The 1153433-nt window shown below is 32.7% G+C and overlaps 24 protein-coding genes and 3 long non-coding RNA genes across 48 annotated transcripts; 13 read left to right on the plus strand and 14 right to left on the minus strand.

The window, feature by feature from the left end:
• Window positions 1-3691: 3691 nt before the first annotated feature.
• On the minus strand, window positions 3692-30475 carry LOC127735935 (protein DPCD-like). Of its 2 annotated transcripts, none has more exons than XM_052246381.1 (6): window positions 30384-30475; window positions 24590-24670; window positions 22524-22654; window positions 21347-21480; window positions 20273-20375; window positions 3692-4735 (listed from the first exon to the last, which is right to left on the minus strand). In XM_052246381.1, exons 2-6 carry the CDS (start codon window positions 24627-24629, stop codon window positions 4631-4633), a joined length of 513 nt encoding a protein of 170 aa, XP_052102341.1. In that variant the 5' UTR covers window positions 24630-24670; window positions 30384-30475; the 3' UTR covers window positions 3692-4630. The 2 variants fall into 2 exon arrangements, with proteins under 2 accessions (XP_052102341.1, XP_052102340.1); XM_052246380.1 differs by lacking the exon at window positions 30384-30475 and adding an exon at window positions 30171-30375.
• Window positions 23606-124088, minus strand: LOC127735919 (uncharacterized). 2 transcript variants are annotated; one of them, XR_007998656.1, is made up of 8 exons: window positions 123991-124088; window positions 119604-119795; window positions 117668-117741; window positions 115812-117249; window positions 112521-113479; window positions 111515-111732; window positions 106404-109499; window positions 23606-23748 (listed from the first exon to the last, which is right to left on the minus strand). XR_007998656.1 is itself a non-coding variant. In XM_052246359.1 (7 exons), exons 2-7 carry the CDS (start codon window positions 119758-119760, stop codon window positions 109430-109432), a joined length of 2916 nt encoding a protein of 971 aa, XP_052102319.1. In that variant the 5' UTR covers window positions 119761-119795; window positions 123991-124088; the 3' UTR covers window positions 105163-109429. The 2 variants fall into 2 exon arrangements, 1 of the variants encoding a protein (XP_052102319.1); XM_052246359.1 differs by lacking the exon at window positions 23606-23748 and having other exon boundaries at window positions 105163-109499.
• On the plus strand, window positions 36407-85281 carry LOC127735927 (uncharacterized). Of its 2 annotated transcripts, none has more exons than XM_052246372.1 (15): window positions 36407-36478; window positions 53601-53713; window positions 53988-54074; window positions 55021-55123; window positions 58179-58299; window positions 62063-62151; window positions 62937-63127; window positions 72688-72828; window positions 73625-73689; window positions 74467-74495; window positions 76171-76261; window positions 79417-79493; window positions 80137-80200; window positions 81235-81288; window positions 81832-85281. In XM_052246372.1, the coding sequence occupies exons 2-15, from the start codon at window positions 53668-53670 to the stop codon at window positions 81970-81972; spliced, it is 1299 nt and encodes a 432-aa protein (XP_052102332.1). In that variant the 5' UTR covers window positions 36407-36478; window positions 53601-53667; the 3' UTR covers window positions 81973-85281. The 2 variants fall into 2 exon arrangements, with proteins under 2 accessions (XP_052102332.1, XP_052102331.1); XM_052246371.1 differs by lacking the exon at window positions 36407-36478 and adding an exon at window positions 36485-36593.
• Window positions 105163-607864, minus strand: LOC127735930 (uncharacterized). 6 transcript variants are annotated; one of them, XR_007998658.1, is made up of 8 exons: window positions 607691-607864; window positions 600533-600768; window positions 599306-599509; window positions 598408-598541; window positions 596188-596342; window positions 595185-595302; window positions 591443-592546; window positions 105163-106374 (listed from the first exon to the last, which is right to left on the minus strand). XR_007998658.1 is itself a non-coding variant. In XM_052246375.1 (7 exons), the coding sequence occupies exons 2-7, from the start codon at window positions 600726-600728 to the stop codon at window positions 592298-592300; spliced, it is 1056 nt and encodes a 351-aa protein (XP_052102335.1). In that variant the 5' UTR covers window positions 600729-600768; window positions 607578-607864; the 3' UTR covers window positions 589707-592297. The 6 variants fall into 6 exon arrangements, 1 of the variants encoding a protein (XP_052102335.1); XR_007998661.1 differs by having other exon boundaries at window positions 105163-106236; window positions 591472-592546; window positions 607578-607864; XR_007998657.1 differs by having other exon boundaries at window positions 607578-607864.
• On the plus strand, window positions 124299-167397 carry LOC127735929 (LIM domain-binding protein 2-like). The gene is made up of 10 exons (XM_052246374.1): window positions 124299-124403; window positions 132834-132940; window positions 145817-145892; window positions 153103-153205; window positions 156870-157042; window positions 158981-159103; window positions 160346-160423; window positions 162373-162511; window positions 163128-163264; window positions 165021-167397. The coding sequence occupies exons 2-10, from the start codon at window positions 132885-132887 to the stop codon at window positions 165276-165278; spliced, it is 1143 nt and encodes a 380-aa protein (XP_052102334.1). The 5' UTR covers window positions 124299-124403; window positions 132834-132884; the 3' UTR covers window positions 165279-167397.
• Window positions 187858-296042, plus strand: LOC127735918 (uncharacterized). 2 transcript variants are annotated; one of them, XM_052246358.1, is made up of 100 exons: window positions 187858-188070; window positions 193807-193909; window positions 195733-195869; window positions 206908-207022; window positions 208341-208568; window positions 210624-210848; window positions 211661-211924; window positions 212145-212393; window positions 213283-213659; window positions 214328-214468; window positions 214780-214818; window positions 216516-216624; window positions 217140-217397; window positions 217968-218252; window positions 218800-219084; window positions 219331-219530; window positions 222957-223142; window positions 223973-224005; window positions 224920-225034; window positions 226026-226262; window positions 226418-226578; window positions 226997-227096; window positions 227344-227468; window positions 228200-228220; window positions 228503-228587; window positions 228896-229120; window positions 229395-229628; window positions 230222-230476; window positions 230736-230984; window positions 232013-232374; window positions 232902-233037; window positions 234873-235124; window positions 235516-235788; window positions 236471-236698; window positions 237020-237396; window positions 237521-237643; window positions 238040-238148; window positions 238596-238880; window positions 239352-239615; window positions 240135-240332; window positions 241027-241241; window positions 241928-242233; window positions 242676-242767; window positions 243385-243541; window positions 244057-244144; window positions 244688-244906; window positions 245335-245598; window positions 245762-245973; window positions 246514-246670; window positions 248937-249334; window positions 249729-249936; window positions 250324-250554; window positions 251305-251571; window positions 252525-252791; window positions 253724-254127; window positions 254582-254620; window positions 255446-255551; window positions 256266-256477; window positions 256706-257027; window positions 259587-260126; window positions 260586-260840; window positions 261164-262269; window positions 263062-263144; window positions 263657-263792; window positions 264172-264262; window positions 264649-264867; window positions 265470-265748; window positions 266090-266326; window positions 267097-267498; window positions 268048-268409; window positions 268644-268752; window positions 269260-269496; window positions 269811-270035; window positions 270570-270803; window positions 271936-272351; window positions 272693-272801; window positions 273074-273343; window positions 274114-274506; window positions 274861-275112; window positions 275814-276439; window positions 276809-276905; window positions 277999-278196; window positions 278569-278701; window positions 279452-279597; window positions 279935-280157; window positions 280555-280631; window positions 281495-281558; window positions 282213-282425; window positions 282680-282773; window positions 283138-283249; window positions 283609-283751; window positions 284234-284361; window positions 284630-284776; window positions 285503-285677; window positions 286221-286396; window positions 287078-287290; window positions 288328-288442; window positions 289268-289487; window positions 293352-293553; window positions 294604-294726. In XM_052246358.1, exons 1-99 carry the CDS (start codon window positions 187908-187910, stop codon window positions 293548-293550), a joined length of 21429 nt encoding a protein of 7142 aa, XP_052102318.1. In that variant the 5' UTR covers window positions 187858-187907; the 3' UTR covers window positions 293551-293553; window positions 294604-294726. The 2 variants fall into 2 exon arrangements, with proteins under 2 accessions (XP_052102318.1, XP_052102317.1); XM_052246357.1 differs by lacking the exon at window positions 293352-293553 and having other exon boundaries at window positions 294604-296042.
• Window positions 349818-354562, plus strand: LOC127735936 (uncharacterized). Its single transcript, XR_007998663.1, has 5 exons — window positions 349818-349888; window positions 350376-350438; window positions 350631-352032; window positions 352646-352709; window positions 353778-354562. It is a non-coding gene; the product is annotated as an uncharacterized LOC127735936 (long non-coding RNA).
• Window positions 378937-386548, minus strand: LOC127735934 (probable 28S ribosomal protein S26, mitochondrial). The gene is made up of 4 exons (XM_052246379.1): window positions 386257-386548; window positions 381998-382126; window positions 381377-381500; window positions 378937-379132 (listed from the first exon to the last, which is right to left on the minus strand). Exons 1-4 carry the CDS (start codon window positions 386484-386486, stop codon window positions 378980-378982), a joined length of 636 nt encoding a protein of 211 aa, XP_052102339.1. The 5' UTR covers window positions 386487-386548; the 3' UTR covers window positions 378937-378979.
• LOC127735924 (uncharacterized) lies at window positions 394881-401956 on the minus strand. Its single transcript, XM_052246367.1, has 2 exons — window positions 401613-401956; window positions 394881-396294 (listed from the first exon to the last, which is right to left on the minus strand). The coding sequence occupies exons 1-2, from the start codon at window positions 401897-401899 to the stop codon at window positions 394995-394997; spliced, it is 1587 nt and encodes a 528-aa protein (XP_052102327.1). The 5' UTR covers window positions 401900-401956; the 3' UTR covers window positions 394881-394994.
• On the plus strand, window positions 402120-422515 carry LOC127735925 (m7GpppN-mRNA hydrolase-like). Its single transcript, XM_052246369.1, has 9 exons — window positions 402120-402244; window positions 410551-410702; window positions 412367-412494; window positions 413129-413227; window positions 413959-414111; window positions 415121-415230; window positions 415875-416160; window positions 417828-417900; window positions 418762-422515. Exons 1-9 carry the CDS (start codon window positions 402162-402164, stop codon window positions 419181-419183), a joined length of 1506 nt encoding a protein of 501 aa, XP_052102329.1. The 5' UTR covers window positions 402120-402161; the 3' UTR covers window positions 419184-422515.
• Window positions 424030-443667, minus strand: LOC127735932 (uncharacterized). Its single transcript, XM_052246376.1, has 2 exons — window positions 443597-443667; window positions 424030-427860 (listed from the first exon to the last, which is right to left on the minus strand). The coding sequence occupies exon 2, from the start codon at window positions 427162-427164 to the stop codon at window positions 426172-426174; it is 993 nt and encodes a 330-aa protein (XP_052102336.1). The 5' UTR covers window positions 427165-427860; window positions 443597-443667; the 3' UTR covers window positions 424030-426171.
• On the minus strand, window positions 448701-461060 carry LOC127735922 (uncharacterized). The gene is made up of 9 exons (XM_052246365.1): window positions 459757-461060; window positions 458881-459012; window positions 458312-458398; window positions 454358-454489; window positions 453571-453709; window positions 452880-452992; window positions 452044-452167; window positions 451124-451211; window positions 448701-448866 (listed from the first exon to the last, which is right to left on the minus strand). The coding sequence occupies exons 1-9, from the start codon at window positions 460993-460995 to the stop codon at window positions 448740-448742; spliced, it is 2181 nt and encodes a 726-aa protein (XP_052102325.1). The 5' UTR covers window positions 460996-461060; the 3' UTR covers window positions 448701-448739.
• On the plus strand, window positions 461245-475386 carry LOC127735928 (protein prenyltransferase alpha subunit repeat-containing protein 1-like). The gene is made up of 7 exons (XM_052246373.1): window positions 461245-461315; window positions 463420-463589; window positions 464582-464657; window positions 466658-466762; window positions 468299-468602; window positions 471544-471770; window positions 472605-475386. Exons 1-7 carry the CDS (start codon window positions 461245-461247, stop codon window positions 472870-472872), a joined length of 1221 nt encoding a protein of 406 aa, XP_052102333.1. The 3' UTR covers window positions 472873-475386.
• On the plus strand, window positions 489639-502211 carry LOC127735926 (crystal protein-like). Its single transcript, XM_052246370.1, has 4 exons — window positions 489639-489753; window positions 489982-490171; window positions 500368-500486; window positions 501159-502211. The coding sequence occupies exons 1-4, from the start codon at window positions 489697-489699 to the stop codon at window positions 502146-502148; spliced, it is 1356 nt and encodes a 451-aa protein (XP_052102330.1). The 5' UTR covers window positions 489639-489696; the 3' UTR covers window positions 502149-502211.
• Window positions 517800-566620, plus strand: LOC127735920 (hemicentin-1-like). Of its 2 annotated transcripts, XM_052246361.1 has the most exons (13): window positions 517800-518126; window positions 542878-542975; window positions 543393-543594; window positions 544103-544261; window positions 547595-547723; window positions 548579-548878; window positions 551291-551584; window positions 553518-553808; window positions 556324-556488; window positions 558333-558458; window positions 558903-559190; window positions 559914-560141; window positions 564572-566620. In XM_052246361.1, the coding sequence occupies exons 1-13, from the start codon at window positions 518075-518077 to the stop codon at window positions 564679-564681; spliced, it is 2442 nt and encodes an 813-aa protein (XP_052102321.1). In that variant the 5' UTR covers window positions 517800-518074; the 3' UTR covers window positions 564682-566620. The 2 variants fall into 2 exon arrangements, with proteins under 2 accessions (XP_052102321.1, XP_052102322.1); XM_052246362.1 differs by lacking the exon at window positions 558903-559190.
• On the plus strand, window positions 569636-586576 carry LOC127735921 (lim and transglutaminase domain protein ltd-1-like). 2 transcript variants are annotated; one of them, XM_052246363.1, is made up of 9 exons: window positions 569636-569887; window positions 572402-572521; window positions 574031-574254; window positions 575258-575460; window positions 576177-577087; window positions 578266-578434; window positions 580042-580316; window positions 580713-580898; window positions 586224-586576. In XM_052246363.1, the coding sequence occupies exons 1-9, from the start codon at window positions 569804-569806 to the stop codon at window positions 586344-586346; spliced, it is 2295 nt and encodes a 764-aa protein (XP_052102323.1). In that variant the 5' UTR covers window positions 569636-569803; the 3' UTR covers window positions 586347-586576. The 2 variants fall into 2 exon arrangements, with proteins under 2 accessions (XP_052102323.1, XP_052102324.1); XM_052246364.1 differs by having other exon boundaries at window positions 575258-575427.
• An 11460-nt stretch (window positions 607865-619324) lies between the features above and the next one.
• LOC127735938 (inactive polypeptide N-acetylgalactosaminyltransferase-like protein 5) lies at window positions 619325-674774 on the plus strand. 7 transcript variants are annotated; one of them, XM_052246383.1, is made up of 11 exons: window positions 619325-619344; window positions 639497-640112; window positions 641166-641332; window positions 650027-650204; window positions 652767-652967; window positions 653350-653467; window positions 654706-654894; window positions 661126-661260; window positions 666569-666673; window positions 671786-671920; window positions 674512-674774. In XM_052246383.1, exons 2-11 carry the CDS (start codon window positions 639688-639690, stop codon window positions 674635-674637), a joined length of 1779 nt encoding a protein of 592 aa, XP_052102343.1. In that variant the 5' UTR covers window positions 619325-619344; window positions 639497-639687; the 3' UTR covers window positions 674638-674774. The 7 variants fall into 7 exon arrangements, with proteins under 7 accessions (XP_052102343.1, XP_052102342.1, XP_052102347.1 ...); XM_052246382.1 differs by lacking the exon at window positions 619325-619344 and adding an exon at window positions 621322-621489; XM_052246387.1 differs by lacking the exons at window positions 619325-619344; window positions 674512-674774 and adding exons at window positions 621323-621489; window positions 674374-674439.
• A 10067-nt stretch (window positions 674775-684841) lies between these two features.
• On the plus strand, window positions 684842-765943 carry LOC127735940 (polypeptide N-acetylgalactosaminyltransferase 1-like). Of its 2 annotated transcripts, none has more exons than XM_052246389.1 (10): window positions 684842-685742; window positions 749415-749581; window positions 752724-752901; window positions 754344-754544; window positions 756012-756129; window positions 756605-756793; window positions 757098-757232; window positions 759512-759616; window positions 760593-760727; window positions 763786-765943. In XM_052246389.1, the coding sequence occupies exons 1-10, from the start codon at window positions 685273-685275 to the stop codon at window positions 763909-763911; spliced, it is 1824 nt and encodes a 607-aa protein (XP_052102349.1). In that variant the 5' UTR covers window positions 684842-685272; the 3' UTR covers window positions 763912-765943. The 2 variants fall into 2 exon arrangements, with proteins under 2 accessions (XP_052102349.1, XP_052102351.1); XM_052246391.1 differs by lacking the exon at window positions 684842-685742 and adding an exon at window positions 723803-724251.
• Window positions 706417-709716, minus strand: LOC127735941 (uncharacterized). The gene is made up of 2 exons (XM_052246392.1): window positions 708071-709716; window positions 706417-706583 (listed from the first exon to the last, which is right to left on the minus strand). The coding sequence occupies exon 1, from the start codon at window positions 709540-709542 to the stop codon at window positions 708316-708318; it is 1227 nt and encodes a 408-aa protein (XP_052102352.1). The 5' UTR covers window positions 709543-709716; the 3' UTR covers window positions 706417-706583; window positions 708071-708315.
• A 2783-nt stretch (window positions 765944-768726) lies between the features above and the next one.
• On the minus strand, window positions 768727-834485 carry LOC127735943 (uncharacterized). Its single transcript, XM_052246395.1, has 6 exons — window positions 834397-834485; window positions 778077-778118; window positions 776715-777017; window positions 775735-775827; window positions 774342-774372; window positions 768727-772538 (listed from the first exon to the last, which is right to left on the minus strand). Exons 3-6 carry the CDS (start codon window positions 776959-776961, stop codon window positions 771605-771607), a joined length of 1305 nt encoding a protein of 434 aa, XP_052102355.1. The 5' UTR covers window positions 776962-777017; window positions 778077-778118; window positions 834397-834485; the 3' UTR covers window positions 768727-771604.
• LOC127735942 (long-chain fatty acid transport protein 2-like) lies at window positions 799736-889062 on the minus strand. Of its 3 annotated transcripts, XR_007998665.1 has the most exons (12): window positions 888596-889062; window positions 884809-885230; window positions 883318-883428; window positions 880891-881103; window positions 874384-874539; window positions 872009-872133; window positions 869069-869260; window positions 861373-861472; window positions 859884-860082; window positions 858175-858272; window positions 857372-857797; window positions 799736-800877 (listed from the first exon to the last, which is right to left on the minus strand). XR_007998665.1 is itself a non-coding variant. In XM_052246393.1 (11 exons), the coding sequence occupies exons 2-11, from the start codon at window positions 885179-885181 to the stop codon at window positions 857487-857489; spliced, it is 1878 nt and encodes a 625-aa protein (XP_052102353.1). In that variant the 5' UTR covers window positions 885182-885230; window positions 888596-889062; the 3' UTR covers window positions 856208-857486. The 3 variants fall into 3 exon arrangements, 2 of the variants coding, with proteins under 2 accessions (XP_052102353.1, XP_052102354.1); XM_052246393.1 differs by lacking the exon at window positions 799736-800877 and having other exon boundaries at window positions 856208-857797; XM_052246394.1 differs by lacking the exons at window positions 799736-800877; window positions 857372-857797; window positions 858175-858272 and adding an exon at window positions 858284-858355.
• On the minus strand, window positions 800877-828354 carry LOC127735944 (long-chain fatty acid transport protein 2-like). The gene is made up of 10 exons (XM_052246396.1): window positions 827946-828354; window positions 826457-826567; window positions 824031-824243; window positions 817436-817591; window positions 815936-816060; window positions 812530-812721; window positions 804930-805029; window positions 803391-803589; window positions 801683-801780; window positions 800877-801303 (listed from the first exon to the last, which is right to left on the minus strand). The coding sequence occupies exons 1-10, from the start codon at window positions 828316-828318 to the stop codon at window positions 800993-800995; spliced, it is 1878 nt and encodes a 625-aa protein (XP_052102356.1). The 5' UTR covers window positions 828319-828354; the 3' UTR covers window positions 800877-800992.
• Window positions 889063-892457: 3395 nt separating the features above from the next.
• Window positions 892458-899711, plus strand: LOC127733609 (uncharacterized). The gene is made up of 3 exons (XR_007997142.1): window positions 892458-892817; window positions 896661-896833; window positions 899464-899711. It is a non-coding gene; the product is annotated as an uncharacterized LOC127733609 (long non-coding RNA).
• Window positions 899712-901414: 1703 nt separating this feature from the next.
• On the minus strand, window positions 901415-932438 carry LOC127735945 (sorting nexin-2-like). Of its 2 annotated transcripts, XM_052246397.1 has the most exons (13): window positions 932346-932435; window positions 930634-930663; window positions 929317-929401; window positions 928057-928280; window positions 926664-926765; window positions 922279-922420; window positions 919379-919457; window positions 917717-917909; window positions 913714-913807; window positions 909628-909833; window positions 908825-908968; window positions 906519-906671; window positions 901415-905856 (listed from the first exon to the last, which is right to left on the minus strand). In XM_052246397.1, exons 1-13 carry the CDS (start codon window positions 932424-932426, stop codon window positions 905806-905808), a joined length of 1584 nt encoding a protein of 527 aa, XP_052102357.1. In that variant the 5' UTR covers window positions 932427-932435; the 3' UTR covers window positions 901415-905805. The 2 variants fall into 2 exon arrangements, with proteins under 2 accessions (XP_052102357.1, XP_052102359.1); XM_052246399.1 differs by lacking the exon at window positions 930634-930663 and having other exon boundaries at window positions 932346-932438.
• Window positions 932439-937592: 5154 nt separating this feature from the next.
• On the minus strand, window positions 937593-943126 carry LOC127735946 (cAMP-regulated phosphoprotein 19-like). Its single transcript, XM_052246400.1, has 3 exons — window positions 942980-943126; window positions 941283-941381; window positions 937593-940556 (listed from the first exon to the last, which is right to left on the minus strand). The coding sequence occupies exons 1-3, from the start codon at window positions 943052-943054 to the stop codon at window positions 940365-940367; spliced, it is 366 nt and encodes a 121-aa protein (XP_052102360.1). The 5' UTR covers window positions 943055-943126; the 3' UTR covers window positions 937593-940364.
• Window positions 943127-985005: 41879 nt separating this feature from the next.
• LOC127735947 (zwei Ig domain protein zig-8-like) lies at window positions 985006-1049128 on the minus strand. The gene is made up of 7 exons (XM_052246401.1): window positions 1048747-1049128; window positions 1000352-1000485; window positions 995495-995708; window positions 991213-991248; window positions 989760-990047; window positions 988927-988950; window positions 985006-988264 (listed from the first exon to the last, which is right to left on the minus strand). The coding sequence occupies exons 1-7, from the start codon at window positions 1048835-1048837 to the stop codon at window positions 988125-988127; spliced, it is 927 nt and encodes a 308-aa protein (XP_052102361.1). The 5' UTR covers window positions 1048838-1049128; the 3' UTR covers window positions 985006-988124.
• Window positions 1049129-1144267: 95139 nt separating this feature from the next.
• On the plus strand, window positions 1144268-1144777 carry LOC127733610 (uncharacterized). The gene is made up of 2 exons (XR_007997143.1): window positions 1144268-1144306; window positions 1144496-1144777. It is a non-coding gene; the product is annotated as an uncharacterized LOC127733610 (long non-coding RNA).
• The last annotated feature ends 8656 nt before the right edge of the window (window positions 1144778-1153433 follow it).

Genomic DNA, 1153433 nt, shown 5'->3' on the forward strand with positions numbered 1-1153433 from the left:
ACAAATTAACAATGACCTACCACTAGCAATTTTCCTTAAACTGACTTAATCACAAGTAAAGCATTGTAGACGACGCCACAACAATTTAAAGATTGGCATCTCGACACCCAATAAAAAAGTGAGCTCAGGTTCTCCCTAAAGGTCAACAATTTTTTCTCAACTAGTTGGTTCTGTCTTTTAGCGATAGGCATCATTTAGATCATTCAGGTGTACTAATTGACATCTCGACACCCAATAAAAAAGTGAACTCATGTTGATTTCTCTCACCCTGCTTGGAGCTTATCCAAAAACAATTAATACTGTTGTTCTATTAAATTTGCCCAACTCACTCTGTTTGGAGCTCATGATTTCTACTGTTTGACCAAACTGGTTTTATTAACACAAAGTATGGAGCTCATGTAAAATCCATCAATTGTGTTGTGATTGAGAAAACTGATCTGACTGAATATGTTTGTAGTTAATGCAATGTCCATAAATTCTATTCCTATAATTGATCTCAATCACTATGATTGGAGGTATTGCAAAGTGTCCAAGGTACTCCTATGTATAAATGTCTGTACTTGAACCAATTCCTATCAGTTTCCTAGGAATATTAGTTTACCACCTTCAAATTTACAATTCCTAAATATCCCACTTATAAAACAATCATTTAAAATGAGGTTTTTATGAATACATTTATGATACGCTATCTATATGAAAATTTGCAACAATATGTTAAATAATAAAATGGCATTGTTTATTGCTAATATCGTACATAAAGCCTACTGCAACCAAGAGAATTTTTTAGGTGCAGGTTATTTACATTTATTTGTTGTTCGAATTAAGTGCTTGCACTTAACTATTCCAAAAACTGTTATGCATTAAAACTACAAATTAGCCATGTTTACAAGATTCCTCCTTACATGATAAATATTATACCATTCCACACTGCTGAACATTTACTCTACACAGTAAAAATATTATTTTCTATATCTTAAACACGCAGAAATATCTCCCCTGTTATTCTCATGATTGAATTCATATTGAAAGTCTGTAATATGAAGGTTTTACTACAGGTACCACACTATCAATGATCCCTGAAAATGAGTTCATGAACCATGCCAGACAGACATGTACACCTAACAATCATTCCATACACCAAATATAGTGGTCCTTTCGCTTATAGTGTCTGCTAAAAAATAAACAGATCAAAGCACAAAATCTATCATTGACCAATGAACCATGAAATGAGGTCAAGGTAATATGAAACCAGCCAGACAGACATGTACAAATTACAATTATTCTTAATACTAATATATTTGACCTATTGCTTATAGTATCTGAGAAATAGACCAAACCACAAAAACTAAACATTGTCCAATGATCCATGAAAATTAGGTCAAGGTCAGATGAACCCTGTCAGACAGATGTGTACATCTTATAATCATTCCATGCATCAAATATAGTTGACCTTTTGATTATAGTAACTGATCAAATGATATAACCACAAAAATATATCATTAACCAATGAACCATGAAATGAGGTCAAGGTCATATGAAACCTGCCAGACAGACATGTACAACTTATAATCATTCTTTATACCAACTATACTTAAACGATTGCTGATAGTATCTGAGAATTAGACCAAACCACAAAAATTAAACATTGTCCAATGATCCCTGAAAATGAGGTCAAGGTAGGATGAAAACTGCCAGTCAATCATGTACACCTTACAATCAGATCCATACACCAAATATAGTGGCCCTATTGCTTATAGAATCTGAGAAATAGACCAAACCACAAAAACTAAACATTGTCCAATGAACATGAAATTAAGGTCAAGGTCAGATGAAACCTGCAAGTCGGACATGTACACCATACAATCATTCCATTCACCAAATATAGTTGACCTACTACTTATAGTCTCTGAGATATGGACTTGACCACGTAACTTAAACCTTGATCACTGATCCATGATATTAAGTCGAGGTCAGGTGAACCCTACCTGATGGACATGTAATAATAATAATAATAATAATAATCTTTATTTCAAGAGGGTATGCTCAATTAGTACAAACACTATTCTCACTTGAGGCCTTCACACTCCACTCACAATGCATCACACAATTTCTTCATAATAAAGATAAACATAAGAAAACATAATCAAAATTGATACATAATCATTTAAATAATTCCTGGATTTTCAAGTAAAAACTTAAAGCAGTTTGTTTTAAAAGTATTTAAGTTTGACATGTGTCTTAGTGCTTCTGGTAGTTTATAAAGTTGGGCCAGAATATGAAAAAGATCTTCTAAATGTGTTTGTTCTTGCCTTTGGTATATTAAGTAATTGGGAAGTATTTGATCTAAGTTGCATTCCATTTTTATTTGTAACATAGGAGATTTTGTTAGACAAATATTCTGGGACAGATCCATATAAACATTTATGAACATATAAGGCCTTGTGGTAAATTACACGATCAGTAAATCGAAGCCATGATAACTTTTTAAACATTGTATTAGATGGGGTATCATAAGGAAGTTCAAGAATAATTCTAGCTGCTCGTTTTTGAAGTTTATCTAACCTATTTGTATTTTGGTTACTGGTGTTTCCCCAAATTGTACAACAGTAATCCAAAATAGGGAGAATATAACCATTAAAGTATAACTTTCGTGTTTCCAGGGGGAGGGATTTCTTTATCCTAGACAAAAGATTTAGCCTGGTACTGATTTTTGTGCACAAAGTGTCAATTTGGGCTGTCCACTCAAGACCTTGGCAAGGAACACATGTACCAAATATAGTTATCCTATGACTCATAACAAGAGAGTATTTAATTAAAAAAAAAAGTAATTTTTTTTCAAGCAATCACTGAACCATTAACATGAGGTCAAGGACAATGGATGTATGACAGACAGAAACTTCATAACATAAATATGTGCATAAAGGTATGAAGCAGTCAGGTTTTCTAGCTTCTGAAATATAAAGCTTTATTACAAATAGGTTACGCCACTAGATTATAATACCTATCTCAGACGAGAGACAAAAACTATCTATGACTGATCAATGTTAGCAGAAACCACTTTCAAACATGTGATAAAAACTTTGGAAATATTCCCTATAATATAGCTTTAAATTGAACTTCCACAAATACATCACTGTCTAAGGTTAAAGGGTAGGATTGAATGCTCACAAAACTGCCAAATTTGGATCAGGATCTGCTTACCATGGCAGAACACTTGTTTTTGATAGAGTTTGTATTGCTCAGCCCTCGTTTGCTGTGTAGTGATTTGTAGATTGTTATTTGACATTTTGTAGATTTTCGTTTGTTGGCATTGTCAGTTCCTCCTTATGAGTTTTGAAATGTCCCTTTGGTATCTTCGTTTTAAATTTTATGAATGTCAAGGCAACATTTTTTTTAAATTACCATGATCACCTTTTCCTGGCATTTAGATTGCATTTTTAATCTCTTTTTCTTGATGTTTATGTTTTTAAAGAAATTGACTTCGATGGCAGAATTTGGTAGTCACTCCTAAAATTATTTACTTTTGGTCAATACTTAGGCTTCAAAGTTCAAAATTTCTTTTAGTGCTGGTCTTTTTCTAAAGACTATATGATGCTCTTTATATATGTATATTGGAAAAGATTGATATGGTGAAATAACTCACTGTCTCAGGATACAAAATCACTGCATGCACAAGAAAAAAAGAAACAGCAAAGGAATGATACTTTTATTTCAAAATCACAGTGCAGCTCTTTTTTTTATTCTGATTTTATTTTATTTCAGGTTGATCTATAGTTGACATTTATTCTACATCTCTTTTTTATTTATATATAATTTATTCACATTCAGGTTTTCTTAACCATTTTAACCTTCAAAGTTGTATATTATGAGAGTAAAACTATAATCACTTTCACCATATACAGGACAATAGCTAACCATGATCCTTTTTCACACATTGGAATTCGCTATGGATTCAAAACATGTCGACAATACAGCTTTTGCAAGACGAAATTTTAAAATAAACAATCTAAGAAAATCAATAGCTTTTTGTGGTCTTAGTGGTCTTTGAAAAAGCATAAAATGTTGAGTTTTTAATAAAAAATAGTTCTCTTTACATTAAACCTTGCATATGAATATAAAAAGGAGATTTTCTAAAGGATTAAATGCAAATAGTTTTGTCATCCAGTAAGCCTCAAACAGAACCTTTTACTTGAGAGTCTCTATTAACAATTATTGTAAAGCTTGAATGTATTTAGCTTGTAGTTACTGAAGAAAAGACTATTTGATGACAAACCAATCAGTCAAGATATTTTCCTCTTAACCATGGCGTGACATATATCATAACAAAATCAGTACCGGTATTTGTTTTAAAATAATTCATTCCTGTTGAGATCAAGATCAAAATCAATAATTCGTTATTGGATCAACAAATGCTTTGCAAAATAAATTGAGAATCAAACAAGACAGATTTGATTATACTTTGAAACAGTCAATGTAAATAAAAACAACAAAGGTTTTTTATATCATCTTGTCCTGTTATAACTGATCTTCTTGATTCTGATCTTAGTAACATAGTTGTTCCACCATATTTCTCAGTAATCCTGAATATTACCAATTGTTTTTTATCAAACATCATAATTACTTCTGACTATCAGCTTGGTGTACAATCAACATCTCCATCTTTTGCAGCTTTCATTTTCTTAATTTCTGTCTGAATTTGTTTCTCCATATCAATTATGGCTTTAGGTTTCTTGTACTGTGAAGCAGTAAAAAGTGAAGTTAGATTGTTGAAAATTATATAATAAGACATGAAAGAACAGTTTGTTTGGTGACAAGACTTGTCGCATTAAATTGGCAAAAAAAAACATATGGTAGGTAAATTTAGATTTGAACATATTAAACCATCAACTATTATCTGATTAAGTTGGAAACCAAACAATATATAAATTTTAAAATGGATAAATATCTTAAACCAGCCAAATTCATTGTGTGTCTATCACAAGCAAGGAACCTTTTATCAAGGAGTTGTCATTGCTTGCTGTCTGCTTTGGGTTTTTTTGGTTCACTGTTGTAGTTATATAAATCAGGCAATTGGGTTTTCTCTTTTGAATTGTTGCTCACAGTACATTTCATAGCTTACTATACTGTAAGGGTTTTGCACACAGTGTTTTGTTACTGTTCACATCTGTGTCCTCTGTCCTATGGATAGTTGTCTCTCTGGCAATCACACAACATTTTGTATATTTTCATAATAACAATTAAAGACCCTGTAGTGAGGACTAACCAAATACTACCATCCCCCACCACCTGCATTTAAAGTGGGGAGAGCTTAAAATACCTGATGGCATAGTTTTACTTGCGTCCTGAAACAATTTCTGCACAACTTTTTTTCTATATTTAGTGATTTTGACCTTGCCTTTTAAACATATTGACTTCAAAATGGAAAGGAATCTTTCTCTCAAAAGTAGGTTGCAATCCTATTTGATGAAGCATGTGGAAACAAGATTTTGGCACATATTGCAATGTATTTTTAGAACTATGATATTGACTTTGACCTTAGTGACCTGGAAGAACTATGGATAGTTTTATCATAATATGTGACCACATATCCGAGTAAGTTTACACTTCCACATGTATTATTTGGAATAGCATCCAGAAACCACTTTTTAACACAAACTGCAGCATATCTTTTTATAAATATGACCTTGAACATAGTGACAAGAAAATTAATAGGGAAAGTCTGCTCGTTATATGTGACCATATATTCAAGTAAGGTTGCAATCCCCTATGTAGTATTTGATTTCACATATGGAAACCACTTTTCTGACCAATTTCAGTCCATTTTTTGTGACTTTGACCTTGTCCTTAGACAAAAGTCATCTAAAATGGAAAAGGAACTTCCTGTTATTATTAATGACCATATCTCCAAATTAGGTTGCAATCACTTTTCAAGCATTTGATATAGCATCTGGAAGCAATGTTTCTGCATAAATTCAATTAATTAGGTCTTTCCACTTTTCTGTGGAAAGACCTATTGATTTTGTTCTGATTATCATTTTTTTCTTCTTCCGCCACATTTTTGTCTTGCGGTGTATAGTGGTTTCGCAAGATGTCGCTTAGTCTTTTTGCATATGATATCGAACAGTTATTGCACTTTTGAAACTGACCCTGTTTAACTGAACACTTTTTATTATAAGTGTTATCTCCTTCACAACCATAAAAGATAAGGACAAAATTATTTCACCAATTTGCTAGTTATATCCTCAGGATCTTTAGAATAATTTTGATTAAAGCGGTCCGGAGACTCCATATGAGAGTTATTTCCCTTTCTGTATTTAAAATAAGTGAAATGTAATTGTAACTGGTAAACCATAGGTGATAGAGACCTAGGATCTTTTGAATTGAGGTCCTTGGTCCGCCAAAAAGAAAATTGGGTCAAGGTCAAAGGTCAAGGTCAGATTCTTAATTTTGATTTTGGCTTAATATTGCTTCTTTTCAGAAACCGTGTAAATAGTTATCAAAGGTACCAGGATTATAATTTAATACGCCAGACGCGTGTTTCGTCTACATATAACTCATCAGTGACACTCAGGTCAAAATAGTTATTAAGCCAAACAAGTACAAAGTTGAAGAGCATTGAGGACCCAAAATTTCAAAAAGTTGTGCCAAATACGGCTAAGGTAATCTATGCCTGGGATAAGAAAATCCTTAGTATTTCGAAAAATTCATACTTTTGTAAACAGGAAATTTATAAAATGACCACAAAATTGATATTCATGTCAACACCAAAGTGCTGACTACTGGGCTGGTGATACCCTCGGGGACGAAACGTCCACCAGCAGTGGCATCGACCCAGTGGTGTAAATAGTTATCAAAGGTACCAGGATTATAATTTAATATGCCAGACGCGCGTTTCGTCTACATAAGACTCATCAGTGACGCTCAGGTCAAAATAGTTATTAAGCCAATCAAGTACAAAGTTGAAGAGCATTGAGGACCCAAAATTTCAAAAAGTTGTGCCAAATACGGCTAAGGTAATATATGCCTGGGATAAGAAAATCCTTAGTATTTTGAAAAATTCATACTTTTTTAAACAGGAAATTTATAAGATATCGACAAAATATTTTAATTAAACTGATATTTTCGACATGTCGTAACATACATATTTTGGTTAAAACGGTGTGTTGACATTTGATGGGAGTTTCCTCCCCTCTAATACTCAAAATAAGCTGTATTGGGATAGAACTCATTTCCCTTACATAGTGGAGACTAAGGGTAATTTGATTTGAGGTCCTTGCTTTATGACCTTGAAATTTATTTCAAGGTCAAAGGTAAAATTGACATTCTAGATTTTGACCTTTGCTGTAGATTCATATTTATTCATGATAAAGCCTTGGGATCATTTGCATTAGGTTAGTAGACATATGACCTTGAAAATGTCATCCAGAAGTGACCTTTATTAAACTGAAAGTAGCAATTAATCTCCCTTATTTAAAGTAAAACTATAAAGAAACTATATATTTTTTGAATCAGAGTAAAGTATGCTATTATTTGACACCGAAAGTGGCTTACTATCTCCCTTAATTGATGACAATAGTGCCTCAAACATTGTATTAACAAAAACAGTGTGTGAAAAGCTATCATTTAAGCCCAGACATACTGTTTTTTATCAAAATTTTCTCATCTTAAGTGAATTTGAGTGGAAAGACCTTCAATTGTTCTCTGAACAATTGGTTTTTAATATTATTATTTTTTTCTTCTTCCTCCACATTTTTTTCTTACAGTGTATAGTGGTTTCTCAAGATGTCGTTTAGATTTTTTGCATATAATATCGAACAGTTATTGCGCTTTTGAAACTGACCCTGTTTAACCCTTTCGCCGATGAGTCCCAGTTTACCGGGATTCACGCTTCAGACAGCTGACGATGAGTCCCGTTTTACCGGGATCGGAATACCTCTTTTATATTTCCCGCTCAAAACAGTGCAAACACGAGTTATCTTTCTTTGTTGATACCCGGATGAAAGTGTAAACATGGCGCTTCCGTTTGTTGAAAACCGTGTCAAAAACAGAGGAAATTTACGGAATTTACGAGAATTTGAAATGAGGGAACATTTTTTTTGAAAGAATATGGAAGAATTGAAGCCAAACTAGTATACTTTTTTTACATAAAATGTCGTTTTATGTACAAAACACTTGGAATGGACATCGTTCAGTGTAAGGAATTTGTACAGCCTCATTAAATTTTTCAAAATTTTGCCATTTTGGGTTAAAAAATTATGATTTTGGGTCAAAGAGCAGAATTTTGAGAATTTCACCTAGATAATGCCGAAAATTTGAAAATTTGAATATTTTATGAAGAAAAAATTATCAAAACATGAACAAAACTGTGAACATGGTGTTAGTGAATGAAATAAAGACACAAATAACTACAGACAAATTTTTATTGACATTTATTATGAAGATCTCCCACTTGAGTAATAGTAGCCAAGGAAGCCATCGTCTCAGAGTAGCTTCTGTCTGGGCAGCTATTGGTGAAAGGGTTAACCGAACACTTTTTATTGTTACAGTATCTCCCCAAAAACCTTCGCAACCTTTAAAGATAACCACAAAATTATTTCACCAATTTGCTAGTTATATTCTCACGATCTAAAGAATAATTTTGACCAAAGCAGTCCGGAGACTCCATATGAGAGTTATTTCCCCTTCTGTATTTAAAATAAGTGAATTGTAATTGTAACTGATAAACCATAAGTGATAGAGACCTAGGATCTTTTGAATTGAGGTCCTTGGTCCACCAAAAAGAAAATGGGGTCAAGGTCAAAGATCAAGGTCAGATTCTAAATTTTGATTTTGGCTTAATATTGCTTCTTTTCAGAAACCGTATAGGATATCAACAAAATATTTTTACTAAACTGATATTTGCAACATACATATTTGGTTAAAAGGGTGTGTTGACATTTGATGGGAGTTTCCTCCCCTCTAATACTCAAAATAAGCTGTATTGGGATAGAACTCATTTCCCTTACATAGTGGAGACTTAGGGTCATTTGATTTGAGGTCCTTGCTTTATGACCTTGAAATTTAGTTCAAGGTCAAAGGTAAAATTGATGTTCTAGATTTTGACCTCTGCTGTAGATTCATATTTATTCATGATATAGCCTTGGGATCTTTTGCATTAGGTTAGTAGACATATGACCTTGAAAATGTCAACCAGAAGTGACCTTTTTTAAAACCGGAAGAAGCAATTTATCTCCCTTATTTAAAGAAAAAGTATATAGAAACTATATATTTTAAGAATCAGAGTAATGTAAGCTACTATTTGACACCAGAAGTGACTTTGATTTAACCGGAAGTGGCTTATTATCTCCCTTAAATGATGAAAAATGTGCCTCAAACATTGTATTTTCAAAATCAGTGAGTGATAAGCTATCATTTAAGCCCAGACATTCTGTTTTTTTATCAAAATTTTCTAATCTTAAGTGAATTTGAGTGGAAAGACCTTCAATTGTTCAATTGGTTTTTAATTGTTTGATTATTATTTTTTTTTCTTCTTCCGCCAAACCATTTTCTTGCAGTATAAAGTTGTTTTGCAAGATGTCGCTTAGATATTTTGCATATAATATCGAACAGTTATTGCGCTTTTAAAACTCATTTTTGTAAGCCGAAGACTTTTTTATTGTAAGAGTTATCTTCCCAAATACTATTTTTCTTGTTAGTGTATCTCCTCCGTAACCAAAAAACATAACAACAAAATTGTTTTTCTGATTTGTTCGTTACATCCTCAGAAATTTTTTGGCTGATTTGGATCGATGCGATCCCGTGAAATCTTATAGGAGTTATCTATCTTTACCAAATGAATTTGTCGATATATTTTTTTTACTCATAAACCGTAAGCCGAATAAACCTAGTCTTTTTATTTGAGGTCCTTGGGTCCAAACTTAGAAAATTAGGTCAAGGTTAAAGGTCAAGGTCATGTTCTCAATTTTGACTTTTGCTTGTTTTTGCATTTTCTCTGACACTTTTAAAGTTATATTTAAAAGAACTAGTGCAAAATGTTTGCTTTATTGTGATGAAGATATGATGCATTTGGTCTGTAACAATCCAATGACATCTTATAGGAGTTATTGCCCCTGAAATGTTTTATTTTAAGGTAAATCGATTATTACTTCAGATTGGTACATGATAAAACCATAAGGTCTTAAAAGCCATAATGTTGCGTGACATATGACCTTGAAAAATGTCGACCTGAAGTAACCTTGAGTTAACCGGAAGTAGTCATTTTTGCACTTATTTCATGGAAAAGTACCTAGAAACCATATATTTTTTAAATGCGCATACATAAACCTATCATTTGAGACCGGAAGTGACATTCTATAACCGGAAGTAGCAAATTGTCTCCCTTATAACAGGTAAAAGATAAGACAAACTATATATTTTTGGAATCAGTGTGAAAAATGCAATCATATGAGACAGGAAGTGACATTCTTTAAACCAGAAGTAGCTAATTTTCTCCCTTTTTACAGGCAAAAGTATACATAAACCATATATTTTTGGAATCAGTGTAAATACAGCTATCATATGAGATCTGAAGTGACATTTTCTAAACCAGAAATTTGCAATTATCTCCCTTATTTCAGTCAAAAGTATATAGAAACCATATTTTTATTGAATCAGTATGACGAAACCTATGATTGGATGCCAAAAGTAACTTTGAGTAACTGGAGGTAGCTTCTTATCAATTATTTAGAAAATTGATGTGGAAAGAATTTCAATTGTGCTCTGAACAATTGGTTTTTAATTGCAATCTATTTTTATAATTATGACCTTGACCTTATTCTGAGTGACCTGACAATCAATAGGGATTGTCCTCTCCTCATATTAGACCACATATCCAAGTAAGGTTGCACTCCCATAAGCATCCAGAAACAGCTTTTAAGCACAAGTTTCAATATATTTTTATTAAATTGGACCTTGAACATAATTACCTGAAAATTAACAGGGATCACATGTCTAAGTAATATTGCAATCAAGAAACTATTTTTCTGCGAAATCAGTCTATCTATAGTAACTTACTATGACCTTGATCATTGACCTTGTGACCTCAAATTCTATAAGGATATTCTTCACATTATATGTGACCATATATCCAAGTATGGTTGCAATCTGATATAAAGCATTAAAGTTACACATAGCATCCAGAAAAGAAAATTACTGACTGATGAAAACTATATACCACCTCTTCTTCATAGTGTGGAGTATAATAAAAATTACATGTGTGGAAGCTGAAACAATTTTAGTCTTATTAAGGGGGCTCGCGGGTTCAAATTTTCGCGCCAACTGCGCAGGAAGTTGCGCATCGATATCGCAAGTCATCCTATTGTCGTAATTGTTCATAATAATTAATTTTGATTATTATAAATAATCTATTTGATTTAAATATATAACAAAAGAATGTTGTTATCGAAAACTGTAATTCTAGAATTTTACAAACACATTTATTGCTATTTTCATTGTTGCAAATGCACTTCCGTTTTGTGGTAATGGCATGTTCTTGCCGGCGTGAGAAGATAAACACAAGATAAATCACAATAATCGAACACGTGGGCTGCTTTTCATGAATACTGAAACAAAGATCGAAAATATTAGAACACGATCTTCATTTTAGTAGCTTATGAAGCAGTTTCACACTTGTTTTACACTAGAAAAGGACCCGGAAATATGCGTAAAATGTATGTAATATTTTGTAAACAAACAAGGAATATAAATGTAAGGGGACGACCATTTGATATTCTGGGGGGGGCCAGGAGGATTTGTTTTGGATCGGTTATTTATTTTTGTAAACTAAGAGGACAGATTATCTATTTTCTGCACTATTGAATCAAGATTTTTCATTTTCATTAAAGCAAGGGACTGATTATTTATTTTCACAACTATATTTATAATATTCGAAAACATACAATTTTTAAATTATTTGTTTATTATAAATAATTCATGTATAGTCAAGTCATTATGTACCATTTAATCAGAATTAATTATCATCCTCTGCAGAAATGAATCTTCTATATTCCCCAATGCATATACATGTATTGCATACATACACAGTATTAAAGTTAGGTTGTAACTAAGGCTCTTTTAAAAGTATTGGCAAACATGTTTCGCCGAGCAGAGCGAGGCAAAATTTTTTTTGAAGGGTTTTTGATCCGCTGAAGGCCCAAGAAGCTATAGAACAAATGATGCAAAATCATGCCTTCTGGGTGTTCCCCAGACCCTTTCTTAAACTGAAAATGCAAGTTCTGTTTTAATAATTTTATGACAATATTTTGGTCTCAAAGCAAAATCACGTTATAGATTCAGTGTAAGACTTAAGTTTCTAGGGACAACATCAAAAGACAAATATGCATGATAAAGCAAAAATGTAATTCACATAGTTAAGTCTGTGGCTGCTGTGTTTTTTTAAACTCATGATCAAGTTAATAATAAAATTACTAAATTACAAAATGAATGCAACACTAACAGAAAACAGAAGGGCAATCAATGAACAAAAGACAAATAAATAAGAAACATTGATCCCAAAAAATCAGGGGCTACGTCTGAGGGAGAACAGAACTTGCTTCTTGCAAACACTCACGGTGAACACAATTTGATATGGAGACAAGCGTTTGGTTTTGAAATTTCCTACATGAGGCATTTGTCTCAATGTAGTTACGGCCCTGATTTAATAAAAGTGAGGTAAGTGTTCCTGAGACAATTAACCTCAAGTTAAATGAAACCAATTTTCTGACATTTCAAGTATATTTAAATAATATTTATACTTTAATAATTAAAAGATATGGGAAGTGTTTCCCGATTTTTTTTTGGAAAAAAGATGAATTTATGAAGAATCTGGTGCCATCTCATACTTTCGATTAGACCTGCTGAGTTATTTATTTTCAATACATTGCAAGTCAGGTAATTTATTTTCAAACTACCACAGAACAAACCATTTATTTTTGTGATTATCAAGGCTGAGTTATTTATTTTCAAAATCCTCCTGGCCCCCCCCAGAATATCAAATGGTCGTCCCCTAAGTAATTCTTCTTTAAGTTTCTACCGATGCGATCCTTCGTTTATTGAAGATAAATTTTACATCGTGTTCGAATGATCCCAGCACAAGAATGATTCACGACCGTAAAATCATTTGAAAGTTATTTTTTAACGGAAATGGGGAAAAAAAGCAAAAAACAGGGACAAACATTAATGTGTATTATAAATTATATAAAATTATGAATGGAAACGGGGAAAATTACATGTCAGGACAACAATCCGACCAAATAGCAGAAGATGACCTGTGGCCACAATGGGTATAATGGGTCTTCAACACAGAGAGAAAATCCAGCCCCTGGAGGCTGGGTCCAGCTAGTCCCTAAACAATAATGTATTGTCCAGGGAAAATGGACGTCACACTTAATGCCAAAACATATAAATGAACCAAAAATTAAAATACATACAAGACTAAAAAAGACTAGAATTTCACGACTTGGGACATGGTGAGACGCAAACAATATTTCAGCGAGGTTAAACATGTTTTGTCAGATGTTAACCCTCCACTGTCTGTAACCAATGTGGAATAAGCAAAAACACAGCAATACCCACACTAAAATGAGTGATGCTCATTTTACAATGTACTTGTGGTAAATGTTATGACACTTTTTTTACAGACCACTTAGGGTCCAGGAGTCGTTTTCACATTAACATGGTTAATCTTACAACTAAGATTGATAGTACAATGTAATTCATGGTGTGTTGACTAAATCACCATTTATTTGCAACTTGGCAGTTGTGTTATATATAAAAAAGAAGATGTGGTATGATTGCCAATGAGACAACTCTCCACAAGACCAAATGACACAGAAATAAACAACTATAGGTCACCGTACGACCTTCGACAATGAGCAAAGCCCATACCGCATATATAAAGTCAGCTATAATAGGCCCCGGAATGACAAATGTAAAACAATTCAAACGAAAAAACTAACGGCCTAATTATGTACAAAATTGTGACACATCAACAAACGACAACCACTGAATTACAGGCTCCTGACTTGGGACAGGCACATACATACAGAATGTTGTCTACATCAGACACCATAAGTAAATTAATACTAATGACTATTTGACTTTTCGGGGAAAAAGGCAGGAGTTTCTTTTGCAAACAGAATTTTCATTTACTCTGTTGTTAGTTTAGATTATTAGTCCCCTACCGACGAAGTCGAATGGGACTTTTGGTTTGCACTCTGTCAGTCTGTCTGTCTGTCCATCCATCAGTAACCCCACCACCCTCTTTTTCTAAAATTCTGGGTCCCTCTTGTAGATTATTCATGTAAAACTTGGCACATATCATACTGTGTTAATTATTTAATGATAACATGGATAAGGTGAGGTGCATATTGAACTATATATTTCAAACAATTTACTGTTGTATTAAAATTTTGTTCTCTTTGTTAAATTTTATGTCAAATGTCTTAATTAATAAAGTTATATCAGTATGTGTTTTGCTAGAACAGTACACTTTTCATGGACAGAATTGAAAAATTAGATTAATTCAAATCGGGCTATGCTTATAAATTAGTTGGAATTGAAAAAGGGGGGTACATGTAATAGTTCTTATAATTATTTTCAAAGTGGCAAAATGTAAAAGGTTATTCAGGTTATTTCATTGATTCGTTACTTTTATAATTTCTTTATTACATACAAATGAATGTACATTTTTTGTATTTTTTAACATATGGGAAGTGAACGGCCATACTTTGAGTTAGAGCTGGTAGATATTCTATGATTCTAATATATATTTTTGCCTAAAAGTAGAACATTATATAAAAAAAAAGATGTGGTATGATATCCAATAAAACAAAAGAACAAATGACACAGAAATTAACAACAATAGGTCACTGTACCGCATTCGACAATGAGCAAAGCCCATACCACATAGTCAGCTTTAAAAGGCCTGTGAAAATTTAATTGAGAAGGTGCAAGTCTAGTGTGTTTTTTTATATTTTCATTTACCAGGTATTGTCTGAAAGAAATGCAGGTAACAAAATGTTACAAATATGTTTCTAGGATTTCGAAAAAGGGGCAAAAGGCTTCCCAAACTAGGCAACGGTTGAAGTGGGACATGTAAAAAGGCTATGAATTAACCATATATGTTTAGTTTATAACGATTTTATTTGCTCATAGATACAAAAAGGATCGGACACAAGTTTAACCAACTTATGAAGTCTACTCCTTTACATAATATTACAATAACAATTATACAGAGCATGCACAGTTCAGTATATATATATTAAAGGTAATAGTAAAATGAGGCATTTGGACAGTCAGAGAAGAAAAAGAAAGGAAGAAAAAATAAAAGCCTAACGCAATTAACAAGGAAAAGGATAGAGAATTGAGAAAAAGAAATGAAAAGAAAAAATATAAATAAAAAAAAAAAAAGAAAAAATAGGAAATAATACAAATATAAAGAAAAAAAATAAATGAAATTCTGTGGACACGATGTTTTTTGTTCAGTCATATCTTATTTGATTATACTACAAGGAATCTTTTTGATTTTTTTATATATCTAAAGACTTCTTTAAAGATTTCACAGTTTTCCTCGTATGTTAAAGTTTGGCTACCCTCAGTGAGCAACTGTAGATTTATTGTCACTTGTAGACGATGAATGTTGGTTAATAGATCGTTCCTTATATCGGCGTATTTATTGCAATTAAAGAAGAAATGAAATGAATCCTCACGCGGAGCGCCACAAGCACAATATGGACTTTGTATTATATTTGATTCAAATAGGTCGTTATTTAGAAATGAGGCTGAACATCGCAGCTGTGTTAAAATTACACTCAATTTCCGCGGACCATACATAAAATGCTTAGGTACAGTCTTTGCTTCGTATGTATTATTCAACAAATAGCGTTTGAACTTAGATAGGGTATCAAGTAAACGGATAGAATTATCAAGTTTGTTCCATTCTCTGATGGACGAGGGAATAAATGCAGAATTTGTTAAGGAGAGTCGACAAAAGGGGACTATATAGTCATTGCCATTACGCAGTGGATAAACAGTTGTACTTTGTATAGTTGGGGGAATTAAATCACATAAATATTGTGGAGCGAGACCATCGTACATATTATAAAATAATTGGAGTTTTCTTCTGTGCCTCCTACTGTGAAGGGGTTCCCAGCCAGTCTCTAAATATAAATATTCGGTTTTAGTAAATATTGGCAGTCCTGTTACAATCCTCGCAGCTTGCAGTTGAAGTTTTTCTAATTTGTTTGAATAGCAAATACCACAATTGTCCCACACCTTGCAAGCATACTCAAATATAGGACGAATATATACCAGATACATTTTTTCTAAGTTCTGTCTTTTCATCTTAAATTTTAATTTTCTTAAGACTCCCAAATGCTTTGTAATATTTTTGGAAATATTTTCTACGTGCTCATTCCACTTTGCGTCCTGGGAGAGAGTTACACCTAAGTGTTTATGACTTGATGTGTTAGATATTGATCTTTCATTGAAAGAAAAACTTAAAACTTAAAAAAACCATATATGTACCTCCCCTAAATCCACCTCTTTAAAATAATGAAATAATTTTATTTTCAAACTGAATAGACTTTTTTTTATAGACTTTGCATGACCTTAGACATGTTAGAGTAGGGAATTATAAAAGAGTTGACGAAGTAAATATACAATCTTTATTAAAGACAATACTGATATATCCATTTTAATCATGTAGCTTAGGTAGTTTATGTTTTACATTAATTTATTTAACAATGTTAAATGCCCTAATATATTATGTAGCATGTATGTAAAGCAATTGAAGAATCATTCAGTGTATCAAGGATTCAAGATTTATTACAATTATTTAAAATTTAAATTAATGTGTGTCTGAATAATAAAAAATTATCCAAAGAAGGTGGCTTTACATGCATGATGCATGACATAAAAATGTTTTTTTTTCTACCAATTTAAAATTTTTAAGATTTTTTAATTCTTCCACATGAGTATAAAACGTGCTTGGTCATGTATAATTGAATAGAAAAAAAACGACAGTGCAAGGGCTGTATAGCCAGTCAAGGTCGTTAAAACTCCCATCATCATCATGATTGAAAAAAGTTATTTGGTCAATTTAGGCAGCATGTTTACACATAAAAATTAATACAGAAGCTATAGGAAATAGATTGTTTTTGCATAAGTTAAGAAGTACAATGTACGCTAATGCAATATATTTTTTAATTTTTAGTGGAAAACTTGCATGTAATTTTAGTCCCAATTGTTATACACATCATTTTACAGGAAACGCCGGTAGGCATGAAATTTGGAAATTTTATTTTTTTGAAAAGGCAGAGGGGTGCATTCTTTTACTTTGGAGGGCTGAAGGGCGGGGGTAAGGGCACCAAGGGCAGCCGCCCTTCTATTTAGGGCAGGCGGGAACACTGTCATGTTCATGGTATTTGGTAAACTTACAATCCTACCAAAGAAAATAAAGGTAGTATATGAAATGAAACAGGTACACTTATCAAAATAATTTACTGTTGAGAACTTTATAAATCTCAAAAACACTGTTTTAGCATAAAAAAACATTTAAATTAATTGTAAAAGGGAGGAAAGGGGGGGAGGGGTGACAGGTATTTGCATAACTGATTATACAGAACAGGATTTTTAAAAATTGGCACACTTTGAAAAGAAAATCATAAGGTTATATGAATAGAATAAACCTGTGAAGTTGGCCTGCTACTAATCAAACCATGCAATTCAACACTTTTAAATTAGTTATTTTTTTGGGGGGAATTTATTAAATCTAAATAAGTAATTTATGGGAACTGAAATTTGATCATAAATGAGTACTTTGGTCACAATACTGCATGTTGTTATTTATATTTATTTGAAAAATTTACCAAGATTGGATTTTATTATGCCCTGCCACAAATGTGGATGGATTATATAGATTGATACTAGTATACCTTTGTCAGTTCATATGTATGTACATCCCTTTCCAGTAAAGTTTTGCATTTATCTCTATTTCTCAGAAACTAATGGTAATATATCAGTGATATTTTTTCTCCACAGACATCTTGTATACTAGTAATGCTATACATTACTTGAGTCACTTTGACCTACATTTATTGCTTTTGTGTCTTTGGTTAACTTAAAGTCTTGTGTTTAGGATCATTTCACAGAAACCTATTGTGATATATCATCACTACAGTATTCTTTAATGATACCACACAGGTCATCAACAATTTGATTACTTTGACCTACATTTAATGGCAGGACATCCTGTGTCTTATAGACACATTTTCTATTTAATACAAATCTAATAACACACTATTTAGCCTGAAATTTTTTATGTATGTAATTTCAAAAGCATAAAACGGATAAATTGACAGATATAAAAAAAGGATTATATGGCGGGTGTATCAGGTTCAACTATCTCATGTGATAATTTTTATACATAAACAAGTACTAGGAAATAAAAGAAGAATTTGTCTATGTCAAACTTAGATATGCTCCTGTAATAATTCCATTATACAACAAACATAGAAGCTGTCCTGTGTGCTATATTTGTCAGCATTGTGTTTAAAGTTTCAAATATATATAAAAAGGTGGGATATACGGGGCATGATTGCCACTGAGAAAACTTGCCACCAGAGACCAAAAGAGATAGAAGTTAAGAGATATATGGCCTTCAACAATGAGCCAACTCCATACCGTTTGGCAAGCTATAAAACCAAATGACAAATGTAAGGCAATTCAAACATGTCAAAACAGCCTGATTTATGTACAAAACACCAATAAAATAAAAATACCTTGCAAAGTTTCATCAAAATTGGAATACTAATCTTAGAGGTCCCTGAGGTGGGATATTTATTGCAGATGAGGGATTGTCTTGTAAACTGAAAAATCAGTTTAAGTCAGGTGTCTGAGTGAGTCTCTAGGTTTCATAAAAAAGGCAAGTTTTATTACAATCAAGCAAGAGATACCAAAAAATTATCAACTGAAATCAGTGGTATTAAACAAGTGAACGAGCAGACAAAGTAAGAACTATTTGCCTCAGGGATTCCACAGTCCATATAAATATGCAGGTTCTAAAAACAAACACACTCCTATTGTAATAGATACTGCCTGATCATTTTTCAAATAGTTTGCTATTGAATTTGAACTGAAAATTTTTTTAAAATCCCAAAAATTCGTGATTTTCCATTTTGACTGCTGGTTGCCATGGCAACCAATATGCAAATGAACTGTTTGGAAATGTTATATATATTATATATGGTCTTACATGTATAGAGGGTATAACAAGTTTTTATAACCAGGTCTCTCTATATCTGGTCTCAAAATTAGAAAAATGTGTAAAAGACAGAGTTATCTCCCTTTTTGAAAAAATGCTCATTATTTTTAATGATGTACATTTTTTGTCTTAACTAGACGGTGACTTGTTGATTTTATTTTTTATTATTTAAAAAGACTATTTCAGCAACAGAAAAAACACAAACATTAAAAAATCCTATATTAGGTTTCATGAGAAATTCTTCAAAAAAGATGGCTATGCATTCATTTCCCTATCATTTCTATAGTAATCTTGAATGAAAACCAATAAACTTGAACCCTTCAAAAAAATTTAACTAGATGGTGAACCCATTTTTTTATTTTTATTTTCCACTTAATATATGATAAAGTTCATTTATAAAAAGTATTAGCCAAATCCTATATTAGATATTTATACCACCCAGCCACCTTAAGCTTCAAAACTCTCATGTTGTTAGGGATAACTGATCAGTACTGATATAAAAATGTGTCATTAGACGCAGGAAAGTTGCACATGTCATGATTTAAAGTATCCAAAAACAGTTATTAGATGTTTGACAGACCTGAAAAGTGTTTACTTATTATAAGTCAGCACTGACAAGCATCAGACCAGATATGAAATCTTTTTGTTTAATAATTCTGGAGAAATCTCTGAATAAAATACTAAGATCATTCAACATATTGAACAAATCAATGTATCAGCAAACAGAAAGTAGGTGTCTGACAGGTAACAAATGGGTTCATGAGACAGTCAGGCTACTGACTAAATATGAAGTTATTGTTAAGTTGTACCTTAGAAAACTGTGATGAATACATTTGTTGGACCTTTGACAGATGATTGAACAATGCACACACTTCTAAATGGCCAATCAAGATGATAGCAATATAGCCTTTACTCCTAAAGTACAAGATGTGTGTTTAATTAATGAACACAATAAAACAATGTGGTACTTACTGACACAATCAATGTATTGTTTGCATGAGCTACTGATATACTGTCTTGGTTCAAAGGTATCTGGGCCCTCAGCATATCAGGAATGTCAAACTTTTTGTAATACCTACAAATAAAATCAGCACATGCAAATTAATTAGGGATCAGATTTTTGGAATCATTAAATGTGTAATAAATGTTTTTATTACAGTTTTGTGTCAAATTGTCTTCAAAAAAAAATAATCAACTGCTATATTTTAACTAAAATTCCCATTTTACACATAGTCTGAGGACAAATTAATTATAAATAATTAACTCATATCAACATGATCAACATGCTTTAAGTTTTTGCTCTTTTTAACTTATGACAAGATCTAACTAGAAGCTCCTAGGAGCCTATATTGCTCGCCTGCCATTTTTGTATAATTAATATTGGTAGAATGCATTCAGAATATTTCTGATAGTTTCTGGCAAAAAAGCAAAAAATGGGGAAAAATTTCATACAAGGACAGTAACTCCTATAAAGATATCAGCCATATTGTCATGTTAGGAGATCTTTGATAAAGTTTCTTGACTGGAGTAGCAGGGCCTGTACATAATTATCAGATATTTATATATATGGTGTTTGGACCTGAAGATATTGGAAAATATCTGGACTATTAATACATGGACAGTAATATACATCTGGACTATAGATACTTTGGCATTGAAAAGGTTTCTGACTGATCCTATTAGTCGGTATGCAAATCTGGACTATGGAAACTACGGCAGTGATAAAGTTTTACACTGGACCCATAGGTAGGATAACACATTTGGACTATGGGTACTTGACAGTGATAAAGCTTCACACAGGACCTTAAAGTATGGATACGAATTTAGACTATAAATACTTGAACAGTGATAAGGTTTCACCCTTAATCTATAGAAATAGGTACAAATTTAGACTATAAATACTTGAACAGTGATAAGTTTCTATGATTGGAACAAAATATAGGGGTACACATCTGGACTAAATACTTAGACAGTAATGTGGTTTTTATGATTTGTCCTGCAGGTCAAGGCAGCCATTACAAATGCATTAAGACTGTACAAACTTACTTTTTATTAGTTGTTCTAATGACAATATTTTTCTTATCTTCATCAACAGTTACATTGTAGGTTTCAATAGGAAAGGGAAGATTTCTCACTCTGCCTATAAATGCTGTATTACTATCTTTTCTCACAAATATTGGCTGCAAAAAACAAAATATGTTCAAAAGAAAAACTTTATGTAAATGTACCGTTAACCATGTATACAATCAGATTATTTTATCATTGAGAATTAAAAAATAACATTAATTATATTCTATGAAAATATGATGATGTGGTATGATTGTCAAAGAGAAACCTATTTAACTAAAGACTAAATGAGTAGATGTAAGCAACTATAGGTCACTGTACAGCTTTCAACAATGAGCAAAACCCATACTGTGTAAGCAAGCTATACAAGACCTGAACAAGACTATATGTTAATAATTTCAAACAAGAAAACCAAAGGCCAGATTTATGTACAAAGCAATAAACAAAAATAAAATGTGACAGATAACCAAAGACAACCACTGAATAACAATAAAAAAAATCATTGATCTATCACAAGTAGTTCCTATCAAACTAACTTAAGCAGAAAAACTTAACATTCAAAATTGCTAATTAATTCAAAGTCACTGGCCCATGTCCTAGGGGGCAGGGCCTGGAAATAGTCGTCAAACTGATATGTACTGATAGTAATTGCAACTTTATCGAAAATATTATTGATCTATCAAAAGTAGATCCTATCAAGCTTATTTAAGCAGAAAACTTAACGCCATCCCCAAGGCCAAAAAAGCAGTGTTTACTTATGTTGAAAAAGTCTAGTGTGTGTGTTTGATTTATGTTACTCAGTGCAATACATGTGCAATTAATACAAATAGACAGAGAAAGTATTGGTGAAAAGTAAAATAGCAAAAATACCGAACTCCAAGGAAAATTCAGAACAGAAAGCCCTTATCACTTTCTGTGAGACCAGCAGATTATAGATTTTTGAGATCATCTTAGCCTACTTACATTAGACAAGACTTTCCATGAGGCTAGCAGATTCTAGATTTTTGAGATCATCTCAGCCTACTTACATTAGAAAGACTTTCCATGAGACCAGCAGATTCTAGATTTTTGAGATCATCTCAGCCTACTTACATTAGAAAGACTTTCCATGAGACCAGCAGATTCTAGATTTTTGAGATCATCTCAGTCCACTTACATTAGAAAGACTTTCCATGAGGCCAGCAGTTTCCAGATTCCTGGGAGCTAACTGTTCACCAATTTCATACTCCCATTGCTCAGAGCTTTGTTTTGTTGCAAAACTGTTCAGTTTCTTTCTCCATTTTCTAACTGTTATTGAAAGAAAAGTTTCATTCTGTTTTTCTTGTAAGAATTTTTAAACATTTCATAGTATTATACACAAAAAAGATAACAAGATCATATGTTTTTTTGAATAAATCTGCAGAAACAATAAAAATATGAAAAACTCTTAAAAAAAAATTGCAACAGTAATGTGTGATTCCACTTAAACTGGCATAAGGCCATGGTTTTTTAAATTGTTAGTTTACTGATTTTTAAGGTGAAAGATTCTGGTTGGTCAATGGATATATCAATCTGAATGGACGAAAAAAATTCTTACAACCTATGAAACAAGAAAATTCTGTTACTTTTACTTAATAACTTACCTTTTAGACTAATCCATTTAATATAAACTGTTAAAACAGAGATATGTCTCGCCTATTTGTTATTTTGATAATGCAAATGTTGAAATTAAAATAGCAATACTTTAACATGTAAGTTATGCAAATATTCAAAGTCAATGAACCATGACTGAAGGTACAGGGCTAAACAATCTCCATGGAAATGAGATGTGCCAATGTTAATAAAACTGTAAACCAAATACCATGGTCTTTTCGTAAGTCGTTCCCTTTAAACAAACCTAAACACAAACATTAATTTGTAAACTATGTAAAAGTTTCAAAGTCAATGAACCGTAATTAGGGGGTGGGGTTATATAATCTCCATGGAAATGAAACTTGCCAATGCCAATACATTTGCATACCAAATATCATTGACTTTACATTAGTGGTTCATCTTAAACTGACCTAATATAATCACAAACTAATACATGAAAACTAAGCAAAAGTTTCAAAGTCAATAGACCATGAATGAGGGGGCGGGGCCAAATAATCTCCATGGAAATGCAATATGCCAATGCTTATACAACTGCATACCAAATATCATTGACCTATCACTAGTGGTTCCCCATAAACTGACCTAATCACAAACTTAATACATGTAAACTAAGCAAAGTTTCAAAGTCAATAGACCTTGACTGAGGGGGCGGGGCCAAATAATCTCCATGGTAATGAGATGTACCAATGCTTATACAACTGCATACCAAATATCACTGACCTACCACTAGTGGTTCCCCATAAACTGACCTAATCACAAACTAATACATGTAAACTAAGCAAAGTTTCAAAGTCAATAGACCTTGACTGAGGGGGCGGGGCCAAATAATCTCCATGGAAATGAAATATGCCAATGCTTATACAACTGCATACCAAATATCATTGACCTATCACTAGTGGTTCCCCATAAACTGACCTAATCACAAACTTAATACATGTAAACTAAGCAAAGTTTCAAAGTCAATAGACCTTGACTGAGGGGGAGGGCCAAATAATCTCCATGGAAATGAAATATGCCAATGCTTATACAACTGCATACCAAATATCATTGACCTATCACTAGTGGTTCCCCATAAACTGACCTAATCACAAACTTAATACATGTAAACTAAGCAAAGTTTCAAAGTCAATAGACCTTGACTGAGGGGGAGGGCCAAATAATCTCCACGGCAATGAGATGTGCCAATGCTAATACAACTGCATACCAAATATCATTGACCTACCACTAGTGGTTCACCATGAACTAGACCTTATCACAAACTAACACATTGTTGACACCGCCGCCACCACTGACGCCGGAAACAGCATACCTATGTCTCGCTTTTTGACTCCGTCAAGGCGAGACAATAAGGATGAAACAGCTTATCCCAAAATGATTCAATATAAAATCTTGTGGAACTACAACTAAAAAAGAAAACAAACTTTTTGTAAAGGGCTATTAACATGTAGGCCCTTGGGAACAGGATTTGGATAATTTTTTTCATTATTTGCAATAAATTTTCAACACAGGGGTAAAATAGTATACCCCTCCTTCAGAGCAGGATTGTAAAAATAGGAAATAAGTTTTATGTGCCATGCTATACATATGTACCTAATAATTCATCTGTTCTGACATCATATTCCTCAGCCATCTCATTACCATCAGGAAATGTAAAATGCACCTTTTTTCTTCCTGGAATAGTTATAAAAGTATATGCTGAAATTACGTTACGTTATAAATGGTCATCCAATATTCTTTGTAGTAAAATTGGAAAATATTACTAGATATAACTTGCTACAGATGAACATCTTATACCATGTATACAATGTTGTAGAAATAAAATGGAAAGGGCTCTATTACTTGGATAAAATCAAGTCACAGTGAAATAAAACAGCCAAATAAAAAAAAATCCCCTTTTGAGGCTAATAAAATAAACCTATTGGTTCCTATTTCAATCTAAAGGTACTAACTGTCGAAAATCATGGCAGCCTTTTCAGATATCATATGATTTTCAACATGTTCAATAGAAACAAACTATTCTTTTCACTTTCCTTCTGAATGGTTTTTTCTCAGCTATGAAGCTTACAATCAACAATTTTTAAAACCCAAGAACCCCACCCCAAACATGAATTTATAACATAAATATAAGACTATATATAATTATATTTTGTTTTATTCCATTTTATTGTGTATATCTTAGTAATATATAGCAACCAATGAAAAGTTAAAATAAATGACTATTACAAATGTACATTACAAGCATTTTCATTTACAATATTATTCCCTTAATGAAGAATTCAACTAAAAATAGTTTATTAATTAAAAATATTTCAGTGGTATAAAGAAAAGTTTAAAAACATACTCAAATCAGAAAAATATTTAAGTTGCAAATGATAGGATAATGTTAACAAAAATTTAGAGTAAGTTTAGTGCTCATATCCTCAAAGTAAGAGATTGTAAGTTACATGTATATAGTGATGATCATGAAAGAATAAGTACTTAGGCATTTTAGGAGCTGTCTCCTTTATAAATGAATTTGTGTGTTCCAAGTATAATTTACATTGCTGTTCATTACCAATATTTCATAGGCATGTGTTAAGTATGGACTGTAAAAAAAAAGAAAGATAACTCTAATTTTCTTGATTTGTGTTCAAAATTATAAGGGGAAAATCTTTTTTGAGCAATCTCTGAGTAACATCAAGTCATAAAGAATGATTATTCATTAATATGCTCTTAAAGGGAGCATTAATCGTATATTATAGGAGGGCTAATTTGGGGTCTATATACTATGGCCCTGAAATAGCATGCTGGCATGACGGTTGATTTTAAATTTCAGAAAGTATAAAAAAAGATATGGTATGATCGCCAATGAGACAACTCTCCACAAGAGACCACATGACACAGAAATTTACATGACACATAAGGCTTGTTTTGGATGTTCCTCAGAAAATGCTACATACATTTCATGTATGGCGATTATGTGTAAGAATAAGTTTTTGGTAAACAGGAAGACGAGGAGAAGGAATCTGAAAATAAATCCCACAGTATTACAGCTTCGGTCGACTCTTTTACACCCTAATAAAATTATATAACGTAGCATTCAAATTCTTAAATAACTCTTAAAAACAAAATTAATGAAAAATGAACATTAGAGTTGTCTTTTTGACATTGTTTTACATCTTGTTTATTAATATTGTATTTATATTGTCTCATAGATCAAATTTATTCATTCGGTGTATGTTTACTTGTTTTTGTTTATATGTCTTTTTGATCGAGTTAAACCATTTCAACTGATATTTTATAGTTTGTCTTTTTATGTTGTAATGTTACACTACTGTTTCATGTTAAGGTGAAGGTTGGCGCCTGTTAAAACATTTAAACCCGACCGCTGCATTTGTATGCACCTGTCCTAAGTCAGGAGCCTGTTGTTCAGTGGTTGTCGTTTATTGATGTGGTTCATAAGTGTTTCTCGTTTTTTATATATAGATTAGACCGTTGGTTTTCCTGTTTAAATCGTTTTACACATCATTTTGGGGCCCTTTATAGCTTGCTGTTCAGTGTGAGCCAAGGCTCTGTGTTGAAGGCTGTACTTTAACCTATAATTGTTTACTTTTTACATATTGTGACTTGGATGGAGAGTTGTCTCATTGGCACTCATACCACATCTTCTTATTTATATTAAGATCCTACTGCTTAAATACAAAACAATCAATAAAGGTTACAAATGAATAATAAAAATGTATATATATCAATGATTCATTGGTGTCAGTTAGTTTTGTCTGTAACCTCCCAGCTCTCTGGGGTGCTCTGATTAACAGAGGATTCAACGTACATTCAAATATAAAAGAAAAGATACTATTGTAGTCTTTTAACCCTTTGGCCGTGCTAGGGACATAAATGTTCCTTTTCAGAAAACAGGGCTAGCGACATGTCCCTGGTTAGAATATGACATCTAAAAATTTCCAAACAACCTAAACATGCTAAAGGTTATTTACAAACTTTTGCTACTTGAATAATATATATTCAAGGATCCTTTAATTCAAACCAATAACTATATAACACCATAATGAAAATTACATGTACATGTATGACGTCAGAAAATGTAGTATGAATAGATTTTCTGAAATTCTTTGCGCAACATAAATGTCAGATTAATTCATTGAAGGAAACAACGGGTGCATGACAAAATGGACAACTCGGACCATCAACAAAAACAAAATCTCAGAACGTCGATGAAAACAACTCTGAACGTCAATAAGTCAACTTAGACAAAGTTTTAAAGAAAAGTTTTAACAATATAAATGATTGAATGAGAGTCTACAAAAAAGACAACTCAGACAGTCTATGGAGACAATTGGGTCGATACAGACCAATCAAGATCACAACTTTTTTTGTGTCGACATGCATAGATCGGTAGAAATTTGGATTCACATTAAACAAATTATTTCAAAATCAAGGGCAGATTATAATATTGAATTTGATAGGACAATTTGTGTTTTAGGGATTTTTCAAGAAAATCAATTTATTATAAGGCCCTATTTTTATTTCACATTTCGGAAGTATTTATGAAAAGCAATTCTCTCATTGAATTTTAACAAATTCTATCGTAAAATGTTTCCTCAAAAACGAAAAATTATGTTTCCCCTATATAACGTTTAACCCATATCATTAAATAACTGTGATTGCGTTAATTTCAATGTATTTTAACGGAAACCCTAGCCTAGGTCTGTGACCCCCAATTTTTATATTGAAATTTTGAAGTACATTGATCTAGAAGTCTTTTACAGAGGTTTAAGAAAAATCTATTGTCGAACATTAAGACACCCCAGCTACCTTAATACTTTGTCTGGGATGACATTATAGACGGTCAAAGTTGACTTTATAGATTGTCTGAGTTTACTTCATATATAGTCTGAGTTGTCTTATTTGTTGGTCCAAGTTGTCTCCCGGCCAAGTTGTCCCATATTTAACATAACATCATTCTAAACAGTGACATGAATCTTTTTTATAGAAAATCTCTGATTTAGAAAGGAGTACCACTAGTACTAGAACAAGTAAGCCATAACATTATTTTTTTGACCAATTAAATTTTTCAGTCAGACATACATGTAATTCGCCATTACAGAATCTAAAGGACTATGCATGGGTTTCCTACCCAAAATGAAAACACTGTAACATCATTGGATGTCACTTGAAGGGATTTTAACCAATCACAACTTTTTGGTGTATGCTTTTGAAAATATTACCCAAAATTCATTAAATTCTGCAGAGGAAATATCAGACAGAAACTTCAGACAGTTTGGCATAGGCTGCATGGTGTTTGTGTATATTTTTTTTTAAATCTCAGCTCGCACATGTGTTAGTGCAAATAATCATAGACTCTTGAAAGGCTATTTTAATTATTGATCTTCCAATTGGTGCTTTTTCCTGGAAAAAATTTTAGGTCACAAAGGCAAATATCTTTTAAGTCGCAATGTACTACAACATATTTTCCCCCAAATTACTACAGGTCAGCCAGGTCATTTCATCCATACAATCGAAATTGGAATCTTGTGTATTGTTTGCTTTGACACCTAGGAAGGCTTCACATGTACAGCAAACAATTAAAATAGCCTTTCAAGACGTCATAATTATTTGGAATAGCACATGTACATGTACATAACTGCAGATTAAGGTTCATCATAACCTTTTGGCTAATATGGCTGTATTTAGACCACAAATTTTACTCTGAGAACAGACAAACCTGTGTGCCTGGAAAAGTTTTAAGGCATGGTAGGAACTGGATGATTAAAATAGGAAATGCATTTTATGTCTCAGAAAATTATAAACTTTTCTGGATTTTGAGATTCCTTTTGTTTTCGTTCCCACAGAAGGTGTCAATATAAACTTAAGTTTGGAAAAATGTTTTGAGATGTTCCCCTATGTAAATAATTGAAGTGAATTGTATTGTTAACTGGACAATAGATGGAAAATAGATATCTACACAACAATAGGTGATTTAAACTGTAAATTAGTGGACCATATCAAATGAAACTCAGGCATTTGTTTATTCTATATCACCTTCTGCAGGCTGAAAAGAAGAAGAAATCTCCAATTCCAGGTGTTTAATTTTCTGAAACATAAAATGCATTCCAATTTTACTTACGATGCAGTTCGCTAAATCTGCCCACTTAAGGCTTTGATCGTATGTATTTCTGCTTAATTATATACAAATTTAATATAAATCGATTCACTGACATATCAATTGTGAGTAGTATATCTCATTTCCCAAAAAATATCTGAAATACATTTTTAAATCAACAAAACAAGTGGGTCATCTGTGTTTTAATCTGAAATGTGTTTGTCTGGAAAATCCGCCCATGCACAGTAAATATGTAAGGAGGGCCAGTTGATCACACATTTATGAAAGGAAAAGGTGATCTATTAATAGACCACTTATAAATGGATTCCAGATAATCCCAAAAAGAAAAAATTTCAAGTCAGAAATGTGTTTTGTAAGCAATAATATTATTATCATTAGCTTTAGGAACTGTATCATATACATCACTAGATATTTTCGTAATAAAGATTTTTCTTTAAAATTTGACATGCAGCAATGATAAGTACAGTTCCTATGAATAAAATAGCAGACGAAATATTCTTGGAAGAGACAAATACGGAAGTAAATGGGAGTGGGCCGGTTTACCTGACAGGCGGAATAACCGGACACTACTGTACATGTACCTAGTTCCTGCCATGCCTTAAAACTTTTCCAAGTGCACAGGTTTACCTGTACTCAGAGTAAAATTTGTGGTGTAAACACGACCATATTTTTCTGATTGATTGATTGGTGTTTAATGCCACTTTAAACACTATTGTGCTATTTCATGGCGGTCAGTTTTTATTGGTTGAGGAAGCCAGATTGCCCGGAGAGAAACACCGACCTTGATTAGGAAAACTGCCAATCCTAATTAAGATTGGAGTCGAGTGCACCTGCCCAGTGCGGGATTCGAACTCACAACCTTAGTGTTGACTGGCTAGTGATACAGTAGTTGGACTACTTAGCCACCGAGGTCCGAGGCCCCCTATACTTTTCTGAAGAACCTTAACAAACCTTATTAAGTTGAACATTTCCTTAATTGGAATAAGTCATAAGATAAAATAACTAATGTTCTAATGATATTCTTCTATGTTGCAAGCTTTTATGGCTTACCATCCTGTAGGAGACAAGTTTTTTGTGCACTTCGAAGTTTCTCGATCCATGTGGTCGCCATGTTGTTTATAGTAACACGAAAGACTTACAAAAAATGGAAATAACCTACAATTATAAAATAAAAAAAAAACTTATTTATTTGCCAAAGTAGACGACTATCAAATTCGAGCATTTCAATGTCCCTCCTGGTGCTTTATATCTTGATCTACTTACATTATTACGTCACATGTACCAGCTGGTTTTGGATACATGTCAACTCGTATCTTCGGCAACTCGTACTCAACCAACTCGTACCCGGGCTCGTACCCTATTTTTACCAACTCGTACTTCTACCAACTCGTACCTAATATTTTTTAGCATAATACTTCTCTATGTTTATTTCTTATCTAAACAAACCCGTTCTAATTTTATCCACTAATGATCAATAATGATTAGTATATTGTATGATCATAATTATTTAATATGCCAACTGAGGATTTGTATAGTATACAAATCTTTGATACTAGTATAGACTGTCCCTGTTTTAAACATTCATTGTAATCATTGTATATAAATTTAATGTAAACATTCAGCTCAGCTTTGGGCGCTGTGATTATCAATAAAACATTATTCTTTTCTATTCATTAAGAACCGATTCTTCGTCATTCACGTTAACTCGCAGGCACTTGCCTCTGAACAATAATTTATGACACTGAGCTATTGACGACTTTCGAATTCGTGCTCTTTCCTGTACATATCCAACGTAACAATGCTTTTGTCACAATAAGAACCGATGAAGTCATTTCGGTGTAACTCATTTATAAAAAATGGTGTACACGACACAGGCACGTATTGCCTCTGATAGAAAATCTGGAGCGTAGCTAGGTATCCAATAAACTGTAGGCACAAATTGCGGCAGGGGGTCTGTTGGCTGCTCAAGGCCCCCATCAGGTCCAGGGTAGAGCCCTGGTAGGGGGTTCAGGGTTCGCTCCCCGGATGGAAAACGGTTTTCAGAATTTTTGTTGCAAGTTTTGTGTAATTTTATCATAATATACATGAAGAAAAGTTCAAAGAATTATAAATAATTCGACAATAACATCTGACTGATGAATTTACGCAGTACAATCGGAAATCTAAATAAAAATTTACAATATACATTGCCAAGCGTAGCCCTTTAATTAAGCAATACATCCTGTTTAGTATTTTCATGTCTATTCCTTTCTGATTGAGGATAATTGATATATGTACGTCAATTGATAGTACATTTTGACAATCCTTCACTAAATAGGCACGTAAACACTGAGACTCCTATATAATAATACTATCCTTTGAGCTAGGCATCGACCATTCATCTTTTGATTCTTAAACCTTCACTCTCCCCGGCCACACAAACACATACACACACACAGTCGATGCCTAATGAAGCCAGAAGTTCGGTTCTGTTCATACTATCTAACAAAATTAAAGAAATTCATATTTTCTGATATCCTGTACTGTAAAATTCCGACCTAAGGAACTTGAATGACTATGGTCATTACACGTTGATCTGAGAGTACTCGACGTTACTGAAAGCTAGCCGATTAATTGATTGCTAAACGTCCAGTGGCAAATAGTTCATGCATGTTCAGGACAAAAACACATTTACAATTAATACAACAGGTAGGTCCTGTAATAGGGGTAGTCCAGGATGAAGGTCTGGAAATCTGGAAATGCTAATGGAAAATGAGGGTTTATTGGATAGGGACAGAACTTTTGCCTTTCAGCAGACCACCTACGGACCCCTCAATGAGTTGCTGCAAGTGTTCTTAACGTGCAGAGAGCGTGACATTCTCTCTACACAAGGCATCGGATTTAACGTCCCCATTCTGTCCAGACGTGACCAGTGGCGGATCCAGAAATTTTCATAAGAGGGGGCCCACTGACTGCCTAAGAGGGGACCCGCTCCAGTCATGCTTCAGTGATTCCCTATATAATCAACCAAATTTTTCCCACAAAAGGGGGGGCCCAGGCCCCCTGGAAAACCCTCTAAATCCGCCCCTGAGTGACTGCGTATTTATACATCCCGCACAGTCAAACGGACGCCCCACTTGGCAAGCGTTTTATTGTAGGTCGGATGAAGACCAAGTGGAAAGCTAGTTGAAAGCCAACAACAACTAACAAAAAAATCATGCATCTAAGAATAAAATGTCAGGGTTTTGAGCATGTTGAGGTTCATTCATGTATTTGTTGATAGAAGTGAAATGATCTGAACCAAAGTTCTAATATTATGTACATACAATTCTATCCAATACTCCGATCACTAGGGATGATAGACTAGTGTACAAATGACATTTGATAATTAAAGAGTTTTGACGACTTCACGTGCATCTACAGATAACGTTGTCATTATCTTTTTTATTTGATAAAAAAAATATTTGTGAAAAAATTATGTGTAGGCACGTGCCTAAAGTGCTTAACGGCAGCTACGCCTCTGAAAATGTAGACAAATTTCAGGAAAATTTCAAGTTTTGGCAATTGGCAAAATAAAAATGGACTAAAATATTAATTTGACATGGCAGATAACAAAAATAAATGTGAAAAGAGGTCAAATAAGTGAAATTACCCCCTGTGGACTATTTTTGTGATCTAGTACGTAAAATTCAGTCGTACCAAACAGCTGTTTGTTCTCTGATATCACTGCTGGTGGACGTGCGTCCCCGAGCATATTACTTTCCCAGTAGCCAGCACTTTGTATTGATTGACATGAAATAACTTTGATAATGGAATTTTCTGAAAATTTTCTGTTTTAAATTTTTGATTTATTGAAACACTAAGGATGTTTTACCTCAGGCTCAGATGGCCAGGTATCGGGTCCGTTCGCCCTGATTACATGTTCGCCCATAGAGTCCGTTCGACCTGGGTTCGTTCTCCCTACTATTATTAAAAATATTAATATTAAGGGTATTAAAGTTGAATAAACTTATCAAGTTCAGATATCTATATGGTATAAATTCCTGAAATTCATGAAAACACATGGAAATATTTAAAACTGATGATGGCGCGTTCAAAGTTGGAGCATCAATCATTGTTCATAATAATAATTCTCACTGATTGTTGTAATAATTGTCTTTGATGATTAATTATCAAAACAACCATTTGTTTTAAAAAACTAGTCAGCTTGGAATGAGTAAATTCAATGATGTACGAATTGTAAAACACGAAAAGGATTTATAAATTCATTTATTATCATACTGCATAAATTGACTGACTAGAATGATTTTAAAAAATCGTTAACAAATATCAATAAAGATAAATACATCGTATTCCAGTATTCTACTATGCAAATCAATAATTATTTGGTTGCAGCAATACAAATATTCGGCGAATTTTTCAACAAACTTTAACGTACTCTGTTCAAATAATAAACATTATGCAACTAGACAACAATAAAATAAAATAAAAATCAGGGCGAATGGACTCTGGGCGAACAGGTACTAGGGCAAAACGTGAATCAGGGCGAACGGACCCGGATTCGGATGGCCTTAGCCGTATTTTGACACATTTTGTTCTGGAAGTTTTGGCTAAATTGCCATGCTCTTCAACTTCGTGTTTATTTGGCCTTTCAGATATTTCTATTCGAACGCCTCTTTCGGTGTCTTATGTAGACAAAACGATCGTCTAGCGTAAGAAATTATAAGCCTGGTATCTTTGACGATATTTTTCAACCACTGGGTCGATGCAACTATAGATTTGTGTCCGTTTCATCCCCATCAGTAGTCAGTACTTGGTGTTGTCAAGACATATCATAGATGTGGTCATTTTTTTTTTGTAAATTTTCAGTCTATAAAATATTGAAATATTGCTTACACGAAAGTTTTCTACTCAAGGCATAGATGGTCTGAGTCGTATTTGGCACCGTTCAGTTTTCTGAATTGTTTGGCTTGCAATATTTTCAACTTTGTTTGGATCGGCCTTCCATATTTTTCTATTTGAGTGCCACTGGTGAGTCTTATGTAGAACTTGAGAAACGTACGTCTAGCATAACAAATTGTAAGTCTAGTATTTCATTGGGTGCATTTGAATTGTTGTCTCAATTGACGGATACCCTCATCTCTTTTATTTATGAATGATATATATGTAGGACTCAAAACTTTGGTGGGTTCCAGATCTATAGCAAATATGACGTCACAAACACCATACAAATCATAAATCTATGGCAGTTTTATGTTTTCTCCAAATCTATGGCAGATTTTGAAATTGCGTAATTGTCCATGGAAGAGAAAACTATAGCGTCACAATTTAAATAACGTCATATTACCCGGGACTCACAGAATTTTACAAACAAATACACAGCTAGGGAAACACTTTCCGTTTCCCCTCTTGATGGTTTACAGGAAGATATGGCATTTCAACCAGAGGAGAGACATTATATGCTGTGCCGTCCTAATCCCGCGATGAATAAAGGCAACACTATTTAGCGAATATTTCAGGAAAGAAATTATATAGTTAATAGTTTAGCATCTACGACTTGCAAAGTACATAAAGTGAGGGATGAAATTACAGGATACCACTCTGACTTAAATTGTTTTCAGTTAAAAAAGATTTATTAAAACCAAAATAGATATTATATAAAAAGGCAAATTGTTTAATTCTTTTTATTCAAAATGCATTTTGGTTTGTTAATGGACTTCATTTTGACTAGTTGGTTAAATGACTGGGTAAAACAATTACCGTGTATAGAGTAGGGAATGCTTATCCTCCCGGGGCACATCATTTCACTTCTAAAGTTTGTTTCAGTGTATATCACTTCCTCACTTAGGAAATATTATGGTCGCCATCACAATTTGGTTGACCATTATGGAAGGTCCAATTCACAGACGGTTATGAATATGCTCCCGTTGTCGTACTCCTTATCCGTTTTTCTAATACTGACTAATGATTACTAAAGGCTTTTTCGTTACCTTTGGACATTGCTAGGGGTGCCGCATTTATATCATGCCATAGATTTGGAAACTAGAAAATCCGCCATAGCTTAGGTCACTACAAAATTTCCAATAGATTTGCATTTAAAAAATCTGCCATAGATTTGGAATGGCATGACGTCACATTTACCATAAATTGGGAATCTGCTATAGATCTGCGACTCTTTTCACAAAAAATCTTAAGAGTAAAAATACTCGTAAGTCATACACATCATAAGATTTTTTGTGAAAAGAGTCGCTGGAACCTGCCATGGATGTGAGTCCTACATATATTCTGTGGAAAATCGTATAAAAAATCTTAAAGCATGTTTTTGAGGTGCGTCGAGGGATATTTTCATGCGAGTAAATAATATTTATCTCGAGGACAAAGCAAGACGTTTCCTCATATAAAAAGAACAAAAACTTTTGATTAATCTACAAGCTTATGAGAATGCGATAGAGTTATAAAAAAACAAGATTTAAGTTTTGAATATTCCTTCGGTTGATTATTTTGAGAGTGCATTTTTTGTCCTTTAAACTACTGTAATAGAAATTGACATTCTATCATATTATCATTAGATACTCCAAAGTTATATACGCAATCAAACGAATATAATTCAATGACATTTTCTTTTACCTAATATACGTTCCATTGACGAGGGTCCGGATGGGGTTTACAGAATAGAGAATAATGGACAAAAATGCAGAATAAAGGGTAAAACAGATAAGAATAGAGAAACATAGGCAAAAATAATAATGAATATAGAATAATTGGGTGTAAAAATATTTATGGAATAGAGAATAATGGGCAAAATAAATAAAGGAATAGAGAAATAAAGGACCCACCATCCAGACCCTAATAGACTAACGAAAAGCACAATATGGAATTAATAAACTCATCATATACACCAGACTTAAAATTTTGTACGTCAGACGTGTGTTTCGTCAACAAAAGATACATTAGTGATAGTGACACCAGAATAAGAAAAGTTAAAAAGGCCGAAAAAAATACGAATTTGAAGGGCATTGAGGACCCAAGATTCCGAAAATTTTTGCCAAAAACAGCTTAGGTAATCTATTTCTGGGGTAGAAAATTCTAAGTATTTTTAAGTATAAGTTTTTTATTTATTTCATTCTGCGTAGAAAAGAATTGACAATGTAAACGTTTCATGATCGTTGACTACATTTAATTTTTGTTCACTGCATCCATATTTTCACTAAAAACAAAACATCTACTTCATGTAAATTTTCATGACAAGGAAGTTAACATTTTGGATTTGATTGGATATTAAATAGTATCACATGCAAGTTATTGATATACCAACATTTAAGTTTTTGTCAAAAGTGTAGGTTTGACCTGCCACAACTTTACCTGTAATGCGATAACAGGTAACAACATTTGTACTTAGATTTAAATTAAACATAACAGTCCAAGGTATACCGAAATACTGGGATTTATACTTCCTTATATGAAAAGAATGTGGTTTTTACCCTTTAGTCAATGGTAAGAAATTTATCAATTATTTCGAAGATTTTGAGAAGATTTATTGAAAAGAAACAACTTTTCCCATTTCCTTGTTGAACGTAGGTCACATATTTTCAGTCATGTCTAGTTTCTACAGTACCAAAACAAAAACTATACCATATGATGTAGTATTGACTATAGGGACTTTAACAAAACAACTGTAATATCACAATGATCATACACTATAAATAGATTATAATTTTCATTTTCAATGATTAGCAAATAATTTATAAATCTATGTTTGAAATTGTAGTTATTGTTTATTTACAATATTTATGCTGGTTATTTCAACAAACAACTTCCTTATCAAGAATAAACTTTTATTTGTTCAACATACATGTTGGGTTCAGCCTCTCAAGTACTATTAAGATAGTCATTAAGTATTGAAATACTTAAATGAAATTAGTCATGTAGTTATATTTTTAGAACGGTAAAATTTGATGATGTACCAAATGTAGGAGGGCTTTACAGGTACAGATTAAACAGAAAATGATTTGACAGAACAAAAACATTTGTGTTTACATGTATATGTATTGGTTGTGTGTACATACATATTTTGTAATTATAATGTTCAGATTTGGCAACATTTTAAAAATTGTATCGACATGATATGAAAGAAGGAAGGATTACGACAACTGATCATTCGTCGTTTTCACGTTCGGGTTTTTATACACGAGGTTGTGGACGGGGGGTCCTTCATTTCTGTATTCTCTAATTTTTTAGGCCATTTTTCTCAATTCTTTATAAATTTTGCCTGTGATTCTCTATTCTTTATATTTTAGCAACCCTTGTTTCTGTATTCTTTATTTTTTTAGCCCTTTATTCTTTACATTTTGCCCATTATTCTCTAATCTGTATACCCCATCCAGATCCTCACACATGTACAAGTTACATTCAACAGTATCATTCGGTCATTTACATGATCTGCTTACCCTTCTGATTGTCCTAGTATGATGATCCCCAGATTTTGGTTTGATTCGTGTTGCCCAGTCTTAAGTTATCTAGGTAGTGTCCTAGCCTGAGATGACCCCAAGATTTCGGTTTGATTCGTGTTGCCCAGTCTTAAGTTTTCTAGGTAGTGTCCTGAGATGACCCCCAGATTTTGGTTTGATTCGTGTTGCACAGTCTTAGTTTTCTAGGTAGTATTTTGTTGACTTATTTGTTTTTTCGTCGTCTGTCGTTTGTTGCCATGGCGTTGTCAGTTTGTCTTCAACTGGTGAGTTTTAATATTTCTCTGGTATAGTTCCTGTTTCTTTTTTAAATTTTAAATAGCTATATATTTTTCAGTCTCTGGTGGTTAGACAAACTAATTTTCAAATGGTGATGCTGATGGGAAGTACGATGTTGGTGATAGGTGAAGTCTGTTGTACTGTCTCATATTTTCCTGTTATTCTTTTCGTGTATTATATAAAATCGTTTCGGACTTTTGAACAGATTTTGATAGAATTAACACGATTGTTGTCACTTGTGTATCAGGACCTGCTGAGCTTTGCGGAATACATCAGTTAAAACTGCGATTTTTCATAGGGTTCGCGTCGCTCTTTCTTCAGCTATCTGCATGTGTAGTTTTTGTGAACTGTTTTTCTTTTCTCTTGGTCTTTTTTTTATTCCCATAGTGTTTCTGTTTTTCTAGTTGTAGTTTTCGATAACCCTTGTTAATTTCAGTCTATAATACATGTGTGCTTTTGAGATAAAACTAAGTTTCACTTGGCGTGTACAGTAAAATTGGTACCGTTAGTGTTATTATAAGATACATTCATTTAAAACCTTTGTTGTTTTAAAATTTATGTCATTTATCTGAGACATAACAATAACGGGACCAATTTTACTGCACTAGATGATAGGCGTTGTCTGTTGTACTTTAATGCTACTGCAATAGACAAAAGAGGAAGTATGGTTAGAGCCATTATTAGGTCCCTAGTATTGCAAAATTGTAAAATTCTTCCATATCTAAATATAACCCTAATTTTATTCATTTATGAATAAGATAACATTGTCTTGGCATTCCGTTTCAGAAAAGTCTTATATGATTTTTGGAGTATTTGGTTTTAAATGACCCTTTTACACGATATTTGACAACTTTGATAATTAGCAACAGCCTTACTCAAAAAGATATTTTTTCTCACACCAATAACATCTTTAAAAAAAACATCTGGTAGCAAAATATTTGTTTACTTAAAAAATGGAGAAGTCACCAATGGGGCAATCAAAAACAAAAAGTCGAACAAAATCAGAACTGGTGGAAGCTAATTATTTAAAAATAATAATAAAAAGTTCACAAAAAGATTATTCTTTTTACTTTTATAAACATTTTTAATCAAACTTCTTCTAAATGCATGATATTTGCTTTCTTAAAAACAAAAACGTTAAACAAACTTCAGACATAAAAACTTATATCTAAAAAAAGTCTTAGAACATTTCAAGTAAGTACGACCAACCAGTTATATACCGATGTTCAAAACTTGTAATTCAGTTTCAATATGCGCATTAAGATAAAAAAAAAAAAAAACTAAGTGGAAAAGAGTTAGGCCAAGAAGGCCTAAGTTTTGCCCTTGAATTGGACTATGTTTTGTCATTTCTTCAAACCAATATTCGATCTAGAATTATGCAAGTATATATATAAACAAGGTATTTTTCTGTAAACGTTTTGTGGTAAACAATGCTGATAGTTCAAAAGTATGATATTTCTTGATTATATATGCACTTTAAATCTCTATAGTCTTCTGAAAAATGTTGGTAGCACCCATCAACCAAGATAAATTTATTGTAAAAGATGTATAATGGCGCAAAATACGTCCTTAAGAAACATATTTAGAAAATGTCATTTGAAGAAATATTATGAAAATATTTTAGAGAAGAACTATTTAAAATACCAGTATAAAACAGACAAATATTGGATGAAAAACAAACGGATAAATTTATAAAGCATATTCATCAATAGTCTAATGAGAAATGGTTGATCCCTATTGCATGCAATTACATTCACAATTAAGGGATCAATTGTCTCCCAATTTGCACTTTGTAATGAGCGCTTGAACTGAATGTATAAAGAATAATGATCCTAAAATTTGAGATAAGAGTGTAAAATTTATAACAAACATTTTAATCTAAAAATAAATGATAAATTGAATAAAAAGCTTATCTACATATAAAACTTAAGGGAAAATAAGTCAATACAACATCTATATAATTTTCAATTATAACTAGTATTACAAAACTGAGGCACAACTTTTTTTATATTCACCAAAACCCATTTCTTGACTTCAAAGGGTTTCACTGTTCCATTACGTTAAAACATCAATTCTAGTAGTAGTTTCATCAGCTCTCCTCTAGAGAGAAAGTATAATTTTATTATTCATTTTCCGTAGTCTATATATATACAGTTCAAATCGAACAGTGCTGTTCATTTGGGATGTATAAATACGCAGCCTCTGTTGAAATTACGCAACTTTCGTCAAATTTGAAATTTTAGTATTTCTACGCAGTCTCTCTTGTAATAACTTAACTTTCGTCACCTGTGAAATTTTAGAATTATACCAGTTCATATCGCACATTACTATTCTGTTTAGAAGCATATCTATGCAGTCTCTTTTTAAATTTAGGTAAATACTTAACCTACATCATTTTTTGAAAATTAAGAATTATACAAGCGTTGTTCGGTTTTAATTGTATAACTGTAAATATTGTTTCAGTTAAATCAGAAGAGATTGATATGATTCATTTTACATCATTATAATCATACTGATGAAGGATATCTGTTATCCGAAATATTTACATTTATTGTTTCATTTTTTTAATATTGGTGTTGTATTGTACACTTTTACAGGCATATATATATAAATATGGGAAGCTTTACAGTGTGTACTTTTCTAACTTGAATGGCTATTGGTACTAGCACTGAATCGATATCTCTGTCGTTACTCTCACTTGGTAAACACCAGTTTTATCACTCTCGTTTGGTATATTCTATTATTTGTACTCTCACTTGCTATAAAACACGATTGGTATTCTCATCAGAAAAGTACCACTATTGGTACAGATACTGTTAACATACCTGTCAACATACCACTATTGGTACAGATACTGTTAACATACCTGTCAACATACCACTATTGGTACAGATACTGTTAACATACCTGTCAACATACCACTATTGGTACTGATACTGTTAACATACCTGTCAACATACCACTATTGGTACAGATACTGTTAACATACCTGTCAACATACCACTATTGGTACTGATACTGTTAACATACCTGTCAACATACCACTATTGGTACAGATACTGGTAACATACCTGTCAACATACCACTATTGGTACTGATACTGTTAACATACCTGTCAACATACCACTATTGGTACTGATACTGTTAACATACCTGTCAACATACCACTATTGGTACAGATACTGGTAACATACCTGTCAACATACCACTATTGGTACAGATACTGGTAACATACCTGTCAACATACCACTATTGGTACAGATACTGGTAACATACCTGTCAACATACCACTATTGGTACTGATACTGTTAACATACCACTATTGGTACTGATACTGTTAACATACCACTATTGGTACAGATACTGTTAACATACCTGTCAACATACCACTATTGGTACAGATACTGTTAACATACCTGTCAACATACCACTATTGGTACTGATACTGTTAACATACCTGTCAACATACCACTATTGGTACTGATACTGGTAACATACCTGTCAACATACCACTATTGGTACAGATACTGTTAACATACCTGTCAACATACCACTATTGGTACTGATACTGGTAACATACCTGTCAACATACCACTATTGGTACTGATACTGTTAACATACCTGTCAACATACCACTATTGGTACTGATACTGTTAACATACCTGTCAACATACCACTATTGGTACTGATACTGGTAACATACCTGTCAACATACCACTATTGGTACTGATACTGTTAACATACCTGTCAACATACCACTATTGGTACTGATACTGTTAACATACCTGTCAACATACCACTATTGGTACTGATACTGTTAACATACCACTATTGGTACTGATACTGTTAACATACCTGTCAACATATCACTATTGGTACTGATGCTGTTAACATACCACTATTGGTACTGATGCTGTTAACATACCACTATTGGTACTGATGCTGTCAACATACCTGTCAACATACCACTATTGGTACTGATACTGTTAACATACCTGTCAACATACCACTATTGGTACTGATACTGTTAACATACCTGTCAACATACCACTATTGGTACTGATACTGGTAACATACCTGTCAACATACCACTATTGGTACAGATACTGTTAACATACCTGTCAACATACCACTATTGGTACTGATACTGGTAACATACCTGTCAACATACCACTATTGGTACTGATACTGTTAACATACCTGTCAACATACCACTATTGGTACTGATACTGGTAACATACCTGTCAACATACCACTATTGGTACTGATACTGGTAACATACCTGTCAACATACCACTATTGGTACTGATACTGTTAACATACCTGTCAACATACCACTATTGGTACTGATACTGTTAACATACCTGTCAACATACCACTATTGGTACTGATACTGTTAACATACCACTATTGGTACTGATACTGTTAACATACCTGTCAACATATCACTATTGGTACTGATGCTGTTAACATACCACTATTGGTACTGATGCTGTTAACATACCACTATTGGTACTGATGCTGTCAACATATCACTATTGGTACTGATAATGTTAACATACCACTATTGGTACTGATAGTGTCAACATACCACTATTGGTACTGATACTGTTAACATACCACTATTGGTACTGATACTGGTAACATACCACTATTGGTACTGATACTGTTAACATACCTGTCAACATACCACTATTGGTACTGATACTGTTAACATACCTGTCAACATACCACTATTGGTACTGATACTGTTAACATACCACTATTGGTACTGATACTGTTAACATACCACTATTGGTACAGATACTACCATCAAACCACTATTTGTACTGATACTGTAAATATATCACTTATGGTACTGATACTGTTAACATATCACTATTGAGACTGATAATGTTAACATAGCACTATTGGTGCTGATACTGTTAGCATACCACTATTTGTACTGATACTGTAAATATATCACTATTGGTACTGATACTGTTAACATATCACTATTGGTACTGCTACTGTTAGCATATCACTATTGATACTGATACTGTTAACATATCACTATTGGTACTGATACTGTTAACATATCACTATTGGTACTGATACTGTTAACATATCACTATTGGTGCTGATATTGTTAATATATCACTATTGGTACTGATACTGTTAACATATCACTATTGGTATTGATACTGTAAACATATCACTTTTGGTACTGATACTGTTAACATATCACTATTGGTACTGATACTGTTAACATACCACTATTGGTACTGATACTGTAAACATATCACTAAATGAACATGACATATGGTATACAATACAAGACGTGTCTATTCCAATAAATTCTACTTCGACTTCTACCGCTGAGTGACCACCGTCATCAGGTTGACTATTCTGTCACTTTTGGTTGGGCGCATGGATAATTTAAAAAAAAACAATTAATGTCCGTCAGAAGGAATGACATGGTCAGTTATGTTAACATATGCAATCTGGCAAATTTAGGGACACAGTAGTTTACCAATGTTCAAATCTCATAAATCTCACAAACGATATAGTACAAGAATACAAATATAATAACGATGTAGTAATAACAATAATAATATAAGATGATTTTTAATGTACAGTTCTCTGCAATAGGGATGTGTGCGGCAGTGCGACCTAAGGGAAGACAACATATTGGTTTGATTTATTGGTTATCAGGAGGAGACACGAGGGGACAATGCTTAAGATTCGTACAAATATCCCCGTGTCGAAAATAGCAAAATAAGCATTCAAGAAATATGTAGTAAAGATAGGCCATTTAGTTGATTGCTTAGATGGAGGAGACACCAGAAGGTGGTGCTTAAGAATCATGTGAATATTATTCTCCTGTTGTTTTTACCAGCCGAGCAAGCAGTTGTGAAAAATGGGAATTTAACAAAGTTTAAGCAATTAAGACAAAAGCTTGTGATTCAGTAATTAAAATATCTACATTGTTCATAAACAAATAAAGGCAACAGTAGTATACCGCTGTTCGAAACTCATAAATCGATAGAGATAAAAACAAATCCGGGTTACAAACTAAAACTGAGGGAAACGCATCAAATATAAGAGGAGAACAACGACACAACAAAAACACAACATTAAAATGTAACACACACAGAAACGAACTATAATATAACAATGGCCATTTTCCTGACTTGGTACAGGACATTTTAAAAAAAAAAATGGTGGGTTGAACCTGGTTTTGTGGCATGCCAAACCTCCTGCTTTTATGGCAACGTCAAACACAACACCAAAAAGACAACATCACATGACAGGACGACAATACAAATAAATGGGAGAACATATAGGACAAAGAAACACACGAATAATAGCTAACAAAAGGTACTAGGCTTAAAATTCAATACGCCAGACGTGCGTCTCGTCCACACAAGACCAACTAGTGACGCTCAGATGAAAAAAGTTTGAAAGCCAAAACAAGTACAAAGCTGAAGAGCAACGAGGACCAAAACTTCCAAAAAGCATATTTTAACAAAACGCATTTGACTAACAGGTCGAACAACAAATGTTCTTAAACACTGCTGACTGCCATTGGCGATTGCCAAATTAACGGATTACAAGATGTAATAAAATGGATCGTATTATTACTTTATTACCAAACAAACCAAACTACTCAATTTTTACTTCTGATATGTGTTCGCTCGCAGGTCATTAACAATAAAACTTTTCATGAAGACTTATGTTAGCAAAGTTGCATGAGTATGCCTAAGATAAAGATTTTAAAGAATGTCGTTTCTTGTTGAATTCGGTGTAGTAAGGAAAAAGTACATATCATCCTGTACCTCATTACCAACAAAATCTATGGTCTTGTGGGTATTCAGTTTCTATTTGCAAACAATGTGCTGAAATTCTTAGTTTCCAGACTCCTCCTATGATCAAAATTTTTCACAAGAGATAAATAATGTTCCAAATCCATCATTTAGGTTGTGTGTGTACGAAGTTTCACATCTGAATGTTTTTGATTTAATTTCCCCGTAGTTTAAAAAAACTCTTTTTTTACGTGGCTTATAATTTTGCGTTTTGACATTTTCTCACCCCTATTTCAACTTTTGCTGTAAACATACCACTTATGGTATTCTCACAAAAAATTACCACTTTTAGTACTAAAACTGGATAAATACTGTCGCTGTGTCTATACAACTATTGGGTCTGTCACCAGAAAATTTGTATACCTGTTATTTGTACATTATTTGGGTGATTGCAAGATAAATGCAACTATTTGTGCTGTCACTTTGAGATACAACTATTGGTTCTATAACTGAGAAAATTTCACTATTGGTACTGTTACAGGGTAGATATCATTAATGTTACTATCACTGGTTTTATACCTCTATTGGTACTGTCACTTGGCATATACCCCTATTGGTACTGTCACAGGTTAGATATCATTATTGGTGCTGTCTCTGGGTAGATGTCACTATTGGTACTGTCATTGGTAGATACCTCTATTAGCCTCTCACTTGGTAGATACCTCTATTGATACTATCACTTGGTAGATATCACTATCGGTGCTTTCACTGGGTAGATACCCTTGTAAGTGCTGTCACTGGGTAGAAAACCCTATAAGTACTGTCAATGGGTAGATAACCCTATATTTCTGTCACTGGGTAGATAATCCTATAAGTAATGTCACTGGGTAGATTACCCCTTTAAGTACTGTCACTGGGTAGAAACAACAATTGATACTATTCTTTGTGAGAAACCTCTATTGGTTCTGTCACAGGGTAGCTACTTCTATTGGTTCTATCACAGGGTAAATACCATCATTGGTACTGTCTCTTGATAGAAATCTCTTCTAAGATATCTCTAATCGTTCTGTCACAGGGTAGATACCATTATTGGTACTGTCTCTTGATAGATATCTCTATTGGTTCTGTCACTGAGTATATACCACTATTGGTACTGTCTCTTGTTAGATATCTCTATTGGTTCTGTCACAGGTTAGATACCACTATTGGTTCTGTCAAAAGTTAGATACCACTATTGGTTCTGTCACAAGTTAGATACCACTATTGGTTCTGTCACAGGTGAGATACCACTATTGTTTCTGTCACAAGTTAGATACCACTATTGGTTCTGTCACTGGGTAAATACCACTATTGGTACTGTCCCTTGTTAAATATCTCTATTGGTTCTGTCACTGAGTATATACTTCTACTCATACTGTCTCTTGTTAGATATCTCTATTGGTACTGTCACAGGGAAGATACTATAATGGCACTGGCACAGGGTACATACTACAAATCGGTAATGTTTCTTGCTAGATATCTCTCTTGGTTCTGTCACTGAGTAGATATCACTATTGGTACTGTCTCTTGTTAGATATCTCTATTGGTTCTGTCACTTGGTAGATACAACTATTGGTACTGTCAAAAGTTAGATACCACTATTGGTTCTGTCCAAAGTTAGATATCACTATTGGTTCTGTCACAAGTTATATATCTCTATTGGTTCTGTCACAAGGTAGATATCACTATTGGTTCTGTCACAGGTTAGACACCACTATTGGTTCTGTAACAAGGTAGATACCACTATTGGTTCTGTCACAGGTTAGATACCACTATTGGTTCTGTCACAGGTTAGATACCATTATTGGTTTTGTCATAAGTTAGATACCACTATTTGTTCTGTCACAGGTTAGATACCACTATTGGTTCTGTCACAAGGTAGATACCACTATTGGTTCTGTCACAAGTTAGATACCACTATTGGTTCTGTCAAAAGTAAGATACCACTATTGGTTCTGTCACAAGGTAGATACCACTTTTGGTTCTATCACAGGTTAGATTCCACTATTGGTTCTGTCCAAAGTTAGATATCACTATTGGTTCTGTCACAAGTTAGATATCTCTATTGGTTCTGTTACAAGGTAGATATCACTATTGGTTCTGTCACAGGTTAGATACCACTATTGGTTCTGTAACAAGGTAGATACCACTATTGGTTCTGTCACAGGTTAGATACCACTATTGGTTCTGTCACAGGTAAGATTCCACTATTGGTTTTGTCATAAGTTAGATACCACTATTTGTTCTGTCACAGGTTAGATACCACCATTGGTTCTGTCACAAGGTAGATACCACTATTGGTTCTGTCACAGGTTAGATTCCACTATTGGTTCTGTCACAAGTTAGATACAACTATTGGTTCTGTCACAAGGTAGATACCACTATTGGTTCTGTCACAGGTTAGATTCCACTATTGGTTCTGTCACAAGTTAGATACAACTATTGGTTCTGTCACAAGGTAGATACCACTATTGGTTCTGTCACAGGTTAGATACCACTATTTGTTCTGTCACAGGTTAGATACCACTATTGGTTCTGTCACAAGTTAGATACCACTATTGGTTCTGTTAAAAGTAAGATACAACTATTGGTTCTGTCACAAGTAAGATACCACTATTGGTTCTGTCAAAAGTAAGATACAACTATTGGTTCTGTCACAAGGTAGATACCACTATTGGTTCTGTCACAGGTTAGATACCACTATTGGTTCTGTCACAAGTTAGATACCACTATTGGTTCTGTCAAAAGTAAGATACAACTATTGGTTCTGTCACAAGGTAGATACCACTATTGGTTCTGTCACAGGTGAGATACCACTATTGTTTCTGTCACAAGTTAGATACCACTATTGGTTCTGTCACAAGTAAGATACAACTATTGGTTCTATCACAAGGTAGACACCACTATTGGGTCTGTCACAAGGTAGACACCACTATTGGGTCTGTCACAGGTTAGATACCACTATTGGTTCTGTCACAAGTTAGATACCACTATTGGTTCTGTCACAAGTAAGATACAACTATTGGTTCTATCACAAGGTAGACACCACTATTGGTTCTATCACAAGGTAGACACCACTATTGGTTCTATCACAAGGTAGACACCACTATTGGTTCTGTCACAGGTTAGATACCACTATTGGTACTATCACTGGGTAGATACCACTATTGGTACTGTCTCTTGTTATATACCTCGATTGATACTGTCACTGGTTAGATACCTCTATTGGTACTGTCACAGGGTTATACCACTATTGTTTCTGCCATTCGGTAGATACCTCTATTGGTAATGTCATTGGATAGATACCTATATTGATGTTTTGTTTTATTTCTCTCTATTATCAGAATAATTTGACAATTGTCTCTGCTTGATATGCATTTTGTAAGAAATGAATGCCTATAACATAATTTTAAATTGCTCAATGACATTTTTGATTTTACTTTTTCACTGAATACATCATCTGTTGATATATAATGAGAAATTTTTGTGTATATTAAGCTATGTTGAAAGACGTGCATAATGACAAATTATAAAAATAGACGTTGTTTAGTTTTTATCAAAATCAGATTTATACTGCTTTTTTTGTGCAAAATATGTACAAATTGGGTACTCGGTGCAATGTGGGTACTGTGACATTACCGTTATTGGTACTGTTGTAGGATAGAAATATTGTAGTTATTTTCTATTATCTAATGACTCCTCTTTTGATGTTCATTCAATATGTTTGTTCGCAATAATCATTAGATATGCTTCAGTGTTATTAAGGAAAAGAGAATGCATTTAGGTCACAATTCATTAAAAGAAATAAACAATAAAAGCTGTCTGTTTTCGGTTACATAATAATAAAAGAAAATTAACATCAACTACTAAGTAAGTTCAAGGAATCTTTTCAATCTTAAATGAATAAAAATAAATGTCATAAACAAGTCAGTGACGGCACAAAATTGCACAGATAAATTGCAGAAATGATAAAAAGATCAGTATCATATGCATAGAAATAAAAGCAGAGATTTAATTTGCACTTTATACGATGAAAATGTTAAAAAATGATACTAAGTAATTTTATGTTTTTCTTAGAGTCGTCTCGACAGATTTTTGTAGGTCATATTGCAAATTAAAAAATATAAACAATTTATAATCTGCATCAAAAGAAATAACATGATGAAAAGATCAATATTACAACCAAGATTTAATGTGATACATGATTTTTATACCTAATATATTGTTCCGCTTAATTAAAAAAAAAATAATACAGGTCATTAATTCATGGAAAAAGTTTAACTAAACTCATTCGGTGATAATTCTCATCCAGTATTTTTTTATACACCACCTTGTTATAAATGATATATATATACTAATTCTGGTTATGTAGGTAAGCTTAACGGTAAAGTGACACTAAAAGCACAACACCTGTCTATGTTTTTGCTGTTACTAAACAAACGTCTCACTGTTGAATTTTACAAAAACTACTTCACGCAGCTTCTTGGTTCATCTGGTGCAGAAACATTGGTAATGTTAATTTTATTATAGAAAACAACAAATATGAAAAAAATTGTACATCATCGACCCTCACTTTTATGGATACAAGTCTAGCATATTTTACTATTTCTACATTGAAGTCTTATTACGAATTCGTCTTCATGTAGATTTGTAAATTTATTATTGGATATATAGTTGCAATGGCTTACAACTGCTCGGAATGTTGGGTCCGAAATGCTCTTCAACTACGTACTTTATTTGGCCTTTTTAACTTTATTGTTTTTCGGCGTCACTGATGAGTCTTTTGTAGACGAAAAGCTCGTCTGGCGTACACAATTTGTATCCTGGTATCTATGATGAGTTTACCTATAACAGCCGTGAAGTCTTTTTTCTATAGTTTTATATTCATGTTTCTTAATTTATACATACTTAAGAGTTAAGATTAGTTAAGCATAGTAACGTCTTCTAAAGTTTTCTTGTCATTTGTAGACTACCTTTACTGTTTAGTCCATTTTTTATTATATACTTATGACGCGGCTCGGTACTTATACATCCCGCCATTGTGATATTGTGTTATGGTCAATTTTGAATTCTTGTCTTTCATTTTTGCTCATGTACTTTTTCTATATGCCATTTTGTGTTTCTTTGTTGAAACAGTTATTTGTTTTTATAGTGATTAAGATTATATTACAATGTTGACTGCTGTACCTCAATTTTTGACGTTTTTACTTATCAAGTCTATTTATTTTGCTCACACATTGTTGTCAATATAATGGAATTCAACGCGACTGTCATACAAGTGAGAGGTTTAGCTAGCTATAAAACCAGGTTTAATCCACCATTTTCTACATAAGGAATGCCTGTACTAAGTCAGGAATATAACAGTTGTTTTCCATTCGTTAGATGTGTTTGAGCTTTTGATTTTGCCATGTTATAAAGGACTTTCCGTTTTGAATTTCTCTTGGAGTTCGGTATTTTTGTTATTTTACTTTTTTGAATAAAAAATGTTCATGTTGGATCCAGGGGATGGAGTCGAACATACGTTACATTAAACTGTAGTCGGCAAATAATGTTACAACCGCTTTTTACAGATTTAATTCTGTAGAACCTTCTCTTTTTTCAATTTAGTGGATTCATTAAGGCCTTAGCGTAACTCATTGTTAGAATTTGTACTACCATGAGCAATACTACTGGTGCCACAGGTGGAACAGAATCAGCATATCGTTTCAGAGCACATGCGATCACCCCAGTTCTAGTTGGAGATCGTGTTGCTCAGTTTGTCTGGGTTATTTTTTCGTTTTTATTTTTTTTTTGTCATGGCGTAGTCAGCTTGTCTTCGACTCGTGAGTTTGAATACCCCTTTTGTATCTTTCGTCCTCCTAAGCTAATACTGAAGTAGTCCTCAGATTGTCAACGAAATGGGTTTTGTTTGATTTGTGTTAACCAAATATCTGTTGCTACTGTCTACATATCTCATTTAATATTGATTTAATTTTAAAGCATTATTGACCATTTGCATGTATTTTTGTTAAAATTTAAAAAAAAAAATTATTTACTGCATATTTTCAATGTATACATTTGTTTTTGAATAATAAATTTTGAACTTTGAATGTTAAAACCGGAATGATCATTCCGGTTTTTAAGCGATTCAATGTTTAAATTAGGTTGTAAACTTTCCAAAAACAATAGCATCAGGTCAGAATCATTGATAACAACTCTGGGAATTCACTTTCAAAAGAGAGTAGCTGATTAAGTCAAAGAAAATTTAAATACTCAGTTAACGATCCCTTGGATTTGAAGGAAGATGTGTATATAATTTGAGCTTAAATGTTTAAAAATAGATGCATGTCATTTTGGTATCCCAAAAATATAAATAAGAAATAATTCATAGGGGGATTAAATTCATCGTGATTTTACCTCGGGTTGGCCCTTTATGCTAAGTATTTTACCACGAGCGAGAGAGAGGGGTAAAATATTAGCATAAAGAGCCAACCCGTAGTAAAATTAATATAAATTCAAGCCCCATGAATTATTTCTATTCTAATAGGACAAAGTCAGTAATTATTTTGGATCGAAGCGCTCAATGTGAAGGGAAATGTTTGCTGTTCCCGTAATAGAACACACTATTAATACTGACGTAAACGACGAAGAAAATTGAATAAGTGACATTCTTAAACGATATACAATAACATACTAAGACAGATTTGGATGAATTTAAGGTAGATAGGGTGTCTTCCTCCATCTTGGATATTGTAATACCTGAAAACAATCGGTCTAGATCTTTAATAGAATGTGCAAATTTTTAGAGTAGTAGGTAATTCATGTGTAAGAATTTTCATTTCAATATAGAAAATGACATGTTTTATCATATTTATGGTTGTATTTTACAAAAAACAGAAAACTTTTGTCTGATTCAATTTTTTCCAACTTTGCCACATAAGGGGAGGCAACTCAAATGTAAGGGCAGATAATTCAGATAAAGGTACTTTTACAATAGAATGTGTTAGGAATTTACCTATTTTATTATGTAGCAAGAAAACGGGTCCGGTGACCCCATTTTTTCTTTTTCTTATCTGAAAGCATACTATTAAAGCTATCTTCTCATATTTTATCTCAAAATTCTATGGTGTAGTTTTCGTTTTATGGCAGAAAATTGGGTTTTCCATGCATAATCTATACAAAATCTGTTAATTTTGAACAACCTGTAGCGTGAAAATAAGCCCCGTGACCCATTCTTTTTATCATTTTTTTTTAAAAAGCTTGATATAAACTACATTTTGGCAAATTATTAAAAAATTCTATGGATTATAATTTAGACACCCCATCTACCTTAATTGACTATTTTACTTTCATTTAAGAAGATATGGACATTATACAAATTCTTATCACTATCGTTTGTTTATGTTTTCATGGTTTGACGACTTTCAGTTTCCCATTTGTGCATTTTCCCGTAAAATCCTTACATTCTTATGTCAATGTTCAATGACGTCATTTACACCATCTGACGTGAGGTAAATCATTCATAAAAAGCATACGACGTGTGAGTAGGATTGGAACAGCCCAAACAAATCATGACGTTGCCTATCAGCTGACATATGAATATACTCGAATTTTATTACGGGTGTGTACTCAAAGCGTTTGAAGAACGTCATATGAGAATGAGTTTTAAAGTTATGAGTAAATGTGTACTGCTATATAGATTGCAAGCAAATATCGATGACAAAGGAAATAGTTTCTAGTTTATATTTGATATAACCATATTTTTTTTGGAAAACCTTTCATTATACTATTTATAAAAAAAAATTAAAAAAAAAAATCAAATCACGTGAAAGAAAGGCGAAAGATACCAAAGGGATATTCAAACTTATAAGTCGAAAACAAACCGACAATGACATGGCAAAGAAAACAAAAAACGACCAAAATACAACCAACAGTACACAAAACACAACATGGAAAACTAAAGACTGAACAAAACGACCCCCCACCAAAACCAGGGATGATCTTAGCAGTTCTGGAAGGGTAAGAAGATCTTGCTGCACATGTGACACCCGTCGTGTTACTCATATAAAATATGTTGATACGTTATATCAAATGATAGGGCATCACACAATAGTGGTTTGATAATCGACTCATCAAGGATTCCAGAATTATAATTTCAGGGTAATAAAAACTAAACTGTTTGAAACTTTGAGAATAAGAAATTTAAAAAAAAAAATATGAGTTAAACGTCAAGGAGGCAGCAACCTTAAAACACAAATAGCCAAGAGTATGCTTGATGATTCCAAATGCAAATAAGCATGACTGCTACTGTTAATTAATTATATAATTTTTTGGAGCAGTTAATGAAGAATAATGAAATAGCATAAGACGAATGCTACACTGAGGGAAGATAAATTCCTTACCCGATTTGGAATCATGGTTTACCTTGTCACCATCAACTGTCAATAATTTAAAAAAAAAAAAAGAAAAAACAATCATAGTCTTTGAGTTTCAATACTGCTGGACATGTTACTGAAACGGTTTATTTATGGGGAAATTATTCATAACAATGTCAAGATTCCTAAGATTATTGCTGTATATTTACAGAGCAATGTATAGAATCCAGATTAGCAATATAGGTTCCCTGAAGCCTCTAGATATCATCCCATTCAATAAATTTAATGTCAATAAACTCATCGTAAATACCAGGATTATAATATTGTACACCGGACGCCAGTTTCGTCCACATAATTTATGATGTAATTTGTATTCATTTATTTTTTTTATTTGTGTTTTGGCTTTTTATTTCGTTCCATTTCTAGGTCAGACGCATATTTTCTTCGCACATCACCATCTGAAAAGGTTATTGTATGTTTTTTACATATTGGTTCTATTAAGATACAAGATAATAGAACTGTTATATATATTTAGAACATCTTTTATCTAAAGACATTTTGTTTCTTTTTCTTTTTCAGATAAAGTAGTTATACGCAACTACATTATGTAAATTAAGGCGACAGTAGTTACTTAATTGATCTGAGAATGAGTGATACTTACTCTAAAATCCCACAGCCATTTCAAAATATAGGTAATAACATTTTATATGTATTTGAAAGTATTGGTAGTGGTAATAAAATCCAAATTTTCTTCCTAAAATGGCAACAGATAATATAGCGAAAACAAATCTTTCAAATCAAGCTTGTAACATTACAGTTTTTATATTTATATCGTATATGAATGAAAGGGGTACTAGTCAATTAGACAGCACTGTGTTTTAGAAAAAAAACACTTTCACGACAATTTCACCTTTTTTTGTTGAATTAAATAAGAACATTTTCTGTATTTTTTTTCTTGTATTATAGGTTGTCAAGACTTGTTGAAGGAAGCCATTTTAAATTGTGGTTGGGTACGAAAACAACATTTTGCCAGTAAACTTAAATTATTCAGATGTAAGTCTACATATCAGTTGAACATATTGGTAATAAGTTCTTTGGTATAAGAATGAAAACACGATTTATGCGTTTTCATTTGCAAATTGAGGAATCAAATTCATTATGGACAGTTAGTATAAAATAAGGACATGTGGTATGAATGCCAATGAGACAACTATTCGATAGAGTCCAAATGATGTAAGATTGTTTGGCATACAAGTGAAAGGTTTAGCTAGCTATAAAACCAGGTTTAATCAACAATTTCTACATTAGGAAATGCCTGTACTAAGTAAGGAATATGACAGATGTTTTTCCATTCGTTTGATGTGTTTGAGCTTTTGATTTTTTCCATTTGATAAGGGACTTTCCGTTTTGAATTTTCTTTGGAGTTCGGTATTTTTGTTATTTTACTTGGGCCTTAGTCGAAAGAACATTTCAAATTGATAAAGAGATATTTTCGTTTTAAACAGTATCTTTTATAAGACATTAAAGGATACAAGGTATTACCAAACATATTGAAAAATACAACAGATCACGCTAATCGTCTTAAGACGCATTGCATGGCATTTCTTTTGGGTTCATCACGTTCCCATATGTGTTCATCCACAAAATGTAGTTCCTTTATGATTTCTTCATTCAGTTCCCTTGAATATTCATCTAGTTTCTATGTGGTTTTCAACATCTGGTTCCTATACGATTTCATTTAGCTTTGATATGTTTTCAGGTAGTTCTCATCTGGTTTCAGTTAGCTTAAATATGTTTTCACGCAGTTCCTTTCTGGATTAATTTATTTTTAATATGTTTTCATGCAGTTCCTTTCTGGTTTCGTCTAGTTTCTATACGATTAATTCTACGTTCGTTATAAATATGTTTTTATAGTTATACTGCTAGACTTATTTTTGCAAGTATTATTCAGTGCATATTGTATCCACTGTAATATTCTGTTCTGTTCTGTTCATTCCAGGGCCTAAAGTATACATGATCCTTAGCAGAGGGTGTATATATTACTTTCGAAATGAATACTGTAAAACTGCTTCAGGAAAATTTTCCTTATTTGGATTCAATACGTAAGTACTGAGATACTTCTTGAATGATTTGCAATGAAGCATGTTAAATTGATAGTCCGCATATGTCACCAATATCGACATACGATTGATGATGTAACTTGTATAAATTTTATTATTATTAAATGGCATTCGCACAAAATAACGTAAATATTATGGTTATATATATTTTAAGAAATTATCAATTTATGTTAATATTGTCTATACGCCCCTGGCTAGCGACTGTAGGAGGCTAATTTTTCTTTAATAATGTGAACGTAACTAAAATTGAATTCTCGTGGTAGCTCAGATTAAGTTTTAAAATTACAGTTCTGTACATATCCTTCTTAATAAAAATTTCAAACCAGTGCCTGGTATTGCATAATTACACGAGATTGTTTCTCTGTCATCACATCTATTCTCAGTCCGTTTAGATACTGTTAGAGATCCTATAATTTGGACCACTGCTGTGACATCTTAGTAAAAGATGCTATGAAAAAAGGCGGAAGATACCAAGGGTACATTCAGAACTCATAAGTCGATGCAAAACGGACAACGCCATAGCAAAAAAAGAAAGAAAAACGACGAAAAGACTAACAAATCCACAAAACACTTCATAGAAAACTATATATTGAAGAAAAAAATGTATGAGATACATCAAAGAGACAGCGACCAAAAAGCACAAAACAAAAAACGACATCCATATTTGACACGTGAAAATATTCTATGCCAAGATATAGATAGATCACTGACAATGCAAGCTTAGAATAGCCACATGCGGCGTTTACCTGTATAACCCTCTTTTTCCATTTTAATGAGTTGGTAAACCAAAGATAAAAAAATATGTACAATCGAAATCATTCAGAAAAACTTATGCATTCAATTATACATGTATCGGTTTATTAACAAATTATACTTTTAAGCCAAATGAATAAAATCTGTGTTTAAGGTTTCTTCTTTTAGAAAGGTATGGTAGATAGGTTGGAATGTTTTGTTCATTCCATTTACCTTTTTACCTAGAGAGTATTAACACCATCTTCAATTTTATCAGAACACATGCATTTTTTTTTTATCTTACTTATCAACATTTGTACAGTATATGCAAATTTCATGACAATTCTTGTATGTTCATATATGTGTTTAAAGTGTCTGATTTAGAAAACATTGGCTTTATACCTTGACTAAAATCCTTTTTGTCGAGGATATGTATCTAATTTTGTATATTTTAATCACATTTTGTAAGTTAGAACATTTTATTAATGTTTTTGCTTCCCAACCAGGCCCTGCAAATGCGTCAAACATGAAGTTTTTTCAAAACAATTATAAATATGATTCAAATCAAATCAAATCAATTCAGTGATACCAAATGGCATTTACAAAGGACATTATAAAAAAAGAATACATAGACACTGAGACAACCATACACTGTGTTATAGAAGTCTCAGATAGACACATCTTTTCAATGAAAAGAGGTAAATATCTTAAGAGGGTGGTAAAGGGTTATTTTCGTGCAACGTGTTTTGCCATTTTTATTTCACGTGCTGCCTTGAAAAAGGTTCGTTATTCAACGTGTTTCGTGAAATCGGTAAAAAGATCAACATGCAAGAAATTTTTAATTGTTCGTTCGTCGTGAAATGGCAATTTTATTTCGTGTCCTTCCGTGCAGATAACCCCCCCCCCCCCCCCCCCCACTTTTACGTCCCTCTCTTAATTCCATATTGCTGGAAGTTGTTAGTTATGTTCTTTAAACAAGATAATACAATTAGATTTACCAGTACCACATTTCTTAACGACATACTATTTTCTTTAAATCAATGTTTGTCCTCTCAATTTCTTTCAATGGCAAACCGCAATTTTGTTTTGACATGATATTTAGATTTTTCTCAACTATGCTGATTATCGAGTTTACTGAAAAAAAAATATAATGCTGTAATGAAACGTAATTTAAGCGGTAATTTTCTGTAAATTTACTGTTTTGAAATGTTCAACTAGTTCAAAACACTTATTTTGTCTTTTACTCTGGGCAAAGACGGTTACCATGACTTTTGGTTTTCAATGCTCTTCAACTTCGTGAGTGATCGTTTTTCCAACTGTTTTGATTCGAGTGTAACTAATGTGTCTTATGTAAATGAATATGCGCGACTTGCGTACTGAATTATAGGCCTTGTGTCTTTGTTGAGATTTTTTTTAAAACAAATTAGTATATTATATGTATTTCAAAGCTGACAATCAAAGTCTGAATGCTCTGTATTTAAAACCGTTCCTTATCAATATCCAGTTAAAATATTGCATATTTGATTTGAACTTTTTAGGAACAAAATGTGCATAATTCAACTCAGGTTATGTATTTTCTTTCACCTAAATGATAAACTGCACACCCATATAGTTATAAAGGTTAATTCTTATAACTGGCAGCATACTTGTTGCGTTTGGATGTTCAACAAACAATCGTCATTCACTTGGGAACAAATCGTGCTTCTCGTCTGCAAGACGTATTATAAGACGTATTTCATAGTATTAAGTCTATCTTAATCTATAAGGTAGACTTAATACTATGAAAATAATGAGATGTGATATGATTGTCAATGAGGCATCTATTCCACAAAAGAAAAAAGTCGATGATGTCAACAATTATTAGAAACTGTACGGCCTTCAACAACTAACAAAACTGATACTGCATCATACATCCTCGTTTTTTTTCCAAGTTGTACTTAATTTAGCTGAGAATTAGTGATACTTACTCTAAAATCCCACAAGCCATTTTAAAACATATGTTATACAATTTTATATATATGAAAGTATTGGTAGTAGTAATAAAAGTTGGTGTAGTTACGGGGAGAGTTGGACGCTCACACACATGTTTAACACCGCCAGATTATTAATGGGCATGTTCTAAGTCATGAGCCTGTAGTTAACGGTTATCGTTGGTTGCTGTTAGTATTTTTTACTTTTAGAAAGTCGTTTAAGCATATATCAGGCCGTTGGTTTCTCTTTTGAATTAATTCACATTTGCTCTTTAAAACTTCTTTTCTTTAAATTAACAGAATTTGCATATTTAATGATATGTTGATGATTTCAGGGTTGCTAGAGCTACAGAAATTAAAGACGGTGAGGCACTTTATGCCTTCAAAATAAACCACACTCACCCTGAAGAGTTTAAATCTTACTTATTTGCCTGCTCCTCGGAAAAAGAAATGAAGGTAATTATCTATTGACAGGTTACTATCATCATGTTCAGGAAGGCACAAAACATAACACTCTGGTTTTCTAAAAAAACTTTTTAACCCGTATACATTATAGCACAGCTTCCTGAAATTGTAATGCAAAATCGTTGAAAAATCCATTCAATTTGAAAATATTTCAAATCTATCTAACTGTCAGCAAAACTTTTATCTTTGCTAATTTATTTGTAAGTTAAAGTAAACAAATGCTGTTCAGTGTAAGCCAAGGCTCCGTGTTGGAAGCCGTACTTTGACTTATAATTGTTAACTGTTTATACATTGTGACTTGGATGGAGAGTTGTCTCATTCGCACTCATACCACATCTCATTGGCACTTATACCACATCTTCTTATTTATATATATTATATAAACAACACCAAAAGCACTATGGGTTGTCACACTAGGCCTATATTTACATATGTTCTCGATGATTATTGGTTGACTTAATGGTTTTTAAACCTTTAAACATTTTCAAAACTTACAAATATTACAGAAAGGACTCTATTCAATATATATTCATTTTCATCAACCAGTGCTGTCAAAAAAGAGGTGGAAGATACAACATGGACAATAAAAACTCATAAGTCGGAATGATAACCGACAAGACCATAGTAGAAAAAGAAAAAGACAATGAAAAATAAAATCACAAAAACACTGAACTCCGAGGAAAATTCAAAAAGGAAAGTCCCTAATCAAATGGCAAAATCAAAAGCTCAAACACACTAAAAGAATGGATAACAACTGTCATATTCCTGGCTTGGTACAGGCATTTTCTTATGTAGAAAATGGTGGATAGAAATGGTGAAGAGACAATACAAAAGTATACAAAAAACTACATAGAAAACTTTAGACTGAGAAAAATGAAACCCAAAAAAATCCAGGAAAAATCTCAGGATGCTACTCGTATGGCACCCGTCGTGTTAGTCATGAACAAATAAAATTTAATAGCTTGTAATTTTGAGTTGCTGTTTCAATGATTTGAAAACTATTTACTTTTTCTCTTCGTTGAATATTTCAAAAGATATATTAGATCAATGAGTAAACTGTTATTTACGTGAAATCGTATAAAAAGAGCGATTGTTCTCTATCGCTGAAATTGCTACCTTCATGAATAGCATGTTTAAAGTTTACCTTTTTTAACCGGATTTTCGACAAAAAAATCGGTTATTGATTCGGGAATGTACGGCGGGGCGGCTGCCAAACAGTGTCTGTTCATTTACATGAAAACGCTTTGATGAATTTTGATATGTTGTTTCCTGTGGCTAAAAGAAGGTTAAGTTCAATTTTCACGACTTTAGCTTTTCTCGTTCTTGAATTTTGGACCCTTTTAGAAATCAGAAATTTACTTATTATGTGATTGAGTTATTTCCATTTGAACAGAAATTAATAAGTTTATGTATAGCTGAGATGATCAATGATTGTATCTGTTCAATTGATTAGTCAGAAGTTGTCAAAAATTTATAACTATTTTTTTTTAAGTCGTGTGTGTTTTGAAGGTAGATGTCACAGTTGTTATGTGGTATTTTATTTTTGTTGTGTGTGTTAATGTTAAATTTTTACTTGATCCTGTTTGGGTGTCCAGATTTGCAAATATCATTTTTATTAGATAACAATCTATTTTTATCAAAGGATATATTTCATTACATTACATTGTGTAGATAAACTTGTTGACATTGATAGTTAAGTTGCAGATAAGATATTAGTTTGTGACAAATGAAAGAAAAAATATTGGGAACTATTAATTATATTTGATTATAATTTGAAAACATCATATCAAATTTTAGAGAACAATTTTTTAGTGGTGAAATCATATCTAATTTTAGATTGCATTACTGGTTCATGAACACAAGTTTGAGTTATTTCCTTTTGAACAGAAATTATTCTGTATTTCATGAAAAATAGAATTTTTGGGGTTCTTTGATAAGCTGATTCTAACAATGTACTTAGATTTTGTATATTGGACCATAATAGGTAAATGTCCAATTTCAAATTTTTCAGTTCTTTGACCACATTTATTTTGTGTCACAAACCTATGCTGTATCAAATATTCAATCACAATCCAAATTCAGAGCTGTTCGACCTCTGCAGGAAAATCCAGTTTGCTGTCACTCTTACAGCCTCTTGTTGTATATTTCCGTTGATAAATTTAGAAATTCTTAACCTTTGTTCAAACTTCCTCCGGGATGATTGATTTTAGATGGATATGGATATTCTTCTTGTGTCTCATTTTGTAAAGTAGCTCTTCACATTTTCAAGTTCTTATACATCCTTTGCTTTTGAATATTTTGGTTAAAAAAAAATGAAAATAACATTTTATATTATATTTTTGTTTTCGAAGCGCTTTTCGGAACCCACCTTCATCAGAAACACTCAAAACCAAACATTTGAAAGCCAATGATAAATCAGTGCCGAAACACGTAAAGAGCTATATGACAAAAAGGGCATACATATGATAGCCAAAATCATTATAGGTCAACTTTGCCTGTGAAAGTTTGAACCTTAGTTTAAATGAATTATTAATTTATAAACGGACAATTTAGAAAAGGTATGTAATAAAACATGTCAGTACCGAATCGCTGACTACTAGGCTGATGATACTTTCAGGACGTATAGACCACTAGCAGCCGCATATATCCTGCTATAAGCGTTAAGCGTTTCTGACAAGTCCAGACAAGTGCTTCGGACGCACAGAATTTATAAAGTAGTTTTTCCATTAGCCTTAAAAGATATCGGTAAGAATGAGCAATGTTCATGATTCAAGCTTACTTGCTTCTGTTTTTGAGATTAAGTTCGCTCGAGACTTCACTTTTTGAGACAAAAAATTTAGTGGGGCTCATTCCACATTTTGGTATGTAGTGTTGTGAAGACTGTTTGTTTTTGTTTTTTTTTTTTTTTTTGTCTTTTCGCTGTTTTTTCATGTGTGCCATAGTTTTGTAGGTTTCTCTACGATTATTGAATTTTAATTTCCCTTTGTTATCTTCGCCCCTTTTTAAGTGAGATGACAATATACATAGCGGAACTTGAAATTATAGCATAATTATTTCCAGTCTTCATAAGCAGCTCCAATATGAAGTCTGCCTCAAATGAATAATAGAAAAAATCGGAACAAGTACAGTATCACACTTGATTTCCATATATAGGTATGCTGATGGACTGTTGAAAAAACATATCCTCCAAATGTTACAAATATGTTTGTCGATATAAAAATCAAGATTCTTATTGATATCATTTTCAGAGGAAAACTTCTTGTTTGACTCAGAATGGTGTTTTTTTTAAGTATGCATTATTATTTCGTATCAAATATCAAAGATACAAGGTTTTTAATTTTGGTACGTTAAAGCAAGATATTTGTTTATAAGTTGGCTATTCATTTTTATGAAAGAAGGTTAGACCAATTCGTACAATCTTCTTCCAAGTCTAGAATAAGGAAAACTAGTGTTAAAAGTAGAGAGGTCGAGTGCTTCTTTTGATATTTTAACTAAATTATGCCAGAAATAATGCACTGTCTTCTTGGTGCAGGTGGAGGCTTATACCCTAACAAAATCATACAGACCAAATGGTGCCAGGAATAAAGCACTAGATAGTTGGAAAAATGTTCCATCGGAGAATTATAGCCAACAATAGCGGTTTAACCCAGTGTTGGCAGCCACAAAGTACTAGTCGGAAAACTTGGGAATTGAACCTTAAGTGTCTTATAGCCAAAGAACAGCTATATATCTTTTTTTATTATTTATTCTTCAGGAATGGATGAAGTGTATAAAAGAAGAATTGAAAATTGCCAACGATTCAGGCAAAAGAGATGGAGATTATTATTATACAGATGGTTTTATGTAAGATTTATTTTTGTTTACACCATGATGCCACCAATGGTGTTGGATATCCTGCATTTATCATTCATGACCTTTAAATGACGTCAATATGCTGAAAGACCCTACTACTAAATTATTGAATTTTATCGTATTGCATTTAATAAAATATCATGGTGAAATTAGTAATGTTTCTAATACTTGCTCTCTGTTGTCTCAGTTTATATGATAGTCTGTATCTTTATTTTCATATCATGATTTCCTTGATAGCGAATTACTACTTACACGGAAGAATCATACGGACGCATTCATGATTTTATTTAGTGTCGCAGTGGACCACAGATAAAGTACACTTGTCGTAACCACTATTCCGTCCACTTCTTCACTATTGTGACAATACCGAATGCAACTTGTCACGTGATTTTACTGCATTCGCAACACGATGGGTGTCATCTGTGGAACAGGAACTGCCAAACCTTCCGGATCACCTGTTTTTTGGGGGGTTCCTGCTGCTGAGACTTCGGTTTTGCGTGTTATTTTTTGTTATCGTTTTTGTCTTTCCGTCATTTTCATTTTTGATCATGGTGTTGTCTGTCTTTATTTACCGCTTGGTATCTTTTCGCTTTTTTTATATTGTTATCAACAGTTTAGAAGCAAACAAAACTTAACCATTAGTATTAAATCACTGATTAAGTATAACAGGGGACTCTTGCCCTGGCGACCCACCTAGTCTCGGTCGGAATTGCAACAATTACATATCAGCTACACATTCCTATTTACCTTGCGCTTTCATAGTATTTATATTGTAGGCATAAAACAGAACAAACTCCGGAAGCTCAAGGATCGTCTGCCGATAGTGGATTTGGTCCATCTGCTGATGGTGATACAACCAGTATTTCGTCGTACAATTACAAAGATATAGAAGAAAGTATATACGATGATCCAACTGCTTTTCAACCGCCGTCAGACTATGGCCTATATGCTAAAAAGGCAGATGAAGGTAATCCTCATTCAGACTAGATTTGGTAACAAGACCCAGATTTTACATATTTGATTGATGATTTATAATGCAGAGTGTCCCAAAGTTTGACGTTATTAATCAAACATCAATAATATATTTTCGGTAGAAGTTGGAAGAAATTTGGTAAAAAGTAAAATCACAAAAATACTGAACTCCGAGGAAAATTCAAAAAGGAGAGTCCCTAATCAAATGGCAAAATCAAAAACTCAAATACATCAAACGAATGGATAACAACTGTCGATGTCCTGACTTGGTATAGGTATTTTTTTAAAGTTCCGTACTGACATGATTTAAAACATACTTTTTTTAACTTGTCGGTTTATAAATTAATAAGTTATTAAGAAACTAAGGTATCAACTGCCTCAGGCAAAGTTGATTTTAAAAATTCAGCGTTCTGAATGAAGGTAAATCAAGAAAAGCGATCCAGACGCACGAAGTTTATTAAATGTTGTTGTCCTTAATTTATTAGTTTACAAGCAGTTATAGTTTCATATTATTCTTCCATAATAGTTAATGTACTGGTTTTACAATCTTTACGTAACCTGAAGACGCTAGATGGGAAAATTCATATCTTTGGTCATACTTGAAAAGTTGTATTCAAACAATTGCGTCTTCCGCAATAAAATAATATTTTTTTAATAAATAAACAAGTGTGGACACAGATCAGTGTGGACAGTATGATTGGATGTTTGACAGTGTTTTATATGACAAAAGGAGTTCTATGTTTTATGTTTTCTATGTATTAACTGTGTTGCCCAATGACAACCAACATGAGCATTAGGTGTGTTGTTTATGTAATATTTAGTTTTTTATGTTCAACAGATACTAATTGCATTAATTACCAAATGATTATGATAGAATATATATGTTCCACATCTTTGATTTTGGATACATTTTGTAGCTAGGAGAGGAACACATAATAGGTTCATTTTTTTCTTAATGTGATTTTTTTTTATATGGGAGATGGTATCTGAGAACATGTATTTGCTTATTATTTGTATGGTTCTATTTATATTACTTTGTGGGGGATTGTCTGTATCATAAGTAAAAGATTTCGGTTAAATGTGGAAATTGTTTCTCAGTTTAGAAGACATTTAATGTTTTTTAGTAATGACAATGCCTGACATGATGATTGGGGCTAGATGAGCTAGAAAGTGAATTTCTGTGTTATTTTTTATTAATTCTTTGAAAATATCTCCTCCAAAGCTGGTCAAAGCAAAAAAAAAGTTTTGACCAGTATGAAAATGATATCAACAAAAGAACCTTTGTGAGCATGCTTCAAAGACTCATAACTAACTACAGAAGTCATATGATAAAATGTCAAGTGGATATTATGAACATCTACTTAATATGTCTAAATATCTAAGAAGTTTTAGTATTCAATATGAAAAAGCTATTGCAAAAGTATTCTCTTTTCAGTTTTTTTTGTTATATGGATACAAATATAAGTGATACCAATACAGTAAGGCAGTTTTGTTATGGTATGAAAGTGTAGTAACTAACATTTACTGTTAATTCACACAAATTAAGAAATAAACAAATGAATGATAAATGTTGAACATGTACAATGAAATATATTTTAGAAATCAATTAGGCCAGATAGGCCTTATAAATTCTGATCTTTTTCTTAATATACTGAATGACCATTTACACTCAGAACTGAGTCACCAGTAGGCAGTACAGATGTAAAAAAAAAAATGTGGATGGTGTCCAAATGTGGACACAGATGATGCCCCCACTTGCATATCACAAGTTATAAAGGGACATAACTGAAGTGGTAAAATTGACGCTACCCAAATTTGAACTTGATCCTAGTTTTGTGGTAATAAGCATTGTGTGCAAGTCTCATAACATTTGGTTGAGGCTAACTTAAGTAGAGAACAGAAACTAAAAATTCAGCAATTTCTATTTGTAAACATGCAATGAATAATTATAACTCTAGAACGGTTGTGTATAAGTTTTATAACATTTGGAAGTTAGAGAACAAAAACGAAAAATTCAGCAATTTTTATGTTTATAAAGGGACATAACTCAAGAATGGTAAAAGTGTTGCCACCAAATTTCGTACTTAATCTGTATTATGTAGTAATAAGCATATTGTATAAGTTTTATAACATTTGGTTGAGGCAAACTAAAGTTAGAAAACGGAAACAAAAAAATTTGTACTTGATCTTAGTTTTGTGGTAATGAATATTGTGTATAGGTTTCATAATGTTTGGTTGGGGCAAACTTAAGTTACAGAATGGAAACTAAAAATTTTGCAATCTTTCAATTTATAAAGGGGCATAACTCAATAATGATTAAAGTGACACTACCCAAATTCAACTTGATTTGTGTTTTATCAGTGGAAGTCAAAATTAAACATTGCATTGTATAAAGCATTGATTGTAGCTGATTCAACTATAATCATGGACAAAGGAAGATAACTCCAATAAAAAAATTACTTGATATTTAGAAGAAAATAAAAATTTTGAAATTTTTCCATTTCTTTAGGGGCATTACTCTAGAATGGTTAAAGTGACGCCACCAAAATTCAAACTTGATCTGTGTTTTGTGGTAATAAGCATTGTGTATAAGTTTCATAACATTTGGTTGAGGCAAACTAAAATTAGAGAACGGAAATGAAAAATTCAGCAATTTTTCCATTTGTAAAGGGGCATAACTCTAGACCGGTAAAAGTGACGCCACCAAAATTCAAACTTGATCTGTGTTTTGTGGTAATAAGCATTGTGCATAAGTTTCATAACATTTGGTTGAGGCAAACTAAAGTTAGAGAACGGAAACCAATTTTGGGACATACGTAGGTACAGACGGACAAGGGTAAAACTTAATGCCCCCTCTGATACGGCTGGGGCATAATAAAGTGTAACAAAAGAACCTAGCATCATATTGCTAGTAGCGCCAGTAGCATTGTTTGGTGAATTTGTGCTTCTTTTTTTTAGTTTGGCTAATGGACAAAAAATGTTTGGTTCAAATCTTAATAAAATGCTTTTATCTCCCTATTACTTACATTGTTCGTAGAATGGATACTACTTTGACAATTCCTTGTACATGAGAGTTGTCTGTCAAATCTTTATTTCACAAAGAATGAATTGCATAACAATGAACTGAGCTCAAAGCAAAGCACTTTAATAATACACTTAGACAATGAGCTCAATCCAGTGATATACTTTGTACTACAGGTCCTTCATGAACATCCTACTGGCCAAAACCATATCTCACAAACATGCCATACTACATGGTTGGATCAGAAGTCCTGAAAAAGACATGAACTTTATTAACATATTTTAAGTATATACACCGGTTAAAACTTTCACAAATTTGTGGTAAAATTATTCAGTATCTAGCAACTATCAATCGCTTCATGCACAAATTGATATAGGTTGAGTACCCCTCTGTCAGAAATAAGAACATACCTCCACCTAATTTTAGTTAACTGATGAAGAAACATTCAAAACTATAAAATGTTATCTAATAGACTAGCTGCAATGAAATCCCAGTTTTCTAAAATGGTAGGTGGAACCTAAAACTCAAAAGATTTTAAACTATGCATTTTAAATATTGCAAATATACATGCAATAATAATTCTCAAAAATTCGCTATAATTTTCCTCATTTTGTCTTTTGTTCGAGACTGTATATTGACCTCTAGATGTCTTTCAATTACATCCAGTTTGGCGTGGGTTGATGTTTGATTGTTGTACATGTTATATATAGACGTGGGATTTGTTTATATAAATTAGGCGTGAAATAATTTTGGTTAACTGAAATCCTTTAACTTACTTCCAAATTATTTGGTTAACTGAAATCCTTTAACTTACTTCCAAATTAATGTTAATACTGAGGGAAAAAATTACATTGCTAAATAACCACTTTAAAACACATGCAAACTTTTGGAGAGGAAGGCATAATGCATGTAACATCTATTAGATCTTTTTTAAACCATTCTAAACTACTGATAAGTGATAAAGTTTGTTAACTGTTACTTACCTTCAAAAAGGGGGTTGCATTCACTTTACTACATATACATATAAATATAATCAACAATACTGAGTGCAACACCTATGATAAATAGAGGATTGTTTTGTAAGAATAGTTGCTGAAATAAGCAGGCAATATTCAAAGTAGAATAAAAAATATTACAGGACTGTGTTTTAAAGTAATATGCATTGTGCAGGGCTCACGTTACCATGCTACTGGGGCGACAAAGTCGCTTTCCCGGTCGCCACTTCGTTTTGACCGACCTTCAAAAGTGAAATCTAGTCGCCCTGTTGTTTACGATACTCGCTTTCAGTTGCTTTCGTCATCGGCAATATTCAACATTTACCAAGTCGATAAAACAGCAATTTTTCATTTGAAAGTAAAGAAATTCAAAGACGTAAACAATTTATTTTCTTGAGGTTAAAGCATTGATTTTAAAGTTGGTTGCATGTTATTTTCATAAAGACAATTTTTTTATCACTTCTGGTACTTGTTACTCAATTGTAGATCAAATCATTCTAACTTTCGGCAAAATAAGCTTGTTACTTCATTAGAACGTGATGAAATTAAAGATTTCTTGCTGTTGTGCAATACTTAGTAAATCTATCGTCAGACTATAAACAAATAAAGTTCAATTAATTCCCAGTCATATTAGAAATTTATGAAACTGTAAAGGGAGCTTGCATCAATAGATATAAACAATTCACTTAAGTTTCATGAGAATTGCTGACAGCATTTTTGAGCTATTGTCCGAAAACTGGAAAATCACCCCTTTTTTAATGAATAAAACCCCACAACTCAGAAATGTTAAATGTAAAATTTATAAAATTTTAAACGGAGTTTACATCAATATAGATATAAACAATTCACCAAAGTTTCATACGAACTGCTGAAAGCATTTTTGATTTTTGTCCGAAACTGGAAAATCCCCCCTTTTTTCATGAATAAAACCCTGCAACTCAGAAATGTAAAATCTAAAATATATAAAAATCGAAAGGGAACTCATGTCAATAGATATAAGCAATTCACCACAATTTCTTGCAAGTTGGTGAAAGCTTTTATTGTCTGAAAACTGGAAAACCCCCCTTTTTTTAATGAATAAAACCCCACAACTCAGAAACGTAAAATCTAAAATTTATAAAAAAAGAAAGGGAGCTCATGTCAATAGATATAAACAATTCACCAAAGTTTTCTGCAAATTGGTTAAAGCTGTTTTGAGTTAATGTCCTACATGTTGACGACGGACAACGGTATACCATAGTACGTCCCATAAACGGGCGTATAAAAATGACAGGGTGTCATACCACACCAAAACCTTCTGAAAGAAACACTAAAGTTGGCAAACAATTTTTTTTTTTTTTTCATTGACAACCCTGTATAACCTTGCAGCAGTATCGAGTCTACATGCATTACCTTGTATATTTCATGTACATTGAACTTAAAAATATGTGGTCATTGTCAAAGTTAGTTATGTCAGTTATAATTTACACATTTACTGAAACATGCCAGAGAAGTGCATGTACAAACTTTTGAATTTAATCTGCAAACTGGGAAAGCCATCCTTTTTTACGAATAAAATCCCTAAATTTATTAAATTGAAAGGGAGCTTGCATCAATAGATATATATAAACAATTAACCAAAGTTTCATGACAAATAACAACTGCTTAAAACATTTTCGAGTTAATGTCCGAAAACATGGAAATCCCCCTTTTTGAATGAATAAAACCCCTTACATTGTAACTGAATAATGTAAATTCTAAAATTCCAAAACAATCTAAAGGGAGCTCACATCAATACATGAATACAATCCCATATAACTCTGAAACGGGAAACCTAAAATTTATAAAATATCAATTCACAACAGTTTCATGCAAATTGGTGAAAGCGTGGTAGAGTTGGTGAACAAAGCATTTTTAGAGTTAATGGGCGTTAACATGAAAATCCCCCTTTTTTAATGAATAAAACCTCACATTTTGAAAATGTATATTATAAAATTCCTAAAAATCTAAAAGGGAGCTCACGTCAGTAGATATAATCAATTCACCAGAGTTTCATGCAAATTGGTGAAAATATTACTAACTCAGTAATATTTTCACCAATTTGCATGAAACTCAGTGAACAACATGCTAGAAACAGACAGATCAGGGCAGACAGACAGACAAAGGCATACCATAATATTTCTCATGAACAGGCGTATGAAAACTGTAGGGTACCATTCCAGGCCAACACCCTCTGAAGGAAACACTATAAGGGAGCTTCCTTTCCATTTTTATGGAGGAAAAAGGGGGGGGGGGGCTAGGATGAAAATTTTTTGTCCTGCCTTTTTTTTTAGTTCGTGATGTAATCTGTCCTGCCTTTTTATTTTTCACTCTTTTTTGTCCTGCCTTTTTTTCTATTAGTTTATCCCGACTTGTTTACATAAATTGTCATCCTGCCTTTTTTTCATATTTCATCCTAGACCCCCCCTAAAAATCAAATGGTAGCTCCCTAAGTTAGCAAACAAATTATTTTATTTTTACATTGACAAACCTGTTTAACCTTGAAGCAGTATTAAGTTCATGTATTATCCTGCATATTATTACATGTACATTGAACTAAAACAAATTGTGGTCATTGTCAAAATTATAGTTTACAGTTTACTTTTCCAATGCTTTCAATTTAAGATTAGGGCATTTTTGTCATTGGAATTGAGTTTTGTAGTCGGAGATTACTCTAACCTCCAACAACTGTTAAGCAACACCAGCTACATGTAGGGCAGTGGGACTTCAGCTGGTCCCATATCATGATATTTGCCTGTCCGAAGCGGAGGCGACTGGATTCATATAAATCAAGCCTCAATTTATTTATTTTTCTCATCATCTAAGTAAGTTTGATCAACCTGCCACCCGTTATCTTCTCATATTTGAACAGTTTTCACATTGACCCATCAATACTGGCAGTTTAGAGGGTATGAATGCCCTTTGCCGTCAGGCGTCAAACAGTCATTTTCGGTTACCGTTAGCATCAAATTGGTCAACATTTTACCATGATTCGTCAACATATCCTTATTGTGATTTGTCAGAGGTCTCAAATAATTATCGTTACCGTCTATTTTTTTATCGTCTTGAAGAAAGTATTTTATCGTCATGCACAAAAAATTACCGTTAACGTCATTTGGCAGGATTTTTTACCATTATTCGTCATGAAGGTACCCCCATTACCACCCTCATTTTAACTTTCACTTTATAAGAATGTCACATGACCAACATTATGGGAACTGATTTATGCAAATGACCCATATTCCATAGGAAAACATAATCTATATAAATCAAGCCTCAATTAGTTCATTTTTCTCTTCATTAAAGTAAGTTTAATCGACCTGCCACCCGCTATTTTCTCATATTTGGACAGTTTTCACATCGACACATCAATACTGTCATTTTTACTTTAACTTTAAAAGATTGTGACATGACCAACAGAAAAAGTAATTTACAATGCATTTCATGTATGAGAGCTGATTTAAGAAAATGACCCTTATTCAATAGGAAAACATAATCTAACACCTCGTTCATTTATGAGGCAAATAAGCTGAATGGCCGAGTGTGTTCAATTTGAAAATAAAAGAGTTAAAATGCCGGAATCGCAAAAACAGATGTTGGACACCAGAGTAATCTCGGACTATGAGTATGAGTTTTGGGCAATTTGTAAGGGAGGGAGGGTTCAAGGGAAGCAAATGCTCTTTAAATTATGCATGTTTCAAAAATTGGGGAAAAATTACAGAGAGTTGAGTCATTTTTTTTCAGACTTAATTCAAATAATGACTAATGTAGAATTACCTTCTAATTCTATAAAAAAAATTCACAACTACTGAACAGGAACAATCATGGTACTTTTTTACCTATGAAACTACACTATGACATCTGTCGATGATCTGATCTGGAAAACCTACAAACAGACACAGAAATATCATCAAATAGTGAAATAAAAGATTGATTGCACCTTGTATGGATAGTTCCGACACGTGTTACATGGGGAGCCCGTTTGTTTACAAATAATAATGTCACGTGATCACGCACTGACCGTCACAAATTTTTATCACACAATATTACTGTACTTGCACAATTCACAAATGCATAACCCATTTATCTTGCGGACATGCAATGGGAATGTGCACGGTTATCAAAAACTACAAAAATATTGCATGTACAGTTAATGAAGAAGTTATTTCATCAAATAGATAAGATTTTCACTCATGACACAAATCGACTGGGTGTCATCGCCATCGGGGATAATTGATAAATGGGATTAAATTGACCGCCAAGAAGGTGTAGAGAACCACCTCTGGAGAACCTTAACATTAATAAGTAATACTCACCAACATTTCTCTTTAATTTACGCTATTTGCTGTTGGAAAATTTCAGAAAGATGCCGATAAACTTATTCATGATTTGGTGACACAGATTATTTTCTTGTTTCGGCGCGAAATATATTCTTACTCTTAATGCTTGACGTAACAAAATTTGTATAGAATTATATTTAACTAAAGCTCAGTGTAAATATGCAGAAGCATGACAATACATTATTAATAAAATGTGTAAATATTTCTGTAAAAGAACATAATTTTACTTTACCAGTATACTTCACTTAGAATTACATTTGAGCGCAAGAAAATCTCTATGTGAATCGGCTCGGGGTCGAAGTTCAACATTTCAACGGAAATTTTTGCGTGTGCTTGCGTTGCTTTAGATCGATGCCACAGCTTTTCAACCAATCGGGGAATGTTTACTTGGGGCATACATCTATTTTTACTGCAGGTTTCGAATGTTTAAATCGGAATTATAGAAAAATGGAATGTTGTTTGTAGATACAGAACAGACAATGATGAACAATTTTAGCAAAAGATAAATTGGATAGGGGGTCTGTGAATTCACATTATTTGTACAACTCTCCTTACTCTTGGGAAGCGTGTGCTTTACATCGAGGCTTGCGTTGCTTTACATCGAGGCTTTCGTTGCTTTACATCGACGCCATAGTAGTTCAACCAATCGGGGAATGTTTATTTGGGGCATACATCTATTTTTACTGCAGGTTTTGGCATATTTTAATCGAAATTTGAGAAAAATGGAATGATGTTAGGAGATATAAAACAGAAAATGATAAATATTTTTAGCAAAAGATGAATTGGATCGGGGTTCTGTGTATTCACATTATTTGTACAACTCTCCTTACTGATGGCAAAAAATGGAATTTCCGTGACCTAAATGGTTCGCGAAAATTAATATTTTTATATATATATAGTAAAAATCGAACACCCACGTTTTCTATACATCTGGTTATAATACATAAGATTTGAATGAGTTTGACACATTAATGATATTGACGCTTATTGCATAAATAAACAAACTGTAAAACGACAGACACACCTTCGTCAAAATTCCTGACATAGGACAGGGACATAGATAAGTGATAGGAATAAATTACTTTGTGCCGGTCACTTGACCTGTGAATGAAACTGAAATGCTGAAGTTAAAATACACAATAAGTAAATAAAATGAAATGAATTATTATGTCTATAACAGCATCCGATGATGAAGATATACCTGACGAACCACCGCCTGTACCCCCACGATTAGCGAATTCGGATCCAAGAACAAAGACTAAGAAAAAGAAGAAGAGAAAGAAAAATAAGAACAAAATGGACGAACTAGACCAATTGCCAGGTAAAGTAGTTTTTAACCTAAAAACAAGGTTTAAGATAACTAAAAAATATAATATCGCGCAATCAGAATCTGTAAATTTAAAAACTACGACAGGAAGATGGGTAAAACCTGAAAAGAGGAAATATTTGGGATTAACAATCAGCTGCTTAACATATGACTTAAACATTAGGAAATACTATACAAAGCCCGCTTATTGTCTAACTTCCAGTGGTATGCGAATTCATTGCTTTTTCTTTAGATTAACACTTTGATAAACAAAGTTCTGCATTATTATTATTTCATTCTAATTGATACTTCATTAAGATGTAGGGTGCCACATGCATGTGGAACACCTGATATATCCCTCGGTTATCATGGGGATCATGTGGAGCACCTGATATATCCCACGGTTATCATGGGGCTCATGTGGAGCACCTGATATATCCCACGGTTATCATGGGGCTCTTGTCGTCAATCTTAGTTTTTTGTAGTGTGATGTAGACTTGTGTTTGTGTTTTCGTCGTCTATCATGGTTTTGTCGGTTTTTCTTCAACATATGAATTTTAATCGTTCTTTTAGTTTCCTTTTGGTTTAAATTTTATTCACCGAAACTGAGCTGAATAGTATTCGATGTAGTTTAAACTTATCTCTTTAAATATGTATCAGCGAATGACATAACATAAAGGAAAGATGTAAAACAGGTTAACTCATTTGGGTGAAAGAAACTGTTTTATTGCATTATGTTTCACTGTAAATAATAGCCAACACTTCCAAAACTGAGCACTGTCAGATTTACATTTTTTTTGATAACTTGCAGATATATCAAAAGTTACTGTTTCTCGGACTGAGAGTGCAGCAAAACAGCAGGCAGATGCCATATCTGTGAGTATAATCAATGTGTACGACACGCGTTGACTGTCATCAGGTATTCTCGATATACAAACTCGGGTAAACAGATACCTAAATTTTGAATTCATCATTATGAAGAAAAACCTTAACAAGACATCTATAAAGAAAAAAGATTCAAAAGATACCAAGGGTATAAAAAAAGTAGAAGAAAAACAGACGATATAAAGGCTAAAAAGAAAAACGATGTAGAGACAATAAACGGTTTAAACAACACTACATAGACAACTGAGCAAACCTAACCCCACCCGACAAAACGATAGATGCTTAGGATGGAACGTAGATCCTACTCCAACTTGCCTGAAGTAATACAACCTTAGGACCTTAGCAGTACAATTGCATAGTTCATTAACCGGAACTCGACAATGAAAGTGTATCAAATATATATATAAAAGAGACAACTGCTATTTGTGTAAAACATAACAGCTTTTAGGTATTCTTTGGGTATTCTACTGACATCTAACCACACAATGTATCCTTAATAGTAATAGCTTAATGAGAATACAAATTATATTTGACACTTCAAATGAAACATTACATTGTATACCGATCGAAGCTCTACAAAACTTTGAAGGGACATAAAAATAAAGATGCAATTCCTAAAATCATTCATGCATGAACATCTTTAAGTGTACTCAAGTCTGGATCCAACTGTAATCCATTTGGTTTACTGAACCTGTCATTTAATATAAATTGTTATAATGTTATTGATTTTACTAGTATTTGATTACGTATATTTGTTTTTGATTGCAGGCAGAAATGAAGAATATGTTCGGAAAGGAGTAAGTCATTATTGTACCTAATCAACCAATCTCCTTTATCATAATTTCATTTGAAAAAAAACTTCTTAGTTTAAACATAAACTTTAGTCTGGATATTCATGATAAAGTTATTAAAATCATATAGACAATTCATTTAAAGTGTGATGATAAAATCTGCAATATAAGGTATGGTTTTTGTATATTTATTGTGTTTTTTATTTGAGTTGTAACTCAGTTTAAGGGAAATTGTTAAAATTGTCCAATACTGAATAACATCAGCACTAACTTTCGGATAAAAAGAATCTAGAAGACAAAAAGTATAACAAAAATAGCGAACTCAAAGATAAATTCAAAAGGGGGAAGTGCATAAAATCTGAATTGATACTAAAAGAGAGGCCAACTATACCAAAGGGACATTCAAACTCATAAGTCGAAAATAAACTAACAACGTCATGGTTAAAAAGAAAAAGAACAACAGACAAACAATAGTACACAAAACACAACAAAGAAAACTAAAGACTGAGCAACACGAACCCCACCAAAAACTTGGGGTGATTTCAGGTGCTCCGGAAGGGTAATCACATCCTGCTCCACATGTGACACCCGTCGTGTTGCTCATGTTACTACATACCCAGTAATAAGTCAAATTCAATTCTGTAGGTCACATTCGGGGAAAAGGGGACGGGATTGTAGTAACGACATTTGGAACATATCCGCTATCATCTGTGAAACGGATAGTTCATAACGGTCAACCAACTCGTGATGGCGTCCGTAAAATTTACGAAGGGATGATTTCAACTTCTCCACTTGGAACTCTTTGTTTAATAGCTTCCTTGTGAGCAGTTACTAACAAACATACTATCTATAGTTGCCTAAATCTCCTTCATTTGTATTTTCTGTTGTAAAGTTATTTAATAATCATACCACTTCTCATGTTGTTGATACTAAATATGAATTATAAAAATTACATAAATTATAATTCATATTGAGTATCAACACGACTCATCGGTAAGTTTTGGCAATTGAGCATGATCTACTTACCATTCTGGGACACCTGAAAGCATTCCCTGATTTTGATGAGCTTCGTGTTGCTCAGTCTTAAATTTTCTAGGTAGTGTTTTGTGAACTTTTGTTTGTCTTTTCTTCGTAGTTCTGGTTTTTTTTTTGTCATGACGTTTCTCTTTTTTTGAATTAGGAGTTTGAGATGTACCTTGGTATCTTTTGCCTTCTTTTAAAAGAAAATGTAGATTGTATAAATGGTCAAATACCACAATTAATGATCCTTATTTTCGTTGTGGACGAATATAAGTTATAGTGTATTTTTTCCTAATTTTTTTCTTTCCCTTCATCATTAATTTCTCAATTTTAGTATGATTGAAATGGAAGAAGAGATTTTAGATAAATTTATGGATGTTTCATTTTAACTGTTTAATTACTTGAAGGAGCGGTCAGGTAAGGTGCAAAAAGGTAGCATCCCTTGACTTGTCCATACGGTATGGAGTTGTACAGGCTGGCTAAATTTATGAACTGTATAGCATATTATGTATTTTTTTTAAATGTTGAATTTATTTTGGGACTTGTACATTACACATACAAAATATTTCGCAAAACAAAAACAGGTCCGAAGAACTAATAGGGAAATGAATTATGGTCTATGAACAAGCATCTTTAAACAAGACAAATTGTATTTAAACAGAAAACAAAAAAGCACAGAAGAACCATCCTCGACGAGTCGACAGAAGAAACAATCGAGTGTAGAACAACCCGAAGTTGATGATGTTGATGAGGTAACATAATTTTGTTTATTAACGTGATCTACCTTTGGCCACATGAGCTACTTTTGCGATTAAACATTTTGACTTAGTCAGTTCATGAAAATTAGGGGTGTCTGCTTCGTTTGTAGCACTGGTAGGAGATATATAGCAGATTTGCGATTCATGTTTTAGTTATTGTGTATTTAATAGTGTAATTTCCTATGTGAGTTCCTATATGACATTCTTCAATAATTCTGACCTAATCCTATGGCGGTAGACACTGTACAATTTTAGTTGTTTCTAACTGGAGTTGTCTATATTTGTAGGGCTCAGATAGGTTGATTTCTAGTAGTATCATATGGACAATATCTGTTGGAACTCCTGAAAATGTCATCAAATTAAATTCTGCATCTTTTAATTTTGTTATTATTTCATATTTAAAGACCAGCTGATAGCAAATGACACACAATTGTCTTTTATTATGCAGTTTTATTGGGTGAATATATTTAATGCAGCCGGTGTCGGCTTGGTATTGTTTAACCTACTAAGTATTTCAAAAGTTGTTTTCCTGCATATAATATACTCTTTCAAAACATATTCTTGTTTGGAATCTTTAAGAAAATCGTTAGTTAATATCCAACGCAGATGAAAGAAGTGAGCAATAAGAGATCGATAGTTTTAAAGAGACAGAGACTAAATATGCAAAAAAAATTAAAGTGAAATAAGGGATACCCCTTAATAAGGTCTGCTTCATAGCTTGGTCTTTTCCTTGATATTTACACAGATGGACGCCTTCAAACTAGAGACTATGACAACGTGGTGATTTCAGCTTTCCTTATTGTCCACATCTAATTTCTCTGCAGTAACATACCATTTATCCCATCGTTGGCCGTTAGCATATCTCAGTTTGAACATAATGTTGGTGCAAGTTCAGTTTATATGAACTTTATTTACAAGAGGTTGTCCCTGACATATAAAGTGCTCCGACTGGATTATAAGGAAGAACGACTGAAATCGACAATAAATAATTTTACGATCACCATCAAGACCAATACGATGTGTCTGTGTCTCAACTCACTAGCAACATGTTTAAGCTGTACTAGATTCATAGATGCCAGAATATTCGTCTGATCTGTTAATTTATCGACTGCCTGTATGAAATGTGACGCCTGGAAATCACACGGAAACCAGGCGTAAACTTCATATCTAAACCTGGCGTCATTGCAATATGAAGAGAATGCACTGTCCATGGAAGCGTCAACCAGGCGGAAACCAGGCGGAAACCAAGCGTAAATGAGGCGGAATCCAGGCGTTAAATTAGGCGTAATATTTAAATGAGTACGCCTAGTCAACAGAAAAACCAGGCGTAATATGCAAATGAGTACGTCTGGTCAAAAGAAATTTGGGCGTAATATTCTTACATAGTACTACACCTAATTGTAAAACCCGTACGAAGTTTTGGGGAGTATTACGCCTGGAAATCTGGCGTAAACCAGGCGTAAGTTGTAGTTACGTGTCTAGATCCAGGCGTACAAGTGCAGGAAACGTAAATTCATTCGTAGATAACAGTGTTCAACTTGGCGTAAATTAAAATAAACCAGGCGTAAAGTGTTGAAGGCGTAAATATTGACTCCCAGAATGCTTTATTTCAAAGGATCATGGGATTTTTTTTTTAATTTGGCTCTCTGGTATTATCTTGTAAGAGTTGGACTTATGGCAGCTTAATATATTCATGTGCTGTTTATCTTTTGTGTTTAAAAGAACAATTTGAAATTGAACTAACACAATTATAATATTGATGGTCAATTAATTTAAACATTGGAATGAATGAAATAATAACATGGAAATACTTTTGTATAAGTAATAACTTAGATATTCTGTACTTAGTATTGTTTTTAGCAGTTTAATTCTAGAAATCCTCAGCATGTTCACTTACAGTCACTATATAATTAAGTTATCTTGTTTATAAGTTTACGAATGTTGCTTACAATTTCTTATTTACATAAAACTTGAAATATAAACCATTGAAAAAACTACAAGAAAAACATTTGAGCCAGACACAGCTTTAGTGGCTTAAATGATTTTAAATTTTAAATGAGAATTAAAATAAATAATTTGAATCAATTCATTCATTGTCATGTGTCATTAATTGTAATTTGAACTAAAACATAACTAGTGGATTGCATACTCTAATTTCACTTATTTCGCCTCAAAACTTCGTACGGATGTGTCCATTTCCTTATTGTTACTTTTTTACGAAGTGTGCATTCTAATTGTGGATCATGCATGCATAACAAAAGACGCTTATCCTGTCAATGCACCACTTGTAGATCTTTTTGGAGTTCATGCTATTCATTGGTGGCCTTCGGTTGTTTTTCCGCTCTTTGGTCGGGTTGTTATCTCTCTGACACATTCCCCATTTCCATTCTCAATTTTATTCCCTCGGGTGTTGTTATATTACCTGGATGTTTATGTTTTGAATAGATTTATGAGATTTGAACATTAATCGGTGGAAAACTGATACCTCGTATCTAAAAGGGTGCTAAATGCGCATTCGTGATAACCGAGTAGCTGTTTAACTCATATAGAGCAGATTCTTTACCAAAAGTTATATATATATTATTAAGAAATAATTCATGGCAGCCGTAGATGTCTTTTCATTTAACCATGGGTTTGGCATTTATATTCGATTATTTTATCCGGGGCGATTTTGTTTTTATCTAATTTTATTGCATTCTGATGGGTACAAGAAGGCTGAAAACGCCCGGTATTTACATTTGACGTCGGAAGCAAGCATATGACGTCACCTTGTTAAGTTGCCAAAGACGATCACATCATTTCGCGGAATTTTGGTTGTATGAAATTTTACATTGAAAATAATAACTAAAAGTGATTGATTTGTTTATTTTGCATTAGAATAGAGATAACCGTATTGTATTTGAAGCTTGGCCTGCGTAAAACATGGCAAATTTCTGTTGAGTTTACCTGGTCGTATAAATAAGGGGGCGTAGCGCGTAACAGCCAATTTTGTGTACTAATGCGTCTGCGCTAAAAGTAAATATACTGTGATTATACTGGTTGACGATATATAGGTGGTCATATTAGAATATAATCTTTGATGGTATTGATAAAGAATATACTAGTAGCACAATTCCTTTCAAAATATCATATTTTTTTTTTCCAAAAAGGAGGAAGAGGATGAAGATGATGGAGATAAGTATTGGCAATCAATTCATTTTGAAGGAGAAAAGGAGAAGGCTAGCGAGTAAGTGTTACAACCCTTTGAAAACTATTGTCACTAGAATGAATATATTAAGGCAAATACATTCAGTCTGTCTCTTTTTTTACAGAAACAGCGTAGGTTGTTATTATGTATGAACAAAAGAGATAACAACTGTTTTATTGTTGGAATCTATTAGAGGTGGTATCCAAACAGAATCATTTATAGTATCTACAAATAATATTCTCCGATGCTTTCATTTCTATTTTGATTTAAACATATGACGCTTATTTCAGTATACCAAATAAGTATCTTGAACAGATTTTTACCAAGTAGGTTAGAGACAAAATGTTCAGGAAACCAAACAATCTGTGGTTCATTTCATACGTTTTCTGTATAAATATACGGCTAGATAATAAACTATTCTCCAAACGTTTTAATTTTCAGTTCTTCTATAGATAAAGCAACCAATGATTTAATTTTAAGAAATGGGAGTACCGATTTAGTGTTGACGAGAATACATATGATTCTGATTTTCGTGCGAAAGTGTAAGAATTATGGTTAGAGTGTTTTCATTCAGTTACCTACTTTATACATCGCTTGAAGAATTCATACTATCGATGAAAAATTATGTTTCAGTCTACCACGTAAACATACGCACATGTAGTCTTGTATTGTCTATTTTTAGAATTATTCGAGATATTGGCGAAAATGGTGTTTTCTTAGTACGAAAAGGAGATGACGGCGGAAAGGTATTTTATCAACATTATTTGATCTGCTTTTTCTTTTTTTTATAGGGGGGTCAAGCCATCTTCACGATTAAAATGAAAAAGAAGGAAAATTACAAAACCTTTTTTAAACCTTTTTAAGGATAAATAAGCTGGTACTACAAAAATAATAATACCTAAGTTGACAATTATTTGTAATGAAGCGTTTGTCCCATTTTAAAATAAATAGGTTTCGTCCATCTTGAGTTGGCTTTAATAACATTAACGGTGCCAATTTTAACAACACCAGATGTGCATTTCGACAATTAATGTCTCCAGTGATGCTCGATGCCTAAATATTTGAAAATCAAAATCACAATAACAAACGTTAAAGAGATTATAAATTCAAGAAGGACCAAAAGAATAGCCAAATCCAGACAAGGAATAAGAGCTTTAAGATATGAAATGGTACATTGGCAGGTTTAAGATTATTGCAATCTTCGAATAACAAATATAAAAAAGCGAAAATTATAAAAATGGCGGACTTTTTTTTATCGACTGCATATTTATTATTGGGATTTGTAAATTGATATTTTCTTAGACATTCCGTATTCCGTTTGATGGAAAATATGCACCTCTGCTAGCCGACATATTCCTATAAATGTATTCATTTGTAGCATAATATTTAAGAAGAAAAACAAATATCCAAAACAAACATTATCTGACAAAATCCATTACTTTCCCTATCAGAGTTATCAATGATATTTCTCTCAATAATGTTATATATATGTATCCTTAGGATGATAAAATTATGGATACTTTAAAGTCGATTATGACCTGTTTATTAATATATTTTTCTAAGAATTGATGCTAAATTGCAACTAAAAACTATGTTCCATGTTATGTAGATTTCTACAGTGCAATACACTACAACTTAATGATATCTTTACAAATATTGTTGACTCTACTACTATATATCAGACAACACAAAAATTGAATCATAACATTATCTGTTACTTTGTGGAAGCTCCCCACCTACTCACATTTTTTGTTTCATTTTTGCACTTTAACACTTTCAGGTATTAGTAGTTTTTGCAGACAACATGCCAAAAAAATATAAAGTTAATTGTAAGGTAAGTACTTAAACATTGATCATTGATAATGTTTTTGTTATTTGGAGAGAAGTTGGTGCTAATTGGAGATTCTGCACAATTTGTTCACAACTTTTACGATTTTTTAACCTACATATTCTTGTTATAAAATTTGATCTAGCAATATGAATCGCCACATTTTTTTTGAAAAGGGAAATCCATTGGTAAATCATTCATTTAAACATAAATTTGTCCTAAATCATTCATGTAACTATAATTTTGTGGTAAATCATTCATGTTACCATAGATTTGTCAAAGGACATACGGTGACATATAATTGCTTTCATTCGAACCATTTTACTCTTGTGGAAAGTTGTGTCATTGGCATTCATACCACATCTCCTTATTTTCATGGTGTCCCAAACTTCTGAAAAATGCTTTAACACTTTATATCAAAATGATTATATATTACGTACAAAATATATGCTTACTTCACAAAATAAATGGCTTATGGAACGGTTACAATACAAAATTTAAGAAAAGTGTTTAGTAACCATAATAAAAATCATGTATTTCCTTTTGAAGAATGACGAGTACTTTATTGCAACGGCAGGACCACATGCAGAAACGTTGGAAGAACTATTATTTGAATATTTCACAACAGACTTACCTAACACAACAGTGAAATTAACAACGCCATTTCAACAACATCCGAGCTTCCAATGAGACAATTCAATTTGTATGAGAAAAGATACGTAAACAATGTGTTGTATGCAGCAAAAAGTATATAACAAACAGTATTATGGGTGGATTGATAAATTGTGATTTGCTTTAATTTAGGTCTGAAAACATTTATTCAGAAAAATTTAATATTCATTTAATAGTCATTTCTCGAGCTTTTTAAAAATTTCATCACAATCCCTTAGATACACGTATAAGTTGAAACAAATTTGATAGAATTGTTCACTTGTTGAGGAATTGTTAACATTTATTAGCACCGTTATTATTTTATCTGTGAATCACATCCAAAACACGCCATGATTTTTTTTTGTGCTGTAGTGTATTCGATTTCAAATATGTTAAGTATGTTAATCCACCTTAAAGAGAATCTAGAATACTGGACTGAGAAAATATCTTTAATATTTTGATGAAATATGTGAAATATGTAAATGAAATAATCCTTTCATTTCAAATTGCATTTCATATCTGAAGGAAAGAATTTGTGGTTTTCAAAGATGTCAAGAACAATATTTTGTAATATTTACTCACCTAAGAAAATAAACATTCAGATAACGGTCATCATAGCCTTTGAGTCCTATCTATTTTTCAAATTATGGCACCCTCAACGGAGTTGGGGTGACATATTGTTATTGTACGTTTTTTTTTTTCTTATTTTTTTTCTTCCACTTTTTTTGTCCAGCTTATATCTTGGAATTGGATGAACCAATTGTAATGGAACTACACACAATGTTAACCAGCAAGTGCAGATTTGCAATCGGGGTATGGCATTTTCAAGATGGCTACCGTTGCCATGGAAACTGCTAAAATGCGAAAAAAATTCAAAATTCTAAATCTTTTATTATAAGACCCAACTGGATGAAACTTAATAGAAATGTTACTTGGTATGCCTAGATGTGCAGACAATATTTAGAAGTTTCAAAATGGCCGCCATTGTCATGGAAACGGGGCGAAAGTTTAACATTAACCTAATGGGAAAATACATTAAAGCTGCATTTCCTTAAAAAATATTGAATCAAACCCAATAAAACTGTATGGATATGTAGCATGGCATGTCCCAAAGTGGCACCTGTCTTTTGAATTTTCAAAATGGCCGCCGTTACCATGGAAACAGCCAAAATGTCAAACATTTCAAAATGTGCCAAACTTTCTCAAACTTTACAAAATTCTAATGGCCATGTGTAGATGCACTGTTCGACTTTAGAATTTTCAAATGACTGCCGTTACCCTGGCAATGGGGGGGGGACGAGGGTGCCATCCGTTATTGCTCGCAATTACAAATCTAGTTAATCAATAGTATTGCTTCATCTAATTATTGCTTCCTTGTGTATAAAATTCTCAACATATAACTAAGTTTGTCATTTTGCAAATATCTGTGATCATCCTTTCCATATTTTATTGATATTTGTACAAGCCAGTACATGGATGGATAAGGCATATATAAAACCCTAATCCATCATTAAAATTGCACGTTTTTACTTATTATGTCACAAATTGTAGTGTGTAATACATATATGTCTTTGTTTATCATGCTGCTATGTATTTTGTATTCCAAGGTTATACATGTTTGATTATTATTGCATTGTATATTTCATCTATGTCATATTGTTTTTGTCTTATTTATTTCATATTTAAATGTATTGTTGACATTAATAATTTACGTGTAGTCAGCACTAGGTACGTGTTTTGTATTACAACATCCAGATTCCGATTGAGGGAAAACAAACTGTATTTTTCTATAGTTGTTCTTCACTAATTTATTTCTGTTTCATTTATAACTTCTGCTGAATAGAAACATCTATCTTAATGTAAAAACAATTAGAAATCTCCTTGGTACCTCTAACCAGGAACGCGGAAGAATGTCAGGAGTGCTAGAAATGAGGCAACCTGGTGAAAACAGCGAAAAGTGACTTCAAGCTAATGTCTCATAACTCTGTAAACTTCATTTCCTGTAAAACTTTGTGTGACATCATTGTATTGATTACTATATGTATTTTATATACATGAACATTTTTTTTTGCAACATTTTTTTTATTCTTTTAATTAAATATCCACTGTGATATAATCTTAGGGAGCTTAAATCACTGCGCAAGCTGTTACAAAATATTTTATGCTGCATTTCAGAACAGATAGTATCTTAGTTGCAAATATAAGCGTACTTTCATACCGGTGATGAGAATGTCCGTTAAGTATTCATAAGTTACTCTAGTGTATCAGGAACTGCTTACCCTTTGGTAGTACCTGAATTTAACTTGGTTTTTGATAGGGGTCGTGTTTGTCAATTTTTGGTTTTCTGTGTAATGTTTTGCTATGTTTTTTTGTCTTTCTTGGTTTTTTAGTCTTTTTGAACATTGTGTTGTCTGTTTTATTGGACTTTTGATGTATCCTTTTTTCCTTCTCATTAGCGTTGTAAAATTCATCAAATACGAAGCTCTAGGAGAAATCGGGTTTTATTTTTATTTCAAATGACTGTGGAGCTATGATTAGAAGATGTATCCACTGTATTATTTGGGTGAACTATAAATTAAAAATTTCAGATTTATAACTGATTAATCTGTGTTTGACAAAATCCACATTGGATGAAAGCAACGCCCTATCTGGCCACTAATTGGTTGTATATTGATACCATTTTACAAAACTATCATAAGTCTGAATCTGCTTACTGGAAAAGTCAAGTTTTGTTTTTGTCCTACATGGAAAATGGCATATTAAAAAGAGAACAGCCCCTAAATGATCATGTGTATTCTTATGAATTTCTTTGAGATCTAAGAAAAAGTAAAATATCAGTCTTATAAAACTTCAGCCGTTTTAATTTCGTTAATATTAACATGATAATGTCTGTCATTACCAGTAGGGTCCTTGTCATCAAAATTTTAACAAACATATTAAATATCTTTCAATAAAGTACCGCAATATTAAATCATTAGAATAATCAAAATAACTATAGGAATTATTAATCACACTACTTGAAACAATACTGGACATTCATTGGTGAAACATTTAGGGGTTTTTTGGTCCACTAATTCTGAAGATTAAAACTCATTCTATAATTAATCAAGATGTGACCAAAAAATCTTTATTTTTTGCTCACTTCTTTTTTATGCTACCAGTGAGGACTTTATACCTTTATGTTTATACAATGTATTGATTGTGATGCAAATTAACCCGTACAATAACATTTGGTGAATATATATATTGGTAATCTATATCTTCATAGTGAGACTATTTCATATAAATAAATATATACTTTGTACATAAATATTATGGTTTTTTTTAATAAACATGTCAATAAAGTCATTAGGTGTGTCATTATGTCAAAAGGATATGTGTGTGTTGACTCTTGATATAATAGTTCTATTCGTAAATTATTGGTCATGTTAAAGTTTGTAATTTAAAAATAGAAAAATTTTAAGAAATAGAGAATACCAAATCGACACACTCTACACACTTCCAAGGTAATTTCAAAATTGATTTTAATTTCACTAACAAATTAAATATGAAATACTTTGAATATCACCTGAAGACTTATGAATATTATTACCATTATCTAATGCAAGAATTTTCATGGAGATTTATTTCCTTGCTCTCAAATGTTTTATTTTTTCGGCGTTAAACTACTTGTCGTTTTGATGCTTACGAGATGAAAATACTTTCAAAAATAAACTCGATCTTTTACCTTGTATCTTAGATGAGTTTTTACAATCACTGTTGAATGCCATTTCTTGTCGACGTTTCGTCCCCATCGTAGGGCGTTTTCCTATTTAAGTTAAAAGCTTACGCTCGTGCATGATCACAATATTCAGACTACTCGGTGTGCTCCGTACATAAAAACTGCTTCAACAGAGATATGACGAAAACAACTGAAATCGACAGATCACAAATTGGTTGACTGGCAATTTCGGTGTCTCAACTCACTAGCAACATGTTTCCGCAGTCTTTAGATCTTTAGATACCAGTAAAGTTGTCTGATCTGTAACTTTACCGATTGTGTCCTATTCCAGAATGTGACATTTTGACTGAATATGAATTCGCATGGCGGGTGATGCATAGCAGTAGATGCGTACACCGTCAATGCACCCGGTCTTTCCACTTTTTGGAATTCATGTGATTCCCTCAGTTATCTTGATTTGTCTCTTCCTGATCGATTTGCGAGATTTGAACATCGGTTTATTACTGTCGCCTTAATATATCACCAGCTCATTATTCATCACTCATATGCCGCCATGAAGTATCGTTTGATAAGGCAATTTTCGGATCATTCACCTAATGTCATAAAATGTAACTTGATATCATTCAAACACGGGTTACACTAATGTCCTGACAATGTCCTGACCGATATGAAAATGCTAAATACTTTTTTTTTATTGAAAGGCTTGACTTTAAATTTGGAACCAAGCAAGATGACACATTCCTGAAATAAATACAAGAAAACAAAATTAAAAAAAATATTTTTATGAGTTAGAAAACTTGACCTGACCAATTTTGACTTTTACTGACTAATGTCCTGACCGATATGAAACTGCTAAATACTTTTTTATTTAGAAAAGGATTGACTTCAAATTTGATATCAAGCAAGTTAAACATTTATTTAATTATTATTTGAAAAAAATGGCAAAAAAAATATTTTAAAGTTAAAAAAATTGACCTGACTAACATCGACTTTGCCCTAACTAATGTCCTGACCAATATAAATATGCTAAATACATTTTTATTATGGGCATGATTGACTTCTTATTTTAAACCAAGTCAAATTCTCAAGTTTTTTTTTACTTTAATATCATAAACAAATTGAAAAACAATATCTCAGAGGTAATAACAACTTGATCTGACCACTTTCAGCTTTATTAAACTTAATACACAAACATTAACGTTAAACGGTCTTACCGTATATTATCATTTATCCTATCCATAAAACACAACATCCAAGGCAAATACATATTTTTAAATGAAAAGATAGGGGAAATATGAGTACAAGTTGCTGACTGTGAGTATTGTTCACCCATCCTCACATAACCCTATTTTTTAATTTGATTAAAGTAATTACTGAATTATTAAACCAAGGATTTGTATAGTAACTATACAAATTATTGATTAAACAAAATTAAATATTTATGAAAAGTTCCTATAATAACGATGTTAATTATTTTTAATAACCAAGTAAATGCAAAGTATTTTTCCCTAGATGCAAGAATTGACATTTTTAACGTTCAACATTAAAATTGTGTATACTTTGTTTCATTTCTTTTTGATTCTAACTTAATTTTAATTTGTATGCTTGTATATGCACATCGTTTTCAAACAAAACGAAGCACATGTCCTGCCTTTATGTGACATTTATAATCACACAATAACTAAATTTACAAAAAAGAATAAGTATAGATAGGTAAGTAAACATTCCAATTTGTGATTACAGTAATTTATATATAGGTCTGATCAGGGATTTGTATCACAATCCTTGGTTTGATTTAATTTTATTTGTTAATGTTACCTTCTTTGTTTTAATTCTTGCATCTAGGAAAAAAACTTTGCATTTACTTAGTTATTAAAATCATTATCATATGTAGCTTTTATAATTATTAATTGGGTTTAATAATGCAGTAATTAGTTTCATTACTTGCACTAAGGATTGCATAATATACAAATAAATCCTTGCTTGCACTTAAGCAAATTAACAAATAGGGTAATTATGAAAGGAGGGGTAAACAATACTCAGAGTCAGCAACCTGTACTCATATTTCCCCTATCTTTTCATTTTACAATATTTATTTGCTTTGGATGTTGTGTTTAATGGATGGGAAAAATATAAGTTCAATGATAATATACGGTAAGACCTTATAAAGTTTATGTTTGTGTATTAAGGATGTATTCTTCTGACGTTTCAGTCTCGTTGAAATCTCGTTCTGGAATTATTTACAAAACATGTGATACAAGTGGAAAATATCAATGAATTTTAAAAATGTTATAATTAAACTTAACTCTGTGAAAAAATTGTGTATTTACAATGAGTGGTTTTTGAGTAATCAATTTTTCAAATTTTACGACCAATCAAGTCAGACTTTTTAGCCAAAATTTTGAGAAAAACGGTGAGGGGTACAAAAAATGATTTTACCAGGATCATGTACATCCTATGTCATATTTTTCTTTTCAAATTTCTCAGATAAGTATTTTTTTCAATCATTTATAATAAAAAAGTTGAAATAATATGCATTTTGTTCTTAAAACTGAGAAAAATCACAAATTTACAAAATTGACAGCATGGTAAATTTGACACAAAAAAGCATCAAAATATAATAAACTTTCTTATATTAACACCTACCTATAGTTTTTTAGTTAAATTTATTGAAATTGGTCCACTTCATCTTTATTGAAAGTATGAAATAAAAGTTTCATTGTGGAACTGTGATTTTTTTTCCAGAAAACAGCCCAAAAACAGGTAAAAATTTATGAAAAACGGGAAAATCAACAAAAAATAAACCCAAAATCATGTTAAGAAAAAAAGTTTAATTCTAGAAATTTTTGGCTCCAAAGAGGTGTACATCCTTAAGTTTAATAAAGTTGAAGCTGGTCAGGTCCAATTGTTATTACCTTTGAAATATTGTTTTCCAATTTGTTAATGATAAAAATAAAAAAAAACTTTGAATTGGTTTCAAATAAAAATACAATCATATCCGTAATAAAAAAGTATTTAGCATTTTCATATCGGTCAGGACATTCGTCAGGACATTGTCAGGACATTAGTGTAACCCTTCAAACACCTAGGTTTTTACACCTCAAACTTTTTAAATTTTTATTTCAACAATTGTGTTCCTTCTGTTACCTTATTGTGTAAGAATAATTGTATAAAGTCACCATCAATGTACCAGGCTCATAACTTTGTTCGCCAGACGCACGTCTCGTCCTATTAAGACTCGTCATAATTATAAAGTTGAAAAGCATTAAAAATATACACATTTGCGTTCTAACCCCGACCTTTATTAAGCCTGATGGTGAAAAACATATAAAACGCCTTTCGTGACATATGGTCATGGTGCAGATATTCTACAAAAATGTGAGAAAGATATTTAAATATATATAAACGATTTGGTTTTCTTGATTTGATCCAAAACTTAACATTTCAATTATCCAATTCTGACATTTCAGTTCATCATAATTTGCTTGAAAGCTGAATGATACTGTCTTATGCCACAACACATCTAAGAGCATTTTTTTTTTTTTTTTGGCATATTTTTTTCAAAATAAAAACTCATTCAAAGATACCAGGTTTCTAATTTGTTACGCTAGACACATTTGTTCTACCTAAGACTGTTCAGAAGTTCACGAATAAAAAACGTTGAAAGGCCAAAATCGAGCACTAAGTTGAAGAGCATTGCAAACCAAACATTTTGAAAAGTTGTGCCAAATACCGCTTAGTCTATCTGGGCCTGATCAAAAACCCTTAGTGTTTCGAGTGATTCCAATTTTATGAACAGAAAATTTACAGAAATATGAAAATCTCAATAATATTTCATGCCAACACAAAGTACTGACTACTAGGCTGGTGATACTCATAGGGACGAAACGTAAACCAGCAGTTGCATCGCCCCAATGGTTATAGTACTCGTCAAAGATACTAGGCTTATAATTTGTTAGGCCAGAAGCGCGTTTTGTCTACATAAGAGTCATCAGTGTCACTCGAATAAAAATGTTAGAAGACCAAACTAAACACGAAGCTACAGAGTATTTCCGAAAAGTTGTACCAGCTCACGCTAAAAGGCTGATATACAGTTGAAACTAAACAAAAGAAATGAAATTCTTTATGAGAGAAGGTAAAAAAGGCCAAGTTGGTACATTTGAATTGTTTATATCTGTTTCTATGGGCTTTAAAAGTTTAATGCAAGTGCATAATTTAGTATTTTATGCATATTATATACGTGTTTTTATTTAAATTATAGTATGGAGCTTTGAGATATTTGTTAAATTAAAGACAAATTTCCACAAAACAGTCGATTGTGGTAGGTGTAAATACATGTGGATCTTTTTTGTGCATACCCATAAATTCCGCCAATAAATATTTCACAGAAAGATAAAAGATTGATCTTTTCAAAGCATTAATTTGAATCTCTGCCACCGGCGACTGTTTTTTGCAAAAAAAAATAAAAATGGGCGATAATGTCATGGAAAAGGGAAAGTAGAGAACATCTTTATATGTTCACGCGTGTTTGAGTTGACTTTTTTGTCTTGAAAGCGTATAAAGCAAAAATATTTGATGCACCATCTCGCTTCATATTATATTATTTTTATACATTTTGGCTAGAGGTTGATATAAAAACATTAAAAACTCGCATTACTAAAAAATGAAATATATGGGTCAAGCGAAATACCTTTCTAATGAATCATAACAGATTTGGTGTGTTTGAATAACAAATATTTACTGAAAAACCTTGATGACAGACTTTACAAGTGGATTTGAAAATGCATAACTTCAAAAAAGTTCCATTTTGTGTGTGTATTATCTATGGTAATTTGTCTTCAACCTTCCACGAAATATTTAATTAAAATTGTTTTTTGTGTATTTGAACTTTGAAAATTCCCCCTGACAACCGAGGATTTTGAAAATAAATAACTCAGCCTTGATAATAACAAAAATGAATGGTTTGTTCTGTGGTAGTTTGAAAATAAATAACCTGACTTAGAATGTGTTGAAAATAACTTGGCAGGTCTTTTAAGCCATTTTATAAATGCTATGCCGAAGTATGAGATGGCACCAGATTCTTCCAAAATTTGTCTTTTTTCATATTTTTTTTTTCGGGAAAAACTTCCCAAATCTTTTAATAATATAAATATTAATGTATTTGAAATGTTTGAAAATGGGTTTCATTTCACTTGAGGTATAGTGTCTCGTAAACATTTACCTCACTTTTATTACAGGGCCGTAACTACTTTGAGGCAAAAATGCCTCATGTTGGAAATTTCAAAACAAAAGCTTGTCTTCATATCAAATTGTTTTCACGGCAAGTGTCTTGCAAGAAGCAAGTTCTGTTAATTCAACCTCTGACGTAGCCCCTGTTTTTTGAGATCCATGTTTCTCATTTATTTTTATTTTTCAGTGTTGATTATCTATAATGTTTGTCGTTTTGTGTTTTATCTGTTCCCGGGTTTGTCTTTTGTTCATTGATTGCCCTTCTTTATGACTATTCTCTTAGTGTTGCATTCTATTTGTAATTTAGTAATTATATTTTAAACTTGAGTTTTATTATATTTAAGGATCTTTTGTCTATTACAAACTACTTTAAATTGTATCCCAGTTAGGAACTACATCAAGTTGTAATTGAAATGTGTTATAAAAACTGACTTGACATAGTTATATCAATGATAATCAGCCCCCTCTTAACTTAATTTGAAAAAAAACATAATTGACAGGTATAAAAGGTTTTTCTGCAAACTGAAACTATTTTGCTTTGTCCTACATATTGTTCTTTTGATGTTGTCCCTAAAAACTAAAAGTCTTGCACTGAATCTATATGTTTTGCTTTGAGACCAGAATATTGTCAAAAATTTAAACAGAACTTGCGTTTCAGATTTAGAAAGGGTCTGGGAAACACGCATAATGCATGATTTTGCGCCATTTTTTCTATAGCTTCTTGGGGCCTTCAGCGAACCCCAGACTCTTCGCTGATTTTTGACAACTTTTAAAAGAGACTAGTTACAGCCCAGCTTTAATACCTTGTACGTATGCAATATATGCAGTTTGCAATTCAGAAGATTAACTTCCAGAGGATGATGATTAATTCTGATTGACTTAATTGACTGTGTTATTTATTTATGAATTTAAAAATTGTATGTTTTCAAATATTATAAATATAATTGTGAAAATAGATAATCAGTCCCTTGTTTTAATGAAAATGAAAAATCATGCTTCAACAGTGCAGAAAATAAATAATCTGTCCTTTTGGTCCACAAAAATAAATAACCCATCCAAAACAAATCCTCCTGCCACCCCCCTCCCCCAGAATATCAAATGATCGTCCCCTTACTTTTGATTAGTTCTCTACTTAACTATAATAATTGACTCCGCTCAAAGGAAGGAAGTACCTTGGCGATTTCATGGTTCAGCTAGCAAGTAAGCTTACCAAAGTTATTACCTTTACCTGGGAACAGTATGTCAATATATATGTTCCTGCCTTTACCTACACACTCAAGTCATTGTGCTGTACATTAAACGATGCTTAATAGTTATGAGATACATTTGTCTTTTAAAATACAACTGGCGTATAAGGATCGTAATGATGCTATGTGGATAAATTTATCGGTTTTCAAGAGCTATTATAAAATTGACAGCGCGTCATCCCTACAATGGCTTCCATTTTTACGATTGAAAAAATTTGGTGGCGTAATGGAGAGATAATTTTGACGAAGTAGAATCCTGATTACTAAGGTCATCCATGTCTGAGTGTAGAAAAACCTTAGTGTTTGGAGTAATGAAATATTTCATAAACAAAACATTTACAGACAATGGTCGTATCAATGATATTTCATATCAACACGAAGTGATGTCTACTCGGATGGTGATTCCCTTTGATACGAAACGTCCACCAGCAGTGGCATTGAACCAATGTGTTATAAAAATAAAAAGATGTGGTATATTGCCAATAAGACAACTCTCCACCAGAGACCAAATGACAGATGTTAACTACTATAGGTCACCGTATGGCCTTCAAAAGTGATCAAAATCAATACCGCATAGTCACCTATAAAAGGCCACGATATGACAAATTTAAAAAAAATTCAAACAAGAAACAAATGGCCTGATTTATGTACAAACCAATGAACGAAAAACAAATATAACATACAGCAACAAACGACAACCACTGAATTACAGGCTCCTGTCTTGGAGAAGTCGCCTACAGAATGTTGCAGGATTAAACATGTTTGAAGGCGCTAACCCTCCCCATAAGCTGGGGCAATGGTGCAACCGCACAACACAAGAATAATCTATACAAAATAATAAACAAAAAACAAATATGAGAAACAGCAATAAACGACAACCACTCAATAACAGGCACCTGACATGGGACAGGCACTTATAGAATGTGGCGGGGTTAAACATGTTTCTTGGCGCCAACTAGGGTCAAGACTTAAATTTAGTTACAGCAGAGTCACGTTGTGTCTACATATAAAGACTCATTAGTGGCACTCCAATCAAACAGTGGAAAGGCCAAATAAAACACGAACTGGAAAGGAAAAGATATTCAAAATATACACATATGAATGTCAGAAAACGTAATACAAGGCACACTTGAGAAAAAAATTCGCCATTTTGCTTACTAGGACTTTTATATGCACACAATATAGTAACTCTTTGTGTTGCTTATCATATTGCAACTTACTTCCTATTTCATTTGGTATTTTTAACTTTTTTGATTCGAGCGTCACTGATGAGTCTTTTGTAGACAAAATGCGCGTCTGGCGTACCCAATGTTAATCCTGGTATCTATGACGAATTTATCTAGCTCTTAAAGGTTTTTATTTAACAGACAAACCAGGAAAAAACAGTAAAAATCATAATTTCAGGAACAATAACTCCAAAACAGATTGTCAAAAATAGAGAAGTTAGATCATGCAATGCTGGTCATTCAAAGTTTGCAATTTATACTTTTAACTTAGCTCCTATCACTAAAAAAATGTGAAAGATTGGGAAAAAATGTATACTTCATAGACAATAACTCCATAACAGGTTAACATATATTTTTTACAATGTTTTATGTATTATATATACATCTTATTATACCAAACCTTTTGTGAATTACACTTAAACCTAGCTACTATATTTTTCACATTGACAGCAAAAATTGGCAAACAAATATTATTTCAGGGGCAATAACTCCAAAACAGTATGACAGCATTTTTCCAATTTCAGGGTAGATACATCTTGTCGTGCTGAACTTTTTTGCAATTTGCAATTTACACTTTTAACCAAGCTCCTTTATTCTTCACAATAACAGCCAACAGCCTACCACCTAGATGCTCTAAGTAGCCTTTGTTGCTTACCTAGGTATATGTGCATCTTCAGCAATGGACACTCTCCGACATTGTAGATTAGAATAAAATTCATGGATAAAATTTCTACAGTGTCTCTCTATCTTCTTTAGATTTTGCCCAATAACACAAAAAAGGGTAAACAAATGGTCATTTAAGGGCAATTACTCCTATGTAGAGTCTACTAACGATTTGTAGAGCTTGTCTTGCTAAAAAATAAAAATCAAAGCGCAAAAGCGCTGTAAAGGCAGTTAATTACAGGTTGTGTGTATTTTTAGTCCTGTTATATCAATATCTTGCATTGTACAGTGTACTTATCAGAGGTGGCTTTCAGAATTTAAGATTTAGAGTTCTCTAATGATATTGAACAAGTTTTATGAATGTCATATTCTGAGCACTATAAGAAGGCAATTGTTCTCACTTGTTTATGAACTAGTGCAGTATGTCCAGTTTGTACATTGTTTATCTATGTTTATAGTCAAATACTGTTCAATATAGTTGGGCATTTTCTTTTTAGTAATAAATAAATGTTATCAACTGTATTTTATTCAACTTTGCAAATGTCGTTTGTTACTAGTAAGTATGGATGATAGTTGTTTCATTGGCAATCATACCACATCTCCTTATTTATATAATGATCTATATTCAACGACCTCAGGTACAAAAAAATGTATGGAACTAAACTATGATGGGAAACCTTTGACTTCGTTCTTTTATATAAACTTTTGATTTGGTACCATAGAACTATGTAGAATAATCCTGTTGAGCTTTAATATCGTGCACAGATGACTTTGTCTATCTATCATTTTATATATGTATGATGGTATTTACCTGCTATCCTTGGATTCCACAGCTTTAAAAATAAGGTGAACACATGTTTATATGCCATGTATATGCAACACAGCTCATGGTAAAGTGTGCCAACAAGAATGTTGGTATTAAATCTCGGTGCACTTTGATGTTTATGAGCAATTTGTATGACTGTTTGATATAATTAACTCGCACATAGTATATGTGTGTATCTGTGGAGTTAAATATTGGATATACCAAGCATATATTTTGGCATGGATGATAATATTAGATATTGTGGCATTATTATAAAATACACTTTATATGGATATGTTATATTAATTTTATTTGTAAACTATGGTAACATACAGTCAATCTCAAGATATCTATTTTAATCTTAAAAGCAATGTAAATTTAACAATGGGGTACACATTGTCTTCCTATACTTCAGAAAATTAATTTGAACCTTGGTGATAATCACTGTATACATGTATATATGATTTTCTGTACCTCACCATGGTACGCACTTTTGAGACATAAAAGAACTTTTACTTATTAATATAAATGGACCATTCTTTATCATTGTTTATATTAGCATATTTAATGACTTCCATCCTATGAAAAGTAGTTCATAATGATTGCTTAGTCACTGTATTGTGTGTATTGCAAGAACATCAAGTAACATAATGTTAAATGTACCAGGGTTTTCACTAAGGCGAGTCCATGAGTACTGGACTCATCAAAATCTGTCTGGACTCACCAATTTCAAAACTGATGAGTCCAAAGATATATCAAAATTGAAATATTTTGTATAAACTGAACACACATATCATCATTTTATAGCAAAAGTTTAAAAGTAATCTGAATTCAATGTCATTTCATTGCTCTATTAGGTCATGGAGGCTAAAATGATGAATATATTGAAATTAATTATCTTCTTCTTACTGTTGGATTCACCATGGCCAAAAATAACGAGTCCCAGTACTCGCCTTCAAAAATCCTTAGTGAGAACCTTGTGTACATTGCAACATGTCAACTCTTTCGATGACAATACTTTTTCTAGAAACTATAACTCCAAGCAAAATTATTTCCAAGTATAAAGTAATTTATGAATGAAAAAAGGAGTTCTTAATTAAGAAAATATGACATCTCGAAGACTCGTTGTTTGGTAACTGTCATAATAGTTGTCTCATTAGCATTTTAACCACCTCTCCATATTTGTAAGACAATAGAAGAAAATGATTCAACCCAAAAATAAAACTTAGTTGTAAGATCTCTGAAATTTTCTACACGGTACGAGTTTTTCTCATTGTTGGAGATTGTACGGTGACAGTAACACCTGTAACTGCTTAAACCCATTTCTTATGCTCTTTGGTTCGATAAACTCACCAAATATCATACCACATCTCCTTATTTTTATATGCATTACAATTTACATGTACATGTAATTGTAAATAATAGAATATATACATGTATATCAGAACAAAATTCATTGCGTCACTTTCATTTATGCATCCTTTGGCACAATACAAGTTCTAAAATTACACAACATAAAACAGCTAAATGTTATTTCAGATGAAAGTTTTGTTTCAGTTCCACTCATAGGATTTGTTAGAATTTTTCATGTTTTGCTAAGTCCAATAATTCGCTCTATGTGCACGTGTTAATTGGAGACTTTTCTATCCCGTATAAGAGTTTTCGAACTAATTATTCTGTTTCTTTTTTTTTTTTAAAGTTAGCAAACAAATCTTGAACATTAAAACCTTTGTCTGCCATCACACCGTCACCTGGATCACATAATTGAACTATTCTACATCTTTCAACTATTTGACGGTCACTGGTACAACCAACATATGCATTAGAGACATAGTTGACTAAACCACCAGGTGTCAAACATACAAGTATTTTCAGTGTTTCTGTTTTTATATGATGAAAAGGTTGCCTGTTGAGCCCTAGGAGCTTTAGGTTTTGTCACAGGATATATATTCTGTGCTGTCAATAATTATCCAAGTTGTAGGAAACTTTAATTTGAAGTCGGTTGCGAAAAATACCTGACTAAACCACTAGATGGCCAAGTGTTAGCCTCTCGCCACTGTTTAGACATGAAAACAATCCATGTGTAATGGCTCAATTTCATCAGAGTCATAAAATAAACTGTTATCACAGAGATATGTCTCGCCTTTTTGTAATTTTGATAATGCAAATGTTGAAATTAAAATAGAAATACTTTAACATGTAAGTTATGCAAATATTCAAAGTCGATGAACCATGACTGAAGGTACATGGCTAAACAATCTCCATGGAATGAGATGTGCCAATGCTAATACAACTGCATACCAAAGACCATTGACTTATTATAAGTCGTTCCCTTTAAACAAACCTAAACACAAACATTAACTTGTAAACTATGTAAAAGTTTAAAAGTCAATGAACCATGATCAGGGGTGGGGCTATATAATCTCCATGGAAAAGATACTTGCAAATGCCAATAAATTTGCATACCAAATATCATTGACTTAACATTAGCAGTTCATCTTAAACTGATCTAATCACAAACTAATACATGTAAACTAAGCAAAATTTTCAAAGTAAATAGACGGGGCCAAATACTCTCCATGGAAATGAGATGTGCTAATGCTTATACAACTGAACACCAATTAACATTGGCCTACCACTAATGGTTCCCCTTGAACTGACCTAATCACAAACTAATACATGTTAACTTAGCAAAATTTAAAAGTCTAAAGACCATGACTAAGGGGGCGGAGCCAAATAATCTCCATGGAAATGAGATATGCCAATGCTTATACAACTGCATACTAAATATTATTGACCTACCACTTGTGGTTCCCCATAAATTGACCTGATCACAAACTAATACATGTAAACTATGAAAAGTTTCAAAGTCAATAGACCTTGACTGAGGGGGCGGGGCCAAATAATCTCCATGGTAATGAGATGTGCCTATGCTTATACAACTGCATACCAATTATCATTGACCTACCACTAGTGGTTCCCAATAAATTGACCTAATCACAAACTAATACATGTAAACTATGAAAAGTTTCAAAGTCAATAGACCTTGACTGAGGGGGCGGGGCCAAATAATCTCCAAGGTAATGAGATGTGCCAATGCTAATACAACTGCATACCAAATATCATTGATCTACCACTAGTGGTTCACCATGAACTAGACCTAATCACAAACTAATACATTGTTGATGCCGTCGCCGACGCCGGAAACAGCATACCTATGTCTCGCTTTTTGACTCCGTCAAGGCGAGACAAAAACCGATTTTCAACTGACACCCTATCAATTTGAAAATATATGTATCTCAAACAATGTGCTGCTGGACCAAGTGTGGTCAAAACAAATAAAAATTTAGTATACGACTCTAAACCGGTATAAAAATGCATGGCTCTGTCATGTGTCATCATTTGCGAAATTCTCTGCTGAAAACATAGACATTGATGGTGTTTGCGTATTCCATCTGTGAAGCTCAGCATTAGCTCGGCAGTTGGTGGTGGACAGTCATATATCCTTTCTGCAGTATGAATGACTTGTTCAGGAAAACCAACTTCACAATCAAAACTTTCCTCTAGATTTCTCCTACAATATTCATCCAGTTTAGTTCTATTGTTTTCATGGCAAACTGCCCTGATTTTTCTTTTTACTGACAATTCAGTCTCTTGCTTGCTCCAGGAAAATAGGCTGGGAATGGCAGTAGACTTAAGTCTCTTTATGGTGGGTTTGCGCCCTGAAAAAGGTTATAAAACATTAGTTTTTTGAAAATCAAATGAACTTCCTTTAGCAATGTATACTTTGTACTACCTGGCAAAATATTAACTAGATTTATTCATTACAAACTGGATAAAACTATTTTTGCCTGGTTCAATGTATGATATGTAAATCCAAAGGACAAACAATGAGAGAATTATGCAACAAACGTACACTGTCTGTACCTAAATAACTATAATATAGATGAGAGCATGTCATTGATATTTTTCAAGACAGTCTATGAGGCATAGCTTATGCATTCCTTTCATTACAACATTAGCATAATTACCGCTAAAATAATTCTCAGAATGATATACCTCTTGTAAATGAATTGCTTCGCTGAGCGCAGCTGGATACGACCGCAGATGTCCAACCCTGAAAAGTTGGGCCAAAATGGACACAATATTCACGTTTGATACAGGTCTGAATTTGGATTGTAACTAAATTTTTGACACATAATAGGTTTCAGACACAATAACTGTAGTCAAAGAACTTCAAATTGGTTATATGATTTGAATTTATATTCAATTTATTGCTTTTGTGCAATACACTATGCTGTTGCGAATTGACCCCCCCCCCCCCACCCTTACCAAAAAATGTATTTTACCCCGGTTTTTTGCTTTTGTGCAATACACTATGCTGTTGAATATTAACCCCCCAAAAAAAATATTTGAAGAAATTTTCTTTTTATTTCTGAAATCTGAAATGAGAAAAATTGTCCCCCCTTCCAATTCTTTTCACCTCCCCCCTTTCCCTTATTCCCCAAAAAAAATCCTGCCCTCAAGATATGGTCAGTATCTCAATTCAAATTTCTAATGCAGTTTGCAACCAAAATTACCCATTTAAATACATCATAAAAGTTTTAAAATATAAAATGACATACATACTCATGGCTAAAATTAATATTAATTAATAGTAACTGCTAAAAATATATTGACAGCTAATCACCTCAAGACAATCATCATTTCTTAATACAAATGTACATAATTTACAAGCAGTGTAAGGGAGGTATTCAAACAGTGTTCTTTAATTTGAATTGGATTACCTCCCTTACACTGCTTTTAAATTGTCCCAATTGTCCTTTAAGCAGAAAAACCCTTGTTTTTCCCCTTTTTTTGCCCCTAATTACTAAATGGTTTGAGCCATAACCCCCCAAAGTCAATCCTAACCATCCCTTTGTTGTATGGAAGTTTGTGGTATAATTTCAGAGATATTCATTCACTTTAACACAAGTTATTGTCTGGAAACTACAAAAATGCTTATTTGGGCCCCTTTTTCGGCCTCTAATTCCTAAACAGTTAGGACCATAACCCCCAAAATCAATCCCAACCTTCCTTTAGTGGTTATAAACCTTGTGTTAAAATTTTATTGGTTTCTATTTACTTATACTAAAGTTATCATCCGGAAACCATCTGTCTTCGGACGACGCTGACGACGACGACGCCGGACGACGACGACGCCGGACGACGACGACGAAGACGACAACGTGATACCAATATATGACCAAAAAAATTTTAATTTTTGCGGTCGTATAAAAATCATTATAATTGTAGCATTAACCAAAAAATCTCAAACAGATCCCATTGAATCGTAATCCAAAAAATTATGACGTCTTGAATTAACCACCCCTTTTTATTCTAAACGATAATTGTGGTTGTAAACAGACTTTGGTTTATTCGCATGGCGATTATATATATAACTATATATTTCAAAAAGAAAATAGAGTTTTACCATGAATAGTTTCCTGCACGTAGTCTTTTTCAGTAAAATGTGCCTCGCAAACAACAGCTGATTGAGATGGACTCCACGATAACATCGTGTTCTCCTCCAATCTGCGTATGGGCCATGGCGTTGATCCAACTTTTCCTTCTTTTTAAGTCATTTGGAAATGCATGTCCTCCTCTTAAATGACATCCAGGTACACAACAACAAGTACATGGCATCGTTAATTAAAAATGTGACTGTAATCAGGTTGCACAGTGCAGAAACCGGAAGTTGACGAACAGGAAGGGCTACCACGGCGCCACCTAATCAGGAACGATAATTTGGTACTTTTTATAACTGATACCGAAATAACAATAGCGTCATACGGCTTCACGTGCATAAACAGAAATGCGCTTTAAATTGTAAAATATAATTCATGTCCAGTCGACCTTTAATTATGATATCAACGACTGAAATGATTTAAAAACATCTAGATTGCAGATAACACTCGAAATTAACCCGACCTCTTTCCACACGGAATTCAAATAATGTCTAGTTTGTCAATCGGTTGACTGCTTATAATGCAAAATACAAATATATCAAAAGTTTTTAAAACTAACAAAACACAATGATCGTTTCTTTATTTCCCAATGTAAATGAAATGAAACAAAAAACATTTTATATCACAAAAAGAAGAGGAGAGAATTCAACATTTCCGGATCTACTTGTAGCCTAATGACCCCCCAATAAGTTGGATATCGCGGAAGGAAAGATTAACCCGGCAACCAGAAAGGCATTAAAGCACTGCCTATAAAAATGGTAAAATTTGTCATGAAAGAGCAAGAACTCCAATAATCAATTGATTGACAATTTCAGCCATTGTGAGTTATTTGAAGATCTTGTCTTGCTGATCATTTTTGCTTTTTAAAGTGTCTATCAATTTACTAGTTTTCCAGATAATAGACAAAAACGATAAAAATTGGTAAAATAGTCATTGAAGAGCAATAACTCTCGTTAAACTGGCAATTTTGTCCATTGTCTTTTCTGTAGAAATAGTCTTGCTGATCATTGTGGCTTTTTTTAAATTTCTATCTATCTTTTATAATTTTAAGATATTAGACAAGAACACCCTGTGAGCAAGGTGAGCTAAAAATTGGAAAAAAAATAGATATTTCAGGGTCAATAACTCCAATGCAAGTGGTTTAGATTACATCTTGTCCTGCTGATCATTTTTGCATTTTACATCTAGCACCTATAGTTTTTAAAACAATGGTAAGGAAATGCAAACTAGAGGCTCGCTCACCTTGGTCTATGTGCATATTAAACAAAGGACACAGATGGATTCATGACAAAATTGTGTTTTGGTGATGGTGATGTGTTTGTAGATCTTACTTTACTGAACATTCTTGATGCTTACAATTATCTCTATCTATAATGAACTTGGCCCAATAGTTTCAGTGGAAATTATTTTGTAAAAATTTACAAAATTTATGAAAATTGTTAAAAATTGATTATAAAGGGCAATAACTCCTTAAGGCATCAATTGACCATTTTGGTCATTTTGACTTATTTGTAGGTCTTACTTTGCTGTACATTATTGCTGTTTACAGTTTATCTCTATCTATAATAATATTCAAGATAATAACCAAAAGCTGAAAAAATGTCTAAAAATTACCAATTCAGGGGCAGCAACCCAACAACGGGTTGCCTGAATGGTCTGAAAACTTAAGGGCAGATAGATCTTGACCTAATGAACAATTTTGTTTTGAAAGATTTGCTTTAAATGCTTTGGGTTTAGCTATATGAGCCAAAAACTGCATTTAACCCTATGTACTATTATTAGCCATGTCGGCCATCTTGGTTCGCGGGCGGGGTCATCAGACACAATTTTTAAACTACATACCCTAATGATGATTGTTTACAAATTTGGTTAAATTCATCTTAGTGATTTCAGAGAAGATTTTTGTAAAAGATAACAAAAATCATGAAAAATTGTTAAAAATTTACTATAAAAGGGCAATAACTCCTTAAGGGGTCAACTGACCATTTTGGTCATGTTGACTTATTTGTAGAACTTACTTTGCTGAACATTATTGCTGTTTATCTCTATCTATAATAATATTCAAGATAATAACCAAATACGACAAAATTTCCTTAAAATTATTACTTCAGGGGCAGCAACCTAACAACGGGTTGTCCGATTCATCTGAAAATTTCAGGGCAGATAGATCTTGACCTGATAAACATTTTACCCCATGTCAGATTTGCTCTTAATGCTTTGGTTTCAGAGATATAAGCCAAAATCTACATTTTATCCCTATGTTCTATTTTTAGCCATGGTGGCCATCTTGGTTTGTTGGCCGGGTCACCGGACACATTTTTTAAACTAGATACCCTAATAATGATTGTGGCCAAGTTTGGTTAAATTTGGCCCAGTAGTTTCAGGGGAGAAGATTTTTGTAAAAGTTTACGGACGATGGACGACGGATGCCAAGTGATGAGAAAAGCTCACTTGGCACTTTGGGCCAGGTGAGCTAAAAACAATTAAGTTATAAATCAATATTTCAGGGCCAATAACTTTGAGGACAAAATTTTTTAAATTTTCAGGATAGATATTACTTCTTGTGCAGACCTTTTTTACTGTTGTCAGTTTTTCTCTAATCGCTAGTTTTGAAGATATTAGCAAAAAATGTAGTTTGACCCTTATATTCATTTTTTTAGACATGGTGGCCATTTTTGTTGATCAAGCTGGACAAAAATCAAAGACTTCATAGGTGACATATAGTAAATGATGAAGACAAAATTTGGTTTCAATCTATTGAGCAGTTTCAGAGAGTATAAAAGATTACGGACAGGTGACGACTGCAAAGTGAGGGCGAAAGCTCACATGGCTCTTTGGGTCAGGTGAGCTAAAAACTTGCCCAATATGAAAATAAAACAAAAAAGTCATTGAAGTATAAAACTATGTCTAAGTCAAGAAAAGCTCTTATTATACCTGAAACTGAAACTTCAAATGATAGAGAGTCTAATAAAACAAGGTACAAAATATCAAAGATTTAATGAAATAATTCCACAGCAAAATTGACACCAACTAAAAAGTAAAATAAATTGCTTCGCCGAGCGCAGCTGTATACAACCACAGAGGTCCAACCCTGAACAGTTGGGGCAAAAATGGACACAATATTCGCGCTTGATACAGGTCTGAATTTGGATTGTAATTAAATATTTGACACATAATAGGCTTCTGACACAGTATAACTGAAGTTAAAGAACATATAATTGGTTATATGATTTGAATTTATATTCAATTTTTTGCTTTTGTGCAATACACTATGCTGTTTCGAAACGACCCCACCCAATTCAATTCAAATTTCCCCCCAAGGGTGACTAAGGAATAGAAGTATGGTCACCATTGGTCTTCCTTCGACCGGCAGTAAAACCCTTGCTAAAGTGGGGCGTCCGTTTGGCTGTGAGGGATGTACAAATTTGCAGCCACGTCCGGTCAGAATGGGGACGTTAAATCCGATGCCTCGTGTAAAGAGAATGCCGCGCTCTTTGCACGTTAAGAACCCTTGCAACAACCCTTTGAGGGGTCCGTAAGTGACCTGTTGCAAGGCTAAATTTCTGTTCCTATCCAATATACCCTCATTTCCCGTGGCAGTCTAAATTTCTCCGACCTTAATCCGGGACGCCCCTTTTACAGAACCTACCTATTGTATTTATTGTTAATTTGTACTCGTCCTGAATATGCATGAAATATTTGCCACTGGACGTTAAGCAACCAACAATCAATCAATCAATCAATCAATTCAAATTTCCAATGGAGTTTGCAACCATAATTACCCATTTAAATACATCATCAAAGTCTTAAAATAGAAAATGACATACCCGGTACATAATCATGGCTAAAATCAATATTCCTTAATCAGCATTTTTAAATAGTAACTTCTAAAAATAAATGGACAGCTAATCACCTCAAGACAATACAACATTTCTTTATACATAATGTTAAAGCAGTGTAAGGGAGGTAATCCAAACATAACATTGTACTTTTTTTTAATTGTCCATTAACGAGGAAACCCTTGTTTTTCCCCCTTTTTTGCCCCTAATTCCTAAACTGTTTGAGCCATAACCCCCCAAAGCCAATCCTAAATCATCCCTTTGTGGTATGGAAATTTGTGGTATAATTTCAGAGAGATCCATACACCGTTCCAAAAGTTATTGTCTGGAAACTAGAAAATGCTTATTTGGGCCCCTTTTTGGCCCCTAATTCCTAAACTGTTAGGACTATAACACCCAAAATCAATCCCAACCTTCCTTTTGAGGTTATAAACCTTGTGTTTAAATTTCATAGATTTCTATTAACATTTACTAAAATTATTGTCCGGAATATTGCTGGATGATGCTGACAACGACAACGTGATACCAATACACGACTGCATTTTGCGGTCGTATAAAAATTAAACAATGTAAAATAAAATGTTCACTGAATCATGCCTTTTTTGTGGATGACAAATGTAAAACATTAATAGTACTAGGCTTACACTTGGAGAATTAAGCCAGAAGTACCCAGTGGGTCCAGAGCATCGCCCTGTTAAGGACACGGTAGGAGTTTTATCTCAGATGGTTAGTCTCTACCTGATGCGTTTTACCCAACATTTTTACCCTACCCACTTTCCTTTAATTTCTCAATATCATATTTATAATAATGAGGCCTTGTATGTTGATTAGTTAGTGACATCATTGGCTTTTAAAATTTTCTTACTGTCAATTTGACCAAAGACTTTTAAAGAAAATTTGTGTACATGTTAACAAACAATGACAAACATCAAGCGACAGCTCATAGTAACTCTTAAGACCAATGGAGCTATGATGATAAAAGACTACAAAACTTTTGCTTTATCATATAACAATCTTTATTAATATCAACAACTGGATGGCTATACATCATCTATATCATTCTAAAAGATGTAAATAGATCATTATATACATACACAATAACAACTTTTTTTAATCAAGCTAGGTAATCATTCTCATATAAGAAATTGAAATTTAAAAACAAAACTTTTTAGGATTTTAAATATGTAGTTTTCTGAGGGAAAAGACTGTGTTAAATACAAGAGTGACAGAGGGAGCAAGGTATGTAGTATCCTTATTTTAAGTTCAATCAGCAAGATGAGATGCACATAGTTCCCAATCTAATCATTTCAGATGTAACCTATGAAAAATAAGCCATTATTATGAATGAGTTAAAGATAAGTCAATAAATAAACATACCTGAAAACCATTAATAAATAAAACCAACTTAAAAACTATTAAAACTTTAAAATATAAAAGAAATGTGCATGAAAAATCTGAAAATAATTAAAAATAAAATTATTATTCCACAAATAGAGGTACAATGTATATGTATCTGTTCTAAAAATGTTATGCCAAATTCACACAGAAAAGCAACTAAAAAATCCTTGAAGTTTGTAATAGATAAAAAAAAATATATAATTTGCAGCTCTTCAAAGTAGCATTAAGTTTAAGTACATTCAGAACAAATATCTCAATTTAGGAATGTTCCTTTGATGTTAATACTTTTTTCTTTAGATTTCTATAAATTTTATATAAATTGTTAACACAGAGGTATGTCTGCGTTTTTGTAATTTTGATAATGGAAATGTTGAAATTAAAATAGCAATACTTTGACATGTAAGTTATGCAAATATTCAAAGTCAATGAACCATGACTGAAGGTACATGGCTAAACAATCTCCATGGAAATGAGATGTACCAATGCTAATACAACTGCATACCAAATTCCATTAACTTATTATAAGTCGTTGCTTTAAACAAACCAAAATACAAACATGATGAGGGGGTGGGGCTATATAATCTCCATGGAAAAGAGACTTTCAAATGCCAATAAATTTGCATACCAAATATCATTGACTTAACATTAGCGGTTCATCTTAAACTAATCTAATCACAAACTAATACATGTAAACTAAGCAAAAGTTTTGAAGTCAATAGACCATGACTGAGGGGGCAGGGCCAAATATTCTCCATGGAAATGATATGTGCCAATGCTTATACAACTGCATACCAAATGTCATTGACCTACCACTAGTGGTTCGCCATAAACTGACCTAATCACAAACAAATACATGTTAACTTAGCAAAAATTTCAAAGTCAATAGACCATGACAGAGAGGGCAGGGCCAAATAATCTCCATGGAAATGAGATGTGCCAATGTTAATACAACTGCATACCAAATATCATTGACCTACCATTAGTGGTTCACCATAAACTAGACCTAATCACAAACTAATACAGTGTTGATGCCGCTGCCGCCGCTGCCAGAAACAGCATACCTATGTCTCGCTTTTTGACTCTGTCAAAGCGAGACAAAATATTATTTGTGATTTAGACAATCTAACCTTCATGGATTTAGACCTCAAGTTATAATTATAAGGCAATCAATCTATGGTAACTTACAGAAAATAGTGTTATAAATAGCATTCTTAAGAGAAATATGAGGCCAAAACAGAAGTTTGATCTTCTCTGCAATAAACACTAACACTGTCAACAGAAACTTCTTATTTTTTCTAATTTTTTTTCAGCTGACAAACTGTCTACCTTCAGATTGGAGAGAAGAATATGAAACAAATAAATGAAAAAATAGGTGAGAGGGATAAGGGCCATATTAGGCATAAAAATCAAAGTATGACAAAATCAGATGATTTTTGCACAATTCATAATTGATATGTTTGTACAAAATTTAAACCATAAGGAATTTCAAATATCATGAATATTCATCAAAATTGGGTTTCAAAAGATAGCATAAATTGAATTTTTCACAAAAACACAAAGAAGGGCTTTTGCCATGATGTCACAAGAACATTTATTATAACAAAATGATTCATAAACTACCTGTTTTTGCTTTTGGCTTTGCAATACCTTATCTTTAAAACTGACATAAATGGAAATCTTGAATCAAAAGTGGATATTTCAGTTAAAAATAAGGCAGATTTAACCCTTATCACCTCTTGTCCTTTTTAAGCTTTTATAAGAAATGCAAATTATATGTTTTTTTATTTGAAATCATAAAAGATTTTATAGCACTAAAGAATACATGGATAAGACTGAGTTAAAGTCTAGACAAAGATTGTGTCTGGTCCAAATACCAAATTTGAATACAATTATATACATCAATGAATCTTACAACTTAAATAAATGTTTTTTACATGCTGCCTTTACAAGTTACCATAACAATATACATATCATAAGAAATACATGTACACTATACATAACAATATATGCACAAAAAACATCTTTGTAAACTACACATAACAAAATACATAGCATAAGAAATATCTCTACACATAACAATATACATGAAAAATTCCTCAAATTATTTATTCAGATCTTTTATTAGAAATACAATCTCACAGGACGGACCATTTTTAGCACTTAATATCAGACAGTTATAATGAGATGTCAGAATTTAAACCAAACTGTGACATGTCATATTCTTATGATAATGGTAATATATTTTTGTCTCAATAATTTTCAGATAGCAAATAACTCTATGACTATTGTTTTGATTTTTATCAGATCAAAGTTTCTTCACTAGGAAACACATAAAAAAAAGACTAAAATATTTTATGCTACTCCTGTTATAAATAATACTTAACATATTGGTTTTATAACTTTTAAACTAAATTAAAGCAAAAATATTAACTATAACATTTTCATGCTCAATGAACTACCTGTCAACTGACTGGGATCCTGCGGGTGTGACCCGAGATTTTTACAATTCTGAGGGGTCACCCGGAACACCTGCCGGATGACCAAATAACCCGGGAATTCGAAAAATAACCCGTTTCCACCCGGATTCCTTAGCCTTCAGACTGATTAGATATAAAGTGATTTCAATGAAATACCGGCAAATTCGTAATTCTTCCTGGACAAGAAGTTCAACTAGCTATGTAAACTCAGCTCAATTGACCCATTTCAGTGCATGGCTTCACTTGACAGCTTTGGTGTCAAACACACTGTTAATTAACACCAATTACCTTAGCTTTAGGTCGTAAATAATTTGTGTATTTCAAAGTTGTTTTAAAGTTTCAAAGTTACTTCCCCTTTTTTGTCAATATACAATATACTCCTTAAACTTATGGTTTTTTATTGTAAAAAGATTAAATCTAAAATGAATTGAATGCACAAACATATCAGAATAATACTTTTACTTATTGTTCTACCTTAGAAGAATTAAAAAATAAAAATTTTGAAAATTACTTTTTTCATCTATACCTCCTTTAATTGTTTAACTTTATTTTATTATACTCTAATATCAACCAATGCTATGATTTACTGTTCAAAAGCTGCACAAACGTATGTAAAGAAAACTAAAGATAAAAAAAAAAATGTATGTAAAGAAAACACAAAGTGGCACATTTATGTCATGGAATGAATATGAACAGGAACACAAATCTATCAATGGACTCTAGGTGCAATGAAATAATAATATGTACAGTTTTAAATTACTTAACCATGTGGACATGTTTTGGACACTTTGATATAAATTATAAGAAAAATGTCCCCTAAATACTGAAATTCAGCTCGAAAAAGTTCGTACGCGTTATGACCTGAGATTTCATTCTTCTTTGCAGGTCATCACCTGCAATTTCATTGTTATAGGTTGACAGGTATGGTAATATGACAGTTGTTTTCCATTCGTTTGATGTGTTTGAGCTTTTGATTTTGCCATTTGTTAAGGGACTTTCCGCATTGAATTTTCCTTGGAGTTTGGTATTTTTGTTATTTTACTTTTTTCCTATATATATTAATTGGTTCACTTTATAATGAACATGTGTACTAAATTTAAATTTGATGTGACCACAAACTACCCTTTATCAAAACTTAAACCTGATACAGAACTTGAAGACAAATGGATTAATTAACAGACATACTAATGGACGGATGGACACACAGACTGGAAAACACAATTCCCTCTATTACTATTGTAGACAGGGCATAAAAATGCTATCCACAATACAGATGATTAATAATACATATCAATTCAAATCTAAAGAAGTTGCCATAACCAAATGAGTTCAGGAATCAAAATAACATTATATATAACAAAATCTGTCAATCAGAAAAATATAATTATACAATGCCTTTAGCTGCAAGTTCTTCTCTAACTCTGTTCATATAAGTAGAATCTGGATAGCCAAATCTGGAAAAAACAGAAATAACAAGATGTCACATGGTAAAGTTTGGTGCCATATATTGATGTGATGTGATTGATTTATTGTTACTTGTCAAATGTAACACTGTGACAATGTTAGCAATATTTATAATGTTTAACTTTAGTATACTGTTTTGCTGTTCTGCTTTATTGTATTTGTAATTGTAACTTTATATTGTCATATATGTATATGCACTTTGCCCCTTGAGGGTACCTCTTATGGAAATAAAAGATATTCTATTCTATTCAATTCATGCACAGTAAATCAAGATTGGTTGACTAACTGTTACTTGTTTAATGTCCAGTGGCACTATACATTTGTACATCAAGAAGCCTTGACTTGTATTTCTATTTGTTTAATGTCCAGTGGCACTATACATTTGTACATCAAGAAGCCTTGACTTGTATTTCTAATTGTTTAATGTTCAGTGGCACTTTACATTTGTACATCAAGAAGCCTTGACTTGTATTTCTATTTGTTTAATGTCCAGTGGCACTATACATTTGTACATCAAGAAGCCTTGACTTGTACTTCTAATTGTTTAATGTCCAGTGACACTATACATTTGTACATCAAGAAGCCTTGACTTGTATTTCTACTTGTTTAATGTCCAGTGGCACTATACATTTGTACATCAAGAAGCCTTGACTTGCATTTCTACTTGTTTAATGTCCAGTGGCACTATACATTTGTACATCAAGAAGCCTTGACTTGCATTTCTACTTGTTTAATGTCCAGTGGCACTATACATTTGTACATCAAGAAGCCTTGACTTGTATTTCTACTTGTTTAATGTCCAGTGGCACTATACATTTGTACATCAAGAGGACTAGCCTTGACTTGTATTTCTACTTGTTTAATGTCCAGTGTCACTATACATTTGTACATCAAGAAGCCTTGACTTAAAGTTGCTTTGAAAAATACTACATCAATGTGTTAGGGAGAGACAGATAGAAGGACAGAAAGAGGTAAAACAGTACATCCTCTCCTTTGTAGCAGATAAACAATGACACTGTGTAAATACTTAGGATGGCAGTTTTTTTTTGTGGAATTGAGTACTCTGTTCCAATAATAGTGAGCACTTGAATACTCAGATAATATGTGTTTTTTTTTTCTTTCTTTAGTTGCCTTTACATCAATTCAGTAATAAATCATGAGCAATACAAATAATAATCAAAATAAATAATCAGTTAAATAAACAATCAAGGTATTTACACAAGAAAGACGGTGAAATTTCAATCACTTCATACAATTCATCAGAGTCCTATAAAGTGTCTAGTGATCAGTTGTGTGAGCTCATCAGAGGGGGTTTATTTTTGTACTCTTGGAAGGAACAGATTTATCTGGTACTGCCAATTATCAGACATTATGCAATATGTGATCGTTTTGGACACACAGGGTATATTTAAAGGTTTTTTTTATTTAACAATAATTGAAATAGATCCAGACAGCCAAGTTTGGTGGGAGCATTTTTTACTTAAGTTTTATTATACTGATTTTCTTGCTGCTAACTTTAACAGTGGACCATTTTCATCTTACAATAAAAGGGAAAGTTCAAATGATAAAAACTCAGAAAATCAGGTACTTGATCTTCCTAGCGAGTACTCAAGTGCTTGATTACTCGTTGCCATCCCTAGTAAATACAGTTAAAAATTCTTTTTCATTAGTAAACAGTCCATTTCAATGAAAGTGCTTCTGAAGTATCTTGTGAGATGAATCGAGATAAGAGTTTTGCTTAAATTTAGTAAATTTTGTAATAATTGTGTTTTACAAGTTCATTGCCAACTTGATCCCAATGGGTACCCAACCTCATACTGTCTTTAATGACATAATAAATAGTCCTTTCATATTTGATTACTTTTACCTATTTTGTCCCAAATGTTATGAATGCTATCCCTTACTGTGTTAGTCCCTAATCTACAAACAACACTAGTTTGATGGTGGATATAACTTACTTGGTTGGTCCCCCATCCACATTGGTTGTATGGTGGATATAACTTACTTGGTTGGTCCTCCATCCACATTGGTTTTGTGGTGGATATCATTCCAGGTTAAAACATCTTCCTTCCCTGTTGTCCGTGATGCTCCAATGGTAAAGATCAATTTGTTATCAAATGCTCTCTTTAGAAGTTTGTAGACCTGCTTTCCCTCACTGTTATTTGGTAAATAAGCCGTCCTCTTTAAGGCTTTGTATCTTTTTCCTGGAGTTGGATGATTTCTCTAGAAAATTAAGAAGAAATTTTGATGTGTGAAGAAGTGTTGTCCATTAAAAAGTTGAATTTATGACAATGAATGAGGCATTCATACACATTGACAATTGAAAATGTAAAACAAATGTTGATGTGAGAAGAAGTGTTGCTCATTAAAAAGTTGAATTTATGGCAATGTATGAGGCATTCATTTACATTGAAAAAATGATATATACATCTATTTCCCTTGCAGTAGGGATATATGAGGATCATTCACTGTTGGAGAGTTTATTAGGGGTTCATAGTTCATTCATATTTCATCTTGATTTCATAATTACATTTTTATAAATAGCATAATTTTTTAAAGTATGATTTAATGTCCTAGTATGTTATTTAGGAGATATCTGTGAAGTGCTTTCATGTTTTGCAGGCTTTAAACAAAAAACTGTTGATGGCAATGTCATACAATGTATAAACATCTAGGAGAAACCAATACCTCACCAACTTACAGTGATTTTCTAAGGCAGCTTTATAGATAGATTGGAATGATATAAGTGTTACCAACTCTATTCAATTTCATAGTTTTAAACAAATGATGAAAATTTATTTTTTATATTGAGAAAACATCTGATGTCACCTTTTTACTGTCACTCATAAAATTCAACTCAGACTAATTTTAACATAAATTTTGTATATAGAGTGCTTGAGTGTTATTTAGAACCAGTTTCACTCAATCACCCTAATTTCCTTCACCATTTGACTTGTGTCTTGAAATAACTGTTTAAAAAGTGACAAATGTGATTCAAATATAAACCTTACCATTTGGACCCCTGCTGGAACATCATACTGAATAACAATGGCTCCATCACTATCCTCATAACCTGGTATCTTCAACAATCTGTCTATCTTATATGTCATTGACGCTAATGGCTGATCTCCCTTGACAATGCCATACAGAGTACCACAGGTTGGACAAACAGGTTTCCCATTGGCAAAATGTCTGTCAACACACTTCTGACAGAATGAATGTCCACATTTGTCCAGAGTTTTGGGATTTTTCATTCTCTCGTAACAGATAGGGCATTCTTCAATATGATTTTGATAAACTAGATGTGCTGGGAGACTAGCTGTTCCATCAAAATCTCCATTCATTCTTAAATCACTTGTTAACTTGTAATCACTGTTCTGTCCACTCTCATCGGTCCTTAACCTTGAGTCTTTGATTTTACTTGGTGCTGTCTTTGGTCTCAGTGAGGAGGGGTTTGTCAGAGTTTGTTTTAGAAGTGGAGACTTCCCAGACGATTTAGTACCAATACCAGATGTCTTACTATTGGTCGTTCTTGGGGAAGAAAACTTTGGCACAGCAGAAGAATTAACATTACTTGGATTATAACCTGATGTTTTGAATTCATGTCTGTCTGATTTAGATCTTGCAGAGTTCCGGTCCATTGATGAAGTTCGTCGTAAACTATTACCCTGGACAGGTAGGGTCTGAGGACCCCAATCGTCTGTATGAGAATAGTACCTTGGATTACTTATATCCACCTTCTTCTTCAGTTCTAAAAACTTGACCTTTGCTGTCTGTACGGCTATTGGTACTCCTCCTTCCAGAAGAGAATGTATAATAACAATTGTTGTAACCACAGCATCCTCATCATTGTTTACCATGTGAATTTCTCTCAAGTTTTGCCTCACATTGGACTTGTTCTTGTCATAATATAACAAAACTGCATCTAAAAAGCACTGAACTGAGGTATCCAAAGGGGCACCAAATATACCTGAAAATATACCAAAATGCATGTATTTAGTATGTAAAAAGGTACAAAATATACCTTAAGATACAATATTAAAATATACATCATGCAATAAAGTACCAGGAAAATTTTATATACACAGTATCCCTTTCTTTTGAATATTCTTGTTGTTGGGTTGCTGTTTCATTGACAAAAACCTGAAAATATACTAAAATGCATGTATTTAGCATACCTGCCAACTTTTCAAAATCGCCATGGGGGATTTAAAGTGCAAGAGGAACTAATGCTCCTCTTATATTGTCATAAGTGTTCTTAATCTACTACTATATTGTTTGAATGAGTATATATGTAGGACTCTAAAGTGCGATGGTACTCTAAAGTGCGATGGTCACGCTAAAGTGCGATGATCTACGCTAAAGTACGATGGTGAATCACGCTAAAGTGCGATGGTTGTTTGTTTGCTAAAGTACGGTGGTATATCAAGATAAAGTGCGATGGACCAATAGGGTAACGTTCGAGGGCTTAAAACGGTAAAGTACATGGATGTTAAAAAATAGTCTTTTTTCAAAAGCTAGTATGCTCAGGTATAACGTATGTGACAGGCTTTAATTTATAATTTACCGGTAGGCTTAAGTGATTGTTTCTAAATTTAGAAGACGGACCACGTAATAATTGCTAAAAAGGCAATTTAGATGTCACAAAATACTATATTTCCTGTAAATGATCTTTTAATAATTCGGGCGTATTAAACATGTTAAATTCTTGGATAATTGGTGTAGCTTGCCGTTCACACAGTCTATCAATAACCTGAACACCTCCCCTTACAGTCGTCTTTGTAAATTACAAATACAAAATTCGATCATTGTCGGAATATCAGTAACATTTATTTGTACAAGCTTTAATCTAAATGCGAGCGAAAGGCGAAATTCGCCGAGCTAGCTTTCTCCTTTTTCGTAGCGAGTACACATACATGTTTCATTTTCCTACAATGTACAAACTATGTTTTAGCCGACAGTTTATAATTTACGCTTGAAAACATGTACCTTTATTTTACCGATGTTACTTTTCAATAAAATCGACAATATCTTAACGGGGATCGCAAAGTAAACAGCAACGTATAAAACAAATCAAATGTATCCGTTCGCTTCCAATAGAAGCAGGATACAGGATACCTAAGCGTATACTATTTTGTATCTATATAGTAAAATGGTCAACTGCAGGACACAAGTCATTCTTCCAGCACTCGTAAAAAACAACACACATTTGCTTCAGCCGACAAAGCACAGTTAGGTTTAAATTAATTATTAATAAGTCATTGATATTTGGTTTAACTTAATTTATCTTCCGCCGTGTTCATTTTTAGTTTGTTTAAACGACTGTTAACGTCATAATCAAACTACGTTTCTTACGACTATACTTTCGCGGACCATCGGACTTTAGCGTATGGAGGCATCGCACTTTAGCGTATACCATCGCACTTTAGCGTGACCATCGCACTTTAGCGTCCCCATCGCACTTTAGAGTCCTACATATATATGCTTAAATACCCCTTAAACTCATTTGAATGCCTGTTTTGAGGTGTTAAGTTTATTAAATAAAGAATTTCAAAATTCAGGTCAACATCTCTAACACAGGCACTTGTCTCAGAAAAAAAGTTCCTATATACCTTAATATAACACAAGGTACTTAACTCCCATTTTTGAAAAATGTCACCCGGTCTCGAAATTCAGTTATATTTCGATTTCTCGGTTGTCAGTCCCATATAAACTTGTTATGTTGTAAATTTAAATTGATAACGGAATTTTGTGACCGTGTGATATTTTTCAAAAATGCGAGTTAAGTACCTTGTGTTATATTAAGGTATAATGGTTTATAGGATTTTTTATTCAGAGACAAGTGCCTGTGACCTCTCATGGGGTTATCCTCCATAAATCGGGATAGTTGGCAGGTCTGATTTAATATCAAAAAGGTACAAAATATACATTAAGATATAAAATTATACAGCATGCAATAAAGTAACAGGAAAATTTTATAAACACTGTATCCCTTTTTTTGGTTTATTTTTGTTGTTGGATTGCTGTTTCATTTAAATAAACCATGTATCTCCTTTTATTCATACTGAAAACATAATATATAAAAAATTACATGTTTAGGAACTACCAGAAATTATATTGGACAGATCTAGAACAACAGGTCACCTCTCTTATATATATATGGGAAGTTTTTATCTGGTCCCTATATATGGTGACCTTTCTATACATGTTTAGATGCTTTATGTATTATGCCCTTTTTTTATTGCACACTTTTACAGCAGCTTACAATACAATTGACATTTTTCTTTGTGTTCCATACTTACCTGAGCTTATACAAGGAACGCTGACAGATGATATCTTTAGTTTAGAATCAGCATACTCAAAACAATTCATGTAAGTCTGTATCAATTCATAAGTACATCTCTCTTGTCTTTGTTCCAACCAGATTGGGCCAACAGCATGTAGAATATGGCGGACCTTCAATCGACCTCCAGCACTTGTATGCATCACCTGTGATGTACCCATATTCCCATGATTTTTGATGAAGTCTTCACACTCTGTTTCTAGACGATAACCAGCAGCTTTAGAGATGGCGCCTGCAACCCCAGCACCATTATATAAACTCCCATTTGCTGCATTCACTAATCCATCTGTTTCAACTGCAGTTATGTTTTGGAGCGTCACAACAACTTTAAGATTTCCTACAGTAAATTCTTGGTAAGAGGATAGAGAAAAATCAGTAGAAAACAGAGACTGGTTCCCTGTTGGTTTCTCCTCAGGAAAACTTCTCTGTGGACTGGTAGTGGAGAATTCTCTGAATGTGTCATTGGCCTGTCGAGACCTTTCACTATCAGATGACCCTTTAGAACTTTTGAAAATCTTCTGAACTTCATCTTCATCTGTGTCATCAGATATGTCACCGATGTTGGTTATATGAATTTTTGGCTCAGTAACTTGATATGTCTCACTACCAAGTACAGTTATTGAATCTGAGGGATGTACATTTATGTAGTCAGGATTTGAACTCAATGACTTCAGGTGATGTGACTGTGTTCTATCACTCCTTTTCAATGTACCAGATAAATCAGGTTCTAACTGGTCAAAACAGGATAATTTTGGAATTGTACTATCATTATCTGTTTGGTTTGGCTGAGTAATGGTGCCAGTCTTTGGTCTTACCTCAGGATCTGTATGATTGGAGTCATAATGTGACGATGAATAACTTGGCACATTGTCAACTTCCTTTAACACTGATCCCTTCTTGTGGGATGAAATTGGTCTCCTATTTGCAGATTCCTCTACAAATCTAGCTGTAGACCGTTTCTGATAACCATGTGATGTATAAGGGTCAGAATCAAGGTTACTAAAAGGAATTTCTTGGGACACATTTCTTGCTGTTTTCCCAGGTGTCCTTTCTCTAAACTTGTGTGACAGAGAATCATGACTTACTGTAAAACTAGACTCTCTAGCATCATTATCTTCATCTGTCCTTGATTTTGACCTTTCTCTGTCTCCATCCTTAGATTCTTGCCTTTGGTAAATTTTTGAATGGATTTTACGTTGTGTTTTGAGAGAATGGTTAATAGCATTCCATGCCAGTTCAATCTGAAAAATGTTTCCAATCAACTCTATACAGTGATCTTCTGGGTTTTCTTCCAATTGTACCTCAATGACATATTCTAAACGATCTTTGATTCTATTGGATACTGCTACTAAAGATGATATTTCTGGATTGAGTTTGGCTGATATTTCTGAGAATATCTGTAAAATTATATCAAATGTCTTAATTCTACCTTGCTATTCCATAACATAATTTTGGTTAGGTGGGAGGTTAAGAACTGACAATGAGAATCACTTATATCATTTACCCATGTCCTATGTTGAAAACTTGTCTGAAAATGTGTTGATATTTTGTCCTGTAGTGGATTATTAGAAAATTAAGAATCATACTACAGCCACTTATTTTAATACCAAACAAATTTAAATTCTTTATGTTATTCACACTTGATTTGAGATTTTAGCATTTGATCCATGTATGAAACAATGTGACTTTTAAATGCAGAACAGCAATCAAAGTGATGTTCCTTAGCTTTGGGTTTTGTCAACTGCTTTAAAGGGATTTTGTGTCATAAATAAATACATTTTATCCATTCCTTTCAGCTACATATAAAATATTTACCATTGGATCTGTTCTGACAACATGTACATCATGCCCATCAATGTTGTGATCTCTGGATAGAAGTAAGTCAACAACTGAAATGTGTTAAAATATGTCATTTACATGTAGACTGACAAAGACAAATAAAATGGCATTACATACATGTATTTTTCTTAACTGGCTTTACATTCATGTAGTTTTCTAAACTAGCATTACATACATGTATTTTTCTGAACTGGCATTACATACATGTATTTTTCTTAACTGGCATTACAAATATGTATTTTTCTGAACTGGCATTACATACATGTATTTTTCTTAACTGGCATTACATACATGTACATGTATTTCCCTTAACTGGCATTACATACATGTATTTTTTTTTAACTGCTGGTATTACATCATTGTACATACATGTAATTTTCTTAACTAGCATTACATACATGTACAATGTAATTTTCTAAACTGGCATTACATACATATAGTTTTCTTAAGGATGTACTTAGGTGAATCTAGAATTTAAAATTGATATAATAAATCAGACAGGTTATGGAGATCCTTTTCGAGATATCTAATTTTAAAAAAATGGGGGGAAAAGGCTAACTCAGACTTTTACCTTATATTTGCATTGGTATTATTTGGGTCTCAAATCGAAAGAAAAGAAATCTAGGATCTGCTTAAAATTTGGTAAATAACCTTTTATGAGCTATTGAAGTCTTATATGAAAAGAAAAATGGGTGTTATGGGGCAAAATATTTTACCCTGTATCGTAGGCAAAAAAACCAAGGAGTCCAAACATTTAACAAACATTCCTAAACCTGACCTAAGTACATCCTTAACTGGCATTACATAAATGCATTTTTCTTAACTGACATACATGTATCATACATGTACTTTTCTTAACTGGCATAACATACAAGTACTTTTCTTAACTGGCATACCATACATGTACTTTTCTTAACTGACATAACATAAATGTAGTTTTCTTAAATGACATAACATATATGTAGTTTTCTTAACTGGCATCACATACATGTAGTTTTCTTAACTGGCATACCATACATGTAGTTTTCTTAACTGACATAACATACATGTAGTATTCTAAACTGACATCACATACATGTAGTTTTCTTAACTGGCATACCATACATGTAGTTTTCTTAACTGACATAACATACATGTAGTATTCTAAACTGACATCACATACATGTAATTTTAAAACACAGTGAGGAAATAATAGAACATAAATGCAACAACAAAATCTTTAATTTGCAAGAAAAGAGTAATTTTGACATCAATTAATTAGTGCAAGGGCCTTTGGTCCTAAAATGCAATTACAAACAAAATATATATTCAGTGAAATATATCAACTGTACAAACAGAAAAATTATTGATTTACATGCAGGTTCACAAAATCATTCCACTTTTACTTTTCAAAAGACCAGTTGAAAATATTTGTTATTCAAAATAATTCCAAAGTTTTGTTAAATTGTTGAGCCTCATCAATGTCATATATGATCATGTCAACTAAAAGGTTTACATATATATGTATAATCCCATTTCATTGTTTTCACCAGTAAGATTATCCTACAGAAGCAAAATATATCTGTATTGTTTAGTACATATTATTGAAATTATAAGTGATAAAGGTTTTATTTTTAGGTGTAAACTGAGTCAACCCAATCACAATCTGAATAAAGACCTTTACTATTGTGTAAAATTGGCCTTCACCACAACCTTGAGGAGTGTATTCAATTATGAGTGAGTATGCCAAGTTTACACATTAATAAAGTTCTTCAATATAACCTTTTATTACATGTATAAACCTTTTAATTTGGGTATATTACTCATTTGCTTATAATTTTCAAAAAATTGTATATGAATTTCCTCCTTCTAAAGATATGTAGTAACAGAAGGTAATCATGGTCATAGATCAAATCAGTTTAAAACAAAGTACCTTCTTGATCTCGGAAAAATATGACTGCATCATTGTTGAGTAAAGGGAAGTAAATCTTGTCTATTTTTCCACCAGCATGTTTTGTGTTGCTAAAGTATATCTTCAGATCTTCGCCATCCAGGTCACGAGAAATCTGTGAAACTCTTACTCCTGCCATGGCACATTATTCATCTATATCATAGCATGTCAAAGCTGAAAAAAAAAGTATGTATAGTATCATACAAGACTGTTTTTTTTCTCATTTTTAAGGCAAAACAGTTGATTTAATGAGATTTTTTTCAGTTTTGAGATGGGTATGTGCAGTTCAGTTTAGTCAAATGATAATTATTTTTGGTCAGTTTTGAGGTAGGAAAGTTCAGTTTAAGTTATATATAATTAGAATGAGACTTTTCTGTGTTGTATTTAGTCGAAATAAAAAAATAATGCAAGTTTTCTTGTCTATCTAATACATAACTGTCTTTTGATGGTTATACAACCATTAACACCTTCATTTTTTTTATATAAAGACATCAACTCTGCCTAACCAAATAATTTGAGATTAATATTAAGGAAAAATAAATTGCTTCGCCAAGTGCAGCTGAATACGACCGCAGAGGTCCAACCCTGAACAGTTGGGGCAAAAATGGACACAATATTCGCGCTTGATACAGGTCTGAATTTGGATTGTAATTAAATATTTGACACATGATAGGTTTCTGACACAGAATAACTGTAGTCAAAGAACTTAGAATTGGTTATATGATTTGAATTTATATTCCATACACCGTTCCACAAGTTATTGTCTGGAAACTAGAAAAATGTCTAAGTAATAATGCTGAGCTATTGTTAACCAATAGAGATATTTTTTCATCAGTGGTAATGTTATGCTGTATTTTAAATATAACATTTATTTTATTTTCTAATATTTCTGGTTTTGAGGTAAATCTATTACATTGTAATAAGAAATGTTGTTCATCTTCAATTTCCCCATTTTTACAGACAGAACAGTATCTTTCCTCTCTAAGAATGTTAAGATGTCTTCCCCTTTCAATCATTAAAGAATGTGCACTTATGCGTATTTTGCATATTGCTGCTCTATCATTCAAATTGTTTAGTGAATCAACATATGATGGTCTTTGACCCATTTTGTAGACTTGACGAAAGAAACTGAGTTTAGAAGATTCCTGTATGTTTGTATTTTTATTTTGCAAGCACTGATCATAAATTCTTTGTTTTACTTGTCCCAAGTGCTGCTTTGTTAAACAACTTTTTTCTACAAGATATGAATATCCTAATTTTTGTAAACTGCATTTGGTTTTTTTTATCCAGGGGTTTGAAAACCTTGTTGCACAGAAAATTTGATTTACAAGTGTATTTTCTGATGAAAGTATATGCTCTGAAAAATTTATGCTTGAAAATACAATTTTACTTTTGAGTGGAATTCAACCAAGCTCAGCACGACAAGCATCATTTGAAGCCTTGCAATGAACACCAAGTGCTTCTTTGATAAATTTAATGTGTAGTTTTTCAAAGGGTTCAGAGTCCCTTAAGGATGAGTCAACGCCCCAAATTTCACAACAGTACATAAGTATAGGTGATATTAATGTATCAAACAATTTTTCAAGTAGTCTACATGGATTATTCAGACCAACAGTTTTCTTTATTTTGAAATAGGCTTTAATTTTCTTGCCTTTTCCATAAGAGTATTAATGGCTAAATTGAAATTACCATTACATTTTATTACAATACCTAAATAAGAATAATGACTCACAGTTTCAATTCAAGAATCATTATAAGTAAATTCGTCCAAAAAAGTTTTACCATTTGAATTAAATACAATAACTTTGGACTTATCTGTGTTAACTTGTAGTTCAACAGTCACAATAATCATATAAAGCATTAAGACTGGTTTGTAGTCCTTTTTTACTTTGAGACAATAAAACAATATCATCTGCATATAGAAGAATATTTAAAGAAAAGTCCCCAATTCATACATGTGATGGACTGTGAAACTCAGATCAGGAGATTGGGATATTTTGGTCAGGAGATTAGGACTCAGATCAGGTTTTTAATCGACATAAATTTTGTCGAAAATGTAACTGTGTGCTGTAGAAATCGTCTTTTAAAGTGTTTTTTCTTCAACTTTCCATCCGAATGTATTATGTTTATAGTACCCTTGTACTTATAAATTTTCTCTATCTTTATTCAACAAGTTCAATCTAACATTCTTTTTTTTGTAGAATGTTCTTTAAATTCTTAATTTTATATCTTTTTTATCATTATTCTTTGGAACAATCACTGCGTTCAGAACATTTGTTTATCTGTAAATAGATCTTTTTTGCATGTTAAGAAACACATTCAAACCTCAAAAGGTCATAGTTATTATATAAATTTCAATTTAAGCCTTAAAAGGAAGTATAGAACCCTCAAATAATTGTCAAATTATTATTTTTCTATTTGTCCTAAGACATTTTAAATCATTTAATTACCATCCTTTTATGATTATTTGTTCAATTTATATTTTATTTATATTTTTTTTTAAATTTACATAATTTAAAGGAAAATAACTTAAAACAGGATAAATCAAGGGAAGTAACCCAAAATTCATTTCAATTATTTTTAAATACACAAAGTTTTTATTACACAACGGCAGTTAGCCTGAGGTAAAAATCGTTGATGACCAGTATGTTTGACACCCAAGCTGACAAGTGAAGCCATATAATTATGCATGTTAATTGATTTACAGGTAAAATATAACTTCAGGTAATGTCAGTTACACCAGATATGTTGGGCTGGAATTTTTCATTCATGAAATATTTCATACACGGGATTTTTCTCTCTTCAATGGGAGATCGGGAGGAGACCCCTGAAAACGGGATTATTGTACTCCTGTCGGGAGGTTCACATGTATGCTAATTACAACTGGATCAGAATTACAATTGATTAAAGCATTAGTGAGGTCATAATATATTAATTAAGAAGTACAGGGCTCAGTACATCTCCTTGTTTTACTCCTCGCTCAGATAAAAATGCTGAACTAAGTCCATTTGAGAACTTGATTCTACATACTGAGTCAGTATACATTGAATAAACAATTCTAAAAATTCTATTTGGAATATCATGTATCAAAAGTTTATAAAACAATCACAATGAAAATTACAAACATCACATAGAAGATATTCAACATTTGTTAGGGGTCTTTATTAAAGATACTGGAAGGTTCACAAAATAGACAGTTAAGGTTTTATAAGGGTTAATTATTTATTCACTTTTTTTTTTTTTTTTTTTTTTTTAATTATTTATTTATTTATTTTTCTCTGCAGTGCCACATCATAAATACAAATGTACTAATGAGTTTTATACAATAGTGACATAAAATTACCAGAGTGATTGAAAATACAGAGAGATTATAGTGTCAAGTTGACACTTCTAAAGACTAAAGACTCCTACATGTATTCGCCAAACTATATCAAAGGCTTTTTAAAGATCGATGAAAGCTGCAAATACCTTTTTATTTTGTTGTTTATAATGATCAATTACTGATATATAGTGCAACTATTTTCTTTAAAACCAATCTGATTTTTGTTAAGTTTTTACTATACACCTTATCGCTATTTAGTCCAATCCGGAAAAAACAGTCATTTAGACAACTTCCTGTTTGGGTCAACAGGCCGCAAACAAAGGTCATTAGTAACGAGCTGAGGGAGGGAAAAATTTAGAAAGCGATCAATAGGAAACTTTGATAGATTATGATCCACTTTTTCCAAACTCAAATTATAGTCAAAAAAATATTGTGTTTGAAGTATTTACGATGTTTTAAACAGGTCTCATTAAAAAGTATCATGCATGGTGCATTGTTTAAACAGGGTCCCAGATAGCTTCAACTGGATGAAAAAGTTGTGTAATTTTAGAACTTATCCGGAATGGAATAAATAGCGATTAGGTGTATTTATACAGTCATATACATGTACATGTATATAATCTCTGTTTGGTTACACTCAGGTGTAAACAATCACATGATATACATGTTTCTTTTATTTGACCTTTAAAAATCACTCTATTGTATTATTTAAGAGTCTTTCTAGGCAGAGATCTTGAAAAAAAAAATTTCCTGGTCGTCCTAGAAAAAAAAAATCTGCTGATCCTCACTATTATTTCTATTGCAAAATACCAAAATTGTGACAGTCCTTCAAAAATTTTGATGGTCAAAACCTTCGGACCACCACTTTTCAAGAACTCTGTCTAGGAACAAATCTTAAGGGGCTTTATCTTCATGTTGCAGGAAATTTTTTTTATAAAGAGGGAATAAATATCATGTAACTTTAGTTCTCAGGAACTTTTGTAATATACTAATTTATTCCATGTGGAACATGTATTATGCGGAACAAATATACAGTCATAGCTTTACCATTTCAATTTGCATTGAAGATATTAACTTGTTTTCACATTGTGATTAATTTTGTAGAACTTTCTGTGGTTTGCATAGTTTCAGTTTCTATACTAAAGTGATACTTTAAATTCTCTCAAAACATTGAAGGTTATTTTTTAATTTTAACTTCAATTTATATGTCTAATTATTTGAAATGACTATATTTAAATCTTTTATCTTATGGATTTTCTTGTCAACAATGGGTAATATACTTAATCGTCCTCTGCATTACAATTTTGTAAATGAACACTTTACTGCAATTAAGAATACTACTCCCATCATGCACCATTAAAAATGTCAACATAAAGAAGTTTCATTTGCATTGTCTTTAAAAATCAATGATATTAATTAACTTCATTCACGTAAATTAGTACAGATATTTTGCATAGCAGGTAAAAGATCCACTTCTTTATGTTTTTGACAATCGTTAATAATTTGAAAGTCCATATAACGCAAAAAATGTGCAATACTGAAGAGCACCTGGCAGCGACATGGTTATGAGATTAGGGAATGGTCATTATTTATCAGCTGAGGGGGTCGGTTCAAATTTTTCACATTAAAAGGTTTTGTTGGCAACCCCCCCATGATTCTTATGAACCACATAATGACCCCCCCCCCCTGAGAACATAGTTTCAAAAGTTTGACCCCCTCCCCCCTACCAAACAAAAATCTCTATCGATTAACAGTTGGGAGAAGATGATGACTGCAAGCTACAATTTAAAAAGTTGCAGGAATTGACTTGAAAAATAGCTATGAGAAGTATGTGGACATTGACACTATCCGTAACAGAATACGACATAAAGGGGTTTTCCTTGATTGCAGTACTCATTTTCTTTGATTTTGAACTGATATTTCATAATACATTCTACACTATAATTCTACACTATAATTCTGTTATTTTATATAACATGTATAAGTAGCTTGAACTAATTAATTTGATAAAGATAATTTACTTTGTCTGGTTAGCAGTCATTAGTAAGTGATATTCTGTAAATATTATAATGCCTTGATGTTTCATCATGACCTTCCATATTCTTTATTTTGAAGCTGATGCAACTGATTTTAGAAAACATTTTTCAGTTGTATTCTTCTTTGAGAAAACCCTGAGTATACTATAGAGTTTTTCTTCTTTTGTTTTTTTCTTTCTTTCGAATATGAATAGCTGACACATGCAAGAAGAAAAATTGACAAAATAAGCATTTAAATGAAAACAAATATATATTGCTTTTTGACTTGAACCTTTATGAACAGAATGAAGTCATACCTTAATACAGATTGTCCCTGATTTTGAAACTGCTAATTCTTAAAACGTTAAGCTTTTAAAGGCACAATTAGCCAAATTTGTTTATATACATGAGCATGTGCTATTATAAATGAATGGAATGACGTAAAAAGAAAAAAAAACAGAAAATTCTTTGTTCCAATTTATTTGAATGCAACCTATAATTCTACAATATTATATATAACCTTTCAATAATGAATTTCCCTCTGTTATGAATTCGAATAAATTTAAATTTACTGTCTGACACAGAATTATTTGTGAATGAAAAAACATTAAAAAAAAAAAAGAGAAAACATGGCTAAATTCTTTTAATGTCTTTATTAAAATTTTGAAGTTTTGTAAATGTTTTTTGGATTTTAATTTTCTCATCATATAGTTATTTTTTTATTTCAATCCCACATTTGGAAGTGCAACTGAAAATAACACATTACAAATATTACTATAATTGTATGGTTCTAGTCCTTCCTGGATCAAATATGTACATGATTTATTTGCGATAAAGAAATATATATATGTAGGTTAATAACTATATGAACATTCAATATTTTATTTCAATGTGAAAATGTTTTACGAAATCCGATGTGTATTGTTTTGTGTGTGTGAATGCCATGCTGCCCAACAAGGTCCCTCGATTTGAACATTAAAAATTCTTTTTATTATTCGATATCTTTGAAATAATTTCATAAAATAATTACACATATTTACAAATGATTTTAGAACGTACACACCTTTTACAGTCCTATATCTATCCTAAGAAATCGCATCAAAATGATTTGAACACTTCAGAAAGTTGTAATACACATGTTCAGAAACTTTTAAAACTCATTGTTTCCTGTGGTCAAAACTAGAGACAAATGTTTTATACAGTTGTTAATCTTGAGATAAGTCGGATTGTAAACTTTCACATCCTTCTTGTCCTATGGATAATCATGGAACTATTATATTGAATATAATAGTTCCATGGGACAATGAACCATAACAGATGACTGTGATAAGGAGTCACCAGATTCACTACCCTTGAGAAATTAGGCAGCCTTCTATTACTCACTGTACATGACCAAAGATTTAATAATGACAGAAATTATTTAAAAGATTGCACACTCACTTCAATATTGTCAACAATTTATATGCTTATCAGACATAAAAACTTTCATTGTGTGACCCCCCCCAGTCAAATAAAATTTTTGATGGCAACCCCCCCAGCTGTATGATATTTTTGGTAGTGACCCCCCCTAAAATGAACCAACCCCCTCAGCTGATAAATAATGACTTTTCCCTTATCTCTAAATAAATATTCCATATATATCTAAATGTAGTTTCAGGAAAGTAAGGGATGCAATCACAGAGAATCAGTAACAAACACACATTAACATTTGTCATGGGCTTTGTAACATCTCCTCATTAGCTCAGCTGGATTCTAGAATTTTGTTTGTTTGTGTTTTTCTTTTTTACCTACAAATTACAATACACCTTATCGCTTATAACATGTTGTTATTAATGTTATGCTCTTAATGGGCCCTTTAGTTTGGAAAAATAAAAATATTGTATTGTATTGTATTCCCGGCTGACCCGCGAATCTGTCCCGCTTGAACTATTGACGTTATACAACAATAACTTTTCCATTGTGGCATCAGATATTTTGTATTATGGCGTCAAAATTTTATGGGAACCTGTGTGATGTCCAGTAATCAATGGTAATGGCGGACAAAAAGTGATAAGGTGTATGTAGGCTAGGTATATATACATTTTTGTAAACTGGTGCACATTTTATATGTGCTATAATAGATCATAATACACCCGTCACCCTCTTTCATATTTTAATGTACAAGTTCTTGATTTATTACCATCATAACGGTTAACCCAGAACATGCAGGAGAATTCAGATGAATATCTGTTTATAAAAGTAATATGAACAGTCAGGGGAATTACTGAATTACTGAAACAAGTGATTTATTAATCACTCATTTAAGTAGCAAACTAGAAATTCTGTGATTTTGTAGTTTTACCAAAATTTTTAACATACAGTTTTAGATTATATCTAATTATTAATAAAATTGAAAAAAATTATTCTTTTGCGTCTTTCAAGTAGCAAGGTTTTTGCTTTTGATGCAATCGTTCATCTGAAAATTCCATATTTGTGGAAAAAAATGCTATAATGAAGCTTTACATAATGATTTTATACATTCAAAAGATTTTTCCCAGCAGTGGGAGTATTTTTCCTGTAAAATTCAAGGTTTCATTTTACAGATTATGTAATAAAAATTTACTGTTCGCGACCAAAATTTCTCTGTTCAGGGTGTTGTAATTAGTGGGAGTAATTAAAATAATAACACATAAAGAAGTGATTTTTTTTTTAAGAAATTAGAGTATGATACTCAAACAAGTGATTTTCAAGTAATCCCAGATTCAGTACAAGGTCATCACCTGACATGACCGGTCATCTTTTAAACACAGATGTTCAGAGTTGGTTCTGATAATTTAGCAACATAATTAGTCCCTGGATCATTAGTATTGTATATTTAAAGCTACAATAAAATTAAATCACTTAGTATACATGGTATAGTGATTTATTTGTACTACTTAAATAGGTGATTATTAAAGAAAGACAACTCTTACTTCCAACATTTCTGGGAAAATGTTACTTGAATCAGTGATTTCTTCATCACTCATTTAAGTAATTCCCCTGACTGATGAAGCTACATATTTATTACCTGAAAGAGGACGCAGTGTGCATTTTTTTCATGAAACTATTTGGTAATCAGATAAATACAAATTTGCATGAAATAGTATGGTGTTACATAATATTATGGTGTATACATGCAGCCTTCATGATTAAGTTTTGAGTCCACAAGCCTGAAGCTCAATTTTTGGAAAATTTCAGTTGGATTCTGTTGGCTTGTAAGGAAGAATTTTACAAGTCTGAAAGCAATTTTGCAAGCAAATGCTGTAGGACTTGTGGTTAAGCTTGAAGAGTGTACATGTACATCTGTACATGACATTGAACGTAGTCTCAAGTCTTAATAACACCTTTTTCACAGTCATGTCAAATCGGACAGTGGCCCAAACTTTTCTGAATGTCAAAAATATCTTAATAATTATGATTATACATGAACTTTTAAAAATACAACAGAACCATCTTTTTGTTTATTTGATATCCTTGCTTGAATTTATCAACTTTTCCTAATCATCATTAGTGGGTGTTGTAATTGTATTCATAATTTCATATCCTCCCATCTTTTTTCAAAATATATATTTTTCAAGTCTTTTTAGCAGTGTTCAGTTCAGTTTTTTTCAATTCATGTTCTGGTCCAAGTTTTGCCACCTAAAGAAAATATTTTTCTATTTGCTATTTTGCCATTTGTCTTTTTTGTCACTTATTTCATTATATTTTTCCTGCCACTTTATTCATTTTAAAAAACTTTGAAAATGTCAGGATACATTTTAAAGTTTTTACTAAGAGTGCAAGCTGAGCACAACAGGCAACACCTTTAGAGTTAGGAAAGCACTATTTCTATTATGGATATAACACAAAATACTTAGTGATTTCTTTTTATATGTTTAAATTAATGTTAAAAAAATTTTAAATATACATTTGTCAATGCAATTGCATGTTGAAATTTAAAATAGATTTGTTATTGACACATCATCACAAGTAACCGTTTGTGCTGGAATAAATGTGACTTTCATTCTTGTCCTGTAAGGTTCTTAAAATATGAAAATAATCAACAACTTAAATGTTTCTTTGGAATTGAAAGTCTTCCATTTTCACATTGATTTTCTTTCATTGTTTTCAATAACTGAAAAGTTGAATTTAAGCACAATATTAATTTTCATATTCTTCATTGATCAGTAATTGATCTGCTTTCATTGTTCATGTATAATGGATATTGCTTCATACATGTACATCTTAGATTCATTAAGTAACTTTTCAAAATTACATGTGTATTTTTTGCAGATCATTGAAAAAAAAAAGAAAAAGTGTCACTAAAAATCATAAGAGAAAGGTTAACAGATTCCACAACCAAATCTTGTGCAATGCAAAATTTCTCCACTCTTTCATTATTACACTCAATGTAGTGGTAGGGGCCTCGGTGACTGAGTGGTCTTAGTAGTTCATCTACTGTATCACTAGCCTGTCAACACTGAGGTTGTGAGTTTGAAACTGGCAAGTGACAGGTGTGTTTGACTCCCATCTTTATTGTCTAGATTGTCAGTTTTCCAGCTGATGGTGGATGGTTCTCTCAGGACACTCCACCTTCCTCAACATAAAAAAAAAAATGACGGCTTCGATATACATGTACATGCGTAACGTAGCCAAAAGTGCTGAAAGTGGTGTTTATCAACATCAATCAATGAAATGGTAGAATCTAGAAATATATACATGTTAATTCCATATTGATAGAACTTTACTGTAGTAGGTTTTCCTATATGAATTGGATTTTGAATAAAACAGCATATTCACCTGCAGAAAAAGTATATTCACCATGTAAAACGTCGCATGCTTTTTGTCTCGCCTTGATGGAGTCAAAATGTGAGACATAGGTATGCTGTTTCCGGCGGCGGCAGCGGCGTCAACAATGTATTAGTTTGTGATTAGGTCTAGTTCATGGTGAACCACTAGTGGTAGGTCAATGATATTTGGTATGCAGTTGTATTAGCATTGGCACATCTCATTACCATGGAGATTATTTGGCCCCACCCCCTAAGTCAAGGTCTATTGACTTTGAAACTTTGCTTAGTTTACATGTATTAGTTTGTGATCAGGTCAGTTTATGGGGAACCACTAGTAGTAGGTCAATGATATTTGGTATGCAGTTGTATAAGCATTGGCATATCTCATTTCCATGGAGATTATTTTTCCTCGCCCCCTCAGTCATGGTCTATTGACTTTAAAACTTTTGCTTAGTTTACATGTATTAGTTTGTGATTAGGTCAGTTTAAGGGGAACCGTTGGTGGTAGGTCAATGATAATTGGTATGCAGTTGAAGAAGCATTAGCACATCTTATTTCCATGGAGAATATTTGGTACTTACTTCTTAGTCATGGTCTATTGACTGAAACTTTTACTTAGTTTACATGTATTAGTTTGTGATTAGGTCAGTTTAAGGGGAACCGTTGGTGGTAGGTCAATGATAATTGGTATGCAGTTGAAGAAGCATTAGCACATCTTATTTCCATGGAGAATATTTGGTACTTACTTCTTAGTCATGGTCTATTGACTGAAACTTTTACTTAGTTTACATGTATTAGTTTGTGATTAGGTCAGTTTAAGATGAACCACTAATGTTAAGTCAATGATATTCGGTATGCAAATGTATTGGCATTTGCACGTTTCATTTCCATGGAGATTATATAACCCCACCCTCTAATTATGGTTCATTGACTTTGAAACTTTTACATAGTTTACAAGTTAATGTTTGTGTTTAGGTTTGTTTAAAGGGAACGACTTATGAAAAGTCAATGGTATTTGGTTTGCAGTTGTACATGTATTAGCATTGGCACATCTCATTTCCATGGAGACTGTTTAGCCCTGTACATTCAGTCATGGTTCATTGACTTTGAATATTTGCATAACTTACATGTTAAAGTATTGTAATTTTAATTTCAACATTTGCATTATCAAAATAACAAATAGGCTAGACATATCTCTGTGTTAACAGTTTATTCTTGTATAATTATCAAGATTCAAGATAAAATTGATTGATGTACAATTGGTTTTGGTAAATAATTGTCATTACATACATTTTCTCTCTCGAAAGACAATAAAAGGATTATTGTCTTTTGATTCGGTAAATATGTGGTTTAATTTTACTTTTGAAAAACTGATATTCGAAAGTCATATATATACCACACATTTACCTTATCAAAATACAGTAATTGTATAATATTTAGTTATTTTAAATATTTCTGATATAAGCTACTTTTATACAAATGTAAGTAGTCAGTAACTCATAATAAGAAAATTGAACTTATTTATTATTATATAACCCAAAGCAGATTACATACATGTATGCCTGAGGCTGTCATATACATGTAAATTATAATTATGAATGATTTTACAGATTTATAAAATAACTTATAGAAGAAACATTTCTATGATTATTTTTTAGGTTACCTCTCATCTGTATACGCCATTCAATTTTAATTAATTCTTAATCATATACATGATATATGTCAATTGTCATTAAATGATATAAAAATTTGCAAAATCTTGCATGTAATCCATGCTTCTTTTCTGATTCAAAATAATTGTAAGTAATCTCTCTCATAAAATTACCTATATAGATATGTGTCATTTAACATAACTATATAATTATTTGTTGAAGGAATGCCCTTGCTTTAGGCCACACAGACCACTAGGCCAGTTACTTAAACTATCCCTTTACCAAACTTTAACTGTAAACCATTCTTAACTTAATACCAAACTAACCCCTAAACAAGAGTGTCAGCTGGCTGACTTAACTTATTACCAAACTAACCCCTAAACAAGAGTATCAGGTGGCTGACACTGATCAATAGCTTATCCAAGAAAATTATTTCAACATTTAAGAAAACAGTCAAGTCTCTAGCATACCCATGTCAATTTCTTTTTTTTTTATTTTCCTCCTCACCTTTTCACTTTATAGGCTGTGCTATCTAGTCTATAAGGCGTAATTCTGCCATTGTTTTTTCCCATATTAGTCTGTTAAGTTGGCATCTTTCAAAAAATTGTACAGAATTCATCTTTGGCTCAAATAAATAAATACTTGGCATGTACAAAGTTCAATCCTGTCTGGTACTACAGCGAAAATTTTACATAACATTTCATTGCATATACAGTTTAGATAATAACCATCAACAGAAGTAGACCAACAAATTTTCACCCCTTTTTTTCCTGTTTACTACATGTAGCTTAAGTAACCATGTCACAAAAATAAAAATTTATAGAAACACCAAATAAAAAAAGAATGGTGCTTTAAAACATCCAAGATATATGTTTATGACTCAGATTTTTTTTTCTGCAATGAAATTCAGGGTTAATTTCCTACGGCTGTCAAATTCAAGGGAATATTTATTTTTACGCTTTTTCGTATGAAACCCAATGTGATGTACCATGTTTTAGGGGTATTACACCATAACATTTGGATAATGGAAAATCCATTAAAACATTTGTTTATATCAAAAGGGACATAATTCCAACAGTCTTGTCTGAAGATAAAGCATTGTACTGGTTATAAAAAGGGGGCAGGGTGCTATAAAATACATGTACATGTAAAAGGGCATGGCTACTTAAATATCTACAAAATATGGCAATGCATCTAGAAAATGCCAAATCTTCCTCATGGAAATTTTCCATGTGTCTGAGAAGTAATTAATTTTCAGGGGAGCTTTGCATGAAAACTGACTGATTAAAAGAAAATGAATGAACATCTTCAGCAAGAACAAGGTACATGTATCTAAGTACACCTGATTTTAAACCAATTGTGTATGAACAATATATGTTGAAATTATTTCTAAAAGAGATGAAATAAACTTAATGCAAGTTTGTATTTTCTTTCAGGACATCTGCAATTTAGCCATACTGGACAGAGGTCAATTTATCAATCCCAGGATGCCTTCAGGGCAGCCTATGCAGCACCCTATGGACCGTCCAGATCATGGAATGGCGTAAGTTGATATTTGAAACTTCTATTCATAATTGGTAGTTCTTTTTTTCATGGCAGTTGTTAAGTATTTGTATTTTATAATAATGTAATAGTTAAAATTGACATAACGATAATCAGATAAATATATAGTTATACAAAAATGTGTGGTCCTGATGCATTGGGCCTTATTCTAGTAAAGGCAATAGTAAATCTTTAAGAATGGGGACCTAAATACATGAAATAAATGCATGGTGGTACATTTTTTGTACCAATATATATGCATAATATTCTTTCTGAGAAGTTTGTTGCCTTTGGACATAGAAATTGCTTTAAATGATATCGAATCGATTGATTCAGGCATTATTTAAAAGTGATCATTCCTCACTTTTAAATAATGCCTGAATCAATGGATTAGATATTTGATATACATTTATAGTCATATCAAAAGAAGTTATAGTTTGAGTTTGAGAATCCTTCAATTCCTTTTAAGTGATTCCTGCAGAAGTTCTTTTGACCATTGGACACAGAAAATTGAAAAAAAAAACAGTTACCCACACTTATTATTTTATGCCTGAGTATATATATATACATGTATATACCTTCCAAATACCATTTCGATTCCTAACATCACTGAAGAGACATTTATTGTCGAAATCCGGATATGATGTACAAATTTTTGCACCTTTGGTTTGCGGTATACCATCTTTTCCGCAAGTTTATTGTTTTCTGTTTGATATTAAATTAATATTTAAGATCCATTTTGTTACATCTGGTGATAATTTTATTTGGCGAATCGCCAATGGCAGTCAGCAGGGTTTAAGAACATCCGTTGTTCGACCTGCTAGTCAAATGGGTTTTGTTAAAATATACTTTGTCACTTTTTTGGTCTTTTGGAAAATGTTGTTAGTGCTGTATTTAGACCCCTTTACCAAGAAATTTGTTTTGCATGCACATGTATGAAAATTGCAGGTTTGAACGTTGTTTTCAATTAAGACTTGTTTATATATATATATATGTATACATATTGAAAATTCAAATGAACAATCCCCAATAAAATTAACTTGTTAGGGGACGATCATTTGATTTTCTAGGGAGCCAGGAGGATTTTGAAAATAAATATCCTGGTCTGGTAAGGGCTGAAAATAAATAACCTTGCATAACACAGGATGAAAATACTTATTCTGCAACACAAAATGCAGGAAACAATTGTGTACATAAAGTAAAAATAGATTTTCTTCAGGCAACGCCGCAGGAAAAGAAAACAAGCATTGCAAAGACGAAAATGAATATGTAAACAATAGAAATATAAAATGTATCTTTCAGCAATGTTCTTTATGAGCTGCTTCAAGCTGAGTATTGTCATTTTTATGCCCCCTCCGTAGCGGTGGAGGCATTAAGTTTTACCTTGTCCGTCTGTACGTACATACGTTCGTCCGTCCGTACGTCCCATAATTGGTTTCTGTTCTCTTACTTGAGTTTGCCTCATCCAAATGTTATGAAACTTATACACAATGCTTATTACCACAAAACACAAACCAAGTGTGAATTTTGGTGGCGTCACTTTAACCGTTCCAGAGTTATGCCCCTTAATAAATGGAAAAATTGCAAAATTTTTAGTTTCCGTTCTCTAACTTAAGTTTGCCTCAATCAAATGTTATGAAACTTATACACAATGTTTATTACCACAAAACACAGATCAAGTTTGAATTTTGGTGGCGTCACTCTAACCTTTCTAGAGTTATACCCCTTAATAAATGGAAAAATTGCAAAATTTTTAGTTTCCGTTCATTAACTTAAGTTTTTCTCATCAAAATGTTATGAAACTTATACACAATGTTTATTACCACAAAACACAGATCAAGTTTGAATTTTGGTGGCGTCTCTCTAACCGTTCTAGAGTTATGCCCCTTTATAAATGGAAAAATTGCAAAATTTTTATTTCATTCTTTTGGGGTCGTATATTGGTATGACGTTGGCGTCGTCGTCGTCCAAAGACACATTGGTTTTCGCACTCTAACTTTAGTTTAAGTGAATGGAACTTTATGAAATTTTACCATAAGGTTCAATACCACAAAAGGAAGGTGGGGATTGTTTTTGGGGTTATGGTACCAACTGTTAAGGAATTAGGGGCCAAAAATAAGCATTTTTATACGACCGCAAAAAAATTTTGAGGTCGTATATTGGTATGACGTTGGCGTCGTCGTCGTCTGGCGTCGTCGTCTGAATACACAATGGTTTTCGCACTCTAACTTTAGTTTAAGTGAATGGATCTCTATGAAATTTTACCATAAGGTTCAATACCACAATAGGAAGGTGGGGATTGATTTTGGGGGTTATGGTACCAACAGTTAAGGAATTAGGGGCCAAAAAGGGGCCGAAAATAAGAATTTTTGTAACTTCCAGACATAACTTGTGTGTTAGCATATGGATCTCTTTGACATTGTACCACAAGATTCCATATCACAAAGGGTCAATGCTGGGATTGGTTTTGGGGTTAATTGCCTCAAAATTTTAGGAATAAGGGGCCAAAAGGGGGCAAAAAACAAGCATTTTTCTAGTTTCATGACAATAACTTGTGTGTAAGTGTATGGATCTTTCTGAAATTTTACTACAAGGTTCCATTTCACAAAGGGAAAGCTGGAATTGAGTGTTGTGGTAATTGCCCAAAACGTTTAGTAATAAGGGGCCTAAAAAGGGGTTTAAAATAAGCATTTTTTAGTTTCTAGACAATAACTTGTGTTCAAGTGTATGGATCTCTCTAAAATTGTATTACAAGGTACCATACCACAAAGGCAAGGCTGTTATTGAGCTTGGTTTGGGGGGAAAGGGGGGTGGGGGTGATGAATCATAAGGGGGGCGGGGGTAAAAAAAGGGGTAATTTTTTTTTTTTCCTTTTATTTTTGTTTAAAATTTACATTTTAAGTTAGTAATTTTTTATCACGAAGAGAAAGTAGGAATTGAGTTTTGGGGTTAATTGCTCAAACATTTATGAATAAGGGGCCAAATATTGGTCAAAAATAAGGATTTTTTTAGTTTGCAACAAAAACTTGTGTTCAAGTGTATGGATCTCTGTGAAATTGTATTGCAATGTACCATACCACAAATTGAAGGTTGTGATTGAGGTGGGGGATGATGAATCAAAAGGGGGTTGAAAAAATGTGTGGGAGGTAGGATTTTTTTTTTCCTTTTTTTTTCTTTAAAATTTTCCATTTAAAGATGGTTGTTTCAGATTTATATATGAAAGAAAATAATAATGATACCGTTATATATCATGAGGAATTGAAATTTAAAATTATGTATATTGGAAATTTAGGTTACATTGGAAAGTAATAATTGGCTTTGGGGGGGGGGGGGGGGGGGGGGGGGGGGGGGGGGGGGGGGGGGGGGGGGGGTGGTGGTGGTTATGGCTCTAATGTTTAAGGAATAAGGGGGAAAAAGGTTAAAAAACAAGGGTTTCCATTTTAATAGACAAATAATTGAGTAAAGAACATTATTTAAAAGCAGTGTAAGGTTGGTAATTCAAACTCATTTAAATATCTCATCTACACTGCTTTTAAATTATGTAAATTGGAAATTTGCCAATAACTTTATTGTTAATAAATGCATTGGAAATTTGCCAACAATTTTAGTGTAATAAACTTCATTGGAAATTTGCCAATATAAAATTTTGCTGATGAAGGTTTTTTGTTTACCTTTAGCCTTGACTATGAAGTCATTTTCTATTTTTATAGCCTTATGATGTAGTTGAATTATTTAATACTTTTATGATGTGTTTAAATGGGGTTTTATCATGTTTATGGTTGCAAATTTATTGTTTTAGTATAATAAACTCCATTTAAAATTTGCCAATAAAAAAAATTTTGTTTATTTTTAGCTATGATTATGATGTCATTTTCTATTTTACTTTTATGGTTGCAAAGAAATTTTTATTTTTAGATATTACTGTTAAATGATGCTGATTAAGGTTTTTGCTATGTTTAGCCATGACTATGATGTCATTTTCTATTTTAATATCTGTTATGATGTATTTAAATGGGCTTTTATGGTTACAAAGGAATTTTATTTTTAGATATTACTATAAAATGTTGCTGATGCTGATTAAGGATTTTGTTTATTTTTAGCCATGACTATGATGTCATTTTCTATTTTAATACCTTTATGATGTAATTTCCATTTTTAGATATTACTGTTAAATGATGCTGATTAAGGGTTTTTTGCTATGTTTAGCCATGACTATGATGTCATTTTCTATTTTAATATCTTTATGATGTATTTAAATGGGCTTTTATGGTAACAAAGGAATTTTATTTTTAGATATTACTTTGAATGTTGCTGATTAAGGATTTTTGTTTATTTTTAGCCATGACTATGATGTCACTTTCTATTTTAATACCTTTATGATGTATTTAAATGGGCTCCCATGTATTTAGATTTTTGATTATTTATACATGTTACCAAATTGGTCCACATTGAACAAAAACAGTCCAAATTTCAACTTTATTACATTAAATCAAACATTGAATTCTACATATTCTTTGATATATTGAAATTAACAAACAATTTAGTTTATGGATATTCCACCATAATAGGTAAATTAAATTTTTTCCAGTTCTTACACCACATTCATCCTGTGTCAGAAACCTATGCTGTGTCAAATATTTAATGACAATCCAAAGTCATAGCTGTATCAAGCTTGAATTTTGTGTCCATACTTGCCCCAACTGTTCAGGGTTCGACCTCTGCGGTCGTATCAAGCTGCGCCCCAGCGAAGCATTTTATTGTAACTTCCAGACATAACTTTTGTGTTAGTGTATGGATCTCTCTGACATTGTACCACAAGGTTCCATATCACAAAAGGAATGCTGGGATTGATTTTGGGGGTAATTGCCTCCAAATTTTAGGAATTAGGGGCCAAAAAGGGGCAAAAAAAACAAGCATTTTTCTAGTTTCATGACAATAACTTGTGTGTAAGTGTATGGATCTCTCTGACATTGTACCACAAGGTTCCATATCACAAAGGGAATGCTGGGATTGATTTTGGGGGTAATTGCCTCCAAATTTTAGGAATTAGGGGCCACAAAGGGGCAAAAAACAAGCAGTTTTCTAGTTTCATGACAATAACTTGTGTGTAAGTGTATGGATCTTTTTGAAATTGTACTACAAGGTTCCATATCACAAAGGGAAAGCTGGAATTGAGTTTGGGGGTAACTGCCCAAAACGTTTAGGAATAAGGGGTCAAAAATAAGCATTTTTCTAGTTTCCAGACAATAACTTGTGTTCAAGTGAATAGATCTCTCTGAAATTGTACTGCAAGGTACCATACCACAAAGGGAAGGCTGGGATTGATTTTAGGGGTAATTGCCCAAAATGTTTAGGAATTAGGGGCCATAAAGGGGTAAAAAAACAAGCATTTTTCAGTTTCAGGACAATAACTTGTCAATGTGTGTAAGTGTATGGATCTTTATGAAATTGTACTACAAGGTTTCATATCACAAAGGGAAAGCTGGGTTTGAGTTTGGGGGTAATTGCCCTAAACGTTTAGGAATTTGGGGCCAAAAAGGGGCCAAAAAACAAGCATTTTTCTAGTTTCCAGACAATAACTTGTGGTCAAGTGTATGGATCTCTCTGAAATTGTACTGTAAGGTACCATACCACAAAGGGAAGGCTGGGATTGAGTTTGGGGGTGATGAATCATAAGGGGGTTCAAAAAATTTGGGGGGGGGATTTTTTTTTCCTTTTTTCTTTAAAATTTTCCATTTAAAATTGGTTATTTCTGATTTATATATAAAAGCAAATAATAATGATATGGTTTGAATAGGTAAATTAAAAAATTTTAAGTTCTTAGACCACATTCCTTCTGTGTCAGAAACTTATGCTGTGTCAAATATTTAATTACAATCCAAATTCAGTACTGTATCAAGCTTGAATGTTGTGTCCATACTTGCCCCAACTGTTCAGGGTTCGACCTCTGCGGTCGTATCAAGCTGCACCACAGCGGAGCATTTTATTAAAATTGGAGTTATCTTCCTTTGTCCATGATTATAGTTGAATCAACTACAATCAATGCTTTATACAATGCAATGTTTAATTTTGACTTCCACTGATAAAACACAGATCCAAGTTGAATTTGGGTAGTGTCACTTTAACCATTATTGAGTTATGCCCCTTTATAATTCGAAAGGTTGCAAAATTTTTAGTTTCCATTCTGTAACTTAAGTTTGCCCCAACCAAATGTTATGAAACTTATACACAATGCTTATTACTACATAATACAGATTAAGTACAAAATTTGGTGACGACACTTTTACCATTCTTGAGTTATGTCCATTTATAAACATAAAAATTGCTGAATTTTTCGTTTCCGTTCTCTAACTTTAGTTTGTCTCAATCAAATGTTATAAAACTTATACGCAACCGTTCTAGAGTTATGCGTGTTTACAAATAGAAAAATTGTTGAATTTTTAGTTTCTGTTCTCTACTTAAGTTAGCCTCAACCAAATGTTATGAGACTTACACACAATGCTTATTACCACAAAATTTTTGGGTAGTGTCACTTTTACCGTTCTTCAGTTATGTCCCTTTATAACTATATGATATGCAAGAGGGGGCATCATCTGTGTCCACATGTGGACACTATCCACATTTATTTATTTATACCTTTTTTTCCTTTGAGTAATTAAAATTTTAATGTCACTGTTAGAACCTAATCATGTTTGCTAATTGGTGTGTAAACAAATTGCCACAGTGTTTTAAAGTTTCAGTATTTTGACCATGAGCATCAATGAAGGGGACATGTTTTTGTCCTCAATGTAAATGCACACCTGATGCAGTGGAATTAGTTCAGTTAATGTCAATGCAGAGATCTGTATATTGTGCAAAATTTAGTTGACTGAATGAATTTGCCAAGTTTTCAAATTTTATAAGTACACATTGAAAAATAAACAAAACCAGAGGATCTTGAAAGGTATCAAAACAGAAAGAAGAACAGATCACTTTCAGATCCTTATAAACTGAGCGTAAATTTCAATTAGATTGACATACATTTGTACATGTAAGTTTAAACGTATTCGAATGACTGAACGACTACATGTATGCATAGCAACTTTTGAAATTTCTTTTTCCCTTTCCCCCATATAACTTTTTAAATGAACTTGTTATTTCTTTGAACTTAACATTGAGATACAGTCTAAGATTAAAACTTTTAGACAGAAGTGTCTTCCTGTTTAAGAGATGACATCTGTAGCAAAATTGTAATTTTTTTTTCATTTTGTCCGTATTTTACTGATATTAAAATGTACTTTTTGACAGTTACATGTAACATTTAGATATAGTCTTGGGGTAAAGTATTTTAGATTACATTATCAAACCTGAGCAGAAGCTTGGACAGAAGCTTACAATGTATGAAAAATCAGGAATAAGAAATACTACCTTCAGTGAGCAATACCACATACAGTAATCTATAGTTGTCTATATCCTGGTCCATTGGTCCCTGGTATGGAGTTGTTATTACGTGCATCTAGCACAAATACAAAATTTCATTCCTAGTATTTATGATGAGTTTTTTTTTTGCAATCATGCCATATCTTATTTTTAAAAATTTTTTTTTATTTGCCTTATATTATGGCTAATAATCATTTTACTGATGTTATAAGTATGTTATTTCATGACGTGATTAAGGATTTAATTTTGTACTTGTTCAAACAGGGACAGATGCTAGCACCCATTCATATTGCATAGTAAATAAATAAATACAAACATTTGACTTGTTAAAAAAGTGGGGGTATACTGTTTTACCTCTGTCTGTCCGTCAGTCCGTCCATCCGTCCCATGAATATTTTTCGTCCCATCTTTCTCAGGAACTACATTACAAGGATTTCTGAAATTTAGTTTCAGGGTTTATATGAGTCAGCTATACTGTGTGATGTGTTTTCAGATTCATCCTCGCATCTTTCTCAGGAACTACATTACAAGAATTTCTGAAATTTGGTTTCAGGGTTTATATGAGTCAGCTATACCTTGTGATGCGTTTTCAGATTCATCACTCAACAACTTTCTGTTTACTGAACACTTACATATTTTTACACTATTAAAATTATCCATATTTATGCGGGGATATCATTAGTGAGCAGTTGCTCGCAGTTTCACACATTTTTTGTTGAGCCTGCGACTTTTGTCGCAAAAGCAAGACATAGCGATCCTACATTTGGTCATCTTCGTAGTCAGCGGCGGCGTCCACAAATATTCACTCTGTGGTTAAAGTTTTTGAAATTTTAACAACTTTCTTAAACTATCCAGGATTTCTACCACACTTGGACAGAAGCCTGTTTATGATCATAAGATAGTATCCAGAAGTAAATTTAAAAAAAAAAAATCCTATTTATCTCTATTTTACTTATAAATGGACTTAGTTTTCCTGCCAGTTAACATTACATTCACTCTGTGTTAAAGTTTTAAAAATTTTGATAACTTTCTTAACTATCCTGGATTTGAACCTAACTTGGACAGAAGCTTGTTTATGATCAAAAGCTAGTAACTAGAAGGAAATTTTGTAAAAATATATTTTCTGTTTTTCCGTATATTACTTATAAATGGACTTAGTTTTTCTTCCAGTTAACATTACATTCACTCTGTGGTTAAAGTTTTAAAAGTTTTAATAACTTTCTTAAACTATCCTGGATTTGTACCAAACTTGGACATAAGCTTGTTTATGATCAAAAGCTAGTATCTTGGAGGAAATTTTATAAACATTTATTTCCTGTTTTTCAGTATATAACTTATAAATGGACTTAACATTACATACAGTCTGTAGTTAAAGTTTTTTAAACATTTATTAGATTCATAACCATTCTGGATTTTTACCAAACTTGGACAGAAGCTTCTTACAATCAAAAGATAGTATCTATAGGAAAATTTTTAATAATTTTTTCTCCGTTTTTGTTGAGCCTGTGACTAGCAGCAAAAGTAGGTGAGACACTGGGTTCCACGGAACCCTTACGAATTTTTATTCTTTGAATGTTAAGTTTACATTTTCAAAATCAATTGTCAATAGCCTTTTTCTGAATTTGATCAATATAGTCTCCTGTCCAATGTTATTCTTATACAATAAGATGAAAACTAGAAGTCACAGAAACATTGACTTGCTGGCAACTGTTTTTACAGCACTCTTGAGCTTTGATTATTTATATCTAATTCTAGCCTATTTTGTCAGCTTTTTATTAGATGATCACATTCGAATTGTACATCAGAACTCAGATTCTTCACCAAGACAGTCTCATGACTCACTATAATCTTTGCAATTTTCAACCTACTGATAAGAAAATTGTCTGATTTTGTTAAAATGTTTGTTGTTTAAATGGATGACGACTTAGAGTTATCTCCCATTGTACAGTTTTTCCAACATTAGAAAATAATAGTACAATTCAGAAATTAATGCAATGTTTTCACTTATGTATATATAAAAATAAGAAGATGTGGTATGATTGCCAATGAGACAACTCTCTACAAGAGACCAAATGACATAGAAATTAACAACTATAGATCACTGTACGGCCTTCAACAATGAGCAAAACCCATACCACATAGTCAGCTATAAAAGGCCCAGAAATGACAAATGTAAAACAATTCAAATGAGAAAACTAATGGCCTGATTTATGAATAGAACAACGAACGAAAAACAAATATGATATACAGCAACAAAAGACAACGACTGAATAAAAGGACCCTGACTTGGGACAGACACAATCCTGCACATATAGAATGTGGCGGGGTTAAACATTGTGGGCGCCCAAACCTCACTTAACCTGGGACAGTTGTGTAACAGCATAACATATGAACAAACTATAAAAATCAGCTTAAAAGAGCTTAACTTATCAAATCGATAAATAGCAGAACACATGTATGCATATAAAGAGGTTCAGTATTCAGATAAGTATTATTACTGAGACTGCTAGTGGAATCTATTGACGTGAGCTCCCTTTCGTTTTTTATAAATTTTAGATTTAAAGTTTCTAAGTTATGGGGTTTTATTTATGAAAAAAGGGGGGATTTTCCAGTTTTCAGACAATAACTCTAAGATTCTTTCAGCAGTTTTTATGAAACTTTGGTGAATTGTTTATATCTATTGACGTAAGCTCCCTTTTGATTTTTATAAATTTAAGATTTTAAATTTCGGATTTTATTCATAAAAAAGGGGGGATTTTCCAGTTTCAGACAATGCTTTGAGCAGTTATCATAAAACTTTGGTGACTGGTTTATAACTATTAGGATAACCTCCCTTTAGTTTTTCATGATTTTCTGATATGACATTGAGAAGTTATTGAACTTTATTCTTTGAAAAAGTGAAGGGCGTATCATGCGCTCATGGCGCAGCTGTTTATTTCCAATTTAAGGTAGTAACACCAAGGGCAAAATCCATTTTTCAAATTTAAGGCGAGGCATGATGGATACAGCCTCTATGCCCATACTAAACACATTGACATATTCACAAAATATTTGAATGGCAAATATGCAAATATGTACAAATGTAATTATAGTAATAAGTTGTTGTCCTATATTTGAACATGGTCAAGAATAAAAGGAATGTATTAACTATTATTGTGATCCTATAACCTTTTAATAATTTCTTTTTAAGCCTTACAATTGCTATTTCCTTAACAGACATCTTCCTTGTTTTATAAAGTTCCCTTTTATTTTAGTTTGAAATTTAACATTCAGAGTTTCCAATATAGCATTTAGGTGTAGGACTAATAAAAAAAGATTCAAAAGTGACTGCTGGACTATTTAAATCATGTTGCATCAAGTGCAAGTTTCCTATCATAGTTCCCATTGTACATTTTTATACGCTCGTTTACGGGACGTATTATGGTATACCGTTGTCCGTCCGTCGTCAACATGTCGGACATTAACTCAAAAACGCTTTAACCAATTTGCATAAAACTTTGGCGAATTATTTATATCTACTGACGTGAGCTCATTTTCGTTTGTTATAAATTTTAGATTTTACGTGTCCGAGTTATGGGGTTTTATTCATTAAAGAAAGGGGGATTTTCCAGCTTTCGGACAATTACTCAAGAATGCTTTCACCAACTTGCAAGAAATTGTGGTGAATTGTTTATATCTATTGACATGAGCTCCCTTTTGATTTTTATTTATTTTAGATTTTACGTTTCCGAGTTACAGGGTTTTATTTATAAAAAAAAGGAGGATTTTCCAGTTTTCGGACAATAACTCAAAAATGCTGTCAGCAGTTCTCATGAAACTTTGGTGAATTGTTTATACTCCTTTTACATTTTCATAAATTTCTAATATGACATTGAGAATTAATTGAACTTTAATTGTTTATAGTCTGACAACAGATTTACTAAGTATTGCGCAACAGCACAGTGTATTGCACAACAGCAAGACGTCTTTAATTGAATATAAATTCAATTCATATAACCAATTTCAAGTTCTTTGACTACATTTATTCAGATACCTATAATATGCCAAATATTTAATACAATCCAAATTCAGACCTATGTCAAGCTTGAATATTGTGTCCATTTTTGCCCCAACTGTTCAGGGTTGGACCTCTGCGGGCGTATCCAGCTGCGCTCAGCGAAGCAGTTTATTCACTTATTTTATGGTTTTCCAGATTATGGTCACAGTGGTTTATTTTAATTCCTGTTGAATTTCTACCTTTAGGAAATAAATTTTTGCCAGGTCATAACATTTCTTGTTATTTAAAAGATTTTATTCACACACTGAAAGTATTCATTTGAATGACCATGTCACAGTATGTGTCCTGAATAGAAGAACCTCCTTGGAAGTTTCTTTGAATACTGATTTAAACAACTGATAAGAGTACTTTTTTTTAACTTAGAAAACTGTCTGTAAATGAACCATGCCTTACATCAAAGGGAGTATATGATGGAATACAGTTCTTAAGAGAACAATATACCTGTGGCCTTGTGTAATAAATAGCTGAAGAACATACAAGCTGAAAATAAAATTTTATAAACTATTCCTTTATACTTGTCAGGATATATATATATATATACATAGAATTGAAGGACAAGGTTTATTCAGGGCCATTACACAGATAAAGACCAAATGTTTTCAGATTTCAATTCATAATCCAAGGCCACTTCCACTGAAAGTTAGCCAGAACTTGTAAAACCGGAAATATTTCAATCAAATTGTACACAAGTGTCATTAATTACTTTAAATTATCATGACTTTATTCCCCCTTTTTGTACCTAAAACTCGGGACCCCTTCTGGTCCCTATTTTAGTCTAGAAATCCCAGGAATCCCTTTTCATACAAAAACAGGAAGTTTTTATGGTCTTGATCTCTGTACAGGAATTTCCAATTTTGGTTTTGAATAAAATCATGTTCTTGTGTATTGTATTATTATAATGTCATAATTACCTTATGTTTTTACCATAAAATCTTAATTTATTTCCAATAGAAGGATCTTCCAAAAATTCCTGAATTATGAACACACAAGAAGTGTTAATTTGTAGTATTATTTAATGATCATTTAACATTATAAATGAAGTACATTGTCTACCTGATAAAAACAGGGAAATCATCCTAAAATATTCCCATGTTAAAATTATTCATCAAATGATAACAAACTATAATATTGTCCCCATCATGTGCCTCTAAGGAAATGTAAGATGATTTAGGTCCTGAGCTAGATAAAGTAGGACAATTTCCTATGGACACCCCCTAACAACACTTATTGTTTTATAGTGGGGCACCTGGTGTCCTGATTAAATTATACTACACATGTGAGAGGAAGATACTACAGATAATTGATATTTACGTGGGAAAGTGGTTTTTTTGACGATGTACATACAATGAATTGTTTAAACTATGATCCTTTTTATTTGTCACCATTTTCTATGTTATATAGGAGACATACTCCATACATGGGACAGCCAGACTATAGGATTCATGAGCTGAATAAAAGACTACAACAACGAAGTGAGGTAAGCTGTATTTATTTCTAGTATCATGATCAGTAACTTTAAGGGAAAGGGCCCATTCAGTAGCAGAGTAAAATGAACTGGGTTTCCCATGGTAGAGAAAGTGATCCTTTGTTTTAATTGCATGCAAGTGATAAGTATTTGGAAATTTAAACCAAATTTTGGCACCCTGTCTTTTTTTTAAACATTGGTCTGCCACTCTTCCCATGCATTCTATGAAGATATGATTTAAGTGTTACGTGTTAATGTAAAGAAGCCTATTTTATGTTTGTTAAACCATGAAAAAATTCATTCGAAGGAAAAGTCTTATTGATAAAAATACATACCCAGCAAAGTATGCCTGTAATGTTATTTACTGAGAACTTTCAGTTACAAAATGTTAATATTGATAATAATTATCTTATTTGAATTTAGAATTTAAGCCAAGAAAAAGTATACACCAAGGATGGTGGTCTACAACTGTAATATATATTGAGCATTGTAATTGTAATTTTATAATGGACCATTAATTTACTACCAGGTAAAAGAATTGTACTTTGTTTTAATCTTTAATGGACTATTTACTGCCAGAAAAGGTCCTGTTTGTTATAATTGACTATTTACCTCAAAATAAGATCTGTTGGTTATACTGGACTTTTACTGGTATAATTTGAGTTACTGTCAGTTATGATAGACTATTTACTGCTATAGAAGGTCCTATCAAATATAATAGATGTTTTACTGTAAAATAACTTCCTGTCAGCTGCTGTAGTGGACTATTTATAGGTAAACAAGGTCCTGTCAGTTATAATGGACTATTTACTTGTGAATGAGGTCCTGTCAGTTATAAAGGACTATTTACTTGTTATAGAGGTCCTGTCAGTTATAATGGACTATTTACTTGTTAATGAGGTCCTGTCAGTTATAATGGACTATTTACTTGTTAATGAGGTCTGGTTAGTTATGGTGGTCTTTTAACCACAAAATGATATCCTGTTAATTATACTGTGCACTATATTTCATGTTAGTTAATATAATGGATTTTTTGCTGAGAGATAAGGTCCTGTTAATTACAACATGTATAGTGGATAATATTTCATGTTAGTTAAAATGGATATTTTTTTGCTGCAAGATAAGGTCCTGTTAGTTATTTTGGACTATATTTCATATAGTTATAATGGATTGTTTACTCCAAGATAATTATAAGGTCTTGTTATTGTGGATTATTTACTGGTAGATATGATTCCGTGAGTTAGAATGGACTATCACTGCCAAATTAGGTCATGTCAGTCATTATGGACTCTTAAATAGCTTTGTAGTGACTATTTATTTTGCTTTCTGTATTTTTGACTAAATGTAGTTATAGGAGTTTGATTTTATATGATAAATGATTATGATATTTCATTTGTTTTTAAGCCCTTTTTTCAAAATTTTGAATATATTGTACATGTATTTACATTTAATGTTCAACAAGTCATACATAAGTGTACTGTATACCTTTGAGTTCAGTGAATGAACTTAACATATTTTTAAATAAAATAAAGTTATGTGAAGTATGATGAAAGGTTACCAGATAACAACAGGAAACCAGGCCATGTTTCCTGTTATGTTACATTATAATTATTACCTTCTCTGCTTGTTTCAGCACATTTTATGATTTATTATGACAAGCAACAAAAATTTGTCATCAGTTTTAATTGGCTTTTAAATTTATCTGCTTAAATGCTTTTAAACTATTTCCTTTTTTTAAAGGTAAATTGGTTACTCCTTTTGTGATAATAATGGGTGCCATTACTGGAACTGTTTGACAATGTTTACATGGCATTTTTCATAGCAATTACAACCAGATTTGGCTAATAAAGTTTTTTGTTCTTCAGAAAGCTATTTTTGACCGCTGTAGTTATTTCTATGAATGAAATAGTTTCAGAAAATCAACAACATTTGTGTTACCTTGCCCTACATTTCATGCTTAATTAAGTGACTTTGAGAATTTTTTGTATTTTCATTTCTTACAAAAGGATGATACATTGTATTGTAACCCATGTTGGTGTGAGTCAGTAATATTTTACTTTTAATTACAAACTTATCTCACCTTGCCCAAATAACTGCATAATTCAAATTAAACCAGACTGGATATGAAAATGTAATTAAGAAGGAATCTTTTTGGGATTTCCTTTTGTTCTGTTTGAAAGAAAAACATAATTCAGGCTTTATGCAATTGATTTCTGATTTGATGATCAGATTCCTATAAATTAAAGGAATTGTATGTTGTGTATACTATAATGAGATGCATCAAAACGAAATAATTAATAAAAAACATCAAGTGGTCTGCATATCGTCTTTAACAAGTGTCCATACCAAATGCCAAGATCTAAATCGACTCAAAACACAGCCACAAGATAACAATCTTGCTTAAAAAGAGGAACGGACACCTAAATAATTTGATTACTCATTATAGAATGTCTTTGCCAAAGAAAATAAAGGTCAGCCAAATCTACCTATGGCCAGATTGCCTGAGGGAGTTGCATATTTCATGAAATGGGAATTTAGACTGAAATGTATCATTTAAATCATTCCAGTACATGTACAGATACTAGATGTACTGACTACTTGGTGAATAGTACTCTTGAAAAATCCAACATTAAGGGTACTGATGCAATTGTTATAAGGATGATTCAGGTTTTCTTTATACATGCATGATTATCCTAACTTAAATGAAATAGATAATCCCTGTTTTTGAAATTGAAATTTAATCTATTTTATAATGACATTTGTTGGGGGTGAGGTTATGGGGGGAGGGAGTTGATGGTAGAACAAGTTAAAGATGACTTTGTAGTATTAAGTTTCTGTCTCATTGACTTGGGGGGGGGGGGGGGGGGGGGGGTAATGGGGGGAGGGAGTTGATGGTAGACCAAATTAAAGATGACTTTGTAGTATTAAGTTTCTGTCTCATTCACTTATTCCCAACATCTCATTTTATTCATAAAATATTTGTTCAAGATCATTACATTATTGAGTGTAGACTCAAAGTTAAAATGATGTGTTGTTTGGTAGCTGTCTCATTGACATACACACTTTTTTTTCATATCTGAGATTATTTACATGTAACAAATCATAATCTCTGGCTACTTTGAAGCCTAGGAATACATTATTATGTAACACACTTGAGTATCTACAATTGTACTTTTTACCATAGGGATATTATATACATATATATTCATTATCTATATAACAACAAACAAGTTGTTTTGTTTTAAGGTGTTGTGTACAATTAATTATATAAGACAAGATGCTGAAGGAAATACATTAAATTTGATCAAGGTAACTTGATACCATATACAGTGTATTATTTACTGAGGCTCTATAGGGGTACTGTACACACTGAGACCACAATTTACACTCTTCACTCACAGATATTATAAAAAGTGATAACAAAGGGAATCATAAGATTTCGTCAATTTATTAAAATGTCCTACATTAGAAAAATCCATAATCTGCAGGATGGTAGATTTTACTCGACATTCTCTATTTATTGACATGTGCATGTCTACCAATTATTATCCTGTAACTTCAAATTCTCATAATCATAAATCTGAATTGTGCAGCATACCAAATTTCACCCCCTTCATTTTATTTTTGTCTCGCCTTGACGGAGTCAAAAAACGAGACATAGGTATGCTGTTTCCAGCGGCGTCAACAATGTATTAGTTTGTGATTAGGTCTAGTTTATGGTGAATGACAAGTGATAGGTCAATGATATTTGGTATGCGGTTGTATTAGCATTGGCACATCTCATTTCCATGGAGATTATTTGGCCCTATCTGCTCAGTGATGGTCTATTGACTTTGAAACTTTTGCTTAGTTTACATGTATTAGTTTGTGATTAGGTCAGTTCAAGAGGAACCATTAGTGGAAGGCTAATGTTAATTGGTGTTCAGTTGTATAAGCATTAGCACATCTCATTTCCATGGAAAATATTTTGCCCCGCCCCATCAGGCATGATTGACTTGGAAACTTTTACATAGTTTACAAGATAATGTTTGTGTTTAGGTTTGTTTAAAGGGAACGACTTATAATAAGTCAATTGTATTTGGTATGCAGTTGTATAAGCATTGGCACATCTCATTTCCATGGAGGTTGTTTAGCCATGTACCTTCAGTCATGGTTCATTGACTTCGAAAATTTGCATAACTTACATGTTAAAGTATTGCTATAACAGTTTATTTACCATTGTTATGATTATGAGCTTTTGTAATATAATTGTCTCTATATAATCATCATTCATGGTTTAATTCTGCACTATGACTGTGTATAGGTACTTCAGAATGGAGAGAATCTTCACACACACATGTAATTATAACCCCAGCTCCAAAGGACAGTCAGGGGTACTACTTGTACAAGTAATTTTTATTTACTTGAAGAAGTAAATATTAATATACTTATATAAGTAAATTTTTAGGATACTTATACAAGTGTATTTTATTTACTTGTATAGGTAAAAAAAATTGGGCTTAGTTATGTCCCATAGACATTCAGATTTTTTTACTTATACAAGTAAAAAAGTCATCCTATCTTCTTTTCTTGAATTCTTAGGACTTCTTTGCTCTAATAGAATTTTTGATTGTCTGTCCTTTGCAGATATCTTAACTAATCATTTAAGTGTAATTTCATGGACAATGAAAATCTCGTTTGTCTGTTATCTTCAGAACACTGCTCATTTACAAGCCCCCAAGGGGCAATTTTTGAAGGCCTTGCACAAATCTTTGCTGCAATCAGTTTCTTTGTTGAATTAATGAGATGAAACATTGAACTCTAATCAAAAATTATGAGCTTACCTGAGAAAAATTGTTAAAGGCATGTTTTTACATCTCAAAACTTGAGAATTTTTGTGGGATTGTAAAAAAAATTTACTTATACAAGTAAATTTTTGAGAAAATTAAGGGGAGATTATTCAAACATTATAATTAACTTATATAAGTTTATTTTATTTACTTCTTCAAGTAAATAAAGATTACTTGTACAAGTAGTACCCCTGACTGAAGGAAGGAATATACTGTTTTACCCCTGTTCGTATGTTTTTAGAGGGCGTAGGGCAAACAAGTGAGCTGTCAGCTCAAATTCAAACTTATTGTGTGCCACCATACTACTTTGTTGTTAATATGAAATCTTCAGAGCAGTTTGTAAAATTGATTTCATTTATGTCATTTTGATTGATTAACTTTTGCTGCCTTTATAAGAAACATTAAGTAACAAAGATAAATTTGACTGTTCAAAACAGTGGGAACTACTTTATGCAAATTGAGGAAGATATGCAATTTATTACTAGTTATTTCCTGTTACCTAATATATTTCCGACACATCAGATTTAAACAAAACTTGACACAATTGTTTGACATTAAGCTTACTTTATATGTGTGTATCCTATTGTTATGCAGAGCATATCATCTTTACAACACTATTTGATTTCCTACTCATATATCAAGTAATATGAACAGATATAAATAATTACAACCTTATAGTGTACTGAGATTCCTCATTTGTTTGTTTTATAAAATAATTTAGGTTCAGTTTATTCAAAGACTGTGATTCTGCTATTGTACTGGGAGAATGTCACACATTTTCCTGTAAAATTACGATGTTATTTTATAGCTTAAAGGAATTTTGTTATGTTGTAAGGGTCTGTTGTATTAATGCTTTTCAATGCTGAATTAAAGCAAGGCACTGTGTTCTTCCCTTTTCATATGGATTTTTATTTTAATTGTGTTGCAGCTGTTAACTTATTATTTGCATAAAAACATGTACATGTTTAAACAAACAGGAAAAGGCCAATTAAACTTGAGTATTTTAATTCATTGTATTTGTGATAACAAAACTATATATTCCTGTACATATGTAGGTAGAAAATGTTCCTTAGACTTGAAAGACACATTTTTATTCTGTTCAGTTTGTACTACTAAATTGCACTTATTTAAGTGGTAAAGTACTGGTTTGTCTTCATGTCAGTGTTTACAGACAATAATGCAAGAATACATGTAAAAAAAATGTTCCCCTTAAAGGCAAAGTTTTATTTTTCTTTGTTATTATAAGACCGCAAAAAATTTTTTTGGGTTCGTATAATGCTATGATTTTGTCGTCGTCCGAAGACACATTTGGTTTCCAGACAATAACTTTAGTTTAAGTGAATGGATCTCTATGAAATTTTACAAGAAGGTTCAATACCACAAAAGGAAGGTTGGGATTAATTTTGGGGTTATGGTACCAACAGTTTAGGAATTAGGGGCCAAAAACATGTCTGTACTTTCCAGACAATAACTTGTGTGTAAGTGTATGGATCTCACTGAAATTGTACCACAAAGGGAAGGCTGGGATTGAGTTTGGGGTAATTGCCCCAAAACATAAAGGAATTAGGGGAAAAAAAGGGTCCAAAAACAAGCATTTTTCTAGTTTCCAGACAATAACTTGTGTTTAAGTGTATAAATCTCTCTTAAATTGTACTACAAGGTTCCATACCTCAAAGGAAAGGCGGGAAAGGCTGGGATTGAGTTTGGGGGTAATTACTCCAAGGGGGGGGGTCAAAAAGATTGTGGGGGGGATTTTTTCTCAATATTTTTTCTTCAAATTTTTTGAAATTTCAAATTTTTTGAAAAGTTTCAAGAAGAAATCTTCAATTGAAAGTATTGCGCAATAGATTTTTAAGATCTTTGAACACATTTATTTTGTGTCAGAAACCTGTGTTATGTCAAAAATTTTATCACAATCCAAATTCAGACAGTATCAAGCTTGAATATTGTGTCCAAACTCGCCCCAACTGTTCAGGGATCGACCTCTGCGGTCAAATCAGGCTGCGCTCAGAGAAGTTTTTATTTAACAGCATGCTGGTATGTTTTTGAAGGTGAGGTAAAAATAACCACATAATAACATTGTAGAAAATATTTTAAATTTTCATTTATTTCTAATACAGTCACATTTCTAAAAAAAAAAGAAAGAAAAAGAAAATCAATGACAATATCATAAGATCTTGGTTTTAGATCTAGTACTCTACAGTGAGGGACAATCTAGTACAGAAAGAATACAGGTACAGAGGATTTGTCTAAATATATATGGTGATAAACTTAATTATGTAATGGGTGATGGGATTGTCATGATGGCATCTAGTGAATGTGTGGTTGGCAACTATATTTAATGGCATGCCATTGGTTTAATAAGTTCTGACTATTTTTTTACTATCTTTCAGGAGAGTGATATCTTATGGTGGGAATCCTTTGCTACAGAATTCTTTGAAGATGATGCCAGCATGACTCTGTCATTTTATTTAGAAGACGGACCCAAACGTTACAGTTAGTATTATCTTTCTATGTGTTGTATTTGTATGCCTGGGCATGCATACATGTCTCTGGTTAAAGTTTAGGTTTAGGGGTTTTTTGAGGTCACATCAACATGAAACTTTGTACACATGTTCAGTATGAAGTGTACTGTTTAATATACATGTATATGCCAAGTTATGGTTTTGTTCAAGAATTAGACAGTTCGCTAAATATTGAAATAAGATAGTGCGAGCAGGGCATGGTGTCCTATGTACAAGTATTCTTGTTCCAAGATAGTGATACTTTTGTGATGTGATTTGTATACAGCAGAATTAGTTTATAACGACACCAGTTTGACATTGTCATTTAATTAAGAAGATAGGTCTAAGGTTAGTTTCAGCTGTACTCACTGAATCTTCTGAACTGCATACAGACTTTAGTCTTTGGTTTATATATCATCTTTTATACTCAACTATATAAATGGAATTCTGATGTACGTCATACCTTGTCAGCTTCAGTTTTTGTCTCGCCTGCGAAGAAAGTTGCAGAAGGTAGAACATAGGTGTTGCTTTTCTGGCGGGGCGGTGTCAATAATTGTTAAGTTTTCTGCTTAAGTCAGTTTGATAGGAACTACTTGTGAAAGATCAATGACATTTTCTATAAAGTTGTATTACTATCAGTTTGATGACTATTTCAAGGCTCTGCCCCCTAGGTTATGATCCAGTGACTTTGAAATAATTAGCAATTTTTAATGGAAATTTTTCTGCTTAAGTCAGTTTGATAGGAAACTAATGATAGACAATGATATTTCTATAAAGTTGCATTACTATCAGCACATCTCAGTTTGAGGATCATTTTGAAGTGCTGCCCTCTATGTCATGGTCCAGGAACTTAATTAGAATTGTTGCTGTCCATCAGATTATCTTTTTTTATTTGTCTGCAGACAAGCAAGATATATCTCTGTGTCAGCAGTTTATTTAGTTGTTTCATGTTCAAATCTTCAATTGTTTTGAAATGGAACTTTTTAGTCTTCTCATACTATGTTAGATTTTTTTTTTTTTTAGTTTTTATACGACCGCAAAAAAATTTTTGTGGTCGTATATTGGTATGACGTTGGCGTCGTCGTCGTCGTCCGAATACACATTAGTTTTCGCACTCTAACTTTAGTTTAAGTGAATGAATCTCAATGAAATTTTACCATAAGGTTCAATACCACAAAAGGAAGGTGGGGATTGATTTTGGGGGTTATGGTACCCACAGTTAAGGAATTAGGGGCCAAAAAGGGGCCAAAAATAAGCATTTTTGTAACTTCCAGACATAACTTGTGTGTAAGTGTATGGATCTCTCTGACATTGTACCACAAGGTTCCATATTACAAAGGGAATGCTGGGATTGATTTTGGGGGTAATTGCCTCCAAATTTTAGGAATAAGGGGCCAAAAAGGGGCAAAAAACAAGCATTTTTCTAGTTTCATGACAATAACTTGTGTGTAAGTGTATGGATCTCTCTGACATTGTATCACAAGGTTCCATATCACAAAGGGAATGCTGAGATTGATTTTGGGGGTAATTGCCTCCATATTTTAGGAATTAGGGGCCAAAAAGGGGCGAAAAACAAGCATTTTTCTAGTTTCATGACAATAACTTGTGTGTAAGTGTATGGATCTTTATGAAATTGTACTGCAAGGTTCCATATCACAAAGGGAAAGCTGGAATTGAGTTTGGGGGTAATTGCCCAAAAAGTTTAGGAATAAGGGGCCAAAAAGGGGCCAAAAATAAGCATTTTTCTAGTTTCCAGACAATAACTTGTGTTCAAATGTATGGATCTCTCTGAAATTGTACTGCAAGGTACCATACCTCAAAGGGAAGGCTGGGATTGATTTTGGGGGTAATTGCCTCAAAATTTTAGTAATTAGGGGCCATAAAAGGGCAAAAAACAAGCATTTTTCTAGTTTCAGGACAATTACTTGTGTGTAAGTGTATGGATCTTTATGAAATTGTACTGCAAGGTTCCATATCACAAAGGGAAAGCTGGGTTTGAGTTTGGGGGTAATTGCCCTAAACGTTTAGGAATTTGGGGCCAAAAAACAAGCATTTTTCTAGTTTCAAGACAATAACTTGTGTTCAAGTGTATGGATCTCTCTGAAATTGTACTGCAAGGTACCATACCACAAAGGGAAAGCTGGGATTGAGTTTGGGCCAATGGGGTGATGAATCATAAGGGGGTTCAAAAAAATTTGGGGGATTTTTTTTTCTTTTTTTCATACATGTAAACCTCCCGACGGGAGAACAATAATCCCGTTTTCAGGGGTCTCCTCCCGACCTCGCGTTGAAGAGAAAAAAATCCTATGTATGAAATCTGCCCAACATATCATCTCAGACATCTGGTGTAACTGACATCACCTGAAGTTGTATTTTACCTGTAAATCAATTAACATGCATAATTATATGGCTTCACTTGTCAGCTTGGATGTCAAACATACTGGTAATCAACGATTTTTACCTCAGGCTAACTGCCGTTGTGTAATAAAAACTTTGTGTATTTATTGGGTTACTTCCCCTGATTTTTCCTGTTTTAAGTTACTTTCCTTTAAATAATGTAAATTTTTAAAAGAATATAAATAAAATATAAATTGAACAAATAATCATAAAAGGATGGTAATTAAATGATTTTAAATGTCTTAGGACAAATCAAAAAATAATAATTTGAAAATTATTTGAGGGTTCTATACTTTCTTTCAAGGCTTAAATTGAATTCATATAATAACTATGACCCATGTTCAAAATTTAAATGAGTTTCTGAATATTCAAATAAAATCTAACTGCAAAAGCAGATAGGTAAACAAATGATCTGATTGCAATGTTTGTCCTATAGAATAATGATATAAAAGATATGAATTGAATAATTTAAAGAACATACTAAAAAAAAAGAATCTTAGATTGAACATGTAGAATATTAAGATAAAGAAACTTTATAAGTACAAGGGTACTATAAACATAATACATAATACATTTCGGATTGAAAGTTGAAGAAAACACACTTTAAAAGACAATTTTTACAGCACACGGTTACATTTACGACAAACTTTATGTCGATTAAAAACCTCCTGATCTGAGTCCTAATCTCCTGACCAAAATTTTCCAATCTCCTGATCTGAGTTTCACAGTCCATCACATGTATGTTTTTTTCTTTAAAATTTTCCATTTTAAATTGGTTATTTCTGATGTATATATAAAAGCAAATAATAACGATATGGTTTGAATAGGTAAATTAAAAAATTTTAAGTTCTTAGACCACTTTCATTCTGTGTGAGAAACCTATGCTGTGTCAAATATTTAATTACAATCCAAATTCAGTGCTGTATCAAGCTTGAATGTTGTGTCCATACTTGCCCCAACTGTTCAGGGTTCGACCTCTGCGGTCGTATCAAGCTGCGCCCCAGCGGAGCATTTTATTTTTTTATGTATTACTTTTTCATGATGGTTAAATTTATAACTCCAGGATACTATAATGACAATAGTAAGTCACTGACTGATAAGTAAATGAAAAATGCTGTCTCTAAATTGTACTGCAAATGTACTCTACCTTTTGTATAAATAACTTGAGCATGACTCATGGAAAGACTTTATTATCTCGGTATATCTAGACTTATATTTGATCGAGGCTATGTTTCAGAATTGAGATATTTCTATTGCAGCTATTGGAAGAACGTTAATACCTCGGTATTTCAGAAGTATATTTGAGGGAGGAGTTACAGATCTCTACTACATATTGAAGCATACTAAAGAATCATTTCATAATACATCAATTACCCTCGACTGTGACCATGCTACCATGGTAACACATCATGGCAAACCTATGTTTACTAAGGTAAGTGACCTTCACAGGTGAAGGCTATTATCACCCATAACACATTAATCACCCTTGACTGAGACCATGCTATCATGGTAAACCAGTAAGTGACCTTCACAGATCAAGGTCATTGTTATATATAATGCATTAATCACCCATGACTGTGACCATGCTTCCATGGTAACACATCATGGCAAACATATGCTTACGAAGGTAAGTGACCTTCACAGTTCAAGGCCATTATCAATCACCCTTGACTGAGACCATGCTATCATGGTAAACCAGCAAGTGACCTTCACACGTCCAGGACACAATATCACATAAATAAATTTAAACACTCCTGATGCAATGAATATCCACCAAAATAAATTATTAAACATAATAAGTCATTTGTGAAATTTAAAAGTAAAAAAGACACAAAATTGTTTGCTTAAAAGCAAGTAAAGCAGAATAACTAAGATTCAAAAGAATTTAGAACTTGTACAATATATCCATACACAACATTAAGAAATATTTTTGCTATTGGATCTAGCAAGTCACCGGAAACTAATTATTTAGCATGACTTGGGTTCCGTTGTTGCCATCCCTTACTTTATATAATTTTCTCCTTTGAATCTACTGGGCTTAATATTACCAAACTTTACCTGAATGTTCCTTAGGGAATTTAGTTTAAATTTTTATCACAGGGTTTGAACAATGAACAAACAAGGCTGCTGTTGCTAAGAATAGAACAAAGGCAGGTTTTGGCTTATATCTGAAAAAAGAAATAAAGCAATTAGAGAAAACATTAAGAGTAAATATTATCAGCAGGTCAAGATATCATGATTTTTTTTTTTTTAAATAGGACAATCTATTATTGCCTCTGAAATGTCAATTTTTAGCAAATTTCACAGCTTTTGTTTATTATCTTGCCAACTATTATTTATAGAAAGAGAGACTTTATATAGTTAAAATGATCAACAAAATAAGATTTACAAAGAGGGCAATTTTGTTGAAATCGTCAGTTGGCTCCTTATAAGAGTTATTACAATTTTTTGACTACTTTTACCATTTTTTTTAGGAACTTTTAATTTAGTAGATATAGAGAAACTGTGATTAGCAAAAATGATCAATAAAAAAGGAAAGCCAAATGAGTATAAATTAACTAAATTGTCTGTCAACTCATTATAGGAGTTATTGCCAATTTCATTTTTAACCGGATTTTCAAAGGAAATATCGGTTATTAAATTGGGGATGTACGGCGGACGGGCGGCTGCCAAACAGTGTCTCCACAATAACATGAAAACGCTTTAACAAATTTTTTATGCCCCCGCCGTGGAGGAGGGGGCATTAAGTTTTACCCTTGTCCGTCCGTCCATATGTCCCAAAGTTTGTTTCTGTTCTCTAACTTTAGTTTGCCTCAACCAAATGTTATGAAACTTATATACAATGCTTATTACCACAAAACACAGATCATGTTCGAAATTGGGTGGCATCACTTTTACGGTTCTTGAGTTATGCCCCTTTATAAACATAAAAATTGCTGAATTTTTCGTTTCTGTTCTCTAACGTAAGTTAGCCTCAACCAAATATATAATCATCCTGAAAACTGTACTAGATAGCTGAGACTTTGAATAGAGAAACTGATCAGCAACATATGATCTACAAATAAATTTATATGAATGATATTGTCTAAATAGACACTTTACATGAGTTGTAAACCTTAAGTCTCAATTTTAACACGTTTTTTTCAGTTTTGCTTTAATATCTTTCAAACTATATTAGTCTTACAGACACTTAAAATAGCAAAAATGATCAGCAAAGCAAGATTTTTACCCACACAGTTTCCATTCAGCACTAATGTTTTTGTTGGGTTGTATCAATTTTACGCAAAAATACAGGCTCCTTTGAGTCTTTAGTTACTGATGTTTAAATTTATAATACATGTATTAAGATGTCGATGAATATATTTTTTAGGTTGTTACAGAAGGCAGATTGATATTAGAATTTACGTTTGACGATTTGATGAGAATTAGATCATGGCATTTTCAAGTTCGCCAACACAGAGAGCTCATCCCACGTAGTGTCATAGCAATGCAGGTAATTAAATCTTATTCCATCTTGTGTCATAGTAATGTAGGTAATCAGAATTAAATACAGAGAGCTAATCCCACCCAGTTTCACAATAATACTGATGATTGAAGCTCTTCTTATGTAATACTATAGTAGAAAAGGTAAATAAAGCTAAAATCTCAATTTGGAATGTGTGATATCAGGATATTTATAAAAAATTAACAGTTTGATAAAACAAAAATAAATTTGCAAGAGAAAATAAATTGTACTTGCCCTGTCAAGGCACCAATCAAATTGCAGGATTAACTGGGATATTTCACTAAAGTATAATTTTCTCGGATACTCAAGTTACAAAATGATGTTTATGTGTATAACCATACTCGTCAAGAAAATTACATAAATTGTGCATGGTGCATGAATCTAGTATCTGTTCTAGAAATATCAATGATGTCATTGTTACATTAATATTTAAAATTAAGAGTTACCTTCCTTTATACATAATATCTCCAATTCATAGAAATGCCTTCCTATGCTTAATACATTGCCATGTTTAATTTTTATTTTCCACTGCAAAATGAATGCAATCTTTATCCTTCATTGCTCACAAGCGCATTGATTAGTTTTCACAGTCGTCTAATTAACAGAAGATGAACATTTATGAACCATTTACATATATGTATAAATTTTTAACCCAGTTATAGTACCTCCATGAAATGGCACCCCAAATGTGACCCCATTGATATATTTGACATTCCGTAAAAAAATTACCCATACCAGCGGCTTTTCTGTGTAAACTTTTATATAGGAAGAGACACCCCTCCCCATATATTTTTAATCAGTGCTAGGAATGTCACCAAAAACATAAAAATCTGTTGCAAGAGAACATAAAAATTCACAATTGGCAACATTTTCGTGACACCTGTTTGAAGAAGTTGTAATTTTACTAGTTTAAGTGTCCACAAAAAATATCATTTGTATCATGGTAATACCAAAGCATTAGCTACTGAGCAGATGGTACACTCAGAGATACATGGTTCACTACCATTGTTACTGACTCGAAGTAAAAAGAAAATGTTTGAAATTGATATCCTGGGGGTGAAATCTATTCTTCATATAACCCCGATATATTTATGGTCTTGTGAGACTCAAATATAACATGATACCAAGGAATAACAGGAATAAACAAAAATATATGGTAAGAAAGGAAAAGGTCACACAATAAAGATATGGTACCATAAATTTGTTTTATGTGATTTATTTTCTTTCCAGGATCCTTCAATGGTTGAACAGTTATCCAAAAATATAACACGACAGGGACTAACTAACTATACGCTCAACTTCTTACGGGTAAGTTATATTATAGGTACAGTTTTAGATGTCTTTATAGTGACATTGTTTCTGATATGAAGCAGACGAATTTGTCTGAATCAGATTATTGACTAACATCTATCATGTAAAATCTTGACATCACAGGAGAAAATATATGACGCCACAAAGCATTAGTGATTGTTGTATGACATGAAATGGACAAGTGTCACAGAATCCAAACTTGTGAAAGGTCTATTGTCAACTGGATAATCACACTACAACTTATATAAGTGATGATTGTATTCTGCTTGTGTCGGTTTATTGTCAAGCCTGCGACTTTTGTCGCAGAAAGCTCAACATAGGGATAGTGATCCGGCGGCGGCATTAGCTAACTTCTTAAAAGCTTTATATTTTAGAAGGTGGAAGATCTGGATGCTTCATACTTTGTATATGGATGCCTCATGTTACAAAGTTTCTGTCAGTCACATGTCCAATGTCCTTGACCTCATTTTCATGGTTCAGTGACTACTTGAAAAAAAAGTTAAAATTTTTTGTAATTTTAAATTCTCTCTTATTATAAGTAATAGGATAACTATATTTGGTATGTGCGTACCTTGCAAGGTCCTCATGCCCGTCAGACAGTTTTCACTTGACCTCGACCTCATTTCATGGATCAGTGAACAAGGTTAAGTTTTGGTGTTCAAGTCCATATCTCAGATACTATAAGCAATAGGTCAAGTATATTCGGTGTATGGAAGGACTGTAAGGTGTACATGTCCAACTGGCAGGTGTCATCTGACCTTGACCTCATTTTCATGGTTCAGTGGTTATAGTTAAGTTTTTGTGTTTTGGTCTGTTTTTCTTATACTGTATGCAATAGGTCTACTTTATTTGGTGTATGGAATGATTGTAAGATGTACATTTCTAGCTGGCAGGTGTCATCTGACCTTGACCTCATTTTCATGGTTCAGTGGTCAAAGTTAAGTTTTTGAGTTTTGGTCTTTTTTTCTAATACTATATGCAATAGTTCAACTATATTTGGTGTATGGAAATATTTTATGATCTATATGTCAGTCACGCAGGTTTTATTTGACCTTGACCTCATTTTCAAGGTTCATTGCTCAGTGTTAAGTTTTTGTGTTTTGGTCTGTTTTTCTTAAACTATAAGCAATAGGTCAACTATATTTGTTGTATGGAAGAATTGTTAGCTGTTCATGCCTGCCTAGCATGGTTCATCTGACCTTGACCTCATTTTCATGGTTCATTGGTCAATGTTTAGTTTACTTGGTTAATGTTAAGTTTATGTGACAGTTGTAATAAAGCTTTATATTTAGGACTATCAACATAATATCAATGATTAGTAAAGAAGGCGAGACATTTCAGCATGTGCACTCTTGTCTATATAAGTTTTATTATACATACTGAATATTTTCCTGTACAGCTATTTCTCATTTGTAATTCCATGAGCAAAATCATCCATGTTATTTATTTTGATGAATGTAATCAGGGCACCAAAATGGGTTAGGAATGGGAGATATCTGATTATGTAATGGTAACAGAATATTTGTCATAAAGGTTACAAATGACTTGTGTATTCAAAATTAATGTTGAAGGAGAATTATAGATATTTTTACTAGCTGATACATGTACATTTGTTCTGACACATTTTATTTTTTAATTTTCAGTGCTAATTGGTATTCATTATTTTGAGTTTCTTGGGCTTTTTCAATTAAATAGCATTCGAAAAATATGCCCAGTACCTCATCCCCAGTTTTCTTTTCATAATTTCATTGAATTTATCTTAAACTACATACCTGAAAAATCTGATTGAATCCTTATTAAATCTTATATTTTGACAATAAAAATATGATTAAACACAACGGCAAATATTTTTTTCTGACTTAATATTAGTGAAGGTATTTCAAAATATAACAACAATTGTGGAACTTTTGTTATTTTGAAACTCACCAGCAAACTTCCTATTTCAGCTTTGTGTAATCTTGGAACCAATGCAGGAGTTAATGTCTAGACATAAAGCATACGGGTTAAATCCAAGGGATTGTCTCAAAACAACTTTGTTCCAAAAATGGCAGAGAATGGTAGCTCCTCCAGGCAAAGGCAAGCAAGGTGAGTATTTGATAGACTAATATGTCTATTGATAGAATAATGTATTTTATTAATTAATAATGATACAATCATATATTCTTATGATTCATATTAGCTTAAGTGGTGTTTAAATGATACTGTTATTGTTGGTAGGCAAACAAAATTTTTTCAAGATTATTAAGATTTCATAGGTGTTTACAGTAAAATCTGTATTTAATGGTCACCATTGGGACCAGAAAAAACTTACCTTATAGAAGATGTGACCTTTTATTAAATTGAGGTTTAAAATGATATTACTCCACCTTGACAATGAGAGGGTGACTTGCAAATAGAGGTTTTTCATTTTAAATAGTGGTGACCTTTATAGAAGGTATGACTATGCATACTATAGTTTCAACAATTCTTTCTACACATTCACAATAAGGACTGTAACATTAAGTCTCTACATGGGAGTTCTGAAAAGAGGTATAGAGCTTTCTCATTGCAAATATTCTACATATATACATGTATAATGTATGTGTGCTTTGCTGTGTTGCACAGTCTGTTGGCGTCTTGCAAGATTTTTTTAAAGATCCAGAAAAATAAAACATAGCTTATTGTTCTGTTGTTAAAGATGGATTGTTTGCTGATTTTGCAGAACCAACAAGACAGCCAGGTAAAAGGAGGAAACGGAAATCTTCAACAGGAAATGCTGCTGGAAATCTGAATAGTGGTGGAGGTCCAACAAAGAAACGATCTCCTGGACCTCAAGGCATTGGCAGTTCTGTTCCAGGGGTAAGTTTAATAAGTAGATTTAGAGGTCCAACAAAGAAACGATCTCCTGGACCTCAAGGCATTGGCAGTTCTGTTCCAGGGGTAAGTTTAATAAGTAGATTTAGAGGTCCAACAAAGAAACGATCTCCTGGACCTCAAGGCATTGGCAGTTCTGTTCCAGGGGTAAGTTTAATAAGTAGATTTAGAGGTCCAACAAAGAAACGATCTCCTGGACCTCAAGGCATTGGCAGTTCTGTTCCAGGGGTAAGTTTAATAAGTAAACTTAGAGGTCCAACAAAGAAACAATCAAATCTCCTGGACTTTGACCCATTAGTTCTGTTCTTGGGAAAATTTCAATAAGCTGTGGTGGAGATACAACAAAGGAAAACTCCTTGATTGATTGGTGTTTAACCCCACTTTCAACATTATTGTGCTATTTTGTGGCGGTCAGTTTTTATTGGTGGAGGAAGCCGGAGTTCCCGGAGACAACCATCGACCTTCGGTAGGAAAACTAACAATCCTAGTCAATTAAGATTGGAATTGAGTGCACCTGCCCCGTGCGGAATATGAACTCACAACCTCAGTGGTGACTGGCTAGTGATACGGTAGTTGGACTACTCGGACCACTGGGCCACCGAGGCCCCTTTGGAAAACTCCTTGACCTCATGGCACAAGGACCCCTTTGGGTTAGTTCAATAAACAGTGATGGATCTCCTGATCCAATCATTAGGTTACGTAATTTAAAATCTAAGAAATGATTTAATCTTAAGGGCTTAGTTTAAGAAAATATGAAGAAAGTATTTCCCTGATCTTAATTGTTTTTTGTCTAAACAGAATTTTCAGTCCTGTAGGGATCTGGTTTTAATAATTTTATTATACCTAAAAAAAATCCAAGGAATGACAGACAATTGTCTCTGTTTTCTAGTGTCCAATTAAAGTAAAATTTTATTAAAAGATTTAAATGAACAAAAGTGTAACATAAACATGAACTTTTTGTGACACTATTTACTGACTTTTGAAAAATAAAAGATACTAAAGCTTCTCCATCAGTATCAGAAGACATTATACATAAAATTTGATATATTGTTGTGTTAGGGAGGCCTTTAGAAAATAAAGAAAAAATTCAAATATAGATATTGTTATTCACCAATCAGGGGCCTACAAGGGGCATATCTACATTTATACAGTTATAATTTCTAAAACAAATCAAGAGACATGTCACGAGAACAATACATTGACATAAGATATGATAACTAAAATACATATAATAAAGAGGTATTGTAAGTCTTTATGACAAGATGTTTACACCAATGACAACATACTGAATTATTACATATCATTCTGTAATGTTTTAACATGATCTGACTAAGACACGCAAAAATATGAAATCTTCAAAGCATTAGCCAGATTATTTTGTCACTATCACTATCACACAATTACAAAATGTGTACATTCATCTCAGATCAAATTAAATACATGTACTGTAGATTCAGAAATGTGTGCATGCATTTGTTATTGAGATTGTTCACAGATAGACAAAAATATGAGATTATTTTATTGTGATATAATGTATCAAAATTAAAAATGTTAGTTTTTATTTAGGGAAAATCTTTCCCTTTGCATGAATAAAAACATTGCAAAAAATTCTGAATTTACTACATAAGGATAAAAAATAATCTCTTCCTCACTTTATTTCATTAGTGAACATTTAATACATATTAGAATTCCACTTCCAACAGCAGATTTTTACACTTTTATATTATCTTTTGATTAACAGGATGTAATGGTTGTCGGAGAACCTACTTTGATGGGAGGGGAGTTCGGTGACGAAGATGAAAGGTTGATAACACGATTGGAAAATTCACAATTTGAAACCAACAATCCTGAGGAAGATAGCAAAGACTTTCAAAATTCACCATCTGTAGCTCATAGTCCCTGGGGTCAGGACAAGAAAACCCCCACAGGCAGCAGCACCCCAGGGGCTAGTATACCTCCCCCAGCTACAAGTCAGCCAGAAGAAGGAAAAATAGAGTAAAATAAATTATGAAGAAGAAGGATCATATTCAGATTTAATTACTATATTTTTAAAGATGGCTTTTTATAGACAAAAATTTGCAGGATCAAATATAAATCACTTTTATTATAATAATGTTTACAAAAAATAAGTTCATCAGATAAAATTTGCAGGATCAAATATAAATTGGAGTTTTTATTTGAAAACAGAAAATTTGGATTCTTTTAACATTTAAAACTAACCAACAGGGTATTTTGTAGTTTTGAATCAATTTATATCATTTGTGAAATAATCAGTTGTATGGAAGAAAGAAAGATTTGACTTTCAAGACAGTAGGCTTTAGGCTATACTTATCAAGAAGTTATTATTTAAAAAGTCATAAATGATCATTCTTTCATGATAGTACATTGACATTTCAATGTATCATGGTTGTATATAAATAACTTTTTGTGTCAACACAGTAGTGAAATGTACAGGTTGATCTTTTTAAATGAACATAGGCAAAAAAGTTCAAATTAACGACAAATTTTTCATTTATTTTTAGATATCATAGATCACAGTGTAAGATTGAAAAAGAGTTTGTAATCTCCTTGTAACTACATATATTATGCTATTGTTCTCCAACTTTTTTGCTCAACAGTTAATCTTTGACAAGTATACATTTCAGATATGTTGAAATATTACAAACATCAATTCACCAATTTGTTAAAATTGAGAAATCAGGTTAATCATGTGGATTGAAATAGAATTTCCGACTTAAATCAATATATTTTGAATACTGCATCTGTCCTGTTTTTTTCCTCAGGCTAGTTTTTTTTCTAGAGAAATTATTATTACTGAAACCTTGTAAATCATGTTTGATTTTGTAAAATGGTTGTTGAAATGGAGAGTTAAAATGTTTGTTATCTGATATATACATCTACTTACCCGTAAACCTAATCAGAAATAATGTTTGGAATTGTCCTGTGAACAAGTTTTTTAAGTGGATTTTATTGATCATGAAAAGGAGGTTGTGCAATGGGAGATAACTCTTAGTATTTTGATTAAGCAAAGTCTCATCATAACAGACAGGTGATCACCACCTAATTTGACATTAAGCCTATAAAACACCTGAGTTATCATACATTTGTCATTACTAAAATGGGACATATTAAACTTTGTCATACTAAGTTCTCATACTATATGAAGATAGAAAAACAAAAATTGGCATTATGAATAGGTGTTTTCTTTTCTTCTGCAATATATTTTATTGACTGTGTAGAATTTTTTTTTCTAGATAGAATATGAAATTTAACATTCATTGAGTGCTGAAATGTTGTACAAAACTATCATTACTGTGCTGCCCTTTGAACAAATATTACAAAATATTTATATTTTGTAGATTATTAAATGATTTATGTTTTACAATGACTTTCAATTCAGTTTGTAAAAAAGAGGTTCTAGGTGTTGTACCTGGAAAAATGGAGTAGACTTTTTCCCCCTTTTTATTTGTAATTAAAAATTAAGATAAATCCAAAGAGGACTTAACACTACTATATCCACCTTGATATCCCACTGATTTGAATGTATATTTTCAGTTATAGATTTGTCTATATTAGACATAATGGTGAATAAAGAGTTGTTTATCTATTCATGTCCAGCAATATTGTATATTGAAATGCTTTACCATATTAAATTTTGTTGGGAATTCTTTTTACTAATAGCTTACTTATAATTTTCTCTTGGCAGACTCTGTACCCCAGATATTGCTGGAAGTTATGTTGACTATTTTCTTACTGTACACCAGATATTGATGATTATCATCTTACCACATATGTACATCAGATATTGTTGGAAATTGCTTTGACTAATTTCTTATGCTGTACACCAAATAGTGATGACTTGCATCTTACCACATACATTTCATCAAGTACACCAGAAATTTTTGGAAATTCTGTTGGGTACTATCATACCACAAACACTGCCTTTATATTGGTCATACTTCCACCTTTACTATGAGTTTTTATACGACCGCAAAAAATTTTGGCGGTCGTATGATGTTGACGTCCTCGTCCTCGTCTGAAGACACATTGGTTTTCGCACTCTAACTTTAGTCAAAGTGAATGGATCTCAAAAGGGGGGCAGGGGGTGAAAAAAAAATTTAGGAGGGGGGGTAAAAAAGAAATTGTGGGGGCAATTTTTTTTTTCATTTCAGATTACAGAAATTAAAAAAGAAAATTTTTTCAATATTATTTCTTTTTGCAAAAAAAAGGGGGGGGGGATGTCAATACGCAACAGCATAGTGTATTTCACAAAAGCAAAAAAAAAGGGGGGGTAAATTTTTTTTGGGGGGGTTCAATTTCACAACAGCATAGTGTATTGCACAAAAGCTAAAAATTGAATATAAATTCAAATTATATAACCAATTCTAAGTTCTTTGACTACAGTTATTCGGTGTCAGAAACCTATTATGTGTCAAATATTTATTTTCAATCCAAATTCAGACCTGTATCAAGCGCGAATATTGTGTCCATTTTTGCCCGAACTGTTCAGGGTTGGACCTCTGCGGAGCGAAGCATTTTATTTGTTTTTTGTAAGCACTTTTAGGTTTTTACCAGTAATAAGTATTTGCATACAACAAACTGGATCCAACATGCTATTTTTTTAGTTGCATTGAAAAATATTAGTTTGTAACTTTGTTAACATCAAAATATTGGTATGCAATGTTATGTAACAATTTATAACAACAAAACTTAGTATTGTGAAACAAGAGTTAAGAACGGTAACTCACTATTAATGTTACAAATGCATTGAAGGAAAAGAACTCTCTTGGAAAATAGTGGCTTTCTTCTTGTATTTTTGGGGTAAAGATTGCATTCATGCAATCAAAGCACTTATGTGGCTGGCTTGATATCTGTCTCTACCTAGGTTTATCACTACCTTTGTGACAACATAGTAAGTTGAACATTCTTTAGATCATATATAGCTAATATCATGCTATTTGTTATTTATATGTTATACTCAGATATTCGAGTTACAAAATTAAGTGTATTTGTATAACCTTACTTGTCAAGAAAACAATTTTATTAAAAATTGCATAAGTTGTATATTATGTTTGAATCTGTTATAAAAATAGGTTCAACAATTATAAACAAAGGAAGATAACTCTAATTTAAAATATATCGTATGGCTATATTGAATTTGAAGTTCATATCAATGCAAAATGAAAGCAATCTTTACCCTTCAGTGCTCAGATGCACTTTGATTGTATATGATGTCATTTAAATTTCAAGAAAATGCTACAAAGAATATTAAATCTTTGATAAAAATGTTCTTTAATAACAGATTTCTCCTTTGACAATTCTTATTTGTAAACAATCATTTTCCCCAGATCTGATCTATGTATAAATTTGTAGTAACATTCTATATAAAGATCTGACTCAATCATTTATTTAATGTGTATTTTATATTGTAATCATAATTGTGTAGAGGTAGTCGGTCATATTCTGTTTTGTAATCATAAAAGTTTAGTATTGTCAACAAAATTTGAAATGTCATCTTTTGAAGAAAATAAATGTCATTTTTATGAACAAAACAATCTGTGTCTTTATGCTATTCTATTCTCTCTGCCAATTCTTCTTAATTCGTTTATATACATTGTCTAGCATTATTAAAAGTCAAAGAAACATGATTTTGGGAGTGTAGATTGCTCAATGTTGAATTGTATCCCATAGTCACCGACTGGTTCGTTGTATTTAACCATCTTTTCTACATGTGTTTGTTAGCTCTAGGAATGGCTCATAAAACACTGATCCAGAGAATTACTTATAAAAATTCAGTTAAATCTTACATCTAGAGGATTACATCCAAATGTTCAAACAATTCTGATTTAGGTCATTTCCTACATCACTGAACCGAACGTTTACATCCGAATGTTCAAATAATTCTCAGTCTGGTTAATTCCTACATTACTGAACCAGAGGATAACTTCCCAAGGTTTATGTATATAAGGTTAGTTGCTTATTCCCATGAATTGATCCCTGCTTTAGAGGATAACTTCTCTATAGACAATTCTAAGTTTAAGTTATCTGAGGTTAAAAAACAATAGAGTATTACTTCTGAAGGTTCAATTAGTAGCTAGTTAGATTAGTAGCTATCTATAAGAGATAACAGATAATAAAACAATTTACATGGGGCACAACCAATAATCAGTAAGCCTATGATGGACTGAAACTGGTCAGACAATTATTCATTTGAATGCTTTTTTTCCCTTAGAGTTGGTGTATCTCCTTTTTAGCTCACCTGGCCTAAAAGGCCAAGTGAGCTTTTCTCATCACTTGGCATCTGTCGTCGTTAACTTTTACAAAAATCTTCTCCTCTGAAACTACTGGACCAAATTTAACCAAACTTGGCCACAATCATCATTGGTGTATTTAGTTTTGAAAATGTGTCCGATGACCCGGCCCGCCTACCAAGATTGCCGCCATGGCTAAAAATAGAACATAGGGGTAAAATGTAGATTTTGGCTTATATCTCTGAAACCAAAGCATTTAGAGCAAATCTGAAAATTATTCATCAGGTCAAGATCTATCTGCCCTGAAATTTTCAGACAAATCAGACAACCCATTGTTGGGTTGCTGCCCATGAATTGGTAAGTTTCAGAAAATTTTGCAGGTTTTGGTTATTATCTTCAATATTATTAAAGATAGAGATAAACTGTAAACAGCAATAATGTACAGCAAAGTAAGATCTACAAATAAGTCAATATGACCAAAATGGTCAATTGACCCCTTCAGGTGTTATTACCCTTTAAAGTCATTTTTTAACAATTTTTTGTAAATTTTTGTTATCTTTTACAAAAATCTTCTCCTCTGAAACTACTGAGACAAATTTAACCAAACTTGGCCACAATCATCATTAGGGTATCTAGTTTAAAAAATGTGTCCAATGATCCCGCCTACCAACCAACATGGCCAACATGGATAAAAATAGAACATAGGAGTAGAATGCAGATTTTGTCTATTATTTTTTTAACTGTTATAAATAGAGAAAATCTGAAATGAGCAAAAATGTTTAGAATAATGAGCTCTACCAATTGTCCATATACATCAAAACTGTTAGACAAATTCTTATAGGAGTTATTGCCCATAAATGACAAATTTTACCATTTTTTTCATTTTTGCCCTTTTACCATGAAAACTATGATATTTAGAGAGAAACATTTTTTTTCCGTTATGCCCTATATGATTTAAATTATAATAGATCAATAAACACTTTAAATCACAAAAATGATCAGCAAGGCAAGATCTACAAAAAATGTATTAAAAAGTGAATTTTTGACGATATAATAGTAGACTGCCACTCTTCATAGGAGTGATTGCCCTTAAATGAGGATTTTTTTTACCCTCTTTTGTGTTTTGAGCAAAAACTAAAGAAGATAGAGAGAAACTAAACAGACAAAAACAGTTATACAAGATCAACAAAATAGAGATTTTTGTCATGAAGTCTATTCTTGTCTACAATGTTGGAGAATGTCCTTTGTTTGATGTGCACATAGACCAAGGTGAGTGACACAAGCTCTTTAGGGCCTCTAGTTTTATCCATCACACTTTCTTTTTAACTTCATTGGTTAAAGGGAATTCATCAAATGCAAGTTAGATTTCTTATGGTTCAGACTGTACTAGCCAAAAAACACTATTATCAACCCATTGGCCTGTGGTAATATTTATAACTGAAAACCAAAAGATTTCAGTTTGATTAGAAGAGAGAACTAGTCAGAGGGACAAAGTGTCCCTATAAATGTAGGCTCCAGCTAAGAGCTGCAACTTTATCTCTCTAAACTAGTGGTAAAACTGTCCCCACACTGGCTAATAAAAGGGGCAATCAGGGTCTTACAAAAAGTTCTTATGGTTTGGACTATTATCAGTCACAAAACCACTATTAAAAACTAAAGGGACTATAACTGATACTCAAGAGATCACAGCTTATTAGAAGAGAGAACACAGTCAGGGGAACAAACTGTCCCCATAAATATAGGCTACAAATCGAGGGATCAATGTGATCCATCTAAACTTGTAGTTAACCTAACTCCACACTGTTTTACAAAAGGCCAGTCAAGGCCTTACAAAAAGTTGTTATGGTTCTGTTTTGTCTCGAAACAACAATCAACAAACAATGTGCATGTGGTAATATATATAATTGAAATCCAAGAGATAGCAGTTTCATTATAAGCAAGAACTAGGTTAGAGGCACCAGAGACATATAATACAAGAGATTCGCAACTCTAGTAGAGTCTATATAACAGCCAATGAAATGACGTGGCCACCGGAAAGCCGATTAATCCGATGGATTTATGGGTAATAACCCGTATTGTTGTGTAAAAGGTTCTACGCCTCACGATTTTTCTAATGGATAATGCCGATACCTTTCACAGCTAAAGCATGCAAGTATATTTAAAAGTTACAAAAAACTAATTCTAATAATTTGTTATTGATAAAATGTGTTCTAATGATGAGATTAATCAAATACAAACAACGTTAAAACTCGGCCCATTTTACTTCACCTATTGCCGTAGAAACCATTTGATCTCCCAATTTTTTTTCTTAAAACTTGAAAATATGCTAATAAATATATAATTTTATGGGCCAATAGTACTCCCAAATGTTGTTTCGTGAAAATAAGACTATTTTCGTAAAATTTGATCCAACAATGTGGCGATTTTTTCTGATTGATACCCGAAATTTTTTATTAAACTGGCTAAATATTGAAATTGTTCATGGACAAATTTCCTTAAATCAGTCCTTCTTTTTTGTGCACTATGAAATTTATAGCCTGCATTTTGTTAGACATTTTATTCATTTTTCATTCTGTTTATAGCAAAGTTGTTTATTTTCTCCTATTCTAAAGTCATTGTTTTTTTCTTCTTTTTAGGGTGCCAAAGATGAACAAATGCAGTAAATTTACAAAAGGAGTAAAATTTTCCTAGTAAAGGAAACCTTCTGCTGGTTGCAATATTACGAATGAGCTTCATATGCATCTGTTGTCGTTTCAGACTACGCTTCTCGTTCAAAACATAAACCTAATTCATTTTTAAATTAAAATCGTATTGAGGACATTTCAGTGGTGACTGCAAAAGATATATATATATATTTGATAATAAAAGATTTTATTTACACCAAGGATTTGTATATGTATACACATATGTATAAACAATCTTACTTTTAAATTGCCATCTCTTTACCCCAGAATAAAAAGACAAAAACCGCTACAAATGATTAAAAGACAAAAACCACTACAAATGATTGTCTCGTGTAAACAAGGTTATAAAATACTTTTTAAATAGCCTCCGGGTTGCTTTGATGTATGACCTGTGTTTTTTTATAGATTTTTTGTTGCTTCGAGGACACACATATCCATCTATGTATGCAGTATTGTCAATTGTTTTTGTTGGTGGGTCTCTCGCTTATGTTTTCGCCCTTTTCACTATCAACAAAGAGTTCGTTATCAGTTTATTCAACTAGGAGTATATCTAAGTCGTAACTATTAAGATTGTCATCCCACGAAATTAAGATTGTCATCCCACGAAATAAAATCGGAATTTTCCATATTGCGTGCACATGAATGAAGCTTTATTCAAATGAGAAATTAATTGTAATTTTCTTAAATATTAATTCTCAATACACACTTCGAACATGAAGAAACCATAAATTTACCGACAATCATTTAAAAAAAAAAACTCAATGCAAGCCTATATGATAAAACTGTCGTAAACACTTAGAAATCAAACATTTACCGACAATCCTACAGAAAAAAACTCAATGAAAGCCCAATAAATGAGGAATATAAAAATAAATAAAATTTTAATAATTTATAAATATCAAGAATAAAAAACAAAGCCTATCATGATTAACAATTAATTAACAAATAAATTAAGTTTTTTTCCATATTAATTAATTATACATTTTGTGACTTGTATTTTTGGAAAGAGTGTGGACACCTGTGGTGTGACAAATTCTTGTTTACAAGGTGTCCATTAAAACTCATTATTTATAACATGTTCGTGATTTACCTGGTCATCGAATAATTCAAACCTAATATACATGTCACACTGTGAAATTATGTCTCCGAGACAGGTGTATATTCAATAGAAACCCATTATGTAACTATCAAATAAAATGAACTCTGACACAATTTATCAAGTGTTAATTATTTAATATCAGTTTTTTTTTTATACAATATCAAATTATGTCTCTTTTTCAATAATACAAATCTAAAATCAAAATTACATTAAAATAAATAATTATATATGTACTCAAATTATATTTAATTAATTATGATAAATTTAACACTGAAACAGTTTATGTTATGCTTAAACAATCGTCCTTACTTCGAGTACTTTTAATACTTTTATTAATGACTTTATTACCTAAGGAGATCTCGCGAGGTTTAACTAGTGGCCGCGTGTTATTACGGGATTTCGCCGAGTTGCGAATCTCTTGTATTATATGTCTCTGGAGGCACAAACTGTCCCCATAAATGTAAGCTCTAACTCAGAGCTTAAACTTTATCTCTTTAAAACTATTAGTAGGCTAACAGAAGACTCAATAGGTGTCTTGCACAAAGCCAAACACAATCAAAAGTTTAGAGAATTAAATAAATGGGGAATGTGTCAATGGGACACAGATGATGCCACCGCTTGCATATAACGTTATAAAGGGACATAACTCAAGAACGGTAAAAGTGACGCTACCCGATTCGTACTTGATCTGAGTTTTGTGGTAATAAGCATTGTGTATTAGTTTCATAACATTTGGTTGAGGCAAACTTAAGTTAGAGAACGGAAACGAAAAATTCAGCATTTTTCCATTTGTAAAGGGCCATAACTCTAGAACAGTAAAAGTGACGCCATCAAAATTCAAACTTGATCTGTGTTTTGTGGTAATAATCATTGTGTATAAGTTTCATAACATTTGGTTGAGGGAAACTAAAGTTAGAGAACGGAAACCAATTTTGGGACGGACGCACGCACGCACAGACGGACAAGGGTAAAAATTAATACCCCCTCCGCTATGGTGGGGGCATAAAACAAGTGCACTGCTTCTTCTATATTCTATGCTTTTCAAATTGGAGTTTCGACTCTAAAGGAAAGCCCTAGCCACAACCTTAGTAGTCAATCATGACTAAAAGACAGAGTTATCTACCATGTTACCTAAATGTTACCATGCATACAAATCACAACATGCCCATTAAAGCCTAAAAGGCTTATTATTGAGTCAACTGGCTCAAAGGACCATGTTAGCTATTACCATCACTTGGCGTCCGTCATGTTAAAAATAATTTTAAGCCTGAATCTCTGAAACTACTGGGTCAAATGTAACCTTTTTCCTGAATGTTCCTCAGGGAATCTAGTTTAAAATTTGTATCCAGTAATTTGATTCATCAATAAAATGGTTGATGTTGCTTAAAAAAGAACATAGGAGTAAACTGCAAAAAACTATGATATATAGAGAGAAACTGTCAACAGCAAAAATGTGCAGAACAAGAAGACCTACAAATAAGTCAACATGGCATAAATCGTTAATCAAACTGCATGAAGTTGTCATGCTTACTATAAGTTTATTTCGCAGTGATTAAAAATGGTATGATACTCTATTATGAATGCAGAAAGGTACTGCAAACAGTTTGAAAGAGATCGTCAATCTTTATATTATCTTCACTTTCATCGATCAACCTTCAGTTTTAATTTCATCATCACTTTAGTTTTCAAGTTACTAAAGTAATATGGTCTGTGCGACGCTTGTCAACATATATGTATATTTGTTCCTCCTAAAAGAAGTTCCTGTGGAAACTTTGTTATAAACAATGCTATACAATGCTATAGTATATATTCCTGTTAGAACATATATTCTACATCCTCTATTCCGTAAGGAATAGATGCTGTAATATTTCTTCTGGTGGAAATAATATTCGAGAATAATTTTAACATTTGGAATTAATATTATAAAGAAACTTATATTCCATGACAGACACAATCATTGTAGATGTATATTCCTGTCTTACAGAGGTCACAACCCTGACATCATTTTCACGAACCACTTATAATGTTCATCATAAATATAAAAATAAGGAGATGTGGTACGATTGTCAGTGAGACAACTTTCCATCAGAGACCAACGGTCGAGGTTGCAAACGACAAAAGGACACTGCACTGCCTTCAACAACCCATACTGTATAATGAGCTACAAGAGGCCTCAGCATGCCATACTGTAAAACAGTACAAAAAATGTAATAATACGGTCTCATCTATATTAAAAACAACAAACAAACAAAAAATAAGACTGAGTTACAGGCTCCTTACCTGGGAAAGACACAACAATGAATGTGGTGAGGTAAAACGTGTGTGAACACTCAACTTTCCCCTAACCTAGGACAGTGTTGTAATACCACAACCTAAGAACAAACTATTAAAATTATATTGAATATTTTAAGGAGGAAACTAACCTAGAGTAAAGCATGACCTTGTGCAATGCCAAAATATTAGTATTGACATGATGTAGAACCATAATTGTTCATCACTGTGTAGCAATACATGTTAAGTTATGTTTTATTTCTTTTTTTAAACAAAATCAATGTAAGCACCAATAAAGGCAATATTAAAAGATCTTACTACAGTGTTAAAGTTATAACCTTTCAGGACAACTTTATTGAAAGGGCCAATAAGTTTATATGGATCATATGGAAGTTTGCGGGCTCTATAAACGACATTACTTTAAAAATCCCATTTTTAAAAAGATTTATACAGGTACAACCAAACTTCCAAACAATATCTTTGTATCGATGAAAGAATTTGGTAAAGGTTTAAAGTAATTTGTGGTAACAAAATCCCTGCATTAAATTTATCAGTTACATAAAGATCACGTTCATTGAAATCTTAAATGTCTCTTCATACACTGTCATAACGAACGAGTTGGGGAAATATATATACACACCGAATGAAGGGGTCACTGAAACATATCCGTCCTGAAAAAAAACACACAAAGAGGAAAATCGTGTCATTTGTGATAATTTTGTGTATAGAGTTTTCTGTGTGAAACACAAATATCCAGAATATCTAAAAAAAAAAAGGGGGGGCAAAAATTGGTGGTGGTCTCCGTCCGTCCATCGAAAACACATCTATACTCAGAGATCGTTTGTTATAACGCTCTCATAATTGGTAGGATTGATCGTCTTCATATTCTCTCGACCGTGCTGTACTGTCAGTTTGATTTGACGATAGTTTTATGGTAGTAATGGGACTTTGACCATCTTTTTAGCATTGTAACATGACACTATGGGAACGCAACTTCTCTGAGTCCGTTCTATAGAAAGTTCTCATACTTGGTAGGATTATCTATCATCATGTGCAGTTGAACATATTGTACCACCATTTTTATTTGACTATTTTGACAGGAGTTATAGGACTTTCACAATATATTTAGTATTGTGACAATAACACCCTGTGAACCCAACTCATATCTACGCAACTCAGAAAGCTTCCATGCTTGGAGAAATGTTTGTCATCACGTGTATTGATTATATTATACCGTCATTTTGATCCGACCGTTTTTGCTTGAGTCATGGGACCGTGACTCTGACTTTTGATTTGAGTTTTGTGGCAATAACACCATGCGAACGCAACTCCTATATGTTAGTTTTACAGTTTTTCAGAAATCTCTCATACTTGTTAGTATTGTTCCATTATGTGTAGTTGACCATATTATACCGACCATTTTTACAGGAGTATTGGGACGTTTTTTAAGTTTTGTAATTGTGTCACCTTGTGAACCCAATTCCTCTGTGACGGTTTTACAGAAACCTATCGTATTGGTAGGATCGGTTGTCATCATGTGTATTTGGTCATATGATTAAACTGTCATTTTGATCCAACCGTTTTAAGGGAGTAGTAGGACTTTGACAATTTGTTGGAATATAGTGACAATAACGCCTTATGAACGCAACTTCTCTGAGAACGTTTTACAGAAACTCTCATACTTAGTATTATTGTTTGCCATCATGTGTGGTTGACCATATTATACCGTCATTTTCATCCGACCATTTTTACGGGAGTTATGGGACTTTGACTTTTTTGGGGAATGGTAATAGTGTCACCTTGTGAAAACAAATCCTCTTAGAACATTTGACAGAAAGAACTCATACTTGGTAGGAGTGTTTGCCATCATATTGTACCGTCATTTTGATTTGACCATCTTTATAGGAGTTATAAGATTTTTACCATATTTTGACTATCGTACCACAATGCCACATTGTGACTCACAATTAAATTCCTCCTCATTTATACAGCGCGCGAGGGACATTTCTCTACGGCGAGCAATCTTGCTGTTGTTAAAATATTAGTTCCCTTGGGTAAATTTCCGCAGTTTAATTAGAGACTTCTTGATTGCTTAAAGGAACAATGTCATCATGGTAACGATAAATGTTTATAAATTTATCCATTAAATGAAATTTAGACGGATCTTTAGTGAGTTTAACCATAAACTGTGATAAATATTACACGATCTGCTGTTAAAGGGGCACAATTGGTGCCCATAGGAATATCTACAACATGTCGATAAACTTTGTTGCCGAAACGTACATTGATGTTGTCCTGTAAGTATATCCAAAGTGTTTGCCTTTTCATTACATAAGAAGGCTTACTATGAGTTCCGGCAAATAAATCTGCGATACCATTTCTCAATCGACCTCTTATTAAACTATTAAACAAAACAAAACTCCGTCTGTTAAGATTATGTGGATGTGGGGCGTAGAGAGTCGACAGTCTCAACAGTCAACTGAATAGAAAGGACTATAAAAAAACATGCAATTTATCTTAAACATCCAAATAGCTCTTTACACTAAAAAATAAATAATTCTATTATTTCCATATACTTCATTACAATAAGCTAGTAATTCTTTTTTCTTTAACTGCAGTCAGAGAAAGTTAAAAGTAATGAAAGATTAGTTGTAGAACGCTTACTAAAATCCCAGATGTAACCACATTTTGGGTTTTTATGTATTTTAGGTTGCCAATGCATGATAGAGACTTTCAATTGTTCTGATGAGGCCTTTAGCTGGATATGATTGTCTACTATTTGAATCTCATTTGAGCTCACGGCTTTGACAGTAGAAAATGTATAAAACTTCCTCCGTGTATCCATACCACCACCACCACATTATTGGATGCTTTGTCTGCAGGTGCGAACACAAACGCTTTGCGAGAACTAGCATGCTATTTTTTATTCTATAAATTCCTGTATTCGTAATCCTTTTATTAATATCTAAATTATTATCGAAACGTGATATTCGAATATTCATGATGTTCATACATTTAACTGTATAAGAATCAAGTGATTTCTTATTAGTTTCTCCCGTTTACAACCATTTTTACAGTTAAAACTAAAGAGCATCTTTAATGAACTGGCGAAAATCGTTCTAATTTATATTTGATATATAGAGGACAGTATTTGGTCTTGAACGATGTTGAGGTCCGTATGATTACATAGTCACAGGGATCATATCTATACTTCGATATTTCACAGTCTCATGTTCAATGATAATTTTCTATATTGACGTCTAATGTATTTGACCAGTTATTGAAAATTAAACTTCTTCTGTGAATTTTTTTTTATATGCATACGAAATAATGGGTGGCTCTATGTTATCAAAATAGGGAGATATAAGATTTTAAAAGGTAGGGTCATTAGATACACTAGCAGATAAGTTAATAAGATCAATACCTCTTTTAATATATTTTGTTTTAAGAAAAGGTGTTATGGTCGACTAGAGGGGAATAGCCTGTGGTGACAAATAGCTGTAATGATACACGTTCACCTATAGAGTGGACATCAAACGAGTTTGCGTCACAATACTTGACTGAAATATACAAATGAGTATTTCACCCAGTTTGCATATTGATTGATGTCTATCATTGTTCTTAGATATGGATAAGAAATCATCAAGTGTAAATTTAGTTCGATGTTGAATTCGTTTTTTGCGAATGATTTGAACTATGACGACGTTGTCTTTTATCAACAATATTCAATCATAATGTCAAAAGAGGGATTTTAGATATGTTACCCTGTCCCATGATATTGTCATGGTTTATTCGGTGTCTTCCCGATTGTTCCACTTTTTAAAATTACAGGTAAAAAAGTAATGAAATTTTGTGGGACAATCGGGAATATGTTTGTGGGACAATTGGGAAGCTTAAATGTGGGACAATCGGGAATTGTTTTGATAGTGATTAATTTGTTTGTATAGGGTGTAGAAGGAATAGTTACAGGTAAACAATCAGTGTACAATTGAAGTATCATCAATCAAAGAATATAATATTAAGTAAAAAAACATCACATATCAATTTTTCATCCTGTCTTGTGCAAAGTCATTTATTTTCAGTTAATACCAGGCCAAGTTATTCATTTTCAAAATCCTCCTCCCCTCCCCCTTTCGAAATCAAATGGTCGTCCCCTTATTGAAAGCTAATGTAAGGACGTCATCAATAGTCTTAGAAAAGTATGATCATAAACATCGTTACCGTAAAAACTAGGATTCTACTATTACAGCATGTTTTACTAACTTACTGTATTTTGTAGAAAGTCTTTGAAAAAAGGATTATACATTCTGTATATGCCTGTCCCAAGTCAGTATCGTGCCGGTATTTGAGTGGTTGTCGTTGGTTCATGTTTGTCATAATTTTTTTGGTAAATTGTTTAGTTATTTTGGCTGTTAGTTTTCTCAAATGAATTATATAAAATTTTCCATATCGGGGCATTTTATAGCCGACCATACTGTATGGGCTTTCTCATTGTTGAAGGCCATACGGTTGCCTATAAATGCTTACTTCCACATCTCCTTATTTTTATATTAGACAACTAGTACTACATAAAATTAACATTATCAATGTTCCATGTAAATGAGGAAAGGTCAGATTAACTCTGTCACAAAGACATGTACACCCTGCTACCATTCCATACACCAAAAGTATTTGACCCACTATTTATAGCATCTGAGATATGGCCTTGGCCATTGAAACTTAACCTTGTTCATAGATCCATATAATAAGGTCGAGGTCATGTGAACGATGATGTCTGACGGACATGTAGGCATTGCAAGGATACCATATATTAGACTAGTAGCCAAGTATAGTTATCCTAGAACTTATGATAAATGAGACATTCACATGACGAAAACAAGCTATACAGTTTTTAGCAGTCACCAAACCATGAACATGAAGTCAAGGACAATGATTATATGACAGACGGGAACTTCGTAACACAATGGATCTATATACAAAATATGAGCCATCCGATTCCTCTACCCCCTGAAATATAAAGCTTTTCAAATAGTTAACGGTGTTGCCGTCACCACCATCAGATTGTATTCTGTATGATAAAGAATCTTGTGTAAATGGCATCTGACTTCACTGGTAAAAGTGCAAAGACTAGTGGAAACATCTCTCCATCAACTAGTGCGTGTATAGTGTACAGCGTAATTAAGTTTTAAGTTACACTTTTCTTTAAATTGCATGGATTATATCTTAATTCATTTTAAAAACTTTCGAAAAAAAATTTAAATTAAAATCACAGTATTGATATTTGTTTTATATAAATAAACGTAAGCTTATAAATATAACTCATAAATGTTATATTATTTACTCAAAAGTGCATTAATCTGATGATATACCAAAAAAATCATATCTTATGCTTTTATAAAATTTATATTAAATAAAAGTTTGAACATGCAATAATTAATTCTTGTTTTTCTAGCAAAACAAACAATATATACCTTGTTTATTTAAGAACATTTTACTTCATAAAATAATGTGGGACAATCAGAACTTTTCATGTGGGACAATCAGAACTCTAAAATTTTAAAAAGTGGGACAATCGGGAATAAACCGTTTATTCCCGATTGTCCCACTTTAAATTTCAGAGTTCTAATTGTCCCACATCAAAAGGTCTGGTTGTCCCACATTATTTTATCATGTTAAATGTTCTTAAATAAACAATGTAATTGTTGTTTGTTTTGCATTTATCAAATTAAAATTAATTATTGCAAGAGCATACTAGTAGATGATATCAATTTTATTAATATAATATAACATTATTGACATTTTACTATGGTTCACGATTTGTATTTTAGTTTGTTTTAAATACTTAGTTTATATATTTGTATATATAGTGTCTCATAAGCCTATTTAGGCTGGGCATTTGTCTTATTTTATTACTGTACAATGTATATCATATAAATAATCTGTATATAACTTTGTAGACAAATATGTGACACTTTAATAAAATAAATTATTATTATTTATGAATTGTTGGGTAAATCATCAGTTAAAATGCACTTTTGACTAAATAATATAAGTTATAAAAGATTTCTATAATGCAAAGTTTAGTTGTTAAACAAATATGAAGATGAGAGGAGACAACCAATATCTAGAGATTTTTATTTTAAAAGTTTTTATTCAAATATGCAATTTTCCCCCTCTTTTTGACGTATCAAGTAATGAGCATTCAGACTAGAGAGTTGGGAGACTGATTTAAAATGGAGAAAATATACAATCACAATGTAACATAAGCAAAACCTATTAAGTAACTTATAATTAGAATTTAGATAATTCAAACAGTTAGAGGGCAAGGCCTTAATCTACTTTCTCACTTAGGGAGAAGAGGTATATGGGGCGTAGTAATGTCACCAGTGTGCTCTGAACAAATAGAATTTCATTGAAAAGAATGAACGGATAGCTGTTAAATGTCCAGTGGCAAGTTAAATGCATATTCAAGACATATTGATAATAGATGAATATAAAATCTAATTTGAACTATACCTACACACTGAGCCAGAACTGTAACGTGTTTGTTCACAAGATAACAGTCCACATGGAAGTCATGTCACCCTAAACAGACACATTGTTCTAACTCTTGGCTGACCAGTCTTTGCTCTAAACTCTAAATGCTGCCTGCTTAGCAGATATGCAGCAAATATCAACTTCCAAGTCTTTGGTCTGACACGGCTGGGGGATAATTGTTTTTTTTTTATATTGTTAATGTTAGACCAGATATCTATAGAGTTGATGTAGCTGCACATCATTTCGATTTTATGATTACGATTTTTTTATTTCAAGGATTTTATTATGAACAATTTTTCCTGAAAACCTTTTCCAATTTTTGTCATGAACTGAAAGTTTACTTGGACAATTCTGTGACCAGACTTTGTATATGGAATATGTTTCACTTCTCTGCTTCGTTAGTATACATTTACATCACACCTGCCAATTTAAGAACAAGTCTCATCTTTTATTCTAATTTTATCCCTGATACTTCTAAATGTTTCCTTTACATATGTGTATCTTATTGTTCTCTGACTTATTGTTCTCTGGCTTATTGTTCTCTGGCTTATTGTTCTCTGGCTCATTGTTCTCTGACTTATTGTTCTTTGGCTTATTGTTCTCTGGCTTATTGTTCTCTGGCTTATTGTTCTCTGACTTATTGTTCTCTGGTTTATTGTTCTCTGGCTTATTGTTCTCTGGCTTATTGTTCTCTGACTTATTGTTCTCTGACTTATTGTTCTCTGACTTATTGTTCGCTCGCTATTTGTTCAGTTTACAATTTATGTTATTGGAGTCTATTGTATCTTCTATGAAGTTAAAATATATTTAGTTTTTGTATTATATTGTTTTTTATTTATTGTTCGATCTTTAAATAGTAGTTTAACAAAATATCACAATACAAAATAAAGTAGTAACAAAATATCACAATACAAAATAAAGTAGTAACAAAATATCACAATACAAAATAAAGTATGTAAATACCAACTTTTTCCATGTTTATTAAACATTTTATAAGTTACATTGATTAATTATACCTATATTTTTTTGATACACGAATAAATTACTATCATAACAATTCCCGATTGTCCCGCATAATTTCATTCCCTTTTTACCTGTAATTTCAAAAAGTGGGACAATCGGGGAGACACCATTGTCATTTAGACCGAGAGAATATGCTGTATCCAAGAAGGCTCGCAAAATTTTACCAAAACTTTCAAATAGTTTGAGATTGTCCTTGATATTTCTGGACGGTTTCGAGTAATTGGAATTTTATGAATGTTGTGTTTATGTTTTTCTGAATACTATTAGATCAAACTTTTGAAATGTTTTAGGTCTGTGGAATGGTTTAGATGTGCTTGTATTCGTTTCAAAAAATCATTTACTATAAGTACTAGGTCAACTTTACAATTTTGTGTATATCGACTTAGTGTAAATTGTACATGACTGCCTAGACGAAAGGGAATCTCATTTATGAGCTAGTTATCATATACGGCCGTAAAGGCATTTACGAAAAAATTATCACATGACCTTGGTCCTATTTTTCCAGTTCGTAGACCAACGTTCAATTTCCTAATGTGGTCAACAACCTTTGGGCTTCAGAGTTATTGTAAGGTTCACATGACTCTCTGACAAAGGTTATGTAAGTTTATCAATGGCGCCTAAGATCTGAAAAGAATTACTTCACAAGGCTGACAGTAACCTCATTTTAAGGGTTAATACAATTTCAAGATTAAGTTAATTTCTATTATAATTTGTCAGCTTTTACTATAACCATACAATTCTTTTTCAAACACATAGGAGTATGTCCTACCAAATCAACTTTGTATACAAAGCGAACTATGAACGTTTTTTAAATAGTTTCTTATATATTCATTGACTCATTTTGTAGTCTTACAAATTCAAAGTTCTATATTTTGTCCTCATAAGTACTCTTTATACTGAAACTTTATAGTGCTGCAACCTTTTAAACACAGTTCTATACTAGTATGTTTTATTTAAACAGAATATCTTTTTGTCTTTGATGTCAGTATAATCGTGACTTGTTTTATATTTATAATTGTAAATCCTGTATTGGATCATCAGAAGTAACATTTACAGTGGGTTTTAAAAGTATTACAAATTTTATAAATTTCATTTTCACATTTTTGATGCGTTTAAATCCTCTCAGTATAATACTTGACATGAAACAGTCATGTGAGTTAAATTCTAAAAGATTTAATACATAAATAGTATCGGCATATTTATGCATTGTATTTTGTCACGACTTTTGAAATGTATTCATTCTCTGTTTTCTTTTAAATTTCCAACGTAAGATCAGACAAAAATGTGACTTGATGTTCCTAATTAAATACAAAAATAGGGCGGTTGGAAATTTTCCAAGAGAGAAAAAAGTAGAAAGTTTATGTTTTGTTTTAGATTTTTAGATGTCTATGTTCAATTTATTTACAGCTTAACGGAGCTCCTTGCAACTTTCGGGTTGTCACATAGTTGGGCGTTTGTTCATCAAACTTTCGGTTGACATATAGGTTGGGCTTTTGTCCATCATGGCAGGTTGTATTATGACTAAAAGTATATTTTATGAATTCTGTTATATTAGCTGATTTATGAAAGAAATTTGTCACATTTCTTTTTATTCGTATTCAAACAAAAAAGATGCAAAATATACTGTGACTGATTCTTTCTGGAACTGAAGGAATTCTTAATTTTATTTAATTGTCGCTTGTAAATGACATTTTTCACTAGAAACGCGAAATTTAGTTGGTTAAAAATGCATAACCTGTTAGGAAATATATATAAATACGATGGATACCCATATATCCTTTGTTTTTCTATTATATTAACGGAGTTTGTCGCTCTTGCTGTGTGGAGGACTTAGAAAGTGTCCCCGTGCTTGGGGTGTATGCTCTTCTGTATTTTTAAAGTTATGGTGTACTAATTCTTAAGATGACTTCTCTTATGTGTACCACATCATTCTCTCAATTTTGGGCCAGTTTGTTTGCGGTGCATGTACTGATTTTGAGTCATGGATGGATGCCCCATATCTTTTGTTTTTCTATTACAAAGCGCTAACAATCGAATACTTATCATAGCCTTTGTTGGCCTTGAATCATACGACAGACGTGTAATGAAACCAAGACAAAGGAATGTAACATCTTAAAAGATGACGGATATAAATGTCTGATTTGTTAAATGCCTAAAGATACGTATCGGTTTCACTGGAGGGTAATAACTAGAAGTATGTAACATTTGTACATATCGCAAAGTCATGTGGGACTAGTCTTACTTATTTATTTATTTATTTTTTATTTTTTGTTTGTATTTTTTTTTCTTTTTTCGCCGTCGATAATGAGTATACAGAATTATAAGATATGGCAAAACAAAAACACTTGCCATATATTCATCTTTGGTTTTCAAGGGCGTCATTTGACCATCTGTTTAATATTTGATTTAATACCGGTTTCCTAGCATACAAAACGTGTTTCAGAAATAACAGTTAATATCAGGTGTGCTCGAGACAAAAGTTTGCATAAAAACCAAAGGGTCATAAGCAGAATAGCAAAACCCATAGCAGAATAGCAAAACCAGTCGGAGATCAATCTTCCCTAGTGTGGTTGCAGCCCTGCTTAACCATGGATTTAATTTATAGCTAAAACCCTCATTTGATCATCTATTTAATTTATAGCTAAAGCCCTCATTTGACCATCTATTTAATTTATAGCTAAATCCCTTTCTGCATTGTATTGCTAATAATGGTATATCAAATATAAGTCGGTGAAAATAATCTATATGATATCGATTTCCTAAAGCGTGTTTCAGAAATAACCATTTATATCAGGTGCGCTCGAGACAAAAGTTTGCATAAAAGCATAAGGGTCCTAAGCAGAACAGTAAAACTTTTCTAGATCGACTTTTCCTGGTGTGGTTGCAGCCCTAATTAACTGGGAAAATTCACAGAATAAATATATCATTTAAATCATGCCAGTAACGAATTAAACGACTACTGGGTAGATTATGATAGCAAACCAAGTGGTGCTGGCTCATTAAAGAACGTCTGGCCCTATTTTCAGCTACTGAAATGATATAAATGAGGGTCTGGATTCGTCGTCCTTAATTTCTGTATTCTATAATTTTTGGAGACATTTTTCTTTATTTTTAAAAACAACGCATTATTCTGTAAAATTCTCATGAAAATGATTTTACTATTAACATTTTCTGTAATTAGATGATTTCTTTATTCTCTACATCGTTTATTTCTGTAATCAGTATTACCTAATTCTTTAATTTTCCACAGTTTTCTGTATTCTTTTGCATCCTATTATTCTCTATTCTTTAAGGGGCTTCTACCAATACGCTTTATCCAGCATATATTGCTGGGGTATGTTACAAACACAAAAACAAAAACATGCCAAAAGTTAGAAAAAATGAAATACCGATACACCATAATAGACAGCTACACCGGTCAGGGCTGTAAATTAGGACTTATCTTAATAAGAGGCATTCAAATAAGCGAGGGTCTCGGGGACAGGCCACAAGAAGCTGAACAGATTGTTATGATTTATCCTGCTTTTTGCTTTTTGCTTTTTGCTTTTTGCTGATATACTTGGACTTGGTTTTAGAGAAACATTTTCGAACCTCAAAATTGGAAATGCATTCTACATAACTGATTATTTTGAGTATTCATATTAAATTCACATTTTGAAGAGTAAGCAGATCCTGCTCCACATGTGGCACGACATGTAGCACCCATCGTGTTGTTCGTGTAAGTACAAACCCGGTGATAAGTCTTATTCGGTAGGTCACATTCGGGGGAAAGGGGACGGGATTATAGTTTTGAACATATCCGTCGTCCGTTTGATGTGGTATGATTTCTAATGAAACAACTTCACACCAGAGATCAAATGGCGTAGAAGTAAGCAACTATAGGTCACCGTACTGCCTTCAACAATGAACAAAACTCATACCACATAGCGAGTTATAAAAGGCCCCGACATGACACATTTTATGTAAAACATATAAATGAAAATTAAATACGATATACAGCAACGGCAACTATATTGAATTACAGGCTCCTGGCTTGGGACAGGCTCATACAGAATGCGGCGCGATTAAACATGTTTGCTATTCACTTTCACGGTGCACTGTACGTATCATCAGAATATTGTTTTTATTTAAATTGAACAGTGTCATTTCAAATCTCAATCATTACAATCATATCACACTAATGTCGTTCTAGCTGCTTAATGACCTCGATCCGCCTAGTTCGCATACTCCTTTAAAATGTTGTAACACTAATGTCGTTCTAGCTGCTTTATCACCTCTATCCGCCAAGTTCGCCGCCTCCAATTTATGCAATATCAGTAGTTTTATCGAAGGATACAAACGTATTTTTATTCTTACTTGAAACATTTCGTTCTAGATGTTTGTGAACCGTAACTATCATTTGTTCCTTTTTTTCTATTATATACGCCCCCTTTCCTGCATTCCAAATATGCATAAATAATAAATACCAAAAGAAAAAAAAAATTTGACCCAAATAGGTAGAACAACTCCCATGATTTCACTAAATAAAAGGTCAATGAGAAACTATTTCACAGCTAAATTAACACCTTTCGTTCTAGCTATGCCATGATCCGTAACCAGTGGCTGAAAAGACAAACTATATTGATTGAAAATCATGAATCAGGGTAAATATAGAAAATTTAAACTCCCGTGTAAATATATCTTATGACTATATAACGGGTTTGTTCGGCTATTTAAAACCCAGTGCCGTTGATTTCAACAAGACAGACAGGCACGCTTCTATCATGGGGACACATCAACCCCAACTTCATACTCTTTGGACTTTTATACTATTGTGCTGTTTTACTGTTCCTGCTCGGACTGATGCACATGGGAGCGAAGTGTCTGAAATTAAGGAACAATTTACGAACAAGCTTAATGAGCTTATATACAACGCCAACAAAAGTTGTAAGTATAGATTATTTAGTAATTAGCGAGATAAAATGGAATTTGTTTCCTCCAAAACATGAAAATTGAAACTATCATTTTTAACAGTGACCAATGCGTCAAAAATTAAATCAAATTTTTTTGACTTTGTTTAACATACAAATGTAATTCAACTAATCCGTTTAAAAGTTCAGATTAAGTTACTTTATTACACTATGTCCACGTCTTATGACACGTGAGTGCATGTGTGTGTGTGTGTCTGTTTGTGTGGATATGCCACTCTCTTCTCTTGTCTAATCTATGGGGTGTTAGTCCCACGACAGTCAAGACTATTGAGAAAAAATTGGACGATTTCCAATTATATAGAAAAAAGGCAATAAAAAATATGCCAACTTTGCCGATTTGGCTTTATTGTATTTAGTAGCGTTTGAGGTTCCTGTTTGGTTACTAATCCAGCAGGATACCTACACCTCTCCTCGGTTTTTTTATTCGAGTGGTGGCATAACTTAATTTTTAGAGTCGGGTACATATTTTATTGCTTAAAGTGACCACTCCATTAAAGTTAAAAAGTAACTCCTTATTTTTATTATAGCGATTAACGGCTCCATATCAAGACATAGCCCTATATCATACATTCCGCAACTTCTCACTCTAAAGCAATAAACGTCTCCATGACAAGACATAGCCCTATATCTAACATTCCGTAACTTCTCACTCTAAAGCGATAAACGGCTCTATGACAAGGCATAGCGCTATATCTTACATTCCGGTTACTTTTCACTTTTTAGCGACAAACGGCTCCATAACAAGACATAGCCCTATATTTTACATTCCGTAACTTCTCACTCTATAGCGATAAACGGCTCTATGACAAGACATAGTACTGTATCTTACATTCCGTAACTTCTCACTCTATAGTAATAAACGGCTGCATAACAAGACATAGCCCTATATCTTACATTCCGTAACTTCTCACTCTATAGCGACAAACGGCTCTATGACAAGACATAGTACTGTATCTTACATTCCGTAACTTCTCACTCTATAGAAATAAACGGCTGCATAACAAGACACAGCCCTATATCTTACTTTCCGTAACTTCTCACTTTATAGCGATAAACGGCTCTATGACAAGGCATAGTACTGTATCTTACATTCCGTAACTTCTCACTCTATAGTAATAAACGGCTACATGACAAGACATATCCCTATATCTTACATTCCGTAACTTATCACTTTTAGCGACAAACAGCTCCATAACAAGACATAGCCCTATATATAACATTCCGTAACTTCTAACTCTGTAGAAATAAACGGCTACATGACAAGACATATATATATAGTACTAGTATATCTTGCATTCCGTAACTTATCACTCTGTAGTGACAAACGGTTCTATGACAAGACATGTCCCTATATCTATACTTACATTCCGTAACTTATCACTCTGCAGCGACAAACGGTTCTATGACAAGACATGTCCTATGTCTATACTAACATTCCGTAACTTATCACTCTGTAGCGACAAACGGTTCTATGACAAGACATGTCCTATGTCTATACTAACATTCCGTAACTTATCACTCTGCAGCGACAAACGGTTCTATGACAAGACATGTCCCTATGTCTATACTTACATTCCGTAACTTATCACTCTGTAGCGACAAACCGTGTTCTATGACAAGACATGTCCCTATGTCTATACTTACATTCCGTAACTTATCACTCTGTAGCGACAAACGGTTCTATGACAAGACATGTCCCTATGCCTATACTAACATTCCGTTACTTCTCACTATATAGCGATATACGGTTTATACCCTATATCTCACATTACGCTTACTCAACTATATATACAATTACCTTCCATTAAACACTTAAAATGATACTTACTATACACGAAGTATCGCTATCAAAATCTAACCCGGCGGATGCCCATTAAAACTTTTATTTCAATAAGTCATATAAGACTGAAGAATGTTTATAGAATAGAAGAGAAAGTCGAAAAATACTGTTACGCCTCTGTAAGTCTACACTTGAGAAATTGTAAAATGTAAGAAGCCTGAAATATATTTTTTTGTGTCGTTTGGTTGATGTCTTATTGCCTGGAACATATACTCCACATTTTCCATTTATATTTTTAATAAACACATTGTATTTTGATCAGTTCATATAAATTCGAGTTGTTTGTAGACGAGTTTTATGAACTCATTAAAATCTTCAAGGGGTTATGACATTTATAATGAGTAGATGCATCCCTTGGGTTCTGTGAAAAGAGAGGAGTTAAGTAGCTATGGATTTTAACGGAGTTCAAGGCTAATGTGAACCATCAACTTACATTAGATGTCCAAATCCAATGAATGTTCGTAAATAATTTATGTCAATTGCGCATAATACCTGGGACTATTATACTTAATAATCCCAGATAATACGCTAAAAAACAGATGATATGGGATATACGTCAATGAGACAGCAACTCAACAACACAGAGAAACCAAAAAATATCTTAAAGTCAACATTTTGTCGTTAACAATAGACATGTGCCTATACAGTAATCTCTAAATCGCTCCGTGTCTAAACAGATATGAATACATTTAACAGATACTCAAAAATATGTCATCCCCAAAAGACAAAAAAATATATAAGCTATCCTCGAATGTGACCTAGCGAATTAGACTTATCACCGGGTGTGTGCTTATATGAGCAACGCGACGGGTGCCATACGTGGAGCATGATCTACTTACCCATCTGGACCACCTGAGAACATCCCCGGTTTTTGGTGGGGGTCTTGTTGCTCAGTCTTTAGTTTTCTATGGTGTGTTTTGTTATGTTTTTTTGGGGTGTTTTTTTCCTTCGTTTTTCGTTTTCTGTCATGGCATTGTCAGCTTGTTTTCGACTTATGAGTTTGAATATCCATTTGGTATCTTTCGCCTCTCTTCTATAACAACCGATAACCGTACGTCAATGAGACAGCAACTCAACGACACAGAGGAACCAAAAGATATATTAACAGGCGCATGAACATGAGGTCTGGTTAAACCGGTTTCTCGAAATCTTAAACCTCCCCTTTTAATCTCAGTCCATGAATTGGGAAAATATAAAAGTGTAAAGTCAATTGTAATAACCCCATTAACAAGTACTTATTAACTTATACCGGTCTTAGCGTTGTATTGAAGAAACCCCCCTCCCCCAGCTTTATCAAATATTATACTAGTATTCTTACTAAGGTTTATACATCAAAACACTTTTGCAATGAAAGTAAATAAATGTCTTCAGAAATAAAACTTTGGTGTGACACAACTGGAATTAAGTTCTTATAATGATAATATTCTTGTGATATATCTTATCTCTATATTTTTTATAGAATTAGGTGAGTGGCTTGACTATAATGTCCGTGTCTTTCATAATGAATGTAGTGTCCTGACCATTGTCCATGTCTTTCATAATCAAAACTATATATAATAGTGGATTGATGGCTGTTCTTGGCTTTCATAATCAAAGTTATATGTAGTGGCTTGACCAGTGCCCTTTTCTTTCATAATGTATATCAGAATCAACATTGAAGTCCTTCAAACAAATTATCTTTAAATATGCCAGTTTTATTAATTCCCATGGTAAATATATAAGGTTTATACAGTCAAATTGTTTTGAACGATCAATTAAATCTGAGCACAATTTCTAAAGACTTTTTTCACACAAAGTAGACGTTCACTAATTTACATTAAAAGTGTTATTTTGAGAAAAAGTTGTTTAATTATGTACACAATTCAGTTAAATGGACATAACAAGGCCAGAAGGTTTTCATTGAACGTTAAGCAATACCTCAGAATCCTGAGAACGTCAAAATGTGGGACGTGATTACACAATGTAATAACTACTTTTCATTGACACTTATTCTTTTAATAGGTGTAGTTCATCTATAACCCGTTAACTTTGATGGATAGTGTTAAAGATTACTGACCTTAAGTGGCTTACCACTTTGCTTATTTTTTTCACGTTCTATTATATATATGTATGTATTGTATTCTGCTTTCTTAATTCGCAACACCTTGTGTCTGGGTACTTATTTTTAGTTTTATTGATATACTCGGGATATATGAGATTATAATTTTAATATGATATTCAACACTATAAAGATAAGAAGATTTAGTAATGAGACAAAGTTCTATCAACCAAAAAGATTTAAGCACATATATAGGTCACTAAACCGCCTTTAACAATTAGCAAAACCCATATATATATATATATATATATATATATATATATATATATATATAAGTCTAAAAATTTGCACAACGATACTAATATAAGATGGTATTATACGATTTTTAGACTTATATAATTTTTTCCTTATCTGCACAGTATCGTCTATTCTAGACGATCCGGTACATAGTAAATTTGCTGGTTGGTCCTTTTTATAGACTTCTATATATATATATATATATTTCTCGAATTCTTCGTCAATTTATCCCTTTCTGCACCCATTGTATATAAAAAAATTTAATCAACGTGTGGTTCGTTTGATCGCAGTTCTTCATTGGTTAAAATCCGATTATGACGTAGAATTTTCTTGCTTTCCTCACGAATTTCCTATTGTGACGGCATGAAAAAAGGCGACCATGCCTAATGACGTCACATAGAAAGAACACATCTTTTTGCAGATCATTCAAAAAGAAGGAAGAAGTTTGCCTGCATATTGTTTGAAAATCATTAGAGAAACAGATTCCACCACCAAATCTCGTGTAATACGATATTTATCCACTCTCGACAGTTAAATTTTAAATATTTAAAACGCTCGGCGAGCCTCGCGTTTTAAATTTGAAAATTTAACTGTCTCGAGTGGATAAATATCGTATCACACTCGATGCAGTGGTAGAATCTATATATATATAGTAAGCTTTGAAGTACTTGTACTTTTGGCTTTGTTTTTACCCCCTCCCCCCAAAAAAAATAATTAAAAAAAAACACACAAAAATAAAAGATAAATAAATAAAAACAACTTGAAGAACATTAATAAAAGATTATCTATTTAGATTATTACACATGAATAAAAGGATATGTGGATATACGTCAATGAAATGCACAGTAGCTACCCAAATGACAAACATTTTTCTCGTGTACATTATTTCGTAGTTTTAATTAGCCATGAAATCACAAAAATTGATACACTACGAATAAAAACACTTCAACAATATTTTGAATGCCCAACAACAACAATCAATGCACTGGTCCTCTGTTGTGTGTTTGTACGATCGACCCTACTATTTTATTCATTTTCTTTGTTTGATACTATTTTTACAACTCTTTCCTCTTGGTCACCGCTTTTTCTACAAACTCCTTTCTTTGAAGAAATACCATCATTGTTCAATAAAACGCGGAATTCATTTGTGTCACCGAACACTTAAAGAAATTGATCATAAGTTTTAATGACCTCTATGTCAAATTGTGTTTTTATTTTTCCATGTCACATACAATATATTTACAGTACATCATATCCGTATCAATCATATAAAGTTCTTATAATCCCTTAGTATCACAGTTCGATATTTACAACACTATATAATAAGATTTCAGCCACCCCAGTCTGTCAGTGACACAAATGTATCCCAAATAAGTCATTGTCGTCGTCAAATATTTATAATTACAAATGTATTTCTCAGCATCACGGTGCCAGTTAATATTTTCAAAGTAAGAGTGTTTTACAACCATTTTTTACTACCACATTAAATTTTTTAATGTTATATTGTTTTCTTTAAGCGCCACAATGCAATTTTTATATTGCCAAAATGTGTTTCATGAAGATGGCAAATGTCACAATGGAAGCCGTCATAAAAGAAGATGGAAAGGACGACTATTGTCGGTAAGTTTTTTTTTTTTCGATTTGACAATTAAATTATAATACAATAAAGTTGAATATTTTGATTTTTATTACATACGTTATTTTTAAAACTAAATTGTAACAAAATCGTTTTGAACTATCTAGATAAGTATGTATGGAGCAAAGTGTTATAGATTGCAAACAACACTTGATAAATTTCATTCGCCCGAATCGCCTTTCTGGATTTACTTTCATCAGGAACGCGCAAAGCCGCACATTTGAAAGAACCGAAACAGTAGAAGTTCTATATGACCAAAAAGAACCTAGAATTAAGAGGGGACGTTGACATGACAAAGAGTGATTTAAATCGGACTTGGACATGAAAAGGACAAGCAGGGGCGGATTCAGCGGGGCCGTGACGGGCGTGCGCCCCCCCCCCCCCCCCCCCCTAAAATTTGCAAAGCATGGGTTGTCCTCAGCTTAATAAAGAATATTTCGATAATTTTGCGCCCCCTAACCTAAAATCCTGGATCCGCCCATGACAAGTTAGGAAAGGAATTGGACATGAAAAGGACATGCAGGTTTAAATAGGACATGGACATGACATGACAGGATTTAGATAGTACGGGACATGTTTAGAGAGGAATTGGACATGACATGGACATTTTTACGGAGGACATGACATAGGATTGATATGGAACGTGGACATGCAATGACAGATTTAGTGAGAACGTGTGGTGTATGGACATGTCATGGACATGTTTAGAGAGGTTGTGGACATGACATGGACATTTTTAGAGAGGATGTGGACAGTACATGGACATGTTTAGAGAGGATGTAGACATTACATGGACATGTTCAGAGAGGATGTAGACATTACATGGACATGTTTAGAGAGGATGTATACATTACATTGACATGTTTAGAATGTAGACATTACATGGACATGTTTAGAGAGGATGTAGACATTACATTGACATGTTTAGAGAGGATGTAGACATGACATGGACATGTTTAGAGAGGATGTACACATTACATTGACATGTTTAGAGAGGATGTGGACATGACATGTTCATTTTACGGAGGACATGACATAGGATTGAAATGGAACGTGGACATGCAATGACAGATTTAGTGAGGACGTGTTGTGTATGGACATGTCATGGACATGTTTAGAGAGGATGTGGACATGACACGGACATGTTTAGAGAGGATGTAAACATTACATGGACATGTTTAGAGAGGATGTGGACATGTCATGGACTTTTTTATGGAGGACATGACATAGGATTGAAATGGAGCGTGGACATGCAATGACAGATTTATTGAGGACGTGTGGTGTATGGACATGTCATGGGAGGATACAGAAAGGGTGCGGACGTGATAAGAACAGGTTAAGAGAGGACGTTGACATGATAAAGACAGGTTTAGCAAGCATATGAACATGCTAAAGACAGGTATAACGAGGACGGGTTCAGAGTGGAAACGTACGAGATAACGGCATGTTGAAAATGATATACGTCTAGAGATTGCATTCGTATTAACATAACAAAATTTGTATCACAATTTGTGGAAAAAAGGTATATTCAAACACAGTGACAATACGTCTACCAATATATGTGAGTGATGCCAGGAAAGTATTTTTACGTGGTAATGTAAACCAGTCCAGATTGTTCCTTACAGCCATGGTTGGGTACCCAAAATTACATAGGGAAGAGCTATTCCTTTATTATTCTTTCAATAAAAGGGGGTGCATAATAATAATATTTAATATATTAAAAATCATAATAATATGAGGAAATGACAAGAAAAAGACCAAACAAAAAGGCCAATATAACTAACATTTGATTTTTAATATTTTTCAGAGAAGCTGATAGAATGTCGTCCTGTGTAGAATGGAGTATGTCCGGCTGTCCATCAGAATATTCATGGCCAGGTCTACAAGTAATCCATCCATTTGTCAGTTTATTAAAGGCAATAAAATCGACCGTATGTTCACCGGGTATGTACGGTAAACTCAGTCTGCAGTTTTTGTGACACGTTATCATTTATTATATACGCAATGTAATTATTTGGATTTTTGTACAAAATTTGAATAAAAGTAAACGATACTGGCAATGGAGAATGATATGGGTACCAATCACTTTTTTTGGAGGGAGTGATTAAGCTAATTCGTTAAACTATTAATTGGATGGTATATAACGTGAATTTTGTATGGCATATATATATATATATATATAGAGAGAGAGAGAGAGAGAGAGAGAGAGAGAGAGAGAGAGAGAGAGAGAGAGAGAGAGAGAGAGAGAGAGAGAGAGAGAGAGAGAGAGAGAGAGAGAGAGAGAGATAGAGAGAGATAGAGAAAAAATAGCAATGGTCACACAGTTGTAATTGATGACAATATATAATTTACTTGATACATGATCATGGTAAAGATTAAAAGGTATAAACCTCGATCTGTATGAATGTAGTGAGACATCATCATGGTAAAGATTAAAAGGTTTAAACCTCGATCTTTATGAATGTAGTGAGACATGATCATGGTAAACTAAAGATTAAAAGGTGTAAACCTCGATCTGCATGAATGTGTCAATTTTTTGGTGCAATTATACTCTACGACCTTTTTTATCCGCCCCGTTGGTCATTAGTCACATGACATTGTGAAAAGCTGTGTTTCATAAACGTCGTCGGCATTTTTTTATATAACTTTGTCATATGCGTATACACCACTCAGGTTTGGTCATGTTAATCCAATATTGACAGATTATTTTTCTATTTAAATCTGAGTGTTTACATTTTTTATTGTAAATAAAAGCCATGTGCAAACACCATCTATTCATTGAATAGAAATATGTTAAAACATTTGACCTGTCAAAGTCTGTACTTTGTTCTGCTGTTCCTTCTTACGAGATGGGATTGAATTGCTATGAGTTTCTCGACCCGATACGACGATTACGACTTAAAAGTGGTGCTGTTAGGAAAAATCTACCATAAATTAATCAGTTATTTTCTAACTTTCTACTTAGCGAACAAGTTACTTCTCTGTTTTTATATCATAAAGTGGCCTTCAGTATTGTGACCTCTAATCGGCCAAATGTATTGTTTGGTTGATGTCTTACCGGCGGCGTTTTACCTCTCGTCTCCTTTTATCTTCACGACGTATTATTTTTCAACAAATTAAAAGCTATACTTATTGACCATATTGACCTCCTCGTTTGTCCATCACTTTTGATACATATTCTACATATAACTAAAAATATTTGAATTACCTGAGGTTGATATGTCTCGTCTGAGTTGTTGTTTTTTGTTCAATAATTGTATTCTTATATGCAATACATTTATATTTATATATTAAATTCTAAATGGAACTCATATTTTAAACCCTACTAAAAATAAAATTTTACCTAAAGTTGAAAAGAACTCCATTTAAAGTATATTATTGAAATCATGTATACAAGTTTTCTTTTAGTACTGCACAAGCTTATGTTTTCCTACAAGACTCATGACGTAGCTGTATGAAATAGATTTTTAAGTACAGTCGCCTAAATTAGATTGTATGCAAGGCGGTATGATTTCTAAATTAACAGGTTTACTACTGTAAATAAACGATGTTGGATAAGTCAGAAGTAGCCAAATCGACATATAGATGGCAATAAACGCTCAGTCTTCAGCAATAGACAGGTGTCTATACAGCAAGTCAAGCCCAACAGAATCTACTAAAAAGCTTCACTTTCAGTAACTCTTCCCTACGGCGTTATTTTGTATCCTAGGTATCTTCTACCTCTGTATACATTACTCGTATCAGTGTCTTTTGCTGTTTTCTATGCAGGTATATGATGTTAGTTACATTTTAACCAGATTTTACGATATACGTTCTTTTATGCATCTTATTCCATTGATAAAAATTAAAAGGGGGAGGGTTTAGGGCTTAAAACTAATTTTATCCCGGCTTATGTTCATATGACTGTTTAGTTTAAGAACCCTGTACTTAGAGCTTGGCATATTGCTTAGCCACCATATAAGTTTTGGCTATTGTTGAAGACTTTATGTACATCTTTAGATGTCTTTTTTTGTGTCGTTACTGTCTCATTGAAGCATTCCTCACATACTCAAATTATTCATGTCGACTAATCTAAAATTTCTATAAATTGATTAGGTACTTATAATTTACTGTAAGTTATATTTACAACTGCAATTCTACAAAAAGGAGGGAAAATAATAAATTAGTATATATGAAATAAATACTGATAAATAAATAAAAATTAGGATAAAAACGTTTTAAAAGTTAATAATCTATAAGAAGATAAGAAATAGCGCAAGAAACTCGTCTGGTGGGAAATCCATTTCTGACAAAAAGAGATCTTACGAAACATATTAATCACGCTATTTAGACAGTTATTAGCAAAAAAGTATAATTTTATATTATCACGAGATATGTAATGACAACAGGTATTCTGCAATTTTCAAAGTAACTGTGAAACTATTGTGAATATAATTACACTTTATTGAATATAGAGTTTGGAAATACTCTTCCGATGAGAAGTACGATTTGTGTCAAACATTTAAAGTACGGTATCGGGTTGTATAATCAAGTTGAAATAGTAGACCGTGAAAATTTAAGAAGGCCAGTGCATATGGCAAAATCAAAGGTACTTTATTTAAATCATTTGCACCACATGACTTTGTCCCTTTTGATCAAATTACTTCCCTTAGCTTAAGATTGAAAATATAATTTATTATAGATTTGCGGATAATCCAGTCCTTTTCCGTCATGTATCTAAAACTAATGTATCTTTAAAAACTTCCTTTGGCGGATATTTACAAAAATGCTGTGTAATTCTAAGGGAAAATGCTTAAAATTTGACTTTTTACGAAATGGGGTTTAAATCATCATGTTTTTAAAAGAATTTAGCCGAAAACTTAAGAAAGCAGGTAAGTTAAAAGTTATTTGACTTTAAAATTCAACCTACAAGGTGTTTCCCTATATGCGAACAAATCATGAACAATATCTTCTTGCATGTGTATTTCTGTTTTGAATCTTGCTATTTTACGATTTTACGTCATTTTATTTGATCTTATATAGCAATTACACAATGGTTACGCTTCCGATTTTTAAACTAAAAAGGCCGAAAGATTTCAGAGTAGACAATGTCCATTTGTATACGGACAGAAGCCTAAAAACATGTACAATTCACCTTTATGCGAACAAATTGTTCATTCGACATAGGTATTTGCATATTGGCATTTTTATTAAAAGGGCTTATATAATCCTATTGTAGTGGCTGCCGTCATGATAAGGCAAAATGGCCGCTATGCAAATTAGCAAATTACCCCAAATTTTGCCATATGGCGAATTTGAGTGCAGTTTATCAAGTTAGATTTAAATTTATTTAGATTTAAATTTTGTAGATGTCAAATCTAGTCACTGATCCATATTCATTAAATCGCATGTAAAGAAAGGGTATATATGATAGTTTCGAAAGTTTGTTGCTCCTTTTACCCACAATTACTACAATTATTCTTGTCTCAAATTGATCAAAAGGAGCCGAAAAGATTTTTTTTTTAGTTTTATAAGCAGTAAGATTTTCAAAGTGAAAGCATCTTTGTGAAACCCAGGAGTATATAGATGTGGGTATCCGTCAATGAGACAGAAACCCAAGACACAGAAAAGATAAAGATGGATCGGATACAAATAATGATACAAATCTTGAGTTTATTGGCATCTTGGCATCATAAAATCTTTATATTATGTCCCAGTTTGAGTACACTTTATGTAACCCGACACTTTGACGTTGCTACTGGGTCTTGGCATATGTTGAATTGGCAAGAATTGTGCCTGTTGGCCCGGAGAGGACAACATGAGAGGCAGATATAGGGGTGCCCGGTGTGCCCGGTCCTCCTTTTGACGCTACACTTATTGTTAATCCAGATTTTTTACCTAATAATTCCACTCCAAACTTTGTCTAGTTTGGTGACTAGTACAATAAGACAATATTGTACACATAATTTTAAGAATTGTTTCTTATTTCTAATGCATCTCTAATAAATTTGTATAAATAATTACATTCAATAATATTTTGTGGATTTAAAAGTTTCAGAGAAACTGAAAAAATAATTACTAATCGAATCTTTCAAATCTATTAAACCCGATGATAAGATGATAAAAAGTTTTATATTTATGACAAGATATAAAAAATGTTCTTCTGTCTCTACTTCAGTGCAGAATTTGCAAAATCGTTCTTCTCCTGGAATTTAGTTGTGTAATTTTAATTTTTATGTTTTTGGTAAGATGGAACAAAATTTGGAACAAAAATATTACTAAAAACAGAGACATATAATGTCTCTGCTAAAAAGCATCAGTTTACTGTCTGATTTATTGTAGTTGTGAGTCAGATCGCTGATTATAATATCTTATTAGACTATTTTAAAAACACTATTATCTGTCAAATCTTAAGTAAGTAAGTTCCTACTAAGATAATCAAGCAATTTTCAAGCTAGGACCGAAGATCAATCATCAATCAACGCAATTAAACGCAGGACTTCGGGAAAGTTCGGAGAACCGACAACCTTGCTTCGGAAGATGGCTAAATCATAGTTCTGGTATCCGATTTACAGCTCAGATACCAGGAGATTCAGATTCAGATAGACCTATCCTCTATTTGTCCCTCTAACACTGAATTTATGTTTTCAGTCCCCTTACAGTATTGGTTGATTTTGTTAGAAAAATAGTAGTGAGTTTTTAAGACAAGCCAGAGTATAAATGAAAATATTATTACTTATGTTTTTTTAACAACCTTGACTGGCTATAGAGCCCTCGCACGGTCGGCAAAAGTACCGACCATGCGAGGGCTGTATAGCCAGTACTCCCATCATCAAAATATTATTTCGCTCGCTCTCGTATAGCAAAGAAAGATAACTCTATTTTTTTCTTTATAAACTACATTCCTGGCAGGTGATCCCCGATAACAAGGTTTTACCAAGTTGTATTGGATGATTAGGCTCCAAATGGTTCAGAGGTTTATTCATTTAAGAATTGAATGCTTCGTTATGTAAATTCATTGGGGTGTAAAAGCGTTGACCGTAGTACATTTTGTATGAAGCGCGGAAGCGCTTCATTCTAAAAATGTGCGCACGGTCAACGCTTTTACAACTCTATGAAATTACAAAAAGAAGCCTTCAATACTTATTATTACATTTTTTTAGCTCGGATCATGAAAACAGTATTTCTATCAAGTTTTTCTTTAATTTACCTGTGCACTTTATTGTGGGACTTCGTGTCATCATGAATGTTACATTTCATTCTGTAATGTTGTTAATTTCAGAAGGACGCGAGATTGCTGTTAGCCAATTAAAATAACATATCATAATGAAACATATATGTAATCAAGGATTTGTATAGTGAGACTATACAAATCCTTGATGTAATGTAATTATTAATTAATGATTCTGATTAACTGATTGGTCAGTTATATTTTTTCTAATTTTCTAAATACCATTGACATTGTAAAAAAAATATACTTTCGGAAAGTAGTTTGAACTTCAAAGTTCAACCTGTATGCAGGTATAGTGTTTAGACTGTTAAAAATTTGGGCCTGTGGATTTCAGAATGTACAGTCCCCCAGCCTGTGCTTTGAAAAGATAAGTGTGAAGCGGCGTGTGAAGACTGTTACCTAATTAAACATGTTCATTCCACTTTTGATCTATTTATCTGTTCATGTGCAATCAGTACACATGCATTATAAATGGATTATTCCTTGGGTTCAGAGATAATTGAAATTGAAAAAAAAACACTACAGAACTGTTAAAGGTTACCCTTGATTAATTCATCACTATGATCTAGTAGGGATCTTTTCATCAAACTTGCTTCTACCACAGTTCAATCTTGGTTTTTCACAAATAAGAATATCAATCTGTTTGTCCTGCAACATTGCCATTAAAGGGAAGTAACTTCAACTCAAATTATGTCAATGGAAAACTATAGAGATCTATATATAAAAAAAAACACAAAAAAAGATAATGCTTTTAAAGAGCATAAGCAGAGCGTGGGAAAATGTATATTATAATGAAATAAAATTCCACAAAATTTCATGAATGGTCTTAGCACATTAAAGTCATGGCAAAACATGATGTCATACATGTCATAATTGAATGAAAACTTTCAAGCTGAAGAGATGCAATGTAGATTGAGAAAGGGAGTTGAGTAAAGAAAAAATCAAAAACTAACTAAAGTCACTAGTTTTTTATGATACATTTATTATACTTGTAGTCATGTTTTAGAAGACCATAACATTGTTAAAGATCAAGAAGTTATGACACATATGAATGTCATAATTTCTAGTTTGAAACTGATTTGAAATGCTCGATTTTTTCTGCATTTCAATTCTGTACAAATTAGCTCTTGGAATGGCACAAGATTGTGTGTGTGTAAAAAATCTACTCTGAATTACAGCAACAAATATAAGAGTATAAGATGGCACTATCATAGTAGGGTTTTATATTAACAGATTGAATACCATAAACTCAAGCATTCTTGCTATTATTTACTATTGTTTTAGTTGTACTTGTGTTTTTGTTGACAGTTTCATGTATACCCTCTTTATAGAGTTATTTACATTTCCTGTACAATGGTATACTAGTTTTTATCTTACATCCTTCTGTGAACCTTTTGTAATTCCACTAATTGAGATCAAAAATGAGGAAATTTTGAGACGTAGTCAGTGATTGTTTTTAGTCATGTAGGTGATATCTTAATATTTCATCCTAAAATTTGGTGATGACAACAAATCTTTGACTGATAAGGTGTTGATGGCAGATATTTGACAGTTTTGGTTAATTTGGTATTGAGGGCAGATGTTTGACAGTTCAAAATCTGTTAATTTGGTTTTGATGGCAGGTCTTTGACAGTTTCGATTAATTTGGTGTTGACAACAGAACTTTGACGGTTTTGGTTAATTTGGTGTTGACAACAGAACTTTGATGGATTTAGTTAATTTGGTGTTGACAACAGAACTTTGACAGTTTTGATTAATTTGTTGTTGACAACAGAACTTTGACGGTTTCCAATAATTTGGTGTTGACAACAGATCTTTGACATTTTCAGATAATTTGGTGTTGACAACAGATCTTTGACAGTTTCAGATAATTTGGTGTTGACTGCAGATCTTTGACAGTTTCAGTTAATTTGGTGTTAATGACAGATCTTTGACAGTTTCAGATAATTTGGTGTTGACGACAGATCTTTGACAGTTTCAGTTAATTTGGTGTTGACTGCAGATCTTTGACAGTTTCAGATAATTTGGTGTTAACGACAGATCTTTGACAGTTTCAGATAATTTGGTGTTGACGACAGATCTTTGACAGTTTCAGTTAATTTGGTGTTGACTGCAGATCTTTGACAGTTTCAGTTAATTTGGTGTTGACGACAGATCTTTGACAGTTTCAGTTAATTTGGTGTTAACTACAGATCTTTGACAGTTTCAGATAATTTGGTGTTGACGACAGATCTTTGACAGTTTCAGATAATTTGGTGTTAACGACAGATTTTTGACAGTTTCAGAAATTTGGTGTTGACAACAGAACTTTGACAGTTTTGATTACTTTGTTGTTGACAACAGAACTTTGACGGTTTCCAATAATTTGGTGTTGACAACAGATCTTTGACAGTTTCTAATAATTTGGTGTTGACGACAGATCTTTGACATTTTCAGATAAATTGGTGTTAACGACAGATCTTTGACAGTTTCAGTTAATTTGGTGTTGACAACAGATCTTTGACATTTTCAGATAATTTGGTATTGACAACAGATCTTTGACAGTTTCAGTTAATTTGGTGTTGACTGCAGATCTTTGACAGTTTCAGTTAATTTGGTGTTGACTGCAGATCTTTGACAGTTTCAGTTAATTTGGTGTTAAAGACAGATCTTTGACAGTTCCAGTTAATTTGGTGTTAACGACAAATCTTTGACAGTTTCAGATAATTTGGTGTTAACGACAGATCTTTGACAGTTTCTAATAATTTGGTGTTGACAACAGATCTTTGACATTTTCAGATAATTTGGTGTTGACAACAGATCTTTGACAGTTTCAGATAATTTGGTGTTGACTGCAGATCTTTGACAGTTTCAGATAATTTGGTGTTGACGACAGATCTTTGACAGTTTCAGATAATTTGGTGTTGACGACAGATCTTTGACATTTTCAGATAATTTGGTATTGACAACAGATCTTTGACACTTTCAGTTAATTTGGTGTCAACGACAGATCTTTGACAGTTTCAGATAATTTGGTATTGACAACAGATCTTTGACAGTTTCAGATAATTTGTTGTTGACGACAGATCTATGACAGTTTCAGATAATTTGGTGTTGACAACAGATCTTTGACAGTTTCAGATAATTTGGTGTTGACAACAGATCTTTGACATTTTCAGATAATTTGGTATTGACAACAGATCTTTGACAGTTTCAGTTAATTTGGTGTTAACGACAGATCTTTGACAGTGTCAGATAATTTGGTATTGACTGCAGATCTTTGACAGTTTCAGTTAATTTGGTGTTAACGACAGATCTTTGACAGTTTCAGTTAATTTGATGTTAACGACAGATCTTTGACAGTTTCAGATAATTTGGTGTTGACGACAGATCTTTGACAGTTTCAGATAATTTGGTGTTAACGACAGATCTTTGACAGTTTCAGTTAATTTGGTGTTAACGACAGATCTTTGACAGTTTCTAATAATTTGGTGTTGACAACAGATCTTTGACATTTTCAGATAATTTGGTGTTGACTACAGATCTTTGACAGTTTCAGATAATTTGGTGTTGACTGCAGATCTTTGACAGTTTCAGATAATTTGGTGTTAACGACAGATCTTTGACAGTTTCAGATAATTTGGTGTTGACGACAGATCTTTGACAGTTTCAGTTAATTTGGTGTTGACGACAGATCTTTGACAGTTTCAGATAATTTGGTGTTGACAACAGATCTTTGACAGTTTCTAATAATTTGGTGTTGACGACAGATCTTTGACAGTTTCAGATAATTTGGTGTTGACGACAGATCTTTGACAGTTTCAGATAATTTGGTGTTGACAACAGAAATTTGACATTTTCAGATAATTTGGTATTGACGACAGATCTTTGACAGTTCCAGTTAATTTGGTGTTAACGACAGATCTTTGACAGTTTCAGATAATTTGGTGTTAACGACAGATCTTTGACTGTTTCTAATAATTTGGTGTTGACAACAGATCTTTGACATTTTCAGATAATTTGGTGTTGACAACAGATCTTTGACAGTTTCAGATAATTTGGTGTTGACAACAGATCTTTGACAGTTTCAGATAATTTGGTGTTAACGACAGATCTTTGACAGTTTCAGATAATTTGGTGTTGACGACAGATCTTTGACAGTTTCAGTTAATTTGGTGTTGACGACAGATCTTTGACAGTTTCAGATAATTTGGTGTTGACAACAGATCTTTGACATTTTCAGATAATTTGGTGTTGACAACAGATCTTTGACAGTTTCAGATAATTTGGTGTTGACGACAGATCTTTGACATTTTCAGATAATTTGGTGTTGACAACAGATCTTTGACAGTTTCAGATAATTTGGTGTTGACAACAGATCTTTGACAGTTTCAGATAATTTGGTGTTAACGACAGATCTTTGACAGTTTCAGATCATTTGGTGTTGATGACAGATCTTTGACAGTTTCAGTTAATTTGGTGTTGACGACAGATCTTTGACAGTTTCAGATAATTTGGTGTTGACAACAGATCTTTGACAGTTTCTATTAATTTGGTGTTGACGACAGATCTTTGACAGTTTCAGATAATTTGGTGTTGACGACAGATCTTTGACAGTTTCAGATAAGGAGTAGGTCCGGTAAGGGCCGATTTTGGCCCCAAATTTCAGGTTCATCTGATGAAAGATTTTGGACACTTTTTAAACACTTAAGTGTCTACTTTAGTAGATTCAATTAATTTATGTGAAAGATTAGAACTGATTTAGTCATTAAAACGCTCATATTCAATCTTAAATATTGAAAATCCATCAAATATGCCAAAATATGTCACTTTTTAGATGTTTTTTGTCAAAAATGAAAGTGGCCGCATCCGTGTTCGTCCTCAACCTCTATATATGTTATGTATTATCATCAAATACAACTTACATTTAAATATTAAGAATGAACACAAATGCGGCCACATCCATTTAAGACGAAAACCGTCTAAAAATTAACTCAAATGCTAAAATTGTCAAGATTTCAGTAATTTCGCATGACTTAATGATGCTAGTACCCGATACATGTGCATTGTATTGTCAAAAGCAGCCCATATTTATGTAACAGAAGTATTCTACTTTCCAATAAATAGCTAAAATTTTACATTTTAACAATTTTGTAAAACTGCTATATTTTGGGGCCAAAAAGGGGTCTTACTGAACCTACTCCTTTGGTGTTGACAACAGATCTTTGACATTTTCAGATAATTTGGTATTGACAACAGATCTTTGACAGTTTCAGTTATTTTGGTGTTAACGACAGATCTTTGACAGTTTCAGATAATTTGGTGTTGACGACAGATCTTTGACAGTTTCAGTTAATTTGGTGTTAACGACAGATCTTTGACAGTTTCTAATAATTTGGTGTTGACGACAGATCTTTGACAGTTTCAGATAATTTGGTGTTAAGACGACAGAACTTCGATAGTTTCAGATAATTTGGTGTTGACGGCAGATCTTTGACAGTTTCTGTATAAGCTATTCACTAAACACATTTATCTAGATTCTATGTGATTTAGAGTCTAGCTTTCTAGATGGAATGCTGACGTCTAGACGTTTCCACAATTTGATATGGAGAAGTCATTTCTCAGTTTGAAAGTTTTAACTGTGATTCTCACTTTTGTAATGCTGTCTGGTTATTATACATATATATTTATATATTATTTAATGCTGACATTTTTTTCAGTTACTAACTGAGTAAGGACTCAACAGTTCAATGGATTGATTGTCTTTTTATCAAATTGATTTTTTTCTTGAAGGTTTTCGAAACGATGAAAAAGATGATGACCAAAAGTGTAATATGGATACCATATCCCAATGCATTGTGAGATTTGTGTATGTTGCTGCTGACACCTCCACAGTTAACACATGCTGGTAAGTTTATAAACCTCAACTGTCAACAACACATAATTGTAAATCTGTGAACTTCAAAAGTTAACACATTTTGTTAAATCTGTGAACCCCAACAGTGTACACAATCTGGTAGGTCTGTGAACCTACCTCAATAATGAACGCATGGTGGCAAATCTGTGAACATCAATGGTTAAATTAGTCTTATAAGTCTATCAACCTCAAAAATTAATACAAGGTGGCAGGTCTGACAACTTAAATGGTTAAAACAGTTTGTAAAGCTATCAACACTAAAATACAGGCTTGTAATACTGTGAACCTTAACATTTGTACACTAGCTCCTTTGTGATCTTCAAGATTTAGTTAAAACAAAGTAGTTTACCTTAAATTTAGTATTATAATTGAGCAGTGTAACCTGAAACACAAACACAATTCTTTTAGCCATAACTTAACCTGCTTGAGTAAACATTATACGATGTCAAGTCTGCTACAACCAGCTTGATGCCAAGGTGATAATTAAAGCCCCAAATTACTGATCTTCAAGATTTAGTTAAAACAAAGTAGTTTACCTTAAATTTAGTATTATAATTGAGCAGTGTAACCTGAAACACAAACACAATTCTTTTAGCCATAACTTAACCTGCTTGAGTAAACATTATATGATGTCAAGTCTGCTACAACCAGCTTGATGCCAAGGTGATAATTAAAGCCCCAAATTACTGATCTTCAAGATTTAGTTAAAACAAAGTAGTTTACCTTAAATTTAGTATTATAATTGAGCAGTGTAACCTGAAACACAAACACAATTCTTTTAGCCATAACTTAACCTGCTTGAGTAAACATTATATGATGTCAAGTCTGCTACAACCAGCTTGATGCCAAGGTGATAATTAAAGCCCCAAATTACTGAAAGAAAGATAACACTATGAGCAAATGAAAATGATGAACAGACAAACAGTAGTCCACAAAACCTAAAACAGAAAACTAAATATTAAGCAACAGAAATGCCATCAAAAACTAGTGTTGAATTCATGGTACTCTGTGAGAAGAAGGGTAAGCAATTCTGCTCCACTTGTGACACCCGTTGCGTTGTTCATTTCAAGTAAAGATCCAGTGGTACAAAAAAATGTAAGTCTATAATGAGGTACAATAAGTGTTCATTAATTACAGGCTTAAGCTTCAAATATATATTCATATATTATACATATATTATTTCCAAAGTTGCAAAAGCCAGTAAAAATGTTGTGAGGCCCAAAAGATTTTCCTGAAAAGAGGCCTCACCAGCCATATAAGCTAAAGGAAATTTTAAGAAAGACTGAAATATCATACATGTATGTTTTAGGCAAGCAAAGCAAACCCACAAATGTCTGTCTACAGCTACACAACATTGTCAAAGTCATCAGATTAAAAATATGGTTTCCATGGTGAATGCACTTTTGTCACAAACAGCCAGAGAATCCTGTATAGAACCAGGGTGTAATGTTCCTGTAGCCAAAGAATGTTTTGAAGCAACAAAAGCCATTTTACTTTCTCCTGTTGGTGGTTTTCAAAAATCCCCAGTTCTATGTGGGTATGTATGTGTAATACAGAGGAGATTTTGTTTGATTTGGTAAAGAAACTGTTAAACATTAGTTATGATGATAACTATTAGTTGTATTAAAAAAATTTTAGCCAATCAAAATGTTTTGTTGGGCTGTTTTGAATTAAAAATAACCTAGAATGTTTTAAGACATAAATGTACTGTTCCATAGCATATCTCAGTTCTGCATTTAATGTTATAAGTTAATACTACCTAGCTTTGCAAACATTTTATGGTTAAAATTCTTTTTTTAGTCTTTGAAGTTTTTTTTCACACATTATATATTATTTATGAATTTACCCTCTAAATTTACTGTTATCAGAATCATAAATCTAATAATAAAATAGAGATAGTGTCAGTGAGTAGAAAATAACACAGATAGACCTCTTTATTAATATTGATGCAACTTAAGCCATTTCAAAAAAACATAAATTAAGTTTTCAACATCAAAAACCCATTAGAAATATTTTATAAAGTATCTTTTAATCATTTAGTAAAGGAAACATGTTTACTTTAGGTATAACATATTGTATTCATTCAAAGTGTTCAAAATTGTATGACTTCATTTAAAATACTGAATAGCTTGGGGCTACCTAGTTCAAATGGACTTTCATTGAATATGTATTATATTTGAATAAATGAAATTTTTAATGGTTTTACCTATATAAATATGCACGTTCAAATGTACTGCAAATTGTTAGCAGTTTACTTAATGGTCAAGGTTGTGTAAAATCCTGATTCAGTTAGTCGTAAAAAACTTTTCCTGCGAAAGTTTTTTTCACAATCAATTGAAAAATAACTGTACAGAAAACTATATTGGGTTGTGTCAAAATTACAAAAGAGAAAAAATATTCAAAATAATATACCCTAATATACAGTTGTAAAATGAAATGTTTATGTATTTAGATTTACATAATGAGATATAAGGACAACTGAACAATTTTTTTTAAAGAAAACAAATACACATACCATTTTTATTTGACTTTCATTTTGTAGCCAGTTTTATTAAAAATAAAAGCTTAAAAAGTTACCAGATATGTAGTTTAGTATTAAATTGAAAATACATAAAAATCTACAGTTTACTGTTAGGCCATTGGAATAAACATCTACAGTTTAATGTTAGGCCATTGGAATAAACATCTACAGTCTTCTGTTATAGCACTGGAATAAACATCTGCAGTTTACTGTAAGGCCACTGGAATAAACATTGTTTTTGCTGTTTAACTATCCCATCACCATGGATTGCATAGGGAAATACTTTTATTTTCTTAAGAAACAAATTAAAAACATTGTTTTAGAAAGAAATAGTTCTTTATTCTTCAAAATTTAAAATATTGTTTAAAAAACCATGACTTTAGTTTCATTGATTTCATCACTGAAACATACAAATGTATACAACATCTATATCATATAAATATGTCCCTGTTATATAATAACAACTCAACATCTATATCATATAAATATGTCCCTGTTATATAATAACAACTCAACATCTATATCATATAAATATGTCCCTGTTATATAATAACAACTCAAACATCTATATCATATAAATATGTCCCTGTTATATAATAACAACTCAACATCTATATCATATAAATATGTCCCTGTTATATAATAACAACTCAACATCTATATCATATAAATATGTCCCTGTTATATAATAACAACTCAAACATCTATATCATATAAATATGTCCCTGTTATATAATAACAACTCAACATCTATATCATATAAATATGTCCCTGTTATATAATAACAACTCAACATCTATATCATATAAATATGTCCCTGTTATATAATAACAACTCAAACATCTATATCATATAAATATGTCCCTGTTATATAATAACAACTCAACATCTATATCATATAAATATGTCCCTGTTATATAATAACAACTCAACATCTATATCATATAAATATGTCCCTGTTATATAATAACAACTCAAACATCTATATCATATAAATATGTCCCTGTTATATAATAACAACTCAAACATGTTTTAGTCTCACTATTAATCGATTTTGTATTTATTTTTCAGAGCTATGGTGGATATGATGTCATGCATATCTAAGAACACAATGAACTGTGAATATGAAGTTTATAAAGAAATGGGAGATCATATGATACAATTGCATGAAATTACCAACAAAACCTGTCAAAATAACACTATAACTATGTCCATGACTCAGCCGTTTGTTGGACATATTGCCTCATTTTATGCTGTGGCAACTAGCCCATTTGCCAGTAAAGAAACAGTTTGCCCGTATGTATTATACTGGAGTCTCCTATTGTACACAAAGTGCCTGGTTTTGATAGAAATAAAGTGTAAAGAATTATATATGCAGTGTAATCTGCTCTGAAACACAAAGTGTCTGATTTTGATAGATGTACAGTGTACAGAATTATAAATGCAGCGTAATCTGATAGAATTACAGTGTAACCAATTAAAAATGCAATTTAATTTGCTCTGGTACTCAAAATGCCTAGTTTGATAGGAATACAATGTCTGGTACTCAAAATGCCTAGTTTTGATAAAATACAATGCAAGGAATTATAATGCAAAGCAGTTTCATTATCAAGGCAAGACATTTTGTCAAATACTGCAGACAAGGTTTCTGAACTGAATAATATTAACCATGTTAACACTTAATTTTTAAGACTCAAAGAAAAAGACATATTTTTGATTTTTGTCTTGTCTGGAATTTAAGATTGTTTTATACATCAATTGTGCAACCACATTTGTTAAATTTCACATATATATAATCATTTATAAAGAAGTTAAATTTGGAAAAATCTATATTCTTCACATTTTGACATTTTTCAGTTTTTGAAAGATCTTTATGTCCTTTTTGCAGCAATTTGTCAGCGAGAAAGTCAGGCTGGAGCAGACATCCCCTTGATGAAGGGGAGAAAAAATTAGAAGGCTTCAGTATGTCAGAAGGCTGTTACTAGTAGAAGAACATTATACTTATGTTTTAATTGAAGCTTCTTAAGGACTTGAACTGACTAAAGCATATTTGAGTTTCCATTAGTAAAGATGCAAAAAAAGTGATACATTTTGCTGTTATTTTACAGGTTGTATTACAGCTCAGTATCCAAAATGATGGGTATGTTGAGGGAAGGGGAAGGAAATGCAATGGATATATGGTATGCCATAAGTATGGCACAACACACTACTGGGGGAATGTGTGACGATAAAAGAATGTGTGGAGATATGAACATGGAGATGATGATGGAGTCACGTTGTGAGATACAGATGGCTCAAGATTGTGTTAGATATGGTGACATTATGTCACTAGTAGCTAGCGTAGATGTACTTGGATGGGAGGTTGTCTGCCAGTACGTACATTAACAAATAATTTTGTGTTACAACATCACGTTTAAGCATCTTAACATTTTAAATTATAAAATGAGTGAAATATTTATTGTCAGTTGATCATGTTAAAGGTCTAATTGATTTCCAATTTGAAGGTCTGCTTATTTCAAATCTCAAATTTAAAGACAATTTTGCATAAAACATTGTCATATTTAAAAGATCAACTTTATCTTTTGTTTGCAGTGAGACATTGAAGATGATGGAATGTGTCCAGCATAGTATTTCTGGTTGTGACATGTCTGCTATGAGAGAGATGGAGGAAACCAACAAAACCATTCACCATACTTTAAGGATGGTAGCTAGCCATTGTCCAGTGGAACCAATCCTGGCCAAAATAAATTGTTTACAACCAAAATGTGATGCCACATCAGCAATGACTAATTGCTTTAAGATGCCCAATGTAACAACGTTGGCTGCAGGTCAAGCTCCCGTGTAAGTCCATATTGATGTATTGTTTTCAGACACCTAATGAAAAGACGCTGGTTGTAGGACCATATGAGTATAAAGAACCATTATTAAAACTATGACTATAAATAAAATATATGATAAAAGGTCTGTTAAAGCAGTATGCAAGAATGATAATAATTTTTCAAACAATAATATTTATGGTAAATGGATAGTGAATTACAAGGAACAGACAATGTATTCTTTCATTATCTCTGCTAATGATTTAATTACTACAGTCTTAGGTCAAAAGTGTTTCACTTTTCAGAAATTCCCCTATCATTTCACTTTTCAAAAATTCCCCTATCATTTCACTTTTCAGAAATTCCCCTATCATTTCACTTTTCAGAAATTCCATTGTCATTTTACTTTTCAGAAATTCCCCTATCATTTCACTTTTCTGAAATTCCACTATCATTTCATATAAAATCATGAATTTAATAGATATTCTACTGAAGATATTTATTGTCCAATTTGAATAAAAAAAAATTTTTTCATTTGGTACAGAAATTTCTGAAGTTTCTTCCAAATGTCTGCAGTTTCTTGCAATAAATATGAAATATATTTATGGTTTATATTTTTAGGGAATTCACTTTTTAAGGACAAATATGAATTTCTGCATGAAACAGTCATATTGCTGTGTAGGAAAAAATGACACTTAATTTTAATATTCGACTTCGCACCAGAAAATTATTGCCTCGGGAGACAATAAATTTGAACTTGCCCTCTTAGCCAATAAATAAGTGTATAATGTTTTTATGATGGTCTAACTGATCAATTTCAGGTAATTTTTCATAACACAACGTTGTTTGAAGACTTTTAATCTTTTATATTTTATTTTTTCTTCAACATCTGCAAGTTGTATATGTGTTTCCAGGATGGTTAATGAGACGTTACACTGTATTAAACAACATACTGCAGGGTGTGCAATGTCACCCTCTCTGTTACCTCTGGGTTACAGTAAAAAGAAATATCTTGATTACTTGAGACCATATGCCTACACTCCCCCCATGGAAATGGACGGAAAGGACCCCCTGTCACGTATGACAAGATGTATGTTTAAGTTTATGGAAGGATTTGAGAATATAATGTCTCACGGTAAGAACTTCAGTCAAGCCATGTGTCATCTGTATATGAGTATGGACAAGGAATGTGCAAAGATGGATGATTTACCTTCAGTTTTACAGCCAGGAATGAAACATCAAGAAATGATTTGGACTGGAATGGTTGAATACCACTGTTCTCAAATGAAAGGTATGTTTTGATATATTTGTATACTGAAATAACAGTTTGAGTAAAAAGAATATCATTTTATGCAGTAGAAATTTTAATTGGCATTTTTATATAGTGTTGATTTCAAGGATAAAACTCAGAGAAAACATGAAATGATGGAAGTATATCCCCACAAAATCAATTTTATCCCCAAAACTGCAGAATTTTATCCCCTGGAAAAAGAATGTTTTAAAAAACACTGAAATATTTTGAAGAAACAGTATAACAAATGACCCATTAATGATTATTGTACATTACTTGTAAGCACTTGCTACATGTATTTGTATTATGAAATATATGTTAAAAAATAAAGTTAAGCATTTGCTTGCATTTCAAAGTGAACATTTACATGTTTTAACATTGATTCTTAGAAATACCAAACCATCAATGCAAGCATCTAAACACTGGTAAATAAAAGCAATATGAAAGTGCCATTGACAATGTTTTATAGACATGTTATATAAAGTTCTCATTAACTATGAAATGGAGGAGTTACAAGTATTCGCCAGTAGATGTTGAACAATCAAGGAATCAATTTCTTAACACACATGGTGATATGTTAAGTTTGCAGTGGCTCCATCTGACACTGAGCAAGCTACTGTATCTAATAATTGTATTAAGAATTGATGAGTTTTTAATGTATTGAACAGAATTGCCTGGTAATTGTCCTGAGATAGCTAAAGACCAGGTTGGAACATGTGTTGAGCAGTGTTCTGCGATGAATAAATGTCCTGAAGGAAAGAAATGCTGCAGTAACGGGTGTGGTCATACATGTGTGGAGCCAGTTGTTGGTAGGTATCAATATCTTTGTTTTAGGTTATATTTATTCTGAAAATTTGTAGATTTTAAACAGCATAATTTTTAAGTTTTTAATTTGAAATGTGGCTTGTAGAATTTGTGAAGGATCACATCAAAACATTGAAACACAGTACTTTTAAAAAAGAACAAGATAATTCTAAAATATCTATAGGCTATTAACTTTTTCATATTGGTTGTTTCATTCAACACCATATCTAGAAAATGAATTAGAAATATGTTAAGTAGCATAGAATAATGGTTGTCATGAAGTTGATCAGTTTTGTTTATTTAAACTCTGTTTTAGATATGGATTCATTAAAGGAGCTCATGTCCACAGTGCAAGGTAGGACGATAATAGGGAATTATGGGTATTCTTATTTGAATTAGATTTTCTTTGAATATTAAATTCATATGGAGGACTTCTAAATGCCAATAAACATTAGGATAGAAAATTCTACAGACAGAAAATGTTTATAATAAAATATATGGAAAAAAGAAATGTGGGGTATATGTCAATGAGACAACAACCGAACAGCAAAAATCAAAAGACATCAACAGGTTTATATACAGTCTTCAACAATAGACAGGTGTGTTTGTGTCTATTCTATCAGGAATACTTGTTTGCCTGTCTTTTATTTGTTTAGTCGTAACTCATTTTAGACTGGGTTTTCGTCACCATCATTCCTTTTTATTACTCTGGGAAACTTGAAAAAATTGTGAAATAATATGCGATCTGAATTAAAAACGACTTATACATTTATTTTTACCCTGTGAAAATATGTCAAATTTCCAAATTTTAATAAAACTTTTTTAAGTGATAAAAAAAATGTTTCTTGCATGTTACACTTGTGCCCAAGTTTCCCTTGAAATTACCTGATTCAGATTAAGACCTGGGTGTAATTTCATTGTTTCATGTTATATGAATAATAATTGCACTTTTATGGTCTGCTGAAGGCAAATGACAACTAACACAAGTTATGATGATGCAGGCTACAACTGTGACAGTTAATATGAAAAGATACATGTATAAAATTTAGCATACACTGCAATTATAACTACCAATTGTAAATTTTAATATACAATACTTTTAGAACAATCTTAACCCATAAACGCATATTTTGTAATAATTAAAAAAAAAAGTCAAATGTTATCAATTATTAAAATCAAGAATTTTGAAAACTCAAATGATTACAGTTATCTCCCCTTAACTATATATTTGCTGATAATAGTGTAATATCTCAACTTTTGGGAGCAGATACTGCTAATGCCATGTTGTGAAAAAATTAGCAAATCAAACATCTAAACTTCAATGGTAAATGAAACTACTAATTTTCAGGTGGAAGATGGGAGGGCGGAAGAGATTAAATTTTTTACAAATTGAATGTCACCAATTTTCTCTATATTCTTCCTTCAGCAGCTTTTCCTAAAAGAGTCTGAATAATGAACCATTTGCTTGAAGTAGTACCCCCTTATCAATTAAAAAAATCTGAAAGTTTCATTTAAGCTTATTAATACCCAGCTACTACACTAATTTCTACATATCGCTATCATTTATCATCAAGATATAAAATGCTACCATGTACGCCATACACATAAAACATAAGAATTTTCATTGTACCATGAAATCATCTACTGTGGATTCATTTATTTTCGTGGGTACCAATTTTCGTGGATTGAGGAAAACTTGTATATTCCTGGATATTTAATTTCATGGTTTTGGCAAAGTCTGCATACATTCCTTTTGAAAATTTGCATTTCGTTGAACATTTGAATTCGTGGTTCCCCTGTACCCACGAAATCCACAAAAATTGGTATCCAACAAATATTAATGAATCCACAGTATGTTATACACAAGTTATAGATCAAGTTAGTATTTTGTTCCAGTACAATGAATTTTCAACTGGTAGGGGACTGTGTATTGCCATGCAATACTCTCAGAATGCCTGTTTTAATTAAAAATATAATTTTTGTGTTATGTAAATGAAAATTCTTTTGTGTTAATAAGTTAATTTTAATTTTGTGTTAATAATAACATTTCAGAAAGTACATCCTGTAAAGCAGATGAAGTTGCAAGCTATTTCAGTAACTATTGGTTACGACTGATGCAAATGGCTTTTACACCAATAAATGAAATGGATGAATTATGTGGGTATGTATCTTCATCTTTATTTATATGTATTATAGCCACTAGAAAATATATGTTATAAGAAAACAAAATTTTTTGGTTAATTGATTTTTTAGAGAAAAAGGCAACACTGCCACATCTTGGTTGAATATCTGATTTGTTTATTTGTGAACTGAAATATGGATAAAAGAGAGAGATTAATTTGGTCATTATTTACATGTGCAGTGTTACTTGTTTTAATAATAGCAAAGGCTGGTCAACCTGGAGTCAGAATAATGTAGTAGGGTGCAGACTGTAACCTTGTGAACTAGCATGTTAGAAATCTGGGGTTCATATTCATATCACATCAACATATTCTAATTGTATGGATAGGCATTTAATTTGTCATTGGACTTTTAGTAATTGCCAATATATCTTATGTACTTTTGTTTGTATTTAAATTTTTGTTGTTTTTTGTCTTTGTCATTCTTTGACTTCTGGTTATTGGTTGTTCTTTTCCTATCCTTATTTCCCTTTATTTATAATACTGTATATTTCAGATCATTCAGCTGGTTTCACGAGTATGCAAAGGCAAATTTAATTGGATGTTCAACAGAGAGAGAGATGGCATTCAATGAATCATGGGGAATGATTGAAAAAATCCATAAACATGTGTGTCCAGTTAAAATGATTATAACATATAATGACCAGGAAATGGACCAACCTATGTGTAACCTGGATGCTGCAGACATGTGTCATGACCACTTTATGGATGTTCTGCTTAAGACCAATGCTTACCATACAGATCAGACATGCATGTAAGATAGTAATAATAATTAAAAAAAAACAATACTTTATTGGTCTTTGGGTTTTTGAAAGTAAAGAGAAATTCTTATCAAGGTAGTTTTTGGTGAAAACAATAAAATGACAAAAAATTTCATACTTCGTCAAATGTAGTTTATATCAAACAATTTTTAAAAATTGTAACAAAGTGAATAGGTTGCTCTTATTAAAATTGCAATTTGTTTATCATTAAAAAGCTGGTCTGATCTTTTGCTTTTATTTTTTATGCATAAGACTCCGATACTAACTGTAATTTTCAGTAATAATAATGTTGTTTAAAGCAAGATCACTGTACAAAATGTCTTTCTTCTGTTTTTAAAAAAAAATTCGGAAAAAAAATGAATGATAATAAAAAAAAAATAATTGTGATGGTCTATTTTTTTTTATCAATTAATAGCTACTTTTCTAATCACATTGCAATAAATTAACTAAAAGTGCCTCCAAGTACATACATTATAGCATGTTGTAGTCGAAAAAACATTTGATTTAAAAAACAAACAATTCTGGCCATGTAAATTTATATACTGGTAATATGATATTTTCAGGGAACTTGTAAAAACATTTAAATGTATGGAGCATGCAGTTGGTAGCTGTTCCATGGATATACCTGAATTGGAATACATTAGGATAGAACTTCCATTTCTTAAAGCTATGATTGGAAATCAATGCAGGAAACACTTCCATGGAGAAAAATTCTGTGACATGAGAGAAAATATTGTTGTTAAAATGATGAACGACATGATGTGTAGCAAAACTGAAGCAGAAAGATGTTACAATCTTTTCACCACAGCTAAACCCATGCTAGAACATGATGGAAAAGCTTTATGCAGGTAAGTTTAGATACATGGCTATTGTTGACAGATATGTCTGTCAGTCTGTTCACCACAACTAAACCCATGCTACAGCATAATAGAAAAGTTTTGTGATGGTTGGTTTAGATGAGTTATCATTGACAGGAACGTCTGTCAGTCTGTTCACCACAACTAAACCCATGCTAGAATATAGTGAAAAAGCTTTATGCTGGCTAGATTAGATACAGGGCTATTGTTGACAGTTATGTCTGTCAGTCTGTTCACCACAACTAAACCCATGCTAGAATATAGTGAAAAAGCTTTATGCAGGCTAATTTAGATACAGGGCTATTGTTGACAGTTATGTCTGTCAGTCTGTTCACCAAACTAAACCCATGCTAAAATATAGTGAAAAGCTTTATGCAGGCTAGGTACAGGGCTATTGTTGACAGATATATATATTTTTTTTGTGTGTTCATATAGTGCGACCTCTGTATCATTTATGCATATTCTCCTTATTTTTTATCAATTTGTAGTAGCAGGTTTTTTTTTATATATTACAATTTTATATTTGTATTTTTTTCAGAGCTGCTAAGGGAACCACGATGTGTGTAATGGCTAAAACAAATAACTGTAGCAGTTTAGACAACATCTCTGGAGGCAAAAATGTTAGTCAGATTATGGACGAAATGAGTGCTTACTGTCCCGACATGGAGGACTCTAGCATGGAGGAAATGGAAGACGAGGAAGACAAAGAAGTAATGAAACGCCCGACAGAAAAACAATGCCACCTTTTGGAACCCATGGCTCAATGTACCACTGTCTTTACTCCATGTTTCAATAATTCTTTCACACCATCATCTTTATGCAGGTTTGTAAATTAAGCTACTTCAAATTAGAATTAGTTTCTTGGTAGGATCTCTGGCCTACAGATAGGCAACCTAAGGATGCCTCAGAAAGCTTTGAAACATTTTTGAAAAAAATTATTTATCAAATACTTCTTTTAAATCAGTCATTATTTTAAACTAAGTATTTTTACTGTAGCGGAAAGCATAATATTAAAAAAAATCTGCAGAAACAATCATGACTCATTATTATTTTGTATAATTATTTTTAGTAATGCTGTTGCTATCAAAGCTTGTATGAACCTGGCTATGGTTGGCTGTAATGATGAAATATTGACCGTAATACGAAAAAATGTACAAGAGGATGAAGTATTAGGGAGATTGCCATGTGATATTTTACCAGATCTTCCATCGACCTATAAAGCACCAGGTATCATGTTACCTGTTGAATGCTTGAACACTAACGTAACAGGTAATTTGAAATGTTCTGATTGATGTTATTGTAAAAATATTTGAATTATCTCTCTCCACAATATAGCCTTTTTGCCCTCATGTGGCGTAAAGCAAACACCAATCAATCAATCTGATTGATGTTTGAGCTCTAAAGTAGCAGGCAAATAAAATATTTTTTTTGCTAGTAATTTGTGATATAAAAAATAATAAATTGTGTACCCCTACTCAAGGAATAGGGGTATGCTTTTAATAATGTCCTCAATCACCCATTCATTAGTATGATATTTCCATTGCATAATTCTCAGCTTGTAAGTGGAGGAATGATTTGATATTTGTCTAGAAATTTATAATGTTAGATTGTTCAATGTAAGTGATATTTCAGTCTTAAAAGAGCATACTTTAAACATTTCAGTCTTAAGAATATACTTTTAACATTTCAGTCTGAAGAGTACAATTTGAATATTTCAGTCGTAAGAGAATTATAACTTTTAACATTTCAGTCTAAAGAGCATTCTTTTAACATTTCAGTCTTAAGAGTACACTTTGAAGATTTCAGTTTTAAAAGTATATTTAAATATTTCAGTCTTAAAAGCATACTTTTAATATTTCAGTCTTAAGGCGAAGTATACGTAATTGCACGCCTCTAACGGAATTTGCGATTAACAACATGCGTCGTTAGTTACGCGAGTTATCTCCCCTACTCCAAGAAAGGAAAAAATGGGCACACGAAAGACAAATGACTTTGTGTGGTCTGTCATGAATCAAAACAAGTAGTCCTGTGCTATCTCAAAACTTCAAAGAAATTATCAGAATGACTCCAATCAGAAGTCTGAGTATCCTATTGTGAGTTAGTCTGGCTCTTTTATCACTGTTTTTGTTTTAGACACACAGGAGCAGGTATAAAATACGACGTTTATTTCAACAGAACGTAAAAATGCCTAAACAATAAAATTATTTTCAAATATACAAATAAACTAGTGACATTCTGCTTCTAGTCGTATCAAACTCGTTAAAATCAAACCAGACTGAGTATTGACCCCACAATATTTTTTGAAAAGTCATAGTTTTCCACGGAATGAAATTCAGTGTACAGTAGCGTAAAATTGTAGGTAACTAATATTGTATGTGAATTTGTGTGTTGAACTAGAAAGACGATGGCATGTCCCTTTTTTTTTAATACAACTGAAATTTATAGGATGATTTATATTTATGTGAAAAGTATAAAAAATCAACCACTACGACACTAGTGCAACATTTATAACATTTAAAATCGATAACAAAGCCAACAACAAAAAACAACATCAGATTCTGTCCACAAATCTTACACAGAAACTAAGAATTGAGCACTATCACATTTATCTCAGAATAAGTAAAATCTATGTCATCCAAATCTCAGTTCTCGAGATGCAGAAAATAAAACAGGTGTCTTCTATTCCTTCCGCAAGTTTATGGAAAAGTAAAATCTAAATTTAGAACCATGGTTGAAACTGAAACTACACATGCATGATAAAAATAGAACATGATGTTTTTTCTTTATCAAATTTTAGTTTGGATTGGACAGCGAAATTTGTATTATTTTGTAGTGCTTTTGTGTATTATCATTCAGAAGTAGATTACACAATTTTAAAGTAAAAAATTTCTTCTCACGTTTCAATTGAAGATTATAATAGAAAAGAGTATAAGGTAAGGGAAGAAAGTGGAGGGGTGAAGAAAATTATGTTATAATGTCGGGGCCTTTTATAATAGACTATACGGTTTGGATTTTTCTCATTATTGAAGGCCGTATGGTTGCCTATGATAATTGCTTACATCCACTTCATTCAGTAAGGTAGCTGTGGTGTATAAATGTTTGACGATCGATAGATTATTAGTAAACTTCTGTTAAAGTCTTTTCAGTCAGTGTAATTTCAAATTTCAATATAAAAACTGGGGATCACGTACCTTGTTTTTTCGTAATAATACATTGACTGAATTTACGAAGTTTGGAGTAATTTATTTTGATTATATAGGGGAAACTTAAGATTTCCTTATTGAGGAAACATTACACGATAGAATTGGCTAAAATTTGATGACAGAATTTATTTTTCATTAATACTTCTCAAGTATAAATTTATTTTTTTTTAAAATAGGGGTCACGGGCCTTATTTTTCTTGAAAAAATCCACTAAACTGTTAAATATACTTAAAGACACTTAATTTGTTGATAGTTCAATCTTTAAATTTTAAGTTTTAGGTATCTTGTTGTATATTGAATGATACTTGGCAAACTATTTTTTAAAACAAAACGAGTAATGTTGCAACATGACCAGAACGGACGTTTAGAAAAAAAACACCCGATCTACCTTATACTGAGACAGATAGTTGTAAGTCTCATTTGCAATCATACCACATCTCCTTATTTTTGAATAATATTAAAAACACAATTCATTCGTATTATATACAGGCACAACTTGTATGGCACTATACACAAGTTAAACTCGATGTATAGCATTACATTATGAACAGTCTCCTTGCATTACACTAGGTACGTTCTAATAAAATTACACTAAGTACCTTTTTTAAGCATCATAATGGATTGATATATTCTCATAACATCGCCCTTGGTAGATTTTTATAGCATTATAGCATTAGATTAGTACATTTATAGCATATCACTATACACAAAGCTTTAGAATTACACTATACACAAAGCTTTAGAATTACACTAGACAACAATATACACAATACTAAGTACTTAAGCATAACACTAGGAATGATCTGTGCCACGGGAAGTTATAACAAAAACTCTGATCCGTTTTATTTTTCTGAAATTCATATGGGGGGGGTTCTTCTTCTGACCTTACTACAACCATACAAATTCTCAAGATAATATTCAGATGCAGTTTTCTTATTTTTTGGGAGTCGTCAATGTGGATATTTACAAATAATGGTACAAGAAATTATTTCCTTTGTTACTGAAACTTCAGCAAACGTTATATCATTCAAAGAAAAGGAAAAGAGATCGAGACAAGAACTTTTAAAACAAAATTGTAGAGTTGTGTCACGTGCATGTGTGTTAACCTGACAAATAGAATGTGTTTTGTACACAATACTTCGAAAATCACCGTAATTGGTGGGGATGAAAAGATGCAGATGATATATCCTTTGTATTTTTGGCGTATTATGCTGTCAATTTCAACAGCTTGTACCTGAAAAACGAAAACGGTTACCCCCTTTTTTATTTTATTTTCTGATGTATTTTTACAAGCAGAATCCACATGTTAAATTTTAAAAAAATCTGTGGAGTAGTTAATTACGTACATTTCGCTTTAAGAGCATACCTTGAATATTTCAGTCTTAAGAGTGTACTTTTATCATTTCAGTCTTAAGAGTATACTTTGAACATTTCAGTCTTAAGAGTATACTTTGAATATTTCAGTCTTAAGAGCATACTTTGAATATTTCAGTCTTAAGAGAATACTTTAAAGATCCAGTAATGAAGGATGATAAAAAAGAAGCCTGTGAAATGCTTCCAGTAATGGCTGACTGCTTGGTGGAAGGGGTTAAAGGTTCTATGAAAGCTGATATATTTATGGCACACAGACTGGCCAATACTTTAAGACAACAGACATTCATTAAGTGTGCTGCCGAAGGTATTCTACTATTGTTTATATGTTGTCATGGTAATAATAAGAATCAAATTTCTTGACACAAAAACTGGCACAGACATGAAGGCTTAAGTTCAGATGTTCCTCCCAGAAATTTGTTAGCTTATTTTTTTTAATGTAGTCTGTTCTGATGTACAATGGGAAATCTTAATTTGTAACCTACAAAAAAGCTAAGACATTAACATAAACGGTATACATCACTACTGTGGATTCATTATTATTTGTTGGGTACCAATTATTGAGGATTCCTTGGTACAAGATTCAATCATGTTCAATCAATTACAAATTTTCTAAAGACTTGTATGTAGACATTGGCAAAACTAGGAAATTAAATATCAATGAAAATGCTGCAAGTTTTTCTCAATAGGCGAAAATTGGTTCCCACAACAATAAATAAATTCATAGTAATTCTGATCATAGTAATTTCATATAATTAGTACAGTTAATTGTTTTGACATCTAAGTATCAATTAATTTCATTGAAATTATAAGACAGAGGTAAAAATCTGATGTAAATGATAAAAAAAGACATATTGACAATGAGTAAGAATATGAGAAGATGAAGGGCATCAGTTCAACGGCAATACAATGACTTGCCCAAATAACCAAAACATATCCAGAGGTTTAAGTTTGGTCTGTTGTACCTATGAACAGTATACCTAACGTTAATTTATATATGTTCCTGGTTGCACTGTACAAATGCATTAATATAGCATGAAGTGCTTTGTGGACAAGAAGAACTCATCTCATTAATTGTTTTTTTAACATATTGTATATCCGCCACAGCAATTATCAATGATCTCATTTATTTTACAGATAAAATTCTTAACAATATGGAAATGTTGAATGGTACGTAAATTATTGCTATATCAGCTTTTGTATTTGTCTTTTGTATTTTGTTTTTGTTTATGAATAAAAAGACTAATATCCAGCAATAAATATTAAGTTCTATCAATGAAACAGAACATTATTGGTGCAGTTAGGGGTGTCGTCACTTTTGTTCCCATGTTGAGGGATCAGTTGAAAAAAAGATGATGCTATATATTGCACAAATTATTCAGCAAATTAAATTCTTATAATTGATAATCATCACTGCTGTCTTTAGGGAATTGTGATTAAGTGCCTTAGGAACAAACATTATTTCTAGTTTGTCCTGCATGATGCTGATCACTAAGACACTTGATGAACTTGAATAGTGCAAGGATACAGGAAATGTATAAATGACTCAAAAAATGATATTGGCCATGTAAGACCAATTATTTTGTATTCTAAATGATGAGTACCGGCTCATCAGAGTAATTCTAATGGTGTAATTGCTACCTGAGTAATTCTAATAGTGAAATGGCTCACCTGAGTAATTCTAATGGTGTAATGGCTCACCTGAGTAATTCTAATGGTGTAATGGCTCACCTGAGTAATTCTAATGGTGTAATGGCTCACCTGAGTAATTCTAATAGTGAAATGGCTCACCTGAGTAATTCTAATGGTGTAATGGCTCACTTGAGTCATTCTTATAGTGAAATGGCTCACCTGAGTAATTCTAATGGTGTAATGGCTCACCTGAGTAATTCTAATAGTGAAATGGCTCACCTGAGTAATTCTAATGGTGTAATGGCTCACCTGAGTAATTCTAATGGTCAGCAGCTATGAGAACCAAAATTATGTCTCTAAGATTAACAAGACCAATGTCTGGAACAGTTCATTATTTATATAGAAAGTTATTTTTAAACAACTAAATATTTGCTATATTTGTTTGTAAACAGATACTGCCACAGGATATTGTAACACAGACTATGCTGCCACCTGTATGCTGGGTGTTAGTGTTTATAATTATTTTGGTATATCTTCACCACTTGCTGACAGAGAAATGCTTTGCAGGTACACTATATAAATCAGTTACAAATATCCCATGGGTGCCTCTTTCACAATTACTGTCAATACAAAGCACTCACTGTAATAAAACATTTACACAAACAGATCTTATTGGTCTTCCTTCTGAATGAATTGCTTAGCTCTTCATAAAATGGCATTTCACTACTTTGTGATGTCAAATATGTTGACCTTGTTTCATCACAAAGTGAAAGAGTTAAAACCAGCTTTGATAAATTTGACCCAAAATGTTCAAGTCCCCTTCTAGTTTCAGATGAAACAAAGAAAAGCTATTGTTTCTTTCATACAAAATGCACAAATGAAACCCCAATTGATTTTCAGATTTTCATCATACGTGTTTTAATATTGCAAAGTATCAGCTGTGTAAAAATATATGGTGCCTTTTTTACTTACGTTTCTGGGTTCACTCAATGAAAATTTCATATTGTTACTTGAGACTTTACTGTTTCAATATAGAGAACACCTGATAATCAGCACTATCATGTTGATAACCATCCTCTGTCATAAAACTATACACTCGGAGAACAAAATTTGTGCTTGAAACACTAAATCCAGTATTTTGATTGTTTGATTTCTGAGTCTGAGTACAATAACAGTGCTGAAAATTTTTATGGCCTGAAGCCCTGGCTTTGACCATTACTGTGACTTGACTGTTAGTGTTGCTCTCCACCTATTGCAACTTGTTCAAAATTCTACCCAAATCGCAATTTGTTTTATAAAACCAAACTGTTCAACTGGTCAGAAATTTGAACAAATGATGTACCCGATACATGTGCATTGAATGGTAAAAAACAGTCCATATTTATGTAACAGAAGTATTCTTCTTTCCAATAAATAGCTAATTATTTACATTTTAACAATTTTGTAAAACTACTATATTTTTGGGCCAAAAAGGGGTCTTACTGGACCTACTCCTTTGTAAAAAGAGCTGAGGATTTTAACAGAATTTGACTTAATTGATAATTTGTTTATATTGCAGCACTAGATTAACCTCCCTGCAGTGTGTCCAGAGTGTAGTCTCTGGCTGCTCTGAAGTGGTGAAAGCCAGAATCATGCATGAATTAGACTGGCAGGATGGCATGATGCAAACCATCGGTGTTTGTTCTGAAGAAAAACCTTTTGTGTGTGATCCCAAGGGTGCACTGGATTGCATCAGTCAACTCTCAGCAGGTCATGTGTTGAGCAGTGGGACAGAAATGGAATCCGCTATATGTGCGTAAGTATTATGTGTCTACAAAGAGCAGTGTTGATTTCAATTGTATGTTGGAAAATTGCCTTCATTAAATTAAAAAAGAAACAACGATATAGGAAATATGATTTAATTCATGTCAAAGATACAGCCATGTTGATAATCTTGTTTTTTTTCTACAGAGCCTTTGGACCAGTAGAGAAATGTGTTGTAGAAAAGGCTTCATCTTGTCCTATGAATATCAGAGCAAGCATTGAACAGTCCTTAGTACAAGTTTCCTCAATGGCACGAAGTGTATGTCCTGAAATGAAACCAGATATGGAAGAAGAAGATAAGAAAAAAGGTACTTATCTACAATAATCTTGTTTTGTGTTGTCTGTTTGCTGTCTTTAAGTTTACACTGCATCTCCTGTTACAACTATTAGTTTTTGTTGTTGATTGTCATGAAGATATGAACCTTGAAGCATAATTGACAATATTACAACAGAAGTATTTGTAGACTTAGTTTTGATATGCATTAAAACAAAAAAATTTATTGTGAGCTTATTTCTCGTGTTTTCATTGTTGATTAAAAGTATTCAGTTAGATCCCAGTGACATAAAACCATACAACGCCATATTTCAATGAATCATTTATCTCTGCATATAACGCCTTGTTCTACATTTTTGTCCTAGAGTATTGAAAAGTTGCCTGGGCAAACAGGTTTAGAATAAGGCAATTGATTGCTTTCACTAACTGAGTGAAGATTTCCTCTCTTATAGGTGAATGTAATATGGAGAAGGCTGGTTGGTGTACTTCACAGCTTCTGAACAGAACATCAATGTTGTTAGAAGGTCAAGGGAACAAAAAAAGAACTTGCGGGTAAGTTTGTTCTGTAGACAACGTTTGTCCTGTAGATAGTCAAGTTTGGAAGATGTATATGTATTGTACTGGTTTAAAACATGAGTTATATACTTTTGTTATTACAGCAAATGCCCCAAATTTTTTTTCTCAATTTTTCATTTCTTATGTGACCTTAAGAATGACAGGTATTTTATGTACAAGTGATATTTTTGTAGATTAATACTTGAGACTTCAAATTTTCAAGTAAGATTTTTTCTATTTACAGTGAGATGACAGAATTATTAGAATGTGCAGATATGATGTCTATGAACTGTCCAGGACACCAAGGAAAAAAGATAGATGCTAATAGGCCTCTGCTTAAATTACTGGTAGAGGGCGCTTGTTCTCCAGGTAAAACTTTTTATTTAGAAACAGATTATTTTAATATGATTTAGATATTCATGGATATGTTTGGCCAGCTCTTATCTTACATTCTTATTTACATTCAGTGACAACATTCTGATCTCTTCAAGGACAGTTTCTCTCACATAAAAGTAATTATAGAAGCAAATGAGAAAATTCTGCCACAGTAGTACCATTCAGCGACAAACCAGTAGAAGTTTTGTGCATTTTTTCAACACAGTTTTTAAACTTGACTGCAGCTGTAGAATAAATATTATCTTTATATCTTTTTCTGGGTAAATTAAATCTTTAATAGAGATAGAATTTATTATAGATTATTGTTAGTCATCATAACTAGGTTAATTTTCTCGCTTGAGCCAGTACGGGGAAAGTGAGAAAAGTAATCGAGTTGAGATGACCAATGATAATCTATTTTACATATGACGACGTTGTTAATTTCATTGACAACAGGCACATGCGCCCTTATTTTCTAGCGATGATTTTTCATATCACTGGACTCTGCTGAGAAAGAAAATTATCAGTCAATAAGATCAAAAGAAAAATTTCTCAAAAAGGACGATAATAATCTTTATTCATATTGCTTACATGGAATCTCATTTTTACTAATTAATGCGTAACTGCTGAACAATCTCTACAGGAAAATCATTATATTAAAACCTTTTTGGGGTGGACATTCATTTATAAAATAAAAACTGAAATTATTTTTGTTTATTTTTCAGATATGGAAGAAAACAGTAAAGGTAATTCCATTAATGAAAATCTTCGATTGTGCAGAACTTTTTCTAGTTAACAAGAATTAGGATATAAAGTAATTTAACAGTTGCAGGGTTTTATTAGTGTTTTTAAGGGGTAGTGTTCTTTAGAAAGCTCAAATCAACAATTATGAAATAAATGCATTCTGTGTATTTAATCTGTTTAGATATATAGCTTTGTAGCATGCTCGCAAGTGCTTGTTGAACCCAATATTGCTGGTTAGCTATGGGATCATATAATGTTTGACACTGTGTATTTTATCTCTTTAGAAATGGAGCATTGTAGCATGATGGCAGGTGCTTGTTTGACACAATATCTCTATCTAGCTATGGGATCATATACTGGGATGTGCAGGTAATTATTTGTTTTTTGTTTAGTTTTTTTATATAATTAAAAGGGAGTTTTCCCCCTGTCATCTGAACACTTTTGTCAATGTACTTTACATACAAAGTCAATTTTCTTTACATACAAAGAAAATTGACTGCCATGTTTGACATCAGAAGATTTTGGAATATTTAAAAAATTTATCGTGTAAAGAAAATTGAAAACATGGTTTAAACATATTCAATGAAGAAATAATGATACAAAGTTTGTGTAAAAAATAAATATATTTTATGTTTTATTTCTCTAAGGATTCAAAACTATGATATATTTTTATTCAGCCAAGCAATACCATCTCTAGCATGTTTGAGAACAGCTACAGAAATATGTCCTTCACCTTATAAATATGTTGTTGCTAAAGCAGCAAAGCACCTAGCAACTGTCTCCATGGAAATGTGTGGATCAAGGGGATGTAATTCAGATATGGCATGGCATTGTATTGAGGATGCAGACAAGTACATCAAGGCAGCCGGTTCTAAAATGTTGGAATCTCCAATGACTTGTGGGTAAGTAAAAAATTCTTCTCAGCTAACTGACCTAACATGCAATCCTGCAATTCAATTTTCCAATAGCAATGGCAAAAGCTGAAATATTAATCAAAATGAGAAAAAAAAGCCTTGAGATAAAACATAGCAATCAAATTTTTGCTATTAATGGATAATTTTATTTAATGAGTTACAATTATGGTTTTATAGTTTATATGGATATGATTAGGTAAACATTACATCATATTAAAAATACGGTTAGTTTGGTATAATTTCTTATACATTTACATTACAGAGCCGTGATGGGATCCCTGATGTGTGCAGTGAACCATACTGTTCATTGTGAGAAGGGAGACAACCCTTTCCTTGAAATGAGTATCTGGAGTTTAAAGGTCATGATGGACATGTGTCCTAAAAGTCATTACAATGAAGCTGTTAGTGCTGGACAAAACACTACAGCTGTTGAGGCTATATTACCTATAGAAATTCTTCTTGGACTACCCCAACTCAATAAGGAAACCCTTTGTCCGTAAGTATGAGTTGTAACTATAGCATCCTGGTCTCATGGGAATCCGGCACTATTAAAAATGCATTGTGATGTCACAATTTCCATTGAAAAAGCATGTATAGTACGAATTCATATGACACAAGAAAACATATGATCTGACCATAATTGTCATCCAATTGGACCATTTTTTAGATTGCTGCATTTTTTTATTACATTGGTAGATTTTTTTATTTATTTGTCTCTCTTGTAAGCTTATTTGAATTATTTATTCAAAAACTGTTACAAATGAAAAAGAATTATATTCACTAGAATTATTATTGCCTGACTCAAGCAGTGGGTGTTGGATGTATCTGTTAGAACATTTGTCTATATCTTATATAAGTTTAAGATAATTAATTTTTTATAGTCAAGCCAAGATTTTCATTTGTATATAACTGTCATAATTCTTAAAAGAATTTATTTAAGAATTTAACAATTTCTTGGAATGACATAGAAATTCTGACAACTATTGTGTATAAAATTATTTTCAAAACATAGTAAAATATATAACCCCTCAGTCATAAAGATGATGATAATTTATGTCTGCTCTCTATGTTATTTATATTATACTTCAGACAAGCCAAGATTGCCATGGGAAGATTTGCTGAAATGATGTGGTACATGAATGTTTCTCAGTTAGCACATGCTCGAGTAAATTCCTATGTCATGGAAAAAATTGTTGGCACTTACTGTTATGATGAAGACATGTGGAAAGACCAGACAGAGCACCAGTCTTGTAATGTTTCCATGGTGATGCAATGTGCAAAGGAAGTTGATATCCCAAGTAAAATATCAACATCAGTTTTCAATGGTTGGAAACCAGTTTGTGAGTAAGTAATCAAGTTAAAGAAAGCCTTCATGGTCAAATGGAATTTACTTAGTTGCACAAACGTATGTTTTTTCTTAAACATATTTCTTAAGCATACAAACTTTTATAGCTAAATTCAGATTTAGCAGCCTGTTGAATAATCAAATAATGTTTTTAAATGTCGATTATACTTGTGCTTAGTAAGTAATCATGCCAAACTTCTTTCAAACCTATAAAACACACCTTGTACACATTGTATTATTTTTATGACTTTTCAACAGAGCCACAGAGAAACTACTTTGCTGCATGCACAACATGTCTAGTTCCTGTTTTGACCACAAAGACGTCTATGCCATGATCCAGCTTGGTGCTGATGTGATGGCTATGGTTGGTGACCATTGTCCACTAGAGGAGATGCAAGCCAGATCCATGAAGTGTACACCCCGACCACAACCTTGCAACACACATCAAGCTTTAGAAGAGTGTTATATGCCTCTCAAAACTAGGAGTGATGTTACACTACTTTGTCAGTAAGTTCATAGAACTTTTATATTTATTGCTAAGTTCTGACCAAATATAAAAAATATTTTTTATGCACATAAAAGACACTCTTGTAGATTTAAAAAATGAGCAGGCTAATGCAGCTACAAGGCAGCAACATGGGAAGGAATTAATATGAGTTGTAATAACTTGTTTCCCAATCCACTATAACTAAATATGTTAAACTGAAAAAAAAAAACAAGGAGTTTTAGAAATTTCTTTATCCTGTTTAAGAATATTACATCTAATTGTATCTATAGACTTAAATAAAATAGTTTGCTAATTAACATTATTTTCAATTTTCAATTTGACAGAAATATTAAAACTGAACAAAATTTATATCAAATAGCCAAACCAGTAGATATGTAACTTATGTAAATCTTTTTATTTGATATAAAAAACGCAAGGATATTGGATATCCGTCCATGTCACAAAATCAGTACATGTACAGCAAAAAACACACAAAAAGCCAAATGAACACTGCTATGTAATGGTGATAAGGTATTTTGTTGACTATTAGAGACTTATCTCCCTTATGTATACACCTTTCCCTATGGGAAAGAAATATCTCATCTTGCTGCAAAGTATTTCAAACAATGTATTCCTAGATTTGCTTTATCCTCAGAGTCTGATTTGTTTTGTCTAGTCAAACAAATCTTTCTCATTGTTATAATCACCCAGCATTGTCTCATTGTTATAATCACCCAGCATTGTCTCATTGTTATATTCACCCAGCATTGTCTCATTGTTATATTCACCAAGCATGGTTTCATTGTTATAATCACCCAGCATTGTCTCATTGTTATATTCACCAAGCATGGTCTCATTGTTATAATCACCCAGCATTGTCTCATTGCTATAAACACCCAGCATGGTCTTATTGTTATAGGCTCCCAGCATGGTCTCTTTGTTTTGTTATAATTACCAAGCATGGACTATCTGTAACGTTTTCATTGATAATGAATGGAACTTACTTAAGCTTGCAGCAAATATCTTTAAACATTTTTTTTTAAAACAGAAATTTGACAGAAATAGATTACTGTTTCCAAAGACATCTCAGAGGCTGCATGTCGTCACAGGTGGCGCCTCATGCTAATATCCTAAAGACCTACCACTCCATGTGTAATTCCCAAGCTGATACCAGTAGTTTCGTACATGGAGACCAAGTTGCTGCCTCCACCAAGTGCTTGATGGGAATGATGGAAGACATGAGCGAGGGTTTCCTGAAGGAAACATCGGCTAGTAAGACTGTGTGTGAAGCTATATCCACTTTCTCAGCCTGTAAAGGACAATGGGAGAACCCACCACCCATGTATACATATATGACCAGTACAGGAAGTCAAAACAATGAACATTTCTACAAAAATTTCTGTAGTAAAGGTGAGTTGATGTTTTACTATTATAAAACATAAATAATATTTGTTTAAAAAGTAGAATAACAAAAACACAGAACTCCAAGAAAAATTCAAATTAGAAAGTCCCTTATCAAATGTCACAATCAAAAGCTTATATACATCAAATGAAAGGAAACAACTGTCATATCCTATATTGGTTTTTTCTTTCATAAAGCTAAAACATAGTTTCTAGTTATATTTAATTTTTTGCAGCTGCATTATTAGGGTTTACATTTACAGGTTACTTGAAACAAAATGACTCATATTTAGTATGAAGAATTGTATAAAAAAATTCAAATCTATTTTGTCTGAGGCTTTTTTCGAAATTTTGTATTAAAGGAAAAGTTTTCTTTTTGATTTTAGAATATTTGCAATGCCTGTTAAATGAGTATTAATATGAATTACTTTGAATTATGAAATTTAAAGAAATAGCTATGCGTCACCAGTAAAACTACATTTGCGACTGTTAAATTGTCAATTGACAGTCTAACAGTACTTAATTGTATGTTTCAGCTGAATCATCCACTGTATCTGTGGCAGAGCAGTATTATTGTATGACAGAGGTGGCCTCTATGTGTGCTACGTCATACTTTACCAGACTGACTACATGGATGGTCACTCCTGTCCAAGATAGAGAAAATGTTTGCATGTAAGAAATTGTTTTACTTTTAATATAATTCATAATAGATTGTGTTTTTTAAGGATGTAGTCAAGTTAGATTTAGGATTTTTTGTCAGATGTAAAGACTCCTTGTGTTTTATACTACAATACAGGGGAAAATATTTCGCCCCATCCACTTTTCTTTTCACAGCAGACTTCAATAGCTCATAAAAGGTCATTACCAAAATTAAAGCAGATTCTAGATTTTTTTTACAATTTGAGACCCAAATTATGCCAATGCTAAATATATGGTAAAAGACTGAGTCAGCCTTTTCCCACCATTTTTAGCTCACCAGGGCCAGAAGGGCCCCATGTGAGCTTATGCCATCACTTGCCGTCCTTTGTCGTCCGTCGTCCGTCGTCTGTCGTCGTAAACTATTTAAAAAATCTTCTCCTCTGAAACTCCTGGGCCGAATACCTTCAAACTTTAACTAGATGTTCCTTAGGGTATCTAGTTTATAAATTGTATCCGAAGTTTTGATCCATTGACAAACATGGCCGCCATGGCTAAAAATAGAACATAGGGGTCAAATGCAGTTTTTGGCTTATATCTCAAAAACTAAAGCTTTTAGAGCAAATCTGACATGGCGTAAAATTGCTAAATTGGTCAAGATCTATCAGCTCTGAAATTTTCAGACGAATCGAACAACCCATTGTTGGGTTGCTGCCACCAAATTGGTAGTTTTAACAAAATTTTGCAGTTTTTTGTTATTATTTTGAATATTATTATAGATATATATAAACTGTAATCAGCAATAATGTTTAGCAAAGTAAGATCTACAAAAAAGTTAATATGACCTTAATTGTCAATTGACCCCTTAAGGAGTTATTGCCCTTTAAAGACAATTTTACACAATTTGTTCATCAAGTTTGCTAACATTTAAAAATCTTCTCCTCTGAAACTACTGGGCCAATTACCTTCAAACTTTAACTAAATGTTCCTTAGGGTATCTTGTTTATAAATTGTATCCGAAGTTTGTATTCATCGACAAACATGGCCGCCATGGCTAAAAATAGAACATAAGGGTCAAATGCAGTTTTTGGCTTATATCTCAAAAACTAAATCTTTTAGAGCAAATGTGACATGGGGTAAAATTGTTTAATTGGTCAAGATCTATCGGCCCTGAAATTATCAGACGAATCAAACAACCCATTGTTGGGTTGCTGCCACCGAATTGGTAGTTTTAACAAAATTTTGCAGTTTTTTGTTATTATTTTGAAGATTATTATAGATATATATAAACTGTAAGCAGCAATAATGTTCAGCAAAGTAAGATTTACAAAAAAGTTAATATGACCAAAATTGTCAATTGACCCCTTAAGGAGTTATTGCCCTTTAAAGACAATTTTACACAATTTGTTCATCAAGTTTGCTAACATTTAAAAATCTTCTCCTCTGAAATACAGGTGAGCGATTCAGGCTCTTGAGAGCCTCTTGTTTTAAAATCATATATCTCAAAAAGGAGCTCCATAACCTTTAAATATTTTTAGCTTATTTTGTTCCTTAACTAATGCTCTTCTGATTTATAGTACCAATTTTGAATTTCAGATTTTTTTTAATTTCTCCTGACTTCATCCTTAAGTTTGATTATTTTAGAACTTTATACTGTCTCATGGTCCATTTGTCAAAAAGTAATGGACAGTCAAACATGATTTTGAAATACAAAGTTCTCATTTGATGGTGAAGAAATTAGGATTTGTTTTCCTGAATTGTATAATTTATCAAAATGTTTGGCTTTCATTCACAGCTTTATATGCTATGATTGGTTCTGAATTCATTTCTTAACAGATATGAATTATATTTGTATTAATATATTATTACAGGGAACTGGTAACTGTTGAAACTTGCGTTAAAGATGCATTAGCATCCTGTTCTACGGAAAGACAACAAATGTACCGTAACATAATGGAAATGATTTATTTCGTCCATGAAAAAGCGTGTCCTACAATGCCATATCAGCAACTTTTATTATACCAGGACGATGTCTGCTATCTAGAAACAGCGGCTATGTGTGCTGAGGGATTCGGAAAATATCTTTCTTCTACTTCTGGACATAACAAACAGGAAACCTGCAGGTGAAAAATAATTTATTATATTGGGGTGTGTGAAGAAATAGGACACAGAAGCTACAGAGTTTTTACACTTTTTCAATGTGGAAATGAACACTAGTTTTCAAAGTTTGAGGTTCGGTAGCAGTATTCTTAAAGTTTCTTTAAAACAAAAAAAAATCATTTCTTTTTACTTTAAAGATGGTTTTTACCATTAGTTGTGTCCTAAAAAAAATAACTGATAGTTGTCAATTTGAGAAAGGAAATATTGAAATAAGTTAAGTTTGGTTATGAAATTTTACTTTGCTGTTTATATACAAACAAATCAAAAATGTATAACTGAATTGTAGGCTTGTTTTTATAATATTTGATTTTGGAATTTTTTTCTGGGATGTAAAAACAAATTTCTTCATTTCAGACATTTTGGAGAAATGATTAAATGCCTCCACTACAGCACTAAGAACTGTACATATAGTGATGCAGCATATGATAATGTTGTGTTCCTTGTTAACTCAGCCAACAGCATTATGGGTAATACCTGTCCATTGATGACAGCTGTGGCTTGTGATACTAAAAACTGGAGAGAAATTGTACAAAGAGCGTCATGTGATCCTAAGGCTGCTGAGAAATGCATGATGGGATTCAGTATGTCGCTTCGTGAGAACATGGACAATGATACAGCTATGTGCAGGTAACATCAAATATTGTAGAAATTTGTAGCGTTATCTGACCAATATAAGTTCAAAACAAGTGGAAAACCTCTTTATGCAATTTATTTTTCAACAATGGCAGGAATAATAAGAATTGGCAATGGTAAAAAATGCAAAAATATTACAAATATATTTTTGTGATTGCTAGAAAAATCATATGGCTTAAACATTCCATTGTATTAAAAAGGTCATGTCTTTTTTAAACCCCATGTTGCGAAGTGTATATGTCAGTCAGTCATCCTTTTTTTGTCAGTACGACAGCATATTCATTTTTGGTTGGATCCTCATCAAATTTAGATGAAGGTGTCCACTTAACAAAACGTAGTTTGAATTCAATAAGCTAAAAATCTGGATTGAGTAAATATTATTTTGGAGGAGTATTGTAAAATTATCCCATGTTTATTCTAGTCAAGGTATATTTTTTTTCATTCATTTTTTTTTATCAGAAATTCTTGAAATTTGTATGAAGCTTATAATCTTTAAAACCTTTTTGATATTGATAATCTAAAATTGGTGACCATTTTTAGGGGGAACAGGGACAATTTTCTGTTGGTCAAATATTCAAGTTATATCTTCGCCAGTTTGTTTAATTTTATTAACTTACAACTTTGCAGATCTTGTTTTGTTGTTAAAAACTAATGTTCATTTTGTTTTATTTTGAAGTATGTACAAAAAAGCAACAGAATGTGCTGCTCTTCATACCTTAACATGTGACCATAGCAACCCACAAGCTGCAATGGTGAATCAATCAATGTATGTCACCATGGCAACGTATGGAGAACGCTGCATGGAAAAATATGGAATGACAGAGGAGCAGAAATGTTGGATGAAAGAACCTTGTACAATGTGGATTGAAAACTGTTTGCCAGAGAACTCTACTCAAATATGCAGGTATGAAGTCTGTCAAGCCTTGACCTTTATGAAAAAGGTATTTATGTCAATATTTTTACAGTCATAAGTTCTTAAAAATTGTTTGAATTACATGAAATGCTCAAGTTTTAATTTTTCAATCACTCAATAAGAAAAGTGAAATGTTTACTCATAATTTTTTCAATACCATTACATTGAGCATTCAACATCTACTTTTAAATTTGGTAACTAGCTAAAATCTAAAGTCAGTCCTAAAGTACCAGAACCCCTAATTGCTATATTGCTATTGTCAGATAAATGATTGGAATTTTAGGGTTATTTTGATTTTACATTATATTTCAGCAATGTAACTAAGATAGAAGCATGTTTGTCTAAACAAGAGGAAAGTTGCAGCCAGGATTTCAAACTAACTAGAGCAGGTTTAATCCGAGACTTCCTTATGATGAGAAACGTGTCATGTGATGTCATGAATGTGAAAGGAAGTCCACCAATTGCAAGTCCAAACATTATTGGACAATGTTATCTTGATATGAAAAATCTGACTGAAATGTATTTCATGATGGAAAATCCAGGTCACACGGATATTTGTTATGGATTAGAGAATTACCATAACTGTGTGGAGACAAGTTCAGAGAATTTACATCCACTGTGGAAAGGCATGTGGAGACAGAGAGCAACCATGATGAAACAGGCTACTTTTACTAACTGTAAATTTTATGGTGAGTTTAATCATTAATAAACAAAAGTTTAAATGAACATATTTGTCTTCTTATTTTCATAATATCCAACTTGAAGTTTTGTTTATTTTTACAAGAATCAGATAAAACGTTTTCTTTGTTTCAGAACGTATAATGATGGAGATGATGAGAAATGATACAGATGAAAACGATAGTGATGACAACGGTGAGATGAGAGATAATGGTGACATGGGAGATAACTCTAGAATGATGGCAATGAATTATACAGGTAGGAATAAATTACATAGTAACATTTATTTATACTCTTTAATAGAAAATCTGCTCATGTAACCAAAATAAAATGCAAACTTGTCCATATCAATAATAAATTAAATATGAAAATCTGTTTATCATCTTTATATCAATTATAAGTCACTTTTACCAATTAATTATACATTTTTCCAAAAAATCACAAATTTTATCAAACAAAAGCCATTGGATCTTTTACATTTTTAAAATTTCCAGTAGACTATGTTGAAGTCCATCTAATTTGACAATTCTTTGTTCATCTTTGCTCTCAAAGAAAGCTAGTTCCGCAAAATTAATAATGAATTCATGGTACATAAATTGATACTATGAATAGGTTAGACCCTATTAATCACTAGTCTTTTGAATTGTTTAACAGAACCAGAAGACTGTAAACCTATGGAAGCAGCCTTGTGTATGTTTGAATATTTTGGAATGACAGCATTTTCGAGTTATATACCATTGATGGACAGACCAGGAACTTGTTGGTAGGTATACAGGTTCTTAATGTTCAGAAAAAGGGGGATGAGATTATAATAAGGAGGCAATTAAAAATAAAAGGTCAATAAAAATTAGAAAATACCATGCCCATGATTTGTTGAGATAGCTGTTCTTGACCTTATGTGAAATATAAATTATGGATTTTAGATGGCAAATTTTTATTTATTTCTGTTTATCTAAATTATTTATATTAGACTCAAGATAATTGCAAGCTTAATTGACATATTTTATAGAAAATTGTTTCTTGTTGAAGACTGTATATTTTCGTTAAGATGGCTTGTAATTATATGCATCATTGAGCTGCTGTCCCATTAACTTATATCACACATCCTATATTGTTCATATGGCATTTTAAAACAAAGGTTTACTGTTTAAATCAGATTTGTTTAGCTATTTATTTGTTGTTAAATGAAATTTAATCCTTTTATTTGCAGGTGGAAAAAACATGTGGCTTTACCTTGTATTTCTAATCATACAATGTCATGTTCAGCTCGTACTCGCCAAAAGTTCATTAAAATGTATGAGGTTACCCGTAGAATGGAGCTCGCCATTGGAATGTGCCCAGAAAAGGAACAAATGGAAATGGATGCAGGTAAAGAAGATATGAACAACGATATGATGGGTCAGTGTCGGCCACAAGAAGCAGCTAAATGTATGGGCATGCTCAGTGGTGCTATCATTGGGAATGTTGGGAAGGAGACTTCTACATTAATTTGTTCGTAAGTTAAATTTTGATTTCATTAAAGGATACTTTCCTGAATTTATTGCAATTTTTGAGAATTTTTAAAAATGTTCCATGTCAGATTTTAATTGGTACGCATAACAGTAGGTGTATATAGATTTGTTGCAGACTTGAAAGATCTTTATTTTTGCTAAGCACAATACATTCTTAGTAAAAGATGATAAGATATGAATATCAACTGTAATTTCAGAAATTATTCCTATGTTTTTATTATTCAAATTTGCCAACGGGATTGGTTTTGCATAATTGAAAACTGAAAATTTTGTATGCAGCATTTCCTGAAATTGCAATAATTAATCTTGCATTTTTGTCAACTTTTCAACAATTGCCATTATAAGTGTATGCAATAATTTCTTAATTTCATTACATTGACTGTGTATAACAAACGTTCATAATTGAATATTTTAATATTATTGCTTAAAATAAAATATTGGCTTCAAAATTTCAGATCTATTGGCCCTGTTCTTTCTTGTGTAGTGGAACAAACATGGGCGTGTGAAAAAGAAAAACGTGAAACTATCGAAAGACAATGGAACGATCTGTATCCTGTTGCCATGACAACATGCATGATGGGAACACACAAGGAATCACCAAAAATGTCATGTGATGCAATGGATCCTAAGGTGAAATGGTCATGTGATATGCCACAGGCTTTGATGTGTATCACATCCTTACAGTCAAAGATGATGAAAGGGGATGAAGATTTGTGCAGGTAAATAAGGACAGACAACATTGAAAAAGAGCTTATTTTTAGGGTTCTTTTGACCTTTTATTTTACAGTAAATGCCTTGAGTATTTAGGTAAAGGTAATATCTTTGGTTAGCTTGCTTACTAGCTGAACCGTGAGGTCATTATTAGGTTAGACATACTACCCTCCTTTAAGAGTAGACTAGTCCAACAGATAACCAATCTATCTGTCTGTAGGACTAGACAACTCCGAAAGGAGGGTAGTATAGCTAACCTTATAATGCTTTCACGGTTCAGCTAACAAGTAAGATAACCAGAGATACCTTTACCTACACACTCAAGGCATTTTGCTGTAAATGTTTCTTTAAGAGTTGATTAATGTTCAGATTTTTATCATTTTTAAAATTTTACTTTTTCTATGTACATTTTTTCATCAATGATAGAATATTGTTGTGATACTGTAGCTGATTTCAGAATGAAACATACTTGATGTTTGCATCATACCTCTTACTTTATTGATATTTCATCGTTATTCTGTTTACAGTGGGGTACCAGATTTCAGATCCTGTATATATAAATCTTTGTCTGGTTGTGAACCAACTCACAAGGAGGCTATGAAAGTCATAGTTGCAAAAGTACACAAGAGAATATCTGACCGTTGTCCTAAGGCCAATTGTGATATTTGTGGAGCACGTCAATGTCTAATGATGTTTAATGCTACAAAGGAAGACATGACTTGTTTGTAAGTAAATTAAATACTTTAATTCTTTATGGAATTAACATGTAACATCCTCTATTCTCATAGTTCATGGTCCACTGATAAAAAAGTGCAATGAAAATAAGTAATAGAATATTAGTTCATGACAAAATATTCCTACAGGCACTTCCCAAACCTGAAGCAAAAGAATTATCCCTTAGTTGCTGGTAGTCTTTTCAAAGTAATGGGGAGACCAGTCTACAAATAATATTGAATAATTATGACTCAAACATCTTTGAAAAAATGTTAAGGATTACAAATCATAGAACTTTTACAAGATACCAAATAATAGTGTAGATTGAAATTTGTGTACCCTGATAGTATATGAATATTATATGATATAACATTTAGAAAATGTAAAATGTGAAATGTACCCATGCAATAAAAAAATCGAAGATGTTGATCATAAGTTCAATGAAATAGAAACCCAACAGTACAAAGAATACCTCTACATAGTCTCAAACAATCACAGAAAGAAACAAACAGAAAGAAATAACTTAATTGTATGTTTTCTAATTGACTTTTTAGATTTATTAAAATTAGATCTTTTTTTATAGTTAAGTTGGTTTTTTTATCCTTTTATTCATGTCTTCAAATTCAGTTTTATATATATAAATATATACTGTATATTTGAATCTATGACCTTAAGATTGTGTTATGATTTTATTGTTATTTTCAGTGATGGATGGAAGGTCAAAGAATGTGTAAATAATCATGTGACATCTTGTGGCGAGGAAGAGAAAAATCATATGATGTCAGAAATGATGGAAAAATTCAAAAAAATACCGGAAACTTGTAAAGACAAAAAGGCATTGGACATGTGTGCTCTAGAGTTCAAGGACATTACCAAGAAATTATTGGGTCTAGATTTGAAATTGGATTGGGGAATGGAAGGTTTGGATTATGTTTTGTTTACAGTTCCACATGAGAAATTGTTCTCTCCTAGAAGAATTGAAATTTTCATTCACCTGATCCTATATACTGTAAATTCAGAAATTATTGCGTGCATTTATTATTGCGATTTGTCATTTTAGACTAAAATGCGATTTTGATTTTTGCGATATTGAGAAAAATCCTGTTTAATTCATATAAAAAATTTCAAAATGCGAGTTTAAATTAGTGCGATTATAACCCTGTCGCATTTTTCGCAGTAATAAAACCATCGCAATAATTTCTGAATTTACAGTAATTCTGATTGTACTTTTGAGTTTCAGTCTTTCAGTTGACATTAAGTGTAAAATTTGTTTTCCTTAGGCCTTGATTTTAAAGACACATTAAACTTTATAATCATCAGTTGAATATATGTGAGGATTATTTTTGTTTGAAGTGTATAAGAGGGTCTCATGGAAAATTAGTTATTGTTACAAGCTGTGTTACTCCCTTTCAAAATATTAATAATAATTTAATATTATTATGAAACTGAGATTTGCCTTTAAGTCTTTTTATATGACATAATAGTTTAAAATACTGACCCACCATAATTTGCATTGTAATAAATTTGAATGCAGCATTCAGTGGAATAAAGGATGTCACATTTATTTTCTCTTTTCTGATTTTTCTAATTTTTATTACTTATATAGAGGATGATGACATGGAAGACAACATGCATAAAGACCTAAACAAGACCTCTGATAAAAACATGCGTGACCCTGACAATACCATGATGGACGATCTAACCGTTGATATGGTGATTAAACACCTTCTATCAAATAAGAGCCAGTGCCTTGGACCCCTGATGGGAGATGATAAGGAGACGTTATGTAAACGTGCTACATTGTCATGGCGATGTGTAGAGAGGATGGTTAATGGTCTTCCAATGAATTCCAGAGACTTAGCTATGGGAGTGATGAAGATTGTTGGAATGGCAGTAGAAAGTGCATGTTATGGTATGTTAAAGAGATCTAGGGGGACAGATAATACTTTATTGATTCATTAAAGGATGTTTACTCTTTTTTCAAGAAATAAACGACAAAATGACTACTTAAATTCTCTTTGATGAACATATTATAACCTGCAGATTCTCCCTTTCTGAAATTTTCTTTAGTAAAAATTGTTTTCAATATTAATGTGAACTTCAAATTGGGACGAAAGAAATATATTATATCATCGTTAATGGAAATGTGACATTTTGTTAAATGCTATGTCAGATTTAGAGAGGTCTTGATTAGAGAAGAAATCTGACAAAAGCTATTCAGATGACTGATCCTTTATTAACATATACCACGTACTCCATAATGAAATTTGTTAAGTGTAGTTCTTATGCAATATATGTTTGAATTCATTGATATTTAGACAAAGAAGAATATAATTTATAACATATTTTTGTAGAGAAAGATTTAAGCTGCTTCAAATGTAGAAATGCAAAGAGTGATGAAGAATGTAATATGTTACCACAGCAGCATTGTAATAGACATTCACAGGTTAGTTTAGTAATGACTTTTTGGAGCACCTATTTGACTTGTTATTGAAATGAATAAAAGCAGCTATGGGATAAAAATGAATCTAACAACAAATTGCATATTTTTTATCATCAATAGAAAAGTTTAAAAAATTTCGATTTTATGAATGAACTGCCCTGGTTAACAACTACAATACTTTATTCTCAAAAAACCAATACAATTTTAAAAAGGTACAGAGAATAACATGCAAAAAAGAAATACAACTTATACATAGTATGGTTGTGGTGAGTTAACATTGATCATTCGGGGGAAATATCAGTTTGATACCAGATAATATGGTGGTGGTGAGTTAACATTGGTCATTCGGGGGAAATATCAGTTTGATACCAGATAATATGGTGGTGGTGAGTTAACATTGGTCATTTGGGGGAAATATCAGTTTGATACCAGATAATATGGTGGTGGTGAGTTAACATTGGTCATTTGGGGGAAATATCAGTTTGATACCAGATAATAAACAAAGGTTGTCAAAAATTTACACTATGAACCTTTATATTTTCATAGAATAATTTAAGCAATGATAAGTAGTAGTGCTTTGGTAATGTGAAAAAAATCCTCATGTTTTAATATATTTTCAGATGTGCTACACAATGGTGGATGATGGTATGATCACTAAAGGCTGTGGGCCAAAAATACCATATGTGGAACATCAACAGTGTGTAGACAATGGTACTAAGTGTGTGTACATGTGTCATAAAAACGACTGTAACATGATGAGACACAAACCTGTCGTAGGTGAGTAAAAACAACAGTGTGTAGACAATGGTACTAAGTGTGTGTACATGTGTCATAAAAACGACTGTAACATGATGAGACACAAACCTGTCGTAGGTGTGTAGAAAGAACAAATTGTAATTATTTATTTCAGATTATTTAGGACTGTTATTGCTAGCTTTGTCTTATCTTATACACCTGTATCCATTTCTTGAAAAAAAAACTTGATATTATCTCCATGATTCCTACTGGATAACTTGTGCATATTGTACATTGCTTATAGTATGGATTCTAATGTATAATTAAATGATGTGCAGTAAATTATGGAAAAAGACTATTAGCTGGTAAGTACAGGTAGACTGAGATCTCAATTATACCTGCACCTCTCTCTTACCGTCCCTTTTAGATATAAATCAGAAATAAAATTGCAAACTATCAGCTTATTTTCTTGGATTGAATTAAAAAGTTTTAAAAGCCAAAATCCGTGCTGGAAAAGCTAGGATTTGAATATCACTAATATTTTAATTTCTCTACAGATCCACCATCTTGTGACAGAAAAGCTGCAATGACTTGTGGGATGCATATGATACATAATATGGTTACCATGGAAGAGCCAGACTGCAGGTGATTATATCTAATTCATCAAATAATTTTGGTGTTTTTTTTGCATTTAATGGGAAACCATATGATAGAGTTTTGTCAATGATTAAAACATGTAACTATTAAATGTATAGATAGGATTGATTTCAATGAAACTTGAATGATTTCAGAATAAATTTTAGAGGTTTCCTAATTCTTAATTTCATTTTTTAATTCTGTATACAAATACAATAAGATTATTGGTCAAACTAAAAGAAGTCCCTATGCTTCATGCATGTAGTTTCACACTTAAAAAAATTGTTCAGCCTTGGATCCAGGTAACAAGTATCACACTTTCTATTAGGAAAACTTGCATGGTTATTTGGATTTTTTTTATTTTATATTTTTTTAAAGAACAAAGGGTAATAGTTGGTTGATGAAGATTTATGGGATTTACTATAGATAAATAGATTTTCCAAAGAGTTTAATCCACATGTAGTAGAAGTTGTAGTAATATTTTACTATTTGTTAGGTATTTTTAATGAGAATTTCAACCATACCAATAAATAAATGTTCTCTGTTTTATAGCACTCTAGGTGAAGGACTGATGTGTATGCATGAACACACTAAGGAATGTATGTCACACACAGATGATGAGATGTCAAAGATGGTTGCCAGCTTGTTCCTTACCCCAATGATGATGAAATGTCAGGTTAAGCCACACTACTGTAACTGTGGTAGATGTGCCGCTGTGGCTCTTGGAAAAGTCATGTACAGTCCATTCACATCTGCCAGTGATGTCTGCAGGTAATATAGACATTTATTTATTTGACACCAATATATGGATTGTCTTCTGATTGTATAACGTCCATAGTAAAGGTCTGCTATAAAACATTATGTTAGCCATGTGCATAGTAACACACATTTTCCATACCTTCTTCTTACTGACATAGAAAATTAGTAAGACTTTTTTCCTCAGTTATTTTTTTTTTGGTGTGTAATGTACATTTATTGTGTAATTTCAAAAAACCTAATTTTTTTTAGTGAATTATTGAGGTTATGATTGAACTTAGAATATATAGTTTTTTTTTTAAACCTGGAGATATTGCTGCTTATAAAAAAATATAATAAAAGAGAAAAAAATAATACTTAAATGTTTTTGCTGACAAATTAATCCATCAAATTTGTCATGCCAAGTAAAACAATTATATTAAATTGAAATATATCTCTACCAGAATGGCAGAAACCACACAGAAGGCTGTCATTAGTGCTGTCCTTACAGACCAGTGTACTATGGGGGAACTTAAAGACTTGTCAGAATCTGTCATGTTTGCAAAGACCGTACTTGGAGATGCCTGCAATAGTGAATATGAAAGGATGGTACCTGTGAAATACGATGAAAACTGTGACCTAGAAAAAGCCATGATGTGTTTGAAGGTCGTAGACATACGCTGGATGTTGGAGCATCGTGAGAAATTAGGCAAACAAGCAATCTGTGGGTAAGTGTCAGTCATTTTTATTTTTTTTTAACAAAGACAAAGAAGATACCAAGTGGACATTTGTAAGTCACATAAAAACTGACAACAATATGGCCAATGCTTTAATTTAATTGTGTTGTCCATTTATTCTGTTTGATTTAAATGTTTGCTTAATTTTCCACAGCTCTGTATACAAGATGATGGGTTGTGTTCAAGTATCCACTGAAAGTTGTGCTTCAGTTGCCTTGGGAACTTTAAATAGCACTATATTTTCCACACTAAGCAATGTATCCAGTATGTGTAATATGTCATTAGTGAAAGAATTGATGAATCCTGTAGTTACATCTCAGGAAGAAAATGACGCTATCAGAGGACGTTTGTTAGAGGCTATTGGAGGTTAGTAGCTCTTCACATAAAAAATTGATTATTACATTTAAGAAGGATAGTTGCTTTTACATATGAGATCATTTGTTTTTTAATTCATGCAGCCTGTTAAGAACTCAAGTATTTATACATCCTGGCATTTGCAATGTTTTTGTATAAGTTTTGACAGGTTTATATTAATCTGCAGTCGTAAATTTTTAAGTTACTTTTACTGAAAACTTTATTGGTATAAAAAGGTAACTGGCAACTTTATTTTGCATAGAAATACAAACTTTAATCATATCTAATTAGTACTAATGGTATATAAAAGAAATTGGCTTTATTAATTTAAATGTTAACCACAAAGAACTATCTCTTTATATTAGATTTAACTATATAGGTAAACACACCGTAGTAATTTGACAAATAATGATTATTCTCATTTTTTATTGGTACTTAATTGATAAAAGATTACTACTGTTTCTCATTTGATAATGTTTACAGGTAGGCAATAATTGTATAGACTAATGTAAGAAAACTTCATTATAAATCTAAGATAAATTGTATTTGTAGATAAGGAAGAGATGTTGTCAAAGAAAATGAGTGTTATCAATAGTGTAATGAAAAGTGGAGTGAGGGGTGAACAGGCTAATTGTAAACCAAGTGTAGCACTCAATAACTGCTTCACAGAAATGTTCATGACTGCTGGTACCGATCCAAACTTCTGTAGGTAAGTGGAGTGAGGGTTGAACAGGCTAATTGTAAACCAAAATAACTGCTTCACAGAAATGTTCATGACTGCTGGTACTGATCCAAACTTCTGTAGGTAAGTGGAGTGAGGGGTGAACAGACTAATTGTAAACCAAGTATAGCGCCCAATAACTGCTTCACAGAAATGTTCATGACTGCTGGTACTGATCCAAACTTCTGTAGGTAAGTGGAGTGAGGGGTGAACAGGCTAATTGTAAACCACGTATAGCACTCAATTACTGCTTCACAGAAATGTTCATGACTGCTGGTACTGATCCAAACTTCTGTAGGTAAGTGGAGTGAGTGGTGAACAAGCTAATTGTAAACCACTTATAGCACTCAATAACTGCTTCACAGAAATGTTCATGACTGCTGGTACTGATCCAAACTTCTGTAGGTAAGTGGAGTGAGGGGTGAACAGGCTAATTGTAAACCAAGTATAGCACTCAATAACTGCTTCACAGAAATGTTCATGACTGCTGGTACCGATCCAAACTTCTGTAGGTAAGTGGAGTGAGGGGTGAACAGGCTAATTGTAAACCACGTATAGCACTCAATAACTGCTTCACAGAAATGTTCATGACTGCTGGTACTGATCCAAACTTCTGTAGGTAAGTGGAGTGAGGGGTGAACAGGCTAATTGTAAACCAAGTATAGCACTCAATAACTGCTTCACAGAAATGTTCATGACTGCTGGTACTGATCCAAACTTCTGTAGGTAAGTGGAGTGAGGGGTGAACAGACTAATTGTAAACCAAGTATAGCGCTCAATAACTGCTTCACAGAAATGTTCATGACTGCTGGTACTGATCCAAACTTCTGTAGGTAAGTGGAGTGAGGGGCGAACAGGCTAATTGTAAACCAAGTATAGCACTCAATAACTGCTTCACAGAAATGTTCATGATTGCTGGTACTGATCCAAACTTCTGTAGGTAAGTGGAGTGAGGGTTGAACAGGCTAATTGTAAACCAAGTATAGCACTCAATAACTGCTACACGGTAATGTTCATGACTGCTGGTACCGATCCAAACTTCTGTAGGTAAGTGGAGTGAGGGGTGAACAGGCTAATTGTAAACCAAGTATAGCGCTCAATAACTGCTTCACAGAAATGTTCATGACTGCTGGTACCGATCCAAACTTCTGTAGATAAGTGGAGTGAGGGGTGAACAGGCTAATTGTAAACCAAGTATAGCACTCAATAACTGCTTCACAGAAATGTTCATGACTGCTGGTACCGATCCAAACTTTTGTAGGTAAGTGGAGTGAGGGGTGAACAGGCTAATTGTAAACCAAGTATAGCGCTCAATAACTGCTTCACAGAAATGTTCATGACTGCTGGTACCGATCCAAACTTTTGTAGGTAAGTGGAGTGAGGGGTGAACAGGCTAATTGTAAACCAAGTATAGCACTCAATAACTGCTTCACAGAAATGTTCATGACTGCTGGTACCGATCCAAACTTCTGTAGGTAAGTGGAGTGACGGGTGAACAGGCTTATTGTAAACCAAGTATAGCACTCAATAACTGCTTCACAGAAATGTTCATTACTGCTGGTACTGATCCAGGAAATTAAAATTATACCACTGAAAATTACTATTTTGGAAATAGTCATCAGTCCATCCTGTAATGGATCCAATCATTTGTGGATAAGGTTACAAGAATGAAACACAGAACTGAATAATTCACTTTTTAATGATTTTTGCCTGTTTTTCTGAAGTTATGCTGAAAGCAAAACAAATTAAAAATAAACAAGGAACACCTATAAAAGTCATGATCCCTTGTTAAATATTCGACCTCTACAGTTTTGACAACTGCAATTAAATGTAGCATTAAATAACATATTTTTCTGCTACACTCCTAACATTCGTTCATATCCAAGAATTGTAGATAAATTAATAGGAATACAGATATAGCATTGGTTTTCTATTACATCATCTTTTACCCTGGGCTCAGATACTATCTTTATATGTCATGTAAAAGTTAATAAGTACAGCAAAGGTAAACTGTTTTTTCCAACCCTGGTAAAAGCCTTGTGTAGATAAGGCCACATGCTTCTTTAGAGATATTAGTTGTTTAACAGTGCACTACTAAGACAAACCTTTCAGATTTTAAGTTTACATGTTAGAATTATGCATCAATCATAATTACTGATTCAAAAAAATGTTATATAAACATTTCAGTAGTTCAAGCAAGCAATGTTCTATTGACATACATAATACTTACTTTTTAATTTCTTTTTCATTTCAGTATTGCTAAGAAAGCATGGGACTGCCAGACTGTTATGACAAGTCAGTGTACACCACTTCAGCACCTCCCAGTCATGCATGCTTTTTATAGCTTTGCAGCCAAGGACAGCAAATATTGTGGATATCCATTAGAACCAACCAAGGATCAGCTTGGGTACCTAATGATGTCACCATACTACAATTTATCTGTCTGTGTTGGAGAGGCGATAAAGGTACAACACGAGGCTTGGCTCCATCCAACAGCAGAAAATTTTGCTAAAGACTGCAAGGCAGCTGTAGAACTTGATAATTGTGTTTTCCACCAAGCTGACTGGTCCCCCATGGCTAAAGTTGCACGACAACAGTTCGCTGAAATGACAGCAGAAGTGAAACGAGTAGCCTGCATGGCAATACCAACAAGTACGTAGTAAAACATTATTTTAATCAGATTTAAAAGAGAAATCATAGTAAAGAATAAGAAAAAATTACTTAAAAAACAAAGTAATCCACATATAGTATATAAGTATTTAAAGGCACATGGTGATTATTTTATAAGACTTCAAATTTTCAGTACCAAGCAAAGCTCATGACTGCAAACATAGCAAATATTCTTCTTATATTATATTTCTTTCAAGCATTCAAATAGTGTTTTCCTGTCTTTTTCTATTGGTAACTTACATATTTCCATGCTAAGTTTTATATCAATAGCTTATTGTTTGATTGTAAAAAATAAGAAATGATATTGTAACAGATTTTTCAGGCAAATACTGATATAACTAATAATGTTTTATTTGAATCCTATTTTCATTGACAGATATGTCTGAAGTTAAATGTGAGAGAGAGGACATTTTGTGTCAGATATTAGTCAACATGAGCAAGACTGTGCAGCCTGCCAGTAGTACTCCAGCCGTAGATCCACCAACCTGTAATAAAGATCTGGCAGCTTTCTGCATGGCTAATTATATGTCTCGTATGTTTGTCTCACCATTTATGCCAATCCATGATCACCAGTTTACATGCAGGTATGTTCTAAATGTAAACCACACTTTTTGATTTAGTACTTGTTGTTTCTTCCTTATTTTATAAATTCTTTGATCAGTTCATCTTAAGGTTTCTTTCGGGTCTAAGTTGTAACTTCTTTTTAGATTTTTAAATAATTCATAGAGCAGTGGTCATATTCATATTTAATCTAAATTTTCAGATTTTGATATGCATGTAATATTTGCCACTGGTAAAACACTAATCCATCTATTCATGAAAATGATTGTACTGTTTGCTAATGTATGTAACATATGAAAAACTTGCATTCCAACAAACTTCCAGAATTTTACTAATTGAATAAGACTGAAGTATCTATGCTCAACAAAGAATACTTATGCCTCACATATATGTGTTTTATTTGATTTCAGAGATCTGAATTCTGTAAAGATGTGTATAGATGCATCTGTGCCAACTTGTACAGAACCTACAAAACAGATGTTCCAGATGGGTTACGCTTGGATGGATTACATGATCCGCCCTGCTTGCTCAATGCACTTTGACCTTTCAGAGTCTTCATGTATGAAAGCTGGCCAATGTTTAGAGAAGTTTGGACAGTATAGCATGAGGACTGAAAAATTGGAACAGAAAGATTTCTGCAGGTATGTTAGCAATTAAAACAAAGTTTGAGAAAAATTGGTTGCCTATGTTTAGTGGAGAAAATTGTGCTGGTTTGGCAGATGTAGAGAAAGTTTTTTACCATTCCACTTTCATCGTGATGGTGTTTATGATCAGTTTATCTAAATATCTCATGCTTATCAAATCCTCCATAGCAGGAAAATTGAACTAAGTATCACATGCTTATCAAATCCTCCATAGCAGGAAAATTGAACTAAGTATCACATGCTCATCAAATCTTCTATTGTATGGAAAATGTCCAAAGGAAGTAGAGCATGAATATGTTAATTTTAGTGCTCTTTGTTGTACATTTCATTTGAAAGTGCCAGTTTAAGACTCGTGTAAAATCATTATTGATTTGAAGTGTCCTATTATTTGAGTGATTGATATAGGTATTGGTTATAATCCAAGTTGCAAAGATTTACATATAGAGGCAACATTTTATTATATGCAATTTGCTAATCAGTTTGTAATATTTATTTAAGCATTTAAAGCTGGATTGACATATGAAATCCTCTTATATTGTGGAAATCTCTTAATTTTAGTGTGCAATCTTCTATAGAGATTGGTATACTCTAGAGAAAAAGATAAGAGGTCCATCTCCTCAGTTAAAAAATATTTGAAAATCTGAAATTTATCCTAATTTTAAAAACCTACTTCAATATTTATTAATCACATTAAATTCTGATGAAAAAAAAAACCTGTCTAAATCATTGATGAATCTTTTTTTGTAGACAACTGACTAAGACTGTAGAATGTGTAGATCATCATGTGTATAACTGTACAGCTCCTGAGATGTCTTATATACAGAAATCTATGTATTTACTTGGTAATGGATCCCATGATTGGTGTCCTGAACAAGAAGAGAGGATCTGTGATATATCTAGAAGGGAAGCAAGGGACATAACTAAGACCTGTGACGAGGCTACTATGTTAACATGTATTCAAACTTACTATGACTTAACCTATGGAATGGAGTTGCAAGAAAACACTTACTGCAGGTAAACTTTCTATCTTAGACAACACTAACTGCAGGTAGACTTTCTATCTGAGACAACACTTACGACATGGTAAACTTTCTATCTTAGACAACACTAACTGCAGGTAGACTTTCTATCTTAGACAACACTAACTGCAGGTAGACTTTCTATCTTAGACAACACTAACTGCAGGTAGACTTTCTATCTTAGACAACATTAACTGCAGGTAAACTTTCCATCTTAGACAACACTTACTGCAGGTAAACTTTCTATCTAAGACAACACTTACGGCAGGTAAACTTTCTATCTTAGACAACACTTACTGCAGGTAAACTTTCCATTTTAGACAACACTTACGACATGGTAAACTTTCTATCTTAGACAACACTTACTGCAGGTAAACTTTCCATCTTAGACAACACTTACTGCAGGTAAACTTTCTATCTAAGACAACACTTACTGCAGGTAAACTTTCCATCTTAGACAACACTTACTGCAGGTAAACTTTCTATCTAAGACAACACTTACGGCAGGTAAACTTTCTATCTTAGACAACACTTACTGCAGGTAAACTTTAATTTTCTATCTTAGACAACACTAACTGCAGGTAAGCTTTCTATCTTAGACAACACTAACTGCAGGTAAACTTTCTATCTTAGACAACACTAACTGCAGCTAAACTTTCTATCTTAGACAACACTTACTGCAGGTAAACTTTCCATCTTAGACAACACTTGATGCAATTCATGTATCCCATTTGCAAATATGTGTCAAACTATTCATTTTGTCTTTTCAAAGAAATTTAGTACATACCATGTCCCATCTTTCAAATCAGAATATTAGAAGAGTAACATATTTAAATTCACACACATCTATGGATCATTTATCCATTGTGATTTAATACATTGCTAATAGATGTCTTAAATAATTGTGTCTACATTTTGTAGTTCTTAATTCCTAATATTTATTTTCAGCCATCTGATGACAGTTTCTAAATGTATCTTTGAAAATTCCAAGAATTGTCCATCACAAAAAGTAAGAGAAATAGGGGAGCTAATTTTGCCTGGACTGAGGTCACATCATGTTAACTGTACCAGCGTTGATGCTTATGCTCTGTCACAGATGCCACGGTGTGAAGTGAAGCAGTGTAACATACAGTATATTATGTATGGTATCATGGAACTAAAGGAGAATGTGACAAAGATGACAGAGGAACAAAAATCTACAATAGAGATCTGCAAGTAAGTGCAAAAAAATATTTTTTCTATCACTAGGTTGATACCGCTGCTTGTGGACTTCATCAGGTCAGTAGTGAGTATGTCTGTATTGACATGATCTATAACATATTACTTTTAATCCCCTGTTGATCAGTTCAGAAATTATTTAAAAAATTATATTACAACTCACTCAGGCAAAGTTGATATAAGATGAATTTTATACATTTTAGTTCCCTTTTGTTCATAAACTCCTCTTGTGTTCAAATACTTTCACAACCTGGGCTTTCAATTTGTTTAGGTCAGAGCATTCCTGATAAAAGTAAAACCAGAAAAGCACTTGTGAAATTTATAAATGTTATTCTTATTTTAAGTAAAGGAATTTGTTTTTATGGAAATAGCTCATAACTTTTATTTTGGAAATTCACTACAGAAATATTTGGTTAGGCGTTACAGAATTAATGTTACATTATTTTTCTTGAGGTAACTGAGATGTTTGATACATGTGAGGTTCAGATTTTGATTAAAATTGCATAAGATTAAGGTATAGAGCATCGAAAGAAGGGATATGGCTCGAGTTTTGGTATATCCCTATATGATGCTGGAGATAGGGTTGAAGCTACCATTTAAGTATATCCCTATATGATTTGAATGTTATGGTCGAAGCTACCATTTCAGTATATCTCTATATGGAGCTAGAGTAGGGGTTGACGTCACTATTTCAGTATATCCCTATATGGTTCTAGACTCTAGAGTTAGGGTCGTAGCTACCATTTCAATATATTCCTATATGGTGCTATTGTTCGGGTAAAATCTACCATTTTAGTATATCCTTATATGGTACATGTACTACATTCATGTTCGAAGCTATATAACCAATACCCTACATGATTCAATATCCCATGAGTGACCAAACACAATAAATCTGATAAACTCATTTTATTATTATTTTATTTCAGCTATGTTTCTGGTGTAATAACAGCACATCTGGAAATGGTTGCAGGATGTAACAGTCTACAATCCTATCTCTTACAATATATTAAGGACAAAGCTCTTGACCAGTACTTGAACAATTGTCCAGCGAACATTGTGGTTGACCTTCCAGCACCTGCTGTAGACGATGTTACAAAACTGCAAAACTGCTTCAGTAATCTGGATACTAGTATGGGAACAGCTATCAAATCTCCTAAGTATGGATTTTTGGATATTTGTCAAGTAATGTATGGCATGCATAGATGTTTTGACGGAGTATATGCCGACATGGGTACCAGTCCAGTATTAGACACTGCAATGATTCAGTTAAACCACACAGCTAATTCCATTACAGAATTTCTACGTGACCAGTGTAGTTCTTCATCATTTAGTAAGTTATAGCATCCTTCTTTGATTGATAGGACTGTATTAAATCAGGATTAATTATAACTTGTTTCAATAAATAGCTATCAAAATCTGTCCAATTAATAACAATCACTTTAAAGTCTTATAGGTAATAATATTATCAAATATTTTCTTATAGATCAATAACTTAAAATTGAAAATTTCCTCAGAATTCTCCATGTTAGTATACTTTCATTGATTAAGATTTGTAACAATGTGTTTCCATTATAACTACTGTGAAATTGGTTTCATTTAGTTATGGAACTTTTGCAGGTAGAAAAATCATGTGAATATAAGTCGTCGCTAATATGTTTGAGAAATTCATTTTAATGGATACAGCAAGAAAGTGAGAAAATTGAGAAAATAAATCAGTGTGATGTTGGCTAGAATATGCTTGATGCAAAAAAGAAGATAACTTATTAATTCATTTTTTTTTACAGATATAAGTATGTTGGTAGAGTTAACAGGTTTACCTGCAGGTAAGTGTACATAGTTGTCATGGAAACTTTGAATTAATAATTTGGTTAAAAGTATAGATTCTCCTCAGATTTAGATGCATTGTAGAGGTAATCATCTGACCCCTTTGCAGTAGTAATCATATTAAAAATAGAATGGTAAAAGAGAGATGAAGGATACCAAAGGGACATTCAAACTCATAAGTTGAAAATAAAATGACAAAGCCATGGTAAAAAACAAAAAAAGACCAAAAGACAAACAACAGTATACAAAATACCACATAGAAAGGTAAAGACTGAGTAACACAAACCCCACCAAAATCTGGAGTAGATCCAGAAGGGTAGGCAGATCCAGTAGCCCTTTTCACAAAAAATCTTAAGTGTAAAATTAATCTTACGATAAAAATATTTAGTTGAATTATTAAGAAATATTTTAGACTTACGATAAATTTTACACTTAAGATTTTTTGTGAAAAGGGCTCCTGCTCCACTAGTGGCACCCATCATGTTATACAATTTCTTTCCAGAAAATATTGACTGGACATGTGTTGTAATATATGACATTTGAGGGTAAATAATCACATTGGCTTATAGAAAGTGTAAGAAAAGCAATTATTTAGTCATCATTCTAAATAACTCCGGAAAAACATATTCTATAAACTATCCATCATCACAAAGTTTTGGATATACCTCTTTATGTGTCTTAGAAACCAAAAATAGATAAACAACAAACAGAAAAATATGTCAAATAATATTCAAATTGTATACATGTTTTGAATAGAAAAACAACAAACACAATAATATATATAAACAATACTTTATAACATATATGTGTATATTTATTTTCAGAATCAGCTGACTGTAAGGTAGACACAGCAATGAATTGTGTAAAGCTGCTGACTGTCAAAAATCTAGCAGCTCCAGTGTTGATGGAAAACAAAGACATGTTCTGCAGGTATGGGTGATGTTAGTTAGTATGTATATCATTCACACAATACTAGGCTTAATATTTTAGTATACAGACATATTTATCAAAGAGTAGATCACTGATGGTGGTCATTCACACAATACTAGGCTCAATATACAGACATAAATATCAAAGAGTAGGTCACTGATGGTGGTCATTCACACAATACTAGGCTCAATATACAGACATAAATATCAAAGAGTAGATCACTGATGGTGGTCATTCACACAATACTAGGCTTAGTATACAGACATAAATATCAAAGAGTAGATCACTGATGGTGGTCATTCACACAATACTAGGCTTAGTATACAGACATAAATATCAAAGAGTAGGTCACTGATGGTAGTCATTCACACAATACTTGGCTATTCATAGTAAAAAAATCTATTATATGATGCAAGAAACCCATACCAGTAATATATAGAAAAAAATGTAAAAAAATACATAATAATACATTGGTCATTTGATGAATGAACAATTTAAAAGATGTGCAAAATAATCTTACTAAATTCATGTATGCAATCATTTATTGCAAAACTGATTTTGAAAGACATATGATATCAATCTGTATGTTTTGGCAGGTACTAATTATATATTATTTTTGAATTATTCTCCAAGCATTCAATTATGATTAAATATAATTGAACAAAAGAGAAAGATATTTAAAAACTGTTATTAACATTGTTTTTGATATTTTAGGGATGTACAGATGTTGCATGAGTGTGTTGAAGACAATGTACAAGCCTGTTCCCCTGTTCTGAAATCACAATTGGTATCTGTATTTAGTCTCAATCTCCAGATGATTGGAGATAAATGCAAACTAAACATGACAGATGAAACTCCCAAGGACAAGGCCAGAGAAATGTACAGTAATCTTGTACAGATCATGATGATGGGAGAAAACAGAATGGGTACGTCACACTTCCCCTTTTAAAACTTTTCTTGTCCTAAAGAAAAAACAGTTTAAAAATTCTGTTTCTTTCCTCTTTTTTTCATTACAGTTCTACAATATTGATTAAAAATATTAGCCAAGAAATTACAAATCAAGAAAAAAAAGTAATTTTTTAAAACAACCATAGCACTTTTATTGTTATTGCTGTGCATAGATTTGAACTATAATATATCTGTTGTTATTACAGATAAATCAGAAAGACAAGATATGGACATGGAAAGGAATAATATGATGAATGATGATGAAAGTGACAATGACAGAATGAATGAAGATGATGATGAAAGTGGTGAAGATGATTCAGATGAAAATGATGAAGATGATTCAGGTGAAAGTAGTGAAGAAGATTCTGGTGAAAGTAATGAAGAAGAGGACGACGACAATGATGATGATGAAGATAATATGGAAAGAAGAGATGATATGGATAAACCTATCTGTAATATTTACATGGCTAATGAGTGTATGATGTCTGCCTTGGCTAACTTTGATATGTATGCCCCTAGAATTTGTAGGTGAGTTGTGAAAGAGTCTTAAAGGCTAATCAATCTATGATATTTGATAAAATATCTGAACACTTCAAAAGATGTTTTACAAGAATAAAAACACTAGCATAGAAGGCACCTTGGAAGATACATGGTATGTAATTGGGTTCTTTGAAAAAACTTTAATTCATGTCTTCTAATGTTTTTATGCCCCCGCCGTAGAGGTGGAGGCATTAAGTTTACGTACGTACGTCCCAAAATTGGTTTCCGTTCTCTTAACTTGAGTTTGCCTCAACCAATGAGCTGCTTCAAGCTGAGTACTGTCATTGTTATGCCCCCGCCGTAGCAGTGGGGGCATTAAGTTTTACCCTTGTCCGTCTGTACATACATACGTACGTCCGTCCGTACGTCCCATAATTGGTTTCCGTTCTCTAACTTGAGTTTGCCTCATCCAAATGTTATGAAACTTATACACAATGCATATTACCACAAAACACAGATCAAGTTTAAATTTTGGTGGCGTCACTTTAAGCGTTCTAGAGTTATGCTCCTTTATAAATGGAAAAATTGAAAAATTTTCGTTTCTGTTCTCTTACTTAAGTTTGCCTCAACCAAATGTTATGAAACTTATACACAATGCTTATTACCACAAAACACAGATCAAGATTGAATTTTGGTGGCGTCACTTTAATATTTCTAGAGTTATGCCCCTTTATAAATGGAAAAATTGCAAAATTTTTATTTTCTTCTAAATATCAAGTAATTTTTAAAATTGGAGTTATCTACCTTTGTCCATGATTATAGTTGAATCAACTACAATCAATGCTTTATACAATGCAATGTTTAATTTTAACTTCCACTGATAAAACACAGGTCAAGTTGAATTTGGATAGTGTCACTTTAATCATTATTGAGTTATGCCCCTTTATAAATCGAAAGATTGCAAATTTTTATTTTCTTCTAAATATCAAGTAATTTTTAAAATTGGAGTTATCTACCTTTGTCCATGATTATAGTTGAATCAACTACAATCAATGCTTTATACAATGCAATGTTTAATTTTAACTTCCACTGATAAAACACAGGTCAAGTTGAATTTGGATAGTGTCACTTTAATCATTATTGAGTTATGCCCCTTTATAAATCGAAAGATTGCAAAATTTTTAGTTTCCATTCTGTAACTTAAGTTTGCCCCAACCAAACATTATGAAACCTATACAATATTCATTACCACAAAACTAAGATCAAGGACAAATTTTTTGTTTCCGTTTTCTAACTTTAGTTTGCCTCAACCAAATGTTATGAAACTTATACACAATGCTTATTACTATATAATACTACAGATTAAGTACGAAATTTGGTTGCAACACTTTTACCATTCTTGAGTTATGTCCCTTTATAAACATAAAAATTGCTGAATTTTTCGTTTCCGTTCTCTAACTTTAGTTTGCCTCAATCAAATGTTATAAAACTTATACACAATCGTTCTAGAGTTATGCATGTTTACAAATAGAAAAATTGCTGAATTTTTAGTTTCTGTTCTCTACTTAAGTTAGCCTCAACCAAATGTTATGAGACTTACACACAATGCTTATTACCACAAAACTCAGATCAAGTTCAAATTTGGGTAGCGTCACTTTTACGGTTCTTCAGTTATGTCCCTTTATAACTATATGATATACAAGCGGGGGCATCATCTGTGTCCACATGTGGACAAGATCCACATTTATTTTGGTATAATTAATTTGTTTCTTTCCATATGGTAGCAATGTCATAGCAAATTATAATATGTTGGTGTTATTACCTCTATGTATTGTAGGGGGCCTCGGTGGCCGAGTGGTCAAGTAGTTACTACTGTAATCACTAGCCAGTCAACACTGAGGTTGTGAGCTCGATCCCCGCTTGTGAGGGTGCACTCGACTCCAATCTTAATTGACTAGGATTGTCAGTTTTCCTATCGAAGGTTGGTGGTTTTCTCCAGGCACTCCGGCTTCCTCCACCATTAAAAACTGGCCGCCAGGGAATAGCCCAAAAGCGGTGCTTAAAAGTGGCGTTAAAACACCAAAAATCAAATCAAATCAAATCGATGTACTGTATTATTTGTGATAAAAAATACTTGTTTTTTAAATGAAGAAATGTATCCTTAATATAATCAATTAGATTTCTACTTATTTGATTCACTATTTTCTTTTTAAAATGTAATTATATACATCTCTAGAAATAGTATATCATAAGTTAGAAATTTATAGATTTTTAGCAAAAATAGGCTAATTTAAAGGACATTTTGGCTTTATTAACATGAGAACATGTGTCAGCCAAAATAATGGATTGCCAGTAAATATATAAACAAAAGATACAGTCTCACTGTAAATATTATATTTAGAGGAAGTTTGTGGTTTATATTATTTCTAAGTGTGTACAAAAGGCAAATAGTTAAGATTTTAATGAATTTTCAGTCTTTTTATGTCTGTATATCCCATGAAAGGAGTGTCTGCAATTTATCTTTTATTAGAGATATTTGACAAGTGTTTTACATCAGGCCAAAAATCAACAAACATAATGAATCTTTTATTGTTTTTCCATTTCCAGACAGAACAGCAAATATTTACCGGAATGTATTCGACCACATGTAGAACCATGTGACAACATGACAAAGATGATGGTCCATTACAGTGAAGAAAGAATGATGGTTCTATTCAAAAAATCTTGTCAGACCTATATGTGGTGGGCCAAGTACCTTGGAGGAGACCAAATGATGAAAAACGATATGGAAGTCGAGAGGAGAAATGCAATGGAAATGTCCATGGAAAGAGAAATGAACTCAGATGAAATGAAGCAGAAACGTCAAGCTGATGTTGATGAAGTATTCTCTAAGATGAACAAAATTGGTCAGATTGTGAACTTTATACGAGCAGCTGACAATCCATTTGAAATGATGAATTCTGAATCAGCTGATCTGATGGAGATGTTTAAGAAAATAAGTAAAATGTCAGCTAATGATATGGATTGTATTAAGGAAGGTTCATTTGAAGGTCAAGGTCACTGTAGCCCATCTATGGCCCTTGAATGTGCAAGAGCAGTAGAAGAGGAACTGATGTCACCATGGGCTACTAAACACAGAATTTGTTTGTGAGTATTCGAATCAAATCAGTTTCTAGTTAATTTGCCATTCTGTTAAACCTTATGAAATAAATTTGTTGTCATTACATTACAGATGTTTAATTCTTATTTCTTTTCTTTTTTTCAGATAAAAGCCAAATAAAAATCACCAAGAATAGGCATAATATCAAGATTATCTGATTCATTAGACAATATTTAAAAGTTTTCATTCATTGTTAGATGCAGGAAAGACATCCTTATATATTTTCTTTATCTTTTAATACAGTTCTTGTGTTCCTATTAGAAAGAATTCATAGAAATGTTTTTGTGAAGCAAAATATTTAGATCAACATCTACGATAAAAACACAAATAGTAAGATGTAAATACAGTAATTTTCATAGACCAAATTAGTATGGAAACTGATGTTTTGTAGAATAAATGCATCAACATAAAATTTTACATCTTAACATCTTAATGTGATTTTTTAGGAAATTTTCTCTGGCTGTAAGGTGTGCCATGATGACATCACAGGGCTGTGATCACATGACCACATCACATCTGCATATGAGGTTCCATGAGGTGATGGGACATGTGGGTAATATGTGTCCGACTGTTGTCAAGGAGTCGTGTGAAGTAAAGACAGAATGTAAAGCCATGGAACTGCCATCTTGTGTGACACCCCTCCACAGTAAGATAATGGCTTCCTTACAATTACCAACAGCTTCTACAGTACAACTTTGTAGGTAAGAACTATCATCATTGTTAAACAGGTGAAGAAGGAAGAAAAAGGAGGTGGAGAAGAAAGAAAATGTATTGTTTTTCACATTTATTGCAATATTTACAGAGAAAAATATCTGGATATTAGTATATGGCCCAATCTTGGTCACATCACTTTTTCAGTTCAATATTTTATGTAGTTCATGAAATTTGAATTGTATGAAACAGAATCAAATGAACAGCAACACACAAAATATCCAGATTAAAGATTGTGAAAGAAACATACTTGTTTTGTATATTGATAGACAATTTCATATGTTGTAAAACTTCCATTCCTTTTTCCTTTTAGCTACATTGAAATTGCTGCAGAATGTATAATGGAGAAAGTAGAGAAATGTCCAGAACAAGTCATATTTAAAGTACATGAATCCTTGAAACCATCTCTTGGTATGCTTGGGTCAATGTGTATGACCCTTCCCGGCCAAGCATGCTTCACATCAATGGTATGGAACCTAGGATCATTGGTACTACTGGATGCAAACATCCACAAAACTGGTGCCATGCATACAATGTTAGAGGTCGCCAAAATGTACAATAAGACCATCGATATGTCCGGTTGGATGACGAAGAAAAACCAGGTCAATGTCAGCGAGGAATATCTGAAAACCATAACATTACTTCATAAAATGATGGAGATGAACAGAAACAATTGTAGTTATGCAGAATTGATGGGTGACAAAGACAGGAAAGACAACATGATGGATATGGGTAAGATGGAAGGATCACTAATGGATGGCTTGTTACAGATGGTTAAATATGCCATGATGAACGATGATGTCATTCAAAAGGATGAACAAATGATCAAAATGATGAGAATAATGATGCTTAATTTGGATAAAGATCAAAGCATGCAGGACTTATTAGATCAGTCAGCACACATTATTAAAGAAATTCATGAAAGGTATGATGACAAAACTATGAAGAAAATGAATATTTCTGTTGTCGAGGTGATGAATGAGGTCATTAAGATCATCGTTGGAATGGGTAACGGGCATGAAATCGTGTCATCTGCTTATCACACCCTGGCATATATGAAAATTGGTGAAATGATGGACCAGATAAATGCTATGGTGATGAAAGAAGATGAGATGGAATACTTCAACCGTTGGGACTACTTAAACAAAGGTCTAGTTGAAAATATGAAGGAAAGGTCACAGCAGGAGTTAACAAAAGCAGCAATGGGCTTGATGGACATTTACATGGAGCCAAATAACTCACAAAATTTGGAAGGATTAATGATGATGATGAAGGTGAAGAAAATGACAACCTGTGCTGATATGATGGAGGTAGCCCACTGTGCCATGTCTAATTTACCATTGTTACCCAAAGATAAAAGGCACCTGATGAATGCCACACTCCAAGCTCTGGCTACTGTAGCTACAGAAGTTTGTATGGGTACGTTCTAAATTTGCCTTTAAAGATTGTATTGTCCTATTTGTAATTGTCATAAAGAAAAGCTGATAAAACAAAACAGCTGATTTATCATTTTATATGTCAATTTAGTGTTTTACAGATTTGTAAGTGACTTCTTCATCATTCAATTTAATTTTCACAGACTTGTAAGTGATTTTGGATTTCCATTTTTTGCTCACCCCAAAAAGGGAGCTTCATGATTTATATAAACATGGCATTTATATAGACAAACAAACAGTAAAAATGTTTTATTTTTTTCTCTCATTGAAAGAATTCATTTTAATATCACAAGTTCAAACATATTCAAAAGAAAATATCTGTTTGCACATTCATAATGAAATAAAGAAAAAATTATTTCAATTTGAAAAAAAATGTAATGGATTATCTCCATAAGTATGTTATCAGGGCGGAATTACCAGATGGTAAGCTCTCCACTGAAACCTATAACCATAACTGTAATCAGAAAGATAATGACACCAAGTTTAGATTTAGACAACTATGTATTGAAGAATATCTAAAGATCACATAGGGTTAACATATTTGAGGGGCGTAAAGGGGGGGGGGGGGTATCTGCACGGAAGAACGCTTAATAAAATTGCCATTTCATGATGAACGAACAATTAAAAATGTCTTGCACATTGATCTTTTTACCGATTTCACGAAACACGGTGAATAACGAACCTTTTTCACGGCTGCACGTGAAATAAAAATGGCAAAACACGAAAATAACCCTTTACCACCCTCATATTTAGCTATTTTTGTTTTTTCTTGCAGGTCAAAAATGTTACGAGTGCAAAGGTGTTAAGGATAATATGGAATGTAACAAACAAGGGGTCAAGATGTGTGAGGCTGGACAGGTAAGCCATTTTAGAATAAGGGTCAAGAATTGTTGGGCTGGACAGGTAGGTCATTGAGAAACAAGAAGTCAAAACTTGTGAGGTTTTTCAAGTAAAGTCTTTAAAAACAAAATCAAATGAGAAAGAGGAGCAATGGAAAAGTTTTCTAGCAAATATTTGTTACATTAATGACTTTTATTGCTGCTTTGTGATCAGTAATTCATAGAATGTTTCAATTGTCTTTACAAATCAAAACAGAATATCTTAAAGCAGACTTCTACATTTCATAATTTTTAAAACTCTATTACAGTGTAAACTACTTTTTAAGGTATTAAATCAGGCAAAATAAATACTCTGGATTCATTTATTTTAGGGTTTACCAATTTTAAGGGATTGAGAATCAATAGTATTATGAAACATGATTTTTGTAAACATTGAAACATAAGTAAAATATACCAAATATGCACTCAGTTTCTTTTGTAAAGACTTTTTTAAAAGAATTTTCCCATTATTATTATGTCATTTGTTTTCAGGGATGTTTCACTCTTCTGAAGGACGACACACTACACAAGGGCTGTATGTACCCATTGTATGGTTATACATTTGGAGAAGATTGGAAATTCTGTCAGGGATCTATGTGTAATAAACACAAATACATGGTCGAAGAAGGTAAGTGTAAATAAAAGGAGATACAGCTACCCAACACTATTTAAACACAGCAAAATAAACATCAATAAATACTCATAAGGTCTTCAAATGTAAATAAGTCTCCATACTTTATTGCAAGCAATATATTTTAAAGTTATGATTGAATATAAGATGTAGAAAAGACTGGAAATCTGACTGCAAATTCTTAACAGGGAATAGTTATAGCATTTGCACAAAATAGCAGTGATGTTTTGTAATATAGAAATTTGCAACCAAAGTCATTGTAAACATGAAAATAGAAAAGTCTTCAAAAATGAATAAAAATTAAAGAAGTATGCAAGTTTCTCTCAGTTGACTTCCGTAGCTATTAATAAAGAATGAAATATTTGATATTTTTCAGAAAAAGATATGAATTGCAAACCTATGGCTGCTTTGATGTGTCTAGCAGGAATGGTGCCTATTATTGCTGCAGAAGGTCACCTTGATGAAAGGTAAGAATTATATTGACCTATGGCTGCTTTGATGCCCTGGGTAGTACTGTTTCCTGTATGTGCTGTTGAGTTGTCCTGTTCAAGAAAAACATTTCTGTAAACCAGTATTGCATCACTTCAAAATCTTTCAATATTGCTTTGCATATATCTTGTTAAGATGACTTTTAAGGGAAACAAAATTGAATCAGAAAAATGTGATTTTGTTGGTGTTTTATTTGCAGGAAGTTGATTCCTTTTTCCCATTACAAGATGAATAAGAAAATAAAAACTAATTTAATCTTTTTATTTGATTAATCTGTATGGAGAAACTTAATTTGACAAGTTGTTCAATGATTCCCTCCTTAAAACTTAAACTGGTACCCATGACTTATTACTTTTTATTACAGAATGATCTATTCAAACTTTGCCTGCATTGAGAAACACACATCAACATGTAGTATGTCGAATACACGTATGATGGCAGATCTGGTTCCCATGCTCAAACATGGACTTTATGAGAGCCAATGTTCAGGAGATAAAGCAGGATACGAGTGTGGTACTAGAAGTATTATAGGATTAGGAATGACTGTAATGGACCCCGCTGCAGATCGTATGGGTGTTTGCAGGTCAGTAATAATATCTATACCTTAAATAAAGCTGACTTCTGATCAAAAGGGTGCTTGTAGGTCAGTTATAATATCTATACCTTAAATAAAGCTGACTTCTGATCAAAAGGGTGCTTGTAGGTAAGTTATAATATGTTAACCTAAAATAAAGCTGACTTCTGATCAAAAGGGTGCTTGTAGGTAAGTTATAATATCTTTACCTAAAATAAAGCTGACTTCTGATCAAAAGGGTGTTTGCAGGTCAGTAATAATATCTATACCTTAAGAAAAGCTGACTTCTGATCAGAAGGGTGCTTGTAGGTCAGTTATAATATCTTTATCTAAATTAAACCTGACATTTGTCAATAATTCTTTTTTGCAATAAGTAATCTCATATATATTATAAGGATAGGGTTTTTTTGTATTACAATACATCTATATTTAAACTAAAAGGCATGTATTCTGTAATTAATGGGATGAAAAACATGTACAGTAAATGCTGGGTTGAAATTATAAGAAAAACTTGGATTTTCAATTTAATCTTTACTTGTCTGTTACTTAAACAATTAACATTAGAATTATTTCTTGAAACTGTAAAAGAATTTTATATATTTTTTTTCCAGCCAACTAAATGATACTTTCCGTATGTTAGACCAGGCTGTAGAACACAAAAAGTGTTCAGACTACGAAAAAGCAGCCGCATTTAAAGGAATTAAGTCTATCATGCAGACTATAGGTCCAGACTATTGTCCAGGAGTGATGCCAAGCAGAAAGATCTTCTGTGAGAACGTGACCTCTACTGTTTGTAATAAATCTGCTGCACTACAATGTTTCACTAAATACAAGGTCATGGAACAAGTGAAGGACATGATGACTGACATGGAAAACACAAATCTCTGCTGGTAAGTGAAGGTTAAAGGGTCATTTGTAATATTACCTCACAAAAATTACTTTTGGACATATTTGAAATTGACTTTTACAATATTTTACAAAACAATATGATAGATTTAAAAAAAATATTTTTCAAATGATACCAATTTGCATTTATTTTGGATATTAAATGATAAAAATAATGACAGTTTAATAAAAAGTTTTTATTGTCATTTAAGTAAACATGATTGATAACATGCAACTTTAACAACTAAGACTCATTTAGTTAACAAAATTTTTTTTTACATATTTCCAGCACATCTTATTTTGGATTTATTTTTCTTCTTTACATTATGTATTATTTTGTTGGCAGGAAAATGACAGAATTATTGGTATGTATGGGTGAGGCCACAGCTGGATGTAAACCCACTGATGACGTGACTGAAGTCTTCAATACATTCAAAGAGAAGGTTGGCTATGCTATTAGCCATTGTCCAATTTTACAGATGAATTTAGATATTTGTTATCCAGAGCTCAAAAAACCCTCTGTATGTCAGCCAGCTCTTGTGTATACCATGTGTATTCAACCACTCACAGATGATGGGTGCAGGTTAGTAATCAACTTTTTAGGTGTGAGTTAAATGTGTCACATATGCACATTATTTTGTCACTGATTGTCTGTGTGATATAGGATATACTGTAAATTCAGAAATTATTGCGTTCATTTATGATTGCGATTTTGTCATTTTAGACTAAAATGCGATTTTAATTTTTGCGATATTGAGAAAAATCCTGTTTAATTCATATAAAAGATTTCAAAATGCGATTTTAAATTATTGCCTTTATAACCCTGTCACATTTTTCACATAAAAACATCACAATAATTTCTGAATTAACAGTATGTTGTTTGACAAATGTTCCTTTGGGTTTATATTTTGTTTTGTTATTAACTCTTATTATAGAATTTGGAAATATGTGTTCGTTCAGTGTATAAAAGCTTCAAAAGTTGATTTTCTATAAAAAACCTTGAAAAATAGATCATCTTACATTAAAACTCCTGAATTTGGTTTACTTGAAGAAAAACCAGGAATTTTGTGACTTTTCTGGCTTTTTTTTGTAATGTTGTTTCATACGCAGCACATTTGTATGGGACTACGTATGCCATTTATATCTCTTGTAAGTTAGTCAAAAAATAGAAATAACTCTTTATAAGCCATTAAGATTGTATTTTTCAAGATACTCTTATGAAATAAGGAGATGTGATATGATTGCCAATGGGACAACTATCAAAGAGTCCAAATAAGGTGGAGTTAAACAATTATAGGTCACCATTTCTACTTTTGTTTTGTTTTAATCAACTTTCTTTTTTTTCAACTATAGTGCTATAGAAGATGATAATAAAAGGCATACATTAGTGAACTGTATCTCGGATCTGACAACAGGCTGCTCTCACATGCAAAATTTACCAGTATACAACTCTATACACTTCGCAGTAACAGAATACCTAATGGGTTGTGGAAACCATTCAGTAACTGAAGTACTGATGACAAACAGGGCAACACGTGTAGATCATGCCATGGCTAGAATGGCAGCCTTAGTAATGACAAGGTCCATGATTATGAAGGTGAATGAACCAACCAGTGACATGGCCGTGTCCAGCATGTTCCATAAATTGATGTCATTACGTTTGAATGTTACTGGTGCAATGGGACCTCTAGGTAACATGAGCAGTAACATATACATGAAAGCTAAGGAACTCTTCAAAGAATTGACTGAGAAAAGGTAGGCATAGTCAGCTATTGTTTCAAATGTGTGAAAATATCAGACGATAAAATGGCTTTAGCTACAGGTTGTGAAATTAGTTGATCGAAAAGATTTGTGTTTCTGAAACTTTTTCAAGGAAAAAAAAGGTTCCTGACAAGTATTGAAATAAATTTTAATGAAAGATTACTTGTGATATTCAATTAAAAATCAGTCATCCTTTTATATTTTGAAAAAGGCTCCTGTAACTATGATAATTTTTTGAAAAACTGTGTTACTTTTAATAATGGAACTTGGAGGGATAAACAAACAGAAGTAAAAAAATCTTGATTTTTTTTTTGGTTTCTCTCTTTGATCTCTTGTAATGCCACAGCAACTTTGGTTATTCTGTTCCTGAGTGTGCATGTAATGTTATTTAAGAGGTTTAAAATCATCATATCTGGTAGAAATTTTACAAGTAATAAATAAAATATAATATTTAAATGAACTTCTATTAAAAATTCACTCTTGTGTATTGTGTGCTAAGGTGGTGTTAAGCAAACAACAATCAATGGAATTGAATATTTACAGAATGGGTATCCAGGACGACACAGGAGAGATTGTTATGTGTGCTTTACAGTTTGAGACACAAGCAACAGTTGCCATGGCATTCCCATCCATGTTTGATGCCATTTATTGTGAAAGTCTTCATCAATTTGTAAAATGTCTGAGTAAATCTGAAGGTCAAACTGTTCCCATGATGTTTGCCATGTCTATGAGAGACCAGTTTGCTGGGTACATGGAAGGAGTATGCCATAACTATATGGATAAAATGGTAGACATTAGCAAGACCATTATGGGAACTCTTGGTTACAATGAAAATTCAACAGAGATGGATATGTCCATGATTTCTGATGGTCAGTGGAAGGAACTCCTTGGACATCTTCAGAAAGGTAGGAATTTATGTAAAGGAATGAGAATATTTGGTTTTTCCTTCTATTTCCTCCTAATAACCTTGCTCTTCAATTTTTAATTTATTTTTATAACTCAATTCTCCTTCTTTATCCTTATGTAATACTGTTTGTCCAAAAAATATAAGGTAACAGAGTAATATCAAAAGTTTCCTCAATGGCCATTTTAGAATTAAAATTACAATTTATTCGACCACACCTGTTTTTATTTTACAGAAGGTGACCAGTGTGACACATGGTACATTGCTGCTTATTTGGCTAATGTTGCTTCTTACGCTCTCTCCGGACCATTCAAGACTCAGGAGACCTACTCTATAATGTGTTTGTAAGTATTGAGTATGACTGATGTTACCACTTAATCTAAGGTACTACAAAGGGTCTTCATGGCCAGGAAGTCTCAGTAGTTCATCTACTGTATATCCCTAGCCTGTCAACACTCAGGTTGTGATTTTGAACCCTACACTCACCTCCAATCTTAATTGACTAGGATTGTCAGTTTTCCTGCTGGAAGTCTGTGTTTCTCTGAGGGCACTCTGGATTCCTCCACCAATAAAAAATTATCGCTGCTATATACCCAATAGTGCTATAAGTGGAGATTTAAAAAAAAACTTCTGTAAATATAAATGTGAATGAAAAGGATAATAGTTAACATTCCAGTAAGATTCATTTATTTTAAATGCAAACCAATAAATACTTTTAAATCTGTTATATATTTTGTTTACCCATAAAAACAGCAATTATTGAAATGTATACAACTTCATAAAAACAAATACCTGTTTATCAAAGGGAAATAGGATAAATGTTTATAGGTATTGTTTTATGATATTTACAGAATAATGGACAATCTTAATGCCACTTTGAAAGATAAGATTGACCAATGCTCTGAGGACCACAGAATGGTATATTATGGTATTATAGAAGGACTGAAAACGACAAATCCTGTCTGTCACAATCCTGTTATGAACATCACCAAACCAACAACATGTCAACTAGAAAGTGCAGGATATTGTATAGCTTCTGCCATGCCATGGCTTTCATCACAGGCTACCCCAGACTATCAGCTCTGCTGGTATGTATAGTCAAATTTGGTTACAATCATAGATACATAATTTTCAAATTCCTTTTACTAAATTGGGAGATGATATAGTAATGCAATACTTTTGCTTTCTTTTTTAAGCAACACCAGAATTTCAGCATCACGTTATAGTATGTAATAACACAACACTGTCGCCTTATTTATTGTCATATCACACATCCAACATGCTAATCCTCTTTAGTTGTGTTGTAAGCATCTGTCTAGAGCTGTTACATGTGTACATCACTCTACCGAGCACTGCTCATATTACACATCCAATAAGCTAATCCTCTGTATTTGTATTGTAGGCATCTGTCTAGAGCTGTTACGTGTGTACATCACTCTACTGAGCACTGCTCTGATGGAGAAAAGACTTACTTTAATGGACTATTGTCCTATATCCAGACAATCGTTGGAAACAGGTGCCCCCTACTGACCTCTTTGGTGGCGTGTAGTGACTCATCTTCTATGGTTGGAGCTAAATGTAGTGTCAAGGATGTTCATATGTGTGTTGATGCCTGGGAAACTTGCAGGTAGGTAGCCTTGATAGAGATCAAGGTCAAAAGTAATTTCTGAACATAAGAACTTCTCTGCTGAAAATCATGTTATTGTCCTCATTTTAAATATCAGGAGTACTTACACTTCAATAGAAAAATTTCTAACTTTCTTTAATAAAACCATCCCTGTTGAATTTTAAATCCTGCCATCTGAAAAGTTAGTGATGCATACAATTTCTACTGTTGTTTGTCTGACTTATTGTTATATTTGTACTTCATATTATGAATTTTTTTTTTAATTTTTACCAAATCTTTACCCATGTACTATGAAATGCAAGATTGATCTGCTCCAAAAAAGTGTGGAGTTGGTCAGGACTCAGAAGTAACTTGATAATGGTCAGAAATTTTCACTGCTGCTCTGCATATGAGCTGAACAGAGAGTTAACAGACGAGAAATATGTGTGTTCATGTTTTTATTTATTAATAATTTTGTCATTGTCTGTAATAGTGATGTGATATATGTGTGCCCATTTTTTTATTTATTATTAATTTTGTCATGGTTTGTTATAGTGATGTGAAAACAACAACAGAGTGTATCAATAGGAATTCCTACAACTGTTCTGCATATGAAATGAAGCAGATCACAGGCTTTGTGGAGATGACTTGGATGAACATATTAAAGGTGTGTCCAGAGAAAGATATTGTAGCAGAGGCTTACTCCAAGGGATCATGCTCCGCACCTCCAACCTGTTCACTGGCTGAAGCTTACAACTGCTCCATGAAATATGACAGCACTGATTGCAGGTTTGTGTCAAATTCTATTGATCTTTTGAAAAGTTTCTTCTGATAAAGATAAATTTAGATTCTTAGTGTGAACATTTGTCTTTTTTTACCAATAAATATATGGTTTTCAATACAAAAATACTTAAAATTACATTTTGCAGGCCGCATACTAATGTAAACAAACTATTGATTGACATGTTAAACACATAATATTAACATCAACTAAAATTACTATTGGGCAATGTAACGCTTTTCAAAATAGTTTTGTCAGCTCATGGTAGAAAAAAAGAAATTTATTTATCAAATGATATTATTAACGAAAATATATTCTAATATGGCATCCTTATTATGCTTTGTAAACAAAGCCGTGTTCTAGTTAGCACAAAATATGTTTAATAACATGCGCACAAAATTCACGTTGACATTCTCATTATTATCCCTTTTTTATCCTTATAAAATATATACATTTTAGCTGCTAACATAAACTTTTATTATATATTGTTTACCAAACAGCATAAATTTATACCGCTTTTAGTTTTTGAACTTGTTAAATATGAAAATGTAATGAACATACTGCACGGGGAGGAAATGGGAACAGCCAAACATTTCTAAGGATTTTCTTACGCTTTTCACCAATAAAAATACTGTATTTGTCCTATTAGAAGCGAAATTATTCCTTCATGTCATGCTCTGTGCTCATTTTAACATGGGTTGGCATTATATTTGACCATATATTATACCTTGCTTACGCTCATAATCGACAAATATAATGCCTACCCATGTTAAAATGAGCATAGAGCATGACATGAAGGAATTATTGTCCTGAACATGCATGAAATATTTGCCATTGGACATTTATCAAATAACAGTCAATGTGACTTTAATTTTTGCTGAAGTTTATTAGGCAATTCAAATGTTACAGAATTTGTTCGATTAATTTTAAAACTGAATTCTTTTCTCTTTTGCCATCATGTGAACAATTTGTGCAGTCATGCTTGCGTTTAACATATATATTTCATTTGGCTGTAGGGTTTGAGCTGCTTCTATTTTTTTTTTATATTTGTCCATTGTCTTGATTGACCATTTCCATCTTTATTTTCTTGTCTACAACCAATTTTATAAATTAACTCTTTTTATAATTTTTATTTTGTAGTCATATGGCAAATATAAAAACATGCTTTGAACAACACACAAGAGGATGTAGTAATCTACAGTTCATGATGGGCAAGGCAACTCTGGATTTCTACCAGAGAACAAAATACCCACTATGCACTGCAATTACTCCAACAGTTCCTGCTTATGCTGGAGATGTAACTGATTTCAACCGTATTTATCAATGTGTGGACAAGTATGTGAAAGGTTCACCTGTTGCTATGATGTCAACCATGCCCTTCAAAAATGGTTGTGATGCATTCTGGGAATTCCTTACCTGCATGGGTACAGGTGTGTCTGCAGATGAAGCTGCCTGGGCTGGAATATTTGCTGGTCAAGCCTTTAACACCACTGTTGAATTCATGATGAGATTCTGTTCTCTTCCAATCATGGATGAAGCAGAGGTCGCTGACCCAGGTAATGATCACGTAGTCACGGTTACATCTTTAATTTACAGCAGTTTCAAAGAAAATTATTTCTTTGGCTTATTACCAAAACATTCTTTTTAGTAAGCTTGCAAAGATTTGATTTGTATATGGACAAAATAAATGGTTTTATTCAATGGGCAATTCTCATATTTTTTTCCAATAAATGAACATACTTTTTATGTTTGTAAATATGTAATAATGTATACCAACCAATGTTTGTTTAAAAATATTAATTGAAAACTCAAATTATTTGCTATATTTTTAGTGACTATGTAATAAATTAAAATGAATGATACACGTGTAGCAAAATTGTATTATATCTATTTGCAGATGATAAATGTGACAGGAACATGGCTGGTCAGTGCTTGACCATGTCTAGCTTACATGTTATGCTGTCCAGTGTAATGACCATTTCCGATAAGAAAGCTCTCTGTTCAAAGTAAGTGTATTCTCCCTGTCTGTCAGTATTGCTCTGACCGTGTTCATTCTACATTTTCTGCTGTCTAGTGTAATGACAGTTGAAAATCATGGATCAAAACTTTCAGAAACAACAAAAATAGTTTAATATTGTATTTCTTTTTTTTCAATTTTGTCTTTATCTTTAATTTCATAGAAGGTTCCCATTTATGGTAAACTGCTTGGTTTAATGTCAAAATAAATTTCTAAATGTAAAAAACAAATTCAAATATAAGTTGACCATTTGTTTTTCAGGTCAATCAGTCCAATGGTAAACTGTGCCACTACATTAATGGGTTGTGCAAATACTACAAGTAATGCTGTCAGGTCAGCTCATGCTATTCAGGACTATGTCAAAATGTTTTCTGGTGTCTGTTCAGATGAACTTTGGATATGTTCCCCAGAAGATGCAATGTTTTGTGGGACATACATGAATGAGAGAATTGCTAAGATGGTTGAGATGTCACCTAGAAGAATGAATTCTACAGACATGATTGATGAAGGAATGAATGAGGAACTCTGCAGGTAAAAACTAGAGTTAAAGAAGGTGTGAGATACTGTGCAGGTATGCACAAAAGTGAAGCTTTAGACAAGTATGAACAAATGTGTGGACTGGAAAAAAATAATGCGTATATAAGTTGTCCCAGAGCTCAAAACCAGTGAAACATAAAATATCTTATAGTAAATCATAAGTTATTTCACCCAAAACCTGTGCAGTTTGGCAAAAATTATTTGAAGAATAATTGAAGGAACTGCATTTATTGAAGACTTGAAGTGGGTTGCACAACCGTCATTATTTAGATGTAAAGTATTGTAATTAAATCATGAATAAAGTCAACAGATGCCAAGAGAAATGGCATAATTCAATAATTGTAATAGAGTTAGTAATTACAATGAAAGGAAACAACTAGGAAATTCCTTGTATTGCTTTTGTTTACCATTTCAAATTTGGCAGTTTGTAATTTTTATTTAGAAATTCAACACTGTCAAAATATAAGTTCTGCTACTTTACTAACATTCATATAACTTAAAACTTGCAAAGAAGTATTCCATTCAATCATCAAATACAGAAATTTTTGTGTGCATTTAGTATTACGATTTTGAAGAATGGACAAAAATGTGAGATTACTGAATGCAATTTCAGTAAATGCTGCATTCTAATAATGCTATCAAAATTTAAAATGTGACACCTATTCCGTTGCAAAAATTTCTAAATTTACATTAATAATAATCAAAACATTACATATTACCTGACAATTGTAGTTGTTTATTATAACTTTGATATTCATTTTCAGAGTATTTGATGAAACTATGCACTGTACACAGCGTTTTACATTTGCCTGCAGTCAAGAAGTGGCTATGTATGTAAAACAGAGTGTAGCAACTTCTGTTTGTCTTGGTTACGACCTTTTCAAACGTTGTCCTTCTGTAACCATGGTAACATCAGTTGACCTTCCAAAGTGCATGAGTGACAATGATAAGGAAATGGATGATGACAGAAAGGATGAGATGAATGACAAAGACAACATCAAAACAGATGAAAGAACAACTAGAACAAAAAGAGATGCTCACATGGAGGATGAAGAAGAAGACGATTCAACATGCTCATTAGACAAAGCCATGGAATGTGTTGGAATGATGTATTATGAATTACTTGGTCCTTTCTTAGATTGTAGCCGATTCCATAGGTATGTTACCAGGCTTGAAGACATTCTCCCACGCACCCCCAACAATAGTTCTTTCTTAGATTGTAGCAGATTCCATAGGTATGTTACCAGGCTTGAAAACATTCTCCCACATAGCCCCCAACATTAGTTCTTTCGAAGATTGTAGAAGATTCCATAGGTATGTTACCAGGCTTGAAAACATATTCCCACGCATTTGTTCTATGTTAGCGGATGCCTAGATGTCAAGCTTAAACTTGGATAATTATTTTCCTAGTAAGATTCAAATTTTACCAATATTATCAAAACTAAGCTGACTTTCATTGATCTTGTTTCAATTATCCTTGTGATAAAACAAATTTCTTATTAATTTTGTAGAACCTATGTGAAGACAATGAATTGTGTACATGAAAGTACAAAAGATTGTATGAAGATGAATCCATCAGCTGCTATGTTATCTCATGCTATTAGTAACATGACAATACAACAAGTCTACATGAAGTGTCCCAGTGTTGTCATGACACCATGCAGGGAACCAGACAATTGTGCCTTTGAGAAAGCTGGTGCCTGTTACTGGAGGTTTACACAACACTTCAATAACACAAAGATAGGAGGGGAAGAATTATGTTTGTAAGTAGATAGATAAAAAAGGGGAGAAGATACCATGGGTGGCCAATCAAAGAAAAACAAAACATTATGGCCTTAAGAAAAACAACTGTCCACACTAGTTACACAACACAATATTTATTGAGCAACATGATCCCATAAAATACTTAGGTGAACTCAGGTGCTCTAGTGTTTTGGTGAAAGGAAAGACACATTGTGTATGTGTACACAATAATTTGTATTGTTGATCAAATGTTTGTAGATGATTATGGGACATTAATAGATGGCATATACATGTGTTCATGTAATAATTGATTGATAATTTTGTTCTTAAGACCACTAGACCTCATTATGGCATTAATATTGCAATGTTGATGGAATGAGCTATAAATGTAAACTTTTATGCTAGACTTTATATAATTTTTAACATATGTATTGAAAAATGGATAAAGATTTGACTGGTGAATGTAAACGTTGATTTAATGTGTGTAATGAGTAACCATAGAAATCATGCAGCTATATATTTAAAATGAAAAAAAAGGAATGTAGGGTATGGATGATAACCTAAGAGCACAAAAATAATTCAGAAATCCCTTTTATTTAAAATTGATGAACCTCTTTTTGGTAATGTTTGAAATATTTAACCATGTGGAAAGCTGGTTAAATGAATAAATTTTGTTTAGAAATAGTCGAATTCATTCATGCATGATTATTTTTCTTTTCAGATCTAGTGAAGTTGCCAAGTATTGTTCAATGGAACATACAAAACAATGTTCTATTTTCTCTCAGAGTACATTCCCACAAATGATCGACGAACATTTAAAATCCAGACATATAGACTGTAGTCCAAGTTCAGAAACATGTCTACACAAATATCAAATCACAGCTATGGGCATTCTCCATGGCGACCTTACAATGGCTGCCATGGCAAAGAAGAAGGAGCAGATGACCTTGAGAATTGCTGACATGATGATGAACAAAGACAATATGGGAGAAATGATGGACAATGCTACTAGAATGATGTCCATTGATGAGAAAAAAATGGCAGATGCATTCTTTAACTTCAGCACACTGTCCAAATATGCAGACAATAAAACACTTCAGTTGATGAAGAGTCACATTGAAAGCCTTGCTAGTTTATCAGAGATGGATGATCCAATGGCTATGTACACTAAAGTGAAGATGTTACAGTGTGTTGGCTTTAATGAGGCGTGGTCATGTTTAATGGACAAGGGTGATGAGGCTGGTTTGTCACCAGAGGTTGTACATGTGTTGAATGAAACAATGGGAATGTTTTACAGTATGGTCAGTGGCATGTGTAGCAGAGTTTCTGTTCTTTACTTGATGGAAGGTAAGTAGTGATGACAAAAACCTATTCGTGAAATAGCCATTTTAGGTCAAATACATTAATTTCAACATGTTTATGACTTGATAGTGACATAAAATAATGACTTTTACGATACTCCCTTTATTTTTCTAAAAAACTTTTAATATGTAAGTGTAAATGAATATTTATTTCAACTCACAAAAAAAATTATTATATTATAGTGATTTCTAATTCCATTCTGGTATCCATGTATCAAGAATAAACTCAAAAGATGAGATTTTAATAATCTGGAAACTCCCCAAGCAAATAGTAAATCTTATATACAAGATTATTTATTTGTAATATATAGGATTTGTCTGTGATTGATGAAATGATTAATTTAATATATTTCAGAACCAGAAACTTGTCAGATATTGCCTGCAGCCATGACCTTCATGAATCAGATCCAAAAATTGACCATTCCAGACTATGGTCTGCCTCTTTTCTGTCAGTAAGTATTGGTGCCCTTATGGAACTGAATTGTTTGCCGCAAACTTGCAGCAGACTTACTGCAAGCTTGCCGCAAACAAAAAGTTTGCAGGAACACAGAAATCAGTGTTTGCAGATGTTTGCCGCTAGCTGCAAACTTCCGGCAAACATTGCAGCTTTTTGCTGCAAGCTTGCGGCAAGTTTGCAGAAACATCAATGTTTGCCGTAAGATTGCCAGAAAGTTAAGATAATAAAGAATGTTTGCCGCAAGATTGCAGAAAACTTTGACCATTCTATATGTTTGCCAGAACATTGCCAGAATTACAAAATATTGACTGGGCATGACTAGTTGGCACTTCCTGGAAGCTAACAATTTGAAATTGTGGCTAGGTCATGTTGATTGTGTTTCGAAAATGCATTTCACATAAAAGAGATCAAGGAGGCATTTTGGTTTAATAACATAGGATATTCAATATGTAATTTTGTAAGTACAAGTAATTCATAGAACTGCATGTTTTAATAAAATAATTAATGTCACATCATACATAATTAAGTTACAGCAACTATACATGAATATCCTTGAGGAAAAAGAATTTTAGAAATAGATTCTTTAACTGATCTTTCCACAATGGAGATTTCTTCTGTTTGAAAGTACAGAATATCCTGGTGTTAGGTTTGATTTTTTTAAGACCTGGATGACAATATGCTGAATTTGTATATTGGTCCTAGTGTATGGATTATTTTGGGTTTTCTTTTTTAATCAATGATTTTATAAATTTTGTATGCTTTATTGTTCTGCTGTCAGGGATTGTGTTACCCTTACCTTAACAAATTATTTTATATCTTTGTCATATAGAATATTATTCTACAATATGAAAATAAGAAGATGTGGTATGATCGTCAAACAGACAACTTTCCTCCAGAGACCAAATGATGTAGAAATTTTAAACTATAGGTCACAGTACCTTCAGCAATGAGCAAAACCAATATAACATATTAAGCTATAAAAGATAAAACTCATCTACACCCATATTTATTTTTCAGAACTAATAATATTATTTTAACTATTGAATTTATTCTACAGACTTGTCAACATCCAGGCTTTTTCTTTTCAGAACCAATGAATTGTCAGCAGCTATAGATAAAGTGAAGGAATACTCAGATTCCTGCTCTGATGAGATCCAGGGCCAGTTTGATAAATTGAATGGTGTTGTTGAAGTTGCCAGGGACACACTTTGTAGAGCCAAGGGAGACTGTATGTCTAGCCAAGCTCAGCAATGTGTTAACACATTAAAAACACAACAGGATTGCAGGTACAGGGTTTCATTTTGTATTGAACTAGATAATAGGTCCGCTGACATGATTTTTGAAAGTTTCTTTTGAAAAAAATAAATCTTTTTAAATAACTATTAAAAAAAGTTCTTGAATTTATATTGTTGTCAGTATTTCTGTGGTCATAATATTTTTCTTTCTATAAAATGTGTTCTAATATATCAATCTCTGTGAAATTTAAAACTATGTTCATGTTTACAAGATGAAGGTGTGTTTGGTTAATTTTTTGGATACTGTCAGTTTTGTAAGTCTGTTTACCTTCTAAATGTTTGAATTAAATAAATGCAAAGCTTCACTCTTATTAGAAATCCAAAAAGAAGACAATTATCAATTATTTTTTTTTTATATTTCAGTACGTATGAGACAACCCATGCCTGTGTTGAAGTTGAGCTGAAGTTTTGTAATGCTAGTGTGTCTAATACTATAAGACAAGAACTCCAGCAGTTGTATACACAACTATCCTGTGAGAAACTCCCAGCTATCAAGGTTGGTGTTAAAGAAGATTTTTTACTCTTTCTTACATGATAAATGTACTATTTTTGTTATATATTTATGTTGGATCATTTTGTAGAATATAGTTTTTTCTGTTAGGTTTGGTTCCCTTTGTAAATGAAAATATATTTTTACTTCAGAATAGAATGAATGTTAAAAGTATTACAATTTGACACATCAAAAAATAAATAAAAGGATTTACTTAAAAGGATTGATTGATTGATTGTTGGTTGCTTAACGTCCAGTGGCAAATATTTCATGCATATTCAGGACGAGAACAAATTAACAATAAATACAATAGGTAGGTTCTGTAATAGAGGCGTCCAGTATTAAGGTCGGAGAAATTTAGGCTGCCACAGGAATTGAGGGAATATTGGATAGGGACAGAAATTTAGCCTTGCAACAGGTCACCTACGGACCCCTCAAAGAGTTGTTGCAAGGGTTCTTAACGTGCAAAGAGCGTGGCACTCTCTTTACACGAGGCATCGGATTTAACGTCCCCGTTCTGATCGGACGTGGCTGCAAATTTGTACATCCCGCACAGCCAAACGGACGCTCCACTTTGGCGAGGGTTTTACCGCCGGTCGGAGGAAGACCAATGGTGACCATACTTCTATTCCCCAGTCACCCTTGGGGGTTACTTAAAAGGAAATTTTATAATAATTAAACTGAACTGTTTTTTTTTCCTTTTTTTTTAACTTCTTTGCAGGTGTTAATCATAATTATGTTTTATGTTTTTTTCAGGTACCAACATCAGTGTTACGTTTATTAGAAGGAGGAACACCAACTACCCTGGAAATTACTGTAGAAGAAGATCCAGCACTTTGGTGTGCTAATGGGCAGACATGTGAAATTAAATTTGACCTTGACATTGAATCTGGCAATGAAAAGTAAGTCATCATACAGACATACAGTGTTGATCAACATGCATGTTATTCTTAATTGATTGTATTCTCTGAATTTGGGCAAAGACTACAGATGAAGATTGATAATCTAAACCACTGACACAGCTGTTGAGAAAAAATATAAAGCATTTTTCAGAAAAATCCTGTAAAGTGCCACCAAACTTTCATATAATGATACATTTTAATCTACTCTTAGAATTATGATTGAATACCATAGTCATCATGTTTTTTTAAAAGATTTTTTTTTCTGTTATTGTAAATAAGGCTCTTACGCTTCATACCCTCTTATAATGAGTGAAATTTTCATTCTGTATTTTAACAGATGTAAAGATGGCAGCAACATACCCCAGATTGTGGTAGCAGACGACACTGGATCATGTCAGAGAACTATCACCACTCAGAACTGGAACACACCAATATCATACACACTGTTGGCTAGAGTAGATAGCAGATATGACAATTCACATAACCTGAACATCAACATAACTGCTCATAAGTTTGTTGATGGAACTAAAGTGTTGACCAGAGTTATCTCACGTTTAGAGGTAAACACATTATATGTTCAATTTATATGAATTTTTGGAGGAAAACGTAGAAAAATTTGTGTGAAAATTATTAGTTCAATTTTTGATTAAATCTTTCTTATAAATTTCTAGTGTTAATTCTCCATTTCAAGGAATTATATGTTCTTTTCATGTAAAACTGAATTTTGTTTGTATTTAAAAATATTATTTTTTTTGTAGTCTGAAAATTTTAATGTTCATGGTTTCTTTGTATTCATTTATATAATAAATTACTTTTGATAATTTAAAGGTTCAGGGGTTATTCAGAAACATTTTTAGTTTTACAAGACAGAGTTTGTAACAAGTCATATTAAAGTAAAATTTTGAAAATATTAATGCATGGATACCCTGAACATATAGAAATTTATATATTTTGAAGGCCGTAGTTGTAAACACTGATCAACAAGCTATGTGCACGTCCATGGGTGGAAATCAGCTGTCGTCATTTGATGGACTGTAAGTATACATACAAACTCACAAGATAAGTTTGGCTCCAACTTGGTCAAATCCAAACTGAGTCTTGGGGGTTTTGAGAGCAACCTGAAGTCTCATTTATAGACCTGTGATCTTTAAAAATGATTAAAAACCGAGAATTAGAGCAGTTTAGAACTGTATAGTTAGCTTAAAAGAATCCTGGAGACTTGATGGAACTTTTAAAAGTGATTTTGTGACCAAAGAGGTACCCTACTAGAGCCCCAAGGTTGTACTAAATATTAATAAACAAGCTATGTGTACACCTATGAATGGAAATTGGATGTAGCCATTTGTTGGACTGTAAGTATATGCAATACACATGATGAGGCTGTAGTTAATATACTAAATCAGGAAGCATCAGCATATCCTTGAGAGTAAATACCTGGTACATATAATCTGTTGAGGGCTTGTAAGTACACACGCAAAGCAACAGATCTGTTGATTTATTGGGCAATATTTTTACTGGATTATTGGGCAATATTTTTACTGGAATAGCACATAGAATTTTATTATCAGTTATATGTCTCTCAGTGTTCCAAGAATTAACTATATGGAGTTCAGTAGGCACTTCTATTAAAATATGATGGGTGATAGTTATTTAAGAAAGATAGCCTGTGCAATTATAAGATATAATCAATCAAATATTAAGTATAGTGGGGTAGAATAAAAAGTGCCTTTCAACACCCTCCTCCTTACATTTATCATCCTGAACATATATGAAATATTTGCCACTGAATGTTAATCGACAAGTGATCAATCAACCATTTTTTATATTTGAAACAGCCCTCAGCCAAAAGGTGTAGTATCCTGACTGTTGTAATTCCATTTGATTTTTATATTTACAGGTTTGAGACCATTCGATACCAGGGAGAATTTATTGTATACAAAAACAAGGAATTCCCACAAGAGGTAAATTGTTAGGGAGAATATTTAACAGTACTAAAAGTTATTAAACTAACGACATATTGAGTATAAACAAGTAAAGTCACATTATGGGAAGAGATTATATATATATAGATTCTACTACTGCATCAAGTGTGATATGATATTTATCCAATCAAAACAGTTAAATTTTCAAATTTAAAACACTCGTCATCAGATATAGTTGCCTTTTTTGATGACGTCACAATAGGAATTTCAGAGAAGAGCAAGAAAATTTGACGTCATAATCAAATTTTGTCCAATGAACAACTGAGATCACATGAACCACACGTTCATTAAATAAAAAAAATTAACCAGTCGGGGAAAAAGATAAATGGGGTAAGAATTAGAGAAATTCCATCTTGCAACTTTGTTGATTTACATACTTGTCCAATTGAGATAGTCATAAAACTTTAAAATCAAACGTTTACCTAAAATTTCATTATATATAAATGATAAGTATAGTAGTCAGGGTGAAGAAGAATCCATTTCTCTAATGGTATTATGGTTTTATGTGCCAAATTTTTTTATTTTGAATACAAATCGCCTTTATATTAAGACTTGTGTTTGTATTTGTGCTGTAATGATGAGATTGGTCCACGCACATCATTCTCTCACCATTGACAACCCTTTCTCTTTCAGGTTCACACATTGTACCAGACATGTTCACCAACTGATTCTAACTTGTGTATATGTGCTGTAATGGTGAGGGTAGGTGACGATTCTCTCACAATTGACAAGTGTAGACGATCTGGTCAGACAGGGGTCATAGCTCCATCTGCTTTATTCTACAAGTCAGGACAAATAGCAGAAGGATTCAGGATCTATGTGGCTAATAATGGACAAATTGTCAGAGTAAGTTAAATAACATTTTACATATTATTTCCTATTCCTTGGATTTTCTTGTGATTTGTTGCCTCTTTATAAAATATAAAAAATATTTAATTTCCAAAACAGAAGCATTTATTTAAATTCCATGTTTAAGATGGAATGTATTTTCTAAATTGAGGCAAATAACTAATAAAAGATTCTTAGTCGACCATTGTTATAGTTTAGTTGGTCTTTTTTTTTTAATTAATTTTGTACATAACAGGTTATTTCCTTTTCAGCTTATGTTGCCAACAGGAACTATTGTTAGTGTTGACATTAGCGACATGCAGCTGTCTATTTTACCTTCTTCATTGGATTGGCTCAGATCAGAAGGTAATAGTTCAACCTTTACATTGCTTTTACAACAAGAAAGACGTCAATACCAACTGCTTAATTTGTAATGGAAAAATAAGTTAATTTACTACTCTTGATCAAGTTTCTTGGGAAACTCTGATTTTTTGTAAACTGAAAATTATCTCCTTGTCTTATAATAAAAAAAACATCTTATGTACGTTGTTTAGTAATTATAACTGTCTCTGTATCTGTCAATTGAGGTCTTAGAATAATGTAACATTATCTTTAATCAGATGTTATGGGCCAAAATTTCTGCTTTTTGTTGGAAAAAAAAAATGAAGATAAACTCTCTATTGCAATATTTTAGGTAAACATGACTTCATTTTACTATTATTTTACACAGGTTTGTGTGGAAGTTACGATGCCAATAAATTTAACGATGCCATGTCTAAAGACGGAACTGTTATGAGTCTGGTTAATAATGCTGCTCCTGACCAATTTGCTTCATCTTGGAGGTAAAAAAAAAAAATATATATATATATGATAAAATACTTACTTCTGTTGATCTTAACAGTTTTAAACTTCTATCCTTAATAAATGCAGTGTACAGTTTAATATGAAGATTCTATTTTGTTGTAATTATCTTAAAATTTAGATTTCAGGATATATTGAAGTATCAATTTGGTTATACAATAAACTTAGTAATGAAAGCATTTATTTTGTGTTTTTAATTTCTATTTAACTTAATAAAGACTTAACTGTCACATACATTTCCTAAATTTTCTTTTCATAAATGTAAAACAAGAGTCACATGCATAATAAATACATTTATGATGTTGTTTTGAATATACACATTTGTTTCATCTTTCAACAGAGTTTCAGTATATGAAAGTTTGTTTTCTGGAGTAAGAACTGTTTCTACACTAAACTACAAAAGTTACTGCACATGCCCAGCAGATAGTTCTGCTCCTGTTTGTAAAGAAATGAGAATAGTCGAGTCATGTGACCTGGTTTCAGGTATGTATGTTATTCCGCAGAAAATTTATGAATAAGATTACCATTAATTGAATCTGTGAACAGAAGCTGGAATTTTTGTCTGAGTGGCAATACTATTAGGGAGAATTGTAATAGTTTTTGTCTGTCTGTGCATCCTTAACACTTTGTGAACACAGCAATTCTGAGAACACTTGTCTGAGTCTTCTCATACTCCATAGGATTGTTTGTTGACCATACTATATTACCATGTTGATTTTAATTAATTTGGGTGTTTTAAAACGAATACTCAACATTTTATTGTCACTGTTTGTTATTCAGTAGTAGAAAATCTTGAAATCTCTTAAAAAGAACAAGATGTTCACTTTGAAATATAAAATCACTATATAAAGGAAAGATACTAGAAATTCTAAGAGAAGAAAAAGATGAATCAATAAAAGGTACATGAATACATTATCATTCACATATAAAGATCTCTGTTTAATATAGGATATTGAATATTTTAGGTGTGGATGTAACATCAACCATTGAAGGAACAGCTGTGAATCAAGACAACTCTCAGACAAGGAAGAAGAGACAAACCGTCGACCCGTTGTCAGGTCTGGATGTCGATTATACTTACATTGCTCCAGAGGTTGGTAACTAAAGCTAATAATGATGTCTTTAGGATTGACTTAATCCCATTAGATATTCTTACATAAAAATTCCCTAATTGGTCAACTAGTCAAGTTGCTAGACTGAATATTAAAATTTTAATTCTTTTTTATTTAAAATTTGATTTATATTTTATCTAATGTACTCCCACTATATAATAGTCTCTATTCCTGATGAAAAATATTTGAAGACATATATTTAACATAAAAGGTGACAAGTATAGAATTGGATTTTTTTTCTATTTTTAGGCTACATGGTCAAACAACTGGAATGAGACTTCAGCCAGACAGCATTGTGAGAGCCTATTGACCGGGTCAAGTCTTGGACAGCTTTGTACTGCTGCCACTGGATACACATTCCAAGCAGAAGTTGATGCCTGTATTCAAAATATCAAGGTAATATTTCATGTGTTTGTAAGCTGAAAGTACAGTTAGATCATGATATTTTCAACATGTATTAATTTTGCTATTTTTGTGGTACTTATGAAAGCATTAAAAACTAGCACCGTTTAGAATCATATCATTTGTGATTTGTATACAAAATAAAATTGATAATTCAATAGTTTAAAGTTGTGAACATATCTGTATAGATTAATTGCCAAAAAAAGGAATACTTTTACATTGTCATATCATATGAAAAAAAAAATTAAGTTCTCAAACAACTTCTTGAAACTTGGAAAAAAAGTTCTCATGCTGAAAAATTGACATATATCAATGGTACATTTTTAATTTAGAATACAAAATAACTTTCTCCTAGTTAGGTAATTACAGTTCGAAAAAATATCAATGATACTTTACTATAGGCTCTTCAAAAACAAGCAGAAAGCTGTAGTTAATTAATTACTTATAATTAACTTTTTATGAATCTACAATAAAAATCATAGTGTGCAACATTGCTAATGCCCTGTACTATCATATTGTTAATGGCACTTTGATCACTGCCATTAGTGTTTTAATGAGCAGAAATTCTTAAAATGATTCCTCAAATACAAAAAAAAATGTTACCATTTGTTTGGGAAAAAATTTACCTTTAGTAATTAACCTTGGTAATTTTTTGACCATGCTTTATCATCTTCACTTTCAAATGGGATGATGTAAAGATTAATGTATAATTATTTACAGATGAATGGCCACACCAATTCCTTAGGGTCATATGTAGAAGCCATGAAAACTAAATGTGTAGCTCAGATTGATAAGAACCTACCAAGTCTGTCCAGTGATCCAGCATTACTGGCTACTATCCTCAGTCATACCTGTCCAAATGATTGTTCAACTCACGGAACATGTACAGACCAAGGTATGTTGTTATATAGAGGAGTGTGGTTAAATAGGATGGGGGTTTCACTAAGGATCCAGCATTGCTGACCTCAATTCCCAGTCAAACCTATCCAAATGAGTATTTAACTTGAACTTAACAATTAAGATGTTTCTGTGGGAAGAATGTTGTATGGTTCATTAACATGATCTTGTTTCAAAAAGTTTTTAGTATTTTAATTCAAATCATTTAATTTTTGAAATTTAATATTCTTAATGTATGTTTTTTTAATTTAATCAAAATAGAGTTTGAATATCAGATTCAAGTGCTATAATACTGGAACTGTATTGCAAACTGAAATTGATAGTACATTCTTACTTTACATGTTTTATGTCTTCAGGAACTTGTGCCTGCTACGTTACTTGGGTATCAGCAGACTGTTCAGTCAGTAGAAATCTCAACCATTAGTTATCTCCCTTTTTTCTTTCTTCAGGAACTTGTACCTGCTACGGTGATTGGGTATCAGCAGACTTTTCAGTCAGTAGAAATCTCAACCATGAGTTATCTCCTTTTTTTTCTTTTCAGGAACTTGTACCTGCTACGGTGATTGGGTATCAGCAGATTGTTCTGTCAGTAGATATGCTGAACCAACAGTTATCTCCCTTAGAGATGGTGATGTGTGTGATTCCAATTCTTGTAACAGTGTATTTGTACTTGGACAGAATTTCATCGAGCAGGCTACACTGTCTTGCCATTACCAGGTATGATGGGAAATTTCAATTAAAGAAATTATCTCCCTTTGTATGTGTTATTTATTTAAATGAGTAAAAATATATTTTGTTTACTATGATAAAATGTATGCTGAAAAAATTTGAAAATTAAAACCAGTATTGAAATCTTCCTAAAAAATTATTTAAGAAGAAGAGAAATCAGCTAGACAACCAAAAGTAAGTGACCTTCAATAATAAGTCTTATCTATGATTTTTTCGGTATGCCGCATAGGCTATCTTTGAAAAGAGAGTATTAATTGTTAAAAACTCATTCGTATAAAAAATATAGAGTACAACATACATGGAACATATTACCATTTTCATAGAATGAGCTTAACTTCGAGCAGCAATGAATGTTGGAAAAGGGATATCAGATCCTTGAGGCTTTACAATATACCAATACATCTAAAAGTCAAATTGGATAGAGTAGAGATTAGGACTGTAACATTTAAACATATTTATGACGCAGACCTTTTCTTACTTAACAACTGACATAAGGCATATCAAACTAAACAAAGATTTCTATTTTTAAAATATAAATTTCTAAGCCAATCATAAATAGAGTTATTACAATTTACATTAATGCACGTGTGTGGAAATCAGACAGCTCTAAACTATTTTTACCACAACTACTGGAATAAAATTAAATTGTCTTTTTAATTTTGCTTTCAGTCACAAGGTGACCAACCAATAAAAGTAGCAGCCCAGTTTATAACAAGCTCTATGGTACAGTGTCAAGCTTTGCCGGTAGTGGCAGCATACAAGCAAATGACCATCTCTGTAACCAACAGTGGTGATCTCCAGAAAGCAACTGGTACCCTTGGACTTGCTGTGTATCATCCTGGATGCTATAGCTGTGCTAACTATCAAACTTGTCAACAATTGGTAGGTTTCTGCTCATCTGGACACAGGGTATTTGAAGGAGCTTTGTCCTTCCTTGTAATAGTCACCTTTCACTGGAGGGGACCTTGACTATATATGTTTTTGTTATTCCTACCTTTAAATCCTGATGGAAGTTTACCTTCACTATGAATCCAAAGCTAAACAAAGTATTTAATATTCCTTTAAGAAAAAGAGGGTACCGGTAATTTTAATGATGTACAATTTGTATTTATAAGTCTATAAAGTCTTGGATGACTGTTTGGTTGTTATATTCCCCCATGTCACCTTTAATTCATATAAATTGCCAATATGTTAAAAAAAAAAATCAATCAATTATAAAGAATATAGCCCAATTTTAAGAATTACATTAAAAGCCTTCTTATTGAAATAGATTATAATCGTTCAAATGATTTTGTCACACATTCTGTCAAGATTTTGAAATCAGTTTTACTAATTTTCACATTTATGAGATTTTAATGATGTATGAAAATTATAAAGGTAAAAAAATATTACACTTTTTAAAGGAATGTTCTTAAAAGGTTGGATGATTTAAATTAAAATAAACTTGAGAACCTCAGAAAAGTTTTATGTGAAGGGAGGTCAGATAGCTCTGGCACTGATGTAGAAATTAAGCAATGTTTTTATAATAAATTGTGAATTGATGTTAGAAAAACATCTACTTTTGGCAATGGTGAGATGGGAATGATGAAGGAGATTTTTTTTATCCAAAAGATATATAATGATTTTGACCTCCCACTCAGTAGGTTTTGTCTCCAGTGGAAGGTGGCTTTGTGTATAGTGAAAAAAATGTTGATTCAGGCGGGAAAGTTTTGTTAAAATATGTTTTATCTGATTTTTCTCTCGGTTAAATCAGAATTTTAAAAAAAAGACAACTAAGAATAGAGTAGATTCTAATGAATATGCAAAATGTCTTTTTTTAATAATTTTTATTCAAAAGTTAAGAAGTTGAACTACTTAATAATAACAAAATTACCAGCCCTTTGTTTGATTAAAGTTATTTACATTATTTGAATTTGTAGACTACTGGTTGCATGTTAGGTGGTGTCTGTTACCATGGAAATGCTGTGAATCCAGGCAACTCATGTCAGAGATGTATACCAGAAATATCTGTTAATGCATGGACAAATGTTATAGGTAAATTTCATAGATGTAAAAATTGTGTCAGTTTCTTTTTTAAAGTTTACTATATAAAAAGAGGAATAGGATTATTAAGGGCAGAAATTGTGATAGTACATACTCTGAGTTTATGAAAGGGAGATAATTTCTTATTCTATAGGTATCAATTATTTTATACTCAACAATTTTTTACTGTGGAGACATTATTATTCGTATGGTATCAATTTTCATTGATTTTGTGAATGTAGGGAAACCACAAATTTCAATGTTCAAGGAAGTATACATTTATGTAAGCTTGTATACAAATATATGCAAAACCCTGAAAACAAATATCCACAAAAATACAGTTTTCCTCATACCATGAAAATTGGTTCCCACGAAAATAAATGAATCCACAGTACATAATGAATGATAACAATTAGAATAATATTTGGATTTCTATATGCTTGCTAGTATATACTTATACAAGGATAATTTCAGTAAATTTATTCTCCCTATTTTAATGGTAAAGGCACAGATAATTGCTATTAAATCAGTGCCTTATAATATATTTTCTAATAAACATCTACATTAAGATGTGACCAAGTGTTGACGACTTGATGTTGACCTCTGGATTTCCTTGGTTGTTTTTGTTTTTGGGTTGTTGTCTCATCATAGGGATATACTTTACATCTCTGTCTACTAACATTCCTTTCCTGTATGTTCAGGCAAATTTCTGCCGATGAGTTTTAAAGGTAGAGAAAACTGTAGTATGTAGGGTCAAACACTGACCTGTTGCAAGTAACTGACAGACACTAAATCATAGAGGACATATTTATAATCATTGTGTATTGACTTTTGTAGGTGGTAGCTGTGTAGGTTATCTAAGTACACCAGAACCCCCAATTACACCCCCCACTACGCCCCCAGCTGGAGGTAGTACCCAGTCCCCTGCAGGTAATAAGGAAGAAGATACATCTGACGATGACAACGACCGAGTGGTATACATCGTACTTGGTTGTCTGGCTGGAGGATTTGCTCTCATCTCACTCTTCCTGGCCTGTAAAGTCTGTACCAGTAAAGAGTAAGTATTATACAACTTCTGTTGACAAAACTTTTATTTTCAGATTATAGATTATAGATCTGAGTCAGAGCTATGAATCAGGATATTTCTTTTTCCATTTTTTCCTGTTTTTTTTTTGGGGGGGGGGAGGTTTTAAGCATTGGCTTAAATTGTTGTTTAAATTCTGACAGGACAACTTTTTGAAAACCCAAACCCAAATAAAGTTATTATACTGATACAAGACCAATAGATCATGTGGAGGATTACTATTGTCAAATCTTTTCACAATTTCTCTCACAATTCAGTAAAGATTTGTTTGAATAAGTTAGTGAAAAAAAAATTAACTTAAAAATTTTGATAAAGGTATGCTTTGCCAACCATCAGGAAATATAGTCAATGTTTTGGTATGGGAAACCCCCAGTATCACATAAAAGAAAAATTGAAATAGCAGGTGTTAATTATTTGTGGAAGTTTGGTTGAAATCTGTTTTCAAGAAGTTGCATATAAACAAATAGAAATTGCTTTGTCCATGCTTGGTATGGGAAAATCTACTAAGCTTCGATCAAATGTTGGTAAAATAAACCTGTGTTGGGAGTACTCTTACAGGATCGTGCTGGATAGCTCCCTTTAATTATTGCTGTTTAACGTTTGTTCAAATTGAGTCATATTTATGCATAGAAGACATGCCAGCCATACAGGCCCTTTGAAAACTGTAGTTGGTTTATTTTTGAAGTAATTCAAATCAAATGAAAAACTATATGAACAATGTACTTAAATATGAGTATAGTCTTTTCTACTGAGCAATGAATTTAAGGTAAGGTAACACACGTATATATTACTATTATATTATAATGTTGTTATGCATGACTTAAAATATGTTATATAAGCTATATAAAATTTATGTATTAAAATATCTTATTTATATTATTTTCCTCAATATACCACTGTTTATGGTTTATTATCCCTGGATATTTATCGAAAGGCATATAATTTATGTTTAAAATAAGGAGATGTGTTTTCATTGCCAATTTGCCGTTTTAGAATCTAATGCATTCTGGGTAATATTTTCAAAAGCGTACACCAAAACGTTGTGATTGGTTTAAAATGTTCTAAACAATGGAAATTCAACCAATGACACAATGTTATTTTCATTTTGGTGTACGATGAATGAGATTACCCATAGTCCTTTAGATTCTGAAAAGCCGAATAAGACAACTATCGACAAAAGACAGAAAGACCAGGATGTAAACAACTATAGAGCACATCCTGCTATTTAAAATAAGCAAAATCGTAAAGTTTAGTAGGCAATAAATGACCCTAGGATAACAACATGTAAAACAATTCAAAAGAGAAAAAAACAACAGCCTAATGATACATGTTGATTCATTTATAAACATGTGTGTAGATAATTGTCTGAAAAACCATGTACAAATAATGGAGATGATGACTGAAGTCCTATTAGTACTTAACTTTGAACAATAGTAGAGAACAGGATGAACTTGTCTTGTTTGGAGGTTACAGTTCAAAGACAATATCAAATATTTACCATATGACATCAAGCAGCCAATTATCAAAATCATTTTAAGAAGTGAATAGTAGATAAGGATACCACAAAGGATACTTTTCAGAAAAAAGATTGAGTTATTTGTCTTTATATGACACAACACCGTAAAACTGGAAACTCAAACATTCATTGAAACAGAAAATATTTTGCAGAGCAATCACCTACAATAGTTTCAGATTTTATTTTAATGGTTGAATAAGTGAAATTGATATCCATAAGATTTAAGTAATTGTTTGCATGACTGTTTATATGTTTTAATTTTGCATGATAAGACAAACTATATGTGATTAAAATTGCATGATTGGTGAATGATATTAACATACATGTAGATTGTTTACTTTCACATTACATTTTTTAACATATGACAAAGTACCAGACAATCATTGTATTATTTATTTATAGCAGAAAACAAATTCCTGTTATTGCATACAATCAATTTATCATTAGTAAGCATAAACAGAGCATTTTTAATGAGGGATCCATGCAGTCATATCATATACATATGCACATCGCCATTTTACTTGACAGAAATTTGTGGAATCAAACTTATATTTTTAAACAGCTTATAGAAAAATGCTTTTCCTAAGAGCTTATTTTAATTTCATGTTATAAAATTAAATCTGATATAGAAACCAAGTGAGGAATTTCTTCAATGGAAGTTATCTCCCCTTTTTCATTTGCAGATTGTGAGATCTTTAGTTATCTCTGTTTAAAATCTAGTCTCCCTGAGTTCATTTAGAATTTGCCTTATAATTTTGGCTTTTTTCCATTATGAAAAAAGACTTTCAAAGTGACCTTTAGATGTCAATTTTATCTCAAAGATCTATATAGTAATCCTTGTTTGTCTGAAAAACACAAAGTACTTGATGATAAAACTCCAAAGATTATGCTAGCACATTTGCTTTGATAATAATATATGCTTTAAAATTGCTTTTATAAAAAAGGAGGTGCGCTAAGTGTCCTTTTTGGCCCAAAAATTGAAATATTATAAAATCAGGTGATTTAAGTAAAGATAATTACTAGTAATAAGTATAAATTTGCAGAGAGATTTTTCATTCTGACAGCAAAAATTTTGATTTCTTATAAAAATGATATTGACATTTATGACCCCCAATGGGTATTTTACACAACTTTTTGGACATATTGGATACGGGCAAAGGCCTTACCAGAAAAGGATATTTTACCCAGTTTTTATACGCCCGTCAAAATTAGACGAGACGTATTATGGTATACAAATGTCCGTCGTCTGTCTGTCCGGCGTAAACATGTCGCACCATATCTTGAGAACAACTTATTCAAATTTCATGAAACTTATCATAGTTGTTTCTTATGATGGTCAAACGATCTGTATACTTTTTGGTGAAAATAAGATTAAAACTTTTTGAGTTACAGGACTTTGTAACTAAAACAGGGGGGTGTTTTTTTCACATGTTTACACACTTCTCATTTATCTAAAGATCTGTATACTTTTTGGTGATGATTCAAAATTTTATTTTAGAGTTATTTTGTAAAAAAAAGGGGGGTTTTCACATGTCGCGCCGTATCTCAGAAACTATTTATAATTATTGCATAAAACTTCACACACTTGTTAGTTATATTAATCTGAAGATCTGCATACTTTTTCGTGATGATTCTTTATTTTATTTTTGAGTTATTGAATTTTTATTGAGCTTTTTGGTAAAAAAGGTACGCTTTTTGTTTGGTAAAAAAGGAAGTCTTTTTTTGGTCACATTTCGCGCCATATCTCTATTGCTTAAAAGTTTACATGCTTATGTTTTGCCAGGTTCCCATATACATCCCACCAGCAGCTCCACTAAATAAAGGGGGATTTCAGAGGAATGAGTCAGGATATACTTAGCATGACTTCCTGTACAACCCCCGTGTTATTCCAAAAAAATTTATTATGATTTTTTCACAAGACGACGGGCATAACATGCGCTCCTGGCGCAGCTGTTTATTGAAGTTTTGCATTAAATGCTAGAACTTGAAGCCATCATGCAAATATGCAAGACAAAATTTCAAAACATAAATACTGATATTCTGTAAATATAATATGTTATTGGATACACTTATAAAACTTGTTGATTATTAAATTCAAGAGACAGAAAAGGTGGCCATGTACCTTTCAAGGAATAATTAGGCCAAATAAGGTCCTTATTGCACCTTGTCCTTCGATAGTAAAATGGCATGTCATGCATGTGTGCTTCATAATCTCTATACCCTTTCTATCTTAGTGTGCTTCACTTCATATGTATTATATTACTTTTTATTATTTTTTCACAAAATTGCGCCTTTTTCTGTATTATCTTATTTTTTTCTAGGGCAGAAATTAAGAGAAAATCTCCAAGCTACTCACCTTCTGCCTCCGATTCTGCTAGTAACAAAGACTATGACAATGCTCGTGCTTTTGATAACCTGGGGTACAGTTACTCTCAGCCTTACGCTGAGAAACAACCAGCAGTAGACGACTTACCGCCGCCCACTAATATCATTGTCGATGCAGAGCGGTCACATTTATAAAATGTAAATAAATCATTACATCTTATATTCTTATATTCCAGAATCAAGTATTTATTTCTGATCCTTATTTTGATGTCTTTCCTTAAACAAAAGATTAGTTTCAGTGTGCATGAAAAAAAAATTCTGGACTTAAAGCAACCTTATATCTTACTAGTATATCATACGGGCATAATAACAAGTGTAATTTGTTGTTTTTTTTTATGTTCAAGTTTAATATTGAAATGGAATTATGGAAATAAAATGTTATAAAAATTTTCAAGAGCACCTGTTCAGAAGAGCAGGATATGATTTAAATATCAGAATTCTTTCCCACTGGTGTGGTTTTCACAAGTCGAAACTGATTGGAACTGTAAAACCTTCATTATTTTATTTTCCAATCTCTTTTCTGTAAATATACTTGATTTTGGATGTAGGTTTATTTGTAGACTACATATATATTTGTATCAAAATTTAGAAATATAAAAAAATATAACAGACTGTTTTAGTGGAAAATAATGTAAAAACAACAATAAATACAATGTCTATTAAATTGAAAAGCATCTTAAAAAGAAACAAAGAAAATTCTGCTTTCACTTTGATTATATTACTGCAACTTTGTTCTAGTATTCACTGTAGCATTTTGTTCACTATATATGTATATGCTAGAACACTCTCATAGTTCACCTTCCTGCATTGCTCATCAGTATAATAATGGACCCTTATCATGTTAATGTTGTACTATAGATTGCACCCATCTTCATTACTCATCAATATTTTATCATGGACCATTATTAAGTTATTGTACAGGAGCCACTGATTCATCATTTGCATGAAATTTAATGTTTCACAACCCATTATCTGTAGTTTGACACAGCACCAAGTAACATACACAAGATATTAGAAAACTTAACATATAAAAAAAACTCCATTTTAATTGAAATTAAAAATTTACTTTACAGAAAACACATTTTTGTAAAAAACATAATGTTGAATAAGGGTAAAGTTGAGATGTTTTGTTAAGTGTTGTTTTTTTTCCCTTAAAATTTATTAGAATTTTTATTTTTGTTTTTGTAGTAATTCAGACATCAGCAGTTTAACAAAATCAAACAGATCCAGTGATTCTTATCCTAATTCTTCATCTAAATATGGAAACGATGACTATACATTTGTTGATCCTGCTACAAAACGAGTGGACAGATTAGACCAGGCTTTCTCTCCTACAGATATAAATCAAGGGGGAGCTGTCAAGGACACGACCTTCACAGGAGAGAATGTAAAATCCTCTGCCACTGACCTAAAAACAGTTGATGTCAACAAAGATATTTCCATAGAGATCGACGATACTAAACCAGAATCTACTAAATAATTGTATATACAAGAAAATGAATACTTTTCGATATTTTCCAGTGTTTAAATAATGCTCATTATTTATTTTTTTTGTTGATTTACAGAAATGTTGTGGATTGCTATCCCATAATTGTTGACTTTTTACACCTTCCAATGAATGACACAATTCATGAAATTCAAATCCTAATATTTTACAGCAGACAGTATGTTTGCCCTTAATATTTTGCAGCAGACGGAGCGTTTGCCCTTGAAGCAAAAGATTATGTTATTACATTCCTTGTCAAAAATTAATTATGAAAGTTGATTTTGTAATAATACTAATTGAAATAATTACAGTTTTTATTCTTTTGTAAAACTAACGGTGTTTGTAAATCAAAAAAAAAAAATTGTTATGGCTTTTTCAGGGTTCGGTTAATATTTGTATATTTTGTTAAACTGTTAAGTTTGTTATTGACTTGTGATTTTTGTAAAAAAAAAATTATTGTATATTACTAGAAAATCAAACACAAGAAATCCCAAATGAAAATTACAAATCAAAACACTAAGAAAATTATTCATTTTCCATAAGGTTTTATATGTACCATAGAATTATATATCCATGCATAATACAAAAATTATATTCATCTTCATTTTACTTATTTGTATGTACATTCCTCCTGCTGAGCAGGATTTGTCTCCCCTTACAAGACATTTGTTTACATTAGTAATGTCTCTAACTTGTATTCCCTAAAAAATTATTTTCTGTCATTCAATCCTCAGGTCGCCTTCAACAGATGTCTGTATATCACATCATTTTTACTGGCTTACTTTGTATAGAATTGAAAATTTGAAAAAAGTTATGAGATTTTAAAATGCAAAATTTGCATAAACTTTGTATGTCATCTATTTGTACATCGAATTGGTGCTTTCTTATTAAAGTTGGTTTTTTTAATGAAAAAGGGTAAATATTGTGACAAACTTTCTACATTTTATAAAATGTACTGTTTTTTTTTTTCTTTTGAAGAAAAATGATATAAACAGTCATTTTATATGTTTTTATTAATCATGCAGCCATGTGGAATTAACATTTAATCAGGGTCTGTTTTATAGTTGTTTTTTTATATTTCTGTTTTCATACTTTTATATATATATATCTACAATCATTAATAAAAGACCCGTCATTAGAAGTTGTTGTCCTTCTGCCACTGTAATACCACCAAATCATAGTACGTCACATCCGGCTGCATACGAAAAAGGGTATAAAAAAAAAAATATTCCCTTGAATTTGACAGTTGTAGGAAATTAATCCTACATTTCATTGCAGTAAAAAATTTCTGAGTCATAAACATTTATCTTGTGTGTTTCAAAGCGCCATTATTTTTTTATTTGGTGTTTCTATAGAATATTTTGGAAACTTGAGGTTACATGGTTACTAAAGCTTGTACACAGGAAAAAAAGAGGTGAAAATTTGATTGGTTAACTTCCAGTGATGGTTATTTTCTTATATGCAATGAAATGTTATGTGAAATTTTGTCTATAGTACTGGACAGGAAAAAACTTTACTCATGCCAAGTATTTCTTTATTTGAAACAAAGATAAATTCTGCACAATTTTTTGAAAAGTGCAAATTTAACAAAGACTAATAGGGGAAAGTCAATGGTGGTATTACACGTAATATGGGAAGCTGCACATGCACCCTTGACCTTGTGAGAACTCTCATTTGTTAAAATTTCATGCTATTTAAGTGAAATATTATAAAAAATGAAATATTCTCAGTGGATTGAATCTCAAAAACACATTTTATGAGAACATTGCCTTGAAATAGGACTCTACCATGAATATTAGTAGACAGAGCAAGCCATACTCAGTGTTTTGGGGAGCTTTTTCTGACTTTTTCTCCTTATTTCTTATATACTGCTATAATAGAAAACTTTTTCTTAAGTAATACTTCAATAAATATATAGTTATAAATAAATGAAATAATTTTTGAAGCAGTAACAACAAATTATTCACTAAAAGGGAAGCTTTTTATGTCCCTCTCTGCATAAATTGAAGTTTTACTAAGGACTTATTGAAACCTCCATGGAGTCAGTAAACTTTTATATATGGATAGTTCATTCAGCTTGAATACTTCAATTACTCATTTATTATAACATTTCTATCATAAAAGAGTGAAAGTTACCCCAAAATGTTTATTATTTGGCCTAAAAAGTTGAAATTTTGAGGAAATGAGAGGTATAAATGGACCAAAAGAGACCTTATAATGAAGACAAAGAGGTCCATTAGTGTTATTTATCATCCTATAGTCACATTTTGTATCATATTCAACTGTTTGTAGGCAGATGAGATAAATATTTTATCATTTATTGGTCCACACTATACTCTATCATGATGCGGCTTGATTTGGATTTTTCGAGAAATTTTGCTCGAATCGCTGTAGATGTCATCTTACATTATACTAGATTTTTCTCAAACTATTGAACTGATTAAGACAAAACTTGACAGTAATGCTTGAAATAACCAGTATCTCAAAGGAAAAAAATCACATTCAGTTTATTCAACAAAAAAGTCTCCTTTAACAGTATGAATAAGATATGATGGACACAGGTTGAACATTAAAGTTCAAATTACTGTAAATTCAGAAATTATTGAGAGCATATATTTTTTTGATGATGACACAACCAACCAAAATTTCAGCAAAAGTTTTCTGCAGATGTATATATCAAATATTAAAATGTGAGTTCTTTGCTTATGATATTTATTTCTTACCCAGTTGCATTATTCACATAAATAAAAACATTGTTATAATTTCTGAATTTACACTATCAACTTTATTGACGAAATTAACGACAATATAACGTTTCGTATAACAAAGCTCATGGAAAGCATAGTACAAGCAACCTGAATCATTTGATCAAAACTTCATATATTGTAGTAATATATATGGTATATATAGGCATTTTGAGAAACTTGTTTCACAAATCAGTATTTTGGGTCTAAATTTATTAATTCAAAACAAGTTATATCCCTTTGAGTGGAAGGGGTTCAGGATCAACAGTAAGATCTTAAATCTTTCCAAAATTTCAAACAACAAAAATTCTTAACAATCGACCGGGTTTAAGGTAGCTTTGGTGTCTTCCGCCATCTTGGATTGTAAAATAGTAGAAAACAATTTGTCTAAATCTTTAATGAAATGTGTGAATTTTGAGAGAAAAATGTAATTCAATTGCAGATCATGGACTTTAAACTCCTGAACAGTAAAAGTGAAAATCTTCAGTATTGAACGACCTCCATTTTGTCATCAGTTACAATATATTATAATTTGAAAACCATTGGTAGAAGGTTTCATAAGTTATTTAACAGACCCAATATAAATTACCATTTTCCAGTATATCAAGTACCATAACTCCTGTATGTTATAAGTGAAAATCATCAATATCATACTGGAGTACTGGACCTCCATTTTGTCATTAGTATTAACATATAAAAATTTAAACTGTTCATAAGTTATTGCAGGGAAATTGTTCATAGCTGCCTGTCGCTCGCCCAACTCTGTACTTCATCAATTAATAACTACTTTTTCCTTCGGAAAACCCAGTTAAAAAGGAAAACAGAAATTACCCAAAATATTGGACAGTACAACAAATCACACAGACCACTAACACTCATCGTCTGTGAAACAAACAAATAAAGTTCAGATCATCCGACTTGGCACAGGCACAAAATGTGGGAGGAATAAAAAATAAACACTTTTCTTGCGCACAAACCTTCCCCTTTGTTTTTTCAGACCATTTGTTGTATAAGAAAAACACACAAAAAAACCTTTACAGGATGACTATTTACAAAAAAGGAGATAAGATAAGGCATATCATGGAAATAAGGGTCAACTTGTGCTCTCTTCTACAGCAAGCTCAATAAGGTAGATACATATGTTGGTTGAAAACTGCCACACAAGAAAATAAGTTTCATGAATAGTGTCTGTTTTAGTTTTATAGGGTTGCTGTCATAGTGACTGATCTATAAGTCATAGAGGAAGAGAAAGACAAACAGCACTATGACCAGGAAAACAATTACAAAGCTACAAGACAACTCACAGAAAAACTAAAGAAACAGAAACCCATTATAAAAGTTAGGGTCAAATAAGGGACTTTTAGTCTTGAATTTCTTGTGTTGTTGGTTTGCTGTCTCTCATTAATGTTTACAACTTTTAATGTATTAATATCTGAATTGTTTGAATAAAGCAGATGATATATTGGATAACATGATTTACTAAGGAAACTGTACCATGCCAACAAATATTACTGTGCATATTCATAAGGCTTTGTCCTTTTACATTATAAATTTGCTATAATGTTTTACCAAATTGCAGTTTATATTCATCTCTACAAACTCATCAACAAATAAAACAGTTTAGCTCATTGCTTGGGTGAAAGGTTGTTAGTATGAAGCTTGAGCAATGTTATAATAAAATGCTTCATGAGCGCAGCTGGATACGACCGCAGAGGTTCAACCCTGAACAGGTGGGGCAAAAATGGACACAATATTCGTGCTTGATACAGGTCTGAATTTGGATTGAAATTAAATGTTTGACACTTAATTGGTTTCTGACACAGAATATATGATTTGAATTTATATTCAATTTTTTGCTTTTGTGCAATACACTATGCTGTTGCGAATTGCCCCCCCCCCCCCCCCCCCCAAAAAAAAAAAAAAAATTCACCCCCCTTTTTTCACCACACCCCTTTTTTTACAAAAAAAAACTAATATTTGAAGAAATTTTCTTTTTAATTTCTGAAATCTGTAATGAGAAAAAAAAAATATCCCCTCCCACAATTTCTTTTTAACCCCCCCCCCCCCCCCCCCCCATTTTTGTTCACCTCCCCTTTTTCCAAAAAAAAAAAATATATTTCCCTCAAGATATGGTCATTATCTCAATTCAAATTTCCAATGGAGTTTGCAACCATAATTACCCATTTAAATACATCATAAAAGTCTTAAAATAGAAAATGACATACATAATCATGTCTAAAAATAATATATCTTTAATCAGCATTTTTATTAGTAACTTCTAAAAACAAATTAACAGCTAATCACCTGAAGACAATACAAAATTTCTTTGTACATAATTTTAAAGCAGTGTAAGGGAGGTAATCCAAATTTAACATTGTGCTTAAAAGTGATTGTCCATTAACAAGGAAACCCTTGTTTTTCCCCCTAATTCCTAAACGGTTTGAGCCATCACCCCCAAAGCCAATTCTAAACATCCCTTTGTGGTATGGAAACTTGTTGTACAATTTCAGAGATATCCATACACCATACCACAAGTTATTGTCCGAAAACTAGAAAAATGCTTATTTGGGCCCATTTTTGGGCCCCTAATTCCTAAACTGTTAGGACCATAACCCACAAAACCAATCACAACCTTCCTTTTGTGGTTATAAACCTTGTGTTTAAATTTCATAGATTTCTATTAATTAGTACTAAAGTAATTGTCCGGAAACCAAGTGTCTTCGGACAATGACGATGACGACGTCGTGATACCAATATGTCGTATAAAAAAGATTCTTACCATCCAAATCCTGTGATGGACAGCTATGTGTAATTGGTTATAAGGAAAACTAGTTGAATAAACAGCTGTACCAGTAGCACACGAGATCCCTTTCTTGTGCATATAGAAATTGTCATAAAAATAAAATGTTACATTTAGGAAGGTTTTCTAATCAGAATTTAATAAAATGGCCTGTAAAAAATACCTGATATCCTAAGGCATATAAATATTGCCTAAAATATGACTTTTAAAATTCCAATAAATCTGGAACATTTGAACCAGAAAATTTAAAAAATCAAAGTTACCCTACAAGTATATCACTCTTACCAATACCAACAACTGTGTAAAGATTAAAGTAAATCTTTCCAAGCATACTCAAGTTAGTGTACAACCTGTGAAAAATGAATTTAAATCTGACTGTTAATGTCCTGTAACTCTAAAAAGACAAACCAGAAAAAAATTCTAAATCCGAAGTGTTTTCCTTAATCAATCCCAATAACAGATTAAAGTCTTGAGGATACTGGTCTAAGCATACTCTAGTAAATGTGATATATATGAAAAATTCCCTTAAATCTGACTGTTAAACTCCTGTAATTGGAACAACAAATAAAAATAATTCACAATCAAAAGGGAACTTTCACTCCTATATTGTGTTAAAATTTCATGAGAAATGGTTAAAGAATATTTGAGTTATCATACAACATGTTGGCCTAATGGTTTACCATAATATGTCCCATTGATACATATAAAAAGCATGACTTTGATCTATCAACTTCCATTGTAATGACGTTTATGAGTTATGTATTCAGAAAATTGTTTCCATGGTTATTACACTATTATCTCATCATCTGAACAAAACACTGAAATTTCTTTTTAGATGAGTGAAAATTTTGAAAGAAATATTTTAAACAAAATATTAAAAGGACATAAAGTTGTTTTCTGCTGAAAGTTAGTACAGTTTATCAGGTTTTCTAAACACTGATACCATTACAATATCAGCTGCAAGCCACAATATGAACCTTTTTGGCAAGTGAGCGTAGCGAACAAGAAAAAAAGCTTCACATTGTGTTGAGCAACTGATATTTTACAACATCTATACGTAGAAACTTGATAATCTGTATATCGTTCTATTACTGTTCTTTCCCCCTTCTTAAGACAGTTTTAGGCCTGACAAAAGCAAGCTTGATAACGTCTCCTAACACATTGTGACATCCCCGATAATTTATGCTCATGTCTCATAGCCATGATACAAGAATTACAGAGCGACTGAGCAGGGTGATATAGGCGAAGGGAAGAACAATAATATATAGTATCTTCCTTTCTTATGAGTAGATCAGTAATTAATATAGAAATACTCATAAAGGGTTCCGAAGAACACTGTGTCTCACCTGCTATTGCTGCTGTCAGAGTAAAAAGTTTTATGTTGACTAACAAAAATAAGTCCATTTATCAGTAAAATCCAGGAAAAAAAATATAAAAAATTCAAAATTTTCTTCAGATGCTATTTCGTTATCTTGAAGAAGTTCCGTGTAAGTTTCTTAACATTCCATGAAGGTTTAACAAAGTTATTGATGTCTCAAAAATTTAGTCCCAAACTGTATCTTAATGGCAACTGCAAAAAACTAAGTTTTCAATATTTTGCATCAGACATTATCCATTAATCATAAAAAAAGCTTCCAGCAAAGTTTCTTAAAATTCCATGAAGTTTTGACAAAGTTATTGCACAGTGTAGATACTATTCTGTACGCTATCTGGAAGTCACGATTTTCGAAGCGATGATTTCCAGCTGGCTAACAGGACGGTTTTGCCTACGGTGACTTTTCTCATCATTTGTTTACTCCTATATCTATAAAGTGCTTTGAACATCTTCAAGGTATGTATAGCATCATAAATATGAGTAACTGTAACAAAAACATGCATAAGAATATAAAATATACGTGTGCATCACACCAACTTGATAGAAAAAAGTGAAATCGATGGACAATTTTTCTCTCGTAGTACAAAGCAAATAATCTTTTAATGCAAATATTTGCATCAGTTTACAGTTAAATATATACTGTTTCAATATTCTTTTCGTATTTAAGTAGAATATTCGTATTTCCCATAAAAAAATATGTTTTCCTTGAGGATCCCAAAATAAATTACTGTACGATCAGTCTAGAACTGACTGTATTCTAGAAGCGATTTCAGATTTTTTGACTGTATGACCAGTCGTGATTTTGAAAAAGAAACAACGGCAATTTCAAGGTATATACGTGTCTATGTGATATTATGAACTGTCCAGGGAACTATAACGTGTAATTTCTTTCATCAGACAATACAAATATATTTCTGATGATTTTTGTAGATGGCATTTGTATGGGAACATATATTTGGAATCCCTTTTCTCCTGGATTGGACCCCCTCTATTTAAAAATGGCTGGAACCCACAATGTATATTAAGTGGTTTAAGAGGAGTTTATTGGAACGCGTCCGCAATATTTACAGTGTAAAATGCAAACCACATGTCGTATCTCAGCAGACAATGAATTTTGAACAATAGGAAATTGAGTATAATTCACAGTAAATTCAGACTGACAGAAAATAAACAAATATATAATATGATACCATTTGATTAAAAAGTGAATTTTGTCACTTTTATCTTAATTACAATTCATTGAAGAAAAATATTACAAGACTTGTGTGCTTTAAATTCAACCATTTCTTTTTGATTTATCTAGATTAAACTATTTTTGTTCTCCTAAATCCATGTGCTCGCCCGGGCGTTTTGACGTAAACGTAGCTACGCGCCTGACAAATGCTACATGAATTACCGCAAATGCTATAATAATTATCGCAAATGCACCAAATGAATTTTTGACCCTAATGGATGTCAGCCAGGGGCGTAGCTACCTTCTTAATGAAGTGGAATCACAAACTATAGGGCGAGGGGTCTGGGGGCCCCCTAAGGCCCCCAGTAGGTCCAGGGCAAAGCCCTGGTAGGGGGGTCAGGGGGGCAAGGCCCCCGGAAGCTCCGCATAAATAGCGTTTCAAAACAATCACAACCGAAATAAAACTTGGACATTTTTGTTGTGGTTTTTTGGTCAACTATTTGTTTAACTTCGAGTCGAATGAAGACTTAACATTGTCGCTTGCGTTTTTTGTACGTGAAAGCTTTTAAAATCATGGAGATTTGTTCCATATGCTAGTATTTGTATTGAGCAAAGTAGATTTAAAAAAACAAACAATAAACATAAACACAATACTATATGTGGAGTTTCTGTTAGCAAAACATCATGGATTCCAAATACTGGGTGGACACATTCTCATATATTTTGCTTAACATATGTATTTAGATGTTTAAAAAATTTGTGGGTAAACTCTACAAGAGAGAGATGGGAATTTCGAATTTTACGTAGTTAGGAATATTCGAAGTTAAAATTAATGAACTTTTTCAGAGTAAATGGTACTTTGATCACGATCTTTTTCATGATCTGCGTTTTTAATTAGCCAGCTAATTAACAAATGCATATGCATTCGACCAGTTGTATGGCAATATCTAGATGATAACAGTGAAGATACGTGTAATAAAAGTTTGGTGTATCTCTTTCGAACAAGAATCAGCAGTTTAGTGTCCTACTCGGACAGACAGTTCTTTTTAAAATTGAATGACCTAATAGTCCAGTAAAACGAGTTAGAATTAACAATTTATTTACATGTAAATGGTTTTACGATCAACCATTCGTATAGCCGGCCCATATAGAAACGACTTCGAATTATCGAATCTATATAAAAGATTTTTTTTGTAAAATAAATAAAAACGTAAAACATGTCCTGGAAAATGTGTACTTTTTTTTATAATAACAGCAGTTCCAACTTCTCATCTACTAGTATACGGAAACTATTGATTGATTGAATGGTTATTAATGTCCGGTAGCAAATATTACATGCACACAGGACGAGATACGTTGACGTTATGTGTAAATGAACTATTCGTGTTGTCAAGACCTACATACTTAGTCAATATTGAACTAGTTCACAAGGTAACAGTCATTATTCCCGGATCGATAAAAGTTGAAAGTCTTCATTCTAGTAAGATGTGTGCTTTGGGGCGAAGCGGAAAATAATAATTTTCAAGTTTTTTTGTTAACCCTAGAGGGATTAAGTTTTTTTTTACACTCAAAGCGAGTATACGGTATGGTTGTGGTACCAACAACTATGTAGCTGGTATTTTCTAAACAATGCCCGTAATATAAAAAGTTCCTCTAAGTTTACACCAGTTGTATGTATTTATCGTACACAAACATGTCTTACAGGATTAAAAATTTCGCTGCATGTGTATTCTTCTTGCTTTTATTCTTTGTGTAGTTTTTAAAATGCATACACAGAAAGACCAATTCCTATATGTTAACTTTGTCCCTCACTCTCTCTCTCTCTCTCTCTCTCTCTCTCTCTCTCTCTCTTTTTTTTTTTTTCTTTTTTTTTTTTTTTTGTGAAAACGACGTGGATGCACGTGCTGCCGTGCCTCCGGGTAGCTACGCCCCTGTCAGCCGCTCGGATTAGCTACAAAATATCACAAAAAGCGCAAAACCTACAATGAAATGGCATTTGCAATATTGAAAAGAGCATTTGAAATTTTGAATATAGCACGATTTGCAATAATTTTGTGCTATTGCAAGATAAAATGACTTTTGACCCTTATGTCACGCCATACACATCTCCTTACTTTATGATGACTCATCCCAAAGGAACATATCCAACTAAGTCAGACATCACGTGACTTTTGTGACGTATACTAGCCGCCATTTTGTATTGTATTGCCCCCATATAAAATGCATAGGTGCTTCAATAAAGTTTAGTTTCCTCATGAACCTGACCAGTTTTCTAACTTTTGCAAATCAATCCTTGATATTCAAACATATTTCTATCAAACAATGTTGGTCCCAACAGTTTAATTTTTGATTAAATTCTGTCACTGGAGAATCGTAAAAACCTGTACTTTTTCTCGTTATTTCTCCGTTGACTCAATGCTAAATGTACCGATACCCATGTCTACTTGTATAACAAATAAAGAAATTCCGTTAATAAAAATAAATCTTTGCAAATCGATTAAGTATATTCAAACATATATCTGGCAAAAAATACTATTTAAAACAGTTTAATTTCTGGGCAATTTCGGTCAAAAATCGATTTAAAAAAGTGAATATTTCGGGATTTTTCAAAATGGCGGATGATGTATATGGAAATGTTGCATCAAATCGAGGATTTGTATAGTAAGACTTTCCTTGATTTAATTTAATTTTCATGTAGAATCTCTAATGTTTCTGTTATTTTCTTTGGTGATATTTCGATATGATTGTTTCAAAATTTATTGATTAACAAAATATTATTTTAAGTGTGACACGGGAACATTTTATTATGACAGATATCCAGGATATACTGTTACCAGAAAATAGTTAACAATAAAATTTATAATAACATTTTTTCTCTTCTTTTTTTAAAAGGTTTTTTTCCTTTTTTCTGTATAATTTATCTTTCTTTAGAAATATATTTATACATTCCTTTTAAAACAAAAAAATATTTACGTCCCAAGAGAGAAAAAAATCCCAACAATTATTATAGATAAATATTCCATACCTTCAAAATCCCATCACTTGACGAACAGGTGAACTCTGACTTTGGATGTAATGTTACATAACAATATATTGTTAGGTAGACGTGCAAACCAAAAGCAACCAGGTGACATTAAACATCCTGTGTATACATGTATTACCAGAGTTTAAATTTTGTGATATACAAAAGTTTTCATAACTGTACAAATAAATATCTTCTCTTCCCCGTGTCAAACAAGAAGAAGTATGTATCATAATAAACTTTAAGAAAATATAAATATTATAAAAAAAAATCTTTAAAAAAATTATTTTTGCTTTAAAGATAATCAAACTAATATTTATGTTTCTATAATTATTTTAAAGAAATATTTTGATTCAAATTTTAATTTAAATGGATTTTGTATTATTTCGTAAAAAATTAAACGAGATTTCATTGAATATGATTTTATTATTTATTTTTTTAATTCAATATTTTAAGCAAAATCCAGGCATTCAATAAATCGATATAAAGTTAAACTTGTGTAAAAAAATTTGTTATTGTATACATTTCAACAGAGACATATAATACAACTGCTCTATTTTTAAGCAACATTGTATACCCGACAATATTTATCGACAGAGTTATCGGTCCTGAATAGGACTGAAATAGTTGGGTATGATAAATATCTGTGATTACATGATTTCATGCCTTCACTAGTCAAGCGACGTTACTAAAGGCTCAGGGGCGGATCCAGTCATTTTTAAAAGGGGGTTCCCAACCCAGGATAAAGGAGGGGTTCCAACTATATGTCCCCATTCAAATGCATTGATTGTCCAAAAAAAGGGGGGTTCCAACCAAAACAAAATAAGCACTATTAAAGTCGACATCCTTTTTGAACTGTGACTATTAAAGTTGAAATTTTGTTTGAACTGTGACTATCAAAGTCTAGATTTTATTTTAAACTGACTTTACGAGTCGATGTTAATCCCCCCTGAAAATTCCTGGCTATACGGGCATGATTTTTTACCTAATTTTAACTAATTATCGTGGACCTAGACAATTGACGTACTGATTTGATCTTTTGTTTTAGTCTAGTGTTCAATATTAAGTCCTATTATAAAGTTAAAGTGAAATTTTTTTCCACTGTATGTCTTAATTTTTTTCCAGTTCACGGTTCATTAAGCCGCATGCTTTTCATTGGTTACTGTTTTGGCGGGTAATTTCTATTGTTGTAATTTTTCATGTGATGGAAGTCATTTCGAAGTCGAAACGTAATATATATTTGGTATATTTGTCTTAGTCAGTTAGTGGTTGGAAATTTCATATATCACAAGTCAGGTTAGTCTTATTCTTTCTTTCCTAACATCACAAAAAATGGCCCTATTGAGGCTATTCAAATTTTTTTTTTACACATTATGAATGATCATGTTGAAAGTCGAGAACGAGTTGTACGCAGTAAAAAAAATTTTAAATAAAAAAATATTTAATAGTAAATGTCAATTAACATATACTGTTTTAGATTTAAACAAACTGCAATAAAATATTTATGGGACATTTGATTTTCTGGTATTTTTAACAGGTGGAAATTTCTTCATCACCTGTTTGCTGGACATGCTTTGCTTATTTATTTCACTTTTGTATATAATATATAACTGTTTGCATTTTTGTTCGGCAGAATTTTCATTTCCATCCTGTTTATGGCAAGATATTTTTTTTCTGTTATCGGAATATTAATTTTTCAAGTCCAAAATCCTCCTGTCACATACACAGAAAATCAGATGGTCGTCTAGCGTAATATTCAAATGAGTTAATGTGCATATCGAGTTGACCGGTATGAATGCTGAACTTTTATGGAATACAAAATTTACACACCCCATTACTCCACTCTGGTGTTAAGGTTCATCATAACAAATGGACAAATATGGCCGTATTTTCACCTCAAAAACTACTCTGTGTACAGACTTACCTGTGCAGTTTGAAAAGTTTTAAGGCCTGGCATCCACTAGATATATAAAAGTTAAATCTATTTTGCATATAAAAGATAAAATCTTTTTTTGAATATGATGGCCTTTTTTTTTTCCTTCCTGCAGAAGGTGTAAAAATAAAACACCTGAATTGCATTTGATACTGTCCACTCAGTTACTACCTTTAACTCACCTATAGATGTGTAGATATCTATTGTCCATGCCAATCAAGGACAATCAATACAATACAAATCAGTTGTTACCTGAGATGGAGCATCTCAAAGTTATATCCCAACTTAGTTTATTTTTACACCTTCAGCAGGAACGGAAAAAAATGCCCATCATAATCCAAAAAAGTTTTTATATTTCTGATATGCAAAATAAATTTAACTTTTATATATCTAGTGGATGCCAGGCCTTAAAACTTTCCAAACTACACAGGTAAGCCTGTACACAGAGTAGTTTTTGAGGTGAAAATACGGCCATATTTGTCCATTTGTTATGATGAACCTTAAAAATTTTTTTTTTTTAATAATTTTTACTTGAAATGGCACATTATATAACTTCAAACCTGCAGCAATCGAAAAAAAAATAGTCTTTTAATAGCTGAAATCTTAAGAATTAATTTAAAAAATTGAAAAAAGCAATTAAAATTGACATGTTTTTGAAGCACTAATTGAGTTCCCAAAAACATGTGTATTGAGGCTTTGAAAATAACTTTCATTTGAGGAAATTATTTACTATTTTGGGAACTTTTCCCATTTGTTGTTATACCCAATTTAAACCATTTGAAAACCTTGTAACATAGGGTCATGCAACTTCCCTTAAACAGGTTGGGCTCAACTCAGGAAAAGTGGGGTATTCCCTGTTTTCAGGGATCACCCCAATTTTCTGGTGTTAAAAAACCCCAGTTTACAGGGACTTCCTTTTTCTATTTCAATTTATGGCATGAAATTTACAAAAGCACATGTTTAACTGTATCAGTAGTATTTGTAAATACTTTAAGTATTTCAGGAACAACAAAACATGAATAAGTGAAGCCTTGTTTTTTCTAGAATTCAAAAACATACAAATCTTTTGTTTAGGAACCAGTTGATCAAGCTGCATGCTCCAGGTGTAACTGATCATAACTGAATTATGTTCACTTCTATTGAAAATTTCTATTCATTGAATTTAAATGCCTAAGTGATTAACTTATCTTTTTGTCTTCTCATAATTGATGATCAAGGTATGAATTGGTGAACAATGGAATTGTTTTGTTGTGAGTTGAGCATCAAATAAGACTTGAAATTAGCTTGATTTTTGAACATATAAAAACACTTGCGATCATATAACATTGTTATCACATGTAGAAGGTGAGCTTTTGTAGATTTCATACCATAAATTGACAAGGAAAAGAGAAGTCCCTGTTTACTGGGGTTTTTTAACACCAGAAAACTGGGGTGTTCCCTGAAAACAGGGAATACCCCACTTTTCTTGACTTGAGCCCAACCTGTTAAAACTATAATGTATTGAAATGCAGAGAGGTGATTAATATATTTCCTCCACAAACAGATCATTCTATCTTGCATTTCAACTTCATTGATAATGTTTTATATTTAATTTCATTTTTAGAATAGTATGATTATGAGAACTGCTGTCATCTTACCTAATGGTGATGTGATGCATCTAGGTGAGCAGATATTATATTTAACAACCTCCCCCATGGTAGCCTCTGTATGGGAGAGCTGAGTGATAGTATAACAACCTTCCCCATGGTAGCCTCTGTAAATAGGAGAGCTGAGTGACAGTATAACAACTTCCCCTATTGTAGCCTCTGTGAACTGATATGTTAGTGTAAACAATATTTTATTTTGAAAATAACTAAACATATGATATATTAGATCCTGATCCTGATCCTAAGGTCAAAGTTGACACAACTTGTATCTCTGTACTGTTTTTTCCTCTTATGGTACAATGTTGCACATGGTAGCTGTTCTGCTCTTTGAACTCCCAAGTCGACTTAGAGAATATGTAAATAGGAGAGCTGAGTGACAGAATAAAAACTTCCCCAATGGTAGCCCTAGTTAATAAAGGTAGAATCAGCAATTTTGTTTTCTTGAGATATAAAAATACAAGAAATTTCAGGGGTCTGGGTACTTCGGATTCCTCTACCAATAAAAACTAGCTTCCGAGATATAACCAAGTGTGCTGAAAGTCACAGATGTTAAACATTAACAGTGAATTATTAGAAACTAGATGAAACAGTATGGATAAGTGTTTGTGTCCAGTGGCAAATATTATAAACATATTCAGGACAAGAACATGTAAATAAACCTGTATGTACTTACTAACAGATTTCTAGCATGTTAGTTCACAAGGCAACAGTCTGAATGAAGACCTGTTACCTTTACCAGTTCTAAACATTATTCTTACTTCAAAAGTCATATTTTACTCACTGAAATTTCCATTTGACCTAGTTGGGAATTGAACTGATAACCCCTTGCACTCTTCCAGGTGGTGTTTAGTGATCAATGAAGATGTGATAACGACGACTCCAGTGCTGCCAAGTCTCATGCATTTAGCGCGAGACTCACACATTTTCATGCTTATTTGGCGGCATTTTCATTGATCTATGGGTTTTTCTCTTTGATCTTTACAATTTTGGCCAAATGTCATGCATTTGCTTCATGAAAACTTGGCAGTACTGCGACTCTCCAGTGGCAGTGTCTTCATTAAATCAGATAACATTCTTAAAAAAAAAAAAAAAAAAAAAAAAAATGTTGAATAAAACATGTATATAACTTGACATTTTTATAGAAAAAAATAATTTAGTTGAATAAAACACATAAAGTTGTCACAAGTTGAAACATTAACTTAAAAAAACAATATCTTAGAGAAACCCAACAACGTGGCAGAAAACAGAAAACAATGCAACAACCTTAAAAAGTGAGCAATGTTTGTATACATGTGTGTTACACAGCTCTTGAAGTTTCTGAGAAGTTTGGTAAGAGTACTTTTTATAATTGTACATGGTAAGTACTTTTTTGTGGCATTATTGCTACAAGATAATACAATAATGGCAAATATTTATCAAGTAATAAAATTATCTTTGTACAAAAATATAAAATTTTTATCACATGATTTTTTTTAATAGGCATCTTATTAGAAACCTCATTGGCCTAAAATATTTCAAATTGTTCTTTTTTCAGATCCTTAGGTACTTTTGATTTTTTTACAAGTGTATGGAAGTTGGTTTTATTTAAAGTTGACATTTAATCAGTGGGAGAAAACTCTGATAACATGATATTTATTTTTATTTCAATTGATAGTTATGGCCTAAATTATACTTACCTTTAAAGCAAATTATTACATGTATTGCCTTTCCCAATTTTGTTTTTAAGTTGTGTTAAATTTGTCAACTATAAAATATTCACCACTTATTTAAACTTGTTAAAAGTTTTGTGATCATTTGAATTTTATTTTTCATTGTTTCATTTATATATTTTTATTTCAATATTAAAGAATTTTTTTAAAGTGAATAATATTTCATGTAAAAGCCTTCTTGAATTTTTTTTTTATAACAAAAATCTACATGACATTATTCGCTTTCTCAAATTGTTCCTTTTATGTGAGTCTTTGGCATTAATTTCCTTATCAATAACATATAAATAAAAGAAAAACTGAAATTGAAATTATTGCATTATCCTTAGTCATGCTTACATCAATGAAAGACTTTGTTTGCATTTTTCAAAAACTAAAGTATATGATGTAGGATGTCATTGTTAAAACACCAATCATTATAAGTAACAGCATGGAGACCCCCTATTAGAGCATTAACATGTCCAAATTGTATCCTACATCATATAACATCTTGCTTATAATGTAATATCCTTATATTCATACTTGTAAAGAAAGACTTATTTTGAAAGATTTTTATAATACTCATTTCTACTCTAAAAGACTACCGCACAAAAACTTCACCTTGACTGATACATGGACTTCAGACAAATTATATCAATGATATGTCACTAGTGACCACAATAAGGAGGTCCACCAGTGTATGGAAGCACCTCTCAGGTGAGGTTGCAGGATGAAATCACATGTATGTTAATTGCATTAAACTGTTCTGTGCATTAAAACATCTCACTGACTTTGACTTTGTAGACATCCAGAGTATAAATGGGTTTGTTTCAAACAGTTATTTTAAGTTTTAACAAGATTTTATGTCAATATTTAATAAAGGTTCACCAATTTTTATAATATTGATAGCAAGTCTTTAGGGTTAATGCAACAAAACAGGAGATTTTCACTGTTTAGCGTAAGTTGAGGAATTGAAGAGATTGTATAGCCAAACTTGAGGGTGATATTATGTTAGACATACTTAGGAGGGGTATATTTTTTTATTAGGAGATTTGGAAGGTAACTAAACGAACATTATATTCTCCATTAAACATTTTTATAATTAAAAAGGCAAGCAGAGTATACTTTTTTTCATTTAATTTTATCACTTTTAATTGAATCAGCAATCTTTTTTTTCAGTGGTAAACATAAACATTCGAAAAGTACCAAAGCAACTGAAAAAGAAACAATCATTGTCAAAATCTTGTGTAATTAAGAATGACACCTGCAATCAAAAGATTGACAGGGCTTCAGCTTGTATACATTATTCTTAAATGTTATTGAATGTTAAGTTTTAATGCAGAGTATAATGTATACAGGCTGAATCCCCACCTATCTATTGATTGCAGATGTCAATCTTAACTACAATGCTTGAGCAAACATTTATACAAATGAAGCAAGCAAGCCAACCAAACCTTTAAACAACAAGCATTAGGAAAATAGCCCTAATTGTATTGCTGTTTTTCATAGTCAAGTTCACAGACAAGTCCTTCAACAATTAGAAAATGTTTAAGCTTGAAAAGGGGTCAGAACTTCTCCAAAACACAGTGATGTACAGTTAACTCTCGTTGTCTCGAAATTTCGGATGAGTCGAAGTTTTCTCGTGGTCCCGAACTTTGTTCCATATAAATATATGTATTTCGACTCCTGATGAGTCGAAATTGGATGAGTTGAAATTTCGGTTGAGTCGAACTAAATTTACGGTCCCAAGGTTAACAAAAGCATTCAAAATTCATTATTTATCTCGAACTAATACACATATGTCAAAACATGACCTCCAGGATTTAAATGGATTGAAGAATTAATCTGACAATACACGTGTAATTAAATTTCCGGTCACTGACCACTGTATTGATTTATGACATTATATTTCTCACTTGGCGTCCGTCGTCGTTAACTTTTACAAAAATCTTCTCCTCTGAAACTACTTGGCCAAATTTGACCAAACGTAGCCACAATCATCATTGGGGTATCTAGTTTAAAAAAATGTGTCCGGTGACCCGGCCAACCAACCAAGATGGCCACCATGGCTAAAAATAGAACATAGGGGTAAAATGTAGATTTTGCCTTATCTCTGGAACCAAAGCATTAAGGGCAAATCTGATATGGGGTAAAATTGTTTATCAGGTCAAGATCTATCTGCCCTGAAATTTTCAGATGAATCAGACAACCTGTTGTTGGGTTGCTGCCCCTGAATTGGTAATTTTAAGGAAATTTTGCGGTTTTTGGTTATTATCTTGAATATTATTATAGATAGAGATAAACTGTAAACAGCAATAATGTTCAGCAAAGTGAGATCTACAAATAAGTCAACTTGACCAAAATGGTCAGTTGACCCCTTAAGGAGTTATTGCCCTTTATAATCAATTTTAAACCATTTTTCGTAAATTTTTGTAATTTTTTACAAAAATCTTCTCCTCTGAAACTACTAAGACAAAAATTTAACCAAACTTGTCCACAATCATTATTTGGGTATCTAGTTTAAAAAATGTGTCCGATGACCCCGCCTGCGAACCAAAATGGCCGACATGGCTAAAAAATAGTACATAGGGTAAAATGCAGTTTTTGGCTTATATCTCTGGAACCAAAGCATTTAGAGCAAATCTGATATGGGGTAAAATTGTTTATCAGGTCAAGATCTATCTGCCCTGAAATTTTCAGATGAATCGGACAACCCGTTGTTGGGTTGCTGCCCCTGAATTGGTAATTTTAAGGAAATTTTGCCGTTTTTGGCTATTATCTTGAATATTATTATAGATAGAGATAAACTGTAAACAGCAATAATGTTCAGCAAAGTAAGATCTACAAATAAGTCAAACTTGACCAAAATGGTCAGTTGACCCCTTAAGGAGTTATTGCCCTTTATAGTCAATTTTAAACCATTTTTCGTAAATTTTTGTAATTTTTTACAAAAATCTTCTCCTCTGAAACTACTAAGACAAATTTAACCAAACTTGTCCACAATCATTATTTGGGTATCTAGTTTAAAAAATGTGTCCAATGACCCCGCCTGCGAACCAAGATGGCCAACATGGCTAAAAAATAGTACATAAGGTAAAGTGCAGTTTTTGGCTCATATCTCTGATACCAAAGCATTTAGAGCAAATTTGATGAGGATAAAATTGTTCATTAGGTCAAGATCTATCTGCTCTGAAATTTTCAGACCAATCAGGCAACACGTTGTTGGGTTGCTGCCCCTGAATTGGTAATTTTAAGAAAATTTTGCAGCTTTTGGTTATTATCTTGAATATTATTATAGATAGAGATAAACTGTAAGCAGCAATAATGTACAGCAAAGTTAGATCTACAAATAAGTCAACATGACCAAAATTGTCAATTGACCCCTTAAGGAGTTATTGCCCTTTATAGTCAATTTTTTTACAATTTTCATAAATTTTGTAAATTTTTGTAAATTTTTACAAAATATTTTCCACTGTAACTACCGGGCCAAGTTCATTATAGATAGAGATAATAGTAAGGAGCAAGAATGTAAAGTAAAGTAAGATCTACAAACACATCACCATCACCAAAACACAATTTTGTCATGAATCCATCTGTGTCCTTTGGTTAATATGCACATAGACCAAGGTGAGCGACACAGGCTCTTTAGAGCCTCTAGTTAGGTTTGGTTGGCTTAATTGCTTTGCTTGTATAAATGTTTGCTCAAGCATTGTAGTTAAGATTGACATCTGCAATCAATAAATAGGCGAGGCTTCAGCTTGTTTACATTATACTCTGCATTATACTTAACATCCACTAACATTTAAGTATGAGTATAATGTATACAGGCTGAAGCCCCACCTATCTATTGATTGCAGATGTCAATCTTAATTACAATGCTCTAGCAAACATTTATACAAATGAAGCAAGCAAGCCAACCAAACCTTTAAACAACAAGCATTAGGAAAATAGCCCTACTTGTATTGCTGTTTTTCATAATCAAGTTCACAGACAAGTCCTTCAACAATTAGAAAATGTTTAAGCTTGAAAAGGGGTCCGATCTTCTCAAAAAAAAAGTGATGTATTTTGGCTAAGGTATTCAGTTAATTGTGTATATCCAATGAGAACTTCCAACTATTGTCTCTATGGTGGATTTTTTGGTAAACTATGTATAAAAATGTTGTGATTTCTGTAGATTCTGAATAATAATAACTTTCTTTTTATTTCCAAGTATACCAAAGATGGCAGAAAAACCAGAGGAAAGTGAAAGATTTGGAAGAAATATAGGCAAGTAGAATGTTTAATTGATTGTTTCTTTGTGACTTTGGAGCTTTTTTCCTAATGCTTGTAGTTTTAAGGTTTGGTTGGCTTGCTTGCTTTGCTAGTATAAATGTTTGCTCAAGCATTGTAGTTTAGATTGACATCTGCAATCAATAGATAGGCGAGGCTTCAGCTTGTTTACATTATACTCTGCATTATACTTAACATCCACTAACATTTAAGTATGAGTATAATGTATACAGGCTGAAGCCCCACCTATCTATTGATTGCAGATGTCAATCTTAATTACAATGCTCTAGCAAACATTTATACAAATGAAGCAAGCAAGCCAACCAAACCTTTGAACAACAAGCATTAGGAAAATAGCCCTAATTGTATTGCTGTTTTTCATAATCAAGTTCACAGACAAGTCCTTCAACAATTATAAAATGTTTAAGCTTTAGAAGGGGTCAGAACTTCTCCAAAAAAAAGTGATGTATTTTGGCTAAGGTATTCAGTTAATTGTGTATATCCAAAGAGAACTTCCAACTATTGTCTGTATGGTGGATTTTTTGGTAAACTATGTATAAAAATGTTGTGATTTCTGTAGATTCTAAATAATAATAACTTTCTTTTTATTTCCAAGTATACCAAGGATGGCAGAAAAACCAGAGGAAAGTGAAAGATTTGGAAGAAATATAGGCAAGTAGAATGTTTAATTGATTGTTTCTTTGTGACTTTTGAGCTTTTTTCCTAATGTTTGTAGTTTTAAGGTTTGGTTGGCTTGCTTGCTCTGCTTGTATAAATGTTTGCTCAAGCATTGTAGTTAAGATTGACATCTGCAATCAATAGATAGGCTGGGCTTCAGCTTGTATACATTATACTCTGCATTATACTTAACATCCACTAACATTTAAGTGTGAGTATAATGTATACAGGCTGAAACCCCACCTATCTATTGATTGCAGATGTCAATCTTAATTACAATGCTTGAGCAAACATTTATACAAATGAAGCAAGCAAGCCAGCCAAACCTTTAAACAACAAGCATTAGGAAAATAGCCCTCATTGTATTGCTGTTTTTCATAATCAAGTTCACAGACAAGTCCTTCAACAATTGGAAAATGTTTAAGCTTGAGAAGGGGTCAGAACTTCTCCAAAACAAAGTGATGTATTTTGGCTAAGGTATTCAGTTAATTGTGTATATCCAAAGAGAACTTCAACTATTGTGTGTATGGTGGATTTTTTGGTAAACTATGTATAAAAATGTTGTGATTTCTGTAGATTCTAAATAATAATAACTTTCTTTTTATTTCCAAGTATACCAAGGATGGCAGAAAAACCAGCGGAAAGTTAAAGATTTGGAAGAAATATAGGCAAGTAGAATGTTTAATTGATTGCTTCTTTGTGACTTTGGAGCTTTTTTCCTAATGCTTGTAGTTTTAACATTTGATTGGCTTGCTTGCTTTGCTTGTATAAATGTTTGCTCAAGCATTGTAGTTAAGATTGACATCTGCAATCAATAGATAGGCTGGGCTTCAGCTTGTTTACATTATACTCTGCATTATACTTAACATCCACTAACATTTAAGTGTGAGTATAATGTATACAGGCTGAAGCCCCACCTATCTATTGATTGCAGATGTCAATCTTAATTACAATGCTTGAGCAAACATTTATGCAAATGAAGCAAGCAAGCCAACCAAACCTTTAAACAACAAGCATTAGGAAAATAGCCCTAATTGTATTGCTGTTTTTCATAATCAAGTTCACAGACAAGTCCTTCAACAATTAGAAAATGTTTAAGCTTGATAAGGGGTCAGAACTTCTAAAAAAAAAAGTGATGTATTTTAGCTAAGGTATTCAGTCAATTGTGTATATCCAAAGAGAACTTCCAACTATTGTCTCTATGGTGGATTTTTTGGTAAACTGTATAAAAATGTTGTGATTTCTGTAGATTCTAAATAATAATAACTTTCTTTTTATTTCCAAGTATACCAAGGATGGCAGAAAAACCAGAGGAAAGTGAAAGATTTGGAAGAAATATAGGCAAGTAGAATGTTTAATTGATTGTTTCTTTGTGACTTTTGAGCTTTTTTCCTAATGTTTGTAGTTTTAAGGTTTGGCTGGCTTGCTTGCTTTGCTTGTATAAATGTTTGCTCAAGCATTGTAGTTAAGATTGACATCTGCAATCAATAGATAGGCGGGGCTTCAGCTTGTATACATTATATTCTGCATTATACTTAACATCCACTAACATTTAAGTGTGAGTATAATGTATACAGGCTGAAACCCCACCTATCTATTGATTGCAGATGTCAATCTTAATTACAATGCTTGAGCAAACATTTATACAAATGAAGCAAGCAAGCCAGCCAAACCTTTAAACAACAAGCATTAGGAAAATAGCCCTAATTGTATTGTGTTTTTCATAATCAAGTTCACAGACAAGTCCTTCAACAATTGGAAAATGTTTAAGCTTGAGAAGGGGTCAGAACTTCTCCAAAACAAAGTGATGTATTTTGGCTAAGGTATTCAGTTAATTGTGTATATCCAAAGAGAACTTCAACTATTGTGTGTATGGTGGATTTTTTGGTAAACTATGTATAAAAATGTTGTGATTTCTGTAGATTCTAAATAATAATAACTTTCTTTTTATTTCCAAGTATACCAAGGATGGCAGAAAAACCAGCGGAAAGTGAAAGATTTGGAAGAAATATAGGCAAGTAGAATGTTTAATTGATTGTTTCTTTGTGACTTTGGAGCTTTTTCCCTAATGCTTGTAGTTTTAAGGTTTGGTTGGCTTGCTTGCTTTGCTTGTATAAATGTTTGCTCAAGCATTGTAGTTAAGATTGACATCTGCAATCAATAGATAGGCGGGGCTTCAGCTTGTATACATTATACTCTGCATTATACTTAACATCCACTAACATTTAAGTGTGAGTATAATGTATACAGGCTGAAGCCCCACCTATCTATTGATTGCAGATGTCAATGTTAATTACAATGCTTGAGCAAACATTTATACAAATGAAGCAAGCAAGCCAACCAAACCTTTAAACAACAAGCATTAGGAAAATAGCCCTAATTGTATTGCTGTTTTTCATAATCAAGTTCACAGACAAGTCCTTCAACAATTAGAAAATATTAAAGCTTGAGAAGGGGTCAGAACTTCTCCAAAAAAAAGTGATGTATTTTGGCTAAGGTATTCAGTCAATTGTGTATATCCAAAGAGAACTTCCAACTATTGTCTCTATGGTGGATTTTTTGGTAAACTGTATAAAAATGTTGTGATTTCTGTAGATTCTAAATAATAATAACTTTCTTTGTATTTCCAAGTATACCAAAGATGGCAGAAAAACCAGAGGAAAGTGAAAGATTTGGAAGAAATATAGGCAAGTAGAATGTTTAATTGATTGTTTCTTTGTGACTTTGGAGCTTTTTTCCTAATGCTTGTAGTTTTAAGGTTTGGTTGGCTTGCTTGCTTTGCTAGTATAAATGTTTGCTCAAGCATTGTAGTTAAGATTGACATCTGCAATCAATAGATAGGCGAGGCTTCAGCTTGTTTACATTATACTCTGCATTATACTTAACATCCACTAACATTTAAGTATGAGTATAATGTATACAGGCTGAAGCCCCACCTATCTATTGATTGCAGATGTCAATCTTAATTACAATGCTCTAGCAAACATTTATACAAATGAAGCAAGCAAGCCAACCAAACCTTTGAACAACAAGCATTAGGAAAATAGCCCTAATTGTATTGCTGTTTTTCATAATCAAGTTCACAGACAAGTCCTTCAACAATTAGAAAATGTTTAAGCTTGAGAAGGGGTCAGAACTTCTCCAAAACAAAGTGATGTATTTTGGCTAAGGTATTCAGTTAATTGTGTATATCCAAAGAGAACTTCCAACTATTGTCTGTATGGTGGATTTTTTGGTAAACTATGTATAAAAATGTTGTGATTTCTGTAGATTCTAAATAATAATAACTTTCTTTTTATTTCCAAGTATACCAAAGATGGCAGAAAAACCAGAGGAAAGTGAAAGATTTGGAAGAAATATAGGCAAGTAGAATGTTTAATTGATTGTTTCTTTGTGACTTTGGAGCTTTTTTCCTAATGCTTGTAGTTTTAACATTTGGTTGGCTTCCTTGCTTTGCTTGTATAAATGTTTGATCAAGCATTGTAGTTAAGATTGACATCTGCAATCAATAGATAGGCTGGGCTTCAGCTTGTATACATTATACTCTGCATTATACTTAACATCCACTAACATTTAAGTGTGAGTATAATGTATACAGGCTGAAGCCCCACCTATCTATTGATTGCAGATGTCAATCTTAATTACAATGCTTGAGCAAACATTTATACAAATGAAGCAAGCAAGCCAACCAAACCTTTAAACAACAAGCATTAGGAAAATAGCCCTAATTGTATTGCTGTTTTTCATAATCAAGTTCACAGACAAGTCCTTCAACAATTAGAAAATGTTTAAGCTTGAAAAGGGGTCAGAACTTCTCAAAAAAAAGTGATGTATTTTGGCTAAGGTATTCAGTTAATTGTGTATATCCAATGAGAACTTCCAACTATTGTCTCTATGGTGGATTTTTTGGTAAACTATCTATAAAAATGTTGTGATTTCTGTAGATTCTGAATAATAATAACTTTCTTTTTATTTCCAAGTATACCAAAGATGGCAGAAAAACCAGAGGAAAGTGAAAGATTTGGAAGAAATATAGGCAAGTAGAATGTTTGATTGTTTCTTTGTGACTTTGGAGCTTTTTTCCTAATGCTTGTAGTTTTAAGGTTTGGTTGGCTTGCTTGCTTTGCTAGTATAAATGTTTGCTCAAGCATTGTAGTTAAGATTGACATCTGCAATCAATAGATAGGCGAGGCTTCAGCTTGTTTACATTATACTCTGCATTATACTTAACATCCACTAACATTTAAGTATGAGTATAATGTATACAGGCTGAAGCCCCACCTATCTATTGATTGCAGATGTCAATCTTAATTACAATGCTCTAGCAAACATTTATACAAATGAAGCAAGCAAGCCAACCAAACCTTTGAACAACAAGCATTAGGAAAATAGCCCTAATTGTATTGCTGTTTTTCATAATCAAGTTCACAGACAAGTCCTTCAACAATTAGAAAATGTTTAAGCTTGAGAAGGGGTCAGAACTTCTCCAAAACAAAGTGATGTATTTTGGCTAAGGTATTCAGTTAATTGTGTATATCCAAAGAGAACTTCCAACTATTGTCTGTATGGTGGATTTTTTGGTAAACTATGTATAAAAATGTTGTGATTTCTGTAGATTCTAAATAATAATAACTTTCTTTTTATTTCCAAGTATACCAAAGATGGCAGAAAAACCAGAGGAAAGTGAAAGATTTGGAAGAAATATAGGCAAGTAGAATGTTTAATTGATTGTTTCTTTGTGACTTTGGAGCTTTTTTCCTAATGCTTGTAGTTTTAACATTTTGTTGGCTTGCTTGCTTTGCTTGTATAAATGTTTGCTCAAGCATTGTAGTTAAGATTGACATCTGCAATCAATAGATAGGCTGGGCTTCAGCTTGTATACATTATACTCTGCATTATACTTAACATCCACTAACATTTAAGTGTGAGTATAATGTATACAGGCTGAAGCCCCACCTATCTATTGATTGCAGATGTCAATCTTAATTACAATGCTTGAGCAAACATTTATACAAATGAAGCAAGCAAGCCAACCAAACCTTTAAACAACAAGCATTAGGAAAATAGCCCTAATTGTATTGCTGTTTTTCATAATCAAGTTCACAGACAAGTCCTTCAACAATTAGAAAATGTTTAAGCTTGAGAATTGGTCAGAACTTCTCCAAAAAAAAAAGTGATGTATTTTGGCTAAGGTATTCAGTTAATTGTGTATATCCAAAGAGAACTTCCAACTATTGTCTCTATGGTGGATTTTTTGGTAAACTGTATAAAAATGTTGTGATTTCTGTAGATTCTAAATAATAATAACTTTCTTTTTATTTCCAAGTATTCCAAGGATGGCAGAAAAACCAGCAGAAAGTGAAAGATTTGGAAGAAATATAGGCAAGTAGAATGTTTAATTGATTGTTTCTTTGTGACTTTGGAGCTTTTTTCTTAATTTTTGTAGTTTTAAGGTTTGGTTGGCTTGCTTGCTTTGCTTGTATAAATGTTTGCTCAAGCATTGTAGTTAAGATTGACATCTGCAATCAATAGATAGGCTGGGCTTCAGCTTGTATACATTATACTCTGCATTATACTTAACATCCACTAACATTTAAGTGTGAGTATAATGTATACAGGCTGAAGCCCCACCTATCTATTGATTGCAGATGTCAATCTTAATTACAATGCTTGAGCAAACATTTATACAAATGAAGCAAGCAAGCCAACCAAACCTTTAAACAACAAGCATTAGGAAAATAGCCCTAATTGTATTGCTGTTTTTCATAATCAAGTTCACAGACAAGTCCTTCAACAATTAGAAAATGTTTAAGCTTGAAAAGGGGTCAGAACTCCTCAAAAAAAAGTGATGTATTTTGGCTAAGGTATTCAGTTAATTGTGTATATCCAATGAGAACTTCCAACTATTGTCTCTATGGTGGATTTTTTGGTAAACTATGTATAAAAATGTTGTGATTTCTGTAGATTCTGAATAATAATAACTTTCTTTTTATTTCCAAGTATACCAAAGATGGCAGAAAAACCAGAGGAAAGTGAAAGATTTGGAAGAAATATAGGCAAGTAGAATGTTTAATTGATTGTTTCTTTGTGACTTTGGAGCTTTTTTCCTAATGTTTGTAGTTTTAAGGTTTGGTTGACTTGCTTGCTTTGCTAGTATAAATGTTTGCTCAAGCATTGTAGTTAAGATTGACATCTGCAATCAATAGATAGGCGGGGCTTCAGCTTGTATACATTATACTCTGCATTATACTTAACATCCACTAACATTTAAGTATGAGTATAATGTATACAGGCTGAAGACCCACCTATCTATTGATTGCAGATGTCAATCTTAATTACAATGCTTGAGCAAACATTTATACAAATGAAGCAAGCAAGCCAACCAAACCTTTGAACAACAAGCATTAGGAAAATAGCCCTAATTGTATTGCTGTTTTTCATAATCAAGTTCACAGACAAGTCCTTCAACAATTAGAAAATGTTTAAGCTTGAGAAGGGGTCAGAACTTCTCCAAAACAAAGTGAAGTATTTTGGCTAAGGTATTCAGTTAATTGTGTATATCCAAAGAGAACTTCAACTATTGTGTGTATGGTGGATTTTTTGGTAAACTATGTATAAAAATGTTGTGATTTCTGTAGATTCTAAATAATAATAACTTTCTTTTTATTTCCAAGTATACCAAGGATGGCAGAAAAACCAGCGGAAAGTTAAAGATTTGGAAGAAATATAGGCAAGTAGAATGTTTAATTGATTGCTTCTTTGTGACTTTGGAGCTTTTTTCCTAATGCTTGTAGTTTTAACATTTGATTGGCTTGCTTGCTTTGCTTGTATAAATGTTTGCTCAAGCATTGTAGTTAAGATTGACATCTGCAATCAATAGATAGGCTGGGCTTCAGCTTGTTTACATTATACTCTGCATTATACTTAACATCCACTAACATTTAAGTGTGAGTATAATGTATACAGGCTGAAGCCCCACCTATCTATTGATTGCAGATGTCAATCTTAATTACAATGCTTGAGCAAACATTTATGCAAATGAAGCAAGCAAGCCAACCAAACCTTTAAACAACAAGCATTAGGAAAATAGCCCTAATTGTATTGCTGTTTTTCATAATCAAGTTCACAGACAAGTCCTTCAACAATTAGAAAATGTTTAAGCTTGATAAGGGGTCAGAACTTCTAAAAAAAAAAGAGATGTATTTTAGCTAAGGTATTCAGTCAATTGTGTATATCCAAAGAGAACTTCCAACTATTGTCTCTATGGTGGATTTTTTGGTAAACTGTATAAAAATGTTGTGATTTCTGTAGATTCTGAATAATAATAACTTTCTTTTTATTTCCAAGTATACCAAGGATGGCAGAAAAACCAGAGGAAAGTGAAAGATTTGGAAGAAATATAGGCAAGTAGAATGTTTAATTGATTGTTTCTTTGTGACTTTTGAGCTTTTTTCCTAATGTTTGTAGTTTTAAGGTTTGGCTGGCTTGCTTGCTTTGCTTGTATAAATGTTTGCTCAAGCATTGTAGTTAAGATTGACATCTGCAATCAATAGATAGGCGGGGCTTCAGCTTGTATACATTATATTCTGCATTATACTTAACATCCACTAACATTTAAGTGTGAGTATAATGTATACAGGCTGAAACCCCACCTATCTATTGATTGCAGATGTCAATCTTAATTACAATGCTTGAGCAAACATTTATACAAATGAAGCAAGCAAGCCAGCCAAACCTTTAAACAACAAGCATTAGGAAAATAGCCCTAATTGTATTGTGTTTTTCATAATCAAGTTCACAGACAAGTCCTTCAACAATTGGAAAATGTTTAAGCTTGAGAAGGGGTCAGAACTTCTCCAAAACAAAGTGATGTATTTTGGCTAAGGTATTCAGTTAATTGTGTATATCCAAAGAGAACTTCAACTATTGTGTGTATGGTGGATTTTTTGGTAAACTATGTATAAAAATGTTGTGATTTCTGTAGATTCTAAATAATAATAACTTTCTTTTTATTTCCAAGTATACCAAGGATGGCAGAAAAACCAGCGGAAAGTGAAAGATTTGGAAGAAATATAGGCAAGTAGAATGTTTAATTGATTGTTTCTTTGTGACTTTGGAGCTTTTTCCCTAATGCTTGTAGTTTTAAGGTTTGGTTGGCTTGCTTGCTTTGCTTGTATAAATGTTTGCTCAAGCATTGTAGTTAAGATTGACATCTGCAATCAATAGATAGGCGGGGCTTCAGCTTGTATACATTATACTCTGCATTATACTTAACATCCACTAACATTTAAGTGTGAGTATAATGTATACAGGCTGAAGCCCCACCTATCTATTGATTGCAGATGTCAATGTTAATTACAATGCTTGAGCAAACATTTATACAAATGAAGCAAGCAAGCCAACCAAACCTTTAAACAACAAGCATTAGGAAAATAGCCCTAATTGTATTGCTGTTTTTCATAATCAAGTTCACAGACAAGTCCTTCAACAATTAGAAAATATTAAAGCTTGAGAAGGGGTCAGAACTTCTCCAAAAAAAAGTGATGTATTTTGGCTAAGGTATTCAGTCAATTGTGTATATCCAAAGAGAACTTCCAACTATTGTCTCTATGGTGGATTTTTTGGTAAACTGTATAAAAATGTTGTGATTTCTGTAGATTCTAAATAATAATAACTTTCTTTGTATTTCCAAGTATACCAAAGATGGCAGAAAAACCAGAGGAAAGTGAAAGATTTGGAAGAAATATAGGCAAGTAGAATGTTTAATTGATTGTTTCTTTGTGACTTTGGAGCTTTTTTCCTAATGCTTGTAGTTTTAAGGTTTGGTTGGCTTGCTTGCTTTGCTAGTATAAATGTTTGCTCAAGCATTGTAGTTAAGATTGACATCTGCAATCAATAGATAGGCGAGGCTTCAGCTTGTTTACATTATACTCTGCATTATACTTAACATCCACTAACATTTAAGTATGAGTATAATGTATACAGGCTGAAGCCCCACCTATCTATTGATTGCAGATGTCAATCTTAATTACAATGCTCTAGCAAACATTTATACAAATGAAGCAAGCAAGCCAACCAAACCTTTGAACAACAAGCATTAGGAAAATAGCCCTAATTGTATTGCTGTTTTTCATAATCAAGTTCACAGACAAGTCCTTCAACAATTAGAAAATGTTTAAGCTTGAGAAGGGGTCAGAACTTCTCCAAAACAAAGTGATGTATTTTGGCTAAGGTATTCAGTTAATTGTGTATATCCAAAGAGAACTTCCAACTATTGTCTGTATGGTGGATTTTTTGGTAAACTATGTATAAAAATGTTGTGATTTCTGTAGATTCTAAATAATAATAACTTTCTTTTTATTTCCAAGTATACCAAAGATGGCAGAAAAACCAGAGGAAAGTGAAAGATTTGGAAGAAATATAGGCAAGTAGAATGTTTAATTGATTGTTTCTTTGTGACTTTGGAGCTTTTTTCCTAATGCTTGTAGTTTTAACATTTGGTTGGCTTCCTTGCTTTGCTTGTATAAATGTTTGATCAAGCATTGTAGTTAAGATTGACATCTGCAATCAATAGATAGGCTGGGCTTCAGCTTGTATACATTATACTCTGCATTATACTTAACATCCACTAACATTTAAGTGTGAGTATAATGTATACAGGCTGAAGCCCCACCTATCTATTGATTGCAGATGTCAATCTTAATTACAATGCTTGAGCAAACATTTATACAAATGAAGCAAGCAAGCCAACCAAACCTTTAAACAACAAGCATTAGGAAAATAGCCCTAATTGTATTGCTGTTTTTCATAATCAAGTTCACAGACAAGTCCTTCAACAATTAGAAAATGTTTAAGCTTGAAAAGGGGTCAGAACTTCTCAAAAAAAAGTGATGTATTTTGGCTAAGGTATTCAGTTAATTGTGTATATCCAATGAGAACTTCCAACTATTGTCTCTATGGTGGATTTTTTGGTAAACTATCTATAAAAATGTTGTGATTTCTGTAGATTCTGAATAATAATAACTTTCTTTTTATTTCCAAGTATACCAAAGATGGCAGAAAAACCAGAGGAAAGTGAAAGATTTGGAAGAAATATAGGCAAGTAGAATGTTTGATTGTTTCTTTGTGACTTTGGAGCTTTTTTCCTAATGCTTGTAGTTTTAAGGTTTGGTTGGCTTGCTTGCTTTGCTAGTATAAATGTTTGCTCAAGCATTGTAGTTAAGATTGACATCTGCAATCAATAGATAGGCGAGGCTTCAGCTTGTTTACATTATACTCTGCATTATACTTAACATCCACTAACATTTAAGTATGAGTATAATGTATACAGGCTGAAGCCCCACCTATCTATTGATTGCAGATGTCAATCTTAATTACAATGCTCTAGCAAACATTTATACAAATGAAGCAAGCAAGCCAACCAAACCTTTGAACAACAAGCATTAGGAAAATAGCCCTAATTGTATTGCTGTTTTTCATAATCAAGTTCACAGACAAGTCCTTCAACAATTAGAAAATGTTTAAGCTTGAGAAGGGGTCAGAACTTCTCCAAAACAAAGTGATGTATTTTGGCTAAGGTATTCAGTTAATTGTGTATATCCAAAGAGAACTTCCAACTATTGTCTGTATGGTGGATTTTTTGGTAAACTATGTATAAAAATGTTGTGATTTCTGTAGATTCTAAATAATAATAACTTTCTTTTTATTTCCAAGTATACCAAAGATGGCAGAAAAACCAGAGGAAAGTGAAAGATTTGGAAGAAATATAGGCAAGTAGAATGTTTAATTGATTGTTTCTTTGTGACTTTGGAGCTTTTTTCCTAATGCTTGTAGTTTTAACATTTTGTTGGCTTGCTTGCTTTGCTTGTATAAATGTTTGCTCAAGCATTGTAGTTAAGATTGACATCTGCAATCAATAGATAGGCTGGGCTTCAGCTTGTATACATTATACTCTGCATTATACTTAACATCCACTAACATTTAAGTGTGAGTATAATGTATACAGGCTGAAGCCCCACCTATCTATTGATTGCAGATGTCAATCTTAATTACAATGCTTGAGCAAACATTTATACAAATGAAGCAAGCAAGCCAACCAAACCTTTAAACAACAAGCATTAGGAAAATAGCCCTAATTGTATTGCTGTTTTTCATAATCAAGTTCACAGACAAGTCCTTCAACAATTAGAAAATGTTTAAGCTTGAGAATTGGTCAGAACTTCTCCAAAAAAAAAAGTGATGTATTTTGGCTAAGGTATTCAGTTAATTGTGTATATCCAAAGAGAACTTCCAACTATTGTCTCTATGGTGGATTTTTTGGTAAACTGTATAAAAATGTTGTGATTTCTGTAGATTCTAAATAATAATAACTTTCTTTTTATTTCCAAGTATTCCAAGGATGGCAGAAAAACCAGCAGAAAGTGAAAGATTTGGAAGAAATATAGGCAAGTAGAATGTTTAATTGATTGTTTCTTTGTGACTTTGGAGCTTTTTTCTTAATTTTTGTAGTTTTAAGGTTTGGTTGGCTTGCTTGCTTTGCTTGTATAAATGTTTGCTCAAGCATTGTAGTTAAGATTGACATCTGCAATCAATAGATAGGCTGGGCTTCAGCTTGTATACATTATACTCTGCATTATACTTAACATCCACTAACATTTAAGTGTGAGTATAATGTATACAGGCTGAAGCCCCACCTATCTATTGATTGCAGATGTCAATCTTAATTACAATGCTTGAGCAAACATTTATACAAATGAAGCAAGCAAGCCAACCAAACCTTTAAACAACAAGCATTAGGAAAATAGCCCTAATTGTATTGCTGTTTTTCATAATCAAGTTCACAGACAAGTCCTTCAACAATTAGAAAATGTTTAAGCTTGAAAAGGGGTCAGAACTCCTCAAAAAAAAGTGATGTATTTTGGCTAAGGTATTCAGTTAATTGTGTATATCCAATGAGAACTTCCAACTATTGTCTCTATGGTGGATTTTTTGGTAAACTATGTATAAAAATGTTGTGATTTCTGTAGATTCTGAATAATAATAACTTTCTTTTTATTTCCAAGTATACCAAAGATGGCAGAAAAACCAGAGGAAAGTGAAAGATTTGGAAGAAATATAGGCAAGTAGAATGTTTAATTGATTGTTTCTTTGTGACTTTGGAGCTTTTTTCCTAATGTTTGTAGTTTTAAGGTTTGGTTGACTTGCTTGCTTTGCTAGTATAAATGTTTGCTCAAGCATTGTAGTTAAGATTGACATCTGCAATCAATAGATAGGCGGGGCTTCAGCTTGTATACATTATACTCTGCATTATACTTAACATCCACTAACATTTAAGTATGAGTATAATGTATACAGGCTGAAGACCCACCTATCTATTGATTGCAGATGTCAATCTTAATTACAATGCTTGAGCAAACATTTATACAAATGAAGCAAGCAAGCCAACCAAACCTTTGAACAACAAGCATTAGGAAAATAGCCCTAATTGTATTGCTGTTTTTCATAATCAAGTTCACAGACAAGTCCTTCAACAATTAGAAAATGTTTAAGCTTGAGAAGGGGTCAGAACTTCTCCAAAACAAAGTGAAGTATTTTGGCTAAGGTATTCAGTTAATTGTGTATATACAAAGAGAACTTCCAACTAATGTCTGTATGGTGGATTTTTTGGTAAACTATGTATAAAAATGTTGTGATTTCTGTAGATTCTAAATAATAATAACTTTCTTTTTATTTCCAAGTATACCAAGGATGGCAGAAAAACCAGTGGAAAGTGAAAGATTTGGAAGAAATATAGGCAAGTAGAATGTTTAATTGATTGTTTCTTTGTGACTTTGGAGCTTTTTTCCTAATGTTTGTAGTTTTAAGGTTTGGTTGGCTTGCTTGCTTTGCTTGTATAAATGTTTGCTCAAGCATTGTAGTTAAGATTGACATCTGCAATCAATAGATAGGCGAGGCTTCAGCTTGTTTACATTATACTCTGCATTATACTTAACATCCACTAACATTTAAGTGTGAGTATAATGTATACAGGCTGAAACCCCACCTATCTATTGATTGCAGATGTCAATCTTAATTACAATGCTTGAGCAAACATTTATACAAATGAAGCAAGCAAGCCAGCCAAACCTTTAAACAACAAGCATTAGGAAAATAGCCCTAATTGTATTGCTGTTTTTCATAATCAAGTTCACAGACAAGTCCTTCAACAATTAGAAAATAGGGGTCAGAACTTTTCAAAAAAAAAAGTGATGTATTTTGGCTAAGGTATTCAGTTAATTGTGTATATCCAATGAGAACTTCCAACTATTGTCTCTATGGTGGATTTTTTGGTAAACTATGTATAAAAATGTTGTGATTTCTGTAGATTCTGAATAATAATAACTTTCTTTTTATTTCCAAGTATACCAAAGATGGCAGAAAAACCAGAGGAAAGTGAAAGATTTGGAAGAAATATAGGCAAGTAGAATGTTTAATTGATTGTTTCTTTGTGACTTTAGAGCTTTTTTCCTAATGCTTGTAGTTTTAAGGTTTGGTTGGCATGCTTGCTTTGCTAGTATAAATGTTTGATCAAGCATTGTAGTTAAGATTGACATCTGCAATCCATAGATAGGCGAGGCTTCAGCTTGTTTACATTATACTCTGCATTATACTTAACATCCACTAACATTTAAGTATGAGTATAATGTATACAGGCTGAAGCCCCACCTATCTATTGATTGCAGATGTCAATGTTAATTACAATGCTTGAGCAAACATTTATACAAATGAAGCAAGCAAGCCAACCAAACCTTTAAACAACAAGCATTAGGAAAATAGCCCTAATTGTATTGCTGTTTTTCATAATCAAGTTCACAGACAAGTCCTTCAACAATTAGAAAATGTTTAAACTTGAGAAGGGGTCAGAACTTCTCCAAAAAAAAGTGATGTATTTTGGCTAAGGTATTCAGTCAATTGTGTATATCCAAAGAGAACTTCCAACTATTGTCTCTATGGTGGATTTTTTGGTAAACTGTATAAAAATGTTGTGATTTCTGTAGATTCTAAATAATAATAACTCTCTTTTTATTTCCAAGTATACCAATGATGGCAGAAAAACCAGAGGAAAGTGAAAGATTTGGAAGAAATATAGGCAAGTAGAATGTTTAATTGATTGTTTCTTTGTGACTTTGGAGCTTTTTTCCTAATGCTTGTAGTTTTAAGGTTTGGTTGGCTTCCTTGCTTTGCTAGTATAAATGTTTGCTCAAGCATTGTAGTTAAGATTGACATCTGCAATCAATAGATAGGCGAGGCTTCAGCTTGTTTACATTATACTCTGCATTATACTTAACATCCACTAACATTTAAGTATGAGTATAATGTATACAGGCTGAAGCCCCACCTATCTATTGATTGCAGATGTCAATCTTAATTACAATGCTCTAGCAAACATTTATACAAATGAAGCAAGCAAGCCAACCAAACCTTTGAACAACAAGCATTAGGAAAATAGCCCTAATTGTATTGCTGTTTTTCATAATCAAGTTCACAGACAAGTCCTTCAACAATTAGAAAATGTTTAAGCTTGAGAATTGGTCAGAACTTCTCCAAAAAAAAGTGATGTATTTTGGCTAAGGTATTCAGTTAATTGTGTATATCCAAAGAGAACTTCCAACTATTGTCTCTATGGTGGATTTTTTGGTAAACTATGTATAAAAATGTTGTGATTTCTGTAGATTCTAAATAAAAATAACTTTCTTTTTATTTCCAAGTATACCAAGGATGGCAGAAAAACCAGAGGAAAGTGAAAGATTTGGAAGAAATATAGGCAAGTAGAATGTTTAATTGATTGTTTCTTTGTGACTTTGGAGCTTTTTTCCTAATGCTTGTAGTTTTAAGGTTTGGTTGGCTTGCTTGCTTTGCTAGTATAAATTTTTGCTCAAGCATTGTAGTTAAGATTGACATCTGCAATCAATAGATAGGCGAGGCTTCAGCTTGTATACATTATACTCTGCATTATACTTAACATCCACTAACATTTAAGTATGAGTATAATGTATACAGGCTGAAGCCCCACCTATCTATTGATTGCAGATGTCAATCTTAATTACAATGCTCTAGCAAACATTTATACAAATGAAGTAAGCAAGCCAACCAAACCTTTGAACAACAAGCATTAGGAAAATAGCCCTAATTGTATTGCTGTTTTTCATAATCAAGTTCACAGACAAGTCCTTCAACAATTAGAAAATGTTTAAGCTTGAGAAGGGGTCAGAACTTCTCCAAAACAAAGTGATGTATTTTGGCTAAGGTATTCAGTTAATTGTGTATATCCAAAGAGAACTTCCAACTATTGTCTGTATGGTGGATTTTTTGGTAAACTATGTATAAAAATGTTGTGATTTCTGTAGATTCTAAATAAAAATAACTTTCTTTTTATTTCCAAGTATACCAAAGATGGCAGTAAAAACCAGAGGAAAGTGAAAGATTTGGAAGAAATATAGGCAAGTAGAATGTTTAATTGATTGTTTCTTTGTGACTTTGGAGCTTTTTTCCTAATGCTTGTAGTTTTAACATTTGGTTGGCTTCCATGCTTTGCTTGTATAAAAGTTTGATCAAGCATTGTAGTTAAGATTGACATCTGCAATCAACAGATAGGCTAGGCTTCATCTTGTATACATTATACTCTGCATTATACTTAACATCCACTAACATTTAAGTGTGAGTATAATGTATACAGGCTGAAGCCCCACCTATCTATTGATTGCAGATGTCATTCTTAATTACAATGCTTGAGCAAACATTTATACAAATGAAGCAAGCAAGCCAACCAAACCTTTAAACAACAAGCATTAGGAAAATAGCCCTAATTGTATTGCTGTTTTTCATAATCAAGTTCAGACAAGTCCTTCAACAATTAGAAAATGTTTAAGCTTGAAAAGGGGTCAGAACTTCTCAAAAAAAGTGATGTATTTTGGCTAAGGTATTCAGTTAATTGTGTATATCCAATGAGAACTTCCAACTATTGTCTGTATGGTGGATTTTTTGGTAAACTATCTATAAAAATGTTGTGATTTCTGTAGATTCTGAATAATAATAACTTTCTTTTTATTTCCAAGTATACCAAAGATGGCAGAAAAACCAGAGGAAAGTGAAAGATTTGGAAGAAATATAGGCAAGTAGAATGTTTAATTGATTGTTTCTTTGTGACTTTGGAGCTTTTTTCCTAATGCTTGTAGTTTTAAGGTTTGATTGGCTTGCTTGCTTTGCTAGTATAAATGTTTGCTCAAGCATTGTAGTTAAGATTGACATCTGCAATCAATAGATAGGCGAGGCTTCAGCTTGTTTACATTATACTCTGCATTATACTTAACATCCACTAACATTTAAGTATGAGTATAATGTATACAGGCTGAAGCGCCACCTATCTATTGATTGCAGATGTCAATCTTAATTACAATGCTCTAGCAAACATTTATACAAATGAAGCAAGCAAGCCAACCAAACCTTTGAACAACAAGCATTAGGAAAATAGCCCTACTTGTATTGCTGTTTTTCATAATCAAGTTCACAGACAAGTCCTTCAACAATTAGAAAATGTTTAAGCTTGAGAATTGGTCAGAACTTCTCCAAAAAAAAGTGATGTATTTTGGCTAAGGTATTCAGTTAATTGTGTATATCCAAAGAGAACTTCCAACTATTGTCTGTATGGTGGATTTTTGTCGAGCCTGCGACTTTTGTCGCAGAAAGCTCGACATAGGGATAGCGATCCGGCGGCGGCTACGGCGGCGGCGGCGGCGTTAGCTAACTTCTTAAAAGCTTTATATTTTAGAAGGTGGAAGACCTGGATGCTTCATACTTTGTATATGGATGCCTCATGTTACGAAGTTTCCGTCAGTCACATGTCCAATATCCTTGACCTCATTTTCATGGTTCAGTGACTACTTGAAAAAAAAGTTCAGATTATTTGTAATGTTAAATTCTCTCTTATTATAAGTAATAGGATAACTATATTTAGTATGTGCGTACCTTGCAAGGTCCTCATGCCTGTCAGACAGTTTTCACTTGACCTCGACCTCATTTCATGGATCAGTGAACAAGGTTAAGTTTTGGTGGTCAAGTCCATATCTCAGATACTATAAGCAATAGGTCTAGTATATTTGGTGTATGGAAGGACTGTAAGGTGTACATGTCCAACTGGCAGGTGTCATCTGACCTTGACCTCATTTTCATGGTTCAGTGGTTATAGTTAAGTTTTTGTGTTTTGGTCTGTTTTTCTTATACTGTATGCAATAGGTCTATTATATTTGGTGTATGGAATGATTGTAAGGTGTACATGTACAACTGGCAGGTGTCATCTGACCTTGACCTCATTTTCATGGTTCAGTGGTTATAGTTAAGTTTTTGTGTTTTGGTCTGTTTTTCTTATACTGTATGCAATAGGTCTATTATATTTGGTGTATGGAATGATTGTAAGGTGTACATGTCCAACTGGCAGGTGTCATCTGACCTTGACCTCATTTTCATGGTTCAGTGGTTATAGTTAAGTTTTTGTGTTTTGGTCCGTTTTTCTTATACTTTATCCAATAGGTCTACTATATTTGGTGTATGGAATGATTGTAAGGTGTACATGTCCAACTGGCAGGTGTCATCTGACCTTGACCTCATTTTCATGGTTCAGTGGTTATAGTTAAGTTTTTGTGTTTTGGTCCGTTTTTCTTATACTTTATCCAATAGGTCTACTATATTTGGTGTATGGAATGATTGTAAGGTGTACATGTCCAACTGGCAGGTGTCATCTGACTTTGACCTCATTTTCATGGTTCAGTGGTCAAAGTTAAGTTTTTGAGTTTTGGTCTTTTTTCTTATACTATTATGCAATAAGTCAACTATATTTGGTGTATGGAAATATTCTATGATGTACATGTCAGTCTCGCAGGTTTTATTTGACCTTGACCTCATTTTCACAGTTCATTGCTCAGTGTTAAGTTTATGTGTTTCAGTCTGTTTTTCTTAAACTATAAGCAATAGGTCAGCTATATTTGTTGTATGGAAGGATTGTAAGCTGTTCATGTCTGCCTGGCATGGTTCATCTGACTTTGACCTCATTTTCACGATTCATTGGTCAATGTTTAGTTTTCTTGGTTAAGTCTGTTTCTTAGAAACTATAAGCAATAGGTCAACTATATTTAGTGTATTGAATGATTGTAAGGTGTACATGTATTTCTTGTTTGGTTTATATGACCTTGACTTCATTTTCTTGGATCATGTTAAGTTTATGTAATAGTTGTAGTAAAGCTTTCATTTAGGACTATCAACATAATATCAATGGTTAGTAAAGAAGGCGAGACATTTCAGCGTGTCCACTCTTGTTTGGTAAACTATGTATAAAAATGTTGTGATTTCTGTAGATTCTAAATAATAATAACTTTCTTTTTATTTCCAAGTATACCAAAGATGGCAGAAAAACCAGAGGAAAGTGAAAGATTTGGAAGAAATATAGGCAAGTAGAATGTTTAATTGATTGTTTCTTTGTGACTTTGGAGCTTTTTTCCTAATGCTTGTAGTTTTAACATTTGGTTGGCTTGCTTGCTTTGCTTGTATAAATGTTTGCTCAAGCATTGTAGTTAAGATTGACATCTGCAATCAATAGATAGGCTGGGCTTCAGCTTGTATACATTATACTCTGCATTATACTTAACATCCACTAACATTTAAGTGTGAGTATAATGTATACAGGCTGAAGCCCCACCTATCTATTGATTGCAGATGTCAATGTTAATTACAATGCTTGAGCAAACATTTATACAAATGAAGCAAGCAAGCCAACCAAACCTTTAAACAACAAGCATTAGGAAAATAGCCCTAATTGTATTGCTGTTTTTCATAATCAAGTTCACAGACAAGTCCTTCAACAATTAGAAAATGTTTAAGCTTGAGAATTGGTCAGAACTTCTCCAAAAAAAAGTGATGTATTTTGGCTAAGGTATTCAGTTAATTGTGTATATCCAAAGAGAACTTCCAACTATTGTCTCTATGGTGGATTTTTTGGTAAACTATGTATAAAAATGTTGTGATTTCTGTAGATTCTAAATAATAATAACTTTCTTTTTATTTCCAAGTATACCAAGGATGGCAGAAAAACCAGAGGAAAGTGAAAGATTTGGAAGAAATATAGGCAAGTAGAATGTTTAATTGATTGTTTCTTTGTGACTTTGGAGCTTTTTTCCTAATGTTTGTAGTTTTAAGGTTTGGTTGGCTTGCTTGCTTTGCTTGTATAAATGTTTGCTCAAGCATTGTAGTTAAGATTGACATCTGCAATCAATAGATAGGTGAGGCTTCAGCTTGTATACATTATACTCTGCATTATACTTAACATCCACTAACATTTAAGTGTGAGTATAATGTATACAGGCTGAAACCCCACCTATCTATTGATTGCAGATGTCAATCTTAATTACAATGCTTGAGCAAACATTTATACAAATGAAGCAAGCAAGCCAGCCAAACCTTTAAACAACAAGCATTAGGAAAATAGCCCTAATTGTATTGCTGTTTTTCATAATCAAGTTCACAGACAAGTCCTTCAACAATTAGAAAATGTTTAAGCTTGAGAAGGGGTCAGAACTTCTCCAAAAAAAAGTGATGTATTTTGGCTAAGGTATTCAGTCAATTGTGTATATCCAAAGAGAACTTCCAACTATTGTCTCTATGGTGGATTTTTTGGTAAACTGTATAAAAATGTTGTGATTTCTGTAGATTCTAAATAATAATAACTTTCTTTTTATTTCCAAGTATACCAAAGATGGCAGAAAAACCAGAGGAAAGTGAAAGATTTGGAAGAAATATAGGCAAGTAGAATGTTTAATTGATTGTTTCTTTGTGACTTTGGAGCTTTTTTCCTAATGCTTGTAGTTTTAAGGTTTGGTTGGCTTGCTTGCTTTGCTAGTATAAATGTTTGCTCAAGCATTGTAGTTAAGATTGACATCTGCAATCAATAGATAGGCGAGGCTTCAGCTTGTTTACATTATACTCTGCATTATACTTAACATCCACTAACATTTAAGTATGAGTATAATGTATACAGGCTGAAGCGCCACCTATCTATTGATTGCAGATGTCAATCTTAATTACAATGCTCTAGCAAACATTTATACAAATGAAGCAAGCAAGCCAACCAAACCTTTGAACAACAAGCATTAGGAAAATAGCCCTCATTGTATTGCTGTTTTTCATAATCAAGTTCACAGACAAGTCCTTCAACAATTAGAAAATGTTTAAGCTTGAGAAGGGGTCAGAACTTCTCCAAAACAAAGTGATGTATTTTGGCTAAGGTATTCAGTTAATTGTGTATATCCAAAGAGAACTTCCAACTATTGTCTGTATGGTGGATTTTTTGGTAAACTATGTATAAAAATGTTGTGATTTCTGTAGATTCTAAATAATAATAACTTTCTTTTTATTTCCAAGTATACCAAAGATGGCAGAAAAACCAGAGGAAAGTGAAAGATTTGGAAGAAATATAGGCAAGTAGAATGTTTAATTGATTGTTTCTTTGTGACTTTGGAGCTTTTTTCCTAATGCTTGTAGTTTTAACATTTGGTTGGCTTCCTTGCTTTGCTTGTATAAATGTTTGATCAAGCATTGTAGTTAAGATTGACATCTGCAATCAATAGATAGGCTGGGCTTCAGCTTGTATACATTATACTCTGCATTATACTTAACATCCACTAACATTTAAGTGTGAGTATAATGTATACAGGCTGAAGCCCCACCTATCTATTGATTGCAGATGTCAATGTTAATTACAATGCTTGAGCAAACATTTATACAAATGAAGCAAGCAAGCCAACCAAACCTTTAAACAACAAGCATTAGGAAAATAGCCCTAATTGTATTGCTGTTTTTCATAATCAAGTTCACAGACAAGTCCTTCAACAATTAGAAAATGTTTAAGCTTGAAAAAGGGTCAGAACTTCTCAAAAAAAAGTGATGTATTTTGGCTAAGGTATTCAGTTAATTGTGTATATCCAATGAGAACTTCCAACTATTGTCTCTATGGTGGATTTTTTGGTAAACTATCTATAAAAATGTTGTGATTTCTGTAGATTCTGAATAATAATAACTTTCTTTTTATTTCCAAGTATACCAAAGATGGCAGAAAAACCAGAGGAAAGTGAAAGATTTGGAAGAAATATAGGCAAGTAGAATGTTTAATTGATTGTTTCTTTGTGACTTTGGAGCTTTTTTCCTAATGCTTGTAGTTTTAAGGTTTGGTTGGCTTGCTTGCTTTGCTAGTATAAATGTTTGCTCAAGCATTGTAGTTAAGATTGACATCTGCAATCAATAGATAGGCGAGGCTTCAGCTTGTTTACATTATACTCTGCATTATACTTAACATCCACTAACATTTAAGTATGAGTATAATGTATACAGGCTGAAGCCCCACCTATCTATTGATTGCAGATGTCAATGTTAATTACAATGCTTGAGCAAACATTTATACAAATGAAGCAAGCAAGCCAACCAAACCTTTAAACAACAAGCATTAGGAAAAAAGCCCTAATTGTATTGCTGTTTTCATAATCAAGTTCACAGACAAGTCCTTCAACAATTAGAAAATGTTTAAGCTTGAGAAGGGGTCAGAACTTCTCCAAAAAAAAGTGATGTATTTTGGCTAAGGTATTCAGTTAATTGTGTATATCCAAAGAGAACTTCCAACTATTGTCTCTATGGTGGATTTTTTGGTAAACTGTATAAAAATGTTGTGATTTCTGTAGATTCTAAATAATAATAACTTTCTTTTTATTTCCAAGTATACCAAAGATGGCAGAAAAACCAGAGGAAAGTGAAAGATTTGGAAGAAATATAGGCAAGTAGAATGTTTAATTGATTGTTTCTTTGTGACTTTGGAGCTTTTTTCCTAATGCTTGTAGTTTTAAGGTTTGGTTGGCTTGCTTGCTTTGCTAGTATAAATGTTTGCTCAAGCATTGTAGTTAAGATTGACATCTGCAATCAATAGATAGGCGAGGCTTCAGCTTGTTTACATTATACTCTGCATTATACTTAACATCCACTAACATTTAAGTATGAGTATAATGTATACAGGCTGAAGCGCCACCTATCTATTGATTGCAGATGTCAATCTTAATTACAATGCTCTAGCAAACATTTATACAAATGAAGCAAGCAAGCCAACCAAACCTTTGAACAACAAGCATTAGGAAAATAGCCCTCATTGTATTGCTGTTTTTCATAATCAAGTTCACAGACAAGTCCTTCAACAATTAGAAAATGTTTAAGCTTGAAAAGGGGTCAGAACTTCTCAAAAAAAAGTGATGTATTTTGGCTAAGGTATTCAGTTAATTGTGTATATCCAATGAGAACTTCCAACTATTGTCTCTATGGTGGATTTTTTGGTAAACTATCTATAAAAATGTTGTGATTTCTGTAGATTCTGAATAATAATAACTTTCTTTTTATTTCCAAGTATACCAAAGATGGCAGAAAAACCAGAGGAAAGTGAAAGATTTGGAAGAAATATAGGCAAGTAGAATGTTTAATTGATTGTTTCTTTGTGACTTTGGAGCTTTTTTCCTAATGCTTGTAGTTTTAAGGTTTGGTTGGCTTGCTTGCTTTGCTAGTATAAATGTTTGCTCAAGCATTGTAGTTAAGATTGACATCTGCAATCAATAGATAGGCGAGGCTTCAGCTTGTTTACATTATACTCTGCATTATACTTAACATCCACTAACATTTAAGTATGAGTATAATGTATACAGGCTGAAGCCCCACCTATCTATTGATTGCAGATGTCAATCTTAATTACAATGCTTGAGCAAACATTTATACAAATGAAGCAAGCAAGCCAGCCAAACCTTTAAACAACAAGCATTAGGAAAATAGCCCTAATTGTATTGCTGTTTTTCATAATCAAGTTCACAGACAAGTCCTTCAACAATTAGAAAATGTTTAAGCTTGAAAAGGGGTCAGAACTTCTCAAAAAAAAAGTGATGTATTTTGGCTAAGGTATTCAGTTAATTGTGTATATCCAATGAGAACTTCCAACTATTGTTTCTGTGGTGGATTTTTTGGTAAACTATGTATAAAAATGTTGTGATTTCTGTAGATTCTGAATAATAATAACTTTCTTTTTATTTCCAAGTATACCAAAGATGGCAGAAAAACCAGCGGAAAGTTAGATTTGGAAGAAATATAGGCAAGTAGAATGTTTAATTGATTGCTTTTTTGTGACTTTGGAGCTTTTTTCCTAATGCTTGTAGTTTTAACATTTGGTTGGCTTGCTTGCTTTGCTTGTATAAATGTTTGCTCAAGCATTGTAGTTAAGATTGACATCTGCAATCAATAGATAGGCTGGGCTTCAGCTTGTATACATTATACTCTGCATTATACTTAACATCCACTAACATTTAAGTGTGAGTGTAATGTATACAGGCTGAAGCCCCACCTATCTATTGATTGCAGATGTCAATCTTAATTACAATGCTTGAGCAAACATTTATGCAAATGAAGCAAGCAAGCCAACCAAACCTTTAAACAACAAGCATTAGGAAAATAGCCCTAATTGTATTGCTGTTTTTCATAATCAAGTTCACAGACAAGTCCTTCAACAATTAGAAAATGTTTAAGCTTGATAAGGGGTCAGAACTTCTAAAAAAAAAAGTGATGTATTTTAGCTAAGGTATTCAGTCAATTTTGTATATCCAAAGAGAACTTCCAACTATTGTCTCTATGGTGGATTTTTTGGTAAACTATAAAAATGTTGTGATTTCTGTAGATTCTAAATAATAATAACTTTCTTTTTATTTCCAAGTATACCAAGGATGGCAGAAAAACCAGAGGAAAGTGAAAGATTTGGAAGAAATATAGGCAAGTAGAATGTTTAATTGATTGTTTCTTTGTGACTTTTGAGCTTTTTTCCTAATGTTTGTAGTTTTAAGGTTTGGTTGGCTTGCTTGCTTTGCTTGTATAAATGTTTGCTAAAGCATTGTAGTTAAGATTGACATCTGCAATCAATAGATAGGCGAGGCTTCAGCTTGTATACATTATACTCTGCATTATACTTAACATCCACTAACATTTAAGTGTGAGTATAATGTATACAGGCTGAAACCCCACCTATCTATTGATTGCAGATGTCAATCTTAATTACAATGCTTGAGCAAACATTTATACAAATGAAGCAAGCAAGCCAACCAAACCTTTAAACAACAAGCATTAGGAAAATAGCCCTAATTGTATTGCTGTTTTCATAGTCAAGTTCACAGACAAGTCCTTCAACAATTGGAAAATGTTTAAGCTTGAGAAGGGGTCAGAACTTCTCCAAAACAAAGTGATGTATTTTGGCTAAGGTATTCAGTTAATTGTGTATATCGAAAGAGAACTTATAACTATTGTCTGTATGGTGGATTTTTTGGTAAACTATGTATAAAAATGTTGTGATTTCTGTAGATTCTAAATAATAATAACTTTCTTTTTATTTCCAAGTATACCAAGGATTGCAGAAAACCATGGGAAAGTGAAAGATTTGGAAGAAATATAGGCAAGTAGAATGTTTAATTGATTGTTTCTTCGTGACTTTGGAGCTTTTTTCCTAATGCTTGTAGTTTTAAGGTTTGGTGTGCTTGCTTGCTTTGCTTGTATAAATGTTTGCTCAAGCATTGTAGTTAAGATTGACATCTGCCATCAATAGATAGGTGGGGCTTCAGCTTGTATACATTATACTCTGCATTATACTTAACATCCACTAACATTTAAGTGTGAGTATAATGTATACAGGCTGAAGCCCCACATATCTATTGATTGCAGATGTCAATCTTAATTACAATGCTTGAGCAAACATTTATACAAATGAAGCAAGCAAGCCAACCAAACCTTTAAACAACAAGCATTAGGAAAATAGCCCTAATTGTATTGCTGTTTTTCATAATCAAGTTCACAGACAAGTCCTTCAACAATTAGAAAATGTTTAAGCTTGAGAAGGGGTCAGAACTTCTCAAAAAAAAGTGATGTATTTTGGCTAAGGTATTCAGTTAATTGTGTATATCCAATGAGAACTTCCAACTATTGTCTCTATAGTGGATTTTTTGGTAAACAGTATAAAAATGTTGTGATTTCTGTAGATTCTGAATAATAATAACTTTCTTTTTATTTCCAAGTATACCAAAGATGGCAGAAAAACCAGAGGAAAGTGAAAGATTTGGAAGAAATATAGGCAAGTAGAATGTTTGATTCATTGTTTTTTTGTGACTTTGGAGCTTTTTTCCTAATTCTTGTAGTTTTAAGGTTTGGTTGGCTTGCTTGCTTTGCTTGTATAAATGTTTGCTCAAGCATTGTAGTTAAGATTGACATCTGCAATCAATAGATAGGCGGGGCTTCAGCTTGTATACATTATACTCTGCATTATACTTAACATCCACTGGGTGCAATCAACAGTTTTTTTCTATGACGTCATATTTTAAGGGACCATGCCTAAGTGACCCTTAGTGGTGGAATGGTTAATAAAGATACTTGTATAAAACTAGATATTACTGGAATCAGAATTTTCTCTAGTTTATATTGAAATAAAAATATACTGTACTTTTAATATAGTAAAAAAGTTCTATCCAGAGAAAATGGGGAAAAAGTTGCCTAATCTGAACATAAAAAACCTGAAATCAGGTCATGTGCATACCCATGTAAACATGATACAGGCACATTTCCCATAATCAAAACTGTATGAAATTCATAGGTTTTTACCTGGCCTTTAATAAAAATCTTGTTTCAGGGTACGGTTTCCTGCTTCGAAAAGAGCTACAGTGGCTGCAAATAAGTTTTCAATTTTCACTGCCAAAAAAACAGGATGTTTACAGTGTTGTCTCCCCTCAAAACATGAATATTTAATCTAATTTTTAAAATTATTTTAATCATTCAACCTGTTTAATTTGAAAGCTAATTAACTAATTTTTACAATCGAATACTGTAAATTCAGAAATTATTGCGTGCATTTATTATTGCGATTTTTAAAAAATGGACAAAAATGCGAGATTAATTATTGCGATTTTCGGAAAATCTTCATACAGATATATGTATCAGATATCAAAATGCGAGTTCTTATTATTGCGATACTCAACCATTCGCAATATTCGCATTAATAAAAACCTCGCAATAATTTCTGAATTTACAGTACAAAAAACATGATACTTTTTCACCAATTATATGAATAAAAAGGGATTTCCCTCCATGGTTATTTTTAGTCGGGGAATAACCCCTAGTTTTTTATACGAAACTGTTTATAGCACCCTTAAGCAAAACTTTGTATGCGATATATAAAAAATTCTCTACTTTTCTGAATCTGTACATTATATCGATTAAAATGATGTCTTACTTTAAGGATTGCGACCATCGATAGTGAAACTACGGCTCATTTTTTATGTCGCATAGTATTGGCATATTGGCCAGTGGCAAATAGTTAAACTGGCATATTCCAAACATTTCCTGTATCACATTTTCATCAGTTATACAAAGAAAAAAAATCATAAAATTGGGTTTCTATTGAATAAATAGAATAAAAACTATGAAATAAACATAAATAAAGTTACTTTAAACAGATTTTGTCCCTAGTATTATATGAACTAAGGTGTAGCTGAGTTGAGAAAAATATTGAAATAGTGTATTTCTTAGGAACGGCACTTGTAGCTATTTGACTATAAAAAGTACCAAATATATAATATAATGAATAAAAATGTATGTTACACTGATCAGTAGTAAAGGTCAAAGTAGAAAAAATCTACACTTTTCATGTGCAACTTTTGGTTCCAAATATATGAGAGAATGAATAAAAATATTACGACGTCGCAAAAAGATGAAAAAACTTCAAAATTTGCACACAGTCTGGTTTTCTTATATCTGGTTGCTATGTACAAATCTGTAATATTTGCATTAAATATACCAAACTGATGCTTTTAAATTAATGTATGCATGCCATATGATATTTTTCAGAATTGTTTTACTCCATTCAGTAACACATTTCTATGCTAAAACCTCACTATATTATATGTTTGACCCTTTAAGGGTGCAATCAACAGTTTTTTTCTATGACGTCATATTTTAAGGGACCATGCCTAAGTGACCCTTAGTGGTGGAATGGTTAATAAAGATACTTGTATAAAACTAGATATTACTGGAATCAGAATTTTCTCTAGTTTATATTGAAATAAAAATATACTGTACTTTTAATATAGTAAAAAAGTTCTATCCAGAGAAAATGGGGAAAAAGTTGCCTAATCTGAACATAAAAAACCTGAAATCAGGTCATGTGCATACCCATGTAAACATGATACAGGCACATTTCCCATAATCAAAACTGTATGAAATTCATAGGTTTTTACCTGGCCTTTAATAAAAATCTTGTTTCAGGGTACGGTTTCCTGCTTCGAAAAGAGCTACAGTGGCTGCAAATAAGTTTTCAATTTTCACTGCCAAAAAAACAGGATGTTTACAGTGTTGTCTCCCCTCAAAACATGAATATTTAATCTAATTTTTAAAATTATTTTAATCATTCAACCTGTTTAATTTGAAAGCTAATTAACTAATTTTTACAATCGAATACAAAAAACATGATACTTTTTCACCAATTATATGAATAAAAAGGGATTTCCCTCCATGGTTATTTTTAGTCGGGGAATAACCCCTAGTTTTTTATACGAAACTGTTTATAGCACCCACTAACATTTAAGTGTGAGTATAATGTATACAGGCTGAAGCCCCACCTATCTATTGATTGCAGATGTCAGTCTTAATTACAATGCTTGAGCAAACATTTATACAAATGAAGCAAGCAAGCCAACCAAACCTTTGAACAACAAGCATTAGGAAAATAGCCCTAATTGTATTGCTGTTTTTCATAATCAAGTTCACAAAAAAGTCCTTCAACAATTAGAAAATGTTTAAGCTTGAAAAGGGGTCAGAACTTCTCAAAAAAAAAGTGATGTATTTTGGCTAAGGTATTCAGTTAATTGTGTATATCCAATGAGAACTTCCAACTATTGTCTCTATGGTGGATTTTTTGGTAAACTATGTATAAAAATGTTGTGATTTCTGTAGATTCTGAATAATAATAACTTTCTTTTTATTTCCAAGTATACCAAAGATGGCAGAAAAACCAGAGGAAAGTGAAAGATTTGGAAGAAATATAGGCAAGTAGAATGTTTGATTCATTGTTTTTTTGTGACTTTGGAGCTTTTTTCCTAATGCTTGTAGTTTTAAGGTTTGGTTGGCTTGCTTGCTTTGCTTGTATAAATGTTTGCTCAAGCATTGTAGTTAAGATTGACATCTGCAATCAATAGATAGGAGGGGCTTCAGCTTGTATACATAATACTCTGCATTATACTTAACATCCACTAACATTTAAGTGTGAGTATAATGTATACAGGCTGATTCCCCACCTGACTATTAATTGCAGATGTCAGTCTTAATTACAATGCTTGAGCAAACATTTATACAAATGAAGCAAGCAAGCCAACCAAACCTTTAAACAACAAGCATTAGGAAAATAGCCCTAATTCTATTGCTGTTTTTCATAATCAAGTTCACAGAAAAGTCCTTCAACAATTAGAAAATGTTTAAGCTTGAAAAGGGGTCAGAACTTCTCCAAAAAAAGTGATGTATTTTGGCTAAGGTATTCAGTTAATTGTGTATATCCAATGAGAACTTCCAACTATTGTCTCTATGGTGGATTTTTTGGTAAACTATGTATAAAAATGTTGTGATTTCTGTAGATTCTGAATAATAATAACTTTCTTTTTATTTCCAAGTATACCAAAGATGGCAGAAAAACCAGAGGAAAGTGAAAGATTTGGAAGAAATATAGGCAAGTAGAATGTTTAATTGATTGTTTCTTTGTGACTTTGGAGCTTTTTTCCTAATGCTTGTAGTTTTAAGGTTTGGTTGGCTTGCTTGCTTTGCTTGTATCAATGTTTGCTCAAGCATTGTAGTTAAGATTGACATCTGCAATCAATAGATAGGCGGGGCTTCAGCTTGTATACATTATACTCTGCATTATACTTAACATCCACTAACATTTAAGTGTGAGTATAATGTATACAGGCTGAAGCCCCACCTATCTATTGATTGCAGATGTCAATCTTAATTACAATGCTTGAGCACACATTTATATAAATGAAGCAAGCAAGCCAACCAAACCTTTAAACAACAAGTATTAGGAAAATAGCCCTAATTGTATTGCTGTTTTTCATAATCAAGTTCACAGACAAGTCCTTCAACAATTAGAAAATGTTTAAGCTTGAAAAGGGGTCAGAACTTCTCCAAAAAAAGTGATGTATTTTGGCTAAGGTATTCAGTTAATTGTGTATATCCAATGACAACTTCCAACTCTTGTCTCTATGGTGGAAACTTGGTAAACTATGTATAAAAATGTTGTGATTTCTGTAGATTCTGAATAATAATAACTTTCTTTTTATTTCCAAGTATACCAAAGATGGCAGAAAAACCAGAGGAAAGTGAAAGATTTGGAAGAAATATAGGCAAGTAGAATGTTTAATTGATTGTTTCTTTGTGACTTTGGAGCTTTTTTCCTAATGCTTGTAGTTTTTAGGTTTGGTTGGCTTAATTGCTTTGCTTGTATAAATGTTTGCTCAAGCATTGTAGTTAAGATTGACATCTGCAATCAATAGATAGGCGAGGCTTCAGCTTGTTTACATTATACTCTGCATTATACTTAACATCCACTAACATTTAAGTATGAGTATAATGTATACAGGCTGAAGCCCCACCTATCTATTGATTGCAGATGTCAATCTTAATTACAATGCTCTAGCAAACATTTATACAAATGAAGCAAGCAAGCCAACCAAACCTTTAAGCAAAAAGCATTAGGAAAATAGCCCTAATTGTATTGCTGTTTTTCATAATCAAGTTCACAGACAAGTCCTTCAACAATTAGAAAATGTTTAAGCTTGAAAAGGGTTCAGAACTTCTCCAAAAAAAGTGATGTATTTTGGCTAAGGTATTCAGTTAATTGTGTATATCCAATGACAACTTCCAACTATTGTCTCTATGGTGGATTTTTTGGTAAACTATGTATAAAAATGTTGTGATTTCTGTAGATTCTGAATAATAATAACTTTCTTTTTATTTCCAAGTATACCAAAGATGGCAGAAAAACCAGAGGAAAGTGAAAGATTTGGAAGAAATATAGGCAAGTAGAATGATTAATTGATTGTTTCTTTGTGACTTTGGAGCTTTTTTCCTAATGCTTGTAGTTTTAAGGTTTGGTTGGCTTGCCTGCTTTGCTTGTATAAATGTTTGCTCAAGCATTGTAGTTAAGATTGACATCTGCAATCAATAGATAGGCGGGGCTTCAGCTTGTTTATTTTATACTCTGCATTATACTTAACATCCACTAACATTTATGTGTGAGTATAATGTATACAGGCTGAAGCCCCACCTATCTATTGATTGCAGATGTCAATCTTAATTACAATGCTTGAGCAAACATTTATACAAATGAAGTAAGCAAGCCAACCAAACCTTTAAACAACAAGCTGCTGTTATTAGAACATTAGAAAATGTTTAAGCTTGAGAAGGGGTCAGACCTTCTCCAAAACAAAGTGATGTATTTTGGCAAAGGTATGCAGTAAATTGTGTATATCCAATGAGAACTTCCAACTATTGTCTTTTGTCTGTTTGTCCGTCTGTCCAGCTTTGGATTAAAGTTTTTAGTCAAGGTAGTTTTTGATGAAGTTGAAGTCCAATCAACTTGAAACTTAGTACACATGTTCCTTATAATATGATATTTTTAATTTTTATGCCAACTGAGAGTTTTGACCCCAATTTCACGGTCCAGTGAACATAGAAAATGATAGTGCAAGTGGGGTATCCGTGTACTATGGACACATTCTTGTTCATCTTGAAATAGTGGACTTTATTATTTCGGGCCAAAAAGGGCCCTTATCAGCCAACTCCTTTATACAACTGTCATGTGCAATTTGACTTTTGAATTTACATTGATGATTAAAGAATATTATTCAATTTCATTTGTATATATGAGTTATAGTTTTGTCTTTTAACTATAAAAAATGAAAAACAAGCTATAAATTTCATGCGTCCGAAGCGCTTTTCTGGATTTACCTTCATCAGAAACGCTCAATGGCAAATATTTGAAAGCCAAGGATGTGTCTGACCTTCCAACCCTTGGAACACCATAAAACATTCATATGATTGAAAGAATAAAAATAAATAAATTTAAAGAAATGTGGGGTTCCAACCCCTAAAACATCCCCTCGGGCCCCCAATGCTATACCATGAGTATTCAGTGCAATTTCATATCGAAATATTGTTTTCATAAATCACTGGGAGTTGGCCTGAAAGAAAGATTTTCTATTTCACTATGCTTTGAAATTGAAGAAATGGTTGAATTATTTCAACAATTAATTTGCTGTACATTTTTTGTCTAGTCTTGTATATATATGAAAGATACATTTAGAAAGTGACTGTTGATAAATAAATTGATTTTAAATTTCGTACCATCACAGACATGTTACTAAATAAATGTATCATACAAAAGTCTATCATCGTAGGTACGGTGTTTCAGTTGTGATGGATGTGGAGTCCTAACAGGCTGACATTTTGGGCAAGGGCAGGTAATACCCCTGTTTTACTCCTCATTTTGGAAGTTCCTTTAGTATTGGCCAATAACTAGACATTTTTATACCCCTGCTTTAAAAAAGTGAGGGTATACTGTTTTACCTCTGTCTGTCCTGCCGTCAGTCCGTCGATCAGTCCGTCCGTCCCATGAATATTTTCGTCGCATTTTTCTCAGGAACTACTTGACAAGGATTTCTGAAATTTGGTTTCAGGGTTTATATAAGTAAGTTACACCGTGTGATGCATTTTCAGATTCATCACTTAACAACTTCCTGTTTACCAAACACTTGTACTATTTTACACATGATAGCCAAGTTGAAAATTTTAGTCACATTTTTCTCAGGAACTACTGGACAAGGATTTCTGAAATTTGGTTTCAGGGTTTATATAAGTCAGCTATACCGTGTGATGCGTTTTCAGATTCATCACTCAACAACTTCCTGTTTACCGAAATATTTCGGCGGGGGTATCATTAGTGAGCAGTAGCTCACAGTTTTACTTGTTTAATTATGTTCATTTTATGTGTATAAGTATTTATATATCAGATGTCTGCTAACAAGTCTATTACTATTGTATGGAGCGTTGTAAAAAAAAACTGTAAGCAGAGATCTTTATAACAGTGTTTTAAAGGGTGGAAAAAAATTGCGGGTTACAACTAAACTTTTGGTAAAATTTCAAAATATTAGTTCTGTTTAAAAGCTCATCTCTGGTACTTAATACATCAAAGTATAATAAAATCATCATGATTGGAAAAAAGAAAGTAATGTGAGAAAAATAAATATTTTTGTGACAAACTGTATATTATTAAATGTTGTGAATGAAGTAGACATTTCAGTTATTCAAATGGACTTTAGTGGAGTCAAATATCATAAACGCCATTGAAGGCAGCCAGGATATCAGCTCCAAGGAAGATGGTTACATAGATCTTTAACCAAGTCTGATGATTTAGAATGAAAGAAATCAGGCAAGTTTATTTAAGCCATACATTATCTTTACATCCTGTCAATTTACATGTACATAAAAGTACACAAGACAACGTACAATATTATTCTTGTAATTATCTTTTTCATTTACAAAAGTTTATTTTATCTTTAAGGGGAGACAAGTGCAACAAACAAACAATGATGTTTTATTCAATGGGAGATTACTCCGACAATTTTTTGTGCAGATGGAATAAGATCTAACCTTTTTCCAACTCTTAAATTCTTTACACAGACAGGATTGATGCTATATAATTGGGTAGTAAGAAACAGAATAACTTTGATAAAATTTTAGGATGACAGTCATACTGAATTGTAAAAATATATAATTTATGTCAATTTTTGGAAATATTTTATGATGTACATGTCAGTCTCGCAGGTTTTATTTGACCTTGACCTCATTTTCACGGTTCATTTCTCAGTGTTAAGTTTTTGTGTTTTGGTCTGTTTTTCTTCAACTATAAGCAATAGAACAACTATATTTGATGTATGGAAGGATTGTAAGGTGTATATATCTGTCTGGCAGGTATCATCTGACCTTGACCTCATTTTCATGGTTCATTGGTCAATGTTAAGTTTTCATGGTTAAGTTTGTTTCTTAGATACTATAAGCAATAGGTCAATATATTTAATGCCTAAATTGATTCTAAGGTGCACATGTCTGTCTGGCATGGTTCATCTGACCTTGACCTCATTTTCATGGTTCATTGGTCAATGTTAAGATTTCTTGTTTAAAACTGTTTCTTAGAAACAATAAGAAATAGGTCAACTATGTTTGGTTTATTGAATGATTGTAAGGTGTACATGTATTTCTCGTTTGGTTTATCTGACCTTGACCTCATTTTCTTGGATCATGTTAAGTTTATGTGTTACTTGTAGTAAAGCTTTGTATTTAGGACTATCAACATAAAATCAATGGTTAGTAAAGAAGGCGAGACATTTCAGCGTGTGCACTCTTGTTATTCCTTTTAGGTTATTTCTGAGACAAGTTTCATGGTATTGGGAGTAAGACTCGGTGGCCTTATACAGCAAAGATATAAGTAGGTTTATAATTTCTTTATTTGAAACAAATATTTTCATAATAAATAAAAAAATATCCGGAAAATAATGTGCCCTGAGGATTGAAAAAAATATATAATCAACATCGTTATAGGTTACAACAAACCATTAAATATTATGGGTGCAGCCAGTTTAAAAGATAACATGATATTCAGAATTAAAAGTATGACTAATCCTGATTGAATCATGTGTGCAACCATTATTTTTTATTACTAGACACTTCAAGCACTTTGCATTAAACCAAAGGCAAAATAATGTATTTCCCTCGGCGCTAAAGGGACTGAAGTGTTTTTTACGTTGTGAGGAGACATATTTTAAAGTGCAGAATTGATAGGCAAGGAAGATTTTTGGACTGAATAATACTAACATCCTTTTACTTTAGTCATGTATAACCTATATCTATATATACATTTAATTTTCCAACAGTAATTTTAATCTAAATATTTTTTTAATCATTACGTTTTCTAGGTTAGCATTCAGTTTGTCCATAAGGATTGAGACTGGAAATGGCAATTGGAGCAGACTTTTAAGGTAAGATTTAAACACTACTCATTCTTGCTTAAAAATTTGTGTAGTTTAAAAGTTTAAAATTTACCACTAATGCATTACTATGAAAAATTATAATTGTAATTCCTACGTCATTATTATTTTTGAGTAAATATTTTTTCAGTTCTTTTATATTTTATGACAAATTAATTAAAAAGTGTCTTATTTCTTTTTCAGGATGCCATTACTGTGGCTGCATGAAATAATTGTGTGATCTATTCTGTAAAAAGAAAAAAAAAGCAATTGAAAAATGTTAAATATGTTTTAAGAAAACAAATTGTAAAGATTCTCCAATTTCTACAAGAATGGAAGTTTGAATTTCTAATGATCTTAAAATTTAAATTTAGGAAAATTTCTTTTTATCCCTTGCATAAAATGGCTAGATCTTTTTATACTTACAAACCTCAGAGGGAATATTAACACTTCTAGTGGTTTAGAATGGAGGATCTAAAAAAAAAGAAAAAAAAAAAAACTTTTGTAAAATATTTCAATTTATTTTACAAGAAGCATAGTTAAAGAACATCTAGGGTGAAAATGAAAGAGTACTAAATGTTATATTGAAATTTGTTGATTTAAAAAAAAAAATCATATTCTTATTCCATTAAATTTTTGTTTTTGTTAAAAGACAGCAAGGGTGAAAAATTGTGTTTAATCCTTCAAAAAATTGTTATTTATATTTTTTTAAATGGAAATTAAAATTCTTTTTGATTAATTTTGCAATATTGATGATAAATTTAAGATGTAACATATAGCAAAATTTGTTTATATTTATTTACTTTCCATCGCAAACATGTGTCAAACGAAAGCCTATCACTTGAGGTATTCTGCCCAGTTGTAATGAAGTCCCAATTAGGGTCAAATTTGGGGAAAGGTGAGGTCATAATACTGTTGAACTAATCATACTGGAAGATTCTTCAGTGTAAGCAATATACTAGACATTTTTTAATCAACATAATTTATGATATATGTGTGAGGTTTTTTTTTTAATTATCAGATGTTTGCTAATTTTATTGACTATTATTTAGAGCTCTGTAAATAAAAAAAAAATGTAAACAAAGTTCTAAATAATAGATTTTTATCAGGGGAGGATCCTGGATTTTTGAAAAGAGAGAGGAGCATATTTCCATCAAAGTGAAGAAATTTTTTTCAGATGATATAAAACTTAAAAACGATGTATTTTCCAAACAAAGCCAGGCATACATCCTCTATGCCAACCCCCTTGAATCCACCACTGTTTACTGTGGGAGAAATTATTTGTCACTACTATTATTGAGTATATTCTCAAAAAATGATCAGGTGAAAGTGCAGGCATCTGATATTTTTGATGAACTGTATTTTGTAAAAATAAATGGAAAACAAATACATTGACAAGTGATTAAATAAACTGTTTTAAACAAAAATAACATGAGACTTTATGAACTAGTGTCTAAAGGTTTTGACAAAACTCATAGAATAGGAGGACATTCATTCACTTACATTGATACAATGATGACAGCCATCTTGGCAGCCAGGATAGCAGCTCTAAGGAAGATTGTCAATTCTTCAACCAATTCTGAGGCTTTACCAGGAAATATTTGTGGTAAGTTTAAATACTCCACAAACTTGATAGTAAAGGCATTAAAACAATTATTTTCTCGAGGATTCTTTTTCTATTATTGACATTGATTTTATCTTTACATAACATAAATTTGTTTTCAACATTGAAACCATAATCATTTGTTATTAGTTTATCCATCTACATTTGGTATCCAGTTTACAGATTGAAAGTTGATAATACAAAATTTTGAAAGAAATAAAGCATAATGATTGGCCAGGTTTTCATTGGTTAATGTAAGCGTGCATTCTGCATAACAGCACATGGCTCAGCAGGATAACAATTATTTTAATGTCCTTTGGTGCAGAAAAATAGACAACAAATACTGTCCATCGACAATTTGATTCTAAATTTAAAAGACATTAAAAAACAGCATTTATATATAACTCGAATAACACATAGCTGTGATGCTGATAAAGCAGATTGTCACCACTTGAAAAAACATTGTCAACTTTGGATTTGCATTGGTTGAAAATGTTATACTCTCATGGCTATGTGTTATTTATATGCTGTATTGTTAAAGAAATCTAACATGCTTGGATTGATCTGTAAAAGAAATATTTCAAACACTCCTTTTTTTTTTATTATTTGATTATAGGTTGATGTAATGTATTCATGGTGTTGAAGTAAAACTTGGGAGATCTGATACTGCTAACATTTTGGTAGGTATGAGTATATTTGATTTTACGGTTTTGCCAAAGTCTGCTTACAAGTCTATAGAAAATTTGTAATTCGAATAAAACTTTAATTGATGTTATGGTTAAAAAATGTCTCTTAATCTTTATTTCATCTTTATATTTTCTGCTGTAACTGTAATTGTAATTACAGTCCTTTTCAACTACTTTCTCTTATTCACTCTGTTAAAGTGATGTACTGAACAGTGGTGGATCCAGAACTTTTTATAATGGGGGAGCCCACTGACTGACCTAAGGGGGGCCGCTCCAGTCATGCTTCAGTGATTCCCTATATTATCAACCAAATTTTTCGTACAAAAGGGGGGCCGGGGCCCCCAGCCCCCCTGGATCCGCCTATGCTGAATGAGAGAATGGTTTTATGATAATAGAGTATTGTATTCACTGAAGTAAGGGAGGTAATCTACCATTTATTTGTCATGAAAAGGCTGTTAGAAAGATGAGATGTTTAATAGCTTTGCTTGAATGATTCAGTTTTGTATTTTTTCATTACAAATTTTCAAAGAATTCATTTCTTTTGTTTATATATTGAGAAAATATTTTGAGTAAATGTCAATGATAATGAACTAAACAATGCAAGTTTATCAAAGAGAAGCGAAAGATACCAAAGAGATATTCAAACTCATAAGGCAAAAACGAAATAGCCACAGTAGTATTATTCCAGTATGTCAATTTAAAATGAATTACAGCTTAATAGCTTCTGCATGTATCTGACACTATGTGTGATAGATACATAGCAGTCATAGTGATTTTAACACCTTAAAAATCAAAATTGGTATATAAAGATGGCTTTCCATTTTATCATAAATTTAGCTGCATGATGTCTATTGCAATATTTTTTGTAGTAATCAATAAATTTGAATAGAAAACAAGTTTTTTTTAATACAACAATATCTATCTATTTAAATAAAAAAAAATGCCACTCAAATATTTTAATCCCTAAAACATGACTTTAACATTACCTTATTCATATATTTTAACATTACTTAATTATTATGAATTGTCAACGAATGAAATATTATTTAAATTCTTTTACAGGTAAAAGTGTAACTGCTGCTGCCTTAGTGTGTTGTCAGTCCTGTGGACAATAATTATGGGTCAATCCTGTGGAAGATAATAATCATGCAAACCATATGATAAACTAGTGTTGTTTTGTTTTTACTATTATCATCCAAACCATATGATAAACTAGTGTTGTTTTGTTTTTACTATTATCGTCCAAACCATATGATAAACTTGTTTTGTTTTTACTATTATCATCCAAACCATATGATAAACTTGTTTTGTTTTTACTATTATCATCCAAACCATATGATAAACTTATTTTGTTTTTACTATTATCATCCAAACCATATGATAAACTATTGTTGTTTTGTTTTTACTATAATCCTTAAATGATTTATTCTCTATTCTTTTAACCCCATCCAGACCCTCATACTTATCATATTTAGTTGTCATAGATTATCTTCAGTATCAAATGGCACTGTGTATTTTTTTTGGGGGGTGGGGGTTGTCAAAATCAAATTTTAAGTGTCCCAATTGAAATGAATGGACTTGTGAAACAAGAAAGCAAAATTAAGCAGCTTCTATCATAATTTTATAATGTGAATGATAAGATGGTTTGCATATTTTTTAGTTTGTTTCACTGCTTGTAGTTGTCAGATGCCAGCATTGAAGATTCAAATTAAAATGAAAATTCATTATATGAAAGTGTTGAAAAAAGGCCAATAATACTCTTTTACTGTAAATTCAGAAATTAATGTGTGCATTTATTATTGTAAATTCTCGACATCTGGCAAAGGTGTGAAATTTAATTACTTTTTTTAGTTTAAACATATTTTATTTACTCAAAGTAAAATGGATTGGACACAAGTAAACCATATGAAGTCCGCTCCGAATAACAATAAATTACAATACAATATTGATGTGAGCATGCAATAATTCAGAATATACAATACTATAAGAGTCTATCTATTGAAAAAAAAAGATAAAACAATAATAACGGAAAAATTGGTAATGATGATGAGGATGATGACGTGAATGTACCGCAAATACACTATTAGTATCATATAACAAGAAATCTCTCAGACCTTTTAATAAACTCGAATACATGTTTAAATATATTGACGTTTTGTTCATACGAAAGGTTTGGATTACCAGATGTTAGTAACTTAACATTTAATATAAGGTCATCAGGGAGCCATCTTAGATTGTTCATCAGAATTTCTCTCTGGTGTGTATATAAAGAACAGTCGAAAATTACTACAATTGCAAAGATTTGATGAAGGAAATTTACTACTAAAATTATGAATGCGACTGTTTATTATTGTGAACCATACTGTCGCATTTTTCGCATTAATAAGAACATCACAATAATTTATGATTTTACAGTAATTATTATTGGAGTAATAGATTATGAGCCAACAGATAATATTGCTCTCTTTCATACATTTCGTAATGAAGAAATTTGACTTTAAAGTTATCTCCCTTCCTTAGAAAAAATTTAGTACTCGTTCCCTGCAGAATGCTCAATTATTACAATTAGATATGTAAATTGAACTGTACTACAATATACCCAATCAGATTTAGTATTAGAAAAGGATAGAAGTGCAAAAAGATTAAGAGTCTTTGCAAAATAACAAAACTTGGGGTTTAGATGGAAAAAATAAAAGGCAATTATATTTTCTAGGTGATAAGTTTATTGCACATATTTAGAAGTGAAGTTTATTTAAATCACTCTAGGAAATGGGTCAAAAACACCTCAAATAAACAAATTTAGTATGTTTTTACCTTTTTATTGTAGCTCGTACAATATTTTTGTTTGTTTAAGATTTCTTTTATATTGTTTGAAATGCTGTTTTTAAAAGAACAAGACAAACTCTGGATTCATGTTTTTTGTTGTTGAATTCTATAAATTCTTATACATTTAGTATTAAGTTATTATTGATATATATATATTAATTATTTCTTTAATATTTATAATGATTTTTGCTTTTGAAGCAAATTGTTTTGTTTCATTTAGGTATTGTGTAATGTAATGCATTATAATGGTATTTGATGAATACATTGATTGGTAAATAAAATTTGTCTTATTTGACTCTTGATGAAAATTGAAGGGGGAAGAGGTTTCTTTTGTAAGGGATATGCAACTATTCTGCCCATGATATTCATATAGCTTACTCAGGTGAACAGGGAATTTTGAAATACCTTCTTGTTTCTAGAAATTAAAGCATCACAATCCATAACACAATCTGTATGAAAGTTATTTTAGACTTCAAGCAATAAAGCATTGAAGTACCATCATGCCAAAGACCTTAGGGAGAACATTTGATATGTGACGGGTGATTTTTATTTCCATCACATTGTGTCTATCCTCATCATTCTTCAATTTTGTAGAAATTTTCTCAACCTCAGGCAACATGGGATTATTGCCATGTCTGTCTGTGTAGGTTGTGACTGGTTTAGAACTAAGAATGCTTCAAAGGAAATTAATTTACTTGGTATAATTGTTGCCCATCACCTCAGGTGGGTGTTGTTAGAAAGTTATCTGCAAGGTCAAGGTCGCAATAGTTTTTTAACTATTGAAGTCCCACTCAGAACTTTTGAAATCTTTGCAGGATATGAGATGAGATCAGTTTGGGACCTTTACTTGGTATGATTCATGCCTTCCATGCCAGAGGGAGTGCATAAAATAAAGTTTGGAATGGTTATTTGCAAGGTCAAGGTCACGACCATAATTTCAAATACAGCTAAAGTGTCTCACACTCACAATGTTTGATTGCTTTGAAGGATATTAATGATAAAATGCTTGCCCACCACCAAAGGGTGAATTAATTGGTTGGAATGTTTGTCTACAAATTAAAGTTCAATAGGTTTTATATTATTTAAGATAAATACAAGGGACATAAAATATCTTTTTGTGAACTTCGCAGTAGTCCGACACAGGGATAAAAACATTATTCAACACTTTATCCTACATTCTGTTGATACCTATGTTTTGGCATTGCACAATATCATTTTTCTCTCGAGACTTTTAATGTCCTCTTTACACTAAATCCATTGGATGTAGGATGTGTACTTATTGATATTTGAGTCTTATATACATAATTGTTTTATTATTATTGGCCTTGAATTAGCTTTTAGTAACTTCGAGTACTCTCAGATCTCAACTGTGTGTTTTGGGTGTGCCAAGTGCACTATTCTCATCACTTGTCGTCTGTTAACGTCTACAAAAATCTTCTCTGAAATTGCTGGACAAAATTTTACCAAACTCTACCACAATCATCATTTGGGTATATTTAGTTCAAAAACAATGTGTCCGATGACCCCTGCCTGCCAACCAACATGACTAAAAATGTAACATAAATTTTCTCTTATCTTGAAAAATACTAGACATAGAGAGAACCTGACGGGCAGAAATGTTCAGAATGTTGAAATCTCCATACTGTCACATCAACACTGTCAGACGACTTCTTATTAGAGTTATTGCCCTTTAATGACGATTTTTACTAATTATTTGCGTTTTTGCCTACTATTTTGAAAATTATAATAGATAGATACAAATTTTAGATAGCACATATGATCAGCAAGACAATATCTACACATACGTAAACATGGCTGAAATTGTTAGTTGATTCTTTATTGGAGTTATTGCCCTTTAATGACGATTTTTACCAATATTTTTTATGTTATTGCCTATTGATTTGAAACTATAATAGAGAGAAACTTTAAATAGCAAAAATGATCCACAAGGCAATATCTACAATTAAGTTGATGTTCAACACTTTATATAGGAGTTAGTGCCCTTAAATGACATTTTTGCCTATTATAAAATAAAAAAGACATTTTTAAAGCAAATCAAGCTCTGCAAATAGGTCACTTGTCTTAAAATCTAGGAGTTATTCATAAATGACCAGTCATGAATTATATTCTTGTCTACAATGTTGGAGAGTGTACATTGTTGGAGATGAACAAAGGCCTAGGTGAGCAATACAAGCCTTTAGTTGTTAGTTGTTTTTGTTCTATGTATCGATCTGATGGGCGAGGGTTGAGAGCCCGCAAACATGTTTTAACCCCGCCACATTCTGTATGTGCCTGTCCCAAGTCAAAAGCCTATAGTTCAGTGATTGACATTTGTTGCTCTATATCATATTTGTTTTTCGTTTGTTTTGTTCAATCCGTAAAGGCCATTAGTTTTCTCGTTTGAATTGTTAATATTTGTCATTTCAGGGCCTTTTATAGCTTGCTATCTGGTATTGATTTTGCTCATTGTTGAAGGCTGTATCGACAGGTGACTTATAGGTGCGAACTTCTACATCATTTGGTCTCGGGTGGAGAGTTGTCTCATTGGCAATCATTACACATCTTCTAAGGGAGCTACCATTTGATTTTTATGGGGGGCTAGGATGAAAAATTTTGTCTTGCATTTTTTTTTAGTTGTAATCTCTTTTTTTATTAGTTTATCCTTACTTTTTTACATAAATTGTCATCCTGTTTTTTTTTTGCGAAGTTGCTCATCCTGCCTTTTTTTTTAACTCAAAACTCCTTTCCTGCCTTTTTTTTCAAATTTCATCCTAGCCCCCATAAAAATCAAATGGTAGCTCCCTTATTTGTATATCTATATTTTGAAGATACAAGTGTGGACACAGATCAGTGTGGATAGTAATAGTTTGGTTTGATTCATGGTACTTTGTGACTTTCATACTGAAGTTTGCAAGATATGCTTTATACAAATAGTAATATTAAGGAGGTATTACTATATTTGTTCTCTTTTTTAGCAGAACTTACAGATATTTTTTATTGAATTTGTAGGCTTATCTACAATGTTTGTTTAGTATGGTGTTCACCACCCTAGTAGCATTTGTGCATGCTTTGGTTTGAATGTCTTTCTCATTGGGTCTACTGAAAAAGATGGAGTCAAATTGATGACAATACTTCACATAATAGTCCACTCTATTTTAGTGCCATCTGTGAGCATGTTTTGTGCCTAGACCCACAAGGCTTTTTGTTTATTTCTAGAAGTCAAATAAGATAAATCATGTAAAGTAAAAGAAATTTTATATATTTTTACTTAATTTAAAATGGAAAAGATAGTGCAGAATTTCATAGTTAAAGTTAAAAGAATTACAACACTGATCTAATTTTATGTGAAAAATCAACACTTGTTCTCCTTTTTCATTTACTCTTTCATTCCAGAAGTTTGTTATGTATTTATGTTTTATAAATAACAAACTTGTTGCATAAAAGTGTCAAATAATGAAAGAAGGAAGTATGCAACTGTAAATTTGAGAAAAAAATACATTAGACAACAGTAGTTGTTATTTCTATAACAAAATTTTATTATTTTACCAACTAGTTTTAATGTTCAACAATGTAAGATAAATTCTTAGTCTGTTTAAGCCTTGTGAGTTTCGTCCCTTTACATGGATTTAAAACAATTACCATTTGTACGTGGGACTCTTCAGTAGGCAGTACAGATGGTTAGAAAAACGGGTTAAACACATAGAAACATATTGCATTTTGATAGTAGTTTTCTGGTAAATAAATATTTGAATCTGGTAGAATTTTTTTTTATAGTTCAAAATGAAATAAACTGTTGAAACAGAGATATCTCTTGCCTTTTTGTTATACAAATAGTATAATGCAACTGTTGAATTCAAAATGGCAATTTTCAAACATGTAAACTATGCATAACATTCAGTCGATGAACCATGACTGAAGGTTCAGGGCCAAATAACATGATGTGACAAAATGATAATTCCTATAAAACATGCATACCAAATACCATTGACTGGTGGCGGATCCAGGAGGGTTCCGGGGGTTGGAACCCCCCTTTTTTTTACGATTAATGCATTTGAATGGGGACATATAGTTGGAACCCCCCCCCCCTTTATCCTGGGTTAGGAACCCCCCCCCCCCCTTTTATAAATGGCTGGATCCGCCCCTGAATATCATCGTTGACAACTTTTGGCTACAGAACATTTTGGATCCTAGATTACGGCCAAATATTTCCTCAAGCTTTTAGGTCGGAAAAATGCACAAAATCATCGTTTTTTGACAATATATCCAACATGTGATGACTTTGAAGCCTAGAATGTACTCTAATGAAGAGATGTGTTTAATGTAGTAGTAAGGCTTTTGAAATAGGTCCATTTAAGAATCAAATTATGGCCATTTTAATATTTTATGATACAGTTGTATTTCAAGGCCATATTTGGCCTAAAGTGAACCTTGTCCTTTCATCAAAGGACAAATCAGGGTTTTTTTCATCTTGTCGTAAAGGGATTAAAGTAATCCCAAATTTCACAACCATATAATAATATTGGCAAAATTGTGTGATCGAATACATATAATGAAATTTTGGGTGAAGGACAATGAGAAATAAATTCCTTACACAGTTTAAAATAAGCTTTTAGACCCTTCTGATAAAGTTCATTTTAAGCATAAGAGAAAGATCCAGATGAACAGAAAGTAATGCCAAGATATTTACATTTTGCTATACTGACTTCAACAATTTTTGCATTGTATTTGAAATTATCTTTGAGATGTCTGCCTGCCTTATCGAATATAAGTTCTTTTGTTTTAGATAAGTTCACAGTAAGACACCACTGTTTGCAAAACTTGTCTAAAATATCTAGTTTTTGTTGAAGTCCACGTGATGAGGAGGAGAGCAGAACAATATCATCTGCATACATCAAACAATGTATAGGCCGAGAGTTTAGTATAATCGGGTCCGATGTTTGTTTCAGTAATAAAGGAAGTTAGGACTTAGATTGTCGCCTTGCTTATCTCCCAATTTACTTTCAAACAGTTCAGTGCGAGCAGTGTTACTTGTTTTTATACAAGATTTACTTACAGAATACATATTCTTAATAACATTACAAAATTTAGTACTAACCCCTATTTCTAGGAGATTAAGTCGTAATCCTGTATGAATTATAGTTTCAAAAGCCTTTCTTAGATCAACAAAGCAGACAAACACTCTACCATCCTTTTGTGAACAATATTTATCAATAATACATTTTAAGATAAACATATGGTCAGATGTTCTAGCCTTTTTAGTGAAACCAATCGGAGAGTCATATATTAGATTGTGCTTTATTAAAAAATTATCCAATCTAGAGTTTGATATGCAATTGAATAATTTACCGGATGACAATCAATTATTGTCAAAGCTACAGATGTTTTGCAGTAAATAGAGTTGAAGTGTGTAATTTCAACCAGAGACATATAACTTTATACGAGGGTCTGGAAGGGTTTACACTGGGGATATAGCTAGTATACTGTGTCCTAGGTTTACTGCAGAATACAGCAATATTGATCTTTTTTTTTAATATAAGACAACTATAAACAGCATGGTTTTGACCATTTTACCCAAGTTTGATCCAATCCAAGTCGAGAATGATCAATCCGATTGACCAGTCAATACCAATATTAATATTCCAGATACCCATTTTCTGCACAAATCTTTTGTCTTCTTTAATAATATCTGTGACCAATAGAAATAGACCTTGCAGTTGTTGACTCCCCCTAAAAGTTGGATCTTCTACCTATAATTTATGACCATATATCAAAATTTGAATCTTATCCTTAAGTAAGAGTAAATATTCAAAACCCTTATTCTGCAATAGTTTGTCTATTTTCAGTATGTGTGACCTTGACCTTAGACTTCTTAAATAAAGAAGTATCTTCCTCTTATGATGAAACATGATATAATCTATCAAAGTTTTGGTCAAGTTCCAGCAAAAGTTCTCATCCAGACAACCTGTTCTTGCACTTTTTAGTGTCACAACAGGCCTTCAAGTAAACCTCAAATTGATGGGGATCACCCTACTCCTGACTCCATGCCAATTAAGCTTTGTTTTTTGCTCCTATAATAGTATATACTAGTATTCACGGTGCACTTGGCAGAGAAGTAAAATATACAAATTTTGAAATCTTTGATTTGAACAAGCTAGGGATTGAATCAATGACCTCATGCACTCAATGTGAGATACCGGTAACTATGACAAACTTATGTCTTCAACTAGGAATTACTAACAAAGAGTTTAAATTAAAAAAAACAACTGCCAACATGGCTTACTTAAATGGAATTTTACAATAGTGCACACGCTGAAATGTTTCTCCTGCTGTACTGACCAAAATAAAGGTTTAACTGTTATTACATAAGCTTAACAGAATCAATGATCGATGACAATAAGGTCAAGGTCAGATAACCCATGGTAGAAATACATGTACACCTTCAAATCATTCCGTACACAGAATGTTGACCTTTATAGTATCAAAGAAACAAACCAAACTGTGAAACCTAAACATCGTCCAATGAACCATGAAAATGGGGTCAAGGTCAGATGATACATGAAAGACAGACATGTACACCTTGCAATCATTCCATGCATCAAATATAGTTGTTCTATTCACAGGCACTTGTCTCAGAATTTTTTTTATATATACCTTTATATATTAAGGTATATAGAAGGAAAACAAATTCTGAGACAAGTGCCTGTGGTTCTATTGCTTATATTATCTACGAAACTGGCTTAACCAATGAACCATGAAAATGGGGCCAAAGTAAGATGAACCCTGCCAGCCAGTCATGTCAACTCTACAATCATTCCATACACCAATTATAATTGACCTATTAAAGTATCTGAGAAGAGGACCAAACTACAGAAACTTAACAATGAACTATGAACATGAGGTCAAGGTCAGATGATACCTCCCAGACAGACATGTACACCTTACAATCATTCCACACACCAAATATAGTTAATCAACTGCTTATAGTATTTGAAAAACAGACCAAAACACAAAAACTTAAAACATTGACCATTGAACCATAAAAATTAGATCAAGATAAGACGAAACCTGCCAGACTGGCATTTGCTCATTACAATCATTCTTTACACCACATATAGTTGACCTTCTACTTGTAGTATCTGAGATACAGATAGCTTGATAGATTGACACAGATTACAATTTTTACATTGGTTGTTCAAACACAGAAAATCTACAAAGTCAATATAACTGAAACCATTGGAAGACTGTTTAATGGAATTATTGCCCTTTCATGATATTCTTTTTACTTATTTTCGAGTTTTTGCCTACTATTCCAAAAACGGAAAGAATAAAGTTAGTAACTCAAGATCTGCTAAAATGTCAATAATGACCGTAGCTGTTTGATGACTCATTATAGGAGTTATTGCCCTTAAATGACGTTCTGGAACTAATTTCTAGTGTTTGCCTATTATCTCGAACACTATGATAGATCGGTAGATACTATAAACATCAAAAATGATCAGCAATACAAGATATACTGGGAAAGACTTCATTGTGAACCACTCTTAATGACGGAATAAGCGAAGAAATGAAGGGGGGTTCAAAGGGAAGTCTTGCCTACTGTTTAGGTACTTGTCTATTTGTGAAGACGGTATGCTTACCTCTATAGATGTCATTTGGTTGTTTATGTCGTTTGATACCCGGTTGTTCCTTTGATAAACTCCCACTTGAATCCCCAATTCCATTTCCTTGTGGATTATACTTTAGTGTTAAACTAATTAGCATTTAAATTTTGTGTTACAAGGAATATTATTTTTAAAACATTAAGTTGATACTGAATAATGTATTTGCTTTTAATATTACGTACATTTTGAATAATAGGTTTTAATATGAATTGGCATTAAACCTGGATTTAATATTTGAACTTAAAAGAAAATCGTCAGTGCGCAGAAAATTGGTATCAAAATTAGTTAAACTCTGTTGTTGCAGTACTACATGTAGAAAAAAAACGTTAAACAAAATTGATATTCAAAATTTGGAATGTGTATAGCAACACGTCAGTAACCAGTATATGAGCTACAATAATTACCGTGGGCAATGATAATTAAGGACACAGATTTCTAAAGAAGGATTTTGACACAAACATATTAATTTACCTAACTGATAAAGCAATTTGACCGGTGAAGATTCATGATCTTTGCTTTGCTTTTGCATCTGATTTTATTTTGTTAGCTTAAGGCCAAGTAACCTATACGTAAATGAGCAATGTCACGGGTTTTTGTAAGATTTTACATACATCCTAGACATGTCGATCTTTAATTAAAAATCGAAAAAGTAAAATTTTTGAAACCTGTAAAAATAAATTGACCTCCTTTCAATGAAAACGTTCAAGCTAAATTATCGCTCCATTTACATGAAATTTAAAATGTCATCGCTAGTCCCACAATTCACAGAAAATTAAAGGGTTTTTACCCATATTTCTTGGTTCACCGGACATGCACATGTGCTATTGCGAGTGGATATTGATTAGTAATATAATCTAACTAATATTAGGTTTAATTATATAGTCATGAAATATTAGGTTTAATTATATAGTCATGAAATATTAGGTTTAATCATATAGTCATGAAATGACAATTTATCGCAAAACAAAATAAACCGTTTCCACAACACAAAAAATACAAACAAAATACAAAATGAAGCAATTTATTACAAGAACTTACATGTTATCAGTTTCAATATTACACACAGATAAAATACTCTTAAAGTACTTTAACATCATACACCGGAATTTTTATTTTTTTATCAAACATTAGTGTTGTTCAAACCCTTTGAAAACAACTACTATTTAAAATAGGGATATGTGGTACGATTGCCAAGAACTGTACATATACGAGAGCGCTTACAAGACCGAACGTACGGACGGACGGACAGACGCCCGGTATTTGAAACCCCCACAACACGTCGCGCGGATGACAAAAACTAACTTTCTGATTTATGTACAAAACAAAAAAAATATTCAGTATGCCTTCGGAATATACAAATATTAACAAACTTGTCAAATAACGGCCGGGTACCAGTCTAACATCCAATGGATTTAGTGTAATGACGTCATAAACATTATAGGAAAACATGACCTTGTGCACAGACAAATATGATTTTTGACAGGATTTCGAACCGTTAGCGTTAAAATCGTTTGTTGTTTCTTAGTTTGTATACAACAAATAAAACACACTATCATCGAAGATCCATGTCAGCATTCCACAGAAGACAATATTCCCTCGTTTATCAATTTGATATTGTGTGATGGATTGAGCTGTGCAAGTTCTATCATCACATGGTCTGCAGTTAACCAATAGCTTCAAGTAGTTTGGCCCAGAAAACTATATTTCCTTGTTCATCATGTGGATATTCTATGTAGGAGTGTTGCTGCACAAGTTCTAACATAGTTAATGGAAGCTCATTTGGACGTATCTGTTCAATACTAAAAATAAAATATTTTGTCCATTTCTAGAATAAATACTTTCCATTCTGGTCATATTGTATTCGAACATGCAGTAATATGAATCCAGAAAAGATCTAGTTATAACACAGATAGTTTTTCTACTTTCATGAATTGCATTTGTAATGTTATTTGCTATTTCTTCTCCTGGTAAAAAATCTCGCTGATGTATGCAAAGTGTTTTGTTTCCGTTTTGTTCTAAGTTTGCAATGCAATCTTTCAGAACAAAATCTTGCTCACTGTCTGCATATGAAATAAAAGCACCATACTTGTGTTGATAACAGTTATCAGCAGGTTTGTATTGTTTATATTTGCTTTTTGTCATGTAGTACAAGTAACGAATCCTCCAACGGTATCGATATACTAATCCCACGATAGTTACTGTCAGCATAGCAAAAATGGCAATTGAAATACAAATTATAAGCACAGCATGGGTTTCACATTCTCTCAATATTTGTAAAAATGTATGTTTAAACTGTTCAATCTCTAAGATAGAACCATTTGAAAACCTGCACATATATTCATTGCTTGGCATAAAATGATCACTGTTTTCTGCCATCCATGTTAGAAATTGATAAGTTTCACAGCTACATTGCAACACATTTTTGGACAAGTTAATTTTTAAATCGGAATTCTTAAATATTTCATTGATACTTTTTATTGACATTTGACTTAAAGAACTTATTCTGTTACTTGAAAGATCAAGCATTTTCAAATTTTGTAAATGCGCAAGGTCAAACGTGATGTCAGCTAATGCATTTCTGCTCAGATCAATAACTTCTAACTGAGGATGTCCATGAAAAATTGAAAAAACCAGTCTGTCAATTCCGTTATCTGATAGATAAATGCCTTTAAGTTTTGTTATAATGGAGTGACTGTATCTGTACCATTGCAAAGAACTACCTAACCGATTTCCATTTAAATTCAAGAAAATTAAATTTGGCATTACCAATACTAAGTAACACAACTCATTTTTAGATAGATCTAAATGCAACAAAGATTTAGGAAGAATAATAAAGTTTCCATGATATACCGGTAATTGGACATTAGAAATGTTATTCCCGTTTATGTACAGCTTTTGAATGGCAGTCTTATTCAGTGTTTTAAGTATATAACTTAAGGAATTAAACTGACCACGAAAAAAATGATTCATCCTTAAAACGTCCACTGTAGTATTTTTAATATCATCCATTATGGCATTTATATAATTTTCATGTTCCTGTACCCTATTTAGATTTAGAAACTTGAGATGTCTTCCGCATAATGTACCATACTTATAAGACTTTATCGTACAGTGATAAAGGTTAATTGATTTCAGATGTAACAAATTTTTAAAGGTATAGTTACTGAAGTGCATGTTGCAGTAACGAATAGTAAGCTTTTGAAGATGGGTTAATGGTAAGAATCCTTTTCCAAATGCTGTTTCATTTGGTTCTGTTATTCTAGCATCTATTACGAGACTTTTCAAATTTGGTAGGTATGAAATTACTTCACCCGGAAACTTGTTTGCACCTTTATTATTTGCGACATTCAAATGTGTTAGTGATTTCAAAGGTTTGAAAACGAGTCTTGGAAAGGTTTTCAAGTTATAGGACAGTTCATTGTCGTTGAGATGAAGCCTTTGTAATTTAGTTAGTCCGTAAAAAGCATCTTGGCGAAGAAGAAACATGTTATTGTCACTTAGATTCAGTTGTATAAGGTGATGTAGATTTTCAAAGTCTTTAGCAATCAGTATTCCGAATAGGTTAAAACTTAGATCAAGAACATTAACGTTTGATGGAAAAGTTGGAAGTTCTGATAGTTCTAAATTTGAACAATTGGTAATCAGTAAATGGTTGTTCCTCGTACAGGTGCATTGAACACAACATGGATCCACTAAGGCTGATTCACTGTTTCCAGACAAAATAAGCAGTAGTACAAGTAATGCAGTAAGTTTCATTATTTTACCTGAAAAAGAAGAGAAAGTTAAAGGGTCACTAGCTGTCAAATTCATGTTCATCGATTTGATTCAAATTCTCATATCTGATTTATAACCATGTAAATCATTTATCCAAATTATAAAAAGTCTGAAATTTACAATTAACAGGGCACAGGGTCGATAACATGTATCTTCGTTTCGGATGTATTTTAGTCTAGACGCCATCTAATTAACTATCGTGTTGACCTCAGACGACCTCTGATGACCATATAAGCGATATAAACATAAATATAGATATAAATAGATATCTAAGTCGTGCAAATGAAGTTTTCTAGGGCTGTTTAATTTCATATTATAGATTGAAAATATATTTTAATCATCGTTTTTACCTGTATACGAATGAGTTTTTGTGAATCGAATCAGTCAATCAAATGATTTACCTTCTTTCACTTTCAATGTTGACATTCTTTTCCTTTAGATAACTCAACACGGACAATGCATGCGTTATCGATCTCTAGCTAAGAGGTTAAATTGAGGTTCACATGAATACGGATTCAATCAGGTCGAATTATTCACTTGCAAGTGAATAATTCGTCATCAATGTTTCTTAGCTAAATTTGACAAAATTGAACAATTCTGGTTGCTAAAAGCGAATTATTATTTCATTTTTCACTTTCATTTATGATTGAACAAAAAAAATCATACTTTCGATTTTTTATATATCTCGTAGCTAGTGCCCCTTTAAGCAAAATTATATATTTTTTGTTGACTTGATAAAATTTATCGGTGAAGTAAAAAAAAAAAAAAAAAAAAAAAGGCGGAAGATACCAAATAGAATTTCAAAAATCATATTTCGAAGAGAACCCCACAACACCCCTGCAATAAAAAGACCTCAAAAGGCGAAGAAACAATATCAGTCTACAAAACACAACATAGCGGAAATTAAAGACCATGCAACACAAAACCCACCAAAATCTGGGGTGATCTCAGATGCTCCGGAAGGACAAGCTGATCCTTTCACATGTGGAACCTGTCGTGTTACTCATGGTTTGTACAAAATAGGTGCTGATCCTCATTCGGTGATGTCACAATCGAGAAAAGAAGTAAACAATTCTGTTTTATTTTTGTGAACGCTAACATATGTTAGCCGTGTCAATATGCTAGCAACCCTTTAAAACATTGTGCAGATTCTTTCTTCATGCAAAAAGTTTTTTAATTATGTGATCAAAAAATAAGATATTTTGATCATGGGAACAACACATTTCGTATTTTGCTCATACCTTTTTGATTGTTACCATCACGTCTTCATAGTTAAATCAGTTGATTTTCTATTTATGTAAATCTGCAAGTTAAACTTCTTAAATTGTCCGTTTATAAATTAAGAAATTATTAAGAAACTTAGTTTCCACAGTCAAAGTTGAGCTATTATTTTAGGTCCCTATTGGTTATATAGCTCTTCATGTGTTTCGGTACTTAAACAGCCTTGATTGGCTCTCAAAATTTCAAGTCCCGTGTTCTCAGGTCTGTTGACTGTTTTTAAAGGAACAAAACTTATTTACCTAAATGTATGATAAAGGGTTGAGGATATATTTCGTTTCATATATATCAGTTTATCAAAAAAAAAATAGACTTTTCATATAGATCGTTAATTCCACAATGTAAAAAGAAATGAATTTCATCTTCATTTCGATTTGCGTTTTTAGCATAATCGATCTTCTCTGTGTATCTTAACATATATCCCTTTTTTTTTAAATCAATAATAGTCACGTATTCTAAAAAAAATTATCGGCTCTATAAATTCAAATTTGGATCAAACAAGATATTTTATTTCAAAATTATTATTTTAACATGTTTATCTAACTATAAAATTTGCTGTTGTCTTCTATATCTGCTAGACTAAGTTTAATATTTATTAATTTTTCATAAATGCATCAATTTAACTTTATTTGTTCTCTTATAGTTAAAGTTTTTTTCTGTGAGGAATAATGTTTCAATGCATCCAAATCTAGACCAGTTTCCTCTACCACATTATTTGAGTATGAAAAACAACTGTAAGTTCCTAAAGAGTCAAGGTTTTGAGTTATTAGTAATACAATTGACTCTTTAGCAGGACGATTAATGGATTATAGTATAGAATATAATCTAATTATATACATTATAGATTGATATTCAATATAACTTCCAGAGGAAGTCTTCCCAAATCACCGCTTGCACCTGAATTTGATGAAGCTTTTCTTATATTTGCAAACATGTACTAGAAGTCACTTTTCTATAGGTGTTTTATCAATGTAATGCAAAGAGTTTTATTATTTTCCTAAATTATTCAGTGCTCTCATTTCGTTGCTAAAATATATAATACAAGTATAAAACTAGAGGCTCTAAAGAGCATGTGTCGCTCACCTGCATCTTCAACAATGGTCAATTTAGAGTAAAAATCATCATAAAAGTGTAATAATTCTATCAAGAGTTAACTGACAATTTCAGTCATGTTGACATGTTTGTAGAAATTATCCTGCTGATAATTTTTCCTTTTTAAAGTTTCTATTCATCTATCATTATTTACAAAATAATATGCGAAAATTGAATAAACAATATCATTTAAGAGCAAAACTCAAATAACGAGTCGACTGAAGATTTCGGCCATTATGGCACATTTGTAAATCTTGTCTTGCTGATCATTTGTGCTATTTAAAGCTTCTATTTATCTATTACAGTTTTCAAGAAAATAAGCAACAAGAGGCTCCAAAGATCGTTTTGTCTGTTTAGTTTCTCTCTGTCTACTTTTTTTCATTTTTGCTCAAAACACAAAAAAGGGTTAAAAAAATCCTCATTTAAGGTCAATCACTCCTATAAAGAGTCAGTGACAGTCTACTAACTTTATCTGCAAAATTTGACTTCTTTGTTGATCTTGCCTTGCTGATCATTTTTGTTATTCAAAGTTTCTATTTATCTTTTATAATTTTTTATCATAGAACAAATGTAGAAGGCAAAACGCAAAATAATTGGTAAAAATCGTCAATAAAGGGCAATAACTCCAATAAGGAGTTATCGGACAATTTCCTCCATTGATCTTAATTGTAGATCTTGTCTTGCTTATCATTTTTGCTTATCTAAGTTTCTATCTATCTATTATGAGTTTTAAGAAATAAGGCAAAAAACACCCGAAAATAGTAAAATTCGTCAACAAAGGGCAATAACTCTAATAAGGAGTGAACTGACGATTTCAATTGTAGATCTGACCTTGCTGATCATTTTTGCATTTTAAAGTTTCTCTGTATATATTTCAAGATGAGACAAAAATATAAAAAAAAACGGTAAAATTTGTCTTTTAAGGGCAATTACTCCTATAAGAAATCCCCTGACAGTTTTGACGTAAAATACCAATTGGTAGAGCTCAACATTGTAAATATTTCTGCCCCTGTCCGAATTTCTCTATTCATAACGGTTTTCAAAATAATAGACAAAACTTGCATTTTACCCCTATGTTCTATTTTTAGCCATGTCGGCCATCTAGGTTGGAAAGCGGGGTCATCGGACACATATTTTAAACTAGATACCCAAATGATGATTGTGGCCAAGTTTGGTTAAAAGTGGTCCACTAGTTTCAGAGGAGAAGATTTTTGTAAAAGTTGACGAACGACGACGACGTTGACGGACGCCAAGTGATGAGAAAAGGAAAAAGCTCACTTGGCCCATTATATTATTGTATTTCATTTATATGATGAACTAGTATACGACTTCATACCAAAATTAACTGTTTTTGCTTTAATTTATTCTATTACCCTGTGAGAAAAATTTCCATTATTTTAAATCAACATGCCCAAAATTGTTTTTCATTTGTACCTGACATTGGAATATATTTGCATGTTACAAATGCGGGAACCATTTCTGAGTAGTTTTACTATATAATAGAATTGAGGATTGAAACGAGGAATGTGTCAAAGAGACAACAACCCGAACAAAAAGCAGAAAACAACCCAATGCAACCAAAGGGTCTTCAACGCAGTGAGAAAATTCCGCACCCGGAGGCAGGCTTCAGCTGACCCCTAAACAATAATGAATACTAATTCTGTGAAATGGACTCCACACTTAACTTCGAACCATATAAATGAACCAAAATTTAAAACCACTAACACAAACTAGAGGTTCCTGACTTGGGACAGGCGCACAAATGCGTCGGGGTTAATCATGTTTTGTGAGATCTCAACCCTCCCCGTTTACCTCTAGCCAATATGGAATACACAACAATACGACATAAAACTAAAGTCTTAGTTTTAGTTTTAATTATAATTAAATTTAGTTGTCAATTATTACATTAACATTTTAATTGTTTTAATTATTCTGTAATTTTTATCATCTTATTCTTTAATTACATCATTTATAGAAATATTAAATAATGTAGCAATGAATCCCCTTGTTTTACCCCTCTTGAAAAACTTAAATATTCTGAAAATTTGTTTTTATATTTGATAGAAGATTCGTTTCTCTTAGAGTGCTCTGTTATAACATTTAAAACATATTTTCCAACACCCGATTTTCAGTAGTTTGTACAAAATATAGGAATAATGGATAATAAGATGTTACATACGATTGTCAACTATTCAACAAAATTCAAATAACCGGTGGATATAAGCAAGTATAGGCAACCGTTTGGCCTTCAACAACGAGAAAAAAGTTCAAAAAACCCATACCGTATAGGCTTTTTTTCTCCACAACGATACAAAAGCTTCACAGAGGTCAACAAAACCTTTTTTTCCTTTATGTATGTATTTAATAATTAAAGATTTAAAAGCAAATATGATATCAGATGTTCGATTTCTTTCTCTGAACCGATTTTTAATTATAGTTGCCCATCTATTATTTTTTCAAACTGTTATTCAAAATTGCATTAAATATTTCTGGAAGACATTTCGATCTCCTGATTTATAAAGAGCTATCAGGAAAGATTTTTTCAATGCGTTTGAATATTTACCCGTTTTTAAAATAAGGTTAAACTATTTAAGAAATGATTTACCAAGCACGAGAAAGGTATTTTTCGATAAATCCGTTTAAAATTTCGTCCGGTCCTGCCGAATTACCTGTTTTCAATTGGGAGGCTTGTATAGGGTATATTGGGATACGGGATATTTGCCATTTTAATTTTAGGGATATGGGATATTTGTCCTAAAAATAAATGGGATATGGGATATTGGTGCATTTTTAGGGATATTGAATTTTGAAAATGAAAAATGAAAAAAAATGTGAAAATTAAAAGTTAAGTACAGAAATATTTACATCTCACTTGATAAAATTGCCAAAAAAAAGGAGTAGGGGCAATAAGCCCCTTATTTGGCCCAAATATTACTGCAAATTTAAAAGTTATCATACATATCCTTAAATTTGTCCTAACTAGACTAAGGTACAAGGTTTTAAGAAAATAAAAACAAATTTCACATTAAACGAGCTACCATGGCAACAAACCATGACGAAATTTGATCAAATTTGTATATTTTATAAAATTTCGTGAATTTTCTTGTTTTTCATCAAATTCTAAGTATATTTAAGATTGGCAAAGTATGTGCGCACCCAAGTAACAACTTTATATTTGGTGAGATTATTTCAATAGTTATAATAAAGCTTCTCTTAAATTATTTTGTTGTTTCTTGGCTGCGCACGATGTTTCCGTAATGGAAATAACGATGGAAAATTGCACAAATTCTGCATTTTTCATCTTTTTCATGAAAACGGTACATATTATGACGTAACTGTGACGTCATCATATAACCAATCTTATGTTTTTCATTTATATTTCTTCACTCTATGCATTTTTAAACATTATGTGCCAATTTGAAATAGTTGTCAAAAATTTTATTTTCTTGGGCCAAAACCAGGCCTTAATGCCCCTACTCCTTTACTAGAAAAAGTTATTTAAGTGCTTTGTTGATTTTCATTGAGTTTTGTTATTATAAAACACCCATGCAACCACGCATCCCAAATTGCATGATAGGACCCAACACATACTATTGATCACTATTTTAGTGTTTCGGCAGTTAAAGCTTGGGATTAGAGGCTCTGGCTTGGGATGGTCACTTTAGATGCATTATTTTCATATAATCAAATATGAAAATTATTCATGTATATATTGATATATTTATATTTTAATTCTTCATCAATAGGTCTAGTTATTATGACAGATCTGCCATCATCAGGGGTCCAACTGTCAATATTATGTTAAAGTCTTCAACTTTGATCTACTAAGCATATCTCCAACACTTTTACATGTTTATGTTTGCTATACACAACTATTGGTGCAGCATTGAATATTTATACACAATCTTCGTCAAACTGTAATAAATGACCGTTTCTTTATTTTACGTATATATATATATTTGGGTTATATTTAGTTATCAAAACTAACGGAATATTTTCTTTTTCATTCGATTTATTTTGCTGTAATAATTCAGTACGGTCAATTGATAAAGCATCAGTAATACTATCATCTATTTCGACGTTATCATAACCCCTATCTAATAATTTCACTTTGAAACAAGTTAGATTGTTTATAAAATTGTTATGGTCATTTGTGTTTCTAATTTGCCGCATTGCTTCACCTTTAATAAATCCTCGGAATACATGCTGTGAGTGACAGCTATTTCTATGCATATAGAGATAAGAATTTGTTTCTTTAAAATGTATTTCAAGGTCAAGAATGCCATGTGTTGTAAATCTTTGACCTTTAATTACATGAACATCTAAGAATGACATTTTGTCGTTTGAGATTTCATAGGTGGACTTCAATAAGGGGTTATATTTATTTGCTAAACGAAAAGAATCTGCAATTTCATCTGATGTTCCATCAAATATTATGAATCCATCGTCCCTATATTTTTAACCTATAATATGAAATTAAACAGACCTAGAAAAATCCTATTGCCTGAGTTTGCTATCTATTTATATCTACATTTATGTTTATAAATCGCTTATATGACCGTCGGCAGTCTTCGGAGGTCAACTCGATAGTTAATTAGATGGCGTCTAGACTAAAATACACAAGAAACGATGAAACATATTATCGAGCCCATGCCTTTTAAATTGTTTATTTTATACTTTCTATAACTTGGATATATGTTTTAGTATGCTATAAATCAAATATGAGAATTTGAGTCAAATCGATGAACATGAATTTGACAACCAATGTCCCTTTAAATGAATCTAATTGGCAGTAATGTTGAGTATTTAGTTGTCTTGTGACTTCTGCTATGTAGTCTAGCCTGTCTAAAATAACACAATTTGAATTGTTATCTGCCTTTTTTATTACTATTGTTTCATCATTTTTCAAATTGCGTACTTGCTATTCTTTCGCCCTTAGTAAGATTGTTTTTTTTTTTATTTATTAGAAAAGATAATTCAAGCTTTGTTAAATTGATATAATTTTCCGACGTATGGCACGTAGAAGCAGGTTTATATCCTGTATTGCTATGAAATGGATGAAGGTCATTTTTGTCGAGCCTTCGACTTTTGTCGAAAAGCGAGACATAGCGATCCTACATTCCGTCGTCGGCGGCGTCCACAAATATTCACTCTGTGGTTAAAGTTTTTGAAATTTTAATAACTTTCTTAAACTATCCTGGATTTCTGCCAAACTTGGACAGAAGCTTGTTATGATCATAAGATGGTATCCAGAAGTTAATTTAGTAAAAAAAAAAATCAATTTTTTCCGTATTTTACTTATAAATGGACTTAGTTTTTCTGCCAGGAAATATAACATTCACTCTGTGGTTAAAGTTTTTAAAATTTTAATAACTTTCTTAAACTATCCTGGATTTGTACCAAACTTGGACAGACGCGTGTTTATGATCAAAAGCTGGTATCTTGAAGGAAATTTTGTTAAAATTTTGTACCTGTTTTTCTGTATTTTACTTATAAATGGACTTAGTTTTTCTTCCAGTTAACATTACATACAGTCTGCAGTTAAAGTTTTTAAAACATTTATTAGATTCATAAACTATCCTGGATTTTTACCAAACTTGGACAGAAGCTTCTTACTATCAAAAGATAGTATCGAGAGGAATATTTTTATTAATTTTTTTCCTCATATTTGTTGAGCCTGCGATTAACAGCAAAAGTAGGCGAGACACTGGGTTCCGCGGAACCCTTACAAATTTTTTTCTTCATGACTGAACATATATCGACATCGCAGTTGTCTATCAAATTCACTGTAGTCTTTTAGTATAGACATTTTTGCTTGATGAATTGATAAATTTCAAGCCTTTTGCCAACAGGATATATTCCTGATTTGATAATTTGCGTTTTAATAGATTAACTATACATGCTTTTTTGCATGTGCAGCTCTTTGCTGCATATTATATTCATTCCGTTCTTTTTTTATTGTAAAATTGGATTTTTTGCTTCTTAGCATTTTTATTAAAACGACGTGTCATCTGTGAGTTCACATTGGGTGATTCTCTTAGCTACGTGCCTTTGATGAGCTCACATTTGGTGGCTCACGCTTATCTCTACAGTAACATTTTATTTGTTACAAACGCTTAGTTATATATTGGTTATTCCAGAGACATGTAGATTAAAATTTAAAGGTCCCTGGATAATTCTGAATGATTAACTTTTCTCTGTGAAAAAGTCCACATCCTTGACATCCATACTACAACGCACAACATGTATTTACGAATGTTGTTTACAAAAATGGGTTTTGGAATGAATTAATGATTTTTTGGGATATTTCAAAATAGTTTTAGGGATACGGGATATTTATAAAAAAAAATTATTTGGATATTAGGGGTAAACATTATAGGGATATGGGATATTGGGACAAAAACTTAATAGGATATGGGATTTACGTATAAATTTACATTGGTTAAAAATTAAAAAAAAACATGATCATTTAAATGTATTCTCTCAAAAAACCTCCTGGCAGTCCTGCTTTTTTAATCGAATTATGACATAACAGCACAGTTATGTGTTCAAACAAAATGTTCTATTTCTATTTATACTTCAGTGTGTCCTGTCAAAGTAGAAATTTGTTGATTAAATACTAAAAGAATAAATTTTAAGTTCGTAATTTGTTATAAATATAGATATACAGGTCCGAGTACACAGTTATTTCGTAGTGCATTTCTTTTAGACAATAAATGAAAATAAAAAAAATCCCACCTGCGCTTTCTCAATAATATTTTTACAGTGTGTTGTACTACTTTTGGGACAAATTATATCAAAATTATAGAAAACTTCATCGGCTCTAACTCAAAATATGGACAATTCTATTTTAAGGGGGTCTTGAAATCTTTTGACAGCTTCCGAAGTGCTAATTTTTAACCTTTTTCGGCTGGACCAAATCACTACTTTACTTTACAATTCATGACCCAAATTTTTTTACAGTGTAATTTCATCCCCCTACTTGCTATTTGAGGCATAAAACATGAAGGAATACATTTGGAAGGGGTACTAAAAAAATTGGCAAGCAACACACTGTCCACACTAGGGACTTTATTCGTATCATGTTTTGTTGTTAATTTTCTTCAGTGAAACTTCTTCAATTGCGATCAAAAAGCAAACTTCCGGTACATTAATAAGTCACGCGCTGTTATGTACGCGGTCATGTTTGGAACACATGGCGTTCGGGGAAAATGGTAAATTTGAACGAATCGTGTTCGACACCAGAACGCTTTTACAATAGCAACGCTTTCATGAGCATTTACGTATTTAATTGGTTAAAAAATATACCCAAAAGAACTTAAGTCGTTTAGAAAAAAGATGTATATTAAAAATCAATCATTTGCACGCTTATAAATACGCTCTTGTAACATGCTTTAAGTTTTTTTTTACCAAACTGATAATTTGCTTATGTTGATACAGCTAAAATACATTTTATCGTCAAATTATAATACGAATCACTCTTATTCATCGTCTGTTTGAGTCTGAAGCGATGAAATATTTTTTCACTCCCCATTACAATATTAGAACACTAAAGTGTTCAATTTAGAACACTGGTCTTGAACATATGCGTTAAAAGACTGAACACAATGTGTTATATTCTTTAAAGCTGACGTTAAATGTGGAACACTAATGTTAACAACCGAACATATTGTGTTTAGAATTGGAACAGTACTTACAAAACCGACGAAACATATTGTACCGGTCAAACGGAAAGACGGACTTCATTATCACTATAAACCCCCGCTTTACAAAGTGGTGTACAATTGAGTGTCAAAGAGACAGCTCTACATCCAAAACAAAGTGAAGGAACTGTGATCAATTATAAGCTACAGTACGGCCTCGAATGTGTGTAAATACATGCATTTTTATATAACAATTAAATCTGTGTGTTTGTACAATTTTAAGTATAACGGAGGACATTTCTGAAACTTATATATACAACAAACCTTCCTCTTATTTTAGCAACATTTAAACATCCTTATACTTAATGTAGTAAGTCGAGTACACCCCATCGAGCTAAAACATGTTTCATAAGTTTTCAGGATGTAGATTTATTGAAATATATTTGTTTTATTTAGAAAAATGCCACCTTCTAATGTATCGTAAATAACTTTGAAATCACCACTAGAATACAGTGAAATAAAGACTGATCATACAGTTTCAAAATATACAAGCGAGACTGATCGTACAGTGAGAAATTCAAACAAGTGTAATTTTCTTATTTCTGGCATCAAAGATCTGGTTGAAACTTTTACCACAACTTGAAATATACTTCATTTAGTTAATTACGTCTGGTTTTTACGTTAATTCGTACACTAAGAGGGTAAAAAGATTGTTTTTAGGTTCACCGACTGATTTTCCTTAGTGATGCACTTGAAAATCTCTTGATTAAGGCAAAGATACGAATAATGAATGTGCTGAATTTAATTCTAAACCATTTGAGAATATCGATGTCAGCTGAATTAATCATTAAGCAATGTACAGATGATCAACTTACCGTTTAATTCAGTTATTATAATATCCATCAAATTTAAAATATGATCCAAAAAGTTCTCGCTTCGAAAATCGCGACTTCCGGATAGCGTACAGAATAGTCTCTACACTGTGTATTGTTGTTTGAAAAATCTTTAACCACAGACTGAACATAAATGTCGACTCCACTGTCAGAATGTAGGATCAATAAGGTATTTCTCGCTTTCTCAACAAAATGGTGCAGGCGTGTGTAAAAAATATCCAAAAGTACACATTAACTACTGATTGGAAAACAAAGCAATACTTTAATGATCAACAAAACAATGTTTAGAATTATAAAATGTCATTATGATAAAGGTTTTCATATCTTAGTCATACATTTTTAAACCAGTGTTCCTTATACTAACCTAGACATTCAAAATTATTCCAATTTCACAACAGTCAACCAACTGGATGGTAAGAATAATTTTGATTTCACTGTATTTGCTTCAAACTAACAACATTTCCCTTAAGTAATGAGCAAAATTAATTTATCAGTTGACCAATTTGTTGAAATGAATTTAAACTGCAATTCATATGCAATTGGGTAAAACATTTTAGAAAATTCCAATGGTATAATATAATTTTGAAAGGACAAAGCCTATTGAATGTGCACAGTTAAAAGACCAACAATTGGCAGCAGCACACCATCATTTGACAAATTTTGTGTAGTGTCCATTTTGGAGAATTCATTGATGACAATTTTGTGAATAACACACCAGGCTTCATATCAGCAGCAATTATTGTTATTCCTTTGTTTTTTGCTTTTAGATGTGCACGTAGGTATTTTTTGTCATGATGAATACATTGTATCCTTTCTTTTCCATTTCCTAAATATTAGACAGTTACATGCATTTTGCACTGATGTGCTATTTTTATGGATCACCAAGCCAAGTTTGACTGACATTTGTATAGTGGTTTCAGAGAAGATTTTGTAAAAGTTTTATGTTAACAAACATTAGTAAAATGAATATACCTAAATTGACAGGAGAGCTTATGATAAATGTAAAACAGTCAATTTGTATCATCACATTTTTCCTTTAAACAAAAGAGTAACAATATGTACAAACTTTATTTTACATTTATAATGAATATACATTATTATTTAACATATTTTTGTGGTTTAACTTTGACAGTTTGATTTCCTTTTAGAACATTGCCACTGCGATCTATAGAATATTCATAGTCCATTCGTACATCTAATATTTTTTCTATTTCTTCATCGAGATTCTCCATTGTTATAAATGTCTGTTTCTGTAACGACAAAATAGAAATAATACAGTAAAACCCTAAGTAAAAGATAAATAATGTATGATTAAACATTGCACATCACATGACAAAAAGAAAATTAAGATGGATTCAAACTTCTCTTCAGTTCATTTCAATACTTCCAAATCAAGCAAATAACGGAGAATCAAGATTTTTTCATTATTTTGTTCAAGTCTGTAAAATTTAATGTTCAATAAAATAGAGCTTTTGGTTAAAATGTATTTTTTTGTCTAGATCGTTATTGCAATGACATAATACATGTACTTAATTCATAAAAATGGCAAAACTACACATAAATCTATATGTTTGGCCTACACTTAAGCATGAGAGAAATAATATAAAGCAGAAATCTGTCAAAAAAATAATTTCACAGGAAATGTACATGTATTTTGTTACCATGTACACTGGCAAAAAAATATTTTGGGCCACAATAGGGCAGTGTGTGAATTAGTCAATATTTTAGCTAAAATCTTTTAAAAAAATCAAAGAAAGAAGAATTTTCTGAGGACACGAATGCCCCCGCTCAGGCTTTGCAATTTTCCAAGTAAAAAAGGGGCATAACTCTAGAACAATAAGTGACTCACTTCCCAAATTCATACTCTGTCTGCAAGTTTTGGTTCTTACCATTGTGTATGAGTTTCATAAAATTTGCATCAGGCAAATTTAAGTTAGAGTGCAGAAACGAAAACGGGACGGACAGAAGGACAGACGGAAGAACAGAAAGACTGAGGGTCAATGGTAACACTTAATGTCCCTGTAGCCTACAGCATGGGAATAAAAATATGATTATTTATGGAATGTTCAAGATTGCATAAACCAATAAGGACTTTCACCTTTAAACTTCTTAAGAACTGTTATAACTAATGACAACCAGTTGTCTTTTGTAAATAGCATGCCCCTCTATAAAATAACAGCGTACATACATTCACATAAAATATATAAAACAATATAGACAAACAGTTTTAAATAATGATGTTGGTATGATGGAATAACCTTCTCTTTGAACAGTATTGGGATTTTGCTGTTTTTATAGATGATGTATTCATAAAAATACTCATTATACCGGTAATATATTCTATGTAATAACATGTGTTGTTTTTGTAATATGACTGGGAATAAAATCCTACTGAAAATAACAGACGCAGTAAAACATACATAAGACCACAACGAATATACAACGGAAACTAAAAAAACTGATATGTCAGCAAGGGCCCAGTTTGCACATTTTTGTGTGATGCAGAGACTGATGTGTACAACGCATTTCATTTTCATGGGATGTCAATTTTTATAAGATATGACACCGGCAATTAATTCAGGATGTGTTCTCTGTAAATATAAGTTTTGTTAAAATCCATACACTATAAATTTTTTAACAAAAAGTAAGTATTCTACCACAAAAATTGTGATATATGTATGTATGTATGTATGTATGTATGTACGTAAATCCCTCCGTTTACGGAGCACCCCTCGAGAGCTGGGAGGGTACAGTGGAATCCGTGTACACTCCCTATCGGGATTAATGGAGATGTGTCACTAACGTATTTACAATGTTCAATATTTACAAGGACAATCCCCACCCCAACACCAGGGAGTGTTAGGAGACCGGGCAGAATCTGTAATTATGGTGGAGGAAGCTGAAGTACTCGGCGAGAACCACCGGGCTGCTTGGCTGAAACAGAAAAACCGAAGAGATATCAGCAGATTGATCTCCATGTCAATGTCGGGAGCAACTTTGACCAACCGAGGCCCCCATAGTACCCATTCTAGTTTAAACTCCGGTCTGGGTACCAGAGATGTGTGTGAGAGGGTGAAAATCACCCTTCTGATGTACTGATATTTTTAGCACCCCGAGTGAGGATCGAACTCGGGACCTTCAGCACTGTAGCCATCGGTCTTAACCACTAGACCACGAACTCACACGTATATACTAAAATACTTGCACTTTGTTTAAAAAATTTTAAATTTTGAGAAAAACCTTTTTATGCTAGAATTTCAACACAAATGAACATACATGTCCTATATTCACAAAAAAATTAGAGAAATTTTATAGGTATTAACACAGTCCAAACAAAATTTGAATGTCAGTTAAGGCAATCTTGAATTATTGTAGGATATAGATGTGTTGATGGACATACAGACATAGTGATTAATACAAGGGGGTAATGCTTTGATTAGTTCTTCACCATGAATGTGAACCTAATATTGTAGTAATGCAGTATTTTATCCAACCTTTTCAAATTCTAGCCTCTGTTCTGCCTCTGTCAGCATTCTCATCATTTCTTCTTCTTTTTCCTTTTCTATTTGTTGTTGTTTTTCCAACTCTATCAAATCTTCTTCAGCCTGACGTTTTTCTCTGCAGAACAAAATTTAAAAATCACATAATGAAACACAGGAAAATCATCTACTGCAGAACTTTGCATTGTATCAACAAGCTTTAAGATTACTTTCATAAGTGGTCAGTAGCAGCATGTATAAAAACTTAAAGATTGTGTTTTTAAGAGTACCATAATGAGTATGTCTAGCTTTATAAGTGTAAGTTAGACAGGTAAACTCAAGAGCACCTGATCATGAGTGTCCATCTCTTAGGAGTTAATGAATACTGGTGTATAAGTTTCAATTTGATGTGAGAAAGACAGGAACAAGGTCTACAGTGTATGCCATCACATTTTTTGGAAGATTGCTCAACCTAAAAGTGACCTTGAGAATGTAAAGTAGTATAGAGTTAGTAGGTCAAGCAATATAGAGTTAGTAGGTCAAGCTCTAAGTTGCAACAGCCTGAATAAGTTTGTCATGAATTGCTTTGAACACACATAACATGGTGGTATTCATCACCAATTGTAATACTGCTACCTTTTAACAGCTGTCTCTTTGTTCCACTCTTCTGTCAATTTAACCATCCTTTCCCATCCTGCTTCTGTATCTATTTGTTTAGACATTTCTACAGCTTCTTTCTTGTCAATCTCAGCTGCCAAGTGCATTCTAAAAAAGTAAACAAATAATGTACAATGCAGTTATTAGCTAAATCTTTAAGAACTTTAAGAACACTCAAGAAACTAAATATCACTTTTGGGAGTCAGGGAAAGCAATTTCTACCACACAGTATGATACATAATTGCCCAGTAGTGTGACCCCTAATATGTGATGACAGACAGGGTTTCGGCTGGAGGTCGCCATTTTCACATTTTGCAAAAAAAATTAAATTGTGGCGATTAAAATCATGATTGGCGAAAGAAATATAACGTTTTACTTTGTTCATCTTTTTAATTTGTTAAAGGTTTTCCAGACCTTTTCCCTGATCAGACAATACTCGGATTTCACCTTGAACTCGCATAGATTTTGTCAGAAATCAATAATTAGCTGATTGCAATTGATAGCAATCAGCAACAATGGACTAATTCAGAAAGGTGTTAATTATATTGTCTGATAAAATTGTGTGATATTTTGCCATGGCGTCACATGTCACATGAAGGAGTAATTTGATAACAATAATTGTTTTGAACTGGGAACTTCACAATCATTTTAGCGGCTCACCTAGGCCTGTTTTACGTGTCAACTTTTACTTTTAACGATGGTACAGAAGAGAAAACTATTGTTTTAAAGAAAGTGTTCAAAAGTAACACAAATCTCTGATTTTATTCTTTGTCCTTTAACTAGACAGGAAGTGTCCAATAAACTGATTTAAGATGAATCCTGAAGTCAAATTTTACAGTACATGTATCTTTATAAAAGTTCAAGAAATTTTTGTTCTGATTTAGTGTTCATTTATTACACTGTAGGGTAAAATAAATGGAGAATGTGTCTATGGGCCACAGATGCCCCCGCTTGTAAATATGCACGAGTCAACTTCCACATACAGATACAGGATTCACGTAGTTAAGACTGTTTTGTGATTATAAGCATAAGTTTCATAACTTTTGGTTGAGGCAAACTGAAGTTAGCGAACAGATACGACAGATTTAGCAATTTTTCAATTTATAAAGAGACATAACTTAAGAACAGTAAAAGTGACGCCACACAATTTCAAACTTGATCTGTGTTTTGTAGTAATAAGCATTGTGTATAAGTTTCATAACATTTGGTTGAGACAAACTAGAGGCAAACTAAAGTTAGAGAACGGCTACAAAAAATTCAGCAATTTTTTGGTTTATAAAGGGGCATTACTCATGAACGGTAAAAGTGATGCCACCCAATTTCGAACTTGATATGTGTTTTGTGGTAATAAGCATTGTGTATAAGTTTTATAAACATTTGGTTGAGGCAAACTAAAGTCAGAGAACGGAAAAGAAAAATTCAGCAATTTTTAAAAGGGCCATAACTCATGAACGGTAAAAGTGACGACACCCAATTTCGAACATGATCTGTGTTTTATGGTAATAAGCATTGTGTATAAGTTTTATAACATTTGTTTGAGGCAAACTAAAGTTAGAGAACGGAAACCAATTTTTGGGACAGGACAGACAGACAGAAAAGGGTAACACTTAATGCCCCCTCTGCTACGGTTGAGGAAACCCTAGCCTGATGACAATGAAATGCTACAATACCAAGATGATGCAGGCAAGCCTTACTGCTAGTAAGTCTCATACTACATGTAGTTTGCTAATACCATACAAGTATACCGATATAACATGTTACTTTTATTATTCTTCCCTTAGTTTATTTATTTTGTATTTACATTGTGTCATAGGTCAAATTTATTTGTTCAGTGTATGTTCAATGGTGTTAATATGTCCTTTGATTGAGTTAAGCTATTTCAGTTGATATTTTATAGTGTGTCTTTCTATGTTGTGATGTTACACTATTGTTTCAGAAAAAGGGTGAAGGTTTGGTACCATTAAAACGTTTAAACCCGCTGCATTTGTTTGCACCTGTCCTAAGTCAGGAATCTGATGTTCAGTAGTTGTCGTTTGTTGATGTGGTTCATAAGTGTTTCTCGTTTCTCGTTTTTTATATAGATTAGAACGTTGGTTTTCCCGTTTGAATGGTTTTACACTAGTAATTTTTTGGGGCCCTTTATAGCTTACTGTTCGGTGTGAGCCAAGGCTCCGTGTTGAAGACCGTACTGTGACCTATAATGGTTTACTTTTATAAATTTTGACTTGGATGGAGAGTTGTCTCATTGGCACTCATACCACATCTTCTTATATCTAAGTAACATATAAACGAATACAAATATAACATGAATATAATGATGATCACATGTAAATCTAATATAAATATATATTTTTTTTGTATTGTCCTACACACAGAGTCAAAATTTTATGTGGTGTGGTTACAAGGTTACAGTCTGCAAGAAAACATGTCATTCCTCCAAGACCAAGACATATTATTCTGACTCTAAGCCAACTAGTCTTGCCCTTACTGCTAAATGCACTGTGATTTGTGGGTAACCAGCAAATACCAATTTTTAAGTCGGTATTGCACAGGGACCTCAATGGATGAAAATTTAACCATGGAGGAACTTTCACTAGGACAAGTCACATAACCTGCATGCCATGATCGAAATCATTTGATTCATCCAAATCATTGTAAGGAATAACAAATAGACTGATATATTGTTTATTTTAATATAAACCTTTTTCAAGCTCTTTGAGTATGTTGAGTACACACCATGTTAAAATATGAATACTGGGTATATTGGTTGTCAGTTGAGCAGCAACGTCATGATTTGTTTGGGCTCTTCCAATCATGCTCCCAGTTATATACTTTTTCTGAATGAGTTACCTGAGGTCAATCGTTGTAAATGATGTCTTTAAAAGATGACGTAAGAATATAAAGTCGGTCAAATCTGTAAGTCATCAAAACATGGCTTTCCTTGTGGTAAAATATTTAGCATACATGTAGAGGGCCAACCTGGGGTAAAATCAATTTAAACCCAAATGAAGGTTTCTTAAGTATAATATATTGATTACATTATAGAATAACCAATATTTTCAATTAACTGTCATTTGTTACAATTCAAATGTCAAGCTGGGCTCCTCATAGTCAAGGATGACCATTATTCAGCTGTTCTGTTAAGTTCAAAGTCTTTTTCTGTCACTGTTTTGGACATTTTTTTAGAATTTAAAAAATCTGGGTCGTTTTTCTCACTACCAATTTAAATCAGAAGTCACAAACCCCTATCTAGGATTTGCAACATCAGCAAAAGTTTCATACCTGTTTTGTAGAACATTCAATAAAGTTTTGTCATGTTTGTGGAGGGCAATAGTTAATAACTGTAATGGTTTTAATGAGTTAAAATTTCAAATGCCATAGCAACATGTATCATGGTTATAGACAATGCAATATGCATCTTTCGATTCTGAATGTAAACAGGATATACATGTATATTAATTTGATTGTATATTATGAAATGAGTTCAGAATTACAGTACAAAATTTCTTTAGATTATCAAGTGGCATTTAATGCTCGTTTATTTATTTTAACACTTGTAAAGGGATTCAATTTGATCAATAATTGTTGGACTGGTGAAACTTGAGGTGATATTATGTCCTGTCATTCAAAAAGGGGGATGTAGATTATCATGATTATGTGTCGATAAAATCTTAATTTTCATTACCATTTGCTAGAAAGTATTTGACTAAATTTTCTATCTTGATCAAAGTTTTCTTCTGTCAGCAGTCATGTGTATCCATCTGTACAAGTTTTATATAAATGAGCGATCATTAGCCTGATATTCCACTGGGCTTTAAAACATTAACTACAATGTACATGTACATGTATGAAGACCCTTTGGATTATAATACAATAAGGTTATGCATTTACAGGCAATTGACTGTAATTGATAACGAACAAAGTGGAAGCTAGCGAAACAAAAACAAATTTTGACTACAACACCATTCCACAGTTATTAAACGATAGCAAAAATTTAATCTAAAGGTGATGATGAGCTATCATAAAACAGGTCATGGAGATGCCAGATTGCACCCACAACCTCCTGCACACAAGGCATACACAGTACTCTGAGACCACCTTCATGGGGGGTTCCACAGATGATTGATTGATGTTTACTTAAGTTTAATGTACAGTGGCAAATGTTTCATGCATGTTCATGATCAGGGTTATTCCACAAATGAAAGACAGTCTTTATAACAAAGAAAATAAAAAATAACCTTATTGCTTCAACAGTGTTTCTATATTCTTGGTATCTCCATTTCAATTCTTCATATTCAACAGGGTCTATGGGCGTTGGTTCTCTAACATAAAACTCTTTGCTAGCCGCTTTCGGTACCCATCTTGGTTTTCTATAACGAACTGAATTCAAACAAGGTAGAATACTTGCTGTTGGTTTTATAGTCATCAGCTTAAGTATTTGAGTCTGGGCAAGCTTTAAAACTGCCATTTTGAACTTTTCAAAAGGTCGAAAAAAAAATTTCACATTTCCATGGGGGCCGCCATTAAGAACATTATAAATTAAAGAGCACAATCCCGTGTATGTCTTGAAGAAACTCGCGATCCGTGCAAAGAGGTGACCAGTTGTTTATATCCTGATATTCTGGTGATATTTATACTAAATTTAAATAAATGTCCTTTTCTATATGTCTATATTTCAGTTAAACATGTGAAACATAATATACAAATTTACAACAAAAGATTTTCCTTCAGTTTATACTATTACAAAAGTTTATTTTTTTTATTCGGCTCACTTATAACAGTTCAAACATAAGCTCTTGCTTTTTATCAAAAACAAATAACATACACACGACATAAGAACAGATCATGCAGAGTAGGATATTTAAGCAGCACATATATATATATATTAAAATGCATAAATACCGTCACCATGGTCACATGGGCAAATTGAAATAGTTAAACGTAGACAGAAAGTCACAATTTTGATAGGAAATAATTTGTTTATGATTGTTTGAATATATTTCTTTTTATCATTTTATTACATATAATCATTTTACAGTTTAGAAAATTGACCAAAAGCCTTGCTAAATGCAAACTTATCAAATTTTAATCTTGCAAATGATATATTTCTTGACACCATTAAGCCATTAAAGTATCAAGCCACTTTGGCAAATTGTTTTCTTAACATTATTTGATCATTATTGATTTTTTTAGAATACATTTTACTGACAAAGTTGCTTTGTATATAATAGTTCAAGAAAAATACATTTTTTTTTTAAATAAGTGTCAGTTTCTTATTGAAATAGAAATAACTTCCGTTTCATAACTGAATTGGGACTTTTTGTCCTGTGACTTCAGGTTTGGTTTCAACTTTTTGACGTGTGAGTGTCTGTCCTACATTCATTAAAAGACATGCACAGGACTACTAAAAAAAGTTTAAATACTTCTTAACATGCTAAAACTGAAGCATAACTAAAATTAAAGCACAACTAAAATTTAAGCACAGCTATAATTTTAAGCACATCAGGAAAATTTAAAAGCATACTGCAAAATCAAGAATATAGGTTTAAATGAGAAGCGCTATAACAAAAAAATATCTACATATGCAGACTGACAATGACATGCCAATCCATTCCGGAACTTTAGAAGGCTCTGGAATTCATTAAAAACTATTGAGTCCTGAAATGGTCGGGTCGGCTGTTCCACAGAGTAGCAGCTGTAAATCTAAACCTTTTCTTATCATACCGTTGATTTAATTTTTTAAGGTACTAATTAATCAACTATGTTTAAAGTTTCGATTGCCATTAATCTTTGCCTTTTAAGATGCAGTGAAAGCTTCTGAACCTTGAATGGTCTTCATATACAAACCTTGGTGCTTTTTTGCACCTTTTCGATTTTTTTTTTACTTTTCTTAGTACAGAAATTCCATTCCAAAGAGCAAAAATTCCTCAAAATGATAATATAGTACACTTACTTTGCTTGTTTAAATAAGTTCCGAAACGGTTAAGAATATTTAGTAGCTGAGATGCTTTCTTGCATTTTTTACTGATACGAGTATCAAAATTTAACTGATTAATCCATATTAATGTCAAGGATGTTAACAGTTGATTCACATGAAAAATCAGCGCTTTTAATACGTATTCGTGGATTTTTGTTACATGTCTTTTTCCGTACTGTAACCTGAAAGTCAGTGTTTGCCTGTATTTTATTCATTTTTAACCATTCAATAAGTTTAAGAGATTCTGATTTTTAAGTATATTTAAAACATAACCATATATGTATTTTTACACAGTAATGAAAACTTATGGTCCTACAACCTGTTGATACTATATCACTCATATTTCGGCATAGCCATGTTTTTCTCAGACTGTTAATGACGCCTTTACTGTGAACTAAATCCTTTGGAATGTACTGATTGGTACTTTAGTCCCCCTATTTTATCCGAGACTAGTATACTATAGTATACTAGTCCCAGGTTTTTCTCGACCAGTGGAATAACAGATAGAAGAAGGAAGAAATCAGTTCGAAAGCAAATTACAAAGTTAGTATACAAATAAATCAACATAGCCAAGAGGGCAATACAAAATAAACTTTGAAACACTAATCGACGATCGAAAATCGGCTAAAGAAAAAATACGACAAGACAACTTGAATCCAACTTTGGAAGAATCGGTAGTTCCAGCTAAGCAAGCGAAATCCGTTGCGTGGCCCCTGATAAAATCCGGTAGGAAATATAGTCGGTGTCAAGATTTTTTCCGGTAGTGGATTGCGGGTATTTATATCTCTTGTCTAGTCTTTAGTTCAATCCTCTATCATAGAAATCTCAAAAGGAAACGCAAGGTTTTGTTAGACTCACTCTTTCCTTTTTCGATTTCCCTGTCATTTGTCTTTGTCTTGCAATCCTTTTAACTTTTCTATTTCAGTTACATTTCCCAATTAAGCAACTGGACGTTTCAGCAATCAAAAATCAGTCAAACCAATTCCCAATACTTTCCCCCCGTTTCAATTCTTCGAAATCCCATAAGATTAAAAGATGTAAGGGATACGTTAACAGTACAAAAACAAATACATATAACGGTCATCATACTGTTATAGACAGTTGTCTATACGAGATATCAAGCTCTAAATCGGACGGGTCCCGAAGAGTTGTGAACTTCCATCAACTTAACTTCCCCAACTGACAAAACCATTGTGCACAATGTACTAACCACTGACGAGGTTTAGGGCTTGGCACAGGTACATGCACAATGTGTATCAATGAATATTTTTTTCTTAAATTCACCGTTGATTAATTATCAAATTACGAAAAAACTAAGGTTCCAACTCCCTCAGGCAAATTTGACCTTAGATGAATTGTGCCATTCTTTTTATGTCCCTTTTTGTCATATACAGCACCTAACTTTCTACGTATATATACATCCCTGGCTTTCAAATGTTTGGGATTGAGCGTTCCTGATGAAAGTAAATCCAGAAAAGCGCTTAGGACGCACAAAACTTGTAGTGTTAACTTCAGTTGCTTTTACTGAAAGAAAGCTCGAGAGATTATTCTATTACATATGTATAGTCGACCTTCCCATGGATAGAAACAATTAGTGCCTGTGCACATAATCATAACAATATCAATCTATTCTCCGAGATGATAACCATATCTATACCATAATCATAACCGGATTAATATATGCTCTGATGTTAATTGTATTGAAGGCCGCACTTTGGCCTATAATTGTTTACTTTTTACACATAGTGACTTGGATGGATAGTTGTCTCATTGGCACTCATATCATATCTTCTTATTTCTATATTTGATGTGTTAATCATCTCTGCATCATAATCATAACAGTATTAATCAATGCTCTGAGACATTAACCATCTGTACACCATAATAATCTATGCTCTGAGGTGTTACCAGTCTCTACACCATAACCATAACATTTATATTCGCTCTGAGTTGTTAACCATCTCTTCATCATAATCATAACAATATCAATCTAAGCTCTAAGGTGTTAACAATCTCTGTACCATAACCATAACAACATTTATATTCACTCTGAGGTGTTAGCCATCTCTGCACCATAATGATAACTATGTTAATATCAGCCCCGAGTTGTTACTAATCTCTGCACCATAATCATTACAATATTTATCTTCGATCTGAGGTGTTAAACATCTCTACACCATAATCATAACAATATCAATCTATGCTCTGAGGTGTAAGCCATCTCTGCACCATAAACATAACAATATCACGCTATGCTTTGAAGCGTTAACTATCTCTGCACCATCATCATAACAATATTAATATATGCCATGAGAAGTTAGCCATCTATGCATTATAACGATAACACTATTAATCTATGCTTTGAAATGTTTACCACCTCTGCACCACAATTATAACAATATTTATCTATGCTGTGAGGTATTACGCATCTTTTCACCATAACATAACAATATTAATCTATGCTCTAAAGTGTTAACCATCTCTGCATTATAATCATAACATAAATTTATGCTCCAAGGTGTTAATCATCTCTGCACTACAATCATAACAACATTAATCTATGCTCTAATGTGGTAATCATATCTGCATTATAATCATAATATAAGTCTATTCTCTGAGGTGGAACCAATCTCTGCACCATAATCATAGTAATGTTAATCTTCCCTCTGAAGTGTTAACCATCTCTACACCATATACATAACAATATCAATCTATGCTCTGAGGTGTTAACCATCTCTGAACCATAACCATATAAACACCAATCTATGCCCTTAGGGTTTATCCTCTCTGCACCATAATCATAACGTCAATCTATGCTCTGATGTGTTAACCATCTCCGCACCATACTCATGACACCAATTTATGCTCTGATGTGTGAATCATCTCTGCACCATAATCATAACAACATCAAAATATGCCCCAAGGTGTTAACAATCTCTGCACCATAATCATAACAACGCCAAACTATGCTCTGAGGTCTCTGCATTATGATCACATCAATCTATGCTCTGAGGTGTGACCAATCTCTGCACCATAATCATATAAACATCAATCTATGCCGTTAGGGTTTATCCTTTCTGCACCATAAACATAACAACATCGTTCTATGCTCTAAAGTGTAAACCATCTCCGCACCATAATCATTACATCAATGTATGCTCTAATGTGTGAATCATCTCTGCACCATAAGCATGACAACATCAATATATGCTCCAAGGTGTTATGAATCTCTGCACCATAATCATAACAACTTCAATCTATGCTCTGAGGTCTCTGCATCATGATCATAACATCAATATATGCTCTGAGGCGTTAATCATCTCTGCATCATAATCATAACATCAATCTATTATCTGATGTGGTAATCATCTCTGCATTATAATCATAACATCAATTTATGCTCTGATGTGGTAATCATCTCTGCATCATGATCATAACATCAATCTATGCTCTGATGTGGTAATCATCTCTGCATTATAATCATAACATCAATTTATGCTCTGATGTGGTAATCATCTCTGCATTATAATCATATCATCAGTCTATGCTCTGAGGTTGTAACCATCTCTACACCATAATCATAATAATACCAATCTATGCTCTGATGTGTTAATCATCTCTGCATTATAATCATAACATCAATCTATGCTCTGAGGTTGTTACCATCTCTACACCATAATCATAATAATACCAATCTATGCTTTGAGGTGTTAACCATCTCTGCGCCATAATCATAAAAACATCAATCTATGCCCTCAGAGTTTATCCTTTCTGCCCCATAATCATAACAACGTCAATCTATGCTCTAAAGTGTTAACCATCTACGCACCATAATCATGACATCAATCTATGCTCTGATGTGTTGATTATATCTGCATCATAATCATAACATCAATGTATGCTCTGAGGTGTGAATCATCTCTGCATCATAATCATAACATCAATGTATGCTCTGAGGTGTCACAAATCTCTGCACCATAATTAAAGTAATGTTTATCTTCCCTCGGAGTTGTTAACCATCTCTACACCATAATCATAATAATATCAATCTATGCTCTGAGATGTTAACCATCTCTGCGCCCTAATCATATAAATACCAATCTATGCCCTTAGGGTTTATCCTTTCTGCACCATAATCATACAAACAACACCAATCTATGCTCTCAAGTGTTAACCATCTCCGCACCATACTCATGACATCAATTTATGCTCTGATGTGTGAACCATCTCCGCACCATAATCATAACATCAATCTATGCTCTGATGTGTTGATTATATCTGCATCATAATCATTACATCAACCTATGCTCTGAGGTGTTAATCCTCTATGCATCATTATCATTACATCAATCTATGCTCTGATGTGGTAATCATTTCTGCACTATAATCATAAAATCAATCTATGCTCTGATGTGGTAATCATTGTGGTAACAAACTCTGCACCATCATCATAACAATACAATTTTAACCTACTGATCTGAGGTGTGTAAGATTTCTACTTCATTTTCAGAAAAATATTAATCAATGCTCAGGTTTTTGCCTTAATAATATATATTTTTGATAAATACTCTGAGGTGTTAACTTTCTCTTTACTGTTGTCGTAACAATATTGATGCTATGGTCTTGACCATCTCTGCACCAAGGTGTTAAATGATCTCTGCATCATAATCATGACAATATTAATCTATGCTCTGAGATATTAATCGTATCTGCACCATTATTATAACAATATATATTTATGATATAAGGTGTTACCCATATGTGCATCATAATTAAAACAATCCATCAAGAGAAAGCTTTTATTGTCCTGGTTAAAATAATAGCTTGCGGCTTTTTAACAAACTGCTATCAAAACTGATATCATTTACTTTGGAAAGCTAAGTATATCCCGCTTTTTGTGTGACACCCTCTGAATTTCGTGTAACCTTGTGGTACTCTACTGATTCACATCTTATAGGGGAGAATTGAGATCGCAAAAACTAATCACAAGTTAATGTGCACGTATAAATACAGGAATTCTGACTGTGGTTATATCTTACATGGGTTTTTGTTCTGTAAGGAACTTGGGGAGTTGATGGAAGATTTATGATAGATCCTGTTAAATTTCATCACACAAATAACGGTGATTTAGAGCTTGACATATTGTATACACATTTATATATTGTTGTAGACTGTATGTTAACCTAGGCATTCTGGTGTTTTGTTGGGTTACTGTCTCATTGATATATACATGATATCTAGGCCAATATCTCCTTTTATTCTTAGTATATTATATGAAACTTTAAATAATTCAAACAACCAATAAAAGTATTCTTCTCTTTCTAGCATCTTCAAGGTAGAAGCAGGTTGAATTACACCATTAAAACATGTTTCCATTGTCAGGTCTAATTGATAGTGTCTCTTTATGATTATCACCACAACCAATGCCTACACATGCCACAGAGGACATAGTATTGATCTTTTCAGTCCATCTATCTGTAAAACACTAACACTGACAGGCCAAAAAGCTTTCATTCTTGGTATTTCTCCTCATATTCTCTTGACCATAATGTACTGCATTTGATTAGACTATTTCTGTGGGAGATGCTAGACTTTGACAACTCCTGTAGAAATTTAACCCTTTTTTACTATTGTTATACTTGTGAAGACAACACCTGTAAAAATTTAACCCTTTTTTACTATTGTTATACTTGTGAAGACAACTCCTGTAGAAATTTAACCCTTTTTTTACTATTGTTATACTTGTGAAGACAACTCCTGTAGAAATTTAACCCTTTTTACTATTGTTATACTTGTGAAGACAACTCCTGTAGAAATTTAACCCTTTTTTACTATTGTTATACTTGTGAAGACAACTCCTGTAGAAATTTAAATCTTTTTTACTATTGTTATACTTGTGAAGACGTTTCCTCTGTGACCATTTACCAGAAAGCTTTCATACTTCATAGGATTGTTTGTCAAAATGTGTAGTAGGCTATAGTATACCCTCAATTCAATTTGACAATTCTTATGGGAGCGCGAGTAAAGGAACATTTTTGAGAGTTGTAACACAATGACACTTTGTGAACATAAGTCCTCTGAGACAATCGGCTCAAAGCATTCATTCAACAGGATTTAATAAGTTTTTCTGTATGCTATTTACCTCCTCTAAATGAAGGTCACTCTTTCCATATTGTGATAGAATAAAAGTGCAATAGAATGTATAAATTCAGTATTAATGTAGGTCAACTAAAGCTCCATACTGATAAAAAACAAAAATGGCTAATCTAGACAAGGTATCTGGGAGGCCTTCAAGTAATTAATTTTCTTTTATTCAATCTTAAAAGAAAAGAGTGACCTCAATTAAGAAGAGGTAAATAGCATACAGCAAAACTTACTAAAGTTAGTTTGTTCTCATGTTGTGCTGTAACACTACAGTTCCAAGTTAAAGGAGGGTTGAGTGCTAACAAACATGTTGAACCCCAACTCTTAACATTCTTTATGTGTCAGTCTCAAGTCAGGAGTCTGTATTCTGTGGTTGTCATTGGTTCATGTCTGTCATATTTGTTTTTCATTAGTTTTCTCGTTTGAATTGTTTCACAGTTTTCAAGTTTGGACCTTTTATAGCTCACTATATGGAAGGGATTTTTTACATAGTTGATGGCCGTACGGAGACCTATAAACTTTTTCATCTTTGTCTGACATTTGAACTCTGGTGGATAGTTGTCTCATTGCCAATCATACCACATTTCCTTATTCTATATAAATCCTGTTGTATCAATGCTTTCAGCAGTACAATATGTACAATTTAAAATATAGTATTGTACAATATGTACTACTTAAAAAAAGCTAAGATGGGACAGTGAGCCACCACTCTACCAAATGAATTGAGTAAGTAATACAATATCTCAGTTCATAGATGGCAGTTTTTTTTTGGTGCCATGGAAAGCTGTGAATTAAATGAAGTAAAAATCTTCTTTCGCAACTTATGATACTATACAATATTCATTCAGATCGCAATTATGGGACTTTGTACAAAAAGTCTCCTTGATCATCATAAACAGTTTTTCCTTTCTGGTAAAATGATGTCTGACGTCTCCTTGAAATTCTGACTGGTTTCATTTCCTCATTTGACTCGTTATAAGTTCTGTTAGTATAAGGAACTTTTTCAGTCACAATTTTCCCAAAGGAATCTTGACTATATTGTTCTGACTTTGGATTCCATTTCTGAAAACTTTTTTTACCATGGTAATTGTCAGAAAATTTGATATTTTCATTCTGTAAATTTTTTAACTCTGAATTAACCTGTTCTGATCTGTTGCTCTGGTGTAAACATTTAACTGTAAATTTGTTTTTTGGCTTTAAATCAAAGTTAAAATTGACCGATGAGTGATCCTTTGCTTGTTTTGTAAATTTGTTCAAACACTCTTTACTTCCTGGTTGTGTATCAAGATTGAAATTTGAAAAAGTATCATAAGTATTTTGCTTCCTGTATTTGTTCATTGTGTTAGTTTTCTCGTTCGGTATTTCTTGGAAGTCATCCAATGTATCTGCCGCCCTATTCTGTCTTGCTCGACTCAGTTTATTGTTTTTATTGACAAATAAATCATCTTTAGAATTAGGTATCAATCTAGGCCTCTGTTCTTTTTTATATGAATTTTTTTCATCTGACAAATTTAATTCAAAATTGCCACTTTGTTTGACAACTTTCTCAACTTGTTCTTTCTCTTGACCTTTCACTTTCATAGTTTGTCTGCCTTCATCACTGACTGGTTCAGGCAATAACACATATTTGTGATCTTGAATCTGGGTATCACCTTCTACCACTCTATCATAATACATTAACATGGATGTGAATGGTCCAATTTTTTTAGGCAGTTTTAATAATTTACTCTCTGCAGCTATTGTTCTTCTGGTCACTACTTTTGTCAATGGCAGGTCTTTTATTCCAGCAGCACTTCCAATTTTTAAGATTTTATCTTCCAATTCCTCTCTTTCTTCACTATCTATTGTTTCAGTATCATCTGCTAACTTTTTCTTTATATCATTTATATTTAAAATGGCTTTATCATCATGCTTCCTTATCTCCTTTTCATCTGAAGGAAGATATGTTGATTTTAAGATGCCAATAACTCCTTCCCTACTCACCGGGAAACTCTCAATGAGTTTGTCAACTGTCCACTCCTCAGGGTACTCCTGGTTTAGATATCTCATTTGTTCTTTAGCTTGCCATGTCAGTACATTTTTCTCCGGATTCTTTTTAAAGTATTTCCTTTCTATGATTTTTTTCTTCAATTTATTCCTCTCCAATTTGGCTAATCTGTGGAATATAAAAAAACTACATTGATATCATTTCTCTTACAAAAGATAAGCCTTGTGAAATGTGATGCATGTTAAATTTATATGAATAAAAAGAGATTTCTTTAATATGCCAATGAGACAGCAACTTGGTATTAAAAGGGCACTGCTTTTATTTCTTCCATCATTGGTGATTTTGCTCTATTTAACATAAAAATGGGTTGTTTATTTTCAAAAGTATGTGGCCAGGCAAGGCAGTCATGACAGTATGCAACTGATAATTACAAAGTATGAGATTAATAAAAAGTTTAAGGTTATAGATAGGAAGATTAACTGTGCCTACTACAGAACAGATAGTCTGACATCTAATTATGTTTAAGTCAGTTTCATGTCTCTTAGCTTTGGACTGAACTAAAAAACATTGATTTATCTCCCTTGAATTAAAAAGTATTAGCATATAACATGTATTGCAATTTTATAATGTAACATATAAGCCCTTTTCGACTGATTTTAATTGTTTGTTCATATGTTGTACTGTTACACCACTGTCCCAGGTTAGGGGGAAAGGGGGGGCTGCTAACATGATTAACCCCACAACACTCTGTATGTGCCTGTCGCAAGTCAGGAGCCTGTAATTCAGAGGTTGTCGTTTGTTGCTGTATATCATATTTGTATTTCGTTCATTGTTTTTAACATAAATCAGGCCATTGGTTTTCTCATTTGAATTGTTTTACATTTGTCATTTCAGGGCCTTTTATATCTGACTATGCAGTATGGGTTTTGCTCATTGTTGAAGGCCACACAGTGACATATAGTTGTTAACTCTATGTCATTTGTTCTCTGGTGGAGAGTTGTCTCATTGGCAATTAAACCACATCCTCTCATTTTGTATATGACACTATATTATTCTGCCATTAAAATGAATTAAAATAAATTGAACTAGAGAGCAAGAAGAAAATTTTGTCCACTGGATTTAATGCTTCAAAGAACAAAAAAGTCCACACGGACCACATCTCAATATGCATGAGACCACCAAAAAACCAATATGTGACATCTGCCTGCAACACACAGGCACTTGTCTCAGAAATTTTTTTTCCTATATAATTTAATATTAAGGTATATAGGAAATTTTTTTTCTGAGACAAGTGCCTGTGCTGCAACATTATAAGAAATATTAGTTGTGACAACACAATTTCAAACAAAAGCCCAATTAATAACTTTGAAAAACTTGTTTTCATACCTTTTAGCATTGTTTAGAAATATAGGATAAAATGTAAAATGTACTTGTTTATATTATTTCATAGCTGTACTATACTATTTACCAACATTTGAGTCATACATTTAGACTTCTTCTAGTGAAATATAAAAAATTCTTATTTATTGTTTTAATTGTACTTAAGTTAAGAGTATGGAGTTAAGTTAAGAAAAAAATTTGAAGTACCCCATATAAACCTACAAACTCAATAAAATGAGTGAAGAACTGGTTTATCTTCATCTTATGTTTTCTGTGGACTTCATTTTCAAGTTTTTTTTCTTTCCCTTTTAAAAACAATGTTAAATGGCTAATCTTAGCTATTTTGCTAGACTTATTTAAAACTTGTTTTGGTCTTAGAGAATTCAGAGTTTGACATACATTGTACATGTACAAAATCTATGTATGGTGTAAACACTTGTCTATTGATCAGAGAGTGAACAATGTAATGTTGCTTAAATCCACTTCATTTGAACTTTGGTGGATAGTTGTCTCATTGGCAATCATACCACATCTTCTTATTATTATAATGTACATGTATGCTGAATTCTAAATGTCTTTCCTAGTATAATAATAGTTTAAGTCTCAATGATGTACAATGTATACTAGACTTTCATATATTTTCATAAAAAAAAATAACTGTAATTTCAAACCCACAATTAATGGTCAAAGATTGGTAAATAAAGAATTTAATTCTGTTTTTATTTCTATTGCACCCCCATATGGAAATTAAACTCAACTGTAAGGTTTTATTGCATTTGTCATGATTGTGTTTCTTGTCGAATGATGGTTGCCATATAGGATTCTTATCCTTTTAATGATCCATTTTTGTGATAATACACCTTATCGCTATTTAGTCCATTCCGGAAAAAACAGTCATTTATACAACTTCCTGTCTGGGTCAAGTATTGCAAAAACAAAGGTCATCAGTACTGAGCTGAGGGAGGAAAAAGTTTAGCAAGTGAACATTTTGAAATTTTGATAGGATATGGTTCAATTTTTTAAAAACAAACTAAAGTTTTAATAAACTGTTATCACAGAGATATGTCTTGCCTTTTTGTAATTTTGATAATGCAAATGTTGAAATTAAAATAGCAATACTTTAACATGTAAGTTATGCAAATATTCAAAGTCGATGAACCATGATCAGGGGTGGGGCTATATAATCTCCATGGAAAAGAAACTTGCAAATGCCAATACATTTGCATACCAAATATCATTGACTTAACATTAGCAGTTCATCTTAAACTTATCTAATCACAAACTAATACATGTACATGTAAACTAAGCAAAAGTTTCAAAGTCAATAGACCATGAATGAGGGGGCGGGGCCAAGTATTCTCCATGGAAATGAGATGTGCTAATGCTTATACAACTGCATACCAAATATCATTGACCTACCACTAGTGGTTCCCCATAAATTGACCTAATCACAAACTAATACATGTAAACTATGAAAAGTTTCAAAGTCAATAGACCTTGACTGAGGGGGCGGGGCCAAATAATCTCCATGGTAATGAGATGTGCCAATGCTAAAACAACTGCATACCAAAGAGCATTGACCTACCACTAGTGGTTCACCATGAACTAGACCTAATCACAAACTAATACATTATTGACGCCACGGCCGCCGCCGGACACAGCATACCTATGTCTCGCTTTTTGACTCCGTCAAGGCGAGACAAACATGCTTTGTTTAAATTGTTTACCATAGTTTAAACATGTTTCTTTGAAATATTTTATGCACAATACATTGTTTAGACAGGGCCCCAGATAGCTTCAACTGGATGAAAAAGGCTGTGTAATTTCAGAACTTATCTGGTTTGGAATAAATAGTGATAAGGTGTATTACACGTATATACATTTGAACATAAGCACTTCAAATTACAATCGTAACAATGTACAAAAATGTACAATGATGCACAAACAGGTTAGGGAAAATCCTCATAAATGGGTACTATCCCCATTAATGGGTATTATACCCAAAATTGGGTATCAATATACAGTGATAAAAAATCAAATTTTGTATTTTATCATGATAGCTGTCATGGCTCAAATATTCATACAAATGACAACACTTTTCCCTTTAAGACCATAGTTTAAATGAGAACTGAGTACGAAGATCACTGGTGTTAAACTGATCGTGGTAACTGCAGTTACCACGATCCCAATATGGCAGAGGTAGAAATAGGTTGAATTGTTTTTTGCTAATTTCTCCGTGTATACGTGTTGTTTTCAAGAATTACTCAGCCGCCAGGTTGATCTGTACGGTTTTGTTGTGCGTGTGTTTTTTTTAATATTATATATGGCCTCGTTACCAAAATAATAGCCATTAAAAATTTTAGGAAGATAATCGTAACTCCATAAGAAGATAATCATAACTTGTGGACAAATAACTGGAAAGATAATCATAACTGTAGAAATTTTCATTGATAATAGTAACTGATTTTTATCAGTAACCTCTGCTAACGGAATATTTGCTAAAAAGATTGCGTCATAATTACAACGATCGTTTCATGCAGTCAGTACATGTACAGCTGTCAGCTTCACTGCTTTGTGTTACTATGTCTTCTATGTATTTTCAAAACGGCTTTCTTATTTCTCACTGAGTTTTGCTCTTCAGTTCTTTTTATGTAGAGGCATCTCTTTTATCCCCAGATTTATTAATCTTTTTGTATGCTCTATTCTATCTTTTCATTAGCCATGTTAGCCTTCTTTTATCTGCCCCACCCCCCTACCCCAATGGTGACATGGGGAATAGAAATATGGTCAATCTTAGTCTTCCAACCAGCAATACAACCCTTGCCAGCCAAAGTCATGTTCAGTGGGGCATCTGTTTTGGCTGTGCAGAATGTATAAATGCACAGCTACTTCCGGTCAGAATGGGGACGTTATAAATCTTATGCCTTGTGTAGAGAGTGCCACGCTCTCTGTACGTTAAGAACCCTTGCAACAACTCTTTGAGGGGTCTGTAGGTGACCTTTTGCAAGGAAAAATTGTTCCTTCCCAACATATCCTCATTTTCCAGTGGTAGTCCAAATTTTCCGACCTTCATTCCGGACGGCCCCTATTACAGGACTTACCTATTGTATTTGTTGTTAATTTGTTCTCGTCCTCAACATGCATGAAATATTTGCCACTGGACTTTAAGCAACCAACAATCAATCAATCAATCTTATATCTGCTGCCATCAAGGGCATCCATTTTCACAGTCAACATTAATAGTCAAGAGCGCATCTGGTGCAGAACAATTGGTACCATCAATGTTACAACTACCACCAGGTCGATATCTCTGTTAGTGAACTGTATGTCCCAGAGAGTATCACCAGCCCAGTAGCCAGTACTTTGGAACTCAAAAATGGATATTGATTGATAGAAATTTGCTGTCATACAATTTTAAAAATCATTAAAAATACAGAATACATCGATCATCTCTTCTTTAAATACATGTATATCATTATCATTTACCGTAAATTTTAACTTGTAAAATATATAGACTTTATATATATATCTACAAACATGACAAAGCAAAAAGTAAATTAGTTTAAGATAACCAATTATTCAGTAATTTAGTCACACTACCAAATTTTTACAAGGCAATAAATATTAAAAAAAACACACACACAACAAAACCGTACAGATCAACCTGGTGACTTATTAATTCTTGAAAACAACAAGTACATGAAGTATACCATGTATACAAGGAGAAATTAGCAGAAAGTGATTTAACCTATTTCTACGTCCTGCAGTTACCACGATCAGTTTAACACCAGTGAAGATAATGGCCTCCAAATTATAAATATCCTACATTTTGAAGGCTGTTAACTTTTATCCTCATAATATTTCAGCCATGGTGTCTTCAGACAAAATGTTGTCCTTTACCCTAATGTTTGCGCCATGACAGAAAATATCTGTAAATCCAAAGTTTATATTTTTATCACTGGAAATTGATACCCGTTTTGGAGTATAATATCCATAAATGAGGATAGTACCCATATATGAGGATCCTCCCCAACCTGACAAAATGTATGTCATAATAACATACAAATGTATGTGACTTTTCAGGTCAACTTTCACCCGATCTATACCTTTCCAAATCTCTCCTTATATCTGGATCCCTGAAATCTGCATTGGTGATAAATTCTTCAAAATGTCTTCTATCTGATCCTCCAACAAGATCATCAAGTAAGATGTCCTCTGAAGAAGTGTCTTCATCATCAACATCCAAAAATTCTTTGAACTCTGTGGCTGAAAGACTTCGTCTTTTTGAGTGTCCTCTGTCTCTTAGATGTCTCACACTAAATGACAAAAATGATGGTCTATAAATAGCTGTCACTGCAAACTTTGTTGCTTTGCAGAGTGTTTGTAAAGTCATTCTGAAATGACAGCATGTCAATGTTTATATTTTACAGTAAAGTGGTAATTTAATGTACGCGAATTTGTTTATTTATTTATTACAAGTTGTGAACAGAAAACATATAAGCAAAGAACATATTACAAATCATTTAAAGATATTTATAATTATTTAAAAGAAATATATCATAATGAATTGATTAAATATGAAGATAATAATATGAAATCTGCACTTTACTTGCAAAATGTCACTTCCGGATTTTTTTTCATGAAAGACTACTGAGATGGAAAATCAGACAACTCTAAGTAATACTCCAACAATCAGTTCATGTCCGATTCCAGAATACGTTCTTGACGACCTATGTAGGTCAGTAAGCAATCTAGATTTATAAGAGTAAAAATAGAAATCACATTCCGTATTATTCGGTGAAAATCTTATGTTCATGTTTGCAAATTATCCAAAGAAATTTTTATGATATACTTAAATTGGCAGTCCTAAAAATCGAATCCGTGTCTATTCGCCCTGATTCACGTTCGCCCTAATACCGGTTTGCCCTGGGTCCGTTCGCCCTAATTTTTATTTTATGTTGTCTTGTCAATGCTTGTGGTTGCTTGTTGTATAATGAGGGTAGTAATGCCCTTTACCGTCAGGCGTCAAACGGTCATTTTCGTTTTACCGTTAGCGTCAAATTGGTTAAAATTTTACCGTGATTTGTCAAAATATCCTTAACGTGATTCGTCAGAGGTCTCAAATAATTATTGTTTGCGTCTTTTTTGGAAAAATATTAATGTGATGCATCAAATTCAGGCGATTTATTTATCGTCTTAAAGAAAGTACATTTTATCGTCATGCACCAAAAATTACCATTAACGTCATTTGGCAAGAATTTTTACCGTTATTCGTCATGAAGGTACCCCCATTACTACCCTCTATAATGTATATTATTAAAAAAAGCATCTTAAAGTTTTTTTTGATTTAGCTGAATATTTATTGTATTTTTGTTGTATTCATGGCATTGCTGCTACCAGATAATTATTTTTCTTTGATTTGCACTAAAGTGTACAGCAATTCAAAATATTTAATATAAAACAACTAAAGATCAAGTTATCTGTATGTATTTTTCTATATTGATACATGTACATTACACTAATTTCTAATTATTAACAGTTGTAACAAGATCCAACTCGAATTCAGTCATTCGCTTCACACACCAGTTATGTCTCTGAGTTATGTCCTAACACTATTATTTTAAAGAGGCTCTGAGCACTGAATTAAATTCTATAAAATATTCTATAAAAAAAAAATACTAAAAAGACCCAATCACACAGCCATTTACTCTACATTTCTACACCATGATTTACTTAATAAAACAAACTTAATATAAAAAAAGCCAACCTGCAAAAAAAAATCCTTCAAATGTCCAAGTCTTAAGGGCATACGATACAGTTACAGGGGAGGTAATGACGTTGCTAACGTAAATTGTTATTTTCGCGACGTCAAACTGTGACTTGTTGGGAAAAGAATCAGTTTTCGACTGATTTTTATCATTCAAACTGATTTAACTTGAAAACGAGTTCATGGACCCCTCTTTTTTAAAGTGACATTTGGTTTGATTACGTATGAAGATTATGTATACTAATTTTCATGAATAAGTCAATAGTGCAATTTTTTTAAATTTGATAAATATACAGCAAAAAATGGCGTTATTTTTCTACATTCATGAACAGTGTTTATCTTTTAAAACAAAAAGTTATGTATTTCTGTCGAAAGGAAAAATACGTCCACAAATCAGAATTTTGAGGAAATATCTGAAATTTCAACCTCAATTTACTCAAAAAGTAGCACATGATGGTATATTTTTTATTACATATTTGATTTAATCAGGTAAAAAAAAGCCTATATGCAAATTTTCATCATAATTTCAATATGGGATCAAAACTGTATCGTACATGTATGCCCTTAATACAATTCGTACATCATTGTTTTCACTCATTCCAAGCTGACTATTTAATTTTCCATATCAATCCACCAAAGGCAATTAATACAACAACCAGTGAGATCAAAGACATCATAATAATGCCCAATCAGCATTCTAAATTGCAATTAACAGCCATTAAAAGTAAATCTAAATTCAAAAAATGTAACAATGAAGGCAATTATTGCTAGGAAAAAACCCATTAATTTTTATACGACCGCAAAAAAATTTTGTGGTCGTATATTGGTATGACGTTGGCGTCGTCGTCGTCGTCGTCCGGTGTCGTCGTCCGAATACATATTGGTTTTCGCACTCTAACTTTAGTTTAAGTGAATGGATCTTTTTGAAATTTGACCATAAGGTTAAATACCACAAAAGGAAGATTGGGATTGATTTTGGGGGTTATGGTACCAACAGTTAAGGAATTAGGGGCCAAAAAGGGGCCAAAAATGAGCATTTTCTAGTTTCCAGACAATAACTGTGGAACGGTGTATGGATCTCTCTGAAATTATACTACAAGTTTCCATACCACAAAGGGACGGTTAGGATTTGCTTTGGGGGGTTATGGCTCAAACCGTTTAGGAATTAGGGGCAAAAAAGGGGGAAAAACAAGGTTGTCCTGGTTAATGGACAAATACTTTAGTACAAAACATAATTTAAAGCAGTGTAAGGGAGATAAATCAAATACATCATTGAAATTATCTCCCTTACACTGCTTTTAAATTATGTATAAAGTAATGGTTAATGAACAATAAAGATAATCTAAAACAGTGTAAGGGAGGTAATCCAAATACAACGTTTTGGTTACTTCCCTTACACTGCTTTTAAATTATGTTTAAAGAAATGCATATTTATAAAGGAAGACCAGTAAAAATATCTGCAAATGTTTTCATCTTTTTTTTTTACAAAAAAATCCATATGAAAGATTTGACACTATATTTTTATTAATTCTATTATAAAATAGATTAAGTTAGCACTATGGTAAATTTAAATGGGTAATTATGGTTGCCAACTCCATTGGAAATTTGAATTGAGATTATGACCATATCTTGAGGGAAAGAATTTTTTTGGGGGAAAAAGGGGGGGGGGATAAAAAGAAATTGTGGGGGGCCAATTTTTTCTCATTTCAGATTTCAGAAATTAAAAAGAATTATTCTTCAAATATTATTTTTTTTTCAAATTTCAAATATTGAAAAATTTCAAGAAGTAATCTTTAATTGCACAGTATGGCGCATTAGATTTGTAAAATCTTTGATCATATTTATTTATTTGTTATGCCGAATCTAACAGTGTATTTAGATTTTTAATTTTGGGTCCAGTTTTCAAATTGGTCTACATTAATGTCCAAAGGGTCCAAAATTAAACTTTGTTTGATTTTAGCAAAAATTGAATATATGAGGTTCTTTGATATGCTGAATCTAAACGGGAAGGATTGTGCCTGATATTCATATGATGAAGACATAATCTTTCAATCAGTTTAATTGAAGTCTGGAGCTGGCATGTCAGTTAACTGCTAGTAGTCTGTTGTTATTTATGTATTATTGTCATTTTGTTTATTTTCTTTGGTTACATCTTCTGACATCAGACTCGGACTTCTCTTGAACTGAATTTTAATGTGCGTATTGTTATGCGTTTACTTTTCTACATTGGCTAGAGGTATAGGGGGAGGGTTGAGATCTCATAAACATGTTTAACCCCGCCGCATTTTTGAGCCTGTCCCAAGTCAGGAGCCTCTAGCCTTTGTTAGTCTTGTATTATTTTTAATTTTAGTTTCTTGTGTACAATTTGGAGTTTAGTATGGCGTTCATTATCACTGAACTAGTATATATATTTGTTTAGGGGCCAGCTGAAGGACGCCTCCGGGTGCGGGAATTTCTCGCTGCATTGAAGACCTGTTGGTGACCTTCTGCTGTTGTCTGTTCTATGGTCGGGTTGTTGTCTCTTTGACACATTCCCCATTTCCATTCTCAATTTTATGTATTTAGATTTTTGATTTTTGGCCCAGTTTTCAAGTTGGTCCAAATTGGGGTCCAAAATTAAACTTTGTTTGATTTCAACAAAAATTGAATATATGGGGTTCTTTGATATGCTGAATCTAACCATGTATTTAGATTTTTTATTTGTGGACCCCGTTATCTAATTGGTTCATATTGAGGTCAAAAGGGTCCAAAATTAAACTTTGTTTGATTTCATCTAAAATTGAATTATTGGGGTTCTTTGATATTCCAAATCTAACCGTGTATTTAGGTTTTTAATTTTGGGTCCTGTTTTTTAAATTGGTCTACATTGAGGTCCAAAGGGTCCAAAATTAAACTTAGTTTGATTTTAACAAAAATTGAATTCTTGGGGTTCTTTGATTTGCTGAATCTAAACATGTGTTTAGATTTTTGATTATGGGCCCAGTTTTCGAGTTGGTCCAAGATAGGGTCCAGTATTTAAACTTTGTTTGATTTCAACAAAAATTGAATATATGGGGTTCTTTGATATGCTGAATCTAAACATGTATTTAGATTTTTGATTATGGGCCCAGTTTTCAAGTTGGTCCAAATTGGGGTCCAAAATTAAACTTTGTTTGATTTCAACAAAAATTGAATATATGAGGTTCTTTGATATGCTGAATCTAACCATGTATTTAGATTTTTTATTTGTAGGCCCCGCTATCAAATTGGTTCATATTGAGGTCAAAAGGGTCCAAAATTAAACTTTGTTTGATTTCATCGAAAATTGAATTATTGGGGTTCTTTGATATGCCAAATCTAACCGTGTATTTAGATTTTTAATTTGGGTCCCATTTTTTAAATTGGTCTTCATTGAGGTCCAAAGGGTCCAAAATTAAACTTAGTTTGATTTTAACAAAAATTGAATTCTTGGGGTTCTTTGATATGCTGAATCTAAACATGTGTTTAGATTTTTGATTATGGGCCCAGTTTTCAAGTTGGTCCAAGTTGGGGTCCAAAATTAAACTTTTTTTGATTTCAACAAAAATTGAATATATGGGGTTCTTTGATATGCTGAATCTAACCATGAATTTAGAATTTTTATTTGTGGGCCCCGCTATCAAATTGGTTTATATTGAGGTCAAAAGGGTCCAAAATTAAACTTTGTTTGATTTCATCAAAAATTGAATTATTGGGGTTCTTTGATATTCCAAATCTAACCGTGTATTTAGATTTTTAATTTTAAGTCCCGTTTTTTAAATTGGTCTACATTAAGGTCCAAAGGATCCAAAATTAAACTTAGTTTGATTTTAGCAAAAATTGAATTCTTGGGGTTCTTTGATATGCTGAATCTAAACATGTGTTTAGATTTTTGATTATGGGCCCAGTTTTCAAGTTTGTCCAAGTTGGGGTCCAAAATTAAACTTTTGTTTGATTTTAACAAAAATTGAATATATGGGGTTCTTTGATATGCTGAATCTAACCATGTATTTTGATTTTGGACATTGGACCATAATAGGTAAATTAAAAAAATTCAAGTTCTTAGACCACATTCTTTCTGTGTCAGAAACCTATGCTGTGTCAAATATTTAATAACAATCCAAATTCAGAGCTGTATCAAGCTTGAATGTTGTGTCCATACTTGCCCCAACTGTTCAGGGTTCGACCTCTGCGGTCGTATCAAGCTGCGCCCCAGCGAAGCATTTTATTTAATATTACCATGTCTCTTTCATGTATGTTGAGAAATATTTATTTTCTTTAATATAATATTTACCATATAAATATCCGAATAAGCTTAATACCATTAATATTTGAAATATTTATTTTTATAAAAGAAAGGTGAACGGGCTCTATGGGCAAACAAACCAAGGGCGAACATGTTATTAGGGCGAACAGACCCGATACCCTTATATTCAGGGGGTTATGCAATAATTCACAGAAAAACTTCATGTACAGTTTACTAAGTATATAAACCAAAACAATGTACAAAAATGTACATTGTAGGGAAGCAGTTGAATGTGACCCCCTCCTGTCTGAATTCCATGGGTAATAAGTGCACCAAGACATTTTGGCACCTTGTTCCAAAGACAAATCAGCACCATTTTGGCATTAGGACATTTCAGGACCAATTCAAATCAGCACGTCGTTTTTTATCTCTATATTTTCATGATACATGTACATGTATCATACACCTTATCGCTATTGGTCCGCCATTACTTGACATCACATAAATCTCCGTAAAATTTCGAGGTCACAAGAGAAAATGTCTGACGCCTCAAAGGAAAAGTGAGTTTTGTATGACATCAATAGTTCAAGTGTCGCAAATTCTTGGTTCAAGTGTATCAGATCCCCAAATAGTGGTAAGGTCTATTAAAAGTTAAGAAACAAGAATGTGTCCATAGTACACGGATGCCCCACTGGCACTATCATTTCTATGTTCAGTGGACTGTGAAATTTGGGTAAAAACTCTAATTTGGCATTAAAATTAGAAAGATCATATCACAGGGAACATGTGTACTAAGTTTCAAGTTGATTGGACTTCAACTTCATCAAAAACTACCTTGACCAAAAACTTTAACCTTAAAAACTTTAACCTGAAGCGGGACGGACGAATGAACGAACGGACGCACAGACCAAAAAACATAATGCCCATAGCATGCATAGATGGGGCATAAAAATAATGATTAAAAATGATTTAACATTACTGATAAAAAACCAAGAATTTTGGTAGTGATATTTAAATCCTTTCATAAAATATGCCAAAAAAAATTAACATATATAATCAAATCATAACTGATTGTAGTTACAAATGCATTAATCAATATTATATGTTAGTTTATAATGAGTTTTGATAATTTCTCACTGTGATAATTTTCACAGTGTGAGTGCTCAAAGAAGAGAGAAAAAAACATTTGCTTCTACTGACCCTGGGAATAGTATACTGCCCTTTGGTCGGTTTGTTGTCTCTTTGACACATTCCCTGTTTCCATTCTCAATTTTATTGTCATTATATTATGTCCCATTTCTGATGTTTTAAATTTCCGAACAGAGAACATGTATTTAATCTAAAAAAGTCTTAATCAGTATCAGGCCACTGTGGCCACCGAATTAGTTGTTTATAATAAGGTCTGAAAGCTTAACAGTGGAATATAAACATAGCTTTCTGAGGTGCCGATTTTTCTTGATACTGAACTGTCTTTCTCTGGTGCCGATTTGTCTTGGTGGTGAAGTGTCTAGAATTCAATTACATGTATCATGACAAGACCTGAATGACAAGAGTTACCTAAAAATATCTCCATCATTGCCCATGTATAGAACCTAAAAATATCTCCGTCATTGCCCATGTATAGAACCTAAGAATATCTCCATCATTGCCCATGTATAGAACCTAAGAATATCTCCATCATTGCCCATGTATAGAACCTAAAAATATCTCCGTCATTGCCCATGTATAGAACCTAAAAATATCTCCATCATTGCCCATGTATAGAACCTAAGAATATCTCCATCATTGCCCATGTATAGAACCTAAAAATATCTCCATCATTGCCCATGTATAGAACCTAAAAATATCTCCATCATTGCCCATGTATAGAACCTAAAAATATCTCCATCATTGCCCATGTATAGAACCTAAAAATATCTCCATCATTGCCCATGTATAGAACCTAAAAATATCTCCATCATTGCCCATGTATAGAACCTAAAAATATCTCCATTATTGCCCATGTATAGAACCTAAAAATATCTCCATCATTGCCCATGTATAGAACCTAAGAATATCTCCATCATTGCCCATGTATAGAACCTAAAAATATCTCCATCATTGCTCATGTATAGAACCTAAAAATATCTCCATCACTGCCCATGTATAGAACCTAAGAATATCTCCATCATTGCCCATGTATAGAACCTAAAAATATCTCCATCATTGCCCATGTATAGAACAACTGTGCTCAAGCTTTGAATATGAAAAAGTTTGGTTTAGTTTTAGTATCTATGTCTCACTCACTGTTATCACTCCTATGTGTATACATGGACTAAAAATAATTGATCCTCAAAAGTATGAAATGAAAGATTTAATAATGAGATACAATATGTAAACCATAGCCTGATCAATCATGAATGGTCTTATATACCATGCTGGCTCTTACTTTCCTTAAAACTGAAATTTTTGATACATTAGCAAATACACTTTATTTATAGTATATGTATGTTCATAGCATGCAGAAAAACACGAAAATAATTGAAATTAATAACAAACAAAAAAGAACGGCTTTTGAAAAAGGGTAATAAAAAATTGTCCCCAAGTACCTATGACTTTTGATACCTTTCCTGAAATTCTCCAGTCATAAAATCTTTTACAAAAATTCATCCTACAACAGTTTACATACTTTCAACCACGCTCTAAATGCCTGCGATTTCGCGGGTGTGTTCTAGTGTAGCTAATACATGTACTTTGAAGGGTAATAGCTATATATAGCTCTATGATAGAGGTTAGCCAGATTTGAACATATGGACATTGGCTATATACATTGTTTTTATGGGCCTGGTTTATTGTAAATCATGCACACTGGTCACTTGAACAGACACTGGTGTAGTATCTTCACACATAGATTTATTTATGTACATTGTACTTCAGTATAGAGATTGAATAATCAATAATTGATGAATTTTGACAAAGGTGTAAAAAAAAATCATTATATATTTCTTGTTACAAAATAATCGTAATATATGTTTTTTTTGTTTTTTTTTTGCAGTCGTTTCATCATCAACATACCGGAAGAAGAAAGACAGGATTTAATTCGAATTTTCTTCCAGATTGAGTTAGCTCATTGGTTTTACTTAGACTTCTACTGTGCAGAGAATTCAGAACTTAAAACTTGTGGAATCAAAGATTTCTCATCTCAAGATATCCTTATACTAAGTTTCAGAAAATAAGATCTCAAAATATGTACATTGTATATATGTGAATTATGAATTTAAATGTACAAATGTATAATGAAATACAAATACCCTGTAGGTTTGTTTGGAGAATTTATGTAAAACACAAAATCATGTATACAGAACAGTACAATTTTTCCTGAATCCACAAAAATTGGTACCATTGAAAATAAAAGAATCAGAAGTAGATGGCTAATTGTTCAGTCAGTAAATTGGCAAGAGCACAGCTGTTACAAATATGTCACTGAAGTCTGTCAAGAAGTCTGCTGTGAAAAATATATGATAATGAGGCTTGCATGTTATACAACATGTGCATTTGTACTATGGTATCTTTAGATAAAAAATAAAGTTAATCTAACAAAAACAAATAACATTTCAAAAGAAGACAACTCCTTCTCCCATACCCCTTTCAACTAAATAAAAACCCACACATAAAACCCCTACTTACATGTAGGAAAAATGGAAAATATCCTCTCATTGAAAAAGTGCAGGAGAACGTCAAGTGGAAATTCAAAAAACATACACTGAAGAAAACAACAGACTCAATGACTTAAAGAAAAAAGAGAAAAATGATTGTCCACAATACAGAAAACTAAAGATTGAACAACATACTGTGGATTCATTATTATTCGTGGTATACCAATTTTCGTGGGTTTCGTGGGTCACAGCAAACCACGAATTTAAGAATTCAACGAAAAATAATCCCGAGAAATGTGTATGGAGTCGGATGTTTATTTCCGGTTATGTTATGCAGTTCCAGTATAGTGTTGACTAGCGATAAACATTTTAACATAACACGTGTTTTTATTGAAATAAGATACAAGTATTTTGATAAAATCAATAATAAATATATCGAATATCAATGATAGTTTACTTTTTAAAATTGATTAAAACTGTTCAAGAAAAATAACTGCAAGTTGTTTATTACCGTGTCATAGTTTGGTTTACTGGTGATTAAAAAACAATAGGATTAAGTACGGGGATATTGCCCGTAGGTAATATTGTTTATGACAGGAACATTTATTTTCAAACCTTTAACTTATATGACTGTTAATTATATCGTGATTAAGGAAATGAGATTTCAATCAAAGAGTTTTGAATGCCTTATAAAATTCCGACAAGAATTTATAAATTGTAAAACAAACAAATAATTTGTCTCTGTCCATTATTGTAAAAGAAGTTTTCAATGAACACTTTAACCTAGAATGACCAAGATTTTGACAATTCAAAACTTTTTCAATGAATTCCTATTTTTTTGTTTGTTTTTTTTTTGATCAAACCAAGGATTTTCTAAATCAAAAAGAAATCTATGAATTACGTATCTGATTTTTTCTTTTTTTTGTAATCAGCGATCCACGAATTTACGTATACCACGAAACGTCTTTTTTCTCTATCCACGAAAATTGATACCCACGAAAATAAATGAATCCACAGTAGACCATGATGAACCTAAGTGAAAACCTGAGGTGAACTTGATAATTTTAAACATTTTAAACACACCTAATTTTATTCAGAACAACTCAGTTACACAATTTAAATATAAAATACCTTATTAACTTTCCCTAAACATTTATAGTAAAACACTGTAAAAAGTAAATTTTGATGCTTTATATCTTCTTTAACTACTTGCACTATTTAAGCACTGTCCTTTTCTGAGTGGACATGCTGGAGAAGTGGATAAGATTTTGGAGAACTGGAAATCCTACAAGATGAGTGTGCCAACTTATGGAGCCATTATCTTAGACCCAGAAATAAAGCATGTAAGTATCACATAATCACATTGTAGAAAAATGATTATCTTACAAGATGAGTGTGCCAACTTGAGGAGCCATTATCTTGGTAAAAGTTCCCAGTATAGAGCTTTTCAGTACTTTGCAGAAAGTTACTCAGAGATAGAGGCGTCAGTCACTCATAAAACTTACTCAGTAATAGAGTTTGTTAAGAACTTTTAAGAAAGTTTCTCAAAGATCAAGTTGTCAGTCATTCATAGAACATACTCAGAAATAGAGTTTGTCAAGACTTTTCAGAAAGTTACTCAGAAATAGAGTTGTCAGTCACTCATAGAACTTACTAAGTACAAATGTAATAGAATTTGTCAAGAACTTTTCAGAAAATTACTCAATAATAGAGTTGTCAGTCACTCATAAAACTTACTGAGTAATAAAAATGGTCAGTTGCATTTTGTACTCACAAAAATGTCTCCATGATACTAACTAACATATTTATATTTTACTTGCATTAGAAATAATACAGTCCACAAGCAAATACTTGTTCAACTTCATTATTTGTTCATTTAAATCTCTATACATCTATTACACTACATCTTTACAAACTTGACTTCTAATCAATATTGAGTAGTATATGCATTATCTCCCAGAATTTTTTTTTTGGTAGGTTTTATTAGTACAAGGATTTTGGACCAAATCAAGCTGGGGATTTCCTAAAGGCAAAGTAAATGAGAATGAACCACCATATGATTGTGCTTGTAGAGAGGTATGTATAAATCCCTAAAGACAAGGTAAACAAGAATGAACCACCATATGATTGTGCTTGTAGAGAGGTATGTATAAATCCTTAAAGACAAGGTAAACAAGAATATACCACTATATGATATGAGAGTTCAGAGATTGTGTAAAATGAAATCTGACATTGGTGAACAGACTACCTCTTAAGTATTGTTAAAGACGAAGTGAACAAAAAAAGAATAGCCGTATGCTTGTGCTTGTAGAGAGGTATGTATAAATCCCACATAATAATTGCTTGGAAAGGGGGGGGGGTGCTTTATGGTATATGACAAGGTTGAGAAATTAGGATAAAAAATATATAAAAAGGATGCTGATTAAAACAGAAGTATCTGAAACTAATCCCCCCAGAATAACTGTGCTTGTAGGGAGATATGTATTAATCCCTAAAGACAAAGGGATAGTCCAACAACGTCCTGTATTAGAACAAACAATGATTTAGATTAAGAACAAAATCATAAAATAAAAGAGGAATACAAAATCAGGTCTTCGGTAGGATAGGAAAGGAATTCTGCAAAAGTTGATAAACTAAGCATTGGATAGGTATATCTATTCTGGTACACTTGTAACATGAACCAGTGAAATACTTTCTTCATATAATCAATCTTGGTTCTGTCATATTCAGGGGATTGTTTATAGAAATCTATTTATGCAGTTTTCAAAAGCTATCTGTATTTTTTTGTTTGTATTTTTAATTTTCAGGTGTTAGAGGAAACGGGTTTTGACATCACCAAATTGATAGACAGAAATGAATATTTAGAAAATCATTTCAATGATCAGCTGACCAGATTATATATAGTACCCGGAGTTCCCCTTGATACCAAATTTAAACCAAAGACCAGGAAGGAAATAAAGGTGAGTGTGGTTTCCTCTATAAGCTGTAAGCTATTTTTGTGATTAAATTTCACAATTTTCTAGCACCATTTAGTCATAAGATTTTACTTTTGCATTTTTTATATGCCCGTCATGTTGGACATTAACTCAAAAATGCTTTAACGTTGATTTACGTTTCCGGGTTTTATTCATAAAAAAGGGGGATTTTCCAGTTTTCGGGCAAAAAATCAAAAATGCTTTCAGCAGTTCTTATGAAACTTTGGTGAATTGTTTATATTTATTGATGTAAGCTCCGTTTAGAATTTTATAAATTTTTCATTTATCATTTCTGAGTTATGGGGTTAAAAAAGGGGTGATTTTCCAGTTTTCCGACAAAAACTCAAAAATGCTGTCAGCAATTTTCATAAGACTTTGGTGAATTGTTTATATCTATTGATGTAAGCTCCCTTTACATTTTCATAAATTTCTAATATGACATTGAAAATTAATTGAACTTTATTTGTTTATAGTCTGACAACAGATTTACTAAGTATTGCGCAACAGCACAGTGTATTGCACCGCAGCAAGAAATCTTTAATTGAATATAAGTTCAATTCATATAACCAATTTCAAGTTCTTTGACTACATTTATTCAGAAACCTATAATATGTCAAATATTTAATTACAATCCAAATTCAGACCTGTATCAAGCTTGAATATTGTGTCCATTTTTGCCCCAACTGTTCAGGGTTGGACCTCTGCAGGCGTATCCAGCTGCGCTCAGCGAAGCAGTTTATTTTCCCTGCTTCAAAACTTCCATTTTAAAGAAAATTAACTAGAGGGGATATTTTCTCGATTTTATCTGACTCGATTTTATCTGAATTCCAAAATAAGCGAAAATAAATCTTTTGTGGAAATTTACCACATTACAGTAAAAGTAGAGTCTGCAGTGGTTCTCTTTAGAAGTTGTGAACATTGAACATATTATTATTTCAGACTTTACGGTGGTTCTCAACAGAATTTGTTAAGATTGAACCGGTTTATATTTCAGAGTTTGCAGTGGTTCCCTATGGATGCATTACCTGCACATAAAAGAGATATGACACCAAAAATGTTAAACATGACACCAAATAATTTCTTTATGGTTATTCCTTTTGTGAAGTAAGTTTTGGTAGCTTAGATAGATATTTTAGCAGTAGTTCTAAATTAACATACAATTCAATCTAAGAAATAAAAAATTCAAGTAGACTATGTCTTATGAACATGATAAAAGGAAATGAATTTCCACATTATAATAAAATCAAAAACACTTGTGAATTTTTCAGCCACTTTCATGCAAAGTAAAAAGCCTTATTTCAAGATGTATATACTACCAAAAGTTCCTTAAAAGTGGTTGAATTACAATGGATATGAAATAAATGGCAAATGTAAAATCTCAACAACATGTCTATGCATTTCAGTTATTATGTAATTAATCACTTGGATCTGACATAGACTCGTACTTGAATTTGTTATTTTTGTAAAAATTAATCTGATTAAAGTGAAAAGGTACAGCATTTTGTAAAACAGATAACAATATATATAAACCCTAAATAAAATTGAGAAAAATTATTTGGGTAGTTTATTTTACTGCAAAGGTTTATATCTCTTTCATATATATTATATTATTTTATCAATCTTTAAATTTGAAATATATATTTTTTACATGCTTTATAAAGAGTAAATTTTGATATAATACTTGAAGACCTAATTGTTTAACTAATTCATTTCAATAACTTTTTATTTTGTGTATTTCCCTCTCCCAGAAATATTAGGAAATGGATCAGAAATAAACTGTTCCCACAAGAAACAGATTCAGATCCACAAGGACATATCAATCTACAAAAACAGATGAAAAACAGAGATAGAGAGAATAAAAAACTTAAACTACAACAGTATTTTGCTCAGCAGTGCCAACAGGAATACCAAGAGTTGTATCCATTGAAAGATGGTCAACAGAACAGTACACGATCAGTATCTCCTAGGAAAGATACATTTTATAAATCTAGACAGCAAGTGTCACCTGTCCAACAAAAAACACCTAAATTATTGGTTAGTATATAGATATAGAGTTGTATCTCCTAAAGATTGTTAGCAGGAAAGAAAACACCTAAATTATTGGTTAGAATAAAGAGTTATATCTTCTATAAGCTGGTCAGCAGGAAAGATAAATTCTATAAATCTAGACAGCAAGGGTCACCTGTTCAACAAAAACAGGTAAAACTATTGGTTAGCATATAGAGTAATATCTTCTATAAGATGGTCAGCAGGAAAGATAAATTCTATAAATCTATGCAGTTAGGGTAACCTGTTCAACAAAAACACCTTAAATTATTGGTTAGTATATAGAGTTATATCCCTTGAAAGATGGTTAGCAGGAAAGACAAATTCTCTAAATCCAGAGAGCAAGGGTCACCTTTTCAACAGAAAACACCTTAATTGTTGGTTAGTATATGAAATTTTATCCTGAAAAGATGGTCAGCAAGTAAGATACATTCTATAAATTTAGAGAGAACTGATCACCTTTTCAACAGAATTATTGGTAAGTAAATGGAGTTACATCCCCTAAAAGGTGATTTTTGGGACACATTTCTGTCCTTGTAGCAAAAATTCTGAGGAACCCTCAATGAATAGAACAGTTTTGATTTTGTTTTACACCTTTTAGTCCCTGTAGTGTAAATTCTATACAAATAAACCCTGAATAAACAGAACATCATTAAATGATGTTTAAGACCCATGTTAGTCCCTGTAGTGTAGTTCTTTACTATGAAACCCTCAATGAATAGATCATCATTGATTCATGGGAAACCTTTTATCCCTGTAGTGTAGTTCTATAAGATATAACCCTTTCTGAATAGAACAACATCATTTTACCCCTCTCCAAAGGAGGTAGTTATACTGTTTTGCCCCTGTCTGTCCATCTGTCCCATGAATTTTCCACCACAATTTTCTCAGGAACAATAATTCAGATCTTCCTGAAATTTGTAAACATGCTATACAGTGTAATGCGTTTTCAGATTCATCCTGTATCAACTTCCTGTTCACCGAGTACTTATATATTTTAATACATTATGGCCGTGTATGAAATTGTTGGTTGCTATTTTCAAGGGAACAAATAACCTAAATTTTGTTATCAGGCTTCATGTGAACACCATATTATATGTGAAGAATTTTTTCCATTGATCTTCAACTTCCTGTTAACCGAATTCCTAATAAGGGGTATTATTAGTGAAAAGTAGCTCACAGTTCTACTAGTTAAGTCCATGTAGTGTAATTCTATACTATGAAATCCTTAATGAATTGGACATCATTGATTCATGGGACACCTTTTAGTCCCTGTAGTGCAAATTCTATACTATGGACCACAAAAAAATAGAACATCATTGATTTTTGGGACACCTTAAAGTCCCAGTAGTGAAAATTCTATGCTAAAGCCACAAAAAATAGAACATCGTTGATGTTGAGACACCTTTTATTCCTTGTAGTGTAAATTCTGTACTATGGAACCCGAAATAAATATAACAACTCTATGACTACAGATTGTTGAAAAAACCTGTTTCACAGTATTCAATTCTGTTGAATTTTTGTATCTGTATTTTATTAATGACTTTCTTAAGACTTAATTCACTGCACATTAATTTGTTTCCATCAAAAGAAAGATTAACAAGGTCCATGGAATCCACTTTACTATTGATTATAAAATAAAATATTTTTTCCAGAACAGAGATGGTACGATATCTGGGGGAGGGGGAACACCAAGAAGAAGTTTAGCAAGTCAGTTTGATAATCAGGGTAGGTATTATCTTTATTTCTAGGAAATACAATTTTAGAACACTTCAAGTGTCCAAATACTCTATACAAAGTAAATAATGTCATCATCATCATGCCACTTCACTTTTTTCTCTTTTCTTAATTCCTGTGAAGTAAGATTTATTTCCCTTTAGGATGTTTTCATGTATATGTAGTTTATTTGGCTATTTTTAAATTAACAAACAATACTTGCTGATGTTGTCTGTGATCTATTAATTCTTGTTTACCTTTAAGATAAGGCCCTATTACAAAGCACACATGTATACCTGTTTTAAAACATCTTGCTTTATGTTTGTATTGAAAAAAATGAATGTTTTTCTGCTTTTATATACCAAAGCTAGACATGCTAAATACAATATCTTTGAAAATATTTTTAGTTAAATTTGTCACAGACAGAATCAATAAATAATATATTTGACCAATCAAAACCCTGAAGAGGGCAATGAGGGCAATTCACAGTTATAAATTAAGACATACCAACATAAACGTTTCAACAAAATAAAGCTTAAAAAGAGTCATATAGAAACACAGCATGACTGTTTTAAGTGGCTGAAAGAAACTTAAGCTATATACACAATGCATTTTATTTCACAAATATATATTATTCCAGATTATTTTAAATACTACTGAAGTAGCTAAGAATGTTTGTTATATTTTTTATCAGCAAGTGCCCAATCATATGCCAAGGTCTAAATTATCCTCAACTTATACAAGTTGTGAATGAATTCAATAAAGATGAACAAAGATGTGACAGCAAAATATCCCTTTGAATGGGTGAATGGTTGAAAAGCTAAAAACATTTACAGGGTTTGTTTTGAGATTAATCTTCAGATATATTTACAGGTTTAGCATCAAAAGAAAGACCAGACTACAGACAGCCACAAGAAAAATCTGACTTTTTCAACAGAATGTTAGTGAATCCAGAATCTCCTTTAGAATCTCAGGACAGAACTGAATTCTCCAACCGTCCTACAAAGGATCGGACAGATCATCAAAAACGTTACGACAGAGCTAACCAGAACAGACCAACATATAACAAACAATTGTATGAAAAGACAGGGAACCCCTTACAGGATAGACAGAGACAAGCTCACAATAGTCCGAGGCTGAAACCTCATCATACAGATAAAAATAGATCAACTTTTACGAAACCTTATGTTCAAGATAAAAAATTTGTCCCAATAACTGATCCTGATGGACTTGGTTCAGAAACATGGCTGAACTTTAAACTTGATATTGATGCTGTTATGTCTTGTTTAGCTTAATGTGAAGTAATACTTGAGTTAGCTTGTGCTATCTACCATGATAGGAGGATGAATTCTTGTATTGAACTTTATTTTGATGGAGATGTTGTGACAAGCTGAGTAGTATTTGTATTTTTGTAACTGATAGTGTGATGAAATGTAAAGTGCTAGTTATTGATACTGTAACTGTAGTAAATACATGAACTACACACAAATGTCAGTATCATTTGTCAAATGTGGCTGATTAAGTTTTTGAAAATTTAATGCATCTGAGGTAATATTTTATGAAATATACACAAAAGTATGAGTAGTAGTGGATTTTTGGTATATGTCATTTCAACAGCAATCCAGCAACACTAAAACAACTACAGATTTCTATGGGCCAACAATTGATAAGTGTTTACACAACATGATAAGCACCAGACCCACCCAAGTTAAGCAAGCAAAGAAGAAATCGCACAGACTACATGTATTAGAATATATCAAGATGTTTCTTGTGTTTATCTTGCTCTATTTACATATAGATAAAAATTACGGATTTTCCATTTTGAATTTTCCTCAGAGTTCAGTATTTTTGTGATTTAACTTTTTATCAGAGGCAAACAAATATTGAACAAGTCTATAGCTTCTCAATTTCTAGCTAAGAAAATGTCACATGAATTTTATCATTTGAACTTGCATGACATTATTGCTTACCACCTTTTCATTTGCAACTATGGTTAAGGATGTTCGCGTGTCATATTTTGGAATTTTTGTCAGATTTTCTGAATCCACTGGTTTTATCCATTCATATGCATTAAATTTTTTGGCCCATTGACCCTCATTTTTCTTTTTATAAATCTTTTACATGTATAATATAAGCCATCTGTAAAAGTCTTACAAAATCTTTGTTATTTTTTAATAGTTTTTGAGAGCTCAAGAGAAAGCATTTTCCCGCCAAAATTTCAATGGCTAATATCTCGAAAACAAGCACATTGACCTATATATTTTTTTTGCTCTTTTGGTTCCTTTATTTATCCCCTTTCAATATACACTAGTGTTATGAAAAGCTTGTTATTTTGAAACTGGGTAGCGAACTTCCTTAAGTTATTTAAGGTTACAAATAAAAAATTAAATAGAAGAAATTTGGTCACAACACAAAAAAATTATTTTACTTTTACTGTGATTTAGGTTACAACAACTGACATGCATCATTATATGTGTTGAACATCCGCAGACAGGTTTGTGCTATACTCTACAATAATGCAGTAACACACATTGTTTGCAAAGAAATAGCATGATAAGAATCTTTATTTTAATCTAATGAAAAACTTAAGTTGAAATGTGTGTACTAGGAACTACTCTGATTTCTACACATCCATTTATTCCATTATATGTTAAAGGTTGTATGACAAAAGTCAAAATATTATGATATTGGACTAAATGTCAAAATTAAGGTGCATTTTGGCTGCTGAATCCTAATTATATCTGGGTTGCCCACACAACTTCGTCATTATAACAAGACAATATAAAATTGTCATACAAATCATAGGCTTAGCTAGCTATAAAACCAGGTTTAACCCACCACTTTCTTCAGAAAATGTTTGTAACAAGTCAGGAATTTAACAGTTTTTTGCAGTGTTCTGTTGGTTTATAAAGTGGAGCGTTTGGTTTTGTCAAATTTTATGGTATTCCTCATTTTTAACGAGCATGCGACTTCTGTCGCAGAAAGCTCGATATAGGGATAGTGATCCGGCGGCGTAAACATACTTATTAAAAGCTTAATATTTCAGAAGGTAGAAGACCTGGATCCTCCATACTTTGTATATAGATGCCTTATGTTATGAAGATTCCGTCTATCATAAATTATGTCCATTGTCCTTGATCTTATTTTCTTTGTTCAGTGACTACTTGAAAAAAAAGTTAAGATTTTTTAGTATTTTTAATTTCTCTCTTATTATGAGTAATAGGATAACTATATTGAGTATGTGCGTACCTTGCAAGGTCTGCATGCCTGTCAAACAGTTTTCACTTGACCTCATTTCATGGATCAGTGAACAAGATTAAGTTTTTTTGGTCAAGTCTATATCTCAGATACAATAAGCAATAGGTCTACTATATTCGGTGTATGGAATGATGGTAAGGTGTACATGTCTAACTGGCAGGTGTCATCTGACCTTGACCTCATTTTCATTGTTCAGTGGTTAAAGTTAAGTTTTTGTGTTTTGGTATGTTTTTCTAATACTGTATGCAATAGATCAACTATATTTAGTGTATGAAAATATTTTACGATGTACATATCAGTCTGGCATGTTTTATTTGCCCTTGACATTATTTTTAGGGTTCATTCTCAATGTTATTTTTTTTTTTTTTTTTGTCTGTTTTTCTTATACTATTAGCAATAGGTCATCTACATTTGGTGTATGGAATGATTGTAAAGTGTATATGTCTGTCTGGCAATTATCATCTGACCATGACCTCATTTTCATGGTTCATTGGTCAATCTTAGGTCTTCCTGGATAAGTTTGTTTCTTAGATACTGTATGCAATAGTGCAACTATATTTAAAGCATGTAATGATTGTAAGGTGTACATGTCCGTCTGGCAGGCTTCATCTGACCTTGCCTGCAATTTCATGGTTCATTGGTCAATCTTAAGTTTTTCTGATTATGTTTGTTTCTTAGATACTATGTGCAATAGGTCAACTATATTTTAAGCATATTTGGTGTATGGAATGATTGTAAGGTGTACATGTATTTCCAGATGAGTTTATCTGACCTTGACCTCATTTTCTTGGATCATGTTAAGTTTATGTGATAGTTGTAGTAAAGCTTTGTATTTTGGACTATCGACATAAAATCAATGGTTATTAAAGAAGGCTAGACATTTCATTGTGTGCACTATTGTTGATTTACCTTGGAGTTTAGTTTTATAAATACAATTTTAAGATAACATGAAATAAAATACTTTATGTTTGTTGTTGCAATAAGAAGAACAACTTAATAAACTTTATATGCCAGGACTTAAGGGTGTGGAATATTTGTTTACTTTCGTCATGTGAACATTTTATGAGTGTACATACAAGTTTATCTAGATTCAGTAAAGTTTTATGTTGTCCCTTTTTCAGAATAAAAATATTAGTCTTTTACTTATTAACGATCCTTTCATCTTCAGCATTTGACGCACTGTAAGCTTAACATGAATTTCTGGAAGTTTTTTTTTTAATTTAATTTCTTAAAATGTCATTAGCTGTCAAATTCATGTTCACCAATTTGTTTGAAATTTTCATATTTGAATTATAACATACTAAAATGTAAATCCAAATCATAAAGATTCTAAAATAAACAATTTGCGATGCATGGAATCGATAATATGTTTCAGCATTTCGTGTGTATTTTAGACTATATGCCATCTAATTCACCATGGAGGTGACATCAGAAGACTTTAAATGGCATTAAAACTTGACATAAACATAAATATAGATAAAAATAGATAGCGAACACGTGCAAATGAATTTTTCTAGGTCTGTTTGCTTTTATGTAATAGATTAAAAAATGTGTTAATCATCGTTTTTACCTGTATGAGAATGAGTTTTTGTGGATTCAATCAGTTTGCTAAATTGTTAACCCTTGTTTCACTTTCAATGTTGACATTCTTTTCCTTTTAACACGCCTAGTTTATGCGTAACCCATCTCTAGCTAAGGGTTTAAATTGAAGGTCGCATGAATACAGACTCATTGAGTTTGAATTTTTCACTTGCAAGTGAATTATTATTTCGCCATTTCACTTTCATTAATGATTGAACAAAATTATATAATTTCCATGTATCCGATCAATGGCAAATACTACTTGCATTTCGATGTTATTCTTGGGATAAGCTTAGACATAGTTGAAAAAAAAGAAAATAAGCATGAGATAAAAAGAAGCATTGATTCTATTTGGGATAATAAGATTTAAAATCTAAAAGAAAATCAAAATCTAAAATTATTATGATAAGTTGTAGAAATAATAACTTCTACGACTTTATACTTGATAATGTCCACATTCTGTTGACCAAATCTCCACAAGGATTCTCAACCCTTACATTGTAAGTAATTTCAAAATTAGAATTAGTACTTGCATTTCGATGTTATTCTTGGGATAAGCTTAGACATAGTTGAAAAAAAAGAAAATAAGCATGAGATAAAAAGAAGCATTGATTCTATTTGGGATAATAAGATTTAAAATCTAAAAGAAAATCAAAATCTAAAATTATTATGATAAGTTATAGAAATAATAACTTCTACGACTTTATACTTGATAATGTCCACATTCTGTTGACCAAATCTCCACAAGGATTCTCAACCCTTACATTGTAAGTAATTTCAATATTAGAATTAGTAAAATTCAAAATAAAAAATACTGCCAGAAGACTTTGTGCCCATTGGGCTAACATAACTTTATATAGTCTTAATCTTCTATTGCATAAATGTTCTCTGAGAATGGCGTCCATAGCAGAGATCTCTACTGAGGTTTTCGATTTGAATAGCTCTAAATTTCATTTCTTGAGCCAGTGCTGTGCAGTCTATAATTATTTGGATAAATAATTTCTGATGTCCTTGGAATATTTTATTTCAATCGTTGTATACTACAGAATGTATGATGAACCTGAGAAAAAGTGTTCTAATTCCTGATGACACAGAGTAGTTTGTACTTTCTTATTTCCTTTTGAATTTCTGTTTGCTGAAGTTCTTATTGTGGAATTCTATTTTTGTTTAATTCAAATGTAGTATTTCCAGGCCATACAATAATCTGAGAAGAACGTGCGCTTGATAGATCTTGTATGCTGTTTTTGATTCAGCCATGCTGGATCTATGCGATCACTCTGGTGCAGAATACTAAGTTGAAACTAATTATGTGTTTTTATGACTTGCAGAAACTTTCTACACCATTTTAATCATCAACTGCCAACTTTTGACATGTTATTTGCCCTTAAATTAAGAAAAGATTGGTCGAACAACCCTGCATATAGTTCCTTTGTAAATCAAAATTTATAATGATTTACTATTTATGAAATAAATTGAAAAAGTATGTTTTACATCAATTGAATCAGTTGATAACAATTTTGAAAGTATTATATTATTATCTTATGCTTGTGTAAGTTTTTGGTCTATAAAATTTAGGTCAATATGTGTGTTAATATATCTAGGTTGATTCCCACACTTTTTTGAAATGGTATTACTTTAATTCTTTCCATAAGCAAGTAAGAGTCAGTATGATTATAAACTCTCATGATTTTTCAAATAATTACACTCAAAGATGTAAGTATTAATTGGAAACAACCCCAGTCTTAATTCACCACAATTAATATCTCATGACCTGTTACATAATTAAATAGGCACAATTTATTACACACCTAACTGAATACACACATTCTTGACCTCAATAGTAAACCTACAAATGTATTATTTATTTTGATCTACACTACATTAAAATATTCTGTTAATTTTGCTAGCTAGCTGAATGATTAATCAGACATGGTTTTTTTTTCATAGAAATGACAAAAAATGTAAAAATATGTATAAAAATGCAAGCAAATTTTATTTCACTTGTAAAATCAGTGTCATTATCATCAGTCAATAATCAAGATCTAATTAATTAGTTACAGTTATCAGAAATTTGGTTGAAACAATTAACAAAATTGCTTAACTCTTACCTGAGCATTTTCTGCAATAACATTTATTTGTTTGTTCTACATTAATATCCCATTATATTGCTATTTAACAGTAATTGGAAATATCTCAGCATTAGGTATTTGTACATTTAAATTTGAATACAGGAAATGTATTTTTTCTAAATGAAAAATGAACACCAATTTAGATAAAAATTAGTTATTATTTTTGTTCTTTTTTGTTGTTGAGAAAGTGCATTTCCAAGGCATCTTTCTGGAAATTATTAAGCCAGTTATTATTAATAGCATATAAAATATTACTTGTTTGACGATTTCCCTTTCCATTCATGTCAATGCCATTAAATTACAAATATTTTTTTTTTAAATCTGACAGAGTCTAAAATTGAAATATCAATATATATATATATCATTATTTGCATCAATATTGCAAAATTCCCTACCTGTGGGCAATAACAGAAATTTAACAGTAAGATTGGAATTGAAAAGAGAAATAAATATTGAAAAAAGTATGGTCAGAAAGAATATCATAGCTATGAATATGGCTGGATCACAACATCGACGATGCTTTGATTGGGTTAAGTCCCACTGGAGTTAAAGATTACAGAGTCTTTCTTGCAATACTCAAACGTTCTTGTATATTTATTCTTGATCGTCTTTAGATGCTCGTATGATTCCTAAATGTGTCGCTTGGTTGTCAGTAACTGAGTTTGTATTGCTTCATTTCCTATTCTGATATTTTCCGATTGAACTTTTGACTTGACCCTTTCAGTCTTTATAAGAGTACTTTTTTTTCGGATGGATATTATACCTGTATTCAAAAGGATATTTGTATGCAATATCAGGAATTGCTTGAATCTCTGTTTCGTCTGTTGACATCAGTACAATATCATCTGCACATAATGGACAGCCACAATATTCTAGTCCTAATGTTAGTCCTAGGTCTCCTTTCTCTAATTCCATTGGTAGTTCATTAATCATATGACTTGTAGAAATGGGTGGATGGGACACATATTTTTTAGTTTTTCTGGTTTGGTTCATTTTTCTGAGACTATAACATGTATATGTAACAGGGCCAATGTATTAGGTGTATTGAATAATTGTAAGGTGTACATGTCTGTCTGGCAGGTTTCATTTTACCTTGACCTCATTTCATGGATCATTGATAATGAGAAATACATGTGATACTTTTAGTAAAACCTTCATATTACAGAATTTCAACATGAATTCAATCAAGGTATTAAAGTAAAGCAGGTGATATATTTCAGCGTGTACTCTCTTGTATATTTTATTTCATAATTAACTATGTTTTGTTGTTTGTACTATCTATCGATTCATAATGCATATTTAAGTAGTTGTTCGTCTAATGAGAATACGAAATATCATAGAGCTCAATCGTTCCGTTCACACAGCCAACGGTCATTGAGTTCGTTATCGCGTTGAAATGAAGCCCCCATGGTTTCTTTGTATCACTAATTTGTAAATGTCTACAACGTTGTCCATCTGGAGAAAGCAATGCAATGGAGTTACCATTATATTTTGCAATATATACTATGCCATTATTATCAACAGTGATGCCACGTGCCACGCCCTTACTTTGTTGAAGTATGTGTTCCCATAACATCTCTCCCTTCATTGTATAACACCTGACAAAATAATTGGACGTTGTTTGATAAACTTTGTCATCGTGTATTGCTAGATATGACCAATTTTCCGGCTCTCTTTGTTTAACTAGATCAGTGATTTGCCCGTTTGATAACTGTATCATTTGAATTCCTTTTGAAATAACACTACAAAGCAATTTTCCATTGTAGTACCGTATTCCGTAACAAATTCCGTGAAAACTAATTACTCTTTCGGTCAGCTTAGAATCAAGGTTAATGATTTCTATTGCGTTAATTGTAGATGCAGCGACTGTAATGTCATCAACAAAGGTGATATCGTTATAGCTATTCAAACCTTTTTTAATAAAATCATAGGTTCCGCAAGAATTCATGATACCAAGTCTTTGAGAAGTGTCCGACAACACAATAAATCCACTTGGTGATACCGTGAAGCCACGAAAGCTAGATTGTGATATGGCGGGAAAAGGTAATTTTGATCTGAGAGAAATGCTAATAGTATCTATTGACTTCGGGTGATGTGGTATAGCAGATAAAATCTGAGCTTGTATCTTCTTCTTTGATTTATAAATGATTGCTGGTTGTGATGTCTCTATAGACACTGATCCAAAGACTGTAATGGTGGTCAATATATCTGATATCTTTTCACTTATGTCGCATTTTAGTTCGTTTTGGTAGAGACTACCGTCTTGAAACAACGGCTCCAAATATTTGTTTTCTGTCTCTACTTCCATCTCAAGCGATTTACTCCCAAGAAATATCTGGAGGTCGGACGCATAATCTTTTAGAGCTGATATGTTAGTTTGCAAAGTCTCTACACTCTTTTGTTTGTAAGTTGCGACATTAACGTGTTTAGCTTTGACTTGATTTCTGTTTCAGCTGCATTCAATTTCAGCAACATTTGTTCTTCTAATGAATCGAGATGGGAATTTACTTTTTGACGTATTTGTTTTATTTCAGTGTGAAACAGTTTTCTTTGTGTTTCAATGGCAGTCAAATTTTGTTCTCTATCTTTCATTATGTTGTCAATGTTAGACATCATATCCTTTAAACTTTGTTCAATGCTTTCTAGCAAAGCTGATGCTTTGAAGGTTTTTACGATCTCTTGCAAAGACTTTAATCCACAGCAATTCTTATGGTATTCTGAAATACAAACTGAGCAACAGATTTTGTCGTCTTGTGGACAGTAGTTTTGATATTTTAAATTATGTTCATAGCAATATGTGGCTATTTTTGAAATTGATGACTGCAATTTTAGATAATTTTCAATAGAAATAATTTCGTGGTTTCGAGTGGCTTTTGCGAAACTGTGATGTTCTTTACATTCGGAACACATCCCTTCTTCACACTCGGGACACCAAAAGTTGGCTGATTTTGTAATATGCTGAGCTTCACATATTTCACAAACCACTCCACTAGAAGTTGCCATTCTGAAATATTCCAAAATTAAAACAAATTAAAACAGGATCAAATAAACTTTTGTTATTAATTATGTTCATGTTGCGCATGTTCTTGTGTAGTTTGCATTGTACATATGCCAGTACGTTTTGCAATTGCCCACGATCAGCAGTACTCAAATAAACATTTGTTATTAGTGTAGATTATGTTGCACTTGTTCTGCTTATATATTTTGTATTTGAATATATATATCTGTACTTTTTGCAATTGTGCACGCTCAGCAGTACTCAAACGAATCATTTTTCTGATGTGTACCCTTTAGTACATGGTCTGGTTTTATCCGTTGAAAATATTACTCCTACTCAGGCTTTTTTTACTCATTCACCATTAGCATTTTACCATGGCAAAGTTTTAGTTTAGATTTCAATGACCAAGGCCCATGAATATGTGGAAAATTGAGGTGACAGTAGTTTACCGATGTTCAAATCTGGTATATATGGTAAATCGATTGGAGAGGAACGAATCAAGACAACAAACAAAACTGATAGAATCGCATGAACTTCAAAAGGGCAGGGTAAATGCTGTGTCTATGCATGCATTACCCGTCATGCGAATTCACACTCGGTTAAAATTTCACATTCGAGACGATCTTACTAGTACCTAAAGATCTAAAACCGCGAAAATATGTCGCTAGTTAGTTGTGACACCGACAGATCGTGTCGGTCAACCAATCGTGATGTTGGCCGTTAAACTTATATAATATCGATTTAAGTCGTCTTCCTCTTTACTATTTTGTAGCAGTTTCTTGTATAAGCAGCACATCCATGTTACTGACGATGAAGTCCGAATAGTGTTAATATGAACGAGTGTAACCTATTAATTTATGTATTCAAACGCCATACGATGGAGTAGAGGATATGTTTCTGCTAAGAAATAGGAAGTTTACAATTGAAAAATGTAAATCATCATGTGTGTCATAGATTTTTGTTTGAAGTCGTCCTTCTGTGTTAATATCGAAGAAATGGTCAAGATATGAAGCAAATCTTTTTTTTAGTAGTATTTGAAAAGTAAGCATTCATGAAATGGTGATTTTTTCAGTGACAGAAAAGTCGGGAATTTAATGAAATCATCTTATATAAGACCGTTGTTTTTATATTCTGTATTTTTCATTGCTTGTCTAATGATATGGACCTGTGTCCATAGTCGAAGAAGTTAATGCTGCGCTCACATTCGAATTCGATTCGCATTAGCTTATTCGAATTAGTATAATTCGCATTTGAAACGGATTACGTCCCAACGTAAATTTTAGTACGAATGGCAATGCGCGTTAAATTCGCTTTACTGTTCGAACGACGTTAAGTTTTAATTCGCATTATCAATTAATTAATTATAATCTAATTCGAATTACAATTTAAAAAGTGACCACACCACAGTATTATTCGAATTGAGGTAAATGTGAATTACTGATACCGGGTCCCTTAATCTGCACAACAATTTCGCTTAAATTGCAGTTTATATCTTATCAAAAAAATTGTTCCTGTTACATGTTTCACCTTTTACGTTTTATCTTTTGAAACAGAATAATTTACAAAACAAAGATCCTTCTAATAAAGTTTATCAATTATCCTTGTAGAATATGGGACAAACAGACAGACTGGAAACTCAGAACTTTATTGTCTCAAAAAATAATGATATAAAAAGGTTGTTTTAGATATTTTGAAAAGTTGAAACATAGGTATAATATTTTTGTCCTCTAAGAGTTGCTTATTGATTTTGAAAACAATTATCATGATTATATGACACTGAAGATTAAAAGTTGTAGAGTGAATTTAAATTCAATTCATAATTTAATATGTTCCAGAAAAGGGCATTGAAAATATACTTTTTCAATATAAACTAATTAACAAAACTTATTTTATTGAAACGGGGAATCATTCAAAAATTTGTTAAAATACACTTCTTGTATTAAAATGACTAAAATTGTTTACAGACATTTGGTGGGGAATAAACTAAATAAAAAATATTGGTTTGCTTGGGTTAATAGTATATCCCTGCATTAATTCTATATATTTCATAAATGTGTTACATTCACAACTGGTTTTATTCAAAGAAGCGATACAAGGAAGTGAAATGTACAAAGTCCAATCACAGGTAGCGACACCTGGTTGAAAAATGTGTTTATATTTATACATATTCATATTGAATATATGATCTAGCACTATCGTATTTTTATTTTTTTATTTATAAATTGAAGAAAAACACATGTATAGGTGTATATATATGCTTCAGAATACAGATTATGGAATCCTAAAATTGAATTGAAAGTGTTCTTATATAATTCAATGATAAAGATAAAATTTGAGAAAAAGACGAGTGTACCTTTGAACCTTTCTAAAAAGGTAGGAGTGTTTCGAAGTATCATAAATTTACGTCAGCTTTTGTTTTTGCATTAGCGTGATTTTTTTCTGGGGAAAAGTTTTGATTTCTATATTCAATATGTATCTTTTTCAATACTTTTATTTACCGTAGTTTTCAGTTTTATTACAGCACCGGGCAGTAATCTGACACAAAGTGAGATCTAATAGGGAACAGGCGATTGAAGAAAAAAAATCGATCGCCATCCGTCTGAGGGTCACGAATGAGGGACTGTGAAACATGTGAAAGGAAAATAAGATAGTTTAGAACAAAACATTATGCATTTGTGCAAAAAGGTTCCATTCATATCTCGTTGATAAGACAAGCACGATAGTGTTTATTCTGGAATATTTTTACTTTCTCTATATTGATATAAATTGTTTCATGCAGTCAAAAACCATTGATTTCATCAATTTTATCGTCACATAGCGGGAGTAACATATTGGTTGATGTTTTAAATTTGAATTAGCTATGTTCCGAGAGTTATACTGAAATATTTTGCTATTTTTAAGATTGGTGATTTCAATTCTAAATAATTTTGAAATGAGATAATTTTGATTTTGAGAGACAGTGATTTTTTTTACATCTGGAACACACGCCTTCTTCAAAACGGGGACTCCTATAAATGGCAGATTTTGTGATATGTTAGTCTGCACATTTTCCACAAAACATATTACCAAACGTCTCACCGTACTGTTCTAAATTATTTCACAATCAAAAATGGTTTACAATTATTTTTTCTTTCCTCTAAGTTGCGTGTATGCGTGCTTTTGTTCTTTGTTCATGTAATAAAATATTTTATGTGCACAATTACACTTTTAATTTGTCATGTCTATACCTCTCATTTCATATGACAATTGTTTGTATCTATTACTATTTATTCTTTATCAGGGGCAATACAGGTTTACTGATGTTCAAATCTTACGTTATCACAGCCACTGGATGGGTCGATACTTCTGCTGATAAACATCTATTCCCTAATACCTAATAAAATATTGTTTTTGCAAACCTGTATAAATAGTTACATGTTTAAACATTAATAAATATCAACCTCAATCAGACGTCTTTTTTCCTTTGTATTCTAACAGGCCAAAATGTTTAGAAAAAGGAATATTTTGTTCGCGATTTTTTCAGTGTTGAAAACCATGAAACCGACCTTTCTGAATACCTCGACACTTAGCACATTCATTGGTCACGTGACTTACATCATACAAGTGTATTATATGTAGTCAAAGAATGACGCGAATATTTCGCGCCAATTTCTCTTATTCATTCTCGGTTTCTACTTACCACCAATTTGAATAAATACTGATCTGGCTTTAAGGTTTCAACTATATTAATGAAATCAGCATTGTCAGTGCATTTTGACTCGGACGCCATGTACCTCCACATAAACTTGCAAACTCTACCTGAATTTTGGTATAATCGGAAACTTAATTTTATCGGCCTTTCGCACTTTCACATATGTATAACAAAATAATAATTCATGCACAAATGAATGAAAACTATATAGATACTCAATGAACCATAATTCACAAATTTGAAAAATAATAACGCAACAAATTAAACGAAAGTATATTAAACCGTGACTACACATTTCAGGTGGCTTTTACATTCTGAGCAATTTCTCTTATATTGATTGCATCTTTCCCTTCCAACATTATCTTCTGACAAAAACTTATCTCTGCCTCATTTCAGCATACAAAATCGTGGTTAAAATTTAAAATCTTTACTTTTCTTTACAAAACAAAACTGGCGTTCGCTAGCATTCAGTGCAATTGCGAGAATGTCGGCTTATCTAAACGCATGTGCAGAGATCACATGCACCTTATCCTCATTGGTCAATAAGATATTATTAACAAATCATACTGGTAATTTATCTTGACCCTGATCGCGAGATGTCCATACTGACCTTAACTGCCTGTAATCAAAAAGTTACATAATTCTCAGACAACCCCATGCAAATTTACTGTTTCATATTACTCTTGAAAAGAATAATTTCCTGACAATAATGTTTTTATGTACCATAAAATGATTTTATGATCAAAATACAGTATCCAGAGCAAAATTTTGAAACTATTAATTCATTTTCATTTTTTTTTCGTATTTTACTGATAAATGGACTTAATTTTTTAACAGTTATTAGTCAGGCTAAGTATTATATCTACGGTAAGGCTCACTCTGAGGTTAAAGTTTTTCAGTCAACAATAATATTGTCAAACATTCATGAAATTTCATGAAATTTGGACAAAACTTGAAAAATTACCAGCATCCAGAGCAACATTTTGAAAATATTTATTTTCATTTTGTCGAATTTTACCAATAAATAGTGTTTTTTACAGTTTACAAGTAATTACGTTTTGGGGTTAAAGTTTTTACACATCAATTACTTTGTCAAACCTTCATAGAATTTTATGAAACTTTGGCAGAAGCTTTTTATGATTAAGAGTTAATGTCTGAAGCAAACTTTTGAAAATAGATGTTTTTCATTTTCAGTATTTTTCTGATAGATGGACTTAGTTTTTTACAGTTTACATTTACATACAGTCTGGGATTAGATTTGTTTGACATTCAACATTTGTTAACCTTCATGGATTGTTATGCAACTTGGACAGAAGCTGATGTTCAGGACCAAGAAAAAGCGTCTTTGGAAAAAGTTTAAATTTTTTAAATTTTGTATTTTACTAATAAATGGACTCACTTTATAAGTCAATGTTACACTTTTACACTGACAGCGGCAATCGCAGGCGAGACACAGGGTTCCGCGGAACCTCTTAGAGGAATTCTTTTTTAAACTCGACATGTGCATAACCACAAATAGTGAAAACCAAAATTGACCCTAAATTGTCAATAGCACATTTTTGGTTATGAATAAAAAAAAACATTTTTTTAATCGAAAAAGTCAATTCTAAGTTGCTTTATAGCTGGTAAAATTTAGCTTTTAAAGATATTAGTGCATTACTATATCCATGCAATGATATGTTCTTTGGAAATGCAATGTAGCATTACCATTTCCATGCCATAATAATTGAAAAAAATGTCTAAATATCTGATATTGTTAAATAATCTTTCCTGAAAAGTAATATGTTTGATTATAATCGATCTGGACTATAAAATTATACAACCTGTAGGTAACTGCCTTTACAGAGCATTCGCGCTTTGATTTAAATTAAAAATCTGTAACGTACCCTCTGTCCATCGTACGACGTTTAATGTTTTAATTAACACATAAAGGTCCTTACGTAACACATAAAAATGTATGACTTTTGAACAGCGGTATGCTACTGTTGCCTCTATTTACAGTGGCGGATCCAGAGGGGGGCGTAGAGGGCGTACGCCCCCCCTTTGCATGAACTTTTTTTTTTTTTTTTTTTTTGTAAAATGATTAATCAGACTAGACTTCGTGAACTTTGCCATTACCCGGCCGTGTATTTTATTTTTATGCGACAATTCTTTACTTATAAAGATATTTTTCGCTCGTATTTACTGTAATATATTATTGATTATGTCAAAGTCATGTGATTCGCTACGGTGGAGTTGATCAGTAAGTCGAAAAAAACGTCACTCAGTCATTTTGAAATTTAAATTACAGTAACACATTGCTTTCGGCGGAGGATGACAAGCATGACTCTTTCAAAGCGACAAAGGATTGAACAAGAACCACGTATTGACTTCTATTTCACAATTCCACTCAACAGAAAGTAATACTCTATTACACTCTCATGAAAAAAAAGTTCCACAGCAATATTATTTACCTACAAAAATATGTTTAACCCCAGACGCCCCAGCCAATTAATAACATTGCTGAATAGTGATCCCCAGTCAGTAAGCTCTAGATAGATTTAAAGTCTAAGGTACGGACCATTTGATTTGATAGGGCAGTCTGAGATATTTTAGAGAAAAAATTCTGACCCTGATTTTTGCCTTAAACAAAAATTCTGGCCGTATCTGTATTGAAAACAATTCTCGTGTCCCCTTTTTGCTATCAGAAAAAAAAATCCAACAGAGTTATTCAGCATTAAATGAACATGGTGAATAAAAAAACGGGCGTAAATTTTTTTGGGGGTTTGCATGTAAATCCCATATCTGACCGAAATGTCTGTTTCGCCGAACTGATATACTGAATACTTTTTTCAAGGCCCAACTGCAACCTGCCTGCTGGGTGTGGCCTGTCTCCATTTGTCGACCGTCATTCACAACTTCGTTGTCATTTGATTTTCAGACTCATTCGTAGCCTTTGGTTGATTTGGGACCCCTCACTTCCCTTGTTGGGTGAAACATTTCAACCAAACATTTGGATAAAAAATGCTTGTTTGTCTTTGTTCGTGTCGGTCGTATTATAAACTTCATTGAATAGCCGCATATCATCATACATGTTTACAAAAAGAAATCTGTGAGGTTATGCTAACTAACCATAAAACAAACGAGAATTTTCCATGTCCATTTTTTACTGACAAATCCCACATCAAATATATTAGTTGTACATAGCTTTGGATCCATTCAGTCATTTTATAATAGACAATTAATGGGGAGAATGCGGCATCAAAAATGTCCAACCCTAGCTTACACTTTAACTATAAAATATACATGCCCCACGTCAGGAACCGTTAAAAATGTGCATTTTACACTTATTTTATGTTTTTTAGCCCCAAAAAAGGTCTAAAAATATTTTCGCCTCGCTCCGCTCGGCAAACTTTAAATACAACGCCCCCCCTTTCCAAAATCCTGGATCCGCCCCTGAATTTACGCTATGTTCACATTATACGAAATCACTAACAGGGGTGTATACAAAAGAGTGATGAGGAAGAACAACTTTAAATTAATGCTACACAATTTGGTTTACCTATACGATGTAAACAGCCTCAACACACTAACGACATGTGTCTTAGGTATTCAGACGCTAGTATAGTCATCTGGTGTGTAAAATTCAAAGATCGTGTCCTTTTCTTGATTGTAAATTTGTGACTCAATGTGGATTCGCATGGCGTTTGGGGCAGTAAAGCAGGAGACATTTACCCTGTCGATATAACCGGTCTCACTCCATTTGAAGTTCATGTGATTCTCTCACTTTTATTTTACCCTTTGTATACTTCTTATTGGATTTGTGAGATTTTATAAATTAAGAAAGTAATTAGAAAGTTTCAACTCCCCATAGCAAAGGGTTATTTCAGAAGAATTTTTCTGTTCTTTTTATGTCCCTTTTGGTCACATTGCTCCTCGTGTATTCAGGTATTTATGCATCTTTATCTTTCAAAAGTTTTGGTTTGTGCGTACCTGCTGAAGGTAAAACACGAAAAGCGCTTCGGTGGCACGAATTAACGATGTGTTGTTTTCATCGAACATCTGTAAAACTCTTCAAAGATACCAGTCTGATAATTTTGTACCTTATGCGCCCGTTTTGTCTACATAAGACTCATCAGTGGTGATCAAATCAATACAGTTGAAAGACTGTAAACTACAGTCATCTCAATACCAGAATCCATGACAAACGAGACGATATTGATTTTGAAATAAATTTACCCCACCTCCGCAGCTATATACCAACTTCACTTGCATATGGGATATACATTTCCCAACTCATTCGGTATTCAAGAACTTGCAGCTGCTACTCAGACTTTATAAAACGTTACCAATGTCTGAGTAGAAAGTTGATGAAACAGGGTTATGTCAAAGAACGTCTCGTCCTGTTCTAAAAAAGTTCATCGGGAGATACCTAACCTTGTGTCAACTTCACAAATAATACATGATGGTCTTGACATATAGATTATACATACTGGCGTTGTTTATTATCTTAATTGTATGTTATAGGGTTTGTTTTATTTGTCTTTGTACATTTTTAACTTTTACTGTATGGTCCATTATTGGTAATATCTTTTTGGCGTAGCTCTGTATTTACACATCCCGCCATTGTGTTATTTTGATTTGGTAATTTATTGTATTCTTGTTTTTTGTCATTTATGCTTATTTGCTTTATCTATATAGTGCATATATGCCATTTCGTTTTTCTTTGCTTTTTATAGTGACTACGATTATTACACTTTGATGACAGCTATCGCCAATTTTTGACTTTTTTACCTATGACTTGTGTTTGCTTTGCTCACACATCGTTGTCAATATAATGGAATTTTATGCGACTGTCATGCAAGTGAGAGGTTTAACAAGCTATAAAATCAGGTTTAATCCACCACTTACTACATCAGAAAATGCCTGTACTAAGTAAGGAATACGACAGTTGTTTTCCATTTGTTTGATGTGTTTGAGCTTTTGACTTTGCCATTTGATTGGGGACTTTCCGTTTGGAATTTTCCTCGGAGTTCGGTATGTTTGTTATATTACCTTTTAAAGACAAACTGTATGTGTTTTAACTTCATTTGAAGAAACTATAACCAATAATTGTACGATAGTGCACACGGCATATCTGATAAATTTATCAGTTAAAATCATGTATCATTTATTATGTATTTACCAAATGCAAATTTATCATATTTGTGTGTTCGGCAACTATACAGTCAGTTTATTTAGGGAATAAAATCGAAAAACGCCTCTATTCAAATGTTGAACTGAATTGAATTCTTGGTATGTACCAATAACTACAAAGATCTGATTAGTTGTGAATACTTATAACAGCATTATGAAAATAACACTTTATAACCATGACGCTTTATTCGGTTAATTAAATTATTACATGCTCCTCACTTGGGACATGCACATAATGAATTTGGTTGATTTATTCGTGTTTGTTAGCGCTGAATCATGCCTAATGACATAGGACAGTGGTGCAACAGCACACCAATCATAAGAACAAACTATAAATAGAGACTCTACGGAGTCTGTGCGACCTTGCATTTTAGCTTAAAAATAGAAACAATACAATACAAGTAAGTATATTTCCGATAGTTTCTAGCAAAGAAATGCAAACAAAATTATGATGCAAGGAAAATAACTAGATCTTGTTCTGCTGGAGTTTTTCTAAGTACAGTTTCTCTCCATTGACTATAGTTTTAGGTCAAAATCGTCATTAAAGGCGAAAAGTCTTCTAGTCGATCGAAGTTTTTGTCCATTAGTTTTTACTTGTTTGTAGATTTTGGCTTACTGATCATTTTTATTCTTTACAATTTTCTCCGTCTAATTCGGTTTCACCAAAAAAAAAACACACAAAAAAGGGGAAAATTGTCGATTCAATGCTATTGCAATAACTGTCATACAAATTGGAGGTTTAGCTAGCTTTAAAACCAGGTTTAATACACCATTTTCTTTGGAACAGGCATGTTCAAAGTCAGTAATATGGCAGTTGTTTTTTTACCTGTTTCGTTTATTGAAAAAAAAGTAAAACAACAAAATTAACAATCTCCGAGGAAAATTCTAAACGGAAAGTCCCTAATAAGGAAATGGCAAAATCAAAAGCTCAAACACATCAAACAAATGGTTAACAACTGTCACATTCCTGACTTGGTACAGGCATTTTCTTATGTAGAAAATGGTGGATTAAACCTGGTTTTATAGCTTGCTAAACATCTCACTTGTATGACAGTCGCATAAAATTCCATTATGCTGACAACGATGTATGAACAAAATAAACAGACATAATAGGTAAAATTGTCAAAAATAGCGGTTACATTTTTAGAAAAAGGACGAGACGTTCTTTGACATATCCCTGGTTCATCGACTTTCTGCTCAGACACTTGTGACGTATTACAAAGTCTGAGTAGCAGCTGCAAGCTCTTGAATACCGAATGAGTTGGAAAATGTTTATCCCATATGCAGGTGAAGTCGGTATATTGCTAAAAAGATGTGGGAAATTGATAATTTCAAAATTAAAATCGTCTCATTTGTCATACATTCTAGTACTGAGATGACCTCTTATGTCAAATTCGAGGTATAAGTCTTAAAACGAGGTAGAAGAACCGTGTCTGTTGTTTCTTTAGTTTCTAGTTCTGGAGGATATATTAATGGAACCCAATCAGAAAAGTTTAGATTGTTAATGGAAAGAACAAGCGTTTGATTTTGTCAGTTTTTGTTGATTTCCCCGTTATGAATTTGCATTGGAGTTCGGTATTTTCATCATAAGGAGTATACTGCCGATTTCGGCCTTTCAATTTTTTTTTATACATCTTGTTCTGCTGATAATGTTTGCCATTTTCACTTTCTCACTATAGTTTTCGAGAAAATAGCCAAAGTTAATTGAATAAAAAATGTTCGAAGCAATATCAGGGTAATGACTCTTTTTAGAAATCGTCTTACGGTTTTGGTTAAAATAGACAGAAGGTAGATCTGCCCTTCCAGATAAGATTTTCTTGATATATATAGAATAATATATTTTTTTGTTTTTGATACTGACTTTATCAGCAAGAATATCAAGCGAGCCAACTAGGTCAAGCTGATATTCTCCTGTCTATGATATAGAAAAAATTATTAGGCAGTAAGATCAAAGGAAAAATGTAAAAATTGCCGATAAAAATTGGTTTTCAAGAAACAGACGAAACTTGTATTTTACTAATGATTCCGATATACACCTTATCGATATTTGTCCGCCATTACTGGACATCAAAAAGGTTCCCGTAAAATGTTGACGACACAATAGACAATATATGACGCCACATTGGAAAAGTGATTGTTGTATGACGTCAATAGTTCAAGCGGCGCAGATTAGCGGATCAAGCGTCGCAGTTTCCAAATAGCGATAAGGTCTATTCTACTTTTGTAAGTAGAAAAAAAGGGGAAATCACTTTTCAGAATTTGAATTTGAATCAGAATCTTTGTCATTAGCTTCAATAATTTAATCTGATTCACTTTGAGATCTTTTATTTTATTATTATCTCCTCCAAAACAAAGTTGACAAGGGGATATATAGGAATGTCATTGTGTTTGTGCAGGCTATATACATGGTTTATATACAATCAGAATTTATAGATTTAGTTTGATAAAAAAAGTCAATGTCCCATGCACATTTAAGTTTAAAAAATCCAGGTACCATGAAATATTTTCCCTTAAAAAGTGCATGTCCCATGCTTATTTACACCGGTCTCATGCCTTGATAAATTTTGACCGATCCCTAAGTCAAGAAAAATTGTGAATAATTAACAGATAGATTATCAAAGTTGTGCCATTAACAGCAAACTCATTCAAACATGAAGATAATGACGATTAATGCAGATGGAGCGTTCATTCCGTTTTTGCGGTTTGTAAAGCAAATTTTTTTTCCCATGTAATATTTATGTAAATTGATAATATCTTCCGTCTGACGTTATTTTGATTTTCATCTTTGCAGTGTAAAGTTGTCATTTGTGTCTTTAGCTTGAACCAATTAATCAAAAGTTCAATTCACAAACAATACTGTGAATACATAATAAGTAATCAAAGAAGCAAACATGTAAAATTGTATTGTTATTCTCATTAGAGTCTTTGTTAATATACCTCCTTCAACGAACGCTGTATATATTCTATAGAAAACCATTCGTAATATTAATTTAAATTAACAAAATCAATTTTCAAGGTTATTTTCTTTAACGTTTTTTTTTTTGCAAGATTAAGTGATATCGCTTTAAATAGGAATTAAAAAGTAGATCTTGAGTATACGTCAATGACCCGGCAACCACTAAACTAAGCAAAAATGTCAAAAACACAATCTAATTAAAATATAAAACTCTGCTTTCGTTTTACTCCATATGAGCTCAAATGGAGTAAAACGAAATCAGAGTTCTATATTTTAATAAGATTGTCAAAAACAAAAAGTCAAAATACTAGATAACAGTCTAAACCACAAAGATAAATCGCCCTGAATCTGTAAATAAATTGAACAGATATATATTATCGATACTTAAAGTGGCCTGAAACTTTGTGTGTTTTTGTGATGTTATGTTGGTTCTAGTCGATGTATGCATCCGATCTCCTTTTAGTAATAGTAATATAAGAGAGGGACGAAAGATACCAGAGGGACAGTCAAACTCATAGATCGAAAACAAACTGACAACGCCATGGCCAAAAATAAAGACAAACATACAAATAATAGTACAGATGACACAACATAATATCTGTATAACTTACAGTTGGTACTTGATATACATTAGTTGCAATTATAAGTCTGCAACTTAACAACTTTTGAAATGTTTTTCTCAATTAGCGTGATTTTAGACAAAGAAAAGTGTGTCTATCTATTTTGTAATGTTACACTATTGTTTAAGATAAGGGTGAAGGTTTGGTACCATTAAAACGTTTAGACCTGCTGCAATTGTTTGCACCTGTCCTAAGTCAGGAATCTGATGTTCAGTAGTTGTCGTTTGTTGATGTGGTTCATAAGTGTTTCTCGTTTCTCGTTTTTTATATAGATTAGACCGTTAGTTTTCCCGTTTGAACGGTTTTGCACTAGTACTTTTTGGGGCCCTTTATATTTTGCTGTTCGGTGTGAACCAAGGCTCCGTGTTGAAGACCGTACCTTGACCTATAATGGTTTACTTTTATAAATTGTTACTTGGATGGAGAGTTGTCTCATTGGCACTCATACCACATCTTCTTATATCTATAAACGGAATTTTGTAGAAAAAGAAGACAATGCATTAATAAATACAATTCAACAAACCATAAATCAATGCACTTATCATAACCTGTATAAGAATTATGGTATGTAGGTCATAGTGTACTTTATATTTTTAATTGCTAAACAGTTTTACTGCAATAGCTATGAAGCCATAATTAACCGTCTATCGTTTAGTTTTGTACTTTGTTCATTTAATCGGTATTCAGAATATTATAAAGTAAAACGGTTCCGTCCAACCCAGCAACTTCTAGTGAATTCGTCAGCGCATTGAGATGAAGCCTCCATGGATTCGCCATATCCTTGATTTGTAAATCTCTGCTACGTTGTCCATCTGAAGAAAGTAGTAAAATACAGTTTGATTTATATGAAGCAACATACACATTGCCGCTATTATCAACAGTTACGCCACGTATAGTTATGTTCAAAGCTTTAGAACTGAATTCCCATAGCTTCTCTCCTTCCATTGTGTAACACCTAACAAACACATTAGACGCTGTTTGATAAATTTTATTCTTGTGTACTGTTATATATGACCAATTGTCAAGATCCTTCTGTATAACGAGATCAGTAACATTTCCGTTAGATAACTGCATCACCTGAATTCCTTTATATAAAACATTACAAATCAATTTTCCATTGTAGTACCAAATTCCCTTACAGTCTCCGCTTGTACAGATCGCTCTCTCTGTCACCTTAGAGTAAATTTTAATGATTTCTATCGTGTAGCCTATAGATGCAGCAATTGTTCTGTCATCGATAAAGGTGACATCGTTGCAGGAAGTTGAATACTTCTTAATTAAATCAAAAGTTCCGTTATTGTACAGAATACCGAGTTTACCATGATAGTCCGACACCACCATTAATCCACTCGACGAAATAGTAAAACCACGAAGGTTGAAGTGTTCGTCAGTGGGAAAAGGTAATTTGGATTTAAGAGAAATACTTATATTATCTATTGACTTCACGGGTACAGCAGAGAAAATCTGAGCTTGTTTCTCTTTGTCTGTTTTTAAAACGATACATGATTTTGCTGTCTCTATAGATACTGATCCATAGCATACAATGGTGGTCAATATATCTGATATTTTTTCACTTATGTTACATGTTAGGTTGGTTTGATGGATACTACAATCATCAATCAGCGACTGAAAGAATTTTTCCTCTCTCTGCACTTCCATTTCAATCGATTTACTTCCCAGAAAAGTTTGTAGGTCGGATGCATATTCTTTCACAGACGAAATGCTAATTTGCAAAGATTCTACCGTGTTTATTTTTTCAGAAAGTTGCGTTATTAAAGTTTCTATCTTCGACTTGATTTCCTGTTCAGCTGCATTCATATCTGCCAAAATCTGTTTTTCTAGTGAATCTAAATGGAAATTTACCTTTTTTCGTATTTGTTTTATTTCAGTGTAAAAGCACTTTCTCTGATTTTCGATTGTAGCCAGATTTCGTTCTCTATCTTTCAATATATTATCATAATTAAACCTCAAATCTTTCAGACTATGTTCAATGTTTTCGAGCCAAGCTGAAGCTTTGGAAGATTTAACGATCTCTTGCAAAGACATAAGTCCACTGCAATTTTTATGTAATTCAGAAATACACACCGGGCAACAGGTTTTGTCATGCTGTGGACAGTAGTTCTGATATTTTAAGTTGTGTTCATTGCAATATGTGGCTATTTTCGAGATTGATGACGGCAACTTCAGATAATTTTCAATACTAATAGTTTCGTGGTTTCGAGTTCCTTTTGAAAAGCTATGATGTTTTTGACATTCGGAACATAAGCCTTCTTCACATTCAGGACACCAATAGATGGCAGATTTTGTGATATGTTGAGCTTCGCATATTTCACAAAACACTCTACTAGAAGTCGCCATTCTGGAATATTTCAAAATTAAAACAAATTAAAACTGGATCAAATAAACTTTTGTTATTCAATAGTTAAGTTCGTGTTGCGCATGTTCTTGTGTATTTTGTATTTGTATATATGTCGGTACGTTTTGCAATTGCCCACGCTCAGCAGTACTCTTAACAATATTAGTTTACTGATCTGTACCCTTTAGTACATGATCTCGTTCTATTTTTACCATTGTGACATTTCAGTTTAACAAACTGAATATGCGGAAAAGTCAGGGATTAAACCGTTGGTTTCTATTCTGTATTATTCATTGCTTATCTAATGATATTGCCGGCCTTTGTCCATATCCAAAATCGTTTAGGGACCTGTGGATGTGTACATATTAATTTCCACCCGTTGATGCAACACATTATCATCTCAAACACCAGACCGCTTCTTTGTTTCGTTTGTGTTATAAATATATACAAAAAGTGAACTGACGTGTTTGCCACACCTCCTTTCAATCATACATTTGTAAAGAAATGTATGATACCGAAGAAAACGAAATAAAATAAAATTGGAATCCATCCTTTTCTAGGTGGAATTCCTTGAAGTTCCATTTAAAAGCTCTATGGCCGATATAACATATGTTTGTCGGAACAAAGACGACAATTTATATTATACGAATGTTTATTTAAATTCAATTAACTTATATTACATATACTTGCAGTGTAAATTTGAGGAAGCCAAATTTCCTTGAAAAAAATTGTGACTTGTATTAACAAATTTACTGTGGTATTTCATTCTCCGTAATGGTTGATTAATTGATTATCTGATTAACGTCCAATATTTTATGAAACATAAACACGATCCAGGACGATATTCATAACGAATATTGGTCAATCAATATATATCAACCTCCTGCATTTATTCTATATATTTAATAAATATGTCGCCATGGTTATTGTGAGTGTATACATACCTAAAGCTAATTTTGTTACATTCACAACTGGTTTTATTTTTTGAAGTGATACAGGGAAGTGAAATGTACAAAGTCCAATCACAGGTAGCGCACCTGGTTGAAAAATTTCTTTACATATTGAATACATAATCCATCTAGCACTATCGTAGTTGTACTTATAAATTTAAAAAACGCTTTTCTAGATTTACCTTTATTTTGAAGGCTCAAATCAATATAGTTTAAAGCCAGGGATGTATAAATACGTAGAAATGTAAGAAGCAATATTACCAAATTTACAAATGGGTCCTGAAAGGAATAGACAAATTCATCTAAGGTCAGCATTGTCTACGGGAGTTGCATCCATAGCTTTTTCAAACATTTCTGAAATTTATCATGTTTATCAAACATTTAAAGATGACACAAACATTCCTGATAAAATGTTAAATAGTTTATTTTCTTCTCTGAAACAACTTTTAACCAATTTTGCAGAAACAGTGTGCAAGAGGTCAACCACAAGTAATCCTCATTTGATTAGGATGAAAAACCAGCAGCAAATTCTAAATCATAAGGCTATAACATTGACTGCACCAGCTGTGTATTTCGACAATAAATGCCTCTTCAGTGTTCCTCGAAGCCAAAATATTTGAGAGTCCAAAACCTAATAAACACTGACGAGCTGATAATACAAAAAACGACCAATAGAAATGTCAAATCTGGAAAGGAATCAGAGCTATGCGCGAAGGAGATACATTCATCATAACATTAACGGCACCAATTTATTGCACCAGATGAGCATTTCGACTAATTAATGCCTCTTCAAATATATTCAGCCGAATTTTTTAAAATCCAAAACCTAAAACAAAATATAAATTATGTCAGTACTGAAGCACGGACTACTGGACTGGTTATACCCTCGGGAATAACAGTCAACCAGCAGCAGTATCAACGCAGTGAAAATAACATTCTTAAGTGTGTGCGTCCGAAGCACTTTTCTTGATTTCCCTTAATCAGGAACGCTCAAATATACAATATTTGAAAGTCAGGGATGTATAAATATGTCGAAACGTAAGCTCTATGACAAAATAAGGCATGCAAGAATAGCGGAATTCTTATATTGTCAACCTTTGTTGAGGAAGTTGAAACTTAGGTTTTTTTTTAATAATTTCTTTATCAACGAGTAATTTTATAATAGTAGGTTATAATTCATGCCAGTGCCAAAGCACAGATTACTGAGCTGATGATACCCTCGGAGACTACCAAACCTACCAGCAGCAGTATCTTTCTTTTGTTTTGGCTTCCAAAGCCCATTTTTTAATTCACCGTGTTTAAAAACATTAAAAAATGACACAAACATTCCTGATAAAATGTTAAATAGTTTATTTTCTTCTCTGAAACAACTTTTAACCAATTTTGCAGAAACAGTGTGCAAGAGGTCAACCACAGGTAATCCTCATTTGGTTAGGATGAAAAACATAGCCAGCAAATGCAATCTTTTCTGGTTTGCCAACTTTAAAAATTCGTAAGGGTTCCGCGGAACCCAGTGTCTCGCCTACTTTTGCTGTTAGTCGCAGCCTCAACAAAAATGGGGAAAAAATTATTAAAAATTTCCCTCTAGATACTATCTTTTGATTGTAAGAAGCTTCTATCCAAGTTTGGTAAAAATCCAGGATGGTTTATGAATCTAATAAATGTTTTAAAAACTTTAACTGCAGACTTTATGTAATGTTAACTGGAAGAAAAACTAAGTCCATTTATAAGTAATATACGGAAAAACAGGAAATACATTTTTACAAAATTTCCTTCTAGATACTAGCTTTTGATCATAAACAAGCTTCTGTCCAAGGTTGGTAGAAATCCAGGATAGTTTAAGAAAGTTATTAAAATTTCAAAAACTTTAACCACAGTGAATATTTGTGGACGCCGCCGCCGCCGACGACGGAATGTAGGATCGCGATGTCTCGCTTTTGCGACTTTTGTCGCAGGCTCGACAAAAATCTCCTATGCCATTATAAGGCCAAAAACTTTAATCTAAAGGGATGATTAGAAGAACTAATAACCATTCTCATTTAATGTGGATCAGATGGCAAACATGGCAGCATATAACATTGAAACCTTTAGAACAGTCTTAAGTGGCATGTTCTTCACTCAGATTACTTTAGCTAATTCTAACTAAGCTTGACAACAATAAAGTAAATAAGCCCTAACAAGTGTTCTTTAATTTCAAATAGATAAAAATATGGCTTTTGATTTTGATAAGCCAACTTTCTAAATGGCATTTGGTTTTGTTGTCCAATTTTCAAAAATAGCTATTGATTTACCAATGTGCTACATGACTTTTAACTTTGATAAGCCCCATTTTCAAAGTCTTTTCTTCTGAAACTACATGGTGAAAACTTTTAAAACTTGAGAAAATTGATGAAAACAAAGTCATCAGAATTTTTTTAGATGTTATCTCCTATGATAAAGGAAGAGGTAAAGATATCAGGTGGACCATTTTGGATCCAGAACCAGTAGTTTATTTTTCTGCTGCTGTTTTTTTCTTTCTTCTATTTTACAATTCAAAATTGCATTTAAATACTCGAACCTTAAACGATGAGTTTCAGACTAGCTTCATGGAAACCTCTTAGATGACATGTAATCAGGTCACAATATAATAGTAACATATTTTTGTCAAAACCTCAAGTCTGTATAGCATTAAGGTGTTCTGTATGCACATATAAGACTCTTGAATAAAGCAAGATATTTTAAGTTGAAAATCAGTAGGTTTTCGTCTGCTGATCAAATATATCTTTTAGCAAGTTTCATGCAGAACTAAAGTCTTCATTGCAAGTATTTAGGGACATAAGTCTTACTATTCCTTGATCTTTTAATACCCTCATCTTTAGTATCAATTACAGCAGCAAGTAATATTAACCTGGAGTTGACATTACCGTACACTTAGGGTCTATTGTATACATTACAGATATTAGCAGTATTACTTTGATAATTAATAAATATGATCTATAGATCTATAGATAAGAAAACATTTCCTCCTCAAACAATTACAGGTATCAAAATAGTACAGAACACTGGATACAGAACAATGTATGATGCACACACTGCATATAGTAGTAGTATTTCATGTTTGGTTGAAATCAATACAGTTGTTTTCAAAGACATCTGGGTAATTTTATATCACGGATACATAATGTCAAATATGATTAATTCCAATGGTTATCTTTGCGTCATAGTGTTTGGTTTTAGGTGATGTTATTTGACTTCATTAGAGCGTTCATTGGGCATCAAATCTACGTAAGTACATTGAGCTGAGGGATAAATATTCTAATGGGGACAACTTCCACATGACTGCTTCGATCCCTGTTTTTAAATGATAAAATTGATATATTTCTTAAAGCAGTTTGGATTATGTGAATAAGAATAAAAAGTCACAATTCCTTTATCAGTTCAAAAAATCAGGGATCCAGTTAGCCCATAAAACGTTTAAATAGCATGAGAAATCAGAGTATAGTAAAAGAGTATTTCTGGTAATGGATTTGATATTGCTCAATAAGAACAAAACATTATGTAGAAAACTAAAGACTGAGCAACATGAACCTCCCAAATCAAAGCGTTTAAGCTCTGGACAAAGCATTTGCCATATATCTTAAAGAAGAAGAAAATGTTTAAATCTAGATTTTTTTTGTAAACTGTTTCAATACGAAATACTGGGCATCATAAACCTGTTCGGTAATGCTACATCTTAATACCACAAATTACAACATGGAATTAAACACGAATTGTTGCAGATCCGCAAACAGAGTAAGGTTTACAAATACAATACTCTGATTAAATTAACAAAAGTATTTTGATATTCAAACAAGCAAGATAGCCCCTATTTATTCTTTTAAAACAGCAGACTACACGAATGAATTTTATTTTTACAGGACATTCGGTCTGGTTTAACATTCTAGCTTTACCAGACCGAACAAAATTTTACCAGACCATTTTTTTTACATCTTATTGTATGTTATCCGACAAAATACAACAAACTTCTGACTTGTTGTGCCCTACTCATCTCCAAAATGCACAAAAACAAAATCATGCGACAAGAGTGTATATTTTGATGAAAGTTGTGCACAATTGCTTGAATGCATTTCAGTGATAAAGAAAAGTAATGTCACATGACATGAAAATTATTTTGTTTCTGTATAAAATATTTCCTGTTTCTTCTTTTTTTTTCATATATCTTTTGGTTTTCAATTCTTTTGTTTATATTTCATAGCTGTATTTTGTGACCTGCTTGGATTTTAAAAATTTGCCTTATCCGTTCCTGGAATCTGATCCGGTATTGTCTACATTTCCGGTTGATGGCAGCCATTGGTTGTTTTTGTCAGTAAAATATGTTTTTACTCGGATTTACACATTACTTGTTGCCGATTTTCGGCATAAAGCTAGTGGTCCAACAAAATAAACATCGCTGTCATGAATAATGAAGATGAAAATGAATTTTGAGATCGTTTGGGAATTTTGTTAGAATGATAGAAAAATCCATGAAAAAACAACACCGGACATTCGGACCGGAATTCAACAAAATTTTACCAGACCGATCCATTATTCACCGGATTTGTCCGACGAATTTCGTGTAGTCTGTAACAGCAAAATTTAATTTGTAAAAAATAAAATCAACCATGTTGGCACAGTTCAAACTGGTAATAAGACTGATCGTGATTAGCCAATAGAGGGTGCAGATTTTCTTAAATCACTGCATTCATAAATGAAGTCTGTTACGTAACCTCTAGCAGATCAAAATTTCTAAATAAAAGGGTTAACTGTTAAACTTCCATTTCAATATTGTGTTTGAGGAATTCTTAATCAAATCAACTCCATCTTCAATACAAAAGTCAAACAAACACATACTTTTCAACAATCTTCAAAGAACTGTAGAATGAAAAATGTGTGCACTCTATTTCACGTCAACAAAATGGCATTTACAGGATGACCATTAAAGCAAATGCTTTTAAAAACAGAAGAGAACTATGTGCTCTGGAATTGTAAGCAGTTCCTGCTCTACATGTGGCACCTGTCATGTGGTTAACAAAATTAAACTTGTTTCCTAACACCACAATTTTTAAGAAAATTTGAACAATAAGAATATAATAATGATTTTAATTGATAAAGCTCTGTTTTATGTTTCTTCCTTTAATGCTGATGTCCATACATCACTGGAAGGTTTCTCAGGAAGAACAAATCCATCAGGAATTCTACTGCCCCCTGGTGTTCCTTCAAGTACACTGAATCTGTCCCAATCACATCTATAATTATATAAAAATAACATTTCAGTGTATCAGGGAGGTTCAAATAATATAATTTTTGGCTTATAGGTCTTGGTTACCTCTTCCTTTGATCTATAGACCACATCCTTGTTTCATATTTGTTATAGTCATACAACTGATATAAACAAAAGATGCAATTAAAAATATTGAACTGCTGAAGTTAAAAATCTAATTAAAGTAAACTAGACTGATTGGCAATCATACCTTACTTACTTATCTTTATGATTACTTATCTTTATGAAGAAATAATTTGAATACAACCAATTCTATTATTTTGCCTTTATAAAACTTTATACAATTCTAAAGATAATTGAGCTGTGATACTTTATATGATTTTCTATCAAATTTTAGACTGTATCTTAATACATCTTCCTCATTGTGAACAAATTCAAAAATTATTGTGCTGATTTCCAAATTAATGAGGAATAAAAACTGAAGGAAATCACCCACCATTGGGAAAGTTTGATATTAATCTTTTTATGGAAGGAGTAATCAGAGATGCAGATATTTTTCCCCCAAACACTTGGAATTGGCAAGTAAGACAGTTTTGCCAACTTATCAGTTTTTTGTTAGACCTACTGTTTTGAAAGTATTCTAATAGTTTACTTTCGATACAGTAGGATTAAAGAACACCTTAAAGCCTTGACACAGACAGTGACTAGAAGAACCAGGTAAAGGATATGGCTGTGGGGTGTTTTTTTTTAAACCAAGTTTAGATCCCTCCTTGAACTTAATTATCCCAGGAGAGCTAACAGAAACAATCAACCAATAGCAATCATTACCAATAGGATACAAAATACACTACAGAATTGGAATTGGGCCTGAAACTTAGCTAAATAAACTGCTTCGCTGAGCGCAGCTGGATACGCCCGCAGAGGTCCAACCCTGAACAGTTGGAGCAAAAATGGACACAATATTCAAGCTTGATACAGGTCTGAATTTGGATTGTTATTAAATATTTGACATATTATAGGTTTCTGAATAAATGTAGTCAAAGAACTTGAAATTGGTTATATGAATTGAATTTATATTCAATTAAAGATTTCTTGCTGTTGTACAATACACTGTGTTGTTGTGCAATACACTATGCTGTGTCGCAATACTTAGTAAATCTGTTGTCAGACTATAAACAAATAAAATCTTATAACACGGAAACGTAAAATCGAAAATTTATAAAAATCAAAAGGGAGCTTACATCAATAGATATAAACAATTTACCAAAGTTTCATAAAAAATGCTTTCAGCATTTTTCAGTTATTGTCTGAAAACTGGAAAATCCCCCTTTTTGTAATGAAAAAAAACCCATAAATCGGAAACGTATAGTCTAAAATTTATAAAAATCAAAAGGGAGCTCATGTCGATAGAAATAAACAATTCACCAAAGTTTCTTGCAAATTGGTGAAATTGTTATTGAGTTATTGTCCGAAAACTGGAAAATCCCCCCCTTTTTAATGAATAAAACCCCAAAACTCGGAAACTGTACATCTGAAATTTATAAAAAACTAAAGGGAGCTCATGCCAATAGATATAAACAATTCACAAAAGTTTCATGCAAATTGGAGAAATTGTTTTCGAGTTATTGTCCGAAAACTGGAAAATCCCCCCTTTTTTAATGAATAAAATCCCAAAACTCTCAAATGGTAAATCCAAAATTTATAAAAAACGAAAGGGAGCTCACATCAATAGATATAACCAATTTACCAAAGCTTAATGCATATTGGTTAAAGCGTTTTTGAATTAATGTCCGACATGTTGACGACGGACGGACAGACGGACGGACAGACGAACAGACGGGCGGACAACGGTATACCATAATACGTCCCGTAAACGGGCGTATAAAAACAGATAAGAACAGTAATATTTACCAATTTTTTTAATGACTTTTGACTTTTTTAAAGACAACCAAAGAGCCTACCATCACCAACTGAAATTACTTTTTGACAGTCCAATGTTTGACGGTCATTAGGTCTGACAAAAAGACTTCATTTGCCAGACCTTCTTAATTCTGCTACCTACGTCGGACAAGGCTTACAATTAGCTGCATCTCTGATTTATGCCAAAGTTGAAGGATGTTGGTTAATATGAACTTCTGTGCTTATATAGTAAAAATATGCTTTTGTAGGGGAACAGAGTGACCAGTTACTCTTTACATCTTTGTCCATTATTCACAACTGTCTTGATAGCAAACAATCCAAATCTCCTTGTGTATATCATATGAGAGCAAATTAGCACTGACCTGATTTGGAGTAGGGAATCAACAGATACATGAGCTTGGTCATAATACTGACTAAACATAAACATTGGATCATTCATATCTACTGGCTCTGGAAATACAAATCATAGGAATACATGAATATTCAGCAGCCACTTAAAAATAAAATAGAAATAATGAGCAACATGTTTATATCTTAGATACTATTATAGTGTGTGTTTTCATCAAATTAATGGTGGTTGATCCAAACCATAGTTTCCATAAACACATGAAATGTGTTGCATGTAGAATCTCACAATAGTATGTGTTTTTTGGTTATTCAAAGTCAATTCTTATTTAAAAGTTTTGATCTGTTCAAAAATAGTTAGTTACACATAGAATATTATATGTCTTTTTTAATATCACACCATATCAACCCATACACCAATATAATCCTGAGCTCAGTTGAGGTTTCATACGGTGTGTGATTTTGATAAACTCTCAGAATTTTTCTGTTTAGGTTAGATAAAGCCTCCACAACCATGACTGATATCAAATCATAACAGATGGCTGATATATATAGAATGACTTTTAATGACTGTATTATACATTAAATTATATTTACCACCAAGTATCTAATAAAGATATTTTAACTTGTCTTGCATAAGGTATACATTTGTTGACTTTGAAAATAGCTGTGTATTTGTTTTTTCTAAATTAAGTCCTGTTTATTAATTTCACATTTTACCTCATTTGTCAATAGTTGTATAAGATGCTTAAAAAAATACTTCTATTTGTAAACAAAAAAACAAGACATTATCAAATATGGAAATTCAAGCTGAGAATCAATATAAACTCACAATATTTCTGGTGGTGAATATATAAACCTATATGAAATTCTTGTAATTTCTCTTGACTGTTTAAATGAGTTCATATAAGGTATGTCAAACATTAATTTTATTTACCTGATTCACCAAATAATAAATGATCCACTTTTTTCTGTCTTTTTATTTCCTGACTGCGTAAAATCTGTTGTAATTTCTCTCTTTCTTTCTCTTTGTTCTCTTCCTGTTCCGTATCCAACATGACCTATAAACAATAAACTTGACACTGAAAATCTGATTATGTTTAATTACTCTGCCTTTTTTAACTTGAAGCTCTGGACTTTTATGCCAAATGAAAGTGTGGACAAAATGAATGGCTTTGATTTTAACATACCAAAAGATTGTCCAGGATATTTCTACTATTTCAGAATTAATGGTTGACATTATATAGTTATTTTGATAAATGCATTTCTTCAACTTTATTTAACTGAGTATTTTCAATAGAGAACTTTCTTTTTTAACTTCACATCGTTTGTACTCTGGTGTCTACTTGCCAATCATACCACATCTCCTTATCTTATATTAGTTTTCTAAAGAGGAGATTGGGGGATTGAAAGTTGGGGGAATTAAAGGAACATGTAACCATATACACTTTATCCAAGAACAATCACATCATATTTCTTCTATATTGCCACAAGATGGATGAATCGGATTTCAAGATGAATGACAGCAGTACAAACTTTTTTCCTTTAATACACTATTCCCAAGTTCTTTATGGATTTGTCACCTCAAGTACATCCATATATATATCATAGACAACAAGTGGAAAGATAAACCATATTTAAGTCACCTCGTATTTATACATATATTTTATCAATTGCTCTTGTTGCTTTAAAAAATGATGTAGGTTGAGTTAAAGGCAGAAAGGATTAATGTCAACTCAATGAGATGATTTAACTAATAGGGACATTACTAACCTGTAGTGCTTTATTTTCAGCAGTATAAACTTTCTTTTGTGTTTTCGCAACAGCCAGGCAATCTTGAATTTTATCCTCAAAATCTGCATCACTCTCAGGTTTTGTGTTTACTCCTAAAATGGTAAACTATTTAGTTTAAATTAAAAGAAGCGTATCTTATACTTAATTATAACAGACTGGGATCAAAACTAATCAAAGAGTATGTTCCCATCCTGCTATGAACAAAATCTTATCAGATAAAATGTACCCTTACTAGTGTGGAAAAATTCTGGTGTAATTTAAACTTTCTAAAACATTAAACCATTGTTACACAATTAAAAAAAAAATAGCTAAGTAGGTCTCTGATATTTTTAAAATTCATCAATTAGTATACCGGGTAATGAAATGCATTGGAAAATTATCCTTTTTTCATGAGAGAGTATTGTATAAGATAAAAAGTTTCGATTAAGATAACGTTTTAATGAGTGTAAAAAATATGTGTCAATGTAGCTCCCTTTTTTGTCACCTAATAAGGTCTAAAAGAGAATCTTTGTAACAAAATCAGGTCCATTATTCATATAATTGGTCAATGACACTCACAAATAACCTGTTTATCTTACAAAGAAAAAAATACTGGTTATTTCATATAGAAGACTATTTATGTATCTTTTCTACTAGGTGCAAAGATAAGCATTTTTTGTATGTTACAAACCTTGCTGTAATAATCTATCTTTCCTCAATTTTCTGAGTTTAGTCAGATTTTTCAGTAAATCTGTGGCTCTTGTAATATCTTGTGTTTTCTTTCTGATTTCACCCAGAACTTTGTCTGCAATCTTCTTCAACTCTTTTTGCTGTATAATACACCAACACAGAAATATATAAATAGGGCTTCACAATTCTAGTAAATTGTTACCACATAAAACAGACATTCTGCGATTGAAAAAAAAAATCAAGGTCATACATAAAAAATTGAATGTGTACAAAAATATTTTCTAGATCAAGCTTCAACAAGAATGCACAAGGTTAAAAGTTCTTTTTCCAAAGTTTTCAGTCGATCAATTCAAAAATAAATGTGCATTCTTTATTTTCAGAAAATAGACAATTCAAAATTGCTAAATAAAGATAGTTTTAGTAGGGATACACTCTGCTATATTTAGAGTGATTACAGAACATTCTTCTTTGGGCAATGGAAGTTAAAAATCATAGGATTACTACATCAATTATTCAATTATATAAGAACTCTGCTGAGAAACTAAATGATGTTTGGATCTTTTCAAATTGTGAGAGCTATTTAGTTGAACTGAAACCTTCCTAAATTTTGTTAGCCAAAAAGTATATAATATGTATTTATCCTCTTTGTTATTTAGTATATTTGATCACCCACTAATACTGAACTGGTCTGATTTTTATAATGAAAGGATTATAATGAAGTTCTTTCTTTGTAAAACTTGAAACTTTTGTTTCACATCACAACCCTTAGATACATAAACAAACACTACCTGTCTTTTGTTACCATATTTATCATGGACTTTCTTCAATCTCCCATCTATTTCTTTGTGTAATTGTTCTCTCTGTTCTAATTCTCTCTGTCTAGATAAATATTTCTCTTCTCTTTGTTTCTTTATCCTTTCCTTTAATGAAAGTTCATTTAATTATAAGCATACAAAAATTCTTGCAAGAAATACACATATTTTGCTAATTTTGCTTCTATTGGTGAGTTTTTGTTCATGGAGGATTACCCAAAATATATTTTTATTTATAAGTCTTAATCAATTTCAAATTTGAAGATCAACATTGTTTGTTAGGGTAAATTTGTATATAAATACATGTATATGGCATGTTACTAACATCTTTCAAAATAAATTAATGTTTATAACAAATTAATATTCTATTTATCTTGGTAGGTGTCAATTCTTTAAGGTTGTTTTGTATTTGTAAGCTGTTATTTTTTTATTTTTTTTTATTAATTTGTAATATCTGCCAGAAGATACAAGATAGTCCAGTTGTCAATGTACCACGGTATGTTTGTTCTGCAAAACAGAAGTTCCCTGGAAACTTTTTTTTATAAACAATGCCATAATATCTGTTCCTGATGGAACAAATATTCTATACCCTTTATTCCGTAAGGAACAAATACTGTAATATTTGTTCAGTGGAAATATTATAACAGAATAATTCTTCCACTAGGAACTTATATTATGACGGAACTTCTATTTCATGACACAGTGAATAAATCAAAGTTACTGGTGGTGAGATAGTCAGTGTGAGTTAAAGTGTAATCTCCCTTATGATCCTGTCTTAAATTATCTGTTAGCAACATACTTAACACAGGGTCCGACACTTACGGTTGTCCGATTGCCCGGGGCAAGTTAATGCCGTATTCGGACAAGTAAAAACATCATATTGGTTGTCGGATCTGGCAAGTGAAAAAAAAACTGTTATATGATTAAAATTTCACAAAATCATTAGTGTCTGTTGTTTTGTCCATAGATTACTCAGTGATAACACCGCACGGTCGAGTAAAGTGGTCTTAACCCCCCTTCAATGCGTATATTTCGTCATTTGTTCGCACTGAATTCCCCCATTTTACCAAAAATAGATCATGTTTAAAAATCTTGGCCAATCAGGCGGCCGCGTCTTTGCTTCGTCATTATCGTTATCAATCGGGACACCACTCTGGCGTTTCCGACGCACGTGTTATTCCCACCGATCAATGGAAAGCGGAGGTCTATTTTCGTTGTTCTAACTTTAGAATTTGACATCGGATGTGTATTTCCCTAAGATCATGAAGATGGAAAACATAAAAGCTTGAAAGAGAAAATGAAATTAAACTTTAACAAATTTGTCAGTTGTTGTCAAGTTTATTAAGAAGGGTTTTTTGAAATGGCATTTCTTAGATAAATTATTATGAAATAAGTATCTCTATGTAAATGATCCAATTCCCGTATATTCCTCAATCTTTTCCCTCCCTCCTCAGCTCATATATGCCTCATAGTATCTCAGTGGCCAAGTCTAGTTGCTGCCATCATGGCACAACAATCAACCCTGGCATGTAAAAGTTTGGGCATGTAGATTTCACTTTCGGACAAGTAAAAGTAAGAGGGCACTTGCCAAACTGGACAAGTTGGTATAAAAGTTAATGTTGAACCCTGAAACACACTGAGAAAATTCAACTAGAAAATTGATTTTTAATTGAATAATAGTGTGTTTTACACTGGCATGAAATATTCTTTTTCAATACCCCAGATTATCATTATCTCCATAACCAGAAATGTTTTGTCATTTACAAGTTAAATGGTCAAACTGGTTTCCGGCATTTTTGAACTGACAAGGTAATTGTGGCTGCTTAAAATTATACAAGCATCTCTGTATTCTTATGTAAACATTATTCAACCAAACCTACAGAAATATGTCATTTTATCATTTATCACATTTATCTTAGTCTGGTATGGAAATTATTCCAATTATTCACCATTTTGCTTATCATATATATACTGACAAAAATTTTGTGTCTAACAAAAGCATCAATGATATCCAATGATGTCATCTAAAAAAAAACAAAAATAACTGAATAATAATAATTTGAATCCAGTGTATTGCAACCCATGGACAGACCTAGTTTCAATGTTAAGATATTCCAAACTTTGAATTATAATGTAAAATGATGATATGTTTGTCATATCCATACATGATATCGTCAGTTTCTAGACTCCTTGATAATATCCATATGTATGTGTTCCTGTACTGTGAAGTTTCTCTACTTACAAAATTAAAACATTAAAAAAATGCTTACAGCATGTTACCCATGAAATAAGTCAAAATAAAACTATGATGAAACCATGAACAAAGTCCAAATAAAAACTATGATTAAACAAAGGTCATGAACGTCTGGACTGATATCAATTCAACTGCAAACAAAGTAATTTGCAGTTAAAAGATTTGTTGAGACAGATCATAAAGTGAATGATGTGTCAACAGACATTGAAGCAGTCAGAAAGGATATTATACAGTAATGCAAAAGGATATTTGTATAAACAGGCTAATTGAATTCTTTTTGTCCAGCTAGAATGTTCACATACTGAAAATAATACAAAAAATCAAGTTATTTCCAAATTTCATTACATTTTTTTTAATGCTGCTGCTTTCATAATATAATATTCATTTAATTTTTTTTATATTCCATTATTATTTTACAAACAATACACAAGGTGCTAGAACTCTTTGTAGCCTAATTCCATTTATTACCCTTATGTCAACAAAATTAACTGAGTTTTGAACGAACCAAATTACTGGATATGACTACATTTATCTATTTGTATGTCAATTCTTCTTGTAGCACCACCATTTATACATACATTTTACTTTAGTAGATAAGAAGGAAACAAGTTGCATTTTTTTTATGCATTTTATGATTTAGTCCAAAAAAAAATAGCTTTACATGTTGATGTATCGTTCTAACAGTTAATACAGCAACAAGTATTTGAGTGCTCAAAGTAACTAATTCAGGCTTAAGATAAGGCCAAAATAAAAGAAAACATTGCCTCTTTAAGGTTTCCCTTTCTTCTGTATTTTACATCTATATACATGTATGACTGTTCTTAAGTTTGCCTTTGTATTTTCATTTTTGAACTTACTTTGGAAAACCAGAACGCTTGTCTATTTATTCAATAAAAACAGATTAATAATGTAAATAACATAATCTTCATTTTTTTCTGATTTAAACCTGAAACTAACCTCCTTTTTGATGAATCTTATAATTGATACTTTAGAAATATACTGGAAGTAATAAGGGAACTAAATGAACAAGCAGAATTTGATTCCAAAAGGAACCAAACTCAAAACCCTATTACCTTCCAACTACAAAATTTCTGAGAGAAAGAATGATCAAATTATATTATTGAAATACATTATACATACATGTAGGAATTAGTAATTTACAACTAAAATAAATGGGGAATGTGTCCGATGCCCCTGCTTGCATATAACGTTATAAAGGGACATAACTCAAGAACGGTAAAAGTGATGCTACTTTCTACTAACATCATAATTGATCTGAGTTTTGTGGTAATAAGTATTGTGTATATGTTTCATAACACTTGGTTGAGGCAAACTTAAGTTCGAGAACGGAAACATAAAATTCAGCAATGTTTCCATTTGTAAAGGGGCATAACTCTAGAAAGGTAAAAGTGACCCCACACAAATTCAAACTTGATCTGTGTTTTGTGTAATAAGAATTGTGTATAAGTTTCATAACATTTGGTTGAGGCAAACTAAAGTTAGAGAATGGAAACCAATTTAGGGACGTAAGGATGTATGAATGGACAAAGGTAAAACTTAATGCTACCGAGGGGGGGGGGGGGGGGGGGGATAACCATTGGATATTACAAACAAATTCTGGGCTGTTAAAAGTTTTGAATCACTTGGACACATCAAAATAATGGCTTTCAACAAACCCTTTTTTGTATCCTCTTCTTAACTTTCATTCGTAAATCCAGAACATCTACTGTGGACAAATATTTCCTTATGGCATCCATTTCATCCTGTAAAAATGGAGACATTTCCACAATCATTTTCAATAACAAAAAATAGATATCATTAGTATTCAAATGAAGAAATTTCAATGAATCAATTCAATATATATACAATGCCTATGATTAGATCCATAGGTATTTGTACTAAAAATATCATTAAAAAGTTAATGCTATATTGCCTACATTTTATTTTCCAAGCATTTGTATTAATTTTCAACAGGTACTTTGTTTTAAACAGAGGCTGTTTTTAAAATTAACTTATTCTACATTTCTACATGTTTCAGTAAGCAGATACCTGAATTCCATCTTTTTCAAGTTTCAATTATTTGCACCAAGCATTTAAAAACCAACAATCATTCAATTCCCTATACACATGTATGTTTAACATAGACATCCAATAAAAAATGACTTTCCATTACATCTAACAACATGGACAAGCTGAACTCTGGTATAGTTTAAATATTTCTCATCCATTTATAGTTCTTTCATACCTTCAATTTATTAGTTGTTCTCATTTCTTCCTCAATCTGGTGTTCATCACATGATTTTAAAATATTGATCTGTTTTTGAAGGGATGCCATCAGAAACATCATTCTTTTTGTTTTTTCTTGGACATCATAAACCTGAAACATATTATGAAAATTGAAGAAGAGTTGTCATGTTTGTAGGCAATCTTGCATTAACCCCTACATAAATTCACCTGAAATGTACTTTTTGCATAAAGTATGTAAAGCTTTTCCAACTTTCCTTCCAACATGCACATTTAAAGATTTAAATACAATGTATGTATAGACAAAATTTTTGAGACTTGGTAACAACTACTGCTTCTCCTAGAGCAATAGTTGGTATCTCAAAGACAACAGACTTGCTATAACCCTGGTCCCATATATAACAATAAGTGTATACATGTATACACTATACATCTAAACACCTATAGATGGGTCAATCATGGCCAGTTTTATTTAGATTAATTTAGTAGTTTGTCGGAATAGATCTTTACCTTTGACAGATTTAGTTCAATATATTCACTATTCCAACAAAAAGGGGACTTAATGTGTGTTTAGGGTTAAAACTTTACCTTCAACTTTAAAACAAACATGAATAGTACATTGTATCTTGACCCATAGTCTTGTATCTTTAACATAATTTGGGTTGCTGTCTAATTGATGTGTTCCCTACAAGTACAATGTACATCTCTTTGAAATGTGTTTACATTTAATACAATACAACTAAATTGATTTAATCATTTTTTTACTATCATTGGAAAGTTGCAATATCTATTTTGGAATTGTACTTCATCTGGGTTTTTATTACATTATCTATGACACTGCTCATCTATAGATTGAGTATTGTAAACCAATGCTTACATTAACTGGTGCTTTGACACTTTCTTTTTTCTCCACCTTCCAATCATTAAGATAAGATTTTATTCCTTTTCCATCCAGCCATGATTTTATCCACTCTGTATCCTTTTCTTTCCCTGGCAATACAGTTGCATGTTCTGCCTGAATTAATTCTTTTTTAACTTGGAATGGCTGCCGATGGTTCTGCTGCATTTGATGATTCATAACTGGCATGACTGGAGGAAGATTAGAATTTGAAGGAAACTGATTCGAACCTGAGTAGCGTTCTGGTTGAAAATTAGGTGGTGGAAATGGATTAGGAAATCTGTTCATTGGTGATGGCATTCCAAGCTGCTGATTATTTCTGAATTGCATATCATTTTGCAAAAATGAATTGGGAGGAGGTGGACAATTTGGGATCAGCATATGTACAGGCTGAACTGATTCAGGAACACTTATTCCATGATGCTCCAACGGTTTTGAAAATTGGTGAATTTGAGGATTTGTATGATCTTGTTGTCTATTGTCAAATGGTTTTTCAGTTTGTGTGAAACTCATAGAACCCAGCAGTTCAGAACTTTGTTGGGTTGATATTATACTTGACCTGTGCACGAGCGTGCTGCTTTCCTCCTGATCTGGAATAACATCAAGACCTGGAATTTGCATATTCTGTGAATTGAAAGTTGATTTTGACAGTATTCCTTCTTGTGCAACTTTTGCAAAAAAGCTACCACTACCTTTACTGTCAAGAATTTCATACTTCTGATCATTCATTGACATGTTGAATGGTTTTTGATCATTCATTGACATGTTGAAAGGTGGAGCCTGGTGATAGCCATCCATTGATGTTTGAGGCATTATTCTCAAATCAGAACTGTATGTGGCCATGCAAGTCCTATTGAGATTTGGATCTCTCATAGTAGTGTTTTGCTCCCAGTTTGAAGATTGAGATTGACATTGTTGACTACCATGTGTTTGCTCTTGGGTGTATATTGGAAATGAAGACGGCACTTGAGGTCTACTACTTTGAACATTGCGATTCTCAACTCTTTTCTCAAATGAGTTCTGTTTTTGACCGTGTTCACTATCTTGAAAATTTGACCTGATTGTGTTTTGGAACCTTCTTGGTTGGTTATTTCTTGGGTTGTACGTATACTGTCCCGGTGTTCGCGGACGAAAATGATGTCTCTGATTTTGACCCCGAGAGACAAATCGAGGATTTGCAGGTCGAAAGTTATTTTTGCTGTTATTTCGACTGTACATCTTTATTTTCCTATTTTTTTTCAAATTTACATTTTTTAGATTTTCATGCGCGCTGACATCTTTAATCTCAAATGTACGTGACTTCAATTTAATTGTTTATTGCAGCGATAAAATATATTTCATTGTCCAAAATAGATTCAAAATAGACAAATAGATTTTATTTGGCGTTCAAAATATAAAATAAAAAGAAAAAGAACAGCAATATCTTTTTTTTGTGAGACATCACGTGATCATAACAAAAAATCCAAAATGTCGTCTGACAGCAGAGGTTGTCGCCTACTTTCAGATTTAAACAGCGTATTTCGCAAAGACCCTGAGATGTAATTAAAAACTATAATTTTAGTCTCCATTTAAAACAGTTTGGCATTTCAATAGGATAAGTAATTTCATTTTGAAAGCTTGCCTTTGAACCGAACTGTTCATAAAACAGATGTAAACAAAGAGTTGTTTGGTCAAATTATTAGGATATTCGTCTGTTTGCTTTCGAGACGTTTTGGATACACATCCAGTTCGGCCACAGTCGTTTCGGCCGTAATCGATTCGGCCACACTATTTCATATTGTTATTTAAATATATATACAATTATATTGTACCAGTTCTGCTAGTCCAAATAATTATGACGTCTTGAAAGGCTATTATATTTTTTTTCTTTGACGCCTGGTCGATGTAAGGCGTCAAAGAAAAAAAATATAATAGCCTTTCAAGACGTCATAATTATTTGGACTACAGTTCTGCCAACTTTTAATAATGCAAATGCGTGAGATTTGGCCAAAATCGTAAAGATCAAAGAGAAAAAAACAATAGATCAAAGGAAAATGCCGCCAAATAAGCATGAAAATGCGTGAGTCTCATGCTAAATGCGTGAGACTTGGCAGCCCTGTTGTACTGTTGTATTGTCTGTATCTGTAACTCGATTTTGCTTGTAATGAGCTCTATGATTAGGAAAATAAAAATATTAGTATTAGTGGTATATACATGTATGTATGTAAGACTCAGATTGATGTTGGTCCCTCAAATGAATGTCCAAATTTGACGTCACAATAAAATAAGATTTATCGAGGGCTAATTTTATGCCCCTCTAATTCTGTAATCCCTCTAATTGACGTCTTTTTTGTTGTTCTCAAATGGATGTTTAATTTTTGGCTTCCCTAATCAATGTCCATTATATGAACTTGCCGCAATGACGTCATAACTTTATTAAATGGCTTTAAAAGGCCCGACATGAAAAATGTAAAACAATTCAAACTAGAAAACTAATGGCCTTATTTATAACAAAACAATTCCGAAAAACAAATATGACAAACACAAACCAACAACAACCACTGAACTAAAGGTGCCTGCATTAGACAGGCACATAAAGAATGTGGCGGGGTAAAACATGTTTGTGAGCGCTTAATCCTCCCCATACCTGGAACAGTGGTGTAACAGCACAACCTAAAAACGTAATGCCCATTTCTATTGTAAATGTTTCACTCCAAGTGTAAAACTCAGAAATTTGTAGAAAAATATCTTAAAGAGTCTGAATTATTATATTCTCAAAACAATTGGCTGTACTTCTTTATTTTGTCTATTGTTGAAGACTTATTGTTGCCCTCTAGATGTCATTGGGTTGTTTTCTTGTTTATATGTGCAGTAGGCTTATTTATTATTTATTGATCGATTAGAGAAGACTACAATCGACTGGAGTATCATTGGACGTCGTTTTGCCAATATATTACTGCACATTGAACGTCGATTAGAGGGTAATATTTTGGACACTGATTTGAGAATGTGAAGTCATATTTGGATGTCGATCTGTGGAATGGACGTTAATTAGAGACCGGACGTCAATCTGAGTCATTTTGTCATGGTGACATACGTTCATCTGCTGTGAAACAAGAGGATGTCACACCTGATGAAGACATTGACATCGCTTCCTTCTGACTTTGGGACTTGATTAATTTTTTTTTTAACAGAGAATAGAAAAAAAAATGTCCATATTAACAAGGCACTGGCTATGATTACACGCAAAAGTAACAATAAGAAAAATTATAGTTACTTCAGAGACTAATTGCCAAATTGTATTTCCGAACAGGAGAGGGGGGCAGGGCAAAGCCCCTCACACTGAATTTCATAATATATTACCTTTCCATAAAGTTATAGACCTTATCGCTATTTGTCTGCCATTACTGGACATCACAAAGGTTCCTGTCGTCACAATAGAAAATGTTGGATGCCACAAAGGAAAAGTGATTGTTGTTTGACGTCAATAGTTCAAGTGTTGCAGATATCCAAATAGCGATAAGGTCTATTGAAAATTACCACTCAGTATTAATGTTTTTTTTTTCTGGATAAGCCTTCATTAGAAGAACAAATTTAGAAGCCATGCATGTATATGATAAAGATGTAATATTCCAAACATTTACATTTTGAATTATTTTACAGTGATGAATATGACTTTTTACCAGTACTGGAACCCAAACACAACCGAAGTCCACTCATTCTACAAGACCATAAACTTGGACTTGAGATGTGGAGTGTCAAAATTCTTCATCATTATGCCTACAATACACTGATGACATGGAGAATGAAAGAAGTTAATGCCAAATTCTTAGGTAAAACTTCACTCAATTTCATCTCAATGGTTACATTAATCAGAATAAAAGTCAATGCCAAATGCATGGTCTTGATATCACTTTCTTTGTTTTAATTAGGGATGTCAACTCGGTGAACAATTACTAATCGAGTAATCGTTGGTTTTATCGAGCGATACTCGAGTTCTCGCTCGGGAATATATCTACAACACGGAAACACAAAGATACGTACTTTACATTATGTGGTTTGTTGTTCAACTGGCGAAAAACCATCTACATAAATATCTGAGACAAGGAATTACACACCATAATTAATAGCTCATTACCTACAAGTACTAATTAAGCAAAAAAACAATAACTATTCTTATAATTTAATGAACACCTACTTAAAAAGCATAACAAGGAAAAACCATATGAAACGAAAGTATTTGGTAATCGTTAAGAAAACACATTTAATGTTTACAAAGGTGTAAGGATTAGAAGTTTAACTATTCACTGAGGGTCACCAGAGGATGCAACGAATTTATTTCATTTGGGAACATTTTCTTGTAAATTATTGTTGGGGACAGTCAGTTTTGCAACTTTGTAAATTACAGTCTTGCAGACGAAAATATTTGCTCTGACGGTACCGATGTGATAGAATGGGTAAGACATGTTAAGTTTAAAGTATTAGCCTAGGTATAGCCCACATATTTTCCGAGGCATTTTTTTAATAACAATTTAGTACAAGCATTCGAAACAAAATGTTTTTTATTTACTAGTATGATTAATCAGTGATGTATATTTAATTATCCGAAAGAGGTTCTAAAGAAGATCCATTTTATATAAAGAAGACAGCAATATTCTAACAGGAAACCGATTAGTCGAGTATCGTTTTGGTATTCGATACTCTGTACTACCGAGCGATACTGGAATACTCGAGTACTCGTTGACATCAATAGTTTTAATGCATCATTAAATATTTTGACACTTAAATGCCTATATGATATATATAACTTGTTTATGTTTTATAGGTCCATTAGATTTGATATGTTTAACTAGAGCCATAGTGTTAGTCAATCCAGATTGTTCTACTGCATGGAACATCAGGTATGGTTTGAATTATCATTAAATCACTTAAGCAATTAAATAATGAATATTATTGCTGAGCCTTCGACTTTTGTCGAAAAAGCGAGACATAGCAATCCTACATTCCGTCGGCGGCGGCGTCCACAAATATTCACTTTGTGGTTAAAGTTTTTGAAATTTTAATAACTTTCTCAAACTATCCTTGATTTCTACCAAACTTGGACAGAAGCTTGTTTATGATCATTAGATAATATTCACAAGTAAATTTTGTAAAAAAAAATTCTATTTTTTCTGTATTTTACTTATAAATGGACTTAGTTTTTCTGCCAGGAAACATTACATTCACTCTGTGGTTAAAGTTTTTGAAATTTTAATAACTTTCTCAAACTATCCTCGATTTGTACCAAACTTGAACAGAAGCTTGTTTATGATCATAAGATAATATTCAAAAGTAAATTTTGTAAAAAAAAAATTCCATTTTTTCCGTATTTTACTTATAAATGGACTTAGTTTTTCTGCCAGGAAACATTACATTCTCTCTGTGGTTAAAGTTTTTAAAATTTTAACAACTTTCTTAAACTATCTTGGATTTGTACCAAACTTGGACAGAAGCTTGTTTATGTTTAAAAGCTAGTATCTAGAAGGAAATTTTGTTAAAATTTTGTTCCATTTTTTCTGTATTTTACTTATAAATGGACTTAGTTTTTCTTCCAGTTAACATTACATACAGTCTGCAGTTTAAGTTTTTAAAACATTTATTAGATTCATAAACTATCCTGGATTTTTACCAAACTTGGACAGAAGCTACTTACAATCAAAAGATAGTATAGAGAGGAATATTTTTATTAATTTTTTTCCTTATTTTTGTTGAGCCTGCGATTAACAGCAAAAGTAGGCGAGACACTGGGTTCCGCGGAACTCTTACGAATTTTTTTATATATTTCTTCATATTTCCAACTCCTTCATATTAATAATTGGGCAGAGACCACCATTATTGCCCTTTGAATTTGTTGTCTACAATAAAGTCCCTAGAATGGAGTGTATTTCTTCCAAATTTTTATCATACAAATTATATAGTCCTGTTATATGCTTAAAATGCAAAAGGGAGATATGATTTTACTGTAAACGAAATTGAGCCATGAATTTTAGTAAAGTGCAAAACTGACCACTCTGAAGGTTAGTGGTTTATCCCAGACACAACTCATTTTTCCTCAATCAATAAAGTGACCAAAATGAAATAGTATCAATTGCATAGATAGTGATGTTTAATTGCATACAATGACAATTTATTTGTAAAACCTTCTCTCCTTGCATTCACTTCATATTGGTTTCTATTCATATCTTCACCTTGAACTTCAAGAATGTTACTATCTTTACGGTCATGGTATAATATGTCATCACTTTATATAGCAAAGACCTTTTCATGACGACATGCAATATAAAAAATAAGGAGATGTTGTATGATTGCCAATGAGACAACTATCCACCAAAGTTCAAATGAAGTGGATGTAAGCAATTATAGGAAACCGTATGGTCTTTATCAATGAGAAAAATTAATATGGTATAGTCTGCTTTAAAAGGCCCTGGCATGAAAAATATGAAACAAATTTAGTTGAGAAAACTGACAGTCTAATTTATAATAAAACAATTTATGCAAAAAAAAAAACAGATAGATATGAACCATCGACAACCACTGAACTACAGGCTCGTGGCTTGGTACAGGCACATAAAAGAATGTGGCAGGGTTAATGTTTGAAGTTGCCAACCCTCCAGCTAACATGGGACAGTGGTGAAACAGTACAACATAAGAACAAACTATAAAAATCAAGTTACGTATGAGGTCATGTGGATAGCACATTACAATATTTTCCTGTAATAATAGATAATTCTGTTATCAATTTGCCACCCATAACATTTTCAGGTTATACATGCAAATTAACATAAAAGGGCCCATTGTTATCTTTCAGGTGAGAAAATTGATACCAATATTATGTAATAAAAGCATTACTTTTGAATTACAGAAAAGAACTAATAGAGAGTGGTGACCTATCAGTGGCAGATGATTTGAAACTTGGAGCATTGGTATTGGGAAAGCACCCAAAAAGTCCAGAAACTTTCAGTCACAGGTAAAAAAAAAAAAAAGGACCCTAACTTACATTAGTTTGTCACAGATAACAATGAAATCCAAAAACATCGGAAAACCTTAGTCACAGATAACAAAAACATCAGAAACCTTCAGTCACAGATAACAAAAACATCAGAAACCTTCAGTCACAGATAACAAAAACACCAGAAACCTTCAGTTACATATAACAAAAACATCAGAAACCCTCAGTCACAGATAACAATAACATCAGAAACGTATTAGACAAACCTTCAGTCACAGATGACAAAAACATATAAGAAACCTTCAGTCATAGGTGATAATAATAACCAAAAACATCAAATTTAAAAAAAACTCAAGGAATCACCAATTGATAGATATTTTAAGCTATACCTGCAAATATAAACATGTAGGTGAAATTATCAACAAAATTTTGTAAAAAAAACCATCCAGATTTTGGTAAATATGAAATGAAATGTAACCAGGTCAGCCTATTTACTGTAACTGAATCCAACGTAAAAAGTAATTGATGGCCATTGGTAGACTTCATTAATATTCTAACTTTTCTTGGTAATCTTCATGCTAATATTTTTAACAAACATGACAACTTTTTCATTCTGTGATAGTGATATTCCATTGGTTTCTCATATAGTGTACATTTCTCAGTTTATTCAAAATTGTTCAGCGACCTTTCAAATTTAAATGAACTTAATATTTTCATTACTAAATAACATTTAAACAGGAATTTAAATATCAAAACTTTTGCAAAATTTTATCATAGCTATAGGGATATATTGTTGAAGTATGATTCTACCTACAGAGGAATTTGCTAATTCAACCTACAGGTAATTCATTTAAAGAAAAGAAGTGTTACAATTTATTTTACACTCTTTTAATTGTAACAAAGCATAGATTAATACTAGTTGTAAAAAATTGCAGATTTAACTGGTGATTTAACTTGTTGATGAAGTACACTGGTGCACTTTATTTCCTAAAACTGAATTCCTTCGGGCATTTAAGAATTTCAAATATATATTATACCGAATTATATTTCAGAGTTGAAATTCATTTCATTAGATAAATTTTCCATTGATCAGAAATAATTCAAAACTTTCAATCAGTAAAAAGTAAAAATAAAAATCTGTTTGAAGTTTCTTTCCAAATAACTGAATTTTCATGAGTTATCTCCCCTCTCACAATGCAGCTTTCAAATAGATTGTCGTAAGAAATTTGAAAAAATAAGGCAAACATGTCAAATAAATAGATGAAAAGATCAATAAAAAAAAAAAAATCACAAACATTGTATGTCTTTCACTATCATGTGCCAGGGAAATTAAATCATGTGGAATATTGCTTGAAAATATTAAAAGATATTTTGAAAAGAACAAAATAGTGTATTATAAGAGGAAATAGCATTTGGACAATAAAAAAAATCCCTGACCTGGTAAAGCAAAATGTTAATGAAATTGTAAAACATACTTTAATGTGTAAATATTAAGCATATAATAAAATTTTCAGTATATGAATTTGTAGATGAACTTGTGATTTCTGTTTACAGGAAATGGTTATTTACGACCTTAGTAGATTCATGCCTAGCTAACAGCAGTGGGAGTACAGTTAGTAATAGTAGTGTCAATATGTACAATAATTTTGTTAATATGGACGCTATCGATGTCAATTTAGATCCCAATGTACAGAATGGATATAACGTTGATCCTTCATCAAAGCAGCCAGACTTCCAAGAACATGCATTTAAAGAACTCAGAAACTGTCAAAAAGCTAGTGACAAATACCCTTCAAATTATAATGCTTGGAGCCATAGGATTTGGGTTGTTAAACATTGCTTAAATTGTTCACTACAGGTAAAATACCATTTTCTAATGTGTATATTTTAATAAGAGATTCTAACATGATACATATCACTTATGTTAACACAAGTGTTCTGTAAATAGCATTAATATTTTAGACACATACCTGCAACCTACAGTACTTGGCCATAAGTATTTGTCATTTGTGATTTTCCACTATATATTTAATATAAAACTATTTTTTTTTCATAGATAAATTTTAATGAACTTGGCATCAAAAGAAGCGAAATTGTCACATGCTTATTTCTTGATTTGGCTATATTTTTGTTTTGAAGAGTTTACACTTTCTGATGATATATAGACATAGATTATTTTTTGTTTATAAATGCTATGTATTTCAACCAAATCAAATTGTAAAAATATTATACGTGTTCATATCAAGAGAAAACAAAAACAATTGACAACAATATTATAACTGAATAAACAAAATTACCTTAGCCATTACTGTATCTTTTAACACCTGGTTTGTAAAAATCCAACAATAAATACCTTCGAAATATTTTTTTGAAAAAATGTCTTTTTGTATGAAATATATAGCAAAAAAGAAAGGTAACGAATACTTTTGGCCATGCACTGCAGTGTTCCCGCCTGCCCTAAATAGAAGGGCGGCCCGCCCTTGGTGCCCTTACCCCTGCCCTTCTGCCCTCCAAAGTAAAAGAATGCACCCCTCTGCCTTTTCAAAAAAATAAAATTTCCAAATTTCATACCTACCGGCGTTTCCGGTAAAATTGTTACCTGATTGTGTAACACTAATTAACTGACAATGGGATTAAGTTAAATACCTAATGCTTTGGCAGTTTTATCACCTTTGTTAATGATTGTTTACTGCTAATTAGTGAATTTAAGATAATTGAACAAATACTAGATATTTAATGCAGAATGAAATGTCCACATGTTATCCATTTGTAATGTTTATGTACTGCATGTACATCTGAAAAATATTATTTCAGTAGGCATAACATAAAAAATAAAATCTTAAACAATTTTAAAGGCATACATAGTTTTGATTTAATTGGTAAAAATTGTTTTGTTTCATAACCAATCAGTATGAAATTTAAAGATGAATCAAAGAAATTTGTACTTTGAACATAACAAGATTCACTTCCTGTTTTACTTCTTGTATTTTATAATCCTCCTAACATAGGAGCACTCAACAAATTTATTTTTAACAATGATGGAGAAAAAAGTAACTGTTTATACCTTCTGCAATATATTATTGCATCAATATAAAATGATCATCTCCTGTCTCACCTGATATATTTATAAAACTCCTTACTGAGGAGCACTTTGGTGTGCACTTAAAAATACTTTTTTGTAACAATTCAAATGATGATAAGGGAGCTACCATTTGATTTTTATGGGGGGGCTAGGATGAAAAATTTTGTCCTGCTTCTTTTTTTAGTTGTAATCTCTGTCCTGCCTTTTTATTTTTTACTCTATTCGGTCCTGCCTTTTTTTTACTAGTTTATCCTGAATTTTTTTACACAAATTGTCATCCTGCCTTTTTTTTTACCAAGTTGCTCATCCTGCCTTTTTTTTAACTCAAAACTCCTGTCCTGCCTATTTTTGTCAAATTTCATCCTAGCCCCCCCCCCCCCCCCCCCCCCTCCATAAAAATCAAATGGTAGCTCCCTAAATAACTCTCAATAACATATATACTATATGTTTGAACAAGTAATCTAAATGTAGATAATTTAATTACATCAAACATTCAATTTTGCATGTATAACTCCATCTTTATAAACTACTTGTTTATTTTTATAGACTGGTATAAGTTATAAAACATTGAAATTTCTGATGATTATTTTCCTTACCAAATGTACAAGTTTGTTTAGATTAACATCACAATGATATGCTTTGCTTCATGGTATGATAATTTGATAAAAAAAAATTCTTACTGGAAACAACATCAAGAACACATTAGTTTCTGAATATGGTTTAAATACAACTAATGTTCTCCAGCTGAGCCTAGCAATATTCAAGGTTACTTTATACACTGTCCAACAGTGCCCTTAAAATCTGGGTTATAACGCTAAAGTGCCCTTTCAGACAACTAGCACCCTTCTGCCCTGAGATTCAAGCTGGAACACTGCACTGTATATGTCAATGGAAAACCATTTATTGCATGAAATACATAAACATATGAATCAAAGAAAATCAATTTATTGATGAGATACATAAACATATGAATCAAAGAAAATCAATTTAATGCATGAGATACATAAACATATGAATCAAAGAAAATCAATTTATTACACGAGATAAACATATGAATCAAAGAAAATCAATTTACAGCATGAAATACATAAACATATGAATTAAAGAAAATCAATTTACAGCATGAAATACATAAACATATGAATCAAAGAAAATCAATTTACTGCTTGACATACGTAAACATATGAATAAAAAAAAAAATTACTGCATGAAATACATTAACTTGTGTATCAAAGGAAAACAATTTATTGCATGAAAAAGATGAATCAGTGTATCAAAGGTAAACAATGTATTACATGAATTACACAAACCTGTGTCAAAAGAAAACAATTTACTACACAAAATGCATGAGCCTATGTGTCAAAGGAAAACAATGTATTGGATGAAATTCATGAACCTATATAAATGAAATTGTAAAAAATTGCATGAAATACATGAACTGATGTGTCAAAGGAAAACAATGTATTGCATGAAATATGTGAACCTATTTATAATTTTATTTCATTATAGCATGAAATACACGAACCTATGTATCAAAAGAAAGCAATTTATTGTATGAAATACATGAACCTGTGTAACAAAGAAATTTAATTTATTACATGAAATACACAAACCTAAGTTATTCTTCATCTTACCAAAATTCCAACACTACTTACACTTGAAACATTTTCGTATAAACAACATGAAAATGATTGTTAGTTATCAAATATTTTTACAGGTTTTATTTGGTGAACTACATACAACAGAAAACTGGGTATCTAAACACATCTCTGACCATAGTGGCTTTCATTATAGACAATTTTTATTGACAAGTTTACAGAAACAGTCTATAGATCTGAAGGAACAATTTTCTGTCTGTTATAGAAATTTAATACAGAAAGAACTTGCTACAACTATAGATCTGATCAAATGTTACGAGGGGCATGAGGCTCTCTGGTATCATAGGTAGGTTTGTTACAAGGAAAGTTTGGCTCTCTGGTATGAAAATTGCTCATCATTCCACATGTTCTAAAGAACTACAATAATGACAGTAGTGCTATATCAAGGTTTTTCAATTTTTATTTCTTAGACACCTACCTACTGTTTTCCGATACTTTTAGTCACATTTCGGGTGTACTTAGCACGACAATGTGTGCAACTTCTTGTGAGCTAGAAATTTATAAATAGAAATCTTACACCAGCTAACTTTAAGATGCAACAACATCTGAATAATTCATCAAAAGAAAACAAACAGTTTTATGCAGTGGATACAGAAATATTTTTGAATATCTGAAAGTGGGAGTGTGGTCTAAGTACTGTAAATTCAAAAATAATGGTGTGCATTTATTATTGCGATTTTGTCATTTTAGACCAAAATGCGATTATTATTTTTGCGATACTCAGAAAAATTCCGCTTCATTCATATAAAAAAATAAAAAATGCGAGTTTAAATTATTGGGATTACAACCCTGTCGCATTTTTCGCAATAATTTCCGAATTTAGAATTTACAGTAGTTCATCTACTGTATCACTAGCCTGTCAACTTTTAGGTTGTGACTTCTATTGTAATTGATTAGAATTAACAGTTTTCCTGCTGCAGGTCATTGGTTCTCTGGCACTCTGGCTCTATTCACCAATGACAACTGATCACCATGATATAGACAATAGTTCTAAAAGTGGGGTTAAACAACAATCAATCAGTCAATGAATGTTACAATGAACCATTCATTTTTGTTAGCACTATCCTTTGGTGTTTAAAATTTTCTTGTCTCAATACTAGATTTTGATCATTTCTTTCAGGAGATATATATTCCAGAATCTGTGTCAGAGTTACTCAGCAGGTACCTTAGTGGAATTGTTTCATCCACAACATGAATATGAAGATGATATTGTATTGAACATTAGCCAAAAGAAAACAAAACTGGAAAATGAAAGACAAGTACTTCTTCTCAAAGAAATAGACACTGTTACAAAAAGTGATTTAATCAGTAAAGATAAATTTCATAAAAGTTTGGCACAGAAATACATTGACTGGATACAAAAATTTTCAAGGTCATTGGAGAGCTAATAGTCAAGATCGTTGGAAAGCTTGTTACAGAACTGAATACAATCTGGATACAAAGATTACTGTGGATTCATTTATTTTTGTGTGTACCAATTTTTGTGGATTAAGGAAAATTTGTATTTTTGTGGAAATTTTATTTTGTGGTTTTGCAAAAGTCTGTATTCAAGCATGATAGACAAATTGTACTTCCTTGAACATTAAATTCCTGGTTCACCTTTAACTACAAAATCCACAAAAACTAGTATCCAATGAATAATAATGAATCCACAGTAGTTATGTCTCTAGTGTAGAAAAAAGTATCATTACAATACACCTAATACACCAGACTTGCAGTCATACTAACATACTGACATAGATAAAACAGAGGAATTACAAACTGATAGTTGCACAAAAATAGGGTCATATTACATAATGGTAAAGTATTTGAAAAATGTTAACTTTATGTTTTTTAATGTTTATGCATTGTTTTTTATTTATTCAGGGGTGTTTCTAGGATATTTGAAAGAAGGGGTGTAGAATCAAATCTTTTGCCTTTTTTGGACCTTTTTTTTGCTAAAAAACATAGAAAAATTGTGAAATGCACTAATATAACGGTTCCTGACTTGGAGCATGTATATTTTATAGTTTTTTGTTTTTTGTTTTTTTTTAAAAGGGGGGGATTACGCCCTCACCTGGACCTGCCCCTGTTATTTAAGCACTTTTTTTGGGGGGGGGGGGGGTTTATTTTTTATGCAACTTTTTCAATTATACAGCTTCAGTATATTGGTGAACTAACTCACTATATTGATGTCATATAAATATGTTTTTTTTGCCACATTATTGGAAAAAGTACATGTCTATCTCTACTGATCACTTCATCACAACAGTAACAACATACTTTATAACCAAGGACCAGCCCATAAGGGGCATAAAGACCATACATATAAAGGAAAAATAATATTGATAAGTATAAATTTATAGATTTTCTATGGTTCTGAAAACAAAAGGGCATTTCTTGGTTACGATCTCCTTAAAGGACAATAGTCCTTAGATGAGATATAGCCATGAAACTTTTTTTGAGTTGAAAGACGAACGATGATGTTTATTGCTTTTCCCTAGGCAACGTCAATAATGTTGGCTTATAGCATCACTGTGTTCTCACTCTACTCAGCTGATAAAAACCCATTCTCAGTCAAGTAGCATGAGATGGAAAATGATCCCAAAGAAATATCAAAGAAAACTAAGAAAATAGAAATAAAGATACATTACCTCTGATTTTAATGTCTTGGTATTGCTTGGATTAGTTAGGCAAAATAATGATAAACTTTAATGTTGTAGAGTTTGTCAAAAACTGACTGTAGGTGTTAAACAGTCATGTTGACTGTCTTTAGATTGTATGTATGCATAGAAAGTGGCCACTTTACCCTGTTATTTAATAAAAAATCATACAGTGCCAATGTTCCACTGAAATATAGATATATTTACACTTGTATACAAATTTGTCTGCCATAACTTAGTCACACAAGTTCCCGTAACATTTTGTATCACAAAAAAATATACACCAGAGTTATATAGATCCACTTATATTTAAACAAGTCTAAATTGAAAACAACATTCAAACCTATGATTGCGTTGGATAAAAACCGCAATTTTTATACGTGTGCATGCAAAACAAATTTCTTGTTAGAGGGGTCTAAATACAGCACAAACAACATTTTTCAAAAGACCAAAAAAGTGAAAAAGTATATTTTAACAAAACGCATTTGACTAACAGGTCGAACAACAAATGTTCTTAATAGACCCTGCTGACTGCCATTGGCGATTGCAAAATAAACGGATCACCGATGTAATAAATGGATCTTAATTTTAAATTTAATACTAAACAGAAAACAATAAACTTGCGGAAAAGATGATATACCGCAAACAAAAGGTGCAAAGGTTTTTGTACACCATATCAGGATTTCGACAAATAATGTCTCTTCAGTCCACTTATATATATATACACTGTCTTTATTCTTCACATCTCAGTTGGTAGGCAGGTACTTATATTTACTCTTCTTAAACAATAAACTTGAACAATAAATGTATTGTTTAACATTATAGATGTCTGTTTATTAGCTGCTAAATTAGTATGTAGACGCATGAAAGTTATTGACACATGGTTGTTGTTGGAAGCTGTTGTTACTTATTGTAACATTATTGTGTATTTCTCTACATGTATTTATTTTGATTATCAGTCAATGACAGAAGTTGGAAGAATAAATACTCATTTAATCATGACATGTTTGCCAACATATATTCAGGGATTGCATTGAGTTAGTCATTTGATGTTTTGATATGTATATTTATGTATTTCAGTTTATGGAGAAAAATATGAAGGAATGATAAAGTAAATTGATGAATCTAATTTTGATTTTGAGATTTTGATCATATTCATAGTTTCTTTGATATAATTTTACCTCTTAAAAATAGTATTTATTATACATGTACTTTCTTTATGGTTGTGATTTTTTAAATTAAACAACTTGTGTTTTGGGGTTTCTTACTTTTGCTTACAGAAGGTGAAAGCAAATACAAAAAATATCTATTTAAACAAAAATAAATTGACTTATTGTCATGTAATTATTTGTATGAAAATACATCTCTTTATCCAAATTACATTTACAGTTTTGTCTAAACTCACTGTATTGCAGAACACACTTATATGCATGGACAAATTTCATTTAAAAAAAGATGATTTTTTCCCCTTTTGAAAAATTTTGACATATATTTTCAAGTGGTACACGAAACCTAGTTCATGATGCATTTATAGCAAGTAATATATATACATCTGACTAATGACAAGAATCTCAGTGTACTAAGTGATAGCATTTCAATTTAACTGTTATATAATAAGATGTATGTAGAATATTATGCATTTTTTCAACTTTCAGTAGAAAGTTTTATTTCCTGTTTAACTTTCTTTTTTTTTTAATTGTTTGTTGGCCTTTAGGTAAATCTCTTGACTGTGCTAACATCTTCCGATTATCTGATTCCATGCTATTAATGATATTAGTTTTCAATACAGAATATATAAACACTAATACAAAACACAACAATAAGACAGACACCATCAGTCCAACAGCATTATACATAAATAATGTCTGTTCCTTAAATGAATCTCATTATTTTCCCCCGTGTAACACGTTGCGGGGGACATAGAAATGCTGGGTGTCCGTCCGTCCTGTCTTGTTAGCGCTCTCAAGTGTACAATTCTTGCCAGATTTTTATAAAACTTATATCATAGGTTTATATCAGCAATGTCTTGGACGAGTTCGAAAATCAGTGCCGATCAATTATTTTTAAAAGAGTTATGCCCCTTGGAAACATAAATTACATGGAAAATTGCAATGTTAGCGCTCTCATGTGTACAATTCTTGCCAGATTTTTATTAAACTTATATCATTGGTTTATATCAGCAATGTCTTGGACAAGTTCGAAAAATCAGTGTCGATCAATTATTTTTAAAAGAGTTATGCCCCTTGGAAACATTAATTATATGGAAAATTGCATTGTTAGTGTGCTCATGTGTGCAATTCTTGCCAGAATTTTATGAAACTTACATTGTAGATTTATATCAGCAATATCTCGGAAGGGTTTGAAATAAGTGTTGTTCAACTATTTTTAAATGAGTTATGCCCCTTAGAAATATAAATTATATGGAAATTTGGATTGTAAATACTCTTGCATGTACAAGTTTTGCCACATTTTTATCAAATTTATATCAAAGGTATATAACAGCAATGTCTCAGACAATTTCGAAAATAAGTGCAGATCAAATATTTTTAATGAGTTTCCCTTGGAAATATTAAATATATTGGAAATTGCTCTCAAGTCTTCAACTCTCTAGTAAGATAATTTAAAAAAGTTTTAATTTAGTTATTGTCCTTGGACAGAACAGATAAAATATGTGCAATGCGGGGGACATTGGAACTCGGTTCTTTTATTTGTAACAAGTTTATTATTGTGTTATTTCAGTAAGTATATGATCCCACCTAATATATTTATACTAATTTAGCTCTCATAAATCTTCAATAGCACTGTTCAAAGGAAGAGGCATGTTAAATGCTATGATACGGTAAACTGTTGTTCAGCCATATCTTGGGGTAGCTAAACTTTTCTTTTATATCCATTTTTTTCACAATGTTGATTCTATAAAGACAAATTTCAACTTGCTTTTGACAATTTTCAGATGGGTCATTCCAGAGTTATGGAACTTTACTAATTATTTGGAGCATGTTTCCTTGATTTTTCCAAATATCAGGAAATTTCACTGTTCATTCAATTGCATTGTATATGGCAAAGAATTGCAAACATGATGGAGGCCTGAACATTGAACAAAACCTGACTAAAATAGTAACGTTTTTGACTTGAATGAACTAGATGAGATGTCTAAAATATTATGTTGGATATGAATGTTGCTTTTTTTATCTGTTACAACACAGTTCTGGCAGCTTTCTAGTTTTTATACGACCGCAAAAAATTTTTGCGGTCGTATATTGGTATGACGTTGGCATTGTTGTCCAAAGACACATTGGTTTTCGCACAATAACTTTAGTTTAAGTGAATGGATCTCTATGAAATTTTACCATAAGGTTCAATACCACAAAAGGAAGGTTGGGATTGATTTTGGGGGTTATGGTACCAACAGTTCAGGAATTAGAGGCCAAAAAGGGGCCAAAAATAAGCATTTTTCTAGTTTCCAGACAATAACTTGTGGAACGGTGTATGGATCTCTCTGAAATTATAACACAAGTTTCCATACCACAAAGGGATGGTTAGGATTTGCTTTGGGGGGTTATGGCTCAAACCGTTTAGGAATTAAGGGCAAAAAAGGGGGAAAAACAAGGGTGTCCTGGTTAATGGACAAATACTTTAGTACAAAACATAATTTAAAGCAGTGTAAGGGAGGTAATTCAAATACATCATTTGAATTACCTCCCTTACACTGCTTTTAAATTATGTATAAAGTAATGGTTAATGAACAATTTAGACAATTTAAAAGCAGTGTAAGGGAGGTAATCCAAATACAACGTTTTGATTACCTCCCTTACACTGCTTGTAAATCAATTCGCAACAGCAAAGTGTTTTGCACAAAAGCAGAAAATTGAATATAAATTCAAATCATATAACCAATTCTAAGTTCTTTGACTACAGTTATTCTGTGTCAGAAACCTTTTATGTGTCAAATATTTAATTACAATCCAAATTCAGACCTGTATCAAGCACGAATATTGCGTCCATTTTTGCCCCAATTTTTCAGGGTCGTACCTCTGCGGTCGTATCCAGCTGCGTTCGGCGAAGCAATTTATTTCTTACATGTACCAAGTTATAGGGTTAATTTTAGATGCATAATTTTATATAGAGTTTCAAAATAAATCTAGTAAAATGTTTTAGCACGGATAAAAGTGTGTTGAAGGTTATAGATATTGTTTCTGACTTATTGACTGTATTACAATACCATGCACCTCAGAATTAACGGATTGTACACTTTCAGTGCTTCTAAATTAATTTTTCTTTTTCGTAATATGCAATTGTGTATTTTACGGAGAAAATAATGATATTCATCTGTTATATATTAAGATTATTCATTCCATTGCACATTTTTAAAAAAAATCAGTATGCAAAGAAAAGAAAGTTTTCAATAAAACTGAAAAGTATAGAATACAGGCAACAACCATTTACTATGTAAGTTTAGATGTTTGAATAACCAATATTCCTAGCTGGAAGATGTTCATCAAAAGAATTTAGAAAATATAATATACACAAGTATAAAATTCAGTTTTCTGAGCCCTTTAAATGATCTTACAATTTTTTTTCAAAATGCCCGAGTCCATTAAATATTCCTGACAACTCCCAAAAACATAGCAACCTTTGGGTAAATAGAGAATATTGGTTTTCACTGATGATAATTCTTTCCTGTGATATTACAGAGCCTATTACAGTCAATTACTAGTAGTCATTGATGGTAGTTTCTCTGCAAATTTGAATGTCTGATGTCATCACCTGCCTTCCATTATAACTACTTCTGTTTTTATAAACAGAAATTTTCAGAAAAATTATTTTGAAAATTAAGTTTGATTAATTGGTTTAACAAATTTCTAACAATTTATTTAAAGTCATACCATTATTTGCCCAAATTGTAGAAAAGTATAATTAGTTCATGTCAGTTCAGGTTTAGATACACCCAATACATGTACTATAAGCACAGGTACACATAGTTTAACATCTATACAATATATAACAATGAATGGTGTTGTATAAGAATAATTATAAATTATGTAAAATAACACTTTCATAACTAAATATGTTACGTTATATAATGTTTGTACAAGGAATAACTAAATATGTTACGTTATATAATGTTTGTACAAGGAAGTCTGATCTTGTTATCCTTTCTGAATGCAACCTTCACAATGCAGTGTTTGTTTTTCAGTCATTGATATGATGATGGAAGTTTTTAACGACCTTGACTGGCTATACAGCCCTTGCACGGTTTGCAATATTTATACTTATGAACTTTTATTCAGATAAATGGAACAGTCCCTTTTCCTCAGATAAATGATTTAGTCCCTTGTAAAACAAGGGCAAACATTTAGACATCATTCATACACTTTTTTGCATGTAAGATTAGACCAAGATACAAGAAATAGCACATGACATTCTCACACAAGAATCTGTTAAAATTGCATTTATTTTTATTTGCAATTGGCCCTTAATGAGATGTCTGGTATACAATGAGACAGCAAACCAATACCACAATATAAGTTATGTATTTTAGCATCATGCCATCGTCAGCTAATAATTATTTAACCCAAGAAAGTTAACTCCCATTTAATGACATTTTAAGTTTCTAAACCCTAGCCAGATCCTCATATTAAGTATAAGTTAGGTATGATACCTGTAATTTATAATTGCTTTTAATTGAGGATTTTATTATGTTTTAATTTTTAAAATTATAACGAATGGGCATGTTTTAAATTTTGATAGCATTTTATTTTATGCAACATTTTTTCGAAATGGTAATAACAGTTCTTGCACATGATTTAAAATCTTTTTAATTTATGTTTAAACTTAAATTTTAAACGATGTTTAATATTGATGTTTGTACAATATTATTGGGAATTTGTCTATATAATTTTCAGGCTATTTTATTAATATACTGTACTCATATTTACCTACCATAACTTCTGATTTTATATTGATACAATAATCTGCCCGTTGACCAGTAGAAGTTTTTTTTTGGGGGGGGGGGGGGGGGGGGTTTGTTGGTTTGCTGACTCATTGCAATTTACCCCACATCTCCTTTATTCATATCTTATTGCCTAAATGAGCAGTTGACTAGAGGAAGTACTTGTTTATGTATTTATGTATGTTATTGTCCACCAGATTTCAAATAATGAAAACTGTTTGTTATTTGATATTTCAAAATCATTTACAGGTATTTAATTTTAGCACATCAGATAAATGATTGAATGGTACAAGTAAAAATACAATATGCATTTGTTTTTATAAACCTTAATACTGTCAATTGTTAAATAAAATTATTTATTAAAATAAGTTGGATGCTTTTTTTATTATGCCTTATAAAAATATAACAATGAGGAATTGAATGCAGATAGTCATGTGACAAGAAGAGATAGCAACACGTTTTACTTTGCAGTTGAAAGGGCTTCATGCAGAACATTTTATATATGCTAGATTACATGCTTTTCTATCACTTTTTGAAATCTATGAAATTCCAGTGGAAAAAAAAACAAAGATTAAGCAAAATGAAACAATATAAATGAACAGTGCTTGTGCTTGCTGTTTTTTCATCTTATTGGTTAGTTACTGGAACGTCACTAATTCCAACAAGATCAACATGACCAGAGATATATAATGCAATTATATGTCTCTGACATGGCTAATAGTATCAACTTTAGTATATATCATACTTTGATATTCAGATATAACTATTGCACATGCCTCTGAAAGAAACCATAATACAGAAAACTAATTATTTAATTGCAAATCCATTTTGTACAAAAAAACTTAATAATGTTTGTGCTGTCACTGCCCCTCATGAGCCCCCTAATAGGCAACTAAACTTGTATCCTTGTATTCTACTTGCAGAAATTGTATTTCGTTCGGGGTAGATTTCCCTATTTTAATATTCTAGGCTATGTATATGGATGTTAACTTTATTCAGTTTGATATAACTTTTGATATAAACAATCCATTGCATTGAGTGTGTTGTTAAAAAAATACATCACTCCAAATCCTCTTTATTTTTTGCAAATGACTGCACTTTTCATTAAATATCATTTGACTTCAAGAGACACTGCACGGTTCATTAAATGTCATTTGACTCCAAGAGACATGTTTTATGTACATTAAAACTAGTAAACTATCAAACAAAACAACAAGGTTTCGTGTTATTGTGTAGTGTCGAGAAGGCCTCGGTAAGCTTGTATTCGTGTCGTTTGATTGCTGTCTCATTGACATACACCACAATTATTGTCATAGTAGATTTTGTGGTGACATCGCGAGTTGAAATTTTTTAAGTCTCCATGTTATTCTAGCGACAAACTGACATGTCAAAAATAATAAAAAGTAACATGAATTTTAACAGTTTCTGCATGGATGTCTGACAAGAATTTACAAATTTCACATTTGATAACTTGTCTAAAATCTCTTTGATGATTGACCTATCTGTAGTAATGTACATGAAATAAACACGCACGGACAGTCAATACAAAGACGTGCTGATCAATGTTAAAATTGCTCATTTTATTGACAAATGAACATGAAGGATAGAAGAGATGATTACATTTTATTGACTAATGAACATGAAGGATAGAAGAGATGATTACATTTTATTGACTTTAATAAACTTGATGATCATAATCAAACATGATTTTGTGAAGGCGCTTTTGGTTGACTGTCAGTCCCACACGGTACAATCCACCCAGTATTGGCACTTCTGTATTCAATTGATACATTTTGATGATTTTGTAAAGGCGCTTTTGGTTGACTGTCAGTCCCACACGGTACAATCCACCCAGTATTGGCACTTCTGTATTCAATTGATACATTTTGATGATTTTGTAAAGGCGCGTTTGGTTGACTGTCAGTCCCACACGGTACAATCCACCCAGTATTGGCACTTCTGTATTCAATTGATACATTTTGATGATTTTGTAAAGGCACTTTTGGTTGACTGTCAGTCCCACGCGGTACAATCCACCCAGTATTGGCACTTCTTTATTCAATTGATACATTTTGATGGTTTTGTAAAGGCGCTTTTGGTTTACTGTCAGTCCCACGCGGTACAATCCACCCAGTATTGGCACTTCTGTATTCAAATGATACACAAGGGTCTGGATGGGGGTCCTTCATTACTGTATTCTTTATTTTTAGGCAATTTTTCTGTATTGTTTATTCTTTTTGCCCATTATTCTCTATTCTTTATATTTTAGCACCTCATTATTCTCTATTCTTTTTTTTTTTGGTCCATTTTTCTCTTCTTTATATTTTTTGCCCATTATTCTCTATTCTGTAAACCCCTATCCACACCCTCGTACATTTTGATTGTATTTTTTTCAGTTAATTAATCATGTAATTGTACTACAACTAAGGTTATCAAGCAAAATGTGAATTTGGATGATTTTGACTATTCTGTTTAAAGTCCTTTTTAATTCACCTGGTCGAAAGGGCTAAGTGAGCTATTTTCATCACTTCGCGTCCGTCGGCGTCCGTTAATTTTTACAAAACTTTCTCCTTTGAAACTATTGAGCCAATTGGAATCAAACTTGTCCCCACTCCGCCTAGGGGTATATTGATTAAAATTTTGTCCGTTTACCCCGCCTGATAACCGACATGGCCGACATGGTTAAAAAAAGAACATATGTGTAAAATGCTAGTTTTGTCTATTAACTTGAAAACCGTTATAGATTGTCAGGCGGCGGAAATGTTCAGAATCTATCTACTTACTGTCCATTTACATCAAAACTGTCGGACGACTTCTTTTAGGAATTATTGCCCGTAAATGACGAATTTTACAATTTTTTTCTTCGTTTTTTGCCTATGATCTTAAAAAACTATAACAGATATAGAGAAAATTCAAATAACAAAAAAGATTAGCATGATGATGTCTACAAATAAGCCTGCATGGATGATATCGCCAATCAACTCCCTGTATTGCCAACATTCTGAATAGGACCCCTGCTCGCCAAGTTCGACATCTTTGGAAACATTCTTATAAGAACCCCTGTTCACCAAATTCGGAAACATTCTAGCAAGTAACCCTGTTCGCCAACATTCTAACAAGTCAATCCTATTCGCCAACTTTGCCAACTTCGGAAAAATTCTAACAAGTCACCCTGTTCGCTAAAAAGTACCGCTTATCGCCAAGTTCGCAAACATTCTAAATAAGACACAGAGACTATCGATTATTCAGTTAAGCCTTGCGTTGGTTTTAATGCTTCAAATTAGCTTTTAGCATTTGTAATTCCAATCTTGTTCCTGCTACCATGATTGTTATTCCACAAACATAAATAATTCAAATTAAAATGAGAAGTATTTCCTTATTAAGAATTCAAGAATATCCGCGGACTCATTTCATTTCATAAATGCATAGATTCCATATCCAGAATTTATCGGATTCTTTTATTCTTTTCGTATCAATTTTCATTTAAATATTTGATTTCAAATATAATTTTAACGGACGGTGTCAGATTTCAGTATAATTATATTCAAAGGTCACACACACACACAAAATAATTTGAAAACATTCAGAGCTATTACTATGACTTGTTTTTTTACTTGTTTTTCTTCGAGTTGTTTTTTAGCATTGTGCTAATGTATATATTTGACACTGAGTATGCGGGGTTGATCCGTCCGACCACCAAGAAGGAATATTTTGAAATGATTGTGTCTGAATTTCCAAGAATAAGGCAAATGTAGAGGGGAAAATTTTAAACACAATAATCATATTGTTCATTTATAAATAAACACTGTACCAAGGAGATTGACAATTTCTAAAGTTGGAAAACTATATTTTATATAGACTGAATCAAATAGTGAATACATGTACATGTGCAGCAAATTATTTTTGAGAAAGAATATAATTGTCAATGGAATCAATGACGATCTTATATCCCCCAGAGCGACCATTGAATGTGTAATAAAAGTGAATAAAAAAAGAGATAATTAAAAATAAAAAAAATCATATCTAAATTTATAAACCAGGTCGTGATCTATTCGACTATTTTTATTTTGTAGCATTGTTTTCCCCATGGATAATGATAGATCGATATCCATAAGAAAACAAATAGATAAATTTGAACGCACTCAAAAAGACCGAGTTGTTATCACTTTATTATTTAATAGTGATATAATTATGCACATTATGTGGTAAAAATACTAACTTCACAAACAAAATAACTAATATTCAAACGAGACAAGTTTTGATTGATGATGTTTATTGGTAAAAGTGTTTACATAACAGGAAACTAACAAATAGTACCACCCACATAAAAATACACAGAATACAAATTCTTTTAATGTAGCTAATGGAGAAGACAGAATATAGTGTTACCCCCATGTATTCATTGATGCTACAAAATGCCTACATGTAGTAGGAAAAAAAGTTTCTTCTGGTATATTTTCAAACACTTTCATAGAACCTACGATTCGATATTTAACTTTAGATAGACGTGTTTAGACACTCTTATAACCAAGCAGTTAAAAAAATTCGTGCTATGGGCTTTCTTGATGAAAATTTACCTAGGAAAGGATTTTGAACGCAGTAATTCTTTCTGTAACGAGTACGATATACCCGAGCGCTATGCCGTTGTTGAATGCTGTGTAATGACGTTAAGATATTTGCCGAAGGAAATGAAAAGAAATCTCGCATAGCCTGAAATGTATAAGATGAGGCGCCTGGCAAATGTAATCATAATCTGCTTTGCTTTTATTCTCGGCACGCATCAGATTTCACCTTAAGTCCAGTCGGGTTTGCAATAGTTAACTTCAGATTTATAGATTAAAAGAGAACCGAAGCGACTATCTCACAAGTAATCTTATTAATTTTCTGAAAAGTACGATAGATATATTTTATGAGTTTTTCGTGTTTTGGATGGTTAATATTGGTTTTAAATATGGCGATCGTCGGGTCATCTTAAATACCTAAAAACTTTAACAATGATATGTTTGTCAGGGAAATCCCTTTTCATCCCTGTTGTTAAAGCTGATCTAATATTATTTTATGTAATACTCCTTACTCTCTACTGGTGCACCATAATAGAAGGTTTCAACGGCTTTAGACTGGTCAAAGTTCTGGTTTGTGTCATATTAAGGTATATAGGAAATTTATTTTCAGACACGTGCCTGTGGAGCTTACTCTAAATTTAGTTAACAACCTTCTTTCATTTTCATTAACACAACTTACATATTTTTTAATTTGAAAATGTTTTTAAATTTAAGATATGTTCTTAACTTGTTCTCAACTTTGGAATGTTTTGTTTTATCATTTCAAGCCTTTTTAACAAAATTAGGTTATATAGTTTTAGAGAACTTTTTACTTTTTTTATAATTATGCCCTTGAAGAGGAGATTATCTTAAAACAAATGAATAATTGATTTGAATGTTTTCTTTATCGTACTAAATGACTTATTTTCACTGGTTAAAAATTATAAATAAAATGACACATCACGTATATTTGATCTTTAAAAATCTTGTAAAATTAGAAAATGTTTGTTATACAAATCTAATAACCTCAAACTATCGCTGGAGGGCGCAAGGATACGTCGATGAACAAATTAGTGTGTATAATGGAAATTGTTATATTTTGTATTATTTTTGTTCAGTTTTCCTGTGCAGTTTATGTCCAGACACAATACGGATGGGTACGGGGAGTACGATCGAATGATGCGATCTCTTTTTACGGAATTCCATATGCACAACAACCTAGACGGTAAGATTGTTTTAGACTCATTTAAAAATTTGAAAGTTTCCGAGTATTCTGCATATTCTGCTACACTGTTGTTTTCTTTTACGTGCCATGTGTTATTATTTTTGTTAGTTTTCTTACCGCTAAATCTTGGTTTAATTCAGATATTAAAAAAAGAAAAAGAAAGAGCAGGAGGTATACACATTTGACATGATAATAACATCACTACCTTAAGATTAAAACATAAAACATCCAAAACGATCTGATTAAAATACAATCCTGTGTCCAAGCTTTGCATACAGGGATCCGAAAACACTCCATATCACATTCAACTGTCTTTCCTTGTAAGCAAAGCTTGATACTAGCTTGATCACAAGATCTGTACTCTAATCAGATTGCTTTGGATACAAAGCTTTATTATAAAATTATTAAGTAAATATCAATTAGCTCATGATATAACCATGAAAGGGATCTGCTTTTAGTGTCAATAAGTATAAAATTGGGAATGGAAATGGGGAATGTGTCAAAGAGACAACAACCCGACCAGAAAATGAGCAGAAAACAGCCGAAGGCCACCAATGGGTCTTCAACACAGCGAGAAAATCCCGCACCCGGAGGCGGGCTTCAACTGGCCCCTAAACAAATATGTGTATTAGTTCAGTAAGAATGGACGTCACACTAAGCTCCAAAACATATAAATGATCTAAAATTAAAAAAACATACAAGACTAACAAAGGCCAGAGGCTCCTGACTTGGAACATATATGAAAGAAAGAGAATAAAAATATAGGATGCTAATGAGATAACAAACCGTAAAGAACAAAGGACAAAGATGCGGACAATATAGGAAATATGGTTTGATTGTCAATTAGATGACTATCTTGAACAGAGTACAAAATGACGTATATTATAAAAGCAATCACGAGACTTGAACATAGAACCAATCCATACCCGATTATCAGCGTTAAATGCCCAACATGACAACACGTGAAACAATTCAAACAGCGGCCTGATATATGACAAAACAATTAACCAAAAACAAATATGGCAGACAGCAACCAACGACAACCACTGAATTGCAAACAGAAACAACAGTCGTGTGGTGGTCGACAACCAAACAACCCCCAAATTCATGTTTTCATATACTCATTACAAACGTCCTTCGAAGCATCATTGTATTTTAAAAATCAAAACAAATATATATATATTAATATTACTATATCCAATAAACTCATCATAGATACCAGGATTAAATTGTGTACGTCAGACGCGCGTTTCGTCTACAAACGACTCATCAGTGACGCTCGAATAAAAAGTTAGAAAGGCCAAATACAGTACGCAGTTTAAGAGCATTGAGGAACAAAAATTCCGAAAGGTTTTACAAAATAAAGCTAAAGTAATCTATTCCTTTGGTAAACATTGAATAATTAAATTTGAAAATTTAGCTATGAAGTTTGATAAATATCATAATCAAATGGGTAAATTAATGGAATCTGTGTCTCTAATAAGTACATTGTACTGATGTATTCATGCAAGAATAACATGGAGGGTGGCACATCACATGTTTTAAAATGGATTGATATTCAATTAAATGACATATCTAATTACATGCAAAAACTGAGAATGAGCCAAATCTAACACCCCTCATGTGGCAACACCTTCCTGATTCTTATATAAATACCAGCACTTTATGGAAAATTCACGTCAACAGCGTGGTTTGGCTGGTTTGTCGAACATACATATATACCAAACTGGTCAGGACAGGATAAAGCACACTATTAAAGAATAATAGAAATACTTTAATCTAACAATGTCAAATGTAAATTATTTGTAAATTATTTACACACTATGTAACGACAAGACATTTTATAACGATGACTTGTAAATACAAAATATATGGAGGGGACGGTTTGGGTTATAAGCATAATTTTGCAAAACCCACACAGAAACATGTAGAGAACAACAATCGTCGATGACAGAGTGCACTGGTTTATCACTTCCACGTTTAAAAAAAAATAATGTTATACTGACTATCTTTATCACCACACAAATAAAGAATGCCATTCGTATCGATTAAAATTTTGTTTGATGGATATATTCTTTTGATCACATCTGAACCAAGTTTTGTCAATTTTATATCTCGCAATTTTCAAAGTACAGGTTTCACATGTTGCATTTTTTCCAACAACATTGAATTAATCAACTTAACCGACATCTTTTGCCATTTCCTTATCTATATATGGAAAAACAGTTTTAGGATATAATGGAAAAGATTGCGAAGTTTTTCTCCGAATACCAAATTTTAGTTGAGAGAAAATTCACCACTTTCACCATATATGAAAATAAATGTGTTGAATTTTATCACTGTTCTTTCAATGCTTTGAACTTCGGTCTCAGCCATGGTGACCTTATTTCATTTTAGTTTGACACGCAAAATTAATTCCAGTCAAGTGATTCTAGGAACATGGATTATTTATTTTTAAAGCAGCGTTCATTGACTGAATGTACTATTAGATCAGAGTTTTGTGTTGTATTTTTTGTTTGTTGCTCCGGGTTTCAGTCGATCCTGTTTTTTTTTTTTTGCGGTTCCTGCCGATCCTGCTTTTTTGTTGTTGTTGCGGTTCCTGTCGATCCTGCTGATGGAATATATTTTTCTCGGGGTTCATTGTCATAACCATAATCTGGTTCTTTTTTCCTCTTTTATGACATTACCGAACGTGACATATCACGGTATTTTTACTTTTCGATAGGATCATGAACGATACCAGATAATAATGTATCATAAAGGGGCAATATTAAATAAATATAAATAGATCACAAAGGCTGTGTTAAAATTGAACATTTCATATTAAAATCTCTCCATGGCACATGATACCATGCATCTATGTTAGGCATATCCAAATGATTTGTATTTTCAATTATATTTTTTGAGTTTATTTATGAACGAATTAAATCAATCTTTATTTTTATCATGTCCTAAGTAAAATATTCCGTTTTCAACAGGCCAATTCTTGACTAGACAAAACAAACAAGCAACATTACATTACACTTTAATTAACATAAAACTCGTTGTCGAACATAAGGATACAACTTAAACGTACATTATGAACCAAGAGTTATCTTACAAACAATGGTATAACATATTCCTAAGTCAGATATCTAACGAATAATATTACGAACATGAGATACCAAGAATTGTCTACTATTTGAGAATTTCGGAAATACAAAAAATTACTGAAACTGAAATATTCAAGCTACAAATTAAAAAACCTATATCCATTATTACTTGTAAAATTCCGGAAACATACTCATACACATTTTTTATAGCGAAGAGGCGATACAACTGTATAGTCATATATATCCCGAAAGGAAAGAATGCATTTAAATTGCAATCTAAATGACATTGAGTATGAGTAACATTTCTTATTCAAATGTAAACAGATTCATTTTTACTGAACTCACGATGAGGATTAAAAGTATATGCTTATTTAATAAAAATAAGTATATTTTACCCGAGTTAATATTAAGGTGGTACCAAACACCTTGACTAAAATTGATTTGGCTCGTTTAATTTTCATAAAATTTTGACAAAATATTTACTTTGACCCTTTAACAAAAATATAAAAAATTCAAAAAACTTGAACCACACACTTTATTGGATAAATAGCAGTTTGACAAACACTAATTTTGTTCATTGAGAAGCTAAATAATTCCAATAAAACGTGATTAAAACGTTCAGCTGATTTTTAAAGAGTTATATCCCTGTAGTGTAATGTACCACCTTAATTTGATGATATTATTTTCTCTTGTAGATGGGCGCATGCTATACACCCTATTCCGTGGGGCGGAGTTCTAAATGCCACCAAACCACGACCGATGTGTCTACAGCCACCATGTGGTAGATTAGATCCTCCTGGGATGTGCCAAGAAAATGTTAGTATTGGTCACACCCGATCTTAAAGATTGTATGTTTTACGTCAACAAATAATTAAAAAGCAAAAACAAACACAGAATATACACTTAAACACGAACAGCACCAATGAAACACATGAACATATAACAAAATTAAATGTCTGACACAGTACATAATCAAAAGTTACACGACCTGCTTATCTTTTACATTACACATTTTCTGAAGAATCACTCACATTTTTTCTTCAGATGTCGGAAAACTGTCATTTTGTGAATGTATTTGTGCCGTTGAATACCAGACAAGGAAATAGAAAGACGGTGATGGTATTTATACATGGTGGAGATTTTCAGTCCATGTCTGGTGGTGCTCCTGCATTTAATGGGGAATATTTTGTCAATAAAGGAGATGTTATATTGGTAACGTTTAATTACAGATTAGGTTAGTAATATATTATTTCTATAATGTATTCTGTTGCATTTCAAAACATTTGGTATCAGCAGAAAACAATATCTAACACATCTGCATTCAGAGTGACAGAAGACATTTTAGCTCGATCACCCACAGGGACTCGGTTAGCAGATTAAAATTTTGTTAAACAATGTTTTTTAATTTTTTTTTTAATTATTTCCTGTCTATTTGTATTACTTTATTAACGTATTTGACCCTAGGATTTTTCAGTATAGGGATATGGATAGTAAACTGCACATTGCTAGAAAACAAAGAAATAGTGATGTCAACGTCAAATACGTTAATAAAGTAATAATACAAATAGACAGGAAATAATAAAAAAAAAAATAAAAAAACATTGTTTAACAAAATTTTAATCTGCTAACCGAGTCCCTGTGGATCACCCTGTCTAAAAAGCTACTAGTATTTGAGCTTTTGCAATCACTCTGGGGTCCGTCGTTGTCCGGTGTACGGTTTTTGTCGTAAACTTTTCCAAAGGTCTTCTCATTTGAAACTTCTCTACAAATTTCAACCAAACTTGGCCTGAATGATTCGTAGGATATCTAGTATAAAGTTTGTGTTTCGGTAAGTCAATAAAAATGGACGTAATGGACAAAAATAGAACATAAAAAGGGAGGTGAAATGCATCAATTGTCTTATATCTTGAAAACTTTAATTAATAGAGAAATCTGGCATGTAGATAATGATCAAAATGTCAAGCTCTGTCAACTTATTATTTTCACCCAAATTATCAGATGTCTCCCTAATGAGTTTTTGTGATTTAATTTGTAAAGAGTTATTGCACTTAAATGACGAATTTTGACTAAATTTAGAGATTTTGTCTATTGTCTAAAAAGTACTATTATAGATAAGTAACCGTACGATCTTCAGCAATGAACAAAACCCATACCGTATAGAAAGCTACAAAAGGCCCGACATGACAAAATATTTCAAACGAGTAAACCAACGACATGGCCTGATTTATGTACAAAACAATAATCGAAAAACAATTATGATAGAAAGACCAACCACAACTACAACAACAGAATTACATGATCATAACTTGGAACAGACACATTTAGAATGTCGCCGAGTTAAACAGCAGCAGTTAAACATGTTTCCGACCTCGCAAACCTCCCCGAACCTTAGAGAGTGGAATCAAACTTATCAATCTAATCAAAATTAAATCCTTTAATTGCTTCCGTTCTGGTAAGATGCTCGACATATCAGAACGGGAGCAATTAAAGGATCTAATTTTAATGATATTGCACACCTATCATATTGTGTTGGCTTGCTGTCTGTTTAACATGTACCGCTCATCTTCCTTCATTCCTATTTAACATAACTGTTAAATAACACAATGGTATAAAATCTAAAGAATTCGTGATAAATTACAAAAAAAAAAATTGTTCACAGTACAATTGTTCAGGTAAATAGGTAACATTTTACAATACAATTAATCATATATCAATCAAAATGTAACACATTGCTAATTAATATATCTTATTCATATTTGTTGTTATCAAATTTTTGGGTCATACATTACACGAAATTGTATTTTTTTGTAATTATGATAACGTTAAGTACATATTAAGAAATATTGAAATGCTATATTTTGCAAGGATAGGATTGAGTCTTTATTGAACACTATGTTGACCGTACTTGGGATCAAATGCCCAATCAAACACTGAAACTGGTCAACATACTCATTCCATAGAATCCCACGTATGTAGGTCAATTAAGAATTCAGAATCAAACCATGTTAAGCCAAAATAAGTTCAAGGAAGTAATCAATCTGTTTCCTGACGTGTGAGGTGTAGGTCCTTGTATCATATGAATATAAAAGTCTTGCACACACTGTAGGCACGTTCACTAGAACAGGTCACCATAGCCCAATCAAAGACAGAGAGACAAGAAATAAGGTATGTTATACATGGTGAATTTGTCTTTGGTGAACATGCCACCACAGCCAAATCAAAGGCAAAGAGACAAAAAACAAAACCTGTAATACATGGTGACTTTGTCTTTGGTGAACATACCACCACAGCCCAATCAAAGACAAAGAGACAAAAAACAAGACCTGTATAATATATGGTGACTTTGTCTTTGGTGAACATGCAACCACAGCCCAATCAAAGGCGGAGAGACAAGAAACAAGACATGTAAACATGCCACCATAGCCCTAGCCAGAATCGAAATAGTTATCACTTGCAAGACATTTCTTTGTTTTGACATTGTTAGACTTGTCATATGAAACAAAAGTCATTTCTGGTTGCGAGAAAATGTAACGTTATTTAAGATATACGTCAACAGAGCTAAAAGTAACGGGACAAATGGCCATTACGTTGGAAATTTATACTTCCAAACTCAAAGCAACGACTCATTCGACTGGAAATATTATTACATCAACGGCAGAATGGATGTGGAAACCCGTTTGGGTTTAATCAACACATGTAAAATATAGGACACAATCGGATAAATTACAGATCGGACGACTAGGTTATCACAGTCCTAGATACTTAGATAATTACACGAGAGATACTCTCTTACATCTGTAGAACAAAGAGATGTGAGAGTTTTCATGGCGAAATACAAATACTAGTACATGAAAGATGACATCTGCAGAACAAAGAGGTGTGAGAGTTCACATGGCGAAATACAAATACATGAAAGATGACATCTGCAGAACAAAGAGTTGTGAGAGTCAAGATGTGGAGATACGATAACAATAGATATACAATGACATCTGTAGAATAAGGAGGTTACAATGTGGAAATTCATTCACATGAGATATACACTGCGACATCTGTAGAACAAAGAGTTATTAGAGTTCGTATGTGGAAATACAATTAAATGAGACACACACTGTTATGTCTGTAGAACAAAGAGACAAAGACTCCTGGTGTGAAAATACAATTTACATAGATGACACACTGCAGTATATACTAGTATAGAAAAAAAAGAATGTTAGAGTGCTTTTGTTGAAATACAATAACATGAAAGATGCATTGCCACATATAATAAAATAGAGAATGGAAATGGGGAACGTGTCAAAGAGACAACAACCCGACCATAGAGCAGACAATATGTATAGATAAGAGATGTGAGAGTCCTGATGTGGAAAAACAATTATATAGAGAGATACACCGTTGTAGAACATAGAACTACATGAGAGAAATAGTATGACATCTATAGAAAAACAAATCATCAAAGATACCAGGCTTATAATCTATAACGCTATACGACGCGTTTCTTCTACATACGACTCGTCAATGGCGCACGAGTTAAGACAATTTAAAACAGCTGGAAGGCCAAATCAAATAAGAGGTTGAAGAGTAACAAAAACAAAAATTCCGAAAATGTGTGCCAAATATGGTTAATGCAATGTAATCATAGGTAGATCAACCTTAGTATTTCGAGTGATTCAACATTTTATGAACAGTAAATTACAGAAAATGACACAACACAAACGTGCTGACTACTAGGCTGGTGATACCCTCTGAAACGAAACGTCCACCAGCAGTGATTTCGACCCAGTGGTTGTAAAAAACTAATCAAAGATACCAGGCTTATGTTTGTTACGTCAGACGCGCGCTTCGTCTACATCAGACTCATCAGTGGCGCTTTTTTCGTCAGAAAACAGTTGGAAGGCCAAACCAAAGACGAGGAATGAAGAGCAATACTGAAAACCGATATTAAATTCATAAAACTCCGAAAAATTGTGCCAAATATGCAATAAGAACAAAAAGGTGTGAGGTACAATTACATAAGAGTAATGCTGTGAAATATGCAGAACAAAGAGGTGTGAAGAAATGCAAAAAAGACATGGGAAATACATTGCGACATCTATAGAACAACGAGGAGTGTGAGTCTTGATGTGGATATAAAATGGTATGAGAGATATACACATACATTTGCAGAGATATGTGAGGGTGAAGATGTTGAGATATACAATTGTCGCAGAGACATTTTGTGACAACTGTAGAATAAAGAGGTATGAGACTACTGATTTGAAAATGTCATTACATGAAAGATACACTGTCACACCTCTAGAACAAGAATAAGTGTTCTAATGTGGAAATTCAATTCTAAGAAAGCTAGATAATACGATCTGTGCGAGTATTACTTTGACACGCCCTTTTCTTTAATGATATACAACTGTGAAACAAAGAACAATGAAAGGGATATAAACCGTAGCACTTAAAAACGGAAGAATAATAAAGTGAAAAAAAACCATTAAATTACGGATTTACAACTACAGACAAGTATATCCTTTAGATTTTATTTAATGGCTTTTACACTTATGAAAAAAACATTACATGTCATAGATGTTTTACAAAGAAAGCAAAAATATCAAGCAGTAAAAGTTACAATAATGGCAGGTTAATTGCAGTGAATGGGAAAACTTTAAAAAAATTGTTTTTGAAGTCTAGTTGGAAGGAGCAACCATTGTAAATTTCTGTCAATTATCTATAATAGACTTATGATGCAATGATACATATTGTAATAGTTTCAACCTTTTGGGTCTTTCCGTGTTATTTTTATTACAGAATAATCAACATTTGATAACCAGGTGTTTGAGAATAAACAAAAATTGCAAAAGTTATGGAGTATTTCTTTAATTATGTTATATGAGACACAGGATTTGCAATTTGTTTTAATTTCTTGTTCTCTATGTCAGACAAATCAATCCCAGAGAGATGAAGTTTGTCTTCGTTTTTGCAAATGTTTCTTTTTCCAGATTGATCAAAAGAAGAATTAACTCATTATACAGTGATAAATATTACAATAGTTTCAAGTTCTGTTGGATGTATCAATGATTTTAGAATTATCAACATTTTAGTACTCAGTCTGTGAGAAAAAAAAATGCAAAAAGAGAGACAGAAGATACCAAAGAGGGAATCAAAACTCATAAGTCGATGAGAGACCGACAGAATCATGACATTAACGAAAAACGACGAGCAGTATATTCTCCACAGCATAAAAAATAAAGACTGAGCAACACGAACCACAACAAATCTGAGGATGACACCAGGTGCTTCTTGGGAGTAAGCATATGCTGCTCTTCATGTGACCCCGTCATGTTGTTCATGGCAAGTACAAATTCGGTGTTCGGGGATGTAACAAGCGAGAAAAAGTGGACGGGAGAATGAACGTATCCGTGGTCATTTGTGACACAGATATTCCAGTTTCTTTGTCCTACAATGTATATGTTCTCCCATTTATTTGTATTGTGGTCCTGTCATGTGATGTTGTCGTTTTGGTGTTGTGTTTGACGTTGCCATTTAAGCGGGAGGTTTGGCATGCCACAAAACCAGGTTCAACCCACCATTTTTTTCTTAAAATATCCTGTACCAAGTCAGGAAAATGGCCATTGTTATATTATAGTTCGTTTCTGTGTGTGTTACATTTTAATGTTGTGTTTTTGTTGTGTCGTTGTTCTCCTCTTATATTTGATGCGTTTCCCTCAGTTTTAGTTTGTAACCCGGATTTGTTTTTGTCTCTATCGATTTATAAGTTTCGAACAGCGGTATACTACTGTTGTTTTTATTCCATAACCACCAACAAACTCATTACTTCCGCCGTAAAACTTCAAAAGGGACGATTTCAATTTGACCGTTAGGAATCCTTGGGGCAATACCTTTCTTGTTAGCAACAAGGAAATCATGATAGGAAACTCAGACTCTAAACATCGTATCTACTGGGAGATATAGTCCATATGCAGGCGCTGCTGGAATGTTGTAGACATGGAAAATTCACAATTGGAAGCTGAAATCATATTTTTTCGTAAAGTTTTGTTCACGACCGACCCTCAGTATTAATTTCTAGATGTAAGTATAGATATGAGACAGCATTGACTGTATCTGTTGACCCGATGTTTGATGGAATAGATGTGATCAACATAGTAAAAAACATTCAATTATTTAGTGAGAGGACATCATCTTTATAGTGAAACGGGAAGTTAAAAGGTTTCATTTCATTCTTCCTGAGCAAAGGTTATGAGTATTTCCTTCATTCTTATAAGGTACACAGGAAATGCAAATTGTTTTCTTTTTGATCTGTCTTTCCAAACTACCATCTTTCAGGTAAAACAGAAAAGACAATTTCTGATAGTTGAAGATGATTCCCGGATTGTCTTGTTGAAGTACAGCCGTATCTGACTGGAACTGATTTACTGTGTGTTTTGATTTAACGACACATAGTTTAGAAAGGCAATACGGTGGATTTGCTTGTGCTTTCTGTAGCTGTACCATGATATTTCACAGGACCGTAACTACATTAAGGCAAATGAGGCAAATGCCTCATGTTGGAAATTAAAAAAAAAAATAAGTTGACACAAATGCTTGTCTTCATATCAAATTGTTTCACGGTGAGTGTCTTGCAAGAAGCAAGTTGTGTTCACCCTCTGACATCGCCCCTGTTTTTTCGGGATCCATGTTTCACATTTATTTTTAGTTTTCAGTGTTGATTGTTTGTCGTTATGTGTCTAATATCTGTTCCCAAGGTTGTCTTTTGTTCATTGGTTGCTTTTCTTTATGACTATTCTCCTAGTGTTGAATTACATTTGTAAATTAGTCATTTTGTTTTAAACTTTTAAACTTGAGATTTATTATAATTCAGGACCTTTTGTCTAATTTTAAAAACTACTTTAAATTGTAAAAATATTTGAAATTAGCTCTCGCTTTTTTGTTCTATGTTCTATGTCGGCGTTAAGCGAACACCAATCAATCGACCTTGATGACTATGGCTTCAGTTGTCTAATATTCCTTGTTGTGAACGTTCATTCTCTGCTTTGCGTAGATTTAAGACTTGGGAAATATCTACAATGACCCGTGAACGGTGATGTGTGGTTTGGCAATGTTACATGCCCACCGATGTCCAGATAGTGTTTGAGAAAATGTTTTGAGAAGATACGATGCTACCGGAAATAGAAAAAATTGTCGTGTTTTCATGGAAAATTAAACTTTATATTAAAGAATACAAAACTGGCTCTCTTTTCTGCAAATAAAACTAAAAAGCTGACATGGATTAAATTTAGACAACCCAATCTCCCGGAATCAAATCATTTAAAAAGAAAATAATGTATTGTCATATGATCTTTTACATTGCAAGGCTAAACTTGCTTTAAGCCGTGTTCAGGCCCTAAAATTGAAAATAAAGGGATATGGAGTAAATGTGCATGGGACAAAATCGCACACAATACATAAAAAAATACGAATTATCAATGAACAGGGCTTTTATTCCTGTTCTTCATCATGACAGTCGCTGGAGGGTCTTCAACAACGAACGAATCATTCATACCCTACAACAAGGGAAACTGTTCTTAGACCTCATTGCTACATTTTTGTGCAGTTTTAATATGTATACCGGCTGATTAATGCCGGATCTGTCTGTTCTGGTCTTGTATAAGGTCAAGACTTTGGTGTAATATTTTTGTGACTTTAAGATTTATTCACAGTACAATACTTTAATTACCGCTTAAGTCGACGCTAGGGCCATCTAGACCTTGTTGTAGGGTATGAATGATTCGTTCGTTGTTGAAGACCCTCCAGCGACTGTCATGATGAAGAACAGGAATAAAAGCCCTGTTCATTGATAATTCGTATTTTTTATGTATTGTGTGCGATTTTGTCCCATGCACATTTACTCCATATCCCTTTATTTTCAATTTTAGGGCCTGAACACGGCTTAAAGCAAGTTTAGCCTTTCAATGTAAAAGATCATATGACAATACATTATTTTCTTTTTAAATGATTTGATTCCGGGAGATTGGGTTGTCTAAATTTAACCCATGTCAGCTTTTTAGTTTTATTTACAGAAAAGAGAGCCAGTTTTGTAATCTTTAATATATAGTTTAATTTTCCATGAAAACACGACAATTTTTTCTATTTCCGGTAGCATCGTATCTTCTCAAAACATTTTCTTAAACACTATCTGGACATCGGTGGGCATGTAACATTGCCAAACCACACATCACCGTTCACGGGTCATTGCAGATCTTTCCCAAGTCTTAAATCTACGCAAAGCAGAGAATGAACGTTCACAACAAGGAATATTAGACAACTGAAGCCATAGTCATCAAGGTCGATTGATTGGTGTTCGCTTAACGCCGACATAGAACATAGAACAAAAAAGCGAGAGCTAATTTCAAATATTTTTACAATTTAAAGTAGTTTTTAAAATTAGACAAAAGGTCCTGAATTATAATAAATCTCAAGTTTAAAACAAAATGACTAATTTACAAATGTAATTCAACACTAGGAGAATAGTCATAAAGAAAGGCAACCAATGAACAAAAGACAACCTTGGGAACAGATATTAGACACATAACGACAAACAATCAACACTGAAAACTAAAAATAAATGTGAAACATGGATCCCGAAAAAACAGGGGCGATGTCAGAGGGTGAACACAACTTGCTTCTTGCAAGACACTCACCGTGAAGACAAGCATTTGTGTCAACTTATTTTTTTTTTAATTTCCAACATGAGGCATTTGCCTCATTTGCCTCAATGTAGTTACGGCCCTGGATGTGGCCTGTTGTAGCCTGAAGAGTCGGGTGTTGGCGGTTGATGATGCCTGTTGTAACGATGAAGAGTCGGGTGTTGGCGGTTGATGTGGTCTGTTGTAACCTGAAGAGTCGGGTGTTGGCGGTTGAGGTGGCCTGTTGTAACCTGAAGAGTCGGGTGTTGGCGGTTGAGGTGGCCTGTTGTAACCATGAAGAGTCGGGTGTAGGCGGTTGATGTGGCCTGTTGTAACATGAAGAGTCGGGTGTTGGCGGTTGATGATGCCTGTTGTAACATGAAGAGTCGGGTGTAGGCGGTTGATGTGGCCTGTTGTAACCATGAAGAGTCGGGTGTTGGCGGTTGATGTGGCCTGTTGTAACCTGAAGAGTCGGGTGTTGGCGGTTGATGATGCCTGTTGTAACATGAAGAGTCGGGTGTAGGCGGTTGATGTGGCCTGTTGTAACCTGAAGAGTCGGGTGTTGGCGGTTGATGTGGCCTGTTGTAACATGCTGCACCGTTGTCCAATAGTTTTGTAATCCCTGGTATCCTTTGTATATTTTATTTCACGAATGCCATTCATAGCCTTTCAGTGATTACTGTATTATTTCACGAATGCCATTCATGGCCTGTCAGTGATGACTGTATTATTTCACGAATGCCATTCATGGTCTGTCAGTGATTACTGTATTATTTCACGAATGCCATTCATGGCCTGTCAGTGATAACTGTATTATTTCACGAATGCCATTCATGGTCTGTCAGTGATTACTGTATTATTTCACGAATGCCATTCATGGCCTGTCAGTGATAACTGTATTATTTCACGAATGCCATTCATGGTCTGTCAGTGATTACTGTATTATTTCACGAATGCCATTCATGGCCTGTCAGTGATTAAATCCCTTTTGCATAGTTTCTTTGAGTGTTCTCCTCCAATTTTATAGTGTAAATTTATATTGCTTATTATAAACTATTAAAGTTGTATGTCTGACAACGCATCGGGGACCAATTACAATGTATGTATAATGCTACACGCATATGGTATATGACAACATTTGTTGTTCAAAGGAAGATAACCAAAGTTTTTGATACGGTTTATGTTTATATGTATCCGTCTCCCCGACGCTCTCTATTTTTATCTATTTGGTGTACTGTTATATTCACCCACGACGGTGCCACATGTAGAGCAGGATCTGCTTACCCTTCCGGAGCACTCGAGATCACCCTGGGTTTTTGGTGGGGGTTCGTGTTGCTCAGTCTTTAGTTTTCTATGTTGTGTTTTGTGTACTATTGTTTGTCTTTTGATCTTTTTATTTTTTCCAATGGCGTTGTCAGTTTATTTCGTCTTATGATTTTGAATGTCCCTTTGATATCTTCGACCTATCTTGACGTACTGTCATGGATTAAAGCACTCAATACAAAGAGTGTATTGTACTGTTTATTTACCATATGTACTATAGTTTATGGAGAGTCGTTGATCACAATTGTATATCTTTATCGTTAAGAAGTATTCGGATTTATAGTTGCAGAGGAATTTACATTTTTATTTCTAGTTACAGGCGAAATGTCATTCAGACTTATAATTACAGAGGAATCGATTCTATATTAGGCATATTTCTGTTTTAAAGAAGTGTCAGGATTTCTAGTTGAAAATAAATTATGATTTTTACTTTTTAAAGGAGTATTAGGATTTCTAGTTACGGAGGAAGTGACGGGCAACTACGGTATAACAGACCAGAGACTGGCGTTACAGTGGGTACAAAACAATATAGGCAGATTCGGAGGCGATAGAAGAAATGTATGTTATCTCTTAAACAAAGGTTGAAACAACAAAAGGAACAAACACAAATTGTTCGCCAAAAATAAAAACTATGGTTTATTTAAAATTAAAGAAATAGATAATATCAACAGTTCTTTTTTCAAAGTACAAAAACTAACACCAACACCACTAAAAAGTGTTAAAAACATACACACGTGCACGTGGTAGTCGTCGGATAATTGCGTCAGTAAGTTAAAAATGTCAGCATTCAAAATTGTTTGCATTAATATGCAAAGTGTGTAAAGTAGTTTACATAAATGACAACAGTTTCTACGTATAATAATGAAATGGCAAATAAGAAAAAAAATGTTGATCGACGAGGAAATTGCATAGATAATTAGGATAATGAAAAGCAATGTATGCTGATTTTCAAGTCGTTCGATAGTTTCAACCTTTAGTTTTTATCTTTTTATTTTTTCAGCTTGTCCCTCTTACTTTAAGTACATTTCCAATCAGTTACAATTTTCAAAAATTTTAAAAATTTTGTTGTATCGGTGAGTTACCAAGCGAGCCAACACATCTATTGGTTACTAGTACTATATTGTCACTATGTTATTTCATTGATCTCCTGATTCATATAATTCTGCCTTCTGTATCAATGAGTTACAACTGACGACAATCAACCAGAACTCTACTGTTTTATCATTTTAGGTTACTCTCTTTGGCCATGGCGCTGGTGCAGTTTCTGTCGCAATACATATGACATCACCAAAATCTTTAGGACTCTTTCGAAATGCAATCCTTCAAAGTCTACCTTTTAGTTTACGTCTTAAGACTGTAGACCAAGCCAGGTTACAAGGACAGAATTTCTCAACAAAAGCAGGTTGTTCAGATATAGAATGTTTACGAAAAAAATCACCATGGGATATTTTAGATGCTCAAGTTAAAACGAGTTTACCTTCTGGAACCGTGTTACAACGATTACGGCCATGGGGTCCACATGTAGATGGAAACGATGTCGCAGGTGATATTCAAGCTGGCTTCCGGTTTGGCCGAGTACATGATATACCCCTTCTCATAGGGACAACAACAGCAGATGGTGCCGACATAGTCTTTAAAACCTATCTCGAGCCATTAAATAGTGTCGCTTTTCGCACTATTCTAGCAACACTTAATCCCACTCAAGCTAGACTATCGTATACCTTATACACTCCACGATCAAATGGCGATACTAGGCGAGAGTTAACTCAGTTTATCACAGATTTTGTTTATACGTGTCCTGCAAGAAGCTTTGCTTCTGACATGACTCGTATAAATAATACGTGGGTTTACGCTTTTGGTCGGAATATGGATTTTTTAGCCGGAAGTGGAAATTCTCCACATTGCGCGATCAGTGCGTGTCATGGTTCAGAACTTGCCTATTTATTCCAGAATATTAAGGATTTAGGATATAATTTTACAATGCCTGACATGCAACTGTCAGACGAAATCTTAATTTATTGGACTAATTTTGCTAAGCTGAATAATCCTAACGGCAATTTAGACACGACCGAACCGGGAATGTTTAATTGGTACCAATATACAGGTATGCCGCCAGTTATTCGAGCAGTTCTTGGTATAGGGCACCCTCAGTCTTCAATCCAAACTGATTACAGGGGAAGGATTTGTAATATGTTTGGTAGTAATAACTTCAGGGCTTGATGCTGATATGTATTTAGTTTTAATGCAATATACACCTATTTATTTATAGTAATCAAATAAACAATCGACAATCAGTATACTTATGCTTATATCTTTATAGGTAATGTTTGAGAAACACTGCTTCGTTAGCCTCTATCTAAATAAAAAAAAGTAAATCGCTCCTTGCAAGATATATAGTTATCCTTTCGAAGCATCTGGTGTCACTGCAGGATTTTACGGGAGTTTATTGTGTTTGTTGTTTTAAGTTGGACCACAAAATGAGAGTCAACATACTGTCTACAACAATAGACTAGTGTCTATAATATATGTCAAGTTTTAAAAATCTTGTGAGTTTTTTTTTTTTATGTTAGTTGCTTTTAAGTGCAATAAATGCTAGTCAACATACTGTCTGCAACAATAGACTAATGTCTATATAATTTGTCCCAACTTTAAATAATCTTGGGCCAATAAAACAAAAGACTACAAGTGAATGTGAAAAAAAAAACCAATCAATGATCTGACATGAACACTAATTTCATTAATGGGTAACCATGACAGGTCTAAGCAGCAACATTAACTAGGTTTCCGATTTGAGACAGTAAGCATATAAACATGTGGGGATAAATGTATTCAATGATGGACTTCATTTTCAAGCAAGACGCGTTTTTACAATAAAAATAAAGAGAAAACTATAACAAATAATCTAATGCGATATTCATATATTATATAGCAATAAGAAGATGTGGTATGAGTGCCAATGAGACAACTCTCCATCCAAGTCACAATGTGTAAAAAGTTAACAATTATAGGTCAAAGTACGGCCTTCAACACGGAGTCTTGGCGCACACCAAACAGCAAGCTATAAAGGGCCCCAAAATGACAAGTGTAAAATAATTCAAACAGGAAAACCAACGGTCTAATCTATATAAAAAAACGAGAAACACTTATGAACCACATCAACAAACAAAACCACTGAACAACAGGCTCCTAACTTAGGACAGATGCAAACAAATGCAGCGGGTTTAAACGTTTTAACAGACGCCAACCTTCACCCTAACCTGAAACAGTAGTGTAACATTGCAACATAGAAAGACACAATATAAAATATCAATTGAAATGGCTTAACTCGATCAAAAAGACATATTAGCAAACACAAGTAAACATACACTAAACGAATAAATTTGATCTATGACACAATATAAATATAATATTAATAAAAAAAGAAGGACATGTAAAACAATGTCAAAAATACAACTCTAACCTTGGTCAGAATGGCGTTTGATAAAACAACGTACACAGGTAAATTTAAATATCATCATTTTGTTTTTAGGATTTCGGAAATTTTTTTTACAAAATAAATAAATTTGTTGTTCATAGTACGAGTACAGAAGTGAAAATTTATCGTCATACTAAATACTTATCAAAGGTGGAACATATTAAAAATAGTGAGACGAGATATAACACAGAATACGAGTTTGGATATATAAACTCCATATGATGGAGCCAAAGGAACATCGCCGTCTAAAAAAGGAAAATTAACAATATGGAATGAAAAATCATCTCTTTTGTCGTAAATTTTAGTATGGAGTTTCCCTTTAGAATTTGAAATGTCTAAATCTAGAAAAGGACAAATACTGCTGTTTAAGTTAGATTTATTTAAAGTAAGTCCCTTTATATAGATATTTGCTTCTTTGCCTACCTCCATTCAAGTTATGAGCGAATTTCAAATTACTGCATGTTTACCTCATATTTTGTTTTTCAGTGTGCTTTTTGCAGTCCTAGTCTTGTGAATGAAGTAAATCAATCAAATGTCAGTATAGAATTACAGAATAAAACAATAAACGTTGAATAAATATTTATAATACAAATAAGCAAGCGAAGTATTTACAAAAGAAAAAGATAAGATGCAAATTTCAATGCGTAAGATATGTGTTATCTTAGCAGTTGAAAAGAAAGAGTTTATTACTACACACACAAGAAAATTGAAAGAAGTGCTTAGTTTATTAATTAATGACACACGCATAGGAAAAGTAAAACTGTGATGTGTAAATTCATGACACAAAATCATTATACGCCAATAAAAAGTTCAAAAGCAAAGGAACGGCTATTATATCGCTTTTCTTCGTCTCAAAGTCACTGTGAGTCCTATAATACGAGCAAAACTCTCACCACACCTCAAGTTAAAGATGGCTCCTCGTGGCGTTCTTAGCTACATCTATGCATTGAACCATGTTGACCATGCCATTACATCTGTGCATTGAACCATGTCGACCACGCCATTACATCTATGCATTGAACCATGTCGACCACGCCATTACATCTATGCATTGAAGAACACAACTACGTATACAAATCAATAAATCATAGATTGTATCTATATAACAAAGAAATGGATACAAATAGCAATCATTTAGAAAATTACGGAGCACGTAAAGATATATATTAGGGGACGACCTTTGATTTAAGTTGGGGTTGCAGGACCAGGACAGGAAATTTCCTTCTTCTTCTTCTTCTTCTACTATTGGATATCCACCCTATATTATAATAAAAGTATTCATCATAAGTTAAACTGTTAATCCTGAACAACACTCCTGTGGGCTTAAGAAAAACAGTAATTTTATGAGATGAAATAATGTATGAACAGAACAAAGTATTCGGTGGCCTGTTAAACAATTTCAACAAACTGAAAGAAAGCGATAAAACGAACAAGCACACATAATATAATTCAACCTTAGAATGAATAGGTCATAATTATGTATGACCTAGAACGAAACTTTGGAAAGGAAATATGAAAACATTTGAAAGCAGAAAACGCATTTGAACAGAACAGTCTAAACCATTCTTTGCAAGCGACTGAGCGAGTTGCAACCTTAGATTTACAAAATTTGTGTATTGCAATTGTTTTTTTTCTGGCTATTCCTACCATTTCGAATTTATAGATAAAATATTTAAAAAAGTAAAATAACAAAAATACCGAACTCCAAGGAAAATTCAAATCGGAAAGTCCCTTATAAAATGACAAAATCAAAAGCTCAAACACATCAAACGAGTGGAAAACAACTGGAATATTCCTGACTTGGTACAGGCATTTCCTTATGTAGAAAATGGTGGATTAAACCTGGTTTTATAGCTAGCTAAACCTCTCACTTGTATGACAATCGCATAAAATTTCATTATTTTGACAACAATGTGTGAACAAAACAAACAGACATAATAGGTAAAAATGTCAAAAATAGGGGTACAGCAGTCAAGGTTGTGTTATAATCTTATTCACTATGTTATATTAAAATTTTGTCTTTGGCAATTCATAATTTTACTTTAACAACTGTGACCACAACAACAGCATCCATTCATTCAACTGCGTCAACACCATCAACACCGGCCGTAGTACAAGTTATAAGAGAAGTAAGTGTCAATATGCCGTCAGGGATAAATTTAAACGGTTATGATAGAAAATCATCTGCAGCACAATGGTGGGGATATTTTATCCGATGGACACTCATACAAAAAATGAATGAACAGCAAAAGAGGGACGAAAGATACCAGAGGGACAGTCAAACTCACAGATCGAAAACAAACTGACAACGCCATGGCCAAAAATAAAAAGACAAACAGACAAATAATAGTACAGATGACACAACATAGAAAACTAAAGACTACAGTGCAATTCATTTCTTTTTTTTCATGGTAGATGGTATACCAAAACAATGGTTTGCCACACTTACTGAAACTATACAAAATTCATTAGCACAGAAAGGATGAATTTTTAAAAGGTTCGAAAAATCGCAAGGGTTATTTGATGTTAATATCCTACAATTAAAGCAAGGCCAAAATGAAAGAGTGGATGAATTCATGGCACGTTTACAAGAAAAAAGTATAGGACACGACATTCCAGATAATATAAAAATAGGGATTGCCATACAAGGTTTTAGAGGGGAGATAGGGAAAACAGTCCATAACACTTTCCCAAAGCCTACAACATTAGACCAATTAAGAGAAATTGCAGAAAACGCAGAAAAATTAGAGCAACTAGCACCAGCATCCTCCATTACTGCCGACACAATTGCAGCTATATTAGAAACCAAAATGCAAAGTCCTTTAGAAGAAATTAGAAGACTCCATACTTCGATATGGACAAGACCAAATCGGCCTCCACAAAACAAAATCCGGTACAACAATCCAAGACATAACAACCAACAAGGAACTGTGATTCAACAACAACCTGCCTTTGTACCTCAGCAACACTACAGTCCACAAAATTATCAAGTGTATAACGGACAACAATACAGCCAGTCCATGTCAACGACAGTACAGAATCCTTATCAACAGCAACAGCAACAACATGAGGCAGTTGACGGATCATGTCCAGATAGTGGTATGTTTTGTGGTTCTAATTGCCCAGCAAGAAATAAATTATGTTATCAATATAATAAGATAGGGAATTATGGTCGTAAATGCAGAAGATAACAAACATCTGGTCAAAACCCTCCTCACTTTTAGGGATTCGCGCCTATCCCTAGGCATTTGTCAAAGGATAGGTACAGAGGTAGAAATTCTTTTGCAGAGGTAAATTTGGTATAACCAATGCAGACAAATACTTCAATTGTTGATATCAATGGCAGAAAAACACATGCATTGATTGATACTGATGCAGAAATCAATTGCTGTAGCTTTGATTTTTATAGCAAGTTAGTCCTTTCTGACAAACTGTCTAAATCAGATATTACATCAATTAAAGGTGTAAGTGAACATAGGTTACAAGTGCTAGGAAAAGTTAATCTACCTATTTCATTTAAAGGTTCTGTTTTTAATTATCATGTTTATATCATAGATGGGATACATCATTCTTTTATAGTTGGTTGGGATTTTTTACATGAGAATAAGATTAATATTGATTTTTCTAGAAGTGTTTTACAGGTACCAGATAAAGAAAATGCAGATATACCCAAAGTATGTATGATACAGACTACTAGTACTGGTTTTGCTAGATCATATTTTCCTGTCACTATTTCTCCATTTTGTGAAATGAATGTTGGTGTCAAAATTTCTAAAAAAAATTCAGGAGAAATGGTTCGTTTAGAACCATTTAGTAATTTAGTGGATTACAATCTTACGAGTGCTAAATGTTTGATCAAAATTAATAAGAATCCTACAAATCAGGAAATACACATTCCCGCAACAAAAGTGCTAGCTTCTGTATCAGACATTGACTTGCATTTTATTCATAATTTAGGTGATAACGAGCCATCTGTAGCTAGTTTACAGCAAACTAATCAAGTCAAGGAGCCTATTAAGGTTGATTTCAGCAGTTCTGATTTAACTTCTGAGCAGAGACAGAAAGTGCAGACATTTCTTAGTTCTTATAGAGATATTTCTGCTACTAATTTATCGGAATTAGGTTTTACAAACAGGTACAAGTACATAATTGAAACTTTCAGGGATGCTAGACCATTAAAAATGGGATTCTATAACCAGTCTCCACATATGCACAAAGAAACAGAAAAACATTTGGTAGAAATGAAGAAAAAACAACATTATAAAAGAATCAGCCAGTGAGTATCATTCACCTGTAATATTAGTGAAGAAGAAAACTACACCTGGTCAGCCTCAGCAGTATAGATTTTGTGTAGAATTTAGAAAATTAAATTTCCAGACAAAAAGTTCTTCCTTTCCGATCGCACGTCTAGAAAATATATTTGACACAATTGGTGAAGTGCAGCCTCAAATTCTAAGTTGTCTCGACCTTCGCAGTGGTTTTTTGCAAGTCGAAATGGATGAGGAAACAAGACATAAATCTGCTTTTATTACTCGCAATGGTGTCTATGAATTTCTTAGAATGCCTTTTGGTCTTAAAAATGCTCCTATTAGTTTTCAGCAGCCCATGTCTAATGTTTTACGTGGACTTAATTGGCAATTTGTTTTAGTTTATGTGAATGATATTTTGGTATTTAGTAGGAGTTTTGATGAGCATCTTTCGCATCTAGAACAAGTTTTCACTCGTCTTCGTGATGCAAATCTCACATTGAAACTATCCAAATGTGTGTTTGCAGCAAAAGAGGTGAAATACTTAGGTCACATCATTTCAAAGGAAAGCATTAAGGTTGATCCTGAAAAGACAAAAACAGGTTCGCTCATTTTTTTGGAAATGTGCAATTATTATCGACGTTTTGTTGATCCATATTCAAAAATTGCCACTCCTTTGAATGGGTTGTTATAGAAGGAAGAAGAACGAAATTTCAAATAGAATAAGGAATGTCAAGTAGCTTTTGACAATTTAAAACATGCTTTATTAACACCTCCTGTCCTGGCTTACCCTGACATGAATAAACCCTTTATAGAAAATGAAAGGATATGGAGTAAATGTACATGGGACAAAATCGCACACAATACATAGAAAACATAGAAAATTATCAATGAACAGGGCTTTTATTCCTGTTCTTCATCTTGACAGTTGATGTAGGGTCTTCAACAACGAACGAATCATTCATACCCTACAACAAGGTCAAGACGGCCCCTAGCGTCGACTTAAGCGGTACTATTGATAAAAATAAACCACAGTTCACCTTTTTGCTCCCCACCCGCCTCGGAGTGCCAACTTGTTCGATGCTTGTGTACGACGGTTCTCCATTAGAAAGAACCAGGGATACAAGAAAAGTGCAGTAATTTTGAAAGACATCGATCGCCGCTAAAATATGCCTTGAAGTTACACATGTCGGGAGCGGTCAATGAATTACATAATTTATAATTACGGGCGAGGTTTTTCAACATATATTTGTCATACATTGCCCAACAAAAGACCAATAATTTCGAAACAACAAATGATAGACAATACATATAAAACTAAAAAACAAATGATAGACAGCACAGGGCACATCGAAATATATGTAAGTAAACCTAGCAGTTTAAAATAGTATGAAAGGGCAATATACAAAACAGATGACCAGACGAAATTTAACCAAACATGAAATTTTGAGGGTGTATAAATATGAGAAATTCTCACATGAACACGCACACCATAACTGTAAATATTATAAGAGCATATGTTGACGTGTGATGCTTCAAATTCAGCTAGATAGTCAGAGAAAGGAACGTGTAATTGCTTTTGGTGGTAAAAATTTATCTAAAACAGTACAAGCTTGGAGTACAACTGAAAAAGAATGTTATGCAGGAGTTCATGGTGTAAAAAACATTTAACACTCATCTTGATACTGGGATATTCACTACTTATACTGATCACACAGCTTTGACATATCTCATGAATCAGAAGGCAAATACAGGTAAACTAACAAGAGGAGCAATGGATTTGCAGCATTATAATTTTGAGGTTAAGTATAGAAAAGGTTGTAACAATCAAGTAGCTGATGCTCTCAGTAGACGCTCATATCCTGAACAGCCTGACGATGAAAATGAAGTTGCAGCTGTAAAGGTATCTAAAGTGAATACTAGAACAGAAGCTATTGGGAAGAATAGGACTTCTGAGAGTATCCAAGTGGAATTCTTGTATGATGATTACGCTATGGTTGTTCCATTAGACCCGGTTATTGTCAGACCAGAATTGTCAAACCTTCGTGCTATTGCAAATTTGCAACAAAGTTGTCCTGATTATGGAAATATGCACAGATTCCTTACTGAAGGTATTCTACCTGCAGACAATGATCAGAGTTCAAAGGTTCAAAAATCGGCTCAAGATTATTCCATTTGTAACAATGTTCTGTATAAATGGTTTCAGAAGAGAGTCAGAGTTGGTAATGGTGAAAAGTAGATAAAACAGTTATGTCTCCCACAAGCTCAAAGAGAAGTTATCATGACAGTTTCGTAGATTGTGCACATCTTGGGATTGAACGTGTTTATCATGCTTCGAGTCTTAAGTACTTTTGGCCTGAAATGCATCAAAGCATTGAAAACTACATTCGATCATGTGATCGCTGTCAGAGAATAAAAAGAGATACATAGGGTAAGAAACCACCTCTTAATTTTCTGCCAGTTGACACAACCTTTGAAAGATGGCATATGGATTTTCTGAAACTTAGTAAGAATAATGAGGGTTATTCTTATGTTTTATTATTGGTAGATTCTTTTTCAAAATGGAGTGAGGCCTTTCCTATGAAAACTCAATAAGCTTCAGGGGTTGCAAAAGTCTTATTTCGAGAGATTATTAGTCATTACGGAGTACGGTGCATTGAAGTGTCTAGTTACAGATCTTGGTCGAAATTTTGTCTCGAATTTGGTGAATGCTTTGTGTGAAATGTTGAATATTACAAGGCATCATACAAATTCATACATCCACAAACAAATGGCTTAGTGGAAAGGACCAATAGCACATTGATACGGGAAGTCAGAGCTTATAGTGATAAGGACCAGAACAATTGGCCAAATAAACTCCCTGGTATTTTAATGGCTTTTAGAAATTCTCAATCAACTCAATCAACAGAGTATTCTCCCTTCTCAATGGTGTTTGCCTAGGAGATGAACTTACCTTTTGACGCTTCTCTTTTGCCAAAAGACAATCTGTCAAAAAACAACATTTAGAAGAAATTATTTCAAACCTCAAAATTACCCAAGATTTGGCTGCTAAAAATGTTAAGCTTAAACAAGCAAAAATGAAAGAACGATACGACATAAATACCAAAATTCCTTAATTTAGACTTAGAGATAACGTTTTACTTAAAGAACATGCAGTCCCTGTCGGTCGTTCACCAAAATTAGTAGATAAATATAATGGTTCTTATGACATAACTGACTGTGGGTCGAATTTCACATATAAATTAAGACGCTGTAGTGACCAGAAGGAACTTAAAGCTATGGTCAATGCAAGCAATCTTAGGCAATATGTAGATCCCACTGACTACCGTGATCCGCCACAAGCTCTAGAACGTCATATTCTAGATAATGCACCTGAAGAGTAAAATGATCCACATACAGATAATGATCAGGGTCAAATTGCAGAAAATGAGAGTAAAGATTAAGAAACTAACAGTGATGATGGAGATGGACCAAACAATGTTATTGATGATACATTTCATGAGGTAGACAAACTATAAAATATTAGAAATACAAGAGGAATACAATATTTTCTTGTGAAATGGAAAGATGGAAAAACATATCATTGTGTAGTTTTCACTAAGATAACACACAGAAAGCCATTATGTCAAATAGCTCACTAACATACAGATAATCTGGATTGAACTCCAGTTTCGAAACTGCGCAGTAGACAATTCTTTAATTTATTTGACCTTTTGATTAACATTTTTTTCTAATTTCGGGAATTTTGATAGGCAAATTATGATGTGAAGTCAAACCTAACAGAATGCATAAGTGTTTTGTTCTCAGTAGTGCTAGAGTACGGCCGTGCTCATTCGACTAATCATCACATTTTCTTTATTTTAGCAACTGAATGTCCTGAGAAACTAGAAAAAAGTAAAATCACAAAAATACTTAACTCCGAGGAAAATTCAAGACGGAAAATCCCTAATCAAACGGCAAAATCAAATGATAGTATCCATTCCAACATTACAAATATGTAAGATGAAGTTAAGTGTATAGTGAAAATGAAACCGAGAGCCAAAGTGAAGGAGTGTAGAGCGTATTGATGTTTAGTTTACTTCTTTGTGTAGGATTTAGAATACAGATATATTAAACATTTTTCTAGATTACATTATACCATGGAGATTGCAGAATATGTGCACGCAAGACGTGAACATGTAATGGATCGTTTATTTTCATGTTTATTTATTTGAATTATCTATTGATTTATCTATGTCAATAAATATGAAATTTATTGGTACTTTAATTTTTCTGTTGCACTAGCACCTGGTTTACTTGATTTTTCATTATTGGAAAACTGCATCAGTACTATTTTATAACACACATATTTGAGTGTAAAGTGTTAACTTTCCTCCATAAATTGCAAAAATGACAATATTAATTAAATGCATATTTGATAACAGTCAGTACCTCTGGGCCTCCCCGTTACAAATGTATAAATACACCCTTTCAATTTTGAAAGTATCTTATTGAATATCTGCAATTAAAATCATATATATTTTAAGTCTTAACTTCAGCATTTTATGGGCATTAGATCACAAAACTAAAATCACACGAGTGCGATATATAAACAATGACTCTATATGAACATTTACATTGTATTATATCATAATTGTCTTCATTATACCTTCATACATGAATATATATCATTATTATTCTTATTTTATTTGTTCAGATTCAAGCTGTGGGACAAAGCTTAGGGAGGTTGAGGAAGAATTGTTATAGTAACATTATGAATTGCCATAGACAAAATTTTAATATAACAGACCAAACAAAAAATGAAATTATTAAATTTTTACAATTTGCAGGTAGAAGAATTTGAAGTTTTAAAATTACCTTATTTTTGAATATTTATTTTTGATAAGAAGAATGACATACAACTTGAATATTTAGATTACGTAATTTAGTTAGATAACAAAGAGACATGTAAGCGCTAAATTATTGAATTTGGATTATGTACCATACATGTTAATTAAGGCTTTTGTTAAACAACCTTTTGTACTACTCTTGTGTGAAATTATTTATAACACCTGTCACCCATGACTTGATTATTGACCAAATCAGTGAAAATAGGTTGTGGTCAAGGGAGCTGTACAAGATACCTTTTGATTGGTGAAAACAAGAGAAGTTAAGAAATCAGTGATCATGTGACCAAACCTCCATGGAAACAATTTAAGCTTTCGACGGTCACTTTGATTACTGATTTCCAACAATAAACATCTTTATTTACTAGAACTTTCTCTCTGTTTTACACCAGGCGCTAAAAGTCATCAGACATAGCAGAAAAGGCAGTACGACAACTATAAAAACACACAAATATGTCAAAAAAAAAAAAGAAAAAAAAAATATAGGCAAAGCACATAAGCAAAAATGAAAGACAAGACTACAAAAAATTACCACAGCAAAACAACACATTGGACGGATACATAAGTACCGGGCCACGCCAAATGGATATTACCAAAAATGGACTAAACAGTAAAGGTTAATAATTTACAAAGACAAATAAAAGAACACTATAACACGTAATTATGATGATAAACAACGTCAGTATCTAGAATCTATAGTTCAAGACCATCATGAATTATTTGTGAAGTTGATACGGAATATTTTTCAACAAGGTCTTGGTATCTTAGGATGAACTTTTTTTTAGAAAAAGGACGAGAAATTCTTTGACATAATAGTTATCAAAGGTACCAGGCTTATAATTTGATACGCCAGACGCTCGTTTCGCCTACATAAGACTCATCAGTGACGCTCAGATCAAAATAGTTAGAAACAAGTATAAAAGTGAAGAGCATTGAGGACCTAAAATTCCAAAAAGGTGTGCCAAATACGACTAAGGTAATCTGTGCCTGGGATAAGAAAATCCTTAGTATATAACCATAACCCTGCTTCATCAACTTTCTGCTTAGACACTGACGACGTTTTATAAAGTCTGGGTAGAAGCTGCAAGCTCTTGAATACCGAATGAGTTGGGAAATATATATCCCATATGCAGGTGAAGTTGGTATATTGCTACTAAGATGGGAGAATTGATAATTTCAAAATCAAAATCGTCTCGTTTGTCATAGATTCTGGTACTGAGATGACCGCTTATGTCAAAATTCGAGGTATAAGTCTTAAAATGAGGCGGAGGAATCCGTGTCTGTTGTTTCTTTAATTTCTAGTTCTGGAGGATATATTAATGGAACCCAATCAGAAAAGTTTGGATTGTTAATGGAAAGAACATCACCAATATATCTGAATGTGAACTTAAATGATCTGGCTTCTTTGATCTTCTTGTTCTTGACAAGTGTCTGAAGGAACTCCGACTCGTATGAAAATAAGAGATCGGCAAGGAGAGGCGCACAGTTCGTTACCATAGGAATGACGACAATTTGTTGAAAAAGTCTACCTCCAAGTTCAACAAATATGTTGTCAATAAGAAACTCCAGCATACTGATCACTTGTTCCTCTGTGTAGAATGTTTTACCTTTTTGTTCACTATTAACAAAATAAGCTGTATGGTTTCCCAAAGAAATTCATGTTGGAGTTCCCAGAATTATTTTGTCTACAAAGAGATTAAGTTGGATTATGTTTTAACAACGTGATTAATGAATCAATGTAAAAACAGGTAAAATTAGTGGAAATGAAAGAGAATGATAACTTTTTATATAGAAAACCTTTTGTTTAATAATTTTAAAGCATATGGTGTTAGCACAACTTCTATCAAATTGAATACATAGTAGTATAAAAATTATCATTAGGACATACCATCAAATTTCAGAAGCCCTTAATTGTTAAACATACAGAGAATTTACAGTGTCTTAGTTAATGTACAAGAGATGAGAAGAAGCAACAGCATACTGAATTGGAATGAGTTCTTCGTTCTGTAGTCTTGTTTTCAATGTTTCAAGTCGGTTGTCGACCTCACAATGTTTTCTTTCTTGGGAACATATTTCCCACCAGCTCTGTATTGTTTAAAGGCGCCTGCTTGGATGGCTTTATCATACTAAAGATGTTTGGTGGGGTGCCTTGACCATTTCTTCTATTTACTCTGCGTGCCTTCCGCGTGATTTTGTGTTCTAGGACCTTCTGTTGCGTAATGGTTCCATAGGCTTTAGTTGTCTTCAATCCAGTAGCTAGTAATATAATAAGTGAAAGCAAGTTGTTTATTAGTATTGTACCATCGATATTCTCTTACCAAACATCTTCAACTGTGTTGGGTGGTAGAAGTGGTAGAACATCAGCTCTCCGAAAAAGTAGATGGATGTTGTTGTTTTCTGTCTACAAACCATGTTTTAGTGCGTTCCTCCATGCATATCAGAGCTCAAAGTTACTTGGCTTAGCTTTATTAAAAACAAGTGGTCAAATTACTGCACTGCTTATAATTAGAATACTTTTTTAATTCATTGTTAATGGTCTTTAATTATGAAATCTCCTTTTAAATAGATAATAACTTATTCGTAATGAATAATGATTTTAATTTGATGTTAAAGCAAGCAGTTTAATAACGAAAAGATGATTGAATTCCCTCCTTTTAAAAAATAAATTTGTATTTTTTGTTGGTTTTGAATTTTAAAGATGTAACATTTTAATAAAGGCGTTTTCCCCAAAAAAATAAATTTTATTCATTATTTCACCTAAGGATTTGTATAGTGAGACTATACAAATCCTTGTTTCACCCTCAAAAATTATATTTTATTCAGTATTTAACAATTAATTTCATAAAAATTGTTATTTTTCCTTTTCTTTCAACAAATTATGAAAAGCCCAAATTTGGGAATAGACAGAAGACACCGTACAAGTAAACTCATCATAGATACCAGGATTGAAATTTTGTACGCCAGACGCACGTTTCGTCTCGAAAAGAGTCAATGACGCTCGAATAAAAAAAGTAGAAAAATTTATATTATTCATTACACTTTGTAACTAGAAATGTATAGCTAAAAGGTTCCATTTAAACACTAGAACAAACGTTCAGCAGATGTGTTTTTTTATCACTAAAGCTTTTAACAAAACCAAGGAGGTTCCAAACCATCGTGTAATATTTGATCTAAAGGTATATGAACTTTGATGAAATAGAGCAAGATACTCGCAGTAGATCAATGTGTTTAGCTCTAGACATTCAAGTTTTCTCCAAGGATAGCTGACAACATGAAATTATACAAAATCAACCAATCAAAAATAAGCAAGCAACAAATCAAACCAGAACTCTATTAATCCTTAAAACATATTGTTATAACTCCAATGAATAATTAAATATAAAAATAAACAATAACAAGTCCAAGGACCATAACTCTGCACAAAATTATTAGACCGAAACAAAAATTTGAACTTGATCTGTAACTTGTCATGATAAAACTATATACTAATTATTAATCAATATCTTATAAGCATGATGAAAAAATCATTAGATATGATTAATAGTTCTCTAAAATTAGATATGATGTAATACAGTGTATATCTGTTTTCAAATTATAATCATATATAATTAATAGTTTCAAATATTTTTTTCTTTCATTTGTCACAAACTAATATAGATTTGTAACTTATCTATAAAATGTCAACAACTTTTATCTACACAATGTAATGTATTGAAATATATACATTAATAAAAATAGATTATTATTTAATTACAGGATTTCTCTTCATAAGTTTTTTTTTATATATATAGCATTCAGAAAATTAGTTTATACTAAATAACAAACAAACCTGTCAAAAAATTCTTCAAATAATTTAACAAAGAATGTCTTTTAAAAAATGAGTTATCTCCCTTTGTACAGAAATATGGTTTAACATAATACTCTTACATTAGATATGGTCCAGAGTTATGGTCCATAACTCTGGACTAAATCATCATACCGGAACAAAATTCGAACTTGATCTATAACTTGTCATGATAAAACTATATACCAAATATCAAATCAATATCTTCAAGAACGAAGAAAAAAAGTGTGGAAAGCTGATTTGCCGGACTGACGGATGGACAGAGGGACAGATGGACAGACAGACAGACGGACAGACGGACGGACGGAGTGCAAACCTAAAGTCCCCTTCGACTTCGTCGGTAGGGGACTAACAATCAAACAAGGGGCATGTTTATCGAAACAGTCTTAGGATTAGGACAGGACATATCTTAATTCAGTTGTCTTACGTGGGTTTACTAAACGTGTCGCAAGTAAGGATTTCTCCTAAAGAATCTTGCTAAGTTTAGGACACCAATTTAGGTCCTAACTTTAAGATGTATTTTAAGAGGTGTACCTTGTATCTCAGTTTTACTCAGCCCCTCTTTTTAACCTCATTTTAACAGTTTTGGTTGCAACATAAGCAACTTTACTGAACAATAAAGATTTTATACTTCAGGAGAGCCTGTAGTTCGGCATCTGTCCCTGAGTTATGATTCCTGCCTTTAGTCATTTATCAACTCTATTAATATATTAATCCTAAAAACATATTGTTATGTCTCAAATAATGATAAATAGATAAATTGATAAATAAATAAACTATAAAATGGAATGTTAGGCAAACATCATATAACAGTAAATTTTAAGCAATACTAAGTCAATCCATTTCCTTAGTTATAACGACTTTTTGACTGCTTCGCTTCGATTACGATTTCATTGTGAACTGTATAGTATTATTCGACTGCATGTAAACTGCAGTGAAATAAAACATTCATTTCCGTTGTCTTAGTGAGATTAGTTCACCCTCTTAAGGTCATATTTCCGACGATGCCCTCGTGAAATAGGAATTTTCTTGGGTGAACAAATCTTCATATCTCCCTCAGGCACGGGAAATAAATGTATATTGTTTCACTTTGTTATTTTGATCCATATGAACGTATCTTATTACAAAATTATAAAGATTTATTGTTGTTGAAAACGAAATTATCATGATTTAAACTATTTTCGTGTGTTTTACATTTTTGATGTAAATTTTATCGACGTTAAAAAAGAAAAAAAACCTACTTCGAACTTAGAATAAAATGCTTTTTGAGTGGATTTTATAAAAGTATTACCAAGTAGGTGATATAAACTGTTTGATATTATATACATTTTTTCTCGCAAATAACATATTTTTTTACACTTACAATCTCTCAATGATAGGGCGGAACGAATCCGATATTTATATGATAGTAAAATAAATAAATTGAAAATGCATCAATTATAGTAACTGAAGTTACACATATTATTAATAATTCCATGAAGAGTACATGGTGCCTATAGACTTAATTACCCTAATCAACATCTGTATAGTGTTGATAATCGGCACGATCGGGTTACTTAGGTCAGGAAAATTTTGAAGGGAGCCGATATAATCATTAGACAACACACTGATAGGCATTAAGTTTTCTCCATTCTGCCAGGTTTTGTTAAAGGATTTCTTTTTGGCGGTAAACCACTTATTCTTCAGAAGCAACTATGTTAACATTAATTATAAGTGTTTTAATTGGAATATTGAACAGTGTTTTCGGTGAGTATGTTAATTAGTTTTTGTGCATGCAGTTGTTTCTTTGCTTGTAAAATGTTTTCATCACAAAGTAGATGAAAGGATAACAAAGAAAGGATACACATACTGAATCGATGAAACACGTTTAAAACGTGAATATATGGAGGTTTTCATACTTTTTTTTTAATATAAAGAAAAAATGGAAATGAATGTTTGTAGTTAAAAGGGTCCTATAGGGAAAATGAGAGTTTTCAGAGGGTTTTGGAAATGTCGATTACCAATGCATTAGCATTTTAAAAGTAAAATTCCGATAAAACCTGCAAAATTGGATTAAAATAGTTCAAGAAAAAATAATATACAGCATCAAAGTGAAATAAGTCGTTCAAGGAGGAATTGCTGTTACAGGTAACAAATGATTTTATGATGTTAAGTTTGGTTATTCGCAAGTTTGTAGGTATTACATTTGTAAGCAACGATAACATTTTCAATGGCTTCTGATTTATAAAAAAATGTTACAAGTTGTTTATCAGATGCAGAATCACGACATGAAAATGTAATTTAAACGGTTCCCACAGTTTTTTTTCACGATTTGTTTTTTCTCATTATGATTATGCACTTTACGTTTACTACGCTAATATGGCGGGGTATCAAGTAGTATTTCTATTATTAGAGACAGGTACTAATTACTAACAAGATGTCATTTTTTGTTTATAATGATGTAATGTAATGGGTATGTCAGCCTAATTGTCAGAATCATTGCCAGGTATGTTTCACAATCATGTTTAGCCATGCCGGTTGATAGCTCTTCGGAAGGGCGTCAAGTATTCTTACAAGTGTGTTAACTTTGACCACTTTAAAATCACCAGAAAAGTTTCTGTTTTCAAGTGAAAATAAACTTAGCTCACTACTTAGATTTGAACAAGAATGTGCATGCAGTAGTAAATTTCACATATGTTAGCAAAATATTCATAGTAAAATGATAATATCAAGTATTTAAAGGAGATTACATTATTACAATTATCATATAAGACTAGTTTATTTTCCTTTTACTGAAGAAATAAAAAAAAAAAAAACAAAAAACAAACTCGCTGACATATTACTTTTTGAACTTTTTTCTTGAAGTCGTGTAACATTTTTTTTCTTCAAATCTTCACATCCATTTTCATCTGAAAGACTTAACAGCCATTAAGGTATAGATTCGTATAAGCATAAATTTAAAAATTCAGTATCCGTTATGCTTTTTCATGCGTGAAATTAAATTAGTTCCAGATCATTTACCGTACAAAATGTATTGACCACGAGACTTTCTGACACGTAAGATAATTAATTGTTTTGATCTGTGTTGTCTCTACGGTATGATTTCTGATTGGCCCATTTGGTTACGTGATTATCAAATTGTATATAATTTTATCTTATCATAATTATCCCGGATAGTAAATTCATTAAAAGTTTGATGAATGGTTCTTCAGAAGCCAGTTGTCACCGCTAAGTTGCTCTTCGAGATAAGTTAACTAGAATATCAAAATAAAACAGATGTTAAATAGCACGTGGGAGGAATTGTTATCTATGTCCGGTTTCCGCATTCGGAGTGGTTAATTACAGTAAAACCTTGACTATGATACCACACACCTCCCTCCGTTCACTAAATCCTTGTAGCGGTCTGGTACACTAGAAGATGGTTTTTGCCATTTTCAAATTTGTCAAATTATCATAATTATGCCCAGTTTCATTGAACCGATCAATTCAAAAAGAAAAAAGTTCAATAGAAATAATGAAAAAAAGAAATGATAATAAAAATCAAACACTACACGCACAGGCATATCTTGTACATTCACGTGACTAGTTACGAAAAAAAGTTGACGAAGACTAAATCTATCAGAGTCTAAATGGCGTGGATGTAATCAACTTGGCTCACCATATGTATTTTAAAATCTACTTAAATGCGTAAAACACTTGTGTTGCACATTATAGTTTTCACTAAAAGCACATGAATTTATAACAATAAATTAACATTTCATACCGATATAACATGTTACTTTTATTATTCTTCCGTTAGTTTGTTTATTTTGTATTTACATTGTATCATAGGTCAAATTTATTTGTTCAGTGTATGTTCACTGGTGTTAATATGTCCTTTGATTGAGTTAAGCTATTTCAGTTGATATTTTATAGTGTGTCCTTCTATGTTGTGATGTTACACTATTGTTTCAGAAAAAGGGTGAAGGTTTGTTACCATTAAAACGTTTAAACCCGCTGCATTTGTTTGCACCTGTCCTAAGTCAGGAATCGGATGTTCAGTAGTTGTCGTTTGTTGATGTGGTTCATAAGTGTTTCTCGTTTCTCGTTTTTTATGTAGATTAGACCGTTGGTTTTCCCGTTTGAATGGTTTTACACTAGTAATTTTTGGGGCCCTTTATAGCTTACTGTTCGGTGTGAGCCAAGGCTCCGTGCTGAAGACCGTACTTTGACCTATAATGGTTTACTTTTATAAATTTTGACTTGGATGGAGAGTTGTCTCATTGGCACTTATGCCACATCTTCTTATATCTAATTAGTTCCTATGACTATTTTCCAATTTCCAACTTCGTTCCGATTTGTTATTGTTTTGCAAAGGCAAGGAAAACAACTTCTAGGTAGGACAAACTCTATCCCCACAAAAATAAAGAGTGTGGAATTATACCCAACGATATAATATCAACCAGAGACAAAGGACAATAAGTCATGTCCATACATCTTTTATGCACTTTAAACTATTGGAAAATTGAACTAATGTTGCCATTAGTTCCTATACTGTTACAAACATTATAAGTTCGTTAAATGATACTTGACAAGTATTTATTTACCGTGGAAAATTTTAAAATTATACGTAATTAGAAAATAATTAGTCATAAAACACTCTGTACATCATATTTAATGATGAAATAATTGCTGCATTTACCAAATCCCTGTATAGAATATACACATTTTTTTCTGTTTATTGTACAAATAAGTTTATAAATATGTAACATCATTAAGTAAAAATTTGAAAGATATGCCAGTTGTTCAAATTCGTTAAATGTTTTTAACTTTTCTTGAAAGGAAATCGCGCGCGCTCTCTTCCTTATAAAATTAACACACAATATCCCGCCCGCCCGCCCTCTCTCTCTCTCTCTCTAACTCTCTCTCTATCTCTTCTCGATCTGCCTGTCGCTCTTTTCAACATTGTCACACGACATTACATCCAACAAATATGTTGGTAAATTTTATCTTTCTTAAGAAAACATTTTTCGATTAGTCACACTTTAAAGAAAATGTAAATATCTGTTTCATCATGTTTTGAATGGTTCCTTTGTATGCATAGCGACATCTGGTAGATATTTTGGAGGTTGTTAGGTTGGCTTCACAGTGTTGCACACTTAAGCTCCCGTGGTGACACGAAACTTGTGACTGTTTAAACGGCATTAATAAAAATGAGGCATGGACGTAGGACTTGGTTCCTGTAGTGTGCTCAGATTAAAATGATCCACAGAAAGAATAGGTTGGCAGTTTTGTTTGGATTTTGTATGAGTAATTTTGGACAATTGTAATAATACTCCAGAGCTTGAATTTTAAAAGAAACATCGTATATTTATATTGACTTTGCATTTATTCAACAAAATGGGAAATATATAGAATAATTAAAAGGCAGTTATAGAAATAAAAAAAATGATCGCAAAGGCAGGTTCTGCCCAACTTGTCATACAATGTAATGGTTATTGAAACAGGAAAAGAAAAACACATTACGGCAATTTTTATTTATAAGGTTAACAAGTTTTGGAACTGTACTTTAAATCTTTCTTACAGCTGAATAATCTTATTGATAAATGGCATATTCATACTCTTGGTGTACAATCTTACTTCTGGTATTATTCAACAGCAGTTCGATAATTTACCAATTTGTAAAAGGACTTAAACGTTCTATCTGTTTTCTGCATTGACATTCTGTACATGTTTGTTCAGGTTATTGCATTATAGCTTTTCTTCGTGTACTGTTAAAGAATTAGATGTATGGAAATTATTGTGAAGAACATCCAACGATATTAGAGCACAGGACGACATGATGTCATGGAATATAGTTTCCTTTATAATATTTGTTCCACATGGAATATCATTTCCACAGGCATATGTTCCAAACGGAATAAAGTGTATAGAATATGTGTTACAACAGGAACAGATATTATGCATTGTTTATATCAAAGTTTCCAGATGAACTTCTGTTATGAGAAACAAATATACGTTGACAATAGTATCGACAGGTTAATTACTTTGAACTTGGCTTTCAGTGAATTGCGATGGTCACTGGTTGTCTTATATCATATATTTTTTAATTGTCATTTATTTGGAGAATTAGGTGTTGATGTCAGATATTTGGCAGTCTATTTAATATATGTACAGATTTTTAGACTCAGTGTGATTTAGAGCTTGTATGTATTAGATACACCTTGAGGGCGTTAGCCCGAATGATTGTATCTATAATTTACACCAAGATAAATGCAGAATATTAGTTTTCAATAATTTAGGAGGGGGTCTTTCAGCAATTTGACCATATACTATTGAAAAGCATGATAAATACAGGGTGTCCAATTTCATTTAACTACATCTTGGTTTAAATACATTTGTCTATAATGTTGAAAACTGTATATTGACCTCTAGACGTCTTTTGGTTATTAGTGTCGTTTATTGATGATATACAACTCATCTCATTCAATCCACCTTTTATTCATGTTATACAAAAACAAGATGGCATGATTGCCAATTAGACAACAGTTTTACTATCCATCAGAGTCCAAATGGCGTAGATTTGAGCAACTATAGGTTACTGTACTACGTTCTATAATAGTCAGTCAATTTTAAAAGACCCGACATGTGAAAATGTGAAACAATTCAAACGAGAAAACCAACGGACTGGTGTATGACAAAACAAAAAACGAAAAACAAATATGATATACAGCAGCCAACGACAACCACAGAACTAACTACATACAGGCACAAAAAGAATGTGGCGTTATTAAAAATAACTGTGGACGCTTCTTACGCTCCCTCTAACCTAGAACAGTGGTGCAACAGCACAACATAAGAATTAACGCTAAAGATCAGTTAGAAATGACTTAACTCAACAGATTGGTACAAAGCAAACCAAAAATATAAAAAAGACACAGAATACCCGCAGTTCACGAAATCTTGTTTTAAGTCAATTACATCTTATAAATAAGTCATGCCCAGACTAAAGAATGTCGGTTAAATAAACTGAATTTGGTAAATGCAAATACAAGTCATGATAAAACGTAGGTCTCAATTGTTCAAGTTAAAGATAGAGTTCCAAAACAAATAATTACTAGAGAAGTTTGAAATGTTCTGTGTAGATACAGAAGCTAAACCAATAATCCCTCGTCTTTTTTTCAAAATAGAACACACCATAGAGACAACACATTCAGTTATTCGTGGTTACAAAAATAATCAGAAGTAAATCTTGTTTATCATTGACGTTACCCTTGTATAATCCTTCTTCCTGAGTTTTATAGGGATATCTATCTGAGAGCTGATTAACCGACGTGTGCATCATTCATCTATTTCACTTTTTGCATATTTATCGTTGATATTCATGTAATCCAAAGATATTAAAATAAACATTTACAATAAGTACAAGACCAGACGCAAACATCCTTGAAAATAGGCCAATTTAGTAGTTTATAAAAAATAAATCTTTAAGTATTTCAAAATAAAATCGTAATCATTGTAAATTCATACTCTGAAATGTAAACCACGAGCTTTGTATGTGTCTTTTTGATTTTATTATGTTGTTTAGTTGCTGGCTTGATAACGTTTGAAAATATGTTTACTATATTAAAGGTAAATTTTGACAAAAAAACATCTTCCTGCACGTAAGTTGCAGCACCACGAATCCACAGGTTTTACCATTTTGCAAATGGTTCTTGGTTTGAAAAATAGAGAAGAATTACTAGAAGACAGGCATTTCTCAAAATGCTGGTAAACTTAGCAATTTGCAAATAGGAATTTGGACAATTATCTAAGAGTAGAAATTTTTTTTTTAATGTGCCCTTCAAAACAACTGGGCATGTCGGTTCTACAAACCACAAGCACGTAGGGAATAGTTCTTATGTTATGGTATGTGTTTACTAAATTGTCCACAGATGAAATCCTCCCAATGTGTTCTATGTTGATTTACTACCGCTGAGATAAGGAACCGCCAACCATTATATACCATTACATAAGAGTCATCAATCTCGTTCCGTGCCAGACACTACTTCAAACATATGTTTATGATATTATAAACCATTCGTCATAAGATTGAGAAGAAATCACAAACAACGCCTTATATTTGTCACTGTCCTAAACGTTTATATAATTATAATTATATGCCACTTGTTTGATAAATAAATCAGAATATACAGTTACAGTAGATTATTTTGACTATTCGTTCTTTGAAGATTATATTTATTATATGGAACAACTGGTTAACAGAAACAATTCAGTCATTCTTAGTGTCAAACTAAGTCTCTAGAGGACAGCTGTAAAGAATGTTCCAAGAATCAATCATATACTACTACTACGAATAAAAATGATAATGATAATAATAAACTAGTAGGCGAATGATAATAAAATAACAATACTAACAATTACCTAAAAATGACGAGAGAAAAAAACAACAACAAACAAACCACGTTTAAAAAAACTTTTTATTTTAATAGTTGACCCTTTTTATTTTGTCATGAATTTGTATGACACTTTGCTTTTCTTCAGCAATGTTTAGAGTCTGTTATTTAGATAAATAGAAGATAGATAAATAAATAAACATTTTAACCTTTTACTTTATACCACATTCTCTGAAGTGTAATTTTTCAACTATCTCAAGTTCGCACGTGTAGACAGAAATAGATCCGTATCATGTTAAATGAATTTTGACCAGATTAGATAAATATTCTCATTAACAGGTGTAATGATTCCATTCATGCCAATGAGCATTGACACTTTTTGAAGGGGTTCGTGTTGCTTAGTCTTTAGTTTTCTATGTTGTGTCATCTGTACTATTATTTGTCTGTTTGTCTTTTTATTTTTGGCCATGGCGTTGTCAGTTTGTTTTCGATCTATGAGTTTGACTGTCCCTCTGGTATCTTTCGTCCCTCTTTCATTTTTACTTTCTGCAAAATTACTGTTCTGGTCATATGCAGAATCAACAAACAGTTGCTAAGCATGCTAATATTAACTGCACCGTTATTTCACGAGCATTGCATGTAAGCCAAATGAGCTGAAAAGCTAACATGGGCATCCTTTTTTGAGAAAAATAAACATCATTATACAGAAATATTCTGATTTATATTGCTTTTATGGTGTACAAATGTTTGTTTCATATCAAACTCCGTTCACATTTTTCGAAGTCGTCTTGCCTGATTCATCACATTGGAGTGACTTTTGGAATAAGTGTACAATTTTTTTATTTATTTATATTTGCATATATTACGAAACATAAATCTTAGAGATTTACATGCACAACACACTTTCGCTAAATATAACTTGTCATGTACATAGTTGTATATTTCTGTAAGACATCAATTTCACGGTCGTTTTTCTTTTGTTGTTGATATATATAATTTGTTTTACATGCACACGTATAAAAATTGCGGTTTTTATCCAACGAAATCAAAGGTTTGAACGTAGTTTTCAATTTAGACTTGTTTATATTTTTTCGTTTGGGCTTGTATCATATTTTCCCTCCGGTTTATATGATCCGTTCATCCTATTTTGACTCTTTGAAATTCAAGAGTCTATCCTAAATTGAGGTAAATTATATGGCCTTCCAAATACCGTTTCGATCCCTAACATCACTGAAGAGACATTTATTGTCGAAATCCGGATCTGGTGTACAAATATTTGCACCTCATGTTTGTGGTATAACATCTTTGCCGCAAGTTAATTGTTTTCTGTTTAGTATTTAATTAATATTAAGATCCATTTTGTTACATCTTGTGATCCGTTTATTTGGCAATCGCCAATGGTAGTATGCAGGGTTTAAGAACATCCGTTGTTCGACCTGTTAGTCAAATGCGTTTTGTTAAAATATACTTTTTCACTTTTTTGGTCTTTTGGAAAATGTTGTTTGTGCTGTATTTAGACCCTTCTACAACGAAATTTGTTTTACATGCACACGTATAAAAATTGCGGTTTTTATCCAACGCAATCATAGGTTTGAACGTAGTTTTCAATTTAGACTTGTATTTATATATATATCTATGAGTTGTTCAATCTTTAGTAATCTGTGTAGTGTTTTAGTAATCTGTGTAGTGTTTAAGTAATCTGTGTAGTGTTCTAGTAATCTGTGTAGTGTTTTAGTAATCTGTGTAGTGTTTTAGTAATCTGTGAAGTGTTTTGGGATTATTTCCTTGTCCTTTCGTCCTTTGTTGTTTGGTAATCGTGTTGTCTGTTTTTCTTCGGTTTGTGATTTTTGAATGCCCTCTTGGTATTTTTACTCCTTTTTAGGTAAAATTCCTTTTCTCTTTTCTTTCATAATTACTGTATCTATCATGCCCGTTCAAAACCTCTTCTTACAAGTATATGTTATAACAGCACTAAATCAGCCAGTATCAAAACTTTCTCTGGAAAAGTCTTATATCATCTAATCTCATGTCGGGGCCTTTTGTAGCTGATTATAGGGTATGAGTTTTTCTCATTGTTGAAGGCCGTACAATGACCTATAATTGATTTTATCTGCATCATTTGAACTGCGGTGGATAGTTATCGCATTCGCAATCATATCACATCTCCTTATCTTTATATTAATAACCAACACAAGTTTTCATCGCACTGAACAGTTAAGAACATAACAACAATAGGTTAGGACATAACTATGTCTATACATGTCAGCTAAGGATACAAACATCGTGTTTTTTCACTTACTTTTGCTTGTATTGTCATTATTTCTCAGGAAATATACATAACAGAAACAGCAAAACAATTATATTATATATCTGTGTAATTGTTTTAACATAACACTGTTTCTATTAACAATAAAGTTGGCAAGTACGAGGTTCTTGAGATCTTGTAAAACCTTTTAAAAACAATCTTTGTTTACTAATAAGATATTTGATTTAGTTGTAAATCTTGATTGATGTTAATTCACTCCTAATGTTCTTATTAATCTTGAAGTAACACCCCTTAATTACATATATTTTATTTTGGCTGACGTTTATATTTAAAACCTGAAATATCGCCAAAAACTTCAACAACTTATAAGATTACCAATACCACAATATTGAAGAAAACAAACTGATTGACCAACAAACATTCTCGTATACTCACTACAACATAAAACATTGACTTTTTGGTCAGTGTAGCAGGTTCGGATCCATAATTTTGATATAGGAGGGGGAGGGGGCGGCGGTAAGCCAACTGGTTTGGAGTGATACTTGTGAAAAGTCTATGTATTTATCATATATGAATCTCCATAAGGGGGACCTACCTCCCCCTAAAACCGTTTCTGTGTTCGTTCCACCAAATCAAAGAAAACAAATTTATTGGCCAATGAAAGTTATCACTATACAAATTGACTTGCAAAAGTATGTTCTTTTAAATACCGTTTGTTTTTTCTCTGATCAAGGTATAATGGCCCATACCCCCATGTTTACGTGACTGTCGTAATTCACAAAATTGTCAGTGGCTGTATTTTGTTGTATTTTATTATCTAAGTCCATTGATGTTGACGGATTTTTGATATATAGTCCCCTTTTTATTCACTTTTCCATACTTTGTTCGAATAAGAGCTTCACATATTGTACGACACATGTCTTTTGTTGAAGACCTACCAATATGTCGACCTTAAGATTTCTTTGTCTTTATTTTTGTTACGTTGCTGTATAGTATGAAAAATTATACCCCACATCTCCTTTTGTTCTACATTTGAAGGCAGTGAAAGTTCTAGTAACTGAAATAAGAGAAAAATGATAGGGTGTGGATGGGATGAGATTGGGCGACTGAGTAGACGCTTATTAAACAAACAGCATACTAGATATCAATGGGCTATAGATAGTACTTCTCTATAGATTTACGTGATCAGAAATGATAATATTATGCAGATCTTAGGTAGGCATGACTGAGTGAACAGACTATAATGATTATGCAAATCTTAGGTAAGTATGACTGAGTGGACGGACTATAAGATAAGATAAGATAAGAATTTTATTAATCTAATCAAGAACCCATAAAGGGCATCATTTACAACAATATTAAGCACAATATGATTGGAAAAAAGAAAAACTAGATCCTAATATAAAACTATCATATTATGGACAGGATCAGAGCCTAACACATCATGTGTCTTACATAACTATAACAATAATTTCATAATAATTAAATATTATTTTATATATTTTGTATCCAGCCAGAAATATTTTTTATCCTTGGGTAATTCTTTAAACTTATTACAAAAACTGTTTACTTTATCCCATAATAATTTTCTCTGTTCGTTATATAAAGGACAACTTACTGTGAAATGGGTCTCATCTTCAATAGAATATAATATTATGCAGATCTTAGATAAGTATTGACAACTAAACTTTACAACAAAAACAATATTTTAAAAGTTACTAGGACATTACCTAGGTTTCGAGACCTCATTTTATGATCATAATTCAAATACTAATACAAGTGTTTACCAAATTTCAAAGTTCGTCGCTGGCGAGACACATTCCAAAGAAATAAACACGGAAAACTTTTATAAATTCCTGAAGTTAAATTATCAATGGTTTGCTGTATCAAATACAGCTGTACAGTGTCTACCCATGTGAAGTACAAATGCTATCACCAGGAACATCTACTTTACAGTTAAGTTATGACACCTACATTTATGATTTATTGCACCGCATTCGGTATTATGCATCTTATCATATCCCATCCTACAAACGTAAAATTATCTACTATCACCTCAAATTTGATCAACATGAGCATTCGGTGTTATATATCTTATCATATACCATCCTACAACCATAAAATTAGTTAGTGGCACCCATAAGTTACCTGCTCTTATAACTAGATAAAGGTAAGGATTGCCAATGAGACAACCATCCCCCAGAGATAATCACTATCTATCACCGAGTACGGCAGAAAGTGATTTTCCCCCGATTATAGTACTGATTTTCCTCGATTTTGTACTGATTTTTCATGATAAATTTTACACTATAGTTCTGTTATTTAATTTAAGTAGCTTGATCTAATCAATTGGTTAAAGATCATTTATTCTGTCTGGTCAGCAGTCATTAGTAAGTGATATCCTGAGGTGGGATTGCTTTGAAGTTACATCATGACCTTCCTTGTTCTTTGTTTTGATGCTGTTGCAGCTGATTTGAGTCAAACAAAATCTGTTTTAGTCTGCTTTTAGAAAACTGGGAGTATAAATTAGATTTTTTTTCATGAAATTTTTTATAATAATCTGAAAAATGCAAGTAGAAATTTGGACAAAATATGCATTTAAATGGGGAAAAAACTAGCAATTAAACTTGAGCTTTGGTGTACAGATTGTCCCCGATCAGCTTGTGTTGATTACAGATTTTCCCTGATACCTATACAGATTGTCCCCGATTTTGAAAAAGCTAATCCTTCAAAAATAAAGCTAATATGTGGATCTTCATTACACTTAGACATGTGCTAATAAAAATAGTGGAGAATATAAAAAATTTTCCTGCAAACCTGTAATTCTACAATTTTATATATAAAATTGAATTAGAGATTTTTTTGTTCATTGATATTTCATTGGTTGGTTCAGAAACCATAATCAGGTTTCTTCTTGCTTGGGGTTCATAACTTACTGTTTGAATATTTCTGGATTCATAGTTTGGTGAATTTGATAAATTGTCTGAAATGGTTGGAGATTGTGATGATATGCCTTTTTTGATAATCTTTTGTGGTGTATTTGTTGATAAGTTACAAATTATAATTTTTTTCATCTTGTATTTTAATAAAAGTTTTTCCTTCTCCGTCAAGAAGTTCTGGAATGAATGCATGGTATGTTATCTTTCACCACCCTCTTCAAGTCTTCTCCAAATGACCAGTTTTTCAGATGGATGTGTCTTCTGATGGTGAGGTACTATTTCTTCAAAGATGACATTTTTAGAAAGCTATTAAAGCTATGTTGATATTTTCTTGCAAGTAACAGTTAAAAATAAAACTTAGAATGAACCTTTTTCTTTTTGATACTATAAGAGAAAATCGGGGAAAATCTGTAATTAACTTCATCTTCTCTGGGACAATCTGTACACTGATAATGGACAATCAGTACACTGCATCAGAAATTGAAATCATATTTTTTTTAGTATTTTCCTTATCTCCTTTAAAAAGTACTTCCAGCTCTAAGTTTACTTAATTTGCACATTTGAATAAGTATTCTATAATTAGAGAAATAATATTTAGATATTTGAATAATATAAGAAAATCACTTCCCATGACTTCCTTGCTCCGGAAAAGTTTCTATTTTTAGGATTGGTCATCAAAATCCACATTGCCCATGGGAGGTCAATGATAAAAATGTATGAATGAAAAGGAAGGTTGCATAATTATTGACACAGATTTTCTTTAATTCATATATAATTACCCTTTTGATGTTCTCTACATAGAAAAATCGGGAAAAATCAGTAATCAATCGGGGAAAATCAGTACTGTAATCGGGGGAAAATCACTTTCTGCCGTACTCGGTTACAGGCAGTGTAATATACTGAATCAGTTTCGCGCATAGTGTCCACATTTATAGAAAATTGCCCGATAAAATTAACTCGATTTTTCTGATAGTTACATTCACTTCAGTATTTGAAGGATGCATTTCTATAAAGAAAATTAAGATGGTCGTGTATAACAATAATTTGATGTATCATTGTTTGCAGATTACATGTAATTGGATATCCTGCATTATTATGCATTACCATAGAATAAGGTAAAATTGCTCGATACCCCTCCTTTATTATTGAAATCTACCATTTTGCATAAATTATAAAAATCTTAGCGTTGAATAGATACATACAATTGGGCTAATGCCTCATGGGTGTATCGGATACAAACTAAATGTTGGTCCATTGCAGTGTAAGATTGGGGTTCTCATGCATTTAATTAAAACTCAATCGAGTTAAGTGGGATTGTTCACCATTAAGAATAAAAGATATCGGGTAAACGTCAATGAGAAATAACCTTACGCCGAAAATAACAAACTAAAGGGCAGTAGTAGAGTCTTCAGCAATAGACAGGTGTCTGTACAATATGTCAATGTCTTTATCGAATATATATATTCTAAAACTAGACATGTCAAAACATAAGTTCATGAAAACTTTTGTTGACCTTTAATTTTCATTTCGATTACGTGTATTCATCTTTGTAAAAGACAGGTCGTCGCTATGTTGGGCATTTTGTAAATATTAATAGATGATGCATTGTTACCTCGGACCTTGTGAGATCATACACCCTGACGATATCTGTCTGATTAGATACACTGTTGTTATTATGTAACGTGTTATCAGTTTCAATTGCAAGCGTGCACGGCTATTGGAATTTATGTTCAGATCTGGGTTTTTCACTGACAGTCGACACGTTCAAGGTTAAATCATACAGAACATATTTTAATAATTTTTTCGTCGAGGTCGTCAAAATTATTCCGTACATTACAGGCCCATCTTAATCTGGGAACAGTCTATCTTACTAATATATATGTTCCTGTCTAAATGGACGATATAATTCTTCTTTTTTTCAACTCAAAACATCAAGTTCTGCAATACTTGATTTATACAGGAAGCATGTCAAATAAGTACACACGTGGCCATTTGATGGTCGGTAAGAAACCTAAGAACTTCAAGTGAATTAGAATATGTACGTCATTGAGATATAAACAAACTATATATAACAATTAACAAACAAATGCTATATAGTACCAAAGAAATCAGATTGTGGCAAGTTTAAACCTTTTTTTTTAGTACTCGACACTCCAATGAGTAAAATAACAAAGTTACACATGCGTATAAACAAGTTCAGACATACAACATAAACTTGTATAATACTAGTGTCATGGACCACAAAAACAAAACCAGTGTGGAGTATAACAATACGAGATAAAACTAAAATAAAGAAGGCTTACAGTTACTGTAAACAAATTCAAAGTATGCTGATATGAAAATCACGCTTTCTTACTCATTTATGTATTATCATTTTAAATCATAACAATATATTAATATTTAGTCATTGCAAACGGAATTATGAGCAAATATATTTAATGATGTCAATCATTAGCCTTGTTTCCTTACAGTTATAATAGATACAGGATTGTCTGATTTGGTTTTTAAAATGTCAGCACTCACATAGGTTTGGTCTCCGAGTTTTAAAGATATATTGGTCCTATAGGTTTGTTCTCCGAGTTCTAATGATATTGATCCTATAGGTTTGGTCTCCGAGTTCTAATGATAGTTGTCCTATAAGTTTGGTCTCCGGGTTCTAATGATATTGGTCCTATAGGTTTGGTCTCCGAGTTTTAATGATATTGGTCCTATAGGTTTGGTTGATTGATTGATTGATTGTTGGTTGCTTAACGTCAAGTGGCAAATATTTCATGCATGTTCAGGACGAGAACAAATTAACAATAAATACAATAGGTAGGTCCGGTAATAGAGGTTAACTGGGTTGCAGGTCGGGAAAATTTGGACTGCCACGGGAAAATGAGGGTACATTGGATAAGGACAGAAAGGACAAGTTACGATAAGGCCCGTTTTTGCCCCCCCCCCCCCCTATTTTCTCATTTTTCTCATTTTGTTTTGGAAAGCTACTTATCACGTTAAAATATTCCCTTAGGTTTGAAGTTTGTTTGGATGAACTTAAAAACCATTAATTTCAGAAAATGGGTGAGTTGAGGGGGGTAAAAGGGCATCAAAAACGCCAAAAGAAGGAAAAAGAACGATTTTTTGACATTGTTTCTTAAGATTTAATAGTGTGCACCTACGTGACCCGGAGAAAATTATGGCGATTCAGACAGCAAAAACGATTCTCATGACATTGGAATAAAACAATTCCTGGGTCACGTTGGCGCAGGCACTAAAAAACTAAAAATTAGTTGTACGGAACACCTGCAAAGTGAATAATAATTACAATATTTGAATAATAACAGAAAGTTTACCCCCCTCACCTCACCCAGTTGCTTAAATTAGTGGTTTTGTAGTTCATCCAAACAAACTTCAAACCTCAGGCAATATTTTAACATAATAAGAAGCTTTCCAAAACAGAATCTGAAAAATGAGAAAATAGGGGGTCCAAAACAGGCCTTATCGTACCTTGTCCTTTAGCCTTGCAACAGGCCACCTACGGACCCCTCAAAGAGTTGTTGCAAGGGTTCTTAACGTGCAGAGAGCGTGACACTCTCTCTACACGAGGCATCGGATTTAACGTCCCAATTCTGACCGGACGTGGCTGCGTACTTGATACATCCCGCACAGCCAAACGGACGCCCCACTTTGGCAAGGGTTTTACTGCCGGTCGGAAGAAGACCTGTAGTGACCATATTTCTATTCCCATGTCACCCTTGGGGATCCTATAGGTTTGGTCTCCGGGTTCTAATGATATTGGTCCTATAGGTTTGTTCTCCGAGGTCTAATGATATTGGTCCTATAGGTTTGGTATCCGAGGTCTAATGATATTGGTCCTATAGGTTTGATATCCGAGGTCTAATGATATTGGTCCTATAGGTTTGGTATCCGAGGTCTAATGATATTGGTCCTATAGGTTTGGTCTCCGGGTTCTAAGGATATTGGTCCTATAGGTTTGGTCTCCAAGTTCTAATGATATTGGTCCTATAGGTTTGGTATCCGAGGTCTAATGATATTGAACATCTAGGTTTGTTCTCCGAGTTCTAATAGTATTGATCCTATAGGTTTGGTCTCCAAGTTCTAATGATATTGGTCCTATAGGTTTGGTATCCGAGGTCTAATGATATTGAACATCTAGGTTTGTTCTCCGAGTTCTAATAGTATTGATCCTATAGATTTGGTCTCTGAGTTCTAATGATATTGGTCCTATAGGTTTGGTATCCGAGGTCTAATGATATTGAACATCTAGGTTTGTTCTCCGAGTTCTAATAGTATTGATCCTATAGGTTTGGTCTCCAAGATCTAATAATATTGGTCCTGCAGGTTTGGTCTCCGAGATCTAATGATATTGGTCCTATAGGTTTGGTATCCGAGGTCTAATGATATTGAACATCTAGGTTTGTTCTCCGAGTTCTAATAGTATTGATCCTATAGGTATGGTCTCCAAGATCTAATGATATTGGTCCTATAGGTTTGGTATCCGAGGTCTAATGATATTGAACATCTAGGTTTGTTCTCTGAGTTCTAATAGTATTGATCCTATAGGTTTGGTCTCCGGGTTGTAATGATATTTGTCCTATAGGTTTGGTCTTCGGGTTCTAATGATAGTGGTCCTATAGGTTTGGTCTCCGGGTTCTAATGATATTGGTCCTATAGGTTTGGTCTCCGGGTTCTTATGATATTGGTCCTATAGGTTTGGTCTCCGGGTTCTTATGATATTAAATTTGTCCTATAGGTTTGGTCTCCGGGTTCTAATGATATTAGTCCTATAGGTTTGGTCTCCGGGTTCTAATGATATTGGTCCTATAGGTTTGGTCTCCGGGTTCTTATGATATTAAATTTGTCCTATAGGTTTGGTCTCCGGGTTCTAATAATATTAGTCCTATAGGTTTGGTCTCCGGGTTCTAATGATAGTGGTCCTATAGGTTTGGTCTCCGAGTTCTAAGGATATTTGTCCTATAAGTTTGGTCTCCGGGTTCTAATGATATTAGTCCTATAGGTTTGGTCTCCGGTTTCTAATTAATCCGATGAATTGTTGCTGTGCTTATCACTCTAACCTCTTTTGATCGGTCCATATTTGATTATACTTCACAAAGGAATTATGCTCTCTAAATTTCAAACAAAAAAATGTTTATATCTAATTTGAGAGTCATCATCCTAGCCATTTTCAAAGTGCAACTTTTTCGGTGATGCTGTTGGTTGGTTGTTGATTGTGACTTCTTCGATGTATGATCCGTGTTATTTCCCCATCCTCTCCCCCGCCAGTCATTTGTTATTTTTGTTTTTTTATTTATATCGTTTTTGTTTGTTTTTTAATAACTTATTCATTTTATTGTACTCCTGTGTTACATTATCTGTGTATTAATAGAATCTACTTGGCATCACTGTATCAGAAACAAGCCGTAAAACTGTCGCCATAAACAAGATGGTATATTATTTAATCATATTCCCAAGACAATCAGCAGTCGTAGTTATAATATCTACTTTCAAATACTTAAGATTTACAGACATACTTTACGTCACCCCCTCCTTGCGCTCTCCATTTCTCAACTTTTCTTTGCGTCCTGAATGTTATAATTTCGCTCTATATATTTTACAATAAATAACCAATCAAATGGCCCGCGATACCTTTGCGTTCTTATCACATCTGATCACATTATATATAACAGATACGTAAGTTCTTCAATTTTAGAATCAGACAAAGATAAGATGGTATTATACTTTAAGTCTTAAGTCTTAAAAGATAACATGTACCTGCATCAAAAAGACTCTAGTTTAATGTTTCAATGACTTATTTTGTGTTATATCTCGTCTCACTATTTTAAACATGTACCACCTTTGATAAGTTTGTATTAAGACGATAAATTTTCACTTCTGTACTCGTACTATGAACAACAAATTATCAATTTTGTAAAAAATGTTTACTTCTGTACTCCTAACAACAAAATTATTATATTTAAGTTTACCTGTGTACGTTCTTTTATTTAACGCCATTTTGTCCCAGGTTAGAGTTGTCTTTTTGACACTGTTCCTACATCTTTTTTTACTAGTATGTATTTATATTGTGTCATAGATCAAACTTATTCGTTCAGTGTATGTTTACTTGTTTTTCTTTAAATGTCTTTTTGATCGAGTTAAGCCATCTCAATTGATATTTTATTGTGTGTCTTTTTATGTTGTAATGTTACACTACTGTCTCAGGTTATGGTGAAGGTTGGTGCCTGTTAAAACGTTTAAACCCGCTGCATTTTTATGCACCTGTCATAAGTCAGGTTCATAAGTGTTTCTCGTTTCTCGTTTTTTGTAAAGATTGGAACTTGTTCTAAGTCTTTCCTAAGGCACCGGCCTCTCAAACAGAAAGTATCACAGGTTAGCTACTAAATCTACAAAATGTATACACACTGAAATATAGTTCCCTATAATTCTCATTTCTGTGTACATATGCACATATGAACTGAAAAATTTGGGTTATATCTTTGGAGCACTTCATTCAAGTAAGTATGTCATTAGTTTTGTCAATTTGCAGGCTAGTTTGTCATTTTAATAATGTAAGAGCAATGATACAATACCAGTATGATTGACAACTGCCATGATCACCAAACAATCAGAGACAAAGTGGGCCTTAATTAGAATGTCCCACCTCCTTAAATGCCAATCATATTGACCAAATTACTAATCAAACTCAGTATTACATAATTAAGCAAACCTTCATTATACATCTCAATACACAGATACTTGACCTCATAATTGAATACACAAATGTATATATATTAGATGTTTGATATATAGAAATGATAGATTTATTCATTGCCTTTTACTTTTGATATATATTTCATAAAATAATTCTAAGGATTAACAATTTTTTTTCAAAAGAAAAGACAAAATTTAAATATAAATATAAAAAAGTTATTCAAGTTAGGTCTTTATTTTACTTGATAAATCTGTGCAATAACCATCTGAAATAATTAATAATTTAGGTTACACTTATCAGTGATTGGCTTGGAACAATCAGTAAAATTTCAAAACTCTTAACCTGAGTAAACCAATATTTAAAATAAAATGTTCCCCATCAAATTTCTTTTAACAATATTAGTAAATTTGAATTTTTGCAACGAAGAATGAATTCCCATTTCGTTAAAAAAAAATTAATTTGTTTATGTTGAAAAAGTACATTTTAAATGCTCCTCTCCAGGAAATATAAAATTGTATATTGAATTGAAATACTTACAACTTTAATCTTCAGTGTCATATGATCTCATATAATCATGATAGTTGTTTTTTTTCAAATCAATAAGCAATTCCTATAGGAGAAAAATAGAATACCTGTTTCAATAAGAATAATTTCTGGAGACAAGAAAGATCTTAGTTTCAAGTCTATTGGTTCCATGTTCTACAAGGATAATTGATTAACTTTATTAGAAGAATCTGTATTTGGTAATTTCTTCTGTTTCTAAAGATAGAACGTAAAAGGTTAAACATGTAACAGGGAACATTATTTGGTTAAGATATGAAATTGCAATTTAAACGAACTTGTTGGGCAAACTAAGGGACCCACTTTCATCGATTCGCATCTAGCTCATTTTATCTACTGAAAAAAGTGCTAGCCTTATCCTTCTAAAGACCTACAAGTAATGTAATTGTCTGCAATAGTGCTATAGTAATGCTCTTTTCTGTCCACCGTACCTACATTTGTAAATATAGTTTGAAATTCTTCAAACTACTCTTCCAATCTTTCCATGAGTGATTTCCATCACTTTGATTTATATAGATTGGACCGTTGGTTTTCCTGTTTGAATTGTTTTACACTAGTCATTTTGGGGCCCTTTATAGCTTGCTGTTCGGTGTGAGCCAAGGCTCCGTGTTGAAGGCCGTACTTTGACCTATAATTGTTAACATTTTTTATACATTGTGACTTGGATGGAGAGTTGTCTCATTGGCACCCATACCACATCTTCTTATTTATATCTAGCAATATTTGCGAAATTCGACTAATGATGTATTTGAAATATATATTTGTAAATTGCAAATTATTGTAAAAACCTAGTTTATTCGGGATCACTTACAAATGATCAGAGCATTATAATGATGAAATCTATAGTAATTGACAATGAAATTATCTGGCATGTAGTCAAAAACATGGTTAAAATACCACAGGCTGATGTTTATAAGATGTTAAAATTTGTTATTTGCGTAATCAAAAAGCATGTCTGGTACTTGTTTTCCGCCAGTAGGACTAAAGGGAGAGGAAACAGTTGTCAACAGTATTCCTTATGTACTCCAGGCCCATAGTCAGGATGTCTCTGTTGGGGGGGGGGGGGGGGGGGGGGGGTATTTCGTGTTATGACGCTCTGACTTTAAAAGTCAAATTTCTATCTGAATCTCGATTTTAATGGTCAACTTTAATCTGAAACTTGACTTTGATAGTCTTAAATAGTTGTTTTGTTTCTAACAGGAAGAGGTGGAACAGGATTCGTCTTAAGCCCTTGGCTACGGATGTGTAATTCCTGATGTAAACTATGTTTTTATTAAAGAAAACTATCGAAATAACTATTAAACAAGCTATATAGTACTTAAGAGAGAAAAGAAATTGACACAAATAAACACAAGCAAAACTGAAAAACAAAAGATCAGTGTAAAACTTCTATTTTTGTAGCTGGGAGGTTGGGAGGGACTCGATGTTCCACGTTGTATGTATACAATTATCTTGATTGTTACAGCAAATAACATTTGTATGAGGAGAATTAGCTGAGAAACGCAACTAACATGCTAAGGGAATGTCCGTGTGAATCTCCTACTGGGCGATCTCCTATGGGTTTGACTTTCATCTCTCAAACATCACGTGTTGATCTATAGTAATAATAATGAATTAGACATCATCATAAGACAAGCAAAAAAAAATGTTTTCAAAATATATTATTTAAGCAAAACTGTGTTCAAACTACTGATGAATATTGACTGTATATATATGTTCTGATAAGTTCCGTGGTTCAGAAACACACTTTTCAATGTGTGAATGACTCTCATATTCCTGACTTTGTGCCGGTATTTTACAAATGGTTAAAATTTGTGCCAAATCTGCCAGTTCATGAGTTGTATGACACATTGGACAGTCATTTCCAGATTTAATTCACTTAATACATGAAGGAGTTACCGAATCCGACACATACAGCATATTTGACTGTATTTTTACATCCCGCTCATCCAGGAAATCAACGCTTCTACCGTAGAGTTTATATATAAAATAATAAATTCAATGGAGCTTTTTGTGTTTTTCTTCTGTTTATCATCCTTCTAATGTACTACAGCTATTTTAATCCTTGAAACAAAACAAAAAAAGAACCCTATTAAATGATAAGAAAGAATTCACCTCTGCTCTTTTACTGTTTTTGAAGCTCATAAAGTAATTCAGTAAAGCGAAGTTGAAAGAACTAAAGTTTATGTGTTAACTGGTTAATAGACTTCTCATACGTAATTAGCAAGATCTAACAATACACTTGGTTTGCACCACAAACAGAATCTTACAAAATTTATATATACTGAGATAAAATAAAATGCAATGGAGAATATATCATAATGAAGTTATGTAGCATGGGTTTTTATTTAGTTGTGGCTTTAACTGACATGATTTCGATATTATAAATGTACCTTGAGTATACTCACAAAAACAGTGAAGCCGTCATAAGCTGTACTATCCATCAAATTTCATATTTATAGGTAGGTTTTACAGAAGCGACGTTTGAATGATGAAATCAGGGTTCTACAGCACTATTGCTAAATTCAACACAAACAAATTAGAAGTTGCATTCGAAAACCTTAGTAGAATTTATTTTCTGTGAAGTCAGTTTACCTAGGATATACTTATAGTGAATACACTTTACAAAAAAAGTTCGACACCATTATTTTGTTATTGGATGTTCAAAATGGTTCAGCTTTCTAAAAAAAAAAATATTTTGAAAAGGGGACGTTTTGGAGCACCTGAGATCACCCCCAGTTTTTGGTGGGGTTCGTGTTGCTGTTGTACCCCTATTTGTGAAATTTTTACCTATTGTGTCTGTTTGTTTTGTTCACACATCGTTGTCAATATAATGGAATTTGATGCGACTGTCATACAAGTGAGAGGTTTAGCTAGCTTTAAAACTAGGTTTAATCCACCATTTTCTACATAAGAAAATGCCTGTACCAAGTCAGGAATATGACAGTTGTTATCCATTCGTTTGATGTGTTTGAGCTTTTGATTTTGCCATTTGATTAGGACTTTCGTTTTAGAATTTTCCTCGGAGTTCAGTATTTTTGTGATTTTACTTTTTGATAAATGATATTATCATATTCGATTTCAAATCAAGAAAACAGAAGTCATTAGCTTGACAGGAACCCATAAATCAATTACTTTCAGAACATTAACATCGACAGGACATCTGCTATAATAATCTTTTTTAATTTTTAAATGATTTTTTAAGGATCTTGATATGTTTACATAGATCATTAAAAGAAAAAAAGTAGGTGAAATTTCTGAACGCTCTGGTTTTGATATTTTCTTATCCTTATAGAAATTAGGTTATACATGTAATGTAATAAAGGAACAAACTCAAGTCATGAAGATTTTTTTTATGAGTTATGATTATTCTTTAGTATTTAATTCAACACTATATGGCCCGAGAACACAGTTATTTCGTAGTGCATTTCTTTTAGACAATAAAGTCAAAAAAAAATCGCACCTGCTGTATCTCAAAAAGATATTTACAGTGTAGTGTTCTACTATTGAGACAAATAATATCAAAATTATAGAAAAGTCTACCAGCTCTAACTCAAAATATTGACAATTCTATGTTAAGGGGGTCTAAAATTCAGTTTGACAGCTTCAGACATACTAGTTTTTGACCTTTTTCAACTGGACCAAATCACTACTTAACATAAAGATTCAGCACCCAAACTTTTTTAACATGTACTTTCATCCCCTTACTTAATATTTCATGCATAAAATATAAAGAAATAAATTTGGAAAGTGTATGAAAAAAATTTGCAAGTTATACATTGTCCACACTAGGGACTATATTCTAAGGACGATAACTGTGTCCTCGGACCTAATATACTGATAATGACCTGTGAATTCAACACTTATCATCATTATTTTCTTTAGTAGGTTTGAAATTTGTAAGAATGATAATATTTTGGTCCTGAAACGGCGTTGAACGATATTTCTACTTACAAATCTTAATCAACACTTTACAATATATGAACCTAGTGACCAGATATAATATATATAATAATTGATAATATAATAATATAATATGACCTATTTTTTTAATTTAGTTTTTTGTCAAAAGATGTTTTGAATTTTCCCCTGCTTCATGTTCATTTATAAAACTTTCACTGCACTGTTCGAGATTTGCCATATGTTTTGACTTGCTTGTAGTTTTGAAATGTTTCTTTCCCCGAGAGAATTTTATCTAAAAAGTTTTAAAATATACAGATTGAAATGTATTCGTCCATAATAACCCCAGCTTACATAATAACTTAACCGCACATGTGTCATTTGTTTCTAACAGAGTTACATTAAAACATATTTTCGAATCAGATAAAGAAATACGAAAACAATAAAGTTATAACATTTTCATGATATCAATATTTGTAAAAATGAAAGCTATGTATATTTTTTCAGACGTATTATCAGTGAAATCAGGGCGGGACACACTTTTTTCATTTATCATAGAAAATTTGTGCACCTGCCTACAATTGAATGTTAAACCCCAACCATTTCCTCGGGGATACCACCGATCTTATCTCTTTAGGAGTACTACACTGTATGCATCTTATATACTTTTGTTTGCAACTGATATTTAAGTATCTCTCAATAAAGCTAACGAACTGCAGTTAAATGCGTCATATAAATGTAGCGCATTTTCTAAATGCCAAACGATTTAGAAAGATTTTTTTTTTTGAAGGACCGTATTAACATAACGTCAAGACCGTGGGATATCTTGTTTAAGCCAACAATGTAACAATTATTCTATATATAAATAATTTGCATCGAAATTCGTAACACGTATGGACATTAAGATACAATTGATAAGTATTTTCCGACTAATACATTTATAATGATACCGCCAAAGTACTTTTAGCCAAATATGTTCGCATTAAAGCAACAGTAGATTTCAGTTGAGTTGGTTCTAAAACGAGGAACTCCTTTGAGCATTAACTCTTTTACATTTATCGTAGCTGAATCCATTCTCTTTTATTTCACATCTATTTTGATTTGTTCAATATTTTTTTTAAAAGCACCGCAAAATAACGGGCATGTGAAAAAAAAAGAGAATTAAAAAGCGCATGTGATAAGTAAGAACTGTTGATGAGAGAAGTAAGTAAGCTATTTCCCTCAAGTTCAATTGCCCGTTCTGTTAATTGTTATGATCACAATGTTGATATTCTGAGACCAATTTAATTTTAATGAGTACGTTGTGTGACGTTGTTATTTGTATATTGGTTTATTTACCCGTCTTGTTTTATTAAGGTACTTTAGTGTGCTTTGTTGTTTGGTTATGTTGTTGCTTTCCAGTAATATCTTTACTGGCCATGTACTGTACTTACATTTAAATCAAACGACGAGAAGGACAATCAGACATCATTTTCTTTTCTTAATCATTTCCCAGATAATCGAAAAATGCGAAAATTAACTAAATTGTAAAATAAAAAAGATGTGGTAAGATTGCCAATAAGACAACTATACACCAAGTTGTTCGCGCTAGATTTATACTGATTAATTTACTAAATGAAATAACTCTTAATACATTTTTATACTTTCGAAGAGCTTTTCTGGATTTAACCTTCATCAGGATCGCAATCTCCAAAATTTTAAAGACAATGATGTATTAGTATATAGTAACAAGTTGATTATTTCTATTGTTGTATTTGTTTACTTTTAGGTGCACCTATTTTAAACGACGATGCTTTGACCATTACTTCAATAAAAGGAAAGCAAGTTGTATTACCATGTGTCGTCAAAAACTTAGGATTTTCTAGTGTAAGTAAATCTGAGGATTTTCTAGTGTAAGTAAAACTTACGATTTTCTACTGTAAGCAAAACTTAGGATTTTCTAGTGTAACATGTACTAGTGTATGTATAACATAGGATGTTCAAGTATAATTATAACTTTAATTTTGTAATATAAGCCATACTTAGTATTTTATAAAGCAAGAGTATCCATTTTCTCACATTGAAGTGTTACAATGTTTCAGCTATCCTGAACAAAACTGATTTGATATGAAGAAAATAAAAAGTGTAAACAAGCCAAAGATTATAGCAATTCAAACACCGAATAATATTTGACAAACTTTTAAGTTTAATATATAATGTTGAATGAGTCAAATCTTATATTCGTATAAATATAAATGTAAAGTTGTTTTTTTTTTATCTATATATGGTGAAATTCATTTCCAGATTATATGGTTTTCACCAAACGGTGGCGCTATAGCTAAAGACACCAATCTGTATTCACAAGATGACAGATTCTCTGTACAACATCCCTACAAAACAGAGTATAACTTAGCTATAGAGAACATACGGGAATCAGACGCTGGGGTATACATATGTATGGTGTTAGGTGGACAATCAGAGAAACATGTCACTTTAGAAGTACAATGTATGTGTAAATGTCAATATGGCAAAATAATATAAATTAATTTGAGGACAGCAATAATGAACGAAATATATAATGCTAGTCCTTTATGAAAATATCATATTAGCAATATAGTACTTCCATGGGTAATTGATAATTAGCCAAATGGTTTCCAACATGTTTTCTCTATTTTTCATATTTGACTTAAAGATTCTCAGTCAGGTTATCTTACACGTTTCCTCGATTTCATATTTGACTGAAAATGGCTCAGTAAGATCATCTCGTTTCCCATTGTTTTTAAATTTGGAATAGAGATCTTTGACCAAATTATCGCTTAATATTTACATCAACGAAAGTCTATCATTGTGACGAACAGTCATCACTTACTCAGGTGAATCAATATTAATTTAAAAAAAAAAAAAAAAAAATTGTTTTACTGTTGTATAAGAACCTTTACCAATTAGACAAAGGAGAGAATACATTTAGTCATGACTTTGAATAAACTTTATTTTTATTTTGCAATACAATTTAGCACCACCAACGCTGGACACACAAAGATCTACACCTAACCTTAAAATAGTAATGGAAGGGGATACGTTATCATTAAAATGTGCAGCCACGGGAAAACCGGAACCTGTAATCAGCTGGTACAGAACTGTGGAAACAGATTTACCTGAGCAGACAAAAGAAGGTAGGAACAAATCTATGGTATGAAAGAAGAGACAACATTCGGTTAAACAAGCTATCAAAATATCCTGTTGGAAGACTACATTTGTGAAACAATTATTTAGGTATTTCATCGGTTACAGCTGTCCATTTTTTAAAATACATGTGATATAGTGCTTCAAAAGGTGTCATTAAACAAGCTGATACTTTGCTCGGACTGTTAATGGTATTCACTTTTACGATATGAGTCTGTGGTCCCATAATTGAAGGTCTATCTAGAATCTTCTAAACCCAGGTACGATATGAGTACGTAGTATTTTTGTTGAGGGATGACTAAACTTACCGAGGTTCTATAAATAAACTCATCATGGATACCAGGATTAAAATTTTGTACGCCCAGACGCGCGTTTAGTCTACAAAAGACTAACCAGTGACGCTCGATTTAAAAAAATTAAAAAAACCCAAATAAAGTACGAAGTTGAAGAGCATTGAGGACCAAAGTTTTATAAACAGTTAGTTTATAATTATGATCATATCAATGATAATTCATGTCTACACAGAAGTGCTGACTTCTGGGCTGGTGATACCCTCAGAGAGAAACTCCCACAAGCAGTAGCAGTACCAGTGGTTGTAAATAAACTCATCATAGATACCAGGATTAAAATTTTGTACGCCAGAGGTGCATTTCGTCTACAAAAGACTCACCAGTGAAGCCCGAATCAAAAAAGTTAAAAAAGCCAAATAAAGTACAAAGTTGAAGAGCATTGAAGACCCAAAATGAGCCTGTGCAACTCTTGTGAATTAAGGTATATCGGAGGTCGTCGAAACTCTTTAACTCTTTAACGACATGAATATGTGCAACTCTAGTGATTGTATATCGAGGGCCTTAAAAACCTTTTTACGATATGAGTCTGTCGATCACTTGTTGCAGGATAGGGGGAGCCTTTAAAACCTTTTACGCTACGCGTATGTGCACCCCTTGTTGATCCACCGATTGTTGAGGGATAAAGTGTATGAAGCCTACCACATCTTATAAATTAATTTTTACACTGCATCTCATTAAATAACATAACATACAAAACGGGATTAGTTACAAAGGAAAGAAAGACATTTACTCACAAGTCCTGTTGAACAGAATCTGCTTATCGTTCCGGAGCACCTGGTGGGGTTCGTGTCGTTGGGTCTTTATAGTTTTCTATGCTGTTTTGTGTAGACTATATTTTGTTTTTTTGTAGTTTTTATACGCCCGTTTACGGGACGTTTTATGGTACATACCGTTGTCCGTCGTCAACATGTCGGATATTAACTCAACAACGCTTTAACCATTTTGCATGAAACTTTGGTGAATTGTTTATATCTATTGACGTGAGCTCCCTTTCGATTTTTATAAATTTTAGATTTTACGTTTCCGAGTTGTGGGGTTTTATCATAAAAAAAATGGGGATTTTCCAGCTTTCGGACAATAACTGAAAAGTGCTTTGAGCAGTTTACATGAAACTTTGGTGTCTGGTTTATATCTATTAAAATAATCTCCCTTCAGTTTTTTTTTTTAAATTTCTGATATGACATTGAGGAGTTATGGAACTTTATTCTTTGAAAAAGCGACGGGCGTATCATGCGCTCATGGCGCAGCTTTTTATTTGCCATGGCGTTGTCAGTTCCAGTTCGTCTTCGATTTGTGAGTTTGAATATCCCTTTGGTATCTACCGTCTCTCTTTTACAATTTTAGATTTTAACCGAATTTTTATTTCCATTCTATTAAATGAGGCGGTGTGGATAAAAAAAACAATAACTGAGATTCAACTAAATAAATGAGGATTAATCCATAATTTTTTTTATAGTATTTAAGTATAAGTTACACCTTGAGGGCGTTAGCGCGAATGGGTATATATCTTATTTACACCAATATATTATTGTCAATGCAGAATGATAGTTTTCAATAATTCAGGAGGGGGGTCTCTCAGCGATTTGATCATATGTTATTGAAAAGCATGATAAATGCAGGGTATCCAATTTCATTTAACGACATCTTGGTGTAAATAAAAAAGGATTCTGAATATATACTGCTCTTCATAAAAGAAGATATGAAAGTGCAAACTGCATAATCTTTAACAAGAATCTACTTTGTTTATGTTCATGTTTTCAATACATAACCAGAAAAAAAGAAATCAAGAACATGATAAAATTCAACTTTCTAAAAATATATCCACTTTGGCTTGATTGTAAAATTCTTGGTTTGATTGTAAAGTTCTTGGATTGATTGTAAATTTCTTGTCTTTACAGCTTTTCTATGAAGTTAACAATGTGATAAAGATAGTAAATGCATTTAGAATTATCTTTTGTTCTGTAATGATTGAACAAGAAAATTTCAAAGGTCAGAAATAAAACGAAACGTTTGATAACACTTACATTTCCTAGTACCATAAGATTTGTATTTTATTTGCATTAATGTAATTGTTCCGACATGTATGCTGATTTAATCGAGTGGATCTCATCTGGAAAAATGACAGCGATAATTGAAACTTTGGCACGATAAGATTTTAATCTGAGAGTGAAAAAAATTAGTTTATTTTTTTCTTCTATATATTACACAAACAAGAGGCTCACTGCAGTAAATCCGTCATCACTTGTAACGGTATTCCATCGAAATGGTTATTTTTGATCTTTTGACTTAAGTTCAATTTTCTACGAAAACTATCCCCTGCTTAGTATCATGTTAGATATATTTATGATTTCCTTCAAAGGGGTTGCTACTTTCAAAGAAGCTTTAAACGAATTTTTCTTGAAGTAAATTGAGTTTATTTATTCGAAGGTTTACGAAGTGCCGTCTTGATTTGGTTGGCCGTTTAGAAATATTCATGTCACAGATGATAATGAATATGTTCAATTCATCGTAGCCAATATCCCGTCCTCCTTACTTTGCTATGACACCGCTGAATATGATGTTACACCAGATTTTGAATTGCCCAAGGCACATCATGGGTGTCACTGCTTCCAGTAGAAAGGAACAACCTCTCCTACGTGCACAAGTTTACTCAATCTTTAGTTTTTCAGTGTTAGTGTTTTGATATCTGCATTTTTATGAAGATAAAGAATAAATAAATTGGCTTGTCAAATTTTGTTTTTAAATTGCAATGAAATGGGTTGATTTACATCAAACCAGTGTTTGAACATTTTTAACATTCGTTGTGGAATTATTTAAATTTTCATAACTTGCTACAACATGTTAAATATCCTTAAAGAATATTCTGAATATTAATGTGCAATTTAATATTATAGTTTCGCACCTGGAATATAATCCACAAAGAACATTGCAAGATATTCTGACCATTCATTGTGTAATTATGTATATTTTTAGATCTTGGTACAACAGGTCCGATTTTATCCATAAAGGATATTGCCCGAGAAGCAGCTGGATCTTATGAATGTGTGGCATCCAATAATTTACCACCAAATGTGTCCAGAGAAATTATTGTAGTTGTTCATTGTAAGTATAACATTGAGAACTTTAACTCTCATAAAAGAGCATTACCCGTCCCAGGTTAGGGGAGGGTTGGGCGCCCGCAATCATGTTTAACCCCGCCAAATTCTGTATGTGCCTGTCCCATCTCAGAAGCATGTGATTCAGTGGTTGTTGTTTGTTGCTGTATATATCATTATGATTCATATTTGTTTTTCGTTTATTGTTTTGTATAAAGTCAGGAAGCTGGTTTTCTCGCTTGATTGTTTTACATTTGTCATTTCGGGGCTTTGCATAGAACCAAGAAAATGTAATCGGCTGTCTTTCTGTGTCTATGAATAAGTTTTAGGATATGGCATACAAAATCTACTATACTTCATTACATGACTGGTGTTCGAAGTAAGCGGATTTAAAAAAAATCGAATGTTAATAGACTATCGAAAAAGCCACACTAAAAGGAGATGTTCAGCACTCCGGACGGGTAGGCATTCCTGCTTCGGCATGTAAAACTGAAATGATATCAGGTAATCCAGATGTGTAAGTGTAAATCCTAGATGGAGCATGTCTAGTTAAGGTTACTCTTGAAACCTATCTCTGGTCTTCCAGAAATGGATATCATACTTTATTGGCAGGCTAAGCTTTTTATATTGTGTTCTTAAATAATTCTGTACTATAACTCAGATAAAAGCAGCATAACTCGAAAAAGGACAAATAATAGTATGGCTATTGAAAAAAATTAAAACGAAAAGACAAATACGTTCACAAAGTACTGCACAGACAATTACAGATTTAGTGGCACAAACTTGTCACGCGAAAAACTTCATCTTACATGTGTCTTTTCCGCTTGATTTTAACCATTGAAATTATTTTTACATCTTCTAGATAAACCTCAGGTATATCCACAGAATGACCAAGTGACGAAGAAACCTGGTAAAAATGTTATATTTGAATGTCTTGCGGAAGGATATCCTCTTCCTTATGTTGTTTGGAAGAGAAATGGAAACGTCATATCCAGAACTGAAGCGTCGTATAAATTTAGACAGGATGTGTATGAAGAGAAAGATTCGATCATATTATCTCTCCGAATCAACGATCTTAACGATAATGATTTTGGTATTTACACTTGCGAAGCAGAAAATAAATATGGGTCCGCTTCACACGATTATACATTAGAAAAAACAGGTAATTTCATTGGAGTATACACATAGATATCCAAGGGTAAGGGTCAAACTAATGAAGTCATTGTTGGTGACTGCTTTTAAAAGACATGATTTCAGAGGTCTCGTGTTGTCCATCTAATTCTAGGTTTTTATTGAAAAGTTCTGTATTAAACCTTGCTTGTTATCAGACTGTTTATTAAAGAAAAACTTCACTGCAAATAGACGACATTGTGGTCATTTATGTTTTGCTAATGAAAGTCGGAAAAAGTTAAAAAGCTTTTACAATGCAAACTAGTGATTAAAACTTGCAACTTCTAAAACTTCTACTCGTTTACAAACATTACCACTTTCTTCACAACTTCTACTCGTTTACAAACATTACCACTTTCTTCACAACTTCTACTCGTTTACAAACATTACCACCACTTTCTTCACAACTTCTACTCGTTTACAAACATTACCACTTTCTTCACAACTTCTACTCGTTTACAAACATTACCACCACTTTCTTCACAACTTCTACTCGTTTACCAACGTTACCACTTTCTTCACAACTTCTACTCGTTTACAAACGTTACCACTTTCTTCACAACTTCTACTCGTTTACCAACATTACCACCACTTTCTTCATAACTTCTACTCGTTTACCAACATTACCACTTTCTTCACAACTTCTACTCGTTTACCAACATTTCCACTTTCTTCACAACTTCTACTCGTTTACAAACATTACCACTTTCTTCACAACTTCTACTCGTTTACAAACATTACCACTTTCTTCACAACTTCTACTCGTTTACCAACATTACCACTTTCTTCACACCTTCTACTCGTTTACAAACGTTACCACTTTCTTCACAACTTCTACTCGTTTACAAACGTTACCACTTTCTTCACAACTTCTACTCGTTTACAAACATTACCACTTTCTTCACAACTTCTACTCGTTTACAAACATTACCACTTTCTTCACAACTTCTACTCGTTTACAAACATTACCACCACTTTCTTCACAACTTCTACTCGTTTACAAACATTACTACTTTCTTCACAACTTCTACTCGTTTACAAACATTACCACTTTCTTCACAACTTCTACTCGTTTACAAACATTACCACTTTCTTCACAACTTCTACTCGTTTACAAACATTACCACTTTCTTCACAACTTCTACTCGTTTACAAACATTACCACCACTTTCTTCACAACTTCTACTCGTTTACAAACATTACCACTTTCTTCACAACTTCTACTCGTTTTCAAACGTTACCACTTTCTTCACAACTTCTACTCGTTTACAAACGTTACCACTTTCTTCACAACTTCTACTCGTTTACAAACATTACCACTTTCTTCACAACTTCTACTCGTTTACAAACATTACCACTTTCTTCACAACTTCTACTCGTTTACAAACATTACCACACTTTCTTCACAACTTCTACTCGTTTACAAACATTACCACTTTCTTCACAACTTCTACTCGTTTACAAACATTACCACTTTCTTCACAACTTCTACTCGTTTACAAACGTTACCACTTTCTTCACAACTTCTACTCGTTTACCAACATTACCACTTTCTTCATAACTTCTACTCGTTTACGAACATTACCACCACTTTCTTCATAACTTCTACTCGTTTACCAACATTGCCACTTTCTTCACAACTTCTACTCGTTTACCAACATTTCCACTTTCTTCACAACTTCTACTCGTTTACCAACATTACCACTTTCTTCACAACTTCTACTCGTTTACCAACATTACCACTTTCTTCACAACTTCTACTCGTTTACCAACATTACCACTTTCTTCACACCTTCTACTCGTTTACAAACATTACCACTTTCTTCACAACTTCAACTCGTTTACAAACGTTACCACTTTCTTCACAACTTCTACTCGTTAACAAACATTACCACTTTCTTCACAACTTCTACTCGTTTACAAACATTACCACTTTCTTCACAACTTCTACTCGTTTACAAACATTACCACTTTCTTCACAACTTCTACTCGTTTACAAACATTACCACTTTCTTCACAACTTATACTCGTTTACAAACATTACCACTTTCTTCACAACTTCTACTCGTTTACAAACATTACCACCACTTTCTTCACAACTTCTACTCGTTTACCAACATTACCACTTTCTTTACAAATTCTACTCGTTTACAAACATTACCACTTTCTTCACAACTTCTACTCGTTTACAAACATTACCACTTTCTTCACAACTTCTACTCGTTTACAAACATTACCACTTTCTTCACAACTTCTACTCGTTTACAAACATTACCACTTTCTTCACAACTTCTACTCGTTTACAAACATTACCACTTTCTTCATAACTTCTACTGATTTACATAAAAAAATTATCAAATATCAGATGTTATATTATGATCATGTACACTTGTCTAATTTTCAGGAGCTCCTAAAATAGCGGTGGCATCTTCATTAGTTCGTAAAATAAAAAGTGAAAATGGCGATTTAGAATGCAGAGTTCGAGGTTTTCCTAGGAGCGTTGTTTGGTTTAAAAATGGACAAAAACTTTCACCTACCGCTAGCAGACGATATGCTATCGAAACTTACAAAGAAGATGACATCACTGTGTCTTCATTAACGATTGTGTCGCTCGAGGCTTCAGATTTTGCAGTATATGTATGTCAGGCAGACAACGAATTCGGTAGTGACGAAATGGAGATACGTTTGGAACAAAGTGGTATTTATTAACCTATACTATTATTTGATAATTGTGCGAATTTATATCATGGCATTTGCCGAAATCAAAATTGGAATTTATGACGTTGAAAGCATTTTATTCAGAGTGTCAAATGGCAAACTGAAAGACGACAGATAGCTAGGAAATTAGAAAAAATGTGTTGTTGTTTTTTAAAATAAAATTTGGTTCATGACTATGGAAATCAAATATGCCAGGTTGGTCAATTAGTTCCGTATTCAGAGGGCTAAAACAGACCTGGTGTTTCATAATAAATGTCGTCTACGACATGCAGACTTTATAACTAGATAAGTATTTATGTAACGAGAGGTTGTATGATTACCAATTAGGCATATATTCACCAAATATCAAAGTACGAGAATGTTAACAACCACTGATTAGGGCCAAACAATGGGGAAAAAAAAAGAAAAAAAAGGGAAAACAAACTATCGACCTAATTAAAGCTGATAACATCAAACGACAAACACAATTATGGTAGAAAAAATCGGAATAAAATTACTTGACTAACAATTTTGTTGTCAAGACTATTACAGGCATTCGACAGTTGTTTCCATGATAATCTTTTGGAGAGATTTTCTTCTGAGCTAGCCAGTGTTATACTGGCTAGCACAGAAGAAATTAGTGAGTGAGTATATACGGATATTGATATTTTAGAACATATCTTCACGTCTTTGATTGCTTGATATCTTAAAGTTACTCTCAAAGTTTTATAAAACTGCAGCGTTATTTTACAATGTGACTATTATTTGGGAATTGTTCCTTTCACAAAGTTGCAAGTGTATAAGACATTAAAGAAATAATTCATGGGGGCTTACATGTATATTGCTTTTACAACAGGTTGGCCCTTTATGTCTAAAATTTTACCACGTTCGATATCATAACTTACATGTTTTGATGACTTTTAAATGCGTGCATTTTTACGTACAATGCTTTTGTTATTACGTCACATTTAGAGTCGATTGTTCTATTATGAATAATTCATTGGGGCTTTAATTTATATTGATTTTATCACGGGTTGGCCCTTAATGCCAACTAGTTTACCACGAGCAACAAAGACGATCGTTCTTGTGAATGGAAGCGCCTTTTCAAAGGCATATCATGATTTGCTGTTCCCGTAATTGAAAACATTATTAATATTGACGTAATGACGAAGAAAAATGGTTAAACATTTACAAATATAGGCGTTTACTAGTTAGGATGATGTTAAAAAATTATAAAAATTTCGCCGTTTCAAAATCTAAAGGATCATGGGTAATTTCATTGTTCATACACCAAAATGAAAACAACGTCACGCCATTGGTTGAATTTCGATTGTTTAGGACGTTGTTAACCAATCACAACGTTCTGGTGTACGCTTTTGAAAATACTACCCAGAATGCATTAGATTCTGAAACGGCGTATTGTACGTGTTTCTGCCGGAAATGAAGGAACTGATCTTTGCTTTTAACATATTCGTATTATCGTTTGTTTATTTTAACCTGATTCCGACTTGGAAGTAAGTTTGAACACCCCAGACAAATCATAACACGGCAGATCAGCTGACATACAGTTCTTATTGTATTTTTACCACTAGTGTGAACTAAAGCGTTTGATGAACCTCATAATTAGAATGAGTGTTTATTCACTTTTCTGTCGCTTAATCAATGTTGACGTATTGTTAGTTTTCATTCTTTTGGATATTTTTGATTCCAATTAAATGCTGTTATTACTACATAGAAGTGTTCCATTGTTTGTAAAACAGCTTTTCTTTGAAGATGATTGTTTTAAAAAAGTTTTTACTGAATTATTTTTTTTGATTGGTGGACAAATTTCTTATTATATTTTTGTTGCCGAAAATTGATAGAATTTTTATTTCACATTTTCATAATTTCTTTCAGTTTGCTAATATTTAGGCAATTTGTTTTATAATTTACAGCTATTGAAATAAGTGGACCAGTTGAAGGAAAAGTAGGAAGGGATATAACTCTGGTTTGTAACGCAACAACTGATTCTATTGGAAAAGATGGTATTGAATGGTTCAAAAACGGACAACGATTGATAAAGTCTTCACGCATCACTACGTCACGTGATATTAATACAGATGATCAAAGAATTTATAGCAAACTGTTTATAAACAAGATGAAACTTGGCGACAAGGGAACATACACCTGTAGAACATCGAATCTCTTGGTTAAATCTCATTCCTTAAGTATAACTCATGTTCCAGGTGAGTGAACAAACATTTACCTGTAGAACATCGAATCTTTTGGTTAAATCTCATTCCTTAAGTATAACTCATGTTCCAGGTGAGTGAACAAACATTTACCTGTAGAACATCGAATCTCTTTGTTTAATCTCATTCCTTAAGTATAACTCATGTTCCAGGTGAGTGAACAAACATTTACCTGTAGAACATCGAATCTCTTGGTTAAATCTCATTCCTTAAGTATAACTCAGGTTCCAGGTGAGTGAACAAACATATAATTGTAGAACATCGAATTTCTTGGTTAAATATCATTCATTTAGTATAACTCTGGTTCCAGGTGAGTGAACAAACATACACCTGTAAAACGTTGAACCTCTTGGTTAAATTTCATTCCTCAAGTTTAACTCAGGTTCCAAGTGAGCGAACAAAGCATAATTGAACATCTTAGTTAAATCTCATCCTTTATGTATGACTCAGGTTCCAGGTGAGTGAACATGTTTTGTACAATTTCAAACTGTGTTTAGTACCAATAATTGCCAGAAGTTAGAACTAGACAAGTTGGCAATCATACCAAATCTTTTTATTTTTATAAAGATCATGCCCCTGACGTATGCGTGTACATGTGTATAGTTCCAGAAAGCTCTTGACGTACACATGTACATGATTATGGTTCCGCAAAGGCCTTGACGTATGCATGTACATGTGTATGGTTCCGCAAACAAGTTAACCACGTACCCTAATGTATAATTTCACAAAAATTGACAAAATTCAACATCATTTTAAAGACAAACTAAATTCTGACAATTTGCATATACACATAATGTATGTAAACAAACTGCGTGATATACAAGTTCTAACTTAAAAACAGAAGGAGGAGTTAGCCGAAAAAAATATGTACCCCCATGCATAATTTCAACCTAAAAATGACGAAGTTTAACATCTGTCATTTGTGAAAAGTCAAAAGAGTATCAAAATCGTAATAACATGTGCATACAAGAAATTAAGGACTTTTCATTAACCGGATTTTCGAAGGAAAAATCGGTTATTGATTTGGGTATGTACAGCGGGCGGGCGGGCGGGCGGGCAATCGGCAGCCAAACAGTGTCCGTTCATTAACATGAAAACGCTTTGGCGATTTTTTTTTCAAATTTAGATATGTTGTTTTCTGTGACTAAATGAAGCTCAAGTTGAATTTTCACGGTTTTAGCTTTTCTCGTTGTTGAGTTGTAGCCTTTTCAGTAGCCAGAAGTGGTACTTATTATGTGATTGAGTTATTTCCCTTAGAAATGGTTAATTATATATAAAGTTTGATTACACTAAGTGTTTTTAAATAATTTTCACCTGTTATCAGATAACAAAGCATGTGGTAAATATCAACCACAGAATTATAATTGGAGTGACAGATTTATTTGAAAATTTTCTGTTTCCTAAGTGTTGATGATTATAAGCTCTGTAGGACAGTATAAATATAGTTAGGAATTTACTGTTCATTATTAGACATTTTGAAGGTAATTACAGATAAGTTTTATAGATTTTTAAAAGACATTGTATTAATGATAAATGACATTTTGGATTTTTTTCTTCTTTTCTTTGGTAAATTGTTTGAAGAATTGTGTGGTAGGTTTGTTTGTTATTCTGTATAAACTAATTTTCTGAATGCTATACATATTTTTTTTATGAAGTGAACTCCTTTAAAAACTAAGCTTATATTGTCTATTAATAAACATATATTTAGATTTCTGATTTTAGGCCCAGTTTTCAAGTTGGTCCAAATCGGGGTCCAAAATTAAAATGTGTTTGATTTCAACATAAATTGAATATATATAGGGTTCTTTGAAATGCTGAATCTAAACCTGTATTTATTTTCATTATTAATTAGATAATACCACATTGAGGTCCAAAAGGTCCTAAATTAAACTTTTGTTTAATTTCATTAACAATTGAATTCTTGGGGTTCTTTGATATGCTTATTCTAACAATGTTTTAGTGGTTAAATCATATCTAGTTTTAGAGAACTATTTTTGTTGTTTACATCACTGAGTCATGGAAATAAGTTTGAGTTATTTCCCTTTGAACATATATGGTATATGGATTTTAGTCTATCAATGATTGTCTCTGTTCAATTGATTTTAGTCATTAGTTCTCAAAGATTTCTTTATAACTTTTATTTTAAGTCGTTTATTATGAAGGTAGATGTCACAGTTGTTTTGTGGTATTTTATTTTAGTTGTGTTTGTTAATGTTTAATTTTTACTTGATCCTGTTTGGGGGTTCAGATTTGCAAATATTTTCAATATTCAATCACAATCCAAATTCAGAGCTGTTTTAAGCTTAAATGTTGTGTCCATACTTGCTCAACTGTTCAGGGTTCGACCTCTGCAGGGAAATCCGGTTTGCTGTCACTCTGACAGACTCTTGTTTAATATCATTTTAATGATTTTCACAGAAAATAGAAAGAAATTAAAAAAGAAAAGAAATTGTCAGTTTTCTCCAATTAATATCAAGTTGTGACCATAGTTGAACTGTCTTTATTACAGATGATTTTGTTAACATAGACAAGGCTATCTCAAGTCCTACAGACATAATTAGAAAAGAAAATAGCGGTCCAATCAAACTTATGTGTAAAGTAGAAGCTTTTCCAAGAATAATGATATTTTGGTATAAATATATAGGAGAAAGCGATGGACGAAAGCAGTATACAGGTATTTAATATAAGAAGTCAAGGGGTATCAGGTAATGTTTTCAGCGGAACCATTTGATGATAATTCAAGAGATACCAATGGATATCTGGTGATTAGTTAAGAGAAGACCAAAGGGCGTCTGGTTTTAAGACAAGAGAATACCAAGGAGTATCTGGTGATAAATAATCAAGAGGAGACCAAGGGGTATCTGTTAATATGTCAAGAGAAAATTGTCTGGTGATAATTCAAGAGATACCAATGGATATCTGGTGATTAGTTAAAAGAGGAAACCAAGGGGTATCTGGTAATAAGTCAAGAGGATACCTAGGGGTATCAGGTGACAAGTCAAGAGGATATCAAAGGGTATCTGGTGATAAGTTAAGAGGATACCAAAGGGTATCTGGTGATAAGTTAAGAGGATACCAAAGGGTATCTGGTGATAAGTTAAGAGGATACCAAAGGGTATCTGGTCATAAGTCAAGAGTGAACCAATGGGTATCTGGTTATCATAAATCAAGTGGAAACCATCAGGTGATAATTTTCAAGAGATACCAATTGGTAACTGGTAATAAGTCAAGAGGAGACAATAGGTATCTGACTATAAAACAGGAGGATATCAAGGGGTATCTGGTTATAAAACAGGAGGGTACCAAGAGGTATCAGGTGATAAGTCCGATTCGATGATACATATGAACAAGGAACCAAGGACGGTTTTGTGGTTACAACATCAGGTATCTGATGATTAAGAGGATACCAAAGGGTATCTAGTGATAAGTCAAGAGGGAAGCCAAGAAGTATCTGGTGATAAGTCCAGACGATACCAAGGGGTATCTGGTGGAAAGTCAAGATATCTGGTGATTAGTCAAGAGGAGACCAGGGGGTATCTGGTCATATGTCACGAGGGAACCAAGGAGTATCTGGTTATATATCAAGTGGAAACCATCAGGTGATAATTTTCAAGAGATACCAATTGGTAACTGGTAATAAGTCAAGAGGAGACAATAGGTATCTGACTATAAAACAGGAGGATATCAAGGGGTATCTGGTTATAAAACAGGAGGGTACCAAGAGGTATCAGGTGATAAGTCCGATTCGATGATACATATGAACAAGGAACCAAGGACGGTTTTGTGGTTACAACATCAGGTATCTGATGATTAAGAGGATACCAAAGGGTATCTAGTGATAAGTCAAGAGGGAAGCCAAGAAGTATCTGGTGATAAGTCCAGACGATACCAAGGGGTATCTGGTGGAAAGTCAAGATATCTGGTGATTAGTCAAGAGGAGACCAGGGGGTATCTGGTCATATGTCACGAGGGAACCAAGGAGTATCTGGTTATATATCAAGTGGAAACCATCTGGTGATAATTCAAGATATACCAATGGGTATCTGGTGATAATTCAAATGGAAACCAAGGGGTATCTGGTTATAAAACAGGAGGATATCAAGGGGTATCTTGTAATAAGTCGGATTCGATGATAAATATGAACAATGAACCAAGGGCGGATTTGTGGTTACGACAAATGGCAATGTATTTTCGAAATGTTTATCAATCTAAACTTTTCAAGGGATGATTGTAACTTACCATCTAAAACCCTTGGTTCAATTGCTTCTTTGTAAGCAGGCTTAACATTCATCGGAATCCAATGGAAATTAATTTTGAAATAAATTAAAAGATGGATAATCAAAGTATAAATGAACCACATGTTATCTACTGTGATCAGACGAGTGAAATGAAATAGTAAGATTTAGTCGTTGATTTACGTCTCACCATTACTACATGGATGTTTCCATAAATACGGGAATACGAAATAGTTTTAGTTCTCTTTTATTATTATTACTTTAATCGTACTTTCCATTCCAGAAATAGCCTCTGGTGATGAAATGTTGACATTAAACAGCCATAGATCCGTGGCAGGAACCTACCAATGTAGAGCAACCAATGGAAAACAATCAGAGGAAACACTGGACATTGATGTAGACATTCAGTGTAGGAATGCATGTTAAAATAAAACTTGACAGCTTTTTCAATTTTTCATTAACCCCAATCTTCTCTTGTATTCTAGTCCTGATTAAGCATGAAATAATTGCTATTTGACGTTACGCAAACCAAAATCAATCAATATTAATATGCAACATTTTGATAAATGGAATCGTACATAGTAAATGAGGAATGTCATTTTTCATTGAATTTTTTATTAAACTAATCATGATTTTAATGGAAAGTTTATATTTATGACATGAAGCCCTTTGATTTTTTCGTTTATGCTAACAGTAATCATTAACATTTATGATTTATGCTTACAATTTTAATTTGCTTCATTTTTATTTTGTATTCGTTATGATTTTTTAAAGTTTGAATACCTTTTATCCATCATATATATAACATGTGTACGTTATAGAATAACAGTTTTGTCGATTATGCGTTTTCCAGATCCTGTAAAAGTTTCAGTAACCTCCCATAGAATCAAGAAAGAAATCGGGACGCCATTAATAGCAGAATGCAATATAACAGGAAATCCGATCATTTTGAATTTTTGGGTCTCACCAAAAGGTCCTAATTCTACGTTTGACCATACATTAGATATTGCATATCATGAAAACTATATGACTGTGGCAATGAAAATAATGAAATTAAGAATAGAAGATTTCGGACAATACACCTGTGTTGGTGGAAATCACCTCGGCAAGGATTCAGTCAGTGTTACCATTTTACCACTTTGTAAGCCATTTATTATTTTAGATTTTTTATGGTAATTCAGTTTTTGCCATAACATTTTCAATTTCAAAGTTCTATGCAGAGAACAATGTACAGAGTTTGAGTTTATTGAAAAACTAGAAGATCTTTATTACAACAGGTATAAATGTAAAAATAAGGAGATGTAGTATGATTGCCAATGAAACAACTATGCACCAATGTTCAAATGAAGTGGATGTTAGCAGTTATAGGCAACCATTTTTTTCCCCCAGAACTTTCTAAAATATATCATAGACATATCATAGTCTATTGCATATACTAATGTTAGCTAATTGTGTTAATCGACTTTCACTGGACTTGTTATCCAAAAACAACTGGTGATTCTAAAAGAACAAGATTTTTCTCTCCTGAATATCTCCTTACGATTTGTGACCCACTAATTGCATGAAAATTAATTGTCATTAACTAATGAAAAGGCTTGTCTGATATAAATAGTATATGCTAAGTTTCTCCTTTTATTGGCTATTACGAAGAAACATTAATTTGTATAACGAATGGTGATTTATTTAAATAATTTTGTAGGCAACTAAAATACATATTATTGTTTTATAAATGAACATTTTAGATTTTGCTCATCGTTGAAGGTCGTACAGTGACCTTTAGTTGTTTATACCCTTCCCCTTATCTCGTTTGCAATAATACCACATCTTCACTTGTCTTGGTTTTGATATTTTTATTCTCTTAAAGTTGTCACAACAACCAAAGCTGCTACCACGACTTCCACAACAACCATGGTAACAACAGAAAAGATGACAAAGAAGCCAACAACAACAATAAAAACATTGATATCTACCAAAAAGCCTATAACACCGGTGCCAATTATAATCACAACAAAGCCGACAGAGAAAACAACAAAGAAACGAAAACCCAAACGACCATACATACCAACTGCCGAACCTGAGTATAAAGAATCAGGTAAAATATATGTCAATCGCTGAACACAATATGTTGACTCTAAACTTTACACCATTATTATGGTGACCTGACCTTATGACCATACGGTGACCACTAATCTTAAGACCATATTATGACCAACTCTTAAGACCATTTGTGACCAAGAATAAAGACCATATGATGACGTAACAATAAGACCATATGACGACATAATCTTAAGACCACATGATGATCTAACCTTAAAACCATATAATGGTGAACTTAATACCTTAAGGTCATATTGTGATTTCATTTTTAAAACATATGGTGACTTAACCTTAAGACAACATGGCGACTTAACCTTAAGACTAACCTTAAGACCATTTGGTGACGTAACCTTAAGACCATATAGTGACTTGACCTTAAGACCATATGGTGACAATAACCTTGATACCATATGGCGACCTTACCTAGACCATATTATTGTGTCGTAACCTTAAGATCATATGGTGACGTAACCTTAAGATCATATGGTGACGTAACCTTAAGACCATATAGTGACCTACCTTAAGACCATATGGTGACCTAACCTTAAGACCATATAGTGACTTGACCTTAAGACCATATGGTGACTATAACCTTGATACCATATGGCGACCTTACATAGACCATATTATTGTGACGTAACCTTAAGACCATATGGTGACGTAACCTTAAGACCATATGGTGACTTAACCTTTAAAACATATGCTGACTTAACATTAAGACTAACCTTAAGACCATAGGTTTACCACTCACATTAAGACAATGTGAGAACCTAACATTAAGACCATATGGTCACTTAACCTTAAGACCATATGGTGACGAACCGTAAGATCATAGGGTGACTTAACCTTATGACCATATGGTGACCGAACCTTAAGACCATATGGTGACCTAACCTCAAAACCATATGGTGACTGAACCTTTAGACCATAAGGTGACCATTAATATTAGGACTATACGGCGACCTCACATAAAGACCATATGGTGACATAACCGTAAGATCATAGGGTGACCAATTACCTTAACACCATATGTCGACCGCTAACTTTAAGACAATGTGGTCACCACTAACCTTAAGACAATATGGTCACCACTAACCTTAAGACCATCTTTAACGTTATATTACAGTTTGGGGTAGTTTTTCAGGTTTCCAAACATAAAGTTTTGTTACTGATTTTCCTTCTCAAAAACGAAACAAGAGTGCGTTCATCTATAATTACGACTAAAGTAATTACTTCTGTGGTTAAAATAATTAGTTTTACTAAACTGAAATGTTTTATTGATTTCCAAGTGAATCATGTTTCACATCAGTTTGTAACGAAACATGTACAATGTATACAAAAAAAGAAGGTACAATAAGACACGTTTTACAATTGATACATACACTTATGTGCTGACTATCAATTTAACACCATAGTGTGTTGCCCTCTGATTGATAGGATTGATTTTGGTATAGACACTTATGTACTGTAGACGATTGTATGTTGTCCTCTGAATGACAGGATTGATTTTGGTATACACACTTATGTAGACCTTATGTACTGTTGACGATTGTATGTTGTCCTCTGAATGACAGGATTGATTTTGGTATAAACACTAATATACCGTTGGGGATTGTATGTTGTCCACTGAATGACAGGATTGATTTTGGTATAGACACTTATGTACCGTTGACGATTGTATGTTGTCCTCTGAATGACAGGATTGATTTTGGTATAGACACTAATGTACTGTTGACGATTGTATGTTGTCATCTGAATGACAGGATTGATTTTGGTATAGACACTAATGTAACGTTGACGATTGTATGTTGTCCTCTGAATGACAGGATTGGTTTTGGTATAGACACTAATGTACCGTTGACGATTGTATGTTGTCCACTGAATGACAGGATTGATTTTGGTATAGACACTAATGTACCGTTGACGATTGTATGTTGTCCTCTGAATGACAGGATTGATTTTGGTATAAACACTAATGTACCGTTGGGGATTGCATGTTGTCCACTGAATGACAGGATTGATTTTGGTATAGACACTTATGTACCATTGACGATTGCATGTTGTCCTCTGAATGACAGGATTGATTTTGTATGGACACTAATGTACTGTTGACGATTGTATGTTGTCATCTGAATGACAGGATTGATTTTGGTATAGACATTTATGTACCGTTGACGATTGTATGTTGTCCTCTGAATGACAGGATTGATTTTGGTATAGACACTAATGTACCGTTGACGATTGTATGTTGTCCTCTGAATGACAGGATTGATTTTGATATAGACACTAATGTACCGTTGACCATTGTATGTTGTCCTCTGAATGACAGGATTGATTTTGGTATAGACACTAATGTACCGTTGACAATTGTATGTTGTCCTCTGAATGACAGGATTGATTTTGAAATAGACACTAATGTACCGTTGACGATTGTATGTTGTCCTCTGAATGACAGCATTGATTTTGTATAGACACTAATGTACTGTTGACGATTGTATGTTGTCCACTGAATGACAGGATTGATTTTGTTTTAGACACTAATGTACTGTTGATGATTGTATGTTGTCCTCTGAATGACAGGATTTATTTTGGTATAGACACTTATGTACCGTTGACGATTGTATGTTGTCCTCTGAATGACAGGATTGATTTTGGTATAGACACTAATGAACCGTTGACGATTGTATGTTGTCCTCTGAATGACAGGATTGATTTTGGTATAGACACTAATGTACTGTTGACGATTGTATGTTGTCCTCTGAATGAGAGGATTGATTTTGGTATAGACACTTATGTACTGTTGACGATTGTATGTTGTCCTCTGAATGACAGGATTGATTTTGGTATAGATACTTATGTACTGTTGACGATTGTATGTTGTACTCTGAATGACAGGATTGATTTTGGTATAGACACTAATGTTCCGTTGACGATTGTATGTTGTCATCTGAATGACAGGATTGATTTTGGTATAGACACTAATGTACCGTTGACGATTGTATGTTGCCCCCTTAATGACAGGATTGATTTTGGTATAGACACTAATGTACCGTTGACCATTGTATGTTGTCATCTGAATGACAGGATTGATTTTGGTATAGACACTAAATGTACTGTTGACGATTGTATGTTGTCCACTGAATGAAAGGATTGATTTTGGTATAGACACTTATGTACCGTTGGTGATTGTATGTTGTCCTCTGAATGACAAGATTGATTTTGGTATAGACACTAATGTATTGTTGACGATTGTATGTTGTCCTCTGAATGACAGGATTGATTTTGGTATAGACACTTATGTACCGTTGACGATTGTATGTTGTCATCTGAATGACAAGATTGATATTTGGTACAGACATTAATGTACCGTTGGTGATTGTATGCTGTCCTCTGAATGACTCGTCCTGAATATGCATGAAATATTTGCCACTGGACGTTAAGCAACCAACAATCAATCAATCTGAATGACAAGATTGATATTTGGTACAGACATTAATGTACCGTTGGTGATTGTATGCTCTCCTCTGAATAACAAGATTGATATTTGGTACGGAGACTAATGTTCCATTGGTGATTGTATGTTGTCCTCTGAATGACAAGATTGATATTTGGTACAGACACTTTTGTACTGTTGACGATTGTATGGTGTCCTCTGAATGACAAGATTGACATTTGGTACAGACACTAATGTACCGTTGGTGATTGTATGGTGTCCTCTGAATGACAAGATTGACATTTGGTACAGACACTAATGTACCGTTGGTGATTGTATGCTGTCCTCTGAATGACAAGATTGACATTTGGTACAGACACTAATGTACCGTTGGTGATTGTATGTTTTCCTCTGAATGACATGATTGACATTTGTTACAGACAATTATGTACCGTTTGTGATTGTATGTTGTCCTCTGAATGACAAACTTGACATTTGATACAGGCGCTAATGTACCATTGGTGATTGTATGTTGTCCTCTGAATGACAAACCTGGCATTTGATACAGGTATTAATGTACCTTTGGTAATTGTATGTTGTCCTCTGAATGACAAACTTGGCATTTGATACAGGTATTAATGTACCGTTGGTAATTGTATGTTGTCCTCTGAATGACAAACTCGACATTTGATTCTGACACTTTTATACTGTTGAAGAGTAAATTTTGCCATATAAATGACAAGCTTGACAGTTAGAACTGACACGTGTGTACTGTTGGCGACTTTAAGTCGTCCTCTTAAAGACAAGCTTGAAATGTATAACATACACTACCGTACTGTTGAAGACCATGTGTTCCTCTAGATAACCTTTATAGTTGTATTATGTTTAAGAGTTGCTTTCCAAATGGCGTTTATCCCAATACTATTATATGTTTTTCATTTCAACACTAGAAGTATGTTATTGAAGTTTATATGTTTTTTTTTCCTTTCTAGACAAAGAACAAGTAAAACAAGATAACCAAAACAAAAGTTCTGTTATGGCCACCAACTATATTTTACTGACTGTGACAGTTGTCTTCGCATTCCAAAAATTGTATTCATAGCAGAATCATGTTAATATGTATGATTGAAGAGGCAGCTTGATGGTGTAAATGCAGAAAAAAATAATAGCTAAAGTGTTGGATTTAATATTTTCGTTTGATAATTATCTATCCTATTAATTTGTATACAAAATGTCATTCAAATTTTTTGAGCAACATTAGAGAATCTGAAACGAAATATATACAATGAAAAATAAATGGTAAATTATTATTGCTCATTATTTATATTATTGATAAATAACACAATACTTAGTATCAGACAAAAAGATAAGACAAATAATTGTTAGAATTGTCAACTTAAGTAAGTGACAAATATATTTTGTTGTCATTTTACTTACATTCTAATTGCCTTAACAAACTAACATAATTATGCATACTTCGTCAAATTTTTACTTAACTTTTTTTAATTATATACTTATAAAGTGTTTATTTAGTTACATGTATCTGTACTTTGGTTCATTGTTTAAAGATGTTTTCATTTCATGTCTGTTTTTCTTTTAAGAAAAGTATGTATACCATCATTTGTTAAGCTTTTGTTGAATCAGACATTTTACTGCGTATTTGTTGCTTCTAAACTGGTTTCATTTTCTGGTAGGTTTGATATATCTTCTTTTTGTTCTTCGAAACTGGTTCCGAACTAGTTCGAAACCGAAACCGGTTTAAACACGTCCTCGTGTGGTTTGAACAATTTTACCAAACGTCATCAAAACTTTTTTAAAATATTTTTATAAACTGCTTAGAAAGGATTTTAAACCTAACCATAAACCACTTAAGCCGAACCTGTAAACTGAAATTAGCTAGTGTGACAGCAATTAATACGCCCTCAGGTTCATAAGTTTTAGTAATATATTTTTTATCCTCAGACTTGACCTTTACATTTTGTGATGAATGGGAGTAAGTCAGCATTCCGCACACGTGTAAATGAATGTATTTATTATAATTTATGGATTATAATTCAAACTGCACAAAGACATAAATGGCTATATAAATTGTGTAAATATCATCAGTCAATTATCATTGTATCTTATTATTTTCACTTTAATTTTGCATGTTTATGCTTATTTATGAGATGAAATATATTTGATCTCAGAAGAGAGTAAGAAATTGATTAATTTGGACGGCCGAAAATAATTTTAACCCAAACACATTCTTTATGTTCATGTCCCAAACCAAACTCCTGTAGTCTAGTAGATGTTGGTTGCCGTTGTTTCTTGACTGTTTTTCGTTTAATGTTATTAGCTTAATTTAGGCCGTTGGTTTTTACTTTTGAATTGCTTCATATGTATAGTTTTGTGTTTTGCTCATTGTTTATGGCAAGACGGTGACCTGTTAATATGTACATCAATCTTTTTTCTCTTTGGTAGTTATTTTGACGATTTGTTGTTCGTAGTTTCTTTTACGTCTAGTTTTGTTCGGAATAGTCGCGTGTTGATGGTTTTTGTGGACTTGTTATCCTTTTCATGTCAGATATTTTTGATGATTCTTGTTATTCTTTTCATGTATCATTAAGGTGGACCAGAAAGTGGTGACATAAACCATCTGATGTCAACTTTAACTGAGAGAGTTAGAATATTAGTTTATAGCAAGTCATACATCTTCGAACATCAATTTAATATATTATAAATATGGATAAAAATAAAACAAATAGGGTAAGCGTTAATCAGAAGCTACATAACCAGGAAAAATTATCTTAATATATAACCATTGTAATCAATACGTCATATCTGTTGAATTAGGTGAAATAATAAAGTATGCACCTTTACTGTCAATACAATTTATATTTATCATTGCTTACAACTTGTTAATATATTTCCATCGATGTTGATATACATAAGTATGTCTGTGACATTCTTTGATAATGATAATCTTGTTATCTTATATGTGTGTTTGTATAACGTGTGTATATTTCGTTTTACGTGCCATATTAAAAATATTAACTATTTTCATTTGTTAATTTTTGCACATTATTTTTATGTTGGTAATGGCTGTCAAGAAATTAAGGGTTGGTATAACTCTGTGCAAGCAATTAAAATAAAAAAACTTTTTATATGAATTTATAGTGCCCCCCCTAGTCTGCACAGACAGTACACATGCAATTGTGACAGAGGTGGTCATTAAACAAAGATGAAGAATATTCAATAACACTTCCTCTGTGCATTCTTTAAATCATTGAAAAATTGTTGCTTTCTTTATGTCCATTAGCAAATATTTCATGCATAATGACGCATTTTGCGTAAAGAAAACTGTTTGTATGTGCAAAATTGAAACCGAAAGGAGTTTTAGATAGAATGAATGCACAACTACATTTATTATGATGTCATGGTTTGTAAACTTACTGTTTTATACGCCCGTTTACGGGACATATTATGGTATACCGTTGTCCGTGCGTCTGTCCGTCCGTCCGTCGTCAACATGTCGGACAATAACTCAAAAATGCTTTCAGCAGTTTTCATGAAACTTTGGTGAATTGTTTATATCTACTGACGTAAGCTCCCTTTCGATTTTTATAGATTTTAGATTTTTCATTTCCGAGTTATGGGGTTTTATCCATTAAAAAAGGGGTATTTTCCAGTTTTCGGACAATAACTCAAAAATGCTTTGAGCTGTTTTCATGAAACTTTGGTGAATTGTTTATATCTATTGATTTAATTCGATTTTTATAAATTGTTAGATTTTACGTTTTCGTGTTATGGGATTTTATTCATAAAAGGGGGGGGGGGGGGATTTTCCAGTTTTTAGACAATAAAGCAAAAGTGCTTTGAGCAGTTTTCATGAAACTTTGGTGACTGGTTTATGTCTATTAAAATAACCTCCCTTTAGTTTTTTTTTATAAATTTCTGATATGACATTGAGGAGTTATGGAACTTTATTCGTTGAAAAACGAACTTTATTCGTTGAAAAAGCCACCGGCGTATCATGCGCTCATGGCGCAACTCTTTATTTGTTTTGGTTTTACTTCATCTCTCAATTATACACAAATGGATATCTTTAGTTGAAAGTTCCATTTCAGTAATATATTAAATTCCAAAATGACGTCATGGCACAATGTCCTTTGGACTGCTACTATAAAATGAAGGCATGTTTGAAAGAGGCAGAAATTGTGACTTGAAACAGGCCAGATAGTTGCTGCAAAGGTTCTTTAATGTGCAGAGACGTTTGGCAATCACCGTACTAAGGAATTGGGTTTAATGCCATTAATGGTTCCACCAGATGCGCATTTCGACAATTAATGCCTCATTAATGATGCCCGAGGCAAAACTATTTGAAAATCCAAAACTAATTCAGATATTGAAGAGCTGATACAACCAAAAAGGACAAACAGTATAGCCAAATCCTGACAAGGAACCAGATTTTGCACGAGGGAGATATAACTTCCAAAATTTTAAAACAGCAAATTATGATAACACAATATCCGTATTTTCATACCAGTACCGGAATACTGGCTACTGGGATGGTGATACCCTATGGGGCGAACAGTCCACCAGCAGAGGTATCGGCCATGTGGTAATAATAACGTTAACGGTTTCAATTTTACTGCATCAGCCATGATGCGCATTTCAACAATTAATGTCTCTTCAGTGATGCCCGAGGCCAAATGTTTGAAAATTCAAAACGAATACAGATATTGAAGAGGTGATAAAACTAACAAGGACAACAGGTATAGCCAAAACCGGGCAAAGAAACAGAGCTTTGCACGTAGTTTAACTTCATAATTTGAACGAGACCGTGGGATGTTTTATACATCCCGCAAAGCCAAACGGACACCCTTCTTTAGCAAGAATTTTACTGCCGAACGGGAGAAAGTTCCTGGACGACCTTATTCTATACCCCAGTCAACCATTGTGGATATGTATTTTTAGATGAAATAAATAGTTTTATTTACATGAATGATTATAAAATCCTTATACTTTGTACATAAATGAAAAAGTAAGAAATGAAGATGAACATATTTCTCAAAACAACGCAAAAGGAATCAACTGCTACTGCAATGAGTTCCAAAATCAGCAAACAGCTAATATATAATTTCTTGGTACAGACAGTTTAAAAAAATGAAAGGTATATCGATAAAAAATCTCATGCTATTTCTATTCTTCTCCTTCGCATATCTTTCAACTATATTGTTAGAGCGTTCTTGGTGAAGGTAAATCAAGAAAAAGAGCTTTGAACGATTAACATTTCTAAAATGTTGTTTTCTGATTTTTACCATTAAAACGCAAGGAAATATTCAGTGGAGAATCTTTAAGAATCACCAGTCATTTTAGATGGCCGCTGCCAAGTTCAATGTAAGTAAACAACACAATTAGCCAACATCACGGTATGCAAGATCATCTTACATGTCCATAATATTAACTTGCCGCTTTTACTCTGACAATCTGTACTGATTAAGAGGTCACTTGTGGAGCCCACCATTCAATGAGGGGAAGGGAGAGAGGTACCACGCATTTTCAATGCACAAAATATATAACAATTGCTTTACAAACATTAAGCAACTCATTTTTAGTGCATACTTTTCTTTTTATCCATTATACCACATCTCCTTATTTTGAGATATTTTTGTTATGGTGAAACAGTATTACCGTCAGAGCAGGATCCAAAATTTGGGAAAGGGTGCGAGACATTTATAAACGGCTGCAGAGTCCACACTGAACCTGTACATCTGATCTACTGATAACCTAAATTAAATAAATGTGTCGTACAATGATCTCATTTTATACATTGTGAAATTAAACAGCGCAGTATTGTGACATTTAAATATAATTAATTGTGAAAAGACCCAATAAAGTTACAATTGTTTAGTTCAATACCTATGAAACAATATCCAGTACGATTTCATTTTAAATCTTTGTTAGGGTTAATAATATGCATTGTTTTTGAATTCAGAGAGGCGTGAACAGATCTTTAACAATACAGAAAGATATACATTTTTTTTCTAAATCTGTTCACTTTTCAATGTATTATAATACCATTTGTCAAATAGTAACAGAACTTATCATAACAAACGTACAAAATGTGGAAACATCATACAAAATGGTGACATTGAAAATAAATATATATTAATGAAATATGTGATTAGCGTGTATTGATAATGAACCAAAATATGTGAACTTTCCAATGTCCGTCAAAAATGGGATGTGCTGCATCTATGGACGGTTTTCCGTCAAAAGATTCCAGAAGAAAAAGGGATCTTCTCGAAACCCGAAATGAGAAGGTGAGTATGGATGGGGTTTACTGAATAGGGAATAATGGGCAAAGCTTGAGAATAAAGTGCTAAACATATAAAGAATACAGAAAAATAGGCAAAATAAAAACAAATAATAGAGAATAATGGGGTGCTTAAATATTAAAGGAAAAGTGAATAGAGAATAGAGAACATGGCCTAAAAATTAAAGAATATATAAAAAAAAAGACCGCAACTAAACCCTCATAAAACTGTATTCATTTGACATTTTGAATGCGGACTAAACGGATGAAGCCTAAATTATACGACAGTATGAATTAAAGGAGATGTGGTTAATAATTCAATGAGGCTGCAATCTAACCACAAAATAACCAAAACACATCTGGAGGGCAACATAAGTTTCAAAAAACAGATGAGACAACATGTCAAGCTCTAAATCGTTCCAACATATTGGTTTCAATTCTCCCCCAGCGTATTGTAATGCACTAAGTAATGATTTTCGTCCTAATCTGTAATCCGAAACTCTGGTGACAAGTCTTATTGATTTAATATTTTCTTCATCATACACTCCTAATGATAATACACCATTTGATGTTCACATTTTGGATATAAAAATGATGCAAAGATTAAGACCCAAAAATTAACATATATATTTATCTATCCGTGTACACATCCTGTGTATATCAAAAATATTTTAAAGCAGTTTAATGGTGAGGGTCTCATAAAAAAAGTAAAAGATACCAATGGTGCGGTAAAAAATCGTCAATTGAAGAAACACACAGACAATGCCAAAAGAAAATGAAGGAGGAGAGGAAAAGCGTATACAAACACTACACAGAAATCTAAAGATTCGAACAAAACTTATTTCACCAAAAACCGTGGGTATAACTAACGTACTGCAGAAGGGTACTAAATCAATATAACTTTGTGAAGTTGTACCTTTAGTTTGTTTAATTCTTTTGGTCTAATATCTTCAGAAATTTAAACAGATTTAAAAATTTGAGATTAAGTTGAAATATACACAGTAAACGGGGTAGTCTATTTCTGATATTGCAAAGTAATTTTGAAAATGAAACTGTACAAACAATGATTGATGTTACTCCTTTTTGCTTAAAACAGAATTTTCAATTGTCAATATACCATATGTGGTCTTGAGGTAGTATGCTTGCCTCGAGTGCTAGATGTTGTGGATTCTATCCCCGTCCGGGTCAAACCAAAGACTTGAAAATTAGTATTTTCTGCTCCTCCGTCAAGCATGGGGAATTGAGATATGTCTTCATGTGGATTGTTAGGTGTAACTTTTGAACTAACACGTTAAAAATCTGGTTCAGCGGAGTCTATATAAATCAAAGTAGGGTTCATAACATTAACATGTTCTCGTTCTGATGTTATATTTGTCACTGACCTTTAAACATAAGTTCCTCCTCACCATCATCAATTGTCAATAAAATTAAGTGTTATCATATAATACATTTCTGATGTATAACTCTTCAAATGTACAATTCAAGATCTTCTCAATCCCTTGCCCTTATAAACTATAATGTAGTGATGGGATTTTCATTAAGAATTAGTATAATGCATAGAGATGGTATTTTTACTGGGAATTAGTATAATGCATAGAGATGGTATTTTTACCGGGAATAAGTATAATGCATAGAGATGGAATTTTTACCGGGAATTAGTAAGCATTTTTAAAAAAATCATAGAAATATCCGCTTTTTAACTTTGTACGCCAGGCGCGTTTTGTGTAAACAAAACTCATTAGTGGCCCTCGAATCATAACAATTGGAAGGCCAGAATTTAATTGTAGAGTTAAACGGCATTCAGAACTGTAAATCAAAACATGTACGATATCTGTAACTTAGTATAAACAAATGATATATAGATCGGATTGTACAATGATAATACTTTCACCGATGGTTAGTATAGATCGGATTGTATAATGATAACACTTTCACCGATGGTTAGTATAGATCGGATTGTATAATGATAACACTTTCACCGATGGTTAGTATAGATCGGATTGTATAATGATAACACTTTCACCGATGGTTAGTATAGATCGGATTGTACAATGATAACACTTTCACCGATGGTTAGTATAGATCGGATTGTACAATGATAACACTTTCACCGATGGTTAGTATAGATCGGATTGTATAATGATAACACTTTCACCGATGGTTAGTATAGATCGGATTGTACAATGATAACACTTTCACCGATGGTTAGTATAGATCGGATTGTATAATGATAACACTTTCACCGATGGTTAGTATAGATCGGATTGTACAATGATAACACTTTCACCGATGGTTAGTCAGATTTTTAATAATATACACATAACTTTTCCACTTACAGAAATGTATAGTGTCCGTCTTTGTTTGTCTGTATTTATTATGTATTTGCCTTTCAAACATTAAAGTTATAAATCGGGCAGTTTACACTGGTATCATTTGCTTGTTGATTGGAGAATGCATATAACTTAGTATATAGCAAAAAAATATTATGAGGGAAATTGAATTTACTAATTGTTTCATGCAGATGAATGAGAAACTAGGAACACCCGAAAGAAATTATCCTAGACCAAGACCTCCTAGAGACAGAAAAGGTCATATCTATACTCCTGGAGGGTATTCCGAACTGGAGTATAACGCAAGACGTGTAAGTTAATTGATTGATTATAATAAGGAAGACAAAATGAAACTGGTGTAAGTGCATGTATGATTACTGTGATTTTAATTACATTTGATAGATAATACGTTTGCAGTCAATACAGTTGGTTCAGATTGGACATGAATCAAGCAAGCGACCAATTCTTGCATTAAGTCCACACGAAATTGAAAAAAGGAAGAAAATCGACAAGAAAACCCAAACTTATAAGTCGAAGAGGGACAGACAACACCATGACAAAAAAAAGACCAAAACAAACAACAACCCACAAATCAATGTAATTGAAACTTATGCGGTTGAGCAAGTAACGGGAACCCCATAAAAACTTGCGTAGAAGCAGCGTAAAAACAATCAAATTCTAAACGTTCTTTTACATTGCAGGAATTACCTTCAAGATATCATTTCCAGGAATAAAACTCTCTGTATTTCATCTGCACGAAACATTTAAAGTTATGTAATTCTTGATTGGTTTTAATGAGAGGTGTATTATAATAGTGGATCATGTGATAGGAGGAACGTGAAAATAAGACTTATTCGCAATAAACGGGATATAATTTTTGAGGCCTGAAGAGTGTATTTTTTCATATGTGGACAAAGTATATAACGGCTTTCAGAAAGGGAAATGACGTAAATTAATTATTTTTACAAACCTCTTTTATGTTTGTATTCTTTTTTGGAAGGTTAATTCACATTCCGACAGTTTACCTCATGTAGGAAAGATGGAAAAACATGCGTGGATTTGCAAATTAATATTGTAAGAAATTGATAATGTGGCGTTATTCATTGTGCTGAAAACATCGTTTTATTATTATGCAGATCCAACTATATTACAGTAAAACAATAAGCCTGGAAATTGAGCCACACTGCCACTACAAAAATGCGATCAGTATAAGTTAATAGGATGCGTGCACTTTCTAATTATCGGAAGAACCCATAACACATACGAACACAAACACACGAAAAAGATGTATTATACATTTATTTCTTATTGTTAAAACAAATGTGCCAATAAAAGCATAAACACATTGTTTGAAATTCTACATTGCGATCTTTACGCGAACAATCATAATTATATTCTTTGAGAAATTAATGTTTTATGTAAAGTATTACGGAATCCCTTTTAAAACATCCAAAAACATAATTTAAATTCGAGATCACGAAATAAAAAAAATCATATATTTTCGAATTAAATTAGCTGTAACTAATTCCAAAGTTTGTGATATTGAAATATCAAATTCGCTCAAACGAATTTGAAATGTTCAAATTCGCGATAACGAATTAAATTTGATCTTTCATCACGAATTATAAAAATCTGTGATAACGAATTTAATCCGTGATAACAAATCATACAATTCATGATACCTATTTTAATCCATGATCACGATCTTTTAAATTCATGAACACGAATTCAAAATAAATGTTTGGGGTGTCCTAAATTGGCCTCCGTCGAAATCTGTGTTTCAGAAATCATAATATTTTGGGTATTTTTTCACGCTACAGGCAGATTTCAACATTTGCTTAACCTGGCATTCATTTGCTAAATACCTTACACAAGCTATGACGACAGATATTGAAAAGGTTCGATCCTTATTTGTGTGGATGGGATGTCAAAACTTCCAATCGGGAAGTATTCCAAATGGAAAAGAGGATTCCCCCTTAAGCTACATGAGTAAAGTCAAGAAAAAGACGATGTCATATGCAGCATTCTTCGTCAAAATATGCAGGTAATAATAATAATTATAATAAAAAACATCAATAATGATGACAAAAAATATGTCCGAACCGTACTACAAACGGGACATCCTATTTTTTACGGTGATTTTGTTATTATGAAGTTTATGAAGTCATTACACTAAATACGTTGATGTGTACTGATTTAATGATTGATATTAAAGTTGATTACATCCAGATCATTTTAACTCTAGTGGACAAAAGTGAGCATGTTGCAGGGTTCTTAAAGCTAGTTTATTGGCACCCATGATCTCTATGAGTATACTAAACAGCAGTTGAATGGAAGAATATCTGTCAAGATTATTTATAACAAAAATAAGATGTGGTATGATTGATTGCCAATGAGACATCTCTCCACCAGAGACCAAATGACGTAGAAGTTAACAACTATAGGTCACACCGTACGGCCTTCATTAATGAGCAAACATCATACAGCATAGTAAGCCATAAAAGGCCCCCAAATGACAAATGTAAAACAATTCAAACGAGAAAACTAACGCCCTGATTTATCAAAGCCAGTTTATTGGGCACTGATAATCTCGATGCGTGTATAAAACAGCAGATAACAAGGTAGTCAAATAATAAAATACTAAAAACTTTAAAAAGTGTAAGAAAAACAGACAACATATAGACCAAAAAAAAATGGACAAAAAGACAAAAATAGCAAAATGTCTGTACAAGGAAAATAATTTCAAGTGTAAGAATTTTGCGATATGCATAGCATCCTTTCTTCTTTTTTTTGATTTTCAAAACTGCAAAACTTTTCAAAAAGCAAAACAGTTTAAAAGCTAGAATCGGTAAACTGAAGGAAAACTATACTAAATGTTTTGCACATTGTTGAAGGCCGTACGTTAACCTATAGTTGTTAACTTCTCCCGTCATGTGGTCTCTGGTGGAGAGTTGTCTCATTGGCAATCATACCACATATTCCTACTTTTATAGAAAAAGTTTAATTTGTGCTGAACATAGTAAGCTGTAAATTATTTTTATATTTAGGGCTGCAGGATTAAAGGCAGTACTAATAAAAGGTATTGCCAAAAGCGTGGTATATGATGTAGGTGACCCTTTGGAAGAACTCAAACAATTGCGGAATAACTGGTGTGCTATTCACGTAAATGGTGACTGGCGATTCGTGTTCCCTTTGTGGGCTTACTCTGCAGTGGAAGGTAGAATCACAGACAAGTATACTCTTATTGAGGGTAATTAATACAGTAAAATGAGTAAACTGGTCGTACGGAATAAAAATGTAAAGGATTAACATTTTATTCATTAAAGTAGGACCCCAGGAGGACATATAACACAATAAAGTTGTGGTGTAGAGATTTGAACAATTTTTTTAAAGACGTACGCCAAGTAGAAATATCAATTCAGTTTACTATAATCTGTATTCAATACATTAACGACTAATCATACGCCAACTTTTTTCTGTGGGTCTAAAAGATGATTTCTTATCAGCCAAATTCTCCCTACGGTACAGTCAAACGTGTATATAAAGGTAATCCTTGGGACAAGAGAATTTAAAATTGACCTTAATTATAAGAGAGGTGACCTTTGAACTTAAGTTCAAAATACAAATATAAATCTACAGCGGAAACAGAATAGGGTTACCCGACAAGACATGTTTTTGCTGCATAGAGTTGACCTTTATAGCAGGTGTGAATGTACATGAATTGGGTGGATAAGTTGTAAATCCATGCTTCTCATCAACCGATATGACATGATAGTAGTTTTCGCTAAGTTCAGGGAATCAAGTAGGATATAATCTATATAGATATAAACTTTGTCAGGATACAGTCGAAATATAATTCAAATGAAGCAATCGGAAACAAACGACAACATTGAACAAATAAAATAACAATATAGCATGAATGAGACTATTTTTTATTGACAATGACTATTTTTTATAATGTTGCAGGTGGTAAGATGTCGAGAAGTAAAGCGTCATCAGGATCAGCAGTAAAGAAGTTCAATGAGTTTTTCTTTCTGACTGACCCGGATGTTTTTGTTCATTTTGCTTTTCCTGACAATCCAGACTGGCAGTTATTAACTGTTCCACTTACATTAGAAAGATATTTAGAGGAACCTTACTTTCGTCAACCGTACTTTGAAAATAAGTTACAGGTAGCTACACTCTTGCCAGGCCTACAGAAAGCCAAACACGGAATAGTTGAGATAGGAATAAAGAGTTTAATAGAAAACTGGCAAGGCTTGTTGACCTATCAATTGTATTTTAATAACAAGAAATCAACCATGGTGCTACCAAAGAAAACACAGCTCAGCAATTTTGTCCTAATGGACAGATGCAATAGCAACTGGAAATTTACCGTTAGATTTCCGATTGATGGAGTCTATAAATTAACAATAAATGGTGGTGTTCCTCCGAAAAGTAACGAATGGGTATGTGACTTTAAGTTAGTGTGTAAAACTGCTATAGAAGATATCCCGCCATTACCCTGCGATACAGGTGCCGTCGGATGGGGACCTAGTAATAACTTGGAGCAGTATGGATTGACTTCTCCTTCTCATACACATGGCACGATTTTGACCAAACTTCGCCAATATCTATATATAGGCTTTACGTTAACGAAGAAACTTTTCATTCGGTCCGAGTTAGTTGGTAACAAGTACAAACCGTCCGAACTGGAACAATATGTTGACCAACGAATTACAAATCGCGAACTTGTTGTTAAAGTTATGGTACCAGAAGATGGAGAATTTGCACTGCGCGTGTATGCTAGAGAGAAAAAGAAACTACCAGAGGAAAATGTAATCAATTATTTGATAACAACAGATGACCCTGCAGGTCCAAGAACATACAGAAAAGAGGTGAGAAAATAAATCGAAAAGCAATATATAGATATTGTTCTTTAAAAAGTTAGATAACTCTATAATTAAAAAAAACCCGAATATTAAAGTTTTAAATGAACACACCAACAGTTTTTCTCATAAAGGACAAGACAATTATGAATATTATAACGCTAACATTAAAACAGAAAATACGACAGAAAAAATACAGCACAGATAACTTTAATAGTTGTTATGAAATAGACTGAGATGCAGTTATGATCTATTCTTATAAAAAATCATGTATGTTGGTCATTTGATATCTATCTGATAACTAAAATATGACGTACATTTTATGTAAAATGTAGGTAACAGTGATCACATTTTAGTTAAAGGTTGTAAATAAGTAAGTTTCAAATTTCACTTATCTAAACCACAGGACGTAAAGCAAACAACATACTAGTAGACATTTTCAATTAATTACTTATATGTGAATTGAATGCATGAAAAAATTAAATTTAAAAGTCACTGAAATGTTATATGTAGATCAGTTTGACCTCGGAAGTAGCCTTTCCTTCCCTTGATGCATCACCAAGTTAAAACCTAGGTCACTTGGTATCTAAGAACTGGACACAGACGAAAAAGCCAAAATCAATAAAGTGTGAAGCATTAATCACCATGGGCACATGCTTTGTAGCTTACATAGAAGTTGAGAGGTTGTTATACTTCCATGGAAGCACCCTTAAATTCAATTCCATATTTGTAGACCGCTTAGTATATGAAAACTGAACTGAACTGGATGTATATTTTCTATTGATTTATTTTATACAGTTTTGTTAAAGAGTTCTGCAGGTAATCACCCATCTTTAATTGACTCATTTATATGACTATAAGGGTTCATAATAAGTTTGATTTAGAAACGTAAAAATGTTTGTTTTCAACGCCCTAAATAACAATAAAAAAAAACACAGCAATCAATGTCGTCAACTCATATGGGCATATACGATATCTTACAGTCACTTTTATTCATATTTACAGAGTTCGCGAAATCTTTTTTTCCCTGGTGGTCCTTGAAGAAAATCTACTGGTCCTCACTATTAACTCTATTGAAAAATACTAAAATTGTGTCAGTCCTATACAAAATTTTGGTGGTGAAATCCTGAGGACTGACACTTTTCGCGAACTCTGTATTTATGTGTTTGCTCATTTTTTTTGCACAGAATGCATTTGAAAAGAATCTGCGAAAAGAATTAGTGACACTGACACAGCAGACAAAGGACCCAGATGAGATGGACAAGGTTATTGAGAGATTTGACAAGCTGGCATTGGAAGATAAAGGTGATCTCAAAAAGGCAAGAAGCAGACGAGATTTCCTCAAAATAAGAAAAGGTTAATATTAGTATACCCTAAGAAGACATGTATAGTCCCAAGTCAGGAGCCTGTAATTCAGTGGTTGTCGTTTGTTGCCGTAGATCATATTTTTTTTTCGTTCTTTATTTTTGTACATAAATCAGGCCGTTAGTTTTCTCGTTTGAATTGTTTTATATTTGTCATTCGGGGCCTTTTATAGCTGATTATGCGGTATGGTTTTTACTCATTGTTGAAAGGCCGTACGGTGACTTATAGTTGTTAATGTCTGTGTCGTTTGGTCTCTTGTGGAGAGTTGTCTCATTGGCATGTAGGTATGAATAAAGGAAAACGCCAGGTATGCATGAACTACTAAGTAATGGACCAACAATGTAATCAAAACAAACATTATAAGTTCACAAAAAGGCCTTCAACAACGGATAAGCGTCAACACCTTTTGTCAAGATATGATATAGGGAAGCGATTTTGGTTGTTATACCAAGCATATCATTTTGACATGACTGTCACTTTTACAATTGTATCATTAGTCAGGTTTTTTTTTCAAGAATATAAAAGGATTGGATAAAGATGATGTATGGTGAAATTTTTTGTTAGTTGATGACATTTTTCTATTAAAAGTTCAACAGAAAGTTGGAGTAGAATGACAGTAAGATATGGACAATTCCTATGGATGACTTATCGATCACTGGCATAGTGCAAATATCAGAATAAAGTTTCAAATGCTGGGTTTGCAATATTGAAAAAATAAGGAATTACAGAATGATGTCTTTATCAAAGTTGTTCAACGACATAACTCCTAAATATACACCATGAAAAATTACTTATAGTATTAATGCATTTGTATTTGAAGACTAAATGTCAAAATGGCAATATGCAAATTAAGAAAACCGATTCTACATATTAGATTAAAATTGTTTTGGCTTCTGGACTCTGCCCTCATCAGTTACGGTCGAGACCAAAGGTTTGGAAAGACACAAAATAAAACTCCGAGAGCACACAACCAAAAGGGTCTTAACAGAATAGCCAAACTCTATAAGGTCAACTTTTCTCTAGGGAGTTGAAACCTTAGCTTAAGCAGAATTACATAGTTACAAGAACTGGAAATTGACAGAAAAAATGTAACATTTGAATCTTGCCAATACCAACTATTATAGGTCATCGTACGGCCTTTAATAAGCCACAAAGCCTACACCGTATAGCCAACTGTAGGTCACCGTACGGCCTTCAACAATCAACAAAACCTATACCGTATAGCCATTTATGAAAGACACTAACATGCCAAAATGTAAAACTATTCAAACGAGAAAACCAACGGCCTGTTGTATGTACACAACAATACACGAAGAAACAATTATGATTGACAGCAACCAATGACAACCACTGAATTACAGACAAAAACAGAATGTGACGGGGTTAAACATGTTTCCAGGTACCCAACCTTCCCCTAAACTGACACAGTTGTGTAACAGCACAACATACGAACCAACTGTAAAATCAGTTGAAAATACTTCTCAATTTAAAAGTATTTGATTACCCTTTCGCGATCGGTATCTTCTAACACGATTTATGTAAAAACATAATTGCTTCATGATTTTGTGATGTCCTTATTATTTTTCTTTTATTTGCAGATTTAACTGATGCAACTGTACGACGTCACTTTGGAACTCTCGATACTGCAATAAAAAAGGCGCGAGAATCTAAATTTGAGGCAAAGTTGAAGAACACAACAAAGAAAGCCGAAGACGCTCGCAATGAAGTGTATACAACATGGATCCATGAAATTTTAGAAATGAAACCATCTACCGTGGCAGAATTGAAAACCTATAAGAACCCACCTACAGCAATATTTGATACTATGAAAGCCGTCTATTTGTTGCTAGGAGAAAGTGCAGATATGTTAAATGTATGTTTATACATAAAACAAGAACTACTTGCCCTCAGAGAAAACCCGAGCTCAACCCTTCAATCCTGTTTAGTTGGATTGAAGTTGATCAATCTTTACATTAAGGTTTTTGCATCATACCTTATAAACAAATTGTTGAAATAAAAGAAATTCTTGGGTTAATATAAATAAGGTATGAAAAAAAAATCAAACCATTGAAAGAAGTACATTTTTTCTTTTCTTTTGATCATAGCGTTTTATGCAATTTATGCAAATTACTATACATATACTTGTAGATTCAAAAACAACTGAGGTTATAGATGGAACCAAAATCGAAAGATTTCCTTTATTTTATGTTTATGATTGCTCGGTGACTTCGGTAATAATTAAATTCAATCTTTATTTTTTCTTTTTCAGACCTGGGAAGATATACATAGTGTTCTCTCCACCATTGGCAACGATTCTTTACTTCATAGAATTAAAACTTTCCAAACATCACAATTACGGGAGCACGCTTTAGAGGAAGCTCAGAAACTTACAGAAAAACATGACCTCCCAAGTATCAAATCAAAAAGTCCGGCAGCTGGGACTTTCTATGTCTGGGTAGGTACTTATTATCATTAACAAGAACATTAACGGTACCAGCTAGCTTTACTGCAGAAGTTGATATCTAAAGCTAATAAACATAAAATTCAAAACACCCAGCCACTGAACAAAAGGAGAAAATTTACTTTTATATATGATATACAATGTAAAAAGTCAAAAATATCTTCAACATATATAATTAAAAGTTATCTACTCTGATTCTGAAAATCCAATAAAAATCAAACTCTTTCGACTTTGATTTTAAATACATCGTTAGGGCAAGAGCTTACATGAACATTATGTATGATGACTTTAAAGGATGTACAGTGGATCGACAAGATACCAATATTGCAGCAAATACATGGTACAGATAAAATATCAAGGTTCATGAATTGGTTGTCCGCTAAGATATGTTTGATCTCACTAGCAACATGTTTTCAGTCTTAGATCTTTAGATAACAGAATAGTCGTCTAATCTGTAACTTTATAGATTGCGTCCTGTGAGATTTTGACTTCAGTGTGGATTCACATGGTGGGTGATTGATGTATAGCAGGAGACCTTTAACTATATGTCTTTGTGGATTCACATGGTGGGTGATTGATGTATAGCAGGAGACCCTTTAACTCTATGTCTATGTGGATTCACATGGTGGGTGATTGATGTATAGCAGGAGACCCTTTAACTCTATGTCTATGTGGATTCACATGGTGGGTGATTGATGTATAGCAGGAGACCTTAACTCTATGTCTATGTGGATTCACATGGTGGGTGATTGATGTATAGCAGGAGACCCTTTAATTCTATGTCTATGTGGATTCACATGGTGGGTGATTGATGTATAGCAGGAGACCCTTTAACTCTATGTCTATGTGGATTCACATGATGGGTGATTTATGTATAGCAGGAACCCTTTAACTCTATGTCTATGTACCATGTATAGCAGGAGACCTTTAACTTTATATCTATGTACCATGTATAACAGGAGACCTTTAACTCTTATGTCTATGTACCATGTATTGCAAGAGACCTTTAACTCTATGTCCATGTGGATTCACACAGTGGGTGATTTATGTATAGCAGGAAACCTTTATCTCTATGTCTATGTGGATTCACATGGTGTGTGATTTATGTTTATTTCATATCGGTTATGAATTAGCTTCTCTTATTGGATAACAAGGGGCCACATGACATTCTTTATTCTTTAGTAAAAAATTCCATCGGTCTTTAACCGAAAAAAACGGACCAGAAAACCGGTCGTTAACGGAATTTTACATGTTGATGACCAGTGTGGCGTGGTTTCTCTGTTTAGAGTGATGTTCCTTTAATAAAATGCAATTGCGATTCAGACGTTTGGAACATGACTGAACTGGAAGGCATGTCTGCTACAGACAACTCAAATGATCGTTTTGCCGTGCTTTCCGATGCTGATAGAGACAAACTACTCAGCAACAAGAATTATAAAATCATAGAAAACTTTATTTTGTATTCATATTCTGAAAAATTGCACTTAAATGAATGGCAGTGACTTATAGTTATCACTATGGCTGGTCTCTACTCTTTCCTATAGAAATCGTACAATAGCTCGAGTTTGCTTTGAACAATTTGAATTGATGAGAATTTTTAAAAACATGGTTCCTCAATGAAATAAACATAATAGTTATTGAAGATTTGGTCATTATCGTGATACATGGACTGCCCGTAAGACAGTGGTATTGACTGCGACAGCGATAGTGACCTCGCCTACGGCTCAGTTATTATCGCTTTCTAAGTCAATACCACTGTCCTGTGGGCAGTCCATATATCACGATAATGACCAGATCTTTAATATCTATTATATAAATAGCAGTAGACCTTTATATAAATAGCAGGAAACCTTTAACTCTATGTCTATGTGGATTCACATGGTCTGTGATTTATGTATAGTAGGTGACTTTTAACTCTATGTTTATGTGGATTGGCATGGTGGGTGATAATTGTATAGCAGGAGACTTTAACTCTATGCCTATGTACCATGTATTGCAGGAGACCTTAAACTCAATGTCTATGTACCATGTATAGCAGGACACCTTAAACTTTACGTATATGTACCATGTATAGTAGGAGACCTTTAACACTATGTATATGTACCATGTATAGCAGGAGACCTTTAACTCTATGTCTATGTCCCATGTATAGCAGGAAACCTTTAACTCTATGTCTATGTACCATGAATAGCAGGAGACCTTTAACTCAATGTCTATGTACCATGTGTAGCAGGAGACCTTTAACTCTATGTCTTTGTACCATGTATAGCAGGAGACCTTTATCTTTATGTCTATGTACCATGTATAGCAGGAGACCTTTAACTCTATGTATATGCACCATGTATAGCAGGAGACCTTTAACTCAATGTCTATGTACCATGTATAGCAGGAGACCTTTAACTCTATGTCTATGTACCATGTACAGCAGGTGGCCTTTAACTCTGTCTATGTGGATTCACATGGTGGGTGATTTATGTATAGAAGGAAACCTTTAACTCTATGTTTATGTGAATTCACATGGTGGGTGATTTATGTATAGCAGGAGACCTTTAACTCTATGTCTACGATGATTCACATGGTGGGTGATTTATGTATAGCAGGAAACCTTTAACTCAACTCTTTGTCTATGTGGATGCACTTGGTGTGTGATTTATGTATAGCAGGAGACCTTAACTCTATGTCTATGTGGATTTAAATGGTGTGTGATTTATGTTAAGTAGGAGACCTTTAGTATTATGTCTATATTCATTCACATGGTGGGTGATTTATGTATAGCAGGAAACCTTTAACTCTATGACTATGTACTATGTATTAAAGGAGACCTTTAACTCTATGTCTATGTACCATGTATTGCAGGAGACCTTTAACTCTATGTCTATGTACCATGTATAGCAGGAAACCTTTAAATCTATGTCTATGCACCCGTTCTCTCTCTTTTTGGAGTGTAAGCGATTCCCTCGGTGTTTGTGTATAGCAGGAGACCTTTAACTCTATGTCTATACACATTGTCTTGCTCCTTTTAGAGTGTAAGCGATTTCCTCGGTGTTTGTGTATAGCAGGAGATCTTTAACTCTAGGCTATACACCCGGTCTCGCTCCTTTTAGAGTGTAAGCGATTCCCTCGGTGTTTGTGTATAGCAGGAGATATTTAACTCTATGTCTATACACCCGATTTTGCTCCTTTTAGAGTGTAAGCGATTCCCACGGTGTTTGTGTATAGCAGGAGATCTTTAACTCTATGTCTATACACCCGATCTTGCTCCTTTTAGAGTGTAAGCGATTCCCACGGTGTTTGTGTATAGCAGGAGATCTTTAACTCTAGGCTATACACCCGGTCTCGCTCCTTTTAGAGTGTAAGCGATTCCCACGGTGTTTTTGTATAGCAGGAGATCTTTAACTCTATGTCTATACACCCGATTTGCTCCTTTTAGAGTGTAAGCGATTCCCACGGTGTTTGTGTATAGCAGGAGATCTTTAACTCTATGTCTATACACCCGATCTTGCTCCTTTTAGAGTGTAAGCGATTCCCACGGTGTTTGTGTATAGCAGGAGATATTTAACTCTATGTCTATACACCCGATTTTGCTCCTTTTAGAGTGTAAGCGATTCCCACGGTGTTTGTGTATAGCAGGAGATCTTTAACTCTATGTCTATACACCCGATCTTGCTCCTTTTAGAGTGTAAGCGATTCCCACGGTGTTTGTGTATAGCAGGAGATCTTTAACTCTAGGCTATACACCCGGTCTCGCTCCTTTTAGAGTGTAAGCGATTCCCACGGTGTTTTTGTATAGCAGGAGATCTTTAACTCTATGTCTATACACCCGATTTTGCTCCTTTTAGAGTGTAAGCGATTCCCACGGTGTTTGTGTATAGCAGGAGATCTTTAACTCTATGTCTATACACCCGATCTTGCTCCTTTTAGAGTGTAAGCGATTCCCACGGTGTTTGTGTATAGCAGGAGATCTTTAACTCTATGTCTATACACCCGGTCTCGCTCCTTTTAGAGTGTAAACGATTCCCTCGCTGTTTGTGTGTTGCCTTGATTTGTCTTCTTAATCGAATTATGAGATTTCAACATCGGTAAACTACTGTTTCCTTAATTTACTATTTTCTTAATAGATTGTTTTACACTATAGTCATTTTTAGGGCCCTTTATAGCTTGCTGTTCGGTGTGAGCCAAGGCTCCGTTTTGAAGGTCGTACTTTGACATATAATTGTTAACTTTTTATACATTGTGACTTGGATAGAGAGTTGTCTCATTGGCACTCATATCACATCTTCTTATTTATAATGATAAGGTACATTGTGATCACTAAAACAGGTACAGGGTACATATTAAGGTCTGCTATTATCTTAATGGATGGCCAAGGTGCATTACTAACATTAAAACAAGTACATGGTATGGATAACATATCAAGGTTAACTGCTGTCTTAATGGATCGACAAGGTGCATTATCAACATTTAAGCAGTACATGGTACATATAAAAATATCAAGGTCTGCTATTATATAAATGCATCGACAATGCACATTGTCGACATTAAAGCAGGCATATCGTATAGATAAAATATCAAGTTGAACTACTATCATAATGTTTCGATAAAGTACCTTGCCAACATTAAAGCAGGTATAAGGACATAACATGTGTGCAAAGCGCTTTTCTGGATTTACCTTCATCAGGAACGCTCAAACTCAATCATCTGAAAGCCAGGGCTATATTGATACGTATAAATGTTAGCTGTATGACCGAAACGGATCTAACTAATAGCCAAGTTCAACTTTGCCTGAGCGAGTTGGAGCCTTAATTTTTTTAAATAATTTGTCTTCGGACGCACGAAATTTATAGTGTTATTTTCATTTACAAGTATGAAGTACGTGTTATTCTGATAACAAAAAAGAACAAAAAAGACCTCATGAACACTTGACTGCTGTACCCCTATTTTTGACAATTTTACCTATTATGTCTGTTTTGTTCACACATTGTTGTTAATGGAATTTGATGCGACTGTCATACAAGTGAGAGGTTTAGCTAGCTATAAAACCAGGTTTAATTCACCATTTTCTACATTAAGAAATGCCTGTACCAAGTCAGGAGTATGACAGTTGTTTTCCATTCGTTTGATGTGTTTGAGTTTTTGATTTTGCCATTTGATAAGGGACTTTCCGTTTTGAATTTTCCTTTGAGTTCGGTATTTTTGTTATTTTACTTTTTTTCAACATAAATTCTTCCTCCAGGTACTCCTCTTTAATACCATCCATTCGCCTTGTTATAAGCTAGTTCATTGAAATAGCTCAATACATAACAGTATTTTTTTTTACAGGTACGAGATTTAGTTAATATGATAAAAGATGAACGTTCAAATCCCAAAAGAAAAAAAAAGCGAAAGGAAATAAGCACATTTAGCACAAAGACAACCAATACAAAAAAGAGTCAGTCACCTTGAATGCTGAAATTAACCGTAGTTGATCCTAGTTGTATACCATTCAACACAGAGCAAACCATGAGTAGGAGTATTTCACGATTTCTTTATACACATTCTTAAATTCACGTGTAGAAAATCGTCAAAACATTGAAATGCTGTAAAACATAACTGATTACAATAATAGGAAATTCAAGAAATATTAGAAATTGCAAAACATTTATGGTTGTGTAAATATAGTATTTATCAATGTATAGAGTTGTACTTTATGTTTCGTAATTTTTTTATAAACAGGTCTATAAACTAGAACTGAACTTTTTTTAGTCGTCATATACATACAATTGGTTGCGATATTTTATGTGTGCATTCCACATGTAACATGTCTAAAGCAATCAGGAAAGATATATTTGATAATTATAGCAATGCAGTTAACCTTTATAAACGAGAGACGAATGATATCAAAGGTATTTTCAAACTCGTAAGTCGAAAAAAAAAATCCGGACTATTCCATGGCAAGAAAAGAAAAACGATCAATGACAAAAAACAGTATACAAAACACAACATAGAAAACTAAAGACTTAGCAAAAATACCCCCACCAAATCCGAGGGTGATCTCATGTGCTCCGGAGGTCATGTAAGCAGAATGAGATCATGTGTCACATGTGGCATCCGTCGTGTTGGACAATGGTCATGTAAGTACAAACTCGGTAATTAGTTTAATTCGGTAGGTCACATATAAACAACTTTTTATGTTGAATATGCAATGTTTACTGCAGTCCACTGCTGGTGGACGTTCGTCCCCGAGGATATCACCAGCTCAGTAGTCAGCAGTTTTTTGTTGACATTGGTATATGTTCATTTTCTGTAAATTTACGTTATATAAAATGTTGAATTATTCAAAATAGTAAGATGTTTCTAGTCAAGGAATAGACCGACTTAACTTTATTTGGCAGAAATCTTTCGGAATTTTGGGTCCACAATGCTGTCCGACTTTTGACTCCATTGATTCGAGCGTCACTTTTGATGACGTAAAGCGATGCTGAATTTTTTGTTGACGTAAAGCGCGTCTGGCGTACAAAATTATAAGCCTGGTATCTTTGATGGGATTTTATGACCACTGGGTCTATGCCCCAGTAGTCAGCACTTTTTTGTTGGCATGAAATTGAGCTGTTCATCTGTAAATTTATCGTATATCAAATACTGAATTATTTCAATCATTAAGGTTTTTAACCCTCATGTATATATTGACTAAACTGTATTTGGCACAAATGTTTGGAATTTTCGGTTATTTTATAAAGCTCTACAAGTTCGTTTTTGATTGGCTTACCAACTGTTTCCATTCGAGCGCCACTGATGGATCTAATGTAGACGAAACGCACGTCTGGGGTAAACACTTATAAGCCTGTTGTATTCGATGAGTTTTTACTAAGAAAAATCGATAGCAGTTTTTATGTTCATTACTTTTCATGAAAATACATGGATATGTTACATACAGAAGATATATGTAACTATATATGTGACGAGTTAGAAATAAGGCAAAGTGGTGTAGTTCACATTCATAAAACTCATCCTCATTTTGCTGTACAATATAGTTATTCTAAAGGTGTTTAACAGATAGTCAAAATACATCTTCCAACAATGAGCTCTTTCATTCACATAAAAATATTGAAAGGGGGTGAAGGGTTTTTAGAATTTAACGACAACGGCTTAAACAACACGATCTTCACACTCTCCTTCAGCATTATTGAAAAAGGAATTGTACCCTTGAAGTATTTGACAAAAATTGATCATGTGCAAGTGTAAATACAGCTCACCCTCTCATTTGACTGACTTGAAATCCGTCTTATAGAGGCAACAGGCTAGATTGATCTGCATGTTTAAAAAATCAAGATATGGGGCACAAAAGTAGATATCAAATACAATCTAATGTCATTCAATTGCATATTAATGGTGTGCAACATAAATTCTCACAACAGAAAGAAATTGTATGATGGTTGCATGATTAAGTAACCGAAGAAATTACATGAAGTGTCGAAAAACATACCAAGACAATATTGTAAAATAACTGGGACATAATATACTCCCAGAAAATTGTGAATTAAATAAGACAGTAGTATACAGATAGATACAGGTAAATTCAAAAAAGGGGGGGTCCAAAAAACTGACAAAATCAAACGTTAGACTATATCAACCAGTGGAACAAATGGAAAACAAATGTCATATTCCTGACTTTGTACATACATGTTTGATGGGGTAGAATAGAAAGCAACTGTCATATTCCTGACTTTGTACAGGCATTTTTGATGGATGAATGGGAAAAACTGTCACATTCCTGACTTAGTACAGGCATTTTAAATGGATATTTGTAGACCAGAGACATATAAAGTACTATATGTGTTTCTTCAGTAGGCACATGGGATATATATATGACAGAGTAAAATGACTCTTGTTAAGTGAGATGCCATCAAGAGTTGGTTCAGTTACGGAAAATCTGTTCCACAGATGACAACGGATATGTTCCAATCGTCGTAACCACAATATCACCTTCCTTTCCCCAAATGTGACCTACCGAATTAGAATTCTCCCTGGGTTTGTACTTACATAAGCAATATGAAGGGTGTCACATGTGGCACCTGAGATCACCCCTGGTTTTGGTTGAGTTCGTGTTGCACAGTCTTTAGTTTTCATATTTTATGTTTTGTATATTTTTGTTTGTCTTTTGGTCTTTTTTTTTTTGCCATGGCGTTGTCAGTTTATTTTCGAATTATGAGTTTGAATGTCCCCTCTCTTATGAGAGTTGACCATATTGTTTCAGTCGTTCCACATTAGTTTTTGAGTTAAGGTATATCTTTGTCATTGTAATTACATTAATGTGAGGTTACATAACATATATCTAATCGATATTGAAAAGGTTTTATAGGATTGGAAACTGTTGATATTGGGAATAGATTCAGGTGAACATATATGCTCTTCAAAACAAATATATTTAAGAGATTTGATAGTTTTTTCTAAATTATAAGGACTCCTTTCTCCAATCTACAACCCCTTTCCCTTTCACAGCAAATATCTATTTTAGGCCAATAATTGTTTCAATACCTATTAAAATCAGAAACCTACAATGTTGTTTCTTTTGAAATGGTGGAGAAAAAAAAATAGTTTTTTATGGTTTTTATAATTTTCATATTGGAAATTTTTTAATTGCAACTTTAGTAGGGTGTATATGATATTGATAAAATGTATTGTTATGGGAATATAGTCTCCATTTATCAGGAATCAAGAAGATTTATTTCAGTCCAAATGTTCAACTCTTATATGCCATTTATCAAGTTTGTGGCAAAGTACTATTTCCTTCAAATGTATAGTTTACTTTTACCAAAACAAAAGTTAAAATACTCAACTTTTATTAACTAGTTAAAAATTATAATAGATAGTGGTTCTATAGAATTTGAACATATATATTTCTAAAACTATATAAAACAATAATAACTTTGAACACATATATAAAACAACAGTTAATAAGTAAAGATTCTACGACACCACCGTGTTGATAACAGTATTTATACACTCAAGATAGCTAAATTTGGAATTTTTAAAATGCGCAATATTCGGATAAATAGAAATGATGTGAAATTAAACACAACAAAATGTATCAATGTATGTTATATCAAAATTATCAAACTGGTCAAAATCAGTTTAAATGCAGACAGAATTAGATAAACCAAATTATAAGGTATCACCAGTAAAACCAATAACAAAAAAGAAATTTCATCATACAACTAAGGCCAATGTCAAATTCATTTATAGATGTATTATAATGAATTCACATTCCAAAAATTAAAGTAGGACAGACCCAATAAAAAATCTTCATAATGATCACTGCAGTACGAAAAGTAGGTCAGGGTCATGACACCTCTCAGACAGATATTTTTTTCTTACAATGAACCCAACAACTATCCATACAAAGTTACTGGATAATATACTTAATCCAAAACCGTTGTCTTAAAAGTTGAATAATAAATTAGTTCAATGGCAAATGACAGATGTCAGATAGGCAATTATTTTATAATTTAAAACAGAAAATTAACATACCAAATATTGTTGCACTGTCATGTATAAACTAATACACTTGTTATTGCAGTGAATGTTACTTGAAAAGTAATAACTCTTTGTGTTGACTCAAATGACTGTAACCCCAGTGAAAAACACAGAAAAATCTAAATCATTTTGAATCATGTTATAAGATAAAACCAATTTATGATAGATTATCTACTTTCTGCTTATGCTTAATGTGATATTTTTCAAAAGTTCTATAAAAGTGTGAAGAAACCAAGGGGCAAATCGAAATTCATAAATCCAACAAAAACAGACATCACACCTTGACAAAAAAAAGGACGACTAAAATCAACCAACAATAACATAAACTGTTTACAAAGAGATATGTCTCGCCTTTTTGTAATTTTGATAATGCTAATGTTGAAATTAAAATAGCAATACTTTAACATGTAAGTTATGCAAATATTCAAAGTCAATGAACCATGACTGAAGGTACATGGCTACACAATCTACATAAAAATGAGATGTGCCAATGCTAATACAACTGCATACCAAATACCATTGACTTATCATAAGTCGTTCTCTTTAAACAAACCTAAACACAAACATTAACTTGTAAACTTTGGAAAAGTTTCAAAGTCAATGAACCTTGATAAGGGGGTGGGGCTATATAATCTCAATGGAAAGGAGACTGGCAAATGCCAATAAGTTTGCATACCAAATATCATTGACTTAACATTAATGGTTAATCTTAAACTGATCTAATCACAAACTAATACATGTAAACTAAGCAAAAGTTTCAAAGTAAATAGACCACGACTGAGAGGGTGGGGCCAAATATTCTCAATGGAAATTAGATATGCCAATGCTTATACATCTTCATACCAAATATCACTGATCTACCACTAGTGGTTCCCCATAAACGAGACCTAATCACAAACTAATACATGTAAACTAAGCAAAAGTTTCAAAGTCAATAGACCATGACTGAGGGGGCTAGACCAAATAATCTCCATGGAAATGAGATATGCCAATGCTTATACAACTGCATACCAAATATCATTGACCTACCACTAGTGGTTCCCCATAAACTGACCTAATCACAAACTAATACATGAAAACTAAGCAAAAGTTTCAAAGTCAATAGACCATGACTGAGGGGGCAGGGCCAAATAATCTCCATGGAAATTAGATATGCCAACGCTTATACATCTTCATACCAAATATCACTGATCTATCACTAGTGGTTCCCCGTAAACTGACCTAATCACAAACTAATACATGTAAACTAAGCAAAGTTTCAAAGTCAATAGACCATGACTGAGGGGGCAGGGCCAAATAAACTCCATGGTAATGAGATGTGCCAATGCTAATACAACTGCATACCAAATATCATTGACCTACCACTAGTGGTTCACCATAAAGGAGACCTAATCACAAACTAATATATTGTTGACACCATCACCGCCAGAAACAGCATACCTATGTCTCGCTTTTTGACTGTGTCAAGGCGAGACAAAAATATTACAAGGATAATGCGTTAGGGCAACATGAAACCCACCAAAAATCCAAAAGGGTAAGTAGTTCCTGTTCACATGTGGCACTCATCGAGTTGCTCATACCATACAAATCATGTGATTAGTCTCATTCAGTAAAGTCACAATCGAGGGAAAGAGGACGGATTGTGTTAATGACAAGTTGAAAGAGTAATGATGGATGCTATTGTAATAATATAATTTTTTTTTAACAAACTTAATTTGTACATTTTACATATCAAAATTTATAGAGTGACAAAATATTTTCACGTTAGAGTTGTCTTCTTTTTACCCCCCAAAAAACCTCAATAAATTGGAATATGTTCTTCACACACTTTGTATTAGAGCTTATGCATTGTAAGAGATTATGAATGGGTACCATGTATGTCAGTGTCCGTGTCTGTTGTACTGTTCACTAGAAAATGTATAAACAGAATACAATGACATAACAAGTTTGACAATTGGTGTTATGAGTATTGTCATAATGGGTATAAAATAATATTGAATATAGTGCATGAAGTCTCTAATGGTTACCAGGCCAAGTAATGTCAGTGTTCCTGTCTGCGGTACAGTCTTCCAGTAACTTATCATATTAGATAACTTTGTTACTTCTGCATTATGTTCCAATGCTTCACCCTAAAAAAATATATGTATGTCTTACATCAACAATGTAGCTTACATGGTAATATGATGAACATTTATATTAAAAATGCATAATTAATCATTAGTTCACCCCTAGACAATCATTTCAAAAATGACACTTTACTTAAAAAGAGTGCACACGCTAAAATGTCTCGCCTTCTTTACTTACCATTGATTTTATGTTGATAGTCCTAAATACAAAGCTTTACTACAAGTAACACATAAACTTAACATGATCCAAGAAAATGAGGTCAAAGTCAGATAAACCAAACGAGAAATACATGTACACCTTACAATCATTCAATAAACCAAACATAGTTTACCTATTGCTTATTGTTTCTAAGAAACAGTCTTAATCTAGAAAACTTAACATTGACCAATGAACCATGAAAATGAGGTCAAGGTCAGATGAACCATGCCAGACAGACATGTACACCTTACAACCAATTTAGGCATTAAATATAGTTGACCTATTGCTTATAGTATCTAAGAAACAAACTTAACCATGAAAACTTAACATTGACCAATGAACCATGAAAATGAGGTCAAGGTCAGATGATACCTGCCAGACAGACATATACACCTTGCAATCCTTCCATACATCAAATATAGTTGATCTATTGCTTATAATTGAAGAAAAACAGACCAAAACACAAAAACTTTACACTGAGAAATGAACCGTGAAAATGAGGTCAAGGTCAAATAAAACCTGTGAGACTGACATGTACATCATAAAATATTTCCATACACCATTTATAGTTGACCTATTGCATATAGTATTAGAAAAAAAGACCAAAACTCAAAAACTTAACTTTGACCACTGAACCATGAAAATGAGGTCAAGGTCAGATGACACCTACCAGTTGGACATGTACACCTTACAATCATTCCATATACCAAATATAGTAGACCTACTGCTTATAGTATCTGATATATGGACTTGACCACGAAAACTTAACCTTGTTCACTGATCCATGAAATGAGGTCCAGGTCAAATGAAAATTGTCTAAATATAGTTATCCTATTACTCATAATAAGAATGAAATTAACATTACAAAAAAAGTTGACTTTTTTTTCAAGTAGTCACTGAACCATGAAAATGAGGTCAAGGACATTGGACATTTGACAGACGGAAACTTCGTTACATAAGGCATCTATATACAAAGTATGAAGCATCCAGGTCTTCTAGCTTCTAAAATTTAAGAAGTTAGCTAACGCAGCCGCTGCTGGATCACTATCCCTTTGTCGAGCTTTCTGCGACAAAAGTCACAGGCTCGACAAAAATTAAAGATATCAGTTTTAAATTCATTAAATTACATAGAAATTATCACAAAAAGTAGGGTTGAATTCATTAATTTACATTAAAAACATAAGATGGTAGGGTTAAAATCATACAGCTACAGAGCTCACACTATTTCAGAATCATAGGGAGAAGTGACTCCTCTTTTTGAAACTGATAAGGAGAAGTGGTGAGACTTAAAAGAGAAGCGCTCGTTTGTGTCGCTACAATGTTTGGATTTTACAATAATATAAAGGACCATATGTATCCAATTATTTTAATTCTTTCTTATATTGTTCAAATAATACCTGAGAACACAAATAAAATAACAGTTGTTTCAGTTTGTGTCTTAAACAATCATTTATAGTTACACAATTATATTTTTTCCTCTTGTCAGAAACTACCAACTAAATATCTAGCACTATATAAAGAACTTTTTTTTTTATATCAAAAAGGAAAAGAAAGTCTCATACATCAATTAAAATTCATCAGAAACTATCATGTTTATCATGTTTATAAAATTCATTGCTTCTCATTAAAAACAATAAAAAAAAAGTAATAATCCCAAACTTAAATCAATAAATTGAAACACTGCATTTACATGGACATATATACATTTAGCAACGAGATATAACCAAAAGTCTGTTGATGAATGTGGAAAGTAATTTTCATTGTTAGGATCATTATTCTTCTGTCAGCTGTGCCATACTTGCATCTTGTTATTATCGTAGCTGGTCTGACTCGGTTGTATTCCACCTCAGATCCATGGTAGTATAAATATTTCAATGGCGGACAAAGAAAAATTTACAAAAATAAACAATGTTTGACAAGCAAATTGGAATGAGATATGAGTTTTTTAAAATGGATGAAACATTATCTAAAGGCAATATTCATCACGTTCTAATGAAGTAACAAACTTATTTTGGCCGAAAATAAAAAAGTTTTGATGTATGCTCTCAAGTAACAAGTACCCGAAGTGAACGAAAATACTTTCTAAAAAGTTGTTTCTTTGAAATAAAATATGACCAATCTGTAAAGTAAATGCTTTCAACTTTTTTCTACAGAAATAAATCTTTTGTCTTTGAATTTCTTTTCTTATAAATAAAAAATTGCTGTTTCATTGATTTGGTAAAAATGGAAAATTGCAGATGACGAAATCAACTGAAAGCCACTACTGCGAACACCCCGGTGACTAGATATCGCTTTTGACTGTTGGGCAAAGCAAACTGACGGATAGGAAAGTGACTTCTTTGCCCCATTCCCCCTGTAGCGTGAGCCCTGAAATAGCAAGGTCAAATTCATTATATCTTAATACGTGGACATATAAACTTATATGGAAGACTATATACTTACTAAAACATATACCAGTCTGGTTACATTACTTTCTATTGCTGATTCTACAAGGTAGGCTGCCATCATAAAATAAAACAGGGCTCCAGTCCATGTGCTGATTACAACTAATATACTAACCCTAAAATTAATCAAATAAAATATGATTAAAGTAGATATGAAGTACTGTGTATTCATTATTTTTTATTTATATTACCCCTTTTTTTACCAGTCAAAAAACCTAAAATAAAGTTGTGTTCAAAAGCTTTTAGTATGCTACAATAGGCCCAAAAGAGTAAAAGTTCATTGACTCACAAAAAAAAAAAAAAAAAAAAATGGTGATAAAATATGATGAAGTAAACACTATGAAAATAAATCTGAATAAGTAAGCTAGCTTTCAAACATATGTTTTCAGAGGAGTTGCATTCACAGGGTGTCATTAAACAACAGTTGGCCAAAAAAAGTAAACAGGTAGTAGGTGTCTGACTGATCAAAAAAGTGCTTAGACAATGTAACTCATTATCGTCAAGCTGTTGGCCAATTGTGAAGTCATTCTGGTCAGTAGTTTTTGAGAAAACAGACAAAGTATATGTTTGTTTTCATTCAACATGTTGGAAAAGATCAAAGTATCAGCAAATAGGAAGTAGATGTCCCATAGATCTAAAACACACACACATCTTACAAATTATCACTGTTGAGCTGCTTACCAAATATGAAGTCATTCTGTACACTAGTATTGCAGAAATGTGTGATGAATATTTTAAGTTCATTCAACAAATACAATTATTTAAAGTTTTGGCCAACAGGAAGTAGGTGTCTGAAAGATTCAAAAAGTGATAACATGTTACAACTCATCACTGTCAAGCTGCTGTCCAAATATGAAGTCATTCTGTTCAGTGGCTCCTGAGAAAAGTGTGACAAAATATTTGTTGGATGAATGTACATACAAGGTAATTGCTGAATAACCCCACTTTCAGAAATTTATAAAATTATTATAAAAGCTTTTCAGATAGTATACTATACTTACCATTGTTTAATTCTGTTAGGTGACAATTTACTTTTAGCAAACATATTGTCTACAAGACAGTAGATTAAAAATCCCATCCCTCCACAATATACCAACATATACATCACATACATCAGGGGAACACGACTCATGTCAAAAGATGAGTGAATCTGCTGCTGTAATGTTCAAACAGAAAGATTTTGAAAGCATAGATAACTTTGCACCTTACAATCAGCATGACTTTATCAGATGACAATACGAATACTAAAAATCCAGGCTTAAATAAGGCATAGGTACTTTAATTCAGTCACAGACCCGCAATGTCGCAGGTGTGTTCTAGCAACTCTGTAAAATATCAATAGAACAGAACATTCACAGCTATATACTACAATAACAATGTAACAAAAGTTTCATATGAATAGTTAAGCAACAAATACTTTTAATTTTATATTTCAAAAATAAACTATACTTCATAACATTAGCAATGAAAGAACCTTAGTGAGCGCGCTCACATACCCCACGTCCCCACATTGTCATTGGAGAAATAAAATAAGTGTAAGAAAAAAAAATTGTATCAGAAAAAAAAATTGAATCATAATTTCCTGTCAATATGCACATCTACATAGTATGTCCTTATTATCTACACAGTTTCATGAAATTCTGTTGTGTGGTTTGAGAGGAGTTGCGATGACAAAAGGTTGCAGTAGTATATTGGGCAAATAAGTTCAAAGGGCGTAACTCCTGGAAAAAAAATTGAATCATAATTTCCGGTCGATATGCACATCTACGTAGTATGTCCTTATTATCTGAAAAGGTTTCATGACATTCTGTTGTGTGGTTTGAGAGGAGTTGCGATGACAAAAGGTTGCAGTAGTATATTGGGCAAATAAGTTCAAGGGGGCATAACTCCTGGAAAAAAAATTGAATCGAAATTTCCTGTCGATATGCACATCTACGTAGTATGTCCTTATTATCTGAAAAGGTTTCATGAAATTCTTTTGTGTGGTTTGAGAGGAGTTGCGATGACAAAAGGTTGCAGTAGTATATTGGGCAAATAAGTTCAAAGGGGCGTAACTCCTGGAAAAAAAATTGAATCAAAATTTCCTGTCAATATGCACATCTACGTAGTATGTCCTTATTATCTGAAAAGGTTTCGTGAAATTCTGTTGGGTGGTTTGAGAGGAGTTGCGATGACAAGAAACAGGACTGACGGACGGACGGACTGACGGGTCAAAAACATTATACCCTCTGCAACTCATTGCGTAGGGTATAATAAAGAAATTAAACCATAAGGTGCAGTTTGTGCTCATACAAACTCAATTATAAAATTTATTTCCACAAATTTGGAAATTTTCAACCTATTAAGTTTTTTTGATTCAAAATCTATGCTGCTGAACTTTTTTTACTCAGTATACATAAAACAAGTAGAGAGTTGGCAACATATGCTCCATGAACAATAACTCTTTACAAGCACAAACTAAAAAAAAACTGGGCAGGATTTGATCTCACAACCTCAGAGTTGACAGCTGGCTTGTGATCACTGAAGATGAATATGAACTACTTAGACTGCTGGGCCACCAATGCCTTGAAATTTAAATATTAAATTTTAATTTGATAGTGTATCCTGTCATACTGTGGTTAACTTCTAACATTACATCTGTTTGAACTTAAATGACCTTTCACCTGAAATTCTTATCCGTGACCACTGACCCATGAAATCAAGGTCATATCATCCACTGGAGGTATGTATGGGATAGGTCATATCTTGATGCATGGTTGTGGTTAAGTTAAATAGGGATATTTTATAAGATTCACATAAAAAAAACAAAATACCTTCCATTTGAAAAAGAAACTGAAAACTGAACCATGAAATTGAGGTCACATTTTCTTGGCACCTGCATTTTGGATATTTAATTTCTTGATGTCATCTTCAGTAAAGGTATAATATTAAGTCAGCTTCACATGAACACAAAAAATGTATATGCAGAAATTCAAAAGATTTCTTTAGATTAATAAATGTTATTTGAGTAAATCGTTTCAATATTTTTATTGGAAGATTGAGAAAGTAGCTATTCATTTAATTTCTTACAATAAGTTTTTTATATTCTTTGTGCCATCTTTGTAAACCACTATCTAAAGAGGATTGACGCACTGTAATTACTTACAATAAGTTTTCTATATTCTTTGTGCCATCTTTGTAAACCACTATCTAAAGAGGACTGACTCACTGTAATTACTTACAATAAGTTTTCTATATTCTTTGTGCCATCTTTGTAAACCACTATCTAAAGAGGACTGACTCACTGATATGTAATGGCTGCCATGGAAATCTTTTAGTACATTGTGATATTTATATAATTCTTCAATTGTTGATCCTGTGGATACAAACGTAGACATTAATGTTTAGAAAATGATTAGTTAAAGTAGTCCTACATGTATAAATAGGCAATGTAGATCTATTTGCAATTGCTGGGGGATTTACTATCTACTGAGTGGAAGGGATGAGTTGCTAATTCAAGGCTTCATAATATAAGATAAGGGTGAAAATTTCTGATAAACAATATTATTATATCAAAAGTTTCTTAAACTACTGAATTAGAAGTAAGGTTTTTTTAATGATGCGCATAAAACCACAGTGATTAATACATCAGATATTTGTCAAATCTATTATAACTCCAGGAAATAGTGTTATAAAGCTATTCATGTGTAGGTCTTTTTTTGTCAAAATATGATAGGATATGTATTTTTTAAATATTTTTTTAATATACAATATATATGAAAAGTATTGTAAAATCCATTGACAGGTAACAAAGAATCTTCTTCTATGTATGCATCTCTGTCATACAATTCCAAATCCTTATAAACCCCCACCATATATTAGCCTGTCCAAGAACCTGTCAGTGCTTGCCTAATGTCATATCTTTGTATCTTAGATTATTGATTGTTTTTGTTTAATTTATTCACAACTTAAATAGAATAGAAACGATTTCGAGCTTGACTTATGTTTAGACACATGTCTTTTGCTGAAGACAGCATGATGCCCTCTAGATTTCATTAGGATATCTTGCTGTTGGGTTGCTGTCTCATTGATGTTTATATACCCCACATGTCCTATATTCAAATCTAAATGAACTCATACCATGAAGTTTATTAAACGCTATAAGGACAGCTACTAATAAGAAAAAAGATACAAAGAAAATTTCTATGATCTCTCGCTGTGATAATCTCATGTCATCCATCCCAGGCCACAAACACACTCCTCCCCCAACGTTTAACTTGTCTGCTTTCTGTCGTACACTGCCATGTTTGCTAGCCAACAATTCCCTGTCTTTTAACACTCGACCTTAAATAGAGAACAACATTTCATGAAGTTTTTATACAATCAAAGTTCTTTTCATAGTCAAAAAGCTTCCAAGTTCACATTTTTTTCACAATGACTTCTGAAATTTACAGTATTCTTTTATCATGATTAAAAAAAACACACTTCATTCACACCAAAAGGATGCAAAAGGAAGTCATCACTACAGGACATTTCTGACTAGTCATGGGGGCCCTGATAAGATTATTACAGGAACAGCCAAACTGCCAAACTAAATCTTTGTATCAATGAAATAATTTAGTAAAGGTGTTAAATAAATTGTGGTAATGAAATCCCTGACGTAATAATTACCCTTCCGAAGCACCTGAGAACCCCCAGTTATTTGTTGGGTTCGTGTTGCTCAGTCTTTAGTTTTCTATGTTGTGTTTTGTGTACTGTTGTTTGTCTGTTCGTCTTTTTCTTTTTTAGCCATGGGGTTGTCAGTTTATTTTCGACTTACGAGTTTGAATGTCCCTTTGGTATCTTTCGCCTCTCTTTTACCAGTTATACATAGATTATGTCAATTGAAATCTAAAATGTCAGTACTGCCACGGCAAAGCCAATCAGTTGTGAGTATACACATCGTAAGAAGGGACCAAAATGAAAACCAAGTCCTAAAAAGGAAATTTAACAATAAAAAAACAAAAAGTCTCCTCTTGTGTCCTGATTTTTTGTGTAGAGTTTCCCCTGTAAACTGAAATATCAAATCTAAAAAAGGACAATTCTTGCTGTTTATATAAGATAAATTTAAAGTCAGTTCCCTTGGTAAAATTTCTGCAGTATAAATAGAGAGAATTGTTGATTAAATGAATGCTTCTAGTTGTATCGTACTACGGTATTAGAAACCTAAAAGATTAAGTCCCTAGCCTCAGGTCATTTAAATTTTTTCTCCTGTAAGCCTGCACATCTCATACCTGGGATCATTTTAGGAAACAAGTTTTGGACTGGTTTGTTTTTTATGTTTTACATGCGTCTTCTTTTCCAGTATGTAATGGCTAAATCTCTTACCTGGGGTCATTTTAAGTTTTTCTAGTGTTGGACTGGTCTGTTTTTCAAGTTTTCCTTGGTTGTTTTCTATCTGTCGCTCCAACCTTTCTCTAAGGTGATACAGACCACTACGAGAGGGTGTAGACATGACAGTTGGTGTGCCTAATGGTTGACGTTGTTTCACATCACTTGTAGATTCCTTTCTTCTAGCTGCCATCTTGTGTCACATAGAGATATATTCAATCAGAATTTGGTACCTGAAAAGGTCAACAGAAATATGAAAAAAAATAGATGTGGGCACATGTAAATGTCATAGCAACAACAACATAGATGTGGACATATGTAAATGTCATAGCACAGCAACAACATAGATGTGGACTTATGTAAATGACAAAGCAACAACATTGATTTGGGCACATGTAAATGTCAAAACAACAATATAGAAGTGGGCACATGTAAATGTCAAAGCAACAACATAGAAGTTGAAACATGTAAATGTCAAAGGAAAAACCACAAAGATGTAGGCACATGTAAAAACAACAAATTAGATGTGGGCACATGTAAATATTAAAGCTACAACAAAATAGATGTGGGCACATGTTAATGTCAAAGCTACAAGAAAGATGTGGGCACATGTAAATGTCAAAGCTATAACAAAGATGTGGGCACATGAAAATATCAAAGCAACAACACTATAGATGTGGGCACATGTAAATGCCAAAGCAACAACACTAAAGACGTGAGAACATGTAAATGTCAAAGCAACAACATAGGAGATGGAATATGAAAATGCCAAAGGAAAAACCACAAAGATGTGGGCACATGTAAAAACAACAAATTAGATGTGGGCACATGTAAAAGCAACAACATTGATGTAGGCACAATTGTAAATGTTAAATACAACAAAAAAGATGTGGTCACATGTAAATATTAAAGCTACAACAAAATAGATGTGGGCACATGTTAATGTCAAAGCTGCAAGAAAGATGTGGGCACATGTAAATGTCAAAGCTATAACAAAGATGTGGGCACAGGTATATGTCAAAGCATCAAAACTATAGATGTGGGCACATGTAAATGTCAAAGCAACAACACCATAGATGTGGGCACATGTTAATGTCAAAGCTACAACAAAATAGATGTGGGCACATGTAAATGTCAAAGCTACAACACTATAGATGTGGGCACATGTAAATGTTGAAGCTACATCAGCATAGATGTGGGCACATGTAAAAACAACAACATTGATGTTGACATCAACGATTCATCTAAAATAGATATATTTCATGATTCAATTTAAGGCACATTCTAAATCACTTTGAGTAAATTAACAAGTTAACTGTAGACAACATAAGCTATTCCATATACACCTACGAAATATGGAACTATATAGAACATTTCAGATCCATACCAATTACGATCTTATTTAGAACATCCCATACACCATGAACACTGCAACATAATATGAGACTATATAGAACAACTTAGATCCTTACCAATAAAAGGTTTATTAAGGTTTACATCTACCAAATATTGGACTTAACTGAACCCTTACTTATAATCAGCCTAAACAGAATTCTATAGATCCTTACAAAAAATTGTGCTCAAAGAACATCTGCAAGGTAATTATTAATTTTATGATTAAGTAATAAGCTACTTAAAAAAAAACAACCAATTAAAAATTTTTAAAAAGTGAGCTATTGATAGTGTGAGTTTAAGTCTACATTAACCATGTTAAAGAATTTAATTTTTTTGGTTAATCATTTTAACCGGCATTCATAGGAACTATTTATATATTCACTTAGCATCAGTGTTTTCCATTCGGCATTTAAGCCGGGTTTGCCGACCACCTTCTTTTGAAAGCCGACCACCTTTCCATTTTAGGAGGTGGTCGGCTTTTTTTCAAATTCCGGTTTTTTTTCGGTTCCGCACCGTACAAATTTAAATACTAATCGCGCCTCGCTTTCTTTTATTAATCGGGGGAAGAGAAAGGCAGATGACGATGGTGATAAGGAAAATTCTAGGCCAAATAAGTCAACTTAAACGGATAGTCGTATTGAAATTGTTGAAATTGAAAAAAAAGTATCAAAACAACGGAAAAGGCACGCAAGCGATCGCGAAGATGAACAGGTTGGGAACAATCCTCCAAATGAGGGATATCCCTTAAATGAGGGACTGTCTCTCTGGCAAGAGGTCATGTTAATACTGTTGAAGAAAAGAAAAGAGAAAAACTAAGATTTTTTAACTTAAAAGGGGAAAAAATTGTTATGTTTGGAACAACTTTTTTAAAAGAGGGTCCCATTATTTTTACCGGTTTCACTAATTAGCGACAACAAGAATTTTAGCGTCAACAAGCGACAAGAAGCGACAACAAGAATTATTTTAGCGACAAGAAACTATTTAGCGACAAGAAAACATATTTTTTTTAATTAAAATTAATTATTGCAATAAATATTAAAAGAATATGCAAAAGAAAATAATTTTAGCGACAAGAAAGTTAAAATTGATAGAAAAAAATGAAACATTATTTACATAATATTTTATCATCTATTATGTATAACAGCCAGTATTACGTTTAATTATTGTATTATGAGATTACTTTTCCTTGTGTTTTAGAACATATTATTTATCTTATAATTTGTTTTTTAAAACTCTTTTCGTGCAATATATATTAAGCTCGCAAAATGAATTATTTGTGCATCATTGTCCTGAAAATATTGACACAAATTGTGAAATACAAAGAACTGAAATCAAACAAGAGGAAAAGAAAATTGAAATGTGAATGTTTTCATCTTTTTATTTGTTTATTGCCTCATTAAACGATATTTATCATGTTTATGCATATTGATAGAAGATAAAAGGAAATTAATGACAATCTTGAGTTTTCAACAGGTGTTCACTATTTACAATGATTGTATATTCTGGCCCGAAAAAAAAATTAATTATATGGATCCCAAGGTAGAACCACGTCCTCGTCGTGGGGTCTGTAAACACGCTTAAATAATAAAGATGGCAAAGCGTGGCTGAGAGTTCTACAAATAAAGCATCGAATTGACATAACAAGAGTACACTTAGAGCATAGTATTCAGCAAATGAATCAAAATATTATATTCCATTATGCCCGCTCCATATATATCTCCATTCGTTTATTCATACTTTGACTTTGATGAAAACAGATACATACATTTATCTTATACATATTCTTCATATTTAAAAATAAAAAAAAGAAGCTCAATCTCTTTCTTCTTCACAAATGTTTAATTTCTTCATCTACCAATATACTAATATAAACTTCACAATCTCTTTCTTCCTCACAAATGTTTCATTTCTTCGTCTATCTATATAATAAAACATTTTAATTAGACATATCTGCTCGTATATTTAAAAAAAAAACATTAAATACAAATTTCTTTATATCTAATAAAAAAAAAATGTTTTCTTGTCGCTAAATAGTCTTCTTGTCGCTAAAATAATTCTTGTTGTCGCTTCTTGTCGCTTGTTGACGCTTCTTGTCGCTAATTAGTGAGACCCATTTTTACTGATAAAGAAGATAGAAGTCCAGGAATATTACAAAATTCTTGGACATGTTTTGACCATATAATACAAAATAGATGTATAGTTCTTTGGTAAAAGTTTCTGTAAATAAAATAAATATGTGCTCATTTGTATCTCGTGAAATGTACCCCTCATAAAAGGGATAGTCATTACATTGAGAGGTTACCCCTCATTTGAGGGGTCGTTCCCAAGCTGATAAATATGAATAGGACTTTAAATGGCTAATCGGCACAGGAGGATATTTCTGTTCTGTGTGCCAAAAATACAACACTAAAGCGAGGAACAGGACAGAAACTTGGATCGATAAGCAATGCATTTGCAGGAGAAGGGAGTCCTGCAAAAGCCATATCTGCTATCCGAGATGCAAAAAACTAATTTGTCAAATGAAAGGCTAGCAGTGACAGCAGAAGAACGGTTCAATTTTATTAAATGTGAATACAATACTCATCCTTCTTTTTGTGTCCCCAAAAACAGTAAAATAAAACCCGGTTGGAAATGTTAAAACAAAAACAAAAAAACAACCGGTTGCAAGTGATTTTTTTAAAACACCCACCTTACCTTAGTGAAAAATGGAGAACACTGTAGCATGTATTGAACACCAACATCAATGTAATAAAGCAAAACCGGTCTTACTTACAAAGGAATTCAGAACAGGGAGTTTAAAAAATAATTATGATACTTTTTTGTATGTTTCTTTGAGAGTTGTTGTTCCAATCAAAACAATTTACCATGTTGCATAGCCTCTGGAAAATAAATTGTAAGAAGGGGGTCTGGTGAAGCTCAGCCCCTAGAAGCTGAATGATTATCTGTAATCACATGCTTACAATGCTACACTGGTGCTACGCCACTGACCAATCAATATTTTCCCTATTCTTGTGACAGAAAGTGGTGTGATATCAATTTTCATATCCACCCAAAGTGTATCTGTCTACAAATGGTGCGATATCAATCTTTATTATATACTTAGTAGTAAATTCAGATAAATTGTATGTGTAGTACAATCATTGGCAAGCGTGCTGTATCAGCCACCCGTGATGATATCGATATCAGCAGGGTTGCAAAGGCTTTATCACACCTTTAATCTGTATGACGTCACGTCATCGATTGCACTCACTGTTGCAAAGGCTTTATCAAACCCCTTATCTGTATGACGTCATGTCAAACCTATAATCTGTATGACGTCATTTCAAACCTTACTTGTATGACGTCATGTCACATAAAAAAACATCTACGTGAGTTATATATAGAATAATACATGGCAAAATCCGTATTGCATGCTGTATCACCAGGAGGAACCAATATCAGCCCCGAGGGCTGATATTGGTCGAGTGGTGATACAGCATGCGATACAGATTTTGCCATGTATTATTCTGTTTATCACATATTTTAATAAAATTAGATTCATGTGATATCTTTTTTTTAAATCGTCCGAAAATATATAAACAAGACAAGAAAATTATGATTTTACTGTATTTTTTCAGCTGACTTTTTTTTTTTATAGACTTCCTTATTTGCTTAATATCCCTTTTCATGATAGTCATAACAAAATTAGGGATCGTTCATACTGCACGAGACATCCACATCGTAATGTCCCCTATAACCTCACTACATGCTCAATATAGAGCTATGAAACTGGCAAATAATATATTTTAAGACCATGTTTTTAAATGCATTCACTAACGATACTGTCAGCCGGCTGTTCCCTCCTGTAGAATACTACAAACCTTCCCAATATTTGTTGTTATTTTTAACCATTATACTACAATCTGAGCTTATTTGTATACCTAAATGTGGATATTATTCAAAGGTTATTATCAGACAAACAGAGGGATCTCCATATAAATATGAACTCCACATATTTGAAAGGGTTGCAATTTTGCTATACCAAATATGTGAATACTTCAAAAACTAAAATTTTTTCAGTAAATGACCCATTTTCTCTTGCAAGTATTTTTCAGAAATTTTAACTAAATGAGGTTACATTTCATATCATGCCAGGAAATACAGCAACTGGACATCATATGTCAAACTTTGACGTCATTCGATATACCGAATAGGGGGTTATTTTCGCGGGTGTAAAAATTCACGATTTAGGGGCAACAAAGTATAATAAAAATTTTGGCGGTTTTTATTTTGATGGATTCTTAAATCCAAATTAAATATTTTGGTGGATACTGAAATTGTTGCAGTTAAAAAGCTGTAAAACTTTACAAACAAGTGTCTCTTGTTATGGTTAATTGATTTTTTATACCGGAATGACCTCTTATTTATTGATTAGATTCTGATACAGTTAATCATTAGAATACAGCTCACTTAGATATTTGTTACAAGTATTCAAACGTCTTGTAAATTTTACGAATGATTATTTAAGAAATTAACCGGACCTTTGATGTACTAATTAGGTTACAAAATTATCATGAATGTTTACAACTCTTATATGGCTTCACACTAATTAATAAGAGTAATTACCTGATAAGAGTACCTTGCACTCTTATTCTAATTGACACTTATCAATAAGGTATACACACCTGACAGTCATTTTATAAAATACATTTATGTACATTGCCCTTTGGCATTTATCTTGTTAAAACTAACATACCTTTATTGACCTGCCGACATGAAAAAATAGATTATTTACAAAATCATTTAGCCATGTTAACTTCGGAAAATCGTTTAACCATGTTAACTTCGAAACTACCCAACGTATGCATAAATTTTCGCGGAATTTATTTTCGCGATTTTCGTTTATCCGCCAAAATAAGCGAAAATAAACACCCTGCGAAAATAACCCGCTAAAGGCGTCATGCCTGGTATGCAATACGAGTTTAGCTATGCGATACGGGGGTATGCAATACGGGTTAAGCTATGGGATATGAGGTATGCCATACAGGGTAGGTGATACAGACTGGGAAAAAGAACCTTTATTAGATATACAAAATTGCTGTATTTTGTAATAAATATATGATAAATGTATATAATAAAGTGTATATGATATGGCTTTTTCAATATCACACACCATATCAACCCTCAACCAGTATAATCCCTCAAGCAGAGCTCTTGGGATTATATTGGTGTCTCGGGTTGATACAGATGTGATATTGAAAAAGCCATATGATATTCTCTATTTATATCCACTCCAGGTGTACCTGTCTACAAATGGTGTGATATCAACCTTCATATCCACCCCAGGTGTACCTGTCTACAAATGGTGTGATATCAACCTTCATATCCACACCAAGTGTACCTGTCTACAAATGGTGTGATATCAACCTTCATATCTACAACAAGTGTACCTGTCTACAAATAGTGTGATATCAACCTTCATATCCACACCAAGTGTACCCGTCTATAAATGGTGTGATATCAACCTTCATATCCACACCAAGTGTACAGGTCTGTCTACAAATGGTGTGATATCAACCTTCATATCAACAATCACTATATCATATATGGGACAAATACGGGCGCCCCACTCTGTACAAATAAATTTTAAAGGTGATCACAACCGTACCTTTATAAATTGGAAGAAACTGAGACTCTCTTTTTTAATAGTCACTAGCTAGAATTGAACTGTTTTAAAATACCAGACAAGAATTTTGAAACCCAACAGGCAATACCACGCACACTTATCCAATAAAATCCTCGATTCTAAGCTGGAATGTCTGCTTCCCTGACATGCCTGGCTAACAATCGAATCAATAATCTGATAAATTCTTTCCTTAATATTGATCTGTTCAACTCTATCCTGTTCTGTGTTGTGTTGGTTTAAATATTGAATTTCCCGCAATACTATTGGGAATGAAGGGGTAAGGGGATGGAAACTTAGAAATAGCGTTCTCTTTTCCACTCAATTCTTGCAGATATCCCTCCCTGGTAAGAGGACAACCCTTGTAGCATGCGATCATGTCTTAATTCAACCAACGCTCTTTTCACAAAAAATCTTATGAGTAAAAATACTCGTAAGTCATAAACAGTCCGGTATAACTTAACTTGACAAGTTATCTTGTTTATTTTAAAAGAGAGGATATTTTGGTCATTTAACTGAGGAAATTATTTATTTTATTTTTCTGTAAACTCAGCTTTGTTTTTTCACTACCGTGTATTGTCAAGCTTAGTGTCTCATAATTGTATCCTAATCACTAAATGTACGATATTGTAGCAAACTGCAGCAGCCGCCCCCGTTTATCAAGTTATCTCATATATTTTTTTAATATTTTTTAAGATATCTTATAAAAAAATATGAGATCTTATAACTCAAAAAGAGATATCTTATTTAATTTATAAGATATTTCATTTAATATATGAAATATCTTATTAGGTTTATTAGATATCTAATAAACAATAAATCAATTATATAAGATAGCTGATAAAGCAATAATAAGATATCTTGTATAGCTTATAAGATATCTTATGAAGTTAATAAGATATCTAAATAAGGTAAATAAGATATCTAATAAAGTAAATAATATATCATTTATACTTTAAACGATATCTTACAAACTATAAAAGATATCTCATAAAGTATTTACTTAAAAGATATCTTAAAAAGATAAGATATTTTATTAGCTGAACAAGATATCTAATTTAGTTCAAAAGATATTTTATAAATGACTCTAAACTTTCTAAAAAAAGTACATAAAATATCTCATTAACTTCCAATTAAATAAGATATCTCATAAAGAATAGAAGTAATCATATATACTTTAGAAGATATCTTAGTAACTTAATAAGATATATCGAAATGGAATGAATATAAAAACGGCTTGTCATAGTTCTGTCCATAGAGTTATTGGATACAAAGCGTTCTGCTCTTCTTTGCAAATTTTGAGGACCTTGATTTTAATTTGGCTTGAAGCAAATAATCATGTTTCTGAACTGAAATTTTGAACATATCTAATTGCAAATAAGAAAGATCTATACAACGTGGGATATGGCGGGGTAATATACAATCACAAGCACTTGTCTAAAAAAAAATACCTGTATACCTTTATATATTATTATGGTATGTAGGTAATTTTTTTCTGACAAGTGCCTATGTACACAATATATTATAAAAAAAATATGATCGTTTAATCTACGTGTCCCGTTTATCTTGATTGATAAAACGATCGACCATTACTGATAAACAAGTTAATCGTAAAAGTAACGTGATGACCGCGATAGTTGGATATGCATACAGTGGCTGCATTTTCAATTGTAGGTCTGGCTATTGTTGTGTAGCTTTTCTCTTTAACGGTTTTGGTTGGTACAGTCTTTTAGATTTCTTCTTATAAAACTAATTGATCTGTTTCCTTTGGCAGCTATGTTGTCAATTATGTTTTTCCCAGGAAAGGTTGCTGGTTATTATGACTCCCATGCAGGTATCAACTATTTCCTGTACGTGATAATGAAGCTGGTAGTTGGTAGGTATAATTGACTTGGTTTTCCTAGGTGCTACCCTTATTATTGTTCATTTACTTGGGTTGAAATTCATTTGTTATCTGCCTTCCCATTCGTCAAGCGCATTAAGAGTTTCCTATAGTAAATGGCTGTATAATGCTTCATTAATGGCACGAAGCAGGATGGTATCGTCCGCAAATGGCCATGTCTCTGAGCTTTTGGTAGTCTCTGACATATCATTTATGTTGGGTAGGAACAAAAGGTGGCCTTACACCGATCCCTGTGGTATGCCTGACAAGACATGAGCTGGTGTTGATTTTGATCCTTTTAATACTAAATTCTGATTTCTGTCGACCAAGAATGATTTTATCAATCTTACAGTATTGTGGCTCACTCCATAGTATGATAGCTTGTGCAGTATAATCTGGCATGTGGGACCTTTGTCGAAAGCCTTAGTTAAGTCAAGTAAGATGATATATCAACTTGTGATACTTTAAAAAATAAGTCGTCTTACTATTTCCTGGGCTGTTGTTATAAGCCGAGATTCTCATGATCGCTTATATCTGGTGCCATGCTGTGTTTCAGTTTGTATGGTTGTTGGTATCGAAGTGTTTCATTATACTGCTATGTATATAATATGAATCTGATATGCTCCAGTATTTTGCAAGACATAGATATAAACGATACTAGTCTGTAATATGCAGCTATATGTCTCACCTTTTTTTAGAAGATTGGTAAGGCATCTCATTAGTCTGGAGGTGGGGGGACTTCTCCTGTGTCGAGGCAGTGCTGGTATATCAGAGAAAAATTGATGCTAGTTGCTTGGGTGCTGATCTTAGTTTAAATGCCGGAATTTCGTCTGGACCAGTTGCTTTAAAATTACCGCTGTACCAACCGGGACAATACAGGACAATAAGCTTAGTTTTTTTATATAGTCTATACCTTTTAACATACACAAATTAACTTTAGAGTTATGTATATTATTTAAAACTATAGTAATCAAAAAGATAGCATACATTAGCATAATCAGTAGTATTACTTAGAAGCACTATAAAAATTTTACATGCAGCTTAAATTTGTATATGCCCAAAAGGTGAAAGAAGTGACATTCTAGTATGAAATAGATTAAGCATTACAACAAGGATTGCAGTAGCACGAGTCACCATCTCAAGAATTTATCAAACTTTTAAATTGTTTGAAAGACGTCTGTTCTTAAATGGTTTGGTAACTTGTTCCATAATTAAGGGGTCCCCAACACTTTGAGTAAAATAGATTTGACTCGCTTAATTTTCATAAAATGTTGACAAAATATTTACTTTGACCTATTGACAAAAATATAAAAAATTCAAGGAAATTGAACCACACAATTTACAGGAATAATTTTACTGGATATATAGCAGTTTGGAAATCACCAATTGATCATTGAGAAGCTTGATTTCTCTGTACTAAGAGTATGTGATTAAAACGTTCAACTGTTTTTTTAAGAGTTAACTCCCTTCTGTACCCCCTTAAACACCAGTTAATACGAATGAATTCAAGCCATACCTAAATAATTTTATGTACTTAATTCTTCTGAGACGATGTTTAACTTTCAGTGTATGCATTTTCGATTTTAATAATAACCTATGGGAACGAACTGTGCGCCTCTCCTTGCCGACCTCTTCTTATTTTCATATGAGTCGGAGTTCCTTCAAACACTTGTCAAAAACAAGAAGATCAAAGAAGTCAGATCATCTAATTTTACATTCAGATATATTGATGATGTTCTTTCCATTAACAATTCAAACTTTTCTGATTGGGTTCCAATAATAGGACTAGAAATGAAGAAACAACAGACACGGCTTCCTCCGCCTCAGTTTTAGACTTATACCTCAAATTTGACATAAGCGGTCATTCCAGTACCAGAATCTATGACAAACGGGACGATTTTAATTTTGAAATTATCAATTTCCCCCACCTTAATTAGCAGTAATATATAAACTTCACCTGCATATTGGATATACATTTCCCAACGCATTCGGTATTCAAGAGCGTGCAGCTGCTACTCAGACTTCATAAAACGCCACCACTGTCTGAGGAGAAAGTTGATGAACAAGGGTTATGCCAAAGAATGTCTCGTCTTTTTTCTAAAAAAAGTGCATCGGAAGATATCAAGACCTTGTTGATAAATATTCCGTATCAACTTCACAAATAATACATGATGGTCTTGAAGTGTAGATTCTAAGTACTGAAATTGTTTATCATATTGATTACGTGTTATCGTGTACTTTTATTCGTCTTTGTATATTATTAACATTTACTATTTAGTCCATTTTTTGTAATATCCTTTTGGCGTGGCTCAGTATTTATACATCCCGCTATTGTGTTATTGTGCTATGGTCATTTTCTGTATTCTTGTCTTTCATATTTGCTTATGTGCTTTGTCTATATGGCATTTTGTTTTTCTTTGTTGACATAGTTGTTTGTTTTTATAGTGATTAAGATTATAACACAAGGTTGACTGCTGTACCCCAATTTTTGACATTTTTACCTATTATCATAAAAATGAGAAGATGTGGTATAATTGCCCATGAAACAACTATCCACCAAATTTCAAAAGAAGTCTTATTATTATGTCTGTTTGTTTTGTTCACACATTGTTGTCAATATGATGGAATTATATGCGACTGTCATACAAGTAAGAGCTTTAGCTAGATATAAAACCAGGTTAATCCACCATTTGCTACACAAGAAAATGCCTGTACCAAGTCAGGATTATGACAGTTGTTTTCCATTCGTTTGATGAGTTTGAGCTTTGTGTTTTGCCATTTGATAAGGGACTTTCCATTTTTATTTTACTTGGAGTTCGGTATTTTTGTTATTTTACTTTTTATATGAGCTTCTCTAGTCATCATAGTTAAAACTGAAAGCGCTTTATTGTTTCCTTTCTATTTTATCTATATTACGTTTGCTGTAGAAATGAGGATGGAATTTGATAAAATACATGAAAGGCAAATTGTTAGTTATCCCAGTCTGTTGAAACATTTATAAAGTCTTTATTTTTTAGATAATTTGCCGTCTAAATGCAAATTCATAATACATGATTATCACGTTTTAATTCAAACATGTTGTTCGGGTCCGAACCCCAACAGTTACGGTATTTATTATAAAAAATATTTTGTAATACTTGGTATAATATATGGATGAAATGTAAACCTTCCCAAAACTTGAGTTTCAGAAGTACATTATAGTTGGATTTTGTTTAAAACTAGGTTTTAATAATGTTTTAACATTGAAAAGTTCAGAGTTAATTTATTAACTTATCAATTTAGGTGATCTCGTTTGCACATGAATATGATTTGATTGATTGATTTTTGGTGTTTTAACGCCACTTTTAAGCACCGCTTTTGGGCTATTTCGTGGCGGCCAGTTTTTATTGGTGGAGGAAGCCGGAGTGCCCGGAGAAAACCACCGACCTTCGTTAGGAAAACTGACAATCCTAGTCAGTTAAGATTGGAGTCGAGTGCACCCGCACGAGCGGGGTTCGAACTCACAACCTCAGTGTTGACTGGCTAGTGATTACAGTAGTAACTACTTAAACCACTCGGCCACCGAGGCCCCTCACATAAATATGATGGTATGGTAAAACAATGGATATGCATGTATGAACATATATATATATATATATATATATATATATATATATATATATAACGCAATCATAGGTTTGAACGTTGTTTTCAATTTAGACTTGTTTATATTTTTTCGTTTGGGCTTGTATTATATTTGCCTTCGGGTTTATATGATCCGTTCATCCTATTTCGACTCTTCAAAATTGAAGAGTCAATCCCAAATTGAGGTAAATTATATGGCCTTCCAAATACCGTTTCGATTCCTAACATCACTGACGAGACATTAATTGTCGAAATCCGGATATGGTGTACAAATTTTTGCACCTCATTTTTGCGGTATACCATCTTTTCCGCAAGTTTTTTGTTTTCTATTTGGTATAAGATTAAAATTAAGATCCATTTTGTTACATCTGTGATCCGTTTATTTGGCAATCGCCATGGCAGTCAGCAGGGTTTAAGAACATCCGTTGTTCGACCTGCTAGTCAAATGCGTTTTGTTAAAATATATTTTTTCACTTTTTGGTCTTTTGGAAAATGTTGTTTGTGCTGTATTTAGACCCCTCTACCAAGAAATTTGTTTTGCATGCACACGTATAAAAATTGCGGTTTTTATCAAACGCAATCATAGGTTTGAACGTTGTTTTCAATTTAGACTTGTTTATATATTTTTTCGTTTGGGCTTGTATTATATTTGCCTTCGGGTTTATATGATCCGTTCATCCTATTTAGACTCTTCAAAATTCAAGAGTCAATCCCAAATTGAGGTAAAATATATGGCCTTCCAAATACCGTTTCGATTCCTAACATCACTGAAGAGACATTAATTGTCGAAATCCGGATATGGTGTACACATTTTTACACCTCATTTTTGCGGTATACCATCTTTTCCGCAAGTTTTTTGTTTTCTATTTGGTATTAGATTAAAATTAAGATCCATTTTGTTACATCTGTGATCCGTTTATTTGGCAATCGCCATGGCAGTCAGCAGGGTTTAAGAACATCCGTTGTTCGACCTGCTAGTCAAATGCGTTTTGTTAAAATATACTTTTTCACTTTTTGGTCTTTTGGAAAATGTTGTTTGTGCTGTATTTAGACCCCTCTACCAAGAAAATTGTTTTGCATGCACACGTATAAAAATTGCGGTTTTTATCCAACGCAATCATAGGTTTGAACGTTGTTTTCAATTTAGACTTGTTTATATATATATATATATATATATATATATATATATATATATATATATATATATATATATATATATAAGTGACAATAAAAGAACAAATTAATATTAAAGTAGAAATAGTGCGATGACCTTAAAGGTTCGACGCCAAATCATTAAAAGAACAAACAATTGCATATCTAAATAAATAAATACTGAAATAAAAATAAGAATAAACGTTTGGGCTACACGTACTCTACCAAAACTCTCGGTGATAGGAAAGAGTATTTCTGGATTTCACAAGGCATACATCACGCTACTCATGACAAATCAAAAGCTGATGATGATAGACATATCTTTGTTATTCAACAATATATCTATTCTTCTATATGAAGTGACCGATTTCATTGAGCCGCAACTCCTCTGAAACCATACAAAGTCGGAAATATTTGTGATATGACGTATAGATGTAGTGTTTTCTACTTCCTAAATTTGTCTTTGAAACAATCTTTTTTCCACAGAAAACGCCAATTTTTTTGAAAATATCCAAATCGCAGACCGTTATCGATCCGTGTCTTATACGCTTTCGCGCATGCTCAGTCGTCGTACTGCCCGCGAAAACTATAATACTAAAATAACGAGGTCATGAACTTCGTCATTATACAGGGATTAATACTACTAAATTCAATCTTTGTCACATGAATTTTCCGGTTGAAGTAAGAAAACCAGGACGGGTTCAAACGAAAAGATTTTGATACCAGAGAAAAACTATGCACCTTATAATCAGCACGACTTTATCAGATGACAATACGAATACTAAAAATCCAGGCTTAAAATAAGGCGTAGGTACTTTAGTAACGGATCCGCGATGTCGCGGGTGTTTTCTAGTAGAACTCTAAATTGTGATGGTACTCTAAAGTGCGATGATGTAGCTAAAAGTACGATGGTTGTTGATAAAAGGTGATGGCATTAATTACGATAGTGCGATGATTTAAATATTGTTGATAGACGGTAAGAGATAGTGTGATGATTATCGTGAAAGTGTCATGATGTGACTCGCTAAAATGCGATGCTTCTCGACAAAGTATGATGGCGTGACCCACTACATATACTTGCGACGGTTATTCTACAATTCATTATATGATAAAATGTGATGGTCATACAAAATTAAGAATGTTGATCATGCTTCAACCTGCAAATCGACTAAAGTGTGGTCTTGTTTAAATTGATAGTCTCTCAACACCTATCTTCTTTAGGAAAAATAACCAATATTTACTATATACAAATGTATACTCAAATATTTCTACATGAACTCCAGTAAGGGTAATACAGATTAAGATGAGACAAATAACGTTTAAATATGGAAATCAAATTTTTTACCAACATATGCATACTGATGTTAATACAGGCAACATGACTGTCAGACTACTAAATAATTATTTGAAATTGTCAAAAAAAAACAAAAACCAAAAACACTTAACTACATGTGAATACATTGCAAAATGTCCACGTATTGACACAATGTATTTAAACACCAGTTCAACATTAAAGTGCTGCAATAAATAAGTAGAATATACAAATATTTAGCTGCTCTCGAGAAACAACGGGTTAAAATTAAATACCAAATTGGATGCTTGAAATCTAAAGCGAATTTTTTAGAATCAACAATTTCCTATTGAAATCGAATGGTAAGACAAAACTAAGAAGGTAAGAAGGGTAATAAAACTGGAAAATGAAAGAGTAGCAATGAACAAAAAGAAAAGACGTTGACAACAATTCACAAACTTCTTCATTACAAACAAATGATTATGAACATGAACTCATCACATGTTGGGCGTGAACTGGATACTTCGGAAAGGTCCACGGTAATTCTGGTTCTGCGTCATAGCACTGGTTACATACAAACATCAGGTAGTTAGTCGCTTAAGGTGATAAACCCCATTAAGGACTCTCGGTATAGAATGTTTATTTTCGCATGAAGATATTTATATGCTGAATCAAAAAATGCAAAGACAAAAACGTGTCACCAGGTTCGTTTTTTTCCCCTCAAATGGGTGCGAAATATGCATCATATTTTCAAATATATAGCAAATCATGATGACGTTCGTTAAACGTTCGAAGAAATAACTTACAAATTACCCTAGATTCATTGTAAGCATCAATCATCTATCTAGAAAATCATGATTGGAAGCAAAAGCACTGGAATAACGATCAACCTATAGAAAAATTGGAATTTCTTCCAAATGCAAATGCTGCTGAGATTTGCTACATTAAATGGAAAATTTGCAATGTGGAACTTTGTAATCTTATTTGGTAGAAAACAAATATTATGGAACAATACATTGATTAAATTTGAAAATAATTAAGCAATAATTAAAAAGAAAAGGATTTTTTATATAAACGATGATATAAACGAAAAAGGCTGTGTTTATTAAAATAAAGGGAAAAATAAATCAAACTGGCTAGCTGAAATCAATTTAGTAAAGAAATCAACATCAAAAGATTTGGTAGCAGTCTTAAAGTCAGAAAATTTTATTAACATTACAGATAATATAAAAATAAGCCAATTCTATGGAAAGGTTTGCCTATAAAATAAAGGTTGTTATGAAACTAAATTTGTGTAAGTAAAAAAAAAACGGCTCTAGGACCAATAAAATGGTTGCGTATGCTCAATATAGATGATATGTCATAATAAAACAATTTATATGAATATTAAAATATTTGAAAGAAACTAAACTTAAAACTTTTAGGTGTAAATTACTACAACATATTCTACCTACAAAGAAACTTTTATCAGGTAGAAAATTGCAAACAACAATTTTTGTAACTTTTGTACACAAGAAGAAGATTATGATCACTTCTTTTATATAGCGTCCGTATTTAGGTAAAATTTAGAAAACGTAGGGAATCAAATATATGAAGTTTTAAAGAGAGGTAAAATAACTTTTAAGATAAAATTAAAAAAAAAAATGGTTTTTGAATATAAAATTTTGGATGAAAATGTTATGGCTAAAGGTACTTTTTAACAAATGTAAGTTTTAAATTTACAAAACGTTTATACATCTGATCAAATAACAAAAAAATATCAATGTGTTTTCAATTTTCATTTAGGAATTCGATTACAAATCCAGCAACACAATGTTGTTTGTAAAAGACTTATATTATATAATATGAGTCTCCAATAGATTAAATGAACCGTACGGTGACCTTTAGAAGTTAACTTATATTTCATTTGGTCTCTGGTGGAGAGTTGTCTCATAGGCAATCATATCACAACTTTTATTTTTTATCTATCTTTGGTTGATATTCCACATGAACATAAAACAGACTTGAACACTTGAGATCACCCTCGTTTTGTTGAAGTTCGTGTTGAGCAGTCTTTAGTTTTTTCAGTGTTTTGTAGACAAGTTTTTGCCATTGTTTTGTCAGTTTCTCTTGGGCTTGCGTCTTGAATGTCCCCTTGGTGTCTTTTGCCTCTTTTTATAACTGTATTTTGATCTTGAAATAACACAATTCTGATGAATAAGTGAAACATTCATCATATGCGGCATCGAACAAACCATAAGAACGTTCAAATAATTATTGTACTTTGGATGATCATCTAAATATATAGTATCCTTTTGATATTGAAAACCGAACGTTGATATCGAAAATCAAATGTTGAAGATGTAGTTGAATGGTGCAAATTGTATGTTGAGTGGTGATTGAAAATTGAATGCTGAAGGATGAAATGTAATGTCAAATTTTATTACAGAATATTATATGATATAATTTGTCGTGGCCCAATCGTGTCTTCTTTTCTTCGTTTGTGACGTCAAAATGTGTCAATATAGAAATAAGAAGATAGCCTGCAATGTAAAACACAAAAAAACAAGTGGAGAAAGAGCTGCTTATCCGTCCCCAGACCACCGAAGGGTTTGTTTTTTAGGAGGTGCACGTTGCTCAATCCTTGCTTTTCCGTGCAGTGTTTTTGTGAATGGTTGTCTATCGTGTCATTTTTTCCCTTTTAGACATGATGATGTCCGTCTTTCTGCGATACATATAAAAATAAGAAAATGTGTTATGATTGCCAATGAGACAACTATCAACCAGAGTCCAAATGACGAAGATAAAAGCAATTATAGGTCACATGTTTTTTTTAATTGTCCCTTAACACATTCTCCTCATTTGAACGTTGTAGTCGACTTGATATTTATTGGTTGATAATTGAATGTTATACGTTGAATGTTCTTTATATTTTCTTAAAAGTGTGTTGAATGTAGAATAGCAAAACCATCTTTGCATCCAAAAAAGAAGTTAGGCATGTTAACACAATTAGTGCTTACAAGTAGTTTAACAACATATTTATCCCCACCCAGTGGTAGTTATAACGATAACGGCACCATTTTTCTACCACCAGATGCGATTTTTGACAATTAATGTCGCTTCAGTGATGCTCAGGGCTAGAATATTTGAAATTCTTAAAACTTTAAAAATACAAAATTAAGAGCTTATAAACCAAAAAGGACAAACAGTATAGCTATAGCCTGGCAAGGAATCAGAGCTTAGATACCCTCGGGGACTAACTGTCCACCAGCAGAGGCATCGACCCTGTGGAAGTAACAACATTAACAGTACCAATTTTTTTTCTGCACCAGATTTAGGCATTTAGACAATTAATGCCTATTCAGTGATGGTCGAGGCCAAAATATTTGGAATTCCAAAAACAAATAAAAAAAATGAAAATCAGTATCGTCATATATTAGATTGCCAAACTTTATTCAATGAAACTAAAATATATACTTGTACAATAAATAATTAATTCGTTATATATAGATTTGGTTTTTTTTTCTCTAGGAAGAGAGTAAAAGAGGTAAACCTTCTGTTACTAATCGTATTAAACTGAACATTGAGATATGTTAATGTAAGAATATTATTATAGCAGGATTTTTTGCTACACTGAACATAATCCGTAGAGGGCACACGACAGGGGTAAATACTGTACATAAGCACTAGATTATGCAGAAATTACAAATATTCATGAATACGATTTATTTTATTGAAGAGAATAATAAAAAAGACACATTTGTAATGTGATGTATTATTTAACTTCCTAGGAAATATGGCTTGCGTGATTGCATAATTCAAAGGTAAGTTATTTTTTACAGGGCGTCAGTTTTGCAAAACTATACCTCTTCTGTCTACAATGAGTAGATGGAGTCGTTGTAATCAACCGTTACGGCGTAGACAGGAGAGATACGGATTCATAGTTTTGCCGACCTAAAAATAATATATTATTATCAATGCATTTTATTCATCCTTTAAGGAAAATATGATCTTTGAAGAAAAGAAGGATAGCTTTGCTTGAAGTTTAAATTATATCAAAGTATTTTGTCCCCCCTTTTTTGTTCTTTTACATGGTCTTTAAACTTGCAAAAATACATCTTTTCTGCCAAGAGCTCCTTATAAAAAAATGACAAATCCCTTAATTTTCAAATCCAACTGGTTTGAGTAGCTATTAACTGGTGATTCTCTGGCGAACATGTCCATTCTTTTCTGGTAATTCAGTTTCTAAATAAGAGCTGACACAGGCTTTTTATAATGGAGAACTTTTATGTAGAGATAATATTACTGATGAGTCTTTTGTAGACGAAACGTGCGTCTTGCGTACAAAATTTTAATCCTGGTATTTATGAAGAGTTTAGTATAAATGACACAATAGTTTTAATGATTGATATCTTCTATTATAAGCAGAACCATCTTTATAACGTCAATTGCTTTATATTTGATTTCTTGATCATTATAGATATTAAAGCAAAAAATTAGAATAAAGCGAAACTCAACGTCCACGGATTCCCTCCTCATCTTCACACAATTACTGTCATTTTTTTTTATATAAAAAATACATTGTTAATGTACGGTAGAGGGCACACGACAGGGGTAAATACTGTACATAAGCACTAGATTATGCAGAAATTACAAATATTCATGAATACGATTTATTTTATTGAAGAGAATAATAAAAAAAAACACATTTGTAATGTGATGTATTATTTAACTTCATAGGAAATATGGCTTGCGTGATTGCATAATTCAAAGGTAAGTTATTTTTTACAGGGCGTCAGTTTTGCAAAACTATACCTCTTCTGTCTACAATGAGTAGATGGAGTCGTTGTAATCAACCGTTACGGCGTAGACAGAAGAGATACAGATTCATAGTTTTGCCGACCTAAAAATAATATATTAGTATCAATGCATTTTATTCATCCTTTAAGGAAAATATGATCTTTGAAGAAAAGAAGGATAGATTTGCTTGAAATTTAAATTATATCAAAGTATTTTGTCCCCCTTTTTTGTTCTTTTACATGGTCTTTAAACTTGCAAAAATACATCTTTTCTGCCAAGAGCTCCTCATAAAAAAATGACAAATCCCTTAATTTTCAAATCCAACTGTTTTGAGTAGCTATTAACTGGTGATTCTCTGGCGAACATGTCCATTCTTTTCTGGTAATTCAGTTTCTAAAAAATACATTGTTAATGTACGGTATCATATTCAACATATTAGTTTGTCTAATGTCCTACAATTATTTTATCACATAATCCATAATTATGTTTATAAAGAGATAGATTCCTTCTGATAAGAAATTATCATATTTGTATCAGTAATATAAGCTATTTATAAATAATGTTTGCATCAATCCATGGATTGATGTAAGCAGTTCCAAATATAATCATATAAATAATAGCGCATAGCTCAAAGAGTATTATTATTCTTGCATAAGTAAATAGTCATTATATTAATGGCATTTAATTGATGGGAATTCGTGGATGTTGAATGTTATGATTTTTAACAAATGTTTTCAAACATGTTATCTATTATTTATGATGAGAAAAATAATTTTGCAGTCAATGCATTTTTAACACATGTGGGGGAAGCACGTTTTCATGTTTACTGAATGGCGTTTTTCGATCTCATTTAAATGTTAATATGAATAACTTCTCATATTGTAAACATCTTTGTTCACATGAATTGGTAATTTAAAACGAAAAAATTTCCGCCTGGTTAAGTATACCTAACCACTATGAATAAACACATAGTGATACAAAGTTCTACCTGTTTAAACAATCTGAATGCATTGAAAAATTATCCATGCATACCAAAAGATGGAGTCAATCAACAAAACCAATACAAATAAAAAATACATGCATTTCTGGGTAGATTCCTATCCAAAATGACAGATTTAAATGAATTTGACAGAGAAAGGCATTGCTTAGCCATTATAATTGATGTTGAGGTAAGTGTTTGGAAGGTTAATTCAATTAAAGTCAATTATTGGAAAAGCAGGGATACCCGGAACATATATTACTGTAAAACATAGCTATTTATTGATTTCTAATATAAATATATAAGACTTATCATTAATTCGGGTCTTCTTGAAGAAGGACAACATTACAGTATGTGTCAACAAAATTACAGAATAAGACATCAAAAACCACATAAAACAATTTGTTAAATATTGAGGGTGCTGATGGGTTATTTTCGTCCTTCGGGACGACGTATTTTGCTTGTGATTCGTTTTTGCATTGATTTATTGTCCGTGACTCGTGATAAGTGCATTTTTCGAGACTCGTTTTCAATTAAATTTTAATTACGTTCTCCGTGATGCAGGTGTTAAACCGTCGTTTTTCGTGAACAGTTTTGTGGTATTACAATAGAAAAAAGTAGCATCACAAAAATATTGAACTCCGAGGAAAATTCAAAACGGAAAGTACCGAATCAAATGACAAAATTAAAAGCTCAAACACATCAATCGAAACAACCCTAATTTATCTTAAGAGTTGTCGTTCTTAAACTCTATTTATAAAGGACTGCATGGTACTATTTGAAGCAATTTACGGAAACCAGTCGCTCAAGTTTAAGTAGCGCGGAGCTGGATCCTGATAGTTTGATTAGGTTTCAGTGTATGATTCTGACTTCGATTTTGCAAATGAACATGTAGATATGAGACCTATTTTTGACTACAGCTTGTTGCTATTTAATTTATGAAAGGGCTATAAGAAAAAGTGAGACTATAAGCCTTGGCGTAGCTTACGTTGCGGCAGCCGAGACACAAGCCTCGTCAAAATAATAATAAAAATAATAAAAACAACTTTTTTTTATATTCTTTTAAACAATTTTCCAAAAATGCAAAAGACACCCTACTTAACGTTTATACCCTTTTGCGAGTACTCGCAAAGGGTATTAACGTCAGAGTAAAAGACTTATGGAAACATGTACATCTCCGAGCATCCCCTAATTGGAAATCACTACCCCTTTGCGGTAGTTTTTAGTAATTCGAATATGTCGGAGTCAAAGAAATCGACACAATAAAAGCTGACAAATTTCTATATGTCTATATCCTACCCCAAGCAAAATTAATTTGAAAAATTTCTAGTAGCCTATATTTCGGACTTGGTGAGGTTTAGAAAATACACAAAAATGCCAATAAATTAATTTAAACTTTTAAGAATAGAGGTTTAAGATGGTGTTAAAATATAAAAGAAAGGAAATCAAATTATGGATAACAAGAATTAATAATGCATATTTCAAGACCCCATTCTGAAAATCCTCATATATAACCAGTAACGTCTAAAATTTAAACATCGTTGTGTGTTGACATTCACTACGTGAACACAGGGGTTTGTTACTATTTGACAGTTTGACTATCCATGTGAACCCCTAAACATCGCTAACTGAGACCCGGAATATTTTTCGATTCTATAAGTCAGCTGATATGGATTGTTGGTGGATCACAGCTGTATTATTGTCTTGCTGTGTCATTAAAGTACACCCCATATCCATCTCCTTTTAATTCATAAAGATTAAAACCTAGGAAATTCACTGCCATTATTCAATTTGAAAAAAGTGGTAAATGTTTTGAGAACATTTATATATTCATTTGAACATTGAAACTGATGTTGGTACTAGTAATCAACTCATAGATCTGTAGTATAACTTTAATAGCGTAAGACATTATTAACATTATTATGATGAAATAAAATAAAACAACTGCTATCGTTATTTCCTAATAGATTCTTTTTGTTCAACTTGCAAAACCTCTACAACTTATGGGGAGCTTCGCCCTGTTTCTCACTGTCTCAAATTGATGGACGTATATATTTTAGTACATGTATATGTACCGCCGAAGAGAGTACATATGTTTACAAGAATCATGCGATACGTACGCTACTTAGGCTTTGAAATAATGAATAAACTGTACTAACCAGTTGATCTATATAAATTAATGAAGGGAAAGCAATTGATAATAAAAATGCCGATTATTTGGTGAAGTTGCTATACACAGACACAATAGAATTTGGAAAGCATATCGATTTGATAATAAAGTTTATTCGGACCATGATTTGAGATGTTGACATCAGTGGAAGCTGAATTAAAAAAAGGACAACGATTTGAGTCGAGACGCTGATCCGAGTCCCAAGTTTCACGGGAAAATCTTGCTGATAATTTATTTAATACTTGTGGTTTCATCTGGAGCACCTAATTGAAACCAACATTTTCGGAAGGGACCTTGTTATTCAATTTCTAGTTATATTTTTCATGTTTTGGTTTTTTTTTTTGTCTACTTTTAAACATTGCTTATTCAATTAAAAGTATTGTCTTTCCATCAGTTTATGGTAGTCCGGCTTGTTCCTTGAAGCTTTTGCTATATCTATATGAATTTCAAGGGTTTTAAAAACACTGCACTATGAATGAACATAGGTTATTATTGTGTATTTGCTTGGTCTCGATCCGGTAATTGCATTGGTGTCCATTGCTTTATCGAGACTTGAGCATAGTCAAATTGAAATCAATTGTTGAAAGAAAAAAAAATCTCCAATTGGCAAGTTATGTTGGTACACGAGTTCAAAGATGCCAAATGTACTCCGGTACACTTCTATTGGAATGTTCTTTCCCAACTGGCTGCTTCTCAGCCTTTCCATCAAAGACTCTGTTATAGTAATAATTTATTCAAGTATGGTGATATCCGAACTAATTTAGAATATAGTAAATGTACTAAAACTTTATCCTCTTGAAATAAAGATTATTTATTTATTTATTTATCTATTTATTTATACCCCCCCCCCCTCAATATTATATAAATGTTTAAAGAAATTGCTTAAAAATGAGTTTCCTGTTGCTTACGTCTTTCATCCACGACAATTTGGGCTCATATTTGTCTCTTGGGCGATTATACCACATCTCCTTAGTTATTCATTCACAGTAAAATATAAACTGGCCTCAAGCAATCAATGAGTCTATATTCTTCATATAAAATCTTGCAAATATACATTGTATGAAAGATTAATGTCAACAATAAGTTTTCGTTGTAACATCACCATTCTTTTAAAGTAGATATTCATATAGAATATAGTGTTAAAAATATATTGCTTTCCTTCCAACGTTCAAAATAACTACTCGTGGTTGCATAAAAAACTACTTACACCCTCCCATCCTTTTCCACCCCCAAGAAAATGCATGGTCATTTGAAGAAACCCTCAATTTAAACTTCACTTTACCAAAGTTTTCCATACAAAGCCTGATGCTTCTGCGTATTCACAGATAAATCTATTAAAAAAAACATCTGAACCACTAATTAAATCGAATTAAAATTATGGAACAACACTCAGATCTATACACTATCAAATAAACAGCTGAGCCATGAGCGCATGATACGCCCGTCGCTTTTTAAAAGAATAAAGTTCAATAACTTCTCAATGTCATATCAGAAATTTATGAAAACTAAAGGGGGGTTATCTTGATAGATATAAACAAGTCACCAAAGTTTCATGAAGACTCCTCAAAGCACTTTAAAGATATTGTCTGAAAACTGGTAAATCACCCCTTTTTATGAATAAAATCCCATAACTCGGAAACGTAAAATCTAAAATTTATAATAATCGAAATGGAGCTTACGTCAATAGATATAAACAATTCAATAAAGTTTCTTACAAATTGGTGAAAGTGTTTTTGAGTTTTTTTCCAAAAACTGGAAAATCCCCCTTTTAATAAATAAAACCCCATAACTTGGAAAGTTAATATCTAAAATTTATAAAAAACGAAAGGGAGCTCACGTTAACAGATATAAACAATTCACTAAAGTTTCATGCAAATTGGTCAAAGCGTTTTTGAGTTATTGTCGGACATGTTGACGACGAACGGACAGACGGACGGACAACGGTATACTATAATACGTCCCGTAAACGGGCGTATAACAAGGATGCAATTTCATCAATGTCATTCGTTTTGGAGAAATATACCCTATTTTGAGATAATTCTTGAAATTGCAATCCCATGGGTAGATTCATTTTACATCTTAATTTATGTTCCGTTTTTTGCTTGACCCTAGTCCTAAAACACAAACATTGTGTGGCGATATTTACACATCTTTAATTTTTTCGTATTTTCTTTTTCATTCATTTTGGTATTTTCTATTTTCAACTTTTATAATCAAGCTGTCACGAGCTTCAAAATTAAAAAAAAGTAAGAAATGAAAATATCAGCTTTAAAGGGGCATGAGCTACGAGATATGGAAAAAATACTTTTCTATTTTGTTCAATCATTAATGAAAGTGAAATGATAATTCGCTTTTAGCAGCCGGTTTGGTTAAATTTTGTCAAAATAAGCTAAGAAACATCGCTGATTAATTATTCACTTGCAAGTGAATAATTCGACCTCATTAAATCCATTTTTATGTGACCTTCAATAAAACCCCTAAGCTAGAGATTGATTAGGCATAAACTAGGCATGTTCAGCAAATAAAAGGAAAAGAATGTCAACATTGAAACTCAAAAAGTGAAACAAAAGTAAACCATTTGGTTGACTGATTCAATCAACAAAAACTCATTCTTATGCAGGAAAAAACGATGATTAACATATTTTTTTAACCTACAATATGAAATCAAACAGACCAAGAAAAATCCAATTGCACGTGTTTGCTATCTATTTATATCTGTATTTATGTTTATATCAGGTAACATGACCGTCGGCAGTCTTGGAGGTCACCTCGATGGTTAATTAGAGGCGTCTAGACTAAAATACACACAAAATTCTGATACATATTATCGAGTTCATACATTGCAAATTGTTTATTTAAGACTTTTTTTAAATTGGGATATACGTTTTAGTATGTTATAAATCACATATGAGAATTTGAGTCATATCGGTGAACATGAATTTGACAGCTAATGCCCCTTTAAAAACACTAAATAATGAAAAGATGACGCAAAGGAATATATATATATATATATATATATATATATATGAGTCTAAAAGATTGTGTAACAATACCGATAAATAGATGGAAAACAAAACACTAAAAAGTGTTGAATATCAGCACAAAGATGGAAAAACTGAACAGATGATATAAATTATACAATAATTGCAAATATTTCGGCTCAACAAATGGCCTTCCTCAGTGTTAAAAGTTTTAACAATACTGATATATAATGTATAAGGTGTAAACATAGATCAGTAATAATACAGGTAAGTTTTGGTCGATTGATTTTAATCCAAAATCCTGAATATCATAATATAAACATTAGACTGTAAATTTAATTATTTCTTTCTATTGATTCCATCTGGATGAAGGACACCCAGTGTTTTTATCCAAAACTTCTCCCGATTCTCTCTTTGCCTATTTTGCCATGTACAATCCTGTTCGATCACAAGGATCTTCATGTGATCAAAATCTTTAAGATTATATATATATATATAGGACTAGCTTGACCCATAAAAACATGTAGCAAATTAATTTCTTCAAGTATATGTATAAGAGTAAATTCTATCTTAAATCGATAAATCAATATGTGCTCCTTTCTTAAACATCATTTACATAGTATTCATAGTGACATTCACCCTTTAATATTCATACATGACAATGCAGTAAAGGTTTTGCTCATTGTTGAAGACCGTACGGTACCCTATAGTTGTTAACTTCAATGACATATGGTCTCAGGCTGGTCGAGAGTTGTCTCATTGACAATCATTGGAACCCCCCCCCCCCTTTTTTTTGACGATCAATGCATTTGAATGGGCACATATAGTTAGAACCCCCCTTTTAAAAATGGCTGGATCCGCCCCTGAATTATGACACGTATGGTCCTTGTGATATGATTCGACCCTCAGTTTTAATGATATGAACTATTAAATCAACCAACTTGCTAGATGAGCATAGTATTATCAGACTTTAAGGTAAGCCTCTTTAGTAACAGGTGAAAATGAATGTTATGTCAGATAAATCCCCCCCTCCCACCACCCCTACAAAGAATTTCAAATACTTGTTCCCTTCAGACCCGTGCAATTAAGATGCGAACAACACATTCAACTTTCTGATAAACTGGATAGACCTTATCGCTATTTGTCTGTCATTTCTGGACATCACAAAGGTTCCTGTAAATTTTTTACTCCACAATACAAAATGTCTGACGCCACAAAGGAAAAGTGATTGTTGTATGACGTCAATACTTTAAGTGTAGCAGATTATCAGGTCAAGTGTTCTGATATTCAATTAGCAATATGGTCTATTGTCTCCTAGTACGAGGAAAATTCTCCCTTACAAACCCGAAAATCAGTATTCATGGAATTTCTTTTGGTTTATATGGCTTTGTGAGGCATTTTTTTCAGGGCAAATTCAGTCTTTGAAAAGCTTCTTGACTTTCTAGACCGAAAATCAATCTTAAATCAAATTTCTTATACTTTACATTGCCTGTATTAAAATTGTAAGGCCTCTTACCAGTGATGAAATTTACTGGTGTATGTCATATGGCTAGTGGTGAACAAATTAATTTAGCTGACCGATTTTTATATTGGCCATGGCAGTAGGGCTTGTGGTTAATCGTTATTATTACATTGGTAGCAATGAATTACATTGATTTCCCAGTTAAATAAAAACCGATAATTTCACATGTGAAATAAACGTGGTTATTTCACTCTCTGACGTCATACAACAATAGGCGTTGTCAAGACGTCGATAACGTCGGATCAAAACAAATTGTGAATGCGTAGAAAAAAGATATAGTTCCTTACATTTTCTACATTAATTTCATTAAAAAAGCCATTTGCCAATGTAATAAAAAGAATAACTAATCAAAGAATTCAAATATCGAAAAATATTCAACTCGTGACCGAACAACACTGATAATTAACTCATGCGCTACGCGCATTCGTGAATTAATGTGTTCGGTCACTCGTTGAATATTTTTCTCTATTTGAATTCTTCGATTAGTTATTCTATAATTAGAGACATAGTCTTGCTAGGGTGTTGTGTGCATCAGATTTTTGTCAAATCTATTTATTTCTCTGCGGAACAGCTTAATCCTGCATTGCATAATAGAATACATATTTTCAAAATATATGAAAAGGGAAATGGATGTCTCAGATGCTCACCGCTACTACAAAAGGATCGAAATGCTATATGCACATATCGTTGGCCAAATGAACGAAATGTCCTCATCGGTGTTTTTAAAACTTCTCAGGGAAATATTGAAGGAAATGAGGAATGAGTAGTGAAAAATAAATGAAAACGGAACGACTATTGATTTTAAAAAGTCAAAAAGTTTGTTTCTTAGTGTGGATAGTAAAATGGGGGTTTGTCTCAGAGTTAGTAAAATCACTCGAAACTAAGTGAGACATGCGCAGTAGTGATAGATATGTAGTATAAATATAGAAAATTGAATATTTTAATCAACAAAAAAAAATATTAAAAAAAAATGTCTGTATCATATTCCCAAGCGCCTGTGGACAACATTAGAAATATATGTCATTCAGAAAGCATTGAGATCACAAAACGTTTCATCATGAATATTTGCTGAATGCTGTTGAAGCATCATCACACGAATATGTTGATGATTCAAAAGTTTATAATATTATATTGTCTATAGACATACTCATCATATATACCAGGCTTAAATTATTGTATGCCAGACGCGCGTTTCGTCTACAGAATATTCATCAGTGACGCTCGAATCAAATAAGTTAAAATGGCCAAATCTTTTCATTCGACATTCTTAGGCCATTTGGTATGTTTGCGTTTTAAAATTTTCAAAACCGACATTCACTTGACAGGTGTTGTGGAATCTCAATAAATACGTTATGATTGCAAAATACGTTTAATCGTCGTGATAGCTATGAAATCTATATAATAACGTCATTCACTACAGCGTTATGGTTTCAACGTTACCATAGTTCAATGTTAGTACTTCGCGTATTTTCCGACATTCTGGGGGCCGACAAAAGTGAAATATGTAACGAAAATTAAAAAGTTTAAGTTCACAATATAGATAAAAGAAATTTAAAATTAATGTCCATCTCAAATAAAAATAATTTAGTCACTTAACCTTAACTTATTACAATTAAAGTTTATCTCTTAGTCCATTCATGGATGCTTCTTCTGGCACACATGGCAGCTTCACGAAGCGGTAATCTTCTTTGCGAGTAATTAGTTCTGTCCTGTATCTATGTGGCTTCTTGACTCCACAAATTGAGGGTGTGTTCGTTCTGGCGGTCTTGGTAGCAAGTTACTTCCTTGGAAATTTTCCACAAATGGGTTTATGTGCGATCTACTTTGTACGAGCCATTGCGAGGTGTTTTCTGTTCTTCTTTGAGCAACGGTCATACTTGAAGGTAGATCTGGATGGTCATGTTTCCATGGCAACTTTGTCTTGGACTTTCCTTTCTCGTTATCAATATCTGTGTTCTTGCATGGAATGACGTTTAAAAGAACTGTAGATGTTGAAGTCTGGCTGATGTTTCTATTGATTGGTCCTGATAACAAATATCCGATCTTTGACTGAACGGCGGTGGGTCCTTTTCCCCTAATAACTTTGTCTTCGATAATTTCCCAGTAGTAGACCGCGCCTATGAGTAAGTCAATTTCAAAACGTTCTCCACTTTGCACAGAATGGGCAAGTTTGAGTCCTCTCAAGTGTGGCAAGCTCCTTGTAGTCTGTGAAATCTTGTTCCGAATCGTGACGATAATCTGTGGAACAATTTGGTGTTGATACGTACCCTTTCTCCTGTGTCGGTCTGTAGTTGTATTGTTGCAGTATCTAAGTTTCGAACATTCTGTGATAAATCTCCGAACGCAGACAGATGAATGTTGACTTTTTCTGTCGGTTTTATTTCCAATTTATCCGCTAATTTTTGCGATATGAAAAAACGCTGTGCTCCCTCGTCAAACAATTATATGTTAGATTCTACTCCTTGGTCGTTATACATAACTGGTGCAATAATGTCTTCTCTTTGTTGTGAAGAATGCATTACACTAGTCTCGTCTGTTGTTTCAACTACATTAATCGCCGACTGTTGTATGTTCGGCTCCTGTGTCGTATCTGTAATGACCTCTTGTCCTTTACATATGCTCGTATGATGCATTCCGTTACATTTTTACATCGTTTTGTAGACTTACATGCGGCCACTCGGTGTGACCCTAAACAGTTAAAGCATACCTGTTTCTGTTTGACAATTTGATCTTTCGTGTTTGCGTCTGTTCACTCCGTCGGATAGTGCTCACCTGAACAAAAAATACATGTACGTGTATTTAACTTCTTCAGTGTGTCTGTTGATTTGTCCTTGTGTAATTGTGATTGCGTACCCATAAAAAATGCAGTGGCGTGCAATCTGTCTGATTCTGTGACTCCTTCCCCTGCTTCGAGTATGTCGATCTCTCTAGTTATTGATTTGCGTAGATTTTCCAAGATTAAATTATCTCTCCCGTGTTCTCGCGCAATAGGCTGCCGTTTCATAAAACAATCGCTAATAACGACAAACATAGATTTTAGCGTGATACTAACGACTACATAACGATTACGTTTACGTGCGTTTCATAAAGCATACGTAGACGAATCGTTAGAATTTTTGATCGCTAGACAATCGCTATTTATTTTTAGCACGGGAATCCCAGGAAATCGCACTCTTTATCATTGGAGAAACATATACTAGAAAACGACGGAGAGCAAAAAAAGAGTCCAAGCCAAAGAAAGTCCCATTAAAAATTTTCCCTCCAGCATGGTAGACATAATAATATTGTTTCCTATTTATTTAAGAATAATTCATGCAAGTTCTAGATTAGTTGGAAATTATCACATGGTCTGGACCATTTTATATTCTGATTTTTTACAGTATGGGTTTTGTTCACTTAAAAGCGGTGACCTATAGTTGTATTTTAAACAACTATCATTTCCATTTTAATATCCCCTTGGTATGTTTCGCCTCTTTAAAAACAAAACATCAGCATAAAATGATTTGAAATTACTTCTGCTTCATGTGTATCCAAAATCAAGTTCAATTTATTTTGATATCTTTTTGTGTAAGTGATTGACACTGGTTCGTAATCTCTTTCTTTCCAAACATCGAAAATCTGACATTTTATCTAATTTCTCTTTTCTCTAAATCCTGATTATTCTTTTCAATGCATTTTTTTTTTAACGCAAATACGTAAAATGAGAATATAAAAATAAGAAGATGTGGTATGATTGCCAATGAGACAACTCTCCACAAGAGACTAAATGACACAGAAATTAACAACTATAGGTCACCGTACGGCCTTTAACAATGAGCAAAACCCATACCGCATAGTCAGCTATAAAAGGTCCCGATATGACAAATGTAAAACAATTCAAACGAGAAAACTAACGGCCTAATTTATGTACAAAAATGAACGAAAAAAAAGTATGATACACAGAAACAAACGACAACCACTGAATTACAGGCTCCTGACTTGGGACAGGCACATACAAAATGTGGCGGGGTTAAACATGTTAGCAGGTGCCCAACCCTCCCCCTAACCTGGGATAGTGGTGTAACAGTACAACATAAGAACAAACTATAAAAATCATTTAAAAAAGGCTTAACTCTTACTAATACATCCCCACAACAATAAGACACTAAGTACAGACCTGAGAGTACTCGCAATTATTGACAGCTAGTTCAAAGCCAATAACAACTAATAAAAAATCATGCATCCAAGACAAAAAGACTAAAATATGTCTTATTTCTTATTTAAAGGTAAAGATATTCTCTAACCTCTTTTATTTTTCTTCATTGTTTCAGGACTTATTATTATATTCCCAAGCTTCTTTTTAAAGCGGAGGAATAAAGTTATAGTAATGGGAGAGTCCGTCCGTCCGTCTCTCCTTGTGTCCCTCTTTTATATATTTTACTACTCTTTAACCTCTAGAGAGCATGGTGTGTGCCTTTTTCCGAATCTTTACCATATATTCTGCACTTTTATTCTGTTTTTTTTTGTCATACTTATTTTAGGGGTTTTCCCATTACTTAATCAAAGACTTTGCTATAGATTTGTTTTGGAGGTTCTAAAATTTATCCTGAAATGGTACTCGACTTTTGACTCAAAATCTTCCCCTCTGAAAAAACTGCGCCAAATACAAAATTTATTTCGCGAAATCGAGACCTGGCGCCGGCGTCAACTTTAGGTACAGTCTGTGGTTAAACTTGAAATGTTTGAGACATCAATTACTTTTTCAAACCTACATGGAATTTTTTGAAATTTGGACAGAAGTTTGTTTATGTATCCAGAGCAAAATTTTGAAAATATTTATTTTTAGTTTACCGTATTTTTCTTAAAGGATTTAGTTTTTTTACAGTTAACATTCAGATTAATTCTGAGGTTAAAGTTTTTCAGTCATCAACAACTTTGTCAAACCTTTATAAAATTTGGACAGAAGCTTGTTTATGACCATAAGACAGTATCCAGAGTGAAATTTAAAAAATATTTATTTTCATTTTTCCGTATTTTACTGGTAAATGGACTTAGTTTTTCTACAGTTAACAAGTAGATACAGTCTGGGGTGAAGTTTGTTATACATCAATTACTTTGTCAAACCTTCATAGTTTTATGAAACTTTGGCAGATGCTTTTTAATAATTAAGAGAAAATGTCTGAAGCAAATGTTTGAAATCATATATATATTTTTTTCATTTTTAGTATGTTTCTGATAGATGGACTTTGATTTTTACGGTTCACACTGAGATTCAATTCTCATGGATTTTTATGAAACTTGGCTAATCTTCAAGACCTAGAAATAGCTTCTAAAGGAAAAATTTTAATTTACTTTTAAATTCTGTATATTACTGATAAATGGACTCACTTTTAAACACCCAGTCTTTGATAGAACAAGGCAAAAGGTTTATAAGTAGGTCCACATGACATTTCAACCAAATGGGGGGGGGGGGGGGGGGGGGGGGGGGGGGGGTCATACCCTGCCCCTACATACCATTGATGGTAAAATAGCTTGAAATATGTTCATATCCCTACCTCTAAATCATATATAATATATATTCTCAATCAGCATGACAACACCTTTGAGTACCATATATGTTTTTGCTGTGGTTCGTGCCCCTTATATTAACTGTTCAAATACCATCCCTAAACCATATACTCTAATAAATATATCATGACTAGACCAATTAAGTGTAATATATTTTGTCCCTCATGCCCTACCCCCTCGTTTGTAAACAATTTGTAAATATATTGAAGACAGTGTTATTTCCATGCATTAACCAGATATTCTTACTTGCAATGGCAATCTTTTTTTTTACCAGAGTGACTTCTACAGGGGAGACATTAGTTTTTATTCACTAAAACGGTTCTACCTAGTTGTAATTCAAAGATAATTTGGTAGAATTCTGACTTTATGCAGAAAAAATTGAAATACTGTGAATTCAGAACTTAATGTGTGTAACAAAATTATTGCGTATTCATGGTGACCGTCAAAAACATGAGATTAATTAAAGCAGATTCAAATTATATTGAATGTTGTACAAAAAAAGAAAATGCAACTAAGGTCATGTCAAATATAGGGCTAACTACATGGTGTGGGGTTTCCCAGTTTGTTGCAGATCATGTGGCGACCTCTGGGTGTACATTTTGGTTAGTTAACTTCTGAGATGAAATGTTGTCTCCTTGACATATACCCCATTTATGTTCTTGTTGTCACCCTCAGCATCACATTGCGGCCGGGAATATATATAACTGCTGTTCGTTCGTCTGTCCGTCCGAGCATTGGTCCGGATTGTAATCTTTCTAGCATAATTAATCGCTATCTAATTTGAATAAAAATTTATGCAGTAGCTTTCTACAGACAACCGGTCAAGTTTGAAAATGAGCCCTGTACAAATATATACTAGTAGTAGGCGGGTGACATTGAAAATCTGTTGTGTTATTCATATTGCAATATTTTTTGAATTTACAGAAACGTATTTTGAAGGTCTCGATCAGAAAGTTTCGAGATACATTGTACATGTAAAAGTCAGCTTGTTAGATTTCCCAAATAAACTAAGAAAACCATGAAGATTTGATAAATAAAGGCTGGGTTTTGAAAAGGCCCAAGAAAGTTGTAAAATTTCCCCAAAATTGAAAGAGAACTTATTATAATACCACATCTTCTTATTTTTATATTGTATGCTTTTTTGATCAAGGAGAAAAAAAACTTGAATAAAACCTCGTTATGAAGGCATTTGCGATCGCCTTAAAAAACAACTCCATATAAAATGTTTCCACTAAAAGAATGGTTATCATCAAATTAGGTCAGAAGCTTATTTGGAAACTTTACCTTAAAGAACACAAATGAAATGATGGACAACTCTAATAAAGTGGAAACAATTGATGAAGCAGATGTAGTACATGATTCAGACTTCAAGAAGTACCACTGTCAAATATTGAATATATTGAACTCAAGATCAGTTGAGGACTTTATAACGAGAAATTTTTGCTTCTTCTTCTGTCTAATATATGTGTTTATATAACAGAAATATTTGTGAATGTATTATGACATGCATCTGCTGCATTACAATTTGGTAGTAAAATGATTTTCGTGAGTGTTTGGTCCTTGGATCCAGCATGCACTGTACATTCAAGTCTGGCAGTTGAATTCTAAGTTTGACTACATTTTGACAGTCTAAGAATCATATCTAGTTATTTTTGTAAGCACCAGCTTTTTATCTAAGGGAACACATTACCCAACTATAAAATACAGTCTCTGAAATTATTTTCAAAGTACAATTTAAGAACAAAGGGCCAGTGTGAGCTTTCCCCATCAATTGGCGTCAGTCGTCCGTTGTGGTCGTCCGTTAACTTTTACAAAAATCTTCTCCTCTGAAACTATTGGGCTAGATGTAATCAAAATTGGCCACAATCACCATTGGGGTATCAAGTTTTAGAAATTGTGTGCGATGACCACCCTCTTTTTTCCAACCAACATGGCCGACACGGCTAAAAATAGATTGAACTTACGGGGTAAAATGCAAGTTTTGTCTATTATCTTGAAAACTGCTATAGATAGAGAAAATCTGACAGGGACAGGAATTTTCAAAATGTTGAGATCTCCCTACCATCTATTTACGTCAAAATTGTCAGACGAGCTCGTGTTGGAGTTTTTGCCCTTAAATGACATCATTTTTGCCCATTATTCACATTACACTTTTACACGGAGTGCAGCATTGCAGGCGAAACACAGGGTTCCTCGGAATCCCCTTACGATTTTTTTTGTATAACATGTATTCCTTTTAGGTTATTGACATTATCAAATATTTTTTCTGTGTTTATATTTATATAGGGAGAGGATGACACTATAATGTTGTGTCCAATCCCTTTTGCTACTTTTGCAGATAAGATATGTTTAAACTAAATAAATTAAACTATGGATTTCTGTAAAGTATTATATTGGTTTTGCTCATTGTTTAAGGCACTACTATCAAGGGGTTATGTTCGGCTATTGTCCCATTGGCTATCGTACCACATCTTTCTCATATTAATAATAACATTTGCAAAAGCTATTTTTCTTATTATATATAGTTATTGTTACCATTCTAAGGGGAGTTAGTTCCGACAAGTTTTTTTTATAAATATACCCGTATACCCTTTCCATATCTTTTTGATAGGGTGCTGTTTCAAATGCCCTCGATGATAAAAACACAAAAAAAAACTTTATTAATTATTTTAACCGGAGTTATTATGATTTGACAAACAAGCACTACCTGTCAAAACGCGGACGTGACAGAAGACACCTTAAGTAGCGTCAACAGTAAACATTTGGTATAAAATTTAATTTGTTCATGTTTTGTTCATATATCATAAACAAATGGTTTGGATCCAGATATTTCTTTATGTTGAAATAACTTGTTTTACATATAAATTGTAAGTACATAGCACGCTGAGTGTCTTTACCCGAAAAGAGAAAACAAGTTTTTGTAGAGTTACAGTCTACAGAACTTCAGAAGTCAGTAAAGTTAGGACGGTAGATCATAAATGACACGTGTACATAACAACACACATTTCCGTATATGGTCTTAATTTAGGCGATATCTATGTATTGTTTGATACAATAATAAAAAGTTCACTCAAATAGCATACATTTGACTTATACCATCTTCATGTTTGCATCACATATGCCGTGATCATTTAAGGCATGAAAGTTTATCTTACAGACGAAAGTCAGTTCATCTTCTACAGGTCTTATAATAGAGATCAAGATGCAGTCAACGCAAACAATTACATTCAGCATAACGTAGATACTGTAAAAATCTTGTTTAATTCCTCCCAATGCTGCTTGTTCATACACCTTATCGCTATTTATCCGCCATTACTGGACATCACACAAGTTCCCGTAAAATTTTGACGTCATAATAGAAAATATCTGACGCCACAATGGAAAAGTGATTGTTGTATGACGTCAAAAGTTCGAGCGGGACAGATTCTCGGGTCAAGCGGGAATAGCGATAAGGTGTATAGGAAAAAATTATTTCGGTCAGAAGAGAGATGCAAATTAACTCAGTCTACTACGGAGGATATTGAACAACTGACCGATTACTAGCTTATCCCATGAATATCTCCTATCTCGAACACGAAACCCCCCTTTTGCATAATACATAAGGTAACTTGTCAATACTTGGCAGAAAGGAGGTTTTGCGCCTTTCAAGGCGTGGTAAAAGTTTACTGTACGATCTGCAAACTCAAATATGCCCCGTCTATCAAGACGGTATATAGCGAGATATAATATCTGTGTCGTTTAAATTGTCCATGATTTCAATCCTTTCCCTGAAAACCCTTTGTCTGCTAAAGTCTCGGCGTCGGTTGTGCCTCAAAATGTGCAAGGCGACGGCCATCTTTGATGTAACGATCGCTTTGCGACAGGTTTAACTACACGCAAATAGCGTTTTCTGAAACGACAGCCATTTTACTAGTTTATCCGTAACGATCTCTGAGAAGGTTGACTGCGGTTTCGTAGTTTCCATTTGTCAAAACGAATCCCTCTACTGTCTGCGCGGCGCTTCCCTCAAGCTTGGCTTTAAGATAATTAAACTTTTGGATTGGCGTTAAGGTATCATTATGATGAATAGATGACTCGAAACAATCTCAAAATGTCTGCCACTTGAGTATATTTCCATTAAAATAGGGCAAGTCTAACTTAGGATACCTATGATAATTACTTTTTGACGATCCCGGTTCTGACGGGACTTGATACATTATATTCTCTGACGGGCGGGTATGTACTGCAGGGCGTGAATTGAATACTGCTCGTTCATAGAATCTGTTGCACAAGTGTTCATATCAACTCTGACTTCGGGCGTGAAATTATATGCGTTTGGGTTAAGTCTGCTCGTTGAAGGATCAACATTATCATGTGAAGTTTTAGTGTTTGTTTCTAAGAACTTGATAAATTTGCGAATTTGTCTAAGCTTGCAATCTAGTTCATACATATACTCATCTGAGTCGGTGATTTCCTGCTCCAGATTTTCCTCCGATGTTTGATCCAAGAGTCTGTTATTTAAGTCAATCAACGTTTTCTGTTTCTGCGTGACGGCATCATCGAGAGCTTTCACTTCGTCAACTTCTGTGTTTGTGTTTGATTTTAACTCGTCGAATTTTATCAGTAACTTCGTGACGTCTCCTTTATGTCCAGCACGAACTGACTTTAGCTTTGAATCCATATCCAAAGGTTACGGCACCATTAAATGTTGTGGAATCTCAATAAATACGTTATGATTGCAAAATACGTTTAATCGTCGTGATAGCTATGAAATCAATACAATAACGTCGTTCACTACAGCGTTATGGTTACAACGTTACCATAGTTCAATGTTAGTACTTCGCGTTTTTTCCGACACCAGATCTACTGTCAGGTATTCAAATTTCTAGCAGCAATCGGACGCAAACGACAATAATAAAACGTTTGCTTTATTTGTGTTAATCGGGTGGTGTATTTTTGACGAGTATTACCATAATTCATCTGCTTGAGGTTTACTACATGAGGGTATCACCAGCCCAGTAGTCAGTACTTCTCTGTTGACATAAATTATCATTGATAAGGTCATAATTATAAATGTTATGTTTACAAAACTGTTTTACCTTTAAACTCTGTTGTTTAACCAGACGGCAGTCGAGGACAGCATTAAACCTGTGAGGCCGTTGTTAACTGAAACATGGAAAGACCTTACGTTAAGGGGTTTGGTCGTATCTAATTTTTATAAGATGATCAAATTATTTTCGCAAATTACTATATGTGTAAATCGTGATGAGGCTAGAATTATGTTTATTCCTAGAAATTCAGTAGTTATACATATATTTATACTTAAAAATAATTTCGAATATGCCTTATTCCGTAAATGGAAATAAAGATATATATATATATATCTATATATATATATACAAGTCTAAATTGAAAACAACGTTCAAACCTATGATTGCGTTGGATAAAAACCGCAATTTTTATACGTGTGCATGCAAAACAAATTTCTTGGTAGAGTGGTCTAAATACAGCACAAACAACATTTTCCAAAAGACCAAAAAAGTGAAAAAGTATATTTTAACAAAACGCATTTGACTAGCAGGTCGAACAACGGATGTTCTTAAACCCTGCTGACTGCCATGGCGATTGCCAAATAAACGGATCACCAGATGTAAAAATGGATCTTAATATATATAAAATATATATATATTTCGCAAAAAAGGTTACTGTAGCCTTTTCGCATTTAAAATATTTTGAACTGGTGCAATATGAGGGAGGTTGTACTATTACACATTTCAGACCGCTTTGATATAACGATCTCCGTTTCACTCAACATTTATAGTAAGTTAACAAACAAAACATCTGCGTTCACACAATCAAAACAAAGTAAACGTAAATGAAAAAAACCCAATAATTTCTATTAATATCTTAGATAATACTTTTATAATGATTTTGACTGATTTCATATAATTGTGTTAGAGCCTTGTCTTAATCATATACATCACCTTTTATTTTTAAGGCTCCAGTTTGACAGTTTCTTAAGAGTGGCATAAAAGTTGGGAATGAACTTATTTGAAAAGAGAAAGTATTATTTGCCTACAATGATTAAGAAATAGTATTTATATGTATTTATCTAACTATGTACGCATATGAAAATACAATAAAATTACAAGAACATTTACGAATATAAAGTGCGTTGAAAATGGAAGTATGAAACTGACGACAAGATATTTGGGAGGAAGTTTGCTATTTTTCGTATTATTTTTGACAACGGAGTTTTATTTATTGTCTGGACGGTATCAAGGTATATACAGAAAATTAATTAACATAAGAGGGACAAATCAACATTATTCCAAATCGTCAAATATAAATGATGATCTTTCCTTCGGAAACATAACCGTTTCCATAACAGCTGAGCAGTTTCAATTGATTCCAAATATCAGAACTGGGAATCCTCTTATAGACGAATATGGTAGTAATGATTTAACCCGGTTAGGAGAAAATGGTCAAGCTGTTATGACAACGGAGAAGGAACAACTTAATATATCTGACATACTGGAAGAATATAGATTAAATATTATAGCTAGTGATATAGTTCCTTTAAACAGAATGGTTCCAGATTCAAGACCACCAGGGTAAGTAAAATCATGAACAAGAAAAAACAAAGCAAAACAAAAAGTAAAACCGTACTAAATCAAATCGAAAGGTTACCACTGATATATCCTAGATAACAGAAATCAAGAAAAAAGGCAGCACGATATGGCCAACCAAGGTCTTGAAAATACGTCATAGATATAATGTTCAGGGGAAATAACTTTTTTCATGACTATGTAAAATAACTGAAATTTGAACAAAGCAACAGCGCTAACAAATATAATAGACATTCAAGGCTATCACCTTCAACAACAATCTTTGTTATATTTATGATCATAAAATTTGTATCGCTCAAATAGTCGTTGAGGATTTTTCAGCCCTCTGGTGGACACATACAAATGTGGCATAGTTTCCCAAGGTAACTATATGGTTATGATAGCAAGCTCCTCGAGTGAATTGTATGGTCTACCATTAAGTTTCCCGAGGTTATTATATGATTTTGATAGCAAGCCCATCAAGTGAATTGTATTGTTTTACCATTAAGATTCCTAAGGTTATTATACGGTTTTGATAGCAAGTTCCTCAAGTGAATTGCATGGTTTTGATAGCAAGCCCCTCGAGTGAATTGTATGGTTTTGATAGCAAGCCCTTTGGGTGAATTGCACAGTTTTGATAGCAAGCCCCTTGAGTGAATTGCATGTTTTTTGGAGCAATTTTGCAAAACACAAAACATAATTTTCCTTACAATGCAGACTGTCTGTTCAGAAATTGGTACGGTATTAATCATATTCATTTCATTACTTCTTTAAGACCTAGTTTATAAGAGTACTAACAAGTAATATAAAACCTAGCTTTTAAACAGCTGCGAAATATTGATGCTGTTTGTTTATAATTTGCATTTTTATGTCAGGTAAACTCCCATAATAAAGTACATGAAATTTGTAAATGCTATTTCTTAATACATTATCTTTAGCCTTACATTTATATTTACTTAAAATGTAAATGCACTTCATGATGTGCTCATTATTGTATTATATATCAATGATCGATAAAAACAAACCATTATATATTTATAATTTGATACTTATTTCCAGATGTAAGACCATAGAATATAGTAATGATTTACCAAAAACCAGTATTATTATCCCCTTTTACGAAGAGTGGCCATCGGTATTAATACGCACTGTATATAGTATTATCAACAGAACACCAAGACATCTTCTACAGGAGATAATATTGGTTGACGACAACAGTCAGTTGGGTAGGTAAACAATTCCCTCCCTTACTTTGAAACACTTTATAAGAAGACACATATTGTCAAAAACAAGTATAACAAAAATACTAAACTCAAAGGCAAATTCAAAAAAGGGGAAGTCTATAAAACGTGACAAAATCATAGGTTATCAACCAACAGAACGAGTGAAAAATAACTATCATATACCGGGCTTAAATTGGTACAGAGATTTTACAAAGATAATAAGACAAAAAAACATCAACAAGAAATAACATTAGTTCACTGAGACAGTTAGTTGGGTAAGTAAACGATTTCCTCCGACCCTTACATAATGTTATAATGAATAAAATTAATACTTTACAAAGCTCGTGCGTTCGAAGCGTTTATCTGGATTACATCTTCATCAAATATCAAAATTGTATAAATACGTAGAAAAGTTAGGAAATTTCAAATTACAAAAATAATTCAATCCTTTCAAAAATATGTAAATTTTATTAATAAATTAACAGGCAACTGGTTGGTTTAATCTGGACGCTTAAGTGCAGATTGGCCATGTGTGATGTCATTTTGGTGTCATAAACATGTCGAACTGACATATTTGACCTAAAATTGCCATTTTAGACATATTTTGGGAACAAAATAGATATCAGATATCCGCCTCAACTAAAAACACATTTTACACGCATTAACTTCTTTTTGGAATACATCTTGAGGCACAAGACTTTTTTTTAGGAAAAACTTCTGCTCATATCTAAATAGTATATTGAGAAGATGATTATTTTGAAGTTTTGCACTAAATGTAAGAGATTTGAAGCCCAACTGTCGATATGTTAGACAGACTAAAAATTTTATAAATTTTGATATCCATCAGACTTATATCATCTGAACATCTGAAGATGATATTTGATAGATTTAGAATAATTTGTAAAAGAGCGGCGAAAAATAGCAAAGGGGCATTCAAACGCCTAAGTCGAAAATAAACTGATAACGCTATGGCAAAAAAAGAAAGAAAAAAGACCAAAAGACAAACAACAGCACACAAAACACAATATAGAAAACTAAAGACTGAGCAACACAAACCACACCAAAAACCAGGTAATTCTCGAATTATAGGGGTGAACAAAGTGTTCTTATTTTATCTTCTCCTTTGACACAGACGAATATTTCAGGTTTAAAACTTGTAAAACATTCACTATCTTAAAGTATTAGATTTAACTATGCCCGGTATATTTGAAGTGTAAATGACGTTTTTACTTTCACCTCAAAACGACCAAATTTAGCTTCAAACTTTTAAAGAAATATATTTCCACAACGCAGCTTCAAATTAAGTTTGTCTTGTCTTATCCTAATTATTGGCAAAATTTATACTTACATGTGCAACACGACGGGTACCCATGTGTAGCAGGATTTGCTTATCCTTTCGGAGCATCTGAGATCACTCTGGTTTTTGGTGGGGTAAATGTTGCTGAATCTTTGGTTTTCTATGGGTTTTTTTGTAACCGGTTGCTAGCGTGTTGATCGTTTTTTGTTTTTTTGCCATATCGTTGTCTGTTTGTATTCGAATTATTAGTTTAAATACCTCTGTGGTATCTTCCGCCTCTCTTTGATAAACTTCATGCTTCTGAAGCGCATTTTGGACATACATAGACCAGGAATGCTCAAAATTTGTGTCAGATTTACAAATAACTTTCTTAAGACTCAGACTAAGAGCTTGACGTATTGTGTGGACGCATGCTTATTGTTGAAATTTTTATGTCGAGCTCCTGATTTTGTTGTTGTTGTGTTGTCAAGCTTTGTCTTTAATTTTTTAAGTTGTGTTTTGTGGAATAGTTTGTGTTTTCGTCGTCTTCTCGTTTTTTTGCCCAGTTTATTTCGACTTATAATTAAATGAGTTTTGAATGTCCCTTTGGTACCTTCTGTCTTCGTTACCTTTCCCTTTTTGACGTATTTCCAGCATTTGCTTTTTTCATTTTCAAAACAGAAAAAAAAATGTTAGGCAGTCCGTTGTATTTTCACTATTTCAGATTAAATGGTAGACATTTAACAGTTATTTTGATACAAACATTTTGTTTGCAATATATTCCCTAATGTCATCAAAATAAAGATTCGTTCTTTTGGGAGATTGGAAAGATTGAAGGATGACGACCTGAAGTGAACTTTTAATAAATACACACAGGAATTGAAAGATTTAAACAATAAGCTCTAGTTTCTTTACTGCCACTCGAGGATAATGTTGGTTCAATAATAATCACAATTTCGAACAAGTGAATGATGTTTTGATTTTCGTAAAATACTTCATGAAATGGCGGATTATTAAAAAAATGGTTTGTTCAAATTTTATTGCATCGTTCTCGTCAGGAAAGTGTGCAATATTTAAGTGCCAATCTGCCTAAGAATCAGGCAGTGGTGAAAACATGACAAACAAAAACCCACTCAAGTAGACATTAATTTATGTTCAAAATGTATAATGGTGCACAAATATAACAATCGTTTCCTTTTCCTTTTCTGGTAATTCAAGATATAATTTGGTTGAAATGTACTAGAAATTAACAATTAGGGGAGCTAACTCCGGATTTTACTATCATTCTAAATAAAAGTTATCTAGAGATTTCTCGAATTACCAGACACGCAGAAATGAAAGACCCACCATTTCTAACTCAGGATGAGGGTAACTCCAAAATAGGATGGTTAGGTCGGTGGATTTTTTTTGTAATTCTGATCGGATATTGTTTTGTGTTTTATCGTTTTGTAGTTGTGATTCCATTTTTTTTTTTATTTTCTATTCGTATGTAAACATAATCTTGATTTATATCCAATTTTTAGAAATTTACTTGTGACGTTACTTTTTGTGGCGTTGATCCATTCGTGTTACAGACACACACTTCGTAATTCTATTAAGCTGTTTTTGTGTACTATCCACTGTGAATGTCGAAATGTACTATTATATTATCTATTTATGTATTTATCTGTCTTTGGTGTTCTTGCATGTATTTGTACTGTATTTATAACAAAAACTTTGTTCCGGCGTGACATTTGTTCCGCCGGAACAAATTTCATAGGAAATATGTTCCACCGGAATTTATATCACAGAAAATATGTTTCAGCACTGTAAAATTTGTTCCGGAACTAATTTTTTGGCCAAATGTGAAATAAGTCCCGGAACAAAAATCATAGCTCCATGAATTTTGTTTCAATTAACATTAAAAAGTTTTAAATAAGTTCATGTGACATTAGTTTTAAACGAACATGTGAATATTTCATAGAAACTAATGAATAAGTTCCGCTCAATCATTATTGCACACCGAAACATTTTCGTGTTACACTTAAATTATAATGCAAGCTAAATGCTGTACCAGTGTACTGAGTGTACTTGCATGGGATACATTTGTAATTGAAGGCATGACTGTAACTATAGGATGAAGATAAGAAATAAAAGCGATGGTAATGTATTATAATTTGTATTTATGTTTTATGCGGTATTCCTCCTTGGTTCCTGTTAACTGTCATGGCCCCGTGTTCTAGTCATACATGTACTTAGGACATGGCACAGTTTCAAAAGAGTGTGTCTTTTTTTTCTACATGTCTTTTGATATTTATAAATGATCAAGTCACTTTGTCCTTTTCAAATTAGTACATATGTTCCTCTTAAACTAAACTTTTTTTCTGAATGATTTTTCTTATTCTAATCTTTTCTACTTCAAAAGTGTTATTTAGATATTTTTTACAGAGTATATAATTAAACATTTGCTATACTCCATAGGATCCAAACTGGATGATTTACACTTTTTATTTATTATATTATTAATATAATACTTATTTTTATAATGCACTTGAATGATAACTTTAAACTCACTGATGACAAATGCTCAGTATATAAGATAACTTGTTTAACCAGTGGAACATATTTCACAGACAAGGAACTTATTTCACCAGATGAGGAACAAATCTCACAAACTCAGAACTTATTTCACCAGGTAAGGAACAAATCTCATAAACCCGGAACTTATTCACTAGGTAAGGAACAAATTTCACCAACCCGGTACTTATTTCACAAGGTAAAGTGTGGAACTTATTTTATAGAGATGGAACAACTTATATAGAAATTACCTGTGAAAAAAGTTTTCCCAGAACATATTTCCTGTGATATAAGTTCCACTGGAACTTTTTTCACAGGAACAAATTTTGGCTCACATATTCCCGTCATGTAATGTTGTCATTTTAACGGTATATTTAACATTGCCATAAAGCGCGGAGGTTTGGCTAGCCTCAAAACCAGGTTCAACCCACCATTTTTTTCTTAAAATGTCCTGTACAAAGTCAGATATATGGCAGTTGTTATCTAATAGTTCGTTTCTATGTATGTTGCATTGTTGATTGTTTTTTGTTGCACTTATGTATTCTGTTATTTCGTTGTTTTCCTCTTATAGTTGATGTGTTTCCCTCGGTTTTAGTTTGTAACCCGGATTTGTTTTCTCTCAATCGATTTATGACTTCTGAACAGCGGTATACTAGTGCTGCCTTTATTTAAATATTTTAGAAATATAATTATAGGTACAAATTTAAGCCTTTAAAATGGGACACGTTGTAAGACACACGGCTGAAATGGTACTATGTTATTTAAAGAATTTCCAACCCTTTTAAAGAAATATCGTTATTTAAAATATTATCTTCGAAAAAAAGAGCATACAAATAAGAAGCAACTGATTTTTGTCGAATGTTCCCATATCGTAAATCCAGTTAGAATATAGAAACCGAGATAAAATAAAAACTAGAGGCTCTTAAGGTCATGTGTCGCTCCTTTGGATCTATTATCATTTCCAACAATGATCAATCTTCCACATGAAAGACTAGAATATAATGCATGACTAAGATTCCTTTTTTGTTCATCTTGCTTTGCTGATCATTTTTTTCTGTATTCAGTTTCTGTCTACTGTAGTTTTTGGCAAATATACAAAATAATGAGTTAAATCGTCATTTAAAGGCAATAACTTTTATAAACATTTGGTCCTATAGCTATCCATATGCTTTGATCTTATATGAGTAAGAATTACAATTGATCTCCAGTTTCTTTTAAATTACATCTGACGTTTCGACTGCAATTGGGTCGTTATGAACAGTCTGAATTTCTTCTCTTTCAAGTTGATATGCTGCGGAGCGTCGGGTCTATATCCAATAGTTATCGAAGATTATTATTTCTGACAATGCAAAGGAACTTGTGATTACATTCACCACTGGATTATTTTGTTCTTTAACATTTTTTTATTGGAGCGTCATTGATGAGTCTTTTGTAGATGAAATGCGCGTCGGACGTACAAAATTATAAGCCTGGTATCTTTGATGATATTATTTTAAATATGTATACTGTATAAAAAATCTCTAGACAGATATTATGAATACTGTTGATATTCGTATATCTCATTTTGAAAAAAAGTTCTGAAATTAATAATAGGGTTCATGATATACCCATTTCTAGAATAAAAAATAAACTCCAAGTACTCGCAAGGCGGTTTGTGTTCGTACCGGCAGACAAAGCAGCCAATAATGTAGTTTTGGTGTGACGCATATACTACACGGAACTTTTGCAAAACGAAATTATCAATTCTTCTACAAAGAGTTAAATTGTAAACAAGCATATCACTGTCACTATCCACCTTAAAGCCTCTTCCGAACATTTAAAAGTCCCGACTATGTACTGGTTACCTAAATTACACAAACAACCATTTAAATTTCGTTTCATCTCCGCTTCTAGTAAAATAATGTTCTACTACTAATCTGTCAGTGCTTCTAACTACCTCCCTTACTACTACCAAAGAACTTGTTAATAACTTTTGTAATAAAGTTTATGAAAATAATAGTATTAATTATTTATAGATAAAATACGTGCTTTTGATCGTCCTTTTAATTCTGGTGACTGTTATGATTTTTCTACTGGCTACACTACACTTCCACACAATCTTTCATATTTAATTAAATGGTCTTTTAAAAATCTCATTGCAAATTTGTTTGCTGTAAATCGTTTAAAGCCATTTTCTGTAACGAAAAAAGAAAGTATACTAGATACACTTAATGGAAATGTGAAGATATGATTGAAGCTTTAAATTTTCTCCTGGACAACATATATGTACGTTTCGGCGATAAAGTGTATCTCGACAGGTAGTAAGTATTCCTATGGGCGCTAATTGCGCCCCTTTAATAGCAGATTTATTCCTGTATTGCTATGAATCACAGTTTATGGCCAAACTCAGTAAAGACACGTCATTGTTACATTTGGTTGACACATTCAACAATACCTACCGTTATCTTGATGATACTTTTTCGTTAAATAATCCAGAGTTATTTAAATATACTACCGAAATTTATCCTCAGGAACTTACTTTAAATAAATCTTACATAAACAACATTAGTTGTCTTTTTTTAGATTTAGACATTTCAATTTCTTAAGGGAAACTCCATACTAAAATTTACGACAAAAGAGACGATTTTTCATTCCCTATTGTTAATTTTCCTTTTTTAGACGGCGATGTTCCTTTTGCTCCATCATACGGTGTTTATATATCACAACTCGTATGTTTTGCCCGTGTGTGTAGTGATGTCATAGATTTTAACGAACGTAATCAATGCATCACTAGTAAATTGTTAAGTCAGGGATTTCGTTAAATTACTGAAAACATTTACTAAATTCTTTCATAAATACAAAGATTTGATAAGTAAATTTGGCTGTAACTGTAGAAAACTTATTATGAACGATATTTCCCATCCTAAATTTTACGGTAATATTGTACTAAAAGCGCGGAAATCACTATGTGATCCGTCTTAACTCATCGAACCTTTAAACAAACTTATTAGTAAAGGTTATCTTATTAATGTTGTAATAAGATCTTTGAATATTGTTTACATTGGCACGAACATCGATTTTGTCATCAACAAATTAAAACATAACTAAAATTTGTATTCTTTTCGAATGGTTTTTGGGATGTATAAATACACATCCACGTTCATTTTCTATTTAGAAATTGCTTTATCTATATATAACATGATACATATTTATTATAAGGTTAAGTCCTAACTATCCTACTACCTGTCGATACTTTTATTTTGGCATTGCACAAGTCATGTCTTCTTTGACTGTTCATGGCGTCAGAACACTAAATCCCTGGGATGTGTTTTAATTGATTTCAGTCACTGATGCATGATTTTTTTATTGTTAAATGTTTTTGGCTTTTAACTAGCTTTCAGTAACTGCGATTACTCTCAAATCGTACTTTAACATGAAATAAAACAGACCTAGAAATATCCAATTGCACGAGGTCGGTATTTGTTTATTTTTATGTTTATGTTTATATCGGGTTATATGACAATCGGCAGTCTCCGGTGGTCTTCTCGAAAGTTAATCAGATGGCTAGACTAAAAAACACACGAAATTCTGATATACTTATCGAGTAAACGCAGTGTTAACTGTTTACTTCAGACTTATTGTAATTTGAAAATACGTTTTAGTATGTTATAAATCAAATATGAGAATTCATCTCAAATCGGTGAACATGAATTTGACAGCTAGTGCCCCTTTAATATCGATTTAACAGCCAGGATTCTACTTCATCAAAATTATCTCCCCATTACGCCACATATTTTTTTTAATTGTGAAAATAAAAGCCATTGTAGGGATGTTGCGCTGTCAATTTAGCTCTTGAAAACCGATAGATTTCAGCACATAGCTTCATAGCGATTCTAACATGACAGTTGGATTTCAAAAAGACAAATGTATCTACTAGCTATTACGTGTCATTAAATGTACTTGTATGCCTTTTGTCAACTTAAAAGAATTGTCTGATCTGTTATCGGGGGGGATTTTCGAAGGTAAAAAAAAATACTAAAAAAAATCTAATTAGATGAAAAAATGATAGAATCTGAAGCAAGATGAAGTATCTAATATGTTTGCTTTATACGTTTTCAAGACAAAACAGTCAACTCAAACACGCCTGATCATAAAAAGGTGTACTCTACTTTCTCTTTTCGATGAGATTTTTGCCCATTTTTTGGAATTTTTTGGCAAAAAAAACTGTTGCCGAGGGCAGAGATGCAAGTTAGTGCTTTAAAAAGATTATTCTTTTATCTTTCTGTGGAATTTTTTTAATTCGGCGGAATTTATGCTTATGCACATAAAAGTTCCACATGTATTTGTACCTATCACAATCGACTGTGTTATGAAAAAAAAAATGTCTTTAATTTAAAAGTTCACAAATATCTCGAAGTACCATACTATAATTTAAGTAAAAACACGTATATAAGATGCAAAAAATCCTAAATTATGCACTTACATTAAACTTTTAAATCCCATAGAAACAGGTGAAAACAATTCAAATATACCAACTTTGCCTTTTTGATCTTCTTTAATAAAGGGTTTTCTTTTCAAATGGATATCAGCCTTTTAACACTTCCATGGTATGTTCATATCAGTAGTTGTACGATCTGATATCATCAAACTATTGTGGACTGATCTTATTGCATTACTCATCGGTCTAATACCCTTTATACGACTTATCAACAACATTGTACAGTGCTGCCTTATTCAGGAATAGATAAATGGAAATGCAAAGAGAAACCAAACTCATAGATTAAAAGTAATACAGGTTCAATTTTGTCAATTTTCATTTTACACGAAAATTTTACACATGCTTAAACCAGTTTACACATAATTTATATTCAACGGCATATTTTCAGTTGAACTAAAATCTCTGCTAGACAAATATATCAGTAAAAAGTTCCCGAAAGGTTTAGTAAAACTGATACGAAATCCTACACGTGAGGGACTTATAAAGGCAAGGATAAAAGGATGGAAACAATCAACGGGGGAGGTAGTTGTCTTCTTTGACAGTCACATGGAGGTTAATATAAACTGGTAAGTGAATGATTGTCACATTAGTCACACACAATAGAGTTAATCGAGCGGTCAGAATGCCAGAAAGATTTATTTTGTTTAACCTGACTCGTATTGATATTTTCTAATGCAATAATGCACGTGATGTTCAGATACTATCATTTCAGCCGACTAGTGTCTATTAAGGCACCAGTATTTACTAATGTTCAAATCTCATACATCGATGATTCGGTAGAGACAGATCAAGGTAACAAACAAAAACTGAGGGAATCGTATAAAATCCAAAAGGAGCGAGACCGGAGTGTCGACAGGGTAACCGTCTACTGATATGAGCGAGACCTGAGTGCCGACAGGGTAAGCGTCTACTGATATGAGCGAGACCGGAGTGTCGACAGGGTAAGTGTCTACTAATATGAGCGAGACCGGAGTGCCGACCGGGTAAGCGTCTACTAATATGAGCGAGACCTGAGTGCCGACAGGGTAAGCGTCTACTGATATGAGCGAGACCTGAGTGCCGACAGGGTAAGCGTCTATTGATATGAGCGAGACCAGAGCGCCGACAGGGTAAGCGTCTACTGATATGAGCGAGACCTGAGTGCCGACAGGGTAAGCGTCTACTGATATGAGCGAGACCGGAGTGTCGACAGGGTAAGTGTCTACTAATATGAGCGAGACCGGAGTGCCGACCGGGTAAGCGTCTACTAATATGAGCGAGACCTGAATGCCGACCGGGTAAGCGTCTACTAATATGAGCGAGACCTGAGTGCCGACAGGGTAAGCGTCTACTGATATGAGCGAGACCTGAGTGCCGACAGGGTAAGCTTCTACTGATATGAGCGAAACCTGAGTGCCGACAGGGTAAGCGTCTACTAATATGAGCGAGACCTGAGTGCCGGCAGGGTAAGCGTCTACTGATATGAGCGAGACCTGAGTGCCGACAGGGTAAGCGTCTACTGATATGAGCGAGACCTGAGTGCCGACAGGGTAAGCGTCTACTGACATGAGCGAGACCGGAGTGTCGACAGGGTAAGTGTCTACTAATATGAGCGAGACCGGAGTGCCGACAGGGTAAGCGTCTACTAATATGAGCGAGACCTGAGTGCCGACAGGGTAAGCGTCTACTGATATGAGCGAGACCTGAGCGCCGACAGGGTAAGCGTCTACTAATATGAGCGAGACCTGAGTGCCGACAGGGTAAGTGTCTACTGATATGAGCGAGACCTGTGTGCCGATAGGGTAAGCGTCTACTGATATGCATGCATCACCCTCCATGCGAATCCACACAAAATGTTACAATCGGGAATATGACAATCAATAAAATATATCAGTCTTTAACAGTCATTTTTGCACAAGTACAGTAGGGGGGACTGAACTCAGTTAATTACAACAGAAAAGTTTCAAGTGCTGTGAATATACTGTAAAATAAAAGTCTGAAAAATTACATTTCGATTGAAATAAACCTTTTTACTTCTTACAAATTTGACATTTTATTTAGATCTAACGACTAATGCTACCTTTATCCATGCTAGTATAATGAAAGAATTTTATTATACAAGAAAAAAATTCCCACTTACCCTAGAAGGTATGAAATTTATACTATGATAATTTTGGGTAAGCTCAGTGAATTAAAAAAATTAAGTTAGAGCGACTGTTATAAAGGTTTCGTTTGGTTATGCAAACTTAATTATAATAGTTTGAATTTCACAAGTTAATTAATCTTTCTTCAGAAGTCATACAAATAAATAATAACGTATATAATATAGTAGCTGATAAAACTATGTGAATAAGGGGATGAATTGGTAAAATTTTAATGAAAGAAAGAAAATAGACATCAATACAAATAAGACCCTTAACATCGAATTGGCGCAAGGGGAACCAAAATTATGAACAAAATAAGCAAAAGAAGCAAAAGAAGCCACATATATATATATATATAAACAAGTCTAAATTGAAAACAACGTTCAAACCTCTGATTGCGTTGGATAAAAACCGCAATTTTTATACGTGTGCATGCAAAACAAATTTCTTGGGGTCTAAATACAGCACAAACAACATTTTCCAAAAGACCAAATATATATATATATATATATATAAACAGAACCGCCGAGATAATAGCCTTTTTGCGCTGATGCGGCTTAAAGCAATCATTCAAAAATCAATAAATATATAAAGAAGGACAATTGTCGTAATAACACAATATCTCTAACGATAGCAATTACCATTGACAAAGTTTTGACTGGACAGGAACCAACATATTTAAAGGATTTAAAACGAGTTTTTTGAAAGCTAAGCCTTGTCCATATTTACTCATTTGTGGAAGATTAAGAACATAAAGGCCGTTAAGATATATAACAATATGAAATTCATCAAATAAGATAAGTATGCGAATCTTGACCACAAACATAAGAGAAAAGTGATGATGTACTATCTCTGACATGCCGCTATATGGAAAATATGCATTACGACTGTCGCATTATTGAGATGAGTCCTTTTATATAACAAATTTCATTGGTCGAATTGAATAAAAATATCTCAGAAAAGACGGACCACACAAAGTAATCGCTCATTTTTGCTGTTTTATAGGTTACAGCCTTTACTGACTGCTGTTAAGAAAGAAAGAAAAACAATAGCAATGGGTATGCTGGATTATATAGATAGCAAAACACTGGAGTATGCACATTATCCGGGTTATTTTACAAGATATGGGTTTGATTGGAGATTGGTATTCTTTGAAACGTTTTTCAGACCAGACCAAATTGGTTCAAACATCGAAGACCCAAGACCGTATGTTCTTATTGTAATTTTATTATTTCCTACAATAACACTATGTTAAGATCCTCTGAGTTATGATGTCTGCTACAATATATTTACGATAGTTTAAAGTATACACTATAGACATTTTGACACTTCTAAAATACATGATAAGAAAATGATTAACAATTTAGTGATTATATCATGTTTTAATGTATGTCAAAAAGTTTGCGGCATTAATCATTTCCTACAATGTATAATAAATGAAAGACAAATAGCAAAACAACTCAAATGAGAGAATAACAAAAAAAATCTAACAGCGGTTGGTAATACTTTAGTCATCCTTATTAAAGACAATTCAACATTCCATCATCTCCAAAAATATTGTATTAACTTAGGTTATATATTATTATAGTGGTGTTGTCATGGTTGGTCCGGCTTATGCTGTTGATAGTAAATATTTCGGTGAAATTGGTGCATATGATGAAGGAATGAAGATATGGGGAGGTGAAAACCTAGAATTTCCATGGCGGGTAATAATATATTGGAAACAGTGTCACATTTTCGTACATTTTTACAATATTTGAGTGTACTGTAAAGGAGAGCGGGGCGGGTGATGTTACGAAGGGGTAAATCAAACCAACAAACCATCCAACCTACAAGCCGTTTTTTTTTTTTAATTTTTATGTGTCCAAGCATCTCATCTATCCAAGTGAACTTGAAGCAAATGATACTACAGAAACACCACATTGTTTCTTATCTTTATGTATTTAATATAAATTGACCCCGATAGACTACTCCATATTAATGTATAACAAGCGGAAGTATTTTAGTTTTACCTATTATCAGTTTCTTCTCATTCTTGAGTAGAACACAACATTTGCCTCAGACTATGGCGTTTACGTATTGGACTTTTTGTATATAAAACCATTATACGTTCGATCGACTGAAATTACCAAAACTTCTATTATCGTCATCAGTAACTGGTCATTGTTGCTTTGTTTTACTACCGACATTATTCCGCTCGCATACATGTCACATTTTCCATTCAGTCTTTCTAACATTATTATTTGTTTCATTACGCCTTTTTAGCATTTACTACTTCTGAAATGTAAACGTAACGCATGCCTAGCAAATGAACGTAACGCATGCCTAGCAAATGAACGTAACGCATGCCTAGCAAATGAACGTAACGCATGCCTAGCAAATGAAAATAACACTAAATAAAGTTCGTGCCTCCAAAGCACTTCTCTGGATTTACCTTCATCACAAAAGCTCAAATAAAAAAGATTGAAAACCATGAATGCTAAATATGTGATTGTTTACTAGTATATCTCATTCTTTCATCTATATTGACGTTTGTATTCTCTCTAAAATTGGAAACTGAGATGTGTTTTTGAGCATTGGACTATTACAATGCCATAATTGACAGAAAAAAACTTGTCAAATAAGCTTCTAAACTAGGATGTTTTTTTTTCGGTCTGTGAATATGCAACTTTTATAAAAATGTGTAATGGAAGTGCTTTATAATAATTTTCATTTTATTTACACTGGTATAAAAATGAGTAGGCCTAAATTAACTCTTCATATGAAATAAATTAGTTATTTTGTTGTAATCAGCGTTGTAAGGAATTTTACGCTGGTGTTCAAAATACCAATATTCGGATGCTTTATGTATCAGTTTAGTATTCTGATGATAGTCTGTTATTCATCGCATTATAGCATTTGTTCTCTCAGGTTTTATCAAATAATTCCAGTACTGATTATACAGGTGTGGATGTGTGGAGGTCGTCTTTTACATTTTCCATGTTCACGTCTTGGACACATCGCTCGATTTCAGCCATATTCGTTTCCTGGCGGAAGAAGACATATTGAAGCATATAATTATAAAAGAGCTATGGATGTTTGGATGGAACCAAACTATAAAAAATTTGTTTACGACCACTATCCTGAAATGGAGGTATGTTTCAAAGAGTTAATATGTGATATAGATTACTCGCCAGGCGACATTATATAAATAACACATAGTGTAGAGGGGGATAGAGCAGATTGTTACCCCGAGAAAACATTGTGACGTCAACCGGGGCGAAGCTCTATCACCCTCTCAGCTATGTGTTATTCAATTTATTATACTGAATGTTCTGGCATTATTCATAATAAATATGCATGGTCTTTCAAATTCTAAATTTAAGTGCTTTATTTTGACGTCGTGTGTACATAACAACGTTACAGTTATCATAGAAAAACAACAAAAATGAAGAAAGATATATTTTTTATTTTGACAGTCTATCAAAAAGTTCTGAGGACAAAACGTAAAATTTGAGCATTGGATTAAGAATTATTGATGTAAATTCAATTCATTGTCTTTTAAATTATAGATTTTGATTGGTCTGCACGAGAGGTGACATTAAAAAAAATTGTCTCCTGCTGAGCCATCGGATAGAGTAAATTATCTCCCTCGTATAAGCCAATGAAAAATATTGCATTTTTACGTTAAGTATAATAAATAAAAACATATGACGCTACATAAAAGGCAATGAAAAAACCATTAGTCGAAGAAAGACATAAAATGCCATGGTTAAAGGAAATCAAGGAAAAAACAAAAACATTTGCATAGTGAGTGATGGGACAAATGTTACTAGTACTCTAGGTTATCTCCCTTTACGCAAAATTAAAGTGAGCCATAATGGTATTTAGTTCCTGTTCCACAAGGGACACGTGACGTGAACACATCCGTACATTTGCATGGTGATTGATGGGACAAATTTTACATTAGGGTTAACTCCCTTTAACCCTCTTAGTCCCAAATTAACACCATTTTCATACATGTTGACAAGCGGATGATGGTAACTGAAGATCCCACGATCCCAATATGGCGGAGGGGAATCCCCGTAAGATCTTTCCTTCTTAATTTCTTTGTTTTTAAATAAATGTGGCTAACATTACTCAGCCGTCGTTTGGTTATTAACCCTCTTGATGCCGGAGGAACACATGTGTCGAAATCGGCTGTGCCGGAGGGACACATATGTCTATGTTTTAATTTATGCAAGCTTCTCATCATTGCTGTACCTCTTTCAAATACAAGACAAAAGGTTAAACAGTGTAATATGAACTTATATTTTTCTACAATGGCTCCCAAATGTAACGGTCATATAAACGTCGAGCGGTCGTATTTTCTGGCACACGAAATGCAACCTTGAAAAACAACTGGCCGCAAGAGAGTTAACATTTTCAATGAGTCTGTAAAATATTAACCTTAAACAGTTGTCCATTACTTAGTAAATAGAGAGTGAAAAAAGTACGTTGATGATGGTAACTGTTCATGTTATTTTTGAAAGATCGGGGTAACTGATTTCTGGGATGTAGGTAACTTGCCAAAAGGTTGTATAAAACGACAAACTAAGTACAATTTAAGTTGAGATATACGGATATATGAAGTATTATTACCTGTATTTACCTGAGTTTACTTGTCAAATAAATGCGCGCAAATGTTATCAAAAACTGTGCGCAAAAGTAATGATTTTTGCGCGCAAATGAAATGTTAATGCGCAAACGCAATACCTTAAATTAATTTACGTACGTATTACGTTCTATATAATGACCCATAGTTGAGTACTACGTATCGGTATCACTGTGAAAAAAGGAGGGGTGTGCTGGCCAGCGTTTCTCAGAAAAAAGGGGGTGCTAGTACTTTATTTACTTAACATTTTTTGTCAATTTGTCCCATGAAAAAGACAAATTTTCCAATAAAAAAGGGGGTGTTAATCCCCGGCACCCCCCTTTATTGATCCACCACTGAGTATTGCTCTGGACCTTTATATATATAACCAATTTCATATATATATTCACCATTGAATTATTTGTATAGTATCGAAAAGACAATACTATGGAAGTCACCAACGAAAGTGAAAGAAGCTTGATTGTGGTAAAAAAAAATTATATTGTACACTGGTCTACACTCATTTTAAAATTATTTATTTGCACTATTAAATTCATTAAAATTGATAATTGCTTTTAATATATTCATTACAGAACATCTGGAATTTCTGTTTTACTTCTGTAAAACGTAAAATTAAACGATTCCTTCTATTCACTATATGCTTTGATAAATGAGGATGTGTGGGGATATGATTTTGAGATATCAATAGGGAAAAAAATACCTTTCCGGCAATGATTTTAGAAAATGAAAAAATATGAAATGATTGGGGGCTAACATTTTGTTTCAGGAATTTGCGAATTTAACTGACATATATGCCTAATAATTGTAATTAATATGATGTCGATTTAAAGGATATGTGTCTGACAAGTTTGAATGGTATGAAATGTTTTCCAGAGATTCCTCTCTAGTTTCACTTTAAAGCCGAACACAATTATATGTTTATTTCCTGTTTCTGTTTCCCAAACCTTCTATATTGAGGAGGGGAGGATGGGGTCTGATCCCGATACCCTGGGTTTAAAAGCTTAAAATTCAGAGGCCCCGAAATTAAAGAAATTTTAATTCCGACATCCTAAAATTTGAAATAGGAATTCCCGTATCCCAAAAGGATCAATCCCGAAATTCTGAGCTTAAAACCGCCTAATCTCGGAGTCCCGAAAAAAGTCCCCACTCCATATTGTGATGCCCTAAGAAGCCATACTCTTATGGCTACCATTTCTGGAAATATGTTTAACTTTTGATTTATCCTTCATTACCTCAAATTAAAACTTTTTTTTATAAAACTCCTATATCTATCTATTCATTATTGACAAGAAACAGGAATTGCATATAAATCTGTTTAAGGCTTAGTCTTTTGAATTTTCATTTGTTTAATTATTTGATTCTTTGTTGAAAAATATATATATAGTTTTTTAGTTGGTATTACAACACTGTTTGTGAAATTGTTGCATTAAAGAATGTTTCATTTGACAAAACATTTTAATTTGTTTCCCCGACACATTTTTAGCTCTTGCGCTAGTATTGGTCTATACTCCAATATAGTGGTTTCAGTTAAGATGTGTTATTGTGTTTCATTTCATGTATAGTGATGTTAAACACTGTATGATCGAAAAGAAACCTCGAGTTATATAAAAATTACCATCATCTCCTAACTATTTGTTATCAGTAACGGACAGCTGTTTACGGTTAATATTTTACAGACTCATTGCTACTAAAAATAACCCCTGGTATTTAGAAAATCTTGAATTAGTATACTATGGAGCACATTAATCCTCAATTTTTAATGCAAACACATAGACAAGTATATTTAGGCTCAAAATGGTCTAATTTAAAATATATTTCTCTAAGTCTTTCACCAAAAGTTTCATTTCTGCAAATTTGTTGGTTAGTTAAGTAAACAATGACATCGAAAGCACTATTTTGTGTCAGACTAGGGCTACTTTTACATACGTTCTAAATTGGAGGGAGTGAATTGGTGGTCTGACACCTATAGATGTTGATAAACATGCCAAGAAACTTTTATTATGATGGGTTTCCTTTTTTTTAAAAAAACATGAAAATGGTAGTTTTTCCAGCGACACAAGTGTCATTCATTAGTTTGTTTTATGAGACTTTAAGTAATTGCTATATAATAACACTTAATCCACTACCTTAACAAACTAGAGGCTCTGAAGAGCCTGTGTCGCTCACTTAGGTCTATATGCATAATAAACGATGGACTCTCACCGAAGTGTCCGTCGTCGACGTTGTCGTTAACTTTTACAAAAATCTTCTCCTCTGAAACTACTGGTCAAAATCTAACCAAACTTGGACACAATCGTCATTGGGGTATCTAGTTCAAAAAAGAGTCCGCTGACCCCGCTTGTCAACCAAGGTGGCCGACATGGCTAAAAATAGAACATAGGGGTAAAATGCAAGTTTTGTCTATCATTTTGAAAACCGTTATAAATAGAGAAAATCAGACAAGATCAAAAATGTTCAGAATGTTGAGCTCTACCAATTGTTCATATCCATCAAAACTGCCAGACGACTTCTTATAGGAGTTATTGCCTTTAAATGACAAATTTTACATTTTTTTTTTTCATTTTTGCCTATTATCTTGAAAACTATAATAGATATTGAGAAACTTTAAATAGCAAAAATTACAAGCAGAACAAGCTCTTCAAATAAGTCGAAATCGTCAGTCAACTCCTTATTAGAGTTATTGCCATTTGATGACCATTTTTACCAATTTTCTGCGTTTTTGCCTTATATCTTAAAAATCATAATAGATAGATAGAAACTTAAATCAGCAAAAATGATCAGCAAGATAAGATATACAATCGTCCGACGACTCTTTATTGGAGTTATTGCTCTTTAAAGACGATTTTGTACCATTTGTTTTGCATTTTGCCTTATATGATAAAACTTATTATAGATAAATAGACACTTTGCATCACAAAAATGATCAGCAAGGCAAGATCTACTAACAAGTCAAAGTTTGTCGATATAGTTAGTAGACTATCACGCTTTATAGGAGTGATTGCCCTTAAATGAGGATTTTTTTTTACCCTCTTTTGTGTTTTGAGTAAAAACTAAAGAAGATAGAGAGAAACTAAACAGAATAAATGATCAGCAATACAAGATCAACAAAACAGAGATTTTTGTCATGAATTCTATTCTCGTCTGCAATGTTGGAGAGTGTCCTTTGTTGAATATGCACATAGACCAAGGTGATCGACACAGGCTCTTTAGAGCCTTTAGTTTGAACTAGATACCCCAATGATGATTGTGGCCAAGTTTGGTTAAATTTGGTCATTGATTAAATTTGGTCAAGTATTTTCAGAGGAGAAGATTTTTGTAAAAGTTAACGGACGACGACGGACGACGGACGCCAAGTAATGATAACTTGGTTGGTCTTTCGAATATATAATCATTCATTTTGGATAAAAGCCCTTTTCGAGGCAAAATTGTACAATTTGCATTGTGTCCTCAACATCAATATGAAGAGCTGAATGTCATTTTTATAAATTAAAATATGTAACATTGTTGATAATTTGTGTGAGAATGTTATATGTACTTTTTATTGTTAAATTATCAGTAGGTTTTTGAATGCAACAAATATAATAAACGAAATTGACATTACGTTTTAATCATTTTATAAACATAAATTACTTTTTACATGTATCAAAAAAAACAGACATCCATAAACTCTGCATAAAATTAGATCGAATATAATGCAACCCAACCGAATAAAAATTTTCCACTGCACAACATACCCTGTCATGTGATATTCGATTCAAAACAGAGAGTGAATATCGCTTAACTGATTGAATGATTGATTCATTGATTGTTGATGGCTTAGTATATGTAAGAGAATGATAATCCATTTCTTCATGATTTAGTACGAGCGTTAGCGAGTACTTATCATGAAGTAAGGGATTATCATTCTCTAACAAACTTAGAATATTGTAAAGTGCCCAAGGCTCGAATGGTCTCTTGATTGGTTGTATTCAAGAATTAGTTTCATTATCAGTGTAAATCAAATGTTTATAATTGATGCATGACTTCATTTTTCAGCATTTCATTTATGGGTTAGTTTTAGTGATGTAAGGACTTCCTTATAATTTGGGAAATATTTTAAAAAAAAAATGCGTTATAGACATTAGGTGACACAACAGTACAAAGAAAAGGTAGGAATTGTATATGTTTCCTGATTGTGAGTATGAACGTAAATCATGTAATATTTTATTGAGGAATTATCCCTTTTTTTACAGTTTAAATCAATAGGATAAATGCATTTGAGTTGCAACTAATTTTATTTCACAGCCAATATGTTGGTCCGGCTTTTAAATCAAATACTATTTCATTATGTCAGGAAAATGTCAATATTAATATTTTCATAATAACATTAAAGGTATATATACAAATTTTACTGCACCAGTAAACTTTAACTTATTTTGATTTTTTTGTTTGTTTCACAATTCAACTTTTAGTCAGTTTCAATCACAAATTCTTTCAATCTGATAAATGTGCTTCGGGGTAGTTGTAACTCTTTGTTTTGAAATGTAAATAGACCCCTGTAATAGGATAATCTCTTACTAAGAACATGATTTACATTCATTCTTCACAATTAAGAGACACCAAATCCTACAAGTTCATTGGTCGAGAGCACTTTGCTATATTCTAAACGTCCAGAGGCCATTGCTCAATTGATCAGAAGATATTTATGTATGACTGAAGACTAATAGTTGGTATATATTTATGCTCTTTCAGAAAATGGATGTTGGAGATTTGACAGAAAGATTACAAATAAAGGACAAATTACAATGTAAAAACTTCACATGGTTTTTAACAAATATCTGGCCAGAGTTAACAATATTTGACAGAGATGCATTAGCTTGGGGTTCTGTGAGTATTATTTATATGCCAACATCATTTCAAGCTTCGAATAACTGGATGTTCAATCGTCAAAATTGTATCTTAAGGCCACACTAATTTGATTAATAGTTCTTTGGAAAAAAGCTCAAAAATATATGGGGCGAGCGAGCGAAATTTTTTTGTTTTTATATATTTCTTGAGTTTTTTTTAGAGGCGAGTGCTCTACAAGAGAAGCGAACGGTATAATTTTTTTTTTAGAATTTAGTGATTTAGAAGTTGTACAATTTATGTACATGTTATAACTGGGTTATTTCATAGAAAAACGAGGAGCAACATATTATGGAACGCCACAGCTGTCTTATGTGGAACTCTGATATTACTTTATGTTGTTTTATTATTACTTGATGATATTTTGTCTTTACTTAATATGGTTTTGACATTACGTAATGATGTTTTGATATAACTCAATATGGAATAGTCATTACTTAATGATATTTCGATATTACACGATATGGTTTCGTATTGACTTGATATAGTTTTGTCATTATTCAATATGGTTTTGTCATTACTCGATGTGGTTTCACCATTATTTAATGTGGTTGTGTCATTAGTCAATGTGGTTTTAACATTACTTGATGTGAATGTGACTTAACGTTATGTAGTTGTTTCATTACATGATGTGGTTTTGTTATTTCGTAATGATGATTTGCCTATTCTTTATATGGTTTTAACATTACGCATTGATGTTTCAAAATTTGACGATTTTACACTACATGATGTGTTTGTTTCATTATTTGATGTGGTCCTGTCATTCTTTGATGTGGTTATCCCATTACTTGATGAGGTAAAACCACGTGACCAATTCGGAAAAAAAAAAATGTTCTATTTTTAAACAGATTTCAATATATCGTTTGTTTAATGTGCCTTGGATGGGTATCGCTATCCATTGAGTTAAAGTTCAAATTAAAGTTCGAGTGGTTGTTTAGAGTTATTTGGTATGAAAAAGGGGAACGGCAGACAATAATAAGAAAAAAAGTATTAAAAAGTTTACAGTATTTCGGACATAATTGGGATATCCCCAAACCACTTGGACCTGTTGTTTTTATCCGAAGTTCTCAAACGGAAGCAGAATTTTTGTAATAAATTCGTAAAAAATTCCACGGAACCATGTGTCTCGCCTGATATTGCTGCTGTAAGTGTAAAAACGTCATGTTGGTCGGCTGTACATTTATCTATACATTTATCGGTAAAAAAAAATTTAAAAAAAAAATGTTTTTCTGTAGATGCTTTTTCTTGAAATTGAGGAATAACTCCTATACAAGTTTTAAAACACTTCATGGAGGTTTACAAATTTATCATGTCAAAACAATTTAATTCGGTTTTATTTAACTAAAACAAAACTGTATGTCTTTCAACAATGAGCAAAACCTATACCCTATAGTAAGCTATAAAAGGTTCCGAAATGAAAAATGTAAAAAACTAGAAACCTAACGATCTATAGATAGATACATAGATACTTTATTCTCTTAAAACTAAATACAAGTTTAAAGAGAAACATACAATATAAATACAGATACAATATTCGAAGTAAACAAATACAGTATGATATTCTAAAAGTACAAAATTATGATGGCATACATGTTTAGTAACATGTATAATGAAAGGTTAAACTCAATAGAAATAAAAAAAAAATGGAGATGGAGACGCCGACGCCACTATCGACGACGAAATATAGGGTTTGTTGTGTCTCACTGCCGCTACATTGATGTCGCAGGCTCGACACAAATCAAAAGACTTGAACTTTATTGGTGCAAATGAAACGCTTCAAATCAACTTACACTAAAGTTACAGGGAAACGGGGGGAGGGGGGCTCGGACTAAGCGACAAAGCATCAATACTATAAAATAAGAATTCTCCGAATTTTTTTTTTAGCGTAAATGATCATTTGAACTTATACGAATATCAATCTTTTATTTGTAATCAATTGAATTCCCTGATCTACCTCGCACTAATTGAAAAATAAACTTTTTGGAATATCTGTTTCACATGTGACGACGGACATGTTCCAGTGGTCGTAACCATAATACCGTCATCTTTTCCTTGAATGTAAACTACCAAATAAAATCAAATCACTGGGTTTGTACTTTCTCGAATAACACGACGGGTGCCTTTCTTGAGCATCCGAGATCACCCCGATGGATTTATATTACCAAGTCATACCGATCTATTGAATCAGTCAAATGAAACTGTTTTGTATGCCACCGCAACTGAAAGTTGGGGGGGGGGGGGGATATTGTTTTACCTCTGTCCGTCCGTCCGTCCGTCCGTCCGTCTGTCCGTCCCATTATGGGTATATAGTTATTCCGCATAACTCCTCTTACAGTTTGAATCCTAGGAAGTTTTCTCTTTACTGTCTGTTTAATATATTGAAGGTGTACATGTGGTCAGGGTTTAATGTTTATTAATATTTGCTCTTTTGGGAGATAGTTGAACTTTGTAATTTTTTGGGAAATTTACTTGCATAAGAAGAGCGTTTCCAGGTAACTCCTCCTACAGTTTGAATGCTAGGAAGTTCTCACTCTGCTGGCTGTTTGTACATAGATTGAAAGTGTGCATGTGGTCAGGGGTTTTATTTTTATTATCTTTTGCTCTTTTTGGGAGATAATTGAACTTTTTTTGTCATTTTTGGGGTATAAGCGGTTAAATGAGTTGAGTGCGGGGGAATCACTTTGTCTAGTTTACATTTTTTTCTCGTGTTGTGCTGTTACACAACTGTAACAGTCCGATTTAAGGTTAGGATTTAGCGCTCACATACATGTTAAACTCCGCCACGTGCACTTACTTTATGTACCTGCCCCAAGTCAGGAGCGTGAAGTTCAATTGTTGTCGTTGTATAAATGTTTGTCATTTTGTTTTTTGTAGATTGTTTATTTATAAATAAGACCGTTTGTTTTTTCGTTTGAATTTTTTCACATGGTGCATGGTGGCCTTTTGTAACTGACTATACGGTGTGTTGAAGGCTGTACGGTTGTCTATATATGATTTCTTACATCCACTGCATTTAAACTCTGGTGGATAGTTGTCTCATTGTCAATCACACCACATCTAGCTTTATTTCAACTTCTATGTTGCGTTTTGTATACTGTAACATTGTTTATCTTTTGTACGCATACCCCGGAGCCCTCTTTTCGGAAGCCCGAGCAAAAGTCCTTGTTCCGCGATAGAAAATTTAATTACGAACTCATATAAGATAGCTCGAATTTCAACTCATAATCTTAATTAATCTAAATGAGACTTAAATTCGAATCTTACTCAAACTCTACCTCAAAAAGTGACTCAAATTTAATGTTGTAGCTAGAACTCTACCTTTAAATGTGACTCAAACTCGAAGTCCAACTCGAAATTCAATGCTAACTAAAACTTTAATTCTAATAATGACTTGAATTCGAAATCGAAGACTAACTCAAAGTTTAACTCAAACAGTAACCCGAACTCTAATTCGACGGATGGCCACACTCATCCAAGGCACATATAACATGGAAATCTATCTAAAAATAGAACAGGTTTTTCCGAATTGGTCACGTGATTTTACTCATCAAGTAATGGGATAACCACATCAAAGAATGACAGGACCACATCAAATAATGAAACAAACACATCATGTAGTGTAAAATCGTCAAATTTTGAAACATCAATGCGTAATGTTAAAACCATATAAAGAATAGGCAAATGATCATTACAAAATAACAAAACCACATCATGTAATGAAACAACTACATAACGTTAAGTCACATTCACATCAAGTATTGTTAAAACCACATTGACTTATGACACAACCACATTAAATAATGGTGAAACCACATCGAGTAATGACAAAACCATATTAAGTAATGACAAAACTATATCAAGTCAATACGAAACCATATCGTGTAATATCGAAATAGCATTAAGTAATGACTATTCCATATTGAGTTATATCAAAACATCATTACGAAATGTCAAAACCATATTAAGTAAAGACAAAATATCATCAAGTAATAATAAAACAACATCAAGTAATATCAGAGTTCCACATAAGACAGCTGTGGCGTTCCATAACATATGCTCTTATGTATATGATTTGATTTATTGGTGCCTGTACCATATCAGTCTTTCTTGTCTCACTGTGGTTTAGTTAATTTTGGTTAATTTCTTCAAGTAAGCTTTGTCTATGTAAATTTTCATTTAAATCCATATATTTATATATATATATATATATATATATATATATATATATATATATAAACAAGTCATATATATATATTTAGGAAGCATAGCAGATGCATTTTACAAGAGGAATAAAATTGAGAATGGAAATTGGGAATGTGCCAAAGAGACAACAACCCGACCAAAGAGCAGAAAACATCCCAAGGTCACCAATGGGTCTTCAACACAGCGAGAAAATCCCGCAACCGGGGGCGGGTTTCAGCTGGCCCCTAAACAAAAATGTGTACTTGTTCAGTGAAAATGGACGTCACACTTAACTCCGAAACATATAAATGAGCTAAAATTAAAAAAAAACATACAAGACTAACAAGGCCAGAGGCTCCTGACTTGGGACAGGCACAAAAATTCGGCGGGGTTAAACATGTTTTGTCGATTTATCACACGTGCATTTAAAACGATAGGAGCATTTGCAACAGAAAAGCGTCTATGTGAACAAAAATGTCAACGAGAAACTATTTTTGGAGCGGCATGCGGACCAAAAATTTGCGGAAACAGTATTTTTTTTTTATTGAAAAGTCAATTTCTCCAAAAAGGAGCGGGAAAATCCAAAGAACTATTAATCAAATTGGTGTGGCCTAAGAGTAGAAAAGATACAAACTTGAAATGTTCCTGTCTCAGTTTATCTACAAATTCTTTTAACAGACATGCTTTGGCAATTTTATAACATCAGAAACGTAATTATTTTAATTTCTCAATAAAAATGATGTCTTTGATTTAATGATTCGGGACTCCAAATAAACTTGAAATGAAGGATACCACAGATACTGTTCAGTCTGCTTCATATGTTGACTAAGATCTAGAAATTGACAATGAGGATCTGTTGATAACTAACTACTTTTCGACTAAAGAGATGATTCTAATTTTCTTATTGTTCACTCGCCATGTCTGTAAAGCAACATTGCAGCAGCGCCTGTATACGCAGTGTATATCTCCTATTTGATACTTACACAGATAGTTTTAAGATACGCGGGTTTTATCAGATATAGACATAATACTTTAGATTTATAAACACCACATTTGTGTACAGAATACTATACAAATAATGACCAATCGTTAATGTAATTCATTTCAGATACGAAATATAAATCATGATAAGTGCTTAGACAACCATGAATACTTATTTCAAGCTGAAGAATTGCTGTATACAGAAATATGCTCTCATCAACTTGCAACACAGGTAAACTCGAAAGACTAAATATCTTTTTTGTTGAAAGTTAAAAAGAAAGGCCGGAAGGAAAGGTTATAACTACAAGAGTGGACAGATAAAGCCATGCCTGAATAATTGAAAATGTAAGATTGAAAATTATAAAACAAAAGAAATAAACAAGCGAACAAAAATAAGTAACCTGTGTTTCTGACTGATCCCTTCAAAAGATAAATGCTTATACTCCGTAATCTTGCTAGGTAAATATTTTCCACTCCACATGTAGCTAGGATAGATCATGTGAACTATAATAGAATTGTTGCAACTTGTTGTTCAGACGCCTTGGATTGGTAGCTTTTACGTTGCTGAAAAATTTCTACAAAAAAGTAGGTTTACTTCTCGAGGGCAATTAATTTGTACTAAATTTTAAATCTTGAGGTCAAGTAACTTGTCTTGATGTTTCCATCTCGAGGAGTAACATGAACATTCAAATAAATATTATTTTAACATCATGTAAGAGGCAAGAGTCCAAGATACCCAACAGACCCTCGAGTATAATTAATAATACTATAGTAGACAGCATATTGTCTATTCTTTCGTTATTCATTCGAACAAGATATAAGAATTACTAGAATAAGAGGCTTACCTCATTCTGTTGCTGGTGATTACAAGCAATTGTTTCTGTAATGACTTACTTTAAGCTGCAGTGATGCTTTTGATATAATTGATTGGCCTTCTTGAAAAACATTTGTGGTATTAACGGTTTCATTGACAATATATTGCATGATAAAAAAGTATAATAAAGTATGACAAACACAAACGCTATCAATCAACGGAACAAGTGAAAAACAACGGCCAATTCCTGTCTTATTACAGGCATTTCCCGACGAAAGTGGTGGGTAAAACCTGGTTTTATAGCTAGCTAAACCTCCCTCTTGTATGACAGTTGTTTATAGTTACCTTAATATATTGACAAAATTTGATTAGCTACCCAAACAGACATAATAGGTTAATGTGACAATAATTGGGATCCAGAAGCCAAACCTGTGCAGACATCACTGACATACAACACAACTTACTAAAAATCCAAACAAACATACTAATAGATCTAACAAAGACGCCAACAAAAAAGGTTTTGTAGTAGATAGAAAATTTGACAAAGACGCAAAAAAAAGGTGAATTGACAAAGGTACTGATAGAAACGATTTTGTCGTTAATAGTACATATCGTATATAGTATACACTTTCTCGATAAGTAAAAATTAAGTAAAATATAAATACAAGGGTGCACAAAATATAAACAACACTGTAAAAAAACCTCTTGTGTCCGAATCGAACCGCAGGACCCACCTGTTCCAGGAACGCCTATAAGGTTAAAAATCCGATGACGGGATGCATGAATATCGAGTCATGCAAAAATCGTACCACTAAAAGAAACATAATAGCACGAAGACAAATAACGGGTAACCTAAATTTATAGTCCTGTTTTAATGAGACTGTTTGAATTTTATTTGGAAACTGAACTGTATTTGAAGGTAAACCGTTTTTACTTCAGTGTATTGTGATGGAAACTGATTTTTCTTGTACAAAAAAAGATTTATCCTCTTTCACACTATGGGACGAGGGAAGAGGTGATAATTTATCAGTGTTGCCATTGTCTGTATAAATCTGCTCAGATCTTCATAAAATTACTTATCGGTCGTCCCTCTGTCTGTAGCACTCTGTTCAGCACTTAATAAAATTGCATGTCACGGCTTTGTGACGTCAAATACTAGTACGTTGACCCGGCCTTAATAACTTTAATGACCCGGACATATCACCGACGTCATAATATATGAACCGACGTTGATAAGTTTGACCCGAACTAATCACCTCATCTTCCGGTTTGCTGGTGAAACAAAGAAAACAAAATACGCAAATACAACCCGATGAATCGATTGTCTGGTTGTCTGCATATTCATGTTGTAAAATATCAGCTGATCGACACAATATGAAGCCTTTTTGATCTCGTTCGCTGCGCTCACTCGACAAAAAACTTCATATTGCGACTCGCAGCTGATATTTTACGATATCAATATGCAGACAACCTGGTAATTGGTACATATCACGGCTTTGTGACGACAAAATACGTTGACCTGGCCTTAATAACTTTGACCCGGATATATAATCGACGTTATAATGAATAAACTGACGTTGATAAGTTTGACCCAAACTTATCAAGTCACCTTCAATCTGGTTTTCTGGAGAAACAAAGAAAACACTTGTTTCTATCTTGCAAATACCCAAATAAAATCCGATGAATCGATTAGCAGGTTGTCCGCATTTTGATAATCGGTATTTAATGGTCCCCGTTTTTTGTTGACAAAACTAAATCCAGATAGTGTTTTGCTTTGATTAAATAAATATTAAAGTAAAGTGTTCGATTTCATTTTTAAAACTTCAGTTCCACTTCATACACATAACAAACTGTAATCAAAGTACTGAAGTACTGACCATCGGTTGAACGCAAGTTCTTGTGGCTGGTCTAAAGCACTTGTCACAGAAAAAAATCACATCTCTATACCTGAAACTGAGATTAATGTACAGAGATATATTTTTTTCAACCTCACCGTAATAACTTTTATATTGTAGTGATACAAATCAGTATACACTGGTTTGTTGTTATATATTATATTAATATAACAGTAACATGTATATATAATTTTCAACCATTTGTATATCATTCTATTCTACTATTCTAATAATAGTGCAGTGCAAGTGCATGGAGGACACTCTTCTGTAAAAATTTGATTTTTCTAAAAGATTGGGTATGAGTAGGAGTTCATATTTTCCCGCAAAAACAATTACAGAGTTACCGGTCCTTGCCGGGATTGTCGCAAAACGTTCTTGAGATATTCTTCCGCATGCTTTAACACAATTTTTCGGTACGGTGTGCATAGATATTATCAATGATTTTTTACATACATTTATATATATATATCTAACGACAAAAAAAATTTCATATTATTAATTTATGTTCTAAACAAAAATATTTTTATCAGTATTCATTGAAGAGATGTATTTATAACAAACGATAAGGAATGTTAGTTTGCACTAGTTTAATATCCGCGTATTTATCATGTTTATAGATCGGTTACAATCCCAAAACGAAAGTTTCGTGTGCAAAATTTAGGCGATAGCACGGTCATCTCGATGTAAAAATGCAATAAGCCCCAATCCGTATCTCAACTCCTCACTAGAAACATTGAATAATTATCTCACTTGCTCAATATAAACATGAATCCAGCCTCATCCTGATTTCACCTCCTCACAGGAAAGATGAACAAGTGCCATTCATATCCTATCTCCTCATAGAAGAGAGGGTGGACAGCTTTTGAGGGAGATTGGAGGGGGGCGGGAGGTGGAGGACAAAAAAAGGTGGGAGAGAAAAAAAGATTCTAAAATTGGGAGGTGGGAGATAGGGTGCGGGAGGTGGGAGAAGGGTACCCCCTGTCCACCCCTCATAGAAAACATGTAAGAAGCTTCGTCCTTATTTCAAAGCCACATTTATAACATAGAACAAGCCCAGTCTGTATATCACCTCCATACTGGAAACATGGACCCAACCTCATCATTCTGTCACTTCGCCACTTTTAACAGGAAAAAGGTTCTTATCTCACCTGCACTCTAAACATCGAACAAAGCCCGTCTTTTCTTCGATCTTTACTGAAAGTAATCCCTATGATCATCTCATCTCCGCACTGGCAACATAAATCAAGCCTTATTCTAATCTCATATCACTGGAACCAAGCTCAATCCTGATCTCACCTCCTGACTGTAACAGGAAACAGTCCTAATCCTAATCTCATCTCCTCACTAGAAACAGGAAACAAGCCGAATAATCATTTTACCTCCTCGCTAGAACATGGATGAGGCCACATCTTCATATCATCTCCTCACTAGAAGCAGGAAACAAGACTAATCATCATCTCACCCCATCACTAGAAACATAAACAAGCTTAATCCTCATCTCACCTCATCGCTAGAAAAGAAAACAAGCTTAATTCTAATCCCACCTCATCACTGGAAACAAGAAACAAATCTTATCTTCATCCCACCTCCGCATAGGAAACAGAAATACTGCTTTAGTCTTAGATAATTTGATTTTTTATTAGTTGTTGTTGGCTTTGAACTACAATGTAGGTGTCAGTAACTGTGAGTACTCTCAGATCGGTACTTAGTGTCTTTTTTGTTGTTGGGATGTATAAATACCATGCCACGTCCGGTCTGTGTTTTTCCAGCAAATTATTTTAACCTCGCCACATTCTACATGTGCCTGTCCTAAACCAGGAGCCTGTGATTCAGTGGTTGTCGTTTGTTGTTTTATATCATATTTGATTTTCGTTCATTGATTTTTACATAAATCAGGCCATTATTTTTCTCGTTTGAATTGTTTTACATTTGTCATTTCAGGGCCTTTTATAATAGCTGAGTATGCAGTATGAGTTTTGCAATTGTTGAAGGCCGTACGGTGACCTATAGTTGTTAACCTCTATGTCATTTGGTCTCTGGTGGAGAGTTGTCTCATGGACAATCATACCATATCTTCTTATTTTCATATTATTCCTTATCCCACTTCCTCACTTCAAAAGAAAACAAGCTCAATCCTCATTTCACCTCCTTACTGGAAACAGGAAAAAAGCCTAATCCGTATGCCACCTCCTGACCGGAAACAGGCAACAAGCATAATATTCATCTCATTTCTTCACTAGAAACAGGAAACATGATTTATCTATATCCCACCTCCTCACTGGAAACAGGAAACAAGCCTAATCCGCATCCCACCTCTTGACAGGAAACAAGAATAACACTCATGCCACCTCCTCACTTGAAACAAGCATGATACTCATCCAAACTCCTCACTGGAACACGCGTAATCCTTATCCAACCTCCTCAATTGAAACAAGAAACACGCGTAATCCTTATCCCACCACCTCAATTGAAACATGAAGTAAGCCTAATCTTCATCTCATCCCTTACAGGAAACAAGCCTAATCTCTTTATGCCTTTATCCGGTATTTCAGATTGTTTTCCAGACTATGTGTTGGAATGTAGACGACAGTCAATTTATAATGGTTTGTATCTAAATATTTGTTGTACCTTATAGGGATTTTCTTGGACTAAAGATCTTTTGCTACGAACTTCTCTTCAATGTGTGGTTGTAAAGGAAAGTAAAAAGGGTTCAAAACCGAAACTAGAAGACTGTATAATCGGTCCACAAGATAAATGGAAACACGAGAAGGTAACCAATAATATAAAGTGACGGAATTTCACTCAGGTTTTTATGTATGCTATATTTTTGGTAAAAAAAAATAAACGTTTAACTAAAAAAGAAACATAGTTTTGATCGAGAAAGAAATGAAATAAATAACGTAAAATATGAACAAAACATTTCAAAATTTGTATTGACGTTACGTACTTACATGATTCAGGAAATGTCATGTATACATATTCCTGTTAATTGTCTTCTGTATATATTAAATAGCACTAAACTAAACTAATGTTGCAACCCCCTCCTCCTTTGTCCCCAGATGGAATTGACTAAAATTTGGGCTTGTCTGTTCTGTTTAGCCCCTTTTAATTTGAAGCTTTTGCACATCACGGACCGTGCCTACTGACATTCGTATCATATGTTTATAGTATGATGTAAGTATTATAAGGGAATTATTTTCTTATTATATGAATAAAACGCAGTGAATACATTAAGCAGAATCTATCAAAGAACTGCAATCGACACAAAATTCTCAAAGAAATATAAAGATATGACATAAGACCACTAACGAGGTTCTTTGCTTTTGATCTGGAACATGAATATGTTGCTGGGATAAACTAGTGTTTATTTTTATCTTAACCCTCCCCTTTTTCATATCAAATAGTGGACTAAGAAAAAGAAAAAAAGAACGCGCAGCTTTTACTAGGACAGGAAAAGAACTTAACGCTAAAATAACGACATAATAGATTACATGCAAAAACACAAATGTCTATGAAAAAAAGCAATATTATACCATTTCAATGGTGCTCGAAGTTATTGAAAGCCAGATCGTCGTACTTATCTATTGATAATAAATCATGCTGTCCTACAGACTATTCCAATAGGCTACGCTTGTTAATATCCATACAGTCGCTCTAAAATTATTTTTAATAGTCGCAATTAGTTACTCTCTTTTGATTTCAGTGAATTTTTCCACTAATTGTCTTATAAAAAAAGGGGGACTCGGTGACCAGTGGTATATTAACATAAACAGTACAAATTTTGCAGCACCAGATGCGCATTTCGACAATCAATGTCTCTTCAGTGATGCTCGAAGCCAAAATGTTTGAAAATCCAAGGCTTATTAAAAAGATCGAGCTATAAACCAGAAAGGACAAACAAGTATAGTCAAAGCCGGTCTAAGTAGTCGGAACTACTGTTTAACTAGCCTGCACGTGACAGGTGCGCTCGACTCCATTCTTTTTTGACTAGGATTGTCAGTTTTCCTACCGGTGGTTTTCTCCGGGCACTTCGGCTACCTCCACCAATAGAAACAGACCGCCACGAAATAGCACAATACTGCTAAAAGTGGCGTTAAACACCATTCAATCAATCAATTTTATTATTACATAATGGATATCTGTAATTTCTTGTTAATGGTAATGTTATTTTTAAAGAATGGACATCTATTCCTTCTTGTTAATGGTAATGTTATTATTACAGAATGGACATCTATTCCTTCTTGTTTATGGTAATGTTATTATTACAGAATGGATATCTGTTCCTTCATGTTAATGGTAATGTTATTATTACAGAATGGATATATGTTCTTTCTTGTTAATGGTAGGTAATGTTATTATTACAGAATGGATATCTGTTCCTTCTTGTTAATGGTAATGTTATTATTACAGAATGGATATCTGTTCCTTCTTGTTAATGGTAATGTTATTATTTCAGAATAGATATCTGCTATATCTGTTCCTTCTTGTTAATGGTAATGTTATTATTACAGAATAGATATCTGTTCCTTCTTGTTATTGGTAATGTTATTATTACAGACTACATATCTGCTATATCTTTTCTCTCTTGTTAATGGTAATGTTATTATTACAAAATGGATATCTGTTTCTTCTTGTTAATGGTAATGTTATTATGACAGAATAATTATCTGCTTTATCTTTTCTCTCTTGTTAATGGTATAGTTATTATTACAGAATGGATAGCTGTTCCTTCTTGTTTATGGTAATGTTATTATTACAGAATGGATATCTGTTCCTTCTTGTTTATGGTAATGTTATTATTACAGAATGGATATCTGTTCCTTCTTGTTTATGGTAATGTTATTATTACAGAATGGATATATGTTCTTTCTTGTTAATGGTAGGTAATGTTATTATTACAGAATGGATATCTGTTCCTTCTTGTTAATGGTAATGTTATTATTACAGAATGGATATCTGTTCCTTCTTGTTAATGGTAATGTTATTATTACAGAATGGATATCTGTTCCTTCTTGTTTATGGTAATGTTATTATTACAGAATGGATATCTGTTCCTTCTTGTTTATGGTAATGTTATTACTACAGAATGGATATCTGTTCCTTGTTGTTTATGGTAATGTTATTATTACAGAATGGATATCTGTTCCTTCTTGTTTATGGTAATGTTATTATTACAGAATAGATATCTGTTCCTTCTTGTTTATGGTAATGTTATTATTACAGAATGGATATCTGTTCCTTCTTGTTTATGGTAATGTTATTATTACAGAATAGATATCTGTTCTTTCTAGTTAATGGTAATGTTATTATTATAGAATGGATATTTGTTATTTCTTTTTCATGGTAATGTTATTATTACAGAATGGATATCTGATGCATGTGAAAAGTGGTTTATGCATTAACTATGATGGATTTAATCTCTTTATGGACAAATGTGATACATCATCTCGTCATCAAAAATGGAGTTTTCAACATTACAATATGTAATTGACATATATATGGTACTGTTAAATTATTTGTGTGTATTTCAAAATGATCTCATATCTTAACATTTCCATGAAGAGGACAAACTCAAACGTAATCGAGAAGTTTTTACACAATAAAGTCGCAGTTTATTCTTTTGATTTTTTTTATATAATCGCTATATTGTTCTGAGAAGCTGTCTGACCAGATAAGTTAATTTAAGTTAAACAAAAAAAAAAGGTGGAACTTTAATGTGTGTGCCTACGGATTGTGCTCTTATAAGCGTATATCTATCCCCTCCCCCACAAACATCTCATATTACTCATATCAAAAATATATTAACACCTTAATTAAAAGTTCATTAGCAGTTCCTGTTACATTACGCTTGTGGTACCGTATTTTCTTATTCTAAAAAAAATATCCTACCTGAGCGTCAGAAAAAAAATTTGTTAAAATACATTTTAACTGAGACCATTTCTAAATTTCAAAGCGACCAGACTATTGAATCTCGAATTTCGAATATCGGATCTCGCATGATCCTTCTGGGCTTTCGTACGTATATTCTTAATAAAATCTCACTGATAACATATATTCTACATAATTTTTATATATAGTAACTATGGAAATCTGATCCTAAATTTTACAAAGCGAACAGATTATTGTTTTTTTATGAAAATTGGATCCTATAGGTTCCGTAGAGACCAGATTATATAGTAACTATTTTCTGTTACGTATAGGCTATGAATTAATGGAGAAATGTGATAAAACCTATCAATCGCATACATGCACACAAATATATACGGATAGTAGTCATATAACGTACAGCACATGCCACACGAATCTCTCTAATTTGATACGTTATCATATTTGTCAATCACCTTGACGGTAAATGTATTGTTTATGAAAATAATGTTTATGACTTTAAGGATTTCAAGGCTATCTCAGCAGACATAAACTGTTCGTATTTACAAATAACCAGCGTCGATCAACCCAGTGTTATCAACAGTTTGAATGCATGGGATATGATTTAAGAAATGATAACAGATTTAACCATAATTTGAAAATCGTATCATGCAGCTACAATGTATTCAGTTGAAGAAGTCGTAAAAGGAATTGATTTTTATAAAGAAATTATTATAAATTAGCTATTTAGTTGAAGAATTCGTAAAAAGGAATTTTTTGTTATAAATAAATTGTTATAGGTTGTCCTTTTCAGTTTACGAAGTGGTAAACAGGAAATTTTTGTAATAGATAAAATTGAGAATGGAAATGATAAAATTGAAATTGAATAAAATTGATAACTTATAACAGTTTCTTCATAACAAAAACTTCCGTTTTACGACTTCTTCAACTGAATAGCTGCATCATACGATTTTCAAACTATATATCTGTTACCATTTCTAAAATCCATACCCCAAGTATTTAAACTGTTAGTATTCAAAACGAGTATACAAAACATCCATTGGTATCGGTTATCTTAAATATACTGTTATATTTATATCGATATTCGACCTTGAAACAACTTCAAAATAGTCTTGGTAATCTTCCGTTACCGCGATTTTTCAAAAAAAAAATTTGCATAAAATTTTTATTTATATTACATTAAAAATACAATCTTAGACCATTTATGCTCTTATGATACTCATGTTTATTGCTTTGTGCTTCATTGTGCTCTTTGGTGCACAAAGGGTTCCTTTGTGTAACACTTTAGAGACTTTGTAATCATCAGCGGCATTATTAACATGATATTAATAATTTTAAGCTGCATCAATTGACGGGTATTACAGAGTCAATCGCTATCTCCCTCTTACATGTAATAACAGCACGACTGAAGTGTTTAACATTTTTCAACTATACTTTTTTGTTCCACCACCAGACAAATGCCAGTTTCACGGGTATGTAAAGTACGTCATACAGAGAAACATGACTGTTGATTGTACATTATGAAGTTATGTTCCGTGGCTACATTGTCGAAACATCACTTATAAATCAACATGTTTGTACTTATCTTTAGTATTGCCTCATGAAAGATTGATAAACAATTAAGGTCTTAACAAATTTTGAGATTTTTTTTTTAAATAATGAGCCAGAAAGAAATTAAAAAGCAAAAGTCTATTGGACTTTTAACATTAAGTGCGTATTATTTTTCAGATAAAAATATTTAATTTTCGTCACTAATGAATTTGATGTGAAATTGCACAAATTAAAATAAAAGGTAAACAAACATATTTTAACTTATTAGAAAGTTCAACTGACCACACCAGTCAGCAACATCCGAGTCCTTTTCCAAAAAATATATTAAGAACAGGCACAAAGACAAACAATAGGAACACATGGTCAATGGTCGGATAGCCTGCTTGGAATATTTATGTACAGGGACAAAACGTGGTAGGGTTTGACCAGTTTTACATGCACACAAACTTCCCCTTTTGTTGACCATGAGTCGTGAAAGAAAAACACAAAGAAAAGCTGTACAATCTAGCTACAAACTGGATAACCACTAACTTCTAATTTGCGAAAATGCAAGAAGAAAACATGTAAAATTCGAAATATTGTATCAAAATGTGTAGCGTTGAATAATATTTTGATCGTTGAATAATATTTTGATTCTACGAATATGTATAGATATAATATTTTAACTCTTCAAATTGAAACTTCTGTAGGTTTCAAGAATCAACATTCACATTTCTGGATTCAAGATATTTTATTTTTTTATTTTTATATACGCTTAACGATCCCGATGTGCAAACACTATTCGATACATTTGTGTTTCATGCGCTAAACGAAACGCTATACTATGCCACATATAACGATATGTAACACTATGCAGTGATCGAAAGTATTGAAATTATTAAAAATAATTTCTAAAGTTTATAAATGTATGTATTATTGTTAAACTACAAACGTGACTTTCTATTTGTAAATGTTTTGGCTTAAGGGATGTTCAAGTTTATGACAATTGCTTTTTCATTCAGCAACATGTGGTCATCGTATTTAATTAGACCTTAATAGTTTGGCTTTAATTGACCTAACGTTTAGTATATGAGACCAAAAGTAATGGTCACTATTTAGAACCATTTTATTTGTGGCTTTGGGCTTTTTAAAAGTAAGTACCTATCATAAACAAAATTCTATCAAATTATTCCAACATTTTCGGGCGATCAAGCTGAATTCAAAAATTGGATGAAATCAATTGAGAAATATGCTATGTTAACAAACTTGGAACAAAACGATACTAAATTGGTAGCTTATCAGTCAAGCACAAGCTCGGTAAGAGATTTCATTCATAGATGGCTAAGGGACAACCCCAGGGGAACTTGGCCTCAGTTAAAAGAAGAACTGAGCTCAAGATTTGCTGAAGTGACCGACTCTCAGCATGCTTTCGAAATTTTAAATAAATTGAAACAAAAACCGACAGAAAATGTTCAGGTTTTTGCTGAACGTTTATTAACTATGGCAGAAGAAGCGTTCAGGGGTCAAGATGGGACTCAAGCGATAATTCAGTCGCAATTGATCAATTTTTTCATAAATGGATTATCTCAGGATACCCTTAAGATGAAAATTATGCGCGAAAACCCTGACACACTGCAACGTGCAGTAACAATTGCTATGACAGAACAAAACTTAAGAAAAAAGTTTGATTTAAGGAGGGGAAAATTAACTACTGACAAGACGGGGTATCCGGACAGACAAGAACCTATGGAAGTTGACCACTTCCGACCCGCACGTAGGTGTTATAATTGTAACAAAATTGGGCACCAATCTAAGGATTGTAGGGCTAGGAAAATGCCGCGTCAAGACAATGCTTACGAAATTAACACCATTAATTCTAAAGAAATTGACCCAAAGAAATTTGCAAGTTGTAGTTACAAAGAGTCAGATACTTTGACACTTAAAGATTTTGTGGTTTCGGGTTACGACATGAAATATGAGCAATCACTCGACAAAGAATTAGCTTTGATAATTAGTCAAAGAAAAAATGGCAAAGCCTCGAAATCAGTTGAAAATAAGTATATACTGATAGATGAAATAATGTATTATATCTCTAAAGCAGACACTGAACCTGTGTTAAGGTTGTATGTCCCTTTACAATTAAGAGACGAAGTAGTGAAACAATATCATGATCAAGATCATTTGGGTGTTGACAAAACGTATGACGCTATTAAGGGTAAATATTTTTGGCCAAAATTATACAAAGAACTCCATGAATATGTAAACTCTTGTATAACGTGTCAAAAACGGAGCTCCTATCATGCGAAACCAAAGCTCCAGGAAACTGATATACCACCATTTCCATTTGCAAAAATTGCAATTGACTTGTCCGGTCCATACCCAAGGTCATTGTCGGGAAATAAATATATCATAAGTTTTATTGACCTTTATAGCGGATACCCAGAATGCTTTGCTGTTCCTGATAAGTGCGCTGAAAATGTAGTTCATTTATTATTAGAAGAAATCATCCCAAAACATAGTTTTCCTTTACAAATATTGACAGATAATGGGGGTGAAAACACAAGTTATATGGTTCGCGAAACTTTACAAGAACTTAATATAAGCCATGTGACTACATCATTTTATTCACCAGGGTCCAATGGCAAAGTTGAAAGGTTACATCGATTTTTGCATGACATTCTAGCAAAGAAAATACAAGACGATGCCTCAACATGGGACGTTTATCTAAATCAAACGTTAGCTGCAATTAGATTTAACAAAAACGAGTCGTCTGATTTCTCTCCTTTCTTTCTTTTATACAACAGAGATCCTGTACTTCCCGTTGATAATATTTTGCGTCCAAGACGGAAGTACGCAGGTGATGATCCCCATAAAATTTTATTAGAGCAGCAACATAAATCTTTTGTCATGGTTCACAAAAATATGAAAAAGTCAAAAAGAAAACAAAAGGAACACGCGGATAAGTCGAGACGCGATATTGAATTTAAAGTAGGGCAAGCTGTATTTTATCGAAATCACCTCCGTAAAAGTAAGTTAGACAGTAAATGGAAACCATTTTATAGGATAATTGAACAAAGGTCACCGGTCAGTTTTATCATAAAAAATCAACTAAACGGAACTACCACCAAAGTGCATGCCCAACATCTTAAACCCGCACCCGTAAATGAGTGGACTATTCCGAAATTAGGTCAAGCTGACAAATATAAACAGTTAAGAAAAACTACTTATGTTGTACCCCCCGAATCATCTGATAAAGAGTCAGAAAATGAAACTGATAGCGAAAATTCTTCTATGGAAGGAGTAGAGCAAACTCGTGACAAATTGATAAGAAGGTATAAAAACGAACGCGAATCTTCCTCTGGTGAAGATGATATTCCTTTAATGGAACTTACGAAAAGGGTAAAATACCGTAAGAAACGGATAAAGGCTCAATATGAAAATACGACGGACGAAGAAGACAATATTCCTTTACTTGAGCTCCAGAATAATTTGAAATCTCGGGCAATGACTTCTGAAACAAGATCTATCAATTTAGATGCTAACTCGTCGGAAGACGAGGCAATGTCAGTAAATCATTTTATTGAAAAACCTGCTAGTAAGCGGGATGACATTGCCAAAAATGACAAAATTTTGAATATCTTTTCTGATATGTCAAAATGTTTAAAAGATATTCTCGAACAGTAGCTTGTTTTATATATTATATATATATATATATATATATATACATGTATGTCTAGGCATTTTATATATATAAAATACTAATATATTTATATTACTATATTAGATGCAGTTCAGAGGAATCGACTTGGAAGGGAAGGACATTGAGGCAGTGGAACAAAAACAGAAGTTTAAGTTGATTTTAACAGAATTCGCTTTTATAGCCTACTCGGGTTGCCACGAATCGTTGGCTGAAAAGGGGATTCTTCCTTCTATTATTAAACAAATTTATAAAACCTGGTCCCAAAAGGCCAGATTGTTCCACGAAAATAGAATGATGGGGATTATTTTTAGGGATTCTTATAAAACTTTCTTCGACAGTTCCCACCACGACAGACTGTTAATTCCTTCTTTAGTTAAAGAGGTCGTAGAAATTGTGGTAGATAGAGCCAGAAACAAGGGTTTCTTTTATTTACACACTCTTAGATTACAAATGGAAAACCAAATAAGGTATAACAGGGCGATTGTATTCTGCCCTGAGTTCATGGCCGAAATTGGGGGAGATATACGGAATGATCTTTTGTGGTTGTACCGTGAGAGTTAACGTGTACAGCAACTATTTTAAATTATTTTATGGTTTTATAATTAGACATGAAAATTTGGTATTTTGTTTAATTGTAGGATATGGGACGGACGGCTGGACATATAATTCTAACACTTCTTTTTGGTTTTGGCGAGCTGGCTTTCATATCTGACAATATTGTATTTGACAAAGTAAATACTGTTACCACCACGAGGTCGAAATGGTTGGTAACCTTCATAATTGATTTAAAACCTTTTGAAGGATTTTTGAACAGAATATCCCATGACATGATAAAATCCTCCGCATTAGCACAAACTGTTTTGAGACGTTATGAACAACCTGGAAAGGAACATTTTTATAATACTTTTGCAAATTTGGAACAAGAATTTAATCTGTTAATGGACATGCATCGTTCGATAACTGATACATTCGACGATTTCAAAACTTTACATCGACACAAACGTTCTGTTTTGCCGTTAATAGGTAGTGCAATAAGTTTTTTGTTTGGTACATTGACAGAAGACGATATTAATTTAATTAAGGGCAACGTTCGTACATTAGCACAAAATCAAAAGAAAATTTCACACATTTTGACTGAGAATTTATCAATTTTAAACATAACTAGGCTAGAGGTATCTCAAAATAGAGACGCCATTAATAAATTATCAAGGGGGTTGCAAGATTTAGACATCCGTTTGGTCAATATTACTGAGGCTATTGAAAAACAAATAATAGATTTGGAAAACTTTGTGCAAATATATATTCAATTAGATTTAATAACTGGGGATTTAAAACAATTAATCCAAAGAGGATTTTTCTATTTAGAACATATAAAAGATCAGTTGAGCATGCTTTCATTGGGCCATCTTTCACCAAGTACAATAACACCAAATAATTTACAAGGTCTTCTTATTGAAATAAAAGATAAACTTCCAAAATATTTAGAATTGACGACCGATCCAAAAGAAAACCTGTGGTTCTTTTATAGGTTCTTGACATGTTCCACTATCCTGTATGACAGTAGAATATTAGTTGTCATTTCAATACCTCTTCTCGATTCAAATAATAAATTTGAAATTTATCAGGCATTTAATTTACCAATGCCCATGCAAAAAAATCATACAAGTATAGGTATGGTTGCAAAATACGATTTGGATGTAGAATACTTTGCAGTTAATGCAAAAAGGTCAAAATATGTATTGCTTAAACAGCAAGAAATTCAATCATGCACAAACACCTTTACGAAATTTTGTAAAATTATAAGTCCTGTTTATCCTATTAATTTAAGTAAAAATTGCATAACTTCTTTGTTCCTGAAGAAACGAAATGATATTGATAAATATTGTCGTGTTGTAGTTGAACCAAACTCAGTTCTTCCAATGGCAAGTTATATATCGTCAGGTTCGTGGTTAGTTACCACTAACACACCCTTACGCTTTGCCATTGTTTGTGAAAAATATAAGCAAAAGACAACGTTTACTAAAATAATTAACCCTCCTTTGAATATTTTAGCGTTAAATGAGACATGTACTGCGACTAATGACTATCTTACGCTTTTACCGTTTTATAGAAGACAATCTTCATATACTCTTGAGGATGATCCATTTACGAAAGTTATTCAAAATTATAATTTAACAATGCGAAAACTTTGGAAGCCATTCCATGACTCCTTACCGAAGTTTAACTTGACTGAGCTACCAAAAGAGTTGAAAAATATTAAAGAAATCCCAATGGATAATCTGATTTACCAATTGAAAAATTTACAAACCATACAAGAAGATTCAAGTTTTCCAAATTGGGTGTATAACGTAATTTATCTAGTAATTTCTCTTTTGTTAGGTATTATCATTTTTATATTATGTAAATATAGAAATAAGTTACCTTGTTCAGTCAAACGAGGAAGTGGTTGCAAGATGCAGAATGTCGCCCCTAAGTATGACAGAGTGAGTAAACTGGTGTCGGCTAAGACCGAGGGTGATGTTAACACCTCCAGAGATGTTCCCTCTGCACCAATGTTAGACAACTCAAAGGAAGAAGTGGCTTATAATTTATATCCACTGCTAAAATTAGCAGAACAAACAGTGCGAATATAAATTGAAGTAATAGCATAACACACAACGTGTAAATACTGAAGTACTATTCGAATATAACGAACAATGTTTTTAAAACACTATACGATCACAAATACTGACTTTTTTATTTATTCATATATATACAAACATGACAATTAACTGTTCTTTATACATTGTATATACAAATGACGGAGTTATGGATGATGGAGTAATGATGTCGAATTTATGGATGATGGAGTAATGATGTCGAAGTTATGGATGATGGAGTAATGATATCGGAGTAACGGATGTCGGAGTATGGATGTCGGAGTAAGGATATCGGAGTATGGATGTCGGAGTAAGGATATCGGAGTATGGATGTCGGAGTAACGGATGTCGGAGTATGGATGTCGGAGTAAGGATATCGGAGTATGGATGTCGGAGTAATGGATGTCGGAGTAAGGATATCGGAGTGATGGATGTCGGAGGTATGGTGGACGGAAAAATAGTGGACGGAGAAATGGTGGACAGAGAAATGGTGGACGGAGAAATGGTAGACTAAAATGGTAGATGGAGAATGATAGCATAGAACTTTTGACAATAAATTGAACAATTATGTAAAATTTATCAATTGATTGTTTTATATAATATATATATTTATGTTTTATTTCAGGTTTTGTGTATTGATTCTTTATTTTAGGTATCTTTCGATCCTGTAGTGTTATATATTTGTAGCAAAGAAATTTATGCTATATTTCTAGAACATTGGGGGGTATGTAACACTATGCAGTGATCGAAAGTATTGAAATTATTAAATATAATTTCTAAAGATTATAAATGTATGTATTATTGTTAAACTACAAACGTGACTTTCTATTTGTAAATGTTTTGGCTTAAGGGATGTTCAAGTTTATGACAATTGCTTTTTCATTCAGCAACATGTGTGGTCATCGTATTTAATTAGACCTTAATAGTTTGGCTTTAATTGACCTAACGTTAAGTATATGAGACCAAAAGTAATGGTCACTATTTAGAACCATTTTATTTGTGGCTTTGGGCTTTTTAAAAGTAAGTACCTATCATAAACAAAATTCTTTCTAAATTAAAGTCACTTTCGTAGTTGTATAAAAGAACTGTCCCTAACAAGACAGTTCAGATTGTAACTAGGCACTGAATAAAAATTAGTTCCTCTTTAGCCATTGGTTTTATAGTGCCACAGATATCACAAAGCATACGATAAACGGAACGTTGTAGTAAAAAGTAAAATAACAAAAAACGAACTCCAAAGAAAAATTCAAAACGGAAAGTCCTTTACCAAATGGCAAAAACTAAGGCTCGAAAATTCAAAACGAAAATTCCTTTATCAAATGGCAAAAACTAAAGCTCAAACACATCAAACGAATGGAAAACAACTGCCATATTCCTGACTTGGTACAGATTTTTCTTATGTAGAACATAGTGGATTAATCCTGGTTTTATAGATACAGTATGCACAGATCTAGACGATGGGCGAATGCTGTACGTATGATGCCGAATGAAAAAAAGTTGTTTACCATATAGAAACTGAAAACGAAGCTTCAATGTGTTTCCAACAATGGAATAGAATCGATGGTGTATTGTTGTAAGCGTATTGATGAAAGCATTACCGTTTTCTCGAATGAAATAATAATTTTAAGATTTATGTTAACGGATATTTTTTTTCTTTTGTTTTCCTATATCATATAAATACTTAGCAATGAACTTTTCGTGTCATCAAAAAGGACGAATCTTACCTCCCTTACTTTGTATGGAAATCGCCTTTAAAAGAAATTTTCATTCGCTTTCGAATTACAAATTAAGTAGTATCATGATACACATGGTTGACCCTTTGTAAAATCAATAAAGGACGATGGCACAGTAAAGGATTATTTATATAAATAGCTTTACCTGGACAATCTACCTGTTTTTATCAGTTAAAACAAGAGTATGTCATTTTGCAGGTGATAATGCATTTCGTTCACAAAATATGACATATAAAGGGGTATCATAATGTCGGTACCGTATTATCCAACCATTGGACACAATTCTGTTGTCACCTTCATGATAACAAACGTGAGAAATAAACATCTGACTTCCGAAGACATGTGGTCACGTTCAGTTAGGAATATATGGATCTTTTCAATGATTTGGATTTTACATATTTAATAAGTGACAACATTATTTTTGCTGCATTCATTCCATAGTCACCTGATAACGACTGATTTGCGTTTGCTATTCCGTTCATATGTTAAATTCTTTATAAAAGATGAAAGGATTACGAAGATTTAATGAGCATGCATTATTCAAGTGTGCAATAGCATATATAATTTACAATTGTTTAGTGTAAATACGATTCTGCTGTACAAATTTGATCTTTTGTGATATTCCGCTATAATAATGAGACTAAGAACACGCTATATAGGTGCTGGTGTTGCAGTATTTCTAATGTTACTTACATATGAAGTATATGTGTATTCTGGAGATACAAAATGGCTAATAAGCAACAGACTCCTATCCAAACAGGATTATATTAAGAAAATGAAATCAACTTTTGTTCAAAAAGTTAATTTATCTAATAGTAATGCGCCTGTAACTTTTAAATTGGTTACTTACATAAGAAAAGGGCCAAAAGTGTCTATATCTGCTGAAGAATTTAGGAAAAATAATAAAATCCAAACAGGGAATATTTTAATTGATAATTATGGAAAAAACGATCCAATGAAAAATGGAGAAAAAGGACGTGGAGTAACGTTTGTGGGACAGGAAAAACGAAATGTGTCTGAAATGATGCAAAAATATCAAGTTAATATTTTAGCAAGTGATATTATTCCTTTAAACAGACTTGTTCCCGATGCCAGACCTCCTGGGTAAGTTTACTTTTCTTCAGGATCTTTACTGTCATCATTCTACTTTTATAATTTATTTTTTTTGGTTTACACGATTTATGATGATTCACTCGACTGTCATACACGTGAGAGGTTTAGCTAGCTTTAAAACCAGGTTTAATCCACCATTTTCTACATAAGGAATTGCCTGTACCACGTCAGGAGTATGACAGTTGTTTTCCATTCGTTTGATGTGTTAGAGCTTTTGATTTTGCCAATTACTAAGGGACTTTTCGTTTTGAATTTTCCATTTTGGCATTGTTGTCATAACCATGCGTACAATTTCTGTGTAGAACTGAGTTGAACAAAGTAACCCTTTGCACAAGGAATAGTTAAATCATGATGTGATATTTGTTCTCCACGAGTAATGCATTCAACTTGGCAGGTTAAACATGTTAACAGAAAACAGAAAAAAAAAACTTTTACTCACTTTATTTGTTTAAATATGAATAAACATTCTTAAAGTAGATGCATAATCGCCGTTCATTTTTTTTTATTCGAGCGTCACTGTTGTGTTTTCTGTAGACGAAACTCGTTTGGCGTACAAAAATATAAGCCTGGTATTGTTTATGACATTGAGTTTTTTTTTATTACAATCATTCGCTAGCAACAGAAGCAGAATATCACGAGACTATAATCATATACTATATATTTATCACTTCGTGTTGTAAAAAGGTCGATGGTAGGATAAAATTAGAGAAATCCTAGAATTTCATCTCATTCTCGTTTGGAGTACATCTATTTGATTTCCATTGTAGTCTTTTAACACAAGGATGTCGATTCCCATACCCTGTGTTAATTTATTTGTTGATATATCCTAACGTTTATGGTCAAAACGGTGGTTGATTAAGATATAAACTTTTGAAAACAAAAGAAATATAGTATTATAATCTTAGTAATGATGTTTGTAAAGGTTGGAAGTCAACAAGAATTAGGTAGGCGTACTAAATTCAACTTTAATGACATAAATTCTGGTTAACCTAGACCTAACCACCATGATTGATTGATTGGTTGATTGAATGTTGCTTCCTAAACGTCCAATGACAATTATGCATATCATATTGTCACAGAATAGAAGTTCCTTCATAATACAAGTTCCAAAAGGAAAACATATTCTGGAATATTATTTCCACAGGAATAAATATTACAGTATATGTTCCTAACGGAATAAATGGTATAGAATATTTGTTCCAACATGAATAGATATTATGACATTGTTTATAACAAAGTTTCCAGTGGAACTTCTGTTAGGCGGAACAAATATACGTTGACAATATACACACTCACGTGTACAATCTACACCGGATATAGGTACCCCCGAAGCAAATAAACAATGATAGCAAAAAGTAACATATAGTTTAAACAATATTGATTTATATCAATACATAGTATATAATTCTGATACATGAAATAACGGTAGGTTTCAGAAACAAGCAAAATTGCTTTTATTAATCTGTCTCCTTGTCTCCTAGTGTACAAATAAATTTCTGATACGTTCATTATTATGTAAGTTTGGCATGATCTGAAATAGTCAGTTTGTACAAAAAAATAGAGATCATTGAAGTTTCATAAAAAAAAATACTGAATAAACGTGGTAAATAGTATAGAGTGTTGTGTGCATATTTGAAATGCTTATGTTTTATAAATGATCGAACATTCGCATCAAGGATTGAATCGTTTGGTTTTTGGGATACGAGTGCCGTCAGGCAATCTGTAGACTTTTACCATTGACTCCCTTCCAATACTCTCACGTCAACCGTTTTGTGTTTACATTAATAGGAACAACTCAGATTCTTAAGATTGTCCTGTTATGAAAAGTAAAAACAAACAAGAGATTGAATTTAAACAACATTCTGTTAAATTTCTTCTCATAATCCTCCTGTTTTGATATCTCCCTTTTTCATTTGCGTTTATTTTCCAGTACGGAAAATCAGAATTAAGCAGTATTTATATTTAGGGTTATATATATTTAGAATCACGTCAGAGAGGGAATTCCGTAACCCGAATAATCCAGTCGTCATATTACGATCACTTCGATCTATCCATTAACGCCGGTCAACCGGAAATTAAAAATAAGCTGCATCATGTGATCAATGTATCCTGACGTATGGCGCGAAAAAAGGAGGAGTTTAAAATTGTTTGTAAACATGTGCAATGGAGCACGAAACGTGTTTTCAATGTACACACGTGTTTGAACAGAAGAATTTAGCGAAGGGATGCAGACGAAATATTCAGAAGATTCACGGTGAAATTGATATAATTATTAGAAATTTTGAAGTCAATTTACGGTGGTGTTGAACTGCATGATGGTTTTGAACAAGAATGCTTTGTTTGCAGTAAGAAGTGCCATAATGTCATACAGGGCATCCCGAATAATCCAGTCTTTATATTACGATCACTTCGATCACTCCATCAATTTGAATTTTCCAAATCCAAATTTCATACATTTTATTGTACTACCTGGATTGGGTAAATTTTATCAAAAGGGCAAAATTTTGAAGGAAAAAACAAATTTTAATGTAATTTTTTTAGTATTTTACTGAGAAATTAAAATGTACTCAGTTATTTGTAATGGGGCAAAGTAATTTAGATATCAATGAACATGATGAATAGCTTTTTTTTTAACAAGACATCAATGAATAGCTAGTATTTATATCTCAGTCATCAAAATTTCTTTAAACATGTTTAATGTATTAAATGAACAGTGGACATAATCAAGAAATGCATCAGAAGAAAAATGTTGATTATTTCATAATGACAGAAGATACAGAAGCATGAGTAGCAAAATCTCATGTACAAAAAATGTATGGAACTTATAATTTGGTACGCTAGAAATGCTACACAAAACTCATCAGTGGCACATGAATCAAAACAGTAAGAAAGTCGAATCAAATACAAAGTTGAAAGTTGAAGAACATAAAAAACAGGGTTTAGTTTAATCCATTAGATTTTTTTGTTAAATTGAGATACCGTTTTCCAAAAAGCTTTTCTTTCATGATAGAATTTACAATCTTGCCCACGATCATCATTTAAATGTGTGCAATTTTGGAAGACGTTTAGGATTTTAACATTTTGGGCCATATGAATCCTAAGCCCAAAGAAAGAACCGATTGACTTTTGTGTGCTTGTACAAATGTTTATTTTTGACACTTAGTATGTGGGATTGATAACATTTAGAAGGAATCTATACTACTAAAGGAAGAGACTGATTTCATTGAGCCCCAAATCCTCTGAAACCATACAAAGTCGGAAATATTTGTGATATCATGTATAAATCTAGTGTTTTGTTCTTCCTAAATTTGTCTTTAAAACACTTGTTTTTCCACAGAAAATGCCAATTTTTGAGAAAATATCCAAATTTCGGAGACCGTTATCGATCTATGTCTTATACACTGTCGTGCATGCTCAATCGACGTACTGAACGCGAAATCTAACTTATATAGGACAATGGTGTTGATTGAAAATTACGACATTCCAGTCCCGATCCCAATAGTACCTGTTACCTGTTGCATAATCTGTACTTTCCGACTGTCAGGTGCACCACCAAACGGTGTATATAGGATCAAAATCACACCTGCACTTTGTCATTATACTGACTAATATCAATGAAAACAATGGCAATCGTATCCCTCAGAGCAATCATGCTCTTTGATTATTATATATTTCTGTACCTAAATAAATAAAAGGCTGATTTGCTCGTCCGAGAGTACGGTTGAACAAAAAAGCACGGTATTAATGTCAAATTGAACTGGAAAATCTGAAATTGAAACCAGAAGTTCCTGCCTTAAAGGGGCACTAGCTACGAGATACATAAAAAATTTAAATTATGATTTTTCTTTTGTTCAATCATTAATGAAAGTGAAATAGTGAAATAATTATTCGCTATTAGCAGCCAGTATGGTTCAATTTTGTCAAAATAAGCTAAGAATCATCGATGATGAATTATTCACTTGCAAGTGAATAATTCGACCTCATTGAATCCGTATTCATGTGAACTTCAGTTTAACCCCTTAGCTAGAGATGGATTATGCATGATTGATGCGTGTTAGGCTATTAAAAGAAAAGAATATCAACATTGAAAGTGATACAAAGGTAAATCATTTGATTGACTGATTCGATCCACAAAAAATCATGCTTACACAGGTAAAATCGAAAATTGACTTGTTTTTAGCTCACCTAGCCCAAAGGGCCAAGTGAGCTTTTCTCATCACTTGGCGTCCGTCGTCCGTCGTCGTCGTCCGTCGTCGTCGTCGTTAACTTTTAACATTTTAAACTTCTTCTAGAGAACCACTGAATGGAATGAAACAAAACATGGCATGAATGTTCCTTATGAGGTGCTGACCAAGTGTTGTTACTTTGCAGCCCATCCATCATCCAAGATGGCCGCCAGCGGGGGACTTAGTTTAACATAGGACCCTATGGGAAATACATACAAATGTCTTCTTTTAGAGAACCACTGAATGGAATGAAACAAAACATGGCATAAATGTTCCTTATGAGGTGCTGACCAAGTGTTGTTACTTTGCAGTCTGTCCATCATCTAAGATGGCCGCCAGAGGGGGACTTAGTTAAACATAGGACCCTATGGGAAATACATACAAATGTCTTCTTTTAGAGAACCACTGAATGGCATGAAACCAAACATGGCATGAATGTTCCTTATGAGGGGTTGACCACGTGTTGTTACTTTGCAGCCGCGATCCATCATCCAAGATGGCCGCCAGTGGGGGATTTAGTTAAACATAGGACCCTATGGGAAATACATACAAATGTCTTCTTTTAAAGAACCACTGAATGGAATGAAACCAAATATGGCATGAATGTTCCTTATGAGGGGTTGACCAAGTGTTGTTTCTTTGCAGCCGATCCATCATCCAAGATGGCCGCCAGCGGGGGACTTATTTTAAAATAGGACCTTATGGGAAATACATACAAATGTCTTCTTTTAGAGAACCACTGAATGGAATGAAACCAAACATGGCATGAATGTTCCTTATGAGGTGCTGACCAAGTGCTGTTACTTTGCAGTCGGTCCATCATCCAAGATGGCCGACAGCGGGGGACTTAGTTTAACAGAGGACCTTATGGGAAATACATACAAATGTCTTCTTTTAGAAAACCACTGAATGGAATGGAACCAAACATGTCATGAATGTTCCTTATGAGGTGCTGACCAAGTTTTGTTACTTTGCAGCCCATCCATCATCCAAGATGGCCGCCAGTGGGGGACTTGGTTTAACATAGGACCCTATGGGAAATACATACAAATGTCTTCTTTTAGAGTACCACTGAATGGAATGAAACCAAACATGGCATGAATGTTCCTTATGAGGTGCTGACCAAGTGTAGCTACTTTGTTGCCGATTTACTGTTCAAGATGGCCACCAGGATATTTTATTAAATAACGGGACCAATATTAAACCAAATTGGCCTCAATCATTATTTGGGTATCTGTTATGATTTTTATCTATCTTTACATGATTTCTAAAACCAAAGTAGAGTCAGGTGAGCGACACAGGCTCTTGAGAGCCTCTAGTTTTAACCTTAAAATTGAAATCAAACAGACATAGAAAAATCCATTTGCACGAGGTCCATATATCTATTGATATCTATGTTTATGTTTATATCGTGTCATGTGACTGTCGGTTGTTTTCGGTGTCATCTCAATAGTTAATTAGATGACGTCTAGACTAAAATACACACGAAACGAGGCTACATATTATCGAGCCCATGCCCTGTAAATTGTTTATTTAAAACTTTTTATAATTTAGATAAATGTTTTACATTGTTATAAATCTAATATGAGAATTTGAGTCAAATCGGTGAACATTAATTTGACAGCTAGTGCCCCTTTAAATTGGTATATATTGGACAGGATAAAAGGAAATGAGAATTTGTTTCCAAGTCACAACGACATTTTGGAGATTCTACTAAAATCCGAAGAAATAGATGAGAATTTAATGCACTCGAGTTCATCCTTAAGCAAGCTTGAAGAACTTGTCCAAATCGATTTCCTACATAGTAATAAGGAGGGACTTTTCTTATTTGAGTACTAATTTGTTTCTTAAAAATTGAAAGAGATTAACATTTTCTTACGTTTAAATGTAGTTTATTACATAACTTGGTTGTTGCTGGGAAAAAAAGTACTCTGAGTATAAACGGGTCCGTGTATTATATCGAATAACACTATTACGTTGTCTTGTATAATGGTCATGTCCATTTCCCACTGAATCGGGCATAGCGTCTCTAAGATAATCTGGTGTGTTGTTATTCAAAGTTTTATGAAAAAGGACTAATCTATGATTGCATCTTCTTTCGCACAATTTTTCCCATTTAGTTTCAACATACAATTTATTAATGCTTGTTAGTTTGCCCCCCCCCCCCCCCCCCCCCCCCCCCCCCCCCTGTAACTAGATATTCTCAAGTTTATTGATTAAAACTTTGATTTTGAGAATCCCATACAACGTCTGCATATTTTAATATAGGTACCTACTCGAATCCCCGTACAGTAAACAACTATTCGCCGTACAATTTATCCGCTTTGTTTGCATGAATCTCTTTGTGTAATCAATAGTTTATTTCGAAATACAGTGTTGTTCAAGCTTAAATATGATATACCCTTGTTCTACGAAAAACGTAAAATGAATAGTTGAAGGTTAAATGTGATTTTTTAAAACAAGTTTGAAATCGTCACGTGCTTCGTTGAACAGATACCACCCTATCTGATTCTGACAATTTGAAGAGAGAGAAAACCAATTAAGGATCATAATGAGCCCTTAAAAGTAGCTACGTTATTACATCTTCGCTAGCCAAGGGTTACGATCCAGTCCCCTCCTCTCCAGCCTTGGCAGATTAAGCATTGACATTATTAGTATGAAATGCTTCCACACTATATAAAAAAGAGGCGAAAAATACCAAACGGATAAAATGTTCTTTACTCGATCTTTTTTTAAATCATATGCATGTAGCTTAATATAGATATAGATTGGAAAAGGGACACATTGTCTTTAGAAGTAATTTCGTTTTACTCCTATTCCACTAGCTAAAATACAAATGTCTTTAGAAGTAATTTCGTTTTACTCCTATTCCACTAGCTAAAATATTTTAAATATAATGTTAGTTAACAAAGGCTAGACCGGTCAACTTAAGATAGCAAAATACATTTTTTGTACTTTTAAAAGGCATTTTTTCATAGCCCCCCCAAAAAAAACAACAGTTCATTTATGTATATTATATATATGAATTAAAAAGTTGTCAGGAAAGATACCAAGATGCAATCTAAACCTGTTTATTTAATGTTAAACAAAAACATGGCACTGGCATGAAGAAAAACACTGAAAAGGCAATTTTCCGCTATTCAATACACAGTAAAACTAAAGATCGGGCAACAATGAAAGGAGGTGTTAATGAGGCAGCAGCCAGTGAACCCAATGACATAAATAACCAAAAGTAGACATCAAGAGGTCATCATGTAGTTTAAAACAAAAGTTGAAGATAAAAGTGCCGAAATGTCTACATGCAGGTATTCGATAGAGAAAACATGGAATGTGTCAAAGAGACAACAATCCGAACAAAGAGCAGGAAACAGCCAAAATGCCATCAATGGGTCTTCAACGCTGTGAGAAAATCCCGCACCAAGAGGCGGGCTTCAATTGGCTCCCGAACAATATTGGGAGGTATTGCTGTTTTTTGTAAGAATAACATTTTTGAAGGTATTTCTATTGAAAGAGAATATGACCATGGTATTGTGCTTATAAAGTTTTCTAAGTTATATTTTAATTTGAATGATGATTTATATATGTTTTGCTGATACACCACACGAAAAGTCTACTTTATATCGTATTTGCGAAAATGATTTTCATAATGATATAGAAATATTTTTTTAGAATATAAATATAAGGTTCAGTTATTGTTTGTGGTGATATGAATAGCCGCACTTGCGAGCTAAATGCTGTTCTTGAGATTGATTATTTAGAAAAGTATATCAACTGCGTTGAGCCCGATGTATTTCCTGCAATTTCAAAACGATGCTCTATGGACAAAGTAATAAACGCATACGGACGAAAGATAATAAAACTATGTCACAATACAGGACTAACTATTGCGAATGGTCGACTCGGCAATGATTCCTGTGGATCTTATACTTTTTGTACATCTAGGGGTCAAAGTGTAAATGATTATTTGATGGTTTGTCCCGAAAACTATGATATTATTAAGAACTTTGGTGTAATAGACCTTACTTAATTTTCTGATCATACTCCTTTATCATACGAGATATGTCTAAATAACAATATTCAGTGTAACAGTTTGCCAAGTACCCACAAATACCTAAAATGGGACTCTAGTAAAAACCAAGACCATATTCAACTGCTATCACAACATAATGAATTACTTATTTTGTTGGTCGGAAACATGAATAGTGCCAATGATGTTAATAATGCGGTAAGGGAGATAAACCGTATTTTATATGACAGTGCTTTTGCTGTTTTTGGTAAAACTGTACTGAAACGTAGCCCAACATATGTGAAACGCCATGATAACGATTGGTTTAACCAAAACTGTGCTTCTTCGAGACAAGACTTTAACTCTGTTCGAAATTTTTACCAACGTCATCCAACTGATGCTAATCGTCAGCATTATATATCAGCCCGAAATAGATACAATCGAACAAAACGGTTGGCGGTGACCAACTATAAGCGAGCTAAAGGTCAAGAACTCTGCGAATTTGCCAAATCTGACCCTCGAAAATTTTGGTCGGCATTTAAACCAATGAATAAAAATAAATATCTTGCTGACATTGACTTACTTATTAATCATTTCGAACAGTTACCTGGTGGAATCCCTCCTGATATCTGTGCAGAAGTTATAAATCTGATTGAAACTAACTCGTTTTTAAACGACATTGTTATAGATTCGTTGGATACTGAAATCTCCGAAGATGAAATTCTTCAGTCTATTTATCTACTTAAAACTGGAAAAAGTGCGGGAAATGACAGTATTATTAATGAAATGTTTATTGCCGGGCCGAACTTTTTTGCTCCGATTTGAAAATGCTTTTTAATTTCATATTCAATCGGGGAATTTTTCCAGATTTTTGGACAGAAGGCATCCTTATAACAATTCCAAAAAGTGGAGACTTATCTGACCCAAATAATTACCGTCTTATAATTCTAGTTAGTGTGATGTCTAAAATTTTAACGCCTATTTTGACAAACAGATTGATCAGTTGGGCCGATGACGAAGAAAAGCTTATTGACAATCAGTTCGGATTCCGACCAGGCCGGTCAACCGTTGATGCCATATTTATTTTACATGGAATTATATCACATATATTACATCAGAAGTCTAAAGTTTATTGTACTTTTTCGATTTCCGAAAAGCCTTTGATAAGGTAATACGGAGAATTCTGTGGTACAAGTTGTTACAAAGTGGAGTCAGTGGGAAATTTATTACAATTATTAAAGCTGTGTACGAAACCGTGCGTCTACGAATAAAAACGAAAGACGGCTTATCTGATGCGTTTGTAAATTTTCTTGGTGTGAAACAAGGGGAACCACTCTCTCCTCTCCTGTTCCTGTTTTTCATTAACGATATAATCAGTGATATACAAGTGGATAATAATGGTGACATATTCGAACTTAATGGTTACATCATATATCTGATATTATTTGCTGACGATACAGTTCTGCAAGCAAAGTCTCCCGATGCATTGCAAATTTTATTAGATAAACTTTCATTACACTGCCTGAGATGGAATGTAACTGTAAATACGGACAAAACAAAAATTGTTGTATTTCGAAATAGTTGGAAGCCCGTAAGTGATAATTTTTATTTCGAAAGTCAAGAACTTGAAATCGTCAAATCATATATATACCTTGGTATGCTGTTACATTTCAATGGTAAATTTGTTCAAACTAAAAAAAGAATGGCATAACAAGGAGCAAGAGCTCTATCATCTTTAATCAACTCAATGAAAAGAGTATTCATTGGTCCAAGTCAACAGTGCTTTTTATTCAATAGTATGGTTGGATCTGTTCAGAACTATGCGTCCGAGGTATGAGGATTTCATAAGGCCAATGATGTAGAATATGTCCATAATCGTTTTTGTCGATATATACTCAACTTGGGTAAAACTGTACCAATTTCGTTTTTATGTGGTGAACTCGGGCACTTCCCGATGTGTATTTCAAGAAAATATAGAATTATTAAATATTGGTTGCATTTAATTCAGGACCAACCAAATATTGTTAACGATGTATATAAAATTCTATGTATTGATGCTTCTAATGACAAAACAAATTGGGCATCCAATGTAACAGACCTTTTGTTTAGTCTAGGCTTGATTTATTTACGGATTAACCAAGATTACATAAATGTGTTATTTGACCTTATTAAATCTCGTATTAACGATCAATATTATCAAATCTGGTATGCTAATATTAATGCTTGTGAAAAATGTCTATTTATAAATGTTATTAATTAGATTTTTGGATAGAGAATTATTTACAATATAATTTTAATACCAATATACTTACCAAACTACGTAGTGGAAGCTTGAAATTATATGCAGAAACAGGTCGCTATGACAATATTCCTAGAGACAATCGTATTTGTAGATGTCGTAAAATGAATAATATTGAAGATGAATATCATTTTGTGTTGATTTGTCCTGCATATAGAACACTTAGATGTAACTTTTTGCCAAAGTATTATTGTTCATGGCCTAATACACGAAAGCTATTTTTTTTTGTTACAAGCTGTGTCAAAAAGCTTAACTAAGAAACTATGTAACTATCTAAAGGCTACATGGAAATTAAGATTGCAAATTATCAGCTAATATGTTGTACACATGTATGTGTTATTATAAGTTATCTCTGCATTATTTAATTTAATTCATTTAATTGTTCTCTATATTTGTCATATATTTATATACCTTGTATTTTGCTAAAGCAATGTTGTTGCTAATGCAATAAAGATTCATTCATTCAAATAATGTATGCAATGAAAAATTGATACGATTTTAATATATATTTTTTTTGTAGAGATGATTTCTGGACACAGTTGATATGAAAAATGTCAAGAATTAAAAAAATATACTGTTCAGGATTATCATTATATCATGCTTCAATATTTTTATAAGAATAATATTCAAAGAAAAATTTATAAAATACTGAATTATCAATCATTATAAATAAATCACAGTACCAAGGATGTTGGGTAAATATTATTTTGACAGCAACCACAAAGCCAAAACAGAAGGTACACAGACCTATAAGTATATAAAACAAAAATCAAGAAAAAGATTGTTTTCAGACATGTCAGAGCATTAAGATTCGTATTAACAAATAAAAAATCTTATAAACAATTAAAAACAGTTAGTTTTCTCCTTTGAATTGTATCACATTTTTAAAGTCCTGCCCTTTTATAGCTGACTATACGGTATGGAGTTTTCTCAATAATGAAGGCCGTGCAGTGACCTATATTTGCTTATATCCACGTAATTTGAACTCTGGTGGATCATAGTTGTCGTTTTAATAATGATACCACATCTCCTTATCTTCATATAAAGGTTCACAAGAAAAGATATTGTTCTTTTGAAGCTTTCCTTTCTTGCATGCTAATACATGCTTGATATTAAAATATTTGGAGAAGTAGAATACACTTTTGAGGTATTGGTTTGACAAGTTACTATGTAGTGTTGGATACACCCGTTCCATCTTCTCCATGTGAACGATACGCACATGCATTCAACGAGTATTGAATTTCATGAATGACTCTTCATCTTTATAGACACGGATAACACTGGCACAGTGGTATTGTGTGATGGTTGATTCCTATATTGTTTCTTCCCAAAAGGATTAGGCGATATAGATTATTGGTGTAAAAGCTATGACACATTCAGACTATTGGGTCGTTTGCAGTTTCTGTTTTAAATGAAAATTGAGTTAGCTCATTGTATGATCTCACTGATATGCCAGTAATAGTTGTTAAGGAAGTTTTTTTTACATTGCATTCTTAGTAATTGTATGAGTTATTTTCTTTATCTGGAAGTAACTTGATGTGTGTGGTTTATTTTTGTAAGGTAAGTGTATCAGAATTCTGAAAGGATATATAAAAAGGACACCATAAATTATAACAATACTAGACTACATCAGACCATACTGATAGACCAAATGTCATAAAAGTAAAAAAAAAAAATCCAGAAAAATTGAACTGCCCTTGCAGATACAGGAGAGACTGGGTGGACTTTACAAAAATGAGAATAATGGTCAAAAATTAAGAAAAATGGAACAAAAAATAAATAATGGAGAGAAAAGGAAAAAAAAATAAGAATAGAGAATGCTGGTGTGCTATAATATAAAGGGCAGATTGATTGTTGGTTGCTTGCTTAACGTCCAGTGGTAGATATTTCATGCATGTTCAGGACGAAAAGAAATTAACAATAAATTCCTGTAATAGAGGCCGTACGGGATACAGATCGGAAAAAATATGACTGCCACTAGAAAATGAGGGTATATTGGATAGTGGCAGAAATTTAGGCTTACAACAGGCCACCTACGATCCCTTCCTTAGCGTGCAGAGAGCGTGGCACACACACTAGACGAGGAATCGGATTTAACATCCCCAATCTGACCTGACGTGGCTGCGTACTTGTACATCCCTTAAAAAAATGACGCCACTTTGGCAAGGGTTTTACTGCCGGTCGGAAGAAGACCAAGAGTGACCATATTTCTATTCCCCTGTCACCATTAGGAGTATAAAGAGTAGTAAATAAGGGTGTGCTATAAGTATAAAGAATAGAGAATTATGGTGTGTTATGATATAAATGATAGTGAATAATGGTCACGATAATGGTGTGCTTTGATATATATAAAAAAAGAAAAGAGAATAATGGTGTGCTGTAATATAAAAAAAAGAGGTAGAGAATAATGGTGTGCTATAATATAAAGTGGAGAATAATTGTGTTCTATAATACAAAGAATAGAATATTTCACGTTCTATATTGGAAAAGTTGGACTAGTCATACCTGTAGATTTATCGATTCAGTTTTTGTCGAGCCTGCGACTTTTGTCGCAGAAAGCTCGACATAGGGATAGTGATCCGTCGGCGGCGTTAGTTAACTTCTTAAAAGCTTTATATTTTAGAAGCTAGAAGACCTGGATGCTTCATACTTTGTATATAGATGCCTTATGTTATGAATTTCCGTCTGTCATATGTCCATTGTTCTTGACCTTATTTTCATGGTTCAGTGACTACTTGAAAAAAAAAGTCAACTTTTTTTTGTAATGTTAATTTCTTTCTTATTATGAGTAATAGGATAACTATAGTATGTGCGTACCTTGCAAGGTCCTCATGCCCGTCAGACAATTTTCATTTGACCTCGACCTCATTTCATGGATCAGTGAACAAGGTTAAGTTTTCGTGGTCAAGTCCATATATCAGATACTATAAGCAGTAGGTCTACTATATTTGGTATATGGAATGATTGTAAGGTGTACATGTCCAACTGGTAGGTGTCATCTGACCTTGACCTCATTTTCATGGTTTAGTGGTCAAAGTTAAGTTTTTGAGTTTTGGTCTTTTTTTTCTAATACTATATGCAATAGGTCAACTATATTTGGTGTATGGAAATATTTTATGATGTACATGTCAGTCTCGCAGGTTTTATTTGACCTTGACCTCATTTTCATGGTTCATTTGTCATTTCTTCAACTATAAGCAATAGATGAACTATATTTGTTTTATGGAAGGATTGTAAGGTGTATATGTCTGTCAGGCAGGTATCATCTGATCTTGACCTCATTTTCATGGTTCATTGGTCAATGTTAAGTTTTCTTGTTTAAGACTGTTTCTTAGAAACTATAAGCAATAAGTCAACTATGTTTGGTTTATTGAATGATTTTAAGGTGTACATGTATTTCTCGTTTGGTTTATCTGACCTTGACCTCATTTTCTTGGATCATGTTAAGTTTATGTGTTACTTGTAGTAAAGCTTTATATTTAGGACTATCAACATAAAATCAATGATTAGTAAAGAAGGCGAGACATTTCAGCGTGTGCAATCTTGTTAAAAAAAAGTACATGTACAAAATTGCTAAGCCAAAAAGGTCAATTAACAGTTTGTAATCGTTTTCGTAAAACTTTATGCTAGAAAAGTAGTTTGATGAAAAAGTCTTTTAGAGAAAAAAAAGAATGTGACATGTCCGATCCTACATTCGAATCAAATCAAATCAAATCAAATCATTTTATTTCCTAATTAAAGGGCCCCTAAGGGCATATCAATTACAAACAAGAAAAATAATAAAGAGACAAACATGTATATATCATTTTAGACAAAAAACATTCATTAAACATTATTTGTTCGTGTGACTATCTAAAATAAATGTATATAAACAACTCAGACAAGTAGTCTCAGGTATAAATAATAATACGTGTGAAATGGTATTTGAAGCCGTTTCAGCACTTATTTGACATCATGTCTCTTATTAAAAATGCACATTGGGCATCACAGCGTGAATTTCAAGAATGTCAGTTAGTTTGATACACTGCTTACTGTTTTGATTATTTTGGGGATAACGGAAGTGCTATTTATAGATTAATAAGTTCTATATTTAATAGTAAGTTACGCCCCCTATATATAATACAAAAATGTTGGACCTTTTTTGCAGAAAATAATTTTCGATGCGTACGGGTTCCCCAATATGACCTTTTGAAAACAATGCAATTTCCCTGAGCAATTGCCATTTTCTTGGGGAAAAACATTTCTACCCAATTTGAAAGTCTGCCTCACAGAAGGCATTCATTTTTAGGTCACTCTTTAAGTGTGTATATATTATACCAGTGACCGCTAGTAAAGTTTGACAATTGTCGTCATACTAAATTGCCAAGTTCGATAACTAATGCAAGACAAGTAATTAGCCAGAGGTACGGGGTGTAATTAACACATGCATCTCCCGAAACAGAGATGCATCATACTCTTTGAAGTCGGTTGCGTTTCCATTCATTTTAATTATACAATTCCTTGGTTATATGTATACCCGACATTAAATAAATCTTTTAAAATTATTTATTATTAATTATTTTTTGACAGGTATATGTGTAGAATGTGGCGGGGTTAAACAAGTTTTGTATACGTTAAATACTGTGTGTGAATGCGTGTAGTTGTTTTAACGTATGCAAAACTTGTTTATGGTCGAGCCTTAGGTCTATATCCGGTTGTGATGCTACACGGTGCACGTGATACATCTTTTTTCTCAATTTACATCTTTATTCTTAATTCGGGAAGCATGTATTCAATGTTGAAACTTCCCTCATATTTCAAAGTACGAACAGTTCATTCTGCTATAATAATGAGACTAACAACACGCTATATAGGTGCTGGTGTTGCAGTATTTCTAATGTTACTTACATATGAAGTATGTGTGTATTCTGGAGATACAAGATGGCTAATAAGCAACGGACTCCTATCCAAACAGGATTATATTAAGAAAATGAAATCAACTTTTGTTCAAAAAGTTAATTTATCAAATAGTAATGCGCCTGTAACTTTAAAATTGGTTACTTACATAAGAAAAGGACCTAAAGTGTCTATATCTGCTGAAGAATTTAGGAAAAATGATAAAATCCAAACAGGGAATATTTTAATTGATAATTATGGAAAAAACGATCCAATGAAAACTGGAGAAAAAGGACGTGGAGTAACGTTTGTAGGACAGGAAAAACGAAATGCCGCTAAAATGAAGCAAAAATATCAAATTAATACTTTAGCAAGTGATATTATTCCTTTAAACAGACTTGTTCCCGATGCCAGACCTCCTCGGTAAGATTTTTCTCCAGGATATTTACTGTCATCGTTCTACTTTTATAATTTATTTTCTTTGGTTTACACGATTTATGATGATTCATTGTATACTACGAAGGGTATGTTTTTTGTCGATAATCTGTGAAACTTTTAGACTACCTTGCTCAAATGTATTTATAGTGCTAAAAGTATGCAGTGAACATAAAGTCCTGAGAAGTACGCTGTTAAGCACAATTTCCATTTTGGCATTGTTGTCATAACCATGCGTACAATATCTGTGTAGAACTGAGTTGAACAGAGTAACCCTTTGCACAAGGAACAGTTAAGTCATGATGTGACATTTGTTCTCCATGATTAATGCATTCAACTCGGCAGGTTAAACATTTCAACTGGAATCAGAAAAATAATCCCTTTACTGTTTTTATTTGTTTAAATATGAATAAACATTCTTAACGTAGATGCATAATTGACGTTTATTTTTTTATTCGATCGTCACTGATGTTTCTTATACATAGGCGAAACTCTCGTCTGGCGTACAAAAATATAAGGCTGGTATTTTTTTTATGAGTTTTTGCTTTATTATAATCATTCGCTCGCAACAGAAGCAGGATATCAGGGGCGTGTTTTATTGGTCTTTTCTGTACATCTCAAGAATGTCTTCTGGTGAAGAGTAAAAAAAATGAATCTGGACCTCTTCTGGATATATTCTGTTGAAGAAGCAATAAAACACAAAATCAATTTGCCTTCGAATATAGCAGATTTTTTTTTTATGTTGGATGACATAAATGAAGTTTACGATGATTTATTAGAAAATTTAGTTACGTCAGTTCATTAGGTAGACATGACTGTAATAGTGTGCTCTCTTTTGGCACTCATGTAATTATATAATAAGTGTAAAAACAAAGAAAATCGGTTTGAAGAAATCGCTTTGTTCGTGACATTTTTCCTTTATGCTTTCCTAACTTAATTTAGCTAAACAAATCCGGCTTAAAGCTCCGACCATTAGATTTTCAGGAATAATCTTAAACTGTACAAGAAGTTGTCAATGTTTGACGGGTATATGATCGAAAAGGACATCTTGTCTATCATTTTTTTTTAAAGTAACCAAACATGATTATTTTTGTATATAAAAGATAACGCAGAGTTCTCCAAAATCTTCTTTCCTTGGTCGTCCTTGAAGAAAACCTGCTGGTTCTAACTTTTATTTCTATTGCAAAATACCAAAATTGTGCCGGTACTTGCAAAATGTTGATGGACTAAACCTTCGGACCACCACTTTTCGAGAATCTTAATTGTATATGTTTACAAGGTATACAAGGTCATTGCGTTTCTCAGACTGGAGTATTTTGAATATGAATATAGTGGCCTGTAAGTGTTGAAAAAAAAATAGGCATGCTTAACGACTATGTACTAGCAGTTGAAAATCCGGCTCAGCGTGTCGGTCTAGTACAAAGCAGGGTTAATATTCATATTACATTAACATGTTTTCATCCTGAATATGCTTATTAATTTGCCGCTGGACGTTAAAAATGAACCGATAAACGAGAACAATAGAAAATTTAACTCTTCTTGTGATAGAATCGAGAAAATAAACAGTAAAACAATGCGGGTGACGATGCTGATCAAAAGTTAATCGTACATTTGAAATTCATTATTTGTTAGACTGTGTTATTAGAAATATACATGCATAGACACGATATTTTATGTTCATTATTTACAAAGATGATTGCATAAGAAGCTTGTGAAACTGAAATTAAAAACAAATGTTAATCTTTGCTGCTTATTGATTAAAAAAATTGGGAAAAAATCAAATACATACAAAATCTATAGATCTTTCAGGTGAACATTTTTTCGAATTTCTTAAAGTCCTTAGAATGTTACAATTATCAAAAATATACCTATTTTTCACATCTTAAGTCTTCGAGTACACCGGTCTGCTCTTGTCACGTGAACTTTTAATATAGAAATATTGTCGTTTCGTGAATATAACAATGTAAAAGTAATTTTTGTGCAGGCAAAAAAAAAAGATAAATATTTTTATAAAGTAGTTTATCTGTCAAAAGATTTTTACTATTTTTTTTTTATTCAATTTAAAAAAAAAAGTCGTCTCCATTTCTGAACAAGTATTTGCGGTCTTCTCGATCTATTCACAATCAATGTTTACATCGGGATAAGGTCCGTTTAAATTTGCTTAGTAACTTAATTTAAAAAGTGATAATCTTTGCTGCATATCAATTGATTTCGTTGGAATTTTTTCTTTGAACTTCTCTGATCTAGCTGCATATATAAACGGATAATTGGCGTGTTAAGAAAGGTATACAGCCAGTGGAAAAATAAATTGAAGTTGATACTGTAAGAATGCATTCGCATAGCAACATTTCAAATCCATTTTACACATATGCCATATGCCTCCTGTACTCGTCGTTTGCTACATTAGGAGAAAATGATAACACTAAATGAAAATTTTGTTTTTTAATTTTATTACAATTTAATTTTACTGTTACTATTGTACCAGAACGTTTTTTCTTGTGCAAACATTAAAAAGATTTCTGTGTTGACAGGAGAGGTTATATTTTGTCACTAGATTTCCCACTGCCAACAGTTTATTTGGTTAATGTCCAGTGAGTCTGAAAATGTTAATAATTAGTGTCAAGATTTGTTAGAACTTGCATTCCAGTGACTAAATATACATGTAGTAGTGCTGTAGTTTATGTTTAATATATTACAAAAGTGTTAATATTCTATCTATTTATTCTTAAACACCATCTTGTATGGAGAATAGTTATTTATCCATTTATTTTCAATGTAATATATCATTACAAATGCTGTGTAATTAATACTAATATATATATATATATATATATATATATATATATATATCTGAAAATTACACCCAACAGTGTTAGAATTAGACTTTTATGCTGACAAATTTTTGTCCCTCAACGGGATTCGAACTCACACCTTTGATACACTACAGCACCAATCGCTTAGCCTCATGTCCAGCGCTCTAGACCACACGACCACATCCGCTATAAAATATAACTTCAATAGTCGTAGTGTTACCTTGTCACGTAAGGCGAATCTAGAGATAGACATAAGACATGTGTTTTAAGCGTGTGAAGATGTTATATTATTATTTAATACACAATGTATTTGTTATTTGTCAGCAATCTAACTCAACAATTTTTATATACCGTATGGGATAATGATTCAATTCATTATACAGTCACTAGAAATAAGTATATCATACAAACAAGTCTAAGCAAGTGACAACCATATATATATATATATGTGTGTGTTTCGTTTGGGCTTGTATTATATTTGCCTTCGGGTTTATATAATCCGTTCATCCTATTTCGACTCTTTCAAAATTCAAGAGTCTATCCTAAATTGAGGTAAATTATATGGCATTCCAAATACCGTTTCGATTCCTAACATCACTGAAGAGACATTAATTGTCGAAATCCGGATATGGTGTACTAATTTTTGCACCTTTTGTTTGAGATATACCATCTTTTCCGCAAGTTTATTGTTTTCTGTTTGGTATTAAATTAATAAATAAGATCCATTTTGTTACATCTGGTGATCCGTTTATTTGGCAATCGCCAATGGCAGTCAGCAGGGTTTAAAAACATCCGTTGTTCGACTGCTAGTCAAATGAGTTTTGTTAAAATATACTTTTTCACATTTTTGGTCTTTTGGAAAATGTTGTTTGTGCTGTATTTAGACCCCTCTAACAAGAAATTTGTTTTGCATGCACACGTATAAAAATTGCGGTTTTTATCCAACGCAATCATAGGTTTGAACGTTGTTTTCAATTTAGACTTACACATATACATATATATATATATATGTGTGTATATATGCTCGGAAACGGTCCCTTTAATTAGATATAATAAAGTATTCGTATTCGTATTCAATAAACCATATACATAAGACATTTGACTATCGGAACATAACTAATTTAAAGAGCCTCAAAGATATGTAGTACATGTACATGTATACATGTAGGTCGCTATCGACATGTATGATACAATTATCTTTAAATATTAAAGTAAATTGGTGACACATAATTATTGTTACGTATAAATGACCTTCAGCACCTACTAACTTGGGTCTATATAAACGAGTTACTTCATTTTACATAATCTTTTATTTGAATATAAACGTATATGTGATAAAAAAATAGACGTGTGTTTGACCCTTTCTCTACACACAGTTTAAAGGAAAGCATGACAGGATGGCATATTGTTTTACTTCTTAGTAATTTTATTTATACGGCATGCTACCCCTTAAAATTTTACCCCTCACATATCAAAACTGTTTAGTCCTAATGATTTATCATTTGTTTACATTACGCTGTTAAGCTGACACTAAAATATCGAATTATGCATAAAAAAAATTAACGGAATTACTATTAAATATTATACAGTACAAAAGATTACTCGACCCCCAACAACCCGATTCCTCCATAGTCGCTTGGATACTGGATTTGGATATTTATTTTTCACAAATACTCAATTCATGAATAGTAAAATTAGGGATTTTATCAGAGTTGATATTAAACTCACCCAAAACAAGGTAAGACACAGCCATAGTACTGATAAATACCAGTACAATCGCAATCGTTTTTAGTTTCAACAATGTCTGTATAACACATTACAGAACAATGCCTATACAATACATTACACAGAAATGCCTATACAATACATTACACAGAAATGCCTTTATGTTCTAATTCACTTGTTCAAACGAACATAAAGTATCTATGTGCACATCGCTACTTAATTTCTGAAACCTACTTCAAACCCAAACTGTATACTATATCATTCTTGGTATAAATTAAGAAACACATTTCTGATTTTGTCCAGCACGGTGACCATGTCATTTTATTAAACATTATACAAGCTAAATCATCATTTCACTGTCCACAAAAACATTGGATTCACTGAATGCTAATACACATGTACGTAACGTCCACTAAATAAAATTTTTTATGGTACACTGGCCTTACAGAATATCTAAAAATAAACAATTATCATAATTAGTACACATCCAATTGATATCTGAATTACATTACAATTCTACACTACTGTAAATATGTCTACACTGTAGTAGTAATCAACGTGGTCACCGCCTAACCTCGATAACTGAAAAAACGTGATCCTTTTCTTATATACTACCCGCGAAATCCAAACCGGTTCTTACCCTAGGTACTACGCGACTAAAAATAACTACGCGTAGAGCACATAAATATATTTATGTTCTAATTCACTTGTTCAAACGAACATAAAGTATCTATGTGCACATCGCTACTTAATTTCTGAAACCTACTTCAAACCCAAACTGTATACTATATCATTCTTGGTATAAAATAAGAAACACATTTCTGATTTTGTCCAGCACGGTGACCATGTCGATGTACAAAGAAAGCAGTGGTTATAAACCAAGATTTTTTGTAACAGATAAACGCTTTGTCATATCTTCAGACACATAACCATCTTTTGCCAAGTCTGATTTCCAGCGGCCGTGTATCTTAAAAAGTCTTATCTGATATACCGTTTCTAGCTGCCATGGTAGCCCCGCCTGAACGAAAGCTATGTAAGCCGAACTCTTTTTCGGAACATCCGATACTATGAAGAGCCTCTTTTATCACTTCTCTTGCTCGTGTATATGATAATTTCTCATTCTTAGAGCGTAACATAAATATATTGGATTTTCTAAAAAATGTTAATGACCTAAAAATGTACATATCAGAATTCATCTCTATTTTAGCTTTCGCCAAATAGGACTTTAAAATTTTTACAGGACACAGAGGACTATCTAAATTAGCAATATAAACATTCTTTCCTTTTCTATAACAATCAGTTTTACTCTTTTCTATAAAAATGTCTGCATATTCGACAGTAAAAGAAATATGTTTGGCCTTAATATTACATAGTTCATTATATCTGAAAAACCCAGTGTAAGCTAAATCACACATGCACAGTAAACGCAAATCTTTAAGTGATCTCGACTTCTTGTTATAAAAATTAAAAAGTTTTTTCATAATATCTGGATCTACTGGTGTCTTTTTCTGAATCGGTCTAGATAACATACGTTTAGATGCATCGAGTATACTTCTTACCAAATCTGAATCACAAGGATTCTTTACGCCTGCAATATGATGCGCCCACTTAATACCGTAAAATGCGGCCTCAACGACACTGCAATGGCTACTGGTATCTATTAGATGTTGCAAATATAAACTGACGTGTAATTCATTACACGGAAGTATCGAAGTTATCTCTGAATATTTACGTGCCCATAATACAAATCTTTTGAAATACCCAATGTACTTTGATACTGTAGTGTTAGCCCTTGAATCTAGTACTGTTGAAAGTTTTTGAAAAAGTATTTTCAACTGTGGGTGAGAAATAATGTGACTCTGTTTCCAAAAACCAGTTGTAAAAATTTTCTGTAATGAAATAGTAATTAAACAGTAATAATACAATAAATCTATATTTACCTTGTAAATTCCTAATCCATTTAAGCGGTCCAGTGACCTTACTTGCGTAGTCCAGTGACTACAATACTCTTGGTCCAGTGACCATAACAAATCATATGTCCAGTGACAAACATAAAACAATAAACAAGTGCGAGTCCAGTGACGTTCCTATGCCAAATCATTAACAGAGTCGTGACCATCATTACCAAGTAAAAAACGGTTGTCCAGTGACCAACATGGATAATCTGTAAAATATATATATAATATTACATATCTGAAGCATTTAATCTCACTGCTAAAACAGTTCCTTTAAAATCACCTTGAGCAAAAATAGAATTTACATTATGTCCGGCAACAAATATTCTATTTGCCTCAAAAAACTCAATAACATCTTCAACATATGGTTTGTAATGTAAACCTTCCTCAAACAGTAACGGCCAAAACGGCGATGAGGACCACTTTGGAACTATCAGAGTTCCAACAGCTCTACATTTGACTAAATGATTAATGACTTTAGCTGCCAGTGTTACTGGTGGTACTAACCAGTTATTTTCTTCATGCCAGTTACATATAAATGAATCTATACTTTCTGAACCCGGATTCCAATATAAAGAATTAAATCTAGACAGTTTTCTATTTTCCATATTGGCAAACCTGTCAATTGAGTGAGGACCCCATAAATTATCTACAAACTCAAAAAATTCATCTGAAGTCCCCCAATCGTCGATATCAACGATTCGACTTAAATAATCTGCTTGCTCGTTTTCTTCTCGTGGAATCCATTTTACATTTATAGAAATACAATTCACAATACAAGTATTAAAAATTGAAAGAGTCAAGTTTTGAAGTTCTAATATCTTGCTACCTTTTTCAATAACGCTCACTGCGTTCTGATTGTCTGTATAAAAAACAACCGAACTGTTGCATACTAAATGTGCAAATGATACTAAGCACAGCTCGATTGCTTTTACCTCTCTCCATGTGGAGCTTTTGACTTTTTCTGAATTCGTCCAGGATTTATACATTACATGCGTTGAGTTTTGTATAAAACCTCCTGCACCTATATCGCTAGCATCACTATAAATACTAAACTCATTTGCCTTTGGTAATAAAGAGACAGGCATTAGCAATTGCACGTTATTTTTCCAAAACATGAATTCAAAAATTAAATCACTAATGAAGTTAATGTCCATGCACTGATCCCAATCATCTCGTTCGTTAATCACAGCAAATGTAGCTCTTGTCATTATCTGAGTAACATTGCCGATTGCTGGAGTAAGAGATATAACCTTGCCACAGATTTTTGCGAGTGTTCTAATTTTAACTTTACAAGGATTACTTAAAGCAATGCCTATGCATTCTTGCAAGTCCAATATTTTGGACTCGGGAATTTGCAAAACACATTTTTGTAAATCCCATATAAACCCCAACCATTTCAATGAATAAGAAGGGGACCAGATACTCTTCTCCTTGTTTGGAACAAAACCCGACATAATTAAATCTGATTTAACGATGTCTGCATGTAATTTACATACTTCACTATCATCAGCTAACCCCAATCCGTCGTCTAAATATACGACAATTTTAATACCTTTTCTCCGCCAGTGCGCGACTAATGGTCGTAATACCTTTGTAAATACATAACCACTCGATTTCAATCCAAAAGGTAAAACTGTTAATACGTAATATTTTTCAATTCCCTCAAACTTCCACGAAAAACCTAAATACTTTTGATGTGGAGCAAATATATCAATATGATGATACCCTGCTTTTAAATCAAAAAGGAATCCAACGGAATTGTTTGTAATGTATTGTTTAGCAACTTTCACATCTTCGAATTTAACTTTGTTTACTAACACCATTTTGTTTACATGTCTTAAATCTAGTACAAGTCTATGTTTACCTTTTGCGCTGATTGCTACGGTCAGCGGGTTCACAACGTGCGGTCTGTTCGATACCTCTTTAACTAAACCGCCTTTGAGCAAATCTAAAATAGCTTCATGTACAAAAATTCTATTTTTTAAAGCAGATATATTATTTTTCAAAAATACAGAAGTAGGTTCTTGTAAAAAAGGAATTTTATAACCTTCCTTGATTATATTATAAACAAAATCTGTTGTACAAATCTTAACCCAAAAATTTAAAGAAGCACTTAATCTGCCCTTTACAGTTATATCAGAAACATCTTTTTCATATTCAAAGTAAGTGTCAATATTAAATTGTTCATGTACCTTAAATTTCTTGATTGTTTTCTTTAAGAAGGAGGTGCTCTGGGTACTCTGTTCTTGCTTTGTCTGCGACATTCTCTCGCCCAATGCCCGTAGAATCCACACTTATAACAGACGTCGGAAGGTTTTGCTGGGCTCTGCTGGCCTTGAGCTCCGCCGGCAGATGCCCCTGCACGAAAGGGCTGCAAACCATTACCGCCAGAATTTCCACCACTGTGCGCCTGTTGATACGACGAACCAGCCGCTTCTGCGGGTCTTTTTCTACCATGCTGTTGTTTATCCGTCTTAGCTGCCTTAATTTTCTTGACTGCCCTGCTATCCGCGGCCCTAATGCGTTTCTCATCTTCCGAATCACTCGCTAGCTCGTCAGATAAGTATTCACTGACCGTCTGCCAACCCCCTTCGGACTTATCCGCGATCCTTATATGCTTATTCCGTTTGTTCAGTAGCTCTTTGGAATCTTCTAAGTACGAAATGGCTTTATTCGGACGTTTCTTCTCAATACAAGATATAGCGGAATCTAAATTGTCCAGCACATCTACGTTAAGGTCAAACTGGACCTTGTTACCTTTGAATTTAAAGTTGTTTTCTGACTTCTTTACCTTTTTCGCTAAACTATGTGTCGAATCGTTTAGATTCTTCTCGAGCCCGGCGATTTTGTTGTTCATGTAGGTCTTCATTAGTGACAAAAGATCAGCATTAGACACATCTTCTCCCACCGTATCTTCAACCGTATCTTCATCCATATCCTCATTAGGATTCTTTTCGTTGTCGGACATGTCTACACTGTAGTAGTAATCAACGTGGTCACCGCCTAACCTCGATAACTGAAAAAACGTGATCCTTTTCTTATATACTACCCGCGAAATCCAAACCGGTTCTTACCCTAGGTACTACGCGACTAAAAATAACTACGCGTAGAGCACATAAATATATATACAATACATGACACAGAAATGCCTATACAATACATAACAGAGAAATGCCTATACAATACATTACACAGAAATGCCTTTTACAATATATGATCATATATGACAGCATTGCCTATTCAATACACTATGCAGCAATGTCTATACAGTACATTACACAGCAATGCCTATACAATACACTACACAGGAATACATATATAATACACTAAACAAAAATGCATATACAACACACTAAACAGCTATGCTTATACAATACATTACACAGCTATGCCTATACAACACACTAAACAGCTATGCCTATACAATACATTACACAGCTATGCATATACAATACATTACACAGCAATGCATATGCAGTACACTACACAACAATGCCTATACAATACATTACACAGCAATGCCTAATGTACAATTTATTATACAGCAATATATTTACAATACATTAAACAGCAACGCCTATACAATACAAAATACAGAAATGCCTGTACAATGCAGTACACAGTTATGCCTATACAATATATGACACAACAAATGTCAATGCATATACAATATATGACACGGCAATGCCTATACAATATATGACACAGCAATGCTTATACAATATATGACACAGCAATGCCTATACAATACGTTACACGGCAATGTCTATACAATATATGACACATCAATGCCCATACAATATATGGCACAGGAATGCCTATACAATACGTTACACAGCAATGCCTATACAAAAACTTTCCGCACTGTAATAAACTCTTGTGGGAAATAATATTATCTTTCACGAAATTAAGCAGACGAAAATGTTGTATCGTATCAAAATAATTATATGGAAATTATAATTAAGTACAATTTAAACGAATAAAAACGAGTTTTACGTATTCAAAAACTATAACTAAAATATTTAAAGATACAAAAAAAAATACAAATTGCAAAATTAGGTATCTACCCAATGTTCCTTGGGCCTTTAGTAACCAAAATGATAGCTCTTAGATACATGTAGATAATTAAGATTGGTGAATTTCTTTTTGTAGTTTGGCCTAATATTTTTGGGATTTTTTGGTTACTGGCTTGGATGAAGGATACAATGAAGGCTTTGTGTAACAATATGATGGCGTGGGATGGGTCAAAACACAGTTTTCAATTCATACATATTTGTTTGATTGTCATTCCTTCATCCTATCAAACAGAGTAAGCCTGTGTTAACAAAAAAGTGCATTTACAGTACATATGAACATTTTTTAAAAGTACATTTAAAAAGTGTACTTTAACCCATACGAACGAGAAGATTTAATCAGAATGTGAATTTCTGGTATTTGAGTATTTCGTATATAAATTTGACAAATTATTACTAATTTCCAATAAATGCGCATTCAAATTATTCTAAACATAAGGAAATAACTTCTGAATCAATATACTTATCCTGTTTTATGGAGAAATTTATCGATTTGTCCTAACGTTTAATATACCTTGAACAATAAAGCGATTGTAATTGTTACATAAATGTAAATCCCTACACAACAGCACCATGGCTCATGAATTTTTAACATTGAGTTATGAATAAAAGTTATAGTTATACTTCACATAAACAATTATACATCCTTTTCCTTTAATTTTTATATGCCCGTCAAAATTTTGACGGAACGTATTATGGTATACAAATGTCCGGCGTCCGTCTGTCTGTCTGTCTGTCCGTCTGTCCGGCGTCCACGTGTCGCACCGTAACTTGAGAACGACTTATCCAAATTTCATGAAACTTAGCATAGTTGTTTCTTATGATGGTCAAATGATCTGTTTAGTGAAAATAAGATTAAAACTTTTTGAGTTACGGAACTTTGTAACTAAAACAGGGGGTGTTTTTTTCACATGTCGCGCCGTATCTCAAAAACGATTTATGATTATTGCTTAAAACTTTACACAATTCTTAGTTATATTATTCTAAAGATCTGTATACTTTTTGGTGATGATTCAAAATTTTATTTTAGAGTTATTGAGTTTTTTTGTAAAAAAAGGGGGGGGGGGGGTCACATATCGTGCCGTATCTCAAAAACGATTTATGATTATTGCTTAAAACTTTACACACTTCTTAATTATATTAATCTAAAGATCTGTATACTTTCTGATGATGATTCAAAATTTTATTTAAGAGTTATTGATTTTTTGAGTTTTTGTAAAAAAAGGTCGCGCCGTATCTCAAAAACGATTTATGATAATTGCTTAAAACTTTACACACTTCTTAATTATATTAATCTTAAGATCTGTATACTTTTTGGTGATGATTCAAAATTTTATTTTAGAGTTATTGATTTTTTTATAAAAAAAGGGGGGGGGGGGTTCACATGTCGCGCCGTATCTCAGAAACGATTTATGATTATTGCATAAAACCTCACACACAAAACGACGGGCGTATCATGCGCTCATGGCGCAGCTGTTTATTTGTTGGATGGCTGTATCGTTGGCAATTATACCATGTCTCCTTTTTTATATCGTAGATTTGTTTGTTAGAGACATTTAAAGATAAGTACTCTCATGTCCACGGCAACGCTGATAAGAAGGAATAGCATAATATCAAGAAGAAAAAATAAATTTAAAAAAAAACTCGAAATAGTAATATAAACGAAATTAATGAATTTTAAGGCCACTCTAAATGATCCATAAATCTTTGGATTCGCTCGCTCCAACATTTTATTTAAAATGAATTGTTTTGCTATGTATCACTTACCATCAACGTGAAATCTGCTCAGTGAGTTGACCATTCTGTGGCGATAAATGAACATTAAGGGTATAGTAATAATAGGATATGAAGTGACTTAATGAGTGACTTTTTCATTAAGGAATTAAAAAAATTGAACATCAATAACATTGAACGATTGGAATTAAAAAGGAGAAAAAAAACATAAATTTTTTTAAGGAAAAGTAAAAAATTGCTAACATAGGCATGGGAACTTTCTAGTACGTGTATCTACGCTAGGACTGTGTCAACTCACCGTGATATCATCTGCCTCACATAGCAATCATGTATGCTTCTCCCACGACATACCCCGAAGGTGAGTAACGAGAATGTGGAGATACCGAGGGGACAATCAGAAACGACAAGTTGGATAAAACCAGGCAATACCACGGTTAAAAAGACAAATAACAGTCAACTAAACGATACATATAAAACTAAATATTAAGCACCACGAACCCCAAAAAACTTCTAGTGTTCCCGAAGGGTAGGCAGTTCCCATCCAAAATATTTTTATCTAAATAAATTCAAAGATCTGGCTAAAAGCACATGAGTCTTGTAGTTCTTTCTCCACTGACTTGTAATTGAAGATAAAAGTAGGAAGAAATTTACTTTTTAATCAAATGGTATCATATTATTTATTTGATCGTTTTCTGTCAAAATCTGAATCTACTGTAAATTAGCCTCCCTAGCTTTCCTATAGTTTAAAGCAATTCATTATCTGCTGAGATATGATATGCAGTTTTGTCGAGCCTGCGAGACATTCCGTAATCGGCGTTGGCGTCGTCAATATTTATGTTCAGCCTGTGGTTAAATTTTTTTTAAAACATCAATAAATTTGTAAAACCTTTATGTAATTTTACAGAATATAGGCAGAAACTTTTTTTTATGATCAAATGAGTATCCAGAGCATAATTATGAAAATTTACTTTTAATTTTTCCGCATTTTACTGAAAAGAACATTGTTTTTATTAGTTATAGTTAACAAGTAGATACTGTTTGTTACGCATCAATTACTTTGTCAAAACTTCATCGAATTTTATGTAAAAATGTTAACACCAACTGTACGATTTTTTTTTGCACCAGATGCCACAGGCACTTGTCTTAGAAAAATGTTTTCCTATATACGTGTTATATTAAGGTATATAGGGAAAAAAAATTCTGAGACAAGTGCCTGTGCCAGATGCGCATTTCGACAATTAATGTCTCATCAGTGATGCTCGAGGCCGAAATATTTGAAAATCCAAAACCTAATAAAAACTTTGGAAGAGCTGATCGAAATTAGACGTACCTAAAGTATAGCCAATTCCGGACAAAAAATCAGAGCTTTGCATGGGGGAGATATATTCCTTTATTTTTAAATGATTTCAAAACTTTTATAACAGTCAGCAAATTTCAGTCTAAAAATTATATTTTTTTTTCATTTTTCAGTATTTTACCATTTTTTGGGGGGCAATTAATAGACGGTCTTGAATTAAATATTTTTCACCTGCTACATTTGTAAACTTTCATAGATTGTTATGAAACTTGGACAGAAGCTTATCTTCCAAGATCAAGAAAAACATCAAAGAAAAGTTTGATTTCTTTTAAATCCTGTATTTGACTGATAAATGGAATCACTTTTTATATAATAACCGACAGCAGCAATCCCAGGCGAAACACAGGATTCCACGGAACCCTTTGAGTATGTTTATATCACACCTGACCATCTATGAAAATTTATTATTGCTTGTCGATTGATTGTTTTACCCCACATCTCCTTTTAAACATATTTCATACTAACAACTATTGGCCATTAGATTCCAAATCAACGCACTGAATAAATTATACATGAAAAAATCAAGAAATTAGACTTTAAAGTATGTTGCTATTGATGAGTTTTAATGACAGAAATAGTATCTCTCTCAATAAATCGTTAGCTTCCGTCGGACCCCTGCTGGGAGGTCCCTTGCTCTGTACCCGCTGGGGACCCTCATACCCCTCGCCGAGGTTCGGGCGTACACTTAAAACAGGCTTAGCTACGCCACTGGTTCCCGCTTCATTAGCTGTCGTGTTATGCAAGTCAAGTACAAATTCGTTAATTGCACTTGGTGATGTCACAATTGGGATAAAGAGGATGGGATTGTGGCAACGACAAGCGGAACATATATATGGTCGTCTGTGACACAGTCGTTCCATAACAATCATACACATGATCATAGTGTCCATAAAACTTTCGAAAGGATAAACCCGGTAATTCGTTATCTCGTCAAATGTAAAAAGAAAAATATGAAATAAATAGATTCACAGTTATCTTTTATAACATGTTAATCAGTCTTAACTGGTCGTTATCATAAATAGTAAACTAAGTTACAGATAATGTAAAAATAAGGAGATATGGTATGATTGACAATGAGACAACTATCCACCAAAGTTCAAATAAAGTGGGTGTAAGCAATTATTGGCAACCGTATGGCCTTCAACAATGAGAAAAACCCAAACCGTATAGTCGTCTAGTCCACTTCGCGGCTATTTAATTTCGCGATTTTCTAATTCACTTGATGTAGTTTAATATGGAAAGATTCAAGTTTAACATATTCGCGACGATTTATATTCTCGTTATTTTTCTACTCGCGAAAGTCGCGAAAATAAGTTGGTTTACAGTATACTAATATGTATTTTGTATGAAGTGGACTTGCTTGTGTTGGAGGTATCAGAGTGGAAGTACCAGATGGCATATATGGGTTAAACTATAATAGGCATTGTGCAATATCTGGTTTAACCTATAATGGCCATTCATAAGTGTTTCTCGTTTCTCGTTTTATATATAGATTAGACCGTTGGTTTTCCCGTTTAAATGGTTCCACACTAGTAATTTTTGGGGCCCTTTGTAGCTTGCTGTTCGGTGTGAGCCAAGGCTCCGTGTTGAAGACCGTACTTTGACCTATAATGGCTTACTTTTATAAATTTTGACTTGGATGGAGAGTTGTCTCATTGGCACTCATACCACATCTTCTTGTATCTATGTATTGTGCGATATAAAGTTTGCATTTTCATTGATGATTTTGACTGATAAAATCACTGTGAACTGTATAGTGTGAAAGGATATAACTTCGTTGTTATTAGATGAAGTTCTTTAAGCTAAAGTTTGTAACCTTTTACATTTATTGATAAAGCAATGTCCGGTCCTTTTTTTCTCTTATTTCGAGAACATACTACAACTGGAGTCATTACTGCTTACGAACGCTTTACCTATATATTGGACAAGACACAATGTACATACTAAAGCGAAATTTATCTAACTTTTTTTTTATCATGTCTCTGTTCACTTTATTTTTGCCTGGAAGACATGGAATGTTACGTCATGTTTATCATGAATAACCTTTGATTTGGTAATTGAAATTTTTATTCTTTGTTACGTAACCTCAAGAGTTTTCCAAGTATAGGTTAGTCTATGAAAAGGTATATACTATGAAATTTAGAGCGAGGGGCTTGCCCCGAGCTCTTAATTTCATAGTATTTACCTTTTCATAGACTATCCAATTTAGCACATATTTAAAACTCGAGTAATCTTTTAATTGGTCTATTGATAGTTTATTTTGGCTGACTACTTGTATGACAGGTGTTTGTAAAACGGAGCTCATTAACGAAGTTTTGTAAATCTACCCACTAGTATCATTGTAAAATATGTGATTTCAAAAGGCCTTGACTCCAGAATGAAAAGATGGTAGCTGCTGGTGTCAGTATGTTTATTGGTATAAAGCGGTGTTTTTACTATACATGTACTTCTTTACATGATAAGATGACAAAATAAATTGACCAAAAGCAAGCAATGATTAAATTGCATTGGAAGCTTTACATGTCTTGAAAACATTTTTCAATTTCACAGTAAAACTAAAGCTATAATAAATTTGAAACATATAGATAGTATGCAGTGGCGGATCCAGGTGTGGGGGAGGGGGGGGGGGGAGTCCGGGGGTTGGAAAACACCCATTTTTGGACGATCAATGCTTTTGAATGGGGACATATGGTTGGACCCCCCTTTTTTCCTGGGTTGGAACCCCTTTCAAAAATGGCGGGGTCCGCCCCTGGAATGTCCCCATAGATAGTGTGCGGATAGTCATTAGAAAGCAACTACCAATAGATCAAAGATACTAGGGTTTATGTTTTTTTTTATTTCAAAGTAAAAACTAAAAGATGTTTCAGAACATGTATATACATGTACATATATATTTATTTTGTATTTACATTGAATCATAGATCAAATTTATTTGTTCAGTGTATGTTCACTGATGTTAATATGTCTTTTGATTGAGTTTAGCCATTTCAATTGATATTTTATAGTGTGTCTTTCTATGTTGTGATGTTACACTATTGTTTCAGATAAGGGTGAAGGTTTGGTACCATTAAAACGTTTAAACTCGCTGCAATTGTTTGTACCTGTCCTAAGTCAGGAATCTGATGTTCAGTAGTTGTCGTTTGTTGATGTGGTTCATAAGTGTTTCCCGTTTCTCGTTTTTTATATAGATTAGACCGTTGGTTTTACACTAGTAATTTTTGGAGCCCTTTATAGCTTGCTGTTCGGTGTGAGCCAAGGCTCCGTTTTGAAGACCGTACTTTGACCTATAATGGTTTACTTTTATAAATTTTGACTTGGATGGAGAGTTGTCTCATTGGCACTCATACCACATCTTCTTATATCTATATATATAGGTGGCATATTCTCTTCAGACATTATTACGGTTTTGCAATTTATGACATCGTCCTGAACATGCATGAAATATTTGCAACTGGACATTAAGCAACCAATAATCAATCAATCAATCAATTCATGACGAAATAGATCAAGTTGCCTGAATTTCCCTTCACAAGGTTTCATAGTACACACTTTTGCATGGATGATAAATTATCACAATTTTAAGATGGCGTTGTACTCTTATCAAGGTATAAAGAACCATATTTGTTACTCTTTATTTAAATGAAAGAAACTTGCAATCGTCAAAAACATTTTTTAAATCCAAGATTTTAATAGCAGGATATTTAAAAATCAACGTGAAAACTATATTACAAACTATTTAATTTAATTTGGAACACAGCATTTTATTTCAAAATAGCCAGTGGCAATTTTGTTTTAATATCTTGATTATGATACAATGAAATCTTACCCTTGTGGTCATTCGTGCGTAGTTACTTAGTACACGGAAAAAGTATGTACTAAGAAAATTAGAAGGCAAATTCTAGCAATTTGATTGGACGAGAAGTTGTAAGTATGTGCTAATTAACTGCTTTAGACGTGACATTTGTCAAAACTATAGATAGAAGAACTTTAAAATCATGAATAGAAATCCCGTTTAAGGATAATTTAAAATTGTTTAACTAAAGATATTTTATAAATCTTGTCAATTTTTGTTTCTGTATATCAAAATTCAGAGATGTAAATTCCCCTCCAGGCACTCCGGTTTCCTGCACCAATAAAAAGTTTCCATCAGAAAATAATATGAGGCACTGTGAAAGGGGACGAAGTCAGCAAACCTTTAGAATACTTTACGATATCCTGTTAACAGCAGATATATATATATATATATTGTTTATATAGTGCCTAGAAAATCAACCAAACAATGTTAGAGTAGATCGGATCTTTACTTCCTCCCCGACCGGGACTGGAACCTGTACTTTTCACTTCATACTTTACGACAACACCGCCTAGCATTGCGCAGACGCCTTAAACTCTCTCTCTCTCTCTCTCTCTCTCTCTCTCTCTCTCTCTCTCTCTCTATATATATATATATATATACAAGTCTCAATTGAAAACAACGTTCAAACCTATGATTGCGTTGGATAAAAACCGCAATTTTTATACGTGTGTATGCAAAACAAATTTCTTGGTAGAGAGGTCTAAATACAGCACAAACAACATTTTCCAAAAGACCAAAAAAGTGAAAAAGTATATTTTAACAAAACGCATTTGACTAGCAGGTCGAACAACGGATGTTCTTAAACCCTGCTGACTGCCATTGGCGATTGACAAATAAACGGATCACCAGATGTAACAAAATGGATCTGAACTATTAATTTAATACCAAACAGAAAACAATAAACTTGCGGAAAAGATGGTATACCGCAAACAAAAGGTGCAAAAATTAGTACACCATATCCGGATTTCGACAATTAATGTCTCTTCAGTGATCTTAGGAATCGAAACGGTATTTGGAAGGCCATATACTTTAACTCAATTTAGGATAGACTCTTGAATTTTGAAGAGTCGAAATAGGATGAACGGATCATATAAACCCGAAGGGAAATATAATACAAGCGCAAACGAAAAAATATAAACAAGTCTGAATTGAAAACAACGTTCAAACCTATGATTGCGTTGGATAAAAACCGCGGGGTCTAAATACAGCACAAACAACATTTTCCAAAAGACCAAAAAAGTGAAAAAGTATATTTTAACAAAACGCATTTGACTAGCAGGTCGAACAACGGATATTCTCAAACCCTGCTGACTGCCATTTGCGATATATATATATTATATGTATATGGTGTTCCTTTAACAATGCATATATATAAACTTTTATTGTAAAAAAATTCCCAGCATAATTTCTGGTGAAAAAATAACTGTATTACGGATACGTATCCTATCTATCTATCTTCATATTTCCGCACTCAGTCACAACTTTGACTATTACGTGCCGTTGCATGCGTGGCTTATTTACAATTTAAAAGAAATAAATTTTCAGTAATTTTACGTTACATTGCATTGGTGCATAGAAAATGAAGTAAAAATATAACAGTGATTTAATAAATTTTTTTGTGGATTGTTATCCTATGTATATTTCATGGTAAAACTATGTACATGTTATGCAGTTTTTAGAATATTTGTGAAAGAGCAGATATAGAAATCTGCTCTTTGAAGCCTTCGACTGTTGTACAAAGGATTGCTGGTGTAGGAAGTAGGTTCCATTGTACTATTGTATGTGGATAAAATGAGAACTTGTAAGAATCTTTATTTGTTTGAATTTGTTTAAAGTGGTTGGTATGTTTATATCTTGTTCTACTGTCTGATTTAACGAGAAGATCTTTAGGGTAGATTGCTATGTGTTGATGTATGATCTTATAGAATACCACTAGTCTTGTTTGTATACGTCTCAATTCTAATGTAGGCCACTGTAAGTGATCAAGCATATTTGAGACTGAGCTGGTATTGTGATATCTATTACATGTATAGCGAGCAGCTCTTCGTTGGACCATCTCAATTTGATTGATTTGGTTTTTGTTGTGAGGGTCCCAGACGCAAGAGCTGTACTCAAGCTTAGGTCTAACTAATGACATGTATGCCCTTTCTTTAATTTGTTTGGATGAAACTTTAAGGTTACGTTTTAGGAAATTAAGTTGTCGATTTGCATTAGCTGTTATATTATTTATGTGTTTATTCCATTTGAGATCAGATTGGATGGTTATGCCTAAGTATTTTGTAGCTGTTTCAGTTTGGAGAATGTGACCATGAAGGATGTAGTCATGGTTGACTGGTTTCTTTTTTTGTGTAATTCTAAGTATGGAGCATTTGTCTGGGTGAAATGACATTAACCAGTCTTTTTCCCATTGTGCCGCTGAATTTAAATCCTGTTGTAGTTTGGATGCATCATCTATGTTTTTGATGTTTCTATAGATGATGCTGTCATCGGCAAATAACCTTAAGGTGCTGTGTTGTAAATATTCTGGGAAATCATTTATGTAAATGAGGAATAAGATTGGGCCAAGGACAGTGCCCTGTGGCACTCCAGATGTTACCCCAATTTTTTCTGATTGTTCTCCATCTAGCATGACTGTCTGTGTACGATGGTGTAAAAAATCACCAATCCATTCCAAGGTATTATTGTCTATGCCGTAGTATTTTAATTTGTAAAGTAACCTTTTGTGAGGGACTTTGTCAAAAGCTTTGGCAAAGTCCATCACAACGACATCAGTTTGTATGTTGTTATTGTTGTCTCTTGCAAGGTCCTGTATGAAAGATAGTAATTGTGTCTCACAAGAGCGTTTTGATCGGAAACCATGTTGTAAATCATATAAAATATTGTTTTTTTCGAGATGTTCCATTATTTGACTAGCTATGATATGCTCCATAATTTTGCAAAGTATACATGTTAGTGAAATTGGCCTGTAATTTATGGCATTGTTTTTGTCGCCTTTTTTGAATGCAGGACAGACATTTACATGTTTCCAGTCTGTAGGTATTTTATGAGTGTTAATTGACTTTTGGAAGATGAGTGTGATGATAGGACTGAGATGATCTTTCATTTCCTTTAATACCTTTCCACATAGTTCATCAGGGCCTGTGGCTTTATTTGGATTGATGTTATGAAGTAGTTTGTTGACGCCCTTTTCTGATATTTTAATTTCATTCATTTGTGGATGTGATGATAAGTTTTTTACTGGTATTGGATCTGCAGATGATTCAGTAGTGAATGCTTTTTGAAATTGCTCGTTGAGGATGTTCGCCTTATCTTTGGTGTTTGTTATGAGCAATCCATCCTTTTTTAGGGCAGCTACACCTGAATTATCATTTCTCATGCTCTTGATATATGAGAACAGGTTTTTAGGTGTGTGCTTTTTGTTGGTGCTTCCAGGTTCTTCAATTGGAAGGTCTAGGATCATGTTTTCAATATAATGCCAGTAAGCTGAGCGCATGTCTGCCTGCAATGTTTTTTTCATATGTTTGTATTTAATTTGCAGATGATGATTTTTCTTAGATTTTTTATGCAGACGTTTTGTTTTGTTAATCTTAATTCTTAGTTGGTCTGTGGTCCAAGGCAATTTCATTTTGTGTGTTATTTGTATTTGTGGTATGTTAGTACTGATGGTCTTTATAAGATCTTCTTTGAATGTTAGCCAAAGTTCATTTGTGTTACTTTTATTATATATAGTTTTTATCTTTTCTTCTAGTACTTGTATGTCTGATTTAATGTTTTCCCAGTTTGCTTTTTTGAATTGACAAATTTGTCTTGCTGGTTTTTTGTTCCTTTTTATCCGATGTTGGTCATGTTGTTAGGAATTTTATATAGGCCTATGACGTTTTCATTTACATTGATATAAACTGAAATCCGCTTGTATTTATGCTACACTCAAACTTGAAAAAAGTGAAGTAGTGTCAGCCTAGCTGCGGAACCGTAGCTCTTAGGTCCTTTTGTTATTTGTTGACTATTTGCGGACCATAGATCGTCCGCAAATAGTCAAAAAATAACATAAGGACATAAGAGCTACGGTTCCGCAGCTAGTGTCAGCCGAGAACCAGCTTAAAATGACGTCATTTATAAAATTTCTAACAACAGGACTAACATCGATTACGTTCCGTATTTCAGTTCCCTTTTCAACAGAAATTTTGCTGGGAATAATTTATTTTGCAATATTTAGTAAATAGGTACTTATTGTCATGCCCTCAATAATGAAAACAATGATAAAGGGTATCTCAAATCATGACAAATGTTATAGGTGGTTTTTAAATTATAGTGATTTTTGTGATTATAAAATGTCATATTTTGTAAAATGAAAAAAAAAAAAAAAACAAACTGATGACCTTATTTTATTTTTCTTTAGTTTTCATTTTGCCAAAACGTTATGTATTAAAAGAATTACTTTTATGGACTTCATCCCCTTCACAGGTAACACCCGCCTCATGTTATTGGATGTAAACGATTAATAGTTTCATACTTTGACAGTTACAAAAACAGTTATGGGAGTTAACCTTTTTACTTCGTACTTTGATAAGAATTGCTTTGACTTAGCTGACAGCTTGCTAAATTGATTTTGGTTGATCAACATTTATCATACATGTTAAAACACTCCGTTTAAAGCATAATTTTCAATTTTAATATCAGTATATGAGTGTAAAATGAGATTGAGTGGTCGTTACGTAGGGACTTTTATCATTACGTTCATATTAGTTGTAACATTTAAATCTCTGCTTTATTTGGAAGAAGTCAACTTTTTATTCAAAAAGGGAATGAACTCGAAAGAGGAGTATTTACGTAACATTCAAAAATCAGAGTTTATTCAAAACCTTACTTTTTTAAGTCAGAATTCGAATATAAGAAATTTAGGAAAGATATTTATATCTGCTGAAGAGTTCAGGAAATACAGTTATATTAAAACAGGAAATGTTTTAATAGATAACTATGGAAGTAATAATTATATGAATAATGGAGAAAACGGAAGAGGGGTTACGTTTGTAGGTGAAGAAAAGAAAAAAGTTAAGGAGTTGTTAAAGAAACACCAAATTAATGTTCTAGCTAGTGATATAATACCTTTGAATAGACTTCTTCCGGATTCTAGACCACCTAGGTAAGATTTAAATGATGAAGGAGATAGTTAAAATTGAAGTCTAAATTGGTTTTTGTTTTTCTGAGAATTTGATTTGATGGCAGATCTTTGATATTTTATGTTGAATATATTCATTCACATTTCAATATATAAAGCTTGACACGACTGAAAGTTGATTCGCAGATCTCATTTGGCTACTTTATGTCGTTTGGTTGTGTAGTTACGTAAATCCCTAGCTCCATTTATTTGTATTTAAAACGCAGGCCTTTAAACCATCAAGACATGAAGGTTGTTTTTTTACATTTTCAAAGAAGATGTTATGATAATACTTTTTTAGACTCTTAAATCCGAAAACAAAAAAGTATAATAAATCTGTTACATACCACCCTTTACATATTCATATGATTTTGTCAATAACAACAACAATATACTTTATTTTGAAACACTCAGACACATATATACATGTGTAACAAGAGGCAGAATACATAATCATATTATGGTTGCTACAGAACAATGTTAACATAATCATATAATTATATTAAAGAGATCATAATTACAATATTTTAACTAATTTGATAATGAAAAGTGATAAGTTCTTCATAACTTTATTATTGCAAAATGAAAGCAGTCATTTCATTTTCTCAACACATGGATACCTGTGGTAATATTCTGAAATATGCTTATTTTCTTATATATTTAACAATAACAGATTGGCACTCAAATATATAGTGAAACTCAGTTCCAATTGACAAGGAGAAGAGATGACACTGTCTTTCATCTCTAGGAATTCCATTCCATGAGATGACACTGTCTTTCAACACTGTCTTTCATCTCTAGGAATTCCATTCCATGAGACGACACTGTCTTTCAACACTGTCTTTCATCTCTAGGAATTCCATTCCATGAGATGACACTGTCTTTCAACACTGTCTTTCATCTCTAGGAATTCCATTCCATGAGATGACACTGTCTTTCAACACTGTCTTTCATCTCTAGGAATTCCATTCCATGAGATGACACTGTCTTTCAACACTGTCTTTCATCTCTAGGAATTCCATTCCATGAGACGACACTGTCTTTCAACACTGTCTTTCATCTCTAGGAATTCCATTCCATGAGACGACACTGTCTTTCATCTCTAGGAATTCCATTCCATGAGACGACACTGTCTTTCAACACTGTCTTTCATCTCTAGGAATTCCATTCCATGAGATGACACTGTCTTTCAACACTGTCTTTCATCTCTAGGAATTCCATTCCATGAGACGACACTGTCTTTCAACACTGTCTTTCATCTCTAGGAATTCCATTCCATGAGATGACACTGTCTTTCAACACTGTCTTTCATCTCTAGGAATTCCATTCCATGAGATGACACTGTCTTTCAACACTGTCTTTCATCTCTAGGAATTCCATTCCATGAGACGACACTGTCTTTCAACACTGTCTTTCATCTCTAGGAATTCCATTCCATGAGATGACACTGTCTTTCAACACTGTCTTTCATCTCTAGGAATTCCATTCCATGAGACGACACTGTCTTTCAACACTGTCTTTCATCTCTAGGAATTCCATTCCATGAGATGACACTGTCTTTCAACACTGTCTTTCATCTCTAGGAATTCCATTCCATGAGACGACACTGTCTTTCAACACTGTCTTTCATCTCTAGGAATTCCATTCCATGAGATGACACTGTCTTTCAACACTGTCTTTCATCTCTAGGAATTCCATTCCATGAGACGACACTGTCTTTCATCTCTAGGAATTCCATTCCATGAGACGACACTGTCTTTCAACACTGTCTTTCATCTCTAGGAATTCCATTCCATGAGATGACACTGTCTTTCAACACTGTCTTTCATCTCTAGGAATTCCATTCCATGAGACGACACTGTCTTTCAACACTGTCTTTCATCTCTAGGAATTCCATTCCATGAGATGACACTGTCTTTCAACACTGTCTTTCATCTCTAGGAATTCCATTCCATGAGACGACACTGTCTTTCATCTCTAGGAATTCCATTCCATGAGACGACACTGTCTTTCAACACTGTCTTTCATCTCTAGGAATTCCATTCCATGAGATGACACTGTCTTTCAACACTGTCTTTCATCTCTAGGAATTCCATTCCATGAGACGACACTGTCTTTCAACACTGTCTTTCATCTCTAGGAATTCCATTCCATGAGATGACACTGTCTTTCAACACTGTCTTTCATCTCTAGGAATTCCATTCCATGAGATGACACTGTCTTTCAACACTGTCTTTCATCTCTAGGAATTCCATTCCATGAGACGACACTGTCTTTCAACACTGTCTTTCATCTCTAGGAATTCCATTCCATGAGATGACACTGTCTTTCAACACTGTCTTTCATCTCTAGGAATTCCATTCCATGAGACGACACTGTCTTTCATCTCTAGGAATTCCATTCCATGAGACGACACTGTCTTTCAACACTGTCTTTCATCTCTAGGAATTCCATTCCATGAGATGACACTGTCTTTCAACACTGTCTTTCATCTCTAGGAATTCCATTCCATGAGACGACACTGTCTTTCATCTCTAGGAATTCCATTCCATGAGATGACACTGTCTTTCAACACTGTCTTTCATCTCTAGGAATTCCATTCCATGAGACGACACTGTCTTTCATCTCTAGGAATTCCATTCCATGAGACGACACTGTCTTTCAACACTGTCTTTCATCTCTAGGAATTCCATTCCATGAGATGACACTGTCTTTCAACACTGTCTTTCATCTCTAGGAATTCCATTCCATGAGACGACACTGTCTTTCAACACTGTCTTTCATCTCTAGGAATTCCATTCCATGAGATGACACTGTCTTTCAACACTGTCTTTCATCTCTAGGAATTCCATTCCATGAGACGACACTGTCTTTCATCTCTAGGAATTCCATTCCATGAGACGACACTGTCTTTCAACACTGTCTTTCATCTCTAGGAATTCCATTCCATGAGATGACACTGTCTTTCAACACTGTCTTTCATCTCTAGGAATTCCATTCCATGAGACGACACTGTCTTTCAACACTGTCTTTCATCTCTAGGAATTCCATTCCATGAGATGACACTGTCTTTCAACACTGTCTTTCATCTCTAGGAATTCCATTCCATGAGATGACACTGTCTTTCAACACTGTCTTTCATCTCTAGGAATTCCATTCCATGAGACGACACTGTCTTTCAACACTGTCTTTCATCTCTAGGAATTCCATTCCATGAGATGACACTGTCTTTCAACACTGTCTTTCATCTCTAGGAATTCCATTCCATGAGACGACACTGTCTTTCATCTCTAGGAATTCCATTCCATGAGACGACACTGTCTTTCAACACTGTCTTTCATCTCTAGGAATTCCATTCCATGAGATGACACTGTCTTTCAACACTGTCTTTCATCTCTAGGAATTCCATTCCATGAGACGACACTGTCTTTCATCTCTAGGAATTCCATTCCATGAGATGACACTGTATTTCAACACTGTCTTTCATCTCTAGGAATTCCATTCCATGAGACGACACTGTCTTTCATCTCTAGGAATTCCATTCCATGAGACGACACTGTCTTTCAACACTGTCTTTCATCTCTAGGAATTCCATTCCATGAGATGACACTGTCTTTCAACACTGTCTTTCATCTCTAGGAATTCCATTCCATGAGACGACACTGTCTTTCAACACTGTCTTTCATCTCTAGGAATTCCATTCCATGAGATGACACTGTCTTTCAACACTGTCTTTCATCTCTAGGAATTCCATTCCATGAGATGACACTGTCTTTCAACACTGTCTTTCATCTCTAGGAATTCCATTCCATGAGACGACACTGTCTTTCAACACTGTCTTTCATCTCTAGGAATTCCATTCCATGAGATGACACTGTCTTTCAACACTGTCTTTCATCTCTAGGAATTCCATTCCATGAGACGACACTGTCTTTCATCTCTAGGAATTCCATTCCATGAGACGACACTGTCTTTCAACACTGTCTTTCATCTCTAGGAATTCCATTCCATGAGATGACACTGTCTTTCAACACTGTCTTTCATCTCTAGGAATTCCATTCCATGAGACGACACTGTCTTTCAACACTGTCTTTCATCTCTAGGAATTCCATTCCATGAGATGACACTGTCTTTCAACACTGTCTTTCATCTCTAGGAATTCCATTCCATGAGACGACACTGTCTTTCATCTCTAGGAATTCCATTCCATGAGACGACACTGTCTTTCAACACTGTCTTTCATCTCTAGGAATTCCATTCCATGAGATGACACTGTCTTTCAACACTGTCTTTCATCTCTAGGAATTCCATTCCATGAGACGACACTGTCTTTCATCTCTAGGAATTCCATTCCATGAGACGACACTGTCTTTCAACACTGTCTTTCATCTCTAGGAATTCCATTCCATGAGATGACACTGTCTTTCAACACTGTCTTTCATCTCTAGGAATTCCATTCCATGAGATGACACTGTCTTTCATCTCTAGGAATTCCATTTCATCTCACTGTTTCTATTGGTATTTTTAAGGTTGCAGCATCGCAGTTTAGTAATATTTTTACGATCCGCAAATGAGAGTCTTAATAAATATTTTTCTAAGCCAAAGTCGATTTTGAAAAGACCATAATATTCCCCCCTCGATGAGTTTTGGATTTGACTGTACCACTGTTGGATGAATTCGTCTGTTAATCTTTGCTTAATATTCGTTTTTATCTGAAAAAAAAGTAAAATCACAAAAATACTGAACTCCGAGGAAAATTCTTTGTGGTAATAGTGATAATTCGTACTTAAAGTATTGAAAAAGCTAAAATAGCAAAAATACCTAGCTCCAAGGGAAATTCAAAACGGAAAGTCCCTAATCAAATGGCAAAATCAAAAGCTCAAACACATCAAACGAATGGATAACAACTGTCATATTCCTGACTTGGTACAGGCATTTTCTAATGTAGAAAATGGTAGATTGAACCTGGTTTTATAGCTAGCTAAACCTCTCACTTGTATGACAGTCGCATTGAATTGGATCTATCTTTGATTGAATATTCCATATAAAGCTAAGTCCAGTATTGTCAAATATGGATTTAACATGTTCAATCCGTTTAAACTTATGCAATCCGGATTCGTTCAATTTGAACATTGTATGGTACAAAATGGGAGAAAGTTTGTGATTATTGCAAATAATTCTGTTCCAAAAATTAACTATTCTAATTTTAATTATGATATCGATCGGACATCGACCAAGCTCACCATAAATCGTGAAATTTGGAGTTGTTGTTCTAACGCCTAGGATATTTCTACAAAACTGTAGGTGTATCTTTTCTAAAATGTAAGTGTTTTAAAAACCCCACACCTCACAGCCGTAGATAAGAACTGGCAGTACGAGGGTATCAAAAAGTCTTAGTTGTAATTGTCAGATATATATCAGTAAGGGCTTACTGTTAAGTTACAATAATTATGCATTGTCTTTTATATTAGATGAAGGATTTAAAGTTAACTGCACAAACTGTAGACATAGCAATATTTCAAATCTATTCTTCAATATTAACATGAATAAGGGTACCCAAACAAGAAGTCTTACATGTATCATAAGAACAAAACGATAATTAAAAGTCATATGTACAGGGATTGTCTTTCCTTAGCAAACACGCTTAGATATTATGACAGATGCTGACCTTTTAACCCTCTATTGCTATGTTTGCAGAAGACAAGCTGCTTCATCAATCCGTTTAATGTCACTAAAGACCCAACGATATACCACTTGACAATTGTTTTGATGATACGTGCGGATATTTTGACAAATTGACATATTTCATGTAAAAAAATGTTTTCACTATTTAGATATTGATAGTTAAATTTATTCGGCAAATCTTTATAACAAGAAGTAATGCCAATTTCTTCCCAAGAGGAAACTAACAAAAATCGTAGTGTCACAGCTCTATTTTTGGGGGGTTAAATTAAAGCTTAACTCGTACATGCTTGTTAAAATTCTCCAATCCTGAATTAAAAACTTTCGCATTAGCTTTATAGGAACTTAGTAGAATAACAGAGCGGATATCATGTTCTGTATCCAGAGACTTGTTAACACATAAAGTAAAAAGACTGATTTATTTTATATCTTTGGAAGAAGTAACAAGGAAATGGGTCTTTGGGATGAAGTCAATTAGATATAAGTCAATTTCACTTACCTGATAACGTAGTGTCAGAGTATGCTCCTTTATCATGCTTGACATGATAATTATGTTAGTTTTAAATAATATATTTTTTATATGAATAAAGCAATTTTCTCATTTCTTCTGCAAGAATGCGAACCGGAAACTCTTATGTAGGGACACATATTTTTGTTATTATCATTTTAACTTTCTTCGCTATAAAATTTGAACCTGTCCTACCTTTGTAGAGACCTTTCAACACACCTCACTTCAAATGCCTTTGAGCAGGTTACAAAAACTTGATTAATTGATCGAGTGTAGTTTGATTAGGAATGTACAGTGGCAAATATTTCATGCATATTCAGGACGAAGGAATGTTCGAAAACGGTACATACTATTCAAAATATTTGACGAAAATTGAGACAATAGTAAGCTATGTATGGATAATCATACTGAAGTATTGTGACAATTGTCAGCTGTTTGAAGATAATCATACTGACGTATGGGGACAATTGTCAGCTGTATGATGATAATCAAACTGAGTCAGATGTATGAAGATAATCATACTGATGCATGGTGACAATTGTCAGCTGTATGAAGATAACCATACTGAAGTATGGTGACAATTGTCAGCTGTATGAAGATAATCATACTGAAGTATGGTGAGTATGGTGACAATTGTCAGCTGTATGAAGATAATCATACTGAAGTATGGTGACAATTGTCAGCTGTATGAAGATAATCATACTGACGTATGGTAACGATTGTCAGATGTATGAAGATAATCATACTGAAGCATGGTGACAATTGTCAGCTGTATGAGGATAATCATACTGAAGTATGGTGACAATAGTCAGCTATATGGAGAAAATCATACTGAAGCATAGTGACAATTGTCAGCTATATGAAGATAATCATACTGAAGTATGGTGACAATTGTCAGCTGTATGAAGACAGTCATACTGAAGCATAGTGACAATTGTCAGCTATATGAAGATAATCATACTGACATATGGTGACAATTGTCAGCTGTATGAAGATAATCATACTGAAGCATGGTGACAATTGTCAGTTGTATGAAGTTAATCATACTGAAGTATGGTGACAATTGTCAGCTGTATGGAGATAATCATACTGAAGTATGGTGACAATAGTCAGCTATATGGAGATAATCATACTGAAGCATGGTGACAATAGTCGGCTATATGGAGATAATCATACTGACATATGGTGACAATAGTCAGCTATATGGAGATAACCATACGAAAGCATAGTGACAATAGTCAGCTATATGGAGATAATCATACTGAAGCATGGTGACAATAGTCAGCTATATGGAGATAATCATGCTGAAGTATGGTGACAATTGTCAGCTATATGGAGATAATCATACTGAAGCATAGTGACAATTGTCAGCTGTATGAAGATAATCATACTGAAGTATGGTGACTATTGTCATCTGTATGAAGATAATCATACTGAAGCATGGTGACAATTGTCAGCTGTATGAAGATAATCATACTGAAGTATGGTAACGATTGTCAGATGTATGAAGATAATCTTTCTAAAGTATTAAACATTTATTGTTTAGCTTTAGAAAAAAGTTAAATCCAGACAACCAAATACTACTCAGCCCTATAATTGCTACTGAGGAAAATATCTTATATAATACGACGAATACAAATATTGCTAAGTATTTTTTCTTCGATCGTATGCTCACTAAAAAATTTGAAATTTTAAACGCTTAAACTCATTGTTCTATTTTTTTTTGCCTCTTTTTTCATCAATATAAATATATATATATATTATATATATATATATATTGTGTTATTTGTTTTATCAATGCCTATCTGGATAAAGTTAAAAAAAAAAAGAGATATAAAAATAATGGCAGTTTTACAATCGTCATCATTTTAATTAATTCAGCGATGTAAATTAATACGGTGTATCTTATTTACAAAAACACATTATTGTCAATGCAAAATGATAGTTTTCAATGATGTTATTGAGAAGCATGATCAATGCAGGCTATCTAATTTCATTTATAGACGTTTTGGTGTAAATATCCATACTATAATTACCTTAAATGTCTTCTCTAATAACGGCTGTCGTCATCTTGTTGATCGTTGCAATATCTGTTGCATCAGGTTATACGACAACCTTTACCACTCTAGTCAATTAATCGCCGTAATAAACACCCAAAGAATTATTGCTGTCCCTAAAAAAATGTGTTTAGTCGTAATCTTAGCATCAGACGAAAGACCTACTTTTTTTTATTTTTCTTAAGACAAGAATTGTTTTGTCTTAATGTTAGGATAACAGATAATATATCTTATTTCAACGAACTCTTAAAATTGTCACATGACTTATGTTGCAGGACAGATTTAACTCTCATGATGGTCAATTTATTAGCGACAGGATAACATTATAATGTTCGTTTCATGCACAAGCTTTGTATGCACATGTATGCAAATGTATGCAAATGAATGTAAATAAACATGTAGGCGTATACTGATTTTCAAGCTTGAATTAATAACTTATCAAAGTATTCAATTGTATTCTATGAATCGACAAAGTTAAGTCCCAAATTTAAACAAAGATCGGTCTTGTATCTTTGGTGAGGTTTTGGAACCACTGGGTCCATGCTAATGCTGGTAACCACTGGGTCCATGCTAATGCTGGTCACTGGGTCCATGCTAATGCTGGTCACTGGGTCCATGCTAATGCTGGTAACCACTGGGTCCATGCTAATGCTGGTAACCACTGGGTCCATGCTAATGCTGGTAACCACTGGGTCCATGCTAATGCTGGTAACCACTGGGTCCATGTTAATGCTGGTCACTGGGTCCATGCTAATGCTGGTCACTGGGTCCATGCTAATGCTGGTAACCACTGGGTCCATGCTAATGCTGGTAACCACTGGGTCCATGCTAATGCTGGTAACCACTGGGTCCATGCTAATGCTGGTAACCCCTGGGTCCATGCTAATGCTGGTAACCACTGGGTCCATGCTAATGCTGGTAACCACTGGGTCCATGCTAATGCTGGTAGGCGTTTTGGAACCACTGGGTCCATGCTAATGCTGGTAGGCGTTTTGGAACCACTGGGTCCATGCTAATGCTGGTAGGCGTTTTGGAACCACTGGGTCCATGCTAATACTGGTAGGCGTTTTGGAACCACTGGGTCCATGCTAATACTGGTAGGCGTTTTGGAACCACTGGGTCCATGCTAATGCTGGTAGGCGTTTTGGAACCACTGGGTCCATGCTAATACTGGTAGGCGTTTTGGAACCACTGGGTCCATGCTAATACTGGTAGGCGTTTTGGAACCACTGGGTCCATGCTAATGTTGGTAGGCGTTTTCGTCACCGAGGGCATCACAATCCCAGAAGTCAGCACTGTTGTGATCGTTTATTTATTATTAAGATATTTATTTTCTGTAAATTTTCGGGGGTAGGGGAGGGTTTCACCTACCCAGTTGTCAACACTTCTGTTTTTACATTAAATATCATTGATACAGTCATTTTCGAGTTAAGTACCTTGTGTTATATTAAGGTATATAGGATTTTTTTTCAGAGACAAGTGCCTGTGGTATTTGACAAAAACTTTTCAATACTCATTAAATCCATATTTGAATTGACCTTTCAACTACTTTGATTCTAGCTCCAATATTAGTTTTTAATATGTAGACGAAACGCGCGTCTGTTAACAAGTTTTAAGCCTAATAGCCTTAGTGATTTGGTGTTATATATATCACCCTGAATCACCTAGTCACTTTCTTATTTAACGGTCGTGTTCGTTATTTCCAAATATCTATCAGTAATAAAAAATAATTTACTTTTTCGAATTTCATAACAATTATATGTGATCTTAAATATAGGACTGATGAAAATAAGTTCATTTTTTAAACTTACAGATTTTTTGTGGTGAAATTTAGTTCTTGATCCAAACCCAAGACAATTATCTAAACTTTTCTTTTTAATTATTGTACTTGAGACTAGTATTATGTGAAATACCATAAATGCTGACACATAAAACTGAACACAGTAATTTAAATGGATGATTCTGGCAAATTTTTAATTTTTCATTAGTTAATCCTGACTTTTTTTACATAAATTGTCATCCTGCCTTTTTTTTTTACTCAAAACTCCCCCCCCCCCCCCCCCCCCATAAAATCAAATGGTAGCTCCTTAAAATGACGAAGAAAGACAATTCAATCAAATTCATAACTCTTTCATATGTTCTACTGCTCAACTTCGTATTTGATGTGACATTCTCACTCTTTTGAACTGATCGCCACTGTTGAGTCATGTGAAGACGAGGCGCTCAACTGGCATACCAAATTATATACTTTGATTTGTTTTATTTTTTTTTATATAGTTTTATATAAAAACAATTGATTTTATTTAAGGATGTAGTCAGGTGAAATTAAAATAATATGGAACAAAAATTGATACTATAAATCAGAAGAGCATTAGTTAAGGAATGAAATAAGCTGAAAATATTGACAAGCTATGGAAATCTTTTTCGAGATATTTGATTTTTAAAAACTGGCGGGAAAAGGCTGACTCGGACTTTTACCTTATATTTAGCATTCAATTTGGCATTATTTGGGTCTCAAATCGTAAAAAATGAAATCTAGAATCTGCTTAAATTTTTGTAATGACCTTTTATGAGCTTTTGAAGTCTCCCTAAAAAGAAAAGTTTGTGATATGGGGCAAAATATGTTACCCTGTATCGGAGGAAAAAAACCAAGGAGTCCAAACATTTGACAAAAATTCATAAACCTGAAATTACTTCATCTTAAGGATCAAATGTTAGTCCTTACATAATCATAAGACATATGCAGTAGTTTATCAAAGTTGTCATCAAAATTGAATGTGTAGGTTAGAATTACATTACAGGTTTTTTATTGATATTAATTAAATATTTTTAAACATTAAAATTTCGGTAGGTTGAATTAATTGATTTTTCGATATTGATTCTGTTTATGAAACAAATTGAAAAGTTGCAGGTTTTTTCCAATTTTTTCATTAATATATTTATAAAAAAAACACAACATTAAAGCCTTAATTTATAGGTGTTGAAAATGTGTTATAAAGTTGTAATGCTTTATTGCGTAACGGTATTTAAGTCAATAAATAACTTAATTGATAACTGAATTTAATTAATTTTATTAACAATCTAATCTGGTTGTGAGAACTCAAACGTTGTAAAAAGATTTCCGTTTTCAAGATACGATGTTTTTATGTTCACACAGTCGCTTATCTTTGGCATGAAACCTTCCCAACAGTTCCTGACATTTTTTGTTATTTAGTATGTAAATTCATTTGATAATTACTAGTCTAAAAGAAATTAATTTTGAGTTGTAAGAAAGGTTTTCAACAATTAAGCTAGTAAACAAGAAAAATAAAGACCGTATGTTATTTTAACGGTAAAATACAAATGTTAATATTTGAAAAGAGAGGCAAAAGATACCAAAGGGAAATTAACATGTAAACTAAGAAAAACATTCGAAGTCAATGAAACATGACCGGAGGTTAAGAGCCAAATAATCTCCATGAAAATAAGATATGCTAATGCTATTACAACGGCATACAATATATGATTGACTTATTATAACTGACATAATCACAAACTTTCGCATGTAAACTATGTAAAAATTTCAAATTCAATGAACCATGACTGAATGGGACGGGATCAAAAAACTTCCATGAATATGAGATGCTTAAGTGCTGATACTAGACTACACAAGGAATATCATTGACTTACCTTCAGTGATACCCCTCTGCTATACTAGACTACACATATAATATCATTGAATTACGTTCAGTGGTTCCCCTCTGCTGATACAAGATTACACAAAGAATATCATTGACTTTCATTCAGTGGTTGCCCTCTGCTGACACTAGACTACACACAGAATATCATTGACTTACCTTCAGTGGTTTCCCTCTGCTAATACTAGACTACACATAGCATATCATTAACTTACCTTCAGTGGTTCCCCTCTGCTGATACTAGACTACACATAGAATCTCATTAACTTACCTTCAGTGGTTCCCCTCTGCTGATACTAGACTACACATAGAATTTCATTGACTTACCTTCAGTCGTTCCCCTCTGCTGATACTAGACTACACATAGAATATCATTAACTTACCTTCAGTAGTTCCCCTCTGCTGATACAAGACTACAAATAGAATATCATTGACTTACCTTCAGTGGTTCCCCTCTACTGAAACTAGACTACACATAGAATATCATTGACTTACCTTCAATGGTTCCCATGTACTGATACTTGACTACACACATAATATCATTGATTCTCATTCAGTGGTTTCCCTATGCTGATACTAGACTACACATAGAATATCATTGACTTACCTTCAGTGGTTCAACTCTGCTGATATTAGACTACACATAGAATATCATTGACTTACCTTCAGTGGTTCTACTCTGCTGATATTAGACTACACACAGAATATCATTGACTTACCTTCAGTGGTTCTATCTGCTAATACTAGACTACACATAGAATATCATAGACTTACCTTCAGTGGTTCCCCTCTGCTGATACTAGACTACACATAGAATATCATTGACTTGCGTTCAGTGGATCCCCTCTGCTGATACTAGACTACACACATAATATCATTGACTTATCTTCAGTGGTTCCCCTCTGCTGATATAAGACTACACATAGAATATCATTGACTTACCTTCAGTGGTTCCCCTCTGTTGATACTAGACTACACATAAAATATCATTGACTTAACTTCAGTGGTTCCCCTCTGCTGATACTTCACTACATACAGAATATCATTGACTAACCTTCAGTGGTTCCCCTCTGCTGATACTAAACTACACATAGAATATCATTGACTTGCTTTCAGTGGTTTCCCCTGCTGATACTAGACTACACATAGAATATCATTGACTTACCTTCAGTGGTTCCCCTCTGCTGATACTAGACTACCTACAGAATATCATTGACTAACCTTCAGCGGTTCTCCTCTGCTGATACTAGACTACACACAGAATATCATTGAGATACCTTCAGTGGTTCCCCTCTGCTGATACTAAACTACACACAGAATATCATTGAGATACCTTTAGTGATTCCCCTTTGCTAATACTAGACTACACATAGAATATCATTGACTTGCCTTCAGTGGTTCCCACTGCTGATACTAGACTACACACAGAATATCATTGAGATACCTTCAGTGGTTCCCCTTTGCTGATACTAGACTACACATAGAACATCATTGCCTTGCCTTCAGTGGTTCCCCCTGCTGATACTAGACTACACATAGAACATCATTGACTTACCTTCAGTGGTTCCCATCTGCTGATACTAGACTAGACATAGAATATCATTAACTTACCTTCAGTGGTTCCCCTCTGCTGATACTAGACTACACATAGAATATCATTAACTTACCTTCAGTGGTTCACCTCTACTGATACTAGACTACACATAGAATTTCATTGACTTACCTTCAGTGGTTCCACTCTGCTGATACTAGACTACACATAGAATATCATTAACTTACCTTCAGTGGTTCCCCTCTGCTGATACAAGACTTTACATAGAATATTATTGACCTACTTTCAGTGGTTCCCCTCTACTGATACTAGACTACACATAGAATATTATTGACTTACCTTCAGTGGTTCCCCTCTACTGATACTTGACTACACACAGAATATCATTGATTTTCATTCAGTGGTTTCCCTTTGCTGATACTAGAATACACATAGAATATCATTGACTTACCTTTAGTGGTTCAACTCTGCTGATATTAGAATACACATAAAATATCATTGACTTACCTTCAGTGGTTCCACTCTGCTGATACTAGACTACACATAGAATATCATTAACTTACAATCAGTGGTTCCCCTCTGCTGATACAAGACTACATATAGAATATCATTGACTAACCTTCAGTGGTTCCCCTCTACTGATACTAGACTACACACAGAATATCATTGACTTACCTTCAGTGGTTCCCTTTTGCTAATACTAGACTACACATAGAATATCATTGCCTTGCCTTCAGTGGTTACCCCTGCTGATACTAGACTACACACAGAATATCATTGAGATACCTTCAGTGGTTCCCCTTTGCTGATACTAGACTACACATAAAATATCATTGACTTAACTTCAGATGTTCCCCTCTGCTGATACTAGACTACATACAGAATATCATTGACTAACCTTCAGTGGTTCCCCTCTGCTGATACTAGACTTCACAGAGAATATCATTGACTTGCTTTCAGTGGTTCCCCCTGCTGATACTAGACTACACATAGAATATCATTGACTTACCTTCAGTGGTTCCCCTCTGCTGATACTAGACTACACACAGAATATCATTGACTTACCTTCAGTGGTTCTCCTCTGCTGATACTAGACTACACACAAAATATCATTGACTCACGTTCAGTGGTTCCTCTCTGCTGATACTAGACTACACACAGAATATCATTGAGATACCTTCAGTGGTTCAACTCTGCTGATACTAGACTACACACAGAATATCATTGAGATACCTTCAGTGGTTCCCTTTTGCTAATACTAGACTACACATAGAATATCATTACCTTGCCTTCAGTGGTTCCCCCTGCTGATTCTAGACTACACACAGAATATCATTGAGATACCTTCAATGGTTCCCCTTTGCTGATACTAGACTACACATATAATATCATTGACTTGCCTTCAGTGGTTCCCCCTGCTGATACTAGACTACACATAGAACATCATTGACTTACCTTCAGTGGTTCCCATCTGCTGATACTAGACTACACATAGAATATCATTAACTTACCTTCAGTGGTTCTCCTCTGCTGATACTAGACTACACATAGAATATCATTAACTTACCTTCAGTGGTTCCCCTCTGCTGATACTAGACTACACATAGAATTTCATTGACTTACCTTCAGTGGTTCCACTGTGCTGATACTAGACTACACATAGAATATCATTAACTTACCTTCAGTGGTTCCCCTCTGCTGATACTAGACTACACATAGAATATCATTGACTTACCTTCAGTGGTTCCCCTCCACTGATACTAGACTACACATAGAATATCATTGACTTGCCTTCAGTGGTTCCCCCTGGTGATACTAGACTACACACAGAATATCATTGAGATACCTTCAGTGGTTCCCCTTTGCTGATACTAGACTACACATAGAATATCATTGACTTGCCTTCAGTGGTTCCCCCTGCTAATACTAGACTACACATAGAACATCATTGACTTACCTTCAGTGGTTCCCATCTGCTGATACTAGACTACACACAGAATATCATTGTCTTACCTTCAGTGGTTCCCCTCAGATCGACTTAATCAGAAACTTTCTCATGTAAGCCAAACAAAAGTTTCAAGGTCAATAGACCATGACTGAGGGGCTGGCCCAGTAATTCTCATGGATTTGAGTTGTGTTTATGCTTGCCTAGTTTAACTGCATACCAAAAATGTTTGACTTACCATTCGTGGTTCCCCTTACAGTTATCTTATCTCAAACTTTAACAAATTGTTTACGTCGACCACGCCGGAAAAGCACACCTAAGTCTTGCCTTCAACGAGGCGAGACAGAAATTACAAGATACCCACGGCGAATGTAAAACACGGCTCATTGATTTCGAAAATCAGAAACTTCTATCAATCTATCAAATGAATAGGAACCTTCGTGGCAGAGTAGTCTAAGTAGTCGAACTACTGTATCACTAGCCTGTCTACACTGAGGTTGTGAGTTCGAATACCTCACGTGGCAGGTGACCTCGACTCCAATTTTAATTGACTATTCCTACTGAAGGTCGATGGTTCTCTCCGGGCAATCCGGCTTCCTCCATCAATAAAAACTGACCGCCACGAAATAGCACAATATTGCTGAAAGTGGCGTTAAACATTAATCAATCAATCAATCAAATGAATATTTATAGAGACTAATCCAAGAATTCAAATATTGAAAAATATTCAACTAGTGACCGAAGAACACATTTTTTCCCGATACGCGTTGTTCGTAAATTAGTTATTAGTATTAATCGGTCACGAGTCTAATGTTTTTCGATATTTGAATTAGATATTCTTTTGAATGCACTAACCTTTATTTTAAATAGCAGAAAATGCAAGGAACTATATCTGTTTTTTATGTATTATCTATTTGTTTTGATGCAACTTCGTCGACAACTTCTTGTCACATTGTTGTTTGGCATTAAAGGAGTAAAATTATCTGATTAATTACACCTGCGAAATTATCTGATTTATTTCATCTGCGAAATTATCTGATTTATTTCATCTGCGAAATTATCTGATTTATTACACCTGTGAAATTATCCGATTTATTTCACCAGCGAAATTATCGGATTTATTACACCTGCGACATTATATGATTTATAACACCTGCGAAATTATCTGATTTATTATACCTGCGATATTATCGGATTTAATTCACCTGTGAAATTATCTGATTTATTACATCTGTGAAATTATAGGATTTATTTCACCTGTGAATTTATCGGTTTTTATCTCATTGAAAAATCACTGTATTTCGTTGTTACCAATGCAATTACTTCCGTTATTCGCAAGACACTAGACTTGTAGATATGTGATGCGACATATTTCTTGTGTTTGCCTCATGCTTCAGACTTCTGTCCGCACATCTTTGTTGACATCAAATATTCCTGACACGGTCGTTTTATGCTAATTTTCTTTTTACCTTAAGTTGAAATATTCGAAACCCTGAAATTTGTTTATCCCCAGGAATAGATGGCCATAGCTGCATTTTGGTATTTTCGCAATTTTTGTGGTTTTCAATGCTCTTCATTTTCGTATCTGTTTTGATTCGAACGCGACAAATGATTCTTATGTAGACGAAACGTCTGGAGTAATGATTAATAAGGCTGGTTGGTATCTTTGATTAGATTTTTCTTTAATAATTATCAGCAAGAAACGGCTGGACGAAATAGAATGAATTTCATAACAGCGTGGACATGGAAACATAGTAATTAAATGTTATCGTGTGTACCACTGGCTGTCGAAAACACAGACTTCACGCAATTACAGTATGGCAGGGGCCTCTCAATGGGGATAAACATAATTACTATCTTTACACATGTCCATTCATAAAAGAAAAGTTTTGCATGAAAGTTTATAGGAATATGTTATGAATATATTTATATACTCACAACAAAAAGTTTCTTTTGACAGAATGAGTATAATCAGAGGTGAGATCACCAAGTAATCGAGAAAAAAAAAAAGTTTATGTTTTTTCTTGCACCAATGTTCTGTGACTCCTTAAAAAAATAAGAAAACAATTATTCGTACGAGTTGATGTAGAGTAACCTACAACCAACTTTCATACTAAGATTATATTTGTTGGTAAAAAGAACCCCGGACCTTCATAAAAAAAATCATTTTAGTCCTCTGAGCTGCATATTTTTTTGCACGGAACAAACTTGAAATTTGAATCGAAGACTCCAACGATCAGATTTTCGTGAACATTCAAATATCATTCTAACAAAAAATAACTCGTGAAAATATCAAGAAGCATACGAATCCGGTCTTGTGTGCAAAAATTACGTTGATTGGAGTCAGAGTAGTTTTTGTGGAAACATTGATCAATATTTATTTTAGATACCTGAACACGTATAACAAAAGTTACGGGATCTATATAGATATAAGAAGATGTGGTATGAGTGCTAATGAGACAACTTTCCATCCAAGTCAAAATTTGTAAAAGTAAACCATTATAGGTCAAAGTACGGCCTTCAACACGGAGCCTTGGCTCGAACCAAACAGCAAGCTATAAAGGGCCCCAAAAATGACTAGTGTAAAACAATTCAAACAGGAAAAAAATTCTTACTTTTTTCGATTACTTGGTGATATCACCTCTGAATATACTCATTCTTTCAAAAGAAACTTTTTCCTGTGAGTATATAAATATATTCATGCAAAAAAAAAAAATCTATGAATGGACATGTGTAAAATAGTAATTATGTTTATCCCCATATCCCGTCTTTGTTGTCGACAGCCAGTGACCGACACGATATCATTTAAATATCAGGTGTCCATGTCCACACTGTTATGAAATTCATTCTATGTCTTGCACAAAGATGTCGATGTATAAAAGTGAGCCAAAAATACTGTAGTACAAAATGGTACCACAACGACTTAAGAAACGACTTTTTATTGAGACTGAAACCAAAGCTTTGTTGTAGGAACTACTAAAACCAGGAGAGATATTAGACACTCTATAAGGACAGGTATATTCGCCTTAGCAAGTGCAATCAATATATACATTCTACAAATCCAATTTTATACGTAAGCACATCCTTTAAATCTTATGTATAAAAGGGGACCTTAAAATGGTTAAGATATCCTATTTAAGACCCATCATAATGATGTATTCCATTAGAGTAATTATGATTTGCTTAGCATCTGACATGATAAGTATACTTTTAGGCTAAGCTATCTTACTGGCATAGTAAATCCCAAAAAGCGCTTCGGACGCACGAAATTTACGAAGTCTTTTTATTTTTATTTTGTGAGAAACATCTTTTTGTGCTATGATTTCAATGAAAATTTATATATAGGTAATGTATATATATATGTATAAGATGCCGTTCCAAATTAATCCCCGAGGTAAAAAATATCCTTCAACTGCCATTATGCATAAAACAAATCATAGTATTCTCGGATTTATGAAACTTGATACTTACTCAGAATATATCCTGATTTTTTTCCTTGTGTCAACATTAATGAAACTTAATCAGTCATCTCAGTACCAGAATCTATGACAAACGAGACGATTTTGATTTTGAAATGTAAATTTCCCTCACCTTAGCAGCAATTTACTAACTTCACCTGCATATGGTATTCAAGAGCTTGCAGCTGCTACTCGGACTTTATAAAACGTCACCAGTGTTTGAGCAGAAAGTTGATGAACCAGGGTTATGTCAAAGAACGTCTCGTCCTTTTTCTAAAAAAACAAATCATCGGAAGACCTTGTTGATAAATATTCCGTGTCAACTTCACAAATAATACATGATGGTCTTGAAGTATATATTCTAGGTACTGACGTTGTCTACCATCTAAATGGAGTGTTCTTGTTATTGGCTTTGTATATTTTTAAACTTTACTGCTTAGTCCATTTTTGGTAATACACCTTTTTGGCGTGGCTCGGTATTTATACATCTCGCTCTTGTCTTTTATTTTTGCTCATGTGCTTTGTCTATAGAGTGTCTATATGCCATTTTATTTTTCTTTGTTGGCACAGTTGTTTATTTTTATAGTGATTAAGAGTATAGCACAGTGTTGACTGCTGTACCCCAATTTTTGACATTTTTTCTTATAATGCCTTTAAGATTTGCCTACACATTATGTCAATATAATGGAATTCTATGCGACTGTCATACAAGTGAGAGGTTTTAAATTAGCTAGCTATCAAACCAGGTTTAATTCACTATTTTCTTCATACGGAAATGACTGTAGCAAGTCAGGAAAATGACAGTTGTTTTCCTTCATTTGATGTGAGTTTTTGTCTCGTCTGCGACATAGGTATTACAATCCGGCGGCGGAGTAAATTATTTGTTTAAAGCTTTATATTTCAGAAGGTAGAAGACCTGGATGTTTCATACTTTGTATGCAGATACCTTTTGTTACGAAGTTTACGTCTGTCATAAGTCCTTTGTCCTTGACCTCATTTTCATGGTTCAGTGACTGCTTAGAAAAAAATGCGCTTTTTTTTTGTTAAGTGAAATACTCACTTATGTGTAGTAGGATAACTATATTTGGTATATGGGTTCTTTGCAACGTCTACATATCCGTCAGGTAGGGTTCACCTGACCTCGACCTTATTTCATGGATCAGTAACCAAGTTTAAAGTTACGTGGTCAAGTCCGTATCAAAAGGTCAACTATATTTGGTGTATGGAATGATTGTTAGTGGTACATGTCCGACTGACAGGTTTCATCTGACCTTGACCTCAGTTTCATGGTTCATTGAACAATGTTTAGTTTTTGTGGTTTGGACTATTTCTCAGATACTATAAGCAATAGGACAACTATATTTGGTGTATGGAATGGTTGTAAGGGGTACATGTCCGACTGACAGATTTCATCTGACCTTGACCACAATTTCATGGTTCATGAACAATGTTTTATTAGTTTTTGTGGTTTGGTCTATTTCTCAGATACTTTAAGCAACAGGTCAATTATATTTAGTGTATGGAATGATTGTAAGGGGTACATGTCTGTCTTGCAGGGTCCATATGACCTTCACCTCATTTTTGGTTCATTGAACAATGTTTAGTTTTTGTGTTTAACCTATTTCTCAGATACTATAAGCAGTAGGTCAACTATATTTTGTGTATGGAATAATTGTAAAGTATACATGTCCGACTGACAGATTTTATCTGACCTTGACCTCAATTTCATGGTTCATTGAACAATGTTTAGTTTTTGTGGTTTTGTCTATTTCTCAGATACTTTAAGCAATAGGCCAACCATATTTGGTGTATGGAATGATTGTCATGTGTACATGTCTGTTTGCCAGGTCTCATCTGACCTCGACTTCATTTTCATGGTTCATTGGACATTTTTTAGTTTTTGTGGTTTGGTATATTTCGCAAATATTATAAGCAATAGGTCAATTATATTTAGTGTATGGAATACTTGTGAGGTGCACATGTCTGTCTTGCAGGGTTCATATGACCTTAGCTTCATTTTAATGGTTCATTGGTCAATGTTAAGTGTATGTGATACTTGTAGTAAAACCTTCATATTACAGAAATTCAACATAAATTTGATGATAAGTAAAACAGTCGAGACATTTCAGCGTGTGCACTTTTGTTGATTTTGCCATCCGAAAAGGGACTTTCCGTTTTGAATTTTTCTTGGAATTCGGTGTTTTTGTTATTTTAATTTTTAAACGTAATTAAGTGTATTGCTTTGTTTGTATCAGATTAAGTATGAGTTTATGTGCCTTACACAAAAATGTGCAAGCGGGGTCTTAATTGACATTGTCAAGTTTTTTAGTTATAAGGGTAATCATAATCTACTTAGCATAGGGCATCATTAAATACCATAAATGATTATACATATTTTACTTTACATTCCAAAGGAGTATATATCTCTCATCTGATACGAAATTTCATGGCGTATGTTTCCTATCATGATTTTCTTAATAATTATCGCTCACAAGAAAGTTTTTCCTTGAGGGTTCCAAATGGAATAATTGAAGTCATCCCTTTGGAAATTAAACATTCGCCACCATTAGTTAGTTGACCGCTATATAATATCTGTGTCACAGATGTTCACTGATATGATCATCTCGTCATGAACATGATCCCATCTTCGTTTCCTCGATTGCGATATTACCCTTCGTTTACCTGAGTTTTCATGAACGCTCTAGCCTAAAAAAAAATACAAAAAAAAGAAAACGAATAGAAAAAAAAAATAGAAAGCGTAATTACGCGAGAACCTATACGACCAGAAAGGACCCATATTAAACTGCATGTGCATTTAAAAAAATGAAGCTCTCTTTAAATTATGTATTTTACAAGATAAATTGAAACTTTTGATGGTTAATGATGACCATTTCAATTCGAGATATTTTGCTTGCTGATGAAAATTGTAAATCATATCTTAATTGGATTTCTCCTCTTTTATCTATTATGATATGATATATAATATCTGTTTGTTTTTGTCTGATTAAAATAAGAGTCATCCAACTAATTTAAGGTACTTTAAAACCTGTTTTGATCATTGTAATTTCAAGATTGACTTAAACATCCCATTTAAAAATTTGAATGTTTTATACAACAGCTTTGTTGATGCATCTGTGTAAAGATAAATATACTGAAGAATGATGACCATTATAAATGTCTGAATGATTGAAGAGTGTAATGATTGTACAACTTAAAATATTTAGTCATCATATAAGTCAATAGTAAAAAAAAATGAAATCTGAAATAAAATCACATCGTTTTTAAGATTCTCTATTCAGTAAAAAAATCAAAAATTTGTTTAACTAATACTTTTAATTGAAAAAGGAATTGAAACCAAATTTATCATATAATCCAGGATTAAAATTTTGTACTCCAGATGCTAGTTTTACCCACAAAAGACTCATCAGTGACGCTCGAATTAAAAAGTTTGCACATCTTGTCCAGTTAATGTTATTATATGTAGGTCAACAGTTACGAATATTTAACTTTAATGTATTACATTTCATGGATCATATTCGCTGATATGGTGTGTAATGTTCATATAGTCCCTTATCTTTGGCACGAAACTTTCCCACACAGTTGATGACCTTTTTATTGATAAATATTTGAAAAAGAAATTAATTATGATGTTTTGAAAAGACGAAAACAATTAAAAAGCAAATAAACATGAAAATAGGGAATTGATAAATTCTGAAATTATACTGTATTATTTCCGATATGACAAGTGAAAGTTGATAAGATGACTAAATATATGCAAGTCAAAATCATTTATCAAAGGTTAAATAACAAAAATACCGAACTCCAACGAAAATTCAAAACGGAAAGTCCTTTATCAAATGGCAACATCAAAAGCTCAAACACATCAAACGAAAGGAAAACAACTGTCATATTCTTGACTTGATACATGCATTTTCAGAAAATGGTGGATTAAACCTTGCTATTCAAACCTCTCACTTGTATGACAGTCACATACAATTCTATTATATTGACAACAATGTGTGAAGAAAACAAAATGACATTATAGGTTAAAAATGTAAAAAATTGGGGTAAAGCAGTCAACATTGTGTTATAAACTTTATCACTATACAAACAAACAAGTATGTCACAATGAAAAAAACAAAATGGAATATAGACACTATATAGACTAAACACGTAAGAAAAAATGAAAGACAAAGAACTATAAATTTATAAAATAACATCTTACATTTTACTGTTATTACATTAGTCTCAGTAATAATGTATTTCATATGTTTCTGGTTTCCTTCTTTCTATATTCTATTCAAGCTTTAGACTTTTGCACTTAAAAGGTTAGCATATCCATTTGGGGTTTATGCGATCCCCTCCGTTTTTAGTTTGTTATTTTGATTTGCCTTCGTATTCGAATTATATGATTTTAACATCGATAAACTACTGTTGCCTATATTTAACTTCTGGTTTGCTTAGTAACATTATACTCTATAAGAGCATTCTGCATCATAAAGTATCCTTAGACAGTTACCTTGCTTAACATCCGGTAGACTTTTGAAAACAAATACAAGTAAGGATAGCTCTACAATTAGTGGTGCTCTTATTGTAAGCAAGTTGATTTCTTGAAATTTTATCAGTAGATAAGAAAATACCAGCGCATTTGTTTTAGCAGAATTTTAAGAATACATTCGACAATACAAGAAGAGAGAGACTTCCAAAAAAAAAATAATAAAAGACAAAACCTGTCTACTAAAAATTAACAAAAGACACATATACACCTGTTAGATCTACATATTAAACTAAGGTTGTAACGATATCAGGTGCTGTGTGATAGAAATATATTGGCACCATTATTCAAATAAATTACCCTGTCGTAATCCGTTACTTCCAGACTGAAGAGAACAAAAAATGTCTGTATTTTCATGAATTCATGTTTTGGTGATCTTTCTCTTCGATGAGACATATGAATGGGGACAATTTTTTTTTCTCGTGCTTCGTAATACCTTCTATTGATAGTTGAAAAATTAGCAATTAGTGTTTTAAAATGAACTGAATAGTTTGAATATCGGTTGTAATTAACATCGGAACTCATTGCATAATTTGTTGAAACATGCCTTCTGTTAATGACAATAAGAGAAGGCAGGATGGGGGATCAAGGGGAGGTTTTAAAAAATGTGTGCATTTTGGGTTCTGTGTTTGTTAGCCCTGCTAATTCAATCAAAACTTGTATACAGTCGGATTGAAAACATGTAAAAACCAAAACCAAATATGTTATGACATTTATTTTCATTCATATTCGTCACTTGATAAACGATAAAAATATAAAGTTACAAGCCGAAAGGCATATCGTGTACGTCAGTCAAGTATTTTTGATATTGAACGTCAGTTTGGAAAGCAGATATAGATACGTAGAAGGTTTACAGCAAAGGACACTCTTTTGAACATGTCAACTGTCAATAACATGTCAAAAGATCCATGTCTGCTAGGAAACTACTAATATTACGTCATACTGCATGTTTAAAAACTTGTTAAAGCCTAATCAAAATACAATTTTTATTACGTAATTAAGCAATATTTCTGAATAAATAGCCCAATTCAAAAGTTAATTAAATTTGTTTCAATAAAACTTTCCGAACTTGTAGTTGGTTATACTATGTTCGTCATTAGAAATTTACTGGAGTGTTTCTCTTTTAGAAATGCATTCACTGCTTTTTAACTTTTGTATACTAAACGCACGTCTGGCGTACAAAACTATAAAGCTGGTATCTTTGATAAGTTTTTCACTGAGTTTTGTAGTTTTTATTTTTTCTATATCGTCCCACATGAAGTGGTTATCATTCCCGATTTGAACCATAGACATCTTAGATTATGTTATTTTCTTTGAAATAAAAGACGAAAGAAAATTGCTTTAAAAATAAAATGTTAACGAAATAACGAAATCAATAGAACATCACGCTAAATCGTTGATCTGTATGGTAGCTTAAAGTTAAACAAACTAACAGAAGATACTACATACATAACTCCTGGTCTTTCGAAGTACGGATAATCGTGCTATTATGACATTAAGCCATATACTAGCAAGCGATGATTTATTTAAAAATATTTAAATAAGTGAAATCTAACCTTGTGTCAATCTACAAATTCGACTGTTTTTGTTCCATATCTTTTGTTGACATATCAATTATGATGCCTCAATCGTCATCGGTAAACTGAAAAAAAAGATTTAAACTATATGAGTAGTATTTGTATGAGGTTTTGGATTTTATTTCCTCTAATTTCAGGTGTAAATACAGGACTTACGCGCATGATCTCCCAACAACAAGTATCATAATTCCATTTTATGACGAATGGCCATCGATTTTAATTCGAACTTTATACAGCATAATAAACAGAACTCCTAGACATTTACTTCAAGAGATTATATTGGTAGATGACAACAGTCAAATGGGTATGTTGTTTTTTTAGGGGGGGGGGGGGGGGTGATGATAACAATGATGATGACCTCCAACAGGGTATAACTCTTGCCAAAATTGCGTCAATCGAATGCTATCTATTGAATATCCTATTCAAAATATATATTACTAGAAATTCATTGAGTGTGGTTGAAAAGTGATTGTTGTGTAAAATTAAGGTCTGTACGTTGTAATTATGATAAAGATTTCCCTTATCATTTGGGTCACAGTATTCATGGTGTTGTGACAATTAAACTAAGGCAAAGTTTGTCATATGTTATAAGTATGACATTAGAAAGATCAGCTCGTATTACCTGAAACTTTTAAAAGTTTAAAATTTTTATATCTTGTTATCTTTTTTGGTTAAAGCGCGCCTTGAGTAAAAAAAGGATAAGGAGTATACGTCAATAGCATAGTACCAAACAGTGCAGTAACAAAAACAAACCCACCACAAAAGACATTTATAGGTCTTCATGTTGTCTACCTTAGTCTAGAAAGGTTGTGAAGAAAGTTAACAGATTACTTTCGTCAAGACAAATTTCTAAATTGACAAGACCATTATGCAATGAACAAAGACAACCATGGAAATGATTCCCGACTTGGACTGATGATTTTTGAATAACACCTTGTATCTTCTCTTTTATGGAAAAGTCACCCATGAGACAAATATTGACATTTTTATTTCATTTAATAATTGCATTACATTATTTTTTGTGCAAATAAGTGTATTCACTTTCTACTCTGAAGTTGCTGTGACAAATGGGAAGAATAAAGGAAAAGTTTTTATTCGTTTGTACAATGATACATTATAAAATATAATATACTAAAAGGAAACTAATCATTTAGCATCATATATGTTTTACTTATAGGGTCACTCTCATGGATACAGATAAAGACCCCTCCCCCTTTCCAAAAACAAAAAAACAAAACAAGAATGTGTCCATAGTACACGGATGCCCCACTCGCACTATCATTTTCTATGTTCAGTTAACCGTGAAATTTGGGTCAAAACTCTAATTTGGCATTAAAATTAGAAATATCATATCATAGGGAACATGTGTACTAAGTTTCAAGTTGATTAGACTTCTACTTCATCAAAAACTACATTGACCAAAAACTTTAACCTGAAGCGGGAAAGACGGATGAACGAACGGACGCACAGACCAGAAAACATAATGCCCTACTACTATCGTAGGTTGGGCATAAAACCTCCTATGTTGACCTGTAGATGTCCTTTCCTTGTATTTTTGTTTTGTTGCTGTCTCATCCACGTATATCCCATATATACTTTTAAGTCATTAACAAATGAAAACCTAGCAAATGATGATAACATCCAACGTGGCAATTAAAGGGAAATAACTCTTGCCAAAATTACGTCAATCGATGCTATCGATTGAATATTCTATTCAAAATATATGTATAACTAGAAATTGAGTATGGTTAAAAAGCGAATGTTGTGTAAAATTAAAGTCTGCGCGTTGTAATTATGATAAAGATTTCTCTTATCATTGGGATCACAGTATTGTAACAATTAATTATAAACTAAGGCAAAGTTTGTCATATGTTATAAGTATGATGTTAGAAAGATCAGCTCGTATTTTCGGAAACTTCTCAGTCAGTTAGTGTTTCAAATACCGTTTCAATAGTATTGTTGTACTACCCCCCTCTTTTTAAATAAACATTATAGTGGTTGCAGGACAATTGTGTAGACTTTATTTTGACAGCTACCTATCTATTTCGGTTAAAGCGCGCCTTGAGTTAAGTCATAAGATAAGTTGTATAAGTCAATTGCATACTACCAAACAGCGCAGGAACAACACAAAATAACCACAAAAGACATTTATAGATCTTCATATGGTCTACCCTTAGTCTAGAAAGGTTGTGAATAAAGTTAACAGATTACCTTCACCAAGACAAATTTTTAAGATGACGAAACCATTCTGCAATGAACAAAGACAAAAATTGAAATGATTCTTGACTTAGACTGATGATTTTTGAATGACACCTTGGTGTTTTCTCTTTTATGGAAAAGGCACACACAAACATAAGGCGAAGTTATAGTATATATGTGATTGTTGTACTTCAAAATGACTAAAAAGTATAATAACAAAAATAGAACTCCAAGGAAAATTCAAATCGGAAAGTCCCTTATCAAATGGCAAAATCAAAAGCTCAAACACATCAAACGAATTTAAAACAACTGTCATATTCCTTTGTCATATGACTAAAAGTCTGGTTAGATATTTGGTTTTTTTTTATAAAATATGTTTTAGTATTTTTTGTTACGATTAATTGGTATACGTTATTATTACAGGTTAAACATATTCTATTTAACATTTAATACTATTTGTTTATATCAATTCAAATATCGATTAATCAATCACATCTCATAGAATAATAGTTTAAGATTCTTCCCGTTGACACAATTTATCTGAAGAGACAGGTCGTTCATAGATAAAATGAAGTGTTACCTTAGATAAAACAACCAGACATAGCAATGTCAACAAACGTAAGTCGTGGTCACACATAAGACGACAACTATTTACATTTTAATATCTTTAATAATTTATATAACACTATTTCTGTGCAAATATGTGTATTCCGTGTATTGACTTTTGACTATATGAAGATGCCGTGTAGGACGATAAACACACAAGCAACCGATTTTCGACTCTTTTCAAGTATTTGCAAGTTGAATATTTACTTTTAGGTGTAGGTCAGCTATTTGCAACTCCCCGCAGATACTTTCTTGTCATTCTTAACGAAGAATCTAAATAAATTAACAAAAAAAAAATAGAATCTGTATGACAAATCGGAAGAATAAAGGAAATTGTCTATTTTTTCCGTTTACACAATGATACGTAATCAAATATACTTAAAAGAGGACTAACCATTTGCCTTGCATATGTTTACATATAGTATCCTTTTATGGTCATGTAATAGTATAAAGATAAACAACGAACAAAAATACCCTATGGTGACCTATAGATATCCGTGTCTTTGTAGTGTTTGGTTGCTGTCTTACGTATATACCATATTTACTTTAAGTCATTAACAAATGAAAACCTAAGCAATTCATCGTAATTTCAGATTAACTGACATGAGATATAACTGTTTAACAATATGATATATTTACAGTTGAGCTGAAAAGGCCCCTAGATGAGTATATCAATGACAATTTTCCTAAAGGCATAATAAAGGTTCTACGTAACCCTACACGTTTAGGCTTAATCAAGGCTCGGTTAAAAGGATGGCGGGAATCTACTGGACAAGTTGTTGTGTTCTTTGACAGTCACATGGAAGTCAATATAGACTGGTAAGTTACTTTAGTGTTCTTTGACAGTCACATGGAAGTCAATATAGACTGGTCAGTTACTTTGGTGTTCTTTGACAGTCACATAGAAGTCAATATAGACTGGTAAGTTACTTTGGTGTTCTTTGACAGTCACATGGAAGTCAATATAGACTGGTCAGTTACTTTGGTGTTCTTTGACAGTCACATAGAAGTCAATATAGACTGGTAAGTTACTTTGGTGTTCTTTGACAGTCACATGGAAGTCAATATAGACTGGTCAGTTACTTTGGTGTTCTTTGACAGTCACATAGAAGTCAATATAGACTGGTAAGTTACTCTGGTGTTCTTTGACCTTCACATGGAAGTCAATATAGACTGGTAAGTTACTTTGGTGTTCTTTGACAGTCACATGGAAGTCAATATAGACTGGTAAGTTACTTTAGTGTTCTTTGACAGTCACATGGAAGTCAATATAGACTGGTAAGTTACTTTGGTGTTCTTTGACAGTCACATGGAAGTCAATATAGACTGGTAAGTTACTTTAGTGTTCTTTGACAGTCACATGGAAGTCAATATAGACTGGTAAGTTACTTTTGTGTTCTTTGACAGTCACATGGAAGTCAATATAGACTGGTAAGTTACTTTAGTGTTCTTTGACAGTCACATGGAAGTCAATATAGACTGGTAAGTTACTTTGGTGTTCTTTGACAGTCACATGGAAGTCAATATAGACTGGTAAGTCACTTTAGTATAACGGTGAAAAAATAATCATATGAGTCACGTTAACGTTAAAAAAAGATGCCAATCCTACAAATAGGTAGTAGTATAATTAATCAGTCTGGAGATAAGATATAAATCTATAACTATACAGACATGGGTGTAGAAACTGTGTAAATCGACGGCATTTCAAAACAAAAGCAAAATAAGTGTAAATATTTCAAGCTGTTCATCCATCATTGAATCATAATCATATTCGTGTATTCCTGCTATGGACAATATTACACTGCTTATAGAATTCAGTTGTAGTACCGTTTAAATAGATGATGTGAGATGGGAGCAGAGGGTTAAGGTTTGAAGGGTTAATTTCTTTTGTTGAAGAACCCCATTATTTATTAAAAGAAAAATAGCAATGCAAGTGTTGCGTTCTTGATGTATTGGTTATTTAAAAGTATTTAGTAAATGTTTTGCTCGGATACATAGATCCTTATGCTAGATCCCTCTTAATATATGTAGGATCTTTGAAGACGTAACAATTGTTTGAATGAAAAAAAAAAAAAAACACAGACGCCGAGAAAGTGGTACGATACAAAATATGTGATTGCAATGTAGAAACACGAAACAGTTAATGATTGCCATCCTTCTCTTTTGAAGTAGTTTATGTTTAGCCTAGAATACATCTCTATTTGTTATACCTCTGTGAATAGAAAACACATAGTCATATCATATCAATCATATTCTTTCAGGTTACAACCCTTACTTACAGAGGTAAAAAAGGACAGAAAAACAATAGCTATGGGTGTACTTGATTATGTCAATGCAGAAAGTTTTGAATATCGTTTTAACGAGGGTTATATGACTCGTTATGGGTTTGATTGGAGGCTTGTATTTTTCGAAACTTTCTTCAGACAGGATCAGATTGGAGCGACAGAGGAAGACGTAAGGCCGTATGTAAATATTTTAATAGCAAAGATCAGGAAAAGTAGTTCAACAGAAAAGCTTTAAATATGTCTTGAATAGTAAATCTTGCATTAATTTAAACAATTTACAGGCCATATTATGTATGTATCATAAATGTATTATTTTCATATAATTATTACAACTGATCAAAAACATAAAAAGGATGAAAAAAAAATAGATAAAATCGAATGGCTAGTGAGATTAATTCTGATTGTAGACAAATGTGTCATTAAATTAATTTTTTTTTACTGTAAATCAAGATAACAGGCCGCTTAGTAGCCACTATTTTGTTACTTGCTTGATGTAAACGATTCATTTTAATTGTACATCATCAGTTTCGCTGGAATAAAAGTTCTACATCTTCACTCAATTTTAAGTTAACACACACACACACACAGGTAAAGTAGGCATTCGATAATTTTGACTGTGTCTTTATATGTTCAGGATATGACATATATTATTATTGAAACTAAGGTTGCATATTTCTCATGATACAATTTTCAAGTTGTATATGTCATTAGCACTAGACCTTAGCTAAGGAATGTTACCCCATAAACATATGTCATTGGCAATGGAGGTTAGCAAAGGAATGTTACCCCATAAACATATGTCATTGGCAATGGAGGTTAGCAAAGGAATGTTACCCCATAAACATATGTCATAGGCAATGGAGGTTAGCAAAGGAATGTTACCCCATAAACATATGTCATTGGCAATGGAGGTTAGCAAAGGAATGTTACCCCATAAACATATGTCATAGGCAATGGAGGTTAGCAAAGGAATGTTACCCCATAAACACATGTCATTGGCAATGGAGGTTAGCAAAGGAATGTTACCCCATAAACACATGTCATTAGAACTGGAGGTTAGCAAAGGAATGTTACCCCCATAAACATATGTCATTGGCAATGGAGGTTAGCAAAGGAATGTTACCCCATAAACACATGTCATTGGAACTGGAGGTTAGCAAAGGAATGTTACCCCCATAAACATATGTCATTGGAACTGGAGGTTAGCAAAGGAATGTTACCCCCATAAACATATGTCATTGGCAATGGAGGTTGGCAAAGGAATGTTACCCCCATAAACATATGTCATAGGCAATGGAGGTTAGCAAAGGAATGTTACCCCCATAAACATATGTCATTGGAACTGGAGGTTAGCAAAGGAATGTTACCCCCATAAACATATGTCATTGGCAATGGAGGTTGGCAAAGGAATGTTACCCCCATAAACATATGTCATAGGCAATGGAGGTTAGCAAAGGAATGTTACCCCATAAACACATGTCATTGGAACTGGAGGTTAGCAAAGGAGAGTAATCCATTTGAACAAGTCAGAGACAAGTAAGTTGTGTGTTTTGCCTATGCTTTGATCATTGCAGGAGTAAAACGTTAAGAAAAAAAAATAATTTGCCTTTAGTTATCATTTTTTCTATTAATTATATATTTCAGAGGTACGGTAATGGTTGGTGCTGCTTATGCCGTGGACAGTAAATATTTTGGTGAAATCGGCGCTTATGATGAAGGCATGACTGTATGGGGTGGTGAAAATCTAGAAATGTCTTGGAGGGTATGCATTAATTGTACATTGAATATACACACATGGATTGTTTTAAATATCTTTGAGGGAGAAGGGTTAATTTTCCTAAACCCTTTGTTTAGTGATATTTCTAGGGCATTACGCAGAGTGTCAAAAATTAAGATCTCTATATGGACAATACAAGACCACATGGCTTAAGCAACTAAACAGAAATATGTTGTCTTGTTTTGTTAACGTCTGAACTATACCTTTATTTATGTTTAAAGTTGTATTGGGACGATATATATCTTATATGAGTACTTGTCATGTACTATGGACACTTGGTAATTCTTGAAGGCTACATTTGGGAGTATTTTTGTTTCGTCACATCTTTATATTCGTATCTACCCAACGCTGGATAATTTGAATTATAAATTACTGTAAAATATATACATTACATTTATTTACTTTATTGCCTTTACACTATATGTTTTTTTTATTTATATAATTCTGGTTGTTATTAAAGGTATGGATGTGTGGTGGACGCTTTGTTCACCTCCCTTGCTCTCATCTCGGACATATAGCACGTACACAGCCCTACGAATTTCCCGGTGGTAGACGGAATATTGAGGTTTACAATTACAAACGGGCGGTAGAAGTGTGGATGGAACCGAATCACAAACAGTTTATTTATGATCATTTCCCTGAAATGGCGGTAAGATGAATGTTAAATATCGATATATTTGGCTCACCGAGCAAATATATTTCATAATTATGTAAAGTTAACGGTTTAAAATAGATTCTTAAAAAGAAATGTACAAAACCAAATAAAGACCTCAAAATAATTGATTCTTAAACTCACTAAAAAGCTAGTGCTGATATAAGACATACTGTATTCTTTTGAAGTACAGTCTGAAGTAGCTGGCTGCTAAAATATATGGTACTTATACTGGAAAACTCTTTTTATTAATCTTTTTCAGGGTCGTGTATTCTTTAATTTCTTTCTGTCTTTATTACAGACTATTAACGCTGGTGATTTATCAGAACGGTTTAAGCTGAAGGAGAAACTACAGTGTAAAAATTTCACTTGGTTTATCACAAATGTCTGGCCGGAACTGTCAATCTTTGATCATAATGTATTTGCTTGGGGATCAGTAAGTATTAGGCAGTTACCAGCAAAGTAGTGCTTTGTGACCGTTTAGTATTATGCAAATGCAAACAAAGTAAGACTTGGGCACCAGTAAAAAGTAAAATAACAGAAATACCGAACTCCAAGGAAATTCAAAACGGAAAGTCCTGTATCAAATGGCAAAATCAAAAGCCCAAACACATCAAACGAATGAAAAACAACGGTCATATTCATGAAGTGGTACAGGCATTTGCTTATATAGAAAATGATTAAACCTGGTTTTATAGCTAGCTAAACCTCTCACTTGTATGACACTCGCATACAATTCCATTATATTGACAACAATGTGTGAGCATTAGGCAGATGCAAGCAAAGTAACAATGGGACAATCAAAGCATATCACCCACAGAAAAACATAGAAGACTATGATTTAAAGACAAAAGACAACAAAAGTTGTCAAAACAATACACCGAAAACAAAAACAAAAGGTTTAGTGTAAAGACATTTTATTAACGAATTCGTTATGTATGGCTACAAGCGACAATAAATACGTACTATACAAGTAATATAATAATTAGGATAAGGAAACAAGAGCACTGCTCTTGTATAAATCCGTCTCCCTAAAAGGTAAACAAAAGGTTTAGTGGTTTCTTCCTAAAAAAGTGACAGCCTTTGTGTTATTACTATTGTTTACATCCAATAATGTATGGTTACTGCCAAGATTCATACCGTAGCGGGATAAAATATGTCAAACATTACGACGTTTTCAAATTCACAAACCATCCTTAAATGGATATTTTTAAAATTGATTACAAAGTTTATCAGGACAAATGATGGACAACAGAAATACCACAAGAACAAAACGAAACTATAGCAAATGAACACGAGTCCAATAAAATTAGGAGCGAAAATAAGGCATGATCCCTGTAATAAATATTTTTGTTGACAAATCCACAGAGAATTGAAAGGTTATCACAAAGACAAATTTGGTTTTCTTTTTGAAATAGATGTAGCGTAGCGTTCGGTAAATAATGGTGACTTTTTTGTTCCTCTTTTTTAATATGTTTATTCTAGTACTAAGGAATGTAAATAATATAAAAATCAGAAGATGTGGTGTGATTGCCAATGGGACAACTCTCCACAAGAGACCAAATGACACAGAAATTAACAACTATATGTCACCGTACGGTCTTCAACAATGAGCAAAGCCCATACCGCATAGTCAGCTATAAAAGGCCCAGAAATGACAAATGTAAAACTTTTCAAACGTGAAAACTAGCGGCCTGATTTATGTATAAAATAATGAACGAAAAACAAATATGATATACAGCAACACACGACAACCACTGAATTACAGGCTCCTGACTTGGGATAGACACATACAGAATGTGGTGGGGTTAAACATGTTAGCGGGCGCCCAACCCTCCCCTAACCTAGGACAGTTGTGTAACAGTACAACATATGAACAAACTATAAAAATCAGTTGAAAAGGGCTTACCTAATCAGATAGATACAAAGCAAAAACAAGTAACAAAAACACAGAGTGGACGTGGTAGGGTACTTATACATCCCCACAACAAAAAGACACTAAGTACAGATCTGAGAGTACTCGCAGTTACTGACAGCTAGTTCAAACTCAATAACAACTAATAAAAAAAGCATGCATCTAAGACTAAAATATCAATCAGTACAAATCCAACATCCAATGGATTTAGTGTAAAGACGTCATAAACAGTCAGAGGAAAACATGACCTCGTGCAAAGTTTCCATTCGATATTCAAAATGATGATAGAAAGGCGTACAATTGTGAAACACAGTAACTCGCACAAAACAAAGTTAAAAAAATAAGTAATGGCCTCAGTGATCTCATGGTAGCATTATCGCCTCGAGTGCGGAAGGTCGTTCGTTCTTCGCCAAGCACGTGGCGTTTTGAAGTAGAAGAAAGGCTGATAAGCTCGGAGTCAGAATCATGTGTCCGTGTTGGGTGACATGTCTACCTGCTGAAAGTTAACATGTGAGATTGCACGTTAAAAATCCGGCTCAGCATGTCAACTATCACCCAGTTTTAAAACATGATCGTATGCAAATATAGAGCACTGCATTGCCTTCAACAATGAACAAAACACATACCTCAACATAAGATATGCAAGTCCCCGGCATGACAGCGGATAAATTTTTTTTTATGATAAAACAATAACCGAAACAGAAAGCAGATATGGCAGTCGGCAACCATCGACAGTCTACGAATAACATTCTCCTGGATGTTTTTGTTTTAAAAAATATTTTCTCTTGTTTCTTTTGTAGGCACGGAATTTAAAGAATAATCAATGTTTAGACAATCATAGCTATTTATTTCAAGCACCGGAAGCGCTTTATGTGGACACATGCCATTACAAACTGGCAACTCAGGTAATGATGTTGATATTTTCTTGATCCATGCCTAGACAATCAAAGTTTTCTTAATTGTATTTAGACAATGCTATAAACTCAATGCAGATGACCGTTAATTTGGTTTAAATAAACTATGTTTAGCACAATAATTTGGTTTGACAGCACAAGGTCTAAAAAGTAAAGCAACAAAACAGAAGAATATTCAAAGCAGCGGATTGGTTCTGATGAGTTTAAAAATATACTTTTTGTATAAATGATAATTAACATTAAACATCAAACATTTATATACTTTTGGACGTGTTCAGCAAAACTTGGAATATATAGTTCTTAAAATATTTGATTGTCCGAATTGTTTTGAGGTTCGTGGTGAGGGATGGTATTAGTTTGGGTCAGTTTGCTTAATAATAATAAGTTTCCAGATGATTATAACGTTTGACGGATAATGTTTTGAATGATTATTTCGAATTTACTATAATGGTAGTGAAATATAGTTTTAAATGAGTTTGGCATTATTAATGGACGCTATACTATTTTGATTGACCGTTAATGACCACACGATATATGAACGTATTTAAAACTGACATCTTGCATCGTGCGTCACCGGTGAATCTTTTGTAGACGAAACGCGCGTCTGCGATACAAAAGTATAGGCAGGAATCTTTTTTATCTTCTGGATTGTTTTTTTTTATATAGAAAAAAATCACAAAAGGTACAAGGGTTATAGTGTATTGCGCCAGACGCTAATTTCGCCTACAAAAGACTCATCAGTGACGCTCAAATCAAAAATGTTGAAAGGCCAAATCAAGTACGAAGTTGGAGAGCACTGATGACTTAACTTTCAAACTATTTCTGTAATAGAAAATCGTTTGTTTATAGACATACTTTTGAAAGCCTTTGTTGATATCAAGAGTTATTTTGTTATTATTGAGTAGTGATTAGGTTGCAGTTCAATATCTCTTTAAATTCATGCCTCTACCTGTTTTTGAAAATTCAGGGGTTTTCATGGACCAAGGAGAGACTTCTCCGAACATCTTTACAGTGTGTGGTTGTAAAAGACATGCAAGAAGGTACCAGGCCGATTTTAGAAGACTGTATTATAGGTCCTCGTGATCAATGGGACCACAAAAAGGTCTGTATTAGGTTTTAGAAGACTGTATTATAGCATTTAGGCCCTTGTGATAAATGGAACTATAAACAAGTCAATATTTTGGTGTAAAAAGACTGTATTGTAGGTGCTTTTTATGAGTTCGCGTGATGAATTGGACCATTACAAGGTCATCATTCTGTTATAGGCACTCGTGCAAAATATGACCATACAAATTCAGTTTTTCTGTGTTTAATAAGATTAATAGTACTAATGTTCCTGCATCAGAGGCGCATTTCGACAAATAATGTCTCTTCAGTGACTCTCAAGGCCAACATATTTGAAAATTCAAAACCTAATACAAACGTTTATGAGCTGACGAAACCAAAAAACAAAAAATACAAAAACAACATACATATAGCCAAAGCCGGGCAAGGAATACGAGCTTCACATGAATGAGATATATATTCCTTAACACAAAATAATTTCCAAAATTTAAAACAGTGAATTTTAATTCAACAATATCCGTATTTTCATACTAATACAGAGGTACTGCCTACTGGGCCGGTGATACCCTTGGATACTTACAGTTCACCAGCAGAATTATCGACCAGTGGTAGGAAAGACTGAATTATAGGTGTACGTGATATACATGATCGCTAAAACATCAGCATTCTAATGTGAAAAGATGAATGGCTGTATTTTCATCGAGTGGCAAATCAGATGAATATTCAGGATATAATGTTAACGCGATATGAACTCTGCTTTGTACTAGACCGACATGCTCATCCAAATTTTAAACTTCCTAGTTCACATCATAACAGTCCACTGAAAGACATGTTACCGTACATAGACACATTATTCTGACCCCGAGCCAATCAATGACCGTTAATAAATCAGTACCCTGACATGAAAAGACTATTGCAGTTGCTCGTTATGAATGTGACCGTTAATATATCAGTGCCCTGATATGAAAAGACTATTGCAGTTGCTCGTTCATATCAGTTCCCTGACATGACAAGACTATTGCAGTTGCTCATTGTGAATGTGACCGTTAATACATCAGTACCCTGACATGAAAAGACTATTGCAGTTGTTGTTGTGAATGTCACCGTTAATATATCAGTACCGTGATATGAAAGACTATTGCAGTTGCTCGTTGATATCAGTACCCTGACATGAAAAGACTATTGCAGTAGCTCGTTGTGAATGTAATCGTTAATATATCAGTACGCTGACATGACAAGACTATTGCAGTTGCTCGTTGATATCAGAACCCTGATATGAAAAGATTATAACAGTTGCTCGTTGTGAATGTGACCGTTAATATATCAGTACCCCGACATGAAAAGACTATTGGAGGTGCTCGTTGTGAATGTGATCGTTAACAAATGAGTACCCTGACATGACAAGACTATTGCAGTTGCTCGTTGATATCAGTACCCTGACATGACAAGACTATGGCAGATGCTCGTTGATATCAGTACCCTGACATGACAAGACTATTGCAGTTGCTCGTTGTGAATGTGACCGTTAATACATCAGTACCCTGACATGAATAGACTATTGCAGTTGCTCGTTGTGAATGTGATCGTTAACAAATGAGTACCCTGACATGACAAGACTATTGCAGTTGCTCGTTGATATCAGTACCCTGACATGACAAGACTATGGCAATTGCTCGTTGTGAATGCGACCGTTAATACATCAGTATCCTGACATGTAAAGACTATTACAGTTGCTCGTTGTGAATGTGACCGTTAATACATCAGTACCCTGACATGAAAAGAATATTACAGTTGCTCGTTGTGAATGTGACCGTTGATACATCAGTACCCTGACATGAAAAGACTATTGCAATTGCTCGTTGTTATGTAACCGTTAATAAATCAGTGCCCTGACATGAAAAGACTATTGCAGTTGCTCGTTATGAATGTGACCGTTAATATATCACTGCCCTGACATGAAAAAACTATTGCAGTTGCTCGTTGATATCAGTACCCTGAGATGACAAGACTATTGCAGTTGCTCGTTGTAAATGTGACCGTTAATACATCAGTACCCTGACATGAAAAGACTATTGCATTTGCTCGTTGTGAATGTGACCAATAATATATATCAGTACCCTGACATTAACAGACTATTGCAGTTGCTCGTTGTATGATCGTTAATAAATCAGTATCCTTACATGAAAAGGACTATTGCAGTTTCTCGTTGTGAATGTGACCTTTAATATATCAGTACCCTGACATGAAAAGGACTATTGCAGTTGCTCGTTGTGAATGTGACCGTTAATATATCAGTACCCTGACATGAAAAGACTATTGCAGTTGCTCGTTGTGAATATGATCGTTAATAAATCAGTACCCTGACATGAAAAGACTATTGCAGTTGCTCGTTGTGAATGTGACCGTTAATAAATCAGTACCCTGACATGAAAAGACTATTGCAGTAGCTCGTTGTTAATGTGACCAATAATATATCAGTACCCTGACATGAAAAGACTATTGCAGTTGCTCGTTGATATCAGTACCCTGACATGAACATACTATTGCAGTTGCTCGTTGTGAATGTGACCGTTAATGTATCAGTACTCTGACATGAAAAAACTAATGCAGGTGCTCATTGTGAATGTGACCGTTAATATATCAATACCCTGACATGACAAGACTATCCCAGTTGCTCGTTGTGAATGTGACCGTTTATAAATCCGTACCCTGACATGGAAAGACTATTGCAGTAGCTCGTTGTGAATGTGACCGTTTATATATCAGTACCCTGACATGAAAAGACTATTGCAGTTGCTCGTTGATATCAGTACCCTGACATGCACAGACTATTGCAGTTGCTCGTTGTGAATGTGACCGTTAATACATCATAACCTTGACATGTAAAGACTATTGCAGTTGCTCGTTGTGAATGTGACCGTTAATACATCATAACCCTGACATGTAAAGACTATTGCAGTTGCTCGTTGTGAATGTGACCATTAATTCATCAGTACCCAGACTATTGGAGGTTAAATTAAAATTTATGAATCTATATAACAACGCTATAAACTCTTCATTGATTTAATATATTTGAACGTTTGACTTTTTTTCAGAGTGGCTTTCTCAAACATATCAAAAGTGGATTTTGTCTGGATCATGATGGTCAAGGTCCAATAATGCGTGCTTGTAACAGTCAGATAGTTACACAGCATTGGCAGTTTAACCATTATAATTACTGATAGTCATACCATTAGTCTTTCAAACTGTTATTCCCAATTAACAGATTTTTGATTGTTTGTTTTTGTTGGTGTATTATAAATATTTTTTTTCATTTTCTACCTATAACAATATGTAACATGTTCATTTTTGTAAACATTTTCAAGATTATTTTACATTCATCCATTCACCTAAATCAAACGATAGTTCATATATGTACCAAGTTTTAGGTTTTAGTTAATCAGAACTACTCCTTGTGTAAATTTATGATCTCTAAAATCCACCTTGCCTTTTATAACCTTAAACGTATCTATTTGTTTGTTAGTAATGAACCCTTAGCTTGCACCTTTGTTTTTGAGATTGAACGACAACAACACCATAGACTGACCATGGTTTTCGCTAGTCTATGTATCTCACCTGCTTACATCCTTTTCAAGTTATTTAAGTTTGGCTCTGCGTGCCTAATGCTTTTCAAAAAGGATTCCTTTTGCATTTAAACAGACACTTTATTATTGGGTTTTACAGTTTTAAAGATACTTTATGATTGTTAAAGTTTTTTTTTAAGATTTACTTGATTGGAATAATCATCTCTTTGTAAACATACCTGTATGTCTTCTCCTGTTTTTGGTATCTGAGTATCCGTCTCCTTGATTCAAATCCGCTACCTTCCTCAATTCGTTCATACATCCATGCAGTTGGTGCTGTAAAAAGACTTCCAAATATGTGTTCAAGACTGAAAATGTATTGTAGTCCTGTTAATATATTTTTAAAGATCAGATTTGTTATTGAATTGGAAATTGTGTTTGCATGTTGCAAGATCAAATGTATTATGCCCAAATAAATTGATAAAAAACGGTATTTATTAGTTAAGGGTTTAAACTGTTACAAAAAAGAATTAGTTTTTACTGTGTTCTTTTTTGTACCAATAAATGTTAAATCAGTTCATAAGGTTTTTTTTTATCTTTGACTTTCTTGATCGTTATTAATGCGTCACAAATATGTTGTTAATGTCAGTATAAAACATTTTTAAACAATATTTGTATCTATTTTGCAAAATGTTGTTTTTGCTAAGTCTTTTATTTTTGTTCTGGTATGTAAAATCATATTTTATGTAAAATATGCCTCCGCCTTCCATGAATATATTCAATTTATAATTCATGGAGCTATTTATCTAAAGCAAACTGGTTTATAAGTTAAGAATGTTTTCAAAACACGTTGATGTCTTAATTAGGTTTCAATTTTTTTCTTTACAGAAGTTCGACAAAAACAAGCGTTTTGGTTAACTCATTTAGAATTTATCATTATTCATATGAATACATTACTGTTTTTTCATGAATTAGTATACATTATGCCGTTGTATTGCCTCATAACTGCATATTTAATTGAAATGCCAAGTTTTGTGTCTGCTAAAATTAAAAAAGAAAACATGTAAAATAGCCAAACACTTGCATGCATGCTATATCATGTTAACATTTTCTTACTCTACAAGAGAATTAAGACTTTGATAATTTGATAAAACTTAGTTATCACAATTAATGTTAATATAAGGATAAAGCGATGTGGTACATGTATGACTTAAATCATTATTGAATTCATTGTACATTAAATCCATACCCCGATGATCCTAATAGTGATAATGCATGATGGAGAAACTGTTATAGTAACCTTAACTTTTAACAATGATTCAGTTTGACTGTTATAGTAACCTTAACTTTTAACAATGATTCAGTTTGACTGTTATAGTAACCTTAACTTTTAACAATGATTCAGTTTGACTTATTTCGATCGAAAAGTAGACCTTTCATTAACATAAAAATCTATTTCAGTACTCCGACCAGTTCAGTCGGTTATTGTTCTTTTTGTCGTTGAATAAGTGTGTAAATGATTACAATGTGTATGAAATGTAATTGATTCAGGTAGGATTTGTTGTATTTTGTTATATGATTGATATGATTGTGTTATGCAACATTCAAAAGGGTGCTTTCTGGGAATTTATTTATTGTATTATTGTTATGCAATATTGTATTGTTATAAAATAAAACAATTCTGTTCTTATGTTCTTTTTCTTGACACCATATTTTGAACTACTTATATCAAACCAGCAACTATTTTTAAAAAATCTCGAACCGGGTGGTGAACTTGTCCCGTTTCTTCAAAAATATTAAAAAATTACATAATCTTTAGATAACATGTAAAAACTCATCAAAGATTCCAGGCTTTTGATTTGGTACGTCAGACATCTGTTTCATTTACATAAGACTCATAAGTGACGCTCGAATCAAAACAGTTAGAAGGCGTAGGTGTGATATCGATTTCTGTCCAAACGACCCTTGTTTTATGATAACCATTTGTTGGATGCTTTCTAGATCAGAATATTGAAGTTAAGATATATAAACCATTTAGGAACATCAAAACCAAAGATAGTCAAGCAGAAACGCAGAACCACCGAAGGTCAATTTTGTCTGAGATGTTTGAAAACGTGATTTCCTTTTCATATTTGTTAAAATACCAAATCACTGACAAATTGGCTAGTGATTCTGTCTTTCTATATATTTAAAATATACACATTTTTGTCGAGCCTGCGAATTTTGTCGCAAAAACGAGACATAGCGTTCCTACATTCCGTCGTCGTCGTCGCCGTCGTCGGTGACGTCCACAAATATTCACTCTGTGGTTAAAGTTTTTGAAATTTTAATAACTTTCTTAAACTATCCAGGATTTCTACCAAAATTGGACAGAAGTTTGTTTATGATTATAAGATAGTATTCAGAAGTAAATTTTGTAAAAATAATCCTATTTTCCGTTTTTTACTTATAAATGGACTTAGTTTTTCTGCCAGTTAACATTACATTCACTCTGTGGTTAAAGTTTTAAAATTTTTAATAACTTTCTTAAACTATCCTGGATTTGTACCAAACTTGGACAGAAGCTTTTTTATGACCAAAAGCTAGTATCTAGAAGGAAATGTAAAAATTTATTTCCTGTTTTTCCGTATATAACTTATAAACGGACTTAGTTTTGTTTTTCTCCCAGTTAACATTACATACAATCTGTAGTTAAAGTTTTAAAAACATTTATTAGATTCATAAACCATTCTTGATTTTTACCAAACTTGGACAGAAGCTTCTTACAATCAAAAGATAGTATCTATAGGAAAATTTTTAATAATTTTTCCCTCATTTTTGTTGAGCCTGTGAATAGCAGCAAAAGTAGGCGAGACACTGGGTTCGGCTGGACCCTTACGAATTTTTTTTTTAAGATTCGGTGCATTTTAATGGTTGTCATATCGGTCAGACACCTGCGTTTTATTGAGTGCAATATGTCGACTTCTGGATGTTTTATTTTGTTCTGTCACATGGATGTATATCCCGCATCGGCTTTGTTCACCTTAAAACCTTTGTAATTGTACAATTATATGAATACATATGTGTCATCAAGTTGTTGACATAGAAATATAACTTTAGAACTCGTATCGTATGAATTTAAATAAAAAAAAAATAAAAAGCCGTCAATACAAAGTCCGACAATAGCGTTTCCTTTTTTTATCAAAAAGAACACAAGATAACGAGGGCTTATTAAAAACTACAACTTAAAAAGATAAACAACATAATTGTCAAAAGAAAAATGCAAACGGACAAACATGCAACGACTCACTCATAAATAAAGAAACACTAACCACATAAGAACAATGATTAATTCCAGAAGAGTAAACAGTTTCTGTTTCACTGATAGCACCCGTTTTCTTGCAAGTACAAATACAGAAATAAGTTGCTGAATGAATAAAATATCGACAAACATATCAGAACTCATCTGTAACAAAAGTATACGATATCAGTCAAATAGATTAGGATGGCATCCGTATATGTCAAAACATGATTTATACTTTATTATTTAAAAATCATTGTTTCAATAGTTTTCATATAAGCAGCAACCCTCTATGAATGTGCTACTAAATTAGTGCTACATAGACATGGAAAGTTCACACTTGGACAATTGAACTCATCTCTTTTGTTGTAAAATTTAGTATATTGTTTACAATCAATGCATCACGAGAACATCACCTCTTTATAGTGATTAATGTGTATTCTTTGTGGTGATAGTGATAATTCGTACTTGATGTATTGAAAAAGGTAAAATAACAAAAATACCAAGCTCCAAGGGAAATTCAAAACGGAAAGTCTTTAATAAAATGGCAAAATCAAAAGCTCAAACACATCAAACGAATGGAAAACAACTGTCATATTCCTGACTTGGTACAGGCATTTCCTTATGTAGAAAATGGTGGATTAAACCTGGTTTTATAGCTAGCTAAACCTCTCTCTTGTATGACAGTAACATAGAATTCTATTATATTGACAACAATGTGTGAGCAAAATAAACAGACATAAAAGGTAAAAATGTCAAACATTGGGGTACAACAGTCAACACTTTAATATAATCGTAATTACCATTGAAGGATAACAGGTTTATCACAAAGAGAGCAGGACTATTTCAACCAATGTCACTTTAATATCCTCTTCAAATTCGCTTTAAATATCTGACTTTTATATATAAAAAATGGATGTGGTATGACACTATGATCTAGGTAACTATAGGTCACCGTACGGTCTTCAACATTGAGCAAATCCCATACTGTACAGTCAGCTATAGATTAATAGGCACTGACATAACAAATCATAACGTGTAAAGTTCAGTATATTGTATAAGTGTTGCAAATTGTTGGAGGTATTAGGATAACCTGATCTCATTCCCATCTCCGTCCGTGGTTTTTGGTGGATATTTATCTCATTGGCAATCCTACCATTACTCCTTGTTTTTAAATGCAATGAACACAAGGATTGGAATTGACATTTATTCTTAAAAAAACAATAAAACAATTTAACATCTATACATATGTACATTATATAAAGTATGAATTCCAATATAGCTATATGATAATGCGGTGTCATATTTGTGTTATCTATTGAGAAAAATGGAGGTCAATGTTTTACTTCTAGTATTTGTAATTAATTAATCAATATTTTTTACTACTTGACAGATACAATTAACTGTTCATACTCTGTAACAAATATTAACATTGAAGTCGTTTTTTTGAGGAATCATCCAGAAGCACTTGCATCTAGAAGCAGATAAGAGTTGGCATAATTGAATTAATAATACAGAGTATCATATACTACCCTGGAGACATATCCTTCTGTCACAAGGTGTGGTGATTAAAAGTCATAGTCAGGTGTGTTTTTTCCTCCAATCGTAGGAATAATGGTCTATATTTTGTTTACTTTTCAGCACAATGATCATATATTTATTTTTTGTTAATGTGTCATTTCCAGCCAAATGTAATTATGCCATTCATACTTTTTCATCTTTATCTAACACATTTTGTCAATTTGTTGACATCAACATTCACACGTCTTAAGTAGAAATTGATCAGAATTGTAAACAATTGACATTTAAGGATTACCAATAATATTTCATACTTAAAAGAAAACAGAGTGAGGAGATTCAAAGAGTGAAATCAAGAATTGATTAAAACAAACACCATCCAGCAAAAAACAAACAACCATTCACAGATGTCTTTTCGAATTTTAAGTTTAAACGTTCCTAATCAAGATAGATAAAAAAAAAAAAAAAAAAATCGTCGGGCGCACATATTTTAAAAAGTGTTTATTTTATTTCTTCAGAAGCAAAATATGTGATTTAAGCAAAATACCGGAATGTGAAATGAGTCATTGATAAAAATAAGTTGTGCAGGAATAATGACATAACAATATGCTGCTATAATGATGAAACCTCAAAATGTACTTCTCTTTTTGTGAAATATATAAAGATACCAAAGTAAAATTTAAGTGATTTATTATCTTATGTAATACATTTCCAGAGAAAGAGGTTTAGCAGACCGATCTCTGAAATTCGTTTTAAATTTAGGCAACAGCAGTGTACCGATGTTCAATTCTCAAAAATCGATTAAAAAGATACAATACTAGGAAAACAAAAAAGAGAAAAAAATCCTGAGTGATTTGCATGATTTCTAAAAGGAGCCATACCATGTGCATCGATAGGAAAGAGAATGTTTGATTTGGGCCCTGTCGTGGCATTTTATGTCATCAATTAAAGTTTAAAAGCTGATGCATAACCATGGGAGAATGTCAGATTGAAAAATTTTGTTAACCATTTTATAAAGCATTGAATTGTCACACGAAATAGGTGAAAATAAGTATTTGGTGAAAATGATAAAGTCTTCTTGATTTCAACAAAACACCACCACTTTTATTTTAGGCCAAAAACATAAGCGAATGGTCTTGCAAATTATTATTCAGCAACCAATTTGTAAAATTGACCGTGAAGGAAAGGCAAAAAATACTAAAGGGATATTGAAACTCATAAGTCGAAAACAAACTGACAATGCTGTGGCAAAAAACGAAAAACGACGAAAAGACAAACAGTACTCAAAACACAACAAAGAAACCTGAGCAACATGAACCACACGGTTTTAGTTTGTAACCCGGATTTGTTTTCTCTCAATCGATTTATGACTTTTGAACACCGGTATACTACTGTTGCCTTTATTTATCCCGCCCTTAGACAAGATACTTACATCTACGTTGGCCATTCTGTTTTATGAAATAAAATAGTACATTTTTTCAATTTGTCTTTTAGTTTGGAATGGGGAATACTTCTGTAAAGGGTGGAAAAATGAAATGTTTTAATACTTTTGCCAGAAGAAAGAGATTAAGATTGTATGTACTCTAACAAATCATTCAAATTTTGAAATATCCACATTTAATTCACGCCACCCCTAAAGTAGGTAGTTTCACAATAACTTTAAAGCCCGGCTTTGATTGCTTATAAAATTATTGTAAATAATTTAGAACGGAGTTTCGCCGACTTTATACCTCATAAATCTTTTGGAGCAGATTTTGTGTAAGAATCGCGCCTTGCAAAAGAAGTCCGTTTAATGTGAACATGCACGAACCTAACGTATAAAATAAGATAAGTTAACACCATACGATTGAATAGACGGAATGTTACTACTTCATAATTGGAAGGTGACAATTGTAAAGTTGAAATCATTACGTGTGTAATAGATTCTAGTTTGAAGCAGTCCATCTGTGTAAATATCGAGGAAATGACAAGATTTGCGGCAGACGTTCAAATTTCGGTAGTTTCCTTACTGTCAAGTTCACTTGGATATATAAGATATCAGCATTCATTGAAATGTTGGTTATTGGGTGTCGACATCTTCAAAACATCTGAAATTGTATTACCAAACTTTGCAAGACGCCTTTTCTCTTTTTTTCTTTCAAGAGGTTCTATATGAATTGTGCTTCATATGAATGAGTACATAAGAAAGTCGGTCAGTACTACTGCACAACTAGTACAAATTGAAGTACAGACTGTCTGTTGACATTTTATTCCACCAAACACAACAAATACATTGTCCATTAAAGAGTCCATCATTTTTTTGATTTGGACAGCTGGTTTTAACAGTTCTACCATAGGACAGATTCTAATAGTACTATATTTAGAAAATTTTGGATAGTTTTTACCTAGAGCTAGTTCGAACATTTCTACTCCAAGAACAGTCAAGGCTGTCTAGATAAAGACTTTTCTAGGACTGTTTGGAACAATTCTTTGACAGATTATTTGGACACTTTGTATGAGAGGTTAGAACTGCATGACCCCAACGTTAATCCTATGTCATATTTACTAGATGTTTCAATCAAACAGATTTATAAAACTATGTAAAGATACAATGTTCCCGTTTGAAATTGCCAGTAGCTTTGTATCATCTTGAAAACATATTTTCGTGTCACCTGAACTGTAATTATCAGTGGTTAGAATGATTTGAATATTATCATTTTCTGGATTTATCCTGAATACGTTGTTGGATTCGCTGCATACAACATAAACATAACCATTTTCGTCGATTGTAAGACCACATGGATATTTGAAATGTTTTGATTTGAAGACGGAAATTGTATCACCCAATTCATCTATTTGTAGAATTTGATCATGTAAATAATCATTGATAAATTTTTTGCCGTTTCTACCAATACAAATGTAGTTGTTAAACGCACTATCTAAACTTTCTATATTTACTGAAGCAAGGGAATTGCCTTCGATGTCTAAGGTAAAAAGACTGTTCATTGCAGTCACGAAAAAAACGTCCGAGAAAAATGCTATACCAGTGCACGGCTTTTCCAAAGAAATGACACGTTTAATATCACTTTTTGAAATATCTACAATGCCAATGAAATGTTTGGTTCTGAACGAGACGGCGATATTGTTGTCATCTATGACAGCTACATACCAAGGAGCAAATGGTAGCACTATTTCATCAAAGCTATCCTCGTGCAATTTATAAATTATAATTTTTTTATTATAATCTGCAATAGCTAATTTCCCTGATGCCAGCGATTTAATATCTTTTATATCAGACCCTGGGAACGAAGCGTGGTGAAATAATGTGAACCTGTATGTATTCTCTTTGGAAATTTGTGTTATGTGTGGTAAGTTCATGATACAATGGCTCTGCGATATGCGAGTTATTTGGTGAACCTGGAAGCAGCTTTCGCACATCCATCCTATACAGTCCTGACAATAATACACATCAGCGATATCTTCGACTTCATGCTGGCATACAAAACAACTAAAATATAACAAATAACGTTTTGGCATTTAATAAATACTCCATAAATGAAACGAAAGGCAATCCCTGTATTTATTTTTGATAGATATATATTGTTTTAAATTCTTCTGATATATAATAATCAATAACTTACTGTATTATGTAAGAAATAAATGAAACGATTTCCTTGCGTACGAGTGTTTCTGGAAAACCTTAATTGAGCAAGTTCGTGACAAAAGGTATGGGAAGCCAAAAATAACCGAGAGCATAAAACCAAAATGGACAAAAATAAGTTTAAACCAATTAAAGATGTCTAACAAATTGATAACCTTCGTTGTAGCACATTTAGATATCATTTACATCATGCAAGTACTTGACAAAAAGTATCCTCAGCTGCATACAGAACTAGTAGTAGAAAGAAAAACATCAAATACTGTGATTTTCTTGGGTAATGCTTGTGTTTTGTTTTTGGAATACATTTCAATAGGTATGCACGTGACAAAGGGATCATAAAACCCAATCATCAGTGTTGATCTCATCTCAGATATAACAGCAAAGTTATAATTAAGATACATTTTCAAGAAGACTGCTTCACTTTTTTCATTTTTTTCTATTTTCTTAATATTGACACATATAAACGACACAGATTTGAGATTCGAGATTTGTAAGAAGTGATTTAAATAAACTCATGCACATCTTGTTAAATAAACTCATGCACATTAAGCTTCCATTATCTACAGTGGTTATCATAATAATTAAGCTGTCTTTTCTGTGAGTACTTCGGTGTTTTGATGAGTTCATGTTGCTCAATCTTTATTCATGTGTTTTGCTATTTGAAAAGCAGTAAAACTTAACTATAATTGGTTAGATATTCACAAATTTTGAGAAACATCGAATTGTTACGAATCAATTTGGAATATATAGATCGATTTGTGTTGCATTGTTAACAAATTGATATTTCTCAAAATTTGAGAATTTCGAACCAAAGATTTTACTTCAATCATTTTTTTTCAAATTTCAAACCAATATGAATGAAATAAAATACACTTTTGTCTAGAATATGCACAATAACGGTAAAATCCGAGCACAAAGAGATATTTCTCAAAGTTTGTGATAGCTTAACATGTTAAACACAACGTTTTTACAGAACTTTCCCCTCAAATGGTCATACATACCGATTTAACTATTACTCAATTGGAGTAGCATACAATGTAAAATAACAGATATATTATACTAATGTATCAGTTTGCAAAGAATTCCTGGGACAAAACTATGTTTTAAATTTTTGATTTTTAAACACAAACTAAGTCTTTTTCAAAAACTTCATTGGCCTATTAATTACAAGCAATAATATTCAAATTAACATATTATGCACAACACTGTCCAATATTTTATTGTAGTACTAAACATACTTTTACAGTTTCAGCTTTTACAAAAACTATTTCTCACAATTTGTTATTATTGAATAAAATTCAATTTTTGCAGTTTGCACAAAAATGGAATATTTACATTTACATTCTATGCACAACGGTGCAAAACTTCGGTGGTCTCTTACTTTACGATTGACTTTTGCGTTTACAAAAACAATTTCTGAAAATTTGTGCTTTTAAAACAAATACAATTTTTTCCAAAATCGATAGGACAATTTTCATAACAAATTTATATGGGCATCTACATATTATGTACAACAAATGGCAAAATGTTATTGGCGTACCACCAATACTTTTGAAGTTATTGGATTTACAAACATTGTGGACGGACAGACGGAAGGACAAGGTAAAAACTAAAGGAAAGCAGCAGTCTCCTAAGTTTTAACATACTTACTTCAAAGATGGGTAATTCAAACTTGCTGTTACTGAAAATAAATGCGAATAATTTAAAACATTTTCGCACTAACTGTGACTTTACTTATCATCTCATCTGTTTGAGTCAATTGAATTGAAGGAAAACAAATATTACACCAGTGAATTCATACGAAAAGAGCGTCGAATTCCCGATTACTGTTATGAATTAAGTTACTCTTACATTGGCAAGATTAATATATATGAAACAATAATATAAAGAAACAAAAGGATATAGCCACTGTAACTAAGAAAAAGCTATCTTAGTATTCATCATTTTCATAGTTACTGGATTTTTAATTACGGTAAAAAAATTAAAAAAACCCAGCCTTCATCAGATCAAAACAGTTCGTATATATTGTTTATTTAGCGACATTATTGTATACACATCGAGTAATGACATGTCTCTGAGTATAAATATAGTATACCGATTTGCAGTTACTGTTTCAAAGTGCAGGAATAAAACAGACAACAGGGATAAAAATCAACCAGATGAACTAAATACGTCGACAATCATATGATTGCAATGTAATATCCAGTAAGTGTAAAAGGAATATGACAAAATATCAGTGGATGTGTTGTTTCTCTGACGTCTTTTAAATGTACTTCCGTTTATCTTCAATTGGTGTTTGATAGACGCAAACTTGTCCTATTTTCTCTGGTGTTGTTGTGCCGTACTCGCTAATCAATCTATTCAATATGTGTAATAGTGATGCCCAATTACAGATTGAATAACTTACTAGTACACACTAATTCAAACTATGTATAAGATTTTTTCGAATGCAATATTTTTGTATCAATGGTTCTGATTGGATGACAAGCGTAAAATTTTCTATCTACCTGTCTGTAACTAAGGGAAGCCAACATTGTGAATTCTGGAATGTATTGACATGTTATGTCTTCAATAATAAATATAGACTCACATGTTTCACCTTATAATGTTCCTTTTATCTAATTCTATCACATTCTGAAGCCTGACAACGCCCGGTGTTTACATTTGACGCCTGAAGCATACATGTGACGTTACCTTGTTTAGTTGCTAAAGAAGATAACATCATTTCGCGGTATTTTCGTTTTATAAAATTTGTAATAATGGCTGAAATGAACTGATTTGTTTCTTTTGCATAAGAATAGAGTAACCGTATTGTATTTGAGCTTGGCCTACGTAAAACGTGAGCATTACTGTCGCAATTTGATTATAACTAGCGACGCGTAGCGGAGCTGGTAAACGGATATTTGCGTCAGTAAAACCCACGTTCTAAGTAGGCCAAACTACAAAACAATACAGTTATCTCTTAATTTCCCTGACTTCAGGTCTACCCCCGTTAAAATAAAAATAAAATTACTTAGAAATACATAGCAAGGTTTTAACTTACAAGTCAACAAACATTGGTTCTGTTTCATCATTTCATTCATTTTTTCTTCCTTTTTTAAACATTCTGAACAATTATCCGTCGATGTTTTAACGGCTGAAAACAAATACGATAATTATAGATTAATACATGTCTTTTTTATATTTTCCCTGTTATTATCCCTAGATCTTGATATCACTTATTATTGTGTATAAATGACGATTTATCACTTGTGAAATAACTTTATAAGCATAGAAATGACAAAAAGACATTTACGTTAAAATGCATTCAACAAACTTATCGAGGATTTTTGTCAACACAAGTGGTTACAGTATCATTATTATCAGATTCCACCACTAACCAATGTCTTTTTTCTTCGCCATAACGTCATTGTGACAGCAATGCACAAGTTAAAAAAAAGATTTTAGATGTTACAATATGGCCTGCATCAGTATAAATAGTACGTGCATACTATTTACAGCACGCAAGCTTTAAATCATCCGGAATCCAGACAAGTTGTGAAAGAGATGTGTAGCACATGTACACATAAATGAGACAAAAACGAATAAAACGAGGTTCCTGGACAGTCTGCAAAACAATTGTCGGGGTTGTTCTTTTTAATGAATCCTCATTTTTACCGCCTACATTTCGATGTGTAGCATATGTACGATACAAAGAAAAAAGCCCTCAAAACATCAATCCATTAAAGTAATTAATCAAATGACTGAGCACAAAAACACAGCTACAAGTAAAACAGTATTAACTTCTGACATATGAAAGATTGTTCGAAATCACTTAAACGTTGGTCGACATAACTGTTTCGGTTCTTATACATCCTTGGCTTTCAAATATTCGGCGTTGGGCGGTCCTGGTGAAGGTAAATCCAGAAAAGCGTTTTGGAAGCAAGAAATTTATAACGTGTTTTCATTTTATAATTTGATGATATAAAAAGAATGCCCACTCACACTCGTACATCAGCCGCCTCAAAATCTTTAGAAACATACCATGTGGAATATGTTGTACATCAAGAAGTACATCAATGATTTGTCTTGAAGGAGAATTTAAATCACAAACGTCAACAATTGTTGATATAAATGATCTGATGGCAGTGATAAATGTATTTTTATCAGCAACAACAGATTCCAGTATTGTTGTTTCAATCACCAATGATCCTACGTACACAAATTCAATTTCAAACCATTCCTTCAACAGGACAGATACTGATCTAAGTGTATGAACTACTTTTTCCATATCCCAGCTTCCAGGATTGGCGAATTTCCATAGAACATAACACTTTGTTGTTGAACCTGAAAGTAAAGTGAAAAAATTTCAACGTTACCTGACATTGTGCAGTTATTGGATTTTATCAAATATGTCATCGTTAGGCCTCCAACAACGTGCAAAGCCCATACCGTGAAGTAAGCGTTTTTGAAAAGTAAATGAACTGAGTTTCCTAAAATCTATTTCAAGATAATTTATAAATACATTCAGCACAGTCAAAACAATATACGTTTTTGGTATTCGTCTCTGAATTACCTGTTTTCTTTCTGCTACAGAAATTCATTTGATAACAGTATGTACTAGTCTTCCCCTAAGAATAAGTTCATCGGTGGTGATCATTCCAAAAGCAAACCTTTTATTTATTTTCGGCCAGTGCAAAAAATACTGGTATCAAGGTTGAATTCTGGAAAACCGAAAAACATTAAACTTCAACTGATGAAATGACTAGAACAAGTGACCAAAACCTTACCCAGCTCGGTAATAGTTGTTAACTGTTTTAAACTTTTAAAACAAATGTTGGTATAATATCTCGCTTAATTTGCAATAAATGATATATAAATCCGTCGTTCTCGCATTAAAATAATATATTCATGTGACACCAAGACAAATATTTTACAAAAAGGGAGGATACCAAGTGGGCATAAGTTAAAGAAAAACACCATGACCAAAAATAAAATGACGACCAAAACAAATTCCAAAGAACACTGTGGCGAATCCTTTGGTTGAGCAACACGAAATGAACAAAATTGTTTTAAGTCGGGCGCTCTGAATCGTCGGCATTTTCATCTCCAACAGAGACACCGTCATGTTATTCTTATAAAAAATTGATTAGTCAAATCCAGTAACTATGTGTCATGCGATTGGAGATGATTGAAGGTCTTTTTTATAAACTTAAACATCACCAAAAACACACAAATCATTGCTATTGAAAAATCCTCTGAACCTATCATTTTACTTTTTGAACAAAGGTTAAAAAAAATCCAAGTTCTTAGAAGCAAATGACAAACAAGACTGTGGTTCAAATCCGTGCAAACGAAAGCAATGTTGAAACATTAGTTGACATAACTAAGATACTTTACTTCTACCTGTGACATCTGCAAAGGAATCATCTTCTTTTCCAGCTCCAACTTAAAATAATATAAAAGAAAACTTTAAATTAAAAGGTGATTTGAACAGATTTGAACAGAGGAGCTACTTTGTCAAAACAATACAAAAAACGCCCTTTTTCATTGCAAGCTGTTCTCATTGATAGCCTTTTTCCTTCTGAATCTCAAAAGATGATTACACTTCTGAAGATAAAAGGTAGTATTGGTTTTTTTCGGAGGTGTAATTGACCTTAGTTTTATTTAACTTTGTTTATGTTAAACGTCAAGCAGTCCAATAAATTTGACAATAGATCCCTATAACTCATTTTAATATAGCTTTGGCCACTTACGACTTTTCTGGACCTTTCATTGGAATTGTTTTGTTTGTAGCTTTTATTTCTTATCCTGATTAACTTACAGCTTGATATCTCATACATTCTTAACCATTTACTATGTGTGTTTCTATTCTTATCAAAAGTTCTTACAAGGTAAGGTCATCATGACTGTTACGATTTCCGATTTCATTCGATAAAATTATAAGGTGGAAAGGTCACAATGATCTTTCACTTTGAAATTTATAATGATCTCGTGCCAATAAGATCAATATGAAGGACCTAAGATCTCATTGACTTCTACGGTTTCGAGGTTTGAAGTTATCTCCCATATGATAATTAATTTCGTTAAAATGTAATGAATTCCGCTTTAACCCAAAGGCCATAACCAATTTCGGTTTTCCTATAACTGTTATGGTTTATCTGTTTAACACGTTACAAAGGTTTCCGACATTAGATGATATACCTCTTTCCAATAGTTGATATCTGCGCAATACTAAATAACGAAGATCATTTTTGTATGTAACATACTATATTCTTGAAGAGGTTTCGAGATGTGGCGGAAAATAATTATGTTAAAAATGAAAATAGTAAAAATAATCGTAAAAATACAGTTAGTTCTTTTCTGTGGTAAAAGGAAAGACCTAAATGAACAGAAAATACTTTAACACATTTGCTATAGATATTGAAGGGATCCGATATCAATACATTAAAAGAGTACAAAAAAGTATTTTTTCTTTACTTAGTTATGCCAATTTCTAGAGATATCCTACACAATCAATATACAAAAACATAGATTTCGCCAATGTTATTACTTAGTAAAACGTATTTGAAGAAATAGTATGTTTGTCCCTTACAACGTTAAAAATTAAATATAATAATGATAGAAACCGATTGGTTGATTTATTTACCTGCGCCTGCTGTGCATTCTACAGTCAACTGAGTTGAAGCTGGTGATATTGACTTTCTTTTAATCTGCACTTCAAAAGTCAGATTTCGGATGTCAATTGACAGTTTTTCTGAAGTTTGTAAAATAGATGCATGTATTTCTGTCTTACAGTTATAAAATATTTCGTTTCTATGTGTGTTGGCGTTTTTTTTTTTTTTGCACTTCGGTGTTCCTGTTGTTCCTTTGTTTTCCTCTTATTGTTGATGTGTTTCCCTCGGTTTTGTTTGTAACCCGGATTTGTTTTCTCTCAATCGATTTATGACTTTTGAACACCGGTATACTACTGTTGCCTTTATTTACAAACAAGTTGTAAAATATATCAAAACAGCATTTTTATAAAGGAATTTTTAAAACTAATATACTTCCAACAATCATATCACAATAATTCCATTGTTATACTATTTTTATTTCCGCCTTTTAATTGTTTCGAGCGTCACTGATGAGTCTTATGTAGACAAAACGATCGTCTGACAAAATTATAAGCCTGGTATCTTTGATGAGTTTTTTTCCTTACAATGACGAGAAAAAATTAACGTCAGACATACTTACTGATCCTGCATATAAATAAGATTAACATACAGATATTTAAGATATGCATCTTCTGTTTATTTCTCTATGCATATAGTTTAAATCTGAATGAACAAGAAATGATTGTAAAAGGATGCTATTACGGAGTCTCCCAAACAAATTCCCCATAATTATTAACCCATAAGAACTCTCCCTTTTATTATTCAGGGTTATTAATTATTAAGAAACTAAGGTTTCAACTCCCTCAGGCAAAGTTGACTTTAGATGAATTTGGCTATTTATTTTATGTATTTTTGAGTTTCGGTACTTATACATCTTCGGATTTCAAATGTTTGATATTGAGCGTTCCTGATGAAGGTAAATCCAGAAAAGCGCTTCGGACGCAAGAAATTATTAAACGTGTTGTTTTCAATATTTTTTTATTCATTCAATTCAATAGAATTTCCTTCTTTTTTTTTAAAACTGTAAAAATTGACTATTGACCTTTTGACCTGAAGTAGGCCATATGTTCCCATGGTCATTCCTGAAGACCCCATTTGTCTATATATATATATATATATAGCTATCACTAACTGTTCTCAGGTTATAATCATTGGCAAATAAAATATTTTAAACCCTGATGGCACCATTAGACATGTAAGTCTAACATATTGTTGAACCCTAAGTAATTATGACAAGCTTTTTTTTTAAGAACTGCTGCGGACAAGTTCAAATTGAAAAGAAAGGAAAACTGAGCAAAACCAATAAGTCTCCAAACTTTGTTTAAATAAAAAATTGAAAATTTTAAATGGCATTTAGATACCGTGCAAAACTCCAATTAAAAAGTTGGAAATTTTGTTTCGGTTCAAAAGATATTTATACTTGCCGTTTCCTCAAACGGTTGGTGGGGTTAGTGTTACTCAGTGCTTAGTTTTCTATGTTGTTTGTTGAATATTGTTGTTTGTTTTTTGGTCGTTTCTTCGTTTTTTGTCATCGCGTTGTCAGTTTGTTTTAGACTTATGATTTTGAATGTCCCATTGGTAACACTTTCGCCTCTCTTTTAAACATGGAAAAACACAGGTGTGAACTTTAACACACAAAACAGTATAAAATTTGATTCCCCAAATTTGTAAATTTTAAAAACATACAATTACCACCAAGCAAATTCCACAGAATGTCGTTTATCGATGGGATTCTGATCAAGCTGTTCATATTATTACCTTTAATTGTACATGTTTCATAAAGATACTAACCGAACTGGTTTTCCAATGCATTCATGATCTCATTTTTATTTTCGTTCTGATTTCTCAATACGTCAGCAAGTTTCTAATAGATAAAATGAATACATAAAACCTTTATGCTTTAGACAGACATAAGAATAGATTTGCAAAATTCAATCATAATTATATCTTATTTATAGAAAAGCTTTATTTGTAGATGTAATTTTCAGTTAAGTCTAGTACAGGTATAACAAGATGTTTGTAAAGTAAATTAGAATGTATAAACAAAGGCTGGTTTTTTAAACAGTAGTTTATTGGCATACATTTTAGCATAAACTTGTAAAGCCCTACTATTCGTTTTAGCTCACATTGATGTTTTCTAATATTCAAGTTAAGTTTCATTTTTAAAATAAAACAGCAAATGAAATCTTTGAAAAGTTTAGTTAAAATACATTTAAGAGCATATGTTTATATTTAGTAGAGTTCCATCCACAAATATGAGGAGGGTGGTTTCTGGAATATATGCTCAAATATTGTTGTGTTCCTGATTTTGGGATGATGTATTTCTCGTCTAATTTTCAAACCAACAAAGCAAAAAAGTAAAAACTTGAAAAAAGCGAAAACTAGAAATGTAGAATGAAAACCGGTCCTGCTTTTCGTGGTATCGCTAAATGAAAAAAATAAAAGCATTATTTTTATACACGAAATGGCCGCATCCAGCCAACATACAAAAGGGGTGTAAAAATCTTGTCATCTTTTTAAAATCCCTCAAATACGAATACGATCGCTATTGATTGGTAAAGCCGAGAATAAAACAATACAATTGAGATCTGAAAAAAAAATCGCTGACATAATGACACCAAAAAAAAGTTGTATATTAATCAAACTTAACAAAACATGCAGTTATTGATGAATTATTTGGGTATGTTAGTCAAGCTGTACAGCTGGTACGACAGTAGAAGTGGTTTTCCTTATTGGTAGACCAAGTGATAATTGTACAATTCAGATAGGTGGGTACCAAGTTATCAATACGGATTAAAATGAACTCGATCGTTAGTTTGAAAACACGTTTGACTGGAAACGCCTGCAGTTTTGAATTGTGTCTCAAAGCTATTCAAAATTTCTATAATCTAAACATTTCCTTGTCTTTCTACTTTTAATTTTGAAAAAAATAGTATTTAAATAATTATTTATATGGACTTCGTCTTTTTTCACAGGTAACACCTGCCTTATATCTCCTTAAAACGACGCAAATACAAAGTAGACTTTTTATCAATCACCGTGTATCCGATTCCTTATCAGATGCAACAATCTGCCTGATTGATCAGGTAAGTTTCATAGAAAACTCATTTTGTTTGTTATAAAATTGTCCGTTAATAAATTTTGAAATTATCAGAAATTAAGGTTTCAACTCCCTCATGCAAAGTTGACTTTAGATAGATTTGGCTATTTTTTAGGTCCTTTTTGGTCATATAGCTCTTCAATTGTTTAGGTTATTATACATTTTTGGTTTTCAAATATTTGGCTTTGAGCGTTCCTGATGAAGGTATATCCAGAAAAGCGCTTCGAACGCATGAATTTTATAATGGTTGTTTTCATTTTTTATAAAATCGTATGTTGAAAAATCACTTGACTCATTTTAAAATGATACTGAATTAATTTTCTTTATTCTGCCCATATTCTTTCGGTAATCAGATACAACCAATTTGCGGAAAATCATATAATGCTTCCTTATATTTTATGCAAAGTAGAGAAACAATACAGGGAGAGATAAACGATATTGAAAACGTGATATCAGCCTACATTGTAAATGTATAAGTCAAAAAAAGTTACCGATTTTGGATTGATCAGAACATTGATTTTTATGTAGATTTTTCTTATGATAGGTTTTTTCTTCTGTATTTGGTTCGTCCCACAGGCACTTGTCTCTGAAAAAATTACCTATATACTTTAATATATTTAGGTATATATGAAAAAAAAAAAACATTTCAGAGACAAGTGCCTGTGGTTCGTCCACATATAAAACATTTGCAAGCATAACCAAACTGGCATCAACAAAACAGATAATCTGTCTTAGATCAACTCTGTCTGATTGATGACAATTTACATCAAGTTAAGACTGTAACTAACATCAACTAAAAAGGTTTTCACAAAATTACCGAACTCCATGGTAATTTTAAAAAGGGGAAGACCATAAAACCTGACAAATCAAACGCTCGACTATATCAACCAGCGGAACGAAAAAGCGTCAACGTTATCGGTACTCAATGTCTATTCATAACGCTAAAAATGTTTTTGAAAGGGCACATGCTGGAGTAATGAAATATTTTCATAAATACAACTAATAACGTCTTCATACAAATTTATATCTGTATTACTGTTGTAAAAAGACATGTTATACACTTGATCCACTTTTGTTTTCACCATTACATGTGCAAATAATTTGAGGCCAGAAGATGGTTCATAAAATCTTTATTCCTAAGTCACGATAGTCTCAAACATGATGTAAAGTAAATAATTGTAGACTTCCTAAGTTAGAGCTTACTCTGTCTGGCAGCCTAAAACAAACTGTTGTGAAAACTATTTTGTTATAAACGGATGTTTAAACGTCTGATATTGTAGTTTAGCATCACACTTCCAAAAAGGAATATTAGTAACTATATAAAAGAGACGGGCATGTAATATTCAGTTTATTTGTAATACTTTTGCGTATGTATCTAATACCTGTTTTGCTTCGTCATTAATATCTTTGATTATATCTTTCACACCATCCAATGATAAAGTATCCATTTTGAGATCAGATATATGTTTTCTTGTTGTCTTCTGGTATGTTGTTCCAATTATTCCAGCTATATCTATTACAGCTGTTTCTAGAATTTTCCATCTCTTTTCAAATTCTTGAGATGACAGCTGACCCGAAGGGAGATGAACTATGTAGTTTCTCGTGTCTCGAATTGTTTCTAACCATAAGGGATTACCCGGTATAGAAAGACAACATTTTCGAACTAAGGCACAAACTAGTGATATATCCATAACATCAATACTAACATGGCTGACTGGGGAAATGGAGCACAAACAATATTGGGAAACAGATCCATGTATACTTCTCTTGGCATGATTCGGTACAGCAGGTCCACTCGAGTCAAATAACAATGAAAACTGATTTTTCTTGAGACAGCCACGCTTATTTGGCGCGGCAACTGACAGGAGAAAACACTGACAACACTGAACTGTTGGAATATATTCGTGGAAAAGAATATGTTTGTAACTATTCAAAAAAGCATCGAAAGTTAAAGTGTTTAAAATTCTAATCTCAAAATAATGATGTACAACGTCTGTTGAAATTCCAACAACGAAAGATAACAACTTCAGATACTGTTTATATTCTTCCATGTTAAACACCTGAAATTAGAATGAAAAGGGATTATACTTGTATTAAATGGTAGTCAGAAGCTGTTCAAAATAAGGGGAAACACAACTACGATTTTAATAATATCTAATGACTTTATACCAGAAAAAGTTATTCCCTATTCACCGTAAACACACAAAATTGCAAATATGATAATCAAATGCATCTTATTTTGTACCCAAATTTTGGAATAATATGGATTGGAGTAGAAATCTTCCCAGCTTTTTGAAAGAGGTGAGCGTGACCAATTAATGAAGATATCTTTTAACAGGTGAATAGTAAAATCCTTAAATAACGGTATTGTACTTACCTTAGTTGATTATATATAATGCCTCGTAGTTGGAATATCCACTTTTTTTTTTGTATTCCCTTTGTTTGATAGGGTTTAATCCTCTTGATGATAAAGTTGCTTTCCTTTTCAATTGTCTTCTTATCCGGAAAAGAAAAGAAGTATGCAAGGTTAACTATGTGATCAAAGTGTATAAACAGATACAGTTTTGCTTTCCAAGAAGTCATATTCTGCTTTACAATATTACGGAGCCCCATTGGGGATAAATACCGAACAAATAAAGATATTATGCACACGATTTAAAATATTGTGCGCACAATTTATAATGATGTACGTACAAGAGACTATTTTGTGAGCTTCGTTAAATATTACGCGCAATATAATTACTTCGTATGTTCAATTTAATATATCGTGGTTACAATTTAATACAATGTGCGCTCGAAATCATAAAGCTTACACGTGTTAGGAGCCACGTTTATATCCTGTCCAAAGAGATGAAGTCAAACAGATTTGAGGATTTCATAAGGTAATGGTTGACGTGGTATTAGATTACAGAGACCTACTCTTACTTCTCGCTATCGACTACAAAAAGTATACTCAAGAATCAGAATTTTTCGTCACTACACATAAATTGAAAACGTTGTTGCTTTTATCAAAGAAGAAATTTAGGGACCAGGAAGACTTGAGTCTTCATGGATATTGTTAGCATTAGAAGATGTAGACTAGCAAGCATAATTATACAAAAAAAGTTAAATGCAAAGAATAGACCCTGAAGGAGTGAAACACGGCGAAAAAGCTAGATTTCACAGACGAGAATATGCATGCTACAAAGCTGTCACATTTCATATGGCATCTCGTTTTCTATAACAAACTTAGGCTTTAATGGAATTCTTATTAAATGCTCGATAGACAGTTTTTCACGATTTATAATATTGGTTAAAGAAGCACATGTTTATTTCCATTAAATGGGTTCACATGGATCAAAGTTTGATACAAAACATTATCTTGGTCATCAAATGCATTTCAGTTGCATCTGCAACATACTCCGATTTGTTAAGGAGTACCGTAGCAGGCCGAATAAGGATTGTTTTCAATTCTCAGTCTTTATGATGAAATACGCGATCGAGTGAAGTTCGTCCTCCATTCGAATTCAGGGTAATAGAAACAGATATCTTTCAAGGCCAAAATTTGTCTTAAAACGGCAGTAGCTAATGAGCTTTTCATCAGCACAGTTACAGAGCTTTTCATTAGCAAAGCTGTACAGAGATTTCGATCAGCACAACTGTACAGAAATTTTGATCAGCACAACTGTACAGACTTTTCTATCAGCACAGCCGTGCATTTTAGGGTCTCCTCTGATCCTCAAAGTAAGGATAAAGATTTTAAGTATAAAAATCAAACCTTTAATGTCTTGCAGTAGCTCATCTACCAACCTTCTAAAATAAAATACGTATATAAAAGCATATTGATATTGTTGAGTATGTATACCACCTTGCAACCCTCGTGCCTAACACAAAAAAGTTTGATCCTTACTTTGTATTTTGTCAATCAAATCAAGAACGGATATCTATATATAAAAATTCGCTACATTGAGTAGCCAAATCAAGTGTTTAAAGTTGGGACAAAGTGCGTTAATCTAAGAATACAAGAAGTGTTTCTTATTTTGAGATGATGTGGATGAAATTGAAAAAAAAAATCATCATCAATTTCTTTTGAGTTGCACTTGCGACATACTTCGTTTTGTTGGAGAGTATCCTAGCCAGACTGTTTACGACTTTCTCAATTTTTAGTCAATGTGATAAAATACGCAATCGAATGAAGTTTCTCCTCTGCTAAGGGGAATAGAAACAGATATCTTTCAAGACCAAAATGTGTCTTAAAGGAGCAGTAGCTAATAAGCTTTTCATCAGCACAAGCTCAGAGCTTTTCATCAGCATAGGTAGAGAGCTTTTCATCAGCAAAGCTGTACAGAAGTTTCTATCAGCACAATTGTACAGACATTTCCATCAACACGGCCGTGCATTTGGAGTCTCCATTGATCCTCGTAGTAATGATATAGATTTTTATAAAAATTCAAAGCTATAATTACTTGAAGTAGCTTATCTGCCAACTCATTTTATGTTTTATTTTTTGGAAGAAGTTTGAAGATGCATACCATGACGACATTTTTAATTAATGTCGCAACTTTGACTCCAAATATGCTACCTTTTTATATAAACTAAATACATGTACCAAAATGTTCTAGTTTATGCCAGTATCTGCTCATATATTTAGCGATATTAAAAAAAAGAGGGAATCTCCCTAGTGCCGTAATGTGTAGAAATATTTGAATGGTGAAAGTAAGACAAGCAAAAAGTGACCCATGAGTTATTTCTGGATATGTTTTGCCAAAGCTGTATTGATAAGGGATAATTACTGATTGCCACCTGTGACATAACCGAACCCATATCACTGCGAGGAAATGTAGACGCGCATCGTGGTTTCCCAGTCTGTCCGTCTGTCTCAGTGAGGATGTATGCTTTATCCGTAGATATTTCATATAAGTTATGTTTCACCAACCCCCAGCTTATTCGTACAGCTTTATAGCTGGAACCTAATCATGTAAGTTTGATTAACATTAGTAACAATTTATGGTGATATTTGATTAGAATCAATATGTCTTAGAGCGAGACACCTTTTCTGCATTTGTGTTTTTTCGATAGATACTCATTTGAATCAATATCCCTGCCGTTTTCTTGACCTCCTTTGTATAATGAGAATTTGTTTAAACCTTTCTAAATTACTATGAAAAATGACCTTATCGAAACAAGTGTTTCGTATGATTTTTATTCAGTTTTAAGAATCATTCAGAATGCCTGCAACCTTTATAACAATGCATCTTTGCCACATGTATGCAATAATCCATTATTCCATTGAAAATCGAATATAGTGTCACAACCAAATGATATACATATCAATGCTACAGTTCAATAGAGAAACCCAACGGCTTGATTTAAGCTTAAACAACAAAGACATAAACGCAAATCAAATAATACAAACAGTAAAATGAATAACCAACAACAAGCACATTTTAACAATCTGGGAAAATACAAAATTAGTTTCAACGAACTTTCATTTTTAGGAAACAGGAAGGAAATCTGGCTGAGATTTTCTCTATTTTTGTATAACATGAAAATGAATTTAATATTATCCTACAATGACAAATGACACTGCTGAATAAAAATGGCTGGTCTTATTAAACATTTAGAAATATAATCGCATATTTAATATAATCGATGTGGTATACACCACCAATCACTCATAAAATGATGTAAATATATTATAAACTGAATAAATAATTCATTGAATATATGTAATGTGTATTTCATATTAATTTTGAAATTGGAAAAGACCTACCATTTACATAAGACACTTTGACCTAAATATGTATAGTGGAAAGACACACGGTTTGTGTGCATCCATCCATTCTATACCATTTGAAAGCATACTTCATTGTATATTTTGTACTTCCTTATTTACCTGGTCTAAAAATAGTTGTATGGTTCAATTTCTTTGCAATTAAGGTTCAAAATTTATTTTGTCTTGCAAATGCCATTTAAAATGATGAATGGATAGGGCAAATAGTCCAGTTGGACTGCATAACAATAACAACAAACAAACTTAGAGAAACTAAAGTACAAAAATATAGTATATATGCATAAGAAGAGATGTTTTCTCAACAATAACGTCAGAAATGTAATGTATAAGCACGAGAAAATTTTACGGCCTCCGCACTGCACATGTGACAAAACTGGACAACAAAATAACTGTCTTTTGGTTTGTTTGTATTTGGTTTGCTGTCTCATCTAATTATACCCCAATCTCCTTCGTCATATGAAAACATACCAACTGATCGTAACAAGGCGAATTGTGTGACTTGGTAAATTGAATATTAGTATGTTTACTCATTGTTGAAGACCATACAGTGACCTATATTTACTTTAAGAACGTCATTTGAACTCTGATGGATAGTTTGATCATTGGCAATCATACAACATCTACTTTCTTATAATAATTACAAAATTCTGCAACATCACCAAAATATATATAGGTTTTATTAATGTATTGCTTCAGAATAAATAGATCGTGTCAGTTCAAAGAATTGTCTGGCCATCTCCATCTTGTATTATAGTTGTATAGGGAGATAGACCATTGCACTTGGATCTCAAATATATATCTCCATCTTTATTAAAAAAGAACATATGAAAATATAAGATTCACATCACGAAATGATTTATCCAGCTATTACTTCGTTTTTATGGTGCATTGATTTAGGATAAGTGCTCTTAAGTAGACGAGCTTCAAACGATTAGTTACTGGTACACTTTATTTTGTTTTTAGATTAATTGCAAAGAGTTACTTTTCCCGCTGAAAGGCATATGACTGATCTAACCTTGACTTCAATTCCTTTGTTCATAGATCAACCTTTGTGAAAAGACTAGTAACATAGTTACTATAAAATGAAGAAAAAAAACTCTTTATAAATTTCCTGCGTCCGAAATACTTTTCTGGATAAATCCTCATCATGAATGCTCACAACTAAATATTCGAAAGCTATGAATGTGCTAATAAGTAGAGATGTGAAAAGCTTCATGACCTAAAAGCAAAGAAAAATTCCTCAAAGTGCAGCTGCAATGTTAGATCATGTTGCTACAACGAAGTTGAAAGCTTACTTTGCATAATTCTAAATAACTTCTTTTATCGTGTCTTTTATCTTTTATTTACTCCTGAAACGTTATACCCGTCGCCTCGGTGGTCTGTGGTAGCGTCCTCGCCTCTGTTATGGAGGTCGTTGCTTCAACTTTCGACATGAACAAACTAAAGACTCTAAAATTAGTAATGGCTGCTACTCCACCAGACAAACTCGAAGTCACAATAAAGTGTCATAGAAGCATAATATATCTTCCTGTGGGTTGTCTCTCCAGCAACGCCTGCATACGAAGTATATATCTCCCAGTTGATACGATATTCCAGGGCTTGGGTTCCTATCATGATTTCCTTGATAGAGAGTTGCTGCTCACAAGGAAGCATTTAAACCAAGAGTTCAAAGTGGTAAAGTTGAAGTCATTCCTTCGTAAATTTTATGGACGCCATCACGAGTTGGTTGACTTTTCTGGAATATCTGTTTCACAGATGACGACGGATATGTTCAAATAATCTTAACTACGATCTCGTCCCCTTCCCCCGAAAGTGACCTATCGAATTAGACATAACACCGGGTTTGTACTTAAATGAGCAACACGACGGGTGGCACATGTGGAGCAGAAGCTGCTTACCCTTCCGGAGCACCTGAGATCACCCCCAGTTTTTGGTGCGGTTCGTTTTGCTCAGTCTTTGGTTTTCTATGTTGTTTTGTGTACTGTTGTTCGTCTTTTTCTTTTTTCGCCATGGAATTGTCAGTTTGTTTCGACTTGTGAGTTTGAATGTCCCTTTGGTATCCTTCACTTCTCTTTTCTGAGCTATCAAGTTAAAAATCCTACTCAGAGTGCCAGTTTAATACATTGTATGTTTTATACTTATCTCATATACTTCTTATCGACAGGATTATGTATATATAGTATTTGCAACTAGGCGTTAGGTGGCCATCAATCAATCAGACTATCATAACAAATAAAAAACGATGAAAATGTCTTTTGGTAGATTAACAAATTGCTAACTAGGGAGTGTTTGGTGGGATACGTATTGCTCGGTCATTAGTTTTCTATGCTGTGTTTTGTACGTGTTCTGCTGTTTGTCTTTTGACCTTTTTCGTTTTTGTTTGCTATGGCGTCGTCAGATTGTCATCAACTTATGTGTTTGGATACCCTTGGAGTCTTTTGTCTCTCTTTTTTTAACATCAAAAGATAAAATTGAACCTAAGAGTACAAAAACAATGTCGGTACTTTGTGTTTTGTTTTTGTTAGTTTGTTTTTCTGCGTTGTGTTGATCTGATGAATCAAGCCCTTTCCAACTAATATTTACAGTTTGTTTTTCTGTTGTGCTGTTATACCAATGTCCCAGATTGGAGGAAAAGGGGGATTGTTAACACTCTTATTTTCACCTCTTCACTTTTCTTATGTTCCTGTACTAAATCTAGAGCTTGCAATCCAGTGGTTGTCGTCTGTCATATTTCTTCCTCGTTGGTTTTCTTTTAAATTATTCCACGTTTGTTGATAATTGTCTCATTGGCAAGCATATCACATCTGCATGTTTTGTATATCGAAATGTGTTCACGTGACAGCTATCCAGGTCGATAGATCGTTTACTGTGGCACCATAACACTGTAATGTTAACAACTTTTAAAAAACCCATTTCAAATGATTATAATTATTCTTCATAGTAAGAGTGGCTTTTGTTCTGAGGGCTAATTATTCACTAACTAGAAAAGGTCAACCTAGTGATAGAATAAAATTATTTAAAGAAATGTTAAGCTTGCGGTTGCATACATATTTTCAATTGTTTCTATAACATGCCGCTTGCATTAATATACCACACCGCAACGACACATGCTTTTCTTATAAGTTTCCTTGAATGCCTGTATTTTATCCTTTGAAATTAATTCAGTAAAAGAGAGGCGAAAGATACCAAAGGGACATTAAAACTCATAAGTCAAAAAAAAACTGACAACGCCATGGCAAAAATGAAAAAGACAAACAGACTAACAAAAGTACACAAAACACAACATAGAAAAGACTGAGCAACACGAACCCCACCAAAAAAATGGGGGTTATCTCAGGTGCTCCGGAAGAGTAGGCAGATCCTGCTCCGTATGTGGCACCCGTCGTGTAAAAACGATGATTATATATTTAGGAATTGTTGGTCAAATCGAATAATAAAACACATACATTTTATTACGAATCCACGAAGGCCTTACAATAAAATTGTTGATGTTTATGTTATCTTATTCAGACGAGGTCAACTTATAGCTATTTGTTTACAAAATCGTCTTTATTTATTCAAAATGTATATCAAACTAATGGTACAACCTCTCCAACTGTATATTCACATTAAAGTGTCGATTTTAGAAAATTTCCATAATCACTATAGCAGCTAGAGGTCGATATATTTTGGAATATTTGATAAATAATACAGAGGATCAGATAGGACACTTGGGTCAAACCATTGTTTTACGAGGTCAACCTTGTGTTGTTAAAGGTCACTGCCATTCGTGTTGTCTCCTTCAACCGTGCAAATAAAGGTTTGGCGTATTTTCAACACAACAATCATATATTTGTTTCCGTCCCTCTTGTGTTAATGTTCCGTTCAAGTGTAATGCAACCATTCTTGCTCTTCCATCATCACATAAAACTAATTTAAGTCAATTTGTTATTTATGTGAGGTGGATGAATAAATCAGTTATGTTAAAAAGAAATTCTTCCAGCATAAAGAAGAAGATCTCTAGATCAAGGGTGGTATATAAAAAAATTCTTAAGTCGATGAAACACAAAATCAATGATCCATAAAAACACTACATACAAATGTGTATTGTAGAGATAACAATTGCAATATAAATCGTTGATACCGACTAAGGTGCGCAGGTTATGTGTTCCCTCTATTCAATTCTACGGATTCAAACAAGACTAAAACTGTGTGATAAAAAATTTAAAAAAAAATCAAATTGATTAAAGATTTTAGAATAGTATAACCATTTAATCCTGAACGCTTCACGATGTCACAATTTAAAAGTTGAAAATTAAAACATAACTATTTCACAGAATCGAAATTTAGTCATTCAAAAGAGCCTTGGGTGAATAAATCTTTATGGTTTAATGCATTTTTTGGCTGTCTTAGATTTATCAAGATATCAGCATAAGACGGTGTAAAATCCGAACGTTTGCTTCGCTGCCTCCAATCAACATTTTAAGATTCACATACAAAGACGCTTACAGGTCAGGCAATCAAAGAGGCAATACTTGAATGGGAGTGAGTCCGAAAAAGCGCTTCGAACGTACCGAATTGAAAGATTGTTATTTGCATTTTGTTTCAATATCGCTGCTGTTGAACTGTATGTCATCAGCTGAATGACACCCATTGTAACATACCATTCTGAAATTTTCGTTGGTTAATTTAAAAACCATTAAAGAAACCAGAGTTTCAACTTCCTCAATCAAAGTTGGCATTAGAAGGATTTGGCTATTCATTTTGTGTCCATTTTTCATAAAGCTCTATAAAGAATTTATACATCCTTGGCTTTCAAAGTGTTTTGGTTTTAGCGTTCCTGTTAGGTCCAGAAGAGCGCTTCGAACGTACCAAAAATATAGAGTGCAGTGTACATTTTCTAGCACCGGGTCGAAAACGCTGACCATAACGGGTTCTCAACAGAAATTTTAAATTCTCATGAACGATTATCTAATTGAATTCTTATCAATAATATAGAATTAGCATATTTGTTGTGTTAAATACTAATCTTGTTCAATTTCATAAAATATGTGCTGCATTTTTTTCAAGTTCAATTTTTGTTACTAAAGCATCTATTTAAAGCCTAATAGCTGTGTCAGATAAAATACAAAACGTTGCGATATCTAAATGCAGATGAAACGCTGAAAACCCTTTATGATCGGCTTTGCAATTTTTTCTAGATACTTGGCATCCCATTGCCAATGTGTGAGTGGTTTTTATGAGAATGCTAGCATCCCGAAAAGTCCGGATGCTGGTATCCCGAAATGTCCGAATCCTGGAATCCAGCACTTTCTGTATGATGATGCATGCCGACCATTAAACTCCAACGGTTAACTTGAATCGAGTTCACAAAATAATGCGTCGATTTACCTACAAAGTTGAAAATGTTTTTTTTTTTTTTCAGTTAGACCACGATAATAACTCCAGAAGATGTGATTTGCAATCATGCAAAGAGATTGAAAGACAGTGAACATGATGAGGAATGAACTTATTAGAGTTGCGTTTACTGATATTCTTGAAAGATAATGATCGGGATGAAAACAGAAAATCCTTTATTCGGTCCTAGGGCAGTAGTATGAATAGCATGTGAGAACATATTTGGATTGGCAGTTGTAGGAATAGCTTCTGAGAACTTGAAATGTAGGAGCAGTAAAAGAAATGGCATAAGTGAACATGCGCAGAGGGGCAGTAGTAGAAATATCATCTGAGATCTAGGTGCAGTACTAGAAATAGTATGTTAGAACACATCCTGGGGGTAGTGATAGAAATGGTATATGAGGACTTACCCAAAGGGGTCAATGACAGAAATGCCATGTGAGAACGATTCCAACGGGACAGGAGTAGAAAAGGGCATCTAAGAACATCTCCAATTGGACAGTCGTAAAGAAAACATGATAATGAGGTAATGTCATAAATAGCATGTGCGAACATCAACGGACAATGGTAGAAAATAGTGTGCAAGATTAGCGCAATAGGGGCAGTGACATAAAATTACATTTGAAAACAATTCCAGGGCGCATGTTGAAAATATTATTAGACAGGATCTGCATACTGGTAATGATAGATAATAGATGCTGATAATATTTAAAGACGCAGTGGGGTAGCGGTAAAAGATAGCACAGAAGAACATATACAGATGGGTTTTATGGAGCCTTTTATCATACAAACAAAATAATAGCTATCAATTTTTTCCAATATGTCAAATGTTGCCATTTGTAAGACATGTACTTTATGCCAGACACACACACACATAAAAAGCATGCACTCACAGTAGTGTATTTTAAGTCCTTTCTAATCAACCATCCATCCTATGAATCAGTGACCTGTAGCTATCTACAACCATAAACACTTCACTCGCATAAACGTTGTATGATTTCTATATCTTCTTTATTACATTAAAAAAGGCGAAAGATACCAAGTGGAAACTCGACGCTCATAAGTGGAAGAAAAACATACAACAGTAAACAAAACATAACATAGAAAACTAAAGACTGAGCAAAAACGGTGGGTGATCTCAGCTGCTCCGAAAAGGTAAGCAGGTCCTATACATAACCCTTTATTCAAACTATTCAATTTAATTTAAACTTTTTCTTTTCTTTTTCAGTTCATTATGAAACTCAACTGACATTATCAATATTTTTATCATGTAGCAGAGCATATAGTTTTGATTTATTTATGTATATTGTATCCAATATAACCAAGGAGACAGATTAACATATTGTGGCTTGTTTCTGAATCCTATTTGCGAATATGAATATATATCGTAATTTGTATAATTCATAATAGAATGTTGTTTACACTAATTTGAACTACTAATTTTTAATTTTTCAACTATCCATAGAAAGCATTTTGAAGCACGAGATAAAAATCAATAGAAGAGAAAGGTCGCTAAAGCATAAATTGAAATCTAAATATTCATAAAAGTACAGACATTGTTTGTTCTCTTCCGTCTGCAAGTACACACGGATTACGACACGCAGAGTAGTGATACGCCGCAGGAAAAGTTATTTATTTTGATAATGGTGCCAAGACATTACTACCACACAGCGCCTGATATCGTTTCAACCTAAGTTTAATTTGTAGAATTAATATGTGTTTTAATGTCTTTTATTAATTTGTTCAGCAGATTTTGTCATTTAATTGATAATTCTTTGATAGGTGTTGTCTTTTAGGAGTTGTCTCCATCGTGTATTGTCGAGTGTATTCTGATAAAACATCCGTTTTGGTACTTTCCTAATCTACTAGTAAGATTTCAGGACACAAACACACAAAATAATTGTAGAGCTATTCAAACCTACTTTTATTAAATGGTACCTGGTGTTTAGTAAGTAAAGTTCACTTTTATTGGATACCTAATAAGGCAGGCTGTTACGTCGTATATGCTTACTTAACTTTAAGTGCAAAAGTTTAAAGGTTAAAACAATTTTAATATTAAGAAAAAGAAAAAAACAGAAATAGAAACAAATCAAAACATTATTACTTTGATTATTGTCTTGTGATTAACTGTAAAATGTTATTTGATAGATTTATAGCACTTTGAAAAATGATTGGACTTTGATCATATCAACTGTCACTTCGAAAATAATACTGTATAACTTCAAGATTTATGAATTTCTTAATTTCATGATAATTTTTAATAAATTGTGTACATCAATATTAATTTCCTTTCTAAAAAATAATAATGATCGAATGAACTAAAATACTTATGAACGAAAGGTCATTAGGAAGGTTTCGTGTTAACGATAAGAGACTTGTTTTAAAAACTAAAACCGCGAACATGAATCACGAAATATAATAGAATGAATTTGAATATCTGTTTTTTTTTGTCTACATATAATGTGGATTTATATGACTTTGTGATTGTATTTCGTATTAGGACAACCGGTATTAACTTTGGTTTAGATCCCTTGCTTAATGAAAGGTATCAATTACACATATATTGAATTTCGATATTTCGATATTTCGATCGTCTGTTTGTTTTACTAATAGATGATCTTTAAAAACGTTGTGATTTTTTTTTTCAGGTTTTCTTCTTTCTTTTACTATTAACTTATTTGATGACTTAATATTTTAAGTTATACAATCATTACACTCATCAATCAACCAGACATTTATAATTGTCACCATTCTTCAGTGTATTTATCTATACACAGATGCATCCACATAGCTGTTGTATAAAACATTCTTATTTTAAATCGATGTGTTAGTCAATCTTGAAATTACAATGATAAAAGCAGGTTTTGATGTACCTTAAATGTCTTTATTTTCAATCATAAAAAAAAAATCAGAAATGATATATCATATCATAATAAATTTAAAAAGAAATTATCAAATTGAATAAATTGAATGTTTTGTTTTTAATTCATGTTTTGGTTCAATCTTTCTCTTCAATGATTTTCTTTTCTCGTGCTTAAAAATACTTTATATGGATAATTGATAATTAACAATTAGTGGTTTAAATATATTGAAAAGTTTGGATAAAGGGTTGTACGATATTTGAATAAAGGGTTGTTAGATATTATTTACAACTTTCATCAGAAAGCATAATATCTCGAATTAAATTCATCATCAATCAGCAAAAGTTTCATTTTACGTTAAGTAACACAAGTTAAAGAACATCAATTTTTAAATCGTGGAAACTAAGACAGAATTGTGTTCATGACGAGATGAACATATCAGCGATCATATGCGATACATATATATTCCATGGCGGTCAATCAGCTCCTGCTGGTGACCGTTTTTTTTTTCATTTTTGTCAGCTGGACTCCGAGAGAGAAAATTGCACTCAACTTTGAGACCCAATTTTGCGTGAAATCTTCACTGACGACTAGAAATGTTTTCCATACATACAAATACTTACCTTTTATGTCTTTGTTGGTGCGAAATATTTCCATAAATATCCAAATGTAATGATAAAATAAGTTACAACTCCATCCGAAATGTCGATGACCTACTTCATTTTTCAAATGGATTCGGATCATTCCTAGATTTCCCCAAGATCCGTCACTTTCGAAGAGTATAAACATAAAAGCTATCAAATACTTCAAATATTTCAAAGGTTGCCATTTGTGATAAATGTACTTTATGCTTCAAACACACATACAAAGCATGCACTCACAGTAGTGTATTTGAAGTCCTTTCTCATCATCCATCCATCATATGAATAGTGACCTGTAGCTATCTACAACTTTAAACACTTTACTCGCCGTACGTTTTCCATATTTTCTTTATTACATTAAAAAGAGGCAAAAGACACAAAGGGGAAATTCAAAGCTCATAAGTGTAAGAGAAACTCTCCAAGTTGATACGATACAGGGCTTGTATTTCCTATCATGATTTCCTTGATAGAGGGTTGCTGCTCACAAGGAAGCTATTAACCATGCAAGAGTTCCAAGTGGTGAAATTGAAATCATCCCTTCGTAAATTTTACGTACGCGGCCATCACGAGTTGGTTGACTATTACGGAATATCCGTTTCACAGATGATAGCGGGTATGTTCCTAATGTCGTAACTACAATCCCGTCCCCTTTTCCCGAATGTGACCTACCGAATTAGACTTATTACCGTGTTTGTACTAACTTGAGCAACACGACGGGTGCCACGTGTGGAGCAGGATCTACTTACCCTTCCGGAGCACCTGAGATCACCCCCAGTTCTTGGTGGGGTTCGTGTTGTTCAGTCTTTACTTTTCTATGTTGTGTTTTGTGTACTATTGTTTGTCTGTTGGTCTTTTTCTTTTAGCCATGGCGTTGTCAGTTTATTTTCAACTTATGAGTTTGAATGTCCCTTTGGTATCTTTCGCCTCTCTTTGGCAACATTATGGCAAAAAACGAAAAACGACGAAAAGACAAATTAAGTCCACATAGCACACGGAAAACTAAAAATTGAGTAACACCAATCTCCTGAGCATAAACTGGGAGTAAACTCTAAGACTGGTAATTTAGAAGGGTAAATAGAACCTGCTCCACTTGCGGCATCCATCGTGCTGCTCCATTAGCGGCATCCATCATGCTGCTCCATTAGCGGCATCCATCATGCTGCTCATACTAATTCAGTGATGGGTCTTGTTCGGTGATGTCACAATTGACGAAATGAGGACAGGATTGTGGTTACAATTGGCCAAAACCCGTGGTCATGTGACACAGAAATTCCATAACATTCAACCAACTCGGGTTGGCACCTGTTTTTATTCTCAACTGACCTTGTCAGTGCCCAGATGTTAGTACAGACAGGAGGCAGACTAAACTGTATCTGTGGATATCCTTCATTTCAAGTCATAGTCACCAAACTATGGATTATTTAGTGAAAAGACATCATCTATAAACCTGAGCATGAAATTAAAGGATAATGCGAGCTTTCTTTCCATTCTTTTTAAGAAGGTCCTGTATGAAGTCTGTCTCATATGAGTAAAGGAACAAGTTAGCAAGAAGAAGAACACAGTTGGTTCCCATAGGAAAGCTGAGTGTATGTTAAACAAGAATGTGTCCATAGTACACGGATGCCCCACTCGCACTATCATTTTCTATGTTCAGTGGGGTCAAAACTCTAATTTGGCATCAAAATTAGAAAGATCATAGCATAGGGAACATGTATACTGAGTTTCAAGTTGATTGGACTTCAACTTCATCAAAAACTACCTTGACCAAAAACTTTAACCTGAAGCAGGACAGACGGACGAACGAACGAACGGACGCACAGACCGAAAAACATAATGCCCCTAGGTGGGACATAAAAATATGTCATCCTCACATAACAATTATGTTTCATCCAAAATCTAAAATATCTTGATCATCAGTTTCAGAGAATGTGTTGTTTGCAACATACTAGCTTTTGTTTTACAAAGTTTGATTTATACCTTCTATAACAAGATATTTGTATCTCTTATGAATCTGAATATAGTTGCTCTGTTCATATGTATGAAATCACACATTAGTTACATAGTGTGCTAGTGACCTAAAACGATTTGTATGGGATCAGTAAATTCCATATGGAGTGACAGCGAAGCCCATATATATCGTATTAGGTCACTAGCACACTATGTAACGAATTTATCTTACCGACTATCTTAACATGTGGTATTTAGGTTAGTAGCCTATCAAAGTGATCAAGTCTTCAATACCGTTAGTATTAAGAACCTACTTCCATTGGTCTATACAAAAACAAATGCCAACAGTAACAACTTGTTAGCTTTAAATGTGTTTTGTGTTTTGTGTTTTGTGAATTTATTTCAATCGTTCATCATTAATTTCTTCGTCTGTTGAAACCTTTAAGATTTTTCATCCGAGTTGTTTTTTAAAGGGACGTAACACCACTGCTAACCGTGTATTGAAATAAGCCCCACCTATTAACCCAATATGGAATATACACGGTCTCCAAGCGGTTGCTTTTAACCAATCATATTCCTTGAAATGTATAGGAGGTAAGATAAGTATTATTATTTTTGTAAGGTATAATAAATGGCATCTCGTATGTAGCTAACATTCGTTTATCCAAAACTACACAAGCTTCACTAACAAGACAAACATTACTCTTTGTTTAAATTTATTCTCAATAATCTATAAAAATCAACACATTACAAAATAATCACAATATATTAAAGCCCTGAACACAGTCACTTAAAGTTTAATGCTTTATACATAATATTTTCGTACTTGAATATAAAGAATTTAAAAAAATATGAAATTTAAAGATAACATGGCACCATTGTTGATTTGAAGGTGTTAATCTAACTTAATAACAACCACAAAGATTAGTGTTAAATTTTTTCAAAGATATCTGCTCTCCTCTTTCTTGGGATTATAGAAAGGACCTATTACTTCCCATTAGAAAGGAAATTTATTCCTTGTATGGATGAATATAAAAAAGACAGCAATTTAACAACACAAATTCACCAAAACAGATATGTAAAGGTCACTTTCTAGAGATTTTTTAAATTTTTGTTGATGTATTGGTATAAGAGAAAATCAAAGTTTTCTGTATTTGAGCCAATTTATATCTCTTATTTTACAACTCCCTAAATCACATATATAAATTGCTTGCAAAACTTAGTTGATGAGTAGTATGTTTTAATATTGATTGTTCTAAAACTTATCTGTCTATGATGGTAAGTCATATACCTAATGCTGCTTATATCTTAAAAAAGACTTTATATACAGAATTCATTTTCTACATAGTAATAGAAGAAAAGTAAAGTATGAGGTAAATGTTTTTCACAAACCAGACAACTATAATGTAATGAGGCCCACATTTAAAATAAACGAATAGCCGAATCTTATATAACCATACAAATATTTTGAAATATCTAACAATTTTTAAACAGTTTTTTCTTCAATAAAGATTAAATATAATGCTTCATAAATTTATAAAATATATAAAATTATTTTGTTTCTCCTCAATTGGAGGTAGTATAGTCAAGACAATATTATATATAAATCTTAAAATGATAATTTTTTTTTTAATTGACTCGCATTTACAATACCCAATTCTCTGACAATTATGCGCATAAAAAACAGCTATATATCAAATATTTATTAATATTGGATTAATGATTTCTTAACCTGATTCAGCATTGAGGACCTTTGAATAAAATATAAAAATAATACATATTTAAAGTGTAAACTTTATATGTAAATTAATCAACAACACAATTCATTTCTTTTTATAAAATACTGATAACACCTCTATTTCCCCTTAATAAGGGATAATTCATTGTACAGCCTTATATTCAAAATAGTATATTTCCTGTTTAATAGCAAACTAATAACAACCTTTGTACAAATTCAGTAATTATAAATCAAAGTCTTGATTTGAGTACACTTCCAAAAGAGCTCGCATCTAAAGGGACATAACTCTTAGCTTCATTTGATAAATAATACAGAGGATCAGATATGACCCTGGGGTCAAATCCTTCTTTGACAAGGTCAACCTTGTGTTGTTTAAAGGTCGCTGTAACTCTTGTTTGTTCCTCCAATCGTAGGAATAATGGTCTGGCATAACTTGGTAGATTTTTTAAACAATGATCATAAATATGCTTCAGTCTTTCTTCAGTCAACTTCTCACTTTCATTTAAATGCAATGCTGCCATTCCTGCTCTTCCATCTTGACCTACAAAAACAATTCATATTTTTGAGTATAGGAAAAAAAAACACATTTAAAATATTTCAGTAAAATTAATTCAAATTATAGTTTTACTAGCATTGAGAACAAAGGTCTTTTGTGTATTCTTGTCATCAGAGTAAAAATTGACATCAATAACAGACAATAATTAGGTCATCAACTGATCTACTCAACTGGCCACAATAACTGACAGTAATTATTGGCCTCAATAACTGACTGCAATTACTGGCCTCAAAAACTGACCTCAATGTATTTTATTCAGATTCTTGTAAAATGTAGTATTTTTTACTATTCCTTCTTATGCATTATCATATTACATTTAGCCCTGTATTTATCAATTTATGACATAAAAGTAACTGATATTTACCTGGAACATTTACACCATAAACATTAGCATCATGAATGAAGTCCATGGAAGTTAAAATATTGGCTACTTCATTGGTTGACACATTCTCTCCTTTCCATCTGTAATGTAAAACATAATATCAATAGTTAAGTGTCAGAAAATATTGGCTACTTCACTGGTTGACACGTTCTCTCTTTTCCATCTGTATTGTAAAACATAATATCAATAGTTTAAGTGTCAGAAAATATTGAGTCAAGTGTAAAAGATTAGCACATATCAATGAGGTTATAGTTCATGCAGTTCTCAATTTTGCTATTTTTTAAAGTGCTTATAAAATGTGTATTGCATAAACTGCATAGAATCAAATTATGCATGATATGCATGTCTGGAGTATATGCATTATCAATGTCTAAATAAATAAAAAGCTTCTTACTAAAACACTGCATAAGTTATAGCTTGAAATTGAAAACTGAAGAAGTTAGTCAAATAAACTGTGTACCCTGCATGCATAATTTCACCAATAAAGGACAAAGTTCAACAAACTGTCTTTATGAAAACTTTAAAGAAAATCTAAATCCTGATAACTTACAAACCCTTTGTATTTGTACTAATAGCCTTCATAATATAAAAGTTCTAGCCTGAAAACTGTAGAAAGGGTCTGCCAGACAAACCAAGTACCACTCATGCATAAAATATGAAAACAACACTTTATACATTTCATGCGTCCGAAGCGCTTTTCTGAATTTACCTTCATCAGGAACGCTCAAACCCGAATATTTGAAAGCCATAGATGTATAAAACCGAAACAGTTGAAGAGCTATATAATCAAAATTAACCTAAAATAATACCCAAATCCTTCTAAGGCCAACTTTGCTTGAGGGAGTTGAAACCTTAGTATTTTCTTTATAATTTCAAAATTTATAAACGGGCAAATTTATAAAGGTTTGTTATTAATCATAATATTCCCCAAAAATGACAAAGTTAAACATCCTGTCATCTGTCGAAAATTCAAAGAATATAAAAATGCTTATCATATGCAAACCTTTAGTATATGTACTAACACCCTGCATTATATAAATGTACAGGTTGGAAAACTGAAGACGTATTTTGCCGAACAAACCATTTTCTCTATGTAAGGACAGACTAAAGATTGACAGACAGAAGAATGGATAGGGGTAAAACAATATTCCCTTGTAAATTGTGTGGTGGGAGCATAAAAAGCTTTAGCTTGAAAAATGTAGTAGCAGCCCAATTAACATAGCATATTTGTCCAAAGTATCTTTAAACATGAAGTGACAGCCTAAGGCCTAACTGAAACTTTTTATACAAGACCACACAACATGAAAATGTTGAAGACCAAACAACAAATATTTCTATAAAAGAAAAGCTGAAAAATAAGTTTCAAGAGTCCATAGAATTATGAACGAGGGGGTGGACAGATGAATGGGGATGAACAGATGAATCGGAGGATACACAAAGTCATTAATGCTGTATACCATGAACACCTTGAGTTTGGATATAAAACCATTTCTCTAGAATTTGTTACTGAATTATTTGACACATGCTGTCTAATTATGATTTAAAGAATTTCATCCAAAACTAAATAATCAATATTTACCCAATAAAATCATGATTAATCATGTATTTCTTTAAACTTTTATACTTTCATGTTTCCAGTTATATATAAGCAATCAATCAGACATTGACATCTCTGCTTGTAGCAAAATACCTGAATGTGTCCCCAACTCTGTCTTGAAAGTAAATAAAGTAATCTTTGTCCATGTACATCAAATCACCAAAGTTAAAGAAAGAGTCACCATCTTTGAACACATTTCTTAGGACTTTCTTCTCATTCACTTCTTTAGGACCTTTGTAAAATCCACCTTTATAAAATTCTGGTATTCCTGCTATAAACAATCCTGGTTCACCTTGTAAATAAATCCATAAACATAAAATATTCACCTATATAATTAACATTAAATGATCATCTAGTAAATACAACTCAAAACGTAAAATATCCACCAGGTAAACACTTAATATAAAATGTTTATATCTTATCAATTACCATCATAATTATGTTCAACATGTAAGCTAATATCTGGCTTTATGAAATGTCACCAATGGAAAATAACAAAACAATACCCTGTAACACAACAGCTTGTTTCATGACATGTCAACAGAAACAAAACACAAAATATTGTACCCAAATATATTGGATTATGATGTATCAACAAATAAAACTTAACACAATACCCTGTTCACAATAGCATGGAATAGGACATGTCAACAGACAAAACAACACAAAACATTGTAATCAAATATCTTGGATTATGATATGTCAACAGAAAAAACAACACAATACCATGTAACACAATAGCTTAGGTTATTTTTTGTCAACAGAAAAAAAACAAATCATAACACTGTAATCAAATATCTTGGAATATGACATGTCAACAACAAAAAACTTCACAATACCCTAGGCCTGACACACAATAGATTGGATAGTGACTTGTCAAAAAACAGAAAAAAACCTTTGTAACCAAATATTTGGATTATGACATGTCAACATAAAAAACAAAACAATTTCTCACTTTGTGACATGTCAACAGACTAAACCAAACATTGTAACCAAATATCTTGGATTGTGACAGGTCAACAGAAAAACAACACAATAGGTTGGATTATTTAATGACATGTCAACAGACAAAACAAATCAAAACATTGTAATCAAATATCTTATTATGACAAAAAAAAAACATAAAAACTTGTAATATAATAGCTTGCTTTATGATATGTCATCAGATAAAACAACACAAAATATTGCTGCCAAATATCTTGTTTTATGACATATCAACAGAAAAAAACAGCACAATACTCTGCAACAGAATATTATAGCTTGGATTATTTTATGACAAAACAAATCATGAAACTTTAACAAAAAAAACATAAAAAAACTCAATACTATGTAATACAATAGCTTGTGTTATGACATGTCTACAGACAAAATAACCCAAAACTTGATGACTCAATACCTTGGTTTATGAAATATCTACAGACAAAATAACCTAAAACATTGCAACTCATATCTTTTGTTTATGACATGCCAACAGACAAAACAAAACAAAACCTTGTTGCCAAATATCTTAGTTTATGACATGTCAACAGATAAAACAATACAAATTGAGATTTAAAAAAATATGTAAACATAAAATTTGACATAAAACAAAATACATATTTCGAACTAAGATATGTGATGTATATTTCTTACCAAATTCCACAGGAAGACATCTGTTATTCTTATCTCTATATGGAGCATCTTTCAAGGGATCATATTTGATAATAGCCATTCCTGTGGGATGTAGTTTTTGCTGAAATTTTTAACAAAAAATAAACTGTTATCACAGAGATATGTCTCACCTTTTTGTAATTTTGATAATGCAAATGTTGAAATTAAAATAGCAATACTTTAACATGTAAGTTATGCAAATATTCAAAGTCGATGAACCATGACTGAATGTACATGGCTAAACAATCTCCATGGAATGAGATGTGCCAATGCTAATACAACTGCATACCAAATACCAATGACTTATTATAAGTCTTTCCCTTTAAACAAACCTAAACACAAACATTAACTTGTAAACTATGTAAAAGTTTCAAAATCAATGAACCATGATCAGGGAAGGGGCTATATAATCTCCATGGAAATGATACTTGCAAATGCCAATAAATTTGCATACCAAATATCATTGACTTAACATTAGCAGTTCATCTTAAACTGATCTAATCACAAACTAATGTAAACTTAGCAAAAGTTTCAAAGTAAATAGACCATGACTGAGGGGGCGGGTCCAAACATTCTCCATGGAAATGAGATGTGCTAATGCTTATACAACTGAACACCAATTAACATTGGCCTCCCACTAATTTCCTTGAACTGACCTAATTACAAACTAATACATGTAAACCTAGCAAAATTTTCAAAGTCTATAGACCATGACTAAGGGGGCAGAGCCAAATAATCTCCATGGAAATGAAATATGCCAATACTTATACAACTGCATACCAAATATCATTGAACTACCACTAGTGGTTCCCCATAAATTGACCTAATCACAAACTAATACATGTAAACTATGAAAAGTTTCAAAGTCAATAGACCTTGACTGAGGGGGCGGGGCCAAACATTCTCCATGGTAATGAGATGTGCTAATGCTTATACAACTGAACACCAATTAACATTGGCCTCCCACTAATTTCCTTGAACTGACCTAATTACAAACTAATACATGTAAACCTAGCAAAATTTTCAAAGTCTATAGACCATGACTAAGGGGGCAGAGCCAAATAATCTCCATGGAAATGAAATATGCCAATACTTATACAACTGCATACCAAATATCATTGAACTACCACTAGTGGTTCCCCATAAATTGACCTAATCACAAACTAATACATGTAAACTATGAAAAGTTTCAAAGTCAATAGACCTTGACTGAGGGGGCAGGCCAAATAATCTCCATGGTAATAAGATGTACCAATGCTAATACAACTGCATACCAAATATCATTGACCTACCACTAGTGGTTCACTATGAACTAGACCTAATCACAAACTAATACATTGTTGACGCTGTCGCCGTCGCCGACACCGACGCCGGAAACAGCATACCTATGTCTCGCCTTTTTACTCCGTCAAGGCGAGACAAAAAACTGGTTTACTAAACTATAAGAGAAAAGAAATCCTTTATTTCATATTTGGTTATGAAAATATTTTTTACAAAAATAATATGTTTTTTTTTGCATAAAATAATTTAAGGTTAATGCATAATGTTTAACTGTTAGATCTTTCAAATATAATTGTAATCTCTGTGATTTAAAGGGCAAAAGATAACATTAATAAAAGTTTTCTTCAAATAAATGCTAAGGGGTTCTGAAGAACACTATGTCTTGCCAGCGATATTACGGTCAGTGTAAAAGTGTAATGCTGACTTAAAAAGTGAGTCCATTTATCAGTAGAATACAGAATTTAAAAAAAATTCAAAGTTTTTCTTTAGATGCAATTTCTAGGTCTTGAAGATTAGCTTCTGTCCAAGTTTCATAACAATCCATGAAGGTTTACAAACTTATCTTGTAAAATAAATTTAATCCCTAGGTCAACTAAGTCCATCTATGAGATGATCGATCAAAAAAATACTGAAAATAAAAAAAAATATATTTTCAAAAGTTTGCTTCAGACACTATCTTAATCATAAAAAAGCTTCTGCCAAAGTTTCATAAAATTCTATGAAGCTTTGACAAAGTAATTGATGTGTAACAAACTTTAACCCCAGACTGTATCTTCTTGTTAAATGTAAAATAAACTAAGTCAATTTATTAGTAAAACACAGAAAAATGAAAATAAACATTTTCAAAATTTTGCTCTGGATACTGTATTTTGGTCATTAACAAGCTTCTGTCCAAATTTCATAAAATTCCATGAAGGTTTGACAAAGTTATTGATGACTGAAAAACTTTAACCTCAAACTGAGCATGAGTGTTAACTGTAAAACCAAAGATCGTGAGAGCTCTGAGGGAAAAGACAGCCATTGTTTCTATTTTTTTGGGGTATCTTTTGATAATCTTCATACAAAGAATGAGCAAAAGAACAGCTAGAACATGTAGAAAGGTTGACAATATTGAAATTAATTATTGTTTAATGTAATTTCATTTCCTTAGTCAAGAATTCATCATGGAGTCAATTTTGACCAATGGAAGAGATTGGCACCTTCTAAATCAAAACATTTGATTAAAGTTGAAAGTTGATTATTATGCTGGGCAAGACGAGTTCACATATTCATGATATTTGGTAGTATATATTTTTTTCATGTAAAAATTAATACTCAGTACTGGCTATATAAATTGGTGAGTATTTCACAACATGGAAATTGGAAGCTCAAGCAGTTAAAATAATGTCTAAACAACAAGGTTTGATTCAATAATTGTCTTAAAGAGAGGCCAAAGATACCAAAGGTACATTAATGATTTAAACTCACTAACTATGACAGCTTTTAGATATAACAGTTGAAGTGACTTGACTTTTTACTGCAGATAACAAATGCATCATTTATATATAGATATGTTGAATGAAAACATTTAGTATATCAGTATATATATATGAATAGTTTTAATTTATAAATACTCTCTATTAGGTCACAGAAAACAGCATTGGAAATGTATATTCAGGTTGGAAATAAAGCACTTGTACTGTTAATTTTAGCTTTATCTAATAATCTTTACAATGCCCTATATCTTTGAATTCAAAAGAAATACTAAAGTTCAAAAAGTATTTATAAAGTTAACAAATCAGTTATATGGTTTAATAAATCATGTGAAAGAAACAAAACCTCAAAATATTCTCCACTGAGAGGCAATAATGTATTTCCTAGATACAGTCTGCTTTAAGGAGACTAAAACAAACAAAGACTGTTTGCATGCATAGAACTGAAAGAAATAGCCCCCTACGGGGGATGGGAAACAAGTTGTCAAATGTCAACTATGCACATATATAATATAATCAATTGCACATTGGGTAACATAATTCAAATAGGTTTTTAAAACTTCTATATGACAAAACATTAAAGAACATAAAATGTGCATGTAATAAAACAGTGAAGTAGTAAATTTAATTAAAGGGTCTTGTTTATAGATCAAATATCTCAATATTTCGAGAGAGACAAATGCATTAGTAAAGTTAAGCTAGCCACTGAGAAATATTTTGAATTTCATTATGGTGGACGAGGTCAGATTATTAAAAGCCTCTGTGAAGGCAACTTTATTTATACTCACAAATAACTTAATAAAATGCAACTTAAATGACAACAAGAGTGCACATGCTGGTATGTCTCGCCTGCTTTACTTGATTAAATTAAATTGCATACCGTACATTGTACACCAAATAAAGTTGGCCTTTTGCATATACTAAGATACTAAAAGACAAAGGAGCAGAGAAACAGACCTGATTGCAAAAATTGAACATTGACTAAATTAATGAACCATGAAAAAGAGGTCAAGTTCTGAAGAACCCTACAAGACAGACATGTTCATCCTGCAATCATTCCTTACAACTAATATAGTTTACAGTATTTGATGAATGGACAAAACCATGAAAACTTGCCAGACAGACATGTCTACCTATTAACAACCATTCCATGACATATACCAATTATCATGAATATAATGCCCCTATGGCTTATAGTATCATAGATAAAGCCCAAACAGGAAATATTTAAAACATTATCCAATGAATCCCCAAAAAGGTCAAGGTCAGATGCAACCGGTAAGACGGCAATATACACCTTACATTCATCATTCATTCCATAAACCAAATACAGCTAATCTTTTGTTTACAGTATCTGAAAAACAGACCAAACTACAAAAACACTTATAATTGACAAATGAACAATGAAAATGAGGTCAAGTTCAGGTGAAATCTGCCAGTCGAACATGTACACTTTTCAGTCATTCCACACACCAAATATAGTTGACCTATTGCATATAGTATCTGAGATACGGACTTGACAACGAAAACTTAACAAAAAACCTTGCAAGCATCCAATGTACCAAATATAGTTACCCTATAACTCATAATAAGGGAGTATTTCACAGCGACAAAACAACTAAACATTCTGAGAGTATTGCATGGCAATACATATCACATCTCCTTATTTTTATGGTCCCCTATTGGTTAAAAGTTCATTGAACTGGAACAACTAACTTGTTCTATAACTTTTCGTAGCATTTAACTGTGTATAATGAATATCAAATCAATATATTCAAGCACGATGAATAAAGTGTTGGAAACTGATTATATGGGTGAATTTTCTAAGTCTGAGGAACATAAGCAAAATAATCCTCCAAACCAAACAAAATTAAAACTTGATCTGTAACTTGTCATGGTAAAACTATATACCAATTATCAAATCAATTTATTCAAGCATAACAAAAATAAATGGGGAATGTGTCCATGGTACACAGATGATGCCCCTGCTTGCATATAACATTATAAAGGGACATAACTCAAGAACAGTAAAAGTGACGCTACCCAAATTCACATTTGAGGAAAACTGATTATTTGCATGAATTTTCCAAGTCCGAGGACCCAAATGCTGCAAAAAATTCAACCTAACCGAACAAAATTCAAATTTGATCTGTGACTGCATGGTCGTGATAAAACTATATACCAAATAACAAACCAATATCTTCAAACATGAAGAAAAATAAATGGGGAATGTGTCCATGGTACACAGATGATGCCCCTGCTTGCATATAACATTATAAAGGGACATAACTCAAGAACAGAAAAAGTGACACTACCCAAATTCGCATTTGATCTGTGTCAGAGTTCTAAGGCAAACTTAAAATAGAGAACGAAAACAAAAAGTTCAGCCATTTTTCCATTTGTAAAGTGACGCCACCCAAATCCAATCTTGTTCTCAGTTTTGTAGTAATAAGCATTGTGTATAAAATTCATAACATTTGGTTTAGGCAAACTAAAGTTAGAGAACGCAGCAATTTTTTCAATTTGTAAAGGGCATAACTCTAAAAAGGGAAAAGTGACGCCACCCAAATTCAATCGATCTGTATTTTGTTGTAATAAGCATTGTGTATAAGTTTCATTACATTTGGTTGAGGCAAACTAAAGTTAGAGAAACCAATTTTGGGACAAACGGACACACAGATGTACAAAGGTAAAACTTAATGCCCCCTCCGCTACGGCGGGGGGCACAAAAATGTGGAAAACTGATTTGCAGGACTGACAGATGGACAGACAGACGGAGAGTGCAAACCTAAACTTCATTGATAGGGGACTGAAAATATTCACAATGAAAATGGCAATAGACATATGACAGACAGGAAACTTTGTAACACAAAGCATTTGCATATAGGTATAAAATATAAAGCTTTATCATGTTTATACAAATAGTTTATGCCATCGCTGCCACTGGATTGTAATCCCTATATCTTTCATTGACTGATCATTTTATTTCATTGGGGGACCTGCCAGGATGGAAAAATTGGAATTTCTCTTACTTTTTTCCAAGTCCCACCTTGATTGGCTTGAAGGAAAATAAATTTAAGACCCCTTTCCAAAAGACATGAATATTTCAACACTCCTCCCTACAAATTTCTCCAGACTTTAATACTGCCTGTTTCTGTATTGACCCCATTATAACTTATAGGTTCAATGTTCTCATGGTTATATTAGCTTATTGGCCCTGAGCAGAAACTTGAAGAGATGAGGGCCAATAAATATGATCATGAATCTATAAAAGGGCCAATACAGAAACACCTAGCTCATAAGACTTTTATCATATAATACAAATTCTTTGATTGAAAAAAAAAGAAACTTACTGTTAAAAAAATTGTAGGTACAGGAAATCACATTTGAACTTGTTCTTCCCAGTCATGACAATTTGTTTTGTCAATTTTATTGTTGAGATTTCTGATTTCCAGTCCAGGTACTTAATCTATGCTAATGCAATATTTATCTAGCAAACATAAAGTACTTGGGAAGAATATTCAGACATTATGTTTTTTTGACGAAAATGAAACAATGTCAATGATAATAAATTGAAAATTCTACTTGGAAAGGTTGTGGAATGTTTCCGCAAATCGTAATTAAAAACGGATCATAATAAAATTTTCTTGTTATTCAGAATTGAAAAATGTGTCTTCCAATTTCTTTTAAATACGTCTATTCCAGGTTAAGATGCGTCCAACATAATTTGGAAGCAAAAATCTGCCACCAGAAGTGAAAATCCTGTATTGCTTTTGGACTTTTTCCTGTATTGGACTAGGCAGAAAAGCAATATTTACTCATGATTTATGTCAACAGGAAGACGTCAACAGTATTACACATGCTGATTTATTTGTATTAGGACTGATTTGCTAATATCATTTAAAAAATATAAATATTACACAAGGAACGAAATTGCATACATATAAATATTCAATGAGGTACGAAGTGGTAAGGGTACGAAATAACATGATTTCTGTGAATGATTTTAATAATGAGTAAAGGATATCCCTGCTTCTACGAAGTGTGGAATTCCAACCATGACGTCACTAGGTTGGATATATCTAGAATATTTCGTAATACTGATTTTTCCGGATTGAAAAAGAAACGTAAATAGTGTAAGGGAGAGCTCAAGATACGATCATTTTACGAGAAACAGAAGGAAAATGTGTAAAAAAGTGTTTAAAGTCAATCTGTTCATTTGTTTATCTCCTTCTCATCAATTCATTATTAAATTTTGAGGTATTTTCCAACGATAACACAAAATGATTGACGTGAGAGGCTTGGAAGTCTGGCCAACCAAATAGGGAATTGACAGCTTGAAGCAAAAACTTTAACCTGAAGTGGGACAGACGGACGGACGGACGGATGAACGGACGAATGAACGGACGCACAGACCAGAAAACATAATGCCCCAACTACTATCATAGGTGGGGCATAAAAATTGTATGTTCACCATGTTCAGTGGACAAACAATGGTCCCTATAGTGGATGGAATGAAGATGGACAGAGATAATCATGATCCTGTTATCCTATTGGGGTCAGTGGACAAACAATGGTCCCTATAGTGGATGGAATGACAGATGGAGAGATAATCATTATCCTGTTATCCTATTAGGGTCAGTGGACAAATAATGGTCCCTATAGCAGATGGAATGACAGATGGACAGAGAAAATCATTATCCTGTTATCTTATTGGGGTCAGTGGACAAATAATGGTCCCTATAGCGGATGGAATGACAGATGGTCAGAGAAAATCATTATCCTGTTATCCTATTGGGGTCATGAAAAGCTGCATGAGAAATACTTACAAGAAGTGGAGAAAGTCTTCCACAAGCACCAACCCTGCCGTTAACATTAAATGTGGCAGATGTTCCTTCTGAGGCACCAAAAAATTCTACAATTTTTGGTATATTAAATCTATCCCGAAACTTCTCCCAAATGTCTTTCCTAAGTCCATTACCTACAGCTACCTTTATCTTATGTTCTTTATCTTTTGGATGCTGAAAATAGAAAACGTTAAATATTGTAATTTTCCTGAACAGACATAAAATATGCCTTTAGGTTGGGAACATTTTCTATCTTGTTAATTGTTGAAACTATAATTAAAACAATCTTTAATCCATCTAAAAGAGTAAATATTTTAGTCAGTTTTCTAAAATATTGTTTTAAATTAACTTCTTCATAAGATAAGCTCCAAAGTCAGTACATCTTGGAAATGTTTGAAAACAATGTTGATTTTATGCATTTTTCGGACCTATAGGCTAAATGAAAACCTTAGGTAGCAACCAACCATAACCAAGAGCTGCGCCATGAGTGCATGACACGCCCGTCGCTTTTTCAAAGAATAAAGTTCCATAACTCCTCAATGTCATATCAGAAATTAATAAAAAACTAAAGGGAGGTTATTTTAATAGATATAAAACAGTCACCAAAGTTTCATGAAAAATGCTCAAAGCGCTTCTGAGTTACTGTCTGAAAACTGGAAAATCCTCCCTTTTTAATGAATAAAATCCCATAACTCAGAAACGTAAAATTTAAAATTTATAAAAATCGAAGGGGAGCTTACGCCAATAGATATAAACAATTCACCAGAGTTTCACGAAAACTACTCATAGCATTTTTGAGTTATTGTCCAAAAACTGGAAAATCCCCCTTTTTTAATGAATAAAACCCAATAACTCAGAAATGTAAAATCTAAAATTTATAAAAATTGAAAGGGAGCTCACGTCAATAGATATAAACTTTTCACCAAAGTTTCATGCAAATTGGTTAAAGCGTTTTTGAGTTATTGTCCGACATGTTGACGATGGACGACAGACGGAAGGACAACGGTATACCACATTAAGTCCCGTAAACAGGCTTATAAAAAATGTTCTGTAACCAAAATATTGCAAGATTTATATTGAATCCCTTGACACGACAATTTTCTTAAACTTATAAATTCTTCTATATTCAGGTCTGTGCACACCATAGAGAGTAAAAAAGTTAACAATCATATCATTGACACATCTCAGCTTAAAGCCTCCTCTGAACATTTGAAGGTTCCTGCTATGCATTGGCCACATAAAATTAAAAAAAAATAACCTGCCAAATATCGTTTCATCTCAGCAAGAACAGGTAGCAAATATTTACAGAGGTCTTTTCTTAAACTTTTAAATTCTTCTATATTCAGGTCTGTGCACACCATAGAGAGTAAAAAAGTTAACAATCATATCATTGACACATCTCAGCTTAAAGCCTCCTCTGAACATTTGAAGGTTCCTGCTATGCATTGGCCACATAAAATTAAAAAAAAAATAACCTGCCAAATATCGTTTCATCTCAGCAAGAACAGGTAGCAAATATTTACAGAGGTCTTCTGTATACTGTATACCTGTGGTACATCTAATAGATCTAGAGTTTTCCAATAGTGTTTCATTATAACATACATCAGGTACAGCCAGTTTATATTTACAGACACATGCAGAGTTCTCTAATTGACTGTATCATTGTAACATACCTCAGGTACAGCTAGAAGATATCTAGAGTTCCAATGTAGCATACCTCAGGTACAGCTAATAGATATATAGAGTTCCAATGTAGCATTCCTCAGGTACAGCTAGAAGATATCTTCAGAGTTTTCAAATTGACTGTATCATTGTAACATACCTAAGATACAGCTAGTAGATATCTACAGAGTTTGATTGTAACATACCTCAGGTACAGCTAGTAGATATCTACAGAGTTCCAATGTAACATACCTCAGGTACAACTAATAGATATCTACAGTGTTCCAATGTAGCATACCTCAGGTATAACTAGTAGATATCTACAGAGTTCCAATGTAACTTACCTCAGGGACAGCTAATAGATATCTACAGTGTTCCAATGTAGCATACCTCAGGTATAACTAGCAGATATCTACAGAGTTCCAATGTAACTTACCTCAGGTACAGCTAATAGATTTCTAGAGTTCCAATGTAACATACCTCAGGTACAGCTAGTGGATATCCACAGAGTTCCAATGTAACATACCTCAGGTACAGCTAGTGGATATCCACAGAGTTCCAATGTAACATACCTCAGTTACAGCTTGTAGATATCTGTAGAGTTACCAATGAAACATACCTCAGGTACAGCTAGTGGATATCCACAAAGTTCCAATGCAACATACCTCAGTTACAGCTAGTAGATATCTGTAGAGTTACCAATGTAACATACCTCAGGTACAGCTAGTAGATCTCTACAGAGTTCCAATGTAACATACCTCAGGTACAGCTAGTAGATCTCTAGAGTTCCAATGTAACATACCTGAGGTACAGCTAGTAGATATCTACAGAGTTCCAATGTAATATACCTCAGGTACAGCTAGTAGATATCTTCAGAGTTCCAATGTAACATACCTCAGGTACAGCTAGTAGATATCTACAGAGTTCCAATGTTACATACCTCAGGTACAGCTAGTGGATATCCACAGAGTTTCAATGTAACATACCTCAGGTACAGCTAGTGGATATCCACAGAGTTCCAATGTAACATACCTCAGTTACAGCTAGTAGATATCTGTAGAGTTACCAATGAAACATACCACAGGTACAGCTAGTGGATATCCACAGAGTTCCAATGTAACATACCTCAGTTACAGCTTGTAGATATCTGTAGAGTTACCAATGTAACATACCTCAGGTACAGCTAGTAGATCTCTACAGAGTTCCAATGTAACATACCTCAGGTACAGCTAGTAGATCTCTAGAGTTCCAATGTAACATACCTCAGGTACAGCTAGTAGATATCTACAGAGTTCCAATGTAATATACCTCAGGTACAGCTATTAGATATCTACAGAGTTCCAATGTAACATATTTGAGGTACAGCTAGTAGATATCGACAGAGTTCCAATGTAACATACACTTCATATACAGTTAGCAGATATCTACAGTGGTCCAATGTAACTTACCTCAGGTACAGCTAATAGATATCTATAGTGTTCCAATGTTACATACCTCAGTTACAGCTAGTAGATATTTACAGAGTTCCAATGTAACATACATCAGTTACAGCTAGTAGATATCTGTAGAGTTACCAATGTAACATACCTCAGGTACAGCTAGTAGATATCTGTAGAGTTACCAATGTAACATACCTCAGGTACAGTTAGTAGATATCTACAGAGTTCCAATGTAACATACCTCAGGTACAGCTAGTAGATATCTACAGAGTTCCAATGTAACATACCTCAGGTACAGCTAGTAGATATCGACAGAGTTCTCCAATATATTGAATGACTGTGACATTGTGTCTTCTGCAGTCCTCAAAATAATGATGAGCAGAAAACTTTGTTCGTAGTAAAATTGTATTACCTAAAGAGAAATGATAGAAGTAAAATCATTGCTGATCTCATTTGAAACAGTCAATGTCACCACACATCTGGTGATTTTATTGAAAACAGTCAATGACACCAAATACCTGGTGATTTCATCAAACAAAAGTCATGGCTAAATCAGGTAAACATTTTGTACATCCACTTATCACATTAGACCACAGTCAATGACACAAAATACCTGGTGATTTCATCAAACAAAAGTCATGGCAGTAACTTAAAGCTAAATCAGATAAACATCAAATTATCACATTGAACCAGTCAATAACACCAATTATTCCATATTGATAGAACCTTAGTAGATTTTTCTATATGAATTAGATTTTGAATAAATAAGCATATTCACCTGCGGAAAAAGTATATTCACCGCGCAAAACGTCGTGTGCTTTTACGTTACCGGTATGTTAAAATCTTTTGATGTACAATTGGTTTTTGTAAAAATTGTCATTATATACATTTCTATTGGTACTCTCTCGGAATATGGAATAAAACAATTACTGTCTTTTGTTTCGGTAAATATGTGGTTTAATTGACTTTTGAAAAACTGATATTCACTTCGGCCGCTGGCCTATATCACCTTTACATTCATGATTGGCTGATCTCATTGAACAACAGACAATAACAACGAATATCATCTTTACATTGGCTGATCTCAAAAAACTACAATCAATAACACCATTTAGAAATAACATCAACAATACCTTAGTACCATCAGAAAACAGTGAATAACATCAACATCAGCTGATATCATCACAAAACAGTGATTAACATCAAACATCAGCTGATATCTTCAGAAAACAGTGATTAACATCAAACATCAGCTGATATCTTCAGAAAACAGTGAATAACATCAACATCAGCTGATATCATCAGACAACAGTAAATAACATCAGACATCAGCTGATATCTTCAGATGACAGTAAATAACATCAAAGGTCAGCTAATTTCATCAGAAAACAGTAAATAACATCAAATGTCAGTTGAAATCATCAGACGTCAGCAAATAAAACATCAAACATCAGACAACAGTAAATAACACCAAACATCAGCTGATATCATCAGACAACAGTGAATAACATCAAACGTCAGCTGGTATCATCAGAAAACAGCGAATAAAACATCAGACATCAGCTGATATCATCAAACAACATTAAATAACATCAGACATCAGCTGATATCATCAGACAACAGTGAATAACATCAAAAGTCAGCTGGTATCATCAGAAAGCAGTGCACAATATCAAACGTCAGCTGATATCATCAGACTACAGGGAATATATATTACATCAGACAATAGTGATATCTATAATGTCAAATATCACTCAGGATGAGTGTGGTGACAGTGTGATACCTACCACAATCTATAGTTGAAAACAAGGCCATAATAGCAACACTGTGGTAGAGAGGGGTTACAGTATACACTATATCGTCATGTTCCAGTCCACCAAGGTATAAAAACTTGCTCATTCCTAAAGCTTTGGTTTGGTTTATAATAGCTGGCTTGGGTAGACCTAGAAGACAAACATAGGTACATTATATTTTTTTTCAATTCGAGAACAAAAATCAATTGAAGTTAATTGTCAGAGTTATATGTTTACCAATAGATTTGCTTTTATGTTGTTGTGTTTTTTATTGTGTTGTGAAGTTGTTGACTCAATGGTGTACCAGTATATCCCTACATTATCCTCTTATCCCATTTATTGTGTTGTAAAGTTGTTGACTCAATGGTGCACCAGTATATCCCTACATTATCCTCTTATCCCATTTATTGTGTTGTGAAGTTGTTGACTCAATGGTGCACCAGTATATCCCTACATTATCCTCATATCCCATTTATTATGTTGTGAATTTGTTGACTCAATGGTGTACCAGTATATCCCTACATTATCCTCTTTATCATTTATTGTGTTGTAAAGTTGTTGACTCAATGGTGTACCAGTATATCCCTACATTATCCTCTTATCCCATTTATTATGTTGTAAAGTTGTTGACTCAATGGTGTACCAGTATATCCCTACATTATCCTCTTATCCCATTTATATTGTGTTGTGAAGTTGTTGACTCAATGGTGTACCAGTATATCCCTACATTATCCTCTTATCCCATTATTGTGTTGTAAAGTTGTTGACTCAATGGTGTACCAGTATATCCCTACATTATCCTCTTATCCCATTTATTATGTTGTGAAGTTGTTGACTCAATGGTGTGCCAGTATATCTCTACATTATCCTCTTATCCCATTTATTGTGTTGTGAAGTTGTTGACTCAATGGTGTGCCAGTATATCTCTACATTATCCTCTTATCCCATTATTGTGTTGTAAAGTTGTTGACTCAATGGTGTACCAGTATATCCCTACATTATCCTCTTATCCCATTTATTATGTTGTGGAGTTGTTGACTCAATGGTGTGCCAGTATATCTCTACATTATCCTCTTATCCCATTATTGTGTTGTAAAGTTGTTGACTCAATGGTGTACCAGTATATCCCTACATTATCCTCTTATCCCATTTATTATGTTGTGGAGTTGTTGACTCAATGGTGTGCCAGTATATCCCTATATTATCCTCTTATCCCATTTAGTTATTATCAGAATAACGCTTTCAAGAAGGATAATGGTTTTTTTTCTGTTGATTTATATTTTTGAGGCTATAGCCTAATAATCTAACTCAGAAATCAGTCTCAAATACAAACCTTAATACCATATATATGTATATTTGTACATCTGTGAATTCAGTTTAATTTATTGGTAGGGATACCAAATTTCGTGAAATGTCGTGGTTATATATTAACCATGAATTTATATGTCCAACAAAGTACAAGCTTTCTATAGACTATGGCAAATCCATGAAATAAAATATCCATGAAAAAAACAATTTTTCCTCAAACCATAAAATTGGTACCCTTCCCCAAAATAATGAAATCAGTTTTCATTGTTGTTATCTACTTTTCTACTGTTTAAAGTTTCATACCACATTACATGTACTTGTTCTGAACCATGTGGTGGTATAAAAATATTAATGGTTATAAAATGAGTAAGTTAAATGACCAAAATTTCAGAGAAAATATTAAGTCAGATATTGTATTTCTATCAGAAACTCATTCTTTTTCTAATGATGTTTTATACCTTGAAGGATATAAATGTTTTGTTAATTGTAGATCTACTGAAAGTAGTAGAAAAACAGGGGGTTTAGCTGTATTGGTAAAGAGAACAATAATAGGTGGTGTGAAATTAGTTGATAAATCTCTGAATGACATGCTATGGTTTAAAATAGGCCACACCTACTTTGGTCTTAAACGTAATCTTTATATTTGCTTTGTGTACATATCACCCTCTAATTCATCATATACATTAAGAACTGGTATGGATAAAGAAATATTTGAAAAACTTGAGACTGATATTTCTAATTTTAACTCAGTAGGTGAAGTCATGATAATGGGAGATCTGAAAGCTCATATTCAATCAAAAGAAATAGATTTTATATGCGATGAACTAAATGACCCTTTGGAAGATTTTTTTCCACATACTACATTGCGGATAATGTACAAATTAAACGAAATACTCAAATTCCACAACGTAGAAATAGCTATGGAAAAGGTATCATAGAAATGTGTACCAGCTCCCAATTACGTATTTTAAATGGACGTACTTTAGGAAACTCTATAGGGAAAGTAACTTATCATAGTTACAATGGAACCTCAATAGATGTTTATTGTATCTGTAGTTCAATATTCGTATCAAATATAATGAACTTTAGAATTGAAGACTTTCATCCAAATAATTCAAATCATTGTCAAATAACCGTAAACATTTTTTGTAGTAATATAATGGGTCCTAAACAGGACAAATGTAATCTTCGGAAATTGCCACCAGTCATAAGATGGTCTCCAATTCAAGAGCAAAAATTTATTGAAAACTTAAATTATGATAGTTTTAATAATATTTGTACAAATACCGAAAAGCTATTAACAGCATATCAGACGTGGATGACGTGGTTTCTGATTTTAATAAATTACTAAAGGGAGCAGCAATACTAGATAACAGATTTGAATCAAAACTGCATAATAAACAAAAAAGAAGGAAAATTAAAAAACCATGAGTTGACAAAGACTGTGATGTTAAATATAGGCATATAAAAGCTCTCTGTAGAACTTTAGGTAGGAATCCTTGGGATTCTAGTTTGAGACTAAAAATTTTTACAGAGAGAAAAAAAACTTCAACAAGCTTGTACGTAAAAAATCATAGGGTCTATAAAAATAAAATACTAAAAAACATACTTGACCTATCCGAGAAAAATACTTCGGAATTTTGGAAATCTGTAAATTTATTAAAGGACAAAGCGAAAGAAGACCCTAGCTCCAATATTTCACATGATGAATGGTTGAAGTACTTTAGAAATTTAATGAATTTTCAACATTGTAATAATTTTGATGAAAACATTAGTAGTATTGATTGTAATAATGATTGTTTAAATGATAGTATTACTGCGGAGGAGGTGTTAAAGGTTGTAAAAGACTTAAAGTTAAAAAAATCTGCTGGTTGTGATGGTATAACAAACGAAATGATTAGAGTGTCATGTGGTAAATTTAAGTTAAAACATATTTGTTGATTATTAATTTGATATTTAAAAGTGGAATCTTTCCTTCTATATGGAGAGAAAACATCATTAAGCCTATATTTAAAGGAGGGTGTTTTAATGATCCTTCCAACTACAGGAGTATAGCTCTTTCTAGCTGTTTAGGTAAATTTTTCCTAAAGATATTATCTACCAGGTTAGAGAACTTCCTTGAAACTAACAGTATATTACACAAGGAGCAAATAGGCTTTAGGAAAAATAGCAGAACAAGTGATTACATTTTAACATTAAAAACTCTGATTGACAAGACCTTTAAAAAATCTAAACATCTATACACTTGCTTTGTAGATCTAAGAAAAGCGTTTGACACAATCAATAGAGATGGCCTTTTTCATAAGTTATTAAAATATAATATAAAAGGGTCTTTTTTGATATTTTAAAAGATATGTACAAAGATGTCTCTTTCTCTGTAAAATTAAAAGAGGGACTAACACAAACATTTCCCTCATGTGTAGGATTAAAACAGGGTTGTATATTAAGCACTACATTATTTTCATTGTATATAAATGAATTGGTTGAAACGTTTGACCACAAATGTGATCCAGCATGCCTAGATGATAAACAAGTGTCTTGTCTTCTTTATGCAGATGATTTAGTAGTAATATCAGAATCTGTATCTGGCCTGAAAAATGCTTTAGATAAATTAAATATGTTTTGTGATAAATGGAATCTATCTGTTAATCTTAATAAAACAAAGATTATAATATTCAATAAAACAGGAAAAATTATTAAAAAAAACAATTTCTACTGTAATGGAAAACTACCAGAGCTGACTGATGAATACAAGTATCTAGGTATAATTTTTAAACCATCTGGATCTTTAACTACAGCAATTGATCAGTTATCTAAAAAGGCTAGCAAAGCTATTTTTGTATTAGAAAATTATTATATTCTGAAAAGATGAATTTACTACCACATTTAAAGCTTTTTGATTCATGTTTTAAAACTATTTTATTATATAGCAGTAAAGTTTTGGCTACTGTTAGTTTAGTGAAACAAAATACTACCATCAAGTCAAACTATGCAAACTTTAGTCCAAATAAGATTCAAATCAAATTTGCTAAATTTTTATTGGGTGTAAATAAAGGTGCTGTGAATAATGCTGTACTTGATGAATTAGGTTTATTCCCACTTTCATTGTCAGCCCTTAAAAATACAACTAATTTCTGGATTCATATCATTAATATGAATAGCGAGAGTATGGTAAAGAAAGCATACAGTGAAAACTTTAACATGTCTAATGGTTTTTGTAGTAAAATAAAAGTGTTATTGGGTAAACTTGGTTTTCAGCATGTTTGGGAAAATCAAAATACTATGTCAAAGACAAAATTACCTTTTTCAGTTCAAAAGAAATTAGAGGAGGAATTCATAAAATCCTTGAAACAAGCTCTTTTTTGTGACTCTTATAAAGATAGTCATCGTAATAAACTAAGAACGTATCGCATAGTTAAAAATAATTACGAATTAGAAAAATATCTCCTACTGGACCTTAACAAAAATGTTATTTCTAAAATGTAATAAACTGCTTCGCTGAGCGCAGCTAGATACGCCTGCAGAGGTCCAACCCTGAACAGTTGGGGCAAAAAATGAACACAATATTCAAGCTTGATTCAGGTCTGAATTTGGATTGTAATTAAATATTTGACATATTATAGGTTTCTGAATAAATGTAGTCAAAGAACTTGAAATTGGTTATATGAATTGAATTTATATTCAATTAATAAAGATTTCTTGCTGTTGTGCAATACTTAGTAAATCTGTTGTCAGACTATAAACAAATAAGGTTCAATTAATTCTCAATGTCATAATAGAAATTTATGAAAATAAAAAGGGAGCTTACATCAATAGATATAAACAATTCACCAAAGTTTCATGAGAATTGGTGACAGCATTTTTGAGTTATTGTCCGAAAACTGGAAAATCACCCCTTTTTTTAATGAATAAAACCCCATAACTCAGAAATTTAAAATGTAAAATTTATAAAATTTAAAAGGGGCTTACATCAATACATACAAACAATTCACCAAAGTTTCATAAGAATTGCTGAAAGCATTTTTGAGTTTTTGTCCGAAAACGGGAAAATCCCCTCTTTTTTATGAATGAAACCCTGTAACTCGGAAACGTTTCATCTAAAATTTATAAAAATCAAAAGGGAGCTCATGTCAATAGATATAAACAATTCACCACAATTTCTTGCAAGTTGGTGAAAGCATTCTTGACTTATGTCCGAAAACTGAAAAATCCCCCTTTTTTTAATGAATAAAACCCCATAACTCGAAAACGTAAAATCTAAATTTTATAAAAAACAAAAGGGAGCTCACGTCAATAGATATAAACAATTCACCAAAGTTTTATGCAAAATGGTTAAAGCATTTTTGAGTTAATGTCCGACATGTAGACGACGGACAGACGGACGGACGGAAAACGGTATACCATAATACGTCCTGTAAACGGGCGTATAAATATTAGAATTAGTAATAGCAAATTACTAATAGAAGTTGGTAGATATACTAGAACGCCTTTAGAACAGAGAATTTGTCCACTTTGCAAGGATGGAATTGAAGATGAATTCCATTTCCTCATTAAATGTAAAGGGTTAGAATTTAATAGACATATACTCTTTTGTAATTTAAGTGATATAGTTCTATCTTTTGCTAATATGCCTGAAAAAGATAAATTTAGTTTCATTTTGAAAAGTAATGATACTGACATTTGTACTGTATGTGTAGCTGGAATAAGCAAAATGTATGATTCGAACATTCATTTAAAGCAAATATAATGTTGTTAAGAACTGTTGTAGTATTAAAGCTTATTGTAATAGCTTGAAGTGATAATATAGTATGAATAACACCTCCACGCAATGTAGATATAAAATATGTGTCTCTTATCATTGAGAAAATATATCTCTGTATATTTGTTTTTTGTTTATTTTTGTCTGTTTTTGTATTTGTATTTTGTAAATGTCAGCTGGTATCATTCCTGTATTGGAATTTACACCAATAAAATTATTTGATTTGATTTGGTATTTGTTGCTTGACATTAAGACTTCATTAATCAATCAATAAATCTTTTGACCATGTCAATTATAACTTATTGATTATTATATACCAAGAGATTTTTCACAATGAAAAGTCTACTAACATTCCAAATGAAACCCCAATAATCACAGACATTCCTTGTAAAACTTTGATCTAAGATCATTTTAATGCAATAACCAGCTGGTGTGTAATTTCATTGCCTGAAGCATTCTGGTACAAAATTTCCCAAAATAGTTCTACTTATACTGTTGTTGTTGAAGTCTGTTTAAACCTACCTGTTGTTCCTGAGGTGTAGATGTAACAGCAGGGAGTCAATGGATTCATCCCTGTTCTCGTGGTACGGCTAATTTCTGCATGGGGAGCAGATAACATCAACTGATCCCATGACTGGTACCCTGTTGGTGCTTCTCCTATTCCTGTTCCCATCAGATAGACAGGGATGGGCAGTTCCTGTTTTATATCGTCAACATTATGAAACAGCTCACTTCCTGAGGAGAAAAGTATTTGTATTTTTACATAATTGTAAAAAATATGGTTAAATTTCTGTACTCCTTGAACTATTTCCAAATAACGTTGCAGAAAAAGATCTGAACCACCCAAATAGTACTTCTAAAAAGATAATTTTTCATTGATGTACTTTGAAAAGGACTTATTTTCCTTGGCTGCTTTGTTGGAGAGCAACCATTTTGATTTTTATATATAAGACTAACCACATTCAAACATGTAGCACAAGCAAGTCTGATAAAAGATCCTTCTTAATTTGTAGTGATGAACTATACAAGACTAAATGATAATAATGTTCTGAAAATAACTTTTCTTTTTTCTATTGGTCTGTTTAACAATTTGAACTTGGTTGATATATGAAGGAATTTGTATATATAAATGTATGTTGCCTTTCAACATGGGAGCAAAGGTAGATAACTCAAATTATTTCATTTGAAAACTATATATTGCTCATAAATATATCATTATCAATTCAAAAAATTACAAGAGTTTAATATCTAGACAAAAGATAGATATATACTAGCAAGACAATTGTTACATCAAAAAGTATGTAATTTCAACAAACATAGTACATTCATCATGTATATGAAAACAGATCTAAATATTATTATCTATTTTTTCCCTTCTAAATTGATGTATCGTTCAACAGTATTTATTTTGTTTGATGTTGAAGTTGACCATACAATGACTTTACTAATTTCTAAGAAAATATAACTTGTAGTTCATATATATATTACAATCAGTACTTTGGCTAAATGATTTCATTGTAGAGATATTACCTTGACCAACAATCAGTACTTTCGCTTTACTGATGTTGTTGAAGAGACATTACCTTGGCAAACAATTAGTACTTTGGCTTTACTGATGTCATTGAAGAGACATTACCCATTGAAGAGACATTACCTTAACAAACAATTAGTACTTTGGCTTTACTGATGTCATTGAAGAGACATTACCTTGACCAATAATTAGTACTTTGGCTTTACTGATGTCATTGAAGAAACATTACCCTGACCAACAATTAGTACTTTGGCTTTACTGGTGTCATTGAAGAGACATTACCAATTGAAAAGACATTACCTTAACCAACAACTAATACTTTGGCTTTACTGATGTCATTGAAGAGACATTACCTTGACCAATAATTAGTACTTTGGCTCCACTGATGTCATTGAAGAGACATTACCTTGACCAACAATAGGTACTTAAGCCTTACTGATGTCATTGAAGAGACATTACCTCGACCAACAATCAGTACTTTTAGCTTTACTGATGTCATTGAAGAGACATTATCTTGACCAACAATAGGTACTTTGGTTTTACTGATGTCATTGAAGATACATTACCTGGACCAACAATTAGTACTTTTAGCTTTACTGGTGTCATTGAAGAGACATTACCTTGACCAACAATAGGTACTTTGGCTATACTGATGTCATTGAAGAGACATTGCCTTGACCAACAATCAGTACTTTTAGCTTTACTGATATCAATGAAGAGACATTACCTTGACCAAGAATAGGTACTTTTAGCTTTACTGATGTCATTTTAGAGACATTACCTTGACCAACAATAGGTACTTTTTCTTAACTGATGTCATTTTGGAGACATTACCTTGACCAACAATTAGTACTTTGGCTTCACTGATGTCACTGAAGAGACATTACCTTGACCAACAATAGGTACTTTGGCTTTACTGATGTCATTTTAGAGACATTACCTTGACCAACAATTAGTACTTTGGCTTTACTGATGTCATTGAAGAGACATGACCTTGACAAACAATAGGTATGATGGCTTTACTGATGTCATTGAAGAGACATTACCTTGACCAACAATAGGTATTATGGCTTTACTGATGTCATTGAAGAGACATTACCTTGAACAACAATTAGTACTTTGGCTTTACTGATGTCATTGAAGAGACATTACCGTGACCAACAATCAGTACTTTGGCTTTACTGATGTCATTGAAGAGAGATTACCCTGACCAACAATTAGTACTTTGGCTTTACTGATGTCATTGGAGAGACATTACCTTGACCAACAATTAGTACTTTGGCTTTACTGATGTCATTGAAGAGACATTACCCTGACCAACAATCAGTACTTTGGCTTTACTGATGTCATTGAAGAGACATTACCTTGACCAACAATTAGTACTTTGGCTATACTGATGTCATTGAAGAGACATTACCTTGACCAACAATCACTACTTTAGCTTCACTGATTTCTATGGAATGTAGTAGTGGCTTATGTTTGTTATTTGTGTTCAGCAAAGCAACTGCAACTCCAATTTTTTGCATACCTATGGAAAGACAATAATATATAAAAGAGAAAATCTTTGCATACATTTGGAAATTAATGATAAGTATATCTAATATAGAAAACACATCTGACAACATTGCATTAAACATGTTAAAAAAGAGATAAAATATGGATGCTCTGAAAAGATTAACATTTATCTGTGCAAGAAACCAGGGCTTATCTCTTACTACATTATACAAAAGTTCCATAGTGTGCTGTCAGATCCATATCAAATTAATTATCAGCAAAAAGATACATATTCTGGTTTTTTGAAGTCCACATAGGACATGTTTTTCAACAAACAATCGGCATTCCCATGGGAACCAACTATGCTCCTCTTCTTGCTAACTTGTTCCTTTATTCATATGAGGCTGACTTCATACAGAAACATTCTTAGGACGATAGAAAAGAAGTTAGCAGTATCCTTTAACTTCACTTTCCACTATATAGATGATGTTCTCTAACTAAATATTTCAAATTTTGGTCACTATGTTGAACGCATCTATCCAACATAACTTGAAATAAAGGATACAACAGATACAGTTAAGTCTGCCTCATATCTTGACTTACATATAGAAATTGACAATGGGGGTCAGTTGAAAACAGAACTTTACAACAAAAGAGATTATTTCAGCTTCCCAATAGTGAACTTTCCATTTCTATGTAGCAACATTCAAGCAGCGCCTGCATACAGAGTATATATCTCCCAAATTGATACTATATTCCAGGGCTTGTATTTCCTATCATGATTTTCTTGATAGAGGGTTGCTGCTCAGAGGAAGTTATTAAACCAAGAGTTTCAAGTGTTGAAGTTAAAATCATCCCTTTGTAAATTTTACGAGCACCATCACGAGTTGCTTGACCGTTATGGAATATCCGTTTCACAGATGACAAGAGATATGTTCCAATTGTTGTAACTACAACCCAGTCCCCTTTTCCACTAATGTGAACTACCTAATTAGACTTATCACCAGGTTTGTATTAACATGATCAACACAACGGATGCCACATGTGGAGCAGGATCTGCTTACCCTTCTGGAGCACATGAGATCACTGAATTATTGGTGGGGGTTTGTGTTGCTCAGTCTTTAATTTTCTATGTTGTGTTTTGTGTACTGTTGTTTGTCTGTTGGTCTTTTTCTTGTTCAGCCATGGTGTTGTCGGTTTATTTTTGACTTATTTGTTTGAATGTCCCTTTGGTATCTTTGGCCTCTCTCTTATCATGATTTTTAAGTCAATAAGAAAGGCCCACACGATATGTTTGATTTACATTGAAAGATCCACAAAAAGATAGACCATGCATTAAATTACAGTCCTAAAAATATCTTAATAACTTTCTTCATTGTTTTCGAGTCAATACAAAATAGCATCATACTAACCTAGAAATGTCCAAACAAATGCTGGTTCATTTGATACAAGAATAGCAACAGTATCTCCAAGCTTTAATCCCATCTGTAAGGCTATATTGGCAACTCTACATGCTTGTTCATTCATAAACTCGTAGGTAAAAATTCTATCTTGAAATATTAGAAATGGTTTTTTAGGATTAGCTTTTGCAGAGATTTCAAAAAGATTAATAAGAAAGTGTCCATTAAGTGTATCTGCCATTGCTTTCTTTCCATACGTTCTTCCTAGTTTCAATATTGGTAAATCATAGCTAATCCATGGGAACAGTGTTTTCCAGGCAGCTAATGAAACTCCTACTACTCCTCCAACTCCTAACAAAGCTGCCTCTTTTCCCGTTGGTGGCATTATCAATCCTTAGCTGTTTATATTTTACCATATAAAGCAATTATATTATCTACAAAAATGAATGGAAATTTTACAGGTATAAACTTAACAAGTTACATATTAAAATAAAATATTAAGGACAATATTGTTGCAGGAATTGAGTTATTGTTTCCTCAGGACTTTTAAATACATTTTGTACATGTGTAAAAGGGGTCAGCTGGTACTTGTCTTGGCGCCCCAAATGTTAAGGGTCATGATTTTATTTGTAAATAACAGATCCAGGAATCTGAGTTTTGGTAAGCGTACTTACTAAGCTAAAGATTTAGGTTAAATTTAATTCTACATTTTTTTCTTTTTTTTTGCATTGCTTTGATATTAATTTTTAATAAATTTGAAAATATTAATATTCAATGGTACCAATTTTACTGCACCAGTAAACTTCAACTTATTTTGATTTTCTTGTTTGTTTTAAAATTCAACTCTTAGTCAGTTTTGATCACAAATCCTTTCAAGCTGATAAATGTGATTTGGGGAATTTGTAACTTATTTATAGAAACTCTTTGTTTTGAACTGTAAGTAGGCATAAACAATAGGATAATTCCTTACTTCAAACATGATTTACATTCATTCTTCACAATCAAGAAACACCAAATTCAACAATTTCATTGGTTGAGAGCACTTTGCTGTATTCTAATATTAATTACGTTTAGGTTAGATAATAATACTTGGTCATGTTTTATGAATATTTAAAGCCTGAGGCATAGTCCGGGTGAGAATGGGTGAGTATGTTCTAAAGTAACTTCACAAATTAATAAATCTGTCGCAAACATTTTAACATCAAATGTCACTAGTTAAGATAATGACATTTATTAAATTTGTCTTGACATGTAAATTGCTTAATTTGTAAAACCATATATTTGTAAAAATCCAATTTCTAAATAAAATGATAAAATGAAAATAAGTCCAAATTAGCCTGGTGACATTTTGTACATTTTTGTACCACGGAACAGGACTACCATGACTAATGGAAAAACATTTTTATGACTGTTGTTGTCAAAAAAGATAACCTAAAATAACTTTATACAGTTATCTTAAAATTGTTTTTCTTGGATGAAACATTTAACACTTAAAATTTACATATCTATTGCTTGAATTTTCAAACACTGATCACATGTGATCTTAAATGGTTTGCATCAATGAGATTATTATTTTGAATGGTATTATATATGGATCACATGTAGTTACATTTATGCACTGTAATTACCTTCTGTTCATGTGTCACAAATTTTGATGTGATCTTGACCTAACTAGGTTCCTTTTTTTTTTACATTTGTAATGAACTTGAATCAATTGCTTTAAGAGAATTAGTATAATGACGAAATGATAATTCCCCAATTTGATGAAAAAAAATATTGTGATCAAGCAGATGACAAAAAAAAATATTCTGAATCCAGATTTTCCCCATACCTTATAGTGTTAAATTTTGAAAAAAATAATTTGATTGATATCGTCGAAAAACTTTTAAAAAAATGTTCGCGCTTTGGTCGAAAAAAATTTCTGACTCAGACAAAAAACCATCTTTTCAATTTCAATGTTGAAATATATTCTTTTCCTTTTAATACCTGAATACATGCATAACTTATTTCCAGCTAAGGGGTTAAATTGAAGGTCACATGAATACACATTCAGTGAGGTCAAATTATTCACTTGCAGACGTGTCTTAGCTTATTTTGACAAAATTGAACCAGATTGGCTGCTAAAAGCAAATCATTATTTCACTATTTCACTTTCATTAATGATTAAACAAAAAAAAAATCATATTTTATATTTTTTTATATCTCGTAGCTAATGCCCCTTTAACAAACATTCACAGACAGGTGAAGATCAGGGGTCTCATTGTTGGAGGGAAGGGTTTAAAAACCCATCACATAGTGTAGCAGGGGACAATTTGTTTTTCAGCATTATTATTTTATTCATTTTATCATTTATAAGAAATATCTGATTTAGATGAGACATCTTACCTGTTCTCTGAAGCATAGGGACTCCGTTAGTGGATATATTTTTATTTTAATCATTGTAGTTCTATTTGTTTTACGTATATCCTGTCTATTAAAATGTATCAAATTATCAAAACGTTGGTTCTTAAATCTATGTGTTTAGGGAGCATTACCATTTAACTTCAAGGGAGGGGGGGTATGTAAATTTTTTTTTAGTTTTTCGATGCTATCAATCAAATTATTATTTTTCAAAATTTAACACTATAAGGTATTGGGAAAATCTGGATTCAGAATATTTTTTCGTTGTCATCTGCTTGACCACAATTTTTTTTTCTCATCAAATTGGGGATCAGAATATTTTTTAAGGAAAAAACCATAACTCCCCCCCCCCCTTGAAGTTAAATTGTCGTTCCGTTACTAGCAATGTGTATTTTACTATCCATTATATGTATACTGAAAAATCCTATATCTGGGACTATTATACTAAGTTAGTATAACAGTCCCAGCCTATATGGGTAGTAAAATGCATGTTGCTAGTTAACATACAAATGGTAGTGTGGATGTTAATAATTTATACAAATAGACAGGAAATACGAAAAAAACAAATAAAAATTACAAGGATTAAAAAACATATATATCAGCAAACTGAGTCCCTGTCCTCTGTATTCCATGATACAGTGATATCCTACTGTTAAACATATATAATTTGGTACACAATAAAATTATCTGCTAATATTTGAAACTGTACCTTTTGAAAACCTTCTGGAGTGTAAGCCTAAATGTCCTAGTCGATGTCTATATGAGAAACATGTAGACTAATGATATGAACGTGCACGGCTGTAGGTTTACATTGTGACCTCATGAAATATTTGCGTTGAATTTGTTTACCTAGTCGAATAAAAGGCAGAATTGGTATCTTCGACGTAACACTACATATAATAGTTTCGATCACAAATGATATCTAAATCTACTAGATGGATAATTTAGATAATCATATACTAGCTTTTTTCAATTAAAATCTATTTTAAAAAAAATCTCTGTTTTAGTGTTTACATTGGCCTAAATTATACGTCCTATATTATGACCTCATCTCATTTTTTACAGTAGGATAGTTACAACTTGTCTCGGTGAGTTTATGTTTAATAACTATGATTTATATTGTTTTGTATCTACGCCTTTGTGCCTTAGCCTCAGATGTTGCAAACCTTTGTGACTTAAAAATTTTGAAAGCACGCCCCTATTATAGGACCGAAAGTCAATAAATAATTACAAAATTTGTCCTAGCCGGAACAACTTAAATTTCCGTACATTTTCAGATCACTTCGAAAAAAATTACAAGCTTAGAGTTTTAGCAATTCAGTATTTCAAACATCTATATCAGTATCTGCATGATTATTCAACAGAAGTGTCTAACACTTGATTCAGACATGTCAGATGTAAAATCTGTAACTATTGTGTCATATATTTTGACTTCAAACTTCATTTCAATGTTAAATGTTTTTTTTTCATGCGAGTCACAACCATCTGTTTGTTTGTTGGACATGGATAATGACCATTATGGGGGATAATGGTTTGATGTTTTTCAGTTGTTGAAGGTTTTTCTTCAAGGTTTTCTTTATATAATACCCCTTTCCATATAATAAAACACACTGATAATATTAGTTGTTTCCTTACACGGTTAATCGCAAAACTCATGATTGAGTATATATTTCAATGGTTCAAGATGATATATAGGAGTCAAGTGTTGCATTTTTAATATGTCTTTAATAACGTAAATAATTTTCATTTATGGCCTGAATGTATGGATCGAGCCAGGCGACCCACACCCAATAGGCGAGTGACATTTTTCAAAAAGACGCATAGTTAACGACTTTAATGCACCCACCTAACATACGGCTATATTATATATCATTCGAAAGCTTATCACCTGTACTTTCTCTCTCTCGCTCTCTCGCTCTCTCGCTCGCTCTCTACGATCATAATACGTTTTTGGTATTCGTCTCTAAATTACCTGTTTTCTTTCTGCTACAGAAATTCATTTGCTAACAGTATATACTAGTCTTCCCCTAAGAATAAGTTCATCGGTGGTGATCATTCCAAAAGCAAACCTTTTATTTATTTTCGTCCAGTGCAAAAAATACTGGTATGAAGGTTGAATTCTAGAAAACCGAAAAACATTAAACTTCAACTGATGAAATGACTAGAACAAGTGACCAAAACCTTACCCAGCTCGGTAATAATTGTTAATTGTTTTAAACTTTTAAAACAAATGTTGGTATAATATCTCGTTTAGTTTGCAATAAATGATATAAATCCGTCGTTCTCGCATTAATATAATATATTCACGTGACACCAAGACAAATATTTTACAAAAAAGGAAGGATACCAAGTGGGCATAAGTTAAAGAAAAACACCATGACCAAAACAAATTCCAAAGAACACTGTGGCGAATCCTATGGTTGAGCAACGCGAAATGAACAAAATTGTTTTAAGTCGGATGCTCTGAATCGTCGGTATTTTCATCTCCAATAGAGACACCGTCATGTTATTCTTATAAAAAAATGATTAGTCAAATCCAGTAACTATGTGTCATGCGATTGGAGATGATTGAAGGTCTTTTTTATAAACTTAAACATCGCCAAAAACACACATATCATTGCTATTGAAAAATCCTCTGAACCTATCATTTTACTTTTTGAACAAAGGTTAAGTTCTTAGAAGCAAATGACAAACAAGACTGTGGTTCAAATCCGTGCAAACGAAAGCAATGTTGAAACATTAGATGACATAAATAAGATACTTTACTTCTACCTGTGACATCTGCAAAGGAATCATCTTCTTTTCCAGCTCCAACTTGAAATAATATAAAAGAAAACTTTAAATTAAAAGGTGATTTGAACAGATTTGTAAAGAGGAGCTACTTTGTCCAAACAAAACAGAAAACGCCCTTTTTCATTGCAAGTTGTTCTCATTGATAGCCTATTTCCTTCTGAATCTCAAAAGATGATTACACTTCTCAAGATAAAAGGTAGTATTGGTTTAACGGAGGTGTAATTGACCTTAGTTTTATTTAACTTTGTTTATGCTAAATGTCAAGCAGTTCAATAAATTTGACAATAGATCCCTATAACTCATTTTAACATAGACTAGTTTTGGCCACTTACGACTTTTCTGGACCTTTGATTGCAATTGTTTTGTTTTGTAGCTTTTCTTTCTTATTCTGATTAACTTACAGCTTGATATCTCATACATTCTTAACCATTTACTATGTGTGTTTCTATTCTTATCAAAAGTTCTTACAAGGTAAGGTCATCATGACTGTTACGATTTCCGATTTCATTCGATAAAATTATAAGGTGGAAAGGTCACAATGATCTTTCACTTTGAAATTTATAATGGTCGCGTGCCAATAAGATCAATATGAAGGACCTAAGATCTCATCGACTTCTACGGTTTCGGGGTTTGAAGTTATCTCCCATATGATAATTAATTTCGTTAAAATGTAATGAATTCCGCCTTAACCCAAAGGCCATAACCAATTTCGGTTTTCCTATACCTGTTATGGTTTATCTGTTTAACACGTTACAAAGAATTCCGACATTCGGTGATATACCTCTTTTAGAGAAATATATTTCGGTTTGCCATAGTCGATTTCCAATAGTTGATATCTGCACAATACTTAATAACGAAGATCATTTTTGTATGTCACATACTATATTCTTGAAGAGGTTTCGAGATGTGGCGGAAAATAATTATGTTAAAAATGAAAATAATAGAAATAATCATAAAAATACAGTTAGTTCTTTTCGGTGGTAAAAGGAAAGACCTAAATGAAAAGAAAATACTTTAACACATTTGCTATAAATATTGAAGGGATCCGATATCAATACATTAAAAGTGTACAAAAAAGTTATTTTTTCTTTACTTAGTTACTTAGTTATGCCAATTTCTAGAGAAATCCTACACAATCAATAAACAAAAACATAGATTTCGCCAATGTTATTACTGAGTAAAACGTATTTGAAGAAATAGTATGTTTGTCCCTTACAACGTTAAAAATTAAATACAATAATGATAGAAACCGATTGGTTGATTTATTTACCTGCGCCTGCTGTGCATTCTACAGTCAACTGAGTTGAAGCTTGTGATATTGACTTTCTTTTAATCTGCACTTCAAAAGTCAGATTTCGGATGTCAAATGACAGTTTTTCTGAAGTTTGTAAAATAGATGCATGTATTTCTGTCTTACAGTTATGAAATATTTCGTTTCTATGTGTGTTGGCGGTTTTTTTTTTGTTGCACTTCGGTGTTCCTGTTGTTCCTTTGTTTTCCTCTTATAGTTGATGTGTTTCCCTCGGTTTTGGTTTGTAACCCGGATTTGTTTTCTCTCAATCGATTTATGACTTTTGAACACCGGTATACTACTGTTGCCTTTATTTACAAACAAGTTGTAAAATATATCAAAACAGCATTTTTATAAAGGAACTAATATACTTCCAACAATCATATCACAATAATTCCATTGTCATACTATTTTTATTTCCGCCTTTTAATTGTTTCGAGCGTCACTTATGAGTCTTATGTAGACAAAACGATCGTCTGACAAAATTATAAGCCTGGTATCTTTGATGAGTTTTTTTCCTTACAATGACGAGAAAAAATTAACGTCAGACATACTTATTGTTCCTGCATATAAATAAGATTAACATACAGATATTCAAAATATGCATCTTCTGTTTATTTCTCTATCCATATAGTTTAAATCTGAATGAACAAGAAATGATTGTAAAAGGATGCTATTACGGAGTCTCCCGAACAAATTCCTCATAAGTATTAACCCATAAGGACTCTCCCTTTTATTCATTCAATTCAATAGAATTTCCTTTTTTTTTTAAACTGTAAAAATTGACTATTGACCTTTTGAACTGAAGTAGGCCATATGTTCCCATTGTCATTCCTGAAGACCCCATTTGTCTATATATATACATATAGCTATCACTAACTGTTCTCAGGTTATAATCATTGGCAAATAAAATATTTTAAACCCTGATGGCACCATTAGACATGTAAGTCTAACATATTGTGGAACCCTAAGTAATTCTGACAAGCGGTTTTTTTTAGAACTGCTGCGGACAAGTTCAAATTGAAAAGAAAGGAAAACTGAGCAAAACCAATAAGTCTCCAAACTTTGTTATAAAAAAAAATTGAAAATTTTAAATGGCATTTAGATACCGTGCAAAACTCCTATTACAAAGTTGGAAATTTCGTTTCGGTTCAAAAGATATTTATACCTGCCGTTTCCTCAAACGGTTGGTGGGGTTCGTGTTACTCAGTGTTTAGTTTTCTATGTTGTATTTTGAATATTGTTGTTTGTTTTTTTGGTCGTTTCTTCTTTTTTTGTCATCGCGTTGTCAGTTTGTTTTAGATTTATGATTTTGAATGTCCCTTTGGTAACACTTTCGCCTCTCTTTTAAACATGGAAAAACAAATGTGTGAACATTAACACGACAAAACAGTATAAAATTTGATTCCCCGAATTTGTAATTTTTAAAAACATACAATTACCACCAAGCAAATTCCACAGAATGTCGTTTATCGTTGGGATTCTGATCATGCTGTTCATATTATTACCTTTAATTGTACATGTTTTATAAAGATACTAACCGAACTGGGTTTCCAATGCTTTCATGATCTCATTTTTATTTTCGTTCTGATTTCTCAATACGTCAGCAAGTTTCTAATAGATAAAATGAATACATAAAACCTTTATGCTTTAGACAGACATAAGAATAGATTTGCAAAATTCAATCATAATTATATCTTATTTATAGAAAAGCTTTATTTGTAGATGTAAGTTTCAGTTAAGTCTAGTACAGGTATAACAAGATGTTTGTAAAGTAAATTAGAATGTATAAACAAAGGCTGGTTTTTTAAACAGTAGTTTATTGGCATACATTTTAGCATAAACTTGTAAAGCCCTACTATTCGTTTAAGTTCACATTGATGTTTTCTTATATTTAAGTTAAGTTTCATTTTTGAAATAAAACAGCAAATTAAATCTTTGAAAAGTTTAGTTAAAATACATTTAAGAGCATATGTTTATATTTAGTAGAGTTCCATCCACAAATATTAGGAGGGTGGTTTCTAGAGTATATGCTCAAATATTGATGTGTTCCTGATTTTGGGATGATGTATGTCTCGTCTAATTTTTAAACCAACAAAGCAAAAAAGTAAAAACTTGAAAAAAGCGAAAACTAGAAATGTAGAATGAAAACCGGTCCTGCTTTTCGTGGTATCGCTAAATGAAAAAAATAAAAGCATAATTTTTATACACGAAATGGCCGCATCCAGCCAACATACTAAAGGGGTGTAAAAATCTTGTCATCTTGTTAAAATCCCTCAAATACGAATACGATCGCTATTGATTGTTAAAGCCGAGAATAAAACAATACAATTGAGATCTGAAAAAAAAATCGATGACATAATGACACCAAAAATAAGTTGTATAGTAATCAAACTTAACAAAACATGCAGTTATTGATGAATTATTTGGGAATGTTAGTCAAGCTGTACAGCTGGTACGACAGTAGAAGTGATTTTTCCTTATTGGTAGACCAAGTGATAATTGTACAATTTAGATAGGTGGGTACCAAGTTATCAATACGGATTAAAATGAACTCGATCGTTAGTTTGAAAACCCGTTTGACTGGAAACGCCTGGAGTTTTGAATTGTGTCTCAAAGCTATTCAAAATTTCTATAATCTAAACATTTCCTAGTCTTTCTACTTTTAATTTTGAAAAAATTAGTATTTAAATAATTATTTATACGGACTTCGTCTTTTTTCACAGGTAACAACTGCCTTATATCTCCTTTAAAACAACGCAAATACAAAGTAGACTTTTTATCAATCACCGTGTATCCGATTCCTTATCAGATGCAACAATCTGCCTGATTGATCAGGTAAGTTTCATAGAAAACTCATTTTGTTTGTTATAAAATTATCCGTTAATAAATTTTGAAATTATAAGAAACTAAGGTTTCAACTCTCTCATACAAAGTTGACCTCAGATAGATTTGGTTATTATTTTAGGTCATTTCTGATTATATAGCTCTTCAATTGTTTAGGTTATTATACATTTTTGGTTTTCAAATATTTGGCTTTGAGCGTTCCTGATGAAGGTATATCCAGAAAAGCGCTTCGAACGCATGAAATTTATAACGTGTTGTTTTCATTTTTTATAAAATCGTATGTTGAAAAATCACTTGACTCATTTTAAAATGATACGGAATTTATTTTCTTTATTCTGCCCATATTCTTTCGGTAATCAGATACAACCAAGTTGCGGAAAATCATATAATGCTTCCTTACATTTTATGCAAAGTAGAGAAACAATACAGGGAGAGAGAAACGACATTGAAAACGTGATATCAGCCTACATTGTAAATGTATAAGTCAAAAAAAGTTACCGATTTTGGATTGATCAGAACATTGATTTTTATGTAGATTTTTCTTATGATAAGTTTTTTCTTCTGTATTTGGTTCGTCCCACAGGCACTTGTCTCTGAAAAAAATACCTATATACTTTAATATATTTAGGTATATATGAAAACAAAACATTTCAGAGACAAGTGCCTGTAGATCGTCCACACATAAAACATTTGCAAGCATAACCAAACTGGCATCAACAAAACAGATAATCTGTCTTAGATCAACTCTGTCTGATTGATGACAATTTACATCAAATTAAGACTGTAACTAACATCAACTAAAAAGGTTTTTACAAAATTACCGAACTCCAAGGTAATTTCAAAAAGGGGAAGACAATAAAACCTGACAAATCAAACGCTCGACTATATCAACCAGCAGAACGAAAAAGCGTCAACCTTATTGGTACTCAATGTCTATTCATAACGCTAAAAATGTTTTTGAAAGAGCACATGCTGGAGTAATGAAATATTTCCATAAATACAACTAATAACGTCTTCATACAAATTTATATCTGTATTACTGTTGTAAAAAGACATGCTATACACTTGATCCACTTTTGTTTTCACCATTACATGTGAAAATAATTTGAGGACTCAAGATGGTTCATAAAGTCTTTATCCCTTAGTCACGATAGTCTCAAACACGATGTAAAGTAAATAATTGTAGACCTCCTAAGTTAGAGCTTACTCTGTCTGACAGCCTAAAAAAAACTGTTGTAAAAACGATTTTGTTATAAACGGATGTTTAAGCGTCTGATATTGTAGTTTAGCATCACACTTCCAAAAAGGAATACTAGTAACTATATAAAAGAGACGGGCATGTAGTATTCAGATTATTTGTAATACTTTTGCGTATGTATCTAATACTTGTTTTGCTTCGTCATTAATATCTTTGATTATATCTTTCACACCATCCAATGATAAAGTATCCATTTTGAGATCAGATATATGTTTTCTTGTTGTCTTCTGGTATGTTGTTCCAAAAATGCTAGCTATATCTATTACAGCTGTTTCTACAATTTTCCATCTCTTTTCAAATTCTTGAGATGACAGCTGACCCGAAGAGAGATGAACTAGGTATTTTCTCGTGTCTCGAATTATTTCTAACCATAAGGGTTTACCCGGTATAGAAAGACAACATTTTCGAACTAAGGCACAAACTAGTGATATATCCATAACATCAATACTAACATTGCTGACTGGGGAAATGGAGCACAAACAATATTGGGAAACAGATCCATGTATACTTCTCTTGGCATGATTCGGTACAGCAGGTCCACTCGAGTCAAATAACAATGAAAACTGATTTTTCTTGAGACAGCCACGTTTATTTGGCGCGGCAACTGACAGGAGAAAACACTGACAACACTGAACTGTTGGAATATATTCGTGGAAAAGAATATGTTTGTAACTATTCAAAAACGCATCGAAAGTTAAAGTGTTTAAAAATCTAATCTCAAAATAATGATGTACAACGTCTGTTGAAATTCCAACAACGAAAGATAACAACTTCAGATACTGTTTATATTCATCCATGTTAAACACCTGAAATTAGAATGAAAAGGGATTATACTTGTATTAAGTGGTAATCAGAAGCTGTTCAAAATAAGGGGAAACACAACTACGATTTTAATAATATCTAATGACTTTATACCAGAAAAAGTTATTCCCTATTCACCGTAAACACACAAAATTGCAAATATGATAATCAAATGCATCTTATTTTGTACCCAAATTTAGGAATAATATGAATTGGAGTAGAAATCTTCCCAGCTGTTTGAAAGAGGTGAGCGTGACCAATTAATGAAGGTATCTTTTAACAGGTGAATAGTAAACTCCTTAAATAACGGTATTGTACTTACCTTAGTTGATTATATATAATGCCTCGTAGTTGGAATATCCACTTTTTTTGTATTCCCTTTGTTTGATAGGGTTTAATCCTCTTGATGATAAAGTTGCTTTCCTTTTCAATCGTCTTCTTATCCGGAAAAGAAAAGAAGTATGCAAGGTTAACTATGTGATCAAAGTGTATAAACAGATACAGTTTTGCTTTCCAAGAAGTCATATTCTGCTTTACAATATTACGGAGCCCCATTGGGGATAAATACCGAACAAATAAAGATATTATGCACACGATTTAAAATATTGTGAGCACAATTTATAATGTTGTACGTACAAGAGACTATTTTGTGAGCTTCGTTAAATATTACGCGCAATATAATTACTTCGTATGTTCAATTTAATATGTCGTGGTTACAATTTAATACAATGTGCGCTCGAAATCATAAAGCTTACACGTGTTAGGAGCCACGTTTATATCCTGTCCAAAGAGATGAAGTCAAACAGATTTGAGGATTTCATAAGGTAATGGTTGACGTGGTATTAGATTACAGAGACCTACTCTTACTTCTCGCTATCGACTACAAAAAGTATACTCAAGAATCAGAATTTTTCGTCACTACACATAAATTGAAAACGTTGTTGCTTTTATCTAAGAAGAAATTTAGGGATCAGGAAGACTTGAGTCTTCATGGATATTGTTAGCATTAGAAGATGTAGACTAGCAAGCATGATTATACAAAAAAGTTAAATGCAAAGAATAGACCCTGAAGGAGTGAAACACGGCGAAAAAGCTAGATTTCACAGACGAGAATATGCATGCTACAAAGCTGTCACATTTCATATGGCATCTCGTTTTCTATAACAAACTTAGGCTTTAATGGAATTCTTATTAAATGCTTGATATACAGTTTTTCAGGATTTATAATATTGGTTTAAAAAGCACATGTTTATTTCCATTAAATGGGTTCACATGGATCACAGTTTGATACAAAACATTATCTTGGTCATCAAATTCATTTCAGTTGCACCTGCAACATACTCCAATTTGTTAAGGAGTACCGTAGCAGGCCGAATAAGGATTGTTTTCAATTCTCAGTCTATATGATGAAATACGCGATCGAGTGAAGTTCGTCCTCCATTCGAATTCAGGGTAATAGAAACAGATATCTTTCAAGGCCAAAATTTGTCTTAAAAGGGCAGTAGCTAATGAGCTTTTCATCAGCACAGTTACAGAGCTTTTCATTAGCAAAGCTGTACAGAGATTTCGATCAGCACAACTGTACAGACATTTTGATCAGCACAACTGTACAGACTTTTCTATCAGCACAGCAGTGCATTTTAGGGTCTCCTCTAATCTTCAAAGTAAGGATATAGATTTTAAGTATAAAAATCAAACCTTTAATGTCTTGCAGTAGCTCATCTACCAACCTTCTAAAATAAAATACGTATATAAAAGCATATTGATATTGTTGAGTATGTATACCACCATGCAACCCTCGTGCCTAACACAAAAAAGTTTGTTCCCTATTTTGTATTTTGTCAATCAAATCAAGAACGGATATCTATATATCAAAATTCGCTACATTGAGTAACCAAATCAAGTGTTTAAAGTTGGGACAAAGTGCGTTAATCTAAGAATACACGAAGTGTTTCTTATTTTGAGATGATGTGGATGAAATTGAAAAAAAAAATCATCATCAATTTCTTTTGAGTTGCACTTGCGACATACTTCGTTGGAGAGTATCCTAGCCAGACTGTTTACGACTTTTTCAATTCTTAGTCAATGTGATAAAATACGCAATCGAATGAAGTTTCTCCTCTGCTAAGGGGAATAGAAACAGATATCTTTCAAGACCAAAATGTGTCTTAAAGGAGCAGTAGCTAATGAGCTTTTCATCAGCACAAGTACAGAGCTTTTCATCAGCATAGGTAGAGAGCTTTTCATCAGCAAAGCTGTACAGAAATTTCTATCAGCACAATTGTACAGACATTTCCATCAACACGGCCGTGCATTTGGAGTCTCCATTGATCCTCGTAGTAATGATATAGATTTTTATAAAAATTCAAAGCTATAATTACTTGAAGTAGCTTATCTGCCAACTCATTTTATGTTTTATTTTTTGGAAGAAGTTTGAAGATGCATACCATGACGACATTTTTAATTCATGTCGCAACTTTGACTCCAAATATGCTTCCTTTTTATATAAACTAAAAACATGTACCCAAATGTTCTAGTTTATGCCAGTATCTGCTCATATATTTAGCGATATTAAAATGAAGAGGGAATCTCCCTAGTGCCGTAATGTGTAGAAATATTTGAATGGTGAAAGTAAGACAAGCAAAAAGTGACCCATGAGTTATTTCTGGATATGTTTTGCCAAAGCTGTATTGATAAGGGATAATTACTGATTGCCACCTGTGACATAACCCAACCCATATCACTGCGAGGAAATGTAGACGCGCATCGTGGTTTCCCAGTCTGTCCGTCTATCTCAGTGAGGATGTATGCTTTATCCGTAGATATTTCATATAAGTTATGTTTCACCAACCCCCAGCTTATTCGTACAGCTTTATAGCTGGAACCTAATCATGTAAGTTTGATTAACATTAGTAACAATTTATGGTGATATTTGATTAGAATCAATATGTCTTAGAGCGAGACACCTTTTCTGCATTTGTGTTTTTTCGATAGATACTCATTTGAATCAATATCCCTGCCGTTTTCTTGACCTCCTTTGTATAATGAGAATTTGTTTAAACCTTTCTAAATTACTATGAAAAATGACCTTATCGAAACAAGTGTTTCGTATGATTTTTATTCAGTTTTAAGAATCATTCAGAATGCCTGCAACCTTTATAACAATGCATCTTTGTCACATGTATGCAATAATCCATTATTCCATTGAAAATCGAATATAGTGTCACAACCAAATGATATACATATTAATGCTACAGTTCAATAGAGAAACCCAACGGCTTGATTTAAGCGTAAACAACAAAGACATAAACGCAATCAAATAATACAAACAGTAAAATGAATAACCAACAACAAGCACATTTTAACAATCTGGGAAAATACAAAATTAATTTCAACGAACTTTCATTTTTAAGAAACAGGAAGGAAATCTGGCCGAGATTTTCTCTATTTTTGTATAACATGAAAATGAATTTAATATCATCCTACAATGACAAATGACACAGCTGAATAAAAATGGCTGGTCTTATTAAACATTTAGAAATATAATCGCATATTTAATATAATCGATGTGGTATACACCACCAATCACTCATAAAATGATGTAAATATATTATAAACTGAATAAATAATTCATTGAATATATGTAATGTGTATTTCATATTAATTTTGAAATTGGAAAAGACCTACCATTTACATAAGACACTTTGACCTAAATATGTATAGTGGAAAGACACATGGTTTGTATGCATCCATCAATTCTATACCATTTGAAAGCATACTTCATTGTATATTTTGTACTTCCTTATTTACCTGGTCTAAAAATAGTTTTATGGTTCAATTTCTTTGCAATTAAGGTTCAAAATTTATTTTTTCTTGCAAATGCCATTTAAAATGGTGAATTGATATGCCAAATAATCCAGTTGGACTGCATAACAATAACAACAAACAAACTTAGAGAAACTAAAATACAAAAATATAGTATATATGCATAAGAAGAGATGTTTTCTCAACAATAACGTCAGAAATGTAATGTATAAGCACGAGAAAACTTTTACGGCCTCCGCACTGCACATGTGACAAAACTGGACAACAAAATAAATGTCTTTTGGTTTGTTTGTATTTGGTTTGCTGTCTCATCTAATTATACCACAATCTCCGTCGTCATATGAAAACATACCAACTGATCGTAACAAGGCGAAATGTGTGAACTGTATTAGACTTGGTAAATTGAATATTGGTATGTTTACTCATTGTTGAAGGCCATACAGTGACCTATATTTACTTTATGAACGTCATTTGAACTTTGATGGATAGTCTGCTCATTGGCAATCATACAACATCTACTTTCTTGTAATAATTACAAAAATCTGCAACATCATCAATATATATATAGGTTTTATTAATGTATTGCTTCAGAATAAAAAGATCGTGTCAGTTCAAAGAATTGTCTGGCCATCTCCATCTTGTATTATAGTTGTATAGGGAGATGCATTGCACTTGGGTCATAAATATATAGCTATCTCCATGTTTATTAAAAATGGCAATATGAAAATATAAGATTCACATGACGAAATGATTTATCCAACCATTACTTCATTTTTATGGTGCATTGATTTACGATAAGTGCTCTTAAGTAGACGAGCTTCAAACGATTAGTTACTGGTACACTTGACTTCAATTCCTTAGTTCATAGATCAACCTTTGTAAAAAGACCAGTAACCTGGTTACTATAAAATGAAGAAGAAAAAAAAAACTCTTTATAAATGTCCTGCGTCCGAAATGCTTTTCTGGATAAATCCTCATCATGAATGCTCAAAACTAAACATTCGAAAGCTATGGATGTGATAATAAGTAAAAATGTGAAAAGATTCATGACTAAAAGGGACCAAAAAGCAGCTGCAATGTTGGATCATGTTGCCACAACGAAGTTGAAAGCTTACTTTGCATAATTCTAAATAATTTGTTTTGTCGTGTCTTTTATCTTTTATTTACTCCTAAAACGTAATATCCATCGCCTCGGTGGTCTGTGGTAACTTCCTCGTCTCTGTTATGGAGGTCGTTGCTTCAACTTTCGACTTAAACAAACCAAAGACTCTAAAATTAGTAATGGCTGCTTCTCCACCAGACAAACTCGAACTCACAATAAAGTGTCATAGAAGGATGACATATCTTCCTGTGGGTTGTCACTCCAGCAGCGCCTGCATACGGAGTATATATCTTCCAGTTGTTATGATATTCCAGGGCTTGTGTTTCTTATCATGATTTCCTTGATAGAGGGTTGCTGCACACATGGAAGCTTTTGAACCAAGAGTTGAAAGTGGTGAAGTTGAAGTCATCCCTTCGTCAATTTTACGGACGCCATCACGAATTGGTTGACTGTTATGGAGTATCTGTTTCACAGGTGACGATGGATATGTTCCAATTGTTGTGACTACAATGTCGTCCCCTTTCCCCAAATGTGAACTTTTTTTGTACTTACATGAGCAACACGATAGGTGTCATGTGTGGAACAGGATCTGCTTACCCTTCCGGAGTACATGAGATCACCCCCAGTTTTTGGTGGGGATTCGTGTTGCTCAGTTTTTGGTTTTCTATGTTGTTTTGTGTACTGTTGTTTGTTTTTTTTTCTTTTTTAGCCATGGCGTTTACAGTTTGTTTTCGAGTTATGTGTTTGAATGTCCCTTTTCTATCCTTCACCTCTCTTCTATGAGTTACGACGTTAAAAATCCCACTCAGAGTGCCAGTTTATATGTTCTTATCGCATATACCTCTTTTTGAGAGGATTATGTATATATAGTATTTGCAACTAGGCGTTAGATGGCCATCAATTAGTCAGACCATCATAACAAAAACAACTGATGAAAATGTCTTTTAGTAGATCAATAAATGGCAAGTTAGGGAGTGTTTGGTGGGATACGTGTTGCTCAGTCTTTAGTTTTCTATGTTGTGTTTTGTGTTCTGTTTTTTTTTACCTTTTTTCGTTTTTGTTTGCTATGGCGTCGTCAGTTTGTCATTGACTTATGTGTATCCAAGCGTGTCTTCTGTCTCTCTTTTTAATATTAAAAGATAAAATTGAAGCTTAGAGTACAAAAACAATGTCGGTGCTTTGTGTTTGGGTTTGTTAGTTGTTTTTCTGCTTTGTGTTGATCTGATGAGTCAAGCCCTTTCCAACAAATATTAACAGTTTGATTTTCTGTTGTGCTGTTATACCAATGTCCCAGATTGTAGGAGAAGGGGGATTGTTAACACTCTTATTTTCACACCTTCACGTTTCTTATGTCCATGTACCAAATCAAAAGCTTGTAATCCAGTGGTTGTCGTCTGTCATATTTGTTCCTCGTTTATTGTTTTTAAACGCACTCACTCTGTCTCTTTTCGGAGTCCATTTGATTCCTCAGTTTTTGTTTGTAACCATAATTTGATAATCGATTTATGAGCTTTGAACATCGGTAAACAACTGAAGCCTACATTCAGCATACATAAGGTCGTTGGGTTTCTTTTTGAATTGTTCCACATTTGTTGATAAAAGAGGGGCGAAAGATACCAAAGGGACATTCAAACTCATAAGTCGAAAATAAACTGACAACGCCATGGCTAAAAAAGAAAAAAGACAAACAGACAAACAATAGTACACAAAACACAACATAGAAAACTAAAGACTGAGCAACACGAACCCCACCAAAAACTTGGGGTGATCTCAGGTGCTCCAGAAGGGTAAGCAGATCCTGCTCAACATGTGGTACCCGTCGTGTTGCTCATCTTAGTACAAACCCTGTAATAAGTCTAATTCGGTAGGTCACATTCGGGAAAAGGGAATGGGGTTGTAGTTACGACATTAGGAACATATCCGCTATCATCTGTGAAACGAATATTCCGTAACGGTCAACCAACTCGTGATGGCGTCCGTAAAATTTACGAAGGGATGATTTCAACTTCACCACTTGGAACTCTTGGTTTTATTGCTTCCTTGTGAGCAGCAACCCTCTATCAAGGAAATCATGATAGGAAATACAAGCCCTGGAGTATCGTATTAACTGGGAGATATATACTTCGTATGCAGACGCTGCTGGAATGTTGCAACATAAAAAAGGAAAGTTCACAATTACGAAATCATCTTTTTTGTCATAAAGTTTTGTTTTCAACTGACCCTCATTGTCAATTTCTAGATGCAAGTCAAGATATGAGGCAGACTTTATTGTATCTGTTGTATCCTTTATCTCAAGTTCGATGGGATAGATGCGTTCAACATAGTCACCAAATTTTGAATTATTTAGTGAGAGAACATCATCTATGTAGCGAAAAGTAAAGTTAAAAGATACTGCTAACTCCTTTTCTTTCTTCCTAAGAAGTTCCTGTATGAAGTCAGCATCATTTGAATAAAGGAACAAGTCGACAAGAAGAGGGGCACAGTTAGTTCCCATGGGAATGCCGATTGTTTGTTAAAAAAACACGTCCTCCAGACGTAACAAATATTATGTCAATCAAGAAATCAAGCATCTTGATAATGTTAGTTTCAGAGAATTTTTTTGTTAGAATCAGAGTGATTTTTTACAAAGTAGGATTTATCCCTCCCTAAGACCAGATACTTGTATCTACGTTGGCCATTCTTTTTTATGAAACAAAGCAGGACCAACTCTTTCAATTTGTCTTTAAGTTTGGAATGGGAAATACTTGTGTAAAGTATAGAAAAGTCCAATGTTTTAATACTATTGCAAGATGAAAGAGTCTTAGATTGTATGTACTCTAAAAGATCTATACAATTTTTTAGCATCCACATCTGATCCATGCCACCTCTTGAATAGGTAGTTTCACAATAACTTTGAAACCCGGCTGTGATTGCTGATAAAATTGATGTTAATAATTTAGAAAGAGGTTTCGTGGAGCACTTGGAAGACCCAGCAATATACCGTTGTTTGTAAGGACACTTATGTAGTTTAGGTATCCAAGATCCAGTTCTTCATCTTTGGTTGAAATTCCAAAGGAACATAGAACAGACCTATGATTATCCAAGTCAATGATAATTGTCTCATTGGCAATCATATCACATCTGCTTGTTTTGTATATCAAAATGTGTTCATGTGACAGCTATCCAGGTCGGCAGATTGTTTACTGTGGCACCATAACACATTTGTTTCCGTCTCTCTGGTGTTAATGTTTCGTTCAAGTGTAATGCCACCAGTCCTGCTCTTTCTTTCTCACATAAAACTAATTTACGTCAAAAGAGGGGAAAAAGATACCAAAAGGACATTCAAACTCATAATTCGAAAATAAACCGACAACGCCATGGCTAAAATGAGAAACAACAGTACACAAAACACAACATAAAAAACTAAAGACTGAGCCATAGGAACCCTACCAAAAACTGGGGGTGATCTCAGGTGTTCCAGAATGGTAAACAGATGCTGCTCCACATGTGGTACCCGTCGTGTTGCTCATGTTAGTACAAACCCGGTGATAAGTCTAATTCGGTAGGTCACATTTGGGGAAAAGGGGACGGGATTGTAGTTACGAAAATTGGTTCATACCCGTGGTCCTATGTGAAACAGATATTCCATAACGATCAACCAACGCATGATGGCGTCCGTAAAATTTACGAAGGGATAATTTTAACTTCACCACTTGGAACTCTTGGTTCCTTTACGTCAATTTGTTTTTATGTGAGGTGAATGATCAACTCAGTTATGTCTAAAAGTTCTTACAGCATAAAGATTGATTGATTTTGGGTTGCTTTATGTCCAGTTGCATATATTTCATGCATGTTTAGGACGATCCAGCATAAATAAAGGCAACAGTAGTATACCGCTGTTCGAAACTCATAAATCGATAGAGATAAAAACAAATCCGGGTTACAAACTAAAACTGAGGGAAACGCATCAAATATAAGAGAACAACGACACAACAAAAACACAACATTAAAATGTAACACACACAGAAACGAACTATAATATAACAATGGCCATTTTCCTAACTTGGTACAGGACATTTTAAGAAAAAAATGGTGGGTTGAACCTGGTTTTGTGGCATGCCAAACCTCCCGCTTTTATGGCAACGTCAAACACAACACCAAAACGACAACATCACATGATAGGACCACAATACAAATAAATGGGAGAACATATAGGACAAAGAAACACACGAATAATAGCTAGCAGAAGGTACTAGGCTTAAAATTCAATACGCCAGACGTGCGTCTCGTCCACACAAGACCAACCAGTGACGCTCAGATAAAAAAAGTTTGAAAGCCAAAACAATTACAAAGCTGAAGACCACCGAGGACCAAAACTTCCAAAAAGTTACGCCTAACACGGACAGGATTTTCTGCCTGGGACAAGAACATCTTTATTATTTAGAATAATTTATAATTTTGCAAACAGTAAATTTTATAAAATGACTATATAATAGATATACATGATAAAACCAAAGTGGGGACTGACTACAGAATAAAAACGGATACATTACATAAAACAACTTAATCCAACATATAAAAATACACAGCCGAGTTAGCTAAAGCCTCAACGCACAAAGTGACGTCACATTTGAAATTCTAAAAAAACACACAAAGTGACGTCACATATGAATTTGTAAAAGAAGAAGATCTCTAAATGAATACTGGTACTAAAGTCGATGAAGCACAGAAACAACGATCCATAAAAACACTACATACAAATAATAGTAGAGATAATATTTGCAATATAAACCGTTGATACCGACTAAGGTGCGCAGGTTATGTGTTCCCTCTATTCTATTCTACGGATTCAAGCAAGACTAAAAGATTGTTATAAAAAAAAATCATCAATCAAATCGATGAAAAAGTTTAGAATAACATATTCATTTGATACTCGTAAAAGTCCGCATGCAGGCAACCCGAAAGGTCCGAATCCTGGAATCCAACACTTTCTGTATGATGCTGTATTCCGAACTTTTATAATCCATTGGTTAACTTAATTCGAGTTCATAAAAAATGCGTCGATTTACCTACAAAGTTTGTACATGAAATTCTCTAGAATTTGAAACTGAGCACAGGAATACTTTGTTTATTTTCTTATATTTCGCTCACGATTACAACTTCATAAACACAATATACTTTTTCGCCTATCTAATGCATAAATAACAAATCGTTAAAAAATCTATTTTCTACTCATTCTTCTGCATGCTGTTTTCTTCAAAACACTTTGTCTAATGACGTCAATCACGGAGGTTGTGACGTTAGGTGTGATTTGCCAGCATGCAGAGAGATTCAAAGACTGTGAACATGATGAGGAATGAACTTATTAGAGTTGCTTTTATCGATATTCTTGAAAGATAATGATCGATATGAAAACAGAAAAAGAATGTGCTTCTGAGAACAATTCTAGGGAAGTAGTAGAAATAGTAATAGATTGGCAGTTGTAGAAATATCTTCTGAGAATTCAAGGGGCAGTAAAAGAAATAGCATATGAGAACATGTTCAGAGGGGCAGTAATAGAAATATCATCTGAGATCTAGGTTCAGTAATAGAAATAATATGTGAGAACATCTCTTGGGGGCAGTGGAAGAAATAGTATACGAGGACATATTCAAAGGGTCAGTGACAGAAATACCATGTGAGAACGTTTCCAATAGGACAGGAGTAGAAAAAAGGCATATAAGAACATCTCCAATTGCACAGTCGTGAAAAAAGCGTGAGAGAGCATATTAAGAGGAGCACAATTAGAAATAGATAATGAGATCATATTCAGAGAGGTAATGTTATAAATAGCATGTGCGAACATCCTCAGACGGACAATGGTAGAAATTGGCGCTAGTGGGGCAGTGATGTATAATAACATTTGAAAACAATTCCAGAGGGCGGCTATAGAAAATATTATTTGACAAGATCTGCATAGGGACAATGATAGATAATAGATGCAGAGGACAAATAGAGACGCAGTTGGATATTGGTATAAATTAGCATAGAAAAACATATTCAGAAGGGTTTTATGGAGCCTTTTATCATACAAACAAAATAATAGCTATCAAATTTTTCCAATATTTCAAAGGTTGCCATTTATTAAACATATAATTTATGCCACACACGCACATAAAAAGCATGCACTCACAGTAGTGTATTTGAATTCCTTTCTCGTCAACCATCCATCTTATGAATCAGTGACCTGTAGCTTTCTGCAAGCATAAACAATTTACTCGCATAAACGTTGTATGTTTTCTATATTTTCTTTGTTACATTAAAAAAAGGGCGACGATACCAAGGGGAAATTCAAAGCTCATAAATGGAAGAAAAACTGACAACATCACGGCCAACGAACGGAAAACAACCAAAAGACAAAAACAGTATACAAAACATAACATAGAAAAACTAAAGACTGAGCAAAAACAGTGGGTGATCTCAGGTGCTCCGGAAAGGTAAGCAGATCCTATACACAACCCTTTATTCAAACTATTCAATTTAATTGAAATTTTTTCTTTTCTTTTTTAGTTCATTATGAAACTCAACTGACATTATCAATATTTTTATTATGTAACAGAGTGTGTAGTTTTGATTTATTTGTGTATAGTGTATCCAATTTAACCAAGGAGACAGATTAACATAAGCACTTACGTTGCTTGTTTGTGAATCCTATTTGTGAATGTGAATATATATTGTAATTTGTATACTAGTAATTCATAATGAAATATTGTTTACACTAATTTAAACTACTATTTTTTTATTTTTCAACTATCCATAGAAAGCATTTTGAAGCACGAGAAAAAAATAATAGAAAAGAAAGGTCACTAAAATAAATATTGAAAACTAAAAAAAAACATAAAAGTACAGACATTGTTTGTTCTCTTCCATCTGCAAGTACACACGGATTACGACACGCATAGTAGTGATACGGGAGAAATGGTTATTTATTTGAATTATGGTGCCAAGACATTACTACCACACAGCGCCTGATATCGCTTCAACCTAAGTTTAATTTGTAGATTTAATATATCTTTGTCCTTTATGTTCTCCCATTTATTTGTATTGTGGTCCTGTCATGTGATGTTGTCGTTTTGGTGTTGTGTTTGACGTTGCCATAAAAGCGGGAGGTTTGGCATGCCACAAAACCAGGTTCAACCCACCATTTTTTTCTTAAAATGTCCTGTACCAAGTCAGGAAAATGGCCATTGTTATATTATAGTTCGTTTCTGTGTGGGTTACATTTTAATATTGTGTTTTTGTTGTGTCGTTGTTCTCCTCTTATATTTGATGCGTTTCCCTCAGTTTTAGTTTGTAACCCGGATTTGTTTTTATCTCTATCGATTTATGAGTTTTCGAACAGCGGTATACTACTGTTGCCTTTATTTAAGAGGTGTATTAATGTCTTTTATTAATTTTTGTTTAGAAGATTTGGTCATTTTATTGTGTATTGTCGAGTGTATTCTGATAAAACATCCGCGTTGGTAACTTCCTAATCTACTAGTAAGATTTCAGGACACAAACACACCAAATAATTGTAGAGCTATTCACTCCTACTTTTATCAAATGGTACTTGCATGGTGTTTAATAAGAAAAGTTCACTTTTATAGGATACCTAATAAGGCATGCTGTTACGTCGTATATGCTTACTTAACTCTAAGTGCAAAAGTTTAAAGTTTAAAACAATTTTGAAAATAAAACAAATAAAAAAAAACAGAAGCAAATCAAAACATTATTACTGGGATTAACTGTAAAATGTTATTTGATAGATATATAGCACTTTGATAAATGATTTGGACTTTGGTCATATCAACCGTCACTTCGAAAATAATACTGTATAACTTCAAGACTTACGAGTTTCTAAAATTCCATGATAATTTTTGATAAATTGTGTACATCAAAATTAATTTCCTTTTAAATATTAATAATCGTATGAACTTATATACTTATGAACGAAAGGTCATTAGGAAGGTTTCGTGTTCAAGATAAGAGACTTATTTTAAACTAAAACCGCGAATATGATTCACAAAATATAATAGAATGAATTTGAAAATGAGTATTTTTTGTCTACATATAATGTGGATTTATATGACTTTGTGATTGTACTTCGTATTAGGACAACCGGTATTAACTTTGGTTTCGATCACTTGTTTAATGAAAGGTATCAATTACACATATATTGAATTTCGATATTTCGATATTTCAATCTTCTGTTTATTTTACTTATATATGATCTTTAAAAACATTGTGATTTTCTTTTTTCTTTTACTATTGACTTATTTGATGACTAAATATTTTAAGTTATACAAACATCACACTCATCAATCAAACAGACAAATTGTCACCATTCTTCAGTGTATTTATCTATACACAGATGCATCCAAATAGCTGTTGTATAAAACATTCTTATTTTAAATCGATGTTTTATTCAATCTTGAAATTACAATGATAAAAACGGATTATGATGTACCTTTAATGTCTTTATTTTCAATCAAATAAAAAAAAAATGATTTTTTTGTTTTTAATCTATGTTTTGGTTAAATCTTTCTCTTCAATGAGAAATTTTCTTTTCTCATGCTTAAAAATACTTTATATGGATATTTGCAAAAATTAAAATATATTGAATAGTTTGGATAAAGGGTTGTATGATATTGGAATAAAGGGTTGTAAGATATTGTTTCATCAGAAAGCATAATATCTCGAATTAAATTCATCATCAATCAACAAAAGTTTCATTTTACTTAGTAAACATAAGTTAAAGAACATCAATTTTTGAATGTACATATAGTTTAATTTCCTTCCTTTTTGGACATATAGCTTCTAGCGTATCTTGGTATGTATACATCCTATAATTTTATTTTTTTAGTTTGAGCGTTCTTGATAACTAAGATCAGCCAGAATGGTAAGTAAGTGGCACCTGTCGTGTTGCTCATGCAAGTGAACATCCGGTGATATGTCGTATTCGGTAATGTCACAATCGTGTAAACAAAAACAGAATTGTGTTCATGACGAGATGAACATATCAGTGATCATATGCGACACATATATATTCCATAACGGTCATACAGCTCTGCTGGTGTCCGGTTTTTTCCATTTTTGTCGACTGGATTCTGAGAGAGAAATTTGCGCTCAACTTTGAGACCCAATTTTGCGATGAAATCTTCGCTGACGGCTAGAATATTTTGTATACATACAAATACATTTGCATACATACAAATACTTACCTTTTATGTGTTTGTTGGTGCTAAATATTTCCATAAATATCCAAATGTAATGATAAAATAAGTTACAACTCCATCCGAACCGTCGATGACCTACTTCATTTTTCAAATAGATTCGGATCATTCCTAGATTTCCCAAGATCCGTCACTATCGGAGAGTATAAGAATAATAGCTATCAAATCTTTCCAATATTTCAAAGGTTGCCATTTGGATACATGTACTTTATAGATATAAGAAGATGTGGTATGATTGCCAATGAGACAACAATCCATCCAAGTCACAATTTGAAAAGTAAACCATTATAGGTCAAAGTACGGCCTTCAACACGGAGCCTTGGCTCACTCCGAACATCAAGCTATAAAGTGTCCCAAAAATGACTAGTGTAAAACCATTCAAATAGGAAAACCAACGGTCTAATCTATTTTAAAAAAACGAGAAACGAGAAACACTTATGAACCACATCAACAAACGACAACCACTGGACATCAGGTTCATGACTTAGGACAGGTGCAAACAAATGCAGAGGGTTTAAACGTTTTAATAGGCGCCAACCTTCACCCTACCTGAAACAATAGTGTAACATCACAACATTTAAAAACACACTATAAAATATCAATTGAAATGGCTTAACTCAATCAAAAGACATATCAACAAAAACAAGTGAACATACACTGAACGAATAAATTTGATCTAAGACACAATGTAAATACAAAATTATTAAAACAAGGGGTGTAGATGTTTAACAATATCAGAAAGATATGTTTTATGCCTCAAACACACATAAAAAGCATGCACTCACAGTAGTGTATTTGAAGTCCATTCTCATCATCCATCCATCATATGAATAGTGACCTGTGGCTATCTACAACTATAAACACTTTACTCGCAGTATGTTTTCGATATTTTCTTTATTACATTGAAAAGAGGCGAGAGATACCAAGGGGAAATTCAAAGCTCATGAGTGGAAGAGAAATTCTCCCAGTTGATACGATACTCCAGGGCTTGTATTTCCTATCATGATTTCCTTGATAGAGGGTTGCTGCTCACAAGGAAGCAATTTAACCAAGACTTCCAAGTGGTGAAGTTGAAATCATCCCTTCGTAAATTTTACGGACGCCATCACGAGTTGGTTGACCATTACGGAATATCCGTTTCACATATGATAGCGGATATGTTCCTAATGTCGTAACTACAATCCCGAACCCTTTTCCCGAATGTGACCTACCGAATTAGACTTATTACAGGGTTTGTACTAACATGAGCAACACGACGGGTGCCACATGTGGAGCAGAACCTGCTTACCCTTGCAGGGCACCTGAGATCACCCCAAGTTTTTGGTGGGGTTCGTGTTGCTCAGTCTTTAGTTTTCTATGTTGTGTTTTGTGTACTATTGTTTGTCTCTTGGTCTTTTTCTTTTCTAGCCATGGCGTTTTCAGTTTATTTTCGACTTATGAGTTTGAATATCCCTTTGGTATCTTTCGCCTCTCTTTGACAACATCATGGCAAAAAACGAAAAACGAAGAAAAGACAAACAAAGTCCACAAAGCACAACACGGAAAACTAAAGATTTAGTAACACCAATCTCCTCATAAACTGAGGGTAAACTAAAGATTGAGTAACACCAATCCCCATATAAACTGGTGGTAAACTCTAAGACTGGTAAGATTGAGTAACACCAATCTACATATAAACTGGTGGTTAACTCTAAGACTGGTAAGATTGAGTAACACCAATCTCCTCATATACTGGGGGTAAACTCTAAGACTGGTAATCTAGAAGGGTAAATAGAACCTGCTCCACTAGCGGCATCCTTCATGATGTTCATGATAAGTACTAATTCAGTGATGGGTCTTATTCGGTGATGTCACAATTGACGAAGAGGACAGGATTGTGGTTACAATTGGACCATATCCGTGGTCAGGTGACACAGAAATTCCATAACAGTCAACCAACTCGGGTTGGCGCCTGTTTTTATTCTCAACTGACATTGTCAATGTCCAAATGTAAGTAAAGACAGGAGGCAGACTAAAATGTATCTGTGGATATCCTTCATTTCAAGTCATAGTCACCAAACTAGGAATTATTTAGTGACAAGACATCATCTATAAACCTGAGCATGAAATTAAAAGATTATGCAGTAATTTTGGGGCCCTTTATAGCTTGCTGTTCGGTGTGAGCCAATGCTTGATGTTGAAGGCCGTACTTTGACCTATAATTGTTTACTTTTAACACATTGTGACTTGGATGGAGAGTTGTCTCATTAACACTCATACCACATCTTCTTATTTATATTTCTTTCCATTCTTTCTAAGAAGGTCCTGTATGAAGTCTGTCTCGTATGAGTAAAGGAACAAGTCAGCAAGAAGAAGAACCCAGTTGGTTCCAATATGAAAGCTGATTGTATGTTAAAAAATATGTCCTCCTAACATACTAATTATGTTTCCATCCAAAATCTAAAATATCTTGATATCATTTTCAGAGAATGTGTTGTTTGCAACATACTAGCTTTTGTTTTACAAAGTTTGATTTATACCTTCCTATAACAAGATATTTGTATCTCTTATGAATCTGAATATAGTTGCTCTGTTCGTGTGCATGAAATCAGACATCCTGTAGGATGAAAAATAAGAACCAATATATATTAATATTTTTGTAAGGTATAATAAATGGCATCTCACGTGTAACTGTCATTCGTTTATCCTAAACTACACAAGCTTCACTAACAAGAAAAACATTACTTTTTGTTTAAATTTATTCTAAATAATCTGTAAAAATCAACGAATTACAAAATAATCACAATATAGTAAAGCCCTCAACACAGTCACTTAAAGTATAATGCTTTATACATAATATTTTCATGCTTGAATATATAGAATTTAAAAAAACATATGAAAGTAAAAGATAATATAGCACCATTGTTGATTTGAAGGTGTTAATCTAGTTTAATAACAACTATCACTACAAAGATTAGTGTTATTTTTTTTTTCAAATCCTGAAGATATCTGCTCTGCTCTTTCTTGGGATTATAGAAAGGACCTATTACTTCCCATTAGAAAGGAAATTTATCCCTTTATGGATGAAAACAAAAAAGGCAGCAATTTTACAACACAAATTCACCAAAATAGATATATAAAGGTCACTTTCTAGAGATTTTTAAAACTTTTGTTGATGTATTGGTATAAGAGAAAATCAAAGTTTTCTGTATTTGAGCCAATTTATATCTCTTATTTTACAACTCCCTAAATCACATATATAAATTGCTTGCAAAACTTAGTTGATGAGTAGTATGTTTTAATATTGATTGTTCTAAAACTTATCTGTCTATCATGGTAAGTCATACACATAATGCTGCTTATATCTTAAACAAGACTTTAAATACAGAATTCATTTTCTATATAGTAATAAAAGAAAAGTAAAGTATGAGGTAAATATGTTTCACAACCAGATAACTATAATGTAATGAGGCCCACATTTAAAACAAACGAATAGACGAATCTTATATAACCATACAAATATTTTGGAATATCTAACAATTTTTAATAAGTTTTGTCTTCAATAAAGATTAAATATAATGCTTCATAAATTTATAAAATATATAAAATTATTTGGTTTCTCCTCAAATGGAGTTAGTATAGACAAGACAATGTTATATATAAATCTTAAATTGATAATTTTTTTTTAAATGACTAGCATTTACAATACCCAATTCTCTGACAATTATGCGCATAAAAAACAGCTATATATCAAATATTTATTAATATTGGATTAATGATTTCTTGACCTGATTCAGCATTGAGGACCTTTGAATAAAATATAAAAATAATACATATTTAAAGTGTAAACTTTATATGTAAATTAATCAACAACACAATTCATTTCTTTTCATAAAATACTGATAACACCTCTATTTCCCCTTAATTAGGGATAATTCATTGTACAGCCTTATATTCAAAATAGTATATTTCCTGTTTAATAGCAAACTAATAACAACCTTTGTACAAATTCAGTAATTATAAATCAAAGTCTTGATTTGAGTACACTTCCAAAAGAGCTCGCATCTAAAGGGACATAACTCTTAGCTTCATTTGATAAATAATACAGAGGATCAGATATGACCCTGGGGTCAAATCCTTCTTTGACAAGGTCAACCTTGTGTTGTTTAAAGGTCACTGTAACTCTTGTTTGTTCCTCCAATCGTAGGAATAATGGTCTGGCATAACTTGGTAGATTTTTTAAACAATGATCATAAATATGCTTCAGTCTTTCTTCAGTCAACTTCTCACTTTCATTTAAATGCAATGCTGCCATTCCTGCTCTTCCATCTTGACCTACAAAAACAATTCATATTTTTGAATATAGGACAAAAAAAACACATTTTAAATATTTCAGTAAAATTAATTCAAATTATAGTTTTACTAGCATTGAGAACAAAGGTCTTTTGTGTACTCTTGTCATCAGAGCAAAAACTGACATCAATAACAGACAATAATTAGGTCAACTGATCTCCTCAACTGGCCACAATAACTGACAGTAATTATTGGCCTCAATAACTGACTGCAATTACTGGCCTCAAAAACTGACCTCAATGTATTTTATTCAGATTCTTGTAAAATGTAGTATTTTTTACTATTCCTTCTTATGCATTATCATATAACATTTAGCCCTGTATTTATCAATTTATGACATAAAAGTAACTGACATTTACCTGGAACATTTACACCATAAACATTAGCATCATGAATGAAGTCCATGGAAGTTAAAATATTGGCTACTTCATTGGTTGACACATTCTCTCCTTTCCATCTGTAATGTAAAACATAATATCAATAGTTAAGTGTCAGAAAATATTGGCTACTTCACTGGTTGACACGTTCTCTCCTTTCCATCTGTATTGTAAAACATAATATCAATAGTTTAAGTGTCAGAAAATATTGAGTCAAGTGTAAAAGATTAGCACATATCAATGAGGTTATAGTTCATGCAGTTCTCAATTTTGCTATTTTTTAAAGTGCTTATAAAATGTGTATTGCATAAACTGCATAGAATCAAATTATGCATGAAATGCATGTCTGGAGTATATGCATTATCAATGTCTAAATAAATAAAAAGCTTCTTACTAAAACACTGCATAAGTTATAGCTTGAAATTGAAAACTGAAGAAGTTAGTCAAATAAACTGTGTACCCAGCATGCATAATTTCACCAATAAAGGACAAAGTTCAACAAACTGTCTTTATGAAAACTTTAAAGAAAATCTAAATCCTGATAACTTACAAACCCTTTGTATATGTACTAATAGCCTTCATAATATAAAAGTTCTAGCCTGAAAACTGTAGAAAGGGTCTGCCAGACAAACCAAGTACCACTCATGCATAAAATATGAAAACAACACTTTATACATTTCATGCGTCCGAAGCGCTTTTCTGGATTTACCTTCATCAGGAACGCTCAAACCCGAATATTTGAAAGCCATAGATGTATAAAACCGAATCAGTTGAAGAGCTATATAATCAAAATTAACCTAAAATAATACCCAAATCCTTCTAAGGCCAACTTTGCTTGAGGGAATTGAAACCTTAGTATTTTCTTTATAATTTCAAAATTTATAAACGGGCAAATTTAGAAAGGTTTGTTATTAATCATAATATTCCCTAAAAATGACAAAGTTAAACATCCTGTCATATGTCGAAAATTCAAAGAATATAAAAATGCTTATTATATGCAAACCTTTAGTATATGTACTAATACCCTGCATTATATAAATGTACAGATTTGAAAACTGAAGACGTAGTTAGCCTAACAAACCATTTTCTCTATGTAAGGACAGACTAAAGATTGACAGACAGAAGAATGGATAGGGGTAAAACAATATTCCCTTGGAAATTGTGTGTTGGGAGCATAAAAAGCTTTAGCTTGAAAAATGTAGTGGCAGCCCAATTAACATAGCATATTTGTCCAAAGTATCTTTAAACATGAAGTGACAGCCTAAGGCCTCTCTGAAACTTTTTATACATGACCACACAACAGGAAAATGTTGAAGACCAAACAGCAAATATTTCTATAAAAGAAAAGCTGAAAAATAAGTTTAAAGAATCCATAGAATTATGAACCAGGGGGTGGACAGATGAATGGGGATGAACAGATGAATCGGAGGATACACAAAGTCATTAATGCTGTATACCATCAACACCTTCAGTTTGGATATAAAACCATTTTTCTAGAAATTGTTACTGAATTATTTGACACATGCTGTCTAATTATAATTTAAAGAATTTCATCCAAAACTAAATAATCAATATTTACCCAATAAAAATCATGATTAATCATGTATTTCTTAAAACTTTTATACTTTCATGTTACCAGTTATATATAAGCAATCAATCAGACATTGACATCTCTGCTTGTAGCAAAATACCTGAATGTGTCCCCAACTCTGTCTTGAAAGTAAATAAAGTAATCTTTGTCCATGTACATCAAATCACCAAAGTTAAAGAAAGAGTCACCATCTTTGAACACATTTCTTAGGACTTTCTTCTCATTCACTTCTTTAGGACCTTTGTAAAATCCATCTTTATAAAATTCTGGTATTCCTGCTATAAACAATCCTGGTTCACCTTGTAAATAAATCCATTAACATAAAATATTCACCTATATAATTAACATTAAATGATCATCTAGTAAATACAACTCGAAACGTAAAATATCCACCAGGTAAATACTTAATATAAAATGTTTATATCTTATTAATTACCATCATAATTATGTTCAACATGTAAGCTAATATCTGGCTTTATGAAATGTCACCAATGGAAAATAACAATACAATACCCTGTAACACAACAGCTTGTTTCATGACATGTCAACAGAAACAAAACACAAAATATTGTACCCAAATATATTGGATTATGATGTGTCAACAAATAAAACTTAACACAATACCCTGTTCACAATATCATGGAATAGGACATGTCAACAGACAAAACAACACAAAACATTGTAATCAAATATCTTGGATTATGACATGTCAACAGAAAAAACAACACAATACCATGTAACACAATAGCTTAGGTTATTTTTTGTCAACAGAAAAAAAAAACAAATCATAACACTGTAATCAAATATCTTGGAATATGACATGTCAACAACAAAAAACTTCACAATACCTTTAGGCCTGACACACAATAGATTGGATTGTGACTTGTCAAAAAACAGAAAAAAACCTTTGTAACCAAATATTTGGATTATGACATGTCAACATAAAAAACAAAACAATTTCTCACTTTGTGACATGTCAACAGACTTAACAAAACATTGTAACCAAATATCTTGGATTGTGACAGGTCAACAGAAAAACAACACAATAGGTTGGATTATTTAATGACATGTCAACAGACAAAACAAATCAAAACATTGTTATCAAATATCTTATTATGACCAAAAAAAAACATAAATACTTGTAATATAATAGCTTGCTTTATGATATGTCATCAGATAAAACAACACAAAATATTGCCGCCAAATATCTTGTTTTATGACATGTGAACAGAAAAAAACAGCACAACACTCTGCAACAGAATATTATAGCTTGGATTATTTTATGACAAAACAAATCATGAAACTTTAACAAAAAAAAAACATAAAAAAACTCAATACTATGTAATACAATAGCTTGTGTTATGACATGCCTACAGACAAAATAACCCAAAACTTGATGACTCAATACCTTAGTTTATGAAATATCTACAGACAAAATAACCTAAAACATTGCAACTCATATCTTTTGATTATGACATGTCAACAGACAAAACAAAACAAACTTAGATTTAAAAAAAAATGTAAACATAAAATTTGACATAAAATAAAATACATATTTCGAACTAAGATATGTGATGTATATTTCTTACCAAATTCCACAGAAAGACATCTGTTATTCTTATCTCTATATGGAGCATCTTTCAAGGGATCATATTTGATAATAGCCATTCCTGTGGGATGTAGTTTTTGCTGAAATTTTTAACAAAAAATAAACTGTTATCACAGAGATATGTCTCGCCTTTTTGTAATTTTGATAATGCAAATGTTGAAATTAAAATAGCAATACTTTAACATGTAAGTTATGCAAATATTCAAAGTCGATGAACCATGACTGAATGTACATGGCTAAACAATCTCCATGGAATGAGATGTGCCAATGCTAATACAACTGCATACCAAATACCATTGACTTATTATAAGTCGTTCCCTTTAAACAAACCTAAACACAAACATTAACTTGTAAACTATGTAAAAGTTTCAAAGTCAATGAACCATGATCAGGAGTGGGGCTATATAATCTCCATGGAAACGATACTTGCAAATGCCAATAAATTTGCATACCAAATATTATTGACTTAACATTAGCAGTTCATCTTAAACTGTTCTAATCACAAACTAATACATGTAAACTAAGCAAAAGTTTCTCCATGGAAATGAGATGTGCTAATGCTTATACAACTGAACACCAATTAACATTGGCCTACCACTAATGGTTCCCCATGAACTAGACCTAATCACAAACTAATACATTGTTGACGCTGCCGCCGTCGCCGCTGACGCCGGAAACAGCATACCTATGTCTCGCTTTTTTACTCCGTCAAGGCGAGACAAAAAACTAGTTAACTAAACTATAAGAGAAAAGAAATCCTTTATTTCATATTTGGTTATGAAAATATTTTTTACAAAAATTATGTTTTTTTTGCATAAAATAATTTAAGGTTAATGCATAATGTTTAACTGTTAGATCTTTCAATATAATTGTAATCTCTGTTATTTAAAGGGCAAAAGATAACATTAATAAAAGTTTTCTTCAAATAAATGGTAAGGGGTTCTGTAGAACACTGTGTCTTTAATGCTGACTTAAAAAGTGAGTCCATTTGTCAGTAGAATACAGAATTTAAAAAAAAATTCAAAGTTTTTCTTTAGATGCTATTTCTAGGTCTTGAAGATTAGCTTCTGTCCAAGTTTCATAACAATTCATGAAGGTTTACAAACTTATCTTGTAAAATAAATTTAATTCCTAGGTCAACTAAGTCCATCTATGAGATGATCGATCAAAAAAATACTGAAAATAAAAAAAAATATGTTTTCAAAAGTTTGCTTCAGACACTATCTTAATCATAAAAAAGCTTCTGCCAAAGTTTCATAAAATTCTATGAAGCTTTGACAAAGTAATTGATGTGTAACAAACTTTAACCCCAGACTGTATCTTCTTGTTAAATGTAAAATAAACTAAGTCAATTTATTAGTAAAACACAGAAAAATGAAAATAAACATTTTCAAAATTTTGCTCTGGATACTGTATTTTGGTCATTAACGAGCTTCTGTCCAAATTTCATAAAATTCCATGAAGGTTTGACAAAGTTATTGATGACTGAAAAACTTTAACCTCAGACTGAGCCTGAGTGTTAACTGTAAAATCAAAGAGCTTGAGAGCTCTGAGGGAAAAGACAGCCATTGTTTCTATTTTTTGGGGTATCTTTTGATAGTCTTCATACATAGAATAAGCAAAAGAACAGCTAGAACATGTAGAAAGGTTGACAATATTGAAATTAATTGTTGTTTAATGTAATTTCATTTCCTTAGTCAAGAATTCATCATGGAGTCAATGTTGACCAATGGAAGAGATTGGCACCTTCTTAATCAAAACATTTGATTAAAGTTGAAAGTTAATTATTATGCTGGGCAAGACGAGTTCACATATTCATGATATTTGGTAGTATATATTTTTTTCATGTAAAAATTAATACTCAGTATTGGCTATATAAATTGGTGAGTATTTCACAACATGGAAATTGGAAGCAGTTAAAATACTGTCTAAACAACAATGTTTGATTCAATAATTGTCTTAAAGAGAGGCCAAAGATACCGAGTAAAACAGTTAAATACCGATGAATCGATCAGGTTTCACATGATGTTTAACAAAATAATGTAGACAAATCTAGACATAGATTTTTTTACTGTTGAAATGTGCAAAGTTTATAGCGAGAAGTATTCTAAATTAATGTATATGTTATAAATGTCATTGATTACATTATTGAAAATGGACAGCTAAAATAGGGATAATATGTTCGTAAACATATATTTTTTTAAAAAGTGTTTATTGTGGAATACTTGTATTAATATAACAAGCTACAGCAAAAATTAAAACAAACCGACAAAATGAACTTGACTATCTGTCTTACGGCAAATTTATTTTACACGAATTAGTTTATGTATCAAGAACTATAAATTAAAGGATAGAACCGTTTAGAATTGTGAATATTTTAATTGACTAATACACGAAAGACTTAGATTATTCGTATTTAATAAAAGGGGGTCCAAACGTATTTTTTGTACAATCATCTTCTTAACTTACGGAAATTGCTTTTTAACTGTCTGTAAATATTAAAATTGAAAATGATCCAGCCTTGTTCTCCAATTTCATATGTGATGTCATATGAAGATCAAACTAACCAGAAATAGGAAAATTGGACTAAAATAAAAATTGAACGAATGACTCTATTCGGCAGTGTACATCAACGGAATGTAACGAATGGACTATTCGGGTTACTTCGCACATATATACGACAAAAACTTGTCCTTCGTAGTTTTCCGTGAACACGAAAATGACCAAAAAGTGTCAGTGATTTGATCGATCAAATGCGGAGAATCAACTTCCATGCCAGATATTAAACCAATTAACGAGTTAACGAAAGATGGGCGGTAACGCAGATGAAACCTTTGAAGTGACGACGTTGTTATTCCTTTTAAATATTACTTCCATGGTTTAATAAATCATGTGAAAGAAACAAAACCTCAAAATATTCTCCACTGAGAGGCAATAATGTATTTCCTAGATACAGTCTGCTCTAAGGAGACTAAAACAAACAAAGACTGTTTGCATGCATAGAACTGAAAGAAATAGCCCCCTACGGTCAGTACGGTGGATGGGAAACAAGTTGTCAAATGTCAACTATGCACATATATAATATAATCAATGTTAGATACCCAATTAATTCAAATAGGTTTTCAAAACTTCTATATATAAAGAACATAAAATGTGCATGTAATAAAACAGTGAAGTAGTAAATTTAATTAAAGGGTCTTGTTTATAGATCAAATATCTCAATATTTCAAGAGAGACAAATGCATTAGTAAAGTTAAGCTAGCCACTGAGAAATATTTTGAATTTCATTATGGTGGGTCAGATTATCAAAAGTCTCTGTGAAGGCAACTTTATTTATACTCACAAATAACTTAATAAAATGCAACTTAAATGACAACAAGAGTGCACATGCTGATATGTCTCGCCTGCTTTACTTGATTAAATTAAATTGCATACCGTACATTGTACACCAAATAAAGTTGGCATTTTGCATATACTAAGATACTATAAGCCAAAGGGCCAGAGAAACAGACCTGATTGCAATAATTGAACATTGACTAAATTAATGAACCATGAAAAAGAGGTCAAGGTCTGAAGAACCCTACCAGACAGACATGTACATCCTGCAATCATTCCTTACAACTAATATAGTTTACAGTATTTGATAAATGGACAAAACCATGAAAACTTGCCAGACAGACATGTCTACCTATTAACAACCATTCCATGACATATACCAATTATCATGAATATAATGCCCCTTATGGCTTATAGTATCATAGATAAAGCCCAAACAGGAAATATTTAAAACATTATCCAATGAACCCCAAAAAAGGTCAAGGTCAGATGAAACCGGTATAACGGCAATATACACCTTACATTCATCATTCATTCCATACACCAAATACAGCTAATCTTTTGTTTATAGTATCTGAAAAACAGACCAAACTACAAAAACACTTATAATTGACAAATGAACAATGAAAATGAGGTCAAGTTCAGGTGAACATGTACACTTTCAGTCATTCCACACACCAAATATAGTTGACCTATTGCATATAGTATCTGAGATACGGACTTGACAACGAAAACTTAACAAAAAACCTTGCAAGCATCCAATATACCAAATATAGTTACCCTATAACTCATAATAAGGGAGTATTTCACAGCGACAAAACAACTAGACATTCTGAGAGTATTGCATGGCAATACATATCACATCTCCTTATTTTTATGGTCCCCTATTGGTTAAAAATTCATTGAACTGGAACAACTAACTTGTTCTATAACTTTTCGTGGCCTTTAATTGTATATAATGAATATCAAATCAATATCTTCAAGCACGATGAATAATGTGTTGGAAACTGATTATATGAGTGAATTTTCTAAGTCTGAGGAACATAAGCAAAATAATCCTCCAAACCAAACAAAATTAAAACTTGATCTGTAACTTGTCATGGTAAAACTATATACCAATTATCAAATCAATTTATTCAAGCATAACAAAAATAAATGGGGAATGTGTCCATGGTACACAGATGATGCCCCTGCTTGCATATAACATTATAAAGGGACATAACTCAAGAACAGTAAAAGTGACGCTACCCAAAATCACATTTGAGGAAAACTGATTATTTGCATGAATTTTCCAAGTCCGAGGACCCAAATGCTGCAAAAAAATCATCCTAACCGAACAAAATTCAAATTTGAACTGTAACTGCATGGTCATGATAAAACTATATACCAAATATCAAACCAATATCTTCAAACATGAAGAAAAATAAATGGGGAATGTGTCCATGGTACACAGATGATGCCCCTGCTTGCATATAACATTATAAAGGGACATAACTCAAGAACAGTAAAAGTGACACTACCCAAATTCGCATACGATCTGTGTCAGAGTTCTTAGGGCAAACTTAAGATAGAGAACGGAAACAAAAAGTTCAGCCATTTTTCCATTTGTAAAGTGACGCCACCCAAATCCAATCTTGATCTCAGTTTTGTAGTAATAAGCATTGTGTATAAAATTCATAACATTTGGTTTAGACAAACTAAAGTTAGAGAACGCAGCAATTTTTCAATTTGTAAAGGGCATAACTCTAGAAAGGTAAAAGTGACGCCACCCAAATTCAATCGATCTGTAAAACGGAAACGATTTTTCCATTTGTATAGAGGCATAACTCTAGAACGGTAAAAGTGATGCCACCCAAATTCAATCTTGATCTCAGTTTTGTAGTAATAAGTATTGTGTATAAAATTTATAACATTTGGTTTAGGCAAACTAAAGTTAGAGAACGCAGCAATTTTTCAATTTGTAAAGGGCATAACTCTAAAAAGGGAAAAGTGATGCCACCCAAATTCAATCGATAAGTATTTTGTGGTAATAAGCATTGTGTATAAGTTTCATTACATTTGGTTGAGGCAAACTAAAGTTAGAGAAACCAATTTCGGGACAAACGGACACACAGATGGACAAAGGTAAAACTTAATGTCCCTCCGCTACGGCGGGGGGCACAAAAATGTGGAAAACTGATTTGCAGGACTGACAGATGGACAGACAGACGGAGAGTGCAAACCTAAACTTCATTGATAGGGGACTGAAAATATTCACCATGAAAATGGCAATAGACATATGACAGACAGGAAACTTTGTAACACAAGGCATTTGCATATAGGTATAAAATATAAAGTTTTATCATGTTTATACAAATAGTTTATGCCATCGCTGCCACTGGATTGTAATCCCTATATCTTTCATTCTGTGATTTTCGACACGTGAGACAAAAAGATCAAGGTTTAATGAATAATGATTAATATACTTATCATCTAATAGACTGATCATTTTATTTCATTGGGGGACCTGCCAGGATGGAAAAATTGGAATTTCTCTTACTTTTTTCCAAGTCCCACCTTGATTGGCTTGAAGGAAAATAAATTCAAGACCCCCTTCCAAAAGACATGAATATTTCAACACTCCTCCCTACAAATTTCTCAAGACTTTAATACTGCCTGTTTCTGTATTGACCCCATTATAACTTATAGGTTCAATGTTCTCATGGTTATATTAGCTTATTGGCCCTGAGCAGAAACTTGAAGAGATGAGGGCCAATACATATATGATCATGAATCTATAAAAGGGCCAATACAGAAACAGCCAGTTCATAAGACTTTTATCATATGATACAAATTCTTTGATTGAAAAAAAAAAGAAACTTACTGTTAAAAACATTGTAGGTACAGGAAATCACATTTGAACTTGTTCTTCCCAGTCATGACAATTTGTTTTGTCAATTTTATTGAGATTTCTGATTTCCAGTCCAGGTACTTAATTTATGCTAATGCAATATTTATCTAGCAAACATAAAGTACTTGGGAAGAATATTCAGACATTATGTTTTTTTTTTGACGAAAATGAAACAATGACAATGATAATAAATTGAAAATTCTACTTGGAAAGGTTGTGGAATGTTTCCGCAAATCGTAATAAAAAACGGATCATAATAAAATTTTCTTGTTATTCAGAATTGAAAAATGTGTCTTCCAATTTCTTTTAAATACGTCTATTCCAGGTTAAGATGCGTCCAACATAATTTGGAAGCGAAAATCTGCCACCAGAAGTGAAAATCCTGTATTGCTTTTCTGACTTTTTCCTGTATTGGACTAGGCCGAAAAGCAATATTTACTCATGATTTATGTCAACAGGAAGACGTCAACAGTATTACACATGCTGATTTATTTGTATTAGGACTGATTTTCTAATATCATTTAAAAAATATAAATATTACACAAGGAACGAAATTGCATACATATAAATATTCAATGAGGTACGAAATGGTAAGGGTACGAAATAACATGATTTCTGTGAATGATTTTAATAATGAGTAAAGGATATCCCTGCTTCTACGAAGTGTGGAATTCCAACCATGACGTCACTAGGTTGGATATATTTAGAATATTTCGTAATACTGATTTTTTTTATTGTAAAAGAAACGTAGATAGTGTAAGGGAGAGCTCAAGATACGATCATTTTACGACAAACAGAAGGGAAATGTGTAAAAAAGTGTTTAAAGTCAATCTGTTCATTTGTTTATCTCCTTCTCATCAATTCAGTATTAAATTTTGAGGTATTTTCCAACGATAACACAAAATGATTGACGTGAGAGGCTTGGAAGTCTGGCCAACCAAATAGGGAATTGACAGCTTGAAGCAAAAACTTTAACCTGAAGTGGGACAGACGGACGGACGGACGGATGAACGGACGAATGAACGGACGCACAGACCAGAAAACATAATGCCCCAACTACTATTATAGGTGGGGCATAAAAATTGTATGTTCACCATGTTCAGTGGACAAACAATGGTCCCTATAGTGGATGGAATGAAGATGGACAGAGATAATCATGATCCTGTTATCCTATTGGGGTCAGTGGACAAACAATGGTCCCTATAGTGGATGGAATGACAGATGGACAGAGATAATCATTATCCTGTTATCCTATTAGGGTCAGTGGACAAATAATGTCCCTATAGCAGATGGAATGACAGATGGACAGAGAAAATCATTATCCTGTTATCTTATTGGGGTCAGTGGACAAATAATGGTCCCTATAGCGGATGGAATGACAGATGGTCAGAGAAAATCATTATTCTGTTATCCTATTGGGGTCATGAAAAGCTGCACGAGAAATACTTACAAGAAGTGGAGAAAGTCTTCCACAAGCACCAACCCTGCCGTTAACATTAAATGTGGCAGATGTTCCTTCTGAGGCACCAAAAAATTCTACAATTTTCGGTATATTAAATCTATCCCGAAACTTCTCCCAAATGTCTTTTCTAAGTCCGTTACCTACAGCTACCTTTATCTTATGTTCTTTATCTTTTGGATGCTGAAAATAGAAAACGTTAAATATTGTAATTTTCCTGAACAGACATAAAATATGCCTTTAGGTTGGGAACATTTTCTATCTTGTTAATTGTTGAAACTATAATTAAAACAATCTTTAATTCATCTAAAAGAGTAAATATTTTAGTCAGTTTTCTAAAATATTGTGTTACGTGAACTTCTTCATAAGATAAGCTCCCAGTCAGTACATCTTGGAAATGTTTGAAAACATGTTGATTTTATGCATTTTTCGGACCTATAGGCTAAATGAAAACCTTAGGTAGCAACCAACCATAACCAAGAGCTGCGCCATGAGCGCATGATACGCCCGTCGCTTTTTCAAAGAATAAAGTTCCATAACTCCTCAATGTCATATCAGAAATTAATAAAAAAAACTAAAGGGAGGTTATTTCAATAGATATAAAACAGTCACCAAAGTTTCATGAAAAATGCTCAAAGCGCTTCTGAGTTACTGTCTGAAAACTGGAAAATCCTCCCTTTTTAATGAATAAAAACTCAGAAACGTAAAATCTAAAATTTGTAAAAATCGAAAGGGAGCTTACGCCAATAGATATAAACAATTCACCAAAGTTTCACGAAAACTGCTCAAAGCATTTTTGAGTTATTGTCCAAAAACTGGAAAATCCCCCTTTTTTAATGAATAAATCCCCATAACTCAGAAATGTAAAATCTAAAATTTATAAAAATTGAAAGGGAGCTCATGTCAATACATGTAGATATAAACTTTTCAACAAAGTTTCATGCAAATTGGTTAAAGCGTTTTTGAGTTATTGTCCGACATGTTGACGATAGACAGACAGACAGACAGAAGGACAACGGTATACCACATTACGTCCTGTAAACAGGCTTATAAAAAACGTTCTGTAACCAAAATGTTGCAAGATTTATATTGAATCCCTTGACACAACAATTTTCTTAATTTTCTGGTATGACGTAAATACTACAGGGAAGTTCTTGAACTTATAAATTCTTCTATATTCAGGTCTGTGCGCACCATAGAGAGTAAAAAAGTTAACAATCATATCATTGACACATCTCAGCTTAAAGCCTCCTCTGAACATTTGAAGGTTCCTACTATGTATTTGCCACCTAAAATATAAAAAAATAACCTGCCAAATATCGTTTCATCTCAGCAAGAACAGCTAGCAAATATCTACGGAGGTCGTCTGTATACTGTATTTTGTAACATACCTCAGGTACAGTTTGTAGTTAACAAAATAGTTCCATTGTCACATACCTGTGGTACATCTAATAGATATCTAGAGTTTTCCAATAAAGTGTTTCATTATAACATACATCAGATGTACAGTAGTTGTCGTCTGTTTATGTAGTTCATACGTGTTTCTCGTTTCTCGTTTTTATATACTGTGGATTCATTTATTTTCGTGGGTACCAATTTTCGTGGATTAAGGAAAACTTACATGTTCGTTGATGTTTAATTTCGTGGTTTTGACGAAGTCTGCATACAAGCCTATGGAAAATTTGTTATTTGTTGAACATTTAATTTCGTGGTTCACCTGTACCCACGAAATCCACGAAAAAATGGTATCCAACGAATAATAATGATTCCACAGTAGATTAGATTGTTGGTTTTTCTGTTTGAATGGTTTTACACTAGTAATTTTTGGGGCCCTTTATAGCTTGCTGTTCGGTGTGAGCCAAGGCTCCCTGTTGAAGGCCGTACCTTGACCTATAATGGTTTACTTTTATAAATTGTTACTTGGATGGAGAGTTGTCTCATTGGCACTCATACCACATCTTCCTATATCTATCAGGTACAGCCAGTATATATTTACAGACACATGCAGAGTTCTCCAATTGACTGTTTCATTGTAACATACCTCAGGTACAGCTAGAAGATATCTACAGAGTTCTCTAATTGACTGTATCATTGTAACATACCTCAGGTACAGCTAGAAAATATCTACAGAGTTCTCTAATTGACTATATCATTGTAACATACCTCAGGTACAGCTAGAAGATATCTACAGAGTTCTCTAATTGACTGTTTCATTGTAACATACCTCAGGTACAGCTAGAAGATATCTTCAGAGTTCTCTAATTGACTGTATCATTGTAACATACCTCAGGTACAGCTAGAAGATATCTACAGAGTTTGATTGTAACTTACCTCAGGTACAGCTTGTAGATATCTACAGAGTTCCAATTTAACATACCTCAGGTACAGCTAATAGATATCTACAGTGTTCCAATGTAGCATACCTCAGGTACAACTAGTAGATATCTACAGAGTTCCAATGTAACTTACCTCAGGGACAGCTAATAGATATCTACAGAGTTCCAATGTAACATACACTTCATGTACAGTTAGAAGATATCTACAGTGGTCCAATGTAGCTTACCTCAGGTACAGCTAATAGATATTTACAGAGTTCCAATGTAACATACCTCAGGTACAGCTAGTAGATATCCAGAGTTCCAATGTAATATACCTCAGGTACAGCTAATAGATATCTACAGTGTTCCAATGTAACATACCTCAGGTACAGCTAGTAGATATCTAGAGAGTTCCAATGTAACATATTTGAGGTACAGCTAGTAGATATCGACAGAGTTCCAATGTAACATACACTTCATGTACAGTTAGAAGATATCTACAGTGGTCCAATGTAACTTACCTCAGGTACAGCTAATAAATATCTACAGAGTTCCAATGTAGCATTCCTCAGTTACAGCTAGTAGATATCTACAGAGTTCCAATGCAACATACCTCAGGTACAGCTAGTAGATATCGACAGAGTTCTCCAATATATTGAATGACTGTGACATTGTGTCTTCTGCAGTCCTCAAAATAATGATGAGCAGAAAACTTTGTCCGTAGTAAAATTGTATTACCTAAAGAGAAATGACAGAACTAAAATCACTGCTGATCTCATTGGAAACAGTCAATGTCACCACATATCTAGTGATTTTATTGAAAACAGCCAATGACACCAAATACCTGGTGATTTCATCAAACAAAAGTCATGGCTAAATCAGGTATACATTTTGTACATCCACTTATCACATTAGACCACAGTCAATGACACCAAATATCTGATGATTTCATCAAACAAAAGTCATGGCAGTAACTTAAAGCTAAATCAGATAAACATCAACTTATCACATTGAACCAGTCAATAACACCAATTATTCCATATTGATAGAACTTTAGTAGGTTTTTCTATATGAATGGGATTTTGAATAAATAAGCATATTCACCTGCAGAAAAAGTATATTCACCGCGCAAAACGTTGCGTGCTTTTACGTGTATAATAACGATTCAATGTTTGACGTTTAGTTGGTTTTGGTAAATAACTGTTATTTTATACATATTTTTCTCGCTCGAAACATGGAATAAAACAATTACTGTCTTTTGTTTCGGTAAATATGTGGTTTAATTGACTTTTGAAAAACCTAGTGACATTCACTTCGGCCGTTGGCCTCAGTGAATATCAGTTTTTCAAAAGTCAATAAAACCACATGTTTACCTCATCAAAAGACAGTAATTGTATAATATCGCCTTTAAAGTCCGCTAACCTTATCATATAATGGTCAATGATACAAAATATCAGATTAGTATTAGCTTATCAATTACAGTCATTAATACCAAATATCACCTTAACATTGGCTGATCTCATTGAACAACAGACAATAACAACGAATATCATCTTTACATTGGCTGATCTCAATGAACAACAATCAATAACACCATTTAGGAATAACATCAACAATAACTTAGTATCATCAGAAAACAGTGAATAACATCAAATATCAGCTAATATCTTCAGAAAACAGTGAATAATATCAAACATCAGCTGATATCTTCAGAAAACAGTGAATAACATCAACATCAGCTGATATCATCAGAAAACAGTGAATAACATCAATATCAGCTGATATCATCAGAAAACAGTGAATAACATCAAACATCAGCTGATATCATCAGAAAACAGTGAATAACATCAAACATAAGCTGATATCATCAGAAAACAGTGAATAACATCAACGTCAGCTGATATCATCAGAAAACAGTGAATAACATCAAAGTCAGCTGATATCATCAGAAAACAGTGAATAACATCAACATCAGCTGATATCATCAGAAAACAGTGAATAACATCAAACATCAGATGATATCATCAGAAAACTGAATATCATCAAACATCAGCTGATATCATCAGAAAACAGTGAATAACATCAAACATCAGCTGATATCATCAGACAACAGTGAATAACATCAACGTCAGCTGATATCATCAGAAAACAGTGAATAACATCAAACGTCAGATGATATCATCAGAAAACAGTGAATAACATCAACATCAGCTGATATCATCAGAAAACAGTGAATAACATTAACATCAGCTGATATCATCAGAAAACAGTGAATAACATCAACGTCAGCTGATATCATCAGAAAACAGTGAACAACATCAACATCAGCTGATATCATCAGAAAACTGAATATCATCAAACATCAGCTGATATCATCAGAAAACAGTGAATAACATCAACATCAGCTGATATCATCAGAAAACTGAATATCATCAAACATCAGCTGATATCATCAAAAAACAGTGAATAACATCAAACATCAGCTGATATGATCAGAAAACAGTGAATAACATTAAACGTCAGCTGAAATCATCAGAAAACAGTGAATAACATCAAACGTATGCTGAAATCATCAGAAAACAGTGAATAACATCAAACGTCAGATGATATCATCAAAAAACAGTGAATAACATCAATATCAGCTGATATCATCAGAAAACAGTGAATAACATTAAACGTCAGCTGATATCATCAGACAACAGTAAATAACATCAAATGTCAGCTGATATCATCAAATGACAGTAAATAACATCAAATGTCAGATGAAATCATCAGACAACAGTGAATAAAACATCAGACATCAGCTGATATCATCAGACAACAGTGAATAACATCAAAAGTCAGCTGGTATCATCAGAAAGCAGTGCACAATATCAAACGTCAGCTGATATCATCAGACTACAGGGAATATATATTACATCAGACAACAGTGATATCTATAATGTCAAACATCACTCAGGATGAGTGAGGTGACAGTGTGATACCTACCACAATCTATAGTTGAAAACAAGGCTAAAATAGCAGCACTGTGGTAGAGAGGGGTTACAGTATACACTATATCATCATGTTCCAGTCCACCAAGGTATAAAAACTTGCTCATTCCTAAAGCTTTGGTTTGGTTTATAATAGCTGGCTTGGGTAGACCTAGAAGACAAACACAGGTACATTATATTTTTTTCATTTCAAAAACAAAAATCAATTGAAGTTAATTGTCAGAGTTATATGTTTACCAATAGATTTGCTTTTATGTTGTTGTGTTTTTTATTATGTTGTTTTTTGTTGTGTTTTTTATTATGTTGTGAAGTTGTTGACTCAATGGTGTACCAGTATATCCCTACATTATCCTCTTATCCCATTTATTATGTTGTGAAGTTGTTGACTCAATGGTGTACCAGTATATCCCTACATTATCCTCTTATCCCATTTAGTTATTATGTTGTGAAGTTGTTGACTCAATGGTGTACCAGTATATCCCTACATTATCTTCTTATCCCATTTATTATGTTGTGGAGTTGTTGACTCAATGGTGTACCAGTATATCCCTACATTATCCTCTTGTCCCATTTATTATGTTGTGGAGTTGTTGACTCAATGGTGTACCAGTATATCCCTACATTATCCTCTTATCCCTTTTTATTATGTTGTGGAGTTGTTGACTCAATGGTGTACCAGTATATCCCTACATTATCCTCTTATCCCATTTATTATGTTGTGGAGTTGTTGACTCAATGGTGTACCAGTATATCCCTACATTATCCTCTTATCCCATTTATTATGTTGTGAAGTTGTTGACTCAATGGTGTACCAGTATATCCCTACATTATCCTCTTATCCCATTTAGTTATTATGTTGTGAAGTTGTTGACTCAATGGTGTACCAGTATATCCCTACATTATCTTCTTATCCCATTTATTATGTTGTGGAGTTGTTGACTCAATGGTGTACCAGTATATCCCTACATTATCCTCTTGTCCCATTTATTATGTTGTGGAGTTGTTGACTCAATGGTGTACCAGTATATCCCTACATTATCCTCTTATCCCATTTATTATGTTGTGAAGTTGTTGACTCAATGGTGTACCAGTATATCCCTACATTATCCTCTTATCCCATTTAGTTATTATGTTGTGAAGTTGTTGACTCAATGGTGTACCAGTATATCCCTACATTATCTTCTTATCCCATTTATTATGTTGTGGAGTTGTTGACTCAATGGTGTACCAGTATATCCCTACATTATCCTCTTATCCCTTTTTATTATGTTGTGGAGTTGTTGACTCAATGGTGTACCAGTATATCCCTACATTATCCTCTTATCCCATTTATTATGTTGTGGAGTTGTTGACTCAATGGTGTACCAGTATATCCCTACATTATCCTCTCATCCCATTTATTATGTTGTGGAGTTGTTGACTCAATGGTGTACCAGTATATCCCTACATTATCCTCTTATCCCATTTATTATGTTGTGAAGTTGTTGACTCAATGGTGTACCAGTATATCCCTACATTATCCTCTTATCCCATTTATTATGTTGTGAAGTTGTTGACTCAATGGTGTACCAGTATATCCCTACATCATCCTCTTATCCCATTTAGTTATTATGTTGTGAAGTTGTTGACTCAATGGTGTACCAGTATATCCCTACATTATCTTCTTATCCCATTTATTATGTTGTGGAGTTGTTGACTCAATGGTGTACCAGTATATCCCTACATTATCCTCTTGTCCCATTTATTATGTTGTGGAGTTGTTGACTCAATGGTGTACCAGTATATCCCTACATTATCCTCTTATCCCTTTTTATTATGTTGTGGAGTTGTTGACTCAATGGTGTACCAGTATATACCTACATTATCCTCTTATCCCATTTATTATGTTGTGGAGTTGTTGACTCAATGGTGTACCAGTATATCCCTACATTATCCTCTCATCCCATTTATTATGTTGTGGAGTTGTTGACTCAATGGTGTACCAGTATATCCCTACATTATCTTCTTATCCCATTTATTATGTTGTGGAGTTGTTGACTCAATGGTGTACCAGTATATCCCTACATTATCCTCTTGTCCCATTTATTATGTTGTGGAGTTGTTGACTCAATGGTGTACCAGTATATCCCTACATTATCCTCTTATCCCTTTTTATTATGTTGTGGAGTTGTTGACTCAATGGTGTACCAGTATATACCTACATTATCCTCTTATCCCATTTATTATGTTGTGGAGTTGTTGACTCAATGGTGTACCAGTATATCCCTACATTATCCTCTCATCCCATTTATTATGTTGTGGAGTTGTTGACTCAATGGTGTACCAGTATATCCCTACATTATCCTCTTATCCCATTTATTATGTTGTGAAGTTGTTGACTCAATGGTGTACCAGTATATCCCTACATTATCCTCTTATCCCATTTATTATGTTGTGAAGTTGTTGACTCAATGGTGTGCCAGTATATCCCTACATTATCCTCTTATCCCATTTAGTTATGATCAGAATAACGCTTTCAAGAAGGATAATGGGTTTTTTTCTGTTGATTTTTATTTTTGAGGCTATAACCTAATATTCTTCCCTTCCCCAAAATAATGAAATCAGTTTTCATTGTTGTTATCTACTTTTCTACTGTTTAAAGTTTCATACCACATTACATGTACTTGTTCTGAACCATGTGGTGGTATAAAAATATTAATGGTTATAAAATGAGCAAGTTAAATGACCAAAATTTCAGAGAAATCATTAAGTCAGATATTGTATTTCTATCAGAAACTCATTCTTTTTCTAATGATGTTTTATACCTTGAAGGATATAAATGTTTTGTTAATTGTAGATCTACTGAAAGTAGTAGAAAAAGAGGGGGCTTAGCTGTATTTGTAAGGAGAACAATAATAGGTGGTGTGAAATTAGTTGATAAATTTCTGAATGACATGCTATGGTTTAAATTAGACCACACCTACTTTGGTCTTAAAAGTGATCTTTATATTTGCTTTGTGTACATATCACCCTCTAATTCATCATATACATTAAGAACTGGTATGGATAAAGAAATATTTGAAAAACTTGAGACTGATATTTCTAATTTTAACTCAGTAGGTGAAGTCATGATAATGGGAGATCTGAAAGCTCATATTGAATCAAAAGAAATAGATTTTATATGCGATGAACTAAATGACCCTTTGGAAGACTTTTTTCTACATACTACATTGTGGATAATGTACAAATTAAACGAAATACTCAAATTCCACAACGTACAAATAGCTATGGAAAAAGTATCATAGAAATGTGTACTAGCTCCGAATTACGTATTTTAAATGGACGTACTTTAGGAAACTCTATAGAACTTTAGGTAGGAATCCTTGGGATTCTAGTTTGAGACTAAAAATTTTTACAGAGAGAAAAAACTTCAACAAGCTTGTACGTAAAAAAACATAGGGTCTATAAAAATCAAATACTAAAAAATACACTTGACCTATCCATCTGGATCTTTTACTACAGCAATTGATCAGTTATCTAAAAAGGCTAACAAAGCTATTTTTTGTATTAGAAAATTATTATATTCTAAAAAGATGAATTTACTACCACATTTAAAGCTTTTTGATTCATGTGTTAAACCTATTTTATTATATAGCAGTCAAGTTTGGGCTACTGTTAGTTTAGTGAAACAAAATACTACCATCGAGTCAAACTATGCAAACTTTAGTCCAAATAAGATTCAAATCAAATTTGCTAAATTTTTATTGGGTGTAAATAAAGGTGCTGTGAATAATGCTGTACTTGCTGAATTAGGTTTATTCCCACTTTCATTGTCAGCCCTTAAAAATACAACTAATTTCTGGATTCATATAATTAATATGAATAGCAAGAGTATGGTAAAGAAAGCATACAGTGAAAACTTTAACATGTCTAATGGTTTTTGTAGTAAAATAAAAGTGTTATTAGGTAAACTTGGTTTTCAGCATGTTTGGGAAAATCAAAATACTATGTCAAAGACAAAATTACCTTTTTCAGTTCAAAAGAAATTAGAGGAGGAATTCATAAAATCCTTGAAACAAGCTATTTTTTGTGACTCTTATAAAGATAGTCATGGTAATAAACTAAGAACGTATCGCATAGTTAAAAATAATTACGAATTAGAAAAATATCTCCTACTGGACCTTAACAAAAATGTTATTTCTAAAATGGTAATAAACTGCTTCGCTGAGCGCAGCTAGATACGCCCGCAGAGGTCCAACCCTGAACAGTTGGGGCAAAAATGGACACAGTATTCAAGCTTGAATCAGGTCTGAATTTGGATTGTAATTAAATATTTGACATATTATAGGTTTCTGAAAAAATGTAGTCAAAGAACTTGAAATTGGTTATATGAATTGAATTTTAATATATTCAATTAATAAAGATTTCTTGCTGTTGTGCAATACTTAGTAAATCTGTTGTCAGACTATAAACAAATAAGGTTCAATTTATTCTCAATGTCATATTAGAAATTTATGAAAATAAAAAGGGAGCTTACATCAATAGATATAAACAATTCACCAAAGTTTCATGAGAATTGGTGACAGCATTTTTGAGTTATTGTCCGAAAACTGGAAAATCACCCCTTTTTTTAATGAATAAAACCCCATAACTCAGAAATGTAAAATGTAAAATTTATAAAATTCAAAAGGGAGCTTATAAAAAATTACATCAATACATACAAACAATTCACCAAAGTTTCATAAGAATTGCTGAAAGCATTTTTGAGTTTTTGTCCAAAAACTGGAAAATCCCCGCTTTTTTATGAATAAAACCCTGTAACTCGGAAACGTATAATCTAAAATTTATAAAAATCAAAAGGGAGCTCATGTCAATAGATATAAACAATTCACCACAATTTCTTGCAAGTTGGTGAAAGCATTCTTGACTTATTGTCCGAAAACTGAAAAATCCCCCCTTTTTAATGAATAAAACCCCATAACTCGAAAACGTAAAATCTAAATTTTATAAAAAACAAAAGGGAGCTCACGTCAATAGATATAAACAATTCACCAAAGTTTTATGCAAATTGGTTAAAGCATTTTTGAGTTAATGTCCGACATGTAGACGACGGACAGACGGACGGACGGACAACGGTATACTATAATACGTCCTGTAAACGGGCGTATAAAAATTAGAATTAGTAATAGCCAATTACTATTAGAAGTTAGTAGATATACTAGAACGCCTTTAGAACAGAGAATTTGTCCACTTTGCAAGGATGGAATTGAAGATGAATTCCATTTCCTTATTAAATGTAAAGAGTTAGAATTTAATAGACATATACTCTTTTGTAATTTAAGTGATATAGTTCCATCTTTTGCTAATATGCCTGAACAAGATAAATTTAGTTTCATTTTGAAAAGTAATGATACTGACATTTGTACTGTATGTGTAGCTGGAATAAGCAAAATGTATGATTCGAACATTCATTTAAAGCAAACATAATGTTGTTAAGAACTGTTGTAGTATTAAAGCTTATTGTAATAGCTTGAAGTGATAATATAGTATGAATAACACCTCCATGCAATGTAGATATAAAATATGTGTCTCTTATCATTGAGAAAATATATCTCTGTATATTTGTTTTTTGTTTATTTTTGTCTGTTTTTGTATTTGTATTTTGTAAATGTCAGGTGGTATCATTCCTGTATTGGAATTTACACCAATAAAATTATTTGATTTGATTTGGTATTTGTTGCTTGACATTAAGACTTCATTAATCAATCAATAAATCTTTTGACCATGTCAATTATAACTTATTGATTATTATATACCAAGAGATTTTTCACAATGAAAAGTCTACTCACATTCCAAATGAAACCCCCATAATCACAGACATTCCTTGTAAAACTTTGATCTAAGATCATTTTAATGCAATAACCAGATGGTGTGTAATTTCATTGCCTGAAGCATTCTGGTACAAAATTTCCCAAAATAAAATTGAGAATGGAAATGGGGAATGTGTCAAAGAGACAACAACCCGACCATAGAACAGACAACAGCAGAAGGTCACCAACAGGTCTTCAATGCAGCGAGAAATTCCCGCACCCGGAGGCGTCCTTCAGCTGGCCCCTAAACAAATATATATACTAGTTCAGTGATAATGAACGCCATATTAAACTCCAAATTGTACACAAGAAACTAAAATTAAAAATAATACAAGACTGACAAAGGCTAGAGGCTCCTGACTTGGGACAGGCGCAAAAATGAGGCGGGGTTAAACATGTTTATGAGATCTCAACCCTCCCCCTATACCTCTAGCCAATGTAGAAAAGTAAACGCATAACAATACGCACATTAAAATTCAGTTCAAGAGAAGTCTGAGTCTGATGTCAGAAGATGTAACCAAAGAAAATAAACAAAATGACAATAATACATAAATAACAACAGACTACTAGCAGTTAACTGACATGCCAGCTCCAGACTTCTTCTGGATAGTTCTAATTATACTGTATTTTTGTTGAAGTCTGTTTAAACCTACCTGTTGTTCCTGAGGTGTAGATGTAACAGCAGGGAGTCAATGGATTCATCCCTGTTCTCATGGTACGGCTAATTTCTGCATGGGGAGCAGATAACATCAACTGATCCCATGACTGGTACCCTGTTGGTGCTTCTCCTATTCCTGTTCCCATCAGATAGACGGGGATGGGCAGTTCCTGTTTTATATCGTCAACATTATGAAACAGCTCACTTCCTGAGGAGAAAAGTATTTGTATTTTTACATAATTGTAAAAAATATGGTTACATTTCTGTACTCCTTGAACTATTTCAAAATAACGTTGCAGAAAAAGATCTGAACCACCCAAAAAGTACTTCTAAAAAGATCATTTTTCATTGATGTACTTTGAAAAGGACTTATTTTCCTTGGCTGCTTTGTTGAAGGGCAACCATTTTGATTTTTATATATAAGACTAACCACATTCAAACATGTAGCACAAGCAAGTCTGATAAAAGATCCTTCTTAATTTGTAGTGATGAACTATACAAGACTAAATGATAATAATGTTCTGAAAATAACTTTTTCTTTTTTCTATTGGTCTGTTTAACAATTTGAACTTGGTTGATATATGAAGGAATTTGTATATATAAATGTATGTTGCCTTTCGACATGGGAGCAAAGGTAGATAACTCAAATTATTTCATTTGAAAACTATCTATTGCTCATAAATATATCATTATCAATTCAAAAAATTACAAGAGTTTAATATCTAGACAAAAGATAGATATATACTAGCAAGACAATTGTTACATCAAAAAGTATGTAATTTCAACAAACATAGTACATTCATCATGTATATGAAAACAGATCTAAATATTATTATCTATTTTTTCCCTTCTAAATTGATGTATCGTTCAACAGTATTTATTTTGTTTGATGTTGAAGTTGACCATACAATGACTTTACTAATTTCTAAGAAAATATAACTTGTAGTTTATATATATATTACAATCAGTACTTTGGCTAAATGATTTCATTGTAGAGATATTACCTTGACCAACAATCAGTACTTTCACTTTACTGATGTTGTTGAAGAGACATTACCTTGGCAAGCAATTAGTACTTTGGCTTTACTGATGTCATTGAAGAGACATTACCCATTGAAGAGACATTACTTTAACAAACAATTAGTACTTTGGCTTTACTGATGTCATTGAAGAGACATTACCATGACCAATAATTAGTACTTTGGCTATACTGATGTCATTGAAGAAACATTACCCTGACCAACAATTAGTACTTTGGCTTTACTGGTGTCATTGAAGAGACATTACCAATTGAAAAGACATTACCTTAACCAACAATTAATCCTTTGGCTTTACTGATGTCATTGAAGAGACATTACCTTGACCAATAATTAGTACTTTGGCTCCACTGATGTCATTGAAGAGACATTACCTTGACCAACAATAGGTACTTAAGCCTTACTGATGTCATTGAAGAGACATTACCTTGACCAACAATCAGTACTTTTAGCTTTACTGATGTCATTGAAGAGACATTACCTTGACCAACAATAGGTACTTTGGGTTTACTGATGTCATTGAAGATACATTACCTTGACCAACAATTAGTACTTTTAGCTTTACTGGTGTCATTGAAGAGACATGACCTTGACCAACAATAGGTACTTTGGCTATACTGATGTCATTGAAGAGACATAACCTTGACCAACAATCAGTACTTTTAGCTTTACTGATATCAATGAAGAGACATTACCTTGACCAAGAATAGGTACTTTTAGCTTTACTGATGTCATTTTAGAGACATTACCTTGACCAACAATAGGTACTTTTTCTTTACTGATGTCATTTTAGAGACATTACCTTGACCAACAATTAGTACTTTGGCTTTACTGATGTCACTGAAGAGACATTACCTTGACCAACAATAGGTACTTTGGCTTTACTGATGTCATTTTAGAGACATTACCTGGACCAGCAATTAGTACTTTGGCTTTACTGATGTCATTGAAGAGACATTACCTTGACAAACATTAGGTATTATGGCTTTACTGATGTCATTGAAGAGACATTACCTTGACCAACAATTAGTACTTTGGCTTTACCGATGTCATTGAAGAGACATTACCTTGACCAACAATTAGTACGTTGGCTTTACTGATGTCATTGAAGAGACATTACCCTGACCAACAATCAGTACTTTGGCTTTACTGATGTCATTGAAGAGACATTACCCTGACCAACAATTAGTACTTTTGCTCTACTGATGTCATTGGAGAGACATTACCTTGACCAACAATTAGTACTTTGGCTTTACTGATGTCATTGAAGAGACATTACCCTGACCAATAATCACTACTTTAGCTTTACTGATGTCATTGAAGAGACATTACCTTGACCAACAATTAGTACTTTGGCTATACTGATGTCATTGAAGAGACATTACCTTGACCAACAATCACTACTTTAGCTTCACTGATTTCTATGGAATGTAGTAGTGGCTTATGTTTGTTATTTGTGTTCAGCAAAGCAACTGCAACTCCAATTTTCTGCATACCTATGGAAAGACAATAATATATAAAAGAGAAAATCTTTGCATACATTTGGAAATTAATGATAAGTATATCTAATATAGAAAAAAAACATCTGACAACATTGCATTAAACATGTTAAAAAAGAGATAAAATATGGATGCTCTGAAAAGATTAACATTTATCTGTTTAAGAAACCAGGGGTTATCTCTTACTACATTATACAAAAGTTCCATAGTGTGCTGTCAGATCCATATCAAATTAATTATCAGCAGAAAGGTACATATTCTGGTTTTTTAAAAACCACATAGGACATGTTTTTCAACAAACAATCGACATTCCCATGGGAACCAACTATGCTCCTCTTCTTGCCGACTTGTTCCTTTATTAATATGAGGCTGACTTCATACAGAAACATTCTTAGGACGATAGAAAAGAAGTTAGCAGTATCCTTTAACTTCACTTTCCACTATATAGATGATGTTCTCTAACTAAATATTTCAAATTTTGGTCACTATGTTGAACACATCTATCCAACATAACTTGAAATAAAGGATACAACAGATACAGTTAAGTCTGCCTCATATCTTGACTTACATATAGAAATTGACAATGGAGGTCAGTTGAAAACAGAACTTTACAACAAAAGAGATTATTTCAGCTTCCCAATTGTGAACTTTCCATTTCTATGTAGCAACATTCAAGCAGCGCCTGCATACAGAGTATATATCTCCCAAATTGATACTATATTCCAGGGCTTGTATTTCCTATCATGATTTTCTTGATAGAGGGTTGCTGCTCACAAGGAAGTTATTAAACCAAGAGTTTCAAGTGTTGAAGTTAAAATCATCCCTTTGTAAATTTTACGGGCACCATCACGAGTTGCTTGACCGTTATGGAATATCCGTTTCACAGATGACAAGAGATATGTTCCAATTGTCGTAACTACAACCCAGTCCCCTTTTCCACTAATGTGAACTACCTAATTAGACTTATCACCAGGTTTGTATTAACATGAGCAACACAACGGATGCCACATGTGGAGCAGGATCTGCTTAACCTTCTGGAGCACCTGAGATCACTGAATTATTGGTGGGGTTTGTGTTGCTCAGTCTTTAATTTTCTATGTTGTGTTTTGTGTACTGTTGTTTGTCTGTTGGTCTTTTTCTTGTTCAGCCATGGTGTTGTCAGTTTATTTTTGACTTATTAGTTTGAATGTCCCTTTGGTATCTTTGGCCTCTCTCTTATCATGATTTTTAAGTCAATAAGAAAGGCCCACACGATATGTATGATTTACATTGAAAGATCCACAAAAAGATAGACCATGCATTATATTACAGTCCTAAAAATATCTTAATAACTTTCTTCATTGTTTTCGAGTCAATACAAAATAGCATCATACTAACCTAGAAATGTCCAAACAAATGCTGGTTCATTTGATACAAGAATAGCAACAGTATCTCCAAGCTTTAATCCCATCTGTAAGGCTATATTGGCAACTCTACATGCTTGTTCATTCATAAACTCATAGGTAAAAATTCTATCTTGAAATATTAGAAATGGCTTTTTAGGATTAGCTTTTGCAGAGATTTCAAAAAGATCAATAAGAAAGTGTCCATTAAGTGCATCTGCCATTGCTTTCTTTCCATATGTTCTTCCTAGTTTCAATATTGGTAAATCATAGCCAATCCATGGGAACAGTGTTTTCCAGGCAGCTAATGAAACTCCTACTACTCCTCCAACTCCTAACAAAGCTGCCTCTTTTCCCGTTGGTGGCATTATCAATCCTTAGCTGTCTATATTTTACCATATAAAGCAATTATATTATCTACAAAAATGAATGGAAATTTTACAGGTATAAACTTAACAAGTTACAAATAAGTAACAAGGACAATATTATTGCAGGAATTGAGTTATTGTTTCCTCGGGACTCTTAAATACATTTTGTACATGTGTAAAAGGGGCAGCTGGTACTTGTCTTGGCTCCCCAAATGTTAAGGGTCATGATTTTATTTGTAAATAACAGATCCAGGAATCTGTGTTTTGGTAAGCGTACTTACTAAGCTAAAGATTTGGGTTAAATTTAATTCTATAATTTTTTTATTTTTTTTTTTGCATTGCTTTGTTATTAATTTTTTATAAATTTGAAAATATTAATATTCAATGTTACCAATTTTACTGCACCAGTAAACTTCAACTTATTTTGATTTTCTTGTTTGTTTTTAAAATTCAACTCTTAGTCAGTTTTGATCACAAATCCTTTCAAGCTGATAAATGTGATTCGGGGAATTTGTAACTTATTTATAGAAACTCTTTGTTTTGAACTGTAAGTAGGCATAAACAATAGGATAATTCCTTACTTCAAACATGATTTACATTCATTCTTCACAATCAATAAACACCAAATTCAACAATTTCATTGGTTGAGAGCACTTTGCTGTATTCTAATATTAATTACGTATGGGTTAGATAATAATACTTGGTCATGTTTTATGAATATATTTAAAGCCTGAGGCATAGTCCAGGTGAGAATGGGTGAGTATGTTCTAAAGTAACTTCACAAATAAATAAATCTGTCGCAAACATTTTAACATCAAATGTCACTAGTTAAGATAATGACATATATTAAATTTGTCTTGACGTGTAAATTGCTAAATTTGTAAAACCATATATTTGTAAAAATCCAATTTCTAAATAAAATGATAAAATGAAAATACGTCCAAATTAGCCTGGTGACATTTTGTACATTTTTGTACCACGGAACAGGACTACCATGACTAATGGAAAAACATTTTTATGACTGTTGTTGTCAAAAAAAGATAACCTAAAATAACTTTATACAGTTATCTTAAAATTGTTTTTCTTGAATGAAACATTTAACACTTAAAATTTACATATCTATTGCTTGAATTTTCAAACACTGATCACATGTGATCTTAAATGGTTTGCATCAATGAGCTTATTATTTTGAATGGTATTATATATGGATCACATGGAGTTACATTTATTCACTGTAATTACCTTCTGCTCATGTGTCACAAATTTTGATGCGATCTTGACCTAACTAGGTTCCTTTTTTTTTTACATTTGTAATGAACTTGAATCAATTGCTTTAAGAGAATCAGTATAATGATGAAATGATAATTCCCCAATTTGATGAAAAAAAATATTGTGGTCAAGCAGATGACAAAAAAAAATATTCTGAATCCAGATTTTCCCCATACCTTATAGTGTTAAATTTTGAAAAAAATAATTTGATTGATATCGTCGAAAAACTTTTAAAAAATGTTCGCGCTTTTGCCGAAATTTTTTTTTGGCTCAGACAAAAAACCATCTTTTCAATTTCAATGTTGACATATATTCTTTTCCTTTTAATAGCTGAATACATATATAACTCATTTCCAGCTAAGGGGTTAAATTGAAGGTCACATGAATACACATTCAGTGAGGTCAAATTATTCACTTGCAAGTGAATAATTCATCAGTGATGTGTCTTAGCTTATTTTGACAAAATTGAACCATGATTGGCTGCTAAAAGCAAATCATTATTTCACTATTTGACTTTCATTAATGATTGAACAATATTTTATTTTTTTTTATATCTCGTAGCTAATGCCCCTTTAACAAACATTCACAGACAGGTGAAGATCAGGGATCTCATTGTTGGACGGAAGGGTTTAAAAAACCATCACATAGTGTAGCAGGGGACAATTTGTTTTTCAGCATTATTATTTTATTCATTTTATCATTTATAAGAAATATCTGATTTAGATGAGACATCTTACCTGTTCTCTGAAGCATAGGGACTCCGTTTGTGGATATATTTTTATTTTAATCATTGTAGTTCTATTTGTTTTACGTATATCCTGTCTATTAAAATGTATAAAATTATCAACGTTGGTTCTTAAATCTATGTGTTTAGGGAGCAACCATTTAACTTCAAGGGGGGGTTATGGAAATTTTTTTAAATTTTTTCGATGCTATCAATCAAATTATTTTTTTCAAAATTTAACACTATAAGGTATGGGGAAAATCTGGATTCAGAATATTTTTTTTTGTCATCTGCTTGACCACAATATTTTTTTTCATCAAATTGGGGATCAGAATATTTTTTTAGGAAAAAACCATAACCACCCCCCTTGAAGTTAAATGGTCGTTCCCTTACTAGCAATGTGTATTTTACTATCCATTATACGTATACTGAAAAAATCCTATATCTGGGACTATTATACTAAGTTAGTATAACAGTCCCAGCCTATATGGATAGTAAAATGCATGTTGCTAGTTGCTAGTTAACATACAAATGGTAGTGTGATGTTAATAATTTATACAAATAGACAGGAAATATGAAAAAAACAAATACAAATTACAAGGATTAAAAAAGAATCCGGGTCCGTTCGCGCCCATTCACGTTCGCACCCCGGGTCCGTTTGCACCCTACACGTTCGCACCCTTTTTATTGATTTTGTCTTAAATAATTTTTCAATCGTGTTTTGGTTATTGTATTGCTATAAATAAGGTTTTTTTTCATTGTTTCAAAACATGCAAAATAAAGTGACATTTTTTGTGTTGAATATCTTTTTAATCGTGTTTTGGTTAGTGTATTGCGTATTGCTATATTTTTTTTTTTCATTGTTTCAAAATAAAGTGACTTTCTAAAAAGGTTTTTTGTGTAGAATATTATTTAAATGTTAAGATACCAAACCGCTTTAAACTCAACAACAATAACATTTTGAATCTTAATTGTTTTTACTCGTACCAAGTTAAATACATGCTTATATAACTACATGCAGAATTTACATCAAGTTTAGCTGTGTAAACACCATATATAATTAACAGTAATCATAAATAATTAATCATCAAATCGATTTAAAACAATATTTCATTTAAAAAATTCAAAAATTGCCGAATTTTTCTTTATTTTGAGATAAACATCTTAAAAAAACATCTTATAATTCATCGGGTTTTTGAATAAAAAAAAGGGTGCGAACGGACCCAGGGGGCGAACGTGTGGGGTGCGAACGTGTAGGGTGCGAACGTGTATTGGGCGCGAACAGACCCGATACCATTAAAAAACATATATATCAGCAAACTGAGTCCCTGTGCTCTGTATTCCATGATACAGTGATATCCTACTGTTAAACATATAATTTGGTACACAATAAAATTATCTGCTTATATTGGAAACTGTACCTTTTGAAAACCTTCTGGAGTGTAAGCCTAAATGTCCTAGTCGATGTCTATATGAGAAACATGTAGACTAATGATATGAACGTGCACTGTACGGCTGTAGGTCTACATTGTGACCTCATGAAATATTTGCGTTGAATTTGTTTACCTAGTCGAACAAAAGGCAGAATTGGTATCTTCGACGTAACAATACAGATAATAGTTTCGGTTACAAATGATATCTAAATCTACTAGATGGATAATTTAGATAATCATATACTAGCTTTTTTTCAATTAAAATCTCTGTTTTAGTGTTTACATTGGCCTATTACGTCCTATATTATGACCTCATCTCATTTTTTACAGTAGGATAGTTACAACTTGTCTCAGTGAGTGTATGTTTAATAACTATATTTGTTTTTGTATCTACGCCTTTGTGCCTTAGCCTCAGATGTTCACCTTTGGGACTTAAAAATTTTGAAAGCACGCCCCTTTTATAGGACCGGAAGTCAATAAATAATTACAAAATTTGTCCTAGCCGGAACAACTTAAATTTCCGTACATTTTCAGATCACTTCGAAAAAATTACAATTAAGAGTTTTAGCAATTCAGTATTTTAAACATCTATATCAGTATCTGCATGATTATTCAACAGAAGTGTCTAACACTTGATTCAGACATGTCAGATGTAAAATCTGTAACTATTATGACATATATTTTGACTTCAAACTTCATTTCAATGTTAAATGTTTTTTCTTCATGGCTGCATTTTCATCTCAAAATTTACTCTGAGTACAGACAAACCTGAGTATCTGGAAAAATTTTAAGGCAAAGCATGCTCTAGATAAACAAAATTCAAATGCATTTTCTCTTTTAGAAAATTCAAAACTTAACTAGATTTTGCAGTGCACTTTTTTCATTCCTCCATTAGGTGATAAAATAAACAAAGTTGGGGAAAGAGGTTTGAGAACTTCCCCACAGGTAATAATTGAAGTGAACTGTATTGATTGACATGGACAACAGAGGGACAATAGATACCTGACAATAATTGATGATTTAAATTGTGTACCTGAGTGGACCATGTCAAGCGAAACTCAGCTGTTAGTTAATTTTATCTTCTTCTGCAGGGACGAAAAAAAGTGCACAGCAAAATCTAGTTAAGTTTAAAATTTACAAAGCATAAAATGAATTGGATTTTATTTATCTAGGGCATGCTATGCCTTAAAACTTTTCCAGATGCACAAGTTAGTATGTGCTCAGAGTAAATTTTGAGGTGAAAACGCAGCCATTTTAGCATCAGGGTCCACATGAACCTTATATGTGTATCTAAAAAAAGTAGAAATGAACTAGAAACAGACAGGTTCACCATTCATGAAGGGACTTGATACTTCTGGTAGTATTCAAACATTTTATTACGTTTTCAGTGTCTAGGAGGTTTTGTTACCTCAAAACAATTACCATACATTGGGCGTATGACATTTGCGCCGATTTTGAAAAATTTCATTCTTTCATTTGCGCCGATTTCATTTTGTCATTTGCGCCGATTTTATATTTGCTCCTAATTGCATTTTCAGTATAACATAGGTGAGTAAATACTGGCCATACATATCGGAAGGTTGGTAAATTGATCGTGAGAAAGGTATGTTTATTCTTTCTACACATCTCAATCTTGAATGTCTTTGCAATGATATGTCTGCAATATTTATAGATGGAACTTTTAAGTGCTGTCCGAAATACTTTTATAAGTTATATACTTTACACGGATGTAAAAATGGAAACTACGTACCTTTAATTTACGCCCTCTTACCAGCGAAAGATGAACAGTGTTATGAAGTGATGGGGTAAATAAATTTGCGATCTCTGCCGTCAAAAACAACTTTCCTTTGTGGCCGAGGTTATGCATATATATACTGACTTTGAACAAGCAATGCATAACGCAATTATTGGTGCTTTTCCACAATGTAGAATATTGTTGTCGTTTTCATCTGTCTCAGAACTGGTGGAGGAAAATCCACTCTGTTGGGCTGAGCACAGAGTATACAGACAAATTAAGTGACATTGGATATATATTATGGCTATCCCAATTGATTGACAATTCATAAAATTTGTACAACTGGTTAACGGAAGAGGTCTATGATGATAAATGAAAAATAACATTCACCTGTAACTTACCTGGAAATTACCTGTAAAAAAATCGGCGCAAATGAAAAAAAAATCAGCGCAAATGAAAGAAAAAATCGGCGCAAATGAAATGCAGATTGGCGCAAATGCAAAACGCCGCATACATTATCATAGTTTTTACAGAAAAAAAAGTTGTGTAGTGATCAGGTCATATTTTGTAAAAGCAAGGATAAAAGAGGTCTATGTATCAGAAAAGATGAAAGAAAGAAAAAAATCTGTTTAAATAAAACAAAAAATTCAAGTCGGGTCTATATTTCACTTGAGAAATCAATGTTTTATAGTCTGCAATAAATAATTTGAATAAATCCTAGGAATTCACGTGAGGCAATCATAATAAAAAATGCAATAACAATGGTTATACCGTTGAGTTGGTCACCAAATTGATGGCATTTGTACAGTATAACAAGGTACAATTGTATATTTCAATACAGGAAATTTCACCGATTTAAATATTTTTAAAATGTGTTTCTTTCAACCGAATGCAATTTTCTGGGAGGGGGATATGCTCTAAATATTCCTTAAAATATGCTATGCCACCTTTTGAAAGTTCGTTTTCAAGTTGCAACCATATGGAAATCTTGTATGACTTAGGTAGACAGAAGACGTGCCCCTTTTTGAAATATTGCAAGAATTTGCTTCAAAAACAAAAAATTCTCCATTTTAGGATACCACTGAGAATTTTTTTTTATAAGACTGGGAATAACATTTACTCTATACGCCACCCTACAATCATGCAGTTTCAAAGCGATATTGTTATTTTTTTATCAAACCAATAAGCAGTCATATAAAAAGAGGATAAAACAAGAATGTGTCCATAGTAAACGGATGCCCCACTCGCACTATCATTTTCTATGTTCAGTGGACCGTGAAATTGGGGTCAAACTCTAATTTGGCATTAAAATTAGAAAGATCATATCATAGGAACATGTGTACTAAGTTTCAAGTTGATTTGACTTCAACATCACCAAAAACAACTTTGACCAAAAACTTTAACCTGAAGCGGGACAGACGGACGAACGGACGCACAGACCGAAAAACATAATGCCCCTCTACTATCGTAGGTGGGGCATAAAAACATAAAAAAAAAATAGAAAAAATAATTAGCCATTCATTAACAGGTAAACTTTAGGATATATGAAATATTGAAAAACAAATCTGTCTTAGATTCAAGTCTAGTCCTGGAATTGCTGGCTGAAGAAAAATGATACGAATTCATATGACTTTTAAATTAATATAGTCTATGTTTTGGTTGTGCAAAAAAAAATATTCTAACAAGTAACCAAAACTTAAAATTTCGATTTTCAATACTTCAAACAAAAATAAACTCATGACCAGACAAAAACATTAAAATAACGAAGAATATAATAAACTTTGTAACACATGCATGTAACAGAAATGCAGCCATCTCACATGATAAAACTGATCAGTATAGAGAATATTTACAACATCTCAGAACAGACAAGAGATCATATTGGTAGATCGGTATCACAAACTACAAAATCACTATATTTATAAATGTATATAGAAGTGTTTCTTTATCATGTTTATAGCAGTCACGTTTTTGTGATGAGTTTTAATACAAACTTCAAATAAAGTATATATAACAGTATTAAGATAAGTCAGAAAGCAAATAGTTGTGCAAAGCAATACACACGAACAATGATTTACCTGTTAAATATGGATTCTATAAAACCTGTGTCATAAAGTTGAAATCTAAGAGAGCTTCGTACAAAGGTATACATGTGTATAATACTGTTATCAAACATGATAATTAGGTTCAAAGTTCACAAAGTACGGACGATAATGTTTAGTAAACACGAGGGAATGACTTAAAATGATATCAATTATTTTAAAAAGGACTATGAAATATGCCAAAAAGTCATAAACGTTCGCCAATTATAACACGGAAAACTCTATATTGGATTCTTAGTGTAACTATTGTGTGTTATTTATTTCATCTATCTGTTGATGTCCAGAATTTGTCCAGATTTGTTGAAGCGGATCCCAATGATGTTTTCTACCTTCTAAAAGATCCAGTCAATCTTCTCATTCTGCACCCTAAAGTGTAAGTATTTCATTAAAGATTTAATCATGACAAGATTAGCGGAAAGCTGAAGAAAGTTAACAGAGCCTACCTTTTTGACACCCTCTTCTTAACTATACCTAAGTAGTTCTAAGTTTTTAAATTGACAACGACCTTACTTCCTTATTGATAACCTCTCAAATGATCCTAGCTTGGGAAAATTCAATGGGGTCATATGTATTCTTAGTTTTAAACTCCATAATGATGATTGGGCTTCAAGATTTTTTCAAGGGAATAATACCCCTCCCCCCTTTTATCATATACAGATAATTATCAATGAAACCCGTAGGACCAGACAACCGAGTGGATAAACTCCCTTTTTTCCCGAAGACTGCGATGTGGCGTTAATACTAGTAATTAATCGCCCACTTTATTAAGATTTCTACTCAGGACCGGGCTGCTACCCATCTCTCTCTGATCTACAAAGACAATTCGTAGATTTGAATTCGGAGTGTACTGGACTGTCTGGTTGACATTTTAAACTTCCCTCTTCATTCTTGTTCTTATTAGTTGTTCAACGCACGGGCGAGGGATCGAGTGTTTATTCTATTCCAATCTATTAAATATATATATCTCTGATTTCGTTATTCTCATAATGACGAGCACGCGAGTTAATATAGATATGAATTTTAATTACATTGATTCTATACAGTTAATCGATCCAATGAAGTAAAACTAACCACGTAGAACTGTGTACACAACATCGTACATGTATTAAGAAAGTATTGTCAAGCCCACGAGTTGAAAATAAAAAAAGTAAGAACTATATATGTATATTTCTGAATTCCAAATTCCAAGGAACTAATCGGGTTTACACCCCATCTACAAAGTATCCGATAAAGGTTAAAATCCGTATAGTTAAAAATTCGTTTATGAAATACAAGAAACTCTTTTTTTGAATTCATGGGACCATTGACTGCTTAATTGGTTGTCAAACTCTCTTTCATCGAAAATGATACTTACAAATGTAATCCGAGTTATTTTGAAAATTAAAAAAAAAAAAAAAAAGTTTGGAAAAGATAATATGGCAGCAAAAAGTTTCAAACTAATTCATAATATCACACTTCTTTATCACGACGATTTCAGGTTAAAGGGGCATTAGCTGTCAAATTCATGTTCACAGATTTGACTCAAATTCTCATATTTGATTTATAACATACTAAAACGTATATCCAAGTTATAAAAGTCTAAAATAAACAATTTACAATGCATAGGCTCGATAATATGTACCCGCATTTCGTGTGTATTTTAGTCTAGACGCCATCTAATTAACCATCGAGGTGACCTCCGAAGACTGCCGACGGTCAAATGACCCGATATAAACATAGATATAGATACAAATAGATAGCGAACTCGTACAATTGGATTTTTCTAGGTCTGTTTGATTTCATATTATAGGTTACAAATATATGTTAATCATCGTGTTTACCTGTATAAGAATGAGTTTTTGTGGATCGAATCAGTCAATCAAATGGATTACCCTTGTTTCACTTTCAATGTTGACATTCTTTTCCTGTCTAATAACTGAACACACCTAATTCATGCGTAACCCAACTCTATTTAAGGGGTTAAATTGAAGGTCACATGAATACGGATTCAATGACGTCAGCTATGTTTCTTTGCTTATTTTGACAAAATTGACCCAAACTGGCTGCTAAAAGCGAATTATTATTTCACTATTCCACTTTCAGTAAAGATTGAAGAAAAAAAATCAAATTTTAATTTTTTTATATCTCGTAGCTAATGCCCCTGTTATCTGTTTATCCATCTTATTTCCTAGTTTAACTGTCGATTTCACATTAACTTGCTATAATATCTGTTTATCTAATCTTATTTCCTAGTTTAATTGTCGATTTCACATTAACTTGCTATAATATCTGTTTATCCATCTTATTTCCTAGTTTAACTGTCGATTTCACATTAACTTGCTATAGTATCTGTTTCTCCATCTTATTTCCTAGTTTAACTGTCGATTTCACATTAACTTGCTATAGTATCTGTTTATCCATCTTATTTCCTAGTTTAACTGTCGATTTCACATTAACTTGCTATAGTATATGTTTATCCATCTTATTTCCTAGTTTAACTGTCGATTTCACATTAACTTGCTATAGTATCTGTTTATCCATCTTATTTCCTAGTTTAACTGTCGATTTCACATTAACTTGCTTTAGTATCTGTTTATCTATCTTATTTCTTAGTTTAACTGTCGATTTCACATTAACTTGCTATAGTATCTGTTTATCCATCTTATTTCTTAGTTTAACTGTCGATTTCACATTAACTTGCTATAATATCTGTTTATCCATCTTATTTCTTAGTTTAACTGTCGATTTCACATTAACTTGCTATAGTATCTGTTTATCCATCTTATTTCTTAGTTTAACTGTCGATTTCACATTAACTTGCTATAGTATCTGTTTATACATCTTATTTCCTAGTTTAACTGTCGATTTCACATTAACTTGCTATAGTATCTGTTTATCTATCTTATTTCTTAGTTTAACTGTCGATTTCACATTAACTTGCTATAGTATCTGTTTATACATCTTATTTCCTAGTTTAACTGTCGATTTCACATTAACTTGCTATAGTATCTGTTTATCTATCTTATTTCCTAGTTTAACTGTCGATTTCACATTAACTTGCTATAGTATCTGTTTATACATCTTATTTCTTAGTTTAACTGTCGATTTCACATTAACTTGCTATAGTATCTGTTTATCCATCTTATTTCCTAGTTTAACTGTCGATTTCACATTAACTTGCTATAGTATCTGTTTATCTATCTTATTTCCTAGTTTAACTGTCGATTTCACATTAACTTGCTATAGTATCTGTTTATCCATCTTATTTCCTAGTTTAACTGTCGATTTCACATTGACTTGCTATAGTATCTGTTTATCCATCTTATTTCTTAGTTTAACTGTCGATTTCACATTAACTTGCTATAGTATCTGTTTATCCATCTTATTTCCTAGTTTAACTGTCGATTTCACATTAACTTGCTATAGTATCTGTTTATCCGTCTTATTTCCTAGTTTAACTGTCGATTTCACATTAACTTGCTATAGTATCTGTTTATCCATCTTATTTCCTAGTTTAACTGTCGATTTCACATTAACTTGCTATAGTATCTGTTTATCCATCTTATTTCCTAGTTTAACTGTCGATTTCACATTAACTTGCTATAGTATCTGTTTATCCATCTTATTTCTTAGTTTAACTGTCGATTTCACATTAACTTGCTATAGTATCTGTTTATACATCTTATTTCCTAGTTTAACTGTCGATTTCACATTAACTTGCTATAGTATCTGTTTATCCATCTTATTTCCTAGTTTAACTGTCGATTTCACATTAACTTGCTATAGTATCTGTTTATCCATCTTATTTCCTAGTTTAACTGTCGATTTCACATTAACTTGCTATAGTATCTGTTTATCCATCTTATTTCTTAGTTTAACTGTTTATTTTAATCCCAATGAAAACAAAGTAAAACAGGAGGAGGTGCGGTGTGTCAGAGAAATTTCGGAATCGATTGTTATCATTCTTAAAGGTGTTAATTTGATATGGAGTTATTTTACTCTATTAATTTTTCATCTTGGAACTATTGAAGGAAGCATCTTCGTAAATTCAGAACGATTTAAAAAAAAACTCAAATAAAGAGGTAGTTGTTTTGTTCGATCCAAATCAGATTTCTAAGAAGTGTGTCTGAATAAAATGTATTACGAATATACAATTTAAAGAGAAATTAATTCAGTGCTTTCGTTTGGTAATAGCAAATTTCCTGTTGTTTAAATGTAGTTCACTGTACTTTTCTAGAGTTGAAATACAAATAATAGACAGACATTCCCAGATGACTCTGGACTTTGCCGAGTTTTACATGACAGAACAGTTATCCTACGGAAATTCGACAACACTAGTTAATATGGTGGCAAATCCCGTGGACAGATCAGTGTCACTCAAAGTCAATACATTCCTGAATCTATTACACAGTGAGTAATCAATTTAGTGTTGAATCTAGTAGACATGTTGTAACTCAGGTTCAACACATTTCTAAATCTATTACACATTAAGTATAATATAACTGTAGAATATGTTGAACAATAAGTAAAGAAGATTTCTGAGCTGCTCCTGATTGCTCAGTCGTTCCTGAATCCATTAAACAACAAGTGTAGATGATTACTAAGCTATTTTTGAATCTATTAAACGTGAGTATAGAAGATAACTAAGTAGTTCTTGAATCAATTAAATAGTAAGTATAGAGGATTATTTCGTCGTTCCTGATCCATTAAACAGTAAGTATAGAGGATTGCTTAGTCGTTCCTTAACCCATTAAACAGTAAGTATAGAGGATTGCTTAGTCGTTCCTTAACCCATTAAACAGTAAGTATAAATGATTGCTTAGTCGCTCCCGAATCCATGTAACAGTAAGTATAGAGGATTGCTCAGTCGTTCCTTAATCCATTAAACCGTATGTATAGATGATTACTTAGTCGTTCATGAATCCATTAAACAGTAAGTATAGAGGATTGCTCAGTCGTTTCAGACTCAATTAAACAGTAAGTATAGAGGATTGCTCAGTCGTTCGTGAATCTATTAAACAGTTAGTATGGAGGATTGCTCAGTCGTTCCTTAATCCATTAAACAGTATGTATAGAGGATTGCTTAGTCGTTCCTTAATCCATTAAACAGTAAGTATAGATGATTACTTAGTCGTTCATGAATCCATTAAACAGTAAGTATAGAGGATTGCTTAGTCGTTCCTTAATCCATTAAGCAGTATGTATAGAGGATTGCTCAGTCGTTGCTTAATCCATTAAACAGTAAGTATAGAGGATTACTTAGTCGTTCATGAATCCATTAAACAGTAAGTATAGAGGATTGCTCAGTCGTTCCTTACTCCATTAAACAGTAAGTATAGAGGATTACTTAGTCGTTCATGAATCCATTAAACAGTAAGTATAGCGGATTACTTAGTCGTTCATGAATCCATAAAATAGTAAGTATAGAGGATTGCTCAGTCGTTGCTGAATCCATTAAACAGTTAGTATAGAGGTTTGCTTAGTCGTTCATAAATCCATTAAACAGTAAGTATAGAGGATTACTTAGTCGTTCATGAATCCATTAAACAGTGTGTATAGAGGATTGCTCAGTCGTTCCTTAATCCATTAAACAGTGTGTATAGAGGATTGCTCAGTCGTTCGGCTCACACCGAACAGCAAGCTATAAAGGGCCCCAAAATGACGAGTGTAAAATAATTCAAACAGGAAATCCAACGGTCTAATCTATATAAAAAACGAGAAACGAGAAACACCTATGAATCACATCAACAAACGACAACCACTGAACAACAGGCGCCTGACTTAGAACGAAGTGCATAAAAATGCAGCGGGTTTAAACGTTTTAACAGGCGCCAACCTTCACCCTAACCTGAGACAGTAGTGTAACATTACAAACATGTTTGTGAGCGCCCAACCTTCCCCCATCACCTGGGACAGTGGTGTAACAGCACAACATAAGAACAAACTATAAAAATCATTTGAAAAAGGCTTAACTCATCAGATCGATACAAAGAAAAACAAAAACACAAACAGGACGTGGCAGGGTATATATCTATCCCTCATCCCTAACAACAAAAAGACACTAAGTACAGATCTGAGAGTACTCGCAGTTACTGACAGCTAGTTTGAGCCGGTTAGAATCTGTTTATAACACATATAATTAGTATAGATATTTCACTAACGGCCTAGCAATTCTAATTTGATTTTAATTTGTTAGTAAGTACTTAAATACACCTCAAAAATTGTCATTTTTTACTCATACAATGAAATCCTTTACGTCAAAAACATAATCTAGTATTTAGATATGTTTTTACAAAGTACTTTACAGCAATAAACATTGTTGTGGTTTTAATTTATTTTAAACTCAGCCTTTAATACAAGCGGGGCATTTTATTTTCAGGTCTGTGAGTCCGTTCGTTTTAATTTAAAGGTTTTGTTTGATGTAGTTTACCATGAAGTTGCTGTGAAACTTAGTACACATGTGCATATTGTTGTGAATTTTTAAAATTTTAGCCAAATAAGGGTTTGGATCCAAATTTACTGTCAAACTAGACGTTAGAGCAATAAATTGTTGCAGTGTAGGACATTTGCAACCCCTAACCGACCAGCCGGACCAAGGTTTCGTTTTGAACATGGGAATGTGTTGGTGTTATCAGATTGAAGTTTTTGTAAAGGTAGTTTACTATCCCTTCCACTCCCATTTCGATGTAAGTAAAACAAAACTCAACACATAAGTAAAGCATTTTTAATTAATTAAAAATTTACCCATTAAGTTATGGTCATATGAACTTGAAACTAAGGTCACGTGTTCATTATTAATACAACGAACTTTTACGAATATAGGCCAAAGGGTTTTGAACTGGAATTCTTAGTCTGAGTCAGATCACTGTACATGACAAATTAAAGCGTTAGTGCGAGCTGGACATGGTGTCATATTGACAGATATTCTTGTTAGTTTCTTTGACACGAAATTCCCACTTACACATACTAAATATGTACATTTTTTTACCTACAACCTAGCAATAATAAATATATGACTCATATATTGTTTTTATTTTTAGTTTCTTTGGATTGGAAACTCCACAGCAAAAACAAAGGTACAAAGACATACACTCATATAGAGGAAGAAATTCGTGTCAAATGTCCTATGTTATTCAAATACGTCATTGGAGATCTGCTGTATGAGTATAATCAGATTCTCATGGACAGGATTCAATTAAGATACTCATCTGAACCTAGTATTGCTCTCATGTGATCTACCATAATCTGTGATATTTTATTAATTTTGTAATAAATGAAACAAATAAAATGTTATGTTTGTGGCTATTTCAATCAGCATAGAAGACAGAATGCAGTGGCGGATCCAGAACTTTTTTTAATTGGGGGCCCACTGACTGCCATAGGAGGGGGCCCGCTACAGTCATGCTTCAGTGATTCCCTATATAATCAACTAAATTTTTCACAGGAAAGGCCCCCCTGGATCCGCCTATGGATTGGCTTCATTGTTTTGTTTGGTTACTAAATAAATGTAGGGTTCAAGGCCGGATTCTGAACAGAAGTATTAAGGTCTGGGACTATTATAATAGAGATAACAATTTGTGCTCATTTTCTGATATAATTCTTACAATTGATAATTTGATATTTTTATTCTGATTTATAACATTTCATGTATATTTCAGATATAGACCATGTTTTTTTTTTAAGTATTTTTTTTCTTTTTGAAATGGAATTAAAAAAGCACCTAAAAACAATTTTTGTTGAGTGGGCACTATGCTTACTTAACAATCAGTCTATAAAGGGTCACGGCAGTAGGTAGAAAGATGCAAACAAAATATGTCAAGTTATTATAACAAAAATGTTGATGACACAGCAATACAAAAACACAGCATCCATTTGACAAATATATTGTGTACTTCACACTTATATGAATATTTATGTATTTAACTTTTATGTTGATAATGTGTACTCGATGAGCAACACGACAGGTGCCAGATTTGGACCAGTTTACCCCCGATTGTTGGTGGGAATTATTTTGCTCAGTCTTTAGTTCTATGTAGTGTTTTATGAATTGTTGGTCTTTTCGTTGTTAGTTTTTATTCAACTGATGAGTTTTGAATGTTCCCTTGGTATTATCCGCCTCTTTTTGTGTACTTGAGAGAGTGCCACACTCTCTGCACATTGAAGATCTCCTTTGAGGGATCAATATGTGGCCTGTTTCAAGGCAAAAATTCGGCCCCCTTTTCAACATGCCCTTATTTTCCTGTGGTAGTGGAAACTCTGACCCTTCATCATAGTCAACCTACCTTGCAGAACCTACTAATTGCAAAAGTTTTTTCTCATCCTGAATATACATGAAATAGTTGCCACTAGATTGATTGATTGGTGTTTAAGGCAACCTTCAGTACTATTGTGCTATTTCATGGGGGTCAGTTTACATTAATTGATGAAGCCGGAGTGCCCAGAGAAAACCACTGACCTTCGGTAGGAAAACTGACAATCCTAGTCAATTAAGATTGGAGTTGAGCGCACAACATTTACAACAGTGTTCACAGGCTAGTGATACAGCAGTTCCACTACTTCGACCACTCGGCCACTAAGGCTCCCTGGTTGCCACTGGACATTAAGGAAACAACAATTAAGTAACTGATATATTTTATAACAATCTGCCCTAAAACTGTGTAGACCTTTACTGATGTGTTCTCTTTATCAAAGTAGCAATCCTTCAAACCTTGTTTGTGACATCATAAAATTTAACTGAAAGAACTAATGCCATATGGATTGCAGGTACAGCTTGAAGAGTCAGAATATTGTCAGTTTTCATCAAACCCATTTTATAACTGTCCTATTGGTATTTCCTTTGTTCTGCAGCATGACCAAAATGTTAACCATGTTCATTAAAGCATGACATGTAACTTTAACCTTCTTTTAAAGCACACCTTGAATGTTGTACCTATGTTAATGTAATAAAGATTGAATTATACATACCTTCTATGTGCACAAAAAGTACAAAGATAAATAAAATAATCAATTTATTTGCAAAGTTCTTATAATTGTAAATTGTTGAATACACATATAAATGAACACTTCACATTTCTTAAATAAAATGGGCATATTAACACAATCTAGTGATAATTTTAAATCTATCTAGTATAATTTTCCACCAGCAGCTCATATAACATTTCTAAATTTATATATCTAAAAGTGACAATTCTGTTTGTATATAACACTTTTATAAGTTATTTTCTGCTTATTGCGAACCCAATGATATTTTTTCACAGATTCACCTGTCGATTTAAACTTTAGTAAGTTGTTTTGTCCCATCTAATAAATACAATAGTTATTGTTCTCTGTGTAGTTTATTTGACGGGACCTTTAAATTTCTTCCAAGAGAAATCTATCACTCACTGATTAATTTACCTGAACAAAAAATTGAACTGTCAATAATGAAAATACATGTACAAATACTAAATAAGGACTCAAAAAACTGCATGTGGTGTTGTATTTATTCAATATCAATAATTCATTTTTGATTCAAAAAATTAAAAGTTGATTTCTGAACAAATTTTTAATATTTTCCCTATCAAAATTTGCTTTTTTTTGTGTGTTTGACAAATAAAAACTTGAAAATTATTGTATTTAAATTAAGGTCTTGATAAATCTATTCTATAACTGAACAAAATCAAAAACATGCAAATACAATGGAACAATACTAAAAATTTTGTCAGAAATAAACTTTTTATAATTAAATCATTGTTTATATTGAACAGATTGAAAATATATTATTGATATTGATTAAATACAATATTGCATGCAGTTTATGCGAGTTTATACAACTATTTCCCCGAAAAAAGAAGATAATTTTTTGGTCAGGTAAATTAATCAATGAGTGATAGATTTCTCCTAGAAGAAATTTAAAGGTCCCAGTCAAAAAACTACACAGAGAACAATATCTATTGTATTTATTCAATAGGACAAGAGAATAGACAAAAGTTTAAATACCCTGGTCAAGAGCAGACGACTCTGTGGAAAACTTTCATTTGGTTCGCAATAAATATGATAACTGTTTGTTTCAAATTTCTTATACACTTTAAGCAGAAGTGGTATAATTTGCAAAATTTATTTCTGACTTATCTTTTTATTTTGATATTAATGGTATTTTGTCTTGGAAGATATTGCAGAACAATACTAATAAAATCCGTCATTTTTTTGTGTAAAAGGAGGGGGGAATAACTTTCATACCTAGATCAAAGAATAAAATACATTAAATGTCCAAGGTTTTTTTCTGTTGATATTTAAAACTGAGTAGAAGAGATGATAAAAAAATTGATAGTCAGTGACCGTTTTTTTTTTCCAATCTCAAGTGTGAGTTATGTACATACAACCTCCATTTATACACTCAATAGCAGTGCTCATTATATAACGTGCACACTTTACAAGCTTTATTAAATATGACAAAATGTCCACGCAAAAAGGTGCATGATTTTCTACTTAAAAAACTATATTAGACTATATTGCATACACCTTGTCCGTCAGTTCGTCCAACAAATATTTCAGTCACACTTTTCTCAGGTACTACTTCAAAGAATGACTTTATAATCAGTCAGCAGCTTGACAGTGATGAGTTGTATTGTGTGAGTACTTTCCAGATCAGACACAAACTTTTTGTTTATTTTGTTCTTTCTTTAACAAGTATATGATTAAATGACACGACTTAACCAACATTCAAACTTTTCTATATGATAGTTAGGTTGTTTAAAACAAAACAAACTAGACATGCTCACTTAATGAATGTATGTTTGATTTCTCTTTTATTTACATATTTTCTATAGCTACATAATTATAAAACACATTTAATCTTAATCTACATACAAGTGTTAGCTACACAAAACAAATTCTGCAAGTTATGAAATTATATTGTTTAAAATGGGAATATTTTTTATTATAAGATTTGAGATCTAAATGTTAGTGCTTTTAATTCAAAAGAGAAAAGAAAGTAAAGCCACTATTACTAAACTGGTTTTATACTTTCTTGCCCTGATCTAAAACAGCTAGTTTTTGTTAGATGCCCATTAATTCAGTAGAGTATTATAAAGAATAGCTATATATGGTAGGACTCATTTTAGCAAAAATCCTTAAAATGATTGATTAGTCTAATATGTTTTTGTTTTCTTACCCCAAGTATGAAATATAAAATAAATCCATTTATAATCAATTCATAATAATGTTATGAAGTAAATTAACAAAAGGCATGTTATGCATTAAATTGTTTCTGACATCTTTTTTGTTTTGTTTCATTTTTGTTGTTTTCTTCTTTGGTGGGGGGCTATTAATTTGAATATGTGATGCTAATTTGGTTTGAAATGAATATTGAAGTAAGAAGAGATGAAGCAGTTAAAATTAGCTTCCATATAGAAGAAAAGGAAGTTAAAAGCAAGCATCCAACAAACAGAAAATAAAGGTCCTTCATGAAACCCCTGTTCAGTTTTCTTGATCAATACCTTTAGAAACTTGATACAAGATATACCTAATTATGTTATCACACATTTACTTATACATCACAAGGAATCACATGTTATTTTGACATACAGTAAAAACTTTTCATGCACTGCAGAGGGGCAGTAGGAGGGGGTGTCATCCCCAATTCCCCAAAAAATAAAGCATTCTTTTCTGGATCATTAATTCTAGAGTCCCAATAAGGGTTTAATCCTGAATTCCCAGCTAAAATAAAGGCCCAATCCCGAATTCCCGCAAAAATAAAGGCCTAATCCTGATGTCCTGAAAAAGGTTCTTTCGCCCCTCACTGCAGTTCCTTGACAATAGAATTACACCAATATTATTCAGAACAAAGTCAATAGCACTATAGGAACAGTAAACATAAACAAAATCTCTATAAATAATGTACAAATAATTCTTAACATCACAATCTCTTACAGTCAGACTTAAAATGGTCTATTACATTCAAATCCATAAAATATGCAAATTTTAAACATGTTTAACCTAGTCCCAACAAGATACAAAATCTTCTAAAAAAAAAAAAATGTAAAGGAATGCTTAATTTTACAAAAACAACTAAACTAAAATTGTAGAATATCTTTAGTATATCTCTTGTCCCATTTGCATGCCTAAAAATTCTTAAAATGAGTTGCTATTTCACAGAAATGGTTTTGGATATAATTTCTTGATCATACTGGTGAATTTTCAAGATAGGTTGTTATTATTACTTTTTTCTTGGAAAAAAAGAAGTGTTTTACACCTTATACTCATCTAACTTGATTCACACCTGATTCTCATTATTCATTTGGCACACTTTAATGTGCAATTATGATAATATGGTGATATTTTGGCTTTTAATTAACTCTATATCTAAAGCTATAAATTCAATGCAGCCTATAAGAACATAGTGAAATTCTAATCACAGTGTTTTGTGCAAAATTTTTAAAATTTACTACTTTGAAAGATTTCATCGGAAAAATGTGCTGGTTAATGCTGACAAAATATTACTATCAGTAAAGTACTCTGAATTCAGAAATTATTGCGAGGTTTTTATTAATGCGAATAATGAGACTGGATGAGTATCACAATAATAAGAACTTGTATTCTGATATCTGATAAATAAATCTGTATGCAGCTTTTCTGGCAATTGCAATAATTAATCACACATTATTGTTCATTCTTCAAAAATTGCAATTATAAATGTACGTAATAATTTCTGAATTTACAGTTATCTATATTGTTTAAGGTCACCCATTCTGTATCATACAATGGTATTATGTAAGGTAAATCTAATGGATGATCACAAATTTTATATCACAAATTCTCTAAGAAATATCATAAATAAGGGAGATACTGCATGAAATAGTCTCAGAAGTAATAAAATATATAGTTAAAAGAGTCGGACTCTCTTATGCTTTCCTCTTCTGGACTTAAATATGACAAAATTTCTCGTAAAAGGAAATATGCAAATATAGATATAATTATCTAGTGACATCAGATGGGTTACTGTTACAGTACAAACTAACAAATCCTTGCGTTTTGGTCCATTATTATACCCTCTGTGGTTAAACTCATAAAATGTGAACAACAATATATAAATACTATTAACATAGTGTTTTAGGAGAACTAAATTAATGCAAAATCTCATGATCTGATCATATTTTTTCAACTAGTTTATTAGGAGTAACATATATAAGTATTACAATATTTCTTATTCAGGAAATATAAGCTTTTTCATCTTTCCAAAATGTACCCACAATTTACAGCTCATGCCCATAATAAATGAGACGGTTTCTTCTATGAACTAATTGAAAAACTAAATTATAAAAAAAGTTTATCATTGTTTTTTGTTCACAATAGTTCACGACCTGCATGAGTGACCTTTGCACTTCCCATCATCTTGGTAACTATCATGCTATGGCTTTTGCTTCTGGTAAAAAGGCTTCCCAACATTTGATTAACTGTAAAATAAATATAAAGCAAAATAGAAGCTATTGTTATTTAATGAAAAAAATTTATGAAGTTAACAACATACTCATAACTGTTAACTGATCTAATTTTCACGGTCACATCCAGAAATTTAAGAGCTCACCTGAGATTTTTCAATCCTGACTCACTTTCCAGGGTCATCAAATGACCCACTTTCACCAGTATTCTAGTGCTATGAAACTTCCAATGTCTAAAATGTTACGTTTTTCTCTGAAAACTGACAAATTCGATATTTTTCTTGGACAGAAAATTAAATAATTTGCTCTCCATTGAATGATTTACAGCTATCAAAACATAATTTTGACACTCTTTTGATTGACATTTATCCTACGTCTTCTTTTTTCATATTTCAAAAAGGAAACTGTGAACAAATTGACTCTATCAAATATAAGATTGATACAATTATCAATTCATACTTGAAAATGTCTTGTATGAATCTCAAAACTTTTCAGGAGTTAGAGGGCTGAGCATTCAGTATCAATGTGTACCTAATTTGTACAGGTACTATTTACTATCTGATCTGTAAATGTCTCATTTCACAAGTCTTCAGAGAAATAAAATTCCAAGTGATGAACATTTGTGTATAACTTGAGATAAATTTTCATTGTAAGATTTTATTTGATTCGACAGTTACCTTTTGTTGATTTTCCATAAGCTGCTCTAGATATCTGACTACAGTTGTTTTAAAGTCTTCCACTCTGTGCCTATCAAATCTTCCCATTTCTTTCCTTATAGTCTGTGAAATCTTTTCAAAATCTTCCTTTCCTTTCTCAACCTTTTCTGACCACTAAAAATAACACAACATGTTAGTAAGAAAATAAAAAAAATCTTTTAAAAGTAAGACATTTTATAACTACAGTTTTTTTGTTAAACTACAATTATGCACTGATCTACAACATTCCTTTGTGTATGAATTATTCTTTATTTACTGTTGCCTAGTCATCACTGCCACTCACTAACTGTTGCCCAGTCATCACTGCCACTCGTTAACTGTTGCCCAGTCATCACTGCCACTCGCTAACTGTTGCCCAGACATTATTGCCACTTGCTAACCGTTGCCCAGTCATCACTGCCACTCGCTAACTGTTGCCTAGTCATCACTGCCACTTGCTAACTGTTGCCCAGTCATCACTGCCACTCGCTATAAACTGTTGCCCAATCATCACTGCCACTCGCTATAAACTGTTGCCCAATCATCACTGCCACCAACAAACTTTTGTCTAATTATCTTTCCTCCACTGACTGTTGCCTAGTCACCACAACTGCCCATTAAATGTAGCCATGTTATGACAACAATAATTAAAAGTTTATTTCTTTATTTGTGACCAATTTTGATGACCAATGAACAGAGAGGTACCTTACGATATGACCTCCCACAAATTCTAAATTGGTCTCTCATCTCAGTTCTTACCTACTGTGGATTCATTATTTTTCAGGGGGGTACACATTTTCATGTATTTTGTGGATAAATGTGGACCAGGAATTTAAATGTTCAACGAAGTACAAATTTGCTATAGGTTTTTTTTATGCAGACTTTGGCAAAACCACGAAAAATAAATATTCATGAAAAGACAATTTTTCCTCAATCCTCAAAATTGGTACAGTAGACTCCACCTAATCGGATATCGGCTAAACGAATATATCGGCTATTGTAATATTATTTCAAAACACCAAACCCTTCCCTATATGTTTAATGTTAATTTCATCGCGTAATCGAATATCGGATATAAGAATATATCGGCAAATCAGATAAGAATATTCAGGTAATTTTGTTCAAAACCATGCACAATCGGATATTTTCAATGTTTTTCTGACAGGAAATGAAACCGGAAGTTACAAATTAACAATCCTGCAGACAAGAAGATTTCGTTTTTACTAAATAAAAAGGAACTATTTCTTAATAAATTGTTGTCTTTATTCATTGTCTTCCTTTATCATGTGAATTAGATGCCCTTTTACTTCAAATGGTTTGAATTTACAAGACTGGTCAGTTGACAAGAGCAGTACGATGCTGTTTGGAGAATTTTGATAAAACTCTAAATGCTCACACAATCAGAAATATAATGTAAACTGAATGTACCTCCTTCTGAATAATTTATTGCAATATAAATATAAATCCCTTTTGACAAGAGAAATCTGACTTTTGTCAGAAATATTTTTTTCACATGTGCAAAAGTAACCACATGTCATGGCCGCCATTTTGGTTTGTTTACAAATTTGTGAGGAAGCCTCTAGAACCATGACCTAAACATAAATAGTCTTCAGAAAATGTAAACTTTATACAATTATATTTTATCAATCATGATTATTTTCATCAATTTGAATTTGATTATTTAAAGAAATCAAATTATAACAAATACGATTTTAGTTTGGAGATTTACACAAACATGCTTTGATCTATTTATAGCTAAATTAGTTTACCTGTGTGATAATGTAAATAATGGATATTAATTTGTTTTCAAAACAAATAAAGACACAAACTATGGAGGGTAGATAATAATTCACATATATTTTTCAGGACATTTAATTTATTTTAATAAATATAGGATTTAAAAACTGCAAACAAATTTAATCATTATGTAATCAGCTGAAATCTTTTTAAAAAACATCGTGGTGATGTAACTGATAAAAATCACTCTATCAATCCTCCAGCCCTTTCACATATTTAGCAATTGTCAGGGGTAGTAACATCTCAGGATTAGATCTACTCATTATTGCAGAATATTCAATGAATATACATTCATCGTCTAATTGAATATATCGGATAATCGGATATTTTTAGCTGACATTTTGGGTATCCGATTTGCCGGAGTCTACTGTACTAATGAATATAAATGGATCCACTGTATATAATTAAATTTTGCTTTAGGTACTTTTATCAATTCTAATGGCTAATTCTGACTTGGCTTTATTTTCTCTTTTTCGTGTTAATGTTCTTACCTCTGTAATTTCATTCTGTGCCTGCGGTACTTTATCATTTTTACCGGCCAACTCTAACTTGGCTTTATTTTCTCTTTTCTTGGTTAAGGTTGCTTCTGCTTCCTTCCACACTTTGTAAGTTTTAAATCGTTCATGAAAAACTTCCTGTAAATAAATTATGAAATAATGGCCTTTACCGGTATTTGATATCTTAAGACAAACTTTAGTTGTATATGTTTATTTCATCAACAACTTGTCTAGATCCTGGACAATTAAGTGTCTGTTAAGTGAAGTCAGTTCTTTGACCATATGGTGACAAAAAGATGTCTCATTTAGTGAAATAATGTTGTTGGGTTGCTATCTCACTGACTTTTACCCAATTTTTTTATACCTTTATTCTATTTTTTGATATAATTACATTATTTACAGTATATAAATAACTAAATAATTTTACTGTTTTTACAGACTGACTGACCAGGCAACAGATCATTGACTGTTGAATGATTCTGATCTGTTGACCTCCTCATCAGAATACCTTATTTCATTGGTCAGACATGAATTTAGTGTTATGTCAGATGTTTCTTTCATCCCAAATTTGTTCGGCCTTAAGATCTTTTTTTAATTTCCTTTCAATAAAATTTCTTTCAACTTGACAATAATGAAACAATCTATTAATTTCCTTCAACTTGACATTAATGAATTAATCTATAAAGATACATAGTCTTTCAGTAACTCAGCCATCAGGTAGAAATCATGATCAGCCTGATCAGGCACCGTGAAACAGTTAGGTGAGTTAACAGTATGTCAATCTTTATTATACCTACTTTTACTGAACCTAACAAAGAAATATAATCTTTCAGCAACTCAGCCATCAGGTAGAAATCGTGATCAGCTTGGTCATGTTGTATTATTTCTATCCTTTCCTCTGTCTCGGCTAATTGTGATAAGGCTCGTGATAATGCAGTATGCTCCTCAGCATTCCCTAGCATTGCTGCACTCTTGGAAAAGTGCATTGTGGTTAGGCTTAACTCTGTAAAAAATTGAAAATAAGTTGTTCAAATCATTACAGGCATGCATAATTCTAATATAATAATTTTGTATCAATGGTTCTGATTGAATGACAATAAGCTTAAAATTCTCTATCTCCCTGTCTGTAACTAAAATAAGGAAGCCGACATTTTGAATACAGAATGTATTGACATGTAATTTCTCCAGTAATAAGCAAAAATACTCACATTTTACACCTAGAAATCTTCTTTTTATCAAATTTTATTACATTCTGAAGCAGACAAGTAGCCAGAAAACGCCTGGTGATTACGTTTGATGCCGGAAGCATACCTATGACGTCACCAAGTTAAGGCGCCAAAGAAGATAACATCATTTCGCGGATTTTTCGTTTAATGAAAATATACACTATAATAATGACTAAAATTGAGAGGTTTGTTTATTTTGCATTAGAATAGAGATAACTGTATTGTATTTGAAGCTTTGCCGATGTCCATCGGTAGTTTTACTGTCGCAAATATCTGTTTACCTGTCTACGCGTCGCCAGGTAAACTAAATTTGTGACAGTAAAACCACTGATGAACATCCACAAAGCTTCAAATACAATACAGTTATCTCTAAAATGTATAGACATTCTTTGGTTAACAGTGTTGTTGGCACTAACCCTATACATAGTTTTACCATACTGATATCATGAACAAAGAGCTTAGTACCTATAAGGGATGGCCATCGTTTCCTTTGATATCAGTATTTGTGATAATGCAGATAAAAAGTATATGAATTTAAAGACACTCTTAATAAAATATAAAGGAAATTCTTAACTATAAAATTTTGAAAATGATTTTTTGGGTCCAAGCTTTCAATGTCAATGGAGTTTTAAAGTGAGAGAAAAGAGACAAATTGGTCTGTCTTAAAGAATATGATATGAATATGATCAAAATAGTTGGTCAAATATACTTTTATATAAGATTTAAATGATGAATCCACAGTATATATCATAATTTTCTTACCTTTACAATGATGCACTAAAGTCTCCATACTGGAATGTAATTTTCTTACCTTTCCGATGATGCACTAAAGTCTCCATACTGGAATGTAATTTTCTTACCTTTCCCATGATGCACTAAAGTCTCCATACTGGAATGTAATTTTCTTACCTTTCCGATGATGCACTAAAGTCTCCATACTGGAATGTAATTTTCTTACCTTTCCGATGATGCACTAAAGTCTCCATACTGGAATGTAATTTTCTTACCTTTCCCATAATGCACTTAAGTCTCCATACTGGAATATAATTTCTTACCTTTCCCATGATGCACTAAAGTCTCCATACTGGAATGTAATTTTCTTACCTTTCCCATGATGCACTAAAGTCTCCATACTGGAATATAATTTTCTTACCTTTCAGATGATGCACTTAAGTCTCCATACTGGAATGTAATTTTCTTACCTTTCCGATGATGCACTAAAGTCTCCATACTGGAATGTAATTTTCTTACCTTTCCGATGATGCACTAAAGTCTCCATACTGGAATATAATTTTCTTACCTTTCAGATGATAACTAAAGTCTCCATACTGGAATGTAATTTTCTTACCTTTCCGATGATGCACTAAAGTCTCCATACTGGAATGTAATTTTCTTACCTTTCCGATGATGCACTAAAGTTTCCATACTGGAATGTTATTTTCTTACCTTTCAGATGATGCACTTAAGTCTCCATACTGGAATGTTATTTTCTTACCTTTCAGATGATGACCTTAAGTCTCCATACTGGAATGTAATTTTCTTACCTTTCCCATGATGCACTAAAGTCTCCATACTGGAATTTAATTTTCTTACCTTTCCCATGATGCACTAAAGTCTCCATACTGGAATGTAATTTTCTTACCTTTCCCATGATGCACTAAAGTCTCCATACTGGAATGTAATTTTCTTACCTTTCCCATGATGCACTAAAGTCTCCATACTGGAATGTTATTTTCTTACCTTTCCGATGATGCACTAAAGTCTCCATACTGGAATGTAATTTACCTTTCCCATGATGCACTAAAGTCTCCATACTGGAATGTAATTTTCTTACCTTTCCCATGATGCACTAAAGTCTCCATACTGGAATGTAATTTTTTACCTTTCAGATGATAACTAAAGTCTCCATACTGGAATGTAATTTTCATACCTTTCCGATGATGCACTAAAGTCTCCATACTGGAATGTAATTTTCTTACCTTTCCTATGATGCACTAAAGTCTCCATACTGGAATATAATTTTTTTACCTTTCCGATGATGCACTAAAGTCTCCATACTGGAATGTAATTTTCTTACCTTTCCTATGATGCACTAAAGTCTCCATACTGGAATATAATTTTCTTACCTTTCCGATGATGCACTAAAGTCTCCATACTGGAATGTAATTTTCTTACCTTTCCGATGATGCACTAAAGTCTCCATACTGGAATGTAATTTTCTTACCTTTCCGATGATGCACTAAAGTCTCCATACTGGAATGTAATTTTCTTACCTTTCCCATGATGCACTAAAGTCTCCATACTGGAATGTAATTTTCTTACCTTTCCGATGATGCACTAAAGTCTCCATACTGGAATGTAATTTTCTTACCTTTCCGATGATGCACTAAAGTCTCCATACTGGAATGTAATTTTCTTACCTTTCCCATAATGCACTTAAGTCTCCATACTGGAATATAATTTTCTTACCTTTCCCATGATGCACTAAAGTCTCCATACTGGAATGTAATTTTCTTACCTTTCCCATGATGCACTAAAGTCTCCATACTGGAATATAATTTTCTTACCTTTCAGATGATGCACTTAAGTCTCCATACTGGAATGTAATTTTCTTACCTTTCTGATGATGCACTAAAGTCTCCATACTGGAATGTAATTTTCTTACCTTTCCGATGATGCACTAAGGTCTCCATACTGGAATGTAATTTTCTTACCTTTCCGATGATAACTAAAGTCTCCATACTGGAATATAATTTTCTTACCTTTCAGATGATAACTAAAGTCTCCATACTGGAATGTAATTTTCTTACCTTTCCCATGATGCACTAAAGTCTCCATACTGGAATTTAATTTTCTTACCTTTCCGATGATGCACTAAAGTCTCCATACTGGAATGTTATTTTCTTACCTTTCCGATGATGCACTAAAGTCTCCATACTGGAATGTAATTTACCTTTCCCATGATGCACTAAAGTCTCCATACTGGAATGTAATTTTCTTACCTTTCCCATGATGCACTAAAGTCTCCATACTGGAATGTAATTTTTTACCTTTCAGATGATAACTAAAGTCTCCATACTGGAATGTAATTTTCATACCTTTCCGATGATGCACTAAAGTCTCCATACTGTAATGTAATTTTCTTACCTTTCCGATGATGCACTAAAGTCTCCATACTGGAATATAATTTTCTTACCTTTCCGATGATGCACTAAAGTCTCCATACTGGAATGTAATTTTCTTACCTTTCCTATGATGCACTAAAGTCTCCATACTGGAATGTAATTTTCTTACCTTTCCGATGATGCACTAAAGTCTCCATACTGGAATGTAATTTTCTTACCTTTCCGATGATGCACTAAAGTCTCCATACTGGAATGTAATTTTCTTACCTTTCCGATGATGCACTAAAGTCTCCATACTGGAATGTTATTTTCTTACCTTTCCGATGATGCACTAAAGTCTCCATACTGGAATGTAATTTTCTTACCTTTCCGATGATGCACTAAAGTTTCCCATGATGCACTAAAGTCTCCATACTGGAATGTAATTTTCTTACCTTTCCGATGATGCACTAAAGTCACCATACTGGAATATAATTTTCTTACCTTTCCGATGATGCACTAAAGTCTCCATACTAGAATGTAATTTTCTTACCTTTCCGATGATGCACTAAAGTCTCCATACTGGAATGTAATTTTCTTAACTGTACATCTAAGTTTTCTATTTGTTGATGTCTCTCATCAAACCACTATAAAAAAAGTAAACATCTGATGCTTTCAGTATGTATAGATGTTTTTCGTTCAATTTGATAATAGTATTGTTACCAAAATTAGAAAAAAAAAATCCTTTCACATGATAAGAAAGTTAATTTCATGGTGGTGTTTATGGTCTGTTGATTTTACATCAGTACCATGATATCATTATTGATTTATTGAAGATCATGGTAAACACACAGTAGTGACTTTTTCTATATTGAGGCTATATAAATACAAGGAGATGTGGTATGATTGCCAACAAGACACTAAAGGATGTGAATATACGCAACAATAAGGACCCATAAGGCCTTCAATAATGAGTTACCTGAAAAGCATTTGAAAACATAAATTAGTGCAAAATGCTGATTAAGAAACCTGATCTCTATGAAATGACCAAAATTATTTCTGTAAAAAAATGTTTTGACCTAAATCATGTAAATCCCAATCTACCATTTTGCTCATTGACCTTTCACTTAAGGTCATGTTTAGCAAAAATGACCATTTCGGGACCCTTAGCAATGACATTAGTATTCAGTTATAACTAAAGTTCAAACCCAGTTTACAGAAATAAGAATAATAAACATTTACTTATAATAATAACAATATCTTTTAAGTTCTTGTAAATTAAGACAAAATATTTTAGCCATACCAGTATACTAATTTTACTAATGCAGGAACTGTTGCTCAAGTGATAATGAATACACTACCAAATAAATGGGGAACATTAAAAAAAAAAGGAGAAAAATGTTTATTACCAAATAAACAAAAAAAAAAGGTTAGGAAAATACTATAAAAATGTACTAGAATATAAAACTGAAGTTGATTGATGTGATCTGCACAGGTTAATGTAATAGGGAACATAGACCACTCTGACACCAATGCCTTATAAATTGACATTTAACTTTGTGATCAGTTAGTGCCAGAATCGTAGGACTACATTTTAACCCTCTGGATGCAGACTTTACTATATGTTTTATTCTATCATGCACTATAAACCATATGGTCATGGATAATGTACATATATATTTTTACAGACTGTGACAACATATAATGTGCAAACTAGGAAAAAAATAAAACATATGTAGGTTCTACTAAGGGCCCTTATTTGATTATAACTATAACTTCACGGACTATAAACAGACTTACAACCTTCTTCCTGACGTAAAAAAATATAAATATCTGATTACCAACAAATACCTGCTTAACCTTTTCTTAACTTTTTGTCAATACAAAGACTAGTTTTAAAAATATTAACATGATTAACAAAAAATTACCAAATGAATACAAAGAAAACACAATGGGAGTGCAATCACTAAAATGTCTCGCCTGCTTTACTGATTATGTTTGAATTTCATATTATATTAAAAGTCTATAAGATCAAAGCCTTACTACAGGTATAACAGAAACTTTACTTTAACAATAATCCATGAAATTAAGGTCAAGGTCAGATGAACATGTACAACTTACAATCATTCTATACACCCAATATAGTTGACCTATTACTTATACTTATTGTACCTGAGAAACAGGCTTTGTGGTTTCAAGAGAACATTTTTTTTTTAAATTTAGATGACAAGCTACCAAATAAGTATTCATGCAAAGTGATGGCATAAGCTAACATGGTCCTTAGGGCAAGGTGAGCTAAAACTAGGTTTTTAAAGTGGACATTGATCCATGAAAAAGGATGTCAAGGACAACAGACATGTATTATCTAGCTCTTCTACCGTCTGAAATATGACACTTCATACAAGGAGCTAACACCCCTGGGATTGCAAGATAAGTATCACTGTGTTTCCATTCTGTGACAGGCGAGACAAAAAACTACTTAATTCTATATAAAAAAGAGTGTTGACTATAATTGCAACATAAGTAATGGTTACAGCAAACACATAAAACAACAGGTATGTTTACCTCCATGTCCTTATCCCACTGGTCATCCATGGGCAGAAATGGACAGAAATATGTCTTAGACAAATACGTTAGCATATTCATCATCTACAGAATGGACAGAAGTATGTCATGGGAAAAATTTTATCTCTTTTTTCCTAAACTTTGGAATAAGAATGTTTTTTCTTGTAAGTGTAGATTGAGATCATGATGACGTCATATGCCAACATCGTTGAAGATGCCTAAGGAAAACAGCTATAAACAGATAATCTATGGTCTCTCAATTAAAGGACGTTTCTCTGCTACATCTCATTTCAAGCCCATCGCTATTTGATAAGACTGTAGAAACTCCCTCTAATTTTTAGAACCATAGATAATCTATAATAAGCATATACAATTATGAAGAATGGACACAATATCAAAATAAGGAGATGTGGTTTGATTGCCAATAAGACAACTATCCACTAAAGTTCAAATGAAGTGGATTTAAACAAGTATGTTTGAGGGCATTTTTTTTTTTAAATTCAATATATGAAAACTGAACACTTTTTATGTCTCTAGAAAATATTTGCATGTAATATGTATATAAACATATAATTTATCTAGGTGAGATTTCTGAAGTTAACTTGTTGATAACTTCATTTCAATAAATGAATTTGAACATTAATACCAGTAAATGTTGGGTATATATGGCAATTAGACAGCAACATAATAAAAACCAATAAAATGCTTAGCTGAGCGCAGCCTGATACGACCACAGAGGTTGAACCCTGAACAGTTGGGGCAAGTTTGGACACAATATTCAACCTTGATACTGTCTGAATTTGGATTGTGATCAAATTTTTGACATAATATAGGTTTCTGACACAAAATAAATGTGGTCAAAGATCTTAAAAATTTGAAATGGGACATTTGATTTACCTAGAATGGTCTGATATCTAAAATCTAACAACATGGTTAGATTCAGCACATAAAAAAAAAACCAAAAATTTAATTTTAGTTGAAATCAAACAAAATTTAATTTTGGACCCTTCAAACCTTAATATGGACTAATTTGAAAACAGGACCAAAAATAAAAAATCTAAATGCACAATAAGATTCAGCATATCATACAGCTGCAATTATTCAGTTTTTGATGAAGTCAAACAAAGTTTAATTTTGGACCCTTCAAACCTTAATATGGACTAATTTGAAAACAGGACCCAAAATAAAAAATCTAAATGCACAATAAGATTCAGCATATCATATAGCTGCAATTATTCAGTTTTTAATGAAGTCAAACAAAGTTTAATTTTTGACCCTTTTGACCTCAATGTAGACCAATTTAAAATGGGGCCCAATATCCCAAAAAGTAATACAAGGTTAGAATCCCCAAAAATTAAAGGCTTTTAATTAATCCCATTGAAATTGGTAAAAAGATTTGTATTTATTTTCAATTGAAGATTTCTTGCTATTGTGCAATACTGTGCACTTGAAGATTTCTTGCTATTGTGCAATACTGTGCACTTGAAGATTTCTTGCTATTGTGCAATACTGTGCTATTGCACAATACTGTCAGTTGAATATTTCTTGCTATTGTGCAATACTGTGCTATTGCACAATACTGTGCAATTGAAGATTTCTTGCTATTGTGCAATACTGTGCTATTGCGCAATACTGTGTTGTTGCGCCATACTGTGTTGTTGCACAATACTGTGCAATTGAAGATTTTTTGCTATTGCACAATACTGTGCAATTATTTGAAATTTCAAAAATTTTCAAGAAAAAAAATATGAACCCCCAAAAAAAATTGTTAACGATTGGCAGTGCAAAAATTATTTCTTGAGTAAGTTCTCCCTTTTTTCTATTCTATCAATGAGATACAGATTATAACTGGATTAGATGAAAGATTTATGGGGAGAACAATATAAAATGTCTATAAAATGTAGCAGAAAAAAGTTGCCTACACCTAGTATGGTACATACAAAATTTGCCCCCCCCCCCTCCGTTCCTGCAATGGTTGTGGCTATCCTTACCTCATCTGACTCATCCATTTTAAATGATATTTTGTCCACTGCATCTCCTACTTTATGGAACAATCTCATCACACCTGCACCACTTAAAGCTGATGTATTAGTAGACTTGGGTAAATCTCCTTCACGTTCTAAGAAATCACGGAAATCAGGATCCATCCTCAATAAAGGATGGGATGCTGTCCTGGTTAGGAATCTATATTAAATAAAACATACAATGTAATTATCAATATTCAACACATATTATTTAACAATCGTGCACACACTTAAATGTCTTGCCTACTTTACTGATCAGGATTGAATTTATGTTGAATCTTTAGATAAAGGTTTTACTATTACTGTGGATTCATTTATTTTCGTGGGTACCAATTTTCGTGAATTGAGGAAAACTAGCATTTTCATGGATATTTGATTTCGTTGTTTTAACAAAGTCTGAATACATTTCTTCAGAAAACTTGTAATTCGTTGAACATTTAAATTCGTGGTTCTCCTGTACCCACGAAATCAACAAAAATTGGTATCCAACGAATAATAATGAATCCACAGCATCACATAAAACTAAGCATAATCAATTATCTATGTAAATGAGGTCAAGTTCAGCTGAACCTTGCCAGATGAACATGTCTATCTTACAATAATTCCAAACACCAAATGTAGATGAAATATTGCTTATAGTATAGGAGAAACAGATCAAACCAAGAAAACTAAACATTTATTAATGCAATGAACCATGAAAATGAAGTCATGGTTGATAAAGGAGGACATGTACACTGTAAAATTATGCCATACACCAAATATATTTAACCTACTGCTTGTAGTACCCAAGAAAGGGACTCATCACAAAAACATAACCTTGATCACCATTCCATGAAATGGGGTCAAGTTCTGGTGGGCTCTGTCTGATGAACATAAAGATCTTGTATATCGAATCTAGTTATTCACATGACATTTGAGATTAATATGTCCCTTGGAATGGTTAGCCACCTTAATTTTTTTTTATACAGAACACTAACCTTTTACCTTGACTACATAAAAACGTTATTCAGAACACTAACCTTTTACCATGACTACAAAAAACATATTCAGAACACTAACAACACTAACCTTTCACCTTGACTACAAAAAACGTTATACAGAACACTAGCCTTTAACCTTGACTACAAAAAACGTTATTCAGGACACTAACCTTTTACCTTGACTACAAAAAACGTTATTCAGAACACTAACCTTTTACCTTGACTACAAAAAACATATTCAAAACACTAACAACACTAACCTTTCACCTTGACTACAAAAAACGTTATACAGAACTCTAGCCTTTTACCTTGACTACAAAAAACGTTATTCAGAACACTAACCTTTTACCTTGACTACAAAAAACATATTCAAAACACTAACAACACTAACCTTTCACCTTGACTACAAAAAACGTTATACAGAACACTAGCCTTTAACCTTGACTACAAAAAACGTTATTCAGGACACTAACCTTTTACCTTGACTACAAAAAACATATTCAGAACACTAACCTTTTACCTTGACTACAAAAAACACTATACAGAACACTAACCTTTTACCATGACATCAGGAAACTATAAACAAATTATACAATAAACTAACCAGGCTTTAGCCTTGACACGTGAAGACATTACACAGAATACTAACCTTTCAAGAGCAGCTCTTCTCTTTTCTATAAAATCAGATGATCCTGAATCATCTTTAGACACCTTTATTTTGGTCATACCTTGAAATAAAAAAAAATAAATGTGGATAGTGTCCACATGTGGACACAGATGATGCCCCCGCTTGCATATCATATAGTTATAAAGGGACATAACTGAAGAACAGTAAAAGTGACGCTACCCAAATTTGAACTTGATCTGAGTTTTGTGTGTAAGTCTCATAACATTTGGTTGAGGCTAACTTAAGTAGAGAACAGAAACTAAAAATTCAGCACTTTTTCTATTTATAAAGGGGCATAACTCAATAATGGTTAAAGTGACACTACCCAAATTCAACTTGATCTGTGTTTTATCAGTGAAAGTCAAAATTAAACATTGCATTGTATAAAGCATTGATTGTAGTTGATTCAACTGTAATCATAGACAAAGGACGATAACTCCAATTTTAAAAATAACTTGATATTTAGAAGAAAATAAAAATTTTGCTATTTTTTTCCATTTATAAAGGGGCATAACTCTAGAACGGTTAAAGTGACGCCACCAAAATTCAAACTTGATCTGTGTTTTGTGGTAATAAGCATTGTGTATAAGTTTCATAACATTTGGTTGAGGCAAACTTAAGTTAGAGAACAGAAACTAAAAATTTTGCAATTTTTCCATTTATAAAGGGGCATAACTCTAGAACGGTTAAAGTGACGCCACCAAAATTCAAACTTGATCTGTGTTTTGTGGTTATAAGCATTGTGTATAAGTTTCATAACATTTTGTTGAGGCAAACTCAAGTTAGAGAACGGAAACCAATTTTGGGACGTACGGACAGACGTTCGTACGTACGTACGTACAGATGGACAAGGGTAAAACTTAATGCCCCCACCGCTACGGCGGGGGCATAAAAAGTATACCTTAAGAACAAATGAAAAAAAAACACCTAATTAATTTCATGGGTCTGGGAGCTTTTCTGGATTTCAGGAATGTCTAAAGGTTTGAAAGCCAGAAATGTATGAATATGAAGAAACATTAGCAGCTAAATGATCAGAAGGAAACTAATAAACTGCTTCGCTAAGCGCAGCTGGATACGCCCGCAGAGGTCCAACCCTGAACAGTTGGGGCAAAAATGGACACAATATTCAAGCTTGATACCGGTCTGAATTTGGATTGTAATTAAATATTTGACATATTAAAGGTTTCTGAATAAATGTAGTCAAAGAACTTGAAATTGGTTATATGAATTGAATTTATATTCAATTATAGATTTCTTGCTGTTGTGCAATACACTGTGCTGTTGCGCAATACTAAGTAAATCTGTTGTCAGACTATAAACAAATAAAGTTCAATTTCTCCTCAATGTCATATTTGAAATTTATGAAAATCAATAGGGAGATTACATCAATAGCTATAAATAATTCACCAAAGTTTCATGAGAACTGATGAAAGCATTTTTGAGTTATTGTCGAAAAACTGGAAAATCCCCCCTTTTTTAATGGATAAAACCCTATAACTCAGAAATGTAAAATCTAAAATTTATAAAATTCTAAAGGGAGCTTACATCAACAGAAATAAACAATTCACCAAAGTTTCATGAGAACTGCTGAAAGCATTTTTTAGTTATTGTCCAAAAACTGGAAAATCCCCCTTTTTTTATGAATTATACCCTGTAGCTTGGAAACGCAATATCTAAAATTCATAAAAATCAAAAGGGAGCTCATGTCAATAGATATAAACAATTCACCAAAATTTCTTGCAAGTTGGTGAAAGCATTCTTGAGTTATTGTCCGAAAACTGGAAAATCCCCCCTTTTCTAATGAATAAAACCCCAAAACTCGGAAATGGTAAATCTGAAATTTATAAAAAACGAAAGGGAGCTCACGTCAATAGATATAAACAATTCAATAAAGTTTCATGCATATTGGTTAAAGCGTTTTTGAGTTATTGTCCAACATGTTGACGACGGACGGACGGACAGACGGACGGTCAATGGTATACCATAATACGTCCCGTAAACGGGCGTATAAAAAAGAATGGCAAAATTCAGCTAAGGTCGGCTTTGACTGAGGGAGTTGGAACCGTTGTTTCTTAGCAATTTCTTAATTTCTAAATACCATGTTTTCTGAGTAATCATTGTATATATAAGGATTCAATACATTTACCAGTAAATAGATTCAGAATCAAAACAGCCATTTTAATCTAAAACAAAATTGAAAGACTTGTTATGTTACGGAGTGTTTTAAAATGTGGATTAAAATGTTGTTGATTTACAGTAATGTCCAGTTTTATCTCCCAATCATCCCTTGAATTGTACATCTCTATGCTAAAGTTATCTTTTTTGCCAAAATCAAATTATTTGATTAATGACTATGTCAGTGGTGTAAACATATCTTTAAGAAAGAAAAAATCATTTTAATTTCTTGTTTTGTTTCAAATGTCTTGAATTTTAGAAACACCTTACAAAACAATGTACTAGCAGCATATCCAAATCAATGGTGACCCCATAGATGCAAATGTCCTACTACTTGGATAATGACATCAATATTTAAATAAATTTAAAACAACTTTTAATTCATTAACTGTTCTGTTATGGATTCATCATGATTGTGGTACATATAAATTTCTAAAATAATTTCCTCAGCATTCACCTGTTTAGAAATGGAATAGATATCTCAAATCATTGTTTTTATTATGCCTACTGACCAAAATAAACAATCCTAAAACTCATGCAATCACAATGTAGTATTCATAACATTTAGCTATTTTTTCTCTCTGACATTCCATATATTCATTATGTTCAAGTAGCCAATCAATTCAAAAGAACTACACTGAACTCTCTTCCTAATAACTTACACTCTACATTTGTTTCTCTTTAGCCAGTTTTTGTCATGTTCTTACCTATAACACTTTTTTCTGGAGCAGGAGGTACTATAACACCTTTCGAAACATGTTTATCTGCTAATTTAGAATGCAGTCCTAAAAAGTCACTAAATCTACGTAATACACTCAACTCAGCTTTACGAAAGGCAGGTACTGTTGTCTGAAATGTAAAAATTGCAAATTATTTATAAACTTTGCCTTTCATACAAAAGGAAGGTAAAATCAGAATTAAAATACCATTTGTTTTCCCTGTTCCTGCCTAAATCTAAAAGTAAGTCCTTCTCTAAAGTAGAAAGTAAAAAGATTTTGAGGAGGCATACAAAAACTCAAAAGTCAAAAGACAAACAACACCAAGATCAGTAGACAAAACGACAGTTCACAAAACACTACACAGAAAAATTAAATTCAATCAACAGGAACAATAGGCCCGAGAACACAGTTATTTCGTAGTGCATTTCTTTTAGACAATAAACTCAAATTAAAAAAATCGCACCTGCTCTATCTCAAAAAGATTTTTACAGTGTAGTGTACTACTATTGATACAAATAATATCAAAATTATAGAAACTTCTACCAGCTCTAACTCAAAATATTGACAATTCTGTGTTAAGGGGGGCTAAAATTCAGTTTGACAGCTTCAGACATTCTAATTTTTGACCTTTTTTAACTGGACCAAATCACTACTTAACATAAAGATTCAGCACCCAAATTTTTTTAACATGTAATTTCATCCCCTTACTTAATATTTCATGCATAAAATATCAAGAAAGAAATTGGGAAAGTGTATCAAAAAAAAAATGCAAGTTATACACTGTTCACACTAGGGACTATATTCGTAGACAACGAAAACCAAAGGACGATAACTGTGTCCTTGGACCAATACTAAAAGTTAAAGACCATATGCTAACCTCTAGATGTTGTTTTTTTTTCAATAATAATGATTTAATTCTTAAAGATAAATTAAAGAAAAACCTATTAGACTCAAAAGCTTTTGACTAAATGTGATGAAAATTCATGTACATATACTTGTGTATATGCATAACATATTAAAGATTTGTTTTTGACAAACAGGAAGTAAAATATCAAAGGAATAGAAAAGATATTACACAGTATGGTTTAATCAAATGAAGCATTGTTTTTGGCAAACAGGAAGTAAAATAGCAAAGGAACTAAAAACATACACACAGTATGGCATAATCAAATGAAGCCTTGTTTTGGCAAACAGAAAGTAAAATATCAAAGGAAAAAAACATAACACACAGTATTGCATAATCAAATGAAGCTTTGTTTTGGCAAACAGGAAGTAAAATATCAAAGGAACTAAAAACATAACACACAGTATGGTATAGTCAGATGAAGCTTTGTTTTTGGCAAACAGAAAGTAAATATCAAAATAAAATGCTCCGCTGGGGCGCAGCTTGATACGACCGCAGAGGTCGAACCCTGAACAGTTGGGGCAAGTATGGACACAACATTCAAGCTTGATACAGCACTGAATTTGGATTGTAATTAAATATTTGACACAGCATAGGTTTCTGACACAGAATGAAAGTGGTCTAAGAACTTAAAAATTTTCAATTTACCTATTCATACATGTGATGGACTGTGAAACTCAGATCAGGAGATTGGGAAATTTTGGTCAGGAGATTAGGACTCAGATCAGGAGGTTTTTAATCGACATCAATTTTGTTGTAAATGTAACCGTGTGCTGTAAAAATGGTCTTTTAAAATGTGTTTTCTTCAACTTTCCATCCAATTTATTATGTTTATAGTACCCTTGTACTTATAAAGTTTCTCCATCTTTATATTCTACATGTTCAATCTAACATTGTATTTTTCCAGTATGTTCTTTAAATTTTTTACTTCATATTCTATAAAACAATCATTGCAACCAGAACATTTGTTTAGCTATCTGCAAATAGTTTTTATTTTTTTTTTTTCTCTTGCAAATAGTTTTTATTTGCAAACTCAGTAAATCATTTTATCTGTAAAATTGGGGTCATAGTTATTATATAAATTTCAATTTAAGCCTTGAAAGGAAGTCTAGAATCCTCAAATAATTTTCAAATTATTATTTTTTTATTTGTCCTAAGACATTTAAAATCATTTAATAACCATCCTTTTATGATTATTTGTTCAATTTATATTTTATTTATATTCTTTTAAAAATTTTCATTATTAAAAGGAAAGTAACTTAAAACAGGATAAATCAAGGGAAGTAACCCAATAAATACACAGTTTTTGTTACACAACGGCAGTTAGCCTGAGGTAAAAATCGTTGATTACCTGTATGTTTGACACCCAAGCTGACAAGTGAAGCCATATAATTATGCATGTTAATTGATTTACAGGTAAAATATAACTTCAGGTAATGTCAGTTACACCAGATGCCTGAGATGATATGTTGGGCAGAAATTTTTCATTCATGAAAAATTTCATACACGGGATTTTTTCCTCTTCAACGGGAGGTCGGGAGGAGACCCCTGAAAACGGGATTATTGTACTCCCGTCGGGAGGTTCACATGTATGCCTATTCAAACCATATCATTATTATTTGCTTTTATATATAAATCAGAAATTTTATATATAAATCAGAAATAACCAATTTAAAATGGAAAATGTTAAAGAAAAAAAAGGAAAAAAAAATCCCCCCCCCCAATTTTTTGAACCCCCTTATGATTCATCACCCCCAAACTCAATCCCAGCTTTCCCTTTGTGGTATGGTACCTTGCAGTACAATTTCAGAGAGATTCATACACTTGAACACAAGTTATTGTCTGGAAACTAGAAAAATGCTTGTTTTTTGGCCCCTTTTTGGCCCCAAATTCCTAAACGTTTAGGGCAATTACCCCCAAACTCAATTCCAGCTTTCCCTTTGTGATATGGAACCTTGCAGTACAATTTCATAAAGATCCATACACTTACACACAAGTTATTGTCCTGAAACTAGAAAAATGCATGTTTTTTTTGCCCTTTTATGGCCCCTAATTACTAAAATTTTGAGGGAAAACCCCCAAAATCAATCCCAGCCTTCCCTTTGTGATATGGAACCTTGTAGTACAATTTCATAAAGATCCATACACTTACAAACAAGTTATTGTCATGAAACTAGAAAAATGCTTGTTTTTTGCCCCTTTTTGGCCCCTAATTCCTAAAATTTGGAGGAAATTACCCCAAAAATCAATCCCAGTATTCCCTTTGTGATATGGAACCTTGTAGTAAAATTTCATAAAGATCCATACACTTACAAACAAGATATTGTCATGAAACTAGAAAAATGCTTGTTTTTTGCCCCTTTTTGGCCCCCAATTCCTAAAATTTGGAGGCAATTACCCCCAAAATCAATCCCAGCATTCCCTTTGTGATATGGAACCTTGTGGTACAATGTCAGAGAGATCCATACACTTACACACAAGTTATGTATGGAAGTTACAAAAATGCTTATTTTTGGCCCCTTTTGGCCCCTAATTCCTTAACTGTTAGTACCATAACCCCCAAAATCAATCCCCACCTTCCTTTTGTGGTATTGAACCTTATGGTAAAATTTCATTGAGATCCATTCACTTAAACTAAAGTTAGAGTGCGAAAACTAATGTGTATTCGGACGACGACGCCGGACGACGACGACGACGACGACGACGACGACGACGCCAACGTCATACCAATATACGACCACAAAAATTTTTTTGCGGTCGTATAACAACTGAAAACATATCACACAGTGTGGTATAATTAGATGAAGCTTTGTTTTGGCAAACATGCAGTAAAATATCAAAAGAACTGAAAACATAACACACAGTATGGCATAATCAAATGAAGCTTTGTTTTGGCAAACAGAAAGTAAAATATCAAAGGAACTAAAAACAGAACACACAGTATGGCATAATCAAATGAAGCTTTGTTTTTGGCAAACAGGAATTAAAATACCAAAAAAGGAACTGAAAACATATCACACAGTATGGTATTATCAGATGAATCTTTGTCTCATGTACCAAGAAGCTAAGACTTGTTGATACTGAGAAAAATATGAAGAAAACCACATATTTGTGGATGACTTTTAAATGAAAAAAAATTTCGGCAGAAACTAAAAAACTGTCACAGAGTATGGCATATCCATATGAGCTTGGTGCCATATAAAGAGAAGATATTACTTGTGGTTGCTGGGATTATGTGACTGACAGATGGGGGTAAACCATTATATTCCCTTTTTTTAAGCAGGGGTATAAAAATTGTTTTATAGAGTGAATAGGAAAAGCAATATATATTATGTACATTGTTTAACCAAATATTGAAAAAAAAGTATGAAATAAACTGGATTGAGAAACTATTTCCATCTCAAATCCAAATGGAAAAAGTGAGCATAAATTTAGATTTAAGTTTCCGTACATAAAATGACTAGCATACCTTAGTTCTAACTCTGTACACCATATAAGCACCCATACCATCTCCCATCTTCTGTGGATCTGATATTTTTATATCTATTGTGAATTCATCTTCTTCCTCCTCCTAAAAAACAAAATATTTGTCAATGCTGTTGTTTTTGGATACAGCATAAATCTTATTTTCCCAAACCACTGTGAGTGTGAAAACATATATTGCATTCATGTAGCTATGACAGTATTTTGGCTGATAAGTTGTGGAATGTTAAAAAGGATTAGACTTTCGAATAAGATCTCTATACTGCCTTGTATTCAAAATTATTTTAACAACCATAATTTTTGCACTGTTATTTTGAAAAAGAAATGAAAATTCTAGAGATGTCAATAACTTGAACAACCTGTCTTTAAGGACTTAACACCTGAAGGAAAACTTGAATGTCTCAGGTAAATTATATAAGTGGTTAGAGGCTGTACTCTTAACTATCTAGATACTTCATTGTGACATTGTAAAGATAAAGGCACACATGTACATATATTATCAGTAAGTGTTGGTTTTCAAAGCCAGTTTTAGTTGCATATGAATTAATCTTACACCACAATATGGGTGTCTTAAATGTTCATATCTGGACACATATGATGCCCCTGCTTGCATTTAATGTTATAAAGGGACATAACTCAAGAACGGTAAAAGTGACACTACCCAATTTCAAACTTGATCTGAGTTTTGTGGTAATAAGCATTGTGTATAAGTTTCATAACATTTGGTTGATGCAAACTTAAGTTAGAGAATGGAAACGAAAAATTCAGCAATTTTTCCATTTGTAAAAGGGCATAACTCTAGAACGGTAAAAGTGACACCACCAAAATTCAATGCTGATCTGTGTTTTGTGGTAATAAGCATTGTGTATAAGATTCATATCATTTGGTTGAGGCAAACTAAAGTTAGAGAACGGAAACCAATTTCAGTATGTACGGACAGACAGACAGACGGACAAGGGTAAAACTTTATGCTCCTTCTGCTACGTCAAGGGCATAAATAACAAGTCCACTGTCATACAATATTTGTTTACATCACTGAAATACACTTTAACGTAATGTCAATATAAAAGGAAGTACATACTTGTGTTGGGTTTTTCTAAATTTGTTTTGTAACATATGTGAAAATGATTTTTAAATCGATTAGATCTGTATTATAGAATCGTCTGGATGTTTTTTTAGATCTTCCTAGTTTGGAGTGGTATAACACTTTAATACATCTTTATGAGCAAAGGTTTTGAGTGGTATAACACTAAGGTTCAGTAGCTATTAGTGTAAAAGATGCCATGGCAGAACTATGCTGGCAAAAGAAATTGCTTGATTTTTTAACAAGAAAATGTGTGGAATGGTTTTCATGGTATATATATTTATATAACACTCACCTCTTCCTTGGAAGGTTTAGAAGCTGTTACTTTAACTGCTGATGAGGAGCTATGCGAGGACACAGATATTTGAGGAGTAGGTGTTGGTTCCTCAACAGGCTTTGGAGGTTCTACAGAATTAAAAGGGTTGGAATCATCAGTCTTTGAAGGTTCTGGTTCAGGTACTTCCTCTTCCTCCTCCTCCTCTTCCTCTTCAGAATCAAGTTTGACCTCATCACCATCACCTGTTTTATAAATAAATACATGAATAGTGACTGTTATTAGTTAAGACTAGCATTACACATTGAATGAAGCAGATTACAGTTTAAGCTTGACAGCAGTGCCTATCACAAAACCTATATTATTCCCCTGCAAAAACTAGGTATAAGACATCAGACTCGGACTTCTCTTGAACTGAATTTTAATGTGCGTATTGTTATGCGTTTACTTTTCTACATTGGCTAGAGGTATAGGGGGAGGGTTGAGATCTCATAAACATGTTTAACCCCGCCGCATTTTTGCGCCTGTCCCAAGTCAGGAGCCTCTAGCCTTTGTTAGTCTTGTATTATTTTTAATTTTAGTTTCTTGTGTACAATTTGGAGTTTAGTATGGCGTTCATTATCACTGAACTAGTATATATATTTGTTTAGGGGCCAGCTGAAGGACGCCTCCGGGTGCGGGAATTTCTCGCTGCATTGAAGACCTGTTGGTGGCCTTCTGCTGTTGTCTGTTCTGTGGTCGGGTTGTTGTCTCTTTGACACATTCCCCATTTCCATTCTCAATTTTATAGTACTATACACTACAGTTACCAATAAACAAAGCCAAAACATCCATATTTTGATATAATTGACTTTCAGTCTTTTGTCAATAACTAATACATTGTATGGAAAAATTGTAAAATACAATGAACATGTGATAGATAAGTTGAGTAAATACTATGTAATGCTGTTTGACAGGAACATTTGTTTATTGATATTTATGTCTTATAGCATGTAAGGGGCCAGCTGAAGCCCGTCTCCGGGTGCAGGATTTTTTTGTAGTGTTGGACCCATTGGTGGCCTTGGGCTGTTTTCTGCTCTTTGGTCGGGTTGTTGTCTCTTTGACACATTCCCAATTTCCATTCTCAATTTTATGGTCCCTTTAATAGTCATTTTGGTGACACATATCAAGAGTTATTTCTTTGTATGTCTCCCCCCTCCCCCACCACCAAATATCAATTGTGAACACTTATGGACAGTGTAAGCCTTTTTCAATTTATAATCAATCAATGTAAGAATTTACCACTAAACAAATCATCAGTATTTATATCTGCTTTAATTGGTACTCTTGTTGGTTCTTCTTGTTTTGAATCTATAACTGGTTGTTCCTGTAAGAAAAGAAAACTGATTTAAGTACTAAATAGTAAGGTGTGCTTCCTACTGACTCCATTTTAACTGATAACCATTTATTTGTAGAGAAATTTTTAAAGAAGTACAAATTAGTTCTATACCTGTAATATTCTTTTACAATGACTGCATGTTTTACTATAATTTTAGTCAAATGTCTAAATTGAATAAACCATATAATAATGTGAAACTAGTATCTACTCATTGAGTATTTGCATTCTGTGTCTTTATGCATGGATCTCTTATTCAAATTAAACCTCCGAGTTAAATGAATTACACACTGATTTGTTCTTTACCAATCCCTAAGACTTGAAACGCTAATAATTCAGAAAACTATTAATTGAAACAATTACTTTTCCACAAACCATGAAACTAATCATTCACAAGTCAGCATTAATAATATATATAACAAATGAAAAGTGATAACATGAAAATGACTTCTGGTGGTATGCATTGGCAAAGCAATGTGAGGATATCATGATGACAACAATTAAGCGGAAATTTCAGGTATATGTATATATGTATAATGTGTGTGTCAAAGTGACAATTATGTAACACAATATAGATATTTCTATTTCAAAGTACAACTTTGTACATGTACATGAAATACAATATATTACAATTCTAAACATACAATTTTAGTCAATAAACATGTATATAAATAACAATCAGGCTTTAAACGCTTATGATGCACTGTTGTTTATGTACGAAATATTATATATATCAAATTTCAAAATCATATTAATCCTTAATATATCTGAAGCTTAAATCTTCTAGATAGTTTCAATATATATAATGTGAAAATAAAGGTGAAAGTATTTAATTATTATAGGTTTGAACATGTAAGGGATTTTGTTGTGAATGTAAAATTTGGATCTTCTATAATTGTTGGCGAAATTGTAAAAAATGCTTTCCTTATCACATGTACATGTGTATAGCAATTGGATTTATGATTTTTACCTACATGTTAATTATCCTGATAAAATACATGTGGCTGTGATTCAACATGCTGTTATTTCTCTAATTATACACTTGCATGACTTACTAGTATATTTATAGGAATATAGTTTTTAAGTTTTACAAATGAAATACATATATACATGTATACATGTATACAATAAAGATATAGATCTAGCATTAAAAATATGCATCACTAGTAACATATATGGACTGATGGTATTGAGAGGAATATTTGAGTGCAGATTTTTCATACCTCAGTTTTTGATTCATCAGTAGTTTTCTTCTGAAATCAAAGCTTTAAATCAGTATATATCATGTTTTATTGGCAATGTATTAATATTAAAATAACAGAGAAGAATAGTGAACTCTTTGAATATAATAAAGTGCTCCACTACTTCAAGCAAAAAAGAGTGTGTTTGTGTGTTATCTGGTCTGAACAGAGACAACATATCATAACTAGATCTAGTGACATGGCTTTTTGATATTTACATGTGAAATTAATCAATACATGTATCATTAGAAATAAATAGAACAAGAATCTGTCAAAATGAAAGAAAACAAGGGTTTTTCTTACATCTGTTAGTCTACTTGTTAAAGCAATCAAGGACCATACTGACTCAACAACAAAAGTGTAAATCATCAAAACCTATCCTGACCTTCATTTTGTCATGAAAAACAACATATCAACATTTGAAATGGAAAAGATCAAGCGTTCTCAAGTTATTACTCAGACCAATTAAAAAGCCATTTCACATTACTCAGGGACTATAACACCTGCGCTAGACTTCAACAGATTCAATTTTCACTCTTATAATTACTTGCAAATGCACATATATGATAAATAAACTTAAATTTTATAAATCTAAAATATTTATTTAATTATGCCTTTCTAACTTTCTATTATCATGAATATTTTTTGCATGGTTCAAATATATCAATTCACCTCAATAGTGTAAATAAACTACTCATAAATTATAATCTAATCATTTAAAGAAATGTAATTTAATCATTTAAAGAAAAAGAGATCATGAAGGTGTCCGAAATAATTTTCGATATATTATTTTAGTTTGTCCTAGGAGGTTAAAATCATTTAAGAACATTCATATTCAACTGTGCATTTAAATTTGTTTTTAATATGTGTTTTTATAAAAAAAAAACATTATTTAAAGGAGTGTAATTTGAAAAACAAGGTAAAACAAGCAAAGTAACTCAAAATTTATTTCTAAACCAGTATGAAATACACAGATTAATTAATTATAACCATAACCCCAAGGTGACAGACATCAATTTACAGTCACTTAATTGGCCTAATTTTTTAACTTGTTTGTAAAATTAACCTTCATCTTTGACACAAATTCAATGTTGGGGAATGGCATGAATGGTACAACAAAAATTGAGACAGATGAATTTTTAATGAAATATAAAAAATGCGAAAGATTTTAATTTTTAAATGGAAGGACGAAAGAGGGTTTGAAAATCAAGTGAATTTTACTAACAGAATTACAGGTATGGGAAGTATGCAGTTTATGTCAAAATTTTCCTGAATAAAGATTAATAGACTTGATAAGAGATTTTATGGGCAGTAAAATGAGAAAACCACCAAGAACTAAGAATTGCATAAGGAGTTACAAATGTAGAGCACCTGCAGACTACAGTAAACTTATATTTACCAGGAAGACACCATTCACCAACCTTGTCAATTACTGTCAATCCAAACAAACAAATATGCTATGGTGATAAATTGTAACTTATATGAATTTTTCGTTTATATAGATAAATTTCTGTGGTCAAAGCATGATGCGCATATGAGTAACACCCCTAAAATAGTATCAACGTCAAAGGAGCCGGTTTGACTATGGGGAAAACATTAGGGTGATATTTCCTGTGTTTAAGTTTAATTAGAAGTAAAAGTGTGAAATTTTTTTCCATGATTAAAAAGATTAAGATTTGCATCAGTTAAATAACCTCTATAGCTTCAGAAAAAATGTCATCTTCGTTGTTTTCGTTTGATTCCTCCATCGGGGGTGGTTCTCTTTCGTCTGCCATCTTTATTGTCACGTGATATAATCATTAAAATCCATGCAATTTTCAGAATGATAATGCGATACGAACAAGAGTGGCGTATTATACGGATTAGTTTTAACAAAACGATTATATACACGTATTTACAATTTGTGTATTTTAATAGATGAATTTGCTCCGAATGACTCTAGATTTTGTAGAAACCTGGAATAGTAAATTATAAAAATGAATTCTAATGATTTAGTTGTCCAAATAATTATGACGTCTATATATATATATACATGTCTCTGCTACGACGAGTCACGGCAAAATACAAAATAATCTTTCAAGACGTCATAATTAGCTGGACTATCTAATGATATGCAGCAAAGAAAACCGCTCTTAGAATTAGTTTCCATATAGGCAAAGTAACTTGAACGGACCTTATTCGAGTAAAATACAATCTGAGAACACGCAAAAACTGAAAGAACTGAAAAAAAGGGAGAAAATATACTAAGGGCATCAATCAAACAGTTTTGTTTGTTATTTTGTTTTCAGTGGTCATGGTGTTGTCTGTTTTTATTGGACTTCTAATTCTTGTTTGTTCGACAAGGATATCTTCTTAATTTCCATCCTCTTTAATAGTGGAAATAAAATAGGAAACGAAATGTCCAACTGTGACAATTCCCCCCCTCCCCCATACATTTAATGGAGTAAAGTTTACTGTGTGAAACTAAAATATCCAAATGAAATTCAGACAAACCTTTAAAAAAATTGTTTTTGACCATAAACTTTGGTTCATAACAATACAGGATTACTACGGTGAAGTCTAGTACGTACGACGTAAATATTAAGTAAATAATTAATTTTCAGAGAGTAGCACAGTTTGCACCAATACAGCTAATATCATCAAACTAAAATTCTAAAATAAATAATATATGAAATATAATGATTTTTGCTTCTACAATAAATATGCTGAATATTTAAAAAAAAACAAACGTATCAATAGTTTCCACACTTTTTAAACTAAGTAGTAAAGAATTCCATAATAACATGAATCAGGTGCTTGTATAATGTCTTGCTAGTAAAGGGGCATATATTTTTTTAAACTTTTCTCATTACATAAGAAAGGTTTTTAATGAATTACAGTAAACATGGTAAATAACGCTTTCAGATTTTTCGAATGATCATTTTATTTTATCTTGGATGATTAAAAAGATTAATATGTTACAGTGTAAATTAAAGTAGTCAAAAAGTCATAATGTTCAACCGAACTGAAAAGTTTTTTTCAATGCAAATATAAATTACTCCACTATTTTTATATGATTTATTCTGGGAATAGTATGACTATTATGTCCCAGCCTTTATTACGAAAGTCTTAAAATACTAGTCAATTGTGTCAGGGAACGAGCTAAAAGGACAGAAAGCTTAGTTGTGGAACCTTTACTAGAAGTCGAGATGAAACGATATTTAACCTTCGCTTGTGTAGAACTTGGGTAGTCAATATATGAAATGTCCTCGGTTATTTTTGTCGTGAGGTTGCAGATTCATTAACGCATACCCCATATCACCTTTTATTCAAAAGAAGGGAACACGTCAAAATGACAAAGAAGACGCAGGTAAAAAAAAAAGTATAAACTTCAATCATGTGTATCTTTTTTTTTACTCGCACAGTTAGTTACAATTATTTTTTCTTATAATTGAAAGGTAAAACAAAAATACACGCATTATAAGTCAAGTAGGTTATTTTTTTCAACATGTATCAACGTCAATGAATGAATAGATAAATGTGTCATGGAGTGGTCTGACACGACCCTCATAAGAAACTCTTGTATGAAGAAAGGGCATACTTAAAGACCTCTTCTTGCATGTTTGACGGATCTACGTTCAAATCTCTTGTATGAAAAGAGTTATATGTATCATTTAGTGGTAGAAATTGTTTGTTGACCTTTTCATACAAGAGATTTGAACGTCAACAACTTTTAAAAGTTTTCTTTTTGTATATTCAAGAGATAAGCTTGACATTTTGTTTTAAAAAAACATTTATACTTTACCTTTCTTTCAAAGTCAAAGGCAAGGAATTCCACAAGGTTCCGGAATACATAAATGTTCTTTTACCACAATTAGTTTCATATCGTTGAACAAATATATTATTTTGGGAAGATGATTTTAATGCGTATCTATTATCAACTGAACAATTTGAAAACAGTTCAGATAAATATTCAGGTGCTAGATTATCCATACACTTATAAACCATCATTATCATGGAATATTTAATTCTAATGACTATTTTAAATGGTAAGCCATCCTTACTTTTAAATATAACTGATGAAGAGATATCAAAATCTGTATTTAAAATGATTCTTGCTGTCCTCTTTATTTACTTGTATAATTCGTCAATATTAGTTTTTGAAGCATTTCACCACACGTACAACAGTATTCCATTATTGAAAGACTATATCCATTACAATATAGTTTGAGAACACCTACTGGAAGATATGCTTTTAGTCGGGCCATAAGATGCAGTCTGCTTACAACCACTGCACAAAGTTTGTCAATTTGATTTCCCACGAAAGAGATTTTTCAATATGGATTCCTAGCAGTTTTAAATTATGAACGACGTCTATTATATGTTCATCATCAAATTTGATACTTAATTTTGTTTTCAAACGTTTATCTATTAGAACGAACTAACATGACCTTAGTCTTATCTCTGTTCAATATCATATCATTATCATTGCACCAATTCATAACATAACAAAAATCTACATTCATAAATGCATTTAAATCTGTTACTGATGGAGATGACTTATATAATGTTGTATCATCAGCATAAAGTTCAGAAGACACATGTTCAAGCACAAGAGATAAATCATTGATAACTATTATAAAAAGTAAAAATTCTAGTATGGAACCCTGTGGAACTCCAAACTGAACTTCTCTGAAATTAGATCATTGATCATTACCTTTTGAAATCTTCCTGATAAATAAGATTTAAACCAATCAATAGCATGATCATCACAGTGATACATTTGTTAGTTGCTCAGTAAAAATATGATGACGAACAATATCAAAAGCTTTTCTAAAGTCTTGAAAAAGAGCACAAATTAAATTCCCTTTATCCATTTCGCTTAGCCATGCATCAATTCATTTAAGGAGGGCAGTGCTACATAAATGTTCAGATCTAAAGCCCGATTGCTGCTTTTAAAAGATGCATTACTTTTACGAAATATGCATATAGTTGCTTAAATACAATTTTTTCAAAAATTTTGGAAACGGTTGGGAGCATGGATATTGTCTATAATTGATCATATCAGTTGCATCACCACCATTGTGGAGAGATATAACCATAGCTTCCTTACTACAATCTTCAATTGATACAATTTAAAAATAATTTATCCATAGAACCACTCAGTTTTAATCTTAATTTACGATCTTTAAAAAAACATCAGCGTAGAAAATGGGGAGTTCCGAATCAAAACTGACATCTATTATAGTATCTTTAGTAAAGGCTTTAAGTAATTTGTATTACGAAATCCATGCCTTAACAATTTATAAGTTATACATATATTACGTCAACTGAAACATTAAAAGTTATTTCCGACAGGGACATAGCTAACGAGTGAATGAGTGAGGATAATAAACACACCGGCAAGGAACATCACCATCCAAAAAAAGGGAAAAAATTAACAAAACTGAACGAAAACGTTTCTTTTGTTGTAAATTTTAGTTCCGAGTTTCCCATGAAATATCTGAATAAAAAAAGGACAATTATTCTATTCGCGTTAGATTTTAAGTCGGTTACAATGGTTAAAATTCCATATTATAATTTGATTTTTTTCTTTTGTTGTTGGATTCTAAACCTTTTGCATTTTAGTTGGTTAATCTCTCATGTTGTTTAAATCTGATCCTTTTGCTTTTTCGTTGGTTAATCTTTGATGTTGATTAAATCTGAATCGTTTACTATTTCGTTGGTTAATCTTTGATGTTGATTGTATCTGAATCGTTTACTATTTCGTTGGTTAATCTCTGATGTTCAAATCTTTTGCCTTTTTAGTTGGTTAGTTTTAGAACGTTGTTTGATTCTATCTTTTAGTTTTTATTTAGTTGTTTGATTCTGAGCCGTTTGGCATTAGATTTTGAGCCTATTTGCTCTTAAGTTAATTGTTGGAGTCTATCATTCTGATCCTATTTCTATTTTGTTATTGCTCTTATGGATTTTATTTTGAGCATCTAGCTCTATATTTCATAGACCCTAATCTATCTACTCTTTTGTTTGTTTAATTTTGAGGCTTTTGTTCTGTTGATTCTGTTGATTCTGATAATTTTTCTAATTTTTTTCTTGTTTGATTCTGAGCCTTTGGCTCTTTTGGTGTTTGATTCTGAGCATTTTGCTTCCTTGTTTCATGATTCTGAGCCTATTGTTTGTTTCTGCACCTTTTGCTCTCGTGTTTGGAATGGAGCAAACGGATCTTTATTCCTTTGATCCTGAGGGTGTTATTCCTTTTTTATTTAGTCTATTGCTCTTGGACTTTGAGCCTTTTGCCTGTGTTTATTCTTACCTTTTGCTCTTTCAGTCTTTGATTTTGAGCTTATTGCTTTTTTGTTGTTTGAATCGGAGCCTATCTATTTTTTTATTGTTAGTTTCATAAACTTTTGCTTTTCTGGTGTTTGATTTGGAGCCAAGTTTTCTTGCTGTTCAATGCCAAGCCTTTTTCATCTATGTTGTTTGATTCTGCATGCGTTTGTTGCATTTGATAAGAGTTTTGCTTCCTTGATGTTTGATTCAGAGCTTATTGCTTTTTTGTGTTTCTGAGCCTTTTGCTAACTCCTTAATGCTGAATGCTTAGTAGAGAAGCAGCAAAATAGAAATTACCAGTTTTAAAAGGTTTTTTTTACAAGGTCATTGATCGAACTCATAACTTTCAGCACTTGAAGCGAGCACAATACCATAACCCAACCGAGGCAGTTGACTTTACATTGACCAATGATCCATGAAAACAAGGTCAAAATAGGAAGAACCCTGACTAACAGACATTTACACCTTACAAATATTACATTCATCAATTGAAGTTAACCTTTTGCTGATACATGTAGTATAAAAACAAACTTTACCATCAAAACCAGTCAAGCATTTTATTTGTGTTGGACCATATAAGATACCAATGTGCTGCATTTTATAAACATGGCCATTATCAAAGAAAACGAAAATTAGTTTCATATTTATAATTACAATATGACTCTGTATGTACATAAACAAACATGACTTTAAATTTAACAAATATATATATATAATGTTTGTAAATAAACACAATAAGCAATGGTCTTTGCAAAACATGGCCTCTTTCAAGAATAGAAATAATAGTAATTACCTTAACCAATTACTCTGAAATTTCTACCAGAACAAATTTGATGAATGGCAAATACAGTCAATACATCAAAAGATCGTTATACCTACAAACCTACACTTAGTTTTTTTTTCTATTCCTTTGCAAAAAAAGTTAAATTCGAATCAATGTAAACAAATACATTTTTATCTCATCTTGGAAATGCCATTGCAAGTAAAAAAAATTCTTGGTAATCTATAAATGGGCTAAGAAATGATGAATCAAATTAACAACATAACCATGCATACTCTAAATACATACAAACATTTATAACAAGAGAACAAGGTCATATAAATAATATTCTCTCCCTTGTGCTGAAAAATATTCATCTATTATATATATACAAGAAGGTAAAAAAAGTGAAGGTCTTCGAAATAACACTTTTTTCATTTTTTACCCTTTTTTAGTCAAAAATATTAAGGTCATTGAAGTAATATTCTTTCTGATCAATTTTGAAGTTTTCTATGTCATGTTTTGTGAAATGTTTTTTTTTTTCGTTTTTTTCATATCTTTTTTGAATATCAACTGAGAATTTGAATAAAACTTTGACTACCAAATAATGAAATATATGAACCAGAGGTGAATTATATATGGAGGTTGGAAAAAATTATTTATTTTTTGGATTAATTTGCAAATTTCATTTACCCAATTATTTATTTGTTAAAGTGTAGATATAAAAGTTCATATCTGTAAATGATTTCAAAGCAAATTATAAAATTATCTTTGCAGTTGAAATCATTACAATTAATGAAATTTCAATGTGATTACTTACAACTCTTACTTAAACAACAACAATCATTAGTATAAAAGGTATGAAAGCTTTTGTATATCTCTGTTATTCAGTTCACAACACACAGTTTACACATTTACATTGTATAAGTAGTATTCCATTATGACAATTTATAACCACAGTCTGGCATGTGAATACATAATTAAAAACAAATTATCTCCCTGAACAAAATGTAAACAGAAAAGTTAAGAATTCTTACCAAAAAAAAAAGAAAAGAAGTATACATAATTCCCAATATAAAAGTATTGTGTGAAACACTATTCCTATAAAAACAATACAAAATAATAATATTTAATGTTTTATTAATTGAAAACTCATTTGAATAAACATGATAAATAGATACTAAGTAATTGATTTTTTTGGTTGGGAAAAATGACTTCTAAAAAAAAGTATTACCTTTGTATAAGATAATTACAAGTTATTACTTCAATCTAACATAATTGACTTGCGAGCATCAGATTCAAAGCTTCAATTAAAGCAAAACTACATGTAACAAAAACAATAAATTTTTTATAAAAATATGAAATACTTTTGTGCGCCTCAACATTCACCCATTTCATAAAACTGATTTTAATTGGGTGTTAGTAACAATATCATATTTTGGAGACAATTTCACAGTCAATAATAATATTGCACTATTGTAAGTCAGAGGGATAACATCAATACAATGATGGTAGATTCTCTAACTTGTTCAGTTACCATTGTAACATGAACAACATGATGGTAGATTCTCTAACTGGTTCAGTTGCCATGGTAACATGAACACAATGATGGTAGATTCTCTTAACTTGTTCAGTTGCCATGGTAACATGAACACACTGATGGTAGATTCTCTGACATGTTAAGTTACCATGGTAGCATGAACATAATGATGGCAGATTCTCTAAATTGTTCAGTTACACTTTAAATTGCATTTTATCTCATCAGTTTTCAATTAAATATGGGTTGTGTCTCATTTAAATATATATTTTCTGTCTTGTTAACCTAAACAAATGTAAAGAACCCCTTCCCTCTTCTAACTCCTCCTCCCTAAAACAAATATAACAAAAATAATTTCCGAAAAAAAATCTATCAACTTGTCCAAATTGTATCCTGTTATCTTGGTTTCTTTTTACAAAGTTACTTTTAAACTAAAAAAGTGTTTCCTATCTACCAGTCTGTAATTCGAAGAATAAAAATGCCGGTAATTATTTACTCGAATACAAGTATCAACACATATGTCTCTTCACAGTGAGTAAGGCCAATAAAATTGTGTGTCTACAGTCACGACTCACAGTATACAATGATCATAGATGGGTGTATAAAATCATAGGATTTTGTTATATATTCTGTATACAATGGTACATATTAAATAATCAAATGTTTCTTTTTAAAGAAATAAATTATTGTTAAACTCAAGACAGAAATCTGATTAAATTAAAGAATTCTAGCAATGGCAATCATGACACCAGTTTCTCTGATAAGAAAATTTAAAACATTTGTCCACTAACCTTACTTTTGTACAGGCACGACTGTTTCCCTTATTAAAGTTACCTGATTATAAAAGTAGATCAAAATGAACATGTATATACCCCAATTATTAATTTTACCTCTCAAAAAGCAATTAAACACATGTTCGTAATTTTTGTTTTACACTAGAAATTCTCTATATAGGGATCTAAAAGAAATGTGATGCTGCTGAACAACTTGGCAAGTATACAGTGGAAGCAGTCAGACATTACACTTTGTGTGTCGTTACTGTCACTCACTTAAATCTACCAATATTGTGGCATCCCTGATTTTTATGATTCTGGATGAATTAAACGTCTATGAGAGTTCTCCTTCTGCTAATTTACTCTGTATGATGGAGGGTTTTCTAGGAGGTAAGGATTCTGGCGTAGGGATAGCATCTCCAATAGATTCCTGTAATATCATCTTTTCTGTGGGAGCCAAAGGGGTCTTTGGGTTGTTCATCTTAGCTTTGGCCATATTATAATCCCCGGAATCAAAATATTTTTGCTAAAAAAAGAATTCAAATAATCTGATTAAATTGTACATATCTATCATTTTCTATAGCAAATTAGAGTTAAAATTTTGAATGATAAAAGACATATAGGAGGGCAGAATCTCACACTCTGATTTAAACTGAAGTAGGAAAGTGATATGTAAAATAAAATAATATATGTGATGTAGATAAAAATGAAAAATATATCTACATTTTTTTACACTCAAGTTTAATTTATGTGCTTTGTCTATATGCCATTTTGTTTTTCTTCTTTGACACATTTGTTTATTTTCATAAGAGATTAAGATTATAACACAATTTTGGCTGCTGTACCCCTATTTTTCACCTATAATGTCTGTTTGTTTTTGTTCACACATTGTTGTCAATATAAGGGAATTTTAAACTACTGTCATACAAGCGAGAGGTTTAGCTAGCTATAAAACCAGTCTTTATCTACCATTTTCTACTTAGGGAAATGCCTGTTGTTTTCCATTCGTTTGATGTGTTTGAGCATTTGATTTTGCCATTTGATAAGGGACTTTCCGTTTTGAATTTTCCCAGGAGTTAGGCATTTTTGATATATTACTTTTTGCACGCCTTTTTGTATGGAATGCCTTAAAATATCCAATTTTGTACAGCACTATGTATTTATGTAGGGTTATTCTTCAATGCTACATTTTTTTGTATTAATTTTGGCAGTAGTCTTGATGGTCCATCTTATTTTGAATTGCTCTACTTACTCCTCTCTGCAATCTTTTTGCCAATAGTCCAGATGGTCCACCTGGTTTCACATTGGGATATTTAGCTTTTAATTTTGCTTCTTCCATCATCATTTTCTCCTATCAAAATTACAATTTTGATGTTTGTTAATCATGTTTCTGTTTAGTGGGTAATAAGCTGATTTCAATAGATTATATGTGTTTGGTCAAGAAAATGGAAATTATAATTTAATGCAAGTAAATTATGTTAACATGCCCTTTATAGCTTGCTGTTCGATGTGAGCCAAGGCTCTGTGTTGAAGGCTGTACTTTGACTTATAATTGTTTACTTTTTACACATTGTGACTTGGATGGAGAGTTGTCTCATTGGTACTCATACCACATCTTCTTATTTCGATGGTAAGTTATGCACTTTGGTAGAAAAAACATAATAATTTCGTCTAGATACACAATGTTAGATAATGAGGACAATTTTGTCTAGATACACAATGTTAGATAATGAGGACAATTTTGTCTAGATACACAATGTTAGATAATGAGGACAATTTCGTCTAGATACACAATGTTAGATAATGAGGACATTTTCGTCCAGGTTCATCCTGTAACCAAAGAATTTAGGTGTAACATTTGGGCCGAACCTTAAATTTGATAAGCATATATGTTACTATCTGTGTGAATAATTTAAAGCTGCATTGTGAACCTGAAAAATAATATAAAAATGTTTAGATTCTAAATAAAAATACAACAGAACATTCCCCAATAAAACTGTGCCCATCTGTACTTAAATCCTCACATCAAACTAGCAAATTATGTATCTTGGCATTTCAGGTTCTCACTAGGGCGAGTCCATGAAAATCTGTCTGAACTCATCATTTTCAAATCTGATGAGTCCCGCATTAAGATTGTAAAACGTTGTACCAACTGACCAAACATTGTCTTTTATAGAAAAAGTTTAAAATTAATCATAACTACATGAACTAGATGTCATTGTCTTCGTCTATTTTGTCTAGTTTAGACTTGCTGGTGAGAACCATGGTCCCACCGTTACTGTGCAGTTATGAAGCTGTATACAAAGACTACCGTAAAAGGTAAGAATTTTTTTTACAGATTCCACAAGACAAATATGTTTTAAATTTTTACCTGCTTCAGGTGTAAGGGATGGTGCTGTAGTCGTAAAAAGTGTTGTTTCGAGATGAGTAAGTTTTAACTTTCCGGAAATCCAGTAATTATAAAGCTTGATAAGGGATTCTGAGGACAGCCAAACCACAAAATTGCTTCGGACACAGAATCCCAAACTGTGTTTAATGATAAGTAAAACAAACCTAAACCAACAACCTTTTGGAGTTCATCAGCCATGCGCAGCAGTTAGTAATCATAAAAAATGTGATGAATAACTGGATACCATAAGAAGTTATCACCTTACCACCTGTCTGGTATTAAATCCACATTTCGGCTGTGGTGACTGGTGTACATGTAATTGTAAAACCCTTTCCACAAATTATATTGACTTGAGAAATAAGTGTATATACACTACAAAATGATGATCAGAATGAAATCCACCTCAAATTTGACTCACTTACTCTTAGATTGTATGAAAGAAATAATCCTAACCTGAAAATAATAAATGTCTATTAAAATGGAAATAAAACAAATGACAAAAAAAGATCACTCTTTGCACCGAAATATTCATGGAACGAAATAAATGGGTAATGTTTTACCTTTATCGTCATTGTTGTGGGTTCAGGTGCAACAAATTCTGGCTCTTTTCGATCTATTGTTCCTTCCGATGACATGTTTATCTTGTTTTGAACGGCTCTCGCAGACTTTACAAATTAGAGATGGAGGCGCTCACACGGTACTCTAATTTCCACCAATCAACAGCAAAGATTTAATTTTCCTCTTATAGTATGTGATTTAGCATAAAACCTAAAAAACATGACGATTAGAGAGGAACTACAATACAATAATTTAATTAATGAATCGAAGTACCCTCATGAAAGCAGAATAGTTATAATATTCATTATCGCTGCAAGACAATATGTAAGAGATAAATTTGTCCTGGTAAAATATGTCCGGGCGGACACATATTACTAGTATAAAAAGTCCATGGTTACAGAATTTACTAGTATTTTTAGTCCGATGTTAGTAATTTATGTCCCCAGACTAATTTTCCTAGGAATTCAAGTCCATGTCATCAATATTCCTAGGTAAAAACGTCCATGTCCTTTTTTTTATAGGAAAAATATTAATGAATCAAATCATTTACATTTAAACAATATTGGAAATTTAAATATTAAGTTTTAATATTATTTTAAAAGGTAAATATAAATGTTATGTTTTAATATTGTTTAAGAGTTGTGTATCAATTTTCTTAATATAATGTTTGTCCCCAGACTAATTTTCCTAGGAAATCATGTCCATGTCATTAATATTCCTAGGTAAAAACGTCCATGCCATTTATCTTAAAAGGAAAATTTTAATGAAACAAATTATTTACATGTTAACAATGGAAATTCAATTTTTATGTTTTAATATTGTTTAAGAGTTGTGCATTAATATTTTAATAAAATTCATGTTCCCAGACTAATTTTCCTAGGAAATCATGTCCATGTCATTAATATTCCTAGGTAAAAACGTCCATTCCCTTTATTTTGAAAGTTAAATTTAAATGTTATGTTTTAATATTGTTTAAGAGTTGTGTATTAATATTTTGATAAAATTTATGTTCCCAGACAAATTTTCTTAGGACATCATGTCCATGTCATTAACATGCCTAGGTTATAACGTCCGGCAATGTCCTTTTATTTTAATAGGAAAAATTAATGAAACTTTCCAATCTTAACTAAGAAAATGTCTTTTTTATTTTCAATAATTTTTAAAATATAATAAAAATTACCTGAAAAACATGTCTTGGGACAATTTGTCCTAGGAAAATAAGTGCCAGACATATTTTACTAGCTATATGGACTTATTTTCCTAGGAAAATTTGTCCTGGGACTTAAATTCCTAGTAAAATAATGGTCATGGACTTGATTAACTAGGAAAAAAAGTCTGGCGGACAAATTTTACTACCGGATCAAATTTACTGTTACAAAAGCATACAATACTTTACATGATTTCAATGATTGAGCACATTCCTGAATTAAGCACCTGTTCATTTATTAAGAAAAGAACTGCATACGATCTTGGACATACTAGAGCATACTATATTAGTATAATAGTCTCAGAAACAATATACTGGTAAATAAAAAAAAAAATGCAATATGGATTACAGCCTTTCTTCGAAATTCCACAATATTGACTTTATTGAGGGTTCATTGGGTTTTCATCCCAGAATGTCATCTATTTATTGAAATATATGAAAAGCTTTCACAAATCGATTGACCTCGATTTATTTGTTGTACGCTACGAACAGTCGGGAAATAACTGAACAGCGGGTTACTGAAGTGCTCTGACAAGATATGTTTTCATTGTACATATTAAATCTAGACTGGCTCCACGGTCATGTGAAGATGAATATCATTTTCTCCTTGACTGTCTCACGATGAACGAAAAAAAAATGACAAATGAAATAGGGCCATTCAAATGTTTAAATCAAATGCTTGTTGACATTGAAGTTTGGAGATTGCATAATTCATTTAGCAGTGGGAACTAAAAAATATTAATTGTAGTGCATTTTATCATTAGAGACATTAGATGGTTTAGTGGACAAAGGAAGATAACTCTAATTTTCAATATTACTTTAACAAAGAGAATTTCCATATCTTGGAGTATAATAATTTTTTCCAGAAAAGGTACCTTTCAAAGTAATAAGTCTAGACTTGTACAACAATACAGAAATAGCATCATGTTCTATTATTGGGTAATGCAAGATCATTAACAGATATTTTATAAAAAATTGTTTGATGCTTTGGTCGCACCTATTCTGTTGTATGGTGCCGAGGATTGGGGTTATGCAAAACTGATTTAGTTAAATCTTTACATTTAGAATTTTGTAATGATATTATGAAAAGTTAATAAAAATGTACACTTAATTGCACTGTAAAAAAGAGAAAATTTCTTATACACTGTATGCAATGCTGTTAAGACTTGACTGTGGTCATTTTTATCATTTTAAATGGTTAAATTATCACGGTAAAAGATATATAAATATATATATATTGAATGTGGATATGTTGATACCTGGAATAATAAATTTGTGGGAAAGTATTGTAATTTATCTAAAAATGTGAAACAGTTTTACTATCATGTGTTTGTGGTGCTAGGTGCTAGATGACTTCGAGATGAAGAACAGGAATAAAAGCACTGTTCCTTCGCTTTTTGTATTTTTTGCTTTCTTTCCTATTGTTAACGATGGGTAAACTGAAGTATTCAATACGTCTGTTTAAAATGTTTAAATTATAGAATTTTGTGATAAAATTATTTTTTGTATATCAAAGAAGTGTCAAGAGAATAGAGTCCTAATTACGGCGGAGGACATTTAATAAGTGCATTGAAAGGACATTTTAGCGAGAGAAAAAATCGGACGTTTTAGCGCCAAAGTATAACCCATTTTAGCGCAAGATTTTAAACCCATAGTAGCGAAAAGTTAAATGATCAATGTCCATTTAAGCACAAGATTGTAACCCCCTTTTAAGCGAAAAAGTGAAATTATCAATGCCCGTTTTAGCGACAGAAATATATAATTATAAATAATAAATAAAAAAAATTAAAAGAATCATCACTAAAAGTCTAAAAGGTTAACTCAAATGTTACAAGTCCGTTCTAGCCTGGAATTTATATCCTAGAGAACGTAGGTAAAAGGCTTTTGATATACCCCCTGTGCAATACTCTCATAAAATTGCAGTAGGAACTATTCCTTCTCTTTATCTTTTCTATATTGAGGTGCACACTATCTATACTTCTTATTTTGATTTATATATTGTTGTTTGCAATTTGATGATAGTATCCACAAAAACGTTAATGCTTGGTGACAACTATAAAATTGCCCATTATAATGGGCATGGAACGACTCTGGACCATTACCTGTTCGCTTTGAATTACATAGAACTTCTGCTCAAAGATTAGGTGGAAACGTTGTTTCTTTATAGTTACATATTATTCGGTCAGATATTCTATTTATTCTATTACGGTAGCCATCACATATTATACTTTTCTTTCCTCTGTTTGTTTCAACATGTGTATTTACATGATGAACCAAAGTGTAAATACAAACAACTCAAACATCAAGCCAGCACATATTACTGTTCATTGAGGGGCGTAAAAAAGGGGGGGGGGGTATCTGCACGGAAGAACGCGAAATAAAATTGCCATTTCACGATGAACGAACAATTAAAAATTTCTTGCACGTTGATCTTTTTACCGATTTCACGAAACAGGGTGAATAATGAACCTTTTTCACGGCTGCACGTGAAATAAAAATGGCAAAACACGTTGCACGAAAATAACCATTTACCACCCTCTTCATTGTTTTAGTATGGTAAGTATTATTAGAACATACTCACACCTTCTCGTACAATGGAAAATCAGTATTTTCCCTTCTATTTTTCATACTACATGGCTTTCCATGCACTATAAAATGCTATACATGAATGACTTTTCATTGTAGATTAATTATGAAAATGAACTCTTAAAAACTGCTCTAACGAAGTGTACAATCCCCCAAGGCAATTTCCCAAAGGAAAAGAGCAAAACAAATCATGAGTACTGTTGTTTGTCTAATTATCATAAATGAAATCAGGAGAATAGAAAATAAAACTATAAAAGCATTTTAAGTTGAGATTTTAACATTGCAAATTTTATTTAATGGTGTAGATATAGACCCCCCTCCAAAAAAATGAAATGGTGACAAAGGTGTGGGTAAAATACATGTAGTTTTTAATCTATTTTTTTAAATAAGTCATTAGACCTTAAAACTTATGTTTTAAGAATCAATGACTGTTGATAAAAAATAAAAGAAAGTTTTTGAAAAAAATCTCAGTATATTCATCAACAAATTAATTAAGCATCTGATGTTGAAACGATTGTAACTTAATATTCATTGATGAAGTTTTTTCATTATCAAAAATTATACAATTTAAGAAAAGAATATTTATATAACATTGTGTGCTTTTTAAAATAAAGGAATTCTAAATATATAAGATTAAATTGTACCTGAAGCAGAAGACATCTCCATTTTTGAATAAGTTATCCTTTTTTGTTATCACAAAACTATCTAATTGCTCTTTCATTCCATTAATTGAAATGACCATTAAAATGATTTACATCCCTTTTACTAACCATGTTAACATTTAAAGTGAGCTAATATCAAAATTTAATTATTACAATGAGAGGCTAATTTTGTTATGTCACTCGAAGGTGTAAATATGTTCTAAATTGATCAGACAATACTTGGTCATGTTTTATGAACATTTAAAACCCTCGGCTACGCCTCGGGCTTTAAATATTCATAAAACATGACCAAGTATTATCTAGCCTTACTTCAACCAGGTAAGACTGTGCTAAAATGGGCTATCGAAAATACAGGTGAACGAATTAATCCTGCGCTAAAATGGGCTATAATATCTGCGCTAAAACGTCCTCTAGTAGTTCAAATGTTTTCGCTAAAATGTCATGAAATTAGTACTTAAAAAGTTTAACCTGATAAAATGATAAAGTCAGTTTTAATGTCTAGCCAATTAAATTTAGAAAGATAAGAATTTTGATAAAGTATAAGTGTATTGATCCAATTATATGCAGATTTCGTTTAACATTGAGATTTAGGCACAATCATTTTGATGTCAATTTCAAGTTCTGTACATTATGAAACGTATTACAATAGATACGAATTTCACTATCCTATCCTGATATAATATACATAATTTAAATCACTAAATACGAATTCGCATAAACTATAATAGCAAAAGTATTATAACAAATTTCCTTGTGAAAATTTATGCCTGACATTTTATAAGTAATATACACTTGAAGTCCATACTTAATCAACTAATTTAGCAGTTTACGGGGAACTTGGTCGTACTCCACTACATATTGATATATTATTGTTCAGTTATTAATTTTTTTTGTAGAATCAAAGACATGAATGAGTGTCATTTGTTAGTCAAACTCTAACAGATAGCATTTATATGCACCAGAAAGATATATAACATGGTATTCTATTGTTTTTTTATTGAAAAACATTTGAATGTACATGTAGATATACTAATCTCAATGTTAATGAGATTAATGATGCATAAATTAAAAGGTATACGCAATTTTGGAAAGATAATCTTTTACAGAATGCTATAGTGAAAAAAGGGCAAGTTACGAACTGACTTTAAATTTAAGGATATTTTCAAAAGAGAGACGTATCTGTTCAGTGTATGTTCACTGGTGTTAATATGTCTTTTGATTGAGTTAAGCTATTTCAATTGATATTTTATAGTGTGTCTTTCTATGTTGTGATGTTACACTATTGTTTCAGATAAGGGTGAAGGTTTGGTACCATTAAAACGTTTAAACCCACTGCAATTGTTTGCACCTGTCCTAAGTCAGGAATTTGATGTTCAGTAGTTGTCGTTTGTTGATGTGGTTCATAAGTGTTTCTCGTTTCTCGTTTTTTATATAGATTAGACCGTTGGTTTTCCCGTTTGAATGGTTTTACACTAGTAATTTTTGAGGCCCTTTATAGCTTGCTGTTCGATGTGAGCCAAGGCTCCGTGTTGAAGACCGTACTTTGACCTATATTGGTTTACTTTTAATTTATATAAATTTTGACTTGGATGGAGAGTTGTCTCAATGGCACTCATACCACATCTTCTTATATCTACGTATCTAAATGTTGTGAAGAATTTTGAAACTAGAAAGCACCTCACATACATGCAAATTTGTGCTCATACATTACCTATTGAGCAGGGTCGTAATAAAAATGACAAAGTTAATAATGATTTGCATATTTTGTTCTTTGAATTCAATTGAAGATGTTATTCATTTTCTGCTGGAATGTGCAGCATTCGAAAAACAACAACAAGTGATTTAAAAATATGAAATAAATTTCAAAAATCTAAACACAGAAAACAGATTTATTTGGCGACTTTCGTGTGAACATGAAGAAATATACAACACTGTGGTTTTGATTTGTTATAAATGTTTTTACAATAAGAAAACAACTGCAATAGTTCAATCCATTTAACCATACTCAGTATTATTATTGTTTTTTATATGTGTCTATTTGTAATCATTATACATGTATGTAACATGCCCTTTATGGGCCGATAATTGGTTTTATAAAATATTCGTATTCGTATTCGTATGATAGACTCCATTGACAACTTTCGAACCTCGATCGAATTAATAGCCATTGTCATTAGAAATACTTTTTGCTATTGTTTATGGTCTTGCTGTTACTTTTAAAAAGATTATATTTGTAATTTTGATCATCTACTGAAACCCCATCTTCGCTAGCCAAGGATTACGATCCAGTCCCATCCTCTCTCGTAATCCTTGGCTAGAGAAGATGCTGACCCCCCCCCCCCCCCCCCGCCGACTACAATGTCATTTTCAACGATGTTTTCAATAAGATCGCCATTAATATCGCAAGTGGTATCACTTGTATACGAATTATAGTCACAATAACTTTGAATTATAATATTTGTTTTTTTAGAAATTTCCAATGAATTGTGTTTTCTCGCAATCTCTTATATCATTGAAGCTGTTATTACAGTCCTCGGACATGACGATTTTCATCGAAGTGTTGATATAATTTGTTGTATTATGCTATTCTGATCCAAGCATATACAGCTTTAAAATAAGTTACTTATTTATTGACAAATTATGTATTACAAATAAATAAATAACACACGATACCGCTTTTTTGTTGCATTCACATATATTTTTTCTCCTGTTGTGTGGAGTTCATAGAAAGTTTCAGAGATTGCCATACTTTTTATAACAGATTAAGAAATTACAATAATAATACTTTATTCCAAATTAAAGCAATACAGCTTATAGGATACATACACATAATAATAATAATTTATATGCACCAATAATAAGAATTTTCTTGAGTTACACAATATAAAGGTGTACATGAAATAAAATATAATACATAATACAAAATACGAAATACGAGCGGAGAATGATATACTTTAATTAACACAATATGTGAGAACAAATATAGTAATTCTTTAATATTTCTGACAGATAACAACTGGATAATACTTTTTAATATACTTTTCTCGGATTTGACTATATTTTTGACATTCAAGTATAAAATTCATCTTCAATAGAGCTAGTGTTACAATTTGTACATAGTATATTATTTTTATCAACATTCTAATATCTGCCTGCTGCCTGTTTCGTTGCTTAAATTATGAGCTGATATACGATATTTACAAATGTATGGTTTGTATATATAGTTTACAGGTCTATCTAAATAAAATTGCAAAGCATGTGTACTATACATATATCTATACAAATGACATTTACTTGAATTCTCAAAAAACGCAGTTACTTCACTAATGAAGGCACCAAGCATTCTTTCTTTCAATTGTAATCATTTGGTAATAGAAAAATATCTATACAGACTACACTTTGGCTTAACCAAACATAATTAAATCCAGATCTAAACAAAATAGCTCTAATCTTACAACACCAGTTTTGTTTATCATTCTTTTTAATACAACTTCTTTCAAACATCTCATCATAGCAGTTCTTTAATATATAATACAATTTTCCGTACTCACAATTTTTAACCAATATTTGACTATTTTATATTGCCTTTCAATGGACATAGGCAATCTACCTAATTCACAATAAATCATATTGGCTACAGCACTCATATTGAATTTTTAAAAGAATACGTTTTAAAAAATATAAATGATTTTTCGATATTTGGTGCCATATGAAATCCCCATACTTCCGAGCAATAATTCAATATGCTTGCTACATAAGTATCAAATAATGACAACAAAGTTTCATGATTATAGTAATCGTCATGTATTTTATTAAATATGATAAACACAGACTCTTTACCTTGTTCTGATAGTTTCTTTTGGGTATTTGCAAAATTACCAGTATAATAAAACAAAATTCCTAAATACATAAACTCGTTACATATATCAATAGCTTTTCCATTTACCATATTGCTCCTGGTCTAATATTACCTCTGTTTAACCTCTGGTCTATTGATAACGAATTCACGAATTTACTCCGTGATGACGAATTATTATACTTCGTTGTAACGAATTTTTAATCCGTATCCGAATTCAAATTATTTTTTCGTAAAATGAATTTAATTTTACCTTTAAAAGTGTAACGACCCATGATCCTATCAAGCATGTACAAGAATTGTGGACACTTTTGAGGGAGATAACTCAAATTAAGAAATAATTCTTTTGAACTGGGTTTCTAATCTCCTTGACTCATATGGTGTCCAGTTCACAAGATAAGACAACTCTCGATATGTGTCGCGATGGTCTATATATGATCATATATGTGTTAATTGATTAATCAGTGGGAATCCTTTAACATATTAACTATCAGCAAGGATTTGTATAGTTTTGAAATCCTTGCTATCAACAAGACACTTGGTTTTAAAGGGAAAGAAAAATTATATTTAAATATGCAATATTGCTACATTGTACTTGGGCTGTAGTAGAAAGAATTCACGACTAACTATGTCAAAAAAAGTTCATAGTTTAATTTTCATTTGGCATAATTACAAATCTTTCTTTCAAGAGAATCTTCTTTGTCTTTCTTGATTATAGTAAAAAAAAAATCTGAAAAAGGGTATTTACTATCTGTTTTATACGCCTCTGTAACCGATTGACTTTACAATGTTATGAGTTCATAAGTAAAGGTAACTTTTCAGTCTTTAGTTGCAAGTAAATGGCACAAAGTCCCACGCCTGACCGTCACACAATTGATAGGACAAAAATTCACAATTAAATAGTAATAAAATTGAGAATGGAAATGGGGAATGTGTCAAAGAGACAACAACCCGACCATAGAGCAGACAACAGCAGAAGGCCAGCAATGGGTCTTCAATGCAGCGAGAAACTCCCGCACACTGAGGCGTCCTTCAGCTGGCCCCTAAACAAATATGTATACTAGTTCAGTTCGTTTGAATATATTAGAGAAACTTAAGTTATTGAAGTACTTTCTTTTTATCACAAAAATTCATTATACAGCTTGGGATATTGTTCGTTAGAATTGATAAATGAAGACTTATCAAATTTTATTCATGCAAAGGATATATTTCTTGGTACCATAAAGCCAGTCAAGTAATAATTTTTTTCGCAGCCTATTTTCTAAATAATCACTAGATCATTATGAATTCTTTTACCGTGAATTAATTTTGTTTACAAAGTTGTTTATACTTATAATTATTAATGTTCAAGAAAACACAAAATATTACTATGAAATAAGTTTTTCACATTGTAAATCAGAGACAAACTATCTCTAACCTGACTTTTTTCTGGTACCATCTTCGTGTCCGGGGCTTTTATGTCCTACATTTGAAATGTATCATCTTAATTCAACAAATGGATATATTGGCTTATAAATAAAAAGATGTGGTATGATGAAAACTTTCCGTCAATTGAAAGCACAAAATACGAGGATGTTAACAACTATAGGACACTGTATGTCATTTAACAATGAGTAAAACCCAGTTATACATGTTATAAAAAATTATGTTATAAAATGCCCCGGTATGAAAAAATGAGAAATCATTTAAAAGAATAAAACGCTGTATCTGTATTACCTTTAGATGATGTTTATTCTTAACATAAACCCATATTGAAAAGAAAAGATGGGAGTAATATGCAAAAACAAGACACAATACAATTTCAAATGAAACTCATAAATCTCGAAAACATATGCGGTGTGAATCTAAATTTGTCAATAAACTATAGAGCTTCATCTTCACATGTGTATCCGGGATCGTTTTCCGTCCACCTCAAGCAAGTTTAAAAAGCAATTCATATTGATGAAGATAACAAATGTTTTCATATATATTTACCTGCAAAATCGCTAAATAAGTTCATGAAAAAGCATTATAGGTCTGCTATATACAACTTTTTATACAGCCATTGTATGAGGGTTCTTTGAATTTTAGACATAAACAAAAACATGTCTATCCAAAACAATTTTGTAATCACATAGACCGGTAAGCAGAAAGGCAAAATAGGTTTTCAAAAATATTTAATATGCACTCATGTGGGACGGTCATTTTTATATAGACACCAATAGGAGGCGAATTGGAACTTAGACGATTTACTGTGAAAAAAAAGGCATATGATAGCAAATTTTCGGTACCAAAAACAAGATGTGTGGCATAAACTTAAACAAACCAGAGTTAAGTTCTTTTCTAGAACTTATCTGTTTTGTATTTTCTTTTATGCACGTTCTGTTAATCTATACTGAGATTCAAAAGGGGGAGGGTTGAGACCTACAATGTACAAAAGTAAATTTAACTCGAACACATTTCCATATACATGTACTGGTACCTGTCCAAATTTGGGGACCTCGTAAGTAGTTGTAGTATGTCATATCTTATATGTTTTCGTTATTTTGAGAATGTTTGTGTTTATAACAGACCTTATAAAAAATAAGAAGATGTGGTATTATTGTCAATATTAGAAAACAATCCACCAGAGACTGAAAAACGAGGATGTAAGCAAACACCACATAGTTGTTTTTAAATTCACATTGAACGTATAGACTCTGGGCGATTTAGATCTTGACATTTTATAAAGGCATGTCTATTGTTGAGTATCTAAGTTGCCCTGTAAGAGCCTGTCTTTTGGAGAAGGCTATATTTTACTCTCTAGATGTCTAAGTTATGTATGTGCATGGTTGGGTTGCTATCTCATTTACCAGAAGTCCATGATTTCTGCATTTACTTATACCCCACATCTACCTTCATTCATAGAAAAAGTTTGGTCTGATAGAAATGATTACACTGATATTGAAAGGCAAAGTAATATTATTTTGGAAATATCAGAAAACCTGTTGCAGATATCAAATGATATGCCAAAGAGAGTGCCCAACTGTTTTTGAATTTATTATTATAATTTAACTGTTGAATAAGTTTTATATCATCGGACATTTGAATGTTCTAGATGCACAATTAACATATTGGATAGAAAATAAAAGGATATGGACTCCGTAAATGTACATGGGACAAAATCGCACACAATACATAGCATATCTGAAAACATAGAAAATTATCAATGGACAGGGCTTTTATTCCCGTTCTTCATCTTGACAGTTGATGTAGGGTCTTCAACAATGAACGAATCATTCCAATATTTCAACATTCAAAATTTTAGTTAAATGTCTCATGCACACAAGACATGTTAGACGGGGCTATATATGTTCATGTATAAACATCCCTGAGTACAGAAGTTGACGGAGTTATACGTTAAGTGTACATTAAACTTTTAGTACTGTCAAATGATATTCAAAATCAGCATGAATGTCGGTCTACATCTTTCATTAATTGAATAGCTGGCAGATGATAAAACAACGGGTGGTTGTTGTTTAAACTCACACCTTAATATGGTTAAGATAAGAACACAATAAACGATACTTGTACATATCTTTTTCCTTCCAATAAATAAAATATGTATTATACATAATAAGTGTTTACGAGAAAGAAAAAACAATTAAATGTTACTTTTCCCGAACCCTACAAAACTTTTATAGCAATACACAAATGCTATGCTTTGCATTTTTAATTAACTTTTAGTACAGAATTTCAAATTCACATTGTTTCCTTTGTCATTAGGTGTGTACTGCAAATAAGCTCTTTGTAATTCATTAGCATTAGCAATTTTCTAATCATACAAAATGTGTTTAAGTTCTATCTATATATTTAAATTATCCGGATAATGTTTAAAATTTTAACAATTTTTAATAAGGACTACAATTCAATTTAACATTTTCGTCATCATGAATTTATTTTAAACAAATAAAAAATGATTAACTTTATTATTTTTTTTTTTTTTAAGTTTCGACGCGATCTTATATCAAACATTTTCCGTCTTTCCCAATATGGTATGTATATATATCGGTTTCAGTTCTTACACTAACCGTATGTACATGAACTGACGTTTGATAACGAAATAATCACCATATTCAAACTTCCAGGGACACCATCAAATGTAAACTTAAAATATTTTTTTTTGCACCTTCAGAAAGAAGAATTATACAAAAATAACATGGGACATGGCGAAATAATGTCACTGCAATAATGAATTTTATAGGATTTTTTTACTACCACTCGTCATCATTGAATTTGGTTAAGTTATGTAGGAAAAACGTATCTTTTCATAGGAAATTTTCAAATCATTAGGGACACCACTTTAAAATAACATAAAATAATTTTTTTAACATCAAAGTAAAGATAAATCTAATAACTTTTTCACCTGCCATGGCAATAGTTTATGATTGTACAAATAAAATGTTGACAAATCATTTTAAAGCAACTGTCATGTTTTTTCCATATACAACAATGTTAAATTTTATCAGTCCAAAAGTGCTCCGTTGTTGGTCACTGATAACGCTACCCCCGCTGAGCTGTCCCTGATTCTTGTGTATGAAATCTCGATTGGAAAGGAAAGCTCAGGAAACAATGACCGAAACATTATCAACTTGGAGATATTCACCATAAGCAGGTAGTGCCGGAATGTTGCTACACAACTATATATAGGACGTTCATTATAAATTTTCTGATGCGTTTATTCTTTATCTTTATGCCGTGTACCCGAAAATCAAAGAGATTTCAAAACACTGACAATATCTTGATGAATATGTAATCTTTCAACTATATGGCCCTGATTTTTTGTGCCAAGTTAAAATGGAGTTATCGCTCTTCATCTATTTAAACATATACTCCATAGACGCTGTATTTTTTTAAGGATTAAATAATGCATTCCTAAGCAATGTCAATACGATCCATATCTTCGTAAACAAGATTTAAATATTTATATATATATATATATATATAAGTCTAGAGATTTGCACAACGATACTTATATAAGATGGTATTATACGAAGATGTTGTTATTAAATCGTGTTGACAAATATTTCGGCTTATTTTAACAATTACGTTGACAAATATTTCGGCTTAACAAATAGCCTTCTTCAGTGTCAATTATTTTAACAATACTGTTGTATTGTTAAAATAATTGACACTGAAGAAGGCTATTTGTTAAGCCGAAATTGTTGTATTGTTAAAATAATTGACAGCCGAAATATTTGTCAACACGATTTAATAACAACATCTTCGTATAATACCATCTTATATAAGTATCGTTGTGCAAATCTCAAGACTTATATAATTTTTTCCTTATCTGCACAGTATCGTCTATTCTAGACGATCCGGTACATAGTAAATTTGCTGGTTGGTCCTTTTTATAGACTTCTATATATATATATATATAAAAGTCTAAATTGAAAACAACGTTCAAACCTATGATTGCGTTGGATAAAAACCGCAATATATACTGCACAAACAACATTTTCCAAGAAAAAAGTGAAAAAGTATATTTTAACAAAACGCATTTGACTAGCAGGACGAACAACGGATGTTCAATAAACGGATCACCAGATGTAACAAAATGGATCTTAACTATTAATTTAATACCAAACAGAAAACAATGAAATTGCGGAAAAGATGGTAAACCGCAAACAAAAGGTGCAAAAATTAGTACACTATATCCGGATTTCAACAATTAATGTCTCTTCAGTGATGTTAGGAATTCGACCTGCTAGTCAAATGCGTTTTGTTAAAATATACTTTTCACTTTTTTTGGTCTTGGAAATTGTTGTTTGTGCTGTATTTAGACCCCTCTACCAAGAAATTTGTTTTGCATGCACACGTATAAAAATTGCGGTTTTTATCCAACGCAATCATAGGTTTGAACGTTGTTTTCAATTTAGACTTGTTTATATTTTTTCGTTTGGGCTTGTATTATATTTGCCTTCGGGTTTATATGATCCGTTCATCCTATTTCGACTATTCAAAATTCAAGAGTCTATCCTAAATTGAGGTAAATTATATGGCCTTCCAAATACCGTTTTGTTACATCTGGTGATCCGTTTATTTGGCAGTCGCCAATGGCAATCAGCAGGGTTTAAGAACACCAGTTGTTCGACCTGCTAGTCAAATGCGTTTTGTTAAAATATACTTTTTCACTTTTTTGGTCTTTTGGAAAATGTTGTTTGTGCTGTATTTAAACCCCATTATTATATTTGCCTTCGGGTTTATATGATCCGTTCATCCTATTTCGACTCTTTAAAAATTCAAGAGTATGTCCTAAATTGAGGTAAATTATATAATAATACCGTTTCGATTCCTAACATCACTGAAGAGACATTAATTGTCGAAATCCGGTTATGGTGTACAAATTTTTGGACCTCGTGTTTGCGGTATACCATCTTTTTCAATTTAAACTTGTAAATATATATATATATTTATATTGCACGAGCTTTAATACATATATATATATATATATATATATATAATTATAACATAGAATGAGTGACTCATTTTCCCTACTATCACTCGTTTTCCTACCATCACTTGTTTCCAGTAACTCAGGCTTCCGTACTGGACTCTTACAGTTTTAAGGAATTTTTTAATTATACCAGTTTAAATTACAGGGTTCTATTCATTTGGGAGGGATGTATAAGTACGCAGTCACGTTCAATTATTTAACCTTAGTCAAAATTTATTATTATTTTTTTAATCATTATCAAACTGCTAGTATCTATTTGGGATGTTTAAATACGCAGCCTCTGTTTTAATTACTCTACCGTTGTCAAATTTGAAATATTATACTAGCTTGGTCATTGCTGTTTATTGGGAATGTATTTCCACGCAATCGTTAATTGTTGTAACATCTTAACTGTCGTCACCTTTGAAATTTTAGAGTTGTACCAGTTCATATCGCACATTACTATTTTTATTAAGAATAAGAATAAGAATAAGAATATTTATTATTCCAATCAAGGGCCCTTGATGGGCAGCATGACATGTACACATAAAACAATACATCATGATTTGTAACAAAAACATATTTTTTTTATAAATTGAAATGGAACATTAAAAAGTTCAGACATGTTATTATCACCATTCTATATATATCACATACATTTAATTCGAGACAGGACCAGAACCATAAAATCATTACAATTATCATTGTTATTACATAGTTACATTAATTTACATTTCGTCTAACATCTAGACATGTAATAATATAGTTCCCTAAATATTTAAGTACAGACAAATTTTCATTAGTAAATAACCAAACAAATTTTGCCTCATTTTATTTGAAGCATATCTTTGCAGTCTCTGTTGTAAATAGCTACAAAACCTACGTTTTGTTTAAAAATTTTAGAATTGTACAAGCGTCTCTATGATGATTATGATGTTCAGTTTTTACTGTTTTATTGTATAAATTTTAAGATTGTTATAGTTTTATAATCAGACTAGATTGATATGATTCATTTTACATCGTGATCATACTGATGAAAGATATCTGTTATCCGAAATATTTAACATTTGTTCAATTTATTATTATTTTTTGGTGATGTTGTACCCTTTCAGACTTGTTATATATATATTTATATATATGTAATAAAGCTCGTGCAATATGTTATACGTCTAATTTCCCCCACTATCAGTGCAATAACTATATATATTACATGCCGCGAATGTTTTAGTTTGATCAATAGCAGAGAATCATGGAAAATTTAAAGTGGTGTAATATCCGAATGTTACTTTTCGTACATTATTGTACGTAGTATCAAGTATTTACTCCACTAACCGTTTGAAATAAAGAATACCACATACGTCTGCTTCTTAAAAATGACTTACCACCATGTTAATATCGACAGGAGAACTGGCTGAAAATTAAATTCTGCAGCATTACAGTAGGAGCAAAAATTTCAATTTGTGAATATTCCTTTTGACATGTTCCAGTAGAACCTGCTTGTTATGCCCGAACACCATTTAGCTACTGAATCAGAAAAATGACTTACGTTTTTTTTTTAAAGTGTAATTTATTTATTGAAACAATATTGTTTTGAAATTCTTACTTTATACACGACTTTTACTGGTTTCGTGTTGCTCAGTCGTTAGTTTTCTATGTTGTGGTTTGTAGACTTTATCTTTTATTAGTTTTTTTTTTGCCATAACATTGTCAGTTCGTTTTCTACTCATGAGTATGACTATCCCTTTGGTATCTTCCGCCTCTCTTTTATATTGGTTTTGCAATAACAGTGTAAGGTGAAATGCTATGACATGGGTCTAACGATTTAACGTATAAAATAGTCTGATACTGAAATTTGAAGCACACGTTTTTTTCTTGCTTCTTTTAAAATGTCTACTCCTTATATATTGACGGTTACATTTCTTTTTTATGAACTTGAAATGCCATTTCCAAGTCTTAGATGTCTCAAGCCTTGACGACCGGTAACAATATGTTACCTGGTTACTTTTCGGCCTTATGTGAGGACAAAAGATTAAGACATGTATGGTCGTAGGACGGTGAGACATAATTCTCAAAACAAGCCAATAAAACAATCAGGTTTTGACTTTTCAATAATTTGGTGTTTGGTCGATTACCAGTTACTTTACTCCTCAGAATATCGAGTAAAGCTCAAACAAACTTTGCCTTTAAATTTGCAATCCTTTGATATAAATAAAGAGCTGCGCCATGAGCGCATGATACGCCTGTCGACTTTTCAACGAATAAAGTTCCATTACTCCTCAATGTCATATCAGAAATATATAATGAAAAACTAAAGGGAGCTTATTTTGATAGATATAAACCAATCACAAAAGTTTCATGAAAACTTCTCAATGCTTTTTTGAGTTATTGTCCGAAAACTGGAAAATCCCCCCTTTTTTATGAATAAAGCCCTTAACTTGGAAACGTAAAATCTAAAATTTATAAAAATCGAAAGGGAGCTTACGTCAGTATATATAAACAATTCACCAAAGTTTCATGAAAATTGGTTAAAACGTTTTTGAGTTATTGTCTGACATGTTGACGACATACGGATGGACGGACAACGGTATACCATAATACTTCCCGTAAACGGGCGTATAAAAACATGGGAAGACACCACAGGTACATAACATTAAAGATACAAAGTCTGGTGGGTTTGTAATTTTCAAGAGTCCCATCAAAGGACCAAGGATAGAACAATAGAAACAAACCAAGAGAGTTGTCGGCAACGAAAAGAGAGAAACAAGTCTATATCTAATTTGTATATGCTGTAGAAATCTTTCATTGACATTTTGATATCTGCTCTTGCCAGCTTTATGGTTTTGCTCATGGGTCTCAATGGGAACAATGTATACATTGTAATGATTCATATCGTTGCAAAAGGCAAACGCCATATAATTTCTTGACAGAGAGTTAGTTGCTACCTACACGGAAGCCACTGAACCAAGAGTTTTTAGCGGTAACGTTGAAGTAAAGCCTGAAATTGTTATCAGCACCATCATTGACTTTTGAGTTATCTGAGAATATAATAAAATGAATATAGTTACAGTTCACTCTGAAATACACCGGTCATAGATTTATTAATGATGAGGAAAAAATATTGATGATATTGATATAGCTTTCCGAAAGCTCATCAAAACAGAATAGTGAAACGAAAATCGGTATATCCTGTGGGATGTAATTTCAATAAGACAAATAGCTGCAGCATTAATGTTCCTAATGTAAAACTCTAATATGGTACGTTATTGTGGTATTTATAATCTTGTTTATGGTTTCGGTCGGCAGCAGAAGATACTTTTATTAGCTGATATTAATCTCTGTCTAAGTGTTCGTATTCAAAACGTTTTTGTGAAGATCTAATTATAGTAACTTCAGAGCATTCATTATTTTCAATTATAATCATTATTGATAGATAATATCTCAACTTATTGACATCATTATTGATAGATGACCAAGAAGAAATGTTATCATCCCCTGAAGTCAGACAGACGTCTTGGATCTGTAGAGAACCGTGAAAATATAATACCAATCATACGATTCAATATAACTTCTGACTGTTATCATATCATTTATGAAAGTATATTGCAATACAACAGAGGGCTCCTGTAGCCAGTTGTCAATCCATAGAACACTGGCAAATAAGCCACTGGTCTGTCGATTTCGCTAAAGAATTACTCCGCTAGTGTAGTTAAGAGAGGGCGGTTATATCGTCTAGGTTTAGAATGAGCTAAGCCAAAGTACTCTACTACCGAAGTTATCATAGTTCTACTAGGTTAGGAAGTTCTGTGATAGTACTCCACTAGTGCAGTTAATGGAGGGCGATTATAAATACAAGATCAGGAGAAGTTCTGACATCCCCCACACCTCAGAAATCAGTACACCAAATGACGATATTCAAATCAACCTGAAAATAAAACCATCTGATCTATTAAAGTTGGAGTTTCAGTTAGGATTCAACCGTAACAGTAGATCATGAAATTACTTCCAAACGTGTGTTTATATACCATGATAAGGACCAAAACTTGCATGCATATACCGAAATCTTATCAAATATCAGATGAACGGGTATTAACAGTGACGTGATCATACCATCCAGAAGTAAAAACGCTTTCATAATAAACTTATGACCAAACTGAGAGTGTTAATTAAACCAGTGACAGCTCTACTTGTAGTGGTACCCCGTTGATAAAAAACCGACAAGAAATGATCACTCAATGTACAGAAATCTTGACTGCACCGCAAATGAAATATTAAGAAACGGTTTTGGTTTCGTAGTTTTGAATATTGTAGCAATTACCACGGTGACCATGATTTGAGACTTAAGTGGGTTTTAATGGAAGACTAATAGTGGTATACTCTGTTCTTAACAGTATCACTCATACACATTTATGTATATACTTATTGGTACAGACTATATGTCCCATGTATTTTCTACATTCTGATTATCTTTGTAACATATTTATATCATTATTTATACAAACAGACAGACAGAAGAATTAAAACTAGTTACATGCAACTTGAAAGATCGGGGTAATATGAATTATACCAAATGACACGGACACCATAAGACTCTTTACGTATTTATACATTATGCCGTGTTAAGTGTGATCCACAAGTTTGAAGTCTACCAACACAACGCCAAGTTATAATACATCATTTGTATATTAAGGGGAGTCGCTGACTAACACAAAAATCTTTTACTTCCATACAATAGTAATTTCTTCACAAGATAGTTATACTGATGGCGTCTGAGAAACACAAAAGTATATCCTTAGTTCGTTATTAAAAAATATGCAATAAGAGTACCATTTAATTATTTCCAAATGTTGAATTTATCACTGTTTGTTCCTGGCTTCAACATGTAATTTGAAAGTTGAATTCGAGTACAAAGCAGGTACGTATATGTTCAAATATTACCGTCCTAAATATAAGTGTCAAACTTGACGTTAAACAGCCCTCAATCAATTAATCAATTAATCATTCAATTCATTAATGTGAATATAACTGTTCTTTTAGAATGAATTTCATAACAGCGTGGACATGGACACATAGTAAAAAAATGTTATCGTGTGTACCACTGGCTGTCGACAACAAAGACTTCACGCAATTACAGTATGTCAGGGCCTCTCAATGGGGATACACATAATTACTATCTTTACACATGTCCATTCATAAAATAAAAGTTTTGCATGAAAGTTTATAGGAATATATTATGAATATATTTAAATACTCACAACAAAAAGTTTCTTTTAACAGAATGAGTATATTCAGAGGTGATATCACCAAGTAATCGAGAAAAAAAAAGTTGATGTTTTTTCTTGCACCAACGTTCTGTGACTCCTTAAAAAAATAAGAAAACAATTATTCGTACGAGTTGATGTAGAGTAACCTACAACCAACTTTCATACTAAGATTATTTTTGTCGGTAAAAAGAACCCCGGACCTTCATAAAAAAAATCATTTTAGTCCTCTGAGCTGCATAATTTTTTGCATGGAACAAATTTGGAATTTGAATCGAAGACTCCAACGATCAGATTTTCGTGAACATTCAAATATCATTCTAACAAAAAATAACTCGTGAAAATATTAAGAAGCATACGAATCCGGTCTTGTGTGCAAAAAGGAGTCAAAGTAGTTTTTGTGGAAACATTGATCAATATTTATTTTAGATACCTGAACACGTATAACAAAAGTTACGGGATCTATGTAGATATAAGAAGATGTGGTATGAGTTCCAATGAGACAACTCTCCATCCAAGTCACAATTTGTAAAAGTAAACCATTATAGGCCTTCAACACGGAGCATTGGCTCGAACCAAACAGCAAGCTATAAAGGGCCCCAAAAATGATTAGTGTAAAACCATTCAAACAGGGAAAAAATTCTTACTTTTTTCGATTTCTTGGTGATATCACCTCTGAATATACTCATTCTTTCAAAAACTTTTTGCTGTGAGTATATAAATATATTCAAAACGAATTCCTATAAACTTTCATGCAAAATAAACTATTCTATGAATGGACATGTGTAAAATAGTAATTATGTACATCCCCATTGAGAGGCATCTGACATACTGTAATTCCGTGAAGTCTTTGTTGTCGACAGCCAGTGACCGATACAATATCATTTAAATATCAGGTGTCCATGTCCACACTGTTATGAAATTCATTCTATTCATATGTACCGAAAAGTATGATTTTCATTACAAAATCACCTGGTCTCCTCTGGGAATCGAACCCGGGACCTCTGTGTTTTATTGAGAAAGCTGTATTATAGTGATGAGTATAAGTTTTAATATAAACAAAAATAGAATTAACAAAATGAGATATTATGGCATCTTTACAGTAACAAGTTAGATAACCTATTTTACAGACTGTCAGAGACAATGATTAACCGAACCAATAGAAACAGAAACAATCAATTTTTTATTAGATCTTATCCTTGGTTGGTTAATGAGTCGGTTATTAAGACAGCTATTTGTCCTAATATCAACTCTAAAGTTTGTCGATCGTAGCAATATTTCCATAAATATAAGGCCAATAAAGACCTTTGTTTATTACCAAACGATGACCGTATCCTAAGTAGTACTTAGATAATATCTGTTAGACCTGTGGGCATCTTGATCAATATCACGGCAGTCGTCAAAATGAACGATCTGAACAAACGATTTATAACATGGACAAGACTCTGTAATCACTTGTAATATTGGATTATAGTTAATAAAAGGATTGACCGAAACATATTTCAGATAATATCACAGTTTCTGTTATAAATTTTATATCGTACTGTACTAAGTATATTGCAGTTATACCTTCTGTGGTGTCAACATAAACATGATTGGTCGGTTAATTTATATAGATATAACGCGTATCACATTAATACTGGTACTTTTTGTAAAAAAAGCGCACCAATTATTGTTGTTTTAAATCATGATTTATTTTGTAAATTATGTTTGCATATTTTTACTTTTTATTGTTGTAAAATTGACAGATTTTATATGCTTTTACTGGTATCTTTAATTTATGTGTATTGGTTTGTCGACTCGGGACGATTTTTAAAAGAGCCTAACATGGAACGCCACAGCTGTCTTATGGTACTCTGATATTACGTTATGTTGTATTATTATTTAATTTGATGATATTTTGTCTTTACATAATATGGTTTTGACATTACGTAATGATGTTCTGATATTACTCAATATAGAATAGTCATTACTTAATGATATTTCGATATTACATGATATGGTTTCGTATGGACTTGATATAGTTTTGTCATTACTTAATATGGTTTTGTCATTACTCGATGTGGTTTCATCATTATTTAATGTGGTTGTGTTATCAGGCAATGTAGTTTTAACATTACTTGATGTGTATGTGTCTCAACGTAATGTAGTTGTTTCATTAAATGATGTGGTTTTGATATTTCGTAATGATGATTTGCCAATTCCTTATATGGCTTTAAAATTACATAATGATGTTTCAAAATTTGACGACTTTACGCTACATGATATGTTCGTTCCAGTATTTGATGTGGTCCGGTCATTCTTTGATGTGGTTATCACATTACTTAATGAGGTAAAACCACGTGACTATTTGGGAAAAACTAGTTTCTATTTTTAAAACCGATTTCCATGTTTTATTTGCCTAGGATGAGTGTGGCAATCCATCGAGTTAGAGTTCAAATTAAAGTTCGGGTAACTGTTCGAATTAAACTTCGAGTTATAGTCTTTGATTTAAACTTCGAGTTAGTCTTTGATTTAAACTTCGAGTAATTTTCGATTTTGAGTAAGAATTCAAGTCATAATTAGAATTAAAGTTCGAGTTGAACTTCAGTTTGAGTTACCTTTTGAGGTAGAGTTCGTGTAAGACTTGAGTCTCATTTAGATTAGGATTTCGAGTTGAAATTGGAGTTATCTAATATGAGTTCGTATTTAAATTTTATATCGCGGATCAAGGGCTTTTGCTCGGGCTTTGCATTTCATGTAAATGCTAACTGTTAGTGCTAAACTCAGTGACGCGTCTTTGGTTTCCCAAAAGGAGTGGACTGTAAAAGAGGGGTTCCGCTCTCCCAACCCTAAATCAGACATTTTTTATGCTTTAAAATTAGTACAGAAATATTTTATACGCACCTCCGCCATTGCTTCTCCAGTTTGATAATGAAAAGGGCGCAAAACATTGCAAAACATTGCATTGAGGCGAGTTAAGGAACTTGTGTTAGTGTTTTTGGCTAAACAAACTCGAGTTCTACAACTCGTAATCGGGTTATAAGAACACACAAACTGGCAAAGTAAAACTCGCATAACGCGATCGAAATGAGTAACACGATTTTGATATCGCACGAAGTTTAAGATACCAAACTCATTACATGCAATATACAATTTGATATATTGCGTTTTAAGGCACTAACGGGCGATTTTATAAGTCGGGTTGTTGAGAAGTAAGTCAGCAACTCGTTATTTTAAACTCGTGAAACGGAGAAAATAACTCACAAAGACACGGCACATAAACGAGATATATCAGAGAATGGAATTAATTAAAATATGTATTAAAAGATTGATATTCGTATATATTCAAATGATAATACAGGCTAAAAAAAATCGGAGAATTCTTATTTTATAGAATTGATGCTTTGTCGCTAAGTCCGATCCCCCCATTTCCTTGTAACTTTAGTGTGAGTTGATTTAAAGTGTCTCATTTGTTGACAATAGAGTACACGAATTTATTATAATACTGCTTTCATTTGAGAACTAAGAAAAAAAAACGGCAGGACCAAGTGGTTTGGGGATATCCCCCTTATGTCCGAAATATTGATATTTTTTTAGTACTTTTTTTCTTAATTTTGTCTGCCGTTCCCCTTTTTCATACCAAATAACTCTGAACTTTAATTAACGTCTCCGCGGAGACGTTATTAAGAATTGAACGATGGACAGTCTGCGGGCTGAATGCTTCTTACTACCTGATTGGAAGATATTACTGAGACGTTAATAATTCAAGTTCGTTGATTGGTTGGGACAATTCAAACCTAGTAAATGTCTTTCAATCCCGTAGAGTATCGGATTTGTACTCTCTATTTTAGCAATTAGATTTTGCCTGTGTACCGATATGCATGATTGGTGACCAGGTAACTTTTATCTATAAATAGCCGAATCTCCTGAAGTTTGTAAACACACACATGATTGTTTCACATTCAATCCAGTCGCTCACTGTTACGTACATTTTATACACGAAAAACATAAGAAAACTTGAACATGGTTATGATATTTCATGATGAGAGAATAAATTGTTTGACAAATAGGTAAAGCATTTACAATCATGATTTTAAGGATAAGTACGATAAGGACCTTAGTTGACACTCAACATTAAACGATATACTGCTTCTTAAAGTGTGTGGTAAAATTTGTTGATTGATATGCAAGGCTATTCTGAATGAATTAATCTACAAAACGAGAACACTTTCCACTTTCATCAGCTAAGAGACGGCTAGCTTTTTTCGAAAAGCTATTATAACTTTAACTCAATGGATAGCGACACTCATCCGAAGCAATAACAAACGACATATGGAAATCGGTCTAAAAATAGAACTATTTGTTTTCCAAAATGGTCACCTGGCTTTACCTCATCAAGTGATGTAGCCTGGCATCCTGGCCCAATCTTATACTTCGTCAATAGGTTTTAAATTGTTTTATTTTATTTTATAAAATGACCATAAACCCACTTATTCAAGGTATGCTATCAATATTTCTGACCTGACACTACGTACTTTTTATTGCTTAATTCATGCAATGTTTCGGGTCTTTCGGGAGTATTCCCAGGTAAACCCTCATCAGAGGCCGACCTTTAGCTATTTATTTCGTATCTAGTATCATAGATAGATGTGTGTCTGTTTCATAACAGTTTTTTTAATTTATTAACTACACGTGCATATAGGTCTACGTTGTAGCTAGTCTTTTTACAGACTGAAGAAACTGACCAAGTTGATCAGCACTTTTGTTTAATTAATGAAGAGACTTATTGTCTTTATTTTTATCACTAATTACTTCAACATAAGTCTACACGGGATATAGTAGAGATAGTATTTATCAATGTCATATTGTTGAATTCAGGGTATACTGGTGTGTTTGTTTTATCACCTATATGATAATATACAAAAGTCTCCATGTTTAGCATTTGAAGAAATATGTGTAGGTACCCTGCCGTGCAGTGATCCAGAACCCCAGGCTACAAGTGATGTGATAACCACATCAAAGAAAGACAGGACCACATCAAATACAGGAACAAACACATTAACTTATGTTGTGTAAAATCGTCAAATTTTGAACCATCATTATGTAATTATGTAATGTTAAACGGCCATATGAAGAATTGGCAAGTCATCATTACGAAATAACAAAACCACATCATGTAATGAAACAAATACATAACGTAAAGCCACATACACATGCAATGGTAAATTTAACCTTGCCTCCAATAAGGTTAGAAAAGCTCTATTCAAAATAAAGAAATCTCTTAGTCTGAACAATTCATGTAGACTTTTAGAAAAAAACTTTTTGATACAATGGTACTTCCAATATTATATGATAGTGAAGTTTGGGGTATTGAATCAATTCTAAAAAATACTGAGAATGAACCATATGAAAAGTTTCATATAAAATTTATGAAAGAAATCCTTGGGGTTCACTGTAAAACTTCCAACAATGCATGTCGCAATGAGCTTGGTAGACTCTCCTTAAAAGTTAAAATTATGTTGTCTTCCATGAAATTCTTAGATCATTAATCTCATCTGACAAGATCTTAGCTCATGACATTTTTATTAAAACAAGAGAAAACAACCTATGGACAAGTAGTATGAAGAAATGTATCAATAATCTGGGCTTCTCGTATTTAACATCTTTTCATGTACATATTAAACCTATGCTTGCTCAGATAAAACAACGAATTCATGACCAAATTTTACAGGAACAGAATTCATATATTACGGAATCATCAAAATTATCATTTTTTCGACATTATTGTTTTTCAAATAAACGTGCACACTATGTTGATCAATTGAATATGTTGAAAGATAGGACACCTTTGGCAAAACTTAGGCTAAGAGCACACAATCTTGAAATTGAAAGAGGCAGGTACCTGCGAGTTAACAGAGAAGAAAGGTTGTGCAAATTATGCCATAATAATAATATAGAAGACGAAAAATATTTTATCTTGCACTGTACAAAATATGGATCACAAAGAAATATCATCTTTTATTAATCAATCATTTGAATTAAGGAAAAAATGTCCTGACAAATGAGTAATATGAACATTATGAAGCTATAACATACAATGTATGTATGTCAGTAGCCTTTTCTACATTAACCTATGTATGTTAATATATATATACCTGCAAATTTCATTGTTCGAAATGTGCCAATTAATATGTTATGTAGTATTGTTTAATTGCTGCATCGATTACCATTTGTATACTAGTTGTATTGGCCGTTGCCAATTATTGTAATTGAGTTTGTGCCAATAAGATATTTGTATTTGTATTGTATTTATACACATCAAGTAATGTTAAAATCACATTGCATAATGACACAACCACATTAAATAATGATGACATCACATCAAGTTATGGCAAAACCATATTAAGTAATGAAAAAAACATATCAAGTCAATACGAAACCATATATCACGTAAAATCGAAATATCATTAAGTAATGACTATTCCATATTGAGCTATATCAAAACATCATTACGTAATGTCAAAACCATATTAATTAAAGACAAGAGAGGGACGAAAGATACCAGAAGGACAGTCAAACTCATAGATAGAAAACAAACTGACAACGCCATGGCCAAAAATAAAAAGACAAACAGACAAATAATAGTACAGATGACACAACATAGAAAACTAAAGACTAAGCAACACGAACCCCACCAAAAACTGGGGGTGATTTCAGGTGCTCCGGAAGGGTAAGCAGATCCTGCTCCACATGTGGCACCCGTCGTGTTGCTTATGTTTATTACAAATCCGGTAAATAGTCTAACTCGGTAGGTCACATTCGTGAAAAGGGAAGGGTATTGTAGTTACGACATAAGGAACATAACCGATATCATCTGTGAAACGGTTATTCCATAACGGTCAACAACTCGTGATGGCGTCCGTAAAATTTACGAAAGGATAATTTCAACTTCACCATTTGGAACTCTTGGTTTAATAGCTTCCTTGTGAGCAGCAATCCTCTATCAAGGAAATCATGATAGGAAATACAAGCCCGGGAATATCGTATCAATTGGGAGATATATACTTTACTGTTTAAGAATAGAAACTGGCAGACATGAACGTTTTATCAATGTATGTGGTAAATATGAAATATTACCTCGACATGAGAGGATATGTTTATATTGTAATTCAAATTCTATTGAAAATGAAATGCACTTTCTTCTGGAATGCCCTCTTTACAATAACCTCAGAAGAGATATGACTGATTATATAAAAAAATACCCCAGTTCAGTTAATTTAAACAGAAATGATATTTTTTACATGGATCATGAGTAATGAAGATAGCATTTTTTTTATCTATTTTATGTGCATACCTTAATAAAGGTCTGCAACTTAGAAAATCAGAAAATTAGTTAAATACTCTAATAGATAGCAAAATTATCTCCCCTTGACCACTGACCCTTTCCTCATGCATTTGAACTATTATTTTATGTTTCTTTAATCACTTAAAGACGTTATTAAGAATTGAACGATGGACAGTCTGCGGGCTGAATGCTTCTTACTACCTGATTGGAAGATATTACTGAGACGTTAATAATTCAAGTTCGTTGATTGGTTGGGACAATTCAAACCTAGTAAATGTCTTTCAATCCCGTAGAGTATCGGATTTGTACTCTCTATTTTAGCAATTAGATTTTGCCTGTGTACCGATATGCATGATTGGTGACCAGGTAACTTTTATCTATAAATAGCCGAATCTCCTGAAGTTTGTAAACACACACATGATTGTTTCACATTCAATCCAGTCGCTCACTGTTACGTACATTTTATACACGAAAAACATAAGAAAACTTGAACATGGTTATGATATTTCATGATGAGAGAATAAATTGTTTGACAAATAGGTAAAGCATTTACAATCATGATTTTAAGGATAAGTACGATAAGGACCTTAGTTGACACTCAACATTAAACGATATACTGCTTCTTAAAGTGTGTGGTAAAATTTGTTGATTGATATGCAAGGCTATTCTGAATGAATTAATCTACAAAACGAGAACACTTTCCACTTTCATCAGCTAAGAGACGGCTAGCTTTTTTCGAAAAGCTATTATAACTTTAACTCAATGGATAGCGACACTCATCCGAAGCAATAACAAACGACATATGGAAATCGGTCTAAAAATAGAACTATTTGTTTTCCAAAATGGTCACCTGGCTTTACCTCATCAAGTGATGTAGCCTGGCATCCTGGCCCAATCTTATACTACGTCAATAGGTTTTAAATTGTTTTATTTTATTTTATAAAATGACCATAAACCCACTTATTCAAGGTATGGTATCAATATTTCTGACCTGACACTACGTACTTTTTATTGCTTAATTCATGCAATGTTTCGGGTCTTTCGGGAGTATTCCCAGGTAAACCCTCATCAGAGGCCGACCTTTAGCTATTTATTTCGTATCTAGTATCATAGATAGATGTGTGTCTGTTTCATAACAGTTTTTTTAATTTATTAACTACACGTGCATATAGGTCTACGTTGTAGCTAGTCTTTTTACAGACTGAAGAAACTGACCAAGTTGATCAGCACTTTTGTTTAATTAATGAAGAGACTTATTGTCTTTATTTTTATCACTAATTACTTCAACATAAGTCTACACGGGATATAGTAGAGATAGTATTTATCAATGTCATATTGTTGAATTCAGGGTATACTGGTGTGTTTGTTTTATCACCTATATGATAATATACAAAAGTCTCCATGTTTAGCATTTGAAGAAATATGTGTAGGTACCCTGCCGTGCAGTGATCCAGAACCCCAGGCTACAAGTGATGTGATAACCACATCAAAGAAAGACAGGACCACATCAAATACAGGAACAAACACATTAACTTATGTTGTGTAAAATCGTCAAATTTTGAACCATCATTATGTAATTATGTAATGTTAAACGGCCATATGAAGAATTGGCAAGTCATCATTACGAAATAACAAAACCACATCATGTAATGAAACAAATACATAACGTAAAGCCACATACACATGCAATGGTAAATTTAACCTTGCCTCCAATAAGGTTAGAAAAGCTCTATTCAAAATAAAGAAATCTCTTAGTCTGAACAATTCATGTAGACTTTTAGAAAAAAACTTTTTGATACAATGGTACTTCCAATATTATATGATAGTGAAGTTTGGGGTATTGAATCAATTCTAAAAAATACTGAGAATGAACCATATGAAAAGTTTCATATAAAATTTATGAAAGAAATCCTTGGGGTTCACTGTAAAACTTCCAACAATGCATGTCGCAATGAGCTTGGTAGACTCTCCTTAAAAGTTAAAATTATGTTGTCTTCCATGAAATTCTTAGATCATTAATCTCATCTGACAAGATCTTAGCTCATGACATTTTTATTAAAACAAGAGAAAACAACCTATGGACAAGTAGTATGAAGAAATGTATCAATAATCTGGGCTTCTCGTATTTAACATCTTTTCATGTACATATTAAACCTATGCTTGCTCAGATAAAACAACGAATTCATGACCAAATTTTACAGGAACAGAATTCATATATTACGGAATCATCAAAATTATCATTTTTTCGACATTATTGTTTTTCAAATAAACGTGCACACTATGTTGATCAATTGAATATGTTGAAAGATAGGACACCTTTGGCAAAACTTAGGCTAAGAGCACACAATCTTGAAATTGAAAGAGGCAGGTACCTGCGAGTTAACAGAGAAGAAAGGTTGTGCAAATTATGCCATAATAATAATATAGAAGACGAAAAATATTTTATCTTGCACTGTACAAAATATGGATCACAAAGAAATATCATCTTTTATTAATCAATCATTTGAATTAAGGAAAAAATGTCCTGACAAATGAGTAATATGAACATTATGAAGCTATAACATACAATGTATGTATGTCAGTAGCCTTTTCTACATTAACCTATGTATGTTAATATATATATACCTGCAAATTTCATTGTTCGAAATGTGCCAATTAATATGTTATGTAGTATTGTTTAATTGCTGCATCGATTACCATTTGTATACTAGTTGTATTGGCCGTTGCCAATTATTGTAATTGAGTTTGTGCCAATAAGATATTTGTATTTGTATTGTATTTATACACATCAAGTAATGTTAAAATCACATTGCATAATGACACAACCACATTAAATAATGATGACATCACATCAAGTTATGGCAAAACCATATTAAGTAATGAAAAAAACATATCAAGTCAATACGAAACCATATATCACGTAAAATCGAAATATCATTATTGAGCTATATCAAAACATCATTACGTAATGTCAAAACCATATTAATTAAAGACAAGAGAGGGACGAAAGATACCAGAAGGACAGTCAAACTCATAGATAGAAAACAAACTGACAACGCCATGGCCAAAAAAGACAAACAGACAAATAATAGTACAGATGACACAACATAGAAAACTAAAGACTAAGCAACACGAACCCCACCAAAAACTGGGGGTGATTTCAGGTGCTCCGGAAGGGTAAGCAGATCCTGCTCCACATGTGGCACCCGTCGTGTTGCTTATGTTTATTACAAATCCGGTAAATAGTCTAACTCGGTAGGTCACATTCGTGAAAAGGGAAGGGTATTGTAGTTACGACATAAGGAACATAACCGATATCATCTGTGAAACGGTTATTCCATAACGGTCAACAACTCGTGATGGCGTCCGTAAAATTTACGAAAGGATAATTTCAACTTCACCATTTGGAACTCTTGGTTTAATAGCTTCCTTGTGAGCAGCAATCCTCTATCAAGGAAATCATGATAGGAAATACAAGCCCGGGAATATCGTATCAATTGGGAGATATATACTTTACTGTTTAAGAATAGAAACTGGCAGACATGAACGTTTTATCAATGTATGTGGTAAATATGAAATATTACCTCGACATGAGAGGATATGTTTATATTGTAATTCAAATTCTATTGAAAATGAAATGCACTTTCTTCTGGAATGCCCTCTTTACAATAACCTCAGAAGAGATATGACTGATTATATAAAAAAATACCCCAGTTCAGTTAATTTAAACAGAAATGATATTTTTTACATGGATCATGAGTAATGAAGATAGCATTTTTTTTATCTATTTTATGTGCATACCTTAATAAAGGTCTGCAACTTAGAAAATCAGAAAATTAGTTAAATACTCTAATAGATAGCAAAATTATCTCCCCTTGACCACTGACCCTTTCCTCATGCATTTGAACTATTATTTTATGTTTCTTTAATCACTCTGTAATGTTTATGTCATGTTGTTATTAATGTTATGCTCTTAATGGGTCCTTTAATTTGGAAAAATAAAAATATTGTATTGTATTGTATTGTATTGTATACTCCGTATGCAGGCGCTGCTGGAATGTTGCTACATAGAAATGGAAAGTTCACAATTGGGAAGCTGAAATCATCTCTTTTGTCGTAAAGTTTTGTTTTCAACCAACCCTCATTGTCAATTTTTAGATGTAAGTCAAGATATGAGGCAGACTTAACTGTATCTGTAGTATCCTTTATCTTTAGTTCGATGGGAAAGATTCGTTCAACATAGTCACCAAATTTTGAATTATTTAGTGAGAGAACATCATCTATATAGCGGAACGTAAAGTTAAAGGATATTGCTAACTTCTTATCTTTCTTCCTAAGAAGTTTATAAAAATATCATCAAGTAATGATAAAACAACATAACGAAATATCAGAGTACCACATAAGACATCTGTGGCGTTCAATATTATGACTAACATTCTATTGACCTGTCTGATGTTAATGTCCTGTCTTTTCTCTTTTTATGAAATAAGGGGAAATGACCATACCTCATAGGAAAAATCAAGTTGAGTCAATTGGATATGAATAAAAATATGTCAGTGAGACAGCAACCCACGACATAGAAAACAAAATGGCATCTAGAGGCGAGTGGAAGGAGATGTGGGGAATGCGACAAATTATACAATTGAGAAAGCATGGGTCTTAAGCAGTACTTTAAAAAGAGTACAACAAAACTACCAACGCACAGGTATATAACGTCAACATTGTAAGTGTAACCCTCCGAACATGGTAAAATAAAAACGTCAAAGTATGGGTTACACTCGATGTGCAATTTAGGTGATGATGAAGCCGAGAGAATCAATTTACTTGTACCTGACAGAACTAATTTAATTCATTAGAGAGGGTGAAAATAGTTAGTAAGAATTAACCTCCTTCGCCTATTGAATAATTTGATATAGTTTAACAATTTTATGTTATATTTTCCTTTCTCAGACCATTTTTCGTGACCTTCAGAACGGAGCTTATTCCTATCAGGTCGATTCTTGTATCATATTACTTACAATAATGAAACTGAAACCAAAATAAAAGTATTCGAAAATAAACTAATAAAATATTTTTAAAATGTCGTGTTTCCCTATGGTTGATTATGATTGAACTATTTTTAGAGATGCTTATGACTAATTACGCTATCAAATTTGTTAGTCTAAGATATTATCTGAATCAAATTAATTTTATAATTCATCAAGGGGGTAAAAGTTTTATGTGCCCTATTTGATATTTAAATGCTTCTTCTTTTGTAATTGTTTAGGGATGTATGAGCGTTGACCGAGCACATTTTGTACGTTCTTTTCGACACCCCTGTACATGTATAAAAATACAAAAAGGAAGCATTCAATTATCATAATTACTTTTTCATGCTATCATGAAAATTTGAGTTAAATCAAGCCTTTTGTTTATTTTCCTACATGCAATGTTGTAACGTTGTCATGGAAAGCACGCGAAGTAAAATGTTGCATTTTTGGGAAAATAAAACAATTTAGAAATGCCTTGCGGTTGTTGTCTATATATATATATACCAATCAAAATTACGAAATCGCATGAAACCTCTATGTTATGTAGTCAGTAAAAATATATACAGTTTATAGATTATAAACGGCAAGTCTTCAAGTCTGCAGAAATAAAAGGAAAGTATTACAAAATAATAATAGGAACATCTTGTTATATATATACAGTAATAAATGACGAATTATTTCATTTCGTTTAAAACAATTCTAAGGGTTACTGGTCTCTGGGACATAATATATTGATGTATAATAATCCCAGCTGGTCTATAGTTAAATAAATTCATTTATCTATCATTTGGTAATTTTATTTTGAATGTAACACGTCTTCTGATTGGCTGAAAGTTTTTTGTCTATCATCTCATAGACATAATTTTGTCATGTGACCGTGACGTCATCAACGTTTTTCATGATTTACTCCTTAACAATAGAATTTAGAATTAAATTATAAAGAATTACTGTAACATTTTTTCTGTCTATTCGAAATAACATAAAAAATGTGGTGCATACTTTTAAATAACACGCTACGCGAGTTATTCAGTGTGCAATACATTTTTGATGTTATTTCTTCATAGACAGAAAATACAGTCATTCCTTAATTGTTAGGAAAATAAAAGAGGTACTTTTTTGAAGATTGTTTACCAATATTTCCTTTTATTTTTTATCGAAAATTAATATCACTTTATTAATTTGGTGCGTCCGAAGCACATTTTAGCTAGAACCCCCCGCCCCCTACAAAAAAAGAAAACCAAGGGTGTAATAGTATTTGGAATACACGAGAGACTACATGACTCGTTGTATACCACTATCCATGTGTACGGAAATATGACAGAAATTATCATAGATATCTCGAATGATGAAACATCAGACTTAATATCATTTTGTGATATAATAAGAAAGTTCCGTGTTTGTACAATTATATCACTAACGGTTTGTTTGAAGTTTCTCCTATTTTCTGAATTCCAAAATAACAAATTAGCCAATCATCATCAGGGCAAATTATTTGTGTATTTGAAATACAAATAAACTTGTTAGTATTTTGTTATGCACTTACGAGTCCTTTCAATTTGGATCCATTCACTAAAATGAGAACAATATATAACATCCAGACTAACAATAATATAATAACCAGACAGTATATAGATGTCGGTAATTGGTCAGATCTCTAGAAGAAGAAAGACCATTAAGATACAGTTCTCGAACTCAAATTGATATAAATGTCGTAATTGGAACCTTTTTGTCAAAGAGGAAGAGAGAAATGAGTTGAATTATTCAATGCACAATTATGTTTGTCGTAGTTGTATTTTCTGACTCTGGTTACTTTCGTCATCAGAAACTTTATTGAACATGGTTGTCTAGAAATCAACTTGATAGGGTCGTTTCTGAAAGCAATCGACATAACAGTGTCATGTAAATACAATGTTTTCTAATTCTAGACAACTGGCAACAAAATAATTGGTTATATTCAAACAAACTTATTCACTGATATCAAACTGCGACTAGTGTGCCACAAATATCAGGAGTCAGAAGTGTTGACTTGACCTCAGGTTGGATCTGTCATGTGTCACCCAAAATATCAGAAATGTTGACTTGACCTCATGTTGGATCTGTCATGTGACACCCAAAAATATCAGAAGTGTTGACTTGACCTTAGGTTGGATCTGTAATCGGTGACAACCATAAAAGGGCCAATTTTCGACTGATTCATTCAATCACACTTATATAAAAACGTTGTTCTTTATACAAAAGAATACTGTTGATGCTAGACAACGCGAAAACTGCTGTTAGAATTTAGTAAGGAATGTACTTTGTACTTTCCTTGGAAAATACCTAAACAGTCTAAAGTATGACAACTACAGTGAGCGCGTTTCCCCATTATGTTTAAATAAATCACCTATTGTTGAATATAGAATATCTTTTTAACTCATTTTATCAATCAAATTTGACTATATCAATAAAAGAAAAAAACTTGTTCGAAGATTTCGAATGATTCCAGATTAAGAAATGTCAAATTCTGTACAGGTAACATCATTTTGGTTGTGTAACATGTAACCTGTCAATTACAAAAACAATAAATATTGCAACGAAAGCACTGTTTCTTTGAAAATGTAATGTATGAATATATCGGTGTGTATGTCATATATGTTTTTGTTTTTGTTTTTGTTTTTAACCACAAGAGTTAGCCTTGGACACTTTTCCATCCAACAATATCACTCGAATTGAGGCAGTCGTTCGGCTGTGCGGGATGTATAAATACTCAACAATGACCGGGCGGAATGTGGACGTTTAATCCGATATCTCTTATGGGGAGTGTTCACACACTTTCTCACGTTAAAGAACATTTGAAACATTTTTGAGTGGTTCGTAGGATGCATGTTGCAAGGCCAAATATATGCCATTATTCCTATACCCTGAGGGGCCTTTGTGGCCGAGTGGTCTAAGTAGTTACTACTGTAATCACTAGCCAGTCAACACTGAGGTTGTGAGTTCGAACCCCGCTCGTGCGGGTGCACTCGACTCCAATCTTAATTGACTAGGATTGTCAGTTTTCCTATCGAAGGTCGGTGGTTTTCTCCGGGCACTCCGGCTTCCTCCACCAATAAAAACTTGCCGCCACGAAATAGCCCAAAAGCGGTGCTTAAAAGTGGCGTTAAAACACCAAAAATCAAAATCAAATCCTATACCCTGATCTTCCAGTGGAGGTCGACATTCCAGTCCTTCAAGTCGACCTACTTTACAGAGTCTACCTACTGGATTTATTGTAGATTGTTTTCGTGTCCTGAGTATACATGAACAATTTTACAATCGATGTTAAACAAAGAACAATCAATCAATCCTATATGTTTTTGATAAAAATTTTAATTTCAATTAAAGACCTTCCTTATCAAAACTTGTTTATTTAATCTTCGCATGTTTGAAAATGAATGGTCAAAGTGACCCAAGCAGTACAACAATTAAGCGTTGTCATTCAGTTATGCTGCACTTTTACTTCCTTGTGAAAAATATATATTGTGTTTGCTGCACATGAGACAAAATATATTGTGTTTGCTGCACATGAGACAAAAATATATTGTGTTTGCTGCACATGAGACAAAATATATTGTGTTTGTTGCACATGAGACAAAATATATTTTGTTTGCTGCACATGAGGCAAAATATTAAATAAATAGGATTGTAGTACAGAAGCAACTATACGTGTCTTTGTGCATGTTGGTCCAACTGTTTGGACCCATTACCCTCAACTGAATGTTTATTGTTCAGTGGCCATATCACATCATGTCTGATTCGAAACCGCTTACTTTTCATTTGTCTAATTATAACCACATTACAATTTACTTTAATATTTGAAATGTCATTATCAGGAATTATATCCTGAATACGTTCCTGTCTATCTTGTTCGATCAAAGGCTAGAATTATACAACTTGCAATAAAACAGCAATCAGTGCATTTGATGATTGGAATGACACATTATAACCGGTACTAAATCAACTTTTAATTGCATTATTTCACTTGTTGTGATATCATTAATAATTTAAGGGCACTTATTTGAAATTAATTATACTTTTTTTATGTCTGAGTCATATTAAATTCTTGGTAAGGTGATATTAATAAAATCTAGTCGCCAATATCCTAAATGGATGAAGGGTATACATACTTCAAAACGAAATTACAAGAACAAGTTCAGTATTCGATAAAACAACACCACGTGATAAGTTGTCACTATCTTTACCGCTAAGATCCCATAAGTAGTATGAAAGCATATATATAAAGAGTATTAAAAAAATGGTGATAGAAAATACAAATTTGGAGACATATTCTGCATATTGAGTAAGATATCCCTTGAATGTTACTGAGGAAAATTAAAATTTCAAACAGAGAATTATAAAAAGTAAAATAACAAAAATACCGAACTCTAAAGAAAATTCAAAACGAAAAGTCGACATCAAAAGCTCAAACACATTAATCTAATGAAAAACAACTGTCATATTCCTGACTTGGTACAGACATTTCCTTTTGTAGAAAATGGTGGATTAAACCTGGTTTTATAGCTAGCCAAACCTCTCACTTGTATGCCATTCGCATATAATTACATTATATTGACCACAACGTCAATAAGTGCGTATAAGGGGTTGTTATGTAGGACTCGCACAAATCCTTAATTCTTTATAAATTACAGAGATAAATGTTGTTGTTAAGATCGAGTTACACATGAATAGATCAATTGCGGTGGTCATGTAACCTTAGGTCACATGAAATATCTAAAAAAAAAAAACAGACAGTAGAACGTTTATGATATTTTTTTTCTGTAAGAACAGTTTAAATTGAAAATTTTAGAATATTTGTTCTATAATATTTCAGGCAAAGTTGACTTTAGACAGTCTTAGATGTAATATTTAGTCCCTTTTTGGTTTTATTTTAATACCTAATACCGGTAAGCACTTCATTTTTGTTTCAAGTTATTCCTGAAATACGTGCTGTGCTATCGCAAATCATACAATATAATTTAAAAAATGTAAGCTCATCAATCACGGGGGAAATTGATTGGTTGTAATCCTGCTTTAAGATGGAGATCAGCAAAAAAATTTACTGTTTCTTCGCTTTTGACTTTATCATGTATTTACATATACCACATCCCTCCTATTCAATGAAAAAATAAGATGCACTTGTTTTAACTTTTGGAACTAGAAGCTACCAAAATGACAGCAAACTGGGTGTTTTCTGCATTTATTTGTGTCATTGTCAATGCAAGCAAGGACCATAACCCCTGGGCAGCATGGGTGAAAATCGCAAAAACCAATCTTATCTTCCATTTTGCCATGAGACATATCAAAATTTAAAAAGGAAAGGATTTAAGTACGGAACCGCCATAAAGCGCTTACTTATAATCAATCAAGGAGCATGACTTCTGAACGACATTTTGTCATCAGGAACAACATGCATAATAAAATTTGAAAAAGCATTTGTTGAACTGTTCTCAAGTTATGGCAAAGAAACAGCTAGGACCGTAAATTTCCTACAATCGTCATTGGTTTGTCAGAAATCGACGATAGTAACTTTAAGAAATGATTAATCTTGTAGATTTCAATATTGCTTTTATTTTGTTTGAATGTCTGTTAGATAGCCGCATTAGTTTCTTTCAGCTTCTTGTATAGAATTAACCCTAACTATAAGTAATTCTACGATTATATGCCAGAGATGAACTAAGTCAATATTTGACATAATTATGGTGTTAGACCTGAAGGCACCTTCCTACACTATTGATCTATGACAGTCATTAATGAAAGATTTATAAGGTAGAGAATTAGCTATAATTGAGCAAACCACTTCAGTGAAGAAGAGTCATTTGTATCAACAGAATGTTGTTCACAATATATACGTAGTAAAATAAGTTTGGCATTAATTTGTTCTTTGGACCGAAAACCAATTGAATCGCCTCGTTGGTCTTCTGGTAGTGTGCTCGCCTCTACCGCCGGAGGTTATGGGTTTTATCCTATCCGGGACAAACCAAAAACTTAAAACTTGATATTTGCTGCAACACTGCTTTCCGTACTGCTTAAAACACAAATGCATCCATCCATGCATGAGATGCTAATTTACAAGTTTACAACTAAGAAAACTTACAACTTACCCAATAATTTACTAAAAGTTAAAAATATCGAGAAGTACAATACCAAGTGATCAATGTATAATTAACTACATTAACTGTAACTCTATTTTTAGAGCATCTGGGATTATTAATTCGAGTTTTTCTTGTTCTGTTTGAAGTGATGAAAAATGTAAATAGTAAAATTAAAGATACATTAATGTGTAATTTTCATATAACATGTTGCTTGTAATAAATATGAAATCTCGTATCATAGGATAATATGCATATCACATGTTACTTTTGATATTAGTTATATCAAAGTTTATATTAAATAAGATAATTGATCATGCATCAGAACACTAATTTATAATTACAGTGACGAGGGGACATACATTTGATAACGAATAGTCCATGTTTTTATTTCCCCCAAAAGATATTTATTAATCAAGTAAAAAAAAAATGAATTTCAGCGTTTAGAATTGTTACGAAAGCCGATTAGTGTCAGAGTGTAGTTTTTATTTTAAGTCGTTATGGCGACTTAGTTAATTCGTTATCGCGACTTAGCTTACTCGTTAAAATGACTCGTTATAATGAATTAGTAACTCGATTTAGCTTACTCGTTATAACGACTAAGTTACTCGTTATAACGACGTAGAGTGTTTCGACATGTCTCCATTTAAAGCATAGGAAAGATATCAATTGTTTCAAGAAGTTTTCCCTTTAAAGCATACGCATGATTTAACGTGATCAATAACTGTCTCCCTTTAAAGCTTATGATTTTATAAAAGTCTCACTTTAAAGCATATAATAGATAACAAGTGATTTGTATAGGTCTCCCTTTGAAGCATAATATAAGATATCAAGTTTTTCGGGGAGGTCTCCTTTCAAAGCATAGGAACGTAATCAGGTGCAATGGTTTATATAGATCCCCCTTAAAGCATAGCATGATATAATAGTTTCTTTCTAAAGCATGAGAATTATATGAAGTACTTTATAAAAGTTCACTTTTAAAGCAAAAGAAAGATATCAAGTGTTTCATAAAGGTCTCCCTTTCAAGCATATGAATGCTGCCATTTAAGGCATAGGAATGATATAAGATGTTGTAAAGAGGTCATTCCCTTTCAAGTATAGAAATGCCATCAAGTGTTTATGACGGTCGTCCTTTAAGGCATAGGTACGATATCAGGTGTTGTATAGAGGTCTCATTCCCTTTCAAGCATAGCAATGCCATCAAGTGTTTAGGAAAGTCTTCCTTTTAAAGCATAGTAACGATATCAGGTGTTTATAGAGGTCTTATTTTCACGCAAAGTATTTCTGGAAAGTTTTCATTTAAAGCATAGGAATGATATCAAGTGTTTTATATAAGTCTCCTTTTAAAGCATAGGAATGATATTACGTTTTTTTTTTTTTTTTTTTTTTTTATAAAAGTCTCCTTTTAAAGCATAGGAAAGATCCCAAGTGTTTTATAAAAATCTCCTTTTAAAGTATAGGGATGATATTAAGAGTTTTTCAAATGTCTCCCTTTAAACCATTTAAATGATGGCAAGGGCTTTATAAATATCTCCCTTTTAAGCATATGAATGACATCAATTGTGATATAAAAGTCTCCTTTTAAATCATAGGAAAGATACCAAGTGATTTATACACGTCTCCCTTCAAAGCATAGGAAAAATATCAAGGGTTTGATCTATGTCTTTCTTAAAGGCATAGGAAAGATGTCATGACTTTTATAAATGTCTTCTTATTTTTAAACAAAGTAAGTATATATATTAAGTGTAGAAATGATATCAAGTGTTTCAGAAAGGTGTCCCTTTTAAGTGAAGGTATGTCAAATGTTTCAGAAAGGTCATAGGTCAAACGGACCTAGACAAAAATCATCGGTTTTCTATCATTAAGGATTATTGATAACAGGTAAAGCTCATTCTTGGACAATTACCAGTTGAAATCAATGTCTGTTGTTTCCAGCGTTATAGGCATATAACTTGATGCAGTGTAAATTTGTTATTGATATTATGTACCCTTCTAACCACTCTTGTCGATTGGGATCACGTCTCCATAAATACGCAGTCAGGTCTTACTTTGACACAAGCCAACACTGTTTATTTTTCCATCATCACTGAACAACTCTAAATGACAGATTATTATTTCTGGCAAGATAATCTCTTTTCACATATATCTAATAGTATAACTTGTCTGTTTAGTTATGTCCCATACGGCTGTCGTAATCAGACCAGACAATATCTATCAACTTCAGATTGGTGTCATTTTTGAAATGAATTTTTAACCGGCCAGTTTTTAGTTTGAAAGCCTGAGTTCTTAAAATTTCGTATAACACCATCATACGCCCAAGTACCTTCAGACTGATTTTTTTTGGACCCCTCTTTTTTAAAAAGACATTAGGTTTGATTACGTATGAAGATTATTTGTACCAATTTTTCTGAAAAAGTCAACAACGAAATTTTTTAAAATTAGATAAATATACAGCAAAAAAAAAACTTTTTTTCTTTCTAAAAACCTGAAACTTTGATAAAAATTAATTATTGTTATACAATTTTAGAGCATACTTATGTTGAGAAGATATTCCAAATGTTTTAACAAAAATTCGCTTGTGTTTATCTTTTGAAACAAAAAAGTTTCGTATGTTTATCCAAAGGATAGAAATGTCAAAAAAAACTGAAATTTTGAGTAAATGTCTAAAACTTCGACCCCATTTATCTCTTAGTTTAGCACATGAAGGTATATTTTTTATTACATATTTGAATTTACTAGGTGAAAAATAGCTTGTATGCAAATTTTCGTAAAAAAAATCAACATGGGATCAAAACTGTATCGTATGCTCTTAACTATATTCAATACATTCCATGAAAGTCGTGTAATATAAAAAAGAAGATGTGGTATGATTGCCAATGAGACAACTCTCCACAAGAGACCAAATGACACAGAAATTAACAACTATAGGTCACCGTACGGCCTTCAACAATGAGCAAAGCCCATACCGCACAGTCAGCTATAAAAGGCCCCGAAATGACAATGTAAAACAATTCAAACGAGAAAACTAACGGCCTAATTTATGTACAAAAAATGAACGAAAAACAAATATTTAACACATAAACAAACGACAACTACTGAATTACAGGCTCCTGACTTGGTATAGGCACATACATACATAATGTGGCGGGGTTAAACATGTTAGCGGGATCCCAACCCTCCCCTAACCTTGGACAGTGGTGTAACAGTACAACATAAGAACGAACTATAAAAATCAGTTGAAAGAGGCTTAACTCATCAGATGGATAAACATACAGATACTACAAATACAAGTGGATGTGGCCGGGTACTTGTACATCCTAACAACAAAAAGACACTAAGTACAGATCTGAGAGTAATGTTTGACTATCATGTGTCGGTTTTTTTAATTGGCCTAGTCATATATACTGTTCCTGTAGTCCATATTATTTTGTACGACACTATATCCTTTTAATAATAGGTTGGAATAACTTACAGGGATGTGGAGAAATACATGAGTGTTTGTCCTCGGTAGTGAAAGATACATACAAAGAAATTAAAATACATTTTTTTCTTTTATTTGTAGACAAGGAGGTATGATAAGATCTGGTCCCTGAAATTACAAATATAGCACAATTTTATCAAAATCATGTAACCTTTTTGGTCAACGAATTGTATCAAATTATTTGTGCACTGCGGTTTAGAAATTTCAGCAGTGCTGTCACTATGATGCCAAAACATGACAATTTTTAAGCTAATTTTTAGGCGAAATTAGATATGAGCCACAGCATTAACAAATATGATAATTTATCCATATAAACATATTTTTACAAGAAATCTTAGAGCAGAATAAGAATATCAAATTATCAAAAGCAAGATCTCAATAAAATGGCTATTTTGACAGTTTCTATCGTTTTTCAGTAAAATACAGAAGTAAAGAACCCCAAAATAATTTTTTTTAATAAAAACGATTTATTTGAAAAATACAAATACTGATATTTGACAGATCGAGTCTTTTGAACATCTGTACAATATTATTTATCAGATTTATAATAATCATTTTGCGAATTCAAGGGACCAAAACAGTTGCCATAGCATACCATCTCCTTTTTTACAATGAAAAATAAATATACAATATAAAGACATGATATAGAATCAACTTAACTGAGTAAAACAAAACAATATAACCAACAATATAACAACAACTAACTTAACTCGAAGACACCCATTATTTTCTATTTTATTTTAAGATGGATGATTTTTTTAGTGTTTTTATTGTATGTGTTGTAATGTTACGTATGTTAGAAAATAACTGAATCCTAAAAACATTTCCTGTACGTTGTTCTCCTTCCTAAACAGATATTTTAGCCGGTATCCATACTGCGTTTTCTATCTCTAACCAGGTTGTTAAGCCGGTATTCAATAATGTGTTTGGTTATTTTCTAAACGTAACCATGTATTTTTGTCTGTATCCATACCTTGCTTTATTTTGTTCTTACCCAACCAGGTAGCTTAACCGTTTTCACAATGCTTGTACTTTAGCCAAACCAGGAACTAGTTTTTCATACTGTTTGTGCTATAATCTAACAAGGAACCTTTAATCAACGTGTCTTTAGTTTACTAAAGGGTTTCTTTGATGATTTAGTTCACGTAAGTTTCACTGTTTTTTTTTTCTCTAAAAGTATTCACTATTTTAGGAAAGGAACTACAAAATGTACGTAATAGTCCTTTGTTAAATATCGTGAAATACTAAAATTTGTAATTAGATGTCAATGATTTTAAATTTTCAATATGTTTATTCCCTGAATCATAATAATTTTAATTGTTTCTTGTAAAAAAAAATTCTGGTTCTTAGCAAGCTCTGTATCTCTACGTATGCGTAGTAGTGCCACAAAGACTTTTTAAAAATATTTCTTCTTATACGTTTTTTTTTAAATATCGCAAACGAAATAACGCAAACATAAAAAATATGTTGTCTTATTTCTTATTTAAGTTTCAATCGGAGCAGCTGATACAAATGGAGGAGTCTGTATTTATCATATTTCTTCAATCTTTGCATTTATTGCAAAGGGAAATGCTGGAGTGTTTAGCATAATAATGAGCAGGAGAACATTACAAAGAAAATTGAGAAAAAATTGAAGTTGTACCGAAGAAAATTGAAAACCAACCCTGTTAATGTAGTCGAATTTCTATATATTTCCAAAGTAAGCGCTCTTATGAGCCTTGTGAAAGATTTGTCAGATCCGAACAAGCTATATATATACCCTCTTGAAATAAATGTACAAGATAAAGATTTTTTTTCAATCATTATTATATTTTACTAAAATAGTTACCTTACTAGATTGAAATTTAAAACCCCTTGATTTGTTTGTCGAATAATCTTTATCATATTCTGAGATTTAAACAAACGCTTTCTTACATTAAAACTTAAAAATTTTCATTCTAAATAATTTATTTTAAAACCGAATGATCGTTTTGTCTATTTGACTTAATCGTTTCACAATTGTATGATTTTTTTTTGCGCATCTCTACTTTGCCGTTTTCCGTAAAAAATCATGGACATTGCATTTTTTCCCTGCTTTTTTAGTTCCGTTATATATATACTATCAATTTATAGCAGTCTTTGAAAAACAGAGTAGCGAAAATCCGTATGTGATTTTTTTTTATTGTTTTTTCTGTCAGACATTTTGCACACAGTCCAAAGACAGAAAGATTTGAAAAAGGGAAAGTATCAAGCAGGAAATAGTATTAAAGGGAAAGTATCACGCAGGAAATAGTATTTCTATTTTTTAATAATCGGTAAAACTCTACACATACTTTAAACGATTTGAAAAAATAAAGATTTTTAAACTTCATATTCATATAAACATTTAAGATGTCGATATCCAATAATTTGTTTTAATACTTTTCTATAGAACAATTACAGAGATAGACATCACACATTTAACAAACTGAATATAAGTTTAACCATTGAACAGCTTCTAAAAAAATTGTTAAATGGCAATAAACTAGGCATCAAGTAAGGTTGTTGTTTTTTATTTTTTTCATTGTAACAGCTCGAATGAATAGATATCTCCATTCTGTTATTAAAGTATGTTATGTTTTTTACTAAGAAGACATGATTTTTGGGGACCATCTTTTGGTTTAATAAAAGCTTGAGGACTTTGAAGTCGATCACATCTTCCTCATAACATTAACAAAGTACAATGCATACAGCTACTGATAAATTACAATAAAAGTTACATCAACGACAAGAGATATATCGTAAAGCAACATTATAATAATTAAATGTCAATTTTTTTACAATTTCTGGTAAAAGAAATAAGGTTACACCAACATTTAGTTGAGTCACCCCGTATCTGATTAATTAGCAAGAACCCATAATGTTCAAAAATACTTTCTACAAAAGCCAGATTTTTATTTAGCTTAAGATATAAATTGCAAACTAATTTGTTATCAAGCTCTACGTATATCACATAAACATTAATTAGTAAATTTTATTACATCACGTGTATTTTGTTTGTTATTTGTTTTTGGTGTATATTAATAAGTCAAGTGTACTGCTCACTTTACTATTTTGATAACCGAGTTCTGTCCGTATGAACATTGTTTGTGATCTACAGAGTGTATGTATGTTGCTTGCATGGAAGCTTCAGACCAGAAGCCCATGTAAGGTGAATGTCAAGTGAAATTGTTTTTAATCAGCATAAACCACGTGATCATAATAACGTACATGATTGGAAAGTTGATAGAAACGCGTGATGAGGTATTACTTTTTTGACCGGATGTTGAGGATTCTTTCCCTAAAGATTCAGAAATAACTGAAAGAGAAAGAAAACACATATTATGTTAAATAACCAACATAGATTAATAATATAATAACAGATGAAAATGAAATTTTCGTCCTTTTGTATCTCATGTCAATTTTAATTGTATAATACTATAAGAAGATACCTGGGACTATTATACTAGTATAATAGTCCCAGAAGATACCAATAAAAACGCTCTCATTTGATTTTTGTTTTACAGGAATTATGTGTACACCATATATCCTTCTTTTCCTTTTCACATGCGCAGCTTCAATGTACGAAAACTAACAATACTTTTGCATATGGTAGGCTTCAAATCGGCCGTTAATTTAAAATTCGAATCATATTTACTAACTTGCTTATGTAAAACAAACGCAATCTATATATAAAATAAGTATATGATTAAGAGGAAATGTGGATGAAAACTTCGTTGGGGAGACAACTCGACAACGCAAATGAAATCGAAATAGCAACAATTAGGCGTATTTTTGTTTGATGCAAGCAAAGTCATGTAGTCTGTTGGCATTTAGAAGACACTTCAATATAATACTACACTGTCGATGTTAAAATATTTCATAACTCATGTCAAGACAAACATGGCAGTGACCATTAGTGGAATTACATGTAATGGTCATCAAATGAATGTTTAATGCAATAAAAATAACATTACATACCTCTTTTCTTATTATTTGTTTTCACTGAAATATAAAATAAACTAAAATTATTCTTTTTCAAACATTTAAAACATATCATACATGTGTATGGTAGATATCGTCTAACAACACTGATGTTTTTTTCTAATAAAATATCTCATGTTATGGGACTGTTCTACAATGTATATACATTTCCAATTTCATGCGGCTGTTTATTAAATATCAATGATGGAGTCGTTTATATATCAATGAACTGTACTGATAGTTTTTTAAAGAAATTTCTGCTTTTATGTAAGAAAGAGGTTCGATACTGAAAAACACCGGTTTATCTTACAGTTTTATTTGACAAGGTGTACCGATTAAGGATTCTAATGTTTGTCTTGTAAGTGCCTACGATTAATTAAACTCTTATCCTCCATCTATGTCTTAAATATTGAAATATCATTACTGTTAAAAATAAATCATAAGATCTCAGTAGCATGCCTGAAATGACACCTGAATGCTGGTAGTTAAATCATAGGTTCTCAGTAGCATGCCTAAAATGACACCAGAGTGCTGGTACAAGGTTTTAATTTAAATTACTTCAGACATAATCATAAAGTGCTTCTTTAACAAATATGCAGAACTACTAATACATAAAAAGTTCGCTACAAATGATAAAAACAAAGGATAAAAAAAAGTTTTAACAAAAAAAGTTCTACAAAACACATTTAGCAGGATATCTTTGGAAATTTCATCACTAAGCCTAGAAGACCTTTCTACACAATCTCAGGAAGTTCTCCAGAAGTCCGAAAACAACCGGTATATTGTACTCGTCAACTAAAATGTATTTCTGTCTTGTAAATACAACTCACCATCGCTGAGAACCGTAATTCTGTATTCCTTTACATATTTATCTGCAGATCTACAAGTATATGTACCGGAACTAGACATGGTGGCCTTCTTTATTTGCAGTGTACTGTGTATTGTCTTTGAAACACTTGAAAATCTGTCCTTAATTGAAATTCCTTCTGCAATACTTGATTGTAACAAATACCCATCAAAGAACCAATCAATGCTAGCCACTCCAATGTAGGTGGCGCTGCATTTTATTACCAAAGTATCACCTACATGCGTCAGGTCAGGACCTGATATCGATATAACTGAAGAAAAGAAAATGATTGACATAAAAGTAATAAGATGTGGTAAATTTATTATAAGTTCAAAATCTACAATTTTTAACCTGCTCACACCGAATACATTAGCCTTATCAAATAATAAAAGCATTCTCGATATACATGTGCATGTGTTTATTCATCATACCATTCTCATAAGTATTCGCCTGTCCTAAGCCAGGTTCTTGTTCAGTTGCTTAGTTCAATGTTGATTATTTTTGCTATTCAGGGTTCTTTCATAGCTTACAGTATGGGTTTTGCTTAATATCATCGAGGTCCGTACTTGTTTACATTTTCTTTCCATGTTATTTGGTCGATAGTTGCCTCATTGCCAATACCATATTTATATATGAATGTGGCTATAGGACAATTGTTCAGCTCAATGGAATATTGATATTGTGAATATTTTCTGAAGGGCCGGGGTACTTTCATTGTTAGTAGATTTTTGTTGTTGAAACAATAGTGCACAAGAAACAAACATTTATTTTGGAAGTTCTTGATTAAACATATAGTTACCTCAAAACGCTTCTTTTACGGTTATAAATCGTAATATATACGATATTCCAAATGCTCTTTTCAAACTATATTCAATAATGATTGGCAAAAGATCTTCATTGTTCCGAGACATCCATAATAAAAATCAATTAATTGTTATTTTCGGAGATAGAGTTACGCATTATTTGACCAACTGCCCCCTCTAATATCAGATTCGTTCTCTTACTGTTATTTGCTTTTAATGCCTACTATGTATTCATTGAGACCAAAACATACACAGTGCAACATATTTTTGTAATGTCTGGAGATATATTTAGACGACTTTGGTTTAATTGAAGACCGCACATTGACCTCACAATGTATGTTTTAGTTTACTTGTATTTTGTTGGTACAGCATTGACCTATAACCTATTTTTTCTGGTTACATTGCTATAGCATCTTTATAAAAACTGCGTGGATAAATTGAGTGATTGAAATCAGTTTATGTCACACAGGATCTGCTAGCCCTTTTGAATCACCTGAGATCACCCCAGATTTTTTGTGGTTTGTTTTGATCGCTCAGTCTATGGTATCTTTCGCCTCTCTTTATTTTACTTTTAAAAGTCATTATAATACGTAGATGTCTTCTCAGAGCAGTAAGATTATATGTAACATTTACCTGGTGGAGGTTCTGTCTTGTCTTCTTTTGGACGAGCTGAAACGAAGGAAGAATTATAAGAAAAGGCAAATTACTGTTACGTATCGTTAAGGAACAATATTTAATACAAAAAAAAGACAGACTATTATTCATATATAAGATATAAAATATGGGGATGTGGTATGATTAACACAGAGACAAATACACAACAGAGTCCCAAATGAAGCGTATTTAGTTAACCTGGCATAGGTAATCGTACGGTCATCAACAATGAACAAAACACATACCATGTAGTCAGCTATAAAAGGACCCGACAAAACGAAATGTGAAGTTTTAAAAACTTAGAACTGCCTTCTCTTATCTGTAATAATGAACTTATATTGGATCGTGATGATTGCATGTTCTCATTGGACTGTATATACTTGTATAATTGATTTTTATAGTTTGTTCTTATGTTGTACTGTTAAACCACTGTCCCAGGTTAGGGTTGGCGCCTTCAAACTAGTTTAACCCCACCACATTCTGTATGTGCCTGTCCCAAGTCAGGAACCTGTAATTCATTATTTTATACATAAATTAGGCCGTTAGATTTCTCGTTTAAATGGTTTTGCATTTGTCTTTTCGGAGCCTTTTATAGCTGACTATGCGGTATGGGCTTTGCTCATTGTTGAAGGCCGTACGGTGACCTATAGTTGTTAATTTCTGTGTCATTTGGTCTATTGTGGAGAGTTGTCTCATTGGCAATCATACCACATCTTCTTTTTATATTTGTTGCTTTACAATGAATGTCGGAGAAAGGATGGTTGGGAAGAAGAAAAAAAAAACTTTTTAAGTTGGCCCGAAAAGAAAGTTAAATCGATGTTGGTTGCTGTCTAACTCGTTGCAATGTTCTTTGTTTTCTATTTCTTATTAATTTCAAAACTGCCGTAAATAGTTTTTTTCCCCGTGAACATGACAGTATGCAATATACAGTTTTTATCAGTGTATGATTAAAAAACAAAAGTCATTAGCTAGCAATATACCAGCAATGCAACCTCTCATAAAAGTCTAATGCAGTATTCAAATAATTTAAATGTTTTAATGATTACATTTTAATTATTTTATTTTGAAAACAAATGTTATTTCTATTATTAATCCTACATGTTAATATACGGAACGTTTTCCAACATATAAGCAGCAGCAAATTTTGGATTAAAAAGTCTGAAGTATCAAATTTGCTTATTTTTTGTATAACTATTTTATTCTTAAGATAATAGAATAATTTTTTCTAAAAAAATGCTACATTATAAAATGATCATCCTAATGTTCACTTGCATAATACAGTTCTTCTTTTAACTGAACTGTGCCAGAACAAATATCGAGTTTCTCTACAAAATCAGATACTTGTAACTGATAAAATTGGTGTGAAGTACTATTTTCACCAACACAATCCCTCACTTTGTACCATTCGTTTAATTATATTCTAAAAGCAAGGTACAGTACATAATTTCTATCAAGATCGAATAGTCTCTTAAATCACTTCAGCAATTGCTATCAAACAATCACAAGATCATCTTCTTGTGAAGATGTGTTTTATAGCGAACAAATGAACCATAAAACATTTGATAAACTTCTACCAACCTATGAAGTACAGCACGTTTGATTTTGTAAGAAATTCCTTCGATAAGAATTCAGTTAAGTGATAAGCTTTGCTTTGTCATTATTCCTCCCACTATTGTGATAAAGTGTCGTTTGAGAAATAAAACGGTCCTTCTAACAAAAATATATCAATATAGTTAAGTTAACATCAATGACACAGCAATCCGAGGACGACACAATCTCACCGAAGTAAGAGATCTAGGTGAACATGAGGCGTGAGTAACGCCATACTTCTGTTACAGTGCCATGCATTTAATTATAATGTGAACATGGGGAGCGAGTAACTTTATACTGTTGTTACAGTGACATTTAATACAGTTTTCAGTATAAAGATATAACAAAAATACCGAACTCCAAAGCAAATTCAAAAAGGGAAAGTCCATAACAAGTGTAATACAACTGCCCTATTCCTGACTTGGTACACGCATTTTCCGAAGAAAATGGTTGGTTAAACTTGGTTTTATAGCTAGAAAAACCTCCTACTTGTATGACTGTTGTTTATAGTTTCGTTTTATTGATTTAATGTGACACTATCATAGTATTGTCTAACCTATAAACAGGAAGACATATTGGTCATTATATAGATGCGTGATTTTGTTCATTGTCGTATTTATTTTTGTTTTTGGAACTGTATCTTTTTTTAAATATTCTTATTTCTAAGATATTTCTATTTATTCTGAAGCTTCAGTTATATCGTAAGAAATGTATTTCCATTTCAAATTTGACGCCTGGGCTCAATGCAGAAAGAGATATCCAAAACTGAAAGGTGAAATAGATGTAATCTCCGTGTTATTTCTCGGCGGATATATAATCCCCGTGTTATTGCTCGGTGGATATATAATCCCCGTGTTATTGCTCGGTGGATATATCATCCCCGTGTAATTGCTCGACGCATATATAATCCCCATGTTTTTTCTCGGCGGATATATAATCCCCGTGTTGTTTTCGACGAATATATAATCACCGTGTTATTGCCCGGCGGATATAAAATCCCCGTGTTGTTGTTCGGCGGGTATATAATCTTTCGAGTTTTTCTCGCCGAATATATAATCCAGGTGTTATTTCTTAGCGGATATATAATCCCCTTGTTATTTCTCGGCGGATATATTATCCCCGTGTTATTGCTCGGCTGGGCGGATATATAATCTCCGTGTTATTGTTCGGTGAATATATAGTCCCCTTATTATTGTTCATATAATCCCCGTGTTATTGCTCTGTTCGGTAGATATATATCCCCATGTCATTGCTCTGCTCAGTGGATATATAATCCCCGTGTAATTGCTCGACGGATATATATATAATCCCCATGTTATTACTCGGTGGATATATAATCCCTGTGTAGTTGCTCGGCGGATCTATAATCTCCGTGTTATTGCTCTGAGGATTTGTAATCCCCGTGTTATTTTCGGCGGATATATAATCCCCGTGGTATTTCTCAGCGGATATGATCCCCATGTAATTGCTCGGCGGATACATAATCTCCTTATCATTGCTCTGCACGTTGGATATATGATCCCCGTGTTATTGCTCTTCTCGTTGGATAAGTAATCCCCGTGTTATTGCTTGGCGGATATATAATCCCCGTGTTATTGTTCGGCGGATATATAATCCTCCGTGTTTTTTTCTCGGCGGATATATAATCCCGGTGTTATTTCTCGGGGACATATAATCCTGGTGTTATTTCTTGGCGGATTTATAATCCCCGTGTTATTTTTCGGCGGATATATTATCCCAGTGTTATTGCTCTGCTCGATGGATATATAATCCCCGTGTTATTGTTAGGCGGACATATAACCCCCGTATAATTGCACGGCGGATATATTATCTCTGTTATATTGCTCTGCTCGGTAGATATATATCCCCATGTTATTGCTTTGCTCGGTGGATATATAATCCCCGTGTTATTGCTCTGCTCAGTGGATATCATTCTCGTGTTATTGCTCGACGGATATGTAATCCCCGTGTTATTACTCATCGAATATATAAGCCCCGTGTTATTGTTAGGCGAATATATAATCCTCTTATTATTGTTCAACGGACATATTATCCCGTGTAATTGCTCGGCGGATATATTATCTCCGTTTTATTTCTCTGCTTGGTAGATATATATCCCCATGTTATTGCTTTGCTCGGTGGATATATAATCCCTGTTTTATTGCTCTGCTCGGTGGATATCATCTCGTATTATTGCGCAGCGGATATATAATCCCTGTGTTATTTTTCTGCGAATATATAAGCCCCGTATTACATTTCGGCGGATATATAATCCCCGTGTTATTGCTCTGCTCGGCGGATATATTATCCCCGTATTATTGCTCGACGGATATGTAATCCCCATGTTATTACTCCGCAGATATATAATCCCTGTGTTATTATTAACGGATAATTCAGTAAAACCTCACTAGGGTGAAAAAGGAATGTAAATAATTACAAAAATCAGACACATGGTCTCTTTTAATGTATGTACGCAGTCAGAACCCCAAGCAATTCAAGCGTGACCTCACGTTGCATAGACACTCTGACGGACAGAATATGTCAGCAACTCGTGACGACGATATTATTGCAGCATTTTTAACGTTACCAAAATGCAGATTTTTGTCATGTCGACAGCAAATATTTCATTTCAAGTGAAAGACATTCAAGAAATCACGGAGTGCAAACTTACCTTTTACTCTAAGAAATATATGTTGTCGTATATTTTTATCTTTTGAAGGAACCTGGCATTCATATGTCCCTGTATCTCCAAATGTCAAATCTTTTATGCTCAAATCCCAGTTGTTTCGTTCTGAATTATGGTCTACGGAGAATCGATCATCTTGTGTGAATATGGTTTCACCGATGGTTATAGGACTTTCCTCAGGAAGTTTACGCCAAGAAACCTGAAAGAATAAATGTTCTAAACTGAACTTTTTTTATTGTGTGTTCTTGCCTGTATCTTACTTTATTCATTTATCAAGATAAACAGGTTGTTAAAGTACCGAAACAACTAGTTGGACCCAGTAACTTTAAGTTAGTATCCACCGGCCAATAACACGGGGATTATATATATGTTATAGACTGGACCCAGTAACTTTAAGTCAGTATCCACCAAGCAATAACACAGGGATTATATATATGTTATAGACTGGACCCAGTCAATTTAAGTCAGTATCCACCAAGCAATAACACGGGGATTATATATATGTTATAGACTGGACCCAGTAGCTTTAAGTTAGTATCCACCAAACAATAACACGGGGATTATATATATGTTATAGACTGGACCCAGTAACTTTAAGTTAGTATCCACCGAGCAATAACACGGGGATTATATATATATGTTATAGACTGGACCCAGTAACTTTAAGTTAGTATCCGCCAAGCAATAACACGGGGATTATATATATATGTTATAGACTGGACCCAGTAACTTTAAGTCAGTATCCACCGAGCAATAACACGGGGAATATATATATGTTATAGACTGGACCCAGTTACTTTAAGTTAGTATCCGCCAAGCAATAACACGGGGGATTATATATATATATGTTATAGACTGGACCCAGTAACTTTAAGTTAGTATCCATCAAGCAACAACACGGGGATTATATATATATGTTATAGACTGGACCCAGTAACTTTAAGTCAGTATCCACCAAGCAATAACACGGGGATTATATATATGTTATAGACTGGACCCAGTAACTTTAAGTTGGTATCCGCCAAGCAATACCACGGGGATATATATATATATGTTATAGACTGGACCCAGTAACTTTAAGTTAGTATCCACCAAGCAATAACACGGGGATTATATATATATGTTATAGACTGGACCCAGTAACTTTAAGTTAGTATCCAACAAGCAATAACACGGGGATTATATATACAACTGTATGTTATAGACTGGACCCAGTAACTTTAAGTAAGTATCCACCGAGCAATAACACGGAGATTATATATATGTTATAGACTGGACCCAGTAACTTTAAGTTAATATCCACCAAGCAATACCACGGGGATTATATATATGTTATAGACTGGACCCAGTAACTTTAAGCTAGTATCCATCGAGCAATAACACGGGGATTATATATATGTTATAGACTAGATCCAGTAACTTTAAGTTAGTATCCACCGAGCAATAACACAGGGATTATATATATGTTATAGACTGGACCCAGTAATTTTAAGTCAGTATCCACCAAGCAATAACACGGGGATTATATATATGTTATAGACTGGACCCAGTAACTTTGGGTCAGTATCCACCAAGCAATACCACGGGGATTATATATATGTTATAGACTGGACCCAGTAACTTTAAGTTAGTATCCACCAAGCAATAATACGGGGATTATATATATGTTATAAACTGGACCCAGTAACTTTGAGTCAGTATCCGCCAATCAACAACACGGGGATTATTTATATGTTATAGACCAAAGTTGTAGACAGAATGTTGCTTTCGGCTTCATTTTGTGTCATAATTACTGTGTCAATTAAATGGCGTGGACTCGGTTAGCGGATATGAAAAAAAAAATAATCAATGCTATTTAGTTTTTGCGTATTTTCAGTCTATTTGTATAAACTTATTAGCGTTGACATCAAATTTTTTATTTTTTTATATCTAGCAATGTGTAGTATACTATATCCATTTCTGTACACATAAGTTCCGTACACTCCAAAAGCTCAGTGTGCTCAATTAATTATTCTGAATACAATGTGGCGTTTCATATAGACGTTCAGTTCCGTATTTGTATGTCAAACTTTCTCTCTTGGGTATAATTATATATACTGTCACATATGGTATGTAACACGATAGAACTATTCAATCAAAAGATATGACAAACAGTCACCGGCTTATTTAAGAAAGTTTTATTTTCTATTAAAACAACTCTTAAAGACCAAAAGACAAAGCTGTGAACAATTCCAAGTATGTTCTATTTTTTTTTTCTGATTCAAGAAAGAGGACCATTAAAAAGAGATTTAAACAGACTCCCAAGTCCTTTCAGCGTTTTTAATACGATACAACATTTTTGATTCACATTTTTTTGTCACAAAATTCAATGATGACACGAAAAAAGAAACTAAAGTGACGTCTTCTTCTTTCTTTCGTTAGAAAAATGGTCCAAGATGACACGATAAGAAGATGGAAAACTGTGATCGCCAAAAGATTGACGACTGTTTCTTTCTTGGTCTCCTCAAATAGAATGATTTGAAAGAGAAAGATACATCATAATCGAACAAAAGAGAAATATAAACCATATTCGAACAACAGAGAAATATAAAATATAAATCATATTCGAACAAAAGAGAATGTCAAGCCATACTCGAACAAAAGAGAAAGATAAACCATATTCGAATAAAAGAGAAAGACGAACCATATTCGAATAAAAGAGAAAGATAACCCATATTCGAACAAAAGAGAAAGATACACCATATTCGAATAAAAGAGAAAGATAAACCAAATTCGAACAAAAGAGAAAGATAAACCATATTCCATAAGCTTTAAATACTTGGAGGTTTTTTTGGTAGAAATAATGAGATATATAATGATTGACACGGAAATACTACAAAATGTATCCATTATAGACAAAAAGAGAACGATGTTAACAAGAACAGGTCGCCGTAAAAACTATACCATATGGTAAACTTTAAATACCCTCCCCCTTGACGTTTTTATTTTTTGTTAATTTCAAATTACCAACAAGCATAATTTGTCAATATTAATGCTGTAAATGTCCATCTCATTTAGTAAATGAAATGGACTGAAAACAAATTTAACTTAATGACAAATGACAATTTCTCAGGAATCATAAAAAAATTACAAGCTAACATATGATAGTCTCATTATTGTAGCCGTCTGGATGTCTCCCCGTATCGTGTCAATTTCTATAGTGTAAATTTACATTGCAGTCACACTCTGTGTTTTAGTAATGAACATCGATTACATGTCATCACCATACACATTTTAATTATTAAGGAAATCCGGGAAAACTACAAAACTACATCAGAAGTACAGATGCTCTCGTGTCAGAATTATACCATAGATATTTGAAACTATGTATAATTATGTTCTTCTTTACTTGCAAAATATTGAACAATAAACGTTGATATATATCGTTTTGGCTTTGTGGTTTTGTGAAACCAATAATTAGAACATTGCATTAGTAATTGTAACTCGAAAACCATAATTAAACGTTTAAAACACTAAGGTTTTCTACTTCTTAATATAGATTGCAGTAGTCAGATTTATTGCAACTTTTTGGAGTTTTGTGGTTTTCCCTGTTCTTCGTTATTGATTTGTTTTCCAACTATTTTGATTCGAGCTCCTCTGAAGAGTCTTATGCAGATCAATTGTGCACATCTGGTGTATTTGATCAAGATATAAAATTCAAGTTATATTTGATGATGACGATGTATTGGTGTTTAACTTCCAGTGGCGAATATAACATGCATAACAAGGCGAGAATATGTTAATGTGATTTGAAAATGAACCCCATTTTATACTGAACCAAATTTTCTTACTCGCTAGTTCACAAATGTACAATCTGTAGGACAACAGATCATCCTACCGAGATCCACTGAGTTCGAGCCGACCAATCTTTGCTCTTACTCTTAAGTGTCGCGTGCTTATCGCAGGCTGAGCAGTAAATACCAATTTTTATGTCATTGGGTCCATCCGGTAGGGGATAGAGCCCATGACCTCCCACACTCGAGGCGAGCACGCTACCACGAAAGCATCGAGGGGGGTTTAGTATATTTGATAAGTTTGTACTAACACTTGATAAGTAAGACAATTGATTTTCTAGATATTTCCTGTATTTCTTTTTATTTACTATCAATATCATAGCATAAAACTGTACTCAAAAATCGAAACACCATATTGAAATTATGGATTTTTTTTCGTGGAAATACACGTATGTGTTATATTTGACTTGATGACCAGCTAATTTGACGCATTTTTTTAATATAAAATAAGTATAATGCCCTATACTGAGAGTTGAGGATAGTTTTCGACTTATATTACACATATGCATTCATATCGGCAAACCCATTAATAACGATTAAAACTTCTTTACTCCTTCAGCATAAAAACGATAAATATGAATGGATACTATAAAATAAACATGAAATTATTTTTTTGGGGGGTTGGGTTGGAACAAAAAACTTGGTCATATTTGGACTTTCTCGTGAAATAAATGGACAGTTTAGAAGGGTTAGAAAGTCTAGCCTCAAATTCGTCTTCAATAATCCTTGTGTACTACAAACAAATGATGCTGTGTTTTTTTTCCTAGAAGGCTGACACCCTCTCTATCGAGACATGGGTTACTTATTTTATGCCACATAATGACAGACTCCCCACAGTCGGATGAACTGGGTCAATTTTCTATACCCGGAGTTCCCTCATGAGTTCCTTGTATAAACCTGATAGATACGAACACCGTAAGTCATGTGTTCAGTAACTATCGTCAATTATAAAACATGTCACTGTGTTAATATCATGTGCTCCATCATTAGTGACTGAAGTCTGACTTACGTGTCTGGCACCTAGGTTTTCAATCACACATGACAAATTAGCAGTGGCGCCAACGTAAAAACTTATGTTCCCTGAGGCTGACTTAAATCTGGGTGTTTGGTGTCTTCTTCTGTAACCGTAGTCTGTGTTACGACCTGTAAAAAATAATTTGATTACTTTCAGGTCTTAGGTCATTTATTTTTGGTCTTCTATATATTGCACGAAGGCAATCTATCTGCTATAAATGTTTTAAAATTTCAGATCTATCAAAATCTACAAATATTGCCAACTAAACAATACTTATGCATTCACAATTTAAAATTCCTATAACATGAAGTCATATATAGAACAAAATATATACTAGTATATAATCAATGTTTGCTTTGGTGTGTTAATCCATAAAATTGATATGCGAATTTCAAATACTGTAATGTATTTTCATATTTATTCCAGTTCAGTAGGTTCGATATGATAAAACAAGAGGCTCTCAAAAGCCTGAATCGCTCACCTGTAATTTTTTGCTTAAATCTTTCATCAATGATTATTTTTGCTTTTCAATATATATCTATGAGTGGCTTAAAAATGCCATTCAAATGTTCTTTGTATCTGTCATATTTTCTTTAAAAGCAAAAAAAGGCATTTTACCTCTATGTTCCATTTTAGCCATAGTAGCTATGTTTCTTGACGTACACGAAAAAAAAAAATACAAAATTTATACTAGATACTCTGAAACTCATTCAGCCCAAGTTTGGCTGAAATTGATTCAGCAGTTTCAAAGGAGAAGATTTTTTATAAGAAATCTAGATAAACAAATTGTGAAAAATTGTCTTTAAAGGGCAATAACTCCTTAATGGGTCAATAAACAATTTGGTCATATAAACTTGTTTGTAGATCTTACTTTGCTGTTTACATTTTTGCTGTTTATAGTTTATCTTTATGTATAATAATATTCAAGATAATAACCGAAAACTGCAAAATTTCCTTAAAATCATCAATTCAGGGGCAATAACCTAAAAATCAGATACCTGATTTGACTGATAATTTCAGGGCAGGTAGAACTTGACCTAATGAATACTTTAATTTCTTGTCTGCTTTACTTTTTGAGATATAAGTCAAAAACTGCATTTTACCCTATGTTCTATTTTTAGCCATGGTGGCCATGTTTTCTGAGGAGACAGAAAATAAAACACAAACTTTATTCTAGATAACCTAAGAATCATTCAGCTTAAGTTTGGTTCAATTTGGTTCAGTATTTTTAAAGGAGAAGATTTTTTAAAGTTAGAAAACATGATAAACAAATTGTAAAAAAAAAACTGTCTTTAAAGGGCAATTACTCCTTAAGGAGTCAATTGATAATTTTGGTCATTTTAACTTATTTGTAGATCTTACTTTGCTGAACATTTTTGCAGTTTACAGATTATCATTATCTATAATAATATTCAAGATAATAACGAAAAACTGCAAAATTTCCTTAAAATTACCAATTTAGTGGCAGCAACCCAACAATGGGTTATTAGATTCATCTGAAAATTTCAGGGCTGATAGAACTTGACCTAATGAACATTTTACCCCTTCAGATTTGCTCTTAATGCTTTAGTTTTTGAAATATAAGCCAAAAACTGTATTTTACCCCTATGTTCTATTTTTAGCCATGGCGGCCATGTTTTTTGACGAAACAGAAAATAAAACACAAACTTTATTCTAGATAACCTAAGACTCATTAGTTTACTGTAGTTTCAGAGGAGAAGATCTTTGAAATAGTTTACACCGGACGGACGACGGACGACGACGGACGCAAAGTGATGGCAAAAGCTCACAGTTCCTTTTGGAACGGTGAGCTAAAAAGATAAACGTCGTATCTTCAATTAGACAGAAATCCAACGATTAAATGGTATTTTATGGTAAACATGTATTCTTCAACTAAAAACGGGTGTCTTTGTAAAATGACCAGGTCTAAATCGTATCTAGTCTAAAAGTTGGTAAATGTATTCATTAAATATTTTCGATACTGATTTACTCTGTTCAATGTCGTTTTGTGCAAGATTTGGTATTTCAATATGACCCTTTTGCATAAAGAGAGCGTGACAATCTCCAAACAGGAGACATCTGGAAGAGGAGAATGGGTAACTCTCCAAACATGAGACATCTGTGAAGAGAGTGCAAAAGAAACTCTCCCAACACAAAGCATTGATAACAAAGCGTGACACTCCAAAAACACGAAACATTGGTGAAGAAAGCATGAAACTCCCAACACGAGACATTGGTGAAGAGAACGCGAAACTGCCAACACGAAGCATTAATAAGATAGCGTGACACTCTTCAAACACGAGACATCGACGAAAAGAGCGTAACACTCTACCAACATGAGATATCGGTGAAGAGAGTTTGAAACAACTATCCCAGAACGAGACGCCAGTGAAGGCAGCGTGGCACATCCTTATACGAGACATTGGTGAAGAGAGCGTAAAATATTCCCAACATGAGACATCAATGAAGTGAGCGTAGCACTTCCCAACTTGAGAGTTCATTGAAGAGAGTTTGGCACTTTCCCAACGCGAAACATCGATGAAGTGAGCGTAGCACTTTCCAACATGAGAGATCGGCGAAGAGAGCATGTCATTTTCGCAACACGAGACATCGGTAAAATGAATGTGGCACCTTCCTAAAACAAACCAACGGTTTTATATGTCCGTAGAATTGCGTTTGAGTATATAAGTAAATATAATCCAACGCAATCATAGGTTTGAACGTTGTTTTCAATTTAGACTTGTTTATATTTTTTCGTTTGGGCTTGTATTATATTTGCCTTCAGGTTTATATGACCCGTTCATCCTATTTCGACTCTTCAAAATTCAAGAGTCTATCCTAAATTGAGGTAAATTATATGGCCTTCCAAATACTGTTTCGATTCCTAACATCACTGAAGAGACATTAATTGTCGAAATCCGGATATGGTGTACTAATTTTTGCACCTTTTGTTTGCGGTATACCATCTTTTCCGCAAGTTTATTGTTTTCTGTTTGGTATTATTTTGTAACATCTGGTGATCCGTTTATTTGGCAATCGCCAATGGCAGTCAGCAGGGTTTAAGAACATCCGTTGTTCGACCTGCTTGTCAAATGCGTTTTGTTAGAATATAATTTTTCACTTTTTTGGTCTTTTGGAAAATGTTGTGTGTGCTGTATTTAGACCCCTCTACCAAGAAATTTGTTTTGCATGCACACGTATAAAAATTGCGGTTTTTATCCAATGCAATCATAGGTTTGAACTTTGTTTTCAATTTAGACTTATATGTATATATAATGATATACAATGAAACGTATATTGGAGTGAAGATATTACACAAAGTACTGTGAACCTTCTAGCAGATATAGAGAAACAAAACGTCTTTGAATATCAATTAAAATATGTTTTCACGTCTTACAGATGTAAATAATTCCAATTCTGGGAATGTGCTTTGATATAACCAGCAATAACAATATATAACTAGTTGATTAACAAGAGCAGAAACATTGTTAAATCTTTACAAGTGATACATAGAAATGATTTAGTGTAAAAAGTCTAATAATAAACCTTTTAATAAAACAATTATTGAACTAATGGTTTCGAAACTGGATTCCCTCCAGAAATTATTCCGTTTCATTCTAGAACTGATGTTATATAACAACCCACAATGTTTTTACCAACTAGAAAAACAATTGTCCACTATCGAAAGAGGGAAGAAAGTACACTGACTGTTGATAGAAAGCACCAAGAGAGGTAAATGACTGTCGAGCTAAAGTCACATTAAGAGGGAGATAAACGGATTGTCGAGAGAAAACATGTAAAATGACTGTCGAGATAAAATAACCATAAACGGAAGGTATATTGGCCATTGGGAGAAAGTCACAACACGAGGGAAGTAAAACGACTGTTGAAATCTATAAAGCCACAACAAGAGGGAGGTTAACTGCCTGTTGGGAGAAAGCCGTAACAAGAAAGAGAGGTAAACCGACCATCTAAAGAAAACCCCCACAAAAGTAAGATTTGATGACTGTAGAGATAAAGCTACCACGAAGCAGAGGCAAACTGACTGTCGAGATGAATCCTTCACAAGAGGGAAGTAAAGACTATCGGAATAAAGTAATAACAAAAGGGAGGTATAATGATTGTCGAGAAGTAACTACAACAAACAGGAGGTAAACAAACTGTCGCTAGATAGCCCCACTAGATGGAGTTTAAATATAAAAATAAGGAGTTATGGTATGATTGCCAATGAGACAACTGTCCACCCAGGTTCAAATGAAGTGGATGTAAGCAATTATAGGCAACCGTACGGTCTTCAACAATGAGAAAAACCTGTCGAGATGAAACCAAAACAAATAGGAAGTAAAATGACATACGTATTAAACCCCACCCAAAAGGGAGATGAAATGACTGTCGAGATAAATCCACAGCCAATGGGAAGTAAAATGACTATCGAGAGAACCCCCCTTTAAGAGGGAAGTAATGGCTGTCGAGATAAGTCCACAAACGGAAGTAAAATTACTATCGAGAGAACCCCCTCCGAGAGGGAGGTCATGGCTGTCAGAATAAAAAACCCACAAGAGAGGGGTAAATTGAAGTTCGAGAGAAAGCCCCCGCAAGAGGCAGGTACAATTACTGTCGAGAAAAAGCCACAACAACAGCAAGGTAAAATGACTGCCGAATAAAGCGACAAGAGGGGGAGGTAAACTGACTGTCAAGCGAAACCCCCAATCAAGAGGAATATTAGTTGACTTTCGAAATAAAGCCACCACAAGAGTGAGGTCAAACGATTGTCGAAATAAAGCCACAACAAGAAGGAGGTAAAATGGCTGTCGAGTAAAAGCCCCCACACGGAAGATTAAATTACCGTCGAGAGAAAGTCACCACAATATTGATATACAAACTTATTTTGTTTATGGTTCAGAACAACACTAAACATGGCAATACAATTTATAAGTGTTTGTCTTACGAAATTATGCGTGGTACAGCAGACAATTTACGAACCATATAATTAAACTTAAAGAAATTCTGAACTATATTATTTCGACCTTTTTGAAAACGTTTATTAGGTGCTCGATATTATGCAACGCCAATGAAAAATTGATAGTGTGTTCACATATATGTCAATATTTTGACGATAATTGATATACTGTTATCGATATATGTCTGTTTTATCGATAGAAAACGTGTTGATGAAGTGCTAATTGATGTAGATACGTTGATCCTTTAATTAGGTTTTTAGGAATTTGAAAATGACAAGAAAAACTTGTTTTAAACATCTTCTAGTGTAGGTGGAGATACGAGAAAAAAAAATTTGAAGGTGGGTAACATTGTTCCGAGCATAATCTGTTGTTAACTTTTCTTTTCTCCAAAACACACATCTGCATAAAAAGATATGAACAAAACAAGTGCATCTATATTAATTATACCAAACAAGAAAATACATCTACCAAATAAGGACACCCATATACCATACAAGGACATCAATGTACCTAATAAAGACATAAATTTATCATACAAGGACATCCATTTACCATAGAAGGACATCCATTTATCATGCAAGGACATTCAAGTATCAAATATATATAAGGACACATCTAAACCATACAAGCACTTCCATTTACAAGCTAAGGACATCCATTTACCATGCAAACAAGGACATCCATTTACCATGCAAACCATGCAAACAAGGACATCCATTTACCATGCAAACAAGATCATCCATTTACCATGCAAACAAGATCATCCATTTACCATGCAAACAAGGACATCCATTTACCATGCAAACAAGATCATCCATTTACCATGCAAACCATGCAAACAAGGACATCCATTTACCATGCAAACAAGATCATCCATTTACCATGCAAACAAGATCATCCATTTACCATGCAAACAAGGACATCCATTTACCATGCAAACAAGATCATCCATTTACCATGCAAACAAGATCATCCATTTACCATGCAAACAAGGACATCCATTTACCATGCAAACAAGATCATCCATTTACCATGCAAACAAGATCATCCATTTACCATGCAAACCATGCAAACAAGGACATCCATTTACCATGCAAACAAGATCATCCATTTACCATGCAAACAAGGACATCCATTTACCATGCAAACAAGGACATCCATTTACCAACGAAGGACATCTATTTACCATGCAAACAAGGACATCCATTTACCATGCAAACAAGGACATCCATTTACCATGCAAACAAGAACATCCATTTACCAACGAAGGACACCAATGTAGGAAAGAAGGACATTTATATACTTAACAGGGATATCCATGTATCAAACAAAGAAATCAATGTACAAAATTTGAATATGTATTAACCATGTACCACACAAAGAAATGCACCAAATAAGAACACCCGTGTACTAAACTAATAGTGTGTACATGTACCAAACAAGAATCTTATGAGGTACAAAGAAAATGTATTTCAAATGAGGTAATCATTATGAAAGGAAAAAAGTAAATTCAATTGAAAAAATAATAATTGAAACATATCATTTTTACATAATATCAAATGTCAAAGGTAAGGGTTCATATTTCAAAGGTTGCCATGCATAGTACAACAGATTGCTGGAACAAACTTGATGGTGAGGTTGAAATGATTGAGAAAATGATATGTCTTAGAATTAGAAAAGAGAACGACATGTCTTAAAATTCAAAACGTGAACGACATATCTTAAAATTCAAGAAGGGAACGGTATGTCTTAAAATTCAAAATGGGAACGACATGTTTTAAAAATTTTAAAGGGGAACGATATGTCTTAAAATTCAAAAAAGATAACATATAAAATTCGAAAGGTCACATAACTATACAAACATAAATGATATGTCATTCAAAAATGGTCGCAAAATCAAATGAAAGAGTTATGATGTAGAATCTATTTTTTAGATGCACGATAGGCGAACCACTGTGTTGTTTTAGACGCTAATAGACATTTAATTTAGAGAAACATGTAACATTGATTTAAACAAGATATTTTCTAATCAATAGGCACAGTTTTATTGACAGTAAACATGTATTTTCGTGTTGATATATAAACAACGTGTTTACCAGAACATACATTCAGCAATAAAAGAAAAGTTCAACTAAACATTAAATGTATTTTATCAACATAGTTTATTGCTAATGTGCTAAAATTAACAACTTAGTTTGCAAACTAATCTTAATTAAAGCTTGGGTTTTTTTTACTTATACTTTTTTATATACTTTTATTATATGATAGATTACATTTAATAACTTCATGTTTTCTAGTTTCAATCTTTTGTATTCTTCCGATATTTCGCCTGTCTTCTCATGGTATTGTGTGTTTAATCGATGGCTATGATAGTATTATCCCCGGCTTAGTATATTTCTAGAATTTTGATTGGTTAACGCACGTCGTTACAAAACCCATAGCCCCTGGGTGTTGCTAACCCATATCCCCGGACGTTGCTACCCATTACATCGGGGAACTTCACGCGCGTTTTCCTTAGTTCCATAGTTGTTCCTTATGAAATATCGAATTATGTAGATTATCCATGATGTCTGTATAATTAGATACTTAATCCACTAACGATTTTATCTTATTATATGTCGATTATTTGCACTCATTTTAGTAAATGCATCACTATGCTGCCACATTGTCAATGAATGGGACTACTGACCTAGCTATGCAAATGACCCACGTTGACGTCACGCCGTCTATGATGTAACTCTCACAACATTGAGCGCCAAATTCAACCCATTTCAGTTTCTCTGTCTCTAGATTAAAAACGTCTTATATTTGTCATACCCTACATCCCGTAAAAATTATGTCAAATTCCCAAATTTCAATAAAAGATATTTAATAAAATGAAAAAAACGTTGCTTTCACGTTAAACTTTGTGGTCGAAATTGCCAGATTTAGACTAAGACCGAGGATAAATGCGTTATCTACGGATATGAACGTAGATAACTTATATTATTGATCTGTACCCGACATTTCCCCAGACTTATCATGGTAATGTTTGTCTAATCGACGACTAAACTAGCAGTATCAATGTGTACCCGATATTTCCTTTGATTACTCAGGGAATAATTTGTTATTATCGACGATTAAGATAGTATTATTGACGTGTACCCGATATGTTCTCCGATTCTTCGGACAACATGTGTAAATAGACGTTTAATGTAGTATTATTGAAAGAAATCCGATATTTCTTCTGACTTTATAGCTGACTATGCGGTATGGGTTTTGCTCATTGTTGTAGGCCGTACGGTGATCTATTATAGTTGTTAACTTCTATGTCATTTGGTCTCTAGTGGAGTGTTGTCTCATTGGCAATTATTCGACATCTTCTTCTTTTTGTATTATGTATTATTCTCGATTTTTCCTCTGATTTCTCAGGGTAGAATACGTATTTGATCAATGGCTGTAGTTAGTATTATTGACTGGACTATGGTATCATTCAGTCAGATTAACCCTTACGAATCCATTTTCTTGTTTATTTAAAAAAAAAAAGGCAAATGATGCTTAAAACTCGTATGTTTTAAAAGTTTCTGGCTTGACTGAAAGTTGAAAAAAAATCCATTTTATTTGTTCAGTTTTGTCAGATAATCATTTGAACTAAAGAAAGTAAAACATGAGTACGGGTAGTATCAACAACGAATGAACTATTGATGGGGTATTTCATAACCTGTCATTATTCGGGTCGATTGAAGAATGCTTAATACGATGAGAGACCCTGCAAGTCCGTGAAATAACCATGGATACAATCAAGCATGCGCAGTTTATATGTTTTCATGATATTTACATCATATCTTCTTATCTAACAATGACAAGTTTTAGTGCGACAGTTTTCGCCGAAGTCTAATTTGATATAAGAGATATTGGAAATATATATGTTTGCAACTGACTCGTTATTGCGATTTTAGATACAATGTATTATGCTGAGCCTCGTTTTCTGTGCTTAACTACTGAAATAAACAACTACTTCGTTCAATCAACAACTGAAATCTTTTCTGCTGAGTCATTCCAGCTAATTAAACAGTTTAGTCAATAAATAAATGTTTTAGACAGGTGGTAAACGTTTTTAGGTGTCATTCGCATGTAAAAAAATCACTATCAAATAAAAAATCATTCAATTCAAACTAACAAGAATGTACATTTCAGTATCAGATACCCCATCATTTGTCTAGTTCTTATTATAAGAATTAAGATGATTTTGACTGACAGATGTTGAATTAATATACCAATCTTAGTTTTCTGAATAAAATTCTCCTACAAAAATATCTTCTTATGTTTAGATGTGTATACTTATACTGTCTATATTAAAGGGCTCTTGTATATTTATGTAAGTCTAACACAGAAAAACACAAAATAATTGAAATTAAAAGAAAAACAAAACATATAACATATTATGATCCAAAGGGGTGGGAAAAAACAAATTGTATTGTGCCAAAGGGGTGGGTAAAACAAATTGTATTGTGCCAAAGGGTTGGGCAAAACAAATTGTATTGTGCCAAAAGGGGTGGGCAAAACAAATTGTATTGTGCCCTAGTACCTGTGCTATTTTTTTTCCCGAACTTGTAGAATAAGATAAGATAAGATAAGATAAGATATTTTATTTCCAATTATGGGCCCCAAAGGGCATAAACATTACAACATCAATAATTTTTCATAATACAATACAAACAATGAGATAAAAAAAAAAAGTTAAACGAGAACTATTTAAGTTCTTAAAGAAAACCTAGATAAAGAATCTATAGTATGTTTTTTTTTTAATACTAATGCATTTTATTGCAAGTGTGGTTGATATAGATAACAAACAAGCAGCCCAAAAAGAAAAAAAGAAAAATAGATATCCACATATGTATAGTACACAAAAAGTTGGATCAATTAAATATATAATAATTAGCCAAAAAGAAAGTAGAAATTAAGCATGTCCATGACTCATCCTGTGTCAGCAGCAAATAGGAAAGCATTATGGTTTCCTAAAGGCAGCTGACACCAGGGGGCGATACCTTATGGGCCATAGGCATGTAAAATGTGTGTAAATGTCTCTTTCCTACCTGTATCAAAAGCAAACAAGGAAGCATCATAGGTAACTTGAATGCAATTGATACCAGGGGACGATGCCTCAAGGATATAAGAGAACATTTGAATAAATAATATATCTTAACAATCATTTTTTTTTTTTTAATCGGCTAGTATGTTTGTGATATTCAGATGAATATAATTTTCTATGTCCAATCAAATGTATATACACACATAGATTTCCTTTAACTAATCTTCACTAAGGAAGATGTTTGTATATAAAATTATAAGTATAAATTACGAAGTTGTGGTTGATTTTGACTTACAACTAATCATGTCCATATTAAATGATAATTTTGGAAGTGGAAGAAGAGTACATGACAGTTTTCATAACAGATGTATGATCAGCTCTAGGTCGATACTAATTCCACGAGTCTTTTGCTCTTGGACTGATACAATGACCTAAGACTATAACTAATAGTACATCTAATATGAAAACTGACATGTACATGTATTGCACTCTAACTTTTCGTTACCTTCTGTTGGAAATATTACGCTGAAATACAATAATCGAAATATTGCTTTTGTATCTAATATATCCTGTTAACATTAGAACATCTAATCAACACAATGATATGTATATAATGGTTGATGCATAATTAATGATAGTTGTCCATGATTTAGAAGAGGAGTCTTTATGGATTTTTTTTAAAGATGAAGCATGATAAATATAGGATATACAATTACATTTAGTTTCAAGAGATATTAGATCATCGTGAATCAGAAACAACTACCAAATACAACTTATCAACCCGTTATCTTAATAAATTTGTAGAATTGCAAACGGAAATGTTTTACTGGTAAGATAGATATACAATATATTGAAATATATTTTGATGTACAATAAGCAGACTTCGAAAAATATTTAATGTCTCAAGACCAAATGTCGGAAATACAAACGTATTAACGTCAATGAGACATGAAGCCAAACGGCACAAAAAATAATGCAAAATTACACCGGAAGGAAATTGTCAATCCTGGGTGTTATCGCAAACTATTTTGTACTAATGCAGAAAGCTAGTTATTGTTTACAATTGGTATATATTGTACCAAGTCAGGAATATGACAGTTGTTATCCATTCGTTTGATGTGTTTGAGCTTTTGACTTTGCCATTTGATTAGCGACTTTCCTTTTTGAATTTTCCTCGGAGTTCAGTATTTTTGTGATTTTACTTTTTACATCCACAATGACCTACTTTTTTCGAGTTTTTATTATCGCTATATCTTTGTGTTTGAAATAGAAGACATTAAATGACAATATAAGTGTTAATGTTTGATGTATCAAGTATGTCCACAGTAGGTAATACAAGAAATAATTAACTACACTTCATAAAATGTACGTCGATTTGAATTGTGAATGACTTTGTTTAATTTTATAGTTACAACCCCTGATATTTCTAATATACATCAAACAAACAGGAAATACCAAAATTGGAATCCCAATACGTTATGATAGTTCGGTTAGAACGCTATTAATACTTTAAATCATATTAATTGCTTTTTTTGCCAGGTAGATATCCATAACCTGAGGCTTTTTATTAAGATATTCTTGTATTTATGCAGTGCAAATAATAAAGATTTTGTTATATTTATACTCTCTATTTCTCATTCAAAGCAGGGAGTTCCGTTTGATATGTTTTGTAGTATAGCCAAAACACAATAACATTAGACTTTTTGGAAAATAATTTCAATATACGTTTTGTGTATAGTTTGCAATTGTATTTCTTATTCGTAAGTCTTTGATAAAATAAGGAAAAAAGATGTATAACTTACTCTAGCTCAGATAAGCAAAGGAGATACAATGGATAATCGTTGGTTCGTTAAAAGGTTTCATGAGGCCTGATTTTAGGTCAATCCTTGTAATGCTAAGTGTATGAATCTACCAAAGTAGCCAATCAAATTATGGCATTCTAACGTGAAGTATAATAAATACAATTGTGAGCTAGAAGTACTTTTATTTGTCTACAATTTCATTAAAAAATTATAGTATCCTTAAATAAAATTTAGTAACAACTTAATGAATACCGATACTTCAACAGTTTGCACACTTTCAATTTTAAATCCGTTTATCTCAAACAGTTAAATGCTCTTTTCAATGGAGTTTCCGTGGTTAAATGAGTTTATGACAACAACACTGTCACATTTGCTAAGTGAAATTGACGATTATTGACACATTTTCCAATGAATGACATATAATTACGCATTTTCAACATATATATATAAACACACGCAGTTCCATTTCTACAAGTTTATTTTTTTGTAAAACGAACTAATTACCAGTTTAGATTTAACAATAGCGAGAAGTACTAAAATAAAGATAAAACAAATAGTAATAGTTAGTAGTCCCATTGCGATTAATAATAGGCCAAAGATACAAAACTAAATGCGCTTTAAAAGGAAGGAATTCTAAGGACAATATTCGAACAAAACAAAATAACAACTAAACAGGCGTACGGACATAACTATATCCGAACAATACATATATAAAACAACAAAACAGATATACGGGGGACAATATGCGAAAAAGACCCAAATCAATTACAACTAACAACAGGCGAAAGGTGGACAATATCCGAATACAGATATATGTACGGTTGAAAATATCCGAACAAGGGTAATATAAAGCAACGAGACAGATGTTCTGCAGGACAATATCCGCAAAAAACAAATCTAAAGCAACAAGTCAACTGCAAGGACAAGACAGTATTTGAATAGAGAAAATCTAAAACCAGGTGTTCGGTTGACAATATTCGTACAGACACAATTAAAGCATCACGACAGATGTACGATGGACAATAACCGAACAAGACAAATCTAAAGCAACAAGTCACATGTCTATCATATTTGTTTAAAGTTTTGTACATAAATCCGGTCGTTGGTTTTCTCGTTTTGTTGTTTACATTTTTCATGTCGGGACTTCTTATAACTGATTATACGGTATGGGTTTCGCTCATTGTTATATGCCGTATACGCGAACCTATAATTGTTTACATATATATGTACGTCATTTGGTCTATGTGGATAGTTGTCTCATTGACAATTGTGCAACATCTTCTTACTTTTATATTCCTCTATAGTTGACAGTTCATAGAAACACATTTATTTTTTATCCACCATAAGAAATCAATCTTCAAGATAATTGACCATAATAAATAAAAAACGACCACAAAGGACACATATGTATATCATAAGTTATGGTAAGCTAATACATAACATATGCTGGCATATGACAAAAATATGGGTAGGAAAAACACGTGGTAATAATCAACAAAAAATTAATATGAAGACAATCACAGATAATAATAACAAAGAACTTCTCTTTGATGATTTGATCAAACTCTTCTTAGTATTAAAAGCTCAAAATCTTTGCGGATACTATTTCCATTCTATTCATACAATAAAAAGTTATTACATTCCTAACTAAAATGGCTTTTTAATTAATACATTCCTTTGTAAAATTGTAATAAAACTAATTGATACGGAATCGCTAGTCTAAGACTGTCGAAAATTATGTCCTATTGTTAATATTATCTATTATCGCCTATAGGAAAGCCATTTGTATTAACATTTATCAAAATATTTTACTGCTAATTAAACTCAATTGTTGATCTGGTTTCCTAATTATTGAGGGACTGTTAACACTTAAAGAAGACAATTTGATGGTTAGTATAGTAAACTTACTTATAATTGTCAAATAGAATCTTTTCAAGCTGTGAAAAACTTCAAACATTTCTGTCTTCTGCCAATAGTTACATTAAACAAGTATTTGTTACATTAATCGTAAATAGGAACATATTTACTGCCAATGAATATTTTACAAATACTTTACAATAAAAAATAACATGATTCATATGAAACAGTGGCGGATCCAGGGTTCAGGGTGAAAAGGGGGGACGTAATTAACCAAAATGATACACATCTATTTTTTAATGATTTTATGCTAAAAGAAAGATATTTTTTACAACCAAAGGGAGGGCGAACGCCCTCAACGCCCTCTGAGACTGCCAATGTAAATGTGTACAGTAATTTGTGCAAATAAAAATCAAAGTACTGAAGTACTGAAGTACTGAACATCGGATGACCGCAAGTTCTTGTGGATTGTCAAAAGCATTTGTCACAGAAAAAAATTACATCTCTATACCTGAAACTGAGGTTAATGTACAGAGATATTATTTTTCTGAGACAAGTTCGTGCGTGGATGATGAATAAATGAAAGGAAACTCAACCTCACTGTAATAACTATTATATTGTAGTGATACGAATCAGTATACACTGGTTTGTTGTTATATATTATATTAATATAACAGTTACATGTATATATAATTTTCATCCATTTGTATATCATTCTATTCTACTATTCTAATAAGAGTGCAATGCAAAGTGCATTGTGGACACTCTTCTGTAAAAATTCGATTTTTCTGAAAGATTGGATATGAGTAGGCATTCATATTTTCCCGCAAAAACAATCTTTCATGCAGAGTTACCGGTCCTTGCCGGGATTGTCGCAAAATGTTCTTGAGATATTCTTCCGCATGCTTTACCATATCAATGATTTTTACTTATATAATATATATATATATATATATCTAACGACAAAACATTTTCATATTATTAATTTATGTTCTAAACAAAAATATTGTTATCAGTATTCATTGAAGAGATGTATTTATAACAAACGATAAGGAATGTTATTTTGCACTCGTTAATATCCGCGTATTTATCATGTTTATAGATCGGTTACAAACCCAAAACGAAAGTTACGTAATTGAAATCTAGGCGATAGCAATACATCGGAATGCCCTCACGGTCATCGCGATGTAAAAATAACGAAAAAAAACATTGTGACACGCTTCACGCAAAGTTATGTCTTTATTTGTATTGCTTACGTTTCATAAGCTGTTATTTTTCTTATAAATGTGCATAACACCATAATAAATAAAAATTGTAACACGTCACACATTTCTCTATCAATGAAAGCTAAATTCAAATCCTGTTTTGCAACTAAAAAAACTAAAATTGACCTAGTTCCCTCCACTGATTGTTTTTAAAAACCTCTTTAAAGTTTATTCCGAGCTGCCAGACGCAAAAAAAAAAACGTACAAAGGCGAAGGTATAAACTTTTAATGGTCCTTTGAATTAGAAAATATTATTAATCTATATCAAATAACAGTCTATAAATGTTCATAGCACACGAGTTTGTCAGATATCATTATTTGTGTTGGCTTGGAACAAACTTACTGCATTTCATGCAAAACTGCAATAAAAAGCCTTTCTTGAGATCATTTCACTATAATTTAGATATGAGCTACGACCTAACATAAAAAGATATTCTACTACAAGATAGCTTATACAAATATGTCACGAAGGTAAAATATAATTGTTGACAACGCCTTGGCTAATATCTATATAGTTTTGCAAAACCTATGTGTGAAATGGCCGTTTGTGTTAAATATTTCAATATCAACATGTTGATGTTATATGAATTTGACCAATATATCAAGGGAATACACAGAATTTTCAGACTATTTTATTATATTTTGGCAAATGGCCTTCTGTATATATGTGCCTGTTCCAAGTCAGGAGCCTGTAATTCAGTGGTTGTCGTTTGTAGCTGTATTACATATTTGTTTTTCGTTAATTGGTTTATATGAAATCTGACCGTTAGTTTTTCTCGTTTGCATTGTTTTACATTTGTCATTTCGGGGCCTTTTATAGCTTAGTACGTGTTATGGGTTTCGCTCATCGTTGAAGGCCGTACGGTGTCCTGTAGTTGTTAACTTCTATGTCGTTTGTTCTCTGGTAGAAAGTTGTCTCATTGGCAATCATACCACATATGCCTATCGACAGGAAATTTTGATACAACGTTTTTCTATGAGTTATGCCCCTTTGAACTTAGAATTTTGGCTTTAATATACTACTGCAACAGTTTGTCATCGCAACTTCTCTGAAACCACTCAACAGAACTTTATGAAACTTTGTAGATAATAAGGACATAATTTGTAGATGTGCATATCCACAAGAAATTTTTGAAGGAGTTATGAGTCTTTGAACTTAGGAATCTGGTAAAATTTTGTTTGCTCAGTGACAATGTGAGGGCGTGGGGTATGTGAGCATGCTCACAAAGGTTCTTTAATTTACGTACTTGTATTCATTAGTTTCGATCTTTTTTCAAAATGAATAAAATAGTCTGAAAACCCGTTGTATTCTCTTGTATAATGTTTGGTCTATGGAGGTCAATCGTAAGCATCAAAATTCATAATTACGACTACGTTTCAGATTCATATTCAGGGGCGGATCCAGGATTTTGGAAAGGGGGGGCGAAGTATGGAAATATTTTGCCGAGCGGAGCGAGGGGAAAAATTTTTGGACCTTTTTTTGGGTAAAAAACATAAAATAAGTGTAAAATGCACGTTTTTAACGTTTCCTGACGTGGGGCATATATATTTTATAGTTAAAGTGTAAGGGTTTGATATTTTTGATGCCGTATTCTCCCCATTAATTGTCTATTATAAAATGATTGGATGGATCCAAAGCTATGTACTAATATATTTGATGTGGGACTTGTCAGTAAAAAAATGACATGGAAAATTCTCGTTTGTTGTATGTTTAGTTAGCATAACCTCACGGATTTCTTGTTGTAAACCAGAAATACGCCGGGCTATTCAATGAAATTTATCGACACGAGTTAAGAAAGACAAACAAGCAATTTTTATCCAAATGTTTGGTTGAAATATTTCACCCAACAAGGGAAGTGAGGGGTTCCAAATCAACCAAAGGCTTCGAATGAGTCTAAAATGACAACGAATTTATGAATGACGGTCGACAAGTGAAGACATAAAGGCCACACCCAGCAGGCAGGTTGCAGTCGGGCCTTGAAAAAAGTATTCATTATATCAGTTCGACGAAACAGACATTCCGGTAAGATATGGGATTAACATGCAAACCCCCGGCCCCAAAAAAATTACGCCCGTTTTTTTATTCATCATGTTCATTTAATGCTAAATAATTCTGTTGGAAATTTTTGTAATAGCAAAAAAGTGCACAAGATTATTGTTTTCAATCCAGATACGGCCAGAATTTTTGTTTAAGGCAAAAATCAGGGTCAGAATTTTTTCTCTCAAATATCTTAGACTGCCCCCTCAAATCAAATGGTCCGTACCTTAGACTTCAAATCTATCTAGAGCTTATTGCCTGGGGATCATTATTCAGCTATGTTATTAATAGGCTGGGGCGTGTGGGGTTAAACATGTTTTCGTAGTTAAATAATATTGCTGTGGAACTTTTTTTTCAAGAGAGTGTAATAGAGTATTACTTTCTGTTTGGTGGAATTGTGAAATAGAAGTCAATAAATACGTTCTTGCTCAATCCTTTGTCGCTTTGAAGGTGTCATGCTTGTCATCCTCAGCCTAAGCAATGTGTTACTGTTATTTGAATTCAAAATGACTGAGTGACGTTTTTTCAACGCACTGGTTAACTCCACCGTAGCGAATCACATGATTTTGACATAATCAATAATATATTACAGTAAATACGAGCGAAAAATATCTTTATAAGTAAAGAACTGTCGCATAAAAATTAAACACGCGGGAAATGGCAAAGTTCACGAATTCTAGTCTGATTAATCAATTTACAAAAAAAAAAACGTGCAAGCAAAAGGGGGGGGGGGGTCGTACGCCCTCTACGCCCCCCTCTGGATCCGCCACTGATATTAGATTTCAATCTTTAAATTGGGTACCACATTACATTGAAGATTATCATAGATTCATCAAGGGACTTAATTGACGGCTAATGAACTGGACACCTGAGCAGCTGGGATCCTCTTCATATTTGATCAGCGCAGAAAATCGTGGACCATAACAAAAGTCCGATATATCATAGGAGCACTATATGGACAACGTGGTACTCCCATGTTTATACAAACGAAATTCCATAAAAAGTGAGAGAAGATACAAAGGGGACATTCGAAAATCATAAGAACAATGAAAACAGACAAAAGTATGGCCAAAAATAAAACAGACAAAAGTATGGCCAAAAATAAAACAGACAAAAGTATGGCCAAAAATAAAACAGACAAAAGTATGGCCAAAAATAAAACAGACATAAGTATAGCCAAAAATAAAACAGACATATGTATGGCCAAAAATAAAACAGACAAAAGAATGGCCAAAAATAAAACAGACATAAGTATGGCCAAAAATAAAACAGACAAAAGTATGGCCAAAAATAAAACAAAAATAAGTATAGCCAAAAATAAAACAGACATAAGTATAGCCAAAAATAAAACAGACATAAGAATGGCAAAAAAAAAACAGACATAAGTATGGCCAAAAATAAAACAGACATAAGTATAGCCAAAAATAAAACAGACATATGTATGGCCAAAAATAAAACAGACAAAAGTATGGCCAAAAATAAAACAGACATAAGTATGGCCAAAAATAAAACAGACAAAAGTATGGCCAAAAATAAAAACGACGAAAGAACATTACATAGAAAGACCGTGCAACACGAACCCAACAAAACTAAAGACCGTGCAACACGAACCCAACAAAACTAAAGACCGTGCAACACGAACCCAACAAAACTAAAGACCGTGCAACACGAACCCAACAAAACTAAAGACCGTGCAACACGAACCCAAAAAAACTAAAGACCGTGCAACACGAACTCAACAAAAATCGGGGGCAAACTCATCTGCTCCGGAAGGGTAAGCAGTTCCTGCTCCACACGTGGCACCCGTCTCATTGCTCAAGCAAATACAAATCAGAGATAATAAGGCTCTTTCTGTAATGTCACAATCGAGCAACCAAGAGGACGGGATTGTGGTTACAACAAATGGAACATATCAGTGGTCACATGTGATACAAATATTCCCTCATGGTCAACTAAACCATGATGATGGCGTCCGTAAAACTTTCGAAGGGATGAATAACTTCAACTTCACCACTTGGAACTCTTGATGTTTCTTTGTAAGCAGTTTCTCTCTATCAAGGAAATCATGATAAGAAACGTAAGCTCTGGAATACAGTATCAACTCGGAGATATATTCTTTGTATGCAGGTGTTGCTAGGTGCTATTAAAATGTTCCTACACAGAAATGGAAAGTTCAATTGAAAATTGGAATAATCTTTTTTGTCGAAAAGTTTAGTTATGTTCGACTTCATATTTAAACGGCTATCAATTATAGAATCACAAGTGGAAAATCTTATTTTCATGTTCTACGCTTAGTTCACATAGGACTACAATCTAAATTGGAGTTTATGAAGTAGCTAACAGTAGGTGGTAACATTGATACTATAATTCTTGAAATGGTTGTTGTAATCAATCGTATTTTTTTATAATAAATCTTCTTATTTATTATAATAAAATAGTAACAAATTTCCTGAAAAAAGTGCAGATAAATGTTTCGCAGCATGTAACTATAATAACAGAGAGCTTAGTCAATTGATGACAAAAATTACGGAAAGGCTATTTCGTACTTTTATAAATTGACGGCACTGATCGATATTTCGATTTTATCTGTAATTCAATTCAAATGTTTACTTCTTGTTATATCATACCAAATTCAGACTAGGGCTTCATAATAGTATAAAATTAAATTGAGAATGGAAATGGGGAATATGTCAAAGAGACAACAACCCGACCAAAGAGCAGACAACAGCCGAAGGCCACCAATGGGTCTTCAATGCAGCGAGATAATCCAACACCCGGATGTGGTCCTCAGCTGGCCCCTAAATAAAATTGTGTGCTAGTTCAGTGAAAATGGACGTCACACTAAACTCCAAAACATATAAATGAACTAAAATTAAAAAACATACTAGACTAACAAAGGCCAGAGGCTCCTGACTTGGGACAGACGCAAAAATGCGGCGGGGTTAAGCACGTTTTGTGAGATCTCAACCCTCCCCCTATACCTATAGCCAGTGTAGAATAAAGAAACACATAGCAATACGCACAGTAAAACTCAGTTTAAAAGAAGTCCGAGTCCGATGTCAGAATAGGTAACAAAAGAAACTAAGCAAAATGACAATGATACATAAATTAACAAAGGACTACTAGCAGTTACTGACATGCCAGCTCCAGACCTCAATTAAACTGATTGAAAGATTATGTCTTCATCATATGAAAATCAAGTACAATCCCTCCCGTTAGGGGTTTAGTATCATACCATCATAAAATTTTTGAGAAGAACATAACCCGTATCATGCCAACAACTGGTTTTAGAATAAATGTGTTTATTTCCGATGCAAAGACCCTATGAGTGAATCAATATTAACACCAAAATATGCAATCCTTAATGACTTGACAACAGTATCGTAACTATATCCTTTCCGAATAAGTCTGTTTAAAGGTTTGGTTAAAAACCCCGTTGAGCACTGCATTGTCAGAATGCAATTTTTCCTGTGGCAGTTTTTTTGTAAGCAGGAGCTTTTAAGTATGTATAATTTGAAATCTAAATAATAATTGTAAAACTAGAACAATCTTACAAAAGCCAGGAGTGATATTCATTATCATGTATGCCAAATTATACTATCATACACAAGCCAGGAGTTATATATATCATCATGTAGGCCAAACTAGATTACTTTAAAGCTAGAAGTTATATTTTTTTTATTTTTTAGGCCAAACTAGACCAATCCTACAAAACCCAGGAGTGATATCGATTATTCTGTTTGCCAGACTATACCAATCCTACAAAAGCCAGGAGGGGTATCGATTATTCTGTAGACCAAACGAGACCAATCCTACAAAAGCCAGGAGTGATATATGTTATTATGTAGGCCAAACTAGACCACTACTACAAAAAACCAGGATTGATATCTATTATTTTGTAGGCCTAACTAGACCAAAGACCATTACGTGAGGATGAAACATTCAATATAATACTTCCATGGTTATACAAAGAGAAATAAAGAATAACTATATATATATCTACTGTTCCAGCACTGTCACACGATAAAGAGGATTAAACGATCGCCCACATGTTTAACCCCACCACTTTTCTTTATTTGTCGGTCTCCAGCCAAGAGTCTAGTGGTTGTTAGAAGCTGATGTCTGCCATAATTGTTTTTCGTTTAAAGGTATAAGATTTAATCAGGCGACTGGTTTTATTATTCGAATTGCTTCACATTTTGTATTATCTGCGTCTCTTATAGTTTACTATACGGTTTAGGTTTAGCTTAGTGTTTGTCGTACAAGTAGGTGCGAGTCGAGATTTGTTTTAAATATATGTATATAGTATATTCAGTATAAAAATAATAGTTTTTTTTTTAATTTAGTCTCGCACCTGTGGCCGTACCGTGACCTGTAGTTTATAAATTTGCCTCATTGGCAATCATACCACGTCTCCTTATTTATATGCTCTATTTAGATGACAAGAACAGTTCAAGTGTATGCAATAACCTTCCATATATACAGAACCAAAAAGTAATCATCTGTTATCCTGCTTAATTCAATTGTTTCCAGTGGGTGAAATTACTTAATACAATTACGTACGTCAATCGAACATTGAGTCGTCATTCCTTTTTACGGCATTGATTCAACGTCAAAGCATGTTATTCTAATTATTACACATGATTTCCCTCGAAGTGTCAAATGCACAGAAGCACATTGGTTTGTTACAATGAGCTATGTAGAACATCATCCTTGGAACGTAGAAGCCATTCATTAAAGTTTCTTACGAGTATAGAACATCATCCTTGGCCTTGGAACGAAGAAGCCATTCAAAAAAGTTTCTTATGAATTTAGAATATCATCCTTGGAACGTAAAAGCCATTCATAAAAGTTTCTTATTAGTAATTGTTGTTTTTAGAAAGAAAAACATAAATTATAAACTTTCACGAGAATAAAATTTTAGATAGAAAGTTCGTGATGATGTTTTCGTTAATTTTAGTTTCGCACATTAGATAAAAAATAAGTAAAATGGTGAAAGAAAAAAAATCGGTTTTGGAATCTGATGTTCAGTGGTTGTCGTTTGTTGATGTGGTTTATAAGTGTTTCTCGTTTCTCGTTTCTTGTTTTTTATATAGATTAGACCGTTGGTTTTCCTGTTTGAATGGTTTTACACTAGTCAATTTTGGGGCCCTTTATAGCTTGCTGTTTGGTGTGAGCCAATGCTCCGTGTTGAAGGCCGTACTTTGACCTATAATGGTTTGATTTTACAAATTGTGACTTGGATGGAGAGTTGTCTCATTGGCACTCATACCACATCTTTTTATATCTATTAACATTTTACATTTTTTTTATATTTATTTCTTCTTTAAGTAACTGCGAGCAAACTTTTATCAGGTATATTGTTGTAATTCATTTGTGTTTTTATATTTTATACCAATCACAATAATTGTATATTGTAGAGTGCTACCTCTGCACTGATCTTTATCGCACGGTCTTTTATAGAACTTTTTATTCTATTGATTGAAAAAAAAAAGATGTTTATATTCCTGTCCTGAGTCCAAACTTTTTCGCTAGTTGTTTTTAGTTATATGTTAGTTTTTTTTCTAATAGGATATTTGGTTTCAGTGGCAGATCTTTTATTTTCTCTGTTAAAATTTTGTATACTAGCAGCGATATGTAGCGTGACAAATTTGGTAAACAAAATAAAACAATTCGTAAGGGGTACCGCTGAACCCTGTGCCTCGCCTGCGATTGCTGCTGTCAGTGTAAAAGTGTAACGAGTCCATTTATCAATGAAATACAGAATTTAAAAAAAATCAAACTTTTTCTTTAGATAGTATTTCTTGGTCTTGAAGATTAGCCTCTGTCCAAGTTTCATAACAATCCATGAAGGTTTACAAATTATCATGTAAAAAAAATTTAATCCAAGGCTGTCTGTAAATGTTAACTGTAATAAAACTAAGTCCATCTATCAAAAAAAATTCGGAAAAATGAAAATGAATATTTTAAAAATTTTGCTCTGGATACTTTATATTGGTCATAAACAAGCTTCTGTCCAAATTTCATAAATTTCCACGAAGATTTGGCAAAGTTAATTGACATAGTTATGTCTAAAAAAAACTGTAACCACAGACTGAACCTAAATGTTGACGCCGCAAACGCCGACGACGGAATCTAGGATCACTATGTCTCGCTTTCGACATCTCGACAAAAAAGAGATGTGGTATGATTGCCAGTGAGACAACTATCCACCAGAGTGCAAATGACGTGCATATAGGCATAACCTTGTTATTCAGTTCCTAAGGATGTCATGTTAACCTCTTAATGTCTACTGCTTTAATTGTTTTGTTTTTTATTGTTTGACAAGGTATTGAAATAAATATCTAGCAATTTACAACATAAAAACCTGTAAACATAGTTAAGTTTAGAATATTATAAAAAAAAACGAAAACTGATTAAACGTAAGTTTTATCCTAAACATTATGCAAACTGGTGGCTTCTTATCAGATCTTTCTATACTTGATCATAGTAAGTGAAATGGCAGGTTGCTTTTATCTGTAAATTGATTTGCCATTATTTATAATATTTATTTATCATCAACAAATGTTCTATGTTCATTTTAATCCTGTAAATGAACAGTTAACATTAAGAACACTTAAAATTGTTGAAAGAAATATTACTCTATATTGATTTCATAAAAACATATTTATTCAAGGGATACCTCCATCGTTTTATTGAAGAAAATCATTAAATGATGATATCTCCTATATTTTCAAACAAGGGAAAACAAGATTAATTTCCACATTCATTTCCTTATTAAACGGATATGCAATGAATGAAAATAGAATACCGTTCCAATCCCTATTGGTTTCCAACATTAAGTTTAAAGTAGAACATACTGATGATATTGTTATATTAATACTGGAAGGAAATTTTAATTCGGACCGATTGTATTGAAAAAAGGACATAAAAGTACAGTTATATAATCCGGGATTTTAAAATTCTTTTTAAGAAATAATAATCCTGTAATAGTGTTTAGTATGATACTATCTTTCGTACTTTGTGCCTTTAATATATTAGTACTTATTTTCGAGTACATTTCAGACCAATGAAAGTGACTACTCTAAGACTTATTCTTGTTACTTTAATAGCGAACATTTAAAACAAACGTAAATATAAACAACAAGTATTCTCTTCGACTTTGAGTTGACAATTGTTTGTTTAAATTCTTAGTTTCTCATTGTTGAAGGACCATTATCGTTCGTCATAATACATGTATTAGGTTACCAGGTTACCATAATGTAATGTAATTGTCATGAAGTAAGGCTTTTGTGTCATTCTTGGAGCTTATAAATCGAATAAAAACCGTTGTTTCTCATGTGAAATAAAATGTGTACATGTACATTGCATGATTTATACAACAATGGCGGGTGTGACTAGTGGAGCAGGCACTCTGAACCCTTTAAGATTACCCCGGTTTTTAGTGGGGTTCTCATAACGATCATGCAAGACCCTGACGGATAGTCATTCGTTGCTTATTAATGATTATCTCATACATAACCGGATAGTCACCCATTGCTTACTAATTATCATTTCATACCGACCCTGCAAATCCTTACGAACAGTCATTCATTACTTACATGTATCAATGATTGTATAATACCGACTCTACAAGACCCCCACGAATAGTCATCCAATGTCGTTAAACTCCCCGCAGTGAAACTTTGAGAAGTCATATCTAAAGCATCTGAATATTGAAGTATTTGATATACATGTGTTTTCAAGTACAGTTTGATTATAAATCATGTTCAACTGTTTGTAAAACTATGTTGACTTTTGCAAATCAATTTAAATACATTACTTATACTTGAATACTAGTTCTATCTGTGTTTCTATATAATTCCGTAATTTAGAAGTAATTGCGGAATAATTAAGCGCTTCGTACTAAAATTTGTGCGCACGCTTTTAAAATCCTATAAAATTATAAAAAGTAGCATTCAATTCAAATGTTTACATTTCAATGCTACAACTATGAAATTACGAGTTAAATCAACTATTTTGTTTGTTTTTCTATGCATTGTTTTAAAGTTGTAACGGAGATCACGTTCAGTAATAGATGTTGCATTTTATTTCAGTATAGAATGGTTCTATTTATAATTTTTGGGGGTGTAAAAGCGTTGACGAAGAACATTTTGTATGAAGCGCCTATGAAATGCTTCCTTCTAATAGTGTGTGCACGATCAACGCTTTTATAAGACCAACGCTTTTATAACCCTATAAAATTATAAAAAGAAGCATTCAATTCTTCTTATACATTTTTATGCTACAACGATTAAATTTAGAGTTATATCAAGCAGCCTTAGCTTTTCGTTTGTTTCTCTATGTATTGTTTTAACATTGTCAAGGATAGCATGCGCAGTCATAGCTGTTGTATTTTATACGGAAATTTAATATGATATTGAAATCCTCACGATCGTTGTCAGCCAATCAAAATGATGGATTCTAATAATACATACATAAAATGTAAGTATACGGAAATAAAATATAACTTTTGAAATGCCTCGGCCAATCAAAATTACGGAATCGTATGAAACTTCTATGTTATGCAATTATTTGTACGAACACTTACTTCATTTGTACGCATGTTTACTTTATTTGAAAGTATATTTTCATTCTGAAGAGAAATTTATTGTCGAAATGCACATCTGGTGCAGTAAAAATTGGTTCCGTTCATGTTATCAATAATCATTTTTGGTTTACGTGTACGTACATTGTATGTGTACTGTATTTGTTAGAATGCTTACTTTATGAGAAGATTCTACTCGGAAAAGCTGTGAATTTTTCTATATAAGGGCATAAGTGTATGCAATTGGGTTCAAAACAAAAACTTACACAACTATCAGAATTATGTATTACCGTCAATGAAACATGTATTGAAAATGTTCATTCTTTCAAATTACTTGGAATTGACATTGATGAAAATTTAAGCTGGGAGGATCATGTTGATCGTATATGCAAGATTATCTCATCTAAAATATCACTTTTGTTTAAAATTAAAGTATATTTGCCTGTATACACAAGACAACTATTTTATAATGCATATATTCTACCATATATAGACTATTGTAGTTCAGTTTGGGGAAATTTATTACAAAAAGATTCAGATAGAATCATAAAACTTCAAAAAAGAGTAGCAAGAATTATACTTGAATGCGATATTTCTGTTCCATCTAATTTTATGTTTTCATCTTTAAAATGGCTATCTTTTACAAAAAGAATAAAATACCAACAATCAATTCTAATGTATAAAATTGTAAATGGACTAACACCTGATTACTTAAAAATGCTAAATATTAATGATGTGCAACACCACAACTTACGGTCTGTCTCTAATATAGACAATAACTGTTTAGTGTCTTTAAATATCAGCTGTATTTGTACGAGGCTAAGAAACAGGTGTAATGCGAGCTTCAGCGAGCTATTACTCCTGTTTCGAGCCGAGTACAAATACAGCTGATATTTAAAGACACTAAACAGTTATTGTCTTTATCCTGCAATTAAATTTGTACATTTTTTCCCATCCCAATCGTTGAATTTGTTTTTGAAAGAAATCGACATGACTTAAACGCGGACCGCAATGAGGACCCCAAATTGAACTGTGACGTAAACAGTAATTTGACATAACCGTTCGCTCGCAACAGAAGCAGGATACCAGGAGACTATATACGTCTAGTATACGTATATCGCTTCGTGTTATCCGACACCTGTATTAGTATAGTAGAAAGGTCGATTGCAGGATAAAATGATCTATTTGTTCCAAGACCAAATACAAATTTTTATAAAAAATCTTTTCATTATTCTGCAACAAAGGTATGGAATAATTTACCACTCAAAATAAAAAATTGTCGAAATGTGGAATTATTTAAGAAACATTGTTATAATCATTTTCTTGAAAATTCTATGCAAGTCGAATAATTTGTTTTCTTTCTTTTATTGTAAGAATAAGAAAATTTAATCAAAACTTTACCAATTATTGCCATTTATTGCCATTTGTATGTTTGAATGATTGAATTGTGTATATACAAGTAATATATATTGTATTTTAATATATGAATCGAATGTATGAATGTTAACTGTATACATGTATTTTGTTTGAGGGCCTCAATGAAAATTAGACTACTTCTAATTGAGTTACCCTCTTTAAATAAAGAATTTATTATTATTATTATTATTATACGATACAGTTACATGGGAGGTAATGACGTTGCTAACGTAAAATGTTATTTCGCGACGTCAAACTGTGACATATCTGGAAAAGATGCATTTTTCGACTGATTTTTATCATTCAGACTGATTTAACTTGAAAACGAGTTCATGGACCCCTCTTTTTTGAAATGACACTAGGTTTTATTACATATGAAGATTATTTGTACCAATTTTTATGAAAAAGTCACCGATGAAAATTTTTTAAATTAGATAAATATACCGTTTTTTTCTGAAATCATGAAACTTTAATAAAAATTGATTATTTCCAAAGAACCAAAAAAGTTAGGTATGTTTATCCAAAGGATAGAAATGTCCAAAACAACGAAATTTTGATTAAATGTCTAAAATTTCCACCCCATTTATCCCTTAAAGTAGCACATGAAGGTATATTTTTTATTACATATTTGAATTGACTAGGTGAAAAATAGTTTGTATGCAAATTTTCGTAAAAAAATCACCGTGGGATCAAAACTGTATCGTATGCCCATAAAGAGGTTACAAAACACAGAACATAATTTACATAAACATGTCGCGGTGTTTATAAAGACTTTTGTTAAATTTTGGTAATACTCCTATATTCATTATTAGATTAGAAAACAATAATAAAATATTCGTATTCTTTAATCGATATGTTTTTTATCACACTGTAAGCATATAAAATTGTATTTTTGTCAGACGAATGAAACTTGCATGCAGTGTTGGCTTATTTACGCCCTCTTTCATTTATTAGATCATTTTCATCAAAATGTTGCCGCTCTAATTTAATGAGTTTAGAAGACGTTATAACCTTTTTTCATCTCAAACGTACGTAAATGTTATTTGTAAATGGAAATGTAATTGTTTTAACTTAGTTTTATAAATAGTAATTTGAAATATTCTCTAACTAGCTGTCTTACTTTTCAAGAAATACAATGATGTCTATTAACTTTTAAACCATGTAATAATTATATTCACACGTCGTAAAATATTTATAGTGTTTTGCAAATTGTTGCAGGTTTGTCTGCAAGAGATATTCTTGATAAGGAAACTTGAGTTTTCAGTAAGGAGAACTTTACAGGTCCAGTTTTTATGTTTATGTTTTTATGTAAATTGTTTTTGTGACTCGTACTGATCTTTTGTGTTAAGCCAATTGCTTCTGTTTTTTTTTACAGTTTGTTCTTTATGTTGTGCTGTTACACCACTCTCCCATATTAGGGGAGGGTTGAGCGCTCACACTACATATTCTTTATGTGCCTGTCCCAAGTCAGGAGCCTGTAGTTCAGTGGTTGTCGTTGGTTCATGTCTGTCATATTTGTTATTCGTAAATTGTTTTGTAAACAATTAGGCCGTTAGTTTTCTCGTTTGAATTGTTTCACATTTTGCATGTCTGGTCCTTTAAGGTGGTACCAAACACCTTGATTAAAATTAATTTGGCTCGTTTAATTTTCATAAAATTTTGACAAAATATTTACTTTGACCCTTTGACAAAAATATAGAAATTTCAAAAAACTTGAATCACACGCTTTATCGGAAAAATTTCATTGGATATATAACAGTTTGACAAACACTAATTTTGATCATTGAGAAGCTTATTATTTCCTTAACATTAGAACGTGAGTAAAACGTTCAGCTGATTTTTACAGAGTTATCTCCCTGTAGTGTTATGTACCACCTTAATAGCCGTTTATACGGTATGAGCTTTCATTGTTAAAAGTCGTACGGTGGCATATAATTACTCACATCCACTTCATTTGAACTCTGGTGGATAGTCGTATCATTGGCAATCATACCACATCTCCTTATTTTTATATTATTATATGGTGTTTACATAGTATTCAAGATAATTGCCAAAAACACACAACTCTTATAAAGAGTCGATTTATCATTTGGTTTATGTTGCCTTATTAGTATATCTTATTTTGCTGACCATGTTTGAGTTTGCAGTTATTTTTTAGCTGTTCTTGATTTTAGAAAAATTGATTAAAAAGCATACATAAATTTTATATTCATAATGTAAGGGTATAATTTCCTATAAGGAGTCGATTGTTTTTTTTCATTTACTTGACGTGTTTGTAGACCTTATTTATCTTATATTTATCACACATTGTAAGGTTACAGATTGTCTACATCATATATGAGGAATATCACACATTGTAAGGTTACATGTACAGATTGTCTACATCATATATGAGGAATATCACACATTGTCAGGTTTGAGATTGTCTACATCTCACAAGGGGAATATCACACATTTTCAGGTTCCATTCTTATTGTCTACATCATATACGGGGAGTATTACACATTGTCAGGCTAGGAATTGTCTACATTATATATGGGGAATATCACACATTCTAAGTTCGAGAAAGTCTACATTTCACACATTGTCTGGTAAGAGATTGTCTACATTATATACGGGGAATATCACACATTTTCAGGTTTGATATTGTCTGCATCATATACGAGGAATATCACACATTTTCAGGTTAGAGATTTTCTACATTATATATGGGGGTATCACACATTGTAAGGTTACATGTACTGATTGTCTACATCACATACGGGGTTCAGGTTAGGAATTGTCAACATCATATATGGGGAGTTTCACACATTGTAAGGTTACATGTACAGCAGATTGTCTACGTCATATATGAGGAGTATCACACATTGTAAGGTTACATGTACAGCAGATTGTCTACGTCATATATGAGGAATATCACACATTGCAAGGTAAGGAATTGACTACACCATATACGGGGATCAGGTTAGGAATTGTTTACATTATATATGGAGAATATTTCCCATTGTCAAGTTAGGTTGTCTACATTAGATATATGGGGAATATCACACATTGTCAAGTAAGAGATTGTCTACATCATGTGGGGTATATCTCTAAGTAAGTGAAAAGTGCATGCTACCTAAAGCTAAGTATTTTTGTCAGCATATAACATTCTTGATCTCAGCGTTCGGTTGTACAAACATGTAACCTATGTATATTTGACTGTAACGAACGTTTATGTTGATTGCTTCAATGTAGTTCTTAATTAGAACCAAGCACATTTAATTGTAGAGACACACCAGTCCTTTATACATTTCACGTTATAATGTATGAAATTGGAGAACTGTAATCAAAAAGGAATAATTAAAAAACACTTAGTCTTTATCGTAAACCTGATGAGGTGTTCTGAAATAAAAAAAAAAAAACACTAACACAAACCAAATGACAACAAAAGCGATTTAAAACGATTAAACAATAATACTAACTTTCCGAAGTAGCATTAGTCTATGCGTATATGAAGTCACCTCTTAATCACTGCATCTACAATTATAACTTTTTCGTGTGGGAATTAGGGGATACATATAGTATGTCCCCTACCTTAATCATTACATCTATAATTTAAGGAATTGGGTGATTTTTATATTAAGTACCCCTAATCATTGAATCAATGCTAATAACTTTCCGATGTTGGAATTAGGTGATCCTTTTTTAACCCCCCTTTCCTTCTTTCACCACTCCATCAACTTTCCCGTGTATGACATACGCGATCTTTCTAGTAACCCCCTCCCCCTTTATCAATAACTTTCCCTTAAATTACCCCCCCCCCCCATTTAATCACTACACAATTCTATAAAATCCTTATATATATATAACCACTACATCTATGAGAATAACTTTTCAATGTAGGAGTTAGGCGATCCTTATATAACCCCCCTTTTATCACTACATCAATAATTATAAATTTCCCATGTAGGGCATAGGTGATCATTATATTATCCCCCTTTTTAATCACTACATCTATAACTAGAAGTTTCCGATGTAAAAATTAGGCGTTCCCGCTAGCAATGATATCAAAATCACAAATTACGATATAATGATTCTTCAGAATACAATAGTAGTGATACCATAGCATACGATACAATGATGCTTCAGAATATAATTACAATGATACCATGGCATACGATACAATGATGCTTCAGAATATAATTACAACAAGAAATGATTGTAACAGGATGCTGTTACGAAGACTCCCAAACAAAGTTCACATAATTACAGTCATTCCCATGGTCGCCGGACATTGGGCAAAGTCCAGTAAAAATTGGTTTGGTCCAGTAAAGTGATATGCATTAGTGACCCCTGGAGACTGACCTTATATATCATTCAAATCTTCGTGACATGACAAACAGGAATATATATGGTTTAAGGGTGGGGATCTTTACTATTTACAAGATATTTGAACATATTCAAATGACAGGGGTTGGGGATGACCCCTTGGGGATGACCCTGTATATCATTCACATCATCTTGGCATGACAAACCAGAATATACATGGTTTAGGGGTGGGGATCTTCACCATTTACCAGATATTAGAACTTTCTCAAATTACAGGGGGTAGGGGGTAATCCCTGGGGACTGAACCTATATATCCTTCAAATCTTCTTGACTTGGCGAATAGGAATATATATGGTTTAGGGGTGGGGATCTCGACCATTTACAAGATATAAGATCATTGGGGGTGATGGAACCCTTGGGGACTAACCCTATATATCATTCGAATATTTGTGACATGACAAACAGGAATATATATGGTTAAGGAGTGGGGATCTCGACCATTTACAAAATATTAGAACTTTCTCAAATGGCAGGTGGTGGGGTGACCCCTAGAGACTAATTTCTTATATAATTTGATGTGCTGTTTCATGACAAACCAGAATATATATGGTTTAGGGGTGGGGATCTCGACCACTTACAAGATATTAGAACTTTGTCAAATGGCAGGGGGTAGGTTTGCCCCTGGGGACTAACCCTTTATTTCATTTGATGTGCTTTATCGTGTAGAACATTTTCAATAATATAGATTGTGTCTATCACTTACTGTTTTCAAGTTATAATCATTTGAAAATAAAAAATATAAAATCCCATAGGGTTTCTATAGTAAACCCCTCCCTTCTTTTTGCCCCTCAAAGTACCCCTTTTTAGACCTCAATGCACAAACGAAACCCTGATTGCCCCACTAGACATGTTAGTCTAACATATTGTGAAACCTTAAGTAAATCTGACTAGCGGTTTTCGAGAACGGGTGCGGACAAGTTCATTTAAAAATGCGGCGGAAGAGGAAGAGGGAAGAGGAAGAGGAAGAAGAATAATAACTAGAATTGCCATTGCAAGCAAGAGCGGATGTCACCTGCCCCCATTGCCACGGTTACGGAAGCCATTTTGAAAATTCTAAAGTCGAATGCTAGATAAATATATACCAGTTAACATTTCTGTAAAATTTTGTTAAGTTTGGAGCATTTTGATTTTTTTTTACACTTTAGCTGTTTCCACGGCAACGGCGGCCATTTTGGAAATTCCAAAGTCAAAAGTCTCATCTTCACTTGCCAGTTAACAATTATATTAAGTTTCATTAAATTTGGAGCATTTTGAAATTTTTAGACATTTTTGTATTTGTGATGTTTCCATGATAACAGTGTCTGTTTCCACAATTTCAAAGACAGATGCCACATTGGCACATGACAGGGAACATACCATGAAAGAATCACGGTGTTTGGCCTACCATGTTAAGTGAGTAAATGCCACTGAAAGAATTTTCCCATAGGGTCCAATGGTAAACTTTTTCTCCGGTTTCCATGGCAATGGCAGCCATTTTGGAAATTCCAAAGTTAAATGCACGGACAAAAATGTTGGAAGAATAATAATAATAATGAAGAAACGGAGAAAAAGCAATATGTCACCTCACATTGTCGATCGGGTGACATAATTATTATAAGAACTGAGCAAAAACAATGTCTCCAAACTTTGTTTGGGAGACTTAATAATACCATGAAATACGATACAATGATACTTCAGAATGCAATAGTAATGATACCATAGCATATGATACAATAGTAATGATACCATAGCATATGATACAATAGTAATGATACCATAGCATACGATACAGTGGTGCTGCAGAATATAATTACAATGATACCATAGCATACGATACAATGATGCTTCAGAATGCAATAGTAATGATACCATAGCATACGATACAATGATGCTTCAGAATATGATTACAATGATACCATGGCATTCGATACAATGATGCTTCAGAATGGAATAGTAATGATACCATAGCATACGATACAATGATGCTTCAGAATACAGTTGCAATGACACTATAGCATACGATACAATGATGCTTTAGAATATAATAGTAATGATACCATAGCATACAATGCAATGATGCTTCAGAATACAGTTACAATGATACCATAGCATACGATACAATGATTCTTCAAAATATAATAGCAATGATACCATAGCATACAATACAATGATTCTTCAAAATATAATAGCAATGATACCATAGCATACAATACAATAATGCTTAAGAATACAGTTGCAATGATACAATAGCATAAGAAACAATGATGCTTCAGAATACAATAGCAATGTTACCATAGCACACAATACAATTGTGCTTAAGAATACAATAGCAATGATACAATGATGCTTCAGAATGCAATGGCAATGATACCATAGCATACAATACAACGATGCTTTACAATACAGTTGCAATGATACTATACAATTATAGCCTTTGTAGGAGGTCGATACAAGGATATATTGACCTGAAAGAAGTATATTGACTGAGGACGAAGTCCGAGGTCGATATACTTCTTTGGGTCGATATATCCTGTATTGACCTCATAAATAGGCTATAATTGTTATATTATTAATTTCCGACCATATTTGTATCAAAATCGTCATTTGATTTTGTTGTAATTCTATAGATATCATATTGTCTTCTAGACAATAACAACAGATTAGTTGTTATTTCATTTACTTTTTTGATGTTTTTTTTACATGTTATGTATTTGAAGATTTTTTTTCTTCAAATAATCGATCATAGATATTTTTTTTATAAAACTTTTAACAATATCATGAAATTCATAACATGACGTCACAAAGTATATCGGTTTTTAGATATTCTAAAAATAACCGTGCAATATGCTTTTTGCCGTGCAATATGCATTTTGCTATCCGCCGTTTTCTCTCTACCTTCGAAAATATAGTTTAACATGTGACTATCCCTGAACGAATCAAATTAGTTAAAATATACGAATTAATAATATCATTGTATATGATACAATGATGCTTCAGAATATAATAGCTATAATACCATTGCATACGATATAATGATACTTCAGAATACAATACTACGGCGATAGATATAAAGATATTGTTCATACTTAATATTATTAATCGAATATTTTTAAGGATTTGTGATTCGTGAAAACTTGATCACATGTACATTTGTATTTGCTCAGTTTGCACGCCAATACTGTTGTGTTTAGCTTTTCGTAGGTCAAAAACAGCATATTGCACAGGGCATACAGCATGTTACTAAAAATAGATTCTAGAAATCCCCAATTTTACATTGTTCATGCTATAGTTGTTGATTAATAATATAACAATTGTAGCCTTTGGTTGAGGTCAATACGATGTTATATCGACCCAGAGAAGCATATCGACCTCGGACTTCGTCCTCAGTCAATATGCTTCTCTTAGGTCGATATAACCTCGTATCGACCTCATACAAAGGCTATAATTGTATAATATCATGACTGACAGATATTTTAAAAACAGTTTTTAACTAGGTGTGAGGATAATTTTCTTTTGACAAATTTACACAGAGTGAAAAACATTTGAATGATTTTTTGAAACACTCTAAAATAAATCTTTTTTGGTAAATATTGGTTTAAGAAAATGATACCACAACGCCGAAAATATTATATTTCCGCTGGCAACAACGCCGTCATTGCATCATCATCAACGCAGTTTTTCATGGACGGTGAAAGCAGTACACACATCAAGAGAAGGCGTAATACACAATGATTGATTAACACTGTATCTTTGTCAAATATCAAAAAATGATCTCCTGCCTTTACAAATATTTGGCCGTTTCTACTACAAGATATGGTTTTGGTTATTTTGTAGTCTGTTGAAATTGTCTAAATGGCTATTTAATGCACCGAGCACCTAACAACTACCTGTAAACAGTCGATTTATATCATTATAACCTATACATCTTACAAATATACACATTTGTACCTAATGTTCTTCGTTTTATATTAACTGAAACATGATCTATTATATATGTTAGATTAAAAATAAATGGTTTATGAAACAGTTTTCATTAAAAGCCGTTAACAAAGCCATTTATTTGAAATAACAACATAATTTGATAAATAGGTGCAAGTGTATCAATTCTGACGCATCTAATTTTTAATTTATATGTAGCATGCTGAAAGTCTTAAAGATTTATCAGACAAAGTTATTAAACATGTGTCAGAAGGTGAAACGTAGATATCTTTTAATGACAGAATCGTTAGTTTTCTTTTTCTTAGTTTTACGGTGTTGGAATTTGAATATCCTGTATATGTTAATTCACAAGTAGTGCAACATGCATATATAGGACGCCCAGCTTAGACTTTATGTCTGATTTAATTAACATGGTGACCGATATATGGCGGTTTGATGAAGTGCTTATTGACAAAATGTGAAAAAATTCAAAGAGAAATCCAACGGCCTGATTCATGTTAAAACGACTAGCGAAAAACAAATAAGACAATCCAATGAATTACAGACTCTTGACTTGGTACAGCACAGAAGAATGGGGCGGGGTTAATATGTTTGAGAGTGCTGAAATCCCCCCTTACCTGCAAGAACAGCATATAAGAATCAGGCTGAAAAGGCAATGATTCTACTAACTTTGAAATCCCCCTTTACCTGCAAGAACAGAATATAGGAATCAGGCTGAAAAGGCAATAATTCTACTAACTTTGTCTGTCTATTATAATTTAGGGATTAACTTGTTAGCGGACGCCCGACCCTTCATCTGACTTGGGATAGCGGTATAACAGCACAACGCATTGCTAAGTTATAGAACACTTACTAGAGGCCGAGATAAAACAATATTTAACAACTTTTTTGTTCCATTTAGTGACATAATCGTAATTAATGTTACAACCCAAATCACTACTGACTGGGAAGCATGACAACCTCCGCAAGGAAAAGTAGTGATAAGCAGGTACTATATAATAGATGTTAATTGAGTACAACCCCAATCACTACTCACTGGGAAGCATGACAACCTCCGCAAGGAAGAGTAGTGATAAACAGGTACTATATAATAGATGTTATTTGAGTACAACCCCCAATCACTACTGACTGGGAAGCATGACAACCTCCGCAAGAAAGAGTAGTGATAAACAGGTACTATATAATAGATGTTAATCGAGTACAACCCCAATCACTACTGACTGGGAAGCATGACAACCTCCGTAAGGAAGAGTAGTGATAAGCAGGTACTATATAATAGATGTTAATCGAGTACAACCCCAATCACTACTGACTGGGAAGCATGACAACCTCCGTAAGGAAGAGTAGTGATAAGCAGGTACTATATAATAGATGTTATTTGAGTACAACCCCAATCACTACTGACTGGGAAGCATGACAACCTCCGTAAGGAAGAGTAGTGATAAGCAGGTACTATATAATAGATATTAATTGAGTACAACCCCAATCACTACTGACTGGGAAGCATGACAACCTCCGCAAGGAAGAGTAGTGATAAGAAGGTACTATATAATAGATGTTAATTGAGTACAACCCCAATCACTACTGACTGGGAAGCATGACAACCTCAGTAAGGAAGAGTAGTGATAAGCAGGTACTATATAATAGATGTTAATTGAGTACAACCCCAATCACTACTGACTTGAAAGTATGACAACCTCCGCAAGGAAGAGTAGTGATAAGCAGGTACTATATAATAGATGTTAATTGAGTACAACCCCAATCACTACTGACTGGGAAGCATGACAACCTCCGCAAGGAAGAGCAGTAGTAAGCAGGTACTATATAAGAAATGTTAATTGAGTACAACCCCAATCACTACTGACTGGGAAGCATGACAACCTCCGCAAGGAAGAGTAGTGATAAGCAGGTACTATATAATAGATGTTAATTGAGTACAACCCCAATCACTACTGACTGGGAAGCATGACAACATCCGCAAGGAAGAGTAGTAGTAAGCAGGTACTATATAAGAAATGTTAATTGAGTACAACCCCAATCACTACTGACTGGGAAGCATGACAACCTCCGCAAGGAAGAGTAGTGATAAGCAGGTACTATATAATAGATGTTATTTGAGTACAACCCCAATCACTACTGACTGGGAAGCATGACAACCTCCGCAAGGAAGAGTAGTGATAAGCAGGTACTATGTAATAGATGTTAATTGAGTGCAAATCAAACAACAGGATTTGTCAGCAGCAAATGTGTACAGTATCAAAGTTTTCTTATTATATTTATACGGCATTCAACATTCCATTTATTCTTCTCGTAAATAAGTAAAAATGTTTCATTAGAAGCAAACTATGCAATTAATTAATTTCAAGTAATATATGATTTAAACAGAATCTTTCATTAGATAAAAGTACATTGAAACTTGAGCACATCAATAAAAATATCACAAGTTATTACTACAAACAAACAAACAAACAAACAGGCAGACAAACATGGTAGTATAATCAATTACAACTTATTGACTCCAATTGCAGTGAAACCAAGATTTTTTTTCAGGACACATGTCAATCCAACGAAGATTTATGGATTAATTGCTTGTTGGTGTTTAACGCCACTTTTAGCACTTATGACGATATCGCAATGGCCAGTATTTATTGGCGGAGGAAGCCGAAGAGAATCACCGACATTTGGCAGGAAACTGGCAATCCTAACCAATTAAGATTGGAGTCAAACGCATCTGCCATGAATGTGAGGAGGTTCCAACTCACAACCTCAGTGTTGACAGGCTAGTGATACAGTTTATGCACTACTTAGACCACTCGGCCACCGAAGCCCCTTCCAACCAAATAGAAAACACTGAAACTCAAAATTGATCAAACGCTTGAAGGAAAGTATTTATTTTGTCTAATATCCTCGGAAACAAAAGCAACTTTTAATTAGTAAAACGTTTATTATTTCTTTGAGATAGAAATAATTTAAGACTTCTATATACTTCTTTTTTCTTTCAAAACTTCCATCTTTCAATTATAAAAAAATCATAATAACAGTAGAAATACAGAATTCATTAATATTCGTTAGTTAACAGAAAATATAAGTTTTTGATTTATTTTTACAAATGAAAAACGTTGAGGAAAAATACGGTCGACAGCAAAATAAACCTGGAATAATAACATATTTAGGTTTCCCATCGTATTAAATGGACAAATTCTCAACCGTTTTGACGTTTTAAGTAATACAAACATTTATTTAACAATCTATGATAAAATGCCTACATATATTAAAATTGAACATAATTTTAAGATACGTGCTAGAATTGAAAATAAGGTGACGTTAGTATACACGGTGAGTAAAGGTGATACAAATGTAACCTGATTGAGGAATGGACATGTTCTCATTCGGTTATTCTGCTTTCTATCAACAATAGAAGCAGGTATTTATTTGTGTGTCAGATATTTATTCAAGGGCTTCTTTTGAAGGATATTTTTATTAAAAGTATTGAAACATTTAAATTATACATTATACAGAAAAATCAAACACCATTTTTCCTTCCTTGGTTCTGGTGTAGATTTCATTATTCCGTTGTAAGAGAAAACAATTTCATTTACCGTACACGTATTCATAAATAAAACATAAAACGATTCATTCATTTAATTCACAGTGGGTGCATAAGCCAATAATCTCTTTGATCCATTCAGTGTTAAAACATGTGTCATTTGTGTTGTACCAATTTAATCAGAATTTGTATTTTGTGGTCATTAAGTTACAACTTGATTTGTGTTTTATATCCGTATTATAGATAACATTGATTAATCATTTTTGTTCGACCATAAAATATATACGGATTAAAAACAGTGATATCCATGTGTTAGTCGTAAGAGTATGTCAGAGTGTTTCTATACATATCAAATCTTATATGTATATTGTTTGAGAAACATAAAGCTGTAATATCGAACTGAGCGAGCTGTGGCAAAGCCATTGCAAAGAAAGTGAAACCATGCATGAAAACATAATGTAGGAAGCAACATAACATATTACATGTATCTTATTTCTAATGGGCTCCGCAATAATGATTTTCCGTAGTTTTTCGTTCGTCGTTCTCTGACGTCATTTATAAGCTTGATTTTTGGCCAGTGTTCGGTATTTTTAAAAGTAGCCTTCAATCCTCTTGCGATCTACCCTATAACAGAACTTATTAATAAATTTGAAAACCTATCTGTAACAGTTTTTAATCTTTTACTAAACTGACAATTCTCCATTCTTGAATTTTTAAAACATACACGTTCTTAATATGAATTTTCTTGCCAATGCTTGCAACGAAAATAATAATTGATATAAAAAAATCCTATATAATTGAATCTTTTTCTCTCTGTAATGTTTGTGTTTCATCTTAATTTATTACAACTGTAAATAATTATGAATTCCAAATCAAAATAATATGCCACCATTAACATGAATTAGCACAATTACACAACAGGTGGTTTTATTTTAGGGTAAACAGAACCTATCTAGTGCTTTAATATTTGATGTCTGAAAAAGTTTCAATCCAGTAGTCATTTAAAAAAGCTGAATTATTATCACTATCTTTATTTCAAAAAACCTACAACTAGTACGGTAACAAGTAATGTAAATTTAAAAATTTAATGGACCGAAATACCTCACGGCTAAATTTGGTCTTATTTTGAAGATAAGTATAATACCCTTTGATTAAGGCATGTCGTAGAGTGCCAAAGTGGTGCAGATGTTTGAAAACTGTGGTCAAAGGTCAAAAGGGGGGATTTTAAAAAAATCGCAATTTTTTGACATTTTGGACAATTTCTCGGTAGTCCCTCATGATAAATGAGAAAAAAATTATATGGAATCATGCTCTGGGAGTGTTGCACAAATTCAGCTTGTCATATTTATGCCAGTAGTGATAAATACCCCCGCATCCAACATGGAAGAAAATGATAAAAATTATCTTTATCTACAGAAATTATCGACAAAAAATATTTATATTTAATATTTAGCTGTGTAATAATATATGACAACATATAAAGATATTTTTGGGAAAGTTTTGTTAACATGCCATAAAGAACAAAGGAGAAATAAGTACAGTATAATTAACACCCGGTCCATGATTCAATGAAAAAATGATGAAATTCATTATTATTTTTTTAAACCCAAAAGAATGTTGGAACTATAAAAAATAGTCTTGATGCATAAATGTTAGCATGAACACGATAGTATATGCATTTTATTTTATGTTAATAGGTCAATCAGTACGAGAGCAATATCATATCGAAAATGTGTGTCCCCTTTTTTATAAAACAACACGAACAATGGAATAGAGAGCATACTCTTGACATAAATCGATTTTAAAGCACGATATATATCAAACAAACACGATTCACAGAGATTATGATAAAAATGAAGATATTTGTGTATATTTCTGTAACACTTGACATCAATATGCACGTCCATTTGAAGTGGTAACGGAAAACTAAGACAAAAATGTATCGATTTGATGTCATGTTATAATTTCAAAATATTCGACAAAGTCTTCAGTTGGTTTACAAGCCCACCAACCACGTCAAGGTCGGAAAAATCATTTTATATTTCTTTTTTTTATTTTTTGTTAAGAGAGAAAACCTCCCTATACACGTCAAGTAAAAAAAGCCACTTGCAGCAAACACATGACTTATTGGACATTAAGATTAAAACTTATTCACCATCCTCATCGTTGCAATCTTCTAACAGTCTGATGAGTAAGCTGGTTTCTACAATCATCACTGCCCTGACAACCACAAATGCTTGTGCATGACAAATTTTGTTCATAGCATACACACGATTTGCTACAAATAGTTTTGCCTTTGCATGTGCAAACAAGCTCCTGTAGAAAGTCGGAAGACATTAGCCCTTCAAAATATACTTGATTTATGGAGCTATTCCCATTGTCCTTCCATATTCCAGAGGTGATCTAAGTGGTGTTTTGGCGATATGAGCATTCATCCAGACTAACACTTGTAGTGAAACTCTAAAAATGTGTTCTCTGAATGATGCCTCTGAAGGAGGTAGTCACACTAAAGAAGCATCCTTAGATAGCGCTGACTTCACTATCAATTTATTAAGATCAGCATGTACTGATTGAGCCTTGCCTTTGGGGTCATATAGATCAGCGATAAATTGTCTTCCCACTGCAATAGATGTTTCAATATCAGAACCAGCTAGATTTGTCAATTCCGAAGAAAGAAGACGTCGTATCGCATCCCGTTAGAGTGTGAGCAGCTGGTAGGGTGCTAGACATCACTGGTCCAATAACATTGCATATGTCGTGTACATGTATAAACAACCTTGCGTCTTTGATTGAAGAAACCTCAGTGTACGACCCGCAAAAGCCATGTGAATGTAAAGTTTCAATAAGATTTTTCGAACCATATTCATGATGCAGCTGAAGAGCCAGTGCTAAACTAAAAGAGGTGTCCTGGTTTTTATGCAGGGATATCACACACTCAGTTAAAGCAATACATTTCCGTACAGTATCACATGGGAGTGAATTGTAATCATTCTTCATTCAAAATGAAAACATTTGTCATCTATTAACCTGGCAAGAAAATTTATCAAAGAGGTAGGTATAAATTGTAAAGCTGTAGGGATAGAAACTTATGAAGGAGATGAATAATATTCATTTGAAATTTTGAGCGATCGTAAACTGCTTCTCAAACTTTTTGACGCATCATGAAGGGTCTGATCTTCCTGATGTATGGAATCATTTACAAAACGAAATGCTTTCTTTTTCACAAACAGATCATCGTGTAGACTTTCTGGAAAGGAATGTCATGCTCCGACTAATTTGAAGCATCATAATAAAGTTCCGTTTTCAAGTTCAGCATGTGGTTAGTAATGCATGCTGAATGACACAGTGCCGCGCTTGTCCTTGAAGTTATCTATAGAAAGTAAACTTACCATTGGATAGTCAGACTTGTCTTTTGCGGCATTTAAGATATTATCGGCACTTTCAATAGATTCGCTTTAATTGCTGATCTCGCTTGAATGACTTTTGTCTACAGAATTCAATAAACATTTAGACCACTGTAATGGTAATGCCATAGAGCGTGTTTTAACGCAATTTGATTCATACACGGAATGTTTTGCACTCGCTGTTGAGAATTGGTCTTTCCCTAATTGAAACGTTTCCAATTTTTTTTTCTACTTGGATAGGCTTTATAACACGACCTATGATACTTTATTTGTTCTAATGGATTCATTTTGGTTGAATCAAATTCATCATAAAGGCGGCGATAAACAGTACCCTGTCTCACATCTATTGCATTTAAAAGAGTATTTTACCCTTTTTCTGTTGTATTCGTTTGCAGAAATTTGGCAAATAACGCATTTTCATTTTCGGCATTTAGTGAGCAAATTTAACAGGACTCATGTCCATTATTTTCCGGGGTTTTTTCTCGGCGGTGTACCAATGTGGTCTAAAATTAGTCTATTCGAAAAACTCAACAAGAAAATAAAACACCTCAAAAGTTACTAAAACATAAAATCTGTACTAAGTCAAAAATCTAGACACAAGCATTGATAAAAATCTATATTAAATACGAAAATAAAGAAAATACACAGTTTAATTCTTTGTAAAAACACAGCAAATCATAAGTCAAGGGAAAATAGGAAAAGGGAGCGCAACAAGACTTATTGAGGTGAAAATTGAATAGTAAAACTGCTTTATGATGAATATTATAAAAAGGCCCGTAAAAGTAAATTTGTATGCTTTCTTAAACTTTTACTATTATTAAAACTTCTTGCATATTGGTTGTTCATCTATTTTTTGGGCAAATTGACTACTGGTAATATATATAAGAAAAGTAACATACTTTGACAGACGGTAAGATTGAAAAAAATGTCACATACATTTGAAAATCGTCCAATTTACTCAATTCATATGTTCATGTGATATTAAAGTTTGATGTTGAATAAAAGCTGACACATAACTGTTTCATTTGATAACAACTGTTTGATGGTTTATTCATTCGGGAATTTATTATAAGCGTTCCCGAGTTTGAAAATGAAAAATAAAAAAATCGGAAAGTCACACTTTATCGCAATTTTACAAAAAACTGCACCGTGGGAAAACTAGGGCTAAAATGAAAGTATAATGTTTACTCTATCTGCATGTGAATTTTCAGCCGTGAGGTATTTCGGTCCATTAAACTCTTTAAATAAGCGACTTTTTCTTGATTTGTCACTCTACTAAACGCCTTCCTTCGACAAAAAAGACAATTCTCACATCAAATTATTATTTTTAACAAACTGAACTCGGAAACATTTATTTTGAGTAAAACTGCAGATGTGTTCCAAATGTTTCTCTCTTTTCTGATTATCACGCAGTTTTCGCGAGTAGCAACTATTCTTTTTTTTTTAATATTACAGTTGATGTTATGATAATTTAGAATTTTATTAATGATTGTCTAATTTCTTATCGTTAAATACTTATCTCCATAAAGAATTATGCAAAATGAGAAATGAGAATAAAAACTTCTCTGATTTTTATATTTTAATTTATTTCTAAGACTGATAATCTTCATAAGATGAGTTCGGCTTGTAACATAGACGTTCAGGTACAAATATTATGTTAAATGCCTTAATGAAACATGGCATGACTGACTTGGCATAGATTACTGTTACGTCAATTCATAGAGGAAAGAAAACAATAAAATATATTCTATATAAAATAGAAAAGATTATCTAGATGTTTTCGTGTTCCAGTTTTCTTAGTGTTGTTGCTCTTCTTTATTGGAGCAAAGTTGAAAGTTTAAAATATCATTAATTTAGACAGATCTTCTTTTTAAAGAATTTTTCAATTTATGGTGATATTTACCACCGGTACTTTGACCAGGTGTGTAATGCTACTTACAAATCATACATAATCAGTATTGTCTGAATAATAGTACAGGTTTATTCTACAGTTCATAGCAAAACAATACAAATTAAGGTAGATGGGGTGTCTAAATTATAATCCATAGAATTTTTTAATAATTTGCCAAAATGTAGTTTATATCATGCTTTTTTGAAAAAAATAATAAAAAGAATGGGTCACGGGGCTTATTTTCACGCTACAGGATGTGCAAAATTGACAGATTTTGTATAGATTATGCATGGAAAACGCAATATTCTGCCATAAAACGAAAACTATACCATAGAATTTTGAGATAAAATATGAGAAGATAGCTCTAATATTATACTTTCAGATTAGAAAAAGAAAAAATGGGATCACCGGGCCCGTTTTCTTGCTACATAATAAAATAGATAAATTCCTAACACATTCTATTGTAAAAGTAACTTTATCTGAATTATCTGCCCTTACATTTGAGTTGCCTCCCCTTATGTGGCAAAGTTGGAAAAAATTGAATCAAACAAAAGTATTCTGTTTTTTTGTAAAATACAACCATAAATATAATAAAACATGTCATTTTCTATATTAAAATGAAAATTCTTACACATGAATTACCCACTACTCTCAAAATTTGCACATTTTATTAAAGGTCTAGACCGATTTTTTTCTGGTATTTCAAAATCCAAGATGGAGGAAGACACCCTATCTACCTTAAGCGAATACTAACGAGATTGATCAAAAGAACATTTCTATATGTTTTGGTTTGTTTCATAGCTCATTATTTAGTAAGAAGGACCTTTCATAACTGATGACTTTTCTATTAACCTTCCCCTTTACGCTTACTTAACTGATTTAGAGACATCTTCAGTCCCAATACAACACTTCGAGCAAAGAGAAATCACAAAAATGATATATAGTACCGTCTATACTTAATATACTTTAAAAATTATATTTCACTGCTCCATTTTCACATTCATTGAACAAATTCACAAAATGAATAACACTTTTGATTTATCAGACGAGTTTTAAAAAATGCATATTCCGTTATTGAAAAATAATAGTAGACTGTTTTAAATTGTTTCGGTTTTCAAATTAACAAGTCAAGTAAAGTTATAGGATTTCTTTTCTTTGTTTTCCTTATTTTTCTGTTTGCTGATCTGTTTTTATCTGTTATCGACGTTATATCAAAGATGATCTTTACATATATTTGTTACAACAATTTAAAACATTAATAAGACACCGATGTTCTCTCTATCAGTTGGAAGCATCATGGAGTGATGATGTAAACTTCAAGATTTTGTGATATCTGTTGCCTGTCAATCTTAACATATTTAGTGAGATTCCAACCTTTACTTACTAATAGGTATAACATTTTCTAATGTTTGCTAAATACCAATTAAAACATAGAAACAACTAACAACAAAGCAACAGAACTGTTGCCATGACTCAACTTAAAATTAAGAATATCGATTCACTAAAAAATAAAACTGTTTTTTTTTTAATATCGGATACAGAATTGAAAAGGTTGCTGATCTTAATTTTCAGAATTAACCGTATGTCATGTTCAGTTAATATTGACATAATATTTCATATTCATGTTTTAAAGGAGGGTATCGTCAATAAAATAAGATGCATCTCTATACGCATCTAAAATCTAAATAAATAATCAATGCTGTATTGTCACCATTATCAAACGAACAACATAGTTTTGATTTTGAAAACTACCCCAATACTTAAATAAGACCCTGAGAGGGTTGTTGTGAACATTATCCATAAAAAATAAAACAGATTAATAAAAAAAATAGGACCAAACTGTAAACTTCAACACTAACCTAAATTAGAATAGGACCAAATGTTATATTATAACATTTATTTAACCTAAATTATAAATATATGTTGACATGATATTCTGACAGAGTCTTAAAAGTCGGCATGACATTCTTTTAACAGGTTGACACGACATTCTGACATTGTCTTAACTTAGATTGACATTCTAATAACAGGTTGAAATGTCTATCTAGTAATGTCCTAAGTTGGACTCTTTCAATATGTTGACCTATTAATCCGACTGTATACTAGGATGACGGAATTTTTGTTATTCTTATACCGAGTGTTTCTGTCATTGTGATAAACTTACTGGTAGACAGAAAGTTCTTAAGTTAGTATTCTGATCTCCATTATGAAGTTTAAATCGTCTGATAGTGATGTACTGTTTATCAATAGAAGTTCTATATTTTATTTTAATAGCTAGGTTTATGTCTTAGAACTGTTTATCAATACAAGTCATGAAATTAAGTTAGATGACTTGGCTTAACTGAAAATCTGAAATAAAGTTATCTCAATATGATTTGTTCATTCAAATGGATGCATTGTTTAACTGTCAATCTGGCTGTATACTGATCATCACAGGCAATTGACAAGACGACGGGTGCAAAATGAAAAGTCGGATAGGCTAACCCTTATGAAACCCCTAATATTACTCACAGTTTCCATAAATCTTGATGTACTTAGCTTTTGAATATATTTTTGGTTTTCGCCGTTCGTCTTTGGATGATTTTGTTGATAAGTACTCCTGTCACGTACGTTTTGATTTACATGTATATCGTTCACATATTGTCTTTTAAATTGTAACCTCTTATCCCCATTCTCTCTAGTAGATTAGGTATTTCCTATAAGTTTTTTGTCGTATAAGATGTATTACTAAAAGGCAAATAACATTATTTCTGTTACGAATAAATCGTCCGCGACATATAGTCGTATAAATCATTAATAAAAAGATGGAAGTATTGTACTAGTAACGAATAGGCTTTAAATAAAAGATACAACATAGTTTCCACCTGGCGTGGATAAATGAAAGACTGTTAATAGTAACTATCTTATATTAGGTAACTATAGGAATCTTACATAAAAGTTGGTATTCAAGTAAAAATATACAAGATCAATACAAATGTTACTTTAATGCAATCTGACTCAAATGCGACTTTTCACATAGTATTGTTGTCATGAACCCTACATTGATATAGGGTTGCCTAATGAACAACAATTTAGATCAAAACATCGAATACACTGATAAAATTAAAACATTTATAGTGATTAAAAGAAAACCTATGTATCCAACACAATCTGATACTTTGATGCTTTTTTTCAAAGAGGAATGTCAATTATAAAGAAAAATCAAACACAAGTTTTTATTTGAATGTGATCCGACTATTACAGAACTTCAGTTTTGTAAATGCTTATACAAATATGTTTAGTACTTATGTGTTCTTTTGGATGTTCTAGTTGACTTATTTCTAAATGTAATTAATGAACTAATGAAATATTTATACAACATGTTATAAAATCCTAGCCGTTAATATCACATAAAACACTTTTGATCGTTAATATCTGCTAAAATACTTTAAACAAGTTATTAAGTTCAGTATCATAATTAATTTAGAAATGTTCCGAACTTCCAAACGTTTCCTTTGTGGGTAATACATGTAATTTAATTGTCGTTCAATTTTATCGTTGAATATCCATTGAAATATCCGAATCATGCACACCGTAAAATGTATATGGTTTCCTACACAATATACCGGTTATGTTGAAAATAAATTCTAATTTTTCAATTCATTTAGTGTGATATTTGTTATCTTGTATTTGATACAACTTTATCAGTGAATGTTATTCAGAGGCGGATTGATGCGGGGGGGGGGGGGGGGGGGGGGGGGGGGGGGGTCAGGTTGGGGGTAGGGGAGGGGGCAGGTTTTGAGGGAAAAATTTGGTTGATTATTTAGGGACCACTGAAGCATGACTGGAGCGGGCCCCCTCTTATGGCAGTCAGTGGGATCCCCCCCCCCCCCCCCCCCCCATGTAAATTTCTGGATCCGCCACTGATATTTGGATTGCCTGCATGATTTTGCAAGAACCGAAAGAAAAATAGTATATGTACTAAAATTGGTAATAATTGTGTATAGTATTCTTTCAAAACTGAATGTCTTAATCAAGCAACTTGTACACCATACCTTTTTTCCTAACTTGGTATTATCCGGAGTGTAATCTTCTTGTGAATTGATAAAAAAAAACATGCTTTCAACTGAGGGTTTCAAAGAGATTTGTATCATGATTATGACTAAAATGCAATATGTATCTCAAAAATAAAATAAAACAGAATAGCAAATGATGAATAAACATAAAAACAAACGATTAATTAAACAAAAATATATATTAAGTAAATGGAAGATACACTTACCTAAAGCAGAGCAGATTAATATCCATAAACAGATTAATTTACCAGTAAAATTATCTACACATCCATTATTGACTCTCAATTTCAACCACATGTCTTTCCCGTCATTTTAGAACTAACACTCTATATAAAATTGCAATTAATTAATCCAATGAAAATAATGGTAACATAATTAATTACCCGCACAACAGCCAATAAACGGTTATAATGTCCTCAAAGTATAGAGCAGTTATCAAATATGCGACTGTAGGAAAAATAGTATTTGATTTGGGACATACCACTGTATTGTATTCACTTAACAGTTAGCGTAGGGATTCCTTTTCGATATTAGCATTGAACGTGATTTATTAAATAGCGTACATTATATATCTCATCTCTTGGGTAAAAAGATTTCTTATCATTTAACTCCTGTCGTATATGCATTTGCATAATTGATGATTTTACTTGTAAAGTTAAACACACTGATTTATACAAGTTAGGACCGACTTTAAAAACGTATATAAAGAAAATGCCTAATGGATTTTTTGTCAAGATGTGATGGTGTATTTCCTTTAAACCAGGGAATGTATCGTTATTCAAATATTTACTTAGTGATTTAAGTAAAATAAACGCAAATCTGATTTTAAATTAATTAGCCATAGGAGATTATAGAGCAATTAAAGTGTAATCCCCTGCATTGTTGTAATCTTAACTCTTTATACAGGTCGAGTTATTTAAATACACATATATTATTAAATAACAGATATATAAAGTATTTGAATAGTCACTTAAGTTAGAATTTATAATAGTAGAAAAGCCTCTGTTGATGTCAAGATAGAAGCCAATGAGGCAGAGCTATCAAACAAATTTTTGAAAATATAATTTGTTTCCACAAATCCAAGAGTTCTTGATGATAACATAAATTCATCTCTTCAAACATTTTACAGACACCATGATAACTTAGGTGGTCTTTACGGGACATCTATGTCATGTATATCCTACATCATCATAACTAAGGTGGTCTTTACGGGATATCTATGTCATGTATATCCTACATTTCCTGTTCTTCATTAATCAGCATAGTGACCATATCACAAGTGAACAGGAATAAACACATATCTGAGGGAATAACCAGTAACAGGAATATCGTCACACCTGACTATTTAATCAGTAGACAGGAAACATGTTACACTTGACTATATAACCAGTAAACAGGAATATTGTCACACCTGACTATATAATCAGTAGACAGGAAACACGTTACACTTGACTACATAACCAGTAAACAGGAATATTGTAACACCTGACTATATAATCAGTAGACAGGAAACACGTTACACTTGACTATATAACCAGTAAACAGGAATAAGGTTACGCTTGACTATATAACCAGTTACATGAATATCGTCACACCTGACTATATAATCAGTAGACAGGAAACACGTTACACTTGGCTATATAACCAGTAAATAGGAATAAGGTCACACCTGACTATATAACCAGAAAACAGGAATAACGTCACACCTGACTATAATCAGTAGACAGTAAAAACGTCACGCTTGACTATATAACCAGAAAACAGGAACAACGTCACACCTGACTATAATCAGTAGACAGTAAAAACGTCACGCTTGACTATATAACCAGTAAACAGGAATAAAGTCACACTTGACTATATAACCAGTAAACAGGAATAACGTCACCCTTGACTATATAAACAGTAAACAGAAATAACGTCACGCTTGACTATATAACCAGTAAACAGGAATAACGCCAACCTTGACCATATAACCAGTAAACAGGAATAACGTCACACTTGACAATATAACCAGTAAACAGGAATAACGTCACGCTTGACTATATAACCAGTAAACAGGAATAATGTCACACTTGACCATATAACCAGTAAACAGGAATAACGTCACACTTGACTATATAACCAGTAAACAGGAATACCGTCACCCTTGACTATATAACCAGTAAACAAGAATAATGTCACATTTGACCATATAACCAGTAAACAGGAATAACGTCACCCTTGACTATATAAACAGTAAACAGAAATAACGTCACACTTGACCATATAACCAGTAAACAGGAATAACGTCACACTTGACTATATAACCAGTAAACAGGAATACCGTCACCCTTGACTATATATCCAGTAACATGAATAACGTCACACTTGACCATATAACCAGTAAACATGAATAACGTCACACTTGACCATATAACCAGTAAACAGGAATAACGTCACACTTGACCATATAAACAGTTAACAGAAATAACGTCACACTTGACAATATAACCAGTAAACAGGAATAACGTCACACTTGACTATAAAACCAGTAAACAGGAATACCGTCACACTTGACTATATAACCAGTAAACAGGAATAACGTCACCCTTGACTATATAACCAGTAAACAGGAATAACTTCACACTTGACTATATAACCAGTAAACAGGAATAACGTCACACTTGACCATATAACCAGTAAACAGGAATAACGTCACACTTGACTATATAACCAGTAAACAGGAATACCGTCACCCTTGACTATATAACCAGTAAACAAGAATAACGTCTCATTTGACCATATAACCAGTAAACAGGAATAACGTCACCCTTGACTATATAAACGGTAAACAGAAATAACGTCACACTTGACTATATAACCAGTAAACAAGAATAATGTCACATTTGACTATATAATCAGTAGACAGGAAAAACGTCACGCTTGACTATATAACCAGCAAACAGGAATAACGTCACACTTGACTATATATCCAGTACATAGGAATAAATACACACATGACAAAACAACCAATGAAAAAAAAACTACGTACATGGCCATATGACAAGTAAGCAGGAATAACGTCACACTTGATTATATAACCAGTAAAGAGGAATAACGTCACACTTTCAAGTAAACAGGAATAAAGTTACACTTGACTATATAACCAGTAAAAATGAATAACGTCATATAACCAGTAAACAGGAATAACGTTACACTTGACAAAATAACCACTTAACAGGAATAACGACACGCCTGTCTAAATCTGTCTATATAACACGTAAACAGGAATAACGTCATACTTGACTTTATAACCAGTAAACAGAAATAATGTCACACTTGACAATATAACCACTAAACAGGAATAACGTCACACCTTTCTAACCTGTCTATATAACAAGTAAACAGGAATAACGTCATACTTAACTATATAACCAGTAAACAGGAATGAAGTCACACTTACAAGTAAACAGGATTAACGTCACACTCGACCGTATAACCAGTAAACAGGAATAACGTCACACTTGACAATATAAACAGTGAAAAAGGAAACCCACTTACCTGACCATATAACCTGTGAACAGGAGTAATGTCATTCCTTACTATATAAACAGTAAACAGGAATAACGTAACTGTGACACAGGCCTATAAAACCAGTAACCAGGAATAAAGTAACACTTGATTATAAAACCAGTAAACAGGAATAACGTCACACCTGTCTATATAACAAATAAACAGGAATAACGTCACACTTACAAGTAAACAGTAATGAAGTCACACATGACTATATAATCAGTAAACAGGAATAACGTCACACTTGACAATATAACCAGCAAACAGGAATAACACTATACTCGACAATATACCCAGCAACCAAAAATAACATTATACTTGACAAAACAACTAGTGAACAAAGAAAAAACCCACGTATATGACCTTATCGCACCGCGGGTAAATTATGACGTTGTGATTGGTTGAACGACGTCACGTGGTGACCCCTATGGATCCGTAGGGGGTAAGTAAATTTCATATGGGGTTCATGACGTCACGTCTACTGTTAATGGTGACGTCATCTATTGATGTTATTGCATTTCATCTTTTATTTTTCTACAAAACGCGGCAGGAAATGTCCCGCATGCGATAAATTCGTTATACGGTTCCCTACTGACCCCCTACGGACCATAGAGGGTGAGTAAAATACATAGAAGATTAGGCCTTCGGCCTCACCCCCTATGGATTTTACTAACCCTCTATGGATCCGTAGGGAGTCAGTAGCGAACCATATGACTTATAATATAACCAATAAACAGAAATAACGTCACACTTGACAATATAACCACTAAACTGGAATAACGCCACACTTAACAATATAACGAGTAAATTGGAATAACCATTTATCTGACCATATAACCGGTATATAGGAAATACCATACGCCTGATTACATAACCACTGAACATGAATTAGTACGCGCCTGAACTTATAGTAAGTAAATACAAATAACCCAACTTATAGCCAGTAAACAGGAATAACCACACACCTATTCTAAACCATACGCAAAAATTGGTAACCACAAACATTATACAATTATGGCCCGCTGAGGAGGTGAATATCCAAATTTTGTTTATCTGACGTTAAGTGACGTCCCACTTTAAAGGGAGTTAACTCGTGATCATTGAGGTACGACAAGGGTTATTCACCGGGGAATAATAGGGTTGTTCGAGAGGCTTCAATTTGTCGGGGTTATTCATCGGTGATAATAGGGTTGTTCAATGGAGGCTTCAATTTGTTGGGGTTATTCACCGCTCCTGCCAATTTTTGGAAAAACATCGAAAATAATTTATGACACGTGATTCCGTATTAGCCAATCAAATAATTGACAAAATAATTACTATTTATCATATACTTAGCATTAATATGATAGCTTTTGCATATGTGTAATGAACGGAAGTACACAAGCCATAATTTCCCACCCGGGCTGATAACCCATATCAGGGGCGTCTCGTGCAAAAAAAACCATAACAGTGCCTCTCGTGCAAGTTACTTCCGGTATTTCCGGTATCGTATGTTTACTTTTCCATTGTGGCGTCAGATATTTTTTATTATGACGTCAAAATTTTACGGGAACTTTTGGGATGTCCAGTAATGGCGGACAAAAAGCGATAAGGTTTATTGGATCCAGTGGTAAATCTGTTTGTACAGAACCAGCTGTTATTGAAAAAAAAGATGTTAACATGGCTAAATCCGATGATATAGATTTTCAAAATGATGCTAGTTTACAATTAGTTCTTGCTGATTAAAGGCCATTGACAAATATGAATCATCTCACATAGTACAACATGTAGTAATAATGATCATAAAACTGTAAATACTTCCTCCATGCTTCCAGCTTCCAAATTTTTAATGTTTCAAAATTCCTCTATAGGAAATGGTACCATAATATATATGGAGGTAGTGATGCTTTTGTTGGACAATTATAGTGTATTTGTTGGATTCATGATTTAACTTCTTTAAAAAGTTTTTGACTATTTTAGTTATTTCATTTGTTTATTTGCCTTACATAAAACAATTGTCGGAAGTATATGATAAAGAGATTAATACATGACCTTTTCCATATCGGCCCGGGTATCATCCCTCGACCAATATCAGCACCTCGACTAAGTCTCGGGCTGATATGGGGGTCTCGGGTTATACCCGGGCCGATATGGAAAAGGCCATGTATTAATCTCTATATAATGTAAGGTATAATAATCAACATTATATGATAAACTGAATAACCACACGTCTGACCCTAACAACTGCCCATATAACCAGTTAATGGGAAATACATAACACATGACTTTAAACAGTAACCAGGAATTCACACACCTGACCATATAACCAGTAAACATGAATAACCGCGCACCTGACCGTAAATAAACAGTAAGCTGGATTGATTACACACCTGACCAAAATATAAGCAGTAAGCAAGAACAATAACACACCTGGTCATATAAAATGTGAACAGGAACAACCGCACACCTGACAATATAACAGTAAATAAGAATGACCGCACACTTGACCATAAACCAGTAAAACAATAACTGCACACCTGACCACAAACCAATAAGGGACCGTTCAATATTTATCAGAGTGATGGGCCAGTGCATTCTTAACATTGTTTCATTAAAAAAGTTGATACCCATCCTTTTAAATTCTGCAAAAAAGTGCTTGCACATCTCAAAATTCTATAACAAAAGTGCTTGCCCCTCTAAAACTTAAAAGAATAGTCTTTAGTGTAATTCAAAATACTTGTACACTGTGTAAGACTGGTATTTGAAATATTTTTGGAACAAAATATTGCTACATATATCGATCCTTTATCTGTCTTTAAGATATCAATATAGAATATCATCCATACGATAAAATCATCTATAGATATTAAAAAAAGATCTTGCCTATCCAAATATTTACACAAAAAAAGTGCTTGCCCCGCCCCATTTTGCACATACCCATCCATCTGATAAATATTGAACGGTCCCTAAACAGGATTAACCGCACACCTGACCATATACCAGTAAACAGGAATAACCGCACAACTGATCCAAGTGACAGGAATGACCATATACCTGATTATATAACAAGTGACAGGAATGACCACACATCTGATTATATAACAAGTGACAGGAATGACCACATGACCACACACCTGATTATATAGCAAGTGACAAGAATGACCATATACCTGATTATATAACAAGTGACAGGAATGACCACACATCTGATTATATAACAAGTGACAGGAATGACCATATACCTGATTATATAACAAGTGACAGGAATGACCACACATCTGATTATATAACAAGTGACAGGAATGACCACATGACCACACACCTGATTATATAGCAAGTGACAAGAATGACCACACACCTGATTATATAACAAGTGACGGGAATGACTACACACCTGATTATATTACAAGTGACAGGAATGACCACACACCTGATTATGCACCCATTTTACTAGTGAAATGGATTATCCACACACGTTATCATATGAATAGTAAACCAAAATAGATATAAACAATGCACTTTAAGAATTGATGTTATATCGTATGCTATGGTATCATTACTATTTTATTCTATATAGCTATATTGTAATTTTTTTTTTGGTGGTTTCTTGTCAGTGTTGATAGCTTAACTAAATTGGGATCTTATCTTTTATCTGTGGGAAAATCATACCAAAGGTTGTCGAAAGTGGACGCAATAACTGTACTTACAGAAAAGCTTCTAAAAGCTGACGAAAGATTTGTTATAACGTGTAGCATGAATATTTAATCGAGAAAATTAATTAATATTGCTTTGTCTGTACAAGGCTCATTAGGAATCTTTGCCATTATGAAACATTTGAAACGACAATTTATAGAAAATGAATCATTGCATTTGTGACTACTTGTTAGACGGATGTTGTTGCATGAATTATTATGCTATAATTTTAACTGAATACAATAACAATTCTTTGATTGATACTGTGATATAAAACCCTGTGTTCAGTCTGATAGTATTTAATGTAATATTAAATCTTTGATTGAAACTATGATTTCATTTATGAGACAGTTAGTACAATATTGCTGCATTGATTTGAACATCGTTTTATACAATGCTTAAATGCTTGTTCCTTAACATCAAATATTCTTTAGCATTTATTACGCTAGGGATAACTTCTTCAACATTTGATGACCACAATTTCGAATAGAGATAATTGGGATTGTTCTAGGATTAACAAATTACTCATGTGAAAGTTTAGTAACATATATGGGTTTTTAGAAGAAAATTGGTATTTTAGTATAAGAATCTGTAATTATAAAACACCTTTTTTTTCTAGTACGAAATAAACACTTGTTACAATTCCCGGAAATAAACGTATCTGGCCTTGAGTGTAGTGTGGTATGATGTATCCATACAGACCAAAGGGCAAGCTTGTGATTTATCCCGCCTAGGCCTTTTTTTTCTATTCTCAAATCATGATTATCCCGCCTGACGCCTTTTTGTCTACACACGAGATAAATATATACTTCTTGACGTGTATTTGTCTACACACGAGTCATAACTATACTACTTGACGTGTACTTGTCTACACACTAGTCATGATTATCCCGCCTGACGTCTTTTTGTCTACACACGAGTCATAACTATACTACTTAACGTGTATTAGTCTACACACGAGTCATAATTATTCCGCCTGACGCGTTTTTGTCTACTCACGAGTCAGCATTGTCCATTGTCTATTGTTTTGTATCTGAAAGATGTATCACACGGCTTTGTGTTCTGTATTTTTATGCTGTATCACACAGCTTTGTGTTCTGTATTTTTATGCTGTATCACACAGCTTTGTGTTCTGTATTTTTAGGCTGTATCACACAGTTTTGTGTTCTGTATTTTTATGCTGTATCACACAGCTTTGTGTTCTGTATTTTTAGGCTATATCACACAGCTTTGTGTTCTGTATTTTAGGCTGTATCACACAGCTTTGTGTTCTGTATTTTTATGCTGTATCACAAAGCTTTGTGTTCTGTATTTTTAGGCTATATCACACAGCTTTGTGTTCTGTATTTTTATGCTTTATCACACAGCTTTGTGTTCTGTATTTTAAGGCTATATCACACGGCTTTGTGATCTGTATTTTTATGCTGTATCACACTGCTTTGTGGTCTGTATTTTTAGGTTATATCACACAGCTTTGTATTCTGTATTTTTAGGCTGTATCACACAGCTTTGTGTTCTGTATTTTTATGCTATATCACACAGCTTTGTGTTCTGTATTTTTAGGCTATATCACACAGATTTGTGTTCTGTAATTTTATGCTGTATCACACAGCTTTGTGTTCTGTATTCTAGGCTGTATCACACAGCTTTGTGTTCTGTATTTTATGCTGTATCACACAGCTTTGTGTTCTGTATTTTTAGGCTATCTCACACAGCTTTGTGTTCTGTATTTTTAGGCTATATCACACGGCTTTGTGTTCTGTATTTTTATGCTATATATCACAAGGCTTTGTGTTCTGTATTTTTTGGCTGTATTACACAGCTTTGTGTTCTGTATTTTTAGGCTATATCACACAGCCTTGTGTTCTGTATTTTTAGGCTATATCACACAGCTTTGTGTTCTGTATTTTTATGCTGTATCACACTGCTTTGTGCTCTGAATTTTTAGGCTATATCACACAGCTTTGTGTTCTGTATTTTTAGGCTATATACACGGCTTTGTTTATTATATTAAAAGGCTGTATGATACTATCACTAGGCTTGTTTACTATATTTGTAGGTTGTATCGCACGCCATTTTGTTCTGTATTTAGAAGCTGTATTACTTGGATTTGTGTACTATAATAAGGCTGTATCACAGGGCGCAGTGTTCTGTATTCGAATGGTGTATCAGAAGAATTCGTGTATACTATATTTGAAGGCTGTATCACACGCCTTTGTGAATATTATTTAAATATGCTGTATCACACGACATTGTGTACTGTATTTGAATGGCGATGGATATGTGTACTAGTATATTGTTTTTGAATTTGTACTGTATCACACGCCAGATTGGTGTATTGCATTTAAATGTTGGGTCACACTTGACCAATTGGAAACTGTAAAGATAAAACGATGTGTAGAGAGAAAAAAAAACCCGCTTGTAATCTGAATTTCACACAACTCCAGTACTGAAAATTGAAATTGAACATTGCAAACATCAAAACAGAGTAAAATTTTTCATTTTGATACCAATGGTTGAAACATACCAAATAAAATACTTTACATTTATTTTTGTAAATTTTTTTTTGCATATATTATCATAGCCTTCACCTTTTAACTATATACCCATTTACATTTTTACATTACTTAATCCGACAATTTTGAAATAAGCATGAATAGAATGAATGTTTACATATTATAAAGAATCTTTTAATTAGAGAAAACCCAAAGGATTGACACAGGTATAGAAATGTGCTAACAAGGACTGGAGGTTTATAGCTTGTGATATGGTAACACGGACTGGATGTTTATCATAGCTTGTGATATGGTAACACGGACTAGTGAATTAGAGCTTGTAATATTGTTACCTGAACTGGAGTTTTAAAGCTTATGATATCGTGACCTGGGCTGGAGGTTTAAAGCTTGTGATATGGTAACAAGGACTGGAGGTTTAGAGCTTGTAATATGGTAACAAGGACTAGAGAATTAGAGCTTGTGATATGGTAACCTGGACTGAAGGTTTAGAACTTGTGATATGGTAACCTGGACTAGAGGTTTAAAACTTGTGATATGGTAATCTGGATTGTAGGTTTAGATCTTGTAATACATGTAGCATGTGAATCAGAGCGATATTGTACATTATTTGTAGACTCAAACAGATATATAATACATTCTTGTATTATACTAATTTACTTTCTCAGTTCAATGTTCCAAATTAGATGATTTTTAATTCTGCAAGAGTCAATATATATAGAAATATATATTTATATAAAATGGTAGAAAATCCCGTCACAGATATTTTTATGGACGTATATACCACACATTATATCTAATACAATATCCACGAGCTAAAATGAATCTAATTTAATATGTATATAAAGATGATTAAATTCTTCCTCGGATATGCTTCGGTGTAGCATGAAATAATAATACTGGAGTGTTATATTCTGGTTAATCCCGTAAATTGATTGATTACTTTGACAGGGGATATCAGACCATTATAAAATGATATCAGATTTACATGGCATTTTTGTTATATCAGATGTATTATCAACCCAAGGTTCAATATCAGCCCAAGAGCCGAAGGCTCGAGGGCTGATATTTACAGAGGGCTGATAATACATCTACCATGAAAAATGACATGTTATGATCTTTTTATCATAATTATGCTTCAACAATGGAGAAAAATAACAGTTTAATATATCACCCTTTTAAGTGGTTCTCAAGTAGAAGTTCTAAAAGTGAAAAGTTCACGGACGACGGACGCCAATTGTAATACATCCGATAGGAAATCTTTCATCATATGCCTCAACAGAGGGGAAAAACAACAGTATATTATATTTTTATAAATATAATATTGACGATAAAAAAAACAAAAAAAAACATAATGAACACTGTTTGGAAAATTAAACATTTGTAAATTAACTTGCTAAATTATGCTGGAAACTTTGAAAAATGCATTTATTGTATCATTTGTTTTGCATTTTACATTATATATTTTCCTGTTTCCTAATATTTGTTTTGTACCTTATTTTGTTATGTTTTTTTTTCACTGAAAACGTACCATTGGGGTGTATTATCCGGATTTTGCCGAGTTTTGACGGAGATGTATGTGATAATATTGACGGAAAGGCATGTGATAATTTCCAAATGCAGTCGATAAATTTTTCATATCAGTCCAGTTAGCACCATTTCGGAAAATATGGAATTCACGTAAATTTAATGCTATTATCATTCTGTAAAAAATATAAGTTATTTACTCTAAGTATATGATAATAATTCTTTATTTTCATATAAGTAAAACATGATTATACACTGTGAACAAAAACGGAGATTAGAATGGATATTAATGTTGAAATCAGGACACTCCAGAATAATATAATTGTTATTCGGGCTTCATAGGGGATATGGGCTCATATTCCCTGTAAGTGTTTTGGTGGCTCAGGGGTATTAAACGCTAACAGGGAATATGAGTCCATACATATACTTTGTGTAAAATCCCGAATTACTATTTACAGTATACAGCAAAAACTGATTTTAGGCAACAAGACAAGTAATATTCTAATTCAGTACGTTAATTAAAACATCTTTTACGTAAGAACCTCTTATAACTATACACATTTGTCATGTACAACCTACAGCATCTTTTGATTTGAATTGATACGGATTTTTGATGGAAACCGATTCGTCTCAGTTGAATAAAAATATGCTGGAATATGGTAATCACACGACCTCCATTATAAAATATCATAAACGGTACCAATTTCAATGCACCCCATGCGCATTTCGACAATTGATGTCTCTTCAATGTGATACTCGAGGCCAAAATATAAGAATTTCCAAAATCTAATACAAATGTTTCAGAGCGGATCAAACCAAAAAGAATTTAAAGTATTGCCAAATCCGGACAAGGATCTAGAGCTTTGCAAGAGGAAGATATATTCCTTAATTTGAAATAATTTCCAAAATTTTATAACCACAAATTTTTATCAAACAATATCCGTATTTACATGCCAGAACCGAAGTCCTGGCTACTGGGTTGGTGATACCCATTAAAAATGGTAGACCAGCCAGATAAAAATTAGATGTGGTTTGATTGCCAATGAGACAACTATCCACCACGTGACATCATACAAACAGTAAAAACAAGCAACAGGGATCATGGTCAAAGTATCATATCTATTGTATAGTAATATCTAAAGGAAAATACAACATAATATTTGTTAAGAAAATTGGTTCTTTTTCTCTGATTTAAAAGCAATATCCGGAGTTCTAATACAATTATTTCTGACATGAAACAGATTTTTATTATTCTCTTGATATTTGCTTTATCATATAACAAAATAACTCTACAATGGTCAATTATTGCATGTTATCGAACATATATGTTTGATGCAGCGAACTTTTGTTATTGAATAATGTTTGGAGTGTTTTAGAGAATTGATGGTTACTGTGATTGGAATATATTGAAGATACTGTGTAGCCCATTACGTTATATGTTACCGATGTACTGAATATTAGATAATTTTGTGTAACCATTTTATCTGAACCACTGATTGTTCTGGCTGGTCTACCATTTACCATTTGACTCAATTTGGCAAATTAGGCTAAACTTATAACATAGGAATTAAGCATTCAGATGAGTTTTGATTATATTGTTTTTTATTAAGTTATATATTGTGCAAATTAGATTCAGCGAACAATGGTTATTATTAAGCTATTTGTTTCTAAATATAATTTAAGACAATAATACAAAATAAGTAAATTATTTGAACATGATAGAGTACACGAATTTACAAGCGATAAAACATTTTTGTGACATGCATTTGAGCCATCATACTTTATGGTATTTGATAAATAAATTCTCTGAAAGATAATTCAATATGCTTCATAATGTGAGTCGGTTGACCGTTATGGAAATTCAATATCTGTTTGACAGATGATCACTGATAAGTTCCAACTGTCGTAACCATAGTTCCTACCTCTTTTGCTCAATGTGACCTCATCGAATACAACTATTTATACTTACATGAACAATAAAACGGGTGCCACAAAAAATGGGGGTGATCTCAGGTGCAGCAGGAACGACTTAAACTGCCGGAGCACCTGAGATCACTCACGATTTTAGTTGTGGTTTGTTGTGCTCAGTCTAGAATTTTCTATGTTGTGCTTTGTAGACTGTTGTTTGTCTTTTCGTATTTTTCGTGATTTGACCTGGCTTTATTAGTTTATCTTCCACTTTCGCGTTTGAATATATTTTTGGTATCTGTCGCCTCTCTTTAATAGAAATATTAACTGTATTATTTCTTCTTCAGTTGAGATAATTGGGAAACGGTAAAAAATTTAAGTAGTACTACAAACCATCCCAATTGCCAGTTTTCATGGTTCGTGTTTAGTTGTTGTAGCTTGCATCCCAATATACACACGTAGTTGATGAAATCGGAGTTCTATTTAGTCCTGGTACAAACTTGAGCTTAAATGTCTAGGTGGAGAAGTAGTTAAAGAATAACAAAAAATAACAACAATACCAACAACAAACTTGTGTACCCTTTATGGAATGATATGTTAGTAATGATCAAAACGCATACACGTTATTGACTGTTTTCTTGTTTACTTTGTGTAATCAAAACGATTAAGCTGCATGGTACCAAGATTCAGAGACTTCACCGTCGTCTACACATGTGTTATACATTTTTTAATTGTTTGGATAATGCGGCGTTCACACAGTGCCGATTATGGCTCCCGTTTGAGATCAGACAGCGCTAAGACACGAAATGTGAAAAAGTCGGATTACTATCCTCAATGATCTGGAATGTCCTATCATTGTCTCAACGCAGTCGTATACGTTCGTAACAGATTCCTACGGATCGGGAATGGTCCAGAGAGGTCGGCCAAGCATCCCGACACTTAGGTGCGTCCCGTAACATTCGGGGAAACTCATCCGATTTTGTCTAGTCGGATTACAATCGTGACTACATAATATATGTCGTGACAGATTCTGCTGTATCGGATCAAAATCGTAACTAAGTTCTGTGTTTTCTGGACGGTGACCTGTGGAATGGGCATGATCTGGAGAAATTTGTCATTGCTGTTTTTGTCGATTAGGTCCAGATTGCATCTAGATCTTGGCGAATGCGAACCGCCTTTGTTCCGGAACAGTTCCGTTATTAATACGAAATTCGGCAATTATACCCACGTCGGAGTCCCGACAATTACAGAACACGATACGACGGAGTCCAGACAAAGCGTTTGCAATAAATAAATAAATAAATAATCTTTATTTCAAGAGGATAATCCCATTAGTTAAAACTAATCTTCCTGAGAGTCCTCAAATGCAATGCGGTACAGCAGCCTGTGATAGGATTGCGATCCGGTAGTACCTGATCATCCCAAATATGGCGATTTGTTTAAAAGACGGGACTATCCCATGAAACAGTTTTCTAACGGATATCTTCCGTCAACGTCGGTTTACTGTCTGGTCACTACATCTGATCTCTGTCGGATCGCATTCGGTAGAATCGTGACGCTGTCGGGACATATCCGGTCGTTTTTTTACCAAATTAAAAAAAGATACAAATTGAATTAGAATCCGATTGAGAACGGGATAATCGGGACAAATCCGGCTGGAAACGGATGAATTTGGACGCTTCCTGAACAATATCTGATTTTTGTCGTGATTAAATAAATGTTTTTACAAATTTTAATTAAAGTTTGAATTTCCAGCCGCGATTCACCGGATCTTGATCAGACTTTTGACAAAATTTGATCGGAAATGGTCCTATCATGGACTGCAGTAAAAATCGCGAATGTGTGACCCCGGCTTAACAATAAATTCGTCAATTTGTCTAGCAATAGATGTCACTGATTTAACTTGGTGAGACGGGAATAAGATCTAAGGAGAAAAAAAATTCTCTCGAATATAGACACTAATAATGTTATTTCACGGAATAATTCCAAGTTTTGATACATGTACACTGTTGGTCGGATCATTCCAATGCATCTTTACAAATAAAATGCTCAGCGTGCAACAGATTGTTAGTTTTTTTGTGTATTCTGAACTGCTATTTATTTATCATGTCTCCGCTGTCTTTTTAACTTACGTTTTTTTTTTAGTTCCCTTACATCTCCAATGGCTGTAAAAATCACCTCTTTTACCCGTAAGAGACCAACATGGGTCCGTACTACTTGCAATCTTTTAACCATATGAATATTCAAAAAGGTACAAAATTCTTTTTTTTATTATTCCTGTGGCATTGTGGGGTTTGGTTTTAATTGTACTGAACTGTTGATGACATTTTCTTACGATGTCTTTCTACCACGAATCTTTGCAAAACGATGTAAATAGCCCAACGCAAAAATAATCTTAATGCATAATTAAGATTTATATGGACGAAAATCAACATAAAACTATGTTTACAAGGCGCGAGATTAGATATAGAGAATTTATATTTCCCAAGATGGTAACAACCTTTAATTGATATTAGCAACGATGTTTTATGTTATCCATGACAATAAAAACGAAATCGTTACTTGCCTGTTTGTTTATGATTGTTATTTCCCGCCAAATTCATGCCTTTTTCTTTTCTTAAGCGTGGCTGAGTTGTAGGTTGTACAATTTATAACTTCAAATGCATGCCTTTTGATATATTGCTGCGGGGAAGATGTCTATCAGAGAACCAGTGGGGTATTTTTAAACCATACTCGTACAGAACATGAAGTTATAAACACAGCAACGTAGCCATGTGTTCGCTACTCTCTCATCAGGGTTACAATTCCGTCCCATTGCTCCCAATGGAGTAGTCTAGGAGTCACTGTGGTTCAACAATGACAGACTTTATGCTTTTAATGTTCACGAATGAATAAATCAAGGTAACAGTAATTTTGTCGATAGTTCATCTATTGATCTTTGAAATTCGTGAATAAACACCAGTATTCTAGGACCTCTGTTTGTAGTATTATCCAACAGGCGCTTGGTAAATGAATAATTTTTTCTTTTTCCTTTTTTAGACGTTGAATTCTAATTTAAGTAAAATTTATTGTCCGAAAACTGGAAAATCCTTCTTTTTTAATAAATTAAACCCCATAACTAGGAAACGTAAAATCTAAAATTTATAAAAATTGAAAGAGAGATCACGTCAATAGATATACCCAATTCATTAAAGTTTCATGCACATTTGTTAAAGCGTTTTTGAGTTTAAATTGTCCGCCATGTTGACGACGGACGAACGGACGGACAACGGTGTACCATAATACGTCCCGTAAACGGGCATATAAAGAGGCTTAAGGGTCTTGGTGTGAAATAAATTCAAGAGAAATTGCTGCATATCTCTTTATCTTATGAAAAAAGGAAATTTGACGAATTTGTCGTTTAGCGTTCAGATTGATAATCTTTCAGAAATACTTATTACGTAATTGAACAATCATTATATATATATATGGTTCGGGATTTCACTTCGGGGAAGGGTCCTAAAGAAGAATTATTTTTTGTAGAAAATTTACAGGTTTTGTGGTTATTGGCCATACATATGTATTAAATAAAATGCAAAAAACATGCTTAAAATATTTCCTAATCTAAAATAGCAAAAATACAAAATTTTAACAAATAGTTCATTCAAAAAAGGTTAACGAATCAGATAAGTACTACAGAGAACTTCTAAATGCTTGTTACAACGTCTTTAGTCAGTTTAAGTTCGAGGTATGTAGTCAAAAACAAATAAAGGTAACATCTCAACAATAAATTTCTTCCTTGAACACAGCTGGGTGAACATTCGAAATTTTAAATCACACATCAGAATCCTCGTCCTCACCGCAAGTGAATAATAGTCCGGGAATCTGTCCAAATTTTGTGTCAGTTCCATTTCTACTGTATTACGACTTACTGAATTAGAAACGAACTGTCCCACAGTTTACGCTTGTTGTCCCACCATTGGCTTGGTAGGTATCAAGTCCTTCTGCATTCGTCAGTTTCACGACAACAGTATGTGTCTTGCTATTTGTGAAAGTGACCGGATGTTCTAACAACTCAGGGTATGTATGTTGAGATTCACTAGTTTTCAATCTTGTTCGTCTCGTTTCAACCTCATTGTCTACCTAGTCGTACAAGGAGCATGTGATATCGTACACACCCTCGCCAAGGTAGGAGCCGTAAACGAGAACACCATGTAAAATTATAGGACGGTTTGTTGTGAAGGCAATAGCACCAGGTTCCCCACCGCAATACCAAGAGCCATTTTCGTATCATGATAGAATGGTACCGGATACATATTTGAATAGGACGGGTATCTTCCGAATCTTTGGCCTCAAGTTCGTCAATTTTTTCTTTACGTTCATGTGTTATAAATGCAGTTATTTTGCTACCTTTCTGATAAAAGAATGTGAATACTTCAACCTTCTTTGTCTGACAAGATATCCATTTCTGAAATTACATCCGTAAAATACTCTTACCCCATAAGCGGGAATCTAATTTTAAAATACAAAAGGTGACCAAGCTCGGCGCGCTGATTTTCAATGTTAACGTCTTTGTCCTTCTTGGTACATTTGTTCAAAGCCCATTTGAGCACACATGACAAATTTGTCTGTCCATCAACTCGTAATTAGTCGTCCTGCAGTACAAGGTCTATACAATGAGAGCTAAGCTCGAGGAATTCATTTGAGTGCAAGACCTCTGGTGCATGAATTCTTAGGTCAAGGTCAGATGAACCATGCCAGACAGACACGTACACCTTACAATCAGTCTATGCATTAAATATAGTTGATCAATTGCTTATAGTATCTAAGAAACAAACTTGCCATGAAAACTAACATTAACCAATGAACCATGAAAATGAGGTTAAGGTCAGATGAAACCTGCCAGAGAGACATATACTAAACACCTTACAATCATTTTTACACCAAATATAGTTGACCTATTGTTTATAGTTTAAGAAAAACAGAACAAAACACAAAAACTTTCGTTTTTTTTGGTGCCATTACATGTCTAATGTATTATATATTCTTTCCCCACCTACAACATTTATTAAGATTAACTCGGATTTTACTCATTAATTTACTGTCTATTTCATAGTTAATGAAAATGGAGACTGTCTTTGACTGGGAAGTCCAAACCTATATTACTGACCTTTGTTATTTATAAGTTATCATTATAATGACTTTCCTGTACAAAATAAAACTTTTTGCATTTCTTTTTTATTTCATCCACATACATGTATATAATCCTCGTCTTTTCTCTTTGCCACAAGACTATGTTCTTAGTATCCCTGACGAATCCAGACTCTTGAGTCAGAGCGTCCCTGATGAATCAAAACTTCAGACTTTAGACTCGTAGTGACCCTGATTCAAACTGCAACACTAATGAAAAAAATCCCCAACATATTGGTATTTTTTTTTTTAATTCATAAATCATCATCAAATACACTTATTGCTTCGGAATTCTATTTTTAAAATTAACATTGACAAGTGCTGATTTCTATTCTTTTTGGTATTATATCATGACTATGTATCCCATAAACCATGATTTTTTAAATATTCCTTACCATTCGGAGCACAAAAAGCCCTTTTCAGGTATTCATTAGAATGTCCTCATTCACGACAATAAATATTTCGGTTTGTCTATGATTATCCGAGAGAACAATATTTCCGTGCTACTTTACAATTTCAATTACTATTATTCTTAAAATTAACTTAATTCCTGTTTTAACAAAAGATAATAGATAAAGAGTTGAAAATGGGTTATTACTACTAAGGTACGTTATTTGTGATCAGCTTTCTGCCTGCATTGAAAGTTCTTTGTCAGAACATCTTTAAATATTTAAAAGTATTAGGGCAAGGCACTTTAGTAAAAACTTCATTTACCACCTATTTCTGAAACTATTATTCTTTTATTTATTTCACAGTTGAATTGAAGTTTTCTGAAGTAAATTGCTACCACGTGGATTTTAAGTAGTATTAAATTTGTGTATTTTAAAAGTAAACAAACTTTTGTTACTGAAATCAGACAACTATTAGACGACAGCTTTTCGCGGCGCCTGACAGTGTGAATTATCGATAGATAATTACTATATGTGGGTTTGGTGGTCTAGTGGTTAAGACTGATGGCTTCAGTGCTGAAGGTCCTGGGTTCCATCCTGGAAATTTCAGTACATTAGAAGGTATGATTAACACAGAAACAAATACACAACAGAGTCCAAATGAAGCGTATTTAGTTAACCATAACCTCCCACACAAATCTCTGGTACCCAGACCGGAGTTTAAACTAGAATGGGTACTTTGAGGGCCTCAGTTGGTCAAAGTGGCCCCCGACTTTGACCAGAAGATCAATCTTCAGATATCTCTTCGGTTTGTCTGTTTCCGCCGAGTTGCCCGTTGGTTCTCTCCGAGTACTTCGGCTTCCTCTACCATAATAACAAACTTCCCGGTGTCCTAGCACTCCCACGGAATGGGTTTTGATTTGTCCATGGTGGGTGGTACATAAGTTAGTGACACATCTCCATTAATCCTGTTAAGGAGTGTACATGGATACCACTGTACCCTCGCAGCTTTCGAGGAGAGCTCCAAATAACGGAGGTATCAACCAGTACATACAAAGACATGTATATACAATTTTTAAATTTTTTTATAGTACATTAACTTTACAATCATAGTTCAACTTAGATTTTTTCCCTTTTTTAAATCTCATTTGAGAATTTGAAACAGTCTTTGTTACATCGCAGTTGTTTATAGGTTTGTTTGATGGTTTATCTTATCTTTATCTGTTTTTTAGTGATTTTATATGGTAATTTCTTTGTGCACAATTCTATAAAACATTTTGAAGTATGGTTTTCAATTTTTTGTTCCTGTAAATTGGCAAATTTAAGTTATATTGGATATCAGATACTAAGCTATCTGGTATACCAGTAAAAGTACTGGCCCTAGTATTGTGCCACGAAGAAGGCCTGATGTAACTGGTCTTTTTTCAAATAGTGTTTCCAAATAGTATTGTTTGTGTTTTATTGTATATGAATGATTTAATCTATTTGGTTGCCTGATCTTCGTCTTGGTCTGAATGCTTAAACGAAGATTTTGTATAATTTCAATTTTTTTTTTGTAAGAGACGGCAATTTTTGACGTCCAATATCAATGTAGATATTTACCTTTCATATTTCACAAAATGTAAGCCAGGTATCTATGGTGAATTTAATTGAAGATGGTATTATCTTGACGTTCTTTCAAAGGCAAACGATGTTATTTTTCGCGACGTCAAACTGTGACATTTCGGGAAACGATGCATTTAACCATAAGCTTGAAAACAAGTACATGGACCTCTCTTTTTAAAAATGACATTTGGCTTGATTTTGTATGAGGATTGTTTGTACCAATTTTTGTTAATTTGTTAATTTCTTCATTAGAAGAAAAAAAAACGTTCCTCAAGCAAATGTTGAACAAAAAACTGAATCTTTTTTAAATGACATCACTATAAATCTAAACGAAATTCTCGATGTTATCAAAATTCTACATCTAAACAAGGCATCGTTACCTGATGTAATAAGTCATAAGATGTTAAAAATTTGTCCCGAAAAGGTAGCCACACCCCTTCAAATAATTGTTGATAAAACTCCAGTGTTATCGCTATATTAAAAAGGGGGATAGCTGCCTTCCCTCTAATTATCGCCCAATATTATCAATAAGTTGTGTGGGAAAGGTTATGGGAACGAGTAGTATATAAACATATGTACAACCCTTTACAAATTCAAGAACTTATTTTTGAATACCAGTCTGGATTTTTACCAAAAACTTCAACTACTTATCAATTGACGGAAAATTACAATTGTATCATCAATTCACTGGAAAAAAAGGAAATGAACTGTTTTGTTTTTTGTGATTTTTCAAAGGCGTTTGATAAGGTTTGACATAAGGTACCACATGTATTATATAAATTAAAATCCTATGGAATTCAAGGTAATCTACATAAATGGTTTCATGGCTATCTCAATGAAAGAAAACAAAGGGTAGTTATCAAACAGTCCTGTTCCTCTCCAAGATATGTTTTAGTTGGTGTCCCCAAGGGTCGGTCCTATGGCCTCTTCTTTTTATTATTCATATAAATGATATTGCAGAGAATCTATAATCACTTACTAGACTCTGTTAAGTTGTCAATTCTCTCAGTTATTCGAGTTACAAACTTATAGTAATCGATCTTTACCTGAATATCCTGGATGAATGGTCTAAAAGAAGGCTCATATCATTCAAACTAGATAAAACTGAAATTATGCTTTTCTCGAATATCGAAGTACCAAATATGATCTTTACGTTTATTGGGTAAGATATTCCATTCACCGATTACCACAAACACCTTGGAATTACACTTTGTAACGATGCAAAATGGCACAATTGTACCAAGTGTATCAAAATATATAAATACATAACGTAAGCTAAACTATAGACTTTAATTGATAAATTCAACAACACTTTTCGTTATCTTGATGATATTTTTTCGCTAAATAATCAAGAATTTTCTAAATATACTGCGAAATTTACCCAAAGGAACTTACTTTAGATAAAGCAAACATAAACGGTAATAACTGTCCTTTCCTAGATTTAGATATTTCAGTTTTAGACGGGAAAGTCTACACTAAAATTCACGACAAAAGGGACGATTTTTCATTCCCTATTGTTAATTTTCCTTTTTTGGACGGTGATGTTCCTTTGGCACCATCTTACGAGGTTTATATTTAACAACTCGTTCGCTATGCCCGTGTCTGTTGTGACGTTTTGGATTTCAATGAACGTAACCTATGCATTACTGGTAAATTATTAAGTCAGAGATTTCGTTACCACACATTACTTTTTTTACGGAGATGTTGTTTACCGAGCCCGGAAATTTAGTTACGATCCGGGTAAACTTATCGATTCTTTAATTAAACTTATTCTAAAAGGTTACCAATTCAACACTATAACAAGATCTTTGAATATTGTTTTTATTGGTATTAATATTGATTTTTTTATCAGTAAATTAAAATCAAACTAAATATCATGTTTATATACATATGCACATTCACGGCTCTACAATCTGTCGATACCTGTATCTTGGCATTGCACAAGGTCATGTTGTTCTCTGACTGTTAATGACGTCTTTACACTAAATCCATTGAACGTTGGATGTGTACTGATTGATATTTTAGTCTTAGATGCATGATTTTTTTTATTAGTTGTTATTGGCTTTGAAATAGCTGTCAGTAACTACGAGTACACTCAGATCTGTAATTGGTGTCTTTTTGTTGTGGGATGTATAAGTATCCTACCACGTCCACTCTGTTTTTGTTAGATGTATTTCTGCTTTTTATCCATCTGATGAGTTAAGCCCTTTTCAACTGATTTTTATAGTTTGATCTTATGTTGTACTGTAACACCACTGTCCCAGGTTAGGGGAGGGTTGGTGCCATCAAACTAGTTTAACCCCGTCACATTCTATATGTGCCTGTCCCAAGTCAGGAGCCTGTAATTCAGTGGTTTTATATCATATTTGTTTTTCGTTCATTATTTTGTACATAAATCAGGCCGTTAGTTTTCTCGTTTGAATTTTTTTACATTTGTCATTTCGGGGCCTTTTATAGCTGACTATGCGGTATGGGTTTTACTCATTGTTGAATGACGTACGGTGACCTATAGTTGTTAATGTCTGTGTCATTTGGTCTCTTGTGGAGAGTTGTGTCATTGGCAATCATACCACATCTTCTTATTTTTATATATTAGCAGGTCAAACTTAGAAAAACTATACTTAGTACATATACGACCGATTTTTGAATATGTCAGTGAAGTTTGGGATATACTATGTGGAATTTTTAATACTAGCAAACAAGAAAAAATGGAACTTGAAGCTGCAAGAATTTTAACTGACTTTGAAATATTTACCAAAAAAAAAAATATTTATTAAGAAATTGGATAGGAATCTCTCCAGGACCGTCGCAGAAGAAGAAAACTGCAAATGCTATACAACGCGTATAACGGAAACGCCCCTAATTATCTTGGTGAATTGATGCCACCATCGATACAATGCTTTAAAAAATGGTGTAGATATTATATTACCTTTCTGTAGAATTTCGATAAGTAGTGATTCATTTATCCCTATTAAGCAATGTAATAGATTAAACATATATCTGTGCGAAAAACAGAAACGTCACCAAAATTTGAAAATTAATTAAAAAAAAGTTCTGGAGTGGGAAATAAAACGATGCCTAGTAACTATGCATTTGGTCCAAGAAAGTCAATATTTTTTAACGCAATTTAGATGTTCAGCTATATATATTACTTAATTTTGATCTTTTCCAAATAAATATTGTATCAGATCCATATTGTCGCTGTGGGTTACCCCGTGAAGATTCTAATCATCTCTTCTTTATATGTTCTTTATATACAAATTTATATAGTAGTATAAATCTGACAAATAAGCAAAATGAGAAAATTTTTAGAAATGTTTTTGATTATATTGAAAAGACCAAAAGGAAGGAGAAGTTGGACTAACTTGTGTCTAATACTTTTGGTAATATTTTGGAAATAGAAGATGTTTAAACTAATACTACTAATTTATATGAACAAATCACCGATGAATATTTTTTTAAATTGGATAAATATACAGCAAAACAAGCCGGTTTTTTTTTTTCTAAAATCATGAACATTTAATAGAAATGAATTATTTCCAAAGATTTGTTGCACAAATTTATAGCAATAAAGCATACGTATGTAAAGAAGATATTCCAAAATGCTTTTACCAAAATCCGCTTGTGTTTATCTTTTGAAACAAAAAAATAGAAATGTCTGTCCAAAGGATAGAAATTACTAAGATATAAAAATTTTGAGTAAATGACAGGTTTACTTTGAGTTTCTTTAGAGACAAATTGTATTTTGATGTTCCATGTTAAGAATAACACTGCATTCAAAGAAACGGCATGTTCTTTGTTGGAATCAATTTTAGTTGAATGTTCTGTATAAACATAATTACTTTTACATTTTATGTTCGATGCAAGAAACAACATTAACATGCTTAATCTGTAGTTCTAATGAAGAAACAGTATTGCTTTCAAGATTTGGTAATATTTTTATGTTCGCTGTGGGAAACAGTTTAGCATCAAAGTTTTTGAAAAAGATGATTTTATATTTTCGTTCGTTTTAAGAAACGGTTTTAGTCTGATATTCTTTGTTTGCAAGAGTCTCAAAGATTACGTTCTTAATCATTGTACAATTTATTTCTATTTCTTTAGATTTGAGATGCCGAGAAGATAAACTTGTAAAGTTTAAAGTAGGTGATACATACATCGTCATCAATCTGTGTAAAACCTCTCTACAACCTGCTGATAAAATCATTTCAAATTGTTAGCAAATAAAGATGAAAAATATTTTTACAGCAGTGTAAAGTGGATGTTAATCTAATACAAGCAAGTTGTTACAAATTATGTCTGTTCTGATTTGATGTGAGATATCTTAATGAGGCATGTCATTACATCACTTTCTTACGTCGACACCTCTGGCAGGGAAAGCACGTTATGTCGCTTAATATACATTTTTGTTTCCAATTTGGGTTAGAAATACATATATAATAAAACAAGAAAATACATACATTATCAAAAAAGATTTACTCTGACGAATAGTTATGAAATGCTTGATTAAAATTTATTGTACGAGTAATTTTTTCCCAGTAGTTTTAAAAGTAAATTAAGCCTATAAATATATTGTTTGCTCATTACTGTGTCAATTGTTTTATGATTAGGGCCAGGATAACGAAACATACCATTGTGTCTTTTATCTGGTTCACATTTTGTCTGATATCATGTCACTTAAGTACATTTTTTTTTGCTGTTGATGATTGCAGATATAGAATATGACTATATTATGAATTTTGATTATAAACAGGTTATTGACTGCATATACAATAGACACTGCATAAATGGCAAACCTTTGTTTGTTAGACAGAACTAAACTTACCCACCTTGTTATAACTGCCAGCAGACCTTGTGAAACATAACCAAGATACCCACCTTGTAATAACTTCCAGTAGACCTTGTGAAACAGAACAAATATAACCACCTTGTAATAACTTCCAGTAGACCTTGTGAAACAGAACAAATATAACCACCTTGTAATAACTTCCAGGAGACGTTGTGTAACAGAACAAATATAACCACCTTGTAATAACTTCCAGTAGACGTTGTGTAACAGAACAAATATAACCACCTTGTAATAACTTCCAGTAGACCTGCCTGGAACAGAGCTAATATAACCACCTTGTAATAACTTCCTGTAGACCTTGTGAAACATAACAAATATAACCACCTTGTAATAACTTCCAGTAGACCTTGTGAAACAGAACAAATATAACCACCTTGTAATAACTTCCAGTAGACGTTGTGAAACAGAACAAATATAACCACCTTGTAATAACTTCAAGTAGACCTTGTGTAACAGAACTAATATAACCACCTTGTCATAGCTTCCAGTAGACGTTGTGTAACAGAACAAATATAACCACCTTGTAATAACTTCCAGTAGACGTTGTGTAACAGAACTAATATAACCACCTTGTAATAACTTCCAGTAGACCTTGTGTAACAGAACAAATATAACCACCTTGTAATAACTTCCTGTAGACCTTGTGAAACATAACAAATATAACCACCTTGTAATAACTTCCAGTAGACCTTGTGTAACAGAACTAATATAACCACCTTGTAATAACTTCCAGTAGACCTGCCTGGAACAGAGCTAATATAACCACCTTGTAATAACTTCCAGTAGACGTTGTGAAACAGAACAAATATAACCACCTTGTAATAACTTCCAGTAGACCTTGTGTAACAGAAATAATATAACCACATTGTAATAACTTCCAGTAGACCTTGTGAAACAGAACTAATATAACCACCTTGTAATAACTTCCAGTAGACCTGTCTGGAACAGAGCTAATATAACCACCTTGTAATAACTTCCAGTAGACCTGCCTGGAACAGAGCTAATATAACCACCTTGTAATAACTTCCTGTAGACCTGCCTGGAACAGAGCTAATATAACCACCTTGTTATAACTTCCAGTAGACCTGCCTGGAACAGAGCTAATATAACCACCTTGTAATAACTTCCAGTAGACGTTGTGAAACAGAACAAATATAACCACCTTGTAATAACTTCCAGTAGACCTTGTGTAACAGAAGTAATATAACCACCTTGTAATAACTTCCAGTAGACCTTGTGAAACAGAACTAATATAACCACCTTGTAATAACTTCCAGTAGACCTGTCTGGAACAGAGCTAATATAACCACCTTGTAATAACTTCCAGTAGACCTGCCTGGAACAGAGCTAATATAACCACCTTGTAATAACTTCCTGTAGACCTGCCTGGAACAGAGCTAATATAACCACCTTGTTATAACTTCCAGTAGACCTGCCTGGAACAGAGCTAATATAACCACCTTGTAATAACTTCTAGGAGACCTTGTGTAACAGAACTAATATAACCACCTTGTAATTACTTCCAGTAGACCTTGTGTAACAGAACTAATATAACCACCTTGTAATAACTTCCAGTAGACCTTGTGTAACAGAACTAATATAACCACCTTGTAATAACTTCCAGTAGACGTTGCGTAACAGAAATAATATAACCACCTTGTAATAACTTCCAGTAGACGTTGTGAAACAGAAATAATATAACCACCTTGTAATAACTTACAGTGGATCATGTGTAACATAACTAATAGAACACAGTAGACCTTGTGAAAAAGAAATAATATAACGTCCTTGTAATAACTTCCAGTAGACCTTGTTAAACAGAACTTATATAACCACCTTGTAATAACTTCCAGTAGATTTTTATAAACAGAACGTATATAACCACCTTGTAATAACTTCCAGTAGACCTTGTGTAAGAGCACTAATATAATCCCCTGGGTTATTACTTTCAGTAGTCTGTCAAACAAGGTCTACTGGAATAAACAACAAGGTGGTTATAGTACAATCACACAAGGTCTACTGGAATAAATAACAAGGTGGTTATAGTACAATCACACAATGTCTACTGGAATAAATAACAAGGTGGTTATAGAACAATCACACAAGGTCTACTTGAATAAATAACAAGGTGGTTATAGTACAATCACACAAGGTCTACTGGAATAAATAACAAGGTGGTTATAGTACAATCACACAATGTGTACTGGAATAAATAACAAGGTCGTTATAGTACAATCACACAAGGTCTACTGGAATAAATAACAAGGTGGTTATAGTACAATCACACAAGGTCTACTGGAATAAATAACAAGGTGATTATAGTACAATCACACAATGTCTACTGGAATAAATAACAAGGTGGTTATAGTACAATCACACAAGGTCTACTGAATAAATAACAAGGTGGTTATAGTACAATCAAACAAGGTCTACTGGAATAAATAACAAGGTGGTTATAGTACAATCAAACAAGGTCTACTGGAATAAATAACAAGGTGGTTATAGTACAATCACACAAGGTCTTCTTGGAGTGATAAGAAAGGGAATAATGGTTGTGGAAGTATTAACTAAGGGGGTATATGCAAATCTGTCAAGCTCTAAAATTCACCCCGAATCTGAAATATTTGAGAATAAATGTAGCAGAGACTATCAAAAGTCTGGATCAAAAATGATTATCGGATCCATATTAAATAAGAACAAAAGTCCGACTAAAGAGACAATAACTGACGATGTTCCTGACTTTAAGCAGCCACACACACATTTAACAGGATTAAAGTATTTATTTTATGTAACTCCTTCACCCAATTAATCTCGATCCGCTGACTAAGAGAAGGTGAACACGAGGAACAGTCTAGCAAAACATTTAACTTAAATAAACGTTATTACTAGATAAACAAAGATACAAGTACAAATAAATAGTAATAGATAATACCGTAGTAAATACTGCTTCCAGTTGCTGCAATCCAGCTAAAAGTAGTATACATGTATCTGCTTATATTAGACCATAGTATCCTACACTGTAATTTCGGAATTTGTACTTAGGAGGATATTTCATATAGCAACGTACGTTATAAAGAGTAAAGGAAGAAACGATTTTGTGCAGTGCTCAGAACTCACATGTACAGAATTTCAAAGAATAAACAAAGGAACCATTTGAGTCTTTGCATCGTAGTTTAGAATAGAAGACGGCTATTTATTCGAATAAATAATACTTATCTCATCGTATATACATATTTGAAACTTAATGCAAGAAAAAAGAAGAAAAAGAAAGAAAAGTTACTTTAGAACACTACAGCTTGTATCAATTAGAATATTTTATTTAATGGATAGATAGTAACTAAAATCTTCAAAGGAAATTTGTACATTTTATTAGGCATACAATAATTCATAAACAGTTCGTCGTGAATTTGTAAATGTTATCTGAAGTTTTGCAATTAGTATAATTATGATTGTAAACAGCGTGATTTCATTAACCTTGATGCATCTCCCAGTAACATCTAAACGTCTGTAATACATATATTAATATTACAGAGTAAATAAACCTTATTACTAACGGGATATCACATCCTAATTTTTAGCGGGGTTGAACGAGGTCCAAAACTGGTAGTGTCAGACGGCTGGATTTAAAAGCAGTACCTAACTTGTGTCATCAACTCCTCCTACAGTTGTCAATCCAGATCCCGAAACTTTACATAAAGATTCCACATATGTTGAAGTTGTGCACCTGCTATAACGGAATTGTTTGAGGATTTTTTTCTTATTTTTTCAGACTTGGGAACTTAGTCATTATTAAGCAAAATTTATGAAAGAGGGTAAACATTTTGTGTATTCAACTCTTACAGTTTTCCACCCAAATCCCTGAAACTTCACAGGTATATTACACATATGTTGAAGTTGTGCACCTGTTTTTATGGAATGAAAGTTTTACATTTCATATTTCAAATATTTACATATTCAGTATAGAGCATTCTCTATTGTTTAAGAAACATTCTGCACAACCAGGCCATTTGAGTACTTTGGTCTATCTTTTAGGTAATGTTGTTTATTGAGCTTGTCAATTTAAATACGATCCATGTAAACTTATCAAACCATCATAAAGGTAGTCAATATATTACTACAGTAAGATATTTGAGTATAGTTTTATTGGCACTATTATTGGTTTTGTTATTTAATAAACTAAACCTTAACGATGTATATATGTATTGCTACAGTACAGTTATAAAAACTAAAGGGCCTACATATTGTCGATAATTATACTTGGTTTCTCACAGACTATTTATTACATCTCAACACTAAAGCAGTTGTATGTGATATTTTATTCCGTAAAACATGATTAATTTGTTATTTATTAGTTGTAATTAGCACTGAACTAGCTTTCGATACCAGCATGTACTCTTAGGTCTATACTATTCGTCTTTTATCCCTTTGTCTTTTGTCTTTTTACTATTTAGTTTTTGAACTTCATACCGATTTGACGAGTCTAAGCCCTCACCAACTGAATTTTACAGTTTGTTCTTATGCCGTGCTTTCACGCCACTGTCCAAAGGTAGGGAAGGGTTAAGTGTTCGCAAACATTTTTAACCCCCGTCCGCATTATACATGAGCCTGTTCCAAACCAGGGGACTGTAATACAGTAGTTGTCTTTTTTATTTGTTTTTCGTCTTTTGTTTGATCATAAATAATGCCGTTGGTTTTCTCAATTGGTTAACATTTTGTTATGTCAGTGCCTTTTATATCTGACCACACAGTATGTGTTTTATTGAAGACCGTACGTAGACCGAAAATTACTTACATCGACGTCATTTAGTGTCCGGTGGATAGTTACTATACATTGGCTATCTTATCACATCTCCTTATTCATATAAATGACATCTATGTCATGGAATGTCTGGTTGATAGTTATCTTATTAGTATCACATCCTCTTACATTTTCATGTAGCAAATACATTTTATTTGGTGTCTGGTTAATAGTTATCTCATTGGCAATCATATCACATCTCCTTGAATTTATGAAAAGCCTTTTCTGCACTAATGATGATTATATGTTGTTCTATGTACATGTTTCCCCAGTCATCCAGATTTAAAGACGAAGGCTGAGTATTATTCTGTCCTAAACGGAGACACAGATATGGTCGTTTGAAGTAGAGTGTCAAAGTTGAACCACGATTAAGTGTTCATTCCAGGTCAGGACCATAGGATATCTCGATGTTGATCTTGATTGTATTGTTGTTTCATGTATAGGGTTGAAACACACTTTTTCTTGTCACAAGGAGTGATCGATTACGTAAGTTTCAGATTAAAAAAATAATAGGAAAAAAAATTAAGATCAATTGCCATACATGGACAAACAATAGAAACATTATCGTGTCTTCGGTGCATATGGAAAACTTATTAAAAAATACTGGATGCTGTTTTATCAAAGGGAGGCTCTTTTAGTGGCATTCTCGTTTATAAAATACCGAGTAATTACAAAACCTTACTAAGCCTTCTCGCATTATTCTCAACACTATAATTGAATAAGCCGCAAGTCGCCTTCAAACCCAAATATAGATTCACAATACAAATATGAATGTTTCTTTCAGGTTTAATCAAAGTAGACGATCTTCTTCAAATTAGCACTTATTTATTAAATTCATATCATGCCGTGAATAAAACTTTAAATCATTATATATAATGCTGTGTTCATATGGCGAAATCCATGCCAACAAGCAAGGCTGAAAATCGTTAATTATTCCCTCAATATCAATCATCGTCCCCCAGACTGGCACTTGAAAAATTATGATGTAACCATTTGTGTTGATATTTGCATGTTTCATACTAAATTCAATATTACAATGATGCATTCTGTTTGATACGGAGAATGTCCTTGATATCAATAGAACTAAGATTTGCATATCATTTTGCTATCTTTGTTAATTGGGGAAAATATTTTTTTATGTAATTCAACCATTATTTTTTCTGGTCTTCAATCAGTATACAATCCTACTTACTCTTAAAATTTCTAAACGTTGTAGTATTTGAAAGCCTGTTTTTACATCTTCACTCTAGGAATTGGGGCTATATTGTGATTACATTGCCCGTCAATTATTCCGTTCGTCCGAAAAACATTTTCATCACTATAGTTACTGAACAAAATGGCTTTAGATTTTGTCAGTAACTTCACAATGATAACATGTAACGTATAAGCGCGTGCGCATCTGTTATACTTTGAATTGTAACGTTTGAAAGGCTACTTTGAAATGTAACGTATAGGCTCTTATGTATCTGTTATATTTTGAATTGTAACGTTTAAGGTGAAGGAACAGTAAATGGGCTATGTCACAGATTTTGGTAAAATTTTGCATACAACTTTGGCTCGTTGAATTATATCTGAAAATTGAAAAAATAATGCCTTTATCTCTTTTATATTTTGTAATATTACTGATTTGAGTTCTTTCAAAATAGGTGAACATTTGTATAGAACGCACATGAAATAGGCGAAAAACGTTTATAAATTTGTCTTAAAATCATCAAATCTCTAATTTTTAATACATAGATTTTTCTTAAAAAATATGTGTTATTGATACAAAGAAATCCGTTTTAATAATATAAAATAATCATATGGTCACCGACTTCGTTTTTGGTGTACATGTATATCTTATTGGTAGTGAAAAAAGTAAAAAATCTACGTTGAATTGCCTGTACAACGCGATGACGTTACGATTATTTCGATGTTTTGTGGTATTTTTTCACCTAGTACACCACTTTGATTGAAGTATACCGTTAAAAAAGTCGGTGACCCTATTATTATTTTACATCATTAAAATTGCCTAAGGTTTCAAGTCCTTCGGGCAAAGTTGACCTTAGATGCATATGGATTTGGATATATTTTTTTTATGTCCCTTTTTGGTCATATAGCTCTTCAACTGTTTCGGTTCTTATACATCCTTGGCTTTTAGCGTTCCTGATGGGGGTAAATACAGAATAGCGCTTCGGACGCATAAAATTTATAACGTGTTGTTTTCATTTTTACGTGAAGGAGTTATAATATCTGTTATACTTTGAATTGTAACGTGTAAACGCCTTTCGATCTATTATATTTGAATTGTAGCACTTTCGGATTTGTAATAATTTGAATGTTTACGTGCAGGCATTTGCATATCAGTTATCTTTTGAATTGTTATGTATATGCGTTTTCAGGTGTCTTGTATTTGGAATTGTAACTGTCATCGCTTTCAGATCTGTTTCACTTTAAATTGTAACGTGTTTGTGCTTTCATATTTGTAATACAGTGAATTATTACGTGTAGGCGTTTTCAAATCTGTTATACTTTGAATCTGTTTTACATTGATCTGTAACGTGTCGGGGCTTTTAGATCTGTTATATCTAACTAGTAACGTGTAATCGCTTTCAGATCTGTTTTTCTTTGAAATACGATTGTGGGTATACTACACATGGCAACGCATGCAAACCCGAGTATTTTGTTGTCACAAATTGTTTGTAGTTCTGGAAATGGCAAATATAATGTCTTTTGATATTGCAATTAAGACACCACAATGGCTTTGATGGTTTTCATTTGGTGGACGATCCCTTCTGTACACAGTGTAATCTGATGTTTGAAAGTTATTACATAATGATGTGTTGTTAGCTAGTCTAGTCTCAGTTCCCATTATTACCTTAAGTTTAACTTAGTACAAGATCTCCCCGATAGATTTTTTTGGACTTATTTGGTTTTATTGTTGTTAAAAAACTTATGTGGAATTTGCTTATTGTTTTTTTTTTTTACCTGGTTTGTAAATTTTGTTTAAGGAGATTAGGTTGTATTTATTTTGATTCACCAGGACTCATGCATACATATTCACTTTTACTTGAGAATTGATAGCTGTTACTATGGAAGACATATATTTTTAGAGTATCGAGGAAGACCATTAAATTTTACATTCCACATTTCATGCAATCCCATGAAATAGTTGACGAGTCTATACAAGTACAAATTAGCATTCATATCATGACAACTTATATGATACTATATCTGATCTGTGTCGCAGCACAGTTTTTTTTCATGTTACTGCTTTGTTACATGACCTACATGGTCATTGTGTCCGGGTATGTGGACCAGCCTTAGTGTTTGAACCTGTGTCTCTTGATATTGTTATGAGGATTATAAGTATGTAATTATTTGTTGATTGTAAGTTATGGTATTAAAGTTTTTCCAAAACATGTCTCAAGTTGTTTTCAGTATGTTGATGTGACCTAGTTATGCACGATACTTACTAAATATTTCACCTATAAGCTTGTGTGTATCAAATTTATAAAGTCTAGAGTTATTTTCATTTTAAATCCTGTGGGATGTATAATGTTATATAGATAGAAAATAGCGATACATGATACTGTTGAATATAACGATACTTGTTGCATATTACGTAGAACACCGAACATAAATGCTACATACAACGTATAACACAGAGCGACAAATGCTACATATTACGTAGAACACAGAGCGACAAATATTACATATTACGTAGAACACATAGCGACAAGTGTTACATATTACGTAGAATACAGAGCGACAAAAATGTTACATGTTACGTAGAACACAGAGCGACAAATGTTACACATTACGTAGAACACGGTGCTACAAATGCTACATATTACGTAGACTATAGCGACAGCTGTTATATATTACGTAGAATACAGAGCGACAAATGTTACAATTTACGTAGAACACAGAGCGACAAATGTTACATATAACGTAGAACACAGAGCGACAACTGTTACATATTACGTAGATTATAGCGACAACTGTTATATATTACATAGAACACAGAACGACAAATGTTACATATTACGTAGAACACAGAGAGACAAATGTTACATTTTACGTAGACTATTGCGACAACTGTTATATATTACGTAAAACACAGAGCGATATATGTTTGATAATCGGTACATATTACGTAGACTATAGCAACAAATGTAACACATTACGTTCAGTATAGCGAAAAAGGTAACACATTACGTTTAATATAGCGATAAATGTAACACATTGCGTTTACTATAGCGATAAGTATTATACAATTATAGCCTGTTTATGAGGTTGATACAAGGAGTATACTTCTTTGGGTCGATATATCCTGTATTGACCTCATACAAAGGCTACAATTGTTATATTATTAATTTCCGACCATATTTGTATCAAAATCGTCAGTGCACTATATTCTATTTTTTCGCTCATTTAATTCTATTTGAATTTCATTGATATCATATTGTCTCTTTGACAATATCAACATAATAGTTGTTATTTCAATTATTTTTTTATGTTTTTTGTGTACATCTTATGTATTTGAAGATTAACTTTCTAGATAATCGATCATAAATATACACTTTTAAAAAACTTTAATCAATATCATGAAATTCATTAGATGACGTCATATCGGTTTTTTTCATATATTCTAAAAATAACCGTGCAATATCACTTTTTTATCCGCCGTTTTCAATCGACCTTTGAAAATATAGTCCAGCATGTGACTATTCCTGAACGAATCAACTTAGTAAAATTAAATATACAAATTAATGATATAACACATTACGTTTAATATAGCGATAATGTAGCACATAACGTTTAATATAGCGATGGATGTAACACATTACGTTGCATATAGCAATACATGATATAAGATAAGATTTTTTTTTTATATATATATGCGAAAGCAAATATACAGATCTAACATTGTTATGCTGATGTTTAGACGAGTTGTATATACAGAATGTACACAGCCATGTATCACCACCACTGCTGGTGATCCGATGGATAAATCTGTTGTAGAGTTGTCACTGGTTCAGACGTACTTATAAATATAATTATTTCTGTGACTGTATCTTGCATTAATTTGTAAGATCCTTTACAATAGATATTTCAGCTGATCTGTAAGAATTCCATCTTCATGCCTTATATATCATATACTGTATTACGACGCTAGATTAAAACTGACGAGGAAAGGTAACACCCGGCCACCGAAAGCTTTATTATTGTGGAGCCTAGGTGGTCGTGTGGTCTAGCGCGTCGGATACAGTGCAGGCGATTTGGTGTCACGATATCTTAGTAGCATGAGTTTGAATCCTGGCGAGGGAAGAACAAAACATTTGCAAAAGCAAATATACAGATCTAACATTGTTGGGCTGATGTTTAGACGAGTTGTATATATATATATATATATATATATATATATATATAAACAAGTCAAAATTGAAAACAACGTTCAAACCTATGATTGCGTTGGATAAAAACCGCAATTTTTAAACGTGTGCATGTAAAACAAATTTCTTGGTAGAGGGGTCTAAATACAGCACAAACATATATATATATATATATATATATTTATCCTGCAAGCGACCTTTCTACTATACTAATACAGGTGTACAGATAACACGAAGCGATATACGTATACTAGACGTATATAGTCTCCTGGTATCCTGCTTCTGTTGCGAGCGAACGGTTATGTCAAATTACTGTATATGTCACAGTTCAATTTGGGGTCCTCATAGCGGTCCGCGTTTAAGTCATGTCGATTTCTTTCAAAATCAAATTCAACGATTGGGATGGGAAAAAATGTACAAATTTAATTGCAGGATAAAGACAATAAATGTTTAGTGTCTTTAAATATCAGCTGTGTTTGTACTCGGCTCGAAACAGGAGTGATAGCTTGCTAAAGCTCGTATTACACCTGTTTCTTAGCCTCGTACAAATACAGCTGATATTTAAAGACACTAAACAGTTATTGTTTATATATTATGTAGAATATAGCGATAAATGTAACACAAAAAAGTCATTACGTTGCATATAGCGATAAATGCTATATATCATGTAGAATATACACGTGACGATAAATGTAACACATCACGTAGAATATAGCGATAAATGTTACACATTACGTAGAATATAGCGATAAATGATATATATTATATAGAATTCATCAAATGTAACACGTTATATAGAATATAGCGAAACATATTGTATATTAACGTTTATTATATACCTAGTAGTGAATACAGATAAATTGTATGTGTAATACGACCAATGGCAATTGTGCTGTAGCAGCCATCCGTGATGATATCGACATCACACCCCTAATCTGTATGACGTCACGTCATCGATATCAGTCACGGTTGCAATGGCTTTATCAAACTCACATCTGTATTACGTTATGTCAAGTGAAAAAAAAACATCTACCAGGAGTATATTAATAAAGTGTATATGATATGGCTTTTCAATATATCACACCGTATCAACCCTCAACCAATATAATCCCTCCAGCAGAGCTCTTGGGATTATATTGGTGTCTCGGGTTGATACGGGTGCGATATTGAAAAATCCATATCATATTCTCTATATAACACAGAGCAATACATGATATAGATAGTAGAATAACACAAATGTTACGTATTAGCGATATGTTTAAAGAAGTAAAAAAAATGGAAGAAACCAGAAAGTCGTACTCTAAAAAACAAAAGTCTTTTTAGTGTGAGGAACGGGTTATCAGGTGGTCTAAAGGTAAGCATAGTGTACTTCGCAAGCCATACAAATCACGACAATATTTCTTATGATGAAACAATATTTTGCTGGACTACAATCTTAATTTTGGTAAATCTTTGTTTATTTCAACCTAAAAAAATATGATAATGTCTTGTTCAAGATGGCTCGATAGACCTTAAAGTATGAAAAAGGAAGATATATCGGATACCAGAACAATGATTACCAATTTCGATAGTCGACACAAAAAAATTTTTTGCACTGAATCTCGTTTTTCACAGTTAACCAGTATTTTCTTTGTACAAAGAAGAAAACTACTTCAATAATTGTGTTTTAAACATAAAAAAGCAATTTTCATTGATTTACAATATGTTTTCATGTCTAGTGATGATAAAAAGATAATAAATAAGAAATAATAGTGTCTGTATATAGCTTCTGTTCAATATGTGTAGACAAATTCTGAATTGAAATTACTTATATAATGAGACTTTAAACTATCAGGAAATATCATAGTTATGACACTTTATTTACTATAATTTGTCTAACTTAAAGTATACATTGTCACGGAAGAATCTATTTAATAAAAAATGGTCTCCTATGAAGGAAGAATTATCGTGAAACTAGTATATAGAAAGACCAAGGTACTATACAGTATATATATAGTTTAATGTTGTATTGACAAAATCATTGGTAATGCCAGAACCACAGAGGAGTACAGTATCAAAGTGGAAGTCAGTACCACTGTCCCAAGGGCAGTCTATTTATCGTGAGAATGCCCTCATTGTTATAAACTATCATATATATTTCATTGAAGAAATAAAGAATTTTTAGCGTGCACTAACATACATTTCATTGCACAAGGTCATGTTTTTTTCTGACTGTTAATGACGTCTTTACACTAAATCCATTGTATGTTGGATGTGTACTGATTGATATTTTAGTCTTAGATTCATGATTTTTTTCATTAATTGTTATTGGCTTTGAACTAGCTGTCAGTAACTGCGAGTACTCTCAGATCTGTACTTAGTGTCTTTTTTTGTTTTTGGGATGTATAAGTACCCGTCCACGTCCACTTTGTGTTTTTGTAGATGTATTTCTATTTGTATCCATCTGATGAGTTAAGTCTTTTTCAACTGATTTTTATCGTTTCTTCTTATGTTGTACTGTTACACCACTGTCCCAGGTTAGGGGGAGGGTTGAGCGCTCGCAAACATGTTTAACCCCGCCACATTCTTTATGTGCATGTCCCAAGTCAGGAGCCTGTAATTGAGTGGTTGTCGTTGGTTCATGTCTGTCATATTTGTTTTTCGTAAACTGTTTTGTTATAAATTAGGCCGTTAGTTTCCTCAATTGAATTGTTTCTTACTTTTCATGTCGGGGCCTTTTATAGCCGTCCATACGGTATGGGTTTTTCTCATTGTTGAAGGCCGTACGGTTGCCTTTAATTGTTTGCATCCACTTCATGTGAACTTTGGTGGATAGTTGTCTCATTGGCAATCGTACCACATCTCCTTATTTTTATAATTAGTCTTTTTCGTTGGTGTAAACGTGGTAATGCATCATTCTATTATCTATTTATACCACCACGCATTGCCAAATCAACGAGGTGCATACACATAATATAGATTAGTTTTGCTAAGAAGAATTATACAACTTATGTTTAAAAGATCTGAGTGAAAACCAAAATATAATAACATGACACAGTACTCTTTTCTAAAGCTGGTCAAGGTATTCGGAATGTCGTTTATATGTTTGGAATTACTGTTTACTCTTCACTTTTGTGAAATCTTGTAGAATAACACATATCATGGCTATTCATGTAAAATATGTAATCATGTAATTTCCTTTTAAATATATTTGTCATTTGACGTTAAGCAAATACCAACCAATAATCCCTTTATAAACTATGGTGTAACTGTTACTAAAACAGAACTTACTACACTAATAGAATATATTTACAGATTATCGTTGATCATCTCAACGAGATTGATTTTCTCGCTTGAGCCGGTACGGCGAAAGCGAGAAAAGCAATCGAGTTAAGATGACCAATGATAATCTGTTTATCGCTATTTTAACTATGACGACGTTATCAATTTCATGTCAATTTCATTAGCAACGGCACGTGCCCCCTTAGTTTCTAGCGATAATTTTCATATCACTCGACTTTGCTGAGAAAGGAAATTATCAGTCAGTAAGATCAAAGGAAATTTTCGTAAAATAGCGATAAATATATTTATTTGGCAATCGCCAATGGCAGTCAGCAGGGTTTAAGAACATTTGTAATTCGACCTGTTAGTCAAATGCGTTTTGTTGAAATATTCTTTTTCACTTTTTTGGTCTTTTGGAAAATGTTGTTTGTGCTATATTTAGACCCCTCTAACAAGAAATTTGTTTTGCATGCACACGTATAAAAATTGCGGTTTTTATCCAGCGCAATCATAGGTTTAAACGTTGTTTTCAATTTAGACTTGTATATATATATATATATATATTTATCGCTATTTTACGAAAATTTCCTTTGATCTTACTGACTGACAATTTCCTTTCTCAACAAAGTCGAGTGATATGAAAATTATCGCTAGAAACTAAGGGGGCACGTGCCGTTGCTAATGAAATTGACATGAAATTGACAACGTCGTCATAGGTAAAATAGCGATAAACAGATTATCATCGGTCATCTCAACTCGATCTGTAAATATATACATAATGTATTTTCAGCCTTGTATCACCATCACTGCTGGTGATCCGATGGATAAAATCTGTTGTAGAGTCGTCACAGGTTCAGACGTACTTATAATATAATTATTTATAGGATCCTTTACAATAGATAATTCAGCTGATCTGTAACAATTCCATCTTCATGCTTTATATATCATGTACTGTGTTACGACGCTAGATAAAAACTGACGAGAAAAGGCCACCGAAAGCTTTATTCTAAAGAACCTAGGTGGTCGAGTGGTCTAGCGCGTGGCATAGTGCAAGGCGATTTGGTGCTACGATATCTCAGTAGCATGAGTTCGAATCTCGGCCAGGGAAGAACAAAAAAAAAATAAAAAATTTACAGATCTAACATTGTTGGACTGTTTGTTTAGACGAATTATATATATATATGTCTGATCGTTGCTGCTGACTATAGTCAGTCAGCTTTGTCATAGTCTCTGTTGACTGGTCTAGTGATTTTAAACTCTCTCATTATTTCTGCTGACTGAGTTATGGACATTAACATTTTTTGGTTGCTGATGACTGAGCTATCGTTTTTTTTTTTGTTTTTTTTTTTTAACTTTTCTCATTGTTCTTTTTTACTGAATTATACATGTTATTTTCAGTTGTATACGGTTGCTGTTGACTGAACTCTTGCTCTAAACGGTTGCTCTAAAATTAGCCATTGTTATAAATATTTTCTTGATTCTGGGTGCTGAGGTACTTGTTTAGTTTTCTCGTTGTTTCTGTTGACTGATGTATAGTTATCTAACTTTCTCATGGTTGATGGTTGGTAATATATTCAATAGTCTAATTGTTGTTGTTGACAAAGGTATTGTTATTAAGGATGTTTACTACTCTTATTTTTGACTTTTTGTCAGATATTCGGAATCCTTTAGTTTATCCATGTAGTGCCATTAAAAAGATTGCCCACTAACCCTTACTTTTCTTTTCATAGTTTTATAACATATAGTTTAAAAGCCATTTTTGAAAATTTTATTAAATCCTTGTTATTTTTTGAAAGAAAAAAGGTGCTAATGTTAAATGTACGAAAACTATAGAGAGAATTATTTCCTGCCAAATTTTCAATTGCTTATATCTCAAAAACAAGGACACTGACCTATCAATTTATTCTGCTTTTTAAGTTCAGTTATTTATATACTATCAATTTATAACAGTCTTTTTAAAAGTTTGTTATTTTGAAACAGAGTAGCGAACATCCTTAAACGTTCCTATGCTTGCTGTTGACTGATCTATTGTTATTTAGCATTGTCAATGTTTCTGTTGACTTATATCTCCATCAGACTTATATTGAATTTATCAGACATTTTGGTACGGATTTTAAAAGTTTTACATGTAAGGGTAAAGTTTATTTTTTCTAGTGCCACACATTCACATGTTCACTATATCAAGAAGAATACTGATAGAAAACAAGTAATAAATGGATATGGAATAAGTGTAATGTGATATACATGTACACTGTCATTTAAACATGTATTTAACTAAAGTGATTAAGTAGCTAACTACAAATAACACTCTTACATGGAGATCAACAATGCTACTGACTTTTGCTTTACCGGCACAAATGACAGGTTTTTACAAAATAAATCTGCAAAAGTGTCTAAATTAAACATATTCAAATTTCCATTTGAACAATAACGTTATTTCAAAATTTATTCTCTCCAAGTGTTTTTTCCTCTGTTTTACGATTGATATCGTGTTGAAGAAGTACAATGTCGTTGCCGAATGAGGCTGTTAAATCGATATCACAATTCAGACGGTGAAACGGAATTAATTTTTCCTTGACACGAACCTATTACTTTTATTTATAATCTGCAAACACCTACATTGTTTATTGTTTATGATAATATATGCATGATTCAAACGTTAATAACAATTGATTCGGGAAAAAAAGAATCGAATATTTCAAGGTGAAATGCGTAGCATGCATGTACATGTAACTATTACTCATGCATGAAATGATATACATGAACAAAAATTAGATAGCAACTTAACGAAACAAATAATAAAACACATCAAGAGTTCAACGTTAAGTCCTCGATATAAATAAAAATGGGTGATTATATTTTATGTCAGGAACATCAACATGTGGCAAAATTAAACAAGATTTTTGGGAGGATCTTGATTCTCTCCCTTTTTAATCTTTGACAGTGGACTTACAAAACATGCAATATAAACTCTAAACAAAACCCCGATATGACAGACTTCAAACACAAGTACAAACTAAACAAGAATTAACAATAACGTACATTGTATCAAAGAATATTTTCAGTTTCTGATAGCATGCACAAAAGTACTAAACCTGCTGATATCAAATCACTTCTTCCTTTGTTCTTTCTTGTAACCGTTACATGCTCTCTAATATCGGTGACTGTACTTCATGTGTGATTTCATACAGCATAGTCTTACAAATACATGGAGACACAATCATGTCCAAAGATCAGAATAAACTCTTTGTACACCATTTCGTTCGTTTAAAGACTGTTCTAAACACCATTGCAAGGGGATTGTTGTAAAATTAATTTGTAATATGTTCAATTTAATTTTTATACTCCTTTCGTGTAGGTTATTCCTGTTGAATCATTAATCAGTCCTCATTAGGGAACAATGTGAAGATAATAGAAATGTATACCATATATTTATTTATTCTTACTTTTATTCATGAATTTCAAATAACAAGAGGTAAAATATTGCTAGAATTATCAATATGTTGTATCCCTTACACGTTAAAAGGCGCGGTTCCCTTTTTGTTACATTGTCTTATAGGCGGCTTCTCTATGTACTGGTTTGAATAAACACAACAACAACAAAACACACAATAGTAACAATAAAACAAAACAAACATAAAAATGATGCATAGTAAATGAAACAAACATGCAAGCAATGTTAATCAAAATAGTCAAAAACGTATTTAAACATGTGAAAAAAGAGACATTTACATTTGTACATCTATGTGTTATTGATCTTTGAGAGTTTATCGATTGCTCATATCTTCAGCGCATAGTGCATCTTTTCATCTTGGCATATACAAATGCATCAAGTCTAATTTGCTTTACACAAATGGAAGTCTGAAAATATTTTATTAACTTAACTTTGCCGAAATTGTACTTTTATTAGAAAATGACATTATTGGTTATTTAAATTTGATTGTGGAGAAGTATGATTTATATTCATATTGTCTGTGAAGTCATTTTTGTGTTATCATCAAACCTGATTTATACTTAAGGTGACTTGCCTATCAAATGCATAATGTATTGTCTACATGGAAATATCCCCACAAAGCGTGCTCTAAAAAACAATACATATACTCCATTGTGTCCTTCGCATCTCGAGCTTTACGGTAGTGCACTCTATCCACGAATTTTATTTTTCTCCTATTTGATTAAATACATTTTTGGGGCAAGATTTCTGTTTCGTATATTGCATGTATTGTCTGAAATAAATGTTTTTTTCATAATGTAGAAAACCTCGTAGTTTGGAGCTTAAGTCTTCTCCATTGAATGACATTTTTCTAGTTTTAACAACAAATCATGTTTAAAGAAGTCCACCTTAAACTCAAAGTTCCGTTTTATACCACGAACATCATTGAATTTAATCGTGTCTTCACATATTTTTTTTATGTATAGACTTTGTTTTTAATTATTTTTAAATGATTAATCAAAGTTTACAACTATTCAAGAATTTTCTTTTGCAGTTTATTACGAAGGGTAACCTTGTAATCTATTGCATTAGACTAGGTATAAATTACAGGGTGTGACAAAGGCTCGTTAAAAAGTTACAGGGTATGAATAATATAATGTGAATATTAGTTAATGACGATGGATCTGAAACAATCTTGGTCATCTATTGCACGGAACAGGATGTGAAGAGTATTGAGGAAAATATGATTTAAGGCATTCGATCTGAAACAAGCTAGGTCACCTGATGCAGGGGACTTGATATGAATAATATACTATAAATTATAGTATTTGACGATGGATCTGAAACAAGCAAGGTCACATGATGCAAGGGACTTGATATGAATAATATACTATGAATTATAGTATTTGACGATGGATCTGAAACAAGCTAGGTCACTTGATGCAAGGGACTTGATATGAATAGTATACTATGAATTATAGTGTTTGACGATGGATCTGAAACAAGCTAGGTCACCTGATGCAATGGACTTGATATGAATAGTATACTATGAATTATAGTGTTTGACGATGGATCTGAAACAAGCTAGGTCACCTGATGCAAGGGACTTGATATGAATAATATGCTACGAGTTATAGTATTTGACGATGGATCTGAAACAAGCTAGGTCACCTGATGCAAGGGACTTGATATGAATAGTACACTATGAATTATAGTGTTTGACGATGAATCTGAAACAAGCTAGGTCACCTGATGCAAGGGACTTGATATGAATAATATACTATGAATTATAGTATTTGACGATGGATCTGAAACAAGCTAGGTCACTTGATGCAAGGGACTTGATATCAATAGTATACTATGAATTATAGTGTTTGACGATTGATCTGAAACAAGCTAGGTCACTTGATGCAATGGACTTGATTAGTTTTGATATGAATAGTATACTATGAATTATAGTGTTTGACGATGAATCTGAAACAAGCTAGGTGACCTGATGCAAGGGACTTGATATGAATAGTATACTATGAATTATAGTGTTTGACGATGGATCTGAAACAAGCTAGGTCACTTGATACAAGGGACTTGATATGAATAGTATACTATGAATTATAGTGTTTGACGATGGATCTGAAACAAGCTAGGTCACCTGATGCAATGGACTTGATTAGTTTTGATATGAATAGTATACTATGAATTATAGTGTTTGACGATGGATCTGAAACAAACTAGGTCACCTGATGCAAGGGACTTGATATGAATAGTATAATATGAATTATAGTGTTTGACGATGGATCTGCTAAAAAGCTAGGTCACCTGATGCAAGGGACTTGATATGAATAGTGTACTTTGAATTATAGTGTTTGACGATGGATCTGAAACAAACTAGGTCACTTGATGCAAGGGACTTGATATGAATAGTATACTATGAATTATAGTGTTTGACGATGGATCTGAAACAAGCTAGATCACCTGATGCAAGGGACTTGATATGAATAATATACTATGAGTTATAGTATTTGACGATGGATCTGAAACAAGCTAGGTCACCTGATGCAAGGGACTTGATATGAATAGTATACTATGAATTATAGTGTTTGACGATGAATCTAAAACAAGCTAGGTCACCTGATGCAAGGGACTTGATATGAATAATATACTATGAGTTATAGTATTTGACGATGGATCTGAAACAAGCTAGGTCACCTGATGCAAGTGACTTGATATGAATAGTATACTATGAATTATAGTGTTTGACGATGAATCTGAAACAAGCTAGGTGACCTGATGCAAGATACTTGATATGAATAATATACTATGAATTATAGTATTTGACGATGGATTTCAAACAAGCTATGTCACCTGATGCAATGGACTTGATTAGTTTTGATATGAATAGTATACTATGAATTATAGTGTTTGACGATGGATCTGAAATAAAGCTAGGTCACCTGATGCAATGGACTTGATTAGTTTTGATATGAATTATAGTATTTGACGATGGATCTGAAACAAGCTTGGTGACCTGATGCAAGGGACTTGATATGAATAGTATACTATGAATTATAGTATTTGACGATGGATCTGAAACAAGCCAGGTCACCTGATGCAAGGGACTTGATATGCATAGTATTTTATGAATTATAGTGTTTGGCGATGGATCTGAAACAAGCTAGGTCACTTGATGCAAGGGACTTGATATGAATAATATACTATGAATTATAGTATTTGACGATGGATCTGAAACAAGCTAGGTCACCTGATGCAAGGGACTTGATATGAATAGTATACTATGAATCAGTATAGTGTTTGACGATGAATCTGAAACAAGCTAGGTCACCTGATGCAAGAGACTTGATATGAATAATATACTATGAATTATAGTGTTTGACGATGGATCTGAAACAAGCTAGGTCACCTGATGCAAGGGACTTGATATGAATAGTATACTATGAATTATAGTGTTTGACGATGGATCTGAAACAAGCTAGGTCACTTGATGCAAGGGACTTGATATGAATAGTATACTATGAATTATAGTGTTTAACGATGGATCTGAAACAAGCTAGATCACCTGATGCAAGGGACTTGATATGAATAATTTACTATGAGTTATAGTATTTGACGATGGATTTGAAAAAAGCTAGGTCACCTGATGCAAGGGACTTGATATGAATAGTATACTATGAATTATAGTGTTTGACGATGAATCTGAAACAAGCTAGGTGACCTGATGCAAGGGACTTGATATGAATAGTATACTATGAATTATAGTATTTGACGATGGATCTGAAACAAGCTAGGTCACCTGATGCAAGGGACTTGATATGAATAGTATACTATGAATTATAGTGTTTGAGGATGGATCTGAAACAAGCTAGGTCACCTGATGCAAGGGACTTGGTATGAATAATATACTATGAATTATAGTATTTGACGATGGATCTGAAACAAGCTAGGTCACCTGATGCAAGGGACTTGATATGAATAGTATACTATGAATTATAGTCTTTGACGATGAACATGAAACAAGGTAGGTCACCTGATGCAAGAGACTTGATATGAATAGTATACTATGAATTATAGTGTTTGACGATGAATCTGAAACAAGCTAGGTCACCTGATGCAAGGGACTTGATATGAATAATATACTATGAATTATAGTGTTTGACGATGAATCTGAAACAAGCTTTGTCATCTATTTCACGAGACCGGACCTCAATAGTATGAAGTGACTTCTAGTGTGACGATTGGACTGAAAAAGGCTTGACTACAAGATGTGAATAGTATAATGTGAATTATAGTGTGGCGATGGATCTGAATAGTGCGGTGATAGGAGAAAAATGATTATCAAAAGAGTTTAATTTCACTTCATATTGGAAGGCTAAAAATTTGCACAGTTCTAGAAAAATTATTTTACTTGGATTTAAGATTGGTTGTCAAAAAGTTTCAGGTGCATTTATTTTAGATTTAGCGTTTAGCAAGCAAAATTTACTAAGAATGCAGACCATAAGTGGCATGCAGTTTGACTTTTTATTCAAAGACTGCAGACAAATATATTTCTTTTTAAATTTATTCAAACATCAGGCCTAATGCTTTATTCATTAAGCGAAAAAGCTAATCTTAAAACGCTTTTGATGACAAATTATGACGGTACCAATAACTGTAAACGGGACTATATTTTGTCATGTCACCGAATTCCATCATCATACAATTACTGTAAACGGGACTATATTTTGTCATGTCACCGAATTCCATCATCATATACAATTACTGTAAACGGGACTATATTTTGTCATGTCACCGAATTCCATCATCATATACAATTACTGTAAACGGGACTATATTTTGTCATGTCACCGGAGTCCATCATCATATACAATTACTGTAAACGGGACTATATTTTGTCATGTCACCGGAGTCCATCATCATACAATTAAGCGTTAATGAATAAATTGTATTGTTACTACTATAAATTAATAAAACTCCAAAAGATGACATAACTGAAGTCCGTTTAAACTTAGCTTTAACATTTCAAAAAAGCATACATTAAGTTTAATCCTCTAAATAGTGTTATTTTTCGGAAAGCAGAGGTGAATCAGAGGTGGGTCGATCAGCTGTTTCATTTACCACTAACAGTAAATGGCGGTGTTTTGAAATGGTTAATAGATGTATTATGTTTATTACAGCAATTCCAACAGAAACCTACCTTATCCCACTATACAGACCATCTAGACACAACAATATTATGCCATACATTATCTTCAGTCCAAAACACGACTTTTTTAAATTGTTATTCTTTCCAAGAACAGTTATAACCTGGAATAAATGGAAAGCTCTCCCTATGGAAGCTTTCAAGACACTGATTGCTTAGAAGATGAAATGTTTTTATACTTCACCAACTGTACAGCATGCAACAATTTTGAATGTTATTATATCTATTGTAAATATACATTACCAGCACCTACGCACTAACAACGTTTCGAATACTCATAAATGAGTTTAACTACAATATCAAGAAGAAGAAGTGAATAGATGATGAAAATTACTCAAAATTGATGATTGTGACTTTGATTCATTAGATGGTAAACCGAAGGAAACTTTGGAAATTGGTTATAATAAAAGTCCATACGAATGATACACAAGTGAACTTAACATAACGGGGTGTTTACAGTCCTGAATATAATTTGAACTAATTGTGCAACCATACCGTCCGACTTGTTTTGTTTTCATATAAAATAAAGCAGAATTCATACAGAACCTTCTCAAAAACTTTTAAAATAAATATTTTGCTTAGTTCGTTGATTTCAACTCCAGATATACTGAAATTGTCCTGTAACTTTATAACCCACATTTCAGTAAGTTCTTACATTTAATGCGAAGGATACCAAAGTGTCATTCAAACACATAATTCGAAATTAAACTGACAACGCTATAACAAAAAAAAAAAAAAAAAACAAAAGACAAACTAAAGACTGAGCAACACGAACCCAACCAAAAACCGAGGGTGAATTCAGGTGCTCCGAAAGGTCAGCAGATCCTCCTCCACATGTGGCATCCGTCTTATTGCTCATGTTAGTACAAACCCGGTGATAAGTCTAGTTCGGTAAGTCACAATCGGGGAAAAGGAGGACAGGATTGTGGTAACGACGATAGAAACAAATCCGTTTTCATCTGTGAAACAGATATTCTCTACCGGTCAACCGTCAACCAACTCATGATGGCTTCCGTAATTTTTCAAAGGGATAATGGTAACTTCACCACTCGGAACTCCTGGTTTAATACCTTTCTTGTGAGCAGCAACCTTCTATCAAGGAACTCATGATAGGAATCGCAAGCCCTGGAATATCGTATCAACTGGGAGATATATATTCCATATGCAGGCGCTGCTGGAATATTGCTGCATAAAAATGGAAAGTTCACAATTGGGAAGCTGAAATCATCTCTTTTGTCGTAAAATTTTGTACTCAACCGATCCTCATTGTCAATTTCTAGATATTAGTAAATATATTAACTTACAGACGTACATGTAACTGTATATGTTGTATCCTTGATTTTCAAGTTCTATGGGATAGATGCATTCCACAAAGTCGCCAAACTTTGAATTATTGAGTGAGAAGATATCATCTATATAGCGGAAAGTGAAGTTTAAGGACAAAGCTAGCTTCTTTTCACTCTTCATAAGAAGCTCCTGTAATTGCAAAAATCTAAACTCATCAACCTTTTCAAAATTATGTTAGTTTTATTTATTAATCAAAAGAGTTTTATTATCTGGACTGTTTAGTACAAAAAAGAAGTATATGTAATTTATGGTTATCCGAGTCGTAGAGATGTCCCAAAGACGTATATATATTAAAATATTGTACAACACTATTCCATCATCAAATTATTTAAAAGTTTGTCAAGAATTTTTTTTCAAGCAAACAAAATTTTTATTATACTTCCTTTCCAATGAGCAGCTCTTGGAAAAATGCGTCCATGGCAGACTTAGTAGACGTCCGAATAAGTGACGTAACTTATACTTTACGTAAGTGCCGACCTTTGTAGCATATTTAATGTTATAGTTTAAATGAAGTATTTTCTGGTGAACGGGAGATAACTCATTTTTGACTATGCCCATAATAAATGCTCTATAGGAGAGGGGATGGACAGGGGGGTATTCAATTCCCGCTTCCCTCCCCCTCGACTCCCGCTTCCCTCCCTCGACTCCCGCTTCCCTCCTTTAACTAATCATTTCGTTCAGATATGCCACTTTTCCCCCTTCATACAAGAAAATCTAGAACTGTGAACATACCTCCGTTTCTCCAACCAGTCCTTGCTGGTGAAGGGGTTGATCTCAATGATCCTCAATGGATATGAACATCATCACATGCACACGAGTATCTAGCATACCATACCAGAGGAGTGACAATGACAGGATGCACAGGGATATAAAAAAAAATCTAAGTTTAAGGGTTATAACTGGTAAAACTCGATGGACCGGGTCATTCTATCGAAAAAATCTACTAATTTTCATGTGTATCCAAAATACCCTGTCAGAGGAGTTGCGATGTCAAGATAGATCAAGGTTCATACTGGATAAGCTCAAAATTATTGTCCAAATGGGTATAACTCGGGGAAAACTCAATGGACCAGAATATTCTACCTCCAGGCACATCACGAAGTTCTAACAACCTGCTGAATTTTATGTGTATCCAGAAAGTCATGTCAGATATGTGAGAGGAGTTGCGATCATTAAGTGCATACTTGATAGGGTCAAACTTTCTAAGTTCAATGTCCATAACTATGGGAAAACTAATTGAACCAGAACATCTTATCTATACTGAAGTTTGCAATTCATGGCCAGCAGAAACATATAATGCAAGATATTGGAAAGTCCACTATACGGCTTGTTTTTCACAATAAACAAGGCACGACCCCCTCCTTACCTTTGAAACTTCTTTTTATTCATTTAACATATTTCTTAACAGAGACATATATATATGTGTATATATGTCTCTGTTCTTAACCAATAAGTGAATTATTTTTCTTAACTATTTCCTGATATAGTTTAAAAAATTTGTGAACAAAAATATTGAAAAACAAAAAAGATATTAGGGGAAAAGTGGAGACTTGACATGAAAATATTCATTTGAGTGAATATTTTCATGTCAAGTCTCCACTTTTCCCAATTTGGAAGTTTAAAACTACGAACTTGTTTGCTTTTAAAACTCCGTTTTTATTTCTGTGAGCACAACTTTATGGTTTTAAAAACGTAAAAATCTGATAATTTGTTGATAGAGTTTAGAATATTTTATTTTGATATTTACTTACGTTTTCGAGATATTAGCGATTCAATTTAGAAAATTAAATTTTCTAAACGCTCGCTTTACGGATGACATAACAGAATACACAAATACACAGATGAAAAGACTTGCCGTAAAGTTTGGAACGTGCCAACCAAATATTTAGCTATAGGCCGACTGTTCGGGCAGATTTTTGAAGTATCAACTTATTATCAAATGAAAATTTTTATATTTTCTTATAATTTATTGTTCAAACTTTACAATTAACACCAATAAAAAATAAAGATAACTTTAAAATCTAAACGTAATAATCTACTGTACTGACAGATTTATATATAAATACATAGATTGATTTCCATTTTTCCGAATGTTAAACTGAAAACTTTAAAAAGAAATAACACTTTCATTCCAGACAATTATTTTTAAGAAGATATTGAACTTTGTATTTCGATTTGAAACAAATTTCTTCACAAGTTAAGACATAATATGCTACTGTCCTGGCAGATTTGTTTTTACTTTAAAAGTGAAAAGTATTCAATTTCTTGATTTTATAATAATATCAAAATAGTATATACCAGACAATCGTATTAAAGAAACTGTTTCATTTATAGTTAAAAATTGCGTTGTTAATTTCCGCCATTTATACAGAAATTTAACGTAATAGGCTACTGTCCTAGCAGATTTTTTTTGTGTTAACAAAATAAAAGTCCATACAATTTTATATTTTCTTAAAGCTTATATTTTAAACTTTCCAATGAACAAAAATTTGCTTACCAGACCTTCATTTTAAAGAAGATATTCAACTTTATATTTTGATTTTGAGCGCCGGAATTTCAACAAAATTTCTAATATAATAAGCTACTGTCCTGGTAGATTTTTTTACCTTTAAAAGACGAAAAAAATATTAAATTATAAATTTTTAAAATGATTATTCCCTAAACTTTATAATAGTACAAAAATTTTATGCCGGACTGTTGTTTTGGAAAAAATTATTTCAATTGTAGATAAACTTTTCTCGGTATTTTCCGCCATATTTTTCTCAAAATTTAACTGTCCTGGCATATTTATTTTTACTTTTATTTTTTTTAATTTTTAAAAACTTTACAAATAATGTAAGTAATTATTCTGTTCTTTATCATACAGTTTACATTTTAACAATATGTTGAGTAAAACGAAAGTTACAGATGAAAACGTACCGAAAATAACTGTCCTGGTTTTTAGACCTTCCCGTTGGATACAGATACAATACGACCTACGGACAATACGGAAAGTCCGGAAACGATCTGTTTCGCATGCAATCTTCTGCAAATAATCTCCAAACGCAATAAGATGGTCATACAGAATAACAACACCTTTTATCGTGTAAGATTTTTGTTTAATACAGCACTGAATCGGTTTCCCTGTTTCTTGGAATTCTTCATGTTCCCGCCACGCTCGCTCCCGGTTCCCGCCCCCTTACTCCCGGTTCCCATCCCCCTAACTCCCGGGCTCCCGCCCCTCCTGTCCATCCCCTCATAGGTAGGTGTACTTTATGTACAAATAAAGTCACTTCTCGCACTTATCAGAAGCTAAAATATTGGAATCACTTAAAAGGTTTTGCTTTGCTAGCAAAAGGTCATAAGGATGATTTTATTGACGAAGATGTGTTTAAAGAAAAAGCTGAGGAGCAGAATACCGAAAAAAGGAAATATTTATCACTCGGAGTAATTTACAAAAGTATGTCTGTGTCTGATTGATTGGTTCCATGATTGGCTTTAACGCCACTTTCAGCACTATTGGCTATTTCGTGGATAATTTTTTATTGGTGGAGGAAGCCGATGTGCCCTCAGAGAACAACTGACCTTCGGCAGGAAATCTGACAATCTTAGTCAGTTAACATTGAAGTGGAACATACCTGCCACGTGCGGGGTTTTAACTTACAATCTTAGTGTTGACAAAGTAGTGATACAGTAGTTGAACTGCTTAGACCACACGGCCACCGCGAGGCCCCCCGTGTCTTTGTCTGAGGGTGAAGAAGAATTGGTAAGACTGAAATATCAACAGGCTGAAATACTTCCCATGTGGGCTTGCACCGGATTGAGCAGAGAAAATGATTTGATGGGAGCACATGTTCTAAGTGTGAGATTGAAAAAAGCGGGAAAAATAACTATGAGTTTGAAAACTTCTTTCTCGAAGTCGATCTTGGCTTTAGCTAGTAGAATGGTGTTTAAAGCAAAATATACTCTCTGAGCTATGGAGACTACTCGAATCAAATGATGTACCTTGATGATCAGCTTTATAATAACAGGTATGGAGATTTTTGCAGTAGATAACGTACTAGTTGTAGTTATAAAGGGAATTTATCAGTGTATTCACCATGTTGAGCTCAACGTTCTCATGTGCTAACAGGTAGTTGTTGTGAAAACCGGGGAGCTCCTGTGGTTACTCAAAGTTCCATTCTCCCGTGTACCTATAATCTTGATCGTCAGAGTAGTTCAAAATGTCCTCAATCTCCACCGGTTCTAATCATTCATAGTATTTTGTAGGTAAGAACTGTGCCATTGCCCAACCGTAAAGGTCGTGAGCAGCTAGGTAGGTCATATAATTGGTCGCATGTGTCAAGTATAATTTTTTAGCCCTACCATGTCGGCGGATATTGCGACACTTCCCCTGGTGACTAATGTATATTTCAGTTGAGCTCTATCACAAAACGTTCCTCGTCAAACCAACTTAAGCTGAGAAATACGATGAGAACGAATCTCAGATGCTGATATTCCAAGTTGCACCATTTATTTGCAGCCCAAGATATTTTCTTATGAGGTGATCTCGAACTTTTTCATTTACCACTGATTTTTCCACAATAATTGCAAAAGCGAAACATTTATATATATTTGACATATACTGTATTGGGATAACCCTTGACTCCAATATATTGCGGTGCATGCACAGTCGGTCCTCAACGTTAGAGCAAAGGTTGTGGTTAGGGTTATGGTAAGGGCAGAGGTTAGACTTGGAGATAAAATAAATCATCAAAGATATTAGGATTAATTTGGTGCGCCATACACGCGTTATGTCTACATCAGACCCATCAGTGGTGCTCGAATCAAAACAGTTGGAAAGCCAAATCAAATGTAAAGATGAAGAACATTTAGAACCGAACATTCCAATAGAAAGTTGTTCAAAAAAAGACTAAGACAATCTATTCCTATAAGAGGAGATAAAGCCTAGGTTTCGAATATTTCAGCATTTTTATAAAGAATAAATTTACAGAAAATGAACCATATAGGTAAAAGAGAGGTGAAAGATATCAAAGGGACATTCAAACTCATGAGTCGAAAATAAACTGACAACGGCAGTTAAGGATGTTTGATCCTCGATCTTGTTTTTGATTTTTTGCCAGATATTCGGAATCCTCTGGTTTTATCCATGTAGTGCCATTAAAAAGTTTGCTCGCAAACCCCTACTTTTCATAATTTTATTACATATAGTTTTAAAAGCCATTTTTGATAAATCTTATAAAATCATTGTTATTTTTCATAGTTTTCAAAAGAAACAATGTGCCGATGTTAAATGTATGAATAGTCTAGAGAGAATCACTTCCCGCCAGATTTTCAATGGCTTATATCTCGAAAACAAGCACAAGGACCCTTCAATTTTTATTGCTTTTTAAGTTCCTTTATTCATATACTTATAACAGTCTTTTTAAAAGCTTGTTACTTTGAAAGAGAGTAGCGAACATCCTTAAGCTACTGCAAGATAAATTTCGAAACCTCTTGAATTAATATAGAAAGACGTTGTTCAAACAAAATTAATTCTGTCATTCATGTTATGAGTAAAAAAAATATGTGTTTGTTTACGCGTTTGTATGACATTGAAATGTTATGTTAAATGTAATTATAGAATTTGAAATAGAACAATTGAAAATCAATTTGAATAGATAGTCAGTAAAAATGCATAGAAATGATATTTTCAAATACCCTGGTTTAAAAGGGGGAAAGAAAAACACAAACTACACAAGGTCAATATTGTATCAATGCATATTGTTCTATCTTTCAATCAAATGACTAAAACAACATAAGTTTACAGAAAACGATTAGGGTCAAAATTAGAGCCAGCTTCAATCGCAATATTATTATTAGTATTTTGTATAGTGTTGATGTGATTTCACAATTTGGAAGATAAAATGAATAAAAACCATTGCGCACGATAATTTATAATTTTACTTCAAAAATATCTAGACTTAAAACGGAATAATTGTAAAGAAATCACTATTGGCGACTTAAGTCTTTCCTTCCTCCTTCAATGATGAGATACTTAATGTTATTGTGGATTGTATTTTCGTCAAACGCAGGTAAGTAAAGTAAGAAGAAGAAGAAGAACCAATTCTCCTGTACTTGTTTTACAATCAGGACCCATGAAAGGTTTGAATCATTATTGAAATTTAAACCGTATAGTCAGCTATAAACAATTTTAAACATGCATATTTAGCAACACTTGACAATGTGCTGCAAAACTATAATAATTCTATTATTAAAGTTCGGATTGTACTGCATTTTTTTTTAATTTACTTTTACATGTATGACTGGAAAAGAAACAATATGGAAATAAAATGAAATTAAAGAACACAATTTACTAATATACATTTATACATCTGACCTAAAAACATAGTCTCTTAAAGCTATTGAAAAAACACTTCAGTTTTAGTTTATGTCTGTTTGTTGTCGAAACAATTGTGGCTTTATGATGTGAAAAACAGAGAGTTTACAAAATTTCACTGCACAGTTGCAAAACGATAGCTAACAGACACTTCTTTGTTTTTAAGTGATGAGATCAATGAATGTTATATAACGCAATCATCTTTTGAATAATAATTTCCTTAAAGAACATCATACTCGAATTTGAATTAAAGAGTTAAAACATCTTGAAAAGAAGATGATAAAATATATATTTAACATATACCTGCACAGTATGTACCATTATTTCTAGCACAGCCCCCGATATAACATAAAAGACAGTCACTGCTCGATTTCTGTCAGATTAAATACTTTTGGTAGACCCTGTTAGCTACCGGTTTATTGGTGTCTTCCTCCTATTCCCACTTTTTAAAAATCACTATTCCTTCTATTCCCACATGCAAATAACAATAGATGTTTTGATTAATAATTTGTTTTTATAACAATCAAGGTTAATTAAAAATTCACCTAAGATTTACCTGTATTTTTTAAAAGAAAACATATTTCTTACACTGTTTAAGTATATTACTTAAAAAAAACAACAGATTAGAAGAAATTATGGATAGATATATCAACCAGGAAGTCACAACAGTACAGTTTGGTGATGCAGCCTCCCACCTTATTCACGTTGAATATATTAATAATTTAAACTTTAATGGACTTACTATACAGTGAATTTCTAATGTGTGTGCTACAATGTGTGATTTGTTTTAGTGCTGTTAACTTGTATTGTTTGTTTCATATTATAATGCTTGCTTGAATCTACTGTTGAATTTGTGTTATAAAAGAAACAAGATAATTTAATTATATTTGTTTCCATTTCTTTCATATCTATTTAAATTAAAACACAGAATTCATACACATACAAAAATAACCTATTACCTATCCAAAAAGCACTTGTCAATTAATGTTGATTAAACAATGTTTATACAGTATAATCCTTTGTTTGCACAAGTTTTCCCCCTATTCCCACATGAAATTTTAACTTTTTCTTACCAGCTTTATAAAAAGTGGGAATAGGAGGAATGAACCGGTTTATTGACACCCAATAAACAGTGTTAAAAAACGCATGATATTACTACCATTAAAAATTAATACTCATTTATAGAAGCCGACCGGAGTATTTATACAATGAGCATGAAAACTGATAAAAACAGGTGTGGAGAGGTAGATGTCAAGGAGATAGCAACATTTCAAAATTTCAGCATACAGTCTTCAACAATAGACGTGTTTTACATGTGTACATAAATATGATTCCGTTGTAATAAAAGTTAATTATTTTAAAATAAGTCCACGTTTTCTAATAATTAAAAAACATAAAAAGAAAAAAAAACACAGTTGTTAGTTATTAAACCATTGGAATTACGTAAATTGCTAGTCTCATTAATATAAAAGTCGTCTGATGTCAATGCCATATCAGAAGTCATCGTAGATGGATATTTTTAATAGTTGAAATAGAATACCTCTTACGCGTTGACCTTGAATTGTTAAGTAAATTTTATAAAACAATGACGATTTTCTAATGTGAAATGGACATTATCATACAAACAAATTTTAATGGAGCTGCGAAGGATATATAAATACGCAGTCACGTTTAGTCCATCAAATCCGTTGCATGGCTTCTGCAATGTTCCACCATCTCAGATTGTTTAAGAACCCTTGCAACAATTATATAAGGAGCTTGTTAATGTACACGTATGTTGCGCGATAAAAAATTCTGCTCCTATTCAATATATTCTCTTTTCTAATGGCAATCAATATTTTCCAGCCTTGACCTTGATACACCAACTTTCCTTGATGTACTTCTAATTTGTTCTTATCTTGAATATGCATAGAATACTTGCCACTTGACTTTCGATTAGTCACCAATATCCATCGAGATATTTCTAGACATTCTTAAGATTGATATCTTTAGCTTATAATGCTTTATTCATTTAAGTAATTTTTTATATTCCAGCTAACGATCGAGAGTGGGTGTATTACTTGGTACAATTTGAACATTTATTTAGTCTTGAGCCAAATTCACCTCAACAGTATCTCTACACAACCACTAAAGAGGATGTTAACAGTTGTTTTGAATACTGCTATTTGAATGAACAATGCAATATGATTATTGAATCCGAGTGCTGTTGTTATTCCAGTGACTTTCCAAGAATCGACACTCATTATTATATAATGAAAAGCTACCAAAATAAAGTATGGTTGAAACGTCCAGTCCACGGTATGTCATAAAAAAAAATACATGCACAAAGTTGTTCATGCAATATTCAGAGTGTTAAAAAGTAAAACGAATTTTTTAGGGGGAGCTATGAAAAATATTAAGTACAATGCTGTAATGGGGATGAATGCATGGAGAGAATGAATTTATCATCATGTATGTAAAACAGAGGATGTTTTATGGAGACAAAGAGAGAAAAAACTACAGAATTAACATTGCAGGTTTTTGGTTGACTGGGGGTAGAAGTATGGCATCTAACTGTAAAAAGTAAAATTTTTGTGAAACGATGCCGTGGTTGTATGTTGGGTTGGCGGGGGTAGAAATGTATCACTTGTCTGTACTAAGTATTGACAGTACTGGTGGTTGATTAGTTTGAGTAGCAGTGAACCATCTGTCTGTACATAGAATTTATATATATCTTTATTTTCTCAATAAACCATTTACATTGGAATGGTACAGAGAACACATATTAATATTAATAACAAATCAACATGTATGAGACAGATGTCATTTCGACTGATGGGTGTCGGTTGGATGGGGAAGCAGTGAAGCATCTGTCTGTACATAGAATTTCGATTGATGGGTGTCGGTTGGATGGAGAAGCGGTGAAGCATCTGTCTGTACATAGAATTTCGATTGATGGGTGTCGGTTGGATGGGGAAGCAGTGAAGCATCTGTCTGTACATAGAATTTCGATTGATGGGTGTCGGTTGGATGGGGAAGCAGTGAAGCATCTGTCTGTACATAGAATTTCGATTGATGGGTGTCGGTTGGATTGGGAAGCAGTGAAGCATCTGTCTGAACATAGAATTTCGACTGATGGGTGTCGGTTGGATGGGGAAGCAGTAAAGCATCTGTCTGTACATAGAATTTATATTGATGGGTGTCGGTTGGATGGGGAAGCAGTGAAGCATCTGTCTGTACATAGAATTTCGATTGATGGGTGTCGGTTGTATGGGGAAGCAGTGAAGCATCTGTCTGTACGTAGAATTTCGATTGATGGGTGTCGGTTGGATGGGGAAGTAGTGAAGCATCTGTCTGTACGTAGAATTTCGATTGATGGGTGTCGGTTGGATGGGGGAGCAGTGAAGCATCTGTCTGTACATAGAATTTCGATTGATGGGTGTCGGTTGGATGGGGAAGCAGTGAAGCATCTGTCTGTACATAGATTGATGGTTGATGGTTGTCGGTTGGATAGGGAAGCAGTGAAGCATCTGTCTGTACGTAGAATTTCGATTGATGGGTGTCGGTTGGATGGGGCAGCAGTGAAGCATATGTCTGTACATAGATATTCGATTGAAGGATTTGTCTGTACATAGAATTTCGATTGATGGGTGTCGGTTGGATGGTGAAGTAGTGAAGCATCTGTCTGTACACAGAATTTCGATTGATGGGTGTCGGTTGGATGGGGAAGCAGTAAAGCATCTGTCTGTACATAGAATTTATATTGATGGGTGTCGGTTGGATGGGCAAGCAGTGAAGCATCTGTCTGTACATAGAATTTATATTGATGGGTGTCGGTTGGATGGGGAAGCAGTGAAGCATTTGTCTGTACATAGAATTTCGATTGATGGGAGTCGGTTGGATGGGGAAGCAGTGAAGCATCTGTCTGTACATAGAATTTCGATTGATGGGTGTAGGTTGGATGGGGAAGCAGTGAAGCATCTGTCTGTACGTAGAATTTCGATTGATGGGTGTCGGTTGGATTGGGAAGCAGTGAAGCATCTGTCTGTACATAGAATTTCGATTGATGGGTGTCGGTTTGATGGGGAAGCAGTGAAGCATCTGTCTGTACATAGAATTTCAATTGATGGTTGTCGGTTGGATGGAGAAGCGATGAATCATCTGTCTGTACATAGAATTTCGATTGATGGGTGTCGGTTGGATGGGGAAGCAGTGAAGCATCTGTCTGTACATAGAATTTTGATTGATGGGTGTCGGTTGGATAGGGAAGCAATGAAGCATCTGTGAGACAATTATTGTTAAAATTCGCATCACGAGCAGTACCATTTGTTCCGATCATGATATTGTTATCCCGAGGACTTTTATAACTTTTATATGTTATATGTTTTGCCTATGGTGAAGGTCGTATGGTGACATGTATTTGTTTACATCCTTGCCCTTTCATTTTTGATGGATACTCGTCTAGTTGGTAATCATACAGCATAATTTTATTTTTATATGTGGTCTCCTTTTACAGAAAGCATGTACAGTTTAAATTTGAACCTTGGTAAGTTGGACCAGAAAAGAAAGGAGTTGGTATGATAATTAAATCATGACAAAATTCTGGGAACAACACACTTGAAAAAACCCTTAACAGGAGTCATTCTTGGCCATACCTCTATTACAACGCGCGCAAAGCACATTCGTTTCACTATCAACAACATGTGAATGAATCATTATCTAAAACGTGTCATTTGCATGATTTTCATTAATGAATAAGCAGAATTGTCCATTTACTGCTATGTATCGCAGGTTAATATTTAACTGATAAATTCAAAACTACTTAGAATTATCATGATGACAATTTTTGTTAACTATTCAAGAATTCTCTAAATATACTGCCGACATTTACCCACAGTAAGTTATTTTAAATAAATCAAATATAAAAAGTAATACCCGTCCTTTCGTAGATTTAGATATTTCAGTTTTACACGGGAAACTCTACACACAAATGTACGACAAAAGGTACAATTGTTTATTCCCTATTGTTAATTTTCCTTATTTTGACGGTATGTTCCTTTGGTACCATCTTACAGTAAAATTGAGAATGGAAATGGGGAATGTGTCAAAGAGACAACAACCCGACCATAGAGCAGACAACAGCTGAAGGCCACCAATGGGTCTTCAATGCAGCGAGAAACACCCGGAGGCGTCCTTCAGCTGGCCCCTAAACAAATAAGTATACTAGTTCAGTGATAATGGACGTCATACTAAACTCCAAATTATACACAGGAAACTAAAATTAAAAATGATACAAGACTAACAAAGGCCAGAGACTCCTGACTTGGGACAGGCGCAAAAATGCGGCGGGGTTAAACATGTTTTTTGAGATCTCAACCCTTCCCCTATACCTCTAGCAAATGTAGAAAAAACGAACGCACAACAGTGTTTGCATATCGCAATGTGTTTGCTATGCCCGTATCTGTAGTTAAGTTTAAGATTTCAATGAACGCAATATATATATTATATACGGGTAAGTTATTAAGTCAAGGATTTCGTTACCGCAAATTACTGAAAACCTGTAATTATTTTTTTCATAGATTCATAGATTTAGTTTTGAAATTTGAATGTACCTGGAAAACTTAGTACAAACGGGATAGCATATCCTATTTTTACGGTGACGTTGTTTATCGAGCCCGTAAAGGGTAAACTGATCGATCCTTTGAAAAAAAAACTCGTTCTAAAAGGTTACTAATTTAACACCATTATAAGATCTTTGAATATTGTTTTTATCGTTATAAATATTGATTTCGTTAATAATAAACTAAAACCATACTAATTATTGTTGATATACACATATGTACATCCACTGTCCTACAATCTGTCGATACCTATATTTTGGCATTGCGCATGGTCATGTTTTTCTCTGACTGTTTATGATGTCTTTACACTAAATCCATTGATAGTTGGATATGTACTGATCATTATTTTAGTATTAGATTATGATTTTCTTATTAATTGGTTTTTGCTTTGGACTAGCTTTAATAACTTCGAAGACTCCCAGATCTATTCTTTGTGTTTTTGTAAGTGATTGTTTTGTTGTTGCTTTTATCGATCTGATGAGTAAAGCCCTTTTCAATTGATTTTTATAGTTTGTTCTTAGGTTATGCTGTTAGACAACTGTCCAAGGTTAGGAGAGGGTTGACGCGCCATCAAACATGTTTAACCCCGCCACATTCTGTTTGCTTCTGTCCCAAGTCAGACGCCTTTAATTCAGTGGTTGTCGTTTGTTGCAGTATATCACAGAAAAGAACGGATATGGGGTATCTATCCATAAAACAAAAAACAGTATATGCACAGCAAAAAAAACACAAAAAGCAAAGGAACAGCGTTTTTATTGCTGTTCTTCGTCTCAAAGTCACAGTTAGGCCTACAACATGGAACAAAAAACGCTTACCTCACTGCAAGTTTAAGACGACCCTTAGCACCGGTTTGAGCGGAAATCTTTGCAAACTGACGATCTTTTTTTATTCGTTTAATTTTTTTGTGCATAAATCAGTTTTCTTGTTTAAATTGTTTTACATTTGTCATTAGGGGGCCTTTTAAGGCTTGCAATGAGGTATGTGTTTTACTCATTGTTGAAGGCCATACATTGACCTATAGTTGCTAACCCTCTGCGTCATTTGGCCTCTTAATGTAATGTAATTATGATTTTAATTGGTTAAGTCTTCACATTATCTACTCCACCTTTAAATTATTAAGATAGCTTTACCTTAGCAAAATTGCATAATAAGAAAAAAAAAGTATTATGATATCTTATTTCAGTTTGTGATGTGCCAGGGTATATTTATTACAAAGAGGTATGTTTTAAAGTAATTGAAGAAAACACTAAAACATGGGGTGATGCCAAGCAAGAATGTGAGCTCTTAGGAGGACGTTTAATTGTATTAAATTCAGAATACAAACATAACATTACTGTGGAAGCATTACAAAATCTACGTAAGTATAAAACTGGTTCAGAGAATGTTGGGTATATAATCTAGATAATAAAAAAATCATAAAGAATTTGTCAAAGAACTGATGCAGGCAGTGTAATTGCAACATAAGCAGTTCAACTGGCAGTTATATCATGACCGTAGTTTTAACTTTTAATAAAAGTAGTTAACATTGAAAATATGAATATGAAGAAATATTATCTTTAATTGTTGTTTATTTTACTTGGTCGTGGATTAAAAAATTGCTGGAAATGCCTAACATTAGTTCAAACCCATAATATTTCACTTCATATTATGAAACTAGCAGTAGCAACAAGACATAAAGTACAATGTTACTATTAGTTACTAATGGTATCATAAACCCAGCATCCAGTACTTCGTTACTGGGATGAAAATACGGTAATTGTTTTTATATTTGCAGTTTTAAAATGTCGTAATAATTTGAAATTAAGGAATGCATCTCCCTCATGCAAAAATCTGATTCTTTGTTCGGGTTTGGCTTTACTTTTGGTCCTTTTTGGTTTTATAAGTTCTTCAAAGTTTATATTTTGTTTTGGATTTTAAATATTTGGCCTTGTGCATCAGTGCAGATTCATTAAGTGTCTTAATGCGCATCTGGTGAAGTAAAATTGGCACTGTTAATGTTATTTTACAGTACAAGCCATAATTTTTACACTCAATCACTTGTTACCGGTTAAAAACAATTAGTCAAAAATAACATTATATTAAATCACTAGTCCAAACACACGAAGATAAAGTAACTGATCTTTTAATGTTGATATAACAGAATCCTAAAACTATCTTATATATGTATAATAAAAATAAAACCATAATTAGACATCTTATACTTACGGTTATAAAACTCTGATAACACAAAGTATATCGAAAGACATTACCGCTTCCCCTCTCCTATTATTTACTAAATAGTCAAAAGAATAAAAATATGATGGATGAGTTCACAAATAATTTAATCAGTCTAATTTTCTATCAGAGGTCAGAAACCTTGTAATTGGCAATCTTTGGTCACATATGAATTCTTTTCAAATATTGTGTCGACAAACATTTTTCCAAAACTCTGTTAAATAGATGTACAACTTTCATAGACTAGGGGGGTTAAATGCTTTATAAATATTGTTAAAACAATTATCTAATATTGAAGACTAATGTTGACTTCTATATATGTCTTTTTCATGTCGTTGAATGTCTCTCGAAGTAAACAAACATCTTTTTTAAAATATATTACAGTTCCTAATCCATACACTGGCCAATATTTTGTCGGCGCTACAGATATAGGAAGTGAGAATAATTGGCGCTGGGTAGACGAACAAAGCATTGGATCAGCAACATACATGAAGTTCTATGGAAGTAATCCTAACAATATTGATATACACTATCCTGGGGAAGACGCTAATTGTGCCGTGCTTAAAATGAGACATGATGGGCTGGTAGACGATTACTGTCTCCAGGAAAAAGGGTTTATATGTGAATACACCTAATGACAACCGTGATAATGCAGGGTGTCTATCTTTCCATTGACTGATAACCGCAAAAAATATCATTTCATCTATAAATATATCAGAATAACTGTGAAAACATTAATGTCAAACTAAAAAAAGTATTCTGTCTCCAGATTAAGTACTGTGTGTGGGAAAAAATCATTGCAAACTATTAATATTAAATTCTATCTCCAGATTAGGCACTGTGTGTGGGAAAAATCATTGCAAACTAATAATATTAAATTCCATCTCCAGATTAGGTACTGTGTGTGGGAAAAAAATCATTGCAAAGTAATAATATTAAATTCCATCTCCAGATTAGGTACTGTGCGTGGGAAACAAATCATTGCACACTAATTATATTAAATTCCATCTCCAGATTAGGTACTGTGCGTGGGAAAAAAATCATTGCAAACTAATAATATTAAATTCCATCTCCAGATTAGGTACTGTGCGTGGGAAACAAATCATTGCACACTAATTATATTAAATTCCATCTCCAGATTAGGTACTGTGCGTGGGAAAAAAATCATTGCAAACTAATAATATTAAATTCCATCTCCAGATTAGGTACGGTGTGTGGGGAAAACATCATTGCAATCTAATAATATTAAATTCCATCTCCAGATTAAGTACTGTGCGTGGGGAAAACATCATTGCAATCAAATAATATTAGATTCCATTTCCAGATTAGGTACTGTGTGTGTGAAAAAATTATTGCAAACTAATAATATTTTAAATTCCATCTCCAGATTAGGTACTGTGTGTGTGAAAAAATCATTGCAAACTAATAATATTAGATCCCATCTCCAGATTTGGTACTGTGTGTGGGAAAAACATCATTGCAAACTAATAATATTAAGTTCCATCTCCAGATTAGGTACTGTGTATGGGAAAAAATCATTGCAAACTAATAATATTAAATTCCATCTCCAGATTAGGTACTGTGCGTGGGAAACAAACCATTGCACACTAATAATATTAAATTCCATCTCCAGATTAGGTACTGTGCGTGGGAAAAAAATCATTGCAAACTAATAATATTAAATTCCATCTCCAGATTAGATACTGTGTGTGGGAAAAAAATCATTGCAAAGTAATAATATTAAATTCCATCTCCAGATTAAGTACTGTGCGTGGGAAAAATCATTGCACACTAATGATATTAAATTCTATCTCCAGATTAGGTACTGTTTGTGGGAAAAAAATCATTGCAAAAAAATAATATTAAAATCCATCTCCAGATTAAGTACTATTTGTGAAAAATAATTGCAAACTAATAATATTAAATTCCATCTGCAGATAAAGCTGTATATACTGTCGATTCATTATTATTCGAGGGATACCAATTTTCGTGGAATTCGTGGGTACAGGTGAACCACAAATTCAAATGTTTAACGAATTTTCTATAGGCTTGTATACAACCTTTGGTGAATATCAACATAATGTAAGTTTTCCTCAATCTACGAAAATTGGAATCCACGAAAATGAATTAATCCACAGTATTTGAATGATAAAATAACATTCTGTCTATTCAAGTATAGATTATCGGGTTTTGTACACATTTATATCGTAAAATATATGCCGTGAGATGATAGTTTACTATATCTTTACGCAGAAAAGTCGATAATCTGTTAATTGTGATATTTCTGATCTTTTCCCCTCCCTTAGACAGTTTTACAGTGGACACAAGTAAGGTTGATTACGTCGCCTCACACATTGTGACATCCCTAAAAACTTCTCCTCAGATATTGTGTTGTTTCTGATAAGTTCTATTTATGCCTTAAAGCCGTGATACTAGAAAAACGAAGTGCCTGAGCAGGGCGATATAGGTGAAAGAGATGGACGATAATATACTGTTCTGTCTTCAGACAATGCAGTCTGTATTTGAAAACATTTAATGCCTCTGATTTGAGTACATTTAACAACAACAGATAAAATAATATTCGGTCTCAAGATAAAGAAGCCTGAATTTGAATACATTTTGGTCAAGGTACAGTATATGGGTTATGTAAAAAAAAATAGGGTCACAAATTCGTTTTTAACGAAATGCATCTGTGGTATTCTAGGTTAAAAATACAACAAAACGTTGGAATAAGCGTTATGTCATCGCTTTGTTAGGCGTAAAACGTTTAGTTTTTTACATTTTTCACTAAGATTTTATGTGGTCTCTATACACATGTTCACCTATTTTAAAGGATTCAATCAGCAATATTACAAAAAAATAAAAGGGAATAAGGCATCATTTTTCCGATTTTCATTTATAGTTCAACGACCAAAAGTTGCATGCAAAATTTTACCCAAATCTGTGACATAGCCCATTTACTGTACGTTGACCTTAATGACAACTGATAAACAAATATTCTCCAGTAAGCAGTCTGAATTTGAATGCTTTATACTTTTAATGACAACCGATAAATAAAAAAAAATCTGTCTCGATATGAAAAATAAAATAGCAAAAATACCGAACTCCAAGGAAAATTCATAACGGAAAGTCCTTTATAAAATGGCAAAATCAAAAGCTCAAACACATCAAACGAATGGATAACAACTGTAATATTCCTGACTTGGTACATGTATTTCCTTATGTACAAAATGGTGGATTAAATCTGGTTTTATAGCTAGCTAAACCTCTCACTTGTATGACAGTCGCATATAATTCCATTATATTTACAACATTGTGTGAGCAAAACAAACAGACATAATAGGTAAAATTGTCAAAAATTGGTGTACGGCAGTCAACAACTAGTGTGTTATAAAACAATTTGTATATGAATACATGTAAAGACAACTGAAAAACACAACGCTTTGTAGATAAAGCAGTTTGTATTTAAAAACATTTTATGACTAAACAGCTAAAATATTATTCCTTCTACAGATAGAGCAGTCTGTATTCGAATATGTTTGATAACAACCGATAAATTAATAGTTTGTCTCCAGATAAAACACAGTCAGTCTGTACCTGAATACATTTACTGGCAACCGATAAAACAATATTATGTCTGTAAATAAAGAAGTTAGTTATACTTAAAATTGAGAATGGAAATGGGGAATGTGTCAAAGAGACAACAACCCGACCAAAGAGCAGCATAAGGCCACCAGTGGGTCTTCAACACAGCGAGAAAGCTGGCCCCTAAACCAAAATGTGTACTTGTTCAATGAAAATGGACGTCACACTTAGCTCCAAAACAGATAAATGAACTAAAATTAAAAAAAAAAGACTAACAAAGGACAGAGGCTTCTGACTTGGGACAGGCGCAAAAAATGCGGCGGGATTAAACATGAATACATTGAATACATTTAATGACAACGAATGAAATAAATGTCTGTCTCCAGATAAAGCAGTCTGTATTTGAATATGTTTAATGACAACTGAGAACATTAAACTGTCTCTGTATTTGAATACGTTAAATGACCACCGGTAAAATAATATTCTGTCTGTAGATAAACCAGTCTCTATTAGAATACATTTAATAATTACTGATATGGTAATATTGTGTCTCTAGCTATAACAGAGTGTGTGTGTGTGTGTGTGTGTGTGTGTGTGTGTGTGTGTGTGAATGTATACCTAAAAACTTATAAACTGTGAACACAACATTTATATTTCATAGTTGCCTATGTGATTTGTTTTTTATATATATTATGTTCTTTATTTGAATGAAAAATCACGTATTGGCACACTAAAAATAAAATATTGATACAATGCTTCAAATTTATTTAATCACATAATGACATGAATGGATGTAAACGAGAAATTCTGATGTCCATACTGCCTAGTATCCTGAAACGATAAAACATAGACAAACATATATCATCATATCTGCCATTTAATGTCTGTACCAAGTCAGGAATATGGCAGTTGTTTTTCACTTGTCCCGTTGATTGATAGCGTTTGATTTTGTCAGTCTTTACGAACTTCTCCTTTTTGAATTTGCCTTGGAGTTCTGTATATTTTTATTGTTTTTTACATGTTCATGTTAAGTAATTTACGTTCTTACAGAATGACACACGTTTGTAGAGTTTCAGGTTTAACAACTATGATTCTTAGGAAAAATCCGTAGTGCACATTTACACGGTAATGTAAATAGGCACCTATACAAATATGCTTAATTTTTAAATGCAAATATGCAATGCGTCCATATAAATGTTTTAGCCGGGGATGCATTGCAAAATATACAATTTGGGTACAGATATAATTACATGTAGTATTTTTTTTAAAGATTGAAATCGCAAAGTCTAATCGTGCGATATCTGATATTCAAAATTAACAAACAATATCCAATACCAATTGAGGAAAACACATCACATACGGGCAGTTTTATATTTCTCCTGGCATAGCTATATGTTTACCTCGCACAAAAATTTGAGGAATTAAAGAAATTCTATCTCATTTAATCATGAGTGAAATTGAAATGTTTTGGTATATTACAGTAAATTTAAATATATTCATTTACAAGAACATAATAGGGATCTAAAATAAGATTCCGCGAAACTTCATGAATGATTTTGGCGCAAAGACCTTGAGGCTAAACATAATGTCATATAAACGAGAACTTATAAGCTGAAGTTATTACGTTACTTCTACGATTCAAATTTGGATAACATCACATCAAAACGGCGTTTTTGAGGAAGGTTGATTTATTTTCGATTATATTGTAGTAATCGAACATTTGTTTATCCAAGCATTTCAAAGTGGCGCGCGCTCTTCAGTTACGACATGTTAACTGTGGATTTGATGGTAACTAAACGCCAATGAAAAACAAATTGATACGGAAAGGTTGCAGTAGGATTTAGTATTTATGGTTCCATTGTTGATATGAATCAAATTAAGGAGAATATACCAAGAGCAATCAAAGAACTTAGTAAAGGGAACAGTAGTATACCGCTGTTCAAAAGTCATAAATCGATTGAGAGAAAACAAATCCGGGTTACAAACTAAAACCGAGGGAAACACATCAACTATAAGAGGATAACAACAGAAACACTGAAGTGCAACAAAACAAACACCAAACATAGAAACGAACTATTTGATAACAGCTGCCATATTCCTGTCTTGGTACAGGGCATTTTAAGAATAAAATGGTGGGTTGAACCTGGTTTTATGGCTAGCCAAACCTCCCGCTTATATGGCAATGTTAAAATGGCAACACTATGTGACAGGAATACAGCACAATTAAACGCAAGAACAATCAGCACAGAAAAACGCACAATTAAATAATATGATAGTCGTTACAACATGTAAACCGCATAATAACAACGAACATCTTCCATTAACGACAGCACAGAACAAAACAAACAGTGACGTAATTTTGTGACGAATATATAATCTTGAAATTCATTCAATTATTTTCATAATACTAGTCCAAACAATTATCATGATTATGACGGTATTGAATGGCTATTTTAAATAAATGCTGTGACGTCGTCATAATTATTTGGACTTACACAATACTTTATCCATGGAAAATGGAAATAAACTGGACTATACTAACAAATAAAAAATATGTGAACTGTATTGGAAATACAGACTTCAAACCACAAACGATAAGACATAACACAATATCAAACAAAACAGAAAAAAGAAACATCATAACTAAATACATGAATGTTGAATGTATTAATACCGAGACACGTCGTAATCTCGAATATAAAAAATCACAACAATTGCTTAAAAAACCCAACAGTACACAAACACTACACAAAAAAACGAAAGATACGGGTAACACAAAACCCGTCAAAGGCAAACGGTGATCCGGAAGGGTCATCAGTTCCTAATTCACTAATGATACTCACCGATATCATTCAATAGTTGATCGGTTAATATATCTTGTCTAAACCTAACACATTACCAATAACAAGGTTGCAATCAGGTTTAGAGAATTTAAAGTATCATCAGGAAACCAAGATGACATACGAACTGACAGACCGACCAACTTGTCAAAAATTTATTAACCCGCTATTTTCTAGGTATACACATTGACATTTTGTGTTCAAATGCATAATGGAAATGTGCATGCGTGCACTTTTTGCATCAAGGTGTTTGATCATGCAAATTTACACTCAAGTTGTATTTTGCTTTCATTTACACGTTTTACACCAATAGATATCGGCAAACGTAATTCATACAAGCATACATGTGGTTGCATGTAAACATGGTGTAATTGATGTAGAGCTAGATATACTCAACCCAACGGAGTAACTTTTTACCTGACAATATAACTTTGTTACGAGTTTGTCTTGCTGTATAGCTGTTTGAAAGGGTTTGTGTTTTTGTGCTATATCCGTCTTAAAATTTATCATTGATTTTCCACCTTTTGATTTTAATACTATCGCATTTGGTTTTTTTTGTAAGCAATTAACTGTTTAAATGTGAATATGCTATTAACTATTTTTCAGTTTTATTATCAATATATATTCCAATTTAAGTAGTTGGTCTTTTTAGTTGTGAATTTGAAAATTTCGTAAATTGTTGTCGTGATTAAAGGATGTAGCTATTTATATATGCTTCAATTAATGTTGTGTTGCATTTTCTCATGTGCAGAATTTCTCATTTATAATTGTATATTTACATTGTTTTTTTTAACGTTTGCTTACCTATTTTTCCACCACCCCAATGTCCACCACCACCGCCCCAACGTCCGCCACCTCCACCCCAACGTCCACCACCTCCGCCCCAACGTCCGCCACCTCCTCCCCAACGTCCACCACCTCCACCTCCACCCCAGCGTCCGCCACCTCCCCAAATTCCTCCTCCGCCTCCGTAATCGTCATAATCACCTCCTCCTCCTGTAAAACAAATGATGTAAGGGTCAATTCATAGCCAGTAGTTAATAATCTGTTGGTTATTCTAAACCGTCGCTTATGTATATTGTTTCATATCCTACACCCGTCGCTCGATTTCCTGGAAAATTAATCAATTAGGCAGGGATTCAGTATGGTACATGATAGTTTAAAGTCTCTCGAAATCTTTTGAAAAGAAGAGAGGCTTTAGATACCAAGGGGGCATTCAAAACTCATATGTCGAACACAAACTGAAAACGGCGTTGCAAAAATGCGAATATGACGAAAAGAAGTTCCACAAAACACTTCATAGAAAACTTCAGACTGAACAAAATGAACACCATAAAACAGTTGTGATCTGATGTTCTACAGAAGGGTAAGCTGGTTCTTTTACACACTTCCCGTCATGTTGCTCATGTTAAGTACACATTCTGGGATAAGTCTTATTCAGTGATGTCACAATCGAGGAAAAGAGGACGGGACAATGTTTCATAAAGAGACCTACAATTAATTTTGGCAACCTGGTAGATTTAGGGATAACGTCGTAATCTCTCTTCATGACAATGCATATTTATACATCACTCAACGCTTTTGATCTTCGAATCAGTAATTAATTTCATTTGAGTGCCACTGATCATGATGTGTCTTGAATAAACGAAGCGAGCATCGGAAACTAAATTTTAAGTTTGGTATATTTGATGAGTGTTTTTAGCAAGTCAGGCCTCCATAGAAAGTGTAGTTTTAAATATACACTTAGGTTATAATATTGATAATAGCAGAAAGCAAAAGAAGTGCGAGAAAAACAAATTACCTATTGACAAAATACTTTTGACAGTCATATGGCAAAGGTATATAACAACAGTGACATGATTCCATTATATGTTTGATAGATAGTAACATGTGAGGTGCTACAGTATATTCATAAACAAAACACAAATGGTACAAATGTATCATACACATCTTAAAAACGGGAAAAAGTAGTAGGAGGAGGATTAAACATAAATACTTATTAAGTAGGGCATAAGAATTTTCTATTTTCTAGGGACAAACACTTTTTTTCGTCGATTTAAAAAAAACAAAAATAAAAACTTTTTTTTTTCAATAACATATAGGAATGAAATATTTTTTGAAGCTTAGTGTTGTTTCATATTTTTCCACTTATTTTCGTGAGAAAAATAACTATTACCCTTCTGATGCAAATTAGGTTGATTTAATGTTTTGATCTTTTAATTTAACAATTTTTAAGTAAAATTAAACTATGCCCCTATACCCCACACACAACAGATGAATGGTTTGTGACTTAGGCTCATTGGAGACACGGAAGGAAATATGTTAAAACTTACCTAGTCCAATTTGTAGCCGAATGGACGAAATACATTTACTAATTTACCAACTTAATTTGTATGCAAACGGAAGAAAAGCCACATGAGGAAAAAGTTGTGTAACTTACCACCCCAGTATGTAGCCATAGAAACTCCAAATAGTAATGCAAATATAAACAACTTCATCTGAAATAGACAAGAAATCGATGAACATTTAATTTTATTAAATGCAAATATTAACGTATAGAAATAAACACATTTTTTTTTAAACATCGAAGCACACACATAAACCTTTGATCTGTGAATTTGGGTGATTATTGATGGACGATCTGTAAGAATGTGTCAAAGAGACAGCAACCCAACCAAAGAGCTGTGAATTTTTAATAAGTATTCTAGACTCGGTGTCCATTAGATATCAAAATAAGAAAATGTAGTAGCCTTCCATGTTGCATTGACACATGGGTATTGTTAAAGACTGTATATTGCTCTCTAGATGTCTTTTGGTTTTTGTCATTGAATTGCTGTTTCTTTGACGTTTTCCACACCATTCAATTCTATGAAATACGTTTATTTTAATTTGCCACACCGCTCCATTTGTATTTGATGTAAAATAAAGAAGTACGACATATTTCTTCTGTATCTGTTTCATTAACAGGTTCAAAATCTAATAGTTGTCAAATGTTACTGGTACTCGAAATTTAAGAATTCTTTAACATTAATTTATTTTTCAAAAACTTTAAATATTTCTATAAAATCAATGGGTTATACGGCGCTTCATATTACTGTCGAAGTCATTTTGTTGTAAAATTGCAAATTTTTCAAGTTTTGTAAACAATTTAGTCGCAGGACGTCTCTGTATCAAAATGGCTTAATTTGTTGTCGAAAGACATTATATAGCATTACTCATAATCTATTTCCGACCTTTGTTAAGGATGTACTTCTTTTTTTTCTTTTTTGGGATGAATTCTAAAATGTGCTTATTCAGATGTTTATAATGTGGTAATCTGTTTAGAAGTAAACCAAACTATTGTTAGAACATCAAAGTATTCACATGAAGCTGTGGTATCGTAAACTTTAGTAAAGATTGAAAGATTGTTTGAAAAGAACCCGATGTGAAATAAATACCTGGGAATTTTGTCCTACCTCTTAAGTAGACATTTGTTATACCACTTACGGAGAAATTGGTCGTACCTCTTTAAGAAAATGCCCAATTATAAGTATACAATAGGGAGATGTGGTATGATTGCCAATGAGGCAACTATCCAACAGAGTATAAATAACGTGGAGTTAAGCAATTATAGTAATATATTTGATAGTTTAACGATTTTTTGATGGAAACTTATGCAAAAGATTATTTGACTATATTCACGATGAGGCAACTCTCTGATTCATTTCTCCTCCATTGGTAAATTTTGATTAAATGTTGAACCAACCAAATATATTTTTGAAAAATATCTTCATATGAACTGTATAAGCAAGTACAGTTTGATCTCGAGTTTTATTTGATTCAGTAGATTTTGAAATTTCGCGTTACGATGTACTTGAAAAAAAAAATCTAATACGCTCAGTCCTTGATGTGATTTTTTGTAGGCAAGAATGACACCGACTGGATATATTCTGTTACATTCACAGTCGTAGAAATCATGTTAAAGCGAGTGTTAGGAGTGTGTCTTGGACGTCTTGAAAATGAAGATAACACTTTGTAATTTTGATGCGTACGAAGCGATTTTCTTGATTTACCTTCATCAGGAACGTTTATAGCCAATGATGTTTAAGTACTTGAAAATGATTGCAAGTCTTTATTTCATTTATATATTTGATTTTGGAGAATATTATAGTTTGCTAACGCACAATATTCTTTTTACATCAGTTAAAAAGTAATTCAAATTGAAATTGACTTTGAACAATATAAAAGCTCTTACCTTTTGTATGTGAAGAATGAACCTCAATACTATGATACTACGAGCTATATGAGTTTATATATCATGACCAATACAATCTACTTGTACGTTTGCCATGTTCTACATCTTTTTTTATAAGTTTATAAATTGGTTATTATTGTTCAACCTGTTTGTTGTCTACATTGTTAAGTAAAAGGTAATGTTTAAAACACAATGTATATAGGTTATTACACAACAATGACAATATATTATTCAGTAATGACTTCAGTTATTGACTTAGTTGACAAAAATATAGAAAACAAATATAGGAGGGAAACCACAAAAACAGTCGTAACTTCAAAGCTTAATAATGTCATACAAGTCCGTAGGATAAGTAACCCGTTCTTACTATTTAATTAACCGCATGTTGAATGATTTTGTCGCGTGTAATTCCGCGTGTAGTTTCGCGTCGTATCAATTCGACTTTTCCGTTCTTAGAGATACAGATTCTACAGTTACTCCGTTGACTACAAAATTAATAGTTATATCTAAATTTTCAAATTTAGAATGAAAAGTTTATCAGTATCTACGGGATGGTGTGGTAGGATTTATACTTATTATCTTTATATATGGTCTTTAGTATAGCAAAACATAACTACTGCATTTGTCTAGGAAAAATATAAGGAAAAAAGGACAATCAGAAGAGAAAACGTTTTTTTTTAAATAACTTCAATCGTAAATACTTACTTTGTGAGTAAAACTAAGTAGCAAAAGATGATTCAATACAGGAAAGTCAAATTGAGAAAAAATATTGTTGTTGTTGAAAAAGAGGAATATATTTCTTTGATGACATTTCCTGCATTTTGTAGAGTGTATGCATTTCATATATATGTAATTGTAAAATAGGTACCATTTAGATTCGGTATGTCGTTGTTGACAGACCATTGTTGAATCTAATCTTAATTCGCTAAGAAAGCACTAGTAAACTTACTTTGAAATGAAATTATATTTTTGATCAGAACAGCTCTTTATACAATTAATCGTTCAATCATGGTCAGTCGTTCAGTTCATTTTTAGACTTATCCACTACTGTAAATTCTGCCTGCAGTCAATTGAGTTCTGTCTAAGTTCAGAGTGTTAAGAAGCTGTTATTGGCATGTACAAAACAACAATATACTGCATCGTCTGAAAAGGTACTGAACAGTACTTGATTCACTGCAACCAAAATGTCTGAACTGAATTTAATACAAATTATTTGAACAATTATAACTTATCCTAACAAGTATCAGTTTCAGACTTTTCAGATGACGTTAACATCAAAACGACCGTTTAAGACTAAAATTAATTAACTAAAGAAGGGCCCGTGCTCAATTTTATCAACACTTGTTGGACAATGGAAAACAGTACGTGACTGGTTATATTTTATCATTTAATTAACTCTTAGCAGTTAACATTTAGACAGTAAATGTATATTTTTTTATAGACATAGTTTGAATTGATGTTGATCAGATGTTCATTTATAACCAATTAGATGATATATATGCAATGTTGTCTTCAGTTGAGTAAACATGTTTTTGAGAAGAATTACGCTGTAATTTGATGAACTGGAAATTATTGAAATGAAATATTCTTTATTAAATGAGTATTGACATTTATCAACAGACAAACACATATATGAACGTTCTGCTTTTACATATGACAGGTTACGAGAGATGCCTATGTCTATATTAGTAGATAAATGAAAAATAATATTAATCATGCTGGAAATGACAATATTGGTAATTATGTCACTAGTTCGAAGTCATTCACTAAAAGGTTAAGAGAAGGTTGGCACGCCTTCAAACTAGTTTAACCCCGCCACATTCTTTATGTGCCTGTCCCAAGTCAGGAGCCTGTAATTCAGTGGTTGTCGTTTGTTGCTGTATATCATATTTGTTTTTTTTTGTTCATTATTTTGTACGCAAATCAGGCCGTTAGTTTCTCTCGTTTGAATTGTTTTACATTTGTCATTTCGGGGCCTTTTATAGCTGACTTTGCGGTATGGGTTTTTTCTCATTGTTGAAGGCCATTCGGTGAACTATAGTTGTTAATTTCTGTGTCATTTGGTCTCTTGTGGAGAATTGCATCATTGGCAATCATACCACATCTTCTTATTTTTAAACAGAAATCAACAAATAGCATCCCATAAAACACTACATAGAAAATTAAAGCTTGAGCAATTCGAACCTCTTCGAACGCAGATGCTTTTTGTTCCACTAACAACGGTCGTAATACTTCTGATAACATATATTAACGTGTAATATGCAAGAAAGAAAAGAAAGAAAGTAAACAAACGTACTTTGACTTAATTTTGTACATTTTTGATAAATTGTATACTCTTGGTTTGGTATTAAAATCTATAAAAGGGAAAATATCTGGTCTCGTAAAAGTCTTTCATTATTATTCACTTCATAAAGTAAAATGTGAAAGTACATTTATTCGTGGGTATCAATTTTCGTGGATTGAGCAAAATTTACATGTTCGAGGGTTCTGAAATTCGTGGATTTTAGTTTTATGAAAAAAATTTCCGATCGGGTGAAGAATTTGAACCCATCAGAAACAAAGATTCTTGAAAGTAATCATTATGGTGTTCATTTTCACTTACATGTTCGTCTTTCATTCTGACAACATTCATTAATGAAATAAATGCTTTCAGAAATAAGCTCGCCATTCTTTGTTCCTTTCAATTGGAAAAACGTGTTTTGGAGTTTAGTATGAGGTCCATTTTCACTGAACTATACACATTTTTATTTAGGAGCCAGCTGAGGAACACCTCCGGGTGCGGGGTTTTCTCGCTGCGTTGAAGACCCATTGGTGGCCTTCGGCTGTTATCTGCTCTTTGGCCGGGTTGTTGTCTCTTTGACATATTCCCCATTTCCATTCTCAATTTTATTATTCATCTCTGAATAAAAATTGTCTCATTGAAGGAAATTGCAAAGAAAACATTTGAATTGTTGCACACGTGTAATCAGGAGTGGTGACACTCCTAACCCGATATTGAATGATCAACAGATTAATGATCGTCATCAAAGGTGTTAATGGCCATAAACATGTCATTTAAAGAAAAATATTGCATAAAAATGCTACAATTGTACTTTGAAAGAATGCTTATGAAATAATACTTAAGTAAAAAAAAAGCAAGCCCAATATGATATTAAAATTATTTTTCGTGAGAGAATTATGGGGAGATAAAATGAACACTTCATCATCAAATATCTTCAACGGAAGTCTGGTTTTTATCTTTCAAAACTAATTTTTCATGAGAATTAAAAGGTTGAAAGTTGTGAAACTTAGGTTATCAGTTAACGATTAAAATATTGTCTGAAGTTTTACATGCTACACTGGTGCTATGCGACTGCATACAGTTCATATTTCTTTTGCTGATATTCGATGTTTTCTCCATATTATATGCTCGTATCCATTTAGTCAAACCTACAGGGGATATTTCCATGTCTTGATTTGGACAACAGTTGTTATATTTCGTTGGACACTTAAATTCGTGGATAAAGACTTCCACGAAAACTACGAAAATTGGTACCCCACGAATGAAAGTACTTTCACAGTAATTGGAAAGTAATATTATATATAAATGGCAAGGTGAATCACTTTGTGCAAAATGTAAATGTATGTCACGCACATAAGAAAACATAACTACAACACCTACATATATACATATTACATTACTAAAATACAGTTTGACAACTTAAGCACGGTTAGTCAAACATAATAATATCGTTCGTATTTCCTCCTTTTACCCATCAAATAAATATGTTACCGTATATGTCATTGAACAACCAGAAACGTTACCGCCTGACGAGTCAACAAACCACATTACAAAGAGCCTGCCTCAAATCAGAAGCCTTTAATTCAGTGGAAGTCATATCTGTGTTTAGTTTATTGCTTTATCATAAATTAGGAATTTGTTTTTTCATTTGACTTATTTATCATTTTGTTAGGTCGGGGCTTACTATACGTTTGGCTTCATGGGCGAAGGCCATACGGAGTCATATGCTTCCTTACTTTGCCCTTTTGGTTGATAGTTGGTTGCCTCATTACCAAATCATACCACATATCCTTGTTTTCATTTTTATCAACTTTATTTTATAATAATAAAGTGAAGGACATTAACAAATATTCATAAAAGTCCCAGTACGTTGATAAAATTTTACCCTTTTTGATTTTTCTACTCGGAATACATTTAATCATTACCCTGTAGTACCACGAAAAGAGGCAGGAGTAACAAAGATTTGTTCCAAAACTCATAACTCCAGAAAAATTGACAACACTATGGGACAAAAACGACGAAAAGACAACAAATTCACAAAACACTACAACAAAAACTAAAGACTGAGCGACACGAACCCAACCAAATATTTAAGGATGATCTCCGGTGCTTCGGATGGATTCCAAATTATACTAATTTAGAATCCATTGTTTTATTAATAATCATTCACTCTTAAGCCTATGGGTGGATCATAGACTTTGATTTTGTCCCGTATTTAAAGTTTTCTGTAAGATTCTGTCGTTCCCATTAATTGAAATTGGTTCCCCTCTGAGAGTTCTCGAAAAAAATGAGCGAGTATTTGTATTTAATTGTCTTTCAATTCTTGATTTCGAATTGAGCATTGAATGTATGAAGACATTTTTGTAGATTTCATCTGTTTTCTGTTTGTGTGTTTATTTCGGAGAGTAAGATTTGTCTGTTCCGTGTTCTCCAAACTATATAGGTGACATATAATGGTACAATATAAATCATTGGAACCTTTATAAAACTGTCACTAGATCTAAGAACAGGGAACCCATAAATGTGTTCCATATTATTTCATGCTTACCTTGTGTGTAATGTTTTGTGTTTCTTCTATGTTTGTATCATTTGTATATGTCTCCTTTCTCAAAATCACAACCATGAGATATCTTGTAAAAGACACATTTATGAAACATAACTAATAAAATGCAATAAAATATATAATCATACACACACTCAATATACCAACTTCACCTGCATATGGGATAAACATTTCCCAACTTATTCGGTATGCAAGAGCTTGCAGCTCCTACTCAGACTTTGTAAAACGTCACCAGTGTTTGAGCAGAAAGTTGATGAACCAGGGGTATGTCAAAGAACGTCTCGTCCTTTTTTCTAAAAAAGTTCATCGGAAGGTACCAAGACCTTGTTGATAAATATTCCGTATCAACTTCACAAATAATACATGATGGTCTTGAAGTATAGATTCTGCGTACTGACGCTGTTTATCATCTTAATAACGTGTTAAAGTGTTCTTTTATTTGTCTTTATTAATATTAATTTTACTGTTTGGTCTGTTTTTGATGATATACATTTGACATGGCTCTGTACTTGTGCATCCCGTCATTGTGCTGTTTGTATTATTTTTCATTTTTACTTATGTGCTTTGTCCGTGTGACTTTATATTTTTCTTTGATACATATGACGTGTCTCTGTACTTTAAACATCCCGCCATTGTGTTATTGTTCTATTATAATTTTTGCATACTTTGAACGACAAAATTATATTATATCTCTACCTGTGTGACGTTTACATTCTGACGTCAAACACGCGATTCTACGCCAGAATTAATGATAAAATACGATTCGGTCCCAGTGCTTAAAATCCCTCGATCCTTTATGGGTTGATTTCGCATACATAAATAAAACACAAAAATAGTAAGCAATGAACGAGGTTGTTAAATGTGATATATGCTTTTTGTGCTTCTTTGCAAAATATTTATTTGTTTTGTTGTGATTAAGATTGTGACACGGTGTTGACTGCTGTACCCCTATTTTGACATTTTTACCTTTTATGTCTGTTTGTTTTATTCACGCATCGTTGTCAATATAATGGAATTTGATGCAACTGTCATACAAGTGAGAGGTTTAGCGCTATAAAACCAGGTTCAATCCACCATTTTCTACATAAGAAAATGCCTGTACCAAGTCAGGAATATAACAGTTGTTGTCCATTCGTTTGATGTGTTTGTGCTTTTAATTTTGCCATTTGATTAGGGACTTTCCGTTTTGAATTTTCCTCGGAGTTCAGTATTTTTGTGATTTAACTTTTGAATTCCTCCTCTGCAAGTACAAAATTGTACAAACATTTACAAATAAGCACCCAAAAAATGCTAAATATACAAACTTAAAGACAAGGTCAACCAGAGTCCGCATCAATGCGAATCAAAACCGATACTGCGTAAAGCTCCTGTGAATTCCTGAAAAACTTAAGCCGAAAACGCTACGAAAAATGATGGAAAAAAACTAATTAATCAGTTTGGAGCAGGTTAATGGTATACGATACAGTTTTGATACCATTGTGAACATTTGCGTACAAGCTTTTTCTTACCTGATAAATTATGATTTGTATCAACCAATATACTTTTATGTGCTACCCTAGTAGATAAATGAGGTCAGAAATATTGATATTTCCTCAAAATTTAGGATTTTTTGGACATTTCTTTCTTTTGAGCAGAATAACTTATTTTGTTTTGTTTCAAAAGATGAAAACAAGATTTTTTTGTAAAAACATTAGAATATCTTCATAATATAAGTATGTATATTTATGTTAAGTAGACATGTTTGAATCAAAATTTTTTTAGAAAAACATTAGAAACATGATAACAACACAAATCTCTTAAAACAAATATACGGGTGGCAGATGCCATGGAATAGTAAGCAGTTCCTGCTCCTGTATTGGCATACGTGGCGTTAATCATTGCAATGATATTTCGTTGATTAATCGCACTAGGGATGTGACAATCCCGGGGGGGGGGGGGGGGGAGGGGAGGGGGGAGGATGACGACATTTAGGAAATGTCTTTTTTTTTCGTTATAGGCTAATATTCATACCTTGCCTAAACTGCATTGTTTTCTAAAGACAATCAAAATCTTCCTTACTAATATTTTAGTTTCATTTAGAGAATAACTGTCAATAAGAAATCAAAAGTAAAACATTGTATTCATTCCATGAATATAATTCGGTTAATATGAATTCACAGTCCATATTTTAAAATCGCTTTGTGCATGTTTATTTAGTATTTAGACCTAAGAATCGCATCCCAAATGCTTGATTGTCTTCAGACGGACCTGCTTTTATATTCGTATTGAATTCACCCTTAGAAATATCCGAATTTCAAGCATACCTGATCTAAGATTCTTTGTACAAAAAGATACAAATATGAATTTGGTTGCTTATTTTTTTCCCTTTAAACATTATCAAATGCAATAATATTCTAATCAATATATTTAATTAACCAGATTATGCGTCCTTGAGACACCATGCCCAGCGCCCAAAATCAGGTGTTCATATTCAGTGAATCCTGAACTCGGGGTCAAAATCATAATCTGTCCAAAACAATTCGGCTCACAATGAACATGTGTACTATGTTTCAAGTTGATATACCACAACATAATAGCAAACTATATTCACCAACAACTTTAACCTAATGATGTGTTAAGTCACCTAAAATATCGGGGTCGAACAGTTATTGTACATATACTTTAAAAGTATAAATCATAATGAACATGTGTGCTAAGTTTCAAGTTAATGTGACCACAAATAAATGGTAAACTACCATTACCAAAAACTTAAATCTGATACCGGACAGATTAACGGACGGACGGACGCACATACCAGAAAACATAATGTCCTCTACTATTCCGGTTTAAAATTAAACATGGCACTCGATATGCTGTTAGTTTAAGCACCTTAAATAAGATGACTGCCCGTTATATTTCTTAAATATCATAATGGAAAAACACCTTCCATACTGCCAAAAAATTCGCGTGCGCTATTTAGCTGTATGTTTGAAAAAATAAATTATACCAACCCGTTTTATACATGTTAAAAAACACTTTTTCTCATATAGGTAGTATGACTGTTTCCCAGGAAAGACACAAGTTCAAACGAAAAGGAAATAAATTATTGTCTTAACGGAAATGCAATCATCTCATTGAATTTCGTAAAAATTTCGAGACTCATTGTTTATTTCTAGGTGTAAGTAAACATATGAAGCATATTAATCTGTTACTGTGGTTATTATCATTAATTTCATTTCAATGGTATAAATCAGAACAGTGACGAAGTCTGTAGGTTATTAAAGAAAGAACACCATATATATATATAGCGCCATTGAGGTTTAGTATAAAGATGTCTACTTTGTATTTGTTTTTTTAAAGCCCTCGTATGAAGTGTGTTTCGTGAGAATGAAAAATTGGTCGGACACATACAATTTTTAAAGTTTTATTTTCATTGTGTCTTTGATCATGTAGTTGTGCACGTGTTTCGGTCCTTGGATTTCATTTCTTTTGCTTTGAATGTTCCTGATGAAAGCAAGTTTAAAAAAAACGCTCATCGGAAACATTACCATTTATTAAAATTTATTAACATTTTGTAGAACTTCGTCAATACTACTGCTGGTGGGTATAGGTTTTGCTCATTGTTGAAGGCCGTTCGGTGACTTCTCATTCTTATAAGTTTCCCCTAAGGACTTTAATCACCAGAAGTGGTGCCCTCTGGGCGGTAGTATAGATAAGTATGCTTGAATATGTTTACACCAATCAAGGAACAAGGTTAGTCTCCCCCCCCCCCCCCCCCCCCGTAACTATAAACTATGCCTTTTGAATACACAAATATCGGATGAAGACCAGTATAACAACAAAAAGACGTCTTCATTGACAAATGTAACGTTCATAAATTGATTAATAATTTTATGGTTATTGCAACAACAAACATTTTTCATGAAAGGTGCAGTAAATTGTATGTACATATATATATATATATTAAAAGGTGATAAACCGTTGTGGCAATTAATAAGGATACACACTCTATAAACTCATTTAGACTTTTTAAAGCTTGACACCTGCATGTATCTTTCTAGATGTCCTTTAGTTATTTTTGATCTTTGATTACTGTCGCAAATAGGGGGACTAATTAAACTCATCATTGATACCAGGATTAAAATTTTGTACCGCAGGTCGCGTTTCGTCTACAAAAGACTCATCAGTGAAGCTTGAATCAAAACGTTAAAATGGCCATATAAAGTTCGAAGTTGAAGAGCATCGATGTCCCTAAAGATGAAACTTGAATTTTCCCCATATACATTGATAGTGAGGCCAATAAAACAAAAGAAAATAAAAAAATTACACATCCTAAAAAATGAATTGTTCAAGACATTAAAATAATAAACTCACAACTACAAACAAATTATCAGAATAAGTCTCTTAAACTTACCAATTGAAAGAGTATAACGTTAAACCAGAAAAGACGCCAAATTTATTCTTACTATTTTAAAAATCCGACCGTTTACTGTCGCTTGATAAAAATGTTATCAGTACAATTATGATATTTTGTTATTGCTGCTAGTGACCCTAATGACGTGAAATCGGCATCTTCAACATAAAACATATAACTAGGATCGTTTAAAACACCAGCAAAATTATCCTTGTTACAATCTTCTCCTGCTGCTACACCAAAAGTGTGGATGTCTTCTTGTTTTGATAATTGAATCTCCATGACTATTTTATCTAGATTATTCCAAATCGCGTTAGAGAATAACACAACGAGTTTTCGTGATGAGTTGAATAAGTTACATCCTCGTATATGTTTTAAAGCATGGCTTGTATTTGAAATCGTATTCACGTTATCAATCCTAACCTTCAATGCAGCGGAAATTAATTCATCGATATCAGAAGACCACGATAAATTAAACACTTCTTCTACTTCGTCAGAATATGAAAACATGCCTATGTCTGCATTAGGATTGTAAATTTTAATTTTTTCTACTGTTCGTCGAATTGCTGTGAGACGCTTGTTATAATTTTCTGGTGTTTGGTTCTTGCTTGTATCCAGAAGGAGAATTATCTGTGATTCTGTTACTAGAGAACAGTCTGTAAAGATAAAATAAAACTAGAGGCTCTAAAGAGCCTGTGTCGCTCACCTTGGTATATGTGTATATTAAACAAAGGACAAAGATGGATTCATGACAAAATTGTGTTTTGGTGATGGTGATGTGTTTGTAGATCTTACTTTACTGAACATTCTTGCTGCTTACAATTATCTCTATCTATAATGAACTTGGCCCAGTAGTTACAGTGGAAAATATTTTGTAAAAATTTACAAAAATTTACAAAATTTATGAAAAAATTGTAAAAAATTGACTATAAAGGGCAATAACTCCTTAAGGGGTCAATTGACAATTTTTGTCATGTTGACTTATTTGTAGATCTTACTTTGTTGTACATTATTGCTGTTTACAGTTTATCTCTATCTATAATAATATTCAAGATAATAACCAAAAGCTGCAAAATTTTCTTATAAATTACCAATTCAGTGGCAGCAACCCAACAACGTGTTGCCTGATTGGTCTGAAAATTTCAGGGCAGATAGATCTTGACCTGATTATCAGTTTTACCATTGTCAGATTTGCTCTAAATGCTTTGGTTTCAGAGATATAAGCCAAAATCTACATTTTACCCCTATGTTCTATTTTTAGCCATGGCGGCCATCTTGATTAGTTGACCGGATCACCGGACACATTTTTTAAACTAGATACCCCAATGATGATTGTGACCAAGTTTGGTTAAATTTGACCCAGTAGTTTCAGAGGAGAAGATTTTTGTAAAAGTTAACAGACGACGCCGGACGACGACGACGACGACGACGACGACGACGGACGCAAAGTAATGAGAAAAGCTCACTTGGCCCTTCGGGCCAGGTGAGCTAAAAAGTGAAGATGGTAAAAGAATGCAAAATTTAAAATGTTCAAAACAATAAATTCATAGGGTCGACATATTTTTGTATTGAAAAATATAAACTTTTTGTCGGGAACTGATACTGTTGTTATGAATTCGTTTGTTTATTATAGCATAAAGTTACCCACAAAAGTAACAAAAATAAAAGTTCGAAGATATCAAATACTAAATAAGAAACTTTGAAATGACCAGAACACAAGGCTATGAGCTACGAAAAGATAGAAAAGAAATACGTTATAACATAAGGAGATATGGTACGATTGCCAATGAGTCAACTATACAAGTCAGGAATATTACAGTTGTTTTCCATTCGTTTGATGTGTTTGAGCTTTTGATTTTGCCATTTGTTCCGGGACTTTCCGTTTTGAATTTGCTTGGAGTTCGGTTTTTTTGTTATTTTACTTTTTATCCAACAGATATAAAAATAAGAAGATGTGGCATGATTGCCAATGAGACAACTCTCCACAAGAGACCAAATGACACAGGAATTAACAACTATAATAGTTCACAGTACGGCCTTCAACAATGAGTCCAAATGACGTGGATTTAAGCAAATATATATCAAAGGTACGGCCATCAACAATGAGTGAAGCTCATACCATATAGTCAGCATAAAAAGCCTCGACATGACAAAATTTGAAACAACACAAAAGAAAAAACAACGGTCTGATTTATGACATAACAGTAAAGTTTTAAGAAAATCAAAAACAGAAAGCCACCAACGACATCCACTGAATAACGAGCTCCTGATTTGGGACAGGTACATATATGATGTGGCGGGGTGTTTATGAGCATTCAAACTCATATCCTGGGTTACTAGTAGTCATGTAATTGTACGACATAAAAATAAACTGTAAAAATAGTAGGAAATGGCTTGACTAATCTGATTAGTACGAAACACAAAAAAACTAACATAAAGACAATAGACACACAGTATTAATCGGTACACATCCAACGGATTTAGTATAACGACATCATAAGCAGTGTGAGAAAAGCATGATCTTTCGCAATACTAAAATATAAGTACATAGTATCGACATGATGTATGACCATAACTTTTCATCAAGGTATAGCAATACATATTTAGTTATGTTTTATCAAAAACAAACTCAATACATGTTTAAGGACTGATAAATACAATATTTAAAGATTTAACTACGGTGTTAGATTGATATATTTCAAAAATAAGTTTATTCGAGGGATCAATGACTTAACATGGACGTGATATTCCGTTTTGAATAAAATGTTTACAGTTACAGTTAAACATGAGGACCAAACTTTATCTATGAAATAGTTTGAAAAAAGTTTTAAATAATTCATGGTTAGAAAATGGCACAGGCAAGAGGAACGAGTCTGAAAATATGTACACCGTAAGAAGGGGCCAAATAAAAAAAAAAGGAAAACTCACCATTTGGAACGAACAATCATCTCTTTTGCCGTAATTTTTTGTTTTTGTTTACCCTTCTTAAAATGAAAGATCCAATTATTGAAAAAGACAATTATTGATGTTCATATTAGATTGATTTAAAGTAAGTTCCCGTGAATAAATTTCAGAAGTATAATTAGAGAATTCTTGATTGTTTAAAGCAAAATAATCATCAAAGTAACGGCCCACATTATTAATTTTACCAATTAAACAATTTAGACGGATCTTTACTTAGTTTGGCCATAAACCGCGATTCATACAAATATAAGACTAAGTCTGCTATTAAAAGGGCGCAATTAGAGCTCATAGGTATACATGTATCTACAAATATTGAAAAACTTTATTGCCGGACGTACATTAATATTGTCAAAGAGAAATTTTCCAGATTTAATCATCTCATCACAGTTCCCCACTCTTTTAAATGTCAGCTATGCACTGAAAAAAAAAACTCTATTTCCTCCTATACATGCACATTTGGTTCTTTATTAAAATGAATCACTATATAATATAAGACAGCTTTTCTCCAAAACTATTTTAAACGTCAGCTATGTATTAAAAGACATTGAAGCAGTTACAGTCAAACCTGCTACATGTATAAGGGTTATCTCTATTAATCGAAAATCTGCCTTGTTAGTTCATCCTCTTCTTGTCCCATTGTAGTAATATCTATGCATTTTGAACCTCAATTCATAGGTCACCTAGCTTATAAGGTCATGGTGACATGTTTGAATATGAATTGATTTTTTGTTTGGCAATTATGTGATTATATATAAGTGCATACGTAAGTCACATAATGTATTATCTAAATCAATTACATTAAAAATACAGTTTGTACTATTTCATTCTTTGATGAATAGCTTCATTATCTTGAATGATCATTAAAAATACAACAACTCCTTTTATTTGGCTAAATCTATTTTAGTTTTTATTTTGTGGTTTTTAACAAATTATTGTACTTTACCAAACAAAACAACAAATCACCAATCATCTGACCACATGTACTGATAGTTTTACTTGTACTACAATATCATGATTGAAACAATGAAGTAGAACAATAGCACTGAGTGCTGAAGATACGACTTGAATATTAGTATCAATCTGATAACTTGAAGAGAAGAACATAAATAAATGTCTTAATTTACAGAAATAATGAAATTAAATTATAGACAAATTAATTATTATAACACCAATAATGCATGTGTTGTAGTGCTATGCATACCCCCACTCGTAATTGAAAGTATCAGAAAACAGGAAGTAGGTGGCTAACAGATAGAAAAAAGGGGCATGCACGTTACAACTCAATACTGTTAGACTGCTGACTAAATTCCAATTCATTCGATTTTGAAGTTCTTAAGAAAAGTGTGACGAAAAATTTAAAGTTCATTCAACATAATGAAACATTTAAAGTATCGGCAAACAGGAAGTCATTATCCGTCAGATCCTTAAAGTGCTCATACTTTACAACTCAGCACTGTCAAGCTGCTGATCAAATATAAAGTCATTCTGTTCAGTAGTACCAGAGAAAAGTGTAACAGAAACATTTGTTGGACGGACAAACGGACAGGTGGATGGATAAGGTGAATGCAATATAGCCCCCCACTTTTGATATACAAACCCAGTGAATATCTAGGCAAAGAAGGTGTGTTTTTCTATCTTAGATATCAATGGAAAAACAAGTAGCATTAAACAATTAAATCTATCCAAGAAACAATACATTACATCAGAAATGTCATAGTACTTCAATTTATACCAAAGATATCCATGAAACAATACATTACATCAGAAATGTCATAGAACTTCAATATATACCAAACATATCCAAGAAACAATACATTACATCAGAAATGTCATAGAACTTCAATATATACCAAAGATATCCAAGAAACAATACATTGCATCAGCAATGTCATAGAACTTCAATATATACCAAAGATATCCAAGAAACAATACATTACATCAGCAATGGCATAGAACTTCAATATATACCAAACATATCCAAGAAACAATACATTACATCAGAAATGTCATAGAACTTCAATATATACCAAAGATATCCAAGAAACAATACATTGCATCAGCAATGTCATAGAACTTCAATATATACCAAAGATATCCAAGAAACAATACATTACATCAGCAATGGCATAGAACTTCAATATATACCAAAGATATCCAAGAAACAATACATTGCATCAGCAATGTCATAGAACTTCAATCTATACCAAAGATATCCAAGAAACAATACATTGCATCAGAAATGTCATAGAACTTCAATATATATACTAAATATATCCAAGAAACAATACATTGCATCAGAAATGTCATAGAAATTCAATATATATACTAAATATATCCAAGAAACAATACATTGCATCAGAAATGTCATGGAACTTCAATATATACCAAAGATATCCAAGAAACAATACATTGCATCAGAAATGTCATAGAACTTCAATATATACCAAATATATCCAAGAAACAATACATTACATCAGCAATGTCATAGAACTTCAATATATACCAAAGATATCCAAGAAACAATACATTAAATCAGAAATGTCATAGAACTTCAATATTATATACCAAATATATCCAAGAAACAATACATTACATCAGCAATGTCATAAAACTTCAATATATACCAAAGATATCCAAGAAACAATACATTACATCAGAAATGTCATAGAACTTTAATATATACTAAATCTATCCAAGAAACAATACATAACATCAGAAATGTCATAGAACTTCAATATTATATACCAAATATATCCAAGAAACAATACATTACATCAGCAATGTCATAGAACTTCAATATATACCAAATATATCCAAGAAACAATACATTACATCAGCAATGTCATAGAACTTCAATATATACCAAAGATATCCAAGAAACAATACATTACATCAGAAATGTCATAGAACTTCAATATATACTAAATCTATCCAAGAAACAATACATAACATCATAAATGTTATAGAACTTCAATATTATATACCAAATATATCCAAGAAACAATACATTACATCAGCAATGTCATAGAACTTCAATATATACCAAAGATATCCAAGAAACAATACATTTCATCAGCAATGTCATAGAACTTCAATATATACCAAAGATATCCAAGAAACAATACATTGCATTAGAAATGTCATAGTACTTCAATATATACCAAATATATCCAAGAAACAATACATTACATCAGCAATGTCATAGAACTTCAATATATACCAAAGATATCCAAGAAACAATACATTACATCAGAAATGTCATAGAACTTCAACATATACTTAATATATCCAAGAAACAATACATTACATCAGAAATGTCATAGAACTTCAATATATACCAAAGATATCCAAGAAACAATACATTACATCAGCAATGTCATAGAACTTCAATATATACCAAAGATATCCAAGAAACAATACATTGCATCAGAAATGTCATAGAACTTCAATATATACTAAATATATCCAAGAAACAATACATAACATCAGAAATGTCATAGAACTTCAATATATACTAAATCTATCCAAGAAACAATACATTACATCAGAAATGTCATAGAACTTCAATATATACTAAATCTATCCAAGAAACTATACATTACATCAGAAATGTCATAGAACTTCAATATATACCAAATATATCCAAGAAACAATACATTGCATCAGCAATGTCATAGAACTTCAATATATACCAAAGATATCCAAGAAACAATACATTGCATCAGAAATGTCATAGAACTTCAATATATACCAAATATATATCCAAGAAACAATACATTACATCAGAAATGTCATAGAACTTCAATATATACCAAAGATATCCAAGAAACAATACATTAATTCAGAAATGTCATAGAACTTCAATATATACTAAATCTATCCAAGAAACAATACATTACATCAGAAATGTCATAGAACTTCAATATATACCAAAGATATCCAAGAAACAATACATTACATCACAAATGTCATAGAACTTCAATATATACCAAAGATATCCAAGAAACAATACATTACATCAGAAATGTCATAGAAATTCAAATATACCAAATATATCCAAGAAACAATACATTACATCAGAAATGTTATAGAACTTCAATATATACTAAATCTATCCAAGAAACAATACATTACATCAGCAATGTCATAGAACTTCAATATATACCAAAGATATCCAAGAAACAATACATTACATCAGAAATGTCACAGAACTTCAATATATACCAAAGATATCCAAGAAACAATACATTACATTCGAAATGTCATAGAACTTCAATATATATACTAATATATCCAAGAAACAATACATTGCATCAGAAATGTCATAAGTTCAATATATATATAGATTCCACAACTGCAACAAGTGTGTTACGATATTTCTCCACTCGAGACAGTTAAATTTTGTTATTTTAAGCGCGAGGCTTGCCGAGCTCTTTAAATAATTAAAATTTAACTGTTGAACAGATTTTTCACTAGTGAGGAGAACTATTTTTCTCTCACCGATCAAGAAATGTGAAAATAGCGCAAAAATTAGAGAAATACTAAATCTATCCAGGAAACAAATTACATTACATCAGAAATGTCATAGAACTTAAATATATAGTACTTACATTTGGTGTTGTATTGACATACAACAACATGTTCAAGTGTTAATAGGAGTATGACATTGTGTTGTCAGGGTAAAATACTGTATTAAAGTACACACCATCATTAAGCTTGATGGTCAAATTGTTTTTTTAAAATACTAATTACCGTACTGAATTTCAAATTTCAGTGTACTGAAAAGTTTAATTTCTTTTAATTTTTCTGTTTTTGTTGGTGTTTGGGTTTCTGTATAACTGACATATATCCCATATCCCCTTTTATTGGTATTTCTTTTAAAACAAAATGTATTAAACATGATTCATTAATATATTTCAAAATTTTTCAATGGTATTTAAATTATTTGGTCAACTGTTTTAAAAACATTAAAATTTCCAACTTGAAATTTTCTCCTCAACGAAAATTACAAACATAGAATCCGTCATGTCATATCTTATCCAATATTGTCTTTTGAGATTAATGATTACATGGAAAAAGGTATTCAGTTAAACTAAAGGTATGTCAAGCAAAGCTCACAAAATCTTTCCCTAAGCCCTTTACAAAGTCCTTGATTTGCAATGGCATTATATGGTGAAGATTCTGAGAAAGATTCTTTAAATTCTGAATGGATGTTTAGAAGGAGAAGTGGATACAATGTGTAATGTAATATGCAGATATGAAAAGGTCCATGTCGTGCCAAAGTAAACCCTAAAAATCATTTGGATGAAGAAATAAAATATAAAGTGTAAAAGTACTTATGCTAATACTTCTATGAAAAGTTTTGATTGAGGATAAGTAGAACATACAACAGTGGGATGGAAGGATAATCCAGTCCCCAATCACTATTTGGCCCCTTTCAAAAAGCAAAAGTATGATAATAGCATTTCTTGGTTTACTTTTTATTCCCCAGTTTGTGTCAATGTTTTGGGTTTTCCGGTAATTACTTTTTCTAAAGTTTCCATGTACCGATAAACAAATAGTTTACATACTACATACAAAATGTACCTTCAGACTTTTATTCTGTGTCAGACTGTCTGACCCAAAAACACAATGATAAAATAAAAACATGCATAGTTTATCATAAAAAATTTTTTTTTTTTCAAAGTACTTATCAAACATTTACAAACTTCATTTGTCATTTTTAATATGGGACAGAGACAGTGCAGTAAAATATATTTATTGCATGAAAATAATGTAAATCACAAACAAATTTACAAAAAAAAAAATGTATTCTAGATTTTTTAATCTGTGCCGTTATAAATGTAATTGATAGGTTAAATTGCTAAGTCACAAAAAAACAAGGGGTAACAAGGAGCCTGTATTGCTCACATAGCATAACAAAACTTCAAACTAAGTACCCATATATTTATCATCTGTTTTAAAAAAATAGGCATCTTGATTGTAAAGTAGACTTATGCAGTCATTGGACAAACTTTTTAATTAGACCCCTATGAGGTATTTTGACCCCAATGGAAAATAAATAAGATGTGATATGAGTGCCAATGAGACAACTCTCCATCCAAGTCACAATGTGTAAAAAGTAAACAATTATAGGTCAAAGTACGGTCTTCAACACGGAGCCTTGGCTCACACGAAACAGCAAGCTATAAAGGGCCCCAAAATGACTAGTATGTAAGGAAAATTGAACCTAGATTCAAAATTTACTCCCATGCATGTTAGCATCAATAAACGTCATAAAACAAGATAATGATGACTTTCTTCTTTTTTTCGAAAATTGTGACAATTTCTGATGAATTGAAAATGATTCCTCATCAATCTTACATAGCATGTTCCAGTATATATACTCCTACAGCACAATGATTAGAGCACAACGTTCCCATCCTACACAAGGTAAGTAATCTTATTGATACCTATTCATTGGCTATGACATTTGAAAAATATATACAGGTGCTTCTAATTCTCTTGCTAAATTTTTACGCTTAGAAATAATCCAGATTTAATAAGATGCCTTCGATTCTTAATGTTTTTGTCAATGAAATTTCATTTGGAATCAAATACGTTTTAATTCGGTTTCTTTTCAAAATTACTAGAAGAATATTACATAAGACAGGAATAATAACTTTAAAAGGAACAACCATAACCTTCAAGAACTAAACTAAATACCATCTTTAATTAGAGAAAGATTAGATTCCCATCTTTATTTCATACTTAATATAATATCAACGACTTTTACTAGTACTATTCAATATGATGCTTCTTTGGCTTTGCTCTTTAATTTGAATTACTCCTTTTAATATTGTCACCTTTATGATTTTCCAGCAGACATATATTTTGTAAATTACTTATCAAAATTGTATGCCTCCTATCATAGACTAAATAATATTGCCACTCCTGGAGAGCTAGTTGAATTTTTGGTATAAATATATGGATATGCCAAATGCAAACCACACAAATATTCACACGATACTGCATTACAAACTGTTGTATATCAGAGTTATCCAATTTCCTTGGAATGCGCTATTGTAATTATTTCATTTTTATGAAGAGCTGTTTTAAAAATAATTAATTTTAATGAAACTAAATTGATATGGTGAAACTCGGGTAAATCTAAGGTAAAGTAACCTGAAAAGGCACAAATTTTAATACAAATACCTAAATAGCTGTGTGTTAACACTCCAAGATACAAAAATCTAAATAGCTGTGTGTTAAAACTAAAAGTTACATATATCTAAATAGCTGTGTGTTAATACTCAAAGATACAAACATCTAAATAGCTGTGTGTCAATACTCCAAGATACAAATATCTAAATAGCTATGTGTTAATACTCAAAGATACAAATATCTAAATAGCTGTGTGTTAATACTCAAAGATACAAACATCTAAATAGCTGTGTGTCAATACTCCAAGATACAAATATCTAAAAAGCTGTGTGTTAATACTTAAAGATACAAATACCTAAATAGCTGTGTGCTAATACTCCAAGATACAAACATCTAAATAGCTGTGTGTCAATACTCCAAGATACAAATATCTAAATAGCTGTGTGTTAATACTCAAAGATACAAATATCTAAATAGCTGTGTGTTAATACTCAAAGATACAAATATCTAAATAGCTGTGTGCTAATACTCCAAGATAAAAATATCTGAATAGCTGTGTGTTAATACTCAAAGATACAAATATCTAAATAGCTGTGTGTTAATACTCAAAGATACAAATACTAAATAGCTGTGTGCTAATATTCCAAGATAAAAATATCTGAATAGCTGTGTGTTAATACTCAAAGCTACAAATATCTAAATAGCTATGTGTTAATACTGAAAGATACAAATATCTAAATAGCTGTGTGTTAATACTTAAAGATGCAAATATCTAAATAGATGTGTGTTAATACTGAAAGATACAAATATCTAAATAGCTGTGTGTTAATACTCAAAGATACAAATATCTAAATATCGGTGTGTTAAATCAATACTCAAAGTGACAATGGTCAGTTAGAAGAAATCAGTTTTGAAATACCGGTAATATGCTGATCATGACAGTTAATTATTATTTGTTTACCTTTTACGATATCTCAGGAAATATGAAGGAAAACATATATAAACTCTTTTTATTTAGGTTCATTTAATCTTTTAAAAAGATTATAATAACCAAGTTCTTTTCATATATTAATTTATGAATTTGAAACACAAATTAGTAAATGAACAACTATTATTTTGCATGTTTTATTTTCAACTGAAAAGATGTTTTTAATTTCCTTCAAGATATTGCATCCTGACCATGATGGCAAGACTTGACTTTTGGCAAAAGTAATCTTGGTTCATGACCTTTATCATAAATGCCTTAATAACCACCTTTTGGTGCACACTAGTACTGTGCATTATATAGTACATAGTGTCACCTATCTCTCCAAATCCCGATATTATTCTTCCCTTAGTTTATTTATTTTGTATTTACAATGTGTCATAGGTCAAATTTATTTGTTCAGTGTATGTTCAATGGTGTTAATATGTCCTTTGATTGAGTTAAGCTATTTCAGTTGATATTTTTAAAGTGTGTCTTTCTATGTGTTACACTATTGTTTCAGAAAAAGGGTGAAGGTTTGGTACCATTAAAACGTTTAAACCCGCTGCATTTGTTTGCACCTGTCCTAAGTCATGAATCTGATGTTCAGTAGTTGTCGTTTGTTGATGTGGTTCATAAGTGTTTCTCGTTTCTCGTTTTTTATATAGATTAGACTGTTGGTTTTCCCGTTTGAATTGTTTTACACTAGTAATTTTTTGGGGCCCTTTATAGCTTACTGTTCGGTGTGAGCCAAGGCTCTGTGTTGAAGACCGTACTGTGACCTATAATGGTTTACTTTTATAAATTTTGACTTGGATGGAGAGTTGTCTCATTGGCACTCATACCACATCTTCTTATATCTATAACATGTATAATGAACATTGTGTAAAAAAAGTATTAATTCTTTATAAATGACTGGATATTGTTATCTCAATGATGTTTACCCTACTTTTCCTTTACTTTTATTATCTAATGAGTCTTATAGCGTCCTGTCAACTTTTAATAAAAATAAAGGTAGCTTTATATCTTAGATACAGGTGCAATGATCTATCTCCCTATACAACCATAATACGAGATGTCTCCGTTTTAAAAGATTTTCAGAACTATACTGTTCTATCTCAATACTTTGCATTATAAAGTAGCCTATGTGTTGTAGTTTTCTATCAAAAAGGGGTGGGGGAGGGTTAATTTCAAGTGATTGTTTATTCAAAATAAAAATGAACAACATGTTGCTCCTCAAATCTCTAAATTGTTTTCCTACATAAATTTCTATTTCCCATAAAAAAATAGGAATTGGCACTTACCTTATATTCAATGTAACAACGGACAGTCCTCCTTTTAAACCACTTGGTTGATAGAATAGGCATATACTTATGTGAAGGGGGATTCAAAAGGAAGTCTTGCCAAGCTTTAGTTTTGTTATTCTCTAGTCTGGTAGTTCGGAGTTTTACTATTAACGGAGAACACTAATCGATAGGTGATAAAGACATAGATATCTAAGTTTTTATTTTTATTTTTTGTTTGCTGTTACCTCATATTCACTACAAAAAAATCTATCCTTTTTATTTGTTCCTTAACACTGTATGTTCTCATAAGATTATATAACCAAAAAACACAAAGTCACTTACATAATGTCATACAACAAAGATGTCATGATCCTAAAAACACCAACTTAAAATGATAAGAAGTTGTACCACATAAATTAGATTATATATATATACATTATAAACATATATTTTCAGATACAACATGAAGCTCTCCATTGCTCTAGGTTTACTACTGGCAGCTGTCTGCACCAATGTCACTTACGGCAAATGTTGGGGTAAAGGCTGTGGTGGATACGGTGGCGGATATGGTGGTGGATATGGAGGTGGATATAGAGGCCTAGGTGGATGGGGCTTAGGAGGTGGATATGGAGGACGGGGCCTAGGAGGTGGATATGGAGGACGGGGCCTAGGAGGTGGATATGGAGGACGGGGCCTAGGAGGTGGATATGGAGGACGGGGCCTAGGAGGTGGATATGGAGGACGGGGTAAAGGAGGTGGATATGGAGGATGGGGCCTAGGAGGTGGATATGGAGGACGGGGCCTAGGAGGTGGATATGGAGGACGGGGCCTAGGAGGTGGATATGGAGGACGGGGCCTAGGAGGTGGATATGGAGGATGGGGTAAAGGAGGTGGATATGGAGGATGGGGTCTACGAGGCGGATATGGAGGATGGGGCCTAGGAGGTGGATATGGAGGATGGGGAAAAGGAGGTGGATATGGAGGATGGGGTCTAGGAGGTGGATACGGTGGAGGATGGGGTCTAGGAGGTGGATACAGAGGTGGATACAGAGGTGTTGTACTTAAAGGAAAAGGATCATACTAGTAAATTAAGGAAATCTTGTTCTGTACTGTTTCAAAAGGCAAAATGGACATTAGTTTAAGTTAAATCTTCTTATAAATACATGTAGATATCTAGCAAATACAAAATAGCCGTGTAACTGTGTTTCTTCTTTATTTTTATTTAAAAAGTTTTTATCCTTCATACAAATGTAAATTTCACAAAAAAAAATAAAGGAGTAGGTTTGATCAGGCACTCAAATAGCCCCTATTTCTAACTACAATTTCAAATTAGGATTTATTGACCAATATCACAATGAATCATGAGGGTCTGGATTGGGGGTCCATCAATTATGTGTGCTTTAATGTTTAAAGCCATTTTTCTCTATACTTGTTAAATTTTGTCTCTTATTCTCTATTCTTTATATTTAAGCATCCCATTATTCTCTATTTTTTTTTTTTTGGCCTATTTTCTCAATTTTTTTTATATTTTTTGCCCTTTATTGATCTTTATTCTGCATGTTTTGTCCATTATTCTCAATTCTGTAAACCCCAACAAGACCCTCAATCATAACCAATACAATGACTAGACAAGAAATATATCTTTTTGTTTTAAGTTTATGTACTTGCGTTCTATTCATGACGTCACACATAGCATTTATTTTGATTTTCCACGAAATTTTAATGAATACCAAGGACGTATAACTGTCTAATATACGTCCTTGTGAAAACAGGTAAATTTCCATTAATTTTTTACAGAAAACATAGAGCGCATGCGCCGTCAACAAAGAACTTTTCAAAAAATGTTTGTACCTAAGTATAACATTTTACGTATCTGACTTTAATATTCAGTTTGTCGACGTTTGCGCTCTATGTTTCCTAAGCATAAATTTCGTTGAAATCTTGAAAATTTAGGTCTAATCCGCAAAAATTTCTATTTTTTGGTCTATTTTGAGTGTAAAAAATCAACGCTTTAAACTAAAACTTGGACAAAAAAGTTCTGTTTAACTTTCTCACATATCTTTTCACCAGCTTTAACATTTTCCATTTTGAAACATTGAACTTAATAATCGGGACCTTCGTTGTCAGTCATCCTTTTTCAGCCATTTAACCATAGATGAGATTCAAGTAAAATACATGGATGTTCCACTTAGAAAATATGTTCTTAACAAAAATCAAATCAATATGTTTGTCAATGTATTGCAAGAGATCATTAAGGTCAAGTTTGTTTCAACAATGATACAAAATTTCAAAGAAGAAGCTTTCAAAGTAATTTTCAATTATGGCAGAGGTTCCCTGTAATATGCCATTCCATTCTGACATTAATACAAAAAATTCCGGAAAATCAAGCTTGTGCATTGACTTTTTATATAGGCCATTTACAGCCTTTGAGTCCCTAATAGACAACTTTCAAATTCATGCACTTTCCCGTAAATTTCCTATGTCACAATGCTCATGGTCATAGTAAGAACCCAATGTTCGATGACGTCATTTACGCTGATTGACCTCGGGTCAACCCATGTAACTGATTCATAAATGGAATGCTCCCGGGGTGCAGCTTGATACGATCACAGAGGTCAAATCCTGAACAGTTGGGGAAGTATGGACACTAAATTCAAGCTTGATACAGCTCTGAATTTGGATTGTTATAAAATTTGACACAGCATAGGTTTCTGACACATAATGAATGTGGTCAAATAACTGATAAATTTGAAATTGGACTTTTACTTTTTACGGTCCAATATCCAAAATCAAAATACACGGTTAGATTCAGCATATCCAAGTACACCAAGAATTTAATTTATTTATTTATCAATGGACACTATTAACTAAGTTTTTAATATATCTCAATCAGCAAAATTCTTAGTAACACTTAAAAATAAAATGACAGCTTCTCATTTGCATATCACCCCAAAGATAAGACAAACATTAAGAGCTTAAACATTGTAAGGGAGGCAACTCGTGATGTAAAAAAAACCCAAACAAATGAAATTGATCAAAAATAAGCAATTCAGCATCGCATAAACCCCTACCATTCAATTTTTTGTTGAAATCAAACAAAGTTTAATTTGGACCCTATGAACCCTGGTGTGGAGCAATTTGAAAAATGGGCCTAAAATCCATAATCTAAATACTATTAGATTAAGCATATTGATAGCAATCAAAGTTTAATTGTGTACCCTAATTTGTACCCACTTAAAAACACAGCCCAAAATCAAAATTTTAAATACATGTTAAGAATACGCATATCAAAGAACCCCTATATTTCAAGATTATTCAAACCCCATTGAAATTGGTCAGAAATAATCAATTCAAACAAAGTTTAAATAAAATAAGCGCAGCTTGGTACGACCGCAGAGGTCAAATCCTGAACAGTTGGGGTAGGTATGGACACTACATTCAAGCTTGATACAGCTCTAAATTTGGACTGTGAATAAATATTTGACACAGCATAGGTTTCTGACACAGAATGAAAGTGGTCAAAGAACTGACAAATTTGAAATTGGACTTTTACCTTTTATGGTCCAATATCCAAAATCTAAATACACGGTTAGATTCAGCATATCCAAATACAAAAGAGTTTAATTAATTATTTATTTATGTAAAAATAAGGAGATGTGATATGAATGCCAATGAGACAACTATCCACCAAAGTTCAAATGAAGTGGATGTAAGCACTTATAGGCAACCGTACGTCCTTCAACAATGAGAAAAACCCATACCGTATGGTCGGCTATAAAGATGCCCCGACATGAAAAATATGAAACAATTCAATTGAGAAAATTAACGGCCTAACTTATAACAAAACAATTTTCGAAAAACAAATATGACAGACATGAACCAACGACAACAACTGAACTACAGGCTCCTGACTTGGGACAGGCATATAAAGAATGTGGCGGGGTTAAACATGTTTGTGAGCGCTCAACCCTCCCCCTTACCTGGGGCAGTGGTGTAACAGTACAACATAAAAACAAACTATAAAAATCAGTTGAAAAAGGCTTAACTCATCAGATTGATACAAATAGAAATACATCTAACAAAAACACAGAGTGGACGTGAACGGGTACATCCCCACAACAAAAAGAATAAGTACAGATCTGATAGTACTCGCAGTTACTGACAGCTAGTTCAATGCCAATAACAACTAATAAAAAAATCATGTATCTAAGACTAAAACATCAATCAGTACACATCCAATATCCAATGGATTTAGTGTAAAGACGTCATTAACAGTCAGAGAAAAACATGACATTGTGCAATGCCAAACTATAGGTATCGACAAATTGTAGTACCGTGAAAGTACATATGTGTAATATTTAGTATGGTTTTAATTTACTGATAACAAAATCAATATTTATACCAATAAAAACAATACTTCAAAATATTTACTGACACAGAATGAATGTGTTCTAAGAACTTGAAAATTTGAAATTGGACATTTACCTGTTATGGTTCAATATCCAAAATCTAAATACATGGTTAGATTCAGCATACCAAAAAACCCCAAGAATTCAACTTTTTATGAAATCAAACAAAGTTTAATTTTGGACCCTTTGAACCTCAATGTGGACCAAGTTGATTACTGGGCCCAAAATCCTAAATCTAAATACATGGTTAGATTCAGCACACCAAAGAACCCCATATATTCAATTTTAATGTTGAAAGCAAACACAGTTTAATATTGAACCCGATTTGGACCAAAATTTAAAATATAAATACATGTTTAGATTCAGCATATCAAAGAACCCCTTGTATTCAATTTTTTGTTGAAATCAAACAAAGTTTAAGGACCCTTTAGACCTTAATGTGGACCAATTTGAAAACGGGCCCCAAAATCAAACATTTAAATACATGGTTAGATTCGGCTTATCAAAGAACCCCAATAACTCAGATTTAGATGAAACCAAACAAAGTTTAATTTTGGACCCTTTGGACCAATTTAAAAACGGGGCCCAAAATCCAAAATCTAAATACACAGTTAAATTCAGCATATTTTAAAAAGAACATCAAGAATTAAACCCCATTGATATTAGTCAAGAAATCAGCAATTAATACAAAGTATTAGAAAATTATTGTGTTGACCCTTTTTCCCTAAACGTTTAAGGCCATAACCTCCAAAATCGATTCCAACCTTCCTTCTTTGGTATGGAACCTTGTGGTACAATTTCATAGAGATCCATAGACTTATACTCAAGTTATTGTCCAGAAACCAGAAAATCCTGGTTTTTTTGCCCTATTTTGGCCCATAATTCCTAAACGAATTGAGCCGTAACCCTCAAAATCAATCCCAACCTTGCTTTTGAGGTATGGAACCTTGTTGTACAATTTTAGAGAGATCAATACACTTATACACAAGTTATTGTCCTGTAACAAGAAAAATGCTTGTTTTCGGCGCCTTTTTGGCCTCTTATTGCTAAACCGTTAGGACAATAACCCCCCAAAATCAATCTCAACTTTCCTTTTTGGTATGAAACCTTGTGGTACAATTTCATAGAAATCCATACACTTATACTCAAGTTATTGTCTAGAAATCAAATGTCTTCGGACGACCACGATGACGACAACGTATCACCATTATACAACCGCAAAAGTTTTGAGGTCGTATAAAAATTGCTAGTTTTTTACCTACTGCTGGCCCCTTATTCTTAAGCGGATACGGCCATAACCCCAAAATTCAATCCAGCCTTCCTTTTGTGGTATAGAACCTTGTGGTACAATTTCAAACAAATCCATACACTTATACTCAAGTTTTTGTCCAGAAACAAGAAAAATGTTTGCTTTTGGCCTCCTTTTTGCCAAAATGTTTTAAAGGGTTAGAGCCATAACCCCAAAAATCAATCCCAACCTTCCTTTTGTTGTATAGAACCTTTGTTGTACAATATTATAGAGATCCATACACTTATACTCAAGTTATTGTCTGGAAACCAAATGTCTTCGGAAAGACGAAGACGTCGCCATACCATTATACGGCCGCAAAGTTTTACAGTCGTATAAAAACAACTCCAGATTGGTGTATACAGCTAAGACATTTTGGAAATTTAGAAACAAAAATTAAAACGAGTTATTGGCTTTAAATGTATTTTGATTTGATTGAATAAGTCTTATGTAGATGAAACCTGCATTTGATGTACTAGTACTAAATTATAAGCCTGGCATCTATAGGGAATTTTTTCCCATCATACACTGCTAATTTAGGCATATTTCAATAAGTACTGACAGAAACAAATATGTAGTTTGAGATTCATATATTATTTGCAACCATTTAACTGGTTAAGACCACTCATCCAAATGGAATGTAAATATAAACCGCCTTGGATATATTATCCTAAGTGGAATATACATTTCCTGTGCACAAAAAAAAGTATTTTAGATTTTGGGGAAGTAATGCAAAAGCAATTAATCTGTTAAAAGCCAGCATTTGTTGTTTGCAAGTTTACTGAATACCTCATTATTTGTAAGGGCTGTTCCAGAATTAAATGCATGGAGGGGGGATATAAGAGACACTTTTTAAGACCCCGACCACCCATAAATTTACTTATATTTCTTGCAAAATTCTAAGAAAAATGCAACCACCCATATTTAAATGATTTGAGTGCCTCCCATCCACCAACACGATAAATTTAAGAACAGCCCTGAGATTGATCCCAAGGAAAATTTTGTTTACGGTTCAGAGGGATCAACTAAAAAAATTATTCTGTTTACGGAAAATTTATTAACCAAACTTTGCTAGTATTGATCTAAACACTTTTGAATATTTTCAATGAAATCTTAAAATTAATATTTTTTGCACTTTAAGTTAATATTCTATTTGGCAAATTATATTTCAAACGGGTTATCATAACCCATTTGGGTGACTGGTCCCAACCTGTGTAAGCCCCAAAAATGCAACAAAACTCCCTCTTGAATCCAGGTCAAGTGAAGGTCAAGTCTACTAAAACTTATCATAATAGGATATTCATTACAGTACTACATAAAAAACAAGATTGCTATGCCATATTGAAATGTCCCCCATCGCTGTATAAATGAGCAATTAAATTGTGTGTCATTAAAGTACCATAGTCAAAATATGATACAAGTCCCATAACACCCATAAAAATGGTCAAATAACATTTATAGTATAGTATGGTCAACAACACATGATGGCAAACAAAAGTACCAAGTTAGAGAGCTTTCCGTCAAATGGTAAGGAGTTGTCAAAGTCCCACAACTCCCGTAGAGTTGGTCAAATCAAAATGATGTTGCATTTACAAAGTGCCATTGTGGTACAAAAGTGAAAAAAGGTCCCATAATTCCCGTAAAACTGGTCAAACCAAAATGATGGTCTAATATGGTCAACTAAACATAAAGGCAAACAATCCTACTAACTATGAAAGCTTTCCGTCCAATGTTCTCAGAAGATTTGCTTTCACAAAGTCTCATAATCATACAATACTAAAAAAATGGTCAAAGTACCTTAACTCCCATAAAAATAGTCAAAAACAATTACGTTATGATATGGTCTACAACACATAACGGCGAACAAAAGTACCAAGTTAGAGAGCTTTCTGTCAATTGGTGTAGGAGGAGTTGCATTCACAAAGTGCCATTATGTCAGAAGTGAAAAAAAGTCAAAGTCCCATAACTCCCATAAAATTGGTCAAATCAAAATGACAGTAATTAGAATAGATATTTTTTTCGCGGACTGTGTAAGGTATGCCTGTGCCCTGTGCATGATGTTTTTGTTGTTTTAAAGTTAGTGTTCAAAGGGGAAATAAGTAAATGTATCCATGTATCATTGATGTTCTTGCCAGATGATCACTGTGTCACAAATATGTTAGAACTTACTGTTGAAATGATATTGTATTGCCAAGATAAATCCATGGGAGTATTGTAGCTGCTCCTTAATGTATTATGTAAGTTTCAGTTATTTGAACATATTGTACAATTTTACATTGTTGTTATTGATAGATGATATTTGATTTTGTTATAGTGTGATTTGTATCTTCCATTTGAAAAAAAAAAGAAAAGTTATTTAAGATATTTCCTTTTGAAATGCTATTTAATCAGCCATCCGATACTGATAGTTCATCATAAATATCTGCTTTTGTTTTCCTAATGTAATACTACTACTTTGAAGAACATTGGAGTCGGCAAATGTTTTTGATAAAACATGCCCACTTGAAAAAGCTGTAGTAAAAAAAAATTAAATTTCTGTAAACAATTCATAAATTTATTTTAAATACCTTTAAAAACATGATTTTTTTCTTTTTTGAATATTTGTATCATATTATATTTAAATTCTTTTGAATTTAAATTTCCTGCCATAACAAACATCATCAAGAACTATTGAGAATATTCCAAAATTTATTACATGATATGTTTTTAACTGACCAGAAATCACTTCCTTTGTTCTTCTTATTTTTATTTTAGAGGTGATATACATTGTATAAAGAAAAAGGACTCCTTACCTATTCTTACCAATCACACATCTCTAAAAAAAAAAACAGCTTCGGTGTCATTCGTAAGCATCGGAAAACAGTTGAAAAGAGTTCCAAACTATCCAAGATTGTTCCCGAACCCCCAATGATAGCTTTTAGGCAACCCAATAAGTCTGTGGAACCTGCTGGTGCGGGCTGAAGTGTCTGATCCGAGAAGTAATTCTGAAAAATGTCGTTCGTGTGATGAAAAACACTGCAAAGGCTGCCTACAGATGCATCACTCAGCAACTTTTCACAGTAAGGCAACCGAAAATAACGATAGGATATTTTGCAATGTGACCTGCAAAAGTATGAATGTTATTTACATTCTAGAATGTTCGGTTTGCGGCCTCCAATATGTTGGTGAGTCAAAGCAGCCTTTCTACACACGCCTCACTGGCCATAGCAGTGATATCTCTAAAAAGCTACTCCTCCCAACTAGCCAGCATTTCAGACAGTCGGATCATAAACTCGTTGACTTTAACCGCATGAAAATCCTAGTGATTGAACAGAACATTAACTGGAGTGATGCCCAGCGACAGGTTCGGAAAAGCTTCTGGATAAAAGGAACTTAATGTACTTAATCCAACGGCATCAACAGGAAGTACAAGCAGTTTGATAGGGGGGCTCTTCTATTATTTTACATACATTTATACAAACTACTGCATTTTGACAATTTGGGATGTATAGATACGCAGCCACGTTTATAGAGCATTTGTTTTGTTTTATTTGACGAGCTTCAAGATTTGGGATTAAATCAACAGTCCAAAACTTACTTGTATGACTGAGCTATTTTACACAAACAACTAGTATTGTTAAAATTATTGACACTGACGAAGGCTATTTGTTCAGCCGAAATATTTGTCAACACGATTTTATAACATCATCTTCGTATATCACCATCTTATATAAGTACCGTTGCACAAATCTTTAGACTTTATATATATATTTATATAAGGGTTTATTATGTTTATTGTGAAATTTTGGTTTTCAATGCTATATTAAATACATTTTGGATTTCAAATTGTTGTTCAAATTTCTAGCCAAGGTCTAGGTTGGTAAAGACTTGGTCGAGTATGGTTCAGACTAAGTCGAGCACGGTTCAAACTAGGTCGAGTATGGTTCAGACTTGGTCGAGAATGGTTGAGATTTGGTCGAGTATGGTTCAGACTAAGTCGAGTATGGTTTAGACTAGGTTCAGTATGGTTCAGACTAGGTCGAGTATAGTTCAGACTTGGTAGAGAATGGTTAAGACTTGATCGAGTATGGTTCAGACACATATTTTAAAAATGGTTAAGCACTGGTCGAGTAAAAGTCGAATACAAATTCAGACTGTTAAGTATGGTTCAGACTACAG

This window comes from Mytilus californianus, unplaced genomic scaffold (assembly GCF_021869535.1).
Source record: "Mytilus californianus isolate M0D057914Y unplaced genomic scaffold, xbMytCali1.0.p SCAF_3, whole genome shotgun sequence".
NCBI classification, from domain to species: domain Eukaryota; kingdom Metazoa; phylum Mollusca; class Bivalvia; order Mytilida; family Mytilidae; genus Mytilus; species Mytilus californianus.

What these genes read in the sequence shown, in the direction of transcription:
- LOC127735935 (XM_052246380.1), bottom strand. Translation starts at nt 30,231, where the DNA reads ATGGCGACCACATGGATCGAGAAACTTCGAAGTGCACAAAAAACTTGT. An exon ending in AACTTGTCTCCTACAGGATG is followed by an intron (nt 24,671 to 30,170) that starts GTAAGCCATAAA and finishes TAACTATTCCAG; the next exon opens with GAAGAAAAAAGGTGCATTTT. An exon ending in ACAATACATTGATTGTGTCA is followed by an intron (nt 4,736 to 20,272) that starts GTAAGTACCACA and finishes ACTGCTTCACAG; the next exon opens with TACAAGAAACCTAAAGCCAT.
- LOC127735942 (XM_052246393.1), bottom strand. Translation starts at nt 885,181, where the DNA reads ATGCCACCAACGGGAAAAGAGGCAGCTTTGTTAGGAGTTGGAGGAGTA. An exon ending in GTTTTCAACTATAGATTGTG is followed by an intron (nt 872,134 to 874,383) that starts GTAGGTATCACA and finishes ATTTCTCTTTAG; the next exon opens with GTAATACAATTTTACTACGG. An exon ending in ATCTACTAGCTGTACCTGAG is followed by an intron (nt 869,261 to 872,008) that starts GTATGTTGCATT and finishes TTCTATTTTCAG; the next exon opens with CATCCAAAAGATAAAGAACA.
- LOC127735945 (XM_052246397.1), bottom strand. Translation starts at nt 932,426, where the DNA reads ATGGCAGACGAAAGAGAACCACCCCCGATGGAGGAATCAAACGAAAAC. An exon ending in TTTTTTCTGAAGCTATAGAG is followed by an intron (nt 930,664 to 932,345) that starts GTTATTTAACTG and finishes CTTTGATTTCAG; the next exon opens with AAGAAAACTACTGATGAATC. An exon ending in TTATGGAAAATCAACAAAAG is followed by an intron (nt 905,857 to 906,518) that starts GTAACTGTCGAA and finishes TTTATTTTACAG; the next exon opens with TTAATCAAATGTTGGGAAGC.
- LOC127735919 (XM_052246359.1), bottom strand. Translation starts at nt 119,760, where the DNA reads ATGGCAGGAGTAAGAGTTTCACAGATTTCTCGTGACCTGGATGGCGAA. An exon ending in TTGTCAGAACAGATCCAATG is followed by an intron (nt 117,250 to 117,667) that starts GTAAATATTTTA and finishes ATAATTTTACAG; the next exon opens with ATATTCTCAGAAATATCAGC. An exon ending in GTGGATGGAGGACCAACCAA is followed by an intron (nt 109,500 to 111,514) that starts GTAAGTTATATC and finishes TGTTTTTTCCAG; the next exon opens with ATTTGGCTATCCAGATTCTA.
- LOC127735928 (XM_052246373.1), top strand. Translation starts at nt 461,245, where the DNA reads ATGTCGTCTGACAGCAGAGGTTGTCGCCTACTTTCAGATTTAAACAGC. An exon ending in TCTACTGCATGGAACATCAG is followed by an intron (nt 464,658 to 466,657) that starts GTATGGTTTGAA and finishes TTTGAATTACAG; the next exon opens with AAAAGAACTAATAGAGAGTG. An exon ending in GCTTAAATTGTTCACTACAG is followed by an intron (nt 468,603 to 471,543) that starts GTAAAATACCAT and finishes ATATTTTTACAG; the next exon opens with GTTTTATTTGGTGAACTACA.
- LOC127735930 (XM_052246375.1), bottom strand. Translation starts at nt 600,728, where the DNA reads ATGGCAGCTAGAAGAAAGGAATCTACAAGTGATGTGAAACAACGTCAA. An exon ending in AAAACTTAAAATGACCCCAG is followed by an intron (nt 599,510 to 600,532) that starts GTAAGAGATTTA and finishes TCTCTATTTAAG; the next exon opens with GTCGAGTGTTAAAAGACAGG. An exon ending in CCAGACTGGTATATGTTTTA is followed by an intron (nt 592,547 to 595,184) that starts GTAAGTATATAG and finishes ATATTTTTTTAG; the next exon opens with GGTGAAGCATTGGAACATAA.
- LOC127735941 (XM_052246392.1), bottom strand. Translation starts at nt 709,542, where the DNA reads ATGTCGGGTTTTGTTCCAAACAAGGAGAAGAGTATCTGGTCCCCTTCT.
- LOC127735943 (XM_052246395.1), bottom strand. Translation starts at nt 776,961, where the DNA reads ATGGAAAAAGTAGTTCATACACTTAGATCAGTATCTGTCCTGTTGAAG. An exon ending in TGTACAACATATTCCACATG is followed by an intron (nt 775,828 to 776,714) that starts GTATGTTTCTAA and finishes ATTTGTTTTCAG; the next exon opens with CCGTTAAAACATCGACGGAT. An exon ending in TTGAATTACCCATCTTTGAA is followed by an intron (nt 772,539 to 774,341) that starts GTAAGTATGTTA and finishes GTTATATTTTAG; the next exon opens with TTGTTTTGTATGCCAGCATG.
- LOC127735922 (XM_052246365.1), bottom strand. Translation starts at nt 460,995, where the DNA reads ATGTACAGTCGAAATAACAGCAAAAATAACTTTCGACCTGCAAATCCT. An exon ending in GAACAACTAATAAATTGAAG is followed by an intron (nt 458,399 to 458,880) that starts GTATGAAAGAAC and finishes CCATTTTTACAG; the next exon opens with GATGAAATGGATGCCATAAG. An exon ending in AATATGGTAACAAAAGACAG is followed by an intron (nt 453,710 to 454,357) that starts GTAGTGTTTGTT and finishes TGTATTATACAG; the next exon opens with CAAAAAGAGTTGAAGAAGAT.
- LOC127735926 (XM_052246370.1), top strand. Translation starts at nt 489,697, where the DNA reads ATGTGTCTACAGCCACCATGTGGTAGATTAGATCCTCCTGGGATGTGC. An exon ending in AACGTTTAATTACAGATTAG is followed by an intron (nt 490,172 to 500,367) that starts GTTAGTAATATA and finishes TACTTTTTAAAG; the next exon opens with GAGTATTAGGATTTCTAGTT. An exon ending in TCGGAGGCGATAGAAGAAAT is followed by an intron (nt 500,487 to 501,158) that starts GTATGTTATCTC and finishes TTATCATTTTAG; the next exon opens with GTTACTCTCTTTGGCCATGG.
- LOC127735932 (XM_052246376.1), bottom strand. Translation starts at nt 427,164, where the DNA reads ATGGAAGTAGAGACAGAAAACAAATATTTGGAGCCGTTGTTTCAAGAC.
- LOC127735925 (XM_052246369.1), top strand. Translation starts at nt 402,162, where the DNA reads ATGGAAAATCAGACAACTCTAAGTAATACTCCAACAATCAGTTCATGT. An exon ending in TAGACCCAGAAATAAAGCAT is followed by an intron (nt 412,495 to 413,128) that starts GTAAGTATCACA and finishes TTTTTTTGGTAG; the next exon opens with GTTTTATTAGTACAAGGATT. An exon ending in ATGATTGTGCTTGTAGAGAG is followed by an intron (nt 413,228 to 413,958) that starts GTATGTATAAAT and finishes TTTAATTTTCAG; the next exon opens with GTGTTAGAGGAAACGGGTTT.
- LOC127735921 (XM_052246363.1), top strand. Translation starts at nt 569,804, where the DNA reads ATGGGATGTGCTGCATCTATGGACGGTTTTCCGTCAAAAGATTCCAGA. An exon ending in TGGAGTATAACGCAAGACGT is followed by an intron (nt 572,522 to 574,030) that starts GTAAGTTAATTG and finishes TTCACGCTACAG; the next exon opens with GCAGATTTCAACATTTGCTT. An exon ending in TTTCCTCAAAATAAGAAAAG is followed by an intron (nt 578,435 to 580,041) that starts GTTAATATTAGT and finishes TTTTATTTGCAG; the next exon opens with ATTTAACTGATGCAACTGTA.
- LOC127735924 (XM_052246367.1), bottom strand. Translation starts at nt 401,899, where the DNA reads ATGACTTTACAAACACTCTGCAAAGCAACAAAGTTTGCAGTGACAGCT. An exon ending in ATAAGGAGAGATTTGGAAAG is followed by an intron (nt 396,295 to 401,612) that starts GTATAGATCGGG and finishes TATATTCCACAG; the next exon opens with ATTAGCCAAATTGGAGAGGA.
- LOC127735929 (XM_052246374.1), top strand. Translation starts at nt 132,885, where the DNA reads ATGCCTTCAGGGCAGCCTATGCAGCACCCTATGGACCGTCCAGATCAT. An exon ending in GTAGTGTCATAGCAATGCAG is followed by an intron (nt 159,104 to 160,345) that starts GTAATTAAATCT and finishes TTTTCTTTCCAG; the next exon opens with GATCCTTCAATGGTTGAACA. An exon ending in TTGGCAGTTCTGTTCCAGGG is followed by an intron (nt 163,265 to 165,020) that starts GTAAGTTTAATA and finishes TTTGATTAACAG; the next exon opens with GATGTAATGGTTGTCGGAGA.
- LOC127735934 (XM_052246379.1), bottom strand. Translation starts at nt 386,486, where the DNA reads ATGGCAGTTTTAAAGCTTGCCCAGACTCAAATACTTAAGCTGATGACT. An exon ending in AACACTGTTGAAGCAATAAG is followed by an intron (nt 382,127 to 386,256) that starts GTTATTTTTTAT and finishes TTACTTTTTTAG; the next exon opens with AATGCACTTGGCAGCTGAGA. An exon ending in AAAGAGACAGCTGTTAAAAG is followed by an intron (nt 381,501 to 381,997) that starts GTAGCAGTATTA and finishes TTTGTTCTGCAG; the next exon opens with AGAAAAACGTCAGGCTGAAG.
- LOC127735947 (XM_052246401.1), bottom strand. Translation starts at nt 1,048,837, where the DNA reads ATGTGGTTGAAATTGAGAGTCAATAATGGATGTGTAGATAATTTTACT. An exon ending in ATTAATCTGCTCTGCTTTAG is followed by an intron (nt 1,000,486 to 1,048,746) that starts GTAAGTGTATCT and finishes TATTTTTTACAG; the next exon opens with GTCGTAACACAGACTACGGT. An exon ending in TATATTTCTTAGAGTAAAAG is followed by an intron (nt 991,249 to 995,494) that starts GTAAGTTTGCAC and finishes CCTTCGTTTCAG; the next exon opens with CTCGTCCAAAAGAAGACAAG.
- LOC127735938 (XM_052246383.1), top strand. Translation starts at nt 639,688, where the DNA reads ATGAAACTGACGACAAGATATTTGGGAGGAAGTTTGCTATTTTTCGTA. An exon ending in ACCACTATCCTGAAATGGAG is followed by an intron (nt 654,895 to 661,125) that starts GTATGTTTCAAA and finishes ATGCTCTTTCAG; the next exon opens with AAAATGGATGTTGGAGATTT. An exon ending in ATGCATTAGCTTGGGGTTCT is followed by an intron (nt 661,261 to 666,568) that starts GTGAGTATTATT and finishes AATTCATTTCAG; the next exon opens with ATACGAAATATAAATCATGA.
- LOC127735920 (XM_052246361.1), top strand. Translation starts at nt 518,075, where the DNA reads ATGTTAACATTAATTATAAGTGTTTTAATTGGAATATTGAACAGTGTT. An exon ending in AATATTGAACAGTGTTTTCG is followed by an intron (nt 518,127 to 542,877) that starts GTGAGTATGTTA and finishes GTTTACTTTTAG; the next exon opens with GTGCACCTATTTTAAACGAC. An exon ending in CATTGATGTAGACATTCAGT is followed by an intron (nt 558,459 to 558,902) that starts GTAGGAATGCAT and finishes TGCGTTTTCCAG; the next exon opens with ATCCTGTAAAAGTTTCAGTA.
- LOC127735927 (XM_052246372.1), top strand. Translation starts at nt 53,668, where the DNA reads ATGAGTGATACTTACTCTAAAATCCCACAGCCATTTCAAAATATAG. An exon ending in GAAAAGGAGAAGGCTAGCGA is followed by an intron (nt 79,494 to 80,136) that starts GTAAGTGTTACA and finishes GTCTATTTTTAG; the next exon opens with AATTATTCGAGATATTGGCG. An exon ending in AAGGAGATGACGGCGGAAAG is followed by an intron (nt 80,201 to 81,234) that starts GTATTTTATCAA and finishes TAACACTTTCAG; the next exon opens with GTATTAGTAGTTTTTGCAGA.
- LOC127735940 (XM_052246389.1), top strand. Translation starts at nt 685,273, where the DNA reads ATGAGACTAAGAACACGCTATATAGGTGCTGGTGTTGCAGTATTTCTA. An exon ending in ACAGAGGAAGACGTAAGGCC is followed by an intron (nt 754,545 to 756,011) that starts GTATGTAAATAT and finishes TATATATTTCAG; the next exon opens with AGGTACGGTAATGGTTGGTG. An exon ending in ATCATTTCCCTGAAATGGCG is followed by an intron (nt 756,794 to 757,097) that starts GTAAGATGAATG and finishes TCTTTATTACAG; the next exon opens with ACTATTAACGCTGGTGATTT.
- LOC127735944 (XM_052246396.1), bottom strand. Translation starts at nt 828,318, where the DNA reads ATGCCACCAACGGGAAAAGAGGCAGCTTTGTTAGGAGTTGGAGGAGTA. An exon ending in ATTTGTTTGGACATTTCTAG is followed by an intron (nt 826,568 to 827,945) that starts GTTAGTATGATG and finishes GTCTTTCCATAG; the next exon opens with GTATGCAAAAAATTGGAGTT. An exon ending in ATCTACTAGCTGTACCTGAG is followed by an intron (nt 812,722 to 815,935) that starts GTATGTTACATT and finishes TTCTATTTTCAG; the next exon opens with CATCCAAAAGATAAAGAACA.
- LOC127735918 (XM_052246357.1), top strand. Translation starts at nt 187,908, where the DNA reads ATGGGGACACATCAACCCCAACTTCATACTCTTTGGACTTTTATACTA. An exon ending in GATGGAAAAGCTTTATGCAG is followed by an intron (nt 218,253 to 218,799) that starts GTAAGTTTAGAT and finishes TATTTTTTTCAG; the next exon opens with AGCTGCTAAGGGAACCACGA. An exon ending in GATCGTATGGGTGTTTGCAG is followed by an intron (nt 264,868 to 265,469) that starts GTCAGTAATAAT and finishes TTTTTTTTCCAG; the next exon opens with CCAACTAAATGATACTTTCC.
- LOC127735946 (XM_052246400.1), bottom strand. Translation starts at nt 943,054, where the DNA reads ATGTCATCGGAAGGAACAATAGATCGAAAAGAGCCAGAATTTGTTGCA. An exon ending in CCACAACAATGACGATAAAG is followed by an intron (nt 941,382 to 942,979) that starts GTAAAACATTAC and finishes TAATTTTGATAG; the next exon opens with GAGAAAATGATGATGGAAGA. An exon ending in CAAAAAGATTGCAGAGAGGA is followed by an intron (nt 940,557 to 941,282) that starts GTAAGTAGAGCA and finishes TTCTTTTTTTAG; the next exon opens with CAAAAATATTTTGATTCCGG.